We start from the raw sequence: 894,012 nt of genomic DNA, 5'->3' as shown, positions 1-894,012 counted from the left end.
CCCTGTTTTTGCTTTTTTTTTTTTTTTCTTTATAGTTCTGTTTTATTTTCTTTGCTGGTGATCTTCAAGTTTCCTTATTTGTTTGCTTGCCAAGGAAACCCCGCACGTCTCTGAGCTCGTTGGAATGGGGCCTTCTGGCAGGGTTGGTTACGCCATAATCACGTCAAGTTGCTAGCGCAGCTTTGCATCCGCAAACCCTCTCCCTCCTCCGCGTGACTTCACGCCGGCCTCAGCTCCCTCATCTCCAGGGCCCTCGTGGGGCGGGGCCTCATCGACGTCACACAGAACCACACGCCATTGGGGGGTTTCCCCCGAAAGCTGTGCCTGAAACCTAGACTTGGGGACAGACTGCTTGCCAATAGAGAGGTGACCCTGGAAGCAGAATTAAGGGAGGAGGGTAGGGGAGCCCCAAAGCAGTGTTTGGTTAAGATCTCTGCTGTAAGCAAGGGACAAACCAGACTGGGGTGGGGGGCGAGGCCGGCCGGTGGCACTGAGTGTTGCCCCCCCAGCCTCCCACCTGGCTTCCACCGGGACTAGAGCGGCCCCTGGAACTGACTCCTCCCTTCCACTGGCTGCGCTGGCAGGGGCAGGAGGCCTGGGGAAGTTCCCACGCAGGACACTTGGAGGCCGGCCTCAAGGGCAGAGCTCCAGCCCCTCTCCTCCTGCCCCCCACCCTCCCCAGCAAGAACAGCTCCCGACCAGCCCCTCTGTGGTCTCAGATTCCAGGAGGGCAAACTCGCCTTCTGCTCTCCGGTGTTAGCAGCTGCATCTCCTGCAACCAGACGGCCCTTCTCAGGAAGTTTTCAAAACACATCCGTGGAAAATAAATTCATGCAAATTAATGGGGAGTAGTCAGACTCCTCGAGGAGGAGATGCCGAGGGCAAGGTAGGAGGCACATGAGGAGTCGTTAAGGGATTTGTGTATCGAGAGCGCCAAGTTTGTGTCTGAGCTAGGACTTGTTATAAAATTACGGAGAAAGGAGTGACTTGCCCACTATCTGCTGCGTGGGGGTAATGTGGGGTGAGTAGACCTCTTGGTGGAGTGGAAAACACTGCAAAAACACAGGACTCTGGCAGCGATGGGGGAATGAGGCAGACTTGTTGGCTGGAGTATGTACCTTCACCTGCATTTACCTGATTTCACCTGGGCACACCTGCCTTTACCTGGCTCTGATCCCACGTCCTTGGGCAAGACCCATCTCTCTCTGCACACCAGCTTCCCACCTGGAAGCTAGAGGGTAGAGTTGGGGACGTCCCCTTGGGCAGCCCGGGCACACGCCTCTGAAATGGTGCGGGCCTCTGGGTCCCAGACCCAGGAGCCGCTCTGGAGAGAGCCACGCCTGCTGCTGCAAGCGACAAGGGTCCTGCTTAATCTAAGCCACAAAATATTTATAATGTTTTTCCCAGGACAGAGGAGTTGGTTCTGTTTTGCCTGTCTTAACGGTACGGTGCCCCACTTTCTAGGACTCCGTAGAATAGCTCCTCTTTCTGGGAAGTCCTGGGGCTCTCTGTGCTCAGTGGGCAGCCCCTAAAGGCTGAGACCGATGGCTGATGGCTTCAGGTTTGACTGGAAAGAAGAGCTCCTCAAATGCGAAACCAGGTACTTCATTCCAACATCGTCATATGTGCTTAGGGGGCGGGGGCCCAGGAAAAGGCAGTTTACAGAAACAAAAACAGGGAGGTCTCGGGCGCCTGGGTGGCTCAGCAGGTTAAAGCCTCTGCCTTCAGCTCAGGTCATGATCCCAGGGTCCTGGGATCAAGCCCCGCGTCAGGCTCTCTGCTCGGCGGGGACCCTGCTTCCTCCCCTCTCTCTGCCTGCCTCTCTGCCTACTTGTGATCTCTGTCTGTCAAATCAATAAATAAAATCTTAAAAAAATAAAATAAAATTAAAACGACAACAACAACAAACCAGGGAGGTCTGAAATCGAGAAGCAGAAAAAGATGATTGCCCTTTTCCTACACCGAAACTAAAGCCAGGAGCCCTTATGACATGGGCCACCCCGGGTCCACTGTTGACAGGCTCTGTGCTGCGTGGAGGCCCAGACCGCAGCAGGGACAGGCTGTCAAGGGTGAACATGTGCCCCGAAATGCGCAATTGCGTGCTGGGGTTTGACAAGGTGCTGTTGTGGGGTCCTCGGTCCCAAGCCTTTCACAAGACGCTCTCGACTCAAGGGATGTCTCAAAGCACAAGGTTGGACTGGGTGTCCCCAAAGGGACACAGAGAAACTGGGATGTGGCAGGATGTGTGTCCTTAACGTGCCAGAAGATGGGGCTCCCATGGAGGGCTGTCGCCAGACAACAAACAGATCCGAAGGACTGGAGGGGTGACTGAGGGGCGTCCCCTTGGGTGGACAAGCTGGCAGAGGCCTGGGTCCCTGGGGAAGTGTTTCTTGAAGATAGCACAATGCTTCTGGCACTGGAGCTCTCTGTGGGGACCCCAGAAATGTCTTCACAGCTGCATTAGGGCCAGCAGTCTCCTCTGCTGTCCTCGGTCCTTGAAATCTGGGGTGGCAAACTGGTTTGGAGGTGGTGACACGTTGGGGATTTCTCTTTGATTTGGAATTGTAGGCAAACACATGGCTCTTTTTAGACGGCACGCTTTGTTTGGGGCCACGAGGTCTGATGTAAGTTGCGTGGCGATAAAGCCGTCCCTCACCGCCCCCCCCAACATAAGCCACATCTTGGATCTGCCAGTGACAAACCCAAGGAACATGGGAACATTCTGCTGACCGATCCTCTTCCCCCTCTGCAGAATCCCCCATTTGCACGTCAAAGAAATTATGCCCGATCCTGCCAGGGGCTCGTTCTTCCCACTTAGGGATTGTTATTATTTGACTGATTGCCTCCTTTATTCACTCAACAAACATTACAGGAAGTCTCAAGCTTAAGGCACCAGAGGACAGAAAGAAGCCTGCATCTGGCAGCTGCTCTCCAGGACTGCCAGTATTTGCTCCACCTGTGTCCTGAAATAGTTAGGGCCCAAACACAACTTTTTTTTTTTTTTTTTAACCTAAGTGCTTTTAAAGACTTCTTTGAAATGTGGGACAATTATGCAAGCAGGGGTAAAAAAAAAAAAAGTATCTAGAGCAAATATTTAACTTTGCCTTTGGTGTGTTGAAGTCAGTGGCCCATGCAAATCTCTCAGGCATGTTCTGTAAGATTGACTTTAAAAAGTAGTCTACCCTAATACCTTATAAATATATAAAAATAAAAACGCATTTATAGAATCTCTCTGTTTTTCCTGGGTCGACGCAGAATGGGCTTTGTAAAATGCAAGCGTGTTCTACATCCCAGCCAGGAGGGTGGTGTCTGCCCCCCGCTTCCTACCCCCCCAACTCACACTGCAGATCTTGGAAAGGACTTGCTTTCCCTTCTTCCAGAACATGGCAAAACGCAGGCCACCGAAACTTCCGGAGCTGGTGTAACTAGCAATGAATTAGTAGAGGCGTGAGAAGTTATTAGCCAATGGCTCCTACCAGGTTGGGAGGAGTAAATCCACGACCACGCCGGCAGCTGGGACCAGGGTTCCTGACAACCTTCCCGCTCTGGGTTTTGGCAAACCTGGCGATCCCCAAGCCCTAGATAATAACAGGGCTCCTGGGCGTCCCCGGAGGCCGCCTTCGCCTCCCGGATTCATCTGAGCGGTGGGCTTGTACTCCCCTACCCCCCACCCCGAATCCTTCCCCGGCTGGGAGGGCGGTGGGCCCAGGTGGAAGGTGGCCGGGGAGGCAGATGGCGGCGTCGCCCAGGCACAAAGTTTTCCTGGGCTCTGCAAACGCGCTGCCGCGCCGTCGGCCTCGGGATTTCTGAATCCTTTAACATAAAACACGCCGGGGCGGGAGGCGGCGGCGTTCGGGATAATCGCGCCGCGCGGACCGGGCTGTACAAAATTAAAGGACTTTCTGGTCCCCGGGCTTGCTCGGGGAAGGGGGGCGGCGAGGCACGCAGCCCGGGGCGGGGCGGCGCGCGGAGGCGGCCCCGGGCGCCCGCCGTCTCCCGGGGTTGCCACAACAGACCCCGCGCGCCGCGCCCGAGTCGTCGCCGGGGCCCGAGCGGCCGGGGCAGGTGCGGAGGCGCGGGGTCCCCGGCGCGGGAGGGGTCCGGGGCGGGCCGCGCACGCGGGTCCTGGGCCGCGCGCGCCCTTGGGCGGCGAGACGGCCCCTCCCCCACGCTCTCCGGCCCCAGCCGCCCGCGCCGGGCCGAGGGGAGGGACCGCCCAGCAGCCCCGCGAGGAGCCCCCCGCCCCGACCGCAGCGCGGGGCGGAGCCGCGGCGCCCCCCACCCCACCCCCGACACCTGAGCGGCCGCGGCTCCGGCTGCTCCCGCGCTCCGGCCGGCTTGGGCGCGGCGCCGCTCGAGTCCCCGCGGCGGAGCCAGGTGCGCGCGGACGTCGGCCCTCCCCGGGGGCTCCCACCCCGCCCGACTCCCGAGCGGCCGCCCGGGCAAGGTAAGGCGGCGGCGGGGGGCACGGGGAGCCGCGGGCGCGGGGCGGGGGTGACCCGAACGACAGTGGGTGGCCCCCGGGCGCCCGACCCTGTCCACCCGCTGCCTTTTGGGTGCGTCTGGATTACAGGAGCACCAACGACCGGGTAAGCGCAGTACTGAACCCGTCGGAGCCGGGGTGGGGGTGCGGGATGGGGGGTTGGGAAGAGGGCTCCGCGCGTCCCGTGGGGGTCGCTTCTCTGTGAGGACACCTCCCCGGCTTCCTTTGCAGTAGGGGCCGGTTTAAAAGGCTCTGGAAGAGGCGTGGGCGCAGAGCGCAGGAGCGCCGTTTTTGTCCTCCTGGCGCACGAGCCCCCTCACCCCTAGCGCGTCCCGCGCCTGCCGCTGGGGCACCGCGGACCTACCTCCACCGCTTGCCCGGGGTCTGGTTGCCCTCGGTCGCCACCCGCCGGCCTGGGGACTTGGGTCTGCAGGCTTGGGAAGGAGCAGGCTCGGGGCCGCCAGGGGGCGCGCGGGGGGCGGGAACCCAAGCCGCGGTCGCAGGGTCCCCAGAGACCCTGCAGCGGTCACCCAGCCTCGAGCCAGCTCACAGAGCCCCCATGCAGGTGCGCGCGGCTGGAGCAGCGGGCTCCCGGAGGCCGGAGCCGGCGCACTCGGCGCAGGCCTGGGGGGCCGCGGGTCGGGCCCCCGGATCCCGGGGGTCGCGCAGTGCCGGCGCCTGATGCCGGGCCTCTGTCCGCTGCGCGCCCCGGCCGGCGTTGGGTGGGTCGGGGGGCCGGGCTAGTGCAGGTGAGGGGCCCCGGCGGCCCGCCGCCGCCACCCGTGAATTATGCAGGAGGCTGGCACCGGCGCGCTCGAGTTGCTCAAGTTTCCCTGGCAACTTTCGCCCGGGCGTCCCTCCTCCCCGCGGCCGGCAGCTCCGCCCGCACAGCCCGCGGCCCGGGCGCCCCCGCAGGGCTGGCGGGGAGCGAGGCGCGCCTGGAGACACCGACCGCTCACTCGCCACCGGAGCTGGGGCTGCTGGACTGCGCAAGCAGGTGCGACCCCCGGGGAGGACCTCGCCCGGGATCGGAGGGTGCGGAGATCGGGGTGGCCGTCGCCGCCCGGGTTCGGAGGGGGCGGCTCCGCGGTAGACCTCGCAGCCTGGGTTCGGAGGTCGCGGGGGCCGGGGTGGACCCTCCGGTCCGGGTTCGGAGAGCGTAGGGGCCGGGGTGGACCTCGCCGCCCGGGTTCGGAGGGTGCGCGGGTTCCACCGCTCGACGCGGGATTCGAGGGCGGGCACGCCGGCGAGTTTGTGTTTCCGTGGGGCTGGGGGCGCCCAAGGGGGGCTCGGCCGGTGCTCTTGGCCGTGGAGTTCGTGGAGGAGCTTTTAAAGCGACCCTGAGCCGCTGGAAGGAAGGACCTGGGCCGCTTAGGTCGCGGTGCTTGGGGGCCTGGTGGGCCGGCAGCTGTGGGCACGGCCCGGGGAGTCCCCAGAGGCTTTCCAGAAACGAAGTGCCTTCCGCAAGCGGTTGGAGGTAGTAAAAACTGGATGGTTTGTGACCTCTTTTTTGTTCGAAACTCAAGTTGGATTTAATGAGGTCAGCCCTCTAATTAAATTAAGCTCCAAGAATTAGAGAGGTAATTTCGGAAGCCCTCCGTTGGGGGCGGCGCTTTGATCGCTCGCTGGGACTCGCCCCGCGACCCCGCTGCCCGCGCCTCCGGGAGGGGCTGTCTCCCCTGGATTCAGCCTCGACCCAGCTGTCCTGGGAGGATCTGCTGGATCTGGGGGTTTCGGTGTGTCCAGAAGCCTCCTCCCCCCACCCCCCGGGGGCGGCTGCGTTTGAGAGCTCAGTTTTGACACCGATCCGTTCCCACTGGGGATCCTCCGCTCCTGGGGCTGGGAGTGGAAGTGGCCTTGCTGGGGGCTGTTAATGAGCCCTCCAGCTGCTCGTACCCTTAAGGAGGCCCGAAGGAGACCCTTGTCTGAATAGGAATTAGTGGTTGGGTGTAAGTCTTGGGAAGTTGGTGCCCTCCTCTTGCTAAGAAATTTCTGGATTTCCAAGAAGGAGGAATTGAGTGGAAAGCCAGGGGCTCCTCTGGGCCCGCGAGGGACGAGCCCCAACTGTTCAAGTAGCAACAGGCATGCTTGAACCATGAGATTTTGCTTATAAAGGCAGCTCCCAGCGGGCGGGTGCCTGCGCAGGGCGGCTTTGAGCAAATCCCTTCAGGTTGGGGAAGGGGACGGGGATCTTCCCGCCTACCCTGCAGGGGTGTAATTTGCTAGAGAAAGCCCTTTTCACATTCAGGAGAGTTTCCTAGGGACTTGGGTTCACTTCTTTAGCCGGTTCTAGGGCTTGTGTGCAGGGGGCCCCCCCAGCTGACTTGTAGGGCCTGGGCCTCTTGCAGGCCCCATCTGGAGGGAGCCCTGGCCATCCAGGGTCAAGGGTCAGATGCAAGGCTCGTGGCCAGCAGGAGGTAACGCTGCTGTCAGATAGCATCACAGTTTATTCCATCTGTGGTGGGGGAGCAAGTTGGAAGAAAAAGCTTGACGCTAAGAAAAACATAAAAGAGTCCACCGGTATGCAGGAAAATCCTAGAAAAAAATGGATTAAAAAAAAAGATTTATTTATATATTTATTTGACAGATCACAAGTAGGCAGAGAGGCAGGCAGAGAGAGGAGGAAGCAGGGTCCCTGCCAGGCAGAGAGCCTGACGCGAAACTCGATCCCAGGACCCCGAGATCATGACCTGAGCCGAAGGCAGAGGCTTTAACCCACTGAGCCACCCAGGCGCCCCAAGGAAAAATGGATTTTTATAGAAAAGTAATTCTTTAGTTTAGTGTTGTCATTCGTGAGTCTGTCGAAGCCTTGATTTATAGAGTTCTGATGTCTTTGTCATCTCGGGTAAGGAAGGGGGGCTTTCCAAGAGGGGGTCAGTTTTGGGAGTTGGGTTGCTGAGGAGGCCAAGACCTGCCTCCGGCTCCAAAGGAAGATTGGGGGTGAAGCTGCTCTCCCCCCACACCCCCCTGCATCCTAGCCCCATGACTCCTGAACTCTCACTTCTCGGGAACTCCCCGCTCCTGCCCTGTAAACTGCTGGCCCAGCCCCACCAGAGGCTGAGAAACCATCCCGGGGAGCCTGTGGCAGGGAGGGGTGTGGCCGGAAAAGCCCCAGGGAGATGGTCCCTGACAGCCTCCCCTGAAGCCTCCAATTGTCCTGAGCCCCAGGGGCAGGGGCGGGGGGGTGGGGGACGGACAGGGACATTTATGATCTTTCCTCAAAGTGATCTACCGGCCTGCTGAATTCTCTGCTTTGACCAGGGAGGTGGGGAGGAAGGCCCCAGACCAAATCCGGTTAAAACATCTCTGGAATCCCCAGCCCTTCCCCCGCGCGCTTCTTGAAGGGGGATGGGCCGACTGGGTGAAGGGCGCCGGGGTTTGTGACTACGGTGACCCAGTGCACCTGACCCCGCCGCCCAGGAAGGGGCCTGCTCTTCTGCGACAGTCTGAGGCGATCTGGGGTCTGTCAGATTGTCCCCGTGGGTCGCGTCGGAGGGCCTGCCCTGAGCACGAGGCCTGCAGCTGGGCACAGGGGCTGCCCCCCACCCCACGTCCCCCTACCATAGGGAACTTCCAGGCCAGTGGGGGAAGGGAAGGGGCGGGCCAAGTCATGCACAGGGGGACAGGGGTTGTGACAGAGGTGACCTTTGGGTGCTGTAGGGCGCCGAGAGGGACCCCAGCCCGATCTGGGGGAGGAAGGGGACGAGGGATATAGAAACACCTGTAGGAGGTCGGGATCGTCTGGTCATTTCTTTGCCTGCACTGCACTGGGACCTAGGCCCTAATGGTCTTTTTCTTGTCCCAAAGGTAGGGAACCCCTAAGTGCCAGCAACCACGGTGGGGACAGCCGTTGTGTCTTGCTATCGATGACCTCAGTCAGGCCTCAGAGAGCTCCCGGAGAGAGCTGTGCCGTCTTCTCCTTTCGTAGACCGGGGACCGCAAGCTCAGAGGAGGGAAGCCTGGCCCCGGGGCACACGGCTAGGGAGTGGGGCCTCAGGCACTGCGAGCCCAGCAGCCTTAGGTCCCCTGCCCTGCCCCATGCCCACCACATGGGCAAGCAAGCAGATGACCCAGCGGGAAGATTCACCCGGTTAGACAATTGCTCTTCTTGTAACTGCTTGCGGAAGAGAGCTACAGTCGGAGAGGGAAAACGAGTTTCTGCTCAGACTTCTTGATGTGATAGGCCCTTTTATTTTCCTTGGAAGCAGATTCAAGGACTGTTTTGGAGTGACTGTGGGATGTGACTGTCACTGCCTCAGTCAGTCTTTGGGGGATGAGTTAGCATCTGCTATGAACTTTCCTACCCCCTCAAGGGGTTTCCAGTCTTAATGGGGGAAGGGGGAGGTGAGCCCCGTGCTGGGGCAGATCTGAGCGCCTGCGCCGAGCTCGGGGTCGGGACCCTGGGTGTGCAGCCAAGGCCTGTGTCTCTTTCTGGGAATCCGAGCCCATCAAAGCCCGTGGGGCTGCTGGGAGCTTGCGTTCAGCCGCAGTGGAGAGCAGAGCTGCCGGTGATTGGCTGCCAGATGTCAGTGCGGGGGTGGGGGGGGACTGCGCCCAGTGACCGCTGGGGACAGTGTTGGAAAATTGTCCTTGTGGGGTTTGCCAAGGACTCTCAGGGTGGCTCGGTGAGGGGTGTGCGTGTTGAATGAAGCCATGAACTCCCAGTGTGAAAGCTGCAGATTTCAAATGCTGGACCTTGGGGCGGGGGCTCCTGACTCCCTGGAAATTCCAGGGCCAGAGAGGCAGGTTCGGAGCCCCCCGCAGAGGGTCCGCACCATCAGGAGTCCTCGGAGCACACTTTGAGCAGTGCTGCAGGTTTTGGCGACCCAGTGGTTGGCAAGCCCTGAGCTGGTGGCTGAGGAGACTCCGCAGGAGGCATTCATTAGGCGGCTAATCATTGCAGACCTGCAAAGGCCCTGGGGTAGCAGTGGGGTTGGGTTGGGGGAGGATGGGCACATTTTTTCAAAGAGATTTTTTTTTTTGGCCTCTCAGCTTCCTGAAAGCATCGTTTTTGTGTCCCTGTCTGTGTTTCCTGTGCCATTCTGTGTGAAAAATCTGAACGATCCACAAGTTCTGCAAAGCTGAGCGGATCTGGACTCTCGCCCCAGACGCCCTCACGCCCACCCTCGATTCTGGCCGCACCAGTCCGACGAGGCTTCTCATGCGTTCTGAAGTCAACATATAAAATTATCCTTCATAGGTTTCAGTATTTGCAGAGGCTGGACAACCTCATCTGCGAGGTAAATACTGGCCCTTCGGAAGTAACCGGCCAGCTGGGGCTGTGTCCTCTGCTGTCGGAAGCTCCGGGGACGGGGCAGCCTCCTTGCCTTGGCAAACAGGCGGAGAAGCTCCCGGGACCCCTCCTGGTCCCTGTGCCTTCTTGAACGTCTGCCGTGACTGCCCCCAAGAGAGTTATCCTAACGGAATAGACTTGCACGCTGCTCGGTCTTTCACTCACCCACCTAGCACGTTTCTGTGCAAGGGAAAGGTACATACATTGGCTTTCAAAAAATGTTCCTGGGACCTCAAGTCACTCAGTGTCCCCCCAAATCAGGTGTGGATCCAGAAAGCCATAAGCTTGAACACTGTAAATGTCCCCCTGGCGTGCACGGCTCTGCTGGCCAGCGGTGTGGGTTTCTGGTGTTTTCTTTAGAGACTTGGTTGAGCCAACTTCCTGTGTTCCGTATAGGGAGCCCTTCCCCCGCGGCTCCCTCCCTCCACCCCCGGGGGTTTGCAGGGGACGGAAGGTGGGAGGGGCTGCTGGGGAAGGGGGACCCCGAGGCCTTTGTACCCTGAGCAGCATCTGGAGAAGGTTCCGTTCAGACTGGCCCCTTGTGGTGGGTCTACTTTGGAAGGGGGGGGACGAGAAATGGGCTGGATGTTGCCCCACCTTCAGGGTTCCTGCTGGCGAGGCCCATCCTGGGACGGTGGGGACACCTAGGTGGCCGGAGGGACAAATGATGCCTGCCACCTGAGTGCTCCAAGTCCTGCACACTGGGTGTCCTGCCCCAGAGTGTGCCTTCTTGGGGTTCTGGCCCCTTGCTCCCTGAGTTGAGAAATCCTGAAACCGCACCCAGATTCCTGGGTGGGGCGGGGAGGCCCAGGTGCTTTCTGAGCACGCCGCAGGCACACAGAAGGGCAGCATGCGGCTGCCAGGTGGGTCCCGGAGGGCCTGGGCCCAGGGAGAGGGTCCCACATCCTGAGCAGAGCCGAAGGCCAGCCTGGGACCCTGGGGAGCAGGAGAGCCCTGTGGGGGCAGAGCGCAGAGCGGCCTCCGATGCTGTCTCACTTGCATCTCTAAGAACACAGCACGGCTGCCACTGCTGTGGCTGTCACCCCCGGCGCAGTCTTTCTCCTTCCTGATTTCCGTGGTGGTGGTGTTCTGTGCTCCCACTGCAGGGGGCCTGGCCAGCTGCACGCATTTGCCTCTGCTTCTAGCAAGGCTCCAGGCAGACCGAGCCCCAGGAGAGGACCTGGGTCTCGGGGTCCTGCAGGGGCTCCAGATGTGGAGTCACGGGTTGTGGAAAAGGTCGCGTTGGGTGGACAGCATCAGCCATGCAGAACCGGCCAGCCCCGGTGGCTCCAGACTCTCCCTCCTGCACGCAGGGTCAGCCCCACGAAGCCCCGAGCCGGTCAGGCCCTGGCCTCTTCTTTCTTGGCCTCACTCTGAAGTTTTCAGACGTGGGTGGGCCAGCCCGCGGGCTGCTCTCAGGCCTGGCCTCAGGGATTCATCGGGTTCCCAGCCGAGTAACCTCGGAGCTTTCTGGGCCGAGTCTGGCAGGGCTCACGCTGGCCGGCTGCTCTCCTGACTTCCTCCGTCTGCCTGCGTCTTTGGGTTGCCGGGGATGGACGTGCATTCGGACCAGGTTTAGGGGGTATATTGTGGGGACACCGGGGTCCGTCCTGGGCCCTCTGTTTCTTTGTCGGGGGGACACCTGAGTGGCTAAAATATGAAAGTATTGGCAGTAGTGAGCGCATGGGGTTTGTTGGTCCCTGAGTGCGTTCCAGATGCAGATGCCCTGGGGAATGGGCCCTCGGGACATCACCCCCAAACTCCAGGGCAGGTGCCCAAGGCCCAGGGCATCTACCTAACAGCTGAAGGTCGTGCGGCCGCTCGCTCTGTGTTTGCACCCACTCCTGCCCTCCCCCACGGGCCGGGGGTGCAGAGAGGTTCTCAAACTTTTGGTCTAAGGACCCCTCTACCCTCTCTAGGGACCCCAGAGAGCTTTTGGTTCGCGCGCATCGTCTCTTGCAGTACGTGTCCTATTAGAAACTTCAGAGCAGTAAAAGTATTTAAATAGTCATGCCTTTAAAAATGATGACGCTAAACCCATACACGTTCGTGTCCGTAACATTCTTACGGAGAACAGCCGTTTTCCAGAACGAGAAGAACTTCGGAGAGATGCGTGGCACGACTTATATTTTTGCAAAGTCCCTTTAGAGTGTGGCCTCGCAGTAGACGGCTGGGTTCTGGGCCTGCCTCGGCACTGAGCCTGAAGCCACGGCGCTCGCGTGCAGCTCCTGAAACCCCCCACATGTGGGAGGGCCGTGAGCGGGAAGATGCTGTGTCTCAGTGTTGCCCGGAGGACGGTTTGACTTCACAGAGGCCTGAAAGGGCTCTGGGGGAACCCCCCAGGATTCCCTGGGTCACACACTGAGGACCCCCGGAAGAGGTCTGGGACCAGCACTCGGACCGGGTGTGAGTTGAAAGCTGGCACTGCCCGGTCATCGGGGGGATGTTTCCAGGAACACCTGTCCTTTTTCTTGTCATTTAGGATGTGTCTGTGCAGTTTCATTGGGGGCTGCAGGGGGTCCTCGGGAGGCGGGTCCCTGCAGAGTTAGGGAGGTGGGATCCAGGCTCAGGGGAAGCAGGCAGCTGGCTCGGTCCACCCCCGGGTCTGATAGGGGCAGGGCCCTTTGCTATGAAAGGTGTACCTGGTTGAAGGTGTCTGAGGTCACCAAAAGCTCATCTCTGTGGGGATGGCAGCTGGGGACCCAGGTGGCGCCTTTGGTGACACTGGTCAGGCCAGAAGGCTCTTTTCGGATCCCCGTGAGGGTGTCTATGAGTGCAAGGACAGAGCCGCCGGGAGGACGCAGCATGGGCGCCATGGACATGCCCCCACCGTGTGACCTCCCGGGCGGCAGATGGGGCGCGCAGGGAGCCGACCGGGAGCACAACCAGGCGTCCTGCGAGCACACGGCCCACCAGGCGTCCTGCGTCTGCCGTCCCTGCCTGCTGGGGGTCCTCAGTCCGCCGGGCCTTAGCCAGGGCAGGGGCCACGGCAGCCCGGACGGGGTAAAGATTGTCCCCGGGAAGTTGGAGGAGCAGCTCCTGTCACGCCCTGTGTGGGCGGGGCCGCTGGCCCTGGCCTGGCCTCCCCCTCCCCGTGCTCCCTCTGGGGCCCTCTGCTCCCTCTGGGGCCCTCGCTAGAGGAGGAGCCAGAGGGCCGCCTGGGCCCCGGGACCACAGATTCCGCTGTCCTGCAGACCAGCTGCTCAGGTTTTCAGGGGAGGTTGGGGGGGCGGGGGATGGGTAAGTGCTCCCTGGGGGTATTGGGGGGTAGAGGTGCTTTCTCTGGGCCCCGGGGAGGGTCCAGCACTTCCCTTCCCTGCTAACCTCCAGGTCCTCTCTGGCAGAGTGAGTGAGGGCAGCAAACGCAGCTTTTGAAAGGAGCTGACACCCTCTGCAGGCTGCCGCCGCCCTGCCCCCTCCCCCCAAGCTTGGAGAGATGTTTGTCACTCATTGTGGAAGGGACCGTTGGAGTTCCCTGCCCATATTTATGCCATTGGAGGAGGCGGAATTGGGGACTGGGCCCTGGGGTTAACGGTGGTTTAAGTTCTGGTTTTGGTTTTTGGTTCGTTCCCATTTAAACCCTAATGGCCCTTGGCCAGGCTGCATCGTCTTTGCAAACTTCAGTAGCTGCTTTACACTGTGGGCAACAGGTAGACCTTCTCGGCTGAACTCGTCATGGTGTTGGAACATCTCTAGACCGTGTCTCTGGCTCATGCCCTCCCCGCGGGCGGGGGTGGGCAGCCCTGGGAGGAGACCGTCCCTCAGGATGGCTGATGATGGGTGTTGTGGGGCACTGGCTCTTGTATAGCATGAAAGCGCAAGGCCCCCAGGCCAAGGGTCGAGGTTGTCGCACCTGTGGGTGCCCCCCTGCCCAGCCCTGGGGAGAGTCCCGGTTCCCCAGGCTTCAGCGGGAGGGGGCCGCCTTCTGCAGGGGAGAGGATGCGTTGCTGACCCGCTGCCTCTGTGGGAAGAGGTCCCAGGGCTGGTAGGAGGCACTGGAGGGGAGGAGACCCCATGCAGAAGTGGACAAAGGTCCCCACCTTGGTTCTCTCTCCTGCACCGAGGCTGAAACTCGTGATTTTGTGAGTTGGTTTCCATGCACGTCACCCTCCTCCCCGCCCCGGAAGAAAGTCCAGGGCACCCCTTGTCTGTCCTGTGTGTCCGTGTGTCCTAGGGCCTGGGGCACACGCGGCTGATGAGGGCCCTGTGCCAGGCACTGTCCGCGACTTGTTTAAGAAAGTAAAGTGTGGGGGAGCTTGGGTGGCTCAGTCGGTTAAAGATCTGACTCTAGACTTTGGTTCAAGATCAAGTCCATGCGGGGCTCTGCGCCCGGCACAGGGTCTGCTTCCCATTCTCTCCCTCTGCCTCGGCCCCTCTCCCTGCTCTCACTGCCTCTGTCTCTCTCTCAAAGAAATAAAGTAATGAAACCTTCGAGAACGCTTTCCTCATCCAGCCTCCCTGCAGACCTCAGTCCGGTTGTCTTCGCTCCCGCTTCCTGCGCGCGTTCCCCGGCCCCGGCACCCACTCGCCCCCTTTCTGCCCCCGTGGACTTGCGCAGCCTGGACATCTCACAGACACGACATCCCGCAGTGTCCGTCTTTGGGGACTGTGCCGTTCCCTCAGCCCACTCTTGCCAGGGTCCATCTGTGGTCCGTGTCCTGACACGTAGCAGCGCCCCGTTGCCTTCCACGGCAGAACGATGCCCTGTCGTATGGGTCCGTCCCGTTGTGGTCGTCCCTGCGGCTGTGGACGGACGCATCGGTTCTTCTGCTTTTCCGGTTTTTCGAATCAGCATATGAGTGTTCATGTGGGCGTATGTGTTCATGGATCTTGGGTGTTTACGCAGAAGTGGGAGTGCCGGGTCACGGGCTGACCTGGTATTGTACCTTCTGAGGACCTGCCAGACTGTTCCCCACAGTGGGTGGGCCAGAAGATGCACCTTCTGGGGCTCCCCTTCCCACGCCTCCTCACCAGTTGGTGCTGTTACCTGTCTCGTCCAGTGTGGTCATCCTGGAGGGTGTGAGGTGGCATCGCCCTCTGTGTAATCTGCATTTCTTCCCTGACGAATGTTCTGAGCACCTTCTCGTGGGCTTGTCGGCCATTTGTATACCTCACTTGGTGAAAGGTCTTTTCAGATCTTCTGCTCACTTTTAATTGTTTTTTGGGGGGGCTCCTTTTATTATGTAGTTCTGATCATTCTTTAGGTACGAATTTCTTATCTGGTGGACAGTATGATGATAACTGTCCCGTTCTCTGGGTTGTTTTCTTTGTTTTGTTGATAGTGTTCTTAAAGGATGGAAATTTTACTTTTTGACAGAAAGCATCTGTTCTTTGTTACTTATTGTTTTAGTGTCACATCTAAGAAGGATTTGCCTAACCTGAAGTCCTAATGATTTATGCCAGCGTTTTCTCCTAAGAGTTTTATGCTATTTACTCTTATATTTAGGTGTATGATGCATTTTGCCTTTTTAAAAAAAAGATTTTATTTATTTGAGAGAGAGAGACAGAGGGTGAGAGAGAACACGAGCAGGGGGACGGGCAGAGGGAGAAGCAGACCCCCACGGAGCAGGGAGTCCGATGCGGGGCTCGATCCCAGGACCCTGAGATCATGACCTGAGCCAAAGGCAGATGCTTAACTGACTAAGCCACCCAGGCACCCCTGAAATTATTTACTTAATTTCATTTTCAAATAGTTCGATTATTAGTGTGTAGATACACAATTCATTTTTTATATATTGATCATATATTCTATAATCTTGCTGATCATGTTTGTTCTAATTTTTTAGTAGATTCTTGAGGATTTTCTGTATATAAGATTATGTCATCTACAAATAACAAAAATTTTATTTCTTTCTCTCTAATCTAATCTGGGTGCTTTTCTTTCATTGTAGTGATTAATTGCCTCACCTGGAAACTCCATCCAGCACAATGTTGAGTACAAGTGGCGAGAAAGGACATCAGTGTCTTGCTCCTGGTCTGAGGAGGAAGCGTCTAGTCTTTCAACATTACTTATGACATCAGCTGTGGGTGTCTTGTAGATGCTGAAGATCAGGTTGGGGAAAGTCACTTGTGTTGTTAGTTTGTTGAGCATTTTATCATGAAGCAGGGCAGGATTTTGCCGACTGCTTTTTCTACATCTGTTGAGATGCTCAGCTCCCTTTTGCCCCTTATTCTGTTAATATGGGGAGTTGCATTAATTGAGTTTTAGATGTCATACCAATTTTGGATTCTTGGGATCAATCCCACTTAGTCATGACTTATAATGCTTTTCATCTACTCCTGGATTCAGTTTGCTAGTATTTTGTTCAGTGTTTCGTATTCATATGCACAAGAGATATTGATCTGTAGCATTCTTCTGATGGTGTTGTGGTAATATTGACCTCATAAAATGACTGGAAAGTGTTCTCTTCTACTTTTTGGGAATGTTTGTGATAAACTGGAATTTAATCCTTCCTTAAAGGTTTGGTAGAATTAACCAGTAAAGCCATCAGGGCCTGGTGCTTTCTGTGTGTGTGTGTGTGTGTGTGTGTGTGTGTGTGTGTCTTTAATTCAGTCTTTTCTTGTTATGGGTATGTTTCTTCCTAAGTCACATTTGCTACTTTGTGTCTCCCTGGAATCTGTCCCATTTCTGTGTGCCTTGTCCACAGGGTTGCCTTAACCTCCTTTGTTTCTGTCTGGTCGGTGGAAATGTCCTCCTTCTAATTTCTGAGTCTGGCAATTTGATTATTTCCCCCCTTTTTTCTCCTTTTTAAGTCTAGCTGAAAATTTACCAGTTTCATCAGCTTCTCAAAGAAACCGACTGTGGCTTCTTTGGTTTTCTCTTCTCTTACTTTCATTTCACCCTTTTATTCCTTCCTCTGTGGCTTGTTTTAGTTCATTATCCTTGTCCAGTTTCATCATCATGGACATGAGCTCTTTGCTCTTTTGATTACAGATATTTACAACTGAAAATCTTCTAAGGACTGTTTTGCTCTATCTCTTAAGTTCTGCTATATTTTGTTTTCTTTGTCCACACATTTTAGATATTTTCTAGTTTCTTTCTTTTTTTTTTTCCTTCTTAGTATTTTCCAGTTTCCCCAAGTTGTGGTCTCTGACCCATTGGTCATTTAGACATGTGTTGTTCAATTTTCACACATTTGTACATTTCTAAATTTTTTCTTCTCTTATTGACTTGCAATTTTAGTCTCTTTTGGCTGGAGAATGTTCTTTCTGTGATTTTAGTCCTATTTACATTCACGGACTCTTTTTTGATGGCTCAACATGCGGTCCATCCTCGAGAATGTTCCATGTGCACTTGAGAAGAATGTGTGTTCCGCTGTCCTGGGGTGAAGCATCCTGCAGGGGTCTTTTTGGTTGCCCTAGACTCTTAGCATCCAACAGTAAGTCAGAGACACACATATTCCTGCGTGGAGGGCCAGCATTCGAGACAGAGGAAACAAACACTGAGTAGGGGAGATGATGCAGGAATCCCTGTGCTGTCCAGGAGAGAAGGAGTGCTTGCTTCTGGGGACCTGGTAGGAGGGGTGGTTGCACTTTTCAGTAGGGTGGTCAGGGTGGGCCTCCTGGAGGAGGTGGCCCCCTGAGAAAAGACTTGAGGGACATGAAGGAAGCAGCACATGAAAAGTAGGGAATTTAGTGGAAATTGCTGTGAAAACACTATTTTGCACTTAATACTTTAAATTGCGATAAAATATGCATAACACAAAATTTGCTATCTTGACCACTTTTTAAGCTGTGCCATTCAGTGGTTTTAAGCACATTTACATTGTTGTGCAATTCCACCCCCTGCATCTGTCTCCAGAACTTCCATCTTCCCAAACTGAAACTCTGTCGTGGGAGTTAAACATTAACTCCCTTCCTCCAGCCCCGGCGGCCCCCATGGTGCTGTCTGTCTCTGAGAGTCTGACTCCTCTAGGGACCTCGTGTGAGTGGAATCCTGCTACGTTTGTCCTCGTGTCTGGCTTATTTAACTCAGCATTGTGTCCTCCAGGTCCATGTGTGTTGTGGCAGGTGTCAGAAAGTGCTTCCTTTTTGAGGCTGAGTAATAGCCCACCGGGTGGACGGATCATGTCCTGTGTATCTGCTTCTCTGTGGACGGATGCGCAGGTGCCGTAAACACCGCTGCCGTGAGCATGGTGTGCGAGTTCCAGTTCAAGTCCCTGCTTTCAAAAAGCACGTTTCACTCAGGGAAATACAACTCAAAACCACAGAGGGATGCCCCCTCACACCGGTTGGAACGGGGAGCATGAACAAGTCGGGAAACGACAGGTGTTGGTGAGGATGCGGAGAAAGGGGAGCCGTCCTGCACTGCTGGTGGGAATGCAAGCTGGGGCAGCCACTCCAGAAAACAACATGGATGTTCCTCAGAAAGTTGGAAATAGAGCTGCCCTACGACCCAGCAATCGCACTACTGGGTATTTACCCTAAAGATACAAATGTGTTGGTCCAAAGGGGCACGTGCACCCGAATGTTTACAGTGGTGATGGCCTCAACAGATAAACTATCGAGAGGGCCCAAATGTCCATTGACAGGTGAACAGATAAAGAAGATGTGGTCTGTATTATGCAATGGAATATTACGCAGCCATCAAAAGAATGGAATCTTCCCATTTACAACAACGTGGATGGAACTCGAGGGTGTTACGGTCCGTGAAATAAGTCAACCAGAGAAAGACAATTATCGCATGATCTCATTGACAAGTGGAATTTAAGAAACAAAACAGAGGGCCACAGGGGAAGGGAGGGGAGAATAAAGCGAGCCGAAATGTGAGAGGGAGACAAACCATCACAGGGAACGAACTGAGGGCTGCTGGTGCGGGCCGGGGTGACTGGGGCCGGGCATGAAGGACGGTGCGTGACATCATGGGCAGGGCGTGTGATGTGCAACTGATGGACCCTGAGCTCTGCCTTTGAAACTAGTCATACACCATATGTCAACTAAGTGAATTGAAATAAAAAGTACTTTAAAAAGACTCATTTTAAAGCAAACACCGACGCCAGGCCCACCTGGTCTTGGGATTCCCAAACTGAGACCATCCTGCCCTCTTGCTTTACGTAGTAGAAAGAAGGAGGTCTGGGGACCACGCAGGGGTGACCCCCGTAGGTCAGAGAAATTGTGGCCTCTGACTCCTCTCCTGGCCAGTGTTGCCATCCCCCCAGGAGGACAGGCGCTCCTTCCGGAGAACCTGGTGCCTCAGCTGTGCGGGTTCAGCAGGGTTTAGGGCTGGACTGAGGATGGAATGTTTCCCGCAGACCGGAGCGCGTTACCTAACCGGGTGCTTTCTGACCGATTGCCTCACGGCCCGAGACGTGGGTCGGCTGAGCCGTGTGCTGTTTGCCCGTCTGATGAGCTGCCAATGTCTGGGCGTGTTTGCTGGTCCAGCGGGACCCAGGGCGGCCCGGGCAGGGGGGAGGGGGACGGTAGGTGGCCTTCCTCAGTGGCATGTGATTCGTAGCTACTAGTAGCTATTCATAGTCCCGTCTCCTCTGAGCTCTCAGCACGTGCATTTTCTCTGCTGTGTAATATTCCACGGAACGCCAAACCCGGCAAGTCCGAGGCTGTTTTCTGTTTCTCTTTCAGCCCGTGCTGCAGGGACGGGCTCACCCAGGGCAGCTCTTCCAGGGTCCGCGGCCTGGGGGACGGGGGTCCCGCTTTCACGGATATCCCCCGCTTGCTCTCCAAGGGGCTGGGCCACGCTGCGGTCCCACCCTCGTGGCCTGAGAGCCTCAAGTCCTCACGGAGGTCACGGCCAGCCGCCGGGCTGGACCTGATGGGCGGGGCTGGGCTTTCCGTCTTTTTGCTTTTCCTTGGATCCACCCGGTCCATGTCCCGAATCTCCCAAGTTCCGTTTCCTTCACGTTGGGTTGTTCATCTGCTTTTTGCTCATTTGTGGACACTCTTTGCGTTGACTGGATACACCCTCCATTCGGTCTGGCCTGTGTGTTCCCTCCGTGCAGACGGCTTTGCCCTTGGCTGTGGTCCGGGTCCCTTTCTTTCTCGCGGGTGTTCTCTCCTCCAGCCCCTCCCCGCCTCCTGCGAGCTCTTCTACCCTCAGCACGTTTTGCTTTTCATTTGTTTTTCTTGTTGTGATCCCTCCATGTCTTTCCCCAGGTGTGACCTGCCTCAGCCCGCCGCCGTTGTCTCCCACCCCTTGTCACGGGTGCTGCTCCCTAGATTGTTTGGAGACTGGTTTCAGGCTCCCCCTTCTCTCCCGCTGGTGTCCTGACCCCGGCTCTAAGTTGCTTGCTGGGTTCACCGTTGCCTTCAGAGCAGCTTGGATCCTTGGTGGGATGCCCGCCTTCAGAGCCCGTAGCTACGTTGCGAAGTACTCATTCTGTGGTCAAGAGAAGGGCACTGCTGTGACGAGGGGTCGGCCACGCTCGGCACGGGGTCCTGGGCAGCAGGCGGCGAGTGGACCTGCTGTGCGGTCCGTGTGGGGTGCTGTCTGATCTTCAGCGTCTGGGACTCATGTGTCCCCTGATGACGGGACCCAGGCTCACCCCCAGCAGTCCCGTCTCTAACTGTGCCATGGAGTGTGGCAGCCGCAGGCCTCGCGTGCCCACCAAGCACTTGACACGTGGCCAGTGCCACACGTGGAAAACGTAACATGTCGCGTGTGTGGGCTTAAACAAAATATATTATGAATGTTGATTTCAACGGTTTCTTTCACTTTGATTTTAGAAACGTGGCCACCCTTTAAAGTGACATTCGGGGCCCGAGTTACACGGCTGTTGGACAGCAGTGGTTTGTAGCATTCCTTAATGGGGGTGAAATCAGCTTCCTTATTTCTTGTCCCCTGCCCGCCAGGCCCCCCTGCCTCATGGGCTCCCCAGCCCCCCGTCTGGTTCTCAGGTAGAGCCCCCTTTCCTGCAGACGACTCTCCTGTGGTTTAGCAGCCAAGAGTCTTCAGTGCAGGCGAGAAGGGGGGCGTGAGAACCTCCGTCCTCCACCCCAGAGCACGGCTCAGCGCCGCTCCCAGCCCCGACAGGGCAGAGGGTCTGGAATGTTTGTGCCCAGAGGCTCGGAAGGCTGGGCAATGCTGGGCCTGAGGAAGGCCCAGAGCCCCGGCTGGTGTCCTAGTGGGTCTCGTGCCGGACCCCAGGCCCTGCAGCCCAGCGGCTTGCCCCCCCCCGACTGAAAGAGTTTCGGGGCTTTTACTCTCTTAAAGAATTAGGTTCTTACCCCAAGTCCTGGAATCATGGTAGTTGTATTTAACACTCATTGCTGGCCCGAGAATTCCAGGCAGCTTTCTGCCCCGCGCTGAGGCACCCATGCTGGGGTGTCCTCGCTGCCCTGCGGCCATCGGGACGGGTGGCCGCCTGAACTCCTCGGCTGCATGGTCCGTGTCCTGGGGAGGGGTCAGTGCTTTCCCTGGAGAAAGCAAATGCCTCTGAGCTAATGGGCCATCTGGATGGATACGTGGTGGTCCACCTTTTAAGGCAAAGATGATCCTTTATAAAGATTACCTCGTGACAGCCTAATAAATAAAGTCTCATTAAGCATTTTCTATGAACAGTGCCGTCCCATTGAATGAACTCTGTGTTTGTAGCGGCTTCAGTAATCAGTTCATTTTATTTCTTGCTGTGCATTATGTCCCCAAGACTTATTAACCGTACATGTGGACGCTTGTGCCTCTGGACCCCTTTCCCCCACTTTGCCCACCGCCCACCCCCGGCCCCTGGCAACCATCAGGCCGTTATCTGGGTCTGTGAATTAGGTTTGGTATTTTGTTTAGATCTCTTAGGTGAGCTAGACAAGTTTCCTGACCTGAGACTAGACAAAGCAACGCCCACCTAGTCAGGACCGATTTGATCGAGGGCTGTGTCGGTACCTAACCTTTGCTGTATAACCAGCCCCTGTAGGCCTTGGGGTAAAACTGTTTCAGGGCTGGATGGTAAATATTTGACACTTAGACATCGTTGAGTCTCTCTTCCACTTTGTCTTTGTAACACAAAAGTAGTCAAAGGCAGTAGGTACGTAAATGTGCATGACTGTGCTCCAATAAAACTTTATTTACAAAAACAAGCTGTGGGCCAGGCAGTCATTTGTTGGTCCCTGATTTATCTCACGAGTCTGCAAGTTGGTCATTTGAGCGGGGCTCAGCTGGACCGTTCCTGGGAGCTGCCGAGTCCACCTGTGGTCAGGCCTCCCTCCGTGGCTGTTGGTCTCTTCCAGCAGCCTAGCCCCGCTGGATCTCCCATTGGGCACCGGGAGAGGCCAGGAGCCGAGTGCTTCCGCATCACATTTCTGTGGTGCTTTGCTCTTGCTGACTTGGCCAAAGTGAGCGGAATGACCAAGCCGGGGTGCCTGGAGAAGACTTTGCCGGATGGAAGGGCCCGGGAGGAGGAGCGGGTTGGCCGGGAGGGAACCCCGGTGCGGGTCTACGAGCCTGCGCTGTCCCTCCCTGCCGCTCCTTTGTTCCTGCCCTCGGATCACAGAAGGCTCCCGTGCACCCCGCAGCGTTGCCAGGTCGGGTTTCCGGCTTTGACTGGTCACGGTGCAGGTGCGATTAATATTTCAGCGTGGCTCCTGAGTAATTTTACACGGTAACCGTGAGTAAGCTGACGTGACCGCCCTGTCATCTGGTGAGGGCTGGAGGCACGGGAGATGCTACAGCACTCTGTGAACGCGCTGGAGGCGTGTGTGGTCCCCGGCCCACGGCCATCCTCGTGCTCCGTCCTGCTCTCCCAACAAGGGATTTCGCTCAGAGGGAGACGAGAAGGCGGGGCAGGAGGAGGCAGAAGGGACATTCGGGGGCCCTCCCTCGGATCCTGGCTGCGACCCAGGCCTCGATTTGCTTATCAGAGGAGCAGGCAATCAGATAAAGTCCGGTTTCTGCCGGCTGCGCTTTCCCTACCATGTCGACCACAGGGAGATGTCCGCCCACCCTGGCCACTTCCTGCGGGTGGTGGGAAGTCTCCTTTGGGAGGCCAGTGGGGTCGGAAGTGGGAGATTTTTCTCCTCTGTCCCCACCCCCAAAAGGTTGGCTTCCTGCCCTGGTTCCAGCTGCCCCAGCCCCGGACTCCAGGAAGTGGATTCTGGACCTTTGTGAGCTGTTGGGCATCGGCGGTCGTGGAGGGAAACGTCCCGTGACCAGTTACCCATCGCACGTGCCCGTCCCCTGTCCCACGTTGTGTCCCCTCCCCCAGCCCCCGGCAGCCCCCGCTCAGCTTTCCACCCGTGTGGTTGTGCCGGTTATGAACATCCGTGTCCGTGGCGTGGGACGCGAGATCGTTTGTGCGGCTTCTCTCGTGGCAGCGGGTGGGCCAGTGTCCACCCCCCGCAGCATGGGTCCGGCCCCTTCCATTGTAGGGCCGCGTCCCGTTGCCTTGTGCCGATGGCCCACACTTTGCTTTCCATTCGTCTGCTGATGGACCTTTGGTGGCTTCGACCTCGTGGCTGCCGTGGACGCGCCGCTGTGAGCCTGCGGGCACGGGCTTCTGTTTGAACACCGGCTTCCACGGGGGGACCCGCAGACTCCCCACACCGGAAGGAGCTGCTGCCTAGGTTCTTCCAGCTGCATTTTGAGCCAACAGGAGGGCGTTGATGTTTCCCTGTTTTGTGGGGGTCCCGTGTGGGGCCCTGGGCTCACTCATGTAATCCCCCCACTCCCGGGGTGGCATTGACATTGCTGCCGTTCCAGCATTAGCAGGAGCACGGGCAGCCGGCGGGCGGTGCCGTCAGGTGGACCGACTGCAGAAACCGTGACCTTACTTACAGTGCCTTCCAGAAGAGGCCCGCAGGGCTGGGCCAGGCTGGGTCAGCCCAGGGTGCACGGGCAGTGTCGGCTTCCTGGGGCCCCCGGGCTGCGTCCCGAGCCCCCACCTCTGGCCCGGGACACAGGAGCCGCTCTCTGTCCGGGACTTTTCCTTAGGGCCGCAGAGCTCCTTCAGAACGCTGCACAATTACGATTTCAATCTCCCTGGAAATGATGAGCACTTCTAAAAATAGACGCAGACGGCACAAGGCTAACATTTTTAAATAGTTCAATAATTTACTTATTCTCTGCGGGGCACAGGGAGGATCACTCGAAAATGGATGCTTTTAAAATTTCCTAGAGCCTGGTGCATGCTTTCATATTTCCAGCGGCGTACCGGGATGCATCCCGTTAGACCGAACGGTTCCCGCTTTTAGCGTATGACACACGGTCCCTTTTCTAGTCTCAGGATGGCGCCGCTGTGACCAGGATCAATTTTGGAGCATTTCGTCCCCTCAAAACAAACCCCGTGCCCGTTAGCCACGGCTCCCCATTCGCCTCCCCATCCACAGCGCTTGCAACACATGGTCCTTTCTGACTTGCTGCTGCTTTCTCTGGGCGTCGTGTGCGTGTGAGCACTGCGGCGTGGGCCCAGGCTTCGTGCCCTCGCACGGCTGAGCGGTGTTCGCTGCGCGCTGGGACGACCCTTTATGCGTCCTCTATCAGCCGGTGCACATCTGTGCTACTCTTTGCTTATTATAAACAGCGCCGCTGTGAACGCGGGCGCGGACGTGTGGTTTTTGTCGGGCTCTGACATAGCCCGGGAGTGGGATTTCATGTCCTGGGTCACGTGGTAGCTCTCTTTGACTGCTTCCTGTTCCGTTTTCCACGTGTACTTTTAAAAATAATAAACCTTTTCCGTTTTAAAGAACCGCAGCTCTGAAAACTAACACAGAGGTTGTTAACCCCCTGCAACCCTCTGGACCTGTAGCCCCCTTTATCCCCAGCAGCCAAATCCTGCAAAACCGCACTGCCTTCCTGTGACCCGGGTGCTGGCAACCGTGTGGTGGAGACTGTGTGTTTCCATCCATACCAGAGCATCCCTTGTGTGGCGCCTTCTTAGCCACAGATCTCCCTCTGCCCCCAGCTCCCCGCCCAGGCGGCCGCTGATCTGTTCTCCATCTCTGCCATTTTGTCGTTGAGACAGTTGTGCAACGTGGAATCCCATAGCACACAACCTTTCGGGACCGGCTGTCGTCCCTGGGCGTAGCTGCAGACACTGCCGTGCATGTCCCCGTTCTCTTCTGCTGAGTGTGTGTGTTTCATGGTCCGGACGCATCAGCGCCTGTAACCGCTCAGCCCTTGCGGGAGCGTCTCAGTTGTTGCCAGTTTTTGGCTGTCGTGAATAAAGCTGCCGCAAATGTTGGTGTGTAGGTTTTTGGGTGAGCACACACCTTCATTTCTCTAGGGCGAATGCCCTGAGCGCAAACCCTGGGTGGTGTGATTGTGGCACAGTTGGATTGAAGAAGCCGCTGCATTTTTCCCTGAAAGCCCGCACCGTTCGCTATCCCCAGCAGCAGTCTGGTTTTCTGTTCTTTCACCAGCGTCTGGTGTTAGTTTAGCTGTTTGGGCAGGTGTGGGGTGATGCCGCGCTGCTCGGACGTTCCGTTACTGGTGATGGGGTTGAGCGTCTTTCCCGTGGCCCTCAGCCATCTGGCTCTGGTCCTTCGTGAAGCGTCTCTTTCCGTCGTCTGTTCATGCTTTAACCGAACTGTTAGTTTGGGGCGTTCTTTTCCCTATAGCCTCTAGTCCTTGGTCAGCTACACGGTTTACGAGTATTTTCTCTGGGTCTGCGGTTTGTGTTTTTCTCCTTGTAACCAACAAGAGCTCTGTCCAGTTTATCCAATTTTTCTGAGCATGGTTTGTGTTCCTGACATCCAGCCAGAGAACTGCTTGCCCTGTCCTACACCCTGAAGATTGTCCTCCTCTGAGAAAATGTTGTTTTCCCGAAAGCTTGATAGTTTCACATTTTACACTTACATCTCTGATCCATTTTGAGTACATTTCTGTATAACTAAGGTGATGGTCATCATTTTGCCTATTGATGTCCATTTGCTTGACCGCGCTCCGTGCAAAGGCTGTCCTTCCTCCGCTGAATTGCTGCTAGACCTTTGTCCAGAATCTGCTGGGCTGTTTGTGGGCCTGTAGCTGGGCTCTCCGTTGAGGTCCGCTGATCCGCTTGCCCGTCCCTCCACAAGAGCCACACAGTGCAGTCAGTGTCACTGCATAGTAAGTCTTGAAATTAGGACAGACGGACTCCTCTCACTTTATTCCTTTCCGAGTTTATTGTACTCATTTTTGTTCCTTTGCCATTCCGTATGTTTTAGAATAATACTGCCTATATCTGCAAAAAGCTTGCCGAGTTTTCGTGTGGAATTGCATTCTACCTGTTTGTTGATTTGGGAAGTGTGACGTCTTGACTGCGTTGAGTTGTCCGGACCATGAATGTGGGATGTCTCTTCTTCAGATCTCTCTGATGTCTTTCCCCGGTGTTGTGTAGATTTCAGCAGACAAGGATTGTACAGGTTTGCTTAGATTTACACCTCAGGGTTTCATTAGTTTTGAGCAATTATAGGTGGTGTTGTATTTTAAATTTTGGTGTCCATGACTGGCATATGGGAATACAGTTGACATTTATATTTGACCTTGTATCTTGGGACTTCATTCAACTCCCTTATTCTTCTAAGAGGTTTTTCTTCATAGGTTTCCGGGGATTTTCTACAATCGTGTCATCTGAAAATACGGACAGTTTTGTTTCTTTCTTCCCACTCTGTTTGCTTTTTATTTCTTTTCCTTGTATTATTGCATTTGATAGAACATCTACCACTAAGTTTAATGAGTGATGAGCACAGACTTCTTTGCTTTTGTAGATAGCACTTTATCAAATTAAGAAGGTTCTCCTCCTCCTGTTTTGGGGAGAGTCTTTGTCATAGATGGTTGTTGGATTTTGCATATGCTTATTCTATGTTGATTGATATGATTGTGTGGTTTTCTTTAGCCTATTGAAATAGTGTATTATATAGATTTTTTTTTAAGGAGGTATTTATTTATTTTGGAATGAGTGAGCAAGAGAAAGAGAGAGTGTGTGTGTTTGTGTGTGTATGAGTTGGGGGAGGGATGAAAAGAGAGAATATTCAAGCAGATTCCCTGCTGAGCAGGGAGCCCAATGCAGGGTTGTTCTCAGGACCCTGAGATCATGACCTGAGCCAAAATCAAGAGTTGGATGTTCAACCGACAGCCATCCAGGCATCCCATAGAGTGATTCTTCAAAAAAAAAAAATATTGAACTGCCTTTGCATTGATCCAACCTTGCATTCCTGGAATAAACCCCAAGTGGTCATGGTATATAATTCTCTTCCTATTTTGCTAAATTCTATTTGATAAAATTTTAATATTTTTATACCTATTTCTGCATTTTTTGTGGGTCATTTGTGTATTTTAAGAATTCCACTGGGATTTCCCTGTAATTGTTTTTGACCTTTCCATGGCTTTCTAAGTGATTGCTCTAAGCATTATATTCAGTATATAGAATTTTACCACCATCGACTGGGATACCAGTTGAGTGAAATATACAAACCTTACTTCCTTTTATGTCTTTTTACCTTCCCCCACTTATGACATAATTGTCTTAAATATTTCCTCTACATGCATTTAGAACCAAATCTGAGTGCCCTGTAATTTTTGCTTCAACTGTTAACCATAATTTACAAAATTTGAGAGAAGGAGAGCCTGTTGTATTTATTCATATTCTTGCTTCCCATGTTCTTTTTTTCTTCCCAGTGTTCTAAGATTTCTTCTTTTATTGTTTCCTTTCTGTTTAAAGAGCTTTCTTTAGCCTTTTTTTCAGGGGGCGGGGTAGATCTACTAATGGCAAATTCTCTTGGTTTCCTTTCGTCCAAGAATATCTTGATTTTTTTTTTTTTGTTTATTCTTACAAGATATTTTTGCTGGATATAGAATTCTAGACTAACAGTTCTTTTTTTTCATTACTCCAAATACATTACATGTGGTCTCCATAGTTTCCGATGAGAAATAACACGATTACTCCAGTTAATTCCCCACTGTTCAAAAGGTATTATTTTTTTCTGCCTACTTTCAAGAGTTTTCTTTGTTATTAGTTTTCAGGAGTTTAATTATCTTGGTGCCTCTTGGTGTGACTTTCCTTGGACTTACTCTGTTTGGGACTTGTTAAACTTTCTTGAATCTGTAGGCTTATGTCTTTTGCCAAATTTGGGATGTTTTCAAATATTACGTTTTGGAGTACTTTTTCAGACATTCCCCCACCCTTCTCTTTTTCTGGGACTCTGATGAGGTTATAGGTGTGCTGGTCCCTGAGGCTCTGTTTGTTTTTATTTCTTAGTCTGTTTTCTCCCTTGTGCAATTCAGGTAACATCTGTTGGTCTGTCTTCCAGTTCCTGGGTTATTTCTGTCCCCTCCCTGCTGTTGAGTCATTCCACTGAGGTGCTTTTTGAGTTACCACATTTTTCATGCCTAACATTTCTACTTGGTTCTTACTTATCTCCACTTTTTGCTGAGACTTGATGTTGTTTTGTTTTTTTTTTTTTAATGAAACTTTGTTTTTCATATGTTTCCAGCATGTCCATAATTGGCTTTTCATTAAAAAGAGATTTTACTTATTTTTTTGAGAGAGAGAGAGAGAGAGAGGGAGAGAGTGAGCATGTGCCAGCAGGAGCGGAGGGGGAGAGGCAAAAGGAGAAGCAGACTCCCTGCTGAGCAGGGAGCCCAATGCAGGACTCTCTCCCAGGACCCCGGGATCATGACCCGAGCCGAAGGCAGACGTTATCTGACTGAGCCGCTCAGATGTCTCCATGATTGCTTATTGAAGCTTTCTTATTGTGACTGCTTCAAACTCTTCATTGGGTAATTGTAACATCTCTGTCACCTCAGTGTCAGCAGCCATTGGATGTCCTTGTCCCGTTTGAGATCTTCCTGGTTCTTGGGGTGATGAATGATTTTCAGTGGAAGTGTGCACGTTTCCTTTGATGACGTGCGACTGTGAGTCTTCGTAAGCCTCCACTTCAGCTGGCATTCTCTGCCACGGCTCTCCTGGGGAAGGAGGGGTGCTCCCCTGCCACTGCCAGGTGGACACAGGTCTGGTTCCCCAGGGAGCCTCTGTAGTTACTTCAGTGGGAAGGCTCCTTGTTGCCAGTGGGGTTGGGGGCTCCTCGTCTCTATGCAGTCCCCACCAGTACCATGGTGGGGTGGCCTCATTTCTGTTGGTGATGAAGAAAGTCCTGACGTTCTGTGAGCTCTTTCCTGACACCAGTGCAATGGGCTGGGGGAGGGGTGCCTTGTTCCTGCCCCGTGAGTGTGGAAACCCAGGCTCCCTGCACTGTCTGCACCCTACAGTCAAATGTGAGGAGGGTTTGTTACCATGTGGTGGGGAAGAAAGTCCCAGCTCCTTTTTTTGGCTTCTTGGACACCACCTCAGTGGGGGCTTGGGGGTGCCTGTTACAGCCACACAAGTTGCAAGTCTGGGCTCCCCCCAGCCTTTACTGCTGTGGGTCCAGGTGGGCACCAGTTTTCCTGGGGTGCCTGTTGAGTGGTCATCGTCTAAACCCATTGTCTCATTACGTTGCCACTCTCCTGGTCCCTTTGCTAGAAGAGTCACTTGTGGTGGCGTTCCGTCCACTTCTCCTGGCGTGTGTGGGTTTGCAGCTCTCCAGCTCCACGTCTGGCATGGATGAGGCAAAACCCCACCCCAGAGACCAATACCTTGCCAGGCTTCCTCCTTCTCTTACCCTTTCAGAGTCTCATGTTTGTTTTCTCTACAATATCCCGGTGTTTTAATTGCACTTTGTGAGAGGAATTGGGAGAAGCACGTCCACACTACCTTTCTGGAAGCAGAAGTACAGCCCTTGGTTTTTGGCTCAGAGATATCAGGATGCACTTGGCATTTTAACATTCTGCCTCTTGATGGCTTCTGTCTGACTGCCTCCTGGTCTTCCTGTCTCACCCAGCTCTGGAAGCCCCTCCAGTCTCTGCACCTCAGCCTGCTGGAGCACACACGGCTCCTGGTCTAAGAAGGTTTTCTGCAAGGTCCGGTCTGCCGACACCTCTGGTGAGTTCGAGCATTTCCTCCTTGTCCTTTTCTCCTGCTAGCCAGTCACCCCTTCATGGTGTGGTCCGCCTCTCACCCCTCTGCACAAGGGCTGGAGGATGGTCAGTTCTCTGTGGTCGGGCCCCGGGTTTTTTGTTAGGATGGGGAGAGGGTGGATGGGATTGCCCTCAAGGCGGGGGAAACAAAGCTGTCCCTGATCACCAGCTGATGTGACCTCAAGGGGACTTAACAGGACCGTAGCTCGAGGCCCCAGCCCTGCCTTTTCCTGTTGCCATGCTCGTGCTAGAGCCAGCCAGTGTGGCTAAGGGTCGATGGTGGGTCAGGGGCTGCTCTGAATGTCCCTACCCCATTTTTGCATGGACCGGGGGGACACCTTTTTGTGCCTGGGGGCAGGGAACGATGGAATTTCTGCAGTTGAGGCATGCCATTAGCTCACTGTCTAGTGCCCAGCGCCTTGACTGAGCAGCTACTGTACGCTCTGCCACATTGTCTCATGTGCACCCTGTGGTTAAAGACAGGCATTTGCTGAGTGCTGCCTGCTTGCAGATCTTACTTTGATCCACTGCACAAAGATAGCGAGTTCATCGCCGCTCTTGGGAGGAGGTGGGTACTTGGCAGGTACACACCTTGCTCACAGGTGTGTGGGCACAGAGTGGCTGAAGCTAGCCCATGCTAAGCACACACGGGGTCCTCTGCCTGACCCCGCAGCTGGGGCCCATCAGGGAAGGTGTGCGAGGTCCAAAGCCTTCTGGGCAGCATTTCTCCAGCCTGGATTTTAGAGTCCCCACCCCTGTGATGGTGGTCACTGCCACACAAGGGGAAGGAAGGAGGAAAAAGCTGGTCTGGGTCTCTCATGAAGGCTAGAGGTGAATCCCCAGAGGTAGTTGGCCACGTCCAGGATACAGGGCAACTGGTCACAGAGAGACTGGCCCAAAAAGAGCATCCCAGGGCCTCTTGGCCGGGGGCAGGGTGGATGGAGGCCCTGGTGGATGTGGATGGAGGGGGCTTTCCCTCCCTGGGATGCTGTGGGCCAGGCAGTACTGTGCCCCAGGCTGGTGCCTGAGTGGGGACAGAGTCATCAGTCAGGCCAAGGTTCCTCGGGTCAACTTTTCTTCCCTTTCAGCTGCCTGTCCCGCGTCCCTGCGTGCCCCGGTTCTGCCTTACCGGGAAGCCACAGAGGGATCCCTGCTCCTCCGTGTCCTCCCGATGTCATATGGGGTAGAGGGGGTCTCTGGCGCTTCTGGTGGTCGTCGTGGGTGATGATGCGGGACGGTGGACGGGCCTTGCTAGTGATGCTCGGTGCTCCAGAGTTCACTCCAGGATCAGGGGCCTGGGCTTGGGGTCTGAGTCGGGGCTCAGCAAACCCTGGTTCCCACACCCAATCCTGCCCACTGTCTGCTTTTGTCCATGTGGTTTTTTTTATGGTGTTAAATTACCCACGACGTAAGCTGGACCACTTAGCGGTGTTTAAATGCACCGCTCAGGGGCATTAAGTGGATTCAGACTTGGTGCAGTCGTCCTCACTGTGAGTCTCCAGAACTTTCCATCTTCCCAAACAGAAATTCTGTCCCCATGAGACACTAGGCGGCCCCCCCCACCGCTGGCCCCAGGACCCCTCATCCACTCTTTGTCCCTGTGGATCTGGAGATTCTAGGGAGCTCGTGTGAGTGTGGAACCCTGCAGTATTTGTGCCTTTGTTCTGCCTTATTTCACTCAGCATCACTTCCCCCAAATCTGTCCACGCTGGGGCAGGTGTCAGCGTGTCCCTCCATGTTTGGGACAAGGGATAGTCCGGTGTGTGGATGGACCATGTCTTGCCTGTCTGCTCATCTGTCTGTCTGTGGATGGTCGGGTCGCTTTCTCCCACCTTTGTGCTGTTGTGAAGAATGCTGCTAGTGGAGCGGATGTCCAGATACCTGCCCAGGTCCCTGCTTTCCGTTCTTCGGAGATGTGCCGGTAAGTGGGCCTGAGGGTCACGTGTGTACTCAGCCTCGCTTTAGAGGCTCGCCGACTGCTGTCCAGGGCAGCCGCCCCATTTTACCTTCCCAGGAGCCATGCACGAGGGTCCTGATTTCTCCACATCCTCTCCACTGTGGTTTATTTGTTTGTTTGTCATTTTGCTCCTAGCGGTCCTCATGGGTGCAAAGTGGTATCTCACGTGGTTTAGATTTGCGTTTCCCTGATGACCAGGGATGCTGGCGTCCCTTCATGGGCATCGTCTCCATCCCTGTATTTTCTTCAGAGAAATACTCATTCCAGTCCTTTGTCCATTTTGCAGGGGGTTTGTTTGATTTCTGTTATTACGTTACAGGAGGTCTTTATGTACTAGGCGTACTAATCCCTTACAGGAGGTCTTTATGTACTAGGCGTACTAATCCCTTGCCAGACATGATTTACACATCATTTCCCCCAGTCATCAGGTTGCCTTTTGTAAATAAAGTTTATTGTCACACAGCCACATCTGGTCCTTTACAAGTCATCCTGGGCTGTTCCTACGCCCCAGCAGCATCCTGGGTGTGACAGACCGTGTAGTTTGCAGAGCTGAAAATATATCCTAGCTGGGTCTTTACAGAAACCCTTGCCAGCCCCACTCTACGTGATCTGGGCTTTGCGATGCTGATGGGAGGCTGTGACCACCTCATTCTCCACAGATCCCAGGAACATGCCCAGCGTGGTGATGTCCGGTGGCCTCCTGGTCTGAAGCCCACAGATTCGTGGTTAAGTGATGTTGGCTTGCTTTCATCAGTGTCGGGCACTGATCCTGGATGGGGGCCTCCTTCCTCCTGGGGTGCCGGGTAGGGGGGCATTTAGGCTCAGTGTCCACTGACATGGGAAGAGCCAGGCTCGTGATGTGCAGCTGGGTTGGCAGTAAAGCAGTGCTGGTTCCAGGCTGGTCCGCAGGGTCACTGGCTTTTCACGAGACTCTTGGTCCCCAAAGGGTCAGGGAGTGCAGGGGCCATGGTGCCCTGTGCCGAGTAGAGCAGTGCTTCCTGACGGGGGAAGGACAGGCAAATGTGCTGGACCCTGCGGCCCCCTACCCATCTCTGGGCACCATGGATTCAGTCTAAGAAATTTCAGGAATAGCTTTATTGAGATGTCATTCACACCACCCTATGGTTCCCCTGTGCACGGAGGGTTCCCTTCAGTTCTTTTGGAACTCATCCCATGAGTCCTCCTGCATATTCCAGCCAAGAACTGGCGGCTCCAGCATATCTCAGCAGTGCCGGCCCCTCGTGCCCAGTCTGCAAGTCTGCTGCATTCACTGCAACCCCTGCCGAGAGCACCTGGGCTGCACGCGTGCCCCTCCCCAGGGATGGAGATGACAGGCAGATCAGTGTCTCCAGAAAGGCCCACGTCATCCTGGGAAATGGGTTGCGTCACTTCACTCTGACTGCAGAGCCTGACCTGATGACCAAGAAATCTTGGGCATCTTGCAGATTCTAAAACTGCGTCCATAAGATGCCAGTCCATTAGGCGTCTGTCTTCTTAGCTGGCCTCCCAGATGATTCTGCGGCAGGCCTTACTGGCAGAACTCTGCCCTAACCCTTAGGCTTTCTCTAAGACTGAAGGGGCAACAGAACATCTTTACAGTTACATGTGGGCCTTACCCCTGAGCTTCCTGGTAGCCAGGGTGAAAAGGGAAAGGTGGGATAAAGGTCAGTTGTCTGATAGTATTTCGTCTGGAGAGCAGACTTTTCTTGGCACTGTAAGGGATGTTTTTCAACATGAAGTGGAGTTTTCAGTTAACGGGTTTTGCAAAACAAAAACAAAAACCATGTGGTTTTCAGATACCGTCTGACCTTAGCGCAAGCTGAGGACCAACAGAAGTGGCTTTGGGTGATCACCGAGCTGGAGTGGCTCAGGTGTGTTGCCTTCTTGTATTTTGAAGTGATTCAGAATCGTCGGCATGGGTTACTTTGGGCAGGCATGGAGCTTTCCCCAGAAGAAGACTGCAGAGGAAGAAGAGGGAGAGTCAGCTGAGCACATCTGGTGGGACTCCATTTCCATGAAACACCCTGGCAGACAGGTCCCTGGAGGGGAAAGCCAGGGAGTCCCGGCGAGGCCACCTGGCCTTTGAAGTCTTGAACTGTTACTATGAGCAGGGTCGGGAAGCTTCTAGGGCTTTGGTGACCCCGAGGATTGAGGGGCAGCCTGCCAGCCGGCTCCCAGGGTCAGAGGTCGCAGGATCCCGGGGCAGGGAAGGACAGGGCACCAGCCCTGTCTCTATTCGCTGAGATCTTTGACCTGCAACCCTGGGGCTGCAGAGCGAGTTCTCTGGAGCCTGGAGGGCCTGGGTGTGGGGGTGGAATGTGGTTTCTCTGGAAGCCACGCCCAGTGGGCTGCGGTAACTGGGTGGACTGAGCTCGGAGCCGGTCCCCTCGGTGCGGGGCTGGACTCACGGAGCGCAGGGACACAGCCCGCCGGTGGGAAATACGTCAGGTGAGGCCGGATGCAAATGAAGTTCCCTTCGCACGACCACTCACGCCTACACATCTCTTTGGAACAAGAAGAACCAGGCGGCCAAACCAGGGATTGTCTCACGGGGGTGACCCTGGGCCTTAAGCACAGATGACCCAGGCACATTGCCAGAACAGCCCCGGGGTCCCCCTCAGACAGCAGAGGCTTGCCGTCGGAAGGGCCCATGGACGTTACCGAAGCGGGCCGTTTTCACACGTGGGGGTCACAGACTTCTTTGAGAATCCGCTGAGTCTTGGTGTGGGTGCGGGTCTCCACAGCGGGCAATCTCTGGCTGGTTCCTGCCCCTCCGTGGTTCCCCCCTGGAGCCCACACACGGGATCTGATGCTGGGCGGGGTGCCCCCCAGGCTGTGTCCCCGAGCAGCTGCAGGCAGGGGTCGTGTTGGGGGCCCCACGTGAGAGCCTCGCGTCCAGGGCACTTGCTGTCTGGGGTCTCGGGGACACACCCAGCGGAGAGGGTGTCGGGTGAGCTGCTGCGGGGCTTCGTAGCCCTGCGAGGAGGTCGGGGATTGCAGGGATCCGTGTCCAGGGCTTAGAGACCGCATCTGTGTGTGTGCACGTGTGTGCACGTGTGTGCGCGGCGCCACATCCTGTGGTCCTGTGAACACGCTCTCCATGACGGGGGCTCCGTGACCCAGGAAAGGCCGGGCATGCTGGAGGGCCACGCGACACATGAGGCCTGACCCGCGCGACGTCTGGCTGGGGCCCCGAGCCACGGCACCCCCCACCCCCAGGGTCATTCCAGCGTCTGAGTCAGCGTGGATGGCTGTGCTGTTCTGGGGGCTGAAGGGAGGCGTGGTCCTGATTGGGCAGGCTGGGGGCGCCCCCTCCCTGCACCGCCGTGTGGCTTCTGGATTAGGACAGTCCCTTGGCGGCCCCCCAGCCCCGTGCTCCATGCACTTTACCCACGCCCTGCGGAGTGCGCCCTCGTGCCCCGGGGATGGGCGGGGCCTCCAGTGTCCAGGCTCCCCCTGGGGCCTCCGGTTCCTGACAGGCTTCCCCCGGGTCCCGGGTGAGGGGCCGACACTTGGCCCCTGCCGCCGAGCTCTCCGTGAAGCTCCGTGCATTTCATTTGCAGGACAGGCCGTGACCCGTGTTGACTTCCTCCTGGATGCGGGGATGCGCGTCCTTCCTGTGGGGCCGTTGCTGACCGTCCCTCTCGCTTCCTAAAATGTCTTGTCCTGGGGAGATAACACATTCGGCCTCCCGACTGCGTTACGAGATTTCTTTTCCTTAATCCCCCTGGCCCGTGATGCGCCTAAATGTGGTAGAGTCTTGTCTGAGCCCTAAGGGTGTGCGTGTGCATGCATGCGTGTGCACGCTGGGGGTCTGGCTGTTGCGCGACTGTGTCTGGACTCGCGTCTGGGGTTCCTGCCGGCGTCTCACTGGCCGTCCACCAGATGCCGTTTGGCCCCTCGGCTTCGCCACTCACTGTCCCGAGAGCTCCTTCACGGGGGGCGGTGGTGTCTGGAGCTCAGGCCGGGCTCCGGCGCCTGCTCCACGGGGTGGGGGAGGGGTGCTTGTGTGCAGACCCTGCTCAGACAGCTGGCCGCACCCTGGAATTCCAAACGCGGCCCCAGAGGCATAGGTTTATGGGGCGGGGGTCCCACTCCCGTCCGTGGGCTTGACCTCGTCCCGGGCCAGCTCCGTGTCCTCCCTGCTCTCACCTCTGCTGGGGCTCCCGCCTTCCCCGACCGCCGCCCCTGCCCTGGCACGTCCCTCCGCCCGGCCGCGCCCGCCTGGAGTCCTGACCCCTCCAGGGGCCTTCCCGGCTGTATTTGCTTTCAGTGCTCGTCTTGGGGTAAAACACGGCGCTATTGGGACAGTGGGATCTGCACGACAGCTTTCTTTAGTTGGATTTCAGACTTCTTACGGCCTTCAGAAGTTTTTCCGGGGAGCCTGCGGACCGCCAAAGCCAGCCTTCCCCGGGCTCCAAGTTCGTCCGTCTCTGGTTTGTTCATGGAATTAACTGAAATTCAGGGAAGGGAAACTCAGAGCCTACAGGAGGGGGTAGAGAATTCCTGACTCCTTGTCGAGATGAGCAGTGCCCACCCTGTACGCCCTCTCAGGGCCGGCCTCCCGGAAAGGCCAGCTTAGGGCTGACTTCTGGGGAAACGCCACCTTGAGGTCACAGCGGTCAGATTTGCTGTCGGACTTGCAGGCCGAGGACGAGCAGACCTGGCTGGGGACGAATCAGGCTCACAGGGCCCAGCGCAGTGGGGTCCGGGCCCCTGGGACGGTCCTTTTCTGCAGTGTTGGGTTTGGTGGAATCCACACTAGCTTCCCTCCCTCCCTCCTCCCACTTGTCCCAGCGAGGTCTCTGTCCTATTACGAACGTACCACCTGTCCCGCTCGCGGCCTCGTCTTCGGGAAGCAGGGGCAGGGGAGCCGTGAGATGCCGCCGGGTCCCCACAGCGGTGCACCTGCCAGGACGGCGGTTGGCCTGCGGGTCGGAGGCGTGGGCCGGGCTAGGAGGCCCGGCTGTGGCCCCACTTTCTCTGCATGTCTGTGCGCCCGTCCTCTCCCGTGTCTTCGGCTCCCGCCCGTGTGGCCCCTCCACCGGCGCGCGTCCGTTCGCCTTCCGTGCGAATCCTCCCTGGGAGGAGGGGGCGGGTCAGCTCACGGAATGGATTCAGGGTCCCGTGGAACGGGAGGCGGGAGAATCCGGCCGGCGCCCCGCGGCGATGTCGCTCAGGCCCCCCGGTGTTTCCCGGGAGCGCACCTGTCTGTCGCTCAGATGGGCTCGGAGACGGGGAGCCGCGTCTAAACGCACCCGCGGGGAGTTCAGGAAAGCACGGAAGCCTTGGCGTGGACGGTCCCTCCGCACCTCCCCCCTATGCAGGAGCAAACATGGGCCACACGGGGCCTGTGCTGATTTGGGGAGCCCCCAGGTCGTCGTCCCTCTTCTGTTCATGAAGCCATCACATGAGGGGACAGGGAGAGCCCAGCACAGGCCAGGTCGGGTCACAGGGACAGAAGTCAGATGTGGGTCCCCCAGGATGGGGCCCCGGGGCTGGTGAGACCCTCATGCTGACCGGAGTCCCTCTCCCTGCCACAGTCCAAGGGCAGCCCTGCTGGGCCTCTCGTCTCCCGCTCTGGACGCCCCTGCAGACACTGCCGCTCCCCAGTCCCCGCCCAGCTAACAGATGGCTGTTCCCCGTCCAGAATTCCAGACGCATGCAAGGGTGACCCAGCAGGTCGGGGGAGCCAGCGCCGGCAGACCTGCCCCTCCAGAACGTTCCTCCTGCTGGGATGTAGAGATAATCCTGGGGTTCCCCACCCCGATTTCAGAACCTTGGACATCGGATGTGGGCCTCCGGACGTGTATTCCAGCGAGCAGTTGTGAGAGGAGCTGGCGGGAGACTTCTGTTCGAGGGGTGCAGGCCAGGCTCTCACCAGTGGGATGGTCGCCCGGGGGGGCCGGTGGTGCTCTAGGGACGCTGTGGCTGAGCTCTCCCGCCTGCCTCTCGCAGGACTGTGCAGCCTTTGCTGTGTCCCGGGGGCAGCAGAGGCTGGAAGCTGGCGGCCCCGGCAGGAGCACAGGCTGTGGCCGGCATGTCCCCTGTTGGGGCCAGGGAGGCTGGCCTGGAGCTGCCTGGGTCAGCATCCTCTGACCGAGGGGCCGTGACTGCAGATTCCAGACGGCCCCGAGCTGGCGAGCAGGACGGCTGTGGTCCAGGCTGGCGTGGGGGAGAGAAGGCGGGGGCCCGGCAGGCTGGGCAGCATCTGCGAGAAGCAGGATGCTTCTGGCCACACTCGGCACAGACTCCGGGTTCCCAGTGGGCCGGTGGCCTCTGGAGCGGGATCACGAGAGCCCTGGGACCCAGGGTCTTCCCTCCTCTGGCTTCTTCCTTCTGCACCTCCCCGGGGCTCCCTTCTTGGGAAAGGGGAGCAGAGTGGGGTGCAGACGTCAGGCTGACTTCACTAAGGCTGGTGGTCTCCTACCTGCCCTCAGCTCTGTGCTCAGAGGGACAGGGTCCCACACCCCCAGCCCGGGGTCCAGACGCTCCTTCCTCTGCCCGGCAGCTTCCCGCAGACGGGCCAGTGCGGCGGGGGTGGCTCTGGGGCGTGTGCCTCCGGCCCCCTCCTCAGGACCCTGGGTTGCGTGACTCTGCAGGCCGTGTGGACGGACAAAGAGCTATTTGTGGGGCATGAGGCTTGTCCCCGGCCTCTCCTCTGTGAGTCTGAGCTGGCTCACAGGGGAGCCGTCTTGAAAGGAGACAGAGGCTCAGGTGAGCCCGAGTCCTGCTGTCCCCCAGCGGCGCAGGGCTGGCCGGCCCGGGACAGATGCCCTGGGGGATCGTGCGAAGAGCCCCTGCCCGAGCCGTCCCGCTGCACCTACTTCGGCCATGGGGTGGGCGTGTTGGGAGACCTCTGTGCCTCGTCACCCGGCGTTTGTCTGTGGGGACTCGGTCCCTCGCCGCACAGCCTCGCCTCACAGATGTCGGGACACCCAGGCGGGATACGTGCCGGGTTCGGTTACCTGCCGCGGGTCTTCCTCCTGCAGGAGCCGCCCCGTCCAGGAGAAGCCTCCTGCGCTTGGCCCTGGTCCTGCGGTCCCCATGGCAGCGGCCGTTCCTGGGATGGTCTCTCTGCTGTTTGTTGGCATCTACATTTTTGATAGTTATCAAAAAGCAGCTTACAGGGGCACCTGGGGGGCTCAGTGGGTTAAGGCTCTGCCTTCAGCTCAGGTCATGATCTCAGGGTCCTGGGATGAGCCCTGCATCAGTCTCTCTGCTCAGCAGGGAGCCTGCTTCCTCTCTCTTTCTCTCTGCCTGCCTCTCAGCCTACTTGTGATCTCTTGTCTGTCAAATAAATAAATAAAATCTTTATTAAAAAAAAAAAAAGCAGCTTTCATTCTTATAAGTAACCCAGCCCTGTCTCCCCACCTTTGACATGAAGTCTGCTCCCTAGGATTACAGCTGTGGATGGACAGGACACTTAGATTCAGGGTCCCTGAGACCGTGCTTAGGGTCCCCGATTCTCTAGAGGGAGGCACGGACCTCCGTGAAGCTGTCGTAGTTCTCATGGTGGAAGGATCCAGGTAAACACCAGCAGGGGTACACGGCTGTCCCGGAGAGGACGGGGCAGTCGGCCGCTCTGTAGGACAGGGACAGTGTCTTAGGCACGATCCCACAGGCACACTCCGTGGGATTTGTCCACAGGAGCTGAGAACTTACGTCCACGTGAAACCTGCACGTGGGCGTTCACAGGCACTGTCTTCATAGTTGTCCAAGCGTGGAGGGGGCCGCGACGTCCTTCAGCAGGTGGGTGGGTAAGCTGGCGGACACGCACGCAGGGGGCCAGAGCTCGGCACTAAATCAGAAGGAGCCACGAGGCCATGAAGAGTGACGGAGGAAACGTGGCCGAGCCCTACTCCGGGAGAGACGCCAACCCAGAAAGGCCACACTCTGTGTGACTTCACCTCCGTGATGTTCCGGGAAAGGCAGGCGGTGGTTGCCAGGGTCGGAGGGGGGCCGAGAAGAACAAGGCAGGGGCCCGACCCCGTGTGACACCGTGGTGGTGGACATGTGTCATCATGCGTCGGTCCGAACCCGCAGGATGCACCCCCCCGAGAGTGATCCCTGATGTCCGCTGTGACTGGGTGGCGATGACGTGTCATGTAGGCTCACCAGATGTCAACAGATGGCCCCTTCCGGTGGGGGCGCTGGGAGTGGGGGGGCTGTGCACACGGGGTGGGGGACGCCAGCCATCCCGTGCCGTCCCCTTGATTTTACTGTGAATCTAAAACTGCTTAGAAAAAATCGTCTTAAAAAACACAAACCGGCCCCCAAGAAGGCAGAGCCGTGCCTGCCTTTAGGAAGAATGATGTGTGTCGACGTGAAATGCCAGCCTCCGCCAGTGGCTTTTCCACCTGGCGCTCTGCTGCCTTCTCGTGTCCATAATGTCGGTGACACTGTCCCCGACCATGCCAGTCCCGGCCGCCCGCGGCCACGGGGTCTGCTCGTCCTGGGCAGGGCACGGCTGTCTCCACCAGGCACAGGTGACATCGGTCTTCCCTTCCAGAGCCTCCGGTGACCAACTTGCTTCACAGGTCGGTGGGCTGGCACTCAGGACAGGGGGCTGAGGGTCACTTCTGTCCTCTCCTGCTGAGGCTGCCTTCTGCAGGTGGCTGTGTGGAGATGGAATTTTCTAGAAGAGGCCTTGCAGCCGGGTCATCTCTTGCTGCCTGTGTCTCCCCCTGACCATGAAGTGCCTCCCCTAGGGCATGGCTGAGGAGGGACCTGGCCATGACCCGCTGCGCCCCGTGGGGGGACGTCCACAGGCCCGCTGCTGTCTGTCCTCGTGGTCCGGTCGCGTCTGGGGGTCTGGCCTCCGGGCTCTGCCCCGGTGTGGGGAGCTCCTTTTGCTCAGTGACCCCGAGCCACTGCCGAGTCTTGTGATTTCTGACACGTGGGTTTCTGACCTCTGATTTCTGACTTCTATGGTGGGGTTTGCATTCCAACCGGAAACACGGGGCGCGGACGTCATCTGGTTTAACCGTCCTGACACCGCAAAGGGAAAACCAAAAACCCGCGTGACGGGCGAAGGGGCTAAGGTTCAGAGAGGTCTAGGACCTTCTCAAAGCCACACAGCGAGTGGCAGTGCCCTGAGGGTCAGGAACACGCCTGCTTCCGGGATGGACACGCGTACGGAGCTGGAGTTTACGGAGCTTCGTCTCTCTTTACGGCTGCATTTTTGGGGGAAGATGTTGTTTATGTATTTAGAGCATGTGCAGGCAGGGGGAGGGGCATAGGGACGGAGAATCGCAGGCAGACTCCATGCTGAGCGCAGAGCTCGGTCCCATGACCCCGAGATCATGACCTGAGCCGAATTCAAGAGCCCGGCACGTAACCGACTGCACCCCCAGGCGCCCCGTCGCCCATCCTGTCTTAGGTCTGACGCCGGGGTCTGACCCGTCCCCGCGTGGAGGTTCCCACCCGGCAAAGAACGCATCTGGTTACTTACGGCGTTGGAATCGGTATTTCTGGATTAGAGCGGCACAGGAACTTGGCTTTCTTAAAGCTCGAGGATTTGATTTGCTCCCGTTTCTCTGTTTAAGAACCTCGTTGGCCTTATGGGCCCCGAAGCCTGAGCCCTTGAGACTCGTGGGATCTCACAGACTCGAATCCTCACATTCTCGCCCAAACCCCGTTTCAAATGGGTGAGCAATTCTTACCAACCTAATTACGCCGGAAACAGGGGCCATCTGAGGTTCTCTGGAACATTCTGGAAATGTCTTCAACCTTCTCAGAACGACCTCCTGCCTCCCGTGGGAGATCTTCCCGCCCTCTTGCTGTTGCCTCGCACCATTGGTGGGAAAACACAGCGACTCTGTCAGGCGCTCCTCAGTTCCGAGCGGAGACGGGTGCAGCGCGTGAAACGGAGCCTTCTTTCCGGGTTTCACGGACGAAGCTGGGGGTGCCTCTGGCCCTTTTCTTCACGCCTCTCCTTGGGCTTAAGCCTTCTGGGGGTCACAGAACATTGGCCTGTGAAGGCCGCAGACCGGCTGCCTGCGGTCAGGATGGGGCTTCTCCTGGGTTCCCGCCTCCACGGGGTCCCCTCGGTCAGCGGCTTCCCAGGAGCCCGGATTGTCCTGCCGCTTTGAACCTGCGCTCAGAGTGGGTGACGGACTTGGAAGCTCGGCTCCTTCGTGGCCCGGTTCGATTCTGGTTTATCGGTTTTCCTGAGGCCTTTAAGTCGTGCCCGTGTCGGCCCTGAAGATACGGGCTGTGCTGTGAGATCCGTCAGGTGCGGGAGGGTGACTGCTTTTTTAAAAAAGATTTTATTTATTTATTTGACAGACAGAAATCACAAGTAGGCAGAGGCTTTAACCCACTGAGCCACCCAGGCACCCCGGGAGGCTGACGTCTTGAGGCCTCACTGCCCCTGGGATCCTGCGTTCTGCCTTGAAATCACCTGTGTCCCATGGTGGTCTGATGAGCTCCTGGTTTTCCCCTGTAAATAAAACTCAAGTTTAAACAGGTCGGGTGATTTAAGAAGGGCAGCAGGGTGCGTAACCTCGAAGTAGGAGGTATGTTTGGTTAAGGCGGATTGTGGATGGCTGGAGGTGGAGGGTGGGGCCAGAGCAGAGGGGGCTTGCTGCCCGCCCCCTGCACCCCTGCAGGGCCCCGCGTCTGCCCTCCCTAGCCCCCCAGTGTGGAGGCCGTGTGGACTCAACAGGTATCTGCTGCTTCGCCGGGCCCGAGGTTCAGCACCTGAAGCACCCCCCCGCGCCCCCCCGCAATGCAGTCTTGATGACCCTCTGGAAAAAAGCTTTTCCCCCGAGCCGTCTGGACGCCTGCCTGTTGCCTTTCATCCGGCCGTGCGGTTGGCGGCGGCGCGCTCGGCGTTGGCGAGGCCTGCGGTTCCTTTGCTGGAAGGGGGCATGAGCCGCGCTCCCGGCCAGCGCTGCTGTCGGGGGCCGAGGTGGGGCCCCCAGAATTCATGCGTCGGCCTCCCTCGGGCCGCAGAACGTGACCGAGTTCGGAGCTGGGGCCTTTACAGAGGTGACTCAGGTAAACTGAGGGCCCTGGGTGGGCCCAGCCCAGCGTGATTGGGGTCCGTATAAAAGGGGACGCTTGGAGGCAGACCGGCCGCGGGAGGAAGGCCGTGAAGATGAGGATGGTCGTCTACAAGGCCAGGAGAGAGGCCGGATAGGCCCGCCGGGGAACCTGCCCCGTGAGCGCGTCCGTCGGGGACTTCCGGCTCCCGAAGCCCCGAGCTGGTCAGAACGTGTGGTCCCCTCTTCGAGGAAGCACGTTCCTCCTGCAAACGAACCAGGCAGCACGGGGCGGGAAGAGGCGGAGGCCTGCGGACAGGGGCTCCGAGCCCTGGGGTCGGCTCCCATGCTGTCTCCGGGAGCGCCGGTCTCTCCGGGAGGCTGGACGGCGTCGGCGAGAGGAAGGGCTTTATCCCCCCATTTCCCCCCAGGACTCCCCAGGTGACCCCGAGCGGTTCTGCGGTCTTCCCCGAGGTAGGGAGGAGAGAGGGCTTCGGTTCGAACCGGGTGTCCACGTTTGATACAGAACGTCCCTCAGGAACGCGGTGATTTTCACACAAGGCACTTGGTGATTTCTGCGGGCGCCCCGCGTGAGGCTTAATTAATTAATTAAGCAAGCTTGATTGCCTTCTCTGGGTCCTGCGTTTTCCCGTCCCCTTCGCAAGCTGATAGCCTCCTGATGGCTTGATAGAAACTCCAGGAAAAAGAAAGCCTTCATGAACACAGATTTCCTTGCACTTTGCATTTGGAAGTGAACATTCTAGTAATGACGGAAGGCAGAAAGTATAAAATTGGGTTGATTAAGTAATTTTCCTGATATTTCCACAGAGGGTGTGTTCTTAAGGCCGTGCTTTGCGATTCTCGTCCGTGAAGGGATCTTCGAGCAGATTTGGGTTCTGGTCCCGGTGCTGACCGTGGGGACAGCTTGGGAGGTCACAGTGTCATCTTGTTCTGTTCAGGGAGACTGGATCCCTGGCGGCGACCACGGGGCTGCAGGGCCGTGTGTGTGAGCTATGGCACGAAAGCCTCTTCTGTTGGACGTGTTGGCACGAGCTCTGCGGTGCACCCCGGGGCGCCGTCCGCAGGGGCCCAGCGTGAAACACCGGGGAGGAGCATTGGTGCAGGCTGAGCCGTGTCCCCCTCATGGGCGTGGTGAACCCCGAGCCCCAGAGGGTGGCTGTATGTGGAGCTGGGGCTTTGATTCAGTTGAAATGAGGTCTGTGGGGGGAGGTCCCGATTCCCCGATCAGCACGTTTTCTTGTACAAGTGGACCCCACCTGGTCCCCACACTTCAGCTTGTCGGCAGCAGCGACCTGGGGTCCCTCTCTCTGAGAAGTGGCACAGATGTCCCCGTGGGCTTCCTGGCCCCTGTGAGCTCAGCAGCTGAGCACCAACCCCACATCTCCAGGACCGGGGTTTTGACTAAATGTAGGGAGAACACAGCCTCCTGAAGCCGTGCCCGGTGCCCTCCCGGGCGTCGGTAGAGCATCTCTGTCCAGCTGGGACAGGAGCATGTGCTAGAGGGACAGCAGCTGGGCCCCCGGGGCAAGGGACATCCGGCGGCTGGGCTTTTAACAGTGTGCAGGAGGCCCTCTGGCTGGGCCGCACCCGGACGCCCCCGAGGCTGTTGGCCTTACGTCTTGCCCTCCCGCAGCATCTTTGAAAACGTGGTCTGCGCCAGGCTGGGGAGAGAAAGTGGCCCTCCTGGAGGGCGCCGCTCTAATGCGCTGTCCCCTCTGGAGTCGTCCGACTGCTCAGCTCTGCTCTCCCTGTGACCAGGCGGCCGGCTCCTCCCCAGCGTCGGGGCTTTGGGATCTGTGCGGTGGAGGAGCCCCGGCCTTCAGTGTCAAGGCTCCGGCCTCATGGGTCTCCCCAGAGAAGCAGCGGGCCCAGCCGTCCAGGCTTCAGAAGGGACGTTTGAATTCAGAGTGTCCCTCTGAGACTCACGGGCTGTGTGCGTTGGAGTCCTAGTGCACCCTCTCTGGGGTTAGCGGGCTCATGTGTGCATTTGGGGTGCTACTCTCCGAGCTACATGGGGTTAATCCTCTTCCATATACACTGATGATTGTCGGGGATGCACCGGCCCCCGGGTGAATGCCATTAAGTCAGGGAGCCCAGGGAAGTAGGGGACCCACATGGTCCCCAGGAAACCCGTGGAGGCCGCAGGGTGCCTGCTGGTAGACCGGGGGAGGCCGAGGAGTGCGCCCGAGGAGCCTCGAGAACCAGCGCCCGCTGCAGAGGTGGTAGAGAAAATGAGCATTTGATGGTTTCAGGCCAGAACGTCGGACGCGTCCATCCTGCAACCGGGAGTGTCCTGTCTGTTCTCCTCTTCCCGCACGGGGTCCCTGGGCCCTGGGTGCCCTCTCACCTCCAGAGCAGGAAAGCTCAGGCTCCAGGGAGACCGCTGGGACCCCAGGGCCAGGCAGGGCGCGGGAATGTGGTGGGCCCTCTGCTGCGGAGGCGGGGGGACGGACGGATGCTGGCTGGATGGCCGGGACCCGGCGGCCCCCACGGGGTGCGCTCACGCCCTGCACCTGTTCTGACTTAACTTTTGAGTACAGTTAATTTCACTGTCTCTACCGCTGTACCTGGTTGCCAGGGCGATTCCTCTGGTCTGTTATTTCTGTTAATGTTTCACATTCCTGTGCCCTCCCAGACAGCAGCTATAAATATCCGCTGTGTTTTCTGGGTACCTTGCACGGAAGTCCCCCCCCCCCCCCTCCAAGGGAGAATTCTGTTTCTGGAAGGACCCATGCAGGTCCTGGTTGGAAATCCTCAGCTGGCAGAGGGCCGGCGTGTTCCGGCACGTGGAGAGCTGCGTGGGCTCTTCTAGGCTGTCGTGCTGGTTCAGGACGGGGGAGGGGGTGCCGGGGCCTGGTGTGGGGCGCAGGCTGCTTTCCTCTCTTGCTGAGACACACGGAGGAGTCCTTGCGCCCGCGCCGGGGGTTCTCGTGACGGCTTCCCGGGGGTGCTGCGCCCGGCATCAGAGCCAAGCGTGCGTTGGTTAGAAGCTGAGCTCAGTGCCCAGCACTGCTCAGCGGTTAGTGGAGACAGACCTGCCCTCCTCTCTTGGAGTGGACGCCAGTCTAGCCAAGAAGCAGACCTAGAATGTTCTGTGGGTCAGGCTCTCGGGCAGCATCAGCCGGTGTCCCTCGCTCCGGTCCAGAGTTCAGTTCCACTGTCCGGATGTGCTCAGGCTCGGTGATCTCCTCCCGTGGCGGCCGCCTTGCAGGAGGTGGAGTGCTGCAAGAGGCGGGGGGCCCAGCCAGCGTCCTGCAGGCTCCGCGGCACGCGTGTTGTGGCCTGGTCTCTGCCACGTTCTGCCTTGGGACTGCCCCAGGCTCAAGGAGATGGGACGGAAGGCTCCCCTCTCGATGGGAGGCATTTGCGCAGTGTGTGGCCCCCTTGAATCCAAGGCAGGATCCCGACCCTACTGTCCACTAAATGCCTGCTCTCAGCGGGAGGCCGCAGTGGGCTGTGATTTCACCTCATGGTCTCTGAAGTCAGCCGGTGGGTTTGAATCCTGCCGCCATCTGCCTGGAGCTCTGTGGTCCTGGGAAGCCGTTCCGTCTTGCTGTGGCTTTCTCTCCATGCGAGGTCTGTAGGGTGTCCCTGCTGGACTGTCCAGATTAAATGAGATATCGCGTGTACGGCATAGAGTCCTCAGGGGTTACGACGATTGGCGTCCGCTGCTTTGAGGGGAAGCCACGCATCTCTGGGTGATGTGGAGCATGAGAAGCCTGACCCAGCGGGGCTGTCGGTGCTCCCCTGACTTGGGCTGGGATCCTGGGAGGCTGCGGGGGCGTGGCTGCCCAGAGGGCGTGGCTGCTGGAGGCGGTCCAGGCTGTTGGCAGGTGCCCGATGGGGAGGCGTGGGTGGACGCAGGCAGAAGGGGGCACACGGGGTGCTGGCAGCAGGGAAGGAGAGAGGCCGCAGGCAGGTTTGGAGAGCGATCAAGGAGGCCAAGTGGCCAGCTCTCAGGGATGGCTAGGATATGGGGGGTTCCCAATATTAAGGACGATGCCTTGGTTTGGAACCAGGGCACATGTGTGGTGTCCAGAACATGTCAGCCCGCCACCGTTTCACGGTGCTGGCCAAAGACCCAAACCCTCCAGGTCAGTGAGAACAATCAGCGTATCGCTCACTGCGGCAGCGGATTCAGAACATCAGCGTTTTGTCCTGGTTCTCTGCACCCAGATTCCTCCATAGCGGTGCCGACGGGGCGGTGAGGTGCTGCACACGGTGGGCTGCGTTTTAGGAGGGAAGCCGTGGACTTGGGGAAGCCGAGGCTGCTACCCTGGACACTCAGTGTGCCTTGGCCCGGCCCCTGTTGCTTCTGTGCTGGGTTGCACTGGGGCCCTCCAAGACACATGGGAGCCCAAAGCCCCAGTCCTGTGAATGTGACCTTACTTGGAAGTAGGGTCTTTGCAGATGGTCAAGATGACATCATTAAGGTGGCCCTGACACAGTGTGACAAGTGTCCTTAAGAGAAAATCTAGACACACAGAAGACGGTGTGAAGACACGGAGAAGACAGCTGTCTCCGAGCCGGCCGGCCGCGGAGGCTGCCTTCAGGAAGCCGGGAGGAAGGCCTGGACAGGTGTTCTGCCAGCGCTCCCAGAGGGAGCAGCCTGACTTTGGGCTCCTGGCCCCAGGGCTGTGAGAGAAGGGACAGCTGCTGCCCTCTGCCACCTGCTCGTGCTGCTGTGTCTGGCAGCCCCGGGGAGCCGGGATGTCTCTGAGGCAGAGAGGGTCAGTGCCTGTCCTCACCAGACGTGCAGAGATGCAGCAGAGCCCCGCAGACGGGGGGCACCAGTGATCAGACCAGACTGGGCGGGAAGGTTCCCCTTTCCCTGAAAGAAGGTTGTCTCCCGGGAGGAAAAGGCCTCAGCCCTCCAGAAAGCGGCAGACCCAGCCTCAGTACCTGGAAATTGCACGAAGACAAAACCCCTCTTACCTTCACGGGCACCCCTGCGAGGGGGAAGGAGTGGCGGCTAGGACCCCTGGGGTAGTGGTAGCCAGGGGTCCCCATCCCAGTGGTGGTTGGAAACTGGTGGTACATGCACCCCTCACAGCTCTGGTTTCTGTTTTGCACCAGTTCCATTAATTCAAGAGGCATTGGAAGTTACCCTGGACATGGAACATTCCGGAACGTCCCCTCTAGTGGACTCCTTGGCGGCCCCTTGGCCACCTTCATCTGACAGCTGCTGGTGCTTTCCTGAGCCCGTGCACCACTCTTGCCGGGGGGTGGGCCGACCTGCCGTGCTGCCCCTGGGCTCTCGCTGCCACCGTCCACGGCCGGAGATCCTGCATTCGCGGTGGCCACTCTTCAAGGCCATGCGCTGCGGGCCCGCAGACGGCTTTGTTGCCCGTGAGGGGGAGCAAACTTGGGGAAGAACCAACACCAGGTTTTACAGTAACATCTTGAGCCTTTGCCGACTGGCAGGCAGAAGCGCTGCTTCGAGGTCAAGGTGCTGTTCCTTGGTTGCGTGTAACAATGCCCGTGGGTGAATCCCGCACACTCCCGGTTTTCTGTCTGCCGCGTGGATGTGGGAAGTTGCTTCGTAGTGAAGAATGCAGGAAGCAGCCAGACGTGCCCGGGTCCCCCAGAGGCAAGGGGGTGCTGCGTAGTGTGCTGTCCCTCCCCCACCCCGCCACCGTGTTTCCGTGTCTCTGCAGTGCTCTGCCCGACTGTTGCGGGTGGTGGCTGCCCTGTGTGTCGGTCCTGGCCGGTTGGGATTCTAGCATTTTCTAGAGCCTTACGTTCCTGGGCTGACAGTCAGTCAGTCCCCGTGGGCGTGGGGGCTGGTGTGGTGTGGTTATGGGTGTGGACTGGCAGGCTTTCTCTACGTGCCATCTACGTGCTCTAGAAGCCTGGATCTATTTTAACTGGGAGCTGGACACTGGGGTGTTTTTTGGTTTTGTTTTGTTTTGGTTTTGGATAGTTTTCGCAGCTTGGACTTGGGCTGCAGACTTCCTGTGTGAAGCATCGTTAGGTGGGTTTAGGTAAGGGGTTTGGTGTTTGCTCGCATTTCTTCTGCTGCTACCCTGTTAGGAAAGCTTTTTGAACTGCCAGGCCATCGATCAGCAGCGCGCACCACCTCCTGCACGTGTCTGCGCGGAAGCGGCTTCCTCTGTTCTCTTGACCTCCGTCCCGCACCTCCTGACCAAGCACACCAGCAGGGAAAGTCCATTTAAATAAGGAAAAGCACATTTTCTGGGCCCTGCAGCTTTCTCTTCTAAGTAACAAGGTGTGGGTGGGGTGGGGGACACCTGCTCCCGGGCTCGTCTGGAAAAGGGACACCCAGAGCTGCTTGCTTCCAGGCCACCTGTTTTTCTGCAAGTGAAGGATGGAAATCCTAACATTCGTCCCTGGGAAAGTCAGCAGAATGCCTTCGCAGGCCTACGGCACAGGCTGTCCACTTGGATGCTGGTCCTCAGCTCTGGGAAAGTGCCGCTGGCTCCGGCCTGTGGAGGCGTGTGTGGAATTGAACTTGAACTTGAATTTGAACTTGGGGAGGGTGGTCTCCCTCCAGTGACCCCTTTCTTTCCCTCCGCCGCATTGCTGTGTTCCGCCTGTAGGCATTCCACATCCCGCGTCAGTCTTGCCCTAAGCTTACTGTATTTTTTGTTGGTGGTCTACCTGGTATTGCTTTTAAATGCCAGCTTCCAGCGGTTCGCCGCAGGTCCACAGAAACACGGTAGGTCGTGTCCTGTCACGCTGGATCCTCCGATCCTGCTAAAAATCACGCCTAGTTCTGTTCTTGGGCGAGGATTCCCGGGAGTCTCCTACACGGGCAGCCACGTGGTCTGCCAACGGAGACAGCTTTATTTCTTCCTTCCCAATCAGGATGTTTTGGGTTTGCTGCCTTACGGAACAGAGCCTGTGACAACAGCCATCCCCGTCCTGTCACCATTCTCAGGGGAACATTTTCAGGCTCCGTGCTGTAAGCATGATGTTGGCTGTGCTCCTCTGTGTACCCTTTCTTAGACTGAGAAAGTTTCTCTCTGGTCCTCGTCCGCTGAGCGTTTGTGTCACAGATCAGCGTTAAGTTTCGGCAAAAGCGTTTTTTTTCCAGCTATTGAAATGGTCATTGGGTTTCATTGTTAGTTTGGTAATATGGTGAACTACATTGATTTTTCTTTTTTTTCTTTAAGAAGATTTTATTTATTTATTTGACAGAGAGAGAGGCAGGGAAAGGGGGAACACAAGCAGTGACAGTGGGAGGAGAAGAGGCTCCCCGCTGAGCAGGGAGCCCGACACGGGGCTGGAGCCCGACACGGGGCTCGATCCCAGGACCCTGGGATCACGACCAGAGCAAAAGGCAGATGCTTAACTGACTGAGCCACCCAGGCGCCCCTGATTTTTTTTTTTTTTTAAAGATTTTATTTATTTATTTGACAGAGAGAAATCACAAGTAGTCGGAGAGGCAGGCAGAGAGAGAGGGAAGCAGGCTCCCTGCTGAGCAGAGAGCCTGATGCGGGACTCGATCCCAGGACCCTGAGATCATGACCTGAGCCGAAGGCAGCAGCTTAACCCACTGAGCCACCCAGGCGCCCCGCGCCCCTGATTTTTAAATGTTAAATCAATCTTCTGTTCCTGTTATAGATCACCCTTGGTCATGCAGTACGTACTGTCAGACTTCATTTGCTAAAATTTTGTTTTGAACTTTTGCATCTGTGTTCACGAAAGATATTGAAAGATATTGAACTATTGTTATTGTTGGTTGTTTTTAGTAATGGGGACATTGGCCTTATAGAATGAATCGAGAGTTTTCCTTCTCTTCAATTTCCTGATAAAAATACTGTAACTACTCTGCTTTCATTTGATTCGTATTAATGTGCTATGCCTTGTCCTAGTCCTATCTTTTAACTTGTCAGCTATTTTTTTAACCCCCTCTCCTTTTTTTTTTTAAAGATTTTATTTTTATTTACTTGAGAGAGAGACAGTGAGAGAGAGCATGAACGAGGAGAAGATCAGAGAGAGAAGCAGACTCCCCATGGAGCTGGGAGCCCGATGCGGGACTCGATCCCGGGACCCCAGGATCATGACCTGAGCCGAAGGCAGTCGTTCAACCAACTGAGCCACCCAGGCGTCCCAACCCCTCTCCTTTTTTTAAAAAATTTTATTTATTTTTTAGTCCTCTCCCAACATGGGGCTCGAACTCATGCTCCCAAGACCTAGAGTTGCACGCTGCACGGAGAGAGCCAGCTGAGCGCCCCTCAGCTGTGTTTACTTTTAATGAACATTTCCTATACAAAGCTCAGAGCTGGATCCTATTTAATGTGGGAAAACAGCAAGAGTTTGGTTTAAGTCTGTCTTCTTGCTGTGGGATTTCTGCTTGTCTCCTCTGGTCTCCATTCACCTTTTTATCTTTGTGTAGACTAATAGAGTTTTGTGGTTCATTTTCTCTCCTTGGTTGGTCTGATCGCTGTAAATCTGTTTTGGTTCCTGGTGGCTGCTTGAGGGCTTCTAGTAAAGACGTCAGTCTTCTTCCAGCCCGTCTTCAAGTGCTCCCACACCGCTGCTGTCTGAGAACCTTCAAGTCACTCACTAACAGCATCTGGCTAAGTTCTCTGATCCAGTCCTGTGTTCTTCTTTCGTGTATTTTACAAACCCTGCACTACATTTTTTTTTTCTTGAAGCCAGTTTTCATTTAAAGAGGTTTAAATAAGAAAAAGCATATGAGGCACCTGGGTGGCTCTGTTGGTTAAGTGTTTGACTTGATTTTTGGCTCAGGTCCTGATCTTCCGGTCATGAAATCGAGCCCCACATTGGGCTCTGCACTGGGCAGGGAGCCTGCTTAAGAGTCTCTCTCTTCCTCCCCTTCTGCCCATCCCCCAATCAATAAATCAATAAACCAGTGAATAACGAAGAAAAGGCATATATTTACTCTTGTGATTATCACTCCCAGTTGTCTTCATTCTCATGTGTCGTTTCAAGGTTTTCTTTGGTTATCATTTCCTTCTCCCCGAGGGCTTTCCTTTAACATTTCCTATAGGGAAGCCTCGCTGGTCGTGCAGTCTTGTGGCTTTTACATGTGTGGAGAGTATTCATCTTCGAAAGATGTTTTCACTGATCATAAAATTCCAGTTTTTGCCTTTTTACCTTTCAGCCTGTGAAAAATGTTTTTCCATCGCCCACTCACTTGTATTGTTTCCAGCAAGAAATCTGCCGTCATTCTTAAGATGGAGTTTCAGATGTAAAAGTCTCTGTTTTTAACATTTTGTCTGTTTTTTTTTTTTAAGACTTTAATTATTTGGGAGAGTGAGTAGGAGAGAGAGAGAACACAAGTGGGGAGGGGCAGAGGGAGAGGGAGAAGCAGACTCCCCATTGAGGGGGGAGCCCAACATGGGGCTCAATCCTGGAACTCCAGGATCATGATTAGAACTGAAGGGAGACGCCCAACTGACTGAGCCACCCAGGTACCCTGCTTTGCCTGCCTTTAAGATTTTTTTCTTTGGGGATGTCTGGGTGGCTCATTCAGTTAAGCAGCTGCCTTCTGCTCAGGTCACGATCCCAGGGTCCTTGTGTGTGTGTGTGGGGGGGTCCCTGCTCAGCAGGGTGCCTGCTTCTCCATGTCTCTCTCTGCCTGCTGCTCCGCCTGCTTGTGCGTGCTCTCTCCCAAATAAATAAATAAAATCTTTATTTTTTTAAAATGTTTTATTTATTTATTTCACAGAGAGAGAGATCACAAGTAGGCAGAGAGGCAGGCAGAGAGAGGGGGAAGCAGGCTCCCTGCTGAGCAGAGAGCCAGACGCGGGGCTCGATCCCAGGACCCTGAGACCACGACCCAGGCTGAAGGCAGAGGCTTAAACCACCAAGCCACCCAGGTGCCCCAATAAATAAAATCTTTTTAAAAACATTTTTCTCTTTATCTTGAGTTACGATTTATTGTGACACAGTTTGGTGTAATTTTCTTAGAATTCTTGTGTGTGGGTTTCATTGAGCTTCTTGAGTCTGTGGGTTTATAGTTTCCCTCAGATTTGTGTTTGGCTAAAATTCTTGGTTGTCGTTTCAAACAGTTTTTCTGTACCTCCTCCCCCTTTTGTCAGGGACTCCAATTATCTATGCATCATACTGCTTGAAGCTGGTTCATAACTTACTGATAATCTCTTCTATTGGAACGTCTTGTCATTTCTGTATTTTATTTTGCTCCAATTCACAGATTTTTTTAAAGGTTTTAATTTTTTTTTAAGATTTTATTTATTTATTTGACAGACAGAGATCACAAGTAGGCAGAGAGGCAGGCAGAGAGGAGGAAGCAGGCTCCCCGCTGAGCAGAGAGCCCAATGTGGGGCTCAATCCCAGGACTCTGAGATCATAACCTGAGCGGAAGGCAGAGGCTTTAACCTACTGAGCCACCCAGGCACCCCTCACAGATTTTTTTATTTGATGTTTAATTTGCCACTAATCCCATCCAGTATAGTTTTCATTTTAGATGTGATAGTTGTCATCTTTGGGAGTTTATTGAGTTTTTGTCTATCATGCACATACAGAATATAATGTTGATATAACTTGCAGTGCCTTCCTTGCTCATCCTACCATCTGCATCCAGTTTTGGTTCATTTTGATCAGTTGATTATATTCCTCGTCATGGGTCACATTTTCCTGCTTCTTTGCATGCCCGGTAATTTTATCGTTTGATTAACTTAGTAACTTTTTTTTTGCTAAACACTGTGAATTATGAGCTTTTATCTTGAGTCTATTTTTGAATATGTCTATTTTTAAATATTCTTGACCTTTGGTTTGTTGTGAGGTTCAGTCATGTTACTTAAAAAAATTCAGTCCTTTCGTGTCCTACCTTCAGTTGTGTTTAGTGGGATTGTGGCAGCTTTTAGTCTTGATACAACTGTTGACCATTCCTGAGGCCTTGAGGTTTTCCAGGGTGGCTGCTGGCACAGCGCATTTCAGAACCTGTGTGGTTGATGTGTATTGCTACCTTGTAGCCTTGGGATGCCTCTTTCCCTGGTCCCTGGTAGGTGACATGCTTGCATCAATCCCAGGCTCTAGAATACGCAGAGGGACACTCTGCACATCTCCCATGGCCTTCGTGTCCAGCCTTCCCTCCCTGCTCCCTGTCCGGCAGATGGCTGCCATGGCCTCCCTGCATGCCCAGCCCCATTACTCCACCAGGAGCCCCCCAGCTTCACTGGGTGGCCCTTTCTCTCATGGTGGCCTAGAAGTTCATGAAGGCAGTAAGCTGGGAGCAATCATAGGGCTCACCTCATTTGTTTCCTGTCTCATGTGTGGCTGTTCTGCATTTGGAAACACATTTTTTCATATATTTTTAGCACATTCTGGTGGCTGCAGGCAGGAGGCCTCGTCCAGCACTGTTACTCTGTCTCCCCTGGGTGTGGAGGTCTCGCTGTTTTTCATCTTCTGCCCCAGTGTGTCCTTGTATCTTCCTCTTTCTGCCTGCTCTTACCTTCCTCTCTTCCCTCCCTCTGCTTTCTCTCCATCCCTTCTCCCTGCCTCACTGTCTCTGTGCCCACCATCAGCAGCCACGGCTTCTCATTCACGACTCGTGGTCCAAGCACTGTCAGTTTTGCACTTTCTGGAGAGAACGGTCTTGCCCCAGTCTGCTGACGTGGGTCTCCCCTGACCCCACCGCGGTCCAGTACCTGTGCCTGCTTTTCTTCGAGTGTGGACTCTGATGAGATGCTCGGGAAGAGGCAGCGCAGGCAGCGGGTTTTGTCCCAGCTCTCCTGTAGCGATACGAAAAATAAACACTACCCAAATTAAATGAAAACCATGAAGATGTAGCTGAAGAAACATGCACTTTGCAAGTGTGTGTTTTTAGCTTAAGGAAGGTGATTAAAGAAGACATGATCTAGGGCACATCTGTGGGGTAGGAGGAGGGAGGAGAAGTGGGTGACGGAGGGAACAGCAAGTGACAGGTGTGGACGTTCACTGTCCACTGCCCCCGGGGCTCCGCACTGAACCCCAGTTCTGTGTGTTTCCCCCCAAAGCCTGTATCTTTCCATTCCCTTTCCTAGTCTCTGCCACTTGTTAGCCAGACGCTACTAAGGACCTTTTATAAACGTCAGAGGCCATGATGTCTCCGATGATTGTTTCCTTCTTCTGAAAAGATACAAGGTCCGGACTGGAGGTGCGCATACGGCCCATGGAAAAATAAGAACCGTGTGGAAGGTAGTGCTCCCTGGAGTATAGATTCCTGGTGTATTCGCCGCCTGTGGCTGACGTAGCACATTACCACAAGCTGGTGGCTTACAGCAACAGAAGTTTATCCTCTCATCCTTCCGAAGGCTGAACGTCCAAAATGGGAGCATCTGCAGGGCCATGCTCCCTCTGAAGGCTCCTGGGGAAGGTCCTTCCTTCCTGTCTCAGCTTGTGGCAGCAGCTGGCAGCTCCCGACATGCCTTGGCTGTCAGGCCCCTCCCTCCACCTCCTCCTCTGGCTTCGTGTGGCCTTCCCCCTGGGTGCTGTCAGCGTTCTCACGTGGCTTGTCGAAAGGACGTGTCACTGCCCAAGGACCACTGTATGTACTGCAACCTCACTTAGCGAATCACATTGGCAGGGACATTTCCAGGTAAGGTCCCATTCCGAGGTTCTGGGTGGATGTGAATCTTGGGGACCCCACCCAGCACAGTGGGGCATGTGGATCTGTTGCAGCTTGAATAACATGTGCGTGTTTCTGTTTCAAGAAGCGTAAACTCTGGGCGGCAGAGAACCATGTTTTAGTGGAACCCTTAGCTTGTGGCCATGCAGGAGTGTGTCTGTGGGGGATGTTTGCCTGGTCGGTCAGGGACGAGGATTCAGCACAGCCTTACATCTCTATACAGGCAGACAGGTACTTCCGAGCGTGTGAACTCCGTCCTTGGGTGCTTGGGAGGCTGCAGACTCTGTGGGCCGTGCGGGGGTCGACGTGGAAGCTTTCAGAAGCTTCATCTTTCACACATGCTCAGAAGCAGGCAGCATCCCGGTGGGCCCACCAGCCAGTGGTCCCTGTGAGGAGGACAACCCGTTCCTGGACCAGCTTCTGCTTCCTTTTCACGTGGCCCCACATGATGCTGCTGGAGCGGCTTTCCTTTTATTGTTACCGAAATCTCCAGAGTCCCGCTGCTGGAAAAAGGCGCGGAATAGATTGTAAACCCTGTCCCACGAGGGATCTTGCCTCTCTCTGCTCCGAGGGGACAGGGGGTGGACAGGGTGGCTCGGTTCCCAGCTTCCCTCGCCAGGAAGCAGCAGTGCTGGGAGACAGCCCTGAGGACATCTATGAAGGACCCCGAGTCTGTGGCACTCAGCCAGCTCTCCCTTTGCTCGGCTGCTGTTGGGGCTCTGGGAGACATGTGTGGTGATACCCCATCGGGTGCCATCCAGCCCCGCACCCCCAGAGTGCGTGTGTTGGGTGCATCTGTACAGCTGCCTGGGGAGGTGCCCGCTCACTGCTGAGGCCTCTGGGGATGCCCACGTCCTGTCTGAAGTGGTTCTTCCACTCCCGGGAACTTTGACTGAGAAAGCCGATGGAAACACAGGGCAAGGTGCTTAAAAGATGGCTTCTTTCCAACAAAGTTGCGGGAGAGAGCTCACGTTCGCACCCGTAGCACCTGCCCCTTTCTGGGTGTTGAGGCCTGTCTTGGGCACCCTTCCTGGTGGTGCGGTCAGGGAGGGGCTGGCAGGATGGTGTGCACGGCGGCGGCAGCGGCTGCTTGTGTTTCGGGAGCAGCCAGCATGCTGGGGCATAGGGCTGTGCTGGGCGTCCTGACGACCGCCTGCTCCTCGGGGTCATGGCTCCGTGATGACCTTCCTCTTACTGGAGCCTTGGGTGCCCCCTGGGGTTACTCCCCTCATGCCCACTGCTGCAGCCTCGGGCCGACCCCTCAGCAGGGGCAGGGGCCTCAAGAGTGGAGGTGGGACTTCCCTGGCGGTCTAGACAGAATTTTCCTGCCCACCCCAATGCCCTTGTGGACCCCAGTGGGCTGTCAGGAGATGGGACCTTCCAGCAGGTGATTAAGGTCAAGTGGCACCATCATGGGGCATCATTGGGGGCCCCGATGCTGGAGGGTTAATGTCTTTGCAAGAAGAGACCCGGAGGCTTCCCTCCGTCCTCGAGAGGACACAGCGAGAGGGCCCTGCTCGCAGCTTGGAAGGGGGTTGTCCCCAGGAGCAGACCACAGCCACCTGCCCCGATCTCTGACTTCTGGCCTCAGGGGCTGTGGGAGATAAAGCATCTGTTGTGTAAGCCCCAAGTCCAAGGTATCTTGTTACAGCTCTGGGCAGAGACCCTGAGCCTCGCCCCAGGCTGGTCCAGCGGAACCCCTGGGTGTTACCGGGCTCCTTCTCTCCTGCGGCTTCCCTGACTGTATGCACGGTCAGGATCCGGGCTGTGATCTCCCCTGAGCGCTCGGTGTCGGGGGCGTCCAGTACCCCTCCCGGCTGGTCTGTTCTGATGTTCTGGGCTGCGGTGGGAGCACACGCTGAGGCCCCCCCCGAGCCACGTGCTTTCTGTCTAAAATGATACATCGAGCTACCAAGCTATTAGAGAAAACATGTTTTCACCTGCTTTCACAGATACGCCCTCATAAAGACAAAATTTTGAAAGTGTGAAGTTGGACCATTTCAGGTGAGCGATGGCTGGCATTATTCCAGATATGCCTGAATTATTATTATTATATCACACACTTGGGTACTGGGTTGAGACCCAACAGTCTCCGGGAAATAATGAGAGAAGGACCGTTTTGTTAGTTATTACCTATTCTGGAAAATGTATCTGTCTTGCCGCCTTCTGTTTAGCAAAGTGACTATGCACGTTATTCTAATGTGGGTTTTCTCGTAATTTATGTTCCATTGAGAATGTAATCTAAATAGTTAAAAACGTGCTATATTAACGTGTGTGGGTGGATTTTCATGCAAATGGCAATCAAAATAAATCTCAGCTTCGTTCAAAAGATTCCAACAAGGACAGCCCCTGAAAGATCTCAAATTACCCATTACAAGTCAAAACACAAATTACCATTCATGAACGTTATAATTTCAAATCACAGTCCTTTAAAACAGAAACACTTAAATTGAGTTTTCTGAAACATTAGTTTCATTGACTATTTCTATGGGCTTAAAACAAGCCACACGATTCCGCCGCTCAGCCGTCCGTGTGGAGAATCGGCATCTCCCTGCCCACGTGTTCTGCTTAGTGTTTGGTAGACACCAAAGGCACGTGGATGGTTTGGTGCCCTCAGACGTTCCTGAGACAGCTGGGGTGGACCGTGGGCCACCTTGGAGGTGCTGCAGCCCCAGGCCACTGCCAGGGAACCCACACCGCGATAGCGCGAGGCAGGTGGACTGGTTCAGTCTCCAGTGGGTACAAACACAACCACTGTGGTCTAGTAAGTGTACAGTAGAGCGTGTGTCTAAGAAACAATGTGCATGCCTTAGTGAAAAATTACTTGGTTGCTCAGAAATGCTGAGCATCGTCCGAGCTCTCGGTGATCCTGATCAGTGACCACAGATCAGACAGACAGAATCGTAATGAACGTTTGGAAATGTGGCAAGAATTAACCACCGTGTGACACAGAGACACAAAACGAGCAAATGCGGTTGGAAAAACGGCGCTGGTAGGCTTGCTGGATGCAGACCTGCAGACCCACCATGTGTAAGGTACAGAGTGGCCACGTAGCACCACGAAGGAAAGCGTGGTGACAGGAGGTACGCCTGTATCAGCTTCTGGAACCGGGGGTTCAGAAGGGAAGTCGAAATCGTCCTTGTAGCAGGGGGGCATTGTGGACCTTGGTTGGCCGGTCTCTTATCTGAGCACTTCCATGGCTCATACTGTCCTGCCTTTTCTCTGGTCCATCCGTCTGTCCGTCGGTCCCTGCAGCGTGGGAGGAGGTGGAGGAGACAGGTGTCTGCAGGTGTGACAGGAAGGTGGCTCCATGCTTGTGGCCTGCACTGGGCCCTGGGGGCTGGGGTGGGGGGTGGGGGGGTGGGTGTTGGGGCGGCCAGGGGAGACCAGTCCAGGGGCACCACTCACAGATAAGTCTCTGCTCCTGGGAGAAGCTGGATGACAGTGTCAGAGCCGTCATCCGTTCCCAGCCCTGGCTGAGCATCTGCACCTCCTGTGGCATGTGAAGGACAGCCTCCTGGTCCAGGTCCCGGGTGGGGCTGGGAGCCCCAGGACAGGCTGAGCTTAGGGGTCCCGGGGATGGACATCTCTGGGACCGTGGATGCTGCTGTGGGGTTGACCAGGCTGCCGAGAACTGGCTGTCACGCTTGGTGTTTGCACCCCATTATCCACACAGGGAAGGGCCATTCCAGGGGATGGAGCTGGGGCACGGGGCCGCGTGGCGTCCTGGGAGCCGGGGGCAGGAAGGGCATCTCCCAGGGAGCCCGCAGAAGTGTCTCCACCAGGAGGTTGGCACAGCAGCTTTAAATTCCCCTGCAGACCCTCTCTTAGGAAAATCAAAGTCATGGGTGCAGAGGACACCCGGATTCCCGCAGCCACGACAATAATAAGAATTAAAGAAAACCCATCCTGAGTTTAAACACTGTCATTACAGGGGACGGCAGGACTGGGGAAGCTGCGGCCCCACCCCACAGGGTGGCAGGTGGCCCGAGCCAGTAACACGGCATGTCAGGGGAGACCCACCCTGCCTGGAGCGTCTGAGGCTGAGCCGGGGCCCCAAAGCCTGGCCAGAGCCCAGCGCGGGTTTGGAGACTGTAAAAGCATTTCATAACCAGACACCTGCTAGTTTTCAGATCTCTGTGACATTCCATTTCCCCCTAGAAATCGCGGAGCTCTGTAATTTTGTATGATGTACCCAGTTCCCAGACTCCGTAATTGAACTCGGCTGCTGGTAACCCATTGTCTAGCAGGTGTGTCCGCCCCACGCAAGGCCCCACGGACTGCGCTGCCCGAGCCGGAGCCGTCTGGGGAATCCAGCCTCGCCGCCAGCTTTCCGTGGTGGCGGGTCAGCGTGCACCCGGCCAGAGGACCCAGGCCACGCCGCCTTCTCGGGGCATCCCCAGTGCCCCTGCCGGCCAGAGGTCACTGCAGGGAGCCCAACTAGGGGCTGGGCCTGGGACGAGCTCCTAGCTCCCCAGGCCGCCCTACCCTCTGGGCCATGGAACCCTGATCGGATTTTACATTTCGTCTCCGATCCCGAGTAGAACTGGTCGGTGAGAGCCAGAGACTAGGTGCTAGCTGAACTTTTCCCTGGTGGGTCAGCGTCCGAGGGAGAAAAGGCAGGAAGCTTGCGTGGAGAAGGAGTTGAACAATAATACGTTTGTTCACTGAGCGGGGGCGGAGGGAGCACGTGGGACTCTCTCCTGCCAGTTCGGCTTCCTGGGCACCTATGACTGCACAGGTCCTTGCATTAAGGTCAATGCATTAAAAAAATATATCCAGACGCATACATCAATGCAGATAGTTTGCCTTCTGCCTGCTGCCCTTTCAGCCTTCCTGTTGAAGACGGGTGTGCTTGGCGCCCAGACCGGGGGTGACTTGACCAAGTTCCCCTTCCCTGGGCTGTACCCTCCTTTCCCCTTCGAAGCTCCCTGCTTACAGGGCGTGTGGCCTGGGAGGTTTCCCGGGAGGGGCTCCAAGGGCAGGTCTGCTGTCTGCCCTGCTGGATAGGGCCTGTCCTGTCCCTCCCTCAAAGCCTCAGGAAGGACTGGGGGCCGTGTCCCCTACTGGCTGCCCCTTATCTCTAGGTCAGGAGCAATAATGCCCCCCTCTGCCCATGTTCTGTGAGAGCATTGGCCCTTCCGGAAACATCTACCATACCCGGGACCCCACTGGGCGCCCCTCGGCCTCCCCTGCCCGTCTCCTTTCAGAGTTTGGAGGAGACTTGGTTCATCAGGGGCTTGTGTTGGAAAAACCATTGCAGACCTTAGGTCATCGTCATTGGAGTTTTAAAAAGTTACTTTTAATTAAAAGCATTATCATTCTATAGGAAGACAGGAAAGCAGAACTACAACTCTATGTCCACCATCCGAATGAGACATTTTCCGAGTTTGCCGTGTTTTCACATTCGGCTTCCGTTTTCCTCTACTGAAATACTGTCTCTCCGGAGATGTCCAGCCTGGCTGCTGGCAGCATCCTGTCACCGTCCCTCGGCGTGAGCTGCGGTTCTGCACCCGGATCCGCGGGTCGCTACAGCCGCAGTCATGGGGGTTACCGCTTTGTGCACGAGAAGCTTCGCGTGAGCATCTCGTCTGCTCCGGGGCGAGTGTGCGTGCGGGGGATTAGTTCTCAGCGCACTAGCTGGGCCGTGGGGGCTGAGGACGGGGGGGTTCACAGGCAGGTGTGGCTCCGGCTCTGAGTCCAGAGGAAGGAGGGTCCGTGTAGCTGGGGGCGTCAGGCCTCACCGGGGCTGGAGCCCCAGGCTTGATGGAAGGACATTGGGGGACCAGGGGGAGACGGTCAGCTGGAGGAGCTGCTGCCCGCAGGCGGCAGGAGGTAGACAACAGCCCTCGTGTATCCTCAGATGCGGCGCGCATGGAAGCGGGGAGCTTTTTCAGGACGGTGGTTACAGAGCCCAGCTGGCTAGACGGTGATGCCCCTCGCCGTCCCGGGCTGCCCTTCTCTGCACCCCCCGCACCCTGCAGCTCCACGCCCGTGGCCGTGGTGCAGACCGTGCGTGTGACAGCCCGGTTGCCTCCGGAGTTCAGCACCAGCTCCTCCGGGTCCAGTAGGAGCCGCCCCCAGCCCCGAGTGGCAGTGTCTGTGCGCGGATCCCGTGCAGCCCCCTTGGCGGGGGTCCTCACTGCCTTGAGGATGAGTGAATCGTAGACATTGGAGGGCACGGCATGGGCGAGTGGTCACCGAGTCCTGGAGCCAGGGTGACGCAGATGTGGGTGCTGTTGGGAGAGTCCACTGGAGTAAAAACCCCATTCTGCCCCCATACGTGTGTGTGTGTGTGTGTGTGTGTTTATTAAAACAGCCAGTGGGACCTCGACATTTTTGTCTGCGATCTTCCGGGCCTGCAGCACTAGCCTGATGAAGTCCGCTGCAGTCGGGGCACTTGGTTTGGTTTTGTTTTTCTGTGCGTCTCCTGTCCCAGGTAGCTCTGGTGCTCGCCCTGGCGGTGGAAGCGGTGAGTGGGAAGTCTGGCTGCCCCCCCGCGGCCCCCACCAGCCGAGGTGCGAGGGGGCTCGGCAGCCAGTTCAAGACCTTACGTTTCCCTGGAACACTACAGCTGTAAAGTATGGAGCCTTTGTGAAAATGGCCTTTACTGGCGTTCTTCCTGTTTTTCCTTGTTCGCAGGCACCCCGGGGTGGGCGGGTGAGAAAAACAGGCTGAGGGGGGGTCATTGTACTTTACCGACCTGTTTTTGTAGCTCCCCCTCACCCCACCCAGCAGCCGGTGATGCCAAAATGTTTGCCAGGGGCAGCGGGTAACCTTCCCTCCTCCGACCTGGCAGTGACTTTTCTGAGGGGGGCTGGGTTTCGTGACACAGCTGTCTTCAGAGCCTGCCTGCCCCCCACCCCCGACAAAATGCAGGACACCTAGTCCTGTTTGAACTTCCAATGAACAATGAATGATTTTTTAGTGTAAGTACGTCCCATCCGATATTCGGGAAATACTTACGATAAAATGTATTTGTGGTTTATCTGAAATGCGGATGTGGCCGGTGCCCTCTCTCTCACGTGGCCCTGGTGACCCTGGGCCTGGCAGTCCTTCCTGCCCAGGAGTTAATAATTAAATGTTTTCCCAGGGCTTTGCTGTTCCCACGGGTCTGCCGGTCTCATTGCTCAAGCCCCTGATTAAGGTCAGGACCTTCTGCTCAGGTCTCTGCCTAGGCTCCCGGGCTGTCCTGCAAAGGACCAGCTTGCATGTGGCCTCCTCTTCCTCCTTGGACTCCTACAGTGGGGCCTTTTGCCCCCGCACTTTGGTGGCACGCGCATCCCTTCATGGCCATCACCCCCAGCTGCTGCATTGGGCTGCAGTGGGCTGTCGTGGCGGGGCCACCTGCCGAGATCCGTGGCTCGCACGAGCAGCTGGGACACAGGAGCTCTTCCTTTTTGGGTTGTCAGGTCTGTTTCTGGAGCTGAGTGTGAGTTTCGCTGGGCATGACTGTCCTCCAATCCTGTCCTGCCCCCTTAGTTTCCTGGAACTGAAACCCCCCTGGGGGTTCTGCGCCTTTCACAGTTCAGACCTGTGTGTCCACGACGGGCCACCAGTCCCACAAGTCCAGCTGCAGACGTGTCACATGGTTAGTGATGTGACCATTAAGGACAACGAGTTCCTGACGATCGTCCTCTCCAAGCGTCTGCCTGGAATCTGCCCCCCGGGAAGCCGCCAGCAGATCTGGGCACATGGCGGGCACTTGTCACGCCGGCTGTGGCTGCGTTTGCCGTGCTGTCCAGCCGTCTCGGGGCCTGTGCTTTGGCTCCTCTGCCCACGTCTCCCTGTCCACTGAGCACCCGCGGTGCCCCCAATGCTGGGGGGGTGGGCGGTGGCGGTGAATGAACAGAGACCCGGTGCACACAGACCTGAAATGCAGCCTGAGGGAGCGGACCCGGGAAACGGAGCACATCGAGGCTGTGGGGGGGTTTCAAGAAAAAGAGCCGGGCGGGCAGACATGGCAAGCAATGGGTGTCTTAGGTTTGAGGCCAGAGGTGCTGTTTCGAAGTGGGGGTGGAGTGCATGGAGGGAGGGCCTGTGTGTCCTCTGGGAAGTCACCGGGGGGCCCGGGGCATCCCATTTGCTCTTGGGTTGTCTCAGACGTGCAAGGCCACGATGTGGGGGGGCCGTGCTGTGCCGCGACTGCTGGGAGCTGGCCACCTGCCCATCTTCCAGGTGCAAACACCAAGCCCTGCTCCGCCCTGAGCGGGAGCTTTCCAGAGCCGGCGCCCATCATCCGTGGGAAGAGCTGGTGGACCCGGTGCGCCCGGAATGGCCTCGTTAGCCTCCGTCTGCGCCCAGCATCCCCTGACGGGTCACTCCTCGTTAGAGAGGGATCCCCTCCTGTGAGTGCGAGTCCACCTTCACTGGGTCCCCTCTGCGTCCCCTGGTCCCTGCTGGGTTCAGAAGAGGCACAGACAGCTGATGAGGAGGGAAGACGCGGTTCTTTATTGGAGCAGAGGGTGCTCTGGGCCGACTTAACCCCGTCCGGACGGGAAGAAGCCACTGGAGGCGCCGCGTGGGGGACCTCATGTCTGTCCATGCTGACGGCTGAGGCGGTGAGCGGCATGCCTCTCCCACTGTCCCTCACGCCCAGGACAGGGCAGGTGTGTGTCCCCACGGCCCCGGGCTGCGGCCTGTGCTTCCTCTTGAAGGGGCTGCCTGGGCTCGGCGGCAGGTGCTTCTTACGGTCCCCGGGGGGAGCTTCAAGGGGCAGCATCGCAGCCCAGGTCCGTCAGAAACTCTCGTGCTGATGTTTTCTTAAAGCTTCCCCAAGTAACTTCCATGGCCAGGATGAAGAACCAGGCTCTAGAGGGTACGCCTCCTTGGAGCCTGGGAGGTAGTTACAAATAATCACACGGATGCAATTCTGTAACATATTTACCCGTGACTGTTATTTATTGTAACATTGCAATTAGACATGTTATAGAAATAATTATACTTTGTTACCGTAGCTCTATGTGGTCACTGTTACGGTGTCCTATGTTACAGAGTCTGTGCATAGCGTACAAGGAGCACGTGGCTAGCCGCCGCAGCCAGGCCGGTGGGGACGCTGCTCAGACGGAGCCAGGAGCACCCAGACCCTCTCCCCAGCCACCGCTGTCTTGGCTCTCACCAGAGTTTGCATTCCTCTAATTGAGAAAGCATGAAGTTGAGCTCACAAAGGCGGCTGGTTGTGAATACAGAAAAGACCCCTGGCTCTGAAATTTTAATTCAGAATCACGCGGAGGTTAGCTTTTGAGATTTTAATTGGAAAAAAAGATAATCTTCCCGGGTGACTTGGAGGATCAGCTCTTTGAGATGTGACTGGCCCAGTGACCCCTCGCAGGGGGTCTCGAAGGAGGCAGCGGTATGAGTGAACGGATGGGTCTGTTGTCAGGCTCTCACGCACGGTGGGAGGACTGGGAAGGGGACTGATACCAAGGAGGGGAGCCTGAGGTGGACCTGGAGAGGGCATGCTGGGGGAGGGGTGGTTGCTGGTGTTCATCCGTGCCCCAGGTGTTCCGGGGCTGTCCCCAGCATTGTCAGAGCTTTCTGATGGTCACCATAAACCAGCAATCTGGGTTTGCATAGATATTTAAAACCTTGTGCAGGCCAGAAAAACTGTCTGTGGGTTCCACGATCTTGGTCCTTTCCCCAAAGACGGTGCAGATGCTCTTGGCAGCAAGGGAGTCCCTGACCCCGTCACAGTCTTGCCCTCTGTTTTGTTATGTTAGGCTTTGTGTGCACCTGGGTGTCTGCTGAGCCGGAAGGTCTGGGGTGCAGATGGGAGCGCCCCCCAGTGGCTGCCCGCCTCCCCGGACTGACCCCTTGGGCAGAGCCGCGGGATGCTTCCAGCTCCGGGGAGCGCTTGCTGTCCTTAACTAGAACTCTGGAAATAAAACAGTGGGTGTCCATTTCCCCACGATGAACACACAATTGCCGCTGGGTGAACCATGCCCCACCTGGGACTTTTCTGGGCCTCCCCTGGTCACGAAACACGGGAGTTGGGGGGACGCTCACCTAAGCACCTGCTGGGCCTAGAGCCTGGGGCAGGTGCACAGGGGAGCTCCTCCGTCCCCCTCCCTCCCGTAAATGGCTGGATGTTGGGGGGGGTCCTCCGTGTGTAGGGGACTCATTCCTCACAGCTGTGCCTTCTGTGGGAGGACGCCGTGACTTAACCGGACAGTCTGTCGACGATCGGGGTGACCTCCCTTGACCTCCTTTACAGAGTTCGCGAAGACATGGACTTGCTGCTGTGGGCCGGCACGCTCTCTGCCAGCCCCCCCGCATCCCTGGCTTACACCAGCTCGTATCCTAACCCCTCCTGACCCCTGCCCGCAGGGACGGGGCTGTCACTGGGCAGCGTGCTCCCGGAGTCACGCCCACGTCCTCGCGGTCGGTGCCCCGAGCTGGTCTTTGCTTGGGAACTAGACTTCATGGTGGGGAAGCCGCACTCCCAGCCGCCACAGACTCTTGGGGACCCCCGAGTCTCCCCCACGTCCGCCTGCTCGTGGCTTCGGGCTCTGCCGGACTCCTGGGCCCTGGGCTGTCTCCCTTCTGAGTCGGGCCCTGTTGTTTGCCTTTCTGCTCTGTTTTTACATGTTACCCATCACGACTCTGTGTTGAGGCAGAGGGGTTATAGAACTGTGAACTGCTAACTGTTCTGACCTGCAGCTTGCGTTTCTTCCTCTCCTGCTGCCCTGCCTTCAAAGAAGAACAGGAGGGACCTTCTTTTCCTGCCTTGGAAGGCTTCAGACTGCCCCTGTGGCCCTTTGGTGGATCCCTGTAGGCTATGGTCATGGCCACGGCTGCTTAGGGCTCCATGTGCTTGCAGAGGTGCTCAACTCGGGGGCCACAGCCTGCGGGTCCCTGTCCCACCCATGGCTGCCTTCAGGTCCAGGCTCTTGGGGCAGCCCGGGGGTGGGGGAGGTGTGCTGTGTTCTCCCCGCCCCTAGAGGCCTGTGCGTCACACTCAGCAGCTCTGCCGGCTGTCACACCAGCAGGTGCAGGACCGTGAACCTGAGACGTTGGTCTCCATCGGGCCCTGGGGTTTCTGTGTGCAGTTTTCTCATGCCCCGGTTGTACTTCTTCTCCTCCTCCTTACAGACGCTGGGCAGCCATGCCGCGCAGCCCGACCTCCAGCGAGGACGAGATGGCCCAGAGCTTCTCCGACTACTCGGTGGGGTCAGAGTCGGACAGCTCCAAAGAAGAAACCATCTACGACACCATCCGGGCCACGGCAGAGAAGCCCAGCGCCGCCAGCACAGAGGAGAGCCAAGGCAACACGCTGGTCATCCGTATCCTCATCCAGGACCTGCAGCAGACGGTAGGCCCCGTTCGTCCCGGTGCGGCAGGAGCTCCAGGGCACCTGGGTCACCTTCCGCACGGCCTGTCCTGGCGGCGTCCCGCACGTCGTGCACCTGCCCCGCCCTCCCCTCCTTCCCGTCACCTGCGCCTTTGCCTGCCGCCTAGCCTGCTGCGGCACCTCGGTCCACTTACTGAGCTCCTGTTACGGGCCGGGCAGAGGCCAGACCTCGAGGGCTCAGGGACCAGCTCGGGGAGGAGTTGCAGGATTTTCTCCTACGCTGCTCCTTCTGGTTTGCGGGCTGGGTTCCCTGTTTCAGGGCCAGCGGCCACATGCCCGTGGGCTTCTCCGTACCTGCCTTCATCCCCGGTGCTCTCCTTGTCTGCCGTGATGTTCTCGAGTGTTCCCTCATGGTGTGACCGCTCGGACCCGTTCTGTCCTGTGCCTCGGGATTCCTGACGGACCGTGGCGGAGGTTCCGTCGTCTCCGTCCTCATCTTGACAATTATTCTTTTGAGCCACTGGTTCCTTGTCTCTCTTCTTCTTTTTACCAGGTTTCGTGGTTTCTTCTTCTCCTCTTGTAGCTCTTCCTTCTTTTACTGGGGTCGCGTCCTTGCCGGCTGGACGCGCGTCTGGTCTCCGCCTGCTCCTCTGCTCCCGCTCACCGTCATCGCTTCGGGCTGTTCCGGCGCGGCCTGGGCAGCCGCCTGCCGTGTGCTGTCCCTCCGTCGCTCTGGCCGCGTGGGGGCGGGCTCTCCTCCGCTCCCTCCCGCCCCGGGGCCGAGTGTCCCGCAGACACAGTCCCTCTGTGGGAAACCCGGGATCCCGGGTCGGCGCCCGCGCGTCCTTTGGGAACGCCCTGCGTGCTGCCCTCGGGCCGGATGTTGAATTAACGTCCTCACGTGTGTCACGTCCCTGAGTCCGTGAAACAGCCCGAGCCGGGCAGCCCTGGCGAGCAGTCCTTCTGGGCGTGCTGTCACACAGAGTGAGCGAGCCTCTAACCAGCGTGGACGAGGAGGCGGGACCTCACCCCCCACACCCTCACACCCCCACCGACGCCCTCCTGGTGCCAGCAGATGGGGAGGATCAGGCGGCCTGGGACACTCTGCCCGGAGCCTCCGAACCCGCCGCTGGCTGGTGTTGGACATGGTCACTTGCTGCCACGTTGGCTCCTGTAGCTTGTTGTCACCGGGGAAGGCGGCCCATGGGCAGCCTCACAGAAGGCACGGCACGGCGGCCGGTGCGTCCGAGATGGATCAGAGTCAACCCCCCTGCTGTCTGCCCTGTGTTTTGGGGAACGGCACCGAAAGGTCTCGAGCCTGGGGCCCACCTGCGGGCATGAAGTGAGCCGGTGTAGACCGGGCGTGCAGCTGGGGCCAGGGGCAGCAGGGCCCGTGAGCGTCCATAACCTCCATCAGTGTCCTTGCTCCGAGCCGGCGCTGTGCACACCGACAACAGACAGAGAGACTGTTTTGCCATCGTGGCTGTTGAGATGCCCCACGGGTAGTGAGTAAGAACGTGGGACGTTGGAAAAGTCACCACGATGCAGGGTCTCGTGAGTACGGGGTCGCGGGAGCTGGCCTGGAAGCCTGTGTCCCGCCCTGACCTATCGTGACCTCGTCCCGGCAGGGGGCGTGGTGGATTCTGTCCACTGTGCCAGAGGCTTCGGGAACCTGTCGGGAATTACCGACGGAGAGACACCTGTTCCGCAGGCCCACAGCTACGAAGGCCTGCCAGGGGTTTTGTCTCCGCTCCCGGGAGCGTAATTGTTTCCGGAACCTTCTAAAGATCGCCTCTCTTCACTTTGTTAAGACAAACAAAGCCCCTGGAGGCTGAGGCCAGCACTCCCACGGGCATGAGCCCCGGCAACAAAGTAGCCGTTGTTCCCGTATGTGGGCCCTTGCCAGGGTGAGTCCTGGAGCCGGGACGCCACACGGACCCTGGAATCTCGCCTGGGGCCGGTTTCTCACCCCCGTGTCAGCCCACCCAAGGGGAGATGGTGTCTTTAGGAGCCGGGAGGCTGTCCCTCTCCTGTCCCCGGTATGTTCCCCGCCCCCCGGCCCCTAGGTGCCGTCTGGAACTATCTTCTTTAAGTGACTGCTGTTTTGATCCTCAGCCCTCCAGTGGGAGGGATTTTGCAGCTCTGAGCGGGGGCATCCGGGAGGCCTCCTTGAAGCCTGCGGAGGCGAGTCCTCCCCCGGCGGGGTTCACAGGGCCATGCGGGAACGGCACACGCCCGTGCCGCACACACAGGGAGGGCTCAGTGTGGGGCCGAGCGCAGAACGGGCCGGCAAACCGGGCCTTGCTAGCGAGTGGCGCGTGTGGAAGTCAGTCCGAATGCAGTTCTTCTGTTATCCATAGTTCCGAGAGAAGCGGGAACGGAGCTGGCCCTGGGCGCCCGGCAATCCGGTTTCTAACGCGCCTCGCATGGCCCAGCATGGAGAAGGTGGGTGGAACCCGTGACGGGGCCTCCTTGGGCACACAGCGCCAGCCCCTGTGCCCACCCCTGCCCAGGGCTTGCCCCGAGTCGCTCGGCGGCAGAAGTCGGCCCCATGTCCATCGGGCCCACCGTGACCCGAGCGGACCCGTGCCACGGAGTGCAGGGACAGGCCACCTCCGGCAGGAGCTCTGGGAGAACGAGTCCCTCCTTCCTGTTACCGATGCTTCGGTTTATCACGTGTCTTCAGCTTTGGTAGTTGATGTAGGAGGAAGCGTCGGAGCTGCGATCCCGACCCCTTAAAGATAACATATTGCCGTTCCTCCGGCCGCCCTGTCTCACACACACTCTCGGACTTCTCCTCCGGAGCAGCCGCCTGCCATGTCCACACGGGGCCCGCCTCCCGGCCGCACACGTCAGCGGACGGGGACGCTTCGCCATCTGTCATTTGCTTTCACGCGGACGGTCGGACATACTTGGTTTCCAGGTGACCCTGGCCTTCTGCTATCACTGAGGATCACAGTAGAGCCAGGCAGAGAGCCCCACCCCCATCCGTCGCTGTATTCGGCCCTACCCGAGGTTTTCCACGACGTTCAGTGTTGGGACTTCTCCACCTGTCTTGGCGATCTCTGAGCCTCCTCCTTGTTTGGTAGCTGAGAATCAAGCCGCTGTTGCTCCCTCTTGGCCTCTCGTTGGACAGAGACCATCCATCGTGAGAGAAGGTTCCGGAAGGCCTGGGCAGGAATGACTGGCTGCCTTGAAGAGCCCCACTGGAGCACGTTGCTGGGCACACACTTCTGTTGACTCTGGCCCCCAGGCAGCGAGCGGCGTCTGTCTTGCAGGAGTTCATGGGGTCCAGGCTTCTGGGCACGAGTCACCTCCAGCCTCCCTCCCCCGGAGGTTTGTCTTAGGACCGTCTTCCCAGAGGGTCTGTGGGTTGGGTATCCCCCTGCCTTGCTCTCTGCAGCATCCTGGGCCCGGGTGGCTGAGCGGCGCAGGGGATGGGCTGGGGGCGGCAGGGGTGGGCTGGGCCTGGCTCCCTCGCCCCTCTCCACCGGGGACCCGTCTCCCATCAGACCAGAGTTCTCTTCCTGGGATCGCTCCTCTCCGGCGACCTCGCCACCTTCTACTCCCCTCTCACGAGAAGCTCCGGAGTTCCGGGGCTCACTCCGTGCTCTTCCCACGCCCGGGGCCTCTGTCACCACGCCTGAGTGAAGGACGGCCACGGCCAGGGACCATCTCGCATTCAGCTCTGCCCTCCCCTCGCCGGGGCGGGGCTCACTCTCCCTTGACACCTGCTCAGTGAAAACCCCCGTTGCCTGGAGGATGCCGGGACCCCCCTCCTCTCCCTTTGTTCCCTCTCTCAGCTAGTGGTTAACTTAAAAAAAAAAAAGAAACAGCAACTTTATTGAGGTCCAATTTACAAGACAAGACGTAGAGTTCACCCCGGCTCTCCCGTCCAACTCTGCGACCGCGTTCTCCATGCCGCTGTCTTGTCCCGGGACCTGCAGAGCCCACACAGCGCCCCGGGCGACTGCTTGCTGTGTGGACACAGTCCCTCCCCGTCCCTCAAGGTCCCCAGGCGCTCCTGCTGTTTCAAGGTTAAAGATCAGATACCGACACAGCTCCCCACCCCCGCCCCCGCCCCACTGATCCCCACAGGTGTCCTCATGGCCTGCGCTTCCCGGCGACGCCGCGCGGCCGTGATCCCGCAGGTGCGCGCTCGGCGACTGTGTGGCCAGCGTCTCCGTCCACCAGCGCTCTGTCCTGTCCTCCCTTGTGCCCCTGCGGCTGGCGTGTCAGTGTCCCCCGAGGGAATGAATGAAGTCCGTCACCTGCACCCTCACCGCCGGTGGGTGGGGGTGACGTTAGAACAGCTCCCCAGGTGGCGAGGTTAGTGCCCTGAAGACGGGACTGTGCTCTGGCTGTTCCAAGGGTCCTTGCTTGGGACGGGTGTCGGCAAGTTGCTTTTTGGTTTTAAGATTTCTTTTTTTTTTTTTTTAAGATTTTATTTATTTTTTTGACAGAGAAAGATCACAGGTAGGCAGAGAGAGAGAGAGAGAGAAGGAAGCAGGCTCCCCTCTGAGCAGGAGCCTGATGTGGGGCTCAATCCCAGGACCCCGGGATCACGACCTGAGCCAAAGGCAGCGGCTTAACCCTCTGAGCCACCCGGGTGCCTCTTAAGATTTCTTTCTTTATTTGAGAGAGAGAGAGAGACAGCGCACGCACACTGTGGGGTTGTGGGGAGAGGGAGAGGAAGAAGCCGATTCCCCCTGAGCAGGAGCCCCCGCCATGGACCCTGAGGTCCTGACCTGAGATCATGAAACCAAGAGTCAGACGCTTAACCCACTGAGCCACCCAGGCCACCTTGATTCAAGTGTTTTCTTTTCTTTCTTTATTTTTTTAAAGATTTTTTAAAATTTATTTGGGAGATAGAGCACAAGCAGGGGGAGCGGCAGGCAGAGGGAGGAGCAGGCTCCCCGCTGAGCAGGGAGCCCCACGTGCAGCTCGCCCCAGGACCCGGAGATCATGAGCTGAGCAGAAATCCAGAGTCGGACGCGCACCTGACAGAGCCCCCCAGGTGCCCTGCGTTTTGTCACTTTCTAATTCTAGGCTTCAAACGGTCCTGATCATGTCAGAGTCTCCTCTGTGCTCATGCTCAGCCCTTCTCCTCCGGGGCAAACACTGTCACAGATTCAGTGTGACTCCCTCTTGTGTCTCGTTCTCCGTTCGTGTGTGTTAGTGATCGCTGGAGTGTCGGCTTGTGTAAGACGAACATACACACTTGCGATCGTACTGGGCGTGTCATTCGTGGCTTCTGACATCTGGCAGTGTGTCGGGAGACGTCTTTGCTTTGATAGTGTTCATTCACCAGTTACCCCTTCATCCTTCTGTTCCGCTTCCCTGCATCTGTCCACATCCGTCCGTCCCTCCGTCCGTCTGTCCGTCTGTCCGTCTGTCCCTGCCTCCCTCCCTCCGTCCAGCCCTTTTGCATGACAGAAACCAATGGTCTGGATCTTTGATCTCTCCCTTCAGTGACTGTGCTCTCTCTGTAGCGCACGTTTGGATCACTTTTTGGGGGGACGGGGGGCACGGACTCTGGTTTTCTTTGTGGTTTCATGAATGGGTTGCTCAGGCCAAAGAGAGCCCCTCTTGCCTGGCCCCCGACTTCCCTCTGCCTCCAATTTCTGCACGACGTGGTGATGATAGTCAAGCTCGTGTCCTTAAACGGAGTGGTTTGCACCTCACCGTTTTAATCAGGAAACTAGCGGGTTGTAAGTGGTTTAAAACACGGGGAGGGCTGCGGCCGGGGGAGGCCGCGGTCCTGCCGGTTCTTATCCATCTCACGGGGCAGCTGGCCGGAGGCCGAGACGGGCTTTATTTTCATTTGCATCATTAAAAAAACAAAACAAAACAAAAGCCCCAAACCCCTGTTTAACCAGCATCGGTTTTGTGTGGTGTAAGGCTTCCACGCTGTGTCTCCGTTGGTTTTAGGTTGATGTTGTCCATGTGAGTGTGGCCGGCGTGGCTCGCTGGGGTCTCCGTAGCCCCGGTGACGAGTGTCTGAGTTGCTGTGTCCTTCTGCTTAAGGTTCGCCTTAATACCTACTTAAATCTCTGAGAAAATAACATTTGGGGAAGTGGCTTTGGCCTGGAATTATCACACATTCTGTGAAAAAAGCTTTGTGATTCCCACATTGTGTGGAGAACATTGCGGTTCAAAGGCCGCGCTGGGGAGAAGCAGAGCTCGCCTGCTCTGCCGCCGTCCCCGGCTGATAAGAATTACCCAGAAGGCGGCAGTGCCAGGGCCCAAACTATTAATATTTAATTTTCTGGGTCAAATCCAAGGCTGCGGCGCTTCTCTTCGCACACCTTCCGTGGTCGGGTCTCGGTGACTCCTGCGTCTGCCTCCTGCCCGCGCGGGCGTGACTTTGCTTTACCCACACCCGCTCTCTGCATGGACGGGGCCTGTACCCGGTGTCCGTGCCGCATCTCCCACTGCATCCCGTGCACTTCTTGGCCCCTGCCGGCCCGCCCGAGGCTCCGTGGGCGCTGCTGGGACCCCGGGATCGGCAGCCCCGCCTCTCACGGCTGTGGGGGAGCCCTTCTGAGTGTTCCTTGTTCCTTGTTCCTCTTTGGGCCCAGGAGCGCTAATCCTAACTTCTAGGAGCACATGAGATGTGGGGGGAGGGGGAGGTCAGGAGCACGTGAGCCCGCCCCCCCCCCCCCCCCCCCCGAACCTGAATGTCCTTTCCTCCGCTCTACTTCCGGAGCCCCCCTCCTCTCGTTGATGGCTAGCAAAAGCGGAGAATTCACTCGCTTCCAAGGAGGACACAAGTCACGGACAGACTCCAAGCCAGTGCCTCCGTGTCCCGCCCCCTTGACAATGGCTGAGGACTGCCAGGTAGCCTCTTAAAATGAGCCCCAACACGTGGTTTGGCCACTACTTCAATAGCGTGCCGGACGGTGATGAGGCTTTTAATGTTTGAAAACTCTTACTCTGGCTGGAAAAACGAGTCCACACCTACTTTCTGTCCTTCGTTAGTGTTTAAACGTCCACAGTCCCCAGCGTGGCCCCGAGACTTCAGCATCCTCAGATCAGGCTGTCCTCCTCAGCCAAGGTCACCCAGCATTGCCTCTTCCCTAGAAAGCCCTTATTTGAAGCTTCATGGGTCAGCCAGAGAACGTTCCCTGTTTGCTGGCCCAGGGTCCAGCCTGAGGGGTCTTTGTCCACAGCAGATGCACTGTTATGTTTCCACAGCTGCGTTTGGAAGCTGCCCGGTCCTGGTTTGGGGTTTGGGTTGCTTTGGTGCTGGCTGATTCTCGGAGGTGTGCAGATCTGCACCTGGTGCACGAGCAGCTCCGAAGGGCTCGAACACGCTTGACTTCACCTTCAGACGGCTCCTGGCAGTTCTGTTTACGACGGCTCTTTTAAAATGCATCATTAGGGGTTGCCTGGGTGGCTCAGTGGGTTAAAGCCTCTGCCTTCGGCTCAGGTCATGATCTCAGGGTCCTGGGATCGAGCCCCGCATCCGGCTCTCTGCTCAGCGGGGAGCCTGCTTCCCCCTCTCTCTGCCTGCCTCTCTGCCTACTTGTGATTTCTCTCTGTGCCTATTTGTGATCTCTATCAAATAAATAAAATCTTAAAAAATAAAATAAAATGCACCATTAATGGACTGATAATGACATGAAGTGGGACCCGGAGGAAGTTTTCGGTGCAAAACGCACTTGTCCACAACAGGTGATGCACTCGGAAGCTTGGGCTTCTTTCTGGGTATCCTGAGTTCTTGCTGAACACTGCTGGGGTATTTATGCTTCCTGGGGACCCTCTCCAGCTCTGCGGGGAGGGTCCCCCTGGCACCATCCCCCCAAATGCCTCGGCAGCTCTTCCTCTCATTTTTAAAGCACAGGTAGGGAGAGGGGCAGAAGGAGAAGCAGACTCCACAGCCGAGCGGAGAGCCCCATGTGGGACTTGATCCCAGGGCTGGTCCTGGGATTATGACCTGAGCCCAAGGCAGATGTTTGACTGACTGAGCCACCCACGCGCCCCAGGAATGCTGTCTTAAAAGGAGATCCAGACACAGACACAGAGGGATGACCCCGTGAGGACACAGGGAAAGACCAACCATCTGCACGCCAAGGAGAGAGGCCTCAGGAGGAACCAGCTCTGCCCATGGAGGCATCTTGGACTTCCAGCCTCCAGGACTGGGAGACGATGAATGCCCGTGTTTTAAGCCCCCGTCCGTGCTCTTTTGTTAACACAGCTCTAGAAAACGATGTGCACCGCGTATGTGGCAGACCCACACTGGGTGTCTGCCTCCGCCTGTCTCCAAGACCTGTGTTCTTTCCCTGGTGTCCTGGCATTCCCGGTTGTCAGCCTCACATCGTGCGGAAAGGCCACAACTCCTTGACCAGGCAGGAGCGTAGGCTTCGCTCACTGTCTTCCATTTAGATTTGAGCTTGGCCGTGAGCCTTACCAGTGGAGGGTGGCGCTTCATGCAGGTCAGTCCCCAGCTGACCAGAGCTATGCCGCTTATAGCCCCACAGATGTGCTGTCTGTCCTATCCGGGTCTTGGCTGTGTTCTAACAAGGCAGCGTGTTCACGGTGCCCTGGGTGCAAAGCAAGCCCTCGGTCATGGCAGCCGCCACCATTCTCCCCGAGCTCCAAACCCAACCCTACTTATGTTGGATCACATCACCAGGAGGGTTCTGTTTCTGGAACATTCTGTTCAGTGCAGTTCTACCAACATTTACAGAGCTTCAGGTAAGAACTAGACACCCACCCTTGTTCTCATGTTGCAGATCATACACAGTGTGGAGCTGGGAGCCAGTCAGCTGGGTCTTGGGATGGGGCCACATGCGTGGGGTTGGGCAGAAATCTTGGAAGAAGATGTGTGCCGTTTCCCTGCGCTTGAACGTGCCTCCCACTAGGGGGTCAGGCCTCTGGGGGCTGAGAAAACCTGAGGAGAGCTGGCGCTGGCCCGAAGGAACCCTAGGAGCTTCCTGGACAGATGCTTGAACCGAGGCTGATGTTGTCCACAGAGGCCTGCTCCCATTGTGGGATTTTGTAGATCCCACCCCCTGCCTGACCGAATGTACGTACTGCTCGTCAGGAGCTAAGGGACAGGCCACTCTGATTGGGGTCTCGGAGGTGCCACTATGTCCACCTGCAAGATTTCTGTATATTAAGCTGCCCGGCTCAGCCCAGACACTCAGGGAAGTTTTCAGATGAATCTGGACATCTCGGTGTTCGGGGTGTCACACCAGGGGATCAAAAAGTGATAGTTACTGAAATGTCACAAGGTGAAGTACACGCTGGTCTGTCCCTCCTATAGGAAAGCAGTGCAAGATGGAGAGGCTGTGACCATAGTCCAGGCAGGAGGGAGCAGGGGTCAGTCGACCCACAGCCCAGGCAGGAGGGAGCAGGGGTCAGCTGACCCACAGGTTAGATAGGAAGGACAGGGGTCAGTCGACCCATAGCCTGGGCAGGAGGGAGCAGGGGTCAGTCAACCCACAGGCTGGACAGGAGGGAACAGGGGTCAGTCAACACACAGGCTGTGCAGGAGGGAGCAGGGTTCAGCTGATTAACATGGGCTGTGCTCCATGGGCAGTCATACCAGCTCCCTGAGTTCAGTTTAGGATACTCAGTGGTCAGCTCAACCTGGAGGGAGGCCAGAATAGGTGAATCCTGGCCAGTTGGGAAGAGTGAGTGCGGTTGCAGCTGGCCGGAGGGGAAGGGAAGGGACGGTTAGCTGGAGTCACAGGAGCACAGGGACATCCACAGCCTGACACGCCGGACAGTTACTGAGAGGGTTTGGCATTGCTGGAATGTGTCTGTGCGTGCAGGTGCATACATGTATGGGGTCGGGGCAAGGGCCGAGGGCGGCCTTGATGGGCAGGATGTGTCCTGATGAGGAGGTAGGGTCCAGACCAGAGTCACTTTTTCTCTGTGTCCCTTGAGGGAGAGGCAGGCCCTGAGCCCCCAGGCATTTGAGTAACTGGATCAGGAGGGGACACAGGTGACGGGATGGAGTGATGTTGCTTGGGTCTAAGAGACATGCAGGTGAGCTCAGTGCAGGGGCTGCTGGAGTAACCCAGGTGAGAAAGGATGGGGGTCTGCTGGGCGGTGGTGGGGACACAGATGGGGACTCAAGCATCTGAGGCCATAGATTAACCTAGGCTGATCTGGAAGGTGCAGACCAGAGAGGAGTCGGGAGCATCTTCTGGAACAGGAGGTGGTCCCCCCACTGGCATTCAGAAGGAGGGTGAGGATAGAAAGAGTGGGGGACTAGGGCAGGGGTAGAGGTGGGGTGGGCGTCAGGTTGGCGTGGGTTCGGTGTCAGCAACAGGTGACACCTGAGTGACTGATTTGTCCGTTGGTGTCGAATGCCCCATGTGCTAACCTGACCTGTGTGCCCAAGTTCACGGTCAGCGGGTTCTTTTGTATTAAATGCCCCATCAGAGTGACCGTTCCACGTCGTCAGGCTGAGGAGCTGGGTCCAGTTATCATGTCAGTCGTGAATGCATGCGGGGAAAATCTTTGTTGCGTGTGCGCACTTGATCTCCCGAGGGCCCCCACGGCCTGGCCATCGCGGGAAGGAGACGGTAGCCGTCCTCTGCTTCTTCCAGAGGTGCCGCCGTGGTGGTTTACGTCCATGGCGCACACGGCCGCACGGCCGGCATCTTCCCCGACACCGGCGTGCCCCACGCTGTGTTGCTTTGTCTATTTTTTAAAGCTGCTGGCGCCTCAGAGGCTGGATTTTACTTCTTTGAAAACAGTTATTTAGAATCTCCCAAATTTTGTCCTTTGTTATGGAGATTAAACTGTTTCTCCCTTGTATTGTCAGCGCTCAGCCCTGGTGCAGATTAACAGGTAATTGGAAACTCAGAACAAAGACGGTGTCTCCCTGACCCACAGAGAGCTGGACATTAAGTTCCATCCGCGGTTTTCTCGGGGCCGCTCAAGGGTTTTACAACCGGGGTGGCCAGGTGTGTATGGAGAGCAAGTAACGCATCCGTTAAACCATGAGGACTCAGGAGCCGACTCGACTTGGGTTCACACTGAACCTGGACCACTTTCCGGACACGTGGCTTTGGGGTCATTACGTGAGAGTCTGAGGCTCTGCTTCCCCATCTGGGAATAATAATAATAGTGATTGTTTTTATATTGATCGTAATAATCATATTTGTTTAATGTAAATATCTATTACATGCATTGTATTGATTGCATAGAAACACACGATGGTATAGTTACGAATGCATCTACAGCAACAGTAGTAATGGTAATACTGTCGCTCACGGTTGTGGTGAAGTTAAATGCAGTTAGCGTAGTTCTTGGCGTATGAGGATTCAGTAGACCTTACTTAGCCACAGCTGTGTCATCACCATCGCCACCGTCCTCAGCACCGTCACCGCCGTCACCATCATCATCATCATCCCCGCCATCACCATTATTGTATTCTCCCACCAGGCTCTGAGCTCCTTAAGGGGCAAGACCCTGTCTCTGTCATCTCCTGTGTCCCCACCCATGCCTGCCCGGTGCTGGTCGAGGACTCTTTATGCAGAAGCTAGAGGAGCAAAGGTGTTCTCTGCAGCAGCCCTGCGGTGGCAGAGGCTGGGTTCTGGGGTTCCTGCCACCCGGGCCGTCCCTGCAGTGCTCCTGGTGCTCTGTGAGTGCTCTCGCACATCGCTTACCTGGGAGCACCCGTAACAGACTCTGCGGAATACCCATCTCACGCGCGGTAGGGAGACCAGAATGTGGTACAGTTCTCCTGACCGCATCAGGTCGGAGGGGGCTACAGGAGGGTCCCTTGTGGTAGATACTGTCAGTGCGCCACCTGCCACGGGGCCTTCTTGACGTTTCTTAGAGCAGGACCGCTGGTTGTGCAGGGCGAGCCAGCTCTGCTGGCAGAGCCATCCCCGGCTCTGCCCACAGTGGAGCGGGCACTCTGGGGTCACCCATGATCACCTGCGATCACATGATCACCTGCGATCAGATCCCAGCCCGTGCTCCGCTCTGCCCTCACCTGCTGGAAACCCCTTGGCTGTGGCTGCCACGTGGGGCCCCAGGCCTTCCTAGGGTGCTGGAGCTTGAGCTCAAGAGTGCTTGAGCTGGAGTGTGTGTGGTTGGACCCCGAGGCCAGCGGGGACAGGAAATGACGAGTTATCCGCAGTCCCACCTGGTCACATCAGACAGACAGAGTTTGTCGAGCTGAAGTTGCCAGAGCCTCTTCTCACTCAGCCGAGGCTGGGCGGGGCTGCGGGCGTCCTGCGGTGTCCCTGACGTGAGCAGCCGGGCCCCACCGGCCTGGTAGCCCCAGGAGGAGCTCCGAGGTTACCCTCGAATTCAGCCTTTGACACTGGCAAGGGACAGACGGAGCATTCATGCCTCCTGGGTCAGGTTTCCCGGACCGTGGGATTCGGGGCTGCCTGCTGAACGTTCCTCATTGTTGGGAGCCGCTGGCCTGGCGGGTCTCCCCGAGGGCCCAGACTCCAGACCCACAGAGAGGGGCCTCTGCATCCTGGGCACGCAGGACCCCCGGGAGACGGTGGGTCCCAGCCTCCGGTCCTTTCTGAAGGTTTCTGCAGTGATAAAGTGAGTTCGTCAGCTCCTACTGGTGGCCGTTCAGTAGAACGTCATTTTAACTCAATAGAAATCGCATAGTCTCTGTTAGAAGCAGATGCGACCTGACCTTGGTATTTGGTGGCTTGTTGGGGGAATCTCCCAGAAAGGACCTGGGAGTGGGGCCAGGGCGAGGCCTTTGGGTTCTCAGCCACCCTGCTAGGTTTTTTAGGAAAGTGTTTGCAGCGGATTTGCAGGCACTGTCTACGCTACTGAAGTTTTTAAAAGTAGGATTTTAAAACCACTCTGTGTCTCACTGTTGCCTGCCTCTCTGCTTTGGGAGGGGTGGGGTCGGCGTTGGAGAAGTGTGGGTTGGTGTCCGAACCCAGACTGCTGCAGGGGCCAGGGGCCAGCACTGTGGCCACAAGGCCTGGGATTGGAGAAGCTCCACACGGGGGCGGGAGTGGTGCAAGGCAATAGGCGGTGTTGGTGACCAAAAAAGTCCCACAGGGGCCACGGGGACCTGAGCCAAGGCCCCTGAAGCCCACCGTTCCATCCTCGCCCTTGTCCTTTTGTATTTGCTCAAGGTCTCCATCCAAGCGACACTCTGGAGCGCTGGGGGCCCGGGCGGGGGGTGTGGTTCTGCCTCTCAGAGGACCTATTCGGCAACACCTGATGTATGTGTCCGGGTGGGGGTGGGCTGCGCCCCTGACCGGTGTCTCTGTCCCCCCCTGCAGAAGTGCATCCGGTTTAACCCGGACGCCACCGTGTGGGTCGCCAAGCAGCGGATTCTGTGCTCCCTGACCCAGAGCCTGAAGGACGTGCTGAACTATGGGCTGTTCCAGCCGGCCAGCAACGGGCGCGACGGGAAGTTCCTGGACGAGGAGCGGCTGCTGCGCGAGTACCCTCAGCCCGTGGGCAAGGGCGTCCCCTCCCTGGAGGTACTGGCTGCTGCCTCGTGGTCCCGGGCGCGGGGCTGGGGGGTGCAGGGAGGACTGTCACGACGCTCCAAATTTGATGTGGATTGGGGGGAATGACCCTCACATGAAAAGTGAGCTTGGGGTCTTACGGGGGCCCTGAACTTCGGGAGTTTCAGACAGCGGCGCCGTTTTCGAGCCCTTTGCTTCCGTACTGTGGACTGGATGAGTCTGTCGGCGAGGGATCTTGGGGCGCACACACGAAGGGTCTGACTCAGGCTCACGTTGCCAGGACTGGCGGGGCCGGGGGTGCTGGATGGGGCTTGCTTCTGTCTCCCTGACTCGGTCTACCTGCCTGGGGTGCGCAGTGGCCAGGGGCCGTCCAGCAGTGACCCAAAGCATGACGTCCAGCCTCTTGCCCTGGAATGACCAGGGGGCCTGGAGCTGCCGCAGCTGCTGGCCTGCCGTGTGACACAGCAGTGCACGAGCTGGGCACCCGGACGCCTTCCGTGCGCGGCGTGAACGCCAGCCGCTGCCGCTCTGACCCCTGGCCAGCCGCATCCCCAGGTTTACACACAGTCTCTCCACATGACGAGTGAGACAGTGAGGCCGGCGGCATTCTTCTGTTGCGCGGTGGGACTGAGCGCGGCGGGCGATGGCGCTCCTCTCAGCCCCGTCAGACGGGGAGAGGCTGCACGTGTGGAAGTGTAGCCGGCCCTCCAGCAGCCTGAGTGTGTTCGATCACATTCACCATGATGAGACCGTCCTGAAGTCAGGTCATGGACCAAGGCCGGACCTCATCCGCACGTTTCAAAGCCCAAGAGTGACTTCGAGGGGGAGGTTATGGAGACCCCATTTAGACAGAGCCTGTGTCAGACTACAGGGGGACATTTTGGTGGAGGGAAATTTGGGGCACCACTTGGCTTCCTGTGGTTCCCTGTTCTGACCTTAGTTTGCTCATGTAAAATGGGTGTCCATTGGAAAAAATCCCTTACTGAGGGCCTACTTACTAAGTACCGGACTTTCTTGGCATGTTCACCATGTTCACGAGACCGTCAGGGTCTGGTCTGATGGGGCTGACACCCGAGTGGGAGGTGACAGACCAGGAGCAGTGAACAAACGGTTCATTTCAGGGACTGATGATTTCCAGGAAAACCCAGCAAGAAGACTGGGACGTCCAGGGTCTACTCTTGATCCAAGAGGTGTTGGGGGCAGCGAATCTGGCTGGTTCCCCGCTCACTCCCGAGAACCGAATGAGAGAGTGTGGAGATGCAGAGTAACCTGGGCAGGGTGTTGTGCTGTTTCTAGAACGGCAGGCGCATGCATACACTCCCCCTCCCCCTGTCCCATCCAGGACTCGTGTCACTGGGGTGAACTAAGAGGCCAGCGGGGGAGCATCTCTGCTCCTGTGTGTGCATCGCCCCATGGGGGGCTCGGTCCATTCCTGGGAGCTGTGTAGCCCAAGCCGCCACCCAACCTCTCTGGGCCTCGGGTTCCCAGCTTTCAAAGTGGGGCAGCATGGGTCGTGCCTGCCCAGGGGGCCCGAGGCTCCAGCGAGCACTCCTTTCGCGAGCCGGCGGTCTCCTCGCCGTGGGAGAGTTGTCCTACCTCCATGTTTCCATCTCCTGGAGCCTCAGTCCCGCCCCGGCATCCTCGGTGCCGAGTGAGACGGGCCTGGCGCTCCCCATGTCAGGGGTGGGAGTGGCTGTGAGCTCTTTGTCGCCGAGGATTTCTGGGGCGTATGCTTGGCTGCTTAGGAGACGTGGAGGAAGCAGCAGGAAGGGCTTTGCTGTCCGGAGCCTGCAGCCCTCTTCGGCCACGAGCTGGAAACGCTGGTGACTCTGGAAATGGACATGTTCCTCTGAGCACTTCCTGTCCTGCCAAGAGATGGTAGCAGCCCTAGTTTTTTTTTTTTTTTTAAAGATTTTATTTAGTTATTCATGAGAGACAGAAAGAGACAGAGAGGCAGATGGAGAGGGAGAAGCAGGCTCCTCACTGAGCAGGGAGCCTGACATGGGACTCGATCCCAGGACCCTCGGATCACGATCTGAGCCGAAGGCAGCTGCTTAGCCCGTAAGCCACCCCGGCACCCCAGCCCGAGTGTATTTTTATAACCAGAAGTCCCCGTGACTCGAGTTCCGTTAACCCTGTCAGCTAGTGAGCGCCTGCCTCTCCGACATCTCTCTCAGTGGCTCCTGAAATCTCAGAGTTCTGTGGGGGGATGGCAGGGGGCTTGCCACACCCAGGGCGCCAGGCACACAGAACACGCTGTCCTGTCGGAATCTAGAACCGGCGACAGAAATCCTAAAATGGGTCTCGGTCCCCACCTGCTTGTTCCTTTCAGTACCAGGGACACCTGCAGCCTGTGGTCAGCACACGTTGTCCTGAAACTGGGAGCCGCCTGAGCGTCACAGAACTTTCCAGTTTCGCTACAGGCTTCTATTGGTCCTTAAAAAAAGAAAAAAAAAAAGACCAAGTTTCTTCCCTGTGTGACCAGGGAGTTTTGTGTGTGGTGCACGCACTGTTTTTACGTGCAGGGGAGAGGAGAGTCAGGCGGCAGCTTTGGGACCGGGATATGAGATGAGGCGGTGCCAGGATAGTCCCCCGCGGCCCTGCGCCCTCATGTCCCTCTCTCTGGGCTCGTTCAGACTCTTGGCTGAGGGACGTGGAGGGCGGGGTCCAGTCCCCGCAGCTGGTGTCTGTCGGGACGCCCCTGGGCCATCCTCACGCCTCCCCGCCCACAGATCAGGAGGCCAGTCGCAGCCGGGGAAGGTGTCCGGCCACAGCTGGGGCTGGGCTCGGAGCAGGTGCCTCCCCCGGGAATCCTAGTGCGTGCCAGCTGCTGGCCCTCCCCAGACCTCAGTCGCGGCTCCCCCACATCGGCCCTCAAAGGGGTGGGGGCCCTTGGGCCGGGCACGAGGGGTGGGTGCTGGGCTTCCAGGCACACTGACACCCGAACGTTCCTCGTGGGCACTGACCATGTCAGAGCAAAATGCTTCGTGTCCAGCTCCGAGGAGGTGCTGGATTTGAGCGAACGAATGTCACCCAGAGTCCTGGGATGGCAGCAGGGAAACCGGCTTTGCCAGGCCGGGCTTCCGAGGGCCGGGTGTGGAAGACACGTCCTGGTTTGTTGACGGGACCACGCGCGTGGCCGTGAGGATGACGATCGCCACCCACGAGAAGTGCGCCGGCCGTGGCTTCTCTGTGGGAGGCTAGGATGCCTCCATGCCCCCCGTTGCTCTTGTGTCTTTCCAGCCACATGTCCATGGACCTTCGCAGGTGTGTTTCCTGTGACGTGAGGGGTCTGTGGTAGGAAGGCCATCGGTTCACTCGACACGGGAGGAGTTTGCTGCCGGGGGCCCCAGCCGCCCGCGCAGCCGCTCAGACGTGGCTGTGTTTCCTTGGAACACCTTGTGCCATATTCACGCGCGCCTCTCCTGTTTCCGTTTCTGTGCAGTTCCGATACAAGAAGCGCGTGTATAAGCAAGCCAACCTGGACGAGAAGCAGTTGGCCAAGCTGCACACGAAGGTAGGCGGGGGTGGCTGGCACACGGCCTCGCGTCTCACACGTGGCGTTACTGTCTCTGCAGACCAGGGCGCTCCTTGGGCCGCAGGTTCCTCTTCCTGGGAAGCCTCCCCCACTGCACCTGCCAGTGGGCGGGGCCGGGATGGGCAGGTGCCCCGGGGGGCTTCTCCGCTCACACCCCAAGGCCCGCCCCTGCTGCTGGGGGCAGGGCTGCTCCACAAAGCTGGTGGGAGCTCGGGCAGGAAAGCATGAGGTTTCCTCAAGGGCGGGGCTCTGGAGCAGGCGAGGGTGGGATAGGTGCTTGGTGGCGAACGTCCCCGCCCTGCCCGGGCGCATGTGGCCCATGTGGGCCTGACTAAACCGCGTGAGTGAACACGCCCTCCTGCGTGCCCAGAAGGGCATCCACCAGGGCCCCCGAACACAGCCGTCCTGTCCTGTGTGACGAAACCTTGCTGGGTGACAGGTCGCACGGGGACAGCGTCAGGTGGGTCATCATTCAGTGCACATCCCCCCCTCGGTGTTTCTGGGAGGAGGGGAAGCCTCTCTCTGAGTCCCCACTGCTGATGGAGAGGACACAGTGACCACAGAGCCAATTAAAGGGCTTGACACCAGCCACACAGAGGTGTGGCCGGCAGAGGCCTGGAGGAGGGGGCTGAGGTCAGCAGTCTGGCTGGGCTCGCGGCGGAGACCCCTGCCCCTTTGTCGGGGCTGCTGTGCATGTCCGCAGGGTGCAGGGGCTCGAGTGTGACCTCACCCACCTTCGCGGTGAGGATGATGCCCGGTTTCTGGGAGTGCTTGAGGGTGGGGCGCACAGGGAGAGACGCACCGGGATGTGCCTGGACACTGCCTGTGGTCCACCCCGGTGCCGCCCGGGCGAGCTTACGTGGTGCTGGGAGCTCTGTGGGCACTTGCAGCCGATGGGCTCCCCTGGCTCTGGTTCCGTCCCCCATTTGTAGCACAACAGATACAGGGATTTATATTGTGCTTAACCGGTTGTGGTGCACCATTACTTACCGAAGTGCTCACAGTATCCGGATGTGGCTGGTGGTGGCCCTTCTGCCTGGCTCTCCCCCTGATGTGTCCCCACATCCTCTGAGCCCTGACAGCTTTGTGGCCCAGCTAATGGTCCAGGTCCTCTCGCACCTCCCTGCCCAGCCCTGGAATCCGCCGGGATGGTGGCCTTTCAGCCCCAGGGTCTGCAAGCTTCTAGTTTTTTTGATGACCTTCTGATGTGTACATAAAAATGTGCTTTTTGGATTAAGAAAGAAAAAAACAATTACTACATAGCAGTAGAAACATTAAGTGTGCACAAGTGTATGTGTCTTTGGACATTTGTTAATTTTGGCTCCGGAATGTAGGTAGAGTGTGTGGGTGGAGATCCAGCCTGGCCCCGGAGCCCCTGCGGCCGCGCCGTGTCGTGGAAGCCATGTGCAGGGAGGTGCAGACTCGGGCCAGCGACAGGAGATCGCCTGCTCAGGTGGAGGCAGACTGGATACTGGGCTTATCCTCAGGGGGCGGGGGCCGTCTGCTCCACGGCAGGACATCACGGTTTCTGTTACAGATGAGACCGGGCTAAGCTGGGGAAACGTCCCTCCCCACCAGGCTTGACCCCCAGGTCATTCTGAGAAGGGATTATCTCTTTTCACCTTGAATTGCTTCATGGCGAGACATCCCTGTGTCTGTCCACGCAGTCACAGGTTCACTGAAGAGTGGATTAGCCAGGCGAGAAGCTGCCCTCTCTGCCTTGCACTGCGGCTGTTGCTTCTCAGATTAGAAAGCACGAATGTCGGTGCTCGGGCCTCGCTCCCAGGAGAGGGACTCCGAAGCTCGGGTCTAGACCCTAGAAGCTAGTTTTCCAGAGTGGCCCAGGTGGCTCATCCTTTCATCCGCGAAGGAATGTCCTGTGGTCTTGGCATGGACGTGAAAGGCGAGAGATTTCTAGAACCTTCATCCCGGCAGGCTGGTTGTGTCTGCTCCACGCTTGGCGCTGGGCTTCCATATACCGCGAGCCTCTGCCGGGTGGGTCTGTAGCGTCCCGTGCAGGGGCAGCTCCTTTTCCACAGAGGAGGCCAGAATGCACCCTGGAAGGACCCTTCTGGGGCCTGGAAGACATTTCTGTTTGTTGATTTTTCCCTTTAGACCAATCTGAAAAAATTTATGGACCACATTCAGCACCGTTCGGTGGAGAAGATCGTCAAAATGCTGGAACGAGGCCTGGACCCGAATTTCCATGACCCGGACACGGGAGGTAGGTCCCGGGCGGAGAGGAGCTCGGTAAGCCTCACGGAAGCGCGGACTCAGTCCAAGAACGTGCCTCTGTTATCAGATCCCACACGCATGGGCGATAGCTACGCTGTACGTGGTTTTCAAAAGTACTTTCTAGCTCCCGGTTCAGTTCTGGATGAGAGGGGCCGGCCGAGCTGTGCAGCGAGCACAGAGCCTGGCCCATAGTAGGCTTAGGCGCTCGTGCACGGCTGTTGGGAGAGCGAATGAAGGAAGGATGGTAAGGCGCGTGGCCCGTTGTGTGCCCGCTGTGGGAGACACACTTACAGGCGCACGTCTCGCTCCCCTGCTGGCATTGGGGCTGCTCATCATTCGTGGGTCTGAAGAGCCTGGGGGTTCCCAGATTCTGCCCTTTGGCTGTGGGGCTGGACAGTTTCTCCTTCTTTAAACAATTGCAAATGAGCATTGACCTCTATTTCATCTCTCTGCCCCACCCCCCTATTATTGAGATGCAGAAGATCCCTAACCGTGTTAGTTTCAGGCTAGGCTCTGCATATAATAATTGGATACATTGTGTCCTGAGGACCACAGGTCTGGTTAACTTGTAACGGGGTACAGGGAACATGTTACTGTTCTGAGTACAGAGAACTCATTAGCCGTCCTCCCCCCGTGCTCTGTCAGGACTCCTACAGCTGGTAACTGGGGATTCCTACTGTTGGCCACCTGTGCTGTCCCCACCCGCCTCCGGCAGCTGGCACTCTGCTCTGTTTGGGGGTGGGGACTTTCAGATTTGGCATGGAAGCGGCCTCAAACGGTACCCAACGTCGTTCACTTAGCACGCTGCCCTCAAGGCCCATCCATGCTGTCCTCCTGTGTTGCCTTCCTTTTTGTGGTGGCCCTTCTGCCTGGCTCTCCCCCTGACGTGTCCCCACCATCCTCTGAGCCCTGACAGCTTTGTGGCCCAGCTAATGGTCCAGGTCCTCTCGCACCTCCCTGCCCAGCCCTGGAATTCGCCGGGACGGTAGCCTTTCAGCCCCAGGGTCTGCAAGCTTCTAGTTTTTTTGATGGCCTTCTGATCATTTTGTGGTGGGATCAAACTCCTTTGTGGGCCCGTACAGCTGTTTGTGGGGGGACTGTGTCCTAGGCTGTGGGATGTTTGCAGCCTCGCCGGCCTCCACCCCAGGCCCCAGTCGCAGTCCGGGCTGTGACAACCAGGCTGTGTGCAGACACTGCCCCATGTCCCCTGGAGCAGAGCACAGTCACTGGGTGAGAGCCTGTGCAATGGGACTCGCTGAGCTGGGCTGGCTGAGAGGGGGCTCAGGCAGACTTCGTGGCCTCTGGGGGCATTTGTCCCTGTTGGTTGGTAGTGTTCCTCCTGGACTCACTCCCTGCAGGCTCCCTTTCCCCACCGCTGGAGACGGGCCCGCCCTCCACCTGGGCCACTGTTACCTACATGTGTCCTGAGGTACTGAGCCCACAGCAGGTGCAGATGTCAGCTCAAGGATGGAGACTTATCATCTCTTGGGTCTCCTCTGACCCCTGCAGCTAGAGCAAGACCCCGCCTGGGCCCATCCGGCGGTGCCCATCCCCGCCCAGCCCAGGCTGCGGTGCTGCGATCCGTGATCACAGCTTTGGTATCTGAGATGCCAGAAGATGGGACCTGGGGGGGGCGGGGAGCTTGACGGCACATGTGGCTGGACCATGGAGGTAACACATGGAGGGCACATGTAGAGAAGTGACGTGTCTGTGGTTCCCTCCTTGGGCCTTTTACCTGGATGTCCACCAGCCTGGCCTCATCCCTGGCTGTTTCCAGATGATTCCACGAGGGAGGGCAGGCAGTAGGGGAGTCCAGGGGTCTGCCGCAAGCTGCTCTTCTTCCCACGTGTCCCCCTTTCCGTGGCCTCGTTTCCTGGAACTGGCGTCTTCCAGATTCTGGGCTTGTAGTGACACATCCTCCAGGGCAGACCCTCTCCTAGCTTCTAGAACCGCACAGCACAGACCCCGAGTTATTTCCAGACAGAGGTCCACACCATCTCCCACGGCCCTGCCTGCAGCTTGGCGCCACAGGCAACCTGGGCCGGCTCTTTCTCTCGGGCAGCTTCCATCTCCACTCTTGGCCGGCGGCTCGCGCCATCGAGCTCTGTGTCCCGTTGGGTGTTGTGTGTGTTTTTCTAATCATTTTCTTGTCTGGACAGATAGACTAGAAACGATCACTTATTTTCAAGTGTGACATGTCTAGCAGAGACGCCGACATGTGGCAGCCAGATCGTAATGGACCACGTGCAGATCTGTCCTGGTCGTGCCTAACGCTCCTCGAGAAAGCAGAACCTTCCCCATCTCCTCTTTGCCCATTTTTTTTTTTTTTTAATTAGTGGACTTTATTTGTTAGAGCAGGTTTAGGTTTACAGGGAAGTGAGGGGAAAGCTGGAAGCTCTGTGGGAGTCCCCAGTAACCTCCGGCCCCGCCGTTCCCAGCATCCTGCATTTCGACCAATGGCCACGACAGCTGTCCATCACCACCGAGACACCGAGCAGCCTCTCTGCCCTCGACGTCGTCCGTGCTCCCCTGTTCACCCTCCATCCCTGCTAACACCCGGCAGCACTGATCTCTTCACTGTCTCCATGGTTTTGCTTTTTTCCAGAACATTGTAGCATCGAAACCATACAGTATGTGGCCTTTTCAAATCGGCTTCTTTCCCTGAGGAAGGTGCTGTGTTTCCTCCATGACTTTTCGGCTCGGGAGCTCGCTTCTCTGTAGTGCTGAGCCGTGTCCCCTTGTCTGCACGGCCCCCGGTTCATTTATCCGTCCACCTGCCGCAGGACGTCCGACGGCTTCCAGGTCTCGGGAGTCGTCAGAAACGCTGCTGCAACATCTGTGCGCAGGTTTTTTGTGGACATCGTGGAACATCGGGGACCACTTGTCCTCCCGCCCGAAGCCAACATGCCGAGAAGCCGTGACCCTTCTGAGAGAGCTGTCTGGGTGCGACGGTGACTGTGGGAGGCGAGTCCTCCCGGGCCGCGGAGAGTCGGGGAGACACGGCGGCCTGAGGTGTTCCATCGATGACAGTACTTACGGGGCGGGGACATCGGAGCGCCCACTGCAGTGTTTCGTGTCTCACGTGTGGTGTGTCGTCCGCAGCGGGGTCTCTGGCAGGTCCCGTCACGTTAGCGGTGCAGCGAGACCTCCGGGTGTGGTTTTCTCCTTGTCCGGGAGCCACAGGGATGACGCGCGTTGGCTGTCGGGGGCTGCCTCCAGACGACAGGTCGTGTGACCGACCCGTCCCGCTTCTCCTGGGATGGCCCACGTTCAGGAATCCCCTTGGTCCCCGACACACCGACACAGTCGGTCGCCCCAAGCATGACCAGGGCACTTAGTAGTCACGTGATCACAGGCGAGGGAGGCGGCACGGGCACGGGAAGCCTCGTTTCCCTCAGTTCTCGTGCGTCCGGTGAGGCTTCGTGTGGCCAGTGTCCTCTGAGCGCAGGGGAGGCAGAGCCTGGCTTCTTCTCCCTGGGATTACAGGGTCCGCACTCTCACCCCCGGTGGGGGGAAAGGAGCTGGGTCTCTTTCCTCACCTGCATGCCTGGTAGCACAGGGCTGGGACCCTGGCTGGTGGAGGGTCTGTGACCTCCGCGCGGGTCACCTCCCCGTCCCAGGATGGAAGCACAAGTGGCAGCCCCAGGCAGTGCCAGTGGGAGGGAGGAGCTGCCTCACGTCCCCTCTTACCCTCGACGCCGCGCTGTCGCCCTCCTCGGCTCTGACCCCGTGGCCTCTTCTGGTATTCCAGCAACTCCACGCTGAGCTGGGTGACTTTGAACACCACCTGGCGAGAAAGCAGTCTTCCTCACCCTCCCCTGTGCAGAGACGTGAAAGCACCTTGCTTCCCACGTGCAGGAAACACCATGTTCGGACATGGGCCACGTGTAGTTCTTGGGACGCTTCTGGGCTGCACGTGGGGGCCGGAGGTTGGGGGAGCCCCCCTCTGGCTGGAGAGATGCCCGGAAAGGATGAGATCTCCGAGCAGTGACCCGCTCATGGGAGCAGCAGCTGGGATTACAGCCACCCGTCGCGTGCCTCGTCTAGTGGACATGTTCCTGAAGTCACCGCAACAGTCCTATGAAGACATAAAGCCTTGCCCACCGGGGTCTTGGGCACATCTCCTGCTTTGGTTCGATCCACTGGGACACGTGGCCTTCTGAGCCCTGAGGAAGGAAACCAAAGTAACAATCTGAGCAAAACTTAGCATAGTGCTTTTATGCCCCGCCGTGCTCCTGAACCTGCTGGAATCCCGGTATGACAGCCGCGGGGTATTAACAAAGCCGGGAGCCGTCTTTCAAATCCTGAAACATATGGAGGAGTAAGAGTGGAATTTTCGTGGGCGGGGTGCATTTCGCCGGGCACCTGCGATGGGCCCGAACTGCACCCGGGAGAGCCACCTGCAAGGTTAGTTTCCAGGGTGGTGACCGCTCATTCCCTAGTGGGGCTCCTGTTCGTCACCTGTGCCGAGAGGTGCCCGTCACTGCAGCTCGGCTCCGTAGCCCCTGCGCAAACCCCGGAATGAAATTTCCAGAAATCATTGCATTGGGTAAACGGGAGGGGGCAGTGCGAGCAGACGTGGTTCTGGAACCTCGTAAATGTCGGTGGGCAGAGGGTGGGAGGCGCCCGGAAATCCGCGGTTCGACTGTGCCACCGGCCGGCTGGTCCCATGCACTTCCTGGTCCCGAGAGACCTGTCTGGAAACAGGAGCACAGGTGGAACTTCTAGTTAGTTCAGGGTCATGTTTCAGCAAGGGTCGTAGGTGACTCCTAAGGTGCATGGGGCCGGGGAGGGTGGACCCCTGTCGGGCAAGCAAGGGATTGGGGTGGGCACAGGCATGGGCGCCCGCAGGAGGGGCCCTTGGCATTGAGCATCTGCCAGGGATGCTGGGCAGGGGGAGAGGAGGTCAGTCTGGTGCTTCTCACAGCGACCCATGTCACGACGTGCACACACAGTCATGAGCAAAGGCCCTGTGGTCAGGAGCATCTCCTTGGAGGGCCAGCTTGGAATGGGTCAGCAGCAGCCTCGTCCCATCAAATTGTCACCCGCAGCATGAGCCCTGGGGCTGTCCCTTCACTGCCGACACAGGGCAGCGACTCTGTCAGAGCAATGTGAGGTTTACAGAGTTATGAAGATATTCCAGAATGTTCCAGCTGCACCGTAGCCCATCTGCCCTGCTCCTGTCTTACCAGAGTAGAGCGCATTTTATAATCAACGAGCCAATCCGGATAGGTTGCTGTTAACCAAAGTGCGTGCTTTCTTCCTGGTTCATTCCCTGTCCCCAGCTGGTTAATGTCCCTTCTCTGCCCCAGGAGCCTCATAGCATGTGGTTGTCTTATCGCCATGGGACCCTCTTCATTGTGACTGTTTCTAGGGCTCTCCTTGGTTTTGCTGACCTCAGCCGTTTTGGGAACCGGTTGGGCATTTTGTGGAACATCCCCCTTGTCGGGGTTGTCTAGTCTGTGCGTCGCGGTCAGGCTGGGAGGAGGCCCCCAAGGTGAAGGGCCCATTCCCCTCACATCCGGCTCGTGCTCCGCACCTCACTCGGCCCCGTGCTGCTGGCCCTGCTCACCCGGCAGGGGTGCATGTCAGGTCTCAGCTGTATGCTCCCTCGCTCTTCCCCTTTACGGACTGTCCTCTTTGGAAGGAAGCCGCTCAGCACAGCCCACAGCTAGCGCGTGGGGAGCTGTGTGCCCTGTCCTTGAGGACAGAGCATCCACACGTGGCGGAATTCCGCGCGCAGGTGTGTGTTTTCTCCGCATTCGTTCATTCACCCTCGGTTGTCCGTGTGGACAGCAGGTGTTGAATTCATCATCTAGGTCAGGACCCAGTGCTCTAGCTCTGCCCCCTGGGAGCTCTTTCAACCGGCCCCTGAGGCCCTTGGACGGACCCCATCCATGTGGGTCCTTGGTTTTTGGCCCCTTGCTTACTATCCGGTACTAGAAGACGCCCCAGGCTCCTTCTGCACATTTCCTGCCCAGACCGGGAGCCTGTCCAGGAGAATGGATGGAGAATGGTCACAGGAACCAGAATCTGCGTGTTGTGTGTGCTCATCGCCGCTGGACGGCACTTGCTCCCAGCACAACAGCCTGTGTGTGTGTGTGTGTGTGTGCGTGCGTGTGTGTGTGTGTGTGCTTGTGAATGTGTGCGTATCTACAAATGCTTCTGTGTATAACCATCTATATCTGTATTCAGTCAACATGAGTGCGCACTGAGGGCTCTAATCCGATCCACGGCCACTCAGACCAATGCCACCCCTTCCCTGGCTACGCCGTCACCGCCCCATTGATAGTGAGAGGCCTGGCGGCCACTCTCTGCCATCTGTTTGTCTCGTTGTTCAATCCCAGGATGCATGAATAGTCCCTTAACCTGGAGGACACGCCAGTCCTTTTATCACACGGAGGACGTGCCAGTGGTCCGCTGGGCGGGGCAGAAACCCCAAACGTTGTTTCCCTTCTAAAAACATTCAGCCGTGTCTATTGTGTAATACATTCAGTATGTTCATACCATAAGGTGTGCATAATTTTTTGCATTAAAAACATTATTAAGACATAACTTACGTGTGATTTGTCTTTGTGTTTTATAAGGCTTTATCAAGATACATTTTACGTGCCACTGGATTTAGCCAACAGAATTGTACAGTTCAGTGGTTTTTAAATATACGCTCAGAGTCGCACCATCGCTGCTGCCTTTAGGACACCCAGGCGGGAGACGTTGTGCCCGTGTGTGATCATGCTGCACACACTCCCCGGCCCACGGCAGCCACCTGACTGCTTCCTGTCTCTGCGGGAGACCGAGTTGCACACTACGAGGTCCCAAGTGACATTCTGTTGGATGGGCCACTTTTGTTCGCCCACTCATCAGTTGGGACCGCTGGGGTCATTCACACTTCTTGGGTAGAGTGGACGTGTTTTTAATCCATCTCATGCATGGACCCGGGGGACCTCTGGGGCATGAGGTAGCTCCGTGTGGAACATTTTGAGAAGCTGCTGGATTGGTTTCCAATGTGGCCGCACCCTCTGGCATCCCAGCCACGGTGCGTGGGAGGTTCCAGTCCCCGCAGCCTTGCCGATGCTCCCCCACATGTCTTGTTCATTACAGCCATTGTCGTGGACGTCCCATGTCCCCATGGTTTTATTTGCATTTCCCTGATGACCCATGATGCCAAGCATCTTTCCCCGTGCTTACTGACCATTTGCATATCTTTGGGGAAGTGTCTATCCGGATCCTTTGCCCCCATTTCGATTGGGTTGTGTGCTCTTGTTGAGTGGTAGAAGTTCTTTATATATACTGGATACAAATCCCTAATCAGATATGTGGTTGCAAATACCATCTCGCAGTCTGTGGGTCATCTTTTCACCTCTGTGGTGCTGTCCTTTGATGCACAAAACTCTTTAATTTTATAAAGTCCAGTGTGTTTCTTCTTTCTTTTGTTGTTTGTGCTTTCAGTATCCTGTTTTTTTTTTTTTTTCAATTAAAATAGAAATCATGCCTACCTCAGGGTTACAAAGATTTACTCCTGTGGTCTTTCCTATAATTTCAGAGCTGTAGCTCTTACATTTGTGAGCCATTCTGAGTGGCGTGCATCTGGCATGACGTAGGGCTCCCACGTGGAAATCCAGCTGTCCCAGACCATTTGTTAAGCAGCCAATGACTTTCCCCGTGGTCACGTGTATTTGTAAATAAATGGGTAAACCCATGTGAGGGATAGCACCGTTTTTCTGGGTTTGCTTAATAAAATGCCTGATCAGGTGAGAGAATGGTGCTGCAGGCCCGTGCAGACTTGATGTCTGTGACCTGGGAATCTTGCTAAAATGTCAGTTTTCATTCTGAAGATCTAAGTGGGCTGGAGATTTTTTATTTTTCCTTTCTTTTCCTTTTCTTTTAATGAGATTTTACATTTCTTTTTTTTTTTCTTAAGATTTTATTTATTTATTTGAGACAGAGGGAGAGAGCACAAGCAGGCAGAGAGGCAGGCAGAGGAAGAGAGAGAGAGACAGAGAAAAGCAGGTGCCCCACTGAGCGAGGAGACCAATGCGGGACTCCATCCCAGGACCTTGGGATCATGACCCGACCCAAAGGCAGAGGGTTAACCAACTGAGCCACCCAGGCATCCCTCATTTTTTTTTTTTTTAAGATTTTGTTTATTTATTTGAGAGAGTGAGCATGAGAGAGAGAGAGAGAGAGAGAAAGCACACAAGTTGGGGGGCAGAGGGAGAAGCAGGCTGAGCAGGGAGCCTGATGTAGGACTCGTTCCCAGGACCCCAGGATCATGACCTGAGCCCAAGGCATACCCTTCACCAATTGAGCTCGTGCCAGGCACTGCCAGATTTTGCGTGTCTAACTAGCTCCTAGGCTGTGCCCATGGAACTCACTGGAGTTCACAGGTGTTCAGAGCAGTGGTTCTCATGTTGAAAACCACACAAGGAGGTTTTACCAGTCTTAATCTTGGGTTCCTAGCCACACCGATTAAAGCAGTATCCGGGTGTGGGACCAGGTGGTGTCGCTGCGCAGTCAGGTTTGCGAACCCATGTTCTCCCGCCGAGCATGTCCTGGGACCACCGGCCCGTCAGAGGTGCAGGTCCACATTCTTTGTATTAACGAGCTCTTTGGAGGGTTCTTAACTCATGCCCACATCTGAGAACCACAGGTCCAGGTAATGAGGAGGGAATCCCTCAGTGTCCTCTCTGGTCCTTGGGAACTTTGAGGTGTGGCCTCAGGCCCCTGGATTTGTCACAGAGATGGAGATGAGCCCACATCGGTGCTATAGGAAGGCTCCTCACTGTCGAGGCTGTGACATCTGGGGACACGTCAGATTCTGCTGACCCAGAGGAGAGAGGGGCTGAGGACAGGCAGGTGCGTAGCGCCACTTCTCTGGCTTTGCTTCCACTTCTCGGGTGACCCCTGAAGAGGAGACATCCCCCTTGTGTGGACTTTTGGAACATTCTAGCAGGAGGCCGCTTCTCTCCTAGAGGGTTAGCAAACACAGCTGCACCTGGCTTTTTTCTGAAACTCCTGGTCAGGAGTGTTTCGGGTCATCGTCCCCAGGGTCACATTTTGGATGGCAAAACGTCCATCTGACGCAGAAGGGGCGTGTCCTGTTTTAGAGAGACGCGTTTTCCTAAAACGGATCGCTTTAGGAAAGGGAGGATTAATGTGAGTGAAGGCAAAAGCCTGACCCCACCGGGATATTGTGCCTCTTACGTCTTGTGGGGGGGGGGTCTGTCTCTGTGTCAAGCAGGTGCAGCAAGTCTTAACTGGGTTGTTCCTGTAGATCTGTTCTCTTCGAGCTGCTGGGAGCATTTTCATTATGAAGCACTTTCTGAGCCGCGACTCCCTGTTGCCCTGCACTGTGGGCGGGACAGGGTGGTCTGTGCAGCGCAGAAGGGGAAACCACATCCTGTGGGGTTCGAGGTGTCCATCCACGTCAGCCTGGAGCACAAAGGGTCCAGATGCAAAGCCTGGTGTTTCCTGCTTGGGACATTCTGCAGGAGGTGTGCGGGCATAGGGATGGGGGTGTATGATCTCTCAACTGTGGATAATTTAATAATGAGTTTTATATTAGAAAGCAACACTAAGATAATTGAATACACAGGTTGTACGCCCTCTGTCACTTGTGAACGCAAATACTAATCTTCTGATTTACTCCCTTTCAACTGCCCGTGCGTGTGTAGGATCTCTCGGCATCCCTCCTGCCCGTCGTCCACTCACCCATCGCTTCCTCCCCTCTCTGCCTCCCTCTCTCCCTCCCTGTATCTACCCACCCACTCATCCATCCACACAGTTACCCATCAGCCCGTCCGTCCATCCACCCACCCACCCACGCACGCATGAGTCCGTGCACTCATCTGACCGTCTGTCTGTCCATCTGCTTATCCAAGCATCTACCCAGCCCCTCATCCAGCGATCTTTGACCTATTTATTCGCCCATCCTACAGAAGCTCAGGGATGCTGTACTCACCGTCCTCCTGGGGCAGCCACACAGCACTGAGTAGGTGTGGGAATGTTTGTTTCCTCTGCCCCCCGTTCTGGGATCATCGGGACTGTCCCTTGCTAAGAAAGCCACATGCGACTGTGACCAAGCTGTGGTGGGGTGGGAATGCTGCCACGGTTCATTTGAGAAATTATCGTTTTTGTTATGTAAAATCATGAAGTCCTTGCACAGGCTTGGAAAAATATGGGGGAAAAGTCGTAACAAAGAGAGCAAGATTTGTGTCTCTTCGTGAGCCAAACTGCTCCGGCTGGTGGTCTTGGAGGGCGCCCCTGGGGGTGGGCACCTTCCAGCGGGGGCACGTGCATTCCGGCCTCACAGGTCCCCGTGAGGTGGGGGTCAGGCTTTTACCCTGCCTTGCAGGGGAGAAGACACCCAGAGGGTCTGGGGCACCTGCTCAGGCCATCCAGCCTTCCAGGAGTGGAGCTGGGTTTTGCTGCTGCTCAGCTCTGTTCCTCCAGGAGGAGCCGCTCACCCACACGCTTGGCTTCCGAGGTCTTTGTCTGGCACTTCAGTGCTCCCAGGAGCACCCCTGGGACCCATGTGCACACCGCAGCCTGCAATGTACAGGGTCCCCTGCCCGTCCCCTTGTCTCCGAGTCTGGACAGGTTGGAAGCCAGCCTCTGGTGCCCTTATACTGTGCCTCCAGCTCCCTCGAACCTCTCACCCCTGCAGACCCTCCTGCTGGTGCCTCTCAAGGCAGCCGGGCCGGTCTAGGCAAGAGCGTAGTAGGTGTTCATGACCGTCTGGGAAGAGGAGAGCAGTCTCTGCCCCTTTGGGTGGTCCCATTGAGACCCGGGGGCCTTGTTGAGGTTCTAGTGCATTTACTGTAACTGAAGTAACTTCAAAACGGAACATTTTCAGGGAACTGTGGAGCAGGTGGCGCAGGCACGTGGCCATCAGTCACGCAGACCACGCAAGCCCCTGATGGCCACACACTGGCGAGTCGGACGGCATCTGGAGGGGATGGGTCTGTCAGCACCACACCAGGTCTCACCGGACCCCTTCCCAAAGGGTGTGCCAGCTGGGGGCTCTCCCGGCCTCGCCGGGGCGGATCCTGGTCAGGTTTGAACGTGGCGAGTCTGTAGTGTGTCATTCGGGCAGGGCTGTTGGAGGAAGTTACCTCTTGTCATGGGTGTCGTCCAAGGGCTGGAGGTCCCCTCAAGTATGTAAGATCTCCTACCGTTAACGGGGTGCCTAGTTCTCTATTCAGCGGGTTTTAGGTGCCCAGCACTGCCCCAGGGCCTGGCTCTGCCGAAGGGGTCTGTGGCCTGGAGCCAGAGGTAGGACTCCAGCCTGGGTCCCACTTGCATTGGCCATGGAGGGACAGCCAAATAAAGACTCCTAATAGTTTTGAGGGCTGACTTCGCCCCATGTGTGCATCAGTCCTAAACTGACCTCCTACTGAGGGACCAGCTTCCCCAAGTGGCTGTAAGAAATTTGACTTTGAGGTGGACATACTGGTGGCTCCAGAGGACGGGGCCCTCCACGCACTTCCGCTGCCGCCCAGAGGACCGAGCCCACCCCGATGCCGTCCCACGCGTGTGGCCAGGATGCTGCTGGGGCTGAGGCAGTGAAGCCCGGACCGCTCCCTCTTCCCACTCTACTGGGTTGGAGTCTCTCCCTGAGTTTGGATCTCTGCACGTCTGCCCCACGTGGGGCTCCCGCCCTGCTCCACGCGGTCTCAACCCCCGACACCCCCGCACCCCCTGTGACCCCTTCAGTGAGGGTGATTCCCCTGACGAGTTTAGAGAGCCCTCAGAACAGTGCTCGTTCGTGGGTAAAAACGGCTGGGGGCGAGGCAGGGGTGGCAGAGCTGAACTCAGGATGCGGCTGCCCTTCCTGGGGACGGCCTGGGACGTGACCGAGGTGAGGTCACAGGGAAGTTCAACTCCAGATCAGATGCCCCAGTTCTTCTATTCTCAAAATGCACTTAAAGTCAGAACGACTCATCATCAGCCAGGAGTGTCTCTGGGTCCTGGGGACATGCACGTTGTCCTGGCGCTCACGCACTCTTCTGGCAGGTGAAAGCCTCTCTGAGCACGTCAGGGCCATGTGCCTTGCTTGGCAGTGGTGACGGTAGGGAGAATGAGCAGAAGAGAAGGTGCTTTAACCAAATACCGCCCTCCCCATCATGGCCAGTGACAGACTGGTCCCGAGTCGGCTGTCCAGGGTGGTGGGGGACCCTTTGTAACTTGTAACCTTGTCACCTTGTCCCCATGGGGGCGGGCTCCATCGTTCTGTCTCCAGGGCTTCTGGCCCAGCCCTCTGCTGGTCATTTATTGTGCTGACCCCATTCAGGTCCACCCACCCAGACCCCGACCTCCATGGGGCAGACTCCACACCGCCCTTACTCTGTGTGCCTGCAGCCTAAGTCTGGCCGTCCTCCAAGATGCCCATAAACGTTGTGACACTGAGATGCGGAAAGGCGGGCATCTGCCTTTCAGACCTTTAACTGCAGCCCTAGTGGCCATGGCTCCCGCCGGGAAGCCTATGGATGGGGTTGTGGGATTCTGTCCTTGGGATAGGGCAGTGAGGACAGCTTATCAGCCCCACTGCCGAAAAAGCAATAATGTGGAAACTCAGTCTCTGCCCCCATTTTGATTTGCATGTGACCCCGAGGGTCACCACCATTGTCCCCGTTGAGGCCGTGCTACCCGCGTGGATACTGGGGTCGGTTCTTCAGTCTCACTCAGACTTTGCACTTGACCTCGTCGTGAGCCGTGTGCCTTGGCCACCTCCCCTGGTGCATGTCCTGATCTTGCGTGTGTTTGGGTCCCACAGAGACCCCACTGACCTCAGCCGCTCAGCTGGACGAGCCTGCGGAGGTGATCAAAGCTCTCAGAAACGGCGGCGCCCACCTGGACTTCCGCGCCCGAGACGGGATGACCTCCCTGCACAAAGCCGCCCGAACCAGGAACCAAGTAGCCCTGAAGGTACATTCTGCAGCCCGTTCACCCGGGGGGGGGGGGCTCCCTGCTTCCTGTCCGATCCCTGGCATCCGTGCCTGTTCCCTGTCCCTGTCCCACGATGGCCTCCTGAGCTGACCCTGAATTGTGTTCCCACTGGGATTTGGACATCCAGGGGGGGCCCCGACCCTCTCTTCTGGGGAATCTTGAATTTGGTGTTTCTAAAAGGTCATCTGTCCATCTGGCTCGGTCAGAGGCTTGTGTTTGGGGCCAGGAAGGGCAGTTCTGAAAGGTACTCCCCCACCTCCCCAGGAGGAGGCTGCAAACCCAGAGCCATCCTCGCTGCCGCCAGCACCTCCCTCGCCGGGTCTCTGGAAGCCCACCGGGGGGTGCTTTCACCCCTCATCCTCCCCATGACCGTTCTGCATACTTTACCTGTCCTGGCCCCACGTGTGGGGGGCCCCCAAGAGCCCTGGCAGGGAGGGAAGGGAACCTGCTGTTGGGGGCTGATCCCCGAGGCAATGCTGCTCTCAGAAGTCTTGGATTCCTCGAGTTCCCATCAGCTGCCCCTTATCCGCTGGTTCCGTCCGAAATCCAGCGTTCGTGACAGCATTCCCGACAGCATTCCCGTTGTGCTGCCCTCAGGATGCACGCTGAGATGGTTTTATGCTGTTTTTAGGTTGGGTAGTACACCTTTTCCATTTTCTGCAAAGGCGGCCCTCCCTTTGTAGCTCTCCACCAGTACAGGGGGGTCAGCAGGGCACAGCAGGTCCCCATGTGCCCCGGCGCATGTCTGCAGACCATCTCCTGACACCCCGATGCACGTGCATCCCGCTTGACTAGGCGCCGTGTCCTTCTTCAGGGCCAGAAACCTCACCACCGGATACTGGCATCTGCTTCGCTCCAGGAGGCCTAGGAAACCTGCGGCAGCAAGGGCCTGCTCAGCCTCCGCCTGCAGGAGTGTGACCCCGACCCCCACGCTTCATTCTTGATGCACTTTGCAAAAGGGGTCCTGAGACCCATGTTCGGCACTCTTGTTTTCCAGACCCTTTTGGAGCTGGGAGCATCTCCCGATTACAAAGACAGCTACGGCCTCACACCACTGTACCACACGGCGATCGTGGGCGGGGACCCCTACTGCTGCGAGCTCCTGCTCCACGAGCACGCGGCCGTGTGCTGCAGGGACGAGAACGGCTGGCACGAGATCCACCAGGTGCGCGCGCGGCCGACACACGCCTCCCTTAACCCTTCCCCGCAGCCTACACCTGCCCGCCCAGCCTTCTGTTCTGCCCACGCGGCTTCTGAAACGCTGGGATTGGTCGCCAGCATTTAAAAGCACGGATATTTATCTAGAAATACACGCTTCTGACCTTGGGGAGACATCGGAAGGTCAGGCATCCTGTTGCATTTCTGTAGGGTAGTAATCATCTGGAGTTGTGGGGTGGGTGGGCCCTTCTTGGGACCTGGGTGCTCACTGCGCGTCCGGCATCTCAGGGGACAGCAGAGCTTGGCGCTGGGTGCTTTCTGCACACAGGTGACCGGGGTGATGCCTGACTTCTGAGCACAGGTGACCTGCTGTGTGCCCGATTTCTGAAACCAGTGGCTCAGTGTGGTGCCCGATTTCCACGCACAGGACACAGGATTCCCTGATCCCACCTGGTACCCGTGGGGTCGGGGGAGTGTCAGCTGCTGTCTCGTAAAGAAACAGGACCCACCTGCGGGCTCAGGTGAAGCGTCCTTAATGCACCCCCAGCAGGGGAGGCGGTTGTGGTCCCAGAAGCAGGCACAGCTGCGGTGGGCGGGGCCGCGGGCGGGAAGTGCCCCGCCTCTCTCCTCTCCTGCCGTCCTATTGGCTGAGCCGTGTGTGAGCCAGCCAACCAGGAAGCCCGGTGGTCAGGTCAGGGTCTCTGGGCAGAGGAAGGGGGCGAACAGATGGCTGGGGGGGGGGGGGTGTCCCAGAAGGTCCCAGAAGGTCCCAGAAGGCCCCAGAAGGCGAGGGGGAAAGGGCTGGAGCAGGCGGAGGGCGGGCAGTGACACTCCCGGCTCGCTGGACGCGGGTCCGCATCCCTCGGCCACCGTGGCCTCCGCCCGCTGTGGTCGTCGGGCGCAGCGGTGCGGAGGGGGCGCAGGCAGCCGTGGGGTGCAGGCAGGGCCTCCCCGCTTGGCCTTCTGCGTGCTGGGTCCGCCCTGACCCGTCCGCAGCCCTGCGGCCTGGAGGGGCGACCGCTTCCGCCCCGCTGGGTGAGCTCCTGGCGGCCCCCAGCCCCCTCCTCGGAGGAGTGAGGAGCGATCAGTGCCCTGGGGGTCTCCATTCGTTCCCCCTGGAGTGGGTGTCAGTGGGCCTGCGGTGCCCTCGGGCCGGGGAAGGCCCTCCTGTAAGTGCAGGGCTGAGACGCCTCTGCGCGTCCTCTTCTCCCTCTGCCCCTGCGGCCGCACCTCCGTGTGCTTCCGGGTCCTCCCAGGGTCGTTTCCAGGCCCGTCCCAAACCCCGTTTTAAAATGTAGTTTTAATAGGATGCAGGGACAGTGGAGGCTGCGGCCGCTGGAAAGAGGGTGTGTTACTCACAGATCCTGGGAGGTGGACACACGGGCCATGGGGGACGCCCCGGGCTGGGTCGGGAGGCAGCAGACCCCGGGGGGAATGGGGCCAAGAGCCTTCCCTGTGATTTTTGTGCCATGGGACCTGCTGATGAGTGGCTAGTCTGGATACTGGGGCGCTGGGGCTGTCCCTGGGCTGGCCAGGGCAGGTGGGTCACGGCTGGAGAGCGAGAGCTCGGGAAGGCAGGCGGGGGTAAGGGCTCTGGGCCAGTCCTGTGCTGTCAGAAGTGACTTGCCCGGGCAGGCAGATGTCCAGGTGTCGGCAAGGCCCCAGACGCCAGGGTGTCAGAAATACAGAAGATAGGAACGCGGGCTTGCTCGAGATGGAACCTGGCTTCAGGGCCCAGCTTTGGAGAGTTCTCCGAGCTGGGTTCGCCCTCCTCCCACCCTCCGCCAGCGGAGGCCGCCCGCCAGAGTCCCTTTCCTGTCTGGTGCCTGCGACGGTCTGGCCCCTGGCCGCCGTGAGATGAAACATCCGTGTGCTGGGGGTTGGGGGGTTCCTAGCGGTCACTGCCCACGGCGTGGACTCCAGCCGTGATTTCTGGTCCCCACGTGAGCCAGTTCCATGCCTGAGACCCCGAGCACGGCTTCCAAGCATGTGGGCACTGAAGCCACCAGACCTCTTGATCCCAGGGCCCCAGCCCCCTGGTGCTGTTTCAGCTTGGAGGCCATGGTGGGGGCTCCCAGGGCTTAGCATCCTCTAACTGTGGCGCCCATCAGGGTCGTGCCCTGCCCGCAGCTGGTTTCTTTTCCACAACGCCCTGGGTGGCTTGTTCCCTCCCTACCAGAGGGTCTCGATGATCTGGATGGTCCCTGCCCCACCCAACCCCACTGCCTGGTCGGCTGTGGCCCAGACTGGCCGTGATGTGTGGAGGTGGGCACTATACAGAGGTCAGCAGGCCAGACCGTCCTCCTCCGAGATTCTCGCCACCCAGTCAGTCCCTGCTGTCCTGATCAGCCTTATTGGCCCCATCTTTCACACTTGGATCCTCCACAGCGGATGCCTGCTGGCCGCCATGACTCACACCAGGTGATGCGCCCAGAGCGGGGGCCGGGGGGGCGGTGGGGTAACCTGCCCAAGGCCGCAGCGGAGTCCCCCCCCCCCCCGCCCTCGCCACCGCCTCCCAGCTTGTGAGCGGAAGCCGTCCCCGATGGGACACACATTGCGGGGGAAGGAAACAGGAGGCAGGTTTTGCCAGAGCAAGCGGGAGAAGCACCGCAGAGCTCTGCGGCGTGCGGTTCTCCACCTCAGGTCTGTCCCTCAGCCTCACGCCCTGGCGTGGACACGGCTCCGTCCCAGCCGCCTGGCTCTGCACCCTTGGAGGGGTCCTGCGCACCCGCAGCCAGGCCTGCTCATGGTCTGGAGGTGGTTCGTCCACTTCCCTGGGGAGGCCAGGCCAGGTGCTAATGGGAGAAGGGAGGCTGTCCTGATCCCGCCCCTGTCACCTGCTCAGCGCCTGGGCACGCCCTCCCCTGAAGGCCGACCCTGGAAGCGCGGGTTTTTGTAGGCAGCTCAACACCGACCACAGACTGTGACCCTAACTACTCAGCTGGGCGGCAGTGGGATATTTGAGGAAACAAGAGAAAGTGACAAACACCCAGCCACAGTCCCACAACCCGAGAACATCAGGGGGAGGGGGGGATGGCTCATGCTCTTCTGTGCGGCCTGCGGGTTTGGCTGTGTTCGGTTATGGGAGGCGGAGCGCTCTGGAGACGGTGGCCGCCCCCCGTCTGGGGAGGAACGGCCCTGGGGTCCCACGCACCCTCATGCAGGCTGTGCCGCTGTGTGACCAGCTCTGGGGCACCTCGACCCCTCCTTCTCTCCCTCTCTGATCTCCTCTGACCGCGTTTCGGGGAGGAGGAGGGGTTTCCCGCTCCTGTTGTCAGTCCAGTGTTCTTGACCTGGGAGTTAGCCACGCCCCTGCCACCCTCCCCCTCGCCTGGCCACACCTCTGCCCCCTTCTCTCCTGGCCATGCCCTGGTCACAGTCCTCCTCACTCAGCCCTGCCCCAATCACTGTCTTGGTCCTCGTCTGCTGAGTCGTGGCCGTCATCGTCACAGAAATAATAAGTGACAGTCAGCCCTTCACGTTGCTTGCAGACCTTCTTATAGGTCTCCTCTAATTTCCTCAAGAATTCCTTTTCTTTTTTTTTTAAGGTTTGGTTTATTTATTTGAGAGCGAGAGATCACGAGCAGGGGTGAGGGGTAGAGGGAGAAGCAGACTCCCCACCAAGCAGGGAGCCCGCATGTCATACATGCTCCTGAACACGGTTGGCTGAAGGAGTTAGCTTTTAGGTGGCGTGGACCCCGGGCTCAAAGTCACGTCTCCCCCGTGCCCTGGGATGCCCACCCTGTCTGGGGGAGCCTGGGACTCCCGTGAGCCCAGGTGTCAAGGGGGAGCCTCTGCAGGGAGGGGCAGTTCTAACCAGAGCAGGGGGAGGCTTCGTGCGGAGTGGAGCATCGAGGCCTGGCTGCCGCGAGAGGCTCGTGCTGTCTCAGGTGGGGGATGGTGGTGTCGCTGGCCTCGTGGGGCGGGGCCGTCATGTGCGCCCGGGGACGGCACGCCCATGGTGCTTGGACGCGGCACAGCACAGCCTGCGGCGGCGGTCGGTATGGGAACCGCACAGCCGTGGCTGAGCCTGTCCCTGGATGTAGAAGCCACAGTTACCGCCATCTTTACAGATGAGCCCCCCTTCCCCGGGGTCGGAGAGTCTGGGGTCCCCCAGCCGCCAGGTGGAGGGGTCAGAGCTTGCCGGCACACCTGCCTCCAGCTCCCACTCCATACTGACCTGGGGCGGCAGATCCGTACCCCACGCCCCTGCCCCGCCCAGATGAGCCAGGAGGCCTTCAGGGAGGTAATCCGTGCATCCTTTTGCCGGGGGCCTGCAGCGGGATGGAGGCCCAAGTTGTCCCAAGTGCCTTGCACAACCTGGGGCACCTCTGAGCTTGCTGCCCCCTTAGGCTAGTACATGTGTCCCAGCAGGTGTCCAGCAGGTGGCAGTAGCGCGCTGGAAGGAAAGCTTTTGCTTTTCCCTCATTTCCACCAAATTACAGGGTTGGCTCTTGATGGGCCGGGGTTTAGCATAGCTGGGATGAGCCCCTGGTCTCGCTGGGAAACGTCTCCAAACACGTACGCCCAGGAGATTTGCAGGCAATAGGTGTGGAGTGGAGCCCCCCACTCACGCATGCCTCCAGGAGCCCCTCATGGAGATGGTCAGGAGACAGGAGTGCAAGGGGTGCTGTGTGTCAGGTCTCGGCTCTCCGGCCTCTGGCAGCCCTTTCAAGCTGTCTCTTGAAGGCCAGGATCCCCAGCCCCCATTTCAAGAGGAAATGGTTAGCATAGTTTATCTTGGGGCTGGACGAATTTCTTACTTTGGTGAGCTTTGAGGTCTTTGTGTCAAACGAGGATTCGTTTCTCTATGTTGTAAAGGACTCTATCAGTTTCAAACTCGGGAATTTGCTGGAACACCAGAGAACCCCACATGCCTTCACTCAGAGACCACGTTCAAGTTTTGTCCCTCGTCCCAGTAATGTCCCTTATACTGAAAGGATCCCGTCCGGGACCCTACACTGAAACCTTCCACTGGGGACCCCTGCAAAGACTACGGGGCAGTGAGCTTGGAGATTGTCTCTCAATCTGGGTTGGGTCAGTATTTCTTCGTGATGGGGTCCGGAGTGTGCATTTTGGTGGGAATATTGTTGGAGTGATCACGTAGGAATATCGCATTCCTGGCATCCTGTTGGGGGGCACGTGGTGACCCCCACCTGTTACCAGTGATGTTCACTCTGACGGCCTGGCCAGGTGCAGTCTCCCGGGCTTCTGTCTTTCCTTCTGTAATTGGGAGTCTGTGGGGTCTCTGAGGCTGTTAAGTCCCTTTCCTCATTCCCTGTTTGTGGGTGGGCCTGGCTGGCCCCCACTGGTGTTTCCTGCTGCAGAAATGGGGGGTTTCTTCTGCCCCCATCCTCTGGGGAGAGCCGATGAGTCCAGGCTCCTTTGATTTCAGGAACAGAAATCTCAGCTCAAACTGGTATGAGGGGAAATAAAAGTTCTGCCCAGGCTTTGTGTCCTGAGGACCCCAGGCACGGCTGGAGCTTGGACAGTCTTGTCATGGGCTGTGGGGGCGTCGGTCCTTGGCTCTGTCCTGTGTCTGTCCACTCTCCCTCCCTCCCTTTCTCTCCCCTGTGCCCCTGCTCCTCTGCTCCTAGCTGCTCTGGGGTTCTGTGGGTTTTCCACTGCTGTTCTCGAAGAGAGGGAGCTGTTAGCAGCTCCAACCGGTGTTGTAGCCTCAGGGCCTTGTGGGAACCCCGGCGGGCCCCCAGCCTGTGGCCTGGCGCCAGTGAACAGAGGCCCGTGGGCTGTGCCTGCAGAAGCAGTGGGGCGGGGCAGCCCCCCGACCTCTGAGAGTGGGTTGGGGGCTCCACCGGAAGCGCAGGCACTGCTGCCACGGGAGGCGGAGGGCCGGTGGGTGAAAGCATCCGTATCCGGGTTAACCCTGGCTTCGAGATGGAGTGAGCCAGCTCCACAGAGGCGGGGCATGGTGACAGGGGGGTTTCTGGGATTTCTGTTCAAGCTCGTCCCAGTGACGGTTCTGGCATCTTCCCGGCCATCTTTCCTTGGTGAGGTGCCCCGGTCCGCCCCTGTTATCCAGAAGGTGTGGTCGTGAGAGCTGCCCGCCCCGCCCCAGCTGGCTCGTTCCCTACCTGCCGTGGGCCTCAGTGGCTGCCATGGGCCTCAGCGGGCAGCCCCGGCCTGTGTGTCAGGACCCGCTTCCTGGCCTGCCCGTCTCCCATCCACGTTGTCACCACTCCCGGGGACCGTGGCCCTCCCGCCGTCAGTGCTGCCCATCGCTGGCCACATGCAGGCCTTTCCCAAGGTGGGAGGCTGCTTGGAACTGACCGCCCGCCCCGGGCCCTGGGCTGCTCTGGTGACCGCACAGTGTGCCCTGGACGCCAGCTGGAGCAGTCACAGCACGGGGCCTCCTGGCTCCCGGAGAGCTGCCGTCGGCGGGGCTGGCCTGGTGCTGGGCATCACGTGGGCCTTTTGGGGTCCCTTATTCTACGTGACTCTCACACTAACGTGGGGTTTGTGTCTACATGTGAAGACATGGGCTCACGGGGGAACGTTCTGGAAAACGGAAGGCCCACGACTTGGGTGCAGATGTCTACTTGATCCCAGAGCCCTGCTTGTTCAGGAACAGCACACGTGACCCCCTTGAGGGCCTCAGGGAGGGAGAGCTCTCACTGTGGGGCTGCCTGCCCCCCACCTCCATGACCCTGAGGGGCCGGTTTACCTTTTGTAGCAACAGTGGGGCCTGGCCCTCGCCTGGAGGCCGGGCTCGGGCTCCCTTTCCTGGGCACCGCAGACGCCCGCGCCCCTTCTGGCTGTTCTCATACCCCAACCCTGGGGGAGGAGGAGTTTCGACAAGCGGGGCCAGGGAGGGAGCGTCCTGGTTTGCGTTTGGTGGGGTTGGCCACAGAGACCAGGGGGAAGCCAACACGTATGTCCCTGGGCATTGGGTCCCCAGATGCAAACAAAAGGAGCACGGGGGCCCTTCGCAGACCTGCCTCCCGAAGCCCAGACTAAGTCCTTGGTCCCGCCTTGGTGGCCCCCTGAGACTCAGGACGCTGTGGGCATCCCACCGTTGGGGCCCTGGTCTGACACGGGGGTGGGCTGGCTCAGTCTCTGTGGGTTCTGGGGAAGCGGCCGAGCACACGTGGAGCTTGGAGACTCGCGTGTGCTGCCCGCTGACCGCGCGGACTCCCGTTCCAGGCCTGCAGGTACGGCCACGTGCAGCACCTGGAGCACCTGCTCTTCTACGGGGCGGACATGGCGGCCCAGAACGCCTCGGGGAACACAGCCCTGCACATCTGCGCTCTCTACAACCAGGTCAGTGGGGGCATGCGGGTGGGCGCGCTCCCCCAACACCCTGCCTGGCTGCATGGGAGCCGGGGCTGGGACTGTGCCGAGGGCCCTGCAGGGTGCAGGTTCCCTCACGGAGCCCCACAGACGGTCCCAGAGGCTGGAGGCCAAGGTCAGGGTGCAGGCAGGTTCTGCTCTCGGGGAAAGGTCTTTCCCGGCTGCGGATGGCGCCTTCTGTCTGTCTTTGCGTGCCGTGGAGAGACCAACAGCACCGTGCGGTCTCTTCTGACAAGGGCGCTGTCCCGTCAGGTCAGGGCCCCACCCTCACCACCTCATTGGACCCTCAACCCCTCCTCAAGGCCCATTTCCAAAATCGCTTGCCTTGGGGGTTCAGCCTCCCCACGGGAATCTCAGGGGCCACCTCCAGCCCCAGCAAGCTGCCATCCTTAGCTTCTTCCTCGAGAGTCGTTACCCCGTTGTAGCAGAGAGGAAGCCGAGTCGCGGGGAGGAGAAGGGAGCCGTCCCAGAGCCAGAGCTGAGCTGGAAGCCCCAGTCTGCGCCCCTCCTGGGCCACCCCACCATGCTGTCCACCCCCAGAAGCGAGCTGGGGAGCTGGGGGTCCCCTCGTTCCCGCCATCCCCAGCTGCACGTGCAGATTCTGTCCGCCCCAGAGTGGGTGCGTGCAGGGATGTGCAGGGCAGAGGGGCACGGGCGTGGCCGACGAGCCCCAGGGAGGGTTCCGGCACCCCGCCAGCCTTGCCCCGGACCAGCGTGCGGCAGAGGCAAATTGCCACCGCTGCGTGTGCAGACACGCTCCCAAAGCACTTTTCTCCTCAGCTGCGGTGGCACACACGACAGAAGCACACACGATTTTAACCACTTTCACAATGTAGTTCACTGCCATGAAGCACATTCGTGTTGCTCTGTGACCAGCGGTGCTTTCCTTCTCGGACTTCCCACGTTCCCGGAGGGCACTGTCCTGAGAAACACAGAGTCCTTCCCCCTCGCAGCCCCGGCTCCTGCTGTCCACCTTCTGTCCCCCTCTAGGGACCACATCGGAATGGGTTCCTGTGGCATTTGTCCTTTTGTGCCAAGGCAAGCTGGAGATGAGCTTGTTTGGTGTGCCCTGACCAGTGGGATATGACCCCCCCCCCCCGCCTCCCGGAGTGTGAATCCCCAGTGGCTGGGGAGCACGGCGTGAGCATCCGGCTGGTCCCGCTGAGAGGCACAGTGGTGGGGCAGAGGATGGTGGGGAGGCTCGGGGAGGCTGTGGGAAGGGCCCGGGGCTCCCTGGAGGTGGTGGGTTTCAGGATCTGCTTGGGGCGGGGAGAAGGGAGGGTCAGCGTCCTTGAAGCTCCGGGTCAAGGTAACTCCCCGATGCCAGTATCAAAGGTGTTCTCTGCTCCAACTTTCTTTTCTTCTTGTCCCTGATTTCAAGGAGTCTGGAGGGTAGTGGGATCTGGACACTATACTGAGCAGCTGAGCAGAAGGTGGGGGGCTCCCCTCACTGAACAAACAGAGGGGAGATCTTCCTGGGGGTCCCCAAGCCATGTGCACTTTGCCTGTCTTCTCTGCAGTCGGCATCCTCTTTCTAAAACAAAGCGCTGATGCTATCTTTTTGGGTGAAATCTTCAGCCTTTGTCTACACCTGAGTCCTTTCCCTGGCCCTTCCCAGACTGGATCCTTCCAGCCATGAAACCTTCTTTGCTGTAAATTCTTTGCCATAGAAAACTCCTATGCATCCTTCAAGACCCAACTCAGACATCCCACCCTTAGTCAGGCCTTCTCTCAATGAGCTCCCGAGAGCATCAGCTGTATTGTTAGCTCTGCAGCCCTTCACGAGATAACGAGGGTGAAGTGCCGTTATTAGGCCGTGTCCGCTTTCCCTGCGGGCACCCTGTCCCCCAGACCCTGCTTCTCAGAGGCATAGATTGCCATCTCTTAGGGTCTCTTCTGGGGCTGGCACAGCAGAGCAGCTCCGCCCGAGGGGGTTGGGGGAGCGCTTCAGCAGAGCTCCTGCTTCCTCCTTAACGCGAGTGTATCGGTGGGGTTTGCGCGCAGCTGGGGCGGTGGGAGCTGCATGGCGTTTGGGGGTATTTTGGTGGGTTTGTGAACTTGGAGAGACCTAGCCGGGCTTCATTCGGAAAGCACGCATCGTGAGACTTGGCTTTGGCTGGTAAAACATCTGTGCCGACATGCGCTTCTTAATTGCTGCCTTAGAGGGAGGAACGTTCCTTAATTTTCCCCAGTAGATTTCAAGCATAATTTATCATGAATGAAAGAAAAAAAACAGGAAAGAATGTTTTCTGTCACTTGAAATAATTGTGGACAAGACGGTCTTTGTGAGCATTGGTGAGATTATTTTGTTAAGAAAGGTTCAGACCACCCGATAGTCCGTGTTCTGGCTTGGTGACGGGCCGGTGTGACGGGCAGGGCTCCGCCTGTCACCCGCCCTGCCCCCCCCCTCGGCTGGCGGCTTCGGGAACACCCTCCCCCATGTGCCTTCGGAGTATTTTTCTCCTAGGTATTTTCTTTTAGGAGCAGACATTTCCTGTAAAGGGTGGCTTATTATTTTTGACTTTGTGGCCCACGTGGGCTTGTTAGGGTCACGCCGCTCTGCCACTGCAGCGTGAGCTCAGCCACAGACAGCACCGAGGTGAGTGAGGGTGACTGTGTGCCAGTAGGACTGTATCTGTAAAGCAGGCAGTGAGCTGAGTTAGGCCGCGGGCCATACTTGGTCGAGGCTGGGTGGGGAAGACTGTGTCTGCATCCACCCTGGCCACACGGGGACAGACTCCCCACTCCACGGCTGGGCAACTTGCTCCGCCTGTGCCAGCAAGCGTAGGCAGGGCAGAGCTGTCCCCTCTCTCCAGGGTCCTGGGATTTGCCTGCTGCTTCTCTGGGCTGTGTGGCCATCCTCTGCAGCATGGTGAACAACACAGTAAGGTCGGGGTCTAGGCCACAGGGAGCCCTGTCCTCTCCATGTCCAGCACACACTGCCCATTGTCCCTAGCCAGAGCCCTGTCCTCCCACGCTACCCATGGGTGGAGCTCCTCCTTTGTGCACATGTGCGGCACGCGGCAGCAACAGGCCAGGCTCCACGCCGACCGGAGGAATCCCTTTGCAACTTCCAGAGGAAGGGATGTCGGAAGGCACACGTACAGGGCCCTCTGGGAGATCCTCGTGAGAAAGGCACTGCTCCAGGGTTGGGGAGCAGTGCGGAGTGCAGTGCGGTGAAGTCAGAACAGGATTCGGGGGAAGGAATAGCAGCAGGCAGGTGGGCTTGCAGTGCAGGGATGCGTGGCAGTCGGGCTCCGTGTGGCTGAGACTGTGACCTTGCTGTGTTGTCTGGGACGAACTCTGGGACAGTGAATTCTCCCATCTGTACCGTAGGCATGATTCTACCTAACTGCCAGCGCTGCTGAGAGGCTTAAAATAGAAAACAAACATACGGTGTGTCTGCCACACAGTGCATGCTTGGTAAAGGGTGGCAGTAATGGTGGTCGTGGTGGTAGTGATAATGGTGGTGATGGTGATGATGATGGTGGTAGTGATGGTGGTTATGGTGATGATGATGGTAGGATGGTGCTGGTGGTGATAGTCATGGTGATGGTGGTGATGGTGTTGGTGGTGATGGTGGTGATGGCCATGGTGATGATGGTGGTGATGGTGTTGATGGTGTTGATGGTGATGGTAGTAATGGTCATGGTGGTGTTGATGATGATGATGGCGGTGGTGGTGATGGTGGTTATGGTGGTGATGATGGTAGGATGGTGCTGATGGTCATGGTGGTGTTGATGGTGATGATGTTGGGGATGGTGCTGGTGATGTTGGGGATGATGTTGGTGGTGGCAGTGATGATGACGGTGATGATGGTGCTGATGCTGATGGTGTTGGCGGTGATGGTTATGGTGATGATGTTGGGGATGGTGCTGGTGATGTTGGGGATGATGTTGGTGATGATGATGATGATGTTGGGGATGGTGTTGGTGATGATGATGTTAGGATGGTGCTGATGGTGATGGTAGTGATGGTTATGGTGTTGATGATAATGATGATGGTGGTGCTGGTGCTGGTGCTGATGGTGTTGGTGGTGATGGTCATGGTTCTGGTGCTGATGGTGGTGATGGTCCTGCTTCTGCTAATTTACCTTGCCATGCCTCTCCTTGTTAAATCTAAGAGCAGCCAGGTTAATGGATTTGATGTATGTGTGTTTTATTAGTTTTAGGCAGGCCTCATCTGCACATTTCTAATAAAATACACAGACCAGAATATTCCCTTCTCTTATGAAACCCGCTAATTAGAGCTTTGATTGTAAGCAGCAAATCGTGTCTAATCTGCCAGGCCCCTCATCCTCTCTCGGGCTTTTCTGGAGGCCAAGAGGGGGGAGGCAGCCCAGTGTTTGTTTTTCTGGCTTGGATAATGAAGGAAGGGAGGGAGTCTTACATCGCAAAGGTTAGTGGGCCTGGCCGGTTTGTGGGGAGGATGAGAAACGAACCCTGCTCCTGGTACCGGCGAGGCCCAAGGTAAGAAGAGACAGGCTGCGTCGCTGTGGTCCTTCTCATGTCAGCGGAGCACCTGTCAGCATGGGGGCTGCCTCCCCAGGGCCATCGGGGGTCATCATCCTCGGGAGCCCTGGAGGGTGTGTCTTGTGGAAGGAGGCCATCCACACGGTCTTCCCCTATAGATCCACGGGGAGCCTTCGGAGGCTGCTGTTGGTTGACATTCTCTCCTGTGGGTCAGGAGGTGGAGGCTGGGCTTCCAACCTGCCCTGTGTCTTTGCCCCAAGGCTATGGGGACACATTCCGTGACCTTTGGCTGGGGTGGGGACAGGGCTCCTATCGGCGCAGTTTAGGCACAGGAGCCGTGGTCCAGAGCGCCATCGGGTGTGGCCCTCAGGGGCAGCTCCTCCACGGCCCCGGCCCCTCCGGTGACGTCCGTCTTCCCGCCCCCGCCTTGCCTCAGCATGTCACCTCTCCGTAGATTTCCGTCTGCCACACAGGCACGCGTTGGGACAGTGCAAACTGGAAATGAGCTCCCAACTAATCGGGAAGATTTGGTAAATCGTGGTGGGGTGTCACCTCCATGCCATAGAGATGAAAGCCCGGGCTCTGTCCGTGACGGGGCCGTTCCGAGCAAGCCCGTAGCCCACATCTCTTCACCCGCATCGCCCGTCTCCTCCTCTGTCTGCCCATGTGCTTGTGTCCAGACCCCACTGACCTCCCTGGGGCCTCCCGCAAGCTTTCCCCGCCTGCCACCCCGTCAGGCTTCCATCCCTCCTGCTTGGGGCAGCCCCCCACGGCCCACATTCTCTCCCATGGTGACCTCCAGCAGGTCTGCCTGTGGCCTTGGCACCTTCTAGAAAACACCTCAAACAGCTTTGCCAATGGGGCCCCTGCCGCACCAACAGGCCTTGTAGAAACCACGTACGTGGTCCCCCCACACCGTGTGAGGAGCCCCTTCCCTCCGCAGCTTCCTGGAGTCCGGGCTCCGGTCCTGCCCCTCACGGCCCGTCTGTCCCAGGGATCCCGGCTCCTCCCGCCCCTCCTGCCCTCGCCAGGGCCACACACGGCCACCCTCACCCCCGACTGGCCGTCCCTCCCGGCTTGCCTCTCTCTGATGCGCCTTCCGCAGACCCCAGAGTGACGTTGCACCCTGCAGAGGGGAGCGCCCCCCACACTGCTCCGCGGGCCCCGGCCGCCTGCAGCCTGCACCAGGGCCCTGGCTGTCCCCTCTGCTGGGAACACATCCTCCAGTTGTCACTGGCTTGGGCAGGCTTCTGGACCCGCTCCTGGGGGAGTGGGGGCTCCCCTGACCACCTGCCCTCCCTCTCTGGCGCATGTTGGCTCGGCGTCCCTGGGACCAGAGTGGTGCCCTGCCTGGCTGTCGCTGCGTCCCGACTAGCCGTGTGCGTGAATGAATGTGCTTTCGGGTCTGCGTCTTCACGTGGTGCGTCTGGGCTCCTGCAGGAGGGGGTGACCCAGTGGCATGGCCACCTGGCTGGGGACGGGGCAAGCCTGGGGATCCTCATGGAGCAGGGAGGCCGGGGTGGTTCTCTTAGTGTCTCTGGAAATGTTGCCAAGAAAATAATCGGCAGCGGGAACGGTACTCTTCCTGACGCTTTGGCTCTCGAAATGGAAAATGCAGACTCTTCTCCATCTATACTAGCCTGGCTTGTATAAGCGGATGGAGACACAGTTCCGCGTGTCACAGACGAGGCTCCTCTGGGAGCATCTTGGTGGCCGGCAGCCGCACGGGACACAGCCAGCGCCCCCACGGCCCCTGCTCTGGGGTCAGTGTTGTCTCGTGCTCCCTTTCCGAAGCCGTGGTTTTCCATGTAACCTTTCTGGAGCTCCGCTGCCTTGTCTGCGTGATGGGCCTCCTGTCTACTCCTAGCGGGAACGCTGGATGGCAGCGCACACGTGCTACACTCACATACACACGTGTCCACACGCGCCTGCGCACAGGCCTGCGCACACGTGCCTACACACACACGCCCACAGACACATGCGCAGGCTCACCCGTACACCCACCCCTGCACACATGTGCACCCACACCTGCCCTCCCCACACGTGTGGATGCACACATGCCTGCATGCACAAGGGTTACATACACACCTACACACACGTGCGCCCACACATGCCTCCCCACACCCACCCCAAACATGCATACTCACAGGGCTACACACACACCCGCACCCATGCATGCACACATTCCTACACAGAAGGGCCTATCCACACTTCCGCATGCACATGTGCACACACACACACACTTGCACACACACGTGTGCCCACACAAGGTATGATTGTTACCAAGCCAAGCAAACCATCTGCCCTCTAAGTTTGAGATAGCTCTGGGACGTGACCGCACGTGGAGTCCGGTCATCCTGAGAGTGACGGACCGTGTCCCGGGCTCGTTGACCGTCTGCCCCTGTGGGGAGGCCCCAGCCGGGGACCCGCCGGGGAGGGCAGGAATGGCGGCGCCTGGCGAGAATTTATTCTTGCGTTTCTGATGGGACTTTCCGGCGGGCGTCATCACTGGGCTGTACAGAACGCCGGTGAGGGCTTGCAGAAGCGGGGTCCTGCGGGGCTCTGGGGCCCCGGTTCCAAGCGGCCGGGCCGCTCCTCGGAATGGCAGCTGGGGGCTTCGCGGCTGCCCACTCCCCGCCATGAGGCTTTTCAAACGGAAGCGAAGTTACGCCGTGTTATTGTTCTGAGACTTTCTATCTGGAAAGTCTGTGTTTCCTGCTTGGAAGTTCTTGTATTTCTTTGCAGGTTTGCGGATCTCCCTTGTTTTTCCCTACAGCCTTCTAGATGAAGAATGTTCTAGAATGCATTCCCACTGTCCTTTCTGTCAGAACAATAATGCTGCCTCCAGGTTTTCCCTTTCTTCTTGTGTTTTCCTTCCAGTATGTCCTGTCGCATATTTCCTCCACATGCACAAGACGTTGTTCTTTGGCCCACGGTCTCACAGAGCCGGGTGCCCGGGTTAGACGTGCTCATGGATTCCGCCAGGTCGTCCAGAGAGTTTGCGAGAGTTAAACCTCACCCAGTAGGGAGCAGGGCCCTTCACCTTCCTCCTCACCGCTGCCATGACCAGAGGTACCCCTGGGGACCTCACATGGGCACGTCCCTAGTTCCCTGGGCGCTCAGCCTCTGAGCCGGTCCGGTGGAGCCCGTCTGTGCCCCGACCCACAAACAGGTTTCTCTCTTCCGTCCGCAGGACAGCTGTGCCCGAGTGCTGCTCTTCCGGGGCGGGAACAAGGAGCAGAAGAACTACAACAGCCAGACCCCGTTTCAGGTAAGGGGGCTCTCGGAGCCGGCGCCCCCGGGGTGCAGGGTTCCCCACGGACCGGGTGCTGGGCACGAGGGGGGCCTGGCTCGCTGGGGACGGCGCCTGCGCCCGTGGCACTGTCGTCCCTTCTTCGTGCTGGAGCTGTGGACACGTCTCGGTCTGCTGTTTGCCACGGTGTTTCGTCTTGGTGGGGGCTTGGAGGAGGCGGCTCTGGAAAGGCCTTCGTGACTCTGTCTTGGGAGGAGGCCTGTGGTCACCTGGCAGCCCCATGGAGCCTGTGGTCCCCGAGCGCTGGGGAGCAGCTCCGGCCCAGTGTCAGCACAGCGCCTCATGGGGCTGGCGCAAAGCTGCCGTCCTAGTTTTCTTTGAATTGCGGTAGAGTCCGGGTCCCATCATGGGGACACGGGGGCTTATCTTGATTTCGACGCATCTGACCCGATAGTCCAGGGTGGAAACGAATTTCTTTGGCTAATGCGTTAAAGTTACAGCAATGCTCTCTGACCCTCCGGACTGCCCAGTGTTTCCACTTGACCGAGAATCCAAGTGTCATTTCTATTTGGAAGTAATTTTTGCATCTTCTTGAGCCAAGAGGGGTCTTTAATTTAGAGCTGACACGCGTGGATGGTTTTCCTAATATGCTTCCAAGGCTTTACTAACAAGTATGGGTCTGATGTCTCGAGAACGGGCCAAATGTCTCATAACCGCCGTTCAACGTTTTGTTGGTTTGCCGTCACGGTGGCTGGACTGTGGTTTCAATCTCGTGAGTTTCAGGCAGAGCAAAACGGCTCATGATCGTGACTTTCTGGTTTGTTCATGGGTCTGGAAAGTCTGTGGTTACTCTCCAGGGACATGTCCTCTGGGCCAGCGGTGACTAGAGGCGCCTGCTACTTCTTTATGGCCATGTCTACCCCTTCGGGCTTTGCTGTGGCTCAGTGATGGTCTTGGTTTAAATATTTTTTTGCCACTAAATCATACATTTCTTTGGTCCTCTTTTATTTTTAAGTGAAAACATTGCTGAAATTGCTTAAAAAGGACAGCTAATGCCCTTCGACCCACAGGAAGCCCTTGGGTCATACAGAAGGGCCGTTTCTGACCCTCTGGGGCAATGCCCTGTGGCCCCCACTTGGCGCTCCACGAAAGCAGCCACGCAGGGCGTCCGGGACAGACGGCACATAGGTGGCCTTCCCCGTTGGTGCCCCGGCTAAACCGTCACCCCAGCCAGTAACCACCTGGCCGGGGTCCCCCTTCTGTGGGAGGTCTTCGTGCTCCCAGCGGGGGGTGCCGCCCCCGCTCCAGCGCGAGGCCGTCCGTCTGTATTGGGATCATCGCTCAAGCGCCCAGATGGTTCTGGAAGGCAGTGACGCACAGTGCGGCTGAACGATGGGACCTTGTGGCCCGCGAGGTGTGCTCACGTCACAGGCAGCGTCCGAGCCCGGCCGCCTGCTCGGATGCGGGGAGCTGGTTCCGTCGCCCGTGTCTCCTGCCTTCCCGTGCTGCCGTGATGGGGAGATGGGGTCCAGCCCGCGGATCCCCGCCTGCGCCGTGCCCGCCTCTCCCCATTCACGGCGCCCGCCTCCCCGATACGGAGGAGGGGTCCCTCCCTGTCGAGCGTGCGGGAACGCTGGCTCACCGCGTCGTGGAAGAGGGTCCGACGGCTCCGTGCAAAACGCTCGGGCTCCTCGGCTGCCGTTCCAAGAAATCTGGGACCATCTCACGAGTTCATCTGGCCAAGCATTTGCTTCATGGCTTCACCCAAACGCTGAAGCAGCAGCATCAACAACACGTCAGGACCGGAGAGAAAATGCTGATATGCAACCCCAGCCTCCCAGTGCAACCGAGTCAGAAAGTCAAGGGCACGGCTTTGTGCTCTGGGTTCTGTTAAGCCCTCTAGGAATCCTGGTGCCTGCGGGGGTTGTAAGGAGAAGGAAGAGGAGAGGAGAGGCTCCTACACGGTTCCTTGGGTGTGTATGAGGCAGTGATGCCGATGGCGAGGGGCGCCTTGGTCAGCTCAAGCGGCCTCCGCAGAACGCAGGCAGTGCGGCGTAAGCAACGGACATTTATGTCTCGCAGTTTTGGAGGGTAGAAGTCTAAGGTCTAGGTGCCAACAAATGTAGCTTCTGATGAGGCCTCTCTCCTGGCTAACAGACGGCGAACGACCACTGGCTTTTCTTTCCTCCATGTGTACAGGGGGCGGGGCTTCCTCCGCCTCATCCTCTCCTCCTGGAAACCGTTCCATCTGTTGGGGCCCCACCCTTATGACCACACTTAACCCTCATCACCGCCCGAAAGCCCTATCTCCAAATACCAGCATACTGGGGGTTAAGATTTCACAAACTGAATTTCGTGAGGAGAAAATTCAACCTATAAAGCGATGATGTTGATGATGGTCACGGTGATGACAATGGTGGTGGCGGCGGTGGTGGCGGTGAGGACGAATCCTTCCTGTTGCCCAGAAGTTTAAAGCTCACAAATGCTCTTCTGGATGTTCTCATTTGGTATTCAACAACCCGATGGGGTAGGGATGTTTATTCCTAATTTATAGGCAAAACGGAGTTCTGCTGGGATGGAGGCATGGGAATGCAAATGCAGTTAGCGGCCAAGTCTGTGGCCTCCAGACCTCCTGACCTCCAGTCCGGCGCTCTGGTGTCCGGGGTGAAGGCGACCCCTCCCTCTGCATGTGGCGTGTCTTGTGTCCCGGCATGGAGGGAACATCAGGGACCCTCTGTGCTTTGGATCATTAGTCCAAGGGAGCAAAGCAAAAAACCAAGTGGGTGTTGATTCTGAAAACAGAATGGAAAGGAGTCTGAAGAAGGAGAAGGGCCGCGTGCGGGGGAGAGCGGGCAGCCGCGGCGGCCGGGGTGCGGGGCGTGCTCGGCGAGGCGCCCCCAGCCGTCCCATCAAACCCTCGTGCGGGTGTGGCTGTGACCGTGTTTGTGGTTAACTTAACGTCTGCAGCCAGCGGAGTTACGGTAAAGGAGATGAACCCTCCGTCGCGTGCGTGGGCGGCCTCTGATGGGCAGGAAGCCTTCACGGGAACAACAAACAGGTTTCCCAGAGAAGACGAAACTCAGCCTCAAGAGGTCACGAAAGCCTGCCTGAGTTCCCAGCTTGCTGGTCTGTCCTACAAACCGTGGATGTCCACATTCATAATGTCCAGTTTCTCAAAATAATCTCTTAATTATGGGTACACACGCACGGGCGCGCACACACACACATTCACACACACGTCCTCCTGGTCTGTTCCCTGCAGGACTCGGGCTGACACACGGGACGGATGAATCCTCCCTCGCTCCCAAAAGGGGCTCCCGGGGTGTTCCCCAGCTTTGCTCCAGCACCCGGCATGCGGATGGGGAGGGGTGGCCTTTCTCCCTGGTCTGTGTCCCGGTTCTCTTGTGCCCCGGCTGCGTTCAGCAGCTGCCGCTCGGACATCCAGCTGCGGAGAAGTGCGGGGAATGGTGAGCCGGGGGCGTGGACGGCGAGGCCTTCGGAGGTCCGGCGTCCGGTGCTCACGCAGGCGGGAAGTGTGAGGGCAGGCAGGCAGGAAGGACAGAGGCCGTGACGTGGAGTCCTCTGGTGCAGGGGAGCACAGTGGCCATGACGTGGCCTGCCTTCCAGTGGGCGCAGTTCTCTGCCCCGCCTGCCACGGAGCCTTCCTCTGGGGCTCCCCCCTCACCTCGTGCTCCCGCTGGACCCTGTGATCGTCCTTGACCACCGCACTCGACGTTCGAGCCGGAGAGAGGCCACAGTAGGAAACGAGGAACTGAGTTTTAAACCCCAGGATGTGGCTGCCCCTCGCGCAGACGCCTGCCGGTTCTGTCTCACGATGGTTCTGTGTCTTCAAGCTCTGCATTCCGCGAATCCCCCGATGGTTCCTGGCCTTGCACGTCCCCCAGGCAAGCTCTGAGCTCACCAAAGTGACCTGTGTCTTTTCTGAAGCCGAGGCTGTCGCCCTACAGGCCCCGCATCTCGTGCACTTGGCATGGAGCGCACGTCGCACTCACTCATTCCATGGTGTACACGGGGGAGAACCCCTCCTCCCAGGCGCGCACGATCTGAGCCGGTGCGCCGGGCGCCCTGCCGGGGACCGCGTGCTCTCTGTGCTAATCGTGCTCTCGTGAAGCAGCTGCCCCCGGCAGGAGGCCAGGCTTGTGACAAAGGCGATCTGACCCCGCAGGGACGTCTGGTCCGCTGTTGCACGTTTTCTGGGAAGCCGAGTGAATGCACTCAGTGGGCGCCTCTCTTCCTGACTCCCTCTGGGCATGTTTCCGATCCGTTTCTTTGTTCAGTGACTCAGAGCCCAACCTGCTCGCCAGTGGCTCGTGGCGTGGAAGTCCACGCGGGTTTCAGAGCACGGTCGGGACAATTCCGTCTCCCGTGACCTCATGCTCCACGCTGACGTCGAGCACAGGACCTCCCCCGTCGTGCTGCCTTTCATGCCGCAGGTGATGGGAGCGGACACTGGGAAACTACCCCGGGCGGGGGAGGCGGCATTAAACGCGCAGACACAGACGCACGGAGGAGGGGCCACGCGACCACAGAGGCCGTGCTGAGGGGACCCGGACACAGCTGGGCATGCCTGGAGTAGCCGGAGGAGCAGGAAGGAGCCTCCCCCAGCGCCTCCGGAGGGAGCTCGGCCCTGCCCACACCTGGGTTTTAGACTTGTGGCCGCCAGGTGAGGGGAGGACCAGTTCCCGCTGTTGCGAGCCACTCGCCTGGGATAAGTACAGCAGTTAAGGGGAGGTGGGGTGGGGGTGGCACTCCGCAGGGCGAGATCTGAGGGTGCTCTGGGTGTGGCCTGCTGTCTTCAGCAGTACCCTGTTGGGAGCAGGCTGGCCCCCGGGGCAGGGAGCAGGGCTGGAGCCACAGCCGAGGGTACCGGGACACATGCCTGGGGACATCAGAGACTGGAGGCTTCCCCCTCATTCCTCACTCCCCACCACGCATGTTCTGGAGAAGTGGCCCCAGGACCCTTGCAGATGACAGAGGTTTTGTCGGTTTCAGCTCAGCCCTGGCCATGGTGAATGACAAAAAGCTATTTTTTCTGTCCAACCAAATACCATTTTCATTTCTCTTTTCTTCTGGTGCTGTGTCTGTCTGGCATGTTCAGCAGCAGCTCACCGAGGCGGGACCTGGGCGCCGGGGGTGCCTGCCTCACACCTTGGGACCCCACACACCGTGTGGAGAACACACGGCACCTGCTCTCACTTACCCTGTGGCTGAAATCAGCTGTTCTTGGACAGTTAACCACGTGCCGTCCAGAGGGTGAATCTCACCCTAGAGCGTTTGACGACGGCCTGCTCAGAGTTTTTAAAAAGAATGAAATTCTTTGACAACATTTAAATATCCAGGAATTTTGTATAAAAATTCAGACTTTCAGCTTCCCTTGAAAAATTAGGAGAGGCAGACTTTGCGTGAGTTGGCATCTGGCTGGGGCTAGGGACCCCTGCCCCTTGGGAAGGTGCGGGCGCTCCATCTGGCACAGCACTCCCCCCCGCCCCCGCTCACCACGGCCCACCTCGTCCATTCTGTGGCCTGGCCGGGCCCCTCCTCGCCCTGCAGCCCGTCACCCCTGCATAGGGTGAGCAGTTGGGCAGGCCATTCACTGTTACACGTTTTCTTTCAACTTTTTCTGGAAATTTTATCTGGGATTCAAACTCTGTGTTCCATAGAAATAAGCACGTGGGAATTGTATTTCTAGATTCGGGTCTAGAGACCTGGGTGAGTGGAAATGTCTGGGCTGGAACACGGCATCTCTGTGACGAAAATAATCGGGTTTCCAGTTCATTATTTCAGGCAGCACACAGAGTTCCCACACTCTGTTCTGGGTGCTGGGGAAACACGCCGGTGAACAAAACCACACCCCTGTTGTCAGGGGTACACGCCGGCCAGACTGGTGATTCACAAGGAAAGAGAGAAACACTTAACACGTCCGGGTTGGCAAATAGCGTGAAGAACATTGAAGTAAGGAGAGACGTGGGGGAGGGTCTTTCATGGCTGGCCCCTCGCGTGGCCTCGGACCGTGAGCAGAGACTGAGAAAGGCAGGGGGAGAGCCGGCCATTCAGCGTCCCTGTGGGGGAGCCTTCCAGGGTCTGGAACCAGCACGTGCAAAGGCCCTGGGGTCACAATGCACCCGTCTATTTAAGAGCAGCAAGGAAGCCAGTGAGCCAGGAGTCAGGGCTGGGCAGAGACCAGTGCCCGAGCCAGGAAGTCAGACTCAAGAGCGGGCACGTGACATGCCGGACCTGGGGTTTGACTGAGTCAGATGTGCGGAGGCAACCGCGGAAGGAGACCGTAACGTGACACCAACCTGTCCGATAGTAGTCGCATTTCCACGTGACAATCTGATGTTGCCACCGGGAGGTGAGCAACACAGAGGAGATCTCACAGAGTGTGAGCGAGGGTTCTGGATTCCAAAATATTCCAGGGCTGCACTACCCATATGGTGGCCACAGCACTCATGCGGCTCCTTAAATTTGATTATAATCAAATAAAATTTAGGTTTGGTCCCTTGTTCTCCAGGTGCTCAGCGCCCGCTGTGTTGGACCACACTGTTCTGGAAGTGATGACTGGTCAGCCGGCTGGTCAGCCTGTGTCTTTATGTGTGCACCGCGGGGTGCCATGGTGCAAGTGGGAGTGTGGGCGAAGGGTGATCTGTGACTGGCACCTGTTTGGGGCCGGAACGGAGAGTTTCCCGATTAACTGATTAGTTGAGCAAGATGGCGGAAGGGACCGTGATGGTGGGGAGCAAGGCTGGGAAGGAGCTGCTTGAGGTCAGTCTCCTGCAGCCCCAAGGGTGCCCCCAAGAATGCATCACAGGCGCCAGGCAGGAGAGAAGCGGGCAGGGCCGGGGTGGGGCCCAGAAGGGTCTGTCCGCCGCCGCTGCTCTCCCTGAGCTGAGCAAAGCACGTTCGCCCCCCAGGTGGATGTGCGTGAGGGTCCGGAAGGATCGTGAGCACCTTCCACTGGCTTGTGACCTCACAGGAGTCCTGGCCAGCAGCCCTCAGCACCAGGAAGGGAGAAGACAGAGGTGCAGAGAATTGGGGAACCCAGAAGCAGGTGGGCCCGTGACAGCTTCCCTGACAGCGTGGGGAAACTCCCCGCTACCCGCCTGCAGTGGAAAGCGCTGGGAGCCAGCAAGGGCTCGTGGAGCCAGACTCCGCCGTGCTGAGGATCCGATGGCCTGTAACTGGGAGCACTGGTTTGATATTCCGTGACCTGCCAGGCCTGTGTGACCCGCTTATGGGGACCCTGCCGACCTCACACCCCAGAGTCCCTCTCTCCAAGCCTGAGCCAGAGCCTTCCAGCGGGGTCAGAAAGAACCTTCTAGCAACCCGGACCTTGGGGGAGCACAAGGGGGCCAGGGCGGGGCACATTGAAGGGAGGAATGAGAAGGTGATGTGCACCAGGACACAGAGGGACAGACATACGCTCACATGCGTGTGCGCATGCACACACACACACACACAAATACACACACTCGCGCGTACACCAACATAAAGTGTGGCTGCCACAGGCCTCTGGCCATAAACCCTACATGAGGTTTTCGTGAGAGTGTCTCCCCAACACTGCGTTTTTGGTTGACCCAACAAGTGGTTTTGTGTTCCGGAAATAGTCAGCTCCTGAGTCACACGGGGACAACCCTGTGTCTCGGCCCAGACGAGGTTTCCACAAGCCCTGCTTCCCCGTCACGCTTGCCCACCTCTTCAGGGGCCACGGGGGAGACACGGGCATCCCCCGAGCAGCTCCCAGCAGCAGGCTCACCGTGGTCGAGGGTCCCTACTGTCCCCACGCACGGCCCAGGCACAGAACTTGGGTCACAGGCCAGGGTCACAGTCACACCCAGTCCAGGACCGAGTCCATGTGCCCAGAAGAAAGCCGTTTTCAAGAATGTGCTGGTGCCTGGGTCGTCCACGGCAGCCGGCCGCCCCGATTCCCTGGGCGCTGAGGACATTACAGGGTTGGGGACACAGCAGGGGACTGATGATGTGGCCTCCCGTCCCCACCTGAAGCCCCTCTGGGTGGGAGGTGAGCCTCAGTCGGGACCTGCGGGTCTGCCCAGGTGGGTCCTCTGTAGCGCCGGTCCGCAGATCTCAGTGAAAGGCTGGCGGCTCCCGGTTCTGGTTTCGGGGGCACGTTTTCTCATCGCCCCTCGGCTTAGGGACCTGTAGGCGACGTCTGCGCTCCCCATCCCTGGTTCTCCTCTCGGCGTGGATGCTTCCAGGGGTCTGCTCTTGGGTGATCTTCAGCTTTCCTTCCCGGCATAAGCAGCATCGATCCCATGACCTTGACGAAGCCCAGAGTCCCTCTGCACAGTGTCGCAGCCCGTGCGGGGCTGCCCGCAGTCACGTCCCAGCACCGAGTGGAGAACCGGGGTCTGGGCGGCACAGGGCACCCGTCTCCTGCTACAGACTGAGACCGAGACACTGGAGCTACCGGCAGCCTTTCCAGAAAGGCCAGGCCAGTGGAGTCCCCCGGGAGGGGACGGGAGCCCGAGGAGCGGCTTGCGAATGAGGGATGACGTCGCCTTCCGCAAGGTTCCGTGAGGTTCTGTGCTGCCTGGGTCCTGCCGGGGATCACCCAGGGCGCCCCTGTGATTTCTCGGCCATTTGGGGTCTTCACAGAGTTCACTTGCTCACAGCGTCTGCCCCCTCTTCTGTAGGGGTGCGTGTCGGGGGCAGGTAGGTCCATGGAGGGGCGATGCCTGGGCCATCACTGACCTGGCTGGCTCTCGCCGGCTGTGCGCTGCTTTCCCCTGGGCTTCCACCTGCCGGCGTGGTCCCCAGAAGCCCCGGGATTGCCAACAACATAGAGAAATCAACAGCGAAGCGTGCGGTGGCCCTACTCCGGTCGTCCTTGGTTTTAACAGCAGGCGGAGGCCCTCGGGTTGGTGTTAGGACGGGGATTCCTTTCCATCGGGGTTTTTGTTTGTTTGTTTGTTCAACATTTAGGAATAAGCTCCAGAGACCTGGCATTTCAAGAATGCCCTTCACACACGAGGGAGCTGTCCCCACCCATGCTGATGTTAGTAAGGCCACACTGGGCTCTCTTAGTGCAAGACATCACCCCTCGGGGTCCCGGAGCGAGGCCCACGTGTGGGTCCTCCGGTGCTGCTGGGATGGGGTGCAGGCCCCGGTGGGACACCCAGGCTTTGCACGGTGGGGGCTCCAAGTCTGAGCTTTACTGAGAGCAACACACAACATGGGGTCCGGTTAAGACGCTCGCTGGCATCCCGAAGAAAGACCTCAGGACGAGGTTGCGGCACGCTCCAGGACTTGGGATTCCCAGGTGCTCTGGAGCTGCCTTTCCATGGGCGTTGTCGTCTCGGACAAGCGCTGTCTGGGGCAGCATCTGTGACTCGTGTCTCCGTTGAAGCCGAGCGCCCGGCTCTGGCAGAGCCGCATGCTTGTCGGGGATGTGAAAGACTAAGTTTGCATCCTCACGGCCGGGCAGAACAGACCCGGTCATGGCCGGAGGTTTGAGGGTGTTGGAAACACGGGCGACCTTCCGAGTTGGACTCTGGATGACCCCGTGCGGCTCTGAGCCCAGGGTCCTGGCTGACCACGTTCGTGGGGCCGCACACTCCTGTGAGACTCCGTTCCTCCATCTGCGAAATGGAATCACAGGCCCAGCTGTTGGGCTGGAAGGACACGGGGAAGGTCGTAGGGTGACCGGCACAGGCTGCCCAAGCCTCTCCCAGGTCCGGGAGGGGCTCTGCTGCTCTGTTCTGCAGCCCAGTCCCCGGCAGGATGCAGGCAGCTTAAGAACGGAAAGCTCCAGAAATTAAGCCTGCTGGCTCAAATGACTGGTCTTGTCTCCTGAGTGACCTCGCCTCCCCAAGCCTCACACTGCTCATCCGGGATGGCTCTGCCCGTCATGGGGGTGTCCTGTGGCCCTGCAGAATACTTCCCCATCGGCGTTTAGGGTAGATTACCATTTAATCCGCTTTGCCAGGAGCTGAGCCCCATCTCTGCTCCTGGTTCTCTAGAGCTGGCCGGCTCTTGTGGGACCCCCAGGGCTCTCTGGGAAGCACAGGAGACCGCTTGGTGCCCACCCGTGTGACACAGACTTCCCGCAAATGCCATGTGTCCCTTGGCAAGGGGCCCCACCTTGAGGTTCTTACCGCTGGGGAACTGGCTTTTACGTGGGTGGGACCTGTGAGGGGTCCCTGACACTCACCTGAGGTTCCAGGTCCATCTCAGGCTCAACAAATACTTAGCCGAAGCCTCCCGTGTGTCTGTGAGACCCGAGGATGCACAGGACCGGCCCCCGCTCCCGGGCTCCCCTGGTAGGTCATGCTGCCAACCACTTGGTGACGGCTGTGTCTCACCTGTCCTCGGGCTCCCTGCTCCCCTGTCACCGTGTCATCCGTGGTGTTTGAAACCAGTCGTGCTGGGGAAGGCATAGGGGTGGCCTCGTCCGCCACTGGAAGTGAGCGTCTGGCACCGCGCCGTCTCGTGTGTGATAAAATACGGTGGCGGGGGGGGGGGCACAGCTCCAGGTGAGGCGTCTGGGGGTCCTGTCGTCTGGGGCGCGGCAGGCTTCCCCGGGAGCATGGGTCGGACGTCTGGAGCCGAGTGACTCCACTCCGATGCACGAAGGTGGGTGGAGAGGGTCACTTCTCGGGCAGGGAAGCCCGGGACGGTGGTGGCACAGCAAGCAGGTGCGGGCGGGCGGGGGACAGCGAGCAGGAGGAGCGGACGCGGGCCCGACGCGCTTGGCCCCTGCGATGTGCAGCGGGGGGGCCACGGACAGACTCTGGATCTACACGAAGAAGTGAGTGTCTGGGGTGTCCGTGTGCTATTTCACGTCTGCCCTTCAAAACTCATGGTAAAACTCACACACGCTGTCGCCAGATCTCCTTGCTTTTCAAGAGAACTTAGATATTCCTTTCCTTTCAATCACGGTAAAATTTACATAATGTAGAAATCACCACTTTAGCTATTTTAGATGCAGAGTTCAGGGGCACTAAGTGCATTCACGCTGTGGTGCAGCCGTCCCCGCTGTCTGTCTCCAGAACTTTCCACCTGCCCATATGGAACCTCTGTCCCCCTGAGACCCTGACCCCTGTCCCTCCCATGGCACCAGCGCCCACCATCCACTGTTTGTCCCCCTGAGACCTTGACCCCCATCCAGCCCCAGCACCCACCGTCCACTCTCTGTCCCCCGGAGATACCAACGCCCATCCCTCCCCCAGCCCCGGTGCTGCTGTCCACTCTCCGTCCCCGTGAATCTGGAGACTCGAGAGACCCCACATGAGTGGAATTTTACAATATTTGTCCTTTCGTGTCTGCCTTATTCGCTGAGCATCGCGTCCCCAGAGTCCGTCCACGCCGGAGCAGGTGTCGAATGTTTGTACTTTCTAAGGCCGCGTGATGGTGTGTGGATGGGCCACGTCTCGTGGTTCCGTTCGTCCGAGGCCAGACCGTCGGGCGCTCCCACTGCTTGGCTGTTGTGAACTACGCTGCTGTGAACGCGGGTAGCAGGAGGTTCTCCAAGCCCTGACTTCGCTGCCGGTGGACACCCCGGCTGTGAGCTGGCTGGGCCCCGCAGCGAGTCTGTGGTTTGTTTTCTGAGGGACCATGTGGCCTCTTCCGTGGCGGCTGCACCACATCACGTCCCCGTCTGCGGGGGCTCTCCCCGTCCTCACCAGCCCTTGTCTCTTCTTTGGTTTATGGGGTGGCCGTCCTCGCGGGTGTGAGAGGACGTCCTCTGTGTGTTCAGGTAGTTGTGTCTGTGTGGCACCCGCCGGGACGCATGTACGGGGAGCACGGCATCCGCCTCTCTGGCGGGTGGCCTCCACGTGGGGTCTTGGAGGGTCTGGCTGGGGAAAGTGGCTCTAATTAGTGGGAAATAGAACTGGTTTCCTGGGAATGGGCCCAGAGTCAGCGGTGGGGGTCCCGCCTGCCATGCGGTGCATTCTCTACGCCCGCGGCCCCCTGGCCGGGACAGCGCAGCCGTGGGGCCCAACAGGCCCCTGGTGCTTCTGTCGCTGACGGAGTTGGAAGAGTCCCTACTCGTTCCATTTCTGGAGAGTCTGAGATGAGGCCTCGCGTCCTACTGGCCACGGTTTGAGAGAACTGGTACGTCTGGAAACGAGGTTTTCCTGGGACCCTCGCGAGAGACAACAACTCTGTTTTTTCAAAGAAACTTAGTCCTTGTCAGGAAGATACCCATCGGCAAGCTGGAACCAGCGCGTTTGCCCGGAACCGGATGTCCCCAAAATGTTTTCTGTTCTTCCGAGAAGATCACAGTTTCCGCTGGAAGAAGACATTTTCAATGGAAGATACGGAGTCAGACAGATTATGGTAATTCTAAGAAGTTTCGATGGGCTTATGGAAATGGCGAATAAATATTGCCCACGGAAAGACTCAAAGTTTTTTAAAAAGCAATATTTGTTATGCTAAATTTGACTCACCAGGATTTATAGTCAAAGGAAAATGGGTGATGTTTTTCATCCTTTATTTTATTATTATTTTTTAAGATTTTATTTATTTGACAGAGAGAGACAGGGAGAGAGGGAACACAAGCAGGGGGCGTGGGAGAGGGAGAAGCAGGCGTCCCGTGGAGCAGAGAGCCCGGTGCGGGGCTGGATCGGACAGCGGTTCTCAAAATCACGGACCCACGCAGTGGCACTCTGATGGCCCCCACGGGCCAGCCGCTGACCCCTAACATAGGGGCGTGTCAGACAGGGCTAGGTGAGGTTAAGGACGGCCCAGAGAACACTGCCCCTGGTCACTGGTGACGACGTCACCACCTGAAGAAACCCACCAACCGGATAGTTTTCTGCATCTCAGCCCCCTTGTCCTGACTTGCCGTGGCCAAGCTGCCCAGCTCTGGCTATGGTCCAGGCAGGCCATACGCGGTCCCTCTGAGCAGTGGGAGGAGTGGCAGTGGCCCCGGGCCTCGATTTCCCAGGGCTGGGTGCTTACATGTCTCTTTGAAACAGCCTTACTGAGACCGATTCACCGGCTGGGCAGCCCCACCTGCCATGCAACGTGGACAGTTGGGGTGTTAGTCACAGGTGCAAGCCAGCCCTGCCACGGGAGCATTAGAACGCCGGCGTCCCCCGAAGGAAACCCTTCCCACCACCCTCCCTCACCCAGGGCCTGACACCCTCGGGTCTGCTTCTTGTCTCTGTGGGTCGGTCTCTCTCGTAGCCATGGAGTCTACACTACGTGACTCTGGGGCTGGCTCCTCTCGCTCATACTGCATTCGGGACTTGTCGACGCGGTGGCCGGTGCCCGTGCTTCGTGTCCTCCCTTGGTGGAGTATGACTTCATTGTGGGGAGCCCGTGGGTGGCTTCTGCGCATTCTGGCTGTTTCGGATGCGCTGAGGATGGCCGGACCAGCCCCTGCAGCCGGTCGTCTCTTCCCTGGCGTGGTGATGTGGGGGCTCCGTTGGGCCAGGGTGGGCACCTGGGAAGGAGCGAGAATGACATGCAGTATCAATGACGAGCCCTCGGCATGTGCATCAGTCAGCTCAGACTCGGGTGTGGGTGGTAACAAACGTCCCCACCCTTTCAGTGGCTTCCTTTCCAACCGTCCCGTGACACCACCAGAGAAATGGGCTCCAGTTTCATCTCTGTCGCAGGGTCCAGGCTGAGGAGACCTGGCTCTTCTTTCGGCTGACATGGCGGAGAGGAGGCAGAGCCGGAGTCTGCGGGGCAAGGAAGGACCCGCTTCCCTTGCACCGGGAGGCCCTACTGCTCACGGGGTGGGCAGGCTGTCTAAGCCTCGTCCGGGCGGCGGCGGAATGACTGCAGCCCGGAAGACACGACATCGGGGCTGGCAGGTTTGGACCACATCTGGCCCATTGCCTTCTCTCTGTAAATAACGTTTTATTGGACCACGGCTGCACCCACTTCCTTGTGTTTTCTCCATGCTTGCTCTCGCGAGACAGCAGCGGGGTTGACGCCGTACAGACCGTGTGGCCCGTGACGCCGGAGATCTTGACTCCGGTGCTCCCCTCCGCTCGCCCTCGCCACCAGCGTCCTTGTCACCGTCCTGGTCACCGTCCTCATCCCGGTGCCTGTCGGGTGGCACGGACAGCTGCTCTGTAGCGAGCGGGGTCCACGCCTTCTTTGTGTCGGGAGGCCAAGGAGAGCCTCCCCCTCCCCACCAACGATGTCGACTTCCTGCTCGCCCAAGCCCGTGAGTGTGTTCCCTGTCGTGGCAGGAGGCACTTCTCAGGAGTGATTCAGCTGAGGGTCTTGAAATGGGAGACGGTCCTGGGCTCCTTAGGTGCTCTCGTGTCATCAGAAGTAGCCTCGGAAGGGAGGGCAGGAGGGGCAGAGCAAGAGGAAGCATGGGAGGAAGCGCAGGTCAGAGGGGCCGCTGGACGCTGTGGGGCCGCTGGGCTCGTGGACGGAGGAGGGGCCATTGCGCTCAGGAGCGCCGGGCCGTGGGAGGTTGGATAAGGCCAGGAAACGGATTCTCCCAGCTTCACGGGAAACCAGCCCTAATGTCGCTTTGATGTGGGGACTCCTGGCTCTGGAACCACCAGATACAAAACGTGCATCAGAAGCGGCTGTGTCTGTCCCTCCTTACAGCAGTCTCGGGACCCTCGTACTCCCGTCCCCAGCGCCGAGTCCTCACGGGAGCCCTGAGACAAAGCCCGTCCTGACCGTGTCACAGCGACACTGAGCACCCTCCTTGGGGCCGAGCCCAGCGTGAGCGCCGGCGTCCCGCCCCCCGTGATGCTCTCAGACTTTTCCACAGAAGCCTACTTGCTGCTTACGATACACGCTAACGAGCGTGGGTGTGAATGCGGGAAGTCACAGAGATGAAAGGAGTGGCGGGTCTCGGGCACCCTGCATTCTCGTGGGTGTCCCTCGTACCCTGCTGTTCTAGAAGCTTCATCGATGCTCTCACTCTGCAGGGCTGTGTCAGCCCTGGAGTCCTGTTAGACTGGATCCTTGTGCACACCCGCCGGCCCACCCGGGAGGTACGGGCTGTCGCTCTCGGTCACCCGCACCGCCCGTCGGCCCGTCTCTCCCCTCCTTCCTCCGGCACAGGCGTGGTGGGGGCTGGAAGGTGGACCTGCTGCCGGTCTGGGCTCAGGGTCGTGGGCCGCATCACGCCCTCCAGCACTGCCCACCTTGGGCATGCACCTGTCTCACCAGTCCTGTGACGTGCTCCTTCTCTGGTCCCGATTCTGCCCCGTGAGGACTTGCTGGGGGCACCTGGTTCCTCCTGGAGAAGAGCGCCTTAGACACCCCACCGTCACGGTGATCGGCCTCCAAACCAAAGCCCTCGCTGTACACCGTGTCCCGTCTTCTCCGTTCCGAGCTCTGGGACCCGATCTCACTGTCCGGATGGAAGCCAGCAGGAGAGCGTGCGGGATCGTTCTGCAGGAAGGCCCTTTCCGGGGGGACGTTGCCCTGACAACCGCACTCTGTTTCCCATCTCCGTGCACGTACCGAGCTCAAGCTCGCGATCCGTGCCTGGTCAGCCCCGAGAGCTCCTGCTTCATGCAATGGGCTTCCGGCTGGTGGCGCAGCTGTCAGACCTCTCCCTTCAGAGACCGGCCCCGCCTTCTAGCATCTTTGGGCTCCAGGGCGGAAGGGAGGGGACAGTACTGTGATTCCTGGAGCCTCTCCTACGTGACGAAGGGATTGTGGAGCCCAAGCCGTCCTCCTAGGGGAGAGTGGGTTTTGTGACATCTGGGAAACTGGACACGTGACTCATGGTGTTGCAGGTTCTCAAAGGCCGCCTGGACCCTGCCTGCGGCGATGGTCATGTCCTCACGACCTCAGCTTCCCTTGTTTGATTCCCCCGTTTGAACCCCTTCGGAGATGGGGAGCTCATCACCCCCGAGGTAGTAGCTTGCGCTGACTGACATGCTCCCTGTCTGGTGGCCTCAGCCCTCCCATTCTGGCCCACAGGACAGGCCCACTCCCTGCAGCCTGACCGCTCTCAAGCCGGGCCGTGAAATGACCCAGGGCACAGGTCAGGGGGGAGGCCGGCACGGGCTCCACGGGGCATGGAACGGTGCGAGCTCTTCTGAAGACGGAGTTCAGAATCTTCGTGAATATTTCAGTGGGACTCAGAGTCAATGCTCCGGGATTCTTACTCATTTCAACACTGTGGGAAGAATCACAGTTTATAAAATCGGTACAAAGACTCTTTTGTTCCCTTGTGTTTCTTCTGAGTCTGTTTTGGATTCTGGGCTCTTTTTTTTTTTTTTTTTTTTTAACGGAGAAGCTAACATACTGAGATGTCTTAATAAGTATGTGATGTCTGCCGGCCACGGAAGATTCCAGCCACTGGTTCACCTTTCTGTCTCCCGCAGGCGGGGACGGACCCCCCAGGAGACAGACCAGGGACTGGTGATGAGGGGTGGGAAGTGAGGACCCCCCCGTCTTGTCAGTGAGGCTTGAGAAGGGGACACTGCAGACCCCTCCCACCTGTCTCCTTATTTGTAGGCTCCGCGATTGTGAACTCCCTGCCCAGATTTATTTGTAACCCCAAAATAAAATCCTGCAGCATGTGCCTTTCCTTTCTTTCTATTTTTTTTTGGTTGCATTTCTGTGTTCTTTGTGGATGTTTAACTGCATACAACAGCCCCGAGGTGTCGCACTCCCGGAGCCGTGTAGTGATGCTGAGCCCAGGAACGTGCTTACGGCGGAAACACGTGTGTTCGCTAAGCTCCCTGCAGGCCCGAGCTGCAGCCTGCTTCCGTGAGGTCCGTGTCGGTGAGCAAGCCGTGTGCATCAAACCCAGTGTCCTTACACGGAAACACCTGTCCAGCCAGTCCTGTGACGTGAACTGTGGACAGAGGCTTGCCGGGACCTAGCCCTGTGTGGACCCTAGGAACACCTGTTCAGTGACTTTATAGGACAAAGCTCCTGCGAACAAGGAGAGGACAGAGGGAGTGAGCGGTGCACAAGCGGGAAGCGCAGGGGGAGAGCAGGAGTCCCAAGCAGACTCGGTGCTGGACGCAGAGCCCGAGCAGCGCTCGATCTCACGACCTCGAGATCACGACCTGAGCCAAAACCCAGAGTCAGACACTTAACCGACAGAGCCTCCCTCACGACCTCGAGATCACGACCTGAGCCAAAACCCAGAGTCAGACACTTAACCGACAGAGCCTCCCAGGCGCCCCTCAGATGATGGGTTTGCTTTTCTCCTTGAACCCTAACACGGGCATGACGCTCTGAGGGAGAAACGACCTGCCTCGGGGTTTCTTTTTCTGACCAGGTTTTAAGTCTCTGGCCCTAGCAAAGGACATTTCAAGGTTTCTGCTGGTGTTGACAGCAGGTGCACGGGGTGGGGCTCGGACCCCAGAAGAGACCCAAAGACACGTGTTATGAACCAGCACATTCCTTAGCAGGCACCCTGAAGATCTCCAGGGGGTTCCCACAGCTCTCCGGCATCTCCTCTACAAGCTCTAGAAGGCTGTTCTTCCGTCGGGTGGGCGGTCTTTGATAAAGCGCGTGTGTTTCCCAGCTCGGCGTCCGTGTCGCAGGATACCTTTGAAATATTTATCCATAAAGTCACTGATGAAATGTGTCATGGTATTTGCCCATTGGCTTCTCTGACAGAAACAGCTTAAGGCTGCTGATTCATGCAGATAAAAATAGGGGCCCACTGCGGAACCCCACACACCTTCCCTCTGTGGTGCAGACCGTCCTTCTGGAGCGGGCTTTGCCCACTTCCTTGCCGGCTGGCGGCGCGGAGCCGAGAGGAACCGCTGGGGTGGGCGGGGTGTTCGGTTCCTTGTGCCGCGTGCCGGGGCGGGGGGAGGTGGTTGGTCCAGCTGACCTTGTAGGATTGGGGGCAGGCGATGCCCTGAAACTACAGAAGACACCGTCTCTGTGTCCTCAAAGCCCTGAATTTGGGGGGAGACGTAAGCCAGGCTCCAGGCTGCCGTTACAGGTGCCGTGCTTCGAAGGAGACCGTGGCCTCCTCGTAAGGCAGTTTCACCTGAAGGCTCCATCCGGAAGGAGAGAAAGCCATGAAAGAGACGTGGTGTCTGGGGTCCTCAGCAGAATCCCAAAAAGGAAGTGCTGGTCTGTATCAGGGCCAACTCCGCTGTAACTTCCTGGCCTGGCCACCCACTGAGGCCTCTGCGTGGTTAGAAAGTGCTTCGGCTATGACGTCGGGGGTGGGGACGGGAGGGGTGCTGAGCTGAGCACCCCTGGAGGCAGCACCCAGACCTGGCGTTCCTTCCCCGTGGTGATGGCGGCGTCTTACGTAGTCAGCAGCCCCACTGCAGGTGCACACAGGGCTCATGGTTGATGAGTTCCTTCTCTGTGAAGAGCTTCTCGTTTTGCTGTGGTCCCAACACTTTATTTTTTGCTTTTGTTTCCCTTGCCGTGGGGGACAGATCCATAAATGTGTTGCTAAGCCTGACGTCCAACAGATAATAGATAACATTTTCTCTTAGGATTTTTGTGGTTTCAGGCCTCACATTTGGTCTTGAATTGATTCCTTTTTAGAATCAATTCTCTGATGGAATTATTCATCTTTTCAGATATTTTCTCTTGTTTTTCCTTTATTTTCTGGAACGTATTATTATCATCGAGTTCTCAGCCTCTCATGCACGGGTCTGTACCACCCACGGGTCTGCTTCTGTTGACTGGGTTTTCTCTTTGTTTTCCAACACCAGGCACTGTCCCTGGGGATGATTCGTGATTGTTCATAGAATGCCAGGCATGGCATGGGTTTATGAAACTATAGACACTCCAGATAATGTTCTTTGCTTTCAGAGAGGGTCATCCTGTCTTTCACGAGGTAGACAGTGCGGGGGCTTCTCACCCTCATTCGGTCGCAGTCGGGGCTGAGCCAAGGCTGGGTTGATTTTGCAAGGATTCATTTGAGCCCAGCTTGCTCTTTCTCCTGTAGTGTGGCCCTGAGATGCTCTCTGCTGGGCCCCTGCCGTGCTCACTGTACCCCTCTGCCTGGTGGGCCCTACACTCCAGTCCTCATGCCTTGCTCCTTAGCCTTCCATCCCTCCTAGGCTCAGAGTCCCCTAAGAATGTTTGTCTTGAAGGGAAAAGCAGCTCAGGGTCTCATTCAGCATTCCACTCTTCCTTCCCACCTAGACTCACCTAGACTCTGGCTGTTCACTATCCCTGCCTGATGCTAAACACTCCCGCTGATTTCTCTGCACCCAGCAGAGATCAGCCACGGGTTCCCAGCCCTTTCCCTGAGCTGGAGATGTGTTCATGCTTCTAGGGGGAAACAGCAGTGGGATGCGAGCCCCTGTCTTCACTGTGGCCCCACACAGTGGGTCTTAGTGGCAGCTAAGCTCAACAGGTACCTGTCGTGTCGTCTTTGTTCATCCTACATTGTTCTTCTTGGGGACGCGATCACCTGCCTCTAGCCACTTCCTCACACCGATCTGTGCTCAGTGGAAGCTTTTTTTAGATCATTTCCTAATAATCCTTTTGAGCAAGACCTCATCATCATTGATAGCTTTCTTATTTTCTGGCACGACAAGAGTTTGCATGCTCCTGGAGCAAATTTCTTGCTCAGACTTGGAAGCCACCATTTTTCCAGAGAAGCCTCATTCCCTCTAGTACCAAGTAGTGTTTAAGATCCATGTTCTAAGTGGAAGGAATCTTATTTTAAAGAGAATGTGCACTGTAAGTCATCTCGGCGTTGCCTGGACTCATGCAGGACAAGGTTTCTGCCCACCCTTGACCCCCGCATCTGCGTCTCCTTCCAAACACGCCGAACCCTCCGGTCTCTGTCAGCCGTGCTGCGGTTCTCCTGGCTTATTCTCTCGCACACGTGCGAAATTCTCCCGTAATCCTGCCAACCCCTCCACCAGCAGCGCTCAGACGATCGAGTGGCGTTTGTCACCGGAGCAGATCCCTTTGGGACGTGCAGTGAAGTCTGTGCTTGAAGGTCATTGGGAATCACTTTTCTCTATTTATGCCATTAGCTCTTGTTCATTCTGTTTATCGTTACTTCTGATTTTTAACGTTAACATTTTTAACACATTTATGGGTATGTAAAAGATCCACATCATTCTAGAGGCAAGTCTGTAAAACAAGGGAAACAGGAAGACGTCACCATTTCTCCCTCTCCTTCCCGGTCTCTTCTTTTTTTTTTTTTTCTTTTAAAGGTTTTTTTTTGTTTGTTTTTTGTTTTGAGAGAGAGAGACTGTATGAGTGAGCCAGGGAAGGGGCAGAGGGAGAGAGAAACCCAAGCAGAATCCCCGCTGGGTGTGGAGCCCGATGCAGGCTCGACCCCATGACCCCGAGATCATGACCTGAACCCGAACCAGGAGTCAGATGCTGGACCGACCAAGCCACCCAGGCGCCCCCTTAGTCTCCTCTTTCCTCCCCTTAGGTACTAATGTTTTTAAACACGCTCTCCCCCTGTTTATAGAGAAAGTGCTTCTCAAAACGCCCACTTTCCTCCTAGACCTGCCCTCCATCCCTCAAGGGCTGTAATGACTCCGCACACACGAGCTCACTGTACCGCCAGGTCCCCCGTGAGGAAGGGTCTGTGAGCGCGGCTGCCGTGAGGACGTGGAGGCTCAGAGATGGGAAGGCACAGAGCCGAAGCCGCCCCGCACGGAGCACGCGGAGCTTGGCCGCGCTGCGGTCTCTGTAGCCTCATACTCTGTCAGGCACCCAGTGCTGGTGGCTGTTCCGATGGACACATTTAACAACACCCACATAGACCTTCGCACGTCTTCACGGCTCCCTCCTGAGCTGGCAGAGCCGCCGGGTCTGCCCATGGCTTGCACGAGACATGGGTGGTGGCCTTGTGACTCGGGGCGCGACGGTCTCTGTGGGACCAGCCCCTGAGCACACGGCAGAACGCACATTAGGAGCAGCGTCTGATGCTCGTCCCCAGAGCCGGTTTGGGGGCCCCTGTGGGAGGGGAGGTGCTAGCGCCCTTCTGGCCTGGAGCCCTCCCCACCCCCAGAGCAGTGGCTGAAGCTGTGTTGACTCGGCCCTGGTCACTGCGGGTGAGTGGGAGCCCGTGTTGTCCGCAACTGCCTTTCTCTCCTCGTTGACACCGAGATGGTGTCGAACGCCGGCTGCTTGGAGCTGCTCCCCGGGCTGCTTTCTGACACTGGGGCCGCCTGAGCACCCGTGTCATTGGCAGCACACGGGGTCAGCAGAGCCTGTGTGGGACAGAGAGGTGGCCTGCTCCCTCGTCCTGGACACAGCTGCGTGGCAGCCTTTCTTGGTCACCGCCCTCCCCTCAACTTCCCAGTTTCTGTTTCCTAACAAAAATGAAGCAAACAACCCAACGTAACTCGGACCTGACATCCGGAGCGTGGCTGCCCCAGGCTCACACGCCGCTCCCACCCTCGGCCCCGGGCCCGCCAGGGGCTGTGAGCTTTCGCCGTGGACATGGAGCGTCTGCTACCGAGGGAGCCAGCGTGCGGTCGTACGCCCCCCTGCCCGGCGGGTCCCCCTCCTCGGCGGGTCCCGCAAACCTCGCCCCCACTGCCCTCCCTGAGCCGGCGCCCGGGTGGGCTTGGAGGGCAGCACGGCTGCACCGCTATTGCCACGCAGGAGCTGCCTGACGGGGTGGCCGTCACAGGAAGCGTGGGGGACCGTGAGCCGTGTCAGCGACAGGCAGGTCACTGTATCATCAGCTGCTTAGAATTCCATAGGTTGTGTCTGCGGCCTGCTGTGCCGCCTCGGAAATGCTGGCCTGGGGAGGGGGGCCTGAGCGGTAGGGTGTGTGTGTGCGTGTGTGTGTGTGCGCGCGCGTGTGCGAGCAGCTGAGGCAGGATATAGCAGTCCTGGTCTCTGCCAGCTTTGCATTCCAGAAGCACTGGGGATTTTCTTCCTCCGTCCCCTCAGCATGTGATGGGCCCGCGGGGTTCCTCGGCTCCGGCTCCCACCGCCCTTTCTGAATTGTTTCCGCGCCCCCTGACCTGACCCCGAGCAGCACCCCGGAGTACCAGCCCCCAGGCTTGCCTAGCTCTGGTCATCCCCCCGCCCAAGGTGCAGCAGCTGCCCGTGGGCTCACCTGCCCTCACCTGCGAGGCTCCCGGAGGCCCCTGACCCCGCTCACTGTGGCTTCGGGCCAACACGGACTGAGGATGCGGGCAGTGTTGCTTTCTCTTGGACCCTGTGCTGCAGAGAACAGGGCCCTCCGGGTGCAGGGGAGAGGGCGGCGCTGCCTGGGGGACAGAGTAGCAGTGAGGCCTACGAAACATACAGACACACACTCAGGTGTCCATGTGTGTCAGTGGAGTGCATTTGTAGAAATCAGTGTTTACTTAGTTGTATTTTAGTCCAGGAGCCCGGACGGCTACAAAGCATGACCTTGATTTTATAACCGAAAGACGCATCTTCCTTTCTGGGGCCACACCCCTGCCTCCTTCCCCAAGAGGACAGTGGTGGCAGCCTGCCTGGGCAGGGGGCATCTCCCATGCATTCTCTCTTTGTCCCTGATGCGGGGTCCCAGGGGGTGTCCTGGCAGGGCTGAGGGCCATCCTGTAAGTGGGACGCAGCCAGGCTCTGCTGAGCACGGTTATTTGGGGATGATTGTCTCTCATTATCTGTCCACAGACGGCCCCGTGAATCCTGAACGGAAGAATTAAAATGCGCGGCACCAGGGCACAGTTGCTAAGGGATTCTGGGGGTGTGGACCGTGCGCTAGCGCGTGTTGGCAGGTCTCGGAACAGCCACCACTCACAGCCGAGACGAGAGTCCTGGGGGGCGTGGGCGTCTCCGAGGGACCATGTTGTGGGCTTAAAAGAAGACATTGATGTTTTGATCTCTAATATGAGGACCAAGGACAAACTTGTCGTGCAAGCAGGCGACACCCAGAAATCATCGGAAAGCTAATGAGCACAAGCCGGTCGCCGAGCACGGTCGGTTTAACCCTCGAGGGGCACTGCCGAGAACCGGGGTGGGGGTGACAGAAACCGAAATGCAGCCTTGCAGCAGAGAGAGGGCATTTCCAGAGTGAACCTTGCCATTGCCCAGAAGGTTCCTCAGGGTCACGGTCAGAGGCTTGGACCGAGGTAGTTGTCTTGCTCTTGGTGGACTCGGCATCTCACACGTGCTTCAGGACGTCGGTTTCTCTGAAGGGCCTCTGTCTGCCAGTTTGGAGTTCTCAGTCCTCCTCTGAGGGCTTCCCTGGAGCCCTTCCCTCGACTGTGCCTGGACTGGCAGGTGCTCGGGGGCTGGTATTGCCCTGGCCCCCGGGCGTGGGTAGCGCCAGGCCCTCTAAGCTCGAGAGCTGCTCTTCCTCCAGGTGACAAAGGAGAAAAGTGGCGGGCGGGGGGGTAGCAGAGCCTGAGTGGAAGCAGGGAGCCTGGTTCCTGCGGCTCCCAGCGAGCCCCCCCACCCCTGACCCAGGGCTGCCGTCCGACACGCACCTGCGCCTTCTCGGGGTCCTGGAAAAGGGGGCTTCCGAGCACGTGCAGTCACTCCCTCGGAGGTCTCACGGCCCCCAGCATAAACCCTCCAGGGCCAGGGCTCCCCACACCCTGCAGGCTGTGCCAGGGTAAATGCATGAAATCAAGAGTGGATTAATTTAAGAGCAATAGTTGCTCTAATGACCACATCGTGACGGAAGCTGTTTTCCCTGGTGGGGCGCGGTAAGCGTCCCCTGAGTGGTCGCGGGATTGTAGTTACACGGAACCGCGTTTGCGGGATGGGAGGGAAGAGAGCCGCTCGGTCGGAACACAGACGCGGCGGCAGGCCGGGGTCCCGCGCGGAAAATTCCCCTTCCCTGGCAGTAGAGCGCTCCGCTGCCCGTTCCATTCAGCGCGGGGTCCGGGGCAGGTTTTAGAGCTGGTATCTCAGTGCCAGATGCTCTCTTTCAGCCCCAGACCCCAAAGAGGGAACTCTGAGCTCTTGGCTTAGAGTTTTAGTGGTTTTGAATTATTTACCAGGATCTTAAAAACCCTTCTTGGTTTTAAGGGGCTCCTCTTGGTGCCAAGGCCTATACAGAGAGCCCAAGTCCCTCTCCCTGGGTTTTTCCTAAGAAAGTAAATGTTTTCGGATTTTTTTTTTTATTTCTGAAGGTATTAAAATGCAATTTTATGTTATTTCATTGTGTTGAATTTAATTCCCATACCTCCCTGCCATTTTCACAGCTGGAACCCGCTGGGTGTTTGGCACGTTTCCTGAGTGGTCACGGTTCCCACAATAGGGCCTGTGATTTAATGTGCATAAAGGAAAGAGAAGGAAGAAAATTCTCTTTATGTAATAAGTTTCCTCTGCAACACCGGGATTAATTACAAGCTGGATGTCTTTTTTTCTTCTAAAGGACACGACCCCGCCTGAATTTATTTATAAGCACACTAGGAGGTTGGTGCTAGGACAGGAGGGCAGGAGGAGAGAGCGTTCTGCATTTTCTCTTCCCCTCTTCCTCCCAGAGAGAAGCAGAGACTGCAGGCGGCGTCTGCACGGCCTCGGGCAGCTCTGTGGCTCATCCCCACGCTGGGCGGCGATGCTGGGTGGCCAGGAACCCGGTGGGACTGGGTCTGCAGGGGACCTTGCTTTTTGACGAGACAGCTCCTGTCTATCTCTCAGAAATTGTTCCCCAGCGACTTTAATGATAGGGCGATCTGGTTTCTCATGGAAGCGCATCCAAGAAGGTTCCGTAGGAACACCCAGCCGGCTTCCGGTTTTATGGCTCCACACGCGTTTGCACGCACGTCCTTCAGTTTGCTACGCTGTCTCCCCATCTCTGCGTACAGTGAGGAGTCTGGGCCTTCTCGAGGCTGGGAGGGCAGGAGGACACTGTCCAGCCGGGCCGGGGACGAGGCTCCGGTTCCTGGTTGGAGCGACGCAGCATGGGTGTAGACGGCACGCTCATAAGCCGAAGAAAGTCTCGTCTGTGCATGTCACCATATGTACTGTCACTTAGACAAAAACAGCGCAACAACTCGGAAGGCAGGAGAGGCACCTGGGGAGGGGACGAGAGGCTGTGTGGGGACCCGCGTGGCTCTGGCCTTGTCCTGGCGTGTGGGAGCAAGTCCTCTCCTCCGGATGCTGATACTCAGGAAAGCAGCACTAGGGTTTGGCAGGTGCACGGCCACACACCGCCCCAAGCGGCACAGAAACGACATGCAGTCAAGATCAAGGCCTCAGTTTCATGGGCGTGCTTCTGAATGTTCATAACAAAATCTTGGGGGTGGAGGAGATGAAGGTTCTGTGTGTGAACAAGACTCGGGAAGCAGTTCCTGCAGCTCTGTCCCTGACGATTACGTCCCCAAGGCCCCTGGCCCCCACCTCGTGAGCTCGGTAGCCAGGCCACGTGGGCAGGACAGGTTCTCAAGTCATCGTGCGTGTCTGGATGTTTGCTGGAAGATGGCACGTATCCATGAGGAAGGTGAAGACACACTCTCTGCTCAGGGTCTCCTTGGCTGAGCTGTGTCCCCGGAATCCCTGTATTGGAGCTCCGACCCCCGCATCTCATGATGGGTCTGTGTCTGGAGATGGGGCTTCCAAGAGGCGATTAAGGTGAAATGGGGTCACCGGGGTGGCCCTGACCCGGGGTGACCAGGGTCCTTACGAGAAGAGGGGATCAGGACACAGACACATACTGAGGGGCGACCCCGTGGGGCACAGGAGAGCACGGCCACCCACACACGAGGACAGAGGCCTTGGGGCGGGGGGCTGCCCTGCTGACTTCCCCCCTCTGGGACCCCGAGACCATACACTCACACAGTCCACGCTGCCCCATCGGCAGTGTTTGCTGTGGTGACCGGAGTCGGCTCCTGCAGGAGTGCGCGGTGGCCCCAGCCCTCCCCTCTCCGTCGCTGTCCTGCAGAAGATGGTGCTGAATTTCTGCTTCCGAATCGCATCTCATTATTAATCTCTCTCACACGCCTCTTTGCAAGCAAGGGGGCTGTGCGTACACCGGGGTGCCAGGAATCGCCTGTGGTCAGAGCCACGGGAGGCCACATGTGGCACCTGGTTGCGAGCCCCGAGGCTTTGGGTTCCAAAGTTTGGGGCCTGCCTGCACGTAAGGTAGAAACGCAACGCCCTTGAGCTCTTACCGCCTGCCCCCTTGTCTGGGAGGCAGGAATCCTGGCAGGGCTACACAGCTGTACCACGAGGACACCATCAGATGCTGCGTCTTGATGCCTGGGGAGCCTGGGTGCCGAGCCAGGCGCTGTCCCGGCTGTGAGCTCGGGCACGATGGGCATTTTTATTACCCCATGGTGGAAGCCAGCCTCCCAGTGTCCATAATCCCTGTGACGCAGTCCCCGCCTGGGCCTGGGCGAGCTGGACTGAGGGGCGTGGAGAAGCCTCTCCCCGCCCCCGGGTGCTCATCCCCTCACCACCTGACGGTCCTGACTCGGGCTGCTCTCTCGAAGGCTGCTTCTCTGCAAACATAGAGAAACCATTTGCTCTTTATCAAGATTTCCGGGAGCAAATAGTGTCCTTCAAAGCTGGTGCTATTTCAGAGGAGAAATTTGCATTTTATTGGCAAATCCATCTGGGAGGGGGGAGGATGCATTCGGTCGATGTGAAATAATTACCTCCCGTTCTTTTGTGTGCAACGCTAAACTTTTATGCCTCTCTCAGATGTTTTTTTAATGGCTTTTTCTCGCTTTGACAACCGTAAATATTTCATACATGTTGGGCTGCTTAATGCTATGCAGAAGATTCTTCTGCATAAGAGGAGTTGGGGCGGGGCGGGGAGGTTCGTGGCCCCCCCGCAACAGAGCCAGGAGGTTGTTCACGCGCCTGGGGATTCCACAGCTGGGGATGAGCAACGCAGATGGAGGTAGACCAGCTGGATCGTTGTAGTCTGACTTTTCCTACTGATTAGATCACAAACTTCTAGACGTTCAACCCCCAGACAGTGGGGGTGTAGGTCTCGGTCTGGGAGACCTGGTCTTGGAGCCAGCAGGCCCAAGGTCTAGAGGTCGAAAGACCTTTCTGTGCCAGCCCAGCGGGCAGGCAGGAGTTGTCCCTCCCAATCTGCTTCTTTGGGCCATGTGGGCTTCAACTGATTAGATGAGGCCCACCCGAGCTGCATGACCGGGAGTCACAGATCAGGCAGAAACACCCTCACAGACACCCCCAAGTACTTTTGGGGGCAGATGTGTGGGCTGTTGTGGCTCCATCCAGATGACACCTAAAATTAACCATCGTATCTGCTTTCCGGCCCTCTGGGTCTAGAGCCGGAAGTGGACTCCTGGACAGGATGGTAGCTCTGTCCTAAGGCGCTCGGAACCTTCTCCCACTGCGGCTGTGCCAGCAGACGCTCCTGGCAGCAGCGCTCGGCCTGCTGTGGTCCCCAGTCCCGCCAGCTCTTACTTGTCTCTGATGCCGATGGCAGGCCCGCTGACGGGCGTGGGAGCCGTGTGCCCCTGAGGGTTGGGCTGGAACCACAGAATGAGCTGCCCAGCTGCCACCTAAGTGACACTGGGTCATAGGCTTCATGTTGCCCGGCAGACCCTTCTGTCTGCACCCCTCAGAGCCAGCAGGCTTGGCCCCCAGATCCTCAGGGCGCCGCGTGGACCTTCCACCTGGGCTCCGCCCCTCTGTCCCTGTCCTTGTCCTAGGTCCACGCTCGGAAGCCGGGGTCCCAGATGGGTGGTCCCTGGAAGAGCATTGTCCTCCCTGAAGCTTCCAGCCCTATGTCTGTCTCTGCAGATGCTGGGGGGGGGGGCTGCCCCTGGGGGTGTGGACCGTCGCCTCAGCCCCAGGCCTCCCATGTGGGGTGCTGGCAGCCCTGCCCACCTGGTTCTGACCCAGGTCTTTCCGGGGACCTCCTGCCTGGCCTTTGCGCTTGAGCCCGCTGATCTGGAGGCCTGCACTGGGGCCATCGCCCGTAGGTGTCGACCCTGGCAGGCTGGAGTTTTCCTGCCCACCCGAAGTCTGGTGAGGAGCTTCGTGCACTTTCTGGAGGCGCCACTTCCCCTTGCTTCTGGGGTGCGGCTCGTGTCTAATCAGAAGGACGTGGCTCGCGGGCGTGCCTGATAGGAACACAGGACACGCGGCTGTGCCAGGTGCCAGCTCGCCGAGCACCCCGCAGCTGTGCCAGTGGTCCCTGTGGGGCCTTTTGGGCCGAGACACACTCTCCTGTGGGTTCTCCTGGGACAAGAGCTGCATCTCGTGACACGGCCAGGGGCTCTGAGGGCGAGGGTGGTGCTTGATTCTGAGGGTCTGGGGGCCCACGGGTGCTGGGGCTGCTGTTTTAGGAGTCGCAACTGATCCCATTTGTGGCCACGGAGCTGGGGGGCTGGAGGGCATCTAGCTAAGCAGAGGAAGTCACACTGGGAGACAAGCCGCGTGATCTCACCCACGTGTGGGATCTAGAGGCCCAAACCCGCAGGAAGAGAGGTCAGACTCGTGGTTCCCAGGGTCGGGGGGCCGAGGCAGATGGGGAACCGGTCGTGGAGGCGTGGCGTTTGGTCCGGTGCCTGCTGTACAGTGCGCTGGCAAGTTGCCACGAGAGGAGATCCCAAAAGCTCTCATCATGGGGAACGAAGACTTTTGTCACCATCCGAGGTGGCAGATGCTGACTGACCTCATGGTGGTCTTCCCACCCTCTGCGTACATCGAGTCGTTATTCCGTCGAGCCTCTTAAACTCCCACAGGTTGTGTGTCTGTTAGCGCTGAATACAGCTGAAGGGAGACGGACGCCTCCTGCTTTAAAACTGGGGCGAGGGGGGGTGCGCGCGGCGCGGCCGTCAGGGGTGGGGACGTGCGAACGGCCCGTCTCCGCCCTGACGGGTGAACGCCGGGTCTTCTCTTGCAGGTGGCGATCATCGCGGGCAACTTCGAGCTGGCCGAGTACATCAAGAACCACAAGGAGACCGACATCGGTGAGTGGGCTGTGGGGGCCGGGCTCTGCCTGGAGGGAGACGCTCCCGCCTTCTGTGATCCTCACGCGGCTGCCTCGGGGTCCGCGGTGAGCAAAACCCGACCGAGAGCGTGGCCCTGGCCCCTTGGCCAAGTCCGTTCTCACGTAGCCGTCACACACGGCACGCGGCCCACGCAGGCACTGCCCTGCACCTGCTCAGCCGGACGAATCTGCAGCTTGTGTCCGTGGGTTGTCTGGAAGGTTCTGTCCCACTTAAGCTAAGACACGGGAGCTAGATGAGGCGCAGCGGAGACACCCCCATCTCTGAGCTGATCCTCTGCCCCGCGGAGGTGCTCATGACCCTTCCCCTTTCTAGTACCCCTTGTGCCAACCAGGAGGGCTGTGTCTGGGGCTCCGCCTCTGCCCTATCGCCCACCCGGCGGCTGGGCGCAGCCCTGCATCCCCGAAGAGCCCACCGGCCTGTTTCCGCCGGCGCCGGGCTGGCACAGGACCTGCAGCGGGGAGCAGTCCCAGTGGACCAGCAGCGGTGAGCTTTCGGACTCGGCGCCAATCCGCCCTTCGGAGAGGCGGCCGACGGCATCTGTGTCTTATGCCTGTGCCCCTCATCTGTGTTGGCTGCCGCCGGCGAGGGCGACCACGTGTCTGGCTGTCGAGTCTTGCCGTGTTCGGTGTGTGGCTGGTTCCCGCCCGGAGTCTGAGACCCGCACGAGGGTGTGGAACCAGATGCTTCGCTTGCGTCCTCCAGTGCCCCGAGCGGGGCACCCGGGGCTCCCGAGGGCCCGCGATGCCGACATGGTCCCTCCCGTGAGCCAGGGCAAACCGTGGTGTTGCCCTGAGACCCGGGCCTCCACCCTGGCCGCATAGCTGCTCTGCGAGCACATCGTAAAGACTGACGATGTCAGGCCTGCCATGCCCCGTAGGGACAGGGCCGAGCCCACTCGGTGCCCGCTGCTCTCTTCCCGCCGTGTTCCCACCGCAAGAGGCCAGCGCGGTGCAGTGGGGTCGTCTTGAGGCCTGAGAGTCTCAGCTGCTGGGCCCGCGGCCCGGGACGGGCAGGGAGCGTGTGCGGGCCCCGCGCCACCACCACAGGGATTGCGGGGGGCCCTCCCAGCCTCCGGAGCCGCGCGGTCTGGGGTGGTAGCGAGCCCAGGGCTGCCCTCCTTGCTGCTCCGAGCTCGGGCCTCGATGGGGCTGCACGGTGGAAGGGGGCGTGGGGCGGTGGCCAGAGAGACCAAGCTGCTCGTACAGAGAGGAGGGAGATTGCGGCTGTTTCGTCCCCTCTGAGGTACCCTGAGCTTTCGTGCATGGATGCAGGCGGCTCTGGACCGATGGACGGTTTCTTCTCTCGCGTCACAAACGGAGTACCTGTGGGCTGAGTGAACACGTTTCAATCGCTGCTCAGCCGTCCGGACCCGGGACTTTAACTACAAAGGGCAGCCCTGAGTCGTGGGGGCACTGACCGTAGTGTGGCTTCCCTGTCTCATGGGGCCAGGACCGAGGTCTGTACCTTCCCAGACCACCTCGTGGCCCGTGAAGATGCGGGACCAGCTTCTATGGTCCACTGAGGCAGGACTGGACGCCCCTCGACCTGCCTTGCCGGCTTTTCTGCTGTGTGGCCCAAAGAGGTGTGTGCTTCGCAGGACCCCTCCAGGACCTCCAGGGAGGGAAAGAAGGAGGCGCATGTCCTCGGAGTCTCCTGACCAAGGGTCTCCCTGACCTGGCAGACTGGCCCCAGAACACACAAATGTGCACATGGACACCCTCACGCATTGATTCCTGGAGCCCGTCCGTCTGTCCTCAAGCCCTGATTCAGCCCTGTGTTCACTGACCCTCCGCCCTGGGGCAGCCCTTGCTCCTGGAGGGGCGCAGATGCCTTGTGTGGGGGAGTCTGGGAAGGTCAGAACCTCATGTTCGCTGAAGGGCGGATCCCATGTGGGAGGGTAGGTGCCGTGTGTGCTGGGGTCGAGGAGGGACAGCACCCTACACCATGCAGAAGGGATGTGCCCAGGAAGGCTTACAGCTCGGGGTATGCAAGCTGCCCCCCCCCCACTCAGAGGGCGGACGTCCTGTTTTAGGCAGAGCTTCTACAGGCCCCCGTCCTCACCTAACGCCCAGAACAAGCTCCCATCTGAGGACCTGATGGTTTCCTCCCCACGTCCTGATCCCTCCTCGACGTCCACAGTCTGCCCTGACCCCTTGTTCTGTCCACTGCCAGAGCTCAGCCCCAGGATTGTGGGGTAGCCGCTCTCCAGGGCAGGGACCCGGAGCAGGAGGGACGGAGGGCATGTGGGGTGTAGAGTCACCTCCACAAGGTTGCCCTGGGGGAGGCCAGGCCCTGAGACCCGAGAGGGGCCCCGGTGCCTTCCTGGCTGGGGACATCCTGTGTCCCGAAGGAAGCCATCTGCTTCCTGCTATAGGAGGGCATCCTTTTCCCTCTGCGGTTTCACACACTGTGCTGTGCTCGAACCTCCTGAGAACGTCCCTGTGGTGCTTGAACCAGCCGGTCCCCGAGATGCCACCCCCGTCACCCCTCGGTCACTTCTTCCCATGACGACTCCATCAGGCACCTTCTCCCTGGGCCAGTCTGGGCATGGAGAGACCTTGGTCCGTCCAAGGCTGGCCTGTTAGGTTGTGTGGACCCCCGCCCCGGGTTCCCAAGTGAACGTCCCCTACAGACCTGATGGCCCCTTCCAGAGCGGGACAGGCTACCAGCCAGTGGCCTCCTCGTGGGAGAAGGTGCGTGACTTCAGAAGAGCAGACTCTTCCCGCACTTCCCCTCTGGGATTGTTGCATCGGCCCGCTCCTCCGTGTCCTGGCCCCGTGCCACCCTGGCTGCTTCTTGGTCCCCCACGCCCCAGTGCGTCTTCCAGGCTGCTGGCAGCCCATCCCCAGGACAGAGCTTAGGACCACCCCATTCCTGTTCCTGATGAGTCATCAGCCAAAGCTGCTGGGTTCCCCGGCGCCCAGCCGCAGGTGCCCAGCCTCGGAGGGCAGAGGTGCAGAGTTTCCCCTCAGGGAGCCCGACTCCGGGACCCAGGGTGGCCTCTGCGGGCACCGTCTCATATCCCGCAGCCTGCTGAGGCTGGGTGTCCAAGCACCGCCCCAGCTCTGCTTCCCAGGATCCCTCGTCCCCGGCAGGCTGATTCGGAACGTGAGGATGGGCCACATGCTTGTGTCCTGGGGCCGTCGTCGAGAGATGCCCGCCTCCACTCCAGAGGCCAGACGTGCAGAGTCGAGATGTCGGCAGGGTCGGCCCATCCTGGCCTCCCGCCGGCTCTGGTGTAGCCTGGCCTTGCCCGCGTGGCTCCCGTCCTGGGACGGCTGCATGTGGCCCGCTGTCTGCATCCACACCCCCTCCTTTCTCAGAGAAGGCACCGGGCTACCCTAGCCTCAAGAGCCTGCCCTAAATCCAGGATGCTCTCGACTTGAGATCCTCAGACCGATCCAGGGATTAGGATGAAGACGTGTCTTTGGAACCACATCAGCCACCGTCAAGGGCCCTCACGTGGTCACGTGACGGTCTCTTGAGACTGTGTCGTCTGCACAGCCAGGTGGCGTCAGCCTTCCGCAGCGCCGGCACGTAGTAGGGCTTCAGTAAGTGTCTGTTGAGTGAATGGCCCCTCACTGCCTGTGTCCCCTTTCCAAGCTCTCTCCTCCGCGTCTCCTCTTGAAATAAAAACCTGCTTTCCCGGCAGCTGGCCACAGGTGTCTGGGAGCAGAGCGCATGATATGGGCCCGCGAGATCGTGGACTGGAGTGTTTGCCGCGTGTTGTACCGTTTGCTCCTCCCGTGCGTGGCAGAGCCCGCAGGGCACGGGCAGAGCAGGCGTGGGCAGCGGCTTGCCCAGGGCAGTGTTCTCGGTCCTTTCACCGGGTCGCTCTAGAGCCACGCTGGGCTGGGGGTCCCTGGTGTGCTGTTGGTGAGGTCCTATGGCCCCCGTGGTCTCCGGCTCCAGCTTCTGTGGCTCGGCTCCCCAACCCCCATCCTCAAGACCTGTGAGGGTGCTGTCAGTTAGTCCAGGTCAAGGCCACCCTTCTGTCTGCTCCTGGTCTCTGCGGTGGCAGGTGGCCCACGCCGGAGGGCTTCAGCCTGTGCCCACGCGCCCTCCGTTTATTCCCGTCCGCCTCCAGAAACGTGGCGGGGGTGCTGGAGAGAACAGGACGGGGCTGTGTTTCCCCTTTGTGATCTGCATTAAATCATGATTTATAAACTACCCTGCGGTGTGAGAGAAACATTGGAAGACGGGGATATGTGTCCTAAACTTGAGGCCGGTGGCCCTCACCTCTGGGTCAGGACCCGCCGGCGATGCTAACGCGCAGAGTTTAGTTGATCAGACATTTCGTGGGGCTGGGACACCACTTAGGAGCCCCAGCACCACGGGTCAGGACTCGGGACGGAGGAGATGAGGGTAAGCCTCCCCTTTGTGCGCTCCGTGTTGGGCTGCTTGTCAGAAGGGAAATACGGTGGAAGGATCCCCAGATTCCCAGCTGGGGTCAGCGGGGAGGCAGGGTGTCAGGTCGCCTTCGATGCTGCGAGGAGAGCAGAGACCTTCCTCAAAAAGCCCCTTTAAACCATCACGTAGCCCGCGGACGGAGAGCGGCGGATCCTTTGTTTTCCGGACGCCACCATGATAGCAGGGCCCTTGGGACACCCTGATGCGGCTTTCAGGGAAGACCGGAAACAGGCTGAAAAGCAGTGAGGTGACCAACGGGCCCTCCGAGGTCGGTAGCATCCGGAAATGGACCCAGAGTGCCTATGGGTGTACGTGGGTCCCTTTAACGGAGAGATCTTGTCGGGAAACCTTCTGCTCACTGCCCGGCCAGCGTGCCCGCTGCTCTCGGCGGACCGCTGCGGCTCTTTTATTGTTCCTTTCTTTCTGAACTTTCTTCCTCTTTTAAAAAAATTAAACGCGACCTCCATTTGGTGGTTTTATTTGCCAGCGCCGAGAAAGTGAGGGTTTCCCAGCCACCGCAAGCAGCAAAGTTAATCCCTGCCGTGGAGCCCACGAGCCCACCGGGGTCTTCCAGGCTTGGCCAGCGCGGCAGGCGCGATGGCTTCTGTGGGATGGTGGTCCCCGCGGCGAGGTTGCCGGGGAGCTGGTGTCCGAAACAGTTGTGCCAGCATGAAGCGTGTGGCAGCTGAGAAGCTTTGCACTGGGACAACCTATCTTTCCCAGGGTTGGTGGTTTTGTGTTCTGTCCGGCTTTGCGGGGAGAGGCTCTGTCTGGTACGCTGAGTGGCATGGGTTGTTCCTCTTCTGCTGAACAAGGTTTGTTTTCATTCATCTTGTCCTTCCGCAGCTACGGAGAGAGAAGCGAGGGGCTTCTGTTTTCGAGAGCAGGCACACGGGGCTGGCGTGTGCGTCTGTGTCTGGCGAGCCGACGCAGGGCGACTTGGTTACCGTTGCTAGGTTTCGAGACCGCGTGTCCCTGCTTGCGCTGCTGACATGCATAGGTGATGGGCGGCTGGGGGGTGTTTTCAAACCGATTTCTGAATGTGATGTTAGTTGGGGGGGGTGTTGTAAGAGGATGTAAAACCCACGCTGGTCTTTTATTTAAAAAAATAATAATAATAGCCCCTTTGGCAGATCTCACCTGCTGTGAAATAAATCAGATTTGATTCGAAAGAAGCTTCATGACTAAAATGTGCCACTTACCGTGGACGAGACCCAGGGTCCCCTCTGGGTTTGCCCGGGGGCCCGGCAGGTCCTGGGGAGAAGCCCGGATCGGGCAGGCTGGGGTCGGCCGTGCCGAGTGTCCCCGTTACAGCCAGGCCGGCAGGGAGAGCCTTCTCCGGGAAGCCAGGCTGCTGTGTGAGCTGGAATGAGGGGGGATCCCACAGTTGTCTGGACCCCCAGAGCAAGGTGCGGAGGGAGGGAGACACGGTGAAGCCCCAGCAGAGTGTGGCCTGAGCAGACGTGAGCTCCCGGCTGCTGTCACCCGCCACGCTGACTCTGTTCCTGTGCCTCTGGCCTCTCTGGGGCCGGGGGAGCAGCCACACAGCGCGTGTCCCCGGGACTCCCTCCTGGCACCGAGCTGCGGGCCACATGGGTCTTGCTCCAGGCTGATGGCTGTCCCTCCCTTCCCGCCTGTGCAGGGCTTGCCGCTGCGGTGCTCCCCCCTCCCCCGCCCCGCTCCGCTGTGCGCCCCTCCCGCGAGAAGTGTTATCCCCAGATCCCGACACGGAGCGGACAGGCCGGGACACGCGCTAAGGGGACACCCTGTTGGGGACGGCCACAGTTCCCTGTGGGTTCTGCTGGGATGGGGTTTTTCCCGTGGCCAACATCTGGCACCGCTGTTCGGGGAAGTGGACATGGGCATCCTCTGGCCTCTGGTCTGTCCCAGAGGCTGTATTCTCCTGGAACCCAGGGACACTTGTCTTTGTCCTGGAGAGGTGCCACAGTGGTGCAAAGTCTTGATGTCCTGTGGCCTGCATGTTTCCCTGTGTGCTGTCTTTGTGGCCTGTGGGCCGTCCTGGGGCTCATCTGCATCCCCCTGTCCCCAGCAGGTTCTTGGCGAGCTCAGGCATGCTGCGGGCCTCGGAGTGGGGCCTGCGGGTGGCCGGGCCCGGGGCTGGGTCCTGCCGTGGTCACTGCCCGCAGAGGCCCCGGCTGTGCTGTCCCACACGCAGTGGACAGGTGTGGCTGCGGGACAGTGTGTCCCACGAGAGGTCCCGGCAGACCCTCCCACCTGCCCATGCGTCCACTCCTTCCCGCCCCCTGGGTTGAACTGTCCCCCAAACCTGAGCCTCTCCTGGTTCTTCACCACCTCGCCAGGGGCAGCTTGGGTCCCTAGGGCAGAGCCCCTCCCCCATCCACCCCAGCAGCAGGGTGGGAGCCGCAGGCCCTCAGCCACAGAGGTGCTGAAAAATCCCTCTCCGTGTCACACAGCCTCGTCCCCTGGTTCCCGACCACATCAGGCCTCCAGCCCCTCCGGTAGCAAGTGCCACGTCTCATCGTGGGACATTTGTAGATGATGCGATCTGACACGCCCGCATCACTTATAGCAATCGGCGTGACACTCGGCATCTTACAAGAGGGGCGTGAGGCAGAGCAGAGGGGGCAGCCCCAGGGTCTGTGCTCCCGTGAGTGGGCGTCCTGAGGTGGGGAGACGTCTGGGTGACGTTGCGGAGAAAACGCGAGGCGTGCTTTCTGTCGTGGGTGAGGCCGCGCTCCCACTAAGCCGGCGAGTGTGAAAACCACACCCAAGTGTTCCACGTGGGAGCCCCTCCCGAAGCTAGTGCGCCCTATGAACAGGCCTTATGTCTGCGTGAGCATCTGGTGGACTAGACGAGTCCCCGGAGACCCCTGGGAGGACCCCCCCATCCTGCAGGAACTGGGCCTGTGCCTGGCCCTAAGCGGGAAGCTCCTCCCCGACCCCAAGTGCCCGCTGCTGGGCTCCTCGCGTGCTCCCCGGTTCTCACTGGGCACTAAACAAGGGCTCCGGGGCCCTCTGCCATGTCTGCGTGCACCCCCCCCCCCGGAGGCGTGCTGCATGGGAGGTGTGCCCCTTCTGCCCTGGGCTGGGGTGCCCGTCCCTGCTGGCCTGCTCCTCCCCCTGGGGCCCCCAGACAGCCCCCCGACCCTGCTCACACTTTCTTCCATCTGCAGCTGTGCCCCTGCTGTGGGCCCCAGAGAGGTGAGCGGGGCCCCAGAGCCCCTGGCTTTGCCGCTCCGTCCTGCTCCCCGAAGCCCTGCGTGGCCTCCTCCCCCCTCCCCTGATCCCTTAGCCTCTTGGTCTGGGTTTGGCTCTTTGCCACACCGTGCCGTTCTCCACGCGCCAAGACCATGCTTCTGATGGAGGCCTCAGGCACGAACCCGGGGTCAGCGGGAACAGGACTCTGTCCTAGGTTCCCTGCTGATGGAGAAGGTCTATGCCTGTGGGAGGGCCGGGATGGGGCTGAAGTCCCCATGAGGGGACACTAAATCCCAACAGACTGTAGAGTCTGCATGAGAGTCTGGATGGCTTCCTGGAGGAGGAGGCAATGGGTGACAAGAACAGCTAATGCAGTTTCAGGGACCGCTGATGCCCAGGTTGCCCTCTGTGCCTGTTATGGGACCACAGAGACGGCCCTGCTGGAAGGGGCACTGACAATGTCCCCAGTTCACAGATGAGGAGAACAAGGTTTCCAGCGCCCTGGAACAGATCCCGTGTTGGGGCAGAGGCAGTAACAAGGAGCTGGGGTTTGGACTGAGGCCCCTGGTCACAGAGCCACCCTTTCTGTGTGATGCTGTCCTGAGCCCCTGTGCCTCTCGTAGCCACCTGTCGTGCCCAGGTCCCCCCGAGGCGTCAGACAAGCACACCTGCTCTCGTCCCTGTTGGAGTGCGGTTCTCCAGACATGGGGGTTGAGCAGGAGCTCCCCTCCCGTGCGCCCCAGCGCTGGGCCGTTGGCACCCAGCCCCGAGGAGGCCCTCCCGTGGGTGAGCCACCACCGCCTCGAGCAGGACCTTGGGGATGCCTGTCCTGCCTTCTGCCCCAGTGCCCTTGGCAGACGTTACCAGCAGGTTCTGGGTTCTGCCCAGAACGTTACCAGACCCACCTCCACACCGCCGAGCCCAGTTGCCCCAGCCCCGCTGTGCGTCCTGTAGAAGCTCGGTGTCCAGCTCCTACGGGAGTCTGCAGCAGTGGTTCCAAGACCTTCCGAGGGGAGCAGCCTGGGGCCACTGCCATGGTGGTCTTTCTCTCTGAGCCCTTTTGTCCAGGAAGACCAGTGTCCCCTTGCTCCGAGAGGAGCAGTCATCTGTGGCTTATAGGATGCAGAATAGGAGGGCTCCCCCGCTCCCCCACAGGCCCGCACATCCCCTGGGCTTCCCAGCTCTGCCCACGGAGGCTCCCTTGCACACTGGAACTCAACCTTTCCTCCCCGTCCTCATTCTCTCGCGCGCCCCTGGCCTGTCCCTGAGCTCCCATCCTTGGTGTGTCCCTCTGGGGGTGGGGGGGCCACTTTGAGGTTTTCAAAATTCTGCTTTGCAATGAGGAATTCAGTGCATTTGGACAAAGGAGCCGGTGTGGCTGAGCGAGGTCTAGAGCTCCGGAACTCTGCGCGCCCGTCACCTCACCGCTCGCAGAGAGAGTCTGGGGGGTTTCCCGAAGAGAGGACAGTTGGCTCCTTGGACGTTAGCCACTGTTGTAGGATGTGTCTCCACCCCCAGCCTTCTTGGTGAAAGCTCTAGAATCCCGAAGGTGTTTTTAGAAGGAATTGTGTTCTGGGGGTGACAGTTGGTGACCCCAGGGGAACCCGGACTGAGTGTGAAGGAACCCAGCATCGCCTGTCAGGCCGCCCCGTGGATTCTGCAGCTCCCCTGAGCCCGAGCAGCGCCGGGGCCCGCGCCGCTCGGCCAGACACTGGTCAGCACGTCCCCACGCTGGCCTGGTGGGAAGGCACCGGATCCGAGGGGCAGGGCTCTTACGGGGCAGCTCTTCCCACCTCGCGGGGACAAAGAACCTAAAACCCCGAGTGCCCGGCCCCGCTAAGACTGCGTCACTTCAGGTGGCCGGTGGGGGCCCTGCAAGCGCTCTGGTTCTCCGGCTTCTCTTTCCCCAGCCCCTTCCGTGCAGCCCGTCAGCGGCTGTGCCATCTGCTTACTGGGCCTGGGTTCCCGCTGCGCCCTTCCCAGAGCACCTTTGCCCCCGACTCCCCACCTTTCCTTAAAGAGCCGTGCGGTTCTTCCACTGGCTTTCCTTACCGCCGCCCCCCACCCTGCCCCAGGAGCCTCGGCCATCCCGTTCCTTTCCTCAGTCAGAGTAGTGGCTCGTTTCCCAGAAATTGGGGTGCACTGTTTATCCCCTGGGCTGGATGGGGCACTCTGGACCCCAAGCTCTGTGTCCTCCCTGCCCCCACACCCGGCGCTCCCCGCTCTGGGACCGTGGGTTTTACTGGAGGGCCACACACTGGGTACTTAGTAAGGAAGGACGGGACAGGCGGAAACCCCTGCGAGAAACTCCGGGGGGCGGCAGCGTCACCAATGTCTGCCTACCCCCCAGATGCCAGAGCTTCCCAGCGACAGCGCGGGGACGCGTTTGGGCCCCACGGCGGCCCCTCCCCTGTGACCTTCGGCGGTGGCATCTCTGAACCGTGGCAGGACCCCTCACGAGGCCTGGGTTCGGCCAGTGTCCCGAAGCCAGGAGGCAGCGTCCCTACCTGGCGTCCGGCCGAGGACCCCATTAGCTCTCGGGGAGCCTGGCGCTTAGGGAAGGGCACGCACCCCAAGGAGTTCTCATTGTCGTTGCGTAGAGTGACAGCAGCAAGCAGAGTCCGGAGATGGTCGTAGACATCTTAATTTTCGTTAACACACCAGGGCAGCCGGGTCGTAGAACCTCAGAATAAAGCATTTAGCCAAGCTCCAGAAGGACCCACGTTCCTGTCTCCCAACCTGGCATCTGTCCAGATCTCACCAGCCCCTCCAGACATGAGCCACGGCTGCATTCAGGGCTCAGGTTTGGTGAGGGCTGAGCCCGGAGGGAAGTCGGCGTTCCCCCCCGAAGGCTTCATGGGATGCGAGTGTCTGAGCCCCATCGGGGAGCTGAGCCCTGGGACAACGTCGCGGGTGGTACTCGGCTGAATGCAGCAAAGGTTTCTATTCTGGTTTCCAATAAGCATAAGTGGAAAGACTTTGCGGAGGGTTTTAGGCAGAGAAAGAAGGATTCGTACACGTGTGCGCACCAGTGCTGCCGATTTTAGCCGAGCCGGAAGGGACCCATCGAGGAGCTGAAGCGGCAGCGGGTGACGGAAGCGAGGCAGGAGAAGATGGAGCCCTCTGGTCTGGGCTTGCCCGTGATGAGGCTTAGGTCCTCTCCGGCTGGGTCCAGGCACAAAACGTAGACACTGATGGACACTCCTGTGTCTGAGGCCACTGGCTGACTGGCAAAGCCACCAAGAAGGGGGCACCTCCAGGGAAAGCACAGGAAAGAGCCCCAGACCCTGGGGAGGTCCATCGGGGTCTCCTGAGGTGAAGCTGGGAAGGCATCGGAGGGCACAGCTTGTGACCCGAAGGGGCAGCATCCCACCAGAGCTGGGGCAAGGAGCCCAGACCCTCCCCTGCAGAGCAGGGCCGTGCGCTCGTCCTGCAGCCGGCAGGAGGGAGCAGAAGGACGGGTGGCAAAGGCTGGCGGACACGGCGGACGGACACGGTAGACGGACGCGGTAGACGGCTGCTCGAGGAATTGCTCTCGGGCATCTCGGCAGCTTACCCAGGGTCACGCCCTGCCCGCGGGTGTGAGGTCGGGGTTCGGGCACAGGTGTCCTGCTTCTGGCCTGTGCATCCTGTCCTCTGCTTTCGCGCACAGCCGTCCAGCTAAGAGAAGACCGATTCGACGGGGATGTGCTCCAGAGGGGAACCATTTTAAGAAATCCGCCTTTTGCTCCTTTTGTTCGGAATTACCAGTATTCTCTTCGGTGCGTGGTATAGAAATTGAAATACTGCTGAGGGGGAGATAAGATTGTGCAGCCGGGGGCAGGCACGCGGTATTTGGTCATTTCCCGCCGGGGGCCACGCTGGTTCCGGCTGTTAGGATCGCTCTGGGTTCTGAGCCGCTCAGCCTTCCGGACGGCCTGCAGACACACGGCTTTCCTTCTTGCGCCAAGAGCTACTGGGAGCGGGGAGGGTCCGGGTCCTTCTGGGTGTCTCCAGGGCCTGGGGAGCGACGGCCTTGGTCCGTGTCTAGACGTACCAAGCTAAGAGGCAGTCATGGTGTGAGGGTGGCCACCGGAACGGGGTGACCCGCCTCTAGACGCCGTCTTCACTGGTTTGTCTCAGATGTCCCCGCGGTCGCACAGACTTGGGCCTGGCTGTGGCTGGAAACAAGGTCACGGGTGAACCGCCTAGCAGAGCCTGGCGCGGGGCGGGCATCCTGTGGGCGGCGAGCGAGACCTCCAGGCGTATGTATTCCTCCTTCTGCCAAAAGCAACCTTCGTGTTGAAGCCAAGCCTCCCGCCCCCCGTGGACTGTGCCGCCTCTCTGCTGGCCGGCCCGTGTCGCGGAGGCCCATGTGCGAGGACTGGCCGGTGTCGCGGAGGACTGTGTGTGAGCACGCTGGCGCAGGCCACAGTGCTGGGAACTACCCTGTTCTCTCTTCTCCCCGGGGTGGCCATGTAGAATCTTAATCCCATGAGATACGGATGAGCAGCGGCAGAGCCGTTCATGAGCCGGCGGAGGCGGGGAAATCGGGAGCGTCTCTGCATTGGGTTTGCTCCTTTATAGGAAGCGAGGCTGCTGCAGGCTCTGCCCTCCGTCGGGAAAAGAGAGATGCCCCAGGCGGCTCTGCCCGGCGGCTCTCGGGGACCAGCCCCTGCCGCCTCCCTGAGCCACTGGCTGAAGCGCTGGGAACCCTGTCCGCCTTTGGCCTTGAACCCTGCTTGTCTGCCTCCGCGTTTTGCTCCCATTAGCAGTGGCTCCCGCCATTGCGTCCTCCTGTCTCTGAGCAGACACCGTCCCCGAGAGCCTTGTCAGCTGTTGGCACGCGTTCCTCCTTCTGGTGCTCACCACTTTTGTCAGAGAATGTGAACGTGTTCGAGGCAAATTTTATCAAACTCATTTAAAAGTAAAGCTCGTGGCTTCGTGTCTCAGAATAGTGGCTGACGGGTGGGATCCCACGGTTGCCATGGCAACCGCTCTTTGTCTGGGGAGCCGGGCATTCTCCTGGGAAGTGGGTCGGTCCAGACTGCAGCTTTCACCTGACTCGGGGGCTCCCCATTCAGTGGACGTGGGGGTGGTCCCCGCTTCTCTCCTTTCTGTGGGCGCCGGTGACCCCCTCCAGCCTTCCTAACGGCTTGGGCTGAACGGGGTGTGTGGAGTTAAGGCGTATGCAGGGGGCACCAGCAATGGGGCTGTGCCCACCCTGCCCCGAGGAGTGGGGTTTTCAGGGTCTCATGGGATCCTCCTGTTCGGTCAACCAGGAGGTCCCAAGCTCTTTGCCAGCCCCAGGCGTGGCCCCCGCTGTCAGCACCGAGCAGAGGAGCTTCGTGACTGTTCGCGGGCACGAGGTGACAGTTGCTCCCAACCACCTTTAGCTGGCCAGACTGGGAATGGAGGGGTCATCCGCAGGTGGCATGAGGCAGGGGTCTCTCCTCTCTCTGTGCGGCCATGTGGCATGCGGTGCCCTGCGTGCCCTTCCAGGAAGGACCCTGGTCCCCCCTCCTCCTCCACACGCCGCCCCCCACAGCCTCTCCCGTGTCCCTCCTCACCACACTCATATCTGTTCTCCCCTCCCCCCGTGCCCGTCCCCGCCGCTAACTGTCACAGTGCCCATGCTCTCTCCCCTCCCCACGCGCAGAACCCGTCAGCCGACCTGACGGCCTGCAGACAGACGCGCGATCCGTACCCTCGATTCGGAAAAGGATTTCAAAAGCAAAAGCTTTTTCATAATTCATGGGCCGTCAGACGTGACCTGAACCGATTTGAATCTATTTATAGTCTTTATTTATCCTACTTAGTGCGATCAAGCCCGTGTCCCCTGCAGGAGTCCTCCTGGGACTGGTTACAGGACCCTTCGAGGCCCACCGACTGCGTGAGGCCCCACGCACCCCTGCCCCGTGTTCCTGCCGCAAAGGCAGGCCACTCGAGAGCACCGGCACAGCCCCGGCCCCCTGGCTTTCCGAGACGGTGCCGGGCTCTGCGTTCCTTCAGTGAACGAAAGGTTCTGCACCTGAAAATCACCCCAGGTCTACCTCTTCCGTGTTGCAAAGGGTCCTTTCACGGTGGTGCTGCCGGCGGGATGGAAGCATCTTTGTTGTGATCATTAATGGGAATCCTACGCAGAACTGCAGATGCCTTCAGAGCATCTTCCAGTTACGTTCAGGCAAGGACTTACCTCCGTGAGGGCACGTCCCCGGCCCTCTCCTGCCCCCACGCTGGCCCCCGTTCCCAGTAACCCCACAGGGCCCCAGGAGCGGCCGGAGTGGCCTGGCTTTGCCATCGTTGGGGATTCTTTTCTTCCGAGCAGGTGCGCGTTGTATTTACTCCTACGTCCCTTTGCCTGTCTCTTCCTGCCTCACTCATCCGGCAAGCATGTTGGGGGTGCAGCGGGGTGCGGCTGGGGGGCACAGGGGTGAGGCTGCTGGGACTCACAGCCTTCGTGAGGGACAGACATGGACTCGGTGTGAGAAGGGTGTCCCCGGAGAGTCGGACCCTGGCATCTCAGCGAGGGGTTGCGTGGCTGCCCGGGGCCTGCTGTGTCCTTGTGCCGCTCTCTGTCCGGCCCCCTCCTCCACACCCCTGCTTGCAGAACTCTCCCGTCAGCCCTGCTTGGAGCCTCGGACCTCAGACCCACTTCTCGCCCCAAGGAAGGACTCTGCTCACGAGCACGTGTGGAGCCCCGGGGGCAGGGCCGGTGGGGCGCCCCCACGGAGTCCCGCGTCCCGCGGCCTGGCTGGACAGTGAGGTCCGCCCAGAGCTCCCGTCCTCACAGCGCACTGACCGTGACCGGGGTGAGCCACCTGATCTTGGCAGCCTGACGGGGGCGGATAACCGCAGGCCAGTGCTTCCCCTGCCCCCCAACCTGCAGATACGGGTCGCAGGGATTCCTGCTGCTCTAGAGGCCGGGGCTAGGCTGTGGGGTTCTGTAGCGTGTGGGTCAGCCGCCGTCCCACACACTAAGGAGTGGGGCTCCTTTGCTTGGTGCTTCGGGGGACTTAAACCACAGGCGTTTATTCTCTGTGTGGTCCTGGAGGGCAAAGTCCAGGATGTAGGTGTGGGCAGAGCGAGTTCCTCCCCCGTGTCCCCACAGGGTGGTCCCTCCGTGCGTATCTGTGTCCTGATGTCCTCTTCATTAAGGACCCCAGTCACATGGGATCAGGGTCCCCCAGTGACCTCATGTTACCTTAATCACCTCCATAAAGGCCCCGTCTCCAAATATGGCCACATTTGTAGCTTCTGGGGATTAGGGGTTCAGTGGATAAACTCCAGGGGGACACGGTTCAGCCAGTCATGCTTGATGCCCACCTGGCCTCGGCCTCTGCCTTTGGGAGGCCCCCACCCCGGCTGGCAGCCCCGGGGCGCCGGCCCTTAGGGTCCGAGTCAGGCAGCTTTGTGGAAGGGGCCCCCATCCTGATGTGACGAGCCAGACCCAGAGTTGGCACAGGTCGTTGCTGTGAGGTTTCACTTGTCCTCCGGGTGTGTCGATGGCACCCACACAACCAGGGGCGGGCACAGCATGCAGCTCCCCGCATAGGCTCCGGGCACAGACCCTGGAGCCCATTTTCTCAGTTTGCATCTTGGCTCTGCCGTTGACGGGCTGTGTGACTCTAGACAAGTTCCTTAAGCTCTCTGTTGCCTTCTTTGTATCACAGGATAAATGTCAGTCTTTCAGCTGGTTGTGTTTGTGGTGAGGATTACCTGCTGGCTTGATGCCGTGGTGCCAGAGGGAGTCGACGTTGTTCGAGTTTTATCTCGGCTTCACAGAGGCAGAAACTGAGTTTGGGGAGTTTACGTGACTTGGCTGACTTGTACAGGTGCAGGGTGGGGGCCCAGGTTTGTCTGAGAATAAAGAGTAACGCAGTGGGTCATGTGTGCACATCCTCCCGACCCCGAGCAGGTGGGATCCTCCCGTGAGCCCCACCCTCTCCCCTCCCCGCTCCCCGCCACTCCCCTGCAAGGCTGCGGCCAGTCCGTCGAAACTGAAAACCCAGTCTTCACGGGGGAGGGAGAGCTCCTCCTGTTCTGCTTCCTCTTGGTGTCATTGGTGAGGTTACCAGACGCAAGGGAGTGGACACGGCCTGGGTGGTCCCAGGGCGCACTCCGGCTGCTTTCCACTCAGCCGATCGCCCCACAGAGACACGGATTGGCTTCCAGGGAGGCCGTAGCGGCTGGTAGAACTCAGTGCTGACAAGCCCGCCGGTGCGGGAAACCCAGACGATGACCAGCCGTCTAACCCCTGAAGCCCGCCGGCCAGGTCCCTGGGGTGCTGGTGCTCTGCACTCGGTGCCCCTCCTGGGAGATGTCACGGAGGTGTAGGCAATGAGGTCCAAGTCGCAGAATGTCGTCACGGAATAGAGACCCTGCTGCTGAGTGGACATCACCGGTAGGTGAACGGCTGGCCCTGCGCTGGGTGGCACGGACCGTCCTCCAAGCGGCCCAGGCAGCATTTATGACCCGTGGGCCATGAACGAGCAGCCTGGTGGCTCTGTGTCCCGCTCCGGCCTCTGCCGGCTCGTGCCCCTCCTGCAGCTGGGCGCTCACGGCCGCCCTCCTGTCCCTCCACGGCTGGAATCCTGGCCCAGCGCCCAGAGCCTGCTCTCAGCTCTGCCCCACACATGGAAACCCCCTCCACTGTATTCTCCACCTGTTCTGGATTCTACCCGGAAAGCAGGTCCCTGCGCTCTGCCCCTCCCCCTCCCAGGTCCCTTCCTGTCCAGGCAGCACTGGGACACAGACTGGAGCCCGACGTCAGCCACCTCGTCCCCGGCAGGGTCTGGGAGCGTGCAGGTGGGGAGCCCCTTCCCCGTGCCCGCCCCTCCCGTCGAGCGCACGTGGTCGGGTTCAGGTCCCTCGGGGCCACACGCTCCCGCTTCCCCTCGGGGGGGTCCCACAGGCCGTTACTCACATGGCCTCTGGCTGCCCTGAGACCCAGCTCCCAGCGTCTGTATCTCCGGGAGGAGCCAGGGCGAGGGAACCCCAGCAAGGCCGCCAACGGGCCCTTCTTCCCGACCTAGCGACGCCCCCGGGCTGGCTCCTGCAGCACCTCTTCCCCAGGGCAGGGGGGCCTGTCGCCTGCATGGTCGTCCCCTGTGCCGTGGGAGGCCGCAGGCCCTGGGACCACCTCCGAGAAGGTTTCCCTGAGGATGCACCATGGGGTCCCCCAGGGTCAACAGTCCCGCCCCCCGGAGCGCGAGTCCCCCAGCTCTGCGGGTGTCGTGGCCTTCCTGGCAGCACGGAACTCAGCCCTCGCCCGGTGAGCGGGTTCCTGCCACAGGCCAGAGCCCCAGACTGCCCAGTTGGAGCTGGCCGTCCCCGAGGAAGGAGTCAGAGGGTCATTGTGCAGGAAAAGAGGACATTAGGCGGAGGTGGAAGGGATGAATGGCGTGGGGCCATGTGCCTCGCCACGTTGGCCCAGAGTGCCGACCCTGGCTAGTGGGAGCAGCTTGGGGGCTCCGCTCTCCCCTCCCAGGGGGCACACTGTCCTTTGGGCGAGAGCTGTGTGCTGAGTCGTGCCCGGCAGCTGGGCTCACACTCTGCCAGCAAGACCCACAAAATCTCCGGCAGAAACAGGTCTTCAGTAACAGTCACATTGTCCCATGTGTTTGTGGCCTTGTTTGGCTCTGGCTCCTTGCAGGAACTATAAGACAAGTCATTCTTGCTGAAACGCCACTTGTGATTTTGTGGTCCCCCATGTGCCTACGGCGCGTTCCCCAGATCTGTCCGGCAATGGCAGACCTGGGTGTGTGCACTACGGACGAGTGCAGCAAGGTGCCGTTGGGGAAATCAGCAGACAGGACGCCTCCAGTCGCTTCGTAGCCAAATGTTCCTTCCTGCGTGGTTCCCGGTCTGGTTGCCCGCCTCGGTCTGGCCGCGGGTCTGGTGACCCTGTGGCAGCCTCAGCCTTGGAGTGCAAACTACGTAGTTTCCAAACTGAGGGCTGGGGCTCCTGCCCGCCTCCTCTGTCTCCGCTCCTCCAAAGCCTTCTTTCCCCAGCTGGTGCCAGAAGGGAGCCACGGGATGTATTCCCAGGTCGAATTCTGCTCCTGCTTTCCAGGTAGCAGGAAGCAGCAGCTCTGCTGTCCGGGGTTAGTGCCAGGGTTTCTCCAGGACGGTGTAGACCGGAGGCGTCTGGTGCCCAGGCCGCACCCTTGGGATGTGTGCAGCAGAGGCGAATCTGGGAGGCAGGGGCCACCCAGGCCCTTCCGACAGGGCCCAGGATTTGTGTCGAGTGTGCTGACCGCTGCAGGAGCCCAGGGACCGTGGGGAACCTGCCTGCCGCACCCCCGTAGCCGCAGAGACAGAGCCGGGGTGAAGCAGCTGCTGCTGGGGAGCCGCGCTGAGACGGGGACCACGGATCCTTGGGGGCGGGGCGGCCCCTGGCCCAGGGCAGCTGCTCAGGTTCCGAGAAAGAATGAGCAAGGGAGTGAGCTCGGCGCACTCTGGGGCGCATTGGGAGAGACCGTGACCCGGTTCTGAGCTGGAAGAAAATCCCTTCTCGTCCAGCCGCGTTGGGAGGCTGTGCCGGCCGTCTCCAAGGGGCTTGGGGGCATGCCTCAAGATGCGCCCTGTCCTCCCCGGTGTCCCCACCTGTGGCTGAGGCAGGCAGAGCTGTGGGGGAGCAACCAGCCCCCCAGGGAGCAGGTGGCCGGCCAGGCACGGGACGGGGCACGGCAGGTCATTTAGGAGCGCCCCGAGTTCCACAAGCCGTGAAGCTGAGCGGAAAGGGGGCTCAGGAGGAGAGGAAGCCCCGGGACTTTGTGCTCCAGCAGCTTCCGGCCACGGTCCCTGCGCGCACAGCTCCCCGTGTGGCTGGGAGGTCCTTCGCTTTTTCAGTGGGGTTTTAGTTGTCTTGCTGGTTACTTATTTTGAGGATGATAAAGTAGCAAATTAATTGTAACAAACTTATTCCCTTCTGTTTATTGTATTTAATACGAGTCCTTTCCATTCAGTTTGTTTAAATTATTTTAATAAGTTATTCTCATCAAAATTAAAAATAAAAAGCAAGACATTTGCAGAGGAGTGAACAGGGGCACTTGCTACATTGTTACAGGGACATGGGGACGGGGACAGCAGCTGGGGGTAGAAATGCCAGACTTTGGGAAAGGTAGGGCTCCCACTCCAGACCTCACCTTTGCTGGGTGGCCTGGCGCGGTCACTAAGTGTCGGGAACACAAACTCTGCGGGGTCATGGGGGAGTGAGGGAGCCCCTCCTCAGAGCTGGGCGCAATGCAGGCAGCCCCCGGACAATGTCTGTGCTTCCTCAGGGAGGGCCACCCTAGCCCGCGCAGCTGCCGCCCGAGTTCACTTACTTGCAGATAAAGTAGTCACACAGGCCGCGGTGCTCTCCCTGTGTCCCTTCGGAACAGGGACGTCCGTGGACGCGCACTGTAGCGTCTTCATCGTTGTGATGTCCAGTTCGGCGCCCACCTTCCTGTTTCTTGGCGTCCCTGCACGCCCGCCCTGGGATTAGAATTAAATCTCCCGGGGCGCCCGAGGTGGGTCTGTGGTCAGACACCCCAGCCATCCCCGGCCTCTCAGGGGCTGCACAGGGGGTTGTCCTCACTCAGCTGCCATAGCAGAAAACCCTAGGTGGGGTGGCTTACAACCAGAAGCCTCCTCTCCGCTCTGGAGACCGTCGTGGGTGCCGTCGCGGTCCGGCTGTCTTCCCGACGTGCACACGACGGACCTCCTAATAAGGGGGCCACATCCATTCATGACGGCTGGACCCGCAGGGCCGCATCACCTTCAGAAGCCCCGTCTCCAGAGACCATCCTAACGGGACTGGGGTTTCAAGGCAGGGATTTGGGGGAACCCGGTCAGCTCCTTGCAGGGACAGAGACCCTCCCCTGAGCAGCTGGCTGTACCTTGAGAATTCCCCAGGTCACGGGCGGCCTTGCCCAGGACAATTCTCATCGAGCTCAGCTCGCTCACCTGATGGCGAGGACGGGGGGCCGGGGCCACCGTCCCTTCCCCATGGACCTTGCCGAGCACACGGTGGCCATCCCCAAAGTCTGCAAACGTGCACGTGCTCAAGACCTTCTGCAGCCTGGTTCTTTCTTACCGTCGTCTGCTGTTTCGGGTTTTGCCCCGACAAGGCCTGTCTTCCCCGTCTTCCTCCCCGCTCTCCCCCCCCAACCCCCACTCTCCCCGCATCCCCAGTTCTGCGCTGCACGTGGCAGGAATCCCAGCAGGGTTGCCACAGCAACAGAGCTTTTACTTTCCCAGCGCGGCAGGCCCCTTGGAGGTACCTGTCCCCTGGGCCTTCTCTGGGATGAAAGCCGGAGGGCGGTGGTGATGTCTGGACGTGATGTTGGCCTTGCTGGGGTGCCAGGACGGGGCGAGGGTGGGAGGCGGTGCCTCTTCCCTGTGGTTCCGTACGTTACTTGTGAGGGCTGCCCGCGCAGAGTACCACAGACGGACACAGCACACACGTCCGTCCGCAGTCCTGGCGGCTGGAAGTCTGTGATGTGGGTGTCCGCAGGGCTGGGTCCTCCTGAGGCTGGCGAGGACGGGCCGATTCCACGCTGGTGCTTGGCTTGCAAGGTCGTCCTCTCTCTGCGTATTTGTCCACGTCTAGATCTCCTTTCCTTGCAAGGACATCTGTCGTACTAGATGAAGGCCCACTTTCATGAGCATGTCTTAACTTGGCTACCTTCCTACACCCCTCCTTAACGTGGACCCTATGTCCAAACAGGGTCACATCCTGAGATGCCGGGGGTAGGGTGCCAACATATGAATTTGGGGAAGGGTACAGTTCAGTGCGTAGAGCTCCCGATGATTAGGACTGAGAGGCTAAAACTGGTGTTTGATGCCTCTTCCCCGTGGCTGCACGAGGGGCCAGAGCCAGAACAGGCGGGTGTCTGAAGGGAGCTCTCAGGTCAGGTCACTGTGTTTCCACCTGCCTGACTCCCTGAAGACTCACTGGGACCCTGAAAATGAGGCTGTGACTTTGGAGCAGGTGGACTAGCCCCAGAGGAAAGGAAAAGCCCCAAGAACTTAAGCTTTGGTAGCACGTGTGTGTGTTGGGGGTGGGGGTTCTCTGGAGGTCGGGGGACGGGACGGAGGACGCTCACAGCGCTCGGTGGGTCAGCCTGGGGCCACACCATGTGCAGGGGCACCTGGGCAAGCAGCACCGGTGGACCCAGGGCCTGGATCGGCTGAGGCAGGGACCGGGAAGGGCATCACCTATGGACTGTGTCCCAGTGGGCGGCTGACCACAGGCCACGCCCTCTTGACCCAGACCTCCATCACCTACATCAGTCCGTAAAAGATCTGTTTGCTTTTGTGTTGAAAATGTCACTTTTTGCATCTACCTCGCGTGTTCCTGTCGGATTTATCCCTGGGGTGTGACGGCATCCAGGGTTCTTCTGGGATTTCCTGGGGCTGACAAAGCCGCGGTCAAGCATCTCCGCCCGGTGTTCTGGGTGTCTTGGGAAGCGGCCTCTGCCTGCCTGTCATGGTCCTGAGCCAGTGGCTTGTCTCCCGCTGCATCTGGGGTCCTAAGGATGGGGTCTTAGCACAGTCAGCTCCATGCCCCCATTCCTCACCCGCTCACTGCACGGGAACTGGCCCCCGGCCCTGTTGTTCTTGGACCGTGAAGCTGTGTGTACACTCACTTCTGGATTCTGACCTCTGGTGCATCAGACGCCAGCCGCTGTACCCAGCTACCCACCCGGCCCCTCCGACAGGGTCCCACAGGCTTCTTACGCTGTGTGACTAATACCAAAGTCCCCAGCTTCCCAAGCACAGGATTTCTCTCTCTTTCCAATGTCCCAAGCAGGAAAACCAAGTGTCACCTATACTTCTTCCTCTTCTTTTACCCCACGTCTGGGTCATCAGCCGGTCCTGTCCTATGTCCAGTCTCTAAAATGCAGTGGTGACATCAACCCCACTGTTTTCATTGCTACTGTCTCCATTCAGGCTCATATTCTGTCATCCTATACACAGACTTGTGCAGTAGCCTCCCGGCGAGGGTCTTTGCCTCCACTCTTTCCATCCTCTGCAGTTTCCACCCCTGCAGCTAGAAGAGGCATCTTGCAAAAGAACCGTAAGTCAGATCCTGTTGCCCACTGCCTGCCCCATCTCTGCCTGGAACAACTCCTGGCCCCACACCGGGGCTAGCATCAACACCAGACTCCCAGCCTATGTGACCAGCTCTGAGCCAACTCCCCCTTCATCTCGTGCTCTCCCCCGATGCTCTCTGAGTCTCAGCTCTATCGCTGTCCCTTTGCTCCTGGACCACTGCATCCAAACTGGACTCGGACCCGGACTTCGTGATCATGGCTGCCCAGAGAGCATACGGTTACCCTCCGGGTCCCATCATTCCTGTATCCATGGGCTGATTTATCGTCTGATTCTAAGGACAGGGAGCACCTCCAGCTCATTCCCCGCCAGGGACCCTGTGCCCAGCGCACAGCGGGCCCTATGCTGAGTGGACCTCGACGCCACTCGCACACCTATTGGCCTGGGGTCTCCACCCGCTGGGTGACCACGGGGCGCGGCCCCTGCCATCTGAACCCCCGACAGCAGCAGGCAGGCTCACACCTGGCGGTGGGCGGCCACGGCTTGAACCCCGGTTCTGGGCGACACGGCTCAGCGGACGTTGCAGAAGAGGCACCTCGGGGCAGAGGCTCCCGGAACAGGCGCTCGCCGGGGCCGCTTAACCACCCATCGTCGTCGGAAGAGCGGGCTTCCCGCCAAACCAGCCGGCTGATGGGAACCAGGGTGGGACCCCCGTGTTGTGCTGCAAGTTCAGGTGCAGGTGGGGCTGGGACGGTCGTCAGAGGGCACGGCCGTGCCACCTCTCCCTCCAGAGCCTGTCTCAGCACTGCGGCGACGGAGGAGAAACATCGCTTTCCGTCTCAGTGCATGTGGGAGGCCTCGAGGTCTTCCCCGGTCTTCCGGTGTCTGTAAAGCATCCGTCCTTCGCTACCCATTTTGAAAGGATGGTTGGAGGCATAAAACCACTGGTAAATCTGGGCCCTGTTTATTCTCACGTGGAAACAAAGCCATGCCCTCCGAGCTTGTGTCCGATGGGACATTCCCGCCGCAGGGTCCACATGGTACAACGGGCAGCGGCAGGTTTATTACCCTGGGCCTGGTCAGAACGGCCGCAGCACTGAGCCCGTCAGCCTCGCGGGGCCTGTGGCCTCGGCCCATCAGCGCGTCCCTGACATGCGGCGGGACCGAGGGGCCCAGCACGTCCCCCTGCGCAGAGAGCGGGCTGAGGGACCGTGATGGGTCCCCGCCCTGGGGGCGGGGGACAGAGCGGAGCCAGACTCCGGGCTCCCGCAGGAAAGGGAGCTGGGAGCGGAGGGAATTTATAGTATGACGCGTAGATGCACAGACCCTTCTCCTTCCGTGGTTCCGCCTGCTCCCCCGCCTTGAACGCAAGCTCCGGGAGGCTGTTGCTCCTGACTTTATCCCAGGTGCCTCCCGGTGCTTGGCACCCACTAGTGCTCATTCACTGTTGGACCCGTGAAGGGAGGGAGGGGCGGGTGGGTGTGGGACCGACTGGTGGCTGGAGAGCAGCAGGGGTGGGGGAGGACGGGCCGATGGACGGAGGGAGCGAGGAGAGGCGGAGGGGGCGCGCCGGTGTTTGAGCCCGTCGAGCTGGGTTAGAGCACAGCTGCTTCTACCCAAAGTCACGACGAGAGCAAGGGGAGGAGTGAGGTGCGAAGACGGAGCCGTCCCAGCGCCCGGCACGGCCCCTCCCCCACACGTGCTCGCATGCACACCACACACCGCAGGCCACACGTGCTTGTCCTGGTCACGGAACAGGGTTATGCACCCGGGATCTCGTCTCGACGCTAGCAACCTCGTATGGCTCCCTAAAAATGGGACATGTGATTGCACGTCCATTTTCTATGTTTAGCTGGACTCTGGATTGGGGGTGTTGGTATCTCTCCGTCTACTTCTCCATCCGCCCATCCCCCGCTTCCCTGCCCCGCCCACCCACCCACCCACCCATCCATCCCACCATCCGTCCATCCATGCACTAATCTGTCCGTCCGTCCATCGCAGCATGTACTAAGTTTTTCCTGACGCTGTTGCTAGGTAGTGGTGCTACAGTGGGGGAAGGACAACTGAAATCCCAAGGGAGATGGACACCCCCCCCCCCCACCCCTGCACCATGAAATCTCAAGGCAAGCTTTGCTGCGGGCGGCACTTGTGCTGAAGTGTGTGCGGTGGAAGGGTCGGCTCTGCAGAGGTGGGGGTACAGTCCTGATCACAAGCTCTGCCGGCAGCCTGTGGTGGGGAGAGGTTTGTTTGGGAAACCCTGGGCTCCCAGGCTGGTCCTTACGGGGGTGTGAGCAGGACGGAAGTGCACAGTCCTAGGGAAGTGGAGGGACTGTTGGGCTGGAGACTGCAGCTGGGTCCCCGGAGCCTCACCGTCCAAAAGCAGCAGTCTGGGTTTTGTTCTAAACATGGTAAAAACAACGACAAAAAAAACCCTCTGAGGTTTTTAGCAGAGGCGTCACCATGATTTATATTTTCAAGAGAAGCCCCTTCACGCCGTGCAAACAGCTGCCTTGCGGAAGGCAGGGGAAGCCTGGCAGCACATGGAAGCGTCCAGGGAGACCTGGCGGCGGGCATGGGGGTGGAGAGCCGGAGCCTGCCCAGGAACCCACCTTGCTGCTTGGGCTGGGCATGCAGGGTGATGCCTGCGTCTCTGCCGAGAGCAGCTGGGCGGCTGGGGAGGGCTGAAGAAGGCCGCCGTCCTGCCTGTGGTTTTAGGTGCAATACTGGCTCGCCCGCCTACCAGACATGGTGGTGTTAGGGACTAAAGGAAGAAGCAGCCGGACCACGCCGCGTATGCAAATGTAGCGGCCATGGCTGCTGTTGTTTTCTCTGAACATGGCTGTGAATTTTGATGGCTCCATTTAAAATGCATCATGAGAGGATGGGAAGCAGATGCTCAGGACGGCTTCTGAGCAGAACTCGACTCTTCCTTGACGGAGCACAGCCTGGGTACAAGGCTTCCCCTAATTTTAGCTCCCAGCACATTTGGGCCGGGAGGAAAGCTGAGAAGCACAGGTCACGGGTGTGCTGGGATCGGAATCCTTCCGTCTCCACGCGGCGTCTGGCGACTTACCACGGGCCCTGGGAACTCCAGCTGCGGTGCCACAAGTCCAGGACGGGGCCGCAGGCGGCCACGGGGAAGCCCCACAGCCTGCGGCTTTGGTCCACCGGGGCTCCCGGGGGGTCCGCTCTGCGAGACGACGCGGGGCACACGCTGGCCCCGCACGCGCCGAGGCCCCACTTCCTGCCGTCGTGCCCTTGATCCCACCTTTAGCCCAAGGGACGGGACCTCTGAGCTCGCCGTGAAGTTATGCCCTGGTGTCTTTTCGGGAAAGCACGATGACCGAAAGTCATCTCTCCGGCCACGTGCTAAGGCTGTTCTGAGCCACAGGCTCTCAGCAGTGCCCCCAGCAGGTCCCAAACCTCTGGGACTCCTCTCCCTGCCCTGCAGCTTGGCAGCCTGAGCAGCGGGCACAGGGCTCCGGGGTGGACTGATGTGGTACGGATGACGGAGTGGACCATGGGACTCATTAGTCCACCAATCGTGAAACGGGGCGTCCGGAAGTCCCTGTGAGGCTGGAGTGGGGCGAGGGGCTCTGGGGGCCAGGCGGACCCACGTGAGTGTGTGGATCCCGGCACCACCACTGGCTTACTGGGTGGATGTTCTAAGCTCTCTGAAGCTCTGTGATACAACGACACGGGAATCAGAGTCCTCCTTATATGGTTGCTTCAAAGTAAATAATACATCCAGAAGGGTCACAGACTTACTGTGCAGAGGCAGGGAAATGGGTGAGGCCCGCCAAACAGAGTGCAGTCTTATCTTTAAAGACACACCTGGTCTGCCTTTTTACTCTTCTGAAAGAGACATGGAAAAAAGCATCTTTCCCTTTCTTCCTAACCCGACAAACTATAGGGGAGCCATGAGGACCTGGAGAGCTCACTCTTTTTTGGGGGGTGGGGGGGAGTGGGCTTGGCTGTGGCCGGCAAGTGCCAGGCAGGAATGTGGGCGGGGTGCCATCACAGTCTCTAGTTGTGCAAGTGTGGCCAAAGGTACAGGCTTTGTATATGAAATATTTAAACTTGTATATGTTAGTGACTAATTAAAAAATGCTGTTTGATTTGGCCTCAGGCCACCCACTGGCAGCCTCTCTCAGGGAAATGAACATAGAGCCTGACATAAATAATACTGAAGTTTTCAAGTGCTCATCTGGCCACCAACCCAGCGGTCTGTCCATTTCATCCGTCTGTCCTCTCACGTACACGCCCCCCATTCATTGGGCCCCTCGTTCGTCTGCCCGTCGATCTGTCCATCGGTCATCCGTCCGTACACCAGCCGGCCACCAGCCATCACCGTCCCCCAGCCGGCCACCAGCCATCACCGTCCCCCAGCCGGCCACCAGCCATCACCCGTCCCCCAGCCGGCCACCAGCCATCACCGTCCCCCAGCCGGCCACCAGCCATCACCCGTCCCCCAGCCGGCCACCAGCCATCACCCGTCCCCCAGCCGGCCACCAGCCATCACCGTCCCCCAGCCGGCCACCAGCCATCCCCCAGCCGGCCAGTTGGCCATCATGCATCCATCCGTAACTCATCCACTCATCCAACCCCCAACCACCCCCCGTCCCTCCCTCCATCCAACCACCCCCAACCATCCATCTGCCCATGTACCTTCCACGCACCCGTCCACGCACCCGTCGGTCATCCAGCCGTCATCCACCATCCATGCGTCCATCCATTCATCCCCCATTCTTCCTTTCTCCTTCCCTCTATTTCTCCCCTCCCCCTTCCTTCGTTCCCCCTCATCCGCCCACCCACCCGTCTGTGGGCTCACTCCATACTTGCAGCAAGCCTATCACATGCCAGGCCCTGTGCTCAGCACTGAGGATGTGCCCTGTACCCAGATGGCAGACTTCCTGCTAGTTCTTCTTCCCACACTGACTCCCCCGAGGATGAGGGCTGCGGTGTAAACCTGGGAGTACTTTCACTCTTGCTTTTGTGGCCTCTGTGCCGTACCCAGGGGAGTATCATGAGAAGCCCTGCGCTTTCCAGCTGCTCAGAGCGCCCGGCCCGCCGCCACTGCGCTCTGCATCCTGCCCCGTCTTCCGGCCAGACTTTGATTGGATCCACGGATGAGATGTGAAAGAGCTGATTTCCCAGACCGAAATACGCCTGGTGACCAGAATGTTCCGTTCATGCTGCCAGGAAATCCGCCTGGCACACGTGTGGGGCTTACGGGGGGACAGAATGAGGAGCTGCGGGGTGAGGGCAGTCCGGGCTTGTTGGCCAGGCCCACGGCTGTGTGTCCTGAGGGCCGGCCAGGCCCCGTGCCTGCTGCCCAAGCTGTATCCGATGCAGCCCCGTCCTGGGCCTCTCAGGGGTCCCCGGCTAAAAGCCTACGGAGCCTGTGTACACGGAGGGGCCATGGAATTTTGCTCCGGTGGGCTCTGCCTCCCTGGGACCGCCTCGAGGGGTGGTAAGGTGCACCCCCGATCTCATGGGTCCTCATGAAGGTCCGTGCACACTGGGTGCTTAAAAACGCACCTGCCCCGCCGCAGGGCTCTGCACACGCTATCGCCCTCCATCCGTCATCCTCCCGTGGGGTCTGGGATTGTCGGCAGCTGGAGGAGTCGGGGATAGGCCCCAGGAGGTGGGTCACTCTTGGTCCTGGCTGGTCTGGGGATCCGGTAGGACAGTTGAGTGTGGGGGTGGGCACAGTAGGCAGGTGGGCAGGGCCAGGCTTGGGGTCCCTCCAGAGGGAGTCACGCGAGATTTACAACAGATGCCCCTCGGGGAGCCTTCATTTCGAGGGAATCTCTCTTGCCTCCTCTGGACGAGGGAGGAGAGGCCGGCTGAAGGAGGAGGTGCGCAGAGTGTCGGAGTGCTCAGGAGGACTGGCGCAGAGATGGTCGGAGTGCTCAGGAGGACTGGCGCGGAGCGTGGGGTGTGGGAGCCAGACAGGAGGGCTGTGCAGTCCTCTGTGGCCAGGGTGGGCTGCTCAGGACCTTCAGCTGTCCCAGCCCCCACACTCGGCAGCATCCAGAAACCTTGCACCCCACACCCCACACCCCAGCCGCTGAGACATGGTCCTGTGGCCTCCCAGTACCCGCCGTTTTCCTCCAAGCGGTCCCCGTGCCTGCAGTTCAGACCAGAGAGGAGGGCTGTGCAGGGCGAGCCGCTTTGGCCAACGCCTCACGATGCAGCTGGCGGCAAGCAGTCGAGCCTGCGGTGCAGACCGCCAGGGCCACAGGGGCTCCTGCTGGTATCTAGCTGGATGGCCCTTCTGTCCCTGTGATGGGTCACCAAAACCATCCAGATTTCTGGGACAGCAGGACAGTTAGGGCTGGGTTCTGCCAAAGCAAAACTGAGGGCCCTGTGCTACTGTCCCCTCCTGGAGCGCCCCCCCCCCCCGCCATGAGGCAGGACACCCGTGCAGGAGGCAGGAGTGGGGTCGCTTCCCGTCGCAGGATGGATGGGGCAGGGGCGCGGCTCTTGGGGACGCACATCTTTGCCACCGACGCACCTGCCCCTGGCCGAGGGCGTTCCTCTGGACTCTGTCCTTGGGTATGTGGAAGTTTTCCCATCTTGACCTCTCCGGCTACAGGTCCGTGGTTGAACCCTCTGGGGTGTGTGAGGGTCTGTTCAGCACAGTTCCGCAGCCCCCTTCCCTCCAGCCGGCCAGGGGTGTGCCCACTTGGGGTGCAAGGCTGGATTCGGGCCCCTGAGAGCCCGCTTAGTCCCCTGAGCTTACTTGGCACTCGCCGGGGGCTCGTCTGGGTAGCAGTGGCGGCTACGGTAAAAAGCCACCAAGCTTTCTCGAACCACGAACTGGTCACCTTCTCTGGGGTGGACTCGCCAGGATTAATGCCAGCATTTTGGGGTGCGAGCAGGTGCCTCTGGGCATTTCTATAATCTCACTCTTTATCAAACTATATGATTCATTTGTTATCTCTCTAATTTTTCCTAACGGAGAGGTAACGTTTGATCTTCCACAGAAATGACACAGCAGTTGACAATGCGCACGCCGGCAAAAATCGCCCAAACCCCTGTCCCTCCGAGGTAACCCACTGCCGCCAACCACTGAGATGTCCCTTTCCCGGGAGATTTCACTGAGTTCACGTCTACCCAGAACCACCGAACATGACCTTATTTGGAAATAAGAACTTTGCAATTTAATTAGTTCAGTTGAAATTAGGTCATACTGGATTAGGACGGGTCCTAAATCCAACGGCTGGCGTCTATAGAAAAGCGGGGGGCAGGGGGAGCTGCAGGCACAGAGACCCACAGATACGCAGAGGGAAGACAGGGCTGGTGGGACCGGCCCCAGCCCAGGGACACTGAGGTACCGGCGGTTCGAAAAGGCAGGAAGGATGGTCCTCCCAAGGCCATGGGGGAGCACAGTTCTGTGAGGTCCAAGTTGGCTCTTCTGGCCTCAACATTGTGAGAGAATGGGTTTCTGCTGTTCAGGGAGGCCCAGGGCGTAGGGATTTGCGTGTCCACCCCCAAAGCTAATTCAGCGATCACTCCTCCAGAGAGGACATGCTCCTGCCTTCTGCTCGGGGGTCCCTGGGGCTGTAGCAAGCCTGGGGTGGGGACTTGGGAGGCTCCAGGGTCAAGGCCCAGCAGGAGCTGTGTGACCTTGGTTAAGTTGCTTGACTTCTCTGAGCCCATCAGGCCATCTGAGGATCGATCTCTTGTTGCCGTCATGGAGATTCAAGGAGATAGGAAGGCCATTCTGACACTGGTAACGTGCATGGAGTTTAGGGACGTGATGCTGAGTGAAATAAGCAGACGCTGAATAAATGACAGATTCTGTGTGATGCTACCACGAGGTCCCCGGAGTCACCACATCCACGGAGGCGAGAGAGCAGGGTGATGCGCGCCGGGGCCAGGCGAGGGATGGGGTCGGTGTTTCAGGGGGACAGAGAGTGGACATTGGGCACTGGGGGTAGGGAGGGCTGGGATCGGTGTCTCGGGGACATAGAGTGGACGGTGGGGCCGGGGGAGGGTCGAGGTCAGTGTCTCACAGGGACAGAGTTTCCATTTGGGATGGTGGAAAGTTCTGGAGTCGGCTGGTGGGGACGGCTGCACATGATGCATCTGCTTAGTGCCCTGAGCCACGCATTGAGCTAAAACATTGAGCAAATTGTACTCTATGTGCATTTTACCACAGTTGAAAATAATTTCTTTAAAAAAGATGACCTGGGGCCTCTCCACCCGATCCGCAGCCGGGAGACGTGAGAGGTGACAGCTGTCCGTGCATTTGGGGCGACGGTTCTGCTTGGCTGTTGCTCCCCGGGGCCCCTTCTCCTGGGGGAACAGCCCGCCCCCGGGAACAGTCTGCAACAGCGGACGTGGGTCCGCCTGCTCACCCTCACGCATGGGTGCTTGGGGTGTCCCCCGAGGGAGCGTGGCTCCGAGCCCAGAGGTGCGGTTGCTTACCCGGGTTCTGCTGCGGCAGACCTGCGGCCCGCCCGAGCCAGGGCCCCTCCGGCCCCCGCGGGGAGAGCCACCTCGCCGTCCTGTGCAGTCGGGGATGAGACCGGGGCCATGATTCTAAACACAAGGTCGGACCCAGAGTGTTACCATGGGTGGCCTGCGTCACGATGGCCTGCGCGCCTGCGTCACGATGGCCTGCGCGCCTGCGTCACGATGGCCTGCGCGCCCGCATCCCGTCCCAGCATGTCTCTCCGGCGGCTGGGCACGCGCGGGCGCACACACGTGCTGCTTTGTAGTGAGGTCCACAGCGGCTCCACAAAACTCAGCTCTGGGGGCGAATCCCATTCACAATGCTGCCTGCTTTAGTCCCTCGTTGGACCCTGGGGATGCATTTTAGAACATTAAAGGTCCTGGCAAGTCCTGCAATAAAGAAGCCCGGGGAGTTTGCACGATCTGGCATTTCCCAGACTCTGCCGTACAGTCTCTCTCCAGAGCCCTGTGGGACACGCTTCGGGAAAGCGACGCTGAATCAACCCCGGGGTGGGGGCCGCTTTCACACCCCAGCCCCCAAGTTCCCCACGGCTCCCGGGCAGATGCTCTTACCCATCCTGTAAGACACATTTTGATAAAATAGCAACGAGTCGGCATTTAAAATCAGGAGATTTCATGTAGAAATCCAGGGTTCTGGCTTCTTTTTTAGGAAGTAGTAATAATACTGCTGCAGCTAACAGCCTCAGGGAGGAAGTCCTGGGAGAGTCGCCGTCCTCCTGGTTCATGGGCCATAAGCAGGAGAGCAGGGACCTCACGCTTTCCAGCAGCTGGAAGTGGACAGCAGCCACCCCACCCCAGGCCCTGCAGGCCTCCCAGCGCCACGAGGAGCCCAGTCCCTTGCTGGCCAGGTCCCCTAGCCCACCCAGCCTCCCGGTCCCCAAGTCCTGCCCCACCCTGACCCCAGCTTTGGTCCGAGCCTTCCAGTGGGCACTGGGCTGGCCCTCAGGGTTCAGGGGTCGGGGCTCCCTCCCAGGCAGAGCCGAGTCAGCCCGTCCCTCTGCAGGCTGCCGGTGTGTTTGCGTGGCATTAAGGCCCCCTCCGTGAACCCGGGGCCATGAGCAGATGAACTGGGGCTTGGGGCGTGGGAGTGGACCCTGGGGTGCTGCTCTGTGCTCCAAGATGCCCAGGCAGGCTTCAGGGCCGGTCGCCATTCTAGGACCCTTGGTGGGGCAGGGATGGTTTCCTCCTGGGGGGGTGATCTAGAACCCAAGCGTGCCCCCCGCCATTTTTAACACCGACAGCAGCTCCTGGGACGGGCGCTGTGATTCCTGGCATTGCTCTCTTGTCCTGTGTGACCGGCCACATCTGGGGGACCCCGTCGCCGGAATGGTGCTGACAAAGGCGTGGACATTGCCGCGCCAGGTTGACAGGAGGGACGGCCGCCTACCGGGGCCTCGACTCTGCTGGGTCACTCAGATGAGGCCTAGAGCAGAGGCCTGTGCCTCAGTCTCCCCAAGACCCTTCCAGGATCCTGTGCTGGTGGGGCCCCTTCCCCCTGCCTGGGCCTCTGCCCCGTCCATAAAATGAAGGCTGCAGCCCTCTTGTTCTCCCTAGTTTGTAGAGAAGGGAAGCCTGGCCCGAGGCAGGCGTTCTCACGTGAACACAGGTAAATCCCGGAAAAGCCTCTCGCACTCTGAACGTGTCCTCTGTGCCAGGGTGTCCGTCTGGATGACCCTGCTCTGTGCTCACGGCACCGACGGTGGGGACAGGTCTGCCGGGGCCGGAGAGCTTCAAATTAGAACAGACTCCGGGCCCTCGGCCTGCGTCCAGGCTGTGAGGCCTCGGGTGGATTACTGAACCTCTCTGAGCTGAAGTTGCCTCCGTGGTCTGGCGGGATGGGGATACCACCCCTCCTGGGGCTGGCGTGGTGGCCAGACATGCCACCACTCCTGTGGGCTTGCTGGAGGAGGGCGGGGGCCTCCTGCCCACCAGTCCGTGTCACCGTGTCCACCGTTCACAGAGGAGCGTCCTGAGGCGCTGGGCAACCCTTGGCCTCACGTTTCCCCAGAGACGAGGACCAGCCACGGCAGCCCCACTTCCTGCCCCACTGTGCGCTGTGTGTCGTCTGACTTCAGGGAGCCAGGGACAAACGCGGGCGGGTTGTGTCAAGCGTCTCCTCCCACAGTGTCCCCTTCAGTGGGACGCGCGGCGTCTCTAGTTACGGCAGGTGCCTGTTCATTCACTGAGCCCCGTCTGATTCCTCGCGGCACGGGGCTGCTCTCTCTTCCGTCTCCCGTTTCTCGTGGGGATTGCGTTTCAGGGGTCCCCTCACAGCCCCGCCGCAGCGCCCCACTGTGGGACGGTCTTGCGGGTGACGGGGTGGGGCGGATATCCTGCCTCCGTCCTTGTGGGAGGCCAGTGCGGGGGCAGGTGGGGGAAGGCGCGCCCGTTCGCGGGCTCGGAGGGCTGCCGGGGGCTGCGGGCGCCGAGCCAGCTCCGCGCCCCTGCGAGGAGGAGCCGTTCGGGCTTGGGTGGGTCTCGGGCGGAACTCGATCCGCTCGGATGATCCACCCGCTGCTGACATTCTCACTTTTCTGAACGGATTGTTCCCTGGTTGAAACACATTTTCTTGATTTCTCGCTCCAGAAGAGAATTTTTTTTTCTTTTAAGGAGGGGAAAAAAAAAAAAAACTTGGTTGCAGTCGCCTGGTCGTGTACATGGGAGTCACTCTTCGGGGGAAAAGCACATCTGCGAAATGTGTGTTCAGAGCCGAGACACGTGCACAGCATGCGGCCCGGCAGGTCCACTCCCAGGAACAGAAGCCGGGGGGCGATCCGGGAGGGCACCCCGTGTGCAGAGACGGCGCCGGCGCTTACGAAGGTCGGAAGCCAGACCCCGCCCCCGCTGGCTGTAAGGGACGCGTCCCGGTCAGGACTTTGCGCCTGCTGTGCCCAGCGCTCGGAAGGCCGGACGGTGGCGGAAACGCCTTGCAAGGCAAAGCCCAAGACCACGCATTGTGGCACCGATGCCTGAGGGTGTCCGAGTCCCGTGACGCGGGGGACGGCGGGCCAGGTTGGGAAGTGCACGTGGCCTCCGCACGGGTCTCCTCGTCGGGAAGGCGGCCCATGGGGACGACACTGAGGGTTTGGGGAGAGCCACATCCGGTCCCCAGATGGAAAACTGCATGACGGTGTCGGTGTGAACGGCTCAAGTTTGATTCACGGGATACTCGGCTGACCCAGTTAGGAAATAGGACGCGGCTGGGTTTCTTTAAGCCGAGCCTTCATGAGCGGAGCCAATGTTGTGGAGGGACCCCTGTGATCGGGACGATGGTGCGAGAAGGTTCTGTCTGTGCAGAAACGTGAGTGGGGCCGGCAGTGGGCTGGCTCGGGCTGTTCCCCAGGCCGACTCCATGTGCCGTGCCACAGCCCCTTCCCGGGAGGGCTCGAGGGTCTTTGGGGAGGCGACAGGGAGGAGGAAGGGGGACCTCCTCTTCCTCCTGTTCACCCAACACTGTTGGTGAACCGTTCACACCGACACCGTCATGCAGTTTTCCATCTGGGAACCGGACGTGGCTCTCCCCAAACCCTCAGTGTCGTCCCTTCCAGCTGTTCACCCAAGACGCCGGAGCTTGTAGGCCAGGGTGCAGGAACGAACACCACAGATGGGGCTGGAACAGCAGAGACTCACCGTCTCCCGGTCACGGAGGTGGGACACACAGAGGAGCGGAGCCCCAGGTCACCCCGGCGGAACGCAGCCGCCTGTGTGGAAGAGACGCTGCCCCTCTGAGCCATCCTAGGACATCAGGGAAAGGTCGCCAGCCTGGCTGCCCCCCCCACCCCCCTGCCTCAAGCCTGCGCAGCACAGAGTATCGTGCTGGCTGGCGGGAACCTTCTGGAACCACGCCTGCCTCTCCACTCACCTCTGTGGCTTTTGCATAATTGCTCAGTCGGAAGCAGACCAAGTGACCATGTGGTTAAGCGCATGATGACTGCCCGCCTTCGACCTGGACTCTCCCTGCCTCTCAGCACCCCAGACGCAGACAGACAAGACTCTGCAGGCAGATCTGGTCCCCAGGTGTCAGGTGTGAGTCCCTGACCCTCCCCCTGGGGCCCCTCCTGTGCCCACATGCCCAGACCAGGGACTCCTCTGAAGATGTCGCCTGCGGGGGAGAATGTGAACTTCCAAGCTGACTCCTGATGAGCCGGGGTCTTCCTCCCATCTTCGCGTCTAGCGCCCTGGCCCTGGCTGGAGGGCTGGTTCCCAGGCCAGGGCCTGAAGGCAGAGGCTCGGGCAAGGGCTGCAGGGAGGGCCCTGGGCCTTCATGCACCACTGGTCATCCGGAGCCCGCTGGCTGTCCCCGGGAGTCTCACGGAAGCCCTCCGTCAGCTTGCAGACAGGACGACTTCGTCCCTGAGCATGTGCCTTGAGCTGTGCAAAGGAGCCGGTTCTGACAACGCCGAGGCCAATGTGCCCCTGAACCTGGGACTCTGCTCAGCAAGTGCACAGGGTGCTCAGGGGCTCACACTCTCTGCAGGGCAGGCGCTCGCCGGTGCCAGGCTGTAGACCACGCCCCCCTGGCCTGCTCCTCCAGCTGAAGGGGCCCCTGAGAGGACCAAGTGTGAAGGGCACCACTGGAGCCTCGCAAACAGGCTCAGAGAGGTCACACAGCCTGTCTGAGGTTGCACAGCAGACCTCGGCACGAGCTCAGCGAGGATCGGCAGGTTGCCGGGTCCTCCTGGTAACCTCGTGGCCTCGGACTCCGTGGCTCGGACTTTGGCCACCTCAGGCTCCCCCACAGTGACTCTGGAAGGTCTCGTGGATGGCCCTGACCGCCCCCACGCAGGACAGCGCTGTTTCCCACACACTGGCTTTGTCTTCCCAGCTTGTGTTTTGGCCCCAAGTCCAGCGAAGGCAAGACTGACTTCTAATGTCCTTAAAAAGGAATGAGAGAGAGTTTCGGAGTCTTTTCCTGATAGAAGCTGCTGCCGGAGATGGTCCAGTGCCACGGGAGCCCTCCAGGGTGACCTACCCGTTCCTACTGCCATGCACGGCCCGCCATGGCTCCCGTGCAGGTGGGCTGCTGAGCGGAGCGTGGAGAGGCGGGTGAGGACACAGACTGTGCTCCTGTGCCACAGGGACAGGGCCACGCCAGGAAGAGCGTAGGACACACCTGAGGGCCACTGCTGAGGGCAGATGGTTGTCACCTCTGGGGTTGAAGCAGGGTCTGGGCCAGTGCAGGCTCCAGGACGGCTCCCTGGGCTGGGACAGCAGCTGCGACCTGCCCCGACTGCTGGGTCAGGCTGACGAGTGGACAGGCCTACGAGAAGCTGCCGCATGCATGGGCAGCTTACCACGGAGGGCGAGGGAGAGGGTGCAGGCCCTGGGGGCCACGCGGACCCGGACTCTGTGGGGCAGGGACCCAGGGGGGGCAGGTCACGCGGACCCAGACTCTGTGGGGCAGGGACCCAGGGGGGGCAGGCCATGCAGACCCGGACTCTGTGGGGCAGGGACCCAGGGGGGCAGGTCACGCAGACCCGGACTCTGTGGGGCAGGGACCCAGGGGGGCAGGCCTGGAATTCCAGGCCCCCTGCAGGGCTCGGGGCGTGGGGTCAGCTGCCAGGTCAGGGATGGCACAAGGGCAGATGCCACGGCTTCAGATACAGCCCGTGTCTGGCCGGGGCGTGACCTTAGGAAAGGTCCTGATGCGCTCTGGGCCCTAGGGTGCTCCGGCACGTGGCGAGGGCAGGAATCGGCCCCCGCTGTGCTCCGGGCAGGAGACAGACAGACGTTACCCGCTGTGTCCCTTGCTGCTGTGGTCATTCTACGCTTATTCCAAGGCCCCGTGTCTTTGCTCCACCCGAGCAAGAGCCGAGAGAGCTGGGCTGCTTGTGAGGCCCCCGGGAAGCTCACTCAAGTCCCTTGGCCTGTGCTGAGCTGACCTGAGTCTCAGAAGTGCTCTAGTGCCTCGGGGGCTGAGACCCTAGGGTCCTGTCCTCAGCCTGCCCAGGAGGTCGTGCGTCGGCAGGCTGCAGCCTCCCCAGGTGATCTGTGAGATCCTGCCGGTCAGCGCTGGGGACCCTCTGCCCCTCTCAGACAAGAATGTTCCTCATGCAGACAAGGTCCTTGGAGTTTTCAGCTGGGGAAGCATTAGAGGACTTTCCAGTTGTCTCCACACTTGGCATATGGGGAAACTGAGGCGCAGGGAGGCAAGGGCTCACAGCCGAGCAGAGGTGGGGTGGGGACACACAGACACCCGAGTCAGCCTGCTCATTCAGTATCCCCTGCCCCTGGGTTCCCAGGTGAGCATCCATGGGTCAGGGCACCTCTGGCTGGCTGGGACCCTGTGGGCCCAGGACAGTGAGGCCGGCACTGCCCTGGAGTGAAGGGCCCAGGGAGCGAGCTCCGGGACTTCTCGGGGTCTCAGTCTCCATGTCTGTAAGCTGGGCGTGGAGAGAAGGACACGTGCCACAGGCCCGGCGGTGGGTGGCGCTTGGCCATGGGAAGCCACGGTGATGGTGCTGGGGTTCACGTCCGAGGAACAGCCACACTGCCCCTGTCCTCCGAACCCCTCACTCTGCTCATCCCGGATGGCATGTGCTGTCACCGTGTCGGGAAACCACCAGGGGCCCACGTCCTCCGCGCCCAGTGTCCGTGTCTCCTCCCCCGCTGGCCGGCCCACGCCAGGTCTGCCATCCCCGCCCTGCTCCCCCACCCTGTGGGGCTGGGTTCTTCCTGGATTGGGGGTTTTCCCGGCCACGGTGCCTGATAGGAACTCTGCTGCCAGCTCAGCTCTGGAAGGAATTCATCTGAAGGTTAAATCGGTCACCAAGGCTTAATTAGTTTCTAAAAGATGAACCTGCAGCAGGATCTGCTCGAGTGATGAGCCAGGTGGGGACCGACCGGCCGCTCACTCAGCACTGGTGCTGACGCTTCCCATTCCAGGGCATCCTGGCACCTGCACAGGTGCCGACCAGGTGACACCTTGATCTGGGAGGTGGGGCCCTGCCTTGGCACCTGCCCATCCCTCCAGCCAACGGAGGTGCTCAAAATTCATGTCCATCAGACTCAGGGGTGTTGAAGTCCACCGTCTCAGGGTCTGCGAGGCTGCCCAGGCGGGCGGCAAGGACATCGGGGTGCCAGAAGCTGATGTTTGCCCCGGGCTTCTCTGCTGACATGGTCCGTCACCAAAGCCCCCAGGCCTCCTCACCCTGGGCCTCTCTGCTTTGACACACACAGTTTCCCCACTAGGCATGCATCCTGTCTCCAGACATGGAGATCGGGCACTTGCTGCTAGATACTCTGTGTGCGTGCGTGTGTGTGTGTGCGGGCGCACATGACTGGGACACAGCACTTCTTTGCTTAATATGTATTTATGAGCCCCTGACTCCTGCCTTCCAGTAATGGCAGAACCGCTCGCATCCCATGTGCCCTCCTGCTGGTAACAGCGGTAAATTCTGGCCAAAAATAGCAACTGTGATTTATAGGCTTTGGCGGGAAACCAAAGGCAGACAGAACTTGGGACCCTTGACGAAAGGGGAGTCTACCGGAGGAGTCTCCCGGAGGAGACGTGCATTAATGAGGGATCCCCCTGACAGAAAGTGAGCTGAATTGAGACCTCAGTGGTTATGGGTCAGGGTAAGGGCTCCCTGAGTGGCCAGAAATAGAGGCAAGAAATCCTACAAAGGGACAAGCCCCAAATCTGCACTTAAACTCCTCCTCAAGTTCTGGACTGATTTCTGAACTAATGTTCTGGAGGAGAGTCCAGGGGTCCTAGTGGAACACAGCAGCTTAAATCTCAGACAGCTGAGGGAGGCTTCAGTCTTTCCCCCATGAGAGAGACGAGTGTTAAGTTGAGCCCTGCCTCATTCAAGGAGCTTGGGAAATATTTTGGGTTTTCTGCTGGAAACTCAGAAGGACCTGTGATGTCAGAATCTTATCCTAGGACCAAGTCAGTAGATCTCCTCTCCCGCTCCCCACCCCTACACACACACAAACCTAAAGCCACATCTTCACAGAATGGCGTGTTCTGCCAATAATTCTCTTCCCTGCTAGAAGAATTTGCTAGTCATCAGCGAAAAGTAACAGAATCCAGAATTTCTGTAACATGTCAAAGACAATGTCTGACATGGAATCAAAGATTACTAGACACACAAAGAAGTTGGGGGAAAATGCGACGTGCAGAGAAAACCACAATTAACAGAAGCAGACAAGCCAGTCATTGACATGGCTGGTCAAGGACCGAACATAACTAGCACGTGGATTTATGGGCCCCCACATTGTGCTGGGTCGTGTGCTATAGCCTGAAGATAGAAAGGTGTGCGAACCCCCTCTCCTGGCCAATGCCGTCCAGAAAGATCTAGCTGTGCAGAGACGGTGTTGGTGGCAGGAAGGGTTCCAGGAGCAGACTTCGCAGGCAGTGAGGCCAAGCAAACGGCTCAACCACCAGGTCCAGGACGAGAGGCGGGAAGGTGCCCTCCATTTCTTTACTCCTCTGCTGAATGAAGATAGGAAACAAACTCACGTGGGAGGAACTGAGCTCTGTGCCAGGGAGGAAGGGTGGACAGGATAGACTTAGCCCTGCCAACATTTTCCTGGAGGGAAAAAGCCATTACAGGCAAACTCCTATAGCGTGATTTCGAGGTTTGATCGATGCAGTGGAAGGAGCGTAAGGAGGGCGAGAGGGATGTGGCCGACTCGTCTCTGGCAAGGCGGCCGTGAGAGTGAGGCTGGGGCTTGGACCGAGCCAGCACGGGAAGGGCAGGTGGCCCCGTCCAGTGGAGACCCCAGCAAGGGAAGGGTCAGATGTGTGTTTGGGGCGTCAGAAGGGGCTGGCCGGGGCCTGTGCAGGTGAGGGGCAGTGTGGAGGGCCAGGGGCAGCGGCCAGCTTGTCCTCCGGTCCCCAGGAGGCCCACAGGGGTGGAGTGATGTGGTCTGCCCGTATGGTGTCTCTGTCTGCTCCGGCTGCTCTACCAAGCCACCAGAGGCCGGTGGCTTTGACAACAGGCGTCTATCCTCATGGTCCTAGAGATGACCATGCTGGCCAGTTCAGCTCCTGGTTTGCAGACGGCCCCTTGCTCTCAGTGTCTCCACACGCAGAGAGACATCGTCTCCCTGCGGCTCTTCCGGTGGGGCCCTGATCCTAGCTGGGGGGCTCCTCCCTCACGGCCCAAGGCCCCACCTCCCAGCACCTTCCCCTCAGGGGTGAGGGCTTCTCACAGGGGCTTGGTGGGGACACAGTTGCTCTGTCTGTGGCATGGGGTCACTTGGGCCACCCTCGGGCCGTCTCAGGATGGCCACTGTGTGGGGGACGGCTGGGTGCAGTCGGCTCTCCAGCATGCGCCGGGACATGGGGCTCTCTCCCTGTGTGGTTCCGGTGGCGCTCTCTGTGTGGACCTGGCCTCTGCGGTCCGGTCACTCATGTCCAGAGCAGTCAGGTAGGATAGAGGCGGGGCCTTGCAGATGGCACCCACCCCGGTGGCTCGTGGGGAAGCCAGCATGCACCGGGGATGCATCCGGTCCGTGGGCTCCCACGGCTCAAACCCACGGGGTCTTCCGTGGGAAGTGTTTTCCTCTGCACCTGGGACTCCACAGATGCTGGAGTGAACCCTGGGCTCTGTGAGCTCGAACCCCCTTCAGGCTGGGTGCTCAGCCCTGAGAGCCGCGGTGATGTGCCCGAGGTCACAGGAGGCAGGGGGCAGACGCAGGACGAGGTCCTGACTCCTCAGACCCACACTTTGCTGCCCCCAGCAGGTGCGGTCCCCCTTGGGAACTGAGAGCCCGGCTCCCGGTGGGGCCCCTGTGGGCAAGCCAGCCGTCTGTGAACGTACCAGCCTCCGGAACTCAGGGGGCCTTACTCCACGGTGGGAAACCAAGCGGAGCTCCCACCTGAGTCCCGGGGAGGCCTCCTCCACCCTGCAGGGCACTCCCGGAGGGGAGGGAGGTTGGGAGGCAGCCACGTCTGTGGGGCCCTCTCAGACACCTCACGAACCCAGCATGGTGGGGGCTAGCCTCCCCACGGTACAGAAGAGAAACTGAGTCCCACCTTGAGTCAGAGGCTACGCCAGGACTCAGCTCAGATCCCATCATTTGGTGACCCACCAGGAAAAGGGCGCCAGTCAGAGTCAGCTCCTGCAGAGGGGGTGGCCCCTCCCCGTGATACTGGTGACGGCGTTTCTGACGGTGCTGATGGCCATCGGCATAGTCCCTGCAGACCTCGAGGTGTGCCCCAGAGCCTCCGGACACCCTGCCCTTCCTGGGGGTGGGGAGGGGCCCTAGGGTCATTCTTGGGGATCAGGGCTGGGTGTGAGGGATGGGGGCAGGGCAGCCACGATGCCAGGGTCTCTGCAGGTGCGGGTGGGAATACCGGGCTCCGGCACGGAGCTCGCACACCCGTCCGTCCAGTCCGTCCAGTCCGTCTGCGGCCTCCCCGAGCTGCCACGGGGACTCAGAGGTGTGCCTGGGTCTCCCCAGGAAGCCCCGCAGAGGAGGGAGGAGGTCCCGCGGTACAGCAGGGCCTGGCTCGGCCCCGAGAGCTCACCTGGTGAGCGTGGGCACAGGGGACACTGAGCTGCCTCCGGGAACAGGTGGGACCCGAGCAGACAGGCCCAAGTGGGCACAGGTGCCTCGCCTCAGAGCTCTGAGCCTGTTTCCCCTGTCAGAGCCATCAGAAAGGCCGCCTAGGGGGCTCATAGGGCCCTTGCCCCCCACACCTCCCAGTCAGAGCAGCTGGGCAGGTGGTCTGTAGGCCGCGGCGGCGAGGGTGGTGGTGAGGGTGAGCTGTGCAGAGGGAAGGGTGTAGGCTGCTCCTTCTGCAGTGCTCCTTGGAGACCACCCGTCTCTGTGGTCAGCCCCCAGTTCAACACCCCCAGCCCTTCTCCCCGCCCCCGGACCTCACCCCGGGTCACTGTGTCAGGAAACTGGTGAGTACCACCTACGGGGTGCCCGACCCGAGCCACCGCTGGCACAGAGCCTGACCTGTCCCCGGGAGGGGACGCGGGCCCTGCGAGGCTTCAGGGGACCCCCCACTCGGGCACCTTTTGCCCCGATTATCCACGGGCTCAATGGAGCCTCCAGGAGCCCAGCTTCCCTCAGCGGCCCCGGCTGCCGGGAACGCTACAAGTGCTGCCGACACCTACGTCTTTGTTCAAAGATAACCCCGCATTATTGCCGGGATGCCTTTTATATCTCGCGTTATTTATAAAAGTATGATTCATTTAACAATTATTGTGAGATGGAGAAAGGTTGCGGTTATCTAAAGCTACGCGGGAAGGAAGCCGGGTCTGCTGCCTGGGCTGAGAAGGGGGTGGGCAGGAAGACTGGGGTCCAGCCCGCCCCTGCCCAGGCCTGCTGCCTCCCTGCTCTGGGCTCGGCCACATGCTCTCGCTCTTGGCATTTGGTCTTAAGCTTCTGTAAGATAAAATGCTGGGTGTGGCTGGTGGGCCACTGAGACCCTCTAGAGTCCTGTTTTCTCCTCGTAGCCCCCCACGGGCCCCTCGCTGAGAAAAGGCTCCAGTCTCCTCCGTGAGCTTGTGTTAAGGAGAAACGGACTCAGTTGCTCCTCTGTTCATCCAGCCCTGTCTCCATGCCAGCCTGCTCTCCCTTCGTCCCACCGCACAGATAGGAGGTGAGGCCAGGCCGCCGAGAGGGAAGGGAAGCAGCCGCCCTCTGGAATTTCAGGGTCTTGGAGGATTCACGCCCAAGCCCCAGCCTCGTCGGCTCTACGGGCCAGGGTCTCAGCGGCAAGCAAGGGACCCGTCTGACTGACTCATGCAGGAAAGGAAGGTCACAGCACACCCAGGAGGCCAGCCTGGCGCCGGCTGCCCCTCACTGCTCTGGGGAGCGAGCGCCTCGCCGAAGGGATGCTCGTCCTCCTGAGTCAGAGCTCTGGCCGTGCACGTGGCTGCCTCCAGCCCTGGCTCCAGGGAACGCTGAAGGGAAGAGCCAGGGCTCCCCATAACCTTCCAGGCAGGCAGGACTCCGGGTGGAGACGGGCAGACCCAGCAAGGACGTCGAGGACCCTGGCTCGGCTGACCTGTCCTTGGGGTGCGGGCAAACGCAGTCCTGGAGCTCAGCAGGGCAGGCCTCCTCTGGGGCGAGGAGGGGTGAGGGCGGCATGTGGCAGGACGGGACAGAGAAGTGGGATGGCTTCAGGCCCCCGGCGGCTCCGGCATAACCGAGGAAGCCAGCCTGCTGGGCCTGGGAAACCACCTCGGGACGCTCCGAACAGACGAGACGCTGGGAGTCGCCACCTCGCGCGCTGGTTCGTTCATGCGTCTGTCCCTTTACCTCCAGTTTGCGGGGTGGTGGGGGAGCTGGGCATCCAGCCTGTATCCGGGGAGCTTGAAGTCCCCGAGGACGCGTCTGTCCGTGGCTGCCTCCCGGCCCCTTACAGACAGACAGACATGGGGCAGGGCCAGGGCGGGCAGGAGGACTTGCTGTCTGCTAGCAGAGTTCTGAAGTTCAATGCGTTTATTCAATGACCGCTGACAGTCATGGCATCCAGGCACCGTCACAAAGATCACGTGGCCTGATCCTCACCACCGTCCTGGGAGGCAGCAGGGTTCACGGCCCGTTCGATGGGCGAGAGGTGACGTCCCCGGGGTCGCAGAGCTGGGAAGTGTTCAGGCCGGGCCTCGTCCCCGGAAGGTCAGCCCCGCACTTCAGGTGTGAGCTCAGCAGACCGCAGCCTGGGGGCGAGCTGGGTTCTTCCCACCTACAGATGGGGAAACTGAGGCCGGGGTGCCTAGCCAGCCCCCAGCCACCGAGGGAGTAAATGCAGAGCTAGCCCCTACCTCAGACGTCCGGCTCTGTCCCTGCACCGGGCGTCAGACCACGGCCAGGGGGGCGGGCTGTGGGCACCAGACGGGCGCCGTTCCCAAGACCCCCCGCGCACCAGCATCTTCGTGAGACGCGTTTGCCACACCTGGCGCGTCCTTCCTGCCAGGACTTCAGAGCCTTGAAATGTTCTGATGTGCGAAGAGCCTTTTTTTATATGAGAAATGAAATTATTTTCAGCTTGTTGTCAGGCAGTTGTCAAAAGACGTGGCAAATAAAGGGCTTCGAGCGGGAGGGTTTGGGAAGGTGGATCAGAGCTCGAGGCTGGGGGGCGCCGAGGCCGCAGCCGGTGGGGCCGTGCGGCTGGGGGCTGGGGGGGCCGGGGGCTGGCTTTGGGGGACTCTATTGTCTATTGTTAATTTGCATATTTATTATTTTGTGCTTCTTACCAAGGGGCTAGCGCTGGGGCTGGGCAGGGTGCGACGAGCTGGTGCAGTAGGACCCGGCAGGAGGCTGACAGTTGGGGGTTCCTTTTGGGGTGATCCTTGTCCTCCTGCAGGGGTACAAAAGGACCGCCATCGGATCCTCTCATGCCTTTCCGTCTGTCCATGGACATCGAACATGCCTCACTCAAAAGATGCTCACTTGCCCTTCGGGGTGGCTGGACGAGCAGGGGGACGGAGTCGCCGCAAAGCGTCCTGACCCCCTCTGCCTGTTGGCTGCTTCACCCCAGCCGTCTCGGGGTATCTGGACTGTGATACCTGCAAGCCTACGGCCATGGGGCAGGGGATCCCGATGGGGACTCTGCAAGAGGGTGCCCCCTGGGACCCAGCCCGGGGCCTCTGGAAGCCTCGGGGAGAAGCGAGTGTTCAAATCTCGTCCTGCGGCTTCGTCTGCGTGTTTATCTGGCCCAGCCGCTCAGCGTCCTCCAGCGGCGCGTCCGGGAGGTGGACAGGGTGCGCGCCGATCCCCGGGCATGCACGCCTCCCTCCGCCCCTGCTGCCCCAGCTTTCCAGAGAGGCCCGAGTCAGCGCTGGGGGCCAGGGCCTCGTGGTGTGAGCGTGAAGGGCAGGATGTCTGTCTGTCTTTCCTGAGGACAGGCTGACGTGGATAAGCACATGACAGGCAGCAGGATTGCTCCGTGCATGTGACATGCGGGGCCGTGCTCTCTGTCCTCACGCAACCCTGGGTCACCGTGGGAGGCTCTAGACCCAAAGCATGATTGCACAGGACGACACCGATCCCAGCCCCTCGGGCAGGGGGGCGTCGGCCGCGCAGGCTCATGACGGACGGCTCAGGCATGTCGACACGGACGTCGCGGGCAGCCCCAGCCCATCGAGCTCCAGTAACAGTTTGCACAGAAAAGCGTGGCCCAGAGCACAGGGTGGAAAATGCCACCAAGGAGACCCTTGGCTGTGTGTGTGTCGGGGCAGAATCTGTGCTTTTAGCGCCGTGCCTCTCTCCTCCGGTTAGTACGTGGCAGGCACAAGCCTGTTTCTATGCGAAGGGACAGGAGACTCGCACACGTAAGCCCAGCACCGGCATTCACCTCCGTGGTGGGGAGGCCCCAGCCTGTGTCTGAGAGTGAGAACCACTGTGTTCAGATAGTGAGCTCCCCGTCACTGGAAGTATTTAAGGAGAGCACGCCTGCCGGTGGGGAGGAGGCCTCAGATGGCCCAAGTGGGTGGGATCAGGAGGTGGGATTTCCCTGGGGCAGAGCCCAGGCTGTGAGTCCCACAGAGCAACCCTTCCTAGTTTGCGTGAATCTTTTCCTCCGCTTCCCAGCAGTGCGCTAAAGGAATGGGAGGGTGTAGAACGGAATCCTGTGGCTAAGAGGTGTTTCCTGCAGTTCCTCAAACCCTATTCCCCTAGCCAGCCGCCCCAAGAGGAGGACTAGGGATCTTGTGCCGTTTACTGCCGCGTCCGCGTCTGCCCGTGGCCTGCACGGAGCCTGCGATTCGCCAGCCTGGGGTGGGGGGCGGGGGTGGGCAGCAACCTGGCGAGGAGAGCCTGGCTGCCCCTGCCTCCAACCGGCCACCTGGGTCTCGGTCCAGGCCTCTGGGCCTCGCCTTGGTGGGGCTCCCTTCTCGGCACCAGCCCCAGGGCCCCGTCGTTCCTGACTTGGCTCCGGCTTACGGGCAAGGGGGCCGTGAGGAGCCGCGGCTCCGTATGCCAGCAGCAGGGGCAGTGGGGGCTTCCCCGTCTGGGCCACATGGCCCTGCTGTTTGGGGATCCCCTGCTCCCCAGCACAGGGGACGGGCTCCCTCTTGTTCCCTGCTTCTCAAGGTAGAAAAGGGGCTGATTTTTCCCAGTCCGTGCCCCTGGAAGCCTCTTCTTCCCCATGTCCTTCATCCAAGGTCAACAGCAGGGGCACAGAGGAGGTCTCCAGAGGCAGCACTGGCCTCTGGCAAAGCGCCACCCCACCAGCCCTGGCACGTGCCCCCTCCGTGGTGCGGCTGGCAGTGAGGACCGGCAGGGGAGCTTGGCTCGGCGTGAGGCTCCGTGCTTCTGGGAGGGCATCGAGCAGAGAGCGGTGGAGGAGGGCTGAGCAGCGCCGGGCCTCCCACTCTCCCAGAGGGTTCCCTGAGCTCTGGCGAGCTCCTGGGGCTCACGTGGCAGGGCCCCAGCCTCTGCAGGGGGGCTCCCTCGTGGGCCATCTCTGTGGCCTCCCGTCCTGGCCGGGGCGGGCACCTGGCCCGCGGCCAGCCCAGCCCCAGGCATCGGGGCACGGCACTGGTCCCCCCGAGTGGGAGCAGCTGTGTCCTTGCTGATGGCACTCTGCACCTAAGGGAGATGCGTCCGGAAACTGCTAACTGTTCAGCCTTGCCCCACGTGTCCACAGACGCTGAGGTCTGCCAGCGCCGCCTCAGCCCCCCCAAGGACGTGACTCATGAGAGCAAGTCGGTGCTGTAATGTACCAGGAGCAGACGCGTTTCTTAGGGCACGCCTCGGGGACGGCTCCTGCTCTGTGGTGCGGCTTTACGACCCAGCGTGGTGGGGTGAGGGGTCACCTAGGGCCGAGTTTGGGCGCAGCTGAGCGGTATGGGACACTGTGGGTGTTAAGTGGGAGACAATGCCTAAATGAGCAGCTACTTGACAGCCGGCACTGGCCATCCTTCCCCGCCACACGGAGAGGCCACTGGGTCGGGTGTCCGACCCCCCGGGCCGTCCTTCCAAGGCAGGTGCCTGCGTCTCCGAACGCTGCCATTTTTGTCGACCCCAAGTATGTCGACCACACGGAATTCCACTGACACGTTCCCGTTGCTTCTTCCTCACCCGCCTCATCTCGCGCGCTCGCTCTCTCTCTTTTTAATTTCGGAAGCAGTTCTCTTGGCAACGGAGAAAACGCACACTTAATTACAGCCAAGCAGCAGGTGCGTCGGGCGACGGAACCAGCTCCCCGGGATGCTCCATTTCGTTTTCGGGAAGCCCTCTGTCCTTGTCCAGAGGCAGCCCCGTGCACCTGCTGCCGGGCACGCGAGCTTGCGGCCCCTTCCCTGGGCGCGCCTCAGATAGGACTCTCCCGGAGTCTCCCAGACCTCTCCCTCGGGGTGGAAATGCTCAGGACACGCGCACGGGGGCTCTGAAGACACTCGCTCAGATCAGCCGCCTGGAATCAGGGCGAGCCAGGGCTCGGTGGCACTCTGTGCTCTCTCTCTTTAAAAAAAAAAAAAAAAAAAGAGAGAGAGAGAGAGAGAGAGAACGGGGGGGAGGAAATCCTGTTTTCTCTAGGGTAATTACCACAATGGGGTGAGCCGGAGAAGGGATAGGTACTTGTGTCTGATTCCTTCCAGCGGAAATCTGGGTCGCTCAGCAATTCCAGAATGCCGGCGAGGGCTGCCCGGTCCATGTGGGTCTGCTGTGAGGCTCTGGACCCGGGTGTCTCGTCCTGACTCGCTCGCCGCATCTGCCAGCGGACAGACAAACGGCAGCAGAGAAAAACTTGGCTTTTTCTTTAAAAATAAAATTCGGAAAGCACGGGGCGTTTTCTCTAGCACCCGGCGCGTGAGAGCCGAAGCAGCCAGAGCAGCAGCCCGTGTCGGCTCGGATGGTCGGGGCGCGGGCTCGTGGCTGCCTCCGGGGTTCCCCGGCCACGGGCTGGAGGATGCCTGACTCGCGCTCGCCCTCCTCCCGGAGGCAGTGATCACAAAAGCTGAGTAGCCCTGCTCACATGACGGACGCCTGCAGAGGCAGCAAGGTTTGAGAGCAGCCCCAGTCTACGCACGGTTGGCTCCCAGCTGACAGACAGAATATGGGGTGGGCTTTGTCGCCAGCACGCTGGGTCTGGCATGCCCAGCTATGCTCGGAAGCACGCAGTGCCCAGACGCCCGCCGCCGCTCCCCGGGTCCGAGCCGCTCCAGCGCCGAGGGGCCGGGCAGCCCTCCTCTCCTTCCTCCCATCCGAGAAGGTTATATAATGAGCGGACGGCTGCCAAAGTCGGAGGGAAAATGAAGTCTTTGTTAAATGCCTTCACCAAGAAGGAAGGTAAGGGAGAGCTGTCGGGAGCGCGGTGCATGGGAACGAGCAGTTTCGGACTGGTTCTCCGAGGGGCGCGGGAGGACTCCGGTCGCTCCCCAAATTGCCGGGTGTCCCCGGCCATCGCGGAAGGGAATGACCACGTCGGGTGCGCGACTGGGCTTTGTTGTAGTCGGTCTGGGGTCCTGACCCGCGGGAAGGTGCGTGCCCCCGAGCCCCCAGCCCCTTGCACAATTGCATTCCGGAACGTGCCTCCATGGTGACCGTGCTGGAGGGCACGTCGGGAACTGAGTCATATGGAGAATAAAGGAAGTTTGGACGCGTCTGCCCGCTTCCCGGAGCGAGCCAGAGCACCTGCTCGGAGGCAAGGGAGGTCAGGGTGCGCCGCCGGCCGTGCGGGCTCAGGGCGGGCGTGCTCCGAGCCACCCCTCGGCTCTCGTTGGCCGTCCCTGGGCGGCATTTTCCCGGAGTGGATGCAGACACGGCGTGGCGACCGCGAGAGTGCATGCGATTTTTGTCATACCTTGTGTGATTTCTGTTGTGGGAAAAAAAAAATGTATAAATAAATACATGAAAGACAGCTAAGAAAATACCCGCCCACTTAGAGTTCGCAGATCGCCTGAGAGAAGGAAACAGCTGCGTGGAATATTAATCATTTTCAGACAGGAAAAGAGTTATTTTTACCCTTTTCACCAAAAAAAAAAAAAAAAAAAAATCAACATTTCCACGGTTGGCTCCGGCGACTTTCTCAGACAGAGAACTCTCGCTTTATGGATTTGGGTTTATGGAGACATGACTTTGGAGGAGTCAGGAAGGTGGTCAGGAGCCCACGCCGTAGAATAAACAGAAAACGTGTCCAATGACCCTACACGGGGAGCTCCTTAAATGCTCCTCTTGATAATTAAGCTAATTGTCATTTGAATGTGCCCTAATGACACCTCTGACCCCGGTTCCCACCCCACCTGATCCCCAGGGCAGAAGTATCTGAAAACACCCTGCTCCCCCCCCCCCCCACCACGCCTGTCCCTCGATCTTCCCGGAGCAGCAGTCCTGAATTCCCACCGCCGCCCAAGCCCCCGCTCCGAAAGCCGGCTTCAGCCCGCGTCTTGGGAATTTATATAAAGAGCAGCCTTTGTCCGTGCTCATCTGCGGGCGTGATTAACCCAGATTCCTCTCCTGCTACTTCGGTTTCTGGAGCCCGTGCACACGCAGGGAAATGTTAGCTGGGGTTCATCCGGTGTCCGTTCTGTTTTTTCACAGACCTTTGTCCTCTTACGAGTCTGTCTCTGGCATCGGCAGGACAGCCTCCCCACCCCCCGCCCCAGTTTCCGTTAAGGGCATTAGTCCTTCACGGTTCTGTCGGCCAGAAAGGACCCGGCTGGCGGGTCGCGGAGACCCAAGGCTCAGCAGTTCATGTCACCGAATGCACGCGTTCCCTGGTCTGGGAGCATCCCTGTGGAGCTGGGGTGTCCCCTCCCCAGTGGGTTGCATGAGTCTTGACTCCTCAGATGTGGGGGCAGGGAGGTTGGTCCGGGAGGCCCCCCAGGGCCCCTCACCCTTTCTGCTTGATGGGTCTGCTGGAGGGGCCAGCTTTCTCGCGGGGGTCCAGTCCTCTAGCCGACTGTCTCTGTGCTTGGGGGCTTTTCGCCCTCTCAGGCTGTGGCCGTTCGCCCTCTGGGAGGTCTCTCCGTCCCCCTACCCCATCGCTGGGCAGGTGTCAGGTCGCCCCAAAGCTCCCACCAGCAGGTGCATTTTTTTTAAACCCTAAAGGATGCGTGCCCAGTCCTTGTGGGGGTCATTCTGGCCTCCGTCTGCTCGGAGGGAGGGGCTGATGCGGTTCTCGCTCACGACCAGCAGCAGCAAACTCAGGGGCGCTCCTCCACGTGCGGCTTCTCCAGCAGGTGCGGCCTGGCCTTGCCGGTTCCCTGGGGCGCTGAGCCCCTTGAGGGGGCCGCCTCTTGTGCTCTAGAGCCAGGGATCCATCGAGGACGCCGGCCGCCTCTCCCGTCACCTGCCTCTCTCCCAGCTGGGCTGGCCCTTGTGAGTTCGTGTCCTTTGAGGAATTCAGAGCCGGACGCCAGCCCCAGCTGAAGAGCCCTAGCTGCGCCCAGAGAGGCCTCCCAGAGGGAGCAGGTGGGAGCGGGCGCAGGCTGCCAAGGTCGAGGCCCAGGACCTCGCGGCGCGTCCGTTCCAGAATCTCACCAGCTGCTCGGAACGTGGATTCCCAGTGCCCTCTCTGCGCGGCTTCTCCGGCGTGGCTCCTTCCCTGCCTTCCCGGGACCGCCCTGCCCCCCTCCCCCGGCGAGGTGGTGAAGGGTGCGCTGGGTCACAGCTGCCTCAGGGGAGCCCTGCGCCATCTGCCAGCGCCACCTCTTCCCCAGGGCTCCCGTGGGCCCACCTCTGCCCTGGGGATCTCTGCCCACACTACTCTGTGTGCTCTGCTGCCCCGCGTGGCCGTGGGCCAGTGGCAGGGGTTGATGGGAGGGGCCCAGGCCCAGAGGGCGCACCTGTCCTTCGCTTCCGTGGAGTCCATCACCACAGCCTCTGACCTGGGCCGGTGGGGACCGTGGGCTACTGGGGCTGTTTCCCTTCAAGACACTGGGACTCCCACTTCTGCCCGGCTCACCCAGGAGGGCGTGTGCGTTTTGCGGCCCCACACCGCTGGTCTGGCCACGGGCGGCACAGATTCGGGGGCTCGCTCGCTTGGCCTCATGGAGCATTCAGACCCCACAGTGCACGGGCAGCCGCGGGGCCGTGAAGGAAGCCCACGTCCCTTGCTTCCAGGGGCAGCGGTGACTTCTCCAGTGGCCTGGAGGGCGACTTTTCTTGACATGAGTCTTCTAAGAAAGGACGCTTTCTATTTCTGGCCCCAGCCCTCAGAGCCGCTGGAGTGGAAGTCTGTCCTCATGGTCCCTGCGGGCAGCGTCCTCATTCTGACGCCCTGGGCACGCAGAACTCGGCAGAGGGAGGGCCTGGCCTGTGGTCCAGAACTTTGTAGAAGACAGATGAGGCATGCTCGCGCCTTCCTGTTGCGCGCTGCCGGGCCCTGGCTTGGTGGGCGGAGAAAGCAGCGTGCTTGGTCCCGAAGCAGACCCCAACTGAACAGTACTCGGAGGGCCACGTGCGCGTCCGGGGGCGGCCGCAACACAGCCCAGAGATGGAGGGGCTCACACAGCAGGACTCACTGTCCCCCCGTCCTGGAGACCAAAGCCTGAGATGCAGGCGCGGGCAGGGCGGGGCCCCCCTGAGGCCTCTCCCCTCGTGTGTGGATGGCCGTGCTCTCTCTGTGTCCTCATGGGGTCGTCCCTCCGTGTGTGTCTGTGTTCTGGTGCCTTCCTCATATAAGGATCCCGGTCACACAGGATCAGAGCCCAGTGACTCCGTGTTACCTTGATGGTCTCTGGAGGCCAAGCTCCAGAGATGGTTTCAGGCATCCAGGGGGGGGGCTCCGGCGCATGAATTTCAGGGGGACCCGGTTCATCCCCTCTCAGAGGCCAAGTTCAGGGGGTGGCGAGGAGGAACTCTGTGTCCCAGCCACGTCGCGGGGCCTTCACAGGTGTCTTGGCTGCTGAAGGAGCAGGCGCTGGCCCGGATGGAAGGTGGACCCCAAGCCCCTTCCATCTCAAGCCTTAGCTTGAGCCTCCATGGAATGGAGACGTCTTCGGTGTCCATCTTGTCTCTGCTTCTGTGTTGGGGTGGGCTCTGCACACATGGTGGGGGCTCTGCACACATCGTGGGGGCTCTGCACACGCGGCAGGCTCTGCACACACAGCAGGCTCTGCACACCCAGGGACCAGCAGGGTCTCTCTGCACCCCTTACCTGCATCGACCACGCCACACACGTACTTACCCTCCTCTTCTTGTTCTCTCTGACCCAGTGCCCTTCCGAGAGGCCCCGGCGTACTCCAACCGCCGGCGGCGGCCCCCCAACACGCTGGCCGCTCCCCGGGTCCTGCTGCGCTCCAACAGTGACAACAACCTCAACGCCAGCACGCCCGACTGGGCCGTCTGCTCCGCCACCGCCCACCGCAGTCTCTCACCCCAGCTGCTGCAGCAGACGCCCGGCAAGCCCGAGGGGGCCGCCCGGACCCTTGGGAGCTACGTCCCCGGGCCCCGCAGCCGGTCCCCGTCACTCAACAGGCTGGGCGGTGCTGGCGAAGATGGCAAGAGGCCCCAGCCGTCCTGGCACGTCGGGTAAGGAGTGGCCGGGGATGGGGGGTGCTGGCGAGGAGCCGGGGGTCTCCCAAGGGGACCAGGAGAGGAAGCTGTCCCTGCGCCGTGGCTCCTTGTTTCTAGGGTGCGGGGCACGCCTAAAGGTCGGCCGGAATGCCTGCTTGTTCCCGCCTGGATGTTGGGTCACTGCGCGAGCACGAGCCCATGGTGACCACCCAGGGCAGGTGTAGGGGGCGAGGCTGAGCTTCGGGGGGTGGCTGGGGCTCGGGCTGGGGCTGGGCTGGGTCGGAGGCCTTGTTTTCCTTCCACGCGCATCGGCTTCTGGTTCTGAAAGTGAACCGCGCGCCGAGTGGGACCCGAGGCCAGCAGCCTGCCTGTTGCCGAGCTCTCCCAGGGGCCGCGTGGACCGCAGACTCGTGATCCAGGATGAAGGCTCACACCGGGCTCTGGGCCCTCCCACCGGCAGCCTCCCCAGCACACTCAGCCCTGGCCAAGCCCCTTCAGAATCGGTCACATGAGGATGGGACTTCTGGGGGCTAGGCTCTCGGCTGGGGCCTCCAGGGGCTGGGCTTGGGGCCGGCCGCTGCTGTCCCCGGCCCCTCGCCCCGCCAGGCCCACTGTGCTCCGTTTCGGGCGCAGGCCCTGGTGCTCGTGCTGCCGCGTGCTGGGCCCTTCCCTCCCAGTTCCTGTGCCGTGAGGGTCTCGGGTGTTTGTGCGCTTGACTCTGCCTTCAGCCGTGGTGGCCTGGGAAGGCCCATAGACCGGTGTTTTCCCGGCTGGCACAGGGCTCTGGAGAGACACACGTGTCCCCGTAGGTCCAGCATGTCCCCAAATTCTCCTTTCCACCCCGCTTGTTCCCATTCCCACCCAGGCCTCTGGAGGCACCTGGGTGCACCAGCCTGTTGAGTGAGGCTTGCTGACGCCTCGGCGTCTGTGATGCTTCCTGGGGACCCTGTCCCGTAGGTCCCGTAGGTTCCGCGTCTCCCGAGCAGGGTGCAGGCTGGGAGCCTGGCGAGGAGGGGGCATTAGCGCCTCACGAGGTCCTGGCAGGAGGCTGACGGCCGTGACCCTGAGCAGCGGCGGGTCAGGTGTCCGGATCAGGAGAACGCGCCCGCGGGAACCACGTCCCCCACCGCCCCCCCCCGGTTAGGGGTCTTGGGCCTGAGGCTCGGGCTGCCGGCCCACCCTGGGCCCACGTCCGTACCCCACCCCGGCCACTGCCCACCCGCCTCGTGCTCCAAACAGCGAGATCCAGTTTCTGGCTCTGGTCTAGATTCTCACTCGGAGTCACCCCAAGGGAGACGTCCCAGGTGCTAAGAACAGTTTAAAACTAAATTAAAGGCTTCCCCCCGGGACGGCAGATTCCACTTTGCACCGTTCACTGGAATTATGACTAGTTTTGAGAAGCGCATCCCCTTCCTCCAGCACGAAATCTAATAAGACACGGAAGGCGGCGTGGCCAGGAACCGCAACACGGCAGACGAGTGTGTGTGAGGGACAGGGCCCCGGGGTGCCTTGCTGGGACCCCGCCTGGCCATCCCCGGGTCCTGTGCAGGTGCTTGGGGGGTCCTCACGGCATCTGTCCCAAGCGCTTGCTGCCGGGACCGCTAGGCACGTGTTCTGGACCCTGCCCCGGGCCAGCTGCTTAACATCGTGAGCCTCGCCTACACGGCGGATTGAGAGACCGGCCCCCTGGGGGGTTGTTTCTAAGACGCTGTGAGTGAGGTTGTGCCCGCACCTTGCGCACAGGACGTGCTTAGACGAAGCTCAGATCCATATCCAGCCCCAAAACAGGCACTTGGCGGGTTTTGTTGCCTTTGTCACCTAGAGCTGTGGGCAGGGGCACCGGCCACCCAGGCTTGCCCCCCACTTCGGGACTGTTGTCCGTCTTGCCTTTCTGAGTGGTGCCCTGACGGGAGGCCGGCTTGCTCTGCCTCGTGCAGCCTTCTGCCCCTCCTCCACGCCCCAGCGCACAGGCCTGCCTGTCCCATGCCCTCAGGTTCAGGATCCAGCTCCCCTGCTGGTGACGGGAGCCGTGTGCTGCTGGGGTCCTTCCCGCAACCCTCCCCTGTCCTACCAGGGACCTGTGGGGTACACCTGCTTCCTGCTGGGACGTGAGGGAACGGTGGGCGTTTGAGCCACATGGCAGGCTCTCTGCCTCCCCACTGGGAGACCACGATCTGGCCTTTCAAGCCATGCCTAGGTGTAGAACCAGCCATACAGGCCAGCCCAGGTAATGGGGGACGCCAGAACAGGACCCCACAGCATCGCCCCTGGGCCTTGTGGGGGCTTGGGGTGGAGGCTGGATCCTTCCGCTCCGTCCTTGTCTTCGTAGCTGAGAGCCCGACCCCTTCCCGGGGCAGACAGGCGCTGGCTGGGCACAGCACCTGGGGCTCTTGCGAGGAGGAAAACGGCTGCGAGACTCGGGGTGGCCTGGGGTGCCCTGAGAGCCCTTACCGGTTCTCGCGGAGGGCTCCCAGAAGCGTTTGCTGCTCTGGGCTATTGGCACCGCTTAGAAAGACCCCCTGGCCCGTCGGGCTGGCCCTGGGGTCACTGTCCAGGTCAAGAAGGTCACTCAGTCCTGTAGAGAGAGCCTCAGCCTCCTGGCCTCTGTCCGCTCCCACCTCGCCCATGCTTTCTGCCTCGCGGCTAGTGGGGAGGCCAGGCACTCAGCCCACGGTTGGGCAGAGCCCGTCTGCCTGCGTGCCGAGCACGGCCCTGGAAGCCCCAGCCAGGAGACGATGGGCACATCGGTGTGGCCCCCATCAGGGGCAGACAGTGCCCAGGTGAGGGACCCCGGGGTCTCCCCAGCTGCCCGAGTCCCCGCCCAGCTTCCTCCCTGGCTGGCTTGTGTGCTGGGGTCCTGAGCGTCCCCCATGGAGCTGGCCTTCCCTAGCCCGCTGACCTGAGTGCCAGGCAGGGAGCCGAGGCCCACAGAGGTCAGAACCCAGGGACCTGCTGCACCTCTCGAGCCCAGGCCGGGCTTCCGCGATGGCTCCCTCTAGTGGCCCACGGATGGCGCGTCCGCATCCCTAAGAACCAAGGCCGCAGGGCCCCAGCGCTGAGTCCTCATGGAGGTGAGGACCTGGGTCCCAGCAGGACCCCTCCAGTGACCCGGCAGCTGCCCCGGCCTCACCAGCACGAGGAGGCATCCTGGGCACCGTCCTACCGAGGGCACATCTCCGGGGTGGGTTTAGCTCAGCACGGAGGGGACATGGGCTTTTGAGAGCAGGAGAAATTCATGCGGCCCGTGGCCGGCTGGTGGCCTCCCTCCGAGCTGGAGCCTTTGGGCAGGACGGGCAGGGGTCAGCAAGTCTGCACAAGTCCCCCTCATCTCCCTAGCCTGGCTGCGGGACGCTGGGAACACGCAGCTGTGTGGGGCTTGGGGTGGATAAGACGGCAGAGGGGCCAGGAGCCTGCGGAGGGCGGGGAGCTGGCCATCCGAGGAGGGTCCCGGTGTGGAGCAGCCGGGCCAGCTGCAAGCCTGTGCCCAGGGTCCCTCTGGGGGAGGGTGACGTCAGTATTAGCAGTCTGTGCTCCGTGAGTGGTGCCTGTGCGACTGTGAGCTCTTGGGAAGGAAGACCAGCCCGACACGGGGCTTCGGATCCCAGAGCACCTTTGCTCACACAGTAGAGCCCCAGGTCAGGCATCAGAGACTGCACCCCCTTCTGGGGGTTCCTGGAAGGTTCTGGGGTCAGGGGAACACACCTATCCCTGTACGCCCCTGCCAGGGGATGAAGCTCCCATCTGCTCAGGCTTGAGGGGGTGAAAGGGCACGCTGGCGCCCCTCTGGCTTGGGTCACCATTCACCCCTGCGAGCCCTCTCCCTGCTTCCTGGGGCCACGGGAACCAAAGCTTGGCTCTCCCACGGGAGCAGAGAGCCAGTTTCCTCCACGAGAACTCAGTGCGACAGCTGCTCCTCTCCTGTGCCGGTCCTGACCCAGAGAGGGAGTGAGGTGGGCGCCCACCAGCAGGGTGAAGAGAGGGCGGGCCACGGGCCACTGCCCGACCCGGGGCGCTGATGGCACATCACCGCAAGGTCAGGAGGAGGGGTCCACGAAGAGTGGGGCTCCCTGGGTTTACGTCTGTCCCTGGAGGTGAGGCAGGGCAGGCCCGCGGCCCCCCGGGGCAGCAGGCACGTCTTGGCTTCGAGGAGTCAGTGCCCGGGCACCTGGCAGACCGCCCCTCCCCCGCCACTCGCTCTCCTTCCGTGTTCGGGGACATTCAGAGATCACTGTCTCAGTCACTCGCGTGAACTCACGAATTGCCATGTCCCCCCACCAGGGGTTATGGAGAGGGCATGGGGACACAGGAGCCCCTGGTGGAGCCCCCCAGGGCTCAGAGCTCCTTGGGGGAGGTGGGGGGCTCCCTAGAGAAGGGGCGATCCCGAGCGGGGAAAGCAGTGACCTGCTGGGCACAGGGTGGGGGGTGGTGTGGGGTCTGCTGTGACGGGCAGAGTGTGGGGTGTATGAGGAAGGGTGGACATTTAGAGCTCGTCCCCGTCCCTCCGGGACTCCTGACATGTCGTCTTCCCCCTGCCCTGCTTGCAAACGGGCAGAAACCCCACTCCAGCGGCCTGGGTCACCACAGAGAGTGTTGGCAGAGCCGCACAAAGCTGGTGCCTGGTGGATCTCACTTCTCGGGGCCACAGAAGTCCTGGCTCGTGCTGCTGCCCCAGCCAGTGTCCCTGCGGCCAGTGGGACGGAACACCTTAATGACCATCCCTCCCCAGGTCCCTTCTTAGGGCCTCGTGGGGCGGCTGTGAAGTGTTGGGTGCTGTGACCGGAGCCCCAGAGGCAGGCCAGAGCCCAGAGCCCATGCTGGGGCCACAGGGCACAGGGTGCTGGGTACGCAGAATTCCTGTGTGTCTTCCTGGCTCCAGGGCAGAGCAGAGCTGATGCCGATAATACGGGGGAGACTGAGGGTCTAAGCTTTCCCCCCGAAAAGACAACAATCAGCAGATGATAAAATCTTGGGACCTTTGGGGCTGGACGTGGCGCCCTATTCACCAGACCACCGAGCTGGCAACACTCACCTTCCACCCACCCTGAGCGAGCCAGAAACCTGGGGACACCCCGCTTTTAGTGGGCCCCAACCCCGACAGGTCCCTGGTCACCCGGGCTAGCTGGGAAATGGCCCAGTTCACTCATCCACGTCACCCACAGCCAGCCACCAATTTTCTGATATTGAGAATTCAGTGACTGACCTCTCATCCCAAACAGGGTGGTTGCAATCCCATCTGGCTGCTCTTGGATGGATCACAAGGAAAACGTTGACAGTTTGGAGTAGGGAATTTCAGACCATCCTCACTGTGCAGGCAGGAGGGAGCAGCCCCAGTCGGGCTCCCTGGGCCTTCTTTCCCGAGGGGGGATGGCACTCCCAGCCCTGAGCCACCGCGGGGCTCTGGCCCCTGCTGCCATAGACACGGTGCCGAATACCGGACGCCTTCCCTTGTAGAAGAGGTCATGGTTCCCCAGGTTCATCACTGCACAGAACCGGGACCCTCCTGGGGGCGCTGGGCTGGCGTCAAGGAGCAGGATGTGCAGTCAGCTCTGTGCCTCTGTGTCTGGGTCACTCTTTGTGGAACCTCCATTTTCCCATCTGTAAAATGGGGCTTTGTGAGGCTCAGGTTACCCTGGAATGAGGAGATGCTTTATCTTCTGTTGGGGAATCGCACATCAGTGCTGGTGCCTGGAACCGCGGCTGCCCTCTGGTCCAGAGGAACTAATTCTTCCGTGTTCTTTGACAAAGCCTTTCCTGGCATGGATTGGGGAGTTAGGGACCTGACCGTCTGCAAAGTGGCTCAAGACACAGAGCTGTCCAGATGGGAGCTGGGTTCACTTGGACTTCTCTGCCCAGTGACCCACACTCTGGTGCCTGCTGGAGGCAGCTGGCGCCCACGGGCAACTTGTGACCCCCTTTCTGGGAGAAGCAGGAGTGCGGGTGCTGCTAATGTTCATGTCCTACCTGCAAAGAGTAGTTCCTGTTGACTCATTCTCCAGGCATGGGGGGATCATTCCCTCTTAGAAGACTGGAAACGAGGCTTCAAGAGCTTAGCTCACTTGTCTAACACCCGTAGTAATCGGTCAGCGGGGCATCTGGCGGGGTCCTTGGGAAATTTGGGTGGGTGAGTGGATACGACGTTTGGGTAAGTGGGAAGGTGGATAGTTGAGTGGATGGACAGACGGATGGACGGATGGGTGGGTGGTTGGGTGGGTAGGTTAGTGCATGGATGGACGGGTGGTGGGATGGGTGGGTGGGTGGGTGGGTGGGCGGGGTAGGGAAGCGGGGGATGGGCGGATGGAGAAGTAGACGGAGAGATACCAACACCCCCAATCCAGAGTCCAGCTAAACATAGAAAATGGACGTGCAATCACATGTCCCATTTTTAGGGAGCCATACGAGGTTACTAGCATCGAGACGAGATCACGGGTTCTCGACGGGAGGGGCGGGCACGGGGAAGGGGCTCCCCACCTGCACGCTCCCAGACCCTGCCGGGGACGAGGTGGCTGACGTCGGGCCCCAGGCCGTGTCCCAGTGCTGCCTGGACAGGAAGGGACCTGGGAGGGGGAGGGGCAGAGCGCAGGGACCTGCTTTCCGGGAAGAATCCAGAACAGGTGGAGAATACGGGGGCGGGGCTCCATGGGGGGGGGGGCAGGACCGAGAGCACAACTGCTGTCCAAGCCGCCGGGAGTGGAGCTGCCCACTTCTGTCCTCTCGTGTGTCCTCCTGCTGCCCCCGCGCTGGGCCTTGCCCTGCCCTCGCTCAGTGCGAGCCAGCCAGCGTAATTCAGCCACTGCGCATGTCCAGAGGCCCAGGGACCCTGGTGTGTGGTTTCCTCCCAAAGCCTGCCTGCCCCGGCCTCTTCCGAGCTGTTCAGGTCCAGGTGAAGTGGCCCCGGGGGCCACATTGCCTCTTGCAGAGAAACTGGGTCCCCTTGGTCGCCAAGACCCCTTCCGCCATCTGGAAGCCAAAGAGGAGCCCCCGCGTGCCGTGCCCGGCCCTGCACTCCTCCCAGCTCTCCATCCCGGGCCAAGGGGGCCCCGAGTCAGGCTGGGATGAGGCCAGTCGCATAAATGACACATAAATGACTCATGTCCCCAGGCGGGGGGCAGCGGGCGCCCTCACAGGTGGGAACTTGGCAGAGCCGGTCGCGCTTTCCCGCCTTCTCTCCCGTGACAGGCTCGAGCCCCCGACTGCCCTTCCTCCCTGCCCTCCCACCGGCCGGCCATGCTGTTTCCTTGGACCGGAGGGGGTCACACAGCGTGCTCTTGCCAGTCCCCTGCTCCAGGAGCCCCTGGCGGGCCTGGGATGCAGACTCGCCATCATGGGCACATCTGGGTCTTCCTGTCCATCGAGCTGTCGCTGGCTGAGCTAGGAGAGGTTAAACAAGGTGAGACGGAGCCACTGGCTAAGGCTACCCGGGCCCCCGGGATTCTGTGACCTCCGTCTGTGGCTGGAACTTGATTAAAGAAGGCTCGGGGTGGGAAGAGGATCGGTATCTCTAGGGACAGGAGAACGTGAGGACAGAGGACCTCGGAGCCCCGCTGGGCACACAGGACAGCTCTGCCCCATGTGGGTTCAGGCGGGCTCTGGCCATGGGAGTCAGGCAGACAGACCCAGCCGTCAGTCCTTCGCCGTGAGCGAATCACGAGGGTAGACACCCTCCGGCTTTGCATGTGTGGACACGGGCTCCCCTGGCCAGCTCCCCGAGTCGTGATGGCCAGTGAACTGTCAGGATATGGAACACAGCACGGCCGTACTCTGTGAGCGTCTGCCGGCAGACCGTGGGTCGTTTATCAAGGGTACAGGTCTGGGAAAAGCACGGGACCAAAGGAACACGGAGGGTCCCACCGGCTCCCGTGACGCTGTGGTCCCATCGGCTTCTGTATTGCTCCCTGCCAGCCGGCTCCCAGCAGCCCCTGCCCAGAGGGGAGACCTTCCTCACAGAACGCTCTAGACCCTGCCCGTCGTGGCCGCGAGTTTCTGACACGAGTGGGCCCCTCCTGAGACCCAGGGTGGTTCCCCGGGTTAGAATCCCTGCCCCCGTTCGCCCACGTGCTTTCTCGAAAGCACCCATCCCGGGACAACGAGCCAGCATGGCGCCTGGGACTCTCCATGGTTAGAACGGGGGGGGGGGGGGCACGCCCTCTGCCCCCGCGTGGACGTGGCCAGCTCTGGCACCCATCGCAATGGTGCGGGCACGTTGTGACGGAAACTGCGTGGCCTGTTCTCTGTGGAGCTGCCCCTTGGCCTTGCGTAGCCGCCTGCGGAGCGGGCAGGGACATGTCTCACCCTCCTGCCGGGACGAGGGCTTGCGAACGGTGGCTCGTTGTGAAAAAACCTAAAGCAGGAAGGTGGCCCCGCGTCTGGTGAGGAGTCCGCAGGGCTGGGGCAGCGGTGCGTGTGATCATCAAAGCTCTCCGGGGACAGGGGCGTTCCCTCACCCGGAGTGGCTGTCCTGCAAGGAGCCGAGAAAATGTCCGAGACCCGGGTCTGCCCCGCTTCCTGCATCACGAGGGTCTTTGATTTCCCTTTCTTTAAAGATTTATTTATTGAGAGAGAGAGAGCGCGCACGGGTGTGTGCGCGCGTGGGTGCGGCAGGGGAGGGGCAGCAGGAGAGCGTCCCCGAGCAGACTCCCCGCTGAGCGCAGAGCCCAACGCCAGGCTCCGGCTCCTGACGCCAAGATCGTGACCTGAGCCGAAATCAAGACTCAGACGCTTCACCAAGTGAGCCCAGGTGCCCCGTGGTTTTTATTTTTCTAGGAACTGTTAGAGGACACATGACATACACTTTACTGCCTTAACTGTCTTCGGGGCGTTAGCGTTCTGTGGCATGAGGCTCATTCACACGGTTATGTGGCCGTCTCCACTGTCTCCGGAACCTCTTCCCAAATGGAAATCCTGTCCCCGTGAGACGCCAGCTCCCATCCATCCCTGGGCGCCTACTGTTGACTCTCTGTCCCGTGAAATACTCCCCCAGCCCCAGCACCCAGCACCCACTGTCCCCTCTTCTGTACCCCTGAGACTGACCCCCATCCCTCATTCAGCCCTGGCACCCACTGTCTGCTCTCCGTCTCCCTGAGACACCAACCCCGTCCCTCCCCCAGCTCCGGCGCCCACGGTCTTAGGAACGTGACCACCCCAGGCACCTCCTGTCAATCCAATCGTACTGGGAACGCCTGCCTTTCCTTTCAGGCTTCTTTCACTGAGTGTAACGTCCTCAGGGTCGGTCCACGTTTAGCAGGTGTCAGAATGTCCTTCCTTTTCCAGGCTGGGTCAGAGTCCACGACGTGGGTGGACCGCACGTGGTCTATCCGTTCGTCCTCGGGCGGATGCTCGGTTCATGTCCGTCTCGGGGCTGTTGCGAGTGGGGCCGCTGCGGGCAGCTGGCAGGCGCCGGTCTGCCCCGACGTGCAGCTGCCGGAACCACCTCGGTGTCTTCATCGCGAACCCCTGGGCATCTTCAGGTCCTCGCTCCCACAGGACGGCTCGCAGCACGGCTTCGGCCGTGAACCGCTGGGCCACGGGCCCGCAGTGTGATGTGCCCTGTCTCAGGCCGTGACCCTCTCGCTCTCTCTCCACGCCCCTTCTCAGGCCGGCTTTCCTGCCCGCTGCCAGCAAGGACGCGCTGTCTGCCTTTGAGTACCCGGAGCCCAAGCGGAAGCTGTACAGCGCGGTCCCGGGGAGGCTCTTCGTCGTCGTCAAGCCATACCTCCCTCAGGTCGACGGCGAGATCCCCCTCCACCGCGGCGACAGGGTCAAAGGTCAGTGTCCACTCGCTTCCGGGCAGGGTCAGGCCAGGTCCCCGCCGCCTCGGCTGACCCCCTGTTGGGGCGTCGGCGTCCGAGGCCTTGCTTCCCGGGGCGCCTGGGGGACGTCTGGAGCCTGGGAGGGCAGCACGGGGAGCAGACGGGGCTCACCGGCCATTCTGGTGTCACACGCGTGTCGGGAATGAGACCCCGCGGCAGGGTCCTTTCCACCTAGGGAACCCCTGAGGGCCCCGGGGAGCACGTGGCACGGGGCAAGGACCTAGTAGGGGTTGGATTTGGACACGTTTTCTTGGGAGTTGGGGGTGTCTGGGGGGATGGTCCGCCGCAGCCTGGAGGCCTCCGCTGTTCCTCGGAGGGGAATCCACCAGGCCAGGGGGAAGAGTCCCAACGCAGAATCCTGGAGAGTGGTTGAAAAGCACAGAAGGTCTCCATGGGTGGCAGGCCAAGGAGTTGGACTTTGTTCGCAGGGTACTGGGGAGCCAGCGATGGCTTCTGAGCAGGCCGATGAGGTACGTGAGGCCGTTCAGGAAGATGGGTGTCATCAGGGCGTGGGCCGGAGGTCGGCCGGGGCAGCGGCTGTGGGCCGCAGACCGCATGGCCGCAGCTGAACTCTCCAGGGAGAGCAAGGGGGTACGCCCCGCGTGCCCAGCCGTGCGTGGGCCCTGCCATCGGAGGACAGGCTTTCCGAAGACGCACGGCAGGTGCTCACAGCACGCCCCTGAGAGGTCGGCAGGCCAGGGCCAGATCCTGCCTGCGCCTCCTCGTCACCCCGGGCCCCAGCTGGTCCGTGACCCAGCGTCCTCCTCTGTGCCCTGCACCGGGCTGGGGTTTGCAAGGCTCCGAGCACGGGGTCCTCTCGCGGCTCCTCCCGGCCGACGGTGCGGCTGCCCACGAGGCTGCCAGCTGGCCGCAGGGCCGAGTCCGGGCTCCGTCCGTGTTCTTCCGGCATTCTCCCTCGCCTCCCGCGACCTGCGGGGCTCGTTCCGGACCCTTTTCTCCAAAACGTTCCCTTCCCCGTTAAGTCGACCTTGTGCGTGTGTTGATTCCAGGAGTCACACGTTCGAACTCTGGAGTTTCCACGTGTCGTTTCCCCCAGTCATTTCGTTTTACGTAGACTTCCAGTTACCCTGTCGGGGTTTCTCGCTCGCTGAAGGCCCGTGCTGTGTTAGGTCCCTGGCTCGGCCGAGGTCCCCGGCTGCAGACCAAGGTCAGCGTCCCCTTGGGCTGGGCTTGCTTGGTGTCCTCCCCGCTCCCGAGAAGGGGCTCCCTCCGGCCGGGTCTTCGTGTGTCTGGTGATCTTCTATGGCGTCATGGACGTTAGGCAGGTCAGGTCGTGGGCATTTCTTCAGCGGGTTCTGTGGGTGACCGCTCCGGGCCAGGCCAGATCGGGAGCTCAGCCCAGCTGCTCCGTGTCTGTTCTGCGCATGGTCATTCGGGGATGGGTAAGGCTGTGGCCCCTCTTGGGCTCCCTCCCGTGTGGGGACACCCCCCAGTCTCTGGGGTACATGCTTTCCGGCTTCCTATTTCTGGTTTTCAGGCAGCTCACACTGAGGGATTCCCCGTGGGCCCCTCACCCCCCCCGCAGCCCTGCCTTGTGGACGGGGTGCAGGCTCCCAGCCATGGAGAGGGACTTCCTGGTCCGGCCCCCCTCCCGCTGGCCCCCAGGTGTCCCACCAGGCTGGGCTGCCTACGCTCACCTTCCGGCACCTTCTGTAAGTACAAGCGCCCACACCGTGCCGGGCACGTCTCTGCGATGTTCTTGTCGCCTGTCGCGTTATCAACGTTCAAGGCGTACAGCAGGAAGTCACACCACACCCCCTGCCCTGTTACATCTCAGTCCCAGGACTCATCGCAGGGGAGACTTTCTCCCCTGCGCGTGGGCAGTTTCCATTGTCCCCTCAACAAGGACGCGGCGTGTGCAGGCCGGTGGCTGGCGGCTCCGCGGTCCCACGCGGGGCTCCGGGCTGGGCTGATAGATGCCTGTGGAGCCTGCCCAGGGACACCGGCGGCCGTTCGCGCCTGGGGGCTCCACACACACGAAGGTGCAGGCTTCCATCTGTGAGTGCCTGCTGTCTACCACACCTGTCCGTGAGTGCCTACTGTTTACCAAGCATGTCGTGAGTGCCTGCTGTCTACCACACATGCAGCTGGTACTCACGTACAGTTTTCCGTGAACCTCGTGGCTCCCGTGGGCCAAAGTTGCTGCTTTGCTCGGGTGTCGTCACAGAGTCCCCTCAGTCTGGGTGGCTTGAACCACGGGATTCTCCCTCTGCCGGTCCTGGAGGCCGAGGCCCGAGGTGCAGGCTTCACGGCCGCGCTCTCCCTGGGTCTTCACGGGGTTGTCGCTCCGTGCGTGTCTGTCCCGATCCCCTCTTCCTGTGGGACCCTGGTCCTACGGAATCAGGGCCCCCCCACTGACCTCATGTGACCCCAGCTGCAAATAGAGCCCTGTTCTGAGGGCCTTGGGGCCGGGCGCCACCCTAGGAATTGGGGCATGGCTCAGCCTAAACCCCTTCTTCTGCAGACAAGGTAAATCTGGGGGTGACCTCCCAGGCTCCCACAGTGGGTGCCCGAGGGGCTGAGGCTCCAGATCGAGCTTGTCTGGACTCCGAGTCCGCGGAGGCCCCCACCCCCGCCTTGTCCCGGCCACTCACTCTGCAGGCCGCCCGCTGCCGGCCTTACCTGCAGGTGCCCGCGTTTGTGGTCTCAACACGTCTCAGAGGGACAAGAGGCAGACTTACTGTCTCCACAGTGTGTTCCTGCCCGGACAGCTGGTGACGGCCAGCCACGCACTGTGTTCTGGAAGGAGGAGGTTGTGCGTTCCCCCAGCTCCCTCTCTGGGGTATTGGGTGCATCCCAGGCAGTGCTGGAGCCACGTCAGGGGGCAGGAGCTCGGCCGCAGGGATGACACGAGGGCTCCCCACATCCTGGCTCCGGTCCCTGGGAAGTGGGGCACCATCTCCTGGGCTGGAGGGCTCCCATATCTGAAGGAGACTCAGTGGAGGGGGGTCAGTGATGAGCCTTTGGCAGCCTTTTTCACAGGAGCTGAGGGACAGTGCCTTTCCCGGGGAAGGTGTCTCAAGTAGGGCACCAACAGTGTCCGCTGCACAGGGGCCATGGGAAAGGGAGTGACGAGCGAGGGCCCAGTCCCACAGCCCCTCACTGCGGGCACTCACACTCCCAGTGTGGGGTCCTTCACGGCTGTGCTCAACGCCCCCTACTTCAGCTGACTTGTCCTGTGGGAGGGGCTGACTAAGGAGCGTTGGATGGCCTGCAGGTCTGGCTTGCACAAGGAAGCATCCAGAAGGTGGGAAGGGTCGTCTCCACGTTGATACTGAGATGCAGCCTGGTGCACCTCCTTCCCTCCCGGCCCTGGCGTCCTGGCTGGCAGCTCTCAGAGACAGGTAGCAGGAGGCGAGCCAAGGGTGTTGTCTCAAAGGGTGCACGGCAGAGGCAGGAGGCCTGGCTGCCTGGCTGCAGGGGCAGGAGATCTGGGAGGATTTCCAGAGAAACCCAACTGCCCCCTTCCGGGGGGGTGCAGTCCTGCTGAGAACCCCCAGCCCCTGGCCAGGCTCTGACTCTCCCTGTATTCCTATCTCGCTGGCTCAGCTGTGGAGCGGAGGTCTTCATATTTCCAGGGATCCACTGAGCCTGTGCCCCGGGAAAGCATACCTCGATAACCCTCCCCACAGGCAGGTTCCCGGGCACAGGGGTGAGCCTGTTCTGATCCCCCTTGTGACGCTCATGCGGAGGAAAGCCCAGGATGGCTTCAAATTCAAACGGCCTGCGGGGGGCTTGGAGCAGAATGGGGACCCAAGCCTGTCCAGGCCCACAGAGAGGTCCCTCCTCAGTGACCCAGGCAGGGGCAGGGCGGAGCTTGGCAGAGGGGGCGGGGCTGGCGCAGTGATGGCCCCTCCCAAGCCTGGGGCTAGATCGCCAATGTCCAAGGCAGGGCCCTGTGTCTCTGGAGGGGAGAGGCCCTGAGTAGTGGCCAGTCAGTGGACGGCTGGACGGGCATCTCCTCCAACCACGTGGCTTCAGCTGTGGCCTCAGAGCCTGTGGACTGTTCGTACTCGGGGAACGAAATGTCTGCATTTGAGTGCCTTCAGTCAGTCTATGGGTGAGCCCAGCCCAGCTGCCCTGCGCTTACAGGGAACACGTTCCCACCTGCACACGGTGGGTGGACAGTAACCCCAGTGTGCGAGCCCGCTGTGTGGCCGAGGGTCGCAGCTCCCTAAGGGTGGAGGCCCGTCCCGCCGACGTCCTAAAACATAGTCACATGTTGCAGACAGGACCCAGAGTCATGCCTGCGGCCCCTCGTGTGTGCCCCGCGCCTCCTCCTCCCCCAGGAGAGCCGCCAGCGAGCGCTCGCCCCCCAGACCCACGGGATGTCCAGGCCCTTCCCCGGCCTCTCCTCACATGCAGCGTCCCTCTCTCCTAACGGAGCTGACGCCGGCCCGGCGGGCAGGGCCCCTCAGCCTCCCCCTCTCCCGCTGACGGCAGAATAACGAGAACACTCTCAGAAGCGTGAGTCGGCGCCCATCCGACTCGAGCGCTGTCTTACCTGAAGCCGTGAGGGGGATGGAGCGCCACACGGGGTTACAGGGCTCTGCCTCACGCACGGTAGCACCGCGAACAGGACCCGCTCTGACTCGCAAGGGAGCCGAGCCAGGGGGTCCGAGAAGCTTCCCTGCATGTCACAGACACGGACGTGTGACTTCGTCCTGTTCAGCACATGGGCAGGGGCCTGGCCTCCCGTTGCTGCCAGACAGCACTCCGTCCGCGGTGACCCTCTCCGCTCTGGAGTCTCTGGGGAGCCTGTGTGCATCCCCCGACCTGGGCTGCTTGGGGTATAAGCGGCAGCGTCGGTTTTTGGAGGAAGCGCACGAGAGATGTCTTCCTGTTTCTACCGTGCAGAGTGGCCCCGTGGACAGGCCCTCTACCCCCGTCTCTAAGGGGAGGGGTCTCCGACGCTCCTCATCTGCACCGACCGTCAGAGGCCCTCAGTGGCCGGTCAGCTCGTCACAGGTGCAGGGCTCCCACTGCCCCCTCTCTCGCGCGCTCCTGCCTCAAGGCCAGACAGAACACGGGGTCGGCACACAGCCTCTCTCTGCTCTATCTCCTGCTGGGAACTGTCTTTTCCCAACCTGGTTTCAAAGATCAGGCAGACCCTTGGACCCCCTCCCCAGCTGGGCAGGGACACACATGTGACCTCATATTTCCTTCCATCCTTGGAGGTCGTGACCTGTTGCACCGCTTTGATACAGGACATGATTGACGACTTGCAGTTCCTCAGGACACCGAGAGGGGGGACAGAGTAGTTGCAGGGCTCGTGGGGTCAGATAACGATGCCGGGAGACCAATGCTTACAAGCTCAGGGGAAGAGACATCTGGGGACCCCAGCGTCCATGCCCTCGGCCCCGTCCTCTCCGAGGGACACTGTATGGGTCCCCTCGTCCACAGCTGAGGGCGGTGTGGACGGCCGGCAGACGGACCAGAGCCGCCGGCTGTGCAGGCTGGAGGGACAGCACTGGCCCTGTCCTCTCTGTCCCCTCTTCGCGCTCACCCCCAGACCCTCAAGCCCGCCCGCTAACGGTTTCTTCCTCTCGTTTCCAGTTCTGAGCATTGGCGAAGGAGGCTTCTGGGAAGGCAGTGCCCGTGGCCACATCGGGTGGTTCCCGGCCGAGTGTGTGGAGGAGGTGATGTGCAGGCCCAAGGACAGCCAGGCAGGTAAGGTGGCTCGGCGCGCGCCGCGTCTCCACGGCCCTGGGCCCGGGTGGCCTGCCGACAGAGAGAGGCCGCCGTTCAGAGCAAGGACTTCTTTCTGTCATCAAAATGGGTTGATTCGATTCCTCTGGGCTTTGTCCAAATCAGAAATAGGTTGCAAGACGGTGCGCAAGCTTTTAGTTACGGGGCTGCTCAGTACATGTTCCAGAAAACGTGGATTGTTCGCTGTAGCCATCGGGGAAGGACTCTCGCGGGTTGATGGAACCTGGAAGGCCGGTTCTCGATCTTTCATACCGAGGTCGCATGTGGGCAGCTCGTGTGCACCAGAAGGCCCCCGCCCCGGCCGTGCCCTCCGTTAAAACCACACGCCCTGACGTGTCGCTGAACGCCGCCCCAGAGCGGTTGGCATTCGTGAAGGAAAACCGCTCCCGCGTCTCTCGGAACTCCAAATATAGCCTTTGCTGAAAACCGCTTTGAAGTTGATAGCCAAAAGATTGGGTTGATTAAAATGTTAAGAGGAGATCGTTCATATACAGCGGACTGGGGAGGAAGCGCGGCACTCAGGGAACGTTAAGCGCCGACTGTCTGGCAGGGAGAGTGGCTCCGCGTGGGCCCTCTGCGTCGGGTGGAACCCCAGACCCCCAGAGCACATGCTGGAGACAGCCACCCTCAGTCTGTGGCTGGTGGCTTTGCTGGGTCTGCTTGTGTGGGCTCGAGGTCCCTGCCCCGTGGGCCCGCACCACTGAGAGACGAGGTGTTCTGAGGACACGTGCTCGGGAACGCGCGGTGGGCTCCCCGCCCCTGGCTAGCTTGGCAGATTCTCCTCGGGGGCGCTCAGTTGGTTCCTCTCCGAGAACTTGATTTCAGAGGGGGTGTCCACGTGTGCCAGGCTACCCACTGTTCAGGAGAGGGAACCCATGACGCTCCCGGCGTGGTGCAGGGTGTCGAGGTAAGAGGCGTCCTAAACTTCGGTTGAAAGGGAAGGCTGGGGTGTGCTCCTCTGGGGAAGGGGCTGGGCGGGTCCTCGGGCAGCAGGTGGGTGGGAGCGTGCTTTCCCCGGTGCGACGGTGCACGTCCTGAGCCCCAGGACGAGCCGGACCTCCTGGCCCTCCAGGGCCTGCTGCCCCTGGCCCACCCGTGGCCTCTTGGACAGGCAGCATGTCCGGCCCCACTGTTCTGAGAAGGGTAAGTCGAGAGCTGTGAGCGCGACGCCCCATCCAGGCCGCTGGGCACCCCCTCCGCCCTCTCCTGCCCCACAGCGTCGGTGCCACTGGTCTCCAGCACACGTTCCTTCTTTGGACAGACTCAGGCACTGCTGGCCGGGGCAGCCCAGGATGGCCACATGTGCGGGTCACCCGGGGCCTCCTGCTCCCTGTGTCTCTAGGAAATCACAGCTTCTTGTAGAGAGGGAGCAGAAGGCCAGGGCCCATGGCGCCCCCTCCTGCCCCCTTCTTCTGTGAGCCTTCGCCCATCTACCCCCGACGCGGGCAGGACATCCGCAGGGCGGGTGGACACGGTGCTGCTCGTCCAGGCTGACGGTCCCCTCCGGAGGGGCTCCCGGGGGGGCAGTGGCGTGTGTGTGTCCGTCCTGGGACAGCTGTCGGGTGGGACGTTCCTAGAAGGATGCTCCTTGCTCCTTGCAACCCTCTGCAGAATGTTGTCCTTTTGATAACCTGGCACTCGCCACCCAGGCTGCTGTTCAGCATTCGTGGGGCTCCAGCCAATTCTGGGGGCTGGCTGTGTGTCCCGGGGGACTTGAGAACATGTAGGCTGGTCCCTGACCCCAAACATGCCAGTCCCTCTGGAATGTGGCACCCCCGCCACCGCCCTGCACACATTTCCTGAGTGCCTCCAGCCCCGGGCAGCATAGCTTTGTGCCGCCCGTAAGGCTCGTAGGAGCTGGAGCTCCTCGCACTGTCCCAAGTGGCTACAGAGTGGCTTCAGCATCCCAAACGCATCATCTTGTGGTTCTAAGGTTAGAAGTCTGGTGTGGGTCTCACGGGTCCCCGTGTCAGCCGGGCTGTGGACCTTTCTGGAAGCTCTGGGGGAGAGCGCATGTCCTTGTTGTCTCCGGGCTCTGGACGCTGCACGTGCTTGGCTCATGGTCCCTCCTGCCAACTTGAGAACGGGGCCGGGTCCCTTACGCTGCACGTCTCTGACCCCCTCTCGCTTCTTCCTGTGGGTTAGGATGCGCGTGGTCAGCCTGGGCCCACCTGGACAGGCCAGCAGAAGGCAAGCTGATTTGCAGCCTCATTCCCTTTCTCCGTGTGAGGTCACTGTTCCCAGGTGCTGGGCATTAAGACGTATCTTTGGGTGGGGGGGGGGATCCTCTGTCTGCCAGGGAGGGTAAATTATGAGCCCTGCTAGGAGGTAGGCACGCGCCGGGGAGGCGGCATCCCGCAGTCCTGGGATGGAGGGTGGTGGTGTGGCGGGAGCGGACTCGGACCTGGCTTTCAGGGTAGAGACGGTTCTGGAGCCGCTCCTGCCAGGCTTGCTTCCCTGGGCTTTCTCAGAGGGGCTGGGCTGAGAGATCGCTTTTGTCGCCGTGTGACTTACCTGCATGAGAGCACAGGTCAGGGCATTTTGGCAGATATACACCCCCGTGTCTCCGAGCACACTCGGGCAGGTGTCCTGACCCCATAAGTTCTGTCAGGGTGCTTCCTGGCCATGCCACCTTCCCGGGGCTCTGGCAGCGGAGACCGGTGTGACGGGCTGACTCGCCCAGGCATACACCCCGGCGGCCAGCACTCCCGGGCCTCGAGCATCCATCACCAGCCACGCTGCCGTGAGCGCCGGCGTTCTGTCCATATTTGTCCCCGAGGAGTGTTCTGTCACATGTGTATGCCAACAGAACTCGACTCACGCTCCCACCGACGGCACTGGGGTTGCTCCTTGATTTGGGATCATAGGAAGGTTTCTGTACAAGTCTGTCCGTGGACGTGGTTTCATCCATCGCGGGGACGTGGCTGGGAGCTCGTTGTGAGGTCGCAGGACAGGAGTACGTCTCACTTTAGAGGAAACGTCCAGACAGCCGTCCCAGCTCCTGGGTCTCCTGGGGCCATCATGGCCCCACGTCCTGGCCCACGTCTGCTATCGTGGGTTCCTTAAGGGGCGGCCACCATGTGGATGCGGCGGGAATTGTGCTGATGGCTTCGTCTGGTGGTGGGGGACCGTGGCACGTGGCTCCGTGCACTGCTCTCCAAGGTCAGCGTCTTTCTAAGGATCTGGGCACGTCTCCGTCCGCCTGTAGTTGGGCCGCTTCTCTCGCCGCTCCTGGATTTGGGGTTTCCTCGTGTGCTCTGCCGTCGCACTGGATCCATGCGACAGGTACTTCCCAGATCCTGGGACTTGACCTTTTGTTTCCAACGGTGTCTTAGAGGAGTAGACAGTTTTTTAAAAGTTTAAACCAAGTCCCACTCCCTTACTTTTTTTTTTTTAAGATCAGCATTTTTTTGGTTAAAAAAATGCTCCATTTTCCAGCAGACCTGGAATACACGTAGAACTGGAGATGACACAACAGACGTGCTGCGCGTTTCCCTCCGGCGCTCGGTCTGCCCCGGTCAGCCGCTGTGGGCACGTTCCCTTGGTCTTTCCCCAGGTCTCTGCGTTGTGAAGTGAGTGTTTAGCCGGCGAATCCCAGTCTCGTGCATTAAATGAAAGAGGTGAACGATTCAAGGAATGCCCAGCGCACGGGGGCAGCTCAGGGCACCTTGTGTCTGAGCACAGCCGATTTCCCGTCCCACAGTGACGAACGTCGGGGACCCTGGGCAGCCCCCACAGAATGACGTGCGCGGCCCGGGTCGCCGGCCGGTTCCCGGATACACCCTGGGCTCAGTGACGCGGAAAGGTTGGGAGCTGGGTCTTCAGAGCAGGAAGCCCTTGGTCTTCCCAACCTCCGTCTCGTCTCTTAGGACCGTGTGTTTCCGAGGACCTCACCGTTTCCAACAGGCTTTCCTTCCTGGGGAGAAGGGAGGGCGGGAGCCAACCTCCCCGACCTACACAGACACCCGCGTGTCAGCACCCAGGAGTGCACCGGGCTGGACTGTGACCTGTTCTTTGGAATCCTAATGCCATGCACTTTGTCACCCTGGCAGAGAGCAGGCGTGGTGGCCCTGGGATCATTTGCGTATTTCTCCCCTGTGCTCCGGGTGTGCAGGCTTCTGCATGGGGCCTTGCTGTGGCTGTATTGGGTGGGGTGAGGTCAGCCACTATAACTTACGAGCCCGTAACTTCGGCGGCGTCCATCCTGCTGTGTCCTCCCCATACTCAAGGGCTTTCAGGGCCTCTGGCTCAGAAGGGACACCCACCACGGCCTCTCCGTTCCCAGTGTCGAGAACCATCGTGGGACGTGGACACCATGGGGCTCAGCCCTGTGGTTCCCGGCCAGGAGCCACCACTGGCGACTGACCCCTGGGGAGAGTAGGGACAGAGGGACGTGGACTTGGGCACAGAGACGTGTACGTTTGAAGAGATTCATGTGAAGGAAACGGCTCAGGCGATTGTGGGGGCCGGCAAGTCTGAGATCCGCAGGGCAGGCTCAGGCTGCTGTCGTGAGGCAGAATTTCTTCTTCGACGCCCACCCACACCATCCAGGAGAATCTGCGTTCAGTCAGCTGGCTCCAGGGACCGCGGGCCGTGTCTGCTGAACACCTTCATGGCAACGCCTGGACAGGTGCCCCACAGGAGCTGGGTGCCTGGTCTGGTCAGGTTGACACCTAAACCGGCCGTCACCGAGACCGACCCACACCACGGACGGAGAGAGGGACGGCGGCCGCCTCTGCTTGCCCTCGTGTCCCCATCCGTGAATCCGGGCTGTCGGGTTAGACGGCGACTTGGTCCTTTCTCTGTAGGACTCCGCACTCCAGCCATGACCGGGCATGTCCCCCAAGGCAGGTCTCGGGTAAGAAGCAGATAAAATACATCCAGACTCATCTCCCGGAGCCTTTCGATGAGTCAGTTCACAGAGAGCGAACACAGGTGTGCCCAGTTTTCGGTGACGGCTCGTGTGCAAGCAGAAGCTGTGCCACGGGGCCCCCCATTTGAGAAAATGACAAAACCAAGTCACTGCCAAGCACATGGGGTCTCAGCTGCCGAAACAGAGGCCTGGACGGTCTGAAGATCCCCATCCGCTTGGCGTAAGATGACAAGGTGGCGTGAACAGCCACTGTTCCCAGCATCCAAAGACAGCCAGACTCTGGTCTCCTGCAGGCCACAGAGCTGGGTGGCCCAGACCTCATGTGCAAGACAGCACACTCTTAACTGCTGGTGCCTCCCTGTGGCCCGAGCTGGTCTGCTGCTGGGATCCCTGTGCGTTCTCTGGGAGGCTGCGTTCCCCCCACCCAGCATCTCCTGAGGCTGTGCTGATGCCCGTCACAGCCGTATACCGCAGGGCCAGGCGGCACGGCTCCAGCCTTTCCAGAGCACACGTCCTGACCCCTCCACCTCGCCTCTCCACGTAGCTTTCGCAGATGATGCGCGTGGCCTTCACGGTACACAGGAGGTGGGGACGTGATCGCGTCTCTAGGTGAGGGTCGGAGATCGTAAGTGACCTGCTGAGAGCCGCACACTGACTAAGTGGCCATGCCAGTACGTCAGCATAGGTCCGTCCAAGCCGACCTTCATCCACCAGGCTGGGGTGTCCCCAGAGGATCCGCCATCTCTGAGATGTTGAGACCTAGTGGTCGAGGATGGTGGGAAAGCTGGTGGTTGTGATGGTCGTGGTAGTGATGCCAGCTGGGCTGGTGCTGGTGATGGTGGTGGTACTGATGGTGGTGATGTGGGTGTTGGTGTTATGGGTGATGGTGGTGATGTTGCTGCCGGTGGCATTGGCGTTGGTGTTGGTGGTGACGGTGGGTATGGCTGTTGGTAGTGTTGGTGATGTTGCTGATGGTGGTAGCAATGAGGATACTGGTGAGGCAGATGATGGTCCTCAGATCTGATGGTCCAGCTTGATGAATTCTCCTGCTCTGGCCACAGATGGGATGTGCTCACTTATCCCAGCCTCACCTTCCTTACTGGGAAGCTCCTGGATTGCTTCTTCCAATTCCTAAAATCTCACTTCTTTCCTCAAGTTCTCCTCCTTGTGCAAACATATCACCACTGGGTGCTGTTGAGAAGGATCACTTCGCCCCTGTATGTCTTCGTCCTCAGTCTGGTGCTTGCATGATTTTTGTGTTTCTAATTTTTTTGCATGAAATACAATCAACACAGAGAGGAGCTCCCAAACCATGACGTGTGACTCAGCAAATGGCTATAAAACAGCAGCCCCGCCCCGCGTGACTCTTAGCCCTGAAGCCCCCACGCGCCCCGTGGCAACAGAACCATCCCTCCCCACTGCTCAGCCCACCATGCTTGTGTGTCGTCCACTTCCTTTGTTTGTGACCGTTTTGCTTGCTTGCTTTTCGTCCCTAAACAGCGTAACCCAGTTTGGGCCAATTTTGAACCACATATAAGTGGAATCAGACTGTGTGTTTGGTGTGTGTTTGGCTTCTCTCCTAACATCTGTCTTGGATGTCTGGATTGTGTAAGTGGCTTGCGGTACCCATTTCACTCTTAGGTCATTCATTGGGTTTTATCAAGTCTGTCCTGCCATGCTGGGCCACCTGGGTTGCCTACAGCCCAGGGCTGTCATGGGCAGCATTGCTGCGGTCCCTGTCCCTTGGCGTAAACATACTTGCTCTGCTTTTCCTCATACCCCAGGATGGGTGGTGGTCAGGTCGGGGTGTGTCCTCCGTCTTTCTGGATCCTTAGCTATGCCCTAAGTGTGTGTATTAGTCTGTGCGTGCTGCTATGACAAATAGCACAGAGAGGGCAGCTCAACCAGCAGGCATTTATTTCTCCCGGTGCCGGAGGCTGGAAGTCTGAGGTCGAGGTACCAGCATCGTTGGCCTCCTGGCTTGCAAACAAGCCATCTGCTCACTGTACCCACACATGGTCAAGTTCTCTAGTGTCTTTCCTTATAAGGGCATTAATCCCATCATGGGATCCCTACCCTCATGACCTCCATGGACCCAAACTACCTCCCAAATCCCCTCCTCCAGATACCATCCCACTGGAGATAGGGCTTTGACAAATGCATTGGGGAGCACGGACTTTTAGTCCCTGGCAGTGCTATGTCCACATCTCACCAGCACATGCTACTGGCAGACCGTTTCCCACTGTGGGTCTTAAGCCCATGCTACATCAACACAGGACTTCAGTCTGTGTTCCCCCCATTACTTACAAGTGTGAGAAGTTTTTTGTGTGTTTAATGGCTGTTTATTTTCATTTTTTGGTCAAGTGTTGGTTTAGGTCTTTTGCCCATTTTTCTGTAGTGTTGCTTGTTTCTCATTGATTTGTGGTCACTCTTTATATATTACATAAGAAAGCCATTCTCAGCAATATACATTCACCACATCCGTTCCCAGACTGTGGCCAGGCTTTTCCCTGGGAGGCCGGAGACCCTTGCACATGGCTCTTATGGTCACCAGTCTTCTCCTTACCCTGGAAGAAGCAGGCATGGGCTCAGGGCAGCCTGCAGATAGCACGCCCATTCAACTGTGACCCATAACCCCCTTTCCACCTTATTTAATGGGAACACATCTTCTGTCTCTGGGAGGGGGTGCTGGCTTCCCATTTAAAATGGTGACTAGAAGAGCTTCCTGTAGAAATAAATGTATAGGGATGACCATCTTTGGAAAACCCAGCCCTGCTACTTTGGGGGAGCTTAGCTGTGACCCTTTGCCCACACAATTCCCTTAACTCTGTTAACCTAATTTAACCTAGTTAAAAAGTCCAGGTCCTGCAAAGGACTTCAGGGTGACGGGTTGGACAGATGTCACACATGCATGCGGAGTTGGGTATCATGGACTTTCTGGGCTGGCCCTGCCGGAGGTCCGTCACTGAACACTGTGACACCGGTCCTGCACCAGTCCCTGGATGGGACATTTCTCATCTCCAAAGTAGTCCCCCAGGCTAAGTGTCCCCATTACTATTTTGCACAAAAGGGAACACAGGCCAGAGACGTTGAGCAATGTGTCCAGAGTCACCCAGCCTGTGAGTTGTAGCCACGGGTTTCAGAGCAGGATCTCTCCTGCTTTAGCAACCTGTGGGTCACTTGGAGGAGGAAACATTCCCACATTTAAAAAAAAACACCTGATTATAAAAACTGAAGTTGTCTATGAGAACGTGAACCATTAAGGCAGAACAGTTTTGTTCTTAAAAAGAAGCAAGGGTCATTTTTCGGGCATCACCAAAATGTAAGCACAGAATAAAAAGTTCCTCTAAGACTTGAGGTGCCCCCAGGAAAACTTGGGGTCTCTAGTCTCAGTTCGAGAAAATCCAGATTTAGGGCTCAGGTGTCTTTCTGTTGGAGAAGAAAGTCTAGACTCCTGGTTGCTGAGAATCCCATACCTGGGGGCACCTGGGTGGCTCAGTGGGCTAAAGCCTCTGCCTTCAGCTCAGGTCATGATCTCAGGGTCCTGGGATCGAGCCCCACATCGGGCTCTCTGCTCAGCAGTGAGCCTGTTTCCTCCTCTCTCTCTCTGCCTGCCTCTCTACCTACTTGTGATCTTTGTCTGTCAAATAAACAAATAAAAATCATTAAAAAAAAAAAAGAATCCCATACCTGGCTTGAGGCAGAGCTGGCGTGGAAACGTGATTTTGAACGTCTAACCCAGGGCTTCTCCTTGTGCATCCCAGCTCAGGGGATGCTCTGCTCTTTAGCACTTTTTTAATTGGAGGTGACAAAACCCCAGAGCTCCCTCCAACGCCGTCTTCTCCCAAAAAGGGAATTAATATCGCAACATAATTGAAAAGCCCAGGGTTCTGGCTTCAGGCATGGCTAAATCCAGGTGTTCACATCATGTCCCGCAGGAGCCTTCTCTCTGTCTTCAGGCACTGATTCCTTCCCCTCTGACAGCTGTATCCTTTGGGCAGCTGACTTGTCAGCATGATCCCTGAGAGCTCTGGGCTTAGTCCTTCTGAGTCCAAGTACAGCACAGAGAGATTATGTCTTTCCTGCCTGTTTGACGGGCTTCAGGGATTGGCCCTGATTGGGTGACCTGCGTCATGGATAGGTGCACCCCAGAACCCATTGCTAGAACTGGGGGATGAGTGTGCTTGGGAAGTATGACCGGCTGCACCTGGGACAGGTGAGGATGGGCAGATGGTCTGCCAAGGACAGGTGGGGTGCTGTGGCCAGCAGAAGGAGGGGGCAGCGGAGCCTCTGTGGATGTCTCGAGACACCCGTCCAGCAGGGAGGCCCAAACATCTGGAATCTTGGAACAGAAGAGGAGGCCACTGCTGTGATCTGCTCTCCCCCAGCCGGGAACACTTCCCTAGGAGACACAGAAGGGGCAGGAGCTGCCCCCCAGTGCTCTGGTGGCTCCCGGTTAGGGCCAGCGGGACAGGAGCTCGTGGAGTCCCGGTATCAAACAGAAGCCCCGTTTGTCACAGTCCTAGGAAGCCTCTGCAAGACATCACCATAGGCACGGTTGGTTCTGCCAAAATAGAACGTATCTGGTTATCTTTAGAACATTTAAAAATACAAGCAGGTGGTTTATTAACACAGTTGTAATCTAAAATATTAATAAGCCACGGAAGAGCCGGCCTCCAGAGGAGTCACGGGCTGGTCCCTAACGGAACACGAAACGAATACAAGGACTTGTTGTTCTGCTCATGATTACGTGTTTGTTAAACAACCATGGCCGAACCACGCAGGCTTCCCCCTTCGTCTTGCTTTTACGCCATTTTATTAAAAGATACTTGGAGCCTCGCCCTGTCGGTGCGGGCTGTGGCCTCTGCGCAGCCGCCCTGTGTTCCAGATACCAGTTTCCACGTTGAGCCTCGCCCCCAAAGTAGAGTTCTGCCAGGTCTGTCTGCGGCCTCGGTCGCTGGCATCGCTCCGCATCCCGGGCGCGCCCCCCGCCCCCCAGCAGTGGCTGTGGTGGCTGCCGGCCTAGGTTACCATGGCAACCCGGTGACGCCGGTGCCAGCCCCGCCCTCCTTCCCCGCGTGCCTCCTGCCGCTGCAGAACGTGTGTCTGCAGCTCCTTGCAAAAAGTCACCTTGCACGGCCGTTGCTCTGGGCGGGGGCCACCCCTGTCTGGACAGTGGTGGGCAGGAAGGAGGCTTCTGCCCTTCTGCCGGGTTGGCCGTGGCAAACTGTGACGGGGGGAGCTTGAACAGCAAGACGTTTCTTTCTCCTGGTTCTGGGTTCTGGAAGTCCTCGGTCCAGGTGTCCCCGGGGTGGGTGTCCGGTGAGGACTCTCCCTGGCTTGCAGGTGCCACGTGTCCTCACATGGCTTCCGGCTGTGAACCTCTCCCTATCCCTTTCCCTTCTCAGAAGGGCACCGGTCCTGTGGGATGAGGGCCACACTCATGACCTCATGTAACCTCACTTAACCTTAACTGCATTCTGGAAGGTCCACGTGTGCAGTCACCTTGGGGTTAGGGCTCCAGCACAGGGGTTTTGGGGAGGGGGACAGAATTCAGTTCACGGCATGATGAAGAGCGACAGGGGGAACCGGAGCCCCGTCCCCTCTGCTGCTACCTGGCGTACCCTTCCCGCCGCGCAGCCCCAGCCCCCGCGGGGGCCACTGCATTGTCTGAGTTGAGCACCATGGCTGTTTCCTCTGTCCTAGGCTCCTTTCTGACCAGGCTGCACGCTAATCCCCAGCACCCAGAGATCTCTTAGGGTCCTCTGTTCTGGAGACAGGGCCCGGAGCCAGGTCCACGGAATAGACCGATGTCAGAGTCCGGGGCTCTGATTTCAGGCCATGAGCCTAGAGCCAGAGCGTCCCCATCACCTTGCTGCTGTGTGGCTTTGGGCAGCTTGCTTGGCCTCTCTGACCTCTAGTTCCCGCTCTGTGAGTCGGCAGTGGCAACAGTGTGTTTACCGCAGCATGGCCGGAGGGGTGGGGAGCCCGCGGTGGAGAGCTCTGGGCACGGTCTGGCTCACAGGCGTGCTCACTGGACACTGCTCTGGGGTCGCTGTCCTCCTGCATAACACGTCTGAGGGTGGCCACGGAACATGGCTCCAGCCCTGCCCCGTGAAGCCAGGATGCGTGGGTGGGACCTGTGTTTCAGTGGCTTTCCAGCCTTTCCACGTGGGGTGTTAGAGGAGCTAGGATCTGAGCTCTGAGACGGAGCAGTTTTAACTGGTGCAAATGGTCTGAGCCCAGGGCATGGAAGGCTTGTGGTTACATGTACATACATGTGCGTGAGGCGAGGCGATCGCTGTGGGGTGCCCTCTGCGAGGGAAAGAGGATACAGCGGCTCCCCTCGGTGTTCCCCACACCTAGCGTGGCACCTGGAATGGAAGAGGTGCCGGGAGACGGCTCGCTGGATGGGGGGGGGTAGCCGGGGGGGGTGGATGGTGGATGACGGTCGGATGCGTGGGCGGGTGGGTAGCCGCGTGGACGGAGGCGTCGGCGGGCGGGGGCACGGTTGTGCTCTGCGTGGGGCGACTGTAGACACCGTTGTATCTCGCTCACAGCTCACCCTCAGTCCGGTCGTGTGGCCGTCCCATCGTTAAACCTCCCCGGACACGGAGATTTCTTCAACACTGTGGACTGTAAACCTCAGGGAAGGCAGGGGCTACTGTGAGACCCAGGAAAACGCCAGCATTGTTGGCATCTCAGGCCAGTTCAGAGAGGACTTCCCTTCAGCCAACGGGCTGTGTATTGACCTCAGACTCCGCATGCCTGAGTTCCCTGAGTTCAGCAAGGAGGCCTCTCTGGGCATCCTCCTCGGGGAGGGTGACCGACCCGTCCTTCTCGCCCATGCCCTGAGCAGTATGGGCTCCTGGGGGCCTGGGAAGACAGATGTCGTGCCCTACAGTGGTAGAGTGAATGAGCTGCTCCCGGTACGTGCAGGTGGCTGCTGACTGTCCATCTGTCAGACCAATGAGGACGTCCCTGCGGCCCCTCCCTCCACACCTGGGCACCCAGTTTGAGGAAGGCTCGCCAGAGCCAGGAGCCCCCCTCTGCCGGGGCTCAGTGGTAACCAAGGGCCGTCCCCCCCAACCCCAGAGTGCACCGTGGCTCATTTTGGAAAACGAAAGCCATCATATGGTGCTCTGTATTGAGTTAAGATGTTGTTTTTGGCTCCTCTGAAATAGACGATAGGAAACAGATCCGGGGATAATGAATAAACATTGGCTTATGGGGGTTGCATGAAATCTCACACCAGCAGATGAAATTTAAGGCATGCATATGCAGAGCAGATAAGTAAGGCCCAGGCTGCCACTCCAACAAATCGTGTAGCCAAGGAGAGCATCTGGGAGTTCGCTGTGTATGTCCGCCCTCCCCAGCCAGTCAGGGTCGGGGAGGTCCATGGTGGGGAGGAGCCTGGGCCCCCAGAAGACGGGGCAGGAAGTGGCTGCCTGGGACCACCCAGATGCGGATCAAGAATCCACCTTCATGCCGGGCAGACGCGGCCTCCCGAAGCTTCGGCGTGGTCAGCCCGGTCGGGTCCTCAGATCGGTCCCTGGGGCGACCCCTCTCTCGCCTCGCTTTGCATCACTCTGAAATCCGAAGGCCACCTAGACACGGCACCCGTCTTTCTGTTTTCTTACACCGAAATAGAATTCCCATACCATGAGACCTCCCCCGCGAGGGCGGGTGGTTCCGTGGTTTTTAGTCTGTTCCCAGGGCTGTGCGGACGTCACCGCGGACTCAGCCCAGAACAAGCCCGTCAGCCCCCACCCCGCGCCCCCCAGCCTGGGCCAGCGTGCCCCACCCTCCGTCTGCAGGGGTCTGCCCGTCGTGGACGCTGATGCAGCCTTACGGCGTGCGCTCTCTGGTGCCCCGCTCGTTTTAGCAGAATGGGATCTGGGGCTTCATCCAAGGGGAAGCACGTATCAGAATGTCATTTCTTCCTAAAGCCGCATAACATTCCCTCGTATAGACCACATTTTGTTTATGGGCTCATCACATGGACCTTTGGGTTTCCATGCGCGGGCTGTCGTCAAGAGTGCTGCTGTGAGCGTTTCCGCGCAAATCTTTGTCGGGGCACCTGCTTTCGCTTCTCCCGGGTGCGTACCTGGGGAGGAATCGTGGGGTCACATGGTAATGCTACGGTCTACCTTTCGAGGACCCCCCAGATGGTTTTGCCTGTCCCCTTCCCCCAGCACTGTCCCCTTCCCCCAGCACTCTCCCTCCCCACACCCTCGCTGGCTCCTCCTTTTCGTGTCTGGACGGCAGCCATCGAGTGGGTGTGAGCTGGTGTCTCCCCATGGGTTTCATCCACGCTTCCCCGAGACCTGGGGCGCAGGGCTCCCTTCCACACACTTACTGGCCATTCACATGACTTCTCCGGGGAGCCTTTCACTTTGATAGGCACGCACTATGACCCGTGTCACTTCTGGTTCCGTAGCGAGTCTGGGAAGTCCAGAGACGTACAAAAGGGGAAAGTAAGTCACCCGACACCCTACACTGTGTTGATGATCGCCACCGAGACACTGGTCCTTCTGTGAGTCTAAGCGTACGTGAAACAGAATCGAGTCCATCCCTTTAAATTACGGAGCTGCTCTCCCTCTTCCCCGAGCCACAAAGGGCGTCATGGCCTGAGTTGAAAACTCTCTTCCCAAACACCGTTCCCAGTGGCTCTCCGCGCTCTCATTGGAAAGGCGCTGACGAGTCCTTGTCCACCCTGCTGTCCTGGCCATGACAGTGGCCGTCAGTTCAGCCCTCTTCAGACTCGTGACGTGGCCCCCAAGTTGTGCTACAGCAGGTAGCACTTCCGCGAGCAGCCCTGCTGTGAAAGTGCTACGTGCCTCTCCTTCAAGAGCTTGTCCTGGAATCCAGCCGCACGGATACTCTGCGCAGCACGAGGCCGCCTCCCGTCTGTCCTCAACCCTCGGAATGCACAGAGACCCGGCCCAGCAGCCTGACCGCCTCCTTTCTGTCTTTTTCCAAGAGCTGTCCAGCCCCCCACCCCCTCAGTGTCCGGCTGCCTACAGCTTCCTAAAGAGAGGGCGGCCACAGCCCCTGGGGACAGGCCTCAGGTGCGCGGACTACGATCTTTCTCAAGTCAGCAGGGTCCGCTCCGTGGGCCGCCGAGCCCGCCACTGCGCGGCCCCACGCCCCCTCCGCTCCGAAGCCGCCGCCCTGGAACTCTCCGCTTTCCATTCCCTCCGGATCCCACAGCTCGCGTGGCACACCCTGCGGACTAGGGAACGCGCCCACGGGCCGCCGCCCTGCGCCGGAAGCCGTGTGTTCTGTTGCTCGTTCCTGGAGACCTTCACCTCTAGATACACCATCTTTAATCAGAGGCACTTCGTTCGTTCTGCGAATTCCTGTGGCTGCCCCGACCCTGTGGCCCAGACGGGTGGATTCAGGTGTCCCTGCTGCAGCTCGGCGAGGAGGGGAGGGCGGGCTCCGGGGGCGGGGGGGATGCCTTGTTCCTGCAGTTGGACAGCTCTACACGGTCTACTGCAGGGGCTTGCTGCCGGCACCCCAGACCACCCGCTGCCCCTTCCCTATAGCACCCGCTCCGGCTCAGGGCCTCGGCAGCAGCCCCTGTGCTCCCCTCCCTTCCTCCGGGTTGTTTAGATCAGATTTGTTTGAGAAGTAGTTGCCGGATGCAGCCAGGCGCCCGGGAGCATGGCCCGTCCTGGCACGGCTGCGAAGGGCTGTGAAGGTGCCCCTGGCTGCCCCTGCTTACTCAGCCGAGATGCAGATATGCCCTTCGCGCAGTGCTGGAGACCGCACTCCGCGTGTGTGCCCACGAGCCTCCGCTGGGCTCCACAGAGCCTGCGCTCCCGGGCTGGGCGCCTCCTCCATCAGGTGCCCCGAGTGCTCCCGGCCTCGGCATCTCAGACCCGCGGAGGGTCACGCGATGGGCGGGAACGAGCCTGCTAACCTTGGCTCGCTGTGTGGGGAGAAGGGGCTGAGTCCCAGCAGGGAGAACAGTGCTGAGTCTTTGTCTGAGGAGAGGAGCCCCCGTTCTGGTGGGTTCTATGGAAACTGAACCCGGGGCCCCTCGTCATCACTGCGGAGCTGCTGGTTTGCAAGCGGCTACAACGTCTCCCGGCATCTTCCCTGGGAGACAGGGCGAGCACCCCACCCCCATGGGCCCATTTCACAGATTGGGATTCTGGAAGCTGTCACACTGGGGCCCAGGCTTGTGGCCTCTCGTGCACAGTGATATCTGTCCCAGTGGGTCTTTTAGGGCCAGCAGGAGCCTCAGAGGTCGTACAGTTGGACAGCTCACTTCAGGCATGCCTAAGCATGACCTCAACGGGCTACAGAAGCTCAGCAGATGCCTACGGAACACGGGTTCCTAGCGGTCTCAACAGCTGCCCCGGTGGCTTCCCTGAGCCCCCGGCACGCGCCGTGAGACTTATGTTATCAGAGATGGGGCTGGGCTGGCAGTTCCATCTCCTGGAGGGACACCCAAGGAGCAGAGAAGGAGAGAGTGCTAGGCTCTGGGTCTACATCCAGCGCCCTGGGGCAGAGACTAGAGCTTTCTCTCTCCCCTTGACCAGAGCTTTGTCTGACCGACACCTGGCAGAGAGGCGTCCCCACCTCCTCTGCTACGCGCCTTCCCTGGGAGCCAGGACAGGAAGGGGCGGGGACTGGACCCGCCATCTGGGTGTACCGCCAAGGAGGGCAGAGCAGAGGCCACGCCCTCTCCACAGCTGGCCAGTCCTGGGCCCAGTCGGGGCGGGAGAGGGGGAGGAGGTCAAGCAAGCTCCCCGCCTGCACAGCCCCCGTGTGTTGGCCTCTCCCACTGGCACAGAGTCAGAGCAGTGAGGGGGTCCCAGACCCCAGTGAGGGTCAAGCGAAAGCTGCACACGTCCTTACACACATGGACACGCACACATGTGCTTGCAGTACGTGCACACCTGCACATGTGTGCACACAAGCCTGTGCTGTGTGCATGTACACGCTTACACGTGTGCTTGTGCATGTGTGTACATGGACACACTCACGCCTGTGCATGTGTGCATGTGTGTGGTTCCGTGTGCACACATACTCACATGCATGTGCACGTGTGTGCGTGTGGGCACGCACTCGCATGTGTACACATAAGCCTACACACGTGTGTGTGCGTGTACAGAAGCATGGGCAGTGCACACATGCCTGCACACGCACACCTGTGCGTGCTTGCACATGCGCATGCACACACTATTCCGGGTACTGCTGAGAAGGCCTGGGGGCCCCTGCCATGTGCCCTGAGTGCAGCGTGTCCGCTGGACCCCACTAGGTGAACGTGCGGCCCAGCGTTGCTGTGGGGCTGTGCTGTGCTCCAGCCCTGGCACAGATACAAAACCCCAGTGACGATCTGACCTATTTCTAGTTCCTGAAGCTCCCAGCTTTTCTCGTGGACAGTCCTAGAAGGTGTCTGATTGCCAGGGTGACCGGCTCACCTGTCAGGCAAACGGGGCCGGTTCTGGGAGCACACGGGAGCAGCCGCCTCCCTGCCGAGCCGCCCCACTTACCGCCGGGAGCCGGGGCCCGGTGGTCCTGCCGGCCTGGGCGGGGATGTGCTCCCTGGGCAGGAGGCCAGGGCAGGGGCATCCCGGCCAGCCATTCCCCCGCTCCTTCCTACCCCCAACACCCTGGCAGGAGAGCGGAGCCGGGTCCCGGGTGCCCTGGAGGTGAGCCAGTCCCCAGGTTACGGTGAGGACAGAGAAAGGGGTTCTCTTGGTGCCAGTGGAGCCCCCGTGCAGCAGGCCCCAGGGGCTGGTGGCCGGCTTGAGAGAAGCTTCCAGCTGCTCCCGGCAGTGCCTCGGCACACTCTGCGGCACATAGCACGGGGCTCTCTGTTCCCACAGTGGCAGCAGGACTGAAATCCCCCCGGAGATGCCACCTGCAGACACAGAAGGCTGGTGGGGGTCTGAGCCCGGCCAGGCCCTTGGCACAGAGCGGACCCAGCAACTCTGGGGTCCCAGGGCCTCCCTCAGCTGAGCGGGTAGGGCTGTGCCTGAGGGTCACCCTGGTGATACCCCTCCCCCAAAGCCCCCTTGCAGGGGCTTCTCACGGGGCTTGAGCTGCTTGGCCATTGGTGCCTCTGCAGTGGCAAGGATCCTGGCTCGGACAGGCGGCCAGGAGAAGTCCCTTGCCCTCTCCATACTTGGCCCCCTCACCTGCCTGCAGCCCTCATGGCCACTGTGCTGGGCAGAGGACACCCACAGAGGCAGCCAACATCTCCTTGTGCAGCCCGTGGCCCCAGAATGCCTTGCTGGGAGAACGGTCCCACTCCCCACTGCATAGCTTAGCCTCCTGGGCCCAGAGGGACCTACTGAGAGGGGGTAGCCCGCTGCATTCCCCACAGTGAGGACAGGGGCTCGCAGCGCCCGCACAGGGTAAGGCACCTGAAGCCACAGGCGGAGGAAGTCTCAGGGCCCAGCATCCAGGCTGGCATCATGTGCAGTGCGGGAGCTCAACAATCCTCCCTGCAGAACTGCGCACCCAGCGCCGGGGGTCCAGTGTCCGGGACTCCGCTCCTCTGCACATGCCCTTCCCCATGGCAAGCTCTGCGCCTCCATCAAGCATTGGCTGGGGGGCCATCACCTCCCAGAAGCTCTCCCTGCCTCTCCCTGGCACCCCCTGGATGTGTTACTATTGTGGCAACACTCGCAGCGTGTCTGGCTGTCCGCTGTTTGCAGTTCGGGAGCTCCGTGTGCAGGGGACAGGCACAGAGGCTGTGCAAGTCACAGAAGCCTAAGGAGGCCAAGGAGAAGCCCCTCCAGGGCCAAGAGATGCCCCGGGGGAGGCTCAGGAATGCGTACTGCCCCGTACGAGACGAGAACCTGGGAGAGCGGGTGTGAGCCAGGCGCAAGGAAGCCCTGGCTGGAACATGCTGAGAGTAAGATGCCTTTGCGTCCCTGAGCTCACAGGCCCACCACCTCGCTGCGGGCTGCCTCTGCAGCCGCCCCCGGGCAAATCTACCTCGTTTTGCCTGACCGGGAAACTGCCCCCAACCGCGGCTACTCCTTCCCTTTGCTTGTGGATTAAATCAGGAGCATAGACTTGGGAGATACGCGGCGCTTCGCACCGGCTGTTACCTGGGCCTTCCATGGAAACAGACTTTGGGGCAGGGCCGGCTTCCTGAAGGCCCCTGATAAGGCGTCCCCTGCCTGAAAGACACAGCAAGCCACCGCATGGGCACCTGTCTGCATTCTGCTGCAGACAAAACCGAGGCACACACTCGGCGGCTTTCCCGGGAGCCCCGCTAGCCAGCGGCCCACCCTGGGTGTCAGCGCTGTGGAGGTGGGCAGGAGAGGCCCAGATGACTAGCCATGACCCCAGGAGTGGAGGCCTGGAGGGAAGGCAGTGGTGGCCCATCGGAGCCCCCAGCGGAATGTTCTGGAATTTTTTTTTTTTTTAATTACGGTGAAATTCATATAACACTGAATTAACCATTTGATTGTTCGCTCTACAATTTAGAATACTCGGTTGTGTGGCTGTCCCCGCGGTCTGAACTTGAGAACGTCTCTGTTGCCCCAGGAAGCATCCCTGTCCCCACAGGCCTCCTCCCTTCCCCCAATACTCAGCCTTTACGCTCTGCCTCCCGCTGCCCCTCCGCTTTCCCGATTTCACGTAAATGGGGTGAGGTAACAGTGGCTTCTCTCCCAGAGCAGGACGTCATCAAGGTCCCTCCACGTAGTGTCCCTGCGTCGTGCCCTTTTACAGCGGCCCTTACCCCGCTGAGTGGACGGTTCTGTCGGCGCTACAGGGGTGCTGTGGTCCGCAGTCCCGGGTGAGGGTCCGCTGACCTGCTTCCTGTTCTTTAGGGTACACGCCAGGAGAGGGGTTGCTGGGTCACGTGGAGTTCTGTGTTTCGGCGCGTGAGCAACTGCCGAGCGCCTCCCCGTGCGAGCATCCCGATGCTACGCTGTGCGGTCACTGGCCGGTGCCTCTGGGAGCTGGGGCTGGAGCAGGGGGCGGCTCTCTGCATCTTCCCTGAAACCAGCCTTCCATGCACAAAGCTCAGCTCCTGGTTGAGCATCGACCCCCCGTGCTTCCCTGCCTCTGTCCCCTTCTCCTGACCACGCACTTCCCAGGGCACAGAGCCTGCCAGCCTGCGCCCTGCCCAGGACCCGGCCTGCCACACCGTGGGCCCGGCCATGGAGGGGCGCTTGCTGTGTTGGAGCTAGGGGCATGGCCGTGGCTTTGAGACAGCTCGTTATTTTGTAACAAGCGTTAACCAGCCCGAAACAGATTTAGAATTCAGTGTGGTTAAAAATCATCAGTCTTATGCCGTTTAAAAATTGCTTGTCATTTTGTATGCCAAGAACTCTTCCAGCAGCCTACTTTTCCAAAATGATTGCTGATTGGAACAAAAACATTGCCACTAAAATTAGTGTGACAAAATGGAGTTGTTATGGAACAAAAAGGAAATCGGCAGGTACCTGTTAACCAGTGAGGACGGCCCCCACCTGCGGGCGCTGCGCCTGCAGTGCTGCCCTTGTCCGGGGCATCCACGGCCACATGCGGCTCCACCGGTCAGTTAAACCCAGGACGAGCCCCGTCTGCCAACGGGGGCTTAGCGGTGCTCACTGGGGTAGGGATCGAAGCCATGGTCTGCCAGGCGCGAGGAAACCCTGGCTGGAACATGCTGCAAATAAGATGCCTTTGCATTAGCGTAAAACTCCAGGCATTCCCGACTTGAGAGGAGAGACCCGTCCCCCCCTGCTTCTCCCTCCACCTCCCAGGAGCATCTTGGTCATGCTGCTCCTGGGTTTCTCCGAAACACCAGTGCCTTCGCAGGCTCATCTCAGCCCCACGTGACAGGAAAAACACAAAAGAGCTGTGGTTTAGATGAGACCAAGGTTTGTTTCCATGTCACGCTGGAGGCAGAGGAGGGCAGGCCGGAGCTGGAGTGAGGGCCCCAGGCACACGGGGGACCTGGGTTTGGCCTTTCTCGCTGCTCCAGCATCCTCGACAGGTGCCTCGTGGTTCAAGGTAGCTGCTAGGATTTCACCCATCATATCCACATCCCAGTAGCAAAAGGGGGAAAGAAGACAAACCACACTCCCTCATTTTAGGGCCTGCAAAGTGTCTGGTGGACTCCCGACCCTTGGCCATCGTGTCATCTCAAGGAAGCCTATAGTCTTCCTTTCAGACAACCTGCTGTCGAGGCGAGGGTGGGGAACAGACGCTGCTGTGGGCAGCCAGCCACTGCCCCACAGCACCAGCTTCCCCTTTCCATAGTGCCCACCCCGTCCGCACAGCCTTCCCCCAGCCCCCACCTCATGCAGGACAGCTAGGGAGGTAGGGTGTAAGGTGTCCTTCAGCAGCAGGACTGGGACGCTTTGAGCAAGAGTACACCATTTATTTCACACTTGGGGAGACTGAGGCCTGTAGAGGGGGAGGGGCTTGCCTGAGGAGAGTCAGTGCTTGTGCTTGGTTATACCAGTCATCCTGGGGTTCCCAGGCAGGGAGTTGCAGAGTCCCTTCATAACTGCACCCTCTTCTGAGCTCCTGGACCCCTCACTGGGTCACAGACTGTGTCCCAAAGCAAGGAACATTACTCTCTATATCAGCCAAAACTCTTGGTTGCAAAGGATACAATTCAAGGTCAGCTTGGCTGAAGCCAAAGGGAATTTAATGGCTTTAAAGGTCGGGAATGACAGCTTCAGGCCTGGCTGGATCCAGGTGCTCTGAGAGCACGGGGAGGTTCTCTTTCCGTCTCTTTTCTCAGGTTTCATCAGTGAGAACTCCGTTCTCAGGCAGGTTCTCCCCATCCTGTAGGAAGAAGGCTAAGAACAGCACCAGGTTAAGCACCAGGCTCAGCAATTGCGCCTTTCTACAATTTTTTTAAGAGAAGGCTCAGGACTGAGTCTCACTAGGCTGATTTTCATCATGAGCCCATTATTGACCTAGTTGTAGTGACCAAGAAAAGCAGAATGGACTCATTGACCAGACCTGGTCATCTGAGCTGCCCTACCATCCTCAGAGGGAGTAGGTCACTGAACATACACCAACGTGGCTCAGGGTGGTCCCCAGAAGGAGGAAGTGGACACTGGTGAGCTACACAATTAGCTTCCACCCCTGCTCCTACGCCCCCGGATTCTTCCCCCGACACCCCCCCACCCCACCCCGGCGCCCAGACAGATCTGCCCTGGTCTCATTCCCTGGGAGCCTTGTTTAGATTAAGTCTTTTTCTGCCAGCACTTGAGGATCTATTAGGAAGCAGGAGAGGTGAATCCTCAGCATCTACCTGCATGAAACCTGGCTGACAAAGTGCTAATACATAGATGCCTGGTGGCCAGTTGGGGTGGAAGAAAGGACGGGTGGCCGGAGTGATGGACAGAAGGATGGGTGGATGGTTGGATGAGTGGATGGGCAGGTAGGTGAGTGGGTGGTTGGATGGACGCGTGGATTAATGCATGACTTCATAACCAGACGGCTAGCTGAGCAATGGGGAAATGTGCTTATGGGTCACACAGGCCTGATTAACTATGTGCAGTTTAATGTGGTGATACCGTTTCCTGCCAACATTGGACTTTCACACATCCAACCCTTTTCAGAAGCCGTTAGTAGTGTGTGTGGGTGACACTAAGCCACGCCCATTCGGGGAGAGCCGCAGGAGTCCAGGCCAGACAAGCATCCGTCCTGAGTTAGCATATACTGGGGCTGTGCTTTTTCTGGTCTCTTGGCCTGACTCCCCCCGGGGGTCCCCCCAGCCCTGACTGAGCCCCTCCCACCTCCTGGGGTGTGATTCTGGTGAGAAACACACTGTCTTCTGGGGGGCCGCTCTGCTTGTACGATCTTTGTTCGTGGAGCTTACGTCCGTTATGCATACGTGCGACCAAGCAGGTGGGATGCTCAGAGCCAGGGGTGCTGCCCTGTGGGGGTCTCAGCACACCATCCGGGCCACAGGGCACTCTCTACAAGCCGTGGATGCGGAATGTACTGACCCAAAGGCATCTGCCCCCTGACCCATGTGGCTGGCCACCAGGACACAGTCCAGGAGCCCCGGGTGGGGCAGGTGCCCTTTCTCTGACCACTGTCCGCCTAACCCGGTGCTGAACGACCCCAGGGCCCAGGGAGGCAGGTGGAGTCATGGGAAGGTGTGCTTCTCCTGGGGTTGGGGGGGGCTTGCCCACGTCCCCTCCCCCAGCCCTTGCGGCAGCCCGTCCAGCCCGCCGGGCTCCACGCCAGCCCACCCCTCCATCCTGAGCGCCTCTGCCTCAGTGTCTCCTTCTGTGCCATGTGGACAGCCGCAGTCCTGTCACATGCCCCCCTACTGTAAAACTCTAACGGCCCCTGCACGTAGAGATGCTTCAGAAACCACGTCAGATTTGTTATTTTGGTTGCAATCATGGTCACTTAGACCCACCCTCCGAGGTCATCGGTTTTCTGATTTCTGCAGAAAGAAAACAAGACTCAGAGAGGTGTGCTCCAGGTCACACAGCCAGGGCGCGGCCCAGGCAGAGCATGAGTGCCAAGTTCCCGGTTCACCGCACTCCCCCCTTGTGCCCTGGCAGAGTGGGGATGGGGAGCCTTGGTGGCTGGGACAGAGGTGTTTCGCAGGGGAAAGGTATGCCTTCATTGTCACTGGGGCGGGATGTGCCCCGGGGCCTCATGCCTGATCTGAGTGGCAGGGGGCGGTGGCTTCTGTGACCCGGGGCAACGTGGCCTGGCCGAGCCTCCTGGTGGTGTGCAGGTGGCAGTCACATGGCCTGGCCATAGCCCCATCTTTGGAAAGACACTGTTTTTCCCGCCTCCTTCTGAGTTTCTTGAACAAGGCCACCACCTGTCTGTCCTTTCTTCCTCCTTCCAGGCAAAAATGAGGGCGCGTGAGACTCAGGTGACCCATGCAAAGGGCCAGGGTGACCTCAGGCGCCCTCACCTCCTGCCTCTCCCACCGAGTGAGACCTACCTGGAGGACATGGGGGCACCTGCCCCCAAGACAGACAGAGTCCCAGGCCATCCAGAATGGCATATGCCGTGAAGAAGTCATGCCCTCTGCCTTCTGTGGGCCCATGGACTGGGCCGGGGGTCATGGTGGACCTTACCATACAGTGACTTCTTGGACCAGAGTGGAGGCGCCCTGAAGTGGTCTGCAGGTGCCCCTCACTGTGCCCTAGATGTCATGTTGCACATCCATGGGCCCTCGGCTCGCCTGGGACCCTGGCGGTAACAGCGTGGGGAGAACTACCCCCTCACCCCGGCACTTGGGAAGATAGGGACTCCTATGGGCATTCCCTTTCTGTCTTTTTAGAAGGACCCCGGTGTCACGCTGTGTTTGTAAAGTCTGCATTCTGATAAGGGATGTGACAGCTTTGACTGCTTGGATCTCACTCTGTTGGAGTTTTGCTCTGTTCTCTCTGCTTCGAAGATGAGGCGTTCAGGAGAACGGGTATGGGCGGGCAGAGGACAAGAAAGCAGGAGCGAGTCTGGGCGTTCCGTATCCCCTGGGGGCTGCACTCCTGGATTCAGACTGAGTGGCCTGGGTGGGGTGTTCGAACTGCTGGAAGCTCCCGGGTCGTCTCACACACAGCCTCGCTCTCCGGATGCGTCCCCGAGACAGCAGAGCTGTGTCTGTGTCACCTGGGAACCTGCTCGGGCTCCGGAATCAGAAAGTCTGTATTCTCAACAGACATCCGAGAGGTGGGTACGGTCAGAGCTGGAGAAACTTGCTCTTGGCGTCCCCAGTCAAAGGCCACCTGTGAAGGTCCTGCTGCTCTAGATGTGATCTGTGGACCTGCCCCACACACATGGCCACCTGGGCACCTTGCCTGATAGGAATGCAGAATCCTAGGCTGCCCGGGACATAGTGAGGGAGCATCTCCACACTGACAGGGTCCCGGTGACCTGTGAGCACTCGGGAGGGGTCAAGCATCTTCCCCAGAATGGCAGGGAGACAGAGGGGCTCCAGGATGGCCCCGGGAGACCAGCCACCTGGTCAACTTCCTCTCGAGGCCGACCCTGCCCACCCTTCCGTGGCTGCTCCCACCCAGCTCCTCCCTGACGCCACTCCCCCGCATCCAGATGAAACCCTCATGTGCTCCCAGTGCCCCTCAGACCCCGTGCTCCCAAGAGGTCACCCCAGCTCCCCTGCAACAGGTGACGATGTTCAGGGGGCCGTGGTGGCAGGGGCCTTTCTGAGAGCCCTGCTCCGCTCTCGGGGCTGTGCACCGGCCCATCCACTGAAGCCACATAAGGGCATAGTGGGCCACAGAAGGGTCCTCCCCGAGCACCTTCAGAGGGAACACGGCTGTGCCACCAACCTCACAGCAAAGCCCAGCCTCTGGACTGGGAGGGAATCTGTTCCTGTCACTGTAAGCCCCTCCCTGGGTGGTTGTTTGGAATGATGGCCACAAGACACTCATGCCCCGTGAAGCAGTGTGGTGGGTCCCCAGTGCCGGCCACATATCCGGCGACCCTGCAGGAGGGCGAGCTTGTCCTCCCACCTGTGGGTGTCACGGGGCGCAGCTGGGGGCAGCTCCGGACACACAGCACGCTCGCCCCCCACCAGCAACAGTGCCGCCGCCCGTGGGAGGCGTTTGTGCACGGGGTGGGCGGGGGGGACAGGGTAGTTACTCCCTTGCCACAGGTAAGGAAACGGACACTGGGAAGAGAAAGGGACTTGCTCAAGGTCGCGCAGCTTGGACGCTGGGGAGGAGGGTTCTGCACTCTGCTCTTAACCCGGGTGGCCCCCCGCCCATCCCTGCCCGTCCCCTTCCTGTCCCCGCCCGTCCCCACCCTTCCCGTGCAGCTTGGGCGCCCATTCAGTGCCGGACAGGGGTAAAGATGAGGACGGTGAACTCTCTTTACCAGCCTTAGCAGCTGCACACACACACTCTCAGGCCTCACCGGCATCCCATACGCCAGCTGGCACAAGGGTCCCATTCTGCAGATGAGGATGTGGAGGCTGGGGGCTGAGGGCCACCCGGGACACGCAGTGTGGAGGTCGGGAGCCTGGATTGGGGTCCGCAGTGTCTCCCACGTGCCTGCCACACTGATCCACGTGACCGTGTGCAGCCTGGCCCCGCCCACTTCAGCTCCGAGCTCTACCCCCTCCTCTCCTGGCCCCAGGAAGTGGGCCCCAGCTGCCCTCGAGAGCTCCGTCCAGACCCCAAAGAGGGCCGCAGTGGTGGCAGACAAGTTGAGAAGCAGCCATGGCCACTGGCCCATGTATGGGAGGGACCGCCCTCTGCGGGGACAGGCTCACAAAGAGGTCAAGAGGCCCTGGACTGCAGGCCTACAGCACAGGGCAGCCAGGAAGGACTTCACCTTACCCTCTCTCTCCCTAGGCCTTGCATGACCCCTGGCCCCTGGGAGGGCTCAGGGTGTGTTTGCAGAATGGCCCACATGCACTTTCGGCAGCTCATTGTCCCGATTTTACCCGGTGGGCTTCAGCGGCTCAGAACCCAAGGCAGCCTTTCTGAGCGTCTCGGGGGGAGAACCTCCGGACTGGGGGTGCCCAGAAGGGAGTTCCCCCACCTGCAGAGGGAAGGGAGCCCTGCAGCCTGGGGTCTGGAAGCTGTAGCCCTTCCCCGGAACCAGGAGCAGCACGGGTGTGACCAGTGAGGAGTCCGGAGCTCAGAGAGGTTAGGCCTCTTCCCCAAGATCACACAGACCCTCGGCCCCCACGAAGTCAGCTGGGGACAGAGAATGCGCCCCACAGTGATGGGTTGGGGGGCTATTCAAAACTGGATAACCGAAAGGCGTTTTGTAGTGGACAAAAACGTCCAGTTTCCAAGAATTGGAGCCCGGTGCAGAAATTGTGCGGCCGTAAGGCCCTCTCCACTCCCCCAACCCCGTCGGAGGCCCCCCCGCACCGTGGCTCCTGGGCCCTGAATTGGCTGCGCCTTTCCTGGGCAGTTCCGGCCTCATGTTCCCTGTCTCGGCCACTAGATGGCAGTCACTGGGCGCAGAAGCCGCGGCGAGGGGCCTGGGTCAGATCAGAGTTTTGTCGGATCTTGGGGAGAAGGTCCTCCAGACAAGCGGCTGTCCCTCCGCTTGCAAACCCAGCTGGGCACGTGTTCTCACCGCTGACACACTGAGCAGAGCCCGCCTGGCCCCGTCAGATGATCGGAGTCACCACATGTCCTCGGGGCTCACCGTGGAGTCCAGGAGGCCAACAGGCAGAGGGATAGTTGCCGTGCAGTGCCGCAGCACGGAGACCCGACAGGGAGGGACAGCAGGGCAGCCGTGTGCACACACTCCTCCTCGGGGAAGCGGCAGGAGGGTGGACATCGCATTAGGAAGGCTGCACGTGGGTGTGCCCTTTCTTCAAGACACGGGGCGATCTGTAAAGGCACGAGCACGGCGGCCTTGGGTTTTCACCCTAGACGGGCGTCGTGGGTGGGCGAGCCCAGGGCCAGCGCCCCAGTGCCAACCTCAGCCTTCCCGGCCGCACAACGTCACACAGGCCAGTTCTGCAGCCCCTCTGGGCCTCAGTTTCCTGGTAGGGGCCTGTGACTCCTGTAGCCTCTTGCCCTGTTGGCTGGCAGGTCCGTGTGGTGCGTGCGGGCAGGGGAATATTGTTCCTGCTGTTCTGAACCCCCCTGCTGTTGTTAATTCTCTTGACTCTATTGTTTATTTTTTTTAAAGATTTTATTTATTTGCTTGACCAAGATCACAAGCAGGCAGAGAGGCAGGGGGGGTGGGGGAGGAAGCAGGCTCCCCGCGGAGCAGAGAGCCCGATGCGGGGCTCCATCCCAGGACCCTGAGATCATGACCTGGGCAGAGGCTTAACCCACTGAGCCACCCAGGCGCCCGACTCTATTGTTTGTTCGTGAAGGGGTTGGACTCTAGGGTTTCACTACAAGGGGGTCGCATAGGACATTTCCAAGCGCCTAAGGTGTGCTGCTACTATTTCTGCTCAGCGCTATTATTACTTCGTAGTAGCCTTTGTGAACACCCTCTTGGAGCCGGCTGCCTTTGCTGGCGTCGCTCGATGCCGCAGGCCCTCGTAAATGCCAGTGCTCGAGGCTTCCCTCACCAGCCCCTCAGGGCAGTCCGCGTTTACGGGAAATGTGCTGTGTCTCTGAGGTGTTCGGCGTTGCCTCCTGCACCTCATTTTCTCTAATCTGTCTTCCCCGCCCTGCCAGCGAGGCCTCCATGGAGCCTCCTGGGTCCACGCTGATCAAGCCACAGCAGAGGCCCCGGGAGCCAGGGAACCCACGTTTCCGCGTCCGGCCTCTTCCTTGCCCATGCTGCGGGAGCCCAGATGTGGGCCGGCTCCACCTGCCTCTGTGTCCCACAGAGAGGCCTGAAGCGGGGCACACCTCTCCCTGGGTACACGCTGAGCTTTGTCACGTGCTTTCTCTGCATCTGGATTATGGGTCTCCTCTCTGGTTTGTATATATGGTCGCTGGCGTCCGTTGCTTTCCGGCTATCAAGCCAGCCTTGCATTCCGAGGTCATGGCACGCTCTCCTCTTTCTGCGTTTCTGGACTCCGGTTCCTGCTGTTCTGCTGGGGACGTCGTGAGCGATGCTGGCCCCATGTTCCCACGCTGTCTCTGCCCGGTCTGAGCTTCAGGTTGATGCCGCCCTCATAAATTAACGTAGAAAATGTTTCCGGAAGATTATGCAGAATTCGTATTATTTCTTCTTGGAACAGTTGGTGACATTCACCAGCAAAACGGTTTGGGTCTGAAGATGGCTTTTTTTTTGGTTCTTTTTTAAAGAACTACTAACTCAGTATCATTAAGAGATAAACGTTGGATGATGTATTTGTTCGTGGGGGAGTTTGGGTAGTTGTGACGCTCAGAGTCCATTTTCAACTGTCGGTCATACCTGAGGAGCGCCGTCCTTTGGGCCCCGTTATCTCTTTATGGCCTGTTCTGCAGCAGAAGCACCTCTTCCGTTCCTAAGGTCAATAATTTGGCTTTTGTCTCTTCTTCCCTTTGTCAGTCCTACTAAAATTTTACCGATTCTGTTGACCTGTGCGAAGCACTAGCTTCAGCCTCATTGGTGTGTCTCTGTTCTGTTTCCCGGCCACTGAGTCCTCCTGTTTCTGTTCTTGCCGCCTTCCACATGCTTTCAATCGACTTCACTCTTTTCGACTTCTGTGTCTCAGGCTACCGTCTGCCTGGGTGCTGTTCCTCGTGCATCAAGAGCAGCATGTGCTCTGTTGCGTGTCGGTTAGACCCTCCTGGTGGTGTTCCTGGGGCACTTACAGCTTTGCTAACTTGCGTTCTAGCCAGCCCTGCCGATCACTGAGGGGGGACGCCGGCATTTCCCATGTAGCTCTTCCTGTCTGTTTTCCCCTTTCTGTCCCATCCGGTCGAGCAGGACGCGGTTTGGAGCTCTGGTGTTGGGTAGGCACTCATCCCAGACACCATGTCTTCTCAGCAAACTGGTCTTCTTGTCATGATTGGAGGATTTAACGTTCCTGGCTGCCCCCAGTCACTAGTGTTGGCTCGATAAGTCTTTACCCCATTGCTTCTCACCTGCCTGCCTCACCGCCCTCGAAGTTGATGCCATACAGCTGGCACGGTGCTGTTCTGTACACCATCCCAGCCACCCCCTCTGTTTGTACCTGGACGACTTAACACAGTTACGAATGCGTATGTACTTGGAGCTGCCATTTTACTTCTTGTTTGATATTTGATCTCTCTTAATCTCTTTTTTTCTCTCCTGATTCTTTTTAATGATGTCAATATTTTTTGCTTCTCCATTTCTGATTTACTTATTGGAGTTGCCCCTCTCCTTGTGTAGTGTTTCATGCATGTACAGCCGGTCTGGGTTGCAGCTCATGTGCTCGGCTTCCCCAGCTGACGGACAGTCAACATTTCACTGCACATGGACGGCAAGACCCTGGCTATGGTTGGGTCCTCTTTTTCTCCTCTCCTGTTGTCCTGTGCAGTAAGTCTGCATGTATTAGACACCCTGTCATACAGTGTGTTCATGTTCACGTTCAACAGTCATGAATGCCTAAAGAACCTGGGAAGTGAAGGGGACAGTCTGTCACATGTTTACCCCTTTCGCTCCCCCTTTTTGGTTTCCGATTTTCAGAGTTTCTGTCCAGTGTCACCTCTGTCCCACTGTAAGAATTTCCTTCATGCTAATACCAGAGCTGGTCGCTGCCGGCAGGTCCTCTTGGTTTTCCTTCACCTGAGATTGTCTGGATCAAAGCTTTGTTCTGGAAGAGCTTGGATTCCCTGGATCCAGAACACTGGGTCAGCAGCGCTTCTAAAACATTGTTCCACTTCCTCCTCAGTGCCACGCTTTCCGTGAGAAGTCTGCAGTCATTCAAATGTTTGTTCCCTCCATGAAACGAGTCCCGTTCCCCACGCTGTCTGTAGGGTGTTTTCTTTGCTTTTCCTTTTCGGCAGTCTGAGCTCGGCATATCTTGGCATGGCTTTCTTATCATTCCGGTTGGGACACACGGACCTTCTTGAATCTGCAAGTTTGTGTGATTCTCTGTTAGACTGAAAACCTTCTGTTGATGTCGCTTCAAGCTCCCTGACTCCTCCCTCCATCTCCTCTCTTGAGTCAGCCCGGTCGTTATTTTTATTTCTGTCATTTCCTTCGAGAGTGTGCATCTCTATAGTCCTTGTATGCTGGTATCCTGGGCATTTTGAATAGTTCATTACAGTACTCTGGGTCTTGTTTAAATCCTGGGGAAAAGGTTGGCTTGTTGAGGATGAGGCCTCCGGTTCCAACCAGCCTTCCATGGATTGTGGTTCCAAGGTCAGTTTGGTTTCCAAAGGCTTCACTTGCTTCTCAGGTATGCCCCATCTAGGCCCCCACCATGGTCAGCCCTGGAGGTGGGTGGCCATTCTCAGGATCCTTGGTGTGCCATGTATGTTCTCATCACAAATACCACTTAGAGATGAGCCCAGAAGTGCCTGTGTCTCTTTATAGGAACACTCCCTGGCCCTCCTCACCACAGTCTCCTGCCACCGTCCAGTCCCCTGGACCTCTGCTGCAGTCCTCCTAACAAAGAGCTGGGGCCTTAACTTCCCTGCCCTTTGTGACTTACGGCACATGTGTCTTCGTCACCCAAGTGGCAAGTTAACTGAGGGGAAGGAAGCAGTGGGGGTTCGTCCTGTGTCCTTGGGACCACAGCTCCTATGGCCAGAGAGACGTTTCCTCTCACTCGGAACTTCAATGCTCACCCATCGTCCATTGCCCCCACGCCACTGCAGTGTGTCCTGGGGCCACAGTGGGGAGGAAAGACAATAAAGAATAAAAGGGAGGACTTTCCCCCACACAGTCTGAACATGTGAATTCCCTTGTTCTACTCCTTGGGTTGGAAAACAAAGGCTCTTCTTGAAACTCTTTTTATCTGTACTTGGCACGCGATCCTGGTCTTCCAGCCACCTTTGAGTCCAGCCAACTTGTCCCCAGAGTGAAAAATGTGGGAAGCTCACACTTGCTCAGTGGCGCTTTGAAGTGCTCTCCTTCCCCAGTCTGCCTCCTGCTGTTTCCTTTAGTCCTAGCCAGTCACTCCGGCATCTGTCCGAGCCGTAGAACCACAGCCACTGGGAGAGACGTGGTGGAGCGTGCATAGCTTCCAGGAACCAGAACCTCTCCCTGGCCTTCCTGAAGCTGTGCGCTTGTTTCTTTCACCAAATCTGGGAAGTTTGCATCCTCTTTTTTTTTTTTTTTTTCATTTTCTTGTACTGAGGTTTAACTGACCTATAACATTATGTTGGTTTCAAGGGTACAACAGGATGATTTGGTCTTTATGTATATCATGAAGTGATCACCAAAATGAGTCTAGCTCATATCAATCACCTCATGTGGATAAAAACATTCCATGTGTGATGAGGACATTGGTCCTTTAACATATTTATTTACTTATTTAGCCTCATTCCCTGGGACTCCAATTACCCAATTCTTGATTATGTCTCTCTATTGCCCTTTGAAACTCTGATGCTTTTTTCCCCCTCAATCTTTATCCCCCTCTCTTCTTCAGGTTGGCTAACTTCATTGATCCATCTGCAAGTTCACGGACTCATCTGTGTCATCGGCATCTTACTATTCAGACTATCCATTGAATTTTTTTCAGATATGTGTTTTTTTATTTCTAAAATTTCCACTTGGTTCTTTCTTATGAACATGGCAACTTCATCTCCCTTGCCTCTGTGAAGTAGTAATAATACCATCATCAAAGCCATTGCCTACTAATTCTGACACCTGCATCACCTCAAGTTTGGTGCCTATGGGTTTTTTTCTCTTGAGAATAAATCCTGTTTTCTCGGCTACCTTGGATTGCTTGCTTGACATTGTGAATATGCTGCTGCTGTGTAGACTCTAGGTTCTGTTATATTCCTCCAAAGAATCTTCACGTATTGTTTCAGCAGACAGTTACTCTGGTTGGATTTGAACTATAAGCCGCATCTCAACTTCAATGGGTCCATGCCAAGGTTAATAATCTCTTGGTGCACTTACCCAAGTGTGTCACACACACAGGGTTCAGGGTCAGCCCGAAACTCCTACAGATATACCCAGAATCAGGAACTTCCTCTCTCTGGCTGTCTTCTCTCTATATTCTCCTTCCACATTCCAGTACCAGCCATGCCTAGTCTGAGCTCCATTCCCAGATTTCTCCATCCAAAAGAGGGGCTGCTTCCTTGGGGTTCTGACTGCTGTGCTGCCTTGCTTTCTCCTGCCCCATGCCCTTGAGGCAAAGCCCCACAAGGTGGAAACTTAACCCCCATGCCAACCTGACTGCTCCCATTTTGTCTTCAGAGTAACCCCAAGGTGAGAGATGGTTGCTAGGGGACTGAATATTGTCCTTACTATTCAGAGGGCTGTGATTGTCACCAGGGTGATGACAGCTCTGTGGCTTTTGACACCATTGAGCTGAGGGCAGAACTTTCCCATGTGGGACTTTGATTTGGAACTTCACCAAGAGCTTTCCAGTGCTGGCTGGGTGGGAGTCACCTGCTTAGTCTGCATTTGTGGCTTTCTCATTCATGGGGACTCTGTGTGTAGGTATAAGTGTCTTGTGTTGATATGCAGATGATGTGAACTACGACTTTCTCGTCTACAGGAATCTTCTAGTTGGAAGATGTCATATTAGGATTATGTGTACAGGAAGGGTATGTGGCCTGGGAGTTTCATTTCAGGAGAGGGTGGGGTAGCATTACCCAACACTCACCTTAAGGTCGTCTGTCAGGTCTGGCCATTGAAGGAGGTACCACGAGGCCCACTCCAGGCACTGGTCCCCCCGATTCTGCGCTGTGTCCTCTCGCCCCCTTCCAGGGGCCCCATCCAGGCAACATCTGAGATTGGCAAAGCATCCACCTGTGGCCATGGGGCAGGACCGGAGCAACCAGGTGTGCTGGAGGAGAGATGCTTACTCTTGATTTGCTCATACTCAGCACATAAACCTCCTGCGCCAAGGGTTCCCTCCACAGGGAACGTGCTTCACTAGCAACCGGAGAACCGTGTTGTCCCCTGGAGACTTTTATCTGGATGTAGTGAGACCCCGCTTTTGGGCTGTGCCTTTGCAGCTCCGAGCATAGCTGCATCTGCTGTGGGCATCCTGGGAGCCACCCAGAGGGAGCAGGAGGGACATCCCAGGCAGTGTGGTATGGCAGGCTGGGCGCTGAGCTGGGCAGCAAGCTGGGTACCCAGCCTCTAGGACCCTTCTGTCTGCCATGTCATCTGGGGCAAGTTATTTAGCCTCTGATTTTCCTGACTGCACCTGGGGCTGGTGGGTGAGGTGATGTACAGGTCACTTTCCCTCTAAGGCATACATGTCGCTGCCAGTCTTGGGGACCACCATTCAGCTCACTACACAAACAGGCCCAGAAGGATGAAGGCCTGGCCCTGTGTAGGGAGCCCCCTATCCTGACCTGCCCAATGTCCTCAGCCCATCCTATAGGTCACTCTCTCTGTCTACCTCTCTTCCTCCCCCAGTTGGGGTGACTTATTTGCCTCCACCTGGGCCAGCCATCAGCCAAGATTCCATCAGGCAGCAGAAAACAGGGGCTTCGGGAGGGGCAGGTAACGTAGGAGTTCGGGTAGCCAGTGCTAGCGTGGGGACAGACGAAGACCACCTAGATGAGGGCAGGATTGTGCTGTTGTCTGGGAAAGCTCTGGGTGGGCAGTACCCATGCAGGCAGGGCCTTCCTGTGGCATGGTGGCCATCTCCACGGGGCTCGGGTCCCAAGTCCTGTGGGAGGGTGGGCAATGGGCAGCTGCATGAATGAGGCTGGCCGGGGTCTTGCCTCTCCACTGCCCCCATCTCTTGCCCCTTCTGTGGTGGTGTTCGGTATCTGCGGGCACTCTGGGACCCGGGGTGGGGGGTGGTCTCAGCAGAGACTCTCCCAGCAGAAAGGGGTGGCACACAGTCTGATGGGCGTTTTAGGAAGAGAACAAGGGCTTTTGTAGGGCCTCGGGGAACCACGGAGAACACTCTGTGGCCCTGTTGGAAAGGAGGGCAGGAAGCATGATGGAGAGACATTCCAGAGCCTGAAGCCACGGGCTTGGTGCCCAGGGGAGGGGGAGCTGGGCGGGTCTGGACCGGAGCTGCTGATCACATCTCCTCGGTATCAGTCAGCCCCCGATGCCAGACTGGGGGCTTCGACAACAGACATTCATCCTCACAGTCCTGGAGGCCAGAGGTTCAAGATCAAAATCCTGGCTGATGTGGTTCCTGGGGAGATGCAGCTTCCCAGTTCATTCCCAGCTTGTCGACAGCTGCCTTCTCACTGTGTCATCACAGGGTAAAGAGAGAGAGAGAAAGCCCTTCCGTGTCTGTCTTATGAGGCACCGATCCCATCACGGGGGCCTCACTCTCATGACCTTATCTCCTCCTGACACCATCCCACTGGGGACTGCAGTCTCCACGGATGGCTGTTCAAGGGGCACAGACTTGCACGTCCCAAGAGCATTCTGCAGTCTGTCCCCTCCCACAGCTCTTGTGCAGTGACCAGTCGCTCCGGGGCCCCCCTCATCCCTGTCCACCTCACCCTTTACCTCCACACGCTGCCGTGCCTGGCAGGTGCACAGCTTCTCCAGGGTCCCTCCTCCCTCTCCCAGGCTCTGATTCCCTCTCGGATCTGGCCAGCTCTGCAGCCACGTTGAAATGTGCCTGAAGTGTCTGGAGAATCACAGATGCCAGAAGCCAGGGACTCCATCCAGGCTGGGAATGGGGCTCAGAAAATACATGCAAGTCACAGAGGCCCAATTGTCCTCTTCTGGCCCAAGGCAGACTTCTTTGCTCAGATCAGTGCTGGTCCCCCCTGTGCAGGGAGACAGAGCATGGCCACAAGCCGAGCTTCCTCCAGGCCGGACCCCCCTCCACTCCATATCTCCAGTGGCCAGAGAGCTGTGCTGCCCAGTGGGGTGGCCGTGGCTGGACCGCTCCAAGTTTGTGTCCTTTTGAGCCAAAAGAGATGAGTGATAACATTCATCCCCCAGGCCAGGCCTGCCTCTGTGTCATGCTGGGAGTTCTGCAACATGAGATGACAAGCCCACGGGTGGCCGGGAATGGAGCAAGGTTTCTGAAATTGGGACCCCAGGCTCCGTTCACACTTGGTCTTACGTTGTTCCTAGTGAAAGAAATCTGCCAAAAATAGTCCCATATTTGGGCAGAGAACCCATATTCCTCCTTTTGAAAAGCATCCAAAGCTTCTACTTTGGGTAGTGACCTGAGCGAGAGGGACGCCCCCCCCCACACCGGCCCTCTCCTCCAGCCTTGTGGGCTCAAGGCCAGACAGTGGACCCCAGGAGAGAAGAGAGCCGTGACCTCTCCTGGGGCTGACTGTCGGCTCTGTTGCAGAGAAACCTGAAACTTTCTACTTGCCCATCCCACGAGGCCACCAAGGGTATGGCTTAGGGATGGAGCAGTTGCCTCCAGTGGCTGGCTGGAAGTGGTCAGAACTTGCAGTTGCCTGAGTGGACAGTGGAAGTAGCAGCAGGCAACATTTGATCCTAAGAGACGAGTGTCCTTATCCCATCTTACATTAGTGAGGTCTGTCCCTCAGCTGGGACAGGGTCAAGTCTGGAACTTTGGGCACTGTGTCTGTCCTTGAGACTTTCGGAGTCCACCACCATGAGGGCCTCTTCCTGGGGGGCCTCTAGAGGTAGGAGAAGGAATCCTGGGTCCAGAGTCCAACAAGCACTTGAGCCTCGTTCTCCTTGATGGTCGTCTCCTGGGAAATGATACCTCATGGGCTTTGAGAACCACTGAGTGAGAAAACAGTTGTGACTATGCCCAGCACATGGTAGGTGTCCTGTTAGTGTCCTTCCTTCTCCGAGGGGGTGAGCATCAGACACTGAAGTTATAAGGAGCGCGATGAAGAAGAGGTCAGAAGTCTGGTAGGGGACCAGAAAAGGGGGTGGGGAGGGCACAGAGAGGACTCCCAGCAGCTGGGATCAGTGAGTCAGCACCATTTTTTATAAAGTGAGTGGGTTTATTAAGGTAAGTGTAGTTGATGGTTGCTTAGTGAGCAACAAAGGAATGTATGGGATGGGGATAGGCGGCTGGTTGCGTGACTGGTAGTGGACGGGTCGGCAGGTGTTTAGATGGATCAGTGGTGGTAGAGGGACATATGGATGGATAAATGGATGTTTAGATGAGTAAATGGTGAATGAATGGACTGACGGGTAGATGGTGGATGGATGATGGATCAGCAGGCAACACCTCTGGCAAGCTGGGTGGGTCTGAAGGTGGACAAAGGCACCTGGCAGGTGCACGGTCCACAACAGGTGGATGTATGGGATGGATGGGTGGGTGGGTGGTTGTTTAGATGGACAGATGGTAGGTAGATGAATTCGTGGACGGACGGATAGACAGTGGACAGATGCAGAGATGGGAGATGGATCAAAGGGTGAACATATAGATGAAAGGATGGATGGATGGACGGACAGACAGACGGATGGTAGCTGGATGGGTTGGTGATGGATGAGACAGATGGAATGATGGAATGGATGGATCAGCAGGCAACACCTCTGGGGAACTGAGTGGGTCTGAAGGTGGAGGAAAGTACCAGGTAGGTGCACAGTGAACAGCGGGTGAATATATGGGATGAGTGGATGGGTGGTTGAGGAGCTAGCTGACTGGATGGATGGATGGTGGGTGGATGGACAGACGGACAGGATAGATGATTGGCCAAACAGATAAACTTCCTCCCTTCTGCTTTACTGCCCATCAGAATAGTCCGGCTGTGTCTTGTCTCCATGGCCAACTCACTTGCCCTCACCCGTGGGTCTTTCAGGAGCTTCCCCTCAGTGGAGGGTCTCTACTCTCTCCCGTCTGCCAAATGGGCCTGGACTGGCTTTGGATCCCTGGACCATCCCAGGGGAGGGGACTGGCTTCAGGGACAAGTTTTCTCTGTTGGCTGCTGCCAGGCTGCGCCAGCTGACGTTTCCTCTAGCAGCTCTGCTGTAGGAGTGCTGCAGCTCCAATTAAACTGTTTAAGTGACAAAAGACCCTGGGTAATCATGTGATTAAAAATAACTTGGGCTGGCTGATGCTGTTGCCCAAGCCTATCAAACAGGGCAGGGGTGAGGGGGTGGAGAAGGAGGACTTCAATACCAGGCTCTCTGACGCCATCACCCTAGGGGAAGGGGGGCTTCTACTACTCCCTGTTTACAAGTGCAGGACACAGGAGACCCGGAAAAGAGCACCAGTACTTCAGGGGCTAGAGATAAAGAGTGCCTGGTCCTAGCACCAGGGAAATCTCAGGCCATGGCAACAGAGCAGATATCAGGATGATGCATTTATTGAGCACCTACTGTGTGGTCCTGCCCTAGTGCGTCATCAACAGAACCCAATGCAGTAGGTTTTTAGAGTTTTTGTTCACGTGAATGCCAGGGGGCGGTTCAGGGAAGCCCAGTCTTTCTTTCTATTCATTGAGCACCTACTCTGTGTCAGGCACTGTCCAAGGTGCTGGGGCTAGAATACTGAGATTTTCTTTTTAACTCAAATGAGGTGTTTTTTTTCTTATTATAGAAATATGTTGGGGCACCTGGGTGGCTCAGTTGGTTAAGCACCTGCCCTCGGCTCAGGTCATGACTTTGGGGTCCTGGAATCGAGACCATGTCAGGCTCCCTGCTCAGCAGGACCTCCGTCCTCAGCCTGCTTCTCCCTCCCCCTGCTGCTTCCCTGACTTGTGTGCTGTGTCTGTCTGTCTGTCTCTCTCTCTCTCTCTGTCAAATAGATGAATTAAATCTTTGGGGGGAAAAAAAGAAATAATATGATCACCTTTAGAAAATAAAAAGCACCTGTTACTTCCCCTTTCAGAAACACACAGTTGACGTTTTGGCATATTTCCTTCCCAACTTTTTGTTTTCTGACCCACACACCCCTCGTTCCCTGGGGAGCACTTCTTCCAAAAGGAATTCCAGACCTCCTGTCCTAACCGTGGAAGAGACCATCCTCTCTCGCGCATGAGGTAGCCAGTCAGTCGTAAGATGCGGCCACTCGGGGCTCAGACGGCATTTCAGACACCCTGTGTCTCGTGCTGAGTGAAAGAAGGCTTGTTTTTCCACTAAATAAAGCTGTCCGGTGTTTAAAGTGTACGACGTGACGACTGGGTGTACAAGCGCATTGCGGGGTCCCCCCCACCGAGTCAGTGAGCAGCGCATCCCTTCACATATGTACTTCCGGGTCTTGATTTTTTTTTTTTTTTTTTTTTGGGGGGGGAGAGAACATTTAAGCTCTACTTGGTGAATTTCAATACAATGTTACCAACTGTAGTCACCTTGTTACAGTTAGACGTTCAGGCCACATTCGCCTTGTAACTGAAGGTTTGTGTCCTTGGCCTGCCTCTCTCTCCTTCCTCCGCCCACCGCAAGCCCCAGCACCCACTTCTCAACCACTTCTCTACTGTCTCTAGGAGCGCCTCTTTTTTTTTTTTTTTCTCCTAGATTCCACATATAAATGTTACCATTTGGTGTTTGTTTTTCTCAGTCTGTCCGATTCCACGTGGCACCCCAGGTCCATCGGTGTTGTTGCAAAGGCTGGGTAGTGGCCGCCGTGCGCATCAGTGCCGTGTCTTCTTCCTCCGTCCGCCGACATGCCGGCACTCACGCACCGCGGCTGCTGTGGACAGGGCCGCGGCGAGCAGGGGAGCGCAGATATTCTCCACGGCAGAACAATCTCGTTTCCCTTGGATGTGTTCCCAGAAGTGGGATTGCCGGATCATATGGCAGCTCTATTTTTAACTTCTGGAGGAACCTCCATACTGTTTTCCAGAGGGGCCGCACCTGTTTGCGTTCCCACCGACCGCGCACAAGATCAAAGGGGGACTTTCCTTGGGCGCCGGGGAACCACTAGGGGAAAGCCTCGAGGTCACGGCCGTCGTAGGACATGGCTCTCCTGGCCTCCTGCCCTGGCTCCGTCATTCTGTGTCTCTAAGGGCTCTGTTCTTTGTCTGCAAAATGCAGGTGATTGAGCTCCTTTGAAAGATTATCTAAAGGCATGAAGGAATGGAGGTATGTGCTTGCTCCATGGTAGGGGCCGAGAAACCATTACAACCACAGCTAAACAATTAAAAATTGAAATGAGTAAATGGACTTTGAGGCAGAATGCAGCTTTACTGGGAGTGGGGGCTTGCAAGGGGCTCTGCGTCCGTCTGCTTGGGCTCCTTTAAGAAACATCACTCAGGGTGGCCTTCAGTGACAGTCACTCACTGTCTCCTCATCTGGAGGCTGGAAGTCTGAGATGCAGGAGCAGGCAGGGCAGGGTCCCCTGACGCCTCTCTTCAGGTGTGGACGGCCGTCCTCCCCCTCTGTCCTCATGGGGTCGATCTCCTCTCCTTATAAGGACCCCAGTCACACGGGATCAGGACCCACCCCGGTGACCTCATGTTACCTTGGTCACTTCTGTAAAGGCTCTCTCTGCAGATATGGTCACGTTCTGGGACACCAGAGCTTGGAGCTTCAGCATAGGAATCTTGGGGACACAGTTCATCCTCTCGCAGCCTCGAGGGGACCCACGTGGCCCTGGCTGACATCACCCTTCCAAGCTTAGAATATGGAACCAAAACAGAACACACCATTTCTCCGTGCGGGCACAGAGGCTAACGGGCCACGGGCGGGCGTGCCGGGGGCGGCCTGGGATTAAAGCTTGTGTTTGTGCTGCTGCCCTCACGACGGGCAAGTGAGGAGAGGGCCCTGTTGCCCGGCTGCCTTCCTCTGGAAAGGGGCGAGAGGAAGGTGGGAGAAGGACATGCCGGGTGTGGATCTGGGGTTCATGTGCACCCCAACAGCACATGCCCTGAGGCTTAGTCATTGGTTGCCTGGGTCCCTTGATGGTCGTGAACCCACCTGCGACACTAGGTCATTGGCTAACAAGCCAAGCAGGTCGTGGCCCGCCACCTGGCATCAGAACCAAGATGGTGGATGTGGTCCTCTCAGTCCCTGTCCGCACGCGGCCGCCTCTCTCTGGGCCCCTACGCCACGCTGCATACTCACGCTCCCTTTAGCCTGCACAAAAGAACAACCCTCCCATTACTAAACGGGTCATGTGTTTGTCCTTAGGGCAGGCTCAGGAGTTTCCCACGTCCCCCTGAAGCTCCGGTGGTTCTGTGACTTAGGGATCTGCCGCACCTCCTGGCATTTCTGAAACCCATGGCGTTCCTGCCAGGCCCCTCCTGGAACACTGCGCCGTGGCCACTTTGAAGCCTGGACGACACACTTGCAGGCTTTTGTCCAACCACGAAATGTGTAATGCCTCTCGCCACCGAGGTTCCTATGGCCGGGTGAGGCACCTTCAGCCATGGACACCGCAGCCACGGTGCCTCAAGCCCTTCTGCATGGATTTCTCTCTAGACCCAAATCAGAGACCCTTCCAGAAGGTTCCCATCATGGGCTCTCAGATGCCACTGGTCACGGCACAGGACCATAGGGGAGGGTTTGCCACCATTGCTAAGAACCAGGGCACTAGGGGTCTGGCCCCAGCACTTTCTAGAATTGAGTTCTAACAGGACATTCATGGCTCTTGACCAAATTCCTTTATCCGTCCTGACAAGGAACCTTTTGTTTTGTCATACACCCTCCAGAGCACATGGCTTCATTTTGCAAGAAGAAAATGCTCCTCTGTGTGGGTGGGAGGGGTGAGACCATGAGAAGAACCCAAGACAGGCGCTTCCTGCGGAGACCGGGCCACTTCTCCAGACCCAGCCCCAGGCTCGGGGCTCCAGATGGCCCCTCCTCGTCCATCTGGCCGTAACATGCAGAAGGGAGCAGACCAATGGCTCCGGTCCTGGGGGAGTGGGAGTGCACTCCTTGTGTGACCACGGACAGCTTAGCCCCCTCTCTGGGCCCCGGGGTCCTGTCCTGTCGGGTGGACCACGCCCTCCTCCCAGGACTTCATGATGGGGACGTGAGTGGGTGTTGGTATCACGGCGAACCGTGCGTCTGGCCCGTAGCGCGGGGCCCCGAGGGGCCTTCCTCGTTTGGTCCAGAGCCGAGCCCTCCCTCTGCGCCCCGTGCCGCCTCTGTTGCACACTCCTGCTTTGGAGCTGGATTAGCAAATGGAGTTTTTCTGTTTTTTCCTTCATGTGCCAACTTTTGTTACTGACAAGGAGCAAATGATAGGCCTTCTCGCCATCTGTGTGCAGGAGAACTGGCCCCACAGAGCCTGTATTCTAGAAGCAACCGTCCTCTGAACGTTTGAGATGGGAGAGTCTGTGGGAGGAGTGGCCGCAGCCCTGCCGGGGCTGGCTGTCCCTCACAGGCCCACCATCTGGGGCCCGGCCGCCTTCCCGGCCAGTCAGCACCGGCAGCCGCCACTCTGTGAGCAGCCATGTCCCCAGGGTGTGGCCTGGGGGGAAGGTGCCATAGGAAGTCCGCTCTGTCCCCAAGCCCCCAGGACTGGCACGTGTTTGTGCTATGGTTTGGGGGCCCTAGTCCTCCCGATCACTTTCCAGGGATCCCTTGGGCTCATCCTTGCCCACACACACCATGTGGTGGCCACAAGGACGTCGGTGCTGAGGGTCAGTGACAGGCAGGTCACCACCCAAGTCAGAACCACCCACATGCGTCGGTTCCCCCATCTGTGAACGGGGGGCCCAGTGCCACCTCCTTCATGGGGCTTCCGGGAGGCTCAGAAGGGCTCCCCATGGAGCCATGGTGCAGCCCCCAGTGGGAGGCAGGTGCTCGGGGGACAGAGAGCAGGCCGACACCCCGCTGGCTGGGAGGCCGAGGCTCGCGGTGCCTCCACGGGACAGAGGGTGAGGCTCTTCTTCCAAGGACGCTGATCCCGTCATGCTCCCCCCACGACCTCATCTGACCCTGACCACCTCCCAGGGGGCCCCCCGAGGGGTATTCAACATAGAAATTTGGGGGACCCCCGCCTTAGGAGTCAGTGACAAAATACTGGGGTCAGAGCGGGGCAGGGGCCGTGTCCAGATGGGTTGGGAGGCTTTGGGAGGACTGTGGGCGTCACGGGTCTCTGCCCGGGGCCACCGTCAGCAAGGATGAGCCTCGGAGCTGAGCGCGGAAGCGGGAATTGCAGCGAGAGCGGAAGAGCCCGAGCTCTGAGGAGATGCAGGGGGAGGGCGGGCGGGCAGAGGCCGGGGCCGAGGGGCTGCTTCCGTGGCTGCGGTCACTGAGGCTTGAGTAAGGACAGCATGGACTAAAACCAGCAGAGGCTTCCAGGCCCTTCCAGAAGGTGAGGCCATGCCGCAGCCCATACCGCTCCTCTGTGAGACCTGCACTGGGATGCCCGCCCCGTGTCAGAATCACCACCGCACCAGAACCGCCGCACCAGCCGCGGGGACGCCTTCCATCGCTGGGCCACAGCCCTCTCCCGGGAGCCCTGTGTGCGGGGGGATCACGGCCTCCTGGTGTCAAGCACATGCCTCTCCCACGGACACAATTTGAAATCAGGCTTCATGCCCCAGGCCCCCTTCTTCCTAGGGGCGTGTCCTGGTCCCTGGAGCCCCGAGGCCTCGGGTCTTCGTCTGAACAATGGGCTGGATGGCAGAAACGCTGCTCTGCGCCCAGAGGGCTTTGTGGCACTCAGTGGGCCTCTGTACATTGTTCAGGGTGTGCCTGGCCCCAAGGATGTCCCTAATGAACGTTGCTCCCCGTCAGCATCCTGGGGCGGCCCCAGGCGGCCCTGGGCTTGGGGCCCTGTCGCTCCAACCTCTGTCTCTGTGGCCCTTTGGCCTCTCCCAGTTTGTATGTCTCTTCTGTCTCTTACAAGGACACTTTCGTTAGATTTAGGGCCCAACTGGGTAACCCTGCAAAGACCCCTTTTCCAAATAAGGTCACATTCGTGGCTCAGGGAGAAGCCCCTGGTCACTGTTTCCCGGAGTGGGTGAGCCTCCCCGCCTGCCTGCAGCCCCAGCTGGTTGTGCCAGGCCCCGGAAGTGCCTCCATCCTGGCCGTTCCTCTGCTGCTGGGTTCAGCTGGTCCTTTACCCTCCCCCGAGCCTCAGCCCTGGGCAAAGGCTTGGGTCTCGCCTCCCCCACTGAGGCTTGAGTAAGGACCGCCTGGACTAAAACCAGCAGAGGTCCCCAGCCACCTCTGCCTTCCCACGCTGGCCTCCACGATAGAAGGGAGTAGTGGCCCCTCCAGCCCAGACCCTGTGCAGGCCTCCTGCTGAGCACAGATGCGCTGCGGCCGCCAAAGCCTGCAGCCACCCCATCTCCAGGGTAACGCAGAACTCCCCATGCACTGCTTAAAATATCCTGCCGTTCCCAGCGCCACGGCGGGCATGCGCTCTGTTCACAGACGGGCCGCCCCCTGGGGAGGGAGGGAGCCCTCAGGAGCGCGGCGGCAGGAAGTCCTTCCGTAGGGGTCCGCCTCTCCAGGGCGGCCACAGGGTCGGACACGGTGGTCCCTGGGCTGCCCTCTGGCCTCCAGGAGTTGGGGCTGGCAGCAGCCCCTGCAGGCTCTGGGACGCAGGCCCCAGTCCCAGGCCCTCCGGCCGGCAGGTGCACAGGCTGTGTCCACTCACTCCCCTGCCCTGACCGTGCTGGCCCCCTGGATCCTCAGCAAGGACATGGCTAAAGGACCCCACATCCCTGGGGAGCTTGGACTTCAGTTCGACCAGGTCTGGCCAACCCAGCCCAGGTGCGGCCGCACTCGGCGAGGAGAAGGGCTGCCCACCGTTGCTCCCTGTCCCTCATCACGAGATGGGCCTCTCGACATGTCTTCCGAGTGTGGCCTCCACACATGCCTTCAACATCTCTCAGATTTTAGTTTTTCTGATTCTTCAATACCTGCTCGGAATCATCAGGCACAACATTCCCAAGCCGACCGGCTCTGCTACCTCCTAACTTAGAAAAGGCTGCATTCCCCATTCCCGGGGCCGGGAGGGGTCAGGCCTTCATACCTTCGCCCGGGCCACGCCTCCCGCCTCGCGTCCCTCCCTGCCACACAGTGTGGATGGCATCTGGCCTCCCCTGCCCCCCTCCCACTGAATGACCTCCGGGCTCTGCTGGTCTTCCTGTGTCCCGTCCCTGCACTCCTGCCTTCTTCCGGGAGCGTGAGGCAGTGAGACACAGCCCTGCTCTCTTCCCTGGTGCCCCCTTGGCCTGGCGCAGGCTGGACTCAGCAGAGGTGCCGGGGTAGCGATGGGCGGAGCGGTCGCCCTCCCCACCTCCGCATCTCCTCCCCCCACCTCCGCATCTCCTCGCCGTCATTTCCTGCGGGGCAGCCCAGCCTGGCCTGGCCCGACCCTCCTTCCGCATCTCCCTCTTCCCCGGGCCCACACCAGCCCCCTTTCCTGAGCCCCAGCCCCAGAGGGCACCTCCTGCTCCCAGTCTCAGGGCCCTTCCCCGGGGCCGGGGCTCCGCAGACAGTGCCTTGGTGGGCCAGAGAGCAAGTCCTGGTCTCTTGGGGACACACACCGTCTGCACAGCTCCCCCTGCTGCATTGTAGTACAAAAGCAGGCCTGGTTTGCCGACTCCTGCCCCAGGCCCGCATATCTGCCCACCCCCAGGAGCCCGGGGTGACCCTTCCGAGTCCCTGGTCCAATCCGGGCTCTGCTTCAAATAGTTGTGAAGCTTCTGGAAAGAGGGGAGATCCTTCCAAGGCCTCACTGTCCTCATCCTTAACATGAAGATGACCGTCAGACCCACACCAGGGCTTGGAGTGAGGGCTTGACAAGACGATCTGCGTGAAGAGTAACTGTTAATAAAAATTGTTACTGTCAATAATACCAGCCCTTCAGCTCCTTGCTGCTGTGGGAAGAATGCTGACTTCTTTCATACGTCTGGGTCTCCATGCTGTTCCTCCTGCCTGGGACGCCCTTCCTTTACCTGCCCGTCTGCCAAACTCCTACTCACCCTGCAAGGCCCAGTGGGGACCGCCCCTCCCGGCTGCACTTCCGGCACAGCCCTCGTCACTGCCGGCCCCGCCGGCTGCTCCCGTAGCACACGACACGTCGCTCTGTCGCAGCCGAGCCCACTCTGTTGTGATGATCTGTTCCGCGTCCGTCTCTCCAGCAGCCCGCGCCCTCTTCTGGGCGTAGTCATGCCTCCATCGGCCGCATCTGGCGTGCAGAAGACACTCACTCGGGTTCATTCGCTTGGCAAAGAGGTGTCCGCGCAGACCACTGGGCCAGCAGCAGCCCATGGGCAGAAGCAACCCGAGTGTCTGCGCCCCGGGGATGGACACACAGACATAGCTGTGCACACAGACCACGGGGTACCAGCCGGCTGTGGGGGGGATGGAGCACCGACACCTGCTGCAGTGAGAGCATCCCTCGAAATCGTCCCACGGGGTGCAGGAGGCCATGTGCCATGTGGCCCCACGGATGTGAAACACCCAGAGGAGACCCCTCCACGGAGATGGAAAACAGCCCAGCGGCTGCCGGGGCTGGGGGTCGGGGAGGAGCGGGAGCATCTCGGTCAGCCCTCGCTGCCTAACAAAACACCCCAGATCGGGGTAATTTCAGGGACAGGTCATTGGGGAACATTAATCGCTCATCCGGAGACTGGAACTCAAGATCGAGGGAGCAGCAAACTCAGCTCCTGGGGACGGTCCTCTTCCTGCCACCGACCAGCCGCCCGCGCTGGGTCTTAACGCGGCCTTTCCTCTTTGGGCGCGTGGAGAGAGCTCTGTGTCCCTTCCTCCGCCCACAAGGACCTATCTGACCAGAACCCCACCCCCATGACTCGCTGAACCTTAATTACCTCCACGAAGGCCCATCTGGGCAGTCACACTGGAGTGGGGACTTGACATGACTATGTGGGGGAGACACCATTCAGTCCATAGCAGGCAGCCACCACTAGGGGGCCCTGGGGTCTCTTGTTGGGGTGATGAGAATATTCTGGACGTGGGTAGCGGTGGCAGTTGCATGACTCTGGGTGCACTCTGTGACCTGTACTCCCAGATGTCTTGCTTTATTACGTGAGCCCCACCTCCGTAGAACACCAACCAGGAGTAGGAAGGGTCGAGAAGGGAGGTCCCGGGCACAGCAGTTGGAGGAGAGGCCGTTCTTGGAAAGAGAGTTGGTGACACGGGACATGTGAGCGGGGAGGGCACGGGGCGGCGCAGGAAGGGGTGACCGTGAGCCTAGAAAGGCACAGCGTGGGGATTTGACCGGGTGCAGGCGGGGCACGCAGGCTCCAAAGTGTTCAGGAGCCTCCACGGATGGGAGTCCCTTCCGCCCCGAGTCCGGGGCCTCGGGGGCAGTAGCGGCTGGTGGGAGGTTCTCCCTGCTCGTCTGCGGCCCCGCACCTGTGCCCCGCATGGGGACTGTGGCAGGCGAGGAAACCGGGACACGGAGAGGCTCGTGGCTCGCCCCGAGTCTCCACGCCGTGCACGGCAGAGTGTGATCGGGACCGGGGCCGTCAGGCACGGGCCACCCATGCGCCTTGTTGCTTCTGCTGACGCTGCACCGACGTCATTTGAATGTCCTAACAGCCATCGCTGGACGTGCACAGTCCCTGGCATTTGGCCCAATCCACGTTGTACAACCACCACCACTGTCTGGTTTCACGGCGTGCTCATCACGCAAACCCCGTCCCCGTGAGCGGCCCCCAGCCCTCTGCCCCCTGCCCGGCCCTGGCAACTGCCGCTTTCTGTCTCTGTGGAGTGACCTGTTGTGGACACCGTGTCTAAGTAAGTGTCTTGTGGCCACTTGTGTCTGGCTTCTTCCCAGAGCAGAGTGTTTCGGCAGCCCCTTGCTGATCCAGCCATGCCCCAAGCCCCCAGTGGACGTGGGCTGCAGCCCCTTATGTGGGCAGAGGGTAGGCACAGGGGTCTGAGTGTAACAAAAAGTTGTTTGGAACTCGCTTTTGCTGTTCTTTAAAGAAAGTTGAGTTTGGGGCGACCTAGTCATTGCAGCGCGGCCCCTTGAAGGACGGAAAGACCGTGCGTTGTCTGTGCAGCGTGAATGCGGTTGCTGGGACCGTGTTTCTTTCCAGGCCGATGTGTTGATTGGGTGGAAATAGGTGTTCTCGGCCTGTCCAGCCCAGCTAACGAGCCTGGCCCCGTGCCTCCCAGACGCCCTGGGGCAGTGGTTTTCATTTTAGGTTTCTTGGCGCCCTAGGATTTGGCCCTACTTCTAACAACGTGTCCCAGGCGTGCCTGGCAAATGGGCAAGGGGCCAGCTTGTCAAGAGCTAAGTGGCCATTGGGGGGCCGAGGTCCCCCAGATGAGCTGAGTGTGGTGGTCCCAGACCACAGCACCTGGGCCCCCCCACTGAGAAGCGATCGCGCCCCCCCACACACACACTCATCACAGAAATAGGCTCTGTGCTGCTTCTGGTCCCAGCAGAGCCCCATCACCCGTGCTGCAGTGGGACGCGCCCCCACCCCATGTCCTCAGCAAGCAGGGGCCGTGCCACCGCCCCGTGTTAGGAACCAGGCTCTGCCCTCCCTGGCGGCTGGTTTTCCCCGTGACTCAGTCTCTATGGTGATAGTAAACAGGGAGCGGGAGGGACCAGTGTCTTCGTGCCCCGCCCAACGCAGGAGGCTTGCATGTTTCTTTCTTCTCCTCATTTAAAGCATTTACAGCACGGTAAACACCGGAAGTGCCTCTGTCAGGCCTGGGAGTGACTCTTGAAGAATATTAGCAAACAGAATGGTCAGGAGACGCCTTGGCCTCCGTTCCCGTGTCGGTTGCTTTGTAAATTCCCTTTTATCCTGGGTGTTGGTGCACGGAGGGACCCCGGTCCCCAGAGGCTGTCATGGTGGAAAGATGTCTTTGTGCCCAGTCAGCAGCTGAACATTTCTGGGCACAGCTGACCCCCGCAGGAGGAAGGGGAGCTTTATCTGGAGCCGTAACTCAGGGCATTCCCCAAGTTCAACCGGCTGTCTCCTCTCCGCTTCTCGCGTGCCTCAGTGGGTGCAGAGCTGGGGTACAGCACCCACTTTACAAATGAGTACAGAACTCTTGCCCAAGGGCATGAAGTGGGTTGTGGCCGTGGCCTGGGCCAGGCTGGAGAGCAAGGGTTCCGGCATCTTCTCTAGGGCACCAGCTCCCAGAATGCTCACTGCCGGACAGCGGTGCCTCTCATGTCCCAAAGCATGTGACCCCCACCTCCGCCGTAAGAAACCTTGGGAAGTGCACAGGAGTCGGTCGGGGAGACCCCCACATCTCCATGGCAAACCCCCCAGGAAGCTCTGCGGTCCCCTGGGAAGAGATGCTCCATTTTCCAGACCTCCTTCCAAGGCTGATGCGTCCACGCCGTTGCCTTGCACTGTGAGGTCCGCGCATGAACAGTGGTTACCGGTGGGCCCCTTACAGCAGCCGCAGGAGAAAGGGCAGGGACTGTCCTGGCGTCTCACAGACGGTGAAACCGCTGCTGCAGGGTCAGCCGATCTCCCCAGTCAGGAAACCGATGCAACTCTCAGGACGGTCCCTGCGTGCCGATCAACCCCGACTCTCCGCGGCGGGTCACAGGATCGCGTGGAGGAGCGGGCAGGGCCGGGATCCACAGGGAGGCGCCGCTCTTCCCGGCCAGGCTCCGTCTGTGGCCTCCAGCGGCAGTTGGCGGTGATGCCTGGGCCGCACGTGTCCAGCAGCCCAGCCAGAGACTGGGGACTGGGCGGCCATGCACCGTTCAAGAACAAGGCCTCCTGAAATCCCGACGGGGGCTGGCGCAGGGTGGGTGATGCCGTACCTGTGGGTCAGCACCTCCAGGACCGTCCAGGCTCTCTGGTGGGGCGGGCGGAGTTCAGGCCACGTGGCGGACAGTGGGGGCTGGGGCGGGGAGGAGGGGAGGGGGTACAGATGCGGATGCCAGAGGGCGGTGGACGCAGTCGCTGTTGTAGACTGTCCACCACGGCTAACCAGGTAGGAGCTGCTTCGGGACTAAGAACCCGTGTCTCCAGCCCCTGGGAGGCAGCGCCCCTCCAGCCTGCTGGGAAGACGGCCTGAGAGGGAGGGGCTCCCGCTCTCACGTGCCTAGACGAGACCCGAGATGTCACAGGAGCAGACGGACCATCCCTGTAAGTGGCACAGGGGCTCCAGAGCCCCGCACCCCACTCCCCGTCCCCCATATGACTCGAAAGAAGCCCAGGTGCGAGGAGCTGGCTGGGCGAGGAGCGGAGACGGCCCTGCCAGGTTGGGCCAGCTCTGCCGGACTGCAGACGGCACTGCCCCGCGGGCCACAGCCGAGGGACAACACACGCGCACCCCGGGACGGGCAGTCCCCGGTGGTGGCCTCGCAGGTGGGACAGGACCCATTACAAGATCAAGGCTGCCTCCAGCGCTTGTGAAGACGGACAGACCGTGCTGCCGAGGTTTCCCTTCCCGGAGTTCGCGTCCATCTGTCCGACACGGCTGTCGGCTGTCTGAGGACAGCACTGGGGGTCCGTGAAGACGGGGAACGGGGGCGCCACTGTGCACTGGCACCAAGAGTGCCTGTGATCGGCTGCACCACTGCTCCTGCTGCTGGCATTTCCCCACTGATGTTCCTGCTTCTCTCGCTCTGCCCTCGGAGGCAGGGACCATCTCAGGGCGAGATTGTGCGAGTGAGACCCATGGGTCTGAGCGATGGGTCCCTGAGGACCCCGCAGGCCCGGCGCGCCAGCCAGCACAGAGAAGAAGCCGCCGGCCTGGAGGGGACCCTCTGGTCCCTGCCGCTGGCAGTCTGTCTTGTGTCCCCACCCCAGCATCCTGGGACGCTGTTCCCAGCACACTCCGCCTGTAATAGCCCCTGAATGCCGCAGAGTGATTCACTTTAAATATGACACAGAACCAGCTGCAAATGAGTTAAACGGTGCTGGTTTAGGGCGTTAGTGGCATTTATGAATATTGTAGGAAAACATTTACTCACTAAAATTCCTTGCAGTTAAAAGAAAAACCCACCAGCTCCTTTAGCACGCGCCGCAGTCGACTTGTTTTTGCCTCTGTTACTTCGGCTAATGACAGTCTTGTAATGATCTTCGTGTCGGGATTTGCCCCCAAAGAAGCAAGCTTTGGAGCTCCGTTTTCCAGCTATACTGATTTTTTTCCCTACGTTTTCTAATCTGGGCAGGCGCGTGGCACACAGTAGGCACTGTGCAAGTCTTTGTTTCCTTCCTCGTGGTCTGAAATCCGGGTTTGGTTGGGTGTTTACGATCTTGAAGACTTTTCTTTGTCTCTGTTAACTCATCTTCAGATGCCTGCCCCTCCCCCGTAAGGTCTGTGGGCGAATACACTCTGGCCACCTCCCAACAGGTGTTTGCTGCCCCATGGGCTCCTTAGGTCTTCAGGGACGTCTCTGTTCCCAAGCACTGAGTGGTGGAGCTTTCTGGGCACAGCGGAGGCTCAGATTCCTCCCTGAGCTGCCCGGACTCGCCCTGGGCCAGGCATGCCCACACGGCTCTGTGCAGGTGTGGTTGCCAGGGTCACTCAGGGAGCTCCCGGCCTCCTGAACCCTCTGCACACACCCCATAGGAGTCTGATAAGGTGCTCGGCCACGGCAGTCCCCTCGAGCAGTAGTTCCTGTACAAGTGTCTGCACACATGTGCTCCTGTGTGTTCTCTAGCACACATGTGTGCACATAAACCCATGTACATGCATTTTCTAGTGTACGCATGTGCATGTGAGCCCTGCACACATGCTTTTTCTAGCACACACACATGCACGTGAGTCTATGCACATGCATCTTGTAGCACATGTACGTGCACGTGAGTCAGTGCACACATCTTCTAGCACACATATGTGTTCACATGAGCCCATGTACACGCATTTTCTAGTGCATGCATGTGAGCCTGCGCACACGCATCTTATAGTGCACACAGACACATGAGCCCATGTACGTGCATCTTATAGCACACGTATGTGCACATGAGCCCATGTACACGCATTTTCTAGTACACACACATGCACGTAAGTCTATGCACATGCATCTTGTAGCACATGTACGTGCGCGTGAGTCAGTGCACACATCTTCTAGCACACATATGCGTTCACATGAGCCCATGTACACGCATTTTCTAGTGCCCACACATGCATGTGAGCCTGTGCACACATGCATCTTCTAGCACACACATGTGCACATGAGCCAGTGCACAAACACACATTTTCTAGCACACACGTGTGCAGGTGGTCCCATGCACACGCATTTTCTAGTGTACACACATGCATGTGAGCCCATGCACACACATCTTCTAACACACACGTGTGCACATGAGCCCATGCACATGCATGTGCACACACACACGTACATGCACAGCGAAAACTGCTCCTCCATTGGTTCTTTCCTGATCAGATGTAAGCATGAACTCGGGGGCTCCCAGATAGAGCTCTCACAAGAAGTTGTGGTTTGGTTGGGCTCGTGGGCTTATTTTTTCCCCTTTCACACACCGGCGGGGCTAGAGGCTAAGCTGTGAGAAGGCACCGTGTCCTGCGTGCACTCCCAGGGTGCTCACGGGACTGTCTAGGGGAATGCTGGCTCAGCAAATCTCAGGCTGGGGAGCCTGTTCTCTGTGTCTCCCTCAATTTGCGCCTCATGCTCTCTCTCCACACTCTGTCTCTGCACCTACTGGAGCCTGGGGGAGTGCATCTGACCACGGGCTACATGAAGCCTGTCATGGCAAGCAGGGACACTTGCTGTATCTCTTAGGCTGAAACCACATGGACATCGGCCCCCTCCTGCTCTAGGACAGCATCACCGCAAACAGCCTCTGAGCGTGAGCTCGTGACCTCAGTTCCTCCGCTTAGGAGCAGGGCGTGACTTGGCTGGGTCCTCTGCAAGGCCTCCCCCCGTGTGGCCGCGGGGCTGCATTCTCACCTGGAAGCTTGCCTGGGCAGGGGTCACGTCGAAGCTGTGTCGGGTTTTCAGCAGAACTCGGTTCTCCGCCTTGGCAGGGCTGAGGGCTTGCGTGTCTTGCTGGCTGGAAGCTGCAGGCCCTCCACAGAGGCCCTCCACAGAGGCCCACGGTGGCTCCCAGAGGGGAGTCCCCAAGACGCTCACCTGCGAGCGAGTGAGAGACTCCAGCCGGAGAGGATGCTGAGACTTCGCTACGACACAGCCGTGTCCCCGCAGACGTCCTCTGCCGTGTTCTGCTGGTACAAGTGAGTCATGCTCACGTGGAGGGAGGTGGGCTCCAAGGTTCTCCACAGGGACCACTGGCATGTGTTTTAACTCAGAATGGGGTCTGACGGCTCTTCGTAAAAAGTCCCCCAACGGGAAGGAAAGTTGGGACCGGGCAGAACAGCGGAGCCTGGAGCTTGCTCACCATCGGCTGAGGCGAGCGTCCTCCAGCTTCCTTCCGAAAGCCTTCATGATCCCAGACCTGTATCTGGAGGCTTAGACTCCCCCCAGAGCCCACCGGGCCTGCCGACACTTGGCCAACATCCCGAGTCCTACTTTTCAGTAGAGAGATGCTTCCGTGACCCTCCGGTTGCACCACCACGAGCCCAGAGGTGCCGCAGGTGGAGACGGAGGCGTTGACCTGTGTGTACAGCTCAGTCATTCTCAGCCCCCGGGCAGCGGCCCTGCCTGTCTCAGCTCTGAGGCACACAATGCACCCATTTTTGAAAGCGTTATGTGCGAGGATCCTTTGATGATCTTAAGTGAAAAACTTATGGTAAAAAAATGCACCATACACTTAAATCTAAAAATTCAGTGTCACGCCCTCTGTCAATCCCCACCCAGTCAAAGAAAACAAGCACCCCAGTTGGCGCTTCCAACAGAGGGGACAGGATACGGGAAATCGGCCCCAGACGCACTGGATGGGCTGGAGGGACAGAGGGCGGGCGGTGTCCCCCACAGCTCGGTCACTGCAGGAGGGCACGGCGGCCTCCTCTTACAGGTGCCTAAAGAACAAAGAGGCGTTCCCTAGTGGCGGGAACTTCCCGTGGATACCGTCAGACACAGCGTCCCCGCCAGAGACATGCAGATCGGTTCAGACACAGCTGTGCCCCGCGCCAGACCTCGCCCGCTGCCCCGGCGGGGAGTCGGGGAACGCGGTGTTCACACTCGCCCCGGACAGCCTGGAAGGACAGGGGCAGGGCAGCCAGGTGCCCTGCATGGCCAACGACCCTGCTGCCCGGGCCTGGAGGAAGCAGCCGGGGATGGTGTAGGAATTTCGTGTCCGTGTGTCCACAGTTGGCACTGAGAATCCCCGTGGTGACCCCGGCGCCGTGAAGATACCCAGACCCTCGAGCAGCCCCACGCCCACAGGTGCCGTCTCAGGAACCCGTGCACAGTCATGCCAAAGCTCCACACAAGCAGGGCGTTCTCCCTCGATGTGGGCGCTGCTGGCCGTCCTGCAGAACCCAGTGTGGCTTCAGTCCACGCCAGACGCGCTCGGTGCCTTACGTGGCAAGGATGTAGGCTCATGCTCGGAGCGTTATAGAAAGGCCATCCGCACCCTTGAGCTGAGGGAGGCCTCCCTCAGCATGTGGGTGCTGCCTTCCCCGCCCGGGAGAACCGTGCTGAGCCCCGTGGCCCTTCAGGAACCCCAGGAGCCACCGCTGGAGGCCTGCAGCTCACAGAGCGATGCCCAACTCCGCCTGCAGCTGCACTTGAAGGGAACAAAGCGTCCTGTAAAGTGGGGTCTGCACGGCATGTCAGACCCCCTGGGCCCGAGCTCACCACGCCCCCCATCGTGTCTGCTGCCTTGCCCACGGCCTCCTGGAGCCCCGTGAGCCTGTGACTTCTGCGTGGAACTCTGGGTCATCTATGAAATCTAGGTGACAGGCACTGAGAGCTGCCCTCCAGACGCCTGTGCTGGGCCCCCGGGTGTTCGCACCCAAGGCGGGGGAGGGAGTGTGGCTGGGAGGGGCCCACAGCCGTTGAGGGGAGCGGAGCTGGAGATGAGCCGGCCCAAGGAGGAAGAGCAGCGCACGCTGGGACCTTTGTCACTGCAGCTGTGACAGGACAGAGGGGCGCAGGGTCCTGGCGCACGGGGGTGGCTGAGAGAAGCTACTGCGGGCGAGACCCAGCACGGAGTGTGAGCACAGCCCCTGGCAGAAGCCTGGGCCTGGGGTGTCGTGGAGAGGATGGGGCTCCCATGGGCTCTGGACGGAACAAGCTTTGAGTGAAATGTTTCCCTCCACGGGTGTGCGTACAGGCCCCGAGAGCACCCTGGCCTGTCCCGCCCCGTGTCCTAGGAGCTAGACGCAGCGGTGTGGCCTGCACCGCTCCCGCCCAAGGAGCGCCGTGGGTCTCCAGGGCGTCCGTGCACGGCGGGCGCGAGAGCTGTTCCCAGCGCAGGTGCCCCGGGCGCTGCCCCGCGCCCCTGCGTCATCGTTCCCGGACCCCCAGGAGCCCTTTCTCCGTCCCCTCCCCTGCCACCGTCCTCATGGGCGGGCAGCAGAGCACCGCGGACCAGGGGCTCAGACAGCTTCGGTCCTCGCGGTTCTGGAGGCCGGGAGTCCAGGGTCTGTACCTGGTTTGCAGAGCGGGAACTCTGATGTGCTCTGCTCCCCGCGGGGCTGGTCATCCCAGCACAGACCCCCACGCCCGCATGACCTCATCTAACCCCGCCTGCATCCCAAAGTCCCCACTTCCAAATACCGTCCGGTGACGGGCGGGGGCTTCGGGGTACATATTGGGGCACGGAGCAGACGCGGTTCCGTCCCTAACACAGCACAGGGTTTCAGCACGTTCCTCAAGCCCCATCACCCGTGGGCATCAGGGAGCGACGCAGACACAGGACCATGTGACCCACGACACGGAGCTAGACCCCCTGCTGTCTCTGCAGGCGGCGCAGGAAGGTGTCCACGCACGCGTGTGACTTCACGTCCACCTGTGGGCGGGGCGGGGCGGGCGGGCGGCAGCCCCCACGCGGTGATGTTCACACGGTCCTTCCTGGCTCACGCGGCCTGGGCGCACCCGGCGGGCGTGTGAGGGCGTCCGTGGGTCCCTCACGCCTCTGCCAGCGGACCCGCCACCCAGCATTCTGTCACTCGGGCCAGTCCTCACCGGAGGACACACATGTGCCCACGCAGTGTTCTTGATGGCGAAGCCACGTCTCCCTGAGAGACGCGGGCCGCAGGTCACGGGGTCAGGACGGGCAAGCCCTCTGCCCGGCGCTCCGGGCTCGCCCGCGGCCGGCTGAGAACATGACGGGGAGGGCGGAGGCTCCCTTCTGGGGGTAGCCGTGAGCTGCTCACCGTCCCGGGGAGACAGGGTGCCTCCAAGGACACGAGCCTTTGAGATGCCAAGTGCAGAGGGACGTGTGCCGCGGTGCCGAGCGCTGGGGAAAGGGGGCCGGTGCTGTTGTGGAAAACCCGCCCGCGCTATTTTTACCCTCCGTCTCTGTCTCTGCGCTTCTGCCTCCCACTGAAATCCCTCCCGGGGAGCGGCAGCGGCACCCCCCGGGCCTCTCGCGTGCCAGGCACAGGCTATGTTCGTGACCCCCGGTTTGCCCCGAGATCAGTCAGACCCAGGGTGGAAGGAAGGACTCCAGGGAGGTCGGAACCCACGTCAGCCCAAGGGCGCGTGGCCTCCCACGGAGCTGCCAGCCACCAGGACGAGGGGACGGGCTGAGATTTGCCGGGGCGCCCAAGTAGAGACGCACGGCAGATGTCCCGGGCGTGAAACCCGCGCCTTTCACAGGCACAGCCCCCCGGGTGCTCCTCCCCACGTCAGCTGAGCGCTGAGCCCAGGGCACCAAATGCCCCTCGTCCCCCAGGAGTGCCCCCGAGGTGGGAGGTGGGAGATGCTGGTCCAGAGCTGGGTCGAGAGACCTGGGGTCGAGGTCCAGGTTCACCCTCACCGAGCTGTGTGGCCTGGCTCCGTCACTGGACGTCTCTGGGCCCAGAGTTCTCCTCCGATTCTTCGCGGGGCGTTTACTCCAGCGAGGTCGGGTGGACGGGCAAAGTCGAACCAGCGTCGGGGGGACCGCAGGTGGCGTTGGCCGAGCCTCCCCGCCACGCCAGGCCCGGTGTACGGGTGACAGGGAGCTCGCGCTCCTCCCCTGAGCGGTGAGCACAGCACGTATCTCACAGAGACGTCCTTCACTCCATCTGACGAGGAGGACCGGACCGTGACCCGGTCAGGAGGCCAGTGAGGAGCAAAGCCGGGATCTCGCTCCCGCCAGTCCCTGGGGATCCAGAGAACATTCATGAAGAATGACCACCCTTCCCACCCGTTTTCTAACTGACCGGAAGCCTGCAGCCCAGAAGGGTGAGGGCTCTCGTCCCGTCTGAGGCCAAGCAGCGAGCCCATGGTGGCCATTGAAGAAAAGAGAGCAAGGACAAATGGGACAAGTGGCCACAAGGAGGGAGAGCCTCTGTCCTCTCCGCTGATGCCTCCTTCCTAAGCAAGGTCACCGGGCAGGAGGAGGAGGCCTTGCTGGGAGGGAGGCGGGTCCAGCCCCCAGCGCCTGACCAGGGCCTTGGCCCTCCTCCTGCGGTCTTCTCCCCAAATGCCTCCCTCCGTGCGGCCCGAGACTCCAAGCCACCCCCTCCGCGGGGGATGCAGGGCCGGGGGCAGGCGTCCCCGGGACCCACTTGACTGCGATGCGCCCCCTTCCCTCTGCCGCTGGGCTCCACGGGGGTCGCGTGGCCAAGATGGACTTGGCTGCCCGCTGTCCCCCACGGCCCGCGGGGCTCTGGGAGTGCCGAGACAGAGGCCACGCCGAGTGTTATAAATGAGAAAGCAATTACCCGGGACGAGGATGACAAAGCCGCTAAGTGTTACCTCGGCCCCGTGCTAATAGCCGGGTTGAATCATTTTCCTCTACCCGCTAATGGCGTGCATAACGGCGCTGGCTTTGCTGGCGTCCTTCACCCGAACGCATTTAGACTAGTGACTGATGCGTTGCCATGGAAACCGGCACTAGGAGAAAGAACCGTCCCCGGTACAGTGGGAAGTGGAAGGATGCAGGCTCCAATCTGGAGCTTACAACTTGTGTCAAAGAACTGAATTTTCCGCCGATCCAACGTGCAGTCTCAAAAAGTCAATTTGGTGAGCCTCCCTGTGGATTAAGCGCTCTGGAGCCATCTTTCTTCTCCTTCGGAGCCCTTTCTCCTTTTTCTTCTGCAATTTCGACCCCGGAGGGCTGCAACTTTTTTTTTTTTTTTAATCCCCCTCCCCCCCAACCCCGTCTTGGATTAACAGACAACGGTCCATGCGGCCAGCCTCGAGGACGCGGTCCCTGCGTGGACCCAGCGCGGCTGTGGGACCCGCCTGAGATGGTCACACCCAGGCTGCAGATGATGGCTGAGAATTCACGGTTCAAGAAGAAAGTTCATTTCGGAGGTACGGTGCGGCCCCCGAAGCCACTTCGGGGCGGTGTGCTGTCTTTGTTCTCTGCCAGCGCCGCGGTCCTGCCAGTCCCGCGGGTGCCGGCTCAGACGGGGCGGCTGGCTGTGTAGGCGACCGCTCTGCACTTGGCGTGTGGTTAGTATTTCTGCGTCTCTGTGGCTGTGCTTCCCCGCAGAAGGCTATTGTTTCCGGAACGGCTCTCCGCGGCTCCCGGCGCAGAAGGGAGAATCAAAGTGGCCGTCAGATCGTGCCAGAGGGCTCGGTCGCGGCCGCTCTTAGAGCCCCCGTGGCTTTTCCGTGTTCTCAAGAGCCCCGTGGAGAGGTCGGTGGGCTTTTCAGACCAATTCGGGTGTCTCTTCCATGGGAGGCAGAGTGTGAACTCCAGGGGAGGGCACCTGCCTGGGATCGGTTCCATCTGAAGGCATAGGTGGTCCGGGTTCCCTGCGCCGTCTCCGACCCGACGAACGGCAGGGAAGTGCCCCTGCGCACGGCTGCAGGGCAGTGTGCCTCGTTCCAGGATGCATGGGTCTCGGGGGTTCAGTTTGGAGGGGTTTTGTTTGGTTTGTTTTTTCTTACATCAAATGGACGGTGTGCTCCTTCGGCACCGTAACACGGGGGGCAAGACACCGTACGCGTTTTCAGGTCCCGCACTCCTTCCTCCTTCCTCCAACTTCTGCAGAGGGCTGTCGCCAGCCGCTCCCGCCCCCTCGGGGAAGCAGAGCGGACGGGAGACGCTAGTGCGTGAGAGTCCGGCCGGGGGGCTCGGCCCCCTGCTCAGGAAAGCCGCCGCTCCTTGGCGGAGCCCCCCCTGCACCAAGGGAGACCGAGCCGTGACCGTCGAGCCAGGACTCCCTCCCAACCCTGGCGTGGGTCAGGGACCTGTAGCCTCTCTGGGGGGCGCCCGACCTCTCAGCAGGTCTGTGGGTTGCAGGGAGCGGGTCTTAGGTGGGGGGGAGGGTCCTCCGTGTGATCTGTTAGCACCATCGGGGTCGCCGTCCCCTGCACCCCAACCCTTGCAAGGGTGAATCCACTGATTCCTGGGACCTCGGGCCGTGGTCTGCCCACTGGGCAGGCCGGCACCAAGCTCGAAGGGCCTGGCTGCCCTCCCGCACGACAGGGCGGCTTCCTTGAGATCCACAGGTCTTTCTTCTCCGTGTCCTAGTTCCTAAACCTCAGCTGCCAGCATCCCTAAAAAAGATTGTAAAGAACTAAAAAGAACCCTCCCGCCCCCAGTCCGTTCCTGGGTTTAAATCCAGCTCTGCTGCTCAAGCTCGTGGTGCCCTTGGCCCTTGTACTTCAGCTTCCTGGGCCTGTGGGGGAGGGTGGGGGAAGGGGAGGGGGCAGCCCTGCCTGGGGGGGAGTGTCCTAAGCTGCTCTGGGTCCCCCTTCCACAAGCGGTGGCTCTGACTCATGGGCTTGGTGCCAGCTGCCATGCTGGGTCAGGGCCAGGGACTGGCCAGGAAGCGAGGCCCGAGACCAGTCCTTCTGTGGGGTCAGGTCCTGGGTGGAGGCGGCATGGGAGCCTGTCATCCGTCCAGATATCCTGGCCTGATGGAGAGACCGGGCCTGGCTGCTCCCTCCAGGCCTAGCTGCTAGATCCAGGGCCAGAAAATCCTTTTCGGATCCTTGCCCGCGCTCAAACACCCTGCCCCCGCCAAGGTCCTCACAGCCCTGGAGCCAGAGGCATGGCGACCTTCCCCAGCACCCCCTGGCCAGCAAGGGCTTATCTGAATGGAGAGAGAGGGAAACAGGGCGTCCTTGGCACGGACACACCAGCCGAGCTTGGCGACAGCACACCCCACGGGCACCCGGTCCTTCATTGACTTTAATTTCCACTGAAAAAGCCCCACTCGGCTCTGTAGCAGCATAAACACTTCCACTCAGCCGCCTGGGCCGATTTAAAAAAAAAAAAATTCTAATTACTACAGAGTAGAAACCAGCTCATTGACAGCCAAATAGGGGGGTGGGGATCGGTCGACAGTGCCAGGAACCAGCTTAGCCTCTCGTCCAGCAGTGTCGGGCCCAGAAGCTGCAGGACCAAGACAGGTGGCAAGGTCGGACCGCAGACCCTCCAGCACGAGTGCCCAGTGCCGGGGGGCAGGGGGCATCCTCCGGGCTCGCGAGCGCAGGGCAGCAGCGCGGGGGAGCAGAGGGTGGGGAGGTGGCTCCTTGTGGCGTGACCTCGGGCAAGCCCCCACCCCTTCCCCCACGGAGGTCCTTGGCCTGAAAGCCTGGGATCCCAGCCGCTTCCTGCAACCGGAAGGATTCTCAGCTCCAGCGCTGTAAAGGCGTCGCCCACAGGGAACCCTTCATCCCTGAGATTGTCCTTTAAAAACGGCTGCAGGGGTGGTGTGGCCGGGTGCACGGTGCTGACCTTGAGTTACGGAGCCGGGGCTTGGACCAGCTCTGCCGCCCAAGAGCCGGGTGACCTTGGAGAGCGTCCGGCCGCACCTGACTCTGTCTTGAGCAAAACAGACTCGCTCCGTGGTGCTGCTGGGTGGTTGTAGTGTAGTCACTAGCGGACGCCTAAACCCGGCTCCTCGCTCAGCAGCTGTGCACTGGGGGGCGCCATTCTCCCTCCCGGGCCTCGGTTTCCTCCTCTGTGTCCTGCCTTGGGGCGGGGGGGGGGGGGGCAGACGGGGGCAGCGGGTGACCATAAGATGAAGCTTTGCCGCTGGGACGGTGCTGGGTCGGCTTCCAGAGACAAAGCCTGGAGCCCGTTGCCTCACCACACAGACCCATCGGTGTCGGTGCGGCCCCACGTCTTTGCCACCCCCAGGTGGCAGTGTGGCTGTGACGGTCCACGGTCCAGAACGGAAGGGGGACGTGCCCTGGGGAGGGGCTGGCTGGGGAAGGAGGCTGGGAAGCTGGTGCTGTTGGCCTCGGGTCTCCCGTGGAGGGGCTGGCGAGGGAGTCGCGGGCGACGCCAGGGGAGGAAGGTGCTCACACACGGCAGAGGGAGTGCGCAGGGCAGGGCGGGGGAGGACCCCCGCTCTGGGGTCGGGTCGCCAGGCCTGGAGCCCCTGTCCCGCTCCGCCTTGATGTTTCTCACTTCCTCACCTGTGCGGTCGAGGACGGGCAAGCTGGCTGCGCCAGAAAGAGCTCAGGCATTTCGCGTTTGGAACGGCACAGGGTGCATGGGACGGGCCAAGGACACGTCCCCCACAGCAGGATGACAGGGGACGGCTATCAGTGGAGGTGACAGTGACGGCAGCAGGATGTGCCCCCTGCCGGCAGTCACCTCCCGCGTGTCCCCTCCCTTGAGCCCTGCCTCAGGGGCGGCCTCCCCCTCCATCGGGTGGTCCCGCATTCTGACCGTTCGCTGAGTCTCCCAGCGGAGCCACAGCCCTTGCACTGGGGCACCCTTGGCTGCCTGTCGTGGGGACGCGCCTCCCCCTCCCGTGGACCAGGGGACGAAGCTGGGGCCGGCGGGCCTCACACATGGGCGCACAAACCCCGGGGCCTCAAGGGGCCCCACGGGGCCAAAGGACTTCTTCGTGAAGGTATAATTACAGCAGTTTTCCACTCACCCAGTAACACAGCCACCGCGTAGTTCCTGAGCTGGCTCTGGGGAGCTTACCGTGTGACCAACAGTCGCCCGGGATTGGCCAAGAAGGCAGAGCGGTCTTGGGGGGAGGGGTTCAGCTCTCACACGTGACTCCTGTTTATCAGGGAAGGAGAATCAGCCCACATGCCACACCTCCTGCCTTTGCCTCTGGCTCTTGGAGCTCACAGATTCGGTGAGCACATGGTGCCTGAGTGTTTGGGACCCATGACATGTGCCCTAGAGTGTGGGTAGGGGCGGCACACCTGTGCCAACTTTAAGGGAAATCAAGGCATGTGGTTATTGCAGAAAACCTTGCCTCTGGGTCCTTGCCCAGCTGTGTGTGTGCTGGGCTGGTGTGCCCAGACCTGGACAGGATAGGAGAGGGACGAGGACACAGCCAGCACACGCGTGTGCAGGGACCAGGGATGGGGGAGCCGTGCTCGGGGCACTGGGGGTAAAGAGAACCCAGTGACTCTGTTGCTTGTCGACCGTGACCCCACACGTGAGCGGCTCCAGCTCCTGAAAACCGAGTCACAGTGCAGAGCCCAGCTCTGTCTGCGGAAGGGGGCATCGTGCAGGGCGCTGCCGAGCACGCAGAGAACCACGGCGCCCCTGAGATAAGGCCCACGTCCCCAGCTCACGCAGAGCGAGTGGAGTGTCCGAGGAGCTGAGCCGTCGCCTTGGCTCTCGCCGTCACTTGGTCAAAACTCGGACGCACACTGTCTCACTCCTGCGAATGGGGAAAGGCATTTGCTGGCAAACCACTTCTCTCTCACTCAGATCCTCTGACCTGGATGCAGGATTCTGAGTTCCCTCACGAGCGTGGATTTAGAGAATCTGAGCACAACTGGCCCAGCTGGGCCCCCTCCAGGTGTGGTCTCTTTGGGGTTGTGGGGGGCAGAATCGTGGCCCCCAAAGATGTCCACATCCTGATCCCTGGATGCCTGGCCGAGGGGAGGGGAGGTCACAGATGGAGTGAAGGTGGCTGGTGGCTGACTCTCAGACGGGGAGATTATCTGGGAGTGTCCAGGAGGGCCGTGGGATCCCAGCCGACTTCGAGTGGGGGAGGGAGACCCCCAGCTCACACGAGAGCGGTGGCATTTGAGGACTTGGCCCAGAGCTTTGCAGATGGAGGACAGGGCCCGGAGCCAAGGGTTGCAGGCGCCTGGAGAAGCTGGGAGAGGCAAAGGGCCGGACTCTCCCTGGAGCCCCCCGCCCCACCCCTGCAGGAAGCCCCCGCCCCCACCCCTGCAGGGAACACAGCCCTGCTCACACTTGTATCCCCGCCCGGTCACATCCGGGCGGGATTTCCAGCCACCACACCTGCAGGAGAAAACGTGTCTGTCGTGGTAGGCCACGAAGTTGGAGGCCGTTCATTACAACAGCCACAGGAAAGGGTCCACGTGGCGCGCGGTCCGCCGTAAGCACAGGGTCCTTGCTCTCTCTCTCCTGCCTCCCCTGCTGGGCCAACGCCGCGGACCACGAGGGGCTGCATGGATGTTCTGCGGCTGGGGTCGTGGATGAGCCCCGAGCTGTGCCAGCCCCTGACCTGGGTGGGACTCGCGAACGTCCACGTTGCGGTTCTGTGCCCCCGCGAGTGTCTCACCGGTGCGGCCTGACCTCCAGCTCCGGCGGTGGCGGGATTGACCCGTCAGCAGAGCCGGGGATGCACTGGAGCTGGGCCCGGGGGGGCTGCACCTGCCCCGCCCCACCCGCTGCCCCAGCCGGCCCCTCGCACTCCCTCGGGGGTCCGCTGAGGGTGGGAGGTGACCTCCGCTGGCCCTGGTGCCCCGACCCCGCATGCCAGGGCCCAGCCCGCCTGCCTTCGTGCCCACTTCTGGCATCTCTCTGCGTTCCTGTCTGCCTGTTTCTCTGCTTTGCAAGGAGCCCGTCGGCATCTTTGGTTTTAAAAAAGAAAAGTTATTTCTGTCTTCATCCCCATCGGTAATCTCTTTCCTCCTTGTGGTTCCGATTCTGCATTTGGCTCACCAGCCTGGGGTGTAGCCTGCGTGGTGTCTGCTTTACAACCCAGTGGAGATCACAGGAGCCTGTGGGAGGGCGGCCTGTGGACGCACAGCATCGGGGGGCCTGGGCTGGTACGGTCCGGTGTCCTGGCACCGCCGGGTGGCCGGAGCCCCGCGACATGACAGGAGGCTGCCCGGCCGTGTCTGACTCGGTGCCGGCCCAGAGGCAACGCCCAGTGCCCAGAACCGCGACAGTGGCTGGGCTAGATGCTGCCCCTACTCAAGGGTCCCCCGCTGCAGTTTTTGCCTTTTTCGGGTGAGGAGCCCAGAAGGAGAGCCAGCGAGGACCTGGTTTCCAGGGGAAGAGGGACACGGGGAGCAGCACAGGCCTCTGGTCCCTCCTTGTCTTTCTGTCTCTGTCTCTCCTTTTGGTGGGATTGAAGCTCACTCTTCAGAGACCCAGAAAACAGGACTCTGGACGAGTAAAGCCCAGCTCTGTCCATTCTCTGTGCTGACGTGCGGGAGCAGGCTTACAGTTCCCCATACCACCTGTTGACGAGCTCATGGGGCTCAGGGTCGCAGCACAGGCGGGCCCACCTGGCGTCTGTGCTCAGTCGTGGGGCCCATGGCCGGGTGTCAGATGGGCAGGCTTTTAGCTGGGTACTCTGGGGAGAACCCACTCCCCACGTGCTGAGTCGGCAGTAGGACTGTGTCCCGGGGAGCTGCAGGACCCTGTGTCCTTACCGACCACCCCCAGGGGGTGACCCACAGTCCGGCTCCTGTGGTCCCTCCGCCCCCACACCAGCCAGGGCTCACATCCCCTGCTGCCCCTAAACCCACAGTGGAGAAATGATTTCATCCTGGAATTAGACTTACCCCAGCCCTGGAGGGCGTCCCTGTGCCATGGAACCTGCTGTCCAGGGAGGGAGGCCGTGGCACAGGTCACGGACCGCAGCCGCCGCCTGCGTCCCAGCAGGAGCTCCCTCCAAGCAGTGCTCTCTGCAGCATCTAGAGAGAACGGCCTCCTCTCCTGCTCCATCCCGCAGCCCAGAGGGGACACCTGTGTGCCACCTCTAGAGTGGCCCTCCCTGGTTCCCCGTGGCCAGTGGCCATGGCTCAGCCCTGCCTCCCAAGCCTGGAAGGCAGCCGACACCAACCTGCCCAGGATCCTGGGCCCTTTCCCGTGTGAGCCGCAATCCTGACGGAATTGAGTTCTTCACGTCCCCCTCGGGACTGGCCTGTCCAGGGCTCGCACGATCCGGAAGTCTTCATCTTCGTTTTGAGAACCTCGTCTGGTGTGCCACAAAAGAGCCGTGAGCCAGGGCTGCCTCTGTCCCTTGTCCTGAAGATGCGTGCACGCTCGCCCCACAGCATCCGGGCCGGGCGTCCGTAAACCGAGTAAATTTGGGAAATGGCACGTGGAGAGCAGGAGGGGCCGCTCGGCATGTTATCCTGCGTGACCCCCGCAGCGTGATGGGTGAACTGGGGCAGCGGGCCCAGAAGCGTTTCCTGACCTTGTGGTCCGTCTCGGGCCTGCGGCGGATCCCAGGTTCTTTCTTCTTCGTGGGCAGCGGAGACAGAACCCCTTACGGGTCCGGTGTCCCTCGTCCGGTCAATTTATCTGCTCTGTGACCGCAGGTGATCAGGGATGGGGGTGTGGCGAGGGCTGTGGAGGGGTCTTTGGAGCCATGGAGGAGGGATTGTCACTGTAAAGGCTGGTGTCCCAAACTGGAGGCCCGGGTGATCCAAGCCCCGCAGCAGACGGGCCACCAAGCCAGGCCTCAGGATGAAAGCCGGGACACTGTCACCGTCCCCGTGGTAACGGTTTCTCTGCAGTGATAGGATAGCCAGAAGACCCTGCTCTTTTGGTTGCAAGAACCATAAAGCCTGTGTGACCAGGGTCACATGAAAAAACATACCGGATTGTAAGGGTGCGGGGCCTTTCCTGGACCTGAGGGCAGGAGGCATGGCCCAGCCTCCCCCGGTTCAGAAAGCAGGGTCTGGAGGTCGAACAGGCCTTGCCAGGAGCCGGGCCGGCTCTGCCGGCTCTCTGCAGGGGCGCGTGGACTCAGCTGCGTCCCCCTCCGTTCCCCATGGTGACGGCCTTGGTGCTCACTTCCAACGGGAAGCGGAGACCACCCCACATCAGTTCTGGGGAGCAGGGGATGGGCAGCTCCTGAGGCCACACATGCGGATACGGTTGGGGTTTTCCTCCGTCCTGGGGGCCGGTCTCTGGAAGCACAACGGAACCAGAGTCCCCGACAGCCCGCACGGGGTCCGTTGACAAGTGCACGGGCCCCTGCAGGGCTGTCGCTCCCTGCTGCCGTCCCCTTTCGCAGGTGAGGAACCCGAGGCCTGGAGGAGCGCTTTCCCACCCGGCCGCGCAGCCAGCAAGGGGCGAGGCTCACAGTTGCCGTGTCCGGTGCAGACGTCTGTGCCCTTCCTTGCATGCCTCTCCCATGCCCGGGCGCCCGTGAGCCTAGGACGCCGTCCCCACGGACCTGGCTGGGCAGGAGGGGCCCCACCCAGCCTGCTCGCCCTCCCCGCGAGGGCATCTCCTGACCCAAGAGCCCTCGTCCCTGCCACACGGGCCTCTGAACTACTGCTGGCCCCTCAGAATCTCCGCAGGGTTTTTTGAGACCATTGCTTTCCTGGTTTCTGTTTCCAGAACCAGTCACCCTCGAGGAGCCAAGGCCATTAGATTCTCCCCAGATGCCCCCTCCTGGCTTCCCTGCCAAGCTATACGGGATCCTCTTCCCAACAGCTCAGCGTGAAGGGCCGTTTCCAGGGCAGACACTCCGAGGCTTGTGGTACCATCTGTCGCTCCCTTTCATGAGTCGCGAGAGGTACACGGATCGGGATTTCTAGAGCTTTTTCTTTCGGTGTAGATTTTTCTAGGCCACGCTCAGAAAGATGCTGCCAGGGTGTCCCCCTAAACCGTGCCTTTTGGGTGCCTGGGGGCATGCCCCTTTCCTGGGGGACAACCAGCCACATGGTTAGTGGAGGGGAGGTGTCTCACTGAGACATCAGAGACTCAGCGGTCACTCCATCCGGTGGTCGGCTTTGTAGCTGAAAAACTGCGACCGGAGAGGCGGAGGGGGGAGTGCCGTGTTGTCACCGTCAAGGTCGGGACCAGAACTCCTGTGTGCCTGTGTGCAGGGCGAGCTGCTGCCGCTCCACCCTCGACCCTCCACAGTCCGACCTGAGGATGTGAAACTGCCAAGAGTGACTAGGAGCAAAGGGTCCAAGGGCCCGGGGACCGTCACGCACTGAGTGTGCGGTCCCTGCGGTGGGAGCCAGGACTCCAGCGGGGTGGTGGGATTTGAGCTGGGGACAGCATGTCCCAGAGAGGGTCCAGCAGGCGCAGAGGTCCTGAGGTGCAGACCCGCTCGTCATTTGCGAGGAGCAGTGAGGCACCCAGTGTGTCAGGAGGGAGGTGCTGGAGGAGGGAGAGCCGTGGGCGGGGAAGCCACCCAGTGTCAGGCCTGTGTCATCCCAGGGCACTCACGCCACAGGGAGTTGTCGGAGAACAACAGCACCGTGGGATCCCCCTAAGTTTTACATTTCTTAGAGCTCCCTCTGCTCTGTGGGGACTAGACCGATGGGGGGAGGGATAAGCCTGGAAACAGGCAGACAAAGGCTACTGCACCCGTCCGGGCCAGAGCCGATGCTCACTCAGACGAGGGCAGGGGGACTGCAGACATGCTGACAGTTTGCTGCCTGGAGGAGGGGCCCTGGCTGCAGACAACGTGGTTCTTGGCTTTAGGAAACTTCAGGGGTGAGCAAAACGTGGATGTACAGGCTGCTGCGGGAGAGAGGGCTGTGCTCCGTCTGCATCAGTCCGCTGGGTGAACCTGCAGTAACAGGCCCCTGATCCTAATAACCTAGAAACCACAGAGGTTTGCGTCTCATGCCACATGTCTGTCACGTGACCCAGGGGCTCACCAGGGAACCCTAGACTGATGGAATGATCGCCATCCTAAATGTTCCGGTCGCCGTGCCCCAGGCAAAAATCAACATCGGGGGCCGGGGGTGGTCTCACGTTGGAGACTCAGTGCTCCGTCCACCCAAGAAGGGACACAGGTCACTTCTCGAAACTCATGGACCCAAACTAATTTTGAGGATATCCAACCACGCCAATGTCCCCTTCCTCAGCTTCCAGGCCTCAGAACATCTCCGAGAAAAGCCAGTGGGTCCGTGTGGGCTGTGGGTTCCTGCAGTCCTAAAAATGGGGTCCAGCAGAGTCCAGCATGATCCCTGGGCCAGCCTGGGGCACAGCTGTGCTTGTGGTGACCAGGGTGCTGGGTCCCCCAAGAGGTAGTGCCTCCAGGATCGCCCCCCCATGGAGAAGAGAGCAGCCCTCTCTCCAGGCACACGGGCTCGGTGTAAACACCACACCTCGGGGGGGGCAGTTCCCGGCGGCTGGGTGCAGCGTTGCACATGGTGAAGGGCATAACCACGTCCTTCTGAGCGTTCCCAGCTCTAGCAATGGTAAGCGACGTTGCCTTAAACCGAAAAGGACGTGCGTCGGGCACCTGTAACTGAACAGTCGGGAAGAGCTGCGGGTTGCGTGCCAGGCTCCGGACCATGTCACCAGGGCAGTCGGTCACTTCCTCCCTGCCAGCTGCTCTACTGTCCTCAGTGTGACTCATTCTCAGGCGGCGTGTCCCCCATGGTGGCCTCAAAAGTAGAAATAGCAGCAGCAAGAGTAGGACTCCATTGTCCCAGCTGGGGTCACCTGTCCCTCCCCTGGGCCAGGCGCCTGCTGTGGTCAAAGGAACAGCCTGTCCAGGCTCCCTTGCCAAATGCCGGGGTCCAGGGCTGGGAAGTGGTGGTATGGAGGGCCTGGGCAGCCTCCTTTGACCACGTGGCTGGACTTGGAAAGGGCTGAACCCAAAGAACAGGGAGGCACAGCCCAAGAGAAGAGGAGTGTCTTTGCACATGGACTGGGAAGGGTGCAACTGGCCAGTCATTTCCGTGTTAAGAGAAAGGCAGGGTGACGGTGCAGGACAGAGGGTAGAGGCAGATGTGGGGGCCCTGAGGGGTCTTGTTGGGACCCTCTGGAGATCTCGTGGACTTCGGATCGCCCTTGCGAGCCTGGAGTGGGCTATGACGGGCATGTACGCGACAAGGTCGCCCAGCCTGCAGTCTTTGAACATGTGTGTCCATGTCCACATCAAAACAATGGACAGGGTCTGTGCCCCTTCCCTCCTCAGGTCCGCTCTAAGCCCCAGGTCTGTCCCACGGGAGACACCTGTTCCTTTATTCGATTTGAGATGGGCACTGGAGCCCCCAGGGCCTGCCCGGAACCGTGGCCTGTAGACCTCACTTGACCGCAGGCCCCTCGGCCCCCAGCGTGGCATGTGGCACCTCCTCTCCTGCCCCCAGTGCTGGGGCTCTGCAGGGCAGACCCAGAGGCACACAGCAGAGGGGTGGGGGGCTGTTCACACTACAGGCCTGGGGAAGGGGCACAGCCCCCCTCGATGCTGGGCTGGCCTCGAACTTCCGCCTTCTCCTCCCCTTTGCCCAGCCCACAGTTTGTATCTATGACTCACGTTTGCATCAGTGAGTCACGGGAAGGGGTTAGCCCAGGCAGCCGGCAGCCCCCATCTCCTTGCACAGTGACAGCCGGTCTCAGCTTGCTAGCAACGACCAGGCCTGGCGGTGACGTGAGTTGCACACTGCGACAGTGGGGAAGCGTCCTGAGAGCAGTCTAGCCCACATTCTCTCTTTCCAGGTAGAAACTGAAGCCAGGCAAGGTCAGGGCCACAGGATTCAGTGTCCGGCCTCAAAGCCCACGTCCTCATCACTTACTCTGGTACTTCTGTAAATTGGGAGCAAGACTCCACTTACCACTAGGTTCTGTGTGAAGACCAGATAAGGCGGCCAACTTTATTTTAACGGAGTGAAGAGATGACTTAGCAGAGCTGCTGTAACGATAATAAGGATTAGGGTGGTCATGGTGGCGATGGTGATGATGGTGACGGTGGCGATGGTGGTGATGATGGTGATAGTGTTGATGGTGGTGATGGTGAGGATGTTGATGATGATAACGGTGATGATGATGACAATGGTGATGGCGGTGGCGATGGTGATGGTGGCGGTGATGGTGATGATGGTGATTGTGATGGTGACGGTGATGGAGATGATGATTGTGGTGGTGATGGTGTTGATGCTGATGGTGATGGTGGTGTTGGTGGTAGTGGTGATGATGGTGATGGTGGTCACCACTGACCACCATCAGTGGTGATGTTGGTGGTGATGTTGATGGTGATAATGATGATGGTGATTGTGATGGTGACGGTGATGATGGAGATGATAATTATGGTGGTGATAAAAGTGATGGTGATGTGATGAAGGAGATGGTGGTGATCATGGTGATGGTGGCTATGATATGTCCCTCTGTCCCTCTTCCCTGATCTTCGGGGCCGTATATGAGAGCAGAGGTGTGACTGTGTCCAGGAGCCTGAGGATAGGAAAAACCTGTGCAGTGGGAGGTTTTCATAAAGCAGGTCCTTCTATAGGTCTCCTTTGTCTAATAAGATCATTGAGGGGACAGAAGGGAATCTTCCTGTTTTCAGTGTTTTTACTGGGCCGAAAGAAATACTTGGTAAATTTATGTCAGTCTACATTCTACCCTCTTTTGTTTAAATTTTATTGGTCCGTGAAATCCCCAAGTCTGGGAACCACTGGCTAACTGACCTTGCCTAGAAATGGTTCCCTTTCTGAAACACGCACATACAGACACACACACGCACACACATTCGCTGCACACTCTCTCTGCTGCTGGAACCCATAGCCTCTGACTCTAGCCAGAGGCCTGTGCCAGTCAGGTCTCAGTGCCCAGCACTTGCCCAGACAACCAGCACAGAGCTGCCTACATAGGGCTTAAGCAAGTGAGGTAACTAAGGGTGCTAAGATCAGCTTCCAGACAGTCCCCACAGTGGCTCAGTGGCTTTGTGAGCTACTCTACATAACACAGTGAGGTTCAAATCTTACGTATCCCTTCAGGGCCTGGCACATATGGGGCCCCACGCAGAAGCCACAGGGCGGAGCTGGCCAGATGCATGGCCTGGCCCGTGTCCTTCCTCCATAGTCATCCAACTGCTGACGTCCTTAGCCCAGATCACAGAAGGTCCACATCCTCGGGCTCCGTCTTCACCGCATCCCCTGGATTCTGGGCTCTGGAGAGCAGAGCTAAGGCCCCACCCCTATGAGTCTCCTAGTTCCTGCCCGTGGGGCACAGGACCCGTGTCCCCATGGGCTTAAGAAATGACTCGAATGGCACGTATGCACACTACAGAAGCCAGGGAGGAGGGCAGGAGTGCACAAAACATCTTGTCCCATTTTGTCCAGGTGCCAGACACAGATGGGGTGTGTGCAGCTTGGCTGGACCACTTCCCAGCACAGCGAGGGCCCCATGTACTCAGGCTACTCCAATGGTGTGTGGTGTGTTTTCTTTACTAATTATACAGTAGGCCACTTGGATGAAGTGGACAAGCACTGGCCCTGAGCATCTACCAGGGGTTAGGCATGGGGGTTGTGGTGTGATACAAAGAGGCCAGCCCCTACTCCTGGGTACTGTGGAGAGCATGGAGACTTGGAGCCCCTCCAGGGGTCAGCTAGTGGGGTCTGGTGGTCTGGGCTTAAGCCTGCCCATCCACCAGCTGGAGCACTCATCCTGACCCTGCCACATAATGAATGTGTGACTTTGCCTTGGCTTTACCATCTCCATCCTTAAAACGGGCATGGTGCCACCTCGCTCGCTGGGCTGCTGTGACCACTGAGTGGCTGAGCCCAGATGACCAGACCGTAGCACACGGGAATGACTCCGTAAATGTTTATGATGATACAGGAGAGACACATGGAGCGCAGAGAGAGGGAGGCCAACTCCACGGGGCGGAGCGGGGAGGGGGAACCCCAGGGTCCTGAGCAGGGCTGGGGGACTGGAGAGGTGGCTGGATGTGATCGAGCCTGCAAAGCCATGCACACCCCCTCCGTGGGGGTCCTGAGGGTCCAGGAAGGGAATACAGGAACAGCACTTGGAATAGGGCCTAGTATACAGTAAGCGCTCAATTAGTGTTTTCAATGACAATGGTGACGATGACGCTGCTGTTCACAGAATCAGACACTTTGTATTGTTGGAGCCTCGGTGTTAGCGATGGGAAAGGGGTGGGAAGCCTGGGGAGGGGGGGGTCAGGTCGCAGAGGGCCCGGCCTGCCCATCCGTGCAGACAGTGTTAACTGCCACACCAGTGAGTCCCTCACGGGTAACATGAGGAATAGAATTGTTGCTCGCTTCAACAGTTCCACATGCAGAGACCAGGGCATCTTGTGGAAACCCTAGAGGGTTCCTCCATCCGGTCAGGCCCAGGAATCCTAGCTCTGAGCTGGGCAGAGCTGCAGAGAGGGTAGGGGAGCACACTGACTTCCACAGCAGCCAAGCTTGGATGAGCCCCCCCCCATCCTCGTAATGGAATCTTCCATTCCATGGCTCACATTCCATTGGTGGGAAGTGGCCATGTGACTCTGCCAGGGTGCAAGGGGAGCTGGGAAACGTAGTCCTGGGTTGGAATCCACTCCTCCCATCCCCCAAAGGCAACTCCATACTAGCATAGCAAGCGAGCGTGCGTTTTTGTTGAACTAGCTGCCTCCCGGCATAAAAGGAGCCTACGAAGACTGTGCTGACCTTCTCAGTGTGCTTGTGTGTGCTCACTTTTGAGCCAAAATTGTGTGTTTGGGGCTTTGGATACAAGCACGGTCACCTGGGTATGTGGATTGAGCACAGAAAGGGTTAACGAAGTTCCGTGAGGTTTTGAGCTGTATTCCTGAAGCCAGCTGCGTGGTCCCTCCGTGTTTTCTGCGGGGTTAGGAAGCCAGCTGTCCAGGACACACCTGGGCAGTGACTCACGGCGCCTCCGAGTTCCTTGTACTCGCCTGGCGGTGGGTCTCTCCCTCCGGCCCTGAGCCGCCCGCTCAGTGCAGTTGCGGCGCTCGTGTCTCAGCCCGTCAGGTGTCCGTCCAGCCCCGCGGAGTAAGAGAAGCCGGCGGGGGCTTCCTTAGGAACGGGAATCACCTTCTGGGCTTTGTTTGTTTGTTTGTTTGTTCTCTAGGAAAAGCAGCTCTCACCGGAAAAGGAACAATAAGCCTTCTCCCGAAAGCTGCCGTCTTCGGGTTTGCTGGGAGGCCTGGCAGCACTTGAAAATACCTTTCTGGAAAGTTCCCTGTGCCAGAGTCTCGCTGCCCTTCCGGCTTACAGCACGGGGCTGTCTTCTTTGCAGAGAGCCCCCTCCCCGCCCCCCCGCCACTCCCTCCCAGACCCAGGACTCTGCCTCCATCCAGAAGCCCGCCCTGAGGTTCACAGGCCTTCCTCACAGTCAGAGCTCCCAGGACGAGCCCTCTCCTCCCCCAGGTCTTTCCCCGGAGAGCGGTCTCGTGCTTCGTAGGTCAGAGCAATGAGAGGCCCGGCCGGCCTCGCTGGGTTTCTGCGTCTGGGGACCGTGACTTTTCTAAACGGTGTTTCTCTTCCCTCTCTGGACAGAAACCCGCGCGGACCGCAGCAAGAAGCTCTTCCGGCACTACACGGTCGGCTCCTACGACAGCTTCGATGCCACCAGGTAAGACGAGGCTCTTTCTCTGGGCAGAGGGGCTCAGATGCACCGCGAAAGCACTGGGCTCCTCGCGTGGAGCCCTCGGACCCCCCGGGCTATTGCGCTTGCTGTGGCCACCGTGACCCCCTGCACGTGGGCCATGTTACCGAAGCCACCGTCTTCCAGAGAACCTGCCCGAGGTGCGGTCTCTGCACTGCCCGGGGTTTGGGGTTGGGCTGGAACGTCCCTGGGGGCCGCCCCGGAGCGGGAAGACGGGGCCTGGTGTGGGGGCGGGGAGCAGCGCGGACGTCAGAGATGACAGCATCTGGCCGTGTGAATCTTCAGGACGCTGGGGCTCTGGGGTTCCCTGTCATCTGCATTTTCCCTCTTCCTTCTGCCTCCACGTTGAAGTCTGTGTCCAGAAAGTCTCCTCGCCCGTGAAAGGCGTGGCACCAAGCCGGTGGGGCCGTTGAGCGCGGCGGGCTTGCCGGTGGGCTGCCGCTCCAAAGGGGGCTTGTTGGGTGCACGCGGAGAGCCACGTACCTTTGGTGATGCGACACGGGGCACGGGCTCCGGCTTCCCCGCAGACTACAGATGCACACGTCGTGCTCGGGTCTCTCATGCCTCCTCCTTGTAACTCCCCGACAGCCCGAGGCAGGGCGAGGGACGGAAGCTCAGAAAGGAGCTGCACTTCCGGCCCGTGTCCCTGCTGCCGCCGCCGCCTCTCAGGCCCGCACTGTCCTCGCGCGCCGAGTTCCTCTACCCCCTGTTTCTGTCATGAACACGAGTCCCCCTCCGGGGCCCAGAGTGGTGTGGAGAAGGAGCCTTAGTGGATGGTGGCTTCGGGGAGAGTTAGTTTGCGACGCCGGGAAAGGGAGGAGACGCCGGCTGTGTGACCCGTCGGAAAGGGAAGGTCCCGCTCCCAGCCCTGCTGGCGGCCGTCCCTGGGGCCCCTTCTGAGAAGCCCACCAAACCATCTCCTCCATTAGGCAGGGGCTGAGGCAGGGGCAGGGTCTGGACCCTCTGCCCCCCACCCCGGGGTCCCCCAGTCTATGGTGAGCAGCCCACGCCGTCTCCTCGCTCTCGGCTGCCTGCGGGGGACCCAGCCTGCCCGCCTTCGTCTGCTTCTCCTGAGCTAAAATTCACGTCACCTAATTGCCATGTCCAGCTGCGCGGTGGTGATGCTGGTGCCTTCACGTGCTGAGGAACCGGCCGCGGTCTAGCTCCAGATCGCCTCCGTCCACCCGAAAGGGAGCTCCCAGAGCTCCCAGCTGTTCGGCAGGCCTGCCCATGCTGGCTGCCCCGGCCCCAAACCACCAGCCGGCTCCCTGCGCGTCTCATGGAAATGGAGTCAAGCGACACGAGACCCTCCGTGTGTAGCTTCTTTACTTAGAATCATGGCTACAAGGTTCATCCATTTTTAGCAGGTATCAGCACCTCCTTTTATCGCAACTTTTTATTGTAATAAAATACAAAACGTACAATTTATCATCTCGACCATTTTAAGGGGCACAAGTCTGCGCCATTAGGTACATTCACATAGCTCTGCGGCTGTCCCCCCCATCTGTCTCCAGAACTTTCCATCTTCTCAGACTGAATCTCTGTCCCCCTGAGACACCGACCCCCCATCCCTCCCCCAGCCCCAGAGCCCCCCAGCCACTCTCTGTCCCCCTGAGACACTGACCCCCACCCTCCCCCAGCTCCGGTGCCCACCGTCCACACTCTGTCCCCCCGAGACGCCAACCCCCGTCCCTCCCCTGGCCCGGTACCCACCATCCACTCTGTCTCCCTGAGACACCACCCCCCATCCCTCCGCCAGCCCCAGTGCCCACCGTCCACTCTCTCTCTGAATCTCGTGACCCCGGGGCCCTCATAGAAGTGGAATTACACGGCACTGATGTTTCCTGTGACCGGTCTATCTCATCCGCACGGCGTCCTCTGGGTCCGCCCATGTGGTAGCCGGTGTCAGAGTGTCCTGCCTTTTTAAGGAGGGAGAATATTCCGCCGGCTGTGTCGGCCAGGTTTCGCTTGCCCGTTCCTCCGTGGGGGGGTGTCTGGGTGGCTTCCACCTTTTGGCTCCTGCAAATGAAGCTGCTGCGGACATCCTCCCACGAGGGCTGCTTTCCAGCTCTCTGGGTGTCTGTGTAGCCGTGGAACGGCTATTAGTGCTGCCCCCGCCCAGCCACCCCTCTGTCACCCACAAGAGGTGTTAGGACAGGAATCCCAGGCCCAGCAGAGGGGCTGGGTTGTCCCCTCCTAAGGGGCGGGGCCGACTTTCCAGATCTTACAAACATCGCCGGCTTTCTGACTTTGAATGTTCAAGCGGGCGATCTTGGCTTGGCACCAGCAGGGCCAACAAAGAGAACGCCCAGGGGCTTCCAGGGAGCCATGCCTGACCCGGGCTTCTCCTGACGTGTCTCTGTTAGGGTCAGATGAGGGGTTTCCGCAGCAGCAGGAGGCTGCCTGGCAGAGCGGACCCGCACCACGTGGTCACTGCCAGTGAGCCTGTCGTGCTTTGCTTCCGTTCTAGGAAGGAGGGTGCGCCCGAGGCCCCGAGGAGGCCCCGAGCTGTCGCCATGGTTACGTGGAAGGCCATCCAGCCTGGGAGTGGGGCTTCTGGGGAAGAGCCCGTGACCGCACGGCCCGCCCGCAGGCTGTGGCTTTAGGCAGAGCTCTCGCCCCCCGAGATCGGTTGCCAGCAGAGAGCTGCCCCAGGCTGCCCAGGGTCCATCCGTGTGCATGAAGCTGGGTGTTGCACAAACCCTCAGCATTGGAAACAGGCAGCTTCTGCACAGAGGAACTGTGGAAGGGCCTGAGCTGATTGGGAGCCAGGGAAAGAGAAGACCACGGGGCCGGGCTGGCCGGGTTGCCTGCCATGTGGCAAGACCAGAATGCACCGGGGCCAGGCGTGGCTGTTTGGGCCCATGGAAGGAGGGCAGAACCATTGTTACTCTGCAGAGAGGGAACAGACTTCTCTCGAGAGGGGGTGAGTTACCCGTCATTGCAGGGAGCCAAGCAGTCTGGGCGTTCTTTTGCCAGAATGTCTTAGAAAGTTGGACGGGTGACCTGGGCAATCCCTGCCGGCTCTGCCTCCCTGTGATTTGGTGCCCAGATGAAGACTTCGGTTTCATAGGTTCCCGACCACTGGTTTGGTACCAGGGCCTAGGACCACAGAGAAGAGGGACATCCAGCCACATCCAGGTCAAGGGGCAGCTTCTAAGCAAATGAGAAAAGCTCTGGCCTTGACTGTGGCTCAGGAGTGCCCCCCACTTTCCCAGGGCGGGGAGTCAGACACGCTGCGGGCTCCCACTGCCCAGGAGATGAGAGGAATCACAGCGCCGTTTACGAGCCTCCCGCTGTGTGCCCGACACGCCTTGCTTTGATCCCGGCTGCCTGCTTACCCTCCAGGGACCCTGGAAGTGGGTGTCGTTGCTGCTTCACAGGAGAACGGTGCGCTGGAGGAAGGAAGGTGACACTGAGGACCCACCCCTCGGCCCCACGGGGGCCTGCGCCGGCGTGTGAGGCCCGGTGGCCTGCAGTACAGGACCCGTGCCCACAGCCCCCTCCGTCCCACAGCAAAGGTGTGATTGCCCAGGGCCAGCCATGGAACAGGGCTGGGTTTGGGGGAAAAGGGCCGAGACCGAACCACGGCCTGCTGGGGTGTCGGGCGGAGGGATGCTGATGTTACCCGGGTTATGGCATCTGGGCTTTTCCACACGGGGTGCAGGGATCAGCCACCGCCTCCCAGCACAGACCCCTTCTGTGCAGCGCACTCGGCAGGGGCGAGAGAACACGTGGCACCACCCGCCATCACGGCCCAGGCGGTTGGTGGGACTGTGTGTGGCTCTTGAGCGGGTGTTGGGGTGAGGCTGGGTCCTGGCCGAGGGCGCACGTGCTACTGCGTGGACCAGCCATTCGTCAGCCCACTTCAGAATTCCTGCCAGACGCAGCCTGGCGAGCCACAGAGACCTGGGTGGCCAGCACCCGGGCCACTTACCCAGGATAGGCCGGGGGCGGGGGAGGGGCGACAGTCTGGGGGGCAGCTCACAACGGAGGCTGGGCCGCTGTGGATGCAAGGGTCATTAAAGACCATACAGGAGGAAGCGAGACTCAGTGTAGACAGTTTCTGAATCTAACAGGAGGCAGTTCTCCATCCCCACCCTCTCTTGTGTCAAAAGCTTTGCTGGGTCGCAGAGCCGAGGAGTGGTCTGACCAAAATACACCCATGGATTGTTGAATGTGTCTGGTTACTATGGCTGAGTCTCCCCTCAGGATTCCCCTCCACCCACCCAACCTGCACATGATGGAAGCGTCTAGAAATGTGGGCACACGACCAAGGTCAGAGAGCAGAGAACCTGGGGCTGTTTCTACACAGGACCCTACAAATATTTCAGTGTTGGTTTTAAAAACATTCCTCAACACAGAGTCCGGGAGAATCAAGTTTCCATTAGCTTTAAATCAGATCTCCAACCTCATGAGTGCAGGGCATCCAGAAGCCTACCTGGGAGAGGAAGGGGAGGCCCCAGGCTCTCACTCTAGACGGAGTCCACCCCATTCGTCTGTCTACCCACCCAACCAGCCGTCCAGTCACCTGCCCACTCACCCACCAACCAGCCATTCAGCCGTCTACCAACTCTACCAACCAACCAACCAACCATCTACCCACCCAATCAGCCAACCAGTTATCTTCCTACTCACCCACCAACCAGCCATTCAGCCGTCTACCAACTCATCCAACCAACCAACCATCTACCCACCCAACCAGCCATCCAATTATCTACCCACTCACCCACCAACCAGCCATTCAGCCGTCTACCAACTCATCCAACCAACCAACCATCTACCCACCCAACCAGCCATCCAATTATCTACCCACTCACCCACCAACCAGCCATTCAGCCATCTACCAACTCATCCAACCAACCAACCAACCATCTACCCACCCAATCAGCCATCCAGTTATCTTCCTACTCACCCACCAACCAGCCATTCAGCCGTCTACCAACTCATCCAACCAACCAACCATCTACCCACCCAACCAGCCAGCCGTCCAGTCACCTGCCCGCTCACCCACCAACCAGCCACTCAGCCGTCTACCAACTCATCCAACCAACCAACCATCTACCCACCCAAACAGCCATCCAATTATCTGCCCACTCACCCACCAACCAGCCACTCAGCCGTCTACCAACTCTACCAACCAACCAACCATCTACCCCCCCATCCACTCCTCTTATCTGTCCATCCATCTATTTAACCAATACACATCAAAACCTGAATATTCAGGGAGCTGTGGATGTGGTGGTAAACAAGACCAGCATAGTCTCTGACCTTATGTAGATTAAAACCTAAATAGTGAAAATAGCAAAGTTTATAAATAAATAAATTAGAGAATCCCACTTAGTGGTTAACGCTATGGACCAAATCAGCAGTACCTTCGTACAGTCTCTTGGGCAGGGTGGGGCAGGCCAGCTTTAGATAGGGAGCCAAGGGAAGTCTCTGTGACAAAGTGACTTTTGATTTGAAACCTGACAGTTGGGGAGAATCAGCCCTCTTCAGAAAGCCCAGTGTATGCAAAGGCCCTGAGGTCAAAAGAGAAGTTACCACACAGAAGCAACAGTGGCGTGGAAGGGAGCAGACAGGATGATACCACAGAAGGACTTTGTGTTCTATGGAAAGCAAGTGGATTTACTCCCATCGTGCAGTGGGAATACTAGAGGCTTTATGCAGAGGGGTGACATGGTTTGGGTGACCTTGCTGGAGGAAAACAGACAGAAGGAAGAATGGAGCCCAGTTGTGATCATCGCCGTCTTCCTGGCCAGGCAGTGGTAATGGTCTGGGCTGGTGGAGAGGTAGGGATAGACAGGTGGATGGCTTCCAGGTCTAAAGTGTAGTTAGAAGGGACAAGACCCACCAAGGCGCTGCTCCCGGGGTGAGTGGGGAGTGAGGAGGGCTGTCCATCTCTGGGGTTTTCCAGGTAGGAGCACCAGAGGGGAGTGGACGCTGTTCCTGTTCCCCGTTGTCAGCAAATTCCTCTCGGAACCTCTCACTGCACCTGCCCCTTCGGCCCCTCCCAAAAGGACTGCGTTCAGAAGCACCACGCGGGAAGGCATCTAGGAATGGGATGGGCTGTCATTCCTCTTCCTTAGTGAGACCCACGGGATTAGAAGCATGGCAAATCATGCCCGTTGGCCAGTCGGACGTCCGCGCGCCATAGCTGCTTGCTTTCATGGCTTTGACATCATCATCCAATTGTGTGCATTTCTAAATTGGCAGCTGGAAATATATTTGCGTATAAGAAATGCAGAAAGTGCAGGTTCAGCAAGCGAGTAGGTCCCCCCTCATCCTCACCTTGTGGCCCCCACTCCTCCCCAGACAGAACCCCGCTGCGATCTTCCCAGAGACAGACTAAATGTGGCAGAGTACGTGCATATCTTCCAAAGCCTTGTAAGGCCCCTGAAAAGAGAACATCCTAGGGTTTTTCCTCTGACTTTCCAGCAAACACCCTGCATGACCTTGGGCAACTCGCCGTCCATCTCCATGCCTCAGTCCCCGAAACCCCAACCCGGTTTGCGAAGTGGTGCCCCTACGAGCAGCTCCGGCCATGTGCCCGGTGGCGGTCAAGACAGGATGCGTGGGGGAGATGGACGTCTAGTGCTCGCAGCCTAGAGGCATGCGCCCTGTAAACCGTGAGGGAAGCTGAATTGCGGACGGCATGTGTGGGTAGCTGGCTTTCCTTTGAAACCCTAACTTTGTGTTCCAGAAGACTGCCTCGGCGTGTAGGTAGTAAGAACTGAATGGCAAGAAACACTGACTTCCCCCCGCTCTTTCTCCGTCATTATTTCATATTTCTGTGGTTCTTTATGATTCCTTAGACTTTAGAAAAAAAGGCATCAATCCCCTGAGCATGTTCACTGACTGGATTCGTAGGACAACATACTCTGTTTTTTTGGTTTTGGGGTTTTTTTTTTCCTCTCTCTCTCTCCTGTTAAGTGATGGCTGGGCCTGGTGATTAGTAGTGAAGCGCTCAGGACAGCTCCTTTGGGATAGGGACCAAGGCAATTTTGCTGTTTCTTCCCTACATCTCTGTATTTTTCTTTTTTTTTACAAGTATATACCAATTTGTAAATTTTTGGAGAACCAGAAAGAGAGGGATAAATCCCCTGGCACAGGCGATGTAAGAAGCCAGCACCCCTGTGCATGCCGGCCCCACCGTCAGGCTGCCCCTGGGGAACCACAGGCACGCATAAGACAGCCAGAGCCAGATCACCAGCCCGGTGAGTCATGGCCCCGGAGAACATGTCCCAGTGGTTTCTCCTAAAAAATGTTGTCCTCTGCCGTCACCATCGTGATGAACAGCACGGCTGGTGCCCAGAGAGCGAGACCCGGGTCCTGTCCCCTCCCGCGTTCAGTCCATCACGAGGATCTGGGGAGTCCTGCCCTCCTCCCCATCCTCCCTCTGCTTCCCAAGGTCGGCCCGCAGCATTTTGTCCATACCCCATGACTGCCCCAGGACACCCACCCTTCATCATTGTCGGGGTAAAGCTTCTCCCGCTTTCACAAATTTTGATACCAATAGGACATTCGTTACGTATGAAAATTAGTTATTAATCTAACCAACCACACAGACACGGCTAGGAATGCAAGGAAACCACGTCTCCCACCCCTGCCATCTGCTTGGCGGAGGGACCACTTTGTACTCATTTTGCTTCATTCTTCGGAGGATTACCGTCCTACCTCTGTGATTACCCGTTATTCTCTTCTTCTCTTTTTTTTTTACTGAGATACAATCAACGTGCGACATCCCATTACTTTCAGGTGTTGAGCATAATGATTTGACATTTGTTCAAACGGCAAAGGGACCACCGTGATGAGTCTAGTTAACATCTGTCACCTCACATGGTTACAAATTTTGTCTTTTATGACAAGAAATTTCAGATGTAGTATCCCAGCAAATTTCAAGTATATGACACGGGATTATTAACCCTGGTCCCCCTGTTGTCTGTGACATCCCTGGGATTGATTTATTTCCCTTATGGCTGAGAGTTCATACCTTTCGGCCAGCTCCCCCCATTTCATCCACGCCCCCATCCCCCGCTCCTGGCAACCGCCAGACCCTCTGTGTAGGTTCTCTATGTCGACGAGTTTTTTTCCACTCAGTCATTTGTTTTGCTTTCTTCTACCTATAAGTGAAATAATACGGTATTTGTCGTACTCCGACTTTTCTCGCCTAATCTAATGCCTTCAGAGTTTATTCTGTTGTTGGAAATGGTAGAATTTCATTTCCTTCTATGGCTGAATAATATTCCAGGTGTACCTACACCACTTCTTTATCCATTCATTCGCCTATCAGCGGACACCTAGCTGGTGTCCGCATCCCGGCTGTTGTGAATAATGCTGCATTGAAGATGGGGAGCAGAAATCTTTTTGAGTTAGTGTTTTCATTTATCTTTGGCTAAATACCCAGAAATAGCGTTGTTGGATCCTCTGTCAGTTCTGTTTACCTTTTCTTGGTGCCCCTCCGTACTGTTCTCCATAGTGGCTGTACCTGTTTACATTCCCAGCAACAGTGCACAAGGGTTCCAATTTCTTCATGTCCTTATCAACACGAGTTATCTCTTGCCTTCTAGACAGTAACCATTCTGACTAGTTATCTTGGTAGAATTACCTCTAGCTGGATTATCTATTGTTAGATTAGTTAGATCATCTCTTGTGTATTTTGACAGTAGCCATTCACACCCATTCAGATGTGAGTTGATACCTTTTCACTTGTTTTGCTTTGGTCTTCTGATGATTACCAACCTAACTCTGTGACTTATCCTTTTATTTCTTAATTTAACAACATAAAGCATCACTAATTCTTTGCTGTAAAAGTCTTTGAGATTCTGTCTATAAACTGGAGTCAAAAGTTAAAAAAAAAAAACAGCAGAGAGCATTATATTATCATGATACTATAACTGTTTACATCATTTCCAAGTATAAGGCTAGGACTATAGTTCCTCTTTATAGACCCACAGGAAGAGGCTTTCTAATATGAGAACCCATTGGATTCTTTATTCAACTCCATCAGCCGTTCAAAGTAATGCCAAAGTTTAGCTTAATATTAGGATCATGATTTTCACATGAAGCTCTTGTTTTTTCCTGGAGTTTCCGATTGCCTTTTTTTTTTTTTTTTTTTTTTTTTTTTGTGGAAGTGAAATTATTTCTTCAGTGTGCCACTGAAATATCTTCCTGCTTCTTCAGTATCACCAGCACCCATCTCATTCTTGTCGGGGCTCTCTCCTCCCATTTGGACCCCCTCCCCGAGTTCCCAGGGCACGATTATCATTCTGATATTTACCTTCACTGAGCTACTGGGCAAGTGAGGTTGTTCTTTAGCCTTGTTCTCCTGCAATACATACTCAAGTAACAACCTCAGTAGGAGACCTTCAGGTCTTCTACATGTCGACTTCCATGTCTGAAAGATCTCTGGTTTTCAAATGTGCTCAGTGTTGTAGAATTCTCAATTCAAAATTCAAAATAGTTTCCCATCTAAACTGATAAGGCACCACCTCACTGTGATCTTGCTCCTGCCCACTGCTGGTGAGAGGTTATGGCACTGTCTGATCCTCACTGTGGCATACGTGATCATTTGTTTTCATTTCCAAAACTTTGTAAGAACTTCAGTGTATCTACTTCTCTCGAATATTCTGAAATGTCATGATGATGGGTCTGAGCATAAGCCTCTTATTTATTCGTCATGTTCACTTTCCTGGGGGCTCCTTCAGACTGAAGCAGTTTCAACTTTAAGAATGTGCTTTTATTATTTCCTTGAAAATGCCCTCACTTCCTGTCTCAGTTCCATCTTTCTAGATTTCTCATCAGCCCATTTGTGTCCATTACACCTGCCCCTCATTCTTTCTCATATTTCCTGTCCCTTTACCTTTTTGCTCTATATTCTGGGAGATTCACTCCACTTTTAACTTGTCTGTGTAAGTTATTATTTTGACAGTCACATTGTTATGTTCCAAGAGCCTTTCCTTTCAATGATGGGTGAGCTTCTAAAGCTGAGAGAAGTGGTTTCTGGATATCTTTGGTAACAAGCAGGCAGCTGTGAATGGACAGTTCTCTGCCAAGAGCTGCTCTCAAAGCAGATTCCAAGCTGACTGCATGTTCCTTCAGGTCAAATGCCACAAAGAGAGAAGCCTAGAGTCCTGTCCCTTGCCCCTCTTACCCCGGGAACTCAAAAGCAAACAGATGCAGCTCCTGTTCAAATCATGGGACATGTAGTAAGATCCAAATTGAAACTTGAGGGGTTGGGGTATTTTATTTATTTATTTATTTTGTAGTCAGTGTGCACAGATGTCCAGGTGAGGAAGCAGTGGTGAGAGGAACAGGTCCTAGGAATGCTGGGGCCAGGCTGGGTGGAGAAAGTGGAGGATGCGATTGGTGGTGGCGGGGGGGGGGGGTGTTATAGAAAAGACCATTCACTCTACTCCTGGTGTCTGAAAATCAAAATCTGTGATTCAGACTCCAACATGGAGCTTTGAGAATCAGATTTAACAGATGATGTTGCAGACTCCTGGCACTTTGTATATGTCGTGGGTATACCCTGGTTCTGAGCCCCTCAGGACACAGGGGCTGCTGGCTTGGCTGGCCCAAGGGAGGGCGCCTCCTTCTCCAGGACTTAATTGTAGTCTGGCTTCACCACAGCCATTGTCCCCCACACTTCAGTAGCGTAAAGCGATTGAATGGGAGGCTTTGGACCTTGCTGGTCCCAGGGACATGTGGCTCTAAGCAGAAGCCGAGGGTCACGGAGGGCACTCGTTCTCACTTCACCCTTTTCAGCAGGACGAGGCAGGAGGCCCTGGCACCTTTATTCTGGATCCAGTGGCCCCTATGTGGAGGCTAGAAGCAGAGTCCCTTCCACAGGGAGGCTCCTGGTTCAGAGCCCCCTCGGACCACATTTAGTACATTCCCAGGTGGCGAGTGGGTGTGTGGGTTGGGGGTAGCACAGGCGGATGGGTGGGGAGGGTGGCAAAGCAGCAGGACGAGGCTGGCATTCCAGGCACTCCTCCAGGTCGGGGCCAGCCAAGCCCCCACGCAGCCCCCAGGACTCGTTCCCCACTGAAGCCTGCACATGGGTCTGCTGCCTCCCCAAATGCCCAAGCTACTCGGCCGCCAAAGCACAGGGCTTACGGGGTTCTGTGAAGTTTTCCACAATGCTAGCTGCCAAAAGCTACCTCTGCCCCCATGTGCCCCATGCTGTGTCTGGCCTCTCTCGATCCCCTGCTACTCTCCACCCTGGTGTGTATACCATTTGCCGGTGTCCACAGTGTGAATACTCCGATCACGTCTGAGTCCAGGCTGCCAGCATGAGCCATGAAACACAGAGGCAGGAAGAGATGCCCTGAGCCAGCCCCATCGCCCTCCAAGCCACGATCCGAGTCTCCTTCCTCCTACCTTCTCCAGCCCCATAACCCTGGTTCAGAGTCTGCTCGGGCTGGTCCTCAAACGTGTAATTAGGTGGACTAATCTGATGTCCTAGGGACCAGCTTTGAGCCTGATGAGACCTGAGCCTGTGATTTCAGATGCCAGGGTCCCAGTTCCCAGTTCCGACACTAGCTGCCTGCACGAGCCTCAGTTTCCCCACCTGGAAAATGGCTATATCATCCCCAAGGTTTACTGTGGTTACAGATTTCTATACCTTCTGCTTGCAACCACCCAAAGCACCAGCCTATGGTCACCTGAGAATGGACATACTTTCAGCAAAACTGTAGACCCTGAAATACAGAGTTCAGGCACAGGATGCCAAGGGGGTGCTATTCCAGGAGAATATGGGGACGCCAGTTCTGGAAGTGTTCCCAAGGCTGTGCCTAGTAGTCACTGGGCTTTCAGGAGATTTTCGTGTTGATTCCCCACCTCTGGCCAAAGACATGGTCTTCTGAGCCCTCCTCCTCCAGGAGGTAGGAGGGCCTTTGATGCCTAACTTGGGAGAAGCCAAAGCGAGAAACAACGGGATCCCCCAACTCAATGTCACCTGGCCCAAGGAGGGCGTGGCCAGGAAGTGGCTGTGTCTTTGCTCCCTCCACCTCCTACTTCCTAGATCTGTCTCCTCCAGGGCAGAACAGGGCTGACTCTGACTTATCTCCTCTTCCCTGGCACAGGTGCCTCAGAGAATGCAGGGTTGGGGGAGTCATGGTTGGGGGAATGGATGGTGGATGGATGCCGGGTGGATGGATGGATGGATGGATGGATGGATGGATGGGTGGGTGGATGGGCGGATGGGTGGATGGTTGCCTGAGTGAGCGGAGAGGTAAGTGAATGGGTGGACAGGTGGATGACGGACAGATGGATGGATGGGTGGTGGATGGATGCATGGTTGGTAGGTGAGTGAGTGAATGGTTGCTGGGTGAGTGGGCGGATGGATGGATGGATGGGTGGGTGAGTGGGTAGATGGGTGGATGGATGGATGGGTGAGTGGGTGGATGGGTGGATGGATGGATGGGTGAGTGGGTGGATGGGTGAGTGGGTGGATGGGCAGATGGATGGATGGGTGAGTGGGTGGATGGATGGATGGGCAGATGGATGGATGGGTGAGTGGGTGGATGGGTGGATGGATGATGGAAGGAAAAGGAAAGGAAGTGAGGGAGGGAGGAAGGGGAAGAGGGAAGAAGGGAGGAGGAGGAGGGCAGGCCAGCACGTTGACCTCCTCAGGTGGATCACAGGCATTTCCAAAGCAGACCCAGCCAGCTGTTAAATGCCAGCCCCCAGCCTCTCCCAGCAGCCAGCCAGCCCCGTGTGCCATCAGCTCCCCTGGCCCTTCCTCCTGGTGACAGTCCCCTGTCGTTGCAGCCGTGCTCGGATGCTCCCTGGATCTCCCTGAACCGGGCTCGGCCCTGACTGATCCCGGCTGAGCAGCTTCATCCCCTCCTGGTCCACCCCCCTGAGTGGCATTTCTGAAATATGAATTTCTCACGCTCACAACTTACCCTGGACACAGGCCTTGATGTGTAGTGCACCCCCACCTCCTGGTCCCAGGCCCCTCTGTCCTGCCTGTCACTGTGACCTTGCCCTGTGCCCTTGCCCACGGGGGCCCTGCCCGCTGGCCCACCATGTTTCCACATTCACCCCTGCGCCAGCCCGTGTCCTACACCATCCTCCACGGGGACCTGCGGCCCCCACCAGGCTTACTAGGACTCCAGCACAGGAGTGCGCGGGAAGACAGCAGTTCACGGGAGCCGAGTGTCTTGAGCGGAGCCCCTGTACGCACAACCCAGCCCCCCACCCCAGCCTTGTCCCGTGGCAAGAGCCAGGCTGCCTGGGGAGTCCCAGGCAGGAAGTCAGGAGGCCCATCTCGGGGGCTTGTCCAGCCTCCCCTGTGTCGCACTGAGAGCCAGTCCCAGGCGTGGACTCGAAAGCACGGTGGAGAGCTGGCCATGTGGCCCCAGAGCACTGCCGGGTCTGAGCTCTGGTGCCGCTGGCTCTCTGGGCTGGGAGATGTGGGCGGGCAACCTCCCCGCTCTGACCTCCGTCTCCTTCCTCATCCACACCTGCCTGGGGATACTGTGCTCACTGCCCACAGAGCACCCATGGAGCCCCGCACATAGTAGGCCCACAGGGGAGGCTCTGTCCTTCAAGTCTTCCCTCCCCTGACTGGTCGCTAGGGCACCTGGGCACCATCTGTCTGAGCCCCTCCCCCAACCCAGGGCCAGCATATTGAGCAACTACTACACACAGCACACTTCCTAGGGGTTCTTGCTTCTGGACCTCACACTTCCTGGGTGGGCACTGTTGTCTCCGTTCCCAGATGGGGAAACTGAGGCCTGGCACTTCCTCATGCACCGTGAGTCATTCCGCACGCTCTGCTCAGCTCCACTTTTCATCCCAGCCCTACAAGTAGGGGCACATTCGTGCCCTCCACTTCACAGAGGAGGGAGCTGCACAGAAAGGGGAGGGCTGAGCTTCGAGCCCAGGCCAGGTGCTCTCAGCATCCGTCTCCCTGGGCTTGAAGGGACTTTGCTAACATGGACGCAATTTTATGACTCCATTGTACATACTATGTTCAGTGAGGACCCGATCTTCCTTTGCAGCTTTAAGAATAATCCCACGGGGGAGTGCTTGTTTGGCAGGGGTGAGGTTTCCTCCAAGGGTGGTAAGAATGTTCCGGAACTACATAGGGATTGTGGTGGCACAATGCTAAGAAAGCAGTACATGCCCTTGCAGTGGTCACCAGAAAAATGGTTAACTTTATGTTTTGTGAACTGCACCTCAATTTTTTGAAAAAGAAAATAAGGCACCTTTTGCTAAAGGTCTGTCTGGTCTGAGGAGCCGGCCATGGGCAGCCGGGTGCAGCGGCACAGGGCGGGGAGGGCAGGGACTGAAGGCAAGGCCAGTCACCCGTCGGGGGCTTCACACACAGGCTGTCAGGGGCTTCCGGGGGCTGCAGCTTAGAGGGACCTGCCCTTGCTGCCTCGGGGGGTTGTTCCAGCGGCTCCAGGAGCCCTGGTTGCCCCCCTGGGTGGCTGCCAGCCAGCACGCGGGGTCTCTGCTCATCAGGGCACGTGCTGATTCCAGCCCGACTCCACGAGTCAAGGTCAAAGTGGAGGCTGGCACGGTGGCCGGGAGCCTGGCATGGCAGATGGCGCCATCGTGTTCCCAGGTTCCTGGCCTGCAGTTGGGCTGTGGAGGAAGGATGAGCAGGGGGTCGGGGACACGCGAAGGGGAGCCCCTGGGGTGGGCAGAGCTCTGTTCTGGAACGGGGCCGGGAGGCAGGGGAAGTGAGCGCCGAAGGTTGGGGAAGGGCTTGCGCAGCTGGGGTCCTGCGGGAGGTCTGGAGCTTTTCTCGCTCCGTGTTCTGGAAGTGGCGCCTCCTTCCATGCATGAATCACTTTTTTTTGCCGGGTATCTGAGTCTCTTGCGTGGGAAGGCAGGGTCCTCTGGAAGACCCCGTTGGGGCGTGGCCAGGATTGAGGAAAGGGGCGTGAGTTGTGTACTGAGAAAGGGTTGGGGTCCTTAATTTCAACTTCCCACACACAGTGTCACCACTCTTGACATCACACATGCCTTACGTCTCCCCACCCTTGTCCCTTAGGTACAGTTAGAGCTGCTGGTTCTTGATGGGGACACTGAAGCAGGGAGGTTTGGGGCCTCCTCCTAGAAGGACCCTGAGGTTCTGGGGGTTGGGGCGTGCCTGTCTCCTGCCCCTACCTTCTCCGCACGGCCTGCACCTCCCTGGTAGGGGATGCATGATATAACGAGTCAGACCATCTCAGAAAACCAGGACATGGGTCATTGACCACACGTGACTTCGGGTTCTGAGAGCTGCTTCCCACATTTCAGGGGTGATGGGTAAAGACCCTGGGAGAGGGGGACATCAGCACCTAGAGGGAGGAGTATGGAGGGAAGTTGTGCCTCTCTCCTCAAGCATTCATTGAGAAACTATGTGTCGAGTGTTGGAAGATTCTGTTCTAAGTGATGGGCGTGTCCCGTCAGCTGAATAATGGCCCCCCACGATGCCCCGGAACCCATGAACATCAGCTTATATGGGGAAAAAAAAAAAGTGGGGAAGTCTTTGCAGATGTGATTAAGTTAGAGATCTTGCGATAGGGAGATTATCTTGGCTTATCCAGGTGGGCCCTGCGCGCCAGCCCAGCTGTCCTTGGAGGGAGGGAGGGAGGGAGGGAGGGAGATTCTGTGAACGGGAGCGGCCACGTGATCCCGGAGGCAGAAAAGACGGGAGGGACGCCTGAGGCCCCAGAAGCTAGAAGAGGCGGGAAGGAGCCTCCCCAGGGCGCCTGGAGCAGCACCCTGCCATCGCCTTGGTTTGGGTCCAGGGACAGTGGATATCGGATTTCTGGCCTCCAGGACTGTCAGATACTCATTTCTGCAGTTTGGAGACTCCCCGGGACCCTCCTGCAGCACGCGGGCACAGGGGCGAACGAGCAGGAAAGGCCCCACACACACGCCAAGACACACCGGGGAAGGCGGGGGGGGGGGGGACACATTCGGTGGCAGATACAGACTCGTAGGGGTCGGTGGATGGGGGGAGGGCGGGATGCTGTGTCAAGTGGTCCCCATTGGGAAGGTTCACCAAAGACCTGAGGAGCTCAGGAGGGAGGCAGGGGTGCCGGGGTGGAGGGGCAGGACCAAGCCTGAGGTTGCCCTGTTGCCTCTGCCTCTGAGGTCTGGCCTCACCCCCTCTGCGGTTTTTGCCTGTGCTGTGACCCCAACCCCCGACCCGTAGCCCTTGAGGACTGGCCCCGCCCTCGGGCAGGTTCACATACTCCCGTGACCTCTCCCGAGACAGGAGGGCGCTGCTTTCGTCCTTCCTTCTTGCTCTGTCCGCCGCCTCTCCTGCGCCACCACCCCCCTGCGGGACGAGGGCTCCAGGCTTCCTCCCTCCTGGGTCCGCTTCCTTCCACTGTCAGTGGCTTTTTAGAAAACTGTCCACACCCACTTGTCCGTCTGGAGACCTTCAGAGAACGCGGGAGCATGGGGAATACATATGTCCCCCATCCTGCTGCCCCAGGGCGGCCACTCGTGGGACTGCCTGTGTCTGCTGGCCTTCCTGTAATGCCCAGGCGACCTTCCCTGCCAATGTGAGGCCACAGTGGGCACCCCACGTGCGGTCCTGCTCCTACACTTGCCCCGTGGTGTCCAGCTCCCGTTGGTGTACGGGGATGACCTCCTCCTCCCTCTTCCCTGGCTGGTCCCCTCCCAAGAGGCGTCTGGGTGCTGCACTGCCATCCCCCCCGGACCTCACGGTGCCCCCGAGGGTGTCCTTCCATCAGATGGGGTCCTCCTGCCGCAGCTGCCGGGCCCCGTGCCCTCACCCAACGCCCTTGGAGAGGTTCGGCTCACACTGTCCCAAGGTCGTGTTTCCTGTCTGCCACACGGAAAAGCAACCACCCCTCCTGTGGGACGTGGGGCGAGGACCGAGGGACAGTGCCTGCCTGCCATGTCCCAGGCGTGCTTCCCGTCCATTTCAGCCTAAGCATGCCCAGAACCTATTATAAATCCGGGTGGCGTGTGGCCGTCAGCACCCACACCCTGCAGTGAGCCGAGCCCTGTGTGTGCAGCACGGAGAGGGGGTTTCTGCAAGAAAACCAAGAGCCCCGAGGCCCAGACCAAGAAAGGGTGTGTTTCCTCTGCAAGGCACACACCTGCTCTCCTCACCCTCACCTCGGGTCACTGTGTTGGGGACCCCTTCTTAAACCAAAGAGGGCTGCGCAGGGCGGGGAGCCGAACGATCCGGGAAACCCCTTCACTGCTCCCAGGTCGAGGACTGTATCTCCCGGAGAGACACAGTGGGAGGGCAGTGGGGACCTGACACCTCATAGCCCTGCGTGTCCCGGGCCACGCGACAGGCAGGTCTTCAGGAGGAGGTCTGCGGGAGGACCCCCTCTCAGCCCTGCTGCATTTCCCTAGTTAGTTCCTGCCCCGGGAGGCTGACGGACTCTGCCCTTGCAGGTGGAGTCTCTATCAGCCCCGGCTGGATGTGTCACCTTGCAGGTTCCAGCCTTTCCTGACTACTGGTTTGCATGCCTGAGAGGCAGAGAAACGCCCCAGTGCCAAAGCTGTTGACCGAAATGGCCCCAAGCAGCCAGTGCCACTGCCCGGCCTCCTGCCGCTCTGGGCAGGTGCGCACAGAGCCCCCGGCCTGACGGTGCTTGTCACGCTGCCCCCCAGCCCCTGCTCCCCTGCACCGCGGGGCTCGCAAAGTGGGCCACCGCGCTACCTGTCTGCTCCCTGCGCGGTCCCCATGCCAACGGGCTCCTCCGCCCTCGGCGTTGCCACCGGGGCAGCGCCCGGGATGGCATGAGTCATTCCTTCATCCCCGAGGTTTGGTGAAAACACCCCCAGCCTGTACTCCCGCCTGGTCGGTCTCGCCGTCTCCCGGGGGCGGGGCGGAGGGGCGGGGCGGAGGGGCGGGGCGGGGCGGGGTCGCCGAGTAGTGGCCCCGCCCCCCACACACCCACCCTCATCCGGGATGTGAACATGCAGCTGCCGGAGGGGGTTGGGGTTGCCTGGAGGACCTTGCAGGGAGTCCGCTGACCTTAAGATCGGAAAATGATCCTGGCGTATGGGGTGGGCCGGGTGTAGTCGGCCGCAGGGGTCCTTGTTAGGATGAAGGAGGGTCGGCCGCAGGGGTCCCTGTTAGGATGAAGGAGGGTCGCAAGCAGAGGGAGGGGAGACCTGATGAAGGACGGTGGAGGAGGGGCCGCGAGCCGAGGAGCGCAGGCGGCCTCCAGAAACCTGGCAGGGCAGGAAGCAGGGCCCCCCCACCCGGCCCCGGGGCCTCCCTGCCAGGCGCTGCTTCTGCCGGAGAAGCTGCCGACTCCTGCCCGGCTGCGCAAGCGGGCGCGTTCCGGAGGCGCGGGGCTCCTGCTCATTTGCCCCCGTAGCAGACGCTGATACGGGCGTTCTGAGCGCTCCACACACCGGGACTTGGAGCCGTGAGCACGGTCGCCGGGACCCGTGGTTTTCATCAGTGTCGGCCTCAAGTCAATCATCCCCCAGTCCCGAGTGACAGTCCGCTTCACAGATGGAGAAGCTGAGGCTGCGGGAGTTCTGTTCTTCGTCCGGCCTGGGGACTCCAGCTCTGCAACCCGATTGCGCTGCCTGTCTCCCAGCCCCACACACTGGCCTCCGTGAGACCCCAAGTCATTTCCAGAGGCCGCTGGGATGGGGATGGGGCCTACGTGTATGTGCCCCCTGGGAAAGCCCGTGACACCCCACGGCCAGGAAGCTCTGCAGCGGCCACCCGGGAGGAGGGCAAGGATTTGCTGCCACAGAGTCCCCAGCCCAGAGCTCACCCTGCATCTGGGACTCACGGGTGGTGCTGGGCCCACCGAGGCTGGACCCAGACAGCATGGGGAGCGAGGTCAGTATTGACCCACGGGAAGGTCAGGGTGATGCCTTGGCTGCTTCTCACTCAGGAGGGTGCCCCTCCTCACCACTGTCCTGCTGAGGAGCCGCCACGACAGGCCACAGACAGCAGGCCACAAAGCTGGCCATCCCGGGAACCGCTTAAGACCTGGGGGAACCCTCACGACCTTGGCCATGGTTCACTGTGGACAGGGCCCCGGCACCTGCAGAGAGGTGTGGGCAGACAGAGCTCGGGGGCCTGGCGTCGGCCTCCAGCGCCCGTAGGTCTCTCTGGGCGGCCCGTGCAAGTGCAGAGCCTTCCTCCTGCCGTCGCCTCCCAGGCTGCCCTGCAGATGCCGGCACACGGGGCAGCTTAGACAACGCAGACTTGTCCTCTCCCAGTTCCGGAGCCTGGAAGTCCTCAGTCAAGGTGCTGGTGGGCCGCGCTCCCTCTGGAGGCCCTGGGGGAGGACGCTTGCTGCGTCTCTCAGCCTCCGGGGTTCCGGCGTCCCGGGCTGTGGTCCCGCCCCTCCAGCGGCTGCCCCCGACTTCACATCACACTTTCTTCTCCTCTGTCTCTTACAAGGACACCGATCACTGGGCTTAGGGCCCCCCTCCCAAATCCAGGATGCCCTGTCCTCCATCCTTGCCTCAATTACATCTGGAAGGTCCTATTTCCAAAGAAGTGCCATCCCACATTTGGGGCCAGCCTGCTGTCCCGCCGCTGGACCCCCACACGTGTCCTCCCTCGGTCACCCGGGTCCCCAGACGAACACCCGGACAGGTGCTGGGACCGAGACCTGACCTGAACACACCGCTCCCGCTCGCACTCCCCGCCCCTTCGCCTGCCGGCCTCGCGCCTGACAAGCAGAGCTCGCAGGGGAGGGGTGGGGGGAGGAGGGGGTCGTGCAGCCCCCACAGGTGAAACTCACGCCCTGGGCCCTGTGGATTTGGAAATGGATCTCGCACGCGTTTGCACACGGAAGTCGGGGCCTGAGGGAGGAGCCCCTGCTCTGACTGGCCCGAGGCCCCTCGGTAGGTGGCAGGCCGCGGTGGCCCCCATGCCCACAGCGGAGGGAAGCTCTGGGGCCAGACCGAGGCTCTGACAGGGGCCTCCCCGAGGTCACCAACAGAAGAAATCTGCGTGCCCACAGTGCCAGCACCTTTCCAGACCCCGGGGGAGGGGAACATGGCCAGCAGGACAGACAGCACCCTGCCCTCCCGGGTTCCCATTCTAATGAGGGGGGAGGGGGGCTCCAGGGACATGCTGGGAGAGGACATCACTTCGCCGCTCATCAGTGCTGTGGGGTGAACGGAACAGGCAGGGAGGCATTTCAGGGGCGTCAACGTGCCATCCTAACCGCCCCCCTCTCTGCTCCGGGAGGAAGGCTCCGGTCCCACTTCTCACCAGGAACAGGGGAAAGACAGGAGGTGGGCCTCAGTCTCCAAGTCCCGCTGGCGTAGAAGGGTTGCCCCGGACCATGCACATTTCAGTAGAGGTCCCAGGGGCCCATGTCCTCCCTCCAAGGGCAAAGGACAGGCCTCCCCTGTGCTCAGGCAGGACTTGGCTCCTTTCAGGCGAGAGCAGGACTCTAGAGACCCCGCTCCGCCCCAGCTGTGTGACCTTCAGCTCGTCCCTGAACCTCTCTGAGCCACAGCTGCCTTGTCTGTAAAGTGGGGAAGGAGGCGGTGCCTCCCTCCTGCGTTTGCGACATGCGGGAACGACTGTGGGGGCTTCACACGATGTCCGGCTGTGAAGACGGGGCTGTTGTATGTCTACCTCGGGATGAGCAGCACGTCCCGGCACCTGCTCCTGGTCGGTGGTGGTCTTCTCAGGAGTGGGGTGGGGGAGGGGAGGGGGGAGGGAAGTTCTCATGAGCGTTGTTCTGCTGGGATCTGCTTTGATAAACTCAGACATCCCGAGATCCTCTGGCTGAGGAGGGTCAGTGTTGGGGCGTTTGGGGAAAGTGGGGAGGACATGGGGGACAGACGCCAGGCTGGCTATCTAATGACGGGGGGGGGCGGGGAGGAAGACAGATACAGATGTAGCCCGGCCCTGCAGACAAGCCCCTGGAAGCCAGATTGTGGTCAAGAAGGGATCTGTTTGGGGCAGGCTGGGAACCACCGGACCGTCACCGGAGGGGTGAGGAGCAGGTTGGCAGCCCCAGCGCAGAGGAGGACGAGACGGATGGCCTGGAATGGCCGGCCGTGTGCTGGGGCTCCAGCTTTCATAAAGAATAATGAGGCATGTGGCAGGGGTGGGGGCAATCAGGAAATCCCAAAGTCCTGGGGAGTTCAGGGGAGACACCAGGAAGCCCCCTGGAGACGCAGACCATCTGCGGCCTGGCGGCCGGCTGACTTCGTCCCCGGAGGATCTGCGAGCACGCGGCTCCGACAGCGCTGTCCGGGGGCCGTGGGAAGTGCCCCAAGAAGGCAGGCACGGGTGTGGCAGGGAGCAGATGGAGGGGGACGTCCCGCATGGAAAAGGGACACAACTGGGGACAAGCGCCTGCTCTGCTCTCGCATCTTCCTCGGGCAGCAGCTCGCGGCAGAAGTGAGTGTCAGCACCAGCGGCCTCTGCGGACCGGAGCTCGGAGTGTCTGTCCGCCTGGGAGCAGCCTGACTTCTGAGCCCTGCGCCAGCCAGCCCTGGAGGTCAAGGGCATGCAAGGCTGGACTACAGCCAGGAGGACACCATGGTCGTGTGCGGCGGTCGAGGGGGGCGCACCACGTGTCCTGGGACTTGGAGGAGGGGGACGTCTCTGTGGCACTTGCTGGTTTCAAGAGGAAGACACACGGGGCTTGGCTAGACAAGCCGTGCTGCAGGCACTTCCCGTTTTGGTCGCTTTCCAGAACCAAAACCCCATTGGCCGACCACGTTCGACTTGGTTGGGTGCAGGTCTCAGCCCACCATTTCCCTTCTGTCGGGCCAGAGGCTGGTCCAGTTCCTCCATCTAACGTCCTCGGCTTTGGCGGCAGCTTCAGAAATTTCCCACGTGCGCCATGGCTGTCTGTCTCCGCCACACGGCGCACAAGCTTGGCCTCGGGACCGAGGAGCCGCTGGGGTGTTTCCGGAGTCCTTGCCTGGTCGACGGCACGCCAGTCGTGGCCGAGATCAAGATGACCATCCAGCTGTGGCCTCTGCTTTCCAGACCGAGTCTATCGGCGATGAGGGGCTGTAATTAAATCTTCCCCGGGGAAGTGGAAGGCGGCACGAGGCCTCGGGTGCACATCTCCAGGGCATCCTGAGCCCTTGCGGCTAATGAGCAGCCCTTGGAGAAGAAGGGGTCTGGATGCGTCTCTCCCGCTCAGAGCAGAGCTTGAAGGAGGCTTGATTTACCAGAAAGTCTCAGCATCCGGATTCTGGTCATTTGCTCAGATCTCGTTGACAGGCAGCCTCCCCCACCCCCCCTGCTCCAGCCCCCAGATGCCCATTAGGAAGCTTCTGGCTGCAAAGGACAGGAGCCCGCTCACGGTGGCCGGGGCGTCCGTGGCAGGCCTGAAGGAGGACACGTCTAGGGTCCACCGTGAGGCTCAGCAGCATCTCCAGGGGCCTCTTGGCCTCTCCCTCGTGGCTGCAAGACGGCGGCCGTGGCTCTGAGGGTCATGCCCTCAGAGCAGATCCCGAGCAAAGACTAAGGGGAGGAAAAGGCACTAGGAAGCCCCCACTCTAAATCTCTCCCATGAGGAAAATCTTGCCCTCGAGTCTCACAGCCCCAAACCATGTCCTGTGACCGTTCACAACGGCAGGGGAGGCTGAGAGCAAGTCTCTGGCTCTTCCTGCCTCTGTTGTGGGAAGCGACTGGGGTGGGCGTGCAGGGGTGGGGGAGACAGGGCTCTCTGGAGATGGTGGCTTCTGAAGTGGACTTTGAGGAATGAATAGGAGTTCGGCATACAGCAAGCACATAGAGCGTGTTCCAAGAAGAGAACCTCGGCCATGCCCCAGAAGACCCCCTCCTGGCCCGGTAATTGAGATGCAAGTTGGGAAGCACCTACCTAGCTAAGCGCGCCCTTTCAGCAGTAGAATATTCACACACGCATTCAAGCCCCGATGTTTAGAAGCTGGGCCTCCTTGGCGTTGGCTCTGCTCATCAGGACGGGCGTGTGTCTGTGTTTCAGGAAGGACTCTTCATTCCACCTTCCTGAATCTTTCTAGGGCATCTGGTGGATGACCTCATTTCTCAAAAGCATTTTCCTTGGGTCTTTTCTGAAGCTCAGTTGTTGTGTCAAAATTGGTACCTGTGGACAGTGACACAAGTATGGCTTGTGTGGGACGAAGACTTCTCCCGGCTTTTATGACGCGTGGGCACAGGGGAGTTATGTGTCACTCACATACACGCATCATTGGTGTCCGGTGTCTTTAGAACATTTAGACCATGATTCTAAAACCTGTGGCCCAAGGACCCAATCCGGCCCCTGCCCCTTTGTGTCAATAAAGCTTTATTGGAACACAGCCCCACCCGGTCATTTACATAGCATCATGGCTGCCTTTGAGCCACCAGTAGCAGAGTGGGCCACTGCACCCGGGAACCACAGAGCCTGCAAAGCTGGAAATATTTACTCTCTGGCCTTTTACAGAAAGAGTTCATCAACCCCTGTTCTAGAATGTTTGCAGAGCCCCTTTCGAAGGACGTATGCAGGTGCTCCACGTGAATATGTGTCTACTTCATACTCTGAGCAACTTTGGGAACCTTCAGTGAAGGCAACCTCTTCTATAAGCACTAGCCCTGGGAAGAGAAACGAGATGTTCTATGGGAAAAGGCTGGATGGTAGCAATGGCCAGGCCCTACCCTCCAGCCGGGGCCTGGCCTGGGTGTGTCACTCCCTCCCCTTAGGGGTCAGTGCTATCTGACTGGCCAGCTGGGCCCCCAAGCCCCTCACTCAGCCCCAGATCAGCCCGCTTTCCAAAGCCAGGAGCACCGAGTGGTACCTACGTTCGGTCTGGCTCCCACGAAAAGATGCGGCTTCCAGTCAGAGCTGTGGACGATATCTGTCCACTGCTCCCTGAGGGCCTTGGGGACGGCCTGCCCCACAGCCTACGTGGCGTGGTCTTTCTGGGCAAGTTTCAAGACCAACAGATGGGGCGGGCCTCTCCTCCCACTGTCATTGCCGCAGGAAGAAAAGTCACAAACAGCCACTTTCCGCGCTCCTCGCAAAATGTCAGGCTGTTGTGCGGTTTCCCTGATTTTTGGGGTGGTTTTTTTTGTTTTGTTTTTTGTTTTAAAGAATATTCAGTTTAGGACCAAAGGCAAAGGATGACAAGTCAGGTATGCGGTGGCTGAGCCGTGTGGCCCTGGCCAGATCTTCCCCCTCCAGCTTCACGGACCCTCCACCGTGAAGGACCAGCATCAGGTCAGCAGCTACGGGGAGGTTCCAATTTTGCATTTTACGGGAAAACCGAAGCCCAATGTTGGTGAGGGGCCTGTCCAAAGTCCCACTTCCATCTGGGGTCCCCGCCTCCAGCCACGTCTTTCCCGTTCCTAGGCCGGAGCAGGAGCAGGAGCAGGAAACAGGCCGTCTCGCCTTTTAGACCCTATCCCCTTTCCCCCTCGGGCAGCGACGATCGCCTCCCGTCCTGATGCTGAACGCATTTCGGCCGCATCTTTGTCTTCTCCAGCAGCTGCCGTTGGCAGGTAACACGCCTGGCAGTGCTCAGGAAATGCTTTGGGGTGATTTATTACAAAGTAATGAGACAATTTAATTTGAATCAAGTTCTTTGCACATTATTGCTTCTATTAGGAAAAACTTGTATTGCTTATCACGTTAGCGACGAGGAGACACGCCAGGCAGGGTGTTTTCATAATTGCCGATCTGGAGACGCGAATCCCCCGTCTCTGCTGAGTGGGTGTGTGAGCTCCGTGGGGACGGAGCCTATGTCCGCACCGGTGCCCCATGAAAGGACGCTGTCTCCCCGCCCGTGGAGCAAGATGGGCTCCCAGGATCCCGGGGTAGCGTCATTTGGGAGTGAACTGTCCCCACTCCTAACTTCCTGCGTGTGACGCCGTGCAAAGCTCAGGCCACAGAACACCAAGATGGCATCGCATGCACGGCTTCATCTCACTGGGAACCGTGCAGCTTCCTGCTTGTGTGGGGGCGTGGGCTGGGGTGGGGGGCAGCAAGACGGCAGCACCAAGTACCTCCTGGCTAGGAAGCAGGAAGGGGGCTGCACGGAGTGCCAGCGTGTGTGGACAGGGCTGAGAGGCACTAGCTCAGCAGCAAGTGACAGATGACTCGGGGAACACGGCCCCCCCGCCCCCACCGCTTGCTTGCGACTGCCAGACCTTCCTGAGGATGAGCCCCGGCTCTGCCCCTGCCCGCCCGTGGAGCGGCCCTCTGTGCTGCCCTACAGCCAGAGCCGCCACAGCGATCTGGGCCACCTGCCCATGCCTGGCATCTCTGCCCAGCTGGGACACCTGTTGAGGCCACCGGCACCCCCCTCAGAGGAGCTGACAGGCTCTGTGTGTCGCCTCATCCTTCCTGATTGGCAGAGCCCGGAAATTTCTAGGACAGCCACTGTCATTCCTGATCCCTGGAGGTCCCTCTTTCTAATAGTGTCCCAGTTCCTGCCTGCATCAGGCTGTCACCGAAACGCGTTCACTGGGGGAGTGACCGAGACGAGGCTTCTCTCTGGCTTCCGTTGCGCTGCTCTGGAGAGGGCGGGGACCCTCCCTCCACAGCCGCTTCTTACGATATGTGCACCAGCCTCCCTAACAGGTGTCCCCGGCGGCGGGGGGGGTCCCCAGGCTCCGCCGCCCCACCCCCACCACTGCTCCAGCGGCCCCAGCCAGGACCCGCCACCTGTTTGCACGGCCCGCGTGGGTGGACCTCGCCAGGGACAAACTCTGCTACGATCTGGGGAATTTTGTCTTTGAACCAACACTGTGAGTAATTCCCCCGAGGGTCCTGTGAGTTCCTTGCCGCGGCCGCTTACCCAAAGAGTCGTCCAGCTGAGAAGATCGGACTGGCCCCTGGTGTTTGCGTGCGGCGATAGGTTTGTGGATACAAACCTTGGTGAGCCGTGAGGCGGACCCCACGTTAGGTCTCGGAGACAATTTGCACGTGGCTGTCTGCTCTTCGGAGACAATCCAGCGCGGGCCGATTTGCACGTGGCTGTCTGCTCTTCGGACCCCACAGCCGGTAGAGTTTGCCTTCCAAGGTCACAAGCACGTCCGTGGGGCCCCGCAAAGCGTCAGGCCGCCGGGGCTGGGTTGCAGGGCCTCCTTGCTGAAACGTCCCTACTGCCTCCCGGCCGGCGCTCTGCACCCCTCACCCCGCTCCCATGACCCCGAAGGAGTCAACACGCCCGGCTCCCGGCACGTCCCGGTGTCTGCGTGCGCCCGCTCCCGCTGACTCTGGGCGCGGTGCCCTCCTGCCTTGGTGCCTCGTCTGACCCGGTTCCTGCTGGTGGCTTAGGACAGGTGTCGCCAGCGGCAGCCACAGACGTTGGGTGTGAATTGTTTCCGCGGGACGTGGTCGCTCCTGCCATGTGTGCCGGCCACGTGCTGGTCACCTCTGGGTTGCTGCAACAAGGCGCAGGGCTACGGAAGACAGTGGACCTGTGGTGGTGGCTCGTTTCAGCCACCCTGGGTAACACTGGGGAGCAGCAGGGGCCGCCCTGGGCCGGCACCCCAGCCTCTCACTGCCTAGCTGCGTCCCTCAGACCGCAGACCCGAGTGGGCAGGTACCCACGGCCCATGTGACTGTCTTCTCTGGCCTCTCCTGATGTGCCTCAGAGCATTTATCTCGTGGCTCCACCTCCTTCTGGAATGTTCTCCTCTCCCTCCTACCTCTCTAGCCTCCTGACCATTCACTCCCGCTCCTGCGTCAGCCCTCCTCCTCCAGGAAGTCCCCAGCCTGGTTCTCACCGCACCATATTCCACACACTCCTGAGGCTGCCTTCCTGCTTGCCGCTGCGAGAGCTCCCTGCAGCCTCTGCAACAAATGACCATGGGCTGTGGAGACAGAGATGCATTCTCCCCGTTCTGGAGGCTGCAAGTCTGAGCTCATGGTGTCGGCAGGGCTGTGACCCTCCGAGGGCTCCGGGGGAGGGTCCTTCCCCAGTTCTTCTGGCTTCCAGCCTTTGCCAGAAATCCTTGGTGCTTGTTGGTCTGCAGCCGCGTCCCCCAATCCTTGCCACTGTCTGTCCTCACCTGGCTTCTCCGACCGAGATCCCTCTGTGCCCCGAATCTCCCTCTCTTTTCCCTTATAAGGACCAGTCATTGGTTTAAGGACCCTCACTAGATGCAAGGTGGACCTCATCTTCAGATCCTTAACTAAGTACACTTGCAAAGACCCTGTTTGTCCAAGGAGTCAGGACCTGACTTCTGCAGGCCGCCGTTCAACGCGCCACATGTCTCCATAAGGCCCAGACTGGGCCCAGTTTGGTCTCTGCTAAGTGCCAAGCATGCAGTCCATCCCTGGCACAGAGTAGGTACTCAGTGAGTTGTGGCTGCCTCAGCTCCTGGTCCTGACTGCTTCTGACTTTCAGCCTTGCACCAACAACCCGCCCCCATGGAGCAGGGAAGAAATGTAGCTGTCTGACTTGATGTCCAGACCCGGATAGCTCCGGGGGAAGCCATCTGGTCTACCCCAACAGTCCCTGTGCTCAAGGTTCAGATGCCCGTTGTGATCCTTCCCATGAGAGCCAAGGCAGGCAGAGCCAGCCCGGGACCTGGTGCTCACACATCTCGGCCGCCCCAGGCCTGGCTTCCCGCGGCTCTCCTGGTTCCTCCAGGACCAGGCACCACTGCCAAGGGAGCTTGTTTGGGGCTGACAAACCCTAAATGCCGGTGCTCCTGCCTGGCACCTGCTGCCTCTGGACCAGGGGAACGGCCCTTCCCTGTAGGCCGGTGGGGGTGCTGCCAGGAGAAAGTGGACCTCCGGCCACAGTTAAAACCATGGATGCCTGGACACCTGTGGTCCCGAGAGGCCGACACCGGGAGTGTGTTCGTCCCCGCTGGTGGGCTGGGGTGCTGGGGAGCACTGTGTGGCCAGTCCTGATGGCCATCATCCTCTTGTCTCGTTCCAGGGACATTCAGTGACCTCTTGACTGTGGTGGGCAGTGGGACTGCTGGCTGAGTGAGAACATGGAAACCTTTCATGGTCTCTACCATGTGGCTCCTAGGGGAACTTCGACACAGGGCCGTCTCCCAATGTAGATATGGTTCTCAGTGGCTGCCTCTCACATTGTTCAAAGCAGCCAGTGGCCTACATTCCATCTTTGTATGAACTAGTGAAGGTTGCCTGCCCTTTCCTCAAGGCGCTTTACTTCTGTCTGTGCCAAAATAGCCATAATAAATATGGGGATCTTTGATGGTCATCATGTAAATGGTAGCCTTTATAGTTGCACTGTGCACAGCCTGCCCAACTGTACTTGGTGGGGCTCGATGCCTGCACGCTTTGCCTTCTGTAGCTCCTGCTACAGGAAACTGGCAAAGAAGGGTACATTTTGTGTTCATTAAAGTGCCTTTCCACCCCACTCAGAAAACACGTCTGAAGACAGCACAGCTAGATTGCATTTGTGTGTGTGTGTGTAGTCAGCAAACCCAGGTAGAATCTCACTAAGAAGGAACATCGTGCACTTAGGGACATTCAGAGAGGAACAAGGCACTGTCATTTGCTCCCAAGGAGCCCATGGCTGATGGGTTAGTGGGTGAGAAGGGTCCCCTCAGAGGCTTGGGCCTGGCTGGAAGACACCCTCAGGGAGAGAAGGTGTGACATTGACCGTCGTTGGAAGGGTGTGGGGTGGCTTCGGCCCAGGGCTGAGAGCCTGTGAGTTGACCAGTGTTGGGAGGGCACGGCAGGCCCAGGGAACGCGGAGCACAAGGCAGTGAGGCACGAAGGGCCCATGTGGGGGCACTCGGGTAAAAGGCAAGACCAACAGTAGAGCATTTCAGGGAATGAAAACAAGCCGGTGTGGGGGGGGGCGCTGCAGGAAGGCGGGCAGCGACTGGGGTCCGGGGTGGGGGCGGATCCAAAGTGGGGTGCGGGCTGATCACTGTGGCTGGGCTTCTGGTTTCACCAGGCTGTGTCCCCGGGGACCGGGTGGCCCCCAGGTCAGCAGCATGGGACCCATGTAGGCACCAAGGCAGTGTCCCCATGCGGGCAGCTCCCAGGGCATTTGATGTGCATCTGGGGAGTGGGGCTGGTGGTGTACGGCCAGGAGGAGGCCGCGTGGCCCCTGGTTTCTGGGGCTGCGGCCACAGGTGCTGCGGGTGGCTGTGTCTGTCGGCCTGAGACCACTCTTAGATCATAAACCAGATTCAGGAGCCTCCTGACAGTTTCTCGTCTCAGGCAGGTTCCTCCCGGAGGCCGGGGCGTGGGAATGCCCAGTCTGACTTGCGGGGTAGAGGGAGTGCTGCGCGCTGGTGTCGTTCGGATGAAACTAGACGTGAGCTCCTGTTTCAAGGGAGCGATGCTCGCGTTCGGAGCTCCCGCTGCTTTCCACGGTTTGCTACAAAGGCCGTTCTCTTCTGACCGCCTGGGACTTCCCTCCTGCTTGTGCCTCGGGCTGCCCGGGCCCAGCCGGCCACATGCGGGAGGCGCCCCACTGTGCTGAGCTGCTCCTGCCCTCTGGGTGCGACCCAGCACCCCGGGATTGTCCGGGTGGGAGGCGTGTGCATGGACACCCTTCACGGCCGGTAGTGTTCCTCCGCCGCCTCCCTTGACACACCCAGGCTTGACGCCCACCTTGTGTTCACCCCTGTCCTGCAGCAGCCCACAGTCGCAGTGGGTACACCCTGTGCTGGGCCCTGTGGGTGTCCAGGGTCGTGCCGTCCAGGACCCACATCTCCCGGGGGATGGGGCACAAGAGGGCCGTTTCCCCGTTACGGGGTCTTGTCCTGGTTGTTCCCCAAAGTGCCTCCCAGGTACATACCACTATCTCCACTTAACTGGCCGGGGTCACTGTGGGCTCGGGAGCCCAGGGGGGTCCCAGGAAGGAGGAGAAGAGGGAGAGGTTGGCACGAGCAAACCCTCTCCGAGTAGGGTCGCCGTCACTAACCCGTGCTGCGCGCCTGGGCTGCGGGGGGTTCTGTCGCTAAGTCCTCTCAGCCCGCAGGGCGTGGTTTGCCCCTCAGCCCGTTGTGCAGAGCAGGACACTGAGGGTGTGAAGGTCAGAGTGACCTTGGGTCCGAGCACAGTTGGGATCTGAGCTGAGTTCTGTGTGAGCCTTGCACAGCCCCGGCAAGTTCCCCTTTGTCGGGGCACAGCCGGCACGAAACGTACGGTTGCCTGCGAGCCACACGAAGCCCGAGGCAGCATTTGGTCCCGCCGAGAGTTGACCCATAGTAGGGCCGCCGCCTGGAATACAAGATAAGGGGTGGGGACGGGGGCTGCTTATGCGTCCATGGGAGATGGGGCCCAGGACCGCAGGGCAGGCATCCACTTCGGGGGCTGCTTGCCCGTGGCTACTCATGCGAGGGCGGTGCAGGGTGAAAGTGGGGCACAGCGGCCGGGGCCCCAGGGAGCCACAGGCCAGGGCCCTCCCCCTTGAGGAGTCCAGCTGGAAGCGAGGCACGTTGGCAGGTGGTCCAGGTCTGCGTCCTGGCTGGGCGAGGCTGTGGAGACAGGAAGGTGGTCGGCTGGGCAGAGGGTCTGCTCACCACAGAGCCTCCACCTGCCTCCAGTTCCTCCTGCCTTGTGGTCCCCCAGATCCTGGCTAAGTACCAGCCTGCTGCCATTTCTGTGGGCCACTGACGGCTCCCCGGGGCTCCCTCAGCCCACCTCACTGCCCTGGGAATCGCCCCATCTGACCTCACAGTACCCCAGGAGGTGCGTGGCTTCTTGCTGCCTTGTAATGCGAGGGCGAGTCTTAGAGGTTTAGGGATCCCTGTCACCACTGGCCAGGCCAGCCGTGGGACCCTGCCCAGAGGCTCCCAGGGCCCTTGACTCCTGACCCTGCTTGAGTCCCCTTTCTGACGGGCTTCAGCGGGCTGAGCCAGGGGCTCATGGTCACGGCCCGGCTCCCAGAGCCAGGGCTCCCTGTGCCCAGGGTAGCAGGCAGAGCAAGAGCACCGGGACAAAGCCCCTCCTCGAGTACTAGACCACCCTAAACCCGTCATCCCAGACTGTGCGGGCTGTGAGCTCTGAAAGTGAGTGTCTGCACTCGGCCTGCCCTTAGCTGGAAGACAGGGTCACCCCAACAAGTTCCGTTGCACGCTTGTCTGCCGCAAGGCCAGGAGCTCAGAGCAGGTCAGGCCACGCGTGCATTCTCCGGCCGTGTCCCCCAAGCTCTCTGAGGCTCCCCTGCCTCATCTGGGCCCTGAAGAGCTCTGTCCAAGCACCCCTGTCCCTTGTCTTCCTGGGGCCCAATCTGGGTTGGCTAAGCTGCTCCCGGGGGGCTGCACGCTGCGGCCCCATGCTCCCTGCGGGCTGTGAGTCTGGTGCTGGGCAAAGCTGACCTTCAGTGTCTGTCACTTCCAGCCTGTCTGCCCGTTGCTCCCACTGTTTGCCAGCTGCGTCCCCTGGCCTGCCCCCCTGAGGGCCGGGACTGCTGAATTCCTCAGGACCTGTGGCCCGCAGCCTCCCATGCATGACCAGCCCCTTAGGACCCTGGAGAAAGCCTCTCCTCGTTCCCTCCCGCCCCTCCTCCTTCCCTGCGCAGTGGCCTGGCCTTCCAGCTGCCGACTTACTTCCGGGGCAGCCGCGAGTCCTGGGGGCGGGGGGAGGGGATGCCGCCCCTGGGAGGTGGGGAGGGCCACCGTGTAGCCCCGGCCCCGCGGCCCGCCAGGAAGTCCACTTCCGTCCCGCGCCCCCGGGTGCCTCTGGGGGTGGACAGTCATGTGGCAAAGCGCCCTTACTGTGCGTGATGGGAGGCTTTGGCAGCTGAAGCAAAGTTGGAGCTTTCGCGTTTCTTTCCTTTAAAAAAAAAAATGCTGTGCCAAGAGGCAGGCGGTGTGGCTTTAGGTGGTCTCTCAAGGAGGGTCACCCCTGAGCCCCCTTCTCCCTGTCCCCACGGCTCGTCGTCCCCTGCAGGAGGCCATGCCGTTGGTGGCTTGGGTGTCGCCGGAGTGACCTGCCTCCTCCTGCTGGGAGCCCCCGCCCCCCGGCAGCGCCCCGGCCGCCCCCTCCGCCAGCCTGCGGCTCCTCTGTGCGGGATGGCGCCCAGCAGCAGCCGTGGCGTTGTGGGCCCCGCGGTGACGGTGGGGACACCACATTCATTCGCACCGAGAGGGAGGGGTCGCTGCGTCTCGGCTCCGGCTCGTGCGGAGAGCAAATAGAATCTGATTTTTGAAAACCCCTTCAGGAAGAAGAAGAAGAAGAAAAACCTGCTGCCTCATTTCTCCTCTGGCCGCTTTCAGTGGGCCCCCCTGGAAGACGCGTCGGCCCGGGCGCCCTGGCGGCCCTGCCCCCCGTGGCTCCGGGCCACTTACTTTCTTTGCCTTTGGGTGCCCAGAGCCAGCCCGTGCGGCCATGGCTCGGCGGCCTCCCCACCACGCCTGACTCCTTCCTCCCGCTCGCTCGCTCGGCTCCGGCGCTGCCTGCCCCCCCCCCCAGCCCCATTGTGCCGAGCCCGCCTATCCCGTTCGCCGGCCCCCCCAGCTGCCTCCGCGCCTCCTGCTCCCTGTGCTGCTTAGTTTCCTCCATGCTGCCTGGATCCGGCGAGCCGGGTGATTAACGGCCAGGATGATGAACGTCCCCGGCGGAGCACCGGCCGCGGTGATGGTGACGGGCTACAGTAATGGTCGCTATCCCCGGAATTCTCCCTACAGTGACTGCATTATTGAGGAGAAGACCGTGGTCCTGCAGAAGAAGGACAATGAGGGTTTCGGATTCGTGCTCCGAGGGGCGAAAGGTAAGAGCCGCTGCTGCCGGCCTGGGAGCACCCCCTGTTGTGCGAGTGTGAGTGTGTGTGTGTGTGTGTGTGCACGCCGGATGAAAACGCTCCCCGGCTCAGAAGGAAGCCTTCTTCCTGGGGGCACTTGGTTGCTAGACAACCATGTTCTTTAACATATTTCGCCTTACTCAGAAAACATCGGGGCTTCCTTGAGGAATATTTTCAATTTTCTGTACACAGTGTTGCTCCAAGCGAGCTCCAGCTCTCGCTCTCTCTCCCTCCCCCCACCCTTAAAAAAAAAATATCGTGGGTTTAATGTATCTTTTGTGGTTTAGTTCAGTGCAACTGTAGCTAGATTTGGAGCTCCTGGTCTCAGGTGTCCACAATGACCCGGTGCTGAGTTGCGGCTGTCTCGAAACTGCCCCATTCTGGGAGTGGGCTTCGGCTCCAAGTGCGGCAGGCGCCTGTGTGCCCGCCTCTAAGGTGACTTTGCAAAGGAAATGTGGCAAGATGGTCCCCTCTGCCGTGGACTGAGCCGGCAGCGTACACGTCATGTGGCCTGGGGTGGGGGGCTCCGGGGACGCATTCTATGGCCATGCACCCCCCCTCACCGGCCCTTCACTTGGGGGCTTCCCTTTCAAAAGAAAACAAAATGGCATCAGCTCCCCGTGAGAGGAGACATCTGTCCCCCGCGTGTGTGGGTAAGCCATGTGTAAGTTCCATGTCAGAGGCTCTGTGCTGTGCGGGGTCTTGCACCTGAGCTAGGAAGGGCCTCCTGCCCTGGGTGGGAGCCCCACCTGCCCGAAACTCAGGCTGGCTGGGGGCCATCTGCCCAGAGAGAGAAAGGAAAGAAGAATCTGTCCCCGTGTGTGTGTGTGTGTGTGTCCATGTCCGTGACCGTCTGAGTGATGTTCTAGCCCCTCCCCCTGCTGGGGTCATATTCCTTTTCCCACCCACCCACCCCCGGCCGCTCCGAACTACCCAGGGCAGTCCATCTCTTGCTCTGGACTTTTGCTCAGCAGCTGTGTGGGGCCCACAAGCCACGGCTCTCTTGGCCGAGGAGCGGGGGCCCAGCCTTCCCGTGGGTGCTGGCCGCAGAGTGGTCGCCGGGAGCCGGGCTCCCTGTAGACAGAATTCATAAGCAAGTTCCCAATCCGCAGCCACCCACTGGGTCAGTGCTGTGATCTGTCCATGCTCCGAGTTGAATTCCCTTGGTTGCGAGTCTCCGTAGCTGGGAATTTGGCAAGTGGTTCCGTGTGGTGCTTCCGGAGCTCTGTGTGGTTATGGGGGGACTCGTCCATTTTTAGAACTGAAAATGTTTAGTCACTGATGCTTTTAAAGAAAATGACAGGCGTGTACGTATAGACACGCACAGCACATTACTCGTGGTTTCGAAAAGGCCAAGAGACATGGTAGCACCAAGCTCCACTTGGCTTCGTGGCTCGAGTTGGTGCTGGCCATGACCGTGAGTGGCAAGCCCTTCCCAGGGGAGAGCGGGCCGGAGCGCCCACTTCCAAAGGGAGACACACACGCCCCCTTTCTCTCAGGGGCCCGTGAGGGGCCGGGGCTCCCCACCCGGAGACGTCACCCAGGCTTGAACTGAAGTATCCCTTGTCTTCCCAGCCGATACGCCCATTGAAGAATTCACGCCAACGCCGGCGTTCCCAGCCCTGCAGTACCTGGAGTCCGTGGATGAAGGAGGGGTGGCATGGCAAGCCGGACTGAGGACCGGGGACTTCCTGATTGAGGTAGGGACACCGGTGTTTGTATCTTTCCGCTTGGGGAGAGCGCCGCCTCTCTTAGGGTTAGCGTCCGTGGTCTTGGCTCGTGGCCATGGAGCCAGATCTAGGGGGCCTCACGGAGGCTGCCATGGACCCACGTTCGTGGGTTGCTTCCTGGTCCATCCATTGGGGATGCCATTTCCGGTGGACTTGTGCGTTTGGACTGTCTGAAGGCCTTGGCTGTAACTCTTGGGAGGTGGAGATGTTCATGGAAGTGGCCGTCGGTCTTGAAGTAGAAGACAGGAGGAAGAGACACAGGATTGCCACGATGTTGCGTGGGGTTCGGTAGCTATAGGAATAGACACTGCTTGGGGCCGTTGTCCTTCTCGTGCCTTAAGGGCCGGACGGAGAGCGCTGTGCTGTGGCTCTTGTTTGCTTGAGGTCTGTAACCTTGGTGGCTGAGAGACCGTTGATTTGCAAGTTGCAGTGAGTGGCCCGGCAGATGCTGGCCTTCAAGGACCAAGTTGCCACGTGCGAGAGGGCACACAAAGGAAGTCACGAAATCCAGATGCTTTGGAAACCAGCTTTCGCTTGAGGTGAAGGGAGCATTCTCTTCCTTGAAGGAACCCCGTGAGACACAAGTGTCCGTGTTTCTTGAGCTTGGCTGGGGTCAGCGATGTGGTGTGTGCAGGCGTCCGAGCTCCCAGCACGTCTGAGCTCCCTGCCTTTTGCGGGTTGAGGTGCTACTTTCAATCTTGTTGTGCAAAGGAATGTGTTACTCATTGGAAACATTAAGAGTGAAAGAGCACGCTGTGCCCTGGAAAAAATTATTTGTAAAGGGTTTGGTTCGCTCCAGGGCCCCCCTAGGGAGTTCACGTTTCTTGGGAAAGCATTCCTCGACGCTGACCCTGTGTCTCCTCTGCTCTGGAAATGCACATACGGGTGGAAGGGAGGGGGGACGGGGAGGCCCCGCCACTGGGCCAGCCGGACACTTGCTCATTCTGAAGACCCAGACCCTGGCGAGCCGGGCGCTGGAGGCCGGTCTCCTCATTCTGCCTGAGCTTCAGGGGCGCTGCTGAGCCCAGGTTGGCTCATGATTTCCTTAGGGCCTCTCCAGCCTGGTGGACCGAAGGAAACCCAGGAGATCCGTTGGAGGGGGAGCGAGCCACGGAAAATGGAGAAGGTGCTTTACCTTCCTCCAGGTATCGTGTTGGCCTCGGTTTTATTTTCTGAAAGCTACATTTAAATTCTTCCTGACCCATCAGAGCCTGGTTCGGCTGACGCCTTGGGTACGTTACCCAGAACGGTGGAGACCGGAACCTGCAGTGCTCTCGTGGGTTAACTCGATTTGTAACCTCACGAAAATGCAGAGACTGGTTGAATCATCTTCTGTAGGATGGAGTTGTGATGTAAGTCTCCTCACCGTGCGCGCGTGCGTGCGTGTGCGTGTGTGTGTGTGTGACAGAGAGACAGACCCAGGGACAGAGGCTGTCACTAGGTTGACACAGGCAAGACTGGTTCTTGGTTTTAAATAATAACCGAAGGCTGCACGTGCAAGCGTGTGGCCCGCCGTTGGGCTCACTGGAGGGCTCCCTGGATGAACCAGTCAGTAAGGGAAAGGAGGGAGTGCCTCGGGGCGCGCGCTGGGCCCACCCCTTTCGCAGGGAAGCCGATTGCTCGGGGTTGGTGGACGCGCCCGCAGCGCACGCCCGGCCTGGGTGGAGGAGGCCAGCCACCCTCTCCGATGGACGCCTCCGTGGAAGTTGGGGCAGGAAGGGTGCCTGCGCTTCTGCTGCCAAAGCCCCTCCTTGGACGTTGCTTTTAACCTCTGATGTGCAAATGCATCTGCCATTTGGGGACAGGTTTTCGTCCGAGGTAACCTCCGATTTCCAGGCTTCTAGGAATGGTGGGCCCTGAGATGCAATAATGCCGTGTGGGCGTGACTGTGTCCCAAAGACCCGCAGGAGGGCTGAGCCCTTCACAGCCACCTCGGGCTGCTTACTAGGGCCCATATGCAAACGGGGGGCCAGGGGGTTGGACCCTTGGAAGCCTGCCCCACCCAGTGCATTTCCAAGGCGACTCAGGGGACTCAGAAAGTCTCCCTTAGGTGCTTGATGAGACTGCGTGGATGCCTTCTCCTTGCTGCCGGACTTCACCCCTGGAGAAGCGAAATCCCTCACAGCCTTGAGATGCGTCGTATCCCAGCAGACGTTTTCCACATTTTCCGTTGAAAAGTTTCAACCTTGGGAGGGGGGTTCTCCATGCACGCGTGGGTCTCGGGCGAATCTGCATTTTGGCCAGAAGCCATCCCTGGAGTTGACGGGGTTTCCGAGCCTTGGTGGAGCGCGGGGTCCCGTGGGCAGAGGTCACCAGGGCAGGCACACTGTCGTCGCCCCGTATCCCTCCGTGCCGGCTCCGTCTCTCGCTGCTCTTGGACGGGGGCTCCAAACATGCCAGTTGTTTCCGTTCCCTTTAAAAACACATGCTGCAGCTTGAATGTGGAGACCAGGGGCAGCTCTTGATGGGGATGTTCCCTCTTCAGAGTCCTGAACTGCCCTCTCCCTTCTCGGACTTGGTCATCTTGCTGGCATCACTGTCGCCTGTCGTGAAGGGTCTCCTGTCATGTGTGCTTTTCTTGGGTGCTTACCCTCCGACTCTATGTCCCTCCTGCCTTAGCACTGGGGAGGACTTTGCTCCTTTGTCTTTGGGACTCTTTGCTGACCACACCCTGCTTCTGCCGCAACGCAAAAGTTTCGAGCAGAGTCCCTTGTAAAAGGTTCTCATGAAACCAGGAATTACAGTGAGATCAATGGGTCCTAGTGCGCCAGTAACTTGCCATTAAAACTCATTTTAGAAGCGGAGAAGGAGGAGTGGGCACTTGAACTTGGGGGCCCCGTAGGCCATGTGTATTTACCACTTTCAGATCAGCCTGATTTGCTGAAATCCTCTGGATGGTTGGGGCTGCTGGGCCCAGAGAGTGTTAGGAGGCAGCGGTGTGGGCAGGGAAGTAGGGGCAGAGTCCTTCCAGGGAGAGCGATGCTTAAAGAGAAGTGGGTCCCAGTGGCAGTGACAGGCCAAGGGGAGAAGTGAGCAAGGGAGTCGGAGCAAGGTTTCCTTTCCCTGTACATCACGTGTAAGCACGGGGACTCCACCAGCCAGGAATGCTAAAGGCCCGCATCCCTTTTGGTTACAGCAGGAAACCCAGTTCGAACTGAGCTTAATAATGATAGAAGCTTGTCAGAGAATTGAAAGCATAGAGTTTAGGGGGAGAATCAGCCAGATTGTTGAAGACGTCCTCTGCTTCTTCCTGGAGATCTTCTTGGTTAGGTCTCCCCACCCCCAAGAGATGCGGCAGGAGAGGCCCCTCGCGAGCAGGCATGAGGAGGAGCTGGCTGGCTCACAGATGACAGGTCTGCATCCAGTAATCAAGGAGACATGGAGGTTTGGGGATGTCTCTTTGGTGACCTGCAGGTCGGGCTCACCCAGGGACGCGTGGCTGGGCATCAGAGCCACCTGTCCTATTTACAGAGACTTGGTGGCCAGCCCACACCTTCGGAGCCAGAGTCTCAAGGCAGGAACTTGGGTGTCACGTCTTTAGGGCACTTGGGTGATGCCGCCCAGGGTTCTCGTATCAGGCAAGGTGATGGCCAGCTGGCCTGATCGTGTGGGCTTCCTGAACCTCTTCACTGGCGTTCTGGCTGAAGGACAGAAGCAGGTCCTGCCCTCGTTTGCTTGTCACGACACGGGGCTGTCTTCCCTCCCCAAGCTCCCCCTCCGGAAACCCAAGTTTTCCTGCTTGCATCACTTTCTTAGACAAAAACATCCTCTATCTCCAGAATGACCCCTGATTCAACTAAACAGTAAACCTCAAAAGGGCAAACTACATTCGCGACAGACACAACCAAGGCCCATGTCCTCTTGATAATGACTGAGGGTCTATCTGCCCAGGCACCCCACAGTCCCACCTGACCCTCTGCATAAGCCCAGAAAGTGGTATCTGTTGCCCTCCCCGTGGTACCGATGAGGAAACCAGGCACAGGGCGGTGAAATCGACTTGCCCGGCATCGTGGACCGGGCGAGTGGAGACGCTGGCGTTCCGACCGGGGCCGCCTGACGCCATGATGCCAGAGCCCAGAGAGTCCCGAGTGTCGCTTTGATGTGGTCGATGTCTAAATGGGCAGAGGGGAAGGAGAAAACAGATGATGAGCTGCCAGTTCTTATTTTCAAATTAGCAAATGCTTTTTTTTTTTTTTAATTACTCTACCCTACCCATCGCCGGTGACAGTGCTCATATGTCGCTACGTGAAAGAATAAATCGCCATCAACTTTTTAGAAACCGCTGTGACAGTATGTCGTAAGAGCTGTAAAGCCACATCAGGGGTTTTTACCTCTAGGAATCCATTCTGAGGGAACGATCTGAAAACAGGCAGAGTGGAGACCACAGTGTAACAGAGGGAATCAGGGGATGGGGCCACAGGGAAATGGTGAAGGGACCTCGGGTGTCTGTCACGGATTCCCGAGAAAGCATTTCACAGTGAGGCTTGCAAGGAGTTCTCGATACTAATGAGAACTGATCACCTTCTATCAGGGGAAAATTATCTGCACAATACCATCTAAATCATACCACCTCTCCCCAAAATAGGCCTCGGGGTGGGGGTGGGGGGAATAGGAAAGGAACCGTTAACCTCTGGGTGATGGGATCGTGTGTGATCATCATCTCTTTGATCAGACCTTTGTCTGTTTCTCAGATTTTCCAGAGTGACAGCATTCGCTTTTCTGACAGGTATTAATTTCATAAATAGAAAGTGATTCCCTTGGAGAAGCTGTCGCACGCAGCTGAGTGGTGTCTCAGCCTCCGTGGCCAAGGTGTTGCTGTTTGCTTTCGGGACGAGAACACTTTCCTGGGTGTTAATTATTTTCCTGGGGCCATTGCTCACCAACCTGATACCGTGCCGGAGGCCCCTATGGTTTTTGTGATTGTTTTCTTAGCCCTGAAGTGGCCAATCTCGTTTTTGTGTTAATTCCCTAAATAGGTTTTCCCTTGCAATTAAGGCAGGCGGCAATATCTTTCATCCTTGAAAAGCGATGCTTGAGTTTGCTAATTACTTTTCCTCGTATTAAATGCTTGCACTAGTGATGGCCTACAACTGTTTTATAATCTCAGTTTGCACTGAAGTGAGGCCGCTAAGAGGGGTGCCCCAGTGTTTTCCTGAGAGACCGTCTGAGTATCTTATAAAATGTTACTCCGGAAACATTCTCTTGAGAACGGGACTTGAGAAACGCAACATGGGTTCTAGCACGCGCTTGCCTGAACTATTACTTGTAACCAGGCTGGAGCTACAAACAGGTGTGAAAGCCTCGTGGTAATCTGCCAGCCTCCCCCAGCTTCGAGATTAATTTGTGCAAAGGAGGGGAGACAGAGTTCAGGCTACAGCCGAGCTGTCACTTGCTCTGCACGTTATTGGTCAGTGCAGGCTTCCTGGGTCTCAGGGTCCCCATCCACAAGATGGGTGGTTGTGAGGATTCAGTCACCAAGACGATTTTTGGGCTCGTGGGCTGCCGTGAGTGTTGGTCTTGTTGGTTAAGAGCAAGCCGAGGGCCAGCCGTGCTGGGCACAGGGCGGACATTCTCGTCAGCATTTACCGTCGAGGGCCATCACGTCCTTGGCCGCCGTGCATGATGCCTGACTGAGCAGAGGGAAGCAGTGACGGGGAGTTGAACAAGTAATAAGAGCAAGTCGTCATAAGTTACAGTCACGGCAGGCGCATCATTACCAGGACCGTCTCAAGCATGGAGCCGTTACAGAGCACGTCTGCCTTGGGCCAGGCACATAGAGTCATCACGTGCCAAGTACATTCCAGCCAAGAGTGCCTTGGCCGGAGCATCTCTGTGCCTCTGCGGTCAACAGAGCAGCTGGTGCAGGGGCCTGCCCCGCCCCACCCCCGAGCCCCAAGTACCCCTGGCAAGCACACCTCCAGACTTGGCTTGAACCTCTGCTCCCAGGGCGCTCCCTCACTGCCTTGCTCAGTTCTGTTCTGGCATGAGTCTGGCTTTTGGGCAATCTTGGAATTTCTCCCCACGCTTCCCATTCTGCCCTCCAGCCACAAATCCGAGGGCTGAGGCCAGAGCCCTGCTGTGGTTCCCGCGGTGCTGGCCTCCCTTCCATCCACTTGTTCAGTCACAAGACCCAGCTCAGGTTTCTCTGCCTTGCCTTTTGGGATAGCCTGGTGCCTGCATGGCCAAGCTGGGAACTCTACCCTCCCCATCCCCCAAATTCTTAACATCTTGTTTACATACTTTTAAATGAGTTTTTAGTGCAGTAAGTAAGTTAAGACCCAATGCCGGCTGATATTAGCAGGAAGCGAGGGCGGCCCATGAATTCCCAACTTTCAGTCATTGACGCTTCAGTTGTGAAAGTCTGTTGGTTTCACATGCAAGATAAGCAGCACCCAGTGGCCATCTGGGGTCTCTCCAAGTGTGGAGGACTTCTGAAGCTCTGTGGCTTCTTGCTGTACACGTTTTGAAAAAGGCCAGGGGCTTGCCAACCAGCCTCCTACTCTAGCACCCCTGCTCCTGGGCTGCCGGCAGCTGGGTTAATGCAGGGGGTAAGTGTGGCCATCTTGACCTACCTCTCCATCCCCCTGCCCAGCCTTGCTGGGCTCTAAGCTTCCAGTCCACTTCTCAGTGATGATTGCAAAACATTCTTTAGTAGCAAATAAAAGTCAGCACAGAGGAGTGCAGATGTGTTTGTTTCTTGCCTTCCGACAATGCCAGCACCCATGGCAAATGATTGTGCCCTTCCAAGACTCATAGCCTTGGGATCTTTGCTATGTGGATCTCTTAGCACTGGGGTCTTTGCTCTCCAGGGCTCTAAAGAGGCCCTACTCTGGGCAGAGCATAGGATCCTGGACCCCTTTCCAGCACATAGCTAACCATAGCCCCTTCTGCGCCTAGAGAATCATTCACTTTGTCCTCCATATTGACTGGGAACAGGTGGTCCAGGCTGAGGAGGAGCCCAAAATCCTGCTGAGAAGGTAGATGCGGGCATCTTAGCTATTGCAAATCTGAAGTCTTGGCTCATTCATTTTGGGGTTCTAATTTGAAGCATCAGTGATTTCAATTTCAGGCTAAAAAAAGATTCAGAATCACTTCAGGGGACCGTGGCTGCTGTGCTCAAGGCTCCGTAGGCCTGGCAGATGGCAGTGCACTGGGTTGGATAGAGACAAAAAGGAGCCACGGTCAAGGGCACTGGCTGTGCAGTGTGACCTGGGTTTGAATCCAGCCTCTGTCACTGAACTATTTGAATGTGAACTTGGGCCCATCACTCATCCTTTGGCCTCAGTTTCTTAAACTGTAAATAAAAATGTGTTTGAAGCACATAGCATGGTTCCTGGCAGAATGAGATCTCGGCAGTCGTTAGCAGTCGTACAAGTCATTTCTGCAACTTCATTCAGGCACCGGGCTAGTATGTGCTGTGGGGAAAAAAGACATCAATCTGACTCAGTTCCTCTGGGAACTCACAGTCTGGAAGGGGGCAAAAGCAGGGGATGGTGAAGGCCCCAAGGTAAATCTGAAGAAGGACTTTGTTAAAGAGATGGTGTTGGCATCATGCTTAGTTGTGGTACGTGGGGTTTCTATAGGCAGAACTCAGGAGGGTCCCAGGGAGAGCTTAGGGTGTCAGGAAGGCTCAAGGTGAATTTGGGAGTGGTTGAATGTTATGGAGCTGGGGGTGACTGGGTCCAGTCCAGGGAGGACCTGGAATGTCAGTTTAAGTTTGGGCATCTCTGTATGGCTGGTCGGTGGCAGGAGCTCTCCGTGGTGCTGAACCTCTCCGGGGAGCTCTCCTTTGTGCTGAAACTCTTCCTGCTGTGGCCTGAACTTGAGGGCTGGAAGGATGCCCCCCCCCCCCCCCGAGAAAAGGCCTGATGGGAGTTCTTGGTGCTTACTCTCTTGTTCCCTTCTCCTCACACCCCTGCATCCTATTTCCTTGGCCTTCCTGGGTACCACAGCTTCTTATTAAGTGAGTGTGTCTGTCTGTGTCTGCTTGGTGGGGAAATCTCTCCTGTAAAGAGGGGTGAAGGGACCAATATGGGTTGAGTGCTGCAGGATCCTGTGCTCTAAGGCAGCTTCCCATCATCACTGAGGTCTGGGCTTACATGTCACCTTCCCAGAGGGCCTCCCTGGGCCCCCTGCGCTTGCCCTGACTCTGCCACTCCACTGTGTGCTTCTTTCACCACGAGAATTGTCATGTGTGTTGAGCGATCAACTGTCTCCCTCATGCGGACACCTGCTCCCTGAAGGCTGGAGAGCTTGCTGATCTGGTCCCTACTGTGTGTCCAGCTCCCAGTATATGCCTGATGCTTGACAGAGGCCCCAGAATATGTGTTCAGTGATGGACACTCCTGGAAAGCAGACATCTATGCCATTTTTGCAGATGATGGAGATTACATGGAAGCTAAGGGCCCCACAGGGAGAGCTGATTCCCAACCTTGCATCTTCCTGATGCCCTGGGCAAGTCTCAAGTCCCGGAGACATAATCTTACAACCATCTTCCTCAGCCTGAGGAGGATGCTGTAGACCCAGCCCCAGTCCACGTGTGGTGAGGTCTGCAGGAGGCATGGTGAGCTGAGAGCTTCTGGTGCAGGGTTCTCTGATGTGCCTCTCGACTCCTGTGAAAGGAGCCCTCCTGGGTCCTCTCTACCTGCCCACCCTCCTCCCCTCCCTTCCTCCCACTCACTCACCTCCCAGTATGCTCAGCAGGCTCTCGTTAGCATTGATTTGTCTCTGACTGCAGCGCCCTTTTGTGGGGCGTTTCATGATACAAGCAGTTAGGTTGGCAAATGAACTGAAGGAAGGCCTCACGCTAAATGCCCTGTCGGATCTTCTAATTGACAGAGTTTGTCAATCCTGGGAATTAGGTGCGTGCGTGCCGATGATAAGAAGAGTTCAAAAGAGAAGGGCTGGGGAAGGAGAAGGGAGTGGAAGGCCAGGGTTAGCCTCTGATTCTCTGAAGTCCTGAGTGGTGTCCTTTCTTTGGTGCTATGAGACCAATCACCCTCAGGTGAAACTTCCAGCTCCCTCGGGCTGGGACCTTCGGTTTCTTATAACAGACTTCAGTGCACCTCCTCTGTGCTCAGCCCCCAGTCACGGAGATGAGTGGAGGCCATCTTTGCCCTTGAGAGGCCAAGTGGAGTGGGGAGAGAAGCCCAGAAATTTCTGTTGGGCCTCAGGGCCAGGACAGAGAAGAAGGGATGGGTTGGGGAGGTGGCACACACATCCTGCCTGGAAAGACAGATGGGCCTTAGCCCTGGCCCTCTCTCCCTGGTCACCCAAAGGTGCCACGCTTCCTTTCACCCCCAGCACTTGCTCACGCTTCTCATTCATGCTCTCCATTACCCCTCTCCCACCTCCACTCTCTCCACCTGCATGACTGGCTCACCCTCAGATCTCTGCATGGCGGCCCCTCCTCGGGGAAGCCTCCCCGACAGTCCCCGAGACACCCATTCGCAATGCGTGTCCCTGTCCCTGCCTGAACCGACCTAAGGGGCCAGCCAGAGCCCAGCTCAGGGCAGGTACACAGTCAGGATCTGTGAAATGATGGAAGAGAGCGGGGGGAGGGCACAGCCAAGAGGAAAGCTCAGAGGCAGGAGCGCCGATAAGTGTGGGAGAAATGTCTGGAGGCCCAGGAAGGAGGAAGAGGCCGGGGCCTCCGTGTCAGGGAGGGCCTTAATGCACAGCTGACTCATGAGGACCTCACTGTCAGTGGAGGCAAGCTCACTCGAGCCTTTTAGCAGGGACTTCTGTGGCTGAAGAAAGGAGGTGGAGGCAGACTAGAGCCCACAGCCCTCGAGAAGCAGATCAGAGCAAGCATTCAAGGCATGGTCCTAGGAGATAGCCCTCCTGGGTCTAAATCCAGCTGCCCCACCTGTGCCCTGTGTGGCCTTGAGTAAGTTACACAACCCCTCTGTGCCTCAATTTCCTTCCCTGCAAAGTGGGAATAAAGGCATCGATCTCATAGAGTCTCCTGAGGGTCAAGTGAGCTTGTAAGTCTGAGGTGCATAGAAAGAGCAGGGCAGGAGCTAAGGCGCACATGCGAGAGGGGCCGTTACTGTTATGCTGCTCTGGTTGCTGCCCTGGGAGGGACACAAGCCTTCCCGACCAGGGCAGGATCCCACCGCCCAGGAACCTCTCCTCCATGGGACCTGCCATGCTGAAGTCAGGTGTGAGCCCCAGGAGGACCCTTGTGCCCAGCATGGGCTTTGGAGAGATGGGGTTGGTAAGTGAGGGAAGGCAGGAGAGTGGCGACCTGCAGGAACCAGCGCCGTTCGCAGTTACCCCTGGGCCCAAACAGGGCAGTGCTAGGACAGGCCAGCACCCTGTGGCTCCTGATATGGAACTGGAGTTTCTGGGTTTCTCCTAAGCAAGGGCATTAGACCGACATCCCTGCCGCTCCCCAGCAACCCTGTTCCTGCTGTGCTTCGTCCTCCCACTGGACGAAAAGCGGACAGAGACACAGGGGCCGGCTGACTGACAACATCAGAGAGAACCGCACTAAGCCAGTCCCTCCCCAGAGCACACGCCACGTGCTCTGAGCATGCTGCCTCCCCGGAGCCTCGCCGGAACCCCGGCAGGTGGCTTCGGACACCAGCCTCCGTTCTCAGGTGGAAAAGGTGAAGCCCAGAGAGGTCAAAATAGCAGCTCAGAGTCACAAAGCCCCCACATGGCCCGGTGCCACCCAGCGTCTTTCCGCTCACACGCTCAGGTGAGAAGTCACAGGAGAGTCGGGTCCCTGCCTGGGCTGCTGTCCCAGGTCCTGGCCTGCGCACGGCACCCCCGCCGCACCGCCCGCGCTGTCCCGTCTGCGCTCCGTTTCCAGCTCTAGGGGGACTCCCTTCATCACTGTTCAGAAAGATCCGGTTCTTTCCATGGCCACAAGGCCCTACAGCACCCCCCCCACCTCCTCCTTGCCCTCCCCTCCCCACCCCCAGCCTGCCCCCTCGGTTCCCTCACGCCGTGTCTTTGCCCAGGTCATCTCTTTCCAACCTTGCCTCACCGACCTCCTCTGAACGGCACAAACCTCCACAGACTGCTCGCCCCTACTGAGGGACGTTTCTCTTCTTGGCTTCACCACACATGGAGTTTACATGACACAGGATGTGTTGGAGGAACAGCTCCTCTCCAGAACCTGAGTCCCCTCCGCGGGCAGAGCCTGGTTTGTCCGTATCCTTGAGGGCCTGGGCTCATCCCAGCACCCAGGAGAACAGAGTCAGGTGCAAAGCAGGAGCCTAGTTTGTTGGTGGAATGGGTGAGCTCCTGGTGAGCTCGGGGTCGGGCCCAGAGGCTAGGTGGCTCCCTGAGGATGGCAGGACGCACTAAGAGCATGTGCTGGAAACGTCTGTGTTGGGGGGCGGCGTGTCTCTCCTGGACCACCTCCCTCAGACCCCACAGTCTGCACCTTGAAAAGCGGAGAGAGACGCAGGGGCCGGCTGACTGACAACATCAGAGAGAACCGCACCAAGCCAGTCTCTCCCCTAAAGTTCCAGAACTCTCCCCCCGTGCCCACCCGAATCCCACGGACTTCCCAGGGGGATGTGTGCCTCTGCTTTCAGAAAATATTAGGGACTGGGAGTAAACGTTGCTCCCGTGTGAGCCTGGTGATGGGTTTTTCCACGAGTGTTCTTTCTTTAGGGTTGGTGTAAGTCACACTCGCCCGGGTAGAACTGAGGATACGGACAAACCAGAGAAAAGTCAGGTGATGCTGCCGGGAGACACAGTCGTTGTAATGTTTGTCTTCTCGGGTTTTTATTTCTTTCCACGTGCCTGTTACAGATACACTCGGTCACGTGCACATACACACGTGCTTTCCCCACCGTGCACATCTTTGTCATCATGATGAAATACACTCCCCATGAAATTCACCAATCCAGCCGCAGACCGTGTGCGTTCCAGCGGCATTTCGTGTACCCGGTGTCGTGCATCTGTCGTCCCTTTCGCACTCTGAGTGTTTGCATGCCCCAGAGAGCTGCCCCATCCCCAGTAGCCGCGACTTCCCAGCCCCTCCCCCACCCTCTGCCTCGAGCAGCCGCTGGTCCACGTTCTGTCTCAGTGGGTTTGCTTGTCTGGACATGCCCGAGGCGTGGAATCCTGCAGCACGTGGCCTTTTGTGCCTGGCTCCTGCCGCTGCGAATGTTTTCAAGGTTCGCCCACGGGGGAGCACGTGTCTGAGCTGCTTTCCTTCTACGGCCGAGCGATGCCCCATCGTGTGCAGAAAGCCACACTTTGTGTACCCATTTGTTCCGGTCGATTCCACCTCCAGCTCTGGTGCATAACCCAGCCATGGCCGTGCATGTGCAGGACGCGGTTGCAGTCCCTGCTTTCCGTTCTTTGGGGAGCACGCCTCCGAGTGGACTTGCCGGGCCGTACAGTAATTCTGTGTTTATGGAAACCACCAACCCTGCCTGGGGTGGGAGCAGCAGGTGTTCAGCGAGGCCCTCGGAAATGGCCATCTCTGGGCCCAACCTGGCAGGAGACACGGGAGAGCAGAAGGCGGGGAGGCGGCCCACGGAGACAGAACTCAACGCCACCGGCAGCTTCACTGCTGGACCGCGCGTGCCGGGGCTGCCGATGACGTCACCCCCGGCGACGGTGGCGGCGGTGGGAGGTGCTCCTGTTTCTCCAGCTCCCTGCGTGCCGGGCTCTGCCGGGGGACTTCACGTGCACGGAGCTCACCCAGTGCTCAGTTTCATTTGAACAGTCCCACCAGGTCTTTACTCTGCTAGAGGAGCCTGGGGCACAGAGAGGGAAGTCCCTTGCCCACAGACACACAGCAAGCGAGGGGCGGAGCCAGGCTGTACTCGAGGCAGGTGACCGCTCCGGAGGCCCTGCTGTGAGCTTCTCCGTGGTGGGGCCTGCAACAGGGACTGAGGGGGGCTGGCCAGGGAAGGAGCGTGGGGGGCTAGAGGGGAGGAGGGTCTTCCTGGGGAGGGGCTCAGGAGCAGAGCCAGTGCCGGGGTGAGCATGAAGTGAGACTTCCTCTAAAGCATCTTGCCTAGTGTCCAGTGTGCACCTGACCAAGGGGCAGGGCTGAGAGGTGGGGTGGGGACTCGGTGGGGTGGGGACATCTCCCAGGCTGTGGTGTCACTGCCTTGGCCTGGAGGAGGCAGGACACCCTTCGACGTGCTTTTTCGCATGGGGGTGGTTTTTGCTGAGGAGGAATTGGACCCGTTGACCCTGGGTTTGCAGAGGCAGGAGGAGGGCCGAGTAAGGCAAGGTCAGAGGAGCCAGGTGACGGCTGGGGGCGTGGCCAGGAGAACTCTAGGGCAGGATGTGCAGGCAGGCAGCCACGTGGATCTTGGTGGCTGCTCATCGCGGAGACCACTGGAGGGCGGCCGCCTAGAGGGCCAGAGGTGGGAGAAACGGGGCAGCCTGGGAAGGTCGCCTCCGGTGAAGTGAGTCACAGCATCCAGGAGGGGCGGCGGGGGCCAGGAGCAGCTCCAAGGGAAGGAGAGTCCCTCCCTCAGGCCCCGGGACCCCCAGCCAGCTGGGCAGAGTTGGATGTGCTGCGAGAGCCAATGTCACAGTCATCATGGGAGCCGCCCCGACCGCTGCTGCCCTTGCTCCGTCACAGCCGTGTCCCCACGAGGGCGGGTCTGGGACATTCCCATTCACCAGCGAGGAAGCCGAGGCTCGGGAAGACCACGGGCCCTGCCCTGGCCCTCACAGCTCTCGGGGCAGGCACAGGGCCAGAGGGCTGCTGGCGCTGCCACGTCTTTCGCGGGTGGGTCTTGTCGCCCAGCCCGGAGGCCCACCTGGAGACAGCAAAGTAGTTCAGGGAGATGCCACCTAAGCAGATGGGAAGTTCTTGAAGGGGGAGGTCATAACTGACTGGAAAATCCCTGGGAGCCGTCCTGGAGGAGGTGAGGGGAGCAGAGTCGTTCAGCATCAAGGGGAATTGGTTAAGGATGGACACGAAGCAAGAGCACCCCATTGTACTTTCTGTACAATGGACGGAACTCAGTTCAGACTGGCTCAGCATGCCGGGGAACTGACTGGCTTGAGTAGCTGGAAATCCCGGAGGTATTTGGCTTCAGGCCCAGCTGGTTCCAGGTGCTCAGCAGTGTCCCCCAGGATCTTGCTCCCTCTCTCAGCTCTGGGTTCCTCTTGGCTTCATGCCCAAGCAGGTTCTCCCCATGAAGGTGGCAGACTCAGTCCACAGGCGCTCCAGGTTGTCGTGCCATCAGGGGAGGAGCCCCAGTAGAAAAGAGCACCTCGTTGGCCTGCCTCAGGTCACCATCGCTGAGCCAGTGACCCGCTGGACCGATGGAAGAGACTCTGTGGCCAGGCAGGGTCACGTGCCCTCCCCAGTGGGTTGGGCTGGCTCCCGCAGGAAGCTTGAGTCCCAGGCATAAGAAGGAGGGAGACGAATGTGTGGTCGGGGGGGCCCAGCAGCCACCCTGTGCCCGGTGAGCGGGGCTGCTGGGACGGGTTTCTGCCTCTCTGAGCTCACCCTGCGTGCTGTGCTGTCAGGCCCCCGTTCAGCCCTGACCCTCAGGTGGGACTCTGTGTTCTGTGTGGGCACATGGGTTCTCTCTGATACCCCTGGCTGGGGACGCAGACCCGTGGCAAGCCGAGGCAAAGGGGCCCAGAATTTCCTGTTCTGCAGCATATCTAGACCTGGTCCCAAGCACAGGCAGGGCTGCGTGACCATCTGGTGCCTTGTAAGGACCTCCGGGTCCCTCCCGCCCCACCAGGCTTGGCTAAGCGGGGTCCCAGGGTCCAGGAGCTGTGCACTCTGCTCCTCTTCCCCGGGAAGCCGTGGGGTGGCAGCTCCCGTACAGAGCACAGTCTCTGAGTGCTGACTTCCCGGTTAGCAGACGGCCACCTCCTTGCTGTCCCCTCATAGCGGAGAGGACAAGAGATCATCTCTCTGGTGTCTCTCTTATCAGGGCAACTCATCCCCTGACCTCATCTGACCCTCAGCGCCTCCCACATGCCGTCACACAGGGAGCTGGGGCTCTGACATGGGAATGTGGGGGAGCTCCGACATTTAGTGTCCGTGGAGGGGCGTGCTGGGGAAATGAGCCCCCCGGGGCCTCTGACCTGCGGTGCAGGGCGAGGGCACGTCCGCAGCTGGCGGGGAGACAGTCTGTCCTGCCTGAGAGCCTCGGTCAGTTGCACCGAATGGTGTGGTTTCGGGAGACAAAGCAGCAAGGGGGACCAGAAAATCACCGTCTCGGCAGTCGGACCCCCACCCGTAATGCCGGGGGGCACACAGTGCTGGGAACTTCGCCGAGTGCCTGGTGTGCACCAGGACCTCGGTCCACACCCAGCAGCCTCCTGAGGGAGGTGGCAGTCGTGCCCTCTTGCACACCAGCCAGTCGAGGTGTGGTCAGCATGACGGCCACGGGAGGGAGAGACGGGGCTGGACTCAAACCCGAGGCCAGCACAGGGCAGCTAGCTCTTGAACGCCGTGTGCTGTCCTGTGGGAGCCTGGCCCTGGGCTCCAGCACTGCCCCCCGCCCACCCCAGGGCTCTGTCACCTCTTCCTGGGATGTGGCGGTCACTGAGCAGGAGGTGACAGCCCGGGGCCTGGTGCGTCATGCCCTTGCCATGGAGGCAGCGGTCCGGCCCCCGCGGCGCCGCGTGGGGACTGTGGTGATGGTTTCCTCCCTGGGCCTGGCCCGGCCTCGTCTGTTCCAGGGAAGAATTTTGTGTGCTCTTGTCAGTTAATTTTCCGGGAGTGCTTTTTAATGAGCCTTCTGGACGGAATGGCCTGATTGGGTTTGCTGGGTTGTTTTTTGTGGTTGTTTTGTTTTGTTTTGTTTTGTTTTGTTTTGTTTTGTTTTCCGCTTTGGTCCAGTTTTTGTTTGTGAACAGGCTGTTGTTCGCGGACTGAGGGGTTCGGGGACTTCTGGCCGGGGGGTCTGGGCCCGGACTCCGGTGCCGCCCTCTCTCATCAAGCCTGTCCGGAGAACCCCCTTACGAAGGGGGCCCTCAGAGACCTTCTCTCCTCTTTTCCGTCCCGCAGGAGTGGGAGGGAGCACGGCCACCCCGCCCACGGCAGGTGCTTCCCTGGGATGGGGCCCCTCGGTTCTCACTGCTGCCCCCAAGGCGTCCAGGCCGGGACGCACTGGGAAAAAAGGACACCTGTGATTCCACTCACCCTGGAGGCATCAGACTCCCAGAGGGGGGTGGGGGATGGGGGCTGGTGTCTCAGGGGGACGGAGAGTGAGCGGTGGGGGCCGGGGTAGCGATGAGGGCCCGTGTTCAGGGGGACAGGGGGTGGCAGTGAGTACCGGGGCTAGGGGAGGGCTGGGGGCTGGTGTCTCAGGAGACAGTGGGACATTCTGGACGTGCATGGTAGGGGACGACTGCACAACAGGTTGAACATACTTAATGACACTGAGCTGTATGCTTGAAGATGGTTAAAATGCAAAATTTGTGTCCTACGTACCTTCACCATCATTGAAAGAAAAATTTTAAAGGAAAGCAATGTTCTTGACTTTAAAATAAATAAATAAATAAACTCTTTGAACAGTAAGGCTTTACCCTCCGAGCTTGGGCTTGTCCCCACCCCCGTCCCTTAGCCTGTCTCCTGTTCACTCGGGGCTCTCTCGCACACAGGGGTCACATTCCCATTGAGTCACTGTGGGTCAGCGCCCCCCTCCCCCACGGGACCCCACGCTCCCCTGCAGCTGGAGGCAGCATCCAGGCAGGTGCCCAATAAGTCCCTGCACAGGAACAAAACTCCACGGGAGTTAGAAAGAGGAAAGCGCGTCTGCGCAGACCCAGAGCCGTCCCCAGAGCGTGTTTCTAAGTGACGAGGACGGGAGGCAGAGCGTCGCTGGCGTAGATCACACATGTGCCTCCTCTAGAAGCGTGCAAAACACTCTTGCCTCTCCACGCTCTGAATTTTCTCCGGGAACACCGGTGTGTGCAGAAGCACCAGAGGGCTGCCTACCGCCGCGAGAGTGGGGTGACCCCGCAGGAGGACGGGGCGTCAGAGGGGACTCGGCTCTCTAGGAATGTAACTTTTTTTTAACATTTGGCGTTTGTGGCCTCATTAAAAGGGAATAAATGGCAGGGTTATGGCTCTCAGACGGGAGCGGCAGCCGTGTCATTCCTGGTCTCTGGAAGGACCCGTGTCACTCTTCCGCGGCCAGCGGGAGGCTCACGAGCCCGCTCCAGATCTCCAGGAAATGCAGGTCCTGCTCGTGTCCCCTGCTCTTTCCCAGAAAGCACAGGGAGGCGCGGAGGACAGGACAGGAGCCGGCGTGGGTGCAAGGGGGCGCGGCTCGGCTTCGCCTCAGTCGCCGTTAGAGCTCTGTCGCGTACGTCGCACAGCCAGGCGGGATCCCGCGTGTCAGCCTGCTCACTGAGCTACTGCCCAGTCCCTTTGTCTCTCCCTCAATGCCTTATCGACTGACCGCCTGTGTCCTGAACACTCCCCCCGGCCCCACAGTTAGCGATTTCAATTTGAAGCCAGTGGAAAAATCAACGTTTTCAGGCCTGTGGCATTTTCAGCCCTGAAAATCTCCCCGGAAGCCAGACCGATTGCCCGCTGCTGCCCAGAGTGGTTTGCGGATCCAGAACGAAGCGGAAGGCATTGGGATGGCTTGGTCTGGGCGCCTGTTCAGAGACCCTGATGCCAAAGCACTGAGAACCCGCCCGGGTGGAAAAGCCTCTCTGAGCAATACTGACGACGTGGGGCGCCCCCAGCCTCTGGCCCTCTGGCCCTCCCCATCCCGGTGCCCAGTCCCCTGTGACTTTCTCCCCAGCCCGGCATCTCCCAAGGAAAGGTCACCCAGAAGAGGCAGACCAGTGACAATCCCAGGTGCTGGACCCTCTCCGGGGACCACCTGCCTTCTCTGGCCAACCGAGCCTCAAGCCAAGGCAGGGGCTCCTGCCCACTCGGCAGCAAGTCCTAAACGGGTGTCCCCCGCGGGCGGCCAGCTCTCCTCCACGCCAGAGCTCTGAGCACCAGGCTTGTCCGCTCCCCGGCTCCTGACGCTGCACGTGGGGAGGCCCAGGCCACCAGGCTCCCCTGCATCTCACTGGGGCACATCACCTGCACCCGCGCTCCAGGAGCCGCTCCTCGCCGCGGGGAAGGAGGTGCCCGGGCTGCTGGCTCACCGGGCGTCGAGAAGGAGAGCAAACGTCTTGTCTCCACTGCCAACCTAGAAAGGCCTCGTCCTCATCCCGGTCAACAACATTAGAGGCTTCTAGGAGAAACAAACCATGGAAAACGCACCATGACTCCCGGGCCTTGTCTGCGGTTCCAGTTCATCAGGGAGAGAGACCCGGCGGCGGCCGGTGTGTGGTTTTAGCAGGCTAAGACTGCGTAAGGGGAGCCAAGAGGTTCGGCCCGTCCCTCTGTGGCCCAGGAGGCCACGGTAATGACACTGGTCACTCGTACGATCTGCCTACCACTCTTATCCCTGTGTTAGAGCTGACAGTGCTGTGGCCCTCGGAGCTGGCGCAGCTCACACGGGATCACGGGGTCCAGGCTTGATGATGCTGTGCAGGAGGAGGACAGGGGTGTCTCCTGCCTGGGGCCTCTGACTTCTCCGGCTGGAGGGGCAGCTCGGGGAGGTTGGAGGGTTGAGGCGGGGCTGAGAGGTTGTCTGAGGAGAGTGAAAGTGGGCGTGACCTGGGGCCCCCCTCTACCCCCCCACTGCCTGCAGGGGTCCCGCTGCTCCCCACTGTCCCCCAAGTCAGGGCTCAGGCCCCTGTCTGTGCAGTCCACATGCGGCCGAAGGGGCCCTCACAAGGCCACTCATCACATCCGTGGGGCTCCACTCTGAGGACCTAATCACGTCCCATGGGCCCCCCAATACCATCACTTGGGGGACACCACCTATAGTCCATAGCCAGAGATCAGGATTTTCCAGGAAATGTTCCCATTGTGTGTTGGTGATTATTCCAGTTCTACTGTTATTGTTGTTCCTGCGCAAGAAACTCTAAGCAGACGGAACAAAATGGGCCGCCTTGGCCCCTCTGACCCCGTGGACCTCTGCCGGCCGGGCACGTGGTCCTTTGTCCAGAACCACCTGACGCCCTCTTCACTTGGGTAGAACAGAGGCAGGACGGGGGAGGGGAGGGGAGGGTGCGGACGGTGACCACGTGAGTCGCCCATCCAGGGCAGAGCCCAGGCCTCGGCGGGTCTGCGGGGGTCGGGCGGCCTCCCCTCCGGCCTCTGCCTGGACCTGCTTCCCTCCCGCGGCTCGCCAGCTAGCCCGCCCCGAGGCATCCGCTCCCCTTGGCCTCGGGGGCACACACGCCCAGCTCAGCAGTGTGCAGACCAGACAACTGGGTCAACCTCGTTACGGGAGAAAATCAGCCCCCAAATTGCTGCGCGCCTCGCGGCCCACCGGGGACAGACTTCCGGCTCCCTGTCGCTGGCTGGGAGGCGCTGCTGCCCATGAACCTGCCCACACAGGCCTCCTGGGCAAACCCGGGAGAGCCCCAGGCTCCACAGGCCGGGCTGCGCAGCTGCGGTGGACTGGTGGCTCTCCCACCCCGCCCAGGGCTGGGCCTGTCCCACACGCCTTACTGTCCTGGGTGCCAAGGCAGCCGTTCCTTGGGCTTTCGCTGGGCTGCCTGGAGTTTGAGGGGACGGGGTTGAGAGGGTCTGGGGTTGCAGGGCCCCCAGCATCCTGGGGTGGCAGATTGCCCTGGCTAGGGTTCCAGGGCCTTGGTTTCCTCCCTGTCCTGACCCCGGGAGGGCCAGACAGCATCCAGAGGAGCGCCTGCACTCTGTGCAGTGTTTGCTGGCCTGGAGGGAGGCTTGACATGCGGGGCGCGGGGGTCTGTCCCCGCACAGGCACATGGGCGTCCCACCTAACTCACTGGAGATGTTCTTGTTGGTCCGAAAGGGCAGGGTTCTTGCCACCAGGCTCAAGGGAAATGTGTTCATTTGGAAAACCTACATTGAACATCAAATTCTGCACCCTGGAGGGGCCTGGTTAGGAATGGGGGCGCCCCCTGGAACCTGTGTGCTGTAAGCCAGCCGGCAGAGAACCGTGATGGGACCCTGCAGAGGGAAACAGGCGCAGCCACGCACACACGTGCACACACACATGCATATGTACGTGCGCGGACTGTACAGGTCCGCTGACAGCCATCCAAAGGTCCTAATCCCTGGGACCTCTGTCTGTCACGCTATATGGGAAAAGGGTCTGTGCAGATGTGATGAACTTAAAGGTTGTGACGGTGGATGACCCGGGACTCTCCAGGAAGATCGTACATGCCGTCATACGTGTCCTCGTCAGGGTCGGGGCAGGAGGGAGGCGGGACACACGCAGACAGGGTGGAGAGGCCGCAGAAGGCAGGCACAAAGTGTGGACGGACGCTAGCGGCTACCAGAGGCTGGAAGAGGCCAAAGCGTCTTTCCCTCGAGCCGTCTGGGCTGTGCACCTGCTGATACCTTGATCTCTGACTTCTGGTCTCCAACACTGGGAAAGACGAAATGGCTGTTTTCAGCCGGCCAGTCTGTGGTCATTTGTTAGGGCCACCCCAGGACACTTTCACACGTGTGTGCCACAGTGCTACAAGAGTGACCGCGGGACAGAGCCTGTATCCCCGGGGGTTTAGGAGAAGGCCCGAGAGGGGTGAGATCTGGGCTAAAACCCGCACGCGGGGAGGGCTTGGGGAAGAGTGGGCCCAGCAGACTGGGCAGTGAGTGCGGGGCCCTGCCCAGACCAAGAAAGGATTCCACATGTTCTAGAATACCTGGGGCAGGGGTGACAGAGGAGGTTGGGGGACTGGGTGGGGCCAGGTCTCTGAAACTGCAGGAAGATCTAGGGCGATGGGGGCCCATGGGGGTTTTTGAGCAAAGCTGGGCAAGGTTTCAGGATTTAGGAAGACCCACGAGCAGAGCCGGCCTTCCGGAAGTCAGCCCGTGTTTGTTCCTATATCACCCCTTTCTTTGCAATCACGTCTTTTTAATTGTTTTTTAAATTGGGATAAAATACATAGGACTGGGGCGCTCAGTGGGTGGCTCAGTGGGTTGAGCCTCTGCCTTCAGCTCAGGTCATGATCCCAGGGTCCTGGGATCGAGCCCCGCATCGGGCTCTCTGCTCCGCGGGGAGCCTGCTTCTACCTCTCTCTGCCTTCCCCTCTGCCTACTTGTGATCTCTGTCAAATAAATAAATAAAATCTTTTAAAAAAATATATAGGACAAAACTGACCATTTTAACCATTCATAGGTGCGCGGCTCTGGACACTGTGCACGTTCACGCTGTTGTGCGGCTGTCCCCACCACCCGTGTCCAGAACTTTCCGTCGTCCCAAAGGATGATGAAACTCTGTCCCCACAAGACAGTGACCCCCAGCCCTGGCACCCACCATCTACTTTCTGTCTCTGTGAGTCCAACCAGGCCGAGTCCTCTGTGTCCCCCGGGCTCTTCCAGCCCGCGTCCAGCCCGCGTCCTTGAACGGTCTCAGAGCTCTTCCCTGCCGTGGCAGGTGCCGTGGCTTCCCTCCTCTGTGAGACTGAATAATACCTCATTGTGGGGATGCGCCACATTTTTTTTATCCATTGACACTTGGATCTAGTTATCATCCATGGACGTCTGGGCTTTCCTCCCGTTGGCCACGGCGAGCAAGGCTGCTGTGCATGTGGGTGGGCGGATATCTGTCGGAGTCCCCACTTTCAGTTCTTTTGGAGGCAGACCCAGAAGTGGGGCTGCTGGATCAAATGGTAATTCTGTTTAATTTTTTGAGGGGCTGCCATACTGATTTCTGCAGCAGCTGTACCATTTACATTCCCGCCAGCGGTGCACAAGGTTCCAGTTTTTCCACGTCCTTGCCAACTCTTGCCGCGTCGTTATTCTGAGAGCAGCCCTCCTAATGGGCGTGAGGTGGCATCTCATGAGGGTGTTGATTGGCACAATGACTAGCGGTGTTGGGCAGCTTTCCACGTGCTTATTGGATGTTTGTATGCCAGCTTCGGAGAAACATCTATTCAAGCCCTCTGTCTGTTCTTTAATTGAATTGTCTTATTTTTGTTGTTGAGTTGTAGGAGTTCTTTATGTATGCTTGATATTGATCCCATCTCAGATACATAATTTGTAAGCATTTTCACCTGTTCTCTGGGTTACTTTGACTCTGTTGGCCTTGTCTTTGGATGTGACCTTGTCCTTTGACTTTTCATTTTGACGAAATACGATTTATCTACTTTTTATTTTGTTGCCTGTGCCTTTGGTGTCCTAGCCAAGAAACCATGACCATCTAGCTATTGCTTTTCTCCTTTTTCTCAGCAAATCACTGATGTCACATCACTTCCCTCTTTCTCACGAGACCCCATGCCACCTAAGCATCCAGCATGGTCCCTCAGCAGTGTCCTGTCACAGCGGTGACCCTACTCTGGACCCAGCACGGCTCTTGCTGGCTCTGTCCCTCCTGCTCTCCTTCAGCCTCTTTCATCACCCCTCTGTCTCCTGCCATTGACTCATTAGGGGACTGGACAAGGTTGCCCACACCCTGGATGGGTCTCTGCCTCCTCGTGTGTTGGGTCCAGCATAATGAAGGGGAACCAGGTGCTCCATGCCTCACTCCACTGGGGGCCCAGAGACCGAGCAACAGTGGCCGGCTCCTCCACCAGGAAGCCTCTCCGGCCTTCCACCTGGAGGAGGCTAGGGGGATCTCTCCAGGGGGGCTCTGTAGGCCCTGATGAGTTCAGCAGGGCTGGCAAACTGTGCTCTCCTCATCCTGATGCTCCCTCCACAGCTCTTCGCAGGGGTTCTGTGATCACAAAGAAGGGCTCCCTTATCAAATACAATTATTTGGCTGAAACACGATTTGTACAAGAAGGCAAAATAAAGGCTGAATGCTTTCCTCTTGATTATCCAATTTCTCTGCAAGACACTGGTGCTCCATGAACTCCATTCGTGTGCCCGGGATTGGTTTGGTACGGCTCTTCGGCGGGGGTGGGGTGGCAGCTGGTGTATCTTCCTCTGTTTCCATCTCTCCATTTGTCTGTCTCTCTCAACATCACAGCGAGCTCCGGGGATTTTATGTATTCAGTGTGTCTAAATCCGCTGTAGACGTTATTCTCTTTGATGTCCAGATTGTTTCACGGTGCAGGTGCCCGGGCCTGGGGACTGCAGGACCTCTGTCCTCCGCACACACCAGTGACTCCCTCCTGGGACCCACGGGGCTCAACGGTGTCCTTTGCCTCTGTCCTGTCTTTGGTCCTCTTGGCCTCTCCCGGCTGCTTTCCAAATCAACAGTACCTTATTTCAAGAAATTTAAAAATGAGTCATTTTTTTCTGAAGCTCTGCTGCACTCTCGCCCTCTTCCCTTCCCACTCCCTCCTTCCTTCCTCCGTCCCTTCTTCTTCACCTTCTCTTCCTTCCTTCCGTCCCTTCTATTAGAGTGGCCAAGAGCTGCAGCTGAGCCCATGGAGGGTGTGGGGAGGGGCCCATTTGGCCAGGTAGAGCGGGAGGTGGCAGGTTTCCCGAGGGGTTCTGTCTGGGATGTGGGTCATGGTCAAACTAGAGAGGATCTCTTGTAAACGGGGTCTACTTTCTGAGAATGTAGGGCACCGTGACCTAGAAAAACAAAGAGTTAGGGCCAAGTGCAGACACCTGTGAATTTTATCTGTAAGCTTGGCTGGCAGGGGTGGGGGGAGGACTTTGAATAGATTCCTTTCACTTTCTTTTTTTCCCTTTTTGTAGAACGATCATCACACTTTCTCTCTTTATTGAGCACCTGCTGTGCACTGGAATGACCCCAGACACTTGGCCAGCACTCACCACCCCTTGGGAGACAGGGTCTCGGGAGAGGCTGCGTCCGCTCTAAGTGGGGGGAGGGGGTATTTTGTTGTAAAAAGAGATTCTATAAAATAGTAAAAATTTAGATTTGTATCGAGTCAAGAAAGGACCGAGTCTGGCTCAGAGGCACTGTCCACACCGCCTTTGCACATCTGTGTCTGTTGGGACCCAGGACTCAGCGTGGGTTCTGCTGCTGGGATCAGGTGCCCTGTCGCCCGCTCAGATCGATGCAGCCCATGCGATCAGGTGCGGCCTGCTGGGATCGGGCACCACCCGCTGGGATCGGGCGGGGCCGCTGGGATCGGGTGCTGAGATCCGTGCAGCCGCTCGCTCCGCTGAAGGACGCACTGCATTAGGACACCCAGCATCTCGGTGCAGCATTTCTAACGGCCGTAGTATTTTGAAAACATTAAGACCTCAAAGTCATAAATTTATTTTCAAAAATAAGGGGAAATGTAATTAGTTCACCTCCCCATGTGGTTCCGAGAAAACTTTGGAACATGTTCTTTCCCGGGACGTGTTTGCCAAGCGGGGCCGTGGGTGACAGGGGGACAGAACGGGTGGAGGGCGATCCAGTTACCCCGCAGCCGCCAGCCCCGGGGGATGCACGCCTGCGAGACCCGGCATTCGGGACGGCGTCCCAGCGCCAGGTCAGGTCAGAGGACACTGACCCCTCCTGCTCCCCTGCCCAAGCCAGAAGCGCCCTGCCTCTCCCGTTAAGGACACGCCCACTGCGGGAAGCGCCCCACCCCCTGGTCCGGACACGCCCACTGCAGGAAGCGCCCCGCCCTCCAGGGATCAGGACACGCCCACTGCAGAAAGCATGTTCCCCCCCCCCCCGACACGCCCACCGCAGGAAGCGCCCCGCCCGCCCGCGCCCTCAGGACACGCCCACTGCAAGGGGCACCCGTGCCACTGTGTCCCCATCCTTGCACAGACCTCGGCCTGCGCACCTGGCTCTTGGCCTGCATGAGTCAGGGTCCATGTGACGACCTTGCCGAGCTGGGTCAGGAGCCGAGGCCTGACGAAGAGGTCAGCAGTGAGAGCGATGGACCCGGATGGGGCTTTGTGGGTGGGGAGAAGGTGTGCGCGCACGTGGCCCTGGGGACGGTTTGGGGCACAGCACCAGCGAGCGCCTCTCGGGTTTCCCCTGAGTCAGGTGCTGCTGGAGTCCCAGGCGGCTTTAGACGGTGGCTTCCCTTGTGAGCAGCTAGAAAGACCAACTTAAATCAGTCTAGAAAGATCAACTCCTCTCTTTCCAACGGTCCCACAGAGGTTAGGGTTAGGTTGGGGGGGTGGAGGCCTCGCGTGTCCGTCTGCAGCCACGCCCACCTCCTCCAGCCCTCCAGGCCCAGCCGGTCCTGGGGAGCATCGGGGTGCCCCATCAAGGTGCATCCCCAGGTGTTAGCTTGAGGGACTGCTGTTTTAAAACGCCACACTGGGGGGGCTCCAAGGACAGAGGCTTGTTCGCTCATAGTCCAGAGGCTGGGAGCCCCAAATCCAGGGGCTCCCTGATCCCTCCAGCAGTGCTAGGGGTGGGTCCTTCCTGCTCCTGCAACTGCTGGGTCTCCAGGTGTCCCTGGGCTATGGCGTCGCCCCCCTACCCCCGCCTTCATGGTCACACATCCTTCCCCCTGTGTCTCCCTGCTTCTTATGGGGACCCCGGTGCCTGGAGCACGGCCAACCCCCTCCACTGTGACCTCATCTTCATTAAGTGCCTCTGCAAAGACCCTATTTCCAAATAAGGTGATATTCTGAAGTTCAGGGAGGACCAAGTTTTAGGGGGACACCGTTCAGCCACCCACTCCCACTTTGCCTGAAATGACACGCAACTTCCCCTTTTTTCCCAGATGCACCGACGAAGTTTTTATTGACTTGTACTGCTAACGAGTGCCTCTTCCTCGTCCTAGGGCTCCATCGTGAGGTCTCAGCTGTGTCCTCCCACCCCCACACCCCCGATCACCCTGTTCCCTGGAGAGGTGGCCAGGGTCCCTTTACTGACTGTGATGCTCCTGAGGACAGGGAGGACAGAGCCAGAACATGTCCTTCCTGCCCTCGGTGGAGGGACCAGGAGGCCCTATTCTTAAAACACCTTCCAGTGCTGTGCAACCATGACTCCAGAAAAAAGTCCCTTACGCATTAGCGTTCACTCTGGTCCCCTGCCCCGCTGTCCTGGACATTTTCCCCTCTCTGTGGACTTAACTTTCTGTGCCCATTTCGTATAAACGGAATCATACAGTCTGTGGCCTTTGGGGTTTAGCTCCTTCCCCATAGAGCTGTCGCCTTTTGCCCTCACACAAAGCCCCCTCCCCAAATCGGGTGCCTTGTTCGCTGTCGCTGAGCCTGCCTGTGACATGGACACAGTAGTTAGCCCGGCCCCTGCTGCGATGGTGGGATGGGGTAAGGACAGGTGTGCCTACGACCGGGGACACGGTTGTGCTGTTCCCATTCAGAGTCTGCACTGGGAGCAAACTCAGAGGCTTCATCTAGAAGGGGGCGTGCAATTTTGTGGACCCAGAAATCAAGGGACGATACCATGGCCCTGTGAAGCCATCAAGAACCAGGCTTTCTAGCTGTCAGGGTGGGGTCACCTCGGGGTTCCGAGAGGCCCGTTCCACCCCAACAGGTCATGGGAGTGCCAGGCAATAAGAAGTATAGGGACCAGGAGCAAGAGGGGGGTGCAGGCTGGGTCCCTCGTAGCAGATTTCCAGGGACCCCGGGGAGCTTCTCTGCTCTGATTAGCCACAAACCGCCTCACAGCAAGCCCGAGTCCCCATAGGAGGAGAACAGAGTGGGTGTCGGCACATGGACCTGACCACCAGGCCCTTTGTGGTACGTCTGGGGAAACTAAGGCCCAGAGATGGGGTACGTCTGGGGAAACTGAGGCCCAGAGATGGGGCGGGGCCTTCCATGCAGGCGGCCACCCAGTGCTGCAGCCCGTTCCCACATTCAGTGTACAGTGACAGATCACAGTGTCCGGACGTTTGCAGGAGGGGGTTTCCGTGTGGCCGCTGCGCCCCTCCGGGCCCCTCTGCAGGTGTGGGCAGTAGCCTAGGGTGGTGAGGAGGAGGGGCCCGGGGAGGTAAAATGGCCCATGGAAAGCAGTCCAAGACCTCGAGGGCGGGGGCGGGGGCGGGGCCTCTGGGTGTTCCAGGAGGTAGAGGGGAGTTTGGGATGCAGATGCGGGAGTGTCCCCAGGAAGGCTCCGTGTCCCCCAGGCAGGCCCGTGGGGCTGCTGCACAGGGCACGTGGGCACCGGCGCCTGCCCGCCTCCAGCCCTCCCGGAGCACTGGCACTTCCCACCCAGGCTGGAGTCGATGGCAGGAATGAAATTAATTTCTCTGCCACTTGCCCACAAGGGGGGTCACCTCCCTCGAGAACAGCCTGTCTGTGACTGTGCAGGACACACGCTCCTCGTGACGCCCGGCCCAGAGTCCCCGAGCCGGGACTGTCCCCCTGGCCCGAGCCCCGAGTGCTCTGTCCACAGCTGCTCGCTTGGCCAGTTGAGTGGCTCCCCCAGAGCCCGTACTGGGGGCGCAGGGACTGAAGAGGGGCTGCGGCCTCTCCCCGTGCGGGGGCCGCGCAGCAGCCGGCGGGAGGGCAGGTGTCCACGGCTCGGGAAGGCCGTGCAGGGCCCGCGGCATGAGGCTGGGCGGACGGAGCTCTGCCGGCACCGGGCGAGTCTCCTGATTCGTTGCGGAGCTCCCATCTTGGCGGCTGCTCCAGGGACCACGCGGATTTCTGCACGTCCACGGCAGTGCTCAGTGTGCTGCGGCCACAGCTCCGTCCACGGCAGTGCTCAGTGTACTGCGGCCACGGCGCCCGGAGCAGGAGCAGCCGGCAGACAGGGAAACAGGCCCAGGCGAATTCGGCAGGGACGGGCCTGGCTGGGAAAGAGGAGGAGGGGGTGTGGGTTTGCTGCCCCGCCCCTCCCTCCCCCGGCATCACAGAACAGACACCCCCGACTGCAGCCTCCCGCCCCGGAGCCTGGGTTCACTGCGCACAGCCCCTGCCTCTGAGGGGCACCCGGTGACCGGGACCCGAGCTCCTTCCTCCAGCCCAGCCTGCGGAGCCCACACCCCACGGACGCGGCCTTGCCCGATGAGACCTTCAGCTTCGAGAGGTCTCTCGCTTGCACTGGAAGGGGTGCCTTGGGGTGCGCCACCCACCTGGCCGGTGGCCGTCAGCAGCCTGCGTCGGGTGCAGGGACACAGTCCCCCGGTGTCGGCGGGGGAGTCCCTGCTGGCTGTCACCACCCAGTGGCTCTGCTGTGCTCTGTCTCACGTCGTGCTCACTCACAAATCCGGGTGAGGGGGCCCCGCCCTGACCTTCAGCCAGCGCCAGCGGCCCAGGCAGGCTGAAGGGGGGTGTGGCGGACACATGTAGTGCCCTTAGCTCTGCGTGGAGTGCCCCACGTCACCTCGCTCCCTTGTCACGGGTCACTCCAGCCTCAGGAGGGTGGAGAGAGCGACCCTGTGTATGTCCAGACAGGAAAGTTGGGGTTCAGATGAACAGCCCTAATACTTACTGCGGAACCCTGGAGAAAGAGCTTTTAGTGCGAGAAGTGCTGAGCAGGAGGGCTGGTGAGGGCGGGGCCATGGTCCTGGGGCCCCCAAGACACATGGTGTGTGGGGGCCGGCGTGCTGGGGACCAGCGTCTCGCTCCCTCTGTCGCCTGCCGCTCTGGGCCTGTGGCAGCCACGACGTGGTGTGGGTGTGGTCTCTGCTCCGGGGCGAGGGCTGCCAGCCTCTTCCGCCTGTGCGTGAGTCTTGGGAGCATTGGGCTCGGCAGGGTGCGGCCAGCCGCCCGGAGGTCGTGGGGTTTGGCCCGATGAGACAAGGCCCCGATTCATCCGGGAGCGCTCGGCTTGCCCGTGCTGGGACGCGGGGTGTTCAGCCCGGGGCTCTCCCGGCCTCTCAGTCCCAGGCTTCATGCAACATCCTGTGCGGAATGACGGGCCGATGGGCTTGCTTCGTAACCACTGCTGGACACAGAGGGCTGCTTAGTGCTCTCCCGAAACCGCAGAAAAGAGAACGCTGGACACAGTGGCAAGTGGGCCGAGGCCCCGAGTGGACCAGGGCCCGTCTCTCTAACTGGGCCCGGCAAACTTGCTGGGGGTGTTTCCCGTTGTGCTGCGTTGTGACTCTCGGCAACCGTCTCCCAGCAACCGTGGGTGCGGGGTACCAAGCTCATCCGGATGGGAGGCCGGGACGGAGGCCGTTGGCGATCCAGAGGCCAGAAGGTCTGGGCTCTGCGAGCAGGCAGGGTCCGCTAAGACCCAGGCCCCCCGCTGCCCCCGTGGTCTCCGTGGGGGAGAGTGGGTACAGATGGTTCTTATCTCCCTGCCTCACCCCCCACATCGTGTGCATTTATATGCGAGCATGCCCTACTTCTACCTTTTTGTACAGAGATCTTTTATTCCGCTTCCTGGATCTGTTGGCTAGCAGCTGGGCTCTTTCTCCCAGCACAGGCGGGACTGACCTCTAGAAGGGGGGGGGGGCCGGGAAAAGTAGCAGAGGGGCTGAGCGCCCCCCAGCCCAGGTCCCCCCGCAGGTCCCCTGAGGGGAAGGCCCCCATTGTCTGCAGAGTGGAGGCAGCGGCACAGGGAGGAGTAACCTGAACCCAGGAGAGGCCTGTGCTTTGTCTTCAGATCTGTGGGCCCCGCCTCATGGTGGTGTCTCTGTTTGCCTGGGGTTAGGGACCAGCCAAGCCAGGTTTGGACTCCCGGAGAGCCTGGAGAGTTCACGCAGTCGCCCAAAACTCAGGGCGGGGCTAGATACTAGAGGCCAGCCCCCAGGCAGGGTGTGAGGGGGCCCCAGGAGAAACCATGAACACAGGGCTCGCGGCTTCCCAGTTGGGGAACTCTTGTGTACTGTCACGTACCAGTGCCGGGACCAGCCATCCCGACGCCACAGAGGCCACGGGCGCTCCGCGGGTGGGCCCTCCTGCCCCTGCCCATCCGCCTGTGCCCTTGGTGGTTGGAATCCGTGTCCTTCCCCTGGAATAACGCGACCACACGTGTCCATGTTCAGGGAGTCCTGGAAGCCTTCTCAAGGATCACCGAAGCTGGGGGTCTGGGGGGGCCCTCGGACACGCCGCTGGTGTCAGAAGTGAGGTGCCGTTGCGGCTGCGAGTGGTTGAAACCCGCCAGGACTGATTCTGTCTCCCCCTCGAGAGACAGCGACCTGCAGACCACGAGGCCACAACAGACATCGCCCCGGGTCGTGGGATTTTCTAGAACGGACCCAGCAGGTGTGGGCGCCAGGCCTGGGGGCAGGAGGAGTCTCTCCAGAAGGGAGCCTCTGCAGCTGGAAAGGGGAGCCCCTCCAGCCCAGCAAAGGCGTCCAGGCACAAGGAGCAGCCAGTGCAGAGGCCCCGAGGCACGGAGGCGCGGGACACATTCTGGGAGCCGGGGGAACTCTAGGAAGTGTCGTGCCGGGGCGAGGCGGTGGCCCAGGTGAAGGAATGGCCCGGGGCCCCACTTCCTGGGAAGTCACACTAGCCATGGGCGGAGAGTCCCCGAATGGAAGGACTATGCAGGGGTGCTGGTGGGCGGGAGGCAGGGGGGATGGAGCCGGGAGGGAGAGCACAGCATTTGCCGGTGACTGGGTTGCGGGGGGGTTTGGCCTGGAGCTGCCTGGCAGGCAGGCGGGGCGGCCCACGGAGCTAACCCAGCCTGCCCGTGGACGGGGCGGGGTACGGGGTGACCGCCCATTCTCGCTTTCCTCTGTGGGGCAAACGGGACACAAGGTCAGCTGCTGGGAAGCGGTACCGTCGAGGCGGCATCTCCCACCATGTGCGGCCACCGCCCGCCTGTGGCCAGGAGCCCCTCCCAGTCCTGCCCGCCCTACAGGTCCCCACGTAGTGCCAGATGTCCCCTGGGGCAGGGGCTGGGAGATCACGCCCGGTGGGGCCCGCGGTGTTAGGGGAGAGATGGCTCCGTGCTCCGTGCTCCGTGCTCCGTGCTGGCTGCAGGAGTGTTTATGTGAAAGACAGGAACGGTCGGCAGAGCGGGCGGCCCGGGGAGTGAGTCCTTGCGGAGCGGAGAGGGACCATTGTCGCCCTCTGTGGGGTGTGTCCTCGGGCTGGGGACATAGCTGGCCGCCACGGGGCTCTGCCCCCATCTGGAGACCTCCACTGGGAGGCCAGTAGGACCTGTGCCTGCCTCCCTGCGACTCCTGGGAATGGGGCGGCATGCCCGCCTCCGCCACTGCCCACCCCCCTGCAGACACCCCCGGCCGAGGCCTGGAAGGGCCTTGCCCATGGCACCTGCTGATCCTGCGGGTGGATGGTCCCAGGAGGCTCTGGGCAGACGGGGCTGGCCCTCCTGTCTGCCTCCCCGCAAGGGCACACCGGGCCTCCTGCTCTGAGGTGACCGCACTCGAAACTGCCCCTCCCCGAGTGGGGACAAAGGCCCCAGGGGTCCCTACTTCTGGGGATGGCTTGCTCTGTCTTGCTGGCAGGTTCTGCTGCAAACCCCCTTAGGGCTGAGGCAGGGGACAGCCCAGCACACCCAGGGCTCCCACATCCAGCCCGGCTCCCACATGCCCAGAGGACAGGGGCAGGGCTACAGGAGAGGCCTGGGCCCCTGGCCACACTGACAGCCTCTAATTCCCTCTGGTTTGTTGGCCAGAGCAACACTGTCCGGTAGACATTTTCTGGCACCCCTGGCCACATGTAGCTATTGGCCACTTAAAATGTCACCAGTGTGACCTAGGTCCTGAACTTCCATTTTATTTAATTGTGGGTTATCTAAATTTCAGTGGCCACAGGTGGCCCGGGCTGCCGTCCTGCACGCCCCGTTCGGGGAGGTCCCTTCCCAGAGACGCTGGGAAGAATTCCAGGTGCTCTGCCTTCCTTCCCAGCAGCCGGCCCACTGTGGCTCCCGAGAGCCCACCTGGACTGGCCATGGCAGGGCCGCTGGGCCGCAGGTGGTGGAGTCAGGTTCTCGAGGGCCAGAGGAGAGGCAGAGGCCCGGGGGCAGAGTGCCTGGAGCCGGGAGCTGGCAGCCCTTCCAGCCAGCACCCCTGAGCAGGGGCTCAGGGCAGAGACTAGTGCAGGGGGGTGGGCAGGGAGCAGAAAGTCCAGGCATGGAGGGAGAGGCAGGCCCAGACCCCGCGGGCCGGGCTGTGCAGAGAAGTCAGCTTTCCTTCCAGGGTGAGGAGGCCATGGGGTCAGTGGTCGGGCAGGTGGGTGTGCAGGGCTCAGCGCTTGCTTCCCAGAGGGGATGGATTGGAGGGTGTGGTGGGTTCAAGAGCGTTCCGCCAGAGCTCATGTCCCCCAGGAACCTTGTTTGGAAATAGGGTATTCTAGGTGTCCAGTTAAGGATCTTGGGATGAAATCATTCTGGAGGAGGCTGAGCCCTAAATGCAGGAGCTGGGGTCCTTGTAGGAAGAAGAGCCCTGCACGGGGCAGGAGGCCATCGGCGGGGGACAGGCAGGGGACGGGGGCTCCCTCACGTCCAGGAGGCCCGCTAGGAGGCTGTTTCCACACCCCACACTGAGACGGAGAGAAGTCGGACTGGGGGTCCGTTCTGAGTATAGAACCCCCAGAAGGGGGATTGCTGGTTTTCCTCCCACACAGTCCTATAGGGACACCCAGCCAGAGGAGGTAGGGCCAGCAGCGGGCAGCGGAGAGAGCCCCTTGTGCCCTCCAGGTTGTGGTGCCCGTTAGATGTGGCACTGGGTCTGGATGGTGCCAGGAGGGGCCAGCCCTGCTTGTCGGGCGCCTTGACCCACACCCACCTCGGGGCAGCCCAGCAGGGTGGCCCAAGGCCCGAGGCTCGGCACTGGAAACTCCCAGCACGTGTGACAGAACCAGGACATCCATCGCGGCCCAGAGCTCAAAGTCACTGTTGTCTGGCATTGAGGGAGGGGCGACAGGTGGCCCCGGGTAGAGCCCCCCACCCCTCACATTCTGTCTTCCCTCCCTGGGGGACGGGTGAGTCTCCAGGGGCGATGCCTGTCGCCGCCCCCGTTCCGCAGTGCGGGCATAAACCAGGTGTCTCGGTATTTTCCGGGTGCCGCCGGGAAAGGTCCATGGCAGTGGTCCCCACGCAACTCCATCGTGCTTCTTAAACCCCCGTCCCCCGTGGGCTCTAGCACAGTCTTCTACCCCCGCGCCGGTCGCAGCCCGGGTCGTTCCGGGACATCGAGCCCTGAGATGGCCCAGCTGGCAGTGGGGGGCAGTCTGGAGCCACCGGGCCCGAGTTCAAATCTCACTCCGCCTTCCTGCTGCCACCCTGGGCAAGCTCCTGCCTCAGTTTCCTCGTCTGTAACGCGGGGATTGCGACTGAGGGCAGTGGCGAGGATAGACATCTCACCAGAAAGGGGGCCGTCCTGGGCAGTCCCAGGCAGACTGCGGGACAAGCGCCCCACCCACCTCCGTAAATGCTGGGACCACTCAGAGGGGAAATCGGGCCTTCGGGGCAGGTGCTGGGGTGACCCCCCAGTTACAGTGGGGACTCAGGCCTGGTGGGAATCATGTCGGTACCCACAAGTGTCTCGGTCAGCACAGCTGTCCTAACAAAACGCCGCACGCGGAGGCTTAAGCCACAGACGTCTGTCCTCGGGGGGCCACGGGCTGGCGGTGCTGGTCCGCGTGCTGGTGGGCTCGGCCCCCGCCGAGGGCCTCCTCCTGCCGGCAGACAATGCCTTTTTCCCCACTGTGTCCCCACTGGGTGGAGACAGGTCAGGGGCTCTGGTGGCTCTTTGTACAAGGACACGGACTGGGAGGATCGGACCCATGAAGAGCTCCATGCGAAGAGATTAGCTTGCCTCTCATACCGAAACCCCACGGACACCCCCATGTTACATATGGGGAAACTGAGGCACAGCAAGGCACCTGCAGACTGGGTGCCCCTATGACCCCGTGGCTCATCAGTGCCAGAGCCGTGGCCCATCCCCACCTGGAGACCAGAGCACGAGGCAGTGAGGCCACACGTGCTCGGAACACACGGGGGCAGGTCTTCGTGGTGGGCACCCTGGTGCCCGCGGACCCCTGGCTGTGCTGAGTCAAGGTATCAGCACAAAAGCCCCTTGTGGTCCAGAGGGGTTCAGCGTCCTCCCCTGCCACACAGGGGAGTGATGACAGAGTCCCGGGTCCCGGAGCCCACAGCCAAGCCTGCAGACCCCTGGAACCTGACCAGGGCGTTCCTGCTGCCCCCGGCCCCAGCCATCTCCATTTCACCACGGCGTCCCCTCCCCCCTTGAGACTTACAGGGGCCCGGAGGTCAAGCAGCACCCAGAGGGGCTTTACAAGGGAACAAACCAGGTGACCACTCTGGTTTGAGAGCAGATACACAGAGGCCTATCCTGGTGATCAGGACCCGGGCAAGCACAGCAGTCTGTCCCGTCTGCCGTTCAGTCACTCACACTTGAGTATGAATGAGTCCCCACATCGTCAGGGAGCGCGGCCTTCCTGTGAGAGCGACGAGGCCCTGCCCGGTGCTGACAGCAGCCAGCTCAGGCACGCGGGCCACGGTGCGTGCTGGCTGCTGCGGCGCTGGCACAAGCCCTTGTTCGGGCTGTGCCCGGTGTTCAGCTCTGCCAGCTGAGGCCGAGGGCTCTCTCTCTCTCACTGCCCCCACCAAATAATAATTATAATAAATCAAAATAAAGGAACACAGAAATGACCCAAAACGCACAACGAGGGCGTTGGAGGCTGTGCCGGACGGACGCGGAATGTCCGAGATGCAGGGGGACTGGGCGTGTGAGGCCCTGAGGCCCGGCTGGGCCAGCCTGTGGGGTCCGCGGGCTGTGCCTCCCCATGGTCAGCTGAGTCATGATCTCCCATGCCCACCCGGGACCCCCAGACCTCTGGCAAGGCGGCCTGTGTGGCGGGAGGGACCCGGCAGGTGGGGACCGCTGAGGACCGCAAGGCAGGGACGTTATCCAGGCCCACCCGAGGCCCGGTGTCATCCAGGTGACCCCGTAAGCGGGAGGAGAGCGGGAGTCGAATGGGTTCGAGGAGAAGATCGGCCGTTGGGGTGGTGTGGCCGCCAGCCCAGGGTCGCAGGAGCCCCCGGACGTGGGAAGAGCGGGGCGGAGCCAGACCCACCTCGATCTCAACCCAGCGAGAACCAGGAGGGAATAACTTTGCGCCGTTCTAAGCCTCTGCGTTCATGATAACGTGTTGTAGCCACGATCGGGATCTGTCTCCCTCCTGTTGGGGTCGCAAGACGTAAGCGGCCAACACGGGGGAACACGAGAGCCCCAGGGGCCAGGCCGGGTGCGCAGAGGAGGTGGGGGAATCCGGGCCCCAGGCAGGAAGGCAGAACGGCGGGGGGCCTGGTAGTGGTGCGCCCCCACCCATCTCCTGGCTGTCTGCTGGGGGTCCCCGGTCCCCACGAAGCTCACCGGTCCTCCCTCTCAAGATTGGGTACTTGTCCACTTTCACTGGAAGCCCCGAGAGCCGGCCTCAGGGCCTTGGGCCTTTCCAAGGGTCACCCGCTGCTTTTCCGGGTTTATTTCCACCTGAGCAGGGAAGAGCATCCCTTGGGGTGAGAGTGTCGACGTGGGCTCAGGTAAGCCGCAGTCTGGGGTCGCTCTCGGGTCGTGTTAATGGGGCTAGAAGGCTGCATTTGTGAGCCACGGGCCTCGTGGTTCTCCTCAGGAAGGTGCCCCCTGCCAGCCCTCATTCGTGCCTGTGGCCTCAAGTTCCCTTGCACAAGGGCGCCCAGGAGGCCCCGTTAGACGGCGCCCACCTGTGGGTCTCTCTAGGTGGCCAGCTCTGGGCCTCCCAGGCCCCTCCCAGCCTCTGCCCTGGACACATTAATACCAGCAGCCGCTGCCTGGGCTCAGGAAGGCTCTCTCCGGTTCCCCGAGCTGGTCCCCAAGCCCCTGGCCGCGCCTGACCCAAATATAGGCTCACTGAGGGCCATCCTGCCAACGTGGGCGGGGTGTGGCCTCCCGGGACCCCAGGAAACACTGACCGGAGCAGGAGCAACGATCAAGGCGTCTGTTAGTTTGAACCTCAGCCGTCTGCCAGTCCTGACCCACCAAGACCTGCAACAGAGCTTTCCCCGGCGAGACGCTGGGGGGCTGGGGGCTGGGGCCGTCCGGGGAGGGGAGCAGAGGGACCCAGCGCCCTCCCACCGTGGCCTTGATTCTCGCATGGCCCCGAGGCACATGCTGGGGCCAGAGGGGCACCCCCAGGTGTGTGGCTGACGCTCACCTCACCACCCGGCCAGGAGGAGACCGAGCGAGGGCACCAGAGAGGCCAGACACCGCCGTGCGGCCCCGCCGGTGCCGGGCGGGCAGCTGCCTCCAGAGCGGCTGGTCCTCACCATGGAGACTCCGGGGAGCAGTGGGCAGGGCACTTGGGCTCAGTTTCCCCTTCCAGGCCCAGCTCATGAGGCACCATCCACCCCCGCCGGCTGAGGACCTCCGCCGTGACGCATCGCCCGTGGCAGGTCCGAGAGCGGGCGCCGTGCCCGGGTGAAGGGAAGCAGCTTGCTTTTTCCTTCCCTCCTTCTGCTCCCGGAGCCCAGTGCCCGGCCAGGGACAGAACAGCTGCCCGTTCTACCTCCTCCCTCCGAGCCCCCGCCGCAGGGGTGCGCAACACAGCCTCTCCCACTCCCGTTGAGGGAGCAGCGTAGGAAGCCTGTCTTTCTGTGCCGGGGGACGTGCAGGTGCTCGGGGGCCCGTGGAAGGGTCTGGCCGTCCTTGCTCTCGTGGTAACTGACCAAAGGCCTGTTTGGTCCCCAAGACAAAGCGTGTGTGGGGGGAGGGGGTCAGGCCGGGGAGGTGGGGCCCGGGATGCTGCCGCCTTCATTGCTCGGGCAGCCCCGACAAAGGACCGCACGCCGCGGGCCTTGAAGCAGCAAAGATTTATGGTCTCCTTGTTCTGGAGGCTGGGGGTCTGAGATCACAGTGTCTGGGGGCCGTCCAGCCCCCGAGGCTCGAGGGAAAGGGGACCCCTCTTTGCTCCTCCAGGCTCTGATGGTTGTAGGCAGTCCTCGGCTTACGCGCGGCCCTACAGTCTCTGTCCTCATCACGGGACATTCTCCCCCGCTGTGGCCCCACGTTTCCTTCTACAAACACGGGCACTATGGGTGAAGGGCCCCCCAAACCAGCATGACCTCCTTTTAACTTACAGCTTAATTACATCCGCAGTGACCCTGTTTCCAAATAAGGTCACGTTCACGGGTCCTGGGCATAGGACTTCCACAAACCTCCCCGGGGCACACATTTCAACCCCTAACACGCCCACGCGGAGCCAAGCCTGCCAGAGCCGCCTCGGGGTTGTACCCTGTGTTTCAAGACAAAAAAAAAATTATAAAGGCCCCAAATTTCCACCTTTTTGGAACGCAGGGGTCCCTGCTCTCAAAAACAGACACACGTGCCCTGCAGACGGGCCGTCACACACGTGCACCAGGAGACACGCCCGGGAAGGTTCCGGGCCGCCCTGCTCGTGTGAGCAGGAAATTGGAAGCCGTGCAGGTGTCTGCGAAGAAGAGAAACGATCGGGAAACCGCGGCGCATTCACACGAGGAGCACCGGCCGCGGGAAGATGAATGAGCGGACGCCGCCCGCGGCAGCGCAGCAGTCTCCGGAGCCGCGCGGGGGGAGTGGGGGGCACCATGAGCCGCGGAGCGAGGCCCAGAGCAGGAGGGCACCCCCCGCACCCGGAAAGAAGGCGGACGAGTCGTTACTGTTTTGGGAAACGAACAGGGGCTGACGCCAGAAGCAAGAGCCAGAGCAGGAAAGGGGCGAATCCGGATCCCAGCGTTCCGGGCAGAGGTGCAGAGGGGCAGCCGGGGTCTCCGGGTCCCCGTGAGGTCCCGTCCGCAGACACTCAGGCAAGCTCGGACGCGTCCTGTCAGCTCCCGGAGCGGCGCCACATTCAAAGTATGCGTCGGTCTGAAGACACGTGCCGTCGCTCGAGGGGGAAGGTCTGCTGCGACCCGGACGCCCATGTGCACTGGCAGTAGAAGAAGAAAATCCAGGGTCTCCGGGCTCAGAATGAAGGCCAGGCTGACCTTTCCCTGCCTGGGAAACGGGGTGGACGGGCCTGTCCCCGGAGTGGGGAAGCGGGCAGGGTCCCTGGAGCCGGGGCCCTGAGCCCGCTCGGCACAATGACCTCGTACATCCACAGGGACTCCTGTCCTGCCGTCTGGGCTCCTCGCGGCCCAGCAGGTGGGGCCCGGGCGGGAGGCGTGAAGGCAGGGGGTCCCGGCGCTCTGCACAGGGATGGCCCCGAGACCCGCTGCCCTGGGCTGCCTCTGTGCCCCTGGCCTTGGTCAACGAGAAGGCGCATCTTCCGAGCCTCCCTGCCCTCGGGGAGACACGTTCCCAGTCATCCTCGGCCATGAAAGTCGTCGTTTCCCGTGGGCCCAGACTCGCTCATTCCCACACTCCGCCAGGAGCGGCTCCTCCGTGGCCCTTATCCGCGGACTCGCCCGGAAATCCACACGTCCAGCAGGTGACGCTGCAGCCACCCACGCCCGGCCCTGCCCCGCGGCCTCCCCCGCGGAGCCCGAGCAGGGTGCCCTCTTTCCACAGCACCCTCTCAGAGCTCCCGCGGGCCGCCGTCGCCGCCAGCACACAGGCCAATTTGGAGCAGAGCTTTTGATCACCTGTAAGCAACAGCCCAGCTTCACGCTCCGTAAATCCCCAGGGGAAGAACTGAAAATTACCTTTTTTTCCCTCCCGTTTTCAGTTGAAATGAAGACAACTTTCTTAGCTCCCCTATTCATCCTGGAAGGTCCCTGCAAGAGCCCAGCTACCTAGAAATTCTCCCTCAGTGGCTAAAGGAATGAAGGATTCTCAGATGACACCTACCCCAGGATACCCTCCTGGATTGCCCCTAGCCAACAGGTCTCTTGCCTCTCCAAAACTGTGGCTGGACGGGGACCCAAAGGGAAGCTCAAGAAGATAAGCTAATGCAAAATGGCTCTCGGGCCCCAGGCCCTCTGGCCTCTCCCGTGTCCGTCTTCCCTGGCTGGCCTCACCATCCCCGGGGGAGAACAGGGCCCACAGGGTCCCCTGGGTGCCCCGCGCGTGCGCTGAGCTAGAGTCGCGGCTCCCTCTCCAGGAGCCTGTCGGCGGCGCCGGCTGCGCGGACACCTGTCTTCGGTTGATAGAAAGCGGGAAGAGTTCACTGCCCTTCACAAACGCAGCTGCTTGGAAAACCACCGTCCTCGGAAACGGGAGGTGCATGAAGGGGGACCCCGTCCAAGCCTCAGCTCATGTTGGTGAGAAGCCCAAGGCTCCAGGCCGGGCCGGGGATGGCCGGAGAGCATGGGGCATGGCTTCTGCCACCGACAGCCCCCCTGCCCCAGCACAGCCACGTGCAGAGGGACATCCGCCATCAGTTGGGGCAGGAGCACACGTTCCTTGTGGTCGGAAGGACCGCACTGTCTGTGTAAGAGGCACACGAGTACTGCGTCCAGATCCAAGCACGGGCCGAGCTCCAGACTGCGGGGACCCCCAGTGCCCCCCTGAGGCCTTTGTCGGTCTGATAACTGCTCGTCCCCCAGAAGGGAGCCCCTGACCCGCTGAGCTTTCACGCTGGCCCCTTCTCCAGCCACAGGCGCCACCGATCTGCTTCGTCTCTGTGGGCGGCCCTGTTCTGCACGTTCCCCGTGCACCGGCTCACACAGCCTGCGCCCCTCGTGTCTGGCTTCTTGCCCCGAGCCAGTGCTCTCAGGGTTCCACGAGGACAGGGCTTCCTGTCCCTTCTGCGGACAGGCATTGGGGTCGTCTCCTGCTTTGGGCTGTTGTGAACAGTGCATCCCCATAGTCCAAGTTTTGGATGTCCGTTTCTGGTTCTTTGGAGCCTGTCCCCCGGGAGTGGGATCGCCGGGTCACTCTGCCTCACCGAGGGCCCCGCAAGCCGATTCCGTGGCCTAGAGCAAATCTATCCACACCGCGTGGGGCAGGACTCGAGTGGATGAAGCAGCCTTCGAGGCCCCTTGCCCCTCTGCTTCGGAGCCCCCAGATCCCTCTTTCCTTTGGAAAAGGGAAGACCCCTGCCTTCACAGGGAGACCAGGTGTCCCTGCATTGCTTTCTGGTTTGGTCCAGGCTTTCCGAGCCTGTCTGGGCAGGAGGGCTGAGAAGGGCTCTCTCCGGCGTGGACAGTACAAGCACACTCACACCGACGGGCCCCGTTACCCCAGACGGGCCTCCCCCTACACACAGCCAAGCCCCCCGACCCAGCCAGCAAGGCCGGTGCTGCCTCTGGCAGAGAGACTAACCCGCATCTGCGTGCACTTCCATTCATTACCTTGTTACTCAAAACCATGCAGCACCCTCCCAGAGAATTCCTGGGGACTGCGCCGGGAGGGTTGTTTATAGTCATCTGAGATTTGGGGTAATAGGCCACTTTGAGCTGAGAGGTTTATAATTTGAGGTCGGGTTTTATCTTCTGTTAATAGATGCGTCGCGGTGGGCTCGACCTTCGTGGTGAATGGGCGTCTGTGAGCCAGGGCCGGGGGCCAGGTGCATGGTGCAGGGAGCCAAGGCCCACAGAGCGTGACCAGGAGGACGCCCCATCCTGACTCGTGGAGATGCGGCCGACAGGGAGGGACGGGGCAGCCCGCAGGGGCTCGCCGCCGCCAGACGTGGGCCGGGCGCCCGTCACGGGGGACCCTACGTTACCCCCTTGCGCAGATGAGGAAATGGGGCTCTGAGAGAGGCCGGGTGGCTTGTCTGACTTTCCGGGGCAGAGAATGCAGAACTGCGATGGAGCCCAGGCCCAGGGCCCCTCCCCAGGAGCTCAGCTTTCCCAGAGACCCCTACCGCCCAGCTGGAGAGCGTTCCATGTCGCCCCACCAGTGGCTGGAAAACTGGCCCCTTTCCCGAAGAGAAGCAAGAGAAGGACCTTCCCGTGGAAGCAGTTTCCAGCACGGGCAAGTGAGGAGACACACCTCTGTTTCTGCAGACACCGTGGGGGGAAGTGGTCAGGAGACCACCCCCGCCTTTCCTGTGGGACCCGGAGCTGGTCACTCCGTCTCTCTGGTTCAGAGTCAACTAGAAAGCAGGCAGCTGCCCCCTGCCCCCCACCCCACAAGGACGGAACTAGAAACCCACTCTTCTCTCTAAGAGGGGTTGGGGTGGAAGGCTTTAAAATGTTGTCCGGCACAAAGAACACTCCGTGACCTCTCCTGGCCACCGAGCAGAGCCGGGGCCTGTCTCCCTTCCTCCTGACCCTCGCTCGCCAAGACCACACAGCAGCGTCCATCAGGGCAGGCTGGCCTGGAACCAGACAATGCCGCTGCTTCAGAGCAGGGCAGACTGGCCAGCACCTGGTTGCAGGGGGTTGAGCACGCCCCTGTGGGCCCGTGGGGCAGGGGTCCTGGCTGCCATGTTCCCCTTGGACAGGCCAAGAGTGTGCAAGGACACCAGCCCCACCTCCAGGCCAATCTACTGGGTCCTCTGGTGGCTGCAGGCTTCTTCTGAGACGTCCTTGGACTAGTGGGTACAGGAAGTCAGCACCACCAGCAGGTGCTAGAACCAGGGTGTGCCGGGGGGCCGGGTCCCAGAGGAGCACCCCCAGGAGTCGGGCCCTCGGGTCCTGGGCATCTTGGACCTTCCAGGGAGGCCCAACACTGATTTTAGCCTGGAAACAAATTCATTCAATAAAACCTCTTTAGGGCCCAGAGTCGTCAACACCCAGAGGCTGGAGTTGCTCCTTTCCTGGTTGCAAGCAGACGCATGTCCCCAGTGGTGTTGGGATGTAAGACTGAGTACTTCCTGGCCGCTGGCCTTCCTCGGAGACACCTCAGATCCTCGTGTGGGTCAGAGGTTCTCGCTGACTCCTGTGGACCCCGGCCCGACCCGGATGCCTCACCTGTGCACTGCAGGGCAGGTTGCACCTGGTATGAGACGCAGCGAGCCAGAGGCAGAGCTCCCCCCTTTCCAGGGCCCAGTCCAGGGACGAGAATATTCCAGGAACAAAGCCACTGCGAGATGCTACCCAGCTCTCCTCCCTTCCAGCATCTTCCTGCTGCTGCCTGACCCAGTAATGGGGACAGGACTCGGGCGGGGGGAGCAGGGGGAGGCAGCCACTCTGGGTGCTGGGAACAGATGAGGTCTACTCCTCCTGGCTCTGCCCCGGGCACCCCCCAGCCCTGGGCTGGGTCCTGAGGGCCATGGCAATGGCCAGGACTCAGGCCTGGCCCCCAAGGGCATGGGAGTCCCGCGTGGCCAGGGGTCAGGATGGTGCGATGTGGCCTGGACTGCATGCGGGTGTCTATCGGCAGGTGGCTGCGGGAATGGAGTTGCCTGGGCTCTAGAGCCTTGGACTCCAGATGTGGCCCAGGCCCTGCAGCCTCGGTGCGGCCCAGGTACCCGTTAGAGGTGCAGGAGCAACTTCGCCTCCTGAGCAGACGCCGGTTCTAACAGGATCCCGAGAGGCCGCTTGCCCCGGAAGGCAGTGAAAGCAAGCTGGGATTTGTAGCCAGTGGGTAAGAGTGTCGTGCGCGGGAGCAGCGGGGGAAGGATGTTCAGGGGAGTTAGGACAGCACCTGCAAAGGCACTGTGGCAGCACGTCACTGGTCTTCTGAGGCTGTGCTGTGAGCCCCTCTGTCCCGCGCTGAGTGAGGAGGGGGAGGCGGTTTCCAGTTCAGGACGGGCCGATTTTGCGCTGGATGTCTGATGGTGGGGGGTGGCTCGGACAGTCTTCCAGGCTCCCCAGACCAGCCAGGCCTCCGGCAGGTTTTTCCCAGACTTCCTAAATGAGGATATTTCACAAGCGTCCTTTCTGCCAGGGTGGGAGGAAACAGTAGATCATTTCAGAGGGAGGGTTTCCGTCTTGCATTTCCTCCTCAGGGCTCTGTGCTTCCTGCAGAGGAAGGGGCCGGGCTGAAGTCACCACAGCAGGTGCCCCATGTCCCTAGAATGTGGTTCCAGACAGGAGCACTGCTGCCAGTCTCACCGGCTGGCCACCCCGGAGACCGCGGGCCAGAGCCAGCCTGCCTGCCGTCCCGGGGCTGCCTGCCGTGCGGTCTCACTGGGCTCCCTCTGCTCCGGCTCCGGGAGGAGAAACGGCACGAAACGGGTTAGAAGTCTGTGTCTGTACCTCATCTCTGCACCCTGAATCCGGGGACCATGGACTCGTTCCGTATTCCGCGCCTCCATCTGCCTCCGTGGAAGAAAGCATGATACGGAAGAGTTCTTGATATGTCTGTTTTCGCCGAGTGGTAATTGGAGTGGAAATTGCTAAAAATAAGGTCACTGGCGGCTGCCGGCCACAAAGGTCTCCACTTCCCACTCCGCACAGCCCGGCGCTGATCACTAGGGGACAGGCTGGCAGTGTTAGGAAAACTCAGGTGTCCAGTGTCTGACCTGATAATGAGCGGCCTTGGGGTGTGTGTGTGGGGGGGGGGGGTACCCCGAGCAGGCATGTGTTAAGGCTACGTCCGAGCCTGGTACACGGACTCGCCCTCTGGGCTGCCCCCCCCCACAGCACGCGGTCGTGTGACCAGAGCGAGCGCATCTTCCTGAGGAATGGCTCTTACTTGGAGAGCTGGTGCGCCGAGCAGGGCATATTCACGGACGAAGATGGGGCTGGTTGGGAGGGGCCTGCCGCGCGGGAACACAGGGGCGCTCCAGCACGTCCATGGGGACCCGCCGTGGCCTCCCACCTGGCCCGTCCGCACTCCAGCCAAAAGCTCGGAGCCCAAACCGCTGAGCCCGCGCATCGGTCTTGTGCCTCCCACACACGTGTGCACACAGACACACACGTGCCTCCCTCGGCCCGCCAGCGCGCAGGCAGGGTCTCTGCCGGCCAGAGCCGGACCGCCTAGCTTTGAATCCCCTCAACCGCTGCCGGCACATCCCTCAGCTCCTCTGCCTCGGTGTGTCGTCCGTGAAGCGGGGACGATGACCCGGCCGGCGGCTGCTGTGAGAGCTCGGGGGTCCGTCGACAGAGGCACGTGGGTGTTAAGATCCTCTGCGACTCTGTGGACACGCGCAAGTGCGATAGTTCCCGTGTCCCCCGCGCTGCAGGAGAAGCTCTGTTACTGCTTCCGGCACCATCGTCACCATCCTGCACCGTGCCCGGGCCCTCTAGCCATGTCCTCCGTCTCGAGCTAAATGTCTGTGTCCACAAAGCAGGTGTGAGCTCGGTGCCCACCCAGCCCGGAATGCCAGCGACCCCTATCCCAGGCCGCTCCGGGGCCAAGGCCCTCCGAGGCAACCTGTCCACACCATTCAGAGGGCACAGTCCCCTGGGTGCATGTCAGGGATCCCCAGTCTCTCTGTGCAGACAGGACAGAGGTAGGGGAAGACCCCAGGAGCCAAGGGGGCCACTGGGGGTGCTGGGGGGCTGGCAGCAGCCATGGACCATGCTCACCAGGCCGCGTCAGGCCGCCCGCTCCCCGTCCCGCAGCACCGCCCCTCACCCTGCGTCCCTCTCAGCCCCGACCCTTCTTTGGAGGCGCCTGCTGCCGGGGTCGGGCCGGACAGCCGTGTCGTGAGTGTTCAGAGCACCCCCCTTCCCTAGGTCAGCCAAGGCCACAGGCACATGGTCGCCGGCATCCCTGCGGTCCGGCCGCGTTCCCTCCCCACCGACGAGAGTGGGACGGGGCTCCACGGCGTTCTCAGCAGCGGGGCCGAGGGAGGAGCCGGGGCAGACGCGGGCAGAGGGCAGGAGGTGTGTCCAGCCGGGCTGGCAGCTGCGGCAGGCTCCCCGCTGGTCACCTTCTCCCCCTCCCATACCCCCGCTGCGCCCCTCGATGCTCCTTGTGCGGTCCTACAGCCTTCACAGGTTCGATACTTGCACAAGTAATTTACTGGGCTGATCTGCTTCTCTGACCCTCTCCATGGGGCGCTGACCACCATCTGCTCAGCATTTCCATGGCCTCCACAGTCGGCGGGGAGAGGTGCTGCATGTCCCCGGGGATGGAGGAAGGCTCCCTGTGGGCACAGGGCTCCGAGCACGTGTCCTCACCTGCTAGGCAGGCTGTGAGGAAGGATGGAGGCGGGGGGCAGGTGCACATTCCAGGGACCCTCCGTCGGCCCTGTTTCCCTAGGACCTCTTGGATTTGTGAAACACAAGGCTTGGGGGTGCACGTCGGGGCAGGACAGCGCCAGTCCAGGCTGCATAGGACGCAGGAAGCTCCATCCCTGGGTCCCAGTTCTAGGACCTGACTAGCTGTGTGACTTCAGGCAACTTACTCAACTGCTCTGTGCCTTGGGGGTCATTCTCATTATCAGTGGTTCGTCTGCTCAAGAGTGATTCGTGTCCCTACTAAGTGAAGGCTTTGGGTTCACAGCAGTGACAAAACGTGTTGAGAAACATTTCTCAGTAAGTTAGCTCATCGCTAAAGGAGCAGAACACCAACACGGAAGGAGAAGAGCGAGTTGTGGGGAGGGCAGGAAGCAGCAGAGGGGCGTGGAGACAGTAATGGGGGGCCCTGGGACAATTGGGTAGGTGAGCCTGGGGGGGCTTCCTGGAGGAGGTGACACTTCCTCTCTAACCTAGGTAAGGTCTGAGAAGGCGGGAGCACCAGGGGAGGAGCAGGCACCGACGAAGGGGGGGCCTGGCTGCTGCGCTTTGGGCTGGTCCTTGGTCCTCAGAGACCAGGCAGCTGCCACGGGGAGAGGGACTGAGGGAAGGCGTTGGGTCCGGAGGCCACCGCAGCCACGGACGGGGGCCCAACCAGCCACCAGGGTGGGTCTGGGGGTCTGGATGTGTGAAAGGGCAGCCGGGGTGGGGGCGCTGTGTCTGGCAGGGCGGGGCTCAGCAGCGACCCCTGCCTGCTCCTACCAGGAAGCTGGCGTTCACTGGCTGACCAGGCCTGGCCGAACAGAGTGCCCAGAGCCCCTCGGTGACAGGTTGCGTCCCAAGGTCCCATGTCCAGAGGCACTGGGGAGGCGCAGGCTGGGGCCAGGGACACACTGGGGAAGGAGGACCCTTGCCTGTGAGTCATTCCCCCACATCTTCCTCGTGGCTTCGCTCCCTGTGTCCACAGCAGCCAACAGAGCCTCCCGACGTCCCGCAAGTGCAGCTTGGCCATCTGGAGTCCGAGGTGCCTTGCTCCCGGGCTGCCCGGCGCTCCTCTGAGGGCTCCTCTCCGAGAGCGGGGAACCTGCCTGTGTGCGTTTTCCAGCCGGAGCGGACTCCGCGGTGGGCGAGACCGGTCCTTCAGCCCTTCCCCAGAGCCGGGGGCCGGCGCGCTTCAGAACAGCCGACACGCCATGCGCGTGTTCGTCTCGCACTAGGGAGGGACGTTTCTAAAATGCAAGAGGCTCTGTGTGTGTGCAGCCCCGGCCACGTGGGTCCCACGGAGCCCAGCCTGTTGGCGTCTTCCACGTCAGCCACGGGGATGTTCCCACCACCTGGGGACAAGCACGATCTGTTCACACCAGGCTTTGCCACCCGTCGAACTACCAAAAAAAAAAACAAAAATGGGTTCAGTTTTCAGAGCATTTTGATGTGAGAGTTTGGGGCATGGCGCTGTGGCTGGCTACCACTGCCGGGGTCCAGTACCCTGTGGACGATGATTGGTGGCCTTCTGGGTGTTGTGGCCACAAGCTAGGGCAGCTCTGAGCGCTCCTGCATGGGTCCATGGGGGCCCGTGCGTCCAGCTCCCATGACGCTTCGAGTGGTGACAGTCCGGGGTGCCACATGGTCAGCCACGGATGCTGTGGTTTGCATTGCCTGGTGACTCGTGGACTGAGCGTCGTTGCAGACGTGGGTGGATCATTCTGAGCTCGTCCTCCTGGCCGGGCTCACTGTCACGTTTTGCTGGGTTTCCGGTGAGGTCGATTATCGATGTCTCAGGGGTTCGTGCTCATTGTGTGTCCTCTTGACTGTGTCTCACTTGCCTCTGCGCTCTGCTTGTGACACGAAGTCGTTAATGTGACGTAGCTGAGTCTGTCGATTTCTCCTCTAGGGGACAAGTGTACTGTTTTGTACCTTATTTAAGAAATTATTGGGGCACCTGGTTGGCTCCGTTAGTTGAGCATCCAGTCAACTCAGGTCGTGACCATAGGGTCGTGGGATCAAGCCCCGCATTAGGCTCTGTGCTCAGTGGGGAGTCTGCTGGAGGGTCTCTCTCCCTCTGCCCCTCGCCCTTCTGTGCACGTTCTTGCTCTCAAATAAATAAATCTTGAAAGAAAGAAAGAAAGAAAGAAAGAAAGAAAGAAAGAAAGAAAGAAAGAAAGAAAGAAAGAGTTTTCTACCAAGAGTTCCTATTTTCCAACCTCGCTTTCTGAGACTTAATCATAAGTTCACCTTCCTCACGTGTTCGTCCTTAATCCGGGATGCATGTGTATGTATATGGTGTGAGGTCGGGATCCGGTCTCGTTCTGCCCACATGAGGAGAACCCATTCTCCCAGCGTAGTTTGTGAGGTAAGAGGCGTCTCTCCAAGACCTGCAAGGCTGGTGGCCCAGTCGTGAGCTATGCGTCCCCCCGGGTGCAGCCTGCTTCTTGGCTCGTCTTGGGTGGTCTCCTTGTCATCTGAACGAGTCCCACCACCCCCTCCCCCCCAAGCCTCCTCCAGGTTGTTTCAGCTGTTCTCAGGTCTTTCCTGCTCTGTATACATTTTTCATTTCACCAAGTCTCACACACACACACACGTTGGGATTTTTATCAGAATTGCTTTGACCCAGAAGAGACCCACCTGAAACGATCTGACTTCTTTACCGTGTCATCTTCCCACCCAAGAACGTGATCTATCTCTCCACTTATTTGGGTCATCTTTAATGTCTTTCAAACAGATTTTATAATTGTCTCCATAAAGAGCTTCTGCGACGTTTTTAGATGCATTCCTAGGTGGTTGAATTTTCATCGTTTTGGGGTATATTTTTCAACATTACATCTGCTGATCGTGGCTGGAAATGCAGCTGACTTCGGCATATCGATTTTTTTATCCCGCCAGCTTGTGAAATTCTCTTATTAATTCCCATCTCTTCTCCGTTGGCTGCATCTCTGCTCTCTCTGCACTGGTTAGGACCCGCTAATAAAATGTTCACTAGAAGCGAGGAAGGCGAGAATACGTGTCTCGTTCCTGATCTTAAGAGAAATGCTTTCAGAATTTCGGTTGACTCTAGATTTTTTTGGCACGCAGTTTATCAAGTTAAAGCATTTCATTCCCTTCCTAGTGTGCCGAGAGATTTCGGTTTAATTGCAAATGAATATTGAATTTTATCGAGGGCTTTTGTACATCACTTAAAACTGTGTGGCTTTTCTCCTTTGCTAATTAGTTACATCAACTGATTGTCTAGTAGATGAGCCTCGGGTTCCTAGGACAACCCCACGTGTCACGACATAGGAACCTCATTAGTGCTAAGGCTCACTCCCATTGGCTACTGTTCCAATTAGGGGTTTTGCGTCCAAGGTCATGAATAGGATTTGCTTCAAGTTCCCCGTCTAATACTTTCCTTTTCTTTTTCTTTTTTTTTAAAGATTTTATTTATTTGACAGAGAGAAACAGCGAGAGAGGGAACACTGCTGGGGGAGTGGGAGAGGAAGAAGCAGGCTTCCCTCAGGGCAGGGACCCCAACACGGGGCTCAATCCTGGGAGCCTGGGATCATGACTCGAGCCGAAGGCAGACGCTGAGTGACGGAGCCCCCAGGTGCCCCAGATGCTTTCCTCTCCTTGACCTGAGAACCGAGTTCACGCCAATCCCACAAAAGCTGGGAGGTGTTCCTCGTTCTCTTTCCTTTGGAGGACATCATTCAGGTTAGAATTTTCTGTTCCTTCCGTGAGGGGTCAACCCCACTCGGAAAGCCATCACGGACCTCACGTTGGCTTCCTGCAACGATTCATACCTTCTGGTGCAGTTTCTCTCGTGGTTATGGGACCTCTTTGGGTTTTTAGTTCTCCTCGAGTCGTTTGTGCTAACCCTGGATCCGTCCTAGGCCCCCTCCCCAGGCGTTTCGGGCCCTGCAGCTCGTGTTTCCGGACTCTCCCTGTGTCTTCTCCTCCGTCGCACACCCTACGCCCCGGCAGCACAGAACTGCACCGAGTTGTGCACGCGGGCCCCTCACTCACCCTACATGACCACACGGATCCTGATACACCCTAGACGTACCGTCACCCGCAGCTGGAAACGGGCTCTGCGGCCCCTCCCGGGGACCCCGTCCACAGCACAGCTCTACCAGCGGGGACTAGGAACCGGTTCCACACCTGTGTCCGGGATGCGGTCGGGGTCCTGGAGGGCCCCCCCAGGGCTTCCGGAGGGGCATCCCCAAGCTGTGCGCTGTGCAGACGGAATGGGTGGGCTTCTGGGAGAGCTGCTGGATGGCGGGTATGAGGAGGGCCTCGCTCGGGAGGCAGCGTCTCGGGGGGGACCTTGCCAGGTCAAGGGAAGTCACTAGTCCCACCTGTTGCAGGCCGCCGCTCACGGGGCTTTTCCAGTAAGCTCCGGAAGCACCGCGTAGTCGAGAGACAACTGGTCCTCGGGCTCCTGCTCCCCGCGTCCGCTAAGGGTCTGCAACTCTCATTTCTTGGGCTGGAGTCTTTGGAGTCCTGGGGATGAGGGGGGTGCCTGCGCCGTGGGGGAAGCAAGGTCAGATAGTATTAACGGGACAGGAGATGGGGCAGGGCCGGTGACCTCGTGCTCGGCATGTCCCACTCCTGCTACCGTCCGCCTGCTCCTGGACATGGACCCTGGGTGCCTTCGTCATCAGCTTTCCCCAGTGGTCCTGCAGGGGTCCAGAGTTTCCCAACCCGATACAAAATACAACAGATCTCAGTCATGGGGGGGAAGAGCTCGTATCCACACGCGGCCACAGACAGAAGAGAAGTCAGTCAAAACGTTTGCTGCGTGTCGTGGCTGAAAAGCCACGTCCCTAAAACTTAACGTGCACCCAGAACCTGTGAACGGGACCTTATTTGGAACAGGTGTCTGCCGTTATGTCGAGGTCTCAGGATGAGACCATCCCGGCTTCCCCGGGATCGGTCCTCATTCGGTCATCAGTGTCCTTGTAAGAGACCCGAGACAGACGTGCAGACACGGAGGGGCAAGGTGTATGGCCACGGTGGCTGGAGGGGGTGCCTGGAACCCCCGGAATGGGAAGAGGCAGGAAGGGCCCTCCCCCAGGGCCTTCAGGGAGTGCACAGCCCTGCAGACAGCTGGACTTTGGACTTCCTGCCACCCGACTAGGGTGATTTGCTGTGGCTGCCCGGGGACCCTGAAGTGCAGGGACGGTCTCTGGTGCCGGGATTCTGTGACTTGGGTTCCTGTCCACAAGGGCATGTTTTCCCATTTTACGGGTGGGGAGACTGAGGCTCAGAGCACTTTGAGGTGAGCCGGGTCATGGCAAGGCTGTGGCAGGTCGAGGACTTGAACCCGAGGCAGGCTGACGGTGGCGGTGGCTGGGGCAGCCGGACTGCTCACTGCAGGGCGATGGCGACTTCTCACCCCTCGTCCCCGTCAGGCCTCTCATCACTTGCGCGTGAGTCATGCCGTCCGTCCGCGGCAGGCTCAGCAAACAGCAGAGGGCAGCGGACAGGTGTCGGTCCCGGGCAGACACAGCCAGACAGGGGCACAAGCACTCTGCCCACCTCGGAGGGAGCAGACATGCCCAGTTCACTGCCCCGGGTGAGCCCGTGCCTGTGGAGGCATCACGTCTGTTCCCCGGTCTGCTCTCAGCCCCCTGCCCTCCACCTCGGGCCTTTGTCCATGTGGCACATTCAACCTGACACCCGGCCCTGGGTACCTCCGACCTGCTTCGTACAACCTTCAGGTCACAGCATGCACGCCTCCTCCAAGAAGCCTCCCTGATTCCCTGGACTCCCCAGTCCCCATGCGTGCCCCATCGGAGCACCCACCACCCCGGGGGAAGCAAATCTTAGGGTGTGGGCCCGAGGCCACGTCTCTCTGGTTCACAGCCCATCCCCCACCCCGCGAGCCGCAGGTGTTCAACAAACCCTGGGTAAGGGAGCGGCGGAGAAGCAGCCGGCGGCCAGCCCTCGGGCACCCCGGCCCCCACGGTCAGCCCCAGGCGGCACCTGCACCTCTGGCCCCCCGGACCCACGTTCGGGTTCGGCTCCCGGCATTGTCGTTCCCATGAAGTCCTGTCGTCCTCCGGACGGAGCAGGGCCCAGGGTCCCGGGCAGGACGAGGCCAGGTCCCTGGATCTCGGTGTCGCTCCTGCCCCCGATCCCCAGAGCCCCTTAGGCCACCGGGCCCCAGCCCATCCCTCAAAAGCACCACCCAGACACGCCCCTTCCCACTGATTCCCAGACACCGGGTGGGCCAGAGGGGGCTGCGGTGAGTGACTGGATACATGAATGCAAAGCGTCTGGACACAGCCAGGCACGCGCCGGGCCCTCCACACGTCTGTGCGAGCACGAACTACACGCCAGGCGCTTCTCAGAGCTAGCGGGACGGAGCTCACCGAGCCGGCGGACCTGGGGGAGCCGGACCGAAGGAGCGCGGACCGGGCAGCCAAAAACAACACACATTTATGCTCTTGCGCCTCTGGAGGCCAGATTCCAAACTCCAGGTGTCAGGGGAGGGTCCGTCCTGCCATTTCCAGGCTCTGGCGACCCCGGGCACCCCTAGGCTGTGGCTGAGCCCCTTCAGCCTCCACTCCCACGGCTGCCCCCCCTTATGGGGACACCAGTCATGGGAATGGGGCCCCCCAGACGGCGTTGTGACCCCATCTTAACTGTCACTTCTGCAGCGACCTCCTTGCAAAAAAAGTTCACGTTCTGAGGTTCTGGGGGCACGACCCAGCACAGCAAAGTCTTTGTCCTGGATGGGCCCGTGGGCCCCATCTGTCCTGGGACGGGGTGCAGGCTGCGCCCAGGGCCAGGGTGGTTCTCCTGCACCTTCTCAGAGGGCTCGTCCGGGGCAGCCGGGTCTGCAGGGCGAGTGGCCCCAGGGGGGGGGCACCCCGTGCCAGGTGAGCGACGGCCCCCGGGGCCCCAGCTTGGAGAGAAAAGCTCGCCTTTAAAACAAGCTCAGTCACATTATAAATAAATTTATTAAATTACATGTTGCTGCAGATGGTGCTGTGTATTTTTAACAAACACGGGCAGGCTGAGCTGGCGGCAGGGGAGCGCGGGGAGGGGCAGCTGGCAGCAGGGAGGGCTTCGGGGCGCCCACCCTGCCCCCAGGGCCTGGGGAAGGGGGCTTGGCTGGCGGTGTGGCCCGTGGGGGCCGTGGGAGGGTGGAGGGAGGGGCCATGGGGCCACCAGCCCCTTCCCCAGCCCCCGGGGGGGTAGGAAGGGTGACATCAGTGTCTCCACGTGTATGCCCCCCAGGGCTGGGTTCCAAAATGACAGCCCACCCCTTCCAGGCCTGAAACCCTCCTCGTTCATCATGTGTTTGATTGACTTTGTAAAATTCTAGTGAGGCAAAAAGTGACCATTTTAAGAGGGACAATGCAGTGGTGTTTCATGTGTCTGTGGTCTCGTTCTAGAACATTCTCACTACCGCCTCTGCTTGGTTCTAGAACATTCCCACCACAGCCTCTGTCTGGTTCTAGAATATTCCTGCTGCTGCCTCTGGTTCTAGAATGTTCCCGCCACGACCTCTGTCTAGTTCTAGAACATTCTTGCCGCTGCCTCTGTCTGGTTCTAGAACGTGGCCTCTATCCGGCTCTAGATCATTCCTGCCACCCCCTCTGTCTGGTTCTAGAATGTTCTCGCCGCCACCTCTGGTTCTAGAACATTCTTGCCTCCCCTCAAGGAACCCTGTGCCGGTCAGCAGTGGCTCCTATTCCCTGCTCCCCCTGCCTGGTGACCACCTGTCTGCTCTCTGTCCCCATGGAGTCACCTCCCCTGGACACGTGATGCAGACGGGGTCACATGACATATGCTCTATTCAGTCCAGCTTCCTTCACTGGGCCAGCAGGTCAGGGCCAGCCTCGCCGTGGCCGGGGTCCCTGCCTTGCTCCTGTTCATGGCCGAGCGATGGTCTACGTGCGGATAGAGCCCATGTGCATCCGGGTGTCCGTCGCTGGGCATCGGCTAGGCCTCACACTCACTCTGTAAAAGGACTGATTTCCCGCGGCTCTAAGGGCTTCGTCCCGTCTTGGTGGAAAGGGAGGCAGGACCAGGACTGTGAGGACAAGTGGACTTGGGTGGGGCAGCGCGCCATGGCCCTCCCTGGTCTTGACCTGCTGACGGCTGGGGCTAGGTGTGGCTGCATGGCGGGGGGCTGGGGATGTGCCCAGGGAAGGCCAGGGTGTGGCCTCTGCCCTCCCCTCCTGGGAGCTCTGGCGCCGCCCACCACGTGGGTCCACGCCAGCCTCCCACGAGCTGCAGGCCTGGTGCGTGTGCTGCCTGTCCTCCTGTCAGAGGGGCCGTGGCGTGTCCGTGGCTCGGTGAATGAGCGAGAGGAACGGGCATCGCGACAGCCCCCTCAGCATCAGTCTCGGACTCCAGTCCCACCTGACACCGTCGGGGGCTGGGAGACTGCACAGTCCGTCCAAGGGTCCTGGGGCACGTGGGTCTTTGGCGACTTCCCTCCGAGGAAGTCCTGTGGGGCAGGCAGAGGGGACGCCCCCCACTCCGCCCCCGGGAGACAGGCTCGGGTCATCAAAACGACACCCCCTGCCTTCCAGGACCCTTTTGGGCAAAGAGCTCGTCAGCTCCCCAAGAGCCTGAGAGATTCGAACGGCCCTATCAAGGGTCCAAAGTAAGGAGGTAACGGGGCCATTTACGTCAGGAAGCATCTAGTTACCAAACACCAGCTTCACCCGCTGCTCAACCGAGCGTTCACTTTAAAACCATTGACAGGTTGGGTTGGGGCGCCTGGGGGGCTCCGTCGGTCAAGCATCGTCTCTTGCTTTCGGCTCAGGTCATGATCTCGGGGTCCTGGGATCGAGCCCCGCCGTCAGGGGGTCTGCTCGGAGTCTCTCCCTTGCCTTCTGCCCCTCTGCCTGCTCTGGGTTGCTCGCGCCCTAAAATAAATAAATAAATAAAATCTTTAAAAACACACAAACCATTCAGAGGTTAGGTTTCCCCACTTGGCTGCACACCGAGCCCCGGGAAGGTAGAGTCCATCCCCGGAAAGGGGCCACACCGGCCAGCATTGCGGAGGCAGGGGTGTGCGGAGGTCGCCCGGATCCTGCCGCCAAAACGTCCGTCTTCTGGGACACGCACGCCGGGTGGAAGAGGCATGGGGAGGGCCCTCAGGGGTCAGCACAGGTGGCCTCGGGGCCCCCTGCCGAGCTAGGGGACATCACACGGTCTGTGACGGGGGCAAGAGCCCCACGCAGACAAGCGCGGCCACAGGACCGAGCGGTCGCGTGCATGACGCCTGCCGGGCGGGGGCATTGCACACGTCAGCCGTGGGGCGCTCGGGCTGGGGGTCGTGGAGGGAGCTGCGGGGCCAGAGCAACAGCGTGAGGAGCTCGGCCCGGAGCCTCGGCCAGACAGGAGAGACCCACGCGCTGCAGAGCCTCGATCCCCAGCCTCCGCGGCTGACCAGCCCTCGGAGGACCCGGGCTGTGCCCACGGACCCGGTCACCCTCCGACGAACCCGGGCCTCTGCTTCCGGCTCAGGCCTTGCCTCCGTTTTGAGGCGGGCAGAGCCCAAGGGCCCCACAGCCCAGCTCTTCCGAGGCAGCTGCCGAGCGGGTGGCAGGTGGACAGCGGGGCAGGTTGGCCCTTGACTCCTTAACAGGTGTTGACCGGAGTCCCCGTGGCCGGGCCAGGGCCCAGAGCTGGGGTGCGGGCTGCAGCTCACTCCCAGCAGGGGGACAGAGACCAGCCGACGAGCGCAGGACAGTGTCTTCAGACCAGAGCGTGTGATGTGTCCCCAGATGAGCTCTGAGGTGTCCAGGAGCTGAACTGTGTCCCAGAGACTCCAGTGTGGAGGCTGTCGCAGCGGGACGGCCGGTGGACGTGGGCCTTTGGGAAGGAACTCAGGGTGGGGCCCCGTGGTGGGACCACAAGGGAAACTGAGGCAGCATGCCGTCCTTCAACAGATAACACGTCGACAATATCCGAGATTTCGCAGATAATGGGGCCTCCCACCCCCCCCACACACCCCGTTTAAATTTACTTCATCCTTTCTGGGGTTTTTTGAACCGTTCTCGGGAGAGGGTCCACCCTCCGGAGAAAGGACAGTCGCGGGGAATCAGGGGATCTTCCTTCTCTCGGGAAGGACGCTCGGACGGAACCTTCCTCCGAGAAGATGCGGGCGGGGCTCTAAGATTCTTTGTTTCGGGGAAAGGAAAGCAGACGCGTCTCCAGAACCGGGGACAGTGCTCGGGAGCGTGTGCCTCTGACTCGCCCGTGCCAGGCTGCCCTGGGGGCTCGGGACCCTCCACCCGGCCTGGCTTCCTCCTCCCCGCCCCCGCCCCCGCCCCCGCCGGGCTCTAGACGTCCTCCTCCCTCCGGCTCTTTCTCCTTCCCTTTCCACGCGCCAGCGCAAGTCAGGGGCAGGCGCACCACTTCCCAAGGACACGAGGCCGCAGAGGTGCCGGCTTGCCTCGGGATGCGGGTCCACCAGCCCCTGGGCACCCCAGGAAACCGTGTTTTCTGGAGATGTTTCCTGCAAGTGCCTCTTTCCCTGGAAACTTGGACTCCCTGCCATGTGCGTTTGGTAACCTGCCTTTTTTAAGCAGCACGTGGAGACCAGCACGTGGGGACCGTTTTCCACATCAGTAAGTGCTGTCGTCCGTGATCTGAGGGCGCCCAGAAGGCCCCGAACGGAGTTCGTCTCTCCCTGGCTCACCCTGACCCACGATTCCGCAGGGACCCTGCCGCCATGGCTCCTGCCCTGGGGCCCCCTCCTCGCCCCGCGGCTCTGGCTTGGCTGGGCCTGCCTACTTGGGGTTCTCGGGGGCCAGTGTGCCTCCAGAGAGAGAGTGGAGAGGAGGGAGTGGGGACCCTGTCCGGTCACTTTCTTGGTGACTTGTGTGGCAGCGTGTCCCTGGGCAGAACGGCCTCCGGAAACCCTGGCGCGGCTCCCCACGGAATACTGCGCAGCCGTTGGAAGAGACGCTGGAAACCAGGTGGGCCCAGCGACAAGGGCAAGTGGCAGAAGGGGCCACGGACTCAAGCGGCCTCATTTCATCCGAAGGAACACCTACGTGTTTCTGAGACCACCCATCGGCCCGGAGATGCATACCGAAAAGTCTGGAATCCCACTCAAACCGATGTTCGCAGTCGCCCCTGCAAAGGAGGGTGACATTGGTGACTTTTCTGCATCGCCGATGGGGTCCGCAGCAGTGCGTTCCGGGACGATGCCCTGTGAGCATCCCCCGCTCCGGAAGGCAAGGGAGCAGCCGCAGCAGGACCCCTCCCCATACTCGGTGCCGGCTGCCCGCGGGGGAAGGGTCCAGAGAAGTAAATTTCTCGCCGCTGGGTTTCTGGGGAGACGCATGCCCCCTTGTTGCCCCGTCAGCCACACAGGTGCTGCCCCAGAATTATTGCCACCGAGATCCCCCCGGAGATCTGTGTGCTCACCCTGCCCAGCTCGGAGTGACCAGCTGAGCCCCAGGGCCACCCATGCCATCGGTTTCAGCTCCACCGTAAGAGAAGCAAAACCCCGAGATGAACACAGTGACCTCCAAGGTCCCCACACCTGCAGGGATCTCTCGGAGATGCGAAGTTTGTAGGATCCTGGCTTTCACATGCCCGGAGACTCACCCTGAGGACAAGCCGTACCACGGCCTCTTTGCTCTCTTGCCTTTGGGGTCCTGCCCCTTCCTGGGTGACTTGGGCACTAGCCAAGCCTTACAGTCATGTGTTCAAAGAAGCCTTCCCTGAGCCCCTCTTCACCAGAATAGCCCCCGCTGCCTTACCCGCAGGGCAGGCCCCCATGCAATCCTCCGGGATTCGCCACTGCACCGGGGTGGGTCTAGCCATTGTTTCCAGTCTGGGAGTTGTGTGGAGCCGGGGGCCAGTCTGTCTGGTTTCCTGCTGTCTCCCCAGGGCAGGCGCGCACTCGATGGTTCGGATCACCACTAGATGGATAGTTGAGTGGACGGATGCATCCACGGATAGAGAGAAGGATCGGGGGCTGCGTGGGCGGACAGACGGACAGACGGACAGATGGATGGATAAATGGAGGAGGGAGGGATGAAGGATGCATGGACGAGTGGGTGGAGAGACCGGGACGGAGGGACGGATGGACGGTGGTTGGAGGGACAGTCGGACGGTGGATGGTGGAGGGTGGATGGGTGGAGGGTGTATCCATGGATGGCAAGATGGAGGGTGATGAATGGGTTGGTAGTGGAAGGAGAGACGGATGAGGGAAAGCAAGCCTGCACGTACTAGAAACCAACAAGGACAAAATCGAGCCCATTTGTTAAAAATGACAGTTGAGTTGAGGATTATTGTCAGACAGTGAGCCTGAGAATCAGAGCAGCTCTCCAGACTGGCTGCTGTCGCTGTGCCTCCCCAGTGCTGTCCCGGCTCCTCTCTGCTAGTCGCTCTGTTATCACCGGCTTCTGGTTCTCGGCTTCTGGAAGCAGCCAGCCGGTCTGGCTCTGCCAAGGATCCCTGCCCCTTGGACAGTGCCCTCTGCGTCGGATCTTGGCATTAGCCACTGACCGCCCAGTGGATGACCTGCCCCTGGAGCACTTGGCCACTTATGGGTCAGTTGGGCTGCCAGAGCATGAAGCATGCTGGCCGTGGCCCAGGCAGTTCCAGTGTGGAGGGGCTGAGGGGAGGCACGGCTGTGCCTCCAGTGCAGAATCCAGTACTAGCTCATCCAGCCCCAGCTCAAGCCTCAGGCTCTGATGCTTCCCCTCAGGGTCCGGCAGCAGGGCTCGGGGGTTCGTCCTCCAGCCTCCCACCTCCGTATCTCTGTGGACCCTCAGGCCGCCCGGAGTCCGGCTGGGGAGCCCTTCCTCCTGGAGCCTCCACAGCTCCCACACACCCTTCCCCCAGGACCAGGCAGCATTCGGACTCACCCCACATCCCCACCAGCTTTCACACCCACCACCAGCGCTGACTGGCGAGGGGGGTCATTTCTCGGCACTCAGTGTCCGTTCATCAACATGGCAGCACCGTGAACCTTGTGGAACTGCCACCAAGGAGGGGAAGAGTGAGCTGTCCTGTGGGCGAGCTCTGGAAATGGCTCCTGGGATGTCTCCTGCTCCTTCCACGTGCACACCCAACTCACCCAGCCCATACCCACCCAGGCAGCTTAACTGGCCCTTAACTGGCAGCTTAAGAGGCCCAGGAAACACAGTGGCAGGTGTACCCAGAGCCCGCAAGGGACCCAGATGGCATCCAGTGCCAGGCTGGGTGTCCACAGGGACCAGTGTCTTAACTGGGAGCTCGGGAAAGCAACTGCCCAGCCTCCAACCACCCTGTACCCCAGACCCAAGTGAGTTCCTGTATATGTTGTCTCTGCCTCATCCGCGGCTAACCTCCTGGCACATCAGGATCCAAGACAAGGACAATGAGAAGCTGACGCGTCCCCTGTGCTGAGCGCTCCGAGCAGACGCGTCCCCTGTGCTGAGCAGACGTGGCCTCACCCAGCGCTCATGGTCCTGCTCAGACCCGTGTTCCTAAGCTAACTGGATCTGGGGCCAGACTCCGCGGACTCCAGCACGCTCAGTCAGTGCTAATGGAGTTAAGGGGCCTTGGAGGGACAGGAAGTTGACAATGCCACTTGGGAATGTAGGCGCTCCTCCCCACCGACCTCTCCAACCAGGCTCATTCCCACACGCTCTGGTGGGTTTTCCTTCTTCCTGTTCCGCTCCAGCTCTCCAGACAGCTCACGAAGCAGGCACGGGCCGCCCTTGACCCCACGTCCTGTCTCTATCCTCGCTCACTCGGGCTGAGCCCTGCCCCAGTCCCGGCCCTGTGGCTGGAAGGAGAGGCCGGGGCTGGCCAGGGAGCTCCCCACTCCCCGACCAACAGCTCCCAGGGAGAGAGGCGGGGCTGACGTGAGTGGGATCTGGGGCAGTAATTCGAGCCTTCCCTGCCTTCGCCTGACAGGTCGTTTTCAGACCTTCTCTGTACGGGAGGTTAACTAGAAAGAAGCCCAGAGAGGTCAAGTGGCCTCCCAGGGTCACACAGCTTGGAGATGGGTGAGTGGGCATGGAGGCAGGTTCCTTCCGTGGACCCGCCTTTAATACCCCACCTGCTGCCCTGAGCACCAGTTCCCAGCTTTGCCCTCAGTTTGTGTAAAAAACACATTGAAGTTGTGGTATCGGTTAGAGGTGAGAAATGACCATAAAATTCCCCAAGCGACCTTCATATAATGCAGAATATGCTCTTTCTTATTTTAGTGGAGTAACCGTCATGTTTGTGGTTTTGTTTCAGTGACCACAAAAGCTTTTCTTCCCATGCCCTCCAAAAAAAGAAAATTGATTTCCCCACCGTGCCCCCACCAGGTCCCCGTGGATGACTCCTCTGTGGTGGTGGGGGGGCAGGGCATGAGGCGTCTCTTTCCTCTAGTCGAGCACGTCACATCCCCCACTGATCACCAAGAGGATCTCCCGCGGGACAGGGGCGTGTTGATGGCAGAGAAGGGCTGGAGCTATGAGGCGCCCCTGGATGCAGTGGGCTCCTATTCCACGGACGGCTCCAAGGTTCCCAGGAGCACACAGGAAACCAGCAGGCTGCCCCCAGGCCATCCTGGCCACCAAGGGCCACCAAGGTGGCACCACAGGTCCCGCAGCCTCCGTCCCCACCAAGATAGTGGATGGAGACAGCCTGAAGGGTGGGGAAGTGCTCTTGGTCAAGCCTGGCTGGACGGCCACCAGGGAGCTGTCCTCGGTCCTGGCAGGACTCAGGAGTCCCTTGGCACCCATGCTGCTGACCCGGGGGGCACACCGGTGGCTCGACTTTATTTTGCATGTGGACAGTGGATGCAGTGGAGTGTTCCAGAGGCCACAGGTTCTGTGAAAATTAGGGGGTGCTGGAAATGAGGTGCTGGTGGCTGCGGGGGCCCGGCCCCCTGAGTGCAGGGCTGTGTGCTGCCTTGTGCCGTAAGCCATATTCAAGCACAAAGGGGAGCCTACTTATTCCCCCACTATTTTAACAACCAAGGAGACGGCTGGTCTGGGGAAGACCCCGTCTATCAGCCCTCGGCCATATCCTCCACGCTGGCGCTCCTCGCGGCTTTAAAGTTCTGCTGTGACAGACAGCCACATGCGTCGTGGCTTAAAACAGCCCCTGTCTGTTACCTTGGAGTTCTGAGGCCACGAGTCCAGAATGGACTCGCTCAAGGGACCACAGTCCAGGCGTCAGTAGGGCTGCGCTCCTTCTGGAGGCTCCACGGAGGGGTCATTCCTGCCCTTCACCTTCTAGAGGTACCTGTACTTCCTGGCTTGTGGCCCCCACGCCCGCATCCCCTGCCACGTCTCCCTCTCTGCCCCTGACCCCTCCCCTGTCTCCTCCAAAGCACTCTGCGGTCATAGTGAGCCCTGGAGCGTCCAGGATCGCCAGCCACTCACTCTACTGACTCAGTCACACCTGCCCTGTAAGGTCACACAATCTCGGGTCCCAGGGGTTAGCATCTGGGCGTGTTGGGGGCCTTGGTTGTTCTGACCTGCGGACGGCACGATCAGGGGGTCCTTATGGTCCTGGGATCCCACGCAGGCCCTGGAGATGCTGTTGGGGCTGGAACGTTCCCAGCAGCCAAGTCAGACCTCCATGAGGCATTTTGCCTCTCTGAGCTTCAGGGTCTGGGGAAGGCTTTGTGTTGAATTGCTGGTCTTGGGACAGGTGACATGTGGAGGGACCAGCAGCACAGCCCACGCCCAGTTTCCCCAGTGACTGCTCCTCCATCTCCAGAAGCTGCCCACAGAAACTCAGGTGTCCACCCTCCCCTTGGCTCTGGCTCCCACCCACCACTGGGCCTTTGCCCGTGCTTTTCCTCTGATCTGATGTGCCCTCTCCTCAGTAATCTGTGTCCCTCTCCCCGTGCCCAGCACTTATCACCAAGGACCTGTGGCCACGGTGGTCTGTGGTCCTCCAGCTTGGGCACAAGGCTGGCACAGAGGGGCTCATGGAAAATGTGTGGGGTGCACAGAGATGTCCAAGTGTCCTGGGCCCCAGGACAGCATGGGGAGACTAGGGAGACCAGGATGTGCTTCAGACAATCCTTGGGGTCTCCTCTGCCTGGCATGGTCTGGGGCTCGGGCTCCCAGATGCAAGCCTTTGCCTCTAGAACACCAGGGGTGCCCCAGACCCTTCCCTCCACATAGGGCCGTTGGCTCAGCAGCTGGTGTCCTGTCACAGCCACCCAGCCCCAGTAAGGGCTGGCCCAGGCTGACCCGAGCGGAGATGGGTCTGCAGCGACAGGCGGCCGATCTCCAGGCGGCGAGCAGGACCAGTCACGTTAGAGTTTACAGCCGCACGCCCAGCGCCCTGGCCGTGCCCCCCAGGTGCCCCGTACACACAGGCCTGTGCTCCCGGGTGGTTTACTGTCCTGCCCGGGCCTGGATGTCTCAGCGCTTCCTTAAGGAGTTCATGCCACCCTGACCCCAGCCTTGGACACACAAATGCAGTGGGTCCCTCCCCCGTCCTCTGCAGGCCCACCGGCAGCCACAGACACCCATGGGGGCCACCCCAAGGCCAGGTCCCAGCCCCTGCCCTGTCCCAGGGACCCCCACTCCACCTGGCAAGAAGCCCACGTTCACGCCTCCCGGTGGACCTCCCCTCCTCGCTGAGACGCTCCGCCCCAGCCGGTGAGCTCACACGCTGGAAAGGATGCTCAGAGTGTGGGGGTCCCCCACGGCCCACGGCGGGGCCGGGCAGCTGGGGTGACCGAAGGCCCTTGGGGCCCTCACGCACCGGGATGGGGTGGGTCGGAAGCGTGAGAGGATCCAAGTAAGAGGAAAATGGAGCCTCGTGTTCACACTCCGGTGTGTCCGAGGACAGACATCGCCCGCCCCAGGCTGAGGCAAGGAAAGGGCGGAGTGTCATCGCGCTGACGGCGTCCCGGGCTCTAAACCATCACGCAGGAGAAGCACCCTCGCGGTTATCCCCGGGCTGGAACCCTCCCCCTGGCTCAGGGGATCGCTCCCTGTTCTGGAAACAAGCAGCTGGACGTCAGGGACCGCATCGCTTGCCTTGGAGCACAAGGCCACCCCTTGTCCCCTGTGGGACAGTGCGTGGAGTGAAGGTCCCTCCCTGACCCATCCCGGGTCCCCGGCTGTGGCGGCCACACAGTCCCCGTGGTCACCAGCCCTGTGGACGGTCTCCGCACTCCGCGTCAGAGCGTCCGGGCTGGGCGCTGACCCCGCCCGCTGCAGGAGGTGGGGGTCCCACTGGAGATGGCAGCGTCGTCAGGGGCGCGGGCCGTGTCCTTCCTGAAAGCCCTCCCGTGTGCTGCGAGGACAGTCGAAGGCAGGACCGACTCCTGCTTCCTTCCGGGGGGAGGGGTCCCGGCTTCTTCAGCCTGTCGCGGTTCTGAGCAGCAGAGAGGCGCCCTGCGGGCAGAGGGAGGCAGAGCCCTGTGCTCACTGTGTGTGTCTGTCCGTCCGTCTGTCTGTGTGTTCGCTCAGGCTGCCGTCGGCGACCCTTTCCCGGTCCTGGAGGCCGACGTTCAGGATGCAGGCACGGGCAGGACGGGGTCCCCCGAGGCCTGTCCTCGTGTGTGGACGGCTGTGCTCTCCGTGTCCTCACGGGTCGTCCCTCCGTGTGTGTCTGTGTCCTGACCCCCCTCTTACTAGGGCCGTGCTGGCACTGGATCAGGGCCGCCCGGGGCCGCCCGGTGGCCCCGTCTCCCTTTGATCCCCTCTGGAAAGGCTCCAGATACGGTCAGGTTCTGAGGTGCGGGGGGGGCCGGGGTCAACGCCCGACCTTCAGGGAGCACGACGCAGCTCACGGCTGTGTGCTGGCCACCGTTCGAGCCCTTCCCGTCCTGGCCTTGAACCTCTGCCCCCCCCAGCCCTGGCAGGGTGACCCTGTTGTGGTAGCAAAGGCCCGGACAGCTGACCCCCGACCACGACTTCCCACCTGTTTGCTCTCCTCCTCCTGCAGGGGCCGGTCCTGAGCTCACCTGCCCCGGCCTTTCCCACCGCTTCCTGGGCACATGCACCGTCCCGATGACCTCGTCCCTGTGTCCCGCCCCCATGCCTTCCTCGCCCCCACTGGACGCTGCAGCGAGGTCACCCCTGCTGGCCTTACGAGCCGCAGGAACAGTCGCGACCCCAGCCGGAGCTCAGAATCCCAGTCCACTGGCAGCGTGTGCCTTCAGCCCCCACTGTGGGCTCCTGGTCCGTGCGCCGTCCACCCCCGGTGCCCCAAGGGCACGGCTCCACTCGAGGCTCAGTCCCGGCGGCAGATAGAAGAACAGGCCCCGCAGTGAGGGCTTCGCTCCCCGCAGTGGCTTGCAGTTCTCTTCCCTTTGGCCCGGATCTTTGCTGGCTTCGGGGAGAGGACCCTGGTGACACAGGCCACGTGGCAGCCTCAGCTGTGTCTCCAGAGGCCACCAAAGCAGCAGGTTCTACAGAGCTTTGGGGTATGGGTTGTGAAGAGAGCATTCTGGGAAGTGGAATGTTCCAGAGCAGAGGGGTGGTGAGTAAGTGGCTCGTGGACACGGCAGGCTGCCAAGGGGAGCTGGGCCCCAGGGCCACATCACGGTCCTTGCAGGCTACTGCTACAGGCTGTGGACATTGGTCGAGACCCCTTGGAGGCCGCAAGCGGCCAGGGCCGGGGACCCGCTTGGCTGCAGGGGGATCACAGCAGGGCGAGGAGCACGGGCTCAGTGCCGCCCTGTGGGGAAGCAGCGGCCGCCCGGGTCTGCTGGCGTCTGTACTTGCTGAGCACCACCCCCGGGTGCCCCATGCCTTTACCAGCCTGTGCACCTGTGAGCCCCATCTCTGGTGAAACTGAAGCTCTGCAAAGGTGTGGGACACCCTTCCCCTGCACCAGGCCCCAGCGTTGCTGCCCTGGGAGCCCCAGGGACTCCTGGCCTACAGCAGGCCACTGTGGACTGTCCTGCCAGCAACACAGGCCACCAAGGTCCCCTCACTCAGTGCATTCAGATTCGTCTTTCCCGTAGTCCCCCCGTGTACTAGAGCCTCTACCATTCCAGCCCAGAGCTCGGGGCTCTGGGACAGTGACATACTCTCATTCTGCTTCAAGGTGCCGGCACTCTCCAAAGGCGTGGTTTCCTGTCACTCTCCTGACCAACACAGGGGGGACTGTGAGTCCCCTGGAGGCTCCTGGGCTCTGTGGGGTCACGTCAGTGTCTCAGCTTCCCAAACCAAGGGAGGAGGATTCTTGGTGACACAGTACGGGGACGGGGTAGACGGGGGGCGGGGACACTCACTGCTCACACAATCCCCTGCAGGGAGGAGGGAGGTGGAGCTCAGGTCCGAGGCCTCTGCATGGCAGGTGCTGGGCCAGTGTCCACCAGCACCCAGTGTGTCCCACCAAGTGTTTCAGGCACCTACTTGCTAGTTCTAGGGGTGGACTTGGGGCTGGGAGTGCGGGTTCCCGGCTCGCTCACCGCCCCCGTCCCTTGGCTGGGTCATCCGGCCCGCCCCATGTGGTCAAAGCACTTAGAATAAGGAAGGGTCCCCGGGGTGCTGGGAGTAGACAGGCTCTCTCGGGTGCACGACTCCAGCATCTTTTCCAGACCCACCTGCAGGACACTCGGCCACCCGGCTGCTTTCATGAGCCCGGGGAGCACAGTGCACAGTGTCCCTCATCGGCTGTGGGTGGCTCAGTGCTCCGCTGACTCAGTCAGCAGTGACCGAGCACAGACACCGCCTGGCTGCGTGTGGCAGAGCCCCCGGGACCCACAGTCGATGCTGAGAAGCAGCCTCAGGCCCAGCTCCGAGGAGCCCGCGGGAACCCTGCCCTTCCCCCATGCTGCCCAGACCACCTCCCCAGACCGCTCCACCCACACAGTGCCCCAGAGCGCGGGTCAGGAAATGCTGTGAGGCCCCCCAGAATCTCGGCCCTTCTGGCCTCACACCCCTCCCAACACGTGTATGTCTATGTATATCCCGGAACACGTGCTCACACTATAAAACGCGGCATTATAAACCCAAGCGCCCCGCCTGGCGCGGCAGGTCTGCCTACGGAGTTGGGAGAGGCCCAGAGACCCTTCAAGCCAGGCCCCCTCGTGAGCAGAGGGAGGATGGCTGGAAATCCCGTCAGAGTGCAAACGTGTGAACGGGGGAGGGGCCAGGGGCGAGAACCCAAGTTGCAGTTTTGGGAATGGGGTGGAGGTGGGCATCAAGTGGCCTGTTCTCCTGCCGCCCAGCGTGGAGAAATAGGGATTCACAGCCTCTGACCTTCGCCCCATCGTGATGTGCGCAGAGTGCCCAACCGCGTACGCCAGGTCATTCGCAAGGGCCGCAGCAGCCCGGCGACAGGGCCCCGGCAGAAAGGCCCCAGACGAAACTTACACTGGAGCTGGAGCAGCTGGGGTAAACTGAGGCAGGATCTGGCAGGATTGGGCAGGAAGCACCTGTGAGCACGGTGGGCCATGGGGTCACAGACAAGAAGGCAAGGCCCAAGGTCTCCATCAGTGCTAAGCTGCCCGGACGTGGCTGCAACTGTGCTTGGGCCGGAGGAGACCAGACTCGTGTGGATTTGGAGATCTGGGCTGTGGGGAGGCCCAAGACAGGCAGAGTTGGTGGTGGGAGAGCCTGGAGCAGCAGGGTCGGCCCCAGGGAGGATGCAGCGAGCAGGGCACTACCCGGTGCCCTTAGATGTCGGCCCAGGCACTAGAGGGGTGGGAAGTGCTGCCCCGGGGGAGGGGGAGGCCCCACTGCCACCAGGGTGGGCGTGTGCCCCAGATCCCCGGAGGAAGGACCACTTCGCAGACACTAAGACAGAAGGCGGGACGGTCTTTCTTAGGTGATGGGTGTAGGCAGGAGGGGCCGTGCTCTGTTCCTGCCCCACAGCAGCAGGGGGGCTGGCAGGGGCCATGGACGTGGGCATGGCTCCTGGAAGGACAACCCCTCCTCAGCTTTCTGCACGGTCGTCCACGTTTTCAAGAATTTCCCAGGAGCGGAATCACACGGTCTAGACCGTCTTTGGTTTCTTTCGCTCAGAGTCGTTATTCCGGGATCGGAGCGTCCACATCCTTCCCGGGGTCGGAGGGTCGGTCCGTCGCAGGGCGTGCCGCGGTCTGGTTAATCAGGCGGGGCTGATGGGCTCCGCGCACCGGGAAAGGGGCTGCGAACGCTCGTGGCCGGGTCTTCCCGCGGACGTGGCTTTGTCCCTTGGGGAAACGGGGGTCCCCGTGGGTAACCGCGAACCCCTTCGCACTCGCGCACGGGTCGTCCCAGCAGCGCCCGTGGTTCCCGCTCCCCGCGGTGGACAGACGGGCTGACGCGCGGGCGGTCGCGTCCCCTGGGCTCCTCCGGGCCCGGTCGCGAGCGTCCGTCGGGCGCGTCCCCGCGCGTAGCTGGGAAGCTGTGCGGGACAGGCCAGGGCCGGTCTCCGTCCCCCGGTCCCCTCCCGCGCCGGCGACCTGCGGGGACGCGGCCGGGCAGCAGCGGCCGCCAGGGCCGCCCCGACAGCGCACGCCGACTCGCAGGGAGCGTGCCGGGCCCCACGGTGAGGGCTGGGCCGGACGCGGGCGGCAGGCAGGGCTCCCGCGGTGCGGGGCTCCCGCTCGCCCTTCGCAAGCCGGGACCCCGCCTGCCGCCCGCGCGGACTCCCGCGCCGCCGCTCCCCCAAGACGGGGGACCCCGGAGACAGCAAGAAAACCCAGGCAGCGTCCGGATTGGCCTGGCTTGCGTCACATGACCCACCATAAACCAATCACGGTGGCCCGGCAAACGGGAAGCTCCGACTGGCCCAGGCTGTATCACGTGGGTGTTCCCGTGACCGGGGAAGGCGTGTCCTTGTAAACTGGGAAATGGGAAGTTGGGACTGAGCGGGGTTGGGCTTGTGGAAATCATGTGACCAGGGAGGGCGTGTCCTCCGGGGACAGCGTCAGAGACCACGTGGTGAGGCTGCCGCAAGGAGGGGGCGTGGGTGGTGCTGCGCCGCTGGACGCGGGGCCCCGCTGTCCCTCCTGGGGGTCTCTCTGCGGGTCATTCCCACCGCCCACCCAAGGCCAGGAGCAGGGACCCCGCAGGCACCGCCCCCGAGCCTGGAGGAAGAGCCCGCCGGGGCACAGCACATCGTGGGGGGTCGGGGCCAGCGCCGGCCTTGACTCGGGGCCACCGGCCACCAATGGGGTGGGCACCCGGCCGTGTCCCCACCAGGGAGAAAATGAGGGAGGGAGGCCTTCTCTCGGGCCGGGGCGGCCTCAGGAGCAAGCCGTGGAGGCCGCAGCGGCCAGCCCCGCTGCCCTTCCTCACTGCGCCCCGGAGGAAGCGAGGCTGTCCCGCCTGCGGCGGGGCCGGCCCGGAAGCGGTGCCGCGAGCGACCCGGTCCTGAAGGCGCAGTGGTCATGCCACAGCGAGCTGGCCGGGCGGACCACGCGGGCTTCCCTTGCAGCCGGAGGTTCACTGACCCACGGGGTCGGGGTCTCGGCCGCTCCCGGGAATGCACGAGATGCCTTGTTCGGAACCACATTCACCGCGTCTCCCCGCCGAGGGCTCCCCGCACGGAGCCGTCGGGGCCGGAGGCAGCGTGGAGGGGGTGAGCTGGCCTTCCCCGGACTGCTGTCCGGAAGCTCCAGGCCAGGAGGAAGCAGGTCCACCCTGGGGCTGGAGACAGCGTCTCCTCCCAAGCATCCCCAGCCCCCGCCGCTGAGCATCCCCAGCCCTGGCCGCTCACGGTGCAGCCTGCAGGGAGAGGTGTCCGCTGGGCTGGGGGGAGGCTGACTTCCAGACTCCTCCTATGGGGAGGTCTCCTTGGACCCCTGAGCCGCAGCCATCCCAGCCAGGATGGGTCTCCTCCTCCGCCACCGCCACCGGTCCGTGGCCCCAGCCTTCAGGCCCCAGGAGCCGGCCACCTGGACCCAGACTCGGGGCTCACTCTTCGGTGCCCTGTCTCCTCACAGTGTTTTGGTTTGAACAGTGGGGTCCGTTTTAAAATGCAGGAGGGATGCCTGGGGGGTCAGCTGGTTGGGCGACTGCCTTCGGCTCAGGTCATGATCCCAGAGTCCGAGGATCGAGTCCTGCATTGGGCTCCCAGCTCCACAGGGAGTCTGCTTCTCCCTCTGACCTTCTCCCCTCTCATGCTCTCTCTCACTGTCTCTCTCAAATAAATAAAATCTTTTTAGAAAATAAAATAAGGGCGCCTGGGTGGCTCAGTGGGTTAAGCCACTGCCTTCGGCTCCGGTCATGATCTCAGGGTCCTGGGATCGAGTCCCGCATCAGGCTCTCTGCTCAGCAGGGAGCCTGCTTCCCTCTCTCTCTCTCTCTCTGCCTGCCTCTCCATCTACTTGTGATTTCTCTCTGTCAAATAAATAAATAAAATCTTAAAAAAAAAAGAAAATAAAATAAAAAGCTTGGCAGGAAACTACTACCCAACCTCTAGAGCCTCCGTGCCACCCCACAAGGGGCACAGACTCTGCCCTGGTCCTGTCAGCTCCAGCTGCCCTAACAATGGCCTCGAGTCCTTCCTCTCAGTCCTGGAGGCTGGAAGGGCTGGTTTCCGCAGAGGCTTCATTACCGGGCCCACAGATAGCCTCCCCACAGCACCCTCGTGCCCCTGCTGTCTCTGCCGCAGCCTCGGGGCAGTTTCTCCGAGTCTTGAAAGGCTTTGATCCAAGAGCAGTCATGTTCTGAGGGGCTGAGGGTGAGGTGTCAGCGATTCTCAGGGGGCAAGGGGAGGCACACCACCCAGCCCGGAACAGTGTCCCAGTCAAGGATGCTCTGCTGACCTCTTTCCACCAGTTGGAGCCATGTGTGCTGGGTGTTCTGTGGAAGGGCAGCAACCCCCTTGACAATGGTAGTGGTACTCAGCAGCTCCTGAGAAAGTTCCAGAAACACCCTGCCATCACGGAAGGAAAATGGTGCATCTGGCTGACCAGGGAACCAAGCCACATCTTGACTGTATTTGTTTGATTTGTATTAGCAGCTGTGTGGCCAAGTAGAGATACTCCCTTCTTTCTGCCCAGATAATTAATGAGGGGCTTCAAACGCTCTGGAAGCATGAGGCTTCCTGCTCCAATCAATTATTCAGACCGATGCGTCCAGGGGTATGTGAACAGGAAATAGAGAAGAGATTGCTAAGTGGGCATGACGGAGAGTAAATGAATTACTTGTTAGTGGCCTGCATCGGATCTCCCAACGTCCATGTGAGCTGGTGTCTTGCCAGGGACATGCTGTCCGTGAACGTGGGTGCGGGAGAACAGGGTGGGGTGAGGCTCCGTCTCTTGGAAACACCAGTCGTTTCTTCCTTTTCCAAGATCAGTGATCACCTGTGTCTTTGTCAATTGTGATTACAGACTTCACATTCAGGCTGTGGGGGCCACCCCGCCCCCATGAGCCTGGGTGGGGGGGCGTGCAGGAGTGAGTAGTCACTGTCCCAGGAGAGTGCTGCTTCTCCACTCACACTTGGGGTCAGCACCACGAGAAGCAAGGTAGTGTGGATTAAAAGCAGGGAAGTGTGATTTTTGTCTCAGAAGGAATAATGCCACAAAATGGACGATTCTGGAAATTTCAGGAAAGGGCCGTGGGGCTTATTGTAGTGTTTCTCTTTACTTCTGTTTATTTTTTAGATTTTCCATTAAAAAGAGACTTAAAAATGAAAAGGATGCCTACTCAAATTTGGGGCCATGATTGGAAAACAGAGGCTGCCTTTGCCTTAACACAGGAAGCAACTAAAACTCAGACAAAATGTGTGAAACCAGATGTGAAGACTAGTGGCCCCTGGGTAGTTCAGTCAAGCATCCAACTCTTGATTTTGGCTCAGGTCGTGATCCCAAGGTTGTGAGATCGAGCCCTATGTTGGGCTCCGTGCTAGGCATGGAATCTGCTTCAGGATTCTCTCTCTCCCTCTTCTTCTCCTACCCCTGCTTGCTCTCTCTCCCCCTCTAAAATAAATAAATCTTAAAAGAAAAAAGTATGAAGACTAGGCATTGGGTGACAAATGACAGTGACAGGGGACAGAGGAGACAAGCCCTATGATTGCCCGAGCCTCCCACGCTCAGAGCGTCCAGGCTACAGCACAGGGAGAGAGGATGCAAGCAGAGGCTGGGAGGATGCTCGGGTAGAAGAAACAGAGCTCAGAGACCAGAGCCCCAGAGCAGATAGTTCATGCCAGAGCTGCAGAGCAGGACATCATGCCAGACAGGAAGTTGCTGCACAGAAAGGGGCAGCATAGCCCAGACCAGTATGTTCATCAGCATGAAGCTAGAGAAAGTGTCCCCCAAAGGGACAGAGAACAGTGTGTGGAACTCACACGAGATGGAGAGGTCATGCCTCTTCCTACCCAGCCAGACTAAGTAAAAAGCAAAACAAAACCCAAAAAACCTTGTAATTCATGGAGTGTTGGGGAGAGTACTCCAGAGGGTCTTGCCTTCCCATGGGAGAGTCATCGGCTCTAGACTAATCCGTGGCTCTGGTCTGACCTTAAAGATCTTAACAATGAAACATCAAATCCTTTCCAGGTAATTTAGCTGCACCCAAAACAAAGCCAAGCAATATTATGAGAATACAGAGTCATCCAGCACTCAGCAAAGTGGAATTTGCAATGTCTGGTGTCCATTCAGAACTTCTCAGGGCTGCAGAGAAACAGAAAACACAACCCATAGACAGGAGAAAAATCATTAATCATTAATCAGCATTGACCAGGGATTGACGCAGACATTAGAGTTAGCAGATAAGGATATCAAAGAATCATTGTACCTGTATTCCACAAGTGAGTAGAGACATGGGAAAAAAAAATTTAACTCACTAAACTATACACTTAAAAATGGTTAAGATGACAAATTTTATGTTATGTTATGGGTATTTGACCACAATTTTAAATTTTTTAATTTTAAAACTCAAACTTTCAGAGATAAAAACTGCAGTGAAATGAAAAAATACATACTATGGGATTAATGGCAGATCGGACATTGCAGAAGAAAAGAACAGTGAACTTGAAGAAGTAACATTAGAAACTATCTCAAGGAAGGGGCACCTAGGTGGCTTAGTCGCTTCGAGTCCAACTCGTGGTTTCAGCTCAGGTCGTGATCTCAGGGTCATGAGATCAAGCCTATGTCGGGCTCCACACTTAGTGGGGAACCTGCTTGAGGATTCTTTTTCTCGCTCCCCCTCTGTTCCTCCACACCCCCTCAGCCTGCCCATGCACACTCTCTTTCAAATAAATCTTGAAAGAGAGAGAGGAAGGAAGGAAGGAAGGAAGGAAGGAAGGAAGGAGAGCGGAGGGGAGGAAGAACTATCCCAAAGGAGACACATTTTCTTAAGAAAATAAAAAAAGAACATCAGCGAGCTGTGGGACAACTTTAGGCAGCATAACATATACGTTCCTAAAGGTAATCACGTGGGGAGAAAGACAGAAAAAAATACTTAAAGAAATAATGATGAAAATGTTTCCAAACTGCGAGTGAAGTATGAACTCACAGATGCAAAAAACTCAAGACACTTTAGGGGGGGAAAGTACACCAAGACACATCATTTTCAAGTTGCTCAGAACTCATGATAAAGATAAAAATCTTAAAAGCCACCAGAGGGAGAAAAGATACATTCCATATGAAGAACAAAGATGAGGATGACAGCAGATCCAGTGTTAGAAACAGTGCAAGTGGGAAGGCACAGAGACGTGTCTTTAAACTACTAACAGGGAAGGAAAACAGAACTACTTCAAAAATAAAGACTTCTTCGAAGTGCAAAACTGGAAGACTTTGTCACTGGCAGACCACGCTATAAGGAATATTAAAAGACTTCCTTCAGGTAAAAGGAGAGGAAAGCAGACAGAAATACTCAGGAAGGCAGGCACCAGAGACAGTAACTACAAAACGATGTAAGGACATATTCTTATTATTTAAATCTCTTTAAAAGTCATTGACTTTAAAGAGAAAGGACAACAGTGTAGTTTAGGGATTATAACAGGGGAAGTAAACGTGCCTGCTGACCACAGCACAAAGGCTGGGAGGAGAGGGATGGACATATCCTCCTGCAAGGTTCTCACACTATATGTGAGGCAATAGACCATCCCTTGATTGTAAGTTGAGGACATACACTGTAAACCCTAGAGCAACTACTAAAATAACAAAAAATTATAGCTAGTGGGTGGGGCACCTTGCTGGCTCAGTCGGTTGAGCATCCCACTCTTGGTTTTGGCTCAGGTCATGATCTCAGGGTCCTGGGATCAAATCCCGCTTCTGGCTCCACACTGAGTAGGGAGTCTGCTTGAGATTCTCTCCCCCCCTTTCTCCTCCCCCATGGATTCGTATACTCTTTCTCTAAGTAAATAAATAAATATTTTTAAAAAATTATAGCTAATAAGGTGACAGGAGATAAATGGAATCATGAAAAATATTTAGCCCAAAAGAAGGCAGAAAAAGAGGGAAAGAAGGGGAGTCAAAATATATATAGGACAAATAAAAAATAAATAGAAGACAGAGTGAAACCTAACCATATCAGTAATCACATTAAATATAAGGGGTATAAACACACCCGCACTAAAAGGCAGAATTATCAGGTTGGATGAAAAAGCAAGATGCTTGCCTCCAAGGAACACACCTTAATTATAAAGACGTTAATATGTTAGAAGCAAGAGTGCAGAAATGCTATCCCATATTAACGCTAGTCGAAAGAAAATTGCAAGGGGCATATTAGTATTAAAGTGGGTTTCAGAATAAAGAATGTTAACAGAGATAAAGAAGGTAATTTCATAATGAAAAGAGTTCTTCGTAAAGCCTAAGAACCATAAACATGTATGCGACTAATAACAGAGCTTCAAAATACATGAAACAAGAACTGATAAAGCTGTAAGGAGAAACAGATCCACAACTATAATCAGCGATTCCAGCATCCCTCTCTCAAGAACCCATAGAGCAAATACACAGAAAATCAGTGTGGATATGGGGGGACTCAAACAGCACTGTCCAACAGTCTAACCTAGTTGACATTTATAGAACTCTGTGCTTTCTTTTCAAGTGCAATTAGTGTTTATCGAGATAAACCATATTCTGAGTCATAAAACAAGTGTCTGTATACTCAGAATTACGCAAGTTGTACATGTCTGTTCCCTAATAGAATCGTATTAGGAGCCAATAAGAGAAAGCTCTCTGGGAAATCCCCCAAATAATTAGAAACTAAATTATACCACTCTAAATTTTTCATGGGTCCAACTAAAACTCAAATGGGAAATTAGGTAGTATTTGAGCTGAATGAACATGATAACACTACCCACCCACACGTGTGGGACACCACAAAAGTAGTCCTTAAGGGAGATTTATAGCCCTCTGTGCCTTGCCTAGAGGACAACGTGCTCAAATCAGTAGCCTCAGCTTCCACTCTGAGAAGCAGGAAGACAAAGAGCCAATTAAACCCAGCGTAGGCAGAGGAACAGAAATAATGAAGATCACAGCAATCGAAATAGAAGGTAGAAAAATAATAGGGATGTGATGACATCTGAAGCTGGTTTTGAGAACACCAGTAAAATTGGTAAACTTCTAGCCAGGCTTGTCGAGGAGCAAAAGGGGGGGGTGGGGCACAAGCAGCCCCACCAGAAACAAGAGCCCAGACGTCAGTACCAGTCCTTCTCCATCCAGGTGTCTTTGCACCGTGTCGAAAACCAGCTCTTCACGGATGCTTGGGGCTGTAGTCCTGAGCTCGCGCTCCTGTCCCTGACCCACTGACTTGATGACTGTGTCTCCGTGATAGGTCTAGAGAAAGATCGAGTTGGTCCCCCAACTTCAGTCTTCTTTTTCTGAAAAAAGTTTTTGGCTATTCTGGATAGCTTACCTTTCCATAGGAACTTAACAGCCAGCTTGTCGTTTTCTGTAGGGAGCCTGCTGGTGTCCCGCTGAGTCCGTGATGACACAGAGGGTGGACATGTTCCCCAGCCAGGCTGAAGCTGTCCTCCTCAAAGTCAAGGGGAACTTCTGTTGCATTGGCTTGGCCGCTCGACTCAGCAGCGTTTGCATGTTTCTCGTGTACAGGTCTTGCTGGTCTTTGGCCAAATTTATCCCTAACTGTTTAACTCTCTCTGACGGTGTTGTGGGTGTGTTTCACATTTTCTGCATGCGATCGTCTGTTGCTATTGCCCAGAACAACAGGGGAGGTGGCCCGGTGGTCTCCATGAGGATGCCGTACGCTCCGTCCACTACCGGTGTGTAACTCCCCACGAGGAGGGGAGGCGCTCTCCTTTCTCATGCCCAACAGTCTGTTGTTTGGGCAGAAACGAGGTGGGCAGTGGGCGCTCCAATCTATGTCGGGGAGAGGCTGTGCTGGCACGTCTTCTGTGGCGGACAGCCCCTTGCTTCCTGCTAACACCATAAATGCCAGAACCTTCCACCCAGCAGGGACCACACCCAGCTTTGCTTACCCAGGGTCAAGCTCGTGGAAACACTGCATGCACCCCCGGGAGGGCATTAGTCAAACAGAACACGGAGCGTCTGATTGGCCTGTGCGATGGTGCCGTAGCACAGGCAAGGTGGCCCTGGTGTCCTGCTAGGGGACGGTCACCACGGAAGTGGCTCTGAGGGGAAGGAGCCCAGCGCAGAGCAGCAAGCCAATCACATTAAGAAAGGGATGGGCCGAGACGGGAACTCTGCATTGTGCTCCACTTTGCTGGGAACTTAAAAACCGATTTGAGAAACAGCCTGTGAAATGTAAGGAAAATATGCAAGGGGCGTGCACGCGCTCGTCGGCTCCCCTGTCCTGAGATGGGCGGGTGCTATGTTTCGGAGGGAGGCTGTGTGCCCGTGTTACTGTTTCTGTCACATCCTATACAACATCAGCCACCTCCTTGTTGACCTAGTGTCTCGCCGTTTGTCTCATGCTTGGGACAGGTGGACAGACCGCCTCTTGTCCATGCCCAGCGTAGAGCCCATCTCTCTGAAGGGCTGCAGGGACCCCAGGAGGGAGGCTGGGGACCGAGACACCCCCAGTGCCCAGCCCTGGGCTATGTTCTTCCTGGGACCCTCCTGAAGTTCCCTCAGGGGACACAGAGCCCATCCACCTGCTACAGATGAAGGTCCCAAGGCCCAGGGAGGATGAGGCATTTGTTGAAGGTCACCCCGTTGGGGGGTGGCGGGGCTGGGATTTGAACCGAAACAGTCCGGCTCAAGCCTGAGTCCTGCAGCCCGCCCAGCCAGCATCTCTATAGCAGCAGTAGGCCATACTGGGCTGGACATGTGTGCGCCAGGAGAGCCTGGTGCGGGTCCACAGGGGGCGCCCACCAGGAGCCCCCATGCCGTTGTCTGCGGGGCAGGTAGGCACAACCCTGTGGCTCCGAGCCGGCAGGTGCAGGTGTGCAGTAGGGAGCCGCCCTCGTGAGCAGGTCTCTGGATGGACGCCGCCTCTCCACCTACCCCAGAGAGACGCAGGCCGCCTCGGTGGACAGCTGTGCCCCACAGTCCAAGTGCCAGCGGGAGTGGACACAGCTCCCCCCACTCCCCCGCCGCTTTCAGCTTATTCCTAGTTCCCCGTGGCATTTCTTTGCTAGAGAGATGAAGGAGGATCAGACTTCCCGGTGGCATTTATTCTCAATTGGCATTTAATATATTTGCCAAGACTGTCATTTTGAAGAGGGAAAATGTTCAGATGGTAGCAGTGACTCAGACCCAAGGCTCAGCCCCTGGGGGTCTCTGGTGGTCTCAGTACCAGGGGTGGGGGTGCCCGGCTCCAGGACGGCCAGGCCGAGTGGCATGTTCTTGTCTTCTGGGGTGATGAGCGTGGGGTGGCCCAGCACGTGGTGTCTCGGGCACATGACCATGAAAGCAAGGGCCCCCCACTGCCACCCTGCCCTCCCCCTCAGTGCTAGTGTCCTGCCCTCTCTGGACAGAGCTTAGGAGCTTCCGGTACCATGTTGGGCCTCAAAGCCGGGGCTGCCTCATCCCTGCTCCACCATGGGACATGCTTCCAGAAGTTTCCACGTGGAACCCCTCTACCATCAGTCTCTCCTTTCAAGGTTATTAGCAGGGACTTTCAGGCGGATGGGCCCGGGTTGAGCCCTGACCCGGCGACTCGCTCTACAGCGTGCCGGTCCGCGTTCCGGCCATAGTGCCTGCAAGCCTGCGACCAGCGGATGGCTCCGTCTGCAGCCCCGGGACAGACCTACGTGCAGGAGGTACTCAGCAAATGTACAGTGAATGAGTCAAGCGTCTGGGGCCCTGCCTGTGCATAATGAGCCCTTGAGCTATGGAAGCAGTGAGGTCCGGGTGAGTCCTAACAGCAGTGCCAGGCTGGCTCTGGTCATGGCTTTGTGAAGACACGACCAGGTAGCCTGTGTGTGCGTGTAGCAGCTTTCTGCATCACTGCCGAAACGTGGACGCAACCAAGCTGTCCCTCGAGCAAACCGTGGTACATCCATTCAACAGAATATTATTTGGCTATAAAAGGAAATGAGCTAGCAAGCCCCAGAAAGACATGAAGGAACCCTAAATGCATATTGCTTTGTGAAAAAAGTCAATCTGGAAAAGCTGTAGGATTCCAACTGGATGACATTCTGGAAAAGGCAAAACCATGGAGACAGTAAAGAGATTGGGGCTGCCAGGGCAGGGAGGAAACGGAGGGGTGGCCGGGGGAGCACGGAGGCTCTCCAGGGGCAGGGAAATTGCTCCGTGTCACTGTAGTGGTGGGTGTGTGTCATCGTGCATTTGACGAAACCCTCAGTGTCTGGCCCAATGTGCGAGTAGAGTGTGCACTTCCGTTCGTAACCACACATCTGTGGGGTCGTCCACGCTGGCCAGCGGAGCGTCCCCGTACGAGTGTTCATCGTCGGGAAGGGGCTGTGTGGGAATTCGCTATACCGTGTGCCCAGATGTTCTTCCTGAAAACCTAAAATTGTTCCGAAGTATAAAGTCTTAATTAAAACGAAGTTCTCACTGACTGCCGAGCGTGGGCGTCTTAGGGAACCCGTCCCCCAAGGGATCAGAAGAGAGGCAGTTCCAGACCCTCTGCCAGTCTGCACAGAAGCCGTTATCAGGGCGAGCTGCGGACCTTCGAGGATGACGTGGGGAGGACTCCCCGGGGACACTATCAGACCTGAGGGCCCGGGGGGACCAGGACGCTCCCAGAAGCAGGTGGCAGGTTAGGATCGGAAACGAATGCAGACATGGCCTTTCCTCCTCCCGGTGCACCCAGAGTCCCACACGGCGACTTCCGCAGCCCGCGGCCCCCGGCCTCTCCGCGGCCGCCCCGGGCGGTTCCAGGTCCTCCTTCCCTTTCCTCCAATTGCAACTTCCCGGCACAAACCATGTCTTGCCGTCCACCAAGCCTGCAGCCTCTTCAAAAGCACACAGCGGGACACCATGGCCCGGGCACCTGAGCTCTAGCCACGGAACAGGAGCGTGGCCCGTTCCAAACCTCCACGAGCCACCTCCGCACCCGCCATCCATCCAGTGTGCGGATGCAGAGGAGCCCAAACCCGGAAGCTCTGTGTTGGAAACGGCAGCGCCTGGGACCCTGAATCGCCCCGTGGAAGCGAGCGGCCACTTCTCAGTATCTCACCGGGGTGAGAAATAGCCTCCCAGGGGAAGCTCCCAGTTGTAGGGGCATCGGTTCCAGCAGTCGGTTTCACAGATGCAAGGACACATCACAGGTGCTGAGTTTGGACCTCGTGTAAGTCACCCGATCGCTTGAAACCCAAGAGTGTAGAGGCCGAGGGGACCTTGGACAGTGCCCAGGTCAGCCCAGAGAGGGGACTTATTTGGCGAAAGATCACAAAGCCATCTGTAAAAGGACTGAGGCTGGTCACTGGGCCTCCCCACGCATCCCGTCCAGCAGCGGAGTCAGAAGGGGAATCTGGGCACGCAGCCAGGATGGGAAAGTGCTGGAAACTCTTACAGGCTGAGCTGGGCCCCCAGAATTCATACATTGGAGTCAACCCCCCAGCACCTCAGGATATCACTGTATCTGGACATGGGGCCTTTGAGGAGGTCTCCGGGGTGGCCCTGATCCAGTGTGACTTGGGTCCTTTTAAGAAGAGGGGATCAGGACACAGACACTCATGCCAGGACGACCCCGTGAGGACCCAGGGGGATCACGGCTGTCTGCACACGAGGAGAAAGGCCTCAGGAGGACCCTGCCCTGCCCACGCCAGCATCCTGGGCGGCAGCATCTGGGACCAGGGGACAGCGAGTGTCTGTCATGTGGGCCCCACATGTGGGACTGCATTAAGACAGCCGGAGCAGACCCCCAGATGTCGTGGGACCTGGGTCCCAGGGGAGGTTGGGTAATGCCCAGATCACTGTCTGCACTGACCCCTCCCGGAAGAGAGAACTCCGCAGTCCCACCGGACGGGGCTGGCCCCTGCTCCCATGGCACTGCGGGCTGTGTCCACTCTCCGGGCACTCTTCCGGGGAGAACCTTCGGTGCACAGGTTTGACTGACATCCAGGATGTGCCCTGGTAGCCATCCAAGCTGACGCACTGTCTGCCCCAGGGCAGCGGCCACCCACAAGGACCCAGGTGGAAGGTTGAAACCAAGAGCCCGGCACCCAAGAGCCCGGGGTCCGGTGCCTCAGAAAGGAGGCGTCTTATCCCCTCTGAGAGTTAATTGTTTGCTTTGAGGGTTAACCTGTCAGTTGTTGGCTTTGAGCTATTAATCTCCCCAGTTTTGGGTCAAAGCCTGAGCCTCTGTCCGAGCTCCCTCCAGGAGGGGCTCACGCACGAGCTCCGCTGGGAGACTGGCCCCCCCGGGACGCCTTCTCAGGGCTCCCCCGGGCCCTAACCAGGGGCAGATCTCCTGAGGCCAGGTCTGGGTCGGAGATTCTCCCAGTGGCTTCTAGTACGTTCCCTCCTCCCAGAAAGGCCAACCCGCTTCTCGCTCGTCTCTGCATCTTTCCCAGCCTGAGGGCTGCACCCTGGAGAGGCCCTCTGTGCCCCGTTCCCTGCCTTTGCCCGCCCCTCTCCACGGCGACACAGCCGGGTCAAGGTATCCTTCAAAACCAAAGTCAGTGCCCACCTCCCGGAGGACCCCCTGCCATCTCTCTGTCCTGGGGCTTCGAGCCGCTCCCTGTGACCTCAGAAGGGACACGGGAACATTCAGGGCTCCTCAGGTTGTGCAAGCCCCTCCAGGAAAGCCCGCAGAGTCTGGCAGGGAAGGAGGCCACGCACCTGCGGCCACCACCGGGTCTTGTGCGGGGAAGGCGTACAGCACGGGTGTGGCTCTCCTCCTGCCGGGGCTCGGGGGAGGGCATCGATACAGAAACCCTGAGTCGGTCTAGAAAAACAACCCCATCTAGGGCACCCAAGCGATGGGGTCAGAACTGAGGTCGAGGTGCCAAATGAGAAAGGCTGGGGAAATCACACTGCGGAGGCACGATTACCCTCAAAACCCAGGTGGTGTTTTGGGGCAAAAATTCACGTACAACGCCTGGGTGTCCACAAATTTAAAACAAGGGGCCGTGCCTCCCCACCCCATCTGTGCTCCGGGGGTGGGGGTCACACTGGCCGTCGGGGGAGCAGGGAGGGTTAAGGAGGACATGGGAGATGGACTCGGGGCTGGGCATGAACCAGACGCTGGGCTTAGGGCGCGAGTGGGGCTGTGGGACTCGTGCACCTGAGCCACCAGCCAAGGAAGAGGCCGGTGGCCTCGGGAGGGAAGGTTTCATTCGCTGTTCCCCCGCGGGAAGCCTTGCTGCGGCCAACACCAGAGTCAGTACAAGTTCAAAGTGCCACTAGCTGCTTCCCCGGTCCGTGGCTGAAGCCCCAGCCAACCAGGCACTTGGAGACACTGCAATGTCCTTGGAGGCCGAGGTCTGGGAGGCTGGAGGCAGGAGGGGGGTTTGGTATCTCGCCCGGGGCCTCTCGGGCCATGTCACCCTCCCAGGGTCCCACGGTGCACTGACTTGTGTCCGCCTGCGTGTCCTCGTCGGACTAAGTGACTGACCCGTCTCTCATTCACCGTCCGCTGCACAGAGGCTCCCCAGGCGCCGCCGGATGGCCAGGTCCTGCCCACGGCACCTGTTGGCCTTCCCCAGAGGCCTCTCCAGAGCCCCCGAGGTAGGGCACAGTCTCCTTTGCGGGCTCTGTTTCCCTGGGACTCCCCAGGGCCGCCGGGGTCTCTGCCCCACCAGAGGCCTCCTTAAGGGCTCAGCTCTGTCCTGCAGCCCCCTGGGCCCTGGACCAGCTGCACAGGAATCTCCTTGCTGTCTGGGGTCCCTCTCGGTGGGGGACAGAGTGTGAGTGTAGGAGCCAACCCAGCCCCCGCCAGCCCGCAGCCAGGCCGCTCTGCTGTGGGGCCTCTTGGAGCGGTGCCGCTGGGAACACATGGGCCCCTCCTAGAAACCCCAGCCCGTGCCGTTTAGACGAAAGAGGGCCCAGAGACGCGGTGTGGCCTGAGACCGTCTGACGCGGGGAGGGCGGGCTGGGGCAGGTGGCCCCCAGGCAGCCGGGGCCGCGGGGAGAGCCTCAGCCGTGGGCAAAATGCACTTCCTGTCAGCGATGCCCGTATCTCCACGCCTCGCTGGGGTCTTTCGGCTAAAGACTGTCCGTGTTTCTGCTGCTGTAGCTGCCCGTCTATGTGGGCATCCAGCCGATGGGGGGACGGCATGACCACCAGGCACCGATCCTGCTGCCTCCCTGGCCGGGATCGTGCGCGATTTCCCAATCCAGTGTCCTGGGGCCTTGGCGGGCGGACCGCCGGGCTGTGGGTCCAGTCTGCAGGTGCCGCTGGGAGGTGGCCGGCTGTGCTTTCAGGCGCCCGCGGATGAGGGGCGGACCAGGGCCCGTGTCTGCAAACCTGTCCCTGCTGGAAAGCCGGGACGTCAGCAGGCCCCGAGGATAGCGCAGGACGCACGGCCCTCCTTCCTCGCCCCCGACGTGTGGTGTAATGTGCTTGCAGAGAAGGGTGGCCTTCTGAGGGCGTGGTTTTCTGGGGGCCCCGTCCATGCTGAGAGTACCGCCTGCTCCCCGCCCCCCGGCCGAGGGAAGCAGCCCCAGCTCCCAGCAGAGCCCTGTGTGCGTCCTGGGCCACCGGGACCAAGCCCCGTCCACTGGCCGCTAATGGGGGAAGCTTTCCTCCTACCGTCTGGGGCCTGAAGTCCAAAATCAAGGCGTGGGCAGGGCTGTGCTCCCTTGAAGGTGGGGGGCGTCCTTCCTCCTTCCTCCTTCCTCCAGCTTCTGGCCCCAGGCCCTCCCGTCTCTGCCTCTGTCTTCACGTGGCCCCTCGTTTCATGAGGACGCCGGTCATAGGGCTGTCCCTTCGGAGCATTCTCTGTTGGCTTGTCTCCCGACAGCATCATGGGGAGCAAGGACCCCTCCCGTCAGCAGAGGCATCTGGGCTGGGAACCAGCTGCCTGGAGCCAGCGCTCAGTCCTTCAAGTCAGTTACACAGACATGGGTCACGGGCAGTTACTTTCTCCCCAGTGGCTCCGTCCCCTCCTGAAGGCAGAGAATAAAGGTCAGGGACCTGCCGCAGGAGGGGCCGTGTGAGAACGCAGCGGCCGGTGCAGCGCGGGCAGAGGCAGGATTCTGCCCAGAAGGTCCCCAGCTGGAGGGGCGCGGGGAGCATCCCAGGGCCGGCGGGAGGGTGCACATGCCCCAGCCCCCTGCCCCGAGGCCCGGATCCCGCAGGGGGCCGCACGGTGCCCACGGGAGTGAAGGGAGGGGTTCAGGGGAAGGCGAGTGAGGCAGGGCGTCTGGGCAGATGACAGGCATGACGGGATGACTATGAACAGAGGGCCCCTGGGTGGCTCAGTGGGTTAAGCGTCCAGCTCTTGGTGTGGGCTCAGGTCCTGACCTTGCAGGTATGAGATCGAGCCCAGGATCGGGTTGTGGGCTTAGTGCTGAGCCTGCCCCAGGTCACTCCCTGCCCTGTGTGCACTTGCTTGCTCTCTCACTCTAAAATAAATGAACAAATTGGACATCTGCGTGGCTCAGTGGGTGAAGCCTCTGCCTTCAGGTCAGGCCATGATCCCAGGGTCCTGGATCAAGCGCCGCATCGGGCTCTCTGTTCGGTGGGGAGCCTGCTTCCCCCTCTCTCTCTGTCTGCCTCTCCGCCTACTTCTGCCTACTTGTGATCTCTCTCTCTCTGTCAAATAAGTAAAATCCTTAAAAAAATAAAAAAAGAATTTTAAAATAAATGAACAAATAAAACCTTTAAAAATAAATAAGTATAAATACATATGTTATCAGTAAGTATTTGGCCTTTGTACTCAGATTCTGGCACAGAGCCCCTAAACCCCTTGGAACGTACTGTCTCTTGTTTGCTAACAAGCTGGCTTGTGGGGGCCCAAGACAGATCCGGGATGGGGACCAGTCACCCGAGTAAGGGACCTTTCAGCCCCGCCCTGGCCCCACCCCCAGCTCCCTCTGCAACTGGAGGCCGAGTCCAGGGGTCCGGTTCACCGTGCCCACCTACAGGAATCCCTCTGCATCTGAAACAGCAAAGCAAGGGGAGATTGGGGGCGGTGGTCCCACACAGGTGCGGGGAGGGGTGAAGCCGCAGAGTCAGGGAGGCTGCACCCCCGTACTTTGCCCCACGCGTCAGTTCCGCTGGCTGCTCCTGAGTTGTACCCTTGATAATAAACTGATGAGCATAAGGAAAGCACCTTGCTGTGTCTCAGGAACCCTTCCAGCAACTCACCCTACCGGAGAAAGGGACTCACAGCCGGCCGGGTGGGTCAGAACTATGGCTGGCCTGGACCTCGGAGGGCAGAAGTGGGGACTGAGCCCCGGCGCCGCGGGTCCACACTGACCGGAGCGGACGGTAGGACCCACACCAGCAGGGGTGGAAGGCGCGGGAGCACCAGTGCTGGAACGACCCATTTGGTGCCAGAAGAAACCACGTAAAGCCACCAGCGTGCCCGGCACCGTGCAGCGGGGTGTGTGGACGGCTCCAGCTAATCCCACCAACAGCCCAGTCATGAGGCGGCACTCCGGTCGGGAAACTGAGGCACGGGGTTGGACTCTTGTGCATGCGCCGGGCTTCGAGGTGGATGGCATCCCAGGAGAGGGGCGGCCCGCAGAGGCTGCAGGTGCAGAGGCAAGGCGGGCCGGGGCGAGGGAGCACGAGCGTGTGAAGGTGAGACGCACACACAGGTGGGTCCGCCCCGCACTGGCCAGACTCGGGGGTCAGACAGCGAGCTCAGGGGCTTCGGGAGCCACTCGCAGCCACGCCTCGGGGCAGAGGGTAATGCGGCAGCCCAGGCAGGGGCCGGAACAGACCACGGGGCTGCAGGCGCGGTGACACCCATTGTGGGCAGGTTCTGCTTGCAGGGGGCGTACGTGGGAGAAGCCTCCCCAGGCCAGGGGGCCTCCTTCCCCAGGGCACAGCCGCACTCGGAAGGGAGACGCGTCAGCTCCGCACCGAGGCCCCACAGCCCTGCAGCCCCATGACTTTGCCCCTTGGTGTCCACTGGCTGTGAAGGACACCGTCCCCGAAAGGCTCCCAGGCTGGGACACGGACAGGAGCCGAAGCTGGTGTCTCACCCTTGGCGGCCACCACGAGCTCCCCCAGCTTACACCTGGCAGGGTCCCTTCTCAACTCTGAATCTGGGCAGGGTCTTGGGGTGGCCCCTGTCCCATGCATGCACTACTTTGCGGCTGGACGTGCTGAGGGCAGGTGAGGGGCCGTCCTACCACCTTTTGTTTCCCCTTGAATGGAATCCCCAGGTCGCTCTGGTGAGTGGCCGGGCTCCTGCACCCAGGACCCTCCGGGGCGCGCGGCCCCCTCCCGCCCTCGCGCTGCCGAGAGCCCCCTCCTGGCTTGCGTCTGTGCCTGCCTCTGGCTGTGTGAGAGCCGCTCTCGGGGAGTCTCTTCTTAGAGGGACGCCCACCGCCCCCATGACTTCATCCGACCTCCTCCACTTCCCAAAGCCTTGCCCCAGAGAGCATCCCATTGGGGTGTTGGGCTTCGACATCAGAATTTGGGGGACCCCAGCCATTCAGGAGGACGCCACCTTTGGGAGCCTCTGTATCCTTGCACAGCTCTGAGCTGGGCACGGGGCACCCCACTTTACAGATGAGGACACTGAGGCATGGAACTGTACGGTGGCCCCAGGACGTGCAGAGCAGGGGTCTGAACCGTCCTGTCGTCCCCAGCCGGGGCGCCCTGCCTCGAAGACCTGCAGAGTGGGTGTGGGTGGCAAGGCTGCCCTCCCGGCGGGCTCGCTTCTCGGCCCCTCCCAGGGAGCGGTCCTGCCAAGCAGAGACTCCTCTGCTCGTCCCCTCTCGCTGACACCAAGCTGGGCGTGCAGCTCTTCGTGCGTTTTCCAAACAGGACCACCCCTGAACTCACGGTGGCCTGGCTGGAGCCCCTCCCGGGACGGTCGTGGGTTCTGGAAGCTTTCCCCGGGTTGCCCAGCACCAGGTACCCTGCCTTCCGCCTGCCCATCCCCCAGCCTGGCTCCAGTGCCCAAAAATGGATTGGTCGGCCCTCCTGGGGCCGTCCTGGAGAAGCCCCCGGGAGCGGCTCCAGCTCGTCCTGGCATCAGAGAGCCGTCCAGACGCTGGCGGAGTGGTGAGGGTCAGGGGGCCGACGGCCTCACCCAGAGGCCCGGCTGTGTGTGGTCTGCAGGAGTCTCCTGCGGCTGCTGTGACCAGGGCCCACCAGCTGGGCAGCTTGGGACAACAGGAATGTCTTCTCTCCCAATCCTGGGGCCGGAAGTCTGAGGCGAAGGCATCGCTCCCTCCAGAGGCTCTGTGGGAGGTCCCAGCCTCACTCCCTTGGACTCCCGAGGGCCCCCCTGTTCTCACATGGCCTCCTCGCCGTGTCCCCTCCAGGGACACCTGCCTTTGGAATAGGCGCCCCTCCCCCCGAAGACCAGCCAGGATGACCTCTTCTTGAGATTCTGAACAGAATCAGAATCACATCTGCAAAGAACCCGTTTCCAGATAAGGTCACATCCACAGATCACAGCGGGTAGGATCTTTCCACAGACCATGGTTCAGCTCACTGCCCGCCCGGTCATTCATAACCTCCGGCCTCTGCCGCTCACCCCAGACAAGGCACACAGTAGGTGCTCAGAATCACCCGGCAGGCTGCACGCAGTAGGTGCTCAGAATCACCCGGCAGGCTGCTGTGATGCTGCCAGCAACTCAGAGGCCTTGCTCAGAGGGGCTGGATGGATCCTTGTGTGCATGGTGGGCTGTTAGCAGCCCAGTCACTGCCCACCGGGTCCAGGAGTTCCCCTCCAGCTGGGACAACTGAATTGTCTCCAGGGGTCGCTCGTCACTTGACGGCTCGGGGGACAGAGGCGCCATCGCTCCCGGGTGAAAACCACTCCCCTTGACTGGGCACTGGGCTCTCAGAGCCACTTTGGGCGGCGAACCCAGAGCTCCCTCCAGGCATCAGCACCCGCCACCTCCCAGAGACCAGCCTGCTGAGCCCGTGCCTGCTCCCCGGGGACGTCCATCAGGCCTGGCACACCTGCCCAGCCCCCCAGCCCCAGTGCAGAGGCGGCCGGAACAGGGAGCACCCTGGGGGAGTCGCCAGGCTGAGCACAGCGGCCACCCCTGTTTTGGGGTTTTGTTGTTTACGAAGCCGAGGACAGGGTATCTGGGACAAGTGGATACTGAATCCCGTGCTTTGCCCTCGGCCGATGGAGGCCAGGAAACGCAGAGGCTGCGGTCTGGTGGGACGGAAGGAGATGCTCGCAGCTACGGAGCCCTGGAGGAGGGTGGTGGAAACGCGGTCCCTCCACACCGTGGAATATTACTCAGCCTTGAACAGGAAGAGCGCGCCGACACCTGCTACCGTGCAGACGGGTCCTGCACGACCCCACTTCCCTGAGGTTCCAGGAGGGGCCGGACCTTAGACAGAGGTCCAGACAGCGGGCGCCAGGGCCGGGGGAGGGGTGGGCATTCGTGTTTCTTGTGTTGGTTTGGGAGGAGGGAGCATTCGGGAGACCCCCGAATTCACGGAGGGCATTCATGGAGACCCACTGTGACAGGGACATCCTTTAACTCTGTGGAATGATACGTTTACAAATGGCTAAAGTGGTCCATTTTACGTCGCATGCATTTTACCACCATTACACATAAAAAGTCAAAGGGCCAGTCCCCAGGTGTGTCCAGAGGGGTGACCGAGAACATCTGGAGGTGTCAGCGGCATCTGCTTCTCCCCCGTGACCGAGCATAAAGCCACAGCTCCCGGCCGTCGGCCATGTGCCGGACGCCACAGTGAGTGTGTTATACCGGGCGCGTGCAGCCTCGTAAGGTCAGCGGTCTCACCCCGACTTCCCCGGCGAGAGGGGGGCGGATGGTCTGAACGCAGCAGGGCGGGATGTGAGTCGGTTCCCCTGAAGCCCGAGCCCCGTCGTGCCCTGGTGCGCGACCCAGCACAGCCCTTCCCCAAGGGCAGAGGTGGAGGACAGTAGCCATCGGGAGCGGCAACTCTGCCCCCCAATTCGTCCATCCAAGTCCCAACACCCCACCCAGGGCCTCAGAATGTCGCCTTATTTGGAACTGGGGTCGCTGCGGATGTGACGCCATCTGCTGAGGTCCTACTGGAGCGGGGGTCGGTGTTCCTGTGAAGTGGGGAGTTTGGACACAGGCGTGCAGGCAGGGCGAGGCCGTGTGAACATGGACGCAGCGGTAGGGGAGTCGTCCACAAACCGGAAGACCCCATACTTCGCCAGCAAAGCACCCGAGGCCGGGGCAGGGCCTGGAACAGAAGCTCCTCCGTCCCCCACCCACACTTTGATGTTGGATTCCGGCCTCCAAACCGAGACAGCCCAGCCCCGTTTCAAGCTCCCGCCAGTGTGTTTTGCTCCGGTGGCCCCAGGAAACGCGTACCGTCCCTGGAAACTGGCCTTCTGGGCCAGGGCTCCGACTTCTGGAGCCAGAGCCTGCCTTGGCCCCAGGCTGGCAGTTCTGGCTGTGGGACACGGTGGCAGCCGAGCCCTCTGTGCCTCCAACCTTCTGGGCTCCCTGTTCTCAGGTCGGCTCCGCTGTCCTCTGCCCTCCTGGCCGCCACCCGTGTGCTGGCCCGTGCAGCCGTTCCTGCTGCTTGACTTCCTGCCTCACGGCCCCGGCGAGCCTGCACCGCGTGTGGAGCAAGAGCGCGTGGGCTCCACAGGAGCGACGCGGCTGTGGGTGCAGGCTTTGTGTCGCCGGCCAACAGCTCAGGAACCTCCTCGATGACGGGCCCTTCTCCGCTGAGGGACCGGTGATGTGTTGCAGGGGGAGGGGCCGCAGACAGCGCCCAGGGTGGTCCCCCGCTCTCGGACAGACGGTCACTGCCATCGGGAGCTCCGCCCTTCTGCTCCAGAGCTGGGCTTTTCCCTGGAGGCTGGCTCTGCCCGTGGAGATGTTCCGACAGGAGGCTGTTGGGTCTCATCCACGAGGGGCCTCTGTCACCGGAACACAAGTGACGCGGCTTCCCGCTCCCCCGTTTGTTTCTTGCCGTAGAAATGTCACTCCTGCTCGCTCCCTCGGTCCTGACTCCGCGCTAAGCGAGGCCAAGACCCTGACGGATCATTCTGTGGGACAGTGAAGGGGCTGCTTCCCTGGTGTCAGCTCAAGGCCAGGACAGCTCCCCCAGAACGCTGCAGGAGCTGTCGGCTCTGACCTTGCTCCGTCCTGAGCCTGGGACAGAGGCCCCACATGCCATCCTGGGGGGGCAGGGGCCTGGGTGGGCAACTCTGCTCCGGGACAAAGGCTCAGGGAGCAGCCAAGCTGCCCAGGGAAGGAGTGAGAGGCCCTCTGGAGGGTGCATGTCCCCAGGGACCCATGGGGTCTGCTGGCTGGGGCGGGGGTGGCACACTGACCACCCCATGCGCCCGCATTCAGGGTTCCTGCTCCCCTGGCGTGGGTGTGCCGGACCAGGACCGGGTGGCTGAGTGAGGGCTGGGTTCGGCGCTGAGTGAGGGCTGGGTTCGGCGCAGCCCAAGGGGAGTCGGCCCCTTCAAGCCCCCTCGGCAGTCCCAGATGCCTGTAAATGCACAGTCCAGCCAGGCAGGTGACGGACCTGGGTGCCCCGTGCGATGGCTCCTAGAGGCCGAGGACGGCTGTCCCAGCTCCCAGCTCCGCACCCACCCAGTCGCTGTCGCCAAGGAGCCCCTGGGGACAGGAGCCGGGCCAGCCACGTGCCTGATGCTTCACTGCCTTGAGCAGTAGGAGTGTGTGAGTTCCTGCGCGGCCACGACGGAACACCACAGACCAGGGAGCTTAGAACAGGCCCAATTTATTCCCGCGTGGTTCCAGAAGCCGGAAGTCCAAACGTGGCACTGCGGGCTGCAACCAGGGTGTGAGCAGGGCCGCGCTTCCCCAGAGGCTCTCCCTGCCTCTTCCGGCTTCCGGATCCGAGCACCATTCCTGGCCGGCCGCGCCCCTCCACCCCTCCGCATCCGCCTCTGCATGGCCTCCCACTCCGCGCGTCCTCTCCTCTCCTGTTTCTCCTAAGGGCACCGGCGTTCAGGTTCGCAGCGCGCCCTAACTGAGCGCAGGGACGTCTCGTCTTGAGATCCTTACCTAGTTACATCTGCAAAGACTGTTCTTCTAGGTCACAGGTCATAGGTCACGTGTTCTAGGGTTAAGGCACGGACGTGGATTCTGGGGGAACATGAAGCCCTCCTCGGTCCATCAGGCCTAGATTCTGGGTGTCACTGGGGAGACCCCTGCAGGGGCTCCAGGGAGGGGAACATGAGGGACAGGCTCTGCCACTTGCTGATGTGCGGGAGAGTCGGACAGAGAAGCCGGCTCAGTTTTCCTCCCCTGGACTACTGCAACCGTCCTAGCTTCCCTCTCCCTCCCAGGGCCCCTCCTTACGCACTCTGTCTGCCCTGGAACCCTCCCAGTCTCCCACAGCCTCCCACAGCCCTCACTGGCCCCTCCCACTATTTCTGGCCTTCCTCAGGCTGCTCACGTCCCTGGGCTCGCTTCCTCACCATCCCCAGCACACACCTCTCCAAAGCCCACTCCCTGACGCCCAGCCACCCTCTGGGTCTTCCTCACCTTCCCCTGGCCCTGGACTACCTGGGCACACATCTTGTCTGCATGCCCCCTGTACCATGCTGCCCGCAGGACCCCCTGACTCCTGGGCCAGCTAGAACCCACACAGCAAACACATTCAGGGTGACGTCCTCAGGCCTAGCTGCGCCGGCCACACACTAGGGGCTGCAGACATGGGAAGTGTGCCTACACAGAGTCAAGAGGAAAGACCTGTGGAGAGCGGCCAGTCCTGTCTCAGAGGCTGGTTTCTTCTCTTGGCTGAGTTGGGGAGAGGGCCCAGCCTTCCCGAAGAGCTGGGGTCTATTAATGACTGATCTTCTGGATTCTTATGAGGAAAGTGGCACCCAAGGGCACAGGCGCATGAACCTCTGAGTTGGACAATACTTTGCCAAGTCTATCAATTACAGAGTAAAGATGACCAAAGTAAACAGATGCTTTAAAACAAACTGGAGGCTATTCAGTCTTTAAATCTGAAGGTCAGTAGCTAAAAGTATTCATTCAACAGGTTAAGGATACAGTAGCTTAAGTTCTCTGGGCCATTACCTCACTGTCACAAGACGGCTGCTGAAGGTCCAGCCGTGACATCCACATTCCAGGCCAGAAGGCCAAAGGAAGTGACAGATTGGCACCTATATTAGAAAAGCCCAACTTTCCTGGAAATTCCATACGGATTTGCACCTACATCTCATTGGCTAGAATGATGCTATGCATCTCCCCACAATTTCGGGAGAAGCCAGGAAATTATTCATTTTAGAACCTGGGGGTGTTGCTGCCCCAATCAGAAGCAGGCTTACAGCAGGACACAAGAACGGGAGGCTAGCTATCGGCGGGGTCCTGGCCGTCCCTGCCCCACCAGGCCCCTGCTGGCCAGGCACTGTCAAGCCAGAACCTGGAACCCCCGTGCGTGGGAGAGATCCCAGCGACGGAGGAGAGAACAGAAGGAGCAGGACATGCTCCAGCCCCCCCATCCTGGGGAGTGCCTCTTCTAGCTGGGGGGCAGTACGAGCCTGCCAGCCACTCAGGCGCTCGGGAAATGCTGCGTTCGTCTCCTTGGGGGAGAAAGCGCCTCTGCTTTGTTCTGCCCCCACAGCTCCCTGGCAGAAGAAGTCAGAGCCAAATTGGGGGTGCCTGCCTCCCCAGCCAAGCTGAGAACCCCCAGTGCTCGCGGCGGAAATGGAGCACGGCCACCCAGCGCTAGGCAGGGTGGGTCCTCGAGCCCCCCAGCATGGCACCTCCGAGCCAGGGCTGGCTTCTCTGCCCTTGGGCTCCCAGGAGGGGACAGTCCTGGGACCGCATGGCAGCAGGTGGCCCCCGGCCCCCACCCCCACCCGCTGTGGAGCCGGCCTCCAGCCTGCAGAGCCAGCCCACACACTGACGCACCTCCGGGTTTATTTTAGACCAAACCTCATGCTCAGCACAGTCCAACAGACTTGAACTTTAACAAAAAAAGAAGAAGCATGACAAGCCCAGCCGCACCCTGTCATTTACAGCTGGCCCAGCCCCCCGGCTTCCGGCCACGTGGGGACATCTCTGCAGGGAGCCGGGCAGAGGCACAGGGCGGAGGGGGATGATGACTGGGGTCTCCCAGGCCACTGTCCTGCAGCTGGTGTGGGCAGGATCCGGCCCAGGGGACCAGCCCTGGGAGGGCAGGTGTGGCGACGTGGGACGGCCTGAACCTGGGGGTGCCAGGCGTGTCCCCGTGGCCCGGGCCTCACCCTGCCCATCTCAGTCGTGCAGGGCCACACCCCTTTCCCCGGGTTCCCTGCCAGTATCCACGCCCTCGCCTGCTCTCCAGGGCCTGAGGTCCCCGCCGTGCTCCTTAGGTTCCCAAGGGCCGAGCCCTGCTCCCTGCCGGTGGGCCACTCCGCTGCCGTGCTGGACCAGCCTCCCCCCGCGGGCCATCCTCATGCCGAACCGCGTGTCCCTCCAAGGCAGGGCGCTGACATTACACAGTGCTTGATTTGACGGAGGTGGTGTCGCAGACTCCAGGTGGACGAGTGGACGGACGGACGGATGGACGGACGGACAGGTGGATGGATGAGAGCGGAGACTCTGAACAGGTGGGGGTGGGGAGCCAAGCACGGGGATGGGTGATGGGTCGAGTGGATAGAGGGACAGCTCGACCGACAGAAGACGGATGGCTGGGCGATGGCTGGGAGATGGCCAGACAGGAGGAGGGAGGGAGCGAGGAAGCGGGTCTGTAGCAACTTCCTCTGGCAGTGAGCGTCGCCCCCAGGGTCAGCCCTTCCCCCATTCACCAGCGGCAGGTGAGCTGTTCAGGGCACTGGAGTCGGGGTCTCCCAGCCAAGGCACACATCTACCTGCTGCCCTGATCCCCGGCACCCCTTGGGCAGGTGTGAAGCTGGCAGCCCGGCCCAGTTGGCTCAGAGCGGCTGAGGAGCGCCAGCCCCCAGAGCAAGCGACGGCCTGGGCTCAGGGGAGCAGTCAGAGCATCAGCCGACCACTGAGCCACAGGTTGCTAAAACCTGGGGCCGGGGGTGACACGCTGAAGTGGCCGTCACGCATCCAGGGCCCCCAGCAGCCCCAGCATGCGGTCCAGTCCTCTCATCCAGATGGCACAGATCCCAGGGGCAGTTGCCAGGCTGCGTCCTGCCCAGCCCCTCCCTGCGGCTCCCGTATGGTGAGGGGGGACAGTGACAGGACCTGCCTCCCGGTCCAGCAAGGATTCGGTGAACTCCTGCCCTGCTGCCGCGGCGCCCGGCAAATGCCGCTCCCACTCCCCTTTCCAGAGACGGAGCCTGGCGTGAGCCTGGAGAGGCGGAGCAGAGGGCCCACGGGAAGCCACGCAAGGGCCGGCGGTCGTCCAGAGGGGAGCGAAGCACTGACCTTCGCCAGCACGTGGACGAGCCTCAAAAACATGATACTGAGTGGAAACGAGCCAGACACAGAGACCCCGTATCGCATGACCTCGTCGCCCAGAGCAGGCAGAGCCACAGAGACAGAAAGTAGAGGAGCCGTTGCCAGGGCTGGGGGGCGGGGCGGGGCAGGGCAGCCCGTGGTACAAGATTCCTTCGGGCCAGTGAGCGTGTTCTGGAACTAGACGGAGGTGGTGGTTGTTCCGCACAGCGAGGCGTTAAATGCCACTGGTTGTGCACTTGGAGAGGATGCATTGTTCATTATATGAATTTCACCTCGATTTTTTAGAAAAGTACACATAACAACAACAACAACAAAAAATAGCTCGTGGGAGCAGGTCGTTGGGGAACGGGGAGGCGGCATGGCTGAGGCAGAGAATGCGTGGAGACAGGGCGGGCGGCGGGGACGTGGGACTGGATCCGGGGGGCCTCGGGCGGGGGGTGGGGGCCAGTCTGCCTCGGGCTGTCTCTCCAGCTCACACCGGCTTCAGGGGAGAAGACAGGCCACGGGAGAATGTGGCTTTTCTCCAGGTCTCCCCCGGGCAGCCGGTGCCATATGTGATGTCCGCACACGGCCCCGTCCCCAGCAGGCTGCTCTCCGCACCACGCCAGCTCCCGTCACGCCGCGCAGGGCCACGTGCCAGTGGAGAAAGGTGTCTGGGTTGGCGGTGGCTGCCACGTGGGGTCCAGCCGATGAGAGCAGGTGGCCAGCTGCTGCCCGCTCTGGGGGCCGGGGACGCCCCCTCTTACCACCTGATGGAAGCGGCCAGATCTGGGGGTGTTGAAAGCGCACGTTTTATTTTTTTTTACAAGCCCAAGTAAGCAGAGTTCCAGAGAGTTTGCTCATGTCCATGCCGCGCGCTCCTTCGTTGTCCTTCCCGTGGAGACGCCTCGGGGACCCTTGGAGGCCCACCACGTGCCGTCTGAGGAAGGACCGGGCCACAGCAGGGGTACCGGCACTGCACGCGCCCACGGGGCCATCTCAGCTGCAGAGCACTTGGCCGACGCCGTGTGAAAGGGTCATGGTACCGCCAAGTGCAGGGCGTCACGCAGACCCCTGCTCGGCCGGCACCTTCAGAGACCGAGCGAGAAAGGGGCGGAACCAGGTGCTTCCAGGCTGAGCTGTGTCCCCAGGAAAGATGTTGAAGGCCCGACCCCCAGAATGTGGCTGAGTCGGGAGCTAGGGTCTTTCAGTGGGTGATTAAGGTAACAGGGGGTCCCCGGGGTGGCCCGGATTCCGTGGGACTGGGGTGCTTACGAGAAGAGGACATCTGGACGCAGACACGCACGGAGGGACGACCCGTGGGGACGGAGGGGAGCACAGCCGTCTCCACAGCAGGAGGAGGCCTCGGGAGGACCCGCCCTGCTCTCGCCCACACCCAGGGCTCTGGCCTCCAGGACCCAGGGGACAGTGGGTGTCTGGTGTATGAGACCCATGTGTGGGACTGTGTCGTGGCCACAAGCACTGACTCACACACAGGCCTTGAACCCCAACTTCCGATGCTAGTCCCACAAAGGAGGCCAGGAGAGCTGCTGTGTCCGGCCCATGGAGCCCTGACCGCCCCAGGTCACCAGGCTCTGGCTTCCTGGGCTTCACAGAGGGACCCACTGGGGACATCCCCGGGCCCCCCCGCCAGAGCCGAGCTCCCCACCCCGACATCCACACCCAAAGCGTGCAGTCACACTGATACGGGATCTGGAGGTAGCTATGGCAACCACCCGCCAACAGGCCTGCGTCTTCCTGGCGGATTCCGGGGCGCCTTCACTAGGCCGGAAGCTGCATCTGCCGCCACCGGGCCTCCTCACCAGCAAGCATCTCCGAACACAGGGCGGCCCTCCGTTTTCAAGGATACCTGCTTCATAAGTTGAGGTGACATCCTTGTAGTGTAAAATTAACCATTTTAAAGTGAACAATTCAGTGGGGTGCTGGGCAACCATGCACCCCCTCTGGGCCCTCCCGCCATGGCAAGGGGGCAGCTGCCCCTTCCGGGGTGGGCTCCGCCTGGGGGAGAGGCAGCCCTAGGGCCGTCCACAGACAGCGTCCCCACCCCACGCCGGAGCCATACTGCCTGCCTGACCTCACCACCGCCCAGCGGGCACGCACAGAGCCAGCACAGCTCCATGGGCCTCAAGCCACACCTGCCCCCTTTTTCAAAATATTTATAATTATGGTAAAAACACCCAAATGAAACTGACCATCTCAGCCGTGTGTGAGTGCGGAGTTCGGGTCATTAACCTTACCCACGGAGTTCTGAGGCCTTGCCCACCGTCCGTCTCCAGAACGGCTTCGCCTTCCCAGATTTAAACTCGGCGCCTTTCCCTCCCCCAGCCCCGGCACCCATCACCATGGATCTGATGACTCCAGGGCCCTTACAGAAACAGAATGCTGCAGGATCTGTCCTTCTGTGACCGGTGTCCTTCTCTCGGTGTGACGTCGTGTCACAGCAGGTGTCAGATGTCTGTCCTTCTTGAGACTGGAGAGTAGCCCATCATGGGTAGACCATGTCTCCTCCCCGAACACGGACGGCTTCCACGCTGTTGGGACCAGAGACGTGCAAGAACCCGTTCAAGTCTCCACCTTCGGGTCGGGGAGTGAGGCACCCCAGGGTGGGACCAGCACATCGCGTGGTGACTCTGGGCACACTCTTCTCCCTCGTGGCCACACCGTTCCGTGTTCCCACCGAGACTTTTCCGTGTGCTGCCGAGGTCCCACGTGGACGGGAGGCTGGGTGTGGGGCGCGTCATCAGTGGACGGGGTGATGGGGCCCAAAGATGCATTTCTGGCCCCCAACCTGGAAATTGCGAACTTGAACCCCCAAACTCCAACCCTCCTGATACGCATAGGAATGTGAAGGCTCATACCTGCCCCACGTCCACGTCCGTGGTCCTTAGGGAAACAGAAACCACACATGGAGACGCCCGCTCATGCCCCACAGGATGGCTCTGGTCAGAGGACGGTGAATAGGGCTGCGGCGGACGCAGAGCAACGCCAGCCTTGTGCGCGGCCGGTGGGAATGTCGGACGGGGCGAACTTGGCAGGTGCTCAGGACTTAAACTCGGAGTCGGGGTCTCATCCAGCAGGTCCCACTCGAGCGCGCCCTGACGGCTTCCGCTGGGGATGTGGCAAACTGCTCACCGTCTCTGGTCTCCCACCTGCGAGATGGGAGGCTCTGCACATGACACACTGGCCCTGGGCCAGCTCCAAGCCCCTGCCAGTGACCACCCCCCCCCACGATGACCACCCAGAGGGGAGGGAGAGGGGAGGGGGCAGCAGAGGCGGGTCCGATCTCGGCTGCTTCCTTGGAAGGAGGGAATGAATCCCCAAGTGAATGGTTTCCGGCCCCGGCCCCACTTTGTGTGGCGTGTGGCCCAGAGGCCCCAAGCAGTGGTCCCAGCCCGGGCGCCCCTCCTCCTGCAGCACCCTGGTCCCCCCCGCCATGCTCCTCCCCTCTGTGCCAGGACATGGGGACCCCCTAAGAGGCAGGTTCGGGAGGGGCGGCAGCTGCTTAGGTTGGCAGCAACAGTGTCCTGACCGTGTCTGTGTGTCCGTCCCCGCTGTGTCTCACTGTCCAGCTAGTCTGCTGAGAAGGGACAGTCACGACGTGCGTTTCTGGAGTGTTTCTTTGTGCCGTGTTCAGCCCCAGGCTGGAACCTCCAGCCCCTCGGCAGTCCGTGGCCAACGAGGAGCCTATGGCCCACAGGGAAGCTCGGGCAAGCTCCGTGCCCGGGGTGGAGTGCAGCAGGATCCCAGGACCCGCCGCCTGGCCCAACCCCCACAGCCTCCTCCCTGACCTGCAGCCACAGTCCCTGAGTGGCCTCTGCAGGAGGCACCACTTCCCCAGGCAGCCTTGGCCTCTGTCGGGAGAGGCCGTGCATGTCCACGCTTCGCCGGGCTCCCCTTCCCTGCGGTGTCTGGGTCTGAGTCACCGAGTGCCCAGAACGGGGCTGTCCCTCCCTAATGACGCAGCCTGGGTGGCAGCAGGGACGCAGGAGGCCGTGCAGTCCTGGCCCAGGGGGGCCACACAGGGTCTCCAGCAAGGAGACACCCCCTCACAAGCCCAAGCTGACTTTAATTATACACATTAGTGCTGTTGGGCAAAGCTGCTGGAATCCTGTTTTAGCGACGGGCTTTCTGAGTTAGGAGCAAAACGACTATTTTAAACACACCAGGAAATAACCACTTTAGGATTCCCCGGCCGGAATCAGGCCCACCTGAGCCCACGCTGTTCCCCAGGCCCACGGGGGCTGTTCCAGAATGACGTCCAGGCTGTGCCCCAGAGGAAGGGGGCAGCCCGCGTCTGCCCTCAGGCCAACCACCAGCACCCTCTCGGGAGGGCTGAAGTCAGGGGGTCCTGGGAGCAGTGGCAGAACTTTCTGGAGAATGTGGTCCAGGAAAGGCAATGCTTGTGTCGAGGACCAGGCCTCAGTGGCCCTCTGCCCTGCAGGGGGCCTGCCCAGACCAAGGCTGCAGAGTTCAAGGCCATGTTGGAGAAGCCAGGCCAGATGCATGGAGGAGTCCAGAACGTTACGCAGAGAAGCACTGGGGGCATCTTGTCTGCAGTGAGGAGACTGGGTGGCCGGCACGTCCCTGGGAAGGGGTCAGGGTGCTCCCAGGGTAGAGGGCAGAACCAGCACAAAGGTGAGCTGGATCGGGTGGGGGTCCCACGGACAAATCCCCATCCGCAGGGCTGCCAGGAGGGAAGGAGGAAGGGTCTCGCTGCTGTTAGGGTAGGGGGGTATTAGGAAGCACTGCTGGGTGAGTCTTCCTTGGGGAGGGGCCCGACGCCCAGTGAGCCTCATGAGGGGCTATAGTGAGTGGGGCCGGTCTCCCTCCCGTGGGTAATCTGCCTTCCCCCGTCTGAGCCCAGCCCACAGCTGAGCCCGGTCCAGACCCCAGGCCCCTAATCACGCACCAGACAGGAAGCGCCACCTCAGCTGTGGGCTCACCGCAGGGTCCTGGTCCTAAACACGTGGTTCCTTTCCTTCCCCCCATTCTCGGTCGGAATGGCGCCCTTCACCCCACAAATATCAGCCCTGAGTGCAGGCTCCCCACTGAGTCATCTCCATCATCCAAGGGAAGGCAGGCTCCCCCAGCTGGGCCCCAGCACCTGCTCTGTGAGGACCGGGACCCTCCCGGGACCTGGGGGACCATTGTGCCACACACACACCTGGTGCCCTGCCCCCATGCCCACCCCAGGCTCCACCAGCTCCCCCACCCCCTTCCCTCCACACCTTCAGGTCCTCCTTGGTTTCCGGGGATGGGGGGCAGCGGAGCCAACCCTGGAGCCCACCCACTGTTCTCGGAGGGTCTGCCTCCCCGGGGCCGCAGCCGGCACATGGGGCAGCAGCCTGTCCACTCTCCCACAGTGGAGGAGATAGTCTTGTCCGACCCCCCCGGGCCTGCAGGCACCAGGCTCCCAGCATGATGTGGACTTCCTGATGCCCTCAAGTTGCACAGACAGGGACGAACTGGGCACCAGAACCAGGGCAGCTGGGGCCCCTCCCTGAGAGGGACCAGTCGGCCCGCTGCCCCAGCCGCGAGGTGGGGCGGGTGGGGCGGGGGCTCCGTCAGGGTGGGGTGCTGGGACAATGGCCTCCCGGGTAGCACCTCCCCCACCTCCACCTCAACACAACAGAAGGAGCCGCCCTGGGGCTAGGGGTGCTGGGAGCAGAGAATCCGTGCCTCGTCCTGACTCCCTCCCTGGCCGCACCTCACCCTGGGAGCTTGTTGGCTTTTGCTCCTTCATTTCACCAAATGCCGGGTTCTCCGGCCTCAGGTCCGGACATCCGTGTGTCCGGAGGTCCGCACTCCCGCAGGTGGAACACACCTGTGTACGCCCACGCGTGCCACGTGGTGGGGTGCGGTGAGGGCAGCAGCTTGTCTCCAGGTTGGAGGGGACCCTCTACCACGTTCCAGACCACCGAGCCCCTAGAAGCCTCCGTGAACTGAGATTCAGCTCCCTCCCTCCCATAGAAGGGGCCGGGACACATGTGCTTCCTGGCCATCGGGCACACGCACCGGACGGCCACCAGGGTTGTGCAGCGACAGGGCTTTCTGTGCGAGGTCGGGCTGACCAGGGGCTCAGCTGCATGTGCCGGCAGAGCCTGATACCCGCAGCACTGAGGCCAGGCCGGGCCGAAGTCTGTGCGCCGTGCATAGCACTGACGCCGTAACTACGTCGAGTCCTCAGCAGGGCACACATTGCAGGCGCTCACGTAACGTTCCCTCTTGATCTTGCTTCGCTAATCACGCTGCAGACTTGGCCGGGCCCCCCTCCTGTTATTCCAGGGGTAAGCCTGGGACCCTGGACCGGAAGATGTCCCGCGGGGCCATGCTGAGCCAGAGTGATGGGGAGGGAGAGCAGCTCTGTGAGATGGAGTTGGGGATGGGAGGGGACGCGGCCATGAAGTGATGCTCCTAAGCAGCTGGTCTTGAACTGAAATGACAGACACTCACCAGGGGAATGACAAGGTATTGGGCTGAGAGCCCCCGAGCCCCCCAGTTCGTGCCCAGATGAGCCCCATGGGAGCAGAGGAAATGACAGATGTCTGTGCTCACAAGACCCACCACCAGCAGGACAGAGACGAATGCTGCTCCAATCAGATCGGAAAGGCCAGTTTACAATCCCAACCATGGCTAAGGGAAGACCTTGGGGGGAAGCAGGGCTGGGGGTGCAGTGGCCCCTCCCCAGCAGAGCAGAGCCTCTAGCTTCACCTTTCTCCATGGGTGTCAGCCACCCATTTTCACCACTGCCTGTGGCACTGGCAGAGACCAGCGGGGGCTCCTCTCCCAGGGCTACAGATAGAACGGCTGGGGCTCAAAGCCCTAGTCCCAGGTCACTCACTCCCTTGGGAAATGGGGAGCATTGGACCCCCCAGCGTGTCTGTACATCCTGAGCACCCGCTGCGGTTCGGGATCTGCACTGGCCATCAGGATGCACGCTGATGTGCGAGGCCAACGTTCATGTGCTCTGCAGAGGACACGCCACCCATGCGTGCACGCGGCTCCGCGGCCAACACAAGTGAATGCAGAAACGCGCCCCACGGTGCCTGCACGGGCCCCTCAGGTCGGGCGGCACAGGAAGAAAGTGGCCACGCTCCGAGCCCTCACCAGGGGGTGTGCCCATGACTGGCTGGGGGCACACAAGCTTCCTTGAGGAAGGTCCCTGGGACGGATGTGAGCTGGCACAGGCCGGCAGGCAGAGGGCAGAGGAAACAGGATCGGGCTTGGAATGAACCATGCTCACAGTCCAGCTGAGAATCACAGTGTGAACTCCTGCGTCTCTTTTGCACAAGTCCCGAAGCACACGAGATCGCACTCACCGAGGCTGACCCCAGGAGGGTGGAAGTTTCCCCATTCGGCACCTTTTGAATCACGTCCCATGGGCACCACTTCCCATATGAAAGAGCCTGCGTATTTGATTGGAGAAATGTCCAGTAAGACAGGTTTGCAGCAATGCCTTGGGGCCGGCTTTCCCCCAGCTCAGCTCTGCTCTGCAGACGGAGGCCAGGGGACAGCCACCACACACAAACAGCAGGAGACAGCAACAACATGGTTTCTGGAAGCCTGGGGTTGAGTTGGACCCTTGGCTGTGGGAGGGGGAGCAGCAAGGGCCCACACAGCAAGCCGGGCTTGCACACGGGGCCCAGCACACGGGCCGACCAGACACCTGCCCAAGGAGCCCTGAGAGCCTGTATACAACCCCAGGCCCCGCACAGGCATCCCAGGGACATGCGGCTTCAGCACACGGCTGCCCACACCATGGAGGCGCCTTACGGTGGAAGACGGGGATGCTGTCAGGAGAGACAGACACCTCCGGGTGCAGCCCTGCCCTGCCTCCGGGATGCACCATCAAGTGGAAGAGGCAAGGTCAGAAAAGTGGGAGCAGCACACCCCCCTCTCCGCGGGGTGGGACGGATCTCACGCACGCAGACGCACACAGCGATCTGCTCATGTCTTCTTAATGGAAAGATCATTCACACGCCCCATTTTTTTCAAGTTCGTGCTGCCTCTGGGGCCGGGAGAGGAAGACAAAGGATTCTGAGTACTGACTGTCTTGTGGATCAGATTATGAAATTGGGTGAAAACTGCACATAATTGCAAAATGCCGATCAACATCTTAAAAGTCAAAAACAAAATAATGTAAACGACCATAACTGCTAATTAAATTAGTGGCATTCACAGAGAAATCATTCTGAGCGGCAGTTTGCGTACGGCGGCAAGCAGAAGGCAGGAAGTCCTCAGCTCTGCTCAGCAATTAGACCGTTGGGCCTGGCGCCGTGTTGTTATCCTGGAACTGACGATCCTAATGGCGGATGGCTAATTAACAGACAACGTGCATGCAGACAGATCGGGCGAGGAAACAAACCATTACCTTCACGTCAGTCACTGGGAGCCCAGGTTTTTAGCGAAAAGAGAAGAGTGTAAAATCAGAGACATACGAGTCCTATTCTTGGTGCAGGTGAGGTCCAGCAGATGTGCGCTGAGACCCCAAACACCCCGTCTCCCCAACAAGCTGCACGACGTCCCATAAAGACGCTGCCCCGAGCAAACGCAGGAGAACTGGAGCATGAAGGCAAGAGTGGGGGGGCCAGGAGGGACGTGGTAAAGCACGGGCGTGCGGGCAGGACCGGGGACAGCGTCACTCCAGTGACCAGCACTGGGACAGTATGAGCAGCAGAGTAAACACAGTGGTTCTGGGTTATGACCTGACGTGTAACACAAGGAAGACGCATGAGTGCTGCGGATGGGAAGAGACAGCCGCACGTGGATGAGGAAGAGACAAGTTCTCCCCTGCAGAAGAATCCCTAAACTTCATGAGGCTACCCAGCTCTTGGCGACGTGGGCCTTAACTGCCCACCCCAAGGTGCAGCTGTGCACGGTGACTTCCTGCCATAGGGGACAGTGCAGCCAGGACCTGAGCGCACCCCAGGCAAGTGAGCAAGGCCCGCATCACGGGGACGAGTTAGGGGCAGAGCACAAGCCTAGACGTGATGAAGTGGAAGGGGGGTGTTTCATCCTGGGTCCTTCTCCCAAACCCACAACCCAGTCTGACTGTGAGGGGCAAATCATGATTAAGAGATCATCTACAAAATTCCTGATGGGTACCCAGCATTGTCAAGGTCCTCAAAACCAAAGAAGAGCCTATACACAACCCCAGTCCCCACACTGGCATCCCAGGGACGACGGCTGTGACAGCTGTCACAGAGGAGAAGTGTCTAAGGAGACGCAGCTGACAGTAATGTGGGGTCCAAGATGGGGTCCTAGACACAAGAGGCACACTGGGCAACAATTAAGGAGGTCTGAATAGACATGGGCTTCAGTTAATATGATAACGTGTCAGTACTGGTTCCAGATGCACCACACTAACGTAGGGTGTAAACATAAGGAACAGCGGGTGTGGGGTCCGTGGAAGTCCTCTGTGCCACCTCCCTCCCAAGTTCTGTGCACATCTGAGACTGTCCTAAAATCCAAAGCTTGTTTGAAAACAAAGGATAGTCCCTGCAGTGGATTTAAATATATCAAAAATGGTTTTCCAACATCCCTAAATTCACAATGACACTCCTTAAGGAATGGATCGCTTCGGAAGGAACATTAATCTGAAAACTGGCCAAAAAAAAAAAAAAAAAAAAAAAAAGCAGCAGCAGCAACAGCAGCAAGCATTATCTCTCCCTTCTTAGTACCCAGAGGCAGTCGAGCTGTTAGGAAAGGCAAGTTGCTCTTTTAAAATTATTCCAAATAACAACTGGAGAAGGTCAGCAGAAGAGCATCACCATTTCACAGACCTCGGAGGCAGAGACTCTGGGAGCTGCTCCAGACAGGCGGTGGATCCGGCCAGACGCTCCTGAACAGCCCCTCTAACTAAATCTCAACATCACACAGAACTCCTGCCAACTCTTGGGGCACCTTGTGTGGGGGCAGAGGGCACCACTTGCCCTGATCAAACCCAAATGTGGTCCAGCTTCCAACCTCCACCCGACGGCAAGACAGAGGACACAGGAGCGTGATGCACAGAACAGAGGGTGCCACGCCTTCATTCCTCCAACACATGAGACCCACCGGGCCAAGAGAGGACTGAGGAGCCCATAGATTAAACGAGACAAGTGACATGCCGGCCAGATGTGACGGGTTGCTCTTGTGACTCCACTAAGCCGGCTCCGGCTTAGCCACAGGAGGGTGTTTATGTGACTATATTAGTTGCCTTTCAGGGTGATCATGGTATTGTGACTGTTACGTTTTTACCATAAGGCTGGGTCTTTAAAAAAGCAAGCGTGAACTGCCTTCAGGCAAGGTGACAGGAAGCCGGAATTCCCTCCACGAGGATCACGAAGGGCAGCGGTGCGTGGGGGAGGGAGGAGTCGGAACACCACGAGCTCGTCCTTGCTGCCACTAAGCAAACAAGACGGCAGTGGTCAGTCCAGTGTAACTGCCTCTCTGCTTTGCTATTTGCGGGACATTTTTCCATAACAGAAATGGAAGAAACTAGCTTCTTTTCCAGCCAGGAGACTCTGTGTGTTCACAGCTCTAACAGAGAGAGAGAACAGAGAATTCCCATATACTCTCTCACCCTTCCCCAGCCAACATTTCCCCTACTTGTAACATCTTGTTCTGGTGTGGTGCATGCTAGACAACTGAGGAACCAGCATGGATACATAATTATTAAGTCAAGTCCACCACTGACCTTAGGGTCCACTCTGCTTTGTATCATCTGTGGGTTTGGACAAATGACGTGGGTCCACACTATGCTAGCACAGCCCTGCCAGAATGACAAATTTGTCCATGCTCCACCTGTTCCTCCCTCCATCCTGCATCCTCTGGCAGCCCCTGGTCTTGACTATCTCCATGCTCCTAACTTTTCCAGCATCTTCTGCAGTTGGCATCACACAGTATGGAACCTTTTCAGATTGGCTTCTTTCAAGAAGATGCATGTAAATTTCCTTTGTGTCTTTTTGTGGCTTGAAAGCCTATTTCTTTTGATCCCTGAAACATACTTCTTGGTCTGGATGTCCCACAGCTTGTTCATCCATCCACCTGCAGGACATCTTGGTTGTGTCCAAGTTCTGGCAATTGTGGATAAAGCTGCTTTAAACTTTTATGTGCAGGTTTTTGTGTGGCCATAGGCTTTCCGGCTTATTTGGGGTAAACATGAAGGTGTGCAGTTGCTGGATTGTATGCAAGTGCATGTTTCGTTTTGTAAGAAATGGCCAGCCCATCTCCCAGAGTGGTTGCGCCATCTTGCCTTTCCGCTGGCAGTGAGCGAGAGCTCCTGGCACCCTGCGTTCTCACCGGCATTTGGCATCAGCGTTCTAGATTTGGGCCACTCTGAAAGGTGTGCACTGCTATGTCATTTTGATTTGCGATTCCCTGATGATATATGATGTGAAGAACCTTTTTACATGCTTATTTGCCATCTATATGTCTTCTTTGGTGAGGTGTCTGTTCAGATCTTCTGCCCATTTCTTAATCGGGTTGCTTATTCCTTATTGTTGACTTCTAAGAGTTCTTTGTGTCTTTGGAGGCCAGTCCTTTGATATGTGTTCTGCAAAGAATTTCTGTCACTCGGTGGCTGGTCTTCTCTTGACAGTGTCTCTTGCAGAGCAGGCGTTTTTGTGTTAATGAAGTCTTACTCAGTAATTTTTTAACAAATAGTCACCACCAGACTTGGGTCATGCAGACACTCTCTTGTATTACCTTCTAGGAGTTTCTTGGTTTTGTGTCTCACATTTAAGTCAATGACCCATTTTAGGTTAAGTCTTTGTGAAAGGTTGTAAGGTCTGGGTCTAGATTCTTGTGGTGGTGTTGTTTTGCAGGCGCATGTCCTATTATTCCAGCCCTTTGTTGAAAAGTATGTTTCCTGTCCACCAGATGGCCTTTGCTCATCTATCAAAGATCAAATGACTGCACTGGTGTGGGTCTGTTTCTGGGCTCTGTCTTCTGTTCTGCTGATCGATTTGTCTAGTCCCTCACCAGTACCCAATTACCATGGTCTTACAGGAAGTCCTAAAGTCCGGTAGTACCAGTCCTCTAGGAGTACAGGTTTCAATATTGAGTTGGCTCTTCTGGGGCTTTTACTTCCCTAGAAACTTGAGAGCTGGCTTGTCAGTAATCACTAAACAACAGACTCGGACAGGAATCCACTCCTTAGGTGCCACTCCTAAATACGCACTCCCTACCAGGGAGCTTTGCGCATGGATGAAGAAATCACTTCAGAAAGTGAGGTGGCAGGGTAGAGCTGGCAGCTCTGGTGGCACCCGTGGTATAAAGGGCCTCGCAGTGTCCCATGTCCTGGTGAGTGTGTTCTGGGGCTTCTTTGGCTTCTTGGTGCCCTGGTTCATCCCTAAGGGCCCCACTGGGGAGTTATCATCACCACACTGATGACCTGTTTGGTTTAATGCTCTCTTTTTTTAAATATTTTATTATTTATTTGGGAGAGTGAGAGCGCGAGGAGGGGCAGAAGGAGAGACAGAATCTCAAGCTGACTCCGCACTGAGCACAGAGCCCAATGCAGGGCCCGATCCCACGACTCTGATATCATGACCTGAGCCGAAATTGAGTCAGACGTCTAACCGACTGAGCCATCATGACCTGAGCCGAAATTGAGTCAGACGTCTAACCGACTGAGCCACCCAGGTGCCCTGGGTTTTTTTGTTTGGTTTTGTTTTTGTTTATTTCATTATTTATCTTAGAGAGCAGCTGTGCTGTCTTTTGGCGGATTGTAGTTCTGGCCTGACTCCACCCCCTCTTTGAACCATCTGGTACCTCAAGTAACAGTGGCTTGAGGAGGAAGCCCTGCTCCCTGGTGCTCACTCATTGTGGCCACAGAGAATTCTTCTAGATGCAAAATCACCTCCAAACCCATACCTTCTCTGACTCACCTCTTCTGGCCATCAGCTAGCTTACACGTCCACACTTGTGAATATCTTATTCTACAACATGGTATCCACTCCTGTCACTGTTTTACATTTTAATGATTTCTGTGCCTGCTTAACCTAAAGTATGCTGACTCTATAAAATGTTTGTGCACTCTTCTGATCTAGAGGGTGCTATTTGTTCAAGAAATACATTGCTCTCCCCCTTGGAACCTGGGGATTGACAAATGACTCTGGCCTTCCCGCAACACAGGAGTTAGGGAAGTGTCTAAAAACCATCCTGAGTCCGTGAGACTCCAGGGGCACAGTCAGTGGGAGGGCATGATCACAGGGAGTATTTGTCCCAAAGGAATTATGCTGAAGTGTATTTTCAGGATGCTTTTATTTCTGCCATCTTTTGGCCTAAAGTATTTTTCTGCTTCCTATGGAAAAAAAAAAGAATACAGAAGATGGACCCCCAAACAAACAGGCCATAGAAGAGATGGAGACAGATCATGCCGGGAGAATAGGAGTATGAAAAGGTACCATGAGTGTGCTCAGTGAGATAAGAGGAGATATTGCATCCTTTAAGTTAGAACAAAAAAATATTCCTTTTAAAAATCACATTCACAAAACAAAATCAGAGCTCTTGAATTTAGAAATACCAGAGCAGATATGAAAATTCTGACAGGTGAACTGTAAGATAAAACTGACAGGAATCTCCCAGAAAGAGAAGATATAGGAAATTAAAGAGGAAAGATAAATAAATTGGAGGAAGGAATAAGGTTGCCTCCAAGAGAAAAGTAAAGCAAGGGAATGAATGGCCAAGACACAGTTGAAGGAGGCATTCCAGAATGTAAGGGCAGGAGGGTCCCCATGGAAAAGCCCCCGCCCCAGCCTCCACCCAGGGACCCAGTGTGGGAGGTGAGGACAGAGCCACACACAGTGCATGTCAGCACACCTCAGCCTGAAGGAGAGAAGCAGTCTGACAGGGCTCTCCAGCCTCTGGGTGGAAAGCAGGGAGCATATGAAGGTTCCACAGACATGATCGGGTCATAGACCCCCCCCATAACAAACCTGGAAACTGAAGTAAGTGAAGCATACCCTTCAAACTCCTGAAGCAAAATTCTTTCCTAACTAGAACTATGTGGCCCAGAGAATGTGTGTTCTGGAGTTACTATCCCATAAATATCAATTAGTTCAAGATGTTTGTTCAGGTCATCTATGTCTCTATACCGATTTTCTTGTCCAGCTGAATACGAAGGCATAGTCAGTGTCCTGCTGTATTAAATGCAGAGATGCCCAGTTCTTTTATTCCATCAAACTTCCCTTCAGTATACTGAAGCCCTGTGAACAGGTGCGTAAATGTGTGACTGTTGTCCTTGTCTTGAATTCCCTCGTAGCATTACGAAGCATCCCTCATTTCTGGTAATACTCTTGTCCTGAAGTCTATCTTTTTTAATAACAGCTTTATCCAGATATAATCCATGTCCGTAAAATTCAACCATTTAAGGCACCCAATGTGGATTTTAGTATATCCACAGAATTTTGCAACCATGTGCACAGTCTAATTTTAGAACATTTTGTTACAGAAAGAGATCTCACTCCCATTGACAGTCATTCCTCACCCCCCCTTCCCCTTCTCTCTGCTGCTAGGAGTAACACCAGGAAATTGTGTGTGCAGGAACTGGTTTGAGCCTGTCTTCAGTTCTCTGGGGAATAGGCCTGGGAGGGGAGTTTCTGGGTCATCTCATATCTCTGTGTTGAACTTTCTGAGGAATTGCCAAACTATTATTCAAAGCGGCTGAAGTCTCCCTTGTGTGATATTAATATAGGCGCTCCACCCATGGGAAACTTTGTGTTTGCTTTCAGCCTCTGTGTCTTTGTACCTAAAGTGCACACACAGCGTATTAGATCTTTCTTTGTAACCCATTTGTATAATCGCTACTTTTTACCTAGTTTTATCCCGTTCACATTTAATGTAATTATTAGTGCCTTTCAGTGTAGGCCAACCAGTTTATTTCTGTTCATCTGTTCTCTTGTCCTCTGCTCTTCTTGGATTATTTGACTATTTTTATTGTTTTACGATTTATTTATTTGAGAGAGAGAGAGCATGTGCTTGCACATGCAGGGGGCGGTGGGGCAGAGGGAGCCACAGACTCCCTGCTGAGCAGGGAGCCCAATGCGAGGCTCGATCCCAGGACCCCTGAGATCATGACCTGAGCTGAAGGCAGGCGCTTAACCCACTGAGCCCCCCCCCCCAGTCACCCCTATTGACTACTTTTAGAACCCCATTGTAATATACCACCTTTTTGCCATACTTTACGTTCTCTTTAGTGGCGGGCTCTGGGACTACAATATACATCCTTCACTTTTCAGTGCACTTAGAATTCATACTGCACAGTTCACAGGAAATATAACAACCTTGCAACCATGTAGGCGTGTGTGTCTCACTCCTGCCTTCACGTATGCTAGTGTCATAGGCTTCACATCTACTGCCATTGTAAACCCCACAAGACATTATTTTTGCCTCAGTCACATCTATTTTTTAAATAAGAGGGAAAATTATCTTTAATACTTTACCTACGTATTTACCATTTCTGATATCCTCAGGCCTCTAAGATCTAATATCATTCCCATCCAGCTTGAAGAACTGCCTTTAACAGCAGGTCTGCTGGCAACAAATTCTCAAGGTTTTCGTTCATCTATAAATGTTTTATTTTACCTTCCACTCTTTGAAGATATGTTCACTGGATATAGAATTCTAGGTTGGCAGATGTTTTATTTATGCAGTTTAAAAGGATCCACAGTCTTGCCTCTGTGGTTTCTGATGTGAAGTTCATGGTCATCGAAATCACTGTTCTTCTTTAAGGAATGTGTCGTGCTTCTCTGGCTGCTTTAAGAGTTCCCCGTTTTACCTTTGGCTTTCAGCAGATTAGCTGTAATGTGCCTGGGTGAGATTTTCTTTATACTTACCCTGTTCAGGATTCAGTGAGTTGTTTTTGTTAATGTATTTTTTTAATGATTATATTTATTTATTTGACAGAGAGAAAGCACAAGGAGGCAGAGCAGCAGGCGGAGGGAGAGGAGAAGCAGGCTCTCCACTGAGCAGAGAGCCTGATGCAGGGCCCAATCCCAGGACCCCAAGATCATGACCCGAGCTGAAGGCAGAGGCTCAACCCACTGAGCCACCCAGGCGCCCCGAGGTTTTGGTTTTTTTTTTTTTTTTTAAGACTTTATTTGAGAGAGAGCGAGCAGGGCTGGGTGTGGGGGCAGAGGGATATGAAGACTCCCGGCTGAGCAGCGAGCCTGATGTGGGTCTCAATCCCAGGACCCTGGGATCCTGCAAGGCAGTTAACCTACTGAGCCACCAGGTACACCTTCACTTGGTTTATAAATCTGTAAATGTATGTCCTTCACCTGCTTGGGAAAGTTTTCAGCCATCATTTTTTTTTAAAGATTTTATTTATTTATTTGACAGACAGAGATCACAAGTAGGCAGAGAGGCAGGTGGCGGGGGGGGGGGGCGCGAGCAGGCTCCCTGCTGAGCAGAGAGCCCGATGTGGGACTCGATCCCAGGACCCTGAGATCATGACCTGAGCCGAAGGCAGAGGATTTAACCCACTGACCCACCCAGGTGCCCCTTAGCCATCATTTTTTTTTTTAATTCTCTTTCTGACCCACTTTCTCTCTTTGTTCTGGGATTCCAAATTCTTACCTTCTAGGACATGAAATATTAGACATTTTGACATTGTCCCACAAGTCATTAAGATTCTCTTCACTTTGGAAATCTTTCTCTCTTTCACTGTATTGGATAAATTCTGTTGATGTTTCTTCAAGTTCACTCTTTGCTCCACCATATCCATCTCACTATTAAGCACATCCAGTGCATTTCTTAACTTACAACATTGTCTTTTTCAGTTTTAACATTCTCACTTATTTTTACATTTTTGTGTCTTGGATATTTCCTACCTTTTATGCAATAAGAGTGTACTTTCCTATACTGAGATGAGTATTGTTATAATGCTGCTTTAAATCCTTGTCTGATAACTCCAACATCTTAGGCATGCCTGGGATCATCAAGTAGGTTTTCACCATATCCTGAATATTGTAAAGGTTATGCTGTGACAATCTGGATTCTATTACATTCCTTGGATGAGTGTTGATGTTTGCATTACCTTGGTTAATCTCAAACCAGAAAGTGTCCAGCCTGCAGTAAGAGCAGCTCAAATTTAGTTTCAGGCGCTTTAGCCTCATCTGCAAGCTGTATTGGTCAGGCCTGTGCAGGCACAGTTCATACATGCATCAGAGATCTGGAGTTTACACATAGCACATGGAGCTGCTGTTCTCTGGCTCTCTCTTTTTTGGGATTCTCCCCTCACTTTGACAGCTGTGGCCACCCCACATTCCGTCCTCTTGATTTCTTAAGCCAGAAAACCTGCCATTTTCCTTCAGAGCTTCAGGTGACCCGAATTACACTCTGTCCATGGCCCAAAGCTTCCAATTTTCCACTCCCATCCAAAATCTGCCTACCTCAGTTCACATCCCAGAGCTTTCATGGAGTTGTTGTTTGTTTGAGTTTCAGGGTGAGGAGATTATTTTTTCCCAGACTGTGTTGCCTACAGAGGAGATGACCTCAGGGGCTTTCTTTACCTTACCCCCCAACCTCCAATTTTGTACCCAGACTCCCAGTTAAGTGTGCACATAAAGCCATTTCCAGGGTGCCTGGGTGGCTCAGCCAGTTAAGCACCTGACTCTTGGTTTCAGCTCAGGTCTAATCTCAGGGTCATGAGATCGAGCCCCACACTGGGCTCCAAACTGGGTGTGGAGTCCACTTAAGAGTCTCTCTCTCTTCCTCCCCACACTTGCTCTCTCTCTCAAATAAATATATCTTTTAAATAGCCATTTTCCAATAAACAATGTCAACAACAAAAAAAAATCTCTGCCAAATTCCCTTCATTGGGAAGCAACTAGAGAATATCCTTTACCAAAAATGAGGCTTTTTACCAAGTAACAATCAATATGTCCAGGGGTTGTGGGATTCAGGTGAGCCCAACACAAGACCAGACGGAAAGGAATCCTGGGGCACAGGATTAAAGTATACCCAACCCACACTGTGCCGAGAAGAGCAGAAGTCTTTGGGAGTGATTTCTTCAAGAAGATAAACTTAGCAAAATACCCAACATAATCTGAAGATCTTGAAAAGAGATTTACATAATTAGGAAGCATTTGGATTGGAATTACTGTTAAGTACATAGAAAATTAAACCAACACACAAACAATAGAAAATGATTTCACTCCAGGGAAAACATGCTGTATGGGAAAAAACAAAGTAATCATAACACACTACATGGCTTAGCTACGAATAGCTATACCGCCTGGTCGTGAGCTACATCCCAAGTGTTGATCCAGTTGAAGTTCTGACAGAACTATAACCCGGGGGTGGAAGTCCTGGGGGAGGAGAGGGAGCAATGGAAGAAAAGACCTGAATTAGTGATTCCCAGCCGAGGGGGATTCTGACCTCCCCCTGGACGCTTGATGATGTCTGGAAACACATCCAGTGGTCACGTTTCGGGGGGAAGGGGATGTGGCCGGCAGCCAGCACGTGGAATCCAGGGATGCTCATCAATACACCCGCGTGTGCTTGCACAACAGAGAACTGGTCCATGACTACAGGGGCGCCACCGTTCAGAAACCCCGAGCAAGGTCATCGTTGGCCATAGTGGTGTGTCAGCAGACGACATCTAAAATGTAAACACCAAGGAGCAGCTACATAAGTGTGTTGAGAGACACAGGGCTAGAGCAGGAGGAGTGTGCTGACGGCGGTGGGAGTGAGAAGGGCCCTGGGTGGCGTGTCCTCTGGGTTTTGTAGCAAGCCTTGTAGACCCGTCTCTTTAAGCCGTGAGCATGTGAGTCTTCCATCTGGAATAACCATTTGAGTGGAAGAAGACAATGGTTTAGAAAAGCACAAAAGTGCAGAGGAAGGCTTGTCTTTGTGTTCTTCACAGAAGTTCTCTGAACTGTGGTGGACGCCGGGCTTGGCTTCTTGCCCTCCCCCAGGATGTGGCCCCACGTCTGTCTATAAGAATAATGAATGCCCTGCCATTAACCAGATCTGTGGTTTACAATGTTTCTTCGTAACTACAATCCCAGGAGCCTCCAGATTTGCGTTCACCTTCTCCAAATGTGGCAGGAGGTTGTGGCGCACACGTCCCCCAGGTGGCAGGGTACCGGCATTGCAGACCCAGGTGCTCTGTGCAATGTGCCAACCCAGGCATCTGAGGGAGCAGGGAACATTTCACCCTCTCAGTCTCTGTGGCTCTGGTCCCCACACACGCGGTTCACAGCATCTGTTAGGGCCGGTGGCTGGTTCCAAAGCCCCGTTATGGGATAAACTGAATTTCAAGTCTGTTTAAAGGCTGGGAAATTCTAAAGCAGGCTCTGCTCTTGCTCCCGTGCACACCCTGTGCTGGGGAGGAGACTGGAGCTGAGGATCCTGTCCTGCCTTTGGTCCTGGTCCCATGGGTTCCAAGTTGAACGGTGCTGCCTTGCATCTCTGCCTGCTCTTCCGGCAGGTGGGTAGTGGGAGGCATCACAGCACACGCATCGGGCACCGTGTGCCCTCCCTGTCAGAGGGCTCACTCGTGCACCTGTGACATCCACAAAAGCCCAGAGCCACACAGCCCATGGCCCTGACCTTGGTATGTTTCTCACTCCGGAGGAAGAACTCCATCCAGAGCAGGGTGGGAAGATGGGGCTGGTTGAGGGGCGGGGGCACGGGGAAAGGAGAGAATGAGAGGCCCACAGTCAGAGCAGGCTTGAGAAACCAGTCCTTCTGTCCCACAGTAGGTGCCACTCTTGTCCTCACTAGGAAGCAGAGGCGGCTGGGAGTGCAGTTCTGTTTTGGGGGGCCCCGCCTGAGGAGGAACACCTGGGACTTGCCAGACAGGACTGCCGAAGGCAAAGACACTCCCCTGCAGATGGACGGAGGCAGGGTCTGGGGCACTGCCGGCACCCATCCTCCTGTAGAGGGGCTCCCTCAGCCCGTGCCTGGGCGCTCCCACTCCCCGGCCCCTCCTGCCTGGACCAGTTGGCTCAGGCGGCACTCAGCACAGCCGGGGTCACACTTGTTCACGGACTCGGGTGTGGCCAACCCCCTGAGAACGTGAGCTGCAGAGAGGACAGGGACAGACCGCCCGCCAGGATCACCCCTTATGTCCTGGCTTTTAGTGGGTGCTCTGAGCAACAGTGGTGGATGACGGAACGAGCAACGTCACTTCCCTGGGGCACGTACAGGAAAGGTGGGGCGGGGAGGGGCGTCATTTGTCACCAAGAACAGCTGCGACATGCCCCCCACCATGAGTCCTCCTGCTGTGTGCTCCGAGGCGCTCCGGGAAGAGTGCGCCCCTCACTGGTGCGCAGACCTGGATACACAGGTGTGAGGACGGTGAGAAGTCACCCAGCCTGGTGAGGTCTCTGCCTGAGGCGACCTTGCACTTGAAAGGTTTTTAGGGAATCCGCAGCGGGAGCAAGCACAACACGGGGCTGTCGGTTGTGGGGTGGGCCAGGCACTGGGTTCTTCTCAATTGTTCTTTGCAGTGGGGGCTTTTCTTTCTCGGAGGACAGTGCATGGGGTGGCCACGAACTCCACCACCTGTGGGTTCACTCCCTGTGCTGCCCTCCTCCCACCCCGTGCCCGGCACACCTCCCGGGGCTGTGGGGACAGCAGGTGCCCGAGCCCCCTCAGGACAGGGCCAGTTCACCAGGCTGGGGGTGTGCAGCCCCAACACCTGAGATCTCCCTCCCTCTGTACTGGCCGTGGTCCGGCCTGTCTTCGTACCCGCCCCGGGGCAGTGGTGGGAGCAGACAAAGTAAGTCTGCCACGGGACCTAGCTCTGGGAGGTGCCGTCGTGGCTCTGCCTGCTGATGCCATGGGGACAGAGGGAGGTCAAGAGACGGGCCTCGGGGGGCGCCTGGGTGGCTCAGTGGGTTGGGCCGCTGCCTTCGGCTCAGGTCATGATCTCAGGGTCCTGGGATCGAGTCCCGCATCGGGCTCTCTGCTCAGCAGGGAGCCTGCTTCCTCCTACTTTCTCTGCCTGCCTCTCTGCCTGCTTGTGATCTCTCCCTGTCAAATAAATAAAAATAAAATCTTAAAAAAAAAAAAAAAAGAGAGACGGGCCTCAGGCAGGAGGTCAGCAAACACCTGAGTGGCCACGATGGGGGCCTCACCTTGAATCCCTGGATAAGCAGGGCAGGGACCTGGACCTGACAGTGCCTTGTCAGCCAAGCTTTTACGCCTTTTCCAGCCCCCGTGGTAACTGAGGAGGGAGGAGGACGCACCTGGAGGAGATGGGCCATTTTGTGTGTGTTCCCCAAATATGTGAGAAACAATTAGTGTTTCCCCTTAAGTGTGAAAATGGAAAGCTGTAGGGCCACACCCTGGACCCTGTAAATCTGTCTGGCGGCCAGGAATTTCATCCCAGCCCTGCCCAGAGTGAGCACCTCAGTGCCCTCGGGGGAGACCGGAGTCCGTCGGAGCCGCCAGCAGCTGGGAACTGCCCCACACGGCGCGATGCCCCCACCCAAGCCACGGTCAGGGGGCCTGCAACCCCCACGGCTTTGATTCCAAAGCCACAGTGGCTTCACGCTGTGAGTCTGCTGACCGTCCGTCCGTCCGTCCGTCCGGAGGCAGGTCTATTGCCGCCCAGGCGTGGGCGCTGTTCCCTTCAGCCCCCGCGGCCCCAGACCCACAGCCCCTGTCTTCCCGCAGGTGAACAACGAGAACGTTGTCAAGGTCGGCCACCGGCAAGTGGTGAACATGATCCGCCAAGGAGGGAACCACCTCGTGCTCAAGGTGGTCACGGTGACCAGGAATCTCGACCCAGACGACACCGCCAGGAAGAAAGGTGCCCGCCCTGCCCCGCCCCTGCGCTCCAGCCTCCTGTGCTTGGACACACTCAGGTGCCCCCCACACCTCCTCCCGCTGGGGGGCCAGCCCTCTCGGAGGAGGGGAAGCAGCCGCAAAGGGAGGTGCCTGTGGGCTTGCGTGCCGGACACAGGTGGCAGCACGCACGGCCGTGCTCAGCAGCGAGGGCCTGGGGGGCGTCCGCACACGTACGAAGCCCACGGCCTTGCCGTGATGAGGGGGTGGCAGCCAGGGAGGGGCTGCGAGGCTGCTGGAACTGTCAGTCCCGTTAGTCACTGGCAGGCACAGCGCAGACAGAGCTGAACCGGCCTCCCCTCCGCGGATTTCTCGCTCAGGGAGGGCAGGTGGTCCCAGCCCAAGTGGAGCCTCGCTGCGTGACCGCTGCTGCTCCCCAGCCTCGGCGGGACGCCCGCCTGCCCACCTTCCCTGCAGGCTCAGGGCCGCGGCTCCCAGACTGTGCAGGAAGCGTGGGGGAGGGGCAGGCAACAGCCTGGCCTGGTCCTCACACCTCTGTCTCTCCCGTCTGCCCCTCAAGCTCCCCCGCCTCCCAAGCGTGCTCCAACCACGGCCCTCACCCTGCGCTCCAAGTCCATGACCTCGGAGCTGGAGGAGCTCGGTAAGAGTCGCCCGTCTGGCCCGCCCCGCCCCGCGCTGTCGCCAGCACCTGGGACGCAGTGGGACCGGCCTCCGCGCAGCCTCAGGCCATGCATGGCCTTTGCTCGCTGCTTGCCCTGGTCTCTGCCCCTGAAACCCAGGAATGGCATCGGGTTCCTGTGTGTGGGCGGCTCCCACGTTGGCATCTCCGTGGGAATCCTGCTGGCTTCGGGGGTGGTTACTAGTTCCGCCTTTTCCTCTTTTCGGCTCATCTAACATTGTTTTGTTTTGAATTTTTGGGCCTCTCACTAGTGGACAAAGGTAAGCCGCTCTACAGTGTTGCCTAAACAGCCCCCCTGCTATCTAGGCTTCCCCCACCAGCCCCAACCGAACTCTGCCTCGCTGGTGCTCTGTGCACGGCTGGGTCAGAAAGCTCCGTCCCCAGGGTTTGACGTAGACAGTGGTGGGGCGGACAGGCTTGGCAAGCTGCACCGGGGGTAGGGAGCTCCTGGCGTCTTCTAGAAGGTCTGCAAAGAACAGGAAGGCTGTAGCCATTGTCCCCGCCGGATAGACAGGGACGGGCATGCAGAACCTCGTGGGCCCTGAGTCCAGAGGCACTGGTGGCTGCTGGGGGAGGGCGGGCCCTGGAGCCGGTGTGGGCTGCCTGGATGCTGGCTAAATGTCATGCTTGGGCGTCACCATGGAGCCCAGGGACACATTTGGAAGGAGGCTGGCTCTGACCACACGGAAGTGGCGAGTGGGCTGACAGGCTCACTCTGCAGAGAATGCGGAGAAGCCCTCGCTAGGTGCTAGAGTGAGCATCTGCGCACGGGACGTGCCCCTCAGGCCTGGCAGACCCAGCGGGGTGACATCTGAGCACCCCTCACTGGTGTTGAACCGGACACCAGTCCCACCTGATCCCAGCCTTCATGGAGGACATTCGGGACCCTCCCTCCCAGGAAGGACAGAGCAGCCCTTCTTCTTCGGAGCATTCTCAGGGCGGGGGAGGGGGTCTCCCCTGTCCACACTGGGTGCAGTACTGCAGCCAGACGGTCCTTCCCCGGCCCTGGCTGCCTCCCAGCCATCACCCCTCAGCAGTCACTGAGGCCTAGCCTTCCAGAAACGAGCACCCCTGCCATGGTGCTGCCCACCTCCGCCAGGAACGGGCGGCCTCCACAAGCCCCGCTTCTCCTGGCCCCCTTTCTGACCACATCCTGTCCTTCCGAGCCAAGCCGGCCGGGAAAGCCCGACCATCCCCACACAGCTGGCCTGCCCCGGGCAGGGGTGCCAGCAGAACCGCCGCCTGTCCGTTACAGCCAGACAGCACGTGCCGCCCCACCTCCTCCAAGGGGCCCCAGTGTCTCGTGGCCCGTGTCTCCCCCATGCGGGGTCGTGGGGCTCCTGAAGTCGGCTTCCGTGCTCACTCACATGCCACACTGGCACAGTGCGGGCAGAGGGCAGGGAGCTCAGTGTAAAGTATACCCCGAGACAGTGCCTCATCCGTGGCTAGGAAGCAGGTTTACCAGCTGGACGTGTCTGGTGGGGAAGGTCACCCCATCCCCGGGTTCCTGGGGAAGCCATGAATCGAGCTCTCCAGAAACCCCGGCCTTCTGAGTCTAACCCCTGAGCTGCGGGTGAGGGTCAGGCGCCCCCGAGCCAGGCCCCCGGGGAGCGCCGCCGTCTCCAGACTCATGCTCCGCTTTCTGTTTGCAAGCCTCCATCCGGAAGAAGAAGGGTAAGGGGCGAGCCCGGTGTCTGTCCCCAGCCCCCACCCGCATACCCTGTGGACAAGAACCCCTCTGTGGCTGTCGGCGTGGCGTTTAGACTGCCGTGACCTCGCGTTGTGTCCTCCCTGTGCCGGGGCCGCGGAGGGGCCCAGCTCCGGACCCTGTCCTGTTGCAGTCTGTCCTGTCTGCTTTGCTTCTCCCATTGTGGCTCCTCGCCCCTCCGCGTGTTGTGCGTCCCCCCAGAGCTGTGTCCTCACCATCATCACTGGGAAGGCCGTGGGACCCTCGGGCTGTCACGGCTGGGCCTGCCCTACCGGCCAGCAGCCTCTATGCTGTGTCCAGGCCACGGCCTCTCACCGCAAGCAGCCGAAAGCAGGCCAGCAGAGCCCCTGGCTCTCCCAGAGGGCCGCACCATGCTGTGCTTGAGCTGGCAAGAGGAGGGAGCCAACAGGCGTGGGGTGGGGCGCGGTCACCGTGCTGTGAACAGCAGAGACACCTGCCCCACGAGGGCCCCGATGGACTCGGGCCCCTCCTTCCCCAGCATCCCCAGTTTCTCACACGGCTGCCAGAGACAACCACCCCAACAACTAAAAGCAGAGTAATTTCAAAACTGCTTTTGGGGGTGGGGGAGGGTGCAGAGTGGACCCCGTCACGTGGCCCTAGGCACGGAGGCAAAGGCACAGGGCTGTATTCTGAAGGCTGGAATCAAGGGGTGTGTCTGAGAATCCAACAGGGCAGCATCTGGGGGCAGGATCGCAGGTCCTGGAGTGCCAAGACAGAGCGCCGCCTTTCTCCCCTCTCCGGCCTCCACCCCCCGCCCCCAGAGGCTGCCCTGGAAACTCCCAGGGTCACCGTGTCAGCCGTGCGGCAGGTGCCCAGGACACAGAAAGCATCCTGGGACTGCATCTGTCCCCGAGCGCCCCTTCGGTGCGGGCCATCACTTGCTGTCTGCCACACCATCCTAAAGAAGGCCCCCGGCTCCCAGGAGCCACACTGCGTGGCAGAGCCGGCCGAGGAAGTCCTCTGCGCCCTCCAGGCCCCGTCCACTTTGCTGCTCTTCTCCAGCAGCCAGACACTCCACACTGTGGGAAAAGACAAGTCACGGTCCTACGGCCAGCATGGCCCAGAGGAGAATCAACACCGAGGACAGGCAAGGGACCCACCTTGCTTTCCAGAGCAGAGAAGACTGGATGCAATTCAAGACTGAGTGCCCCGCCCCCTATTTCCTGACCCTGGCCAGAACAGGAGGCAAGTGTGCACACAAGACCCCAAAGGGCCCAGCGGCCATGGCCCACCCCGCTCCCAGGGCACTGTGGGGAGCAGTGCAGAGCTCTGGGGGCCCGTGCCCGCGGACAGTCCAGCCTCACGCAGCCGGGAGCATCAAATTTTGGTGGGCATGTAGAGAAGCTCCTGCCCCACTACATTCTTGTGGGGGATTGGGCTCACCTCCTGAGAAGCATTCTCCAGCCTCCAGAGGGGCCGTGTGCATCAGGGGAAAGCCAGGCCTTTACATCACACTGGTTGAATACTGTCCCCCAAATCCACATCCAGCTAGAACCCAGGAAAGGGACCCTATCTGGAAGCAGGCCCTTTGCAGATGTAGTCATGATGAGGCCATACTGGACTGTGACCTCAAAGGAGAGGCAGAGAGACGCACACAGGAGGCCGCAGAGGCCGAGCTCGGAGGGGCCAGGAACGAACACTCGGAGCCCCGGGACCTGGAAGAGGAGAGAAGGATCGTCCCCGGAGTCTCCAGGAGGAACCATCCTGCCGACACCTTGATTTAGGGATTCTGGCTTCCAGACGGATGGAGAATAAACTTTTGGTCCTGACCTGGGCACAGCAGTTCTAGGAAAGTGTCGCAGCTGTGAGAAGCCCCCAGCCCCTCCAGGCTGGCCTGCTGCTTCCGGCCCCTCGTCTCAAGAACCCCTAGCTTTTGTCCTCCGGTGTTTCCAGGACCTGCCCGAGTCCCCAGACAGCGTGACTGTGGGAACAAGGGTGAACGGGCCACCAGGAGAGTCCCCAGCCCCAAGCAGCTCCGGGTGAGAGCCAGGCTGGATAGTGGGACCGGCCTCACCGTGGCCTCCCAACCTACCGGCACCTCTGGCTGCACCCACAGACCCATCCCATGGAAGGCAAAAGATGCCTGGGGGCCCTCGGGCCAGGAACAGCCCAGCTGGGGTCAGAGCGGCCCTCCCCACGCCTCTACGCCTCCTGAGGAAACGGAGCCCGAGGGGGTCCGGCTGGCCGCGGCTGCTGTCAGCCTCAGGCTGGTGGGGTCTGCATTTCCTCTTGCAGACGATCTCCTGCCCAGGGTCTCACCCGAGGTCTAGCTCGTGGGGCGTGGGCTTCTGCAGTGGGAGGGCTCAGGGCCCACGGGGTGACTCATGGTAAAGCCTTCCTGCGCTTAAGGGTGTGCTCCAGGGCGAGGTGGCAGGGACCCCTGATGCTCTGGCCCTCCCTGCTCTGGTTCCCACGGCGCCCTCGTCACTGTGCTGCCAAACCCGCCCCTCCCCCCAGAGCACGCTCGTCCCCTCGCCGGGCAGCTTGCCCTTGATGGACGGTGAGCATCTCCCCGTCCTCTAAGCAGACCACAAATGTGCTTAGAAGGTTATAGTACAGCACCTCATCAGCACTCCCCCAGCCAGTTTTCTAAGATTTGCCAGTTTTCAGATGTGTCTGCAGGACTGTTTTCAGCCACAGAGTATCTCATTTTAGGACCGCAGGGGGCTGGACTCACTAATCCTTTTCATCCGGAGCCCCTGAATAGAGACCCAAACCCCAGCTTTTGTCACTGAAACACAATAATCCTGAGCCTCACAGCCCTGGCTCGTGGCCTGGTAGAAGAAGCCTCCAAAGACGCGGGGCCGAGTGGTCCCAAGTCGGGTCCTGAGCCAGGCGGGCAGCTCCCTCGGAGACCGGAGCCAGGAGGGGACCCAGGCCCCCCGGGGAAACATGTCTGCGCGAGTCACAAGCCACGCTAAGTGGCTCTCGCCGAAGCAGCAGTGACTCCCAGCCTTGCCCTGACAAGCCCACGTGCTCTGCTGTGCTGGCTCCAGAGGACACCTGGGCGGAGGGAGGAGGACCCGGCTCGCCACACAGACGAGGCTATCTGCTCAAGGTGGCCCTCGTCGCGGCTGAGTGTGGTGCGCACAGGGCCCTGACCGCCAGCAGCTCGACCAGGCAGACCATGATGGCGATCCTACATGTCCACTGCCCACCAGGGCTCGGCACCCCTGGCCGAAGGTGGGGGCATAGAGGCTGGATGACCCCAGCTAGAGCTCCAGCCCCCACCACCTGGTCGCTGGCTTTTACCTGCATGACCTTCAGCACCTCAGGTCCGGATTGTTCCAGGTTCTCATTAGGGTTAGAAGTGAGGCATTCAGAATTTCCACCAGGGACGATTCTTAACATGGGCCTGGCCTCACCTTGACGTGCCCAGCATCCAAGACTTATTTTTTAGGGTGACTGCCATGTGCCCGGAAGCTTCACGATCAGTCTGCCACCTGCATATTTGGGGCATGTGAAGATCCCAGGTGGCACCCCAATACCGCACAGGGGACCCGCAGCATGTGGGGGCAAGGGAGTTCAAACCAAAGCAAGAGCTAGAAACAGGAGGCTCACCAAGGTTCTGCCGGTTAGCTCTGCATCCCAGGACAGCGTCCTGCCCCAGGCTCCCTGCTCGATGCGGCCAGACGCACCGCCAGTGCCCCACCTGTGGGGCTGCCCACAGGAGGACTGTGGGGCTCCAGGTTCCAGAGGTCCAAGAGGGAACCTCAGTGAGCTGTGTGGGCTACGGTGACGGCGAGACCCGCAGACGGGCTCGCAGCTCCGAGGACACCCGAATCCCTGCACCTGAACGGAAGCAAACCGACAGCCATCACGAGGGCCGGCTTCCAGGCACAGGCCACGAGGATCAAGGAGGCTAACCAAGCACCACCAGACCACCGACCGTGAGCGGCCCGAGCCGTGGCCAAGGGCGCGCAGCGCGGCTGACAGGCCACAGAAGCGAGTTAGAGCCCAGCCGCAGAAGGAGTCCTGCCCCAGACCAGAGTGCGGACAGCTTCCGGAAGGAAGCAGCTTTCCAAGATTGTGGGGTGTGCACAGCACAGCAGAGGGAGGAGGGCAGGAGAGAAAGGAGAAGGGGCAGCAGCTGTGGGGGGCAGGGGATGAGAGGCATTTCTGTGGCCCTGAGCACTGGTGAGGAGGACAGGACAGCTCCAGGAACCATGAGGAGGAAGGTGGGCTGGGGACAGAATGACCCAGACGTGTGGGTGTCTCTGACCAACTCCCTAAAGGACCAAGGCTTACCAGCGTCCCCAGCACCCACGCAGAGCAGGAAATGCCCTCGGCAGGCCTGCCCAGACCACAGGGCAGGACAGAGGGAAGGAGCGGGTCTTCACACGGGAGACGCAGGCGTGAGTCTGTGTGTGTCGTGGGGGGGCCCTCCCTGAGGCTCCTCTGCCTGAACCCTGGGCTCGTGGCTCAGTGGCAGGTGACCTGGGGCAGGGTCCTGGCCAGGCACAGGCGTCTTCCAGACAGTGAGAGGTTCATGCTTTGCAGGCCCCAGACTCTCTGGCACATTCTCCTGCCCCTCCTTTTCACAGCCTCTTAAACATGTGAACAGCCTGCATGCACCGAGAGCAGTAGGCAGGGTTTGACCCCAAGGCCACAAAGTGCTAACCCAGGACACAGCTCCGGAGTCAGGAGCCTTGTGAGCAGCTACCCGCAGATGTCGGAGTCTCACCCGTGTGTGCTCTGGGTGGCTGGGCTGGCCCTGGTGGCTGCCTGCCAGGCCCCCAGGTACCCCCCCCTACATACCCACTCCCTGGTCTGGGGCTCTGAAAATGTTGGGGTTCTGGGGAAGTTTTCCAGGGGGCTAGCTCCTCTGGGAAGTCCCCATTACGAGTAGCTGTCCCACCCAATGGGAATGACTTGACGCCCAGAGATCCCGTCTGCTCCAACACTCACATGCTGACCTCACAGCTCAAGGCGGGGGCAAGGCCCCAGGGGCCTGGGTCTTTGCGATGGTATGCACTTTGTGGGGCATCACGAGGCCGCCAAAAAGGTTGAGGAGGCTAGGAGGCCTCAGACTGTGGCCTTGCTAGCCTTGGGGGAGCAAGGAGAGTGCTGTGCCTAACCAGGTTCAAAACAGGCTATTCCCACCAGGCGCCCCTCACACTGGCTTCGTGCTAACGTGGCCACAATCTTCCTGGAAGGGTGGCTGGGGTGGGCCCCACTGAAGACACTGCTCTCAGGCAGCCTCCAGATAAAACTGGGTGTCAGGGCAATTCTGGAATGTTTTCAAATCTGAAGCTTACAAGTTTAACCAAAACAGTTAAAAATTTTTTAGTTTATAGTTTTCTTAAGCTTTTAATTTGTAAAAATCACTTATAACTAATGCTTTACTTTCTTTTTCACAAAGAAATGAGCATGTGGTACTCTTGGGAAATCGGGTCTTGCCCAAGCAGCAAGGGCTCGGCCTCCGGAGCCGGCCCCCCAAGCAGCCCCTGAGCCGGCCCCCCGAGCAACCCCTGAGCCGCCCCCAGAGCCAGCCCCCCAAGCCCGCCAGTGTGGCCCGCCTGGCTACGCGGCCTACCTGGCTGCACCCACTGCCTCCAGCCCTGGGCCGTAGGGCTTACACCCCAGCAACTGCATCTTGCTACAGAGCAGCCTTGCCTCCGAGCTCTTAACAAGATTCCTGACACTGGTTTAGTTCACACGGTCAAGAGTAAGTCCCATCGGCACGAATCCAGGCGGCTCCAGTGAAGATGTGACTTTCAGGGAGTGTGGGGCCCCAGGGACTGAGGCTGCGTCCAGTCTGTGTGCGCCTCCCTGGGGTGACGGTGTGCGTGCATGAGGCAGACCGACGCGTGCGTGCCCCACGCCAGGGCGCTGTGCACCTGCTTGCATGGTCAAGGCCGGAGCAGGGAAACGGCTGCGCACGTGTGCAGGGCACCTTGCCAGAGGCAGGCCTGGTTGTTTCAGGGGCTCCCCACTGACTGCTGTTCCCACCACCATTTCCATTGCAGATAAACCCGAGGAGATAGTCCCGGCCTCCAAGCCATCCCGCGCTGCTGATAACGTGGCCATGGAGTCCAGGGTGGCCACCATCAAGCAGCGGCCCACCAGCCGGTGCTTCCCGTCCGTCTCGGACATGAACGTGAGTGGCCATGCCCCGGGGGATGGCGCTCATGCGCTCTGGGCTGTGTGGACAGGGCGCTCCTCAGTGTCTCCCGGACTCGGCCACCTGTACTCGGCCTCCGTGCCTCGTGGCAGGTCCGAGTGTCCCAGTCACAGCCCCTTAGTGCCTTCTCAGAACCCAACTCACAGTGAGTCACTCACTTTCCCCTAGTCTCGTCTTAGACCGTCACCCGCAAACACCACTCACCGGATAGGACAGCCTTGCACGGCGCACACTCAACTGCTAGTGAGGACAGCGGACACGCTCACCCCGGCACCCCCCTCATCTCCAGAACCCCACGGGGGCACTCCCAGGAGTTCCAGGCAACCTCCCCATGCAGGACGAGCCACCCCCCAGGATGTGCCCCATCCTTGCTGCCTACCTTGTTTGCAGCCTCGGATGTGTCTCAAGTGCCACCCCCCTCCCCCGGCCCCAATGCTCTCCAGCCCGGTCTTGGGCTCCAGAAAGCCAGGCAGATGCCCCGGGGGGTGGGGGGGTGGGACGCGGTGGGTAGGAAGACCTTCTGGGGCCCTGAGCACAAGATTTGCAAGAGCCCACAGCCGTTACCCCCAGGCTCAGAGTCGCCCTCCAATGCCGTGGGCTGGAGGCAGCCCTGTACAGACGGGTAAGGGGCAGGTGGGCTGGGAGCTGCTCAGGCACCTGCTCCCAAGTGAAGGAGGTAAGCCCTAGCTGCCTGCTGCGCCGGCCCAGCTGCTGCAGCCTCTGTGCCTGTGCGGCCCGGGAGCGCCGGGGCAGCCCAGCAGCTGGCTCAGTCACACCAGCCCCTGGCCGCCCCTCCCGTGCTGTGGAGAAAGACTGAGCTCCTGCGCTGGCCGCCACTGTGTGCATTCTGCTCTACGCAGCATCGGCCCGGGCCCCTTCTCTCGGGCTGGTTGGCCAGACCACAGCTCCACCGAGCACGCTGGCACTTAGAGAGCAGGAGCCGATGGGCAGTGTTCGGGGAGAGTCTCTCCGGGGTCCCTGAAGCTGGTGCATCCCATCAGCCTCCGCTGGACGCAGCCTGCTGCTGGGAGCGGCACACGAAGCCAGACGACAGCTGCCCACTGCCCGGGGCTGCTATGACACCCTCTGGGCCCGGCTGCCATGGGCGGAGCCGGGAGGGGCCCCCCTCACTCTGGGTTCTCTGGTTTGCAGTCCGTGTACGAACGACAGGGGATTGCTGTAATGACGCCCACGGTTCCCGGGAGCCCGAAAGGCCCGTTTCTGGGCCTCCCCCGAGGTACGATGCGAAGGCAGAAATCAATAGGTAAGAAGCGCAGCCTACACTCACAGAGGTTCCCCTTGGCTCTCAGAGAAGCCCTCGGAGCCCCCAGGGCAGAGCCGACCCCCAGGCCACCCCCAGGGCCACTCACCAGGGCCCTCCGAACGCCCCAGCAGACTGGAACCCTTCTACCTGCTGGAACAAAGTCCAACCTTGCAAATGCACGATCTGTGCTAACACCAGCAGGGTGAAGGGGCCCATGTCAGGAGGGAGGCAGGGGGCAGACTGGGGTGGTCTGGGAAGCCCCCTCCCTCATCCCACCGGGGTCAGCGGGAGGCGGAGGGGCCCTGCTCAGTGCAATCCTCACGTTCCCTGCGTTGTCTGGAACGAAACCGCCACGTTTCTCGGGGCGAGCTCGATGGAACACTTCCGGGGGTGGGGGGGGCCAGGTTCTAGAACTTGGATAAACCAGTGTACCTGTGTCATAGAAAGCCACCTACCTCCTTGTTAATGTCCCAGTGACACCTACTGATGCTTCCAGGCCAGGTGACTGTGACCCTGCCAGGCAGCCCCTTTGTGAGACAGTCCAGCACTGTCTTTACCACGTAAATTCTCAAAGGAGCTGCTACTGCTGGACACCAGTGGACACGGCCATCCCAGGCCAGCCCTTGGGGACGCCATGGGGTGGTTTCTGGGAGTACCCCTGCGCTTTTGTTTGGGGGCCTGGTTCCTTTGTCCCCAGTGTGCGGTGGCTCACAGGCAGTGATCCAGTAGTGACCATGGTGGCATCTGGCTCCTAAAACTCGCCCTCCCAGGTGCACAGGGCCACCGCCGAGTAGCACAGACGCCGTGTTTTGTACCTGGCTCTGTACCTGGTTAATAACAATTGATTTCCTCCTGTCAGACAGCAGAATCTTTCTATCAGGTCAGTGAACCTTACAGTTTGGAATCTGTGATCTGAATGCAACCCCTACACTTACTCTATAAGGCGTATTCTTAAATTATTACTCCTTGGGAACACCACTGTCAGGCAATCCATGTGTAGCAAATGGTCAAGAAGGCCTTTTAGCGATCCGTCTGTCCGATGCCAAAACACCCTCCCACAGGAGTACGTTAAATTGGGAATACCCTTATCGAATGGAAAAGTTCATTGGAATAAGTTATTGTAGTTTGTCCTAGAAGATTTTTTTTTTATTTGAAGTAATTCATTCTGTTACCTCTTTGAGCACCTGCATGCCGCCAGCGTGAGACCCGAGTCCCTCCCATCTGTGTGTGTGTCCCTTCCCGTCTCCGCGAGTGCGTTCTGTTGATGTTTCACTGTCTCAGACCGTGGGAGAGAGTCTGTAAGCCCTGCCCAGTTGACCCGCCCAGAGAAGCCAGACCCAATGAGGCCAGATGCCCGCCGGCACCACACCAGGCTCCCCGGCACACTCGTACCCAACAGGTGCTGCTCCACTACGTCAGGTCCTGGGGGCACCCTGACTTGCTGCCACGTCTGCCGAATGCTGACCCGGGTTAGCGGTGACGATGGAAAGTTCCTGGCCCCTCAGCCCAGCACAGAGGGTCTTAGGATGACCCAGAGGGGCTCCTGGGGCCAGTGGCCCAGGGTTTGCTCCAGAAGCAGCTCCTGGCTGGGGCTGGGGTCTTGAGTTAGAGAGGACTCCGGACCCCCTCCCCTCACAGGTGTGTCAAAGAGCCAGAAAGGACTTCTCTGCCTCACAGCTATCCTCCTAAGGGACCCCCAATGCCCTCAAGGCCCCAGGTGACAAGCGGGCTCCTGTCACTTGGTCAGGGCCAGCTTTTGGGCCCCTCAGCAGCAGCACCATCCACGTCACACGGGCCTGGCTAAGCCCAATGGGACAGATGCTTCCCGCCCCAGCCCAGCCCCCGCGTGTTCACGTGCACCCACGTGCTGGCACGTGGCTTGTGGCCCTGGGTACCTGCCCCGCCGTGCGCATCCCTCCCCGCGGCTGCTCTGGGCACCGCACACAGAACACCTCAACAGCACGCACTCAACGCCTCCCAGCACCTTTCTCTTGTTTTCTTTTCTTTCCCGGTTTCCTGTCTTTTCCTTGGGGGGCTCGGCTGGGCCACGTAAGCTCTTGACGTGTGGCTTGTGCTGTGCTCCGTGAACACGTGTGCACCGTGGTTCGTTGTGGTGTGCAGACGTATGCGTAGCACAAACCTAGGAGCTTGGTGGGGAGCCCGGCCATGGCTGCAAACTGAGCCTGCCTTCTCCCTGCAGGAATAACGGAGGAAGAGCGGCAGTTTCTGGCCCCTCCGATGCTGAAGTTCACCAGAAGCCTGTCCATGCCAGACACCTCCGAGGACATCCCGCCCCCACCGCAGTCTGTGCCCCCATCCCCCCCACCCCCATCCCCCACCACCTACAACTGCCCCAAGTCCCCAACCCCAAGAGTCTACGGGACCATCAAGCCAGCGTTCAATCAGAACCCCGCTGCCAAGGTGTCCCCCGCGGCTCGCTCGGACACAGTGGCCACGGTGATGAGGGACAAGGGGCTGTACTACCGGCGGGAGCTGGACCGCTACTCCTTGGACTCCGACGACCTCTACAGCCGCAGCGCCGCCGCCCAGGCCAACTTCCGCGCCAAGAGAGGCCAGATGCCAGAAAACCCGTACTCGGAGGTGGGAAGGATCGCGAGCAAAGCCGTGTACGTCCCCGCCAAGCCCGCTCGGCGGAAGGGCATGCTGGTGAAGCAGTCCAATGTGGAGGACAGCCCCGAGAAGACGTGCTCCATCCCCATCCCGACCATCATCGTGAAGGAGCCGTCCACCAGCAGCAGCGGGAAGAGCAGCCAGGGCAGCAGCACGGAGATCGACCCACAGGCGCCCGAGCCGCCGGGCCAGCTGCGGCCTGACGACAGCCTGACCGTCAGCAGCCCCTTCGCTGCCGCCATCGCTGGGGCCGTCCGCGACCGGGAGAAGCGGCTGGAAGCCAGGAGGAACTCCCCGGCCTTCCTCTCCACAGACCTGGGGGACGAGGACGTTGGGCTGGGGCCACCCGCTGCCCGGGCACACCCCTCCAACTTCCCCGAAGAGGTCGGCTTCAGCGAGGAGGATGGCGCCGAGCCGCTGTCATTGCCCACGCCGGTGGCACCGCCCAGGGAGCCCGAGAACCACTTTGTGGGTGGTGGTGAGGCTGCAGCTCAGGGGGAGGCCGGCAGGCCGCTGAATTCCACATCCAAAGCCAAGGGTCCCGAGGGCAGCCCCGCAGTGCCCCCCAAGAGCAGCAGCGCAGCCAGCCCCGAGAATTACGTCCACCCGCTCACGGGCCGGCTGCTGGACCCCAGCTCCCCGCTGGCCCTGGCGCTGTCTGCAAGGGACCGAGCCATGAAGGAGTCTCAACAGGGTCCCAAGGGGGAGGCCCCCAAGGCCGACCTCCACAAACCTCTCTACATCGATACCAAAATGCGGCCCAGCGTGGAAGCAGGCTTCCCTCCGGTCACCAGGCAGAACACACGGGGACCTCTGAGGCGGCAGGAGACCGAGAACAAGTTCGAGGCGGAGCTGGGCAAGGACCGCAAGGGCGAGGACAAGAAGCACGCGCTCATCAACATCGTGGACACGTCCCAGCAGAGGTCGGCCGGCCTGCTGATGGTCCACACTGTGGACGCGGCCACCACCGACCACCTGCTGCGGGAAGAGGACGAGAAAGCCGACGTGGAGGCCACGCCAGACCACTCGCTGCCCGAGGGGCCAGAAGGCGCTCCCGAAACCGAAGGTGCTTTACAGATCTCCGCCAGCCCCGAGCCCGCCGCCGCCGTGCCTGGCAGGACCATTGTGGCAGCGGGCTCTGTGGAAGAGGCGGTGATTTTGCCATTCCGCATCCCTCCTCCCCCTCTGGCATCCGTGGATCTGGACGAGGATTTCATTTTTACAGAGCCATTGCCTCCCCCCCTGGAATTCGCAAATAGTTTTGATATCCCCGATGACCGCATCGCTTCTGTCCCTGCTCTCACGGACCTGGTCAAGCAGAAGAAACAGGACGCCTCCCCGTCCCCTTCGTTGCACCCCGGCCAACCAGCCAACTGTGCGGACAGTAAGAAGCCGGCTGGCCTTTCCAACTGCCTGCCCGCCTCCTTCCTGCCGCCCCCCGAGAACTTTGACGTGGTCACGGACTCTGGGATTGAGGAGGTGGACAGCCGGAGCAGCAGCGACCACCATCTCGAGACAACCAGCACCATCTCCACGGTGTCCAGCATGTCCACCCTGTCCTCCGAAGGCGGGGAGAACGTGGACACCTGCACAGTCTATGCAGACGGGCAAGCATTTACGGTGGACAAGCCTCCAGTACCTCCGAAGCCAAAAGTGAAGCCCATAATTCCCAAAAGCAATGCACTTTATCAGGACGCGCTAGTGGAGGAGGACGTGGATAGCTTCGCCATCCCTCCCCCGGCACCCCCGCCGCCGCCGGGCAGCGCCCAGCCTGGGGCCACAAAGGTCACGCCACCAAGGACCTCCAAGTTGTGGGGGGACGTGTCCGAGGTCAGAAGCCCGATTCGCTCAGGCCCAAAGGCAAACGTGATCAGTGAACTGAACTCAATCCTGCAGCAAATGAACCGAGAGAAATCGGCAAAGCCGGGGGAAGGACTGGATTCGCCCACAGGAACCAAGCCTGCCAGCCTTGCTCCAAGGTAAGTCCCACAACTGGCTTAGGCGCAGACTGCCCCGTGCCGGCTTTCCTGTCTCGTCCAGTCAGGGCCGACCAGGAAAGGCCCTCGGGGAGCAGCCAGAGTGGACATGAAGCAGGGAATCCATCAGGCCTTGTGCTGGCCGCACCTGTTACGCACCGTCCACCCCACCCGCCCGGAGTCCAGCACGGCAGAGCACACACCTCGGCCATCCCGGGAGGACGCGGCACTCCCCGAGTCAAGACCTGTATTAAAATGCAGCCACACAGGGCCAGTCCCACCACGGCTCCCCAAGAGGAGCTCTGGTCCCTGTGGTTCCACGTCCTCCAGAGCCTTGCCAGGACCCCCTGCGAGGTCATTCTGGAGCCTCGCAGACGCTCAAACCGAGCTCCGCCAGCTGGCGGCAGGGAACAGCCTTGCCAAAGGAGAGCGCGTGGGGCGGCGGCCTGCGCGTGTGGTTAAGTGTGCGTGGATCCTTCTCGCTTCCTCCCATCAGACGGGTTGGAGAGCTGGGGAAGGTGCCAGGTGGTGGCTTCACAAGTGGGCTCAGAGGAGAATGCCTCCCCATCCCCACCAGCCCTGCCCTCAAGCAGGCATCACGGAAGAGGGCGTCCCCGTCTCCCCAGGGCGACCATTCATGGTTCACGCAGCGTTCAAGGTGCTGCTACCACAGGTGGGGGTTGGGGGGTGAGGGGTCACGTCTAAACGGAGCCAGAAGGCTCTGAGGAGGCAGGCCGTGCCCTACGGCAGGCCCCTCGCGCTCTGCCTAGAGCTCGGGGGTGATTCTCACCAGAGCCGTTCGCTCACCCAGAGCCTCCCCGTGCTGGGCGTTCCTCCCGGGACGCGCTCCGTGCCCTGCCCCGCGCCTCCCTGCCCCGCGCCTCTGTCCGCTCCAGGTCTCGTTGCTGTGACCACCGAGTCTCTCTTCATGCTCCCGCCGGACAGGCGTTTGCCTCAAATGTCTCACCCCATTGACCAGCGGCACCCCCTGCAGTTGGGCCGAGAGCCATAGTTCTCCTTCAGCGTGGGTGTAAATAAATGACTCAAATGGCTCACGTTACGCTCGGAGAAATACCGATGGGCCAGCCTTGGTAGAGAGAAGCAGGGCAACACTCCGTCTTTTAATGGACACTCTACCACGAACTGTGACGCCGAGTAACCCCGCCGGCGGAAGAGGCAGTCCGCAGAAAGTCCCTGTTTCTGGCAGACATCTGCACACACGTACCTACAAATACCACATGCTTGGAAGTTTGAAAGGAAAGTCTTAGAACTGGCCAGTGTTGCCCTTTCCCTGTGCGTGAGAATACAGTGCTTTGCTGCTACATCACGGGAGGCATAAGAATGAGCTCTCTTTAGTGCTTCCCATTCTTCCAGAACGCTGGCCCGCGAGTGCAGGGGACCGGGTACTGACTGTACCCATTCTCCAGAAGTGGGAAGTGGGAAGTGGGGCGCAGGGCAGCCGGGCCCCACGCACGGTGGGAGACCGAGCCAGGACTCAGGCTGAGGGCTTGGCCTGGCGCTTCCCCTCGTGGCCAGTGTCTGAGCTCGGAAGAGTCTGAGGGGGTGACCCAAGGGCTGCTCAGGGCCTAAGCCCCCCTGCCCCGAGCTCTCCCACCCCGATCCAGGGGCTTCGGGATTTCTCGCCACCTCCACTCCCTTCCCAACCGTGTGAGCCCCCAGGGGCAGGAGACAGAGCCCGTGTCAAGCCGCACGTGTCCCGAGGGCTTCCCCACCTGCATTTCCCTCAGCGGGAGGGGCCTCAGAGCACCCGTCACCTGGCAGAATCCTGTTGGATTTCTTGAGAACAGCTGCAGGACCACCTCCAAGCGATGCCAAGCACAGCTACCTCCGGTCTGCTCTGTTATTTATAACCCAGTTCCCTTACGACGAGAACATCAGCCGACATCTATCCAAGCCTCCCCAAACGCTGGGCGTCGCACAGCACGGGCACTGCTGACGCAGGGCCTGCCGTGATCTCCCAGGCACACAAGCAGACTGCAGGTCAGAGAAGCAGAGCGCGTGGCCGGGGCCACCCACCTGAAGGCAGAGACCCAACCTCCACCCAGGGAGCATCTCAGGGTTCCACTCGTGAGCTGTTGTGGGAGCCAGGGATCAGCCTGGAAGGAAGGGGTGGCTGCCCGAGCTGTCTGCAGGGCTGAGATCCACAAGCGCAGGCCATCACCTGAGCCCACCTGCTTGCCAGAGCCCTTCTCTTTGGTGACCCGGTGGCTGACGGCAGGCCAGGCAGTCGCGAGGCAGCCCCTGGCATTGCTGAGCACCAGGGCCGGCATCTTATTCTCGGCTCTCAGCCAAGGGTGGCACTGAGCTGGCCTGGGCATCTGATGGCCTTGAACCCCAAGGACAAAGAGGAAGGTCATCGCCTTCAAGGCACTACACGGGGCCTTCCACCAGCTATTTGTGGCTTAACTATTGCACAGCCTCACTGGGCAAAAGCCCTAAGCAGCCGTGAGGTGTGGTGGCTGTGAAGCTGCTGACAAGAGTGAGGTGGGTGACAACTGCTGGGCCGGGGGCAAGCCTTGGTTGACAGACCTGGATGTTTGCCTATTTGGAAGCCACCTGCCAAGGTGGCTCACCGCTACTTGTGGTCACATCTAGGACCTCAGGCTGGGAGTAGCCCCGGCGGCCAGGGCACGGACCAACACACGGGGCGGCCTCCTGAGAAGCAGGTTCTCCAGGGAGAGTGAGAAGCGAGCACGCGCACAAACCTTCTCCCCACAGGAACTGTTCTGCTCGCCCGAGAGCTCGAGTTTTGGGGCTCACCGCTTCGGGGTTACCAGCCCCCTTGGCTGCCTCTAGCTACTGAGGCAAGACGCTTCACTTCTCGGTAGAACCCAGGGTGGGACAGGACCCTTGCCCACCTGAGGGAGTGAGGCTCGACCTGAGCCACACAGCTCCTCCCCAGGACCAGAGAGGACACGGGATCTGGAGACGCCCTGCCTACGGCTGGGCTGGCGAGAGCGTGATCGAGAAGTCTTCTGAGCACCAAGGCTGGAGACCCCTCCTCGGCCCCTTGGAGATGCCCCACTGAGCGGGGAGCGCCCTGGCAGCTCTGGGGAAAGCAGTCCTTCCGCTGCCCAGCCCAATCTTTCCAGGAAGTGACCTCGTCTTGGAAGAGAAGCAAAGACAGCAGTGGTTTGAGGGCGTCTGCGAGCCCCAGCCCTTCCCAGGAAGCTCTGAGTCAGGAGGGTGGCCAGCCGCGCTCCCCGTAGAACAGGCGCCGGCGAACGTGCTACCCACGGCCGCGAGGATGTCCTTCCCGCGCGCGCTTTCTCCTCTTCAAAGCCCTTTGGCGATCTGCGTCCCCCGAGGATTTCATGGTGATGGTGGAGGCCTCTGCATCAGCGGCTTCCTTCCCCCTTCTGGAGCACTTGGTGTTATGCCTGAAGTCATGGGGCCCAGTGCAGCCCCGCCCACGGCCGGGGGAGCTGGGGGGCGGGGGTCAGAGCTGGGAAGCCGTTCCTGACACTCCGTTCCTGAGCCTGGAAGCCTGGCCCAGCCCAGGGCCTCCTGAATCCCCGGCCAGGAGTCCCCAAGTGCTGTTTTGTAGGGACCCAGGGCCAGCCCTGAGGGTGGAGAGTAGCGGGAGGGACACACTCCCACAGAGGCCTGGGCCCTCAGAAGCTGGGCAGCGGACACGAAGTTGGCAGTGCCTCTCCCACGCCAGGGGCCACGCTGAGCCTCGGGGCTCGTCCCTGCTCCGGAAGACATTCTAGGCCTCTCCTCCATGGGCAGCTGCACTCTCAAGGGGGAAGACGGACAGGAAGTAAGAAACAGGAGAAATCCAAGCACACCAGTGCGACGAAGGAACGGGGCTGATTCCCAAGTCCAAGTGAACATGGGCAGGAAGAAGGTGACAGTCTGTCCTTAAGAAAGTGACCTTGATCAAGTAAATAAATAAAATCTTTAAAAAAAAAAAAGAAAAGAAAAAAAAAGAAAGTGACCTTGGAATGACTGGAAATACAGAAAGGAGCCAGGTGTGTGGACAGCCAGGAGTGGGGCATCCCAGGCACAGGGACAGAGGCACAAAGCCTGGAGGCCAGAAGGTGCTTGCCCTGCCAAGGGAGGCCTGGCAGGTCTCGGAGGCAGGAGAGCAGGATTGTGTGCATCCTGCGAGAAGGTGGCCGCCCCAGGCTTATGTGACCTGACCGTGTCACAGTTACCGGCAGCCACCCAGCACAGCAGCTCTCAGGGTGGCACAGGGGCCCTTCGCCGGCTGGGCGGGGTCCGTGGGCAAGGCTGGGCGGCCTGCGCTCCGTAGACCAAGGGGCAGATTCAAAGGCCACGGGCCTCGGGAACCCGAACGGCAACTCCCTCTGCCCGACGCCCGCATCGTGACTGGCAGCCCAGACAACCCAGACGTCGTTTCCAGAGCAAGACAGATGCGCTGCTCTGCGTCCAGCGCTTCCGTGGCCACACAGAGTCAGCCTTGTTTTCATCCTGTGTGTGCGGGGGGAGAGAGCAGTGGACGTAAGCTAGTGGGGCCCCCCCTTCAGCTTCTCTCCAGAGGGTACAGGATCTGCCAGATCCCAAGGCCCCTCCGGCTCTTCCCGGCCTGGCCTCCACCTCCTGGGGGCCCAGATGGGCTCGGGGGAGGAAAGCCATCCTCCTCGGCCTCACAGAGCCAGACCCTGCATCCGCCCTCGCCTGGCTGGTGCCTCCAGCGCCTCCCCAGCTCTGCAGAATTATCATGAGAGCCTCTTGGCTTTAAAATCAATCAATTTGGGTTGTTAAAAAATTATCTCCGCCCAGCTGGTCCCAAAGCATGGACTTCAAAGCTAACTCAGTAATAGAAGCTGCGGAAGCACATTCCGTTAACCTCAACACCGTCACGGGGTTTTTACCATTTCACGGCCCCCAACCGATACGGGAACGTCTGTGAACGGAAGTGTAGATAATTGGGCGAGTGCTATGCACAGGACATCGTGAAATGGGCTCTCGGTGTGTTGCCTTGTAGACAGTGCTGGAGGAGGGTCATTCCAGTCCAGCCACAGCCTTTCCCAGTGCTCGCCCCATGGCCAATCGCAAGTGTGGCTCTTAGGTTCTCACTTCCCTGTCTGGATTTTAAGATTGGTCAGCGGGAGCATGTCAGGGTGCAGCTCCCTGAAAACAGGGTGCCTTCCTGACCGGCTTGGATGTGGACGTTCTGACAGGAGGACCCGGGCTCCTGATGGACCCAAGACACCCACCACACTCCCAGTCCCTTAAGGTGCCAATTGGGCCACAAGCTAAACAGTCCCCACCCCCCACTAAGGCAACACTGACGCCGCACACATCTGTGGGCCGAGGCCCCCGGCGGTGCTCAGGGCCCGTGGCAGCCGTGAGGACTGGGCAGCAGACACCAACACCACCCAGGCGAGGAGCCAGGGAGACACACTGGTGGCAGTGCTCAGGCCTCAGGCCGGCGTGGGAATGGCTCGGTTGCCCTCCGACCTCCCCTGTCCAGGGCCACTTCATAAGAGCACTTGAGCAGTAAGGACCATGTCCACACAAGAAACCCCTGGTAACTAAACCACAGTCTCGTGCCAGACGTGTTCAGAGCTGCTGCCCAGCGCGGGAGCAGAACAACAGACACATCCGGCCGGCGTCACCCAGCAGCCGCTGGCCCGCATTCAGGGGCCGTCCGAGAGCCAGAGGGGATCTGTAAACACTGAAAAAGCCACTGGAATCTGCCTGCCCCCACCGCAGTTAACTGCTTCTGGCTAATGAAATAACGAGCGTCTCTGAGAGTCAGTCAGCTCAATTCTTGCTTGAATTCTGTTTCCATATGGATTAGACTGAAAAGGCAGCACAGCGAGTGCTGATCCAAGACCGCGTGTGTGCGCGTGCGTGTGTCTGTGTCTAAATCAGGGCGACAGATTCCTGCACGTTCCACCCGGGGACCCAGTGGCTGCTTAGCAACGTCCCAATCTCTGGAGCCAGGAGGACCCGGTGAATAATGCCAGTGTGAGGAACCCAGGAAAGCGAGCTGCCGAGAAGGAGGGCAGCCCATGAGGGCCTTTGCTCTGCTTCTTAGGCTCTCTGGTGGTCCTTTTCCGTGGCGACTTCCCACCAGCCCCAAGGGCGTGGCCAGATCCGGGGTGTCCCCTCCCCACCCTGCCCCATGATTAGCTGCCAGGCGTTCAGGTATAGACCTGAAGCAGAGCACAGGGACCTGCGGGGCCCCTTCCCCCACCAGGAACGCTGACTTAGACTTGCCAGGCTGCAGAAGACAAAGGACGACTCGGGAGCCCTCAGCAAGGTCTCAGCGACGAGCTTGTCCTCTGAGGACTGGGGTCCTCACGCTCGCGCCAGGCTCTCCCTGGGTAATTTTCTTCTTTACGCTCACATTATCCCAAGCCAGGGAAGGCGGGGTCGGGAATTTCCCATTCTAAACCTGAGCGGGACGCCCGTATTCATCTCCCGGTCTGGCCAGCGAGGCGGACTGCCCTGTGCCTGCGTCCTCGGCCACAAAGGGACCAGCCTCGTAGGTTCTCAGCTGATGTCTGTAGCCCCGCTTTCATTTCATCCATCGAAAAAATCTTCTTTTTAAATTTTAATTAATTTTGCAGTGTTGTCTCAAGCCATTCCATTCTGTTATTTTCATGTGCTCTCGTGATGGGCGTTCACAGAAGAGGGTCATGCTGAACAGAAGTAAGTGCCACTCGCAAAAACGCCTTGATCTCTGGTGTGTGCTGCTGTCCCCCTCTGCTGCCCACCAGTGTGTTTGGAGAGCCTTCTCTTTTTTCCAACAACAAACACAGCTACCTGCAAGACTTTCCTTTCTAAATAAATAAACAAACAAACCATCCCAGCTACCTGGGGATGGTTGGGGTGTTTCCAGAGGGAGGACGGTGCTGACAGCCGTGCTCTGACTCAAAGATGCCCACTGTTCAGTATGGCCCGGGCTTGGGGGGCCGCTCCCCAACTGTGCTGCCCCGGGGGTCCACCCAGAGTCAAGGGCATGGGCACTGGCCCCATGCAGTATCACCTCCGGAAAAAGCACACCCGGACTCTGACAATAAAGCAAGACCTGAGCAAAGGTGCTCTTGTAATTTACGCGCTTTACAAAACACTCGTCTCTTCCCCAGAGCTTCTAGGCCCTAATTAACAGCTCAGATGCCTCCAGATGGAGTGGCTTTGTGCCTACTCATGGTTTCATTTCAGCCATCTTAACTTAATTGTTCTATCAAAGCAGAACCAATCAGTCTTCCCGAAACAGAGGTGCCCGAGTGCTGTGGAGTGGACAGAGAGGGCGCAGGCCACCACGCTGGGCGTCCCACAGCACTCCCTGCCAGCCTGCGCCTCGGCCCAAGCTGGAAGTGGATGGGGCTTCCCACCCAGCTTGAGCAGCAAAACACGCAGGTTTCTCCTTAAACCTTTGCTGCGCCCACCCCTCTCTCTCAAGAACCTGACTGAGATCCCAGAGGTGCTGGCTCCCCGCCCCTGCAGCTGGCACCACCGGGGCTCCTACTTCTAGATTCCGAGTAACCGACCCTGGCAGTGGTCGAGGGGCTGCCTTTAGCGGCCAGCATCAGCCGTCCACCAGAAACCAGCACCCACAGCCCGGAGGTTCCTGACGGAAGTCTCCTGCTCGTACCGGATCCCACAAGAGGCATGCGGCCCTCCGGGAAGCTGCATGAGGACACTCGGGGGGTGGCTGTCCCTGGCCCAGTCACATCCACCTGCCCCTGGAAGTGCCTGTGTCAGGACCGAAGCGCAAGTCCGCCCAAGTCCCTCCATCCACACTCACGTATCCCATCCTTGAAGCGGCCAGGCCTGCCATCGGGTGCAGAAGTGTCACAAGCTTGGGGACAGCCAGGTAGCCGGCTGGGGCTTGTACCCACTTGCCTGTCAGTGGCAGAGGAAACAAAGAGTGCCAAAGAAAAGCTAGGGCAGAGGAAGGGCCAACCGGGCCTGGTGCCCAGCTCGGCCCTCCATGTACAGAGACACCCCCCCACCACAGCCCCTGTCGCGCCCACCACGGCAGCACCCGTGTGGCTCTTCGCGTGCTCCCGAGCACAGCCTGCCCCCACCCTCCTCCCCTGGGAGGGAGAGGAGCCGTACCACGTGTGAAGACCAGGAGACCCACAGGCTAGAACGTGCCTTCGCTGGTACTGCCCAGAGCCAGGCCTGACGCTCCTCAAGTCCAGGTATCAGGGAGGAAGCACGGCAGGAGGGATCCTTCTGGAAGCGGGTAGGTGGTCTGTCCACATTCACATGAATGAGCCCACAAAGAAAACACAACGCCGACTCCTGCCACCCTCCCTCCCCGACTGGCTGGGGCTGCTTGGGCTGTGGTGCGGACGTGCTTTCAGTGCGCAGACAGCAGAGAAGAGCGCAAACCAGAACCCAGAGGTGTGGCTATTCCGTTTCGGTTGGAAAGCCTGCCGTGGGCCTTGGCCAGAACTAGGGAGGGAGCAGAGACCAGAGACGTCCCTGGCACCAAGACTCCGTCTCCTCCCTTCAGCCTTCTCCTGGGGGCCCGTCAAGGCCAAACCTCAGAGGCACAAGTGTACCCCCACTCTGACCGCTGGGGCTTCACCTGCCCTGCCGGAGCAGGAAGGACACGGGGGGCTCCAAGATCTCCCCTGGCCGCTTGGGAGAACGGCGGTCCTTTCAGATTCCTGCCTTCCGGTGAGGATCGTACACACTCACAGCTCCCACACCGCCTTCGTGCGGGGAGAGGAAGCGCGTTAGCGCGCCCGCTCCATTCCGCGACCCACGGCCCCGCCGACACCGGACAAATTCGCCGCAGGGCCGCGTTAGCCCTTTGGGTCAGTAGAGACTGCGCTCTGGCCAATTACTGCTCGTTCGCAGGGTCCGTGGATGGAAAGCTTCATCAAACCCCGAGTGCCCCCAAGTGGGTGTGGGCCTCCCCACTCACGGCAACTGGGCCGGCTGCAAGGGGCCCTTCCCTGCACTTGGCCTTTCAAGCCGAAAAGCCCAAGGCCTGACAGGCGGTTAAGAGGGAGGGTCTCTCTCCAAGGCTGCTCTGCCTTCTCCACCCCGAAATGGAGACAAAAGTAGTCCTTTCCTCTTACGGGTGATGTACTGGTGACGTCACCAGCCACAGCTCACCCCGGGAACAGAACCTCATGCAGGCCCCGTCCTCATGTCTTCGAGTGAGCCCTCAGCAGTGCCTCCCCGGCCGTGCCGGTCTGGCGCACCCTGCTCGCACGGCGCAGGCCCAGGCGCAGGCCCCCCCAACCCCGCCACCAACCCGGCCAGGTGGCGGCCCTTGCGTGGGGCCAGGTGAGTAGGTGGCCTTGGTGTGCTGTGGTGTCTTCTCCGAACTCTGGCTCCTGCTCCCCTCCTCACTGCCCTGGTCCTGGCATGGCAAGTCATCTGCTCACTGCCAGCGCAGCCGCCTTTAGAGTGTCCCCCTGCCCCCGCCCGCCCCCGCGCCCTTGGCGGTTGGCATCCCGCTGACCCGGACCGTGACCCGGCTTGTGACTGTTGTCTCTGTTGTTGCTGTTTCAGAAGTCCAGAGGTCATGAGCACCGTCTCAGGGACGCGGAGCACGACGGTGACCTTCACGGTTCGCCCGGGGACCTCGCAGCCCATCACTCTGCAGAGCCGGCCTACGGACTTTGAGAGCAGGACCTCAGGAACAAGACGTGCCCCAAGCCCTGTGGTGTCGCCAACAGAGCTGAGCAAAGAGATCCTGCCCGCCCCCCTCTCTGCTGCTGCTGCCACTCCTTCTCCCACTCTCTCAGAGGTCTTCAGCCTTCCAAGCCAGCCCCCATCTGGGGACCTGTTTGGCTTGAACCCGGCGGGCCGCAGCAGGTCGCCATCCCCCTCAATACTGCAACAGCCAATCTCAAATAAGCCTTTTACGACTAAGCCTGTGCACCTGTGGACTAAACCAGACGTGGCGGATTGGCTGGAAAGTCTAAACTTGGGTGAGCATAAAGAGACCTTCATGGACAATGAGATTGATGGCAGTCACCTACCAAACCTTCAGAAGGAAGACCTAATAGATCTCGGGGTGACTCGGGTCGGGCACAGGATGAACATAGAAAGGGCTTTGAAACAGCTGCTGGACAGATAAGGGTGGCTGCTCTGTACCTTCACAGACTCCTTGTTATAAGTAGAGATGGGCTTCTACTGAAATATTTGGGCAGCCAAGCATGGTCTGCGAGCACCAACCCCACTCCACGGGTGTGTCTCCTGGTACCCAAAGAAATGCCGAGTGTGTCCAGGTGTGGCTGAGCGAAGGCCTTGAAACGCCCCCAATCTCCATGTGGGCTTCCCGGGCTGTTTCTGTGCAGCAGGGGACACGGGGAGGGAGTTCTGCACCACAAGGGAGAGGCCCGGCTTGCCTCCCAGCATGCAGGTGACCTCACGATGCCACGCCCCGGGGACGCCCCCGTCGACTTAGCACGGGACCCTCGCTCTTGCAGACACCAGTGTCCTCTAGATGCCTCCTGAGACCTCCCTCTGCTTTCCGGGCAGCTGTCACCACCCCAGGCCCGCCGCAGTCTGTGGCCTCCGGGAGGGTTCTCAATGCTCACTTGCTCCTTTCTTTCCTCTACTTCGCTTGCGGTAAAACACCCCAGAGTAATCTGTCCGGTGCCCCTTCTTGGGCCCGAAAGGTAGAGAATCTTTTTTTCCTCTGGATTCATTACCCCATCTCCTCCTGCGAGGTGCGTCCGTGGTTCTTCGGCCATGAAGCTCTTGGCAGTGGTGGGGAGTCTAAATGGGATCGTGCCCAGCTTTGCATAGCTTGCTTGCTTTCTTTCTGCAAATCTATTAGCATAATTCCAAAGTGGCCAAACAGATGTCACATGGAGTTAGTCAAAGCACAAAGTCACGATTCCAAGGAGGAGGGGAGACCTGGCCACGGGAAGCAGCCAGTGTGCAGCGGCCTGGGTCCCAAGTCTCCTCGAGGGGAAGAGCAGTGAGTCATCTGCCAAGAGTGTCTCCAGGACGGTGAGAAAGGGATTCTCTGCCTTTCACGACATTTTTTTTTAACTGCAAGTGTGCTGCATTCTGCAAAGATCAGAGCAGGTGAGCGTCCACTTTTCACACGAGGGCGGGACACGAGGTGAACGGGGGGCTCGTGCCGCGGCAAAGGAGACCGCATCTTCCCCGGGAGCTGGTGAGGCGCCATGATGTCAGTTCCCAGCCCGGCCCGGGTGAGCATCTCTGCCGAGACAGCCCCTCTGCTCTCTGAGGCCAGGGAAGATGGTACTTGGGGGCCCTCCCCCTTTGTCTCCAACTGTCCGCACAGCCCACCAGTTTGTCCTACAACAGGCTTCTTGAGCACACGGAGGGTATGGCGTCTAGACCGGACTCAGGGTTTAGAACACACGGGGGGCTGCAGGGCGAGGGGGCAGGCAGACAAATGAACAAAGACCAGCCAGGGAGGCTTCCCCGGGCTGCACCAGGCCCCTCCCATGAGGCTTTTCTGGGCTGTGCCTGTTCTCCTCCCTGGAGTCCCCTCACCAGTAACATTACCTCCAGCTTCCAAGGGAGGTTGCCGCCTGCCCAGGGGCCACCAGACATCCAGCCAGGCTTCTAGCACATTCTCCCACACTTGGAAGGAACTCGAACCGCAGGTTTTGGCTTTTATTATGATTTCAGAACTAGTCTAGCCCATCTCTAATTATAAAAACATGATTTTTTTTTCCTTTCTTTTCTTTATGCTCACAATCAAGTGTCTGATTAGGTCTGGAACAGCTCTAGAATGAACACATAAAATTTAGCAATTTAAAATCTCTTTCTTTACTGCAAGTTTAAATAGTTGTACAGATAGTTTATAAGCACAATATTTTAAGAAAAAAAAAAGTGGCTGGTCTACTCGGCAGCCTTTGTGCCACTTCAGTGCTAGAAAGTTAAAGAAAAAAAAAACTTTTGTGATTTAATAATACTATTTCTGTGGGATTATAAAAGTATGACCTTTTTAAATCAACCTTATTTGGATGCATCTGAACCAGCAGAGCTGTGTTATATTTTCTATCTTTGCTAGAACTTCGTCATCGAAGGACAGTTACTTCTTCAAAAGTGGTTACGATTCACAACGCAGCAGTTTCTCCAAAAACAAACATGCATCACCCACACACACAACACACACACGCGCGCAAACTTTTTCCAGCCACATGCCCCTGAATTGGAAACTGAGTTTTGGACCTTCCTCTGTTCCACACCCTTCTGCAGGGCAATCTGTATCTGAGAATGCCCCGATCCAACGTGAAATCAATTGAATACGAAGACGATTCTGTCCCACACACCTGCGATCCCACGGTCGTGGGGTGCACCAGGGACGAACAGGTGGCCTGCTGAGGCCACCTGCGAGTGTTCAGAAAACGAAAAGGTGGTGGCTGGGCCATTATTTGTCTTCCATTTGGTGATAGAGCAAAATCCAGTCAGTGCACCGCTCACCCTGGCTTTTCCCTCCTCTGTCTACTGCTCGGCATTACCTCCACGCTCCGTGCCGGGCGACACCCAGCATGAGAGCAAGCGCAGGAAGGGAAGGCGCTGCTAGGATGCCACCTGGTGGCTTCAGGTTCACTGGACTCTGGCTGCCACGCCCTTTCTTAGAGAGCTGTCCAGCCACGGGCAACTTATCTGAAGCAAGCAGACTGCACGACAAAAAAAAAAAAAAAAAGCCAGGCAGTCACTTATTTTTGCCTTGTCTTATTCTAGAAAAGTCACAGGACCCCGCAGAACCTGCACTGACCAACAGAGTAACACATGTTGCCAAGATGAACCCATCTCTAGCCCTATTCGATGGTGTTGCTACAGAAAGCAATAGTTCCTCCCGAGACCGCCACCCGCTGCTCTCCCCCGCCCCCCCAGACAGGTTAGGACCAGGCCCTATCCCATGACCCCCTCAATGGTGGGAGGTGGGACACGAGTCAAACTGCTCATATAAAGATCATGTTAATACTATTCTGGGTTTTAAGATCAACTTTTGTTATCTACTGTAATTTAAATAAATTGCATTTCCATGCCTATTGTCTGTAACATTGTGTATGCGAAACCAAACTCTCCAACTGTAAGCCCTGTACCCCCCGCGGAGACGCCCGCTCCAGGGGCTCCGCCACATTCTAGGTCAGCTCATGTACTACAGACTGACGCAGTGTGACTGTTGACCTGCTGAACTCTACATATCACAAAGTGGGTTATTTGTGGTACTTCAGTTAGTAAAATGGGGATTTTTTTTTTTTTCTGAGTTAACTGAACAAGCAAGCATTACCAGGTGATCCGGCAATGACTTTGTGTGTGTGGGCCACAAATACGGATTTTTTTTTTCCCATTAACAAATTTTTTTTTTGTTTTTTTGGAAACTAATATGTTTCACACTATGGTTTGTGTAACTTGTGTTCGCATTATCTGTGTTGCTGTTACTTTTGTGCTTTTATTCCTTTTAAACTTTATTTTAAAAAACAAAACAAAACAAAACAAAAACCAAGCTCCTGTAACGTGCACTTCCTCCTGATCCTTCAATCTCTTGTACGGCAACCAAAATTACTGTAAGAAAAATAAACATGCGATTGCACTAAGGGTGTGGCTCTGATTGCACACAGTGAAAGCCGTCTGCGTGAGCCCGGAGTTGCCGACTTGCAATCTGACGCAGGCTCTTTGAACGTCATCACCTCTGTACCTCCGTGAGGCTGACCAGGTACCTCCCTTCTTCAAAGAGTAAGAGCCCTCCCTTCGTGGAGCCCGTCCGCCTGGGCTCCCTCCCCTCACGGCACGGACGGAAGCACGCACAATTTCAGAGCCGCGTCCGTGTCAGTGCGCACGTCTGCGCGCTCCTGGAAGAGCCCAGCTGAGGCCTGGCCTTCCTTTGGTTTGGGATGGAAGTGGGGGTGGCGCCGAGGGGGTCCCCTGCGCCCCCACCTGCTTGTCATCTTCCCGCCAGGCTGTGGGGTTGCAGAGCCGGGCGGCCTCTCTGGTTAACATGCAGCCAGCCACATTTTGGTCAGCAAGTAGGCACTGAGGCTTGGGGCAAGAGAATTTGCGTCTTTTGGCTGAGAACTGAGCCAGAAAGACATGGGCTATCCCTTTGTCTGTAGAGAAGTATGTTTTAAACACTGAACCTCATCTCTGGTCTCATCGATGAATACCTGATGTCCTTAGTTCCCGGCCAGTGGCCTCTATGTTGGCACACGCTCCACTCAAACAGCAGCTGCTGTGTTTCTGTGTCCATGAAAAGTCTGAATCCTCCTATCCGGCCTAGTTCACCCTCCCTTAGGCCTCCCGCCTCACTGTCCGGTGGTCTCTCCCAGACTTAACCACTTCCATCACCTCCAATGGTTTCTTCTAGACCGCTTCTGGGAAAATGTACCAGTCTGTCCTAAGGAAAAAGACGGAAGACTTTTTTTTTGACATGTACTTTCTTTGAGGCGTGTTACCAGCCAGGGCACTGGAGCATCTGTCTGTGCTTGTAGCTGTCCGTGTACCCAGGGAATAGGTGGAAATCCCACGGCACCTGGGGGAGCACAGCGCGACTGTGCTGGGGGCAGCCGCGCTCCGTGGGGACCCGGGTCATTCCCAAATCTGGCCCTCTGACGCCAGCAGGCCCGACCGCTTCAGTTTCCAGTCCACACTGTATCCATGATTTTCTTTCTTTACTGTTCTTGTAACATGTGTCTGCATTTCAGTCTTTATTGTTTCTGTGTTTAAAATGACAACAATCACTGTCCATTGCTTCTACTCTGGAACTCTGTTTATAGCAATTCTGAAACTTTAATATGAGCCTTCAAATAAATACAGAAATGAAAAAAAGGAAAAAAAAATAAAGTGTGTGCCTTGGGTGTTTTGAACCTAATCTGCATAAAACCATATTGTATTCAAATGCTGTATATTTAATGAAAGGATAAATATACCTTCACTGTATTAATGTAGCTGATAAAATAGTTCTAGTGCCTTGTTTTCTGAACTGAGAAGCCCATATCAATGCACAACGTAAAGTAAAAACCGATTCAAGAACTGAAATGTTGAGAAGAGTACACGTGATTCTGAGGCCTCCATCCTAAGACTGTGGAACACACACAGTCGCTTAAACAATAAAGAGAAAATTGAAATAAGACTGTGTTATCAGTTGATTTTCCATCAGAAGGGCTCTCTGCTCTACCACCAGCAGTGTTCTCGCTGACTTAACACACAGTGTGTGAGTCCCCACGTCGGAGAAGGGCATCCTGGCAGGCGTCCTGGGCAGCCGCCTGCCTCCCTGGTGGCGTGTTGCCCCGGCAGCACTTGGTGGGCGGCTTCTCAGAGTCAGCAGTGTTGACTGTTCTCAGATTTTGTTAAAAATTAACCAAATACTTGTTGCTAGTGACTGAGGTCTCTCATCCCAGAACTATTTGCAATGTTTACAAATGAAAGACACGCCAGTACACAGTCCATTTCTCTTGGAAAAGAAAAATGATATAGGAGTACCCGAATTCTGGCCCAACGGCGCTACATTCCCTGTGCCACAAGTTATGCGAGGGCCTTGGTCATCTTAGAAGCTGTCTGGGGTGTAGAGAGCATGGCAGGAGCCGCCACCCTGCCTTTGGGGCCACAGTCATCACAGCCCGAGTGGGAGTAGGGGACAGCTCAGCTAGTCGAGAGGCACAGAGGCACCCTGTGCCGTGTCCACTGCCATGTCTCTGGGCTCTCTGCCAAACACGTGTCTTGGGGAGAAGACCTTCACAGGCTGTATCTGCTTATTTCAGAAGACTAGCATCAGTGCTGCTGTGTACCCGGCCAAAGTCAATTGGAGATCCAAACTTACTCATTTCAGGCCACAAATGTAGCCAAGAATCTGAACAAGGTGGTTTGGGAGAGACAGTGGGGTTTCCTGGGGGTCTCCATTCCACATGGCGCTGCTGCCTTGGCTGGAAGCATGTATGTGTCCCGAGTCACAGGGGTGTGCCCAGTGCCAACTGTAGCCACCAGACAATGTGGACGGGCAGGCAAGTCCTGGGCCCCATAGGCGATGAGAACCAGAGCAATCTCGGGCTGGCCTTCAGGGCAGCCAGGAGAACGGGTCTGAGTGCAAAGACAGCTGATCTCAGCTACATCTGGTGGCAGCACACCTGTCCTCTGCTCCTAGCCATCGAGCCTTCCTGCCACTGCCTGCTTGTAGTCTGTCTTGCCAAGGAGCTTACAGGTACTTACGTGTGTTCTTCAAACCCCAGGGCCCAGAGAGCAGGAGGAAAGCACAGCAGAAGGCAGAGGTCAGATTATTTCCATGCATGGTCCCAAGAGGTATCCCAAGCTAGAAATAACAGTACATCTCCCAGGGGCACTTGACGAGGCATCCACTGAGTGTCCAACAGCCCTGCAGTAGACACGGAAAGCCCCGGTTTATAGGAAGTGAAGTCTTGCCAAGGTCCACGATGACAGCAGAACCGGGGTTTGCTGTGGAACCTCCAGGGCTACACCCATCGGCAGGGAAGAGAACCCCCATCAAGCGCCCTAGAACTGCTGGTGGGGTCAGGGTCTACGACTCATGACAACGACACACACCTGCTCTGCCCCTCCAAAGTCATCTGTGCAGGGCCAGGGGCCCAGGAGGCTGGGCAAGGTGGGGGTTCCTCCCAGCTCATTCACCGGGGTGTGGAGAGAGATTTAACTCAGAGGTAACCTGCTTATGCCACTGCCCTCAAGGGGGATCAGGGAAGCCAGGACCTCGGGATCACAGGGATTCTCAAAAACTAGATATCTGCAAGAGGCCCACAGCTCAGAGATGTGCGGCACCTGCTTAAATTCTCTCAGGACTCTGTGAGGCCAGTGTGGAAAACAGGACCATGTCCTTCGCTGGTGAGGAAGCGGAGGCTCTCAGCCGCGGCCTGCTGGCAGCTGGGACCGTTCATCCTGAGGCCTGGCAATCCTCCCCAGGGGAGCAGAGCCGCCCTGGGCCCTGTCCTTCCCAGCCCCCCATCCGCCCAGACTCTTCCTCCCACGGCCCCGAGCCACCCAGCAACCTCCCAGCAGGATCCTTTGTGGCTGAAGCCCGCCGGGCCTGCTCCTGTCCTCTAGCCCGAGCCGCTGGCGCTCGCGGGTGCCGCTCCCAACCCCAGCAGCGCGGTCCCTCCCACGCCCCACAGCCTCCTCCCGCCAGGCAGAACCGGGGCAGCCCTTCCTGCCCCTTCACAAGCGCCCCCGACGGCGGAGGACAAAGGCCAAGGAACGACAGGTAAGCAGTCAGCACACGGCTACACAAAGGGTCTGAACGCGGGACTCACGGGCCCACCCGGCTTTGAAGCTCAACGTGAAGCCCCCGGCGCAGAGCGGGGCCTCCTCCGGGGGCTGGAGCCTGCCACCTGCCCGAGCTAAAAATAAGGGCTCCGTTTGGCGGCGAGAGTGTACAAACGTGACTACAAAGGTCCTGATAAAGACATCAAGGCTCTGGGGGCACCGAGGGCGAAACCTTCAGCGCTGGGGATGGCGGGCCAGGAAAGCCCAGCCCCCGCCTCCCACACTGGCCCTGCTGGCCGCTGCGGGCAGCAGCAGGGAGGGCAGGCGGCCGCCTGAAGGCTCCTCCCGCGGGCGCGAGGGCGAGGGCGAGGGCGAAGTGCAGGCCGCGATGTAGTCGCACAAGCAGCACCGAAACAGCCGCGCGGACCCAGCTCCGCCGCCAGCCCCGGCCCCCAGCGCGGCGGCCACCTGCGCCCCGCCCGCCTGGCCGCCGGCCCCTGCTCGGCCCCACTCCCACAGCAGGACCGCCCCGCGGCTGGCACCCCCGGCTTCTGGAATGTTCCTCCGCGTGTGCGCGCCGCTTCCCGCCCCGCGGCACGCTGCCGGCTCTCCCGGGGCCGACGCCCTCGCTCGCGGCTGGCCCCGCCCGGACGCTCGCGCCCCTCCGGCAGGTCGCCCCAGGCAGACGGCGCCGTCCTGCCCAAGCTCGTGCGCGGCCAGTCCCGGGCCTCGCGGCCCCGGCGCTCCCGCGGCGGCCCCCTCCCAGCCACCCGCCCGCGCACCCCGGCGGAGGAAGGCCGCCTCGGCGACGCCCCCCGGGGACAGGGCTCCGCCCGCCCCGTGCGACCCTCCCCGTCCTGCCTGGACAGCTCCCTGGGACCCCCGCCCCCGGGGACCCCCGCCCGTGCCCCCCCGTGCCCCCCGCCCCGCCCTGCGATCCCAGGCCCCGCTCCCTCTAGAGCAACGGAGCTCCCAGGGCCGCTGCGGGAGCAGCAACGGGACCGGGCCCAGGCGGACGGGGCAGTGGGCGGCCGGGCGGGGAGAGGGGCTCAGCCGCGCCGCCCAGCTCTGGAGGACAGGGGTCTGGGGCGCCTACCTCAGGCCCGGCTTCTGGAGGACGCGGCCTTCGCCACGGCTCTGGCGGGACGAGGGCACAGACATGGCACAGACAGGGCACGAGGGGCCGCACGACCCTCGCTTCAAGGAGGCGGCCATGGCGGCGCCTCCCGACACCGCCACGGCGCGCCTCTTCCGCCGCAAAGGACGCTGGGCCGTCGGTCACGTGCCCCCCGTCACGGTCCACGCACGGGCCAATCAGGACAGACAGTGGGCCCCTGAGCACGTGCCCCGTGAGGACCAATCACAACTGGCAAAGGAGGGGGAATCGTGATTGGCCCAACGAGAGGAGGGGCGGCGTTTGGCCAATCCCTGGGGCCGGGAGGTGGGCGCCCCGCCCGCCGTGGGGGTGGGACTGCGCCGGCAGCTGCGGGGCGAGCGAGACACCTGCTCCGGGCGGGCGAGCCGCGTGCGCCGGGCAACCTGACGCCGCTGGGAGCGTGTTCACCGCAGCCCGGTAGCGGGTCAGTGTTCGTGAAAGACAGCGTTTGGCTGCAGGTCAAGGAAACTCGCGTGGAAAGTGGCTTAAGCCGGAAGTGCTTTATTCTTCCCATAGGACCCCAAAATGTAAGCTCCGGGAGGTCAGGAATTTTAGCCCCCCTGGTCGAGGTCCTGCGCCTGCATCAGGACGTTCCCGATACGGGAGTGCTGGAGGCTCCTCCGCCGACCCCGGCTTTGGTCCACAAGAAAGCCCAGCATGGCCGAGGCTGAGATCAGCCTCCCCCTCCAACGTGTCAGCCTCACAGCAACGAAGGGCTGCTGCCGCCCCACACGTCTCATTGTGATCCAGGCCAGGAAGAAGAGGGGAAGACCATGTCCGCTGGGTCTGCTTCGCCTCACCAGGCAAGCCAACGCGTTCCAGAAGCATCTACCAACATGTCATGGGCCACGTGGCTTCTAAGGCCGTCCCTAGAAGCAGGGCAGGCCGGGAAAGCGAGCAGTCAGGTTGGCACAGCACTGCCGGGAACAAAGCTGCGGCTGTGCTAAAAGGCAGAAGGCGAAAGAGAACGTATGGACAGGTGACAGTGGGGTCACCAGAGTGTCCAGCTAGATTTTCCTCACTGAGCATTTCAAAGTACATAATCCAGGGGCACCTGGGTGGCCTAGTCGATTGAGCGTCCGACGCTTGATGTCAGCTCAGGTCTTGATCTCAGGGTCGTGAGTTCAAGCCCCGTGTTGGGCTCCACAGTGGGCATGGAGCCCACTTAAAAAAAAAAAAAAAAAAAGGCAAGGAAAGAAAGTATAGTCCAGCGGCATTAAACACATTCACAACACTGTACGGCCATCAGCACCTCCCATTCCATCCTGCCAAAGAGAAGCCCTCTGTCCCTGATCCAGTCTCCACCACCGTCCTGGGTGCCAGGCACCGGGAGTCGGTCTCTGTGGAGCTGCCCATTCTGGACATTTCACGTAAATGGAATCACACAGTATGTGGTCTTTCGGGTCTGGTCTCTCCCACCATGCATGATTGTTTTCAGGGGTCATCCATGGGATAGCGGGTGACACCTCTCATGGCTGAAGAACATTCCATCGGAGGGGAAGACCACACTTGGGTTTTCCCTCTGTTGGTTGATGGACGTGTGGGCTGTCTCCACCTTCTGGCTGCTGTGGGTACTGCTGCTGCGAACATGCCTGTACATGGCAGTCCCTGTTTTCAGTTCTTTGGGGCGCCTGTCCTGGGAGTGGAATTGCTGGGTGGTGTGGGCACTCCATGCTGAAACTGTCAAGGAACCGCCAGACGGTTTCCTGCAGAGGCTGGACCATTTACACTCCCTGGAGCCCTCTGAGGTCCCGCTTCTGTAGGCTGCAATCCTTCAGGGGACGGAGCTCCATCTCCGGGCTCCACGTACAGCCCAGGCCCCCAGAACAGGTTGGGGCACGAAGTCGCTGCCCTTCCAGCAAGCCCCAGGCACTGCTGGGGAGACAGGTCTGGGCTGCTCACTTCACCCCGCTGCGGCTCCCAGGAGTGTCTGCCAGCACATTACCAGGCCTCCTCCCCGGCATCCGGTTTCAGTAGGACGCGTCAGCATTCCGAGAGCTCTACTCTATGAAGACTTGATGGAGGGAGAAACAACCTGTTCTCAAACAGGGCGATTTCCAATTTGAAAGTGGTAGGAAGCTCAGGCGTGTGGCGTTGCAGGCGGGCTTATAAAGCAAAAATGGTTACTAGCTGGGGGTTTCCAGGTAGCAGGGACAGGCAAATGGCATGTCTTACATCATTTGGGGGAGACGAGTACGGATTCATTTATGACGATCAGAGACATTCCCAGTAAATAGCCTGCTTTCTTGTTCACGAGATGAGCTCGATAAAGGTTTGCCCACCTAAGACGAAATGGGTCTGTCTGCTCAGGATCTTTTTTATTTTATTTTAAAACAGAGGAAGCCCCAAATCTGTGTGGTCAACACCCTCCTTGGGCGGGTCTTAAGGGAAGTCAGAGAAACTGCGCCTTGCGTCCGCCATCCGCATCCGACCGGAGCGGGTGAGGGATGGTTGACAGACCGCGGAGCTGATGCTGCCGCTTGTGGGGGTCCAGCCTGACACACGACTTTGGTGGGGGGCAGTCTGTACCTCTGCTGTCCGGGCTCGCCTCTGTGGCTCCATCAGTCTATAGCACACAGACAGGAAGCTCTAAGGCAGGGTCTTCAGTCAACATCTGGTCCCTGGACCAGCAGCAGTGGGCTCACCAGGGACCGGGTTAGAAATGCAGATTCTTGCCTCTTCCCCCATCAGCAGAATCAGCAGCTCTGGGGCAGGGTCCTCCGGGTGACCCCCATGCCTTCTCCAAAGCAAACCCTACAAGACAAACCTGCCCCAAACCTCCAGCGGAGCAGCATCAGGGGACAGCTGACACTCCCCCACGAGCGTGTCACACCCCACCCTCCCAGGGGCCGTGGCCCTCAGGTCACTGAGATCTCCATGGGGACACCTCGGAGAACAGCCTATCTAGCCATGCCGAATGCCCAGAGGGAGGGCACCATGGGCCTGAGACCGCTTCCGCCCTATGCCACGGAGCCGGCACACTAGCCCTGAATGACCCGCCCATCACGCTTCACTGCCCAAGGAGGGACCTCGCCTGGGCACCAGCCACTAGTCCACGAGGCGTGCAACCTCTGGTCCCCTTAGCGTCCTCATCTGAAATATGGACTGACGACCCCGGTGGCCCCAGGAACTCGTGGGGGCGAATGAGGTCTCAGGGGGAAATGGCTTGCGCATGCTGGCTTGCCCATGCCGAAAGGAATAAGCAAAGACAGCAAAGACAGATTGGGGCATCTTTTTAATGGAGTGGTAAAAATGCACGTGGTATGAAATCCAGAACAATGAGGAAAAAGTGTGTGTCCTTTCCCCCCTGGCTCCCCAGACCCCAGGGCACCTCCCCAGAACTTGTACCTATTAAGGATTCCCTGCGATTCTTTTCCCGGCCTGGTGCATACATCTGTAAGCATATGCGTATGAATCATTTTTAAAACCCAAATATAGCTCACTCTACACACTGCTCTGTACTAGTCTTGCTCTTGTTGAAATTATTAAGCATGCCGGGCACACTGAAAGGGTGGAGAATGACGGACACCCATAGCCAGCACCCACCTTGACGACATCACACATTACAGGGTCACTCAAAGCCCCTTGGGCCCCCTCCTAATCCCACCTCCCTCCCCCCACCTCAGAGGAAACCGCTGCCCTGGACAGCGGTTTCTCTGCCCTGGACGTAGCGTTTCTCATCTCTGCGCATGTTGGTACGTGCACCGCTTCACGCGCACCGCTTACGTATGTGTCCATAAACAATACATAGTATTACGCACATTTTCTTTTTATTGAGATTTATTTATTTATTTGAGAGAGAGAGAGAGAGAGCGAGCAAGTGAGCACGAGCAGGAGGGGCAGAGGGAGGAGAGAGAACCCAAGCAGACTCCACACGGTGAGAGGAGCCTGACTTGGAGACGGATCCCGGGACCCTGAGATCACGACCTGAGCTGAAACCAAGAGTCGGGCAGTCAACGGACTGCACCACCCAGCTGCCCCTTTAGTGTGTATTTTTAAAGATTTTATTTATTTATTTGACAGAGAGAGCAGAGGGGCAGAGGGAGAGGGAGAAGCAGGTTCCCTAAGCAGGGAGCCCGCTGCGGGGCTCGACCCGGGGACCCCGGGATCATGACCTGAGTCAAAGGCAGAGGCTTAACCGACTGAGCCACCCAGGCGCCCCAATACGGCACAGTTTAAAACCTTATAGAAATGATCTCTACTTCACGCATAATCAATTAGCAATCCTGAAAGAGAACAGCGCCCGGCACTTAACTCCGCTCAGTCAGGTGGCGGCCGTCACGGTCACCGGCGTGATCATCACCGGCAGTCGTGAATCCGCAGCTGGCTGATTCCAATATGACTTCGAGACCCATCAGAGAGGACAGATGTGGCTCTAAATCATTCACCTTCCCAGTGGAACACACGTCACTGTATGAATATACCAAAACTGATTTATCTGTTCGTCTGTCAATTTTTAGTCTTGGGGGTTTTTTGGCTATAAAAACAAAGCTTTCCAACATCGCCCAACCGCTGCCCCCGGGACTGCTCGCCTCTGTCAGGTCCCACACATCCTGGTGATGGTTCCCAGGCAGGCCGGGGGGTGGGCTGCTCTTCCCCGGCTGCCCAGCCCCTCGGCGGGGAGGGCCCACGCTCTCCGACGGGCCCCCGCGGACAGGTACGGAGGGCGTCGCCTTTAGGCACAGCTGCGCGTACAAGCAGGATGAGTCCTTACCAGCAGGGCTGTGGGAGTTAAAGGGCGTTCTCTGCATTTTCCTAAGTCTTTGCAGGGCCTGACTGCCGTCCCCTCACAGAGGGTGCCAGGCTATGCCCGTCAGCGCAGCAACGTTTTCTGAGCCCGAGCTGCTCTTCGCCGGATTCAAACAAGAAACCCAAACGTCTCCCTGGTGACACGTTGCTACTTTGTAAGTTACCCCAAAACTGAGTGGCCTAACACCGCAGGAAATGCGGATTTTCTCATCCTGTTTATGCAGGCCAGGAACCCGGGAGCTGCTCAGCGAGGCGAAGGGGCTCAGCCCCTCTCCTGAGGCTTCGGCTGAGATGCTGACGGAGGCTTTCTGGGGACAGACACCTTTCGTTTCCAAGGCGGCGCACTCGCACGGCTGTTGGCAGGAGGCCTGAGCTCCGCACCGCCCCGACCTCTCCAGAGGACTGTCTGAGCGTCCTCGAGACAGAGCCAGCTTCCCTGAAAGCCCATGACCTAAGACAGCAAGGCAGAAACCGCGGTGTCTCCTAGGACTCACAACTGGAGGTGACACCCCGCCATTTTCCCAGCATCCGATCACGACCCGGGCTGCCCTGTTCTATGGGGAGGGGCTGCACAGGGGCACAGTCCTGGAGCACTGGGTCCCCTCCGAGGCCGGCTGGGACACCATCACTGAAGGTTACAGATGAAGGGAGGCCCGGAAGACACGCCGAGTCAGTACTGTTATAAAGGGGTAAGGAGCATCTACCAGAAACCCACAAGTAACACTCCACTCAATGGGGAAACACTGAGGGTTTCCCCCAGACTGGGAACCAGGAAGTCTGTTGTCACCACTGTCAACCTACTGCTGGATGATGCAGCCAAGGCAGTATGACAAGAAAAGGCATACAGGTTGAGAAGGGAGAGACAAGACGGTCTCGTTCTGCAGGTGATACGCCTGCACAGAAAATCCCCCGGAATCTAGAAAACAACACCACTTTCTAGATTTATAAGGGAGCACAGCAGGGTCACAAGATGTAAGATGAACAGACAAAAATCAGTGGGGTTTCTTCTACAGACCAGCAGCGGATGTGCGTACGCTGAACACAGAAACAGCGTTTGTAACTGCCCGAAGTAAATTAAATGCTTAGATGGAGATCTGATAAAATCCATGTAAGACTCAGATGCTGAAAACTACAAACTGCTGATGCAATCGAGGAAACAAGATGCAAATCAACGGAAGGAAATTCCACGTTTCTATACCAAAGGCTCGCTGCATGGCGACCGTGACGCGCGCGCAGTGGAATCCCATCAAAATCCCAGCAAGATCTGTCGTGGATATAAACGACTATTCTAAACGTATGTGGAAAAGCAAAGACCTGGAAAAGCTAAGACAATTCTGAAAAGAAGAAGCAACTGAGAGAGATCAGTCTACCCAATTTCAAGACCCCCCCGGCATGGCCGCGGTAACCAAGACTGCTGGTATTGGTGGAAAGATAAACAGATCAACAGAACAGAATACAGAATCCAGGATCAACTTCAATCCCATATTCCCACCAGTTAAAAAAAAAAAAAAGGTTTTTAAAATTATTTATTTATTTTTAAGGATTTTACCTATTTATTTGACAGAGAGACAGGGAAAGAGAGGGAACACAAGCAGGGGGAGTGGGAGAGGGAGAAGCAGACTCCCTGCTGAGCAGGGCGCCCGAAGCAGGGGTTGATCCCAGAACCCTGGGATCATGACCGGAGCCGATGGCCGATACCCAACGACTGAGTCCCCTTGGGATCCCGAAAAAACATTTTTTTAAACAAGCATAAGTAATACTGTGTTTTCTTTGTTTTCAGTAAATGAAATGAGGCTTTTTCCCTCCTTCGCAATACACAAGGGCATAAGGGAATAACGACCCTTGAAATACAAAGGGTTCAATTCTGAAACTTTAGTTTGCTTTCTGACATCCGTCTTTAAGGACTTTGGTGCTGACATGACGCGGACAGCTCAGATGCCTAAACTGAACCTTCCAGAAAACAGGCGGGATCACTTCTGTGCGCTCAGAGTGAAGCCCGGGCCCCATCACTGGCTTGCACCCACCTGTGCCCAAGTGTCCAGCAACAGCGAGGCCCCGCTCGCACACAGTCTGTGCTTCTGCTCAGACCACCCTGCTCCCCGATCCCCGGCTGACTTGTACTTGCCCACCAAGCCCCAGCTCAAGCCTGGCCTCCTCCCTGAACCTGTCCCTGACTCCACCCAGCCGCCCTCCACTGATGCCTGTGGCACTCCTGCCTTTCGAATGGTATCAGAAATCTGTCCCCACACCCACAAAGTACAGGGTGGGGACCGCCTCTCCTTTCCTTAAACCATTTATCATGTCGGCATACGATTCAGTGACTTTTCGGGCGTTCACAATGTTGTGCAAGCAGCACCCGTTTCTAATGCTGAACATCACGGCCCCACAAAGAAACCTCAGAGCCACGAGCAGTCACTCCCTGCTTCCCCCGACCTCCAGCCCCCCGGAACCACAGTTTTGCTTTCTATCTCTCTCTCTCTCTCTCTACAGAGACGGTGTCCTTATCTCTGCATTCCCAATTCTTTTTTTTTTTTTCCTTAATATTTATGTATTTATTTGAGAGAGCAAGCATGAGTGGGGGGAAGGGGCAGGGGAGACACAGACTCCCTCCTAGGCAGGGAGCTTGATGCGGGGCTCCGGGGTCATGATCCGAACCAACAGCAGAGGCCGAAACGACTGAGCCACTCAGGTGCCCTCCGGGTCCCCAATTCCTAAGTAAAGAGATGGGGAAATAGTAGGAAATCGCTATTTGCTCAGTGAGCAGGCTACCAAGTGGTCCCGAGTTCAGGTCACCCTTTGAGCTAGTTTGGGAAAACATCTGGCCTAACCTCCTCCTCCATTCTTTCTGGGCCGCTCGGGGGTTCTGCCAAGCTCACCCTTTCCACTTCCTCAGTTTCAGTTAATCTCCTTTAATCAAGATCTTGACCAAACACCAAAACCTCCTTCTCCCTCCCCAGACCCGCGGGCGAGACAGACACATCATGGGGGTCTCTGGCTTTGCCAACGGGCAGACATGAAACACGAGCAACAATACGCATGTTTATGTATTAAATGGTCAGAGACCTGCAGTTTTTATAATCCTTGAATTTGGCCAAAGTGAAGAAATGTGCCATCACATGCAAACCTTTCACAAGGGAAATTTCATCCTCACTGACCAGCAAATTAGTTGGAAACTCTGCACTTACAGCAGATACTGGAAATAACGATGGTTTAGACAGAACAGGAATTTATGGGCATCTGGATGGCTCAGTGGGTTAAAACCTCTGCCTTCAGCTCAGGTCATGATCTCAGGGTCCTGGGATCGAGCCCCAAATCAGGTTCTCTGCTCAGCGGGAAGCCTGCTTCCCCCTCTCCCTGCCTCTCTGCTTGCTTGTGATCTCTGTCAAATAAATAAATAAAATCTTAAAAAAAAAAAAAAGAATTTATGTATCTGCCTCATTGAAGAAAAAAAGAAAGTACCAAAGCATGCCAGACTAGCATGGCAGTTCCTTGATGTTGTCACAAACCCAGGCTCTTTCTGTCTGTTCCACTACCCTCAGAAAGTACCTTCAAAGTGCCTCAGAGCCCAAAAGGGCTGGCAGAGCTCCAGCCATCACACCCATATTCCAGACAATAGAAAGGAGAAACGGAGGGAAGGAAGAGGTCAAAAGATACTTCTGCTGTCAGTCCTCTCCGTAGGGACCTTCTCAGAAATCCTCCCCACTGCAAGTCCACTTCCAAGCCAGTCACATGACCGCATCTAGTTGCAAGTGATGGAAAAACACGTTGTGGGCTGCAACTCTGAAGACAATGGAGGTCTACGACTAACAGGGAAGTGGAGCAAGGCAACCAGTCGTCGGCTGCTCTCAGACAGGCCACTTGTGAATGTTCCTCCTCTGCACACTTGTGCCCAAACGTGCAGTGATACCGAGGGGCGCCGTCCGCAACGGCTACGTGTCTACCCGTGGGGCTCAACTAATCGTCACATTCCTGAGTGAAATTCTACACAGAGGATACAAAAAGGGATGTGATCAAGATGGACAAAATCGACCTTTGTTTTAAAAAGCAAGCCACAGAAACCGAAGCACAGTACACAGCTCTCTGTGTGTGAAAAAGAAAAACTGTTAAAATGCATGTGCTTGTATATATAAACTTTTCCTTAAAAATCCCGTAAGTCACTCACAAAATCACCTTCAGGGAGTGAGGGAGAGGACAGTGGGGAAGAGGTTTCGCTTTGCACACCAGACCTTGTGACGCTGCGCTATTTTCAACGTGCGCTCATGGTGGTTTGATGATACGGAGTACGCAAGCCAGACCGAGCGAACGGTCCAATACGCAGTAGAACAGGGCCGCATGTGTGTGCGGGCCTCCTCGCCCCTCCACCGCCCCATCTTCCCACCCCTGGTCTACAGGAACCCGCCTCTCAGGCAACAGCACCCAAGATAAAGGTGGCTTCCGAACTGATGGGGGCTGGGTGTTGAAAGAGGCATTTTACAAATATTTTGGATGAAGCGTACACGGTGTTTGTCCTGAACAGTGAACTGAACAGGACGCCGTGAGTCGGGCTGGAAACCGAGCCACTCTCCAGATGCGGCTTCTGAGAGACGGCAACCCGCGCCCCGCTGAGGTTCAGGAAGCGCGTGCTGCCCTTCCCAGGTGAGGGTCCACGCTCCGCGGGCAGCCGCCAACGGTCCTCCATCAACAGCCCCGCGCAGAACCCGCTCCACACATAACTCGCCTGCAGTGATCCTACGAGGACCCCATGGATGCAGCTGCTGTTCCAGCAGCTGGAGACACATCTGCTTACAACACAGACCCCGCGTCCTCACGGCTGGCGGTCCAGACAGGAGACAGCACCTAGAGCCCATCCAGAAAGCGCAGCCCGTGTGTCCGGGATGCACGCGGGACGCTCCGAGTAGGCAGATTGGAGAGCGGGTGAAGGGGTGAGGGGTGCCTGGGCTTGCGGCAGGGGGTCAGGGACGGACCGCCACTGGGCACAGGACTTCTCTCCAGGGAGACGGGAGCATTCTAAGATGTGCTTACGGTGCACAACTCCAAACACACGGAGCACCACTGGATTATGTGCTAAATTAAAAGGGTCACTTATGGGATTTCTGAATTGTATCCCAATAAAGCAGTCTTAAAGATCATACAATGTGGGGCGCCTGGGTGGCTCAGTGGGTTAAGCCTCTGCCTTCAGCTCGGGTCATGATCTCAGGGTCCTGGGATCGAGTCCCGCATCGGGCTCTCTGCTCAGCCGGGAGCCTGCTTCCTCCTCTCTCTCTCTGCCTGCCTCTCTGCCTACTTGTGATCTCTCTCTGTCAAATAAATAAATAAAATCTTTTTAAAAATAAAATAAAAAAATAAATTAAAAAATAAGAAGCATACAATGTGACCTAAGCGATACCTGCTACAGAAAACAGAACAAGATAAAGGGCGTGAGGGCTGGGTTCAGGGGAGACCCACTGTTTTCTTAGGCGGAATCAGGGTAGCCCCTGAGAAGGCGCCAGCTGGAAGTGTGGGAGTAAGCCTGTGGGGCTCTCAGCAGAAGGAAGCACAAGTGCAAAGGCCCTGAGGCAGGGGCAGGTGCTGGCCCATCAGGCAGGAGAGCAGGAGGACCGCAACCTGACTCCCAGGGACACAGGAGCGGCTCCAGAGTTCACAGCCCAGGAGGGAACATCTTTAAAGGGCAGAGGAGGTAGGAAACCCAGGTGGGAGCTATCGGATAACCTAAGCAAGGGGTGAGGCACTCAGACTGGGGGAGCGCTGGAAGGCGGGCCACGCATCACAACGCAGTCAACAGGTCTTGCGAGCACGTGGGACAGAGGGAGAAGGAAGGTGTCAGGCGACTCCAAGGCTGGGGAGGGTCGTGAGGGAAGGATGCAGGCATTTTCCAGCTGAGCTGAGGGTCTGCAGGAAGCGCCAGCTTGGGTGAGACCGGTGTTCAGCCTGCATGAGCTAAGCCAAGAGGCCAGTCTGACGTGCTCGGGGAGGCCTGGTCTGCAGGGCCCTCCCCAGGTGTGGGTCCAACAGAACAGAAGCACGCTCAAGGACAAAGCCCTGGGACATCCTGACATTTGATGATCAGGAGAGGAGGCGCCTGGGTGGCTCAGTGGGTTAAGCCTCTGCCTCCGGCTCGGGTCATGATCTCAGGGTCCTGGGATCGAGCCCCGCATCGGGCTCTCTGCTCAGTGGGGGTCTGCTTCTCCCGCTCTCTCTGCCTGCCTCTCTGCCTATTTGTGCTCTCTGTAAAATAAATACATAAAATCTTTAAAAAAGTAATAATAAAGACCAGGAGAGAACATCCAGACCACAAAGGCGTAGGGGAACGGCACCGGGGCGGCCGCAGAGCACATTCTCCGGACGCAGGTGGTGGGAGGTTGGGGGCATGAGGTCAGCTCCAGTCCGCCGTGGTCCGAGGGGGCGGCAGCGGGGCGGGAGGGGTGGGCGGCTGGACACAGCGGGTGCGAGAGGAAGTGGGTCACCTGGCAGAGGCAAGCCGACCGTCCACAGATGGATAAGGGGTCCGTTGACACAATGGGACTGTCACAACCATAATAAACTCCAAGGACACACGGAAACCTGCAACAGCGGGGCCAGACCTGGAGGATGTGACGTGGAGTGCTGCAAGCCGGCCACCGAAGGAAAGCTCCTGCGGGACTCTGCCCACGCGGGGTCCCGGCAGAGCTGTGGCAGCAGTGGGCGACCCCCAGCTCCTGTACATGGAGGACAGCATGACTCCGGATTGTCTCCGGTCCACACTGTCCCCCACATCTCCCAGGGGCGGCGAGGGAGGCACTTCCAGAAGCCTCCAAGCCCCGTCCTGCCACACCACACGCCCACAAGGAGGCCTGCTGAGTGCCACGGTGTCTGGGGAGCTAGGTCTGAGCCCACGGCCCCTCCACCGCCATGCCGGGGGACCCTGATGCAGAGCCCCCATCAGCAGGAGCAGACGACCACCCCGCTGGGCGGCCCCACCTGCTCAGAGTCTGCCGGTCCCAAACCCCCACGCCTACCGGCTCCTCTGCCCGCGAACCTGCTGCTGTGAACCTCGTGTCCTGCCACCCAGAGAGCAGGCCCTTTGGCCTCACTGTCACCACCTCAAGATTTACCGCGAGAACCGCCATCCCAACTGATTTTTATTTTAAATAGGCGGTTTCCTGTTTGGCTTAGAATTCCTGCCTAAAATGATGGACAACATCACAGCATAAACCCATTTCCCTTCACGAAAAATGCCTTTTAAGGAGCATGTCTCTTAAAAGGGACTCTTTCGTATGTCTAAACCTGATAAACTAAAGGTCAAGGATCAGGAAGTCAACGTCCACGTGGAACAAAACGACCAATACCAGAGGGACACGAGCAAGCAAGTGGATCAAAAAAAGTTTATTCTGGATAATTAATTTAAAAAAAATCATACCTGTGATGTGTGCTACAGAAACTCAGATACAGTAATTGCATATAAAACCCGACCTAATTGTGGTAAAGCGAAGATTATGCAGAAACACGCTTCAGGAAGTAGATGCTCACGTCCCCAACACCTGAGACACCTCAACAGAATCTTCCAGAAAGACACTGCCCCCGTCCGTTGCCAGCCCCGCCCTGGCCTCCCCGACTCTCGGCGGGGCGACGTGCTCCCGGCGGCGCACACAGGGAGCGGGGAGAGCGCGCTCTGCTTCCCTCTTCATCCAACTCAGCGGACCGCAGCGGACTGCACGGGACACGGCACTTCGGCACGACGAATATGAGTGCCCCAGCGGGAAATCTGTGTCCGGCAGTGTCCGGCCGTGAAACACCTGCCTGCTGGCAGCAGAGGGCCATCCTCTTGCCCAGTGGACACAGGGTGCGGGGGCAGGAGGCCGCCCTGGGCCACCAGAGGGCAGTTGCACGGGATGGGAGAGGCTGGACTGGGAGACGCTGCTTCAGGGGCAGGAGCGGGGTCAGGAGCAGGGTCAGGAGCAGGGTCAGGAGCAGGGGCAGGAGCAGGGGCAGACGCAGTCCTCCTGGCGTCAGGCGTCAGGGGAGGGACGGGGCGAGGCGGAGCGCGCGGGTCTGGGGAATCTGGGGCAACAGGAAGACGCTCCCACCCAGAGCTAAAGCCGCCGCCTGTGGTGCTCCTGCCCTCAGTCCCAACCTCCCGCCAGACCTCCCTCTGCCGGGGCCAGGTCTGAGCACAGGCCGCGTGCGTCGGGGGCCCCGACCGCCGCCCGCGGGGCAAGGACAGCGCGCACTCAGGACCGCGGAGGGTCCCCAAGTGGCTCCCATGACCGTCGGTTTGGCAGAAACAAGGAAAATGCCTGAAATGCGTAGAATCGATTACCAAGTCCTCCTAAGGAGCGTGGTTACAATACGTTAGCACGTTCTGCGGCATGAGCGTCTCCAGAAGCGTCGGCAGGAGGGCCCCGCGGAAAGGCGCCGTGTCCAGCGGCCCCCGGTCCCGGCGCCTACGGCCGCAGCTCCACGTAGTTGGCCGGGAAGAGCCCGTACCGGCCCTTGCACAGCCCGCGCCACCAGCCGTCATCAATCATCTCTATGTTGGTGATGATGTCGTCGGGGTCGAAGGAGATTTCGTCGTCGCCCGCTAGGAGAGAGGGCAGAGAGAGGATGTGACGCTCCGACCCGCGGCACGGCCCGGTGTGCAGGAAAGAGCACCCTGGTAGCCGCCGGCGGCCCCCAGCCCGGCAGCAGAGCACAGAGAGCCTCCCCACGGGGCTCGGCCTTCCCTCCGCCAGCCCGGCCTTCCCTGTGCACACCGGCCCCGAGCACGAGACACAGAGCCTGTGCCCGGGCCCCCGCCGCTGGGCTTCCCCTGTTCTCCCACTGGAGAGTACTTATGAGGCGCCAAGGGGAGCCTAGGACGGAGGCGAGCCAGCAGCCGGGGAGGCAAGTTCGAGGGTAAGCGCACCACACTGTAGAAACTCCAGACGCCTCACTCCACAAAACCCACACCCGGATCAACAGAAGGCTTGAACAGACACCAGTCAATGGAAGGGGGAACGCTCTTCCCGGGGCAGGACGGCGGCACCACCAGCAGGGAAGGGACAAGGACACGCCCTGGCAAGGGCGGACAGGGGGCAGGGACACCACCAGCAGCCTGAGGAGGTGGCACAGGGTCTTGGGGACACCCCAAAATACCCCTCAGCAGCAGCAAAGAGAGGAAAGCTGGCTTTGCGGGGGGAACTGTGGCCCGCACACGGGCCCGGGGCGGCGGGGACCCCATGGGGTGGGACAGACAGAGGGACCCGTGCAGGCCCCACATGGCATGTGGTGAAGACCAGGAAGCTCTCCCAGGACCGCCCGTCCTCGGACCACGGCCGCGGGTCCCCCCAGGGCGAGAGGCCTCCGGGCAGATCGGAGGCGACAGGTGCCAATCCGACAGAGACGGCAGGGACAGACGGAACGACGGGACCAGCCGCCGACGCCATAGCGTCTCAGGGCGGACTCCCACTGGGGGACGGAGCATGCTCTGGGGTGGGCAGTGTCCTCAGTTTCGGGGAGTTGACACTGGGCCCTCTAGGGGCCCCAGGGCACCCCTGTGCCTAACTAAGAATAACCGAAGGTTTGGGGACGCCAAAAAATGGAGGGAAAAGTGGGAGACTCTGGAGCTCTGAGAGGATTTCAACACCAGTTCCTGCTTAACCATTGCAGTAAGGCCTGGGAGTGACTCTCCTGAGAGCAGCATCAGCAGGAAGAGGCAGCGAGTGGGAAGGTGGGTCCCTCACCGGCCTGGTAGTCGTACAGGGCGACGGCTGTGACCCCGAGGTCGTTCTCATACTCGTCGTAGGGGTTTTCCTCTAAAAATTAACCGAGACAAGAGCTGAGCGTTAACCAAGCGCCCCCGGCCTAGAGCAGCCAGGCCTTCCTGGAACCCCCGCGGGAACCCCTGCTGAGCCCTGGGGAGGGGGGTCTGGCGCCCTCCCACCCCGGGAGACAGGACCCCGCCGGCACACGCAGGGTGGGGCGGGCCAGGCAACGTGGAGACGGGCACCCCTTCTGCAGAGGAGCAGAAACAGAGGACGTGGTGGGGCGCCCCTGTACCAGTACCTGTTTGATAGTGGCCGGGGGCCTCTGTGGCCTCATAGACGGCGTCCGAGGCGTAGGCCGGGCCCTGCTGGCTGCTGGCCTCCTGGTAGCCGGCCGCTTCCATGCTGTACATAGGCTCAGGCTCAGCCCTGAATGAAGCCGCGTCCTGGGGAGAGGGAAGAGTGGAGGAGACGTGACTCGTGGCCCATGCTGGGTCCCCAACACATGACTCGTCAGACCCGGGGGGATCGCAGCACAGACACAGACGTCGCTAACGTCTGGAGCACGCTCGCGTCCTGGTCATGCGGCCCAGCGCTGTGAGGAGGCCCACATGCCACTTCCTCCTGAACAACCCCCTCCCGCCCACCGCCCCGTCCCAGCCCCTGACCCCCCGGAATCCTGTAGAGACAAAACCGCACAGCCCGTGGGGAACAGCACTGCCCCAAGCTGCCGAGGGAGGCCCCACCAGGCCTGCCATGCCCTGCCTGGCGGCTTCGCGGCATCACAACCCTCCCAGCCCGAGGGGCCGAGTCTGCCTGATCCCCCAGGGGAGGAAGAGTGACGGGCAAGGCGCGGGCAAGCACAGGCGCTCGGGAGGTCCACGCCAGGCTGCTCAGTCCAGCATGACTTCTGACGCGAATGGAAGGAAGTGGCTTTAGGGTCTTTCTGACCAGGGTCCATCCAAAGGTACCCTCAGGGAGGTCAGACAGAGAAGCGACACATAGAAAAGCCCCAGCAAGAACCAGTGGGATCAGGTACTGACTTTTGTTGGCCGATGACCATCTTGGCTTGGGCAGCCCGTGAGGGCCACCAGGGAGGCCACGGAGAGGGGACCCTGCATCCAGGCCAGGCCCTGTGCCCCTCAAGGATCCAGCCACAAAGGAGCGACAGGCCCAGAGGCCGTGGATGCGCGGCGAATGCCCTGGACGGCCAGAGGCTGGTCACGGTACGGGGGCACTGGGCCGGCTGCCCCGCGGACCCAGAGCAGCCCAGAGGCGCAAGGGACCCCATCCTGGGCTGCCAGCGGCCCCCCACTCCGTCTTCTGGCACCTGCTCCTCTGCCCCCAACATCTCATGTGGTTCTGACAGGGCTGCCAGTCACGGGACCCTCCTGCCCTCCGGCTAGGGACAGCAAGCCACGCCGCCTTCTCAGAGGACCAACTCCTCAGTGACCGGCCGGCAATGCAACAGGACGAGGGGAGATTGCTCAAGGCCCCTCTTGCCAGTGGGTTGTGAGCCCCAAGGTCATGCCCAATGCCTATGAGCTCCAAGAAGACACAAGCACCACGCAGAGGGAGCCCAGTGGCCACGTGATTTCCCCCGAGATGCAGGCCTGCTGCCTGGAGGTCTCTGGTCCTGAGCTAGCCGGGAGGCTCACCCCTTCAACTGTCAGCTGAGCTGAGCTGAGGCAGCTTCTGTTCCTCACCACACAACGGCCCTGATGTCCCAGTGAAAGAGGCAAGGGAACCAGAGCGGCAGCCGTGGGAACACTGGAGACAGGACGCGGGGCTCAGCCAGGTGGGCACTGAGGCAGTGGCAGCAACCTCCCGAGAGACCTTTGCCGAGGCAGGGCAGACACCCCGCGACGGAATGAGGAATGGTCAGGCAGGGAGCCCAGTCCACTCAGAGCCCAGGAAAGAAGACAGGACACGAGCCGGCGGCCACCGGTGACGGGAATGAGGATTACGGGCCAAGGACGGTCACCGGGGAACACAATGTTCAAGAAGCACTGGGAGGGCCAGCTGGCGAGGCCCGCTGGGGAAATCGCCTCACGTGCCAGGAGCAGATTTCTAGACTAAGGGACCGGTGTCCGTGTCAGGTGCAGCAGACGGTGAGCGAGACGAAGACTAGAATCGCCCACGAGGCGTCAGAAGAGCCGCCCGGGAGGCAGCAGGCTGGGCCAGGAAGGCCAGCGAGGCAGCCACACCCGCGGGGAGGGGCTGGACGTGCCAGCACAGGCCCTGCGGCACTCACAAGGGCCGTCCCCTCGGGTGGGACACCAAGCGGAGTGGGGGAGGGGACCCCTCTCCATGCACGTCACATCGAACCGGGAAGGGTGTCTCTGGGGCATCAGGCTCATCGGCAGGCCGAGCGAGAACACCAACCTCGTAGACGGGGCTTGGGGGCGGCCTCTCCTGAGCCGGCTGAGGAGTCGGGGAGGCTGGGGGCGTCGGCTTCTGGGCCTGGGCCTGCTCCTGGAATCAAAAGGCAAGGGGCAGTCAGGTGACCAGAGAAAGGTCCCCCCAGGCTCACGCCTCCACGGCTCAGCGTGGTGCTCTGCTCGCGGTGCTCTGAAGCAGAGCACAGGGAGGACTAAGCACAGAGACTTCAGCACAAGGTGAACTGAAGATCACGCATCATCAACACACAGGACCTAAGGGGCCCCCCGGTCCTCCTGCTGTCGCCACGCAAAGCACAGGGTGCAGGCAGGCGGCCACCCGGTCCCCAGCCCAGACCTCGCACAGGTGACCAGAGGAGGACCTCGAGCCTCTGGCTGCCGCTCTAGGACTGAGATTCTGCAGACCTATAAGCACGCGGGACAGATGGGAATCTTTGGGGGTCAGAGCAGGGGCCGGCATCTCAGAGACGCAGGCACCTCAGCCCCCAGATCCTGGGAAGAGGCGACCTCGCAGGCCAACGGGACAGAGGATGCAAGCAGCTGGGGACGGAGGTGGGAGACAATGCCGGGACCCCCAGGTGGGCCCGATGTACCCACAGGGTCCTTCCCACCAAGAGGGACGCAGGCACGTGGGAGACCCATCAGAAGGGGTCCCCACGGACGCAGAGGCCAGGAAGGGGCTACGGGCCAAGAACGCGGGTGTCTCTAGAAGCTGGAAAAGGCCCGGAAATGGGTGTCCTCGCAGCCTCCAGAGCTGAGAGAGGGTCCACGTGTGCTGCTCCGAGGCAGAGTCTGGGATCCTGTGGGATGACAGCCCCAGGAAACCTATGCCGACAGCCTGACGTCACAGCAGAAGAGACAGAAGACCAAGACGGTCGGTGCCAGGAAGGAGCAGAAGCAGGAACGGACCCTCCCTGGCCTCCGCCCTGCCGCCACCTGCCCGGTCAGGTTCCCACGCGGCCTGGAGCCAGCCCCGGCTGGAACATTGGGGGTGGGTGTTCCCGTGGAGGGGGCGTGTCCGGGCGGGCTCTGCGGGCTCTGCAGGCCCCGCCGGACACAGAGCTGCCCTTCACACCTGAGCTGCCATGGGGAGGGTCTGTGACCGCCCCCTCACAGCCGCTGGCCGCAGACAATAACTTGTCACAGCGAGCCAGCACGACCCGAGAGTCCAGTGCATGTGGATTCGTGAAGTCTTGCCCGCCTGCTGATGGGAGTGTCCTATGGCCCGGAGGATTCTGGAGTCCGAGCGGCTCCCCAGGACCAGCAGAAGCGAGGGGCAGCGGCTGCAAGCAGAGGACAGGACGGCAGAAGGGACAGCAAGACAAGGTAAAACAGAGATGCCCGACCGAACCACGGTGACAGCCGTCTGCAAGCCGTCCGCCCGCGCTGGGCCATCCAGATGCTGGCGGGACTCAGCGGTCCCAGCATGCAGGCTTAAGATGAGAAAAGCAGTAATTGCTCGATGAAACCACTACCAACCGCCCTGCAGCGTGTGTATCCATGAGCTGAACAGCCAAGAAAACCTAACCTGCAACCCCCTGGATTCAGAAGTTTCTAGCGACTGGGGGTACAGCTCAGTGGTAGAGCATCTGACTGCAAACCTGTCTAGCAATCCCGGAACAGAAACAAGCAGCAATTACACGATCTTGTTCTTACTCTGCCTGCGACGGAACAACCTCAGATTCTATGTATTCGTCTCTCTGGTGCTCACGGCACATTCATTTCCTCAACCCTCCGTTCCCTCTCGATGGGGGTTCTCTGGGCCGTAACTACTGATTTTGGGGAGGAGGCCTCTACAGAGTGCAACAAAGCTTTCCGGATTATGAAAGAACATCACAGGCTTCATCTGTGACTCCACCTCACAACTACCTGAGAAGAGAGGTGGTGAGCTCCCTGTCTCCGCGCCACAGGAGAGCGCGAGGCCACAGCACAGGGGGCGGCTGGGCTCAGGCTGCCTGGTCGGCCGCTGCTAACGTGGGGACCAGAGCCACCGACATGCAGGCCACGTGGAGAAGACCGAGGAAGAAACGGGCCCAGAAACGCTCCCAATCTCCTCCTGGCTCTGACAGCAGAACAAAGACGCACGCGCACACAGCCGACGCGGGTACAAACAGAAGAGAGTGGAGAGAGAGCAGAGAGGGCTCTGCTCCTCCACAAGGAGTCCCTCTGTATTCTCAGCCTCCTCCCCAGGAGGAAGGGGCTTCCAGAGGGACACGGGTCAGAACAGAGACTGCCAGGCCCACGTGGGGTCCGGGGCTCTGCAGGGGCGGCGGGCACGGGAGCAGCACGGCTGACTGGCTAGGACCTGGCGGTCAAAGGCTCCGCCGGCCTTGTGTGTGGCTGAGGGTACAGTTCCAAAGAGCAGAGCCTCGAAAGAGGGTTCTGAACGTTTTCCATAGAGCAGCTTCTGGACCACGGGCCCAGGAAGGCCCACTCACGTGCAGCCGCCTCCGGGCCTCCTCCTGCTCCTGCCTCTCCTTCGCCAGCCTCTGCGCCCTCTCGGCTTCCGCCTTCCGCCGGTCCTCCTGCTCCTTCTCCTTCGCCAGGTTTTCGAAATTTGCTCTGATGTTGCTGGTTCTGCTGTTCACTACAGAGGGGAGGAGAGACGCACGCCGGCGTCAGAGCGGCCGCGTGATCCCCGACCCCAGCCCCGCGCCAGAGCGGCCTGCCACGCGGGACCTGGCGTCACAGGCAGGTCTGAACTCAGACCTGCGGCCGGCTCAGCCCGCCCGTCCCAGGCCAGCCTCCACGCCCCCGTCTCCCGGACGTTCCTGGGGTCTGCCAGAGGGCGCAAGCCTGGCGTCGGGAGTATTTCCAAATCCCAACGGTGCTGGTTCTTTGGCAGCACACACTCAGGAGGGGACCAAAACGTTTTCCCTGAGGACGGGGCCTGATGACCCCACACAGAGCACTGCAATTCTGTAAAATCTCAAGCCCCGAGCGCATCTCCTTGGCGGGGGAGGGGCTGCAGACCACGTCCTGCCAGGGTCTCGGGCAAAACCATTCGTGTGCTGAGCTTACGGACCCCTCACAGAGCATCGTTTTTCCCTGACGTAACGGACGAGGTATGGGTGTGTGTCTTGTGCACCTCGCAGGCTTTCTCTCTAATATCAATCAACTCAGTCTGTCTCTCATCAATGGGAAAACTCAAGCTTCCAAGAAAAATTCAGAATTGTGGAAACCCTGTATCTACTCCGAGCACGACACCCCCAGGTTCACGTAAAAACTCTGTCTGGTAAGACTGGTCACAACACAAGTGTGCTTGGGACAACACTGCGGGACAGCAGAATGAGAAACACAACGCTTGGAAATTTGGCTTAACTCGATGGTCTAGTGCTCTGCAAACATCCACTGCCCGTTCCGGAACCACGCGCTCTGTCAGGGACACGACCCTCTGGGAGCACCAGGAACACATTGGCTATCCGAGGGCAGGGCCACGAGGGCATACCCACCATGACCCGAGACGCTAGGGTAATGCTCTTCTCTTTCCCAACGGGGTACCTGGGGGGTCCAGAGTTCCAGCCTAGACACCACTTACCACAACAGATGGAAGCAGTTACAGCTCCGAACAAAGGTCCCTGACTAAGAAGATTTACAGACACACAAAGCAATGCCACACTTCTGCACAGGTTTTGCTTCAAAAATGTGGTCATTTTTTCCATAAAAAGTATTATGATGTTGGGGCACCTGGATGGCTCACTGGGTTAAGCCTCTGCCTTCAGCTCAGGTCATGATCCCAGGGTGCTGGGATCGAGCCCCGCATCCGGCTCTCTGCTCAGCGGGGGGCCTGTCCCCCCCACCGCCCTCCCTCCGCCTGCCTCTCTGCCTGCTTGTGGGATCTCTCTCTCTCTGTCAAATAAATAAATAAAACCTATTAAAAAAAAGGTACTATGATGTCAACATGGGACGTTTCATCGTGTTTAAGGGAGTAAGGGAAACCTGAAACTCCTGGGTCTCAATCCCACTACAGCCGAGATTAAGAGACCCAAGACCCACCAACAATCGCCTTCCGTGGAGGCACGGCAGAACCCCATCCCCGCCGTGAGCAGGACCAGGGCACTCTCCAGTGCTCCCAGCCCGCACGGTGCCCACGACGGGAACACTGGGGCACCGGGGCCAGCCACGACTCACCCGCCTCGACGGGGACGGTCTTCTGATACGCCGGGGCCGCCTGGGCAACGTCATCGAACGTGGAAGCGTTCTACGGAGAAAAAAGTGGGAAAATCAGGGGCGCACTCTCCTGCCGCCTCCAGCCCGCCAGGCCTTCTACCTCGCCCCAAGGTGGGGGCCGGCCCTGCAACTCCCGAAAGCACCACCGGGGGAGCCCAGGGGTCTCACCCCCACCTCCCGGAGGACACTATGGCATCGGGGCAGGAAGAGTACCCCATGACACCACACCGGACCGGACGTGGCATCCGACATCTGCCCAAACCCACACGATATGCAAGGCCAGGGGCAAACCCCAACGTCAGCCAAGGACTCCGGGCAATGAGCGCATGTGCGTGCAGTACAAGCGCGTGCCCCTGGGGCTGCGGCGGCGGTGGGGTATCGGGAGAGCTAAGAACTGGTAGCGGGAGGGGCTGTGCACGAGGGAAAGCAGGGCTGTACCAGAAACCTGTCGCTTTGCCCCGTGTTTGCTGAAACTGCTCTAGAAACAGTCAACAAGCACCCCCCAACCCCGCAAAACACATTGGCATCAGTGCCAATAACCCTACTATGGGCTCTTCTCAAGCCTCCCACCCTCTCGGGCCCCGGAGGGAGCCTGTTGGCGGGGACCCCAAGCCTCTGCTCTGCCAGGGACGGAGCCCTGGGCCACGCCAGAGCCTCAGGGGGTCTCATCATCCAGTCCCCAACGCGTGAGGTCCCAGCCTCCCGTTCTGCAGAGGACCCCACTGTGTCACAGCGCAGTGACAGTGATGACCACCACCCAGAGCCGGACTCGGACGCATACGGACAGGCCCCGGCACCCCGGCCATCCCCGGTTTCCCCGGAAACACCTCCTGGAGGAACACTTCGGGAAGGAGGAGGTGGGCGCGGTGTTGGGGAGACAGCACAGCTGGGACAAAAGCCCCCAGGGAGGTGGCAGAGACAACCCCGAGCGGCGCCGGAGAACCGGTTGGACGAGGCTGTCACCCTGGGAGCTGCAGGGAGCGGTGTGAGGGTGCAGACGCCCTCTTCCCTCAAGGCTGCAGGGTAGGGTGAGGGACGGGCATTGGAGACCTTTCTGGAAAAAGGCGAGGCAGATGTGGGCAGTGTTTGTGGGGGCACCTGGAAGGGGCAGAGGGTTTGGTCAGGGCAGCCCAAGCAGCGGCATGTGGAGGAGAGGTGGGCGCTCAGGACACGGCTGCTTCCGACACACGAACGAGGAGGACCGGGGCCCGCAGGAAGAGAGGAGCTGAAGGTCACGGCCACGCGCGGCTGCTCTGCGGGGTGCAGCGCCGGCGGCTCAGGGACGCGGCTGCTCTGCGGGGTGCAGCGCCGGCGGCTCAGGGACGCGGCCCAGCTCCCCTCCCCCGGCACCACCTGCCCTTCCAGCCCAGCGGCATCCAGTCAGGCACCTGCGCACCCAGGGGACACTGCGCCTCGCCCACCTCTCCTCCACGTGCCGCTGCTGGGCTGCCCTGACCAAACCCTCTGCCCCTTCCAGGTGCCCCCACAAACACGGCCCACATCTGCCTCGCCTTTTTCCAGAAAGGTCTCCAATGCCCGTCCCTCACCCTACCCTGCAGCCTTGAGGGAAGAGGGCGTCTGCACCCTCACACCGCTCCCTGCAGCTCCCAGGGTGACAGCCTCGTCCAACCGGTTCTCGGGCACCGCTCGGGGTTGTCTCTGCCACCTCCCTGGGGGCTTTTGTCCCAGCTGTGCTGTCTCCCCAACACCGCGCCCACCTCCTCCTTCCCGACCAGAGCCCTCTCCCTCTGCTGCTACTCCCCGACACGGACACAGCTCCCTGTCCCCTGGCCCAGGACGCGGGACGGCTCTCACCGCTTCCACTATCCCAGGGACCACTACAGACCCAAGTCCCAGGGGCCCCACCTCTCTCGGGGACAACCTCATGCCCCCGCCTGGCTCTGAACCCCTTGGACACGTTTACTGGAACCTGGGTAGTTGCCACACCTTCTTTCCAAGCTGGGCCTGCCACTTGCTGCCGGGTCCCACACAGTCACGTGGTAGGGTCCACCGGGGTGACAACGTCCAAGGGGCCAGCTCTGAGCCTGACAGAGCAGGACTGCAGGAGGGCCAGCCCCGCCATCGGAGACAAGGGGCCAGGCACAGGACGGATCAGGGCAGCCTGCCTTTGTTCAGCAGACCTGAGGGGACATGGCTGCTCCCCGTCCCCAGCGCGCAGCTTCTAAGTCCACCCTGCTGACATAGTCGGGCCGCAACTGAGAAGAGCCACCCGACACATGCTTCAGACTGACCCGCCGAGACTCTGAAGCCAGCAGAAGGGACAAAGTCCCTGAGGAGAGGAACAGGGGTATCCCAGGGCGGCCGCTGTAAGAGGTGGCCCAGCACTTCAGCTCTGGCTCTAGACGAACACTGGGCCACGGGCCTTCCATAGCAACACAGACGCTCCAGATCTGGAGGCCCCAACGTGGCAGCCAGGACTCACGCGTGGCCAATGGGCTCTTCTACCATGGCCCGTGAGACCAAGGAACCCGGTTCCCAAAGTGGTTTCCTACTAAGCTGAATTCAGAGAGCGACACGCTCTTGGGCTGTCAGTCTCATTAGCCTACAGTCTCATGTCCAGGTTCCGACGGTGGTCCAGCCACACACCGACTACCAAATGAGCACGGACAGTATCTGCCTCAAAGCGCGGCTGTGCGCGGCCCCGGACAGGACACCCCCCACAAGTGAGGTGAGGCCTGGCACATGGGCAGCAGCACTCAAGGGTCTGTCCTTCCAGGCATGGGAGCCCCCATGTTTGGAGACCGGAGACCATCCCCAGAGCTACACCCAGCAGGACCTCCCTCAATTCCCGAACTATCCGCAGAAAAGACAGCCCTGGGTCGGGAACACTCACCTTATCCATGCGGTCCTTCTGCACCCCGTATTTTCCGCCGAATCCTTTGGAGTAGTCTGAAAAGAGGCGCAACACCAGGCTTACTTGCAGGTCGAGGAGCAGCACAGTGACACCACCAGAGCCATGCAGACCCAGCAACAGCCCAGGAAAATGCACCCAGCGCAGAAAGAATGAGAGCCACCACACGATGCGTCTACTTGCAAGGTGAGTCTGGAGTCTACCATGGTGTTCGGAAGGCAGGCAGGTGGCAGGCAGAGAAGAGGCGCGTGCATGCTTTCCCGCATTCTCCCGAGGGACGGAAAGGGTGCCAGGGGCGGGCGGGCAGTGAGGGCGAGGAGGCCACAGCGTGGGCCAGGGGGAGGGGGCACCGCTGCAAGAGCACAGTCTTCCTCCCAGCAACGGCTGACCGGCCGCGGCCCTTCCTGTGTCCTGCTCTGTACGTGCTACAAGGAGCTCAACTGTGGGCTTCTCTCGCTTTTCCAAAAGCAAAAATAACTCCATGGGAGAATTCTACGGGCCAAAGACTCATATCTCGGCGACATAGGTCTACGGGGCAGTCACGGCATCACGTAGCACTGCCATGGAGACCTGAGGCTGTCCCCACGCCGTCTCCAGGAGGGACCCAAGTGCGTGCTCCCACCCCGCCGGGACCCTGGCACCAGACACCTGAGCTCTGCCCCCAGATCTCAGGCCATCACTCCTCTCCCAGCCACACTCCCTGTTCTAACAACTTGGTTAAAGACTGAACGGTCACGGGCTTCCTGGGTGGCTCAGAGGGTTAAGCCTCTGCCTTCGGTTCAGGTCATGATATCAGGGTCCTGGGATCGAGTCCCGCATCGGGCTCTCTGCTCAGCGGGGAGCCTGCTTCCCACCCCCACCCCGCCTACTTGTGATCTATCAAAGAAATAAATAAAATCTTTAAAAAAAAAAAAAAGACTGGGGCGCCTGGGTGGCTCAGTGGGTTAAGCCACTGCCTTCGGCTCAGGTCATGATCTCGGGGTCCTGGGATCGAGTCCCGCATGGGGCTCTCTGCTCAGCAGGGAGCCTGCTTCCCTTCCTCTCTCTCTGCCTGCCTCTCTGCCTGCTTGTGATCTCTCTCTGTCAAATAAATAAATAAAATCTTAAAAAAAAAAAAAAATACTGAACGGTCACTAAAGAAGAAAACGCGCTGGCCAGAATCCTAATACCTACATCTAGAAATTTCATTTCTTTCCCGTTTTGAGGACATACCAGTGACTCTGTGCGAGGAAGTTACACGTAGATGGTGTCACCAAAAAACAAAAACAAAAAGACAACATCCCCACCCCAGCCAAGGACACCACCACAAGGGAAACACAGAGACCACACAGAACACGAAGGCTCGGGGCCAGGCGAAACCGAACAGCTCCTTGGGTGACTCCCAGAGGCCACGGTCAGCGGCAGGGGCTCCTGGGAGACCAAAGACGGCCCACCCCACCCATCGTCATGTTACAGGGTTAGGAGGACGTTACCCTAAGAATGACTCCTCTTACCAGATGCAAGTTCTAAAGGGCAGGGACAGAAAGGGCTGCAAGTCGGAATCGCCGCAGCCCCAAACCGGGCTAAAAGGGCCACGTGCCCCTGCCAGCGGCTAACTCGGAAGGCTGAGCCCCTGAAGTCCGTGCTAGAGGCAGCTGCACTGGGGGCGGGGGGCGGGGGGGGCTGGTGAGCAACTATGCCTTGCTGGGACTCGTGCTTGGCCAGTCTCTCCTTGTAATCAAACCCCACAGCACAGGAGTCCTGCCTCTCGGACTGAACACCAAATCTGCCTCCGAAACCAGCCTTATAATCTGAAAATCCACAAGCAACAGTGGGGAAAACCGAGAGAGGAAACACAGTCTGGTTAGGATCGAGTCAGCAAGTGCACGCGTCACACACGTCATCTAGAGAACGCAGAGCTTGTGCTCGCCTCGGCAGCACAGGTACTAAAGGCAGAGCTCCACGGAGCCCGGAGCCAGAGTCAGCTCCCAGGCTCATACACAGGCCCGAGTCGGTGCCGAGGCTACAGGACACACTGAAACTCGTGGCACCTCAGCCCGGGTCTGAAGAGAGGTTAGGAGCTGCAAATGAAAGAATTCTGGAAAAGCACTCCATGCTCTGAGGTCTCCTTCTGGGGTCCTACCTGCGCTACGGACCCGAGAGTGTATCTCTGTGCGTGTAAGGCAGAGACACACTGTGCACAGGTACCACAGGGCCCTGCAGGTCAGCCCCCCGCTCCCGCGTGCTGGCTTCAAGGGGGGGTGCCAGGCCGGCACACGTGGCAGGGCCGCACCCCAGCCTGCAGCCTGGGTCCCAGGGACGGTGCTCGTCCTGACGTGAACACGCTGCTGGGCGCAGGGGGCACCCGCGGCACACCTGGTCAGCGGGAACGCACACGCGGGCAGGAAACAGCGTTCCCAGGATGCTCCAGGAGCACAGGCGGGCACGGCGCCCCCTTATCATAGGCGCTCCCGGGGGAGGAGGGCTCACCACTACACTAGCTGGGGAGTTTTTCAAAAATGGGGCAGGCATGGGGCGCCTGGGTGGCTCAGTGGTTTGGGCTGCTGCCTTTGGCTCGGGTCATGATCTCAGAGTCCTGGGATCGAGCCCCGCATTGGGCTCTCTGCTCCGCAGGAAGCCTGCTTCCCTCTCTCTCTCTCTCTGCCTGCCTCTCTGCCTACTTGTGATCTCTGTCTTTCAAATAAATAAATAAAAAAAATTAAAAAAAAAAAAAAATGGGGCAGGCAGAGGCCAACCCCAAACGGTGGAGAGAAAAGGACACACAACAGAAATGCAGCAAGAACACGGCACACGGGAGGACCTGTGGACGGAAACAAACGAACTTCTGGAATGTTCTCAAGTAGGAGCCAGCATAACAAATGTTACCTTTTTGGGATTCGTGCAGCTGCAATTTCTCCTGGTGATCCCAGCCAAGAGCACATTTGTCTTGTCTGTCTGTCTGTACACCGAATTTTCCTCCAAACCCTTTCACATAGTCTACACACACAGAAAAGAGCACGGTCTGGTGTCAGCAGGGAGCACGGGCAGCAAGTTCCTGGTACAGGCAGACACACACAACCGGCTACACGCGCGCTCGCTCCTCTGCAGGAAGAGGGCCTCCTGGAGAGCATCCGGAAAGCAGCCTGACCTGTACTCTCGGCACCGTGAGCACAGAGGACCCCGCACACGAAGCTCCAAGACACATGGCCCAAAGCAGCCCCAGCGAGCCGCCACGCCTCCCCGTTTACAACCCAGACATGCGACACGCAGCCATTATCACAGGCAGCGGCTGGGGTGCCAGGGCTGAAGACGTGTCAGGATACGGTTTCCTCACTTAACAGCTGTGCTGGGACCTGCTCTCTCCAGACGCAGCACTCAGTTGCGAAGACGCATCTAACTTCAGGGGTTCCCTCCCCGTGACGCTGTCCCCCTCTGTTCTGGCCACCCTCATCAGGCCACCAGCTGCCGGCGAGAGAAGAGAAACCGGGACGCACCTTTCTGCGACTCGTGCTTCTCCGTCTTGCCCTGGTACTCGAAGCCCACGGCACTCTTGTCCACCTTGTCCCTGTCGATGCCATACTTGCCGCCGAAGCCCTTGGAGTAATCTGCACACGAGGAAGGTACTGTTTACACACCAGCAACACAATCAGCGAGCCGACCTGAGCAAATACTCCTCCCACCCAGTTTAAAACAACACAAGGACAAGTCAAAAGTCTTTCAGGCGCACTGTTGTAAGGTCCCTGACACGGGAGACGCAGGATGGCATTACTTGTGTACGTAAGAGAAAGGTGAACAGTAGCAAGGACAACAGATCCTAACAACGGTCGAATCTCTCCTCCGTTCCGAAGGAGATCACGAAATGAGCATGTCAGATGTCGGCGAGGAAGCGGAGAAGGGGGAACCCTCTTGTGCTGCTGGCGGGAATGCGAGCTGGCGGTCACTCTGGAAACGGTACGGAGGCTCCTCGAGAAGTTAAAAATAGAGCTGCCCTATGACCCAGCCATCGCACTACTGGGTACTTAGTGCAAAGATAAGATGTAGTGAGAAGAAGGGGCACGTGCAGCCCAACGTTCACAGCAGCAATGTCCACAACCGCTGAACTGTGGAAAGAGCCCAGAGGCCCATCGACTGCTGAACGTGGTCCATATACACAATGGAATACTACGCAGCCATCAAAAGGAATGCGATCTTGCCCTCTGCAACGACGTGCGAGGAACTAGAGGGTATCGTGCTCAGCGAAGTTAGATCAGAGAAAGACTATCATGTGATCTCACTCCTGTGGAATTTAAGAAACGAAACAAAGCAGCACAGGGAAGGGAGGACAAATAAAGACAAGATCACGGAGGGAGACGAATCATAACAGACTCTTAACTCGGAGACAAACCAAGGGCTGCTGGGGGGGAGGCAGGTGCGCGGCTGGGGCGACTGCTGAGGGGCACTGGGGTGGGCAGGAGATGGAATGAGCACTGGCGTGACAGGTTATCGATAAATCCCTGAGCTCTGCCCCCGAAACCAGCAAAACACTGTGTGTCAACTGACTCAATTTAAGTTTTAAAAAAACAAAACAAAAACCAAGCTTAAAAGAATTTAAGTATGCCAGCCAGATAAAACCAAGCGAAGCAGCGAGCACCCAGGGCCTCTGCGGGAGGGGCTGCACCGTAAATGCCTCACAGGGAGACCCCTCGCCAGGCAGGATCCCCCAAAACGGAGGGAAAACCAGCTGGCAGACGAGGCCAATCTGCAGTTGCCTGCAGAACTTTGAAGTCAACGGCCTCTGACCTGGCAGTTCCATTTCTCAAAACTTACTGTTAAATGATCACTACGGATGAGACAAATGGACAAAAACATTCACTGTGGTTGATTTTTGGCTTCAAAAATCACAAATGAGCTCAATTCCACGTTCCAAGGAGGCATGGCTGCATGCTTGTAGCTTCTCCACGCGACGGAGATAGAACGGTCGACACAGACAAACCCCTACACTGACCCGAGCCGGACAAGAGCGTCCCCACGCGTGCAGCGAACAAGGCCGAGCAAGGGTCGCACGAGCTGCCGGCACGGGGGAGGAAATTCCCCGGGGTGGACGGACACCGTGCGTGAGGGACGGGGTGGGGGGAGGGAGGCAGGCCCCGCGCTGGCCCGACCTTTCTGCGACTCGTGCTTCTCCGTCTTGCCCTGGTAGTCGAAGCCCACGGCACTCTTGTCCACGCGGTCGGCCTGCACGCCGTACTTGCCACCAAAGCCGCTCGAGTAGTCTGTGGAGACATGGCAGCGGTCAGTTGAGGAGCCCAGTAACAGCCTCAACTGTCACTTTGGCTCTTCGACCAAGCAAGACAAACACGTGTCGGAGTCAGGACTCGGCAAGAGATCAAGCGCACAGCTTAAAACACGCCCCACCCAGGATCACCCACGAGTAACCCCGACTCCGTCTCCAGTGCTGCCCCGGCACCCGCCAATGGCACACGGAAGCTGCAGTCCCACCTGGGAAAGAAGCCGTCGGAGCACGAGAGCCGCACAGCTCACACCTTCTGGAAGGGGCTGTGGAGGCCCGGGCCAGACCGAACGGACAGCGCGCCCGCTCCCGGGGCCGCCCGGTGACATGCAAGACACAGGTATAAGCCCGCACATGCGCGAAGACCGTATCAAGCACTTGGAGAAAGTGACGTGCTTCCGCTTTCAGAAAGAGGCTTTAGGAGGCGGCATGACTCGAAGGTCATAGGCGCCGTGTGAGGACCACACAGGGAGTAAAGCATCAGTGATCAGAGGGCTCCGGTTCCCACTGTTGGGGGCAGTGAGCTCGTCACCAGCCACGCCCAAGACAGACTCTCCCGGGACAACGGCACTCAGAAGGCAGAAGGCAGCCTCTGTCGCAGCCTGGGAGGCCCCATGATGACATTGGACACTCAGGGAGCACGGCCCTCCCCAAGAAACCTCCTCCAGTGACCGTGCCCTCCCCCGCTCCCTCCTGCCCGGCCGTCCACAGCGCGGCTTACCTCTCTGCGAGGCATGTTTCTCGGTCTTGCCCTGGTATTCGAAGCCGACAGCGGACTGCAGGTACCAAAGAAAGAGAAACACATTTTTAAATGCCTCCAAATCAATTCATCTGAACCCAACAATACATACGACATTTTTAAAAACATGAACCATGTTATTTTTTGGCCTCTGATTACTTAACCCAGGTGCAGATCTAACCAAAGCCCAAAGCTCTGGTGTCTGACATGTGTCGGGCCACGAAACGTGCACCGGGTCGCGTGGGCAAGTACCGCTTGTGGATTTCTGCCCGATGCCAGCCTCGAGCGACTCCCACGACTGCCCGTGGCCTTGCTTTCCACGGGAACTCTTCCAAGAGCAACAGAGACATCAGGCGTGAGAATGGGGGCGGAGGGGTCTGCACCTACAGCCCCGGGACAGGCAGGTACCATCACCCCATTTTACGGTTAACACAGACCCACGGCTCACGGAGCAAAGCCTGAATGCAGACTGAGGTGTGAGCCCACAGCCCAGGCTCTCCGACGCTACGACAGAGAGCACAGGTGCTCCCGGGGCTCAGTCAGAGAATCGGGGACGGGCCGAGGCCCTGGACAACAGCTGGACACCAGCCTTAGTTCTGGGTATGGGCGAGGGGGTTGGGGGCGGGGCTCTCCCGTGTCCCAGGGACGTCCGTGCAGTGTGGGTGGCTAGACAGGGTCCCAGCGACACCTTCTCAGGGAAACGTGAGGCTGTTCCTGGTCCATCTGATGACAAAATAGCAACACAGAGGACTGTCCCCACAAGAGCAACAACGATCCCTAAAGCGTTCCTGTCCTCCCGTGCTCAGCCCAGCGAGCCAACCATCTCCGAGCCCCGGGGGGGATGGGGGGGGCGCTGGGGGTTCTTCCAGGAATCCTGCTCTCAGGACGCCCACCTGGCAGTACGGAGTCGGAGCCACCTCGTGCTACAGTGACAGGCCCAGCGGATGCCACGGTCTGGAGAGAGTGGCCCGATCGCTGCGTGCTGGCTCCCACGCCCCCCACTCACCTGGTCAACTCTGTCCACCTGGACACCAAACTTGCCTCCAAAGCCGCGGACGGAGTCCACCTGGGAGCAGTGCTTGGAGAGTTTCGACTGGTACTCGTGGCCGACGGCCGACTGCAACAGGGTGCGGAGGGAGGCGGTAAGCTGCCGGCTCTACCAGTCCCCCACAGCCCGGACTGGGCTCCTCCCCAAAACACACACAGCACAAACACCGGCGGGGGGGGCGGGGGGGCAGAGCTGCCTGAGACCCTGCCAGGTGGGACCTCGGGATGCAGTGCGGACAAGGCAAGGACCCTGCTGTCAATTCCGCCCCAAACCCAGCCTGCGACCTCCGGCCTGCCCACGGAGACTGGTAGCGACAGTCACTTGCTCCACTAAAGCGTGACATGAGACCAGGAACCAAAAATACCCTAAGGGTCAGGGCTGCAGACAGCATGCTTCTGTTAGGACACACGTCCAGCCACTAGTACCGAGCGAGCGCCCCGCCCAGGCAAGGAGCAGCTGCCACTGCGTCCCTTCGTGGCCCTCGGGAAAGGAGGTGGACTCGGCCACCCTCTGCCTGCTGTGCCGTTTGCTACAGACCCTGTCAGTTGGGCTTCTGGGCCACACCGACCACCCAGCTCGCTGTAAACAAAGCTTCTGGAACACGGCCACATCTGCTCACTTATATCCTGAGACCACTTCTGAGACTCAGCCACCAAGTTCTGAAAACTGCCTGAGACCCCACAGCCTGCAAAGCTGAACACGTTTACTACTGAGCCCCGAGCACCGCCAGCCCCGCCCCCAGAATGGACAGGACCATGGACAGCGGGGCCCCCGGACACAGCACAGGGACAGCACATCTGAGCCCTCCTTCTAGCTCCGACCGTCACACCACCTGGGAACCACACCACAATCACCCGCCGCTCGTCTGTGGGGCTTCACAGGATGCCCTGGTTCAGGTGTCAGCCCCACCGCGGACCCTCCATGGGCAACTCAGGAGTCCATTCTCGCCATATCCCAGGGGAAGGAGCAGCGTCCTCCTGGAAGCTCCGGGGCTGCGCGACCACCGCCCGCAGCCCGTCTGCTCAACATCGGTACTGACCGACAAGCTCCGGGACACGCCGCAGCCTCCAGGGCCCCTGGCCAGAAAGAGGCCAGAAAGCGCTGACAGAGCAGCCCGGAGGGGCAGCCTTCCGAAGGGGTCCCCCAGCATGAATCGCACCAGAAAGAAGTGAAAGAGGTTTTAAGACTTTCCTAACAACGTGGCCGGGGTGACAGCCTGGCAACTTTCCTCAACCTCTCTATCCACACAGATGAACCTGGCTGACAACGTCCTGTTCATGACTAGAGCTCAGCACTGGGCAGGGCGCCGCCTGGACGCACACTCCAGGCCCCGGGGTGTGGCCATGGCCAGCTCGACCCCGAGCGAAGGGCAGGGGCCCGAGAGCCGAGCAGACGGGGCTGGCGGCTGCCCCACCGGTCCAGGCCACATGCCTCTGGCCAATCCGTGCCTGTCCGAGGTGGGTCTTACTCCCGAAAGTCTCTACTGCATCGTCCTCAACTGTTGACAGAGACCTTACGACTTAGGGCTTTTTCCAACTTCTGGAGAGAACAAGTTGCAAGTAGGAGTGACTGGGCTGGGGAATCTTCGTTCTTTCTGACAACAGGTCCAACTGTGCCCCCGGAGCCACAAGCGAGCCTCGTCGAAGTGCGCAGTGAGGCACGGGCGGAGGAACCCGAGCCCCATCAACATCCCCCACCGGCTCCTCTTTAAGGGGCCCCACACACTGCCCTGGCACGAAGGGGCTTCCCTGAGCCACCTAGGGATGGTTAGCACGTCGGCCACGGACATACAACCCAGGCACTCAGAAGATATCCCTGGACACCTTCACGGTGGCCACCAGCCAGGCACAAGGTGAGGACAGGCACCAGCCCCGAAGAGCCTCCGGGGAATGGAGGGTAACAGGGAGAAGGTACAGGAAAGGGTGCTGCGGGCTGGCCGGAGTGGGGAGGGGAACACTCCTTAGGGAAGCTTCTCAACTAGAAAGGCCTGAGGCCAAGGTGCTGAGCGGGCAGGAGGCGCAGTCCCTCAGCAGCACGGAAGCCGGAAGTGAACGCCAGGTTCTTCCCGCCATCAAGCTTCCTAGACACCTTGTTTTCCCCAGAGTCATTTTACCAACCCAGACCCGGGGCCCAAACTAATCGTTCATTTCTCTCCGACTGCCCACACCCCATGCGCACAGGCTTCGTTCGGGGTGAGAAAGGCTTCTACCGACTTGATTCTTTCACTGGCCTAAGCACATGGCAGTCCTGTGTGTCTGCGAAAAGCTCCCAGGCTTCTCTTTAGAATCTGAAGATTAGAGGCGCCTGGGGGGGCTCAGGCGTGACGCATCTGCCCAGAGTCCTGGGATCAAGCCCATCAGGCTCCCTGCTTCTCCCTCCCCCCCTCCCCCTGCTTGTGCTTCCTCTCTCGCAGTCTCTTTGTCAAATAAATACATAAAATCTTGAAAAAAAAAATCCAGGGGCGCCTGGGGGGCTCAGTGGGTTAAAGCCTCTGCCTTCGGCTCAGGTCATGATCCCAGGGTCCTGGGATCGAGCCCCACATTGGGCTCCCTGCTCTGCGGGGAGCCTGCTTCCTCCTCTCTCTCTCTGCCTGCCTCTCTGCCTATCTGTGATCTCGGTCTGTCAGATAAATAAATAAAATCTTTTAAAAAAAAATTTAAATTAAAAAAAAAAAAAAAATCCATAGATCCTTCTGCTGCTCACTTTCCCTGTCCAGACATCTCCAGGAATGAGTATCACACCAGGAAACGTCCGTGTCTTCCCTGCAGCTCACACTTGGTCCAACTCCAGCTTAGGTGCAGTTCGGACCTGGTTTGGGGTGCCCATAGGCGCCCCCCGCCCACCCACTCTGTGGTAACACGGTGCAGCGTGGTACACTGTGACCCAGCGGCGGCGTTTCATGTCCGCTCAGACACTGAATCCGATCCGTGCGTGCGGCGGCGGGCGGGAGGCAGGTCTGGAATTACAGACCAGAACCAGGACACGCTCCTGCCCACGGCCTCCCCTCTACACAGGATGCAGGCAGACACTTGCAAGTCAGAGCAATCTCACATTGTGGAGCCTAGGAAACTCGCGTCTACAGGGACGTCTGGAGAACATGAAGAACCGTCTCGGGGAGAAGCCTGCGACACACCAGCCCCTGCTCCGTCCTCTCCTGCGACACCAGCCGCCCAGAGCTCCCTGCTCCCTCTCGGGACACGGAAGATGCAAACTGCTGACAAAGACTGATCCGTTCAGTCAACAAGGCTGACAGCATGTCCCCAGGTTCCTGAACTCAACCGGTGACAGCTCAGGGGAAGCTCGGCCACTGTTCTCAGAGGGAGCGATCTTGCCTGGCCTCGTGGGCAGGGGCTCCGTGTTTCATAGAGCGCCAGACTCCCGTGTGCGGTTCATCACGCAAGGGGGACGTCAGCACACCTATGGGGTTCATCGCTCGCCTGCGGCGTGAAACCGGGGCGCCCCCAGATTTGGTGCCGGTCGGCAGGTTGGTCCGGGTTAGGCAGCAAGCTGAAGGGCGTGGGCGTGTAGCAGTCACGCCAACGCCGGCGGTCAAGAGGCTTCTGGGCTCTGTCTGAGTCCCAGGGCAGGCCGCCCTACGTGTCCCCACACCCCAGCAATCGTGAGACCCTCCAGCAGCTTCTGAAGAGCGGGAGTCAGGTCAGCCAACAGAGAATGACTTCTGGCAAATCCCAGCTCCGAGACACCGACTGCAAACGTTTAACCCAAGGAAGTCGGAGCCCCTTCTCGGCCGGCCACGTGCGAGCCGAGAACAGATACGCAGCGGCCGCACCTCACCTTGTCCATCCTGTCCTGCTCCACGCCGAACTTCCCGCCGTAGCCGTGAGAGGCTTTCGGTCCTGTTTCAAGCTCCTTCTCCTTGAGGGTCTGGTGTTCTTGAAAAACGTTCTCTCTCAGCTTGTGTATGCTTGGAGGGAAGAGAGAAAATGAGAGCGAACCACGGAACAGAAGTGCGCCCTCGCCCTCGAGGAGGACACACAAGGACAGAGACGTCACCTCGTACCCCTGTGATCTCGTGACTCTGCCCCCCAAGTCCCCGACTTCATCACACTTTCCTGACTCCTCTGCCAGCCGGCCCACCTGCTCCGGCAGCTTAAGCTTAAGGGGGAAAAGAAACCAAAGTGCGCACCCACAAGGCATCCCAACCCCCCCGAGTAGCTACCCCGAGACGTGGACCTTCTCTCAAACAGAGAAAAGGTTCTGCTTCCTCAGGTAACAGCACCAGGAGAAGCAGTTGTGTGAGCGCCACCCAAGCAGAAGGAGAAACAAAGTCAGCATCCCTGACCCCAGGCACACTGAGGACACCGGTCCAAGACAGTGAGGCAAGACATTTCGACAGTGTCCCTTTACTTGAAATACTCTAGCTTTGGAAATATTCAAAAGTGAAATGAAAGACGTTCAGATTTATCATCCAAAGTCACTTTTTTTACCGGAAAATACTGGGGATCGTGAAACAGATCCCAAGCTGTGGTCAAAGCCTGGCAGGTCAGGGAGTACCTGCAGCTGTCCCCATCAGACCACAAAGCGGCACAAGCCCACCCCCCACCCCCCGCAGGAGCAGGAGGAAGAACACTGCTCCTCACCCCCGGAAGGACCCCAGGCCCCCGAAGCGTCCGGAGGCTGCTCCACCAGAGAACGCCGGCAACGGCCGACACGTCTCCGAGCCACGGGAACGGACAGGAGGAGAGGAATGGGTGACCTAACCCGCCGGGGAGGCGGCCTGAAGCACGACGGCGCTGGCCCCTCTCCCCGCAGGCCCGGGGCCCTCCCTCGACGTCCTCCTGGGACTTCTGCGGAGGGGGCGGGCCCAGCAAGTCAGGGAGGAACGGACACTCGTGTCTAAACCGCCCACATCACAGGCCAAGCCTCTTCTATGGATGATTTACCGACTCTCTCGGCCAAGAGGGGCCTCATCTTCCTGAGAGACAGCGGGGCCGAGCAGGACCAATGTGCAAACGGTCCCAGGGGTCACTCGGTCAGGGACAGTCCTTCACGAACAGGGAGCGAGAGGGACGTTCTGAAGCCAGTCCGGCCTACTCAAAAGCCTGAGCACAACTTAAAGTCCGTTTTAGCTACACTCCCTGATAAGGAAACACCACCGAGAGAGGGGACAGGTCAAGACAGGGCCGAGTCGGGACCAAGGCCACGTTCTCCTACAACGGCGATCACTCAGTTCCTCTATTTTGGGCTTTATGCGAGAACACGGTGCTTAGAATCCAGGACCCAAAAGCCCATGATAAAATAGTAAGACTGTAACAGTCACGGCAGGGGCGGGCGGTGTTTCAGGTCTAAGGCTTTCAAGGACACTGTGCATGTCAGAGACGGGCCACTGGCAGAGGGGACGCAGGGGACCATGTCCCGCAAGGAGAGTGGACAGCAGAATTGCAAATGAAGGACTCGTCCGCAGCAGGAGCTTGAAGTCGCTGTATCTGTGAGCTCACACACACACACACACACACACACACACGCGCAGAAGTACATCGCCGTGTCCCACCCTCATCTCCCGCAGTGAACCAAGCAAGGGAGGGACTGCGTGAGGGACAGAGGCCAGGCCCCCGGCCCACCTGCTGTCGCTTTTCAGGGGACCGTTTTCACACCAACAGGCTCTTACTTGATGTGTTCCTGGTGCCCAGACCCCTTCACGGTTTTGGCCCCCCATCTCTGCTCTTTCTCGCTCACGTCGTTCTGAAAAGAAGAAGACACGATCAGCGGACTCCCCGCGACCCTGGGGACCCGCGGAGGGAAGCCGCTTTCGGGAGCAGCACAGCAGCGACAGGACGGAGGCTCGTACCACAAAGTCGGGGTCGGTCTCCCAGTCATCAGAGCCCCCGTCGTCCTGGGTGATGGACACGGCGTGGCCTGCCGAAGCCTTCCACATCTGGAAGAGCAGTGCGCAGAGTCATGGGGGCTGAGCGGGCGGCCCCCCCGCACCCCAACTGCAACCCAGGTCGGGGGTCGCCAGCCCCGCACGGACCCCGACACGAGAAAGGAATGAAAGAGAACGCTGCGTTTCTAGCCCTGTTCTCAGAGGGCATCCAGAACGCTGTCAGAATGTGCCGCCTCAGTTCAAGTGAGAACATCTTCGGGAAAATAAAAACATCACGCGTGCACTTACTTCGTGAAGACCCCGTCCCTCCCGCAAAAAAACAAAGGGAAACAGACTACCCGTTTTGCTTTCTAGTCTCAGTGGACATGCAAGTGCTTCCTTAGCTCGGACTCTGGCAAGTGAATAAGTGTTCCACGTGATTTACGAGGGTCCCTCACCATCCACCTGGGGACGCAGCCAGGACACCAACTGCCAACCTTTCCTGCCCCGGGCAGCCCAAGGACGGCAGGTGGCCGTTCCGCCCCAGCGATGGTTCCACCTGGCACAGAGGATGACGGCTTCACGGCGGGGCAGCAGTGGCTTTTCCTAACCACAAAGGTAAACTCTAACCTTTCAACTCTTAATGGTGTCAGGAGAAAACCAGGAGAACAGCGGGTCCGTCTTCCCCAGAAGCACTCAAACAATTCCCCCGAGCCAGGAAGCACCTGGGAGATGATTTTAACTCGATCAACCGAAAGCTTCTGTGGCTTGAACTCAGACAGGACCGAAGTCCCTCAGGAGCCTGAGAACCTCCCATCCGGATCCGCCCCTGACCCCAGCTCTGCTGGGCCTCAAGTCCAAACTCAAGGTGGTAGTGAGTGCTGTCATACGCCAGCACTCTCAAGTTCCCAGATGCGACTCCGGTCGCTGTGACCTGAGCCGGGAAGTTTGCTCCTGGGTAAGGCGGGACCAACACAGTCCCTTCAAGGCCACCGCGAACCCTGCTCTCTGTCCAGCTGTCCCAGGCACGGCCAGCACTTCCCAGATGTGATCTGCTTTTGACACGAGTTTAGCGAAAAAATAGACTAAATGCTCAGCCCTGGGAGGAGCAACCCGATGTGCCCCGTCCCCTGCGCCCACGTACAAACGCAAGGACAGCCGCCTGAAAATTCGTTTGCCCACAGTCTGCCTCTCCCAGTCAAATGTGCCCCGTATGTCACCACAGTAGAAAGGGGCCTCAACTGTGGGACGTCAGCTGCCCAGGGGTCCAGCCACTGAGGACACAGTCACGCAGAAGGACAGGGTCTCTGGGGAGGGCCAGTGCGGCCACCTTTCCCCCTCGGGCAAAGGTGAAAGGGGTCTTTGCTGCTGCTGTCCTTGACGCAGGCGGAGAACACAGCAGAGCCAACCTTCACGGGTCCTTCTGGAAGGCGGCCTCCTGCGGGCAGGGTGAGCACTGGCCCCTGCTTCCTGACGCCCTGCCTGGCAGCTCCTCCCACCCTCCACAGCACAGATCCAAGAGGCCAGATGGCTCCTCCCAGAACAGAGAGGCTTCCAGAGACTTCTGGAATCCCCTTCTCTTTCACCCGCAGGCAACACTGGAAACTGGGCTGACTCACTTTACTTATTTCTAAGTAATCTCCACACCCAACGTGGGGGTCCCAACTCATGACCCCAAGACCCCAAGTTCAAGAGTCGCATGCTATTCTGACGGAACCGGCCAGGCACCCCTTGACTTGACTTTTTAAGCAACATTTCCTCCAGAAAATGATGGTCCCCACCTCTGCAGACCCAAAGGGAGACCACCCACTCCCCCTCCTTGCCTGGGGATCCACCCCGACAGTCCGAGGCGAGACAAGGGGAGGCGCTCACGGGGCACAAACCTTTCTTTCCAGCTGGCGACCAAAGGCTGCTCAGGGGTCCCTGTGGAAAGCCAGTGCTCCTGCGAGGAACTTCCAGCATTTGGGAGTGACTCTGTCTGTGAAAACATGAAGGGCAGAGAGCTCAGAAGCGGCCAGTCTGGGCAGAGCCGGAGCACAGGTCCTTTCGGGAAACTCTGACATCGAGGCTTCGTGAGGAAGCCCGAGAGGAGGACGCTCGCAGCTGACGCACGTAAAGCTCGACTTTCAGACACACTGAGAAAATACAGAAAACAGCAAAGCTTCACAAGACTCACAGCCGCACGGAGCTGCTTCCCCGAGCGAACGGAGACCACCGCGGCCACCGCGCACAGACGGATCCTGTCCACCACGATCCGGACACGTCTCCGTTTTTCGCTCCTTCTAAATTATGACTGCTCAAAATCCTAAAATCCTATTACTGTGAGTTTAAGAAAATAACATAAGGAAAACTCTGAAGGGATCGTGCGTGGCTGGAGACAAAGGCCGCGTGGTGACGGTCACTGGCATGAGAAGGGGACGGCGCTTCCGATGGAGGGTGGGTTACCAGCAGCACCGGGATCAAGACTCCAGGGCCTCGGGCCACCGATGCACCACCTTCTCCACCACCCTCTCCCGAGACAACAACGCCCACCGGCACTGTACTGCCAGACGTCCCAGAGCCGAGGAATCTGGTCCCCTGTGCCCAGAACAAGTCCTTCAGAAGCACCAGCTGCTGCCTCGGCACCCAGCCTGGTCCACGTCAGGAACTGGACGGCTCATGCTAAGCCAGCCTTCCCTACACTCCCTGTTGTGTTCCTGACGCTACTACGCACCCCTCCTCTCTTTTCAGTCCCCTCTGGAGACCCTAACTTCTGTAGGCTGCTTAGTACGTGCTAAGGGCTGAGGTTATTACAGTAATTAGTGAACACGTGTAAAAATCCACCCAAGGGCGGCCAGGGACAGACCCAAGTCCACACTTACCACCCCCTCAAATTTTTCAATTAAAAAAAAAAATCACAACAGTAACTGAGAATGTAAAAGCCTGGGTCTTTTTTTGGACCCAAAGATAATCTCTCTGGCGCCCTACCTCACACCATATACAAACACTAACCCCAAAACAGGTCAGAGATCACAGAAATCTAAGCTTCCATTATTAAACTGTCACAAGAACACGTCAGAGTAGATTTTCATCACCTTCAGTTTGGCGACAGCTCTTAGATGTGACACCAGAAGCACAGGGGAGAAGAGGAAAGAACAGAGAAATTGGACAAAACTGAAAGGTTTTGCTTCAAGAGACACCGGCAAGAGACTCAGGACCATTCCCAGAACGGGAGGAAACAATGTTTCCAGATCATATACCCAAAATAAAGAACTCGGTGGACTCAACAGCAAACAGGACAATTAGCCATGTTGTAAAACCGGGTGGAAGTATCTCCAAAGAGGAGTAAATGGCTGCTGAGCTCACACAAGAGAGGATGGAGCATGGCAGGGCAGGAAATGCAAATCAAACCCCCAAGTGGGCTGAGGCTGAAACGAAACACCAGACAGAGTGAGGCAAGTGAGGCAGGCGGGGTGCAGGCCCCAGAGCCGCCCCGGAGTGCTGGTGCGAGGACAAACAAGTAACAGAGCCACGGGTCGGCGAAAGGTGACACAGAGTCACCACTGGCCCAGCAGTCCCCACCCCCAGAGGCAGGCCCAAGAGAAAGAAAAATTTATGGCCCCACAAAACCTCGCATGGGAACGGTCGGGCAGGATCCTTCTTTAGGGCCAGAAAGCACGAACAAGGCCAGCGCCCACGTGACGCAGCAGGTCCACGTGACCCACTCGTTCTGGAATGTTATCTGGCAACGCGGAGGGACCTGACCACCCGCTACAGCACAAGCGACTCTTGAGAACACGCGAAGGGCGAGAAGCCAGAGACAAAACCCCACGTATCAGCCAATCTCCTTCACATGAAACGTCCAGAACTGGCAAGTCTAGGGAGACAACAGTAGATCGGTGGTTACCTATACTGGAAGGAGGGAACAGGGATCCTTTTGAGGGGATAAAATTACTCTCAAGTGGACTGTGCTGATAGTTGCACAAGTCAATGTGTTACAAAACGACTGAACTGTTCCCTTTACCTGGGTGAATTATATGGTGTATGAATTGCACCTCAGTAAAACTGTTACCAAAATAACACCCCTCACCATCAACGGACCTTCCTTGCAAACGTCACACGTCACACGTACTCATCAAGACCACACAAGGGTGACATCACCATGCGCCACCATATAAACCGAGAGGAACACTGTATGGGACAAAGTTCTAGATGACGGGACAGAGTTGGCTTCCCATTAAGGTCACTATGGCCAGCGCAGCAGAGCAGTAGACTGAACCAGAAGGCCCTAGCTGTGTGCAGAGCCGGCCACTCCTCACACCGCACTCCCCAGAGAAAAGCCCCTGGCGCCTGGGCTTGCTTCCGCGCCCCCACAAACCTGAAAGACTAGGCCCGGGGCTGGAGCCCACATCCTGCGGCCACTGCGGATGCCTGGCATCCCGCACCACCAGGCCGTCCCGGTGCTCCCCAGCCAGTCCCAGTGCTCCCGAGGACTCAGGCCTTCCACCACGCCTTTTTTGAGCACCTCCCTGAGCACCTCCCTGGGCCGCCCCGCACCCAAGAAGTCTGAATCACCCATCCGAACCACTCCGACGGGCTTTAAAGATAAGCCCCTCAAAATGACCCACCCAGAAGTCAGCTGCAGCCACTGGGAGACAGAGGATCAGAAACAACCCTGCAGCCCTCTCGCTCTTCATCCTTATTCCAGAGCCCGGGAAAGCGGCCTTTAGGGCTCTTCCTGCTCCAGGGGAAATCTGGGATTGGTTTTCTAAGACAGACCCGGCTGCCTCCAAGCACTGGGGCAGTGACTCACCCCACGGTCAGAGGGAGTCAGGGACAACAGAGGCCTGGCCAAGGCACAGCCCGTCCCAGCCCTGGGCCCACCCGGCCAGACCAGACGCCAGAACGCAGGGGGTTAACCCCTGACAAAGCACAGCGCCGCCAAGTCCACGCAGCCCAAATGGGGCGCTGGCAGGGCGGTCTCTGGGAGGGACGCCCACTCAGGATGCCTCCCGAGCTGCGGTCAGCGGAAAATGGGATTCCTCCCCCAGAGGCCCCAGCCCCCCGCAGACTCCAGTCTCAGGAAGCCCTGTCCCCTCTTCTCCCGGCCCTCCAGCGGGGCGATCGAGCTCCCGGAATATTCAAGAGACGGAAACCCAACCACCAGCCCAAAAGAACCTTTCTGGGGACTTCCAACACCCCCAGAGGAGGGGCTGCTCCAAATTTAGAGCCTCTCGACCGGCCGCAGCTGCGCGAGTCGCTGCATTCCCACTGACCTGATTGCAGAACCTCCCGGTGGGTGCCCCCGGCTCCCGGGCCCTCCTCGCCCGACCCCGGCCCCTCCTCGCCCGACCCCGGCCCTCCTCGGGCTCCAGGACTCCCTCCCCGGCCCGACCTCGGCCCTTCCCCGGCCTCTCCCCAGCAGACCCCGCCCCTCGGAGCCCGACCCCGGCCGACCCGACCCCGGGCCCACCCGACCCCGGCCGACCCGACCCCGGGCCCACCCGACCCCGGCCGACCCGACCCCGGGCCCACCCGACCCCGGCCGACCCGACCCCGGGCCCACCCGACCCCGGCCGACCCCCGGTCTCCGTCCCTCGGCGCTCACCCCCCGGCCCGGGGGCCCAAGCACGCCGCACTCAGGCCGGCGACCCCCGCCCCTCCTCCCCGCAGCCCCAGCCGCTCGCGCTCAGGGCCCGCAGCCGTCCCCCGCGCCCCGGCCCAGCGACCCGCCCGCGCCCCCCGCCCCAGCCCGAAACCGCGAGCGGAAGCGCGGCGAGACCGCAGCGACCGCCGCTTCCTTCCCGTCCCGGAGCCGGCGGCGCCCAGGGCAGCCGGCAGAGGAGCCGGGCCCCGCCCTGCAGCCCGGCCGAGGACGCCGCGCTCGCTCACCGCGGCCCGGCGTCCGTCGCTCCCCGCCCGGCCCTGGCTCCGCCGCGCCCGCGGCTCCCGAGCGCCCGGCTCCACTTCCGGTGCCGCGGCGGGGGCGGGGCCGCATCCGGGTCCCGGCGAGGCCCCGCCCCGCGCCCTCCGGAGAAGTGGGGGGGGCGGCGGGCGCGCTGGGAGCGGGGCGCGGAGGAGCGCAGGGCCGGAGCCGCCTCCCGCGCCCACGTGGCACCGGCCGCGCCCTCCGCCGGCGGCCGCGCGAGCTCGGCCCGAGCGTGCGGGCGACTCCCTGCGGGGCGAGTGCGGGGCGCGCTCGGCCTGCGCCGGGATGGAAGCGCCCAGGGCGTGCGCTGGGATCCCGGGCACTGCCCCGGTGAGAAGGGGAGATGCGCCAGGCCAGGTGGACTCCCAGGAGGGGGCTGCAGGGGTCAGTCAGCGAGGGGACGCATCCTCGTCCAGCCGTCCACCCACCGTCCTTCCTTCCGCCCGCCCAGCCACGCGCCTCCATCCTCCACCCGCCCACCCATCTGCCCGCCTTCATCCACGACCCGCAGCTTCCGCCCACCCACCCACGCACCGGAGCATCCACGACCCGCAGCTTCCGCCCACCCACCCACGCACCGGAGCATCCACGACCCGCAGCTTCCACCCAGCCACCCACCCACCGGAGCATCCACGACCCGCAGCTTCCGCCCACCCACCCACGCACCGGAGCATCCACGACCCGCAGCTTCCACCCAGCCACCCACGCACCGGAGCATCCACGACCCGCAGCTTCCACCCAGCCACCCACGCACCGGAGCATCCACGACCCGCAGCTTCCACCCAGCCACCCACGCACCGGAGCATCCACGACCCGCAGCTTCCACCCAGCCACCCACGCACCGGAGCATCCACGACCCGCAGCTTCCACCCAGCCACCCACGCACCGGAGCATCCACGACCCGCAGCTTCCACCCAGCCACCCACGCACCGGAGCATCCACGACCCGCAGCTTCCACCCAGCCACCCACGCACCGGAGCATCCACGACCCGCAGCTTCCACCCAGCCACCCACGCACCGGAGCATCCACGACCCGCAGCTTCCACCCAGCCACCCACGCACCGAAGCATCCACGACCCGCAGCTTCCACCCACCCACGCACCGGAGCATCCACGACCCGCAGCTTCCACCCACCCACGCACCGGAGCATCCACGACCCGCAGCTTCCACCCAGCCACCCACGCACCGGAGCATCCACGACCCGCAGCTTCCACTCAGCCACCCACGCACTGGAGCATCCACGACCCACAGCTTCCGCCCACCCACCCACGCACCGGAGCATCCACGACCCGCAGCTTCCGCCCACCCACCCACGCACCGGAGCATCGTCCGTCGCCTCCGCCCCCTCCTTCCGCTCTCCATTCACCCACCCGTCCACCATCTGTCCACCCGGGGAAGGCCACATATGTCCCAAGCACAGAGAGTCAGCAGGATAAACATGGACCTTGTCCTCAGGGCCCTTCCAGCCTAGAAAGGAAGTCAGGCATCATCACACGGACACATAATTAGGAAACAAGATAAATGCTATGAGAAAGTCAAAACTGTTGTGAAATTGTACTCGGGAGGGGGGGGGGCGCCTGGGTGGCTCAGTCATTAAGTGCCTGCCTTCAGCTGGGATCATGATCCTAGGGTCGGGGATGGAGCCCGGCATAGGGAGTCCCTGCTGGGCGGGGAGTCTGCTTCTCCCTCTCCCACTCCCCCTGCTTGTGTTCCCTTTCTCTCTGTCTCTCTCTGTGTCAAATACATAAATAAAACATTTTAAAAAGAAAAAAAATTGTACTGGGGAGAATTTGGGACCTTAACTCACCCAGGAGATCAGAGAAGGATTCTTTTAGGCAATTAACATTTGCACCAAGATGTGAAGGTCAGTAGAAGTAAGGAGGTCAGGAGGGAAGAATTTTCCAGGCGCAGAAAACAACGTGGACGAAGGCCCTGAGGCAGAGGAACCAAAAAAAGTTGGGTAGAAAAAGTACAGGGATGAAGCACCGCAGTGGGATTGGCGGGGCACAGCAAGGACCTTGGTCTTTATTCTAAAATAAATGGGAAGTCCTTAGAGGAAGTTAAGCAGAGAAGAGACATCATAAAGTTTCGATTATAATGAGATCCCTCTAGCTTCTCTGTGGGGAATCGATGGAAAGACGGTCAGGTAAGAGCCTAGGACAACCAGTTAAGGCAAACCTGTGGTAGCAGGTAAGGTGGAGAGAGTGAGAGTAGATACAAGAGACTTTGAGAACGTTAAATTGTCAGGTTTGGATGGATTAGGGGTGGCAAAGGAGATGTCAGGTGTCAAAGGATAATTTTAAAACATAAAGTGACTTTCCTACACATATACCTGTACAATGAACACATGTCAAAGATGTTATGTAACTTCATAATGACTGAAGCAATAAGGCGTTCCAGCTTTTCAAGGAGAAGGCAGGGGACCGCTGAAATGAATATGCAAAACCAATCTATCCACAGGGCAAGAGTCAACTGTATTTCACTACATTCGGCTAAGTTGTATATCTACAGACAAGAATTACTTGCACTGCTGTCTGATTTCTTCAGAGGTATGAGAGAGTGTGAGCAAAAACTGTAGCCCATGGCATCAAGCGATTACCAGAGGCCCCTGAGTTCTGCTGAAACTTTTCCGATAATCACTTTTGTCATTCTGAAGTATGAAATCCTTCCTTACGAAAGGATGGCCCAGCCTCTTCGCAGATGCTCAGACAAGGAAGATGGAGGGAGGTGGGGTGGGGGAAAAGAGAAGCTCCCAGAGGAAGGGTCCCAGTCGCAATATGGATTTGGACTTGGCACATGGGAGGCACCATCAAGTTGAGGCTCAAGAGAAGAAGATGCGTCTTCAGCCAGGGGTTGGAAAGTAAGCAGGAGAATGACGTAAAAAATGCTGGGAAAGGGGTCCGAGGATCAGGGAGAGAGTCAAGCAGAGGTGCAGAGGTGGGAGAGAAGCAGACGTGCACGGGGAACAGCGGGGCTCAGAGAGAAAGGACTCAAGGGCTCCTCCCCTTCCATCATTACTGCAGCCCCGACGGCGCTGGGTGAGGTGCCCGCAAAGGGACTGGACTCCCGCCTGCGGCGTCTTCCCTGGAGGATTGCGCTCACTGAGGACAAGAATGGGTCCTTCCACGCAAAGACTGCGGAGGTCGTGGCCCCGACGACAACCCTAGCTCCCCCACCGACGAGCTGCCCGGCTGTGGACAGCCGCGGTGCGTGTCCCTGCCTCGGTCTCCCCAGCCGTGCAGCCAGCACCCGCGTCCCGACCTTGTAATAGGAGGACCGAGTGTCGTTCTCTGAGCCCCAGGCCGGGCATGCGGGTGCCTCGCGCGTGGGCCCCCAGGGGATAGCCACAGGCGGAGGGAGTCGGTGAGGCCCGGGAACAGAGTCTTAAGCAGAGATGGAGGCAAGCGTCTGCCTTGGGCTCAGGTCCTGATCGCCAGGCCCTGGGATGAGCGCCCGTGGGGCTCCCTGCTCGGCGGGGAGCCTGCTTCCCCCCTGCCCCGGCCCCACCCCGTGCTCATGCTCTCTCTCAAATGAGTAAGTAAAATCTTCTTAAGAAGGCAGAGACGGAGATGCTAGAGGCTGGCCGACACCCCAACGCCTGAGGCCTCACAGCGGGGGCGCCTGCGGGCCTGGGGCGACGGTCCCGCGCTCGGGAGCGCGCAGGTGCTCCGCTCCGCACCCGCCGTTCCAGCCCCGGGCCGCGCGCGCGCCTGGCCCGGGAGCCTCGCCGGGGAGCCGCCCACGACCTCGGGCTCAGCGGGTCAGCACTGCGCACACCGCAGCCGTCCGGCGCTGGTCGGCTCGCGCCGGGGCTTCAAGCTGGCCCGGTGGGGCTTCACCAGGGAATCCGGGCGCGCCCCCCGGGAAGGGCCGCCCCTGCGGACGTGAGGTCCCGGCCCGGGCGGCGGGGCGCCTGGGCCTCCGGCTCCGGTTCTCCGCGGCTGCGGTCCGGCGGCGGACGGGGCGCCCTTCTGCCGCAGCGCTCCGAGCCCGCACGCCCCCGCACGCCCCCCGGCCGCCCGTGGCGGTCCCCACCGGAGTGCGGCCGGGGGCCGGGGGCCCTCCCTGGAAGGCGCGGGGCGCCCCGAGCCGGCGCGCACCTGCTGGGGCTGCTGCGCCCTCGCGGCGGGCGGGGCCGCGCTCCAGAGACTCGCCGTCCGTCTCGGCCGCGGGGGAAGGCGAGCTGCGACCCCCCGCACCCCTTCGGGCTGCGCTGCAGAGCGGCCCTTCCTGCGCCTCCAGCTCGTGGCTGCGTCGCGCCGCTGGCCTCCGACCCCTGCCCCGGACCGCGGTCCCCGAGCCCCCGCTGCCCCGCTCGAGGAGGGGTGAGACTGCGTTTCAGGCCCCGCGGAGTACCCCGGGATAAGCTCTCCAGCCCTCGCCGAGCCCCACCTTTGCCGCAGGAGGGAAGATCCACGTGCCAAGGATTAGGGCAGGGACTTACAGGTTTGTCCCCTAAAGATTTTGTAAGATCTCGCCGCCCATGGTGGCGCTTGAACTCACAACCCGAAGGTGGGGAGTCGCTTCCTTCGGGGACTGAGGCAGCCAGGCGCCCCTGGATTTACTTCTTGGAGGCCACCATCCAGCCCACCACAAAGGCCCCTAAAAATGTTTTATTTTAAAGATTTACTTATTGGTGGGCGAGTTAGAGTGGGGGGAAGGGCAAAAGGAGAGAAGCCGACCGGGCTCTGCCAGAGCCCTAGCCGGGCTCCCATCTCAGGCCCCCCAAGAAGGTGACCTGAGCTGAAATCAAGAGTCAGACCCTTAGCCCGCTGAGCCACCCAGGGGGCCTGAAAAATGTTTTAAAATCAGAAGGAAAAAGATTGAAATTTTAAGTTGAAGAACATATTTGTAGTGGCTGTATTCATTTTGATACCAATATATTTGTAAAAATAAAATTTTCCCCCAGAGTTAAGAGCCTACAAAGTGTACAGAGCCCCTGAAAATGAGAATTCTGACCAGCTCACAAGGAGCCCAAGTCCCACAGTGAAGTGAGACCTCACCCTCACCGCTAGTGCTCCGTCCTTCCTGTGCGTCCTGGAGCGCCCGGGAGCAGCCGACTGCTGGCCTGGCTGGGTTCGACTCTTAGCGCACAAGTTGTTATTACCAAACCTGTGCACTTGAGTATTGTCTTCATGCTAAGGGCTCATGGCCAAGAAATTGTTTTTGCTAAATTAAGAACGGGTTACCTAGGGGCACCTGGTGGCTCAGTGGGTTAAAGCCTCTGCCTTCGGCTCAGGTCATGATCCCAAGGTCTTGGGATCTTCTTGGGATCAAGGCCTGCATCGACTTACTGCCCAGCAGGGAGACTGCTTCCTCCTCTCTCTGCCTGCCTCTGCCTACTTGTGATCTCTGCCTGTCAAATAAATAAAAATCTTAAAAAACAAAGAAACAAAACAAAACACCAGGTTATCCACAAAATAATTCATCTCTTATTCTCTCTGTTCCAGGGACAATAGTGATCGCGTGGAGGACCCAGGTGGGTCATGGGGGGGTGGTGGGAGGGGCAGTTTGCAGCTGAAGCTGACCGCTGAGACCTCCAGGAACCATGCTCTGCGCTTCTTTGCAAGGGGACTGGCCTGGTGTCTGGGTCTCTGTCCCAGAAAAGCGCGGAGGGAGTGGCTTACAAACAATAGAAACTTCCCTTCCCAGAGCTCTAGAGGCTGGAAGTCCGAGATAGGGCACCCGCAGAAGTGGTGTCAGGGGAAAGCCGGCTTCCTCATTCACAGAAGGACACCTTCCCAGTGGGCCCTCTCATGACACAGGGGCAAGGGAGCTCTCTGGGGCCCCTTTACAAGAGCAGCGGCATGAGGCCCCCCAGCCCACAGGACCTGAGCACCTCCCAAAGTTCCCACCACCAAACACCATCACGTCCTGCATTAGGTTCAGTATATGAGTTTCAGGGGGACACAAGCGTGCCATCCGCAAGGGCGACCTAGCTGTGTCTCCCGTAGAGACGGATGGTGGCTGCGTCTCTAGCCTCTTGCATCCTGGTTGGGCTTGGGACCTGCTGTCAGCATAAGGTGCCAGGAAACAACGGGGTATGAGTTCCGTGGACAGCATTCAAGGGCTCTAGCCCTGGGGCCCCCTTCGTTTCGGATCTTGCATTTCTGGAGCCGGAGGAGGCCCTGCAATGACGCACCCCGGTGGGCGGTGAGCAGGCCACGTGAGCAGGAACACGGGTCCCCTGGACCTGCAGGTCGCACGAGTCCGTGGTCCCCGGCACATGGGGGCAACCGGGAGAGACCAGCCAAGGGGCCACCCAGGTTGGCAATCCAGCAAATCAAGAGAAACAGTAAATTGTTGTTTCTTTACCATGAAGCTCTGGGGGGGGGGGGTACAGGGAAGAATTCACGGCAGATGGAAGTCTCGGGGGGGGGGGTTGGACGAAGACCACATACAGACAGACAGACAGAAGGCCGCAGAACATGTAACAGTCCATGTGGGACATGAGGTTCCAGTCATCTGCTGCCATGTAAGAAGGCACCCCACGAGTTCACGAGAAAAACCAACCCTCGTACCACGCTGGCACGTCGGGGATCATGAGTGTGGACGGGGTGCAGGGCAGCGGCTCATGTCCTTTCCAGTGGAGAGTTGGCGGGGCTGGCGCTGACACTCGGCCGGATGTCTGGGAACTTGGTTCTCCCTGTTGGGGGAGATTGTCATACCTTTTCTCCGGCCTGTCATTGGGGACTGGGCTGTCCAGTGTGGCTCCCTCACTTATGAGCCGGGCACATACCGTGGGGTGGGAGGAACCTCTGGGGTCTCACCGTTCACGGCGCCAACGTGGGGCTCTCTTGGGCTCCCTTACAGCGTGGGGGTTGGTCTCTGGGCGGTTGGATGTCTACTAGGGAGCTGGTTTCTAGAAGGCTGCTGATGGCCTCACTGCAGTGGTCCCCGAGTGTTCCCTCTGCACATTCCCGTGGTCAACCAGTGGCCCAGGCTTAAGGCCACCCCAGACGGGAGTTGTCACAAAGGACCTGTAGCCCATCGCACCCGGGACACACTTCTCCAAGTGTGGTATGTCGCCGCTCCCAGGACGCATCCCGCCTTCACCCGCCATCAACCCAGATGCCCCTTCACTGGTATTATCTCCCAGCCAGTCCCAGGCGCCATTTCGTCCATAAACCCTGGGGAGCACAGTGGTACCCCGTGCCCGCCGTGCTGTAAGCCCAGCAGTCCACTTGGCTGCCAGTAAATGATGCTAACTTCTCATCCCCCTCAAAGAGATGCCAGTAGCAGGTGAATCCTGACTGGTGGGCCGGGAGCCCCCACGAAGCACGTGTTTCTTAGGGGAAAGGCGGGAGGAGAGGGGCAGGGGTGGCCGCACCCGGGCAGGGAGGGAAGCAAGGACGGCGGCTGCTGCTGTTTTCCTTGGAATTGAAGGGGCGCCAGGGGGAGCTCAGTTGGTTAAGCATCTGCCTTGGGCTCGGGGCATGATCCCAACATCCTGTGTCAGGCTCCCGACTCGGCGGGGAGCCTGCTTCTGCCTCGGCCCTTCCCCTGCTTGTGCTGTCAAAAACAAAAACAAAAACAAAAACAAAAACAAAAAACAAAATCTTAAAACAAACAAAAGAAAAAAAAGAGGGGCACCTGGCTGGTCCATTGGTAAAGTGTGTGACTCGCTGATCTCAGGGTCATGAGTTCGAGCCCCACCTTGGGTGTAGAGATTGCTTAAAATCGTGAAAGAATAAAATTAAACATTGAACAGAAAATGGGGTGATGGAGAAGGGAGGACCCCGATCCCTTCAGCCTCGTAGCTTGTGTGATGTCACATGTCCTCGGCGACACTGCTTTTGTTCAATTAAAAAAATTCAATTTACTTTCCTTTTAATTTAAAAATTAAAAATTGGGGACGCCTGGGTGGCTCAGTTGGTTGGGCGACTGCCTCCGGCTCAGGTCATGATCCCGGAGTCCCGAGATCGGGTCCCGCATCGGGCTCCCAGCTCCACGGGGAGTCTGCTTCTCTCTCTGACCTTCTCCTTACTCATGCTCTCTCTCACTGTCTCTCTCTCAATAAATAAATAAAATCTTTATAAAAAAATTAAAAAATTTTTAATTTGAGGAGAGCATGCTGGGCTGTGGAGCTGAAGCCAGGAAGCCGCGGGGCTGGTGGCCGCCCCTCATGGCGAGGAGAGAACTGTGTTCTGTTGGCTTCCTCAGAAGAGGGCCGGCGAGACCCATTGAAAATAATGCACGATGGGCCCCCCCTTGGACCCGGCCGCGGGACAGCGGGCACGTGCGGGAAATCAGGACACCCCTGTACAGCTCCATCTGCACGGGTGCACCCCGAAATCTGTCCAGGGGTGCCCCCTCAACCATGTGGCAGCCACCTGCAGCCTCCCCTGCAGGACCCTGGTGCCCAGGCAGGCGCTGCCTCCTCCCACCAGCAGGCAGGACTGTTAGCTGTGGTCACGCTCTCCCTGGCACCTCCAAGTGGCTGCCCAGAGCAGGCCCTCCACAATAACCTCCAGGGGGTTATTGGAATAGCTTTTTAATAGGGCAGAGTCCTCCCAGGCCCCCAGCCCCGCTGTCACAAGTCTCTGGCCAGGTGATACTCGGCACACTCAAGTTCAAAGCTCAACCACTAGTAAATCTGTCTTGGTGCCAGAGGTGCCCCTTCATGATTTTGTGTCCTCTGCTATCCTCGGGCCAGACCCTGGGCTGCTCCCTCCCCAAATCTCAGCTCAGCAGCTCCTGGCTCTCGGCTCCTGTTCGCTGGGAGGGTGGGGCCCGTCCTCCCTACCCTGATGTCGCCATCAGAAACGTCCCGCAGTGAGGCGGGCGGACGGGTGGGCCCCCCAGCAGGCGGACGGGTGGGCCCCCCCAGCAGACCTCCTCCGTCCAGGCCTCCGGAACCTGTGAATGGGGCTTCCCCTGGAAAAGGGGTCTTTGTCGATGCAGCTACGTGAGGGAGCTTGAGCCCATCCTGGACCCCCAGGGAGGGCCCCTGACAGGTGTTCTAACGGGAGGCAGAAGGTACGAGAGGCCGGGAGAACCGCGCGGAGCTGAGAGCCCCGTCCACCTGCACACAGGCCGGAGTTAGCACGTTGTGAGGACTAGAACCCAACCCCACGGTGCTTCAGAACACACGATGCAAAACAGGGAGGAGGGCTTGGGCCCAGCCGCGGGGAGGGCAGCGGCGGGAGGAGCTCCGTGGGAGCAGGTGGGGCTAAGGGATGACGGAGCAGCCCTGGGACATCCATGTGGGAAGGGAGACCGCGACGGGCGGCCAGCGGGCTTCTCACAGCCGCGGGACGTCCCAGACACCTGCTCACGGCTCGGTCTCTTTCTCAGCGGACGTTTGCTTTTTCGGCATAAATGGAATTGGCAAGGGAAATTTTTTTTTTTTTATAAAGATTTCATTTATTTATCTGACAGACAGAGATCACAGGTAGGCAGAGAGGCAAGCAGAGAGAGAGGGAAGCAGGCTCCTCACTGAGCAGAGAGCCCGATGCGGGGCTCGATCTCAGAACCCTGAGATGACGACCTGAGCCGAAGGCAGGGGCTTTAACCCATGGAGCCACCCAGGTGCCCCGAAAAATGTCATTTTCATCCCCACCCCAATGGGGATCCAGTCTCCGGCATAGGGAGGGGGAACCATCGGAGTTGGCTAGCCCTAACCGCCCCCTCCCCTCTGCCCTGCACCACGCGGGTTCCCAGGGGCCACGAGAAGTAGAAGGATGCAGCCCTGGGTACGGTCTCTGGTCACACGAGGACAGCAGCGGGAGAGGAAAGCCCAGGCAGACGACCGCCGGGGGATGAGAAAGCAGTGGTGAGGACGCACACTTGCACAAGTACACGCTCCCCGGCCTCGTTGGGGCCCTGGAGGGGGCCAGGGAGATGTGAGTCTCTGTGCCTCCGGGACCCAGGGCACAAACACCGGGTCCCCCTCTGGGTGACACCCAGGGCCTGCACATGCACCCTTGGGCTGTTTGGGTCTCCGAGCTGCTGTGCACACTAGACCCCCCCGCACCACCGCGGGCCCACAGGGGAGGCGCACAGTGAGTCGGCGACGCCCGGCAGCTGGTTGTCAGTATTCTTTATTGGCAGTGGAAAACGCTTCAGTACTGTATTGAAAGACAGCAATAAATAATACTGTGATAAAAATAGCTCAAAGTAGACTGTACAGACTTTGTTACATAGTCAGGAAGTTTCACAAAAGATTAATAGAAAAACATAGCGGTAACAGTGAATTGTACGAGTAAATGAAAAGCAGAAACCAAATGTAGAAAGACATGCCGTTTCCAGCGCTATCAGCGGCATAATAAATAACGCACCGTGGTCGGACACATTTCTTGCTGGCTTTTTAATATGCCCAGGAGAAAGAAGAGTTACATTTGCTCCTTATACAATCCAAAAGGGCTATCTCATCAAAGTCTAAAAATGTACGAGTAGGTCCATTCTTTAAACATGTTTACAAACAAATGTAAAAAGATGATTTACATAAGAACAGTAAGGCCTTGTTAGAGTTGCACAACATTATTTCCAGGACGGCGCCCTCCTGCCCTGTGGGCACCCAGCTGGGGGGGGGGCAGTGCTTCCTGACTGGTCCTCTGAGAGTCCTCGCCAGCGAGCTCCGCACCAGGAGGGCGCCCAGGACCCCCCCCAGGCCCTCGGGATCCTCAGCTTGCCCCGAGCCCCCCCGGGGGGCGAGGCTATAGAGTCCAGGGGTCCTAAGAGATTCCCATAGTGTTCCAATAATCTTTCCAGTCCAAATTTTCCGAAACTGATACTTCACACCAGATAGTTTAAATCTGTTCAGGCTGTGGAATAAAGCATTTCTTGCTAGAAAAAGTAGACTTAAGCTCAGTCATTAAAATATAACAGTTGCTTGAAATCGAGTCTGCTTCTTTCAAAATGATTGTTGTGGAGCTGGGTTCCGTTTGACAGCACACGTTGTGTCATGATGACTTTACGAGCGTGGAAAAATCCTCTGTCAGGGTTTATTAATAACAAAGCAATGGTAATTACAATAAATGCACAATTTACAAAAGCCCTAGATTGGTTCTTGGGATTTATACATACAAGCATTACAGTACATTCATCTGAAAGACTAAAATCAGATAAAAGAACATGAATTGATTTGAAAGGATATTTATAGCCTGGATATACACGGAAAAGTCAGTAACTATGTGAATGAAGTCATAAGTTTACATAAATATAAGAAACATTAAATTCTAAAATATTTTCTCTATGGTATTCATGAATTTTTTGCGAATTAAAAACTCTGTAATAAAATATCTCACGGGTCAATATAACAAGTATTAACAGATTAAAGATTCCATTGAATTTTAAAATGTAGTCTTTGTTGGATTCAAAATGCTGCGTAATCATCTGTAGAAGTAGTGCGGGTAAACTGGAAAATAAAAACAGACAAAAGAATTATTAGCCTTTTAATCATTATTATTATTAACGTGTAACGTGTTATTTGTTTCAGGGAAAGAATCAGCCTTAAGACAAGCCGCGTGAGCAGCGGCTTCCAGGCCGGGCAGGTCCCAGCGCGCCTCCCTCCTGCAACCAGAGCTTCAGCCCCTCTGAGAAGTTCGAGAAAACATCGAGCTTTTTGCTTGTCAATGAGAATTCATTTTTGCTTATGTCTAAAAGTTACCAATTTTAAAAAAGGATGAAAAAACAGAATTTTGAAAAGGTTTTATTTTTAAGTAGCTCTACATCCAACACGGGGCTCTAACCCGAGCCTGAGACCCAGAGCCGCACGCCCCTCAGACTGAGCCAGCAGGGAGCCCCCAGCAACCACACCTCCGGGCTGAGGGAGGAAACCCAAGTAAGAGCAAACAAAGCCACCCCCCACCCAGGGCCCCCAGAGCAGGGGCAAGAGGCCGGGCTCCTGGGCCTGCACTGGAAATCTCAATCCACAAACTCAGCCCCTCTCAGGGCAACGCACTTGGCTTTTTGTTTCTTTGTGGTGTTTTTAGACCAGCCTCTTAGGGCACCCGGGGGGCTCAGTCAGTGAGGCGTCTGACTCCTGGTTTGGGCTCAGATCGGGCCCCCAGGGTCATGAGATCGAGCTCCGCATCAGGCTCCACAGGCAGCGCCAAGGCCGGGAGAGGCTCGTGCACGCGGCCCCTCCCCCACCGCTCACACGCGTGTGCGCACGCGCTCCCTGCGCTCTCTCAAACTGGTCTTTAAAGCAAACCCCAGTCTCTCAGTGGAGAGGTTCTCAGTGCCGCACGGTGGGGCTGCCTCACGAAGCTTCAAACTTGGGGCCTATTTCACTCAGGACCACGGGTCTCCAGGGGGCTGGGGGCAGCGGCCTGGGGGGTGACGGCAGGTGCAGGCAGCCACCCAGGCGCCAGAGACCTGCTGGGGACAGCCCGCCAAGGGTCGGGTTCCCTCTCCTGTGCTGTCCTGCCTCTCCCCGCCCTGCACCCCCGGGAAGACAGGAGCTGACACCGGAGCCAGCAAGGACAGAAGTGCGACACCCTGTGTCGCTCACGGACCGAGGACACGGCGGCCAGCGTGTGCGGCACGCACGGTGGGCACAGGGGTTCGTGCGCACACTCCTGCGTGGGGCCCTGAGCTCCTGGGGCCGCCTCTCCCGGCTACTCACCCGCAGGAGGCGTCAGCAGGAGTAAGTCCTGACCGTGGCGGAATCCAGCCTCTGCGGTCCTGACACGCTGCCTGCTCCGACGGCCACGAGGGGAGGCGTGCAAACACAGCATGCGGTTAGTCTCAGAGCGGCACACACACACGCACACGCACATTCACACCCATAGCAGCGCCTACGGAGGTGCTCCCAGGGGACCTCTGAGCGGGACTGGAGGAGCCGGAGGAGGGGAACTGAGTCACCAAGTGACCTTGTCTCCCCACCCCGCGCAGTCCAGGCCCCCCGGGGCAGCAGGGGACAGGAGAGCAATTCTGCCACACTCATCTGCATTAGTAACAATCACGAACACGGTGACTTCGTCTCTCCTTAAAGCCTCCAGATTTATAGACTTCTCTTTCAGCCCTAAGTATCCATCTGTCCAGGGAGAGTGGGAGGCAAAGAGCCCGGCAGTAAGCTGAGGTTCCCAGGCCGCTGCGGGCGCCCAGGGCCCGTCCCGAGGCCCGCTCTGGCCATCTGTCCGAGAAGGACGGCCCTGCCCTCCCGGCAGCAGGTGCGGGACTGCGCTCAGGAAACCCAAGCCCAGCGCCCCTTCCCGCGGCGGCGGCGGGCGTGCCTCCAGGTGCTCTGTGCTATGAAGAGCCCCCGTGTGGCTCGGCTGCGGGCCGCGGGCAGTCCCCAGCCCCAGCCCCGTCTCCCACAGGCGGCCCAGGAGCCCTGTTACTGACATGCGCCCTGGGGCCAGGAAGCACGTGCAGGGAGCTGGGGCCCCGGGCCCCACGCACCCCACGTTTCAGAAGCCAGGACGCCCACGGGACCCGAGTTACGCCTCCGGGCTATGAGGGTAAGGGTCCCCTCCCGGGGCTGTGCTCCCTGCGCCTTTCTCGAGGCTCATGTTTCGTTCACCCACGCTGCGATCCAAACGTCGCCAACGTTTCTAACAAGTCGGATGCGATTTGTGAAGTGAAGCTGTGAGGAAAGCAGGGGAGCAGGCCGACTGCCCCAGAAGCCGAAGGCCAAGTGACCACTAAAACCTAGAGAAATCATCTACAGGCTTCTTGAAGAAAAATGCTATTTTTTTCAAAAGGCTGGGTTTTCCCCCCGTTAAGCATGTTGCTGAAGTCTGGCGAAGACATGCAGTGTTTTAAATGAAAACACCGCCCGGTAAGCCTCCCTCACTCAAAGCTCAGCGAAGGCTTTCTGGAAACGGCTTTGCTCGGGGCTGCACGTGGGCAGCGGGAGCAGCACTCACAGCCCTCGGCACAGGCAGAGCGAGGGGCCGGGGAACCCGAACACCACGCTGTGCGTCTACACCTGCGCCCTTCCCTGCAGTTGCCTAGCCCGCCCACCAAGTGTCACACGGGCCGACGGGTCGGGGCACGCAGGACACTCGCCAACCGCTTCCCATGAAGGACTCACTGCCACAAGCCATCAGTGAGGAAGACGCTAGTGCAACAACCACTCTGCAGATGGGGACACTGAGGCACAGGGCTCAAGGTCATGCACCTCGCACAGGGCAGAGCCCGATTCCAGCCCAGGCCGGGAGTCTGGGCCTCCCTCTTGTCACTGAGTGGGACAGGGTCAGAGTGGAGCCGTCCCTCTGCAGGCCACAGCCACGTCCTCACTAGCAGAGGGACCGTCCGGGGACCATCCTGATGTGACACGACGACCGTCCAGCCAGAGGACCGACAGGACCAGCCGTACTCTGTGAGACCTCCCGAGGTCCCCGCTCCCTGCGCCACCCCCTCTTACAACATGTCACGGCCCGGACAAGTGCGAGCAGGGATGGAGGTGGAGACCACGCTGATGACAACGGACTAGTCGCTCCTCCCGCTCAGGACAGAGCTCCCCGGGCCGCACGGACACGTCTCTGCACGCGTACCGCTCAGCTTCCTCAGTCGGGAGAATGTGCTACTGTTCGACCAGGTGTGATCGGAAAACGTGTCTGTGTCTGAACTTTCTACACAGCCGTGAGGGTCAGTCTTAGAGCACGTGCGCGCTCTGCCTGTGCAGAAGGCTGCGAGTTCTGCTCTCACGGCCCACATACAGCTCTGAGGAAAGCACTTTCCAGAAAGCCTTCCCTGAGCGTGCACACAACCGCAGCCACACGCCCCCCAAACTCCCAGCCCGGACCGCTGTTCGTGCCCCCTCCAGAGCGCGGCTCATGCTGCCGGCCGTGGCCAGGGGAGCGTGGGGCGCCACGTACCGTCCAGCTGCATCTTCTTTGGCTGCACAGAGGGCGAGGACAGAGAAGTGACCCGGAAGTTTGCGGGGAGAGTCTCTGCTGACCCAGCAGCTAAGCCACGAACGTCTTTTGGTCTAAACTTTTTCCTCCAGGAAGGTGCCCTCCTAAAGCTTTTATCGTCATCCTGGTAAATTAAAGGGCAGAAAGCACGACTGCTTTTAAAATAAAGGACAAAATACACAGTAAAGTCACCATCCCTTTAAAATGTCCTTGTCACCGCAATTTTGTTCACGTGTATCTAACCCCATTCTTGATAACCTTTGGACTTCATGCCCGGACTGGGAACTTCTGGGAGCAAAAGGGAGCAGGGCCACCCTCATGCTGGGACCCCAGCTGGGCACAAATGAAGTCCTGGGCTTCCTGGGGGTGTGACTATCTGCCGCGTGTCGCTCCTTCTCCAGTAAAGATCACCTTCTAGCTCGGTAAGATACTATGTTATCGTCTTCAAAACAGTCTTCAGGCTGGGACAGGCCAGCGGGTCAGGTGTTCTGTTCCCGCCACACTCAAGTGCTCGCACGGAGTGTGAGCTATGAGGACATAACATGTCGTGGTGTGGGAGCACACGAGTCACGGGCTCGTACGATGAAACATGAACGTGTCCTGTGTCTCCAAATCAACTTCTGAAACCTTCCCCCAGAGCGCAAGGGGCCCTGGTGGGGTGAGGTACCCAGCTGTCCCAGAACAACAGCTCAGACTCTCTTCCTAGACTGCAACCAATGCTTTCTTTCTTTTTTTTTTTTTCCAACCAATGCTTTCTGATGTGAAAAACATTTCTGAAGGTTATCAAAAGTTAAATAGCAAAAATATAAAAAAAACCTCCCCATCTTAGTGAAAATACTGCTTTTGTATTAGCTCATTTGTTAATAAATTAAAAGCAAAGCTTAACTCTTAAAGTAAAACTATCTCCACATTTGGAAGAGTCACCCAGACTACCTGGCTGCTACAAATATGCAAATTTATGTTGGTTTCTTTATATTTACAGATTTTACTTTTAGGTTATTTCTGTATCCAGTGTGGGGCTCAATCCCACAACCCTGAGATCAAGAGGCTGGCGCACGACCGAGCTGAGCCAAAAGGGCCCCCCCAAATATGAAGTTCACATTTAATGCAAATTTAAAAATCATGAGGCTGAAAACTTACTTCATCGAACCTTCTGTCAGTCCCCATGACCAGAAGGTTGTTAAACTCTCTCTCCAAGACAGCGCGAGCCTGAAATCATAACAGAACAACGCCCCCAAACTCCCATCAGCCTCATCTGGAGGATGCCCGCGTACCACGGCTACTTTTAAATGGAGAATTTTTAAAAAACCAACAACAACTCAAGGGCTGAAAGCCTGGAACCACCCAGTGTACTTTAAGTCAGCGGTTTTAACGGGAAGTCATTTATGGGCCCTCGGAGGTGGGCATTCGTGGGCTCCTGGGACACCGGGTAACAAGTGTGCCGTGCGTGCTGCTGCTGGCGGGGAGGCGGAGGGACTGGGCAAGTACAACATTCTGTAGACAAACAGAAACATTCCTGATTCTCCAGTGAGCCCATGGGTCAAAACGGAGGACACAGGGAAATGAGAAAGTTCCCGAGACCTCCGTCTGGTGGCATACTCGAGGGACAGTGTCCCTCTCCTTGGCCACTCTACAAGTAGCCGGTGTGGATGCAGGTCTCCCGGACACCATCTACTCCAGGACTCCTGCGTGTCCCAGGCCCGGGAAGGGCAAGAGGACGCGAGGCGCAGCTGGGGAGCACTGTGCGCTCTGAGCCAGCACGTGGCGGACGAGGCAGGGGGAGAGGAAGGGCTGGCCGGTGGAGCCCAGCGGCGGCTGGAGGGCAGGGTGCGGGCACGGCCGCGTCACCTGCGTGTTCTGAGTTGGGATCTGCAGCAGGAGCGCCAGGGCGTTGGCGTCGAAGGTCTCGTCCAAGGCCATCAGCGCGCCGTGGACGCCGCTCTCAAGGAGATTGTTGGCGTATTCTTTGAGGCCGATCGACAGGATCCAGCGAATCACACGATCGTTGCTCCAAACCAGCACATCTGCAGACAAGTGCAAGCAAGGCTCCAGGCGCCGCAGGAAGCTCTTTCCCGCGTCTGCCCCGCAACATGGGATCGAGACGCCCCCGCAGGCCCCAAGCCTCCAGCGCCTGACACGAGACGTGAGCCGCAGGGGCCTGGGGCACGGCCAGGTGGGCGCATGGAGGGCTTCTGCCGCGCTCGCGCACTGCTGTCCTGGCCTGTGGCTTGTCCAGTGGAGACCGTCCTACTGAAACTCACTCTGACTCGACCTGGGGGCAAGGAACTTAACACACACACCGAGTTTCCAGGGAATAAAAAGCGACAGGGGCCCAGGCTTCAGAAACCAAAAGGACAAAAGAATCCGAACACCCACTAGGTAGGCACGAGCTTGCCCTACAGACCCCGGATCTGCTGAAATACTGTCCTCCCATCAGAGGCGTGGGCCCCGGGCACTGTGCCTGGGCAGCTTGTGAATTCGACACAAACCCCTCATAATCTCAAAGGCTTTTTAATTGTTGCATTTTAAAAACAGAGAACCTGGAAGATATTCTCCAGCATATTAGAAACTGTGGGGAAAGATCTTATATTTATGCAAAGTAATAAACTATCACTTTTGCTCTAGCAGAGATCTAAAAATAGCCACCCTGTAAAAAAATACACCCAGAAGATCACCAGTTCCTTTCAAAGACCGCTTCCGTCAACTGTGAAAAGATTTAAGACGGAAATACAAAACACGTGAAACAGATCCACATCTCTCATCTCCCACCTCCTTTTCTAGGTAAAAGGGCAGATACACACACACAGGCACAGCTGGTAAAATATTTAGAGATCATAACTGTATTTATATGTTAAATGCATTGGATTGCATGTGTTTAGGAGACAGACTGCAAATGTTAGCTAAAGGTTTTTCCTGTGATTCACAGTAACTCAATCATGGCTAGACTAGCCTTCCAATGGGCCACCTCCCCAACCATATCATCATCTTTAATTTCTGTCTTACTAAAGACAGGGGACGAAAACCGCACTTATGGGGACTGTGGTAGTAAGGATGACGTAAATCAAGCTCCACGCTTAGAGCTGGTCAACACGGCTCACCTGCTATTACCATTCTTAGTGATTCCTTTATACTGAAAATTGGGGGAGCCTTTACTTGGGAGCTTAACCGTTGCCACCTTATTTCCAAGCAAACAACTAGAGGTGCCCTGGGTGGGTAAGCTTCCCAGCAGAGGGGAGCACCTGCCGCCTCCCAGCCGAGTACCCTTGTCCCCGGAACACCCCTCGGCCTATTTTCTACCCAAAATGCCTCTGCCCACGGCTGGCCCCAAGAAGAGGCTCTCCATCCCGTCTTTAGGGCCTGACTACCACAGTAACTCCACGCCGCCCCCTCAGCAAATGGAGCAGAGCCACGCTATTGTTCTCTTCCGGGCCCCTCAGGCCCTGGCTAGACAGCGGTGTTCGTCACGCTTGCACCAAGCAGCACGCAGCACCCGCCCATCTGCCTCTGCTCGGTTGCTATCTGGCCTCACGTTGCAGCCTTTCTGGACGAAGGAGGACATGTGTCCTCACAACGGGAGAGGTCTGAGGTCACAGGAAAAATGCTCACCTTGAGACCCCGACCTTACAGACCGATGTGAGCACAAGGCAACAGGCACAGAGGAGGGTCTTAGAGGCGCCCAGTCACCCCTCCTTTCTCTGTCATGATGCTGGACTAGCCTTCTCCACTTAGACCCTTTCCTTACTTTTTTTAATTTCTTATTTTATTTATTTTCAGTCTCTTTTTAAAGTTTTGTTTTTGAGTAATCTCCACATCCATCGTGGGACTTGAACTCACAACCCCGAGATCAAGAGTCGCACACTCCGCTGACGGAGCCTGCTCGGTGCCCTTGTAATTTTTTAACTTCTTTTTCTTTTTTTTTTCTTTCTGTTTTTGTTTTTCAATAGGCAGTCACCAGCTGTTAGCACCACGGGAAGCAGCAGTTACCCACATCCACGACACACGATACACTTGCCTTTTATTTCATTCTGGCTTTCTTCTCTTTTCTTCTCCAGTTCTTTTCGGTCATAATTTAATCTCCGCAGGCACATGATTCCACACTGGAAACTGTTTCTATTGGGGGGAAAAAAAAGTGAGCCATGCCTGCAGCGTGAGCTCCCGGAGCTAACGGGCAGGACTCCCCGCGGGCGCACCTGTGGAGGCTGTCCACCATCTTCAGCTGCCCCCGCAGGTCCTTCTTGGTCAGGTGGTCCAGCATGCGCGCGTCCACCAGGCACTCCATGAAGTAGCTCCGGTACTGCGCCAGGCCCAGGCTGGGCAGCCACTCATTGCCTATCCACTCATGGTTCATGTCCCCGTAGGCCAGGGTCTGGTTGCAATAATTAAGCACATCAGTTCAGAAGAAAAGCCCCAGAAGAGGTCATAGGGTCATTCAAATAATCTTTAAATTGGATTTTCAATCTGTTACAGGTTCTCAAAGGCTAAACTGATAACATTTTTTTTATAATTTCAGAATAACTTGATCTCCTATTTACTCTTAAATTGTTAGTAACATTTTGCACAAAAGAAATTGTACCCTGAAAATTCTATGACTTGTGCTAATGAATTTAACATATTTACCAAAGTACAATAAAATGGTGACTATTGCATGCTGTCTCTCTGAGCTCGTCTTCATGTATAATGATACAACGACAAAGAACGATCACGGCTCATGAACAAGTTTGAAGGATCAATCCAAGTCTACTCAGTAAAAATCTCTCTGGCTGGCTTTCATTTTATTTTTAACACTTTGCTTTCTGTATTTCTTTAATAAAATAGGTTAATTTCAAAATCAACTTTTAAAACCACAGATTTGAATTAAAACACAGATGGAAAGGAGAGAGGAACATGGTAAGGCTGAGATGAGAGAGAGTCAGGAGACACCCCCTCACCTCGACGCCTAATTTGGTATGTAAGACCCCGAGTCAATGGACTGGCTCATGCGGACAGAGAAGCCTGGAAGCAGCAGTGTCACCCAATCCAACCAACATGAGAGGCCGTTCCACCCAAAAGCAGCACACACAGAACATTCTCCGACACAGAACAATCTCCACGTGTTCGGAGAGACTGAAATCATAACAAGTATATTTCCTCTGACCGCAAGTGAATTACATTAGAACTCCATAATAAAAAGACATCTAGAAAAGTCCCAAATATTTGGAACTAGCATACTTCCAAATAACCCATGTGTCAAAAGAAGAAATCACAAGGGAAACGGGAAAATATTTTGAACTAAATGAAAGTGAACGTGCAAGGAACACCTGGTTGGCCTTGGTCAGTGGAGTGTGCGACTTGATGTCGGGGTTGTAAGTTCAAGCCCCACACTGGGTGTATATAAAATGAAGAAGGTAAAACCTGGATCTTCATAAACATCACTGAGTGTGATTGAGAAGAAAGATATAAATCACTAACATCAAGAATGAAAGAGGGGGCATCAGTATAGACCCTACAGACACTGAAATGATAATATGGGAAAACTGTGGACAGCTGTAAGAAACCTGGATAAAACAGGCAAATTTCATGAAAGACATATCTATGAGAGCCACTCAGTAAGAAACAGGTGACCCGTACCTGAATTGAACTTGTAGCTATAGACCACACACAAACACACACGCGCACGCGCACACATGCACATACTATGCCCATATGCTCGATCCCTACTCTAAATGCCTTCACTGGTGAACTCTACCAAACATTTATGAAAAAACTACCAATTCCACACAAACTATTACAAAAATGTGAAGAAGGAATATCTAATTCATTCTATAAAAGCGGCATTATCCTGACACTAAAATACACCAGACACACTTCAAGAAAACTACAGACCAATAAATATCCCTCAAAGACACAGATGCAAATGTTTGTTAACAAAATGTTAGCAAAACAAATCAGTAATAAATGAAAAGAATAAGATATCATGACAAGTGGGGTTTATCCCAGGAACATAAGTTGGACCAATATTTGAAAAAATCAGAGAAATTCACTGTATCAAAGGACTAACATGAAGAACCACAGAAATGTGAGAAAGGTACGTGATCAAATCATCATTCATTCACGGAAACCTCTGCAACCCAGGTTTGGACGACAACAGCCTCAACTTGACAAAGGCTTCTAAAAAAATACAGAGCTGTCAGTATACTCAGTAGTAAAAGACTGAATGCATCTTCCCTACATTCAGGAACAAAGTTAAGGAGGTCTACTCCCACCACTTTCACTCAACACTGTACTAGAACTCTCAGCCACTGTGATAAGGCAAGAAAGAGAAATCAGAAGCATATGGGTTGGAAAAGAAATAAAACTGTCTTTATTTGCAGATGACTTGATGAGCAGTATTAGAAAAATACAGAGCAGGGGCACCTGGGTGGCGCAGGGGGTTAAGCCTCTGCCTTCATCTTGGGTCATGATCTCAGGGTCCTGGGATCGAACCCCGCATCGGGCTCTCTGCTCAGCGGGGAGCCTGCTTCCTCCTCCCTCTCTGCCTGCCTCTCTGCCTACCTGTGATCTCTCTCTGTCAGATAAATAAATAAAATCTTAAAAAAAAAATACAGAGCAGCTATCTGAACTAAAGTGAGTTTAGCCAAGTTGCAGGATACAAGGTTAATATATGAAAGTGAACTGTATTTCTAAATACTAGAAATGAGGTAGAAATGGAGATTTAAAAATGTGATCAAAACTCACGAAATCCTTTGGAATAAATCTAACAGGCTTATGTGCAAGATTTGTGCCATGAAAAAGAAACTGATACATCGTAAGTATCCGCATCCACATCAGACAAAGGTACTGGGTGTTCTTCAGTCCTAGAAGACTAAGTGACCATCAGAATTCTGTAGTGCCTTACGGAATCCTTGGAAATGGTAACTCTCAACTACCACGGTGTCCTGGCTTGAAAATACAGCCTCTAATCTATTATTTACACCAAACAAGCTAAAAGAAACTAGTCAAATTACAACAGGAATTCTCAAATTCAGTAGGAAAAAACCTGTTTCACTACTGTCTAAATAACCATGAGCGAGAAAACCAGTAAACATTTTTGGAAAGTTGTCACAGTGTCATGCGTTTTCAGACCCGAGTTTTAGAGTGTGAATACTCCTCACTGCTTTCTCGCCTCTGTTTACGTATTCCTAATTGGACACAAAATGCAGAGAAATTTCTAAACAGACAATCCACGGGAGCAGAGCCTCCTTAATGTCGTTCCCCACTCCTCTAGCTCCACTTCTTCAGTGCTCAATGACACGAGCTCCCGGGGGAACCAGGCTCAAAGCCAGGGCGACCCACACCTCCCGGGTTGCCGTCACGTGTGCTGAAGAAGCAGGTGACAGGAATCTCTCTCGTGGTCAGGGACCACCTGGACTCAAGAGACTGTCCCGGCACAGGCTTTGTGTTTCCCAGCCCTGACATGACCACAAATACGGTTCAGCTTTGTAACCTCTGTGAAACGTGAGGGGCGATGCAGCTGTCCCCAGCAAGCAGCTCAGTTTCGCACAGAGAGCACACTGATGCCACCTGCTAAGTGAAGGCGTCGATGACTTGACCACACCTTGGGTATTTTCCTGCCCTGGGTGCCAAGGGCATCTCAAACTGCCCCTGGGCTTTGGAGCTGGTGACTATGTAACAGCATGCGGAGGGCGCACTGTACGACTTCTGCCCTTGGCAGCAGGTGGCAGGTGCACCCAGGACGCCTCTTGGTCCTCCTCCCATCTAGACGAGGGACGGAGCGGAAACCGTCCTTGGTTATGCTGAAGACTGACGCTGGCTAATTCTGGCGTCACTGGCATGGCCCATCCTTGCTTATGTTTCCACTGCAAAGAGCAAATGTTCAGCTGGTTTAACTCACAAGTCACGCCCCAGTACAGAGAATCGCATACCGAGGTGCTGTCAAAGTCCTTCTAACGAAAAACACTGACGTTTAAGCAATTACGAAATGCACCCTTTTTAATTCACTCATGGTCACTGCTGGCCCCGTGAAGGGACGTTTGAGCGGGCTAAATGATTAACGAAGATACTCATGGGGTAGCGGCCCAGAGTGCCCGACTCAAGCGGCTGGAGAGGGAGCGCACAGAGTACGCTAGCCACTCTCCTCTTCTGCTTTTTACAAAAGTAACATCGGCTTGATTTTAGGAGCACAGCTAGAGGAAAACAGATGTTTCAACCACCAACTGGAAATGAGGAAAATTCAGATTTAGGATTAGTTCAATTTTTTTCAGATATACCAGTATCCTTTTGAGATCCTCGAATATGACGCCATTAGTAAGAGCCCTGGGCAGAGCCGCCCGGCCGCACCCTCGCAGCCTCCCACGTGGCCCTACGATGGAACAGCCAGTCGGGCAGCCACAGTGCTAGAATCCCAGGCAGGGATCCACTGCTTTTACTCAAGCTGTCTCAGCTCAGGGCTGCCGGACAGTCGCGCGAGAGATTTACGTGAGCCGAAGAACCAGAAAGCTGAAACTCCGAATGCATGTTTTGCAGGGAGAGGCTTGATTTCTGAGAATCCCATGAGTGAGACAGCCTCTTGACCAGCACAGCAGCAGGACAGCCCAGACCAGCACCCTGAGACACAGACAGGCGGGGATGGTCCCCGTGCCAAGTCTCATGCTGGGAACGCATCCCAGGGGCCGCCGAAGCCGCGGCACCCCGTCCGTGAGCCGCGTGCTCAACGGAGTCATCTAGGTTACAGAGTGAAACACCATGGTGCCACACGGGAAAGGTTCAAATTTGTCCATGAGACGTACTCTTTAAACCTATGCTTCACTCTGACTAACGCTTCTAAGTCAGCAACAATATTCCGCACAAATTAAGATGTTAAAAATGTCAAGAAAAGTCAATTACAAGCTTTCACACTCCAGCTCTTTTGCTGCGGTACATATAGTGAAGAGGATATTATAGAGAGTCTCCAACCTGAGCCCAGCTTCCCTCCTCATCCTCCTGGTGTTACGAGGTTAGGAATGCAAAAGAACAGAACTATTAGTATTGGTGAGCTTAGCGATGCAGGCACATCGACGCTGTAGGGAAGGTGCGGAGTGACGTGAGAGAAAAAGTTAAAAAAAAGATCAAAGCATCATGCAAAACTCATGCAAAACCAACAATTCCAATTTCTCATGCAAAGAGCCAATTTCCCACTGTAAGCACCTCCATATAAGGAGAAAACTAGGGCCAGAACATGAAGACCGAGCGCCAAACTGAGGTCTCTCCTTAAAGGAGACGGGAATCACATCTAAAGAGGGCGCGTCTACTAATTTTACGTTCCTGAAAAAAAATCTAAAATAGAATTCCATTTCACACATTTAACTAATACCTAGTGGAAATACTTATCGGAACAATTTAATGTGAAATGACAGCTTTGTTTCCCAAGGAAAAGCCAAGAACCGCGCCGTTCTTAGGTGGGGAGCCCTGAGGGGGGGCGAGCTCGGGGCTGTGACTGACCGTGTGTGGCGCGGCTGCGAGCGTTTCCATCTCCTCATGCGTTAGCCAGACATTTCCCGTGGTCTAGGGTGACCCCAGTGACCAACCACATCCAGGGCAAGGGAAGCAGTGACAAAGAGGAAAGGTGGCAGACAGGTAAGCCTCAGGCAGGTAAGAGGAGCAGGCAGAGGCCAAGGCCATTCTTCTCACCTTCTCCTCTTAGATGCCCGCATGGAACACGACAGAGCGTGACAACAAGCTCGCCCCGTCCATGAAGACTAACCACACTGTCCCAACACTGAGTTGTCAGCAACCCAAGAACAGCCTACCGTTCCCTGAGCTTCGTCTGCCATGCCTCCTGCCTGAGGCGTGTCAACTGTGACAACGGTACATTCTGCACTTCTGAAAACTGTGCATTCTCAACTAAGTCTCACTCGATACATCCACCATTTTGCCCAAAGCACAACTGAGAGCCCGGTCTCCAGGTCTAGCTTTGGACTGTGGGACAATGGCCCCCAGCATGTGCTCCGCAGTGACTGGGCCACGTGGACGGGACCACCTCATCTGGGGAACCCGGGAGGCAGGGCCCAGGGCTGAGTGTGTTAAACGGTATGTCCCAGGACTTCACGGAGCCAAAATACCGGCCCCACTGAAGCACCACAGCAGACCCGAGGCCTGTCAAAGTGCTGTGCCAGCCGCCAGGCCCCTCCAGAGCAGGCTGTACCCCGTCTCACGGTGCGGTCCCTCCCCAAGGGGGCTCGTCATCCCTGTGCACTGCCTCCGTCCGCGGCCTTCACTGGGCAATTCATAGACTCCAGGAAAACCTCCCTACACCTTCCTTTCTAGAAAGGGCACTCTAACTGGAAACAAGTGGCCATGGGGTCCCGGTCAGACGCTGTGACAGAGCGTCCCCGGCATGAAGCTCTCGGGGCCTCAGGGAGGGGCACAGGCCAACAGTTCATTCTGACTCAACCCCTAAGAGACAAGAGAAAACTTGCCAGCTGCAGCCCCTTCGGGTGCAAGGCGGGCACCAGCCCCAAATCGGGCGCTAAGCTGCTGCGCGGAGAAGTCCGTCCGCGAGGCTCTTCTGTCTCCCGTCGGGTTTCCCCGCAGAGCAGACCAAGAGCCGAGCGGATGTGGAGAACCCGCACTTTACAGATGGGGATGGCTGCTCTGTGCCCCAGCAGCTGTCCGGCTTTTCGTTAGAGGACTGTTGCCCACGCCACGAGGAGCCTCTGGTAGGACACTCGCAGGCTTCCCACGGGGAGCAGAAGCGCGAGCAGACAATGCTCGGCACCTGCACAGTCCCTGGCTGCCGCGAGCCCGGGGCCCCCGCGCCTACAGCTCCCTGGGCGGGCCAGTAAACCGGGGCTCGCAGGGCACATGGGGAATCGAAGCTCTGTCCCCTTCACTTTTGGTCAATTTATATTGAATTAGAGATAGTTACTCTCCTATGCTTTTAAAAATTCCTATTTCTGTATGGGAAAGCACAACAGCCAAGTGCTGTGAGAACGTTCTGTGAAGGACCCGTGAGCCACCCACCCGTCACCCATCAGAAATTGCCGTGTTTGGGGAATGATAAGCCTTTAAGTCGGACCGTGGGGTCCGTCTGTGGGAGCTGGAGAGGCCACAGAAACAGCGGGGCTGCCCCGTCTACAGACACGTACCGTTCTCGAGGTGGGAGGGGCTGACGGACTGGTCAGGGACATGATCTCCTGGATGGCCAGCCGCAGCTTGAGCCGGTGCAGCGGGTTGCTGATGCCGATCTCCCGCTGGATCTCTGTGTCCGACAGCGCCGACATGATGGCGCCGCTCTTCACGTTGGCTCGGCAGGCGGCCACGTACCAGGCGGGCATCCCGACCCACAGCTGGAGGCGAGACGCATTCGGGCCGCAAGGTCAGGCAGGGTGCACGGTCATGCGGGGAAAGGGCTCCACCCCGGATTAAAGGGAAGCCGTACCTCCAGCCAAACCACCACGGTCGGTCCATCCCACTGTGCGAAAGGCAAACCCTGTCTCCGGGCTTCCTCGAGCAATTCATGCCTGCGAATGACAAGAGATCCCGCATGAACGACTCAGCGTGCACACACCGGCTGCGCCGACGCGTCTGCAAGGATCCCCGGGCCACCTCCCGCGGAACGGAGGACTTTCCACCAGCGCTAGCCACGCCAGCAGTCCTCGGGTCCAAGGGAGGACAGTCAAAGGAATACCTGAATAAGGAGGAAAACTGGGTAGGAGAGGAAGCTACAGGCAGGTTGGAGCCCAGGATCCCGTGGGAGGGCCCAAGGGCTCGGCAGGGACAGCATCACAGAGTCTCGCGGGAACAGTCAGATGTGGCCCGTAAGTTGCTGCTGCTTCTTCTTCTTTTTTTTTTTTTTTAAAGATTTTATTTATTTGACAGAGAGAGATCACAAGCAAATGGAGAGGCAGGCAGAGAGAGAGAGAGGGGAGGAAGCAAGCTCCCCGCTGAGCAGAGAGGCCGACGCAGGACTTGATCCCAGGACCCCGAGATCATGACCTGAGCGAAGGCAGCGGCTTAATCCACTGAGCCACCCAGGCACACCCCGGTAAGTTGCTTCTTCAGTCCACCCTGCTGTTTAGGCTCACCGGGTGCTTGTAGGTTAAGGTGCCGGGTAACCCCAGGGTTTCACCCGCAGGCTTCGCAACCCAGAAAGCTGAAATCCCGAGCACGTGCACCGGCACACACAGGGCAGACCGTGAGACTCCCGGAGCGTCAGGAGCCACGTCCTCCCGTGTCCCTGCAGCACCAGTTCTACGGCCCCCAACCGTGCCTTGCCCTTCCTAGCGTCTTTACAAAGGGCTGTCTAGTGATAACCTAGTTATGTAAGAGCCAACACAGCAATCTTAAGAATCTTATCTTACTTTTTTTGTGTTGTGTACTTCCAAGGCTTTCTGAAAGACACAGATTCTTCCTAAAAATGAAAAGCCTTGCAGAGAAGGTGGGGCTGGCCTGGGGCAGTTTACCCCACGTGCCTGCTCAGCTGGAGGCACTTTCAATCCCTAGGTCACTTTCAGTGTTATTTTTCTTTAATAATTTCTGCAGTCCATATCAGTGAATCATTTATTTCTAAAGATACAGACGGACTCTTTGATATATTTAGTAGTATTAAACTTTCCCTGAGACTGTGAAATCCATGTAAAATTAAAGCTCAAAACGTTTCACATAAAATCTCAAGTATGCGTTTGGCCCTTAGTCAACCGCGGGTCTCCTTGGAGTAGCAGGTACTGTAATTCCGCAGGAATGATCACCCCAGAGAATGCAACAGATCTTTTTTTCTTTCTTTAAAGTAAGCTCTGTGCCCAGCGTGGGGCTCGCTCGAACTCACCACCCGATCAAGAGCCATGCCCACTGAGCCAGCCAGAGGCCCTAGAAGGCAACAAATCTTAACAGCATGGGGGGTGGGGAAGCAGGGCAACGCTTTCTAATTAGAATGAGCAAAGCCGTTCATGAAAGAAGAAATGCAGCCCCCCCCCCCCCCCCGGCTGGGGTCACCCTGCCACACAGAGTCTCCCTAAAGAGGTCGGGGAGGGCCTCGCGGGGTGGGCCAGTCAGCAATGTGCTCAGTTAAATGCTGATTTCCATGTCCTAAGGACAAATCCTCACAGACAGGGGCTGTGTTTTACGTGATCTCTTACAGAAGCCAAGCGAGCCCTCCAAGCAACACGTGCAGGTCCCTTCTGGCCGGTGGGAGCCCTTTCAGATGCCTGCCCACTCACGAAACCCACGGGACAGCGACCGCACCGGGGCACTTGGCCACACTTTGTCTTTTAATAAGAAACGGATACTCGGAGCACCCGGATAGGTCAGTCCACGGAGCATGCGACTCCGGATCTCAGGGTGGTGACTTCAAGCGCCACACTGGACGTGGAGTCTCTTTTGGGGAAAAAAAAAAAAAAAATCAGAAATAGATATTCATTGTCGACAAAGACTGCAGGGTTGACAACGGTCCGTGAGTCCCACGAGCCGGAGGCCGGCGCCCGTGACTCTGACTCTGCCGGCACCTTCGTCCTGGCAGCGGCCATTCGTGCAGGCAAAGCCCTTTCTAGTACGGACGTGCTTCGAGCTCAGCCCCATGGTCTTGCTGAGACTGCGATGAGGCAGGGCAGGCAGGACCGTGCAGCAAAGGGATGCAGAGGCCAGCAGGAAGGCGGGGCTCCTGCCGGGTGGCTGGGCCAGGCCTCCCCAACACCGCACGGCCCAGAAGACTAAACTCCAAGCAGACCCAGGCGGGACACTTGTGCCCCGTCCTTCTTGCCGGGGTGAGTGCTCCCCCACCACGTGAAGCAGGCCTCCCACCCGCCCGAGGAGGACACGTCCCCCAGACGCCAGGACGCCTGGGCCAGCTCCACTACCGCCTGCCACACACCTCGGTGAGCAGGCACACCCCTTCCCTGCCAGCCCTAGGAGCTGTGCTTCTCTCACGGGCCACCAAGAAAGGCCTACCGCCCACTGTGCACACTGCCCACCTCCGCCCTTTGTGGCCGCTGTAAATTCAGTGGCCGTGTGGACCCTACGGACTTGCGTGTCGCTCTACTAAGCAGCGGAACCCGCTGGTGTTCTCCTCTACTGCGGCTAGAGAGAAGCACGATCGGTAAGAGTCCACTGGAGGGAAACCAGGGACTCTTATACAGGTCAGTTTCCCAGAACATGAAACTCTTCTGCCTTGAGTTCCGGAGCCTCAAACACAACATTGGAGGCGGTGGGACTCCGGAGTGATCAGGGCTTCTCTGCACCGGACTCTGCTGAAGACACCGGCTTACGAGCCTGTCTCCTGGAGCCGGGAGAAAGCTCGTCTGGCTTCTGCTGTCAGTTCCTTCCTAAACTTTCTGACACCGCCTTCCCTGCTGCTGCTGTGTCCTCCTCCGTGTACAGCCTGGGAGCCCAGCCGCGGGGGAAAGGGGGCCTGCCTCCGCCGCGGAGGAAGACGGGAGGCGCGCTGTGCCCACCACCGATCCGTCGGGCCGCGTGGTGCGGGGGGACTTAGTTGGGACCGCATTTCCCTGAGGGACCAAACTCTAGACCCACACTGATTTTCCAAACGCCTGCTCTCAGTAAACTGAGACCGAACGCAGCCCAACCTTATGAGAGTTGCAAGAGAAAGACATGCAGAAATCTGCTCACTTCTACGGGGAGCAGGCGCAAGTATGAGAGAAGTCACATAACCTGGGGTAGAGGACACATGTTTTTAGACATAAACACAACAGTAAAGTCACCTTTCCTACCAAGACGTGTGTGAGCCTTTGCTCAGCAGACACCGCATGACAGCAGGCGTCGTGCTTCACCTTCCAGAGCCCGGCGCCCTGGCCGCTCGGGCACCTCGGATGCAGGCCCATGGGGCCCTGCCCTCCCGCCACGGCCCCCCCAGCCCGCAGAGCACCACTCTCGAAAATCCACGGATAACTTCTCCCTAAAAACTACTCCCAGCCTACAGCTGCCCAGGAGCTTTACCAACGACCTAAACAGTTAACACATATTTTATGCGCCATGTATTGTAGGTGGCATTCTCTGATAAACCAAGCTTAAGAAAAGGTTAAGAATCAATGAAGAAAATATATCTACAGGGGTGCTGGGCTGGCTCAGTCATTAGGCCTCTGCCTTTGACTCAGGTCATGATCCTAGAATCCTGGGACTGAGTCCCCCACAGGGCTCCCTGCTTGGCACGAAGCCTGCTTCTGCCTCTCCCACTTCCCTGCTTGTTCCCTCTCACCCTGTCTCTGTTAAATAAATAGTATCTTCAAAAAAAAAAAAAAAATAGAAAAGAAAAAAAATACACGTACAGTGCTACACTGTATTTAAAAAAAAAGTCTGCATATAAGTGGACCTGCACAATTCAAAACTATGTTGTTCGAGCGTCTACTGTACATTCTAGAACTTGCCATGAGTGACAACAGAGTATGGACAATGACCCACTTTTCAATACTCAGTTGCAGCTATGACAGCACAGAACCAAGTCCATCAACCACAACATCTCGACTCCAGAGAAGCCTGCACACACACGCACACACTTGCACACACAGCGCGTGCCACGTATTTGGCCACACCTCCTGACAGCGACAAAATAAATGCGGGAAACAGAGGAACCGGCCAGCTCAGGCTCCTTCTGATCTATGTGAAATACACATTCCCGGGAGCCGTGGGTGGGACAGCAGAGGGCACGGCCACAAATCTTGCTGTTTTCATTACGGAAAGTGTAAGGACGTGAAATCAAACACATCAGCAAAATCTAAGGGACAGAATTTTCCTAGCATGGTTCCAGGAGCAAAAGGCCTTGTTTCAATATTAAATTTCACAGCGCCAAGTGGCAACTACCCAAGTTATTTTAAAACATTTTTATACAGTTCAAACATAGCAACATTCAGATCAGACCACTGGTAAGCGGTTTCTACAGAGTTCCATTCCCAGAGAACCAAGACTGAGTATTCCTATAGTATGATGAGCAGTAACAAAATACAGCATTTCACCTGAAATACAGTCCACAGTGTGTCAGTCAAGGTCACTATTATGATTTCTGAAAAGAAAACTAAAATGAAGTGCATGTCACCAATGAGAAGCCGCCTGACAGCTCCAGGACTGAAGGGGAGCCAGCTGCGGTGGAAGGGTCCCATGGGCTCCGGCGGGACCGTGCAGCCGCAGGCTCCGGACCGGCGCTGGCTCTCAGGGGGGCCGAGGGCGGCCAGACGCCTCTCCTGCTGTCAAGCTCACCACAGAGCCTGCCGAGTCCTGCCTCTCACCGTCAGCTCTGTCTTCCTCCTGGGCTCCCGCCCTTTCCGCCCGGCTACACTACACTCTCCCTCTGCCTGTGAGGAGTGCGGCTTCGGTTTTCAGGCGTGACGTGCTCCCGCCCTGTGGTTCATCCACTTAGCTCTGGTCTGGGACACTGTGAGCCCGACACAACCTGCTCTGGATGGGAAAGTCCCAGAGGAGCGAGCTCACGCCGTGCCTCCGCGCCCCCTTCTGCGGCCACAGCTCCCTGGCAGGACACTGTCCCCGCTCTTATCACCTGGTCCCAGAATCGAGACAATTTAGAACTGACATGTGACAATAAACTACAAAACCGAGAGTCTATTCAGGATAAAAATTCAGACTCTCTTGGGGAAGGAAGAAGGTCAGCACGGCGAGGACCTTCCGACAGATGACAAGTGCGGACAGTGAATTCTGAGGGCCGGAGCCACTCGCACGGTCACGTGTGTCTTGGCTGAGACCGCCCCGTGGAGAGTCACGGAGACGCAGACGGTGTGCCCTGGGAGCACGGGAGGTGAGCGCTCCCCTCGCTTGCATGGAGGGGGACGACGTGGAGGCACAAGACAGACGCCCCACGGCTCTCCCAGAGCCCCCGACCGACGTGAGCCAGAGCTGCGGTTCACAGTCCAGGGCTGCGAGGCCGAGCCCCAGGTGCACAGCACGAGACGCCCCGGCCAGAGAGTTCCAGAGGTGGTCTGGGAGTCCACGCGGGTCCTTCCCCAACTCCGTCCAAGCTCTACCACCTCCAGGAAGGACTGTCTGAGAGAGGCCTTCGGGGCACCTTCTTGGACAGAACACGCACAGCTGGCCGGTACATCTAACAAACAACCAGTGGTTAAAAAGCAGGCACAAGTGCAAGCGGCTCAGTGAGGTGGCGGACTGGGGGCGCCCGGGTGGCTCAGTCGTCAAATGTCTGCCTTCGGCTCAGGTCATGATCCCAGGGTCTTAAGGATCGAGCCCCACATCGGGCTCCCTGCTGGGCGGGGTGGGGGTGGGGGCCTGACTTTCCCTCTCCCACTCCCCCTGCTTGTGTTCCCTCTCTTGCTGTGTCTGTCAAATAAATAAATAAGATCTTTAAAGAAAGAGAGACGACAGATTGCAAACTACTTACTTTTTTTGAAGTTTACGGTTTTTTTCAGCCTGTCCTCCCAGTTTGCCGAGTCCCAGGGCGTCCTGAGAGGAGTTTTCCGTCTCCGAAGCAGCAGCTGTGGGGAAGCAGAGGGACTGAAACACCGAGAGGAACCAACGTGGCCACGTGCGGGCCCTTCCCGGCGCGGGGAGCGCGGCAGCAGGCAGGGTGTACGCGGCTCCAAGGGCGCCTCCAACGGGCCAGACGCCAGAGCCGTCGAGGCCCAAACCCACAAGCACACGCCATGAGCCACCGGCTCCCGTGACAGGCACCGCAAGGAGCGCCCCGGCCACCCACCTGGTCCCGTGGGCTCCTTGCCGGCGTGGCCGAGACGGCCCTTCTCCTTCTTGCCGAACAGCCGGCCGATGGAAGACTTGATGCCCTTCTTCCTGGGGGCCTTGTGCAGCGAGTCCTGGCTGCTGCTGCTGCTGCTGGGGTTGCTCACAGGCCCGTCCTGGGAGCCCGTGGAGCTGGGGACAGGAAAGGGTCTGTGACAAGCGCTCAGCACAGCACACCACTGCATGCACAACCTACACACCCCGCATTTTCAACACTCCTTCAAGCGTCATGACAGCACCTGCAGCGCCGCGTTCACAAGTGTGAGGAGCACGAGCTCCCGTGAACGCTCCCCGGGAGGCTGGCACGCGAGTCCCTGGGAGGCGACGGCCCCAAGCCACAGGGGCTCAAGAAGGTGCTTCCTGCAGACGCCAGCCCCGCCACCCCTCGGGAGCCCCCAGCACCTCCCCGAGCAGGCCCTTCCTGGTGGCAAGCGAAGTGGGGGAGCGGGCCGGGGCAGGGGGCAGCGCACAGAGGTGTGCGCAGCGCTCCCCGACACCACCTGGCATAGAACGGAAACACACCCAGGCTCATCGGGGACGGGGAGCACGAGCAGCGGAGCAGCAGCTATCGGAGAGGCCCAGGGGCAAGGACAGTGCGGGGCTCTTGGCGGCCCAGAAGGGCCCAGAGCACCACCGACAAAAGGGCCTGTCGGGAGCGTGCCGTGTGCTGGCACAGGCCCCATCCGAAACAGAAGGTTCTCCAGGGCCGGTGGGCGGACTCTGAAGAAATGAAGTCGTCCTCCAAGTTTAGCCCCTTTCTTTCTAAACAGACTTGGGCACAAACAGCCACGTGTCCCCGGCCCGATGTCCACACGGCTCTCCAAGCTCCCACAGGGGTCCCAAGGACATCATTTACACAAACTCCACTTGATTCACTGATATTTCTTTAAAATCATCATTCTGACCTTTTTTTCTCCCCCAGGAAAAGATGAAAGATTTCTTAAAACTGCAAACTAAGGCCCGAGAGTGCTTCCCACAGGGAGAGCGGCGCCCGCGCGCGTCTTACTTTCTAACGTCCCTGATGTCCTCGTGGCTGGCCGTGTGCGGTGCTCCTCTGTGCAGCCTGTCTAGGCGGACGGATCTCGGGGAGGAGGGGGGGGATGTTTCACATTTTATCGTTGCCTTGTCGTCTCGTACCTCTTCCCGGGAAGCCGGCACCTGCGGGGGAGACGGGGGAGACCAGTGAGTGAGAACCCGCCGCGAGCCATCGCGCAGGCCGCACGTGTGCCCATGACCTTCCGTGCCAACCGGGGCTGTGCTGTGGAGTGGTCCTGCTTACGAGCAGCCCCGGGACGCGCCCTGCCTGCCTGCGAGTGCCGCGTGCAGCACGGGCCGGGCCGGGCGCTCCTCTCCCTGAGGCCTCTGCGGCTTGCGCCCTCCCTCCCCCGAACCCTGCACTGCCACAAGGTCAGCCACCGACAGGGATGGCGGAGATGGAGCCACGCCCCGGACCAGGTCCGTATGAACCGTGGCCAGCCGGGGCGGGGGGGCTCTCCCTGACGGAGTGCTGAGGAGCAACAGCATTCATCCCAGTGCCAGTCAAACCAAGAACGCTGCCATGCAGCACTGACCAGAGCTTCCCGTTGTGGGGGTAAAGGAAATAGCCCGTACCATAATCCATCATTTCTAGTAATGACGAAAACCTCAGAGTCCCTAAGGTCAAGTTCAAGGTGAACAGGCACCCACCCTCCCCGCCACATGGGCCTGGCCCCTGTCTTTGGAGGACTAGGTTGTAACCTGAACGTATGCGCAGCTTAGAGACAGCCTGTTCCGCCCAGCGGGGACGCTAGGCTGCTGTCATGACAAGAAGAACCCCTTCAGACTTCCCGTGTGTCTTTCTGAGCTGCACCTGTGCGGCCTCAGGCAGGAAGGCAGGGCTGCAGTCTGACCAGCACTCTAGCCCCACCGGGGTCCTGGCAGGGCTCACACAGATCTGGGCTTTGGGACTGGCTAAGGCACGGCTGGGTCTCATGAGACACGCGTGGCAAACCCCTGTGTGAGACTGGGGCAGCAGGGGGTGCCTTGTAACAGGACCTCTGCAGCCGCAGGGGCTCAGGGACACCCACGGGCGCCGGCGCCGAGCAGAGCTGAGCTCAGGGAAGACACAGCCGTGATGAACAGCTGGATGAGCCCCGTGCCCTCTCCTGAGTTCCCATCACAGTCATCAGACAACAAAAAGCGGTCTTAACTGGTTAGATATGAACAACATAAAACTTAGCAGGGACAGATGGCAGGAACAGGGAAAGATTTCAATTCAGGTTAAAGCAGTGATTTGTAAAAAACGAAAACAAAAACAAAACAACAACAACAAAAAAGAACAGGATCGGGAGAGAGACATTTTGGGCTGTGCGGACGATGCGGCCAGTGGAGACACAGTTCCGAGTGCCAGCCCACGCCGTGCCACGGTCGGGGCCACACGGCAAGCCCCGGCTGGGCCTGCCCTCCCTCAGCACCCCCAGAGGAAGCACACCCTGCCCGCCACTGGGGTCCAGCACACTTGCACCTCCAGGCCGCTGCAGCGTCACCTAGAACGGAGAGGTTCCAGGAGAGCCGGAGGTCAGCCCGGCATGCACCAACCACGAGCAGCAGCAGGAGGGCCCCGGGCACAGTGCACGCTGGCCCTGTCTGTGTGACCCAGCACTCTGCATGTAACACCCTCCCAAACCCTCTGAATAAGGCCCTCCAAGAAGCAGTGTGTGGGCTCGAGGGACCACAAGCAACAGGAGCCACTGCCCTGCCTGAGGGTCCACTGGAAAGTCTTGCTCCCAAGAAAACTGCGAAGGCAAGCTGGCAGACTCAGGCTGTGCTGGGCTTGGCTCCGGTGTGGGCCCCCCATCTCTGCAGACCGCGCTCACACGGGCCCAGTCTGTGGCTGGGTCAGGGAGCAGGATCCATCGGCATCCTCGCGTTAACAGGAGAGAGAGCAGGGCACCCACACCACACCTGAGTCACAAGCCATCATGACAGAACCTGCCCTTGAACCCAGGAGTGTCACTAAATGGCCACATTTGTCCGCCCAGCAGAGAGGCTCCCCTGGCTGCTGCCCAGCTCCCAACACTGAGCCCCCAACCCTGCAGAGGCGTGGCCCTGGCAGCGCACGGCCCGGCGGGTTTGGGGTCGGGGTGCACACAGTCCAGGGAGCAAAGCACGACAGTTACAAGGAAGACACTCTGGTCAAGGGATCTGTCCCCTGATGCGCTGTACCTTTTCTGAGACTGGGGAGACACAATCTGCGGTCCCCTGTACATAGAAGCCCTAAAGCCCCGTGCGGGCCGGGTGGTGGGCAAACCCGTTCGGCACCGCGGCCCCAGCTCGGGACTCCACACCTGGGAAGTGGGGTCATGATACAACCTATGCCTCGCGGGGCTTTGTGTGAGGGCGGCAGGCTCGCGGAGCTCCCGGTGCAGCCTGGCACACGGCGGGGGCTCCCTGAGTGCTGCAGCCACAGTCGCGGATGCCAGCGGCGTGAGTCTAAAGCCTATGGCTCTGCTTCACTCGTTTCTTTTTGAAAACTATCATGTCCGGGGCGCCTGGGGGCTCCGTCGGTGAAGCGCGTGCCTCTGCCCCAGGTCATAATCTCGGAGTCCCAGGATCGAGGCGCGCATCGGGCTCCTTGCTCAGCGGGGAGCCTACCGCTCCCCCGGCCTGCTGCTCCCCCTGTGCGCGAGCTCTCTCTCTCTCTGATGAATAAGTAAGTAAAATCTTCACAAACCAAACCATCATGTCTGGTGGAGCTAAGTACGCAGTGAGCAGGAGACACCCACGCGGCACCGGCGACCACCCCGGTCTGGTGCGGTGCCCTGTGAGAACCAGCTGGGCCCCCGAGGGCGAACCGCAGCAGGCTGCAGCGCTGTGGGCCCCACGGTCTCTGGGACACGCGCTGTTTCACGGGTCACAGACAAACAGAGGAACGTTCAACTACTAAAAATTTTACCTTTCTACGATGTTTCCTTAAATCACTAGGCTGACAGAGGCATGCAAAGAAATGAAGAGAAATCAGATTTACTGCACACGCTGAAGCTAAAAATTCAAGGACCAGAACAGGCAAACATATTAAAAAAATAACAGATCAGATATAAGCGAGTTGAGACTTGTTTAGATCAATGTAACTGGAAATAGAACTTCTTTTCACCATAAATTTAAACATAATAGGTTATTCAAGATTTACTAGAGAAACGCTATAAATTCTTCCACGGTAACTTACCGTGGAAGAATTTCACGGTAACACACACCCCTGATTAAAGTATGGCACCTTGTGTAACACGGGGACTGCCCTGCCATCTGTTCTAAACTGGTCTTGAGTCCGTTTTCCTTACTGAAAAGCGCGCTGCACTTCTACAGTGTGAACCCCACGGCGCAGCTCCTGCCCACCTCCTCCAGCACCTGGCGAACCCACTCTCCGGAAGCACCTGCGGGACCTTCACGTAGAATCCTCACCTAGCACTGATTTCAAGCTTCTCGAAAGTGAGAGCGTTGTTTAGAGCAGGGTGCCCTGTGCCGAGAAACACCGGCGTAACAGCAGGGGGCCCGCTGCCTTCTGTGATTCCGTATCCAATGTGGACAACAGCCTACGAAGGCAGAACGCACGCTGCTCGGGAAGCTGACGAGACTTGTAGTCACATATGAGCATCAAAACAGGACTGCGTGCCATTCGGGTCAGGCTGCCAATCAATCATTCCCTGCTTATTGCCTTAGTTCTTTATATAAGAAACACTTCGTTTACGAGTGCTTGCGTTTACGAGGCAGCTCTGAGTAAAACACTCCAGATTCACCTGCATTGTGCTCTTTCCCACATCTACTGTGCAGTGACATGCTAAGGAAAATGTATCCCTGTTGCGGGAAAGAAAAACCCCACTATCTCATGAGAAATGACGACAAAGAAGAAACCACACCCATGAGCCATGACTGAGCGCGTGTATACACACACACACACACACACACACACACACACACACTGTGGACCGCAGGGTCACTGCCACCCGAGCATGCTGGGGAGGGCGTTACGGCACGGGGCTGGGTGGACCGAACCCCGGCTGAGGTGGGAGACCGAGGTCTGCCCTCACAGTGAAAACCAAACCAAAGGATGGTACCGGACATCAAAACCAGCCACGGACTGTCAGCCTGCATACAAAAGCACAAAAATGGGGGCAAAAGAAGCAGAACTATTTTCTACAACCACTCTTACAAATGCCCTGGAAGGAAGCATGAAACCACAAATAAAACCCTCAGAGAGTTTAAGATCTGAGCTAATCAGCTAACGATGTGAATGGTAAAGACAGCAGGTGAGACACCACGAGGTGGACTCGTTACCACGGCAGACACCGCTACAGGGATTCACGGCTCATTCAGTTACACGCTGGTAACGATGCAGCTAAAAAAAAAAACGGACAGGAGAGTCTGACAGACAGAAGTGCGATCGAAGAGCAGAACGCTGTGAACGTGATTTCATGTGGGAAAGAGGCACGCGCTCATGAAACCTAAGCCACACAGGAAAGTTATCAAAGGTACTTCAGAGCTGCACACTTGTCACCAAAAACCGTAGGGTCACAGTGTTTCCAGACCCTGATGAGCACAGATGCCCTGGGACCTCCCAAGGGCACCGCGGTGTGTGGCTCGTGGTGTGGCCGTCCCTGCCTCGTGCACAGAGCTGGCATCAAGCACGCGGTCCAGTGCATCATTGAAAGAACCAATTTAAGGTTTCTTTTTTGACTGAATGTCCTATACTCTCCATTTAGGCACCTCTAATGCAAAGGACAGCAGTGACCTCTCTGTAAGTGAGCTACACGCTATGGGGACTATCCACACTACTGCTGTAAAACTGTCTATTCCTAGAAAATAATAATTTTCCCCTTGGAGCTGCTGCGCCCGGCACAGGCCTACGTTGTCCAAAGTTGCACCAGTAAAAGCCCTGATGGGCTCACGACAACACGCTAGGCCGGTCATCGAAACGCCACAATTAACGGGTCTCTGTGCTGAGTGATTACATACTGGCCAGTCTAAAATGTCTCGAGCCTCTGAACGTAACAAGTGAACCTGATTTCCCTCTGGGACAAGACGCCCAACCAAGGCACCTCTGCCGAGTCTGAGGCTGAACTCGGGGGCTGGGGCGGGGGGGGGGGCGCAGCCGGCAGAAGGGTCGGCAAATACTCACCAGCGTCATGACCCCCAGTCTGTCCACCTCCCTGGCGGGGCTGTGTGGGCCCCTTCGCGGAGTGGAGCGCCCGCTGTGCGGAGGGGACGGTCCTGTGAGTGTGGATGTGGGGTGTGGGGGGGCGGCACCCCCAGACCGGAACCGGCCCGGGCTGTCTGAAGTGCTGCTGCCCACCTGGCTCGCAATCTCTTCCGCCCGCTGCTCGGTGCTCTCCTTCTCTTCCTGGATCAGCCTGGAACGAAAGCGGAAGCGCGTGGTCAGCCCCTCGCTGACAGGGAGGGCACCCTGGCCGAGACTGGGGCCCCATGTGACACGGAGCAGCATCGTGGCACACACCGGGCACCTCTGCGGTTCTCTGGCTGTGCTGTTGGCTTCTGGGGGAAGGGACCGAACACCTTCTGCTCCTCCCCCAGATGTCACAAGGACATGCTGAGACCGCGACCCTGGAGAGAACGCCCTGGCTAACGGATGTCACAGTGAAGGGCAGTCTCAGAACTCAATTCCTAGGGTAGAATGGAGTAGTTCCATCATCGTGGGACATGTAGGAAGCCCTCACGGGATGTGTCCCCGACCTTCCGAGTGCGACAGCTCTCTTCAGAGACACTCCCGTCTCCAGGGGCCGGGTACCTAATCTCTTTGTTGATGGCGTCCAGCTGCTCCTGAAGCATCATGGCCAGCGTCTGGGCATCGGCCTGCCCACCGGGTGACAGCAGAGCAGCCGAACTGAAGAGAGTGTCCCTGTCATCTTCGCCATCAGACACATCAACATCACTCTCGAATGCCTGGGCCACGTTTGCCAGCACGCTGGCTTGCTGGGCGCGCTCCCAGTCCTGCTCATTTAGAGTCTGTACCTAAGAAGAGGAAAACGGAATCTCACTGAAGATGGAAAGTAACAGCAGCAGTTATAGGAACTTCAGAGAACTCATCAGAAACTCCACAAGTTTCCAAACAGGAGCCCCAGAGGAACATGGAACAGGCCATGCTTCCAAGCTGCTGGCATCTGCAGGGCAAGAAGCAGAATTTTAGGCGCCGGGCGAAGTGGCAGCCTACGGCCGGGAGGGCCCCCACGCGTACCCGAGGTGGACACGTTTCTGTGATATCGTTTATGTGGTGGGACAACCGGCTCAGATACAAAGTCTGGAAATTAGAGCAGCATCTCGTGGCCAGTCAGCCACGCCGGCAGGAAGTAAAAACGCAGGAGGTCCACGGAGGTTGGGTGCATCTCAATGACCCTGACGCTCACCCGTGTCCTCAGCGACCCTGACGCTCACCCGTGTCCTCAGCGACCCTGACGCCTCCCCTGTGTCCTCAGCGACCCTGACGCTCACCCGTGTCCTCAGCGACCCTGACGCTCACCCGTGTCCTCAGCGACCCTGACGCTCACCCGTGGCCTCAGCGACCCTGACACCTCACCTGTGTCCTCAGCGACCCTGACGCCTCCCCTGTGTCCTCAGCGACCCTGACGCCTCACCTGTGTGCTCAGCGACCCTGACGCCTCCCCTGTGTCCTCAGCGACCCTGACGCCTCACCTGTGTCCCCATGCAGGGACCTGGGAACGGCTGCAGTTTCCCGCCCCACTCCCTGAGGCACCTGCCCCGGGCACCAGGGGCCCCACCGTGCTGTCTGCGGGAGCGGGCGCTTGCAGGCACCGCACCCGGGACCGAGTGCGCGCAGTCCCGAGCGCGTGCAGTCCCGAGCGCGCGCAGTCCCGAGCGCAGGCGCCAGCAGAGGCTCTTCCTGCCCTCTTCCCTCCATACCAACACTCGTTCCCCCTCTTCAGTCTCGGGGGGTGCTGCGCCCCCCACCCCCGGGGACAGCCCCACCTGTAGGCACGAGGCCTGGCCCTCAGTGTACTCAAGGACATCCTTCTGCCCTCTCTCTGCATAAATCAACTTTCTACCGGTTTCTTCACATCAGGCTAAAATGAGTTCTCCCTTCTCCCTCCAAACTAACGGGACAGAAACCACAGAATTCTTACCGCAGGGGTCCTTCCAGCTGCCACTGTGACTTTGCTCCCAGCCAGAGTACAGGCTCCCCGGAAGGCGGGCCTGCTCCGTCTACACATCCTCGCCTCGCAGTGGAGCCTGTCGCAAGCAGGCTCCCCCAGAACTGGTCTCGGCTCGTCAGCTGCCCTTGACCTGTCCCCTCCCCTGAGCACTTGGGGGTTTCCCCCACCTGATGTCATTGCTCTGTCTCTGCCTGTTCTGTCTCCGTCTCCCCAGCTTGTGCACTGGGAGCGCCCAGAGCTCTATTCTTGGACCTCGGGTCTATCCACAGGTGCCCACTTGGTGACTTTACCTTGCCTGTGCCTCTAGATGCCACAAGCGGCCCTGGTCTCAATCCTTCTCCCCAGTTAAAGCCTCCTCAGGCCCAGACTGGCATATCCAACTGCTCAGCAGACCTGTCCCCTTGGGTGTCCGCTGGGCTTGCTGACCCGTGAGCCAGGCGGAGGCCCCACGCTAGCCTCCACGACCCTGTGGTTCTTACCACCTCAGGAGACAGACTTCCTGTCAAGAGGTCACGTTGCGAGGAACTGAGGCCTCCACCACAGCCAGGCAAGGGCACCAACCCCAGGTGGGTGTTCCAGTGGCCCAAACTCTGGAGACCTGAAGCCAGAAGCACCCTGCTCAACCCTCCTAATTTCAAGGACACTGTGAACTACTGAATGTTCATTTCAAGCCACTAGGCACCACAGCAGTGTGTTAAACAGCGGCAGATGATGGACACACGTGCCGCATCTGACTCCACTGGCCGCCCCTCGCCACACCGTGCGCGCAGAGGATTCTGCCTCTCGTCCGTCCGTCCGTCCGTCCACACTGCTGCAGCGCCGGGGCTCCAGTACGCCAGGTTGAAACCCGCTCAGGGAGGACGCGGACTCAGAATACAGACCCGTCTACAAAGACACATGCTGCCGACCACGGATGTCTGTAAGCTTCCGAATGTGAATTCTTTGTGCTTAAGGATGAACGTATGTGTTTACCCTTAACGGTTCAGGCCTGTACTAACTGGCGCTGTGCTGTGCTTCACCATAAGTCACACTTCACCCGCTTTCCCACTCTTTAAAAAGAAAAGAAGCCCTAAGAGTAGACTCTGAGCCGGCAAAAGAAGAACAGGGACCAGGGGTGGGGGGCCAGAGACTGTGACCTGTCAGCACTGTCGCTCTGGAAGGGCGTGCCAGTCAGAGGACACGGCAGGTGACACTCAGGGAGGTGTGGGGGTGCTGGGAGCCCACGGGGGACGGAGGTCCTTGCCTTGGAAGGCTCATCTCGCAGAGCAGCCAGACGGCCCTTCTGGGGGCGCCGTAACACTGCACCGCTGCTGTAGGAGTCCGTGGGGCCATCTGCCACAGGGAACCGGAAATCGGGGACACTGCCCAAGTGCGGCCGGCTGAGACAAGGGAGAAGAAGAAAAGGTCGTCACTGGAGGAAAAGTAAACCGTGAGCTCTGTCAGCCAAGCTGGAACCTGTCAGTCGGAAGATGATTTCACCAAAAAAGGCCTCTCCAAGGAGGGTATCTGTTCCCCGTCTCCCCAACAGCCCGCTGCCCATGCCCCGCAGAGGGTGCCCCAGCAGGCGCGACACCTGGACGCCCAGGAAAGCAGGGCGGACGCCCCGCACGGGCAGGTGAGCGCGCCACGGCCCGGCGGTCTGAGAGCCGGAGGACAGGTGCGCTCTCCGGCTCAGAACCCGCCGCCAGGCCCGCTGTCCTGCATTCCCGCGCCCCCGTCCCCCGAATGATGAGCAAGCGCACCGACCCGTCACGCCGGCCTTCAACTGCCATCGTCCCACTTGTGCCAAGGCCCACGGTGTGAGGCCTAGCGACCACAGGGACTCCCCCAGCTGCTACTAGCAGCCGTCTTAGGGCGCCGGGGGCAGAAGCGTTCCGAGCCCCCACTCGCGGCTTATGTGCACAGGGTGTGGCGGCCACCCGGTGTTTCTGGTCAGAAGCACAGGCGTGTGTGCAGTCGGGCCGACAGACAGCCCGCGCCCTGGAATGAGCAGTCCCGAGGAAAGGCCGACGGAGCCCGGGGCACCAGAGAGCAGAGCTGCAGCGGGCCGTCAGCGGCTCCCCTCGGCAAAGGCTCTGGAGAGAAACTGGCGAGCAGAGATGAAGGAGTGTGGCAGCCCAGAGCCCGCACGCTTGGCCTTGGCCACGGGTTCACCCCTGTGCCCGGATGCTAGCCCGGAGTCCAGTGGCTCCTTGTTCTCTAGGAGAGGAGTGGCTGCCTGCGCTTTCAGAAACCTCAAGATCCTGGGAGACAGGACCCACCTGTGATCAACCCACCTGTGATCAACCCACCTGTGATCAGCCCACCCTGTGATCAGGGTCAACTCAGGAGGGGCCGCCGGCACCTCCCCCCCGTCTGCAGATGGGGCCGCTCGGACGGGCCGCCTCCTCCACTTGTGCTCCACGCACCTCCCTCTGGTTTTTATTTTTTATTTTTTTAAGATTTTATTTCTTTATTTGACAAAGAGAGATCACAAGTAGGCAGAGAGGCAGGCAGAGAGAGAAGGGAGAAAGCAGGCTCCCTGCTGAGCAGAGAGCCCGATGCGGGGCTTGATCCCAGGACCCTGGGATCATGACCTGAGCCGAAGGCAGTGGCTTAACCCACTGAGCCCCCCATGCACCTCCCTCTGGTTTGTAAAGGAATGCCTGCGTTCAGTGTGGCCTGAGGATCCTGCTGGCCACAACCTCCCTTCTCTTCCTCTAGTCCCTGCTTCCCGAAGCTGCCCGCTTACATCCGGCAGTTCGAGGACGGCTCTCTGGGGCCACGGCACGTCACGAGATCGGTGGGAGCTACACGCACGAAACCCTGCGTGTGATGTGGGGTGGCACACGGACCCTCCAGGGGTCACGAGTGTCACCTAATTCCGATCCCCTTCTGCGGCTCACTTCCTCCCAAGCCCGCCACCCTGCATCAGGTTGTATCCCTAAACTGTGTCTCATTGGCCCCAACTGTGTGTGGGAGCCTGTCTGTCACCTCTCTCCTGCTCTGCAACCTAGACATCTCCTTCTGCTGGAGAAGATCACGTGGACAAGACGGGGGGGGGGGCTGCACCTGCTGGCCCCCAGCCATCTTTCCAACCCCATCCTCCACGTCCCGCCTGTGCTTTCCGCGACACGTCTGTCCCACAGCGCCTACCAGCCTCTCGTCGGCCACGGGGGGGGGGGGGGGGGCCTCTCCACGAGACCACTGGAAACACACCCTCCGCCGCACCCATCCCCGGACCACACAGCCGCCTGGGATCCTGGCCACTCCTCCCGCCCTCCATCCTTCACGTTTGCTAACACACCCAGAACAGGCAGACACACACAGACTCCTGTCGTCCCACCGTCCCACGGTGCCACCCCTCAGGTTTCCACAAGGCCCCTTCCCTTCATACTCCAACTTCCGCCAGCGCGGCGGGCGCCGTGTCCGCCTCCTCACACACACACCTTCAAGCGGGAGCAGCGCCACTCGTAACCCTGGCCTCCCACTGGCGAGGCTCTCCGTCAGCAAACCAAGAGCCTGCTCTGCGTCCCGATCCTCCGGCGCTCTGCCCCATCTGCATCCACTCCTGCTCCTCCTCGAAGCTCTCCCTCCGGGGCTTCCCCACACAGGGACAGCTTCCGGCTCTGCCTCTCTGGGACTCCACCTTCCCTGAAGCGTCCCCCCCTTCCTACATGCAGGCCCCAAGGGGACAGCCACAAGATACCCCCGACCTTCCCGAGAGCCCACGCCTGTGATCGCGGAAACACCGGAGCGGCCTGCGTGCGCCCGCTTCCCGCAGACTGAGGAGGCTCACTCAGCCACCCAGCAGCTCTCGGTCCAGGGCGACTTTCACGTGATGACTTTTTGCCACAATGGGGCAAACAAACCCCCAACACCTTCGTGGGACTGACAGCCTGCAGGATACAGGGCGACCTGCTCGGCTCCGGGGCCAGCTGACCCCCTCCCACAGCCGCTGACTCCAAGCTGTCCCAGGAGACTTAAGGCAACCACACATCATTCTCCTTCAATCCCTTAAAGAACGTGAAAAGCTACAAGCACTAAGCCAAGCCCAGGAACTCAAGGCACCCCTCACAATTCTGGCTGTGCGGCCGCTCCCCAGCAACCCCACCGGCCTTGCGGGGGGCTCACTGCTCCCAGGGGCACAGGGACCTCCTCTGACACACTAGGCTTAGGCTCCGTCCTCCGGGACCCACACCGTCAGTGCTACACTCTGGGGGCCTGCAAATTCACCCGCCCATGCACAGACTGATCATTCCCTACCTTCTGAACCCCCTCCCACAGCTGGGAGCTTGGCCAAGGACAGGACTCCCAGTCCCTCAGGTGCCCAAACCCAACCCTCTGCTCCCGTCTGCCACTAAGCGAGCTTCCAGCTCCGCATGACCCAGGAACACTCTTGTGGATGCACATCAGGTCCTAAAACAGGGATGTGTGAACTGGTTCACGTGAGGCCCGTGGCTCCTCCAGCCCGTATTTGCGGTCTGGTTCAGGTCGGACACGCAGTGAGGGGAAGCGACCCTCGCCTCACCCAGAACATCCCCGTGAACTGGTCCGTGTCATACCCGTGATGAAGGGACGCGCCTCTCAGCCGCGTCTGGTCTAACTCCGCTCTCAGCGCCTCCACGTTGAGGACAAGCTGATCCTACAAGAGAGCAGAGGACATCGACTGTGGCCACCTCTTGTGGGACTCGAAATGACAAGAGACTGTGACAACAGACTCTTAACCCGGAGCCCACGCTGCTGGTCGCCAGAGGGGAGGCAGCCGGGCAGGTGTGGCATCGATGAACGGGGTGCGGAGGGGACACGCAGGAGCTTCCAGTTCGCGATCGTACGTCACGGGGGTGGAAAGTGTGGCCCAGGACACACGGCCAGTGATCCCACAGACACTCGTGGGGATGGGACATGACCGCAGCGGTGGTGCGCACCGAGTGACGTACAGACTCGAGAGTCTGTGCGCTGTATACCCGCAACTGTCCGAACCCTGCAGGTTAATGAGGCGCCAATTAAAAAGTAGAGAAAAGTGACTTGTGTCACGCGTGGTCACACGGGCTCACGACCACAGCAGGGTGTCTATAGCGGTCATAAACACCCAACGTTTAATTTCAAGCAAGTGTTCTCCAAGAGTCCTTAGGTCAACAGGAACACTCGGGTCACCAAATTACCTTCAACCCTGGCAGACAGAGCAGTGAGCTCTCAGTCACAGCCAGCCTTTAGAGGAGAAACACCAGACCGTGAACGATGACTAACTTTGCAGCAAGAAGTGGAACTTTCTGGGTGGTGGGGAGAGCTGGGCCCGCGCTCTACTGCGCAGTCTCCTGTTCTTGTCTTGCTTGGGGCGTCCGGAGCCCAGCCTTGCTTCTGTCCACGCAGAACAGTGCGGGAAGCCGACAGAAGTCTCAGGGCACCCAAGAGCTCACTAGCCGCGCTGTCCCCCCGCATCGGCCGCACCGCCCGCATTGCTTCTCCTTATGGCTGTAAACGCGGCTGCGAGCAAACGTTAGGTGACCCCAGTGCCTCCCGCTGACCTCCCATTGGCCAGCACCGCACCACATGAGAGGTTTACGGGAACATTTCCACTTCTAAATGGACCAGAAAGGACTGGAAACCTTCACTGAGCTGTAGAGCTCAGGGCAGTGGCCCCAGTAGCAGCCCCCAGATCGGCTCTGCTCCTAGCCCGGTGGACCCCCAAAGAAGTCAGAGAGGAAAGTACCTTATCGTGTTGTGCCTCTTCTAACTGCTTCTTCGCAGTTTCAACTTCTCGCAACAGAGAATTCTGAAAAAGATGCAGACGGAGCTTTGGTGCTGGTTCTTGAAAATGTCCCATGCGATATAGTATGGCCACACTTTTGTGTAAAATAATACGGTACCACAGAAAAGGAACGGGCCACAGGACCACGCCTATCAGCAGGCCACATGCCCACAGAGCAAAGCGGACAATGACGTTGTCATTGTAACAATATGTTCGCATCAAATCTCTACACTGATCGATTCTCTAAACGGACAAGCTCGTGGAGTAAGTTTTTTAATCAGTTGAAGCAGTTTGTACTAGCTTCTAGGCTTTGTAATTCATCAGTCACTTGGGAATCCTGACGTTAAGGGTCAAATGTATAATTCAATCTCAGATAAAAATATTCCTACACGAGGGTTGGCCCATAGGTGTGGTAACTGCCCTACACAGTAATAATGAGTTTCATTATGGGTTCTACGTAGAACAAATGTGTCATGTAATCAGCCGTGATCACTGGTGTCTCCGAGATGAGCGTGATCCAAGTGCCAACCTTAGGAAAGATTCTGGGCCCAACCTGAGGGAGGTGGCTGTAGCCAGAATAGGCTTTATCAAGCCGGAATCCAAGTGTCGCCACCAGAGTTTCTCTGACATAGGTTCTAGGACGCGCCTGCATCCAGTTACAGCTCGAGCACTTCCATGATGACAGTAAGAGCCCAGGCTCAGACTTTTTCCAAACCAGATGAAAAGAGAGAAGGCAGGAGATGAAAAAGGAGAATGTCTGTCTTTGGTGGATTAAAGCCCTTACGGAACACTGGGCTCCTACAGTGTCATCTTCCCAAGCGGGACAGAAATTCGTCCCTGAGCAAGAGCATCACGGCTGAGGGCAGAACACAAAGTTTCGTGCAGGGCTGGTGGATGAGGCCACATCTGGCCACTGCCCGGTGCGAGAAATCAAGGGTCCCTGGCACACGGCACACCCACTTGTCCCCTACAGTCCGTGGCTGCTTTTGTGCTAATTACTGACAGCAGGTGGTTATTTTACACAAGTCTACACAAGTATTTGCAATTAGTAAAAGCCTCCGATCCCTACAATTCTGGCCCTTTACAGACCCAGTTTACAGACTCCTGCTCTGGATGGAGAGTTAATACCCATGGCAGGCGAGGACAGGACGCTGACAAGTCCGTTCAGTGAGTGGGTCAAGTCTGTCCTGTTTCCACGTCAGAGAATAACTCCTGCCTCCGCTACCGGCTGTCACCTGCCATTCTGCACTAGTCCCCAGGAGCAGAATGGGAGCGCTCTCCTGTGGAGGGCGGGGGCCCCCCGGCCATGCTCGTGATGTCCCACCTTGTCCTCCAGAGCAGCCATTCTCTCCTTGAGATGGAGCTGAAGCCTCTCGTTGGATTCCGAAAGAAGCTTGTCCACCGTGTCTGACAGACGCTTGTTATGCTCCTCATTCATTTTTTCTCTCTGTCTCGCCTAAGACCGAGGAAACAAAAGATTACAAACTCCAAGGAAAGGTAGGCCCCATAGTTTGGCTACTGCAGACACTGCTGCTCTAAATACCGGGTGCAGGTGCCCCTTCGAGTCACTATGTTTGTAGCTTTTGGATGAACACCTAGTAGTGCAACGGCTGGGGCGCAGGGCAGCCCTGTTTTAAACTTCCTTTTAATTTACTGTTTCCCAGAGTGGCAGCGCCAGTTTGCATTCCCAACATCGACAGACAAATGAACAGAGAAGATGTGCTGTGTGTGTAGACAATGGAACGGTACTCAGCCACCAAAATGAATGCAATCTCGTCCCTTGCAATGACGTGGACGGAACTAGACAGAGGGTATTATGCTAAAGGAAATAAGTCAATCAGAGAAAGACAAATACCATATGATGTTACTCACGTGGAATCTAAGAAACAAAACAGATAAACACAGGGAAGGGAGGGAAACACAAGACGAAATCAGAGAGGGCGACAAATCACGAGAGACTCCTAACTCTAGGGAACAAACTGATGGCTGCTGGGGGGGTGGGGGGTGCTGGGGTGACTGGGGGACAGGCATTACGGAGGACAGGAGATGGAGAGCGCACTGGGTGTTACATGCAACTGATGAATCACTGACCTCCACCTCTGACACTAATAATGCACTATAGTGTTAACTAAACTGAATTTACATTGAAACATTTTTAAAGAAGAATAAAGCGTGTGATCAGTGTTTCCAAAATGCCACAGACTAATGGCGTGACTCACTCGCGTGCGGCCCTGTACGGGTCCGTCCCACTGCCACCCTCGGGGCACTCGGCACCAGCACGGACATATCAGTGCAGAGAAACGCAGGGACAAGTCCCCAAGACCATTAATTAGAAGGTTTCTGTTAAAGCACTCACAGGGCTGCAGGCCCGTCAGGAGTTACTAACAGATGACTCGGGAGGCAGATTTACATGCAAGAACTGGCGTATTTTTAAGGGGATCAGCTTATCTACACACGCGGGAAGGAATTTTCCTGTGTGTAAACAGAAGCTTGGGTCTGGATTTGGGGTAGGGGGGAGGTTGAACCAATTTACAAAGCAAAAGTTTAAAAAAAACCCACTTTGGAGAAAACTTCAGCGGCAGCAGAGACTTGCAGCTGCTTTTCTGTCTGTTCGTACTTCCCCTGAATGTTCTATAATGAAAATTTATGTTCAAAGATTATGACTAATTACCTCAAGGAATTTAAGAACGTAGTAACAAAGTTGATAGTCTGTGTTTGCCAAACCATCACCCATTTCCTGGTTTACAGAGCTTGTGCTGGCCCCTATCCTGAAGGAAGACAAGACCTAAGGCGTGGGAACAGGAAGTGCTCAGGGCGGCAGTCGGGACGGTGTCCGAGAGCATCACCTGAGTTGGGGACAGGGCTCAGCAGGTTCTCCCGGGCAGAGGGGACAGGGTGGAGAGGGGCTGTCCAGGCGTGTCGCCCATGTAGGAGGAGTGGGCCCACAGAGACTGGACAACCGCGTCAAGTCCTCTGTGCTGGCCTCCTCCTCTCTACAACATGGGTGCTGGCACCTCTCTTCTTGCAAGGATGAAACAGCACAGAGAACCCCGCCGCGCACACAGCAACTACGAAATGACCCACCCCACCCCACCCCACAGAAAGGAAGCGGTGGTTGAGGATTTTTAAAGCAAAACAGCAGAAAAGTTGGCTTTGAACGGCCTGAGCTATGAAAGAACCCCCATCTCCACACGTGTCCGTTCCGACGACAACCCAGGCCCAAGAAGCAGTGAGTCCATCCCCGAACAGCTAAAGTCTAACCCTCTACCAGGCGAGCGTCTGCCCGTGTGCACGTGTGTGTGTGTGATATGCCGGCCAGGGCTGCCTAAGCGGCGGTCCTGTGGCCAGAGGCAGAATTCTCACTTCAGGGGGCGCCTGGGGGGCTCAGCTGGTTAAGCCTCTGCTTTTGGGTCAGGTCATGATCTCAGGGTCCTGGGATCGAGCCCTGCATCGGGCTCTCTGCTCAGCAGGGAGCCTGCTTCCTCCTCTCTCTCTGCCTGCTTCTGTGCCAACTTGTGATCTCTGTCAAATAAATAAAATCTTAAAAAAAAAAGAATCCTCACTTCCCATGAGCTTGTGTGTGATCTTTGGCAGCCCCTGGCCAGGCACATATGCTTCTGGTGAAAACAAAATCTGATGGCCTTGAACTGCAGGCCTACGGCTAGGGGCCAGCTGACTGGGGCCGTGGCCTGGTTGGCTTGAGTTTCTCCACACGGACACATGAGCAACTCCTCCAGTGAAAACTCTCTGGGGATTCAGCAGATGCGCTCCCCCTCCCTACCACAGCTCAAGGACGGTCGTCCTCTTCTCAGGAGAGCTATCCTGGCCGGTGCCTTTATGTCTTGAGCGAGACTTCAGGACTTGAGGATCAAGGTCAGGCCCGTGACCTGACTTCAGGACCTCAATGTCATGGCCTAGGCGAGCAGACTAATCCTCTAGGAGCCCCAGCCAGCACCTGCAGTTTGGCTGAGGGGCACCTGTGAGATCCCACCTGCACGCGGAGCAGCTCTCCTGATGAGCCAGCGAGAGCGGTGGGACATGGGGTCCCTGCACCCCAGCAGCACTGCCCCGGGGCACCGGTCTCGTCCCCCACCACCAATGCTGACGTGACATGGTCTGTGTGAGGGGTGCACCCACCAGCAGACAGCTGGCAGAGGAGGCCACAAACTCTACACCTGATGGAGTCAAGAAGGGGACCAGTGTCTGGGTGGGGAGAAGCGGGAAACAAGGCGCCCCCTCCCCCAGCAGCGCCCGGCGCGCAGCCCGTGTGCCCAGACACGCACCCGCTGCAGCTCCTGGTTCTTCTCCTCCAATTGGGCCTCCATCTGCCGGAGCCTCTCCTCGATGTTGCCGTGCCTCTCCTCGGCCTGTTGGCAAAGACACCGTCAGCCCCACGCGCGGCCCCATCCGTGCCACATGCTGCGCACCAGCCGGAACAGCCACAAGCGCGACATGCTCTGTGCGGGGCTCACATACCGCCGGGCGGGGTGGCCTCTCCTCCCGCCCGGATCGCACTCTGTGCGGCCGTACGCGCTGCAGCGCCAAGCACCAGGCCACTGAGGCCCAGCCGGGCCACTGCCAGCCTCTTCCCGTGCAGAGAGGCCTCCCCGCAGCCCGGCCCGGCCGGGGGCTGTCTCCCGGGCTCGCTCAGCACAGACAGCAGGAAGCGGCAAGCAGCAAGGAGCCGCGCACGCGCTACCTTCCTAAGCTGGGAAGTGAGTTCGAACAGTCTAGCTTCCTTAGCGGCACAGCTTCCCGAAGACAAGAGGTCAGGCTACAAGGCCGACCAGGGACAGAAGCGATGACAGGGGGAGAAAAGAAACGGAGACTTAACACGCAGATCACAGAGGAGAGGAAAGGAGAGGCTGTTACAAGCTGGTAGCCACGAGCCTGCTCTTAGGCACGGTCCTGTAAGCCCCTGATACCGTCTGCCCGAGCCAAGGGCAGCCTTCGAGAACAGCACCTGGGACCGTCCTGCCCCCTTTTCCCCGGGGCCCCCACAAACCGGAGCCAGGCGAGACGTGAGGACTGGCGGGCGCTCCCTGCGGGCTCCCTCGCCAGGGGGCACGCGACCGCGCTCTGCCTGCTGGGTGCCTGCGCCCTGGGAGGCTGGGCTGCTCTCTGGGATTTGTGCTTCCTCTTCCCACGCGGACCCCCCGACCTCAGCAGCCACCACATCACAGCTGGACACTGCGTCCTTGCCTGCTGGCGCCCACCTCCCACCACCCCGTGGATGCCGAGGACTGGGAGGCAGGGCTGTGTCGCCCACATGCTGGCCCGTTCTCTCTCAAACCCGTGAATGAGTTAAAGAGTTCGGTATTATATACTTATTTGGATCACCTTCAAAAGAGAACAGGATTTCCATTTTTCTGGGAAAAATCGATCCTTTCTTTTTAAAATAATCTCTCCACCCCACGTGCGGCTTCCCCTGACAGCGGCGAGACCGAGAGGCGCACGCTCTGGCGGCCGAGCCAGCCAGGCGCCCCGACCCTTGCTTTAGCCAAAGCTCGTGTCTCGAGCTCTGAGGTATGGACTCGAATCCCCGAGCAGCAGTGAGCGTCGGAACGAGCCCTCCGGAACCAGTGCAGTTCGCATCTGACAAAACGGGGGAAATCAACGCAGGGAGAACGAAAACCAGGACGGCTGCTGACGCTGAAAAAGCACGCGACCTCAGACAGAAGCGCGCGGGACACGGCCCCGAACTCCTTCCTGGGCTCGGACACGCCGACACGAGGAACAACGGTGACTAGGGCTCGCGAACCCAGCACCATCCAACTCCAAGTCCCGGCCCGGGCCCCGAGGGACAGGCAGCCCACCTTGGAGAGCGCGGCCACCCTCTGCGCCAGCTCGGCCTCCACCTCGGGGAGCGTCTCAGCCTTCCGCAGGGTCTGCTGCAGCTTCTGCTCGGCGAGCTCCAGGCGCTCCTGCAGCTGCCGGTTCCTGTCCTCGGTCTAGGAGGGAAGCAAAGTGTCACAGCGCAGCCCGTCTGCCGGCCGCTCCTACGTTTGATGCAACGAAACGAGACCTAAGCGTGAGAGCTACTGAATGAGCTGACAGAAGCCCACTGTTTTGGTAGCTGCTTCCGAGTACGATTTTTCTTCCTGCGAGGAACATACACCAACTTTCTTGGGCCTGATTTCAACGTGCAAAACACCTGTTGCCAAAGCACTGCTCTTCCTAAACATCTTCAACCAAGTCTCTAAATAGAGATTTTATTTATTTATTTGACAGAGAGAGATCACAGGTAGGTAGAGAGGCTGGCAGAGAGAGAGAGAAAGAGAGAGAGGAGGAAGCAGGCTCCCTGCTGAGCAGAGAGCCCGATGTGGGACTCGATCCCAGGACCCTGAGATCATGACCTGAGCCGAAGGCAGCGGCTTAACCCACTGAGCCACCCAGCACCCCCAAGCCTCTAAATAGAAAAAAGCTCCCAGGCATTAAAGAGAACCCGCGTTCTGTAGAAGCTGGCTCGTTCTTCTGGACAACTTAAGGAAAGAAGGTTCGGTCCTAAACCTGCTTAAAAAATGCGAAGGCCTCGCCCTTCACAGACCGTGGGAGTGTAAGCCACACGCAGCTCACACGACCTCAGAAGCGCAGGCCTTCTAAGAGCTCACCTAATGAAATGCTAGTCATGTTATTTTCGTAACTGAGTATTCCTTAAAAACACTCTCGTTCTAAGAAACATTTTTTTAATGAAGAAAATTCAAACAAGACTGCTCCTTTAAAGAAATTTTAAGAGGCTCCTGGGTGGCTCAGTGGGTTAAAGCCTCTGCTTTCGGTTCAGGTCATGATCTCAGGATCCCGGGATTGAGCCCCGCACTGGGCGCTCTGCTTAGCAGGGAGCCTGCTTCCCCCTCTCTCTGCCTGCTGCTCTGCCTACTTGTGATCTCTGTCTGTCAAATAAATAAATAACATTAAAAAAAATTTTTTTTAAATCATGGATAAGCCAAGGTTCCTGAGAGCCCAACACCTGCTCGCGTGCGGGCTCCTTCTTTCTCCTGTGCATGCGTGTCTGTGTTTATCTGTACGCGCCCTCGGAAGACATAGCACACTATACGCAGTGTTTTGTCGTCTACCTTTTACTGTCTTACATGCTCTGGAAGAGCACCGCACAATGTAATGCTGAATGGTTTCCTAGTATCTTACTTTTTATTACTATCTTGGACCTAACGATACACTTTACAACATACCAGACAAGCTCACTTTGTTTCCAAGAGGCTGGCTTTGGCTCTCCTGCTAACTCCGGATGACCTGAGCAGGGCAGAGAAGCCAGTGTGGCTTCCCAATCACGGGAGGGACCCATTTCTGCACCTGCCATTCACCCCCATTCCAAGTACCAACAAAAGGGGCCAAGGGCCTCCACACTCTCCGCCGTTCCCTCCTCCTCTGATAGAAATGCTAACATGCACCAGATTAATGTGCAATGAAAAAACAAAGCAGAGCAAAGAATGGAGGTTGCGTAAAATCCTAAATAAGTAAAAAGTTACAAGTTGAGGTAACCAAGTTCTTAAACTTGGTTTATTTCCTAAGATTATAAAATTTCCTAAGATCATAAAAACTTTACACTGAGACTTGATTTCCAACACAAAAGTCACAGGAAAAAGGTCTTTAACTTCATCAGTAATAGACGAAAGTCGAATGAAGTTCGACGAAAGCCAGTACCTGCCGATGCATAGAGTCCTTATTTGCAATCTCATTTTCAAGTTTATCGTTGAGGTCATGCACAGAGGTGGCTTCGCGCTGTGCTGCGAGGTAGCGTTTCTCGAGAGTAGTGATCCTTTCCTCCATGTCCTCCTTCTGGGCCAGGGCCTACGTCAAGTATTTCAAAGGGAAAAAAGGCAAATAATTAACGTATGCACATTAATATACTCCACACACAAAAACCAGACTCAATCTTGATTTTCAAAGTCAAATATAAAACCAGTGTCCTCAAAACTGAGAGGTGCCAATGCCTCCAATACAAATGAAAACATACTTACCTCAAACATCCCAAGCCCCTACATGACCAATGAAGACTCAGCTGTCGTAAGACTACATCTGGCCACTAAGTGTACCAAGCTTACTCTTTCCTACATGACGCTATAAAGGAAACGCAGAATCAAATCTCCCCACACGGCAAGAATGCCGGGCGCTGAAGGTGCGAGCAATGAGGCACGGCCTCTACCGGCCCCGGCACCAGCGGGCTTTCCACGGAGCAGGCGGCGGCCTCTCCCAGACAGATCAGGGGATGCAGCCGTCATTCCCCTGCATAAAGGCTGGATGAAACGGCAGCCAATCACCCCAGAACTGGAGCACTGCTATCGATCAACGGAAGCAAAACGCCACGTCTGCCGTCACTGGAAGCCACCGTCTGAGGCCCATCCCGCAGCGAAGTTCACCCTGGGGGGGTCTGACGCAGGAAGTGGGCCCAGAACCTTCCGCCCCGCCTTCCTGTCCCCCACCCTAAAGATTCATCTTAGGTCCCTCCCTGTTTACTGAGGAACTTACGTCAGCGAAGTCTTAGTATTTCAAGTGAGGAGTCTTAAAAAGAGAATTTCACAATTCTCTGCATACTAAACTCAGCTACAGAATCTCCTACCTTTGCTAAAGAAAAATACAACTAGGTAGGCTGTATGACCCCCACAAATATCTTTCTTTGTTTTAATTAAACTCTTGGGTGAAGTGAGGCCGGCTCTGCTACTGCGCAGAAAGGAAGCCCGTGCGACCACGTCCGAGGGTGTGACAGGTCCTCCTGCAGCCCGGGGGGTGGGGGTCGGCGGGGTGTCGGGGAGAGATGACTGTCTGTCTACAGGGACAGCGTAGAGGGAGCGACAGGTGGGGGCGCCAGAGAAAGCATCCTGCCCTCTACCTGTTTTGTAAACATGATCCGATTCCCATAAATCACTGCACACGTGGAAACCAGTACCCATCTACCGGGTCTGACAGCAGGACCCTGGGGACCCCAGTGTGAGCAAGGCCCACTGCCCAGTGGGTCTGACCACCGACGTCTGAGAGCACATGAGCCCTCTGGGCGCTGCAGGTCGGAAAGCTCGGACGGCGGCCAGCGCGCGCCCTCCACCGTGTGAGGCCCACATCAGTGCACGGACTAGCAGCACGGCAGACACGGACGCCTGCACCAGAGTGAAACACAAGCGTGACGGAGAAGAGATCCAGACGGCCGACTCTGCCGAGGGGAGACGTGCACACACAAGGGTCCCCCCGAGCACCCGCGTTCAGCTGGACCACGGCGCGGCGATGCCCCGTCACTCACTTCGCGGACATCGCGCTGTAGCTTGGTGTTGGCTTCCTCAGACTTGATGAGGTCCTTCCTGGCGGTGTCCAGGTCCTCCTCCAGCTCCGCCACGTGACCGGAGAGCGCGGCCAGGCGCTCCTTCATCCGGCTCTGCTCCTCTGACTGCTTGTCTATGATTTCCTGGAGCTCGAGGACTTTGGCAAGGTCTTCCTCGTGGCTTAAAGAACCGTCAGAAGATCTCTGGGGGGGGAAAAAATCCTTGAATAGCCTTGTTTGGTGAGTTAAGGGACAGAGCCCTTCCCGGAAAGAGTCAAGTGGCCCAATCTATGCCAGGGTCGGCTCCCACGGCCCTCGGGAGCACACAGAGGACATCGGGGAAAGACACAGACACTAAGGACTTGCCTTTCCGTTTGTGCTTGGCGTATTTTCTTGCTCGTGGTTCATGTCAAGCACTCCGTCGGTTAACGTTTTTTTCTGATTATTCTGTTCTTTAAGAATCATTAGCTAAAAGCAAAGAATTGAACACAGAGTGAGGAAATAAAGAGAAATTCCTCTCGGAAAGATGCAACTACAAACTGTAAACATGGGACTGGGCAGCACACACGGTGATGTTGTCTAGCCTGAACACAACTGGGTCAGCAACTAGGTCAGTGCTCTCGACTGGACGATGGGGACATAAGGGACCGTGTGACCCAGCGCTAAGAGCCTAGTGCTGGTCACTGCAGTGGCCCAAGAGGCTGGCTCGCTGGTCAGAAAGAGCAGTGACGCCTGATGGCCAGCACTGCAGGCTTCCTGCTTCTTATGAAAACAAGGGATAAAAATTAGAGTCCCTCTAATCAAATTCCCTGGTGATTGACGCAGCTTACCTCTTTGTGTGTGGCCCCGAGTTCTTCTTCTAACAAGCTACACCTTTCAAGAGCTACTCGTAACCGCTCCCTCACCTGGAAACAGAGGGTTGAGTGTGTACGTGTTCTTGTGGAATTGCTTCTTAACGTAAAGTCACCCTTGGGACCCATTTGCGTAAGGAAACATGACAGAATGGCTTCAATGTCTTTCACTGATGTTAATGTCAAGAAAACTGGCTTGCTGGGGCGCCTGGGTGGCTCAGTCAGTGAAGCATCTGCCTTGGGCTCAGGTCATAATCCCTGGGTCCTGGGATCGAGTCCTGCATCTGGCTCTCCGGTCAGCGGGAAGCCTGCTCCTCCCTCTCCCGCTACCCCACCCAGCTCATCTGTTCTAATAAATAAGATCGTGGGGAGGAAAAAAAAAAAAAAAAAAACTTACTTTGTAACAGCTTTAAATTTTGCATTTGAGAGAAATCTTCCCCTAAATAAGTTACATTACCCATGACAAATCAATATACAGCATATGGTAAGTCTTAAGACATTTCTACCAACCACCACGCTGTAACCGTACAGAAGTCTGTCCTCTCACAGAAAAGGTGTGTACAGGAGCTCGAGGGTAGAAGTGAACTGCAGTCACACACGCACGAAGCGTATCCCTGACGCAGGGCACACGCACACCGGGAGCCGCGGGAGCTCGGGCACCTTTTCGTCCAGGGCCTTGTGGTGCTCGAACAAGGACTTGAGGGCTTTGAGCACCTCCACCTCGCTGGACACGCCCGCCGGGGACTGCGCCTGCCGCTTCACCACCGTCATGCGCAGCGACCGCTCGTGCCGGGACACGAGGCACTCCAAGTGCTCCAGCAGCAGCTGGTGGGACAGGCCAAGGCAAAAGCAAGTTGAAAGAGCACTTGTGATTTCACACTTCCCTTGGGGGCAAAAACCCCTTTTAACCGCAAGCCAGGCCAAACACGAATCCCTTCAATTCAGTCTAAAATGAGGGAGCCCCCCCACCCCCAGAATGAGTTAAAACCGCATTAGTTCTCATCACGACCCAAACATGGTCTGAGCGTGCTGAGCTCATCCGTCAGGGTTGACTCCACGGGGAAATGTTGACAGAGAGTTCAAAGCAGGTCGAGCGGAAGCACCCTGAGTCTACAGGCAGCAGCCGTGCCCCCCAGGCAACCCCTGCCAGCGTGTGGACGGCGAGCGCGCGCCTACTGACCCTGGTGTTGTTCCGCTCCGCCTTCAGTTCTGCGATCTCTTCCTCTCTCTCCAGGAGCTGCTCCCTGCAGACGTTGAGCTCCTTGGTAAGTGTCGCGAACTCCTGGGGGGGCGGGGCAGCAAAATGGGAGGGGGGCAAGGGGTCATTAGCCTCCGCACCCGCCCACCACCCCCAGAGTCCTGCAGGCACACAAGCTCCCTCCTTGTGACCCGCCCGAGTCCCATGTGTTTTCGAGCACGGGGTCTGACACCCAAGGGGCCAGGGAGGTTTTCTGGCGCCTCGCAGATATGCAGCTCAGAACCTTGGCTGAGGGGAGAACGCCAGGCCGCGGAGGCCACTGCTCGCCTCCAGCCTCCTGTCCTGCCTCAGCCAGCTCCTGGAGCCTGTGAAGACCACGGGCTTCGGGCAGCCCCAGGAAGGGGCTGACAGCCCCCAAAGCTGGTCCGTTAGCCTCAACTGGCTCAAAGTCAACCCAGTGAAACGGACCTCTCACAACTGCTGGCAGGCCCGTGAGGCCAGGGATGCGGAAGATTTATGTCTGTACTCAGAGAACTTTCTGGGGCAAGTGTCCCTGAGGGGATGCGGTTCCCCTCCCTGCTGTGGGGTCGCTCCCCACAGTACTGAGCACCGCCCTGGGGCCCGACGCACGGGCAGGCTCCAAGAAGTGGACACACACTCTCTGGTCAGTTTCTCAATAGGCAAAACTCTTCGGAAATAAGTAACGTCTTCTGTCCACAAATCTCCGTATTTCTAAGAGTTTTCTCTTCAAAGGACAAAGGAGGGAATAAAGGTTCACTTAACAATCTGACATTCAAAGTCCAGAGAGTGGTTGATTTAAGCAACTCTAGAAAATTAACTAACAAGTGGCATACTTGAAGTCCATTTGTAAATTAACCCTTTGCAACTCAGAGGGAACTTGACCGCGGAACGCACAGCATTTCCGGCGATCCGACTTCGCAAGGCTGGCGCACAAAAGCCTACAGAGCCACGACAGAACCGAAACGGGCTGACCCGCCAACGCCAGGGCTTCAACTGTGCAGTTCCACCTCTACCTGCATTTATTCCAGTAAACGCATTGGAAAATCTTCTGGAGATGTGCAACAATTTGAAAAAACTGACAGATGAACTGAGTAGCCTAGAAAATGTCAAGAAATTAAGAAAGGGGCGCCTGGGTGGCTCAGTCGGTGAAGTGTCTGCCTTTGGCTCAGGTCACGATCCTGGGGTACCAGGACTGAGCCCCATGTGGGCTCCTTGCTCAGCAGGGAGCCTGCTTGTTCCTCTCCCTCTGCCCCCTGCTCCTGCTCCTGCTCTCTCTCTCACTCACACTCTCTCAAATAAAATCTTTTCAAAAATTTAAGAAAAAGGGGCGCCTGGGTGGCTCAGTGGGTTAAAGCCTCTGCCTTCCGCTCGGGTCATGATCCCAGGGTCCTGGGATCGAGCCCCGCATGGGGCTCTCTGCTCAGTGGGGAGCCTGCTTCCTCCTCTCTGTCTGCCTCTCTGCCTACTTGTGATCTCTGTCTGTCAAATAAATAAATAAAATCTTTAACAACAACAACAACAACAAAACATTTTTAAGAAAAAGGCATGTCATAAATGTATAAAATATATATAGGTACTAGCCTTTTTTATCATTTGCGGCCATAAAATGTGCAAATCTACTACAAAAAGTTAAATTTTATGAGAGTGCACGCGTGCAAGCACTCCCCGTCCCATGCCCGGAGCCGCCCGCAGCCGAGAGCCACGCGAGCCCATGCTGGCCGCGGTCTTCAGTCACGTGCGCGTGGGCGGCTGCGGTCCACGCGGTGCTCGCGCGCAGATCCCGTGCCACCTCCTGCGGCTACCACGGCGGCTGCGAGAGCGGCAGGAATCTGCCGGACACTCGTCCTCTCCCGTAAGCAGCTCTGTCCTCCAGTAACTTGTGCGTCGCAGTCAGAGGCGACGGCCTATGCTTCCAGCCAGTCTGTTGTTTACTGCAATCCCAGAAGCCCGACCACCACCCCACGGCCCGTACGAAGTGCCAGTCACTAGTGCTGCTGGGCGCGCTCCCAAGAGGCAGAGCAAGTCGAGACGCCCCAGGAACGAGCAGAGCGTGCGACCCGCACCGCACGCTATGGCCTGCCCTGCAAGCGAAGATGAGCCTGGGGGTCCATGAGGTCTTCACTGCAGCGGCGCTGGCCGGCACAGAAAGCTCGCACTTTCCGCGAAATACGTTCTGGTCCTGCAGAGCAGATGCAGCCGAGCCGCAGAAAGCGCACCCACACCCTCCAGTACCCGTCTTCAAAACAGGGGGAAGTCATTAGGGGACACCTTCAAGCCGAAGGAAGGGGATCACAACGTGATTGTCTCTCTCACACACACACACACACACACACACGGCTCTCTACAGACGAGGCTGCTCCTGCTCCAGAACCCTGACAACTCTTTACTTCCGTGTGTCAAGGCAGAGCCACAAAGAAAGGACAGTAAAACTAAATGAGAACAATCCAAACATGTCCTCAGACCTGCCCCGGGTGGCGTGGAGAGCCGCCCCGTCCCAGAGAGCCAGCGGGCACCGGGGGAGAAGGCCTGGCCGGGAAGCGGCGTGGAGGGGGCCCTGCTCTCCCGTCGGCTCCTGCTCTCTCCCGAGCCGCAGACACTCCTTTCCTATGTGCCAAAGTGAATTAGGCCAAATACTCTGATTTCCATCTCCTGCTGTAAATAACCAGCGACCTTCAATGCCTAACACCGAGAGATCTGCATCTAGTCACCGAGATCTCGCATCAGAAAATACCGCTCGTGTTTAGGTGAAAGAGAACCTGATCCAAACCAGTCCTGGTGAGATCCGAGATCACTCACGTGGCGGGCAAGTCCAAGGGCGGGGGCAGCGGGGGGGGGGGGTGTCGGGGTGGGCTCGCCGGGCCGGGGCCTGGTGCCGCGATCTGGGTCAGTTCACTGCTTTGCTGTCCGACGACGTCGGGGGCAAGGTTTATCGTGCTAGCCGATCCCTCTCTCGGTCACTGAACTAGGATGTTTTCTCGTGCCCGCCTTCCCTGCTTCCCTTCTGCTCCTGTTTTACCACTTCCTGTTTCTCTCCGCGATGTTCGTGTGTCTGTTCAAGCATTTACACAGACTCACTCTGGCCGTTGCTGGCCTGCAGATGGAGGAAACGCATACTTGCGTAGGTGCGGACTCGGAGCGTCGGATCTGGTTTCCAGCTCAGCCTGAGCAGCTTTTCTTGCTGGCGCGTCCCTCCCTGCCTGGTGTCCAGCGGCTGCCCCTCTAGGCGTCCCAAGGCCCAGAGGCCAGAGCTAGGTTTCCACGGTGACTGAGGGTTCCTGCTGCCTGTTCCTTACAGACGATGTGGATCCCATGAGAGAGTCACCAACAGTGTGGCCCAGCCCAGGCAGTGCTTCCCACCCTCCCGAGGCCCACGACTTCCTATAAAGCCCCAGTATACCAGGGACAGAGACCTTCCGTGGGGAGCCTCATCTGAATCCAGCGCCAAACAGCGAGTCTGATTTTAGTTCTAGTTCCTCTGGACACATTAGTCCCTGCTACCCCCCAGTGCAGGAGCCAAGTTTCCCACTGTCCCTGCACGCTTGGTGCTTGGAGCGCCGCAGGCCAGGAAACCAGGCCAACTCACGCTGACCACACACTGGGTTTCTCTTCTGTTTCTGCACTGAAGGGTATTTTTCTCTCGTGGGGGCCTGGCTATATATTTGGGCTGATTTCTTTCTATATTTAAATTTTACCTTTGCACTGCTGTTTGCGGATGAGCCCAGTCAAAGAGTGAGTTTGGGCTGCACAAGGACAGGCAGCCACTGTCCATTCCAGAGCTGGCCGCTCGTCCGCTCTAGTGCAACACAGGACAGGCGTGCCTGGCCCCTTCAGGGTGCTCCTCGCAGTGACCCCAGTGTGGTCAGCGCTCCAAGCGGGAAACGCCCTGGCTACCATGGGAGCGGCGTCGGGTCATCTGTGACGGGAGGTGGCCATGTGGCCCCAGAGGGCCGCCGGAGGAGAGGGCGGCACGGTGAATCCCAGACAGGAGCCGCTGTCTGGCAGGGGAGAGCCTCTTCACAGAAGCACAAAGGTGTCTGGTAGTGGAAAAGGGTGTCCGTGGGCTGCGACCCAGGCGCTAAGCAGGACAGGGTGAGGGAGGCTGGGTGGGGGCAGAGGTGACACGGAAGGCCCCCGCGCACCACAGTGAGGAGTCCGATTTTATCCCGAAGGCGCTGGGAGTCGTCCATCTACAGACTCTGAGGGCCCTGAACAGGGAGCCCAGGCAGTGCCCGACACAGAGGGCGGGCTCAGAAGGGTCGGAGGAAGCCCTGAGAGCCGCGCTGGAGCGGGGCCGGAGGAGGAGGAGAACAGCGGGAAGCCGGCTCCAGGCCCACAGCTGGAGAGCTGCCACGGCCCTAGGAGACACGAGGGTCTGAATCAAGACCCGTGTCAGAGAACCTGAGACCAAGACAGAGTTTTCAAAATGGAACACAAGTAAGCAACACACCACTTGTCGTGCCCTTCACCAGTTTAAAGGATTCCCTGTATGGGGCAAGGAGGGGAGGGGGCACCCATCAGGCACGGCCCTAATGCAGGCAGGCCAGGGCGCAGGCGCTGGCTGGTTCCAGACAGGCTGCACAGGACAGCCAATGGGTCCGAGAGCGAGCAAGGCCCGGGAGGGCTCCTGAGCTGCGGCCGGAGCAAGGGACGGACAGGCAGCATTTCCTGAGGACGGCAGGGCTCTGGGCCGGGCGTGTGTGGAAGGGAGCTCGGACAGTCCAGTCCAGGTTGTGTCCCGTGTGGGGCATTAAAGACAGGCCGTGGCAGCATCAGGTAGACAGTGTAGCTGCTGGGGTTCCTGGGGATGGCGGCGGAGGCGGGAGGGCAGTCGCACTGCGGGCAAACCACGCGGTGCTGAGCGCAGGGACATAGAGGTGAGGCTCAAGGAGGTGTGTGATGCCGATCACGTGGGACATGAGGCGCAGCGGGAGCGGCCGGCGAGCAGGAGGAAACCAGGAAGGGCCCGAGTCAGGCGTCCAGTGCTCCCCGGAGGACAGTCGCCGGGGCCGCTGATGCTCACCGAGAGGCGGGCCCGCTGAGGCGGAGGGCAGCAGGGGCCGTGGGCGGCTGTCCCGGAGCAACGGCGGCTGGAGGCCTGACTTGCACAGGAGTCAGCAGAGCATGGGAGGAGCAGCAAAGCCTTGAGTCAGGGGTGGGGGGTGAGAGAAAGAAGAAGATCTGGGTCCAGAAAAGCCCTCTGTGGTAAGAACCCAGGGGAGAGGAGGACTGACCGGGCGGCCACTCTGAGCCCCTGGGAGCAGAGCACGGGGGTGGCGCAGAGGGCGGCCCGTCCTGGGAGTGCACGGCTCCTCCCCGGGGAGAGGAAAGGCCGCCCAGCAGAGACCCAGACCAGTAGGAGACGTGCGGTGGGCGTTTATGGGTGTCCTCTGATCTGTCCCAGCCTCGCTGAAGTGAAATGCAGACAGGACGGGCAAGGACTACTGGGGAGGCGGCGGGAGAACTGCCTGGGGGAGCGGGGCCCGGGACCAGCGAATGTGCACAGAGAAGGCAGCACTGGGCACAGCATCCTGCCCACTGAGGACAGTGAAGTGAAAGCCGCCAGGGGCTAGCCAGGCTGTGCTGGGATTTCAGGCAGGAGAGGAAGGAGGGCCACGAGAAGGGCAGAGGGCCACTACGCAGACACCCTGGTAGGGTCCTGGACTGTGGGTCCAGGAGAGTTGAATATCACTGTTTTATTTTTAAAAGCCTTTCGATTACGAACAAATCTCACTGGCTTTGAATGAAATACCTAGTCAAATCATAGCAAGCGGACATGGGATACTGAGAAGGAGTGAAACGGTGCTCCAAAATTCTGACATGCTCTAGCCACGAGGAGCTGACCACCACAGAGCCTCCCAGGTGAGTCCTGTGTCCCCGCCTAGCTAGGAGGGGCCCATCACTCCCACGGCCCCTGGCTAGAGAAGCTGGTCACTCCCGAGCCCCCGGCTAAGAGGAGCCCACCATTCCCATGCGCGCGAGTTAGGAGGAGCCGGTCACTCCTGAGTCCCCAGTAAGGAAGAGGCGGTCACTCCTGAGTCCCTGGTTAGGAGGAGCCGGTCACCGCAGAGCCTCCTGGATCATGGCCGTGGGGGGATCACCTACCTGCCTTACCTGCACTTAGCTACAAGCCCCTCACTGCAGACCCCCACTGGCTCACTTTTCCTGTAACTCCTCCTTCATCAAAGCAAGTCTGAGTCTGAAGTCCCTGATGTTTTTCATAGATCCCAAACTGTCTTTTGTTCACCTATGAAGAGAATGTATTTATTTCGCATCATTTTGGTTCAATGTAAGTGTTTCTTACAATTAATTCAACAGCCCAAACCACTCTACAATACACTGCTTTGGCGATGGTAGAAAATGAATTTCTAAGATTTCACAATTATGCTTACTCAAAGAAAAACCTTTCTCTTTGGACAAAAGAATTCAAGTGAAAAAGTATCAACCAAATTTAAACTTAGGAGTTCAGATAAACATTCGACAGGAAATTCCAAAGTTTAAGATTCCAAAAGCATGTTCGTATGTGGACCATGTTTGCGCTCCCACTGTCGGCAGCACCAAAGGCAGCAGAACCGGCCCCAAACGCAGTCCACGAGTGACCCGCCTGGTCAGCACCACTTTCTCCTCTTTAGAAAACAGGTTTACTTAAGAAACATGGCAAGCTGAACATAGGAAAGTGACTTCTAGTTACTAGGATCAAAGTCTGAAGTATTTCTTGGAAGGGAACAGATACGCCCATCCCCGGAGTTCTCTCACTGTAATAAAACAGAAGTCCGAGCAAAACAGATTCGTGCTTCTGTTTGACATTCCTCGGACTGTGAACCCGAAAAGCAACATTTAACCATGAGAATCAGGTTAAGAACCGGGTTTCACATAGTGCGTGAAAATGCTGGTGAAATGGTAGAAATGCTAGAAAGGGCGAATCCTTTCCGGACAAGAGGCTCAGACCTGGGGAACAGGTTCGGGTCATACAAGTCAGACACTACTGATCAAGATCCACACTCAGTCCAATTTTAAATGAAGTCCCCTGGCTCAGATGCGACACTCAGCTCCCAAAGTGACGAACATGGTCGTCCCAGTGGTTGCAGGAGGAGGACTCTGGGTAGAAAGCAGCTGTGAAGCCTCACCCCGCCCCCCAAGGTCCTGACCCCGCCCCCTTCTCCTGCCCTGGTCCCCTGGTCATCACGAGTTAGGAGTTAGTTACGTTTCCACAGCCTTTGGTATTGATCTCCACCACTGGCTCCATTTTATTTTTTCCTGAGTTTTTACTATTCTGCTAACCTGCTGAGACAAGAACAAAGCTTCACGGAAGGCAGGTAACACCATGTCCTTCACACGCAGGAGCAGAGCGCGCGACAGACAGAAACAGCTGATTTTGAGTAATCAGAAAGGAATACCTGAAAAACGGACTTGCCGAGTGGGCTTGGATTATTTTCTGTCGGTAGAAGCTAAAAGCATGCCAAATTTTGAAAAGAAAACTGGAAATTTATATACCAAAATGAATGAGCAAATCATAAGTTCTGAAACCCCAGTGTCTTATTAAAGGTATTAAAGGTATGCTCAGAAAGGTCATAGAGGGGGTGCCAGGGTGGCTCAGTTGGTTGTGTCCAACTCTTGATTTCGGCTCCGGTCCTGATCTCAGGGTCATGCGCTCGAGCCCCACGTCAGGCTCTGCGCTCAGCAGGGGGTCTGCTTCTCTCCTCTGCCCCTTCTCTCACTCACTCTCTCTCTAAAATAAATCTTTTTAAGATCTTACTTTATTTTTGAAAGGGTGAGAGAGTGCGCCCAAGCAGGGGGAGGAGAGGGAGAAGCAGACTCCCTGCTGAGCAGGGAACCCAACATGGGGCTCAATCCCAGAACTCTGGGATCATGGCCCAAGCCGAAGGCAGACACTCAACCAACTGAGCCACCCAGGCGCCCCCACCCCCGCTTTCTAAAAGGAAGGTTACATACCGTTGCTCATCCATGCACGTGAGGAAGCGGGAACACTGGGAGAGAAAGCAGGACTGTAGGATGGGGCTCACGGGCTCACTAGACTTACTTGGAGCCACATCTCAGTGCAGCGGCACTGGCTTTTCAAACACTGACTTGTACTTGCAAGCATCAAAATAAAATTCACAAGCAGTTAAAAAATTCCAATATATATAATTTATGTTTCCTTGTCAGTTTCTTTCAGCAACAAACACTGACAAAACTTCTGCTCATACTGAGTATTTAGTGATGAAATAATCAAGACTATATGCTTTGAATCCAAAAAAACATGGTGCAGAACAGTATTTCAAGCTGATCTCAATCTGGGTAAAAGCAACACGTGTTAGTACTTTCCGTATGAACACAAGACAACTGCAGACGGACACTCACCTAATGAAGGTCACCCACTGTGGCTGGGAAAGGGGGCTGGAAATGAGACTTTCAACTTACACTTTCTATTCAATTTTAAGTATGCATTTTCATCGTGGTGTTTTTTTTTTTTTAAATCCCTTCCGTGCTCCTCTCCTAAACTCGGGAGACTACAGGACCCAAGCGTAGCACTCACAGCCACGCAGACGCACGGCTCTCCCGGGAGTCGCTGGTTCTTTCTCTCGCTCTCCTACCAGTCCCTGCACCGCGGCTCCCGACCCCGTCACTTCACAGCAAGAGCTCTGGCTGAGACCCCAGCGATGGCCTCATCTTGGCTGGTCCCAGGCCGGTTCCAGTAACGCTGCCACCTGCCCCATGGGGAGCCCCGGCCTCCTCCCTCCCACTCTCCTGCCTCATCCCGCTCCCCTGTTCTCTGCTCACCGCACACTTGCTGGTGCTGCCATGGCTCCATCCTAGGTCCCCTGCCCGTCCGACACACCATGCCTGCCTGACCGGTGTCCGAGGCTGCCCCCGCCACCGCCACGCCCCGCCCCACTACTCTGGGCAACTGCCCACCTGCCCGCGGCACATCTCCATGTCTTCCAGGAGGCTCAAATGATCTTCCCCAAACTGAGGTCGTCCGTGCTCCGGTCCCTAGCGTGCTGTCCGCCCTGGCGCAGTGCAGGCCCGCTTCCCTCCAGCCGTCCGGGCCGGACACCTGGGCACATGGCCTCCTTCCTCGCCCCCCATGCTGACTGACGGCTGGCTGCCCCGACGCTACTCCACACGGCGTCTTCTGGAACGTGTCCTTGCTCTGGAGGGGCGGCTCCCAAGGCCCCCTCTGCAGGCTCTGCCGGCTTCTCTCTCCAGCCTCCTTGCTTACCACTTTGTGCCTCGGGCACAGCATATGGTCCCAACTCCCCCATGGTTCCCTGAACACGTTTTGTTCCTGTGCTGCTTCTGGACCCACGGTTGTCCCCCGCCGCAGACCTGTCAATCGACCAGTCTTCCCCTGACCTGCTCCCGCCACCGGGCCAAATGCCCGTCCGCCCTGGAGGTTTAATTTCTGGCAGGAGGGGGGGGATATTTATTTTGTCTTTTGGTTTTTTCTGCCCCCTCTACAGGCCCCTTCAGTGCTCAGTGCCCAGCAGCGAGGAGGCCGGGCGACGGTTCACCGGCACGGGGCCGCTCCGAGGGGCCTTGGGAAAGGGCCCCCGGCAGGGCGCACGAGGACACACGCTCAGAGGAGCATCCTCGGGTCAGTCGCCATGACTCCGTGCTGGGCAGCAACTCACCTCTCCGACCACACACCGGTCTCCACGTCCTCCATCTCCGATGTGGGGGGGCAGCACCGGTGCCCCACCCCAGCGCACAGGCCAGACAACTGAACGAGCACCCCGTCCCCGTGCCGCCCCCGAGGGTGCGCCCTGCTCTCGGCAGAAGCCAGCTGCTCCACAGACGCGGGCGGGAGGGGCTTCGGGGCTCCGACTCCCTCAATTGGCCACACGGCCGAAAGGAAGTCCCTGGGACACATTCAAACGTGAATCCGGATCCCCACAGCATCCACACGCGAGAGATGGGAGAAGAGCACAGCGCGCTCAGCGCGTCCGTCCAGAGGGCGCCCTGGGCTCCCAGCCGCCCCCCACGCCCCACCCCCCACACAGACTTTTCCCGAACAGCGTCAGCTCTCCAGTCGCGCTTCCTGCGTATCTCGCCCTCAAGTTCTTGGAGCCTGTGACCCCCTCTCCTCACAGCACCCCACGGACTCTTGGGGACCCCGAAGCCGAGCAGCACGGAGCTCCTGCTTCTCGCCCGCACTGCGTCCTGGGCTTCGTTGGTGGGGACAGAGGTACGGCTCCTCGCCTACCCATGGCTTTTGGATGCACGTTCCTTTGCCCCTTACTTCCCTTGATTAAGGACGGGAGTGCAGAGGGTTCGGAGCCGGTTCTGGGGACGCCGTCCTGTCTGCGGCCGCTCGGACGTGCGCGCCTGTGAGCGCAAAGGCCACCCGCCGCGGGCCGGCTGCGTCCGCGCTGCCCGCGCTCTGCCCTTGCAAACGACGCGGCTACGGGGGCGCTCCCCGCCACCTGCCCATTCTGACCCTGCGCCTGGTCCACCTGCGGGACAGACCCTTGGAGCGGCCTCCTGGGGCCCGCTCCCCCCACCCCTGGGCAAAGTGAATAAATAAATCTCAAGGAAAACAACGCTGTGAACCTCGGCAGCTTATAAACCACCAGGGATACAGATCGCAGAGGCCGCGGACTCCGGCTCCGGCCGCTCTGTTTACTAAAGTAAACGTTATTCCGGCTGGGGCTACACTCCTCTAACAGGCTTCTTTTCTACGTCCGGTTACATCACACGGATGTAAAACATCTCCAGGAGATTCCTCGACTATGTTCTCCGCCCTTCTTTGCTGTGACAGCTGCTCACCTGTGCTGAGCCATCTGGGAACCCCAGACACCAACCACCATGTGGGCACCCCTCGTGCCTCCCGAGTGCCCTCACTGCAGGACGCCAGGCAGATGGCGGCTCCCTCGCTCTCACGCCGCCAGGCTCGAGAACCACCTGTGCCAGGATGCTGGTCGTCTCCCTCCCCGCTGCGGCAACGCCACCAAAACCTGGACCAAATAAACATATGGAAGTGACAGCAAGTGTCCTTCCCCCACAAATGGCCCTGCTCCTCCAGTCACCTGCTGTTCCACTGGCCCCCGATGCACCCAGGCACTGCCCCGTGGTTCACAGGCTCACGGAGCTGCTGTGAGTCAAGGTGGGCCGGGGTGCCCTGAGCTGGCGACACCTCCAGCACAAGGCAGCCATGTCCTCGCTTCCCGTAAGCACTTCAGCTGTGCAAAGAAAGCCTTGATCGACTCTTCCATATGTGATCAGACACTCTGAGATGCTTTGGGGACCTTCATTAAGTTAGGTTCTAGATGAGGAGCAATGTTCAGACACAGGCCCTCACAGCAACCCACAGGCACAAGTGCACAGCCAGGGCTGTGAGACAGGACCCCGTCAGCAGTGCCATGAGGCTGCTCAACTGACAGATGAGAAATTCTGACCCAGTTCTGGCAGGTGCGCTGCATGCAACAGGGTCCCCTCACCCTGCCTGTGACCACGGGGGCCCTGAGGACAGAATCCACAAGACAGTGATGGAGAGCGTTGGCCAGCATCTCCCAAGAGCCAGAGGCGACGGCAGAAAGCCCAAGGACAATGCATGGGAGGTGGGGGCGGCTAGCAGGCCGCCTGCTCCCCTCTGTGGACGGGGTGAGGCCCAGACACCAAGCTGGAACGGCCAGTGCTTTACCAGGGACTGCCGTCTGGGGCTCAGCAGAGCTGCCAGGGGGAGGACAAGCCCGCGGCGAGCCCCACGGCCACACAGGCAGCAGCACCCGGTGCCCGGCGGCCCGGCCAGCACACAAGCACTGTGCGGGGCAGGGCCGCAGAGCGAAGGCTGCTGGCATCAAGGACAGGGAACTGGAAACACCTTCTGATTCTCTCTCATGTACTTCTCAGAACAGGAACGACACTGCCTCCGAGAAAACCACATAGCCGGGCTGCTGGAAGTGACCCAAATAAAGCATCTGCTGCCCAAGGAAGCATCTCTTCCGCCTGCACAGCGCCTGCCCCTCCACACCTGTCCCTGTCCTGAGTGCCCTGTCCCAACACGATGGCCCTCCGCCAGTGCCATGGGTGCGCTGACTCCAGCCCTTGGTAGCCTCCGTCCGGTGAGCTCCCGCCCTCAACGCCGAGACTGTCGGCCATGCGGCTCCACAACCCCACGCCTCCTGCATCTGCGGCCCCAGCCCCACGGCCTCCGGGACACGGCCCGCGAGGTCTCACCCTGAGCTCAGTCACCCCCCCTCCATGGCGGGCTCTTCCAGCCCGCGATCCCTCCGCGGACAGCACACTCAGTTTACCCCCCTGCCCCTCGCGGCGCCCCCCGCGTCTGCTCGGGGGGAAGGAGCTGCTCCCCACACCCTGGCAAAGCGGCGGGCAGAGTGCAGGTGTCCCACCAGCCGGCGTGCGGGCACGGAGTCAGGGACATGCCACCGCCAGCAGCCGCTACTGCTTCGTGACTCTGCTCAGACTCTCGCGGCTCTGAGGTTCCCGCCCCACGAGCCTCGGGCACAGACAGTAGCTGAGAATAAATCCGAGGTCTTGGCACGAAACTCTGACCAAAGGGACCTCACTGGGGAACTTCTCTGTGGCTCTGTTATGCTTCGTCGATAGAAATACACGGACCTGAGAACGAGCAGCCCTTTGAGCGAGGACAAGGAAGGTCCCGAGCAAGATCAAGAAGCCTGAGACGCTGCGCCGGGGGCTCGGGCGACGCGAATACTCGTTTCCGTAACGTTAGATCTGCCCCCTGCTTTATGGCTTCCAAGACCTTCTCCTACCTTCTCCCACACGTTCTGCTCGGCCACCCTGCTAGACCCACACGCTACCTCAGTTTACAAATCAGAACACAGGCCCAGGCGGGTCAGGGATGGACAGAGGTCACCAGCTTACCAGGTGGCTCGGCGTTCACAACTCTGCACAGATGTTCTCTTCAGGGCCTGGCGAGACCCCAGGCCAAGTTCCCCCGCCGGCCGAGGCGCCCGAGCCCCAAGTGTGTGCGGGCTGCGAAGCGGCTTGCACAGACGCCTTGCGCCTCCGGAGCCCCCACTCGCTGCTGGCCGGGACCACCGCGGTGCTCACAGATCAGCACGCACTCCTGACACAGTAATGGCACCCCGCGCTCACGCAAGACCAGACAGTCTCAGGAGTGAAGGCCTCTGGCCGAGAGGCCATTCTGCAGGGCCCCAAGGCTTGATGTGAGGGGCGGGAGGGAAGCATGCTTAGCAGTGAGGGGTACAGAGGGGCTGGTCGTGACCCACCACTGGGACCCACCACCTTCCTCACACAGGCGCATGAAGCCCCAAGAGCTCTCCGTGGCTCCTTCTGTCAATCAAGGGTGACCTTGATACACAGTCAATACAGTTTTTTTGAAGATTTTATTTATTTGAGAGGGAGAGAGCGAGAGCAAGAGAGAGAGCAGGAGCTGGAGGGAGAGGGAGAAGCAGACTCCCCGCTGAGCAGGGAGCCTGACGTGGGGCTCGATCCCAGGAGCCTGGGATCACGACCCAGGCCAAAGGCAGACGCTTAGCCCCCCTACCAGGCTCCCCACATCCAATACTATTTCATCTCTGTTTTTCTTGAAACTGATAGCATTTTTATTTTTAAAAAAATTTTTAGGGGCGCCTGGGTGGCTCAGTGGGTTAAAGCCTCTGCCTTTGGCTCGGGTCATGATCCCAGGGTCCTGGGACCGAGCCCCACATCAGGCTCTCTGCTCAGCGGGGAGCCTGCTTCCTCCTTTCTCTCTGTCTGCCTCTCTGCCTACTTGTGATCTCTGTCAAATAATAAATAAAAACCTTTAACAAAAATTTTTTTTAAAGATTTTATTTATTTGACAGAGAGGATGAGAGATCACAAGCAGTAGAGGGAGGGAGAAGCAGGCTCCCCACTGAGCAGGGAGTCCCCAAACCACCCGTTTCAATCCTTATTTGCTAAGTGTCCTTTCTTTCTGCCCAGGGGAGTCGGGGCAGAGGGCGGACGGCCGTGACAATTCTCCCTGATCACCCAGCCAGGCAGTGCCAACACCGGCCGCGGCGCTAAACGACACTGCATCCTTCAGTTTAACAGGCACGACTGTCACTCCTCTTAGTCCCGCTGTTGCCATGTCACTGAGTTTGGCCATCCAGCCCATGGGCCCCCTTCCCGCCTCTTAGGAGCAGCGCGTGGCCCGGGGAAGCCGAGAGCAGCCGGCGCCGGCCCTCCCAGCCTCTCCTGGAGGTCAGGACGTCGCGGGCCAGCCCTGGGCCGGGTTACACGCTCGGAGCCTGACTGTGGACGGGAAGGAGCACGCGCCGGGCGCACAGGAAGCTTCCCCAGAGCCTCCCACAGACAGGCTGGGCTCTCCCGCCTTCCCGGAAACGCTGCCGGCTGCCCCGTCCTGCACACGTCGCCCGGGCAGCGCGCGGCGAGGCCGGCTCGCTATGCGACGCCGTCTATGCCCGCAGCGTGGAGTGTTACCCACTGGCGCATCGCAGGTCACACCGCCTCTGGGGCGGTGCCGCACACGGTGGGCACTCGGGACGCCGAGGACCGCGTGCATCGTAAGCATCCCTACCGCTGGGACCCTCTCGCCTACTGGCCGCAGCCCCCGCAGGGAAGCAGGAGGAGAAGCACTCTTCACCACAAGCAAACTCCGTGATGCGGCCCAGTGGTGACCAGCAGAACAGCGGCTGGCGGTCACTGCTGCGACACCATCACAGGGATGCTCACGTCGCCGTCCCCACAGCCCGTGAGGCTGCTCTGATGGCGGGCGGCCAGAGTCCAGGCCCCGAGCACGACGTGTGGGTCACAGCGCACGGGAAAGCCCTTCTGTGTGCATTAGCAACGCCGTGGCCCCCGTGCAGGCGGCACCAGAGGGAGGACCCCGGCGGACAGCCCAGCGCAGGACCACCTCACGGCCCGGGCAAAGCAGGGGGCAGAGGCCCTGCAGCGCCCAGACCTCTCTGCGCCCCGTTTCCTCCCCTGTAACACAGGGTGCCAGCTCTCCGGACGGTCTACCGTCTGCAGTACACGTTCCAGGACGCAGACGAGGCTTCGCGGAGGCGATCCCGATGCAGAGGCTGCGGCTGCCGCGCGGGCTATCGTCCTACTGCGTCTCCCAGGCAGCCGGCCCCCGGCCCCCGGCCCCCCGGCCCCCCGCACGAGGCAGACGCGCACGACGTCTGCTCAGTGAACGCGGAGCTGGTGCCCCCCACCCCCGGGACGGACGAGGACACTGGATGCTCAGGGCTGAGGTCACGAGGGAGACCCCGCACGCAAGCCCTGGGCTCAGCTGAAGAGACTGCGGGGCCGCCCGGAGCTCGGGGGCGTCGGGGCGCGTGGGGCACGGGCGGGAGCGGCCCGCAGACTCGGCGGGCGCGACAGTGACGCGCTGGGCGCCCCCGCGTGCCTGCTGTCAGCGGCCCGTCGGCGCGACGAGGGAGCCGCGCCGCCCGACAGCAGGACGCCGGGGGCACCAGCTTGCCCGCGGCCGCCCTGCAGCGCGTGTGGGCGGTGGCGGTGCGGGCACGGAGCGAGCTCGGGACGCCGCACAGCGTGTCTGGGCCATTAGCGTCCACGGGTGTCAGCAGTGGAGCCCTCCACGGCATACCACACGGCTCAGGGAACACTCAGGCTCGTCACAACCATCTTCCCCGCCACTTCTCTGTTTACTTCAGGGCACACAGGACACCCGGACCTGACCTGCCATCCCTGCTCCCCCACAAACTTCCCGCAGGGGCGTGAAGAGGTGCCCTAGCTTCGTAACGGCGCCTGACGATTTCAAGAGAAATCAATGCCTCGGGATACAGATGAGCCTCAAGGAGACCGCAACTGTCTTTCTTTCTTTTTTTTTTTTTTTTTAAGATTTTATTTATTTATTTGTCAGACAGAGAGAGACAGCACAAGGAGGCAAAGTGGCAGGCAGAGCGCGAGGGAGAAGCAGGTTCCCCGCCAAGCAAGGAGCCCGATGTGGAACTCGATCCCAGGACCCCTCAGCCCCTTAACCGACTGAGCCACCCAGGCCGCCCAGACTTCAGCTTTCATACACACATTCAACTTCAGCATGCCACTGCCCAAAATCAATTTTTATATTTCTGTTGGCAACAGTTTCAAACTACACAGCAGGAGGGATAATTAGCCCATTTGCAAAGCACAAAAACTTGAAAATGCAAGACATGCTTCAAGCTCCCAAATTTCTTTTCAGAGCAAAATGTCATTTCCTCCTCAGAATGAGAATGAGACCCTGACAGCCAAGAGTAAGAAGGCATGGGCGGACCTCGCCTGCCAGATGAACCACAATCTCAGCCTGCAGAATTCAGCCAAAAGCCGGCTTCCTAGCTACAGGGAGAAAACCTACAGAGTGGAAACATTTTGTCCACATCTCTGAACGAGCAGAGCCAGTGGTGACAAAGCTTAGCTGGGCCCCATCTCTGAGGGTGAAACAGGCACAGTTACCAAAGGCTCCAGGAGCACAGGCGAAACCAGGGCGGCCGCTCCACCCGCTGGAGGGGGGTGACTCGGGTGGGGGGGGGGGCAAGACTCCCGACAGTGCCTTTTTCTGGAGTTCTGACTGTTCAATCATGTACATGCTTCAGGTATTTGAAAACGACTCCAAAAGAATAAATCCAAACCCTAAAATTAGGAATAAACAGAAGCAAATGAACCTAATGGAATATCAAATTTCATACAATTATGTGACCAATTACTTTGCTTTCAACCCCATTATTCTAACTGTATAGTTTGTTTTTTTTTTTTTTTTAAAGATTATGTATTTATTTAAGGCGGGGGGAATGAGAGAGAGCGAGAGAGAGCATTGGAGGAGAGAGGCCAGCTGGGAAAGCAGACTCCCTGCCAAGCAGGGAGCCAGATGTGGGACGCGATCCCGGGACTCCGGGATTATGACCTGAGCCGAAGGGGGAAGCAGGCTCCCCACTGAGCAGAGAGCCTGATTCGGGGCTTGATCCCAGGACCCGAGGATCATGACCTGAGATGAAGCAGAAGCTTAACCCACTGAGGCACCCAGGGGCCCCAACCTGAGCAAGTTCTTAGGGAAAAATAGGCCTTCTCTAAATAGACACAAGAAGAAATATAAAGTCAGAAGAATCCTATTTCCGCATAAAAAAAATGAATCTGAGATTGAAAACCTTCTCACAAGGAAAGCCCTATACCAGCTGGTTTTGCCAAACAACTCTTCCAAACACTGAAGGAAGAAAACATCAGGCTCACACAAACCCTTCTGGGAACACACAAGGAACACTTCTACCTTGTTTTATGAGACCAGCACGAACTTTAACACGGAAACCTAACAAGGACAATACAAGAAAGTACCACTATAGACCAACCTCCCTCATGAATTAATCCTAAGCAAAATATTAACGAATAAAATCCAGCAAAAAGAGAATACACAGAGATCAAGTCGGGATTATCATCATGTGGCAAAAAAATTTTAAATTAAATCACCACACTAACAACAACAACAACAAAGTCACTTATCCCAAAAATGCAGAGAACACATTTAAAAAAACTTAATGTAATTAATTCATGATTTAAAAGAAAACCTTAGCAAACTAAAAACAGAGGAGAACTTTCATATTTTGATAACAAACATCCCAGTAAAGCCACAGCCGGTGTCACAGGCGATGGTCAGCCACTGCAAGTTCTCTCTCCGGTCCTGGGAGGGACACAAGGACACCTACTCTGCTCGCTTCTGCCCAACACTGCACTGAAGATCCGAGCCAAGGCAAGAAACCAGAAAAATAGAAATGGTTGTTGCACTGGAAAGGAAAAAACTTATCAAATGACAGCCCTGAGAGAATGAAAGGCAAACCCACAAGACTATTAAAAAAAGTCTGCCATTCATATATGTATTCAAAATAATACAAAGAACTCCTTCAAACCAATAAAGAACAAAGCAGACAACCCCATCGAAACATGGGCAAGAGGTAATTATTTCAAGAAGAAGATATCCAAGCAGCCCACAAGCGCACACAGAAGACCTGCCCCTGCGCATTCACCTGACGTCGGGCAGCAGCGAGCACAGCCCACAGCACACTCAGCCTCCCGCCCCGTAACGCCCACCAGACAGCTAAAATGCAGGAACTGACACCACCAAGGGTCGGACGGCCACGAGCACGCACACACCGTGGGTGGGGGACAAACACGCACTCACTCAGCGACACCGCCCCTCGGAGCACACGCACCGGCACCAACAAGCACCTGGGACTGCCCACGCCCAGCGGGAGGAAGAAACTGGTGTACGTCTGCGCCAGGGACTAGACCGCGGCGAGAATGAGCAAAGCTACAAGGGGCCAGACAGACACACGGCACAAGCACAGTGCTCAATGACTGTCTCATTTACAAGAGATCAGAGCACACCAACGCCATCGATGGCGCAAAGTCAAGACCACGGGTAAGCTTTGGGGCCCAAGTGCTGCGAGAGGGTCGGAGGGGGCTTCCAGGAAACTTGGCCACGTTCTGTCTCTCCGTCCAGGTGCCGCCTGCCTCAAGGCCTGAGCACCTGAGAGCAGCATTTGAGAAAGAGGAACCATTTAGTAAACGGTTCGGGGAACTTTGCTTGCTGCAGCGTTTGACGCAAGTCTGGTGGCGTAGTGCGGCGGACAGCTCTGTGAGCAAAGGCACCTGGACTGCCAGCACAGTCTGTGAGCAAGTAATAACATCCGTTAACAAACTTCGACGACAACACACTCAGAGAAAGTCACAGCGGGGAGTGTACATTTCAGAAAACTTTTTTTCACTTAGCGAACACGTGCTTGTGACCAGCACCTGGTTTCCTGGCGTGAACGTACCACAGTTTATTCTTCCTGCTGGGCAGGGGTAGTCCCAGGTGCTCTCAGGTGCTCAGGCCTTGAGGCAGGCAGTGGGGAGGGGAGGCAGGGAGCTGGGCAGGTGGGCAGGTGGGGAGGGGCTTAGTGGGTGTGGCCAGTGTTGCACTCTCCACTGAACGAAGAGCTTCCAGGCTACAGCACACTGAGCAGTAGCTAAAAACAAATCACGGAGCAGTCGTGGCAACCGGGGACAACATGGAACTCCTGTCCCTTCTGGCAGGTCACGTATGCTCCGTCTTCCAAAAATCGACCTGATCAAATACTTAAGTGTTTGATATGCACTTCAGTGCACGGCCTCAAATTACACTAAGACACATAACAATCATGAAACAAGAAAGCAAAATCTACTGAAAAGTTGACAAAGACACTAAAATCCGGTGGCGCATCATCTGGCCCATGCTTTCGAGCTCGCGGTAATAAAACCCAACCTGTGCAAACCACAGAACTGGTGAGGCTCGCACGAGAAGAACTGTGATGGTCCTCCGAGCCCACGGAGAGGGAGCACGGCAGCCCTACCGCCAGGCTATTACTGCTGAGGAGGAAATGCAAGCGTTTGGCTTATCAATCTTTCAGGAGAACCGACTGCAGCCAAGAAACGCATTCGGGCTAGCAAGTACTCATTCACCAACCGAGCACGGCAGCCGGACGGCGGGAGCACGAACGTGCGCTTCGGCAGGCCCACCTGGAAGGGCCACAAAGGCGCGGACTACGGCTGAGTCAAGTGGCACCCGGGCAGCTGCGAGCACCCAAGCACCCGGTGCCACTCGCCTTACGCTTTCGTGGGTGATGTTCTCTCCTCCCTGTCGTGACGTCCTCGCTCGGCTCCTCAAGAAGAGGCTTTGAAACACCAGTCAAACGTCACAGACTCAGAGGAACCATAAAAACACACAAGACACAAGAGAGGAAAAGCAGAATCTGTGGAGCTCCAGGTGCAAAGCATCCATACCTGTGGGAGCGCAGTGTTGAGCTGCCGCTGCAAGGAGTCTCGCTCGTGACCAACCTCGTGCAACTTCCCCTGGGTCAATGCCAGCGTTTCCTGAGTCTCTCTCAGCGTGTCCAGAAGACGGTCCTTCTCTTCCAGCATGGACACCATCAGTTGTTCGAAATGTGAATCCGTGTCGGGCTGTGATGGAGAGCGGGACCCATGACTTCCTCCTGGGGAGCCTTCGGCTTCGCTGATGGTCGGCATCACCTCGCACATCATCTTGAAATAAAAGACCCAGGCTCTAGTCATTAAGTGCAAAACAGGGGCTCCCGCAAACCTGCAAGTCTGTGTGACTAATACACCGAAGGCTGACAGGCAGCCTCTTTCTTCTCAGCTCTGGCTTTACTCTGAATATAAATAAGTGGGGGCAAAGGTACACCGGAGTGTGGAGTCCGCAACCCACAAGAGGAGCACATCACGGCGGGCAGTAATCCGGGGAAGGAGTAAAGACCCCGGAGAGTCCGCTCCCATGAAGAACAAACCCTGTGGCATGTTGTTTGCGAAGCCCTACTTCCCAGTTGCTGGAAACAAGTGTGCTTCTGTAACCCTTTTTTTTTTTTTTTTCCCTATTTCCCGGTGCGGGAGAGAGAGGTCGAAGCACATGCCGCCCAATCCTTTTTCGGGAAAAGCCCAGAAGGAGCAGAGAGCCCGGGAAACTGACCATACGAAACCCACCAGGCACCCTACAGGAATGTGTGCGGTCCGCTCCCGGAGGACGGACGGCTCCCTGAACCCTCGGGCCCCACCGGCCGAGCGCTAAAAGGAACCGGGCTCGTTCCGCGCCGGGAAAGGTGTTTTCCAGCGGCTGCAAGGTGCGGCGGTGCGGCACCCCAACTACGTGAGTTCACAGCCCAAAAGAGGGAAAGAAAGGAAACTCCGACGACGGACACGGAGCCGGTCGCTGCGGCCGCGGACGGCCAGGAAGGAAGGAAAAGTGAAAGGGGAGCACGGGGACGCTGCCAAGGCCGGCCCGAGAGGAAGGGGCGCCGGGCCGGAGGCTGGACCCCCGAGGAGCCGCTGCCGAGCACGGCGCGCCGGGCGGCGACACCACGACCTCGGTCCCCCTCGCACCCGCGCCGGGCGCCGCACAGTCCCCGGACCCCGAGGCGGGGAGGACCGCGGACAACGGGAGCGCAGCCCGGGTCGCGGCTTCTCTCGGGCACAGGTCCTCGGCCCCCGCGCCCGGCGCCGGGCTGACCGGGGCTGACCCGGCCACCCGGGTGACCGGGGCGCCGCGGTCAGCGGAGGGGGCGGCGCGCGGCCCCAGAGCCGGTCCCCCGGGGCGCGTCGGCCAGGGGTCCCGCCGGGCTCCCGCCCCCGCGCCCGGGGGCGCTGACAGCGAGCGCCGCGCACCCGCCGCGGGGAGGGGGCCGGCGCCCCGGGCGACCTCGGCCGCGCTCCGCCCCGAGCCTGCCTCGGTCTCCCGCTCCTTTACCTTGCTCGCCGGCGGGAGCGGGCGAGGAGGCTCCGCGGCGGCTCGCGGGCGGCTGCTCGCTCCGGGCGAGCTCGGGGCCCGACGACGGCAGCCCGCGCCCGCGCCCGCCGGCCCCGGGCCCGCAGCGCCGCAAGTACTAAGGCCGGCCCGCGGCCGGACACTGGCTGAGCGCGGCAGGAGCGGGCCCGGCTGCGCGTCGCCGGCGTCAACGTGCCCGACGTCGGGCGCGTCGGCGCAGCGTCAGCGCCGAGCGCCGCCGACCGGCCCCGCCCCCCCGGGAGGAGCGCCCCGGAGGCTGAGTGCGCAAGCGCCGCCCTCTCAGGTGGGCGGGCCGGGCCCCTCGAGCGACGATTGGCTAGGTGCGAGGGGGGAGCCACGCCCACTCCCGCGCCCTGGCCCCGCCCCCAGCCCCGCCCCGTCCAGGTGGGGGTCGTCTCGCTGTTGCCGAAGCTTGGCGAAGGCATCCGACCCCGGATCTCCCCTTCCAGCCGCGGGGCAAGCCAAAGGCCGTTATCGAACGTCTACTGTGCATCAGGTTCTGAGCCAGACCCTTACCAGACGCACGTCCGCACACCTTACAGGAGGGCGCGCCCAGGTGCGGGTCACCTGCGGGTGACCTGCGGGCTGCCTCCTCGGGGACCGGAGTCTCCTCGGGACCAAACCTTACAGGGCTCCGAAGGACGCGGTTCTGCGCGGGGCCCGCTCACCGAGGCTTACCTGCCGTACCTGCGGAGGCCCAGGTGGGCCGCGTTTGCTGTGGAGGCCCGTGGGCGCCGTGTGGGGAGAGCAGGCTTGGGAACCGGGAACGGCGGGTTCGACTCCCAGCACATGCTTGTCCCCGAGTGTGGAGCTGGGCAGCTCGGGGAGCCCACGGCCGCCTGTGCCCCATCTGCAGGGTGCGGAAATGACAAAGACCTACCCCGGGGATGTTGTAACGGGTGGGGTCCTACAGTGGTTGGGGTCTTCGTCCTTATTCATACTTCTAGTTTGTACTTAAGTTTTAAAAACGCCTGTTCTGGGCCAAGTGCCGTGCTGGCTCTTGCAGACACAGAGATGATAAACACGCCTTTAATAAATCAAAGCAGATGCTGGCCCCTCACGGTGACACCTGCCGCACAAACTCTCGACAGGCCGAAGGGCCAGGGCCTTGCTGCCAGGACCACTGGCTCCTGTGCCGGTGGTGAGGGAGCCAGGAGCCCCCGAAGTCACCCGAGCCTAAGTGAAGGTCGTGTGGGGAGTGCGTGGATTCCTGACTCCCACTGAGAGCTCCCTGCCAACAGGCCTGGCTCTGACTGGCTTTCTCTCCTAGGGCCCAGGACCTCTTTCATTCATGGGTCCGTTCGTCCAATAAATAATGGTGCACAAAAATAGGGATTTGTGCCCCTGGCCCAGGGTCTGGAACGAAGGAAAATTTCTAACTCTCCTCAAGTGTTACAAACTGTGAGTCCAAGTTCAAAGGAGAAAATGTCTGTCTTTAGAGGAAGAGCATATCATGTAAAATTTCTTACCTTGTATCTGAAAAACTCTGGAACGTTATTAACCAAAGTGATAACATTTTACAAAAAAAGAGTTTTACATGAAATAAAATATTTTTGAAAAGCAAAGTTACATTTTAAGTCTCAGAGTTACAAAAGACAAACATCTATGTTTCTATTTGACCGTAGTCAATCAGTCCTCCACATTTCCATGTGTACACGTACACTTATATATTCCAGAAAGAGATCTGTCAGAACGTGGCAGTGGTCTTTGCGGGGAACGGTGGGCATTTTTCATTTCCTTCTCTGTGCTTTTGTGCTTTCCAGACGCTTCATCATAAATGTACATTATTTCTATCATTAAGCAAGACTCCCCCCCCCCGCCCCCCGCCGCTGCGAAATGTTCTTTTAGTATAACCTAGCCAAGCATGAATCATGAAAACTGGCTTTAGGGAAGCAAAAATGCCTTTTCTACGTATCCGTCTATACCGCCCAACTAAACTCTTTCCCCAAAGTAACTATCCAAAAAATACTTTAGAGAATGGGTGGCATCCTTGTAAGTTTCAATCAGGAAAACGATGAGCAAGGGAAATATTTTGCACATTATTTCTAACACTCCTGTTGAAGGTTTGATAAAGAAAACCCGGGCACCTGGGTGGCTCAGTTGGTTAAGCGACTGCCTTTGGCTTGGGCCATAGGTCCTGGGTCCTGGGATTGAGTCCCGTGTCAGACTCCCCCCACCCTGTGGGAAGCCTGATTCTCCCTCTCCCTCTGCCTGCCACTCCCCTTGCTTGAGCTCTCCCTCCCTTTCAAATAAAGAAATAAAATCTTAGAGAAAGAAAGAAAGAAAGAAAGAAAGAAAGAAAGAAAGAAAGAAAGAAAGAAAGAAGAAAAAGAAAACCCAGTAACACGGGAGGGGAGGGGATACATAGTTCAGTATTACGCCCAGGGTTGTGTTTTTTACAAACGTGCCCACCAGCTCAGCTCTCAATGATGTAGTTGTCAGCCTTGAACCTGACCCGAGCCACCTCTCCTTTCTAGAGACTTAAGCAGCTCAGAAGTGTTCCTGTAAGATCAGAGTATATAGCCTAGCCTGTGTCCTGGTCGCCCACAGGCACCTGCTTAGTTCACAGCAGACCTGGAACCGGAGCCGCAAGTGAACTGGGGACTTTGGATTCCTGGTCCAGCCGCTATGCTATTGTGACCAAGGAGTGGTCTCTTTTAAGGGACCCCTGAAGAGCTATCTATCAGTGGGTCTCCAGTGCTGCCCAAGTAGTCCAGTCCCCTGTGGAAGAGGTGGGGGGGCCGGGCTTGGTGACTTCAGCTGCTAGTGTCAACCCAGCTTGGGTTTCCCGTGTGTCCCCGCTGAGGTGGGAGGCAAGAAAGGGAGAGAGGGAAGGAAAGACCCCTCGTACTTGCTTTTCTTCTTCCATTCTCGAAGTAATTCACAATCTGTCCTGTAGCTTTCCTACTCCACGGAGGAGGAAACAATGATCCAAGTGGCCGGCGAGCTGGGGAGATCACCAGCCACAGTGTTCTAGTTGCCGTGGAAGCTCTACTGCCCATTGTTACCCGGGCCTGGAATTATGATCTCACGTGTGCCAGTTGGGAGGTTGGTTGGGTGTGTGTCCATCCCCGAGGCCACAGACAGGAAACACCACATTTGCAAAACATTTATGGAGACCCCTTCCCCCAGATAACCTCACTCCACCCTCCCGGGTGTACAGTGAGGACACGGAGACCCCACAGATGAACTCACCCACCCAGGTGATGATTCCGTGGAAGTTGGGCTTGCACCGAAACCTGGTTGCAAGGATGGTTTTCTTGATGGTTTTGAAAGCATCCAAGGACATTCCCAGGCCCCCAAAGCTGGGACAAACCCCCTGGCCCAGTGCTGGACCACCAAGATACTGACCCTGACACTCACCAAGGGTCTGTGGGCCTCTCGGCCATCTTGTCCCAGCACAGTGCCAGGCACAGGGAGTCCCCAGCTCTTTCCCACACGGGCATGAAGTCTTCGGTCCCTTTCTTCTATATAATTAGATTTTAAAAGCAACTCATAAACTGCAATTTGTGTCTTGAAAACTTCACTGTGTTCATCACATTCTTAACGATGCCCAGCTATGGTAAGGGGAAGGGCCTAGAGAGGTAGTTCGAGCTCTCCCGGGGCTAGGCTGGAGCCTCGGCCCTCACCTTTACCTTGACCTCGGGCAAGGTATGTCACAACTTGCACAAAAGCCTCAATATTGTCACCTGTCAGGGATAATAACAGCCACATGAAGCACCAAGATGGGACTTTGGGAGACTCAAGGCTGGAAATAAGAGGTGACCGAGGGCCCTGGGCCCCCATCAGGGGTGACTTCCCTGGCTGGTTACCTTTTCCCTCTGTGAGTGGTGTTTTCAGACCATCATCATAGACTCTGGAGCCGGGAGCTCTGGTTCCAACCTTGGCTCTGCTTCTTTTGGCCATGGCTGTGTACTCGTAGGCAAGTTGCTTGACCTCTCTGGGCTCAGTTTCCTCATTCCTGAAGTGAAGATCATTGTGCCACCTTGGAGGGGGGCTGTGAGGGCTCAGGGAGTCGGGAAAGGCCATATGGGGGATCATCACACGGCGGAAGTCCCTTGTATCTGGGCCTTGCCCACCCCCCTGGAGGGAAGCAGGGCTGGTCCCAGTCCACTGGTGTCTCATTCCCCTTTGTCCCCGCTAGGCTGAGAGAGGGCCTGGCCCCTGTTCTCATTAGTGCCACATAAGGGACAGCCTGCACGGTCTTTCTTCAGACGGAGAAAGTCCTGAGGCCACCGCCCTCTCCCGTTTGCAGCCAGCGCTGGGAGATGTGTGGCTGGTATCTGTGACAGCCACGGGACGTCCTGACACACTGCCCAGCATGCTTCCAGACAGGAATTTCTTCCCACCATCTCTCAGGCAGGTTATATGTTTCCCAACTCCAAATAGCCAGAAAGATCCGTCCAGGAATCTGGAAAGAAGGGGGCGTCTGGCTGGCTCAGTCAGCGGGGCAGTGGGCCCCTCAGCTCAGCTCAGGTCTGGACCTCAGCGTCGTGAGTTCAAGCCCTGCATCAGGCCAGAGCCTACAAGAAGGAAGGAAGGAAGGGGAAAAGGAAAAGGGAAGGAAAGGAAGAAAAAAAAAAGAAAAAGAAAAAAGAAAAGAGAAAGAGAAGGGAAAAGGAAGCTGGAAAAAGGGAGAAGTGTGGTTAACTGCCTTCACAAAGTTAAACTTGATCACCAGGAAGGGCTACTGGTTGGTGCAGTCCGAGCAAGGACAGGAAATGCTGTCACACGGAGTCACCTAGGAGGGCGAGGCTGACAGCTGGGAGCCGCCGACCAGGGGCGTTTCTGGCAGGTGGGGCGTGAGACGGCGGCAGCCTTGCTGGCTCGGGGCTGCCGGATGATGGGGGGGCGGGGGTGCCTGTACTCAGCCTCTGCCAGGGGTGACTCATTCTTGCAAAGAAAATAAATATTAATGAGTTTATACACACAGCCTGCTTCAGACAGAGCCCGTGAGTGGTGTTTTAAGGGATAAGTAGATCAAGTACTTAGGCTGGCAGCGGCGCCTGCTTCCGTGCGGGACGACGGAGCCTCCTGAGGGATCCGAACGGTGTGGGAGCTGCACCCCCAATAGCGCCGGCGGGCGTTTCCCCAAGTTCCAGTAGTCACCGTGCGCTACAGTTTCCCGTCAAGTCCATGAAAGAGTTTCACCACCCAAAAGTTGCCTCATGGGTGAGACTCGAGGACGTTATGTTGAGTGAAATACACCTGTCACCAAAGGACATATTTCACCTGGAAGAGGTCCCTGCCGTGGTTAGCTTCGCGGGAACGGAGAGCGGCAGGGGATGGGCAGGGGAGGGAAGGGGGTCAGTGTCTCGGGGGGACAGAGGGTGGACGGTGGGCATCGGGGCCGGGGGAGGGCCACAAAGGTCCAGTTTGGGAAGATGGAAAGTTCCGGAGGCAGAGGGCGGGGACGGCTGTGCAAGGTGATTGTGCTTCAAACCACTGAGCTCCGCAGTTCAAAATAGCTGAGATGGTAAACTTCGTGTCATATGTTCTTACCACAATAAAAAAAAAAAAAGCAGCCAGTACCCCTCCTTTTGTCCAACTTGACGATGCTTTGTGCAGATGCCTAAAGATTTGTCAGAATCAATCCCCTGAAAGAAATTTTTCCATGATTTAAATATTTCTCATGAAACAAAGGATCAAGATGATCAGACAGGGCAACGAACCTTTAATGGTAGACATTTGTGGAATTATCTTTAAGTGTTTTTAATGATTTGTATTTGGCAGGTTTTTTTTTTGTTAATTCCTTCTTTAAATGTTTGCTATTATCCAACGTCTGTAACAGAGGGAGGTCCTTTACATGTATTAAAATATGTGATATTGTCGGAATGATGGTTTGTAATGAGAAGAAGCCATGTGGGGGGTGCCTGGGGGGCTCAGTGGTTTAAGCCTCTGTCTTTGGCTCAAGTCATGATGGAGTGCTGCGTTGGGCTCCCTGCTCAACGGGAAGCCTGATTCTTTCTCTCGCCCTCGGACCCACTCCCTCCCCCCGACTTGTGCACTCTTGCTCTCCACCAAATAAATAAATAAATAAAATTTTAAGGAAAAAAAAGGAAAAGGGAAAGAAGAAGCCACGTGTTTGTGATTTTTTTTTTTTTTTAACAGAAAACCCGTGAACCTGTGTATTCCGGTCACTCATCATTTAACAGCACATAAATACAGTGTTCTGAAAGCTGCAGAATAATTAAGATTCCTGAGCCTTAGAGAGGAGTATGTGCTGGGCCCTGGGAGACCATGACTGCTGCCACACCCGGGCAAGAGGAGCACTGACCCAGCGCCGCCTTCCAGTGCCCTCGGGTGCTCCATCTGGGGCCTGCGGACGGCGGCAATCCAACCGGGAAAGCTCTTTTCTTTCTTCCTGACACTTCCTTAAGCTCGCTTTTAACTTTTGGGGCGCCTGGCCGGCTCGGCCGGTGTGAGGGTTGTGAGTTCGAGCCCCACGTTGGGTGCAGAGAGTCCTTAAAAATAAAATCTTTCTAGAAAATCACGTTAACTTTTATAGCTGCCTCGACAAACGGGAGGCAGTGCAATTTTTAGACATTTCGCTTGTTTGTCTGGCAGACGCGCTCGTGTGCAGCTACTTTATGCCGGGCAGCGGGCCACGCACTGGAAATACATCAATGACTCGAGACGTCGGGGCTCGGGGTCTAGGTAGAGAAAGAGATGAACGAGCAAAAAACTTGCCTCTGCTTTGAAGATAATGTGCGTTGGGGCCGGTGACTGACTTTGAGACGGACTCGCATCAGCCGATTCCCGGAGTCAAGAAGCGGAGGGGAGGTTGCTGTGGGTCCCCAGGCCCCCCCCTCAGCCTTCTGCGTCTCCCATGACGTGGAGGAGGAAATGAGTTTTCCGGGAGAAGCCAGAGTGGCAGACGGATGTGAGCTCAGGGTCGATTACCCGATGAGTCCATCTGTCAAGCGAAGAGCTCCTACGTGCGTTTTGGATCTTTGTCTTGGAGAGCCCGGCGGTCGCTCTTCACGGCTAATACCAAGTTAATTTAGAACCAAAACCTTAGCATTTTATGTAACAACGAATGGGAAAAGCTGAAAACACTTTTTGCTTGCGATTGGCACCTGTGTATTAGTTTGCTAGGGCTGCTGTCACCAAGTCCCTTAGTCTGGGCACTTTAAACAACAGACACGTACCGTCCCCCAGGCCTGGGGGCCGAAGCCTGAGATGCAGGCACGGGCAGGGCAGGTCCCCCCGAGGCCTCTCCCCTCGTGTGGGGACAGCCGTGCTCTCCCTCTGTCCTCATGGAGTGGTCCCTCCTCGCGTCTGTGTCCTGACGTCCTCTTCTCGTAAGGACCCGGGTCATGTTGGATAGGGTCTGCCCTGGTGACCTTAGATCATCTCACCTTAAATGATCTCTTTAAAGACCCCACTCTAAATACAGTCACACTCTGAGGTGCTGGAGGTTAGGACTCCAACCCTGAAACGTGGGGGACCCAGAGCAGCCCCCAGCGGCCTGCTTCCGCAGGACCCTCCCCCGCCGGCAGTCCCCCCCCCCACCGGCAGTGTTGCCTTCTTGCCCCTCCCCCACACCCCCAGTGTCGCGGGGTGGCGGCTGACTAGCGTGGACCCAACTGGGCAGGCTGGCGTTGGAGGGCGGCGCGATGCTCTCTGCCACCTCCAGAGACTGGTAACCACGATCTGGAGACACTCAAGCTGGGGGCAGGTTCTGGAATCCACATTAGTAGATTCTGTTTTTCACTCTCACACCTGAAGAGGATCTAGTCATTTCTATTTTAAGTTAGATTTACGGGGGCACCTGCGGGACTCAGTCAGGAATACATCTGCCCTCGGCTCCGGTCAAGATCCCAGGGTCCCAGGATCGAGCCCGGGGTCAGGTACCCTGCTCAGCGGGGCGCCTGCCTCTCCCTCCCCCTCACCCCACCATGCTCTGTTTCTTGCTCTGTGCGCGGTCTCTAACAAATCAATAAAATCTTCAGAAAAAAATGAATTAATTTATTTATTCTAGCGAGAGAGAGACAGAGAGCGAGCAGGGGAGGGGCAGCCGGCAGGGGTGAGGGGAGCCCCAGCAGACTCCACGCCGAGCACAGAGGCCGGCGCGGGGCTCGATCCCATGACTCTGAGATCAGGACCAGCTGGTGGGCAGGGCCCCTCCATGCGCTTCACATAATACTGCGGAGGGATGAGTTAGGGACGACTCGCCGGCACGGGTAGCTCCCGCCGGCGTCCGCACCGGCTGTCGTCTTCCTGTGACCGTCTCCGGGCAATCCTGTGATTTCCCGGGGCTGTCACACCGAGGCTTGCTCCAGGCTGCCTGCTTAGGTAGGGAGCACGCGACTTGAGATCCTAACGGCGGCGTGGGTCGGATCCCACGGGAGGAGAAACGTGTCCGCACGCGTGAGGCAAACGTGTTTCCCACCAACGGAGCCTGGACAGCCGGCTGCAGCCACCCCGGCCGCCCCAGGCCCCAGGCCGCCCTCCTCCCCCGCCCCTGCCTTCCGTTCCAGCCTTGCCTGGTGCCCGCGGCCTGTGCACCTTCTCCGGTTCCCAAGGGGAGGAAAGGAGAGCCTCCGGCTTGGCTGAGACTGAGCGACGACATTCTCGGAACCTGTGTGGGATTTAGAACACAGGAAGGGCAAGAGGCTGATCCTTGCACAGTGGGGGACAACGGGCTGGGAATTTATCATCATTATTATTATTATTATTATTAGGATGGAAGTCTCCACCTGTGGGGAGTTCCTCTCCTGCGCCAGAGAAGGTGGCCGCGTCCCTGGCTCCTGATGAAGCCCCAGAGGCCCAAGGCCCCAGGCCAGGCACAAGCAGCCGCTGTGGGAGGCAGGGCTGAGCAAAGGGGCTTCTGAGCGCCTGGAAGAAGTGAGGGTCCCCGCGGTACAGCAGCTCTGCTGCCGAGGTCCTGTTCACGAGAATCCATAGCTTTCTGCTGGGAGGCTTGGCTTTTCTGCCTTAGGCAGAAGGAGAGCGTGTGGGGTCTCTCCGAGGATTTGCACGAGTTTTCCCAAGGTGGGAGGTCGCCGAGTGGAGGAAGGAGGAGCCCTTCCCCAAGTCGGAGCAGAGAGGAGGTTAGAGCCGGCCGGCCAGGGGCCCGGGTATCAACCCCACCTGTGGGCCGGGCCGGGCCGGGCGGCAGTCTGCCCCTCCGTCTTGATCTCCAGTATGAAGCGGGGGCTCATGGGAGGGGCCCCAGCAAGACCGTCTGCAGGAATCCCTTCCTCCCGGGCTGCTCGGGCGACCCACGGTGACCCTGCCCAGCACGCAGTCTCCTGTGGACCAGACTAAGAAGGGTCTGGGTCCCCCAGGCTCAATCGCATGCATTCGGTCCACAGTGACCTCTGGAGGGCCTGCAAGGCAGGAAGGAAAGGAACAGGCAAGATCCCAGGGGAGACAAGCCCTGAACAAGTCATTACCCAACTCGTTTCTCTCAATGACAAGGGGAGACACGCCCCAGAGGACGGGACAGGATGCAAGGACCCGTGGCCATGGCAGATGGCCTTGGATTGTCCAAGCTAGTCTGAGGGAGGAGGGTGGTGGGCAAGAGCAGGGAGCCGTGTCTGGCAGGCGCAGACGGGAAGCACTGGCCGCCCCTCTCCACGGCTGTCCGCATCCTACACCCACGCCAGCTCCCGAGGAACCTCCAGCAGCCTGGATGGCTGGTCTCCTCCCGCACCCCGCTGAGCAGCTAGGGCGCTGAGGGGCACAAGGTGTGACCCTCCCCACCAGGACAGGCGGTATCAGGGACATCCTCACTCCCGCAGAGCCCTAAACTGTTTGATCAAACACCCCAACAACTAAGTAAATTTTGGAGCACATTCCTCTACACGGTGGGGGAACAGACGCCCGGAAAGTTACGTCCATGTCCGAAGCCCGAGTCCCTGGGAACGCAATCTTATTGGGAACACAGGTCTTTGCAGAGGTGATCAAGTTAAGGATGTCGAGGGGAGACCATACTGGATTTACGGTGGGTCCCACGTGGAACGGCTGTGTCCTTAGAGAAAGAAGAGGGGGTGCCTGGGGGCTTAGTCGGCTGAGCGTCCGACTTGATTTCAGCTCAGGTCATGATCATGGTCAAGTCCTGCGTCGGGCTCTGTGCTCAGTGCAGAGTCTTGCAGGAGACTGTCTCTCTCTCTTCCCCACTCGCTGCTCTCTCAAATAAATAAATGAATCTTTAAAAAAAAAAAAAAAAAGAAAGAGAGAAACCAGACACGCTGGGAAAAAGGCCACATGAGGATGATGGCAGAAGCCGGAGCCATGAGGCCACAGCCCGGGGGGCGGGCAGCGGCTGGCCAGGCTGGGAAGCCGGGGGAGGCCGGGACACGGGCTGCCTCCCAGTGTCTTCCCAGGGAACGAGCCGTGCCCTCACCTGCATTTCGGGCCCCCGGCCTCACGGAAATGTGAGAGTACGTTTCTGCTGTTTCAAGCCGTCCTGTGTGTGCTAGCTTATTAGAGGAACCTGATACGCCTTCATCCATGAATCGTAAGCAATCCGCATTACTACCTGTGCACCGTGGACCCCGAGAGCAGCGGCCCGCAGCGGGAGGGGCCCAGGAGCGGGGGAGACGGACGGGAAGCCGGGGTGGTTACCTGTGGGGCAGAGGGTCGCCGGCCAGCGCGGGAGCCGGGCTGCTGGGTCCTGGCATGTCTTGCTTCTCTGTCTTAGGTCGGAGGTGGCATGTGGTGTCCGTGTCACCTTAGTGTCCCCCTCTGTCCTCTTGTGCGAATGAACTACTTCACGAGAAGGGATTATTTTCAGCAGCGCAGGACGGGGCGTCCTCTCCTGCTCGTTCTGGCCTGGGCCTTAGGGAGGTGTTTACGGCCCTCTGAGTCTCAGTTTCCTTCCTCACCAGTCATGTGGGAGGAAGTGGAGAGGGAGGTGTGCCTTGTGGGTCCCCCAGGGACGGGGTGAGACCCCGTGCAGAGGGCGGCACCCTCAAGGCAGGTCAGGCCCTTTCTAATGGGAGGGAAGAAGAATGGCCCCTTTCTGTCCTAGAACTTAATGCCTTTTTACCGTATAACTCATACCTTCGTGTAAGTACCGGGAGCTCAGACAGAGGCGGGCCTTGCTGTTTTTTGCTCAAAGGCGAAAATGGTCATTGAGCCATGTCTGCATCCCTGTGGGTGGCTGAAAAACAGGTTCTCTCCGCCCCTGACCTGCTTCTCGCCAGGTCATATCAACTCTGGGAACCGGAAGGTGAGTGTGCTCCCGCGGCCCCCCGCCGCCTCCACGGGACGCATTGCTCCTTGCCCGTGCCTTCTACCAACATTTCCAGATCACGGCCAGCACGCGCAGGACCACCCGGGTGGCTGGGGCCGGGGAGGCCGTGGGACCCCCGGGAATCCTCCGAGCCCTGCTGCTCAGCCTCGGCTCAGCAAGCCACCCTGGCGCCAGGAAGGCCGGCCTCTGGCCGAGTCACGGCACGTTGTTCCCTGGCTTCCGACACACTTGGAATAAGACCCACAGCTCACCCAGCTCCACTGCTCTGGACCTGTGTGGCCCGCAAAACTGCCAGGCTGGTTCCTGCCCCAGGGCCTTTGCACTCGCTCCTCCTCACCCAGAACACTCTGAGTAGGCCCTTCACGTGACAGACCGCTCCCAGTCTCTGATTTCCCACGCGACCGAGTCACCTCTTCCAGGAGTTCCCCTACCCCACCGCCTCCTTTGTCCACCTTGCCTCTGCTTCTGTTCTGTGTGACACAGGAGACCTTTGCATCATTCCTGGCTGGATGTGGTCCCAGTGGGGGAGGGAGCAGCTGGGAGCCTCAGGCGGTGAGGCAGTGAGCTTCGTCCCCAGAGGGGAACGGGAGCGAGAGATAACGCTGGCTCCTGTCCCAGCTGTTGCAAGCCTGAGATGTGTGAGGCCGGGTGCCGAGGACTCCAGGTGGGCAAGAAGGCATGGCCTCAGCCCTCAAGGAACCTAAATTCCATTGGCAGAGACAGGGGTAGAGGGTATTCTGGGAGCACAGGGAAAGTCACTACCTCAGGTCCAGGGGAAGCAGGGCGGTCTTCCTGGAAGAAGCAGCACTGAAGGCAGGACAAAAAGGATCAGTAAGAGCTAGTGCTGTGAGGAGAGTGGGGCCGGGGGCCCGGGCAGAGAGACAAGCATCCTTCCAGCCCGGGGAGTCTACTCCACCCTTCATCCTCTCCCCATCTGGGGAAGAGAAATTCCATCAGGGGGACAAGGGGCTCCTCCCTGCCAACCCCTCTCTGGGGCCCCCTTTCCCACGGCCCACAGCGGGCTCCACCCCACCCCAGCTGCCAGCTCGGCCCCAGGGAGTGTGGGAGGGCTCCCTCCCACCGGCCGTGCAGCAGCTTGCCGGGGATAACAGGCTCCCGTCCCTCGTGGGAAAGATCCCGAAGGCCTCTAATAAAGACTGAGAAAACCAGACCAGAAACCCTCCCCACTACAGCACAGGTGAGAACCGGCAGAAGCCAGAGGTGGTGTCTGCAGGGCATTCCCTGGACGAACCTCATCGGGGCCGAGGTAGAGAATGGAAGAGAAAAGCAGGCTGAGCGGCAGGGCCGAGCCCCAGCTCCGAAAGACCACAGCCACACGGAGGCCTGGAGGCCCCCGGCTTCAGGTCCCCACCTGCCCTTCGGACCCAGCACCCAGGCCCCTGTCTTGCCCCCGTCAGGTGCAGGGGGCACAGGGCAGAGCCCCAGGTCGGGCCAGACCCCAGACAGCTCCTGGGAGCATCAGAGCAGATCCTCGGGCTGGGGCAAGACAGCTTCCACGGTCCCCCTGAAATCGGCCAATGACATTCCGGCCCGTCAGATGAGGACGAGGGGCTGGGGTCTGTCCACAGCCGTGCTCTCTGGGGCTCCGTGAAGCCCTGGGTCTGCATGTGGGTCGCAGCTTGTCCGCCTTCCTGTGTGTCCATGGGTGGGCGACTCGGTGCTTCGGTTTGGCCACGGTGCGGGACTCACGACAACGTTCCCACGGCACTGATGCTCCCACAGGCCCCCATGGGATCCGATGAGCCAGTCCACACAAGGGAAGTGCGTCCAGGGCACCCTGCCCACCCCCCTGCGGCAAGGGGTGGCTGGGGCTCCCAGGGTGACGGGGCCCAGAGAGCAGACACTCTCAGGAGGCTGGGCAGCCCGCAGGCCCAGCCTGGGAGCTGCAGAAGTCAAAGGGAGGCCTTAGGGACAGGAGCGGATGGGAGTGGGCGTCACCCCTGGGGCGGCATCACGCGGCCATGTCCTTCCAGCTAAGTGCCCCCGAGGGGCAGGTCCACTGGTGGTAGGACTCCTTATTCCGTGCTCTGCACGTGTGGCCCTGTCCCCGGGACGGAGAGGGACGGTGTTGGGGAACGGGGTGAGCGGTGAGCAGGGGTGCCCTCGCCCACGAGGGGGAACCTGGGACAGATGACGGTTTAGCACCTGCCGGGAGACCAGGCCCGAGTCACCTGCCTGCTCACAGGCACGCACTCCGTGTCTGCTCCGTGTCCCAAGCCACCTCTCCTTCCTCTCCACCTCCCAGGCAATGGCACCCTTTTTGGGGGCTTCGATTATCATGTAGATCCTGGTGGTCTCTGGTGCCGCCAAGTTCACAGCTACCTGGAAACTCAGGATATGAGCTTATTTAGAATTAGGTCTTTACAGATGTAATTAGTTAAGATGAGGTCACACTGAAGTTGGGCGTGCCTTAAATCCGGTGACTGGTATCCTTGTAAGAGGACCCTGTGAAGACACACAGGGAGGAAGGCCACGTGTCCCTGCAGAGGCAGAGACCGGACGATGCAGCGGCAAGCCAGGACGCCCGCAGCTGTTGAAAGCCACCGGGAGCCGGAAGACGCAGGGAAGGATTCCTCCCCGGAGCCTTTGTGAGGAGCGTGGCCCTGCCTTCACTCTGATTTAGGACTTCTGATCTCCAGACGTTGTCTTAAGGCACATCGTTTATGATCACTCGTTACGGGCCGCCCCGGGACACTAAGGCAGCCTGCGGTCTGTATCCCGCAGAGACCGGTCTCCTGACCTTCACACCTGCATTTCCACCTGCCCCACAATTCCTCTCTCTCGAGATCTTCTCCCTCTCTGGAACACCTCACCCGGGGGACTGCACCCTGGTAGCCCAGGCCAGAGCCCAGCCGTCACCGGATTCCGCCCTGCCCTCCACCTGACCTGCAGTGACTCATCGAGCCCGTGCTTTCCCCCTCCCGTGTCTTTCTTGAAGACCAGAGGGACGTGACCAAACGCAACCCGGGCAACTTGATGATCCTCGGCGTTCAAAACAAAACCCAACTGTGAACGACGTCCCTGAAGTCACTGGGAAAGTCTGAACACAGACAGGACAGTAGATGCTGCTGGTGTTGAATTTCCACAGTGACACTGCTCTGTGGTTAAGGAGGAAGGTGCCCTTACTCTGGGAGCTGTAGCCAAAGGGCCTGGGGACAGAGCATCATCACACCACAACTCACTTTCAAATGTTCAGGAAAGGGAAATCTGCCTGTCTTGCTATTTGCCTACAGAGAAAGCAAAAGAACAGGAAACATGTCAATGATTGCAGGAGCTAGGTGGAGACGCCGTTTGTCTGTGGCTCCTTCATCGTGCAGCAGGGTGAAATCTAGGTCAGGAAAAGTGGAGGGGAGAGCTCAGTCCATTCTCCTGACCCCACTGCCCGTGCCCTGCTCCAGACTCCTGCCACCTGCTGCTGGTGGGGCCGTCGCGGCTCCAGCTTTCCAGCGGACTCCTCAGATGATTCCCGCTCCCCACCGCCTCCCATCCACTCCAACCCACTGTCCACACTGCAGCCACACCGACCTCTCCAAAACCAGAGCCTGCCATGCCCCTCCTCGCTTGAAGCCCTCCCAGCCTGCTCTCGGAACAAAGTTCAAATTCCTTCAATGGCCCACAAGGTCCTTTATTACCTCTCCAGGCCCGCACTCCTCTCCCCCACCTTCTCACCTTCTACGCTTCACGGGAACGTCCTCTTCCCTCCCTGCCCCATGTTCACCTGCCTGTAACTTTTGGGTGTCAACTTAGACGCCCCGTTTCTGCAAGCCATGAGTCTGAACCATGTGCTCTGTACACGATCTGTCAAAGCTCAGATGCTGTAAATACTTTCTGATGGCATTTCTCTCTCACCTGACAGTGATCTCCATGAAGGGAAGGACCAAGACTGTATTGTCTTTATCTCCTACCCATCAAGCACGGGACTTGGCATGTTGTATGTCGTAAATAACTAATGGGTGGATGAATGTATTGGAGCTGGCTGGGTGGATGGATGGATGGATGGATGGATGCGTAGATGGATGGATGGATGAATGGATGGATGGATGGATGGACTTACGTACATATGTGTGTACATATGGATGGATGGATGGATGGATGGATGGACGGACGGATGGATGGATGCATAGATGGATGGATGGATGGATGGATGGATGGATGAATGGATGGATGGATGGATAAATGGACATATGTATATATGTGTGTACATATGGATGGATGGATGGATGGATGGATGCGTAGATGGATGGATGGATGTGTAGATGGATGAATGGATGGATGGATGGATGGACATACGTACATATGTGTGTACATATGGATGGATGGATGGATGGACGGATGGACGGATGGATGGATGCGTAGATGGATGGATGGATGGATGGATGGATGCGTAGATGGATGGATGGATGAATGGATGGACGGATGGATGGATGGATGCATAGATGGATGGATGGATGGATGGATGGATGGATGAATGGATGGATGGATGGATAAATGGACATATGTATATATGTGTGTACATATGGATGGATGGATGGATGGATGGATGGACGGATGGATGGATGGATGTGTAGATGGATGAATGGATGGATGGATGGATGGATGGACATACGTACATATGTGTGTACATATGGATGGATGGATGGATGGACGGATGGACGGATGGATGGATGCGTAGATGGATGGATGGATGGATGGATGGATGGATGGATGGACATATGTACATATGTGTGTACATATGGATGGATGGATGGATGGATGGATGGATGGACGGATGGACGGATGGATGGATGGATGGATGCGTAGATGGATGGATGGGTGGATGGATGGATGGACGGATGGACGGATGGACGGATGGACGGATGGATGGATGGATGGATGCGTAGATGGATGGATGGATGGATGGATGGACGGATGGACGGATGGACGGATGGATGGATGGATGGATGTGTAGATGGATGGATGGGTGGATGGATGGATGGATGGATGGACGGATGGATGGATGGATGCATAGATGGATGGATGGATGGATGGATGGATGAATGGATGGATGGATAAATGGACATATGTACATATGTGTGTACATATGGATGGATGGATGGATGGATGGACGGATGGATGGATGGATGTGTAGATGGATGAATGGATGGATGGATGGATGGATGGACATACGTACATATGTGTGTACATATGGATGGATGGATGGATGGACGGATGGATGGATGGATGGATGCGTAGATGGATGGATGGATGAATGGATGGATGGATGGATGGATGGACATATGTACATATGTGTGTACATATGGATGGATGGATGGATGGATGGATGCGTAGATGGATGGATGGGTGGATGGATGGATGGACGGATGGACGGATGGACGGATGGATGTGTAGATGGATGGATGGGTGGATGGATGGATGGATGGATGGATGTGTAGATGGATGGATGGGTGGATGGATGGATGGATGGATGGACGGATGGATGAACAGGTGGGCGAATGAGGGGACGGATGGATGAAATAGAACAACGGTGCCAGGAGACCCCAGAGGAGGTGGGGGGTCAGGTCTGACTGCAGGAGGCAGCCTGGGGGACTCGAGGGCAGCATCTCGGTGACAGCGGCAGTGTAGCGATCCTTCCTCCTGGCACTTTACATGGGACACCCGCTTCGTCCTCATGGCAGCCTCCCCTGGAGTGAAACGTCTTCCCTCATCCTCGGTCCCTGTTCACTGGTAATTAGTATTTTAATAAAAATTTTAAGTAAGTATCACTAGGATTTGATGGAGCCCTTAGGAAGAGAGGATAGACACTAAAAAACACACTTCCCCACTGCCGAATCCCCAGACGGCTGTCGACCGTAGGAGCTCGATAAACATACCTATTAGAATGACGTTTTCACGTGAAGCGATCAAAGCTCAGAGGGTTCGCGTGCTTGTCCAACGTCGCGCAGCTTCCTAGGTCAGCAGTGTCAGGGTCTGTAATTAGGGTTTGTGCGAGGTTCCTCCAACTCCAGACCTGCCCTGTCGGCCCAGGAGGAGAAACAGGGCGGGCAGCCCAGGCGTGGTGGGGGTTGCAGACAAAGGCTCAGAGGTAGCAAAATCGTGGCACGTTCCGGGGACACAGAGGAATTTCGCCAGAACAGAGGGCTGCGCCAGAAACGGGGAGGGGGCACTGAGTTGGCACCAAGGCCTTGAATGCCAAGGCGGAGAGCACGCACTGCCCCGCCCGGCTCTACAGGGTAGGGTCAGTGACAGGAGCAGAGTAAATGAGGCAAATGCAATCTTGTTGGCGTTCGGAAGGGGGGCGCACTGGGCGAGACTGGGAAGCCGCTATTCCCGAGTGGGGGGAAGCCCGGGGCTGCAGAGAAATTAGCCCGGCACAATCCCAAAGCCTCGGCTGCGATGTCTGCGCCCGCTTCTGCCTCCGCTTCCCTGCTGAGTGTGTGTTAATCAGCTCCTGGCTCACAGGAAGGACACAGCATCCTGCCCACACAGCCGGCCAGGTGGTGAACGGGATCGGGGCACAGGGCCCGGTTTCTGGGGCTGGCAGGGACCCTGTAGCCGCTGTCAGGAATGAGGGGCGTCTGAGCCCCCGGGGCCTTCCTCGCAGAGGCCGGGAGGGTGTAGCGACTCAGAATTAGCAGTCGTCGCTCCTGAGGTGGCTTTGCCACCGAGGAGCTCTGTGATGTCACCCCCTCTCTGAGCCTCAGCGTTTCCTTCTGTAGAATGGATGCCACGAGCGGTGAGGACACGCACGCGGTTTGCCGTGCCTGGGAGGCACACCGTGCACGTTAGTCCCAGACCCTCCTTTCCTCTGGGCCTCAATTTCCACACTTCTGCAATGGGGGTGATGGCTAAGGATGGTAGGAAATCTGTGGGGCGCCCCCAGCTGAGCCTCCGCCAAGATGGGGTGTGGGACCGACTGCCCTCTGCAGCCTTTTGCACATGTGATTTGCTTATAGGAAAAAAGTCCGCAAGGAGAAGCCTTAGAGGGGTGTCAGGGGCCCGAGACCTGGGGAGGGGATGAGGAGCAAGGAGCCTTGGCCCCTCGGGAAAGGCCACACGCAACAGCAGGGGGGCGATTGGCAATGTGGGGTGGGGTTCTACTTGACATTTAGTGAGGGGAGGGGCAGGGTTCTAGATCCTTCTAGAATCCCATTTCAAGAGGGTGAAAAGGGGGGTACGGGATGCCTGTCCTAAACGGGGCCCTGATTCTGCCCCCCGCCATGGCATGGGTGGTCCCGGAGGACACTGGGCTGAGAAGCAGGCCAGACACCAACGGACAGACCCCGTAGGACCCACTCATCGGGGTCCCTTGTGCAGCTGGACTCATGGACAGAGTCGGACGGTGGGCGCCCGGGGCCGGGGGTCGCTGTGCGGTGGGGACAGCCTCGGTGTGGGAAGACGAGGTCCTGGAGACAGACAGTGCTGGTGGCCGCGGCAGCCAGAGTGGTTTAGACGGTCTGTGTCATGTGCATTTTGCCAGAATACAAAAGGGGGGATTCGGTTCAGAAGCACTGACCCTGACCCCCCCGCAGGAGCCGGCGGGGTAGCATGGGAGAGCCTTCGGGTTCTGGGTGAAAGAGGGTCTGGGGGGCTGGGGGGGCTCTGTCGGGATGGCTGGGGGGCAGGGTGCGGACAGAGACAGAAGGGGCCGCACCCCACCCCTCTTCCCCCCACTCACGGGGAGAGTGCTCCTTGATTTTTGTTCCCTGGGAAGGTTGAGACCCGGGGCTCACTGCCCTGAGAGCGAGTCCGTCTTGGAACGTGTCTTACGAATGGTTCCGTTTTGTCCCTGAGAAAACCAGGGGTTTCCTCCCAGGCGTGTCACTGAAGACGGGGACCGATGTGAAGATCTGACCAGGTGCTTTCTGGGGGTGATCCTGCTCTACTAGGGGCAGAGGCAGGGGACGCTCGAGGCAAGGCTTCTTAGCGGCACAAGCAAACGCAGTCGTGATCTGCAGAGACGATCACGTGGTGGACACGGTCACCCTTGGTCGACATCTGGTCTTCCCAGTGCTTTTGAAAGACTCGTAGCTTTTCTTTCTTCCCCCCGCCAGAGTCGGTGAGCCAGAGAGAGCAGCTGAGTGGGTGGTCTCAAGCCGGGGGCACAGAGGGCGGAGGGGTGGGTGGGCTTGTGCGAGTGTCCTCTGATTGCTGGAGCCCAGGCCCCCAGACGGGGCGGCTTACAGTCACAGAGGGGGATCCTCCCACAGTCTGGAGGCCGGCAGCCCTAACACCCGCGTGTCAGCAGGGCTGGCTCCTTCCGGAGGCTGGTGGGAGACACACTCCACGCCCTGGCCTGGCTTCTAGAGCCCTTGGCGATCCTTGGTGATCCTTGTGGCTGCACGGACCCAGCCTCGGCCTTGGTCATCCTGCAGCACTCTCCTTTGTGTGTCTTTCTGTCCAAATTTCATCTTCTTATAAGGACACCAGTCATTGGGTTTAGGGTCCCCGCTACTGCAGTGGGACCTCAGCTTAACTCGGTCACCCTGCAAAGACCCCATTTCCAAATTCAGTTCCATTTGGAGGTCACAGGGGGACATGAATTTTTGTGGAAGACCGTTCAGCCCGTGGAAGGGACCTCATGCTAGGGTTCCCTGACTCTGTGGCCTTGCACAGAAGGCCTGAGATCAGTGCCGCTTGGCAGGTGGGGCGGCAAATCACGCCATGAGGCTCTGCCAGGATCTGCCCGTGGAGTGGCTGCCACCCTGGGGGTGGGGACAAGCCACGGGTGAGCTCACCTGGCCGCATGGGGGCCCCTGCTTCTCGCCGGATCTGGGCGAAGCACCCCACGCAACCCTCCGCCCAGTGGCTGGCCACACCCCGGGCACCCTGAGTGAACCACCAGGTCTTTGTCCCCTGAGAGCCAGTTCCTGTGGGCCACAAGCAGGATGCGACCTGACCGGCCCGGGGAAGAGGAGCAGGGGCGGGTTTCCAGGGCGAGCCGTGATAACGGGCCGCCGCTGCTGCAGATGTCACTTGGCGGGCACGTGGCACAACGTCCAGGTGTTTCCACCCACAAGCCCTCCGAAGCCAGCGGGAGTGTACTTTCCCATGTGCTCTTCTGGAACTTTCCCACAGCCCCATCAAAGAGGGGACTCTGATTTTCCTCTGCTTGATCCGGGGCGGGACGGTGACTCGCCCCTGCTTGGAGCCTGTGCACTGGGCCGCACGCCGGGACTGGAGCCCTGCAGCCGGAACCACTTGCTGAGCCCTTCCTGAGTCCCGGCCCACAGGAACCCCGGCGATGGGAGTGTGGTCGGTGTCTCAAGCCACTGAGTCTTTCTGAGGTTTTGTTTGCACAAACAGATCATGGGCCATCAGCCCATTTCTCAGGTGAGGGAGACGAGGGTCATGAGCGGAGGTCAACTTGCCCAGGGCCACACCGCGGACAGGCTGGAGAGTCGGAATCCAAAGCCAGTGTTCGGACCTCGTGGCCCGGGCTCCACGGTGCCGACATCTTCTCACTCGAACGGATGCGCCCGTGTGAGTCCGTGGCGTGGCCTGGTGGGGAAGAAAGCCACTGGCAGAAGGAGCAGTGCTGGGCTCGGGTCGGGGACCTGGCCGGGAGGAAGGGGGACGCTCATCGCTCTGTTGGTCCCGTTTCCCGAGCACCTGCGGCCCGGCAGGCTCCTGCCAGGGGCTCGGAAATCAGAGGCGACCAGAGCTCTGGCGTAGCATGAGCCATGCTGACAGGCAGGGCTGAAGCTGTGTATGGAGAGGCTCAGGCGGGTCACCCCGTCTCCCCCAGGAGAGCGGACTCCCTGCCTATCCAGCTTGTTGCTGTGGGCCCCTTGCTCGACACACAACAGTAGCAGCTAGCACGTCCTGGGGGCTTAGCCCATCCCGGGCTCTTTTCTAAGGGCTTGACACATATCGAGTGGTCTAACCCTTCAGGCCCATTTTATAGACGGGCAACACCGAGGTGGAGAGAAGCGACATAACTCCCAGGTGTCCCAGCGGGAGGCGGGCCTGGCGGTCTGGTTCCAGAGCCCATGTTTGTAGCCACAGACAGCAAGAGCTCGAGAAACGTGTGTGAGATGATCAACCAGCATCATCTCCGGGCGGGGTGTGAGGGGGGGCGTGGGGCCGCGGGACAGGCCGGGCGCGAGGTTCTGGAGGGTGATGAACACGTCCCCGGCTTGGAGCGGGGCTCCTCACCATGACCGAGCACGCGGGGCCCGGGGGAGGGCACACAGCCAGGTGATCCCAGGCCACGCGTTGGGGGGGGTGCTGAGAGGGGCAGGCTCTCTCGTGCCGCGCCGCGCCTCCAGCCGCCGGGGCGTGTCCAGCCGCCGACTGAGGCAGCGGTCAGGTGAGGGACCCGGCGCTAACCTGCTTGGAATCACGTGGGGAGAAAGTCACTCCTGTTTCAGTTACCTGTCCCGGATACACAGAGACGGTCTCTGCCTAATGATGACTAATGTTTTCTTTCACAAACGCAGCAGCCCTCGTGTCCAGAGCCTCGATGGGCAGCCGGTCCTACCGACAATTGCAGAATATTATTTTTTCATTCATTCATACAGTCACTGCCCTGCAAATCCCCAAACCACAGTGGCTTCAGTGAGAGAAGTGTATTTCTCTCGAACAAATGCAGCCCTGAGACAGAACTTCGAGGGCTGGTGGAGAGGTGCCACGGCCATCAGGAGCCACCAGAGGCCCGGGCTCCCTCCGTCTTCTTGCTGTTCTTCTCATGGTCCAACAGTGCTGCCCGTGCTCCGGTTATCACGTTTGCGTTCCAGAAGGAAGAAGGGGGTGCTGAAGCGTGCGTCCGCCTGCCGGACTCCGGAGAATGTCCACACCGCCCTGCGCGCTGAGCTGGGAAATGGGCCTGGATTGCGGGCAGCCACGCCTCAGCTAAACGTCAGGGGCCTCACGGAAACAAGGTGTGGACAGACAGTGGGGACACCAGCGCCGTCTGCCGCAGGCCGCTTTCCTACTGTGGTGGACACATCAAGCTTTCTGTGATTTAAAATCAAGCGAGGAAAGAGAGTCACTTTAAAGACAGAGCTACATAAATAGAAGAGCAGGTGGTCCGTGGCGAAGGCAAAAACCGTCAAGCTGGTCCTGGGGTCTGGGATTGGGGAAAGGCGCCGGAAACAGGGAAAAACCAGAGGGTCAGGCTCCAGCCTTAGGGGTAGGTCTCAGGCCCCCTGTGGAGGAAGGGGGGAGGCAGGGTCTGGGGAGGAGGCAGGTGCTTGTTCTATAGGCCAGACAGAAAGCATCCAAGCCAGGCACAGGACCTGGAGGCCAGGAATGGGGGGTCGGGTGGACGAAGGGGGTCCCCTGCCTCCCTTCGCTTTGGAAACAGGAGCCAAGGTCACTGGCGGGTGGTGGGAATAGGGACGGTGGGGGTGGGGGTCTCCATAGGAATGAGAAAGGTTTGGAGCAGGGGTGGCAGCCTTAAAGGCAGGTAGGTCAGAGGTCAGCAGGTCGGAGGCTGCTGAGAGGAACCCACCGGTCTGTTAAGCTCACCCGTGGGCGATCCTGAGGAATGAGTGACCAAGGCCCACTCAGGGCGGCCCGTGGGGCGCTGACCTTGTCTGCACGGTCCCCTTGCTGCCTCACAGCACGGTAGACCCACCGGCAGTCTGCCCCATTGTGCCACGAGAGGACACTGGTCCCCAGTGTCACAGCATGTAAGCAGCAGAATAGGTCCCCCCAGGGTCCAGGGTCTGGGGTCGAGCCGTTTCCTGAGGCCCGGAGCAGACGAGCTGGTACAGGAGCGAGTGGGCGGGTGCAGGGAGGGCCGCTGTCCTGTTCGGAGCCCCAGCGCTCTCCAGCAAGAGCGGGGCGGGGGGGTGTGTGTGTCAGTGCTGCCCCTCCCTCCGCAGAGGGGGAGCCTTTGATTTTCCCAAAATAAAAGGGTGTGGGGACCGGAAGCGTGCCTCCCTGCCTCCACCCTGCCTCCTCTGGGCGGGAAGCCAGCTGACGGGGTGATTTCCAGGGCTGGCTGGCCAGCACTTTCAGCAGAGTATTTCTGGAGCACGCATGAGCCTTATTTTAGCTTTGGGGGTGCTCCTGCGCTGGGCAGGGGCACTCCCTGGTGACGGCCTGTGGGGACACCTTCCCCGGGAGCCCCCAGACGGGATGCAGCCTGGGAAGGGCCAAGCCCCTGTCCTGGACTGGGCCACTTTCCCAGCCTGCCGCGCTGCCTGGGGAACTAGAAGGTTCTGCAGGGCAGGCTGGTTTTTGGTTAGGCAGGGCAACGGAAGCCCTCACGCCTCCACCTCCTACCTCGAGACCCCCAAGCTCATCACTACCTGGCCCTGCCCATGTGCACCTGCACTTCTTGCTGGTCCCGAGGGCGAAACCACCTTCCTCAACCACAGTTCCAGGTTCCCGTGAAGCTAAAAACAGTGGCAAGTCCTCCAGGCACCTTGGAAGCAACCAAGGCTGCTGGATCGGCCTTCATGAGCGCACTGCATCCTTCCTGAGCGAGAGCACCTCATTCTTTGTGTTTCCCCTTGCGGCCCCAGGCCTTTCCTTCACCTTCAGGCTGCAAACAGCCCCCTCAGTCTGCCAGGAACTGGCCCCATTACTCTACCCGCTTGCTGTGTCCTGAATAAGCCCTCTGATTTGTCTCCTCCTGGCCTCTGCACTTCCTATTTCCTGCAGCTGAACCGCTTGCCACGTGGAGAACTCCTACCTAACCTACAAAACCCAACTCAAAAGGCCCCTTCTGGGAAACGGTTAGGTGTCCTGGACCTGGCGTGGTCCTTGGAGCCAGAGGCTTGGGTTCCGCCCAAGCTCTTCTTGTGACCTCACAAATCACTTCGGCTCTGAGGACTGCCCTCTTGTCCTTGTTTCTCTGTCTCTCCCATTATACCAGGAACCCCTCAACGTCAGGCCCCACACTTTGTTCATCCCCAAGTCCTTGCCTCCCTGCCCAATGCCGAAGGCAGTCCCCACCTCATGATGATAACAAATCAATGACCAGCTTTGGTGGGACTGCCAGGTTCTGCGTTGGCTAGCCCTAGGGGAAGGCAGGAGCACCCCAACTTCACCCACAGGAAATGCAGGGTTAGGGTTCCAATACCAGTGGTAAGCGCTTTCAGGCCAAGGCATGATCCCTCCCTCAGCGGGGTCCCTCCCATGCCCGCTGTGGGTCCCAGCACCGGAGGACTTGGGGCCTGGCTGCCAGACTCCGTGGGTGTCAGAGGCAGCCAATGCCACAGCCCCGAGTGGGCTGGGAGCCCAGCCAGGGAGGATGGAGGGTGAATCACGTCGCTTTTGTTTTACCCATCGGGTAGCAGAGCCTCTCAGATTAACCTGAAACCCAAACAAAAGCCAAATCCACTGGGAATGCCATTGCCAACCCCAGGGGGCGGTGGGCTTAGTGGTCGGGAGTCTGGAGGTGACCACCTGCCTCCCTGGGACACAGCCCCTCCCTGTAGCCCATGGCTCCAGGCTTGTGGGGGTGGGAGGCCCCGGAGGAGCGGGGACCACCTTCTGTGGCTCCGTGGGGCCTGTCCTGTCCTGAGCAGCCTGGCCGGGAAGAGGTTAGAGCTGAGGGCAGCCTGGCTGTGATTACACAGTCCTTGTGCCCCAGGCAGTGGTGAGGCAATGTGTGGCCCCACCCAGGGCTGAATCAGACTCTGGGGGTGTGGCCTGGTATCTGCAGTTGGAACCGGCTCTAGAAGATTCTTGGGGGGGTTGGGGGGGGTGGAATCAGGGGTGGCGGGCAGGTGCAAGGCCGCTGCTTCTCCCTGTCCCCACAGGCCTGGCACCCCCTCCTTCCAGGGTCTGGCCCCTGCGCCTCCCTGGACAGCCGGCACCCACATACTCACGAAGTTCTCGCGCCAGGCCTGTGCGGCACGTCTTTGCCCACTGGATACCTCCTTGAGCCTCCAGGGCACCTCCCTGTCTCGTGGCCCGTACACATGCCAGACCCCAGCTTGGGGCCATTCCTGCCGGCCGCTCCAGCACCACACAAGCCCAAGCCCCCCTCCATCATCCCCATCATCCCCCACCTGGCCTGGACCAGTTGTCTCTGGACCAGCTCCCATGGCCCCACCAGTACCCCCCAGTCCATCCCGCAGCTGGAGCTTGAAAAATTTAAATCTGATCACAAAGCCCCCGACTGGGCGTCGACAGGGCCTTCCCCGGGCTTTTAGGACAGAAGCCGAACTCGTGGCAGTTCTAGCTGCAAAACAGAAGTGAAAACCAGAAGGGAGCAGAGCTCGGAGGGCCTCCGGCCACGGAACAAGGCGGTAAGGGCAGTGGGAGGCCCGGAGACCTAAGGGGGGCCACAGAGCCCTACGACTCGTGCAGAGCTGCTCCAGGGAACCTTAGAGCTGGCGCTGTTGCCAATCCGTGCGACAGGCCGTATCCCTGCCCTTCCCAGCCGCTCCCTGCCCCTTGGCCTTTGTCCCTCTGGGAGGCTGCTGCGTCTGCCCAGCCCTGGGCAGTCTTCCCTCGGGTCCTGCGGGCCTCCCCTCCACTCGGGATCCCACGCGGATGTCTGTGCGTCTCTTCCGCTAGAACGAAAGTTCCATGAAAGCAGCTGGCCCAAAGGGTCCCGGCATTGTCGATCACGTAGTAGGTGTTCAGCAAACACTTGTTCAAAAGCAAACAGGTGAATGACATGGAACAGGATCTTTACCCTAAACTTGAGTTCCTTCGTCTATGAACACCTGCCTTCCAAACTTGTCTGTCCAAGCCTCCCGGTGGATGCCTGAACCCCTGGGTGATACTGAACCCCCGCATTGTTATCTACCCATACACACCTGGGACAAGTTTCACTTCTAGATTAGGCGCATTCGGAGATGAACGACCAAACAAAAAGGGACATTCCAGTGTACGGCAGTTGACAGGTACGTGAACGAGCCCCAATCTCAAAATGCCCTGTCCCGTCCCCGCCCTGCTCCTCGGGCCCACACGGCGACAGGGCAGAGGGGATGCGGTGTCGGGTGGCCAGCAGGACGATCACCTCGCCAGGAGCACTGCTGGCGGGAGTAACTGGAGGGGCGGGAGACCACGGATAAGCGGTGGGGCGACCGTCATGTTTTCCTGACAAGCAGACATTCCAGTTCTCTAAGTGGCCGGAGCGAGGTCTTTCGTCCGACGGCCCTCTCCTTCCTGTCCCAGACCTCACCGTGGACCTCCCCCTGCTCACCCGGCCCCACAGCTGAATTTTTTTCTAATCTGAAACACCATCTTTATCATATTCTAAATTCCTGTGTGATCACCTTCACTACAAATACCAGAAAATTCAATCAAACAGGCTTAAAATTTTTGAAACGCAAGTGTCCGCTCCTCGGACAGGGAGCCGGGCAGATCGGGCTGGTCCGAGCACTCGGCGAGCTGCGTCTCTGGGCAGCGCTGTGGCTGGAGTCGCAGGGCCCCCCGCTGCTCGCCCTGCACTTCTAAGAGCTGGACACACAGCGGAGCTGGCACTTGAACATGGGCAGTGGGCTCTGGAGGCCGGCCCTCTCCGAGGCCACGCCTCCATGGAAGGGGAAAGCGGCCTCGTGTCCCAGGCCTGCCCATCTTTGTACCTTAATCTCATTTCCTGTAGTCTCTGGTTTACAGTCTGGGCTCTCAGTGGAGTCAGAGGACACAGGACTCCTCTCTCCTAATATCAAATCCCTCACAGGACTCGGGCGGCTTCCCCACGCAGCCTCAGTGCCTCCGAAGAGCTTCAGGATGGAACCTGATTTGAGAGCATTTTGACCCAGCCAAGCTGGTGTAAGGGCAAGGCCTTTAAAAACACATAGTCGGGGCGCCTGGGTGGCTCAGTCGGTTAAGTGTCTGCCTTCAGCTCAGGTCATGATCCCAGGGTCCTGGGATCGAGTCCCGCATCGGGCTCTCTGCTCAGCGGGGAGCCTGCTTCTCCTTCTCCCTCTGCCATTTCCCCCACTTGTGCTTTCTGGCTCTCTGTGTGTCAAATAAATGAATAAAATCTTTAAAAAAAACCAACCAACCAACCAAACAAACAAAAACACATAGTCAGGGGCGCCTGGGTGGCTCAGTGGGTTAAGCCGCTGCCTTCGGCTCAGGTCATGATCCCAGCGTCCTGGGATCGAGTCCCGCATCGGGCTCCTTGCTCGGCAGGGAGCCTGCTTCTCCCTCTGCCTCTGCCTGCCTCTCTGTCTGCCTGTGCTCACTCTCTCTCCCTCTCTCTTTCTGACAAATAAATAAATAAAATCTTTAAAAAAAAAAGTAAATAAAACACGCAGTCACTCAGCAACCATTAAGAGGAAACTTAGTGACCTTCGCAATGTGCCAGTCACTCCCAGACACCACATCTCATCTCTTTGAACCTTGCAGCGACCCTGGGAGAGGGTCCGATCAGGTGAGAAAGGGGGGTGGGAGGTGCTCTGCTGGGGGTGGGGGGCATCACTCAGCTAGAAGGTCAAGCCACTGGCCCTTTGCTGAGAGCGGAGAGTGAGCGCACGGACGGACGAATGGGCTGAGGGATGAAGCAGACCGCCTGCCGCGAAGGGCTGTGTGTGCTCTTGTGTGTACAGGTCGACCCTGCCTACAGACAGGGACCCCTGGGGGGGTGGTCTCCGGTGACTCAGGGGGTGGGAGACACCTCCCTGGGACTAGGCACTGTGAAGGGCAAATCCCGGGGCTTGGTCCCCGAGGGAAGGCTGGCTGGGGGTGCTGGCGTCGGCGATGGGCAGAGGGGCAGCCTCGCCCCCGGGAGAACGCTGCTTGCTCGCCCGCATTCGCCCCAGCCTGACTGCCCCTCTGCGTGTGCCCTGGGACTGGGGGGTCAGGCAAGGCTGCCATCAGACTGGGTGTCTGAGCGGGGCCTTAGGCCCAGTAAGGACTGGGGATGGGGGTTCAGGAATGAGGTGCGTGGGGCTAGGTGGCTCTCCTGAGCACTGTGATCCTGAGGGGCCTGGGGACTCCTGGAGCTGGGTTTTTCTAGCCAGAAACCCCTCTGGGAAGAGCGGCAGGGAACTGGTCTCCCGGCGATGAGCAAGGTCTTACGATGACGCTACCTTGATACAGACAGATGTGGGGTCAGATACGACCTTGTGCTTCTGAGCCTCGAGAACTACCAAACGGCAGTAAAAGGATCAGTCTGGGAGCGAAGAGCCCACAAGACACACAGGGTCGAGATTAACATCACAATGAAACATAGAGTTAATTTAATTCGAGGTAGGCTTTTTTTGTGGTAAAATATACAACACAATGCACCCTTCCAGCCACTTTTGAGGGCCACTGAGTAAATCCACACCGTTTGCACCGACAGGCGGTTTGGGGGATCAGGAGGTCTCGTACCTGCCCGATGCCTTGGGTGACCCGGAGGGCCGGGGTGTGTTTCTCTTCAAGCCGTGCCACAAAAGCTCCATCCACAGACGGACGGAGCTGCGGCTCAGGGAGGGCCTTTCAGGCACTGAACCCGTCTCTGTTCCTGGGGGACGACGCAGTGAGCATTACACACGGGACTCCTGCCGGCTGTCACTTGGTCGGGGACTTAAGACACAAGGCTTCTTTGATGGAAGGGGACGTCCGCGGCCGGTGCTCCCTGCAGAAGGAAGTCCGGCCTCTATCAGCACACGGCGGTGACTGGCCGTCTTCACGTGAGCACACGCTGTGCCCGGCCTGCTTGCCCGTGGGGCCCGAGCACAACACACCACGTCACGCGGCTAGAAAGCCCCGGGCAAGGTGACTCAGTCGGGATCACGGAAATCTAAACACAAAACTGAAACAGACGCGGAGAGCCGGCGGCTGAGGAGAGTCAGGGGCTGTCGTCAGATCCTGCTCGCGTCGGGGGGATGACGGGCGGGGGGTCCTTGAGAGAAAGGATGGGGCTCCGTGGGGGAGGGGCAGGAGGATGTGGGTGGGCGGCTGGGAAGGAGCCGCCCCGGGGAGGGGGCTCAGTCTGCCCCTTTGTCAACTGGGCGGATCGTGGTACCAAGCACAGAACCGGATGTGCGGGCCACGGGCAGAATAATGCCCGACCGCCACGACGCCCACGGCCCGACCCCTGGGTCGGCGAACGTGCACTTACGAGGCAAAAGGTGTGGCCCCTTGGCAGCTGACAATAAGGGTTTGGGGCTTTAGGGAACCATGTGGCCGCACTGGCCACCCGGCGCGTGAGGCGGAGGGCCTGGCTTCCTTGGGTGCTGAGCGGGAAGAGGGTTCTAGGAGTGCGGGGACAGGGAGTGGGTCTGAGATGCGGAGGCCAGAGGACGAACCGGCAGGAGAAAATGTCCTGCGATCATCAAGACAAACATCAAATGCCCCAGAGGAGAAGGGATGGGGGAGGGTCTGCCTCGAGCCTGCCCCACTGCAAGTGTTTGGAAGGGTCTGGACGGCCCGTCAGAGCTCTGTGTGTGCGCATGTCCAGAGCCCAGCAGGGCTGGCTGGGGTGAGAGGGCAGAGGGGGAGGGTGGGAAGCCGGGAAGTCTGGGGGGCCCCGAAACCAGGGAGCTGGCTCTCTGTTCCAGGAAGCACTTGACCAACCCCCCCTTCGTTGGCCTGAAAGCACGCACAAGTGGAACTTCCCCCGTCTTTCTCGGGAGAAGAACTAAGGCAAACTGTGCCTCTAACTCAAACTTTCAAGTAAACCACAGGACTCGTGTGCAAACTTTACTGGAAGTACACATTTCAAGAAAAAGTCTTACAAAAAAATCTAAAAGGAACATGAATTGTTTTTCGGGAGTTTCCCATGGGAGATTCCTCTAGAAAATGTAGCCACTCCCCGATCCAGGGCAGGGCGTCACTGGTCCCGTCGCAAAGGTCCTAGTTCCACTCAGCGGCCAGTCAGACCCGCCCCAGAACACCTGCTCCCTTGCAGCTGTGGTTCAGCTCAACGGTGGAGAAAACGCTGAGACGTGAGGGTGACAAGCAACATCTTGGGGCCAGCGGCCCCGGGCTGGCTCCACTGCAGTGAGAGCCCGAGGGACAGAAGCTCCGGGGCTCTGGGCAGAATGTCACTGCTTATTCCAAGGTGCCTGAGGAGCTAGCTGCTACAGGCCTGGGCAAGCACTTGAGATTTACCAAAATGTCCCTTTTTAGGGGAAGCCACGAGGGGCAGAGTCAGCGGAGGACCCCATGCTCTGTGCCTCGCTGGGGACACTCCCACGCAAGTATATCTGGGGGGACAATGAAAAGACATTATAGAAAATGTAGAAAACACAGAAAGTATAAATATCTTTAAAAAACCATCATTTGGGGCCCCTGGGTGGCTCAGTGGGTTAAAGCCTCTGCCTTCGGCTCAGGTCATGGTCCCAGGGTCCTGGGATTGAGCCCCACATCGGGCTCTCTGCTCAGTGAGGAGCCTGCTTCCTCTCTCTCTGCCTGCCTCTCTGCCTACTTGTAATCTCTGTCTGTCAACTAAATAAATAAAATCTTTAAAACCAAACCAAACCATCATTCTCCAACCCTTGCCGTGCATCTTTCCATTTCCAGGGTCCATGTAAGTGTTTGCGTTTTTACTGCATGCTTGCGTTGACTTTTGTCACACGTCTCCTTTTGCTTCACGAAGAAGGGAAACTGTGCTTCCCAAGGGCAGGCTGCGTGTCCCACTGTCGTGGCTCTGAGCCCGGTGCCGTGCTGGCGAGGCTGGAAGCCTCCAGCCCACAGATGTGCGAACTGGCCGAACAGACCGGTGCCTCCATCTGGCTCTGAGCCAGCATCTCTGGGGACAGCTGCTTGTGCACGCGCACCCCCATCACCAGGCTCTATGGCTCCGCCCTCATGTGGGGCGGTGGTGGGGGCCACCTCCAGGCCCCGGCAAGCGGGTGGCAAGCGGGCGGCGTGCAGAGCCTAGCCACACAGGGTGGAGACACTCCTCGCCCGTTATCTCGAACTCAGTTCCTGGCCTCACGATCGAGGCTCAGGTCTCGAACTCAGTTCCCAGCCTCGCGATCTGCGTGGCTGCTCCAGGACCCTGCTCCTTCTCCCTCACCATGTGGCCAGGAGCTGCTCTCTGTGGAGGTCAGGGATGTGAGTGCCGGGGGAGGGGGGTACCCGGTGCCTTCACAACCATGGGACTGAGAGATGGGCCACAGGAACAAGCTGGTGGCAGAGCTGGGGACCAGGCCCTGTCTGCTCGCTGCCCGCGGGTGCAGAAATCACAGGTCATTGAAGCCTCTATCACAACACGTGGTGTGAGGGATGGCTGGGGGGGGGGGGTTCTTTCCGGCTGTGAGAGGCACATGGGGGGATGTAGGGCACAGGTCACAATGTTCCGCATTCACCCTTTCAGTAGCTTATCTCATAAGCCAGGAGGGAACGGGAGACTGCTGAAACCTGCCTGTGTTCCAGAAACACGGACATAGCTTTCAGCAAACCTACTTCCCAAAGCGGCCCAGCCGAGCTCCTAACATTTATGGACAGCGCTGCCCTGTCTACTATCCACAGAACTAGCTCGGCCCCAGGGCCTGCAAAGCAGGGGCGATGGCTGGCTGGGGGCGGGGGGTAAGGACACGGACAGCGCATGACACAGGGCCAGGCCGTGCCAGTGTGGGCCTGACACGGGCTCAGTGCCTCAACAGCACCCTGAGCTTATGCTCTGCTTAATGCCTGGATTTCTGGTCCGGAGCTTGAGGTCCACAGAGCAGGGCCACAGCTCTCTCATTTCCTGCGGTGGCCCCGGCCCTCGCCCCGCCTGGCATCAGTACGGACTTGCTAAAGGCGTGCAGGGACTCCAAGGCTGGTCTGTAGCTTAGCAGGACAATGCGGCCAGGACCTCATGTGGGGCTCTCCCAAGGTCACAGCCAAAGGCCTGAACAAGGGACGGCCACCCAGCTCTCTGATGCCGCTCAGTAGCAGGTGGGCTCAAAGCTGGCAGAAGGTGGCCTCTAGCCTCACTCTGTGAGGCCCCTGGTCAGCGGCTCCTGGAGCTGTTAGGAGTCTGGCCGCCCTGCTCACGGTTCAGCCTAAGAGAAGTGGCCCAGGGTACTGAAATCGACCACAATGGGACTTTCAAGAGTATGAGAAATGAAGTAATCCTCAAAAGGAATGTAAAATTCTGGGTCATGGAGCTTTCCACCGTAAAGGAAAAAGCTTTAATAGGATTACCGTAAAAGCAGAAAGACCACTTTTTAAGATTACAGGATCCTGTTATCAGAAAAGTGATTTTGATACAAAACAGTAAACTGCGGCATCACAGAAGTCACCGTATTTCTAAGAACTCCCACTGGTGAAGCACCGAGGGCACCCACCGCCCGAGCACTCAACGAGCCTATCGCAGGCCGTTCTCACGAGTCTTACTATTCCCCCGGACACCCTCCAGGGCCATGAGCCCACCAGGGACCTCTATACCGCCTGCCCTGGTGTACGGGTCTAGCCGATGACCTCAAAGCCTCTGGCCAACCGTGGCAGCAACAGAGTGACCCAGTGGTCACCGCGTGGGCTCTGGAGCCCGACAGCCTTGGCTCCACCCCCGGCTCTCCCATTGCTACGGACACTGTCTAGCCGCGGACGGCACACGGTCCCCACCTGCTGAGTAACAGCACTGAGCACCAGGACGTTGACGTTCCTTCTACCTGCTGGGCATGGATCCAAAGCTTCCTCGTGCAGGACTATCTCACCGGACAACAGACTCTCCCTCTCAAGGGCGATCTGGAGGCACCAATGAAAGGAACTGCAGGCGGCTGAACCGCCCGGGCACCACTCCGTGAAGCCAGCAGTGGCTAGAGCGCCGAGGTCCCTTGTCCTGGCTCCCTGTTAGGTCATCATAGCACCGGCACGTGGAAGGCACTTGGTCAACTTTGGTGGTGGTGGGGGACCCAAGTTCGGGCTGCGTGGACGCCCTCGGGCCCCTGGAGAAGAGCAGCTGGGTCACCAGGGGCCCCCCAAGGCAGGCCCATTCGAATCCCAGGACGTCAGAGACTCGGCGGGGCTCTTGTCCCCACCTCCACTGCCCGCAGTCTCGTTCTCCCGGGCCTGCTGGTCCTCCAGGACGAGGTCGGCCACCAGGTTCAGCTGGCAGGCCCTGAGCGCCCTCACCAGGTGGGACACCGTCGCGTCCTCTCTCTCGGCGCTCTTCCAGACTCTCAGCGACTCCCTCACCTGCTCAGTCAGGTTGCGGGGATACTTCTCCTCGATGGCATCGATCTTGGTGTCTGTCACGTGAAGGTGCCGGGCCAGTCTTCTCCAGTCCCTCCCCACGTTATCACAGACGATGTCAAACGCGGCACGCAGGTCTGGGGGAAGAAGAAAAGGATTTACCAGAGGTTTGGGGGACACGTTTGGGGACGAGTAACCCCATATTCCCAAAGCGCTTCTCAGTGCTGCCCAAGTGCTGGGGACACGAGAGGTCCTCCTGCAGAGGCTGGGTCATGCAGCAGTAGGGGGCCAGGGGAAGGTCAGAGAAAGCCTGAGGGGGGCCTCCAGTCCTGCCGCCAGCCCACTCCAGTGGCCAAAGAATGTCCCGAGCCACCACATTCTGGAAGAGGTTGAAGGATGCTGTCCTGCAGCCTCCAGAGGAAGCCCGGCTCTGCTGACAGCTTGACCTTTGACTTCTGGCTCCGGAACTGCGAAGGAATCAGTTCCATGTCACTTCAAGGCCCCGAGTTGCGGTCCTTTATATGGCAGCCCTGGGGCACGAAAACACCCCAGTTCTTACTTTGGAAGCTGCCTGGACTGACCACCAGCGTTTGGTCCGTGGCCATTGTGTTCTCATTGGTGGAAAGGTCAGGACTGAGACCAGCAGGTGGGGCACTACCGACCCTCACAGGTGGTTTCTGGAACGGAGGTAGTGAGCAGAGAAAAAGGGCAAAATGCAGCTCAGAGGGCCCCAGCAAATGTGTGTCTTCAGCTACAGACCCCCAAGATGCTGTCAGCCTGTGTGCCGACTCCTCCGTCCCCTGCAGGTGGGCAAGCGGGCCCTTATGTTACTGTGACCAATGGTACAGAGAGGGAAACTGAGGCACAGGGAAGAGGAGTATTTTCCTGATGCCATGCAGCTAGACAACGGCACAGCTAGAAAGTGAAACCCTGACGAGCCGGGTGCCCATCCACCTGACCAGGACGCTACCCCGTCTTCTGAGCGAGAGTAATACAGGACGGGCCCTCATCAACCCACCCCTACCTGGTAATCTCCGGTGCGTTCTCTTGCAACACACCGTTATGTACACGCATCGACGGACGGATCTGTGGTGTGTGCACGGCCTTCTAAATGTATTATGTCCCCAATCTCCCCCTGCTCAATGTCCTTGAACACGCAGCTCTTCACGTCCTGTCCTAGTTGCACGGCCTGGTGTGCGTGTGTGTATGCTTACACAGGGGTGTGTGTGCGTGCGTCTGGACAGGAAGTCTGAATCTGACTGACCCCAGGCAGAGCAGTCTCATCCTCATCTGCACCAGTAAGCATGAGTCTTTATGGAGCAACACCCGTGCTGCTACCGATCTACCCTTTCCGACCTGGTGACCAAAGGGCGGATGCCAGGCGAGAGCTTCGAGCCTATGAGAGGTGTCCCCAGAGCACTCCCCAGCACCCCTCCCAGGGCTCTGAGAACACAGGGCTGTGGCTGAGGCGCCCTGCTCTGCCCAAGTCTCATTTTCACTCCCCGAGGCCTGTGCAAGCCCCAGGGGAGGGAGGAAAGAGGGGGTGCCTGCGCACAGGGTAGGAAGCCACGCTGAAGGGCCTTGGTCAGAGAGGGGTAGGGCTAATCCCGCCCGCCCGCCGCGGCTGCCTCGGTTGGCCCCAGCCCGCAACGGGCCGCGCATCTCGGGCTCCTCACTGCAGCTCCCAGCCCCGGCCCGCGGGCCTGTAAGACACCGAGAGGGATCGAGCGCAGAGCCCGAGCACAGGGCTACCCCGAGGACTAGGCCGCCGGGCGACAGCCCCTCCCGGTTCTCCGCGTCCAGGACGCCAGTGGGGCGCCCCCAGAGGCGGAAGGAAAACGAAAGCGGCGGCGGCGCACCGAGCTCCGCAGCCAGGGGCGGTGCGCGACGCCCTCTCCTTCGGGGCGCCCTCGTCGGCCGCCGGCAGGGGCGACGGAGCGGCGGCCACTGGGGGTGTGCGCGCCCACGCCTCCCACCCCGGGGTGGGTCAGCTTCCAGGCGCTCGCGCTCCCCATCTGCACGCGGGCGGCTGCCCGGCCTCCCGCGAGCGTCCGGAGCCGATCCGCGCCGTCGCGCGCGGGGAAGGGCGCCCCCGGCCCGGCCAGGCCCCCGGCTTCCCGGGCCCCGCCGCGCCCCGCCCCCGGCGCCCACCTCGCTCCTCCGGCGGGGCCCCGCCCGCCGCGCCCGCCTCGAAGGCGTCCAGGCGCCGCAGCAGGTCGTGGCGCCGCAGCGACGCGAGCAGCTCGCGCAGCAGCTCGGTGCGCTCGGCGTCCAGCTCGTTCTGCTCCAGCAGCACCGCGAACAGGTCCAGGCCGCAGCGCACGCTCTCCAGCTTCCGCTTGCCCACGCGGGCCCGGCACAGGAACTTGAGCTCGGTCAGCTCGTCGTCCGACAGGCCGGTGGACACCGAGTGCAGCAGCACCAGGAACGGGTCCATGGCGGCGGCCGCCCGAGCCCCGCTCCGCCCCACCCGCCTCCCCGCCGCCGGGTCTCCGCGTCACCGCGCTCGCGCCGCCGGAAGTCCGCGCCCACGCCCACGCCCCCACGGTCTCGCGAGAACTCCGGGACACGCGCATGCGGCTCTGGCCCTGCTGTAGCCGTTTCCGCCCGGGAGTGCCCCGCGGCCGCCAGGGGGCGTTCCCGGAGAGCTCGCGACGGCCGGCTGGAGGGCTTCTGCGCCTGCGCCCTGCCGACCGTCTACCGCCCAGTGCGGTACTGTGGCCCCGGGACCCGGGAGCCAGCCGAGAGCGGGGCCCTGCGTTCCCCGGGCAGTGGTGCACCGCGGGTGCCGAGAATAAAGGCATTTCTTGTTAACATTGCTGAGAGTGCCTCTCGGTGCGGGAAAGGCCGGTCCGAGGTTTATCGGACTTTTGAGGTTTAATTTCATTAAAATTTCATTTCTCAAGCGACAGTCATTTGCGCGTTCGCCTGCCTTTAGTATCCAATGAGCGCCTGCTGTGTGCCGGGCAGGAAGTGCGGGGAACACACTTGGGAGCAAAGAGCGGAACTGTCCACCGGCGGGGAGTTACGTCATCAGCACCCGAGCTTACGTAATACAGATCAGAAAGTCGTGCGGTCGGCCCGAAGTTAGGAAGAGCCAGGGCACAGGCGAGGAGGGGATGGGCGGGGCGGAGGCGGGGCACGAACGGGGCCGGCGGTCGGAGCAGGCTTCACTGCGCAGGTGCAGGTGCAGGTGCAGGTGCAGGTGCAGGTGCGGGGACCAGGTGCAGGACCAGGTGCGGGGACCAGGTGCGGGACCAGGTGCGGGGACCAGGTGCGGGACCAGGTGCGGGGACCAGGTGCGGGACCAGGTGCGGGACCAGGTGCGGGGGCCGGTGGCCAGGTGTGTGGGTGTTGGGGGGAAGGGTGCGGGCGGGGGCACAGCCGCAGCAGAGGCACGTGAAAGCGGAGGTTCCGGGACAGCTCGGGGGCCGAAGTGTCTGGAGTCTCTGGGGTTGCCAGCGAGGAGAGGGGAGGGGTGGACTAGGAGGGTGCCTCCCGGGCCAGGTGCGGAACCGGCCCTGCGGCGCCTGAGAGGAGCCCCTGCAGAGTGTGAGCAGAGGAGGGAAGCCAGCCGAGTTTGCTTTAAAAAAAATAAAAATTATATATATATATATATATATATATATATATATATATATATATATATATATGAAACAATTCATGACTTATGTAACTTACCCGTTTAAAGTGTGCATTTCAGTGGATTTTACTATTATTCATAAGGTTGTGCAAGCTTCACCATTAGGTGATTTTAGAACGTTTTCATCACACGGAGTAGAAACCTGTTGCCTATTGGCAATTCCTTCCTTCCCCTTCGCCTCTTCCGCTCAGTCCCTGATAACCACTACCCTATCTTCTGACTCTCTGGATTGAACTATTTTGGACACTTCCTAGAAACGGGACCATGCACTGTGTGGCCTTTCCTGCCTGGTTTCTTTCTCAGGGCAGAATGTTTTCAAAGTTCATCTATGTTGTAGCATGTGCAGATGTTCCGTTCTTTTTTAACGAGTCAGCGGCAGTCCACTGTTGGGAGAGACCCCATTTGAATATATCCAGTCGTCGGCTGATGGACATTTCAATTGTTTCCACTGCTCAAAACCAAAATTCAGCTGAGTAAATTTGACGATCTTATTGGCTTTATTCAATGATTCATGAACCAGACAGCATCCCGCGTTGCAAGGAGAAAGCTCTGGGAAGCTGAGTGTACAAAACAGAAGGTTTTCATAGGCAGAAGGGGAAGAAAAGGAAGTTTTCTAAGGAAGAGTGGATTGTTCTGGCAAGGTCCATCCTGCAGATCCCCTCACTAGTGCCCAGCAGGGAACCCCAGATTGTCTAGTTTGAGGTTACATTCCTAGGAGAGGGTAGGTAGATGTGGCAGAAGAGTCTTGGTGGTGAGGAAAAGTGGTGCAATTCTGGGCTCCTTGTTCCTTTTTTAACAGCGTCTTTTGGCTGTTATGAATAATGCTGCTATGAACTTGGTGTTCCATTTTTAGAGGGTTACTCTGCTGCAGTGTAGAGGCTAAATAATCCTGATGAGAGATGAGGGTACTTGGACTGAGAGCAGGGGTGGAGATGAGAAGGGGACAGACTTCTTTTGATTTGGAGGTGTACGTAATGCAGGGGGACTGAGGACCCTTGCAAAGTTTGAGGGTGTCAAGAATGCAGGAAGTCCCCTGACTGACCCAGGTGGGTGGGTGGGTGGGGGGTCAGGGAGGACCTGGTAGAGATGTTGACTGCACAGTGGCATGCAGAAGACAAGGGTTTTTTTTTTTTTTTTTTAAGATTTTATTTATTTATTTGACAGAAATCACAAGTAGAGAGGCAGCAGAGAGACAGAGGGAAGCAGGCTTCCTGCTGAGCAGAGAGCCTGATGTGGGGCTCAATCCCAGGACCCTGAGGTCATGACCTGAGCTGAAGGCAGAGGCTTAACCAATTGAGCCACCCAGGCGCCCCATGACAAGGGTTTAGAACAGAGACCTGGGCAGGAGATGTGAACTGGGGGGTATTCAGCAGATAGATGGTGTGTGCGGTGGTTAATTTTAGGTGTCAGCTTGATGAGAGTCTGTGAATCGATGCTCTGAGCGAAGCAGATGGTCCTCCCCAGTGGGAGGGACCACTGGTGGGCCCAGGTGGGCATCATCCAATCCATTAAGCATCCAAATAGGACAAAAAGGCGGAGGAAGGGAGAATTCGCCCTCTCTGCTTGAGCACCACCCCCCACCCCACTTTCAGGCATTCACACTCAGACTGAACTACACCCTTGGCTTTCGTAGGTCCCCAGCTTGGACATAGCGGGACTTCTTGGCCTCCATGACCACTAGAGCCAATGCCTAGGATAAATCTTCTCTTGTATACATCTCTGTATCCTACTGGTCTGTTTCTCTGGGGAGTTCTCACTAGTATAGTACTTAGAGCATTTGCAAGGTGAGGTCACCTCTGTGGAGGGAGCAGACAGAAAAGAGGGTCAAGGGCTGAGCCCTGGGGTGTCCAGCTGTGTAGGAGAATTGGAGAAGCCTATGGAGGAGGCTGAGAAGCAGCCCCTCCAGGCAGGAGGTCCATCAAGGAGTCTCAGACCACACCCCTGCTGACGAACCCTGTTTCTTTGTCCCTTAGCACGTTTCTTGTCTCCTGGTCTACCATGTACTTGGCTTCCTGCTCTGCATTTTTCACCCATCTCTCCTGCCAGAATGTGACACTTGGAGGCAGGGACTCGGATATCCACGTTTTACCTGTCCACAGACCTCTTCCCCAAATTCCCATGTCATCATTTTCGCGGTCACGGTCCTTCTGAGTCCTTGACCGTCCAGCCGAACCACTGGCCGCAGCCACAAACCAGCGTGTAATATCACGTCTGGCCGTTTCTCCTTCGGAGCACGGTGCACAAGCAGGTGCACGACCCAAGTCCTGCCCCCCCCAGGGGGCTCCCCTCCACCACATTCTCCGGGGACATCCGGGGGGGGGGGCTGGAGAGTGACAGCTGTCCACGCCGGGTGGCAGCTCCTGAGCACGGGGCAGACCCATCGGACAGCTGGGCCCGAGCCTCCTCTCCCCGGTCAGCTGACCGGAAGTGAACCCCACAGACGTACATGAATATACAAATATCTTGTTGAGTCCCTGATCCGATTTTTTTGTATGAATGTCTAGACCCAGCATTGCTGGGTCATATGGTCAATCTGTTTTTAAGTGTTTGAGATGCTGCACCATGCTACACTCTCACCGGCCTCATCAATAGTGAAGGAGATGTCCCCAGGGCTGGTCTGAAGACAGCTGAGGGGCAAACAACTTGCACCTCTGCACACCTTGATTGTAGCCCAGCGAGGCCTGGGTCAGATGTCGGACTTACAGAAACATAAGACAATACATTGTGTTGTTTTAAGCCCGTAAGTTTGTGGCCATTTGCCCCCAAAGCAACCGGAACATCAACACGGACCCCTCAAGCCACCGCTTTTCCTTCCCCGGTGCAGCCCCAGCAGGCAGCCAGCAGAGGGCAGCAGCCACCGACGAGCAGAACTAGGCTCCCTGGTCAGCGGCTGGAAGCCAGGCCCCTTGCTCAGGACTGGTCACCACCCTGTGGGGAGGGGTGACCAGAGGCTGCTGAGGGTTCGTGACATTCCGAGTCTTGGCCACAGGTGTGTGTGGAAGTCCATTGCACACGTAGGATGTACAGTTTTCTGGATGTCATGCTGCAGTGAAAATGCGCTTGGGGGGCAGGGAGAGCTGGGAGGGGGCCAGCGTTGGGGGCGAAGAGAAGCGGGACGAGAATGGAACACAGCAAATCAATTACTTGGCAGAGCGGAGTCATCGGACCTCAGCATCTACAAGGTCGCCTTTTTCCCAGGGATGCATCCCCGGCAGCCTCCTGGTGGGGGCAGCAGACACCAGCCCATCCGAGGCCAGGGCCTGTCCAAGGCAGTGTTTCAGGCGCCACCCACTCCTCTGCCAAGAGCTGTGTCAGTGAGCAGTGGGTGGGCGCCTGCCCTGGACATACCTGTGGTCCAGAAGGCATGAGAGCTTACCTTCCGTGTGCCCCCTCACCTCCTCCACCAATACGCCTGCCAGCTTGACTCTGAGGTCCACTCAGCTCAAAGGCAGAAAGGTCCAGTTGTCAGTCTATTTGCCATCCTCTTCCATCTGTCCTTCCATCCATGCACCCAAATATCCATCGTTCCATCTATCCGTCCACATCTCCCTGCGTCCACCCCCCATCCATCCACCAATCCATTCAACCATCCGTCACCCACCCCACCCTTCCAGCATCCGTTCATCCCGCCATCCACCCATATCTACCCAACCATCCGTCCATCCGTCCGTCCATCCATTTACCCGTCCACCCCACCCGTCCATCCATCTCTCCCTCCCTCATTTATTCATTCTTCCGGTGCTCTCTGCTGCCTCCTTTGTGCCTGGCACTGTACCGGTGCTTCTTACTGATCTGTTTCCTGGCAAGAGTTAGCCCTTCTTTACTTTGCCGGGGCTCTCACAAAGCATGAACAGGTAGATGAGTGTCGCCTGAGTAGGGGGACACACACCGCTAGTGGTAAAGGGTTATTGTAAGGGGCACACAGATGACTCCTGGGAACCTGTACGTGAATGTGTGTGGGGGCTGGGGAGGTGGGCTCCCTGGACTAGAGGCTCTGAATCTGGCCTTGGGGTAGGCACACGCCCTGTTCCCAGGAATCTCACAGCTGGTCCTGAACCCCAGGACTGGGACCTGGCCTGAAGCTTCTCTAGAACGGCAAGTGACCCTAGGAGCCACAGTCACAGCTTCCCCCTTAGCCAGTGGATGGGCACACTTGGGAGGGCAGGGGGAGGGGGTTTGGCGGATGGCAGAGCGCGTGCCCCATCTAAGCAGAGCCGCCGCCACTGGCTCCAGGCACATGTGAGAATGGGACCTGCTGAAAGCCGCCTGTGTCGTCAGATGGCTTGACTTTTTGAGAACATTCAAATCTGGGTTTATATGTAGATGTACCAGGTTTTTACACATTAAGTCAACTGAAAGAAAAATGGCCAACGCTGAACCTATCAAATGGAGATTGTCTTGGGCTGGATGGAGCTCATGGCTGCCTCCACCTGGGGAGAGAAGTAGAATCCCCGAGGAAGATGCCAGCACAGGTGTCCTCCAACCCCCACCTCGGCCTCCCCTCCCCCACAAGCCACTGCCCATCCCTGTCCTCTGTGCGTGGGCACGATTCTAGGACCTGAAGCAATGCCCAGTATTGGGGGCCATGGGGCCAGGGTTCGAGAGACGGTTGTGTCGCTGGTTTGCTGTGTGACTGCCATGGAGCCCTGACCCTCCCTGGGCCACCTCGTTCCTGTGTGAGAGCAGTAGTGCTGGCCGACCTGCTGATCTCTGGGGGGTCCTTCCACGGCCAGATACCAGGTCTCTGTGACATCACCGTCAGTCTTCCTCCGCCCACCTCCACCAGCCTCATCCAAACCTTATCGCCCTCCCGAATTTCTGTGACTCCCCTCTCTGGTTTCCCATCCATCCAACTGCGATGTCCCCCCGACAGCGGCCATGACCTCAGAATGTGACTCAGATCCCATCACTGGGCTCGTTAAAACCACTCAGCTCCGGCATGGCATCCACCACCAAGCCTCAAGTCCTCATGTAACCAGGGAACCCTGTGTGAGTTGGTCCTGGCTGCCCTGTCCACCCGGTCTCCTGCCTCCTTCCGTGCCCTCTCCCCTCCAGTCAGCTCTCTGTGCACTGCTGCCTCAGGGCCTTTGCACTGCTCTTCTGCTGCCTGATCTGTCCTGCCTTCTTCCAGGATTCGACATCCTGGCTCCTTGTTGCTCAAGCCTCCATGGGCCTCCTGGACCAACCATGTCACACTCTGTGCTACTTTATTAGCATCTCTTTCTGCCTCTGAAACTATCTGGTTCTGGGTCTGTTTTCTAGCTAAGCATCTCACACCCTCTGCAGGAAGCCTCTGCCTTTGGGGAGGAGGGAACGGTCTGCTCTGATCACTGTTATGTGCTTGAACACTGCACGAGTGAATGTCTACACGATCTGGGTGCCCGTCTTGGTGTAGGTGCTCAGCAGCCCTGTGTCCGCGGGCAAGTTACCTCCCCACGCTGAGCTGCTCGTCTGTCAGATGGGCCCTCGCGGGCTTCTTGGAGGGCTCATGGAGAGGGGTGGTCCCCGCGGTGCTGCCCCCGGGTTCTGCCTGCATGTCTGGACTAAGGAAGCGGTTCCAAAACTTTGGGAGGACATCTAGGCGGCGGGTAACCAGGACATTGGGAGTTTGAGCTCTGCGGAGATGTTCCTGGGGACGCAGGAACGCGGGCACTAGGGGGCGCCAAAGCTCTCCCTCGTCCTGGAGGTGCGCGAGGCAGAACCGCCCCGAGGGGTTTCTAGGGACCGACCCCAGCCAGCAGGGCGGCCAGGCTTTGCTGGCGTTGGGTGTGAAAAGTATCTCTCTTGCGTGAGATCGTGCTGATTAGAAGTGGCAGTTTGAAAACGTGTCCCCACTGGCCCAAACGAAAACACTGGCAACCCTAGGTGTGTGCCCAGGAGGATCGGGGACGTTTTAGGTCCGTGGATTCCTAAGTGCCACCGTGCTGGGTTGGTGGGACCGGGGCAGGAACTGGAGGATGGAGGAGGAGGAGGGCGGGAAGGGGTGAGCACGACGCCCACCCCAGCATGAACACAGGCACGTGCGCGTGCGCACACACACACGCAGGTGTCTGAGGAAACACAACACGTGCACACACGCAAGCACAGACAGGCGCATGCATACACACACTCACAGAGAGACGTGGACGCCTGTGATCCCTCCCAAATTTGCAGCTCAGCCAGGAGGCTCCGGGGACAGCCTCCCGAGCTTCCCGGAGTGAAGGTCACAGGGACGGCGTTCGAGTGAAGACAGGGGTCGTGTATCCAAATTTATTTAGTTGCAGGAAGGTTCAGTCACGGTCCTTGGTGAACTGGCGTACATTCACTTTTTTTTTTTCCCCAAAAAAGAATAGTTTCCATAAAAGGATTTTTGGTCATCACCTAATTTTTAATACAGTATTTATATACAAAAAAACCCACTTCCAACTACTTACTGTACAAGAGAAACTAGAAGCGTCAGACCCCACGACTGTAGCAAGCGCCTATGGATGGTGGTCGGGGCTGGCGGCTGGGGGGGACGGCCTCACGCCCACCGCACGTTCACGGCGAACGCGTCTGTGTCTCCCCTCCCTTCGATGAGACATTTCTTTTTAGGTTTCTCTTGGAGCTCGAGAAATTTCAGACAATTGGTTAGTATAGTGGCTGCAAATTTAGATCACTCTTGTCATCTGTGAGACTCGTTTTTACAAGCTTTAAAATGGTAACTGTCCCACAGTCACATTCCTGTAAGTAAAAATATAGAGAAGTATTACCAAAATAGAAGCCTTTATTAATAAAAATCTTTGGTAGTAACAGTGTTTTTTAAATTCCTCGCGATGGTATTTGGTTAACTAATAAAATAAACTCCTTCACCTTGGAGCAAGAGAAAAACCCTCAAATCCACCCTAAAATTGATTTTTTAAAAAAATCCCAATAAATACTCTAAAGCTGTGACTGTTTTCCCGATGCCTTAAGACTTCATGGAACCTGAAGCCGTCTTTAGAAATGCCTCTGGGGTCCTCTCTCTTTCTGCTCATTTCCTGCCCCCCTGCTTTTCTTTCTTCTTCTTCTTTTTTGTCCCACCGAGCAGATGAACAGTTCTGAGGCTGGCTCATGGTGGAGGGCCAGGTGTGGGGCTGATAGTGGGGACCCTGATGGTGCGGGTCACCCGTTGTCCCGAGGGACACCTGCTGCCCCAAGGTTCTCCAACAGTAAATTCTGAGCTCACAGGCCCTCTCCTTCTGGCCAGAGGGTCTCTCAGTTTCTGAACTAACAGAAAGCAGATGCAAGGCCAGCCGACTTCTCCGACCTGGCGGTAGGTGAGCCTTCTGGAACCGGTGTCAACCTCGTTGTTCTGTTCTCCCTCGTAGACGGCACGATGTTGATCCAATGCTTTGCAACACCATCTCGACTCTCTCTAAAGGCATCGGGCGGATTAGAAAAGACACTTTCTGGAGGCCTCTGCTCACCTTCCATGGCAAAGGAGACCCAAGGTTCCCAAGGACTGTTTCTGCAAAGCGACCGTATTCCCGCGCGTTCTCACCCTATCCCCAGCGATCATTTTGATTAAACTTGAATACTAAAGATAAAAAAATTCCCTGCATATGGTTTTGTGCAAAAACGAGGAGAAGAGAAACAGAAACAAGACAGAAGAATGTTGTCCTATCGGAAGGTGGTCTTCCACCGGCTGGGGGAGGGTGCCCAGGGGCAGCTACAGGGCACCCCCGGGGTACTCGGGGCTGTCCAGGCAGGCCTTGGGGCCGTGGTTGTTGCACGGCTCGTCCTTCTTCCGGTCCTTGTCCATCCAGGTGTGGAGCAGCTGCTGCTTTCCCTGCTCCTCCCGCATGAACAGCTCCACCATCAGCACCTTCTCCTTGTGCACCTGCTGGCTGATGTCCTTGGGGATGTCGGGGATGACCCAGTCCACGAAGTCGCTCATGAACATGACCAGGTTCTGGAAGGACAGTCAGTGTGTGAGGGTGGGGAGGAGGACGGCAGGAGGTGCTCCCCACCTCCCCTGTACCTGCCTTTCACCACACCTGTCTCTGCCGCCCCCCCCACCCCGACCTCCCCCCCACCCCCGTCCACTGCGCCCACCCCATCACTCCAGCCTGCGACCCGAGATGCGCAGTTTGGACTCCCTTGGCCTCGGTTCCCCCCAAGGTATAAATGAGGCAGGAAAGTGGCCAGCTAGCCCTCCAGAAACCGCTGCTGACTTCTATTACGAACTGGAGCTCAGTAAGTGGCAACTTTCTGAATAATTCTGACCCCCTGGGCTGGGAAGCTTAAGAGATGATTGGATTGGTCACACATCACCAAATACAGTAAGTATCGGGCTTTAAGGAAAATAGAATAGAAATAGCATGAAAGCCGCGTGGAACTCGGTGTCTGATGATGCCACAGGCCCTTCTCCAGTTTGCAAGGGCTCCCAGGGCCACCCCGCAAGTCTGCTCCCTCCCTGGAGAAATTTCTAGTGCACAGAGAGCAAATGGTCAGCTTTTACAGAAGAACTGAAATCTATTTTTAAAACTTCTGTCCCGTGATCCCTTGTCAGCATATCTGGCTGTTTGTTACCTGGTGGGCTGTGCTGGTGCTTCCCAGACCTCTTCTCCTGGTGGTGCTCCCAGCCCCCAGCTGTGGCTACTGAGGCTCACAGCTGCCTTCTTTCTAGGGAACCCCCTCCCGCCTGGCTTTTCTTGGTCTGAACAGACTACGGCCCATGCCCAACCAACATGGGCAGACCAAAGGGGTTCTCTTGCATCCAGGTGGGCCTGGGTGTGTGCTGGGATAACCCACTTGCACCGAATCCTTGTCTCAGGCTCTGCTTCTGGTAAACTCAGCCCCAGACACTTGTTTCCAGACACTTGTTTGCAGAGTGTTATGGAAAGCTGACAGGCGAGGCAGCAGAGGGGTGGAAGTCCCACTAGCAGCCACACTCTCTGTAAAGGGCTGCGTTGGGGCTTGAACTCAGTCCCTAGGATTCCAGGTGCAAGAGGTGCCTGAGTAGAAGGGACTTTGACTGGGCCCATGTGGTTAAGGGGTGCTTCCCCAGCTCTGGGACCATAGCTGCTGCAGACAGCAGCCTGCTCCCCAGTCTTGGGTCCTGTCCCTTGGGAATCATTTTGGCCTCCGAGTTATTTGTTGTCCCCTCCCCAGAGACCAGGTGAGGCTGGGTGCTCTGGTCCCTGGCTGGGGGCTGGAGTCGGCTGGAGTCCTCCTGCCTGTACTGGTCCTGTCCTCGGGTTGTCTCCAGCCACAGAGGTGGTGAGAACCAAGCTGGGTCTCCCTTCCTCCCTGTCTCCTTCAGTAAAGACCCCTCGTATCTAACTAGGCCTGCCTTCCCCCAGAGAGGTCCAAATCCCACTGCTGGTGCTGGCCCAGGCCTCCCTCTGTCCTCCTAGGACCTGTCCCTGCACAGGGCCCAGGGTTGCCAGGCCTCTAAGCCTCCCAACGCCCCTGACACGGGCCGCCTCCTGCCTTCTGACCCCGTTCTGGGCTCGGAGTGCTTCCGCAGTGCCCGCTTCTCAAACCTCCCGGAAACGAGGGCCTGCCGCACCTGGAAGACGATGACGAAAGCCAGCCGGGCCGCCAGCACGGCCCAGAAGTCCTTGGAGATGTCGTACTTGTGCTCTGACCACGGGGGCTCCCGGTAATCTTTGTACCTGCAGAGAAGGGCAGGAATCCGCCAGGGGTTGGGGGTCTTCAAGCAGAAGCAGGGATCATTCCCGGCGCCCCGCGTCCCTGAGCTCGCAGCAAGAAAGCCTCCCCCAGCCTCCTTCCCCTCTTCCCGCTGCAGCTTCCCCGCTCTTCCCTCCTTATCCACACACGACGCTCCGCGCCGTTCCCTGACGTATCCGCGTGGACGCTGCCCACTGACTTCCCGCGGGGGCAGACACCACCCCCCGGGGACCTCCCACTGACTCTCGCTCTATGGAAAGCCGTCTTCCTTGCTTGCCTGTCCACTGCCCTGCCAGCATACACTGTGCCCCCTCCAGAGTGCCCCGTCCCTGTCCCCTCCTCAGAGGTCCTGAGATGACCAGTCTGTGGGAGCAGGGCAAGGATGACAAGCGGGGCCCTCTGACTGTGCCCCGAATTCCGGGGGATGCTATTGGCTTTAATGGGGCTGATCTGTGTTATGCAGGAGAAAGCTCCCCAAAGCCATTAGAATAAGCTTGAGGCAGGGGCAGTTTCTGGGGTTGGGGCGGTAGTTCATCCCCGCTGGTCGCTGAGGTCCAGTGGTGGGGCGACCAGAAGAGGGGTCATCTGGCTCTGCGGTCACAGCCCTAGCCTGACCCCAGAACAGTGACCACCTTGCTGGGTGTTCTTGCGCAGTGGCTCAGCCTCTCTGGGCCTCGGTCTGGCCTCCTCTCAGTCACAGGAGAAGCGTTTAGCGAGTAGCTATTACCTTCCAGCCCCCATTTCAAGGGAGCTCATTCAGGAACACACAACAGAGAGGGCCCCTCGCCCACAGGACCTTACCAGCTGGATGGCAGCCTCCGAGGAGCTGCTGGGTGCTAAGCTGCCAGACCAGAGATAGGATCGATCTCTCTGGGAACGATCCTATCTGGGTACCAGCGGCAGAGTGACATAGGACTTGTCCAACCTGCTCTGTGATGGGAACAGGCAGCCCCTGCTCTCCCAGTGTCAGACGCCATGAACACTCGCTCCTCCCTTTGCTTTCTGTGCTCATGGCCAGCTGCACTGGGACGCAAGGAAATATGTGTGAGTCACCTGGCAGACTCCTAGGCATCCCTCAAAGCCCGCTTAGGCCTGTCCAGAGCGGGCCTGTCCAGAGCGGACCTGTCCACCCACCACCTGCACTGACCTCGATCAGAGATGATCTAACGTTTTCCTTGCTTAGCTCTGGTACCCAACCTGCCCGTGCCCCTGGGAAGGGTCATAACGCCCTCTCCGGGGGTGGCTCCGGGGATTAGAGGAGAGAAGGCCTGCCTCAGCATAGGCGTAAACGGTAGCCAGCCACGACTGGAGCTCAGCGGTGCTCTGCCTCTCCCCACACCCATGGCCCCAGGCTGGGCCGGGTGCTGCGTCTCCTGCCACCAAGTCCTGTGAGAGGCACCTTGCGTGGGCGCAGCTGGTGAGGGCCCAGAGCTCCCAGACCTGCGCTGCCGGATCTTGGCCAATGGAGGGGGGAGGGCCTGGCTGGAGCCCGAATTCCAGGGAGCGGGTGGTCTGATCCGTGGTCTTCCGACTCCGCAGGGGTGAAAGCTGCAAGACGCTTATAAATGGGTCTTGGCTGTGAGCCTGGTCTCTCCCCCACATGGCCAGGACCCTGGGCTGATGCATGGGATGGAGATGGAGCTGCTTCCTTAGCCGAAGTCTGGGACCCAACGTCCGGCTCTTGGAAACCGAGGCTAACCGTGTAAATACCAGTGCTGACATTCCAGAGGAAATTTCTAGTAAGAGGACCACACATCTCCTGTCTTCTTTGCTTGTAATTATTCATCCTCCAAAATGGATTTTTAGCAAAGTAGGTCAAGTGTGTACATTTAGCCCGAACCGTCGAGACGATGCAGGGGCAGTGTCGGGGCCGCGGAAGGAGAGGGGGTCTGGCGCAGAAGCCCGGGGCTGGGGGGGCCGCCTGTCTGCGCCAGCCTGGAGTGTGCGTCTGCTGAAGGATGGGGGGTGTCCGCGGGTCCCTTCTCTGCACTTCCGGCTCCCAGGCTGTCCCCTTTCCGAGGTGACCACACCGGAGTGATTTCTGGGCCCATTTAGGTGCACGTGGAAGTGTGTGGGCAGGTGGGATTCGGGACGCTGGAGCCGGTTGGCGGGCGGGCCTTGCTGGGTCACGCACCCTATCTAGCTGGCAGACGCGGCTCTAACTCGTTCCTTCCCCCCAGCTGCACCTGGGCCCAGAGCAGGTGCCGTCCCCGCCCTGACACAGAAGAGAACGCCGTGTCCTTGCACCGGAGTGGCTCCGGTTCCGCAGGGATGCCTGCTGTGTGCGGTGCTGTGGGGAGCACCCGAGCCGGACGCCCGCTTCCCTCTTCCCCACGGCTCCGGAAGGCGGGCTGTTTTCCATTTCTTGGGACCGTCTTGTACTGCAAGCTGCTTCTGGTTGCTTAGTACCCTAGACACTAGCAGGTGCCCCCTCTCCCCTTTCCTCAGTCAAGGTGACAGAGATATACCAGCCAGCCTCAGGGAACCACGTGCCAAGGAGGAGCCAGCAGGCCTCCCTGAGCCAGAGGGGCCGCACTTCACCGCATGGGCTCCGGGAGGCGTATTTTGGTCCCTGAGCTCTTCTGCGTCCTGAACCTCAGCTGGGCTGGAACAGCTCCCGCAAATTCCCTCCTCGGCGCTTTTTCCCACGCTGTCCTGACGCCGGAGTGACCCCACTGCGTCTACCCTTCACCTGGGCTTCCAACTATGATCCCCACCTTTACGCTGATCTGTGCCAAGGTCCCTGGATAGCAGGGACCGTGCCAGTCCCAGGTCCCCGGACCCCAACCCAGGCTGGCGCATGTAGTAGGGGCCCAGGGAATGGCCAGGTCTCAGCTCTGCCCCCCACGTCCTGCCCCTCCTCCATCTTTCCTGGGGGGCTTCCTGCGTACCCCATGCATCTGGCCAGCAGGTGGGGCCCCACAGGTCTGGCCCTCTCTGCTGGCCTGCCCAGCATCCAGTACCTCCTCCCCGAGTCAGAGCACCCCAGTTTCCTGAGGACCTCTTCATTCTCTAAGCATGACCCCACATCCTGGCACACGCCCCAGCTCTAGCCCCTACCCCCTGCCAACAGCGCTTTATTTAGGGACAGGCATGTGATCCACGGCAGGCAGTGAGAACCGCGACTTCTGCTGACTATTGAGAAAGACGTTCCGAGCCTTCAGACGTGGCTGAGGTGACAGAGTGCCTTCACTGTCCACCCAAACACAACACAACCACGGGGGAAGGCAAAGCTGGGAGGCCGCACCAGAGCAGGTCCTGACCGTAAACTCTAGGCCTGGATCCAGCCATGCCTGAAGCCATCATTGCCTTCTTAAAGAAAGGAATTCCTAAATGAGTTCCCACTGGCCACCCTGGCTTTTGTTTGTTTGTTTGTTTGTTTTCCCTTGAAGCAAGCGTGAGATATTCTATGACTTGCCCCTAAAAGAATCCTTGCTTGAACTAGGGTTTCCCCAGAAACCCGCCACATGTGTCTTTCGGAAAGAAACGCTGAGAGCCATACCTGCAGATCTGCACCTCGTAGCCCAGGTCCAGGGGGTCATTGGGGGCCGTGCCGTTCTGGAAGTCGCTGACATTGAAGGAGGAGAGGGTGTGGTTGACGAAGCCGTGCATGGTCCCGTTCTGGCTGTACATGTAGAGGTATACCAGGCGCGGGATGAAGTCGGACGTGAAGGAGATGACGAACGCCTGGGCCGGGGACAGGGCGGTGAGTGCAGACCCCCGGCTGGGTGCGGGAGAGGGACATGCCCCGAGGGAGCCAGGGTGGCTTTGGCCCTGGGGTGGGGCCATGTGACACTTTGCCCATGAGTCGGCAAGGGGGCCTGGGTGCAGGGAACAGGACATCCCTGAGCAGCAAGGCAGGGGGAAAAGTGCAGCCTCTCACTGGCTGTGTGGCCTCGGCCACATCACCTAACCTCTCTGTGCTCTGTGTGCCTCCCCTTCCTGGCGTACTTGAGAGGGTATGCGGGAGTGGAAAGAACTTAGTGAACAGTGAGGTTCGGACTCCAATCATCCTATCCCAGAGCCATCTCTGGGGACATCCGGTGTGCTGTCAACACCAGAGCAGGGACCGGAAGCCTGGCCGCCTGGGGAAGATCCAGCTCTGCCGCTTTCTGGTGCTGTGGTGTTGGGTAGGTCGGCTGACCTCTCTGTGCCTCGGCTGTCTCACCTGTACGACGGGCAAGGACAGTCCCTTCCCTGAAGGCTGTGTGTGCACAAGGGGTGGATGTGTGTAGAGTGTAGAAGGGCCTGGAATATTCTAGAGGCTCGAGAAATGCTAGCTGCCATTACTGCTGTTGCTGGCTGTTCCCATGAGAGGTCCAGCTGGTTTCCAGCTGCTCACATCACCCCTGCGCTCCACACGGCTGTACCCCGTTCCCAGCTCACCCCCTCCCCCATCAAAATGTGCGCTACTGCCTTGGAGCTCTGCGCCCACCAGCCCAGGTCAGGAGGAGGGGCTGTCGCTGCCTAGTGTGCACGCTCTGCCCATCGCAGCCTTTTAACAGGGGTTCCAGAGCCTGGACTGGGCGGGGGGCTGCCCCCGGCAGGGGACGCAGTGTCCCAGGGCTCTGAGAGTCTCTTCTCTGGGGCCGAGTGTCACCTCCTGTGCTGTGGGGGCCAGTCCCCAGACCCACAGGCCCAGGCTGTGTCTGCTCCTGGGAGCGGCGGCCCGTGTGCGGAAGTCAGCTTCTGGGGGCTGGGACTCAGCCGGCAGGCGGAGGGGTGGGGGTCACAGGCTGGGGGCACCGTGGACTCCGAGGCTGTCTGACATTTGTTCTCACGGCTGGGGATCAGCCTTGGCTTTGAAGCATGTGCGAGCGACCCCTAGACCGCTAAGCCCAGGGACATCCAGGCCTCGGAAGAGCCACGCAGACCTGGATGGGTGGCCGCAGGGCAGGCAGTGGGCTGGCTCTCGTGACAGAGTGGCCCCTGCCCTCCTAACCTGCAGGGGCAGGGCAGGGGCAGGAGAGGCTGGGCGGGCGGCATGTATGGCAGGAGTGTGTGGACGAGGGGCTGAGGAGGGGGGCGGCCCGGGCAGGAGGCTGGGCAGGGGAGCAAAGTCCTCAGCAAACTACGCGTGTGCAAGAGGAGGCTGGTGGGCTTCTGCCCCTCGTCTCCGTGTTTCTGCATTTCCTGAGCCTTTAAAGAACAGGCACGTATTTCACATAAAACGATAAAGGTAACCTCTAAAAATAAGAGCAGAATGATTGCTAAAGAGGAGTCTCTCTCTCTCTCTCTCTGTGTCTCGTATCCTCAGGCCTCTGGGGAGGGAGCAGACTTAGGCGCCAGGGTGGGCGTGGCAGAGAATTCAAGGTTATAGAAGAAGGTCAAGGACAAGGTGTTGTTCCCACCCACAGTTCGTCCCAACCCCTCCGTATGACCAAGGGACATGTCTGAACAGGAGATGCTTCCACCAGTCTGGGCGGCACCGAAGCAGGAGACAGAGACCCCACGTGGCTTCCCCGGGAGGGGCGTCCAGCTCTGTGGCCACCCAGTGGGCGCTCCTGGGCAGCAGAGGCCCCCCCATGTCACTTACGTTGATGATGACAGCCAGTTTCCCAACGCCTCTGAGAATATTGTACCAGATTCCTGGGGGGAAAGAGAAGCACAGTGTCGGGCCGGCTCAGCCCGAGGCTGTCAGGACCCCGGGCTAGCAGGCGAGCGGGGCCAGCCTGGTCCTCTCCCCAGTGGTCAGATGCGTGGATTGAGCCGACGTTCTAGGGCTCGGGGGGAGGGGATCCCGGCTGATGACAGCGCCTCGGCCGCTCCCGGCTCCGCAGGTGTTCAGAGCCAAACTGTCGCTTCTCCAAGGGGCGCTTCGAATCACCTGCTCCCTGAGCGGTTCTGCAGCCCCTCTCCTGAACCCGAAACCTTAGACGAGTCCCCAGAGGGACAAAGATTCCATCTGGTTGCGGTTCCTGCCCCAAACGGTCCACACAGGAGTGGAGACCAAGCCCGGGAGGCTTCTGTGTCCTGCACCGTTGCTCTGGGACCGGGAGACTGAATTCAGGGATGGGTCCCTAAATGTATGTCCAGGTCCAAGAGCAACGCCAGGGCCCTCGGAGGGGGACGCTGAGGTCATGACCTGAGCATAATGACTTGACAGCCATGAGGCGCAGGACACTTCCTGTCTGTGTGCCCCCCGTTTCTGCCACCTCGGGGCCTAGCACTGCCCCCAATGCCCGGGGAGCAGGGGGCTCCCCAGACAGACACGCAGTCCTCCACCGGCCTCCCCAGCAGAATGAGGCCAGCAGGGCCCAGCGAGGGCCTTATCTGAGGGCCCCTGCGGGAAGCAAAGAGGGCCTGCCTCCTGCCCCATGGGGAGCGCCACCGGAGCCGTGAGGAGACGTGCCGGCTTCTGTCCATCTCTGCACGAGAGCAGTGGTTCTCAAGCCTCCTTCCTGCTGGAACACGCGCCCATGCGCTGGTACCAGGCCGCCCCGTCGGGCTCCCCTCAGGAGTGCCAGGAGGGATGCAGCGGAGGGGACGGTCCTCGCAGGGGGGACGCTTCCGGACGAGGTCAGGCTTCCTGGCTTCCCGCCGGGCCGCTCGGCACCGGGAGCCCCTCTGCACCTGGCGCCCGGGGAGGCTGTGTACCGCACATCCCGGCTTCTCTCCCGGGCCTCGCGTGCGCCGTCTGGCTGCTGCGCCGACGTTTGCTGAGTGACTGGAAGAGCGTAGACAGCCCTTTCCCCCGGGGCTGTTGGTCCCGGGCCCTGGCTGCCGGATGGCGGTCCTTGGGCCCCGGCCGGGCACATGGCTGTTTCGTCCTGCTCACGTGCGTGCTGCTTGACAACGCTGACCGGTGTTTACAGACCATGATGGTGCATTTTTTGAAAAGTCTGGTCTTGCCGCTGCTTGGGAACGCGCCTCTATCCCAAAGGGCGGCCTGTTTCGTTGGTTACGGTGGCGCCCCCTCCAGGCCGGGCCATGCACTGCGGCTCTGTTCTCCCCTCCCCGCACTCACTCACCCACCGGGCGTCAGCCTGGCCCCGCGGGGTCTGGGTTTGTGACCTCCAAGACCGGGCGCTGGGGCCTGGGTGAGAGCCCGGTGAAGGTGAAGCGTCTGGGGCAGGGGGCTCCTAGGGGAGGCGGCGGCCCGAGGAAAGGAAATGGGTCTTGGCCTCACTGCCCAGGGACAGGCCAGCGGGTGGAGGGAGGGGGTGTGGGAGTGACCAGGTTGGGATGCGGGGTGGGCTGGAGAGCTTCTCGGAGCCCAGGACGGAGCCCACGGTACAGGCCCCAGGGCATCTCTATGTCCAGGTCCCGTCGGACCCCACACCAGAATCCTAGGGTCTTGTACAAAAAATGCCTAACCAGGATGTCTGCCCTGGCCCTGGGGCTCAGCCCCTCTGGGAGCCTTGGCCCCCCTTCTGTGTTATCGGGACGCACGCCGCAGAGCACACCGCGCTCCAGTGATCTCCAGGTACAGAAAGAAAACCTTCAGGCTCCCTGCAGGACAATCTCCAAGCGGGGAGGGACACACTCCAGGGTGTCCCTGCTGTCCAGGGACGCCACAGCCCACTTCCAAGGATGAGACAGGGAGGTATTCCGACGCCCCGGACCATGCCCGGAGCCGAACGCAGGCAGGGGCCGCTCACGGGAAAGGCTTGGCGAGAACACGTGGGAACAAGAAGCCCGTTCGTCCGCTGTCAAAGGTCAGGGCCGGAGGCTGGAGCCGGCTTCCCACTGGCAGGGAGCGGGGTCCCCACCGTGACTCACCCAGCCTGCCCTTCCAGCCAGAGCCTCCCCCGGCCACCCCTGGCGCCCTGGGTGCAGGCCGTGGGGGCCACTGGGCCGGCGTCCCCTCGGGGCCCACACGGATCACAGGAGGAATACAAAGGCTTGTTCAGGGAAAGGTTACAGGGGAAGAAGGGCAGATTATGCCTCCAGCCGAGCAGGCAGGAACCGGGAAGTGAGCGGCTGACCCATGAGAACAGGGAGAGAAGGGGGGCCGCGGGCATAAAACAGGCAGACACCCGCCTCCCAGCCTCGGCCTGTGGGGGCAGGGACCACGCCAGGGACAGGCAGGGAGGGGCCGGGAGGTGGCCAGGGCGCTCCCATTCACCTGCTAGGTTTGCAGGCTTGAGGACGAGGCCGCAGGGGAAGTGGGGCTCTGCCAAGGCAAACACGGCCACCCCGGCCTCGCCTGGGGCCTCTGGGGGCCTGAGAATCAGGCCTTTGTCAGGGAGAAGTGACAGCCAGGAGGCCGCACTCCCGTCTTTACTAACACTGGGCACAGGGCTCCAGAATCCCCAAGGGCTGTCCAGGGAGTGCCTCGGCCAGCTGCCCTGTCCACCCTTTCCTTTGGGGCCTTGGGTTACAACGTAAGCTTTCCCCGGGCAAACTGTCTGCTCGCGGGGTTGCTGCAGGAGTGGGCGGCCCGGGGGTGGGGGGCTGGGGGCGTAGGGTCTCCAGTCCCAGCTCCGCGTTGGTGACCACCTGGCCTTGGTCTCCCCATTGGGAAATGGGGACCGAGGATCTGCCCAAGCCTCCTCTAGAGGTCCCCGGGAGGACCCGATGCCGAAAGCCCCAAGAAGTGATCAAGTCCACGCACCACTCATAGGAACCCTGGGGACAATGTCACCTTCATCTGGGGAGGGGACTTGGGAATGCAGCCTGGGGCCCAAATTCAGTGCACTGGGCGAGAACAGTGCCCTTGTGGTCCACGGAGACCACGGCCTTTATTCTGGCCACGCACGGAACCCCCGAGCTGAGCTCGGACCCGGAGCAGCAGCAAAGCCAGGGCTGTGGCGTGCGGGGCAAGGGACTCACCCCACAGCCAGGGCTGCAGCGGAATCAGGCGCCTGGAAGCCAGAAGGGACTTCAGAAAGGCAGTTAGTTCTTTCAAAGCCTCTTAAAATCACAAGTGAAATCTTCCAGGAAAGTGCAGCCTGGAGAGCGTCTGTTTGCAGAGTCTCTGCCCATTGCCTGGGACGTGCAGACAGGTGACAGACACACCGCGACAGATGCACCTCAAGATCTGAGCCCCCGCTCTGGCTGGCGCCCCTCCCTACAGAACACCAAGGTTCCCCGGCCCGTCCCAGAGCTGGGCCCTGAAGGAGTCCCCACGAATGTCACGGTGCCAACGTGGGCTGCAGTGAACCAGACAGAATGACCGACACATGTGACACGTGGCCACACGTGAGTGCATGAATGGCACTTGGGGACAGTGCGACCTGGGAGAGCAGCAGGCCCAGCCATGCTGCCACCAGGGGCCAGGGCGGGTGTGGACCGAGGGGCCCCACAGACCCAGGCAGGATGGGACAGCCGAGGGGCCTTTGTGACAGGGACGAGCCCAGTGCCAAAGGCTGGAGAAGCTGCTGCCGCCTTCCAGCAAGGGGATGCCTGCCCTGCTGTCGCCGTCAACGTGCATGCCCCTTGAAAACTGGGTCCTGGTTGAGTGAAGTTGACTCATTTTGAGATGATCTCTTTCGCTGGTGAGCCCTCTGACTCCCCGAGCGATAGGTGTCCCGCTCCCCAAAAGCGCACCATCCCTCCACCGCTGCCTCCCCGTGCGCCACGAGGAGGGAGCCCTCAACCGGCACCGGCTCAGAGCTTTCTCTGGCCTGATCCTCCGGGCAAGCCCTGCAGAGCAATTCCTGCGCTGCTGGAAGGGCCCCTTCCTCCTCCCTTTCCTGTTTGTGCACGTTGAATGACTACATGACACCCTGCGTGGAGAGGCGCACTCAGCCCGGAACACGACCTTCCTGCCCGTCTGCTCTGTCTGTGCTCTGCGCCATGAGCAGGAGGGCGGGGCGCTGAGGACCTCATGCACGCACCTGGGGGGCCTCCGAGTACAGCTGGGTGTCGAGATATTCAGACACCCCATGCACTGATGCTTTCCGGAATGTTCTCTCAGGAGCTGAGACGTTGGGGTGGGCGTGCAGAGGAAGTCCCCCGTCCCCCACGCTGAGCCCCCCAAGCTCCATCCTGGAGCCCGTGGGGACCCCGTGGCCAGACCCCAGTCTGCCCACTCTGGGTCGCGCTCTGGGGAGCAGGACCCCCTCCCCAACCCAGCACGTGCCCAGAACCAGCTCCCGAGAGTCACTCACCGATGTCTTTGGCTCTGACGGCCACCGGCCTTCGCAGCTCAGTGACGAACTTTTTGGCGTCCAGGCGGATCTCGATGATGTTATTCAGCAGCGCGAACAGCGGGGCCAGGGGGAAGGACGCCACGAATAAGGTGACAAAACCAAACTGGATGACTGCAAGGGGAGAGGGACGGTCAGCGCACCGCGCCGCGTGCACCACGGCGGGCCCCGCCCCCCCACGGCGGGCCCCCACGGCGGGCGTCACAACTGGACATACGGGGGGGCAGGGTCTGGCTGGCTCCCTGCCCCTGACATGCCCCCGTACCTGCATACAGGGGGACCTGGGAACACTCTCGCCACAACCCCAGGCGACCCCGGGCCAGGAGGGGGCTGTGGGGAGCATCCCAAATTTTGCTCTGGCCCCCAATGTGGGCTCGTGTGTAAAGAGCCTGCAGTCACTATCGCACGTCTAAGCTCCGACAATCATTAGTGACGGGGAAAAGGCCCCCGTGAGCACGAAAACCCGGCCTTGGTCACCCAGGTGGGGCTGGCAAGGGCCTCGGGCGCAGCCCCAATGCCCGGTGGCTGGGGGTTCCTGGGACCTGGGGCCTTGACAGTATCACTGAGTGTCCAAGAGCCCCCACTGTCTCCTTCCGTCAGGCCTCGGGGAGCTGGGCGGGGCCCACTGTCCAGGACAGTCTGGTCCCTCTCGGCCCGTCCTCATCGCCGGCCCTGGGGCTCGGACCTCGGATGCTGTGGCCGGCACAGAGCCGGGCTCCCGGGAGAGATCAGGGAAAGGCTGCAGCGTGGGGGAGGCTGGCTCAGGAACCGTACGGCCTGGCCCAGGGCTCTCGCGGCCTGCCAGCTCGTAAACAAGGAAGCCGGCAGAGTGTCACTGTGTGCCCGGCAGGCTGAGAGTGGCCATTGTTAGAGCCACCGGTGGGGGGCTCCGCGGGAGCCTCCGTCAGGGAGTGGGGCTGCTGGCTTCTCATTCGCCCCATGGGCCTCCACGGGTCCTTCCCTGGACAGGCGTGTCTGTAGGCGGCTCTGGCGGGATGGAGCCTTCGGATCAGCTGGGCTGTGGGCTCCAGGTGGGCCGCCGAGCCTGAGGCTGTGGGGTCGTCACTCCCGAGTGAGGCTGCCTGCTGCTGCTTGGACGGCCGAGAAGCAGGGAGGGGAGCAGGAGATGGCTGGGCCCCGCGCCCTCCCCGCTGCCCCCGTCCAGTCTCAGGCACTGTGTGCTCCAGGCACCCAGAAGAGTCGGTCCGCGAGCAGGAGGCCAGCAGTGGCCGTGGCAGAGTGTTCTGAGTGGTGGGGTACTACGTGGGTCCCCGGGTGGGCGGCTCCCACCCCAGGACACCCACCACGCCCGACAGGGACGTGGGATGCAACTTCTAGCCACTGCAGAAATTAAACTCTGGGGGAGCCTCTGTCTGCCTGCGGCCCCAGGTTGCTCTTCCTGGGGTTTGCCTCCCCACTGGCCTCAGGCAGGCAGGGGTGGCCTTGCTCCTGGACCCCTGGGACACTGAGACAGGACAGCCAGGGAAGAAGCAGGCCCACGAGGGTCCACGGCGGCCCACGGGGTGAGGGAGCTGCCTGCCTGCCTCCGGTTCACCTTGGATTTCGTTCCAAGAGCAAACAGACAAGGTCACCTGAACATGACGTTATTTCCAGTTTTTAAAGTCTGAAAGTTCTTTTCCTTCTGAGTCAGCGCAAGGTGCTTCTTGAATGATCATGGGGACACTGGGTGTGACTTTTACGGAGAGAGGCCTTTTGGGGCAGGCTATCCCTCAAAACTGGGGTTTGCTCAAGTACTTGGTAGAAATGCAAGGTCCCAGGTCACACCCTGCACAGACCAGGGCTGGGCCCCAAAACTAGCATTTAAAATGTGCTGCCCACGGTGGCTGGGGGCGTACACTCGGGACCCCTCCGCAGGGGCCGTCCTGGCCTCCTTTCCTGGTCTGTTCACTCAGCGAACATGCACTGAGTGCCAGCGATACAGCTCATCTGTTCCGGAGTCGGGGGTTTGGCAGGGGAGAGAACAGAACTTCCATCATTCTGCTGGGAGGTGGAGGTAAAGCTAGAGTGCATGCTGGTGACAAGAACCAGAGCATGGGGAGAGGCAGAGGGTCACAGTGGTGCAGGGGAGGGGCTGCCCTTCTGAACCCAGCAGTCAGGAAGACCCCTCTAGTGGAAGACATCCTGACCACAGCCCTAGAAAAAGGGAGAGGATGAATCATGCAGGTATTAAGGGGAGAGCATTTGACAGGGCATGGCTAGTGCAAAGGCCCTGTGGTAGGCATGAGCTCTGGATGTTTGGGTAACAGCCAGGAGGCCAGTGGGGCTGGAATGGTGGGAGGAGGCGAGGAGAAGGCGCAGGTGGGACTGGGGGGCTCCAGGTGGCTGTGCGAGCTGCGTGTGCCCTCTCTCCCCCTCCCTGGTGCCCCCCGCTGGGAGTTAGGGCCAGCTCTGGGCATCGTCCTGTCCTGGGACACCGCTGCTGGTGCCAGGGCTCCATCCGTGGGTATCTCCTGTGCTCCGGCTCGGTGCCCCCCGGGGATGGGAGCCCCGCGCCGCACTCACTCATCTCCATGTACTCGGGAGTGAGGCCCGCGAAGGGCTCCAGCGTATAGTCCTCCTCGTAGCGCTGCCTCCGCTTCACGTACGGGTCGTGGTCGGGGGGACTCTGGCGTCTCAGCCGCAGGTACCGGATGAACTTCTTCATTTTCCTGAGGGAGACACGGCGGCGTCACTTCAGCTGCGGGCCCGGCGACACAGGTGCTGGGGCCCGTCACCCGCAAGCTGGGTCTCCTGCTCTCGGAGCCGGGACCTCTCGGTCAAGGACGTCCTGGGCCGTGCACACACCCCCCCCCCCCCCACGGAGGCAGGGTCAAGGGCCATCGTTTGGTTTTCGACATAAGGAAGCAGGTGCAGGGGGGACCACGGGGTCAGGGGTCCGCGATGCCCACGCAGACGCCATGGGTGGGGGCGGGGAGGGGAGTGCGGAGAATCATCCGGAACGCCCGGATTCCGGCGGGCCGGCTGCCCTGGAGGCGCATCGGGACACGCTTCTCGAAGGTCAGGAAGCAGGGCCTTGAGGCGCTCTGACAGCCAAGCCCAGGGGGCCAGCCCACGAGTCTGAGGTACCTGTCAGGACCCCTCTCCCTGTCCACCACGGGGTGGCTGTGCCCTGCCTCCCCTCCTGTCCTCACCTCCAACCCCGTCCCCACCCCCGGCACCCTGTCCTGGCCCAGGTCCCACCTCACGTGCCCCCCCGACCACCATGGGAGCCTTCAGGGGACCCCAAGGCCTCCCCCAGACCCCGCTCTGCTCGCACCCGAGGCCGGACGTTACTCACGGGATGCCGATCTCAAACAGATTGTTCTGGATGAGCTGTTTGCCCAGCATGATAATGCTGAGCTGGATACAGAGCTCCATCAGGCAGCCCCCCGGGGCACACTGTGGGACAGAGGGCAGATGCGTCACAGCCACCCCCGCCGTCGTGGACCCCAGAGGGAGGACCGCAGCCCCCCGCAGCGAGGGGAGCTTAGCCCTGCTGCTGTGGGTCACGTGTGTTCTCCACAAATGCAGGTCTCCGTGCTGACCCCCAGAACCACAGAACGTGGCCTTGGTTGGAAAAGGGTCTTCGCCGATGTGACCGAATTAAGACACGGTCACCCTGGAGCAAGGGGACCCTAAGGCAGTGACCGGGGTCCTTATAAGAAGAGAAAACACAGAGGCAGAGACTGGAGTGCCCTGGCCAGAAGCAAGGCAGGCCCAGGAGGCCGCAGCCCCCAGATGCCAGGGGTGAGCCCCGAGGAACCTGCCCCTGGCTCTCAGAGGGAGCGCAGCCCTGGCTACTTGATTTGTGACTTCCAGCCTCTAGAACCATACGAATACATTTCTGTTGTAGGCCTCCTGCTCTGTGGTACTTTGTCCCAACAGTGCCCGGAAGCCAGTGCATCTTGTCCACATCTGTCAGGGCTGGGACGAGGCTCAGAGAGGGGAGCTCATTGCCAGGGAGTGGGCAGGGCTGGGGCTGGATCTAGAGGCTCCTCCTCCCCGCCAAGGCCACTGTCCGGTCCCACGCACTGTGGCCTAGCCACGGGCCCTGCACCGCTGTGGCAGCCTGGGACCTGTGAGGCTGGTCACCCTTCTGGAACCTAATGTCCCTGTCCTTTGTGGGCTTGCCTTGCCTGAGGCTGGGTGTGGGCAGGCGCAGGATGGGCCAGAGGCTTCACTTGCCCGAGTGATGGGAGCTCAAGGGACGCCAGGTGACCCTCTGGGGCACAGCTGACCCCTCTATGTGCCCGGAACAAAACTTTTTATACTGTTATCACAGATTTCACGTTGGAGAGCCACCGTTTCATTAAAAAAAATAATGCCTTTTGTTTCATTCTAATTTACAAAGACATTTCCCCAATCTCTCCAACCATTTAAAATCTGATATGGTATCATTTATGGAAAGACTGGGACCTTATAATGGGGGAGCACTTCATGGGGTTTTTGCAAACATCTGTTCCTGTGGGTGAGGCTTACATCTGGGGATGTTCAGGGCCTGGCACTCAGGGGCTTGGACCTCTTGTCTGTGCCCCAGGCAGCCAGATCACCCTGTACCTGAAGCCCACCCCAATGTTCTCTACCCCATTTCACAAGATCTTTATCAAAAGACCCACCGATTATCTTCCAGAAAGCTGAATTATGTCAGGCGTTGGAAATGCTGACCAGGTCCCCAGCACCTGATGCCCTATGGCCTCGAAGCCCTGGCTTGGTTTGGGGGAGACTGCTGGAACAAGTCCAGTGGCCAGGGCACTAACCAGACCCATGGTGGCTGCAGTGGCTGAGCAGAAGCCAAAGGCCAGCAGCACTGATTTAGAGGGAGAAAGGTGGGCATTTCTCCATCACAGTAAAAGACTGAAGTTGAGTTCTGTCTCATCCCCTCTAACCCAGCTTAACAAAAAAGAGAAGATCTTACATAAAAAAAGAAAAAAATGAAACAGGTGTCACTCTTTTGGTGACTCCGAAGAGACTTTCCCCTTTTCAGGTAATCGGACATGGACGGGCCCAATAAGATCAGAGTCTCGTCCCAGCCGCGGGTCCACGGCAGGGGCCCCCCTGCCCTCCCCCACGGGAGGAGGGAGACACTAGTCCAGAAGGTCTGCTTCCCCCGAGTCCGCTGTGTGGACGGACCTGGGAAAGCAGGACGGAGCACAGGCTTACCTCTTCCATCCGGAAGGAACGGAAAATGTACACGTAGTCTCCCGGACGCCCGACGAACCTGCAACGAGCAGGGGCAGTGGGAGGGACGGGGCGGGGCGGGGAGACCCCGAGGTGGGGGCTGCAGCCGGCTCGACGCGCCCACGGGATCCTGGCACCTGGGACACGGCCTCCGCGGTGTGCTGTGGCCGCGTGTTCCGGGGGCTCCCCAAGCCAGGGATGCGTGACCAGGCAGGACGTCAGCAGGAAGCCAAGAGGGAGGGGGCCGGGGTGGCGGTGGTGTGAGGACAGAGGCAAGGCTGCCCGGCATAGGCAACACCACCTGCCATGGCCTTGTCAGGCTGGGGAGGGGTGGGGACCTCTGAGGGGCTGCTCTGCGGTCACGGATGATCGCAGGGAGCCTGGACCCTTTGGCTGGGCTCTGGGACCCATGAGGCTGGGGAAGAAGCCTTTGGAGGAGTTCTGGGATCAGACCTGCTAGCTCCAGGCAGAAAGGGTGATGGGGAGTCTTGGTGGGTGGGCCACAAGCCCCTCCAAGCCTGGAGTGGCTCGGGGGGTCTGGGCACTAGCTTAGAACACCAAGTTGGCCATGGCTGTGTTTTTTTTAACCCACTTCTGAGGCCCTAATCCCCTCAGTCATCTCGGCCTACTGTGGCAGCAGAGGAAGCTCTCTGCCCAGGGTCTCCGAGGCTCTGAGCCCCCTGTAGGAGCCTCTCCAGGAGCTCAGTGGCCTTAGGAGCCATTCTGAATGCTCTGCCCTGGGCCTGGGGCCGCCACCCTGCAGGGAGATGGTGAGGAGAGCCTCTGGAGGCCCCGGTAGGAACAAGGTGGGGACACGAGCAAGTTTTAGTAACCGCTGTCCCTACCTGCCCTTGAAGAAAGCCACGTAGAAGATGGGGGTGTAGGAATTCACGAACTTCAGCAGGAAAGCCTTGAAGATCAGCCTCTCCTCGAAACTCTTCTCTGTCTTTGGAACCTCTAGAAGGAGGGAGAGGCATGTGGGCAGGTGCTCAGCTCTCACCAGCACAAAGCTCAGAGAGGCTAAGTGACGAGCCCGAGGGCGCACAGCAGGGAGGGGCCGTGGTCGCCCCGGGGAGGCGCACTCACCAATCTTGGTGAGCCAGCGGGCTATGCAGCCGTAGACCTCGTCCAGCAGGATGATGACCACCAGGTTGATGATGACCGCGGTGGCCGTGACCGTGACCCGGATGTTGGACCGCACGGACGGGGAGGAGTTCATGGCCAAGGCGGCGGCCGTGGAGATCCTGTAGATGATGACTCCCAGGACGATGGCAAAGGTCACCGCGATCTGCAGAGGGAGGAGGGCCGGCTTCAACACGGACGGGCTCTGGACCGGCCAGGTGAGTCTGCCGAGCCAGACACTCCCGGGATCTCCGCCGGCACCGGCCGCGGGGCGCCACGCCTTCCCTCCTGCCCACTGACCCCAGCAGGGCACCAGGTGGCTGAAACCCAGCTGGCCTGCATTGTGCGAGGCAGGCTGACTCTGGGGGGGAGGGGGTCTCCCCAAAACATGGGTGGTCCTGAGCGGGAGGAGGACTGTCCTGGAGCTGGGTGGGCGCGGGGTAGGGCCGCGGGCCCTGGGATAGCCTGGGACCCTTCTCTCAACCTCTCCACGAGCCACCCGCACACCTGGCTTCTCGCTCGCCTGGCCAAATCCACTGGTGGACCAGAACATTCCATAAAGCTCGGGCAGGCGGCTGCCTGGGAGGGGGAGTGAGCCCTGCCTAGGCGGGTGAGTTTATTCCGTGTGGAGCAGTCTGTCTGCCTGGGTTTCTCTTACTTTTCCTCAAAGGCCCTAACTCGCTGGAGACTACCTGGTCCTCACGCGGCCCCGCACTGGGGTGCAGATTCTAACCCCGGGACGGGACGCACTGAGGACAGGGATTAGCTATGCCTGGCTGTCACTCCCACCAAGTCCAGCCGCGGGCCAGGCTCTGGGCTCCTGCTCCCCTCTGTGACCTGTGTCACCTCCTCCCGAGTGGGGTGCGGAGGCAGGCCCTGTCCTGCTAAGATGTTCCCTCACGGTCCCTGGGATGCCCCGCTGGGGCGAGGGCCTGCGCTGTGTCTCGGGGCTCGGCTTGGAAGGGGGCAGACGGCAGCCATCAGAAATCTAGGAATGCTCCTCTTTGAGATGTCGGGTCTGTCCCTCCGCTTCTGCACACGTCTGTGGGTGCCTGACAGCGGCCACACCCCGCTCAGGAAGCCTGGGCAGCCCAGCCACACCCTGACCACACTCCCAGGCTGGCTCCGGGAATGAGGGCTTTCCTTGGAAACTCCCTGGCTCCTGCCAAGGGGCCCCTCCCAGGGGAAGGCACCACCCCAGCCTCAGAGGCGGCCTTGTGCCAGCGTGTGGAGGGACAGACAGGCGGCTGGCCTGCTGGGTGACTCAGGAAGGAGGGTGTCCCCTGCTTCCTGCCAGAGAGTGTGTGTCCCCACGACAGGCGAGCCCGCCAGCAGTCTTAACCCCTGTGGGCCATGCCCTCTCTGGACTAAATGAGCCGTGGGGGTCTGGGTTCACCTTGGTGTTCCTGGAACTAGGAACGTGGGGGGGGGGCATCGCAGGCTCTCAGACAGGATTTGCTCAATGAATGAAGTTCCTGGGTGGGGGGGGGCAGAGCTGTGACTGATTCATCCCTGAAGGAAAACCAAGACCAGCCCCTGCTTCCGGTGAAGTTTGCACAGGGCTGTGGGGCCCTTGGGACAGAAGGCTTGACCGGCAAGGGGCCTACTACCTCCAGCCCAGTGGTCGGCACGGGGGCCACACCTGCGGCCTGTTTCCTCATCAGGAGGAGGGGGCCACATCGGGATTGTGAGGACTCGAGGAGACGCCCTGCATGGCTGGACACACACTCGGGCCCAGGTTCATGGCCACCCCAGGCCCTGAGTACCCAGGCCACAGGACTGGGGCACATGCAGGGCTCTAACTTAAAGCTCCGGGCTGGACAAGAGGCCAGTCATTTTTACAGGGACCCTGAGGTCCCTGCAGACGCCTTGGCCCCTTGCCACTTTAGGGGCAGTGGTGGAGCCTGGGACGAGAGCCAATGCCATGTTGACACTGGGTTCCGGTCCAGCTGAACACCACACTGTGTCCCCGTGGGCGGCACTGAGCTCTCCCACCGCAGCCTTCCGGAACTTACCATGAAGACAATGGACACCAAGTTGGTGAAGTAGGCTGGGAACCGGTCTCTCCAGGTCAGCTTCACCTTATCCGTCTGCAACACAAAACAATGTCGGGTCACCTGGTGGGACCCGTCCTGGCGGAGAGATGCTGTGTGCACGCGCGGTAGTGTGCGTGAACAACTGGACAACAGAAACACTCAGAAACATCTTTATGAAAACACGCCCGCAGGTGACAAGTGAAAGCACCCACTAGCGTCCAAGGAAGGGTGTGGGGTCTCCTCCCCTATCAGACGATGCGGGGGAACAGCAGCGATACTCGTGTTAGACCACGAGACCCTTCTGTGTCCCCGGCATCCCAGCGCCAAACGCTTTCCTACATCAGCCTGTCGGCCCCGCGTCTGGGGGACGCCTGCGTCCGGCCCCAGCCTCACTTTAAGGCTGTTAGGTCGGAGATGTTTTTCGCCCTCTGCCACCCAAACCATAATAGTTATTTTCCCTGCACGGGGCAAGCTGAAACAGGCCACGAGCATTACAAGTTAAAACGCCGATTGCCGCGTAGCAACGGTGCGCCGTGGTGACACGGGCCCTGCAGGCTCTCGGCTCGGGGACGGCCCGGGCTGGTGGGGCCCTTGGGCAGCAGCTTGTCACTAACCCGTGATCTTTCCAGAACGAATGGAAGTGGATGATTAAAACGGAGAGATGCACGCATTAGGACAGAGAATGCGGACAAGGACGGGAGCCCGGCGGTCACCTCCCACGGCGGCATGCGTGTGAGCGGGAAGACGGGGAACCAGGCACGGGCAGCCGTGACAAGCACGCACCACGGGCTCCCCCCCCCTGCACCCCCTCCACGGACGCACGGAAGCCATGCAGTGACATCACGACACCCGTCGCACGCAGCTCCGTGGGGGTGGCGGGAAGACGAAGCAGCGTGGACGCGGATGTTAAAGAAAAATACAACAGTCAGACTTCGTCGAGGAGAAACCACGACGGACTTGGACGGTCTGCAAACAGTCACGACTCGCGCGGCCCCCGCAAGAGGAAAGTACCAATTTCACCCCCGCCATGGCGGTCTTAACCCTCTGCCTCCATTTGTTTGTTGGCTCCTCTGGAATATGCCGGCGCTTCTGAGGGCGGGTGGAGGGAACAAGAGAGCACGTGGGGTGAAGCGGGACGAGGCCTGGCCCCCCCCCGCCCGTGTCCCCGCGGGCCTGCCCTTGCTGCGCTGGCGGCCAAGGCCGACGTGGGTCCCGGGCGTCTGGAACCGGTGGCAGAGGGCAGATGCCCACGTTCTAAAGGAAAGGGTGTGGGGACGGGAGATGGGGCTTTTGGGCGACTGCCCCAGGAACGGCTTTGGGGGGCTCCGAACTGCTCCCCCGGGAGGCGGTCCCTGTGATTGCAAGGGTGTGTATCACGGGACGCCACGCCCGTTCCCCTGTCGCTGAAGGGTGACCTTCCTTCTCTTTGGCGACTGAATCGGGTGCCATTCCCGGGGGGAGGGGAAATTAAAGCCCCAAATTAAAGCTGGGAGCCAAGTGACACAGAGGAAGAGATGAGGGGTGTGGCCTGCCAGGCGCAGGTGTGAAAGGAACCCTGTGCCCTCGTCGCTGGTGACTGCAGCCAAGGGGCGGGTGGCGGAGTCTGGGGGCCGCGCCTGTGCTTGGTCACAGTCTGGACTTGAAAGGACGGACACGTGTCATATGAGAATGACATACTCATCCGGGCTCGTGCTAAGGGGCACCACCATAAAGAAAAACCACGGGGTGGACAGGCTTATAAGGGGCTGTACGTCCTGACCCGGGCTGGGGGGGGGCGTGCTGCCCTGGACACAGGCTTTAGTGACCCAGGGGTAGGCCGTAGGACTTCGGAGGCTGCAGTTTCCAGAGCAATCGCAACCCCTGGTCACGTGGATCCAGCAAACCCCGTCCGGATGCCACGGTGATAGGAACGGTAAACCCAGGGGCTCTCCTGATCAGCGCCAGAGGCTGAGGCATGCACGGGGGCACGGGCAGGAGCGTCTGCTTCCCATCCTTCAAGGACTGACAAAACCTCCCCCAGCCGCAGGCAGAGGCTGCCGGGGGCCGGGGCGCTCCGTGCTTGTCCCAGGGCATATAAAACCCCCTCGTTAGGAACCTCTAGAGCTCTGACTGCCAGCGTTTAGGCCGTGAACATAAGACAGCTGACTCGAATGAGAGGTTTGGGGGTAAGTCACTTATTATAGAAAGATGGTGATCTTCAGAACATCACAAAACACTTCCCTCTCATTCCCGCATCTCTGAGGGAAACCAGGAGTTGGCCATCTGCTCAGGGATGCTGGCGGCGGGGGGCAGTGGGACAAATCCTCCTGTTTCACAACTTGACATCAAACACAAGGGGTGACGTAAGAAAATGGTGGGTGTCCTGTTGAAAAGTTGCAAACTACCTGGTTTGATGGTGAAATGCTGGCTGACGCTTGGGATACCCTCAGGGTAGCTCGAGGAGGGAGCCCCATGGCAGAGTTGGACAGACTTCAGCCTGTGGACCAGACCTGGCCCCTTATTTGTTTTTATAGGTAAAGTTTTATGGGAACACAAGCAGGGCCATTTGTTTACCTGCTGTCTACGGCTGCTCTCAAGCTACAGAAAGAATTGAGTAGTTATGACAGAGGCCTGCAGAGTCAGATATAAATGCTCTGGACCTTGTCCAGGGGGCTGGACCCTGGTCTATACTATTGATGAGGACACGGTGTTTGCTGAGCCCTTGGTCTATATCACTGCATGCACACAGTGTTTGCTGAGCCCTGGTCTACACTGTTGGCGTGCACACAGTGTCTGCCGAGCCCTGGTCTATACTACTGTATGCACATGGTGTTTGCCGACCCATGGTCTATACTGCTGTGTGCATACAGTGTTTGCTGAACCCTGGTCTATACTGTTGCATGCACATGGTGTTTCCCAAACCCTGGTCGATACTGTTGTGCGCATACAATGTTTGCCAAACCCTGGCCCACACTGTTGCATGCACACAGTGTTTGCCAAGCCCCTGGTCTATACTGTTGCGTGCACACGGTGTTTGCTGAGCCTCTGGCCTAGACTGTCGGGTGCACATGGTGTTTACCAAATCCTGATCTATACTGTTGTATGCATACGCTGTTTGCTGAGCCCCTGGTCTATACTGTTGGGTGCACATGGTGTTTACCAAATCCTGATCTATACTGTTGTGTGCATACGGTGTTTGCTGAACCCCTGGTCTATACTGCTGGGTGCATACAATGTTTTATTGCTGGGAAAGCCGACTGGCAAGGCCACCATACCTCTTTGTTCTTGGATTCTTTTCTAAGCGATTTTTCCAAAACTCTGGCTTCATATTCAGCTCTGGGATGGTCCTGTGAAAGAAACCAAGTCCAAGAGAAGCCTTGTTAATTGTGTCTGCGACCCTCGGCATGAGCACACACAACAGATTCAGTCCTTACATTGGCCGTGGGCACCCTCCGGGGGCAGTTCGTAGCTGGCTGCTTGTACTATTTCCGTTAGAACTCCCTGTCCGTGGCCCACCCAGGATTCTCTCTCTGGGGGGGAACCCCAGCCCACCGGTGTCCATGACCCGGGGGCGGGTAGTGTGTGGGAGGCTGCCCCCCGCCCTGCCTCCCGCTTTCTCACAGTGAACACCCAGCCGTGAACTGGCCCCTGAGAATGTTCCATCCGCAGCTGTGGGGATCGAAGAGACAGCAGTAAGTGTCAGCGAGCAGGGGCAGACCGGAGGTGCCAGGCCTCGGCGGAGCCCAGAGCAGGTCAGCGAAGGGCGCTGGAACAGAAGACCGAGGTACGAGAGGCCCAGCGGTGGGGGGGGAAGCAGAGAGCCCCGCCCGCGGTGAGGGGCTGCGGCACAGACAGGCGGGTCAGTGTGCGAGGAGGCCCCTCTCCCAGGGAGACAGGCTGCGGCAAGAGAGAGGGGCGACAAAAAATCCAAACCTTGACAGCCTCCTTCGGGGAACCAGGACGTTCAAAACAAAAACAAAAAGAGTTCATTACTTTGTGTTGTTCTGTCAGAGGCCGCGCCCTCTGGAGACTGGGAAGAAGGCGGACGGACCCAGGGATGGAGGCGGATGTGGGGGCTGGGACCCGCTGACGTCACCCCTGAGCGCGTCACGTTTGTGGCTCGCGGGCTTTGCAGGCCCCACAGGGCGCAATGGGGGAGACCCAGGGAAAGAGCCCGCAGGCCGGCCCACTGGACACGGGCTTCCCTCTGCGCCGGGCCCCAACCCCCAGGTCAGACTCCGCGAGGCTTCCCCGGAGTCACCAGCTCCCCAAGGGGGCCCTGGCCAGCCACGGGGGGTGGGAGTGTCCCTCGGGGGACTCACTGGAGCCTGCCAGGGACCTGTGCCTGCTGGCTCTGATCACTACCCCAAAACCAAGTTCCTGAGCCGTCAGGGCGAGGAGGTGGTGGATGGGTCCCCTGGGGTTGAACAGAGGAGACCGTCCCCCCACCTTGCCCTGGCCATATGGCGGAAAGGACATTCTAAATCTTCTCAAATAATACGATGACTGCTTTCAGTTCTACTCGGATCTTCCTAATAGAAACAGTTACAGGGAAGGTGGCTTGGCCTGGGGGATGTCTGGCCCTGACCGGGCCACGGGGGCGGAGCGCCGAGGTCCATGCGCGGCCGGACCCCCGAGGAATGGCCTGGCGGTGGACTGGGGCGGATGCGGCCACTTGTGGAACAGGGTGACAGGACCTGCTGTGGATGAGGGCTGTGTCCGGGGGCGGCGACCCGGGTGACCCGTTCTGGGGCATTCGCACCTGCTGGGCCCTGCTCCAGGCCTACTGACCCTTTAAGACCCCCTCAAGACCCACCGAGGGAGGACAAGGACACGGAGGCCCAGGGCTTGCTCCAGGTCACACGGCGAGGGTGGGGGCCGTCTGGAATGGGACCCTGCAGCCTGGCCCCCGAGATCTGTTGTCGCCAAGCCGCTGCACGCCTCCTGGCAGACCCTCATCCCCTCGGCTATGGACGACATTGTCAGGACAGAGCCCACACGCCGCTTCCTGGGCAGACCGGCCCTTCGTCCCAGGAGGGAGCGCGTCATGGGGGTGTACGAGAGGAACGTGGAAAAAAAAAAAAATCAGTGGAAGAAATTTCCACGTCTTGATGAAGGTGCCTGAGAGCGCTCTTAAAAAAAAAATAAATAAATAAAGCACTAGGGGCATCTGACCGGCCCAGTCTGTGGGGTGTGCGGCTCCTGATCTCAAGGTTGGGAGTTCGAGCCCCACACTGGGGTTAGAATTTACTTAAAAAAATAAAAAATAGCCATGTGCTTTATAAAGTTAAGGAGAGGTCGGGGGCGCCCCTGCGGGCTCTGCTCCGTGGCCTGGCGGCGCATGAGAGCCGTGTCCTCCTTATTCCCTCGCACCCCCCGGGGCACTCTGGCCGGGGCTGGTGATGCAGGGATGGGGTGGTGGCAAGGCTTCTCCTGAGGAGGCCTCGGGCAGGGACCCCCTGCCAGCCCAGTGGCCACTCGCTCCTGAACGCCCCTCTCCGTGGTGCCCAGAGACACGCAGTGCCTGGCTGCCTTCCTTGTAGGAAGGGCCTCGCTCCCACTCCCCCGCCGGGTCCGACTGCAGGCGGAGAGCGGGCTCTGGGGGTCAAGGCTGAGGCCACATTGGACCCTCGGCCATGAGGGCGGCAGCAGTCCCCTCCCAGACCCTCTAGGCTGTGCCAGACGTGGGGGGTCCACACAGGGAACCCAGGCACATGTCCACAGGAGCTTCGAGATCTAAGACTCCAGGAGACCCCAAAATGGCGCCCCGGCAGCTGCTGGCGACTTAGCCCCAGGGAGAAGAGGCAGGGCCCGGGGAGCGCGGGGACCAGCCTGCTCACCTCCTCCTCCTCGAAGCCCGTGAGGTCCCAGTGGTACCTGAGCCGCATCTGTTTCCGCTTCCAGTGCTCCATGAAGGTGGCGGCTGTGGGTGGGAGAAAGAGCCAAGTCACCCAGGACACAAGGGCACCCTTGTCCCCGGCGCCGTCCAGTCATCCAGGGACCAGTGCGCCAGACCAAGCGCTTCACACCAGTCCACCCGTTCTGCCCTCCTGCGGACCCCACGGGACACGGACATTCACTATCCCATTTTACAGATGAAGAAACTGAGGCCCAGAGACATCAAGTCCCAGCCAAGGTTACTCAGCCAGCCGGTGAGGGGCCAGGCAGGCTGGTCCCAGAGCCCCTGCTCCTAACACCCTGCTCCATCGATCCTGAGGGCCCCCGGTCACAGGTAGGGGTGCTGAGGTCACAAAGGCGAGGCTGGGGAGAGGCGAGGCCAAGGCCGCTCACTCAAGCTTCACATCCCTGCGGACAGTCTGGCTGCTGAGCTGTACTCTTAGCTGCCTTGTTCTACTTCATATTCCCAATGGACTCCACATAGTTCAAACACTGCCTCCTCCAGGAAGCCCTCAATCATCCCTCTAAGTATCGGGAAAACCCAACCCCTCTTGGGACCTCGCTTGCTCACAGTGTCCCCTCTCCCAGTACAGGGGTCCTTCTGGTGCGTGGGGCGGGGACGCCGCCTCGTCCGTCTGGACTTCCAGCCCACAGCCCAGCATGGACAGGTGCCAGCCGTGCTCGTGGACGAACGAATGGTTCTCGGGAGCGCAGAACCACGGAGATGCCCCGGCCGAGTCTGTGACTATTAATGTTCCAGCAGAGGCCGAGGGTAGGGGTCAGGACGGGTGTGGTCGTATGGTTAATGAGCGCTCAGGGGTCCCAGGGGTAGCTGCCGGCACTGTTGGGAGAGCCGCACCTGACCCTCCTTAAACCCCAGTCGTCACGGGAGGAGGAATCGCACGGCTTGTCTGACAAGCAGGGGCTCAAGATGGAACAGAACGAGGCCTGGCGCTCGCCTGGCGGCGGGGCCCGTCAGTGGGGGTGCAGCTTTGGAACAGGCAAGACGCGGGGCTGAGTCTGGTTCGTCTCTGGGCTCGGAGAGTTTCTGTCGGTTTGCCTCCCTCTACGTGAACAGGTGACAACAGGGCCCCCGCGACGGCCAGTTTTGGGCACAGTGGGCACAGCTGGGCATCAGCCGCCTCTCGAGGTCTTTCAAGGGGGCGTGATTCTGCCCTGGGGACTGGCTGCACAGGCCGTGCAGCAGCGCAGAAGACAGGCGGTGGACAGAGAGAGGGTCGGGGATTAGGGACAGCAGGAGGCCAGTGCAGGCTGCTGGGACACGGACATGCTGGAGCCAGAAACAGCCAGCGTCACGGAGGGAGCGCCTTCCTGGGGGTGTCAGAGCCGTGGGCACGGCAAAGCCTCTGCCAGAGAGGCCGGGAACCCGGGGTGGGGTGGGGAGAAGTACCCGGCCCTCCCCTCGGCCGCCCTCTGACCTCTCCCTGGCCTTCTCATTGGCAGAGCCTACAGGGAGATGGGACAGCAAGGGGACAGGGAGGCAACCCCATGGGGTACAAGGTGCACTCAGCAGAGAGACCCTGAGCGGCAGTGCCGTGGGGAGCCCAGCAGCGGGATCCAGACGCCCGCTGCGAGGGAGCCGGCCCCGAGAGCAGGCCGGGGAGCAGACCCGACTGTGGCTGCACGACCTCCCAAGAAACAGGACACGAGGCAGTTTCCTCCACCTCTTCCCACATGTCCTCCAGCTGCTGCGGAGGGAGCAGGAGGTCCGGCCTGCCTCACACTGACCCGTTCTGGAAGGCGCCTCATGCCTTCTCTGTCCTGGTCTCGCCCACCCGGGCAGCCCCTCCTCTCGGTCCTGGGCCGAGCGAGAGCTGGACCGTGCGGGAGGGTGACTGCAGACACCCAGGGGTTGGCCCGTTTAGCCACGCGTCCCTGCCTCCTGCGTCTTCCACCTGTCCTCCCGCTCGCTGGCTGGCCATCCCCACCTCCGTCTCTCGGGGCCCCTGCCCTCCCGTCACCAGCCCGCGGTGTGCTAATAACGGAGCTACCTCGCAGGGGGCTCGCCTCGGACCGTGCTCTACTCTCGGGATTCACTGACGCCGGGAACCTGACCGTCGCCGCCACGCTATGCAGTAGGACGATTTCCGTTCGTGGATTTACAAGCGACCCAGAGACAGGGAGGGTTAAATGCCCCACCTGAGGCTAAGCAGAGGTTACGGGCAGGACTGAGGTCTGAACCGAATTCTATTTGGGCACAGAGTCTACACTGAAGCACTGTACCATCCAGCCTTATGTTAAGGGAGTAATGACCACAGCCGTACTGAGTGCTCTGGTTAGAGCAAACCTGGACTGCCATCGTATGGACGAGTGGAAAGCAAGGCACAGAGAGTCTGACTGCCTGGCCCAAGGTCACACAGCTGGGCAGCCGCTCTTTGACCAAGGCACGCTTGCTTAGAGCACGTGCTGTGAATCTTAAGACAGATACCGGGACATCTCCCAGAGGTATCCCAGCCAAGGACCAAGACTGGAGCCTGGCGGTTGGGTGTGGAGGTGGTACACGGCCAAGCCTCGTTTGGCTTCTTGATTATGTTTAAGAAATAAAAACCTGTTATATAAAGTGAGTAATGTTCTGCTTCTTTAAAAACCTAAAGCACTGGGGCCAGAGGCTGGAGCGGAGGAGACCCTCTGTGCGTTCTAGTTCAGGTGCGTCTCCTCCACTTGGCCACACACCCCACTGCGCCCCACGGCCGGACTCCGCGGCTCTGTTCGCATGCTTTGCTCTGGAGCAAAGGGGTGCAGTCCCGGAGCTCAGGCTTGGCCAGTGAAGCGGAGATGCGGAGGCTCGTGCTGAGCCCAGGGGGCAGGCCCGGTGTCTCAGCTCAACGGGCATCGTGAACCACAGGGCCGGGCAAAGGCAGGGGGGCGCTCGGGCATCCGTCCTTCACAACCGCGCTCCCGTGCCTGCGCCCTAGTCCACCTGCGTGGGTGGTGGTGGGCGCTGCCAGGTTCCCTCCCTTCTCTCAGAGGTCCGGCTCGTGGGTGGCTCCCGCCCCCTCTCTTTCTGCCGCACCCTCTGGCCCTCCACGCAGGGGTAACGCACTCCTTCCTACCGGTGCACAAACGGAGGCTCTGAGCGATCAGGGGCCAGCAGACAAGGCCTTCCGGTGCCAGGACGGGCTGGGGCTGGCGTGGTGGCTCCCCCGGCCTGGGGGCAAGCTGTGTGCCGAGCCTGGTCAGCGTACAGAAGAAACGGCCTCGATGGCCACCCAAGGGGGGCCCAGAGACAAGGCCCGGGCGCCCGAGTCCAGAGCCCCGAGGGCAGCAGAGCACACAGGCAGAGACCTACGAGCGAGTCCGGGCGAGAGCAGAAGCAGGTGGCTGAGCCGTAATTCATCTTTCCTCAAACACCTGTCCCAGCGACACAATGCTAGACAAACACATTCTTGTGGGGCAGCCCGGAGGCAGCAGGTGAGCGCAGGACCCTGGGTCGAGCCTGGATCACATCCAGGTGGGAGCTCAGGCACGTGACCACCCGCCTCTGCAGCCCCCAGTTCCCCGTCCACACGGGCGGCTGCACGGCAGAGCCTGCTGGAGGCCGTCACGAGGCAGCCCACAGCCGCACGTGGGGGCCCACGGGGTGCGCTCCCGGGACCTGGCTCCCGCGGGAGCATCGCCCCGGGTCTGGCCAAGAGGCTGACCATAGGTTCAAGGGCCACATGGGGTGTGGATCCCCCAGAATGTTTCCTGTAGATCCTGAGACAGGAAGCAGCAGACTGTGGGGTACCAAGGGCCGGGGGGCAGGAGGCGGCGGACTGGCAGCCGGCCAGCACGGAACCTTAAGCACGCCAGGGTCCAGAAGCACCGACCGCTCCATTGTCTGTCCTACTTCCCTCCGTCCACCTCTCGTCTGGTCTCACCTCTGCCGCCCGGAGCCCTGGGGTCAGGCAGGCCTCAGCGGCTCCCTCTGCACCAGCCCAGGGGTGCGCCCACCCTGACAGGCCGCCCCCAAGAGGAGAGACCTGCTCCGACCCTCTGGCTCCCAACAGCCCGAGTGTCCACTCGCCGCACCCATCTCCTCCTCCGAGGGGGGACCGGGGGTGCCTCTGCCCAGAGCTGCAGGACCGGCAGGGGCTCTCGGAAGAGATGCGGCTCGGGTACCCTCCTTACGTCCCCTCCGAGCGGGCCTCCCTCGCGAGCTGCCCCGGCTGTGGAGCTCCAGCGAGAAGCCCACACTAGCTCCCGCTGCACCCCCACCTGGCTCGGGGTGCTGGGCGGGGCACGCCCCCAGGGGCTTCACCACCCGCCGCGTCTCCTTCAGGTCGCAGCCGCCTTCCCAAGCTTCTGCAGCCGGGCTCAGATCAAACAAACTCCTTTGTTCTGCACGGAACCGACAAGCTGTTAAAACCCCATTATTACGCCATAATTTTAGAAAACTGATCACAGCAAAGAGCTAAATGGGGCTCAAAGCTGCTTTGTGGGACACCTTGTTGGAGGCTTTGAAACGTCACACATCACAGGCGGGAGCAACCTGGAGTCTCTGGGGCCGGCGTGTCCACGCCCAAGGCCAGCGGACCCCACGGGGGGGAGGGGACGTGAGGCCCTGTCACTGCGCCCGCGGAAATGTCAGCAGCCGGAGGGCAGGAGAAGAAAGGACACGGGGCAGAAGACGGACCAGTGGGAGAAGGATCCCCCCGAGGGCAGTGGGCAAGTCCCTGAATAAGGGATTGAAAGGAAACCGGCCGTGAGGTCTCTGCTAATTACGCTTGACGTGACTGTGGCGCTGCAGGACCGAGGGGCCGCCCCCTCTGCCTCCGCCCGCCAGCCGGGGCTGGACCACACCGGCCACCTCCGGAGCCCGGCAGGCTCGTTCCTGTGGCTTTTGTCTTGATTGATAATACGCTCCATTTTCCCTAAAGGGAAGTGCCTCCTGGGAGCAGTTTGGCTTTTTCATTATTTTTTTCCCCAAATGAGAGTGTGTGGACGGAACTCACACTTGACAGACAGGCGCATTGTTGTCCCCCAACCCCATCCCCGGCCGAAGTGAAGCTGGAGGCGGTGGGGGGGCGGCAAGCAGCAGAGGCAGATCTGTCTCTTTCCCTCCATCCCGGGGCATGGAGTCACGTCTGTCTCTCAAGGACGGGGTGCTGGGAAGGGCCCGCCAAGACCTTTGAGGCTCTCTGCATACAGTAGGTGCTCAATCAAGGGGGAACCGGGCACACTGGCTTCCCAGAGCAGGAGCACAGCATTTGATGGAATCCCTGTGGGCTTGCCCGGCTGAGCGGCGCCTGCCTGCCTGCCCCCATGACCGGCTCCGGGAAACTCTCTGCTCCCCCAGGAGGCTGCGGAACAGAGCTGGGAACACGTCTGCAGGAAGGGGGTGACCAGAGCACTCGTGTAGATCTGGGAAGACAGGGCCGGGGCGGGATCCATCAGGTCAGGGATAGATCCCACCTTGCCCAAGCCATACCCTCTCTGTGCTGCAGTGTCCTCAGTGGAGAGAAACACCCCACCCTCCCTCCAGGGCTACCGGGACAGAGGTCACCTAGGCAGGGCTCCAAGCAGGGTCTGGTGCACAGTCAGCCCTCAGCGCAGGGTTGCAGGGGAGGGAGGTGTGTTTGGGGACAGATGGGGAAGCCGTCCAGGTCAGGAGTAAGAAAGGCCCTTGTGGAGCAGGCAGGTCCGCGGGAGCGGGTAACCGTGCGGGCAGACGGAGGGGGGCCCAGCGGCCCAGCAGCGGAGCACAGGGCAGCTGGAGCCAGAGTGCTGGGACTCGAGTCTTGCCTCTGCCTGGCAGTTCCGGTGTAAGCTGGGGAAAGTTGTCTCGATTTGCTCATCTGTCAGACGGGCAATAAAGCTGTCCATCTCCTGCGGTCACCGGGGGCACGCGTGAGTCATGCACCTACGACACTCAGCACAGTGCCCGGCAGAGCGCAGGGCCCGGCTCGCGGAAGCGGGTGTTCCTCCAGAGCGGGTGAAGGGACACGACCTCCAGAGGCCCCCAAGTACAGGTTTGAGCCCCGGCCTCCGCGGTCCAGGCTGTCGGCACACGTCCGGTAAGCACGTGCTCGCAGAGCCGACGTGAGAGCTGGCACCAGGCACGGCCCCGAGTATGTCACAAGGAACGGTGAGCTCAAGGCTCCCGGCACAGCTCCAGGTGGCTTGCGTTATCCCCCCCATTTTATAAATGGGGAACCTGGGGCCCAGAGAGCAGAAGCCACTTGCCTGAGGCCACACAGCCGCTAGGGGACGAGCTAAGAGATCTGAACCTGAGTCTGGCCAAGGACCCAGTGGCTCCGGTGACTGCTTCCCTGCGTCCACCCATCCTGGCAGAGTCCACCCAGCTGAGTGGTGGCTCAGACCCAAGCGTCCGACCGGCAGTTTGTGCAAGCTGAGCTTCTCCGGGGGCTCGAATGTGTGGCCAGGTGGGCCTTCCTGGCTCGGGGCAGGGACCCAGGAGGCTGTGCGCCCGCCCAGCAGGTGTTCCGGCTTCTACCTGGAGCTTCCTGGGCCCCGACCAGCTGAGCAGCGCTGAGGTCTTGAGGAAGCCAGGGAGGCTGAGAATGAGGAGCAGAGGGCAGTGGGGGGCACAGAGGTAATTCCTGGCGAACCCAGGGTCCAGAGAGGCGAGGGTGGGCAGTGGTACCGCACAGAGCTACTGCCTCCCTATGCTGTGCAGCAGCCCCAGCAAGGGGTCCTCCAACACAGTTTGAATTCCCCTTGGAACAGGGTGCTCACTACCTAGTGCGACACAGGGCTCACTGCTGGAAATCTTTCCCGTGCTGAGCTGGTGCCCTAGGGTTTCATGCGGCCTTGTTCAGGAGACGGCCTTTGCCGCTAAGAGACCTAACGGACGGCATTTATCGTGAGGCTCTGCTTATTTCTGCCTGCGTCTGCCTCCTGCTCCGAGCACACGTCCTGGTACGCAGGGGCCGCCTCCTGGCTCCGCGGCCGCACCGCACAAGGCAGAATCTAGCACAGTCCACGGCTCCCCAGCTCCCGTCTTGGCCGACATGTGCGCGCTGATGCCGCTAACACCCCGGCTGCCCACTGCAAAGTCCGTCTCCTGGCTGCCCGGTCCCTGCTGCAGCAAAGAGGTCTCACACCTTCTTGGCAGAACTCCCGTGTCCCCCAAATCCTGCAGACGAACCCTCAAATGGAAAAATCGGTAAAAGGGCTGCTACCATTTCAAAGCAAAGCCAGGACTGGGAGAGACAGGGGAGGCGTGCATCATGCAAAACCTGCGGCCCGGCTCAGTGGTGGGGGCAGGGGGGGCGAGCGTGGGGTGGGCTGCCCAAGGGCGCCGCGTCCAGGCTCCTCTCTCGCTGTACCCTCGTCCCGGGGCAACCATCCGGTCGGGTGGGAACCCAGTGTGAGGCCCTACAGGGAGACTGTTGGGTTTTAAACATTTAGGGCACAGACCCTTCACTCTGACAAGTGGGGACAGATGAGCCCAGAGCCACTGCTACTCGGTGGGGAGGGCAGGGCCAGGCTGGGTCTGGGCAGGAGCTCCCCGGAGCCGGGCTGGATGGACAGTCCCGGATACAGGCTGTGCACAGGCTGCAGGCAGTCAGGGCCGTTCCGAGCCCAGCGAGCAAGGGACAAGCCTGGCCGGCCTCCTCCTGACCGCTGAGTGGGGGAGGGGACAGACCCTCCCCTGTCAGATCGGGCACGGCTTGCGTCCACCCTGGGGTGATGTCCCGAGGAGGAAGTGCGGCACCCCACGCGTGTCCGGTGCACGTCCCTGCAGGGGACAGCGAAGGTGCTGTACTTAGAAGAAAACTGGCGACAGCCGGATGCCAAGGGAGCTTTCAGGGCTCTGCAGCCAGAGCCGCACCCGGCGCCTGGCGCCGAAGACTCGCCAGGGACGGCTTTCAGCTGGAGGCACGGTGATGACAGCCTTAGAGGGCTCCGTGTGCCGAGCTCCAGCGCGGCTGGCTTCTGTCGCCCGATAGGAGAAGGTGGGCCCTGTCGCCCGAAGAGACAGGACGCGCACCTATACGTTAGGTTCTGTCCAGAGAGGCTGGCCGCAGAGGACATGCGTGCGCCAGGGACGCAGTGGGCCTGCTTCCTCCCTGCCCCGAGGCCAGGTCCAGGCGGGCCGCGCCCTGAAGGCCGATACTCCCCATCCACAGTGGGGCAGGGGCTGTAACTCTACCCCCCACGCTTCACACGAAGCCAGCTCAGCCAGGCCTGCCGCTTCTCCTCAGCCCTGGGGATGGCCCGCGTGAGAGTGGAAACAAGGCACCCGAGTCCTTTGCAATGATCAAAATGTCTTTTCTCTGTCCGGGGCCCTTTGTTTGGAGGGGCAGTAACCTGGAGTCTGGGGGCTGGGTTCCTCTTCGAGCTTCCCGTGGGGAAAGTGGGAATGGGTGGGACAAAATTGGGAAGCCCCGGGCCGGGGAAGGAGGTGTCAAATTCTCTTGACCGCTGCTCCGGCCCTCCCACCAGCCCCCTTTCTGGTATGGCCGCCCACAGCCCCCTTGGATTAACCTGGCTTCTTACCATTGGCCCAAGCACCTGTCACTTCAGTCTTGAGTGAGAGCCCCCGGGCCACTGTCCCCATCGGAGCTGGGTCAGCCTTTCCTCCACTTCCTCCCAAGCTGCCTCTTACACTTGCTGTCTCTGACTCAAGGATAAGACACAAAAACACCTTTCATGCCGCAAGCCGACCGCTCTGGTTCCTGATTCCTTCCGGTGAGAACACTGAGTTCTTCCCCGCGGGCCCTTGCTTGGTCTCTGGGATTCCCTGCACTCTCCCCCACCCCCCTCCCCCGGCTCCCTGCCCCCGGCAGGCTCCTTCACCAGGCCCTGCATCCCTACCACTGGGCCTTTGCACATTCTGTTCCTGTTTGAGTCCAGGATTGTAATCTCGCCAGGGCGGCGGAATCATCAGTTTGCCTCCCAGGCTTCCCTGAACACAAGCACGTCATAAAAGTGGCTGATCACCGCCCCCGCCCCCCGCAACGGCTGGGACGTCACGCACACTTGTACTTCTCATGCCACCCCACACGGCAGGTGGTACCCCCCCACGGGTGTGACGAAGTGCAGGAGCCCTAGAGAGTCAGCTACGCCCTCAGGCCGGGCTGAGGCTCTGCAGCCGCCCCTCTGACCCTCATGGGTCACCCTATGGACCGCCGGTGGTTGCTGGCCTGGCACAGGCCACCCAGGCTCAGAGACCCTGCAGGCGCCAGTGCAGCCGGCCAGGGGCCCACTGAGGGTGCTTGTGGAGAACCACGCTCCAGCCAAGCAGGCAGAGGTGGGTGGCTGCAGCGCGGGGCCTGGGGCACGAGGCCTGGGGGTGGGAGACCCACAGGCAGGGACCTGCTTAGGACCACGCTGCTGTCCAGACTGGAGGGTGGCGGGCTGGGCGGGGTGGTGGGCGCATCTGAGGGGAGGGGCTGCGGCTCACATCCTCAGCAGGACCGTCCCAGAGCCGGCGGCTGCTGCCTGCCGCCCCATCCCCCCACGCAGTTTCCAGCAAGTGTGGAAGTGTGACTGAGGAACCAGCCCCACTACTCAGCGTTCCGTGTTCCTCCCACTTCTCCGGAGACACCGCGCAGCTCCTCTGCACCCCCCGGCCTCCAAACTCACAGGTTCAGCCCACCCTGAGCTCCAGCCGCCCCTCCAGGGAGCCAGGCAGCAACCTCAGCCCCGCGGGGACGCTGGCCGCTGCCCCCCCTCGCTGACAGCACTCTCAAACACCACCTCAGGGCTGAACGGACCGCCTTGGGCGGGAAGGGAGGCTGCCAGGCTGGGCAGAAGCCAGATCAGGCCCGGTGAGGACCCCGGGGTCAGCCCCGACCTATCACGAAGCTGGTTCTGCTCCGTGGTTTTTTCCTGCGACGGCAGACCTTCCTGAGCCCCCAGCCTCCCGGGGCAGTGGCTGAGCTGGGAAGCCCAGGCCCCAACCTCACAGATTCTGCGATTCTGAAAAATGTTCCCGAGTCGAGGCTTCTGGCGTGACACGGACAGCCCGTTCCGCTCAGCACTGGGGCGCCGCGACCAAATTCTCCGTGACCGGATCCTCACACATCTAGGTCACACGGACCCGTAAGAGCCGCGCATCTGGCTGGCCGGGGGCAGTCTCCATCCCCATTTGTACAACGAGCAGCTTCTCAGCCCCCCATGGCCCTCCACACGCTCACTGTGCACGGGGCCGACGCGGCTACGTGCTGCTCTGGGATGTGCCGGCAGGGCTCTGCCCGGCCCCTCCGCTTCTGCATTGAGTCCCCGCACCGCAAACACGCAGCACCCCCGCCCACCGCATCTTCAGAACTCCGCTCAAGGCGCTCACACCTCTTCCGGGAAGTCTGTCCTGACTTTTCCCGCAGGCATCCTGACCCTTAGCTCCTGTGCCCAGTTCCATCTCCTACTAGATGGGAGTCCCTGGGGACAAGGACCGGGGCTCTGGTATCCCGGGGACAGCTCTACACACAGCTGCCCAGGGCCCGGATTCTGAATCCTCCCCTGGCAAGGGGGTAACACAGGACCACAGAGGAGGGAACAGGTCAGTTTGCTAATCCAAAAGCATCTGCAGAAACGCAACCAGACACCACTTACCCACCGCCCACGCCCCCGGCATCTGTTGGGTACCAGAGCAGAGAAGCATCCTGAAGGATGAGTCCTGTGCCTTGGACTCGGGGTGGCAGGTGGAAGTAAGGGCACCGGCTCTGGAAACCCCACATTCCTTCCTTGCCGTGGACACTCAGGAGCTGAGTGACCCTGGGATACTAACACTAACTGTCTCTGAGCCTTGGTATCCTTCCCCAAAAAGTGGGCACGCGGGACCTGCAGGACTGCTGCAGGGACCTGGTCCCAGGAAAGACGGCCCGTTCCTAAGAGCAGACACCCCCTCCACCTTCCGTAAGGCGTGGGTCAGAAGAACCAGTCTGTATCCAGGATGCAGCCCGGACCCTCCCCACCTGCAGGCACAACGGGGCACCGTGCCCCCACCGAGCCTCCCTCCCACGCCCATTCCAGGCCAACACAGCTGTGCAAAATGTCAAGGCGGAAGGAAGGCCATGGAGGGACCGAGGCAAAGTCGCCCCTGCCCCGTAGACGCCAGGCGGCCAGGCTCTGCTTACCCCAGAGGGCCATGAAGACGGAGAAGAAGACGGTGGCGGGGTTGTCGAAGAGGTGGCTGGCCCGGGCGGTGGCGCACGCCGAGCTCATCTTCCAGTAGCTGCACGTCTTGTCACACAGCGGGCACATGGTGATGTTCTGTCTGTGGTCACACATCTCCATGCTGCAAGACAGGGGTGGCCTGTAAGTCCCCAGGACACGTAGGGACTCCATGCTGGGCGCCGCGCTGGGGTGGGGGTCGGTGAAGTGACCCCCGTGAGGCCCGCTAGCCGGCTGCAGCCAACGCCCGCATCCCCCACCAGGCTCTCTAGGGCCGCCTGCAGACACCGGTGACATGGGCGGTAACTTGCGTTCCGAAGGGCCTCGGGTTGCTTTCGCGCCTGGCACTGCTTTACAAGTCTCCACAATTTTGGATGGGGCTCCTGCATTTTCGTTCTGCATAAGGCCTGCAATTTCTGCAGCCCACCCCGGATGCAGGCCCGTCCAGACCGCTGGGTGACCCGAGAGGGGCGTCTGAGTGCTCACGGCTCGGGGTCGGGGTGGGCCAGAGGCAGCAGGACCCACGGCCTGCGTGGGAGCCGCCTCTTGGAGAAGCAGAGAGACAGCAGCCAGCGTCCTCTAACAGCTGGGCTCTGTCCGGGCTTGTTCTAGTAGCGGGAGCTGCCCAGGGGTTCATGATGTGAGGAAGCCAGCAAGAGGAACAGGTGAGGCCACAAGAAGGCTGTGCCCTCCCCGTGCCCTTGCACGTCCCAGGCAGAGCACACGTGGGCTCCGCCATCCTGGTGGGGACGCGGTGGGGCAGCTGGCCTCAGGGGCCACCCAGGCATCAGCCTCAGGGGGGCTCTGGACACACAGGGGAGACAGGTGGCTGGGCAGAAGGAACACATCGACAGGCAGCCCGGGGGTGGGGAGGGGGGAGACATCCACCGTGCAGGGCTCGTTCGGAGCCGAGGGTGCCTGCCCGGGACAGTGGGTCCTGCTCAACAAGGTTCTTATCCTCTGGGCTGACACGGAGTCTGGGGCTGGAGCCCAGCTGCTGCGGAGGGGCCGGAGGGGAGCTGAGCCCCCCCCACCCCAGCTCCCTGGCACTCAGGCTCTCTCCTGCTAATAGGCAAGTCACTGATACTCAAAGGCTGTCAGCTGTGTAAGCAGGAGCCCCCACGGGCACCCACCTGGCCCAGGCCAGCTGCAGGGACCCCTACAATCCCACCATCATCGATGAAGAAATAAGCCCAAAGAGGGGAAGTTACGTGCCGAGGGTCACACCGCAGAGTGGGGCTTGGGCCCTGGTCCTTCCTGGTTCTCGTCTGCAGCCCACAGACCGCGGGCTCTCGCCTCCTGCTCCCGGGTCCTCCCTTGGCTCTTCCTGCCTCGTGTCCCTTTAGCCTCAGACTCAGTTTCCCCTTCTGGGAGGTGAGGAGAGGAGCCAGAGTAAGGTGTCCCTCCCCCGCCCCCCGGGCTCCAGCCTTCCCTGAATTTTCCCCTCCCTGCTAACTCGGACAAGACTCTGAGCTGTAGACCCCAGGCAGGAGCGCACTTTCCCAGATGCGGAAGAGCGCGGAGGGGGGTGTTTCTTTCTTATTTCTGTGCACGTGAACTCAGGCACACAACCATGCTTGGCCCACAACAGGACACCTGCTGGGAGGCTGTGGGGACCCCCTGTGCCAGCATGGTGGGCGTCCCGGCTCTCTCCTCAGTCATGCTGTGAGAACCGTGTGTGCCAGGCACTGTGTCAGGCACGGACGTGGAAAGACGGTTGTGACAAGGAGCTGCTGTCTCAGAGCCCCTGGGGAAGTGAGTGTACGTGTGTGCGTGCGTGTGTGCATGTGTGTGCAAGAGGGGCCAGTACACATGGGCGGCGTAGCTGCATGGACCCCAGAGCCAGCCAGCTCTGGCTTTAGGGCTGGGCTCTCCCCTTCATAATCTGTATGGCCTGGGGTGGGTGGCTCAGATTCCTTGGGCCTCAGTCTCCCCATCTGTAGAAGGGGGTGCTGGGAATGAGAGCGCTGTCCGGACACTGGGAAACTGGGCAAAGCCCACGAAGGCCTGGGAACAGCGGGAACAGTGGTGCTCGCCGTTACGACCCTGGGGGTAACCGAGCCCGGACAGCGGGCGTGAGCGTCCGTCTCCTGCCCCCTGCTGAGCTCCCTCTCCTCCAAGGGCCCTTCCGGGGGGCAGGCGTTGGGGGGGCTGATAAAGGCCCCCACTGTCACTGCACTGCCCAGGGCCCCGGTGCCCTGGCTGGAGGATGGGGTGGCCCAGAGCCCTGCGGGGGGCAGGGGCCAGGCCATGCAGCTCTGCCTGCCGCCAGCCCTCTCCCCCGTTGGCATGAATGAGGCCAGCCAGACAAAAAGCCTTTTTCTGCCGGTTTTACACCCTCTGCCTCGCCCTTCCTCAGCCACAGCCAAAATAAAGACAAGGAACGGGAAGGTCTGTTCTTTGGAGGGGATGGGCCGGTTGGGGGTGGCGGCTGGGACCTCGAAGGGCAGGGCCTCTGCCTTCCCTACACACGTGGACGGATCGCACTCCAGGGGGGACACACACCTCCTGCTTCACCCAAGGCACCAACCGGGCAGCGGCCGAGGCCGAAAGAGGGCCGGCGTCCAGAATCCGCCGTGAGGGCGGTGCATGTCCCTGGCCGTGTGTCGGGAGGAGGCAGTGCTGGTCTGGCCTCGGGGACCTCGGTGCCCTAGTGGTACAGGCATGCCCGGGCAGAGCCCCCTGGCTGAGACTCCCCGGCTACGCTCGGGAGGAGGAGAGGGAGGAGAAGCCCCCGGGGACCTGCCACTTGCCGTGTCCCTTGGGGCTCTGGAGCTAAGGCCACATCACACCTGGGTTCCCAACAGCCACTGTCGGACCCAAGCACAGTGGCCTCCTGTCACATTAGCCAACAAAGGGACAAACTTCCTCGGGTCTGTCTGTACCCAGAATAGCCCTGAAGGGTACGTAAGTCAGATTCCTTTAACGTTTTGATCCCGGATGGGTGGAAATATTTTAGGTGTTACTCATGCTTCAAAGCACCATTTACACCACAATTTGCCGGATATGGCCTTTCCGTGTGGCAGAGCTGTGACGAGCTGGCCGCCTGGCCAGGTAAGGGACTCGTTTGATCTTCGCTGATTGGAACTACAGACGAATGTTCCAAGCCACGGCTCTGCTTTGGAACCGCGGGCTGAGTGGTGAGCCACAAAACTGAATGGACGTCCCCGGGCTTCCCCGGTGAGCCTGCGTGCTCGTAGGAGGCAGGGCCACAGGCCGGGCAGCAGTGTCCCTGACCGAGGGGGGCCTGTTGTCCGGAACACACAACACAGTCACCCCTGGCTCAGGGCTTGCGGCCCTGGCACACAGTGGGGAGGGACAGAGCACTCCTGAGCCCCCAAGGACAGCAGCCTCCGGCCTCCAGCTCATGCTCCCCAGCACGGGGCCGTCTTGGGGGCCCCAGCCTTCTCCCAAGAGCTCCCCTTGCTTGGTGTAACCCCTGGGGGGGACTGCAGCAGGACTGTCAGCTCTGTGAACCCCCCAGAGCCATAGGGACGGGATGGGGGTGGGGAGCCGGGGGGCCGAGTCCACGCACGAGACCTCGACAGGGCCTTTTGGCTCACCTCCTGAACTCGCTAGGAAGCGGCGAATTTCCTGCTCCCTGAAGGACTGGAAACTCCTTTAAAACAGGGCAAAACACCTTCCAAGAAGGGAAAGTTGCCGGATGCTTATTTTGCGTCTCGCTCCGGACTGGAGTGCGCCTCCCGGGGCGTCTGTGCTGGGAACGGCCGTCCCTGCTCTCAGACAGCGCTCGCCCCACCCAGGGCCGCGGGTTCAGGGGCCTGTCAGGGCCACCGTCGCGGGAGGAGTGCGGCCCCTCGGGGAGCAGAGGGCGTGTGTGGGGAGGAGACCGGCCTACCTGGGGATGTTCTCGTCGACCGTGGCGCATCCGTACAGGAAGACGATGATGCCGACCACGGAGGCCGGGATGAGCATCTGGGTGTAGACGCCCAGCCAGGCGAAGTACAGGCCGATCTTCTCCCCGAAGTACTTCCTGCGCCACAGGGCAAAGCCAGACAGAGACAGGCTCATGCTCACGGCCTGCGGTGCGGACAAGTGGCACCTCCCCACCCGGCACGGAACAGCTCGACCTGGCCCCGCGAGCCCCCAAGCAGGACTTAGAGAGTGGGGTGGTGGGGGTGGCTCTGGGCCGGCCGTCGGGGGCAGGGGTGCCCCTTGCCCTTCTGTGTCCCAGGAAGCGGGTCGTTCCATTTGTGAGGCCCAGAATGGGGCATGCGGGCACAGCGGGCTGCCTAGGAGGTCGCCCGCTCTGTCCCAAGTCCCGCCCCGTCTGAGGGCTCCGGCCTGGAGAAGCCAAGAGAGCCGCCCTCCTCACATTCCGCGTCCCTGACGCCTTGAGGGGCTTCAGAATTTCCATGGCCGGACTCCGGTCTGCAGGTCCCCACAGGACATACATCTGCTCCCCTTCCTAACCCCGGGAGACAGGACAGCGTCCTCCTCCCCCTCCACCAGCCGTGCAAGGAGCCCCAGCGGCCACCCAGCGGGGTCGAGCCGGGCTGGGGATTCAGGAGAGGGGGATGAACGTGATGGGAAGAGCCCAGCCCCCAGCGAGTCTATGGGCCTGCAGGGGACCCGGGGGCCCTTCCCAAGCTTCTCAAGTTCAGGCAGGTTCCCAGCGGATAAGTACTCAGTATGGTCAAGACCAACCGACATCCAACCAGGGACTCGCCTCCCACAGCCTCGGAGCAGCCGGGCCGCTCCTCCGTACCCGGCGTCCTCTCTCACCTGACCAGGTCGATGGGCTGGTATTTGTAGAAGACCCCGTAGCTCGCCCACTCTTGGTACAGGAGCTGTGGGACAGCAAGTGGTGAGGGCTTTTGAAAACGGAGCTTCCCTTCCCAGAGCTGGTGTACCCAGCTGCCGGGAACATCATTCATTCATTCAACAAACCCTTCTTGGGAGTCGGCTGCGTGTCCGCTGCTGGGCTGGGCACTGCGCTTTCGGAGGGGAGCGTGACGGACACAGCCCCGAGCCCCGGGGCTCCGTTCTGGCAGGGGAGACCCACACGAAACTTTCAGCTCCGGTAAGGGTCCCAAAGAATCCCCTAGCAGTGGGGGCGGAGCTGGGGCCGGACAGAGCCAAGAAGTGGGAGCGGAGCTGGGACCGGACGGAGCAATCATGGGTTAGAAGGCACAGAAGCTTCTGGAATCATTATGGAAGCCTCACTCTTCACGATCTGATCCGGAATTGACCTAAAATGGCCCGACCATGTGAGACTTGTCCACTCAGGGTTCTCGGCGGTCCCTGGCCGATGCCGTGTCATTCTTTATAAAGGACAGAGACCGCCACGCTCTGCAGCGAAGAAACACCCGTGGCAAGATGTTGAACATTCTCCTGGGATGCAAAGAGAGCTCGGCGCTTCTCCCCTGGGAAGAGCCGTCTGATTAACAGGCTCCGTGAGATAAATGCAATCTACACACACCCCATTACCCCCAGGCTCCGGGCAGGGATGGTAATGAGCTTGACGGGTGGAAAGCCTTGCATGAACACGCAGGGAGTAGCTAAGAAAGACACCACGTTGAGACTGGTGGTGCTAAGAGAGAAAGTCCGCCCATGCGGGTCACTGTGCCTTACTGCAAGGCCTAGGTCACACAGCTAGGACCCCCTGTGCCTGGCCGCCTGCCCCTGCCGGCGTCAGATGGGGAACCGGAGGGAGGCAGGTGGGGGATGCTGCCACGAGCTCCCTGCGGGGTAAGCCCTGGCCTGGGGGTTCCGAGGTAGCAGCCGGCGTGGATGCATGAACCTGCCTCCACCTCCCCGGAGTCCGGAGCTAATGACTTTTTGTGCACACACGTATCTTTGGGTAATTCTCCAGAAATGAACAGCGTGCACGAAAGCTCGCTGGGAGGGGTCCCGCTCCCACAGGCCAGGGAGTCGGCTCCAAGAACTAAGTCGCACAACGCACATGCTCGTCTCCTCAAAAGTCAACACACGCACGTCTCTTCTGGTCTCCGTAAGAGGAGCGGTCTTTCGGTTGTACGTCTTTCTGTGAGGGCTACGACAAGATGTACTGGGCAGGGTCTGTGTCCTGAAGGACTAACAGCAAGGCCAGCTGCTGGTGCGGACCTCCGCAGCCTCCCGAGGGAGGGGGGTGCAGGGCGCTCTCCTCTGTCTCAGAGGAGAGAGGCGTGAGTTAAAGGCACCACTCCTGGGTGGGGACGTGGGCTCTGCTGGGCCTCCAGTGGGCGTCCTGGGCACTGAGTCTGAGTCCCAGGTCCTGGGGAGGAGTCCGGTCAGGGCCCCTCCACTCTGAGCCCTGCCGGGCATCCAGGGCAGACCCGTCCCCTCTGAGCCCGTGGCCTCCATTATTCTGGTGGAGACTATCCTACCTCCAGGGTCAGAGGGGGACCCCAAGGGCTTGTGTCTCATAAAAGCCACAGCCCAGGGGCTCATCACGTCTCGGCAGGCCTGGTTACACGAACAAGAAGAAGCCGCAGGGTCACTCTGCAAACAGCAAACTCAGATGACCACACAGACCACCTCTGAAAAAGCAAAGCGGCCCTCGCTGACCTGGGCATAAAATCATTCCTCCCTTCCATAAAATCAAGCCACTGGTGTAGAGCCCACGCAGGCCAGGAGGTGCCCGAGAGATGGGGGCAGGAGGGAGGAGGGAGGGATGGAGGGGCCTCCCGTGGCATGGCCTCGTCACGCTGACCCCTATGTCCCCGGGCCTGCCCAGGCACTCTGGCCTGCGGCACGGCAGCCACTGTTCATGGGTACATGGGACAGCTGGGGGTACACCCTGGGACTCTGCCCCACTACTTTACTTCAGTGGAACATTCTTCCTGCCAAGAAGGAAGCATCAACCCCCCGGCGGCTGGCCGCCCAGAGAAGTCAAACTCCAGATTTCCCTGTTATGGTTGGCAGAGCTCCGAGGGGGCACCCCAGGCTAGCAACCAGGGTGGGAGGTGTCAGGGCCCTGGGATGGGCCACTGGGGGGCTGGTGGCTCTGGTTACAGTGACCCCGGACCTCAGAGGGAGCCCAGACCTCCCATGTGGGCCCACCCGGCTGAGGGCACCCGTTACGGCACCGACACGATCTTTCATTACTGCGTATGGACTTGCCCCTTGCCGTCTCTCCCTAGAATGGAGGCCCACAAGGGCCGGGTTTCCTGGTCCACATGATCCCCAGAGCCCTGTACAGGGCCTGGGGAAGATAACAGGGACCCAGGAAGGAAGGAAAGAGGCAGGGTCCCGTGGCTCAGTCCAGCATGCGGATGGAGACGGCTCAGTCCGTGCCGGCAGTCACTGCCCTGCTCCACATCCCCACACGAAGGAGCACTCCTGCTCCCAAGGGCCCTGAGAGTCCGTGACTGTTCTCACCATGCTCAGCCTTGGCCTGGCCTGACTCTTTGCTTAAGTCTTCCTACTTGTGCTCCTCCAGCTCAGCACAGGAAAAGGGCCTTGGCTTGGCTGCCCCCCACCACCTTTCCATCCTGTGAGGCATCCAGGGCCAGGCACTGGGGGCTTCCCTGCCACGGATGAGACCAATAATGGGGACCCATAGATTTTGTCACTGGAAAGACAAAATACTCACAGCCAGGTCACTTGATATGGAGCCGCATAGGAGAATGAGAAGATCTCCAAGGCTCTGAGTTAGGACCCAACACGCATCTGTAACATTTCTCCCTCTCTCTCTCCTTCCCTTCCACCCTCCCAACCCCCCATCATCCTACCATCCATCCATCCAACCATCCATCCATCCATCATCCAACCATCCATCCATCCAACCATCCATCCATCATCCTACCATCCATCCATCCAACCATCCATCCATCATCCTACCATCCATCCATCCAACCATCCATCCATCCAACCATCCATCCATCATCCAACCATCCATCCATCCAACCATCCATCCATCATCCTACCATCCATCCATCCAACCATCCATCCATCCATCATCCAACCATCCATCCATCCAACCATCCATCCATCATCCTACCATCCATCCATCCAACCATCCATCCATCATCCAACCATCCATCCATCCAACCATCCATCTATCCAACCATCCATCCATCATCCAACCATCTATCCATCCAACCATCCATCCAACCATCCATCCATCCAACCATCCATCATCCAACCATCCATCCATCCATCCAACCATCCATCCATCCACCCAAGACTCCTGCGACTACCCCTGTGGGACAGCCTGGTACTCACACCTGGGATATTAAATTCAGTGGGGGGTGGGGGGAGTAGGGGGGGCAGCATTCCAGGCAGGGAACAGGTGGGTCCTTGAGTCGTGTTTGCTGGACCTGATGCCCCGTGGTGCCCAGTAAGTAGCTCCTGAGTAAGTGAATGAGATCATTTTGGCAGAGATCTGAGTAGCCTCCGATTAGCGAAGCAGCCCGTGTGGCTGGTGCCTAGGGAGGCAGGTGAGGAGGAGGCCGCAGTGGCCCGTGACGTTGGGGACTGAATTAGGCCTGAAATGGGGTCACTGTGACCAAGGAGGAAGCATCTGTAGGTGGAGGAAAGGCACGAGACACGCAGTGCAGGGGGACAAAGGAATGAAGGAGAGTGGACTCCGAGGCCAGAGTTGGCCCAGGCAGGCCTGGGGAGGGGATGGTGCTTCTCTAGCGGGATTGAACTGGGGGAGGTTCTGCAAGTCACTGGGTCTCAGACGAATGCCAGATGTTCCACTAAAAATAACCAAATATGTCATTTTTGAGCTAAATCAGATAGCATCTTCAGCTGGATTCCCGGGCGGGCAAGTTGTATCCAGTACCAAAGGCTTCAAAACACGTACGGGGGGCCAGCGGGAGGCAGGAATGGAGAACATTCCATACACAGAGGTTCCCAGCCCGAGATCTGGGACAAGGCCGCCATTGTGAGCTTCCCAGGGAAGCATCTCCACCCGCCGCTTCCGAAGGATCTGCCCTTGAGGGGCAAACATGGGCAGGGAGGCCTGTTCCGCACGCGGAAGGAAGTCTGCAACTTGTTTGGGAAGCGGGAGGCAGCAAGGTGGGCACAGGGAGGAGCCTGGAAGCCAGGCGCTGGGACGGCCGGGAAGAACCTTCCGGAGTGGGGAGGACAGAGAAGATGGGGCTGTGGTGGGGGTGGGGACACAGGGAGCCTGGGCACATAGGATCAGGGAGAGCACTGAACAAACAGATCACTCAGTGTCTCCACGTGAACCACGTCCACGAGTCTCTCCAGTGTGCAGAGGAGGCCGTGGCTCTCTGTGGGGCTGGCCCCGGCGGCCCAGGAGCCCTGCGTGATGGATCAGGCCAAACGCCCGCGAGGGGCAGGTTGATCACCCAGGGGAGATACAGGCTTTGGGGCAGGCGACGAAGGCCACGGTAGAGAAACACAACTTCGCCCTCACACGCTCCCCACAACCCGCCCAGGCACCTCTCAGACCCAGAGGGAGGGGTGCACTCCAGCGGCCGGGGTTCCGCCGGGTCCCCCCACGCGTGCGGTGGGAGTGCTGCTGCCCCGTGGGTCGCCGTGCAGCCCCGTCCCGCCCGCGGCCCCCCGCCCGCTCTGCATCCACTCACTTTTCTGTCGTTGAAATCCACGTTTTCACCTTCATAGTCTCCCTGCTCGTGAGAAAAGGAAAAGCGTCAGTGGAAAAGGGGGGCACAGGGGCTCAAATCCAACACTTCCAAACGCAGTCAGCGCCGGTGGCTCTGGTGGGCATGGCAGGATGACCCCAGAATGGTAGCAGGTCACGGCCCAGGGAAGGCTGGTGGGAGCCTCCGCCTTGTTCCGCGGGGGGGGAGGGGGGGGACGTGTGTTCCACCCACCCGGAGGCCCCGGAGTCTGGCCCGACCAGGCGGGCCTCCCTTTCACTCCCAAGGGCAGTTAGTTTTCTGGTCACCGCGCAGAGATCAGTGACCCCACACTCCCATTTCGCACATGGCCAGACTGAGGCTCAGAGAAGCCAAGTGGCCCTGACATCTCGGGGTGGGGGTCACCGGCCCAGCAGTTTGTGAGCGGGACTGGGGAGGAGCCGGCGGGCCAGGTGAGCACCCGCTGGTGGACGTGTGATGGGGGCGACGGAGGCCCCTGCAGCCAGGACCGCTGGCGGGCACCCGTGGGGTCGGAGCCCTGCCCTTGAGAACAAAGCAGGTCGCAGGCCGAGGCAGTGGACTCCGCACGCCCACGTCAACACCGCACGCATCGGGCACTTGCCAAGTGCCACAGCGTGCGTGAGACTCATGCTCAAGGAACGGCGGCCAAGCAGGAATGTTTCCGCGGGGCAGGGGACATGGTGGGGGAGGCAGATGCAGGGCCGGGCCGGGGGAGGGGGGGGACGAGGGATTTGTGTGGGGGCTTTGCCTGCCCTGCGGGAAGAGGAGCTGCCGGGCAGTGGCTGTGGGGAAGCGCGCACAGGCGGAAGGAACCGCATTCCTGAAGGCACAGAGGTGGGGACCCTCGGTCAGTGGGCCCAGCTTCCCACAGGGGACGAGCAGGTCAGAGTCAGGGGTCTGGAGGGATGGCCCTCCTGGTCCTGGCAACCAGGTCTCTCCAATCCAGGGTCTGACTGGAAGCCCTCTCGCTTCTGCCCCCTCTGACGCCACTGGGGACCATTCCTTGCTCGCAGATGGGGACACGAGGCACAGAGAGGACAGGCGCTGCCTCTACTCCCGGCTGTGGAGGGACGTGGCCAGGACGGGCCTCTGGGTCCCCTGACGCCCAGCCCCTCCCCTCTCTGCTCTCTCCTGCTTTGTGGCTCCTAGTCCTTGGGGCAACACCCATTTTGGAACGTTCTAGAGGCCCCCAGTCCGGGGTTCCCACACTGCTCGGGCCCCACAGTGCATTCCCGTGCCCCTCTGACCCCAGCCCCCGTTTCCATAGCGACAACAAGAGGAGAATCATCCCTGTCCACCCCAACTGGGCCAGCACGTGGCCGTGGCCACAGGCTATATTTGTCGGGGGATACCAGAGGGACTTGGAGATCCAGCTCGGGAAGCCGGCTACTTGCTCTGCAGAAATGGATACACGCTGAGTCCCGGTACCTCTGCCAGAGCGGGGGCGGGGCGGCGGGGGAGACCCAGGCAGGGGGCGCATTTCGTGCACAGGCCGGCCGCAAGGTTCACACCCTTGGGTGAACCAGGGCAGGGTTCCTGCCACAAACGTCCCTGCCTTGGTGGGCTCGCTCCGCAAGAAGGGAGGCCAGGGGTGCAGAGACTCCATCCCCCAGCCTGGCCGGGAAGGCCTGCGAGCCTGCGAGCCGCTGACATTTGCAGGAGGGCCAAAGCAGGAAGCCGAGACCGCAGGATAATTAGAGCTCCCTGGGGGTGTGGCCCGCGGGGATTTGGGGCGTCCAATGACGCAGGCGTGAACCCTGTGTCAAGGTCACTTACATCGTGCAGGGGGTAGGCAGCCGAGTAAACGCCGTTGGCCAGCAGGCTCGTGATACCTTAAAAACAAAGGCAGAGGGAGAATTACGGACCAGATACGGCTCCCGCCGCTCTCTCTGCCAACAGAGCAGTCCCAGGACCATGTCAGTTGCCGAGAATTTTCGCGAAGCCTGCTGCCCCGGGGCACAGCGGGCCAGGCCACGGCTCTGGTTTCCTCCCCGGGTTCCACCAGGAGACGGTAAAACATGCTCTATCGGCAGGATTAGGAAGACACAGAGAAAACCCCAAGAGACAGTCACGCCTGGGAGGAGGGAGGCACCCGAAGCCTGCGATTTTCCAACTACCCACACCTGCTCGAGGGCAAGCCTGCAGGGGAAAGGTGGATTTCAAGGGGTTAGAGAAGCTGAATCACGAGGGAAATACGGGGGGAAATTGATGGTGTCGGAAAACACACATACAATTTGGAATTAGATTTCAGGTTGATTGGAAAAGCCAAAGGGGGGGCCTGCGGGCCCCGCAGGGGGGCGGCACTTACCATATTTACTACATTTTCGCCTTTTATTTAAAAGGGCAGAGTCCTTCTTTCTTCCCTCTCCTTGCCCTGTTTGTACATCGGGCTATTAGTTACACGAAAACGTCTCAGGGGACCAAAGCTGCATTCGGGGGAGAAAGCATTCGCTCACGGCGGTCCACACGCCTGGGGGAGGCGAGGCGGTGGCCGCGGCCTTGACGGGGGCCAGACCCTGCCCTGGATGCGTTGGGCAAGTCACCACACCTGAGCCTTCCAGAACCCGGAGGCGAGCCTTCGGTGCCCAGCCCCAGGGGGCCGTGCTGTGCTGGGAAGGCCGAGCCGGCCGTGCACAGAGATGGGGGAGCGGGGGGCTCCGGGAAGCCTGATCTCGCGCACACCCTTGCGGGTCAGTGCTGCCCCAGTCTCCAGGAGCCCTTTGCTGGTCACGGAACCCCCGGCCTGGTCAAAGAGGCTTTGCAGGTGGTGAGCGGGGCAGCTGTCTCAGTGGCCTAGCCGGCCCAGCCTTTAGGATGCCACTGGGAAATGGGGGAGAAGTGTCTCCCTGAGGCCCACCTAAAAACAGACCATCTCCTCTGTCAGTGAACTGGAAAGATCAGGGTGCCTGAGGGATGCTTTGAAATCTAAACCAGAAGCAGGTCGGAGCATCCCGCTAAAGCCCATGTGTGTGAAAAATTCATCTGTAATAAAAGCAGACGTGGGTCTGATCCAGGTTCCCTGCCTCCTCACTGTTCTAGAACACTGAGCACAGGAATGCCACAGGGCCTTTGCACAGGCCGGGATCCCTCATTTTCTTCAGATCTCTGCTCAAGCATCTGCATCTCCTCCTCAGAAAGGCCTTTTTCAATCATTGTTCCGAAATCTCTGCGGCAGCCTTCCCAGCCCCTACAAGATGATGTTCTGGCTTTTCTGATTATTATCTGTTCCCTCCCCCAGAACGTAAGTCCCTGAGGGGACAGAACCCATCAGTACTTTCTGCAAGTTGAATGAGTGAATCTGGAGGTGATTAGGGCTTTCAGACGAGGCAGCGAGGTAGAATGGGGGTGCCGACAAGGACCCCGATCTATCGGCCCTGTTACCAGGGCCACCAGAGAACGGTGGGGAGCACTCCAGATGCGTGCCCCTGAAGATGACCCAGAGCAGGGATCAACTCTAGCTGGGAAGTTCCCAGACGCTGGGCTCTTAGCAAACCTTTGGTGCAACCATGCGGGTTTGCTCTGGAGGGGACCCTACAGAGACCTACAGGACTTAGGTCTAGGACAGAAGCCACACTTCCTCCCACCCCAGGTGACCAGGGCCACTCCGGACACTCTCGCTGCTTCTCAGGCGGGCTGGGCCTACAGCGGACACTCTCCTCAGGCTCCTCCTGACCCCTGGATGGGAGCCCCCCCATTCTCACTGACCTAGGACACAGGCTCAGAGATTGCAGGTCTGAAAGAGTCCCTGTGACTGGCCATCGGCCACACTGGCCAGGACACTTGCAGCCCACCTGACCCCGAGGGTCCGTCATCTCCTCCTTGTGTCCTGGGCCCGGCCCCCAGTGCACCCCCGCGCTGCTCTCTCTGCTTACGTCCCGGCAAGCATTCTCCTCTCTGCAGGAAGCCAAGTGCACAGGGAGTCTCTCCTGGACTCACAGACCCCTGCCCACCGGCGCGGCCCCGTGGCCCCGGAGGGCGTGCGTGACGCACAGCTCTCAGCGGGCGTGCATGAGCTTACGAAGGAGGAACCCTGGCAAAGGCTTTCCTTTGCTCTCAAGTGTTTGGTTTTGGCGACCTCAGCCCACAGTGGCCGGCGGAGGCGAGGGACCCCTGCTGGGGTGGGAGTGGGGTCAATGGGATACCCTTTGGGCAGGGAAGTTCTGCACCCATGGCTCGGGGTGTGATCCAGAAGGTGCCTGGCCAGACGGATCTGTGCCAGGTTCTGGATTTGGGCTGTGTGTCGAGGACGGCCCTTCCAGCAAGGCCCGGTGTGGAGCTGTGCGGGTCCCCAGTGGGGGGCCTTCCACTCCAAGCTGGGAGCACGTCCTGTGCGGGCACTGCTTTGGGCCATCCCCGCCCCGCCCCCGCCAGAACCCCAGCGACGTGCCCCTGGACTATAAGGGTCCAAGAGGGTGATGGCGCCTTGGTCACCCCTACAGCTTCCAGCAGCCAGATTTACCACCCCTGCAGGGAGAGGCTCGGACACCCCCGCGAGCGCCACAAGCCGGAGAGAAGGACGCCCCGGACAACGGCCCCGCGGGCCTGGAGCAGCTCTCCCGTCTGACGCAGCTACCCGGGCTTAAATCAAAACCATCTAAAAACCCCCAAACCAGCTGCCCGCCTCCCACGTTGATGATGGGAGGCGAGATTAGGGCTGGGAGGGGCGCTGAGCTCAGGCCCCAGCAATGTCCTCACCCATGCTGTACTTGGCCTTGGTACACGTCGTTCTCTTCAGGATCTCATAGACCTGTTGGGGAGACAAGAAGGAGGGGCGGATGGTTACTCGAGGCACGCGGAAACTGTCCCACGACGGCCAGAAAGGGACGTGGTCGCGCATGACCTGCGACAGCCACCCGCTCTCCTCTGAGGACAGACGGCAGGCCTTTCTACGGACGCGTGTCCCCAGCGCCGAGGGTGTGCCGTGCTGAGGGAGGAGCTGCTGGGACAGGAGGACGCCTGCCTCTCCCTTCCTTCCCTCTGTGAGGCACCGCCGGCATCCTGCTATTCGGGGTTGCGAGCTGTCCCTGGCACCCCGTGGGACGGGCTGCTCTGCTTTCCGGCTGGGAAGGCAGGTGGCATTCCAAGCCACGGGCACCGGGCTCATAGGACCCCTCCCGGGTGTAGCCCTCAGTGCTCTAGAAACCCGAGGTGGGGGCAGGTTCTGGAACCCATCCCGCCCTGCATCGGGAGGCGGCAGAAGCCCCCTGCAAGGTCCCACGCCGCCCCAGCCCCGCGCCCCCTTGACTCACAAGACATCTCACTTGGTGGCCTCGGAAGCCCCAGCTCGGGAGTCTGCCTGCCTCTGGCCCTGGCGTCACCACGCGCAGATGTGTGGTCTCGGGCAAACTACCTCACCATCCCATGCCTTAGTTTCCCTATCTGCAAAACGGGGTGACCGTGACGGGCCCTCTGGCTCAGCCGTGACAGTGAGAGCGGCACTCTTCCCTCCAAGCCCTCAGCTCCCCGACCGGCGGCCAGCGGCCCCCGGCCCTGTCCCGCCCTCCTGCATCTCCGTCTCGGCTCTGGCCCCGCAGTCTGGCCTCCCAGCGCTCTGCTCCCTCTCCAAACCCTCTGCCGAGAACCAGGGCCTCCCCCTCGATGTCCTTCTGCCAGAAGCACTTGGTCCCCAAGATGTACGAGGCTGCAGGGCCGTGGCCACCCCCTGCTGTGCCTTCCCCCTGCTCTTGACTCCGAGCACTCCCTCGCACCTGCCGTAAAGGCGCCCACTGCCTCCTGCTTCCTCCCACCAACACTGCCACTGACTGCATTAGTGACCCACTCAGGCCATATCCCCGGTACCCCCGCATCTAACTGGGGGCCCCATCCTGATCTCGCTGACTCTCCTGGAATTACCGCCTCCCATTCATCGGGTCAGGGCCTCATTCATGACCACCTCTAAGCCTGCACCTGCGTCCACCTGCCCTCCCACAGCTGGCCCCTGGCCTTCATCCTGCTTGAACAAATCCGACACATCCTCAACCTCGCTCTGTAACCATCTATGGCTCCCTGGCATCTGCAGGCTGAAGGTCTGTGTCCTAAGACCAGCACGATCAACCCTTCCTGCTGATCCTGATGCCTACCCACTTGCATGCCGGGTGACCCCGATGCCAGGAGCACGGGGAAGGAGGCAGGGAAGGCCGTCGGTCTCCATACCTTTGCCTAGAATGACCTCGCCCCAGCGCCCGATACTGTCGGGTCTCCAAGGCCACGGGGCCTGACTACCCAAGGACAAAGTTTCGAACTGTCAGTTTCTCTGGAGCCTCAGCCGGTTTACAAACCAGCCTTCGAGGTCTCCGGGAGAGCCCCCGAGCCCCCCCAGAGTAAACCAGACCCTTCAATGACCAGCCACTGACAGAACCACTTTCTGCTCTTTGGGATCACGGACGGAGCTCTGTTTCATAGCAGACTCCCCCTGAAACGGGGTCTGGAGCTTTCCATCCACCTATTCCACACCCCCCCCCCCCAAGAGCAAGAGCCAATTCACAAATTTGCACAGCCACAGGTCATGTGACTTCAACATTCATGTTGAAACACACACGGGACCTGGTTTCCGCAGCCGGTCATTCCTCCAATCCTCTATTGCCTAAAGATGCAAAAAAAGTGGAAGTGGCTGCTTCTCCCAAGGGGTCGGTCTCCAGGGGAGCTCTTTCCCTCCCCACCGGGACACCTGTCAGCCCCGAGACGCTCCAGCTGGCTGATGTCCTCCCATCAACAAGTTCCTTCTTATTTACTACGATGAGCTTTAATTGCTAAGATTGATTAGTAACACGCGTCACGTAAACCACTGCACCGTGGACCAGGCCGCCCCGCACGGAGGGGCACCGTGGCACTCTGAGCGGGAAGCCAGAACCGTTCTCGTTCTGATGCAGGCTCGGTGCCTCCGCAGGTCACGAGGTTGGGAGCGGACAGAGGGCAGGTGGAGGCAGGTGACAGAGGGCAGCAGACAGGACCCGGATCTGTCTTCCTGGCAGCGGCCCGAGCCCCACTCACCAAAGCAACCCGAGCCTCCTCTGGCCACCTGCTGGCCTGGGGATGTGGCCATGAGGGGCAGTTATCTGCTCAAGGTCAAGTGGCTGCCCTGCACCTCTGCCCCCCAGGCTGGGCTTTTGGTGGGGGCGGCGGCAGCAACAGCAGAAAAGCATGGTCCTGAGCTGTGCATGGCCCAGCTTGGCTGGTGGACAAGTTGGCGGCCAATGGATAAACATTAAACCAATACCCCGAAGAGGGCAGGGCGGCCTGGTCCGATTTCAAACTTCATTCTCTCCTCTGGCCCAGCCCCGGAAATCTGCCTCCGTCTGCCTCCACCCCGCCTGCCAGGTCCGCCCCTGTGCGGAGAATCTGCAGCCGGGGCCCCACCAGCTCTGCTAAGGGCCCCACGCAGGGAGGCCGGGGACAGGTGCTGGGGGGTCTGGAGTCCCCCTGCCCTTTCCTGTGGCTCCACCTGGGGAAGGAAGGGCGGGGCTTCCCCTGTTCCCCCCACTCCCCAGCCTCCCCCCTCTGCTTTATTATTCTAATTATCGCTGTCACAGGCAATTAGAGCCGGCTTCCACCTGGAGGAGCTTTGCTGAAATGAAATGATCACCCGCTTCTCCCAGGGGCCGCTGTGCTGGGGAGCCAGGGAGTCCCACAGGCCCTACTTACTATTGTGCTCCGGGTTTTGCTGTCGAAAAAGGAATCCTTGTCAGACAGGTCAAATCTGTTGAAATAGTGAGAAGAAAGAGACACACAGTTCACCAGAGTCGACTCTCCGGGTTTCCAAGGCCCTGGGAAAGCACACGGTCCCCGTGAGCCGTGACCATGACCCTGGGCAGGTGTGCCAGGTGTGCCCCGACCCTGGGCCTCTGGAACAGTCCGTGTCACTCCCCCAGGCCCCTCTGGGAGGCCTGGATACCCACACCTCCCCCCAAGGATCTGACGATGCCCTCGGTCTCTGTGTCAACGCTGCCTACAGTGGGGACCGTGCGGCCCCACCACGAGATGCTGCCGATCCTGAAGGCGACCTCCCAGAACTCCACATACAGGGTCATTCCTGAGGTCTCGGCGCCCACATATTTTGTCGGGTTGCCTGAGTGCAGAGGGGAGGCTCTGGGAGAGGTCGCCCACTTGCCCCAGGCACTCAGGGTACAGCCGGGGGGGGGGGGTGGGGAATCCCAAGGACGATCAGGAGGTAGAAGAAATAACTGCGGAGGCCAGCGCTTGGCCCCTTTGCTAGAGCCGAAGCCCCAGCTCTGAGCTGAGAAACAGCTCTCCGCGTCCCGTAGACCAGTGGCATCCTGGAAAGCCCCCCTCCCCCGCTTGTCATCCACGTCCCTGTGGGTCCTAGAGCCCAAGTTCTCTCTGTTCCCACCACTGCCCACAACTCCAGCTCTGAGCAGCAAGGCCCCACCGACCCAGAGGGCGATGCCCCGCTGCCCCTCGGGAGAGGGTAGGATGGAAGGTTCCAGAACAGGTGCAGCCCTGCCAGCAACCCTGCTGGCAGCACGTCCCCTGAGCCTCCAGCCTCCAGCTGTGGCTGTCTTTGTCCCTGCCTCCCAGAGCTCGGCCCCTGCGGGAGGCCTGGTTAGCCAGACCCTCTCACAGGAACACGGACCCCAGAGGGATGGGGCCGCAGGGGGGCGGAAAGATGCCCAGGTCACTGCTTTGGGGCTTTGAGACAAGCCGCATACACGCCCTCCCTCCCTTGAGCCCGTGTGTTTTCCTGAATGTCCCCCGACAGGAGGACAGGAGTCGTCACCCCTCCACTCCTTAGTTAACAGCGATCTTGGAAAACATCCTTGAATCTCTTCTGTGCTCAAGACCTATAAACTGTTCAGAGAAAGTGCTTCAGGGGCTGAAACCCCACTGCTCTGGGAGGACGGAGAGCTTCTCTGGCCTCAGGGGACTGTCCTACAACCTGCATCTCCCTTGTCACGTACGACGCGGTGGCGTCCACACAGCAGGGCCCTCCAGGAAGGGGCAAGATGCGCGGGATGGGGGAGGGGGAGATTCCCACTTACAGGTGCTGCTTCTCCCGAGAGAAGGGGTAGGAGAGTCTCTTTGTGGTCTGGGGTCTGTGCTCGGCCACCTTGGGCTGGATGGGGTCCGTGATTTTCTGGAGCACGGAGCTGATCTTCTTCAGGAGGCCCCGGGGCTCGTTAATGTGGTAGAGCTGCAGACCGGATTGGGAGGGGGCGTCCGCGTCATCTGCTGGGCCGTGACCCTTGGAATCTATTCTCAGACGGTCACAGGACTGTCCACTCCCCCCCACTCCACCGAGATGGCACATCCTGGGAACAGAACTCAGGGAGGCAGAGTAGCCCCCACTGCGCCCAGTTTCCAGATAAACCCTCCAAGCTCTGACTCTGAAGACTGTCCCCGCAAAGTACAATCACAACACATCCCAGAAAACCTGCCTCTGGTCTCTGCTTTGTCTCAAAAGAGGTAGCCCACAGGGTCTCAGTGGATTTGGGGGCCAGGCGCTGACGGACCCCCGAGAACAGCTGTGCCCCCACCCCCCACTTTCCTTTCTGCACAGGAAGGAGAACACGGCCGCCTCGCTGAGCTCAGGAGCCTGCTGTCGGACGCGCCTCGGCCCGAAGTGTTCATAGATGAAAGTCCCCGCAGGCTGGGCAGCGTGATTAGAGGGGGCTGGTGGGTCGGCCACGACACCACGGGGAGGAAACACCGAGCGGGAAGGCTCAGCGCGTCTGTGTCTGTAACGGTGCCACCGACGTCCCTCCCGCGTCCGCTCTCAGTGCGTGTGGTCTGGGGTCTCCGAATACCCCCCGCCCCAGGCTCGGAAATCAGGACGTGGGCGCCCACTGCCTGCCCCCTGGGTGGCACCGAAGATTGCTCGGTTTCCCGCCACCAAGGTTCTCGCGGGCACCTGTGGACCTGGGGGGCCGCGCCCCAGCACCCACCTTCTTTGTGGGCATCTTCAGCTTCAGGAACTCGGCCTCCCTGCACAGCACGTTCCAGGGCGCGTGGATCTTTACGAATCCGACCCCGTGAATCTTGGTCTGGGGGGAGAGAAAGCCTCCGTGAGCGTGCACAGCTCCGGGTTGGAAACCATCGGCAGGAGCCGGGGTGACAGGTCAGCGGCCCCTCAGTCACACCCCCGGGCACCGCCCCGATCTGCTCCCAGAAACTCCCCCTTGGGCGTGGTGAGGGGCCAGCAGGGCCCGGAGGGGGGTCCCAGGGTCCAAAACTCCCGAGAACCTTTGAGAAGCTCAAAGCAGCACGGCCATGAAAGAGGCCAAGAGCTCTTGACAATCGGGCCCTTGTCTCCAGTGGGTGCACTCGGTGCCCATTGACCCCAGGCAGGGCTGAGGAAGAGAAGGTGACCCCCTCTGGACACCCTCCGTCTGTGGAGTCAGGCACCCAGCCATCCCCTGGGGTCCCTGGGCAGCCCGGGGCAGGGGCTCGAGGGTGGGCCTGTTCAAGCCCGGAAGCCCCCAGCCCTGGAACTGCTGGGAGCTTGGAGGAGTTGCCCCCACTCTCCCCGGGCCTGCAGGTCTGGATAGACAGGAGAATGGAGAAAGCTGTGTGTGCAGCATGGGGTACCCCCAGCCGCACGAAAGGACGAAATGCGGCCATGTGCCGCGACGCGGATGGACCTGGGCCTCCCGCCCCATGAAACCCGCCCGGGCGCTGCCGTGTCGCCTCACACGTGCCCCCCCCAACAAAAGAACAGGAGTCGGCTCTGAGGCCCGGTAGCTGTGTTTGCGACCTCATCTGGGTAACGTTTCCACAACGCACGGGCCCAACCGGTCACTGCGTGGTGCCGTGCTCCCATGCTTCCGCGGGAGCCGTGACCGTGCGTGATTTTTCCCGCACAAGGTTAGGGCAGCGCGGGGCCCGCAGCGCGTCGTACTGGCGGGAGTGGGGACCGCGCTCCAGAGCAACGCCGGCCCTGCTCGTGGGCCACAGGCACGAGCCCCCCGTGACTCTCCGTTCTTCTCTGTCCCCCATTCCCCGAATTTCGTGTTTAGGGGAGACTGTCTAAAGGCGCCCACAGCAGCAGGGAGGGGATACGAGGCACGCAGCATCAGCAGACTTTCTAAGCACCCCAAGATAACTGGGTGCCCCGTGGCGTTAGTGCCAACACAGCAAAAAGCGAAGAAACAGGGCTTGTTCCCGAGCCAGAGCCGTCCACAGCGGAGGGGCCCACGGTCCAGCAGACTCCTCGAGAGGACCCCACGGCTTAGAGCCCAGGCTGCCCCAGACGGAGGCGCCCCCTCCGGCTTTCCCTTCCACCATCCTGAGGTGTGAGGGACTGGCCGGGAGTCTCGGGGGAAGGGACTCAAGTCGCCAGCCCGGGCCCAGCCCCGGGCACTGGGGTCGGCCGACTCAGGGCTGCCTCTGGCTTCCAGACCCCAAGTCACGTCACTGGTCCGGGAATGGGGATGGCCTGTGGGTTCACTGCAGGTTTTGGGGGTGGGGAAAGCAACGGAGCCGACCACGTTCACCCATCAGCCCGGGACACCGAAGCTCACAGCCACCCAGGAGACGGCAGGCAGCTGGGCAGCGCGCAGCACACCCTGGGTCAGGCCTGCAGACAGAGCGACAGACGGACCTCCGCGGCACCCCACCTGGGGAAGGGGACCACCGCTGGGGCCCAGGGGAGCTGTCCTGTCCTGGGCCCAGTCCTGCTCAGGGCTTCCGCTCCCCAGCCCCACTGCCCGCAGCAGCACATGCGTGTGCCCCACATGTGTCTGTCCACACGGTGCACGTGCCCCTCACCTGGACGAAAGCCACACACGGGAACCACGGTGGTGAGGGGGGCAAGACCCACGGGCGCTCGTGACGCCTCGGTCCCCCTCCGTGCCCTGCTGCGTGTTTGCTCGGGCGGTCCTCACCACGAGCCTATGGGATGGGCCCTACTGCTGTCCTCGTTCTGGAGCGAGGACGCCGAGACACACTCCGCCAGCTCATCGGACGACTGTCCTGGTTCCGTGTCCTAGTTCAGCTCTAACAAGCGACCACCAGGCGTAAGACAATGCAGACCCATTCCTTTATGGCTCTGGAGCCAGAAGTCCTAAACCGAGGTGTCCTTGGGGTCACGTTCCCTCTGGAGGCTCTTCCCACTGGGGGCTCTGAGTGTCCTGGTCTGTGGCCACACCCCTCCGGCCACCTCTGCTACCACGTGGCCTCTCCTGTGGGTCTGTTTCCAATCTCTCTCTGCTTTCTCTGCTAAGGACACTGTCAGTGCACCGAGAGCCCCCCTCAGTCCTGACATCCTTGACTTACACCTGCAAGGACGCTTCTTCCAAACAAGGTCACGTCTGCAGGTGCCAGGTAGACAGGGCTTCCCGCCAACCATGCTCGCCCTGAATATGCCGCTGAGAGCCCCACGGGCCTTTGTGCAGGGAGCCTGTCTACACGGTGAGAGGCGCTTCTAGGAAGCACGGGCCCGGGAGCTGGGGCCTGGAGCTGCCTCCGAGGAACGAGCCAGGACCAGGGCGCTGAGTGCGGAGACCCGAGGGGTGAGCGCTCAGAGGTGGGCCGGTGCGGGGCAGCTTGGGAAGAGCCTGGAGTCCTGGCATGGCCCAGGGCGGGGCACACAGTGCACAGGCTTGTGAACAGATCCATGCCAGCGAGAGCTGGAGGACCCAGCCCGGGGCCCGTGGGAGGGGGCAGCCCAGATCCTCCTGCTGTCCTTGGAGGGGCCAGTCCGGCAGGCACCAAATAAGCCCTTGAGATTGGGGGCCTGAGTTGGCGTCTGCCTCCATCCCTGTGTGCCTCTGGCAAGCGGCGTGACCTCTCTGAGCCCACGTCCTCATCTGCGAATCTGCAGCGTAAGGCTTGCTTCACAGTCGGAGGCGGCCCGGGGTTCTTAGCATTCCGGCCCGGCCCCCCAGCCGGCAGGAAGGGTCCGGACAGGGAGTGGTTACTGCTTCTGCTCTGGGCCATCTCTCCGTGGCCACTGGGCAGCCGAGGCCACACTGGCTTACGTGCGCGTTCACCCTTGTCCAACAAGCCCGAGGCCGCCTCCCCAGCTCAGGGAAGACCCGGAGGACAACAGGACCTGAGAGGCAGCAGCGCCCCCGGCCCAGGTGGCTCCTGCACGTGGGGCCGATCTCATGGGGCGCCCGGAGCAGGGAGAAATGACTCGGGAGCCTGCGCACGGCGGAGCCTGTCTTTCCCCTTCCAGACCCGGGTCTATTTCTGGGCACTGCTCACCCACACACAGACCCAAAATATATTTTTCCCAGTCCCATGGAGAGTTCTCTCGCTGCTGGTCACAGAGCTGGTGCCTGCGGCCGGCCTGCTTGGGAAAACGCGCTCCTCTGTGGACGTGAGCAACGAGGTCTCTCCAGGAAACATCTGGCGGGATTTGGGAAAGGGGTCGTGGGACCGGTTCGGGAAAAGCACATACGGGATGTTCTCAAACGTGGTGCCCGGCCTGACCGCCACCCGGTCCCAGGGGGAAGAAAGCACGAGATGGCCGGGTCCCCCTTGCCCCAGCCAGACCAAGGATGTGGAATTACCCGGGAGACCCCAGACCGGCCGGGGTGCGGCCCGGGAGCGCCAGGCCAGCCTGACGCAGGGGCGGGGCCCCCGGGTGCCCAACGGACATGCCCCCCAGGCCGGGAGCTCTCCCGGCGCAGACGGAGTGTGCTCAAGCCTCCATTCTGAGCCCAGCTCACAGACACGGTGACCTGACCAGGACTGTTTCTGGCATTTTCCTCTCAGAAGCAAGAAGAAAGGCACAAATGAAGCCAACATGACCGCCCCCCAGGGGGTCGGTGGTGGGTGAGCACCCCTGGGGCTCCCCCCACATCCCCACGGCCACCTGCGGGCCTGGACGTTCCAAGCTGGCGGGCTGGACCACGTGTGTCCACCATCTGGCCACGCCCCCCCCCCCCCAGGGTGGCTGAGGCGTGGGCTGGGGATCGCTGGGAGGCTTGCATCAGGGAGGACCCTCCGTGGGCCGGTTCTGCTTGCCCTCGGCTCCCCGGAGAGCTCCCGGCAGCACCGTCTCCTCTTCCTGCCCTGCGGACCCAAAGGCCGCTTCCTGCCCTGGGCACCTCATAGGGTGGACAGAAGGAACTAGGGGACCCCCGGTTGCCACTGCCGCCAGGGGAGTCTCCGCAGCCAGGTCCGGTGTGTGTGCCCGGGCCACGGGCACGGTGCCATGGGCCAGCAGGGACGCAGAGACCCTGCCTGAGCTCCTTCTGGAAGGGGAAGCCCAGGAGGGGCTTGAGCCCCGACCCCTGACGGCCGCCAGGCCTCGATGTCCTCAGCTTCCGACAGGGACCCTGCCACCCCTGGTGGGAGTCGTGAGCAGGAGGGCCCACAGCCCCTTCCGGACCCTGGCCTCGGGATGTCGGGGCTGCCCTGGGGGAGGGTGGGCCCGTGTTCCCGGCACCCGGCCTGTGTCGGCGCGGAGAGGTGGCCCACGTCACGTCCCGGCTTCTGCAGACCCCACCCACGCAACCCGGGAGGAGCGGCTTCAGTCACTCAGGGACCGTCCCATTGTGCGCGGGCGCGACGGGGCCTCGTGCGTCATCGGGGTGATGCGTCGGGGTTGAGGCTCTAGGGCGCGTGGGACCAGCGGACGCTGCCCTTGCGGGCGGCCGAGGAGCTGTGTGAGGACCGGGCAGGGGCATCTGCACCCCCCCCCCGGCACGGGTCCGGCCCCAGCCCAGCGTGCTGAAGGAAGACACGACGGGGAAGTCACCCGAAAACAGTCACTCACGGTCCTGCTTCTGCGACAAGCCCGCGGAGGACTCCCCCGCCCTCCGCGGGAAACTACAGCGTGCGGGACAGAGAGTGGAAGAAAATCAGGATCGGGGCGGCAGAGCGGCTCCAGAGGGAAGGGCCGGGCGCTGCTGCCTTCAGAACGGCGACCAAGGTCGGGTCGTTCCAGGGCCTGCCCCTGGGGAGCCGGATCCCCCCAGAAAGGCTCCCCTCGGGGTCGCTAGTGCCGAGCAAATCTGGACAAATGGGGGGGGGACTTCTATCCCCTGCGTGCAGGGTCCTGGCCTCCAAACTCCTCAGCCCCAGCATGTCTGGGAACCACAGCCCGTGACCTTGCTTCAAGGTGGTTCTGGCTCTAATGCCCTTGGACGTGTGACCGACGAAGCCCCAAGCCTCTCCAGACAAGGGCTTCCGCCCGGGGCTCAGGGACCCCCCGGCAGGGCAGGCCCACTGGGAGGGGAGCCTGCACCAGGGGCCCCCTCCACCGGGGGACTCTGAGTGGATTCCTGGGATCACAGACCGTTCTTAAGAAAGAAAAGTCAGGACAGAAAGGTTCTGCCAAGGACAGGAAGCCACTAAGAAAATGACACAGCCACTTTGGAAAAAGACCAAACAGAACTTCCAGAAATAAAAAAGCACCGTAAGGAACATTAAAAACCCAGCGAACGGTGTTTGAAGGTCCTCTGCCCCTCAGAGGGAAGGGGCCACGGACGCTGGTGAGGCTGGCCCCGGGGGCCCCCGGGAGGGAACAAATCTGGCCCCAGCTGCGGCTGGAGCATCTGTCGACCTCTGTGACCTCTGGGCTTCACTCTGTCAAGCCACCAAAGGGTTAACAGCCAGCTGGCAGAGTTCTCGATGAGCCGGAAAGAGCCTACTTGGGCACACCACAGGCCTGCGGACCCAAGAGGACGTCAGAGCTGCAGCCTGGGGCCGAAGCTTTTACCCCCAAACCCCGGCACCCAAGGCGAGCCGTGTGATGGTTTCGGGGTGCTTTAAAGACGCAGTTTTGAAAAGACTGTCCAGAATTCCCTTTAAAAGTGTGCGTCCGCAAAGCCAAGGCAAGCCCAAGGGAAGCCGGGCAAGGTACGCAAAAGCCTCCACAGAACATGAACGATATGTAAAACCTTTAAGGCCAAGGAAAGGAATGTGAAATGGTGAAATTATGAATGGAGAACTCATACCTTCAGGACTAGACTAGGGTCCCTGACACCCCACTGTGGAAGGCCCACGGGGGAGGGGTTCAGCCCAGGGGCAGGGTCTGGGGCTGGCTTGTGCCACGTGCTTCAGGGCAAAGGGCATGAGACAGGACCACCCCTGCAGGGCCCCACTGCCCTGGTCTGTGCGCTCCGTCGCTCAGAGCCCAGGCCCGTTCCTGCCACTTGTGCAGGGGGTCTCATTCCTGGGCTGCCACCGCCTTCTCACGGTGGGGACAGGGGGAGCCCACGCAGCCAGGGGCAGGGGTTTGCTCCCAAACCCGTGAATTCTCCGGGGGCCATCTGCCATGGTTTGTTTTCACAGGTGGAGACGCCAGGATTGGACCTCAGGCTTCTCAAGTCGAGGACCTCCACCCACCAGGCCCCGGGGCGCTGAGGAGGGTCTGCCCCCAGCCCCTGCAATGCTCAGGGCCGCGCATGTCGTCACAGTTGGCCAGACCCCAGAGCCGCCTCGGACTCCTGCCTGGGACACCTGCTGGAGACGGCAGGAAGCCTGGACCCGCCCTCTCCGTGCCCACGGCAACCCCTCCCACCACCGGCCGCGGTCACCTGGCTTCTACGTGGTGATGAAGGGTCTCCACGCCCCGGGGGACCCTGCCCTGCCCAGATTTGCCTTCTGATTCCCGGCCGGCCGGCGGGAAGCTGGGGACAGCAGCCTATGTCGGAGAGCTACAGGGGAGGTTGTATTCACGTCCGCCCGGATTCTCCCAGCACGTCCGGAGGACAGAAGTGCCATCACGTCCATTTCACAGCTGGGGAAGCTGAGGTCCAGAGAAGGGGAGCCACTTGCGCCCAGGCCGTCCCACCAGGAAGTGGCCCAGAGGGTCTGAAGCACACAGGGGGCTCGGAGGCTGGCCTCACGGCCCCGTTCTGCGCCCCAAAGCTCGGTCTGGAAACAACTGCTCCTCCTCGGCGTTGGAAAAGCAGCCTCCACACTAAAGGAGGATGGGAAACTCTCGCTGCCCGAGGCCCACGCCAGCCGCGGGGCAGGAATGCCGGGAGCCTGCGTGCAGGGCCGAGCCCCGAGCGGCAGCATGAAAGCAAGGAAGACCGCAGGGTTCCCGCGTCCGGAACCTCGACCGTTCTGCCAGAGCCGGGCTCAAGTTCAACCTCGGGGCACAGCCGGGATTCTGGTGTGTGGCCTTCTCGGCAGTGACCCACGGACATAAATAATGTCCAGCGGGCTTTGAGGCCAGACTTGAAGAATGCTGATGGGTTTCAGTTGCAAGCAAGCGAGCTCTCCTTCTTCTGACGGGAAGCCGGGCCGCTGACCCCACGGCTGTAGGACAGAAGGAGGGACGGAAGCAGAGACACTCCCCTCCCTTCCTGCCACTGCCGGTCACGCTGTCCACGGGACCTCCCTTGGACCCTCGTGCGTGAGACGGACATTCAGGGCCACCCCCTGGATGGAGGCACCAAAGCCTGTCTTGACACCCCAAGGTCTCTCTTCGGGGAGTCTGGGAAGCAGTTTTCAAACTGGGTTCCTCTGAGCCCACAGTGCCTGGGGAGGGGACCCGGGAGGGGGGATGGGGGACCCACGGGCATAGGCTCAACCTCGGTCTGTCCGGTACACTGGGGTTATGAGTGAGAGTGGGTCTCCCTGGCTCTGTGGGCCCTTGGCCTAGTCTCCATGTGGGGCTACCTCTGGGGTACCAAACGGCAGATCAAGGCTTGCGTGGACACTGGTGGGCCCATCTCTGCAGGTGCCTCTGCTGGCTCATGGGGGAAGAGACCTGCACCTTCCTCACCCCTCCAAGGATGGTCTGGGCTCAGGAGCCACCACACACCCTGCCAGCCAGTTAGGAACAAGCTCAGGCCCAGCCCAGGCCTGCTGAGTCGGAGCCTGCACTTGGACAGGACCCCTGTGGTTTACGGGACACATCTGGGCCGCGCAGCAGGGCAGCCTGCCCGAGGCTGGGCCCCACCCTCCAGACCACCTGTGCTGATGTGCCCCAACCACGAGTCACCACCTGGACCCCTACGGGCACCTTCAGGGGTCCCTGCGTGAGTCACCCCACTCCCGAGGGAACCAGCCACTCTGGGGGACTCTCAGCTGCTGTGGTGGGGTGAAGGGGGTCCCCCACAAGAGACATCCGTGTCCTCACCCCAGAACCTCAGAACGAGACCTTATTTGGACACAGAACTTTGCAGGTGTCACCAAATTAAGACAAGGTCACATGGGAGGAGGGCAGGCCCTAAGTCCAACGTCTGGTGTCTCTGCAGGAAGAAGGGAGATGCAGAAGGACATATAGAAGGCGGCCGCACAGGCACAGAGGCAGAGCGTGGACAGGCGCCTGGAGCCCCCCAGCAGCTGAGAGAAGCAGCAAGGATCCCGCCTGGAAACCTTCAGAGTGAGCCCAGCCCCGCTGAGATCTGGAATTGGGACTTCCGGTCTCCAAACCTGTTCAACCCCCCATCTGGGTTGCTTTAAGCCCCCGGCTGGTGGTCTCTAGTTACGGCTGCCCCGGGGCACTACCCGTTCTGTGTCCCCCTGTGCTCTCAGACTGGAAGGTCTTCCACAGGTCCTATCACGGGGCGTCCTCACCACAGCAAACCTCTGGACCCAGGACAGAGACCAGCACACAGAGGTCCCGTCTGCGTGGGGCCGGCAGCCGGCTGTGTCCAGGAGCCACGCAGCCTCGTGCACCCACTGGCCTCTCAAGGAGCGAAGGCGGGTCATCTCTGTGCCCCGGTGGCCTGCGGGCAGCTGCCCGGTCATGGTCGCAGAAGGCTGGGCCAGCAGAGTTCAAGAGGAGCCCCCCCCCCCGGCCCAGGAGGTCTTACGGTTTATTTGCCAACCCCCCCCTAAGGCTCCCTCTCCCTCCTCCTTGCTCCCGCCTCCCCATCCAGCCTTCGAAGCAGGACTTCTCCGCCAGGAGCGAGCCTGGCTCCCAGGGGCAGCGGGCACTATCTGGAAGCATTTTTGGTTATCCCACCCCTGGGGACGCTTCTGGGAAGGGCTGCTCCGGACTTTCCAACAGCAATGGCACCGGGGAAAAGCAGCCCCTTTAAAGGCCGATTCTTTGCTTCACCCAGCGTGGGCGTATCTGGTGGAAGGCATGGGTTTTTCTCCCCACAAACGTGCACCTAAGCCAGATCCCGCTGCAAACCAGGTAAGACTGCGCAACTGGAGTCTCCTGGGGGCTCTCCTATTTCCCGAACTGCAAGCCCTTCGCTCCTTGTAACCGGAGCGCCCACCCCGGGAAGGACTCACTAGCCAGTGCGTCTCTCCCCGAAATAAAGGCGACGGCCACGAGCTGTTAATCGCACGGGCAGCGGTCCACGCACAGACCTCGGAGGCCGCCTCTGACCCGCGTTCTGGTCCTGCCTGCCTCGCGGAGGGTGGGGGAGAGCACCGGGCTGCCGCAGACGGAGGGTTTTTCCAACAGCCTTGGGCCTGTTCGTGTCCCATGAAAGATCAGGAAGCACCGGGGCCTCGTAAAGCCCCGTTCCTGACGCGAGAGCCTCCGGGGGGCACGGCCCAGCCCTGGTTCCAGCCACCCTGGACACCCTGGACACTTTCATTTTTGAAACGGCTCCAGTCAGCCGTGGGAAAGCCTCCTGTCGCTACAGAGCCAAACCATCAGTGAAATTCGTGGGTCACTTATGGGGAAAACGGGGTCTTCTTTGGTGACAGTGACCACTGTCTCTATGTTGGCTTTTTATTTCAAAGTCACGATTGAGAAGATCAAGTTTCAAGAAAGATTTGTGGGATGTCCCAGTCGACTGGACTTGGAAAGGCTCCTGCTCTCACCCTCCGCAGGAGCCATGATACACGGTTTGTATTAACAACAGCCCAGGAGACTCGGATCCTGGCCCTTGCCCTGGCCTCACGATCACCCACTGGCATAATACTACTGCTGTGTCTGTGCTGTGGAACGGGAAGCTCGAGGCCGAGCAGCCAGCGAGCCTCGGGAAGGACAGGCAGAGGCTCTGGGATCTGTGGGGGCCAGGGTTCCCTCCCAGACTCCCGGGAGCCTTCCGAGTACAAGGCTCTGACGCCGTCGTGGGGAAGGAACGAGGGAGCGGAGAGTGCGTCGCTCACGGAACAGACCAGGCAGGTGCAGACCGCAGCCCCAGCTCCCAGCTCTGCACGCGGGCGCCATGGGCTCTCCCGACTCCAGCGGAGCCCGTCTGTCCCTCCAGCTGTGAATGGCCACATCAGGGCGAGGTCTGCAGCGTGGCCACAGCGTTTACACGAGAAGCAGAGGGGCTGGCAGGGACAGGGAACCAGAACCATGCCCTAAGTCAGCGACCCGACTACTCCCCTCTCCCGAGGGGCTTGGGCTCAGGTCACGGACAACCCCAAACACCCCAAACACCCAGCGCATCTGCAGTGGAGGCGGCTGCCCCACCGGGAAGAGACCCCGCAGCCGCAGCGGGACTCGACGCTCGCACACCCTTGCCACTCCGACGGGGACCCCTCCTGCGGCAGAAGTGCACAGCCGCCAGACAGCCGAACCCCGGCAGGAGACAGCCACGCAGAGAAACACTCCGCGTGCAACACAACACGAGACCCCCTGGCCGCCAGGTCCGCGGAGAGAAGAGCCCCACAGAGCAGCTCCGGGGTACTCAGGGCCGGCACTAACGACGCGGCACAGAAGAAAGCTCACACCTGCTCCTCTGCAGACCGGCTGGCTGGCCCAACACCCCGGGGCATCCTTACCACAGCGGGAGAGCCCTGCAATGCTCGCGGGGGGAGGCCCCGCCCCCCGCCCCGTGCCCAGAGAGGTTAAGGAGCAGGCAGGGGTGCACACAGCGAGCGTGCTCAGAGGCTGAGAGAAGCACCCGTCCCATGGGCTGTCCAGGCCTCCGCCTGCCGCCTGCGCCGCCCCGTGTGCCGGTGAGTCAGCCCTTTACTCTCCCCCGAAAACTTTCCTTTGAAAGATTCTCAGGCTTTGCCAGGGACAGCTGCTCCGGGAAACAGTGAGGGTCGGGGATTTCCGAGCACCAGAGCACCCCCCCCCCCAGGGATCGAGCCAGACCCACCTCCCCACTGGACAGATTGAGAAACTGAGGCCCCAAAAAGGGCGAAGGTCGGCACCAGGAGGGCTCCGAGGAGAGCTCGGTCCTTGGCCCCTCTGGAGGGGCGCATCTTCCCAGGAGAGGGACTGACCGGAGCAGGACATGCCGTGACTCTGGAGGTCATCGCCAAGAAGACCTTACCCTCCCCCAGAGCAGATGTCACCAGGGTTGGGGGTGCTACTTGGGGGCTCCCCAAACCCCAAAACTTAACACGTGTATTGCTCCCCCAATCTCAACAGCAGCAGCCTTCACATCAGCCGTTCTGGGAGCCCCGGTGAAAGCCAGAAGGGCCCCTCCCCACACCACCTTCTGGAAACGGGCGGCGCGCCCAGCCCACGAGCCCGCAAGGCGCAGGGATAGTTACGTCCTCGTCTCGCTCCAACTCCAGGCCGGCCTCCAGGAGGTTCCCCTCATACTCCTCCCTGCGGAATCGCTTGTCGTCCTCGTGGTAGTCCATCGGGGGCTCGGGGCCCCCGGCCGCCCCCACGCTCCCCTTGCCGGGCAGGGGCTGGTCCCGGCGGGCGCCGCGGGCGGTCGGGGCGGCATCGCTGTGCTGCACCCTCCTGGCCAGGGTCCTGCTGCCAGAGGGCCTCTTGGGATGGTACACCAGGATGTAGTCCACCTTGCGCCGGCCGTCCCGGAAGTAGAGGCCGTGTTTGCACTCGGCGTCGGGGTCCACAGAAAGCGAGTTCAGTAGCTGCAGGGGGAAAGAGAGGTTGCTGGCCGTCAGGGCCGGGCTCGCGGAAGGGAGCAGGGACCAAGCTGGACAGCTTCCTCCGCCCGCCCGCCTTCAGCAAAGCCGCGCTGCACGCCTGTCCCACACGAGCACCGCCGGGGGCGGGGGCAGCCACGCACACAGTGGCCCTGTCTTCGTGGGGGTGACGTCTGAGAAGGAGACGTGCACATGATCACACGCAGGCCAAGCCGGACCCTCCGAGCTCGGACGGGACCCCGGTACTGTGGAGCCGGAGCGGGCTTCCCGGGAGGGGCCAGGCTGCTTGCAGAGACCGTGGGAAAGTCTGCAAGGCCACTCCCCCCGCCCCGCACCTACCCCTCCGTGCCCCCTACCAAAAGTGCTCCTTATTCTCTCCCGCAGGGTCTGGGGCAGTGCGGGCCGAGCCCAAATCTGCACCAGCAACTCTCAGCCTTTGAGAACCAGTGTGCACGGCAAGGTCATGTCAAAATGCCCAAGGGCCCATGACAGCCCTCACCTGGCCTGGTTCCAGCTCGGCCACTAGCTAGCTGCCTGTTAGGTTGGGTTCCCCCAAAAGCAGCCCCCGAGTTAAGCGTCTGCGTTCAGTGGTTTACCTGAGAGGTGGTCTCAAGGGCTGGATTGGGGGCGGGGGGGACAGGCACAGAGGGAGGGGCTGACAAAGGGTCACTGCCTTGGACAGCTGGGCTCCCAGGTGCTGGTGCCGGAGGGTGAGGAAGCTGGGTAAGCTTAACCACCCACACCGGGGTGTTAACTCCGCCCTGCGCGTGGCTTCACCTGCTCCCGCACCAGAGGGTGCCCTGGGGGTGGGCGCAGAGAGGTGGGGCGGGGCCCGTCTCCTTATCTGCCTGGGGGCTTCTGGCGGGGGCAGTGAGATAGAAACGTGGGCCTGTGCATTAAAATTTGGGACCCTGCGCGGCTGCCATCACGCGCCGCTGTTGCTAACGCTAAACCCCGTGGCTGGAACTCCTGTGGGATTTTGCTGGTGACCGAGGGCGGAGGTTAATCAGCGAGCTGGTCTGCGGCAGTAAGAGAAACAAGTAACGTCATGCGGGAAGTACTCTAACGGGCAGCCCCGCACCAGGGACGGTCCTCAGAGCCGAGCCTCACCGGTCCGGCCCCTGATCTCCTGGCTTCCACCCCACTCCCGCTAACAGCCCGAGACCCGCGCGGCCGCCCTGCACGGAACGTGAGGCCGGCCTGTGGCTCAAGGCAGGCCCCGAGCCCCACGGCTGGAGGACAGAGCTGTGCCTGGAGGGTCTCCCCACAACGTTGCCTGGAGCCTTGGGATGGCTGCCCCCACTGTGGGGGGCTCCTAAGGGCTGTGGCGACGGTTGGGCGAAGCAGCAGGAGTTCCCCACTCCAGGGCCAGGACGTGGACCCCATGTGCGCAGGTGTCTTTCTGGATGCCCAGCTCGGGGGCAGGGGAGAGAGGAGAGGGAAAGAGGCAAAGTGGGGGTTGGGGGGGGTGAGCGCGCCTGGAACACGGCAGCTGCCCCGGGAAGGAGGGACACGGGCTTCTGGGCGGGGCCTTTTGTGGGGCCTGGGTTCCTTCACCCCTGGCAGGGGAGGGGGAGTCACGCTCCTGAATCTCAGGGTCCCTGGTCGGTCCCAGGACGCTCAAAGCCTGACAGGCCCCAAGAGCCGGCAGGGGCTGGATGTACACCGTCCACGCCCCCCCACGGTGCCACAGGATCCAGCGCTCCTCCGCCGCCTTCATGGGACCCCACAGCGTAGACACCCCACTAGCCGGCTCTTACAGGGTCTGTGCAGAGCCTCCGGGTATAGAAGGGCAGGCGGGGTCGGGGAAAGGGCACGGAGGCCCAGCCCAGCCCAGGACAGCGTCCACGGAAGACCCCAGCGTCTCTTGCAGGATCCTGTTGCAGGAAAGGCGGGAAAGAGGGGTTCTCCTCGGTTCTCCAGCGAGGACACGGAGGGTCGGCGAGGTGGCTCACAGCACAGGTGGGAGGCTGAGCCCAGCCCGGAGTCCTGTCTGCACACCCAGGGCACTGCCCAACGCCCCACCCTGCCAGTAACAGGGACGTGAGTAATGGTCTTGCAGGGGGCATGTCCTCTCCCTGAGCCCTGACCCGGTGCGGGGGCGAGACGGTTTGGGTCTGCTTGACCCGGAGGGAGCGGGGCTCATGCCTGCAAAGCGCTCAGCCCGAGCTCTCAGGGCCAGATCCCCTCTGGCTGACCCCAGGAGCCGTCTCCAAGCTTTGTGCCCAAGGACACAGCGGGGGGAGGTCCTGCCCCAGCTGTTCCCAGAGCCAGGAGGCAGGGTCAGGGTGGAGGAGACGTGTGGGGCAGTGGGGCGCCTCAGATAAGTCTGGGCTTATCCCAGACTTGGTCCCAGCTCTGGGTCCCACTTGGTCCCAGCTACGAGGCCTGGGAGAGATCCTGCACCTGCTCTGGGCCTCGCCGTCCTCCTCTGTAAGACGGGAGGGCAATTTACGTGTCCCTCTGGTGGCCAGGGCGACTGTCGGAGGCACAGGACGCCCGTGTGGGGTGGGTTCTCCCTCTAACTAGCAGGCCCAGCCCCTGGGGGCCACGCTGCCCCTCCGCCCCTCCCACCCCCGCAACCAATCCCAGCACCAACAAGGGCTGGTTCTCCTCAAGACCACAGGAGGGTCAGAGAAGGAGGCTGGAGAAGGTTTCCCTCCTCCGGGGGGAGTGGGCAGGAAAGCCGGGCCCGGGGCTGCGTGAGGCGCAGGGAAAGAAGCCACAGCCAGGCAGGGAAGCCCTCAGGGGGCCGTCAGACGGGGCGGACGCAGGGTCTCCTGGTGGGCGCGGTGCAAGGACACACCTGCCTCCTGGGCACTCCGACTCCCAGGGCCTCTGTGAGGGGCTCATCCCGGTTTCCAAATGGGGAACTGTGACCTTGCGAGCCGAGCCAGGCGCCAGGTATAGGTCCTGCCTGAGCCGCCTTCCCCCACAGCCCAGGGGCTGCCTGGACTCGGGACATCCCCGCCTTTGCACACGGTCCACTCCCTACCTGTGTGCCCTGCCTCCCTTCCCTGCGCTTTGTGACCCGACCTACCCTCCCAGGCGGGCGGCAGATCCCCAGCCTCCGTGCTCTGGAGGTCCCCGAGCCCTCCGGCCGTGCAGGTGTCTTGGGCCAGGGACACCCTGCAAACATCTGTTCTCAAGCTCTTGCTCACAGGGGCCTCGAAGCAGGGTGTGGGGGTCCCCAGGCAGGCCAGGGACTGTCCCTAACTCACCTCCATCTAGAACCTGCCACACACACAAGCACACGGAGGACTTGGTACCTGGTGGGGGCCCCGTACGTGCCCCTGGTTGGCGGGAATATTGGCTGATACTGAACAAAATGGGCAAAAACCCCCCAGCAGAGGGAAGGAAATTCAGAGTGAGCCCAGCAGGTCAGAGAGCAGGGCAGTTACTCTGGGGGACAGTCAAAACTCCTCCACCATCGTGAGATAGGAAAACGGTTACCAGGCTCCAAACTGAACAATAACCACTGGTCTGCTGGGGCCCGATCGGGAACCTTGGGGGCCTGACAGCCTGGGGGAGAGCAGACATATCCCCTAAACCTCTCCCTCCACCCGGAAGCCTGGAGGTGGCCCAGAGGCCTCGTCTGCAATGACTGTCCCTCCACCTGCCTTCCACGACCCTCTGGGCCCTCCCAGGTGCCCAGCACAATCTCTTGGTTCTTCTGGAGCCCTCCTTGTAACGTCAGGGTCCGGGGGGATAACCGATCTCCCCGCTCAACACGACCTCCCTCCAGGGTTACTGGAGGATAAAACATGCCCTGTATGTGGAGTTTTCAACAGGGCCTGGCTTGTGATGAACCCCCAGGAGATGTCGGCTCTAGCTGGGAATTGAGACAAGCACAAATAAAGAACTAGGGGAGGACAATCTCCTGGTCAGAGTGGACCACAAGTGCAAGAGGGTGGCAGCACCAGATCCAGTCTGTTAATTTACCAAGGGAGCTGGAGGCGTGGCTGGGGCCAGCAGGAGGAAGTGCAACGCTCTGCTGGCCTAGTGTGAGAGCACGCTGTGATTCTGCACCAGGTGCTTCTCTGTCTGGGTCTTAGTTTTATAAAACGGGGGCGATCCTCTCTCGGTAAGCATAAGGGGCTAGCAGCCTTTAAGCAGAAAGAGTGGGGTCTGTTTCTATAATACTGTACACGGGCGAGGCGGAGCCCAGGGTCTGGAGAGGGAGTCTGGGCTAGGTTTCGGAGCAGCTGGAGAGGCAGTCTCCCCGGTGGCCCTGTATCTCTCTGGGGCCTTTCCACGGAGCAGTGGAGTGGGTGTCGTTCTTGTGCAGGATGGGAAAAGAGCTCAAGATTTAACTTGCAGCAGGAAAGATGCAAGTTAGACTCTATGTAGAACTTTCCAGTTCAAAAGCTTGAAAAAAGCTTCAAAATGTCCTCTCCATAACCCTTAAGCAGCACCTTTCCTGAAGGCAGGGGCCTCCCGCTCACCTTTCTGACGCGGCTTTGGAATGAATGAAGGCGTGTACATATGCATGCATGACAGGAGCTTGGGCTTTGCACGGCTGCTGCGGGGGTCACTCGATCAGGGACACCAGGGCTGAGACGCAGCCCGGCTGGCACCTTAAACACAGCGTCCCCCAGCCCTGAGCCTCCCTTGTTCCATCTGGTAGGTGGGGACAAAAACGTCTCCTTGACTCGCGTGGACGGGAGTCACGGGAGATCTGAAAGTGTTTTGAGGATCACGCCCGGAGTGTTGGTGGGATGTACTCCCGGAAGGAGCATCCTTGAGGAAGACGGTAAATATGGTAGAAGAGAATTGGCTTCCTGGGGTCACACTGGAGGGCATCGGGGGACAGAGGTCCACGCCGCAGCGGGACTGCCCCCAACACCACAGGCAGCGAGAGGGCCGTCTACGTTGGGTCCACACTTGCCTCTCCAGACTCCCTTCCCCAACTCTGAGAAGAGGGCAGAAGAGGGGCATGGAAGGAACCCCGTGTCCACTGGGACTGGCACTTGTTTATCTGGCTTCTTGCTCGGAGCTGGAGCTCCAGGAGCCAAAGTCGCATGTGTGTGTGAAATAGCCAGAGCCGGGACAAGTCTACACGGTCATGCTCAGAGAATCTGTTACATTCCCTTGTTCCTAAAATGGGGAAAATGAAATCAGGAACCTTCGACGTTTCTTTCGGTTTGGAGACTCTTTGAAAACATTTGGGAACTTCACTCTCATCCCCCCAATTTTAAAATCGAATCATGGGCACTACAAGTCCATGTAGGATCCTCGGGCACACCCCACATCCTATATACAGGTCACCCCCTACTTGCCAATCAGCAGAGAGGGGCTCTTCCTTTGCAGGCCGGCCGAAGCCAGCACCCAGTCCTCGCCTGGGTGTCTGAGCTTGCTGGAGTGTGCGGATCAGGGACACTGACAACCATCAGGAAAAAAGTAGAAATTTTCAAAGATAAACACAAAGAAAACTCAGTGAAATAAACTGTTCAACCTGGCCCCTGGCCTTTGAAGTCATTTCTTGCATCCTGCTGTGCAGAAACAATGAGGTGATTTTTATCCTTGAACTTGGGAATGGCAGGGAGAGGAGAGGCCCCTGGCGCTGGCTGGGTGTAGTTTGCCTGGGACAGGACTCGGGATGGCCGGCCTCGACTCCATCCACACAGCAGCGGCACGTATGGACGCCTGTCTGGGAACTCCTTGCAGTGCAGCCCACGCCCTCTGGCCTCTGCCTGCACAGAGCCGCCTTCCCCTGGTGACTCAGGATAATGACTGTGCAACAATTATTGGCTTGAACCGTGCTGGGGATGCCCTTGGAGGCTCTCCCAGGGCCCCCTGCTCCTAGGGCCGCTGCTTCCTGGCTGCCTGGTGGGACACTGTCCGGCCACCTGTCCCTCCTGCCCCCCGACTCACAGCCCTCCAAACCTGCCCCTAGTAAGAGCTATGTGCAAAATCAAAGTCAGCCGTCTCAGGTCTTGTTTGTGAGTTTGCAGACCGTGGAGACCTCGCATGGAAGGCCAAGTCTTGGCAGACCTTGTGGCCCTCGCCGGGGTTTGGGTCCACGTAAACAAGAGCCCTGAACTACAGGTCCAGAGACCACCGATCAGGGCTCCCGTGCTTATTTTGGGTCTAACCCATCATCACGTTGAATGCCAGCTACTGGAATGTCCACTCCTCTCCGTCTCCTTGGGTGTGACTGTCTCTTGTGCCTTCTAACTGGTGTCCCTGCATTCCCACCTCTGGGTCTTCCCATGGGAGATTTCCTTGTCTGAGGCGCCCCACCCAACCCCCACTACGAGTAGAACCAGCTCCGTGTCCAGAATGTCCGTTCCTCTGCGGGTTGCCAGTGGCCACCTGCTCCGGTCTTGGCCCCTTGCTAGCTCGCCTCCCAGCCGGTGGGTGGCTCCCCTCCCCAGGAGAAACAGCACCGACCCTATAGGGTCATGGAAATTAAGCGAGCTTATCCTCAGCCTCAGGACGGCTGCTAGGCTGCTAAGGAAGTGTCCCTAGTGGCTGGCCCGGGCCCCCTTCCATCACCACCCCTCAAGCCCCAGATGGACACGCCTCCCTGTCTCCTTCGCGTGGGTGCCCTCGGCCTGGCCCACAGCAGGCACACAGCGTGTACACAGCGTTTGCTGAATCGATGGCTCTGAGCGGCTCAGGCCAACAGGGTTTATCACAGGCAGACACCCCTTCTGATCCACACTGGCTCCCAGTGCCCGCCCCCACAGCGTCTCTGCGCAAGCTCCAAGGCAGAGGGGGTACAGGGCCTGAGTGAGGGTCCTCACCTTCCCTGGAATGCAGCCAGCCGCCCTGCCAGGAGCCCATCCCACAGGCACCTCCACAAAGGCCAGGCTCTGCCTGCCGCCAGAGCAAAGAAACAAGGCGGAGGCTCAGGCAGCTGCTGTGGGGGAGGGGGGGGAGAAGTCCAGACTGAGCAGGCTGGGGTGCCCCGGCTTCAGCAGAAGGCCCTTCTCAGCCCCTCCCTCTTGGGGCAAACTTGGTTCTAACTCTAAGCCAAATCCCTCACTGGTGAATTCTGCCCTCCCAGGACCCCTCGGACTTCTGGATCTGGACCGAGGAGAATGGTGGGGGTAGCAGACCCCAGATACAGGTGTCCCCAACCACGTGGCCAGCTGCTTCCCTCTTCCACTTGCACCAGGCAGGGCGCCCGCGAGGGACCGGACCGGCCCAGAAAGAAGTCCGGACCCACCGGCATCCCCTTGCTGCCCGGGGTTGGCGGGGAGGGCTAGGCGCTAGGCGTTCCCGGGCGGGGACACGGAGTCCCGGGAACTCCATGCTCCCAGGGCAGGTGAGGCAGTCGCCGGCGGGTCCAGCCCCAAAAGGGCGCGGCTGTCGCCAGACGGTGGCGGCGCCGTGAGGCCCCGAGGCTGCCACCCTCCCGCGGCTCCCCCCACCCCCAGCCCGCTGCCCCCCCCCCCCGGGGCCGACCGGCACCCACGGGAAGGGGGTGTCCCACCCGGGGCCCAGCCTGGCGCTCGCTCGGGCTCGGGCTCCGGCCCCGGGGTGCGGACTCGCCGCGACCGCGGGTGGGCGCCTCCCCGCGCGCCCCGAGCCCCGCGCGCCCCGGGGCCTCCCCGCGAGCGCGCGCGGCGCAGGTGAGCGGCCTCCCTCGGGGCGCGGCGCCCGCACTCACCGTGCCCTCGGACGGCAGGTAGCCGATGTCCTCGATGGCGCAGATGTTGATGATGTGGACGCTGCGGTCCTCGGCCGGGAGCGTCGAATACTTCTCGTTGACCCTCATCGCGGCCGCCTGGGCGCCGGGCCGGCCGGGCGGCGCGCCCTCCGCATCCACGGCCGCGGCGGCCTCTGCGGGCGGACGGGGCAGCGTTGGCGCGCTCGCTGGGGGCCGGGCCTCCCGCCCCGCCCGCCGCCCGCCCGCCGGGCCCTGCGCCCCGCGCGCTGCGGCCGCCCCCCTGTGGCCCCGGGCGGCCCCGCGCCGCTGCGCGCTGGGGCAGGGGCGGCGGCCGCGCGCTCAGACTTTCCGAGGAAATTTAAGCACAGGAGGAACGCGCCGCATGCCCGCCGCCCCTCCGAGCTGTGTATTTATCCGGGGAAGGGCCCCCTTGGAGTTTTGGGGGTGGCCAAGGTTGCCCACCAGGGGCGGAACGTCCCACCTCTAAGAAAAGTCTCCAAACGTCAGTGTCAGGCCACCTTGCAGGGGAGAGAGGCTTCGGATGTCGTCGTGGGAATGCTCTCCCTGCCCCTTCCTCCTCCACCTCCTCCTCCTCACCCTGGGGGACTTCTGCTGCCCTTCAGACCTGACCTCCTCCAGGGAGCCTCCCCTGCTTGCCAGGGCCCACCCTCTCCACGGGCCCTGCTCCCTCTGCGGCTCCCCCCTGGTCCGGGGCGGTCTGAGTCCGTGGTATGGAAGGCTTCCTCTTCTGTGACGGGGAAGGGGCAGCCCGAGCCTCACTTCGCAGGGGGGTGTGAGGAAAGGGCCTGGGGTTCAGGCGGAGCTGCCTGCACTCCTTGTGCGAGCCTCTACTGCCTCCCTGAGGGAGGGACGGTGACTTGAATTGCTTTCACCCCAGATAACCATGGACCTGGCACGTGCTCGGTGCTCCCCTGGACGGGTTTTTAAACCGTCCCTAAGAGAGGATGACACGGGTCTCCAGGAGTAGCCACGCCCAGGTGTAGCTCCCAGGGGCCACCCTGGCCACCCTGCCCGGTGGGAATCAAGCTCCTTTTCCTCTGCCTCCCTATATCTTGTTAGTTCTTTGGGGTGTGCGCCGAAAGCCGGCTTCTCCAGGCAGTCATCCTGGATTGCCCCTCACCCAAGAAGCCCAAGGGCGGTATGTACCTTGGCCACAGACCTCCCTTTACTCCACCTCATTTTACACTATGTTCATACACTTGATGCCCAATGGTTGCTTGTCAAAGGGCCACTGAGGAACATTCCGGGCCTGCAGAAGGGATCATAAAGCTGGCTTGCAAGGTGCTTTGGGCATGCCTTGGGTCTAAGGGTGGGTTCTGGAAACAGGATGCGGTTGGGGGAGATGGGCTGGAGGTCTCGCTCCAGCTCCGACACCTTCCAGCCCTGTGACCTGGGTCAGGTGTCCTTGGCCTCACAGAGCCAGTGTGTCCTCCCGGTGTGCGTGAAGCTGGGGCTCAGCACGGCGGGGGCGGGGGGGACAGGCAGTGGGGGCTGCCGTTACTAGTGTAATCTCATCATTCTCATAATGAATGAGAATGATTCTCCCTCCCCTCCGTGTAGGCTCAAGTTTGTGATGCTCTTGACCCTTGTGTAGCAAGATCTGTCTGTCCTGGGGCGCGCCTTGCCCGTGGGCGCCGAGCAGCCCTCCAGGACTTTTGGTTTGCATCTTGGACAGCGAGCACAGGTTTGGAGAAAGTGTGCCAGACTGGACCTGTCCTCACCACAAACAGCCCTCCACGACTCTGAGAACAGTTCGAGCTGAGAAGAGTTCGAGCTTTCCAGCCTGGGAAGAAGCTCGCTCGCTCTCTCTCTCTCTCTCTCTCTCTCTCACACACACACACACACACACACGCACACACTCAGAATTATGTAACTTCATTCTCTTACCCTTGTTGGTAAACAACCAAGATTGTGTAACCGTAAAGCACTGACTTTCTAAATTTATTTTCAAGTGACGAAGGATCTTGCAGAAGTCTACCCGGTACGACTGTGAAAGGGGAGCAGAACCGTGATTCCTCCATTCCGGGTGCCCTGACACTCCCCAACGCCTGGACCGTGGCCGGAGAGGGCTCGGGGCGGGGTGCCCAAGCCCCTCTGCGAGCTGCTGCAGAGAGGGGGACAATCTCTCAGGCAGGGCGGTGCCCGTCTCCTCTGGCTTTCCCCAAGAAGCCGGGTTGTACCCACTTCTGTGAAGTAGGACTTCACCGGGTCCACACACCTGCTGGCTCATAAAGCATCAGTTTCCTGCTACATATGAGTACATCTCCTTGCGCTGCCCCTCTCCCTGCATTGTGTGTCCTCCTGCCGCCCCCAGGCTCCCAGGTGAACAGCGTGGAATTGCTTTTGGCGGGCGGAGGGGACCAGTTAGGGACTGATCCTGTCCCCAGGGCCACAGTGGCCTGGGCTGTGACAGCATGGGTCTTGGGGTTTCAGGGACCAAACAGTAAGAACAACATTTCCCCAAACCAGGGAGGGAAACGGGGTCCTACTCCGCTGAGCTCTCCCCCAGGTTGGGACATTGCAGCCTCCCCCGCCTGGTGCTGAGCTGGTTTCCTGCCTCACACCATCTCCCGTGGGCCAGCCTGCTGGGACCGTGTCTCTGCTCCGAGTTGCTAATTGCTTCTGAACTGGCCCTCTAGAAATACTCTCCCATCAGCTTTGCTCTCTCTTTTGGAGTCAGTAATTCTCATCATTAAAAACCCAAAGGGACAGAGCTCACAGGCAGGATTAATTCCCTGCTAATGAATGAGCAAAAACCAGCCTCATTAGTCTAAATGGGGCATTTTATTATGGGAAGTTCTGGGCTTCCCGGCTCACCCTACTTGCCACCGTGCCGCCCTCTCGTGCTGTTGCGACGTCAGCCGCCGCCATTCTCTCATGTCTTTGCTGACATTGTAATAATCTCCAGGAGTACGAGCAGCGGGGTGACGCGGGACACCAGAGGGGACTGAGCCGCAAGACAGTCTCCCCTGTAAGAGGCTCGGAGGACCCTAGCAGACAACATCGGTTTCCCCTCCTTGACCCCGCCCACGAGAAGGAACGTCTTACTCTGTGCCCTGCCCAGCTGCACGGGCCAGAGCACTCCCCGGGCTTGTCAGCCTTAGGGAAAAGGTGAACCAACCAAGCTTTAGAGAGCAAGGTGGGGCGAGCCCCTCGCCTGCTCAGGCCACGGTGAGCCCCGGGTCAGGGATTATTCGAGCCACAGCCTTGAATAATGCCCTGGGGCCGGGCTTCTCCGCAGTGCTGCTGCCGTCTGGGGCTGGATCTCTGTCTGTCCTGGGGGCCAGGCCGTGCCCTGTAGGATGGTCAGTGGCTTCCCTGGGCTCTACCCACTTGATGCCAGTGCCATCTCTCCCTCCCAGTGTGACAGCTACAAACGTCTCCAGACACCGTCAGATGTCCCCAAGGGCAGGATGGCCTCCAGGGGAGAGCCACTGTGTTCGGGCTTACCGTTGGCCCCTGCCTGCACCGTCCAGGAAGAGCCGGGAGGCCCGGGAGGCTGATCTTATCGCCAGAGTCCTCAGGTGGGAGCCCAGAAGCCGGGAGAGGTGATGTGCTTGGCTTCAGGCGTAGCCGAGAGGCAGATCTGGCTTTCCACCTGGGTCTCCTGACCGTCCAAAACAGGCTTGTTCCATGAATTCAACATGCAAGCATGTATGCACACACAGAGGGATCCGAGATAGGACGTTCGGATTTTACAGTGCGTAGACGGCCCTGGCTACTCTAGATGGGTAGAGGGGTGAGCTGTACTGTCCCTGGGCTCTGGCCGTCCCCGCCACAGGCCAGCTGTCTCCCCAGCACGGGTCTGTGCGCTCAGAGGTGCTCAGTGCACGCTGTTGACTCACGCGGGCAGCCGGATGGGGGAGACCGCGCGGAAGGAGTGACGCGCTCATGACTCAGGCCTGTTCTGAGCTCAACGGCCCGTCCCGCTCCCGCGCTCCCTCTGCACCCCCGCGGGGGGCCACTGGGCATCCCGCGTGGGGGAGACACAAAGCCAAACAGGTCCATGAGCTCATGTGCTAAAAGCGCTTTGGGGCGTAACTTCCCCGGGGGGGAAGACACGCCTGGGGGAGGGGGTCCGTAACCGAGACGGGACTCCCGTCACTTCCTTCCCTCGCATGACATCAGAGACATCAGAACCCTGAGCAGCGGGCAGGGAGACTCCGTGGGCACGGAAACCACCAGCCCAAAGTTCTGGAGCGCAGCCAAAGCATGAAGTTCTGTCTGGGGGACTTTCCCCCGCCCCCCGCCCCCTCCAACGGAATCCCTGGACATTATTTCCTTCTGAGCTTTTTCAGACGCTTCATGTGTTTTGCTAACCCAGCTCGCCTTCTGAGAATTCCTAAGAACCCGAAAAGCAACCCCCGCTGGATTAGAAGCCCGCCACCCCTGCCAGCCGCCACCTCCTCCCGGAAGCCTCTCTGGTCCGACTCCGCTCCGCTGGCCCCGCTCCCGGCTCCGTCCCGGCACTCAGGCTCATTTCTGCTCTACGGTCCCGTCTTCTGCTTTATTTCTACCCTCCACCCCCTTCCGGTGCTTGGCACACCACAGATTTCCCTGTTTGTGTTTATTTATTTAACAAGCGATGGTACGACGCTTGCTATAAGCCAGCATCGTGCTAAGCTCTGTACAAATATTGACTCGAGCTCTTCTGGTGATTACGACGCTCTGCACAGCGGCCTCGTGCGGGCGTCCCTCCGGCCCAGCTCCTGCCTGCACAAGTGTGTGTGTGGGGGGGTGGTCCAGCCCGAGTCTCCAACCGCTCCCCCGTCCCCAGCGCCCCTTTGGGCGTCACGGCATTAATCCCCCGACAGATGCCCGGACGTCGGAAACCCTGCCCGCTGTGGGGGCTGGAAACGGAGACGGTCCCCCCCACCCCGCCGCAGGCGGAGGCCAAGCCAGCCGCCAGACCACCCTGCCCAGCTCTGTGGAAACTCCACGTCATGGCTCCAGCTTCTCCAAAGGAAAGTCTCGAAACCTCCTTTTGCTGCTTTAACTCTTCTTCTCGGGGCCGGAGAGGAGAGCTCCCGCCGCCCTGGCTCCGAGCAGCGGGGATTCCCTTCCCCAGAGCTCCAGCAAGAACAAAGGACTCCAGCTCCCTGGAGTGAACTCCGGGGCTGTCCCCGCCCAGCCTGACCCACTCTGCCTGCTGAGCCTTCCTCCCGACTGTGTGGAGGGCGCCTCGGACAGACGAGGACAGGGTGCTCGGGGTGAGAGCGGCAAGGCCTCCAGGCTGGGGGCGGGGATGGGCATCAGGATCCCCACTCCGCGGAGAGTGTGAACATCTCCCCCATGCATCCCCACAGCCCTGCATCCTCTGTGAGTGTGAGTGTGTGTGTGTGTGTGTGTGTGTGTTGGGACTATAATGGCGTTGCACCTGCCCTGCATCTGCAGGGAGGCTGGACCCCGACGTCCCGGGCTCTGGCTTCCTCTTGGACACAAGTGGCTACTGATGGTTCTCCCGAGGTTCAAATGAGCTGGAGCTCCGTGGACGGAGCACAGGGCTTAGGCGTTTGACGGGCTGACCCCGATGCCGCCCTGCAAGGCAATGAAAGGCAAGGGAATGAAAGCTCTTCCGGGGTTTCGTGGGTCTCAGAATGGCCTTTCCCAGGAAATTGTGCAATTTGGTTGTGCCTCCAAGGGCACGTGACTCCGCGCTGGCTTCTGTGTGTGTCTGGGCCTCTGCTCGGTCTGGGGTCTCCGTCCTGCGGTGGAGCTGTTGGGCTGCAAGCTTCTCTGGGGTGGACCGTGCGTCCAGGGCCTGCCCGGCTGGGCACGACAGCCCGATGTTCGTGGGACACACGAATGAGCCAACGAAGCAGGGGCCTCCCCAGGAAGTCAGCAGGTCTCCCCGACACAACCCTGGGGCTCGGACCGAAACCTCCTCCAGCTTGGGCTCCCCAGACCTCATCCTCCTGCGGGAACATCTCCACCCGGTAGCAGGGGCTCCTGGACCCCATGGGACAGCGCTGGCCACGAACAACACGAAGTGAGCCACGCAGGGACCTGGGACGTGGGACGTGCCCGTAGACGCATTGCAAGACTAACATAATGAGGTCCAATTATTGAACATAGTTAATGGCGCCTCTTATGCAAAAATATTACGAGTTCATCGTGTCACTGCTCCAAAAACGACTACCAAGTTTTTCCCTTTCGTGCCCTCCCAGGTGTCTGCAATCTGGGGTAAGGTTGGCACGGACAGCTCGTCGGCGCTCAGACAAGCCGGGCCCCCGGGGCTCAGAGCCACGTGGGGTCGGGGATGGCGCACCGGACGGCGAAGCTCGAAAGCCTGCCAGGACGGCGTGAGAAAACGCGGGCGGCACGGCTGCTCCTTTCTGCCCTACATCCTCCCGCGCGATGAACCCGAGCGAGTCTCATCAGCAGGAGAAGCGTGACTCCTACACGGATCCCACGGACGCACCCAGACCCCACAAGCTCGCTCTGGGCTCCTCCATGGTTCAAGGGCCGACGGCCAACTTCTTGAATCTTTGCACTCAAGGAGGTGGGCAGCCCGGAGGAGGAGGAGTCTCAGGCTCGCGCCTGCCACTCTTATGCCAGCCCCGCGTCCGCTGGTTTACCCGTGATTCCTGGTTCCCTCATTCATTCTCTCATGCCCGTGCGAGAGAGTGAGAGCCCGAGCACGAGCAGGGGTGAGGGGCAGAGGCACGAGACGTGACTGTTCACGTACGCCCCACCCCCGACCTCCTAGTACCTCTCCCCTGCTCATACCTTTTCCAGCTTTGTTTCCCTCCCCAGATGTTATCGTCCCCTGTCACAGGCACAGATCACCCCCTTGGCTAGGTTGTCAGCTTCAGGCCGACCTGCCATGAGTCACCGGCTCTACGCCTCCCGCCTGAAAATCTCAGGATCTAGGAACAAGGAAGAGCCCGGAGCCAGTCAGTCAAGGAGCGAGGGCCCCCAGCACCCTCCCTTAAGGAGCAAACTGCTGGGGGCCGGGGACCGCGAGCGAGAGAGCGTCCCCTCTAGGACCGAGGTCTGTCTCGCAGAACGCCTTCGGGAGGGCAGCGCGTCCTTCTGGTCTGAGCTCCCGTCGTGGTGAGGCAGGACACACGCACGTGCACACACACGCACTCACCCTCGCACCCGGGCACAGACAAGCAGGGACCAAGGCGTCCCCGCAGGGCGACAGACCCAGAGCGCGGCGGGGCCCCTCCCTCACGTAGACATGAGGAGTGACTCTGATCCACGCAACAAGCGGCTCACAACGGCTACAGACCCTCCAGGGCCTGGGGTCAGACCCCTCCCCTGCGCCCTCCTGGGTGGCACTGCTCAGCTCCCCTGTTTCCTGTGTGAGAACGGCTCCAGCTGAAATCAGACGTTCTGGAAAACCCTCTATCTCCGTGTTGGGTTTTTTCCCCTTGTCCCTTCCACCCGCCCCCTGAGCAGCAAGGGAACCCCCTGGACAGGGAACGTGCTTGTCTTTCACTCCATGACTGGATTCTCAGGCAAGCACCTTGCAACTTTCTTTTTTCTTTTTTCCTTTTTTTTTTTTTAAGATTATTTATTTATTTATTTGACAGAGAGAGATCACAAGTAGGCAGAGAGGCAGGCACAGAGAGAGAGAGAGGGAAGCAGGCTCCCCGCCGAGCAGAGAGCCCGATGTGGGGCTCGATCCCAGGATCCTGGGATCATGACCTGAGCCGAAGGCAGCGGCTCAACCCACTGAGCCACCCGGGCGCCCCAACCGTGCAGCTTTCTTGACCACCGCTCCTCGTCCCCGCTTTCCTCCCCGCTGGGGGCGAGCCTGACCTCTGACCTCAGCACTGAGTTTGAAGCCCAAGACCCCTTCTTGCTCTGGGGGCTCCGTCCTGCCGCCTCTCTGAAGAGAGAGCCCCGGCCTGTCTTCCTCGGGCGGGGGGTGGGGTGGACATCAGAGCGCCTCGTTCCTTCCAAAAGGAAGACAAAGGGAATGAGAAACTCGGGATCGTTGCCCGGAGACGGACCGGTCCGGTGTGAGCGGGCACACTGGCATCATTCCGTAGGGCGAGTCTGTCGGGGGGCGGGGGTACTTCCTGCTGTCCACGGGGCTCCCTCAGCACGGAGCACACATTGGCTAATGGCCTCACAGGAGTGAGGTTGCCTTTCCAGAGAGCCTCCCCTGGCCCTAGCCCCCAAGCCCCCTGTTTTGCTGCTGTCCCTTGTCCCCTGTCCCTCGCCGCCCTGTCACCTTGCCGTTTTCTCTCTGTGCTAGGAGAGGGACTTCTGTCCGTCTTCCCTTCTGCAGACTTCTCAGCACCTGCTGGAGCCCGGCAAAAGTATTTGTCAAAAACAGGAAGGAATGGAGAACGTGTACTTCTCAGGGTCCCCAGATCCAAGCCCCGGGGGGCAGGGGCGAGGACTGGTACCGGCAGGCCAATTTCTATCGGACTCAGACAACCCCTGCGTCACCTGCCTTTGTCACAGGAGGGCTGTGAGGTCACCGCGCTCGGGCTCTTCCCGGGAGCTGGGAGGACAAAGTCGTCATCTTGACATTTTCGAGCTGGTGGAGCAACTAGGGAAAGCTCGGGAGGCCACTGGTCCAGCTGCCACAACAGCACTGTGGGCCAAGCACTGTGCACAAGCCCCGGCCCGGGAAGTTGCAGGGCCGGGCTCTCCGGGTGGGGGGGTGGACAGCACCCTCCCCCTCTGCTGGGGCCGTCAGTGTGTTTCCTAAGGTCCTCGCAGGAGCTGCCACCGAGCTGTGAGCCACGGACACAAAGGGGCACAGACACGCAGCTCACAGCAGCCTGAGCTACGGAAGTACTGAAGGGTCTGGGAAAGAAAGGTCTTGAAGGTTCTGCCGAGGGACTGACTTCTCAGCTGAGCCCCAGGAAGTCCCGGGAAGCCAGGAAGCTGCAGGGGAGGAACACCGCAGGAGGAGGAGGCCGTGAGGAGGCTGGGCAGGGGGGTGGGGAGCCGGAGGGCCCGGGAGGGGAGGGCAAGGCTGTGGCTTCGTCCATCACATGGCTGCCTCGGGGGCACTGCCACCTGCGACCCGCTGGGACACGGCTGCCCCAGAGTAGGGGAGGTGATAACGGGGTGCGTCGGGGCAGGCCGCAGGGGCACAGGAGCGTCCAGAGAGTGGGGCAGGCGCTTTCCCGCAGGTGGCCTCCGTGGGCCTTGCTGCGAGGCGGTGTTAGAGCCACTCAGGAGAGACCTTGCTCCCAGCTCCCAGGAACGACGTGCATTGGTGCTCTCTTTTCACAAGGAAGGGGCACCCCTGCCGACGGACGACCGGGGTGACTGGCGTGGGCAGCAGGGCAGCCCCCCATTGGGCATCGGATGGTACTTCCTTGCTTCTGGGTCCTTCTGCATGTTCCTCGGGCTAAGCAGGTGCATCCATGCTGGATGACAGAGTTGGGCTGACCCCTGGGGTGTCAGCGCCTCCTCATGCCTCACCAGGGTGAGACTGTGCCATGGGCGGACCCTGGGGTCCCCTGACTGCCCCCCCCCCCCGGGGAGAGGAATGTCACCATGGTGGCCTGTCCTGCATCTCGGCACCAAGAGGTATTTTAAACTCCTCCAGGAGGACAGAAGTCTTCACTGGGTCACCACCAGGTTCAAGGCCAAGGTCAGGATGTCCCTGACAGACCTGCCCTGAATCCCCAAGGACAGGAAGAGACAACGTGCCTGGCGCAGAGCAGGTCTCCGTAAATGCCCGTGGAAGAGACCCTCCCAGGGGACTTTTAAAGTGTTCACGCATCTATTGGAATGAACTTTACAGAGAATCCCTCTAGGTTCCTGTATGCTTATGGGGTGACCTTGGACAAATCACACAGGCTCTGGGGGCTGAATAACCGGCAGGCCGTTGGGGTGGTGGGAATAGGCCCAGGTCACCCAGCATGGGTCCCACAGGTAACGCAAGCTTGGTGCCTGGACTCCCGCTGGTCACCACTGCGATGGCACGTGTGGAGCTCAGCACCTGTCTGCTGAGACAGCCTCTTACCATCACAGACGTCCCAGATTCACGCGGGGCTGAACAGGACTGGCGTTCAGCCATCTGGGGCCCCAGGCCTGTGTCTCACCATGCACGCGTTCACAGGACGCACATTCGTTCGTGCGCGAGCGCCTCTGAGCACCGAGGCTGGAGTTGTGGAGCGAACCCGGCAGAGGAGCCCTGCTCCCGCCGGCCCTGCACCACAGTGGGGGGAGGCAGATAGAGAACAAATGGGAGTATCGGCCGGCGGTGGTGGTGGTGACAGGGGACGGAGTGTAGGGGTGATCAGGAAGGCCCCTCTGGGGAAGGTACAACCCAGCTGGGGCCCACAGGCTGAGAGGAGCCCCCTTCAGAAAGAAGGTTCGGGGAGGAACATTCCAGATGGAGGCCACAGCCCGGGGGGCCGGGAGGAGCTCTGAGGGGCGGGCCGGGCTACAGGAGCTCTGAGCCTGCTGGGTGGGAGAGGAGCTTGGAGGTAGGGGTGCAGGCTGTGCATTTCCACCAGGGACCCCCAACAATGTGCAGGGCCTCCTCTAAGAATGCCGGGCACAGAGCTCCGGAGGACTCCGGAGGCGGCTGATGGCCTCTGGGGCAGCCCTGCGTGTCGCAGAGGGAACCTGTTCCCCAAAACCAGCCGCTTCCAGCTTTGGGCCCCACACGGTGACTCCTTCGCAGCAGCACACCGCAGACGAGCGTCAGCTGTCCTGCGCGCGCCCTCCTCGCCCGGCCCGGCCCCAGCTCTCTCCACACCCTGTCCTTGGTTAGACCGCAAATCCCTCTCCACCGTGTCGCTTGTTCTGGACCATGGGCAGCAGGCGGCCTCAGCCGGGACTCAGGGGCAGCAGTCCATGAGCGTGGATGCCTGGCCTCCGGGGAGACCCTCCGTCCCTAACCCTTGTTTCCTAGAACTACTCTGAACGTCTACACAGCGGCACGAAGCTCTTCGCTGACCCAGAAAGCAACCATCCTGAGAAAAGGAAACTACTGATCAAATTCCTAAGAACGTGTCGATGACTACTCTCTTCCAAATAATTTTAATAGGCAAACTGGGCAAATGACACGCAGCCCACGGACTGGTGGGGGTGAAGGATGTGGAGAAGGGGAAGGAACTTTCCTGCAGCAAAGGGACTGGGAAGGGGGAAGGGGTTTGGGGGAAGGTGACAAGGAGAACCTTTATCGCTGGCTGAGCCGGCAGCCACGAGACCGGCCCTTCACTGCCCGGGGCCTTGACTTTGGCCACCAGCACAAGCAGGGACGGGGCTGATCCCTGCGGGCAATTTTAAAGTTCATCTCAGTCCAGCCTGTCCATCTGAAAAATTTCTCCACGTGAAACCAGAACCGAGAACAAAGGAGGAAAAAGGGTTCAGAGCAACAACGGGCAACACAGGGATGGAGAAACCTGTTTCTCAGATAAGCATCTGGCCTTCGGAGATTTCCTCATCTGCGGGGCCAAGGCCAGGGAACCAGCACTGGGGGGAGGGCGGGTCATGGGGTCCTTCCCCACAGCCGGTGCCTGAGCGTGGTCCCCCCTGCTCCAGCTGCTGGGCACGGGCTCTGCGGAGTGCTCAGTCCTGCCGCTGGGGACTGGGGCTTCAGTCCCATCAACCTGATGCGGGGAGCCGTGCGGCAGCAGGGAGGACCCCGGGTGTTATGGAGGAGCCATGAACCTGCCCTTGTGGTCAGAGACCCCTCTGGGCCACGCCCACCATAGAAACAGCCTCTGACGTCACACCCCTGGGTGGGGGCCGCCAAAGGGCCACGCCCACCGCTTTCATCCATCCTCCTCCAAAGTGGGAAGGCTTCTGCTTCCAGATTAAGAAAAAAGAGGAATCAAAGAAGGGAACAGAAAAGAAGAGAAAGAAGAGTGAGGAGAGAAACCGGAGCGGCTCACAGCGGGGCCGGAGGCTGGGGAAAGCCCAGGGGCCAGCCCAGAGCCAGCCAAGGTCACACCTTCGGCCAGCGGTGGCCCGATTTCGATTTTTAAAAAATGACCCAAAGGGGGTAAAATGACCTGATAGGACCCGGTCGTGTTTCCCCAGAACAAACAGGGTTCTGGGGAAGTGGGTGGGTGGGTAACAGAACCACAATGGCGTGAAGGCGGTCTCCTTATCACGGGTAAGGAGACACCGAGAAAACAGGGTGGACGTCAGGAAAGCTGGGCTTCCAGGCAGAGGGTAATGCCCGAGTGATAAGACCGGCATTAACATAAATTTACTCTTATCTTGAAGAAAGGCAGACATCACTCAGCTAGAGGGATGTCTGCAAGGCCGCTGGTCACCAGAGCTCGGCTGCAGCTGGGCTGGCTCCCATGGGATCAGGGGCTGGGCCCCAAGAGCTGGGATCCGCTTTCCTGTGGAATGCTTCCCTCCCCTCTTTCTTTCAACAAATGCACAGCAAGTCCCAGGTGCACTCCAGCCTCCGGCACCTCCCTACCCCAGCAAAGTTCAGTGTCTTGGCCAATATTTACAAAGCGGAGTCTACACAGCCACTGCTTCACCTGGGGAGCCTTACAAAATCCTCAAATTCAGAGATTTCCCATTCCGAGGGGCTTGGAGGGCAGCTGGGTCTGGGGTTCCCTAATCTCAGGAGGACAGATGTGCACACAGCTTACCGTGACGCTGCTGGACCAGTAACTCCTGATCGAGAAGGGCACAGAGTCCATGGAAGCCCTGAGGAAAGGATGCTGGACAAGGCAGTGGAGAGATGGCCATTTCTGGGCCAACCGCCCTGCCTCACTGCTGCTTGATGACACCTAGTCTGGAGCCCGGGGCCCCTCGGGAGGGGTGGGGGTCCTTATAAACTTGCCAGCTCTCAAATGAGAGCCCTGAAAGGCTATGTTTCAGGAGCCCAGCCTCCCCAAATCCAAAGTCTAGCCTCAAATCATCTCCAACCCCTAGAGAAACGAGCAGATCTGTCCATTTCTGCCCACAAAAGGCACACAAATCTTCTTTGGAAGACGTGGGCATTAGCCAGAGCCATCCCCTTTATCATGCAGAGCATCCACATTTCCATGAAAAATCACAGCAAGTGCCAGGAGGCCAGGTCAAATAATCAAAACTCAAGCGAAACAAACAAATGACAGGAGAAATGGACTGACAGCAGACCTAGGTGTTGGAGGTTGTCAGACTCGTATGCTAACCTGCTAGAGGATCCAAATGAAAACAAGGAGAACTTCAGTATGAGAGCTGGAATCCACAGAGGGCATCGGACGGGAATTCTAAAGCCCAAACAAGAATTCAGAAGGTGGGGAGAGCAGCAAATTGGAGAGTGGACAAGGTCAGTGAACTTAGAGGCCGGTAGAAAATCCTCAAATTGGAGGGCAGAGAAGACCAACAGAGACACACAAGTTTTGGGGACCATGCCTCCCACAGGTGTGGTCGGGGTTCTGGAGGAAGAGAGGAAGGGGAGGTCTCCTTCCTCACGGACACGAGGGGCGGTCCAGTCTTCAAGCGGAGATGGACAGAGAAAACCACATGTAGGCACCTCACAGGAAAACTGGTGAAAATGAGGGACAAGGAAAAAAATCCTTAAAAGCAGCCAGAGGAAAAAAAGCACGTTTTCAAAAGATCAATCATAAGGCTAATAGCTGACTTTCCCGAGAAACGGTGGAAGCCAAAGATAATAAAAGAGCATATTTAAATTGCTGGAAAAAACAACCACCCACTTAGAATTCTGTGTGGAGAGAAAATACCTTTCAAAAACGAAGGTGAAATGAAGATGTTTTCAGATGAACAACATCTACAAGGATTTGCGGCCAGCCAGCCCACACTGAAAGAAACAGTACAGGGATTTTTTTTTTTTTTTCAGACAGGAGGGAAGTAATCCCCATAGGAAGCATCATGGGTGGGCATCAGAAAGAGCAAATGTGTAAGCAAACCTCCGCTTAACCCAGCAAGAATAATGTCCTGTGGGATTAAGATATAAATAGAACTGATACATGACAAAAATGAAACAAAAGGGAAGAAGAATAAGTGAAGTGAAAGGCATTTAAGGTTGTACTGTGTTCAAAAATGGCAAAAGCACGATTTTAAGACAGACTCTAAAAAGCCAGGAATGCATTTCACAATTTCTGATGCAACCACCAGAGGAAGAATAAAGGAATGTACACCTAGCCAGCTAATCGAAAAGCAAGTGGACTCCAACAAGATTTTATTAAACAAAAAAGAAGGAGGTTAAAAAAAGTCCCCAAACAAATGAGACAAAGAAGAAACAAAGAGTAAGTGGTGGGTGTAAATCCAGATGTATATTAATAATTATATTAAGTATAAATGGGCCAAATACTCCAATTAAATGACATTGTCACGCTAGTTTTTTTTTTTTTAAACTTCATCTCTCTACTACCTACAATGGACACACTTTAATATAAAGATATCGAATGCTCACATGTTGAAAGACGGATAAAGGGCAGACCACGGAAGTACAATAAGGAAAGCTGGTGCAGCTGTCCTAACATCGAACACCATAGACTTCCAAGCAAGAAGCTTTCCTAGAGATGAAAACGGAGGTTTCATAACAGCACACCCACTCAGCAGAAAGACAGAACCACTGTCAATTATATTCTTCTCCTACTAGGTGAAACCAAACCCAACAGAGTTGAAATAAGGAATAAATCCTCAGTCACCACGGAACTTTAACACCTTCCACCAATGGTAGGACCACAGACAGAAGAATCCGTGGAAGTACGGGGTATGGACTCCCCAAGTGCTCACATACCATCTGCCCTGTGGCCTGTGCTGGGCCTTAAAGATAGTCTCGACACGTTTTAGAGTACCGAGCTCTTGAGCTCTTGTCCTCTGAGGGCAGTGGAAACAAACAGAGACTGATAACAAAAACATAACTAAAAAAATGCCCCAATGTTTGGAAATCAAGTGATACTCTTCTAGATAATCTGCAGACCAAAGAAGACATCAGAGTAAGGACTGAGATATGAAGATATGCTATCCCATATAACCATACACAGCTGGGCCGGCAGGTGAAGGCAGCTGGACGGCCCTAAAATGCACACAATCGGAAAGAATGCTGAAAATCTATGATCTAAGTGTGCATACCAAGAAGCCAGAACAAAACAACAGAACAGCGTAATGCAGAAGGAGGCAAATAATGCCAATAATGTTACTTGCTAAATCGGTGATTTAGAAAACTAACATGTCTCGGAGAAATTAACAAACCTAAAAGTCCGCTCTTGGGAAAGACTGATGATTTTGATGAACCTCTTTCAAGACGCAGGCCTGCCCCTAACGAGAGTAGCCTGTGTGACAAATGTCTAGTATCTGTGTTAGGAATCAAGCTAACAAACTATTAAGTAAGTGTATTCTCTTCCCCTCCTTTGAGAAACGAACCTTCTCACGACAAAGAAGGTGAGGTTCAAATACAGAAGTCACACACTCCTCGCAGATAGGTGCCAGAAGATGGGGTGATGGGGACACGGTGCCTGCCCACCACCCCAACACCATCCCATGCCATGAGGAGCCTGCCTGTCTAAGCTCCCACACACAGCTGCCCTGCAGTGGCCCCTGGGGCCCATGAGGCATGCCTGAGGTCTGCCTTTGAGAGGGTAGTCCCGGGACTACCGTGCAGGCTGTGGAAGTCAGCTGGGGCCATGTGGCATCTTTGGAGGCTGAGCGTCCAAGCACGGTCTCAGAAGGGAAGTGTGTGCTCAGATGGGCTGCCCCCTGGGCCCAGATCTTACCCACGGAGAGACACAGACGAGAAGAAGGAAGGCCAGGGGAGGGTCGCGATCAGGGCCCTTCTTTGTGGGGAGGAGGAAGGAGACACGAGTTGTCAGCAGCAGGAATAAGGAGGCAACATCACTCCTACTGCCGTAGACATTACAAAGCCAACATGAGCTCATCATGAATAACTTAATGCAAATAAATGGGAAAATTCAGATGAGACAGACGGTTTCCTAGAGGAACGCAACTTCCCCAAATTTTCCTAAGAAGAAATAGCCCAAACAGTCTTTTATCTATAAAATACACTTGATGTGTGATTAGAATCCTGTGCACTAAGACGATTCTAGATCCGTGAGGCTCCACTGGTGAAACTTTCTCAACATTTCAGGAAGAAACAATCCTCATCTTCCACAAACTCATCCAGGAATAAAAAGGGGCTTTTGTCCAATTCATTTTAACTGAGGAAAAAAAGGCATTACGAAAAGGGACTTTATCCCCCATCAGCACAAACGCAAACCCCAAAGCACAAATCTTACCACCCTAATTCCACTCACAAAGCTAATATATTACAGCCAGATGAAATTTATCACAGGTACCTAAGAGCGGTGTCACACTTAAAAATTAACAAAATAAAGAGGGAACCAAGCGATCCTCTCCACGGGTGCTGGAAACGCCTTTGGTAAAATGTCCCACCTGTTTACAAGAAAAGCTCTAGCAAACTCAAGGTAAAGGGCCGAACCCACCACAACAGTTTGCCTGAGAACAGGTGAAAAACGGAGGCTGGAGCAGAAGCGTGGATGTCCGCCTCCTCTCCAACTCGGCGTTGTCCGGGAGGTCCCGGGAGTGCGGAGAGGCCAGAGCTGTGAATAAGAAGCTACAGTTTGGAAAGGAAGAAACAGGACTGACATCACCCACAGGCGACGTACCTTGGCGTGGAGAAAACCCATAAGTATCGACATTCAGATGATGAGAATTAATAAATAAACTGGGCAAGATCTCTGAACATGAGATTCACATTCAAAAGTCAAACATTCTTCCGTAAACTAGGAACAAACCCAATCTGAAAAACTTGGGCCTTTTGAAATAGCATCAAAAATTAGACAGTTAAGAAGCAAAAGACATATGTGCTTTCAACAAAGAAAACCAGGGGATTGTACGTGAGTGGGTAATGTTCCGCGACCGTGGATTGGAAGACTCCAATCTGGAAACTTCTGGTCTCCAACAGGAAGCTGTCGGTTGTCCCCCGAATGATCTGTAGGTTCAATGAGATCCCACAGTTGGGAGGTGTGTGTAGAGCAGAGAACACCGGGGAGCAGATACTAACATCCATCTGGAAATGCAGAGTCGACAACAGTAAAAACCATTTGGGGTTCAGGCCGGGGATGTATTCTCGGTGCCCGGAAGGCTTCAGGCTAGAAGCACTGACACAGCCACACACGGAGCAAAGGGGAATCCAGGGACAGACCTACAAGCCACGGTTCTTTGATTGACTGTGAAGTCCCCGCTGGAGAAGAGGGCCATTTTGCCAGTGAACGGTCTGCAGCCAGCAAAGGGGCGGACTGTCACAGGAAGAGACATGAGCTGATGATCTCCTGCCTCACACAAAGCGGAGTCCAGATGTGGGAAGTAAAACGACAAAGCTTCTAGAAGACACCATGAGAGGCAGGAGAATGGGGTGTATTTACACCACGCCGGTGCTGGCAATTAGCTATGTGGTACTTCTCCATCCTAAGAGCCTCCAGACACCCCTCTTAGCTTCCCCTAACCCTGCTAGTATCCCCGTGTGACAGACGGGAACCAGGTCAGAGGCGCCAATGAACCCGCTGGGGCTCACGCAGCGGTGAGTGGCAGGGGGGATTCGAGCCCTGGTCTCCTACCTACAAACACCACGTCCTTTCTGCCTTCCAAAGTTAACCACCCCCGAGGGGAAGCAGAGCCAAGAACTTCAGGCATATGCTCATGTAAGTACTCATCATCTGTAAGGTGCCTTCGGGTGCATTGTTCTGGAATGTTCCAGATGGGTGGAGAAGGTGCAGAGTGTGGGCCTCACCCTGAGGAGCTTCCTGGGAGAGAGAGGGCCCAGACCCATACCTGTGGGGCAGTAATTCCCCAGGAAGGAGGGGACCACTGCACCCTGCGGGTGGGGGGGGCATGGGCGGAGGTCACCAAGAAAGGGGAGAAGCACCAAGGCTGGGGAAAGTCAAAGAAAGCTCCAGAACAAGGAGACATGGGGCTGGGCTGACTAGGGACCGGGGGTGGGGGCAAGAAGGAGCCATGCACCCAGATGTCACCAGCCCTACTGGGTCAGCCACCACAACTCTGGTCCTGTCCCAGGAGCAGAAACAGTGTGTGCTCACACCTGCTGCAGATGCGAGCTTTGGGCTAGTTCTGTCAGGACTCAACTTCACCCCAGCAGGTCTGTCCTCCGCAGGGAGGGAGGGGGCCACACCTCAAATAGCCCAGGGGCTGCATCTGTTGCTTAAAGCACAGGCAGGTAGGTATTTGTAGAAGACGAGGTGGGCACATCCATTCCTTGTTCATTCATTCTCTCCCTGGACTAGCTATCCCCATCACTCCCTTTTAGCTTTGGTCCAGTGAGGATCATTCAACATAAATAATTTAAAACCTATCCCCAGTGCCCATAACAGTGCCTGGAACATAGCAGGTGTTCCAAGCACCACCTACTAAATGAAAGAACAAACCACCATTCATTCAATACCAAGTAGGTGAGAGGTGTTGCGTGTCACACCCACTCTTCTGGTTCTCTTCAAGAAAACCTGTGGGCACGGACTATTGTCCCCATTTGATGGATGAGGAAACCAAAGCAGAGGGAGGCAGAGTGACTCAGCCAAGCTGTAAAGAGCCGAGGTGTCCAAGCACGAAACCGCCAAGCCAGAGTTCCAACGTGTGAGGCCCCCGAGACGCCTGCTGCCTCCGCTGGTGACAATGGGGTGACCTGGGAAGGTGCAGGCCGTGATCTGAGCTCCCTGATCTCATTTCATGCCAGGTCCTGGCTTCCTCGGCTGCCCTGGACTTTTGGCACCTTTCGGACCTTGGATTTCCACCTCCCAGGCGTCGCAGCCAACGCTCAACATAAGCCACCAGGAATCAGTCAGAAGCCATGACCAGTGGCGACGACTGTGAAGCAGAGTCATGGTTCAGGAAGAAAACATCCTGCTCACCCAGGAAGCGTATGCCCGAGTGTTCACAGGACACACATCAAAACACGGAGGAACAAGGCAGAGCCCTCGACATTCAAGTAGAACCTGTTTCCACTGGCAAGCGTGGTGCCCAGAATGCTGTCCGTCCACTTTCTGGTGGCAGCAAGGCCCCCGGGTGTATCATTTCCTGGTGAGCAGGAACTGACGGCCAGTTTGGAGGTCACCCCCAGCAGAGGCTACACAGCGCCTAGCGGTGGGAGATGGGACCGGGCCACCTGTCGGTGCCCACTTCTGGGGGCGGGGAGGGGGGGGGCGGAGGGCGGAAGGGAGAGGGAGGGACCAGATCCAAGGGCAAAGTTTATTTCCAGTCTTGGATTTCCTGACCTTTAATCTCACCTGTAATCAATAAGCCACACCCAGCTCATTGCTTCACCTCAAAAACTTGATTATACACACTTTTTCTTTCTTTCTTTTTTTTTTTTTTTAAACACAAGATACACACTCCCATGGCTATTTTGGAAGCAAGATGGGGAAGAAAATAGAAATGGGTATCTTAAAAAAAAAAATTCTGCATGAACCTTAAACTTTATTCAACCTTAAAAGAAGCTAAAACATCTAATAAATCGATTCCGTTTATAGAAACTAGATAGATTATTAAATAGGAAAATGTTTACTATGTCTCAAAAATTCAAGTCCACCAGTTCGTCCATTGGGTAAATGTTTATCTAAAAGTTCAGGGGCAAAGTTAAACAGTTGAAATAAAATGGAATTAAGCGTTAATATTTTGTTTTACTTTGAGTACAGATGGAAGACAAAAATAATAGCTCATAAAATGGAAAGTTTCTATTTTCACCAAAATATTTGGAAAAGCTATTTTATTTTTAATTCGGATACCTAGATTCAATGTAACTTCTGCTGGGGAGGTTTTCAGTTGGTTCCTGGGAACTGGAGTATCTGGAAACGGGCTTTGGGTATTATTTAAAACATTCATTCCACAAAGATACAATTTATCTCAGAAAGTGTCATACCAGCCAGAAACCGCGTGTAAACGCATAGCTTGTAAAATCCCAGGGACCCCCTCCCTGGGCGGGAGAGGCTCCGTCTCCTTCAGCTGTCACAGCGCACGTGCAAACAGGCAACCCTGGCTTGGTCCTCACACCTACAGGGTCTTGTAACTGCCTCCGCCTCCCGATAGCCCAGCTTTTCCTGCGGCTTGTGATTACGATGACGATGTCACACGCAGTCATCAAAATCATTTTAAAGAGTGTCAGGGGAAATGCTGAATTACAAGGAAGGTTCGTGACTATTCCAACAACTGAACAGAAAATGCTGTCTTCTCTCTCTGTTTTTAGGGGAGAAGAAAGTCTTCAGAGACCCAACAGGTAAACAAAAGTTATTCTTATTGGAAAGACTCTTTGGTTCACTTTCCTCTGTCCTAAGTACCAAGAACATCTTTTGTCTGTTTTCCCGCCTTCTGTGTCTCCTGTGACATCCTAGCCTCCTCCCTGGTTAAGTGTTCTCTCCCTTTATCACCGCTCAGCGGTTCCTGCCTCTTGGATGTGTCTCCATCTACCGTGGCCAGCATTCTTGTGTTTCTGTGTAGTTACTTTTTTGGTTGTTATTTCTAGGATAGTTTCAGATTTGCAGAGAAATGGAGGCGATGGGACAGGGTTCCCAGATACCCGACACCAAGGGTCTCCTCTCATGAACATTCTGTATTAGGGGATACACTTATTACAATTAATAAACTCATCTGAAGCATTATTATCCAACACAGTCCACATTTCAGATCTTCTTAGTTTTCACTCAATGTCCGTTTTCAGGTTCCAGAATCCCACCCAGGACACCGCATGACATCATTATTATTTTGGAGCCTCCAGGGGTGTCCTCTGTGGCCAATAGTAGCCCCCATGTCTCGCTGGCCCACCTGTTAAGCTCTGAGCGTTTCTCTGTCGGACCAGATGCTCCGGGCTCATACCAGTCCTTTCCTGTCCCAGGACCTGGAATCACCCATGTCTCCCAGGATTACCCAGTGGTCTCCTTGCTCTTAATTTGCCATGTTCCTGGAAAGCACCACGAACCTTCTTTGTGTTTCCACCTTCCAAATGTCTGACCCGCTTCTGCGATATCCATAGCCTCCCCTTTGCATTGTTCCGTCCAGGTAAGTTCTGCTGAGCTGCCTGGAACCCAGAGGTCCAGAGCTGCATGCGTTGTGAGGATGCTCCTGGAGACGGCCCCCGGGGTGGATGTCAGTGACAAGCAGCTTATTGTATGGGTCACACTTCTACATCGCATGCTGATGCTTGATGATCCAAGCAATTAGCAGCTCATACACTGCCCCACAGGGGATCCCAGGGCACCCCGGCCAACCCCGGGTGCTTTCATGTCATCTAAAAGAACAGAAGATTGGTTTCAGCAGCCTGGCCAGCCCTGCGTGTTTTCTGCAGAACCTAGTGAGCCCCACCTCGTTTTCATGGTTCCTTTCTCATGCATTCAGCTTTTTTGCTCTTCCTTGCGTGGTGGCCGTGTTGATTGTCATCATGGCTGATCTTACTTCAAGATAAAATCCCAGGGATCTGGGACCTGAACCCCTCATCCTTCTCTTAAACGTGGTCTCTGAGCTGTCATCTCAGGAGACATCGCAGAGTCCAGAGCAAGAAAAGACTGGGTAGTGTGGTAAGGAACATTCCTTTCTCTCCAAGGCCAGTCCCCAAATGAATGAAAACCTTACCATCTTGCATCCGTCTATGTCCAGAACCCCCGTGGGACTGGGAGTGCAAATTCTTTCTTTCCTGAACCATGTAAAACTGAGTTGGGGACTAAATGCTTGCATGTGTGTTTCCTAAGAATAAAGACATTGTCTTTCATCACCTTGATGCTGTTGCCAAATTCAGGCATTCTACACGGATATCAGCGCTAACCAGTCCCAGTCTGTGTTCAGACTGCATCCCATTCCAAGCCTCCTGTGTTGAGTGCCTTCCCTTGCTGAACCAGGATTAATCCTGAAAGAAGCAGCGCAGTGAGATGTCAGTGCATTCAGCATCTTCTGATCTGGAAGAGTTCGCCAGCCTTTCTCTGGCATTCTTGATCTTAACAGATCTGAAGAATATAGAACAGCCACTGTTTTCCCTTGATAATCAGTGGGAAATCTGTGGGGGAGATGCCTGTGACCGTGGAAATACTCCGTTCCTCATCAAACTCTCACTATCGACACTAGCATTAGCTACTTCTGTATTAATGGTTTGATGTTCAGTTGTAAGGAAGGTCTTTCTCTCTTTCTCTTTCTCTCCCCAACCCCTTGGACGCGTAGCTCTCTATGTTACTCAAAGAATTGTAATTTCTTACAATTTATTTTGATACTCCAATCATTCCGGACTTGGCCAATGAGAGCCCCTTGAATTCAAGTGATGTCTCTGTCCCTTTTGTTATGACATTCAATTAGGTCTTGTTTTTTGACCCAGATAATCTCTGCCTTTTAAATGGGATGTATAGACATTTATATTCAGTGTAATTATCAACGTTGGTATAAATCTACCGTCTTGTTACATGTTTTGTGTGGGTGCACGTTCTTCCAGATTAGTTGTATAATTTCATTTTACCTCTACTAGAGAATTCATAGTTGTAATACTTTATTTTCTCTCACTTTTTCTAGTGGTTGCTCTTAGGTTCACAATATGCCTTTCACACTTAGAATAATCTCCCCTCAAATACTACTCTACCACTTCATGTATGGTTTAAGAACCTCTTAGCCACATATGTCCACCTTGTCTCCCGTCCTCTTACTTCTGTGTCTAGCACCTTACCCCCACGTATATCATAAACCCAATAATAGGTTACTATTGTTTTTACTATAATGCCCAATTATCTTCCAAGGAGATTTTTAAAATAAGAAAAAAATAAATAAAATCTTTAAAAAAAAGAAATGGGACACCGGAGTGGCTCAGTCAGTTAAGCTGCTGCCTTCAGCTCGGGTTATGATCCTGGGGCCCTGGGATTGAGTCCTGCATCGGGCTCCTTGCTTGGCGGGGAGCCTGCTTCTTTCTCCCTCTGCCTGCCTCTCTGCCTGCTTGTGCTCTCCCTCTGTCAAATAGATGAAATCTTAAAAAAAAAAATAAGAAAAAAATTTATATTAATCCACATACTTGTTATTATTTGTAAATCACGGCACTCTTCAATCTTGCCATGTGTCTGAATTTCATCCATTTTCACCTTCCTTTGGCTTGAAGAACCACCATTGCTTGTGGTACAGGTTTGCTGGTAAATAGTCTCTCAGTTTTTGTTACTCTGAAAACGTATTTACTTCACCTTCATTTTGGAAATGTACTGTTGCTGGGTGTAGGTGTAGGCTGGCCATTTCTTCCAATACTTTGAAGACATCGCCCCACTGAAAGCTTATGTTTTGGTGTTAAGTGTATAAACTCTTAACTTGGTTTCTCTTTGCGCAGACCATGTCCTTTTTCTCTGGCTGCTTTTACACTTTTCCCTTTGCCAGTTGTCTTCAGCAGTTTGATGATGACTTGTCTCAGTGTTTTTCCTTCATGTTTTTTCTGCTTGGGGTTTATTAGCTTTGTAGATCTGGAGGCTTGTAGTTCATACCCATAAGAGGAACTTCCTGATCATTATTTCTTCAAATAATTTTTCTGTCCCCTTCCCCTCTATTTCTTGGACTTCTATTACATGTATGTGGGACCACCTGATGTCGCCCCCCAAGTCATAGATGTTCTATGTATTTTTATCCATCTTTTCCCTCTGTGCTTTGAAGAGTTTCTATTGGTTTACCTTCAACATCATTAATCTTTTCTTCCATGGTGTCTTATGTGTTGTTAATCCCATTCTGTATGTTTTCCAACCACAGAAGTTCCACTGGGATCTTTTCAATGTCTTTCATTTTATTCCTTGTCTGTTCACGATTCCTTCCACTTTCTTGATTACGCATGTTGTTAATCACTGTCTTAACATTCTAATCCTCCTGCCTCATCATTTCGCCACTTCTGGGTCTGTTTCTATTGACTGATTTTGTTTCCTCCTAGGGATGCATCATATTTTCCTGCTGCCCTGCTTGCCCGGTAACTTGGTATTTTTAGGTTGCTGGATGCTGGATTTTGTCGTTTAATCCTTTAATTAGTGTTAGACTATTCTAGCACGTAGTTAAGTTGCTCAGAATCACTTTTATATTTTCAAGGTTTGCCCCGTGCTTTGATAGTGCAGGGGCAAATCAGCGTTGAATGCAGGTGATGCCCTTCAGATGACCCTGCTACGTGACGCCCCATGGATCACAGGATCCCCCACCTCAGCTGGTGGGAATATGAGCTACTACTCCCTGACACCTTGGAGTCCTCAGAGGTATTTTCTGGTGGGTTTTGTCCCAGATTGGTCTGGCGTCTGGGCAGATCAGCACTTGGCCAAAGACTTGCATGAAGTCTGCAGATGTCCTCCCCTCCACGGACTGAGCCCCTGGCATCGTGATGTTTAGAAAGTTCTTTCTCTGTTCAATTAAATATTTGCGGACTGCTGCTTTACAACTCTGGCCTGCTCTGCCGTGTTGTGTTCTCTGAGGCCTGCAGAATCTCAAAACTCGTTCATAACCCTGTTCTTCACAATCTTTCAAGGCAGCTGTGCTCACTTCTACTGACAGGTCGGTCTAGATGGAAGACGGTCCTGAGTCCTTGCATGTTCTGCTGTCACCAGATTAGGCTTCCACAGTCCAGGGCCTTCAGCCGGACTCTGAGCAGCTGCGCCAGCAGGTGGGCTCCTGTCCCTGTTCCTACCTGCCCCTCTGGTTTTGCACCTGAGAACAGCTCCCTGCTTTCTCCCAGGGCTGGAAACCAACACTGCCACGGAACGAGCTCTGTGGCCGTAGACGAGTTTCATAACCCCTGTTAACTGCCCCGTGTCCTCACCAGCCAGTCGAAGGAACTGTGCTCGCCCCGGGGTCACTGTGAGTGTCGGATTATGATCACGGAGCCCAAGCCCTTGTGAGCACCCAGCAGACCTTAGCTAGTACTGTGCTATGTGACAACTATTTCAACTGCACGATTAGGGTGGATTTCATGCTCAAGAAGTCCAAGGTCAAAACTGAGGCTCAGAGAGGCTCGGTACGTTTCTGAGGTCCCAGAGCTAACACACGGCGGAGGCAGGTCTCACCCACGCGTCTGTGACCCTGGAAGACACTCTTGCCATTGGGCCACCCAGTCACACGAGCGTGGCTCCCTCTCTCCCGCCTGCTTTCCCAGTGTAGGTGTTCCCAGGACTGGCCCTCTGCCCCCTCGCTCTGCACACTCTTTCTGGGCTGTCATGTCTCGCGTGTCATTCCAGGTACCCTTGCGTGTTAATGACCCCCACATCCAGATTCTTCTCCAGACCCACACCTCTCCTTCCCAAGACCTCCTAGACGGCTCTGCCAGGGGGTCCCACAGGCACCTGTCCCAGACTTCCCTCCCGTGTCGTGGGCACCTCCATCGCAGGAGCCACACAGGCTCAGACGCCTACGCTGGATGGAAGGACACCCGGTGCCACCCTCAGAACACCCAGGAAGCTGGGGCCGCGTCACAGGTAGGATGGCAGGACTAAGGGTGACGGATGAGAGACAGAAGGAGTCACAAGTCATTCATTTGATCATTCACTGAACAGATAATGCCAGCAAATCACCAATCGCTATCTTTGAGGCTAGGACCCCAAATGCCTAAGACAGGACTCCCCTCCTCGGCGGGAGAAAACACGTCAGAAACTCCGTGCGCTCAAGTGTCAGAGCTGGTGTAGAAGGCGGCCAGGGTCCTCAGCCCTTTCCGGGCACATCCCCAAGAGCAAGGGGAGTTACCGACTATGCCTCACGTACCAGTGGGCGGGCGAGTGGCTGGAATGGTGGTTCCAAAAGGTACGTGCACGTCCAAGGGACACCTGGAGGGCTCCGTCGGTTGAGCATCCTACCCTCGGCTTCGGCTCAGGTCACGGTCTCAGGGTGCTGGGACCGAGCCCCTCACTGGGCTCTGTGCTCAGTGGGGAGCCTGCTTGGGTTCTCGCTCCCTCTGCCTCCCTCCCCTGTACTTGCGCGCGCTCTCTCTCAGGTGAGAAAGGAAGATGTGGCCCCTAGATCCGGTCGTCCTGCCCCTGCTGGCTCCGGGGACCAGTGCGAATGACACATTCGTCAATTCTGCAAGCGCGGACCCAGCAGTCCCACTGCCTGGGACTCTGGCTCTCTGTCCTCCTCTTTGAACTCACACCCTATTACATGCAAAAGCCTCACCGGTTTAAGTAACAGCCACGCAAAAACATGACCTTTTTCTGTGTACGGTTTGGAAAGAACAGATTCGCCCCTGCTCATCTTCTCGAGGCTTCTCCCCTTCCACGTGCAACCTCTGTCCAGGTCTGTCCTTAAAAACGGGGCGGGGCTGTTTCTCCTGCGGTGGAGGCCACCCCGCTTTGCGGCGGAGGGGACAGAAGAGATGGCAGGCAGCGCGGGCAGAAACCACTGCTGGGTCCCTCCCTATTCCTTCCATGATGAATAATTGATGGCGGTTCTGTACACGGCATTGATCGGGAGAGGTGGAAAGCTGACTCTCCCTCCTGGCCCGTTGGTGCCTGAGCCGACCTTGGGTTCTGCCCGTTTTGCCTCCCCCCACCCCTGCAACCAGCCTCTGGATTGCACAGACACCAACGGCCCATGAAACTTTCTGGGTCCTTCGGCTAGGAGGGACTGCTCTGCCTTCCAAGGTCCCGAGGGAGCACGGCCCTGCAGACGCCTCCATTTGGGGCTCTGGCCTCCAAAGCAGTGAGAGAATAGACTACTGATGGCTGAAGCCGTCCGTTCATGGTCATTTCTGGTGGTCACGAGAAGCCAGCCCATGGTCCCTGCAGGAGGACCCGGAGACATTCTCGGAGGCCTGTGCCGTTCCCTGAACAGCTTTGACCTTTATCAACAGAGTCGCAAATCACTGACATGGTTGGTACCGTGTGCTGGGGGAAAGGGGGAGGCCGCCCCTCCCCAGGAAGAGCTCTAGGAAGCCCTGTCATAGGCTGTCGGGTCCCTGAGCCATGGACAGGGATGCCGAAGTCTGTGCATACGTACTTTTCGCCATTTGTGGGCCACTGGGTGGCCCCTTTCCCACCTGGGCCCGGCGCGTGGTGCTGACTGTGCGTTAGGAGCCCGCGGACTGCGTGCGGCGGGAGGCGCAGCTACCCTGTGAATTTGGCGAGGGACACAAGCACGTGGGGGGTGCTCCCCTCGCTCACGCTCCTGCCAGAGTCCGGCCCTGCAGCCTTCCATGCATCAGCCCCCTCGAGGGGCTGCTGGGAAGAGGCAGCACCGGCCTGCCTTTGCAAAACTCAGAGCCTGCAGGGACCAAAAGGCCCTGGGGCCCCAGCGTCTGTTTCTCCGGTCGGGGAATAACATGAAACACCTCACGACCAACCTCCTCTTTAAACAACACTGCACCAGTGAAGGGCTTTTTTGACTCCATGAAACTCTGAACCCTCTTGCGTCTTGCAAACTTCTGGAACAATCTAACCTCAGGCGAAGAAGTGGGGGCACCCTGCTGGTTTCCAGCTGTCCTGGGACACGGAACCCCTACACACACACACACACGCACACATGCTACATGTGCATGCGCCCACATGAGCATGGGCTCCGGGAACACACACCTGCCCTTCTGCTGAGCTCAGCATTTTGGAAATGGGGAAAGAGAAGGACCGTGGCCAGACCGGGAGGAGACCGGACCTCCACAGCCAAGACAAACGCTGAACAGTAGGCAGAGCCTGAGAGTTTTCAAAGGTCACTGAAGTTTCAATGGGGCAGATCTGCCTTTTAAAGACACTTCATTTTTACATACAACGGGTTCTAGGACATACCAGTCTGCCTTTGGTCAACAGGATGGTTGTTCATTCCGACATTTTGTGGTGAGGGAAACTGGTAGTACCCGAGCTTAAATGAAATAATCTGTTTTTTAAGAAACCAGAAGTACTTTCTACCTTTTTTTTTTTTTTTTTAACTCCATGGGTGTATTTAACTTCGTTATTTTAGATACAACCGGAAAACACAGGGGTTCAAATACAGATGACTTAAAAATTATACAAATGCCAAAATGACATGACACAGAGATGAGAATTTTCACAGGGTGCTTACGACGGCGCTATAAAAATGTGCAGTGACAGCGGGAGTTTCCCCACTTTGAGCTAAAGGTGAGCACTGATTCACAACTTCCCCTCACGAGAGGTTCCTCTGCATCCCAAACACCCCTGGGAATGGCCCATCCCTCGAGAGTGGGCCCGAGTGTGTGTCCAGCCCAGGTCGGTCTATGTCATTCCTTCTAGGCACAAAAATGCCAACTGCTATTGGTTCATTATAAACTGTGGTCCTACTATGCGCAGAGCCTTGGTTTAGGTGTCGAGGAAAGGGTTCCCACCTCCTTGTGGCTTATGAGCTAGTGGTGGAGACAGAGCATAAACCAACTACCATATCATTTGTCCGGAAGTGATGAGTGCTATGGAGAAAAACGAAGCAGGAAAAGCACAGAGATGGTGTCTGAGGGGGGTGTTGTTATCATACTTGGAGATGTCAGGCTGTCCCACCTTCATCATCACTATCATCACCGTCAGTATCACCATCATCGTTATCATCACCGACATCATCATCAACACCATCAGCACCATCATTAACACCGCCACCATCACCATCACCACCATCCTCATCAGCATCATCACCATCACCATCACCACCATCACCATCACCACCGTCCTCATCACCACCATCACCATCAACACCATCATCATCATCAACACCATCACCATCATCATTAACACTGCCACCATCACCATCACCATCACCATCACCACCGTCCTCATCACCATCACCACCATCCTCATCAGCACCATCACCATCACCATCACCACCATCACCATCACCACCGTCCTCATCACCACCATCACCATCACCACCATCATCATCATCAACACCATCACCATCATCATTAACACTGCCACCATCACCATCACCACCATCACCATCACCAACATCACCATCACCATCATCAACACCATCACCATCATCAACACCATCACCATCATCAACACCATCACCATCATCATGAACACTATCACCATCACCAGCACCACTACCATCCTATCATTAACACCATCACCATCCTTATCACCATCACCACCATCCTCCCACCAGTACCACCATCACCACCATCACCATCACCATAATCACCATCCTCATCACCAACCTCCCATCAGTATCACCATCACCACCATCACCAGAATCATCACCCTCACCATCAACACCATCACCACCATCATGGACACCGTCATCATCACCCTCATCATCACCACCATCACCATCATTCCAGCAGGTATCAAGTCCTTCCCGCATGTATGAAATGGTGCTGAGATTTTGGATCTTGTTGAATCCTTGCCACCACCTTAAGGGCTGGATATTTGGTCACATGCCCTTGTTTGGAGAAGGAGCCTGAGACTCAGAGAGATGAAGTCACTTGCCTAGGGTCATCCAGCTGATAAGGAAAAGAGCTTGGGCATGGAATTTCACTGCACCCCTTCCTTCTGGGCGCCCCTCACTTATCACAGCCTCCAGAGCTTGGGCATGAAATACCACTCTGGCCTGTCGGGTTCCCTGAACAGCCCCAGAGAAACCTTTATTTGAGCTGTTAGTCTTTTTCCCTCCAACTGAGACCATCTGATGCTTTTCCATCATCTTGGGAGCCCAACATCGCAGGGCCAAGTCCTTGCAGCTGCCTGTCCCCTGCCTGCTGACCTCTGAGTGCCTGTGTGAGGGTTGCTGGTAGCCCCTCGTGCTCTCTGCAGGAGAATAGACAGGTCCCTCCATATGTGAACCAAGAGGACCTGCTCAGATTACATCCTCTCCAGCAGAAGCAGCTCTGGCCATGGTCACACCCACCCCTGATGCTGCTGTCAGCCCAGCCTGGGTTTCTGTGGACCACCCTGGACAGATGCAGCTCAGACAAGGTGCTGGCAGTGGTGGCGGCTAGGAGCTTGGGGTCCTGGCTCAGAACTGAGCCTGAGTTTCCTCCCCTGTGAACTGTAGAGGTCCATGAGCCCTGACTTCCCAGCTTCATTGCAAGAATTAGATCAGAGGATGCTTTTGGCACAAAGTCAAACCTGTCAGGTGAGAAAAGTCCTGGCCCCTGTGGATGTTTCACTGAGTTTCACTGAGGAACCCCTTGAAGAGGAGTTATTGTCTATGGGGTGGGCCCCACCCACAACATGACGATCCTCTGCCCAGCTTCCAGTCCTGACTTCTGTTTTGGCACTCTGGTTTTCCTTGAGGAATGACCGGCATCCTCTCTTGGTCCACGTGGTTCAGAAGCAGACTGCCTCTGGTCAGTCACAGTGACTAGGCCATAGTGACTCACCCACAGATGGCCACAGACCCACATCAGGACAATCAGAGCTGACTCTGGAACTCTTGGTAGGAGAGCCCTGGGGACAAGTGCTTTCTGTCCACTGGGGCCACAAAGGGTGGAGACTAGGAGGTATACCTGTCATGTGGCCACCGAGGGAGAGTTTGCCTGAGGGTGGGCCCAGCCCAAAGAATAGAAGAGCCACGAGAGGGAGAATGATGAAACTCTAAAGACATCGAGTCCCTGGATCCAGCTATGCCTGAAGCTGGATTAGGTTTTCTGTCACTTATAACCCAAACGTTCTTGAATGGGTTACATTGAACCACCTGCATTCTCTTGCTCAGGGTCTGCCTGGTGAACTCCCCCAAATTTAAAGCACAAGTTTTAACCATGGGCCGGTTTTCTTCCTTGCCCTTCCTCTCTGGGCCCCCGGATGGCTTGGGAGAGACACACACTCCTATGCAGATTCTGGGAAGGAAAGTTCCCCATGAGTTCATTAACAGAGCCTTTATTATTTTAAGCCATTTAGCGATCGTTTAAATATTTGGCATTTCTTAAAATAAACAGATCTTCCCAGACAGGTCGTCTTGCAGTCTGGGCGCGAGTCTGTGACTCCAAAACCGGAACAGAACAAAAGCCAACCTCTCTAAGCCTGGAGGCCGGCAGTGACTGGGCCATCTGAGCACTGGGTCCAATCCCACCCCTGCTGGAAAACAAAGTGTCCACTGCGTGCCCAGTCCCCGAAATTCAGGAAAGACTGCACTGCACCCCTTCCTTCTGGGCGCGCCTCACTTATCACAGCCTCCATGAAGACGGGCCAAGATATTGAGGCCACTTGGTTTAATCCAGAACCCCCCAAGCTGGTCAGTTCCAGAGGCCAGAGGCTGGGGCTGCCTTTCTCCTGGGAGTGGGGATACGGCGCCAAAAGACACAGGACTGTGGAGCCTTGGAACCCCTTGCCCCCAATTCCTATTGAGTTTCCTGGGACTGCTGGAATGAGTCACCAGAAACTTCATGGCCGAAAACAGCACACATTCAATATCTTCTAGTTCTGGAAGTCAGAAGTCTGAAATGGGTCTCGCCAGACCACATGCAGGCAGTGGCAGGGCCGTGTTCTTTGTGCGGGTTCGAGGGGACCCGGTGTCCTGGCCTTTTCCAGCTTCTAGAGGCCACCTGCCACTCTTTGCTCGGGGTCCTTCGCCACGGTCACCGTGACTTCTCTGGCTCCGACCTCCCTGCCTCCTCCTTCCACCATTAAGGACCCCATGAGGTGCCCTGCATCACCCAGAATGAGCCCCCCTCTCGGGGTCAGCTGTGGATCAACCTTCATTCCATCTGCAACCTTGATTTCTCCTTGACACGTAGACGCAAGGTCTCAGCTTCTAGGGATTGGGACGTGGGCCTCCCTGGGAGGCTGTTCTCCCACCTGCTATGCCGTCTAAGTGTGGACGGTCCCAGCGTGGGGGAAGAATGGAGTAGAGGACCCTGCCACTCACCCGCTCATGCACCCGCGCACGCGCTGAGCGCTCATGGAGCAGCTACTGTGTGCCAGCCTCCGCTCTGGGCGCTGGGGATACGAGAGCCACCTGCTCAGGGGCCAGACCAAGTCCCTACCCTCATGGGTTTTGTTTTTCAACTGGAGAATAGTCTTTTAGTTAAAACGGAGAGGCTAAGAGAGTGGAGAAGCCCACCTGGATGGGCCCAGAGGGTGAGCTGGTGCCTCGCCCCTCCCCCCCTCACCCGGCCGTCCACCTGCCTGCCTCGGAAACCCTTGTTTATCTCTGGCCGTTCTGCCACGACACGCAATGTCAAAGGACAGAAAGTGGGGAGAGGAGGAGGAGGAGATTTTTCGGGGAAGAAGCAGCGTTCTCTCCGCCTGGCTTCTTAGGAACACAGAGTTAACACACCTGCCTTGGGGTCCGTCTCCCTGGTTTTGTTTTTGTTTTTTTGACGTTCCCGTCTTCGGGGCAACAAGGTCTGGTGTGAGGGCAGCTCGGGCTTAAAACACTCCGAGTGCTCTCCGGGATCCAGTTCACACGCTCCCGCCTCCCCACGTCAATGCGCTGGGAAGTGGCGGGCTCCACGGCCTGGCCCGGGGCGGGACGGCCCGCGGGGCGCAGGGTCAAGATTTTGCGGACGCCCACCCCGCGCCCCTGGAGCCCTCCTGGGCAAGAGCCCGGCTCCTGAGGCCTCGCCCGGCCACTGGCCCACACTTAATAAATCTCACCACTGGGATTTCTCCACCGATCGACGTGGGAAAGCCGAGGGACAGGCCGAGGAAGTGGCGCGTTAAAAATAACGAGGTGCTTTAAATGGACCGAGGTTCCGGGGCAGAATGTGAACCGAGCGGTTGGTTTATTTTAAAATATACTTTGTTTTCCATGCTGTCTCAGTTAAATCTCTTCTGATAGAGCTAAAAACAAAACAAAACACAACCAAAAAAACAAACCAAAAAAACCCCTTCTTTTTTCTAAAAACTGAAATCTGCATGCTTAAAAAAGAAATGGGGGACGGAGGTGAAAATATAGGTCGAAGCAGCACCGGGCAAGGCCCATGGGGCCTTGGGCACGGCCGGGCCAGACGAGAAACGTGGATACTTGAAAGTCCCGTCGAAGCCCTGAGCCCCGGCCTCGAGGGGGACAACGGTGTCCGGCACATTGTGAAGTTCCATCATCTTTCTTGATCTTTTTGCAGATAGGTGTTTGTTTGTTTTTCTTTTCTGCGTAATTCTATGGGGACACAGTGACGCTAGGCACTGACTTGAAGATTGGGAAGATCGGAGTTCGAATCCTGCTTCCCCTTAGCAGCCGCGGGAGCTTGGGCAAGTCATCTTACTTCTCTGAAAAATCAACCACACTCCCCCCGGGCGTGCATCCTGGGTGCTAACACGCGGTTCGTCCGTAAAGGGTGCGCTCAGCATGACGCCGGCCCCAGAGAAGGCTTCCCGGGAAGAAGCGCCGGCAGCATCCGCAAATATCACGCCCCAGGCGCACTCATGAGCTGGTATGTTTTTCTAGCAGAGACAGCTCCTGCCTTCGTTCTCGGCGTGGAGAATCATTTGTTTGGTGGCCAGTTCTGATCGAGGCTAGTGACCCTTGCTGAGAAAGTGACCAGTGCCAGCACGGTGACCCTGAGCTAGCCACCAAGCTCAAGGCTGCAGCAGAGACGAAATCAACGTGACCGGAGAGGAGTGTTTCTCGGGACAACGTTGACACGTGCAGGGCGCCTCTCCTTGCCCGAGGCTCAGGGGAGACCCAGGGAGTCTTGGGGGGCTTGGGGTGACCCCTGTGCACTCAGAAATTGGCTTTGCTGAGTGGGGACCATCCCCCACTGATGGTGAACAATGGAGCGGAGAGAGCAAGGGGTCAGGTTGCCAAGGACGGGATGTGGGCCTTTGGGAGGGAGCCTTGCCGGAGTGACAGGATCCTGTGTGTTACCATCATTGCTGATGCTCGGGGTGGGGGTGGGGTCCGAGCGGGAGGTTCTCGTTATGACCGGGGCTGCAAACCCACAGAAGTACCCGCGAAAGAGTCAGCTTCAAACATGCACCCGGTGCGAGATTACAAGTTCAGCTGGGCGACGGCCCAACCCACCCCGCTCACCCCAGTCCCGAGGGGTCCCGGGGGCCCAGGGTGGGGGTGGGGAGAGGGAGACAAACACAGCGGGGAGGGGAGGGAAGGCGGCTGCCCCCCTCCCCACACCCAGGCCTCCAGCCCGAGGCCGGCTGGCTGGTGGAAGGAAAGCGTGCTTTGAAGCAGAGTCTGACATGGGACTGGACATTCGAGTTATCCTCCTGGGACCAGCTTGTGTGACTAAACGTGGCTGGGAAAGCTTTTATTATGACAGTGACCAGAGAGTCATGGGACCTGCTCTGGAGTTACCCCGGGGCTGGGAGGCCCAGCTCTAGAGAGCGCAAACAAGAAATCAGAGTGAAGCGTGCGCGCTCGCTGTTTGCTGTGGCCCACGCAACCCCACCCCCCACGGCAGGGTCCCGGCGACCGCTGAGATGTCACTGAACCCCGTGATGGGAAGGGATGTGTGTGAGCTGGTGTGAGCTGGTGTGCACAAGCGTGAATGGGTGTGCACGGGTGTGAAGGGGAGTGTAGGTGTGAGCAGGTGTGAGATGTGAGTGCGTGTGGGCTGGTGTGAGGGGCGTGAGCGGCCTGACAGATGCCAGCAGGTGTGAAGGGACGTGGGCGGGTGTGAGGGGCTGTGAGGAGTGTGATCTGGTGTGAGAGATGAGGTGTGAGCAGGTGTGAGCCTGTGCAAAGGGGTGTGAACGGGTCTGAGGAGTGCGAGGGGGATGTGTGAGGAGTGTGAGAGGTGTGTGAGGCGTGAGCTGGAGTGAAGGGGGTATGAGAGGGTGTGAGTGGGTGAGAGACTGTGAGCTGGTGTGTCAGTGCAAAGGGGTGTGAATGGGGGTGAGGAGTGTGAGAGGTGTGAGCGGGTGTGAGCAGGGCTCCAGCACACCCAGAGCAGGTTCGAAGGAGCAGTGGGGTGAGGTGAGGGTGGGGGAGAAGGAACGAGTCCTCTCTCGCCGGAGTGCTGGGTTCTGCTCCTTGAACTTACTGGTGTCCCCGCTTTACTCTCCCCCAGGGCACGCCTCACGCTTTACGCCTGTGGGTAGGTGGGTGGCGGGGAGGCTGCTTTTTGTCCCCTGCGTCTCAAAGCGCATGAGAACGGGCACACTGTCTCAATCCCTGCCTGGAGCTCTGCCACACAAGCTTGCGTAGGTCTGTCTCCGAACACGCTCTCAGCGTTTGTCAAATGAATGGATAAATGCATGAATGGCAATGGCACACCTCTTCCAGGAAGCCCTCCCAGCTCCCAGGTGAGGACAAGTCTCCTGCCACACACTTGCACACGGCCCCGCAACAGCACCGAACGGTTCCATGGGCAGAGCCCCGCCTCTTCGCTCTGGACAGACCGGCAGGTGGTGCAGCCAGGCTGGGTGCCATGGCAAGTCCCGGAGCTGGCGTGTCTCGAGGGGAGTGAAGGATCAGGGGCTCAGCTGCGCACGGAGGCACGTGCTTTTATACAGAAAAGCCTTCACCGAAGTGGGAAGCAGACTCAGAGCTCTCAAGGAATCTCCTTTGGCCCTCAGGAGTTTGCTTTTATGACTCGCGGTGTAGGTGCTGGGCGGTGCCACTGGGGTGGGAGACGGACCGTGGAGAGAGCACGGTCGGGCACCTGGCCCTGGTCCAGCCCTGGCGAGCCCCCCCCCCAACCCGCATCAGGACCAAGGCGCACGGGGACGCGTCGGTGCACTCGCTGGGGAGGGCTGCATGGGCTTGGAGGATGGCCCAGGAACCAGGCAGCGAGCGCAGCAGACAAAACCTTTGCCTGCCGTGGCTGGCCTCGCGGTGGAGGAGAGAGGCGGGAAATGAGGTGTGTGAGGCAGTGAGAAAGCAGGGCAGGTGCCTCGGGATGGGGTGGCCCGCGGATGGGCAGCCAGGGCCACTGCTAAAAGAATGTGCCCAAAGCCAGAATCCAGAAGCTGGCTCCCCTCATGTCTCCTTTGCCCGTGGGGGCCGGGGCACAGCCAGTCTGTTCTAGACCTTGACACCCCCCACCCAATTTTCTAGAGGGCTGGTGGCCCCGGCAGAAAATCATCCAGGAGCACAAATGAGGTTTCCGTCCGTAGGCACCCTGCCCCCCCCCCCCCCCCGGAGCTCCGGGCACAGAGGCAGCAGGCCAGGCCCGAGAGTGTCCTAGTTTTCTCTCTCGTACCATTTCCCACCCTCGGCATCCTGGGGCTGCCTCTACCCTTCGTAAGAAATCAAGACACAGAAGTAGGGCAGAGGCACGGGGGCTCAGACCACCTCCTCACTCCGTCTCCAACTCCGGGGGCAAAGGCACAGACAGACAATTGCGATTTCCTCGAACTCACTGCTCCCCAGAGCCCTCTCCTCGCACCATCTTATTTCTGTGAACGTGCAAATCGGAGGTGCCGTGAAGCAGAGCCATTTCCTCTGCACTGGTCTCACTAGAGCAGACAGCTCCAAGGTGACATTCTGTCAACTTCCTGCCACCTCACAAGAAGGGTCAAGGGACCACCTAGTCCTGGAGGGGTCCTCTCGCCCATGGGACTGTGGACATGTCTCCTGAGCTTGGTGGGGTCGTCTGGCCCCTGTTTCGTTCCCTCTCCCGGGATTTCTGCGTCCCAGAGCCCAGGGGCATCACAAACGACCAGTGCTCTCATCTTTCCGTTGCAAGCCGGCGGCAGAGGCAGTGAGCTCTGACAAAGGTCAGCGGAGCCGGGGAGACGGGACTTGAGCAAAGACAGCGATCGGTGTCCCAGTGGCCTGTTGAGCCATGTAGGGACCCGCAGTCGGGCGCTGCAAGGAGCCAGAGCCACGGCAGGCTCTGCACGCGGGGCAGCGAGGGAGGTCCCCTCCACCCTCAGAGGCACCGAGGACACAGTCCTCTCCCTCGGCAGCTGTAGGGGAACACACACGGAGATGCTTCTGAACTTGGAGGGGCCACACCCTGGCGCCCCTCTACATGACAGCGCCCCTCAGGGCAGGGGCCACAGTTCGTCCCCTGGATTCTCCAAACATGGCCTGCCATGGGACATCCTCAGTATATCAGTATCTAGCAATTGGGCCAAACAGGACAGGAAAAAATTTCCAAAAAACAAACTCACTGGCATTGAACCTGCGTTTTTCTCCTTGGCGTGAGGATTTTAAGAAAATGGTCCCAACAGCAATAAAAACCCCACCAGTGGCTCCAGGAACGGACAGCGAAAGCGCACGGGGGCCGGAGAACGGCTCACACCTCCTCCGGGGCAGAGGGCCCGCTCGTGGAGTTAGGCACTCGGAGCCAGGGGCACGAGGCTTGCCAACTGCCATCGACCCACATGTGTGGGTCCCCTGGGCCACCACCCCTTCTCCTCTGGACTCCTAGGTCAGCTCCAACTCCAGCCTCCCCATCCTGGCCCCCGTCTCCTCGCAGTCGCCAAAGTGATCTTTAAGAAGACAGCGAGGTGGTGTGGACACAGAACGTCTGGCACGTTCTTGCGGTGCTGATGCAGAGATTTTGGGGAAAGGGGCAAGGCATAATGCACTAGCGCTCCACCTGGGTCTGGACCCGGCGGGTCTCCTCCCGGGTGTGCACCTGCCGGAGACGATGCCCGTGCTCACCAAAGGAGCCGCAGGGGTGCGACCAGACCGCGCTGCTCCCGATGGCCCCAGCGGTGCGCCCCCGGTGCCAAGACGGGCACACCATGCTGGGTGGCACAAAGGCACCACACAGGAATGACCCGAACTGCACCGCACGGAGCCACGGGTGCCCAGACCCGCCATGGAAGAAGCCAGACGCCAGAGAGGGTGTGCTGCACGGTTCCACAGGCATCCAGTTTAAAAAAACGGCAGACCTCTCCGTGGCGCTGGAGGGCACGGTTTGGGGGCAGCGGGGGCCGGGAGGGGTCACGAAGAGGCGTCCCATGCCTGTCCTTTGTCTGAGTGCCAGTTACGGGGGCCTGATCACTTTGTGAAACTCCGCCGAGCTGTCCGGCTATGGACGGAATCGGGTCCCCACGGACTCAATCACATGCCGAAGCACGGACACCCAGGGCGACTACACATGGAGGTAAGAGTCTTTCTGGAAGAAATAAAGTCTAAATGAGGCGAAAAGCATTGGGCCCTCATCCGGAGGACAGCCGTCCTTGTAAGTAGAGGGAGAGGGGGCTCGCCCTCCGCACACGCATGCAGGAAGGCCACGGGGGCAGCAGGTGGGAAGGCAGCCGACCGCAGGAGAGGCCTCGCCAGACTCCGATCCCCGTGGATCCGGAGCTCAGAGTCCAGCCTTGGGGTTCGGAGACTGGTGTCTTGTTCAAGCTGCCCGCTCTGGTGGCGGCCCAAGCTGACCCCTGTGTGTGTACCCGGATTCAAGAAGGCAAAACTGGTTACAGTCCTCTTCTGTTTGCGATCCTGCTCTGGCTTCCCCTCTGTTCCTAGGGTCACATTCATAGTGTGGTCTTGAAGGCCCAGCACGATGGAGCCCCATTTGGCCTCTCCAGCTTTGGACCACATGGCCACCGCTACTCTGACTCTGTCTCTACTGTTTGAACATGCTGAGCCCTTCCCGCGCCTCAGTGTCTTTGCACTTATTAGTCCCTCTGCCTAAAACACTTTCTCACTTTTCTGCCTGGCAAACTCCTACCAGTCCTTGAGGTTCCAGCTTAACCATGTTTTTTTCCATGCAGAAATATTCCTGATCCCAAGCTGGTAAACTCTCAAAGCACCTGAATTTTCCTTCGCTGCACCCATCCAAGTTGGAAATAAATGAAATATTGCTGCGTACTGTCTTTCTTCCCCACTAGACTGTGAACTTTCTGAGGGCAAGGACTTGTCTTGTTCTCCACAGGGACCAGAGTGCCTATTGTGAATGAAAGGATGGATTGATGGATGAGTGGATGGATGTGTGGGTGCATCCCCCTACCTACCATCCATGTTTGGATGGACGGATGATGGATGTGTGGGTGGATCGATGATGGATGGATGGGTGATGGATGGATGGATGATGGACGGATGCACGGATGATGGATGGATGATGGATGGATGATGGATGGATGGACGGATGATGGATGGATGGATGGACAGATGGATTATGGATGGATGATGGATGGATGGATGATGGACGGATAGATGGATGGATGATGGATGGATGGACGGATGGATGGATGGATGGATGATGGACGGATGATGGACGGATGGATGGATGGATGGATGGATGGATGGATGATGGACGGATGATGGACGGATGGATGGACGGATGGATGGATGGATGGATGATGGACGGATGATGGACAGATGGATGGATGGGCGGATGGATGGATGGATGATGGATGGATGGATGGATGATGGACGGATGGATGGATGGGCGGATGGATGGATGGATGATGGATGGATGGATGGATGATGGACGGATGGATGATGGATGGATGATGGATGGATGATGGACGGATGGATGGATGGATGGATGATGGACGGATGATGGACGGATGGATGGATGGGCGGATGGATGGATGGATGATGGATGGATGGATGGATGGATGATGGACGGATGATGGATGGATGATGGATGGATGGACGGATGGATGGATGGATGGATGATGGACGGATGATGGACGGATGGATGGACGGATGGATGGATGGATGGATGGATGATGGACGGATGGATGATGGATGGATGATGGATGGATGATGGATGGATGGACGGATGGGTGATGGATGGACAATGGATGGATGATGGATGGACAGATGATGGATGGATGGATGGATGATGGATGGATGGATGGACGGATGGATGGATGGATGATGGATGGACGATGGATGGATGATGGATGGACGGATGATGGATGGATGGATGGACGGATGATGGACGGATGATGGATGGATGGATGGACGGATGGATGAATGGATGGATGGACTGATGGGTGAGTAGGTGGATGGGTGGATGGGTGGGTGGATGGCGGGGTGGAGAGATGGTGGGTGAATGGATGGATTGGTGGATGGTCGTTTGGATGGATGTGTGGGTGGGCAGGTGGGTGGACGGCTGAATGGATGGATGGATGACGGATGAATGGATGCATTTATGAACTAATGGATAGATGGGTGGACATCAATCCCCAGTAAAAACATCTCCCACAGCAACAATTCTGCTTACAACTGTGTTATTGTAGCCATCTACCGAAGCTCTGAGGCGTGTGAACACTGCAGCAGTGAGTCAGAGTTCTGCGGTCTGCTGATTTTTAGGAAATGATCTAAGAATACATCTCTGAGGCTTTCATCGATGAGGCAAATGGTGGACTTCTTTAAATATTTATGCTTTTAAAGTGCTAAAATTTGGAAACACCTAAAAAATACTGCTAACTGTGATGTATTGCCTTAGAAGGCCTTCCAGCTACATGGAAAGGGGAAAAAAGGATTTTTTGAAAATGGATGGAGGACAAGTCCCCAGCACCAGAGAGGGGACAGGGGGAGACTCTGGTCCTTGGGTCCCAATGTGTGTGCAGCCCACACACGGCAGGTGCCCTTCTGTAAGATGCAAGGTCAGACGGGCAGAAGTGTGTGTGGGGGTGATCCCAAACCCAGCACCTAGCTTACCAGGCTCTCAATGTTCCGACCCCGTGGGACTCCCGAAGGTCATGTTCCACCCAGCCATTGTCCCTCACCTGCTCTACTCCAGCCAGAATCCTTATCTTCCAGCTTCTCCATCTGGTCTCCCTGCCTCCAGGGCCCTGGACATGCTGTTCCCTCTGCTTGGAAAGCCCTTCCTGTATGTTTCTGCCCAGCTAACTCCTACCAGAGCTCCTACCGTGTGCAGACACACATCGAGGCACTGGGAGTGTGGCAGAGAGCTGGACAGACTGCCTCTGTCCCTAGGGATCTGTCGAACTACGTGGGGGAACGACACTCATTACAAGCACAGATGACGGTCAGACAGGCCTGGGACGCAGAGATCGGAGCAGGGGCCTCATCTGTGGGCCGTGCAGGGCGGAGTGAGCTCTTCAGACTTCTGGAAACCACACACCTCAAGGAGCAGCGCTGGGCAGGGTTCGTGGGCGAGCAGCTGGGTTCATGGGCGTGCTGGGTTCATGGGCGAGCAGCTGGGTTCATGGGTGGCTTGGGGGACATGAGGCTCCCTGCCATGGCTGAGCTGTGTCCCCCAAACACCTATGGTGGAGTCCGGACCCCAGCACCGCAGAAGGTGGATGCTTAGAGGTAAGGTCTTTGCAGAAACAAACTAGGTAAAACAGGGTCACCGGGGTGGCCCTGATCCCACGGGACTGGGGTCCTTATGGGAAGAGGGATCAGGACAAGGACACACATGGAGGGACAACCCCATGAGGATGCAGGGGGAGCACAGCCGTCCGCACACGAGAGAGGCCTCAGGGGGACCCTGCCCTGCCTGCACGAGCTGTGGCCTTCCTTCTGGGATCTTCCATACGGCCTGTGAGCCAGCAGGACTGTCCTCTGGGCTGGGGGTCATGGGGTTGGAGTGCCTGCACCGTCTCCTGAGCAAGCCCCCGACAACAGCCTCTCTCCGGCCCCATATCACACTCAGGGGGCTGATGACTGCTGGCCCTCGCTTGTCCCCACCTCGGATGCTGCCCTACTCGTCCCCCGTGTGCCTCCTGGAGCTCTGCTGGCAGGTGCAAGGAATTTCTGGTGAAGCTTCTGGCAGAGATGTTACCCCGTCCTGAGAAAGGCCTGTTGGGCCTCATTACCACATCCTGGCTGCTCAGAGTTGGCTCGGACGAGGTCCCTGCCCCAAGGGCTGCAGCACGCCCCCAACCCCTGACGGGTGGGCTCCCGCTTGTCACAACTCATGCTTAGTGACGCAAGGAAACCGTGCCACCGTGCCATCTGTCCTTTGGTCCCCAGTTGGCATGAATTCTGCTGGGTATTAAGAGAAGCAACTAATAAAACCTGCAAAGTCATGTCATTTCCAGACATGTGGGGACACGCGTGGGGCACACCCGTGGCTTCTAGCCCCAAGGGGACTATCTGGGTGCCTGTGCCCACAACTAATCTCCCCTGGATCATGACTTCATCTCACTGTGGATGCTGGCTGGGCCACACTCATCCTTCAGTTCCTCGATGTCCCCCCAGTGAGATGTGTGGCACACGGACACTAACCGCGGCATCCCCGTGGGCTTCCTAGAGACAGCGTCTGCTCCCAAAGGGGTTGGAGGAGGTTGGCTGGGACAGGTTCCACGATGAACAGTGACCCAGACAGCGCTTAGGACAGCACTTGGCCCTGGCACTGTCTCCCTTCATAAGGTCTCTATAGCCATCACCAGCCACCAAATCTAAAGGACACTTGCTTTGCACAAGGTTGAAGAGCAAGTGGGAATAGCTCAAGGCACATATTGCCAAACACAAGGACAAATGCCACACCTTTCAGAAGGAGCTAACAGCTCTCAATGTAGTAATGGCATCAAGACAGACACACAGGCCACAGAGACAGAACAAAGAGCCCAGAAATGATCCTCACGTAAGCAATCAGACAAACTTCAACAGCAGAGCTGAGACCCATCAGTGGGGAAAGGACAGTGTTTTCAACAAATGTCTCAGGAAAACTGGACATCTGGAGTAAACGCAGACTCTTCCTCTACCACCGTAACCAAAAATGAATTCAAAATGATCAAAGACTTGAACATAATAAGACTTGAAACTATAAACGACCTGGAAGAAAACACAGGCAAAGCTTCATGATACAGACTTCACAATGGTTTCTAGAATGGGACACCAAAAACACAGGCCACGAGAGCAACAATAAACACATGGAAGTACATCAGAATGTAAAGACTTTCATGTAGAGAAGGAAACCATCTACAGAGTAAAAGGCAAGCGACGCAATGGCCGGGGGTTGTGTGGAAGGGAATATTGTGCAATCCAAGTATCTGGCAAAGGATTAGTATCCAGGTTATATAAAGAACTCCTACAAGTCAACAACAAAAACTCAAAAAGTCTGATTCATAAAACAAGTAAAGGACCTGATGAGACATTTCTCCAAACGAGCTACGGAGGCCAGATGCATATGCATCGTATGGACGCACAGCCAGATACGACCCCATGCCCGTTAGGACAGATACCGCCAAGATGCCAGAAAATAGTGAGCGTCGGTGAGGAAGGAGCCCAGAGCCCTTGTGCATGGCTGGTGGGGACCCAGAATGGTGTGGCCACTGGCGAGCACAGTGCAGCTGTTCCTCAAAAAATGAAACATAGACTTACCCTATGACCCAGCAATCCCACTTACAGGGATACAACCCCAAAAGAACTGAAAGCAGGATCCCAAAGACAGATTTTCACACCCATGCTCACTGCAGCCTTATTCCCAGTAGCCAAGAGGTGGAGGCAGTCCCAGTGTCCACTGGAGGATGAGCGGATGGAGGAGATGAGGTCTATCCACACAACGGAATGTTATTCAGCCTCAAAAACAAGAGATGTTCTGACACCTGCTACCACATGGGTGAGCCCCGAGGGCGTGATGCTCAGTGAAATGAACCAGACACAACAACACTCATACTGTAGGATTCCACTTACAGGCGGTACCTAACATCGGCAAACCGTTAGGAACAAAAAACGGAATGGTGGTTCCCAGGGCTGGGCGGGGCGGGGGGCGAGGGCGCCGTATTTCTCTTCAGCGGGTGCAGAGTTTCCATTTTGCGAGAGGAAACGTTCTAGAAACGTGGCGTGGGATAATATGTCCATGGTCACGGCTACCACACACGTGACAATGGTCAAGATGGCAGATTCCACACGATGTGGTTTTTTCCACAATTAAAAGAGCTGAAGGCTCTTTCTAGGGTGGGAACAAGTTGGCAGCAACTGTTGGTAAACAAAACAGATGTGGTCTGGAACACAGTTACGTGGAAAGAGAGAGGGAGAGTTTATAAAATGGCATCACTGTGGATAATTATTCTGGCCAGGACCGATTGTGTGTGAGTACCCCAGACGCTTGTACATGCACCTCGTTGCTTGTCGCTGAACCCTACTAACGAGGGTGCTGCTACTTCCCCACTTACAGAGGATTGAAGGTCCCACGGCTGGGAAGGGGTGGGGTCAGGGGTCACGTCCACGTGGCAGGACCAGGCAGGGAGCAACAGGACTGTCTTTCGTGTGACTGCCCTGGCTTCTTTTCATCCTGGTCAATCATCTTTCAGTGCTGCTGGGAAAGGCTGAACCCTGTGGTCCCAAGGGAGGCTGACTTGTACCAGCACGTCTGTGAGCTGCCCTTGGCTTGTGGAATTGGAACCAGTGACAGAAAAATTCTCGCTCTGGGTACATTATAATTATTGCACCAGGTCCCGAGAATCTCTTTTGTAGCTGGAACCTCATCATGCGTGCATTACCTGGTTTGCCCCTCGCAGCATCCCTGAAAGTAGATGCTCGTTCTACAAAGAAACTGCAGTTCAGAGAGGTTAAGCAACTTGGCAAAGGTCACACAGCTTGTACTAATACTTCAGAGCATGATGCTTTTCTGTACCAGTTTCAGAGTCAGGGAGGAGAGGCCATTTGCTTAAAATGTTAATGAAAAAAATGCTCATTGGCACAATATCCGGGATTATTCTAAGAACGTCTGTGAGAAATTCCTACGGCTTGAAATCGCGCTTCTCTATGGAGTCGGCCAAACATGGCCTCATTGTTGATCTTCAGATGCATATTTTTAGTGTGAGGTGGGCTGTGTTTATTTTTTTGAGGAAGAGCAAACATAAGGTTTCTATAAATAAAGCCATGGCTTCCCCCCCCTTCTCATTTTGTGCACGATTCACAAGTGCGTTGACCAATCAAATGAGGCTACCAGCTCCAGAGATTTCACAATGGAAAGTTCCCGTGAGTGAGAGGAGGGCTGGTCCACGTCTTTAAAGAGCCCCTCTGTCCGCAGCACCTGCAGCCGACTTTGTACGCATCTGCCCCATCCTGGAGAGCATTTTCCTAGTTTTTAATGACGCTCACGTGAAGGGGTTACTGAAGAGGGACTGTTTCTCTTTTAATTGTCAGAAACCATTTTCTGAATTGGAAGTGGTTGTGGACCGAGGGACAACCCCACTTCCATTTTTCTGTCTGTAAAACAGATTGCACCCAGGCGGAGGCATAAAGCACCAGCAGACCCCCACATTTGTCCTGCCCTCAGTTCCTGGCCTCTGGCCCAGAACACCTTCCCCTCCCATGGTGGGCACCCAAGGCCCCGTGAAAACTCGCAACACACTTTAGTGGGGCCATCTGCAGTAACTCTGGGCAGGCACTGCCACTAATGAGGAAACCAAAGATGATGTTTATGGGAGCAGAATCCTCTTGAGATGACTTATGCTCGGCATTTTTGGTTCTCACAGGGAGACAAGCTGTGGTCCTTATCCATGTCCTCTTGTCCCTGAGCCAGCTCACCTCTCCCTGCAGCTAACTTCCCACCCGCGCCCACAGCCTAGCATACAGTTAGCATACAGGTTCCTGAGTGCACAGAGCCCAGCTGCTGACCTTGCTCCCTATCTCTCCCATGGTCACCTGTGCTTAGGATACATTTCTGGAATTGGAGTGACTGAATCAAGTGTAAATGTCTGTTCCATTCGCTCCATCACCTGCCATCCATCATCTATGATTCATCCATCCATCCATCCGTCCATCCGTCCATCCATCCATCCATCCATCCATCCATCCATCCATCTATCCATCCAGCCCCCATTATCCATCATGCATCCAAACATCCACCCAAATATCCATCCATCCATCCATCTATCCATCCAAACATCCATCCATTCACCAGAACACCCGTCCAAACATCCATCCATCCATCCATCCATCCATCCAAATATCCATCCATCTACCCAACCATCCATCCAACCACTCAACCATCTACTCATCCAAGCATCCATCCATCCACCCACCAACTACCTAATTAAGCCCCCACCCTGTGTAAACCCTGTGTAAACTCTGGAGAGAGAAGGTGAGAGAGTCTAGCTGGCTATGGCCCTTCTAGTGTGTAGCAAGTTCCTTGAAGCCTGGGAAGGGCCTCAGACAGGAAGGCTTTTCACACAAGAGCACCCTGCACACTGCAGGTTCACAACAAATGTGTGGGGGATGACTGAGGTGCAGATGGCTGGGGTGGGTGAGAGTCAAGACCTGTTTGTGGAAGAGCTTCTCTTCCACAGGCTCAGCCACCAGAGTGTTGATCAACATGGTTAACTTGAGGGGCCAACGAACATCTCATGATGCTAATAAAGCGGTCTTTTCTAGATAGACTTTGGGGATGGTAAATGACCTATTTTGGTCTCAGCCAGTTTTCTTGTTGGTGCGTTGCTGAGTTGATCATGGCATCCTTGACTAGTCCCCAAATTCAGTGAGAACACTCTCGAGGTCTTCAACATGGTGATGTTGGTTGGCTCTTGGCTCCAAACAGTTATTTTTAATCCTGTTACAAAGGTTTCCATTTTTTTTTTAAAGATGTTTGAGTGGACAGAGATGCTATCAAATATATATTTTACTATCAAGTCAAAAAGATCGTACATGTCGTGGACCCCAGAAAAGCCACGATTCTGCTTCCCCTGTCTGTAGGGACTTGGATTTCCAACAGGTGGAAGGTACTTTGATGCCTTGAGTCTGGACTGGCCTGAGACGTGATTTGGTCAACCGGATGCCGCTGAGCAACAGGCCTCCTGAGGCTTGCACCGTTTGGCTCTTCACTGTGGACCTCGCTAGTCTGGGAACAAGCCTGGGCCTCCTGGAGAGGCAGCCCACTGCTGTCGCCGCAGCCCACAGCCCACTTGCTACAATCCAGTAGAGTCACCCTCCACGAGCTACCCCCAGATGAGCTGCCAGTGGGCCACAGACGCATGTGCAAGCCCCACAGATGAGCCAAAGCCGGTCCAAGTCAGCCCCTGCCCCACGGTGGGCAATCACGAGGGCCGTGGCCTGAAGCCAGCGAGTTCTGGGCTGGTCTATGTGCAGCAGCAGGTGGCCATACGGAGGCTTCTCTCCTTCATCCCGTTTCTCACGAGCCGACGTTTACAGAGCCACGCTGACAGTCACGCAGCGGGCCCGCGTTGGTGATCGCGGCCAATCCTTCCACCATCTTGCTGAGTTGTCAAAACCTCAGGGAGTGCGACCAGGCTCTCCGTCAGAGCTGACCGCCTGAGCCCTTGGATCACTGAAGGTGGGTTTATGAGTGTCCGATTGCCTCGAGAAGCGATACCACGACAATTTGTGAGAGAGCAGGTGGCATCTTGGTGTCGGCCACAGGCCTGGGTTCGGAGAGTGCAATGCTCGGAGGACAGTGTGCATCGTGCGCCCAGTGGGGACGTGGTGGCCGACGCCCCAGGGCGCTTGGGGACCCCCAGGCCTGGTGGTGTCCAGGGACAATGGGTTCTACTCTACAATTGGTTACGGGTTTTAAGCTAAATGACGGTCCCAGGACACTGCTGTCCCCGGAGCTCTGCTGCGGTGACTTTAGAACATGCTCCCCAACCCTCCGAGACTCCGCTCTTCAGAGAGGACCTTGTAGTCCTCCTCCCTTACGGGGACCGGACTCCACCCTTGCTCCTGTCAGCTAGAGCAGACGAACACGACCGTGGGTGACGACCGTCGTCAAAGGCTTTCCTGAGTCTTCCTCGCCGTCTCCCAGACCACCTGCTTTGGGGGGAGCTGGACCACGGGGTGAGGGGCTGAGGCCTTCCCCCGGCGGGCACGCAGGGCCACCATCGTGGCTGAGAATCCTCCAGCCCTGGGCGAGCCTTCCTGCCACAGCTGCAGCCTCAGGAGAGACCCCAGTCACGAATCCACCCAGCCCCGCCACTCCTGCAGTGTGGACCCACGAAAGGAAACTGACTTACTATATGTGGTTTGTTTTTTTAAGCAACAAGGTTTTGAGGTAATTTGTTCCACGGCACCAGCGAACGCATATGCTTGTCATATAGCTCGAGACTCATCCTTGGAAGTTGTTGTCTTTCCTAAACCCTGACCTCCTGCTCGTTCAGACTTCGGTTTCCGGACACCCCACTCGTTGGCCAGCGAGTGGCGTGGCCAGGAGCGTGGCCAGGCACAAGCCTGGGTGTTGTGCACGGGAAGCCGGAGTTCTCGGACCACGGCCCTTCCACAGACCGCCGTGTAGCCGTCCCACAGACGCCCTGGCAGGGGCCCCTCGCCCTTGGGTGGGGACCGGCAGCAGTCGGCGCTCGGCAGGGAGCGTGGGGCTGAGGGCGGAAGAAACCACGCCGTCACCCCCCGGTGGGAGCGGTGGTCAGCAGAAGTGCTTTCCCCCGGGGCCGCTCGGGCGGCTTCAAGCAGGACTGCATTCTGGCTCTGTCCCCTCCTGGCTTCGTAAACACATTCATGGACGTGTCCCCCCTCCACGCACACACACAAGATACGTGAACAGCTCCATTAGTTTCCGCTAACTGAATACACTCGTGGCCACGCCCTACCCTCTTCCGCACCCCAAAGGGCAGCAACCACTCTCCGGGTTCCTGTCTCCACGGATCCCCAAGGCGCACTTCCGGCTGTTGGGTGCGCAGGACCGCGTGGCGTGTTCCCCTCCCCGCTCCGTGGCCGGCCTTCCCTCCCCATCGCCGTCTTCGCGGTTCTTCCCGGACCCTGGGGGTGGGTTGCAGGCGACGCCCGCCACGGCGTGCACGGCTCCATGCTGGCCTCGCGCCGTGTCTGGGGACCCGGCCCGGTGCTGGCGGGCCTCGGGGCTGGAGTGACCAGGGGACGCCCCCTCGCCGCTTTGGATGAACCAGGGGGTGCCTTCCGCAGAGGGGCGCTGCCGGGCCCCCGAGGGCACGCCTGTTCGGCGATCGCCAACACCACGCTTTGATTTTCTGAGGAGAAGCTCCCACTCCCAGGAGCAGCCGGGGACGTCCCATGTGCTTTGCTCTCGCCACAGCTCGGGGCCCTCTGCACTTCGCAGTCTGTTCCCTTGGGCAGGTGCGCGAAAAACGCTGATCCTTGGCCTCACCAGGCCTCCCCGACGGCTCGCGGACGAGGGCCTTATCATCGGCTTCCTGGGCTCCTTCTTTTCATATGTGTTCGGGTTGGGGCGCCTGGGTGGCTCCGTCGGTGAAACGTCTGCCCTGGGCTCAGGTCACGGTCCCAGGGTCCCGGGATCGAGCCCCGCGTCGGGCTCCCGGCTCAGTGCGGAGCCTGCTTCTCCCTCGGACCCTCCCCCACGTGTGTGCCCACTCTCTCGCTCTCAAACAAACAAAATCTCTAAAATAAATAAACAAATAAAATGGGTTTGGATTAGCAGGAAGCAGGCTTCTCTCTTGAGAACACACGGATGAGCTGCCCCTTCAAGCATGTCTGTCCCCTCAGGGGGCTCCAAACGCTCATGAGACTCCAGACAATTACAGGCAGGTGGAGGACCTACGGGCTGATGGCTTCCCCGCGGGCGCACTTGTGTGGCTGCAGCCCATGTTAACCTCCCCACCAAAGCCTCAGTTCCCAGAGTTACATTTACAGATTTTCCTGCGAAGATTCCCCCGGGAGTTCTCCGTAGTGCCTTCCCGGGACTTGATTACGGCAGAGGCGAGTGTCCGGTGACAGCCGACTGTATGGGGGCACGTGGGCGTCCCTGCCCCGCCCTCGACGAAACCCTTGGCCCTGTTACCAGACACTCCCTCGGCTGCGTCTGGCTATCTCCGAGCGGACTCGGGACCGCCAGGCACCACCGTCTCTGCTGTCACAGGAGGGCAGGGACTCCAGCCACCTGATGCTCAGCGAGACCCGCGGGTCCCTGGCCAAGTAGCCTCAGAAAAAGTCACACGTTTCCCAGCACCTCCTCCGTGCCTGTGCCGGGCGCTGAGGCTTCGGGACGCGCAGGAGATGCGATTCTCGCTCACCTGCCCCATCCGGGATGAAGCACTGGCCGCGTCCCCCACCCAACCCCCACAAGGGAATGCCCCGCGGCGATTCTCAGACACTGCTGGGGGCAGGCGGGAAGTGTGGGAGCGCTTCGGCCAACGGCGTGGCGGTTTCCTAAACAGACGCACTCCATCCTATGACCCAGGACTCCAGACGTCCACAAAAAGTTTGTTTCTTGCGGCTTCCTTCACGACGGCCCCAAACTGGAAACAACCAGTCTTTCCAGGAGGATGGAGACACAGGCCAGGTGCAGCCACACAATGGGGTGAATGCGCCACATCCCCACCACTCTCCTAGGCACCAAACATTGTGCCGGGCACCAGAAGCCGGACTCAGGAAGAGCTGACACCATGTGTTTCCATGATAAGACGCTCCGCATTATTCCACGGGGACAGGGTGGAGGTGGAGAGGGACTGGGCGTGCGGCCACTCTCTGCAGGTGACGAGGATATATCCCATATCTTCACGCAGTGTAGGTGACACAGATGGATGAGATCGTGTTAAAACTGAAGGAAGCGTGCCCCTGAGCCTGGGCCCCTTACTGTATGTCAACGACCCTCATTTTAAAGCACTGAAGTGGGAAGTCCAACAAAGCTGCAGAGGACAGGGAACAAAGGGCGTGTGGGGAGTGGGCACGCCCAGGGGGCGGGGCGGATGAGGTCTCTCTGTCGGAGGACATTCAAGACAAGAAGGTGAGAAGCAGGCAGAGGGAGCATGCTCCCGCGCAGGGCACTGCATGTGCAAAGGCCCTGGGGCTGCTGTCTGGGGGTGGCTGGGGAGAGCCCCTCCGGGACCACCAGTCCGTTTTCGGTTCACGGTCCTGTGGTCTGTCCGACCAGTTGGTCTGGGTTCTCTGCCTGCTGGACCCAGGGCTTTCTCTGGGCTCCATTCTTGGCTTCTTATTTTATTTTTTGTTTTTTGTTTCTTTGTCGTGGTGTTAATCTATACTATTTTCTTATATTTTATGCACATGTATAAACGGACTGTAATCTCTTCTTGGGGGATGGGAGGACAAAGCATGGTATCTTTTTTTAAATGTATCTTTTTTTTAAAGATTTCATTTATTTATTTGACAGACAGAGATCACAAGTAGGCAGAGAGGCAGGCAGAGAGAGAGGGGGAAGCAGGCTCCCTGCTGAGCAGAGAGCCCAATGCGGGGCTCAATCCCAGGACCCTGAGACCATGACCTGAGCCGAAGGCAGAGGTTTAACCCACTGAGGCAGCCAGGCGCCCCAGCATGGTATTTTTTAACAACAAAAAGTGAATTAAGTATGACATGTGAGCCGGCCCCGGTGTGCTTTGAGACTTTCCACGTGAGACTTTCCACGTTCTCCACGTGGGCCCAGCGATCTTGCCAATTCAACCACACCTCCAGCCCCTCCCTCCAAGAAAGGACTGGGGATAGGAGCGAACACTTAAACCCTGTCCCCTGGGTCCCCCCACTCCAGGGAGCTGAGTCCCCGGGGGAGCCTACATGAGGGGCATGAACCCACGTTCCTGGTTCAGGTCTCGGGCCTCATCTCCTGCCCACCAGCATGAGGGCATTGCCTACTCCCCAGGGTCCTAGGCTTCAGGGAGCTGGGAGAGTTTCTGCATTAGCTGCCCTCTGAACCCCAGCAGAGATTTCATCGGACACTGCTGGAGAGACGGGTCTCTTCCCAGGCGGCACGAAACACAGGCGACGCTCGGCCAGTCTTCAAGTTTGGTCTCCCACAGGGCCTATTGTAGGGACTTCCAAGGGTCATCACCCTTACCTACTAACTTCCTCCTTATATTTGGGAGGAAGGGAGAGAGGACACTTGGAGTAAAAGCACGTGAGCTCTGGTCCCTCCTCTGACACAACCTGCTGTGTGACCTTAGGAATATCGCTCAACCTCTCTGAGCCACGGTTTCCTTCTGTTACCAGGAAAGTGAGGGTGTTGGCCCTGGCGTTCTCGTTCAGGAGTCTCTGGAGGGGATCTGGGACACTTATTAGCTCTTCGAGGGCAGAAAAGCACCTGTTCCAATGCCCACTTATTAAATTCAATGACATAATTACTTAACAATTTCCCCTTTGACACAGAGGCTGGGGAGTCTGTGTGTGTAAATGAGGTGGTCAATCGAGGTCAAGACTCAATTTATTGCTCTGCTTCTAACCACTCCTGGAGGTTTGGCCAAGCGAGAGCTTAAATTGTTTGTATTCTTAGTCATAGATTGTTGAATTTACAGCCATGGCGAACTGTTGGTGGTGCTGACAGGGCCGGGAGTGCTGGTGTTGGCGCTCCGGTTAAAAAGGAGCCCACGGAGGACCCAATTCAGGAAATCCAGCCAGGATGGATTCATAAGCTAAGGGTTCTGATCTAAACCCTGCCGTGGCCCATTAAAAAGTCCCAGCACTCCAGACGCCAGTGTTAAAGGAGAAGCGGGGAGCTGTTTGACGGAGAAGCCTGACAACCCCTATCTCATCCAGGCCAGCAAGGTCAACATCACGGGCACGGGGCACGTGGACAGCATGTGCCCCGAAGCCACGGCACGCACTGAACCCCGTGGCCTTCCTCCCAAACACACAACCCCAGTCTGAGCCTGAGGAAGAAAAAAAAATCCCAATTAAGGGACATTCCACAAAAGAACTGCATAGTCCTCCGCAAAACAGCACGAAGCGGGAGACAGGGCTCCAGGCCGAGAGGCTGCGCGTGCCAAGACGGCAGGGACGAGGGGCCAGAGCACCATGAGAAGGCCAGTGAGGTGGTGGGTCAGGAGTTGGGGGTGCGCAGGGACCTGGAGACAGGTGGGCGCCACCGGCGGGACCCGCTGGGCGAGGGTGAGGAGGCCACCGGGAGGGGTGAGATGGACCGGGCCAGGCAGCGTGGAGGCGGCAGTGGCCCCGGGCTTGGAGAGCGTCAGGCAGGTCTGAGTTGTGCGTGGGAACCGGCATGGACCGGCCAAGGGCCGATGTGGGGATGAGGCACCATGCCTAGCTTTGTGACCTGCGCAGGTGTGTTGGCGGCAAAGTGACAGGAGCCCCAACAGAGGGCAGAGCGGGGGGTCCGGGGGCCAACACCACGCTCAGACTGAGTCTGCAGCCCGGGCCTCTCCCCCGCGCCCCGCTCGGCCCCGGCTCTGCTGCTCACGGTCCAGGAAACACAATACAATAAAAATGAAGCCCCGTCACGCCTTCTCCCCGAGCTCATGTCAAAAGCTCCATTTCCACCGCCAACGGGGCGTTCAGACGTTTTCACTGAAGTGCCATGTAAAAGCATCAGAAGTCATTAGACACCAGAGGCCGTACGTGGGCAGAGATAATTCCGGCCGAGTGTAAAAGGGAAAGGATTAAGTCTTGAGTGCGGAGGGGGATGTTTGCACACCGCGCCCAGAGCAGACGGGGGTGCAGCCAGAGACAGGGCTTTCTCTGCTGGGCCGCGGGAGTGGAGGGGGTGCATGCGGGGCCCGGGGGCTTGGACTCGGGGTGGGAACCCAGTGCCCCACCGAATGACAGGCCTGAGAGGAGCGACAAGAAAGCTAAGCCAAATCCCCAGGCAAAGCCTCCGCAGCACACGCAGGCCCCTCCTAGGGCTAAACGCATGAAACTAGTCATCTATTCACCTGACAGCCGCGTGACCCTCGTCAGCTGGATCTCCGAGGGTTGGAAAGCTTTTATAACCCTTCACCACGCAGCACGACAACTCCAACAACGCTCCCAGGGCTGAAGGCTGAGGGCCGGACGGCTGAGGAGGGGTGCGGGGCAGGGTCTGGAGGGATGAAGATCTCTCGACCGTACCCGGCCCCCTGCTGGGGCTCCTACAGCCACACAGCCACCCCCCCCCCCCCACCGAGGAAGGCCTTCTTTTCGGTGAGCTGTGGAGGCAGCCGCTGAGATGGCTGGGACCCCGCTCCGGTCTTTAATGGGCAGCCCTTACTCTGCCCGACTGTCCAGGTGTCCCCTGCCCAGCCAGGTGTGGTTATCCACCCAACGGAGTGGGAGCTCTTGGCCATGTGAGTGTGGGCACATTACACGCTCTCTCTGGGCCTCCGTTCCCTCCTCTGTCAAAAGGGACTCAGACAACTCCTTATTTAATGAGTATGCAAGGAGGTGACTTGAAATAGTGCCCGGGAGAGGACATGCCAGCAAAAACTGTCAGCCACCATCCATCCATCCACCCACCCACCATCCATCCATCCATCCATCCATCCATGGAGCTTGATCTGTTGCTGATGTGCTCTAAGGGAAGTGAGAGCTGAACCCCTCCTCCCCGCCCAAGGCAATAGCTCAGAGGTGAGGGGGGTGGGGCTGCTGGTATGGACCACCGTCCTCACACACAGCTTACTTAGACAAAATCAGGAAGCTTCCATAATGTAAACCTACATGGGCTATAAATTCCGTGCAAGCAAGTCCTGGCTGTCCTGTTATCCAGCCCCTGGCACTGTAACTGGCCCAAAGAAGGAGGATCATCTACATCTGTTCAAATCAGAGTGAATCGTGCATCAAATTACAGTGGTACAAGATAGTTCCTCTATTAGCCACAGCACAGAAGAGAAACTCTTTGTATGCACGAGCACATCAGAGAACATTACTGAGAAAGTAAAGACAGTCTATAGATGGAAGAAAATATTTGAAAATCATATACCTGTAAGGGTTTAACATCCAGAATATATAAAGACTTCCTACAATTCGACAACAAAAAAACAAACCACCCATTAAAAACAAAATAGGCAAGGGAACCGAATAGGTAAAGACTATATACCAATAGCCAATGAACAGATGCACCCATCGTTAGTCATTAGGTCACTGCAAATCAAACAACGGGACAGCATTTCACACCTACTCGGATGGCTGCAGTTAAAAAAAAAAAAAAAAGGCAAGATAACAAGTGTTGACGAGGATGTAGAGAAACTGGGACTCCCCTGCGCACGGCCGGTGGGAATGTGGCATGGTATAGCCCCTGAGGAAAACAGTTAGGGGTTCCTCAAAAAGTTAAAGACAGATCCAGCTTATCTCCTTCTAGGTGAACATCCAAAGGACTGAAAATGGGGACACAGACCGGAATTTGCACGCAAATGTTCACGGCAGCACCATTCACAAACCCCTAAAGCGTGCAAATAATTCAAGTGTCCGTGACGGACAGAACAGACGGGTACACAAGTTGTGGTGTTTCCCTGCAAGGGAACATTATGAGTCTGACACCCACTAGGACGTGGATCAACCTTGAAATGCACGGGAAGTGTCATATACCAGCCCCCGCGGGACACATACGGCGCGAGACGGGGAGGAGATGAGCGGCCGGGCGGGGGGAGGCGGGACCCACCGCGGAACAAGTGCTCCGATGCTGTTTGGGACGATAAAGGCAAGTTTTAGAAATGCTGGTGACTCTTGCACAACACCGTGAAGGTAACGGGTGCCCATATACCCTTACGACGATTGAAATGTTGTATATATTGAACATCCGTTTAAAAGAACAAAAGCCAAACAAAATAACCCAAACGTAATTCCCTCACCTTCTCCCCCACGACTCTGGAGAAAAACAACAAACCTGTTTTTTCCTGTTCCAAAAATCATGCCCCCTGTCTTCAAGCCTCTCTGACCCCCAGCCCTACATCCGATGTGTGGGACACTCCTGCCCGCTCCGTGAGCAGCGCATACGCAGAGCCCGACCCCCTCCCCCAATGCACGCCCTCAGCACCTGATCCAACCATCCATCCATCCAACCATCCATCCATCCATCCACCCTGGCTCAGGGTATCCTTCGCACCTGCTGTTCCTGCTCCCAGAATGCCCTTCCCCCACCTCCTTCAGGTAGGTAGGTGTTCCCACGTGTTCATCAATGAGGGCATCCCCGGAGCCCTGTTTATCCTCCCACTGACCCCCACCCCCGCCTCGCCTCGCTGCGCTCTACTGTCCCCTCATTTGGCTCCTCCCTGCTCTCCCTGTCTTCGTGGAACTTCTTGCCAGCGAGCACATTGGGTATTTCTCCTCCATGGTCAGGAAAGCTTCACCAGGGCCATGCCTTCCTCTGTTGTCCCCAAGCCCCCAGGACGCGGGCCGGGCACCTGGGAAGCGCTTTGCAACTGTTGTCTGAGCAGGCGAGCGCAAGCTGCAGGAGACAACTCCCCCTTCCCTCCTGGCCACCTGGGATCCACACCCTGCCTCTGGCCCAGAGCTGCTGTTTGACCTTCAACAGTGTCTCCATGCCTCAGTTTCCTCATCTGTAAGTGCGTCCAGTGCACGGAGGGAGTGATGCAGCAAAGGTACCATAACAGGGTTTCACGTACCACGCACGCAAGGGATCTGTCCGGGAACTTGGCTATCTGCCCTCCCCCCTGCTTTCCCTTCCTGCTTCTGTGCCCCGTGGGCCATCCGTGTGGTCAGGCTCTCGGGACATCCCAGCAGGGTTCTGAGGTATGCCCAGAAGTGACGGGGGCAGGCATGGTCCAGGGGAGGGGATGCTCACCCCCTCCTCTCCCCAACTCCACGTGCCCTTGTGGGAGGGGCTGATGAATAAACAGCTTACGAGTAATGAGGGAGCAGCTCAAGGAGGCAGCACGGGCATCGATCAGCCCAGGGAAGCAAGAATGGGCTGGTCCCAAGACAAGTCACAGAACACCAGGTTCAACTTTGCACCTGGGTCGTATGGACCGGAGCTTGTAGTTAGGGTGACCACGGCGAGCGGGAGGGTGACCATGGACCAGTACTCGTGCGGAGCAGAGACACCAGGCGGAAAAGCTACCGGGTCAAGCGTCCTCACAACCACCCTCCAGATGCACGGATAAGGCCCAGAGCGGTTAAGGATGTCGGCCCTAGTCACACAGCGGCTGGCCGCACGGCCGGGGCTCGCGTTGGGCACTCACTGCAAGAGATCCCGGGTCAGACCAAGCGAGGTTCGCCTGCACATGCCAACAGCAGCCTCTGGGTCTTCATGACCAAAAGAGCTAAAGCGTGGCGCGCTGCTGGGAGGGTCTGTCACAGTTTCTCGCACGCCCGCTGCGCTGGGACAAGGCACGCAGGGGCCAAGCTAGCAGTGGAGGTTGGGACACGGGTCCTAAGGTCTTACTCCTCTGAGCCCTGATGCCCGGAGCAGAGGAAGCAGGGAGACCCTCCCTCCACACCCAGCCCAAGGGCAGGAGAGGGGTGCAGAGTCGACCTGACCATCGCTGTGCCTCAGAGCTGACCCATCAGGGCTCCCCCCGAACCTCCCAGCTGAGATACGGCCCATCTCCCCACCTAAAGACTATGAAGACCAAAGACCAGGCCCTTGGCAAGCACCTGCTTGTGGGTGATTCTGCCTGCGACAGGGTGAGGGGCAGCCAAGGCCTCACAGGAGCGGCTCTCGGCTTGGAACCAGCAAGTACCGACTGTACGGACTCAGTTTCTCTGTCTGTACAATGGGGATGATTCCGCTCCCACCTTACAGGGTTGAATGAAGGAGTGAGTGTGCGCAGGGCTGAATTCTGTGCCCAGGTGGAGGCGAGAGCTTGGTGAGGAGTCCAGGGCTCCCGTAACTGGCTGCGCACAGAACAGGCCAAGTCCACCTGGGAGCTCGCAGAGGCCGTGGGAGACAGCAGGCCAGCCTGGCCAGGAACCCCCATGCCCCTCCTGCACCCTGCTCTGGCGGGCAGGCCCCCTCTCTCTTCCTCCTGAGCCCTTAATTTGAGGAGTACGCAGTGTCACTTCTAGAAAGAAGCCAAACTGGGCTGTTTCAGGAGCAGACGTCACAGTAAGTTTCTCCATGGGAATCCGGAGAGAAAGAAAGGAAGAGGGGCTGCTGCGCGGGGCTGGGGGAGGAGAGGCCGGGGAAGGAGTAAGAAGGAAAGCTTCCCATGCTATAGTTAGCAGCTCCCAGTTGCGAGGGGCAGTCTGATTGTAGGGTGCGCTATCCCACCGAGGGCGCTCCGGAGGGTGGGGCTCAGCCCCGCAGCCGCGGCCACTGTCCCACTGGCTCCCGGCTTTATTCAATAACCTCTGAACTGGGAGGGAAGATCATCCAGGAAACACTGCTTGGGTCATTTATTTTAGAATTATTGGTATAAAAATATCCAGGGTCGTGATTTATGCGCAGGGAGGGGCCCAGGAAGTCAGGGGCTCCCCCTCCCAACTCGGGTCAGACCTCATTAGTCTCCCCCTCTCCAGGGTCCCCCCCGCAGCACCCCCCCCGCAGTTTCCATGATGACTTCAAGTCATAGGAGTTACTTTATATCGCAAATAAATCTCCAAAATAGCACGGAAATATTATGTGTATTAATAGCGCCTGTAAAAACATCCGAAAAGCTTCCATCCGCCGGGGCGCGGACGCCGCACGGCTGGGAGAGGCTCTCCCGGGACTGGGGACGCGCGGCCGGCCTGGCAGATGCCCGCCCCCAGCCCGGCCCGGCCCCCGGTGGTCCGTCTGCCGTCTGTTTGTCCGTGGCTGACCCCAGTGACCTGCCGCCGCCGACCGAGGCCCCCTCCCGCGCCCCTCACTAGGGAGCAGCAAGGGGCCGGCCCCGCCACCGGACACCGGGGTCCCCGTCTCCTCCTGCCCCTCGTGCGCCGCTCAGTCCCGGGGAAGCGGCTGTCCCCGGGCGTCGCGACGCCAACGCCGCCCGCCGCGCTCAGGGTCCCTCGCCCCGCCCCCCGCCGCTGCCCCCGGATACTCACGGGCTGCGGGGGCTTCCTTGGGGGACAGCCCCTCGAGGTCGATGTCGCCCTCCAGCATGGCGCGGCTGAGCTGCCCGGTTCCGGTGCGCCCCGGACGCGCGGCGTCCAGGAGAGGCGGCGACAAAGTCACCTCCTGAGGTCTTCGGCGGCTCCGAGGGCCGGGGGTCGAGCCCAGCTCGGGAGGGGACCGTCCCCCTCCTCCGCCCAGACGCAGGACGCGAAGCCGCGCGCGCCGGAGCCCAACTTGGCCGCCCTCGCGCACGGCCGCCGCGCCGCTCCTCCCCCTGGGCTTTTTGGGCTGGGGGTCCCGCCGCCCTCCCCGCCCCCGGGGCTACCTGCGGACGCCGCCCTCGCCCCGCCCCGCGCGCAGCGCGACGCCCCGGCCGCCACCCGGATAGCGCGCGCGGGCGCGGGACGCTGGAGAAGAGCCGCGGCGCTCGGCCCGCGGGCCCGGCCCGCCCCCGGCCTCCCGCTCCACCGGCCGCGTCTCCACCCGCCCGGACCGTCGTTATCAGTCCGGGCGGCCCGTGGGGCCCCAGGGGGCCGTGCGCGGCGCCCCCAGCCAGGGCCCCAGGGAAGGGGTGCTGGCGGGGTGGGGGTGGGGGGCAGAGACCCAGTCCCGGGAGAAAGAGGCACTGCCTGAGCAGACGCGTGGGTGGCCCGGGTTCAGCCTCAGTGGAGGGGACTCGGCCCCCTCCCCAGGCGGCGGGACCCTCCTTCATCACTGTGGCCCAGGAGGAGGCCCAGGAGGAGGCAAGCCCAGGGATGGGAAGGAGATACGGAGGTTGCAGGGCAAGTGCCTGGCCTGAGCTTGAACCCCCAGCCTGTGCAGAACTTGGGTATCTGGGTAAAGTGTGAATTGTCCCCGGTCGGGCGGCCGGCGCTTTGAGGACTGTAGTTAAGCAAGGCGAAGAGAACTTGGGTGGGGGCTCTGACCCACACCCCCGGGCCGGCTGAGGGCTGCAGGGGTGGGGAGGGCAGGTGTCCCTCTGCAGCCCTGCTTGTGCTTAGGATGCAAGGTCTGCGATTCAGCGCAGGCGCTGTGGAGAGCTGTGAGAGTTGCAGGCTGGGCGCCTCCTGCAGCCACCAGCGCACACCCGTGACACCCCGGGGTTAACACAGTAAACTCTGGGGCAGAGCTGGCCTAGAGCAACGGCGAAAGCCGCTCCCTGACCACGGCATGGGGGGTGCAGGAGGAGGGCAGCCTGGCCTTTGGGAAGGTCGGCCCGCACTCTGCACCCCGAGGAGGAGCCAGGCTCCTGCCTGGTCCAGAACTGCAGACCACCTGCCACGTGACAGTCCACAAGCCACTGGGCTGTAGCTGGCCTCAGGTGGAGACAGACCCAGCACCCCCCCCCCCCGGGGCCTGACTTTGTTCACAGGCAAGGAATCTATGCATCCTTTTTTTTTTTTTTTCTTAAAGATTTTATTTTTTTAATTTGACAGACAAGTGGGCAGAGAGGCAGGCAGAAACAGAGAGAGGAGGAAGCAGGCTCCCTGCTAAGCAGAGAGCCCGATGCAGGGCTCAATCCCAAGACCTCGGGATCATGACCGGAGCCAAAGGCAGAGGCCTTAACCCACTGAGCTACCTGCTTCCCCTTCTCTCTCTGTCTGCCTCTCCGCCTACTTGTGATCTCTCTCTCTGTCAAATAAATGAATCTATGCATCCTTGAGGACGGCCTGCCCTCCCTGAACCCCACAGGCCTGCCCTGGGGGGAAATGCTCACTGGTAGTAGCCACAAAACCGAAAAGAAATGTGTCCTGCCCCACATTCTTCCCTGCTCCCCCTACCCAGAGCCTTACGCACGGAGTGGAGAGTCAAGCCTTCCCCCTCCTAGCCTGGGAGGGAGGAGGTCACCTGCTGTGGTCTTTAGTATTTATCTCTTTGCAGTCTGCACTGAGGAGCTGGGAGCCCAGGCCCCAGGTAGGATTTGAAGGCTCATCCCATGGAGGAGTTTCCAGAAAGCTCCCAAAGGTGTGGGCTGGGTACCCCGATGCCTGTCCCTGGGGGGTGGAGGAGGGTGGATGGCTGTCAAGTACAGTGGGGGGCCCTGGCTGGGGGCCACAGGGACCTCGCAGAGCGTTTGCCTCTGGCCCAAACCACCACCGTGCAGGAGCGGAGATAAAGACTCATTTTTCTTGGAAGAGTCTGATGGCCAGTGTGGTACATACCGCCAGCCCAGTTGTATAAATACACAGAGAAAATGTTAGAGTGCTAACCCTGGAACCATGAACTATCAACCAAAAAAGCTCAGGGGGGAAAAATGTGAGTAGGTACCAGAGCTATTTTTAGGCATCATTGTTTACCTTTCTGGGGGGGGGAAGGGCTGGCCTATTGTATATTTAGCCAACGTTCAAATGCACATTATTTAATGCCTTATTATTAGCAGAAATATGTTAAACAGCCATTAATAGATGTTGATTCATTCCAGCTCAAGCTATTTTTCTTCTTTTCATCCCCTTGGCTCCGGTTAAGCTGTGCTCTGATGTGAAACCCTTCGGCCGACTCCGGCATATGCAGGAAAGCCGGCCGGAGCTCCAGACTGTTTAAAACGATGTTTGATCCAATCCAGTTGAAAAAGATATTTTAGTAAATACCTGAACTCACTCACTTCTGCAAAGATTGGCTTCGGCTGTGAGGTTGGCAAACGGTGCAGTGCCAGGACAGCGGCAGGCTGGGGAGCAGGGGGCCTCTCGCGGGGTCTGAATGGGCAGGGAGTGCCCCGGGAGGAGGGGCCCCAAGGGCTCCCCGGGCTCATTTTGCGGGAGCCCATTTTGCGGGAGCCCCGGCAGTCAGGCGCATCCTGCCTGCATCGGGAAGATGTTTACATCAAAAGCAGAGCCGGACAAGTGGACTGGCGTGGGGAGGTGGCACGCCTCCGGCACAGCCATCATTACAGGGTACGGGCATAATCACGCCACGCCATGCTTGTAATTATGGGACATGGTTTCCCTTTTCGGTGGTGAGAGGGGGAGGGCAGTGGAGGAGGCAGCTCCCGGTGAGGCCGGGGCCGGTGCTCCTGCCCTGGGGTTGGCCCAGGTTTAAAATAGGCTTTGCAGGGTGAGGCCCAACCCACTGGGACAGCCTCAGTCTCCCCGATGCCTGGGCCTTATCACACAGGAGGGCCGTACTAGAGACTCTGGGGCCTCCTCGGAGACGCTGGACAAGCCCACGGCTGAGGCCAGCAGCACTTGGGGTCTCCACAGCTCCCAAACGCCGCTCAGGAGCAATCCAGAGGCCAGAGCTCACTTGACTGGCTGAGTGTCACCGCGCCTAAAGCCACCGCTCTGCAGAGCTCCGTGTATCTCCCGCAGTTCCCCCGGAGGACCCTTGGAGAAGCCAGGAGATGCCCGAAGGCCACGTAAATTCTGTCCCCACCGTCCTCCATCCTCTGAATACAGACACGGTCATGGTCGTTCCAACAGTGGCTTCTTGTGATCTCAGGAGGTCTGTTCTCAGTTCAGCCGGGGGCTTGCAGCACCTGCTGTGGGTAGGGCCCCGACTCAGGGTTGGTGGAGGGTGGGGTGTACGATGAGCAAGGGAGGGCCTGGCCCCAGAGCTGGTGTGCCATCGGAAGGGACACGCCTGGGGCCTCGCAGTGGGTCACAAAGGGACCCCAGGCTTGGACAGTTGCTTCTTGGAACTTCAGTCTGTGTCTCTACAGGAAGGACCTTGGCAGAGGCTGCTCCTTCGAGAGGTTTTGCAAAGCTTAAAAGAGGATCCAGCTTCCAGCCCAGAACCTGGTGCGTTGTAAGGGCTGGTTTGGCGGGGTGCTGCTGTCTCTGTCATGCTGGGGTCACAAAGGCAGGACCACGTGGTAGAAGTCGCTCCCAACAGAGCTGGGGGCTGGCGGTGGCTCCTGACCTGCAGGCCAACAGAGCGGGGGTGGCTTTCTCTGGATGGAGGGGGGCTTTAGGGCAGAGGCCAGGAGGAGATGCAGAGCTGGGGCAGCGGGAGGAAGCAGACTGGCCTAGCAGGTGGGGGGCATCCGGTGAGTGGCAAGGCAGAAGGTGTGGCCAGATCAGACCAGGGCTCTGGGGGGCTGCCCTTGGCAGGACAGGTTGAGGCTTTTGATAAGATAAGAAGAAAAGACACAATGGGATGAAGTGAAATCCACATGACATGAAATGAACCACTTCAAAGTGGACAGTTTGGTACATTCTTGATGTGCGACCTTCGCCACTGTCTGGTTCCAGAACATTCCGTCCCTCCCGGTAGAGCCCCACACCCCGTGGCAGCCCTCCCCACTGCGCTCCCCAGCCTCAGCCACGGCTGCTCCCGGTCGCCCCGGATGGCCCTGACCTGGACATTCCGCATCCCTGTGGTCACTGCTCCTCACACTGTTTCTTTTTTCTTAACGGTGTCCACACATGATTTCTTTTTCGTCATCTTCTCGAGGTTCATCCGTGTTATATATCAGAATGTCGTTTCATTCCGTGATTGGTATTCCGTGGTACGCCTTTGTCACATTTTTGGACCCATGTGCCCACTGATGGACATTGGGGCTGCTTCTAAGGAGGTCCCATTAAAGCCCCATTAAAGCCAAGGCTCCCGGGCAAGGCTGAGCGGTGCAGACAGCCCAGCTGGACACCCTTTGGCTCCGCACGGCAGACACAGGGGCTCGGCCTCCGGAGGGCGTCTGTCTCCATGGGCTTAGCCAGCAGAGGGGCCCCCAGACCCGGCGAGCCACCCGCCCGCGCTCGCCTCGGGAGTCTGTCTATTTAGGAAGCACTAAGACAGCACTTACTGGGTGCCGGGCCCCGTTCCAAATGCTTGATAAGTATCCGCTCCCTGTGGCCCCTTCCGTTCCATCCCCCCTTCCAGAGGAGGAGCCCGGTGCTCAGAGCGCGGCAGGCACAGAGGCGTGAGTGTGGGCCGAGGACTCGAACCCAGACAGCCAGGTCCGGAGCCTGGAGCCCGGAGCCCAGAGCCCGTGTCCAGACCCTCCCACCCCATACCCCGTTTTGAGCCTGACCCGGGATCTTCCTTCCTATTTTCTTCAACCCAGCTCGCTTCTCAGTAACCTTTTCACTGTTACTTTTATTGTTTGATTACAGTAAAATGCACAGGATATGAAAAGCACCATCAGCCACGTCGGAGGACAGAGTTCTGTGGCGTTAAGTGCACGCACACTGTTGTGTGGCTGTCACCACCGTCCGCCTCCAGAACTTTCCGTGATCCCAAGCCAAACCCCGGAGGGGGCGGCTGGCCTCCTGGTACCAAGCTGAGACTTGCCTGGGGCGTACTTCAAGTGACCAAGAGAGACCAAGAAGACTGAGCTGTGTCCACACCGGGCGCCGTAGGGCCCCGCGGCCCGAGTCCCTGTGCCGCCTAGAACTGGTTCCCTTTGCACCGAAAGTAGGTTTGCGGCACACCCGTGACGGGGGGCCGCATCCAGGGAGATGCCAGAAATAGCGGCCTCCTCTGTGCAGGACGGCGAGGTTCTGTGAGCCTCGCTGTGGCTGGAGAAACAGCCACAGGCACGGAGCTCTTGGGTACCACGGCCACGCAGGCCTCCCGTCTGCTGTTTGACATCTGTGCTGCCTCAACCATAGGGGGCATGGGTTCTCGTCCCCACTGACTGCAGAGGAAGCGGAGACCGGGGCCCAGAGACCCACGCACCCGAATCCGCACAGCTGCCCAGTGGATTCTAGAACCTTCTAGTCGACTCCAGAAGGCTTTCTGCCGCACCATGCCAACTCTCTGTTTGGACTCAACACGTTACAACAGGACAATAAGGCTATGGTAACGATAGAAAAACATTCTATTTAGGCCCTTTAATGCGCTGTGTCCGAAGTCCAGCTGGGGCTCCTTGGCCTGTCCTCACCCTTCCGCCTGTTTGTTTGTTTGTGGGATGAGGTGGGCGGAGGGCCCGAGGGAGATGCTCCCCAACAGCCTTCCAGGTATGACTAACATCCTGCGCCTGTTTACCCGCAGAGGCCGCTCCTGTCCCTCGAGTTTTGGGAATTAAACAGATTCCAATGAATGGTGCAAATATTTACGCTCAATGCCTCATCAAAGAACACACAGCCTGGGTTTTTTGGGGGTTTTTTTCAGAGTAAATGACACCAGTGCCAAGGCTCTTGGCCATAAACCAGAGGCGAGATTATGGGTTCCGGTTATGTGTTTAAGTGGTTCAAAGATGGTAGATTTATATAGAAAGTCCCTTTGTAATTCAACACATCTGGTGGTTTCTTTCCCCCCAAAAGGTCAAAGGCGAGCTGCCTTCCCTCCGTGGAGATGACCAGACGTCGATGACAAAACGCTTCCGGACAGGAAGACGGCTTCACCTGGAGTGTGGTGTTAAGACAGAACAGTCTAGAAGTCGGTCTGCCATCCCTCGGGGAGTCTGCTTGGTAAGGCTGCTGTGCTTTGCCCACAAAAACTTGAGACACTGTTATCTGATCGGGGGGCCTGCCTGGCACAAAGGCCCATCAGACGGCCTGGAAGGTGAGCCCTCCTAAGAACGGACGGGAGGCCTCGGGGTCCTTGTGGGGTTTTGCCCAGGAGAGCAGTTTTGACTCCAGGCCTCACCCTGTTCTTCAGTGTGGGTTGGGGGATCGGGATTCCCAGGGAAAGAAAACACCAGGTCTAGCTGTCCTTGGGGACCCTCACCTGCGCCGCCGGCCCTTAGCCGGGCTCCTTGAGCCTCCCTTGGCGAGGTTCCCTTCCCCCTCGGCCACCGTATGCAAATGACAGGCACTGTGAGAGGAGACAGCTCACAAAACCTCTTCTCCCTCGGGCTCCCGAGATAAGGCTTTCCCAGACCTTGGGAGGGAATCTGAGAAGGACAAGTCCAGCTCAGTTATCTCCAAAGGGCTCAGAGCCGGGAGGACCTGCTGCCCGCGGTGCCCGGGGCTGTGGGGCTCACAAAGCCACGTCTCAGGGGACAGGCCTGACCAGGAGTCGGCTTCCAGTGTCCCTGAAAAGATGAGGGTAAGCGCATGTCCCCAGGCCACCTTCTGCTTTTAAAGTCTCCGAATGCAGCCTCAGGGCTCAGGGCTGGGCCAGTGGGGAGGATGGGCTGGCCTGCTGCTCCGGTGCACCGGATCGGAGATCGGATCGTAACCCTGCCGCCCCCTTGCTCGTCTCTGGCCTGTGCGTCCTTCTGCCTAAGGCCTAGGCGGCCTTGCCGGGCCCGCGCACTGGGCTCTCGGTGCTGGGCCCGGGCGGATTCTGCAGGACCAGGCCCTCTTGGGCACGGCTCAGCCTTCGCCGCGCTCACTGTTCCTGCGGTGTTGGCGCGTATGCCAGGCAGGACTCTGAGATCATCCCCTGCTCCGGGGGCTGCGTGACAGGTCAGCTGGGGACCAAGCCCCCCTGGGCTCTTCAACCCGAAGGATTTAATTGCATTGTGAGGGAGCTGGGTGCTGCCTTCCCACTCTGGGCAATGGCTCTGCCCAGACCCGGAGAAGCAGGGGAGAGTGGGCTACAGATGGGGCTCACACGACAGACGCTCGGTGTCCCCCGGTCCTGGAGGCCGATGTCCGAGATGCAGGTGTGGCAGGGCGGGTCCTCTGAGCCCTCCCCCTCCCGTGTGGACGGCCGTGCTCCCCGTGTCCTCACGTCCCTCTGTGCCTGTCTGCGTCCTGATGCCCCCTTCTTCAAGGACCCCTGTCACACCGGATCAGGGCCACCCCGGAGACCCCGTCTCAGCTCGATCCCTTCTGTGAAGGCCCTCGCTCCAGATTCAGCCACATTCTCAGGTGCTGGGGGTCGGGACTCTCGACATAGGACTTTGGGGGCACGATTTAGCTCCTACCAGGTGTAACAAAAGGACGGTTCCCAGAGGCTCGGGGCAGGGCAGGGGGTCAACAGGAGGCGTGGAGATGCCCCCAAGCTAGCACCGGGGGAGGCCGGGCCGGAGGAGAGGGCTGCGGCCTTCGGAGTGGGAGCCTCCACTTGCAGGAGAGGCCAGAGGGACAGACAGCCAGTCCTCTGTTCTGACGGCCAAGTAGGTGACAAGCAGACACATAAAGGGCATCTCCCCCTTCCCAGCCCTTCTCCCAGGGCACAAGCGGAGCGGAGGGCGAGGGCGCCGGGGCCGGACGGCGGGGCTGGCCGCCCCGCGGATGGGGCTTTGACTCAGGCCACGCGGACGGCTTGATTCACCAAACACAGCAGGACAAGCTAAAACAAACACATCGATCGCACGCGGTGCTCCCGCCAGCCAGGAGGCTTCCCGCGGATGGCTGTGCCGCGCAAGTCGCCCAGCTGGTGCGCAGCCCCCAGCAGCTCGCGGGGAAGGACCCGGAGCCCCTCGGGAGCAGGCGTCCGGGAGAGCGCGTGGCCCGGGGCGGGTGTCCCGCAGCGGCCACAGGCACGAGGAAGCCCCGAAAGACGGGCGTGCACGCTCCCAGCGACTGGAGCGGGGGCTGTCCTTCCGGGCCCCCCAGGACCCAGGGGCCTCTGGGCTGAAGGAGCCCGAGTGGCCCGAGAGGGGAGTCCGGGGGCCTGCCCTGGGGGTCGTTTCTACAGAAAGACACCAGCTCCTGACCCCCCAGCTTCCCAGACTGTGAGAGCCCGTGGGCCCCAGAGGAGGTCTTCTTGAGTCTCCTTACGGAGGGAGGGTGAGCTTTGGTCACTTTGGGGAAGGGCTGCCCGGCACTAACTCCCTTTCCCACTCGGGGACCCCCTGGGTGGGATGCGGGGGGATACGGAGCCCCTCTCCTGTAAGGGGGTGGCCGGCCCTCCAGCTTCGGCTCCCGGGTGGCGGGGGTCGAGGTCACATGACTCCGGTGTGGCCGCTCGGACCTGCCCATGAGCATCAGGCCTGGCTCCCGAGACGCCACGGGGAGGACTGCCTCGGGCCGCGGGCAAGGTCGGGGCTGTGGCAGGGAATCTTGCGAGGACAGCGCGGAGTGGGGGCACTTGCTCTTCCCTTCATTCCCGCCTCTCACGGGGCCGTCCGTCATGTTCTTTTCCAGACAACCACGGTGGACTGCTGTTGCTCGCAGCCAGGGGCCCAGAACCCCGGAAAGTGACGTCTGCCCTCGGGCCCCGAAGCCCGCTGGTCTCAGGCATCTACCTTCTGAGCCACTGGCGTGGTCGTGTTTTGTGGATGGTCTGAAAGGGGCTGTGGTTCCTGTTTTCTTTTAGGACTGGCTGCTGCGGGTCTCGGGGACAACTTGGGGCGGTGCCTGGAGCAGGCGGTTAGGGCGATGGGCCACGCGCAGTTGAGCCCCACGTTCTCCGATCGGGTGCAGGGCCAAGTGCTTGGGGCGGGGGGTCCCGTGGGCTAAGAGCCTGCTGACTCGCACCCCCTGCCCCTGCCCTCTGCCAGCTCGGCGACCTTGGGCAAGCGTGCTTCTCCTCTGCCTCCGTGTGTGCGATGGAGGTCCGTGTGGTGCCCGCTCCCACACTGTGGTGCAGAGCGGGGGAGCAGGACGGGGTAGGACACTCTGTGTCTGGCCCACAGCGGCCCTTCCGCTCGTGCCCTATTTCCAGAACCTTATTGTCCCTGGGCCTCCTTGTTTGTACAAAATCCTAAATCATTGTGTTTCTTGTGGAAGTTTTAAAATCTCAGCAAACCACACAGGGCACCTGGGCGCAGTCCGACTCTCGGTTTCAGCTCCGGTCGTGATCTCAGGGTCATGAGATCGAGCCCCGCGTCGGGCTCTGCGCTCCGTGGGGCGTCCGCTTGAGACTCTCCGTCCTTCTGCGCCCCTCCCCGCTCTCTTGCGTGCTCCCCCACCCCCTTCTAAAATAAATACATCAATCTTAAAAAAAAAAAAATCTCGGAAAGCTAACTTAAAACCATTTGAGAACAAGGGACGATCCAGAAAGCAGACGCTCCAGTAAGAACATGTGGGCCGACCTCTTACGCCCCCCGGGAACGTCTCCCCAGAGCTGCCAGGCCAGGGAATTAAAAGTATTTTTTATCTTTAACAGAATCTTCAAGGACCCATAGAAAATACTTAGAAAAGTGGCGGACTTCAGGCAATAAATATTTATCGAGCGGCTCCTTGGCATGGGTTCAGGTGCTGAGGGCACAGGGCTTTTGAAACATCTTTGCCACGCAGGAGAAGATCTTTGTACGCAGGAGAAGGAGGAAAGGCAGTGATATCATGTTGGTGAGCGGGGGATTTTGAGGAAAAAGGACGCAGCCTGCAGGGACAGAGAGCAAGCTGCCACAGACGGGAGTTACGAAGGGACACGTGCCCGTGGGCCTGAGGGCGGGAAGGCGGGGTGCTGTGCAGCCATCAGGGGAGGACCGTCCTGGGCCCAGGGACAGCCGTGCAAAGGCCCTGAGGACAGCCGGCTGCTACTTCTGCAACAAGCTTAATGCTCTCAGAAACGCTGAGGAAGAGCAGGGAATCCTCTCAGATTTACAAACCCCGTCCCGAGGCAGGATCCCAGGTCAGTGTTGATAGGGCGTGTTTGCACAGAAATATCTTATCACGACGCAGTGTGAAAGCGACAAGAGGCAGTCGTCAGGAGTGGTTTTACGGCTCTGGGAGGCTCTGGGAAGATGACACACGTCATGTTAATCTCAGGGTTTCACAGCTTGCACAGGCAGTGAAGGCGGGGATCACGGGCCGTTCGCCCGGTGACTGGATGTGTCGTGCAGTCACAGCACGCCGCGTCCTGCCGGGGCCACGGGGTATGTCCCCGCATGTCCCCCCACCCGCTCAGCGCGATGACCCACTCTGCCCGCAGTAGACCAGGAGGGCGTGGCACGAGCGGGCCAGCCCCCCAGTGGTTTCCCTCCGCTTGCCTTCCCCTGTCTTTTCCAGGGAGCCACTTACACCCACAGCCGAGCTCACGGGGACCAACAGCCCATCCTACAGATGAGAGACCGAGGCTCTGAGGGAGGAGGGGGGAGAACTAAGTCCCTGGCCAGGACAAGGGCTGGGGAACCTCTGGAACCCATGCCACAGAGCCCTGGTTGTCCCCCGGTATTCACTTTTTGCCTTTCTCTTAAAAGAACTAATTTTTAGCTGTCCTGTAACCTCCTGAACAAAGCCAGCATGTCCCAGCTTCCTTTGCTGCTCATGGTAGCCATAGAACTAGGTTCAGGCCAGTGAGGATGAATGAAAGCTTATGAAGAACTTTCATGGGAGGACAGCGCCTTTCTATATCTTCTCTCTCTCTAGTGCTGGAATGCAGACTTGATGGCTTGAGCTAAAGCAGCCATTTTGGGGCATGAGGAGGATGCCTTTACTGAGCACAGCGGAGCAGCCTCAGAGAAGGACTGTGGTCTCTGTTGACTTCACGAAGCCCCCTACCAGTCCTGGGATCCTCACAGTCCTGCATCTGGACTTGCCTTAGTGAGAGAAAGTCAATCTCCCGTTTTTAAAGATAACTTTTCTGTCCCTTGCTGCAGAACCAACAGAGGCCTTCCCTTCACGGTGGCTGTTTATGCAAGTCCCTCATCATGACAGAGATGAAGAAAGAGCCCCAGAGAGAGGGGCGTGATCTGTCCAAGGTCACTGAGCTCCACTTACATAAGCATTTCATTTCAAAGCTGCCTAAAATAATTGCTAAAGCAAATAGCCCTCGCCTTCCGAGGGCCAGCCAAGACTGTAGCCCAGCGAGTTCACAGGAGGTCTGATCGATGAGACTGGGCACGCTTTGAAGGCCTTTGCCACCCTCCACTGTGGCTGCTGTCAGCCCAGCTCTGCCTGCCCCTCGGGCAGAACCAGGTTCCTTGACCCAACTCTGAGAAATCGCTCCCTCCCAGTCAGGGTCTGGGACAGCTCTGATGTGTGACGTCCCCCGGGCCAGGTTCCCCTCCGCAGAGAGAAGCCCCCACAGGACACCCCCACAACGGCTCCTCCTCCTGGTTGTCTGCATTTCCTGTTGCCAGAGCCTTTTTCGAGACCCCGAGACCATGGCAGCACCCCCCACCAAGCTGCTTCTGATGGTGATTCTGAGTCTCCCTTTGGGGACCCTTCCTCTGACCGATGAGAGGGTGACCCAGCTCATTCCGGCCACCTTCTCGCTGTTGGGTCTCCCAAAACTCCAAGCTGCCTCTTCCACCTTGTCCTGAGATCTTAAGTGGCATTTCATGGCTTCTCTTGGCGACAAGAGGGACGATTTCTCAGTAGAGTCAGATACTTAGGATGTTTGTCTGTCGACAAAATAGGGGCCGTAGCCAGAGGGAGGCCCTTCCCAGACACAGCATCAGACGCTGAGCCTCACCACGGAAAAGGCTGCCCTGTGTCCCCTGTCCTTCCAGTTCTCTGGGGGTGGGGGTGGGGGGGTCCAGGCTCATTTTGCAGAAGAGGAAGTCGGGAGCTGAAAGGTTGACGCACCCCAGGCCACACCTGCCAGGCAGACCCGGCCCTGGGATCAAGCCCCGGCCGCAGACCACACCCCGCGGACCCCCGACCACCTTTCGCAGCCTCCACCCTTGGAGAAAGTCTCCACACTCGGCCCTGGAAAGGGAACCACAGGACTCTGGGCACTTCTGGAGAAGGGGAGTGTCCTCTCACTGCCGGGCCCGCACCCCTGCGCCCGGTCAGGGCCCGCCCGTCCCCCAGAGTCCTGCGGCTGCTCCACGTCCCGCAGAGGAGCAGGAGTCCCCTCAGCCAGGAGCTGTTTCGGGCAGCCTCTCCATCCTGCCTCCAGCTTCTTAATGGCTCAAGCATTCACTCTACGATTCCCGGAATTCCTCGACCGGAACCTGCCTCCTCTTTGAGCCTCGGGCCAGCCCTCCCCCGGGGCGCCCGCCTCCCTGACCGCAGAGCAGAGTCACCGCGGCTCCGGCATGGCCGTCCGGGGACTACCTCGTGGGAAACGGGTCCTCGGACCGTCTCAGCGTGGGGGTCGCCAACACTTGGCAACTCTCTCTAGCTCTTCGAGGGCTTCTCGGGAAACGTCTGACGCCTGATTCACATGCCTCCTCCCTCTGCCTTGACTCTCCAGCACTCGGAGAACAAACCAAGAATAAAAATGAGTCCTTTCCCAGTGAATTCTCTCATTTTTGCAAATCCTCACTCTGTCTCCCTCTGCCCTGGAGATGAAGGGTCACTCCTGGGCTGGAGGGGGTGGATCCGGCCTTGGCCAGGGCAGTCTGCGGGGAGGGAGCCCCCGATAGGCTCTGGCCTCGGATCCCTGAGGGGGAAGCACAGAGTGGGGGCCTCCAGAGCCCACCCCCTCTGCCCCCTGCTCCCGGCTGGAGTCCCCTCTGGGGAGCCAAGGAAGCTTCCTCCTCCGTTCAGTCACCCATCCATGCAGTGGAGATGCAGTGAAGCCATTCATTCATTCATTGATTCATTCCATCGGGGACTAAGCACAGGACAGAGGGTGGGGCTGGTCAGACGGACCCAAGTCTTAGACTTGGTGGCTGAATTCCCATGAGACGAGAGGTCGGCTCTGTTCCAGAAGGGCCCTCTGCCCTGCCCCTGTGTCCCCAGCTGGACCCGATGCCAGGAAGGGCCTCAGAGGCCCCCCTACCCCCCACCCCCATCAGGGTCTCCCTCTAAGAATCTCAGACAGGACACTAATGGCCTAGGAATGTGGAGCTCACTGTTCTCCCTCCCGCTGAGGGCGGGATGCGGGCCAGCCAGTGAGGGGGGCTGTTTTGGGGAAGCGGAGGGGCAGTGGGGTTGTGGGGGAGGGGAGGTGGGTGGGGACAGGATGGCTGAGTGAGAGCCCCCCCGCGTGCCTCATCGGGCAGACGGTAGCTGCTCAGTCCATGTTCCCAGACCGGAAACTCCCCGTGGCACCGGAGACGAGGCCCCGTCCCCAGCCCCCGTACCGTGTCCGCTCTGTCCACGGCAGCAAAAGGCTCCGTGGTTACGAGAGGAGGCTCTGGAGAGAGGCAGCGGGGCCCCTCACAGCCCTGCCCCTACCTGCTGGGTGACCCTCTAGCTGGTGGCTTCATCTCTCTGGGCCCCAGCTTTGTGTAATATGGGATTGAAACAGCCATTGGTAGGAGCCATGCCCTTCCTTCGGGCTCGACACTGTTACTAGTCCAGTTTTACCGAGGAGGGAGCCAAGCACAGAGAGGGGGAGCAGCTTGCTCTAGGTGGCCCAGCGGACAAGTGAGAGTCGGGTCCAAGGTAGGGGTCTGGCCCCAAAGCCTTGGCATCATAGTCGCCCTCTTAGGGCCCCTCAAGGCTCAGTGGTGTCACAGCCTGAGGGCTCAGAAGGAAGCCCTGCAGGCAGTTAGTCCTCTGGGACTCTCAGGGGACAGGGGCAGGTGGCCTTCCAGAGACACTGGGCAGGTGGGGACATTTCTCAGAGGTCACGCCCGAGAGTGGGGTGCTCCTGCCTGAAAGAGGTACAGACCAGAGGCGAGGCCGACCGTCCCACAGTGCACAGGACGGCCCCACGACAAGCGGCGGGCCAGCCCCAGATGTCAATAGTGCCGAAGCCGAGAATGTGGGCCTGTGGTTACTGCTCTCAGGAGGGGCTTGCCTTCTGGAAGTGTCCTTGCCTTAACCTACCCCGGTCAGGCCTGCCACCGTGGGGGTGCTCTCCCCGCCGGCGGGCCTGGGCACTGCCCAAAAGCCACATGCATGGGGGTCTAGAGGGCAGAGCGGGTGTCCAGCCTGGGCCGACGGGGCTGGCAGTGCACGGCGCTCCCCGGACCCCCACCCCGCCGTGGACCCGGCGGCTCCTTACTGGTCAGCAGAGGGTCCAGTGCGGTCTCCTCCATCCGGGCGCCCCCACCACGCACTCTCCTCTCGTGGGTGCCGGCTCGCCAGCAGGTTCCAGAACAGCTCTGTATTGGAATCTCAGGCACGTTGGCAGAGGCCACTCCCCAGGGCGAGCAGGTTTGCAAAATGAGTCAGCGGGGCAAGAGGACTGGCCACCAGGTGCCAATCGTGAGTTAATCATTAACACACGGACACCTCCCTGGGATCCCCAAGGACCCTCAGGACTGGCCTCAGCCAGCCTCGACAGGGGACCTGGGAGACCCGTCCCATCAGGGTCCTCCTCGGTCGGGTTGTCTGCTGAAGGGGAGGGTCGGCACCCAGGGACCCTCTCCCCCTTCAGCCACAGGACTTCCCTCCCCCCTTCAGCCACAGGACTTCAGCTCCATCAAGTCAGAGTCACGGAAGGTGTGGGCCCATCTCACAGCCCGTACCGGCGACAGTCCCTTCAGAAATCCCCTTCCCTAAGTGCCTCTCTAAGTGTTTCCCACGCGGTGCCAGGCCCCTGACATTCATCGTCTCCCTGGACACCATCCCGACCCTGCACGTGATAAGTTGTGTGCCCATCTCTCCGGGGGTGGGCTGAGGCCCCACAGGTGGCTGTCCGGTGAGAGGCCTGGCAAGGAACAAGGAGGAAAAGGACTAAATCATTTCCTCCTTTCGGGGCTCTCTTTCCTCCGCCGACTCCCAGGCTGTTCAGGGGTTAAACGAGGCCACACACCCCGCGGACACCGGAGCGCACAGCAGGCGCTGACTGTTTTCTGGGTCCTCAGCCTGCGTGTCCGGGCCCAGGATCCCAGCCTGGTCGGTCACTGGTGTGGAAGCCGGCGGCCCGGGTTGGGTCAACGGTTGTCGGGCGACTTGGCCAGAGCCCCGGGGAGGACCATCTCAGACCAGATGGGGCTGCGTCCCAGGGCTGTGCTCCTTCATCCCCCAGGAACGTGGACGGAGCATCCGGCATTCCGGCGACGGCGACGGCCCTCCTGACCGGGGGACGGATGGCGGGGGGTGGACAGGTCGGGGGGCCGGTGAGCGAGTGCGGGGAGGCCTCTCCCCGGGGGTGGGGGAAGCTCTGAGTCAACGGGGCAGGGGGACCCTCAGGGGAGGGTCAGGGCAGGAAAGCTGAGGACTGGGTGCTGCTCCCCTCCCCGGAAATGAGCTGCGGCCTCAGGACTTTTACTCCAAATCTCTCCCGGCTCTCTCGAGCCATGAACCCATCCTGCTCCCAGCTCGACTGAAAAAAAAATTTTTTTTTTTTTTGGATTTTATTTGTGAGTCATCTCCACACCTAGCGTGGGGCTCGAACCCACAACCCTGAGATCCAGAGTCATACTGTCCACGGACGGAGCCAGCCGGTGCCCCTCAAAGGAGGTTTGAGGGGGGTGAATCAGAGCCTGCCGTGCGGAGAGACGCGGGAACACGCTTCATGCGTTCTCTTTTCCGGAGAACGTTTCCTGCGCACCGACGCTGTCCGGAAGGGACGCTGGGGGCAGAGAGCTGCGGGGCGAGCAGGGCACGGGGCAGGGCAAGGGTCTCGTGGTTCAGGGATCCCACTCCGGGGCCTCCGTTGGTTGAGCGTCCGACTCCTGGTTTCGGCTCAGGTCACGAGCGAGGCCCGCGCCAGGCTCCCCGATGAGGGGGTGTCTGCTGGAGATGTTCTTCCTCTCGCTCGGCCCCGCCCCCCCCCCAAAATACCAGGTACTTCTGTTTTCGCCCAAAGCCTGCAATCAAACCTTATGGGCTCTCCGGCCTTTAAATCACACAGAGGGGAATTCAAAGCCAGGTCCTGCCCCCCCGTGGCCTGGAGGCCAGCTGGGGTCACCTCTCCGGTCCGGCGGTGTATGTCATAAGTGATGAGTGGCTGTTTCTCTAAGAAAGTGATAACCGGCTGTGGGCAGAGTTACTGGGCGTCGGGAACAGAGGGGCGCAGGGCAAGCGGCGTTTCTCCCCCGTGCCCTCGGAGCCGCACGGCTTCACGGGCCGCTGTAAACAGTGAAATGTAATATTGCCTTATTTGGTCACAGAGTCAAGTCATCACTTGCAGAGGCCTCTCTGCTCTCAGCTGTGGGAGAAACAATTAATTCCAAGTCCCCGCCCGCCAGCAGTGGGAGACTGGGTGCTGCCTGGGTCGATCCTGTGGGGTTCAGAACCCCCATTTGGATGGAGCCCCCCCTTTTGCAAAGCTTTTGCACACAGAGCCAGGACACTGCCTGTCCCCAGTCCGGGGCCCTGGCGGGCGTTGCAACAGACGTCTAGGTGCAGCAGACTAGGTGTTAGAAGAACCTTAGGAGCTTACACGGGTTTTAGACAGCAACGCTGATGGTCTTGGGGTAGAGCAGGATTTGGGGACGGCAGGCGTCCCTGGATTTCAGAGGACCCGGGGAATGCCCCCAACCATGGCAGCAACAGCAGGGACAGGATGTTAGCTGTGGTTGGTGTCATCGGGGTACCAGGGGCTCAGCACCGGCCATGGGTCCTGGACACCGATGGGGGGTCGGTTCTCGGGCTCACCATTCAGAGGAGGGGATGGGTCAGCTTCCGGTGGGGTGCCAGCCGACTGGGGCCTGGGGGCTTGAACCTGGATGTCTGAGACAGCCGCACAGAGGAGGGGCTCCCCAGAGAACCGTGCGGGTGTTTCCCTGGGGAACCAGCAGCCTGATCTACTGGTCCAGGGACAGGGGAGGTCCTGAGGCCCCTCTGTGAGAGGCCGGGCTCCAAGGGAGAGGCCGCCGTCCCCTGGAGGCCGTCTGCTTAGTCCCTGTTGGCCTTGCCTGGTGTCTCCTCTGTGGGGTCATCTCCAGAGTGATCCCAGATGGTGCGAACCCAGGGAATGAAGAGGGAAGACAACGTGGCCGTGACTGGCAGGGGGCCTGGTGTCGGGGGAGGGGGGTGGCGGGCTGGAGCCGGGGCTGGCATAGGGGGTAGGGGGTGCTGCAGGGAGACTGCTGTCTCTGAACCTCTTTCCCCATCTGTGGAACTGGTACCGGTCCTAGAGGCTGCTGGGAGAAATCTGTAAGATGAACAGACGCAGAGAGACCAGTGGCATGCAGTAGGTGCTAAACTAATGTTGAGGGGATTAATTAATTTAATGAGAACAATTTACCTAAGGCTTTCAAAATATTGTTTCACCTACCGTTAATTATGATAGTGCCTAGGAATGCAACTCCCAGGAAGCATCCTAAAGAAAGAGGCATATGCTTCCCCCTTTCCTGTTCCGCTCCCTTCCAGCTGGGATAGAGCCGTGATGGCTGGTGCCAGAGCAGCTATTGTAGGCATGAAGTGGCTTTGGGCATGGAGACTTCATAAAGCAGAGTGGCAAGATGTGAGCATCTCTGAGACTGGGGCCACCAGCCCTTGTGCACATACCCAGGGCTTTCATGGTCAATAAAGAAACTTCCATTTTGCTTCAGGCAATACGTGGAAGTGCCTTGGGAGCTATGATGAGCATGACAAGGGTGACATAATCACCTCAGTTCCAACATTCAAAGTGAAGGGGAGCTTAGTTAACCTGCTGCTGTCTTTGTTTTTCCCCTTAAAAATGGGTCCAAACATGTTGACTACGGTTAGGATTATTATTACTCTCCTTTTGCCTTTCCCCTTGTAATAACCCCTTTGAGCCCATGGCTCTCACTTGGTGTCCTCACTCTGTGCTCCTGGGTGCCCAGGACCCCCTCCTCCAGATGATTGCTCTGTCTTTTGTGCTCGGGACAAGCCCCAACAGAATCCTGGGACTCGAGTTCTTGAGACAATACTGGCTGTCGCTCTCACCCAGTGTAGGCTGCGCCACGCAGCATCCCACCAACCTCTGCTTAAATGCTCCCAGGGATGAGCTGCTCACTACCTCCCACACAACCTGGTCATCCCAGAGCTGTATATAGCCCTCCCTGACTGCATGCCCTGGGACGTCGCCGTCTCTCCTAAATCTGCTCGCTGGCATTCATCCATCCCAGAAAGCTTTATTGGGCACCTCGTTTCCACGATGCTGTATTAGCTGCTGGGGGGCAGGAACAGATGAGGTTCTTGTGTCCAGAAGCTCACCTTCCTGTGGGGAGGTCAGGACAGCATAAACAGTCATGAAACAGTTAGTTACGGAATTGTAACTGCTGCAGGGGCTGTGGGGAGGCACAGAGTGCTGTGGGCATGGGAAATGGGGCTAACATGGCCCCACCGGGCTGGAGCTGGAGTGACTGTGTCCTGCCTCACCTGAGACCATCCTGGCTCTGGCACCGAAGTCCCACATCTCAGGGAGGCCCTGTACTTGGGGCACACCAGGACGGTTGGGACCGTAGGGCAGGCTTTCCAACTCTACTAGTTTCCTGGGGCCCCTGTGACAAATTATAACCACCCGGACGGCTTGAAACAACAGAAATGGATTCTCTCCCATCTCTGGGGGCAAGAAGTCTGAGACGAACGTGTCGGCTGCGGGGTGGGGGGGGGGTTCACTCTGAAGCCTCCACGCGAGATGCTGCTGTTCCAGGCCCCTCTCCCAGCTTCTGGGGGCGGCTGCCGGTCCTCGTTGTTCTTTGGCTGGTGGACTCACCCCTCCGACCTCTGACTCCATCTCCATGTCACCTCCATCCCCAAGTCTGTGCCTCCTCTTCTGTCTCTTAAAAGGACCCTTGTCATCGGTTTGTAGCCCAATCCCTTCTAAATCCAGAATGATCTCCTGTTGTGATCCTTGATTATAACTTGTAACTCGATTACTGCTACAAAAACCCCATTTCCAAATAAGGCCACCTTCACAGGTACTGGGGAGCTAGGACTTGGACATGTCCTTTCAGGCATCAGAAGTTCATGCTGGCACTAGAAGGACTGGAGGGCGAACAGACTTACCTAGGCAGAGAGGGGAGGACAAGAGGGATTCCAGGCAGCAGCAGCAGCAGCAGCATGTGCAAGGGCCCTGTGGTCAGAAGGAGCTGACACATTATGAAATGTATCTGGAGAGGAGGGCGGGGAGGCACAGGGGCAGTAGGACCATGTAGGTCATGGGGAGGAGTCTGACATTTGTCATAGGTGGAGAGGGAACTTCTAGTGAGTGATAAGCTGATGGGGCTTTGAGCAGCCTTCCATGTGTGCCCAAGCCGTGGCCACTTTCCCAGGCTCCCCATCTTCTGGGCCACAGCAGGTGATTCCAGGTAAGCAGACAAATCTACCAGATCATCTGTCCGGACACCTGCTGTCCCACAGAAGTGGAACATAGGCTCTGACGCTCACGGGGAGCTGCCCCACTGCTGGGGAAGAGGCTGCTGGGTCCCCTATGGCCCACAGGGCCATCCCTTAGGCAAGCTTTATCTGCCTGGACGCTGTGGACAAAGTGGTGTGAGGCTCCCTCCTCCCAGTGACGATGTCCTGACAGAGAGGTGGAAAGCCTCCGGACAGAGCTGGGTCCAGGCCGGCTGTGCAGGGGCGCTGGCGGCCTGGAGGCTGGCCACTGTGTCGTCTTCGCACCGGCCACCCACTCCACGGCCCCCACATCCACAAAACCAGAGAGGCAGCCTTGACGAAGACAGGGGCCGGGCCACAGTTCTCTGGGAGCTTCCCGATCTCACCGGCCCCTCCACAAATCTCATTTTCAGGTGAGATGTTTTGATCTATTGGCACCGATGTGGCTGGTGAGAAAGCTGACACCTGAAGAAACCAAGTAACTTGGCGGAAGTCACACCATGGGGAAGAGGTGGCCCTGGCCCCTGGGGGTGGGTCTCCGGGCCTGTCTGGGCAGAGGCCCTGTGGGTGACGGAGCCAGGTGGGCCCTCCCCTCCACGGCGGCTGGCGGCTCGTGGGTGAGGGAGGGTGCTGGGTCTCCAGAAGCAGCTTGGTGGAAACGTTAAGAGACCCTGTTACTGAACACTAGCGTGGAGGGGCAGACCCGGTGGAACGTCTGGTGTGCGAGCTGCTCGGCGTCCAAAGGCCCCTCACAGCGGAGAACGGTGGCTTCAGTCCGCCTGTGACACTCGAGCCCCTGCCGATCATCTCCCCATGCAGATACGCTGAGTTTGAATCGTCGGCGGAACGCAGGGCGCTGCGAGCTTTGGCGGGTGTCCCGTGGGGCACTTTTGTGGGGGCCCGAGGGTGCCATCACAGCGGTCTTATAACAAGACGGCCGGGAGAAGGAGGGGGCGGAGTTTTGTTTTCCGAACTCTGTTCCCAGGTCTGCCCTCTGGGCTGGGTTCCTGAGCAAATGCATAGGAGACCTTATTTGGGAATATTGAGTTCCTTGGATTTTATGGGCGTTGAACACTCTCCACACCGTGGTCTGGGCTTGGGTTTCTGCGGTGGGGGTGGCGGTGGGTGCGCCGCTGCGTCCGTAGGGGAGGATCGGCGGACCCCGTCACCACGGGGCTGCTGTGCGGCCCAGCAAGCCGCTCGACCTCTCTGAGCTGCAGGATGAGATGCCTTGTGTGCTGGGGCCCAGCCACCTCTCGTGCTGAGTCCCGGGGGCCTGCGCTGAGCGGGTCCATCCTGCTCGCTGGGGCCCAGGACCAACACAGGCACCTCGTGCTCGCTTGGGCCTCCCAGCAGCCCGGCTGTCTGGATGGGGGCCGCGAGGCTCAGAGCAGTTTAGTCGCTCTCTCAAGGACACACAGCCTGAGTGGTCACACCAGAGTTCAAGTCTAGAGCGGAGCCTGCCAGCCACCACTCTCTGTCGTCTGCCAAATACCTACAAGTGACGGGGCCTCGGCCCCATGGCTGGTGGCCTCCCAGCGACGCCCCAAGCCAGCCCTTAAAAAAACACAAACCCCCTTGGGAATGTAAAATGGTGCGGCCGTGCGTTTGGTTCCGGAGCAAGTGAGTCGTGGGACGACCAGGGGCCCCGCAGGCCCGCGCCGAGGGGTTACGCCCAGAAGAAAGGAAACGGGTTTGAACCGAAGATCGTGCTCTGGTGTTGGCGGCAGTGCTACGGGAAACGGCCTGAAGGTGGACACAGCCCAGGTGCCCGTCAGCAGAGGAGGGGCTGTGCAACCGTGGTCCGTCACCCGTGGCGTATCGTCGGAGCACGAAAACAGAAGCCGCTTTCACTCTGGCTGCGGCGTGGGGGGACCTTGAGGACCCGGCGCTGAGTGGCAGAGGCTGATTACAAAAGACTGCAACTGCATGAGCTCATTTGTATAAAACTCCGGAACTGGGGGGTTCCTGGAGGCAGAAAGCAGACGGGGGGCTGCCAGGGGCAGGGGGGCTGCCGGGCACGGGTTTCCTTCCGGGGGAGAAGGTGAGCAGTGCTTGCACTACATGGGAGAAATTTACCACAGTTTATTTTTTTAAGATTCTGTTTATTTATTTGTCAGTGAGAGAGAGAGAGAGAGCACCAGCGGGGTGGGGGGAGGCGAGGGAGAAGCAGACGCCCCGCTGAGCAGGGAGCCCGACGTGGGACTCGATGCCGGGATCATGGATCGTGACCTGAGCTGAAGGCAGACGCTTAACCTGCTGAGCCCCCCAGGCGCCCCTTTACCATGATTTTAAAAGTCCCTTTTAGATGTGAGGAAGCTGAGGCCGGGGCAAGGGAGGGAAAAGCTGGTGAGGGGGCCCCACGCGGGCAGCAGGGGGTCCTGCTGCGAGATGGACAGAAACCCTCTCTGTCCCATCCTGGAAATCTCCAACCAAGTGCTTTCCTCACGGACGCTCCGATACGGTCTCAGGTCCAGCCGTCGTGCGGGGAGGGCAGGCGCCCTCTCCAGGGGCTGCTCGTAGGGTCTAGTCCCCTCCTGCGTCTGTGCCTGGGGCATATGGTCTCCAGGACTTTGCTTCCTGGCACCCAGCGCTCCCCAGCGCCTGCCGTCTCCACGCCGGCCGGCTGACCCCCTCCCTCCAGCTCCCAGGGGACCTCGAGCACTGGCCATCTTGGGCTACAGGGACAGGTCCGGGGATGCTCATGAGACCTGAGCCGGTCCAGGGACCGTTGGCCCTGGGAGCTTTGCTGGAATCCTGGGTGAGACACAGCCTGGAGGCGCTGTGTGGGGGCAGGGCGGACGCAGAGCCAAGGTGAATGCTGGGGGGAGGCAGGATCCCGACCCGGGTCTAGCTGGGCCCTGTGAGTGGAACCCCAGCCCTTCTCAGCAGAGTGATTTGACCTTTCCCTCATCTGAGTTTTCGGTAGGTTGGGGTCACGTGCCGGAAGAACCTTGTGGAACACATGAGTTGTGCGAATTGTAGCTGCCCTGAGCACTGGGAGTGGGAGCTGCTGACCTGACCAGGAGGCCACTGGGCGCAGGAGCAGTGGGGAGTGTGGGGGTCACATCTTTGCTCGCCGTGGCCTTGGCATCCATGCCTCCCCGGACGGCCATTCCGTTGGGAGAAAGTCCAGGCTTTGGCATCCCCAGGGGTGGGTACGGCTCCTGCCTGGCCACTTGCCAGCTGTGTGACCTTGGGCAGGACTCTTGTCCTTGAAACCTCTGACCTCACTGGCAAGCTGGGGACCGTGATGCCCAACGCCAGGCCTGGAGGGCCCCCTCGTTCTTCTGGCCGCCTGGCTCAGACCCCAGCTCCGTCACTCACTGGCCACCTGGCCCTTCCTGCCTCAGTTTCCCTGACTCTAAAACAAGGGAATTAAGGGTACTTCCTTTCTAAGGAGGGAGTGCAGCCGGCGCGTTGGGGAGCGTGCGTCTCGAAACGACAGTCAGCGTCCCTTAGCAAGCATCCATTGTCCCTGGCACAGCGGTGGAGGAGGTCTTGGAAGGACGCGGCATCGTCTTCCAGAGGGTCCCTCTCGGAGCCTCACCCCCAAGCTGGTCCCGGAGTTAGAGGTGGCTGGAGCTGCCCTCCGTCCAGAGTAGACCGATCTGTCACCGGTGAGAGCCGTGCCTGCAGCCCTTGCCAGTCCTCAGCTGTGATGCCAGCGTCCAGGCATGCCCCGTCCCGCAGGCTTCAGTCTCTGCGCCGGGAGCTCATGCATCACAGCCGAAAGATAAATACATACCACAGGCCGGCCTCGGGCGCCCACCCAGCTGGGGCAGGCGTCGGCAAACGCGGGGCGCCACCAGGAGCGTGCCCGTGCCACATAATGGACTTGACTGCTCCCTGTTAAAAATGGGGTGTGAAGGAGCCCCGGGGTGGGGGGTCCTGGCAGCTCCCCCATCTGTCCTGGTGGGAATGGGCGCCCTCCTGACCCGGGCCGCCCCGGCCTGTGTGTCTGCGGCCCCCGGGGACCCTCCATCACTCCCGTTCTGTGCCTCACGGACTGCTCCCTTCCCACCCCGGGGTCCTCGGGGCCGCAGGTCCAGCCCCGGACCTCCTGTCTGGCCGCTGACGGAGGGAGGACCGAAGACTCGGGGCTGAAAACTCCCCGCTGCTCTGCTGGGAATTGCAGACGCGCAGATGTGAATGACAATAAGACCCGAGTAGGTCTAGAAACTGGCTGTTGGAGGGGAGAGAAAGGAAGAGGAGACGTTAAATTAAATCTGTGCCCCTGATTCCACCCCAAGGGGAAGGAGCTGTGCTCATTAGCCGAGGAACGCGTCACTTATAGGATTTTTGACCCAGATAGAATCCGAAGGCCGTCAATCTCCACTCGCCTTCCGGCATCGAGCACAGGCCAGGGAGGTCCCCGAGAGTGACCTCAGAGCTTGCGGCCCCCGGCCCCACGGAGCTCGCCCCTCGCTTCCGCACTCTGCTGCCTCCATCCTAAAACCCTTAGTGATGTCATCTTGGAACTTGTGTTTCCGGGTGAAGCCCGGGGAGCCCGTGCAGGTGCAGAGGGCCGGGTGCTGCGTCCACACTGCCCCCGTCCCATGCCCGGAACAACGGGTTCCCGCAGTGAGGGCACGGCCAGGGCACCAAGGCTCCCGAGCAGCCGGTGGACCCAGTAGCCTGATGTGGGCTCTGGTGTTGCCAGCGCCCTGAAGGGCCCAGCAAGCCGTCCCGTGGTCCTCACCTGTGTTGCCCCCCACCTCCGCCACCGGCCACCGGCCACCACGTTCCCGTTCAAACTGGCCTCATCAGCGCGGAGGGGCTGAGATTCCAGCCGTCCTCGCCCGACAGAGCACAGCAGTGAGCGAAGGTGTCGGCCCAAACAGAGAACGACACGCTTGAGCGTCACGCCTTGACCGGCATCGCTCCCGGCTTCCCACGTGGTCAGCCCTGCCCATGGCGAGGCCGGAGCTCCGCGCTCATGCCCGAGTCCAGGCCGCTCTCTGCCTGCCGCCTTGTCTGCGGCGAACACGGGAACACTCGTGGAGCTGCGTGGCTGAGGCCTCCCTGCTCCCCGGGCGCCCCAGGGGCGGTGGGATCCCAGGGGTTCCTGCTCCCTCTGGGAGCACGGAGGGGTGGGAGGGGTCGTGGGGTCCCTCCAGGGCCGCAGCTGGTTCCTGCCGCCCCTGCGCTGGCCTGGGAGGTGCCGGTCTGTAACCCTCGCCCGCACTCCTCCTCCCGTCTGCCCGCAAGCCTCTTCCCAACTGCTAGGTGCCCGAGAGGCGCACAGCTTCACCCCTGCCCCGGGGACCAAGTCCCTCCTCCTGGATGGGATCCAGGCCCCCGGCACCCGCATCCCACAGCTCCAGCCTCATCGCCACTGGCCCCTGTCCGCGCCAACCACTCCTCCCTCCTCCTGGGGAGCACCCGGCCTTTGGAACGCACCCTCTGGGCTGCCTCCCTGCTGTTCCCTCGGCCCAACGACCTTCCTGCTCCCTCCGCAGGTGGTGCCTTGCATCCCCGAGGCCTCTCCTTCCCGGCCCTGCCTCGCCCCCCTGGAAGGCCCTCCCGGCTTCCGTGGCCGCCTGCTCTGCCCTTCCGTCTCTCTCTGACCTTTCCTCTCCCTCTGAGTGTGTCTCTCTTGCCCTTTCTGTCTTTCCCCCGCGATCTCTCCGTCTCTCTGTCTCTGGGTCTCCGCGCATCTCTCCGTCTGTCTCTGTCTCTGGTTCTGTAAGTGCCCGCCCTCACCAGCTCGGAGGATCATCCAGGCGCACGGAGCTCCTCTGCGGGGCCTGCCCCCCTGCTGCCCGGGCCCCCCGCCGCTTCCTCCTCTCTGACCTGGCCCTGCAGAGGAGCCCCCTTGGCCCCCGTCCTCCAGAGGAGAAACAGCTCCGAGACCTGAAGCACCCCGTTCCGTGAGCCTGGGCCGCCCACTGCGGAGGGCCTGACACGGGGCGCCTGCATACCGGGGTGTGTCCAACAATGCTGAGCCTTTGCCGCCTGGACCGACCCCAGCACACCAAAGCCTGGGAACGGGGGCTGAGCTGGCCTCAGAGAATTCGTCCCGACCCCTAACCGGCCGGAGATCAGGCGGGGCTGGTGACCGCGACCACGACCTCCTTGGACACCTGCCAGGAGGCACCCCATGTGTGTCAGGAGTCTGTCACGAGGTTGCCCTGGGGGGAGCCCATGGGCATTCACACACACACACACACACGCACACTCACAGACGCACAGACACGCACACACACGCACAGACACACAGACACGCACACACACGCACGCACAGACACACAGACACGCACACACGCACGCACACACGCACACACTCACAGCACTGACTCGCATCACTCGAGCTGCCCTCCAGGCTCCATGGCTCTGTGCGCCCAGGCGACGCTGGGAAAGGACATTTTGGCTTCCTGGTCTCCGTGAGATATGAGCCCTGAGGGGTTTCCTCCATGGGAAAAGGCAGGCTCTGTCCTCGTGGGGGTCCTACCCCGGGGGTAGGGCAGGCACATGAGTTCAAGTGGATCACCAGATGCTGGCCCTTGGCAGCTCCACTCGGGCCAAGGTCCCTCAGTGAAGCCAGAGGATCCTCCAGGGGCAGCAAGGACCTCAAGCCGGTGCTGGGGAGAGTTCAGCATCCACAAGGGCAATCCTGCTAGGAGCTCTGCCAGGGGCTAGTATCTCCCTTGACTTAGCAGGAGATAATCCCTCAGGGGGACCATCTGGGGACCCCTACCCCCCGCCAACCTGGCTCCTCTGTCTCCCAGGAGGCCAGGACAGAAACACTTAACTCAGAGAGCTAGACGAGGAGGAGAGGGCGGCACGGAGGGGCTAGCTTCTGGAGCAGCCTGCTCCACGCTCCTACTCAGGCGTCCCCTCCCCACCCCCACATTTCCTTTGATTTGGCATAAATGTGTGAGTAATTAGGCTCAGGAACCATCTATTTAGAACATGCTAATAGCTTAGAGGTTAGCTATGTATCAGCCACTCTCACTTTAGTCTAAGTTAGTTTGTTCAGTGTGCTTTCCTACTAACGCTCAAGGGGAGACGAGCTGTACTGAGAGGACGGGATCTCTTGGGGATGGATCCGGGATCCCAGAGCACTGCCAGCACTGCAGTGGCCTGGGTGGGTGGTGCCCTGGGGAGCTTAGAGCAAGGGGGTATTAGAATAAACAAAGCTGCCAGGGGAACTAGGGAGGAGGACAAAATCCCATGTCTTCTGCTTCAAAATGTTCCTAATGGGCCAGTCCTGAGTTGAGGACAAGAGAACCTGTTCTTCCTCTCCCTCTTCCCCTCTGCTCACCCCTCTCCCCCACCCTGCTTACCCCGCTCAGGGCCCCCACTCTTAGGATTTGGGATTCAAGCAATTATGGTTATTACCAGAGTTCGGCTCCAGCAGGCAGGGTGTTTGGGGCGGTGCGATGTCACATTATTGTTGCCATTAGGGCTAGGAAGGCACCCCCTGTTTTTCTGACCGTGTGGATAAAGGGGGTGATGGTATGGAGGAGGGGTTCGGTGACTGGCCCCGAGGAGATGTGGCTACAGGACCTTCTGTGGCTTGACCATCCCCGGAGGAGCGGTGCCGGGGAGAAGGACAGCAGACGTGTCCAGGGGGCAAGGAGTCTCCGGCCGGAAGGGGGCAGAAGCTCCACCGTACTCTCAGATAGTTGGGAAGGGTTCCAACTGAGGTCATGGACACCAGAGGAGTCAACCCACAAGTTCTCAAGGGCACCCCCAGCCGAGCCCAAGCTTCAGGAAGTGGCCTCTGCCCCTACTGGGGCTCCTGACGGGGAATGGAGACAAGCCCTTGAATCCATAAGCACTTTCAAAGCCCGAGTGTAAGACAGGACACCAGACCTGTGTAAGACCCACACCAGACCTGTGTGGGTCTCCCCCAGACAGGCAGCCGGGAGGTGCGGGACAGGAGTTCAACAGCAGCACTGCGTGCTCACGTTAGAACAGCTTCGGTCCAGTGTGGGCTCTGGGGGGTGGGCAGGACCATGCAGTCCCTCCGGCTCCCGTGTGAGTAGCCCGAGTCCCGCGGGCCGTGCAGGCACCCGAGGTTCTCAGTCCATTCACGTGGGTGCAGGAGGCTTCAGGAGGAAGTCCAGCGAAGACAGGCAATCACAGAGGAAACAGGGAGCCGGAAACCTGTAACAGAAGTGAAGTTCTGCTTCTAGGTGGGTGCTAGTCACGCTGGTCGTAGCCTCATGTGTGACACGCGCATGGGGGACTGGCCCGGGGACCTCACCAACAGTTCAGTGTGGAAATAGGGATGCCCTTTCCCCGTGAACGGTGGGGCCCGGCCAGCCCCAATCAGGGCTCATGACCTTCCAAAGCATCAGACGAGACCATCCATCACCCACCTGACCCCCTGACGAGCCCAGCCCTCTGCCTCTCCCTGGCTTCCCAGGACCACTGTGATCTCCTCTGCCACCGCAGCCTCTGGGTTTGGAGTCCATCCCTCTCGGAGGCAAGGACTTGCCTGGCCTTGCCCTTGGGAGGGAGACCCATTCGTCCATGACGGTGCTGGCCCGTAGTGTCTTGGGACTCCTGCCCACGTCTGTCATCGAGAGACCTGCTGTCCGGCTCCAGGGGAGGGCTCGTTTGAGTCACCTGGAAGTCCACGGTGTGGTGCCTGACCCTCAGCTATGGGGGCACCTGTCCCTTGACCAGACTGACCCAACAGGCAGGCCCCACCAGCCAGTCCCACATTGGCTCCCACATTGGTGTGATGGGTCATTGAGGCCAACACCCTTCTGGGGGAGCAAGGGCTCCCCTCCGGTGTCCCAGGTCGGGCGTAGGTCAGCAGCTCCCCGCTGTGCCTGAGAGCCATCCCCCGCCCTTCTGCCACCCTGCGCCCCGGGGAGCTGCCCTGCTTGGGCTGCGCTCAGCCCCGCGCTCCTTGCCCTCTGATGGGAGAGCCTGGTGAGAGCCAAGTTCCTCTGCTCACGGGGGCAGCGCCTCTGCGGGACCTCTCACGCCATGGCTTCCACCTATACGGTCACCCCTGCCCTGGCCTCCTCCGTGTCGGACACGTGGGACCCCCCCCACTGCTGCCGGCCCCAGGGACCCCGGCTGCACCCCCATTGTTGGTGTTACACCTTTTTTTTAAGGTTTTATTTATTTATTTAATTGACAGCGAGAGAGAGAGGGAGAGAGAGAGGCAGAGAGCCCAGAAGCAGGGGGAGGGGCAGAGGGAGAAGCAGGCTCCCCGCTGGGCTGAAGGCAGATGCTTAAGGACTGAGCCACCCGGGCGCCCCTGTGCACACCTTTGAAAATACAGGTGACCCCTGAGCAGGGTGAGCCCACTTAACACATTTTTTTCCCCCTTTAATACAGCACGGCCCTGGAAACGCATTTTCTCTTCCTCACGATTTCCTCAGTCCGACTCTCTCTTCTCTAACCTGCTGTGCTGTACAGACACGGTCTAGAACGCACGTAAATACAGAACGCGTGCTCATGGCTGTTCGTGGTGTAGGGGCGGCTTCTGGTCGATGGCCGGCGGGGAGTACTTAAGTTCCAGGGGCATGGAAAGTTATACGGGGATTTTCTACGGCACCGGGCGGGGGGCAGCGCACATGACCCCCATGGCGTTCAAGGACCCGTCGTCCCGCTCATCGGCCACTCTGGGGTCCCCTGTGAGAGTGCGCCGAGTCCCCGCTCTTCCTTCCGGCACATTCCCGGAGGATTCCTTGGAGAGGCGGCTCAGGGCAGGCTGTTTAAAGTCTGTCCCTTATCACGGCCACTCCTACCCTCCGCTCTCACTACCCTGAGTCAGCCCTGCAGATGCTGGGAGACAAGCTTGCCGCCCCCCTGTCTCCTTCCCTCCAGCCGAATCACCCCCCCCGCCGCCCCAGAGTTTCCGGCCCCTCCCCGGCTTTATTCTCAGCGCACACCCGGTGACTCAGGGTCCCCCTGACAAGCAGGCCCAACCTGAACTTGGGCCCTTCTCACTGATGCCAGGGAATGGTGGGGCTCGGAGCTACTGGGAAAGCCCCAGGCTTGGAGCCGGGGGAGGGGGGCAGCCCCTGCCTTCTAGCTGCATGCGGGCGGCGTGGGTTAAAGCAAATCCTGGAGGACTTCCCGACCAGAATGTCCAAACAACGGGGAGTGGGGGGCCACTGCCATTTACGGGCTCAGAGCCCCTTCTCACCCATGGTGCACGCCCACCAGAAGGGGAAGAGCCTGGCCCAGCCCTACCCGAGCTAGGATCAGAGAATCATCTGGAGAGTTCTTAAAAGCACAGGGGCCCAGGGTGTTCTGCGGACCCTCGGAACCAGAGCTCAGCAGCGTTATCAGGAAACACCCAGTGGCTGGGGACATGTGGCCTGGGTGGGGCTGCCACAGGCCTCCAGGCTGGGCGGGATCGGCTGCGGAGGACCGTGGGATGGGGCGAGGCAGCGCGGCCTCTCTGTGCCAAGAATACCTGGGTGGACTAGAATCCTTGTTACTCAGAAGCGAGAGCTGAGGCCTGGGGCTATTTCCATGAATTGTAATGCTCGGAGCAGCGGCAACTGGGATTTCCAGAACGTCCTGGAATAGTCCAGAATGTTCCCTGTGCCTGGAAGGGGCCCCAACCACGTCGGGATTTTATCTCTTTTTTTTAATAATTGCAGATGTGGAAAGGCTGGACTCTGGACATGTGGGTGTCCCCGCGGCTAACCCACGGAGGCCCACGGAGGCCCACGGAGGCCCACGCCTCTGGGTCCTGTCCGCCTCCTGCTGTGCGGCACGTTTGTGCAAATTGGGTAAAGATGCCTCTTCCACCCGACAGAGCCGGACAAGGTGTGGGTGTCGCGCTGGGACGACGACCCCGAGGAGCCGGGCCCCCGTGTGTCGCGCAGAGTGCATGTTCACCCGGGCTCAGGGCTCTACGGAGTGCTCCGTGAACTCTGAATTAGGTGGTTTCATTTTTAGGCTGTGTGGATTGTTTCTTAAAGGAACAGAGGACCGATTCTGCCATGGGCTGTCTTCCCCGCCCCGCTCCTGCAACATATGCATACGCCAAAGCCTAGCCCCCGACGGGATGATGTCTTCGAGGTATGATGGGGCCAGATGAGGTCATAGGGGTGGGGTGTCGCTCATCCCGGGGCACACAGTCTCAAAGGTCCCGTTACACTCGTCTCTTTCCCAGTTGCCCTCTTCATGGTCCTCGGCTGATCTTTCCTCTGATCTGCCCCCCTCCCACGTGCTGCCTCTTCTCTTCTCTCTCCCCCCGCGGCGAAGATAAAGCCTGGCACTGGGACACCTCCTTCCTGATAAGGCCGCGGAGCAAGCCTGCTTGGAGGCTCCCGCTGTCTCCTGTGCGGAAGAGCCAGAGAGTGAAACTAAGACCACAGCCATCTTGTCACCTGCCGACAATTTTATTAGTCTTTTGTTCAACACGGTTACACAACATCTCTCTACAGTATTGGGGTTCCCCTCTTTGGAGCCACTGTGAACCATGGAACCTGGTTACTCAGTCACCCACCTATTCAGCTCTCCATCCACCCGCCACCCACACCCATCCACCCATCCACCTACACTTCCATCTGTCCACCCAATCATCCACCCAACCATTCATCCGCCCACCATCCATCCATCCATCTACCCTTCTATCTATCCACCTAACCATCCACTCCACCATCCAACCCTCTGTCCATCCGCCCGTCTACCTACCCTTCTATCCATCCATCCATCCGTCCATCCAACCATTCACCTATCCCATCATCCGTCCATCCACCCATCACCCATCCGTCCATCCATCCGTCCATCCATCCACCATCCACTCATCTGTCCATCCACCGTTCCACCGACCCTCTGTCCATCCACCCATCCAGCTACCCACCATCCGCCCATCCATCTACCCCTTCTATCAATCCATCCCCCCACCCTTCCTTCCACCCACTTCCCTTCCCTTCTTGTCTTCCTTCCTCCCATCCAGTAAATAGTTGCTGAGAACCTGCCATCTCGACTCTCTCTGGTTAGTGTCTGTTGGTAAATGAGTCTTTCCTGACTGAGGCCTCTTGAGGCTGAAGGCCAACATGTTGAGGGCAAGCCCCAGACGAGTAGCAGAGTCTCCGAGTATGCCTCAACTCCATGACTCCCACGGACCCTGGCTCGGGTTTTCTCATGACTCACTCTCCCGTGGTTGGCTAACTGGTGTTCCGTTCTGGGCGGCAATAACCCCACTATCCAAGTCGTGGTTCATGGAGGTTGATTTGCTACTCGGCTTCCACTAAGTGAAAGCTGAAAGCAGGTGAGCAGAAGCAGCCTGATCCCAGTGGGGGCTGGGAAAGGGACACCTGAAGCCGGAGGGGACAGTGGCCCAGGAGAAGGTGCGGTGGGCACTGGAGAAGACGTCTTATGAGGGTCTTGCCCTCTGTTCCGGGAGCAGGAAGCCCCACAGAGAGCAGGCAGGCATCCTGACAGAATATTCCTCCAGGGGCTCGGGGTGTGGTCTTCTCCTACCCCCAGGTTCCTGTGCCCAGAAGAGGCCAGACCCAGAGCTCTGGCTCCCGTGGGTTGGCTGGTGCTGCCATGGGGTAGCGCGGCGAGAATCTTCCCTCACCCCATGTCTGCACACTGGCGGGTGGCAGCCTTTCACGCACCCCTACTCCCCCTACTCCAGTCTGATGGCTGGGCCTCGGCCTCGATTCTCCTCAGCTCCCGTCCCTCCTCTCACCCGCACCGGGAGCCTCTCCTTGAACCCTGTGCAGCTTAGCTGGGGCCTGAGGGCCTCTCGCTAGCCTTTTCTGTCCCAGGCACTGTCGTGGTTCAGGAGTGTGAGTGTCCTGCCCTCAGGACGTCTGCCCGCCTCAGTCTCCTTGGGGGGGAGGAGCATTAAAAGAAGGGGCCGTGCTTGCATGTCAGGTGTCGATGGCTGGAGCCACAGGGAGCTGGTGTTTCTGGGGAAACGTGTGTTTGTCAGGAAGGTGATCACGATGCAGCACCTTGGCGTTCAGTGCTTGATGACATCCCTGTCCCCCGGGACGGATTTTAATCTTCCACCTGCTCCCGCCATGCACTCACTCACCACTTTGTCGATGCCGGAAGATTCCAGAAGGCTCTCGCCTGGTCCCTGCCTTCAGACAACGGGGCCCCTGATGGGAAATGAGTTTCTCTCTTTTAGTGACAGGCCTGAAGGTGTGAAGTCAGAAGGGCCTTCCGGGTCCTGAAATCAAGACCCAGAGAAGAGCCCCGCGTGGGTCCGAAGGAGGTACCCTTCCAGCCCAAGGCCCAGCAGGGCAGCGTGGCCTCCTCGGGCGACATGTCCAGGGCTTTCCGCGGGAGTCTTCTGCTGCTGCTCTCCCAGGGCCAGGCCTAGAGAGACTCCCAGCGCTGGCTTCTGGGTTTGGCCAGGGTCAGTCCCTGTAATAGCCTCCCTCCTGGGACCTGGTCTCTCCACCGCGGTAGGCCGCGGCGTGGGAAACGGCGGGGGTGGCCACAGGGCGCACTCTGATGAGACCCCCACCACCCTGGTCTCTGGTCCCTGCGGGAGGCGGGAGGGGCGCCCAGGGGAGCAAGGGTTCTGCGCTCCACAGCCTTGGCATGTGCAGGGGGAGCGTCTACTCCCCACGGCCGTGTCCACGGGCCGTGTGCTCAGTAGGAATCCCACCTGCAAAGCTCACCCCTCGCACAGTCGCCGGACGGCCTTGCTTCTCACGGGGACTAACTCACGCAGTGGCCTGTCCTTCTGGGGGGCTCAGGGCCTGGGTCCGCTAGACCCCACCAGGCTGCTGATCGGCTACAGCCTCTGAGACTCTGGAGGTCTCTACAAGCCCATGGCGGGCTGGCCTCACCGAGGGCAGAAGCTGCTCAAGGGGCCGGTGGTGAGGGCCTGGGCAGTGCCTCAGTGGCCAGCCATGCGCAGTCTGGAACCTGGACCTCTATCCTGGCCGCAGGACGATCCTTGTTGGTATACGTGGGATTCATTCATGTCTCCACCAAGTCCCTATGGTGTCCTGCCTCCTGTTGGGTCTCATTACTACGCATGGGAGCCAAGGCACACTCAACCTGCCCTCCTGGAGGTTCAAGTCCGATGGGCAGCCTGACATTGACCCAGAGGCACCCAGACCGGCAGCACTGGGCGTCTGGGACTCGCAGCGGCAGGCCGGTCCCTGGTGCCAGGAGGCCGAATGGGCCTCTGTCGGGGCGGCCGCGGGCAACCCCTGCAGCAGATCCCGGGCAGCTCGGATCTGAGGACGCGGGCGAGCACGCTGCCCACCAGGGCGAGGCCCGTTTGCTTTCGGGGTGGAGCTTGGCTTGGAGAGGTCAGACTGGAGGTGCGGGGAGGAAGCCGGGGTGAGAGGCCGTGTGGGTGGGTGCGGGGGCGTGGGTGGGTGCGGGGGCGTGGCCAGGTGTGTGCGCGAGGGCGTGGCCGTGAGGGTGCGTGGGCGTGGCCGGGTATGCGCGAGGGCGTGGCCATGAGGGTGCTGGGGCGTGGCCGGGTGTGCGATGAGTGTGTGGCCCCTTCCGCCCCGGACCCGCCCATCACGGTAGGTGCCGCTGGTTCTGGTGCCCGGCCCAGAGCCGCCCCCGCCTGGCCTGCGGCTCCCTGCGCCCGGGCTGCGCGGACTTTGCTCTGCGGGCTTCTCAAGGGTCTTGTCTGCGTGGATCTGGGCGCGGGGGAAGCCGCTGCCTCCCCACCGCCAGGCTGGTGGCCACCTCTTGGCCGTCCCCGGGGTTGTCACTGCCGGGGTTTATCTGGGGAGAGGCCCGGCCCTCGCTCCTCCGCACCGCTTCGTAGTAAAGATCTTTTATTGTCTGAGACATTCTGGGGAGGGAGGCCTGCGGCCCCCGGTGCGGGGTCAGGGCCACGATTCGCACCTGCTGCAGACACAGAGCCTCCCTCCGTGTTGAGCCGAGGGGAGGGGACGGAGCGCTGGCCCTGGGCGAGGGGAGGCCGAGCTCCACACAGGACAGTCCCTTGCCTGCTCCCTTCCTGCGGGCTTCCTGGGGGCGGGGGCTGTCCCGGGGTGGCAAGGCTCAGTGGGGCCGCAGGGCAGTGATTTGGGCCCCCAGGGGGCCACGTGGTGACAACAGAAGTCACTTTGGCCATTGGCATCTAGTGGGTGGGAGCTGGGGTTCCACTTATCTTGCGGTGCACACGACAGGCTTGTCCTGCAGAGAGTGCTCTCGCCCCAGGTGTCAGTAGTGCTGTGGGGTGGATGCCTTCCGGTGGGGAGGGGGAGCCCTGCCCAGACTCAGGGGTTGGGGTAATGCTGAGACTCCTGTGGTCCTGGGGACTCTGGCACTTACCCAGGCTCCTTAGGGCTGAGAGCACTGGGCCACTATTATTCTGTCTTTAATAAAGATTTGCTGTGTACACTGGGCTGTGCTTTAAGTATAGCACGTGCAAAGGCCCTGAGGAGCGATCCTCCCAATGCGTTAAAACCAATGTGCTGAGCTGAGAAGCTAGAAGACAGAAAGTCCCCCCAGGGCTTCAGGATCAGGCCCAGCTTGGGAGCAGGCGACTCTGTGAGGCACCCTGGTCCCTCCTTGGGCCCCCTGTGTCCCCAGACCACGTTCATCAGCTTCCTCACTGTACCGTCTCTGGGGGAAGAATGCTGACAGCAGCCAGGCCACCCACGTGGGGTTTCAATGAGTGAAGTGGCAAATCCCAGGATTGCCGTCCCGGTGACCGGGGACAGGATACCCCCCCATTCCTGCACGGTGGGTAGAAATGCTGCCCGGACGGCTGGGCTAGCAAGTCTTGGACTCCCCCCAGCGCCCTGCTCATGGCCGCCCTGAGGGCTCTCCCAGGGCTGGGTGACCCATTCCGGGTACGCAGGACAGGGAGGGGGCAGCCCAAGGGGACAGCTGCAGCCACCCTTCCCGCCCAGGATCCTGCTGCCGGGCAGATCCTGGTCAGGACGGCCACGCCTGCCGCAGCCTTCGGAGGCCCCCAGAAGGGCGACACCCCGGGGAGCCTGGCTGGCAGGATGGGACGCTCGTTCTTTGCAACTACGTCCACTTGGCCGCAAAGCTCCTCTGTTGGTCTTCAAACTTGGCGGATCAACTTCCCGGCAGAGATAATATCCTAGCAACCTCTTGGGTAAGCCAGACACACGCGGCTGGAGTTGCAAAGTTGTTTACATTGAGTTTTATGGCATTTGAGAGAACTTGGCTATTTTGAAGCTGGTAGGATGGTTGTTCAGAATTTCCAAAAGCCAATCCCGGGGCAGAGGGGCCTAAAAACAGATGGGCTGACTTTTCAGGAACGTGAACTCTAAACGTCCAGCGCACCCCTGGGCATTGGGAGGTCGCCGGGCTGGGCGAATCCCCATCTTCTCCGCGGAACCACGTGTCCGCAGAGAGGGCACGGCCCTGGCCCCGCTTTGCCTCCCGCAGCTGCTCCCTTGCTGGGAAACGGGGGCGGAGGGGGTGGGGGCAGGGGGCACGGCGCCTGGGGGAAAAAAGAATCACGAGTGAAGGATGCCGAGAACTTTCGGGATAGGACATAGGAGGCGCTCGGTATTTGTTGGAAGGAAAATGGAGTTCCGCGACCTTTTAATCATGATGACAATTACAGTGTTGTCGTGATTGCTCTTTTCCTGTTATTACCGTTTCAGAGAGATCTGGGGATAACGCAAGAGGGAAAAAAGAAAAAGGAAGAGGGAGGGAAGAAAAAGAAAAATGTAAGTTTCTGGAAGCAGAGTCTCCAGGTCACGTGGCCACATCCCGGCCGATGGGCCCTGCGGAGGCGGACGGATCGTCTGAACGGCCATGGTGAGTGTGTCCGAAAAGTCCCCGGTGCTGCATGGTCCACCTTTTAAATTTTTGACAGGCGAAGACACGTGGATTTCTTCTGCCATTCTCCGCTTTCGTTCGCGGTGAACATTTCCACATGTGAAGGACTGATTTCGGTTCCTCCTCCACGAAGCCCATGGTTTGCCCGTGTGCCTGTCGGACAGGTGGCCTCCCGTCGGTCCTTATTAGTGCTGCGTGCCGGACCGTCGTGGTGTGTGTCCCGTCTGGGAATGCGGCAGTCACGTGGCTGCTACCGGGTCCCATGCTGTGATGAGCGGGGATGGGCATCTGATGACCAGCTCGAGGCCTTTTCTGCCTGACACGGCGGACCGGCCACATTTGAGATGGTCCCCGAGCAACTCTGACACATCCAGGATGTCCACAGACCCCACAGGGATGTGCAGTATCAGCTACAAAGGAACTAGTGTAGTTTCAAGGCTCAGTAGATGGGGGGTTGTTTCATTAATGAGAAACCTATCCTAGATCGACTAGGACACATTTTTATTGATTTATAAATGCTGTTTATTCCTTAAGGAAACTAGCTTTTCGTCTAGCATAATGAATGACACATCTCTTAGTTATTTTCTTTTGACGTTGTCGCACTTGTCATGAAAAGAGTCAACTTTAGAGTCAGCTGACTCTTTTTTTTTTTTTTTTTAAGATTTTATTTATTTATTTGTCAGAGAGAGAGCGAGCGAGAGCAAGCACAGGCAGACAGAGTAGAAGGCAGAGTCAGAGGGAGAAGCAGGCTCCCCACGGAGCAAGGAGCCTGATGTGGGACTCGATCCCAGGACGCTGGGATCATGACCTGAGCCGAAGGCAGCTGCTTAACCCACTGAGCCACCCAGGCGTCCCAGCTGACTCTTTCATGGATTTTTTTCCATATAAAAGAAGGCCTTGCCTCCTCCAATGACTTTTTTTTTTTTTTTCAGATATCTTATCTGTTTTCTTTCTCCTCTCCTTTTCTTTCCTGGCTTCTTAAAGAGTAAATTAAAATACCACAACATTCACCCTTTAATATATTAAATATATATGAGATACATACACATGATAATATATGGGTATATTCACAACATTGTACAAAGTAACCACCATCTAATTTTAGAGTATTTTCATCAGCCCAAAGGGAAACTTGGCCCCAATTAGTAGTCATTCCTTGTTCCTACCGTACTCCCCAGCCTCAGACACCTGCTGATCTACTCTCTAGCTCCGCAGATTTGTGACTTCATAGAAATTCTGGATCAAATGGAATCAGACGATCTGCGGCCTCGCCAGCGGCTCCCCTCACTCCGCGTGATTATACTAAATTTGATCCGCACAGATTTAGTATCTGTAGCACAGATCTAGCCTCCCTCCCTTCGAATGGCTGGATGATACCCTGTTCTACCTGCTGATGGACGCTTGGCTCCTTCCTGGTTAGGGGCCGTTATAAATAACGCCGTCGGGAACGTGCCCGCAGAAATCTCCCATAGACGTGTCTCGTTTCTCCTGGGTGTCGGAAGCGCTGGGTCGTACGGTGACTCTACGTTTGGCATTTGGAGGAACCGCCAAAGCATCTTCCAAGGCAGCTGCTCCCTTTTGCGTCCCTCACCGGCAACGGACGAGGGTTTCCGGTTTCTCTCGGCTCTCACCTACGCTGGTTTCTGTCTGTTTTTTCTAATCTGAGCAACTCTCGAGCGTGGGTATTGCTTTTCCCTGGCATTTTGATTAGCGTTTCTCAAACGACCCATGATATCAAGGTCTTTTCATCCACTTACCGACCATGGGTACATCTTCTTCGCCCATTTCTAAACTGGAGTTTTGTCTGTGATTGTTGACTTGTAAGCGTTCTTTATATATTCTGGAAACAACTTCCTTATCACGTACCTGTTTCAGAAATCTCTTTCTCCCATTCCCTGTTGTGTGTCCATTTCCTTGATGGCAGTGTTTGCAACACAAATAATTTTTGTTTTGATGAAGTCTGGTTTACCTAATTTTTTTTCTTTTCTTACTTTTGCTGTTGTATCCAAGAAGTGTTGCCTAACCCAAGATCACAAGCATCCAGTCCTATATTTTCTTTTAGGCATTTCATAATTTTATTTTATCATTTTTATTTTATTTTATTTTTTTAGTAGTCTCCATTCCCAGTGTAGAGCCCAACACCAGCTTGAACTCACGACCCTGAGGTGAGACCAGGAGTTGGAGGCTTCACCGACTGAACCACCCAGAGTCTGATAATGTTGGCTCTGACATCTAGAGCTATGATCCATGTGCAGTGGGTTTTTCTGTATGATGTGAGGAAGGGATCCAACTGAATTATTTTGCATCTGGATATCCAGTTGTCCCAGCATCGTTTATTGAAAAGATGATTCTTTCCCCCATTGAGTGATCTTTGGTGCACTTGTCAAAAACCAGGCAGCTGTAACGGTGAGGTTTTACTCCGGACCCTCTGTTCTGTTCCATCGATCCCCAGGTCTTTCTCATGCCGGGGCCACATTATCTTATTACAGTGGCTTTGCAGCAATTTGGAAATCAGGAAGTTGGGAGTCGTCCATGTTTTCCTTTTGAAGATTCTTGGGCTATTCTGTACGAATTGTAGAATCAGTTTATTAATTCCTGCAGAAAAACAAAAAGAACCAACAAAACCAAAAAACCGAAAAACAGCTTGGATTTTGATAGGGATTGCGTTGAATCTGTGGGTATTTAGGGGAATATCTCCATCTTAATAATGTTAAATCATCCAATTCATGAACACAGAATGTTCCACCAGTTATTTAAGTTTTTTAATTTCTTACATTCCCACAATGTTTGGCAGCATTCAGTTTTACAATAAATCTTACACTCCTTCTGTTAAATTTCTTCCTAAATATTTCTTCCTCTTGCTGTTATAATGGGGCTGTTTTCCTAATGTGATGTATAGAGTTTCATTTCTGGTATGTAGGAACACAATTGATTTTTTTTTTTTTTTTTGTATATTGTTCTTGTCTCTTGCCACACGGATGAACTAGATTATGGGTTCAAATAGTTTTGTTTTGTTTTTGTGTGTGTAGATTCCCGTCTGTTTTCTGTATATGAGAACATAACACCGATGAATAGAGAGAGTCACTTCTTCTCTTACAACCGGGATGCCTGATACTCCTTTTCTTCGCCTAATTGCTCTGGCCAGAACCGCCAGTAAAATGTTGAATCAAAGCGCAGAGAGCAGATAGCTTTGTCTTGTTCCTGATCCCAAGGGTAAACCATCCTGTCTTTTATCAAGTCAATGTTAGATTTGAATTTCTCATAGTTGCCGTAACAAGATGGAGGGAGTTCCCTTCTGTTCCTAGTTTGTTGGATGGTTTCGTCATGAAAGAGCATTACATTTTGTTAAATGCTGTTTCTAGACCTACCCAGTCCCACTTGCGGTGTTTATCTTCCGTTCTATCAATATGCGACGTTACACTGATTGATGATCCTAGGTCAGACCAGCCTGGCATTCCTGGGACACATGTCATGTGGTCATTGCATACAATCTTTTTATACGTTGCTGGACGTGTCTTGCCAATGTTTCTTGGAGCATCTCTGCACCGACATTCGTAAAGATTCATAGTGTTTGCTAACGATTTCAGGATTTTTGCACTAATATTCTTAAGACAGATTGGTCTGTGGTTTTTGAAATTTTGCTCTATCTTTATAAAATTCAATGGCAGTGTCACACCTCCTTTTTCTAAATTGAAAATTTCTACTTTTTCCATACCCTGGAACTGTTAAAATGACATTGGAGGGGGCGCCTCGGGGGCTCAGTGGGTTAAAGCTGCTGCCTTCGGCTTAGGTCATGGTCCCGGGGTCCTGGGATCGAGTCCCGCATCGGACTCTCTGCTCAGCAGGGAGCCTGCTTCCCCCGCTCTCGGTGCCTGCCTCTCTACCTGCTTGTGATCTCTGTCTGTCAAATAAATAAATGAAATCTTTAAAATAAAATAAAATAAAATGGCACTGAAATGACTTGTTCCCTAAAATCGTGTTCAAATTCCTTGTGAAGTCACATGGTGTGGTGCTATTTGGGAATGGAATAGAACTATCTATTTAGGAACCTCATTATTGTCATTATTATTGGTAATTGGGTCATTTTCTTTTTTCTGTGTCTTCTGGGGTCACGATCCATAATTTACGTTTTCTTGGAATCCGTCTCATCCCAGTTTGCGTTCTTGCCTGCGTGGAGGCGATCGAATCGTCCGCGGGGCTTCCGCTCGTCGTCTCTGCTGATAGTTCTCTGTCTGGAGTTTCTTATCTGTAGGTGTGCGCCTGTGTGTTCCCTTTTTTCCCCTTGGTCAGTTCGGCGGCCTTACCTGCCCTTTTCCCTGCCGAGTCCTGTTGGCTGCACCGTTCTTGGAGTTGCCCGTGACCCTTCCTGCCAGTCGGCGCCCCCTCTCCCCTTCCGTAGGTTCAGCCGCGCACAGCGGCCCGAAGGCTCTCTGCCCCGCTCCGGCCGTGCCCTTTGATGATCTCTTCGAGGCCAACCTTGTCTTTGCATCTGGCTCTTGACCCAAACAAGCCCTGATGGTTTCCCGGCTGCCGCATGAGGACGGACCAGAAGGGGCAAGAAAGGAGGTGTGGGGGGGGGGAGGTCTGCGAGGGAGTGTGCCCTGGGCGTGGGTCCAGGACTTCGGGTCAGACCGTGCAGCTCACACGTCACCGTTTACTGCTCCACACTCCTGCGAGGGTCACAGGACTCAGGAAAGGCTCAAAACCGAAGACAGTTGAGCTGGTTGTTCAGTCCCCCAGAGTCACCTCCAGCCGCGGTCAGGTCAGCTCCAGCCGCGGTCAGGTCACCTCCAGCCGCCGTCAGGTCACCTCCAGCCGCCGTCAGGTCAGCTCCAGCCGCGGTCAGGTCACCTCCAGCCGCGGTCAGGTCAGCTCCAGCCGCGGTCAGGTCAGCTCCAGTCGCGGTCAGGTCAGCTCCAGCCGCGGTCAGGTCTCCACGAGCAGAGAAAGAGACGGTTCTAGAGACGGTTCTAAAGGCACCAAGAAGGACAAGGGTACGCAGCTCGGCAGGACACGCCCCCAGCTGGCCTCGCTCCTGGCCCTGCGTGCAGAGGCTGGGGACGACGGTCGCCAGTGCTGGATGCAGCCAGCCAGCGGGGCCAGCCGGCGCTGCGGAGTCCCGGACAAGGGGCTGGGACCCAGGCTGACCTTCGGAGGGGGGATGGCCGGGAGCCCCCTTCCCCCAGATGCTAGAAGAAGGGAGAATCCAACGAGTGGGTTTTGCGCTGTTGGCTTAGTTTTTCGGCCATCCTGTACGCCGTCTCTTTTAGGAAATAGAACGTTCTGGAGAGCAGTGGCCCCAGGCATCATCCTAGTCACGTGGCTTTTAAGCGGCTCAGCAGAGATGGCTGAGGGGGAGGCCGGAGGGGGTCCGCCGGCTGCCCAGGGTCCTGCACGGATGAGGCCGCGTTCCTCAGAGCTCTGCCTCGGACGCCTCCCGTCCCTTGTCACACGGCTCCCACTGAGGGCTCTGGGTCTCCACACCGATGCCTCACCCCTGCCCTGTGCCAGTAAGGAAACTGAGGGGCCAGCTGGGGTCCGCAGCAGGTGCAGGGCTGAGCCGAGAAACCCCGTGTCCTGCCTGCCTCCCCTCCGCCCGCCCCGAGGCGTGCAGGTCAGGTGCGGCCCCGCACAAGCAGGCACAGACGTCCCCTCTCGGGGTTTGCCAGTGTAAATGAACACGCAGAAGCGGAGCCCAATGCAAACAAGACGCCCCGTGTGTGACTCAGCCCCTCTCCGAACCAGGGGGTGCAGTTCCTAACCCGGGGACCCCTCTGCCCCAGGGCCCTTCCCACATGCTTCTGGGCCAGCCCCATCTCCCTGCCATGACTCTGTCTACTCTGTCATCCTGACCCACCTGCATGTAGCTGGGGTCCGTCTTGAGGCGGCTGCTGGGCATCTGGGCGAGGGGCTCACAGTGTACGATCAGCCAGACCCAGAAACCAGCACGATTCGGAGAGGCGAGGGCCCCCCAGGGGCCGGGTGCCCTGGGGGTTCTCACACACACAGAGGAGTCATGCCCTGGACTCTTTCCAAGTGCCGGGTCCTAGAATGAACAGCTCAGGGCAGCAGCTGCCCTGGGAGCCGGCAGGGAGACGGGCCCCGGAACCGGCTTCCTGGGGTCTCACTGAGAAAGGGCTTTGTTTCCCAACTCCTGGCTTCGACCTCCGCCTGTCGGGTGTCCCCTCCCTGACATCCTCAAGCGCAGATATCCCGTGAGGCAAACATGAGCTGGATTTCAGAGTCCCGCTCTAGCCAGGTGCTTCCAGGGCCCCGGAGGGGCCCCGAGCATGGCATTCCCAAGGTTACAGGGTTTTTTTTGTTTTTGTTTTTGTGTTTTTAATGAGCTTTGCCAAAAAAAAAAAAAAAAAAAAAAGCAATGTTTATGTGGCGGACACCCTCTCGGGTGACAGGGAGAGATGGGGCCCCACTGAGTCACATTCTGCTGATCCTTTGAGCCTGGGCGAGTCCCGGGGCCTACTTGCAGCCAACAGAAGTGGCAGACGGGATGTGACATCACGGCTGTGAGTGCGGAGCGGGATAGGGCAAAGGCAGAGGGACTTCGCAGATATCATTAAAATCCCTAATCTGTCGACTTTGGGTTCATCCAGGAGTCAGCCAGCGTGGGCCTGACCTAATCAGGCGAACTGTAAAAGAGGCCCAAGGCCCCCACCCCACCCCACCCAGCAAGTCAGAGACTCTGCGCCTTGCTGGCTCTCGGGAAGCAAGCTGCCAGGCGTTCCAGAGGTGCCGGCTCCTGAGCTCTGCTCACACCTCGAGGCGGCTCGGGGACCGCTCCTCCCTGAGGCCAGACAGACGGCAGACGGGTCGCGCCCTCTTCCCCTTCAACGCTGCTCCTTCTCCCCCTGCATGAGCTGACGCCATCACACAGGCGCCTGTGCCTTTCTCGCCCCTTCCGGCCACGGGTAACCTTACTCCACTGCCCTTCCGTCGGGTCTGGTCTGTTGTGGGGGTCCCGCCGCTGCCGCTGGCTCAGCCCTCGCCCCGTACTCAACCCCACAGAGAGGGAGCTGCTGGGCCAACATTCTGGAAGAGTGGGCACAGCTTCCTCTCCGTGTCCTGGGGTGGCTGCCACAAAGGGGCACAGACGGGGGCTCACAGCCACACGAGCTGCCTCCCTCCCAGCCCGGGGGCCAGGGTCTGAGATCAAGGTGTGTTCAAGCTTCCAACAGGATTGAACTCTCTCCAGAGGCCCCGCCAGGGGTCCTTCCTGCCTCTTCCAGCCTCTGGGGCCCCAGGAGTCCCCCCCGCCTCTGCCTCCGCGGTCACATGGCCCGTCCTCCGTCCCCCCTCCTTTCCCTTGTAAGGACACAGTCTTTGGATTTAACACCGTCCCCCCAAACATCCAGGAGGAGTCAGCTCTCTGTTCTTAGTTGAGTCATACCTGCAAAGACCTTCCCCCCCATAAGGCCCTACCTGCAGGTTACGGGGCTTAGGATGAGGACTGTTCTTTGGGGGGTCACCGCCCTTCAATCCACTCCGACCCCCCTCAGAGTCCTGTCCACACGTAAACAGGAAGCCTGCAGCAGGGTGTGATGGGGGAGGCAGAGTGGCGAAGAGCAGGAACAGGTCCCGAAGGAGAGGCTGCCAGGGTAGCATCTCCGCGGGCTCACACTTAAGTCCGGACCGGGTGGCTGGGAAGGAGGCCGCCCTGGGGCGCTGCGGGCGGAAGGGACCCACAGAGGCAGGCTGGGGCGAGAGCGGAGGGCTAGCGTGCCGGGGGGGAGGCGGATGACAGGGAGGCCGTGGGGACACTCCCCAGAGGAAGAGACACTCCTCCAGGTGCTGGGGGGCAAGGACGGGCTCCCAGGGGCCTGAGCCTGTGCAGGGAAGGTCTGCCCGCCTCCGCGGGACGCAGGAGACTCCGGAGTCTGGGTGCTGACTGCCTTGTTTCTGCTCGACGTGAGGACCGGACATGCCGGGGGCCTGGGGAGGTCAGCAGGGTCTTCTCTTTCTGTCCAGAACCCCAATCCCACCACCGCTCTGAGGGTGGCAAAATGATGTCGGAGGGAGGCCTCTCGGAAGTGACAGAGCAGAGGCCGGCGGGGGGCGTCCGGAGGAAGCTGGGAAGAAAGTTCCGGGCAGAAGGGCTGTGAGGTAGGGATGGGGTGGGTGCGGCTGCCACATGGAGGGAGGCCCGGTGGTGGCCAGCGGGAGAGGCAGGGACTGGGTGAACAAGTCCCTCCAGGGGCCGGATCCCCGCTCCTGACTCTCCATCCAACACATGCCCCCCTTGAGCCAGCCGGCCGCAGCCGGGGAGCCTGAGGTGCATCTGGACAGGGCAGAGGTGTGACCCTGGGGGGGCAGGTCTGACAGCAAACCCCACCGCACTGGCCAGCCATGGACTCAGGGGCGACCCAGCTGTGTGCGAGTGGGGTCGTCCCCAAGAGACCCCAGGCCGGGGAAGACGGAGGCTGGCCCCGAGGGCTGCACGGAACCAGGACGCTCACGGCTGCGCCTCCAGTTCCCCAGGATTGTGAAGTGGTCACGGAGCACGGGCTCTGGAGGCCAAGACGGTGGTTCAAGTCCCCGCTCCCCAGAATTACCAGCCGGCAACCTGGGGTGCTCCTCCCATGTTTCTGAATCTCGACTTCTCCTCAACGAGGGGTCAGAGTTGGGGCTCTGGGGCTCGCCTCCCGGGGTCCTGGACGGTGACCTTGGACCATTGAGGTGCACCTGCCCCCGGCAACGAGGGGCTTTGTTTCCCCAGATGAGAGCTTGGCTGACTGTGGCCATGACCATCAGCTCAGAGCCGTGAGAGGACCGTTACCATTCATGACCCAAACGTTTGTGGATTCGCACATTAAAGGCTTATTTCCAGTTCAGTGCAGGTCGGCAGCAGGAACTGCGGGCAGAGTCTACTCCAGGAGTTCATTCGGAGACCCAGGCTCCTTCCGGCTTGTGGTCCTCTTGGGGCTTCAGAATCTTCCTCCAGATGCCCCCGCAGAGTTGCTGACGGGCCAGGCCTGGGACGTGTCCATGCTCAGGCCACGGCCACACTAAGTGCAAGTAAGACGGGTGTGCAGATCGGCTGTGCATCCAGGAAGAGAGAGGCCAGAGCTGGACGGACGGCCCATCTCACTGCTTTGTTTTCCGCTGCGGCGGGCAGCAAGGAGAGGGTGCGGCGGGCCCGGGGCGGCCTGTCCTGTCTTTGCTGTCATCACCATCCCATGAGAGCCGACTTTGAAATCCCCAAATGAGGCTGCCAGGGTAAGCTCAGACCTCACAGGGCTCCCCACGTCCTTGGCTGTCTGTTGGCTCTCTGTGAGCAAGAGATTTTACTTTCCCGGACTTCTGTGTCTGCCCCCCACCCCCCCAGATCTCCTCTAAATCCCTTAATCTTATTATTCCTTTGTAGGGAGGCTCCAAACATTCTTTTCATACTTAAAAAAAAAAAAAAAAAAAAGACACATTTTTAAAAGAGCATTTTTCTTTGAAACCCGGATCTCCAGGAGGGTCATTCCCGTCGGGGGAAGGGTTGGGGGGTCCCGCTGGGTGTGAAGAGCGTGAAAGCAGTCCTCCAACGGGTCTCCTTAAGGTGGCAGGCTGCTTGCACAACCACAGCCAGAGCAAACGCCTCGTCCCCCCCACGTCCCTTTCCAACCCTGGCCACGGGGCCAGAAGGCAGACCGTTCTCAAACCCGGCTGTGCGTTCAGCTCGGGAGAGGCACTCGCGAACATGCAGACCTCCAGGCCCCGTCTTCGTAGCCCAGATGCCGAATGCTGGGCGAGGACATCGAGGTTCTGAATTTTCAGCAGGTGCTCTCGCGAGGCGCCGCCACTGCCTGGACTCCGGGAAGCCTGGCTGCAGGGGGGAGGCGGGTGAGCCAGAAAGCCCCCTGCCTCCGGGTCGCTGGCCATCTGGCAGGGAGAGTAACACACGGACCCCGGTCAGAAACCTCACCCAGGACCAAGGCCGCCGGTCACCACCCTGGGGGCGTGGCGTGCACGGCACTGGGCCTGGCCACCGGCTTTCGGCCACTGTGTGTGTGTGGGCTCCGGCTGAGGGAAGGGGCCCGAGGACTCCCGAGGTCCGGTTATTCCGTCCCGTCGCCCCGACGCGGTGGGGCCTGCAGTGCAGATGGTTGGGGCTGCCCTGGGGAGCCCCTCTCTCCCGCCAGCAGAGGCCGAGGAGCAGGTGCCCCCGTGCAGGTCCCCACGCGCCCTTTTAAAAAGGTGGACGTGAAGTTCACGCGGCGTGACAGGAACCGTGTTGAGAAGAAAATTCAGGCGCACCTGGTACATTTCCACGGCTAAGCGCCGCCCGTGAGCCAAATTCTAAAATGTTCTCATCGCCAATGAAGGAAACTCTGCCCCCGTTAAGCATTAACTTCCCCTCCCCACCCCCAGCCCTAAATTCTGGCCACCATGGGTCTGCATTCCGTCTCTACAGATTTCCCTAGTCTTGCTCCGTGGCCTCCTGAGTCTGGCTTCTTCCAGGGGTCGTCCCAAGGTAGCAGGTGTCTGTGCTCCCTGCCTCCCGTGGCTTCCCACACCCCGACCCCTTCCTCACTGCAGAGCACGGGCTGCCCTGGGGGGAAGTCAGGAGGCAGCTCCCGGCGGGGAGGGGAGGGCACACAGGTAGGACTCGGGCCTGGGGTGGAGGGGGCTGCCGTAAGTCCCAGGCCTTCAAGCCGGCGTCTGCCCACCCCCAGGTGAGCCTCCGGAGCAGGAAACCACAGACTCATCTCAGATGCTCCGGAAGCTGGAAGCAGCAGATGGACCCCTGCGGCCACAAGCACGGGTTCCGCCCCCTCCTCTCCTTCAGCCCCACCAGGTACAGGAGCCAGCAACTGGCCTTTTATAAATACCCTCGTTTGGACCATGTTTGGAAGTCGGGGTGGATTGCTCCTCCAGGCCCCACGGATCCGCCAGACCTATTTCCTCCTGCATCAGCCCCGGGCTGGCCAGAGATGCTCGTATGATGTGGGGAGACCATCTTCCCACCAGATGGGGAACTCAGACGTCACCCAATGCCAGCCCGTGTTCCTGGGGCGGGGGGCGGTCCCCTCCCCCTCCTGGCCCGGCTCCCTTCCTTCCAGGACCCAGCCCGTCCCGGAGCTCCTTACTTCCGCAGCCGCTGTGTCCCGGCGTGGGAGCGCCTGCCCGGGGCCGTCCTGCCCGTGGCTTCGGATGGGCCACTGGTTCCGGCCAGCGAGAGGCGTGACCCCGCACTGGTGGCTGGAGGAAACCGTTTATCATCACGGAAGGATCTGGCTGCTGGCATGTTTATCTAGAGGAAGGAAACGGACTCTTCATCTCCTCCAAGGGGCGTCTGGCCCGGCCCGCCATCCGCTCCGTCCGTGGGGTAACTTTAAATAACGAGTCCCATCTGTCAGTACCTGCTCACTGTCTCCTGCGGGGCTCTCGCTCCTCACTCCCTGGGTGCCGCGCTTTATTGCTGCTTCCTCCTTTAAATAAACCCGGCCATAAATCTGATCCCTGTCGGAGCTGAGCTCAGAAATCTGTCCCAGCAACGCGGGCCAGTAAAGGCAAGGCTCTGTCTTCCGGCGGTGTCCAGAGCAGACGGCCCAGGACACCTGGGGGTGAGCGGGGTGCCCTCTGTGGTGCGGGAGGCTGCAGTCCCCCAGGCTCGGGGACCATGTGGTCTGATTTTCCACATTTCCAAGCCAGGGAATGAGTAGTAAAAAATCTCACCTGGCAATCGGCATGGAAATTGCTGGAATGCCATCGCACCAATCCAGTAGTCTGTGCCAGTCTGGGGTACCTCTGGCCAACAGGAGTGCTCAGCCAACAGTGCCTCCTGAATTAACAACTGTGACTTTGCACCTCCAGTGTCCTGCCAGGTGAGGTGACCCAGAGGGGAGAGCCTAGGCCGTGCAGCTTCTCTTCCACCTACACATCTACCCATCCGTCATCCACCCGTCATCCATCCAAACACCCACTATCCACCACCATCCTCACCATCCATCCATCACCCACCCACCCACCCACCCACCCACACATACATGCATTTTTATCCATCAGGATTTTATGGCACACCTAGTGTGTCCCAGGCCCTCTGATGCATGTTGTGGAACCAGTGTCTAGGGTAGACCCTGCCCGATACGGGGCTCAGAGAATGGGAGGGGCTCTGAACCAGGAGGTGCCGTACACGAGGAAGGAAAAGCCGAGGGGCCATGTGACAGGGACCTGGGAGAGGCATCGTGAGGCGGGGCCGTGTGAGCTGAGCGTGAATGACGGGGCAGCACCCACCCCAGGGTCTCAGAGTCGGGAAGCGCCTCCGCGGGTGTTGAGGAGAACGACCTCGGAGCCTGGGAGGAACAGAGGTGGCAGGGGTGGGAAGCAGAATCGTGAGGCCTGCGGTCAGGGCTGAGATGTGTATATCCCCACCGTCCCCACACCACGGCTGCCCACACACGGTCCACGAAGGGGTGGCGGGGAGGGCAGGGGCTGGGGAAGAGTCAGGGGAAAATGCCCTCTGGGGTTCACGAATGTGCAGATGTGCTTAAAGTCGCAGGAACCCTGAGGCCCCTGGAGGAAGTATGTTGGAGAAGAGGAGAGGTCTGAAGCTGGGGCCCTGGGAGAGAAAGGGGACAGCAAGAAGCGAAGAGCACCAGCAGCCTGTGGGGTCCCCGAATCCAGCACACCCCATGTTGATCAGGGGCTTGTACTGTCCCGGGAACCCGTGATCTGATTCAAATCCTGCTGGGGGGTCCTTCCTTCTCCCAGCTCCATCCCCGGGAGCCAAGGGCAGTACTGCGCTCTGCTGGGGCTCAGGGCAAGTCCCCACTCTTCCCCGGCATTCTTCCCCTTCCACACGGCCACTTGGGTTCTCCCACGCCCCTCCCTCATCCCCCACAGGGTTCCATCCGGCCCCTCAGAGCCCCCCGTGACTCAGCCAGGCCATGCTCAGCTTCACCACCCTATGCTACTCCTACTGTGTACCATGTCCTGTGCACTCCATCCCCCTACCCTGCCCACTCCTACACGACCTTCAAGAGCCCCCCCAGCATCGAGCCGTCTGGTTCTCTAAAGGTATAGCGGCAGAGAGGGGAGGTCGTAAGCTCTAGGGCCAGTTTCTCTGGACTTGGGTTTTGACTCTGCCCATCATTGTGTAACCCAGGGCTCAGTTTTCTTTTCTGTAAAATGGGCATGATAATAGTTCCTACATGTTCATGTTGTTGGGAGAATCCTGCCCATCACACACAGGAAGCCCCAAGCCAGGGCCAGAACACAGCAGCAACTCAACAGAAGCTGGCTGCTGGGGCTTTCTCTGGGGCCCCAGAACCTTCTGGCCCAGCAGGAGACTCCCCAGACTGTCCTGGGTTGAAGCACTTGCCTCCTTGAGAGGCTTGCAGTCCACAGGGGCAGAGGCAGTACCGGATAGGCCAAGGACAGTGTTCCTGGCAGGGTGGAGGCCCCAGGTAGAAGTGAAGGTCTCTCAGTCTTAGTCCAAAACAAGGACAGGGCCTGGGGGCACAGGGAGCCAGTGGAAGGTAGTAACTCAGCAAGGGGCATGCAGACCTGGAGAACTCCAGATCTGGAGAACTCCCATCCACCCACCTATCCATCTATCTACCCACCCATCCACCATCCATCTATTCATCCATCCACCATCCATCCATCCACCTATCCACTCACCCATCCATCCGTCCATTCACCCACCTACCAATTCATCCAACCATCCATCGACCCATCCACTCATCCATTGAACCATTCACTCATCCAACCATCCATCCATCCACCCATCCATCCAACCACCCATCATTCATCCATTCATCTGTCCATTCACCCATCCATCCACCTATCCACTCACCCACCCAACCATCCATCAACCCATCCACCCATCCACCCATTCATCCATCCACCCATCTATCCACGCATCCATCCATCATCCATCCATCCATCCATCCATCCACCCACCCATCCACCCACCCACCAGTTCACCCACCCGCCCACCCATCCACCCATCTGTCCATCCATCCACCCACCCATCAAACCATCCACTCATCCATCCATCCATCCATCCATCCATGGAGGCACCATTCATGGCCACCCTGGACATTTCACAGGCCCGGGGAATGATGCCCCAGGGAAGTCCTTGGTTGTGGAGAGAGGGCTGTGGGATGTTTGGGGTGGGTGGGGCAGCCACCAGACTGTGCTCAGGCGGGAAGGGGTGCTCCATCTTGCTGCAGATCTCAGGGGAGGTGGGTCCCTTTCTGTTCCCACCCCACCAATCTCATTAGTGTCCTGGGCCCGCAGGAGCAGAGCACATAAACCAAGTGGCTTAAGCAACAGAAAGTTCTCTCACGGTTCCAGACACGAGTAGTATGAAGGTGAGGGCAGAGCTCTGCTTCCCGAGGACCACCAGAGGGTCTGTCTCCAGCCTCTGCTGACGGCCGTGTCACTGCAGATCTACAGGTGTTCTCCCTCCGCGTGTCCCTTCTGTCCCCCCTTGTTATGAGGACTCCATACGACCTCTTCTTAACCAACCACACCTGGAACCACCCCTTTTCCAAATAAGGTCCCATTCTGGGGTCCTGAGTGCTAGGACTTTGACAATGAATCTGGGTGTGGGGGACACAATTTGACTCTAACACCTGCTGAGGCTAAAACTCCTCTTAGCATGAACAGACCCTTTTTGGTCCCTGACTCTGCTCACCCTGAGGTTGGGGTGTTGGGATGGGGACAGGGCAGCTGGGTCCTAGTCACCAAGAGCTATGGTATTTGTGGGGTTTTTTCTGTCTTCCAGCACATAGGCCAGCAGGGTTCAGGGTCCCCTATTCCCTGCTGCCCTCTGCTGCCCCCAGGCTTTTCCCAGCATCCTCAGTGCCCCCAACCCCGACCTTTGGATGCTGTTCCTAGACCAGTTTCCCTGGGCCTCATTGTTCAGGGTCCCCCCACCAACCCCTGCCTGGAGGCCACACAGCTCTGGGAACCTCAAGGGGTCAGGAGTAAGCCCTGAGCCCCAGCTGGCCTGAGGCTGACCTTGGCGGGGTGTGGGGCACATGTGAATCACTTGAACCTTCCTGATGGGCTAGTAGCCCAAACGGAGCCCCTGCGAATGAAGATTTAGCTTTCCACACACCCATTAACTGGAAAGAATTGCTCAAGTCTGAGGCTCACTTTCAAGCCAGGGTGGGGTCGCCCACACCTACTTCCTGCCACACCCACCTATTCCCCAGTCACGGGCACACCTGGAATCCAGCCTCCAGGCCTCTGTCCACGCGGTTCTTGCTGCAGATCTCAGGGGAGGTGGGTCCTTTTCTGTCCCCACCCCACCAATCTCATTAGTGTCCTGGGCCCGCAGGAGCAAAGCACAACCCTCCCTGGGATCCGCTGTCCCACCCTGTCCAGGGCTGAATTCCAGGGTCAGGAAGCCCGGGGACCCCTGTGGTCCTGGAGACAGAGGAGGCCCTGCCTGGGGGCGGGGCTGGGGGGTCACTGGCGCCGCTGCCCTCACTGGAAGGCTTGTCTGCAAGACCACAGGACGGGACCACCAGACCCCAGAGGCCACCCGTTGGCCTCACCCGAGAGCCTTCAGCCTCCAGCCCTTCTCCAAGCTCTCAAGGGCCTCCCTGGAATCCGGCTGCTCCCTTTCCCAGCCAGAGTCTGGCCTCTCTCTCCTTCCCCTCAGGCACCCCTACCCCTGTTTTATTTCTTGAGGACAAATACATTCATCTTCTGACAAAGCTGGGTGGTACATTGGGGCTCCCGAGGAGCCGAGAGTCTGTGAACGGCCCAGGATCCCAGCACCCCTTCCCCACCTATCTAAATTGGGGAGGAGTGACGTCTCGGTAGCCAATCCCACAGAATTCCCATCTCATATGTTGGAGGTGAGCTGTGAACCTCAGAAGCAGACCCCGGAATCCTTGGACGCTGTCTCCTCGCTCAGAGCTGCCCGGACCCAGGGTCCAGCCTGGCCAGAGCCTCTCCCTGCCGCCCTGCCCCAGGCTGCCCTCTGCAGGTGCAGCACGGAATGGGCAGCCCTTCCAGGAGCTGCGGCCAGGACCTTGCCTGGCACCTGGGCATCTCCCTCCCAGTGCTGAGGGTGTGAAAGCCTCCGGGGCATTCTGCAGACCACCCTCCGTGGGCCAGGCGTCGGGGGCGGCGTTCTGGGAGCTGGAGTGAACGCTGCCCTCCCCCACGTCGCCGCATCCCCGGCACCTGGGCTGCTGCGGAGACAGGGCACGACTGGGGGCGCGGGGTGGTCCAAGCTGGCCCTCCAGGGGCCGCCCCTCGTCGCTGCTGCGTGGAGCACGGAAGAGGGTCCTCGGAAGCTGGCAGGGAAGGGTGGGGGTGGAGGCCCCCTTGGGACGAGTCACTGCGGGAGGAACTCACCGCGGGGAGAGGGAGCGTGCCCCAGAAGGAAGTGCTCACCTGCGCCCCCCTGAGGGGGAGCTCAGGAGTCACTGGAAGTTCCAGGGCTCCGTGGGGAGAGGTGACCCCCAGGGCAGCTGGGCCACTACACGGCGTGATCTGCCCTACGAGGGCCGGAGGACCACTGTGTGTGCGCACACATGCGTGAGTGTGTCTGTGTGTGCATGCGTGTGCGAGTGCACTGCGTGCATTACGAGTGTGGGGAAGTGAGCGTGCCTGTGAGTTAGTGTGTGTGGGTGTGCAACGGTGTGCACATCTGTGAGTGCTTGTGCGTGCACACGGGTGTGAGTGAGTGTTCAGGAGCTCGTGTGCAGGTTACTTATGCACCTGTGTGCACGAGAGCATGAGTGTGTGCACATGCGTGTGCACATGCACACCTGTGAGTGAGCCGTGGGGGGGGGGTACAAGGGGCAAAACCAGAGGGGTCGCGGGAAGGGGGAGCCCTGGAGGCAGGTTGCAGGTGAGGCTGCTGGGGGGCCGGGAGCTGAAGTGGGGCCCTGGGGTTTCGCAGCAGGGACCCGGTCTGGGGTGAGTGGGGGAGACGGTTCACCAAGGCCTTTGCTGGGGCCGAGGTAGCCTCTGGGGGTTACTGCTTCCCTCGTAGGAACGGAGAGCTGGTGTCTGGGAGGGGTCCAGTAGGCTCTCACAGCCCACATCGTGGGAACCCAGGGGCTTCGGCCCTTTGGGGAGTGGGGGCAGGGACAGGGCCCTGGGGTCCTCAGAGCGGAGCGCCGAGCCTGTCCCCTGGTGGTGCGTGAGCCCGGCCCACGGTCCGTAATTCTTCCCTTTCCGTCCGGCAGCTGTGCTGCAAAGCCGTGGAGGCTGGGGGCCTGTGGAGCGAAGCCCAAGGGTCCAGGAGCCTCGTGGTAGGGGCAGGAGGACACGTCTGTCTTCCGCCCTCCAACGCCCTGGGAGGCAGACCTGTTCTCAGACACCATCTTGTCCTGGTGGCTCTGCCAATCGCCCCCAGAATCCACACTGGGGCCCCAAACTTTCCGCTGGACTCACAGCCCTACTTGTCACACTTCGTATCTCCCAAGGTGGGGTGGCCCTCCCAACTCCAGCATCAGGGGGGGTCACCCTGCCCCTGAGCCGGTCGCCCCATGGTCCGGGGCCTCGGGGACCCAGGGACTCCTGGGGGACAGTGAGAGGTAGCGGGACCCTCTGCATGGGGACCACGATTCTTCCCTGGAGACGCAGGAGGACAGAAACCGCGGGGCAGGTCCTGGCCTGCTGACTGTTCGCGGGCCTGTGGTCCTGCTGGGCCTCTGTCCCCCCACCCCCTACCCTGCCCTGACCGGGGGATCAGGACCCCAGCACCCGCCTGCCCCGGCTGGCGCATGTCCTCGGAGGGGAAGGCCCCGGGCGTGCCGTCGGTGCCCACTGTCCTCGTCAGGCCCTCGCGCACCAGCTGTGTGCGGGGTCCGCTGCTAGACGGGAAACCAGACCCACCGCCATCCCCAGGCGGCCGCCCCTCACTGCTCAGGACCTGTGAATGTGTGGCCTTCCGTGGTCGGGGTGACTGCAGGTGTGGCTGAGTCAAGGGCTGTGAGACACGAGGTCACCCTGGGCGGCCGTGTCACCACGGGTCCTGCCGAGAGGCGCAGGGGTGTGAGAGGCAGAGCGAGGGCCAGACCACGGAGCCAGGCCGGACAGAGGGACGAGGGTCGGCAGCTGCTGCCCCGGGGCTTCACGGGGGAGGAGAAACAGGAGCCTCGGCAGGACTGTGGCCCTGCGGGCACCTTTCTGTAGCCCAGCGACACCCCGGGCCTCCAGGGCTGTTGGAGAAGAAACCGCGTGTTCCGAGCCGGGCAAATTTGGGGTCATCGGCGACAGCAGTGATGGGACACGAACGTGGTCCCATCTGGGGAGTCACTCATGTCCTGTAGATGACAGAGGTCACCTGGGTCTGTTCCCACAGTGCTCAGGGCATCCCAGCGCCATCGGGACTCCAGCCCCACGCTGCCCAGGCTCCCCAGAGTGAGGGGGGAGGGGCAGGCCAGAGGCAGCTGGTGGCCTTGTGGGGAAGCTGAGGCAGCCTCGGTCCTCGCCGCGGTGGCCTGGCTGTCCAAGGAGGGGAGCCCCCCGAGAGCTCTAGCGAGTGAGATGGCCCTGCCCTGTCCTGCTCCTCCCGCCAGAGCCCGCCAAGAGCCACCAGAGAGAAATAATAGAACATTCCTTTTGGACATGTTTCCTCCTATTTTTACACTGTGGCTTGTATTTCCCATAACGTTTGGATGTTTAACTTCAGCATCCGGGGAGTAAAGGGGCCCGCGAGGCTCCCCAGTCTGTCCGAAAGTGCCTCAGGGCACACAGCCGCCCAGCACAGAAGCTTCTTAGCCCCACTTTATGGAGGGAACACTGAGGCCGAGGAGCAGAAGCGACTCAGCCTATGTCAAGGGCTCCTGAAGCAGCAGGGCCTGGATCCAGACCCAGGTCACCGGAAGCCCGTCGGGCTTTTTCCCGTGACACCATGCTGCCCCCCAGAGGTCAGTCTGATTTTCCAGAGAGACCTGTGGGACCTGGAGCCCCAGCTCCCACAGTCAGATCCTGCTCAGCTTATCAATGTGGCCTTCCAGGTCCCCCTCCCCCTGCACTCTGGCCCCTGTGCCCCCATTATCTCATACCCCCTCTCTGTGCCTCCAGCTCCTCACCAGCTGCACAGACTTTCTTGCTGTCCCTCAAATACGGCAGGCTATTCTCTGCCCCGGGACCTTTGCACTTGCTGTTCTGTCCACCTGGAATGCTACACCCCCAGAGCTTCGGTCATGCCGGATTCATCAGCGAATATAGTCGGTGTCTCTCAGAGCCCAGCTGGCCACAGTGTGGGGAGACTGGGAGGAGGCTGGTGACAGCCAGACAGTGGTCTGGGAACTGGTTGTAGTGTATTTCCTTTTGGGTCCTTAAAATGTAATGATGAGTGTCTTTGTTCAAAGGAAATGTGTTGAGTCTTACTATGTGCTGGGTCCTGGAGATAGAGTGGAACATGGCCTCAAAGTAGTAGAAAGGCACTCCTGAGCCAGTGCCATGGGGACTGGGAAGCAGAGGGATTGATACCAAAGCTCTGGAGGAAAACATTCCAGGTGGACAGAACAGCAAGAGCCAAGGTCCTGAGGCAGAGAATAGCCCACCATATTCGAGGGACAGCAAGAAAGTCTGTGCAGCTGGTGAAAAGTTGGGGGCACAGAGAGGGGGTATGAGATAATGGGGGGGTCGCGGGAGACCTGGAGGCCATGGTGACGAGCTGGGCAGTGAGTGGGCGAGGGCACTTCTGGAGAGAGCAGTCACTTTCTTTGACCTTGCAAAAGTAGGGTTGTTGTTGCAAACCACCTATGATATTGAAATTCCCACAAGAAGAATATAATCTGCTTTTCCCATCCGACCTTCTGTAGCCACAGGCTTCCTTCTTCCCGCCGGACCTGGGTTTTCATATAATACCGTGTTGGGCGACACAGGATTTTGGGACAATGCAGCTCTGCTTGGAGACAGGTCCTTGTCATTTTTCACACACCCTGAGATCTCCAGCTCTGGCCCCCCAGCCCTGGAGCCTCCGACACCCCCGCCCCTCATACCCCCGAGGTCTCCCAAGGGCAGGGAGTAGGGAGCGTCGGCCGACCTGTCCTTGCCACCCCCCACCCACCCCCTGGCCCCTTTTCTTCCCCAGGACTCTCCTGACCCGAGGCTGTGAGCCCTGAGGTTTGGGGAGAAAAAGAAACGTGAGCACAGAGCAGGAGATCCCAAATGTGACGCTGGACGCCCGTGACCCCTGCCCTCTGCCTCTCTCCTCCCCGCTCCATCTGGGCACCCGGCCCTGGCCCCCAGCTGCTCACAGCCCCGGCTCCGTGCAGGCCCAGCACCTGCCCTTCCGTTGTGTTCACGTTCCAGATGTGCTCCTCCAGCCGCGGGAAGCCGCAGCGTCAAAGGTCGGAGGGCGCCTCATGGGTTTTTGGGTGTTACTCGTTCCCCGTCGCCTCGCTCGGAGGGGATCGCGTCGCTGAGGGCAGACTGCCCATCCCCAGGGGTGGACCCCCATCTCCCCAGCACCTGGCACGGGTCTGGCTCACAGTAGGCGAGTGTTGGCCGCACGGAAGCACGGAGGCTCGCCCTCACACACTCTGGCAGGAAACGGGACGTTTGCTCCGCGGCGCTCCTTCTGAAGAGGAAGATGCAGGTCAGGGGAGGCCGGCAGACAGCAGCAAGGATTTGTGACACAAATTCTGGGGAATGTTCTAGGCTCCGTCCATCAGACCAGTCTCCCACACGGCCTCCACCTTCCCCCAACTTCTTTCCCTTTTCCCTTGGCTGCCAGGATGCTCCGAGCCAGCTTATGCAACCAGGGCCCGAAACATCTCCCTTGGGCCCAAAGAACGCCCTCCCTCCCTCCTCTGCCTCTGCTCTTTTCTGACTCCCTCTCGTTGCCTGACACATCCTGGCGCCACAGGAGAGAGGGCAGGTGACAAACAGCAGGAGGGAAAGGCTCTGTAGGGAGGCCCTGCCTGGGGGGGAAGGGGACAGAGGCGGGTCCCCAGGTGGGAGGCCCCACCCCCTCGGGGTCAGTGCCTGGTCCCCGTGATTGCCCACCTGGGCCTCCGGTACCTCCAGGAGCCAGCTCCAGAATCCCGCAAGGCCAGGCAGATAAGATCTCGCCAGATAAGCGATCCATTGACCCCGGACCTGGAAGGAGACGGTGGGGCCATGAGCTTTAACCGCCTGCCGCCATCAGACTCACACGGGAGCAAAGATAGCGGGTGCGGTCGGGTGTGGGACCTGCAGAGAAACCTCCCTGGTGGCACCGCCCGGCCGGGGGCACCACTCAAAGGTGAGGAGCAGCAGGAAATTCCAAACCCGGCCCCGCCCCGCCGGAGAGGCGGCCTCGGGGGCCAGTGGCCAGCCTGCACATGTCTGCCGCGGCCAACCGGGGCCTCAGTGTCCTCACCTGGAAAATGGAGCCATGCGAACTCCTGCCCAGAGTGGGCGGGAAGCTCAGAGGAGAGAGTCTGCCTTGGAAACGGGGGGTGCCGTGCTCCAGCGGCAGGCCCTGGCTGGCTCTCTCACCCCACCCCCCGCCGCTGCCCCCACCCCGCAGAGGGAGACAAGTCGATGGCTCAGGGCCACTCCTGGCGGCTGCCCTAAGGGGCTCAGAGCTCAGCAAGCAGACAGGCCCAGCTGTCCTCAGGTGGAGACCTCTCTGCCACCCCACGTCCTCTGCCCCCACAGCAGGTGCTCCAAAGGGCTTACGCCATCGGCCGGGCCTTCCCGGCATCCAGGCCAGATGCGAGAAGGGGAAGCCTGGGGGAGCCCAGGCCTCGGTCCGAGCCACAGCGTCTGCCCCAAGTGTGCGAGCTCAGGTGTGAGTCCGGCCCGTGCGGGTCCCCGGGACGAAGCCCCAGGGTTCCCGTCCTGCAGTTGCTGTAGGACGGGCAACGGCTCTGCCCCCTCTGTCCTGGCCCAGCGCTGAGCACCAGGAAGGGAGCAGATGCTGTCTGCCTGGGAGTGAGTGAGGCTGCCTGGAGCCCCTGGGAGGACCTGCCCTACCGAGGGGCGCTGGGGAGCCCATGAGGCCCTTGGCAGGTAAGTGGGCCTCAGGTGCCCACTCGGGAGTCTCTTGGGCATCAGCTGACCACCCCACCCCACCCTGCTGCTAGAAAACAGATTCCAGCAGGTCCCCTGCTTGGACAGGAGCCCCAGGGGGAGAGCTGGATCCGCTGCTCCCCAGCCAAGCAGCACCTGGAGATGCCCACGCCCTGGCTCCTGAGACTGCCCTCCAGGGGGCAGTGCCGGCCTGGGGACCTGCGGCCACCCGGCCAGTGGCTCCTCCTCCCTCCAGATCAGTCTGGAATCCTATGGGCGCTGGATCCCGGGAAGAGGGCTAGCTGCATGGGCGGCCCGCAAGGTGGGGAAGGGGGCGAGTCCCCAGCCCCACCCAGATAGGCTGGGGACTCAGAGGGGGGCGGCCCCTCCCCTCCGTCCCAGGCTCTGAGGACGGGGGGCTTCCTTCCCCCTGGACGGCCAGGCTGCACCGTCTGGTGGGTCCCCACTGGTGGGGAGGGGCAGTTCAGCCCTGACTCCTCCAGGGTGGGAGGGAAGGCCGAGGGCTGGGGCCTCCCAGGCTGGGCAGCAGGTGACATTGAAATGCCAGGAGCGGGGCCCGGCAGGGATGTGGAGGCAGGCCGAGCGCAGCACCGGTCTCTGGGGACTCCCCTCCTGCCCAGGCACCTGCCCCCGGGGGTAAGGTTGGCATGACGGGGGGGGGGGGTACCAGGCGCTGGCATGGGGCTCAGAGACCTGGGTTCAAACCCAGCCTCTGCCAAGGCCCACCCAGATCCCAAACCTCTCTGAGTCTCAGTTTCCTTGTCTATACTGTGGGGCTGGGAGAGCCTGTTCTGTCTGACTCTTAGGCAGGGAACAGGTTGGGCGTGGCCCCAGAGGCCCTGGGGACACACTGGGTCAGTGAGAGGGTCCCTTTCTACCCAGCACAGCTGGATCTGCGTCTCACCCCTAAGGCTCCTTGGAAAGGTGTGACCTGGGGCCTCAGCCGGGCTGGAAGCCGGGCCCAGCTGGGAGCCAAATGGTCGGGGACTGTGGAGTTCTGCTGGGCCCTCCTGCTCTCTTGAGGTCCTTGGGCCCACAAGCTGGAGGGGCCCCTCAGCAGGGCCAGGTGTGACCCCACCGAGGTCCCTGGTGGCTAGCCTCACTAACCAAACCCATGTTACCCTGGGGGAGACAGGCAGCTCCTCCCTGGGGCCAATTTCAGAGTACGGGTCAACCCAGGAGCTGTGGTCCCTGCCTGGCCCTGTCCTTGCCGTGCACAGGAGGGAGTTCCCCGTCCGTGGGACAGCCGGCTTCTGTTCCCAGACTTTCCTCATGCCCCACTGGGCAGAGCAGTGGGGAGCACTGTGTTGAGCCCGGAGCAGTGAGTTGGCTTGGCTCAGAGCAGCCATGTGTTGGGGTTAGGGGAGGGCAGCCCCGGCGGGACTGAGGGGAAGTACAGGGTTGCATTGCCGCCAGAGGCTCTAGGGAAAGGTCCTTCCTGCCTCTTCCAACTTCTGGGGGCTCCAGGTGTCCCTGAGCTGGAGGCCACACCCCTCCAACATCTGCCTCCATGGTCACAGGGCCCCTCCCTTCTGTGTGTCCTCTTCTGTCTCCTATAAGGACGCTTGGTGTTGGACTTAAAGGGTCCAGCCTCATCAAGGACGATCTTATCTCAAGATCCTTGGTTACACCTGCAAAGACCCTGTTGGCAAAGACAGTCACTTTCTGAGTTTCTGGAGCTTAAAACATGACTTCGTCCGGGTGGGGGTCTCAGGGATGCGATCCAGCCTACTACAACCCCTCATCCAAAATCCGACATAAAATAACATCACATGATAAAATCGGGTCTGGACACACTCGTGTCCATACGGGTCTTTTCAGGACTTTCTCTTCTGCTTCTCTGTGTCATCCTGTCTCCTGTCTTGCAAGAGGGGGCCTCTTGAAGACCCTCGAGCCACAGGTACGGGTCACAGAGTGGGGACAGAGATGAAATGGGGAGGGACCTGGGGGCATACGCTGCAGTCCCCAGCGTGTAAGACACTGACGTCCCCAGGGAGGTCATTGTCAGGTGCTGGAGAAAGGGGTTTCGAAGGGTCAGGAGAAGGAAGGCAGAGGGGCAGGGTCTCGGGACCTGACCTCGAGATCCTGGGGTGTGTTTGGACCAGCCCCTGCCCGCCCACAAGCCCCCACCATGAGAAGGTCCCCCCAGGAGCCTATAGCGCTGTACCCCAGCCTCATTCCCAACTCCAAATGGCCCAGTTTAGGCCACAGCCTCCAGCAGGGGTCGACCAAGCCTGGGTCCCCGTCAGATCCACCCACTGTCTTCTTGGGAGCTGCAGGTGAACTAAGAATGGCCATTTAAAAAAAAAAAAATTAAGATTTTATTTGTGGGTAATCTCTACCCCCAACGTGGGGCTCGAACTTACAACCTCGAGACCCAGAATTGCATATGATCCACCAGATGAGCCGGCCCGGCGCCCCCTGTTCTGATTTTTAGTGGGTGAAAAAATTCAAAAGAAGACCACGGCTTCACGACCCATGAAAGTCATAGGAACGTCAAAGTCAAAGTCAGTGTCCGTCAGTGAGTGTTCTAGCGTTGGATGCTTAACTGACTGAGCCACCAGGCGCCCCTGAGTTAAATCTTATCATAGGTCTGTATGCATAGAAAAGATGGAGTAGATGCAGCTTTGGTACTGTCCGCAGTTTCAGCCATCCACGAGGGTCTTGAAATGGATTTCCTGTGGATAAAGGGGTCTCCTGTACATCATTCTGTCCCGGGCTTATAATGCCTCAGACCCCATCCTACCCAGAGTCAAAGCCAAGTCCATACCCTGACCCCAAACCTCCCTGATCACTTCTCTTAACTTTCTCACAGATCCTTTACCTCTACCGCCCTGGCTGTTCTCTGCGCACACCAAGCTCCTACCACAGGGCCTTTGCACATCCCATGACCTGTCTGGACCACTCTTCTTGGGATCTCTGTGTCTCCGTTCCCCATCTCCTTTGGCTCTTAACTCAGATGACACCCGCCTGGTGAGGCCTTCCCTGGCCACCTGATGGAAAACTGAGGCTCCAACCCCAACTCAGCCATGCCGATCCTCATTCCCTCCGGAAGTCTCCTATTTGGATCTCATCATCATCCAACGGACCGTACATTCTCCTTGTTATGTTTACTGTGTGTTTACTTCCACCGGAGCGTAGGCGTTGTGTCCGCTTCGGCCTCTGCCGTGTTCCCAGCACCGGTGCCAGTCAAAGGATAGATCGGCAGTGGACATTTGTTGAATGGATAAATCCAGAAGACTGGAGTTAGAAACCTTCCACCTCACACCACCTGCATCCAAGGGGCTAGGCCTGGCTTCTGCCGGCTGCATCAGAGTGCAAACGTCCTGGGGGGAGGGATCATAGATGGGACTCCTAGAACCTTCTGTAGACAACATCCCATGGGTCAGTCCATGCCTTGCCCAGACCTTGCCGCCTCCTGTGGGTCCCCATAGCCCCCCTGCAAGGTGGGGGGGCTCAGCATCTTATGCCCATTTGGCAGGTGAGGACAGTGGAGGCCCAGAGCAAGGGCCCAGCTCTGGCTCTAGGCCCAGTGCTCCACTCACACTGGCAGGCAGGAGAGTGGAGACGGGGCTGGACGGATCCAGGCATGCCCGGAGGGGCAGGAGACTAGAAGCGGAAACAAGACACGGCGTGCGGGACTGAGGCTCGCCAGGGGCCTCCCTCCCAGAGGCTTCTCTTCCTGTCACCTCCCCGGCTCTGTTCTGACTGTGGGGCTGGTGAGCCTGCATGGTCCCTGCCCTTCATGGCCTCTGTTCCTGGCCCCCCACCTGCCATGCAGGGTTTCCACGGGGCCGGGCAGCTGCAGAGCCATGGCTGGCCCGGGCTCCATCACTCTATAAAGAAGAAGTCCTGGTTCCCCTGCCACCAGGCGCCTTCGGGACTGCTCCTGCCTCCCCGGGAGAAGCAAACGACCCACGTAAAAGCCTAAACCAGTGACGGGCGGCGAGAGCCGGCTGCAGGTAAGCAGACCTTCACAACTGCAGAAGCTGACAACAGCATTCAGCCCCTTAAATTCGGTCCAGCCCCAGGCCTGGGTGCTGGGGCTACCCAGCCAGAGGGGGCCGTGGGGCCCACAGCGGCCCCCGCATGGGGGAGTTGGGCTGGGGAAGGAGGCCGCCCGGAAACGGGTGATGTGAACAGGAACTTCTCGAGGCAGAGAGGCTCACGGCCTTGCCGCTTGTGTTTGCGCTTGTTTCAGGTTAGTTTAGTTTTTTTTTAAACATTTTACTTATTTATTTGACAGAGAGAGACAGCGAGAGAGGGAACACAAGCAGGGGGAGGGGGAGAGGGAGAAGCAGGCTTCCCGCCCAGCAGGGAGCTCAGCGTGGGGCTTGATTCAAGGCAGATGCTCAGTGACTGAGCCCCCCCAGACCCCCCTCGTTTTAGCTTCTGTTTTCGTTGCAAGTGAAGAAACCAACTCAAAGTGGCTTCGTGGGCCTCTGGGTCCCACAGTTCCAGCGACGCGGGGCTCTGGTCTCTGTGGTCCGAGGGTTGTGGTGTCTGCTGGCCTGGCTCTGGGGCACCGTCACCCCCCACCCTGTCACCCTGTCACGGGTGAGGCCCTGGCAGCTCCCGGCCAGCATGTGTCCCCTCTGAGCTCTCACGAAGAAGAGCGTGTGTCCCCAGTGTTTTCCACAAAAGTTCCGGGACAGAGGGGGCAGAGCTCAGGGGCAGGCCTGGAGCAGAACAGGTTGGGGCCAGCCCCCAGGGCCAGGGAGGGACAGGAAAAGCAGGGCAGCGGGGTGAGGCCTCCGGATGCTGAGCCTGCAGAGCTCAGGTCGAAGCTGCGAGAGACACCCCCACAAGTCAGAGGTTGTGGGGGGCCCTGGCCTGCTTCTCTCCCAGGACCCTGGCCCTGGGTTGGGGATGACTGTGGTCAGTGCTTGCCAAGTGTCACTGGGTACGGACTACGGCCCTGGATTCGTCACCCACAGCGAGCCGAGGCTCTACAGTGAGGGCAGTTCTCACACTGTGTGCCTTGGAACCCCCAGGCTCTCCTTAAGCAGATTCTTGGGTCCAATCCCAGAGGTTAGGATTGAGCGCAGGGGAGTGGATGCCGGCGCGGGGGTGGGGAGCCACCTATGGGGGTCTCTGTCCCTGGGGCATTGCTTGGTCCTTGTGCTTTATTTTTAAACAAGAGGTCTTTAAAGGTAAGAGAGTAGATTTCTCAGGGAGGCAAAGGCGCCTATGACGCTGACACGGGACTTGAGCAACACGGCCCGGGGGTGGGGGCTCAGCAGCCTGGCCCCGCCTCTCCCCGCAGGGAGGGCCAGCTCCCCATGAGGGAGGAGTCTCTGCTCCCCCTTTTACAGGGGAGAACATTGGGGTCAGAGGAAGCCCCACTTGCCCTAGACTTTGGTCAGTACGGGGTGAACCTGGGGCTGCTCCCCGGCTCCCGCAGCATTTGGGGGGACCTTGGGTCCAGACCTTGCACATCGCACCCCTCTCCCTGCCCATCAGCTCCGCTAAAGGGAAGGAAGCCCTTTTGGGGGCTGCTGGGCCTCAGGACAGGCCTGGGCACGGTGCTCACGGGCTCCCCTGGAGGAGGCAGAGGGAACAGCATCGCCGGAGGCTGGTGGAGTCCAAGGTTCCACAGCGGCCCCCACAGCCCCGGGGCTGGACCCCAGGAAGCCGAGTGGGGGCCTCCATGGAGCTCCCGGCTGAAGCCCGAGGTCTTAGCAGCCGCCCGTCCAGCCCGTGGCCCGGCTGCTGTCATCAGAGCTGCGTTCCGTCGTCCTTGAATCCAAGCAGCCCGCTCTGGGTGGTCGGAAGAAAGTCATCACGTGCTCCGGGACGTGTGCAGGGAAAATTCTCCTGGTTCCTCGCCCGCAGCCCAGAGACCCGATTTCCAGGGTTAAGTTCTGCCGCTGCTTCTCACACGCCCTTAGACGTGTTCGATGTAGGCCCAGCGGACGTGCGCGCGAGCACATGCCAGTGCAGACCCATCTCGGAAAACCCCAGAGCGGGGGCTTCGGGTCCCAGCCCCGCATCCGCGTCCGCTCTCGGGCTTGCGGAGGGGGCGCGGCATCTGCTCGGCTGGACCTGGTTTGGCCCGGATGGCAGCCCAGTGAGCCAGTGCGAGGCCCGGCATCGCTGACCGGGCTGGTCCCTGTTGCTTTCCTGTCAGCCACGCGGCAGCAAGACCCCGGGAGCCCCGCCCCGTGGCAGGGAGGGAGGACATCCGTGGGCTACATTCCTAGACCCGGGACGCGGGTGCCAAGGGTGTGTGCATTTGGGGGGCTGGCCGTGTCGTCCTCCAGCTTACAGGGAGCAGGAGGAGGCTGGCTTCTCCCCGTCCCGCGCAGGGAAGTGCCCCGGGGTCTGTTGCTCTGGGAGGACAGCTGGACAGGTGCGACACCTTCGTAAACATGGGAAAAGCCCTTCCGCGCCCCAGGAATGGGGGAGGTTGGCAGCGGAAGTCTGAAAGGACAGAAGAGGGACGTGGCATGGGGGCCGCGGGGGAGGGCAGGGCTCCAGCTTGATGTGCCCGCCAGCCTCCTGCCCCGTCCTGCTAAGGACAGCACGCATGTGCTCTTGTCGTGATGTATGGAGAGTGTGTGCGCTTGAGAAGGCCGGAGGCGAGGGGGCGACAGGTGGGAGGCGGCTAGTTCCGGACCGAGAGTGTGAAGGCTGGCGGCCCCTCGCTCGGCTCCCTTCGGAAGCAGTCGCATTTAAGAAGATGTGTTCCCACCCCGCCACGCCCTGCGTCGGACACTGGAGGTCACCCTGGGCATGCATGGGGGGCCCCCGGGTCTGGGTAACCTGGGGACAGGACGGGCAGGTAACTTATTAACCAGACTCTCCGAACGGGGAAGCGAGCCTCGGGGAAGGAATTTCCTTGTAGTTCGGCACAGAAACGTGACTCAGCAGGAGCTTCCGGGCATCCCAGCCACGGCCATGGCCGTGCCCGGCAGGCCACTGACCCCTTGAGGGCACCCAGGACCTCTCTGCAGCCTCGTGGCCACATCCGGAGCCAGCCCGACTCGGCTCCGGCTCCCCGTGGCCACCTGGGGCTCTGGTGGGTCTCAGCTGTGGCCGGGGGACAGCGGGAGGTGGGTGGTGGCGGGGACCCAGGTGGGGCAGTGCAGGTTGGCAGGGGGTACGGGTGGTGGCGGGGGGTGGGGCACGGAACTGCTTCTGTCCCAGGGCTTGTCCACATAACTGGTTTGTCGTCCAGTAGGAGAAATAAAGTGGGAGTCGCACGGGTGACGGGAAGCGTTCTATCTGCCACCTTAAACACGAGAAGTAAAGCAGGGGACCTTGATTTTAATCGCTTATTCTACTTAATGTAGCATTTCCAACGTCTGACCCTGTCAACCGACGGTCAGCGTGGAAACATTATCTGTGTGACGTGTGTCATTCCTGGTACCTTCGTTCAATGTCTTCAAGGCCCACGTGGACCTCACACTCACAGCGCCCCTTGGTTTGGGCTCCCCACCGTTCACGGGCCCAGCAGCCGCAGGTGGGCAAGTGGAGGGTCTAGGCCACCTTCCCTGGCTCTGCCCTTGGAGAGCCTGCAAATGCACGTCCATTTTGGAGTGTCCGAAACCACACGGCGGGGGCCTCAGCCCGGCGTCTGCCTAGGGGAGAGCGTCCGGGCCCGTCGCGGCGGGGACGCCTCCCGAGTCCCCACGGGCATGTGGCAGGAAGGTTCTTGAAGACGCGGTGGGCGGGGATGAGGTCCGGGCCTAGTTTTAGCGGTGTTGATCTCCTGGGCTCAGACATGGTGACGGGTCCTCTCAGGTACTGCCCGAGTCAGCTGAGGGTGGGGGAGGGGAGCTCTCTGTTCTTCCTCAGAAATATTTTAGTGACTCTAAAATTCGTCCCAAACAAAAAGTTTATTTAAAAAAAAACACACACAAAAAAACCCTTTAAGAGTGAAGGACCAAAGGATGTCTATGACAAAATTTCACTCATACCATAAAACCATTCCTAAAAACCTATATGCAACCTTCTCCTTTGGGCAAAGCCTGCACAGGATGTAGGCGAGCATGGTTTGCAGAAGCCGGACGTCAGGCAACACAGGACAGTAAATTCCTGAGGCGGTGAGTCCTGCGACTTCCGAAGCTTGCAGCCTCGAGAGTCCCCAGGTCATGGTACGGGGCGGGGCTCCCCAAGCCGAGAAGGGCCCTGAACTCGGGGACAGCAGTGTCTGGGGTGTGCAGAAGGCCTCCGCGTGTTCAGCCAAGAACTGACCAGCGTGCACGTGGAGGAGCAACCCCGGGCCGAGGAAAGAACCCCTAGAGGAATGCATGACAAATCACTCCGATTGTCCCCGGACAGGAAGGCCTCGCAGCGGACAGCGGCTGCCGTGGACTGAGCAGAAAGGCCTGGCTTCCTTAGTGATCGAAGTCAGCCGTAGGTGAGACACGGCTCAGGTCCCATCCGAGAATTCTAAATGTGCGACGCCAAGCCATCACATTCAACGACAAACATGTCACCTAGCTCTACCTCGGAGCAAAACTCAAGAATATTTACAGGAATAAAAAGTGCCCGGCACCCAGCTCTGTGCGACTCGCCGTGTCTGGCCTCCAGGCAAACGTGGCAGCGGGGGACAGAAAGACCCTATGCAGATGGCGACTGTCTGCCTGCGCCTGCCCCTGGTCCAGCCCACGCCGCTCCCCACCCTGCTTCTCTGCCCCCAGAGGCTGACTGGTCACCCGCTTCCCGGCCTGTGGGTGCTGGTTGGGCTCAGCCGGTGGAAGGAGCCAGAGACTGATCGGGAGCGTGGAGAGAGGGGCTGGCTTCTTTCCTGCCGAGCCCCTGGGGCCACCGGGGACACGGGCGTCCCCCCTCTACTCAAGGCCACAACTCTGGTCAGCACCCTGGGCTCCCTGACTGCCCCCTCCTGGCAGCGGGACAGTAACCAGATTCTCCCCATCCCATTTCTTCCGCGTGCCCCCCGGGGTGGGCTGGCGGTTTCCCGCACGTCCCCCCGATGCACCAACACGTGTGTCCCTGAAACAGAGGAGCGACGTCGGTGACAAGGACAACCGGACACACCCCTCGCGGGATGCTCCCCGTGTGCCGAGGACCTTTACTTAATCCTACCATTAGCCCTTTTTTAACCGCTGTGGAAACCGAGGCTCGGAGCGGGTTAGCCGCGTCCATGTTCAAGCCAAAGACTCCAGGGCTGGGAGGAAGCTGAGGGTCGTCTCTGAACGGTGGGTGCGGGATTGCGCCCGATCTCGCACAAAGTGTCAAGCAGTCACCCTGGGACTTAGCAGGGGCCCCTTTGGGGTCCACGGGCCCCAGGGCCCATCACTTCCCTCTCCGGCTGTGGCCCCTCCGTGGGTCCCTGGGTGGACCCCTTGACCCGTGACTCGGGCCGGGCTCTGATCCGCGCACGCACCCTGGGGGGCCAAGCACCGCTCGCCGGCTGCGGGCAGGGCTGTCGCCGGCGGAAGCTTGACCTCGGTGGCCCGAGCATTGCCCGAAAGTTACCCCAGAGTTCAAGCGACCTGCGTGTGACTCTCCGTTTCCTTTCTATTCAAGTCGAGGATTAAAGAGGAAAGTCGGCGATCCGAGTACAAGCTAAAAATACTCCCAATAAATAAACACTGCGGGTCAGCAATCGGCATCCTATGAGGCGGCAATTCCAGATGGGCAAAGGCCACCGTTTATGGCCGTGGATTTGGGTTGGTTGCCCGAAGAATGCCAAGTCCAAGATAAAGGTAGGCAGAGTCCTGTCGGGTAAGGGCGCCATGACCCACCGTAAGTCATTAACCTCCCCCGGCTTCACCTTGGCGGGGCCAGACGCCTCTGATGTGCCTTCCTGGGAAGGGTGCCGTGGCCGGTGATCCAGGCGGAGACCTGGCTGGAGTTGGGCACCGAGCCAAGATGGAGCCGGTTGGCTCGCGGCCAAGTAACGAGGACACATTCTGGCTGGGGTGGTTCGTCGTCCCGACTGGACAGCACAGCTCTGGGGCCATTACCAAGTGATGACTCCGGGCGCGTTATCAGCTTGAACTCTCGGGGGCAGAGCGACACTCAGTGCCCAGGAGCCGATGCCGTTCGGTAGGGGGGCCCCTCTCTGCACCCCTGCGCCCCGGCGAGGCTGCCGGCTGTGCGTGTGGGACTGCAGGAGGAAGGCAGGGGCAACTCTTTCGGGCTTTGATGCAGGACTTTAACCCAAAATCAGGGGGTTGGAGATTTCAGCCCGTGGGTCTTGAAAACTTCGGAAGACTCTGGAACCTTTCCGAGGCTCAGTTCGTATAAAATCGGGTCAGGTGCTCAGCCGGTATTTGGAGAATGAAAAAAATAAACAAACAAAATGAATTAAAAGAGGGGGCGATAAGAGAGCCTGCTTTCTGGGACTATACAGAAGATTCCAGAAGGTTCCGTAGAACCAAGGGCTTAGCCCGGAGCCTGGCGCAGAGAAGGGGCTTGATCCTTGCGTCTGCTCCTGGTGCGACTATCATTTTACGGACGTCTTAGTCTTGGGGTTCGGAGAGGGAGAGAGACGAGCTGGATGCCATACAAAGTCCTCTGCCCCGTGGGGTTCGCGGTGGACCCTAACACGGTCCACTCTGCCTCATTTCTGGGGCTTTCCCTGCGTTCGCCCGCAGAATGAGCCGGAGCTGTTTCTCCTCCACAGTGAGGCCCATTTCCCTCCCTGGCCCTCTGCAGCCGCGTTTGGGGGCCTCGGGGGGCGACGGAGGGATGACATGGAGGTTCCGGGAGGGGCTGGGTGCTCTCAGGAAGGGCCTCCGAGCCCCCCCGCGCAGGACACGGCAGGTGAGGCTGGGCGCAGCCGGGGCTGACGTCGCCCCCCACCGCGTACCCCGGATCTGCAGGTGACGGCACCTGTCGTGTGCCAGCTCACAGCGGGAGAAGCTCTCTTTGGAGAGGGCTCGGGGGCGGCAGTCTGGGCGGAAGCACACTGAATTAAGGAAATTACCGGAAAGCAAAGGGAAGGTTTTTGTTTGTTTGTTTTAAACTCAGGGGTGTGCTTGTCTGGAGCTGCTGCTGAGCACTGGGGACTGGGGAGTCGAGGCCACCCTTGTGGTCACCAGGGAAGCCTGCGAGGCCGCCGGAGGGTCCTCTGCGGACGCAGGCACACGTGCTCTGCAGTCCAGCTGCTTGCCCTGGGCGTGCTCCTTTATCTGCTTTTCACAGAATAGCTCGGGAGCACAGCCCTGGGGTCAGAGCTGGGAGTCGTGGGACGAGTTCGGAGCCCAGCTCAAGGGCAGATGCTGGGCGTGGCCGGCATCCTCTGCACTTTGCAATTTCACGGGCCCCAGGGGGAGCTCTGGGTTGGGAAATGGCTTGGACGCCAGGCTGTTTTATTCCGGAATGTTCCCCTTGACTCTGGAATAGGGGAGGGGCCCCGGAATTCCTACGGGGCGCCTGGGGGGTGGGGGCACAATCTGGTGCAGAGGGGTGGGCAGGAGGGCTGGTCAGACCCTGTCCGCAGAACCAGCCCCCCCTCCTGTGCTGCCCTTCTCGTGGGAGCAATGACTGGGATGCAGAGGCGGGCTGCGGTGACACCCGCCCCTCTGCCCCACCGCACCCCAAGCCCAGGCCTTTCCAAGGGCTCCCATTGCAAGAATGTAACTGCTGGAATTACCTGGCGTCTCCACACCAAACACCCGGCAGAGACGGCTCTTCCAAGCTCAGTCTGCACAGGACCTGAGCGCTTTGGCTGGGAGACTCTGTCTCTGTCTCTGTCTCTGTCTCTGTCTCTGTGTCTGGCAAGGGAGATCCCTCCACTGAGCGCCAGGGCTGGGGGCGGGGGGCTGGGGCAGCGGGAGCCTCAGAATGTCGAGACCTCATTGCCCAGGTGCCCAGGAAGAGAAGCGTCTTGCTCTCGGTGACCCCGCAGGCTTTCAGCAGGGATGGGTCTAAAACACAAGCTGCCCCCCACCCCATGCTCTGATTTTCCAAGAGCAAGTTCCCGTTTCCTCTCCTGGGCTCCTGGAAGGGTGCTGACCAAAGGCAAAGCCTGACACACCCCCTTCGGAGCATCATCCACCAGGAAACCAGCCCGGGCACAGCGGACGGGAACTTTTTTGCAAGCATCTCCAGGCTCACGCGGGAGCTCGATGGGCAATTAGCAAACGTCTCAACCCCTCTTCTCCCGTGAGGCGGCTGTTTCAGATGTCAGATTCCTGCCAAGCTTCACGTCTTGTTCTAAAACCTCTTTTCCGGGGGGGACTCCAGGGAAATTAACGTTCTGCTGGAAGAAAGCAAGCCCCTTGGCCGTGAGCTCGTGGCGCGCTCTCTGGGGAGGGAGCTCAGCCGCCGCAGGACCTGTATTCGCGTCGACAGCAAGAGATTAATTGGTGTGGAGCGAATTATGGAAGTGGGCAAAGCCGCTGCCACCTCTGATGCCTTTGAAGCCGGGGTCCGCAGTCACAGGCCATCGCTCGCCGGGTCTAGGTGGGGCTGTAGGAACCCGGCCTCCCGCTTTTGTCCTCTCCGAGACCCCTTCTCCAGGATCTGGACATGGGGCCCCAAGTCAATGTGTGTTAGAACCGGGGGAATGGGTTTGAGCACAGTGCGAAGCCAGTACACCCTCGCTCGCGAACACTGATCGACTCTGCACGGATCCTGTTTAACCTTCCTAACAACTCCCCTTGGTGGACGGGCACACGGAGGCACAGAGAGGGTTACCCACCTGCAGAATGCCACAACCAGGGTTCGGCCCTGGGTGGTTGTCTCAGAGCCAAGTCCACTCCCCCCCCCACACACACCTCTGCCAAGCTGCTGGTGTGAACGGGCAGGTGGGGAGAAACACCGTGCCCCGTTTCACCGTTACGGCTTCTTAGTCCTTTGTCCCCTGCGTGGCCATGAGCTCTCATCCCGGCAGGCTGGGGCTGGGGACAAGGGGGCATGCTTGGGCCCTCACGGGGGTAGGGGACACCCAGAGGAGGTGAGAGATGCTGGGAGCTATCACGGCGGCGGTGCTGCCCACATCCTCTGGGGTCCGAGGGTCCGGAGGGGGCCCGAGGTCCTGCCTTTCTCACCAGCTCCAAGGGGGTGCTGACGCTGGTTTTCTGCGGAGGAACGAGGGAGCCTAACCGGGCAGGCGAGGAGCCCCAGGGAGATGCCGCCGCGGCTGTCTGTTCGTGGGGAGTCCCAGGACGTCAATATAATGGCTTCACAGATAGGCAAGAAGCGCAGGGAATGAAGGTCTCCTTCAATCCCCAGCAGAGCGAGACTCAGTGCCCCGGTGACCTCGGGGTGGGGGGGCCCCACAGGAGCCAGCCAAGGGCGGCGGGGAAGGGGAGCAAATGCTGGTCCAGACCAGAGCATCACAAATAAGAGTGTGTGAGTGCCCTCCCCCAGCGGGCTGGGGAGCACAGCTCTAGGGAAAACCCGTCCCCCTGGAAAGAGGCCTCTCCCCGCCCACCTGGTCCTGCTGCCGCCACAAGGTGATGCTGTTTTGCGGGGGCGGGGTGGGGGGGTGTCTGGTTTTCTCTGACTCTGACCCTAGAGATCCGTGGCTACTGAGCAATGCTCTCGGGCTCCCGGGGGCTGAAGGTCACTGCGGTCCTGGTGAAGGGACGGGGGACCTTCCCGTTGGCTGTGGGTGTGTCTGTATGTGGGCGGGGGCACCGTGTGCTCACGTACGTGTCTGCATCTCCGCAAGCATGGGGTATACTCCGTGTGTTTGTGGGCACATACGTGTGTGCATGCGTGTGCACCCGTGTGCGTGCGTCTTTGTGTGCTTGGCGTCTGCTCGTGTGTGCCTTCGTGTGAGTGTGCATGTGTGTACACGTGTGTGTATACGTGTGTGTGCATAGTGCACAGTCCTGTCTTGCACGCACACGTGTGCATTTCTGCCCATGTGCTTAGGTGTGCAGATGGGCGTGTGTGCACATCTGTGTGCGTGTGTCTGCTTGTGCGCACGCCTTCAGACCCGTGTGCGTGTACCGTGCACGTGTGTTCGCATGTGTGTGTTGGACGCAGTGAGGACTGTCTCCTTTCGGAGCTGCCCATCTCTCCTGCTCCGGCCGGTGCCATGCATGGCTCAGGACTGCGCTCAAACGTCGGGGCCCCGGAAGGAGCCCACCCTGAGCAAGGGGCTGGCGGGGTCCCTGAGGGGGGCATCCTGGCGGCAGTGTGAGCCTCACACGTGGACACCTCTCCCCACCACGCTCTGAGCTCCTCGGGTTCAGGTCCAGGTGGCGCTCCACCGGCTCCCTGATCAGGACACAGGACCCGGCCTCTAGTGACCGGCTCTGAGCCCTGAGTGGGGCTTCCTATCAGCCAGCCCTGCTCTGGGCCATTACTGCGGTTGGTTTAGGTCTTCCCGTGGCCCCCAGAGGCAGGTTCTGTACACCCTGTGCTGGGATGGGGAAACTGAGGCTCAGAAAAGCAGACACTCAAGCCAGCAGCTAGGACGCAGAGGGCCAGCGTCCACCGCGGACCTGAGATGGTTACGGCGTAAGACGAATCAGACTCCTCTGGCCCCAGCATGGTTTTGTCAAGAGGCTCTGCACCAGCATCTCTTGTTACGAGGGACCGTGATGGCGCCCCACAGAGCAGTCGGCCACGGGGGCTCCTTCTCAAGTGCTCCCTCTGCAGGAGGCCTCCCTGACCCTGTCAGAGAGAGTCCGGCTTCCCCTGTGCCCCTGCAGCCTGGGCTTCCACCCGGTGTCCCGGGGTGCGTGAACAGTTTGTGAGGCAGTGAGCGGGAAGCTAGGGGTTCAGGGACTCCCTGAGCCCTTTGAGAGCCCGGAGAAGCCCACTGAGAGCTCAGGAGGCCGGGGTAGTGCAGCCACAGAAGCCCACCCCACCCCCGCACGAGGGCCAGAGGGCGAGGTGTGCACACCCTGGGGGCCCCGGAAGAGCCCCCCAAGGGGTGGCCGTGTGTGTGCCACCAGGAGAACCCCAGGCTGCTCTGTGTCCTCACGCTGCCACCACCCCCCAGGCCCAAGTGACCCCCTTGTGCGAGTCCCACTCCTGATGGGGGCAGGGATCCCCCCAGCTGCCCTGAGAGCCACCCCGGGAGCTGCTGAGGCTCCAGACGCCGCCCTTGCTGCCTGCCCCGTGTCCCGAAGGCAGCTGTGCACACCCTCCGACGTCTGGAGAGACCAGCGTTGCCAAGCGTGGCCTCCCTGTCTTTGTCCTTACTGGGTTAGTCGATGGGCTTGTCGTGGGGGTTGGTGGGCGCCTGTGGTCAAGTCACTGGTCTCCTCTGTTTAGGAGAACCGTCCGTGGCTAACGTGGAGTGTGGACCTGTCGTGCGGGGCCCGCGCCCCAGAGAACGGGCTGCCGGCTGTGCCGATCTCTCCAGAACACCATTTCCATTCAGCTTGGTCCCATCTTGACATTAGCCTCTCGAAGGCGTCCCAGGGTGTCCGGGCTGGATGCCGGCAGTGGAGTGTCTCCAGAGGGCGGTTGTGTCGGAGGCCCAGAGGGTCGGCACGTGCCCCAGGCTAAGCCGCGTCTCTGCGCCCCCCCCCACGAGAGAGAGCTGTGCGTGTCGGAACCCCGCACCACGCGCGGCGAGGCCAGGTCCCCGAGACACCGCCCGGCCGCTCTGTGGCACAAGAGAAGCGAAATGGGAGCACGAGGAAGGGGCAGGCCGGCCGGCAGGCTCAGGGTGAAATCAAGGGCGTGGACTCATCCTGTGCTTCGTGGGGGGAAAAGAGAAAGAAAAAGAAAAAATATTTCCCCAGGAACTCACCTAGGAGAAGCCTTCCGGCATCTGTCTCCAGACACAGCCTCTGGAGCTCGGCCCTGGCGCTGCACCGTCCCCCGCACCCTTGCCCCTGGCCTCACAATCCCGTCCAGGTCCCCCCCTGCGACGCGCTCCCGGCCCAGGGCTCAGACAGGGCTCGTGCCTGCACACGGCCATGCCCTGAGCCTGCTCCCCTCTGGGAACGAAGTGCCCCCCCGCCATCCGCCCTGTGCTTCGTAGACAGTTGGCGCTTCATAAATGTTGGTTGCCCGGATGGAATCTGGGTGTGAAAATTTGTCTCCAAGCCCAGAACATTCTGTGCCCACGTGCTCCGGGAAAGAGGAGCAGCGTGGGTATAGGCTCCCTGTGGGAGGGGGAGGGGCCTGCATTGGTCCCGGGACACCCCCCCCCACCCCAAGCCCGCGGGGATGGGTGTCCTCGTCCCTGGAGGAGAGCGGCGTGGGGTGGCAGCGTTGCAGCGGGTGCAGATTCATGGTCTGGAGGTCGCGAGTGCCGCGAGGTCTGTCTCTGGAGGTGGGAGAGGCGAGCTAAGCAGGGATGCATTCTGACCCCAGACTCGGAGGCATTAATTACTCAAATGAAGAAGTATGAAATCAAAGGCCTGGCTTTAAAAATTAAACTCAGATTAGCCCCTTGCTCCACTTCCTGTAAAATCAAAACCACTTGCTTGAGGAATGGACTCCAGGAGGGGAGTGTGGAGAAGACGGACCTCTGGGCCAGCACCAGCCCCAACGCGGGACCGGGAGTGCCTTCCGGGGGGGCGGGGGCTGGTGGCCCTCATGCCCTGGGTGAAGACCCCAGGCCCTGTAATGGCCTCCCACAATGTCCTGCGTCCCGCCAGTCCTGGAGGGAGCTGTGCCTGGAGCCCCGCGGGGGAGGGAGCCCGGCTGGGGGGGACCAGGCTGGGGTAGATTTGGGGCAGAAGCCGAGAAGGCTTCCTAGGGTGAGAAGACCGGGGAAGCCTCCTGAGTCAGCACGGGCCCCTCCAGGCCAGACTCGGCCTTGGCCCGGGAGCATCTGGAGGAGGGTTTCTGGGGTCGTCGACGACTCCACACACGGTGTAGGGCTCCTCACTCATTTGAATCAGACGCATTCGAGTCACGATGTCCTCAGGGATGTTTCTAGGATGCTGATCCAACCTTACTTCCCATCCTAAAACTTTCTGCCTACAGCAGAAAGGTCTGAACCCCTCTGTGAACCTCGAAGCCCTCCGGGATCGGCCCCCGGACACTCGGGGCCCCTAGAGAATTTGCTCCCGGCCTCTGCTCTTCCTGCTCCTGGTGGCCTGCGAGCACCCTGGTATCCAGCAGAGCTCCTCCCCTTCTCCCCCAAACCTGATCAGTCCTTGCTGTCTGCTCCCCAACCGCCCCTGCTGCTCGGGAGGACAGGACCAGGGTCCTGCTCTGTAACCGCGTTTGCACTCTGTAGCACCTGGACCGGGACATGAGATGGGCTCTTCCCCGCCAGAGCTGGACTTTGCCACCCCCGCTGCATTCCTTGCTAAGTGCCCGGTGTCCCTGCATGAAGCGGGGCCCCCTGGCTCTCTGCATTTCTCTGTCTTGTCTGAGCTGGGCACTCAGGCTCACCAGAGGGGGCTGGGGCAGCCCTGGAAACCACAACAAATGGGGACCTAGGGGTTCTGGGGCCACCAAGGAGCCCTCAGAAGTCACGGCCCCTGCCTCATGGGCTCGGTCTGCCGACGTTTGCCCTTGAGACAGTGGGTCAGTGGGGATGTCACCTTGGGATAGCAGACCTCACAGGGTCCCATGGCTACAAAGACACCTTCCGGAAATGCTGAGCAAAATCTCGACCTGCTTGTCCAGAGATGCGGACAGGAAGAGCCCCTGGCCCGGACCCCCACACCTTGGAAGGCTCCTGCAGTGGGTGCGTTGGTGGCCTCTAAGAGTTGTTCCTGCCCAGAGTCTCAGAATGTGATCTTATTTGACATAGAGGTCTTTGCAGAGAAGGATCTAGAGTCAAGGGGGACATCCTAGGTTGCCTGGGGTGGCCTGTATCCCGTGGCGGGCGTCTTTGCAAGAGACGGAAGAGGAGACACACACAGACACAGAGGAGGGGACACGTGACCATGGAGACAGTGGCGGGAGGGGAGCAGCCACCAGCCCAGCTCGGGCACAGCCCAGGGATGCTGGGAGTCGCGGACCAGCCCAGCTCGGGCACAGCCCAGGGGTGCTGAGAGTCGCAGAAGCAGGGGAGGTGGGAATGACTCTCCCCTAGCGCTTTCAAAGGAGGACAGCCCCACCCACATGCCAATTTTGGTCTTCTGCCTCCTGCTGCTGTAAGCCACCTTGTCCATGGTATTCCGTTACAGTCGCCCCAAGACCCTGATCCAGGCCCAGAGAGGGATAGCACACCCCACCAGCAGCCAGTTTCCCCCCACATCCCCACGTCCTTGCCCCTGCGGACAGCGGTGCCTGCCCCACAGGCTTGGGAAGGCCCACGGTCATGTCATGTCGCGCTGGGTACTCGGAGCGGCGCCTGGCACCTTCTCAGTGCATTATTCAGTTTAGGTGTTAAGATGTTTATAACGTATCCAGTCCCTCAGCTTGTAGGTGGGCAGCTCATATTTGCAGTCGTGCTGGTCAGCCGACAAAGCCTTTGTTGAGCCGTGAAAATGGGCAAAATGGTTGCGTCCAGTAATGGGCCTATACTACTCTCACTAAAGGGGCTGCTGGTTGAGTTGAACTGACCTGAGTGGATGGAGTTCAGGAACAGCGTGATCCAGGAGCACAGGGACTTTGTCCAATGCCTGACTGCATTCTCAGGACTTGAGCCTATGCCTGACTCATGGTAGGTGCTCAGGAAATCAGTGTTGAATGAATTGGTGATGAGTGACTCTTCTCCCCTCACTGCAGGCTAGAGTTTCAGTCCAATTAGCGGGGGCCTCTCACTTATGGTCATGCCTAGGGCAGGGGCAGAACATCTTTGAAGGAAAATGCAGGTCATGGGGGTAGAAGGGACTCACATCCCCAAGCTACAGCAACAATATTAAAAAGATCACAGAAAATACTGTGAACTATGATTTCCTAGAGACTCAGGAAAGCGATCTTTTCTGCAGACCCCACGTGGTGCCTGAGGTCCGGGTGGGAAGACAAGGTGCCAGGAAGCCAAGGGTGCCAAGAATGTGCAGAACCCAAGCCAATGACCGTGAAGCCGGGGAGCAGGGCCACTCAGCCTCTGGTCCTCGGTCCCGGAAGGGTTAGGCGAGGCAGCCCAGGATACCACACAGCCTGTGTGAGGCCTGGCGGTTTCTCAGGGGGACTGTGGGGTTGAGTAGCCCAGTGTGCCCATGGCCAGGAGGGGTGCGGGTATGGGGCGTGAAGAGTTCATGTGGGGACCCAGACAGGGGTCCAGTGGGCACAGAGGTCTCAACCTCCCCAGGAGAGGTCAAGAGCAGCTCGCAGGGAGGCCCCGCACAGGCACCCTAGGAGGGAGCCCCAAAGGCCAGCCCTCTGTCATGGCCCCAGGGAACCCCACGGGGACCCCTCGCCTGAGCGCCTGGGAGGCCCGAGGGCGTGAGCAGGGAGGGGGGGATGCTCGCCTGCCTGACCGTGCGGGAAGGGAGGTGGTGGGCGGGCGCCCCACAGGGACACCCACCCCCAGGAGGTACGCGGGGAACTCCCTCGGGGCCTTGGAATGTTCAGTGCCCCTCCGTGGGCAGGACCCCGCAGCACATCTCTGCCCTCTGCTCCTGCCGGGGAACATGAGTACAGCTCCGAGGGCTCCTTTGGCTCGGGGGGCCGGGAGAGGCATCAGGGGTCTCCCGGCCACAGCCTGGGTGAAGACGGGCTCCGGGTGCTAAGGGGACTCCTGCACGGGGGGAGAGGGAGGCAGCCCAAGGGGACCGTGTCCCAAACCCGACTCGTGACTCTCCTGGCACAACCTCGACCCTGCACCTGCCCCCCGACCTCCTGCACGGGAGTGGCCCCCGCCGCCCGCTCATGGCCTCTGCCCTCATCTGCCCTCCTCCCCAGGCCCTCCTGGCTCCGTCGCCCAGCGACACCCCCACTATTCTGGCTCGTGGCCGGGCGCTTCGTCAGGCTTGCTGAGGTCCCCACGGGCGGCCTGGCAGGCAGTGGCCTACGGTGCTGGGAGAGACCACCGGCTGCAGTGGGGAGCGGACTTTGGGGAACAGGGGGCCTTCCGGGGGAGGCTAGGTGAGCAAGGACAGGTGACTGTGCCAGAAGCAAGGGGGCCTAGGACCCGCTGCGCCCCAGCTTCTCTTGAGACCCCGAAAAAGGCCTTCAAGATAGAACGTCACTGGTTTGTTCGTTTTTACTGAGCCCTTTAGTTCCTTCCAGCATCCCTGTCCCTCCTCTTTTGAAGCCCCTCCCTCCGGGAAGGCAGACTTGGTGTCTGTGCTCTGCAGGCCAGGCCTGGGGGCCGAGGACCTGCTCCTGGGAGAGGCCTGGCTGGGTCTTCGCCCACAGCCCTCCGGAGAGAGGCTTCTACAAAGCAACACTTTCCACCCCTTCTTGGGCTTGGGTCTCAGCAGGATGCCCTGCCTGGGGGCTGGGCCGTACCCTCGCCTCCCTTAGAAGGAGCCACACCATTTGGCTCATCAAAGCCGATTTGACTCTGGCTGGGCCCAATTTGCGCCTGGTTGCAGGTCCGTGAACAGGCAGGGGAGGAGCAGAGCCGGTTTACAATGGGGCAGGGTGGGCCGCCCAGCCCGCCCGCCCAGGGGTCTCGGCCCCTGGAGGCTGCAGAGTTGCCACCTTTTGGAGCCCCCGCCGTTGGGCTCTGCCCCGCTGTCTGCAGGTCCCAGCCCTGCCCCCCACACCAGCAGGAGGGAGGGTGCTCAGAGCAGCTCCCAGGTTGCACGCGGGGAGGTTGGTGGGTCCCGCCTCCGGGGCAGCCGCTGGGTGAGCACGGAGGCCTCCTTCCAGGGTCAGCCAGAGCCACTCACGCTCCCCCTTCCCCCCCACCGATCTCCACAGGGCAGCCAGAGTGGTCTTTCTAGGCTTATAACCTTCCAGAGCCTTCGACCAGGCTCAGAACCCTGGCTGCCCCTCCGTGGCCTTTACTGGAATGCCTGGGACCATCCCCGCCCCCTCGTGATCACCTCCCTGGGTAGGTCTTCGGGATCTTTCTGCCCAAGTCCCTCCCAGTGCAGATTCCGTGACTTGACCAACACCCATCTTCCCGGCTGGACTCTGGGTGCCCTGGGAGGGGGGCCCTGCTGGTGTTGGCTCACCTGTGTCCCCGCCCCACAGTGAGCCTGGGGGCACAGCAGGTCCTCCGTAATGTGTGCCAGGTGGAGCGGGGGCTGGAGACTGTTTGCAGGTGTCCTGAGTGAGCATTTGCGGGGCGAAGGCCCTGCCCTGCTGGGCTCCGGGAGGCCCAGGGACCCTAGAGGAGACCCTCAGCAGGGAGAGAAAGGCTCTCGGGCTGGGGCAGCCCAGGCTCCAGGCGCTCCTGGGGTCGGGTCAGGAGCCCTACGGCCCTGCCCGGGCGAGCGCCGATTCCGCTTCGTGGGCGGGGAGCCAGGCACAGGCCCTACCGTACGGGTGCTGGGGGTTTACACAGCCCCCCGGGGCCTGGGTGCATGGGGCCTGGGAGGGGGGAGGGGCCCGCCGCAGGGAGGTGCTGGGGCGGAGGTAGCGAAGGCCCCGAACCGGCAGCCGGAAGCAGCGGGACCAGGTTCTCCCACTGCCCCGAGGCCCCGAGTCCTGAATGGGCTCTCTGGTCGCAGTCAGGTGCTAGCAAGGCTGCGCGTCTTCCGCAGGCTGCCGGGGAGGGCCGGCCTCATGCCTTCTTCCACTCCCGGAGGCCACCTGCGTCCCTTGGCTCCTGGCCTTATGATGAGGAGGGCTGTCCCCAGAGTCACATGTCCTCCTCTGACCCTCCCTGTGGTTACACCGAGCCACGGATCATCGCTCCGGGGTCACTACCTAAGGTAAGGTGTTCGCGGGGCCCCAGGCTCAGGGCGTGGACACAGTGAGGGGCGCTCAGAGCTCCTGGCCCTGTGCTAGGCCCTGGTCCACCCGCTCGCCGCAGTGGCCGCTCTTAGGGCCTCTCAGGTCGGTGCCGTCAGCAGCCAACGGTACAGGAAGAAAACCGTAACCAACCAAAGTCAGCCGGGACAGCCGGGGCTGGAGTCTGGCTGCCCGGGGGCCCCGAACCTGCCTCCCACCCTGCCTCCTGCCCCCCGTGGCCATCCGTACTTGGTTTTAACCTTAACTTGTCCAGACCCGAGACCCAGCCGCACCCAGCCGGACTCACAGTGTCCTGCCCTGGTTCTGCCGACTTCTGGGCTCTGTAGCAAGGGGCCCCCAGTGTTTGTGCTCCCATGTTGGGGTTCACAATCTCAGCATCGGTCGGTGCTGCCCTGGTCCTGGCTGGGGTTCAGACAGCGTGCTTTCCTTCCTCCTGACCTGTCAATCCCCAACGGGCATTTGAGTAGAGCCCCTCTGAGACTTTTAGAACATTCTAGTGCATGCCTTTTGGGGTACATGGGTGGGCATTTCAGTTCGTCGTATACCGACCGGGAGCAGACGGGCCGGAGGAGGCCCCCCGTCTTGTGTGTGCTTTTGGTCAGCATCCTACTGAGAGAGAACCACATACCGTACGATTCCCCAACTTCAAGTGGGATTCCGCCGAGCGTGGGCCATTCCCAGCGCACGGCCAAGCTGAGAACACTGGCATCCTCTCAGAAGGAAACCCCGTGCCCGTTCGTGCTTCCTCCAACCCATCCTGCCTCCCAGCCCCCCGCAACCACTCATCCACGTCCCTATCCGGGACATTCCGCAGAGAGGGGACCGTGCGCTGGGCGCATGTCTGTGTTTGGCTTCCTTCGCCGAGCAGAATGCTTTCTAGGTCCGTCTGTCCGTCCGTGTGGCCGTGCGGGTCAGGGCTTCCAGCCCCTCCACGGCCCGGGCCTCGTTCCCCGTGTGGCCGGAGCCCACTCTGTTCCTCGTCGGTGCAAGCACAGACATCTGGGTAGTCTCCACGCGGGGACGAAATCGGCTCACGCCGCTCTGAGCGTTACGTGTGCATTTCAGGGCGGACCCGGGTTTTCCTCTCCAGGAACAGGATTGCCGGACCAGCGGTCAGTCCAGACTTGATCATCAGGGAGATTGTAGGCTGTGTTCTGGGTGGATGCACCTTTTTGCGTCCCACTGGCCATGCAAGAGGTGCCCACGTCCCCGCTCCCTCATTCGCGCCTGGGACCTGACCTCCCACGCCAGGGGTTGTGGCGGGCCGCAGGTGGCCAGGCCGTTGCTCTTGCCTGGGTGTGTAGGTGATGAGCCCAACGGGGCTCTTTCCCAGCAGGAATGCTTTCTGTGGCATCGGAGAGGACCAGGGGGGTCCTCCAGCCGTGTCCCTGAGTCCGGGGCCACCAGGCCACCTGGCTGATGGCCACAAGGACATGTCTTTGATTTCTAGGCTGCCGTTTCTCTGGGGCCAGTCTCCGAAGCTTTCTTTCCTTTCTCCAACAGGAAGGAGAAATCGCGGCTTATGGATGGAGTGTGGCTGTGTGCCCAGCGACGTTCTAGAATCTGGAGATTCGGGATGAATGGGGAGGGAAGGGCCCTGGGTTCTTGGACGCTGTCTCCAGAGGGGCGGGCAGATAGACAACACGGGACCACGTCAGATCCTGGAAGGTGCCTCGAAGCCAAGCGTGGGCTGCCGTGCGGAGGGCGTCTGGGGCCGGAGGGGGGTGGTCGCAGGGAGGGATGCTGGCGGTCCCGGTGCCAGGCTCACTCAGCCTGGGGCCCAGGCCAGCGCCACCGGGAGATACGGCGACATCTTTAAGGCCGGTGGGGACCCAGCGTGGATTTGGAGGCAAAAGCAGGCTCTCGAGGGGGCGGCCAGGCCTTCGAGCCGCAGGCCTAGCATTCCTGAGCCCAGAGCTTTGAGCTGTGCGTCCCAGGGAGGAGGTGGGCTGGGGCCTTTAATCAGGACCAAATTGCTGCCCCCCGGATGCAAGCGAGAGAGTCGTCGGGCCATCAGTCCCAGCCCGAGCCAGTTTAATAAATAGCTAAATAAAGAAACTGAGAAAGGCTTCGCAATTAGTCCGCATTCCTCGCTAAGTGGTAGGTGGGTTCCCATCTTCCTAAAATAAGTTATTTCCATGGCTCGGTGGCGGGGCTGCCAGAGCGAAATGACTGAGTCCGGCTTGGCGAGCCCTTGGTGGTCGGACGCACGCACACCGAGGCGCCCGGCCGGGCCGCCCCGGGAGCGTCTCAGGGCCCGGCGCACCTCACCTGCCAGCCTGCAGCCTTGAGCTGCTGCCAGGTGCCTGGGAAGGCTCCGTGTGGCCTTGGGTACACAGAGGTCTAGCCAGCCCGCCCCCCAACACCCACTCTCCAGACACCCGGGTAGCAGGTCCGTGGCTCAGGGCTGCCCTGGAAGGGGTGGGCTTGTTGGTGACGACCACGCGTCCTCGTGCTTTGGGTGTTTCCCCAGACGCTCACTAACGGTGAGGATCCTGCCTTCTCTTTGCAACCCAGGGTCAAACCAGGGGTGGCCTCAGCCCCCTGCTTCTCTGCCAAAACCCAGCGAAGTCTGAATGAGCAAGTGCCCACTCTACGGGCTGCCCTAGGCCTCTGTCATCTCTGCAGCCCCCCACCCCCACCCCAGGGGGAGCCTTACAGAGCCTCGCCCACCCAGCCCCTTCCCCAACCTGAGCTGACTTCTCCAGCCTAGCTGCCATCCTCCCTTATGGGGCCAGCTACATGGGCATATTTGAGGAACCCCCTGGTGTTATGGGCACAGATGTGTCCTGACTCCCGGTTTCTCAAAATGGGACTGTATTTGGAGGTGGGGTCTCGAGAGAGGAAAGTAAGTTAACATGAAGTCATTAAAGGGGGTCCCGATCCTGTGGGACCGGGGTCCTGACGGGAAGAGGAGATCAGGACACAGACACGCACAGAGGGACGACCCTGTGAAGACGCAGGGAGAGCACGGCCGTCCGCACATGAGGACAGAGGCCTCGGGAGGACCTGCCCTGCCTGCGTCAGCATCTCGGGCGCCGTGGTCCTGGACCCCAGGGATGGGGACAGACATGGATCCTGCTGGGTGAGCGCTCGTCTGTGGGATTTGTGACGCAGCTGCAGCTAGCCAGCACAGACGGGCACACATTGGCCTTGCCTCTTGATCTCTCGGAGAGGCCCCCTACCCCCGGGCTGTGCCCCCCCCCCCAACCACACACTCGAGCTGCCAAGAGCAAGGCACCTGCTGTCAAATTCATGCAACGTACTGACCACACGCTCTCCCCATTAACGCCGTGATCCAGGGACTACCTTTTAAATCAGACCAGAACACAGAGAGGCTGAGTGATCAGCCTAGCCCCACACTGCGTCAGAGCCCTGTTTCCAACCTCCCCCCTCTGGCTGCTGGGGGCTGGAGAGCAGAGCAGGGAGAGGTGAGGTGTGGAGAGCTGAGGCCTCGGGGCTGGGGAGGGGCCTACATCCCCACGTCGTCTCATGGAGCCACGCTGGGGCCCGTCCGTCTGAGCCCTGGGCTCCTTGACGCCGGTGTGCACGGCAGCACAGAGGTTCAACCAACATGCGGCAGAATTGGGGCTGGAAGTTTCTAGAAGCTCCCTCCAGCCCCTGTCGTGTTATCAAGCTCCCTGGCAATGCGGGCACCGGTTGATACGCCACCATAAACGGGGAGGCACTTTGATCACGAATGCTGCGAAGCGGTGAGTGTTGAGGCATGCGGAGGGACCGGGGTGAACCGGCGGCTCGGCCGCAAATGTGCGGGGACCCGGGGGTCCTCTCGGGGCACGTCCAGCGCGGATCTCTTCCAGTCCTCAGAGTCTCCGCACCCTCTTCTTCCTGCTGGTTGGTCTGTTTCTAATCAACGAGCAGGCTGTTTCTGGTACCGTTTTAGATTTACAGGACCATGTAGCTGATGGCACACAGAGCCCCTCGTCCCCTCCCTCTGCTCGAGCGCCCCCTGTGATTATCGTATTATTAGGGTGACATGTTTGTGACCATCAATGAGTGGGTACCTATGTGTCATTGCCAGCTGAGGCCTGTGGATTCCACGGAGCCTCCCTCCCGGAGGTGGGTGGCTGTATGGACCGGCCTCATGCAGGCTGACAGATCGGGTATCACGCGGACTGGTTCCGTGCCCCAGATACCCTCGCTTTGCATCATTTGCAGAAGCCGGGTTCTGGGTGACACGTGAGCCAGCTGGGTGCATGTCAACTTGTGTTCACAGGGACCTGGTGGCAGAGATGTGGGTCCAGGTGGCGTGAGAGGCTCAGACAGACGGAGCATGGCACCTGGTGTTCTCTGCTCGCACAGCTAACTTCTCTGTCTTCGCTTTTATTTTATTTTATTTACTTTTTAAAAAAGATTTTATTTATTTATTTGACAGAGATCACAAGCAGGCAGAGAGGCAGGCAGAGAGAGAGGAGGAAGCAGGCTCCCCGCAGAGCAGAGAGCCCGATGCGGGGCTCGATCCCAGGACCCTGAGATCGTGACCTGAGCTGAAGGCAGAGGCTTAACCCACTGAGCCACCCAGGGGCCCCTCGCTTTTATTTTATTTTAAAGATTTTATTTATTCATCTGAAAAAGAGAGCGAGCACGTGAGTGGGGGGAGGGGCAGAGGGAGAAGCAGGCTCCCCGCTGAGCACCCAGCCCAATGCGGAGCTCAATCCCAGGACCCCAGGATCGTGACCTGAGTCACCCCAGTGCCACACACACCCCCTCCCCCCCCCTTCACATGTAAAGTGGACTGAGCCGCGTAGCAGAAGGCTGGGACAACTTTCACACCCAGTAGGACCGTCTCTAACTTTTCCCGGGGGGCATTTGGGCCTTTGACGTTCTGTGGGACCGTGATACGTGGTCTTCTCCGGGCTTCTGATCTGTCTCCCTCTCCTCCTTCTCCGCCTCTTCGTGGGTGAATTGTGTATTGACGGTTCCCCGCTTGCTTCTTAGTGTTACCTTTTTGTTTCTTTTCTCCTTGATTTAGTGCTTGCCCTGGAGGCTCTTGCGGCAGCCGCCGTCCCCGCCTCCAGCCCCGGCTCTCCAGCGTTCGCGTCTACCTGCTTCACACACTCCAGAATATTCTATCCCCATCTTTGCTTGAAATGCCCCATGATATTTTAAGGAGATTTTTACAAATAAAAGGGAAAGCCACAATACCTCTCTGCCCCCCCTGGGGTGGCCCCAGGAACCACACCCTACGAGGGTGAGGATGCGGGGGAGGCTAGGAAGACCAGAGAATCCTGCGCTCTGATGGCTGGAACGCAAGACGGGGCGGCTTCCGCAAGAAACAGCAGGGCGGCTTCTCGAAAGGTAAACAGAGTCAGCGTGTGATCCGCAGGGGCCTTCTGGGGTGTGCTCCCGGAGCATGGAACATGCATTCAAACGAACTCACGCCGGCGTCTGTTCACGGCAGCCCGAAGGCAGCAGCGGCAGGCGGACGGATGGACGGACGGATGGGTAGATGGATGGGTGGACGGTGGCGCGTGTGCACCGATCAGGAATGGAGCCCAGACGCGTGCTAGCATGCGGACGGACCCTGAAAACCTGCTCTTCGTGGAAGAAGCCAGATGCAAACGTCCACACCCCGCACGACTCTGTTTGCCCCTGTGCAGGGGCGTCGTGGATGGGACCCTCTGAGCCGTGAGGCTACACCGGGTCAGTGGCAGAAAGAGTGACTTCCTCCCGCTGGCTCTGAGCTCCTAAACACGAGCGGGTCTGCAGGTCCCTCTGCCTCCGACGAGCTGGGACAGGGGAGGCAGGCGGCGAGGCCCAGGCTCACACAGCGCTGGCGCCTGCTCTGCCCTCTGGGGTCCCTGGGGCAGGAGCCGGTCGGTCCCTCCCTTTAAGCCTCCGGCACTGACTCCATCTGTGAACTGGGGAGAGCGGGGGTGTCGGGAGGGGGGGAGGGGGTCCTCAACTCTTCACACGCAGTCACAGCCACAAAATCAGACACAATCAGAGAAGGGAAAGTTGCTGTGTGTGTGTGTGTTTCACGGAGACAGGCCCAGGCAGGCAGTGCTGGACAGTGGTCAGAGCCTTGGGGTGGGACCAGAGGAGCGGCTGGTACATCCTCCATGCTCCATCCACATGTCAGAGCCAGCCAGGCAGCGAGGCAGCGAGGCAGGGAGGCAGCGAGGCAGGGAGGCTGGGAGGGGGGGCCCGGCCTCTGGGGCAGTGCTCTGTCCGGTGCTGAGCCGCCTCCAGGGGAGTCAAGCCTGAGAGCATTGACCTGCGCCCACCGCTGCCCCAGGCTGGGGAGCCCCGGGGAGGCGGGTGAGCCGGGGCAGCGCTGGGTCCTCCCCACGGTCCCCACAGGCCTGCAGTTTCTCTGCGTTGTCTGTGGCTGCTCCGTTTCATTTGGGCTCCCTCCTGCCAAATAAATGCATTTCAACAGTCGCTTGCAGGCCGGCACTTTTTGCCAAGAAGAAAGGAGAGAAGCTCAGGGAAGGGAAGTGCCTGGTCCGGGGCTCTGAAGCTCTACCTTCTGTGCTGGAGACCGTCCTGACCGTCCCGCCTGTCCCGTCCAAGGTGCCCCGATGCCCAGTGATCCTGAGCCCGTGACATTGATGACAGAATGAGGTAGGCTCCGTAGAGACTGACCTGATCTCCCCAGCCAGGGAAGCCTTCAGGTCCCTGTCCTACCTCCGGAACCAGCTGTGCTCCGCTCTGGCTGACGCAGGCGATCTGACGTCCCTTCTCGCTGGGAGAGCCATCCGTGCAGCGCTTGGTCACGCCACTTCCTTCTGGACCCCGGGCACCTTCACGGTGGCTGTCGTCCTACTCTGCCCTGTGGCCGCGCCTTCCTCCCACGCAGCAGGTCCGGAGCGCCCACGCATGCCCACACGTCCTGGGAGAAGCAGAGAGCTGGCCTCACAGCACAGAAGAGTGGTCCTTTTGAAACTTGGTCCTGGGGTCCCCCGCCATCCTCCAGGTAACAGCCCCATAGTAACGTCTCCTTACTCTGAGACCAGAGCCCGAGCACAGTGGACCCACAAGGCCCTGTACAGCCTGCCCTGCCTCCTGCTGTGCTCAGCTCACAGCTCTCTCCCTCCCATCCGGGCTCCAGCACTGGGGTCCAGGTCTGCTGCCACAGGACCTTTGTGCATGCTGGTTTCTTGGGTTGGAGTGACCCAAGGCCAAACTGGAAATCAATGCTAGGCCTTAGGAGGTGAACAGCCTGAAACAGGGGACTGTCACTGGCCAGGCCACCAGGAGCTGTGGGTGCCCCTATGAATGGTTACCGCATAGTCCTGACATTGTCTGTATGTTGGTAAGTCAGCAGTTGTGGTCACCCGTGGGTGACACGGTCTCTCCCCTGCCAGCCCACAAGCAGCCACGGAGCCCAGATTGGGGGCATAACCTGGGGCTGGGCACTTGACCGACCTCAGCCTCCACTGCCCCCTCTATAGGATGGGAATGATGGTCCCGGTCCCTCCAGACAGTGTTGGGTGCAGTATCCGGGTGAGGTGAGGGGTCCTGTTGGCTACCGGACTCCTGTCCCCCTGCCCCCACCAGTCAGGGACAGCAAAGAGCCCAGAGGGGCAGGGGGCCAACGCTGGCCTTTGGTGTCTCTTCAGGGCCGTGAGGGCCCCTTTGAAGGTGCCGAGACTGACAGCCCCTTTGCCCCGGTGTGGGGCTCCGCCTGGGAGCTGGTACCCTGTCACCGGGGCGTGACCACGGACAGAGGACCTCCCCGCCATGGCCTAGGGTTTTGTGCAGGCCGGGCCTGCGTGCTGGCTGGGCGGCCGGAGACAATGGGGAGCTGCGGCCCTGGCCGGGGGCTGGCATAGCGGGCCGGCGGCCAAGCAGAACAAATCCGCAGAGACCTTCCTGTGCCTCCGCCCGCGCGAGTAACCTAATCCGGGGGGAGCAGGGCCGCGGCCTGGGGAGCGGGGAGGGGGGGCGCGCGGGGTCCGTCTTTGGGCTGCAGTGTGTGTTCACGGTAATTTGAGGGCGTGCACCGGGGGGGGGGGGTTCCCGATCATTTGATGTGGCAATTAGCAAGGGGACTTTTGTCGTCCGGAAAGACACGGCCGCCCACTTCAATCACCCTATTTATGCCCCGGCAGCAGCCAAACAGCCCCGGCGGCAGATAACGGAGGACTTCAAACAGCTCCAGGTCGGTCGCGCCTGGAACCACCAGGCCGCGCTGCGCCCCCCACCTCACGCCGCCAAAACGCTACTTTTCCCATGAGAAATTCCGGCCTTAATGGCTTCAGATGACAAAGGGGCCCTCGCCCACTCGAGCCCTTTTTATGTGGGTACCTGGCTCTGGAGGTGGGCGGGGGAAGGAGCCAGTCCCTCTCCCTGATTCAAAGGGCGCACGGCCCCCCACAAGGGGCTGGCAGGGGTCCCTTGGGTGTCCACGAGGGCCTGGGTCCCTGCACCCCTGCGAGGGGCAGGGGCTCCAGACTCGAGTTGTCTTTTCCCGCGTCGGCAGGAGGAACCTCGCCTTTTGAGTTCCGCTGTCAGCACCCCCCACGTCCAACGTGGGGCTTGGACTCACAACCCTGACACCAGAGTCGCACGCTCTACCCACGGAGCCCTCCGGGCGCCCCGAATTCCACCTTGAATCGTATAGGAAGTCCCTGGTTGGTGCCAGTGACATCGGGAAGGACAGCCTTAGCCGCTTCGGAGCACACCAGCCGCGGGGGGGGCCACCCCACGCTGACACGCCCTGCTCTTTTACAAACTGAGCTGGGGGAGGTTCTGGGACCCGTCGGAGGTCTCACATCAGGCAGCTGGAGCAGCTGGGTCCGGAGAAAGGAGGCCCCGGGGTCGGCTGGACCCCCGCCAGGTCCCGCCCGCCGCGCTGCTCTCGCTGCTGAGGATGAGCCGAGACCCCGCTGAGCCTCCAAAGCTCGTACCAAACCCCAACCCTTGTAGAGCAAAAGGTCTTTGGGGCGTGGAGCTCGGGGACTGGGACAGGCTCGGTCAGTGCCCCCTGCGGGTGCCAGTCCCCTTGCCGGTGAGTGGGACCCCGGACATAAGGCGCACGCTGCTCCGCCAGCCCGCGGGACGAGGGCCGGCTGCGACCACGCCCGAGCGTCGCAGGTCACCCAGGCTGCCCACGGGCAGCAGCGGCGGGAGCACGCGGGGGGAGCCGGCTGCCGGGACCCCCAGCACAGAGGCTCCCCTCCTGGTGGAGCACATTCGCGCAGCCCTCACCGACCCACTCGTTCCTTCCAGGCCGTCCGGGGTGCCACGCCGCCATGGGCAGTTGGTGGCCGAGGCAGAAGAGGGACCCATCCTGCGGCGACTTTGGGTGACTCCCAAGTCAAGATCCCGTTCAGGGTCCAGCAGGAGAGGCGGACGGGAAACGGCAGGAGCTGCTGAACGCTGGCCGGGGCAGGTCTGGGCGGGCTCCCTGGAGGAGGCTACTGGTCAAGTCAACTGCTGTGGGCAGGTTGGCTGCAGCAGACGAGTGGCCTCTGAGTAGAGCCATGGCCAGAGCTTCCTTCTTGCCACCCTGGGCTACTCTCGGGCAGAATCCGCTCTGCCAGGTCCTGGTTTCTTTTCTTCAACGTCCTCAGCCGCGTTGGGCAGGCTGATGTCAGCCCAGGGGCTTCGGCTCTTCCTTCACAGATCACCTGGCCTGTGCTGAGCCCCCATGGGTGCATGATGGTCTCGGAGGGGCAGGAGAGAGTGTGTGGTCTCGGCTCTGTGACCCCCTTGCTGAGTGGCCCCTTGCTGGACTGGCCCCATCTCTCTCTTCTGACGCCCGGAACACACACCACTTGTCACCGTCTTTCCTGTCAGTAAATGGAGAAGTGTGGCGCTGACCTGAACTCGGCAGGACGCTCGGGCCTTCTCCAATACTCCCCCACCCTCCCTGTGCCGCCGTGGCAGCCTCTCGTCCAGGCCCTGTGCCCGGTGGGGAGGGCTCCGTCCCCCGTCCCCGGGTCCGAGGAGCATGCCCAGAGTCTTGACCTCCCCCCCAGCCCCAGCTAAAGCACAGAACGAGCAGAGGTTTGCAGAGGCCCCGTGCCCAGAGTGGGGCAGCCATGGGGCGGTCATCACAGGGATTGGAGGTCATCATGGGGATTTGACCTGTAGTCCCTGACCTGGGACAAGGAGAAATACAGACCTTTTTCTACGTGTATGGAAGGTAGGAAAAGGTGGCCAGGCTACTCGTAGAAACCACAGGCTCATGAACTCCTGCTCCTTCCCTGCTAGGTAGGGCTCACGTCTTGGGACTAGAACTGTGGTTTGGAATTTTTCTTTTAAGGTCGGTGAACAAAGACAGACCCTCTCGCCTGGCGGGGATTGTCCTCCAGGCCTCCCCTGCCCAGGGAGGGCAGATGCACTTTCCACGGTTCTAACCCCCTCTGTCTGTGTGATCCCATCCAAGGCCCCAGGGGACCAAGCCTGAGGATGGGCCAGTGAGGCCACCATGTTCCTGGCCCCGGGACCTCAAGCCCCAGCCCAGCCTGACCATGCGCCAAGGAGAGCGTCTCTTCCTAATTGCAATGGCACCAGAATCCCAGGTCTGGGCACCTGCCCCACTGCTCCAGGATGGTGGCTTGGGGACCCCACCTCGGAGGGCAGTGTGGCAGAAAACCGTCAGAGGAAGACTGGAGGGGAGGCCCCCCCATCCATGCCTCCACCCAGGGTGAGTCCGTGAGGGCCAGGGGTCACTCCCGGGGTTCGGGCAGGATGCTGGTCTCTGCTCGGCCCAGTGGTGGCCGGTTCCATGGGTACATCGGGTAGGGAGCCGGACACCTACCGCGGCCGTGGGGAGGTGAGGAGCCTGCAGCCTGACCTGGGGGGCGCTGGGGGGTCGTGGGTGGTCACTGCCACTTCTCTAGTGATCACTAAAGCATCTGCATCCGCCCCCACTGAAAGGCTCCTGGGGGGCCCGTCCCCTGGGGTTAGGCCCCTGCCACCCTCCTGGACACAGGCCGAAGTCACTGGGGACAGAGTGTCGCTTTAGGACGGCAATTTGCCACTTCATCATGAGGTGATGGATGAGCTCGGCCGGGACAGCGCCCGTTGGAGGAGGAGCCGCTCCTGGACCACCGAGGCTGGAGAAAGGCGGCTGACGGGCGGGACAAAATGTTTTCTTACCGCCCGCCCCGGTGACAGGCCGCCTCAAAGGAAATGCAACGGCGGCAGAAGTGATTCACGCTCCGTCTTTTTGTGGCGCGGAGGCCGGCTTTTATCTTGCGGCTGAAGAAAGGGCCACCGGCTCCTTGCGGTCCCTGGGAAGGCTGTCCCCGTAGGCCACCAGCCCCTGGTCCGTGTGCTCGAGGCCACTCTTAATTTCCATGAGGTTTCAGAAAACCCAGGGCCGGGGCAGGAGCCACCTCTGCCGGCCGCGCTGCGTTCCAGGAGAGAAGACGTGGCTCCTGCTGTCTCTGCTGTCCCCCGAGAGCACGTCAGGTCCCCGGGGCACCCGGTCCAACGTGCGGTCATGAAGAGTGAACTGTATCATCGGTCACTAGCTAGTAGTGCCCCCAGCTAAAAGGTAGCCCCCGATGAGCTCTTTGTTGGGTCTCTGATTCCGGCCCCGGGATAACAGGCCTGGCAGAGACCCCCAAATCCAACAGCTGCCCCACCCCCAACCCCAGGCAACTGCTCTCCCATGGCCATCACGGGGGTGGGCCTGCGACCCCACACTCATTGAGACCCCTAGAACTGGACGCCGCAGGGGTGAATTTTACCGGGCGTAGCTATCAAGGGTGAGGACCTCGGGTGGGGTGGGGCGGGGGACACAGGGGCGGAAGCCAGTCTTGTTTGAATACGCCTGCCGTAGTCTACAGGATCGTGGCCTCCAAACTGCCCCCTCCTCGTCTCCAGAACCCATGCATATGTGACCTCACGGGGCAAAAGGGACTTTGCAGGTGGGATTGAGTCAAGTCCTGAGACGAGGCTTGTCCTGGATTACCAGGTGGGTCTAGGGTTGTTACAGGCTGCCGGTAAGAGGGACAAGGTCAGAGTCAGAGGGGCTGTGACACGGAGCGGAGGTCAGATGATGACGGGGCTGCAAGCCAAGGACACAGGCAGCCTCCAGGAGGAGCCGCGCCCGCAGGCACCTGACCTCCGACTGCCGAGCTCCGGAAGTGTGAGGAGTTGTGATTCCCTTCCGAGCCACGGTTTGTGGTCATTTGCTAGGACAGCCCTAGGTGACTCACACAGCCTTCTTTGGTAAATCCAACTTTGACACCAAGTAAGCATTTTGTGCAGTTAACAAAAGCCAGATCGGATTACAGACAGAGTGGCTCAAAGTCAGAGGCCAAGTGGAACGCGGAGGTAACCACAGGCACCACCTTAGCCTGGTGCAGAGGCTCGCGAGGGGCTGGGCTCTTCGGTCGCCGGCCCGTGCTCAGGGGCTGCAGGTCCTGAGCGGAAGAGGGGGCCGAGGGCCCCGGTGGACGGAGGCTGCAGAGCGTCTGCAGTGAGGCAGCGGGCAGGTGCGAGATAACCACGACTGTGACTGTGTCCCGGGGCCTGGCTCCCGGCAGCTCAGCTGGCGTCTGCAGACTTGATCTGCACCTGCCCCTTCCCTGGCCCGAGTCCCCTTCTTGCTTAAGGGCCCACAGGACAGCCGTGACCCGCTATGTGGTGGAGGCTCCCACGGGAGGCTCCTGGTCTTAATCCCCAGCTCCGTGCCTCCCGGAACAGGACCCTCACTCCACGGGGTCCTGACTCAGCCGCTGCCACGTCCTGGGTGAGCAGGTTAGACTGAGCTTATGGACGCGTGTCCTACAGGGGACACAGGGGAAGTTCCCCCGTGTGATCAGGGAAAGGGGCAGACAGGGATGGGGGCTCGGTGTTCTCTCCGGAGTGGTCAGGAGGCTTCTCAGAGGCAGTGAGCAGGAGGGACCCTGGGCAGCTTCGGCACGTCTGAGCTCCTCGCCTGGGAAACGGGAAGAGCAGGAGCCATACTCTGAGGTCGCAAGGGGTGTGAGATGGGCTGTGGCCCGAGATGCGTTCAGCCCAGCCTGGAACAGTCAAGGCCACAGTCAAGACCGCAGTCAAGGCCACGATAACCGGCCACTACCATCCCTGTTGCTATTATTTAGACACGGATCATTCCACAAAGAAGTCCTCCCAGTGACTGAGATGACTCATCCGTCATTCCCTCAGCAAACACTCCTGGAGCCGTGTCTCTGCCACGGAGTCAGAGGCCCCTCCGAGGGAAGGGGCCAGCAGAACCGTGCGCAGAAGGGACCCTGGCTTCTGACACCTGCCCAGGTCGGCGGGGGTCCTGCGCTGCCAAGGTCAGCCCTGGGTCTGTGCCGGGCAATCCCAGCAGGTGCTCTGTGGGCCTGCAGCACTTGCTCGGAGGTTTGGTGAGAGCAGAAAGCGTCGCAGAGAGAGCACTGGCCGGGGGGCCGGGAGGTCCGGGCTGACCCTGCACTTGCCTGCAGCTGTCTCCTTCCCACAGGTCGCTTGATCCCGCGTGGCATCCTACATCCTCTGACCGGCTGGACAGACCAGTGCCTCCCACACTGCATCTTTCGGAGTCCTAGGGGTCCGCCCGAGGTGTCCCGGGATCTCGTTTTGAGTGCGCGTGGTAAGGACTGTGTCGGCGAGCGAGGGCTACGCAACAAACCAGCCCAAGCCCAGGGGCTTCATGGGATAAACGCTGGTTTCCGCATGTAAGCCCGTGGCTGGGCTGGGCAGGTCCTGACCGGGCTCTGACGGTCTTGGCCGGACTCATCCGTAGGTCTGGAGTCCGCTGAGGGTTGGCTGGGAGCTGTCCGGTCTAAGACGGCCTCACTTGCGTGTCTGACGCCCGGGTGACTGTGAACGGGGTGACACGGGCGTCCGGCCACGTCTCGCCGCCTCCAGCAGGCTAGCGTGCTCCCGTGTCTGGGGCAGCATCCTCATGTGCTAAGCTCGGAGCCGCCGACCGGTCACTGCTGATGTGCACGAGACTGGCCTAGAATGGAGCGCAGGGAAGTAGCCTTTGCCTCTTCGTGGGAATCACTGCATCTTGAGGTATGACTCAGGGCGGAGAACGGTTGGGGCATCTCGGCAATCGTTCAACCCAGGAGCCAACGTAAGAGACGGAGCTGGCCCAGGAGCAGGAGGGACGCGGTGCGAATAGGGTCGTCAGAAAGCAGCTCGGGTTCCGCTGGGGCTGCGTTTCGCACGGGACTCCAAGCCACCGCTTGGCTGTTCCTTCTTCTTGGAATTCCCTTCCCCAGGCGCTTCCCCGTATATTTTTGTTTATTTAAACAAGAACACTTTGTTTCAGAGTAAACTGAAAATCTACGTGTGAGCGAAGTCTCGGCTTTTATTTGGGGGAACGTTGAGAGTACCCTGGGGGACGCGTGAGGGCTTGTCAGCGGCTGACACAGAGTCTCCCCCGCCGACGGGAAGACGCGCGCCTGCTTCACCGAGACCGTGTGGGTAAGTCAGTAACGGGCAGCGGGGACAGCTCTTCGTCCCAGCACGGTCCCCACAAATGAACGCCGACAGAACTGGGAAACAGGAAATCACCGTTAGAGCAACACGGCGATGATCGCTACCAGGCAAGACCCGCAGACAGAAATGGAGGAGACAGGATATTTGTGTATCTCCCCCTAAAGGGTCTCCCCCAGAGAGTTACTAATTACAGCAGGAAAAGCAGCAACATGGGAGAGCAGAGACTCGCAGGCTGCCTTCACTGAGTGTCGAGGCTGACGTCACGAGTAAGGGGACGTGTCACCTCCCCCACCGTCCACCGTCTGCACTCGGGATGCACTCAGGAGGGCACGACGCCTCTGTGCTGTTCTTACAGACGTGTCACCGCCGCGGGATCGTGAGGAAGCTTCAGATAAACCCCAACAGGGGATAGTCTATGTACTCTGCTCCTGGCCAGACTTCCTCCTGGGTGCCCAGGACGCGAGACTCCGGAGCAGCCGCGGGACCGTCCCTGACTGAGGGCGCGAGCGCTCCACGCAGCGTGGTGGAGACCGGGGACCGGCCCGGGAGCACCCCCGGCGCCTGGATTTGCCTGGATCACAGCCGCGTGGATCTCTTGGTTCCCTTCCCTGTGCGATGGCCGCGTGGGAGATCGCGGAGGAAGCCAGCGAGGGACGCACAGAAACTCTCTGTGTTATTATTATTATTTGCCATGGAAGTGGAACATTATTCCAAAATAAATTAAAAGCAAACAAACAAACCAGAAACAAAGAAAAAGCCCGTATGTGGAGAAGAGAAGCGCTGGCCAACCCTGCTCCGGTAACGGGCAACAAACTCACCCTTCCAGGGCCGGCGGCGGCGAGACCAGGCACGGGTATAAGCCGGCGCCTGCAGACGGCACGGAGGGAGGAGGGACGCGTGTAAGACGAGCTCCGTGGGCGTCCCTGCGGCAAGCGCGCCATCCCCGGACCGGCCCGGGCTGCGTGTGTTTGAAGACCCAGGCGGGTTACTCGGAAGTGTCTCAGAGTGGGTCTATCTGATGCCTCCTCGTGGGGACACGGAGGCAGCCTGTGCATTTCTGGCAGGAGCGTCCCAGAGGCCATGGTGCGTCCTCTGCGGGGCAGCCGGGCCAGAGGTCCCACAGCCTGGGAACCAGCCGTTCTCCCAAGGAGCCCCGCCTCCCCGGGGGCATCTCTGTTTCTGTGAGGCGGGTGCACGGCCATCAGCTGAGAGGGAGCACAGGGAAGGTGGTGGCGGAGGTGTGAGCAGAGGGGAGGTCCCGGCTGTCTCTGGGGAGAGTGGGGGCACCAGCAGAGGAGGAGCAGAGCTGACCCGAGCCCACTCTGTCTTGCAAGCTTTCCTCGTCTTCTGTCCCCATTTTGCAAATTCCTTAGGGCCTATGCCTCCGTCAGCTTGGGTCTGGAACACGGTACCACCGACTGCGAGGTGCTGGGGCCTCCAAGACCACCCTTGGGTTCAGTGATTCGCCGGAGGGACTCACGGTCTCAGCAAGGCTGCTGTACTCAGCTTCGGTTCACCACGGCGGAAGGATTCACAAAATCAGCAAAAGTACGAAGCTTATGGGGCAGAGTCCAGGCCAGGCCAGATGTCTAGCTGTGGGGTCCCATTCCCACCCCAGAAACCTGAGGTGACACATGCTGGGCATCCCGCCAACTAGGGACGCACCCCCGAGCCTCGGCAAGCAGGCTTTGTCCTGGGGGTGCGTCCCTGGGACTGGCCGTAGCTACTCGGGCTCTGGCCCCTCCAGAGACTAACCTAAGGGAGCGACAGAGTGTGGCCAAGGGTCTCGGCCACACACGGTCACTCCGGTGGGGAGGACAGTCTGAGGGCCCCAGCGGTGTCCTGCTGGACTCAGTCAAGGGCCAGGCTCTCTTTGCACTGTGCAGGGATGGAGGACCCAAGTCTGCCAGGATCCCTGACGGCACAGAGCCTGCCTGACCCCACTCCCTTCCAACTCCCCTCTTTGGTCACTCGTTCTGCCATTCCTGTGAGTCCCTCTGTTTGCACCGTCTGCTCCCCGCCTCCCTCCCTCCGGCTCAGGTGGAGACGTTCACCTGTATCCTGTCCCCAGCCAGAGGGTTCCTCAAATCTCAGAGCTTCCTTTCTTCAGGATCATCCTACGGCAAGGCTTCCCCAGGCACACCCAGCCACTGAAGCTGGGTCAGCCTGGCATGCGGGGGACATTCATTCATTCCTCGGATAGTGGCTGTGTACTTTCCTGGCATCAAGACTTGCCCTGGGCGCTGAGGTCACGACACTGGATAAGACACTGCCCCTCGCCTCGCAGATCCTTCAGACCAAGAATGTCATTATGCTCAAGTCTCACCACCTCCAGGAAGCCCGCCCTGATTCCAACCCCCTCCTGGGTCTCTGGTTACTGATCTTTCCTCCAAGCCCCCACGTGTTGGCCCAGTGGGCCCAGACCACAAGGCCATTTGTGAATGTCCCAGCTGAGCCTCCGAGCTCTTCTCCTAGGAATTTGGAATTGGGAGCCAAGGACTATTGCCAAGCTCTAGGCGGCTGTTGACCTGGAGAGTGGGGTCCAGAGCCAGCTTGGGCATCATTCTTGGCAGTGAGCCGGGAGAATGTGAGTGGTGCGTGGTGCATGGGGGACCGTGACCAGAATCCCCGTGGTCGCAGCGAGTGAGCTGGCGAGAACCGTGGCCCGATTCCTGAGGATTTCACGGAGGGGTGTCCACAAGTCCTTCTGGAAAGTTCCCCTTTCTGCTCCACGCAGCTCAATGGCCGTCCGTGCCACTGGCAGACTCCGAAGTTGCCACGCCATCCAATGAGTGGTGCACGGAACATGTCCACGTGGCTCTCTCTTGATCGTGGCGATGGTCTGGCGACCGAGGCTGGGACCACCACTTGACCCCAGTTTGGAGGGGGGGGGGAATTGATGCTTAGCAAGACAAGACACAGCCAAGCGGAGAAGGCAGCCATTTTTCTGACTCTCCCAAGCCTAGTGTTTCTGCCACATAGATGATCTTTTTTTAAAGATTTATTTATTTATTTGTTTGAGAGAGAGAGAGAGCAGCCGGAGGGAGAGACAGAGGGAGAAGGAGAGAAAACCCGAAGTCGACTCCATACGGAGCGCTGAGTCCGATGTGGGGCTCGATCTCCAGACCCTGAGATCCTGACCTGAGCTGAAACCAAGAGTCGGACGCTCAACCAGCTGAGCCCCCCGGACACTCACAGGGTGAGCCTGGAGCACCTCGCCCAGGAGGGAGGGAGGGAAGTGCTCACAGGATGCGGACAAGTCCAAAGGCGCTCGAGGAGCTCCCAGTGGTCAGAGACAACACGGGATCACAACACACAAAGATAGAATCCATAGACTGAAATCAGAAGCCGTGAGTCTAGGACGATATACATAAGTAAACAAACATACTAATGCACAAGAGGGGAGAGCATCGTGGAAGGCGGGGGAGCTGGCAAGGGACACTGCAGCCAAGTGGTCAGGGTGAGCAGCACCAGCCACGGGCCCAGGGTGGCTGGGCACGGCATCACTTCCGGGACGCTACCGCGAAAACCGCATGGCCTGCCTGAATGTCCCCCCGAGGACACATCAGACAGACCCAACCTGAGAGACACTCTTCCGACAACTGCCCCAGACCTTCATTGACATCCAGGGAGTACCGAGGAACATTCCAGAGTGAGGGAGACAAAGATTCTGAACTGGAGGCTTTGCTGGAATGAGACGCTGGAGACAGTGGGTAAAGCCAGAAGGGCGTAGTGACAGGTCAGTGTCAGCCTCTTGATTTTGATTGTTGGGTTGTGAGGACACAGGAGAAGGTCCTTGTTGGTGAGAAATATGCCTAGATCATTCAGGGCAGCTGAGCCACCCCATCAGCAACTCTCAACGGTTCAACAAACAGAAAAGTTCGCTGTAAAGTACTTGCAACTTTTTTCTAAGTTGGAGATTGTTTCAAAAATTTCAAAAAAAAAAAAAAAAAGGTAGTTGTCTGGGGGGAAAAGACCGTGTAATCAGAGTCTTCTCATTCATCACCACCTCCCACCACTTGTCACCAATGCTGTGCTGTCTTGGTTCCCAGCCTTTGGGAGGGAAGTAGGTTTAGGATGTTACTCATGATGGCTTAGTGCTCCTCCCAACAAGAAGCAGAGAGGGAGAGAGAACTCTTTGCATGTGCACGTGCCAAGGAAAGGCCACGTGACCACACAGTGAGGAGGGGGTCCATCTGCAAGCCAGGAAGAGGGCCTTCAGAAACCAAATCCACATACACCTTTATCTGGGAAATAAATGTCTGTTGCCTAAGCTGTCCACTCCGTTACATTTTCTTACAGTAGCCTGAACTAAGACAGCACGTCATGTTATATATTGTATTTAATTATCTTATGTATTAGTTTCTTGTTGCCACTGTAACAAATCATCACAAACGCAGTGGCTTGAACCAGTAGAATTCTCTTCTCTTCTCGTTCTGGAAGACAAACCTTCAGAGTTCGTTTCATGGGACTGGAGTCAGGCATAGGCAGGGCTGGGGCCTGCTGGAGGCTCCTGAGGACTTCTGTTCCTGCTTTTCCAATTCGGAAGGGAATCCGCTGGTCATCACTTTTTCCTTGCATCACTGTGACCTTTGCTTCCAGTGCCACATCTCCTGTTTCCTCCCCTTAAAAGGACAGTTCTGGTTATCCTTGGGGCCTGCCTGGGTCATCCAGGATAATCTCTCCATCTCCATACTTTTAACTTAATCACATCTGCCCGGTCCCTTCGCCACCCAGGGCCACAAGCACAGGTTCCAGAGATTAGGACCTGGGGGCCTCAATTCAGCCTGCCACACCTTGGTTACTGCCTCACCACACACACACACCAGAATATGCAACCTTTATAATAAATTTTTTCTTTAAGTATGGTCAACGCACAGAAGATGAGAGTAGACGTTGATGATTTTCAAACTGAACGTACTTGTGCTTGAGAATTAGAACATTTCTGCACTGGAAGCCTCCGTCGGGAAGCAGGGGGTTGCACCTGTGATGTTCACTGTGTCTGCTGTGTTTGGAACAGGACTGGGTGCCAAGCAGCATTCGATGAGTCCTCGGAGAGTGAGATGACTTCCGAGCCGGGGAGAGGTGGTGCGGTGTAAGGACAGGCTTGTGTGAGTCTGGACAAGCCTCCACTTCTCCAAGGCTCAGCTTTCTCTCCCCCAGAGGGAGGCTCTTGGGAGCTCCTGTATCTCAGGATGTGATGAGAATTACACGATATAAAATGTAAAAGGCCCTGGCGCATAGTAGGTGTTTGGCATGTGTGGGTGTCTGCTCTCTCCTTCTGCCATGTGAGTGCTAAGCTGTGGGGCAGTCCGTGGAGGGGCACCGTGGAGGTGGTGGCCCAGGATGTGCAAGCTGAGGGTGAGGCTGAATGCCGTCTGGGAGGGTGGAACTCCTCGGTGCCCTTAAAAGCTCCCCCATCGTAGGGAGCACAGCAGCCACGTTCCTGAGGCCCCCGGACACTGTGCTCTCCAGCTCTGCGAACTGCCCCAGCTAGATGTCCCAGGGTTTTCCTTCTGGGTGGGTGGATTTTCTCCTGCTCTTGGGTGGCCCACGGAAAGTCCACTTGCATTCATAGCCTAGGGGCATTGAATACTGTAACCACCTTGAGTATCTGCTTCCCTAGAGCCAGGAATTGGACAGGGGAAGGACAGAGAAGAGGTGATACAGGGAGGCACTCTGAGAAAAATGGTCCCCACTGCAAGGTCATCTTAGGTGAGTTGAATCTGCCTCCTCACGCAGCTGTAAAGGTCTCCAATTCCACTTGATCAGCAAGAGCATTTCCATGTAGAGCCCACAACTCAGCAGCTGACCTTTGAATGGGTGACTGTGTCTTTTGGGTGCCCGAGGGTCACCTGAGCCCGGGTCCTTCTGTCACCTGACAGAGGCACCTGGTGGACGTTTCCCCTTCTGTCTCCTCTGCCTCAGCCCCTGGAGTTCATTGACCCATCCTCCCAGTACCTCAGTGTAAAAACAATTGGGTGGTTCCACTTTGTCATTCAAAGAAGCATTTAAAGGAAAGGAAGTGAATTTTTTTTATATGAACAGATCACACCCAGTTTTCTAAATATTTACTCACAACTGAGTCTCTGCCCAGAGGACACATGGCCTCTTGTTCCCCATTAAAAGCACATTTCGTCTGTTCGGTTGATCAGAGGGGCCCAGCCACACCCTTTGTCTGCCTCCAGTGCACTCGAACACTGTAGGCAACTGCCCGATTGCATGTGGGGCTGTGCTGGGCGGGGCCCCTCCTGTACCTGGATGACTGCAGGTGCCTCTTAGCTGGTTTCCTCCTACCCTCCTAGAGACAGGACAGCCAGAGCTGTCCTTTAAAATGCACACTGGATTCCACCACGCCCTGCTCTGGATCCCCCTTGTCCTCATACCCAGACTGAGGTGCAGAGTCCCTACTCCAGCCTCAGTCTCTGACCTCAGTGCCCACCACTCACCCTGTGCTAGTTTCCTGGGGCTGCTGTAACAAATGGCTACAAACTGGGGGGGGGGGGGACTAGAAACAACAGGAATATATTCTCTCACAGTTCAATGCTAGAAGGCCAAATTCAAGGTGGGGGCAGGGCAGTGCCTCCTGCCCCCCCCCCCCACCACCCACCCATAGATTCTACTGGAGGGTCTTTCCTGCCTCATCCAGTTTAGTGTAGATGCCTGCAGTCTGGACTTGAGGCCACATCTCTCCGATCTCTGCCTCTTCTCTGGCTGTCCCCTGTCTCTCTTATAAGAACACACATGTTTGCACGTAGGGCCACCCAGATAATCCAGGACAAACATCTAATCTCAAAATCTTGACTGTAATTACACCTTTTGTCACATAAAGTGACAGTCACAGGTTCCGGGATTTAGGACATGGGCATGGGTATTGAGGGGACACATGCAATTCCATGCATACCCCAATGTTCACACAACCCCAGATCCCCAACCCCTGGGAACATGAGGCACATTTCCAAGGCCCTCCTCCCCTCTGGTGCACTGCCCCTCCCCATGGCCACCTCTAGTGGCTCACTTTAGCTTTGTACACAGGACTTAGTGGTCACCTGTACTCCTTCCAAAGCAGCATAACTTGGCCATTCTCTATCCTGTTCCTTGGCTTTATCACCACCTGACTTGAACGCATTCATGTTTATTGCCTTATTTCCTGTCTCTCTCAACCAGCATGAATGTTCTTAAGGGCAGAGGCTTTGTTTCTGCAGCACAGAGGAGCGTTCTGGCACTGTTGTGATGTTCTGCAGTCATCAGGTACTCTAGCCCTTTCTATCTGTCTACCCCTTCCCCTCAGCATGTGACTTCCTTTCTTATGACCTCATGATCTAAGCTGGCTGCTCCAGCTCTAGCCATCTTGTCGGCATCTCAGGCAGGGAAGAAAACAGAAGGAAGGGTAAAAACAGATTCTTAAAAGCTCCACCCAATAACTTCTGCTCATATCCCATTGGCCACATCACCTTACAGGACTTCCATTACCAAAGAAAGAGGTAGGGACATGGAGGAGGCAACTGGCAGATTCCACACAGAGGGGATCTAGGGCAAGTCATATAATTCTATGCACTCGTGAATCTCAGGAGTCCACTGAAGGATTAAGCCAGTTGTTTCAGTTCAAGGTGGTATCGAGGGTTGTGGGGTCAGGGAAAAAGACCACCAGAATGGGAGTCAGGGGCCTAGGATGCCACTAATTCCTTTATGGATTTGGGTTAATCCCTTCCTTTTCTCTGCCTGTAAAGAGATTCAGAGTAGACCTTTAGCAGTAGTAGCACCTCACTCTTCTCCATCTTCATCATCTTACTCTTGACCATCGTCCTCTTCTCCATCTTCACCACTATCACCATGAACTTCTTCACCATTTTCATCATTCTCATCCTCTTCTCCTCTCTCATTGATATCAGCTTCCTCTTCTTCATCAACGATCATTATCACCCATCACCATCATCATCATCACCATTATTGTTACCACTACCAGCACCGTCTATGTCATCACCGTCATCACCATCAGCACCACCACCATCTCCACAACCCTCACCACCATCACCATCATAACCTTCACCACCCTCACCACCATCACCACCATCACTACCATCACCGCCAATGTTCCCACAACCCCAGATCCCTTCATCACCCAATCACCATCATCACTACCAGCATCACCATCACCACCATCACCATGGTCATCCCAGCTCATCCTGAGAACCTACGGTATATCAGGCACTGTATGCATCCCCTCATTTGATCCTCACGCCAATGGCGTCAGGAGGTACTGCTGTCTCTCACCGCCATCTCTAAACTGAGGAAACCCAGAGGCTCATGGCATATGGCCAAAAAGCACTGAGGCTCAGAAGCCAACTCCACGGGCCCCTGCCGGGCTCCTCCTGTGTGATTCTAGCCTCAGCTGCCAACCCCCCTGTGACCCACAGGATGCCAAGGCCCTGGCCTCACCCCAGGGATGACAGAGCCCCCATGCCAATTGCTCCAGAGACAGCCCTTCCCTTCCCACCCCCTCCCCTGCCCTCCAAGGCTGTTGGGACAAGAGGGCTCCCTGCTTCCAAGCCAGGCACACTGTGCAGGGCTGCCTAGTGATGAGCCCAGTTATCAAAGGGCCACATTAAAGCCTGCCAAGGTGGCTTTCAGAAAGGCAATTTACAAAACAGAAAATGACTCCCAGGGAGCAGCAGAGGCCAGGTGGTGAAGCCTACTTGAAAGTGCCGGCTCTGACGCTGGTTTCTGCTCAAGGTGAAGGCGAGAGCTCCCAGAGCTGACCCTGCAGTATGGCAGCCCCTTCCAACATGGGACCAGGGCTCTGGGCTGCTCCTGCCACACGGGACTCAGGATGGGCGAGGGTGAGCTTCTAGCTCTGTGGGAGCAGGGACCGAGGAAAGAGCAAAGCCTGTGTTCACTCAGGACCGGAAAGGGTAGCCTGCAGCTCCCTCGGCCCAGCTGTACGTGCCCTCGAGTTGCAAGCGGTCATTGCCATCAGGTGTTGCATGCAACTCCCCATCCCCTCTGAGCGCACCTGAGGGTCAGCGAAGGCCACTCGGCCCCTGCTGAGCGAGGAGCTGGCTGCTGCTCCTCTCCATGCCCCCACCCGAAAAGTCAGGCTTGTCTCGCAGCCCAGCTTCTACTCACCGCTAACAACAGCTACCGTTTTCTGAGGACGATAGGCTAGACGCTCGAATCATCCTCATCACCATCATCGTCCTCACCGCCAGGATTAACTCATCGATCCCGACAACAGCCCCAAGAGGTGGCTGCCGTCATCACCCTTATTTTATAGAAGAAAATCTGATGCCACAGAGGGTAAGGAGTTGTCCAAGGCCACCCAGCTGGTAAGTGGCAGAGCCAGGACTGGAACTCAGGTCTATCAGTCTAACGCAGGGCTGACCCCCAGCACTGCCTGGTGGACGCAACTCTAGGGCGAAGACGGGACGAGTCGAGCACAGGAAGGCTTGGGGCACCTGGCTGGCTCAGAGGGTTAAGCGTCTGCCTCCGGCCCAGGTCATGGTCTCAGGGTCCTGGGATGGCACCCCGCATCGGGCTCCCTGCTCAGCGGGGAGCCTGCTTCCTCCGCCCCCCAGGAATAGGAAGGCTTCTGCGAAACCACCCTCTCTCATCTGATAAGATGTCCTGTTCCGAACATCTTGCTTGTGAACACCCGGACTGGGGCTTCCCAGGGTCTTATGGGGGCACCTTCCCTGTTGGTAAGCATGAAGGAAGCCACAAAGTGGCAAAAGCTCACATTCGTCCCCAGGCTGGGAAGTATAGCCCGCCTCTGGGAACGCATCAGTTCAGTGACTGTGTTGATGGCTAAGAGAAATACGTGTGCTAATGGCGCAGGAACCGGACCTAATCATGCCGGGATATGCACGCATATATTTACATTGTGATATACACATATTCTACCTATATGTCGGCACCTCCTTCATTCAGCCAGGGGCTTGGATCGTGGGACTGTGGGGCTGGAAAATCCGAAGCCCATCGGGCAGGCTGGTAGCTGGAGACGCAGACTGTTTCTACACGGGAAGCCGCGCTGGGACGCTTCTTTTAGAGTCCAGCCCCTGGGCAGTGGCTCCTGCTGGGTCCGGAGGGGCAGCACTGGGTGGGGGACGCCCAGCAGAGGCTTGGGGTCAGCTCTGCTGGTGGGCATGGCCTCCTTTGCAGCCCGGACTCTCCTGGCTCAGCTCCTTGGGAGGCAGCCAGGCCGACCTCCTTTTGTTGGCGGGGTCACTGTTGCTGGCCGCACGCTGGTGGCCAGCTGCCGTGGGCACTCCATTCCCGCTGGGTGCAGGCTCCACAGGTGGCGGCTGCTCGGCTCCGGGACAGACCCCACCCACTCCTACTCTTCCCCGCAAGGCAGGGGTTCTGGAAAAGCCCAGGCTGCCAGGCCAGCGGTGGAGGGGGAGCTGCCCCTGCCGGCCGGGCACCGTGCCGCTCAAGGTGCGCCCGACCGCAGCTGGCCCCCCGCCCCCGGCCCTTTCTTCCCTCTCTTTTTTGTTCAGGACCTTTTGATTTGGGAACAAGGCCCCTTTATGTGGCACTGGGCCTCGCCAGGCCTCCCCGTCCCACCCATGGCTGGGGATTTCCTTTTCATCTGGAGCTAGGAGCCCCGGGCTCAGAGCGAGCCGGCAGGAGGGGTTCGGTGGTGTCACAAAACCTGGGTGACTCAGCTTTCAGTGGGGCATTGTGGCCCCGCGGCTTTGATATCTTCAGTGGGAATCGCAACAAAGGGGAGGCCAGGGGCAGCGGGAAGGTAATGCTCCTCACAAGGGCTCTAATGGCGAGGCCTTCTCAGGCTCTGCCGCTGAAAGGAGGCCCCTCTCCCAGGAGGACTATTCCCTTTCGGTGGGAGGACTGGCCTGTGACCCCAGTCTCTTAAGGATGACATTGAGCAGGGCTGCTGTCTCGGGGTTTGAAGGGTCGGCTGCCGGCGCATCCCCCCAATCCAGCCTGCACAGCCCCTGCCTTCGTTCAGGAGCTTCCCAGGGGGATGCCGCAGCAGCCAGAAGCTTCCAGGGCCTCTAGCCCAGGCCCAGGGTCGCTCGGGAGCCTGACCAGGAGGAGGGAGCCTGGAGGTGGGCCGGCCAGATGGACTCAGACCGCGTGGGTGAGCAAGACAGAGCAGACGGCCCCTTCCCTTTCTGCCCTGCTGACCGACGCGCAGCCCAGGGCTCACGCAGAAATGCACATAGGTGGGACCGGAAGCCAACGACATAGACTCTCTGGGCCTCAGTTTCTGGGGGGTCCCGCGGAGCTGTCATCCCAACAGGGAGCTGTGAATGGCTGGTGGACAGCAACAACGTGTCCAAAGCAGGAATGAGCTAGTCTTAGGATGGTTACTTTGGGTTCATCTGCTTGCGGGATGTGGGCGCAGGACCGCCTCGTGATGAGGCCCGGGGACCAGAGCCAGTGGTCCGGGTTCTCACCCTGGCTGGGGAGCCTGGCCGCGCAGCCGGGATCTGGTTCGGGCTCCCGCTCTAAGTGGGCCTGGCAGTTGAAGGACCAAATGAAATACTGTGGGAGGAAGGTCTGGGGCTGTGCCTGGTCCTCCCCGGCACTCGGCCTGCGCTCCGCGCTGTTCCCTGACGATGGTTTTCGGGTGTGTGGTGGGTTTCTGGGCTACCTCGCAGCTGGTGGGAGGCAGAGCCCTGTGGTTCCCAGTGCTGGCTTCGCAGGCACACGGCTGGCTTCAGATCGTGGCGTCTCCCCTCAGCGGCCGGGTGACCTTGGGCAAGTCACTTCACATTTCGAGGCTCTGTGTCTTCTGTGAAATGGAGGAGCTCCTCTGGGTTGCTGAAGGACTCGATGAGTCACTCCAGGTGCCTGAAGATCTCAGGACCAGGCCGTGCTTGGCCTCACTGTCGGGGAGGGCACGGGGATCGCAGGAATTCTGGGTGAACGTCCATGAGGCTAAATGCCCCTTTTCTAGGTCAGCGGAACCTCTCTGATGCAGACACCTTGTTGCAGGAAAGGGTATTTAAGGCAGACGGAAGATCCGGGGAGGGGGCGGGAAACCAGAGAGCTTCCTTCTTTTGCTGGGGGAGGATTGCCGCTAACGACGGTCACACTAGCTGGACCCCAGGCAATGAGCAAAGCTGTTCACTTACATTATCCCTTAATCCTCCTTGGAGAGAAGGACTGTGGTTCTCTCTGTCTAATGAGGGTTGGGAATGGGTGGCTTGCCTGTCTTCGGGGGCCAGGGGTCTGAGTCGGCGCCCGACCAGAGAATACGGCGCTGTGTGGCCACGCGGGGCACACGTGGTCTGTCCTCCAAGATCCACTTCCGAGCAGGAGGGGCAGCCCAGCCCTCCCACCTGCCAGGCTGAACAAGGGAGCCCATCCCTGGAAGGCGGGGAACGGGGAGCCTCAGGATGCTCGGAGAGCCAAGGCAGGGGTAGTGGCATGGGAGACTCTCACATGTCCCCGGGGGCCTGGGAAGCCTGCCTTGTTGGCTCCCGTGGCCCTGGCGGGGAGGTGCCCCGTGCGTGTGGCCCCTGCAGCTGGCCCTCAGAGAATGGGACTCCTGGAAGTGTAGACATGACTGCAAGGTCTGTGACAAGCTTCCCGCCTGGCGACAGCGTCTCTATACACTCACCAGGGAGAGGGACGCGGCTGGCAGGCAGTTGGGGATCAGCCGTGCAGCTGGGTGGGGTCCAGGGACCACCTGACTGTGTGTCCATCTTCCCACCCGGAGCAAGGGTTAACTCCGAGGGGATGCGTGTGCTGCTGGCCTTGATCTTGGGCTCCGCCCACATGTGTGTGTCTATCAAATCGTCACACTGTAACACTTTAAATATACACCATTACCCTGGTCAGGTATTTCTCAAGTGAAAAAAACAGGAACCATATTGTACCCCTGCCTCCTTCTCTTACAGTGCTTGCCCTGGGGACGCTCCTCCGACAGACCCATCTGGGCCCAGTGCCCCACCCCCAGCCCCTGCACCCCCAGACCTTTGAGGGGTCCCTGGCAATTCCACATCTAGCTGTCCAGGTGCCCTCCGCCTCCCGGTCTCCCAGACATCACGAGGAAGAGACAAGCCATGTCCACTGTGTCCTGTTCCATGTTCCTGACCCGCAGACGCTGAGAGCTCAGGGACCCGACAGGTGTCCTGCTACGGCGGGTCGGGCTGTTTGTTACACAGCAAGGCCACTGCGGTGGGCCTCCGCCCGGGAGTGCAGGAGGCTCAATGGCGAGCCCTCGGCCCCCAGGCCAGTGGTTTTGCATCTTGGACATTGTAGAGGTCAGGGATTGACCTGCAGAACCATGGATCCAGACTCGTTCTGTCCGGTGGGAATGAGGTCATTTTCCTAATTTCCGGCAGCCGCATTCAAAGGAGGAGAGAGAAGCAGGTGAAACTGATTCAATAATATATTTTATGTAATTTGGCACATCCCCCAAACAGCATCGTTTCACTATGTTTTGCTATAAAAAATACTCACGAGCCACTTCCCGTTCTTTCTCTGCCACTGATCTCCAAAATCGGGGTGTGCCCTTTGCTCATTGAGCCCCTCTATCCTGACATGATGTTTTCTTAGAGGATACCGCGTTCAGGTCTCATAAAACCTATGGTTGAAAAGTAGATTCATGCATCGAGGCTGTTCCAGATATACGTGGATATTTTCCAATAATGAGATCAGTCAATTTTTTAAAAAATATTTTCTTTATTTATTTGAGAGAGAGAGAGCACGTGCCCATAAGCAGGGGAGGGGCAGAGGGAGAAGGAGAAGCAGACTGCCCGCCGAGCGCAGAGCCTGGTGCGGGACTCGAACCCAGGACCCCAGATCACGACCCGAGCTGAAGTCAGACGCTCAACCAGATGAGCCCCCCACAAGTCCCTTGGTCAGTGTTTTTGAATCTAGGTTTTAAAGAACTAAAATGAAGTAGAATGAAGCTTTCTTCCGTCATTCACGCGGGCCACATTCTGAGCGCTCCTGCACCACACGCAGCTACGGGGGCCCTGCAGACCTAGACCCTCCTCTTTTCCCAGTCGGGTAAACGGAAGCCCAGGGAGCGGAGGTGTCCTGTCCAAAGCCCCTCAACGGGTCGTGCCTGAGCTGGAACCAGCTTGTGTTTTTCTGGCCCCTAGTCTATAACCTTCTGCTTCAGGAATTCACAATGCACTCCGCCAAGGCCCAGAGCTTTACTGGCTAGAGACACAGTGAGGGGTGGTGGGTGGTGCCCGGGGCTCGGGGCCGGACAGCCATGGACTGCCAGGGTGTGGGCTACTGACGTGTCCCCTCCAGGAAGGGGGCTCACAGCCCCTTCTCCTGCAGTCAGTCAGGATGCCGAGGCTAGCAAGTGAGCCCAGGGCTCCGTGTCTCAGTCTCTCCAACTGTAACCAGGAAGCATGGTATTAGCGGCAGCGTGTCTCCCTCACAGGCCTGTTGCATGCAACAGCTTCCCTACACTGATGCCCATGAGAGGACCGGCCACCGTGGACATCACGTGATGTAGGGGCAGAATTGTGTCCCCCCCGAAAGAGATCTCCAGGTCCCAACCCCCAGAACCTGTGGTAGGACCTTATTTGGAAATAAGGCCTTTGCAGACGTAATTAAGTTAAGAGGAGGTCACCGGGCAGGGAGGGTGGCCCTGCCCCAAGTGCCCTGGCCCTGGTGTCCTTGTTAGAAAAGAAGAGACACAGGCCAGGGACAGAACAGCACGTGGCCAGGGAGACAGAGACAGGAGGGACCCCTGGAGCCCCGGAAGCTGGAAGCTGGGACGATCTTCCCTTGGGGCCTCCGGGAGGAGCACAGCCCTGCCCACACCTGGAGTTCAGACTTCCGGCCTCCAGACTCGGGAGAGAAGGAATTTCTGTGGCTTTAAGTCCCCAGGCTGTGGTCCTTGGTTACAGCAGCCCCAGAAAATCAAGGGAAAAGTTGGCTGATATTATTACAACCTGCTTCCCAGCGGGCACTACAGAATGTCTCCCACTGGGTGCCTGGCCTCTCCTGGGCGCTCCTGGTTTCCCGAACCACAGCCAGGAGGGCTGCCCTGGGGCCAGGACACGGCTCCACTGGGCTGGGGAGGCGGGGCCACAGCTGGCCACCCGCCTGCCCTCCGGGGGCCCCGGCTCCTGGAAAGTGGTCGCAGGGCTCCTATTAGTCATCATTTCAGGCACTCAGCAAAGTTCTCCCGGCCCCTCACAATGCCGGGCGGCCCCTCCGCAGCCTTTTCTCTTCCAGGCTTTGAAGATGAATGATTTTTAAAGACCACAGTATTCCTTGAAAACCAGACAAATGGGGGGCGGGGATGGTTGGAGTCCAGAATGCTCTGAAGAGGGAGTGCGCCGGGCTCTGCTGGTCCTGTTCCTGCCCACGCCTTCCCCCAGCCTGGGGTGGGGGGCAGCAGCCCTAAGGAGCAGGGCTCAGGCCCAGTCCTGCACCCCACTGTGAGGCACTGAGATCCTGGGAACGTCACTCAGCTTTCTGGACCTGTTTCCCCCTCTGAACGGGGTGTGGGGATGTGGTCATCCCCACGGCGAAGGTCATTGCTGCTATATTCCTAACCAAGGACCCAGCCTGGGGTGTGGAGGCTGAGCCCCGTGAATGCAGCCCCTTGCTGGCTGTGCGACCCTCCTGAGTCTCTTGCCCTTTCTGGGCCTCTGGCTTAGACTGTGACTTAAGGTAGCAAGTGAGCGGAGGTGGGGACGGAGAGTACCCTGAGAGGGAGGCTCAGTCCAGCCCCGCAGCCTCGGCCTTGAAGGGCAGTCTGAGCAGCACGAGGCCCAGGGCTGCAGGGGGGGGACCTTCGGAGCTGCCACCGGGAGCTGGTACCACTTTCCCCTTCCCCTTGCCTGTAGGCCCAGGGCCTGGCACGTCTCTCACACAAGGAAGGAGGCTGTGGACGGAGGCACACAGGGCAGCCTGGCCGTGGGAGCAGAAGGTCGGCTGCCCAGGAGGAAAGCGCACCCCGCGGTCCCCACCGGCTCCAGGGCTGTAGGTCCCTCAGTGCTGGAGGCCTGGAGCAGCCTGGTCTGATGCTAGGTCCTGCGTGATGGGCCCCTGCACTCCGCTTTACAAGCTGTCTGCCGGCCAGTGCTGGGAAATCTCGAGACCGTGAGGGCAGCCCGCAGCCACATACATACCGGCTCCCTGGGGACCCCAGGGTGGCCGTGGAGCCGTAGCTTGCACGGCGAGGAAGCTCTCTCCCAGCTTGGCTCTGGCCAAGTTTTCTAAAACCAAGTGTGCTTCTAAGGCGTGACCCCAAGCCAGACACCTGTCCCTACGATGTTCGCGTCCCCAAATGATCAGGTCCGTGTACCCCAGGCAGGTAGGGCCGGGCCTGCGGGAGCCGCCGTGCCTCCAGCCTCCCTCCCAGAAGCAACACACGTGGGGTCTGGTGGGGTCCGGTTACCTCGGTCCCCAGTCCTGAGCCTGCGCCATGCCCCGCCCTGCTCCCTCTGCAGACACCTGAGTGAGCCAGAGAATCCCAAAGGAATTTGGAAGTGACACTTTAAAGAAACCCATTCATGGGGAAATGAGAGATTTTTGTCCTAAAGACAACGGGATGGGTGATGCGGGAGGAAGTGGGGGAGAAGGTCGCTCCCACCCCGGTTCTTCCCCCTAATCACGTTTCTGCCTATGGTGTGTGTCCGTCCCTCTCCCAAGACCTGCCCCAGGTAATACAGGGATAGCATCTTTTTTCTATAAAATGTGGCTCGATTTTTCCTCCTATGCGTAAACAAAATACATGGGTGATACCGAAAGCTGCCCTTTCACTTCCTGTCTTACCAAGAGCTTTCCTTGTGCAATACCTCGTCTTCACGAGGGTCTCGGCAGCAGGAAAACCAGCCCCAGAGGCGGGAGAGAGGCAGCCGAGCCTGGAGGCTCGGGCACCAACTCCCAAGCTGGCTCCTGGCCTCTGAGTGACCGGCTCTGTCCCCGCAGCCACTGAGCACCTGCAGACAAGCGGCTCAACCTCCCTGTGCCTCTGTTTAGTCATCTCTGAAATGGGCTTCTCCGAATCGCTGTCTGCGGAAGTGGTTACAAGCATGTAAGTGAGCTCACATTTATAAGATGCTGGGAAGGGCACGTTGGGCGTCGTGGGCACCGTATCAGGGTCTGGGAGCGTCCCCTTGGGTCACACTGGGTGTGCCCACCCCCTTTCGGCTGCAGATGGAATCCGGGAGAACAGCTCTGTGGCTTGGGTTTCTCTTTCGTGTCGATGGCAATGGGAAGGGGGTGCAGCGTGTGAGTCGGGTCGGGTCGCGAATTCGAAGCCCGGCTTGCCCACTTACCGGTAGGCTGCCTGTGATTCAGCGAAGTGGCCGCTTTCTGTGCCTCGGTTTTCTTATCTGTGAAATGGAGCATGTGGTGCCCAGCTCGTCTGCTACAGGGACCTTGGGGCAGCTCAAAGGGGGGCGCGGGGGTGAACGGGAGGCCGTTGCCCGGACACGAGACACTGTAAGGGGTAATGAAAACTGAGGGACTTGGAGGGTCGGAGGGACCCTGGTGTTCCTAAGCAGTTATGGGAGGGTCCAAGGCTAGTGGTTTGGCGGCGGCTCTCCTTCCTGGCCAGAAGGTCTGGGTGTGTCACCCTCCTGCTCCTTGGTCCTTGACTTTGCTGGCTGTTCCCGCCCCCCACCCCCCGCCACCAGGATTGTCCAAGCTTGTGGCCCCACTCATGGCCTGGAGCGAAGCAGGAATTCGAAATGTCCCTGGGTGAATGTTAATTAAAAACTGATCAGCCTACAGTTTGATCTCACGGATGGTCTAAGAGAGCAATTTCCGCAGCTGGTGGATGTCAGATTGGCCTGGGGGACTCGCTGCCGACGTGCGGACGCACGCAGCGAAGCCAGGGGTCCTTATGGTGAAGATAGTGACATCTCAGGGCTCCGACCCAGTGCTTCTGGGGGAGGCTGCCGGGTCGCAACCTGGGGCCAGGGGACTTTGGCCCTCTGGTGGGTTTGACTTTGAGTGAGGGCAAGAGCTGGGACCAGAGCTGAAGCAGGCACCGTGCCCAGGCTGGGGGGGCAGAAGAGCTGGGGAAGGCTCTGGGCTCTGTGGGTGGGACAGGGCGGCCCCCATGGTGGCACCCCACGGCGGGGAGGGGGAGGGTCACAAGGAGGCGTTCGTAGTCCAGTTCTCCTCAGAGGTGATGTGGCCGCAGAGCGGGCGGCCCAGTGTGGGGGGTTGGTTGCGGGGACTGGGAGGAGGTGTCCAACAGGGCGGGAGAGGGAGGGAGGGAACGTGGAGGGGACTCTTGCCCGGGACCCGCCCCTGGCAATCCTCCCAGCAGCCTCACGAGGGCGTTGCTGCGGCCATTTCAGAACTGGGGAAGGTTCCATTGCTACCAGCTCCTGGGTTTGGGAAGCACAGATACGGGGGCTCCTGTGGTTGGGGGCAGGGGGCAGAGGAGGGGGCTCCCTGTGTCCCAGCGAGTAACCTTGGCTCTTGGCTCCAGCTCACAGCACGAGGGGTCTCTTCCTGTCCCCACAGGGCTGACCGAGGCCCCTGTGCCCTGAGGCCAGGCTGGTCTGGCGTGGGCAGCACCTGAGAGCCTCCCTCGCGGTCTCTGAGCACCGTTCCCAGAGCCGGGCTTAGACGTGGCCCGAATGCCTATTGTCTTCATACCGCGTGGGGACTGGGGCCCTGCCCCCTGCCCCCTGCTACAGGTGGGTGGCTAGCAGGCCCTAAGATGGGGGGCATCGGAAAGGGGGCTCTTTCTTGTTTTCAAAACTGTTTGGCCTCTCGCGAAAGACCGCCTAGTGCGTGGTCCGTCTGTGTGACGTTTTGGGAACAGACGGATTCATGTGCGCGCTAAGTGCCTGCGGACTTGCTGGGGCTAGGGAGGGCATTTAGGAGAAGGGAGGGGACTGCGGATGGCTGTCGCGTTTCTCAGGGATCTTCAAACGCCCCGCCGTTGGTGGTGATGACTGTGCAAGCCTGAATTTGCGCGAACCCACCGAGCCTCGCGCCGCAGCTGGCTGCGCCGCTGGTACGTGGGCTCCGTCTCAGTAGCGAGGCTGTAGGAACAAGCCGGTCTGCATATTGTCCTTACAGAGAGCACCCCGATGCCAGCCAGAGGCAAAGCCCCCCACCTGCCCCGGCAAGGCAGGTGACCCAGCAGGCTGTCCCATGGACCCAGCAAGGCACCCGATGGAGCAGCAGGGACCTGGGTCTCTCTTAGTCACCGGGCAAGGTGACAAGCTCGTCTCCGTGTCTGTCACAGAAAGACCGCATCGAGAAGCTGGCCAGTGGCCATCCAGCGTAGCCGAGAACATCACGGCTTCACAGATGAGGCTGTTGCCCCCTGTCGCGAGCTCTGTTTTGGGGTCTCTGTGCTCCTCGAACCCCAGCTTCATAGCAGGGAGCACTGGCAGGAGGCCTGAGCCTTTGGGCAGGACTCCGTCCTCGTCCAAGGGTAACTGGGCCCAAAGCCCACACCCCACGCCATGGCCTGGCAACCCAGTGAAAGCACCGCGCGGCCCCACAGGTCAGGGAAGAGGCATGGGGGTCGGGGGCGGGCAATGGCCGATCTGCGGGACGGCCGGGGACCAGGCAGCTCTTTCCTAGTCCTGGCCAAAGGCAGGGAGCTCTGGGGGCGCAGCCCAGCCCCCCACCCACACCCCAAAGGAGTCCCGGCCCTGGGAACAAGTACCACGTGTGGACAAAAGGTCAGGGGCGTTTGACTTGGATTCTGATGCCGCTTTTCACCCAGAGCTAGAGCGCCCAAGTGCCGGCTAAGAACATTCCGGATTGAGGGCCCTCAGCCCCAGGGAACGTCTCCTTTGTGAAGGCCAGCCGGCCACCCGTAATGAAAATGTCATTGTGGCTCGGAGACATTCTTTAGGTCTGTGTGCATGTCCCTGGGAGAGACGCACGGCACCTCGAATCACCCTGTAAGGAGAGCCGGGCCCGGAGCGGCCCAGCCTTCCGCCAGCCTAATGACCGCCCCGCGAGTTCAGCCCATTGTCCCATAATCTGCTGCTAAAAGGATTTCAAATCTGAGAGAGAACAAGGCTGAGGCCAATTAGCTACATTGTGCGGGCTTCCGACCGGCAGTGGCCGCGTCCGCGTGGGCCCCAAGTTCTCCTCTCAAGTCAAGTGGAGGCTTTGCGTAAGCCCGTCTGTGCATCCACCCATCCGTCTGTCCGTCCCGGGTTGGAGCGATTTCATCCCGCAGTGCCAGTGTTTTGTGGGTAAGGTTGGGGGGGGGGGTCTAGGGCCCGGTGTCCCCGAGGAGCCCTGCCAGGCCTCCGCCCTAGTTCCTGGCCTCTGATGCTGAGGGGGGAGCTGAAGGCTTGGGGTGTTCTGAGGTGTCCACCCCAGCAATCTGCAAGGGGGTGCTTGGTCCTCCCGATTTTTTGCTCACAGGACTGACTCGATGCATGGGAAGGAACGGGGACCTTGACAGCCAGGCAGTCAAGGTCTGACCCCAGCCCCGGGGGCCACACTCCATGGACACGCTCTTGCCTCCTGGGTCCCCCCCATCTCCTGTCCTCGGTCTCTGCTGCTGTTAGTCCTGACCCTCGGGGTGCCTCGGCCCCCGCCCCCTGCAGGGCAGCCCCGCACTCCGACTCCTTCAACAGGTAAGTGGCAGATGGGAGTGGCCTCCCCAGGCCCTGGTTTCCCTTACTGGCCACGTCGGGGTGTGGGGTGGCGCGGTTTATTGTTTCCGGTTTGATATCCTTCCCTGTGGATGGCATTGCGGGGGACATCCTTGGCCATATTTCTTTAGGGACTTTGTGGGATCCCTAGAGCAAGGAGACACTGTTGCAGAGTGGTCTGGTGTGTGTGTCCCCGTCCTGCTCCGTGCAGCGGCCCCGACGGCCTTCCCCGTGAGGCGGACTCCTTCGGGTCAACAGGCCCCTTCGGCCCCACGATACCCTCTGGTGAATCGTCCTTAGGCTGGGGTTTCCTCGTCTGCAGTTTTTCAGGAGTTCTGCCAATCGAACATTCCAGAAATCCCCCTCCACGCCTCCTCCAGCGGGGACCCCGCCCCCTGCCAGGCAGCAGGATGGTGCGTGATACTGTTCTGCCTCCCCGTGACCCAGCATTAGCAGGGTCCACGCGAGACCTCCTTTCCGCCTCGGTGCCACTCTGACGACCCCCAGCGTCGGGCGGAGGGGGCTGGGCTTTCGTTCATTCATTTACTCGTTCGTCTTTCTTCGTGGGCGCGGCAGTGAGGCACTGAGAAGCGCGAGCCAGCCCGGCCTCCTGCGGCCCTCGCAGCCGGGTGGGTGAGACGGGCCCGCAGCTGCCCTTCCATGAGGCAGGGACCCGAGAGGAGGGGAGACGCTCGGCCTGGCCGGAGTGAGGGGCAGCAGGGGAGGGGCGCGGGGAAGACCTCTCCAAGGAGGGTCTCTCTCAGCGGGATCGCCAAGTACAAAAGAATCGAAACCAGTCAGAGATGAGGGCAGAGCAATGGGGAAGTCGTCAGAGCCCCCGAGGAGGGGCATCGCCGTGGCTCTGGGGAACTGGGTGACCCTGCCGGTGACCGCTGAGGCCAAGGGTCAGAGAAGGAGCAGGAGAGACGAGCAGCGGCTAGACTGCGGCATGTCAGGGTGCCTGGTAGCTGGTGGCCATGGGGACGGGAGGCTCTCCTGCTCGGCTGAAGAGGGCAGAGGGGGGTGAAGAGGGGGCACCGGCTCAGCCTCCAAGTTGGGAAATGAGAAACGCTTCTCGTTCACAAAATGCGTGCCAGGCCAGCTCCTGCCTGACCTTGCTCCGCTCCGTCTATGCCCATCTGGCACCCGCCCAGGTCAGCAGCCACGAAATCAAGGGGGCACCAAGGGCAGCCCCATCTTAGGGTCCCGACTTTGATTTGTGGAGTCGGTGGTGCTGGACCTGGCTCAGAGTGAGAAGGGAAGCTGCATTGCTCAGAAATTGCCCATGCCCACGGGGCTGTGGTCTGCAGACCTACCCTGGACGGCACCTGCTAGAGAGGGCTGGAGGCCCTCAGACTTCCTCGGGAGAGGCTGAGAGCAGCTAGGAGTCCCCACAGGTTCGTGGGCATGGCCAGTCCCGGGAACACAGGTCCCTTGAGGACCCACAGTCCGGGGGCCGGGTCAGCCCCTGCTCCAGGAGATCACCTCTGGGACACTCGTCCGGCGCCCAGCTCCTCCGGCCTCTCTCAGCCGGGAGGAGTAAGGCAGAGGCTGCAGGTCACAGACCCAGCCCCACGCCACCCCACCCCATCGGCAGGCCCGGGCACACCTTCTTGTTAGCATTGTTTATGGGCTGAATCATGTCCCCCAGATTCCTACGTTGAGTTGTGACGCCCAGCCACTCAGACGGACTGTATTTGGAGACAAGGTCTTTCGGTAAGTGATTAAATACAGCACGCGCGCGATCGATGCGCTTTCTCCTCCTCACGATTTCTTGCCTCCAGCTCGCTGTACCGGCGGCGTGTACAGAACATGACTCATGTCCCGCACAAACTCTCTGTCCAGGGACTGCCCGTGTTATCGGCAAGGCTTCTGGTCAACTGTAGGCTGTTGGTAGTTTAATATTGGAGTCAAAGTTCTGCTTGGATTTTCAAAGGCCCGGGGCGGTCGGCCCTCGGAACCCCGAATTGTTCAAAGCTCAACGGTGTGCGCAGTGGGGGTTCCTGTCCCTCCTCTCGCAAACCAGGAGGCCGGGGCACACAGAGGTCGTAGACACGGGCCAGCATCTCTGGAGGCCGTGCTCAGGGTCAGACCGGCTGCCCCATGCCCGGAGGGGTGTACGGCCCGGGGTGGCCTTTGCTGGCCTGGCGGAGGACCCGAGCTGTACCCGAGCTATACGCCCGCGGGAATGCCTCTTCCTCCTTGCAGGCGGGAGTTTCACGACCGGGAGGGAGGTCCAAAGCCCGTCACTGATGAAGGGGATGGCCAGACAAAGGTGGGGGGGCCACAGGAGGGAGCATCCCTCGGCCCTAAAAAGGAGCAAGGTCCCCACACGCACTGCACGTGGACGAATGTGGGTGCACACGGGTGCGTCTCGAAGCATCCTGAGAAACGCACGTGGGCAGACCCAAGAGGTCTATTTAGATGAAAGGTCTCCAGCAGGGAAACCCGGGGAGACGGACGCCCAGCTCCGTGCACGAGCTAAGAGCCCCTGAGCTGTCCTTTAAATGGGTGAATTGCAGGGTTTTGAGTTATATCTCAATAGAGCTCTTTAATGTTAAAAAAATAGAAATAAATAGGATTTTCAAAAGACTCGGCTTGGGTGGTAACGCTAAGCCTCCAGCCTGCAAAACCCCCTTCTGGGTCTCTCGTTTGCCTCCTTGGGGTCCCGCGGTGCCCAGGGGGTGCTCCTGGCCTGTGACGCCATTTGGAAGCTGGGCCCAGCCTGAAGTTTGTGCGAGCACGTGGGGCAGGGGGCGTCCTGTGCCCATACGTGGCCCAGGCAGTGTTCAAGCCCCCTGGGGCGCCAGGAACCCCACAACCCCTCCAGCCCGGGATTCCCGGGACATTTGGGGATTTGTGCCCCCCAACCGAGTGGGTTCCTGCCTGGCGATGGAACCCAGCCCTGCCCTTTAGAGAGAGGAGGGCAACCCGCGGCTCTTCCCGGAGTCGACCAGGCAGAGAACGGCGCTGGCTGGGGGCAGACGTTCACCTTCAAGTCTCCCCACATTGGCCACCCCCTGGTTTCCAACTTAGCCAGAAGCAAAAGGGGGAGACTGAGAGCAAAGATGCCTCCACCCTCCCATCCCCGCTCAGGCCCTGGACGCTGCAGCCTGCCGGGGGGATGGGAGGTCACAGCCTCTCCCCCTGGGCTCCCAGCTGCGTGATATCCCCGAGAGAGGCTGAGCGGGACCACCTGCGGGCTTCCAGGGCCCACAGGCTCCAGTGGCCTCACTCGGGCCAGGTCCCTCCCCCACTGCCCTCGGGGAGCCTCATTAGAGTGAGGTCAGGGCCTGCCACCAGTACCACCGCTGATAGCTGCCCCCACTGGCAGACGGGGACCATGTCAGAGGACTATGTTCTGGACCTGGGGTGGGGTCCCAGGGGGTGACCCAGATACCGGGGAGGGCTGGGAGGTGATATGGGGGAGGAGTGCCCCCAGAGCAGAGGTCTCAGGGACTGGGGGCTGGCGGCGAGGCGGGGGCTGGGACCAGGCCCGGGGGTGTCCATGCTGGGTCTGGAAGAGACCAATTAGTCAAACGGCAGCAGCGACCATTTGGAAGCAATTAACAGGGTCGCTATTACCACACACCCCCCCCACACACACCTGGTCCGGTATTGGAGGGGGAGGGGCGGAGGTCGCCCCCCTGAGGGTCATGCTGCCGTCCCAGCACAGCCCAGCCCACCCCTGCACGACTGCGTGCATGTGACTTCCTGCCCTGCCAGGAAGACACCACGAAGCCAAGCACCCCCTCCCTCTGCCCGGCCTGGGGGGGGTCTCAGGGCCTCGTACCCCAGCAGTGTCCAGCCAGGCCCAGGCCCGAGGTGGGGGTCCCGGGGGGCTTCCTGGGCCAGGAAACACTGCAGGCAGGAAGGAACCTCTTCCCCTGAAGAGGTTGGGAGAGCAAAAGCTAGAGCCTGGAGGGAGAGAGGCTGCGAGCCGTGGACCGGGGTGCAGGCACTAGCAGAAGCTGCTGCAGGGGGAGAAGACACGGTGGGTTTCAGACCAGCTGCCTCGGGCTCCAGGGTGGACGCCAACGCCAGGGCCCAGAGACGAGGAGAAGACCCTGCCCAGGGAGCTCAGTTGCTTTGGAGGAGGCACACTGACAAAAATGCGTGTTGTCACCCAGGTTCTCTGGGCGGGACCTCGGGCCGTGGGCTCCTGCTGTCCCAGCATGATGAACGATCCTTCTGGATTCACCCTCAAAGCCATCACGGTCTGCACGCGAAACTATGGTCCCCTCCTGCGGGGACGTGCTCTGTGCCGATCCGGAGGGCAGGGACCTCGGTGGCGCTAATTCTACTGAGTTACACTACATTGGAGGCATCTCATGCACAAGAAGCCAGCATCGCCGAGGGGCAGCACTACACGGCCAAGGTCATGTGGCTAGGAAGTGGCTGAGCCATCCACTCATTCAGAGACTACGTACTGAAGACTACGGTGTGTACTCCCAGGCCAGGTCTGGGGGTGGAACCCCAGTGAGTAAGTTCCCATCTTGGCTCTGTCCTTGGGGGCTGCCTGGAGGCTGTCCTCTGTCCTCTGTCACGCAGGGACCTTCATTCAGAGTCTGGGTCTCTAACCATCAGTGGCCTGGTCTTTAGACTGTTGGTGGACTCTGACTGGACAGTTGCTGGCCTAGAGCCACGCCCTCAGGGATGGAGGCAATGGGTGACGTCCGGTGCCCTCCCCCGCCCCGGGGTCCCTGGGGCACTGAGCGTGCTGAGGTGAGCTCACCGAGGACGTGCTGCTCTATTGTGTTGGACTAGGGTGTAAGCAATGTCCCAATGGGGTGTGTTAGTTCCTGCAGCTCGGAGGGGTCCCCCGGTCCCCTGCACACCTACTCCTCTCCCGGGAAGGACCAAGGTCCCAAATCCTGATGCCTGTAGATAGAATGAGGGATCCCAGCCCAACCAGCTCATCCCAGGCTTGGAGCCAAGGCTGTGGCATAGACCCCTGGCCCCCATGGGTGAGCACCTTTGCTGGAGTTGAGCCTGCGTACCTCTATGTGACCAGCCTCGGGTTGGGGGTGTGGGGAGCAAGAGAACGGACGGCGCTTGGGGCTTTCCCCGACACTATACCCACAACCCTTCTTTACTGCGGTCCCTAGGGGATAGGGCCGCCACCCCCTCCAGGGGCCACCCAGGGGCGTCTACACCACTGCGGCGACCCGAGGGGAATATCCGCCCCCTTCGGCCACTTCTCCCCTCTTTCCTCTCCCTTCTCTGTGGTCACCGGACCCCTGGGCTTTTCTCAGATCATTCCGGGGCTCTCTCGTCTCTGTTTCTTGGTCTGTCCCTCCCTTTCCTGCTCGCTCTCTCCTGTTCTTTCTCCCTGTCTTTCGAGCCAGTGTCTCTCGCTGTCTCGGGCTGTCTGTCTCTGCGCCCCTTTCTGGCTCTCCCGCACCCCTCCCACTTCCCCCAGCCCCCTCTCTGGCCGGGCTGCCGGGACAGGACCCTCCGAGGCCCGCCCGACGTGCACCAGCCTCGCCCTGCCGGATCTGCCGGGTCGCGGTGCGCCTCCCGGCCCGGTCCGCCACCCCTGGCTCCAGCAGGGAGCCCCGGGCACAGACCCAACCCCGGGGTCCCCCACGCGCGCCCGCGCCCCGGGCCCCCCCCTCCGCCGCCCTCCGCGGCCCCCTTCATTATGCACCGCCTTTAATGGGCGTTTGTCAGCGCGACTTCCCCGCAAGTCGCTTTCGCGGACATCAGTCATCGGCGGCGTTCCCATTGTGCCGGGGGATTGATGGGGGGCGGGAGGGGGTGACAGGGCCTGGGGCGGCCGCCTCGAGGCCTCGGTCTATAATTTTCGGAGGCATAATTGGCCTGGGGGGAGGGGGCGGGGGAGGGGCGGGAAGGGACCTTTCAGAGCCGGGAGGGCGCGCGGGGGCGCAGGGCGCGCGGCGGAGCGGAGCCGCGGCTCGACGGCGCTGCGCCGGGGCAGAGTGTGCGCGGGCGGCGCCCGGCCCGAACCCCGCGCCCCGCGGGGCTCCCCGCCCCTCCCGCGCCCCCGCCTGGGGACCACGTCGGCCTTTTGTTGCCGAACCGTCTTTTCTTTCAGCGCTTTGCGCAGCAACGGAAATTTCACCCGATCCTGGGTGAAAATTAAAGGAGGTGCCTCTCTCTCCCTCCTCTCTCCCCCCCTTCCTTCTCCCCCCACCCCCGCTCCCTGCCGCCCCTCCCCTCCCCTCCCCCACTTGCCGCGGAGCGGGAGTCGGCACCGCCTGGCGCGGGAGCGGGCTCGGAGCGCCTCGCCCGGGCCGCGCCGCCGCCCCTTCCATGGGCGCCGCGCTCGCCTGCAGCCGCCGCCGCCGCGGGGCGGGCGCGATGCCACGATGGGCCTGATCTGGCTCCTGCTGCTCAGCCTGCTGGAGCCCGGCTGGCCCGCCGCGGGTCCCGGGGCGCGACTGCGGCGCGATGCGGGCGGCCGCGGCGGCGTCTACGAGCACCTCGGCGGAGCGCCCCGGCGCCGCAAACTGTACTGCGCCACCAAGTACCACCTCCAGCTGCACCCGAGCGGCCGCGTCAACGGCAGCCTGGAGAACAGCGCCTACAGTGAGTGCCGGGCCCCGCGGCGCGGCGGCCGGCTCCCTGGGGAGGAGCGCCCGGGACGGGAGGGCGGGCCGGAGGGCGCCCGCCGGGGTCCCGGCCGTCCCGTCGCGTCGGGGAGAGCAGCGCGAGGGGCGCTGGGGGTCTCCAGTCCGAGGGGACGAGCGGTCGGCAGCCCCGGGGCTCCCCGCTCGGCTGGACTCGGGGCCCTGACAAGTTCAAGCCCTTTGAGTTTCTCGGACAAGAGGCGCTAGACGAGGCATTTATTATCTTCTTTATTAATTTGACGACTTCTTCGGCCGACCCCGGGGCGCCTCCGCGCTCCTTGATCGCTGCCGCCCAGGTGGCCGCCGGAGCCGCCGCCTCCACCTGGAGGACTGTGGCAGGGACAGAGCGGGGGTCCTGGGCCGCGGCCGCCGAGGGTGGAGAGCCACCCCCCGCCCCAGGCCAAACAGCAGCCCTCGCGCCTCCGCCCTGGGCCTCAGAGCAAAAGGCAGGGTGGGCGCGCCCCTTGGTGGGGGGGGGGGTATACCGGTTAGGCCTGGGTGGGGGACACAGGTATGCTCCCGCCGCCCGGAACGGTGCTGGTGGGGTTCCGCGGGCTCCAGGGTTGGGCTCCTCCCTCCGCGGGGACCCTGGCTGGAGCTCAGCCTTCCTGAGAGGAGCGCGAAGCAAGGGGACCGAAGCAGCTCGGCTTCGTGGGCAGCAGGAGGTCGGAGCTCCAGTGCGGCAGCGTGGGAGCGTGGCCAGGGCCAGGTCCGGGGTCCCTCTGCGGCACCCCGCGGGTCGGAAGCGGTGCGGTGGACTGAAGGCGGTGGCGGGAAACCGCGGCTTCCTCTAGGAAAGCCACAGCTCTGGGGAGGACGTCGTGGGAGGAAGCCTCTGGATACATGCGTTGGGGACAAGCTGTGTCGCGGCTGTCCCCCTGTGCAGGATGGGGCTGCCGGAGCTCACACCCTCCTCTCAGAGCCACACCTGGTGCTCTCCATATCCAGTCTCCCCCACGGAGTTACAGAACATGGAAATTCTCAGGGTATCCCAGGCAGGCAGCCTGGAGGCGGAGGAGGGCGCAATCCGCAGCCGCCCCTGCAGGGTATCCAGAGGCGCGCTTCCCAGTGCCTGGGTGGGGGCCTCGGAATCCGCCCAGCCTGCCTCCAGGGGGATCTCAGGTGGCGATCACTGCCATGCAGAAGCCAAGGCTGCACCCAGAAAGCCCCCTCCCCCTCCCCCAAGAAGGCCTTGCAGAGGCTCCAGTGCCCCTTGGAGCCCCTCTGGGGAGACAGTGGCCCCCCTCAGGCTTTTGTTGGAGGACGGCTGGTGAAAAAGCACTGCTGTGTCCAGAAGGAAGGTTAGGGGAGGTTGAAACTTCCTTAAACGCAGTGAGGAGTGGGAGAGCCCGGAGCGGCTTCCTTCTGGGAGCTGCAGTGTCTCATCCCACTTCCTGCTCAGCTCCGGCAGCCCGCCTGGACCCTGCCCTGGACAGTTATCTCCTGCCCAAGTCCATTGCCAGTGAGTTTGGGTGGCCCAGTGCTCTGCACTGCGTGGACTGTGTCATCCGCCGGCTCCATCCAGGGCCGCAGCCTCGCCCGGAGAGCTCCCGCACGGCTGTGTGCAGCCCAGGCTCGCATTCCAGCTCACACACGTCCCTGTGGTCTTGGGAAAGTCACCCAGCCTCAGCTCCCTCGTCTGTCAGATCACGAAACTGGCTCTCGAGGCGGCCGACAGGCTCCAATAAGCTTCACCTCCTGCAAGGCGTTAGCCCCTGGCAGTCAGGCGTAGAAGCATTGGTTGTATTAGTTCCCTCCCCTGTTTGAATTCTCCTCGGAGAAGCCTTCCCCTGAGCTTCCCAAGTGTCCTCCCCCGACCCCCGGCCCCCGAGCGGCCTGGGGGCTCAGCTTTCCGCCCTGAGCTGTGTGGAAGGCACGGGAAGTGATGGGCTTTCACAACTCTTCCCAGGTATCCTGGAGATGACGGCGGTGGAGGTGGGCGTCGTGGCCATCAAGGGGCTCTTCTCCGGGCGGTACCTGGCCATGAACAAGAGGGGGCGGCTCTACGCCTCGGTGAGTCCGCTCTCTCCTGTGGGCACGCGTGCATGGGACAGCCATCTCCCTTGGACCTCTCCTCAGGGGACAGAGGGGACGTGGACAGTATAATGCTTTGACCCAGCAGCAGCATGGGGACCTGCAGGACCAACCACCTGGGACCAGGGTCTCAGGCCCTGGGTGTTGACACCCAGTGTCGTTCCAGCGGCTTCTCTTGGAGGCCAGTGCGGTTGGCTGGGAGCATGGCCCACGGGGAGGACCCCACTAGGGGTGAGACTCGTGTTATGTTCCCCAGTGCTGTCGCTGACAGCAAGGCAGAGATTGTCCCCCCACAAATTTCCACTGGTGTAAATGGACCCGGCGAGCCTTGGAGCACAGCGCGACTGTGTGTTGGGCAAAACTTTTCTGTGGGCTCAGCAGAGTGCTCTGGAGGGAGACGAGAGGGAAGCAGGACACAGCACAGCCGGTTCTCCCCAGGATGGAAAGGGAGAACTCTTCCTTCTTAGGCCCCAACATAGAGGAAGGGACACAGGACTCGTGTCCCAGGCACACAGATTTGGAACCCAATCTGTATACCGCCAGGGGCCCCCCCAACAGAAGAAGGGTCCCGTGACTCTAGGCATTGACCATGTCCTTCTCCCCAACGGCAGGGGTGGGGATGCCTGGAGTAAAATGCGTGTAAGCAGGAAATTTGCTGCCCCCAACTAGTCATTACGTGCAATTCGGCTGATACCTCCTCGGGCAATGAGAGGTTTTCCATCCACAAGGAACCTAGACAGCACAGCCGGAGACCATCTCCCGGCAGCCCCTTTCTCTCCATTCAGCCTGTGTGCAGGGGACACACGCCAGCCTCTCCCTGCCCGTCTGGAAGTTGGGCCAAGTGTGATCGGGCAAGAGTTGCAGGAAAACACTCCTTTCCGCTCCTTATTTTATCACAGAGTTTGTTTTTCTATTTTGCTAAAGGAAATGCAAAAATCAGAACGAACCCATTGGTTTTCTCTGACCTGGGGGCCGCTTAATAGAACCCAGAGACCCTCCGGTGCCCAGCTTCTCCTGCACGTGCTCCCGGAGTCTGCCAACACTGATTGCGGCTTATAAAGACAAGCCCTCAGGCCAGGGCTGGTCTGACTTTTTCTTTCTTTCTTTCTTTTTTTTTTTTTTAAGATTTTATTTATTTATTTGACAGAGAGAAATCACAGGTAAGCAGAGAGGCAGGCAGAGAGAGGAGGAAGCAGCCTCTCACGGAGCAGAGAGCCCAATGCGGGGCTCGATCCCAGGACCCCGGGATCGAAAGCAGAGGCTTTAACCCACTGAGCCACCCAGCACCCAGGTGCCCCTGGTCTGACTTTTTCTCGAGGCAGACTGTGGCTTTCCAAAAGCCTCCATCCTGGACCCCTGATGCCTAGTGAGCAGAATGGACTTCTGATCCTGAAATGGCCTTAGACTACCTACAGACAAACCCCTGTCCCTTATGGAGAGGGGCCCCGGGAGGAGTTCTGCTCTTGGCAGTGAAGGGGCAGGTCTTGCTGATGCCGGAGGCCCCCCGTCCACATGGCGGAAGTTCACAGATTGGGCAGGGAGGGCTGAATCAGGAGGAGAAGTGTAAGGACTTTGACACCTCTTCTGGGGTGTGGGGTGCGGGGTGCAGGGCGGCCCAGGGCTTTGGGGTACAGGACAAAGCATGACCTGGGGGATCCCCGTGGGTCGGAGTCTACCTGTGGCTGCTGTCACTAGCCCTAACTACGCTGGCCTGCCTGCCTCCTTCCTTCCTTCCGTCCGGCCGTCCGTCCGGCCGGCCGGCCGGCAATCATTCCTTCATTCACCAGTGCCGTCGGCATCTCCCATATGTCGCACTCTCTGCTAGGCGTACGTTTTGGGATCTTACTCGGAAGTGAATCCACTATTGTTGTGGCCTCCAGGAGCTCCCCATCCCCCATACGTTGGCCCCCAGGTGACTTGGCCCCCAGGGGAGTTGCCAGGCCGCCTTCTGCACCTACCTTCCACTATCATTCCCACCGCAGCCTCTGGAACCTCGCTGGGTTCCCGGAGCAGGCCGTGCCGGTCACCCTTCCTTGCCTTGCCCAGACCAAACGCCCCCATCAGAAGGGTCCGGCTCTCCCTAATGACTCCTAAATGTCCCCTTGTTGGGCAGTTGCCTCTCAGCTTCCTCACACCTTCGCCGCACCGCGCTGCCCGCAGCCAGCCGCCTTCCCTCCCTCCCTGCACACCCCCTGCCCGGTCCCCGGGGTTCAGAGCCAGCTGCGGGGGCGGTCTTGCTAGTCTCCTGCACCCCGTCCCCGGCCGGCTTCTCTGGAGCGGCTCCAAGTGCGGCAGAGCCTGAGAAGGCAGCGTGGGCTTCCCGAGGCTGAGGTCGGGCAGAGGCAGGCGGACTTTCAGCAGGTGGCACAAGCAGAGGGTCCGTGGCGGGGGACGGCTGGGGGCGGCCCTGTGGGGCACAGCGTCTGGGGTGGGGCAGCTGGGCCCGGAGAAGCACTGGGAACTGTGGCCACTGCGAGTCTCCGCTGGGATCCCCTGGCCTGTGACCCTGGTTCTGAGCTGACACCTTCCTCCTGGTCATCTGGACTCTAAGAGCCCCTCCAAAGTGCAAGATCTGTGTCCCCCAAGGTCAAGGACTCCCCTATGCAGGGCCTGCATGCCTCACTCTTACAGGCTCGCAAGACCGGATCCCTTCCGTTGTCCCACAACGTGAAAGCCCGCTCTCTGGCATCCTGGTTCCTGGGCCTCAGCCACAGGACAGAAGGGCCTGGGACAAGAGCCTGCACTGTCCCTGACTTCCGCACGGCTGAGCGTGGGGACCAGATGCTAATGTAGCCGCCTGGCCTGGGGATCTGTCCTGAGCCCGCCTGCTCACCCCCAATGGCCCTTGGACCCACGCCATGTACAAGGCCTTGAGCACAGACGGAGCAGCCCCGTAGCTCTCTGGGATTTGGGGTCCCCCCGACCCCATGCCCTGTCTTCGTCAGCAGCACCTGTGCCATGACCCGGGGCATTCTGGGCATCCCCCGAGGGCTGGGACAGCAGACGGGGCTGAGGTTCCAGGGAGAGGCAGCCCCTTCTTCCAGCTGAATGGGAGCCCCCCCACCCCTTCCTCTGCCCTTACGTGTCGTCGGGGAAAGAGAGGTGTGCGGTGCTCGACCATCACGTGCCCTATGGCCCTGCTAGGCCACATGCTGTCCCGTCTGTGGGTCCGGCCCCGACCAACCTGGGTGCCCCTGAGAATGGGCCCGGGGCCCTTTGGGCCACCTGCACTCAGTAGCGACACCCCCTTTTCCCTCTGCAGATGGAGACCATGAGGGTCTCAGGCTCCTTCTGCCCATTATCCCCTGGCCTCTAGCCCTGCCCCCTGGCGCCGGGTGAGGAGGGAAGCCCTGGGGGCACTTGTCTTGTGCACCTGCCTACAGCTCAGACCCAAGCCTGACCTGGGCTGGTGTAAGTCAGACTCACCACCCCTGATCTGGGGGCGCCCCACCAGGTGGTCCAGGGGACATTGGTACAAAGCCTGTTAAGAGTCTATACCTCTCTCCCTTTGGATGCCTGTCTCTGAGAAGGCAGAGACCCGGGCCCAGCCCATGCTTCCCAGTCTGTCCCAGATGCACACAAGAGTGCCCGTTCACCTCCCCGGGCGGCCGTCTCCTCTAGCCCCACTGTGTGGGGCGCCCGCACGCCTGAGCCACCCTGACAACAGCAGTGTCTGTGCCCCCAGCTTCCGGCGGGGCTCCTGGCTTCGGCTCCAGGTGCGTGGGGTGAGGACCGTGGGGGGCCAAGACGGCCCCTCTCCAAGATCAAGGCCCAGAGCCGGGACTTAAACTCCAGTGCCGTGGAGAAGCCAGGCTCACGAGAACCCCGCCATATCCCAGTGCTCATTTCTCTTTCTCGCGTACAGATTCCGAAAGCAGCCTGGGACACCGTCTGTGTCCAGATGTCCTGCTGACCTCCCCGCCTCCAGCAGAGATGCAGGGCAGGCCCCGTCTCTGCTCTGCTTGCGACAGCCACCCCTCCTTGTCCCGGGACGCCCCCACCCCCAGTCCGTGCCCAGGGAAGGGGCACAGGGCTCTCCCCGGGGTCTCAGGAAGGCTTGGCAGAGCAGCTGAAGCCTTGAGCTGAACCCTGAGGGCCCAGTTCACCAGACTGCGAGGGAGGATGGTGCAGCCGAGGCACGGGCGTCCGGCAGGGGGCAGGCGGGGAGGGAGGCCTGGCGACAGGACCGTTGGTCCCCAAGACCCCAGCCCCCAGCCTCCGCGGGGGGCCTCCCCAGCGGCTGACCGAGGCCTTTCGCCCCCGCAGGAGAGCTACAACGCCGAGTGTGAGTTCGTGGAGCGGATCCACGAACTCGGCTACAACACGTACGCCTCGCGGCTCTACCGCTCGGCACCCGGCGGCCCCGGGGCGCAGCGCCAGCCCGGCGCCGAGAGACTGTGGTATGTGTCCGTGAACGGCAAGGGCCGGCCCCGCAGGGGCTTCAAGACGCGCCGCACCCAGAAGTCCTCCTTGTTCCTGCCCCGCGTGCTGGACCACAAGGACCACGAAATGGTGCGGCTGCTACAGAGCGGGGCCGGGCTCCGCGGCGGGCGGCCCGGATCCCCCGGCAAAGGTCCCCGGCCCCGGCGGCAGCGACGGCGGCAGAGGAAGTGGAGCCGGCGAGGCGGCGCGTAGATCACCAGGCCCGGCACAGAGAAGGCCGTCCAGGCTCCCGGCAGCAGGTGCAGAGCGACCGTGGGCCCCGCTGGCCCGGCAGCTTCCCAGGACAGCTCCCCCCTTCCCTGTCCCTCCCCTGCTTCTGCCCGGCTGGTGTTCCGAGGCCCAGCCCTCCCCAATTCTCTCAAACGGGGTCAGATCAGAAAGCAGCCGGGCCTCCGAGGGAGGGCTGCTTCCCGTCCACACCCCTGTGGGCTTCCGCTGGCCGGGCGCCCCCCTCGCCCACGGGGAAAACCGACGGGCGCGAGGGGCTTCCAACCGCCCGGGGAGCCTCCCTGCAGCTCTGCTGTCGGACGTGTGGGCGTTTGTGTAACCGAAACATTAAAGTATTTTATTCTACTTTGTTATTTAATAGATTACAACACAGCCCGGGGAGACACTTGGCGTTTTTACTTGAAACATATTTGCCCGTGATGGGAGCAGCGTCTGTGCCAAGTCACTGTGTTCAGATGTAAGACTGTGTTCTGAGGAATCGAGCTAAAGATGCATTTTAATCCCCGGCTTGGAAAGTGGCTATTTTTTTTTTAAACCAATAGACGGTTAGCGTGCATCGAAAGAAGAGGCTGATGCGTGTGTGTGTGTGTGTGTGTGAGTGAGTGTGTGTGCACGTGAGTGTGCGTGTGCGTGAGCTTGAATGTGTGTGCGTGTGTGTGTGTGCGTGTGTGCGCACACGCCTGTTCCGGCTAGACTGTACGTATGTGTGTGTGCACACGTCGGGGGGGAACAGCTAGAGAGAGAGACGCGGGAGGGAGAAGAGAAACTGGTTCACTCTGCTGAGAACTTCGAAAACCTCCCTCCGCCGTGCAGCGGTGTGCTGGTCCGCGGACGGTCCCGAGCATCTGTGTCACACGCCAGGTAAGACTCTCCCCGAACTCTTTGATCCTCGAACTTGCCGCCAAAGCCTTGAGGCTTACCATCTTCGCCTAAGAAAGCGAACCTGGAGGCTTGGGGAGGAGACGTGACCTGGCCGGGTCCAGAGACAGCGGGTGGCCAAGCTCCGTCTTGGACCGGGTGCCTTCCCTGCCCCCCGCCCCTGTGACACCTGCTCCCCCAACAGTGGTGGTAGGTGGGGTCCCCTGAGTGAGCGCTGCGGAGCATGGGCAGTGGCTCACTTTTCTTGGACTTCACAGCTGTGCAGGGGAGGGGTGCCGGGGGGGACGAAGCTGGTTCCACTCTGGCTCCTGTGTCGCCGGTGACATCGGAACGAAGTTGCAGTGCGCGGCGGGATCCCACCCACCCAGCCTTCACTGTGACTATTGACGGATGCTCCCTAGGGGAAAAGGGAACTCTCTGGTGCCAGGGGTTAATATTTAAAACCAGTTGGAGCGGAGAATGTGCTTTCTGCCACTGGCAGGCTGTGCTCGGGTCCGTCCTGATGGGTCGGCGGCCCAAGCTGCTTCCCCTCGGGCCTGGCTTAGGAGGGAGCTGCGCATTGCATTGCATCTGCTAAGGTCCACCTCCGTTAGTTAGGGGGACTTACTCGGGACCTCAGAAGGTGGCCTTATTTGGAAATGGGGTCATTGCAGATGTACTCAAGTAGAGAAGAGGTCCCACTGGGGCAGGGTGGCCCCCGATCCCTTAGGACTGTGTCCTTGGGAGATGGAGAAATTTGGAGACAGACTTGAACACGGGGCGTCACCCCGTGAACTTGGAAGCAGAGAGAGGGCGATAGCTTCGCAAGCTGCCGAGAACGGCGAGGATCGCTGGCAAACCAGCCGCAGCCAGCATGAGGGCGGGCATAGACTGGCCCTCCCAGCCTCCGCTCGAGGGAGCCCCAAGTCGTGGACTTGCAGCCTCCAGGACCCGGAGACAGTGAATCCCTCTTCTTTAAGCTGCCCGGGCTGTGGGACTCGGTTACAGCTACCTCGTATGGAGGATAGGCGTCTTCGATGCCTGGCAACTTGGGTGGGCCCCCAAACGAGCGGGACCCTACTGCTGTCAGTTGACAAGGAAGGGGTAGACCTCCAGACCCAAGGCCTCGGCCCCCCTGGCAAGGGCTCAGGGGGGCAGCAGCTGCGAGGGGGTCCACCACCGGGCTGATGCCAGGCCCATCGAACCAGGCCTTAGGGGGTCCTGGAGTGCTAAGGTTGGGGCCGCAGAGGGTTTCAAAGGGAGACCTCCACATGCACCCCCATCCCTTTCTCCCTTTCAACCCCAGACCCTCTCCCCAGTCAGCTTAGTGTTTTCTAAGCTGTGAGAATGAGCCCAGAAGAGAAGAAGGATTGAAGATCAGTTTGAAAGCTCGTAGGTGAATGCGGTGGAATCCAGTCCCCTCCCCCAATCGCTGTGTGCAGGGACTCGGGGAGGTGGTCTTGTGCCCCAGCGCACCCTGGGGCAGGGGTCCCTCGCTCTGCGTGGCACGTCCTGGGGTGCTGCCCACCGCACGGGTGGGAAACAAGGCTCAGGAGGAGGCGGGATGTGTCTGAAGGGACGCAGCTCCTGGGTGGGGGCCAGTCACGGGCACTGCCTCCCGAGCTGCGATGCCTGGTGTGGTCCCCAACAGGCCCCAGGTGCCCCCACCCCATGCAGGGAGCCAGGCTGCCCACCGACCTGGTCTCCCGAGGTTCCCTCCATCTAGGTCTCACGTCGGCAGGACTGCGAGGCTGGTGGGGCTCTGCCCGGGGTGTGACGCTTGCCTGGGTCCCCCTGGGGTATCCCTGTCCACGCCCAGGGCTTTATCACACTGGCGGCCCACCAGGGCAGGGCTGAGCCGGTGGAGGTCTGCGTCCCCAGGGACACTGAGGAGGTCCCAGATCTTCCCTGAGCCCAGCAGCTCTCGTGTCACTGCCTTGTCACCTCTTCTTGGCAGAGGCAAGGCTCCTGGGAGTCCTGTGGAGGTGGGGCGGAGGGTGTGTAGGTAGGACCCCCTGGAAAGGGAAATCGGGATGGGGGTGGGGCCTCGTGAGCCCGGCACTCTTCACGTTTTGGCCTGGACCCTCCCACATAGGCCCGAAGTGGGCAGAGACTGGCACCTGCAGCCCTATAGGATGCCGTCCGAGCCAGGACAGGGGACCCCAGAGGCTCCAGTGATGACAGCCTGCTGTCCTCTCCTGCCTTTGTTGTCACCTCCACCTGCCCGGCCAGGGGGCAAGGGAG

The 894,012-nt window shown here is 59.2% G+C and overlaps 6 protein-coding genes and 6 long non-coding RNA genes across 67 annotated transcripts; 5 read left to right on the top strand and 7 right to left on the bottom strand.

Annotated features, from left to right (window-relative positions):
- The first annotated feature begins 4,020 nt into the window (after positions 1-4,020).
- On the top strand, positions 4,021-457,435 carry SHANK2 (SH3 and multiple ankyrin repeat domains 2). Of its 13 annotated transcripts, none has more exons than XM_082749139.1 (25): positions 4,306-4,447; positions 29,514-29,614; positions 66,269-66,488; positions 79,703-79,906; positions 83,340-83,411; positions 85,548-85,656; positions 98,443-98,594; positions 99,613-99,780; positions 106,935-107,051; positions 114,747-114,824; positions 143,479-143,545; positions 143,900-144,070; positions 194,758-195,073; positions 204,650-204,819; positions 210,442-210,555; positions 282,018-282,093; positions 314,627-314,709; positions 316,315-316,439; positions 429,393-429,528; positions 430,084-430,164; positions 437,902-438,032; positions 439,209-439,320; positions 440,180-440,200; positions 441,521-443,930; positions 453,408-457,435. In XM_082749139.1, the coding sequence occupies exons 3-25, from the start codon at positions 66,282-66,284 to the stop codon at positions 453,976-453,978; spliced, it is 5,691 nt and encodes a 1,896-aa protein (XP_082605265.1). In that variant the 5' UTR covers positions 4,306-4,447; positions 29,514-29,614; positions 66,269-66,281; the 3' UTR covers positions 453,979-457,435. The 13 variants fall into 13 exon arrangements, with proteins under 13 accessions (XP_082605258.1, XP_082605265.1, XP_082605267.1 ...); XM_082749141.1 differs by lacking the exon at positions 4,306-4,447 and adding an exon at positions 4,513-4,589; XM_082749140.1 differs by lacking the exon at positions 4,306-4,447 and adding an exon at positions 5,354-5,480.
- LOC309841392 lies at positions 343,081-345,287 on the bottom strand. Its single transcript, XR_014299104.1, has 3 exons — positions 344,714-345,287; positions 343,965-344,072; positions 343,081-343,926 (listed from the first exon to the last, which is right to left on the bottom strand). It is a non-coding gene; the product is annotated as an uncharacterized lncRNA (long non-coding RNA).
- Positions 457,436-474,311: 16,876 nt separating the features above from the next.
- CTTN (cortactin) lies at positions 474,312-504,955 on the bottom strand (the record flags this gene model as incomplete). Of its 16 annotated transcripts, none has more annotated exons than XM_082749173.1 (19): positions 474,312-475,525; positions 476,667-476,738; positions 476,989-477,133; positions 479,073-479,162; positions 481,525-481,673; positions 483,218-483,287; positions 486,111-486,166; positions 487,808-487,918; positions 488,994-489,104; positions 489,602-489,712; positions 491,249-491,359; positions 492,098-492,152; positions 493,122-493,232; positions 496,959-497,088; positions 498,793-498,866; positions 498,973-499,059; positions 499,618-499,712; positions 500,811-500,965; positions 504,859-504,955. In XM_082749173.1, the coding sequence occupies 16 exons, from the start codon at positions 499,057-499,059 to the stop codon at positions 475,389-475,391; spliced, it is 1,620 nt and encodes a 539-aa protein (XP_082605299.1). In that variant the 3' UTR covers positions 474,312-475,388. The 16 variants fall into 16 exon arrangements, with proteins under 16 accessions (XP_082605299.1, XP_082605307.1, XP_082605311.1 ...); XM_082749181.1 differs by having other exon boundaries at positions 500,871-500,965; XM_082749185.1 differs by having other exon boundaries at positions 500,871-500,961; positions 504,859-504,926.
- Positions 504,956-514,922: 9,967 nt separating this feature from the next.
- On the bottom strand, positions 514,923-584,043 carry PPFIA1 (PTPRF interacting protein alpha 1). Of its 6 annotated transcripts, XM_082749144.1 has the most exons (32): positions 583,791-584,001; positions 582,317-582,574; positions 562,556-562,657; positions 562,036-562,200; positions 561,355-561,429; positions 560,891-560,992; positions 560,507-560,728; positions 558,919-559,065; positions 557,076-557,210; positions 555,959-556,033; positions 555,543-555,626; positions 552,584-552,715; positions 551,221-551,283; positions 550,073-550,152; positions 546,772-546,907; positions 544,148-544,371; positions 543,521-543,752; positions 541,304-541,333; positions 538,376-538,527; positions 537,329-537,501; positions 537,014-537,107; positions 531,101-531,182; positions 530,808-531,008; positions 529,162-529,224; positions 528,637-528,663; positions 523,896-524,071; positions 523,718-523,815; positions 521,554-521,729; positions 520,846-520,914; positions 519,667-519,829; positions 517,467-517,537; positions 514,923-516,254 (listed from the first exon to the last, which is right to left on the bottom strand). In XM_082749144.1, the coding sequence occupies exons 2-31, from the start codon at positions 582,572-582,574 to the stop codon at positions 517,479-517,481; spliced, it is 3,795 nt and encodes a 1,264-aa protein (XP_082605270.1). In that variant the 5' UTR covers positions 583,791-584,001; the 3' UTR covers positions 514,923-516,254; positions 517,467-517,478. The 6 variants fall into 6 exon arrangements, with proteins under 6 accessions (XP_082605270.1, XP_082605273.1, XP_082605272.1 ...); XM_082749147.1 differs by lacking the exons at positions 528,637-528,663; positions 529,162-529,224; positions 555,959-556,033 and having other exon boundaries at positions 583,791-584,030; XM_082749146.1 differs by lacking the exons at positions 528,637-528,663; positions 541,304-541,333; positions 555,959-556,033 and having other exon boundaries at positions 583,791-584,030.
- A 7,736-nt stretch (positions 584,044-591,779) lies between these two features.
- On the bottom strand, positions 591,780-601,735 carry LOC309840609. 13 transcript variants are annotated; one of them, XR_014298702.1, is made up of 7 exons: positions 600,927-601,719; positions 596,288-597,378; positions 594,405-595,842; positions 592,926-593,986; positions 592,532-592,719; positions 592,319-592,413; positions 591,780-592,119 (listed from the first exon to the last, which is right to left on the bottom strand). It is a non-coding gene; the product is annotated as an uncharacterized lncRNA (long non-coding RNA). The 13 variants fall into 13 exon arrangements; XR_014298701.1 differs by having other exon boundaries at positions 592,532-593,986; XR_014298695.1 differs by having other exon boundaries at positions 591,780-593,986; positions 594,405-595,664; positions 595,798-595,842; positions 600,927-601,734.
- Positions 601,736-612,126: 10,391 nt separating this feature from the next.
- FADD (Fas associated via death domain) lies at positions 612,127-619,547 on the bottom strand. Of its 3 annotated transcripts, none has more exons than XR_014298675.1 (3): positions 619,180-619,533; positions 616,459-617,165; positions 612,127-612,535 (listed from the first exon to the last, which is right to left on the bottom strand). XR_014298675.1 is itself a non-coding variant. In XM_082682796.1 (2 exons), exons 1-2 carry the CDS (start codon positions 619,463-619,465, stop codon positions 616,801-616,803), a joined length of 651 nt encoding a protein of 216 aa, XP_082538922.1. In that variant the 5' UTR covers positions 619,466-619,533; the 3' UTR covers positions 616,003-616,800. The 3 variants fall into 3 exon arrangements, 1 of the variants encoding a protein (XP_082538922.1); XR_014298674.1 differs by lacking the exon at positions 612,127-612,535 and adding an exon at positions 613,590-614,108 and having other exon boundaries at positions 619,180-619,547; XM_082682796.1 differs by lacking the exon at positions 612,127-612,535 and having other exon boundaries at positions 616,003-617,165.
- Positions 619,548-626,909: 7,362 nt separating this feature from the next.
- On the bottom strand, positions 626,910-777,354 carry ANO1 (anoctamin 1). 10 transcript variants are annotated; one of them, XM_082749151.1, is made up of 28 exons: positions 762,648-762,939; positions 704,514-704,686; positions 696,548-696,880; positions 685,162-685,260; positions 684,259-684,410; positions 682,904-682,958; positions 679,958-680,009; positions 677,571-677,636; positions 677,039-677,094; positions 675,227-675,268; positions 670,446-670,510; positions 669,559-669,693; positions 665,663-665,823; positions 654,557-654,639; positions 652,650-652,661; positions 651,992-652,063; positions 649,749-649,826; positions 648,717-648,791; positions 646,666-646,867; positions 646,425-646,536; positions 645,562-645,619; positions 643,700-643,800; positions 642,925-643,070; positions 640,363-640,515; positions 635,844-635,896; positions 633,810-633,994; positions 630,186-630,291; positions 626,910-628,583 (listed from the first exon to the last, which is right to left on the bottom strand). In XM_082749151.1, the coding sequence occupies exons 1-28, from the start codon at positions 762,703-762,705 to the stop codon at positions 628,341-628,343; spliced, it is 3,126 nt and encodes a 1,041-aa protein (XP_082605277.1). In that variant the 5' UTR covers positions 762,706-762,939; the 3' UTR covers positions 626,910-628,340. The 10 variants fall into 10 exon arrangements, with proteins under 10 accessions (XP_082605277.1, XP_082605280.1, XP_082605279.1 ...); XM_082749154.1 differs by lacking the exons at positions 652,650-652,661; positions 762,648-762,939 and adding an exon at positions 777,223-777,354 and having other exon boundaries at positions 654,545-654,639; XM_082749153.1 differs by lacking the exon at positions 652,650-652,661 and having other exon boundaries at positions 762,648-762,938.
- Positions 764,108-772,492, top strand: LOC309840448. The gene is made up of 8 exons (XR_014298603.1): positions 764,108-764,571; positions 765,124-765,287; positions 765,963-766,095; positions 766,313-766,391; positions 767,706-768,551; positions 768,858-769,098; positions 769,466-769,584; positions 771,576-772,492. It is a non-coding gene; the product is annotated as an uncharacterized lncRNA (long non-coding RNA).
- Positions 777,355-808,265: 30,911 nt separating the features above from the next.
- Positions 808,266-810,575, top strand: LOC309840651. The gene is made up of 3 exons (XR_014298735.1): positions 808,266-808,346; positions 809,530-809,589; positions 809,792-810,575. It is a non-coding gene; the product is annotated as an uncharacterized lncRNA (long non-coding RNA).
- On the bottom strand, positions 808,532-810,564 carry LOC309840650. The gene is made up of 3 exons (XR_014298734.1): positions 810,479-810,564; positions 810,206-810,369; positions 808,532-808,997 (listed from the first exon to the last, which is right to left on the bottom strand). It is a non-coding gene; the product is annotated as an uncharacterized lncRNA (long non-coding RNA).
- Positions 810,576-824,773: 14,198 nt separating the features above from the next.
- On the top strand, positions 824,774-844,753 carry LOC309873514. The gene is made up of 3 exons (XR_014316395.1): positions 824,774-825,034; positions 842,474-842,644; positions 844,188-844,753. It is a non-coding gene; the product is annotated as an uncharacterized lncRNA (long non-coding RNA).
- Positions 844,754-883,944: 39,191 nt separating this feature from the next.
- Positions 883,945-891,001, top strand: FGF3 (fibroblast growth factor 3; the record flags this gene model as incomplete). Its single annotated transcript, XM_082682569.1, has 3 exons — positions 883,945-884,164; positions 886,115-886,218; positions 890,506-891,001. The coding sequence occupies 3 exons, from the start codon at positions 883,945-883,947 to the stop codon at positions 890,872-890,874; spliced, it is 693 nt and encodes a 230-aa protein (XP_082538695.1). The 3' UTR covers positions 890,875-891,001.
- Between the last annotated feature and the right edge of the window lie 3,011 nt (positions 891,002-894,012).

This window comes from Mustela nivalis, assembly GCF_964662115.1.
Source record: "Mustela nivalis genome assembly, chromosome: 9".
Classification (NCBI taxonomy): domain Eukaryota; kingdom Metazoa; phylum Chordata; class Mammalia; order Carnivora; family Mustelidae; genus Mustela; species Mustela nivalis.
The sequence above is the reverse complement of the archived record's forward strand: the minus strand, read 5'-3'. Positions and strand labels throughout refer to the sequence as shown.

Bases quoted from the DNA above. Each gene is read 5' to 3' on its own strand.
- SHANK2 (XM_082749137.1), top strand. The intron at 79,907-83,339 runs GTACTGGCTGCT...GTTTCTGTGCAG, and splicing joins AGGGCGTCCCCTCCCTGGAG to TTCCGATACAAGAAGCGCGT. The intron at 85,657-98,442 runs GTAGGTCCCGGG...TGGGTCCCACAG, and splicing joins CCATGACCCGGACACGGGAG to AGACCCCACTGACCTCAGCC.
- PPFIA1 (XM_082749144.1), bottom strand. From the start codon at position 582,574: ATGATGTGCGAGGTGATGCCGACCATCAGCGAAGCCGAAGGCTCCCCA. The intron at 562,658-582,316 runs GTATGGATGCTT...CCGCCCCCCCAG, and splicing joins TCAACACTGCGCTCCCACAG to GAGTTCGCGACACTTACCAA. The intron at 537,502-538,375 runs GTAAGACGCGCG...TCCTGTCCCCAG, and splicing joins GACATCAGGGACGTTAGAAA to CTCCACGGGCTCCCAGGACG.
- FADD (XM_082682796.1), bottom strand. From the start codon at position 619,465: ATGGACCCGTTCCTGGTGCTGCTGCACTCGGTGTCCACCGGCCTGTCG. The intron at 617,166-619,179 runs GTGGGCGCCGGG...TTCTTCCCCCAG, and splicing joins GGCCCCGCCGGAGGAGCGAG to ACCTGCGTGCCGCGTTTGAC.
- ANO1 (XM_082749151.1), bottom strand. From the start codon at position 762,705: ATGCTGGAGGGCGACATCGACCTCGAGGGGCTGTCCCCCAAGGAAGCC. The intron at 646,537-646,665 runs GTGAGTGCGCCT...CCCTCCTTCTAG, and splicing joins CCGCTGGCTCACCAAGATTG to AGGTTCCAAAGACAGAGAAG. The intron at 645,620-646,424 runs GTAGGGACAGCG...TGCTCGTTGCAG, and splicing joins GTGGCTTTCTTCAAGGGCAG to GTTCGTCGGGCGTCCGGGAG.